The sequence below is a fragment of the Colletes latitarsis genome, chromosome 13 (assembly GCF_051014445.1).
Source record: "Colletes latitarsis isolate SP2378_abdomen chromosome 13, iyColLati1, whole genome shotgun sequence".
In the NCBI taxonomy this organism is placed as follows: domain Eukaryota; kingdom Metazoa; phylum Arthropoda; class Insecta; order Hymenoptera; family Colletidae; genus Colletes; species Colletes latitarsis.
The window spans coordinates 2,445,418-3,598,850 of record NC_135146.1 but is presented as its reverse complement, the minus strand read 5'-3'; the positions used below and the strand labels follow the sequence as shown (position 1 = coordinate 3,598,850).

Genomic DNA, 1,153,433 nt, shown 5'->3' with positions numbered 1-1,153,433 from the left:
CAAATACCAGACCTAACCCAAACCTAACGGGTGTTACCCTCTAATATATAGATCGAATCCAGGATTACTTCACTGCTTCAGTGCGGTACCACACTACTACCAGATCCAACCCAGAAAACGCCCAGGATCTGGCCAACAAGTACGCGGAAAATACGAAAGTATGGGCCAGATGATGGCAAATACCAGACCTAACCCAAACCTAACTGGTGTAACCCTCTAAAATATAGCTTGATTCCAGGTTTAACTCACTGTTTGAGTGTGGTGCCATATTACTACCTGATCCAACCCAGAGAGCGCCCAGGATCTGGCCAACAAGTATGCGAAAAATGCGATAGTATGAGCCAGGTGATGGCAAATACCAGACCTAACCCTGACATAGCCGGTGTTATCCTCTAAAATATAGATTGAATCCAGGTTTAACTCACTGTTGCAGTGCGCTGGCACATTACAACGTGATGCAAACCTGAAAACGCCGAGGATCTGGCCAACAAGTATGCGAAATATGCGAAAGTATGAGCCAGATGATGGCAAATACCAGACCTAACCCTGACCTAACTGGTGTTATCCTCTAAAATATAAATTGAATCCAAGATAAACTCACTGCTTCAGTGTGGTACCACATTACTACGTGATCCAAACCAGAAAACGCCCAGGATCTGGCCAACAAGTATGCGAAAAATGCGAAAGTATGAGCCAGATGATGGCAAATACCAGACCTAACCCTGACCTAACCGCTGTTATCCTCTAAAATATAGATTGTATCCAGGTTTAACTCACTGTTGCAGTGTGGAACCACATTACTACGTGATCCAAACCAGAAAACGCCCAGGATCTGGCCAATAAGTATGCCAAAAAAGCGAAACTATGAGCCAGATGTTGGCAAATACCAGACCTAACCCTGACCTAGTCGTTGTTATCCTCTAAAATATAGATTGAATCCAGGATTAACTCACTGTTTCAGTGTGGTACCATAATACTACGTGATCCAAACCAGAAAACGCCCAGGATCTGGCCCACAAGTAAGCGAAAAATGCGAAAGTATGAGCCAGATGATGGCAAATACCAGACCTAACCCTGACCTAACCGCTGTTATCCTCTAAAATATAGATTGAATCCTGGTTTAACCCACTGTTTCAGTGTGGTACCACATTACTACGTGATCCAGCCCAGAAAACGCCCAGGATCAGGCCAACAAGTAGGTAAAAAAGGCGAAAGAATGAGCCAGATGATGGCAAATACCAGACCTAACCATGACCTAACCGGTGTTAGCCTCTAAAATATAGATTGAATCCACGTTTAACTCACTGTTGCAGTGTGGTGCCACATTACTACGTGATGCAAACCAGAAAACGCGCAGGATCTGGCCAATAAGTATGCCAAAAATGCGAAAGTATGAGCCAGATGATGGCAAATACCAGACCTAACCCTGACCTAGTCGTTGTTATCCTCTAAAATATAGATTGAATCCAGGATTAACTCACTGTTTCAGTGTGGTACCATATTACTACGTGATCCAAACCAGAAAAGGCCCAGGATCTGGCCCACAAGTATGCGAAAAATGCGAAAGTATGAGCCAGATGATGGCAAATACCAGACCTAACCATGACATAACCGGTGTTATCCCCTAAAATATAGATCGTATCCAGGTTTAACTCACTGTTGCAGTGTGGTGCCACATTACTACGTGATGCAAACCAGAAAACGCCCAGGATCAGGCCAACAAGTACGAGAAAAAGGCGAAAGTATGATCCAGATGGTGGCATTTATCAGAACTAACCCTGACCTAACCGGTGTTATCCTCTAAAATATAGATTGAATCCAGGTTTAACTCACTGCTGCAGTGTGGTACCACATTACTACGTAACCCAAACCAGAAAACGCCCAGGATCTGGTCAACAAGTATGCGAAAAATGCGAAAGTATGAGCCAGATGATGGCAAATACCAGGCCTAACCCTGACCTAACTGGTGTTATCCTCTAAAATATAGATTGAATCCAAGATAAACTCACTGCTTCAGTGTGGTACCACATTACTACGTGATCCTAACCAGGAAACGCCCAGGATCTGGCCAACAAGTATGCGAAAAATGCGAAAGTATGAGCCAGATGATGGCAAATACCAGACCTAACCCTGACATAACCGGTGTTATCCCCTAAAATATAGATTGTATCCAGGTTTAACTCACTGTTGCAGTGTGGAACCACATCACTACGTGATCCAAACCAGAAAACGCCCAGGATCTGGCCAATAAGTATGCCAAAAATGCGAAAGTATGAGCCAGATGATGGCAAATACCAGACCTAACCCTGACCTAACTGGTGTTATCCTCTAAAATATAGATTGAATCCAAGATAAACTCACTGCTTCAGTGTGGTACCACATTACTACGTGATCCAAACCAGGAAACGCCCAGGATCTGGCCAACAAGTATGCGAAAAATGCGATAGTATGAGCCAGGTGATGGCAAATACCAGACCTAACCCTGACCTAGCCGGTGTTATCCTCTAAAATATAGATTGAATCCAGGTTTAACTCACTGTTGCAGTGCGCTGGCACATTACAACGTGATGCAAACCTGAAAACGCCGAGGATCTGGCCAACAAGTATGCGAAATATGCGAAAGTATGAGCCGGATGATGGCAAATACCAGACCTAACCCTGACCTAACTGGTGTTATCCTCTAAAATATAGATTGAATCCAAGATAAACTCACTGCTTCAGTGTGGTACCACATTACTACGTGATCCAAACCAGAAAACGCCCAGGATCTGGCCAATAAGTATGCCAAAAATGCGAAGCTATGAGCCAGATGTTGGCAAATACCAGACCTAACCCTGACCTAGTCGTTGTTATCCCCTAAAATATAGATTGAATCCAGGATTAACTCACTGTTTCAGTGTGGTACCATAATACTACGTGATCCAAACCAGAAAACGCCCAGGATCTGGCCCACAAGTAAGCGAAAAATGCGAAAGTATGAGCCAGATGATGGCAAATACCAGACCTAACCCTGACCTAACCGCTGTTATCCTCTAAAATATAGATTGAATCCTGGTTTAACCCACTGTTTCAGTGTGGTACCACATTACTACGTGATCCAGCCCAGAAAACGCCCAGGATCAGGCCAACAAGTAGGTAAAAAAGGCGAAAGAATGAGCCAGATGATGGCAAATACCAGACCTAACCATGACCTAACCGGTGTTAGCCTCTAAAATATAGATTGAATCCACGTTTAACTCACTGTTGCAGTGTGGTGCCACATTACTACGTGATGCAAACCAGAAAACGCCCAGGATCTGGCCAACAAGTACGAGAAAAAGGCGAAAGTATGAGCCAGATGGTGGCAATTATCAGAACTAACCCTGACCTAACCGCTGTTATCCTCTAAAATATAGATTGAATCCTGGTTCAACCCACTGTTTCAGTGTGGTACCACATTACTACGTGATCCAGCCCAGAAAACGCCCAGGATCAGGCCAACAAGTAGGTAAAAAAGGCGAAAGAATGAGCCAGATGATGGCAAATACCAGACCTAACCCTGACCTAGTCGTTGTTATCCTCTAAAATATAGATTGAATCCAGGATTAACTCACTGTTTCAGTGTGGTACCATATTACTCCGTGATCCAAACCAGAAAACGCCCAGGATCTGGCCCACAAGTATGCGAAAAATGCGAAAGCATGAGCCAGATGATGGCAAATCCCAGACTTAACCCAAACCTAACGGGTGTTACCCTTTAATATATAGATCGAATCCAGGATTACTTCACTGCTTCAGTGCGGTACCACACTACTACCAGATCCAACCCAGAAAACGTCCAGGATCTGGCCAACAAGTACGCGGAAAATACGAAAGTATGGGCCAGATGATGGCAAATACCAGTCCTAACCATGACCTAACCGGTGTTAACCTTTAAAATATAGATTGAATCCACGTTTAACTAACTGTTGCAGTGTGGTGCCACATTACTACGTGATGCAAACCAGAAAACGCCCAGGATCTGGCCAACAAGTAGGTGAAAAAGGCGAAAGAATGAGCCAGATGATGGCAAGTACCAGACCAAACCCTGACCTAAACGGTGTTAACCTCTAAAATATAGATTGAATCCTGGTTTAACCCACTGTTTCAGTGTGGTACCACATTACTACGTGATCCAGCCCAGAGAACGCCCAGGATCAGGCCAACAAGTAGGTGAAAAAGGCGAAAGAATGAGCCAGATGATGGCAAATACCAGTCCTAACCATGACCTAACCGGTGTTAACCTTTAAAATATAGATTGAATCCACGTTTAACTAACTGTTGCAGTGTGGTGCCACATTACTACGTGATGCAAACCAGAAAACGCCCAGGATCTGGCCAACAAGTAGGTGAAAAAGGCGAAAGAATGAGCCAGATGATGGCAAATACCAGACCAAACCCTGACCTAAACGGTGTTAACCTCTAAAATATAGATTGAACCCTGGTTTAACCCACTGTTTCAGTGTGGTACCACATTACTACGTGATCCAGCCCAGAAAACGCCCAGGATCAGGCCCACAAGTAGGTGAAAAAGGCGAAAGTATGAGCCAGATGATGGTAAATACCAGACCTAACCCTGACCTAACCGGTGTTATCCACTAAAATATAGATTGAATCCAGGTTTACCTCATTGTTGCTGTGTGGTGCCACATTACTACGTGATCCAGCCCAGAAAACGCCCAGGATCAGGCCAACAAGTAGGTAAAAAAGGCGAAAGTATGAGCCAGGTGGTGGCAATTATCAGAACTAACCCTGACCTAACCGGTGTTATCCTCTAAAATATAGATTGAATCCACGTTTAACTCACTGTTGCAGTGTGGTGCCACATTACTACGTGATGCAAACCAGAAAACGCCCAGGATCAGGCCAACAAGTACGAGAAAAAGGCGAAAGTATGAGCCAGGTGGTGGCAATTATCAGAACTAACCCTGACCTAACCGGTGTTATCCTCTAAAATATAGATTGAATCCAGGTTTAACTCACTGCTGCAGTGTGGTACCACATTACTACGTAACCCAAACCAGAAAACGCCCAGGATCTGGCCAATAAGTATGCGAAAAATGCGAAAGTATGAGCCAGATGATGGCAAATACCAGACCTAACCCTGACCTAACTGGTGTTATCCTCTAAAATGTAGATTGAATCCAAGATAAACTCACTGCTTCAGTGTGGTACCACATTACTACGTGATCCAAACCAGAAAACGCCCAGGATCTGGCCAACAAGTATGCGAAAAATGCGAATGTATGAGCCAGATGATGGCAAATACCAGACCTAACCCCGACATAACCGGTGTTATCCCCTAAAATATAGATTGTATCCAGGTTTAACTCACTGTTGCAGCGTGGAACCACATTAGTACGTGATCCAAACCAGAAAACGCCCAGGATCTGGCCAATAAGTATGCCAAAAATGCGAAACTATGAGCCAGATGATGGCATATACCAGACCTAACCCTGACCTAGTCGTTGTTATCCTCTAAAATATAGATTGAATCCAGGATTAACTCACTGTTTCAGTGTGGTACGATATTACTACGTGATCCAAACCAGAAAACGCCCAGGATCTGGCTCACAAGTATGCGAAAAATGCGAAAGCATGAGCCAGATGATGGCAAATCCCAGACTTAACCCAAACCTAACGGGTGTTACCCTCTAATATATAGATCGAATCCAGGATTACTTCACTGCTTCAGTGCGGTACCACACTACTACCAGATCCAACCCAGAAAACGTCCAGGATCTGGCCAACAAGTACGCGGAAAATACGAAAGTATGAGCCAGATGATGGCAAATCCCAGACTTAACCCAAACCTAACGGGTGTTACCCTCTAATATATAGATCGAATCCAGGATTACTTCACTGCTTCAGTGCGGTACCACCCTGCTACCAGATCCAACCCAGAAAACGTCCAGGATCAGGCCAACAAGTACGCGGAAAATACGAAAGTATGGGCCAGATGATGGCAAATACCAGACCTAACCCTGACCTAGCCGCTGTTATCCTCTAAAATATAGATTGAATCCAGGTTTAACTCACTGTTGCTGTGTGGTGCCACATCACAACGTGATGCAAACCTGAAAACGCCCAGGATCTGGCCAACAAGAATGCGAAAAATGCGAAAGTATGAGCCAGATGATGGCAAATACCAGACCTAACCCTGACCTAACTGGTGTTATCCTCTAAAATGTAGATTGAATCCAAGATAAACTCACTGCTTCAGTGTGGTACCACATTACTACGTGATCCAAACCAGAAAACGCCCAGGATCTGGCCAACAAGTATGCGAAAAATGCGAAAGTATGAGCCAGATGATGGCAAATACCAGACCTAACCCCGACATAACCGGTGTTATCCCCTAAAATATAGATTGTATCCAGGTTTAACTCACTGTTGCAGCGTGGAACCACATTAGTACGTGATCCAAACCAGAAAGCGCCCAGGATCTGGCCAATAAGTATGCCAAAAATGCGAAACTATGAGCCAGATGATGGCATATACCAGACCTAACCCTGACCTAGTCGTTGTTATCCTCTAAAATATAGATTGAATCCAGGATTAACTCACTGTTTCAGTGTGGTACGATATTACTACGTGATGCAAACCAGAAAACGCCCAGGATCAGGCCAACAAGTACGAGAAAAAGGCGAAAGTATGAGCCAGGTGGTGGCAATTATCAGAACTAACCCTGACCTAACCGGTGTTATCCTCTAAAATATAGATTGAATCCAGGTTTAACTCACTGCTGCAGTGTGGTACCACATTACTACGTAACCCAAACCAGAAAACGCCCAGGATCTGGCCAATAAGTATGCGAAAAATGCGAAAGTATGAGCCAGATGATGGCAAATACCAGACCTAACCCTGACCTAGCCGCTGTTATCCTCTAAAATATAGATTGAATCCAGGTTTAACTCACTGTTGCTGTGTGGTGCCACATCACAACGTGATGCAAACCTGAAAACGCCCAGGATCTGGCCAACAAGAATGCGAAAAATGCGAAAGTATGAGCCGGATGATGGCAAATACCAGACCTAACCCAAACCTAACCGGTGTTACCCTCTAATATATAGATCGAATCCAGGATTACTTCTCTGTTTCAGTGCGGTACCACACTACTACCTGTTCCAACCCAGAAAACGCCCAGGATCAGGGTAACAAGTAGGTGAAAAAGGCGAAAGAATGAGCCAGATGATGGCAAATACCAGACCTTACCATGACCTAACCGGTGTTAACCTCTAAAATATAGATTGAATCCACGTTTAACTAACTGTTGCAGTGTGGTGCCACATTACTACGTGATGCAAACCAGAAAACGCCCAGGATCTGGCCAACAAGTAGGTGAAAAAGGCGAAAGAATGAGCCAGATGATGGCAAATACCAGACCAAACCCTGACCTAAACGGTGTTAATCTCTAAAGTATAGATTGAACCCTGGTTTAACCCACTGTTTCAGTGTGGTACCACATTACTACGTGATCCAAACCAGAAAACGCCCTGGATCTGGCCCACAAGTATGCGAAAAATGCGAAAGCATGAGCCAGATGATGGCAAATCCCAGACTTAACCCAAACCTAACGGGTGTTACCCTCTAATATATAGATCGAATCCAGGATTACTTCACTGCTTCAGTGCGGTACCACCCTGCTACCAGATCCAACCCAGAAAACGTCCAGGATCAGGCCAACAAGTACGCGGAAAATACGAAAGTATGGGCCAGATGATGGCAAATACCAGACCTAACCCTGACCTAACCGTTGTTATTCTCTAAAATATAGATTGAATCCTGGTTTAACCTACTGTTTCAGTGTGGTACCACATTACTACGTGATCCAGCCCAGAAAACGCCCAGGATCAGGCCAACAAGTAGGTGAAAAAGGCGAAAGAATGAGCCAGATGATGGCAAATACCAGACCTTACCATGACCTAACCGGTGTTAACCTCTAAAATATAGATTGAATCCACGTTTAACTAACTGTTGCAGTGTGGTGCCACATTACTACGTGATGCAAACCAGAAAACGCCCAGGATCTGGCCAACAAGTAGGTGAAAAAGACGAAAGAATGAGCCAGATGATGGCAAATACCAGACCAAACCCTGACCTAGACGGTGTTAACCTCTAAAATATAGATTGAACCCTGGTTTAACCCACTGTTTCAGTGTGGTACCACATTACTACGTGATCCAGCCCAGAAAACGCCCAGGATCAGGCCAACAAGTAGGTGAAAAAGGCGAAAGTGTGAGCCAGATGATGGTATATACCAGACCTAACCCTGACCTAACCGGTGTTATCCACTAAAATATAGATTGAATCCAGGTTTAACTCATAGTTGCTGTTTGGTGCCACATTACTACGTGATCCAGCCCAGAAAACGCCCAGGATCAGGCCAACAAGTAGGTAAAAAAGGCGACAGAATGAGCCAGATGATGGCAAATACCAGACCTAACCATGACCTAACCGGTGTTAACCTCTAAAATATAGATTGAATCCACGTTTAACTCACTGTTGCAGTGTGGTGCCACATTACTACGTGATGCAAACCAGAAAACGCCCAGGATCTGGCCAACAAGTATGCGAAAAATGCGAAAGTATGAGCCAGATGATGGCAAATACCAGACCTAACCCTGACATAACCGGTGTTATCCTCTAAAATATAGATTGTATCCAGGTTTAACTCACTGTTTCAGTGTGGTGCCATATTACCACGTGAACCGAACCAGAAAACGCCCAGGATCTGGCCAACAAGTATGCGAAAAATGCGAAAGTATGAGCCAGATGATGGCAAATACCAGACCTAACCCTGACATAACCGGTGTTATCCTCTAAAATATAGATTGTATCCAGGTTTAACTCACTGTTTCAGTGTGGTGCCATATTACTACGTGATCCAAACCAGAAAACGCCCAGGATCAGGCCAACAAGTAGGTGAAAAAGGCGAAAGTATGAGCCAGATGATGGTAAATACCAGACCTAACCCTGACCTAACCGGTGTTATCCACTAAAATATAGATTGAATCCAGGTTTAACTCATTGTTGCTGTGTGGTGCCACATTACTACGTGACCCATAGCAGAAAACGCCCAGGATCAGGCCAACAAGTAGGTGAAAAAGGCGAAAGTATGAGCCAGATGATGGTAAATACCAGACCTAACCCTGACCTAACCGGTGTTATCCACTAAAATATAGATTGAATCCAGGTTTAACTCATTGTTGCAGTGTGGTGCCACATTACTACGTGACCCAAAGGCGAAAACGCCCAGGATCTGGCCAACGAGTATGCGAAAAATGCGAAAGTATGAGCCAGATGATGGCAAATACCAGACCTAACCCTGACCTAGCCGCTGTTATCCTCTAAAATATAGATTGAATCCAGGTTTAACTCACTGTTGCAGTGTGGTGCCACATTACAACGTGATGCAAACCTGAAAACGCCCAGGATCTGGCCAACAAGAATGCGAAAAATGCGAAAGTATGAGCCGGATGATGGCAAAAACCAGACCTAACCCAAACCTAACCGGTGTTACCCTCTAATATATAGATCGAATCCAGGATTACTTCTCTGTTTCAGTGCGGTACCACACTACTACCTGTTCCAAGCCAGAAAACGCCCAGGATCTGGCCAACAAGTATGCGAAAAATGCGAAAGTATGAGCCAGATGATGGCAAATACCAGACCTAACCCTGACCTAACTGGTGTTATCCTCTAAAATATAGATTGAATCCAAGATAAACTCACTGCTTCAGTGTGGTACCACATTACTACGTGATCCAAACCAGAAAACGCCCAGGATCTGGCCCACAAGTATGCGAAAAATGCGAAAGCATGAGCCAGATGATGGCAAATCCCAGACTTAACCCAAACCTAACGGGTGTTACCCTCTAATATATAGATCGAATCCAGGATTACTTCACTGCTTCAGTGCGGTACCACCCTACTACCAGATCCAACCCAGAAAACGTCCAGGATCTGGCCAACAAGTACGCGGAAAATACGAAAGTATGGGCCAGATGATGGCAAATACCAGACCTAACCTTGACCTAACCGCTGTTATTCTCTAAAATATAGATTGAATCCTGGTTTAACCCACTGTTTCAGTGTGGTACCACATTACTACGTGATCCAGCCCAGAAAACGCCCAGGATCAGGCCAACAAGTAGGTGAAAAAGGCGAAAGAATGAGCCAGATGATGGCAAATACCAGACCTAACCATGACCTAACCGGTGTTAACCTCTAAAATATAGATTGAATCCACGTTTAACTAACTGTTGCAGTGTGGTGCCACATTACTACGTGATGCAAACCAGAAAACGCCCAGGATCTGGCCAACAAGTAGGTGAAAAAGGCGAAAGAATGAGCCAGATGATGGCAAATACCAGACCAAACCCTGACCTAAACGGTGTAACCTCTAAAATATAGATTGAACCCTGGTTTAACCCACTGTTTCAGTGTGGTACCACATTACTTCGTGATCCAGCCCAGAAAACGCCCAGGATCAGGCGAACAAGTAGGTGGAAAAGGCGAAAGTGTGAGCCAGATGATGGTATATACCAGACCTAACCCTGACCTAACCGGTGTTATCCACTAAAATATAGATTGAATCCAGGTTTAACTCATTGTTGCTGTGTGGTGCCACATTACTACGTGATCCAGCCCAGAAAACGCCCAGGATCAGGCCAACAAGTAGGTAAAAAAGGCGAAAGAATGAGCCAGATGATGGCAAATACCAGACCTAACCATGACCTAACCGGTGTTAACCTCTAAAATATAGATTGAATCCACGTTTAACTCACTGTTGCAGTGTGGTGCCACATTACTACGTGATGCAAACCAGAAAACGCCCAGGATCTGGCCAACAAGTATGCGAAAAATGCGAAAGTATGAGCCAGATGATGGCAAATACCAGACCTAACCCTGACATAACCGGTGTTATCCTCTAAAATATAGATTGTATCCAGGTTTAACTCACTGTTTCAGTGTGGTGCCATATTACTACGTGATCCAAACCAGAAAACGCCCAGGATCTGGCCAACAAGTATGCGAAAAATGCGAAAGTATGAGCCAGATGATGCCAAATACCAGACCTAACCCTGACCTTACTGGTGTTATCCTCTAAAATATAGATTGAATCCAAGATAAACTCACTGTTTTTCCGTGTGGTTCCACATTACAGCGTGATCCAAACCAGAAAACGCCCAGGACCTGCCAACAAGTATGCGAAAAATGCGAAAGTATGAGCCAGATGGTGGCAAATACCAGACCTAACCCTGACATAACCGGTGTTATCCTCTAAAATATAGATTGTATCCAGGTTTAACTCACTGTTGCAGTGTGGAACCACATTACAACGTGGTCCAAACCAGAAAACGCCCAGGATCTGGCCAATAAGTACGCGAAAAATGCGAAACTATGAGCCAGATGATGGCAAATACCAGACCTAACCCTGACCTAGCCGGTGTTACCCTCTAATATATAGATCGAATCCAGGATTACTTCACTGATTCATTGCGGTACCACACTACTACCTGATCTAGCCCAGAAAACGCCCAGGATCTGGCCAACAAGTATGCGAAAAATGCGAAAGTATGAGCCAGATGATGGCAAATACCAGACCTAACCCTTCCCTAAGTGGTGTTATTCTTCTATTATATAGATTGAATCCAGGTTTAACTCACTGTTGCAGTGTGGTACCACATTACTACGTGATCCAAACCCGAAAACGCCCAGGACCTGGCCAACAAGTATGCGAAAAATGCGAAAGTATGAGCCAGATGATGGCAAATACCAGACCTAACCCAAACCTAACCGGTGTTACCCTCTAATACATCGATCGAATCCAGGATTACTTCACTGATTCAGTGCGGTACCACACTACTACGTGATCTAACCCAGAAAACGCCCAGTATCTGGCCAACAAGTATGCGAAAAATGCGAAAGTATGAGCCAGATGATGGCAAATACCAGACCTAACCATGACCTAGCCGGCGTTATCCTCTAAAATATAGATTGAATCCAGGTTTAACTCACTGTTGCAGTGTGGTACCACATTACTACGTAACACAAACCAGAAAACGCCCAGGATCTGGCCAACAAGTATGCGAAAAATGCGAAAGTATGAGCCAGATAATGGCAAATACCAGACCAAACCCTGACCTAAACGGTGTTAACCTCTAAAATATAGATTGAACCCTGGTTTAACCCACTCTTTCAGTGTGGTACCACATTACTACGTGATCCAGCCCAGAAAACGCCCAGGTTCAGGCCAACAAGTAGGTGAAAAAGGCGAAAGTATGAGCCAGATGATGGCAAATACCAGACCTAACCCTGACATAACCGGTGTTATCCTCTAAAATATAGATTGTATCCAGGTTTAACTCACTGTTTCAGTGTGGTACCACATTACTACGTGATCCAAACCAGAAAACGCCCAGGATCTGGCCAAAAAATATGCGAATTATGCGAAAGTATGAGCCAGATGATGGCAAATACCAGACCTAACCCTGACCTATCCGCTGTTATCCTCTAAAATATAGATTGAATCCAGGATTAACTCACTGTTTCAGTGTGGTACCATATTACTACGTGATCCAAACCAGAAAACACCCAGGATCTGGCCAACAAGTATGCGAAAAATGCGAAAGTATGAGCCAGATGATGGCAAATACCAGACCCAACCCTGACCTAACTGGTGTTATCCTCTAAAATATAGATTGAATCCAAGATAAACTCACTGTTTCAGTGTGGTACCACATTACTACGTGAGCCAAACCAGAAAACGCCCAGGATCTGGCCAACAAGTATGCGAAAAATGCGAAAGTATGTGCCAGATGATGGCAAATACCAGACCTAACCCTGACATAACCGGTGTTATCCTCTAAAATATAGATTGTATCCAGGTTTAACTCACTGTTTCAGTGTGGAACCACATTACTACGTGGTCCAAACCAGAAAACGCCCAGGATCTGGCTAATAAGTATGCGAAAAATGCGAAACTATGAGCCAGATGATGGCAAATACCAGACCTAACCCTGACCTAGCCGGTGTTACCCTCTAATATATAGATCGAATCCAGGATTACTTCACTGATTCATTGCGGTACCACACTACTACCTGATCTAGCCCAGAAAACGCCCAGGATCTGGCCAACAAGTATGCGAAAAATGCGAAAGTATGAGCCAGATGATGGCAAATACCAGACCTAACCCTTCCCTAAGTGGTGTTATTCTTCTATTATATAGATTGAATCCAGGTTTAACTCACTGTTGCAGTGTGGTACCACATTACTACGTGATCCAAACCCGAAAACGCCCAGGACCTGGCCAACAAGTATGCGAAAAATGCGAAAGTATGAGCCAGATGATGGCAAATACCAGACCTAACCCAAACCTAACCGGTGTTACCCTCTAATACATAGATCGAATCCAGGATTACTTCACTGATTCAGTGCGGTACCACACTACTACGTGATCTAACCCAGAAAACGCCCAGGATCTGGCCAACAAGTATGCGAAAAATGCGAAAGTATGAGCCAGATGATGGCAAATACCAGACCTAACCATGACCTAGCCGGTGTTATCCTCTAAAATATAGATTGAATCCAGGTTTAACTCACTGTTGCAGTGTGGTACCACATTACTACGTAACACAAACCAGAAAACGCCCAGGATCTGGCCAACAAGTATGCGAAAAATGCGAAAGTATGAGCCAGATAATGGCAAATACCAGACCAAACCCTGACCTAAACGGTGGTAACCTCTAAAATATAGATTGAACCCTGGTTTAACCCACTCTTTCTGTGTGGTACCACATTACTACGTGATCCAGCCCAGAAAACGCCCAGGATCAGGCCAACAAGTAGGTGAAAAAGGCGAAAGTATTAGCCAGATGATGGCAAATACCAGACCTAACCCTGACATAACCGGTGTTATCCTCTAAAATATAGATTGTATCCAGGTTTAACTCACTGTTTCAGTGTGGTACCACATTACTACGTGATCCAAACCAGAAAACGCCCAGGATCTGGCCAAAAAATATGCGAATTATGCGAAAGTATGAGCCAGATGATGGCAAATACCAGACCTAACCCTGACCTATCCGCTGTTATCCTCTAAAATATAGATTGAATCCAGGATTAACTCACTGTTTCAGTGTGGTACCATATTACTACGTGATCCAAACCAGAAAACACCCAGGATCTGGCCAACAAGTATGCGAAAAATGCGAAAGTATGAGCCAGATGATGGCAAATACCAGACCCAACCCTGACCTAACTGGTGTTATCCTCTAAAATATAGATTGAATCCAAGATAAACTCACTGTTTCAGTGTGGTACCACATTACTACGTGAGCCAAACCAGAAAACGCCCAGGATCTGGCCAACAAGTATGCGAAAAATGCGAAAGTATGTGCCAGATGATGGCAAATACCAGACCTAACCCTGACATAACCGGTGTTATCCTCTAAAATATAGATTGTATCCAGGTTTAACTCACTGTTTCAGTGTGGTACCACATTACTACGTGATCCAAACCAGAAAACGCCCAGGATCTGGCCAAAAAGTATGCGAATTATGCGAAAGTATGAGCCAGATGATGGCATTTACCAGACCTAACCCAAACCTAACTGGTGTTACCCTCTAAAATATAGATTGATTCCAGGTTTAACTCACTGTTTGAGTGTGGTGCCACATTACTACGTGATCCGATCCAGAAAACGCCCAGGATCTGGCCAACGAGTAGGTAAAAATGCGAAAGTATGAGACAGATGATGGCAAATACCAGACCTAACCCTGACCTAACCGCTGTTATCCTCTAAAATATAGATTGAATCCAGGATTAACTCACTGTTTGAGTGTGGTACCACACTACTACCAGGTCCAACCCAGAAATCGGCCAGGATCTGGCCAACAAGTACGCGGAAAATACGAAAGTATGGGCCAAATGATGGCAAATACCAGACCTAACCCTGACCTAACCGCTGTTATCCTCTAAAATATGGATTGAATCCTGGTTTATCCCACTGTTTCGGTGTGGTACCACATTACTACGTGATCCAGCCCAGAAAACGCCCAGGATCAGGCCAACAAGTAGGTGTAAAAGGCGATAAAATGAGCCAGATGATGGCAAATACCAGACCTAACCTTGACCTAACCGGTGTTATCCTCTAAAATATAGACTGAATCCACGTTTAACTCACTGTTGCAGTGTGGTGCCACATTACTACGTGACCCAAACCAGAAAACGCCCAGGATCTGGCCAAGGAGTATGCGAAAAATGCGAAAGTATGGGCCACATGATGGCAAATACCAGACCCAACCCTGACCTAACTGGTGTTATTCTTCTAAAATATACATTGGATCCAGATTTAACAAACTGTTTGAGTGTGGTACCACATTACTACGTGATGCAAACCAGAAAATGCCCAGGATCTGGCCCACAAGTATGCGAAAAATGCGAAAGCATGAGCCAGATGATGGCAAATCCCAGACTTAACCCAAACCTAACGGGTATTACCCTCTAATATATAGATCGAATCCAGATTTACTTCACTGCTTCAGTGCGGTACCACACTACTACCTGGTCCAACCCAGAAATCGGCCAGGATCTGGCCAACAAGTACGCGGAAAATACGAAAGTATGGGCCAAATGATGGCAAATACCAGACCTAACCCTGACCTAACCGCTGTTATCCTCTAAAATATGGATTGAATCCTGGTTTATCCCACTGTTTCGGTGTGGTACCACATTACTACGTGATCCAGCCCAGAAAACGCCCAGGATCAGGCCAACAAGTAGGTGTAAAAGGCGATAAAATGAGCCAGATGATGGCAAATACCAGACCTAACCTTGACCTAACCGGTGTTATCCTCTAAAATATAGATTGAATCCACGTTTAACTCACTGTTGCAGTGTGGTGCCACATTACTACGTGACCCAAACCAGAAAACGCCCAGGATCTGGCCAAGGAGTATGCGAAAAATGCGAAAGTATGGGCCACATGATGGCAAATACCAGACCCAACCCTGACCTAACTGGTGTTATTCTTCTAAAATATACATTGGATCCAGATTTAACAAACTGTTTGAGTGTGGTACCACATTACTACGTGATGCAAACCAGAAAACGCCCAGGATCTGGCCAACAAGTATGCGAAAAATGCGAAAGTATGAGCCAGATGATGGCAAATCCCAGCCCTCACCCCGACCAAACCGGTGTTATCCTTTAAAATATAGATTGAATCCAGGTTTAACTCACTGTTGCAGTGTGGTACCACATTACTACGTAACCCAAACCAGAAAACGCCCAGGATCTGGCCAACGAGTATGCGAAAAATGCGAAAGTATGAGCCAGATAATGGCAAATACCAGACTAAACCCTGACCTAAACGGTGTTAACCTCTAAAATATAGATTGAACCCTGGTTTAACCCACTGTTTCAGTGTGGTACCACATTACTACGTGATCCAGCCCAGAAAACGCCCAGGATCAGGCCAACAAGTAGGTGAAAAAGGCGAAAGTATGAGCCAGATGATGGTAAATACCAGACCTAACCCAAACCTAACTGGTGTTACCCTCTAAAATATAGATTGATTCCAGGTTTAACTCACTGTTTGAGTGTGGTGCCACATTACTACGTGATCCGATCCAGAAAACGCCCAGGATCTGGCCAACGAGTAGGTAAAAATGCGAAAGTATGAGACAGATGATGGCAAATACCAGACCTAACCCTGACCTAACCGCTGTTATCCTCTAAAATATAGATTGAATCCAGGATTAACTCACTGTTTGAGTGTGGTACCACATTACTACGTGATGCAAACCAGAAAACGCCCAGGATCTGGCCCACAAGTATGCGAAAAATGCGAAAGCATGAGCCAGATGATGGCAAATCCCAGACTTAACCCAAACCTAACGGGTGTTACCCTCTAATATATAGATCAAATCCAGGATTACTTCACTGCTTCAGTGCGGTACCACACTACTACCAGATCCAACCCAGAAATCGTCCAGGATCTGGCCAACAAGTACGCGGAAAATACGAAAGTATGGGCCAAATGATGGCAAATACCAGACCTAACCCTGACCTAACCGCTGTTATCCTCTAAAATATGGATTGAATCCTGGTTTAACCCACTGTTTCGGTGTGGTACCACATTACTACGTGATCCAGCCCAGAAAACGCCCAGGATCAGGCCAACAAGTAGGTGTAAAAGGCGAAAAAATGAGCCAGATGATGGCAAATACCAGACCTAACCTTGACCTAACCGGTGTTATCCTCTAAAATATAGATTGAATCCACGTTTAACTCACTGTTGCAGTGTGGTGCCACATTACTACGTGACCCAAACCAGAAAACGCCCAGGATCTGGCCAACGAGTATGCGAAAAATGCGAAAGTATGGGCCAGATGATGGCAAATACCAGACCCAACCCTGACCTAGCCGCTGTTATTCTTCTAAAATATACATTGGATCCAGATTTAATAAACTGTTTGAGTGTGGTACCACATTACTACGTGATGCAAACCAGAAAACGCCCAGGATCTGGCCAACAAGTATGCGAAAAATGCGAAAGTATGAGCCAGATGATGGCAAATCCCAGCCCTCACCCCGACCAAACCGGTGTTATCCTCTAAAATATAGATTGAATCCAGGTTTAACTCACTGTTGCAGTGTGGTGCCACATTACTACGTGATGCAAGCCAGAAAACGCCCAGGATCTGGCCCACAAGTATGCGAAAAATGCGAAAGCATGAGCCAGATGATGGCAAATACCAGACCTTACACTGACCTATCCGGTGTTATCCTCTAAAATATAGATTGATTCCAGGTTTAACTCACTGTTTGAGTGTGGTGCCACATTACTACGTGACCCAAACCAGAAAACGTCCAGGATCTGGCCCACAAGTATGCGAAAAATGCGAAAGTATGAGCCAGATGATGGCAAATCCCAGCCCTCACCCCGACCGAACCGGTGTTATCCTCTAAAATAAAATAGATTTAACCCAGGTTTTTCTCACTGTTGCTGTGTGGTACCACATTACTACGGAACCCAAACCAGAAAACGCCCAGGATCTGGCCAACAAGTATGCGAAAAATGCGAAAGTATGAGCCAGATGATGGCAAATCCCAGCCCTCACCCCGACCGAACCGGTTTTATCCTCTAAAATATAGATTTAACCCAGGTTTTTCTCACTGTTGCAGTGTGGTACCACATTACTACGTAACCCAAACCAGAAAACGCCCAGGATCTGGCCAACAAGTATGCGAAAAATGCGAAAGTATGAGCCAGATGATGGCAAATATCAGACCTAACCCTGACCCAACCGGTGTTATCCTCTAAAATATAGATTGAATCCATGATTAACTCACTGTTTCAGTGTGTTACCACATTACTACGTGATCCAAACCAGAAAACGCCCAGGATCTGGCCAACAAGTATGCGAAAATTGCGAATGTATGAGCCAGATGATGGCAAATACCAGACCTAACCCTGACCTAACTGGTGTTATTCTCCTATTATATAGATTGAATCCAGGATTAACTCACTGTTGCAGTGTGGTACCACATTACTACGTGACCCAAATCCGAAAACGCCCAGGATCTGGCCAACAAGTATGCGAAAAATGCGAATGTATGAGCCAGATGATGGCAAATACCAGACCTAACCCTGACCCAACCGGTGTCATCCTCTAAAATATAGATTGAATCCATGATTAACTCACTGTTTCAGTGTGGTACCACATTACTACGTGATCCAAACCAGAAAACGCCCAGGATCTGGTCAACAAGTATGCCAAAAATGCGAAAGTATGAGCCAGATGATGGCAAATCCCAGCCCTCACCCCGACCAAACCGGTGTTATCCTCTAAAATGTAGATTGAATCCAGGTTTTTCTTACTGTTTCAGTGTGGTACCACATTACTACGTGATCCAAACCAGAAAACGCCCAGGATCTGGCCAACAAGTATGCGAAAAATGCGAAAGTATGAGGCAGATGATGGCAAATACCAGACCTAACCCTGACCTAACTGGTGTTATTCTTCTATTATATAGATTGAATCCAGGTTTAACTCACTGTTGCAGTGTGGTACCACATTACTACGTGACCCAAATCCGAAAACGCCCAGGATCTGGCCAACAAGTATGCGAAAAATGCGAAAGTATGAGCCAGACGATGGCAAATACCAGACCTAACCCAAATCTAACCGGTGTTACCCTCTAATATATAGATCGAATCCAGGATTACTTCACTGTTTCAGTGCGGTACCACACTACTACCTGTTCCAACCCAGAAAACGCCCAGGATCTGGCCAACAAGTATGCGAAATACGCGAAAGTATGAGCCAGATGATGGTAAATACCAGACCTAACCCTGACCCAACCGGTGTTATCCTCTAAAATATGGATTGAATCCTGGTTTAACCCACTGTTTCGGTGTGGTACCACATTACTACGTGATCCAGCCCAGAAAACGCCCAGGATCAGGCCAACAAGTAGGTGTAAAAGGCGAAAGTATGCGCCAGATCATGGCAAATACCAGACTTAACCCAAACCTAACGGGTGTTACCCTCTAATATATAGATCGAATCCAGGATTACTTCACTGCTTCAGTGCGGTACCACACTACTACCAGATCCAACCCAGAAATCGTCCAGGATCTGGCCAACCAGTACGCGGAAAATACGAAAGTATGGGCCAAATGATGGCAAATACCAGACCTAACCCTGACCTAACCGCTGTTATCCTCTAAAATATGGATTGAATCCTGGTTTAACCCACTGTTTCGGTGTGGTACCACATTACTACGTGATCCAGCCCAGAAAACGCCCAGGATCAGGCCAGCAAGTAGGTGTAAAAGGCGAAAAAAAGCGCCAGATGATGGCAAATACCAGAGCTAACCCTGACCTAACCGGAGTTATCCTCTAAAATATAGATTAAATCCAAGATAAACTCACTGTTTCAATGTGGCACCACATTACTACGTGATCCAAACCAGAAAACGCCCAGGATCTGGCCAACAAGTATGCCAAAAATGCGAAAGTATGAGCCTGATGATGGCAGATACCAGACCTCAGCCTGACCTAACCGGTGTTATCCTTTAAAATATAGATCGGACCCAGGTTTAACTCACTGTTTCAGTGTGGTACCACACTACTACGTGATCCATACCAGAAAAGGCCCATGATCTGGCCAATATTTATACGAAATATGCGAAAGTATGGGCCTGATAATATCAAATACCAGACCTAACCCAAACCTAGCCGGTGTTACCCTCTAATACATAGATCGAATCCAGGATTAACCCACTGTTTCAGTGTGGTACCACATTACTACGTGATCCAGCCCAGAAAACGCCCAGGATCAGGCCAACAAGTAGGTGAAAAAGGCGAAAAAATGAGCCAGATGATGGCAAATACCAGACCTAACCATGACCTAACCGGTGTTATCCTCTAAAATATAGATTGAATCCACGTTTAACTCACTGTTGCAGTGTGGTGCCACATTACTACGTGACCCAAACCAGAAAACGCCCAGGATCTGGCCAACGAGTATGCGAAAAATGCGAAAGTATGGGCCAGATAATGGCAGATACCAGACCTAACCCTGACCTAACCGGTGTTATCCTCTAAAATATAGATTGAATCCTGGTTTAACCCACTGTTCCAGTGTGGTGCCACATTACTACGTGATCACACCCAGAAAACGCCCAGGATCTGGCCAACAAGTATTCGAAAAATGCGAACGTATGAGCCAGATGATGGCAAATACCAGACCTAACCCTGACCTAACTGGTGTTATTCTTCTATTATATAGATTGAATCCAGGTTTAACTCACTGTTGCAGTGTGGGTCTACATTACTACGTGATCCAAACCAGAAAACGCCCAGGATCTGGCCAACAAGTACGCGAAAAATACGAAAGTATGAGCCAGATGATGGCAATTACCAGACCTAACCCTGACCTAACCGGTGTTATCCTTTAAAATATAGATTTAACCCAGGTTTTTCTCACTGTTGCAGTGTGGTACCACATTACTACGAAACCCAAACCAGAAAACGCCCAGGATCTGGCCAACAAGTATGCGAAAAATGTGAATGTATGAGCCAGATGATGGCAAATACCAGACCTAACCCTGACCCAACCGGTGTTATCCTCTAAAATATAGATTGAATCCATGATTAACTCACTGTTTCAGTGTGGTACCACATTACTACGTGATCCAAACCAGAAAACGCCCAGGATCTGGTCAACAAGTATGCGAAAAATGCGCAAGTATGAGCCAGATGATGGCAAATCCCAGCCCTCACCCCGACCAAACCGGTGTTATCCTCTAAAATGAAGATTGAATCCAGGTTTTTCTTACTGTTTCAGTGTGGTACCACATTACTACGTGATCCAAACCAGAAAACGCCCAAGATCTGCCCAACAAGTATGCGAAAAATGCGAATGTATGAGCCAGATGATGGCAAATACCAGACCTAACCCTGACCTAACTGGTGTTATTCTCCTATTATATAGATTGAATCCAGGATTAACTCACTGTTTCAGTGTGGTACCACATTACTACGTGATCCAAACCAGAAAACGCCCAGGATCTGGCCAACAAGCATGCGAAAAATGCGAAAGTATGAGCCAGATGATGGCAAATCCCAGCCCTCACCCCGACCAAACCGGTGTTATCCTCTAAAATGTAGATTGAATCCAGGTTTTTCTTACTGTTTCAGTGTGGTACCACATTACTACGTGATCCAAACCAGAAAACGCCCAGGACCTGGCCAACAAGTATTCGAAAAATGCGAAAGTATGAGGCAGATGATGGCAAATACCAGACCTAACCCTGACCTAACTGGTGTTATTCTTCTATTATATAGATTGAATCCAGGTTTAACTCACTGTTGCAGTGTGGTACCACATTACTACGTGACCCAAATCCGAAAACGCCCAGGATCTGGCCAACAAGTATGCGAAAAATGCGAAAGTATGAGCCAGACGATGGCAAATACCAGACCTAACCCAAATCTAACCGGTGTTACCCTCTAATATATAGATCGAATCCAGGATTACTTCACTGTTTCAGTGCGGTACCACACTACTACCTGTTCCAACCCAGAAAACGCCCAGGATCTGGCCAACAAGTATGCGAAATACGCGAAAGTATGAGCCAGATGATGGTAAATACCAGACCTAACCCTGACCCAACCGGTGTTATCCTCTAAAATATGGATTGAATCCTGGTTTAACCCACTGTTTCGGTGTGGTACCACATTACTACGTGATCCAGCCCAGAAAACGCCCAGGATCAGGCCAGCAAGTAGGTGTAAAAGGCGAAAAAAAGCGCCAGATGATGGCAAATACCAGACCTAACCCTGACCTAACCGGAGTTATCCTCTAAAATATAGATTAAATCCAAGATAAACTCACTGTTTCAGTGTGGTACCACATTACTACGTGATCCAAACCAGAAAACGCCCAGGATCTGGCCAACAAGTATGCCAAAAATGCGAAAGTATGAGCCTGATAATGGCAGATACCAGACCTCACCCTGACCTAACCGGTGTTATCCTTTAAAATATAGATCGGACCCAGGTTTAACTCACTGTTTCAGTGTGGTACCACACTACTACGTGATCCATACCAGAAAAGGCCCATGATCTGGCCAATATTTATACGAAATATGCGAAAGTATGGGCCTGATAATATCAAATACCAGACCTAACCCAAACCTAGCCGGTGTTACCCTCTAATACATAGATCGAATCCAGGATTAACCCACTGTTTCAGTGTGGTACCACATTACTACGTGATCCGGCCCAGAAAACGCCCAGGATCAGGCCAACAAGTAGGTGAAAAAGGCGAAAAAATGAGCCAGATGATGGCAAATACCAGACCTAACCATGACCTAACCGGTGTTATCCTCTAAAATATAGATTGAATCCACGTTTAACTCACTGTTGCAGTGTGGTGCCACATTACTACGTGACCCAAACCAGAAAACGCCCAGGATCTGGCCAACGAGTATGCGAAAAATGCGAAAGTATGGGCCAGATAATGGCAGATACCAGACCTAACCCTGACCTAACCGGTGTTATACTCTAAAATATAGATTTAACCCAGGTTTTTCTCACTGTTGCAGTGTGGTACCACATTACTACGAAACCCAATCCAGAAAACGCCCAGGATCTGGCCAACAAGTATGCGAAAAATGCGAAAGTATGAGCCAGATGATGGCAAATCCCAGCCCTCACCCCGACCGAACCGGTTTTATCCTCTAAAATATAGATTTAACCCAGGTTTTTCTCACTGTTGCAGTGTGGTACCACATTACTACGTAACCCAAACCAGAAAACGCCCAGGATCTGGCCAACAAGTATGCGAAAAATGCGAAAGTATGAGCCAGATGATAGCAAATCCCAGCCCTCACCCCGACCGAACCGGTGTTATCGTCTAAAATATAGATTTAACCCAGGTTTTTCTCACTGTTGCAGTGTGGTACCACATTACTACGTAACCCAAAACAAGAAAACGCCCAGGATCTGGCCAACAAGTACGCGAAAAATGCGAAAGTATGAACCAGATGATGGCAAATACCAGACCTAACCCTGACCTAACCGGTGTTATCCTCTATAATATAGATTGAATCCAAGATAAACTCACTGTTTCAGTGTGGTACCACATTACTACGTGACCCAAATCCGAAAACGCCCAGGATCTGGCCAACAAGTATGAGAAAAATGCGAATGTATGAGCCAGATGATGGCAAATACCAGACCTAACCCTGACCCAACCGGTGTTATCCTCTAAAATATAGATTGAATCCATGATTAACTCACTGTTTCAGTGTGGTACCACATTACTACGTGATCCAAACCAGAAAACGCCCAGGATCTGGTCAACAAGTATGTGAAAAATGCGAAAGTATGAGCCAGATGATGACAAATCCCAGCCCTCACCCCGACCAAACCGGTGTTATCCTCTAAAATGTAGATTGAATCCAGGTTTTTCTTACTGTTGCAGTGTGGTACCACATTACTACGTAACCCAAACCAGAAAACGCCCAGGATCAGGCCAACAAGTATGCGAAAAATGCGAAAGTATGAGCCAGATGATGGCAAATACCAGACCTAACCCTGACCCAACCGGTGTTATCCTTTAAAATATAGATTGAATCCATGATTAACTCACTGTTTCAGTGTGGTACCACATTACTACGTGATCCAAACCAGAAAACGCCCAGGATCTGGCCAACAAGTATGCGAAAAATGCGAATGTATGAGCCAGATGATGGCAAATACCAGACCTAACCCTGACCTAACTGGTGTTATTCTCCTATTATATAGATTGAATCCAGGATTAACTCACTGTTGCAGTGTGGTACCACATTACTACGTGACCCAAATCCGAAAACGCCCAGGATCTGGCCAACAAGTATGCGAAAAATGCGAATGTATGAGCCAGATGATGGCAAATACCAGACCTAACCCTGACCCAACCGGTGTTATCCTCTAAAATATAGATTGAATCCATGATTAACTCACTGTTTCAGTGTGGTACCACATTACTACGTGATCCAAACCAGAAAACGCCCAGGATCTGGTCAACAAGTATGCGAAAAATGCGAAAGTATGAGCCAGATGATGGCAAATCCCAGCCCTCACCCCGACCAAACCGGTGTTATCCTCTAAAATGTAGATTGAATCCAGGTTTTTCTTACTGTTTCAGTGTGGTACCACATTACTACGTGATCCAAACCAGAAAACGCCCAGGATCTGGCCAACAAGTATGCGAAAAATGCGAATGTATGAGCCAGATGATGGCAAATACCAGACCTAACCCTGACCTAACTGGTGTTATTCTTCTATTATATAGATTGAATCCAGGATTAACTCACTGTTTCAGTGTGGTACCACATTACTACGTGATCCAAACCAGAAAACGCCCAGGATCTGGCCAACAAGCATGCGAAAAATGCGAAAGTATGAGCCAGATGATGGCAAATCCCAGCCCTCACCCCGACCAAACCGGTGTTATCCTCTAAAATGTAGATTGAATCCAGGTTTTTCTTACTGTTTCAGTGTGGTACCACATTACTACGTGATCCAAACCAGAAAACGCCCAGGACCTGCCCAACAAGTATTCGAAAAATGCGAAAGTATGAGGCAGATGATGGCAAATACCAGACCTAACCCTGACCTAACTGGTGTTATTCTTCTATTATATAGATTGAATCCAGGTTTAACTCACTGTTGCAGTGTGGTACCACATTACTACGTAACCCAAAACAAGAAAACGCCCAGGATCTGGCCAACAAGTACGCGAAAAATGCGAAAGTATGAACCAGATGATGGCAAATACCAGACCTAACCCTGACCTAACCGGTGTTATCCTCTATAATATAGATTGAATCCAAGATAAACTCACTGTTTCAGTGTGGTACCACATTACTACGTGACCCAAATCCGAAAACGCCCAGGATCTGGCCAACAAGTATGAGAAAAATGCGAATGTATGAGCCAGATGATGGCAAATACCAGACCTAACCCTGACCCAACCGGTGTTATCCTCTAAAATATAGATTGAATCCATGATTAACTCACTGTTTCAGTGTGGTACCACATTACTACGTGATCCAAACCAGAAAACGCCCAGGATCTGGTCAACAAGTATGTGAAAAATGCGAAAGTATGAGCCAGATGATGACAAATCCCAGCCCTCACCCCGACCAAACCGGTGTTATCCTCTAAAATGTAGATTGAATCCAGGTTTTTCTTACTGTTGCAGTGTGGTACCACATTACTACGTAACCCAAACCAGAAAACGCCCAGGATCAGGCCAACAAGTATGCGAAAAATGCGAAAGTATGAGCCAGATGATGGCAAATACCAGACCTAACCCTGACCCAACCGGTGTTATCCTTTAAAATATAGATTGAATCCATGATTAACTCACTGTTTCAGTGTGGTACCACATTACTACGTGATCCAAACCAGAAAACGCCCAGGATCTGGCCAACAAGTATGCGAAAAATGCGAATGTATGAGCCAGATGATGGCAAATACCAGACCTAACCCTGACCTAACTGGTGTTATTCTCCTATTATATAGATTGAATCCAGGATTAACTCACTGTTGCAGTGTGGTACCACATTACTACGTGACCCAAATCCGAAAACGCCCAGGATCTGGCCAACAAGTATGCGAAAAATGCGAATGTATGAGCCAGATGATGGCAAATACCAGACCTAACCCTGACCCAACCGGTGTTATCCTCTAAAATATAGATTGAATCCATGATTAACTCACTGTTTCAGTGTGGTACCACATTACTACGTGATCCAAACCAGAAAACGCCCAGGATCTGGTCAACAAGTATGCGAAAAATGCGAAAGTATGAGCCAGATGATGGCAAATCCCAGCCCTCACCCCGACCAAACCGGTGTTATCCTCTAAAATGTAGATTGAATCCAGGTTTTTCTTACTGTTTCAGTGTGGTACCACATTACTACGTGATCCAAACCAGAAAACGCCCAGGATCTGGCCAACAAGTATGCGAAAAATGCGAATGTATGAGCCAGATGATGGCAAATACCAGACCTAACCCTGACCTAACTGGTGTTATTCTTCTATTATATAGATTGAATCCAGGATTAACTCACTGTTTCAGTGTGGTACCACATTACTACGTGATCCAAACCAGAAAACGCCCAGGATCTGGCCAACAAGCATGCGAAAAATGCGAAAGTATGAGCCAGATGATGGCAAATCCCAGCCCTCACCCCGACCAAACCGGTGTTATCCTCTAAAATGTAGATTGAATCCAGGTTTTTCTTACTGTTTCAGTGTGGTACCACATTACTACGTGATCCAAACCAGAAAACGCCCAGGACCTGCCCAACAAGTATTCGAAAAATGCGAAAGTATGAGGCAGATGATGGCAAATACCAGACCTAACCCTGACCTAACTGGTGTTATTCTTCTATTATATAGATTGAATCCAGGTTTAACTCACTGTTGCAGTGTGGTACCACATTACTACGTGACCCAAATCCGAAAACGCCCAGGATCTGGCCAACAAGTATGCGAAAAATGCGAAAGTATGAGCCAGACGATGGCAAATACCAGACCTAACCCACATCTAACCGGTGTTACCCTCTAATATATAGATCGAATCCAGGATTACTTCACTGTTTCAGTGCGGTACCACACTACTACCTGTTCCAACCCAGAAAACGCCCAGGATCTGGCCATCAAGTATGCGAAATACGCGAAAGTATGAGCCAGATGATGGTAAATACCAGACCTAACCCTGACCCAACCGGTGTTATCCTCTAAAATATAGATTGAATCCATGATTAACTCACTGTTTCTGTGTGGTACCACACTACTACGTGATCCATACCAGAAAAGGCCCAGGATCTGGCCAATATTTATACGAAATATGCGAAAGTATGGGGCAGATAATATCAAATACCAGACCTAACCCAAACCTAGCCGGTGTTACCCTCTAATATATAGATCGAATCCAGGATTAATTCACTGCTTCAGTGTGGCATCACACTACTACGTGATCCAACCCAGAAAACGCCCAGGATCTGGTCAACAAGTATGCGAACAATGCGAAAGTATGAGCCAGATGATGGCAAATCCCAGCCCTCCCCCCGACCAAACCGGTGTTATCCTCTAAAATGTAGATTGAATCCAGGTTTTTTTACTGTTGCAGTGTGGTACCACATTACTACGTAACCCAAACCAGAAAACGCCCAGGATCAGGCCAACAAGTATGCGAAAAATGCGAAAGTATGAGCCAGATGATGGCAAATACCAGACCTAACCCTGATCTAACCGATGTTATCCTCTAAAATATAGATTGAATCCATGCTTAACTCACTGTTTCAGTGTGGTACCACATTACTACGTGATCCAAACCAGAAAACGCCCAGGACCTGCCCAACAAGTATTCGAAAAATGCGAAAGTATGAGGCAGATGATGGCAAATACCAGACCTAACCCTGACCTAACTGGTGTTATTCTTCTATTATATAGATTGAATCCAGGTTTAACTCACTGTTGCAGTGTGGTACCACATTACTACGTGACCCAAATCCGAAAACGCCCAGGATCTGGCCAACAAGTATGCGAAAAATGCGAAAGTATGAGCCAGACGATGGCAAATACCAGACCTAACCCACATCTAACCGGTGTTACCCTCTAATATATAGATCGAATCCAGGATTACTTCACTGTTTCAGTGCGGTACCACACTACTACCTGTTCCAACCCAGAAAACGCCCAGGATCTGGCCATCAAGTATGCGAAATACGCGAAAGTATGAGCCAGATGATGGTAAATACCAGACCTAACCCTGACCCAACCGGTGTTATCCTCTAAAATATAGATTGAATCCATGATTAACTCACTGTTTCTGTGTGGTACCACACTACTACGTGATCCATACCAGAAAAGGCCCAGGATCTGGCCAATATTTATACGAAATATGCGAAAGTATGGGGCAGATAATATCAAATACCAGACCTAACCCAAACCTAGCCGGTGTTACCCTCTAATATATAGATCGAATCCAGGATTAATTCACTGCTTCAGTGTGGCATCACACTACTACGTGATCCAACCCAGAAAACGCCCAGGATCTGGTCAACAAGTATGCGAACAATGCGAAAGTATGAGCCAGATGATGGCAAATCCCAGCCCTCCCCCCGACCAAACCGGTGTTATCCTCTAAAATGTAGATTGAATCCAGGTTTTTTTACTGTTGCAGTGTGGTACCACATTACTACGTAACCCAAACCAGAAAACGCCCAGGATCAGGCCAACAAGTATGCGAAAAATGCGAAAGTATGAGCCAGATGATGGCAAATACCAGACCTAACCCTGATCTAACCGATGTTATCCTCTAAAATATAGATTGAATCCATGCTTAACTCACTGTTTCAGTGTGGTACCACATTACTACGTGATCCAAACCAGAAAACGCCCAGGATCAGGCCAACAAGTATGCGAAAAATGCGAAAGTATGAGCCAGATGATGGCAAATACCAGACCTAACCCTGACCTAACCAGTGTTATCCTCTAAAATATAGATTGAATCCAGGTTTATCTCACTGCTGCTGTGTGGAACCACATTACTACGTAACCCAAACCAGAAAACGCCCAGGATCAGGCCAACAAGTATGCGAAAAATGCGAAAGTATGAGCCAGATGATGGCAAATCCCAGCCCTCACCCCGACCAAACCGGTGTTATCCTCTAAAATGTAGATTGAATCCAGGTTTTTCTTACTGTTGCAGTGTGGTACCACATTACTACGTAACCCAAACCAGAAAACGCCCAGGATCAGGCCAACAAGTATGCGAAAAATGCGAAAGTATGAGCCAGATGATGGCAAATACCAGACCTAGCCCTGACCCAACCGGTGTTATCCTCTAAAATATAGATTGAATCCATGATTAACTCACTGTTTCAGTGTGGTACCACATTACTACGTGTTCCAAACCAGAAAACGCCCAGGATCAGGCCAACAAGTATGCGAAAAATGCGAAAGTATGGGCCAGATGATGGCAAATACCAGACCTAACCCCGACCAAACCGGTGTTATCCTCTAAAATATAGATTGAATCCAAGATAAACTCACTGTTTCAGTGTGGCACCACGTTACTACGGGTCCCAAACCAGAAAACGCCCAGGATCTGGCCAACAAGTATGCGAAAAATGCGAAAGTATGAGCCAGATGATGGCAAATCCCAGCCCTCACCCGGACCAAACCGGTGTTATCCTCTAAAATATAGATTGAATCCAGGTTTATCTCACTGCTGCTGTGTGGAACCACATTACTACGTAACCCAAACCAGAAAATGCCCAGGATCTGGCCAACAAGTATGCGAAAATTGCGAAAGTATGAGCCAGATGATGGCAAATACCAGACCTAACCCTGACATAACCGGTGTTATCCTCTAAAATATAGATTGAATCCAAGATAAACTCACTGTTTCAGTGTGGTACCACATTACTACGTGATCCAAGCCAGAAAACGCCCAGGATCTGGCCAACAAGTATGCGAAAAATGCGAAAGTATGGGCCAGATGATGGCAAATACCAGACCTAACCCTGACCTAGCCGGTGTTACCCTCTAATATATAGATCGAATCCAGGATTAATTCCCTGTTTCAGTGTGGCATTACACTACTACGTGATCCAAACCAGAAAACGCCCAGGATCTGGCCAACAAGTATGCGAAAAATGCGAAAGTATGAGCCAGATGATGGCAAATCCCAGCCCTCACCCGGACCAAACCGGTGTTATCCTCTAAAATATAGATTGAATCCAGGTTTATCTCACTGTTGCAGTGTGGTACCACATTACTACGTAACCCAAACCTCAAACGCCCAGGATCTGGCCAACAAGTATGCGAAAATTGCGAAAGTATGAGTCAGATGATGGCAAATACCAGACCTAACCCTGACATAACCGGTGTTATCCTCTAAAATATTGATTGAATCCAAGATAAACTCACTGTTTCAGTGTGGTACCACATCACTGCGTGATCCCAACCAGAAAACGCCCAGGATCTTGCCAACAAGTATGCGAAAAATGCGAAAGTATGAGCCAGATGATGGCAAATACCAGACCTAACCCTGACCTAACCGGTGTTATCCTCTAAAATATAGATTGAATCCAAGATAGACACACTGTTTCAGAGTGGTTCTACAGTACTACGTGATCCAACCCAGAAAACGCCCAGGATCTGGCCAACAAGTATGCGAAAAATGCGAAAGTAAGAGCCAGATGATGGCAAATACCAGACCTAACCCTGACCTAGCCGGTGTTACCCTCTAATATATAGATCGAATCCAGGATTAATTCCCTGTCTCAGTGTGGCATCACACTACTACGTGATCCAACCCAGAAAACGCCCAGGATCTGGCCAACAAGTATGCGAAAAATGCGAATGTATGAGCCAGATGATGGCAAATCCCAGCCCTCACCCGGACCAAACCGGTGTTATCCTCTAAAATATAGATTGAATCCTGGTTTATCTCACTGTTGCAGTGTGGTACCACATTACTACGTAACCGAAACCTGAAAACGCCCAGGATCTGGCCAACAAGTATGCGAAAATTGCGACAGTATGAGCCAGATGATGGCAAATACCAGACCTAACCCTGACCTAGCCGGTGTTGCCCTCTATCATATAGATCGAATCCAGGATTAATTCACTGTTTCAGTGTGGCATCACACTACTACGTGATCCAACCCAGAAAACGCCCAGGATCTGGCGAACAAGTATGCGAAAAATGCGAAGGTATGAGCCAGATGATGGCAAATCCCAGCCCTCACCCGGACCTAACCGGTGTTATCCTCTAAAATATAGATTGAATCCAAGATAAACTCACTGTTTCAGTGTGGTACCACATCACTGCGTGATCCCAACCAGAAAACACCCAGGATCTTGCCAACAAGTATGCGAAAAATGCGAAAGCATGAGCCAGATGATGGCAAATACCAGACCTAATCCAAACCTAACCGGTGTTACCCTCTAATATATAGATCGAATCCAGGATTACTTCACTGTTTCAGTGCGGTACCACATTACTACGTAACCCAAACCAGAAAACGCCCAGGATCTGGCCAACAAGTATGCGAAAAATGCGAAAGTATGAGCCAGATTCCCTCAGGGGCTGCCAGCCTTTCAGCTGCAGTACGGGCTTAACGAACCCGGGGTACTCGAGTCATACACACACCGTAAGCCTCCTGTTGGTCGTCACAACGACCCATTCACAATTCCCTATTGGTTTTGTGAATGGTACGTGACGGCAGGAGGAACGGGGGTCTTGGCTTAACCGCCTGGGCCACGAGTATGGCGACTCTATAAAATCGCCCTCCAATCCTAAGCTATGGTGCGCGGCGATGGGATGCATGGTTGGGGGAGAAGGCCCAATCCCAAGCGACCATCTCCGGGGAACCTGCCGAACTCCCGGAGTATTAGGCTTACCCGGGTAAGGCGGCTCTGCCCGGGTGGACCTTTATTTCCGACCATCTCGTGGGACTATTATGGACACAGAAAATAAAATGGGGATGGGGCGGGTTTTGTCGGTTGGGGAGGACGGAGACGGGGTTGGGGTTAGGGTGGCGGCGCTCGCGCCCCACTCAGCGCCAGGTCCGGCTTCGTGGAGGGTGGAGGAGGACGACGAGACGGCGTCGGTCTCGTCCTTCTCCTCCAGCACGAGCCACATAGGCTCTAAGAGGAAGAGGACGGGGCAGGCCGTCGTCGAGGTGGGCGGGGCGATGAGCCCGTCGGTGAGGCTGAGTTGCCTCAGGGACGAGGTGACCGAGGAGATATCGGAGAGGATCTCCTCGTCCCTGAGGCGGGTGGAGAAAGTCGCCGCTGCCTGCGCCTTTAAGGGGCAGAAAAGCGGTGGGGCGGAGGCCCTGAAGGCCGCGGCGGAGGAAATGAGGGAGGCGGCGCGGGAGCTCAGAGGGCGGAACGCCCGTCTGCAGCTCCTGTTGGAGGAGGAGCGACAGGGGAGGAGGAGGGCAGAGGCGCTGTGGAACAGCGCGGCCCTCCCTCCCATCCTCCCTCCTCCTCCACCGCCGCGTCCCTCGGCGGAGGTAAATAAGCGGAGTGCGGCGGCAGTGGTGCGGGGCACCGCGGGCCCCTCCACCCGCACTCCGCCCGTGAAGAAGTCCCCGTCCTCCTCAGAAGACGATCTTCTGAGGAGAATTGGGGACATGATTGATGGCAAGCTGGCCGCCTTCCGGGAGGAGCTCCTCGCCGGAAGAGCGGTCAGCAGGAAGGCGGTACCTCCCCGACCTGTTCCGGTACAGTCGGGGAAGGCAAAGAAGGGCGGAGTGAAGGCTCCGCCCAGCGTTGCGGCACCAGGGCCCCGGGTCGCGACCCCCAAGGGGGGTGGTGTACCCGTGGTCGCGGTGGTCGCGTCCTCCACAGCACCCTCCCAAGGGGGGGTGGCGTGGAGTGAGGTGGTGGGGCGGAAGGCGAAGCGGGCGGCGAGGAAGGCCTCGCAACCGCAGCCTCCGCCTCCGCCGCCGGCGGCCAAGGTAAAGGCCGCGAAGGTCGGGAAGGCACGACCAGGTCGTCCCCCAAAAACGGCAGCGGTGACGCTGACCGTTGCGCAGGGGGGCGACCTGACCCTCGCGGAGGCGATGCGGCTCGCCAGGGAGAATATCTCCCTGGAAGAGCTGGGCATCGCCTCCGTGAGGGCGAAGAGGGCCGTGACCGGGGGTCTCTTGCTGGAGATCCCCGGTGCAGAAAGCGGTGCGAAGGCGGATCGTCTCGCCCAGAGGCTCCGGGAGCAGCTGGGCGAGCGAGGTGTCCGGATCGCCCGGCCCACGAAGCGCACGGAGATGCGCGTTTGTGGGCTAGACGACTCGGTCAGCGCACAGGATGTGTCCCGTGCCCTTGCGAGGGCGGGGGACTGTCCTGTGGAGGACCTGCGGATCGGAGAGATCCGCAGGTCGCCCTCCGGCCTCGGGTCGGTGTGGGCCCGGTGCCCCCTCTCCGCCGCCCGTAAGGTGGCGGAATCCGGGAGGGTGTTGGTGGGGTGGGTTTCGGCGCGAGTGGAAATCCTCGCGCCGCGCCCGCTCCAGTGTCACCGCTGCCTCGAATTGGGGCACGTGAGGCAGTGGTGCACCTCGCCGGTGGACCGCAGCGGTCGGTGTTACCGCTGCGGTGCCAAAGAGCACCGTGCGAGCCAGTGCTCGGCGGCCCCCCACTGCCCGCTGTGTGCGGACATGGGGAGGCCAGCCGATCACAGGGTGGGGAGCAAGAAGTGCTCCCCCCCCTCCCGGAAGGAGAGGAAGAGGCGAGCTGCACCGGCTCCGGTGCCGAGGGCGGTGGCATCGTCCTCCATGGAGGTGGACGATGCTACGGGGACGGACGGCCGGGAGGAGGCTGGCGCGGCCATTAATTAATGCCGCCCCGCCTCCTCCTCCAGGCCAACCTCAACCACTGCCGCGCGGCACAGGACTTGATGTCCCAAGTCCTCGCGGAGTGGGGGGTTGGCCTGGCGGTCGCCGCCGAGCCGTACCGCGTCCCTGATCACCCTCATTGGGTGGGCGACGCGGACGGCTTGGTGGCGACGGTATGGGGAGGGGGCGACGGGTCCCCCCCGTTCTCCTTGTTGGAGCGCGGTCGGGGATTCGTCGCCGTGGACTGGGGGGGAGTCGCTGTGGTGGGGTGCTACATTTCGCCCCGTAGCGGTCACGCTGCGTTCGAGCTGTACTTGGCCGAGGTCGCGGCATGCGTGCAGCGCTACGCGGCCCGGCCGGTGCTGGTCCTGGGGGATTTTAATGCCAAGTCGGTGGCTTGGGGATCCCCCAGGACCTCCGTTCGCGGCGGGATCCTGGGCGATTGGGCGGCGGGGCTCGACCTCCGGGTATTGAACCGGGGGTCGGAGCACACAAGCGTGCGGCGATATGGGGGGTCCATCGTGGATGTTGGATTCGCGACCCCCAACGCCGTGCGCATGGTGTCGGGTTGGCACGTGGTCGCGGGGGCAGAGACACTCTCCGATCACCGGTACATCCGGATGGAGGTCTCTGCCGCCGCGAGTGCATCCCGACACGGCCGCCTGCGTGGCACCCCACCACGCCGCTGGGCGCTTCGGCGCCTGGACAAGGACGCCCTGATGGCAGCTGCCCTCGCTGCAACTTGGCCGCAGGGACCGGCCGAGTTGCCGAGCATAGAGGAGGAGGACGCCCGGCTCGGAGCATTGGTCGCGGGTATTTGCGACGCGGCGATGCCTCGGGTCGGGCGGGCTTCTCCTCGTCGGGCGGTGTACTGGTGGTCGGACGCGATCGCGGAGTTGCGAGTCGCGACTGTCCGCGCCCGACGCCAGTACACCCGCGCGCGCCGTCGTCAACGTACAGGCGACGGCGTGGCGCGAGCGAGGGCAGCTGATGACCTGTATGGAGCATACCGCGTGGCGCGGGTTGCTCTGCAGGTCGCCATCAAACGGGCCAAGACCCAGGCATGGAAGGAGCTCCTCCAGACCCTTGATGACGATCCATGGGGGCGCCCATATAAGGTGGTGCTGAATAAGCTCCGCCCGTGGGCGCCCCCCGTCACCGAGGGTCTTGACCCCCGGCTGCTGGAGGACGTGGTCAATACACTCTTCCCAATTGGGGAGAGGGGACCGCGTCCTCCGGCGGCGGCGGCTGTCCCAGTGGAGTGGACGGCCGAGCTGGGGGTCACGCAGGAGGAGCTGGCAGCGGCCATCAGACGGCTCGGGGTTCGTAACACGGCCCCGGGTCCGGATGGTGTGCCCGGCCGGGTTTGGGTCTTGACCCAGGGCGTCCTTGGGGCCGACCTCAGGCGGTTGTTCGACCGCTGCCTGAGGGACGGGCGATTCCCCCCCAGTTGGAAGGTGGCGAGGATGGTCCTCCTCCGGAAGGAGGGTCGGCCCGCGGAGTCTCCCTCCGCATACCGGCCCATTTGTCTCCTCGACGAGGTGGGCAAGCTCTTCGAGCGTGTGATTGCTGCCCGCCTCGTCGAGCACCTGTCGCGGGGTGATCCCGGTCTGGCCGACTGCCAGTTCGGTTTCCGGGGGGGCCGATCGACTATCGACGCGATAGGTCGTGTGAGGGCCCTCTCGGAGGCGGCCGTCTCCCGGGGAGGGGTGGCATTGGCAATATCCTTGGATATTGCCAATGCCTTTAACACCCTCCCCTGGGAAGAGATAAGGAGGGGACTCGAATATCATCGAGTCCCCCCTTGTCTCAGGGCGGTCGTCGGGGATTATCTCCGCGGCAGGTGGATCGAGTATCCGGGCCGGGATGGTGATATGCGGAGGGAGGTGTACTGCGGTGTTCCGCAGGGGTCGGTCCTCGGGCCACTCCTGTGGAACATCGCGTACGACTCGGTGTTGCGGGCCGGCCTCCCCGACGGCGTCAGCACGGTGTGTTATGCGGATGACACACTGGTGCTGGCCGTCGGGGCGCACTGGGGGAGCGCCATGCGTCGCGCGGAGGAGGGGTCGCAACGCGTCGTCGACCGGATCAGGGGGATGGGGATGACGGTGGCGGTCCATAAGACCGAGGTGATTGCGTTTCATTCACCTCGGCAGGATCCGCCACCCCCTCTGATTCGGGTGGGTGGGGCTGACATCGAGGTGAAGCCCCAGATCAGGTATCTAGGGCTGATCCTCGATAGCCACTGGCGTTTCGAGAAGCATTTCCGCTGCCTGGTCCCCCGGTTGGAAAGGATGGTTGCGGCTCTGGGCCGGATCCTGCCCAACCTGGGGGGCCCGGCGGGTCGAGTTCGTCGCCTCTATGTGGCAATGGTCCAGTCGGTGGCCCTATACGGGGCCCCCGTCTTGGCGGACGACCTGGCTGCCTCCCGGCGCAGCATGACTATGCTGCGTCGGGTGCAGAGGCGCATGGCGCTCAGGGTCGTCCGCGGGTATCGGACCATGTCACATGAGGCGGCGACGGTTCTAGCGGGGATGCCGCCCATGGACCTGCTCGCGCGGTCGCACGCGGTGATGTACCGGCACCGCGTCGACCGTCGCGCGGGGGTGGGGGCGGTCCCGGGCGGGCAGGAACCTGCTTGGGGCGATTTGAAGCGCCAGGCCCGGCAGTCCGTGTTGCTCGCGTGGCAGGAGCGGCTGGCTCTGCCAACCGCGGGGCACCGGACTGTCGGGGCGGTTCGGCCACTCCTGAAGGAGTGGCTGGACAGAGGCCATGGCAGCCTCACCTACCGGATGGCACAGGTATTTTCCGGGCATGGCAGCTTCGGAAGATACCTGTGCCGGATAGGGAAGGAGCCGACGGCGCGTTGCTGCCACTGCGACGCTGAGCAGGACACGGCGGATCATACCCTGGTGGTATGCCCCGCGTGGGAGGGGGAGCGCCGTGTCCTGGTCGGCGTCGTCGGGCGGGATGTCTCCCTGCCGGGCGTGGTGCGCGCCATGCTCGGCAGCGAGGAGAAGTGGAGGGCCGTGGCCTCCTTCTGCGAGAACGTAATGTTGCAGAAGGAGGCCGCGGGGAGGGAGCGCGAGCTTCAGCGGCGCGCTGAAGCTCGCGCTCGTGCGGTGGCCCGAGGTCGTCGCCCGGTCGCGAGGCGTCGCGGGCGGCCGCCTCGGCGTGGCGGATGACCTAGGCTGGGAGGGGGGTCCTGAGGGGACCCTCCTCCCGCCAGGCGGCGCCGGGTCGGACCGGTTGGGGGTAGAAGTGCCTCCCCCTACCGGTCCGACGCAGGGGGAGGCACCCTCGGCGGTCTGGTGCGGCCATGAACGCCCGGCCGCCGAGGGGTGGAAACGGGGTCGCGGGCGGTTGCGAGTTGGGGCTCGCAGCCGCCACTAAACGCGGCCTCGGGACGGATAGCGGCGGGATGGAGTGGCCCCGTCCCGCCGCTATGAGGCAGTGTGTCTACTGGGGGGACCGATTGTCCCCCCGGGGGATGGGCGCGAAAGCGCGGGCACGGGGAGGATACCGGAAGAATGCTTCGAGCGATTCCCGGTACCCTCCCAAAGCGTGCCGAAGGGTCACCGTGGGGTTTTTAGTGGGTAGGTCCCGCGCCTGTCGTTGTACGGGCGCGGGGAATCCCACACACCCCTCCCACCTCTCCCCAAGGAGGTGGGAGGGAGTCTTTCGAAGATTTTCCCCACGACAAAAAAAAAAAAAAAAAAAAAAAAAAAAAGTATGAGCCAGATGATGGCAAATACCAGACCTAACCCTGACATAACCGGTGTTATCCTCTAAAATATAGATTGTATCCAGGTTTTACACACAGTTGCAGTGTGGAACCATGTTACTACGTGATCCAAACCAGAAAACGCCCAGGATCTGGCCAACAAGTATGCGAAAAATGCGAAAGTATGAGCCAGATGATGGCAAATACCAGACGTAACCCTGACATAACCAGTGTTATCCTCTAAAATATAGATTGTATCCAGGTTTTACTCACTGTTGCAGTGTGGAACCATGTTACTACGTGATCCAAACCAGAAAACGCCCAGGATCTGGCCAACAGGTATGCGAAAAATGCGAAAGTGTGAGACAGATGATGGCAAATACCAGACCTAACCATGACTTAACCGGTGTTATCCTCTAAAATATAGATTGAATCCAGGTTTATCTCACTGTTGCAGTGTGGTACCACTTTACTACATGACCCAAAACAGAAAACGCCCAGGATCTGGCCAACAAGTACGCGAAAATTGCAAAAGTATGAGCCAGAGGATGGCAAATACCAGACCTAACCCTGACCTAACCGGTGTTATCCTCTAAAATATAGACTGAATCCAAGATAAACTCACTGTTTCAGTGTGGTACCACATTACTACGTGTCCCAAACCAGAAAACGCCCAGGATCTGGCCAACAAGTATGCAAAAAATGCGAAAGTATACGCCAGATGATGGCAAATACCAGACATAACCCTGACCTAGCCGGTGTTATCCTCTAAAATATAGATTGTATCCAGGATTAACTCACTGTTTCAGTGTGGTACCACATTACTATGTGATCCAGACCAGAAACGGCCAGGATCTGGCCAAAAAGTATGCGGAAAATGCGAAAGTGTTGAGCCAGATGATGGAAAATACCAGACCTAACCCTGACCTAACCGGTGTTATCCTCTAAAATATAGATTGAATCCAGGATTAACACACTGTTGCAGTGTGGCACCACATTACTATGTGATCCAGACCAGAAACGCCCAGGATCTGGCCAACAAGTATGCGAAAAATGCGAAAGTATGAGCTAGATGTTGGCAAATACCAGACCTAACCCTGACCTAACCAGTGCTATCCTCTAAAATATAGATTGAATCCATGATTAACTCACTGTTTCAGTGTGGTACCACAGTACTACGTGATCCAAACCAGAAAACGCCCAGGACCTGGCCCACAAGTATACGAAAAATGCGAATGTATGAGCCAGATGATGGCAAATACCAGACCTAACCCTGACCTAACCAGTGTTATCCTCTAAAATATAGATTGTATCCAGGTTTAAGTCACTGATGTTGTGTGGAACCACATTACTACGTGATCCAACCCAGAAAACGCCCAGGATCTGGCCAACAATTATGCGAAAAATGCGAAAGTATGAGCCAGATGATGGCAAATCCCAGCCCTCACCCCGACCGAACCGGTGTTATCCACTAAAATATAGATTGAATCCAGGGTTAACTCACTGTTGCAGTGTGAATCCACATTACTACGTAACCCAAACCAGAAAACGCCCAGGTTCTGGCCAACAAGTATGCGAAAAATGCGAAGGTATGAGCCAGATGATGGCAAATACCAGACCTAACCCTGACCTAACCGGTGTTATCCTCTAAAATATAGATTGAATCCATGATTAACTCACTGTTTCAGTGTGGTACCACATTACTACGTGATCCAGACCAGAAACGCCCAGGATCTGGCCAACAAGTATGCGAAAAATGCGAAAGTAAGAGCCAGATGATGGCAAATACCAGACCTATCCCTGATCTAACTGGTGTTATCCTTTAAAATATAGATCGAACCCAGGTTTAACTCACTGTTTCAGTGTGGTACCACAGTACTACGTGATCCATACCAGAAAACGCCCAGGATCTGGCCAACAAGTACGCGAAAAATGCGAAAGCATGAGCCAGATGATGGCAAATATCAGACCTAACCCTGACCTAACCCGTGTTATCCTCTAAAACATAGATTGCATCCTTGTTTAACTCACTGTTTCAGAGTGGCACTACATTACTACGTGATCCAAACCAGAAAACGCCCAGGATCTGGCCAACAAGTATGCAAAAAATGCGAAAGTATGGGCCAGATGATGGCAAATACCAGACCTAACCCTGACCTAACTGGTGTTATTCTTCTATTATATAGATTGAATCCAGGTTTAACTCACCCTTGCAGTGTGATACCACATTACTACGTGATCCAAACCAGAAAACGCCCAGGATCTGGCTAACAAGTATGCGAAAAATGCGAAAGTATGAGCCAGATGATGGCAAATATCAGACCTAACCCTGACCTAACCGGTGTTATCCTTTAAAATATAGATCGAACACAGGTTTAACTCACTGTTTCAGTGTGGTACCACAGTACTACGTGAACCATACCAGAAAACGCCCAGGATCTGGCCAACAAGTATGCGAAAAATGCGAAGGTATGAGCCAGATGATGGCAAATACCAGACCTAACCCTGACCTAACCGGTGTTACCCTCTAAGATATAGATCGAATCCAGGATTACTTCACTGCTTCAGTGCGGTACCACACTACTACCAGATCCAACCCAGAAAGCGCGCAGGATCTGGCCAACAAGTATGCGAAAAATGCGAAAGTAAGAGCCAGATGATGGCAAATATCAGACCTAACCCTGACCTAACTGGTGTTATTCTTCTATTATATAGATTGAATCCAGGTTTAACTCACCCTTGCAGTGTGATACCACATTACTACGTGATCCAAACCAGAAAACGCCCAGGATCTGGCCAACAAGTATGCGAAAAATGCGAAAGTAAGAGCCAGATGATGGCAAATACCAGACCTAACCCTGACCTAACTGGTGTTATTCTTCTATTATATAGATTGAATCCAGGTTTAACTCACCCTTGCAGTGTGATACCACATTACTACGTGATCCAAACCAGAAAACGCCCAGGACCTGGCCAAAAAGTATGCTGAAAATGCGAAAGTGTTGAGGCAGATGATGGAAAATACCAGACCTAACCCTGACCTAACCAGTGTTATCCTCTAAAATATAGATTGAATCCAGGTTTAACTCACTGTTGCAGTGTGGCACCACATTACTACGTGTCCCAAACCAGAAAACGCCCAGGATCTGGCCAACAAGTATGCGAAAAATGCGAAAGTAAGAGCCAGATGATGGCAAATACCAGACCTAACCCTGACCTAACTGGTGTTATTCTTCTATTATATAGATTGAATCCAGGTTTAACTCACTCTTGCAGTGTGATACCACATTACTACGTGACCCAAACCAGAAAACGCCCAGGATCTGGCCAACAAGTATGCGAAAAATGCGAAAGTAAGAGCCAGATGATGGCAAATACCAGACCTAACTCTGACCTAACTGGTGTTATCCTTCCATTATATAGATTGAATCCAGGTTTAACTCACTCTTGCAGTGTGATACCACATTACTACGTGACCCAAACCCGAAAACGCCCAGCATCTGGCCAACAAGTATGCGAAAAATGCGAATGTATGAGCCAGATGATGGCAAATACCAGACCTAACCCTGACCTAGCCGCTGTTATCCTCTAAAATATAGATTGAATCCAAGATAAACACACTGTTTCAGAGTGGTTCTACATTACTACGTGATCCAAACCAGAAAACGCCCAGGATCTGGCCAACAAGTATGCGAAAAATGCGAAAGTATGGGCCAGATGATGGCAAATACCAGACCTAGCCCTGACCTAGCCGCTGTTATCCTCTAAAATATAGATTGCATCCTTGTTTAACTCACTGTTTCAGAGTGGTTCTACATTACTACGTGATCCAAACCAGAAAGCGCCCAGGATCTGGCCAACTAGTATGCGAAAAATGCGAAAGTATGAGCCAGATGATGGCAAATCCCAGCCCTCACCCCGACCAAACCGGTGTTATCCTCTAAAATATAGATTGAATCCGTGATTAACTCACTGTTTCAGTGTGGTACCACATTACTACGTGTCCCAAACCAGAAAACGCCCAGGATCTGGCCAAAAAGTATGCTGAAAATGCGAAAGTGTTGAGCCAGATGATGGAAAATACCAGACCTAACCCTGACCTAACCAGTGTTATCCCCTAAAATATAGATTGAATCCAGATTTAACTCACTGTTTCAGTGTGGTACCACATTACTACGTGATCCAAACCAGAAAACGACCAGGATCTGGCCAAAAAGTATGCGGAAAATGCGAAAGTGTTGAGCCAGATGATGGAAAATACCAGACCTAACCCTGACCTAACCGGTGTTATCCTCTAAAATATAGATTGAATCCAGGATTAACACACTGTTGCAGTGTGGCACCACATTACTATGTGATCCAGACCAGAAACGCCCAGGATCTGGCCAACAAGTATGCGAAAAATGCGAAAGTATGAGCTAGATGTTGGCAAATACCAGACCTAACCCTGACCTAACCAGTGCTATCCTCTAAAATATAGATTGAATCCATGATTAACTCACTGTTTCAGTGTGGTACCACAGTACTACGTGATCCAAACCAGAAAACGCCCAGGACCTGGCCCACAAGTATACGAAAAATGCGAATGTATGAGCCAGATGATGGCAAATACCAGACCTAACCCTGACCTAACCAGTGTTATCCTCTAAAATATAGATTGTATCCAGGTTTAAGTCACTGATGTTGTGTGGAACCACATTACTACGTGATCCAACCCAGAAAACGCCCAGGATCTGGCCAACAATTATGCGAAAAATGCGAAAGTATGAGCCAGATGATGGCAAATCCCAGCCCTCACCCCGACCGAACCGGTGTTATCCACTAAAATATAGATTGAATCCAGGGTTAACTCACTGTTGCAGTGTGAATCCACATTACTACGTAACCCAAACCAGAAAACGCCCAGGTTCTGGCCAACAAGTATGCGAAAAATGCGAAGGTATGAGCCAGATTATGGCAAATACCAGACCTAACCCTGACCTAACCGGTGTTATCCTCTAAAATATAGATTGAATCCATGATTAACTCACTGTTTCAGTGTGGTACCACATTACTACGTGATCCAGACCAGAAACGCCCAGGATCTGGCCAACAAGTATGCGAAAAATGCGAAAGTAAGAGCCAGATGATGGCAAATACCAGACCTATCCCTGATCTAACTGGTGTTATCCTTTAAAATATAGATCGAACCCAGGTTTAACTCACTGTTTCAGTGTGGTACCACAGTACTACGTGATCCATACCAGAAAACGCCCAGGATCTGGCCAACAAGTACGCGAAAAATGCGAAAGCATGAGCCAGATGATGGCAAATATCAGACCTAACCCTGACCTAACCCGTGTTATCCTCTAAAACATAGATTGCATCCTTGTTTAACTCACTGTTTCAGAGTGGCACTACATTACTACGTGATCCAAACCAGAAAACGCCCAGGATCTGGCCAACAAGTATGCAAAAAATGCGAAAGTATGGGCCAGATGATGGCAAATACCAGACCTAACCCTGACCTAACTGGTGTTATTCTTCTATTATATAGATTGAATCCAGGTTTAACTCACCCTTGCAGTGTGATACCACATTACTACGTGATCCAAACCAGAAAACGCCCAGGATCTGGCTAACAAGTATGCGAAAAATGCGAAAGTATGAGCCAGATGATGGCAAATATCAGACCTAACCCTGACCTAACCGGTGTTATCCTTTAAAATATAGATCGAACACAGGTTTAACTCACTGTTTCAGTGTGGTACCACAGTACTACGTGAACCATACCAGAAAACGCCCAGGATCTGGCCAACAAGTATGCGAAAAATGCGAAGGTATGAGCCAGATGATGGCAAATACCAGACCTAACCCTGACCTAACCGGTGTTACCCTCTAAGATATAGATCGAATCCAGGATTACTTCACTGCTTCAGTGCGGTACCACACTACTACCAGATCCAACCCAGAAAGCGCGCAGGATCTGGCCAACAAGTATGCGAAAAATGCGAAAGTAAGAGCCAGATGATGGCAAATATCAGACCTAACCCTGACCTAACTGGTGTTATTCTTCTATTATATAGATTGAATCCAGGTTTAACTCACCCTTGCAGTGTGATACCACATTACTACGTGATCCAAACCAGAAAACGCCCAGGATCTGGCCAACAAGTATGCGAAAAATGCGAAAGTAAGAGCCAGATGATGGCAAATACCAGACCTAACCCTGACCTAACTGGTGTTATTCTTCTATTATATAGATTGAATCCAGGTTTAACTCACCCTTGCAGTGTGATACCACATTACTACGTGATCCAAACCAGAAAACGCCCAGGACCTGGCCAAAAAGTATGCTGAAAATGCGAAAGTGTTGAGGCAGATGATGGAAAATACCAGACCTAACCCTGACCTAACCAGTGTTATCCTCTAAAATATAGATTGAATCCAGGTTTAACTCACTGTTGCAGTGTGGCACCACATTACTACGTGTCCCAAACCAGAAAACGCCCAGGATCTGGCCAACAAGTATGCGAAAAATGCGAAAGTAAGAGCCAGATGATGGCAAATACCAGACCTAACCCTGACCTAACTGGTGTTATTCTTCTATTATATAGATTGAATCCAGGTTTAACTCACTCTTGCAGTGTGATACCACATTACTACGTGACCCAAACCAGAAAACGCCCAGGATCTGGCCAACAAGTATGCGAAAAATGCGAAAGTAAGAGCCAGATGATGGCAAATACCAGACCTAACTCTGACCTAACTGGTGTTATCCTTCCATTATATAGATTGAATCCAGGTTTAACTCACTCTTGCAGTGTGATACCACATTACTACGTGACCCAAACCCGAAAACGCCCAGCATCTGGCCAACAAGTATGCGAAAAATGCGAATGTATGAGCCAGATGATGGCAAATACCAGACCTAACCCTGACCTAGCCGCTGTTATCCTCTAAAATATAGATTGAATCCAAGATAAACACACTGTTTCAGAGTGGTTCTACATTACTACGTGATCCAAACCAGAAAACGCCCAGGATCTGGCCAACAAGTATGCGAAAAATGCGAAAGTATGGGCCAGATGATGGCAAATACCAGACCTAGCCCTGACCTAGCCGCTGTTATCCTCTAAAATATAGATTGCATCCTTGTTTAACTCACTGTTTCAGAGTGGTTCTACATTACTACGTGATCCAAACCAGAAAGCGCCCAGGATCTGGCCAACTAGTATGCGAAAAATGCGAAAGTATGAGCCAGATGATGGCAAATCCCAGCCCTCACCCCGACCAAACCGGTGTTATCCTCTAAAATATAGATTGAATCCGTGATTAACTCACTGTTTCAGTGTGGTACCACATTACTACGTGTCCCAAACCAGAAAACGCCCAGGATCTGGCCAAAAAGTATGCTGAAAATGCGAAAGTGTTGAGCCAGATGATGGAAAATACCAGACCTAACCCTGACCTAACCAGTGTTATCCCCTAAAATATAGATTGAATCCAGATTTAACTCACTGTTTCAGTGTGGTACCACATTACTACGTGATCCAAACCAGAAAACGACCAGGATCTGGCCAAAAAGTATGCGGAAAATGCGAAAGTGTTGAGCCAGATGATGGAAAATACCAGACCTAACCCTGACCTAACCGGTGTTATCCTCTAAAATATAGATTGAATCCAGGATTAACACACTGTTGCAGTGTGGCACCACATTACTATGTGATCCAGACCAGAAACGCCCAGGATCTGGCCAACAAGTATGCGAAAAATGCGAAAGTATGAGCTAGATGTTGGCAAATACCAGACCTAACCCTGACCTAACCAGTGCTATCCTCTAAAATATAGATTGAATCCATGATTAACTCACTGTTTCAGTGTGGTACCACAGTACTACGTGATCCAAACCAGAAAACGCCCAGGACCTGGCCCACAAGTATACGAAAAATGCGAATGTATGAGCCAGATGATGGCAAATACCAGACCTAACCCTGACCTAACCAGTGTTATCCTCTAAAATATAGATTGTATCCAGGTTTAAGTCACTGATGTTGTGTGGAACCACATTACTACGTGATCCAACCCAGAAAACGCCCAGGATCTGGCCAACAATTATGCGAAAAATGCGAAAGTATGAGCCAGATGATGGCAAATCCCAGCCCTCACCCCGACCGAACCGGTGTTATCCACTAAAATATAGATTGAATCCAGGGTTAACTCACTGTTGCAGTGTGAATCCACATTACTACGTAACCCAAACCAGAAAACGCCCAGGTTCTGGCCAACAAGTATGCGAAAAATGCGAAGGTATGAGCCAGATGATGGCAAATACCAGACCTAACCCTGACCTAACCGGTGTTATCCTCTAAAATATAGATTGAATCCATGATTAACTCACTGTTTCAGTGTGGTACCACACTACTACGTGATCCAGACCAGAAACGCCCAGGATCTGGCCAACAAGTATGCGAAAAATGCGAAAGTAAGAGCCAGATGATGGCAAATACCAGACCTATCCCTGATCTAACTGGTGTTATCCTTTAAAATATAGATCGAACCCAGGTTTAACTCACTGTTTCAGTGTGGTACCACAGTACTACGTGATCCATACCAGAAAACGCCCAGGATCTGGCCAACAAGTACGCGAAAAATGCGAAAGCATGAGCCAGATGATGGCAAATATCAGACCTAACCCTGACCTAACCCGTGTTATCCTCTAAAACATAGATTGCATCCTTGTTTAACTCACTGTTTCAGAGTGGCACTACATTACTACGTGATCCAAACCAGAAAACGCCCAGGATCTGGCCAACAAGTATGCAAAAAATGCGAAAGTATGGGCCAGATGATGGCAAATACCAGACCTAACCCTGACCTAACTGGTGTTATTCTTCTATTATATAGATTGAATCCAGGTTTAACTCACCCTTGCAGTGTGATACCACATTACTACGTGATCCAAACCAGAAAACGCCCAGGATCTGGCTAACAAGTATGCGAAAAATGCGAAAGTATGAGCCAGATGATGGCAAATATCAGACCTAACCCTGACCTAACCGGTGTTATCCTTTAAAATATAGATCGAACACAGGTTTAACTCACTGTTTCAGTGTGGTACCACAGTACTACGTGAACCATACCAGAAAACGCCCAGGATCTGGCCAACAAGTATGCGAAAAATGCGAAGGTATGAGCCAGATGATGGCAAATACCAGACCTAACCCTGACCTAACCGGTGTTACCCTCTAAGATATAGATCGAATCCAGGATTACTTCACTGCTTCAGTGCGGTACCACACTACTACCAGATCCAACCCAGAAAGCGCGCAGGATCTGGCCAACAAGTATGCGAAAAATGCGAAAGTAAGAGCCAGATGATGGCAAATATCAGACCTAACCCTGACCTAACTGGTGTTATTCTTCTATTATATAGATTGAATCCAGGTTTAACTCACCCTTGCAGTGTGATACCACATTACTACGTGATCCAAACCAGAAAACGCCCAGGATCTGGCCAACAAGTATGCGAAAAATGCGAAAGTATAAGCCAGATGATGGCAAATATCAGACATAACCCTGACCTAACTGGTGTTATTCTTCTATTATATAGATTGAATCCAGGTTTAACTCACTCTTGCAGTGTGATACCACATTACTGCGTGACCCAAACCCGAAAACGCCCAGGATCTGGCCAAAAAATATGCGAAAAATGCGAAAGTATGAGCCAGATGATGGCAAATACCAGACCTAACCCTGACCTAACCGGTGTTATCCTCTAAAATATAGATTGAATCCAGGTTTAACTCACTGTTGCAGTGTGGCACCACATTACTACGTGATCCAAACCAGAAAACGCCCAGGATCTGGCCAACAAGTATGCGAAAAATGCGAAAGTAAGAGCCAGATGATGGCAAATACCAGACCTAACCCTGACCTAACTGGTGTTATTCTTCTATTATATAGATTGAATCCAGGTTTAACTCACCCTTGCAGTGTGATACCACATTACTACGTGATCCAAACCAGAAAACGCCCAGGACCTGGCCAAAAAGTATGCTGAAAATGCGAAAGTGTTGAGGCAGATGATGGAAAATACCAGACCTAACCCTGACCTAACCAGTGTTATCCTCTAAAATATAGATTGAATCCAGGTTTAACTCACTGTTGCAGTGTGGCACCACATTACTACGTGTCCCAAACCAGAAAACGCCCAGGATCTGGCCAACAAGTATGCGAAAAATGCGAAAGTAAGAGCCAGATGATGGCAAATACCAGACCTAACCCTGACCTAACTGGTGTTATTCTTCTATTATATAGATTGAATCCAGGTTTAACTCACTCTTGCAGTGTGATACCACATTACTACGTGACCCAAACCAGAAAACGCCCAGGATCTGGCCAACAAGTATGCGAAAAATGCGAAAGTAAGAGCCAGATGATGGCAAATACCAGACCTAACTCTGACCTAACTGGTGTTATCCTTCCATTATATAGATTGAATCCAGGTTTAACTCACTCTTGCAGTGTGATACCACATTACTACGTGACCCAAACCCGAAAACGCCCAGCATCTGGCCAACAAGTATGCGAAAAATGCGAATGTATGAGCCAGATGATGGCAAATACCAGACCTAACCCTGACCTAGCCGCTGTTATCCTCTAAAATATAGATTGAATCCAAGATAAACACACTGTTTCAGAGTGGTTCTACATTACTACGTGATCCAAACCAGAAAACGCCCAGGATCTGGCCAACAAGTATGCGAAAAATGCGAAAGTATGGGCCAGATGATGGCAAATACCAGACCTAGCCCTGACCTAGCCGCTGTTATCCTCTAAAATATAGATTGCATCCTTGTTTAACTCACTGTTTCAGAGTGGTTCTACATTACTACGTGATCCAAACCAGAAAGCGCCCAGGATCTGGCCAACTAGTATGCGAAAAATGCGAAAGTATGAGCCAGATGATGGCAAATCCCAGCCCTCACCCCGACCAAACCGGTGTTATCCTCTAAAATATAGATTGAATCCGTGATTAACTCACTGTTTCAGTGTGGTACCACATTACTACGTGTCCCAAACCAGAAAACGCCCAGGATCTGGCCAAAAAGTATGCTGAAAATGCGAAAGTGTTGAGCCAGATGATGGAAAATACCAGACCTAACCCTGACCTAACCAGTGTTATCCCCTAAAATATAGATTGAATCCAGATTTAACTCACTGTTTCAGTGTGGTACCACATTACTACGTGATCCAAACCAGAAAACGACCAGGTCCTGGCCAACAAGTATGCGAAAAATGCGAATGTATGAGCCAGATGATGGCAAATACCAGACCTAACCATGACCTAACCAGTGTTATCCTCTAAAATATAGATTGAATCCAAGATAAACTCACTGTTTCAAAGTGGCACTACATTACTACGTGATCCAGACCAGAAACGCCCAGGATCTGGCCAAAAAGTATGCGGAAAATGCGAAAGTGTTGAGCCAGATGATGGAAAATACCAGACCTAACCCTGACCTAACCGGTGTTATCCTCTAAAATATAGATTGAATCCATGATTAACTCACTGTTTCAGTGTGGTACCACATTACTACGTGATCCAGACCAGAAACGCCCAGGATCTGGCCAAAAAGTATGCGGAAAATGCGAAAGTGTTGAGCCAGATGATGGAAAATACCAGACCTAACCCTGACCTAACCGGTGTTATCCTCTAAAATATAGATTGAATCCATGATTAACTCACTGTTTCAGTGTGGTACCACATTACTACGTGATGCAGACCAGAAACGCCCAGGATCTGGCCAACAAGTATGCGAAAAATGCGAAAGTAAGAGCCAGATGATGGCAAATACCAGACCTAACCCTGACCTAACTTGTGTTATTCTTCTATTATATTGATTGAATCCAGGCTTAACTCACTCTTGCAGTGTGATACCACATTACTACGTGACCCAAACCCGAAAACGCCCAGGATCCGGCCAACAAGTATGCGAAAAATGCGAAAGTATGAGCCAGATGATGGCAAATACCAGACCTAACCCTGACCTAACTGGTGTTATTCTTCTATTATATAGATTGAATCCAGGTTTAACTCACCCTTGCAGTGTGATACCACATTACTACGTGATCCAAACCAGAAAACGCCCAGGATCTGGCCAACAAGTATGCAAAAAATGCGAAAGTATGGGCCAGATGATGGCAAATACCAGACCTAACCCTGACCTAACTGGTGTTATTCTTCTATTATATAGATTGAATCCAGGTTTAACTCGCCCTTGCAGTGTGATACCACATTACTACGTGATCCAAACCAGAAAACGCCCAGGATCTGGCCAACAAGAATGCGAAAAATGCGAAAGTATGGGCCAGATGATGGCAAATACCAGACCTAACCCTGACCTAGCCGCTGTTATCCTCTAAAATATAGATTGCATCCAGCTTTAACTCACTGTTTCAGAGTGGTTCTACATTACTACGTGACCCAAACCAGAAAACTCCCAGGATCTGGCCAACAAGTATGCGAAAAATGCGAAAGTATGAGTCAGATGATGGCAAATACCAGACCTAACCCTGACCTAACCTGTGTTATCCTCTAAAATATAGATTGAATCCAAGATAAACACACTGTTTCAGAGTGGTTCTACATTACTACGTGATCCAAACCAGAAAACGCCCAGGATCTGGCCAACAAGTATGCGAAAAATGCGAAAGTATGGGCCAGATGATGGCAAATACCAGACCTAACCCTGACCTAGCCGCTGTTATCCTCTAAAATATAGATTGCATCCTTGTTTAACTCACTGTTTCAGAGTGGTTCTACATTACTACGTGATCCAAACCAGAAAGCGCCCAGGATCTGGCCAACAAGTATGCGAAAAATGCGAAAGTATGAGCCAGATGATGGCAAATCCCAGCCCTCACCCCGACCAAACCGGTGTTATCCTCTAAAATATAGATTGAATCCAAGATAAACTCACTGTTTCAGTGTGGCACCACATTACTACGTGTCCCAAACCAGAAAACGCCCAGGATCTGGCCAAAAAGTATGGTGAAAATGCGAAAGTGTTGAGCCAGATGATGGAAAATACCAGACCTAACCCTGACCTAACCAGTGTTATCCTCTAAAATATAGATTGAATCCAGATTCAACTCACTGTTTCAGTGTGGTACCACATTACTACGTGATCCAAACCAGAAAACGACCAGGACCTGGCCAACAAGTATGCGAAAAATGCGAATGTATGAGCCAGATGATGGCAAATACCAGACCTAACCATGACCTAACCAGTGTTATCCTCTAAAATATAGATTGAATCCAAGATAAACTCACTGTTTCAGAGTGGCACTACATTACTACGTGATCCAGACCAGAAACGCCCAGGATCTGGCCAAAAATTATGCGGAAAATGCGAAAGTGTTGAGCCAGATGATGGAAAATACCAGACCTAACCCTGACCTAACCGGTGTTATCCTCTAAAATATAGATTGAATCCATGATTAACTCACTGTTTCAGTGTGGTACCACATTACTACGTGATCCAGACCAGAAACGCCCAGGATCTGGCCAAAAAGTATGCGGAAAATGCGAAAGTGTTGAGCCAGATGATGGAAAATACCAGACCTAACCCTGACCTAACCGGTGTTATCCTCTCAAATATAGATTGAATCCATGATTAACTCACTGTTTCAGTGTGGTACCACATTACTACGTGATCCAGACCAGAAACGCCCAGGATCTGGCCAACAAGTATGCGAAAAATGCGAAAGTAAGAGCCAGATGATGGCAAATACCAGACCTATCCCTGATCTAACTGGTGTTATTCTTCTATTATATTGATTGAATCCAGGCTTAACTCACTCTTGCAGCGTGATACCACATTACTACGTGTCCCAAACACGAAAACGCCCAGGATCCGGCCAACAAGTATGCGAAAAATGCGAAAGTATGAGCCAGATGATGGCAAATACCAGACCTAACCCTGACCTAACCCGTGTTATCCTCTAAAACATAGATTGCATCCTTGTTTAACTCACTCTTGCAGTGTGATACCACATTACTGCGTGACGCAAACCAGAAAACGCCCAGGATCTGGCCAACATGTATGCGAAAAATGCGAAAGCATGAGCCAGATTATGGCAAATCCCAGACCTAACCCATACCTAACCGGTCTTACCCTCAAATATATAGATCGAATCCAGGATTACTTCACTGCTTCAGTGCGGTACCACACTACTACCAGATCCAACCCAGAAAGCGCCCAGGATCTGGCCAACAAGAATGCGAAAAATGCGAAAGTATGAGCCAGATGATGGCAAATACCAGACCTAACCCTGACCTAACCGGTGTTATCCTCTAAAATATAGATTGAATCCAGGTTTAACTCACTGTTGCAGTGTGGCACCACATTACTACGTGATCCAAACCAGAAAACGCCCAGGATCTGGCCAACAAGTATGCGAAAAATGCGAAAGTAAGAGCCAGATGATGGCAAATACCAGACCTAACCCTGACCTAACTGGTGTTATTCTTCTATTATATAGATTGAATCCAGGTTTAACTCACCCTTGCAGTGTGATACCACATTACTACGTGATCCAAACCAGAAAACGCCCAGGACCTGGCCAAAAAGTATGCTGAAAATGCGAAAGTGTTGAGGCAGATGATGGAAAATACCAGACCTAACCCTGACCTAACCAGTGTTATCCTCTAAAATATAGATTGAATCCAGGTTTAACTCACTGTTGCAGTGTGGCACCACATTACTACGTGTCCCAAACCAGAAAACGCCCAGGATCTGGCCAACAAGTATGCGAAAAATGCGAAAGTAAGAGCCAGATGATGGCAAATACCAGACCTAACCCTGACCTAACTGGTGTTATTCTTCTATTATATAGATTGAATCCAGGTTTAACTCACTCTTGCAGTGTGATACCACATTACTACGTGACCCAAACCAGAAAACGCCCAGGATCTGGCCAACAAGTATGCGAAAAATGCGAAAGTAAGAGCCAGATGATGGCAAATACCAGACCTAACTCTGACCTAACTGGTGTTATCCTTCCATTATATAGATTGAATCCAGGTTTAACTCACTCTTGCAGTGTGATACCACATTACTACGTGACCCAAACCCGAAAACGCCCAGCATCTGGCCAACAAGTATGCGAAAAATGCGAATGTATGAGCCAGATGATGGCAAATACCAGACCTAACCCTGACCTAGCCGCTGTTATCCTCTAAAATATAGATTGAATCCAAGATAAACACACTGTTTCAGAGTGGTTCTACATTACTACGTGATCCAAACCAGAAAACGCCCAGGATCTGGCCAACAAGTATGCGAAAAATGCGAAAGTATGGGCCAGATGATGGCAAATACCAGACCTAGCCCTGACCTAGCCGCTGTTATCCTCTAAAATATAGATTGCATCCTTGTTTAACTCACTGTTTCAGAGTGGTTCTACATTACTACGTGATCCAAACCAGAAAGCGCCCAGGATCTGGCCAACTAGTATGCGAAAAATGCGAAAGTATGAGCCAGATGATGGCAAATCCCAGCCCTCACCCCGACCAAACCGGTGTTATCCTCTAAAATATAGATTGAATCCGTGATTAACTCACTGTTTCAGTGTGGTACCACATTACTACGTGTCCCAAACCAGAAAACGCCCAGGATCTGGCCAAAAAGTATGCTGAAAATGCGAAAGTGTTGAGCCAGATGATGGAAAATACCAGACCTAACCCTGACCTAACCAGTGTTATCCCCTAAAATATAGATTGAATCCAGATTTAACTCACTGTTTCAGTGTGGTACCACATTACTACGTGATCCAAACCAGAAAACGACCAGGTCCTGGCCAACAAGTATGCGAAAAATGCGAATGTATGAGCCAGATGATGGCAAATACCAGACCTAACCATGACCTAACCAGTGTTATCCTCTAAAATATAGATTGAATCCAAGATAAACTCACTGTTTCAAAGTGGCACTACATTACTACGTGATCCAGACCAGAAACGCCCAGGATCTGGCCAAAAAGTATGCGGAAAATGCGAAAGTGTTGAGCCAGATGATGGAAAATACCAGACCTAACCCTGACCTAACCGGTGTTATCCTCTAAAATATAGATTGAATCCATGATTAACTCACTGTTTCAGTGTGGTACCACATTACTACGTGATCCAGACCAGAAACGCCCAGGATCTGGCCAAAAAGTATGCGGAAAATGCGAAAGTGTTGAGCCAGATGATGGAAAATACCAGACCTAACCCTGACCTAACCGGTGTTATCCTCTAAAATATAGATTGAATCCATGATTAACTCACTGTTTCAGTGTGGTACCACATTACTACGTGATGCAGACCAGAAACGCCCAGGATCTGGCCAACAAGTATGCGAAAAATGCGAAAGTAAGAGCCAGATGATGGCAAATACCAGACCTAACCCTGACCTAACTTGTGTTATTCTTCTATTATATTGATTGAATCCAGGCTTAACTCACTCTTGCAGTGTGATACCACATTACTACGTGACCCAAACCCGAAAACGCCCAGGATCCGGCCAACAAGTATGCGAAAAATGCGAAAGTATGAGCCAGATGATGGCAAATACCAGACCTAACCCTGACCTAACTGGTGTTATTCTTCTATTATATAGATTGAATCCAGGTTTAACTCACCCTTGCAGTGTGATACCACATTACTACGTGATCCAAACCAGAAAACGCCCAGGATCTGGCCAACAAGTATGCAAAAAATGCGAAAGTATGGGCCAGATGATGGCAAATACCAGACCTAACCCTGACCTAACTGGTGTTATTCTTCTATTATATAGATTGAATCCAGGTTTAACTCGCCCTTGCAGTGTGATACCACATTACTACGTGATCCAAACCAGAAAACGCCCAGGATCTGGCCAACAAGTATGCAAAAAATGCGAAAGTATGGGCCAGATGATGGCAAATACCAGACCTAACCCTGACCTAGCCGCTGTTATCCTCTAAAATATAGATTGCATCCAGCTTTAACTCACTGTTTCAGAGTGGTTCTACATTACTACGTGACCCAAACCAGAAAACTCCCAGGATCTGGCCAACAAGTATGCGAAAAATGCGAAAGTATGAGTCAGATGATGGCAAATACCAGACCTAACCCTGACCTAACCTGTGTTATCCTCTAAAATATAGATTGAATCCAAGATAAACTCACTGTTTCAGAGTGGCACTACATTACTACGTGACCCAAACCCGATAACGCCCAGGATCTGGCCAACAAGTATGCGAAAAATGCGAAAGTATGCCCCAGATGATGGCAAATACCAGACCTAACCCTGACCTAACCGGTGTTATCCTCTAAAATATAGATTGCATCCTTGTTTAACTCACTGTTTCAGAGTGGTTCTACATTACTACGTGATCCAAACCAGAAAGCGCCCAGGATCTGGCCAACAAGTATGCGAAAAATGCGAAAGTATGAGCCAGATGATGGCAAATCCCAGCCCTCACCCCGACCAAACCGGTGTTATCCTCTAAAATATAGATTGAATCCAAGATAAACTCACTGTTTCAGTGTGGCACCACATTACAATGTGATCCAAACCAGTAAACGTCCAGGATCTGGCCAACAATCCTGGTTTAACCCACTGTGTCAGTGTGGTACCACATTACTACGTGATCCAAACCAGAAAACGCCCAGGATCTGGCCAACAAGTATGCAAAAAATGCGAAAGTATGGGCCAGATGATGGCAAATACTAGACCTAACCCTGACCTAGCCGCTGTTATCCTCTAAAATATAGATTGCATCCAGCTTTAACTCACTGTTTCAGAGTGGTTCTACATTACTACGTGACCCAAACCAGAAAACTCCCAGGATCTGGCCAACAAGTATGCGAAAAATGCGAAAGTATGAGTCAGATGATGGCAAATACCAGACCTAACCCTGACCTAACCTGTGTTATCCTCTAAAATATAGATTGAATCCAAGATAAACACACTGTTTCAGAGTGGTTCTACATTACTACGTGATCCAAACCAGAAAACGCCCAGGATCTGGCCAACAAGTATGCGAAAAATGCGAAAGTATGGGCCAGATGATGGCAAATACCAGACCTAACCCTGACCTAGCCGCTGTTATCCTCTAAAATATAGATTGCATCCTTGTTTAACTCACTGTTTCAGAGTGGTTCTACATTACTACGTGATCCAAACCAGAAAGCGCCCAGGATCTGGCCAACAAGTATGCGAAAAATGCGAAAGTATGAGCCAGATGATGGCAAATCCCAGCCCTCACCCCGACCAAACCGGTGTTATCCTCTAAAATATAGATTGAATCCAAGATAAACTCACTGTTTCAGTGTGGCACCACATTACTACGTGTCCCAAACCAGAAAACGCCCAGGATCTGGCCAAAAAGTATGCTGAAAATGCGAAAGTGTTGAGCCAGATGATGGAAAATACCAGACCTAACCCTGACCTAACCAGTGTTATCCTCTAAAATATAGATTGAATCCAGATTCAACTCACTGTTTCAGTGTGGTACCACATTACTACGTGATCCAAACCAGAAAACGACCAGGACCTGGCCAACAAGTATGCGAAAAATGCGAATGTATGAGCCAGATGATGGCAAATACCAGACCTAACCATGACCTAACCAGTGTTATCCTCTAAAATATAGATTGAATCCAAGATAAACTCACTGTTTCAGAGTGGCACTAAATTACTACGTGATCCAGACCAGAAACGCCCAGGATCTGGCCAAAAATTATGCGGAAAATGCGAAAGTGTTGAGCCAGATGATGGAAAATACCAGACCTAACCCTGACCTAACCGGTGTTATCCTCTAAAATATAGATTGAATCCATGATTAACTCACTGTTTCAGTGTGGTACCACATTACTACGTGATCCAGACCAGAAACGCCCAGGATCTGGCCAAAAAGTATGCGGAAAATGCGAAAGTGTTGAGCCAGATGATGGAAAATACCAGACCTAACCCTGACCTAACCGGTGTTATCCTCTCAAATATAGATTGAATCCATGATTAACTCACTGTTTCAGTGTGGTACCACATTACTACGTGATCCAGACCAGAAACGCCCAGGATCTGGCCAACAAGTATGCGAAAAATGCGAAAGTAAGAGCCAGATGATGGCAAATACCAGACCTATCCCTGATCTAACTGGTGTTATTCTTCTATTATATTGATTGAATCCAGGCTTAACTCACTCTTGCAGCGTGATACCACATTACTACGTGTCCCAAACACGAAAACGCCCAGGATCCGGCCAACAAGTATGCGAAAAATGCGAAAGTATGAGCCAGATGATGGCAAATACCAGACCTAACCCTGACCTAACCCGTGTTATCCTCTAAAACATAGATTGCATCCTTGTTTAACTCACTCTTGCAGTGTGATACCACATTACTGCGTGACGCAAACCAGAAAACGCCCAGGATCTGGCCAACATGTATGCGAAAAATGCGAAAGCATGAGCCAGATTATGGCAAATCCCAGACCTAACCCATACCTAACCGGTCTTACCCTCAAATATATAGATCGAATCCAGGATTACTTCACTGCTTCAGTGCGGTACCACACTACTACCAGATCCAACCCAGAAAGCGCCCAGGATCTGGCCAACAAGAATGCGAAAAATGCGAAAGTATGAGCCAGATGATGGCAAATACCAGACCTAACCCAAACCTAACCGGTGTTATCCTGTAAAATATAGATTGGATCCAGGTTTAACTCACAGATTCAGAGTGGTTCTACATTACTACGTTATCCAAACCAGAAAACGGCCAGGATCTGGCCAACAAGTATGCGAAAAATGCGAAAGCATGAGCCAGATGATGGCAAATACCAGACCTAACCCATACCTAACCGGTCTTACCCTCTAATATATAGATCGAATGCAGGATTAACTCACCGTTTTAGTGTGGTACCACGTTACTACGTGATCCAAACCAGAAAACGCCCGGAATCTGGCCAACATGTATGCGAAAAATGCGAAAGCATGAGCCAGATGATGGCAAATACCAGACCTAACCTCGACCTAACCGGTGTTATCCTGTAAAATATAGATTGGATCCAGGTTTAACTCACAGATTCAGAGTGGTTCTACATTACTACGTTATCCAAACCAGAAAACGGCCAGGATCTGGCCAACAAGTATGCGAAAAATGCGAAAGTATGAGCCAGATGATGGCAAATACCAGACCTAACCCTGACCTAACCGGTGTCATCCTCTAAAATATAGATTGAATCCATGATTAACTCACTGTTTCAATGTGGTGACACATTACTAAGTGATCCAAACCAGAAAACGCCCAGGATCTGGCCAACAAGTATGAGAAAAATGCGAAAGTATGAGCCAGATGATGGCAAATACGAGATCTAACCCTGACGTAACCGGAGTTATCCTCCAAAATATTGATCGGACCCAGGTTTAACTCACTGATTCAGTGTGTTGCCACATTACTACGTGACCCAATCCAGGAAAAGCCCAGGATCGGACAAACAAGTATGTTACAAATGCGAAAGTATGAACCAGATGATGGCAAATACCAGACCTAGCCCTGACCTAGCCGCTGTTATCCTCTAAAATATAGATTGCATCCTTGTTTAACTCACTGTTTCAGAGTGGTTCTACATTACTACGTGATCCAAACCAGAAAGCGCCCAGGATCTGGCCAACTAGTATGCGAAAAATGCGAAAGTATGAGCCAGATGATGGCAAATCCCAGCCCTCACCCCGACCAAACCGGTGTTATCCTCTAAAATATAGATTGAATCCGTGATTAACTCACTGTTTCAGTGTGGTACCACATTACTACGTGTCCCAAACCAGAAAACGCCCAGGATCTGGCCAAAAAGTATGCTGAAAATGCGAAAGTGTTGAGCCAGATGATGGAAAATACCAGACCTAACCCTGACCTAACCAGTGTTATCCCCTAAAATATAGATTGAATCCAGATTTAACTCACTGTTTCAGTGTGGTACCACATTACTACGTGATCCAAACCAGAAAACGACCAGGTCCTGGCCAACAAGTATGCGAAAAATGCGAATGTATGAGCCAGATGATGGCAAATACCAGACCTAACCATGACCTAACCAGTGTTATCCTCTAAAATATAGATTGAATCCAAGATAAACTCACTGTTTCAAAGTGGCACTACATTACTACGTGATCCAGACCAGAAACGCCCAGGATCTGGCCAAAAAGTATGCGGAAAATGCGAAAGTGTTGAGCCAGATGATGGAAAATACCAGACCTAACCCTGACCTAACCGGTGTTATCCTCTAAAATATAGATTGAATCCATGATTAACTCACTGTTTCAGTGTGGTACCACATTACTACGTGATCCAGACCAGAAACGCCCAGGATCTGGCCAAAAAGTATGCGGAAAATGCGAAAGTGTTGAGCCAGATGATGGAAAATACCAGACCTAACCCTGACCTAACCGGTGTTATCCTCTAAAATATAGATTGAATCCATGATTAACTCACTGTTTCAGTGTGGTACCACATTACTACGTGATGCAGACCAGAAACGCCCAGGATCTGGCCAACAAGTATGCGAAAAATGCGAAAGTAAGAGCCAGATGATGGCAAATACCAGACCTAACCCTGACCTAACTTGTGTTATTCTTCTATTATATTGATTGAATCCAGGCTTAACTCACTCTTGCAGTGTGATACCACATTACTACGTGACCCAAACCCGAAAACGCCCAGGATCCGGCCAACAAGTATGCGAAAAATGCGAAAGTATGAGCCAGATGATGGCAAATACCAGACCTAACCCTGACCTAACTGGTGTTATTCTTCTATTATATAGATTGAATCCAGGTTTAACTCACCCTTGCAGTGTGATACCACATTACTACGTGATCCAAACCAGAAAACGCCCAGGATCTGGCCAACAAGTATGCAAAAAATGCGAAAGTATGGGCCAGATGATGGCAAATACCAGACCTAACCCTGACCTAACTGGTGTTATTCTTCTATTATATAGATTGAATCCAGGTTTAACTCGCCCTTGCAGTGTGATACCACATTACTACGTGATCCAAACCAGAAAACGCCCAGGATCTGGCCAACAAGTATGCAAAAAATGCGAAAGTATGGGCCAGATGATGGCAAATACCAGACCTAACCCTGACCTAGCCGCTGTTATCCTCTAAAATATAGATTGCATCCAGCTTTAACTCACTGTTTCAGAGTGGTTCTACATTACTACGTGACCCAAACCAGAAAACTCCCAGGATCTGGCCAACAAGTATGCGAAAAATGCGAAAGTATGAGTCAGATGATGGCAAATACCAGACCTAACCCTGACCTAACCTGTGTTATCCTCTAAAATATAGATTGAATCCAAGATAAACTCACTGTTTCAGAGTGGCACTACATTACTACGTGACCCAAACCCGATAACGCCCAGGATCTGGCCAACAAGTATGCGAAAAATGCGAAAGTATGCCCCAGATGATGGCAAATACCAGACCTAACCCTGACCTAACCGGTGTTATCCTCTAAAATATAGATTGCATCCTTGTTTAACTCACTGTTTCAGAGTGGTTCTACATTACTACGTGATCCAAACCAGAAAGCGCCCAGGATCTGGCCAACAAGTATGCGAAAAATGCGAAAGTATGAGCCAGATGATGGCAAATCCCAGCCCTCACCCCGACCAAACCGGTGTTATCCTCTAAAATATAGATTGAATCCAAGATAAACTCACTGTTTCAGTGTGGCACCACATTACAATGTGATCCAAACCAGTAAACGTCCAGGATCTGGCCAACAATCCTGGTTTAACCCACTGTGTCAGTGTGGTACCACATTACTACGTGATCCAAACCAGAAAACGCCCAGGATCTGGCCAACAAGTATGCAAAAAATGCGAAAGTATGGGCCAGATGATGGCAAATACTAGACCTAACCCTGACCTAGCCGCTGTTATCCTCTAAAATATAGATTGCATCCAGCTTTAACTCACTGTTTCAGAGTGGTTCTACATTACTACGTGACCCAAACCAGAAAACTCCCAGGATCTGGCCAACAAGTATGCGAAAAATGCGAAAGTATGAGTCAGATGATGGCAAATACCAGACCTAACCCTGACCTAACCTGTGTTATCCTCTAAAATATAGATTGAATCCAAGATAAACACACTGTTTCAGAGTGGTTCTACATTACTACGTGATCCAAACCAGAAAACGCCCAGGATCTGGCCAACAAGTATGCGAAAAATGCGAAAGTATGGGCCAGATGATGGCAAATACCAGACCTAACCCTGACCTAGCCGCTGTTATCCTCTAAAATATAGATTGCATCCTTGTTTAACTCACTGTTTCAGAGTGGTTCTACATTACTACGTGACCCAAACCAGAAAACTCCCAGGATCTGGCCAACAAGTATGCGAAAAATGCGAAAGTATGAGTCAGATGATGGCAAATACCAGACCTAACCCTGACCTAACCTGTGTTATCCTCTAAAATATAGATTGAATCCAAGATAAACTCACTGTTTCAGAGTGGCACTACATTACTACGTGACCCAAACCCGATAACGCCCAGGATCTGGCCAACAAGTATGCGAAAAATGCGAAAGTATGCCCCAGATGATGGCAAATACCAGACCTAACCCTGACCTAACCGGTGTTATCCTCTAAAATATAGATTGCATCCTTGTTTAACTCACTGTTTCAGAGTGGTTCTACATTACTACGTGATCCAAACCAGAAAGCGCCCAGGATCTGGCCAACAAGTATGCGAAAAATGCGAAAGTATGAGCCAGATGATGGCAAATCCCAGCCCTCACCCCGACCAAACCGGTGTTATCCTCTAAAATATAGATTGAATCCAAGATAAACTCACTGTTTCAGTGTGGCACCACATTACTACGTGTCCCAAACCAGAAAACGCCCAGGATCTGGCCAAAAAGTATGCTGAAAATGCGAAAGTGTTGAGCCAGATGATGGAAAATACCAGACCTAACCCTGACCTAACCAGTGTTATCCTCTAAAATATAGATTGAATCCAGATTCAACTCACTGTTTCAGTGTGGTACCACATTACTACGTGATCCAAACCAGAAAACGACCAGGACCTGGCCAACAAGTATGCGAAAAATGCGAATGTATGAGCCAGATGATGGCAAATACCAGACCTAACCATGACCTAACCAGTGTTATCCTCTAAAATATAGATTGAATCCAAGATAAACTCACTGTTTCAGAGTGGCACTACATTACTACGTGATCCAGACCAGAAACGCCCAGGATCTGGCCAAAAATTATGCGGAAAATGCGAAAGTGTTGAGCCAGATGATGGAAAATACCAGACCTAACCCTGACCTAACCGGTGTTATCCTCTAAAATATAGATTGAATCCATGATTAACTCACTGTTTCAGTGTGGTACCACATTACTACGTGATCCAGACCAGAAACGCCCAGGATCTGGCCAAAAAGTATGCGGAAAATGCGAAAGTGTTGAGCCAGATGATGGAAAATACCAGACCTAACCCTGACCTAACCGGTGTTATCCTCTCAAATATAGATTGAATCCATGATTAACTCACTGTTTCAGTGTGGTACCACATTACTACGTGATCCAGACCAGAAACGCCCAGGATCTGGCCAACAAGTATGCGAAAAATGCGAAAGTAAGAGCCAGATGATGGCAAATACCAGACCTATCCCTGATCTAACTGGTGTTATTCTTCTATTATATTGATTGAATCCAGGCTTAACTCACTCTTGCAGCGTGATACCACATTACTACGTGTCCCAAACACGAAAACGCCCAGGATCCGGCCAACAAGTATGCGAAAAATGCGAAAGTATGAGCCAGATGATGGCAAATACCAGACCTAACCCTGACCTAACCCGTGTTATCCTCTAAAACATAGATTGCATCCTTGTTTAACTCACTCTTGCAGTGTGATACCACATTACTGCGTGACGCAAACCAGAAAACGCCCAGGATCTGGCCAACATGTATGCGAAAAATGCGAAAGCATGAGCCAGATTATGGCAAATCCCAGACCTAACCCATACCTAACCGGTCTTACCCTCAAATATATAGATCGAATCCAGGATTACTTCACTGCTTCAGTGCGGTACCACACTACTACCAGATCCAACCCAGAAAGCGCCCAGGATCTGGCCAACAAGAATGCGAAAAATGCGAAAGTATGAGCCAGATGATGGCAAATACCAGACCTAACCCAAACCTAACCGGTGTTATCCTGTAAAATATAGATTGGATCCAGGTTTAACTCACAGATTCAGAGTGGTTCTACATTACTACGTTATCCAAACCAGAAAACGGCCAGGATCTGGCCAACAAGTATGCGAAAAATGCGAAAGCATGAGCCAGATGATGGCAAATACCAGACCTAACCCATACCTAACCGGTCTTACCCTCTAATATATAGATCGAATGCAGGATTAACTCACCGTTTTAGTGTGGTACCACGTTACTACGTGATCCAAACCAGAAAACGCCCGGAATCTGGCCAACATGTATGCGAAAAATGCGAAAGCATGAGCCAGATGATGGCAAATACCAGACCTAACCTCGACCTAACCGGTGTTATCCTGTAAAATATAGATTGGATCCAGGTTTAACTCACAGATTCAGAGTGGTTCTACATTACTACGTTATCCAAACCAGAAAACGGCCAGGATCTGGCCAACAAGTATGCGAAAAATGCGAAAGTATGAGCCAGATGATGGCAAATACCAGACCTAACCCTGACCTAACCGGTGTCATCCTCTAAAATATAGATTGAATCCATGATTAACTCACTGTTTCAATGTGGTGACACATTACTAAGTGATCCAAACCAGAAAACGCCCAGGATCTGGCCAACAAGTATGAGAAAAATGCGAAAGTATGAGCCAGATGATGGCAAATACGAGATCTAACCCTGACGTAACCGGAGTTATCCTCCAAAATATTGATCGGACCCAGGTTTAACTCACTGATTCAGTGTGTTGCCACATTACTACGTGACCCAATCCAGGAAAAGCCCAGGATCGGACAAACAAGTATGTTACAAATGCGAAAGTATGAACCAGATGATGGCAAATACCAGACCTAACCCTGACCTAACCGGTGTTATCCTCTAAAATATAGATTGCATCCTTGTTTAACTCACTGCTTCAGAGTGGTTCTACATTACTACATGACCCAAACCCGAAAACGCCCAGGATCTGGCCAACAAGTATGCGAAAAATGCGAAAGTATGAGCCAGATGATGGCAAATACCAGACCTAATCCTGACCTAACCGGTGTTATCCTCTAAAATATAGATTGCATCCTTGTTTAACTCACTGCTTCAGAGTGATTCTACATTACTACGTGACCCAAACCCGAAAACGCCCAGGATCTGGCCAACAAGTATGCGAAAAATGCGAAAGTATGAGCCAGATGATGGCAAATACCAGACCTAACCCTGACCTAACCGGTGTTATCCTCTAAAATATAGATTGTATCCAGGATTAACTCACTGTTTCAGTGTGGTACCACATTACTACGTGATCCAGACCAGAAACTCCCAGGATCTGGCCAAAAAGTATGTGGAAAATGCGAAAGTGTTGAGCCAGATGATGGAAAATACCAGACCTAACCCTGACCTAACCGGTGTTATCCTCTAAAATATAGATTGAATCCAGGTTTAACTCACAGTTGCAGTGTGGCACCACATTACTACGTGACCCAAACCAGAAAACGCCCAGGATCTGGCCAACAAGTATGCGAAAAATGCGAAAGTAAGAGCCAGATGATGGAAAATACCAGACCTAACCCAGACCTAACCGGTGTTATCCTCTAAAATATAGATTGAATCCATGATTAACTCACTGTTTCAGTGTGGTACCACATTACTACGTGATCCAGACCAGAAACGCCCAGGATCTGGCCAACAAGTATGCGAAAAATGCGAAAGTAAGAGCCAGATGATGGCAAATACCAGTCCTAACCCTGACCTAACCGGTGTTATCCTCTAAAATATAGATTGCATCCTTGTTTAACTCACTGCTTCAGAGTGATTCTACATTAGTACGTGACCCAAACCCGAAAACGCCCAGGATCTGGCCAACAAGTATGCGAAAAATGCGAAAGTATGAGCCAGATGATGGCAAATACCAGACCTAACCCTGACCTAACCGGTGTCATCCTCTAAAATATAGATTGAATCCATGATTCACTCACTGTTTCAGTGTGGTGACACATTACTACGTGATCCAAACCAGAAAACGCCCAGGATCTGGCCAACAAGTATGAGAAAAATGCGAAAGTATGAGCCAGATGATGGCAAATACGAGATCTAACCCTGACGTAACCGGAGTTATCCTCCAAAATATAGATCGGACCCAGGTTTAACTCACTGATTCAGTGTGTTGCCACATTACTACGTGACCCAATCCAGGAAAAGCCCAGGATCGGACAAACAAGTATGTTACAAATGCGAAAGTATGAGCCAGATGATGGCAAATACCAGACCTAACCCTGACCTAACCGGTGTTATCCTCCAAAATATAGATTGCATCCTTGTTTAACTCACTGCTTCAGAGTGGTTCTACATTACTGCGTGACCCAAAACCGAAAACGCCCAGGATCTGGCCAACAAGTATGCGAAAAATGCGAAAGTATGAGCCAGATGATGGCAAATACCAGACCTAACCCTGACCTAACCGGTGTTATCCTGTAAAATATAGATTGGATCCAGGTTTAACTCACTGTTTGAGTGTGGTACCACATTACTACGTGATCCAAACCAGAAAACGCCCAGCATCTGGCCAACAAGTATGCGAAAAATGCGATTGTATGAGCCAGATGATTGCAAATACCAGACCTAACCCTGACCTAACCGGTGTTATCCTCTAATATATAGATTGAATCCAGGTTTAACTCACTGTTTCAGAGTGGTTCTACATTACTACGTGATCCAAACCAGAAAACGCCCAGGATCTGGCCAACAAGTATGCGAAAAATGCGAAAGTATGAGCCAGATGATGGCAAATACCAGACCTACCCCTGTCCTAACCGGTGTTATCCTCTAAAATATAGATTGAATCCAGGATTTACTCACTGTTTCAGTGTGGTACCATATTACTACCTGATCCAACCCAGGAAACGCCCAGGATCTGGCCAACAAGTATGCGAAAAATGCGAAAGTATGAGCCAGATGATGGCAAATACCAGACCTAACCCTGACCTAACCAGTGTTATCCTCTAAAATACAGATTGTATCCAAGATTAACTCACTGTTTCAGTGTGGTACCACATTACTACGTGATCCAAACCAGAAAACGCCCAGGATCTGGCCAACAAGTATGCGAAAAATACGAAAGTATGAGGCAGACGATGGCATATACCAGACCAAACCCTGACCTAACCGGTCTTTCCATCTAATATATAGATCGAATCCAGCATTACTTCACTGTCTCAGTGCGGTACCGCACTACTACCTGATCCAACCCAGAAAACGCCCAGGATCTGGCCAACAAGTATGCGAAAAATGCGAAAGTATGAGCCATATGATGGCAAATACCAGACCTAACCCTGACCTAACCGGTGTTATCCTCTAAAACATAGATTGTATCCAGGTTTAACTCTCTGATGCAGTGTGGAACCACATCACTACCTGATCCAAACCAGAAAACGCCAAGTATCTGGCCAATTAGTATGCGAAAAATGCGAAACTATGAGCCAGATGTTGGCAAATACCAGAGCTAACCCTGAACTAACCGGTGTTATCCTGTAAAATATAGATTGGATCCAGGTTTAACTCACTGTTTGAGTGTGGTACCACATTACTACGTGATCCAAACCAGAAAACGCCCAGGATCTGGCCAACAAATATGCGAAAAAAGCGAAAGTATGAGCCAGATGATGGCAAATACCAGACCTAACCCAAACCTAACCGGTGTCACCCTCTAATATATAGATCGAATCCAGGAGTACTTCACTGTTTCAGTGCGGTACCACAATACTACCTGATCCAACCCAGAAAACGCCCAGGATCTGGCCAACAAGTAGGTGAAAAAGGCGAAAGTACAAGCCAGATGATGGCAAATACCAGACCTAACCCTGACCTAACCAGTGTTATCCTCTAAAATATAGATTGTATCCAAGATTAACTCACTGTTTCAGTGTGGTACCACATTACTACGTGATCCAAACCAGAAAACGCCCTGGATCTGGCCAACAAGTATGCGAAAAATACGAAAGTATGAGGTAGACGATGGCATATACCAGACCTAACCCTGACCTAACCGGTGTCATCCTCTAAAATATAGATTGAATCCAAGATTAACTCACTGTTTCAGTGTGGTGACACATTACTACGTGATCCAAACCAGAAAACGCCCAGGATCTGGCCAACAAGTATGAGAAAAATGCGAAAGTATGAGCCAGATGATGGCAAATACCAGACCTAACCCTGACCTAACCGGTGTCATCCTCTAAAATATAGATTGAATCCAAGATTAACTCACTGTTTCAGTGTGGTGACACATTACTACGTGATCCAAACCAGAAAACGCCCAGGATCTGGCCAACAAGTATGCGAAAAATGCGAAAGCATGAGCCAGATGATGGCAAATCCCAGACCTAACCCTGACCTAACCGGTGTCATCCTCTAAAATATAGATTGAATCCAAGATTAACTCACTGTTTCAGTGTGGTACCACATTATTACGTGATCCAGACCAGAAACGCCCAGGATATGGCCAAAAAGTATGTGGAAAATGCGAAAGTGTTGAGCCTCATGATGGAAAATACCAGACCTAACCCTGACCTAACCGGTGTTATCCTCTAAAATATAGATTGAATCCAGGTTTAACTCACTGTTTCAGTGTGGTACCACACTACTACCAGATCCAACCCAGAAAGCGCCCAGGATCTGGCCAACAAGTATGCGAAAAATGCGGAAGTAAGAGCCAGATGATGGCAAATACCAGACCTAACCCTGACCTAACCCGTGTTATCCTCTAAAATATAGATTGAATCCAGGTTTAACTCACTGTTTGAGTGTGGTACCACATTACTACGTGATCCGAACCAGAAAACGCCCAGGATCTGGCCAACAAGTATGCGAAAAATACGAAAGTATGATGCAGACGATGGCAAATACCAGACCTAACCCTGACCTAACCGGTGTTATCCTCTGAAATATAGATTGAATCCAGGTTTAACTCACTGTTTCAGTGTGGTACCACATTACTACGTGATCCGAACCAGAAAACGCCCAGGATCTGGCCAACAAGTATGCGAAAAATACGAAAGTATGATGCAGACGATGGCAAATACCAGACCTAACCCAAACCTAACTGGTGTCACCCTCTAATATATAGATCGAATCCAGGATTACTTCACTGTTTCAGTGCGGTACCACACTACTATCAGATCCAACCCAGAAAACGCCCAGGATCTGGCCAACAAGTATGCGAGAAATGCGAAAGTATGAGCCAGATGATGGCAAATACCAGACCTAACCGTGACCTAACCAGTGTTATCCTCTAAAATATAGATGGTATCCAGGTTTAACTCACTGATGAAGTGTGCAACCACATTACTACGTGATCCAAACCAGAAAACGCCCAGTATCTGGCCAAAAAGTATGCGAAAAATGCGAAACTATGATCCAGATGATGGCAAATCCCAGGCCTCACACCGACTAACCGGTGTTATCCTTTAAAATATAGATCGAATCCAGGATTACTTCACTGTCTCAGTGCGGTACCGCACTACTACCTGATCCAACCCAGAAAACGCCCAGGATCTGGCCAACAAGTAGGTGAGAAATACGAAAGTATGAGGTAGACGATGGCAAATACCAGACCTAACGCTGACCTAACCGGTGTTATCCTGTAAAATATAGATTGGATCCAGGTTTAACTCACTGTTTGAGTGTGGTACCACATTACTACGTGAGCCAAACCAGAAAACGCCCAGGATCTGGCCAACAAGTATGCGAAAAATGCGAAAGTATGAGCCATATGATGGCAAATACCAGACCTAACCCTGACCTAAGCGGAGTTATCCTCTAAAATATAGATTGAATCCAGGTTTAACTCACTGCTTGAGTGTGGTACCACATTACTACGTGATCCAAACCAGAAAACGCCCTGGATCTGGCCAACAAGTATGCGAAAAATACGAAAGTGTGAGGTAGCCGATGGCAAATACCAGACCTAACCCTGACCTATCCGGTGTTATCCTGTAAAATATAGATTGGATCCAGGTTTAACTCACTGTTTGAGTGTGGTACCACATTACTACGTGATCCAAACCAGAAAACGCCCAGGATCTGGACAACAAGTATGCGAAAAATGCGAATGTATGAGCCAGATGATTGCAAATACCAGACCTAACCCTGACCTAACCGGTGTCACCCTCTAATATATAGATCGAATCCAGGAGTACTTCACTGTTTCAGTGCGGTACCACACTACTACCTGATCCAACCCAGAAAACGCCCAGGATCTGGCCAACAAGTAGGTGAGAAATACGAAAGTATGAGGTAGACGATGGCAAATACCAGACCTAACCGGTGTTATCCTGTAAAATATAGATTGGATCCAGGTTTAACTCACTGTTTGAGTGTGGTACCACATTACTACGTGAGCCAAACCAGAAAACGCCCAGGATCTGGCCAACAAGTATGCGAAAAATGCGAATGTATGAGCCAGATGATTGCAAATACTAGACCTAACCGTGACCTAACCGGTGTTATCCTCTAAAATATATTTTGAATCCAGGATTAACTCACTGTTTCAGGTTGGTTCTACTTTACTACGTGATCCAAACCAGAAAACGCCCAGGATCTGGCCAACAAGTATGCGAAAAATGCGAAAGTATGAGCCAGATGATGGCAAATACCAGACCTAACCCTGACATAACCGGTGTTATCCTCTAAAATATAGATTGTATCCAGGTTTAACTCACTGTTGCAGTGTGAAACCATGTTACTACGTGATCCAAACCAGAAAACGCCCAGGATCTGGCCAACAAGTATGCGAAAAATGCGAAAGTATGAGCCAGATGATGGCAAATACCAGACCTAACCCTGACCTAACCAGTGTTATCCTCTAAAATATGGATGGTATCCATGTTTAACTCACTGATGAAGTGTGCAACCACATTACTACGTGATCCAAACCAGAAAACGCCCAGGATCCGGCCAACAAGTATGCGAAAAATGCGAATGTATGAGCCAGATGATTGCAAATACCAGACCTAACCCTGACCTAACCGGTGTTATCCTCTAAAATATATTTTGAGTCCAGGATTAACTCACTGTTTCAGTGTGGTACCACATTACAACCTGATACAAACCAGAAAACGCCAAGGGTCTGGCCAACAAGTAGGTGAAAAAGGCGAAAGTATAAGCCAGATGATGGCAAATACCAGACCCAACCCTGACCTAACCAGTGTTATCCTCTAAAATATAGATTGTATCCAAGATTAACTCACTGTTTCAGTGTGGTACCACATTACTACGTGATCCAAACCAGAAAACGCCCTGGATCTGGCCAACAATTATGCGAAAAATGCGAATGTATGAGCCAGATGATTGCAAATACCAGACCTAACCCTGACCTAACCGGTGTCACCCTCTAATATATAGATCGAATCCAGGAGTACTTCACTGTTTCGGTGCGGTACCACACTACTACTTGATCCAACCCAGAAAACGCCCAGGATCTGGCCAACAAGTAGGTGAGAAATACGAAAGTATGAGGTAGACGATGGCAAATACCAGACCTAACCCTGACCTAACCGGTGTTATCCTGTAAAATATAGATTGGATCCAGGTTTAACTCACTGTTTGAGTGTGGTACCACATTACTACGTGAGCCAAACCAGAAAACGCCCAGGATCTGGCCAACAAGTACGCGAAAAATGCGAATGTATGAGCCAGATGATTGCGAATACCAGACCTATCCCTGACCTAACCGGTGTTATCCTCTAAAATATATTTTGAATCCAGGATTAACTCACTGTTTCAGAGTGGTTCTACTTTACTACGTGATCCAAACCAGAAAACGCCCAGGATCTGGCCAACAAGTGTGCGAAAAATGCGAAAGTATGAGCCAGATGATGGCAAATACCAGACCTAACCCTGACATAACCGGTGTTATCCTCTAAAATATAGATTGTATCCAGGTTTAACTCACTGTTGCCGTGTGTAACCATGTTACTACGTGATCCAAACCAGAAAACGCCCAGGATCTGGCCAACAAGTATGCGAAAAATATGAAATTATGAGGCAGACGATGGCAAATACCAGACCTAACCCAAACCTAACCGGTGTCACCCTCTAATATATAGATCGAATCCAGGATTACTTCACTGTTTCAGTGCGGTACCACGCTACTATCAGATCCAACCCAGAAAACGCCCAGGATCTGGCCAACAAGTATGCGAAAAATGCGAAAGTATGAGCCAGATGATGGCAAATACCAGACCTAACCCTGACCTAACCAGTGTTATCCTCTAAAATATAGATGGTATCCAGGTTTAATTCACTGATAAAGTGTGCAACCACATTACTACGTGATCCAAACCAGAAAACGCCATGGGTCTGGCCAACAAGTAGGCGAAAAATGCGAAAGTATGAGCCAGATGATGGCAAATACCAGACCTAACCCCGACCTAACCGGTGTTATCCTTTAAAATATAGATCGGTCCCAGGTTTAACTCACTGTTTCAGAGTGGTTCTACATTACTACGTGATCCAAACCAGAAAACGCCCAGGATCTTGTCAACAAGTGTGCGAAAAATGCGAAAGTATGAGCCAGATGATGGCTAATACCAGACCTAACCCTGACCTAACCGGTTTCATCCTCTAAAATATAGATTGAATCCAAGAGTAACTCACTGTTTAAGTGTGGTAACACATTACTACGTGATCCAAACCAGAAAACGCCCAGGATCTGGCCAACAAGTATGCGAAAAATGCGAAAGTATGAGCCAGATGATGGCAAATACCAGACCTAACCCAAACCTAACCGGTGTCACCCTCTAATATATAGATCGAATCCAGGATTACTTCACTGTTTCAGTGCGGTACCACACTACTACCTGATCAAACCCAGAAAACGCCCAGGATCTGGCCAACAAGTAGGTGAAGAAGGCGAAAGTATAAGCCGGATGATGGCAAATACCAGACCTAACCATGACCTAACCGGTGTTATCCTCTAAACTATAGATTGAATCCAAGATTAACTCACTGTTTCAGTGTGGTACCACATTACTACGTGATCCAAACCAGAAAACGCCCAGGATCTGGCCAACAAGTATGCGAAAAATATGAAATTATGAGGCAGACGATGGCAAATACCAGACCTAACCATGACCTAACCGGTGTTATCCTCTAAAATATAGATTGAATCCAAGATTAACTCACTGTATCAGTGTGGTACCACATTACTACGTGATCCAAACCAGAAAACGCCCAGGATCTGGCCAACAAGTATGCGAAAAATGCGAAAGTATGAGCCAGATGTTGGCAAATACCAGACCTATCCCTGACCTAACCGGTGTCATCCTCTAAAATATAGATTGAATCCAAGATTAACTCACTGTTCAGTGTGGTGACACATTATTACGTGATCCAAACCAGAAAACGCCCAGGATCTGGCCAACAAGTATGCGAAAAATGCGAAAGTATGAGCCAGATAATGGCAAATACCAGACCTTACCCTGACCTAACCAGTGTTATCCTCTAAAATATAGATGGTATCCAGGTTTAACTCACTGATGATGTGTGGAACCACATTACTGCGTGATCCAAACCAGAAAACGCCCAGTATCTGGCCAATAAGTATGCGAAAAATGCGAAACTGTGAGCCAGATGATGGCAAATCCCAGGCCTCACCCCGACCTAACCGGTGTTATCCTTTAAAATATAGCTCGGCCCCAGGTTTAATTCACTGTTTCAGTGTGGTGTCACATTACTACCTGATACAAACCAGAAAACGCCAAGGATCTGGCCAACAAGTAGGCGAAAAATGCGAAAGTATGAGCCAGATGATGGCAAATACCAGACCTAACCCCGACCTAATCGGTGTTATCCTTTAAAATATAGATCGGTCCCAGGTTTAACTCACTGTTTCAGAGTGGTTCTACATTACTACGTGATCCAAACCAGAAAACGCCCAGGATCTGGCCAACAAGTATGCGAAAAATGCGAAAGTATGAGCCAGATGATGGCAAATACCAGACCTAACCCTGACCTAACCGGTGTCATCCTCTAAAATATAGATTGAATCCAAGATTAACTCACTGTTTCAGTGTGGCAACACATTACTACGTGATCCATACCAGAAGACGCCCAGGATCTGGCCAACAAGTATGCGAAAAATGCGAAAGTATGGGGCAGACGATGGCAAATACCAGACCTAACCCTGACCTAACCGGTGTCATCCTCTAAAATATAGATTGAATCCAGGTTTAACTCACTGCTTCAGAGTGGTTCTACATTACTACGTGATCCAAACCAGAAAACGCCCAGGATCTGGCCAACAAATATGCGAAAAATGCGAAAGTATGAGCCAGATAATGGCAAATACCAGACCTAACCCTGACATAACCGGTGTTATCCTCTAAAATATAGATTGTATCCAGGTTTAACTCACTGTTGCAGTGTGGAACCATGTTACTACGTGATCCAAACCAGAAAACGCCCAGGATCTGGCCAACAAGTATGCGAAAAATGCGAAAGTATGAGCCAGATGATGGCAAATACCAGACCTAACCCAAACCTAACCGGTGTCACCCTCTAATATATAGATCGAATCCAGGATTACTTCACTGTTTCAGTGCGGTACCACACTACTACCTGATCCAACCCAGAAAACGCCCAGGATCTGGCCAACAAGTAGGTGAAAAAGGCGAAAGTATAAGCCGGATGATGGCAAATACCAGACCTAACCCTGACCTAACCAGTGTTATCCTCTAAAATATAGATTGAATCCAAGATTAACTCACTGTTTCATTGTGGTACCACATTACTACGTGATCCAGCCCAGAAAATGCCCATGATCAGGCCAACAAGTAGGTGAAAAATGCGAAAGTATGAGCCAGTTGATGGCAAATACCAGACCTAACCCTGACCTAACCTGTGTTATCCTCTATAATATAGATTGAATCCTGGTTTAACCCACTGTCTCAGTGTGGTACCACATTACTACGTGACCCAACCGAGAAAATGCCCAGGATCTGGCCAACAAGTAGGTGAATAATGCGAAAGTAAGAGCCAGTTGATGGCAAATACCAAACCTAACCCTGACCTAACTGTTGTTATTCTTGTAAAATATTGTTGCGCCGGGGAGTATTGCTCGTCGCTCGTCTCATATTGTCACAACACAATTAAAGCAGCCCAACGTAACACACTAACGTAAACTAGGAACTTTATTAACAACAGTGCTTTTCAATACGTCTGTTCGCCTTGCGATCTGTCGTAATTCTAATCTTCAAATCGTTTCCGGTCTCTCAGCAACCGGAAGGCTCGGGATCTCGCATCCGCTCGTTTTCGTGTGGCAGCTTCACCTCATCGCGAAGCCTCTTCACACCATTGCGATGATGCAATTTCGCGGTATTGCGCGGCATCTTCATACCGTCGCAACACTGCTCCCTCTTCCTTCAGAGCGGTCGTCCCGACCGCTGCAAATTCCGTTCGAACAGCCAACTTCACCCGTAGTCTCCTAACCTCCGGGTTGTCGCGAAGCTGCGTCGAACCTGTACACCTCTGTCTGTAAAATAGATAAACTAATAGGTCGAACATTTACCTGAGTGGCCTTTATCAGACAGTCAGCACCTTGACATTCGTCCTTCGTCCCAAGGAAAACCACTCAAAAGCCTTGAGCAAGGCGCCGGTGTAACCTTCGGAATACTTCGTCCGAACTTAGACATCTTCGAGGATGAGGAAATCCCGACTGCTCCTCGCCCTTCCCCTTGACTCTTGCGGCTTGCGTGCTTCTTTCTTGAGGACTTCCCGGATGCGGATTCCCCCCAGCCTCACGAGAGAACTTCCCATGGGATGTTCCCCGATCTCCAAGGAGAATTTCCTCGAAGATCAGTTGTGGGACATACCTCAATTCCGCCGTCCGACCGTCTGTGCCCCACTCCGCTATTAGAGTCGAGCGTGACTGGGGGGCGACCTTCCCCGGGGAGAATCGCACTTCCCCGGCCGTTCTGACCTGCGGAAATGGAGAGTCCTCCGCGGCCGGTAGGAAAACCCGATTCTCGCCTTCTGCGGTGAAACGTCCTCTTCTTGGGCGAAGATGTCGGCCATCTTCCTCGATCCTCACCTCGCAATATCTTCGCAGGGGGCGTCTCGTGAATCGTACCGAGCCAGTCGATTCACATGCTCAACCCTTGGTTTGGACTTCTGGAAACGGACTATACGGAAACCCAACTTATCCAGCCGATTCTTCACATCGCCTTCTTGTTGTCACCTTCAGCACAGACCTTGGCAGGGAACCCATAACATAGAGCGCTTTCCCTTCGGAAGGTGCTCCCATAAGCCCTATCCTTCCGAAAGATGCCCCGACGAGCGCCATCCCTCTAGAAGGTGCTCTGGCGAGCCCTATCCCTTCAAAGAGTGCTGCGACGAGCCTTATCCCTTCGAAAGGTGCTCCCACGAGCCCTATCCCTCCAAAAGATGCCCCGTCGAACGCCATCCCCTCAGAAGGTGCTCCGGCGAGCCTTATCCTTCCAAAGGGTGCTCCTCTTCCCTTCTTAAAAGGTCCTTCCATTGCAGTCAGTTGACCATGACGATGATTCATTTTCTAAATCATCTCGGCGATTCCTTCAACGCGGAACAATTCTCCTTCTACACCGCCTTCTGCTGGTACTTCCTGGGGCAATTCCACCGCATAGGTCCCGTTTCCCCGCAGTTCCAACACTCCACGGGTCTTTCGCATTCAGTCCCCTTTTCCGGTGTATCCTCTTCTTCGTCCGAATATCTCCTCTTGCGAGACTCTCCCTCCTCGACGGAAGAACAATCCTTGACAGCGATCCTGCGCACGACGGGGGCGGATGAAGACGAAGTCGGCGGGAGCCCCACTACGCCAACTTCTTCCAGTTTCCCTTCTTCTAGGGGGCCTCTTCTCTCCTCTTTTTCTTCGGGCAGTTCCGCTGTAAATGTCCCTCCTGTCCGCAGTTCCAGCACTCCGGGACCGGCTTCCCAGCAGTCCTCTTCTCCAACTTTCCCTTGGGAAAACAAGTGACACCCTGAATGCAGTCCTTAACACGGCAAGGACCAGGGGCCACAGACTCGACGGCCTCAATCTCCAGGGCTCTGATCACAGCCGCCCTGAGAGTAGTGAAACCGCCTAGCCTCAGCGTCCTCCTCATTTCCTCATTGGCCAGGGCGGAGACGATCTGAGAGGCGGCCAGCTTATCCCTGACTTCCATTGGACAATCACAAAAGGAAGCCTGCGCCAACCTCTCAATCTCCGAAGCCAAATCAGAAATCGACTCCCCCTTCCGTTGAGTATAATTTTGGAATTTCACGTAATTTAGATTCGCGAAATTCTTGGTTCCGAAACGGAACTCCAAAGCGGAAACCAAGACACCGAAATCGCAACGCGACTCCTCGGAAAGGGTAGTCAAAACACTCCGAGCGGGCCCCTCCAGACATGCGACCAAGGCCAAAGCCTTCCTTGGTGCATCCCATCCATTCGCCTTCGCAATCGCCTCGAATTGCACCCGATACTCCTCCCAACAAGATCTTCCATCAAACGCTGGTGGTTTTAGGACGTACCCCAGAAATCCACCAGTCGCTTCCAACGGAGGAGCCGACTGCGAAGTGGAAGGCATCGCGAGTCCAGCAACAACAGGATTATCCCTAACAAAATTATTAACAAGGCTGGACTCGCGATCCTCGCTATGGAACGCCGCGGCCGACAGGTTATCGATCACACTTATAAAATTCTCCGCAAGCACCTGATAACGGTCTTCCATGGCCCTTATCCTTCCTTCCACAGCAGCCTCCTTCGCCGAAGCGGCAGCCTCCTTTGCGGCCTGCCTCTCTTCGGTCCGCTTCCGATCCTCTTCCCACCTGGACTCGAAAGTTCTCTGCTGCTCCTGGAACTGCGCCGCGAGACTCCTCTGCAGGCCCCCGAACAACAGTTCCCAGGAAGGAACGGCCTCTCCCTCCCCGGCGGTAGATCGGGTCGACATCCCGCTTCTGGCACCACTGTTGCGCCGGGGAGTATTGCTCGTCGCTCGGCTCATATTGTCACAACACAATTAAAACAGCACAACGTAACATACTAACGTAAACTAGGAACCTTATTAACAACAGTGCTTTTCAATACGTCTGTTCGCCTTGCGATCTGTCGTAATTCGAATCTTCAAATCGTTTTCGGTCTCTCAGCAACCGGAAGGTTCGGGATCTCGCATCCGCTCGTTTTCGTGTGGCAGCTTCACCGCATCGCGCAGCCTCTTCACACCATTGCGACGATGCAATTTCGCGGTATTGCGCGGCATCATCATACCGTCGCTACAATATACATTGGATCCAGGTTTAACTCACTGCTTGAGTGTGGTACCACATTACTACGTGATCCAAACCAGAAAAAGCCCAAGATCTGGCCAAGAAGTATGCGAAAAATGCGAAAGTATGAGGCAGACGATGTCAAATACCAGACCTAACCCAAACCTAACCGGTATTACCCTCTAATATATAGATCGAATCCAGGATTAATTCACTGTTTCGGTGTGGCATCACACTACTACGTGATGCAACCCAGAAAACGCCCAGGATCTGGCCAACAAGTATGCGAAAAATGCGGAAGTATGAGCCAGACGATGGCAAATACCAGACCTAACCCTGACCTAACCAGTGTTATCCTCTAAAACATAGATTGTACCCAGGTTTAACTCACTGATGCAGTGTGGAACCACATTACTACGTGATCCAAACCAGAAAACGCCAAGTATCTGGCCAATAAGTATGCGAAAAATGCGAAACTATGAGCCAGATGATGGCAACTCCCAGGCCTCACCCCGACCTAACCGGTATTATCCTTTAAAATATAGATCGGACACAGGCTTAACTCACTGCTTCAGTGTGGTACCACATTGCTGCGTGATCCAAACCAGAAAACGCCCAGGATCAGGCCAACAAGTAGGTGAAAAAGGCGAAAGTATGAGCCAGATGATGGCAAATACCAGACCTAACCCTGCCCTAACCGGTATTATCCTCTAAAATATAGATAGAATCCAAGATTAACTCACTCTTTCAGTGTGGTACCACATTACTACGTGATCCAAACCAGACAACGCCCAGGATCTGGCCAACAAGTATGCGAAAAATGCGGAAGCATGAGCCAGACGATGGCAAATACCAGACCTAACCCTGACCTAACCAGTGTTATCCTCTAAAACATAGATTCTATCCAGGTTTAACTCACCGATGCAGTGTGGAACAACATTACTACGTGATCCAAACCAGAAAACGCCAAGTATCTGGCCAAAAAGTATGCGAAAAATGCGAAACTATGAGCCAGATGATGGCAACTCCCAGGCCTCACCCCGACCTAACCGGTGTTATCCTTCAAAATATACATCAGACACAGGTTTAACTCACTGTTTCAGTGTGGCATCACGCTACTACGTGATGCAACCCAGAAAACGCCCAGGATCTGGCCAAAAAGTATGCGAAAAATGCGAAAGTATGTGCCAGATGATGGAAAATACCAGACCTAACCCAGACCTAACCGGTGTTGTCCTCTAAAGAATTGATCGGACCCCGGTTTAACCCGCTGTTTCAGTGTGGTACCACATTACTACGTGATCCATACCAGAAAAGGCCCAGGATCTGGCCAATATTTATACGAAATATGCGAAAGCATGGGCCAGATGATGGCAAATACCAGACCTAACCCTGACCTAACTCGTGTTATCCTCTAAAATATAGATCGAATCCAGGTTTAGCTCACTGTTTGAGTTTGGTGCCACATTACTACGTGATCCAACCCAGAAAACGCCCAGGATCTGGCTAACAAGTGGGTGAAAAATGCGAAAGTATGAGACAGATGATGGCAAATACCAGACCTAACCCTGACCCAACCGGTGTTATCCTCTAAAATATAGATTGAATCCAGGATTAATTCACTGTTTCAGTGTGGTACCATATTACTACCTGATCCAAACCAGAAAACGCCAGGATCTGGCCAACAAGTATGCGAAAAATGCAAAAGTATGAGCCAGATGATGGCAAATACCAGACCTAACCCAGACCTAACCTGTGTTATCCTCTAAAGAATTGATCGGACCCCGCTTTAACCCGCTGTTTCAGTGTGCGACCACATTACTACGTGATCCATACCAGAAAAGGCCCAGGATCTGGCCAATATTTATACGAAATATGCGAAAGCATGGGCCAGATAATATCAAATACCAGACCTAACCCAAACCTAACCGGTGTTACCCTCTAATATATAGATCGAATCCAGGATTAATTCACTGTTTCGGTGTGGCATCACACTACTACGTGATGCAACCCAGAAAACGCCCATGATCAGGCCAACAAGTAGGTGAAAAAGGCGAAAGTAGGAACCAGATGATGGAAAATACCAGACCTAACCCAGACCTAACCGGAGTTATCCACTAAAATATACATTGTATCCAGGTTTAACTCACTGATGAAGTGTGGAACCACATTACTACGTGATCCAATCCAGAAAACGCCCAGTATCTGGCCAAAAACTATGCGAAAATTGCGAAATTATGTGCCAGATGATAGAAAATACCAGACCTAACCCAGACCTAGCCGGTGTTATCCTCTAAAATATAGATTGAATCCAGGTTTATCTCACAGTTGCAGTGTGGTGCCCCATTAATTCGTGATCCAAATCAGAAAACGCCCAGGATCTGGCCAACAAGTATGCGAAATATGCGAAAGTATGAGCCAGATGATGGCAACTCCAAGGCCTAACCGAAACCTAACCGGTGTTATCCTCTAAAATATAGATTGAATCCAAGATTAACTCACTGTTTCAGTGTGGTACTTCGTGATCCAAACCAGAAAATGCCCAGGATCTGGCCAACAAGTATGCGAAAAATGCGAAAGCATGAGCCAGGTGATGGTAAATACCAGACCTAACCCAAACCTAACCGGTGTTACCCTCTAATATATAGATCGAATCCTGGATTACTGCACTGTTTCAGTGCGCTACCACACTATTATCTCGTCCAACCCAGAAAACGGCCAGGATGTGGCCAACAGGTATGCGAAAAATGCGAATGTATGCACCAGATGATGGCAAATACCAGACCTAACCATGACCTAACCGGTGTTATCCTCTAAAATATAGATTGAATCCAGGTTTAACTCACAGTTGCAGTGTGGTGCCCCATTAGTTCGTGATCCAAATCAGAAAACGCCCAGGATCTGGCCAACAAGTATGCGAAAAATGCGAATGTATGGGCCAGATGATGGCAAATACCAGACCTAACCCTGACCTAACACGTGTTATCCTCTAAAATATAGATTGAATCCAGGTTTAACTCACGGTTTCAGTGTGGTACGACATTACTACGTGATCCAAGCCAGAAAACGCCCATGATCAGGCCAACAAGTAGGTGAAAAAGGCGAAAGTATGAGCCAGATGATGGCAACTCCCAGGCCTCACCCCGACCTAACCGGTGTTATTCTTTAAAATATAGATCCGACACAGGTTTAACTCACTGTTTCAGTGTGGTACCACATTACTACGTGATCCAAACCAGAAAACGCCCAGGATCAGGCCAAGAAGTACGTGAAAAAGGCGAAAGTATGAGCCAGATGATGGAAAATACCAGACCTAACCCCGACCTAACCGGTGTTATCCCCGAAAATATAGATTGAATCCAAGATTAACTCACCGTTTCAGTGTGGTACTTCGTGATCCAAACCAGAAAATGCCCAGGATCTGGCCAACAAGTATGCGAGAAGTGCGAAAGTATGAGGCAGACGATGGCAAATACCAGTACCTAACCCTGACCTAACCGGTGTTATCGTCTAAAATATAGTTTGTATCCAGGTTTAACTCATTGTTGCAGTGTAGAACCACATTACTACGTGATCCAAACCAGAAGACGCCCAGGATCTGGCCACCATGTATGCGAAAAATGCGAAAGTATGAGCCAGAAGATGGCAAATACCAGACCAAACCCTGATCTAACCGGTGTTATCATCTAAAATATAGATTGAATCCAGGTTTAACTCACTGTTGCAGTGTGGAACCACATTACTACGTGATCCAAACCAGAAAACGCGCAGGATCTGGCCAACAAGTATGCGAAAAATGCGAAAGTATGAGCCAGATGGTGGAAAATACCAGACCTAACCCTGACCTAGCCGGTGTTATCCTCTAAAATATAGATTGAATCCAAGATTAACTCACTGTTTCAGTGTGGTACTTCGTGATCCAAACCAGAATATGCCCAGGATCTGGCCAACAAGTATGCGAGGAGTGCGAAAGTATGAGGCAGACGATGGCAAATACCAGACCTAACCCTGACCTAACCGGTGTTATCCTCTAAAATATAGTTTGTATCCAGGTTTAACTCATTGTTGCAGTGTAGAACCACATTACTACGTGATCCAAACCAGAAGACGCCCAGGATCTGGCCATCATGTATGCGAAAAATGCGAAAGTATGAGCCAGAAGATGGCAAATACCAGACCAAACCCTGATCTAACCGGTGTTGTCCTCTAAAATATAGTTTGTATCCAGGTCTAACTCATTGTTGCAGTGTAGAACCACATTACTACGTGATCCAAACCAGAAAACGCCAAGTATCTGGCCAAAAAGTATGCGAAAAATGCGAAACTATGAGCCAGATGGTGGCAACTCTCAGGCCTCACCCCGACCTAACCGGTGTTATGCTTTAAAATATAGATCAGACACAGGTTTAACTCACTGTTTCAGTGTGGCATCACGCTACTACGTGATGCAACCCAGAAAACGCCCAGGATCTGGCCAAAAAGTATGCGAAAAATGCGAAAGTAGGAGCCAGATGATGGAAAATACCAGACCTAACCATGACCTAACCGGTGTTATCCTCTAAAATATAGATTGAATCCAGGTTTAACTCACAGTTGCAGTGTGGTGCCCCATTAGTTCGTGATCCAAATCAGAAAACGCCCAGGATCTGGCCAACAAGTATGCGAAAAATGCGAATGTATGGGCCAGATGATGGCAAATACCCGACCTAACCCTGACCTAACACGTGTTATCCTCTAAAATATAGATTGAATCCAGGTTTAACTCACGGTTTCAGTGTGGTACGACATTACTACGTGATCCAACCCAGAAAACGCCAATGATCAGGCCAGCAAGTAGGTGAAAAAGGCGAAAGTATGAGCCAGATGATGGCAACTCCCAGACCTCACCCCGACCTAACCGGTGTTATCCTTTAAAATATAGATAGGTCACAGGTTTAACTCAGTGTTTCAGTGTGGTACCACATTACTACGTGATCCAAACCAGAAAACGCCGAGGATCAGGCCAACAAGTACGTGAAAAAGGCGAAAGTATGAGCCAGATGATTGCAAATACCAGACCTAACCCTGACCTAACCGGTGTTATCCTCTAAAATATAGATTGGATCCAGGTTTAACTCACTGTTTCAGAGTGGTTCTACATTACTACGTGATCCAAACCAGAAAACGCCCAGGATCTAGCCAACAAGTATGCGAAAAATGCGAAAGAATGAGCCAGATGATGGCAAATGCCAGACCTAACCCTGACCTAATCGGAGTTATCCACTAAAATATAGATTGAATCCTGGTTTAACTCACAGTTTCAGAGTGGTTCTACATTACTACGTGATCCAAACCAGAAAACGACCAGGATCTGGCCACCATGTATGCGAAAAATGCGAAACTATGAGCCAGATGATGGCAAATGCCAGACCTAACCCTGACCTAATCGGAGTTATCCACTAAAATATAGATTGAATCCTGGTTTAACTCACAGTTTCAGAGTGGTTCTACATTACTACGTGATCCAAACCAGAAAACGACCAGGATCTGGCCACCATGTATGCGAAAAATGCGAAAGTATGAGCCAGAAGATGGCGAAAACCAGACCAAACCCTGATCTAAGCGGTGTTATCCTCTAAAATATAGATTGAATCCAGGTTTAACTCACTATTGCAGTGTGGTGCCCCATTAGTACGTGATCCAACCCAGAAGACTCCCAGGATCTGGCCACCATGTATGCGAAAAATGCGAAAGTATGAGCCAGAAGATGGCAAATACCAGACCAAACCCTGATCTAACCGGTGTTATCCTCTAAAATATAGATTCAATCCAGGTTTAACTCATTGTTGCAGTGTAGAACCACATTACTACGTGATCCAAACCAGAAGACTCCCAGGATCTGGCCACCATGTATGCGAAAAATACGAAAGTATGAGCCAGAAGATGGCAAATACCAGACCAAACCCTGATCTAACCGGTGTTATCCTCTAAAATATAGATTGAAACCAGGTTTAACTCACTATTGCAGTGTGGTGCCCCATTAGTACGTGATCCAACCCAGAAAACGCCCAGGATCTGGCCATCATGTATGCGAAAAATGCGAAAGTATGAGCCAGAAGATGGCAAATACCAGACCAAACCCTGATCTAACCGGTGTTATCCTCTAAAATATAGTTTGTATCCAGGTTTAACTCATTGTTGCAGTGTAGAACCACATTACTACGTGATCCAAACCAGAAAACGCCAAGTATCTGGCCAATAAGTTTGCAAAAAATGCGAAGCTATGTGCCAGATGATGGCAACTCCCAGGACTCACCCCGACCTAACCGGTGTTATCCTTTAAAATATAGATCGGACACAGGTTTAACTCACTGTTGCAGTGTGGTACCACATTACTACGTGATCCAAACCAGAAGACGCCCAGGTTCAGGCCAACAAGTACGTGAAAAAGGCGAAAGTATGAGCCAGATGATGGCAAATACCAGACCTAACCCTGACCTATCCGGTGTTATCCTCTATCATATACATTGAATCCAGGTTTAACTCACTGTTTCAGTGTGGTACGACATTATTAACTGATCCAACCCAGAAAACGCCCATTATCAGGCCAACAAGTAGGTGAAAAATGCGAATGTATGAGCCAGAAAATGGCAAATACCAGACCTAACCCTGACCTAACAGGTGTTATCCTGTAAAATATAGATTGAATCCAGGTTTAACTCACTGCTTGAGTGTGGTACCACATTACTACATGATCCAAACCAGAGAACGTCCAGGATCTGGCCCACAAGTATGCGAAAAATGTGAATGTGTGAGCCAGATGATGGCAAATACCAGACCTAACCCAGACCTAACCGGTGTTATCCTGTAATGAATTGATCGGACCCCGGTTTAACCCGCTGTTTCAGTGTGGTACCACATTACTACGTCATCCATACCAGAAAAGGCTCAGGGTCTGGCCAAAAAGTATGCGAAAAATGCGAAAGCATGTGCCAGATGGTGGAAAATACCATACCTAACCCTGACCTAAGCGGAGTTATCCTCTAAAATATAAATTGAATCCAGGTTTAACTCACTGCTTGAGTGTGGTACCACATTACTACGTGATCCAAACCAGAAAACGCCCAGGATTTGGCCAACAAGTATGCGAAAAATGCGAATGCATGAGCCAGATGATAACAAATACCACACCTAACCCTGACCTAACCGGAGTTATCCTCTAAAATATAGATTGAATCCAGGTTTAACTCACGGCTGCAGTGTGGAACCACATTACTACGTGCTCCAAACCAGAAGACGGCCAGGATATGGCTAATAAGTATACGAAAAATACGAATAATGAGCCAGATGATGGCAAATACCAGACCTAACCCAAACCTGACCGGTGTTACCCACTAATATATAGATCGAATCCTGGATTACTGCACTGTTTCAGTGCGGTACCACACTATTATCTCATCCAACCCAGAAAACGCCCAGGATCTGGCCAACAAGTATGCGAAAAATGCGAAAGTATGAGCCAGAAGATTGCAAATACCAGACCTAACCCAAACCTAAACGGTGTTACCCTCTAACATATAGATCGAATCCAGGATCACTTCACTGTCTCAGTGCGGTACCACACTACTACCTGATCCAACCCAGAAAATGCCCAGGATATGGCCAACAAGTATGCGAAAAGTGCGAAAGTATGAGCCAGATGATGGCAAATACCAGACCTAACCCAAACCAAACCGGTGTTATCTTCTAAAATATAGATGGAATCCAGGTTTAACTCACTGTTTGAGTGTGGTGCCACATTACCACGTGATCCAACCCAGAAAACGCCCAGGATCTGGCCAACAAGTATGCGAAAAATGCGAATGTATGAGCCAGATTATGGCAAATACCAGACCTAACCCTGACCTAACCGGTGTTATCCTCTAAAATATAGATTGAATCCAGGTTTAACTCACTGTTTGAGTGTGGTGCCACATTACCACGTGATCCAACCCAGAAAACGCCCAGGATCTGGTCAACAAGTAGGTGAAAAATGCGAAAGTATGAGCCAGATGATGCCAAATACCAGACCTATCCCTGACCTAACCGGTGTTATCCTCTAAAATATAGATTGAATCAAGGTTTAACAAACTGTTTGAGTGTGGTGCCACATTACTACGTGATGCAACCCAGAAAACGCCCAGGATCTGGTCAACAAGTATGCGAAAAATGCGAAAGTATGAGGCAGACGATGGCAAATACCAGACCTAACCCAAACCTAACCGGTGTTACCCACTAATATATAGATCGAATCCAGGATTAACTCACTGTTGCAGTGTGGAACCACATTACTACGTGATCCAAACCAGAAAACGCCCTGGATCTGGCCAACAAGTATGCGAAAAATGCGTAAGTATGAGGCAGACGATGGCAAGTACCAGACCTAACCCTGACCTGACCGGTGTTACCCTCTAATATATAGATCGAATCCAGGATTAACTCACTGTTGCAGTGTGGAACCACATTACTACGTGATTCAACCCAGAAAACGCCCAGGATCTGGTCAACAAGTAGGTGAAAAATGCGAAAGTATGAGGCAGACGATGGCAAATACCAGACCTAACCCAAACCTAACCGGTGTTACCCTCTAATATATAGATCGAATCCAGGATTAACTCACTGTTGCAGTGTGGAACCACATTACTACGTGATCCAAACCAGAAAACGCCCTGGATCTGGCCAACAAGTATGCGAAAAATGCGAAAGTATGAGCCAGATGATGGCAAATACCAGAACTATCCCTGACCTAACCGGTGTTATCGTCTAAAATATAGATTGAATCCAGGTTTAACTCACTGTTTGAGTGTGGTGCCATATTACTACGTGATCCAACCCAGAAAACGCCCAGGATCTGGCCAACAAGTAGGTGAACAATGCGAAAGTGTGAGCCAGATGATGGCAAATACCAGACCTAACCCAAACCTAACCGGTGTTACCCTGTAATATATAGATCGAATCCAGGATTAACTCACAGTTTCAGTGTGGTACCACATTACAACGTGCTCCAAAGCAGTGAATGCCAAGGATCTTCCAATCAAGTATGCGAAAAATGTGAAAGTATGAGCCAGATGATGTAAAAATACCAGACCTACCCCAGATCTAGCCGGTGTTATCCGCTAAAATATTGATCGGACCCAGGTTCAACTCACTGTTTCAGTGTGGTACCACATTACTACGTGATCCAAACCAGAAAACGCCCAGGATCTGGCCAACAAGTATGCGAAAAATGCGAAAGCATGAGTCAGTTGATGGCAAATACCAGATCTAACCCTGACCTAACCGGTGTTATCTTCTAAAATACAGATTGAATCCAGGTTTAACTCACTGTTGCAGTGTGGTACCACATTACTACGTGATCCAAACCAGAAAACGCCCTGGTTCTGGCCAACAAGTATGCGAAAAATGCGAAAGTATGAGCCAGATGATGGCAAATACCAGAACTATCCCTGACCTAACCGGTGTTATCGTCTAAAATATAGATTGAATCCAGGTTTAACTCACTGTTTGAGTGTGGTGCCACATTACTACATGATCCAACCCAGAAAACGCCCAGGATCTGGTCAACAAGTAGGTGAAAAATGCGAAAGTATGAGGCAGACGATGGCAAACACTAGACCTAACCCTGACCTAACCGGTGTTATCCTCTAAAATATCGATCGGATCGAGGTTTAATTCACTGTTTCAGTGCGGTACCACATTACTACGTGATCCAACCCAGAAAACGCCCAGGATCTGGCTAACAAGTATGCGAAAAATGCGAAAGTATGAGCCAGATGATGGCTAATGCCAGACCTAACCCTGACCTAACCAGTGTTATCCTCTAAAACATAGATCGGACACAGGTTTAACACATTGTTTCAGTGTGGTACCACATTTTACGTGATCGAAACCAGAAAACGCCCAGGATCTGGCCAAGAAGTAGGTGAAAAATGCGAAAGTATGAGCCAGTTGATGGCAAATACCAGACCTAACCCTAACCTAACCGGTGTTATCCTCTAAAATATAGATTGGATCCAGGTTTAACTCACTGTTTGAGTGTGGTACCACATTACTACGTGATCCAACCCAGAAAACGCCCAGGATCTGGTCAACAAGTAGGTGAAGAATGCGAAAGTATGAGTCAGATGATGGCAAATACCAGACCTAACCCTGACCTAACCGGTGTTATCCTCTAAAACATAGATCGGACACAGGTTTAACACATTGTTTCAGTGTGGTACCACATTTTACGTGATCGAAACCAGAAAACGCCCAGGATCTGGCCAAGAAGTAGGTGAAAAATGCGAAAGTATGAGCCAGTTGATGGCAAATACCAGACCTAACCCTGACCTAACCGGTGTTATCCTCTAAAACATAGATTGGATCCAGGTTTAACTCACTGTTTGAGTGTGGTACCACATTACTACGTGATCCAAACCAGAAAACGCCCAGGATCTGGCCAACAAGTATGCGAAAGGTGCGAAAGTATGAGGCAGACGGTGGCAATTACCAGACCTAACCCTGACCTAACCGGTGTTACCCTCTAATATATAGATCGAATCCAGGCCTAACTCACTGTTTCAGTGTGGTACCACACTACAACGTGATCCAAACCTGAAAAAGCCCAGGATCTGGCCAACAAGTAGGCGAAAATTGCGAAAGTATGAGGCAGACGATGGCAAATACCAGACCTAACCCTGACCTAACCGGTGTTAACCTCTAAGATATAGACTGAATCCAGGAATATCTCACTGTTTCAGTGTGGTGCCACATTACTACGTGATCCAACACAGAAAACGCCCAGGATCTGGCCAACAAGTAGGTGAAAAATGCGAAAGTATGAGCCAGATGATGGCAAATACCAGACCTATCCCTGACCTAACCGGTGTTATCCTCTAAAATATAGATTGAATCCAGGTTTAACTCACTGTTTGAGTGTGGTGCCATATTACTACGTGATCCAAAGCAGTGAATGCCAAGGATCTTCCAATCAAGTATGCGAAAAATGTGAAAGTATGAGCCAGATGATGTAAAAATACCAGATCTAACCCAAAAACCTAAACGGTGTTACCCTCTAATATATCGATCGAATCCAGGATTACTTCACTGATTCAGTGCGGTACCACACTACTACCTGATCCAACACCTGAAAACGCCCAGGATCTGGCCAACAAGTATGCGAAAGGTGCGAGAGTATGAGGCAGACGGTGGCAATTACCAGACCTAACCCTGACCCAACCGGTGTTATCCTCTAAAATATAGATTGAATCCAGGTTTAACTCACTGTTGCAGTGCGGTACCACACTACTACCTGATCCAACCCCTGAAAACGCCCAGGATCTGGCCAACAAGTATGCGCAAGGTGCGAAAGTATGAGGCAGATTATGCCAAATACCAGACCTAACCCAAACCTAACCGGTGTTACCCTGTAATATATAGATCGAATCCAGGATTAACTCACAGTTTCAGTGTGGTACCACATTACAACGTGCTCCAAAGCAGTGAATGCCAAGGATCTTCCAATCAAGTATGCGAAAAATGTGAAAGTATGAGCCAGATGATGTAAAAATACCAGATCTAACCCAAAAACCTAAACGGTGTTACCCTCTAATATATCGATCGAATCCAGGATTACTTCACTGATTCAGTGCGGTACCCCACTACTACCTGATCCAACCCCTGAAAACGCCCAGGATCTGACCAACAAGTATGCGAAAGGTGCGAAGGTATGAGGCAGACGGTGGCAATTACCAGACCTAACCCTGACCCAACCGGTGTTATCCTCTAAAATATAGATTGAATCCAGGTTTAACTCACTGTTGCAGTGCGGTACCACACTACTACCTGATCCAACCCCTGAAAACGCCCAGGATCTGGCCAACAAGTATGCGAAAGGTGCGAAAGTATGAGCCAGAGGATGGCAATTACCAGACCTAACCCAAACCTAACCGGTGTTATCTTCTGAATTACAGATTGAATACAGGTTTAACTCACTGTTGCAGTGTGGTACCACATTACTACGTGATCCAAACCAGAAAACGGCCAGGATCTGGCCAACAAGTATACGAAATGTGCGAAAGTATGAGGCAGACGGTGGCAATTACCAGACCTAACCCTGACCCAGCCGGTGTTATCCTCTATAATATAGATTGAATCCAGGTTTAACTCACTGTTTAAGAGTGGTGCCACATTACTACGTGATCCCACCCAGAAAACGCCCAGGATCTGGTCAACAAGTAGGTGAAAAATGCGAAAGTATGAGCCAGAGGATGGCAATTACCAGACCTAACCCAAACCTAACCGGTGTTATCTTCTGAATTACAGATTGAATACAGGTTTAACTCACTGTTGCAGTGTGGTACCACATTACTACGTGATCCAAACCAGAAAACGGCCAGGATCTGGCCAACAAGTATACGAAATGTGCGAAAGTATGAGGCAGACGGTGGCAATTACCAGACCTAACCCTGACCCAGCCGGTGTTATCCTCTAAAATATCGATCGGATCGAGGTTTAATTCACTGTTTCAGTGTGGTACCACATTACTACGTGATCGAAACCAGAAAACGCCCAGGATCTGGCCAACAAGTAGGCGAAAAATGCGGAAGTATGAGCCAGACGATGGCAAATACCAGACCTAACCCTGACCTAACCAGTGTAATCCTCTAAAACATAAATTGTATCCATGTTTAACTCACTGATGCAGTGTGGAGCCGCATTACTACGTGATCCAAAACAGAAAACGCCAAGTATCTGGCCAATAAGTATGCGAAAAATGCGAAACTATGAGCCAGATGATGGCAAATACCAGACCTAACCCTGACCTAACCGGTGTTATCCTCTAAAAGATAGATTGAATCCAAGTTTAACTCACTGCTGCAGTGTGGTACCACATTACTACGTGATCCAAACCAGAAAATGCCCAGGATCTGGCCAACAAGTATGCGACAAATGCGGAAGTATGAGCCAGACGATGGCAAATACCAGACCTAACCCAATCCTAGCCGGTATTACCCCCTAATATATAGATCGAATCCAGGATTACTTCACTGTTTCAGTGTGGTACCACAGTACTACCTGATCCAACCCAGAAAACGCCCAGGATCTGGCCAACAAGTATGCGAAAAATGCGAAAGTATGAGCCAGATGATGGCAATTGCCAGACCTAACCCTGACCTAACCAGTGTTATCCTCTAAAACATAGATCGGACACAGGTTTAACTCACTGTTTCAGTGTGGTACCACATTACTACGTGATCGAAACCAGAAAACGCCCAGGATCTGGCCAAGAAGTAGGTGAAAATGCGAAAGTATGAGCCAGTTGATGACAAATACCAGACCAAACGCTGACCTAACTGCTGTTATTCTTCTAAAATATAGATTGGATTCAGGTTTAACTCACTGTTTGAGTGTGGTACCACATTACTACATGATCCAAACCAGAAAACGCCCAGGATCTGGTCAACAAGTATGCGAAAAATGCGAATGTATGAGCCAGATGATGGCAAATACCAGACCTAACCCAAACCTAGCCGGTGTCACCCTCTAATATATAGATCGAATCCAGGATTACTTCACTGATTCAGTGCGGTACCACACTACTACCTGATCCAACCCAGAAAACGCCCAGGATCTGGTCAACAAGTATGCGAAAAATGCGAAAGTATGAGCCAGATGATGGCAAATACCAAACCAAACCCTGACCTAACCGGTGTTATCCTCTAAAATATAGATTGGATCCAGGTTTAACTCACTGTTTGAGAGTGGTTCTATATTACTACGTGATCCAACCCAGAAAATGCCCAGGATCTGGCCAACAAGTATGCGAAAAGTGCGAAAGTATGAGCCAGTTGATGGCAAATACCAGACCTAACGCTGACCTAACTGCTGTTATTCTTCTAAAATATAGATTGGATTTAGGTTTAACTCACTGTTTGAGTGTGGTGCCACATTACTACGTGATCCAACCCCGAAAACGCCCAGGATCTGGTCAACAAGTAGGTGAAAAATGCGTAAGTATGAGACAGATGATGGCAAATACCAGACCTAACCCTGACCTATCCGGTGTTATCCTCTAAAATATAGATTGAATTCAGGTTTAACTCACTGTTTGAGTGTGGTGCCACATTACTACGTGATCCAACCCAGAAAACGCCCAGGATCTGGCCATCAAGTAGGTGCAAAATGCGAAAGTATGAGCCAGATGATGGCAAATACCAGACCTAACCCAAACCTAACCGGTGTTACCCTGTAATATATAGATCGAATCCAGGATTAACTCACAGTTTCAGTGTGGTACCACATAACAACGTGCTCCAAAGCAGAGAATGCCAAGGATCTTCCAATCAAGTATGCGAAAAATGTGAAAGTATGAGCCAGATGATGTAAAAATACCAGACCTAAACCAGATCTAGCCGGTGTTATCCGCTAAAATATTGATTGAATCCCAGATTAACTCACTGTTTCAGTGTGGTACCACATTACTACGTGATCCAACCCAGAAAACGCCCAGGATCTGGTCAACAAGTAGGTGAAAAATGCGAAAGTATAAGGCAGACGATGGCAAATACCAGACCTAACACTGACCTAACCGGTGTTATCCTCCAAAATATAGATTGAACCCAGGTTTAACTCACTGTTTCAGAGTGGTTCTACATTACTACGAGATCCAAATCAGAAAACGCCCAGGATCTGGCCAACAGGTTTGCGAAAAATGCGAAAGTATGAGCCAGATGATGGCAAATACCAGACCTAACGCTGACCCAACTGCTGTTATTCTTCTAAAATATAGATTGGATCCAGGTTTAACTCACCATTTGAGTGTGGTACCACATTACTACGTGATCCAAACCAGAAAACGCCCAGGATCTGGCCAACAAGTATGCGAAAAATGCGAAAGTATGAGCCAGATGATGGCAAATACCAGACCTAACCCTGACCTAACCGGTGTTATCCTCTAAAATATAGATTGAATCCAGGTTTAACTCACTGTTTGAGTATGGTGCCACATTACTACGTGATCCAACCCAGAAAACGCCGAGGATCTGGCCAACAAGTAGGTGAAAAATGCGAAAGTATGAGCCAGATGATGACAAATACCAGACCTAACCCAAACCTAACCGGTGTTACCCTGTAATATGTAGATCGAATCCAGGATTAACTCACAGTTTCAGTGTGGTACCACATTACAACGTGCTCCAAAGCAGAGAATGCCAAGGATCTTCCAATCAAGTATGCGAAAAATGTGAAAGTATGAGACAGATGATGTAAAAATTCCAGACCTAACCCAGATCTAGCCGGTGTTATCCGCTAAAATATTGATCGGACCCAGGTTCAACTCACTGTTTCAGTGTGGTACCACATTACTACGTGATCCAAACCAGAAAACGCCCAGGATCTGGCCGAAAAGTATGCGAAAAATGCGAAAGTATGTGCCAGATGATGGCAAATACCGGACCTAACCCAGACCTAGCCGGTGTTATCCTCTAAAATATAGATTGAATCTAGGATTAACTCACTGTTGCAGTGTGGTGCCCCATTAGTACGTGATCCAAACCAGAAAACGCCCAGGTGCTGGCCAACAAGTATGCGAAAAATGCGAAAGTATGAGGCAGACGATGGCAAACACCAGACCTAACCCAAACCTAACCGGTGTTATCCTCTAACATATAGATTGGATCCAGGTTTAACTCACTGCTGCAATGTGGTACCACATTACTACGTGATCCAAACCAGAAAATGCCCAGGATCTGGCCAACAAGTATGCGAAAAATGCGAAAGTATGAGGCAGACGATGGCAAACACCAGACCTAACCCAGATCTAGCCGGTGTTATCCGCTAAAATATTGATCGGACCCAGGTTCAACTCAGTGTTTCAGAGTGGTACCATATTACTACGTGATTCAAACCAGAAAACGCCCAGAATCTGGCCAACAAGTATGCGAAAAATGCGAAAGTATGAGTCAGATCATGGCAAATACGAGTCCTAACCCAGGCCTAACCGGTGATATCCTCTAAAATATTGATGGGCCCCAGGTTTAACTGACTGTTTCAGTGGGGTACCACATTACTACGTGATCCAAACCAGAAAACGCCCAGGATCTGGCCAACAAGTATGCGAAAAATGCGAAAGTATGAGCCAGATGATGGCAAATACCAGACCTAACCCTGATCTAACCGGTGTTATCCTCTGTAATATAGATTGAATCCAGGTCTAACTCACTGTTGCAGTGTGGAACCACATTACTACGTGATCCAAACCAGAAAACGCCCGGGATCTGGCCAAGAAGTAGGCGAAAAATGCGAAAGTATGAGGCAGACGATGGCAAATACCAGACCTAACCCTGACCTAACCGGTGTTATCCTCTAAAATATAGATTGAATCCAAGATTAACGCACCGTTTCAGTGTGGTACCACATTACTACGTGATCCAAACCAGAAAACGCCCAGGATCTGGCCAACAAGTATGCCAAAAATGCGAAAGTATGAGCCAGATGATGGCAAATACCAGTCCTAACCCTGATCTAACCGGTGTTATCCTCTGTAATATAGATTGAATCCAGGTCTAACTCACTGTTGCAGTGTGGAACCACATTACTACGTGATCCAAACCAGAAAACGCCCGGGATCTGGCCAAGAAGTAGGTGAAAAATGCGAAAGTATGAGCCAGTTGATGGCAAATACCAGACCTAACGCTGACCTAACTGCTGTTATTCTTCTAAAATATAGATTGGATCCAGGTTTAACTCACAGTTTGTGTGTGGTACCACGTTACTACGTGATCCATACCAGAAAACGCCCAGGATCTGGCCAACAAGTTTGCAAAAAATGCGAAAGTATGAGCCAGATGATGGCAAATACCGGACCTAACCCAAACCTAGCCGGTGTCACCCTCTACTGTATAGATCGAATCCAGGATTACTTCACTGATTCAGTGCGGTACCACACTATTACCTGATCCAATCCAGAGAATGCCCAGGATCTGGCCAAGAAGTATGCGAAAAATGCGAATGTATGAGGCAGACGATGGCAAATACCAGACCTAACCCTGACCTAACCGGTGTTAACCTCTAAGATATAGATTGAATCCAGGATTAACTCACTGTTTCAGTGTGGTACCACATTACTAGGTGATCCAAACCAGAAAACGGACTGGATCTGTCCAACGAGTATGCGAAAAATGCGTAAGTATGAGGCAGACGATGGCAAGTACCACACCTAAACCTGACCTAACCGGTGTTATCCTCTAAAATATAGATTGAATCCAGGTTTAACTCACTGCTTGAGTGTGGTGCCACATTACTACGTGATCCAACCCAGAAAACGCCCAGGATCTGGTCAACAAGTAGGTGAAAAATGCGAAAGTATGAGTCAGATGATGGCAAATACCAGACCTAACCCTGACCTAATCGGTGTTATCCTCTAAAATATAGATTGAATCCAGGTTTAACTCACTGTTGCAGTGTGGTACCACATAACTACCTGATCCAACCCAGAAAAAGCCTAGCATCTGGCCAGCAAGTATGCGAAAAATGCGATAGTATGAACCAGATGATGGCAAATACCGGACCTAACCCTGACCTAACCGGTGTTATCGTCTAAAATATAGATTGAATCCAGGTTTAGTTCACTGTTTCAGTGTGGTACCACTTTGCAACGTGATCCAAACCAGAAAACAGCCAGGATCTAGCCAACAAGTACGCGAAGAATGCGAAAGTATGAGCCAGATGATGGCAAATACCAGACCTACCCGTGACCTAACCGGTGTTGTCCTCTAATATATAGATTGAATCCAGGATTATCTCACTGTTTCAGTGTGCTACCACATTACAACGTGATGCAAACCAGAAAACGCCCAGGATCTGGCCAACAAGTAGGCGAAAAATGCGAAAGTATGACCCAGATGATGGCAGATACGAGACCTAACCCAGACCTAATAAGTGTTATCCTCTAAAATATAGATTGAATCCAGGTTTAACTCACTGTTTCAGTGTGGTACCACATTACTACGTGATCCAAACCAGAAAACGCCCAGGATCTGGCCAACAAGTATGCGAAAAATGCGAAAGTATGAGCCAGATGATGGCAAATACCAGACCTAACCCTGATCTAACCGGTGTTATCCTCTATAATATAGATTGAATCCAGGTTTAACTCACTGTTGCAGTGTGGAACCACATTACTACGTGATCCAAACCAGAAAACGCCCGGGATCTGGCCAAGAAGTAGGTGAAAAATGCGAAAGTATGAGCCAGTTGATGGCAAATACCAGACCTAACGCTGACCTAACTGCTGTTATTCTTCTAAAATATAGATTGGATCCAGGTTTAACTCACAGTTTGTGTGTGGTACCACATTACTACGTGATCCATACCAGAAAACGCCCAGGATCTGGCCAACAGGTTTGCAAAAAATGCGAAAGTATGAGCCAGATGATGGCAAATACCGGACCTAACCCAAACCTAGCCGGTGTCACCCTCTACTGTATAGATCGAATCCAGGATTACTTCACTGATTCAGTGCGGTACCACACTATTACCTGATCCAACCCAGAGAATGCCCAGGATCTGGCCAACAAGTATGCGAAAAATGCGAAAGTATGAGGCAGACGATGGCAAATACCAGACCTAACCCTGACCTAACCGGTGTTAACCTCTAAGATATAGATTGAATCCAGGATTAACTCACTGTTTCAGTGTGGTACCACATTACTAGGTGATCCAAACCAGAAAACGGACTGGATCTGTCCAACGAGTATGCGAAAAATGCGTAAGTATGAGGCAGACGATGGCAAGTACCACACCTAAACCTGACCTAACCGGTGTTATCCTCTAAAAGATAGATTGAATCCAGGTTTAACTCACTGTTTGAGTGTGGTGCCACATTACTACGTGATCCAACCCAGAAAACGCACAGGATCTGGTCAACAAGTAGGTGAAAAATGCGAAAGTGTGAGTCAGATGATGGCAAATCCCAGACCTCACCCCGACCTAACCGGTGTTAACCTCTAAGATATAGATTGAATCCAGGTTTAACTCACTGTTTGAGTGTGGTGCCACATTACTAAAGTGATCCAAACCAGAAAACGCCCAGGATCTAGCCAACAAGTAGGCGAAAAATGCGAAAGCATGAGCCAGATGATGGCAAATACCAGACCTAACCCAAACCTAACCGGTGTTACCCTCTAATATATAGATCGAATCCAGGATTAACTCACTGTTTCAGTGTGGTACCACATTACTAGGTGATCCAAACCAGAAAACGGACTGGATCTGTCCAACGAGTATGCGAAAAATGCGTAAGTATGAGGCAGACGATGGCAAGTACCACACCTAACCCTGACCTAACCGGTGTTATCCTCTAAAATATAGATCGGACCCAGGTTTAACTCACTGTTTCAGTATGGTACCACATTACTGCGTGATCCAAACCAGAAAACGCCTAGGATCTGGCCAACAAGTATGCGAAAAATGCGATATTATGAGCCAGATGATGGCAAATACCAGACCTAACCGGTGTTATCCCCTAAAATATAGATTGAATCCAGGTTTATCTGACTGTTTCAGTGTGGTACCACATTGCTACGTGATCCAAACCAGAAAACGCCCAGGATCTGGCCAACAAGTATGCGAAAATTGCGAAAGCATGAGCCCGATGATGGCAAATACCAGACTTAACCCTGACCTATCCAGTTTTATCCTCTAAAATATCGATCGGATCGAGGTTCAATTCACTGTTTCAGTGTGGTATCACATTACAACGTGATGCAATCCAGAATACGCCCAGGATCTGTCCAATAAGTATGCGAAAAATGCGAAAGTATGAGCCAGATGATGGCAAATACCAGACCTAACCCAAACCTAACCGGTATTATCCTCTAAAATATAGATCGGACCCAGGTTTAATTCACTGATTCAGTGTGATACCACTTTGCAACGTGATCCAAACCAGAAAACGCCCAGGATCTGGCCAACAAGTATGCGAAAAATGCGAAAGCATGAGCCACATGATGACAAATCCCAGACCTCACCCCGACCTAACCGGTGTTATCCTCTAAAATACAGATCAGACCCAGGTTTAGCTCACTGTTTCAGTGTGGTACCACTTTGCAACGTGATCCAAACCAGAAAACGGCCAGGATCTGGCCAACAAGTATGCGAAAAATGCGAAAGTATGAGCCAGATGATGGCAAATACCAGACCTGACCCTGACCTAACCGGTGTTATCCTCTAAAATATTGATCGGATCCAGGCCTAACTCACTGTTACAGTGTGGTACCACATTACTATGTGATCGAACCTAGAAAACGCCCAGGATCTGGCCAACTAGTAGGCGATGAATGCGAAAGTATGAGCCAGATGATGGCAAATACCAGACCTACCCGTGACCTAACCGGTGTTATCCTCTAAAATATTGATCGGATCCAGGTTTAACTCACTGTTTCAGTGTGGTACCACATTACTACGTGATCCAAACCAGAAAACGCCCAGGATCTGGCCAACAAGTATGCGAAAAATGCGATAGTATGAGCCAGATGATGGCAAATACCAGACCTAACCGGTGTTATCCCCTAAAATATAGATTGAATCCAGGTTTATCTGACTGTTTCAGTGTGGTACCACATTACTACGTGATCCAAACCAGAAATCGCCCAGGATCTGGCCAACAAGTATGCGAAAAATGCGAAAGTATGAGGGAGATCAGGGCAAATACGAGACCTAACCCAGACCTAATAAGTGTTATCCTCTAAAATATAGATTGAATCCAGGTTTAACTCACTGTTTCAGTGTGGTACCACATTACAACGTGATGCAAACCAGAAAACGCCCAGGATCTGTCCAATAAGTATGCGAAAAATGCGAAAGTATGAGCCAGATAATGGCAAATACCAGACGTAACCCTCACGTAACCGGTGTTATCCTCTATTATATAGATTGAATCCCGGTTTAACTCACTGTTTCAGTGTGGTACCACATCACTACGTGATCCAACCTAGAAAACGCCCAGGATCTGGCCAACAAGGAGGCGAAAAATGCGGAAGTATGATCCAGATGATGGCAAATTCGAGACCTAACCCAGACCTAACCGGTGCTATCCTCTAAAATATAGATCGGACCTAGGTTTAACTCACTGTTTCAGTGTGGTACCACATTACTACGTGATCCAAACCAGAAAACGCCCAGGATCTGGCCAACAAGTAGGCGAAAAATGCGAAAGTATGAACCAGATCATGGCAAATACCAGACCTAACCCTGACCAAACCGGTGTTCGCCTCTAAAATATAGATTGAATCCAGGTTTATCTCACTGTTTCAGTGTGGTACCACATTACTACGTGATCCAACCCAGAAAACGCCCAGCATCTGGCTACCAAGTATGCGAAAAATGCGAAAGTATGAGCCAGATGATGGCAAATACCAGACCTAACCTTCACCTAACCGGTGTTATCCTCTATTATATAGATTGAATCCAGGTTTAACTCACTGTTTCAGTGTGGTACCACATCACTACGTGATCCAACCTAGAAAACGCCCAGGATCTGGCCAACAAGGAGGCGAAAAATGCGGAAGTATGATCCAGATGATGGCAAATACGAGACCTAACCCAGACCTAACCGGTGCTATCCTCTAAAATATAGATCGGATCCAGGCCTAACTCACTGTTACAGTGTGGTACCACATTACTATGTGATCCAACCTAGAAAACGCCTAGGATCTGGCCAACAAGTAAGCGAAAAATGCGAAAGCATGAGCCAGATGATGGCAAATACCAGACCTAACCCTCACCTAACCGGTGCTATCCTCTAAAATATAGATTGAATCCAGGTTTAACTCATGTGGCAATGTGGTACCACACTACTACCTGATCCAACCCAGAAAACGGCCAGGATCTGGCCAACAAGTATGCGAAAAATGCGAAAGTATGAGCCGGATGATGGCAAATACCAGACCTAACCCGGACCTAACCGGTGTTATCCTCTAAAATATAGATTGTATCCAGGTTTAGCTCACTGTTGCAGCGTGGAACCTCATTACTACGTGATCCATACCAGAAAACGCCCAGTATCTGGCCAACAAGTATGCGAAAAATGCGAAAGTATGAGGCAGATGATCACAAATACCAGACCTAACCCTGACCTAACCGGTGTTATCCTCTAAAATATAGATTGAATCCAGGATTAACTCACTGTTTCAGTGTGGTGCCACACTACTACCTGATCCAACCCAGAAAACGCCCAGGATCTGGCCAACAAGTATGCGAAAAATGCGAATGTATGAGCCAGATGATGGCAAATCCCAGTCCTAACCCAAACCTAACCGGTGTTACCCTCTAATATATAGATCGAATCCAGGATTAACTCACTGTTTCAGTGTGGTACCACATTACTAGGTGATCCAAACCAGAAAACGGACTGGATCTGTCCAACGAGTATGCGAAAAATGCGTAAGTATGAGGCAGACGATGGCAAGTACCTCACCTAACCCTGACCTAACCGGTGTTATCCTCTAAAATATAGATCGGACCCAGGTTTAACTCACTGTTTCAGTATGGTACCACATTACTGCGTGATCCAAACCAGAAAACGCCTAGGATCTGGCCAACAAGTATGCGAAAAATGCGATATTATGAGCCAGATGATGGCAAATACCAGACCTAACCGGTGTTATCCCCTAAAATATAGATTGAATCCAGGTTTATCTGACTGTTTCAGTGTGGTACCACATTGCTACGTGATCCAAACCAGAAAACGCCCAGGATCTGGCCAACAAGTATGCGAAAATTGCGAAAGCATGAGCCCGATGATGGCAAATACCAGACTTAACCCTGACCTATCCAGTTTTATCCTCTAAAATATCGATCGGATCGAGGTTCAATTCACTGTTTCAGTGTGGTATCACATTACAACGTGATGCAATCCAGAATACGCCCAGGATCTGTCCAATAAGTATGCGAAAAATGCGAAAGTATGAGCCAGATGATGGCAAATACCAGACCTAACCCAAACCTAACCGGTATTATCCTCTAAAATATAGATCGGACCCAGGTTTAATTCACTGATTCAGTGTGATACCACTTTGCAACGTGATCCAAACCAGAAAACGCCCAGGATCTGGCCAACAAGTATGCGAAAAATGCGAAAGCATGAGCCACATGATGACAAATCCCAGACCTCACCCCGACCTAACCGGTGTTATCCTCTAAAATACAGATCAGACCCAGGTTTAGCTCACTGTTTCAGTGTGGTACCACTTTGCAACGTGATCCAAACCAGAAAACGGCCAGGATCTGGCCAACAAGTATGCGAAAAATGCGAAAGTATGAGCCAGATGATGGCAAATACCAGACCTGACCCTGACCTAACCGGTGTTATCCTCTAAAATATTGATCGGATCCAGGCCTAACTCACTGTTACAGTGTGGTACCACATTACTATGTGATCGAACCTAGAAAACGCCCAGGATCTGGCCAACTAGTAGGCGATGAATGCGAAAGTATGAGCCAGATGATGGCAAATACCAGACCTACCCGTGACCTAACCGGTGTTATCCTCTAAAATATTGATCGGATCCAGGTTTAACTCACTGTTTCAGTGTGGTACCACATTACTACGTGATCCAAACCAGAAAACGCCCAGGATCTGGCCAACAAGTATGCGAAAAATGCGATAGTATGAGCCAGATGATGGCAAATACCAGACCTAACCGGTGTTATCCCCTAAAATATAGATTGAATCCAGGTTTATCTGACTGTTTCAGTGTGGTACCACATTACTACGTGATCCAAACCAGAAATCGCCCAGGATCTGGCCAACAAGTATGCGAAAAATGCGAAAGTATGAGGGAGATCAGGGCAAATACGAGACCTAACCCAGACCTAATAAGTGTTATCCTCTAAAATATAGATTGAATCCAGGTTTAACTCACTGTTTCAGTGTGGTACCACATTACAACGTGATGCAAACCAGAAAACGCCCAGGATCTGTCCAATAAGTATGCGAAAAATGCGAAAGTATGAGCCAGATAATGGCAAATACCAGACGTAACCCTCACGTAACCGGTGTTATCCTCTATTATATAGATTGAATCCCGGTTTAACTCACTGTTTCAGTGTGGTACCACATCACTACGTGATCCAACCTAGAAAACGCCCAGGATCTGGCCAACAAGGAGGCGAAAAATGCGGAAGTATGATCCAGATGATGGCAAATTCGAGACCTAACCCAGACCTAACCGGTGCTATCCTCTAAAATATAGATCGGACCTAGGTTTAACTCACTGTTTCAGTGTGGTACCACATTACTACGTGATCCAAACCAGAAAACGCCCAGGATCTGGCCAACAAGTAGGCGAAAAATGCGAAAGTATGAACCAGATCATGGCAAATACCAGACCTAACCCTGACCAAACCGGTGTTCGCCTCTAAAATATAGATTGAATCCAGGTTTATCTCACTGTTTCAGTGTGGTACCACATTACTACGTGATCAAACCCAGAAAACGCCCAGCATCTGGCTACCAAGTATGCGAAAAATGCGAAAGTATGAGCCAGATGATGGCAAATACCAGACCTAACCTTCACCTAACCGGTGTTATCCTCTATTATATAGATTGAATCCAGGTTTAACTCACTGTTTCAGTGTGGTACCACATCACTACGTGATCCAACCTAGAAAACGCCCAGGATCTGGCCAACAAGGAGGCGAAAAATGCGGAAGTATGATCCAGATGATGGCAAATACGAGACCTAACCCAGACCTAACCGGTGCTATCCTCTAAAATATAGATCGGATCCAGGCCTAACTCACTGTTACAGTGTGGTACCACATTACTATGTGATCCAACCTAGAAAACGCCTAGGATCTGGCCAACAAGTAAGCGAAAAATGCGAAAGCATGAGCCAGATGATGGCAAATACCAGACCTAACCCTCACCTAACCGGTGCTATCCTCTATTATATAGATTGAATCCAGGTTTAACTCACTGTTTCAGTGTGGTACCACATCACTACGTGATCCAACCTAGAAAACGCCCAGGATCTGGCCAACAAGGAGGCGAAAAATGCGGAAGTATGATCCAGATGATGGCAAATACGAGACCTAACCCAGACCTAACCGGTGCTATCCTCTAGAATATAGATCGGATCCAGGCCTAACTCACTGTTACAGTGTGGTACCACATTACTATGTGATCCAACCTAGAAAACGCCTAGGATCTGGCCAACAAGTAAGCGAAAAATGCGAAAGCATGAGCCAGATGATGGCAAATACCAGACCTAACCCTCACCTAACCGGTGCTATCCTCTATTATATAGATTGAATCCAGGTTTAACTCACTGTTTCAGTGTGGTACCACACTACTACGTGATCCAACCCAGAAAAAGCCCCGAATATGGCCAACAATTATACGGAGAATGCGAAGGTATGAGCCAGATGATGGCAAATACCAGACCTAACCCTGACCTAACCGATGTTTTCCTCTAATGTATAGGTTGAATCCAGGTTCAACGCACGGTTTCAGTGTGGTACCACATCACTACGTCATCCAGCCCAGAAAACGCCCAGCATCTGGCTAGCAAGTATGCGAAAAATCCGAAAGTGTGACCCAGATGATGGCAAATACCAGACCTGACCCTGACCTAACCGGTGTTATCCTCTAAAATATTGATCGGATCCAGGCCTAACTCACTGTTACAGTGTGGTACCACATTACTATGTGATCGAACCTAGAAAACGCCCAGGATCTGGCCAACTAGTAGGCGATGAATGCGAAAGTATGAGCCAGATGATGGCAAATACCAGACCTACCCGTGACCTAACCGGTGTTATCCTCTAAAATATTGATCGGATCCAGGTTTAACTCACTGTTTCAGTGTGGTACCACATTACTACGTGATCCAAACCAGAAAACGCCCAGGATCTGGCCAACAAGTATGCGAAAAATGCGAAAGTATGAGCCAGATGATGGCAAATACCAGACCTAACCCTCACCTAACCGGTGTTATCCTCTATTATATAGATTGAATCCAGGTTTAACTCACTGTTTCAGTGTGGTACCACATCACTACGTCATCCAACCTAGAAAACGCCCAGGATCTGGCCAACAAGGAGGCGAAAAATGCGGAAGTATGATCCAGATGATGGCAAATACGAGACCTAACCCAGACCTAACCGGTGCTATCCTCTAAAATATAGATCGGTTCCAGGCCTAACTCACTGTTACAGTGTGGTGCCACATTACTATGTGATCCAACCTAGAAAACGCCCAGGATCTGGCCAACAAGTATGCGAAAAATGCGAAAGTATGAGCCAGATGATGGCATATATCAGACCTAACCAAGACCTAACCGGTGTTATCCTCTAAAATATAGATCGAATCCAGTATTAATTCACTGTTTCATTGTGGCATCACACTACTACGTGATCCAAATCTGAAAACGTCCAGGATCTGACCAAAAAGTATGCGAAAAATGCGAAAGTATGAGCCAGATGATGGCGAATCCCAGACCTGACCCAGACCTAACCGGTGTTATCCTCCAAAATGTAGTTTGAATCAAGGTTTAACTCACTGTTTGAATGTGGTGCCACATTACTACGTGATCCAACCCAGAAAACGCCCAGTATCTGGCCAGGAAGTAGGTGAATAATGCGAAAGTATGAGCCAGACGATGGCAAATTCCAGACCTAATCCTGACCTAACCGGTGTTATACTCTAAAATATAGATTGATTCCAGGTTTAACTCACTGTTACAGAGTGGTTCCATATTACTACGTGATCCAAACCAGAAAACGCCCAGGATCTGGCCAACAAGTATGCGAAAAATGCGAAAGTATAAGCCAGACGATGGCAAATACCAGACCTAACCCTGACCTAACCTGTATTATCCTCTAAAATATAGATTGAATCCAGGATTAACTCACTGTATCAGTGTGGTACCACATTACTACGTGATCCAAACCAGAAAACGCCCAAGATCTGGCCAACAAGGATGGGAAAAATGCGAAAGTATGAGCCAGATGATGGCAAATCCCAGAACTCACCCCGACCCAACCGGTGTTATTCTCTAAAATATAGATTGAATCCAGGTTTAACTAATGTGGCTGTGTGGTACCACATGACTACGTGATCCAAATCAGAAAACGCCCACGATCTGGCCAACAAGTATGCGAAAAATGCGAAAGTATGGGCCAGATGATGGCAAATACCAAACCTAACCCAAACCTAACCGGTGTTACCCTCTAATATATGGATCGAATCCAGGATTACTTGCCTGTTTCAGTGCGGTACCACACTACTACCTGATCCAACCCAGAAAATGCCCTGGATCTGGCCAACAGGTATGCGAAAAATGCGAAAGTATGAGCCAGATGATGGCAAATACCAGACCTAACCCTGATCTAATCAGTGATATCCTCTAAAATATAGATTGAATCCAGGTTTAATTCATGTGGCAGTGTGGTACCACATTACTACGTGATCCAAACCAGAAATCGCCCTGGATCTGGCCAACAAGTATGCGAAAAATGCGAAAGCATGAGCCAGATGATGGCAAATACCAGACATAACCCTGACCTAACCGGTGTTATCCTCTAAAATATAGATTGAATCCAGGTTTAACTCATGTGGCAATGTGGTACCACACTACTACCTGATCCAACCCAGAAAACGGCCAGGATCTGGCCAACAAGTATGCGAAAAATGCGAAAGTATGAGCCGGATGATGGCAAATACCAGACCTAACCCGGACCTAACCGGTGTTATCCTCTAAAATATAGATTGTATCCAGGTTTAGCTCACTGTTGCAGCGTGGAACCTCATTACTACGTGATCCATACCAGAAAACGCCCAGTATCTGGCCAACAAGTATGCGAAAAATGCGAAAGTATGAGGCAGATGATCACAAATACCAGACCTAACCCTGACCTAACCGGTGTTATCCTCTAAAATATAGATTGAATCCAGGATTAACTCACTGTTTCAGTGTGGTGCCACACTACTACCTGATCCAACCCAGAAAACGCCCAGGATCTGGCCAACAAGTATGCGAGAAATGCGAATGTATGAGCCAGATGATGGCAAATCCCAGTCCTAACCCTGACCTAACCGGCGTTATCCTCTAAAATATAGATTGTATCCAAATAAACTCACTGTTTCAGTGTGGTACCATATTTCTACGTGATCCAAACCAGAAAACGCCCAGGATCTGGCCAACAAGTATGCGAAAAATGCGAAAGTATGAGCCAGATGATGGCAAATACCAGACCTAACCCTCACCTAACCGGTGTTATCCTCTAAAATATAGATTGTATCCAGGTTTAACTCACTGATGCAGCGTGGAACCACATTACTACGTGATCCAAACCAGAAAACGCCCAGGATCTGGCCAACAAGTATATGAAAAATGTGAAAGCATGAGCAAGATGATCGCATATACCAGACCTACCCCGGACCTAACCGGTGTTATCCTCTAAAATATAGATGGTATCCAGATTTAACTCGCTGTTGCAGCGTGGAACCACACTACTTCGTGATCCAAACCGAATAACGCCCAGGATCTGGCCAACAAGTATGCGAAAAATGCGAAAGTATGAGCCAGATGATGGCAAATACCAGACCGAACACTGACCTAACCAGTGTTATCCTCTAAAATGTAGATTGAATCCAGGTTTAACTCACTGATGCAGCGTGGAACCACATTACTACGTGATCCAAACCAGAAAACGCCCAGGATCTGGCCAACAAGTATGCGAAATATGCGAAAGTATGAGCCAGATGATGGCAAATACCAGACCTTACCCTGACCTAACCGGTGTTATCCTCTAAACTATCGATTCAATCCAAATAAACTCACTGCTTCAGTGTGGTACCATATTACTACGTGATCCAAACCAGAAAACGCCCAGGATCTGGCCAACAAGTATATGAAAAATGTGAAAGCATGAGCAAGATGATCACATATACCAGACCTACCCCGGACCTAACCAGTGTTATCCTCTAAAATATAGATTGTATCCAGGTTTAACTCACTGATGCAGCGTGGAACCACATTACTACGTGATCCAAACCAGAAAACGCCCAGGATCTGGCCAACAAGTATGCGAAATATGCGAAAGTATGAGCCAGATGATGGCAAATACCAGACCTTACCCTGACCTAACCGGTGTTATCCTCTAAACTATCGATTCAATCCAAATAAACTCACTGCTTCAGTGTGGTACCATATTACTACGTGATCCAACCCAGAAAACGCCCAGCATCTGGCTACCAAGTATGCGAAAAATGCGAAAGTATGAGCCAGATGATGGCAAATACCAGACCTAACCTTCACCTAACCGGTGTTATCCTCTATTATATAGATTGAATCCAGGTTTAACTCACTGTTTCAGTGTGGTACCACATCACTACGTGATCCAACCTAGAAAACGCCCAGGATCTGGCCAACAAGGAGGCGAAAAATGCGGAAGTATGATCCAGATGATGGCAAATACGAGACCTAACCCAGACCTAACCGGTGCTATCCTCTAAAATATAGATCGGATCCAGGCCTAACTCACTGTTACAGTGTGGTACCACATTACTATGTGATCCAACCTAGAAAACGCCTAGGATCTGGCCAACAAGTAAGCGAAAAATGCGAAAGCATGAGCCAGATGATGGCAAATACCAGACCTAACCCTCACCTAACCGGTGCTATCCTCTATTATATAGATTGAATCCAGGTTTAACTCACTGTTTCAGTGTGGTACCACACTACTACGTGATCCAACCCAGAAAAAGCCCCGAATATGGCCAACAATTATACGGAGAATGCGAAGGTATGAGCCAGATGATGGCAAATACCAGACCTAACCCTGACCTAACCGATGTTTTCCTCTAATGTATAGGTTGAATCCAGGTTCAACGCACGGTTTCAGTGTGGTACCACATCACTACGTCATCCAGCCCAGAAAACGCTCAGCATCTGGCTAGCAAGTATGCGAAAAATCCGAAAGTGTGACCCAGATGATGGCAAATACCAGACCTGACCCTGACCTAACCGGTGTTATCCTCTAAAATATTGATCGGATCCAGGCCTAACTCACTGTTACAGTGTGGTACCACATTACTATGTGATCGAACCTAGAAAACGCCCAGGATCTGGCCAACTAGTAGGCGATGAATGCGAAAGTATGAGCCAGATGATGGCAAATACCAGACCTACCCGTGACCTAACCGGTGTTATCCTCTAAAATATTGATCGGATCCAGGTTTAACTCACTGTTTCAGTGTGGTACCACATTACTACGTGATCCAAACCAGAAAACGCCCAGGATCTGGCCAACAAGTATGCGAAAAATGTGAAAGTATGAGCCAGATGATGGCAAATACCAGACCTAACCCTCACCTAACCGGTGTTATCCTCTATTATATAGATTGAATCCAGGTTTAACTCACTGTTTCAGTGTGGTACCACATCACTACGTCATCCAACCTAGAAAACGCCCAGGATCTGGCCAACAAGGAGGCGAAAAATGCGGAAGTATGATCCAGATGATGGCAAATACGAGACCTAACCCAGACCTAACCGGTGCTATCCTCTAAAATATAGATCGGTTCCAGGCCTAACTCACTGTTACAGTGTGGTGCCACATTACTATGTGATCCAACCTAGAAAACGCCCAGGATCTGGCCAACAAGTATGCGAAAAATGCGAAAGTATGAGCCAGATGATGGCAAATACCAGACCTAAGCCTGACCTAACCGGTGTCATCCTCTACAATATAGATTGAATCCAAGATTAACTCACAGCTTCAGTGTAGTAACACATTACTACGTGATCCAAAACAGAAAACGCCCAGGATCTGTCCAAAAAGTATGCGAAAAATGCGAAAGTATGTGCCAGATGGTGGAAAATACCAGACCTTACCCTGACCTGACCGGTGCTATCCTCTAAAATATAGATTGAATCCAGGATTTACTCACTGTTTCAGTGTGGTACCATATTACTACGTGATCCAAACCAGAAAACGCCCAGGATCTGGCCAACAAGTATGCGAAAAATGCGAAACTATGAGCCAGATGATGGCAAATCCCAGCCCTCACCCCGACCTAACCGGTGTTATTCTTCTAAAATAGACATTGGATCCAGATTTAACTCACTGTTTGAGTGTGGTACCACATTACTACGTGATCCAAACCAGAAAACGCCCAGGATCTGGCCAACAAGTAGGCGAAAAATGCGAAAGTATGTGCCAGATGGTGGAAAATACCAGACCTTACCCTGACCTGACCGGTGCTATCCTCTAAAATATAGATTGAATCCAGGATTTACTCACTGTTTCAGTGTGGTACCATATTACTACGTGATCCAAACCAGAAAACGCCCAGGATCTGACCAAAAAGTATGCGAAAAATGCGAAAGTATAAGCCAGATGATGGCAAATACCAGACCTAACCCTGACCGAACCGGTGTTATCCTCTAAAATATAGATTGAATCCAGGTTTAACTCACTGATCTGGCCAACAAGTAGCAGAAAAATGCGAAAGTATGAGGCAGATGATGGCAAATACCAGACCTAACCCGGACCTAACCGGTGTTATGCTCTAAAATATAGATTGAATCCCGGTTTAACTCACTGTTTGAGTGCGGTTCCACACTACTACCTGATCCAACCCAGAAAACGCCCAGGATATGGCCATCAAGTATGCGAAAAATGCGAAAGTATGAGCCAGATGATGGCGAATCCCAGACCTGACCCAGACCTAACCGGTGTTATCCTCCAAAATGTAGTTTGAATCAAGGTTTAACTCACTGTTTGAATGTGGTGCCACATTACTACGTGATCCAACCCAGAAAACGCCCAGTATCTGGCCAGGAAGTAGGTGAATAATGCGAAAGTATGAGCCAGACGATGGCAAATTCCAGACCTAATCCTGACCTAACCGGTGTTATACTCTAAAATATAGATTGATTCCAGGTTTAACTCACTGTTACAGAGTGGTTCCATATTACTACGTGATCCAAACCAGAAAACGCCCAGGATCTGGCCAACAAGTATGCGAAAAATGCGAAAGTATAAGCCAGACGATGGCAAATACCAGACCTAACCCTGACCTAACCTGTATTATCCTCTAAAATATAGATTGAATCCAGGATTAACTCACTGTATCAGTGTGGTACCACATTACTACGTGATCCAAACCAGAAAACGCCCAAGATATGGCCAACAAGTATGGGAAAAATGCGAAAGTATGAGCCAGATGATGGCAAATCCCAGAACTCACCCCGACCCAACCGGTGTTATTCTCTAAAATATAGATTGAATCCAGGTTTAACTAATGTGGCTGTGTGGTACCACATGACAACGTGATCCAAATCAGAAAACGCCCACGATCTGGCCAACAAGTATGCGAAAAATGCGAAAGTATGGGCCAGATGATGGCAAATACCAAACCTAACCCAAACCTAACCGGTGTTACCCTCTAATATATGGATCGAATCCAGGATTACTTGCCTGTTTCAGTGCGGTACCACACTACTACCTGATCCAACCCAGAAAATGTCCTGGATCTGGCCAACAGGTATGCGAAAAATGCGAAAGTATGAGCCAGATGATGGCAAATACCAGACCTAACCCTGATCTAATCAGTGATATCCTCTAAAATATAGATTGAATCCAGGTTTAATTCATGTGGCAGTGTGGTACCACATTACTACGTGATCCAAACCAGAAATCGCCCTGGATCTGGCCAACAAGTATGCGAAAAATGCGAAAGCATGAGCCAGATGATGGCAAATACCAGACATAACCCTGACCTAACCGGTGTTATCCTCTAAAATATAGATTGAATCCAGGTTTAACTCATGTGGCAATGTGGTACCACACTACTACCTGATCCAACCCAGAAAACGGCCAGGATCTGGCCAACAAGTATGCGAAAAATGCGAAAGTATGAGCCGGATGATGGCAAATACCAGACCTAACCCGGACCTAACCGGTGTTATCCTCTAAAATATAGATTGTATCCAGGTTTAGCTCACTGTTGCAGCGTGGAACCTCATTACTACGTGATCCATACCAGAAAACGCCCAGTATCTGGCCAACAAGTATGCGAAAAATGCGAAAGTATGAGGCAGATGATCACAAATACCAGACCTAACCCTGACCTAACCGGTGTTATCCTCTAAAATATAGATTGAATCCAGGATTAACTCACTGTTTCAGTGTGGTGCCACACTACTACCTGATCCAACCCAGAAAACGCCCAGGATCTGGCCAACAAGTATGCGAAAAATGCGAATGTATGAGCCAGATGATGGCAAATCCCAGTCCTAACCCTGACCTAACCGGCGTTATCCTCTATAATATAGATTGTATCCAAATAAACTCACTGTTTCAGTGTGGTACCATATTTCTACGTGATCCAAACCAGAAAACGCCCAGGATCTGGCCAACAAGTATGGGAAAAATGCGAAAGTATGAGCCAGATGATGGCAAATACCAGACCTAACCCTCACCTAACCGGTGTTATCCTCTAAAATGTAGATTGAATCCAGGTTTAACTCACTGATGCAGCGTGGAACCACATTACTACGTGATCCAAACCAGAAAACGCCCAGGATCTGGCCAACAAGTATGCGAAATATGCGAAAGTATGAGCCAGATGATGGCAAATACCAGTCCTAACCCTGACCTAACCGGCGTTATCCTCTAAAATATAGATTGTATCCAAATAAACTCACTGTTTCAGTGTGGTACCATATTTCTACGTGATCCAAACCAGAAAACGCCCAGGATCTGGCCAACAAGTATGCGAAAAATGCGAAAGCATGAGCCAGATGATGGCAAATACCAGACATAACCCTGACCTAACCGGTGTTATCCTCTAAAATATAGATCAAATCCAGGATTAACTCACTGTTTCAGTGTGGTGCCACACTACTACCTGATCCAACCCAGAAAACGCACAGGATCTGGCCAACAAGTATGCGAAAAATGCGAATGTATGGGCCAGATGATGGCAAATCCCAGTCCTAACCCTGACCTAACCGGCGTTATCCTCTAAAATATAGATTGTATCCAAATAAACTCACTGTTTCAGTGTGGTACCATATTTCTACGTGATCCAAACCAGAAAACGCCCAGGATCTGGCCAACAAGTATGCGAAAAATGCGAAAGTATGAGCCAGATGATGGCAAATACCAGACCGAACACTGACCTAACCAGTGTTATCCTCTAAAATGTAGATTGAATCCAGGTTTAACTCACTGATGCAGCGTGGAACCACATTACTACGTGATCCAAACCAGAAAACGCCCTGGATCTGGCCAACAAGTATGCGAAAAATGCGAAAGCATGAGCCAGATGATGGCAAATACCAGACATAACCCTGACCTAACCGGTGTTATCCTCTAAAATATAGATTGAATCCAGGTTTAACTCATGTGGCAATGTGGTACCACACTACTACCTGATCCAACCCAGAAAACGGCCAGGATCTGGCCAACAAGTATGCGAAAATTGCGAAAGTATGAGCCGGATGATGGCAAATACCAGACCTAACCCGGACCTAACCGGTGTTATCCTCTAAAATATAGATTGTATCCAGGTTTAGCTCACTGTTGCAGCGTGGAACCTCATTACTACGTGATCCATACCAGAAAACGCCCAGTATCTGGCCAACAAGTATGCGAAAAATGCGAAAGTATGAGGCAGATGATCACAAATACCAGACCTAACCCTGACCTAACCGGTGTTATCCTCTAAAATATAGATTGAATCCAGGATTAACTCACTGTTTCAGTGTGGTGCCACACTACTACCTGATCCAACCCAGAAAACGCCCAGGATCTGGCCAACAAGTATGCGAAAAATGCGAATGTATGAGCCAGATGATGGCAAATCCCAGTCCTAACCCTGACCTAACCGGCGTTATCCTCTAAAATATAGATTGTATCCAAATAAACTCACTGTTTCAGTGTGGTACCATATTTCTACGTGATCCAAACCAGAAAACGCCCAGGATCTGGCCAACAAGTATGCGAAAAATGCGAAAGTATGAGCCAGATGATGGCAAATACCAGACCTAACCCTCACCTAACCGGTGTTATCCTCTAAAATATAGATTGTATCCAGGTTTAACTCACTGATGCAGCGTGGAACCACATTACTACGTGATCCAAACCGAATAACGCCCAGGATCTGGCCAACAAGTATGCGAAAAATGCGAAAGTATGAGCCAGATGATGGCAAATACCAGACCGAACACTGACCTAACCAGTGTTATCCTCTAAAATGTAGATTGAATCCAGGTTTAACTCACTGATGCAGCGTGGAACCACATTACTACGTGATCCAAACCAGAAAACGCCCAGGATCTGGCCAACAAGTATGCGAAAAATGCGAAAGTATGAGCCAGATGATGGCAAATACCAGACCTTACCCTGACCTAACCGGTGTTATCCTCTAAACTATCGATTCAATCCAAATAAACTCACTGTTTCAGTGTGGTACCATATTACTACGTGATCCAAACCAGAAAACGCCCAGGATCTGGCCAACAAGTATGCGAAAAATGCGAAAGTATGAGCCAGATGATGGCAAATACCAGAACTCACCCCGACCTAACCGGTGTTATCCTCTAAAATATAGATTGAATCCAGGTTTAACTCATGTGGCAGTGTGGTACCACACTACTACCTGATCCAAACCAGAAAACGACCAGTATCTGGTCAACAAGTATGCGAAAAATGCGAAAGTATGAGCCAGATGATGGCAATTACCAGACCTTACCCTGACCTAACCGGTGTTATCCTCTAAACTATAGATTGAATTCAGGTTTAACTCATGTGGCAGTGTGGTACCATACAACTACCTGATCCAACCCAGAAAACGCCCAGGATCTGGCCAACAAGTATGCGAAAAATGCGAAAGTATGAGCCAGATGATGGCAAATCCCAGACCTTACCCTGACCTAACCGGTGTTATCCTCTAAACTATAGATTGAATTCAGGTTTAACTCATGTGGCAGTGTGGTACCACACTACTACCTGATCCAAACCAGAAAACGACCAGTATCTGGTCAACAAGTATGCGAAAAATGCGAAAGTATGAGCCAGATGATGGCAATTACCAGACCTTACCCTGACCTAACCGGTGTTATCCTCTAAACTATAGATTGAATTCAGGTTTAACTCATGTGGCAGTGTGGTACCATACAACTACCTGATCCAACCCAGAAAACGGCCAGGATCTGGCCAACAAGTATGCGAAAAATGCGAAAGTATGAGCCGGATGATGGCAAATACCAGACCTAACCCTGACCTAACCGGTGTTATCCTCTAAAATATAGATTGATTCCAGGTTTAACTCACTGTTTGAGTGTGGTGCCACATTACTACGTGATCCAAACCAGAAAACGTCCAGAATCTGGCCAAAAAGTATGCGAAAAATGCGAAAGTATGAGCCAGATGATGGCAAATACCTGACCTTACCCTGACCTAACCGGTGTTATCCTCTAAAATATAGATCAAATCCAGGATTAACTCACTGTTTCAGTGTGGTGCCACACTACTACCTGATCCAACCCAGAAAACGCACAGGATCTGGCCAACAAGTATGCGAAAAATGCGAATGTATGAGCCAGATGATGGCAAATCCCAGTCCTAACCCTGACCTAACCGGCGTTATCCTCTAAAATATAGATTGTATCCAAATAAACTCACTGTTTCAGTGTGGTACCATATTTCTACGTGATCCAAACCAGAAAACGCCCAGGATCTGGCCAACAAGTATGCGAAAAATGCGAAAGTATGAGCCAGATGATGGCAAATACCAGACCTAACCCTCACCTAACCGGTGTTATCCTCTAAAATATAGATTGTATCCAGGTTTAACTCACTGATGCAGCGTGGAACCACATTACTACGTGATCCAAACCAGAAAACGCCCAGGATCTGGCCAACAAGTATATGAAAAATGTGAAAGCATGAGCAAGATGATCGCATATACCAGACCTACCCCGGACCTAACCGGTGTTATCCTCTAAAATATAGATGGTATCCAGATTTAACTCGCTGTTGCAGCGTGGAACCACACTACTTCGTGATCCAAACCGAATAACGCCCAGGATCTGGCCAACAAGTATGCGAAAAATGCGAAAGTATGAGCCAGATGATGGCAAATACCAGACCGAACACTGACCTAACCAGTGTTATCCTCTAAAATGTAGATTGAATCCAGGTTTAACTCACTGATGCAGCGTGGAACCACATTACTACGTGATCCAAACCAGAAAACGCCCAGGATCTGGCCAACAAGTATGCGAAATATGCGAAAGTATGAGCCAGATGATGGCAAATACCAGACCTTACCCTGACCTAACCGGTGTTATCCTCTAAACTATCGATTCAATCCAAATAAACTCACTGCTTCAGTGTGGTACCATATTACTACGTGATCCAAACCAGAAAACGCCCAGGATCTGGCCAACAAGTATATGAAAAATGTGAAAGCATGAGCAAGATGATCACATATACCAGACCTACCCCGGACCTAACCAGTGTTATCCTCTAAAATATAGATTGTATCCAGGTTTAACTCACTGATGCAGCGTGGAACCACATTACTACGTGATCCAAACCAGAAAACGCCCAGGATCTGGCCAACAAGTATGCGAAATATGCGAAAGTATGAGCCAGATGATGGCAAATACCAGACCTTACCCTGACCTAACCGGTGTTATCCTCTAAACTATCGATTCAATCCAAATAAACTCACTGCTTCAGTGTGGTACCATATTACTACGTGATCCAACCCAGAAAACGCCCAGCATCTGGCTACCAAGTATGCGAAAAATGCGAAAGTATGAGCCAGATGATGGCAAATACCAGACCTAACCTTCACCTAACCGGTGTTATCCTCTATTATATAGATTGAATCCAGGTTTAACTCACTGTTTCAGTGTGGTACCACATCACTACGTGATCCAACCTAGAAAACGCCCAGGATCTGGCCAACAAGGAGGCGAAAAATGCGGAAGTATGATCCAGATGATGGCAAATACGAGACCTAACCCAGACCTAACCGGTGCTATCCTCTAAAATATAGATCGGATCCAGGCCTAACTCACTGTTACAGTGTGGTACCACATTACTATGTGATCCAACCTAGAAAACGCCTAGGATCTGGCCAACAAGTAAGCGAAAAATGCGAAAGCATGAGCCAGATGATGGCAAATACCAGACCTAACCCTCACCTAACCGGTGCTATCCTCTATTATATAGATTGAATCCAGGTTTAACTCACTGTTTCAGTGTGGTACCACACTACTACGTGATCCAACCCAGAAAAAGCCCCGAATATGGCCAACAATTATACGGAGAATGCGAAGGTATGAGCCAGATGATGGCAAATACCAGACCTAACCCTGACCTAACCGATGTTTTCCTCTAATGTATAGGTTGAATCCAGGTTCAACGCACGGTTTCAGTGTGGTACCACATCACTACGTCATCCAGCCCAGAAAACGCCCAGCATCTGGCTAGCAAGTATGCGAAAAATCCGAAAGTGTGACCCAGATGATGGCAAATACCAGACCTGACCCTGACCTAACCGGTGTTATCCTCTAAAATATTGATCGGATCCAGGCCTAACTCACTGTTACAGTGTGGTACCACATTACTATGTGATCGAACCTAGAAAACGCCCAGGATCTGGCCAACTAGTAGGCGATGAATGCGAAAGTATGAGCCAGATGATGGCAAATACCAGACCTACCCGTGACCTAACCGGTGTTATCCTCTAAAATATTGATCGGATCCAGGTTTAACTCACTGTTTCAGTGTGGTACCACATTACTACGTGATCCAAACCAGAAAACGCCCAGGATCTGGCCAACAAGTATGCGAAAAATGTGAAAGTATGAGCCAGATGAAGGCAAATACCAGACCTAACCCTCACCTAACCGGTGTTATCCTCTATTATATAGATTGAATCCAGGTTTAACTCACTGTTTCAGTGTGGTACCACATCACTACGTCATCCAACCTAGAAAACGCCCAGGATCTGGCCAACAAGGAGGCGAAAAATGCGGAAGTATGATCCAGATGATGGCAAATACGAGACCTAACCCAGACCTAACCGGTGCTATCCTCTAAAATATAGATCGGTTCCAGGCCTAACTCACTGTTACAGTGTGGTGCCACATTACTATGTGATCCAACCTAGAAAACGCCCAGGATCTGGCCAACAAGTATGCGAAAAATGCGAAAGTATGAGCCAGATGATGGCAAATACCAGACCTAAGCCTGACCTAACCGGTGTCATCCTCTAAAATATAGATTGAATCCAAGATTAACTCACAGCTTCAGTGTAGTAACACATTACTACGTGATCCAAAACAGAAAACGCCCAGGATCTGTCCAAAAAGTATGCGAAAAATGCGAAAGTATGTGCCAGATGGTGGAAAATACCAGACCTTACCCTGACCTGACCGGTGCTATCCTCTAAAATATAGATTGAATCCAGGATTTACTCACTGTTTCAGTGTGGTACCATATTACTACGTCATCCAACCTAGAAAACGCCCAGGATCTGGCCAACAAGGAGGCGAAAAATGCGGAAGTATGATCCAGATGATGGCAAATACGAGACCTTACCCTGACCTGACCGGTGTTATCCTCTAAAATATTGATCGGATCCAGGATTTACTCACTGTTTCAGTGTGGTACCATATTACTACGTGATCCAAACCAGAAAACGCCCAGGATCTGGCCAACAAGTAGGCGAAAAATGCGAAAGTATAAGCCAGATGATGGCATATATCAGACCTAACCAAGACCTAACCGGTGTTATCCTCTAAAATATAGATCGAATCCAGTATTAATTCACTGTTTCATTGTGGCATCACACTACTACGTGATCCAAACCTGAAAACGTCCAGGATCTGACCAAAAAGTATGCGAAAAATGCGAAAGTATAAGCCAGATGATGGCAAATACCAGACCTAACCCTGACCGAACCGGTGTTATCCTCTAAAATATAGATTGAATCCAGGTTTAACTCACTGATCTGGCCAACAAGTAGCAGAAACATGCGAAAGTATGAGGCAGATGATGGCAAATACCAGACCTAACCCGGACCTAACCGGTGTTATGCTCTAAAATATAGATTGAATCCCGGTTTAACTCACTGTTTGAGTGCGGTTCCACACTACTACCTGATCCAACCCAGAAAACGCCCAGGATATGGCCATCAAGTATGCGAAAAATGCGAAAGTATGAGCCAGATGATGGCGAATCCCAGACCTGACCCAGACCTAACCGGTGTTATCCTCCAAAATGTAGTTTGAATCAAGGTTTAACTCACTGTTTGAATGTGGTGCCACATTACTACGTGATCCAACCCAGAAAACGCCCAGTATCTGGCCAGGAAGTAGGTGAATAATGCGAAAGTATGAGCCAGACGATGGCAAATTCCAGACCTAATCCTGACCTAACCGGTGTTATACTCTAAAATATAGATTGATTCCAGGTTTAACTCACTGTTACAGAGTGGTTCCATATTACTACGTGATCCAAACCAGAAAACGCCCAGGATCTGGCCAACAAGTATGCGAAAAATGCGAAAGTATAAGCCAGACGATGGCAAATACCAGACCTAACCCTGACCTAACCTGTATTATCCTCTAAAATATAGATTGAATCCAGGATTAACTCACTGTATCAGTGTGGTACCACATTACTACGTGATCCAAACCAGAAAACGCCCAAGATATGGCCAACAAGTATGGGAAAAATGCGAAAGTATGAGCCAGATGATGGCAAATCCCAGAACTCACCCCGACCCAACCGGTGTTATTCTCTAAAATATAGATTGAATCCAGGTTTAACTAATGTGGCTGTGTGGTACCACATGACTACGTGATCCAAATCAGAAAACGCCCACGATCTGGCCAACAAGTATGCGAAAAATGCGAAAGTATGGGCCAGATGATGGCAAATACCAAACCTAACCCAAACCTAACCGGTGTTACCCTCTAATATATGGATCGAATCCAGGATTACTTGCCTGTTTCAGTGCGGCACCACACTACTACCTGATCCAACCCAGAAAATGTCCTGGATCTGGCCAACAGGTATGCGAAAAATGCGAAAGTATGAGCCAGATGATGGCAAATACCAGACCTAACCCTGATCTAATCAGTGATATCCTCTAAAATATAGATTGAATCCAGGTTTAATTCATGTGGCAGTGTGGTACCACATTACTACGTGATCCAAACCAGAAATCGCCCTGGATCTGGCCAACAAGTATGCGAAAAATGCGAAAGCATGAGCCAGATGATGGCAAATACCAGACATAACCCTGACCTAACCGGTGTTATCCTCTAAAATATAGATTGAATCCAGGTTTAACTCATGTGGCAATGTGGTACCACACTACTACCTGATCCAACCCAGAAAACGGCCAGGATCTGGCCAACAAGTATGCGAAAAATGCGAAAGTATGAGCCGGATGATGGCAAATACCAGACCTAACCCGGACCTAACCGGTGTTATCCTCTAAAATATAGATTGTATTCAGGTTTAGCTCACTGTTGCAGCGTGGAACCTCATTACTACGTGATCCATACCAGAAAACGCCCAGTATCTGGCCAACAAGTATGCGAAAAATGCGAAAGTATGAGGCAGATGATCACAAATACCAGACCTAACCCTGACCTAACCGGTGTTATCCTCTAAAATATAGATTGAATCCAGGATTAACTCACTGTTTCAGTGTGGTGCCACACTACTACCTGATCCAACCCAGAAAACGCCCAGGATCTGGCCAACAAGTATGCGAAAAATGCGAATGTATGAGCCAGATGATGGCAAATCCCAGTCCTAACCCTGACCTAACCGGCGTTATCCTCTAAAATATAGATTGTATCCAAATAAACTCACTGTTTCAGTGTGGTACCATATTTCTACGTGATCCAAACCAGAAAACGCCCAGGATCTGGCCAACAAGTATGCGAAAAATGCGAAAGTATGAGCCAGATGATGGCAAATACCAGACCTAACCCTCACCTAACCGGTGTTATCCTCTAAAATATAGATTGTATCCAGGTTTAACTCACTGATGCAGCGTGGAACCACATTACTACGTGATCCAAACCGAATAACGCCCAGGATCTGGCCAACAAGTATGCGAAAAATGCGAAAGTATGAGCCAGATGATGGCAAATACCAGACCGAACACTGACCTAACCAGTGTTATCCTCTAAAATGTAGATTGAATCCAGGTTTAACTCACTGATGCAGCGTGGAACCACATTACTACGTGATCCAAACCAGAAAACGCCCAGGATCTGGCCAACAAGTATGCGAAATATGCGAAAGTATGAGCCAGATGATGGCAAATACCAGTCCTAACCCTGACCTAACCGGCGTTATCCTCTAAAATATAGATTGTATCCAAATAAACTCACTGTTTCAGTGTGGTACCATATTTCTACGTGATCCAAACCAGAAAACGCCCAGGATCTGGCCAACAAGTATGCGAAAAATGCGAAAGCATGAGCCAGATGATGGCAAATACCAGACATAACCCTGACCTAACCGGTGTTATCCTCTAAAATATAGATCAAATCCAGGATTAACTCACTGTTTCAGTGTGGTGCCACACTACTACCCGATCCAACCCAGAAAACGCACAGGATCTGGCCAACAAGTATGCGAAAAATGCGAATGTATGAGCCAGATGATGGCAAATCCCAGTCCTAACCCTGACCTAACCGGCGTTATCCTCTAAAATATAGATTGTATCCAAATAAACTCACTGTTTCAGTGTGGTACCATATTTCTACGTGATCCAAACCAGAAAACGCCCAGGATCTGGCCAACAAGTATGCGAAAAATGCGAAAGTATGAGCCAGATGATGGCAAATACCAGACCGAACACTGACCTAACCAGTGTTATCCTCTAAAATGTAGATTGAATCCAGGTTTAACTCACTGATGCAGCGTGGAACCACATTACTACGTGATCCAAACCAGAAAACGCCCTGGATCTGGCCAACAAGTATGCGAAAAATGCGAAAGCATGAGCCAGATGATGGCAAATACCAGACATAACCCTGACCTAACCGGTGTTATCCTCTAAAATATAGATTGAATCCAGGTTTAACTCATGTGGCAATGTGGTACCACACTACTACCTGATCCAACCCAGAAAACGGCCAGGATCTGGCCAACAAGTATGCGAAAATTGCGAAAGTATGAGCCGGATGATGGCAAATACCAGACCTAACCCGGACCTAACCGGTGTTATCCTCTAAAATATAGATTGTATCCAGGTTTAGCTCACTGTTGCAGCGTGGAACCTCATTACTACGTGATCCATACCAGAAAACGCCCAGTATCTGGCCAACAAGTATGCGAAAAATGCGAAAGTATGAGGCAGATGATCACAAATACCAGACCTAACCCTGACCTAACCGGTGTTATCCTCTAAAATATAGATTGAATCCAGGATTAACTCACTGTTTCAGTGTGGTGCCACACTACTACCTGATCCAACCCAGAAAACGCCCAGGATCTGGCCAACAAGTATGCGAAAAATGCGAATGTATGAGCCAGATGATGGCAAATCCCAGTCCTAACCCTGACCTAACCGGCGTTATCCTCTAAAATATAGATTGTATCCAAATAAACTCACTGTTTCAGTGTGGTACCATATTTCTACGTGATCCAAACCAGAAAACACCCAGGATCTGGCCAACAAGTATGCGAAAAATGCGAAAGTATGAGCCAGATGATGGCAAATACCAGACCTAACCCTCACCTAACCGGTGTTATCCTCTAAAATATAGATTGTATCCAGGTTTAACTCACTGATGCAGCGTGGAACCACATTACTACGTGATCCAAACCGAATAACGCCCAGGATCTGGCCAACAAGTATGCGAAAAATGCGAAAGTATGAGCCAGATGATGGCAAATACCAGACCGAACACTGACCTAACCAGTGTTATCCTCTAAAATGTAGATTGAATCCAGGTTTAACTCACTGATGCAGCGTGGAACCACATTACTACGTGATCCAAACCAGAAAACGCCCAGGATCTGGCCAACAAGTATGCGAAAAATGCGAAAGTATGAGCCAGATGATGGCAAATACCAGACCTTACCCTGACCTAACCGGTGTTATCCTCTAAACTATCGATTCAATCCAAATAAACTCACTGTTTCAGTGTGGTACCATATTACTACGTGATCCAAACCAGAAAACGCCCAGGATCTGGCCAACAAGTATGCGAAAAATGCGAAAGTATGAGCCAGATGATGGCATATACCAGAACTCACCCCGACCTAACCGGTGTTATCCTCTAAAATATAGATTGAATCCAGGTTTAACTCATGTGGCAGTGTGGTACCACACTACTACCTGATCCAAACCAGAAAACGACCAGTATCTGGTCAACAAGTATGCGAAAAATGCGAAAGTATGAGCCAGATGATGGCAATTACCAGACCTTACCCTGACCTAACCGGTGTTATCCTCTAAACTATAGATTGAATTCAGGTTTAACTCATGTGGCAGTGTGGTACCATACAACTACCTGATCCAACCCAGAAAACGCCCAGGATCTGGCCAACAAGTATGCGAAAAATGCGAAAGTATGAGCCAGATGATGGCAAATCCCAGAACTCACCCCGACCTAACCGGTGTTATCCTCTAAAATATAGATTGAATCCAGGTTTAACTAATGTGCCTGTGTGGTGCCACATTACAACGTGATCCAACCCAGAAACCGCCCAGGATCTGGCCAACAAGTATGCGAAAAATGCGGAAGTATGAGCCAGATGATGGCAAATCCCAGAACTCACCCCGACCTAACCGGTGTTATCCTCTAAACTATAGATTGAATTCAGGTTTAACTCATGTGGCAGTGTGGTACCATACAACTACCTGATCCAACCCAGAAAACGGCCAGGATCTGGCCAACAAGTATGCGAAAAATGCGAAAGTATGAGCCAGATGATGGCAATTACCAGACCTTACCCTGACCTAACCGGTGTTATCCTCTAAACTATAGATTGAATTCAGGTTTAACTCATGTGGCAGTGTGGTACCACACTACTACCTGATCCAAACCAGAAAACGTCCAGAATCTGGCCAAAAAGTATGCGAAAAATGCGAAAGTATGAGCCAGATGATGGCAAATACCTGACCTTACCCTGACCTAACCGGTGTTATCCTCTAAAATATAGATCAAATCCAGGATTAACTCACTGTTTCAGTGTGGTGCCACACTACTACCTGATCCAACCCAGAAAACGCACAGGATCTGGCCAACAAGTATGCGAAAAATGCGAATGTATGAGCCAGATGATGGCAAATCCCAGTCCTAACCCTGACCTAACCGGCGTTATCCTCTAAAATATAGATTGTATCCAAATAAACTCACTGTTTCAGTGTGGTACCATATTTCTACGTGATCCAAACCAGAAAACGCCCAGGATCTGGCCAACAAGTATGCGAAAAATGCGAAAGTATGAGCCAGATGATGGCAAATACCAGACCTAACCCTCACCTAACCGGTGTTATCCTCTAAAATATAGATTGTATCCAGGTTTAACTCACTGATGCAGCGTGGAACCACATTACTACGTGATCCAAACCAGAAAACGCCCAGGATCTGGCCAACAAGTATATGAAAAATGTGAAAGCATGAGCAAGATGATCGCATATACCAGACCTACCCCGGACCTAACCGGTGTTATCCTCTAAAATATAGATGGTATCCAGATTTAACTCGCTGTTGCAGCGTGGAACCACACTACTTCGTGATCCAAACCGAATAACGCCCAGGATCTGGCCAACAAGTATGCGAAAAATGCGAAAGTATGAGCCAGATGATGGCAAATACCAGACCGAACCCTGACCTAACCAGTGTTATCCTCTAAAATGTAGATTGAATCCAGGTTTAACTCACTGATGCAGCGTGGAACCACATTACTACGTGATCCAAACCAGAAAACGCCCAGGATCTGGCCAACAAGTATGCGAAATATGCGAAAGTATGAGCCAGATGATGGCAAATACCAGACCTTACCCTGACCTAACCGGTGTTATCCTCTAAACTATCGATTCAATCCAAATAAACTCACTGTTTCAGTGTGGTACCATATTACTACGTGATCTAAACCAGAAAACGCCCAGGATCTGGCCAACAAGTATGCGAAAAATGCGAAAGTATGAGCCAGATGATGGCAAATACCAGACCTTACCCTGACCTAACCGGTGTTATCCTCTAAACTATCGATTCAATCCAAATAAACTCACTGTTTCAGTGTGGTACCATATTACTACCTGATCCAAACCAGAAAGCGACCAGTATCTGGTCAACAAGTATGCGAAAAATGCGAAAGTATGAGCCAGATGATGGCAATTACCAGACCTTACCCTGACCTAACCGGCGTTATCCTCTAAACTATCGATTCAATCCAAATAAACTCACTGTTTCAGTGTGGTACCATATTACTACGTGATCCAAATAAGAAAACGCCCAGGATCTGGCCAACAAGTATGCGAAAAATGCGAAAGTATGAGCCAGATGATGGCAAATACCAGACCTTACCCTGACCTAACCGGTGTTATCCTCTAAACTATCGATTCAATCCAAATAAACTCACTGCTTCAGTGTAGTACCATATTACTACGTGATCCAAACCAGAAAACGCCCAGGATCTGGCCAACAAGTATGCGAAAAATGCGAAAGTATGGGCCAGATGATGGCAAATACCTTGACCTAACCCTGACCTAACCGGTGTTACCCTCTAATATATAGATCAAATCCAGGATTAACTCACTGTTTCAGTGTGGTACCACATTACTATGTGATCCAAACCAAAAAACGCCCAGAATCTGGCCAACAAGTATGCGAAAAATGCGAAAGTATGAGCCAGATGATGGCAAATACCAGACCTTACCCTGACCTAACCGGTGTTATCCTCTAAACTATCGATTCAATCCAAATAAACTCACTGTTTCAGTGTGGTACCATATTACTACGTGATCCAAACCAGAAAACGCCCAGGATCTGGCCAACAAGTATGCGAAAAATGCGAAAGTATGAGCCAGATGATGGCAAATACCAGAACTCACCCCGACCTAACCGGTGTTATCCTCTAAAATATAGATTGAATCCAGGTTTAACTCATGTGGCAGTGTGGTACCACACTACTACCTGATCCAAACCAGAAAACGACCAGTATCTGGTCAACAAGTATGCGAAAAATGCGAAAGTATGAGCCAGATGATGGCAATTACCAGACCTTACCCTGACCTAACCGGTGTTATCCTCTAAACTATAGATTGAATTCAGGTTTAACTCATGTGGCAGTGTGGTACCATACAACTACCTGATCCAACCCAGAAAACGCCCAGGATCTGGCCAACAAGTATGCGAAAAATGCGAAAGTATGAGCCAGATGATGGCAAATCCCAGAACTCACCCCGACCTAACCGGTGTTATCCTCTAAAATATAGATTGAATCCAGGTTTAACTAATGTGCCTGTGTGGTGCCACATTACAACGTGATCCAACCCAGAAACCGCCCAGGATCTGGCCAACAAGTATGCGAAAAATGCGGAAGTATGAGCCAGATGATGGCAAATCCCAGAACTCACCCCGACCTAACCGGTGTTATCCTCTAAAATATTGATAGAATTCAGGTTTAACTCATGTGCCAGTATGGTACCACATTACTTCGTGATCCAAACCCGAAAACGCCCAGAATCTGGCCAACAAGTATGCGAAAAATGCGAAAGTATGAGCCAGATGATGGCAAATACCTGACCTTACCCTGACCTAACCGGTGTTATCCTCTAAAATATAGATTGTATCCAGGTTTAACTCACTGCTGCAGGGTGGAACCACATTACTTCGTGATCAAAACCGAATAACGCCCAGGATCTCGCCAACAAGTATGCGAAAAATGCGAAAGCATGAGCCAGATGATAGCAAATACCAGACCTAACCCTGACCTAACCGGTGTTATCCTCTAAAATATAGATTGAATCCAGGTTTAACTCACTGTTTGAGTGTGGTGCCACATTACTACGTGATCCAAACCAGAAAACGTCCAGAATCTGGCCAACAAGTATGCGAAAAATGCGAAAGTATGAGCCAGATGATGGCAAATACCTGACCTTACCCTGACCTAACCGGTGTTATCCTCTAAAATATAGATTGTATCCAGGTTTAACTCACTGCTGCAGGGTGGAACCACATTACTTCGTGATCAAAACCGAATAACGCCCAGGATCTCGCCAACAAGTATGCGAAAAATGCGAAAGCATGAGCCAGATGATAGCAAATACCAGACCTAACCCTGACCTAACCGGTGTTATCCTCTAAAATATAGATTGAATCCAGGTTTAACTCACTGTTTGAGTGTGGTGCCATATTACTACGTGATTCAATCCAGAAAACGCCCAGTATCTGGCGAACAAGTAGGTGAAAAATGCGAATGTATGAGCCAGATGATGGCAAATACCAGACCTAACCCAAACCTAACCGGTGTTACCCTCTAACATATAGATCGAATCCAGGATTACTTCACTGTTTCAGTGCGGTACCACACTACTACCTGATCCAACCCAGAAAATGCCCTGGATCTGGCCAACAAGTATGCGAAAAATGCGAAAGTATGAGCCAGATGATCACAAATACCAGACCTAACCCTGACCTAACCGGTGTTATCCTCTAAAATATAGATTGAATCCAGGATTAACTCACTGTTTCAGTGTGGTGCCACACTACTACCTGATCCAACCCAGAAAACGCCCAGGATCTGGCCAACAAGTATGCGAAAAATGCGAATGTATGAGCCAGATGATGGCAAATCCCAGTCCTAACCCTGACCTAACCGGCGTTATCCTCTAAAATATAGATTGTATCCAAATAAACTCACTGTTTCAGTGTGGTACCATATTTCTACGTGATCCAAACCAGAAAACGCCCAGGATCTGGCCAACAAGTATGCGAAAAATGCGAAAGTATGAGCCAGATGATGGCAAATACCAGACCTAACCCTCACCTAACCGGTGTTATCCTCTAAAATATAGATTGTATCCAGGTTTAACTCACTGATGCAGCGTGGAACCACATTACTACGTGATCCAAACCAGAAAACGCCCAGGATCTGGCCAACAAGTATATGAAAAATGTGAAAGCATGAGCAAGATGATCGCATATACCAGACCTACCCCGGACCTAACCGGTGTTATCCTCTAAAATATAGATGGTATCCAGATTTAACTCGCTGTTGCAGCGTGGAACCACACTACTTCGTGATCCAAACCGAATAACGCCCAGGATCTGGCCAACAAGTATGCGAAAAATGCGAAAGTATGAGCCAGATGATGGCAAATACCAGACCGAACCCTGACCTAACCAGTGTTATCCTTTAAAATGTAGATTGAATCCAGGTTTAACTCACTGATGCAGCGTGGAACCACATTACTACGTGATCCAAACCAGAAAACGCCCAGGATCTGGCCAACAAGTATGCGAAATATGCGAAAGTATGAGCCAGATGATGGCAAATACCAGACCTTACCCTGACCTAACCGGTGTTATCCTCTAAACTATCGATTCAATCCAAATAAACTCACTGTTTCAGTGTGGTACCATATTACTACGTGATCCAAACCAGAAAACGCCCAGGATCTGGCCAACAAGTATGCGAAAAATGCGAAAGTATGAGCCAGATGATGGCAAATACCAGACCTTACCCTGACCTAACCGGTGTTACCCTCTAAACTATCGATTCAATCCAAATAAACTCACTGTTTCAGTGTGGTACCATATTACTACCTGATCCAAACCAGAAAGCGACCAGTATCTGGTCAACAAGTATGCGAAAAATGCGAAAGTATGAGCCAGATGATGGCAATTACCAGACCTTACCCTCACGTAACCAGTGTTATCCTCTAAAATATAGATTGTATCCAGGTTTAACTCACTGATGCAGCATGGAACCACATTACTACGTGATCCAAACCAGAAAACGCCCAGGATCTGGCCAACAAGTATATGAAAAATGTGAAAGCATGAGCAAGATGATCGCATATACCAGACCTTACCCTGACCTAACCGGCGTTATCCTCTAAACTATCGATTCAATCCAAATAAACTCACTGTTTCAGTGTGGTACCATATTACTACGTGATCCAAATAAGAAAACGCCCAGGATCTGGCCAACAAGTATGCGAAAAATGCGAAAGTATGAGCCAGATGATGGCAAATACCAGACCTTACCCTGACCTAACCGGTGTTATCCTCTAAACTATCGATTCAATCCAAATAAACACACTGCTTCAGTGTGGTACCATATTACTACGTGATCCAAACCAGAAAACGCCCAGGATCTGGCCAACAAGTATGCGAAAAATGCGAAAGTATGGGCCAGATGATGGCAATTACCAGACCAAACCCTGACCTAACCGGTGTTACCCTCTAATATATAGATCAAATCCAGGATTAACTCACTGTTTCAGTGTGGTACCACATTACTATGTGATCCAAACCAGAAAACGCCCAGAATCTGGCCAACAAGTATGCGAAAAATGCGAAAGTATGAGCCAGATGATGGCAAATACCAGACCTTACCCTGACCTAACCGGTGTTATCCTCTAAACTATCGATTCAATCCAAATAAACTCACTGTTTCAGTGTGGTACCATATTACTACGTGATCCAAACCAGAAAACGCCCAGGATCTGGCCAACAAGTATGCGAAAAATGCGAAAGTATGAGCCAGATGATGGCAAATACCAGAACTCACCCCGACCTAACCGGTGTTATCCTCTAAAATATAGATTGAATCCAGGTTTAACTCATGTGGCAGTGTGGTACCACACTACTACCTGATCCAAACCAGAAAACGACCAGTATCTGGTCAACAAGTATGCGAAAAATGCGAAAGTATGAGCCAGATGATGGCAATTACCAGACCTTACCCTGACCTAACCGGTGTTATCCTCTAAACTATAGATTGAATTCAGGTTTAACTCATGTGGCAGTGTGGTACCATACAACTACCTGATCCAACCCAGAAAACGCCCAGGATCTGGCCAACAAGTATGCGAAAAATGCGAAAGTATGAGCCAGATGATGGCAAATCCCAGAACTCACCCCGACCTAACCGGTGTTATCCTCTAAAATATAGATTGAATCCAGGTTTAACTAATGTGCCTGTGTGGTGCCACATTACAACGTGATCCAACCCAGAAACCGCCCAGGATCTGGCCAACAAGTATGCGAAAAATGCGGAAGTATGAGCCAGATGATGGCAAATCCCAGAACTCACCCCGACCTAACCGGTGTTATCCTCTAAAATATTGATAGAATTCAGGTTTAACTCATGTGGCAGTATGGTACCACATTACTTCGTGATCCAAACCAGAAAACGCCCAGGATCTGGCCAACAAGTATGCGAAAAATGCAAAAGTATGAGCCAGGTGATGGCAAATAGCAGACCTAACCCTGACCTATCCGGTGTTATCCTCTAAAATATAGATTGAATCTAAGATAAACTCACTGTTTCAGTGTGGTACCACATTACTGCGTGATCCAAACCAGAAAACGCCCAGGATCTGGCCAACAAGTATGCGAAAAATGCCAAAGCATGAGCCAGATGATTGCAAATACCAGACCGAACCCAAACCTAACCGGTGTTACCCTCTAATGAATAGATAGAATCCAGGATTAACTCACTGTTTCAGTGTGGTGCCACATTACAACGTGATGCAAACCAGAAAACGCCCAGGATCTGGCCAACAAGTATGCGAAATATGCGAAAGTATGAGCCGGATGATGGCAAATACCAGACCTAACCCTGACCTAACCGGTGTTATCCTCTAAAATATAGATTGAATCCATGTGTAACTCATGTGGCAGTGTGGTACCACACAACTACCTGATCCAACCCAGAAAACGCCCAGGATCTGGCCAACAAGTATGCGAAAAATGCGAAAGTATGAGCCAGATGATGGCAAATCCCAGAACTCACCCCGACCTAACCGGCGTTATCCTCTAAAATATAGATTGAATCCAGGTTTAACTCATGTGGCAGTATGGTACCACACTACTACCTGTTCCAAACCAGAAAAGGACCAGTATCTGGTCAACAAGTATGCGAAAAATGCGAAAGTATGAGCCAGATGATGGCAATTACCAGACTTTACCCTGACCTAACCGGTGTTATCCTCTAAACTATAGATTGAATCTAAGATAAACTCACTGTTTCAGTGTGGTACCACATTACTGCGTAATCCAAACCAGAAAACGCCCAGGATCTGGCCAACAAGTATGCGAAAAATGCCAAAGCATGAGCCAGATGATTGCAAATACCAGACCGAACCCAAACCTAACCGGTGTTACCCTCTAATGTATAGATAGAATCCAGGATTAACTCACTGTTTCAGTGTGGTGCCACATTACAACGTGATCCAAACCAGAAAACGCCCAGGATCTGGCCAACAAGTATGCGAAATATGCGAAAGTATGAGCCGGATGATGGCAAATACTAGACCTAACCCTGAGTTAACCGGTGTTATCCTTTAAAATATAGATTGAATCCATGTTTAACTCATGTCGCAGTGTGGTACCACACAACTACCTGATCCAACCCAGAAAACGCCCAGGATCTGGCCGACAAGTATGCGAAAAATGCGAAAGTATGAGCCAGATGATGGCAAATCCCAGAACTCACCCCGACCTAACCGGTGTTATCCTCTAAAATATAGATTGAATCCAGGTTTAACTAATGTGCCTGTGTGGTGCCACATTACAACGTGATCCAACCCAGAAAACGCCCAGGATCTGGCCAACAAGTATGCGAAATATGCGAAAGTATGTGCCGGATGATGGCAAATACCAGACCTAACCCTGACCTAACCGGTGTTATCCTCTAAAATATAGATAGAATCCATGTTTAACTCATGTGGCAGTGTGGTACCACACAACTACCTGATCCAACCCAGAAAACGCCCAGGATCTGACCAACAAGTATGCGAAAAATGCGAAAGTATGAGCCAGATGATGGCAAATCCCAGAACTCACCCCGACCTAACCGGTGTTATCCTCTAAAGTATAGATTGAATCCAGGTTTAACTCACTGTTTCAGTGTGGTGCCACATTACAACGTGATCCAAACCAGAAAACGCCCAGGATCTGGCCAACAAGTAAGCGAAATATGCGAAAGTATGAGCCGGATGATGGCAAATACCAGACCTAACCCTGAGTTAACCGGTGTTATCCTTTAAAATATAGATTGAATCCATGTTTAACTCATGTGGCAGTGTGGTACCACATCACTTCGTGATCCAAACCAGAAAACGCCCCGGCTCTGTCCAACAAGTATGCGAAAAATGCGAAAGTATGAGCCAGATGATGGCAAATACCAGACCTAACCCTGACCTAACCGCTGTTACCCTCTAATATATAGATCGAATCCAGGATTAACTCACTGTTTCAGTGTGGTACCACATTACTACGTGATCCAAACCAGAAAACGCCCTGGATCTGGCCAACATGTTGGCGAAAAATGCGAAAGTATGAGGCAGACGTTGGCAAATACCAGACCTAACCCTGACCTAACCGGTGTTATCCTCTAAAATATAGATTGAATCCAGGTTTAGCTCATGTGGCAGTGTGGTACCACACTACTACCTGATCCAACCCAAAAAACGCCCAGGATCTGGCCAACAAGTATGCGAAAAATGCGAAAGTATGAGCCAGATGATGCCAAATACCAGACCTAACCCTGACCTAACCGGTGTTATCCTCTAAAATATAGATTGAATCCAGGTTTAACTCATGTGGCTGTGTGGTACCACATTACTGCGTGATCCAAACCAGAAAACGCCCAGGATCTGGCAAACAAGTATGCGAAGAATGCGAAAGTATGTGCCAGATGATGGCAAATATCAGACCGAACCCAAACCTAACCGGTGTTACCCTCTAATGTATAGATCGAATCCAGGATTACTTCACCGTTTCAGTGCGGTACCACACTACTACGTGATCCAAACCAGAAAAACACCCGCGACCTGGCCAATAAGTATGCGAAAAATGCGAAAGAATGTGGCAGACGATGGCAAATACCAGACCTAACCCTGTCCTAACCGGTGTTATCCTCTAAAATATAGATTGAATCCAAGTTTAACTCACTATTGCAGTGTGGAACCACATTACTACGTGATCCAAACCAGATAATGCTAGGATCTGGCCAACAAGTATGCGAAAAATGCGAAAGTATGAGCCAGATGATGGCAAATACCTGACCTTAGCCTGACCTGACCGGTGTTATCCTCTAAAATATAGATTGAATCCAGGTTTAACTCAGTGTTGCAGTGAGGAACCACATTACTACGTGATCCAAACCAGAAAACGCCCAGGATCTGGCCAACAAGTATGCGAAAAATGCGAAAGTATGAGCCAGATGATGGCAAATACCAGACCTAACCCTGACCTAACCGGTGTTATCCTCTAAAATATAGATTGAATCTAAGATAAACTCACTGTTTCAGTGTGGTACCACATTACTGCGTGATCCAAACCAGAAAAACACCCGCAACCTGGCCAATAAGTATGCGAAAAATGCGAAAGTATGTGGCAGATGATGGCAAATACCTGACCTTAGCCTGACATAACCGGTGTTATCCTCTAAAATATAGATTGTATCCAAGTTTAACTCACTATTGCAGTGTGGAACCACATTACTACGTGATCCAAACCAGAAAATGCTAGGATCTGGCCAACAAGTATGCGAAAAATGCGAAAGTATGAGCCAGATGATGGCAAATACCTGACCTTAGCCTGACCTAACCGGTGTTATCCACTAAAATATAGATTGAATTCAGGTTTAACTCACTGCTTCAGAGTGGTTCTACATTACCACGTGATCCAATCCAGAAAACGCCCTGGATCTGGCCAACAAGTGGGTGAAAAATGCGAAAGTATCAGCCAGATGATGGCAAATACCAGACCTAAACCTGACCTAACCGGTGTTATCCTCTAAAATATAGATTGAATCCAGGTTTAACTCACTGCTGCAGTGTGGAACCACATTACTACGTGATCCAAACCAGAAAACCCCCAGGATCTGGCCAATAAGTATGCGAACAATGCGAAACTATGAGCCAGATGATGGCAAATACCAGATCTAACCCTGACCTAGCCGGTTTTATCCTCTAAAATATAGATTGAATCCAGGTTTAACTCACTGTGTCAGTGTGGTGCCACATAACAACGTGATCCAAACCAGAAAACGCCCAGGATCTGGCCAACAAGTATGCGAAATATGCGAAAGTATGAGCCGGATGATGGCAAATACCAGAACTCATCCCGACCTAGCCGGTGTTATCCTCTGAAATATAGATCGAATCCAGGTTTAACTCACTGTTTCAGTGTGGTGCCACATTACAACGTGATCCAAACCAGAAAACGCCCAGGATCTGGCCAACCAGTATGCAAAATATGCGAAAGTATGTGCCAGATGATGGCAAATACCAGACCTAACCCTGACCTAACCGGTGTTATCCTCTAAAATATAGATTCAATCCAGGTTTAACTCACTGTTGCAGTGTGGTGCCACATTACTACGTGATCCAAACCAGAAAAACACCCGCAACCTGGCCAAGAAGTATGCGAAAAATGCGAAAGTATGTGGCAGACGATGGCAAATACGTGACCTAACCCTGTCCTAACCGGTGTTATCCTCTAAAATATAGATTGAATCCAGGTTTAACTCACTGTTGCAGTGTGGAACCACATTACTACGTGATCCAAACCAGAAAATGCTAGGATCTGGCCAACCAGTATGCGAAAAATGCGAAAGTATGAGCCAGATGATGGCAAATACCTGACCTTAACCTGACCTAACCGGTGTTATCCTCTAAAATATAGATTGAATCCAAGTTTAACTCACTATTGCAGTGTGGAACCACATTACTACGTGATCCAAACCAGAAAATGCTAGGATCTGGCCAACAAGTATGCGAAAAATGCGAAAGTATGAGCCAGATGATGGCAAATACCTGACCTTAGCCTGACCTAACCGGTGTTATCCTCTAAAATATAGATTGAATCCAGGTTTAACTCAGTGTTGCAGTGAGGAACCACATTACTACGTGATCCAAACCAGAAAACGCCCAGGATCTGGCCAACAAGTATGCGAAAAATGCGAAAGTATGAGCCAGATGATGGCAAATACCAGACCTAACCCTGACCTAACCGGTGTTATCCTCTAAAATATAGATTCAATCCAGGTTTAACTCACTGTTGCAGTGTGGTACCACATTACTTCGTGATCCAAACCGGAAATGCCCCGGCTCTGTCCCAACAAGTATGCGAAAAATGCGAAAGTATGGGCCAGATGATGGCAAATAGCAGACCTAACCCTGACCTAACCGGTGTTATCCTCTAAAATATAGATTCAATCCAGGTTTAACTCACTGTTGCAGTGTGGTGCCACATTACTACGTGATCCAAACCTGAAAACGCCCATGATCTGGCCAACAAGTATGCGAAAAATGCGAAAGTATGAGCCAGATGATGGCAAATACCAGACCTAACCCTGACCTAACCGGTGTTATCCTCTAAAATATAGATTCAATCCAGGTTTAACTCACTGTTGCAGTGTGGTACCACATTACTTCGTGATCCAAACCGGAAATGCCCCGGATCTGTCCCAACAAGTACGCGAAAAATGCGAAAGTATGGGCCAGATGATGGCAAATAGCAGACCTAACCCTGACCTAACCGGTGTTATCCTCTAAAATATAGATTCAATCCAGGTTTAACTCACTGTTGCAGTGTGGTGCCACATTACTACGTGATCCAAACCTGAAAACGCCCATGATCTGGCCAACAAGTATGCGAAAAATGCGAAAGTATGAGCCAGATGATGGCAAATACCAGACCTAACCCAAACCTAACCGGTGATATCCTCTAAAGTATAGATTGAATCCTGGTTTAACTCATGTGGCTGTGTGGTGCCACATTACAACGTGATCCAAACCAGAAAACGCCCAGGATCTGGCCAACAAGTATGCGAAAAATGCGAAAGTATGAGCCAGATGATGGCAAATACCAGACCTAACCCTGACCTAACCGGTGTTATCCTCTAAAATATAGATTCAATCCAGGTTTAACTCACTGTTGCAGTGTGGTGCCACATTACTACGTGATCCAAACCAGAAAACGCCCATGATCTGGCCAACAAGTATGCGAAAAATGCGATAGTATGGGCCAGATGATGGAAAATACCAGACCTAACCCTGACCTAACCGGTGTTATCCTCTAAAATATAGATTCAATCCAGGTTTAACTCACTGTTGCAGTGTGGTGCCACATTACTACGTGATCCAAACCAGAAAACGCCCAGGATCTGGCCAACAAGTATATGAAAAATGCGAAAGTATGAGCCAGATGATGGCAAATACCAGACCTAACCCTGACCTAACCGGTGTTATCCTCTGAAATATAGATTGAATCCAGGTTTAACTCACTGCTTGACTGTGGTGCCACATTACTATGTGATCCAAACCAGAAAACGCCCAGGATCTGGCCAACAAGTATATGAAAAATGCGAAAGTATGAGCCTGATGATGGCAAATACCAGACCTAACCCAAACCTAACCGGTGTTATCCTCTAAAATATAGATTGAATCCAGGTTTAACTCACGGTTGCCGTGTGGTGCCACATTACTACGTGATCCAAACCAGAAAACGCCCAGGATCTGGCTAACAAGTATGCGAAAAATGCGAAAGTATGGGCCAGATGATGGACAATACCAGACCTAACCCAAACCTAACCGGTGTTATCCTCTGAAATATAGATTGAATCCAGGTTTAACTCACTGTTTGAGTGTGGTGCCACATTACTATGTGATCCAAACCAGAAAACGCCCAGGATCTGGCCAACAAGTCTATGAAAAATGCGAAAGTATGAGCCAGATGATGGCAAATACCAGACCTAACCCTGACCTAACCGGTGTTATTCTCTAAAATATAGATTGAATCCAGGTTTAACTCACTGTTGCCGTGTGGTGCCACATTACTACGTGATCCAAACCAGAAAACGCCCAGGATCTGGCCAACAAGTATGCGAAAAATGCGAAAGTATGAGCCAGATGATGGCAAATACCAGACCTAACCCTGACCTAACCGGTGTTATCCTCTGAAATATAGATTGAATCCAGGTTTAACTCACTGCTTGACTGTGGTGCCACATTACTACGTGATCCAAACCAGAAAATGCTAGGATCTGGCCAACAAGTATGCGAAAAATGCGAAAGTATGAGCCAGATGATGGCAAATACCTGACCTTAGCCTCACCTAACCGGTGTTATCCTCTAAAATATAGATTGAATCCAGGTTTAACCCAGTGTCGCAGTGAGGAACCACATTACTACGTGATCCAAACCAGAAAAACACCCGCAACCTGGCCAATAAGTATGCGAAAAATGCGAAAGTATGTGGCAGATGATGGCAAATACCTGACCTTAGCCTGACATAACCGGTGTTATCCTCTAAAATATAGATTGTATCCAAGTTTAACTCACTATTGCAGTGTGGAACCACATTACTACGTGATCCAAACCAGAAAATGCTAGGATCTGGCCAACAAGTATGCGAAAAATGCGAAAGTATGAGCCAGATGATGGCAAATACCTGACCTTAGCCTGACCTAACCGGTGTTATCCACTAAAATATAGATTGAATTCAGGTTTAACTCACTGCTTCAGAGTGGTTCTACATTACCACGTGATCCAATCCAGAAAAAGCCCTGGATCTGGCCAACAAGTGGGTGAAAAATGCGAAAGTATCAGCCAGATGATGGCAAATACCAGACCTAAACCTGACCTAACCGGTGTTATCCTCTAAAATATAGATTGAATCCAGGTTTAACTCACTGCTGCAGTGTGGAACCACATTACTACGTGATCCAAACCAGAAAACCCCCAGGATCTGGCCAATAAGTATGCGAAAAATGCGAAACTATGAGCCAGATGATGGCAAATACCAGACCTAACCCTGACCTAGCCGGTTTTATCCTCTAAAATATAGATTGAATCCAGGTTTAACTCACTGTCAGTGTGGTGCCACATTACAACGTGATCCAAACCAGAAAACGCCCAGGATCTGGCCAACAAGTATGCGAAATATGCGAAAGTATGAGCCGGGGAATGGCAAATACCAGAACTCATCCCGACCTAACCGGTGTTATCCTCTGAAATATAGATCGAATCCAGGTTTAACTCACTGTTTCAGTGTGGTGCCACATTACAACGTGATCCAAACCAGAAAACGCCCAGGATCTGGCCAACCAGTATGCAAAATATGCGAAAGTATGTGCCAGATGATGGCAAATACCAGACCTAACCCTGACCTAACCGGTGTTATCCTCTAAAATATAGATTGAATCCAGGTTTAACTCAGTGTTGCAGTGAGGAACCACATTACTACGTGATCCAAACCAGAAAACACCCAGGATCTGGCCAACAATTATGCGAAAAAGGTGAAAGTATGAGCGAGATGATGGCGAATCCCAGACCTGACCCAGACCTAACCGGTGTTATCCTCCAAAATGTAGTTTGAATCAAGGTTTAACTCACTGTTTGAATGTGGTGCCACATTACTACGTGATCCAACCCAGAAAACGCCCAGTATCTGGCCAGGAAGTAGGTGAATAATGCGAAAGTATGAGCCAGACGATGGCAAATTCCAGACCTAATCCTGACCTAACCGGTGTTATACTCTAAAATATAGATTGATTCCAGGTTTAACTCACTGTTACAGAGTGGTTCCATATTACTACGTGATCCAAACCAGAAAACGCCCAGGATCTGGCCAACAAGTATGCGAAAAATGCGAAAGTATAAGCCAGACGATGGCAAATACCAGACCTAACCCTGACCTAACCTGTATTATCCTCTAAAATATAGATTGAATCCAGGATTAACTCACTGTATCAGTGTGGTACCACATTACTACGTGATCCAAACCAGTAAACGCCCAAGATCTGGCCAACAAGTATGGGAAAAATGCGAAAGTATGAGCCAGATGATGGCAAATCCCAGAACTCACCCCGACCCAACCGGTGTTATTCTCTAAAATATAGATTGAATCCAGGTTTAACTAATGTGGCTGTGTGGTACCACATGACTACGTGATCCAAATCAGAAAACGCCCACGATCTGGCCAACAAGTATGCGAAAAATGCGAAAGTATGAGCCAGATGATGGCAAATACCAGACCTAACCCTGATCTAATCAGTGATATCCTCTAAAATATAGATTGAATCCAGGTTTAATTCATGTGGCAGTGTGGTACCACATTACTACGTGATCCAAACCAGAAATCGCCCTGGATCTGGCCAACAAGTATGCGAAAAATGCGAAAGCATGAGCCAGATGATGGCAAATACCAGACATAACCCTGACCTAACCGGTGTTATCCTCTAAAATATAGATTGAATCCAGGTTTAACTCATGTGGCAATGTGGTACCACACTACTACCTGATCCAACCCAGAAAACGGCCAGGATCTGGCCAACAAGTATGCGAAAAATGCGAAAGTATGAGCCGGATGATGGCAAATACCAGACCTAACCCGGACCTAACCGGTGTTATCCTCTAAAATATAGATTGTATCCAGGTTTAGCTCACTGTTGCAGCGTGGAACCTCATTACTACGTGATCCATACCAGAAAACGCCCAGTATCTGGCCAACAAGTATGCGAAAAATGCGAAAGTATGAGGCAGATGATCACAAATACCAGACCTAACCCTGACCTAACCGGTGTTATCCTCTAAAATATAGATTGAATCCAGGATTAACTCACTGTTTCAGTGTGGTGCCACACTACTACCTGATCCAACCCAGAAAACGCCCAGGATCTGGCCAACAAGTATGCGAAAAATGCGAATGTATGAGCCAGATGATGGCAAATCCCAGTCCTAACCCTGACCTAACCGGCGTTATCCTCTAAAATATAGATTGTATCCAAATAAACTCACTGTTTCAGTGTGGTACCATATTTCTACGTGATCCAAACCAGAAAACGCCCAGGATCTGGCCAACAAGTATGCGAAAAATGCGAAAGTATGAGCCAGATGATGGCAAATACCAGACCTAACCCTCACCTAACCGGTGTTATCCTCTAAAATATAGATTGTATCCAGGTTTAACTCACTGATGCAGCGTGGAACCACATTACTACGTGATCCAAACCAGAAAACGCCCAGGATCTGGCCAACAAGTATATGAAAAATGTGAAAGCATGAGCAAGATGATCGCATATACCAGACCTACCCCGGACCTAACCGGTGTTATCCTCTAAAATATAGATGGTATCCAGATTTAACTCGCTGTTGCAGCGTGGAACCACACTACTTCGTGATCCAAACCGAATAACGCCCAGGATCTGGCCAACAAGTATCCGAAAAATGCGAAAGTATGAGCCAGATGATGGCAAATACCAGACCGAACACTGACCTAACCAGTGTTATCCTCTAAAATGTAGATTGAATCCAGGTTTAACTCACTGATGCAGCGTGGAACCACATTACTACGTGATCCAAACCAGAAAACGCCCAGGATCTGGCCAACAAGTATGCGAAATATGCGAAAGTATGAGCCAGATGATGGCAAATACCAGACCTTACCCTGACCTAACCGGTGTTATCCTCTAAACTATCGATTCAATCCAAATAAACTCACTGCTTCAGTGTGGTACCATATTACTACGTGATCCAAACCAGAAAACGCCCAGGATCTGGCCAACAAGTATATGAAAAATGTGAAAGCATGAGCAAGATGATCGCATATACCAGACCTACCCCGGACCTAACCAGTGTTATCCTCTAAAATATAGATTGTATCCAGGTTTAACTCACTGATGCAGCGTGGAACCACATTACTACGTGATCCAAACCAGAAAACGCCCAGAATCTGGCCAACAAGTATGCGAAAAATGCGAAAGTATGAGCCAGATGATGGCAAATACCAGACCTTACCCTGACCTAACCGGTGTTATCCTCTAAACTATCGATTCAATCCAAATAAACTCACTGTTTCAGTGTGGTACCATATAACTACGTGATCCAAACCAGAAAACGCCCAGGATCTGGCCAACAAGTATGCGAAAAATGCGAAAGTATGAGCCAGATGATGGCAAATACCAGAACTCACCCCGACCTAACCGGTGTTATCCTCTAAAATATAGATTGAATCCAGGTTTAACTCATGTGGCAGTGTGGTACCACACTACTACCTGATCCAAACCAGAAAACGACCAGTATCTGGTCAACAAGTATGCGAAAAATGCGAAAGTATGAGCCAGATGATGGCAATTACCAGACCTTACCCTGACCTAACCGGTGTTATCCTCTAAACTATAGATTGAATTCAGGTTTAACTCATGTGGCAGTGTGGTACCATACAACTACCTGATCCAACCCAGAAAACGCCCAGGATCTGGCCAACAAGTATGCGAAAAATGCGAAAGTATGAGCCAGATGATGGCAAATCCCAGAACTCACCCCGACCTAACCGGTGTTATCCTCTAAAATATAGATTGAATCCAGGTTTAACTAATGTGCCTGTGTGGTGCCACATTACAACGTGATCCAACCCAGAAACCGCCCAGGATCTGGCCAACAAGTATGCGAAAAATGCGGAAGTATGAGCCAGATGATGGCAAATCCCAGAACTCACCCCGACCTAACCGGTGTTATCCTCTAAACTATAGATTGAATTCAGGTTTAACTCATGTGGCAGTGTGGTACCATACAACTACCTGATCCAACCCAGAAAACGGCCAGGATCTGGCCAACAAGTATGCGAAAAATGCGAAAGTATGAGCCAGATGATGGCAATTACCAGACCTTACCCTGACCTAACCGGTGTTATCCTCTAAACTATAGATTGAATTCAGGTTTAACTCATGTGGCAGTGTGGTACCATACAACTACCTGATCCAACCCAGAAAACGCCCAGGATCTGGCCAACAAGTATGCGAAAAATGCGAAAGTATGAGCCAGATGATGGCAATTACCAGACCTTACCCTGACCTAACCGGTGTTATCCTCTAAACTATAGATTGAATTCAGGTTTAACTCATGTGGCAGTGTGGTACCATACAACTACCTGATCCAACCCAGAAAACGCCCAGGATCTGGCCAACAAGTATGCGAAAAATGCGAAAGTATGAGCCACATGATGGCAAATCCCAGAACTCACCCCGACCTAACCGGTGTTATCCTCTAAAATATAGATTGAATCCAGGTTTAACTAATGTGCCTGTGTGGTACCATATTACTACGTGATCCAAACCAGAAAACGCCCAGGATCTGGCCAACAAGTATGCGAAAAATGCGAAAGTATGAGCCAGATGATGGCAATTACCAGACCTTACCCTGACCTAACCGGTGTTATCCTCTAAACTATAGATTGAATTCAGGTTTATCTCATGTGGCAGTGTGGTACCATACAACTACCTGATCCAACCCAGAAAACGGCCAGGATCTGGCCAACAAGTATGCGAAAAATGCGAAAGTATGAGCCGGATGATGGCAAATACCAGACCTAACCCCGACCTAACCGGTGTTATCCTCTAAAATATAGATTGATTCCAGGTTTAACTCACTGTTTGAGTGTGGTGCCACATTACTACGTGATCCAAACCAGAAAACGTCCAGAATCTGGCCAAAAAGTATGCGAAAAATGCGAAAGTATGAGCCAGATGATGGCAAATACCTGACCTTACCCTGACCTAACCGGTGTTATCCTCTAAAATATAGATCAAATCCAGGATTAACTCACTGTTTCAGTGTGGTGCCACACTACTACCTGATCCAACCCAGAAAACGCACAGGATCTGGCCAACAAGTATGCGAAAAATGCGAATGTATGAGCCAGATGATGGCAAATCCCAGTCCTAACCCTGACCTAACCGGCGTTATCCTCTAAAATATAGATTGTATCCAAATAAACTCACTGTTTCAGTGTGGTACCATATTTCTACGTGATCCAAACCAGAAAACGCCCAGGATCTGGCCAACAAGTATGCGAAAAATGCGAAAGTATGAGCCAGATGATGGCAAATACCAGACCTAACCCTCACCTAACCGGTGTTATCCTCTAAAATATAGATTGTATCCAGGTTTAACTCACTGATGCAGCGTGGAACCACATTACTACGTGATCCAAACCAGAAAACGCCCAGGATCTGGCCAACAAGTATATGAAAAATGTGAAAGCATGAGCAAGATGATCGCATATACCAGACCTACCCCGGACCTAACCGGTGTTATCCTCTAAAATATAGATGGTATCCAGATTTAACTCGCTGTTGCAGCGTGGAACCACACTACTTCGTGATCCAAACCGAATAACGCCCAGGATCTGGCCAACAAGTATGCGAAAAATGCGAAAGTATGAGCCAGATGATGGCAAATACCAGACCGAACCCTGACCTAACCAGTGTTATCCTCTAAAATGTAGATTGAATCCAGGTTTAACTCACTGATGCAGCGTGGAACCACATTACTACGTGATCCAAACCAGAAAACGCCCAGGATCTGGCCAACAAGTATGCGAAATATGCGAAAGTATGAGCCAGATGATGGCAAATACCAGACCTTACCCTGACCTAACCGGTGTTATCCTCTAAACTATCGATTCAATCCAAATAAACTCACTGTTTCAGTGTGGTACCATATTACTACGTGATCCAAACCAGAAAACGCCCAGGATCTGGCCAACAAGTATGCGAAAAATGCGAAAGTATGAGCCAGATGATGGCAAATACCAGACCTTACCCTGACCTAACCGGTGTTATCCTCTAAACTATCGATTCAATCCAAATAAACTCACTGTTTCAGTGTGGTACCATATTACTACCTGATCCAAACCAGAAAGCGACCAGTATCTGGTCAACAAGTATGCGAAAAATGCGAAAGTATGAGCCAGATGATGGCAATTACCAGACCTTACCCTGACGTAACCAGTGTTATCCTCTAAAATATAGATTGTATCCAGGTTTAACTCACTGATGCAGCGTGGAACCACATTACTACGTGATCCAAACCAGAAAACGCCCAGGATCTGGCCAACAAGTATATGAAAAATGTGAAAGCATGAGCAAGATGATCGCATATACCAGACCTTACCCTGACCTAACCGGCGTTATCCTCTAAACTATCGATTCAATCCAAATAAACTCACTGTTTCAGTGTGGTACCATATTACTACGTGATCCAAATAAGAAAACGCCCAGGATCTGGCCAACAAGTATGCGAAAAATGCGAAAGTATGAGCCAGATGATGGCAAATACCAGACCTTACCCTGACCTAACCGGTGTTATCCTCTAAACTATCGATTCAATCCAAATAAACTCACTGCTTCAGTGTAGTACCATATTACTACGTGATCCAAACCAGAAAACGCCCAGGATCTGGCCAACAAGTATGCGAAAAATGCGAAAGTATGGGCCAGATGATGGCAAATACCAGACCTAACCCTGACCTAACCGGTGTTACCCTCTAATATATAGATCAAATCCAGGATTAACTCACTGTTTCAGTGTGGTACCACATTACTATGTGATCCAAACCAAAAAACGCCCAGAATCTGGCCAACAAGTATGCGAAAAATGCGAAAGTATGAGCCAGATGATGGCAAATACCAGACCTTACCCTGACCTAACCGGTGTTATCCTCTAAACTATCGATTCAATCCAAATAAACTCACTGTTTCAGTGTGGTACCATATTACTACGTGATCCAAACCAGAAAACGCCCAGGATCTGGCCAACAAGTATGCGAAAAATGCGAAAGTATGAGCCAGATGATGGCAAATACCAGAACTCACCCCGACCTAACCGGTGTTATCCTCTAAAATATAGATTGAATCCAGGTTTAACTCATGTGGCAGTGTGGTACCACACTACTACCTGATCCAAACCAGAAAACGACCAGTATCTGGTCAACAAGTATGCGAAAAATGCGAAAGTATGAGCCAGATGATGGCAATTACCAGACCTTACCCTGACCTAACCGGTGTTATCCTCTAAACTATAGATTGAATTCAGGTTTAACTCATGTGGCAGTGTGGTACCATACAACTACCTGATCCAACCCAGAAAACGCCCAGGATCTGGCCAACAAGTATGCGAAAAATGCGAAAGTATGAGCCAGATGATGGCAAATCCCAGAACTCACCCCGACCTAACCGGTGTTATCCTCTAAAATATAGATTGAATCCAGGTTTAACTAATGTGCCTGTGTGGTGCCACATTACAACGTGATCCAACCCAGAAACCGCCCAGGATCTGGCCAACAAGTATGCGAAAAATGCGGAAGTATGAGCCAGATGATGGCAAATCCCAGAACTCACCCCGACCTAACCGGTGTTATCCTCTAAAATATTGATAGAATTCAGGTTTAACTCATGTGGCAGTATGGTACCACATTACTTCGTGATCCAAACCAGAAAACGCCCAGTATCTGGCCAACAAGTATGCGAAAAATGCGAAAGTATGAGCCAGATGATGGCAATTACCAGACCTTACCCTGACCTAACCGGTGTTATCCTCTAAACTATAGATTGAATTCAGGTTTAACTCATGTGGCAGTGTGGTACCATACAACTACCTGATCCAACCCAGAAAACGGCCAGGATCTGGCCAACAAGTATGCGAAAAATGCGAAAGTATGAGCCGGATGATGGCAAATACCAGACCTAACCCTGACCTAACCGGTGTTATCCTCTAAAATATAGATTGAATCCAGGTTTAACTCACTGTTTGAGTGTGGTGCCACATTACTACGTGATCCAAACCAGAAAACGTCCAGAATCTGGCCAACAAGTATGCGAAAAATGCGAAAGTATGAGCCAGATGATGGCAAATACCTGACCTTACCCTGACCTAACCGGTGTTATCCTCTAAAATATAGATTGTATCCAGGTTTAACTCACTGCTGCAGGGTGGAACCACATTACTTCGTGATCCAAACCGAATAACGCCCAGGATCTCACCAACAAGTATGCGAAAAAGGCGAAAGCATGAGCCAGATGATAGCAAATACCAGACCTAACCCTGACCTAACCGGTGTTATCCTCTAAAATATAGATTGAATCCAGGTTTAACTCACTGTTTGAGTGTGGTGCCATATTACTACGTGATTCAATCCAGAAAACGCCCAGTATCTGGCGAACAAGTAGGTGAAAAATGCGAATGTATGAGCCAGATGATGGCAAATACCAGACCTAACCCAAACCTAACCGGTGTTACCCTCTAACATATAGATCGAATCCAGGATTACTTCACTGTTTCAGTGCGGTACCACACTACTACCTGATCCAACCCAGAAAATGCCCTGGATCTGGCCAACAGGTATGCGAAAAATGCGAAAGTATGAGCCAGATGATGGCAAATACCAGACCTAACCCGGACCTAACAGGTGTTATCCTCTAAAATATAGATTGTATCCAGGTTTAGCTCACTGTTGCAGCGTGGAACCTCATTACTACGTGATCCATACCAGAAAACGCCCAGTATCTGGCCAACAAGTATGCGAAAAATGCGAAAGTATGAGCCAGATGATCACAAATACCAGACCTAACCCTGACCTAACCGGTGTTATCCTCTAAAATATAGATTGAATCCAGGATTAACTCACTGTTTCAGTGTGGTGCCACACTACTACCTGATCCAACCCAGAAAACGCCCAGGATCTGGCCAACAAGTATGCGAAAAATGCGAATGTATGAGCCAGATGATGGCAAATCCCAGTCCTAACCCTGACCTAACCGGCGTTATCCTCTAAAATATAGATTGTATCCAAATAAACTCACTGTTTCAGTGTGGTACCATATTTCTACGTGATCCAAACCAGAAAACGCCCAGGATCTGGCCAACAAGTATGCGAAAAATGCGAAAGTATGAGCCAGATGATGGCAAATACCAGACCTAACCCTCACCTAACCGGTGTTATCCTCTAAAATATAGATTGTATCCAGGTTTAACTCACTGATGCAGCGTGGAACCACATTACTACGTGATCCAAACCAGAAAACGCCCAGGATCTGGCCAACAAGTATATGAAAAATGTGAAAGCATGAGCAAGATGATCGCATATACCAGACCTACCCCGGACCTAACCGGTGTTATCCTCTAAAATATAGATGGTATCCAGATTTAACTCGCTGTTGCAGCGTGGAACCACACTACTTCGTGATCCAAACCGAATAACGCCCAGGATCTGGCCAACAAGTATGCGAAAAATGCGAAAGTATGAGCCAGATGATGGCAAATACCAGACCGAACCCTGACCTAACCAGTGTTATCCTCTAAAATGTAGATTGAATCCAGGTTTAACTCACTGATGCAGCGTGGAACCACATTACTACGTGGTCCAAACCAGAAAACGCCCAGGATCTGGCCAACAAGTATGCGAAATATGCGAAAGTATGAGCCAGATGATGGCAAATACCAGACCTTACCCTGACCTAACCGGTGTTATCCTCTAAACTATCGATTCAATCCAAATAAACTCACTGTTTCAGTGTGGTACCATATTACTACGTGATCCAAACCAGAAAACGCCCAGGATCTGGCCAACAAGTATGCGAAAAATGCGAAAGTATGAGCCAGATGATGGCAAATACCAGACCTTACCCTGACCTAACCGGTGTTATCCTCTAAACTATCGATTCAATCCAAATAAACTCACTGTTTCAGTGTGGTACCATATTACTACCTGATCCAAACCAGAAAGCGACCAGTATCTGGTCAACAAGCATGCGAAAAATGCGAAAGTATGAGCCAGATGATGGCAATTACCAGACCTTACCCTGACGTAACCAGTGTTATCCTCTAAAATATAGATTGTATCCAGGTTTAACTCACTGATGCAGCGTGGAACCACATTACTACGTGATCCAAACCAGAAAACGCCCAGGATCTGGCCAACAAGTATATGAAAAATGTGAAAGCATGAGCAAGATGATCGCATATACCAGACCTTACCCTGACCTAACCGGCGTTATCCTCTAAACTATCGATTCAATCCAAATAAACTCACTGTTTCAGTGTGGTACCATATTACTACGTGATCCAAATAAGAAAACGCCCAGGATCTGGCCAACAAGTATGCGAAAAATGCGAAAGTATGAGCCAGATGATGGCAAATACCAGACCTTACCCTGACCTAACCGGTGTTATCCTCTAAACTATCGATTCAATCCAAATAAACACACTGCTTCAGTGTGGTACCATATTACTACGTGATCCAAACCAGAAAACGCCCAGGATCTGGCCAACAAGTATGCGAAAAATGCGAAAGTATGGGCCAGATGATGGCAAATACCAGACCTAACCCTGACCTAAACGGTGTTACCCTCTAATAAATAGATCAAATCCAGGATTAACTCACTGTTTCAGTGTGGTACCACATTACTATGTGATCCAAACCAGAAAACGCCCAGAATCTGGCCAACAAGTATGCGAAAAATGCGAAAGTATGAGCCAGATGATGGCAAATACCAGACCTTACCCTGACCTAACCGGTGTTATCCTCTAAACTATCGATTCAATCCAAATAAACTCACTGTTTCAGTGTGGTACCATATTACTACGTGATCCAAACCAGAAAACGCCCAGGATCTGGCCAACAAGTATGCGAAAAATGCGAAAGTATGAGCCAGATGATGGCAAATACCAGAACTCACCCCGACCTAACCGGTGTTATCCTCTAAAATATAGATTGAATCCAGGTTTAACTCATGTGGCAGTGTGGTACCACACTACTACCTGATCCAAACCAGAAAACGACCAGTATCTGGTCAACAAGTATGCGAAAAATGCGAAAGTATGAGCCAGATGATGGCAATTACCAGACCTTACCCTGACCTAACCGGTGTTATCCTCTAAACTATAGATTGAATTCAGGTTTAACTCATGTGGCAGTGTGGTACCATACAACTACCTGATCCAACCCAGAAAACGCCCAGGATCTGGCCAACAAGTATGCGAAAAATGCGAAAGTATGAGCCAGATGATGGCAAATCCCAGAACTCACCCCGACCTAACCGGTGTTATCCTCTAAAATATAGATTGAATCCAGGTTTAACTAATGTGCCTGTGTGGTGCCACATTACAACGAGATCCAACCCAGAAACCGCCCAGGATCTGGCCAACAAGTATGCGAAAAATGCGGAAGTATGAGCCAGATGATGGCAAATCCCAGAACTCACCCCGACCTAACCGGTGTTATCCTCTAAAATATTGATAGAATTCAGGTTTAACTCATGTGGCAGTATGGTACCACATTACCTCGTGATCCAAACCAGAAAACGCCCAGGATCTGGCCAACAAGTATGCGAAAAATGCGAAAGTATGAGCCAGGTGATGGCAAATAGCAGACCTAACCCTGACCTATCCGGTGTTATCCTCTAAAATATAGATTGAATCTATGATAAACTCACTGTTTCAGTGTGGTACCACATTACTGCGTGATCCAAACCAGAAAACGCCCAGGATCTGGCCAACAAGTATGCGAAAAATGCCAAAGCATGAGCCAGATGATTGCAAATACCAGACCGAACCCAAACCTAACCGGTGTTACCCTCTAATGAATAGATAGAATCCAGGATTAACTCACTGTTTCAGTGTGGTGCCACATTACAACGTGATGCAAACCAGAAAACGCCCAGGATCTGGCCAACAAGTATGCGAAATATGCGAAAGTATGAGCCGGATGATGGCAAATACCAGACCTAACCCTGACCTAACCGGTGTTATCCTCTAAAATATAGATTGAATTCATGTGTAACTCATGTGGCAGTGTGGTACCACACAACTACCTGATCCAACCCAGAAAACGCCCAGGATCTGGCCAACAAGTATGCGAAAAATGCGAAAGTATGAGCCAGATGATGGCAAATCCCAGAACTCACCCCGACCTAACCGGCGTTATCCTCTAAAATATAGATTGAATCCAGGTTTAACTCATGTGGCAGTGTGGTACCACACTACTACCTGTTCCAAACCAGAAAAGGACCAGTATCTGGTCAACAAGTATGCGAAAAATGCGAAAGTATGAGCCAGATGATGGCAATTACCAGACTTTACCCTGACCTAACCGGTGTTATCCTCTAAACTATAGATTGAATCTAAGATAAACTCACTGTTTCAGTGTGGTACCACATTACTGCGTAATCCAAACCAGAAAACGCCCAGGATCTGGCCAACAAGTATGCGAAAAATGCCAAAGCATGAGCCAGATGATTGCAAATACCAGACCGAACCCAAACCTAACCGGTGTTACCCTCTAATGTATAGATAGAATCCAGGATTAACTCACTGTTTCAGTGTGGTGCCACATTACAACGTGATCCAAACCAGAAAACGCCCAGGATCTGGCCAACAAGTATGCGAAATATGCGAAAGTATGAGCCGGATGATGGCAAATACTAGACCTAACCCTGAGTTAACCGGTGTTATCCTTTAAAATATAGATTGAATCCATGTTTAACTCATGTCGCAGTGTGGTACCACACAACTACCTGATCCAACCCAGAAAACGCCCAGGATCTGGCCGACAAGTATGCGAAAAATGCGAAAGTATGAGCCAGATGATGGCAAATCCCAGAACTCACCCCGACCTAACCGGTGTTATCCTCTAAAATATAGATTGAATCCAGGTTTAACTAATGTGCCTGTGTGGTGCCACATTACAACGTGATCCAACCCAGAAAACGCCCAGGATCTGGCCAACAAGTATGCGAAATATGCGAAAGTATGTGCCGGATGATGGCAAATACCAGACCTAACCCTGACCTAACCGGTGTTATCCTCTAAAATATAGATAGAATCCATGTTTAACTCATGTGGCAGTGTGGTACCACACAACTACCTGATCCAACCCAGAAAACGCCCAGGATCTGACCAACAAGTATGCGAAGAATGCGAAAGTATGAGCCAGATGATGGCAAATCCCAGAACTCACCCCGACCTAACCGGTGTTATCCTCTAAAGTATAGATTGAATCCAGGTTTAACTCACTGTTTCAGTGTGGTGCCACATTACAACGTGATCCAAACCAGAAAACGCCCAGGATCTGGCCAACAAGTAAGCGAAATATGCGAAAGTATGAGCCGGATGATGGCAAATACCAGACCTAACCCTGAGTTAACCGGTGTTATCCTTTAAAATATAGATTGAATCCATGTTTAACTCATGTGGCAGTGTGGTACCACATCACTTCGTGATCCAAACCAGAAAACGCCCCGGCTCTGTCCAACAAGTATGCGAAAAATGCGAAAGTATGAGCCAGATGATGGCAAATACCAGACCTAACCCTGACCTAACCGGTGTTACCCTCTAATATATAGATCGAATCCAGGATTAACTCACTGTTTCAGTGTGGTACCACATTACTACGTGATCCAAATCAGAAAACGCCCTGGATCTGGCCAACATGTTGGCGAAAAATGCGAAAGTATGAGGCAGACGTTGGCAAATACCAGACCTAACCCTGACCTAACCGGTGTTATCCTCTAAAATATAGATTGAATCTAAGATAAACTCACTGTTTCAGTGTGGTACCACATTACTGCGTGATCCAAACCAGAAAACGTCCAGGTTCTGGCCAACAAGTATGCGAAAAATGCGAAAGCATGAGGCAGATGATGGCAAATACCAGACGGAACCCAAACCTAACCGGTGTTACCCTCTAATGTATAGATCGAATCTAGGATTACTTCACCGTTTCAGTGCGGTACCACACTACTACCTGATCCAACCCAGAAAACGCCCAGGATCTGGCCAATAAGTATGCGAAAAATGCGAAAGTATGAGCCGGATGATGGCAAATACCAGACCTAACCCTGACCTAACCGGTGTTATCCTCTAAAATATAGATTGAATTCTGGTTTAACTCATGTGGCTGTGTGGTGCCACATTACAACGTGATCCAAACCAGAAAACGCCCAGGATCTGGCCAACAAGTATGCGAAAAATGCGAAAGTATGAGCCAGATGATGGCAAATACCAGACCTAACCCTGACCTAACCGGTGTTATCCTCTAAAATATAGATTGAATCCAGGTTTAACTCATGTGGCTGTGTGGTACCACATTACTGCGTGATCCAAACCAGAAAACGCCCAGGATCTGGCAAACAAGTATGCGAAGAATGCGAAAGTATGTGCCAGATGATGGCAAATATCAGACCGAACCCAAACCTAACCGGTGTTACCCTCTAATGTATAGATCGAATCCAGGATTACTTCACCGTTTCAGTGCGGTACCACACTACTACGTGATCCAAACCAGAAAAACACTCGCGACCTGGCCAATAAGTATGCGAAAAATGCGAAAGAATGTGGCAGACGATGGCAAATACCAGACCTAACCCTGTCCTAACCGGTGTTATCCTCTAAAATATAGATTGAATCCAAGTTTAACTCACTATTGCAGTGTGGAACCACATTACTACGTGATCCAAACCAGATAATGCTAGGATCTGGCCAACAAGTATGCGAAAAATGCGAAAGTATGAGCCAGATGATGGCAAATACCTGACCTTAGCCTGACCTGACCGGTGTTATCCTCTAAAATATAGATTGAATCCAGGTTTAACTCAGTGTTGCAGTGAGGAACCACATTACTACGTGATCCAAACCAGAAAACGCCCAGGATCTGGCCAACAAGTATGCGAAAAATGCGAAAGTATGAGCCAGATGATGGCAAATACCAGACCTAACCCTGACCTAACCGGTGTTATCCTCTAAAATATAGATTGAATCTAAGATAAACTCACTGTTTCAGTGTGGTACCACATTACTGCGTGATCCAAACCAGAAAAACACCCGCAACCTGGCCAATAAGTATGCGAAAAATGCGAAAGTATGTGGCAGATGATGGCAAATACCTGACCTTAGCCTGACATAACCGGTGTTATCCTCTAAAATATAGATTGTATCCAAGTTTAACTCACTATTGCAGTGTGGAACCACATTACTACGTGATCCAAACCAGAAAATGCTAGGATCTGGCCAACAAGTATGCGAAAAATGCGAAAGTATGAGCCAGATGATGGCAAATACCTGACCTTAGCCTGACCTAACCGGTGTTATCCACTAAAATATAGATTGAATTCAGGTTTAACTCACTGCTTCAGAGTGGTTCTACATTACCACGTGATCCAATCCAGAAAACGCCCTGGATCTGGCCAACAAGTGGGTGAAAAATGCGAAAGTATCAGCCAGATGATGGCAAATACCAGACCTAAACCTGACCTAACCGGTGTTATCCTCTAAAATATAGATTGAATCCAGGTTTAACTCACTGCTGCAGTGTGGAACCACATTACTACGTGATCCAAACCAGAAAACCCCCAGGATCTGGCCAATAAGTATGCGAAAAATGCGAAACTATGAGCCAGATGATGGCAAATACCAGACCTAACCCTGACCTAGCCGGTTTTATCCTCTAAAATATAGATTGAATCCAGGTTTAGCTCACTGTGTCAGTGTGGTGCCACATTACAACGTGATCCAAACCAGAAAACGCCCAGGATCTGGCCAACAAGTATGCGAAATATGCGAAAGTATGAGCCGGATGATGGCTAATACCAGAACTCATCCCGACCTAACCGGTGTTATCCTCTGAAATATAGATCGAATCCAGGTTTAACTCACTGTCTCAGTGTGGTGCCACATTACAACGTGATCCAAACCAGAAAACGCCCAGGATCTGGCCAACCAGTATGCAAAATATGCGAAAGTATGTGCCAGATGATGGCAAATACCAGACCTTACCCTGACCTAACCGGTGTTATCCTCTAAACTATAGATTCAATCCAAATAAACTCACTGTTTCAGTGTGGAACCATATTACTACGTGATCCAAACCAGAAAACGCCCAGGTTCTGACCAACTAGTATGCGAAAAATGCCAAAGCATGAGCCAGATGATGGCAAATACCTGACCTTAGCCTGACCTAACCGGTGTTATCCTCTAAAATATAGATTCAATCCAGGTTTAACTCACTGTTGCAGTGTGGTGCCACATTACTACGTGATCCAAACCAGAAAACGCCCATGATCTGGCCAACAAGTATGCGAAAAATGCGAAAGTATGAGCCAGATGATGGCAAATACCTGACCTTAGCCTGACCTAACCGGTGTTATCCACTAAAATATAGATTGAATTCAGGTTTAACTCACTGCTTCAGAGTGGTTCTACATTACCACGTGATCCAATCCAGAAAACGCCCTGGATCTGGCCAACAAGTGGGTGAAAAATGCGAAAGTATCAGCCAGATGATGGCAAATACCAGACCTAAACCTGACCTAACCGGTGTTATCCTCTAAAATATAGATTGAATCCAGGTTTAACTCACTGCTGCAGTGTGGAACCACATTACTACGTGATCCAAACCAGAAAACCCCCAGGATCTGGCCAATAAGTATGCGAACAATGCGAAACTATGAGCCAGATGATGGCAAATACCAGATCTAACCCTGACCTAGCCGGTTTTATCCTCTAAAATATAGATTGAATCCAGGTTTAACTCACTGTGTCAGTGTGGTGCCACATTACAACGTGATCCAAACCAGAAAACGCCCAGGATCTGGCCAACAAGTATGCGAAATATGCGAAAGTATGAGCCGGATGATGGCAAATACCAGAACTCATCCCGACCTAACCGGTGTTATCCTCTGAAATATAGATCGAATCCAGGTTTAACTCACTGTTTCAGTGTGGTGCCACATTACAACGTGATCCAAACCAGAAAACGCCCAGGATCTGGCCAACAAGTATGCGAAATATGCGAAAGTATGAGCCGGATGATGGCAAATACCAGAACTCATCCCGACCTAGCCGGTGTTATCCTCTGAAATATAGATCGAATCCAGGTTTAACTCACTGTTTCAGTGTGGTGCCACATTACAACGTGATCCAAACCAGAAAACGCCCTGGATCTGGCCAACAAGTGGGTGAAAAATGCGAAAGTATGTGCCAGATGATGGCAAATACCAGACCTATCCCTGACCTAACCGGTGTTATCCTCTAAAATATAGATTCAATCCAGGTTTAACTCACTGTTGGAGTGTGGTGCCACATTACTACGTGATCCAAACCAGAAAAACACCCGCAACCTGGCCAAGAAGTATGCGAAAAATGCGAAAGTATGTGGCAGACGATGGCAAATACGTGACCTAACCCTGTCCTAACCGGTGTTATCCTCTAAAATATAGATTGAATCCAGGTTTAACTCACTGTTGCAGTGTGGAACCACATTACTACGTGATCCAAACCAGAAAATGCTAGGATCTGGCCAACCAGTATGCGAAAAATGCGAAAGTATGAGCCAGATGATGGCAAATACCTGACCTTAACCTGACCTAACCGGTGTTATCCTCTAAAATATAGATTGAATCCAAGTTTAACTCACTATTGCAGTGTGGAACCACATTACTACGTGATCCAAACCAGAAAATGCTAGGATCTGGCCAACAAGTATGCGAAAAATGCGAAAGTATGAGCCAGATGATGGCAAATACCTGACCTTAGCCTGACCTAACCGGTGTTATCCTCTAAAATATAGATTGAATCCAGGTTTAACTCAGTGTTGCAGTGAGGAACCACATTACTACGTGATCCAAACCAGAAAACGCCCAGGATCTGGCCAACAAGTATGCGAAAAATGCGAAAGTATGAGCCAGATGATGGCAAATACCAGACCTAACCCTGACCTAACCGGTGTTATCCTCTAAAATATAGATTCAATCCAGGTTTAACTCACTGTTGCAGTGTGGTGCCACATTACTACGTGATCCAAACCAGAAAACGCCCATGATCTGGCCAACAAGTATGCGAAAAATGCGATAGTATGGGCCAGATGATGGAAAATACCAGACCTAACCCTGACCTAACCGGTGTTATCCTCTAAAATATAGATTCAATCCAGGTTTAACTCACTGTTGCAGTGTGGTGCCACATTACTACGTGATCCAAACCAGAAAACGCCCAGGATCTGGCCAACAAGTATATGAAAAATGCGAAAGTATGAGCCAGATGATGGCAAATACCAGACCTAACCCTGACCTAACCGGTGTTATCCTCTGAAATATAGATTGAATCCAGGTTTAACTCACTGCTTGACTGTGGTGCCACATTACTATGTGATCCAAACCAGAAAACGCCCAGGATCTGGCCAACAAGTATATGAAAAATGCGAAAGTATGAGCCTGATGATGGCAAATACCAGACCTAACCCAAACCTAACCGGTGTTATCCTCTAAAATATAGATTGAATCCAGGTTTAACTCACGGTTGCCGTGTGGTGCCACATTACTACGTGATCCAAACCAGAAAACGCCCAGGATCTGGCTAACAAGTATGCGAAAAATGCGAAAGTATGGGCCAGATGATGGACAATACCAGACCTAACCCAAACCTAACCGGTGTTATCCTCTGAAATATAGATTGAATCCAGGTTTAACTCACTGTTTGAGTGTGGTGCCACATTACTATGTGATCCAAACCAGAAAACGCCCAGGATCTGGCCAACAAGTCTATGAAAAATGCGAAAGTATGAGCCAGATGATGGCAAATACCAGACCTAACCCTGACCTAACCGGTGTTATTCTCTAAAATATAGATTGAATCCAGGTTTAACTCACTGTTGCCGTGTGGTGCCACATTACTACGTGATCCAAACCAGAAAACGCCCAGGATCTGGCCAACAAGTATGCGAAAAATGCGAAAGTATGAGCCAGATGATGGCAAATACCAGACCTAACCCTGACCTAACCGGTGTTATCCTCTGAAATATAGATTGAATCCAGGTTTAACTCACTGCTTGACTGTGGTGCCACATTACTACGTGATCCAAACCAGAAAATGCTAGGATCTGGCCAACAAGTATGCGAAATATGCGAAAGTATGAGCCGGATGATGGCAAATACCAGAACTCATCCCGACCTAACCGGTGTTATCCTCTGAAATATAGATCGAATCCAGGTTTAACTCACTGTTTCAGTGTGGTGCCACATTACAACGTGATCCAAACCAGAAAACGCCCAGGATCTGGCCAACCAGTATGCAAAATATGCGAAAGTATGTGCCAGATGATGGCAAATACCAGACCTAACCCTGACCTAACCGGTGTTATCCTCTAAAATATAGATTGAATCCAGGTTTAACTCAGTGTTGCAGTGAGGAACCACATTACTACGTGATCCAAACCAGAAAACACCCAGGATCTGGCCAACAAGTATGCGAAAAATGCGAAAGTATGAGCCAGATGATGGCAAATACCAGACCTAACCCTGACCTAACCGGTGTTATCCTCTAAAATATAGATTGAATCTAAGATAAACTCACTGTTTCAGTGTGGTACCACATTACTGCGTGATCCAAACCAGAAAAACACCCGCAACCTGGCCAATAAGTATGCGAAAAATGCGAAAGTATGTGGCAGATGATGGCAAATACCTGACCTTAGCCTGACATAACCGGTGTTATCCTCTAAAATATAGATTGTATCCAAGTTTAACTCACTATTGCAGTGTGGAACCACATTACTACGTGATCCAAACCAGAAAATGCTAGGATCTGGCCAACAAGTATGCGAAAAATGCGAAAGTATGAGCCAGATGATGGCAAATACCTGACCTTAGCCTGACCTAACCGGTGTTATCCACTAAAATATAGATTGAATTCAGGTTTAACTCACTGCTTCAGAGTGGTTCAACATTACCACGTGATCCAATCCAGAAAACGCCCTGGATCTGGCCAACAAGTGGGTGAAAAATGCGAAAGTATCAGCCAGATGATGGCAAATACCAGACCTAAACCTGACCTAACCGGTGTTATCCTCTAAAATATAGATTGAATCCAGGTTTAACTCACTGCTGCAGTGTGGAACCACATTACTACGTGATCCAAACCAGAAAACCCCCAGGATCTGGCCAATAAGTATGCGAAAAATGCGAAACTATGAGCCAGATGATGGCAAATACCAGACCTAACCCTGACCTAGCCGGTTTTATCCTCTAAAATATAGATTGAATCCAGGTTTAACTCACTGTGTCAGTGTGGTGCCACATTACAACGTGATCCAAACCAGAAAACGCCCAGGATCTGGCCAACAAGTATGCAAAATATGCGAAAGTATGTGCCAGATGATGGCAAATACCAGACCTTACCCTGACCTAACTGGTGTTATCCTCTAAACTATAGATTCAATCCAAATAAACTCACTGTTTCAGTGTGGTACTATATTACTACGTGATCCAAACCAGAAAACGCCCAGGTTCTGACCAACAAGTATGCGAAAAATGCCAAAGCATGAGCCAGATGATGGCAAATACCTGACCTTAGCCTGACCTAACCGGTGTTATCCTCTAAAATATAGATTCAATCCAAGTTTAACTCACTATTGCAGTGTGGAACCACATTACTACGTGATCCAAACCAGAAAATGCTAGGATCTGGCCAACCAGTATGCGAAAAATGCGAAAGTATGAGCCAGATGATGGCAAATACCTGACCTTAACCTGACCTAACCGGTGTTATCCTCTAAAATATAGATTGAATCCAAGTTTAACTCACTATTGCAGTGTGGAACCACATTACTACGTGATACAAACCAGAAAATGCTAGGATCTGGCCAACAAGTATGGGAAAAATGCGAAAGTATGTGCCAGATGATGGCAAATACCAGACCTAACTCAAACGTAACCGGTGTTACCCTCTGATATATAGATCGAGTCCAGGATTAACTCACTGATGCAGTGTGGAAACACATTACTTCGTGATCCAAACCAGAAAAACACCCGCAACCTGGCCAATAAGTATGCGAAAAATGCGAAAGTATGTGGCAGACGATGGCAAATACGTGACCTAACCCTGTCCTAACCGGTGTTATCCTCTAAAATATAGATTGAATCCAGGATTAACTCACTGATGCAGTGTGGAAACACATTACTTCGTGATCCAAACCAGAAAAACACACGCAACCTGGCCAATAAGTATGCGAAAAATGCGAAAGTATGTGGCAGATGATGGCAAATACCTGACCTTAGCCTGACCTAACCGGTGTTATCCTCTAAAATATAGATTGTATCCAAGTTTAACTCACTATTGCAGTGTGGAACCACATTACTACGTGATCCAAACCAGAAAATGCTAGGATCTGGCCAACAAGTATGCGAAAAATGCGAAAGTACGAGCCAGATGATGGCAAATACCTGACCTTAGCCTGACCTAACCGGTGTTATCCACTAAAATATAGATTGAATTCAGGTTTAACTCACTGCTTCAGAGTGGTTCTACATTACCACGTGATCCAATCCAGAAAACGCCCTGGATCTGGCCAACAAGTGGGTGAAGAATGCGAAAGTATCAGCCAGATGATGGCAAATACCAGACCTAAACCTGACCTAACCGGTGTTATCCTCTAAAATATAGCTCGAATCCAGGATCAACTCACTGTTTCAGTGTGGTACCATTTTACTACGTGTTCCAAACCAGAAAACGCCCAGGCTCTGGCCATCAAGTATGCGAAAAATGCCAAAGCATGAGCCAGGTGATGGCGAATACCAAACCTAACCCTGACCTAACCGGTGTTATCCTCTAAAATATAGATTGAATCCAGGTTTAACTCACTGCTGCAGTGTGGAACCACATTACTACGTGATCCAAACCAGAAAACCCCCAGGATCTGGCCAATAAGTATGCGAAAAATGCGAAACTATGAGCCAGATGATGGCAAATACCAGACCTAACCCTGACCTAGCCGGTTTTATCCTCTAAGATACAGATTGAATCCAGGTTTAACTCACTGTCAGTGTGGTGCCACATTACAACGTGATCCAAACCAGAAAACGCCCAGGATCTGGCCAACAAGTATGCGAAATATGCGAAAGTATGAGCCGGATGATGGCAAGTACCAGAACTCATCCCGACCTAACCGGTGTTATCCTCTGAAATATAGATCGAATCCAGGTTTAACTCACTGTTTCAGTGTGGTGCCACATTACAACGTGATCCAAACCAGAAAACGCCCAGGATCTGGCCAACCAGTATGCAAAATATGCGAAAGTATGTGCCAGATGATGGCAAATACCAGACCTAACCCTGACCTAACCGGTGTTATCCTCTAAAATATAGATTCAATCCAGGTTTAACTCACTGTTGCAGTGTGGTGCCACATTACTACGTGATCCAAACCAGAAAAACACCCGCAACCTGGCCAATAAGTATGCGAAAAATGCGAAAGTATGTGGCAGACGATGGCAAATACGTGACCTAACCCTGTCCTAACCGGTGTTATCCTCTAAAATATAGATTGAATCCAGGTTTAACTCACTGTTGCAGTGTGGAACCACATTACTACGTGATCCAAACCAGAAAATGCTAGGATCTGGCCAACAAGTATGCGAAAAATGCGAAAGTATGAGGCAGATGATGGCAAAAACCTGACCTTAACCTGACCTAACCGGTGTTATCCTCTAAAATATAGATTGAATCCAAGTTTAACTCACTATTGCAGTGTGGAACCACATTACTACGTGATCCAAACCAGAAAACGCCCAGGATCTGGCCAACAAGTATGCGAAAAATGCGAAAGTATGAGCCAGATGATGGCAAATACCAGACCTAACCCTGACCTAACCGGTGTTATCCTCTAAAATATAGATTGAATCCAGGTTTAACTCACTGTTGCAGTGTGGAACCACATTACTACGTGATCCAAACCAGAAAATGCTAGGATCTGGCCAACAAGTATGCGAAAAATGCGAAAGTATGAGCCAGATGATGGCAAATACCTGACCTTAGCCTGACCTAACCGGTGTTATCCTCTAAAATATAGATTGAATCTAGGTTTAACTCAGTGTTGCAGTGAGGAACCACATTACTACGTGATCCAAACCAGAAAACGCCCAGGATCTGGCCAACAAGTATGCGAAAAATGCGAAAGTATGAGCCAGATGATGGCAAATACCAGACCTAACCCTGACCTAACCGGTGTTATCCTCTAAAATATAGATTGAATCTAAGATAAACTCACTGTTTCAGTGTGGTACCACATTACTGCGTGATCCAAACCAGAAAACGCCCAGGATCTGGCCAACAAGTATGCGAAAAATGCGAAAGTATGTGCCAGATGATGGCAAATACCAGACCTAGCACAAACGTAACCGGTGTTACCCTCTGATATATAGATCGAGTCCAGGATTAACTCACTGATGCAGTGTGGAAACACATTACTTCGTGATCCAAACCAGAAAAACACCCGCAACCTGGCCAATAAGTATGCGAAAAATGCGAAAGTATGTGGCAGACGATGGCAAATACGTGACCTAACCCTGTCCTAACCGGTGTTATCCTCTAAAATATAGATTGAATCCAGGATTAACTCACTGATGCAGTGTGGAAACACATTACTTCGTGATCCAAACCAGAAAAACACCCGCAACCTGGCCAATAAGTATGCGAAAAATGCGAAAGTATGTGGCAGATGATGGCAAATACCTGACCTTAGCCTGACCTAACCGGTGTTATCCTCTAAAATATAGATTGTATCCAAGTTTAACTCACTATTGCAGTGTGGAACCACATTACTACGTGATCCAAACCAGAAAATGCTAGGATCTGGCCAAAAAGTATGCGAAATATGCGAAAGTATGAGCCAGATGATGGCAAATACCTGACCTTAGCCTGACCTAACCGGTGTTATCCACTAAAATATAGATTGAATTCAGGTTTAACTCACTGCTTCAGAGTGGTTCTACATTACCACGTGATCCAATCCAGAAAACGCCCTGGATCTGGCCAACAAGTGGGTGAAAAATGCGAAAGTATCAGCCAGATGATGGCAAATACCAGACCTAAACCTGACCTAACCGGTGTTATCCTCTAAAATATAGCTCGAATCCAGGATCAACTCACTGTTTCAGTGTGGTACCATTTTACTACGTGTTCTAAACCAGAAAACGCCCAGGCTCTGGCCATCAAGTATGCGAAAAATGCCAAAGCATGAGCCAGGTGATGGCGAATGCCAAACCTAACCCTGACCTAACCGGTGTTATCCTCTAAAATATAGATTGAATCCAGGTTTAACTCACTGCTGCAGTGTGGAACCACATTACTACGTGATCCAAACCAGGAAACCCCCAGGATCTGGCCAATAAGTATGCGAAAAATGCGAAACTATGAGCCAGATGATGGCAAATACCAGACCTAACCCTGACCTAGCCGGTTTTATCCTCTAAAATATAGATTGAATTCAGGTTTAACTCATGTGGCAGTGTGGTACCACATTACTTCGTGATCCAAACCGGAAATGCCCCGGATCTGTCCAACAAGTATGCGAAAAATGCGAAAGTATGGGCCAGATGATGGCAAATACCAGACCTTACCCTGACCTAACCGGTGTTATCCTCTAAACTATAGATTCAATCCAAATAAACTCACTGTTTCAGTGTGGTACCATATTACTACGTGATCCAAACCAGAAAACGCCCAGGCTCTGGCCATCAAGTATGCGAAAAATGCCAAAGCATGAGCCAGGTGATGGCGAATACCAAACCTAACCCTGACCTAACCGGTGTTATCCTCTAAAATATAGATTGAATTCAGGTTTAACTCATGTGGCAGTGTGGTACCACATTACTTCGTGATCCAAACCGGAAATGCCCCGGATCTGTCCAACAAGTATGCGAAAAATGCGAAAGCATGGGCCAGATGATGGCAAATAGCAGACCTAACCCTGACCTAACCGGTGTTATCCTCTAAAATATAGATTCAATCCAGGTTTAACTCACTGTTGCAGTGTGGTGCCACATTACTACGTGATCCAAACCAGAAAACGCCCATGATCTGGCCAACAAGTATGCGAAAAATGCGAAAGTATGAGCCAGATGATGGCAAATACCAGACCTAACCCAAACCTAACCGGTGATATCCTCTAAAGTATAGATTGAATCCAGGTTTAACTCATGTGGCTGTGTGGTGCCACATTACAACGTGATCCAAACCAGAAAACGCCCAGGATCTGGCCAACAAGTATGCGAAAAATGCGAAAGTATGAGCCAGATGATGGCAAATACCAGACCTAACCCTGACCTAACCGGTGTTATCCTCTAAAATATAGACTCAATCCAGGTTTAACTCACTGTTGCAGTGTGGTACCACATTACTACGTGATCCAAACCAGAAAACGCCCATGATCTGGCCAACAGGTATGCGAAAAATGCGAAAGTATGAGCCAGATGATGGCAAATACCAGACCTAACCCAAACCTAACCGGTGATATCCTCTAAAATATATATTGAATCCAGGTTTAACTCACTGTTGCGGTGTTGTACCACATTACTGCATGACGCAATCCAGAAAACGCCCAGGATCTGACCAACAAGTATGCGAAAAATGCGATAGTATGGGCCAGATGATGGAAAATACTAGACCTAACCCTGACCTAACCGGTGTTATCCTCTAAAATATAGATTCAATCCAGGTTTAACTCACTGTTGCAGTGTGGTGCCACATTACTACGTGATCCAAACCAGAAAACGCCCAGGATCTGGCCAACAAGTATATGAAAAATGCGAAAGTATGAGCCAGATGATGGCAAATACCAGACCTAACCCTGACCTAACCGGTGTTATCCTCTGAAATATAGATTGAATCCAGGTTTAACTCACTGCTTGACTGTGGTGCCACATTACTATGTGATCCAAACCAGAAAACGCCCAGGATCTGGCCAACAAGTATATGAAAAATGCGAAAGTATGAGCCAGATGATGGCAAATACCAGACCTAACCCTGACCTAACCGGTGTTATCCTCTGAAATATAGATTGAATCCAGGTTTAACTCACTGTTTGAGTGTGGTGCCACATTACCATGTGATCCAAACCAGAAAACGCCCAGGATCTGGCCAACAAGTATATGAAAAATGCGAAAGTATGAGCCTGATGATGGCAAATACCAGACCTAACCCAAACCTAACCGGTGTTATCCTCTAAAATATAGATTGAATCCAGGTTTAACTCACTGTTGCCGTGTGGTGCCACATTACTACGTGATCCAAACCAGAAAACGCCCAGGATCTGGCTAACAAGTATGCGAAAAATGCGAAAGTATGGGCCAGATGATGGACAATACCAGACCTAACCCAAACCTAACCGGTGTTATCCTCTAAAATATAGATTGAATCCAGGTTTAACTCACTGTTTGAGTGTGGTGCCACATTACTATGTGATCCAAACCAGAAAACGCCCAGGATCTGGCCAACAAGTCTATGAAAAATGCGAAAGTATGAGCCAGATGATGGCAAATACCAGACCTAACCCTGACCTAACCGGTGTTATTCTCCAAAATATAGATTGAATCCAGGTTTAACTCACTGTTGCCGTGTGGTGCCACATTACTACGTGATCCAAACCAGAAAACGCCCAGGATCTGGCAAACAAGTATGCGAAAAATGCGAAAGTATGAGCCAGATGATGGCAAATACCAGACCTAACCCTGACCTAAGCGGTGTTATCCTCTGAAATATAGATTGAATCCAGGTTTAACTCACTGTTTGAGTGTGGTGCCACATTACTATGTGATCCAAACCAGAAAACGCCCAGGATCTGGCTAACAAGTATATGAAAAATGCGAAAGTATGAGCCAGATGATGGCAAATACCAGACCTAACCCAAACCTAACCAGTGTTACCCTCTAATATATAGATTGACTCCAGGTTTAACTCACTGTTTCAGTGTGGTACCACTTTACTACGTGTTCCAAACCAGAAAACGCCCAGGATCTGGCCATCAAATATGCGAAAAATGCGAAAGAATGTGGCAGACGATGGCAAATACCAGACCTAACCCTGTCCTAACCGGTGTTATCCTCTAAAATATAGATTGAATCCAGGATTAACTCACTGATGCAGTGTGGAAACACATTACTTCGTGATCCAAACCAGAAAAACACCCGCAACCTGGCCAATAAGTGTGCGAAAAATGCGAAAGTATGTGGCAGATGATGGCAAATACCTGACCTTAGCCTGACCTAACCGGTGTTATCCTCTAAAATATAGATTGTATCCAAGTTTAACTCACTGTTTCAGTGTGGTACCATTTTACTACGTGTTCCAAACCAGAAAACGCCCAGGCTCAGGCCATCAAGTATGCGAAAAATGCCAAAGCATGAGCCAGGTGATGGCGAATACCAAACCTAACCCTGACCTAACCGGTGTTATCCTCTAAAATATAGATTGAATCCAGGTTTAACTCACTGCTGCGGTGTGGAACCACATTACTACGTGATCCAAACCAGAAAACCCCCAGGATCTGGCCAATAAGTATGCGAAAAATGCGAAACTATGAGCCAGATGATGGCAAATACCAGACCTAACCCTGACCTAGCCGGTTTTATCCTCTAAAATATAGATTGAATTCAGGTTTAACTCATGTGGCAGTGTGGTACCACATTACTTCGTGATCCAAACCGGAAATGCCCCGGATCTGTCCAACAAGTATGCGAAAAATGCGAAAGTATGGGCCAGATGATGGCAAATACCAGACCTTACCCTGACCTAACCGGTGTTATCCTCTAAACTATAGATTCAATCCAAATAAACTCACTGTTTCAGTGTGGTACCATATTACTACGTGATCCAAACCAGAAAACGCCCAGGTTCTGACCAACAAGTATGCGAAAAATGCCAAAGCATGAGCCAGATGATGGCAAATACCTGACCTTAGCCTGACCTAACCGGTGTTATCCTCTAAAATATAGATTCAATCCAGGTTTAACTCACTGTTGCAGTGTGGTGCCACATTACTACGTGATCCAAACCAGAAAACGCCCAGGCTCCGGCCATCAAGTATGCGAAAAATGCCAAAGCATGAGCCAGGTGATGACGAATACCAAACCTAACCCTGACCTAACCGGTGTTATCCTCTAAAATATAGATTGAATTCAGGTTTAACTCATGTGGCAGTGTGGTACCACATTACTTCGTGATCCAAACCGGAAATGCCCCGGATCTGTCCAACAAGTATGCGAAAAATGCGAAAGTATGGGCCAGATGATGGCAAATACCAGACCTTATCCTGACCTAACCGGTGTTATCCTCTAAAATATAGATTCAATCCAGGTTTAACTCACTGTTGCAGTGTGGTGCCACATTACTACGTGATCCAAACCAGAAAACGCCCATGATCTGGCCAACAAGTATGCGAAAAATGCGAAAGTATGAGCCAGATGATGGCAAATACCAGACCTAACCCAAACCTAACCGGTGATATCCTCTAAAGTATAGATTGAATCCAGGTTTAACTCATGTGGCTGTGTGGTGCCACATTACAACGTGATCCAAACCAGAAAACGCCCAGGATCTGGCCAACAAGTATGCGAAAAATGCGAAAGTATGAGCCAGATGATGGCAAATACCAGACCTAACCCTGACCTAACCGGTGTTATCCTCTAAAATGTAGATTCAATCCAGGTTTAACTCACTGTTGCAGTGTGGTGCCACATTACTACGTGATCCAAACCAGAAAACGCCCATGATCTGGCCAACAAGTATGCGAAAAATGCGAAAGTATGAGCCAGATGATGGCAAATACCAGACCTAACCCAAACCTAACCGGTGATATCCTCTAAAATATATATTGAATCCAGGTTTAACTCACTGTTGCGGTGTTGTACCACATTACTACATGACGCAATCCAGAAAACGCCCAGGATCTGACCAACAAGTATGCGAAAAATGCGATAGTATGGGCCAGATGATGGAAAATACCAGACCTTATCCTGACCTAACCGGTGTTATCCTCTAAAATATAGATTCAATCCAGGTTTAACTCACTGTTGCAGTGTGGTGCCACATTACTACGTGATCCAAACCAGAAAACGCCCAGGATCTGGCCAACAAGTATATGAAAAATGCGAAAGTATGAGCCAGATGATGGCAAATACCAGACCTAACCCTGACCTAACCGGTGTTATCCTCTGAAATATAGATTGAATCCAGGTTTAACTCACTGTTTGAGTGTGGTGCCACATTACTATGTGATCCAAACCAGAAAACGCCCAGGATCTGGCCAACAAGTCTATGAAAAATGCGAAAGTATGAGCCAGATGATGGCAAATACCAGACCTAACCCTGACCTAACCGGTGTTATCCTCTAAAATATAGATTGAATCCAGGTTTAACTCACTGCTTCAGAGTGGTTCTACATTACCACGTGATCCAATCCAGAAAAAGCCCTGGATCTGGCCAACAAGTGGGTGAAAAATGCGAAAGTATCAGCCAGATGATGGCAAATACCAGACCTAAACCTGACCTAACCGGTGTTATCCTCTAAAATATAGATTGAATCCAGGTTTAACTCACTGCTTCAGAGTGGTTCTACATTACCACGTGATCCAATCCAGAAAAAGCCCTGGATCTGGCCAACAAGTGGGTGAAAAATGCGAAAGTATCAGCCAGATGATGGCAAATACCAGACCTAAACCTGACCTAACCGGTGTTATCCTCTAAAATATAGATTGAATCCAGGTTTAACTCACTGCTGCAGTGTGGAACCACATTACTACGTGATCCAAACCAGAAAACCCCCAGGATCTGGCCAATAAGTATGCGAAAAATGCGAAACTATGAGCCAGATGATGGCAAATACCAGACCTAACCCTGACCTAGCCGGTTTTATCCTCTAAAATACAGATTGAATCCAGGTTTAACTCACTGTCAGTGTGGTGCCACATTACAACGTGATCCAAACCAGAAAACGCCCAGGATCTGGCCAACCAGTATGCAAAATATGCGAAAGTATGTGCCAGATGATGGCAAATACCAGACCTAACCCTGACCTAACCGGTGTTATCCTCTAAAATATAGATTCAATCCAGGTTTAACTCACTGTTGCAGTGTGGTGCCACATTACTACGTGATCCAAACCAGAAAAACACCCGCAACCTGGCCAATAAGTATGCGAAAAATGCGAAAGTATGTGGCAGACGATGGCAAATACGTGACCTAACCCTGTCCTAACCGGTGTTATCCTCTAAAATATAGATTGAATCCAGGTTTAACTCACTGTTGCAGTGTGGAACCACATTACTACGTGATCCAAACCAGAAAATGCTAGGATCTGGCCAACAAGTATGCGAAAAATGCGAAAGTATGAGGCAGATGATGGCAAATACGTGACCTTAACCTGACCTAACCGGTGTTATCCTCTAAAATATAGATTGAATCCAAGTTTAACTCACTATTGCAGTGTGGAACCACATTACTACGTGATCCAAACCAGAAAATGCTAGGATCTGGCCAACAAGTATGCGAAAAATGCGAAAGTATGAGCCAGATGATGGCAAATACCTGACCTTAGCCTGACCTAACCGGTGTTATCCTCTAAAATATAGATTGAATCTAGGTTTAACTCAGTGTTGCAGTGAGGAACCACATTACTACGTAATCCAAACCAGAAAACGCCCAGGATCTGGCCAACAAGTATGCGAAAAATGCGAAAGTATGAGCCAGATGATGGCAAATACCAGACCTAACCCTGACCTAACCGGTGTTATCCTCTAAAATATAGATTGAATCCAGGATTAACTCACTGATGCAGTGTGGAAACACTTTACTTCGTGATCCAAACCAGAAAAACACCCGCAACCTGGCCAATAAGTATGCGAAAAATGCGAAAGTATGTGGCAGATGATGGCAAATACCAGACCTTAGCCTGACCTAACCGGTGTTATCCTCTAAAATATAGATTGTATCCAAGTTTAACTCACTATTGCAGTGTGGAACCACATTACTACGTGATCCAAACCAGAAAATGCTAGGATCTGGCCAAAAAGTATGCGAAAAATGCGAAAGTATGAGCCAGATGATGGCAAATACCTGACCTTAGCCTGACCTAACCGGTGTTATCCACTAAAATATAGATTGAATTCAGGTTTAACTCACTGCTTCAGAGTGGTTCTACATTACTACGTGATCCAAACCAGAAATCGCCCAGGATCTGACTAACAAGTATGCGAAAAATGCGAAAGTATGGGCCAGATGATGGTAAATACCAGACCTAACCCTGACCTAACCGGTGTTATCCTCTAAAATATAGATTTAATCCAGGTTTAACTCACTGCTTCAGAGTGGTTCTACATTACTACGTGATCCAAACCAGAAATCGCCCTGGATCTGGCCATCAAGTATGCGAAAAATGCGAAAGTATGAGGCAGACGATGGCAAATACCAGACCTAACCCTGACCTAACCGGTGTTATCCTCTGAAATATAGATTGAATCCAGGTTTAACTCACTGTTTGAGTGTGGTGCCACATTACTACGTGACACAATCCAGAAAACGCCCAGGATCTGGCCAACAAGTATGCGAATAATGCGAAAGTATGAGCCAGATGATGGCAAATACCAGACCTAACCCTGACCTAACCGGTGTTATCCTCTAAAATATAGATTCAATCCAGGTTTAACTCACTGTTTGAGTGTGGTGCCACATTACTACGTGACACAAACCAGAAAACGCCCAGGATCTGGCCAACAAGTATGCGAAAAATGCGAAAGTATGCGCCAGATGATGGCAAATACCAGACCTAACCCAAACCTAACCGGTGATATCCTCTAAAATATAGGTTGAATCCAGGTTTAACTCACTGTTGCAGTGTGGTACCACATTACTACATGACCCAAACCAGAAAACGCCCAGGATCTGACCAACAAGTATGCGAAGAATGCGATAGTATGAGCCAGATGATGGCAAATACCAGACCTAACCCTGACCTAACCGGTGTTATCCTCTAAAATATAGATTGAACCCAGGTTTAACTCACTGTTGCAGTGTGGTGCCACATTACTCCGTGATCCAAACCAGAAAACGCCCAGGATCTGGCCGACAAGTATATGAAAAATGCGAAAGTATGAGCCAGATGATGGCAAATACCAGACCTAACCCTAACCTCACCTGTGTTATCCTCTGAAATATAGATTGAATCCAGGTTTAACTCACTGTTTGAGTGTGGTGCCACATTACTATGTGATCCAATCCAGAAAACGCCCAGGATCTGGCCAACAAGTATATGAAAAATGCCAAAGCATGAGCCAGATGATGGCAAATACCAGACCTGACCCTGATCTAACCGGAGTTATCCTCTGAAATATAGATTGAATCCAGGTTTAACTCACTGTTTGAGTGTGGCGCCACATTACTACATGACCGAAACCAGAAAACGCCCAGGATCTGACCAACAAGTATGCGAAAAATGCGAAAGTATTTGCCAGATTATGGTAAATACCAGACCTAACCCTAACCTCACCTGTGTTATCCTCTGAAATATAGATTGAATCCAGGTTTAACTCACTGTTTGAGTGTGGTGCCACATTACTATGTGATCCAATCCAGAAAACGCCCAGGATCTGGCCAACAAGTATATGAAAAATGCGAAAGTATGAGCCAGATGATGGCAAATACCAGACCTAACCCAAACCTAACCGGTGATATCCTCTAAAATATAGATTGAATCCAGGTTTAGCTCACTGTTGCAGTGATGTACCACATTACTACATGACCGAAACCAGAAAACGCCCAGGATCTGACCAACAAGTATGCGAAAAATGCGAAAGTATTTGCCAGATTATGGTAAATACCAGACCTAACCCTGACCTAACCGGTGTTATCCTCTAAAATATAGATTTAATCCAGGTTTAACTCACTGTTTCAGAGTGGTTCTACATTACTACGTGATCCAAACCAGAAAACGCCCAGGATCTGGCCAACAAGTATGCGAAAAATGCGAAAGTATGAGCCAGATGATGGCAAATACCAGACCTAACCCAAACCTAACCGGTGATATCCTCTAAAATATAGATTGAATCCAGGTTTAGCTCACTGCTGCAGTGATGTACCACATTACTACATGACCCAAACTGGAAAACGCCCAGGATCTGACCAACCAGTATGCGAAAAATGCGAAAGTATGAGCCAGATGATGGCAAATACCAGACCTAACCCAAACCTAACCGGTGATATCCTCTAAAATATAGATTGAATCCAGGTTTAGCTCACTGCTGCAGTGATGTACCACATTACTACATGACCCAAACCAGAAAACGCCCAGGATCTGACCAACAAGTATGCGAAAAATGCGAAAGTATGGGCCAGATTATGGTAAATACCAGACCTAACCCTGACCTAACCGGTGTTATCCTCTAAAATATAGATTTAATCCAGGTTTAACTCACTGTTTCAGAATGGTTCTACATTACTACGTGCTCCAAACCAGAAAACGCCCAGGATCTGGCCAACAAGTATGCGAAAAATGCGAAAGTATGAGCCAGATGATGGCAAATACCAGACCTAACCCAAACCTAACCAGTGTTACCCTCTAATATATAGATTGACTCCAGGTTTAACTCACTGTTTCAGTGTGGTACCACTTTACTACGTGTTCCAAACCAGAAAACGCCCAGGATCTGGCCATCAAATATGCGAAAAATGCGAAAGAATGTGGCAGACGATGGCAAATACCAGACCTAACCCTGTCCTAACCGGTGTTATCCTCTAAAATATAGATTGAATCCAGGATTAACTCACTGATGCAGTGTGGAAACACATTACTTCGTGATCCAAACCAGAAAAACACCCGCAACCTGGCCAATAAGTGTGCGAAAAATGCGAAAGTATGTGGCAGATGATGGCAAATACCTGACCTTAGCCTGACCTAACCGGTGTTATCCTCTAAAATATAGATTGTATCCAAGTTTAACTCACTGTTTCAGTGTGGTGCCATTTTACTACGTGTTCCAAACCAGAAAACGCCCAGGCTCAGGCCATCAAGTATGCGAAAAATGCCAAAGCATGAGCCAGGTGATGGCGAATACCAAACCTAACCCTGACCTAACCGGTGTTATCCTCTAAAATATAGATTGAATCCAGGTTTAACTCACTGCTGCGGTGTGGAACCACATTACTACGTGATCCAAACCAGAAAACCCCCAGGATCTGGCCAATAAGTATGCGAAAAATGCGAAACTATGAGCCAGATGATGGCAAATACCAGACCTAACCCTGACCTAGCCGGTTTTATCCTCTAAAATATAGATTGAATTCAGGTTTAACTCATGTGGCAGTGTGGTACCACATTACTTCGTGATCCAAACCGGAAATGCCCCGGATCTGTCCAACAAGTATGCGAAAAATGCGAAAGTATGGGCCAGATGATGGCAAATACCAGACCTTACCCTGACCTAACCGGTGTTATCCTCTAAACTATAGATTCAATCCAAATAAACTCACTGTTTCAGTGTGGTACCATATTACTACGTGATCCAAACCAGAAAACGCCCAGGTTCTGACCAACAAGTATGCGAAAAATGCCAAAGCATGAGCCAGATGATGGCAAATACCTGACCTTAGCCTGACCTAACCGGTGTTATCCTCTAAAATATAGATTCAATCCAGGTTTAACTCACTGTTGCAGTGTGGTGCCACATTACTACGTGATCCAAACCAGAAAACGCCCAGGCTCCGGCCATCAAGTATGCGAAAAATGCCAAAGCATGAGCCAGGTGATGACGAATACCAAACCTAACCCTGACCTAACCGGTGTTATCCTCTAAAATATAGATTGAATTCAGGTTTAACTCATGTGGCAGTGTGGTACCACATTACTTCGTGATCCAAACCGGAAATGCCCCGGATCTGTCCAACAAGTATGCGAAAAATGCGAAAGTATGGGCCAGATGATGGCAAATACCAGACCTTATCCTGACCTAACCGGTGTTATCCTCTAAAATATAGATTCAATCCAGGTTTAACTCACTGTTGCAGTGTGGTGCCACATTACTACGTGATCCAAACCAGAAAACGCCCATGATCTGGCCAACAAGTATGCGAAAAATGCGAAAGTATGAGCCAGATGATGGCAAATACCAGACCTAACCCAAACCTAACCGGTGATATCCTCTAAAGTATAGATTGAATCCAGGTTTAACTCATGTGGCTGTGTGGTGCCACATTACAACGTGATCCAAACCAGAAAACGCCCAGGATCTGGCCAACAAGTATGCGAAAAATGCGAAAGTATGAGCCAGATGATGGCAAATACCAGACCTAACCCAAACCTAACCGGTGATATCCTCTAAAATATAGATTGAATCCAGGTTTAGCTCACTGTTGCAGTGATGTACCACATTACTACATGACCGAAACCAGAAAACGCCCAGGATCTGACCAACAAGTATGCGAAAAATGCGAAAGTATTTGCCAGATTATGGTAAATACCAGACCTAACCCTGACCTAACCGGTGTTATCCTCTAAAATATAGATTTAATCCAGGTTTAACTCACTGTTTCAGAGTGGTTCTACATTACTACGTGATCCAAACCAGAAAACGCCCAGGATCTGGCCAACAAGTATGCGAAAAATGCGAAAGTATGAGCCAGATGATGGCAAATACCAGACCTAACCCAAACCTAACCGGTGATATCCTCTAAAATATAGATTGAATCCAGGTTTAGCTCACTGCTGCAGTGATGTACCACATTACTACATGACCCAAACTGGAAAACGCCCAGGATCTGACCAACAAGTATGCGAAAAATGCGAAAGTATGAGCCAGATGATGGCAAATACCAGACCTAACCCAAACCTAACCGGTGATATCCTCTAAAATATAGATTGAATCCAGGTTTAGCTCACTGCTGCAGTGATGTACCACATTACTACATGACCCAAACCAGAAAACGCCCAGGATCTGACCAACAAGTATGCGAAAAATGCGAAAGTATGGGCCAGATTATGGTAAATACCAGACCTAACCCTGACCTAACCGGTGTTATCCTCTAAAATATAGATTTAATCCAGGTTTAACTCACTGTTTCAGAATGGTTCTACATTACTACGTGCTCCAAACCAGAAAACGCCCAGGATCTGGCCAACAAGTATGCGAAAAATGCGAAAGTATGAGCCAGATGATGGCAAATACCAGACCTAACCCAAACCTAACCAGTGTTACCCTCTAATATATAGATTGACTCCAGGTTTAACTCACTGTTTCAGTGTGGTACCACTTTACTACGTGTTCCAAACCAGAAAACGCCCAGGATCTGGCCATCAAATATGCGAAAAATGCGAAAGAATGTGGCAGACGATGGCAAATACCAGACCTAACCCTGTCCTAACCGGTGTTATCCTCTAAAATATAGATTGAATCCAGGATTAACTCACTGATGCAGTGTGGAAACACATTACTTCGTGATCCAAACCAGAAAAACACCCGCAACCTGGCCAATAAGTGTGCGAAAAATGCGAAAGTATGTGGCAGATGATGGCAAATACCTGACCTTAGCCTGACCTAACCGGTGTTATCCTCTAAAATATAGATTGTATCCAAGTTTAACTCACTGTTTCAGTGTGGTACCATTTTACTACGTGTTCCAAACCAGAAAACGCCCAGGCTCAGGCCATCAAGTATGCGAAAAATGCCAAAGCATGAGCCAGGTGATGGCGAATACCAAACCTAACCCTGACCTAACCGGTGTTATCCTCTAAAATATAGATTGAATCCAGGTTTAACTCACTGCTGCGGTGTGGAACCACATTACTACGTGATCCAAACCAGAAAACCCCCAGGATCTGGCCAATAAGTATGCGAAAAATGCGAAACTATGAGCCAGATGATGGCAAATACCAGACCTAACCCTGACCTAGCCGGTTTTATCCTCTAAAATATAGATTGAATTCAGGTTTAACTCATGTGGCAGTGTGGTACCACATTACTTCGTGATCCAAACCGGAAATGCCCCGGATCTGTCCAACAAGTATGCGAAAAATGCGAAAGTATGGGCCAGATGATGGCAAATACCAGACCTTACCCTGACCTAACCGGTGTTATCCTCTAAACTATAGATTCAATCCAAATAAACTCACTGTTTCAGTGTGGTACCATATTACTACGTGATCCAAACCAGAAAACGCCCAGGTTCTGACCAACAAGTATGCGAAAAATGCCAAAGCATGAGCCAGATGATGGCAAATACCTGACCTTAGCCTGACCTAACCGGTGTTATCCTCTAAAATATAGATTCAATCCAGGTTTAACTCACTGTTGCAGTGTGGTGCCACATTACTACGTGATCCAAACCAGAAAACGCCCAGGCTCCGGCCATCAAGTATGCGAAAAATGCCAAAGCATGAGCCAGGTGATGACGAATACCAAACCTAACCCTGACCTAACCGGTGTTATCCTCTAAAATATAGATTGAATTCAGGTTTAACTCATGTGGCAGTGTGGTACCACATTACTTCGTGATCCAAACCGGAAATGCCCCGGATCTGTCCAACAAGTATGCGAAAAATGCGAAAGTATGGGCCAGATGATGGCAAATACCAGACCTTATCCTGACCTAACCGGTGTTATCCTCTAAAATATAGATTCAATCCAGGTTTAACTCACTGTTGCAGTGTGGTGCCACATTACTACGTGATCCAAACCAGAAAACGCCCATGATCTGGCCAACAAGTATGCGAAAAATGCGAAAGTATGAGCCAGATGATGGCAAATACCAGACCTAACCCAAACCTAACCGGTGATATCCTCTAAAGTATAGATTGAATCCAGGTTTAACTCATGTGGCTGTGTGGTGCCACATTACAACGTGATCCAAACCAGAAAACGCCCAGGATCTGGCCAACAAGTATGCGAAAAATGCGAAAGTATGAGCCAGATGATGGCAAATACCAGACCTAACCCTGACCTAACCGGTGTTATCCTCTAAAATGTAGATTCAATCCAGGTTTAACTCACTGTTGCAGTGTGGTGCCACATTACTACGTGATCCAAACCAGAAAACGCCCATGATCTGGCCAACAAGTATGCGAAAAATGCAAAAGTATGAGCCAGATGATGGCAAATACCAGACCTAACCCAAACCTAACCGGTGATATCCTCTAAAATATATATTGAATCCAGGTTTAACTCACTGTTGCGGTGTTGTACCACATTACTACATGACGCAATCCAGAAAACGCCCAGGATCTGACCAACAAGTATGCGAAAAATGCGATAGTATGGGCCAGATGATGGAAAATACCAGACCTAACCCTGACCTAACCGGTGTTATCCTCTGAAATATAGATTGAATCCAGGTTTAACTCACTGTTGCAGTGTGGTGCCACATTACTACGTGATCCAAACCAGAAAACGCCCAGGATCTGGCCAACAAGTATATGAAAAATGCGAAAGTATGAGCCAGATGATGGCAAATACCAGACCTAACCCTGACCTAACCGGTGTTATCCTCTGAAATATAGATTGAATCCAGGTTTAACTCACTGTTTGAGTGTGGTGCCACATTACTATGTGATCCAAACCAGAAAACGCCCAGGATCTGGCCAACAAGTCTATGAAAAATGCGAAAGTATGAGCCAGATGATGGCAAATACCAGACCTAACCCTGACCTAACCGGTGTTATCCTCTAAAATATAGATTGAATCCAGGTTTAACTCACTATTGCAGTGTGGAATCACATTACTACGTGATCCAAACCAGATAATGCTAGGATCTGGCCAACAAGTATGCGAAAAATGCGAAAGTATGAGTCAGATGATGGCAAATACCTGACCTTAGCCTAACCTGACCGGTGTTATCCTCTAAAATATAGATTGAATCCAGGTTTAACTCAGTGTTGCAGTGAGGAACCACATTACTACGTGATCCAAACCAGAAACCGCCCAGGATCTGGCCAACAAGTATGCGAAAAATGCGAAAGTATGAGCCAGATGATGGCAAATACCAGACCTAACCCTGACCTAACCGGTGTTATCCTCTAAAATATAGATTGAATCTAAGATAAACTCACTGTTTCAGTGTGGTACCACATTACTGCGTGATCCAAACCAGAAAAACACCCGCAACCTGGCCAATAAGTATGCGAAAAATGCGAAAGTATGTGGCAGATGATGGCAAATACATGACCTTAGCCTGACCTAACCGGTGTTATCCACTAAAATATAGATTGAATTCAGGTTTAACTCACTGCTTCAGAGTGGTTCTACATTACCACGTGATCCAATCCAGAAAAAGCCCTGGATCTGGCCAACAAGTGGGTGAAAAATGCGAAAGTATCAGCCAGATGATGGCAAATACCAGACCTAAACCTGACCTAACCGGTGTTATCCTCTAAAATATAGATTGAATCCAGGTTTAACTCACTGCTGCAGTGTGGAACCACATTACTACGTGATCCAAACCAGAAAACCCCCAGGATCTGGCCAATAAGTATGCGAAAAATGCGAAACTATGAGCCAGATGATGGCAAATACCAGACCTAACCCTGACCTAGCCGGTTTTATCCTCTAAAATACAGATTGAATCCAGGTTTAACTCACTGTCAGTGTGGTGCCACATTACAACGTGATCCAAACCAGAAAACGCCCAGGATCTGGCCAACCAGTATGCAAAATATGCGAAAGTATGTGCCAGATGATGGCAAATACCAGACCTAACCCTGACCTAACCGGTGTTATCCTCTAAAATATAGATTCAATCCAGGTTTAACTCACTGTTGCAGTGTGGTGCCACATTACTACGTGATCCAAACCAGAAAAACACCCGCAACCTGGCCAATAAGTATGCGAAAAATGCGAAAGTATGTGGCAGACGATGGCAAATACGTGACCTAACCCTGTCCTAACCGGTGTTATCCTCTAAAATATAGATTGAATCCAGGTTTAACTCACTGTTGCAGTGTGGAACCACATTACTACGTGATCCAAACCAGAAAATGCTAGGATCTGGCCAACAAGTATGCGAAAAATGCGAAAGTATGAGGCAGATGATGGCAAATACGTGACCTTAACCTGACCTAACCGGTGTTATCCTCTAAAATATAGATTGAATCCAAGTTTAACTCACTATTGCAGTGTGGAACCACATTACTACGTGATCCAAACCAGAAAATGCTAGGATCTGGCCAACAAGTATGCGAAAAATGCGAAAGTATGAGCCAGATGATGGCAAATACCTGACCTTAGCCTGACCTAACCGGTGTTATCCTCTAAAATATAGATTGAATCTAGGTTTAACTCAGTGTTGCAGTGAGGAACCACATTACTACGTAATCCAAACCAGAAAACGCCCAGGATCTGGCCAACAAGTATGCGAAAAATGCGAAAGTATGAGCCAGATGATGGCAAATACCAGACCTAACCCTGACCTAACCGGTGTTATCCTCTAAAATATAGATTGAATCTAAGATAAACTCACTGTTTCAGTGTGGTACCACATTACTGCGTGATCCAAACCAGAAAACGCCCAGGATCTGGCCAACAAGTATGCGAAAAATGCGAAAGTATGTGCCAGATGATGGCAAATACCAGACCTAACACAAACGTAACCGGTGTTACCCTCTGATATATAGATCGAGTCCAGGATTAACTCACTGATGCAGTGTGGAAACACATTACTTCGTGATCCAAACCAGAAAAACACCCGCAACCTGGCCAATAAGTATGCGAAAAATGCGAAAGTATGTGGCAGACGATGGCAAATACGTGACCTAACCCTGTCCTAACCGGTGTTATCCTCTAAAATATAGATTGAATCCAGGATTAACTCACTGATGCAGTGTGGAAACACTTTACTTCGTGATCCAAACCAGAAAAACACCCGCAACCTGGCCAATAAGTATGCGAAAAATGCGAAAGTATGTGGCAGATGATGGCAAATACCAGACCTTAGCCTGACCTAACCGGTGTTATCCTCTAAAATATAGATTGTATCCAAGTTTAACTCACTATTGCAGTGTGGAACCACATTACTACGTGATCCAAACCAGAAAATGCTAGGATCTGGCCAAAAAGTATGCGAAAAATGCGAAAGTATGAGCCAGATGATGGCAAATACCTGACCTTAGCCTGACCTAACCGGTGTTATCCACTAAAATATAGATTGAATTCAGGTTTAACTCACTGCTTCAGAGTGGTTCTACATTACTACGTGATCCAAACCAGAAATCGCCCAGGATCTGACTAACAAGTATGCGAAAAATGCGAAAGTATGGGCCAGATGATGGTAAATACCAGACCTAACCCTGACCTAACCGGTGTTATCCTCTAAAATATAGATTTAATCCAGGTTTAACTCACTGCTTCAGAGTGGTTCTACATTACTACGTGATCCAAACCAGAAATCGCCCTGGATCTGGCCATCAAGTATGCGAAAAATGCGAAAGTATGAGGCAGACGATGGCAAATACCAGACCTAACCCTGACCTAACCGGTGTTATCCTCTGAAATATAGATTGAATCCAGGTTTAACTCACTGTTTGAGTGTGGTGCCACATTACTACGTGACACAATCCAGAAAACGCCCAGGATCTGGCCAACAAGTATGCGAATAATGCGAAAGTATGAGCCAGATGATGGCAAATACCAGACCTAACCCTGACCTAACCGGTGTTATCCTCTAAAATATAGATTCAATCCAGGTTTAACTCACTGTTTGAGTGTGGTGCCACATTACTACGTGACACAAACCAGAAAACGCCCAGGATCTGGCCAACAAGTATGCGAAAAATGCGAAAGTATGCGCCAGATGATGGCAAATACCAGACCTAACCCAAACCTAACCGGTGATATCCTCTAAAATATAGGTTGAATCCAGGTTTAACTCACTGTTGCAGTGTGGTACCACATTACTACATGACCCAAACCAGAAAACGCCCAGGATCTGACCAACAAGTATGCGAAGAATGCGATAGTATGAGCCAGATGATGGCAAATACCAGACCTAACCCTGACCTAACCGGTGTTATCCTCTAAAATATAGATTGAACCCAGGTTTAACTCACTGTTGCAGTGTGGTGCCACATTACTCCGTGATCCAAACCAGAAAACGCCCAGGATCTGGCCGACAAGTATATGAAAAATGCGAAAGTATGAGCCAGATGATGGCAAATACCAGACCTAACCCTAACCTCACCTGTGTTATCCTCTGAAATATAGATTGAATCCAGGTTTAACTCACTGTTTGAGTGTGGTGCCACATTACTATGTGATCCAATCCAGAAAACGCCCAGGATCTGGCCAACAAGTATATGAAAAATGCCAAAGCATGAGCCAGATGATGGCAAATACCAGACCTGACCCTGATCTAACCGGAGTTATCGTCTGAAATATAGATTGAATCCAGGTTTAACTCACTGTTTGAGTGTGGCGCCACATTACTACGTGATCCAATCCAGAAAACGCCCAGGATCTGGCCAACAAGTATATGAAAAATGCGAAAGTATGAGCCAGATGATGGCAAATACCAGACCTAACCCAAACCTAACCGGTGATATCCTCTAAAATATAGATTGAATCCAGGTTTAGCTCACTGTTGCAGTGATGTACCACATTACTACATGACCGAAACCAGAAAACGCCCAGGATCTGACCAACAAGTATGCGAAAAATGCGAAAGTATTTGCCAGATTATGGTAAATACCAGACCTAACCCTGACCTAACCGGTGTTATCCTCTAAAATATAGATTTAATCCAGGTTTAACTCACTGTTTCAGAGTGGTTCTACATTACTACGTGATCCAAACCAGAAAACGCCCAGGATCTGGCCAACAAGTATGCGAAAAATGCGAAAGTATGAGCCAGATGATGGCAAATACCAGACCTAACCCAAACCTAACCGGTGATATCCTCTAAAATATAGATTGAATCCAGGTTTAGCTCACTGCTGCAGTGATGTACCACATTACTACATGACCCAAACTGGAAAACGCCCAGGATCTGACCAACAAGTATGCGAAAAATGCGAAAGTATGAGCCAGATGATGGCAAATACCAGACCTAACCCAAACCTAACCGGTGATATCCTCTAAAATATAGATTGAATCCAGGTTTAGCTCACTGCTGCAGTGATGTACCACATTACTACATGACCCAAACCAGAAAACGCCCAGGATCTGACCAACAAGTATGCGAAAAATGCGAAAGTATGGGCCAGATTATGGTAAATACCAGACCTAACCCTGACCTAACCGGTGTTATCCTCTAAAATATAGATTTAATCCAGGTTTAACTCACTGTTTCAGAATGGTTCTACATTACTACGTGCTCCAAACCAGAAAACGCCCAGGATCTGGCCAACAAGTATGCGAAAAATGCGAAAGTATGAGCCAGATGATGGCAAATACCAGACCTAACCCTGACCTAACCGGTGTTATCCTCTAAAATATAGATTGTATCCAGGTTTAACTCTCTGATGCAGTGTGGAAACACATTACTACGTGATCCAAACCAGAAAAACCCCCGCAGCCTGGCCAATGAGTATGCGAAAAATGAGAAAGTATGAGGCAGACGATGGCAAATACCAGACCTAACCCAAACCTAACCGGTGTTATCCTCTAACATATAGATCGAATCCAGGATTAACTCACTGTTTGAGTGTGGTGCCATATTACTGCGTGATCCAAACCAGAAAACGCCCAGGATCTGGCCAACAAGTATATGAAAAATGCGAAAGTACGAGCCAGATGATTGCAAATACCAGACCTAACCCAGACCTAACCGGTGTTATCCTCTGAAATATAGATTGAATCCAGGTTTAACTCACTGTTTGAGTGTGGCGCCATATTACTACGTGATCCAATCCAGAAAACGCCCAGGATCTGGCCAACAAGTATATGAAAAATGCGAAAGTATGAGCCAGATGATGGCAAATACCAGACCTAACCCAAACCTAACCAGTGTTACCCTCTAATATATAGATCGAATCCAGGATTAACTCACTGTTTCAGTGTGGTACCACATTACTACGTGATCCAAACCAGAAATCGCCCTGGATCTGGCCATCAAGTATGCGAAAAATGCGAAAGTATGAGGCAGACGATGGCAAATACCAGACCTAACCCTGACCTAACCGGTGTTATCCTCTGAAATATAGGTTGAATCCAGGTTTAACTCACTGTTTGAGTGTGGTGCCACATTACTACGTGACACAAACCAGAAAACGCCCAGGATCTGGCCAACAAGTATGCGAATAATGCGAAAGTATGAGCCAGATGATGGCAAATACCAGACCTAACCCTGACCTAACCGGTGTTATCCTCTAAAATATAGATTCAATCCAGGTTTAACTCACTGTTGCAGTGTGGTGCCACATTACTACGTGATCCAAACCAGAAAACGCCCAGGATCTGGCCAACAAGTATGCGAAAAATGCGAAAGTATGAGCCAGATGATGGCAAATACCAGACCTAACCCAAACCTAACCGGTGATATCCCCTAATATATAGATTTAATCCAGGTTTAACTCACTGTTTCATAGTGGTTCTACATTACTACGTGATCCAAACCAGAAAACGCCCAGGATCTGGCCAACAAGTATGCGAATAATGCGAAAGTATGAGCCAGATGATGGCAAATACCAGACCTAACCCTGACCTAACCGGTGTTATCCTCTAAAATATAGATTGAATCCAGGTTTAACTCACTGTTGCAGTGTTGTACCACATTACTACATGACCCAAACCAGAAAACGCGCAGGATCTGACTAACAAGTATACGAAAAATGCGAAAGTATGGGCCAGATGATGGTAAATACCAGACCTAACCCTGACCTAACCGGTGTTATCCTCTAAAATATTGATTTAATCCAGGTTTAACTCACTGTATCAGAGTGGTTCTACATTACTACGTGATCCAAACCAGAAATCGCCCTGGATCTGGCCATCAAGTATGCGAAAAATGCGAAAGTATGAGGCAGACGATGGCAAATACCAGACCTAACCCTGACCTAACCGGTGTTATCCTCTGAAATATAGATTGAATCCAGGTTTAACTCACTGTTTGAGTGTGGCGCCACATTACTACGTGATCCAATCCAGAAAACGCCCAGGATCTGGCCAACAAGTATATGAAAAATGCGAAAGTATGAGCCAGATGATGGCAAATACCAGACCTAACCCAAACCTAACCAGTGTTACCCTCTAGTATATAGATCGAATCCAGGATTAACTCACTGTTTCAGTGTGATACCACATTACTACGTGATCCAATCCAGAAATCGCCCTGGATCTGGCCATCAAGTATGCGAAAAATGCGAAAGTATGAGGCAGACGATGGCAAATACCAGACCTAACCCTGACCTAACCGGTGTTATCCTCTGAAATATAGATTGAATCCAGGTTTAACTCACTGTTTGAGTGTGGTGCCACATTACTACGTGACACAAACCAGAAAACGCCCAGGATCTGGCCAACAAGTATGCGAAAAATGCGAAAGTATGAGCCAGATGATGGCAAATGCCAGACCTAACCCAAACCTAACCGGTGATATCCCCTAAAATATAGATTTAATCCAGGTTTAACTCACTGTTTCAGAGTGGTTCTACATTACTACGTGATCCAAACCAGAGAACGCCCAGGATCTGGCCAACAAGTATGCGAATAATGCGAAAGTATGAGCCAGATGATGGCAAATACCAGACCTAACCGTGACCTAACCGGTGTTATCCTCTAAAATATAGATTGAATCAAGGTTTAACTCACTGTTGCAGTGTTGTACCACATTACTACATGACCCAAACCAGAGAACGCCCAGGATCTGACTAACAAGTATGCGAAAAATGCGAAAGTATGGGCCAGATGATGGTAAATACCAGACCTAACCCTGACCTAACCGGTGTTATCCTCTAAAATATAGATTTAATCCAGGTTTAACTCACTGTTTCAGAGTGGTTCTACATTACTACGTGATCCAAACCAGAAAAACCCCCACAACCTGGCCAATAAGTTTGCGAAAAATGAGAAAGTATGAGGCAGACGATGGCAAATACCAGACCTAACCCAAACCTAACCGGTGTTACCCTCTAATATATAGATCGAATCCAGGATTAACTCACTGTTTGAGTGTGGTGCCACATTACTACGTGATCCAAACCATAAAACGCCCAGGATCTGGCCAATAAGTATATGAAAAATGCGAAAGTATGAGCCAGATGATGGCAAATACCAGACCTAACCCAAACCTAACCAGTGTTACCCTCTAGTATATAGATCGAATCCAGGATTAACTCACTGTTTCAGTGTGGTACCACATTACTACGTGATCCAAACCAGAAATCGCCCTGGATCTGACCATCAAGTATGCGAAAAATGCGAAAGTATGAGGCAGACGATGGCAAATACCAGACCCAACCCTGACCTAACCGGTGTTATCCTCTGAAATATAGATTGAATCCAGGTTTAACTCACTGTTTGAGTGTGGTGCCACATTACTACGTGACACAAACCAGAAAACGCCCAGGATCTGGCCAACAAGTATGCGAAAAATGCGAAAGTATGAGCCAGATGATGGCAAATACCAGACCTAACCCAAACCTAACCGGTGATATCCCCTAAAATATAGATTTAATCCAGGTTTAACTCACTGTTTCAGAGTGGTTCTACATTACTACGTGATCCAAACCAGAGAACGCCCAGGATCTGGCCAACAAGTATGCGAATAATGCGAAAGTATGAGCCAGATGATGGCAAATACCAGACCTAACCGTGACCTAACCGGTGTTATCCTCTAAAATATAGATTGAATCCAGGTTTAACTCACTGTTGCAGTGTTGTACCACATTACTACATGACCCAAACCAGAGAACGCCCAGGATCTGACTAACAAGTATGCGAAAAATGCGAAAGTATGGGCCAGATGATGGTAAATACCAGACCTAACCCTGACCTAACCGGTGTTATCCTCTAAAATATAGATTTAATCCAGGTTTAACTCACTGTATCAGAGTGGTTCTACATTACTACGTGATCCAAACCAGAAAAACCCCCGCAACCTGGCCAATAAGTATGCGAAAAATGAGAAAGTATGAGGCAGACGATGGCAAATACCAGACCTAACCCAAACCTAACCGGTGTTACCCTCTAATATATAGATCGAATCCAGGATTAACTCACTGTTTGAGTTAGGTGCCACATTACTACGTGATCCAAACCATAAAACGCCCAGGATCTGGCCAATAAGTATATGAAAAATGCGAAAGTATGAGCCAGATGATGGCAAATACCAGACCTAACCCTGACCTAACCGGTGTTATCCTCTAAAATATAGATAGACTCCAGGTTTAACTCACTGTTTGAGTGTGGTGCCACATTACTATGTGATCCAAACCAGAAAACGGTCAGGATGTGGCCAACAAGTACATGAAAAATGCGATAGCATGAGCCAGATGATGGCAAATACCAGACCTAACCCTGACCTAACCGGTGTTATTCTCTAAAATATAGAGTGAATCCAGGTTTAACTCACTGTTGCAGTGTGGTGCCACATTACTACGTGATCCAAACCAGAAATCGCCCTGGATCTGGCCATCCAGTATGCGAAAAATGCGAAAATTTGAGGCAGACGATGGCAAATACCAGACCTAACCCTGACCTAACCGGTGTTATCCTCTAAAATATAGTTTCAATCCTGGTTTAACTCACTGTTGCAGTGTGGTGCCTCATTACTACGTGACACAAACCAGAAAACGCCCAGGATCTGGCCAACAAGTATGCGAATAATGCGAAAGTATGAGCCAGATGATGGCAAATACCAGACCTAACCCTGACCTAACCGGTGTTATTCTCTAAAATATAGTTTCAATCCTGGTTTAACTCACTGTTGCAGTGTGGTGCCACATTACTCCGTGATCCAAACCAGAAAACGCCCAGGATCTGGCCAACAAGTATATGAAAAATGCGAAAGTATGAGCCAGATGATGGCAAATACCAGACCTAACCCAAACCTAACCAGTGATATCCTCTAAAATATAGATTGAATCCAGGTTTATCTCACTGTTGCAGTGTGGTACCACATTACTACATGCCCGAAACCAGAAAACGCCCAGGATCTGGCCAACAAGTATGCGAATAATGCGAAAGTATGAGCCAGATGATGGCAAATACCAGACCTAACCCTGACCTAACCGGTGTTATTCTCTAAAATATAGTTTCAATCCTGGTTTAACTCACTGTTGCAGTGTGGTGCCACATTACTACGTGATACAAACCAGAAAACGCCCAGGATCTGACTAACAAGTATGCGAAAAATGCGAAAGTATGGGCCAGATGATGGTAAATACCAGACCTAACCCTGACCTAACCGGTGTTATCCTCTAAAATATAGATTTAATCCAGGTTTAACTCACTGTTGCAGTGTTGTACCACATTACTACATGACCCAAACCAGAGAACGCCCAGGATCTGACTAACAAGTATGCGAAAAATGCGAAAGTATGGGCCAGATGATGGTAAATACCAGACCTAACCCTGACCTAACCGGTGTTATCCTCTAAAATATAGATTTAATCCAGGTTTAACTCACTGTTTCAGAGTGGTTCTACATTACTACGTGATCCAAACCAGAGAACGCCCAGGATCTGGCCAACAAGTATGCGAATAATGCGAAAGTATGAGCCAGATGATGGCAAATACCAGACCTAACCCAAACCTAACCAGTGTTACCCTCTAGTATATAGATCGAATCCAGGATTAACTCACTGTTTCAGTGTGGTACCACATTACTACGTGATCCAAACCAGAAATCGCCCTGGATCTGACCATCAAGTATGCGAAAAATGCGAAAGTATGAGGCAGACGATGGCAAATACCAGACCCAACCCTGACCTAACCGGTGTTATCCTCTGAAATATAGATTGAATCCAGGTTTAACTCACTGTTTGAGTGTGGTGCCACATTACTACGTGACACAAACCAGAAAACGCCCAGGATCTGGCCAACAAGTATGCGAAAAATGCGAAAGTATGAGCCAGATGATGGCAAATACCAGACCTAACCCAAACCTAACCGGTGATATCCCCTAAAATATAGATTTAATCCAGGTTTAACTCACTGTTTCAGAGTGGTTCTACATTACTACGTGATCCAAACCAGAGAACGCCCAGGATCTGGCCAACAAGTATGCGAATAATGCGAAAGTATGAGCCAGATGATGGCAAATACCAGACCTAACCGTGACCTAACCGGTGTTATCCTCTAAAATATAGATTGAATCCAGGTTTAACTCACTGTTGCAGTGTTGTACCACATTACTACATGACCCAAACCAGAGAACGCCCAGGATCTGACTAACAAGTATGCGAAAAATGCGAAAGTATGGGCCAGATGATGGTAAATACCAGACCTAACCCTGACCTAACCGGTGTTATCCTCTAAAATATAGATTTAATCCAGGTTTAACTCACTGTATCAGAGTGGTTCTACATTACTACGTGATCCAAACCAGAAAAACCCCCGCAACCTGGCCAATAAGTATGCGAAAAATGAGAAAGTATGAGGCAGACGATGGCAAATACCAGACCTAACCCAAACCTAACCGGTGTTACCCTCTAATATATAGATCGAATCCAGGATTAACTCACTGTTTGAGTTAGGTGCCACATTACTACGTGATCCAAACCATAAAACGCCCAGGATCTGGCCAATAAGTATATGAAAAATGCGAAAGTATGAGCCAGATGATGGCAAATACCAGACCTAACCCTGACCTAACCGGTGTTATCCTCTAAAATATAGATAGACTCCAGGTTTAACTCACTGTTTGAGTGTGGTGCCACATTACTATGTGATCCAAACCAGAAAACGGTCAGGATGTGGCCAACAAGTACATGAAAAATGCGATAGCATGAGCCAGATGATGGCAAATACCAGACCTAACCCTGACCTAACCGGTGTTATTCTCTAAAATATAGAGTGAATCCAGGTTTAACTCACTGTTGCAGTGTGGTGCCACATTACTACGTGATCCAAACCAGATATCGCCCTGGATCTGGCCATCCAGTATGCGAAAAATGCGAAAATTTGAGGCAGACGATGGCAAATACCAGACCTAACCCTGACCTAACCGGTGTTATCCTCTAAAATATAGTTTCAATCCTGGTTTAACTCACTGTTGCAGTGTGGTGCCTCATTACTACGTGACACAAACCAGAAAACGCCCAGGATCTGGCCAACAAGTATGCGAATAATGCGAAAGTATGAGCCAGATGATGGCAAATACCAGACCTAACCCTGACCTAACCGGTGTTATTCTCTAAAATATAGTTTCAATCCTGGTTTAACTCACTGTTGCAGTGTGGTGCCACATTACTACGTGATACAAACCAGAAAACGCCCAGGATCTGGCCAACAAGTATGCGAAAAATGCGAAAGTATGCGCCAGATGATGGCAAATACCAGACCTAACCCAAACCTAACCGGTGATATCCTCTAAAATATAGATTGAATCCAGGTTTAACTCACTGTTGCAGTGTGGTACCACATTACTACATGACCGAAACCAGAAAACGCCCAGGATCTGACCAACAAGTATGCGAAGAATGCGAAAGTATGGGCCAGATGATGGCAAATACCAGACCTAACCCTGACCTAACCGGTGTTATCCTCTAAAATATAGATTGAACCCAGGTTTAACTCACTGTTGCAGTGTGGTGCCACATTACTCCGTGATCCAAACCAGAAAACGCCCAGGATCTGGCCAACAAGTATATGAAAAATGCGAAAGTATGAGCCAGATGATGGCAAATACCAGACCTAACCCAAACCTAACCAGTGTTACCCTCTAATATATAGATCGAATCCAGGATTAACTCACTGTTTCAGTGTGGTACCACATTACTACGTGATCCAAACCAGAAATCGCCCTGGATCTGGCCATCAAGTATGCGAAAAATGCGAAAGTATGTGCCAGATGATGGCAAACACCAGACCTAACCCTGACCTAACCGGTGTTATCCTCTAAAATATAGATTGAATCTAAGATAAACTCACTGTTTCAGTGTGGTACCACATTACTGCGTGATCCAAACCAGAAAACGCCCTGAATCTGGCCAACAAGTTGGCGAAAAATCCGAAAATATGAGGCATACGTTGGCAAATACCAGACCTAACCCTGACCTAACCGGTGTTATCCTCTAAAATATAGATAGAATCCAGGTTTAACTCACTGTTGCAGTGTGGTGCCACATTACTACGTGATCCAAACCAGAAAACGCCCAGGATCTGGCCAACAAGTATATGACAAATGCGAAAGTATGAGCCAGATGATGGCAAATACCAGACCTAACCCTGGCCTAACAGGTGTTATCCTCTAAAATATAGATTGAATCTAAGATAAACTCACTGTTTCAGTCTGGTACCACATTACTACGTGATCCAAACCAGAAATCGCCCTGGACCTGGCCATCAGGTATGCGAAAAATGCGAAAGTATGAGGCAGACGACGGCAAATACCAGACCTAACCCTGACCTAACAGATGTTATCCTCTGAAATATAGATTGAATCCAGGTTTAACTCACTGTTTGAGTGTGGTGCCACATTACTACGTGACACAAACCAGAAAACGCCCAGGATCTGGCCAACAAGTATGCGAATAATGCGAAAGTATGAGCCAGATGATGGCAAATACCAGACCTAACCCTGACCTAACCGGTGTTATCCTCTAAAATATAGATTCAATCCAGGTTTAACTCACTGTTGCAGTGTGGTGCCACATTACTACGTGATCCAAACCAGAAAACGCCCAGGATCTGGCCAACAAGTATGCGAAAAATGCGAAAGTATGAGCCAGATGATGGCAAATACCAGACCTAACCCAAACCTAACCGGTGATATCCTCTAAAATATAGATTGAATCTAAGATAAACTCACTGTTTCAGTGTGGTACCACATTACTGCGTGATCCAAACCAGAAAACGCCCTGAATCTGGCCAACAAGTTGGCGAAAAATCCGAAAATATGAGGCATACGTTGGCAAATACCAGACCTAACCCTGACCTAACCGGTGTTATCCTCTAAAATATAGATAGAATCCAGGTTTAACTCACTGTTGCAGTGTGGTGCCACATTACTACGTGATCCAAACCAGAAAACGCCCAGGATCTGGCCAACAAGTATATGACAAATGCGAAAGTATGAGCCAGATGATGGCAAATACCAGACCTAACCCTGACCTAACCGGTGTTATCCTCTAAAATATAGATTGAATCTAAGATAAACTCACTGTTTCAGTCTGGTACCACATTACTACGTGATCCAAACCAGAAATCGCCCTGGACCTGGCCATCAGGTATGCGAAAAATGCGATAGTATGAGGCAGACGACGGCAAATACCAGACCTAACCCTGACCTAACAGATGTTATCCTCTGAAATATAGATTGAATCCAGGTTTAACTCACTGTTTGAGTGTGGTGCCACATTACTACGTGACACAAACCAGAAAACGCCCAGGATCTGGCCAACAAGTATGCGAATAATGCGAAAGTATGAGCCAGATGATGGCAAATACCAGACCTAACCCTGACCTAACCGGTGTTATCCTCTAAAATATAGATTCAATCCAGGTTTAACTCACTGTTGCAGTGTGGTGCCACATTACTACGTGATCCAAACCAGAAAACGCCCAGGATCTGGCCAACAAGTATGCGAAAAATGCGAAAGTATGAGCCAGATGATGGCAAATACCAGACCTAACCCAAACCTAACCGGTGATATCCTCTAAAATATAGATTGAATCCAGGTTTAACTCACTGTTGCAGTGTGGTACCACATTAGTACATGACCCAAACCAGAAAACGCCCAGGATCTGACCAACAAGTATGCGAAGAATGCGAAAGTATGGGCCAGATGATGGTAAATACCAGACCTAACCCAAACCTAACCGGTGTTATCCTCTAAAATATAGATTGAATCCAGGTTTAACTCACTGTTTCAGAGTGGTTCTACATTACTACGTGATCCAAACCAGAAAACGCCCAGGATCTGGCCAACAAGTATGCGAATAATGCGAAAGTATGAGCCAGATGATGGCAAATACCAGACCTAACCGTGACCTAACCGGTGTTATCCTCTAAAATATAGATTGAATCCAGGTTTAACTCACTGTTGCAGTGTTGTACCACATTACTACATGACCCAAACCAGAGAACGCCCAGGATCTGACTAACAAGTATGCGAAAAATGCGAAAGTATGGGCCAGATGATGGTAAATACCAGACCTAACCCTGACCTAACCGGTGTTATCCTCTAAAATATAGATTTAATCCAGGTTTAACTCACTGTTTCAGAGTGGTTCTACATTACTACGTGATCCAAACCAGAAAAACCCCCGCAACCTGGCCAATAAGTATGCGAAAAATGAGAAAGTAAGAGGCAGACGATGGCAAATACCAGACCTAACCCTAACCTAACCGGTGTTACCCTCTAATATATAGATCGAATTCAGGATTAACTCACTGTATGAGTGTGGTGCCAGATTACTACGTGATCCAAACCATAAAACGCCCAGGATCTGGCCAATAAGTATATGAAAAATGCGAAAGTATGAGCCAGATGATGGCAAATACCAGACCTAACCCTGACCTAACCGGTGTTATCCTCTAAAATATAGATAGACTCCAGGTTTAACTCACTGTTTGAGTGTGGTGCCACATTACTATGTGATCCAAACCAGAAAACAGTCAGGATGTGGCCAACAAGTATATGAAAAATGCGATAGTATGAGCCAGATGATGGCAAATACCAGACCTAACCCTGACCTAACCGGTGTTATTCTCTAAAATATAGAGTGAATCCAGGTTTAACTCACTGTTGCAGTGTGGTGCCACATTACTACGTGATCCAAACCAGAAATCGCCCTGGATCTGGCCATCCAGTATGCAAAAAATGCGAAAATATGAGGCAGACGATGGCAAATACCAGACCTAACCCTGACCTAACCGGTGTTATCCTCTAAAATATAGTTTCAATCCTGGTTTAACTCACTGTTGCAGTGTGGTGCCACATTACTACGTGATACAAACCAGAAAACGCCCAGGATCTGGCCAACAAGTATGCGAAAAATGCGAAAGTATGCGCCAGATGATGGCAAATACCAGGCCTAACCCAAACCTAACCGGTGATATCCTCTAAAATATAGATTGAATCCAGGTTTAACTCACTGTTGCAGTGTGGTACCACATTACTACATGACCGAAACCAGAAAACGCCCAGGATCTGACCAACAAGTATGCGAAGAATACGAAAGTATGGGCCAGATGATGGCAAATACCAGACCTAACCCTGACCTAACCGGTGTTATCCTCTAAAATATAGATTGAACCCAGGTTTAACTCACTGTTGCAGTGTGGTGCCACATTACTCCGTGATCCAAACCAGAAAACGCCCAGGATCTGGCCAACAAGTATATGAAAAATGCGAAAGTATGAGCCAGATGATGGCAAATACCAGACCTAACCCAAACCTAACCAGTGTTGCCCTCTAATATATAGATCGAATCCAGGATTAACTCACTGTTTCAGTGTGGTACCACATTACTACGTGATCCAAACCAGAAATCGCCCTGGATCTGGCCATCAAGTATGCGAAAAATGCGAAAGTATGTGCCAGATGATGGCAAATACCAGACCTAACCCTGACCTAACCGGTGTTATCCTCTAAAATATAGATTGAATCTAAGATAAACTCACTGTTTCAGTGTGGTACCAAATTACTGCGTGTTCCAAACCAGAAAACGCCCTGAATCTGGCCAACAAGTTGGCGAAAAATCCGAAAATATGAGGCATACGTTGGCAAATACCAGACCTAACCCTGACCTAACCGGTGTTATCCTCTAAAATATAGATAGAATCCAGGTTTAACTCACTGTTGCAGTGTGGTGCCACATTACTACGTGATCCAAACCAGAAAACGCCCAGGATCTGGCCAACAAGTATATGACAAATGCGAAAGTATGAGCCAGATGATGGCAAATACCAGACCTAACCCTGACCTAAGCGGTGTTATCCTCTAAAATATAGATTGAATCTAAGATAAACTCACTGTTTCAGTCTGGTACCACATTACTACGTGATCCAAACCTGAAATCGCCCTGGATCTGGCCATCAGGAATGCGAAAAATGCGAAAGTATGAGTCAGACGACGGCAAATACCAGACCTAACCGTGACCTAACAGATGTTATCCTCTGAAATATAGATTGAATCCAGGTTTAACTCACTGTTTGAGTGTGGTGCCACATTACTGCGTGACACAAACCAGAAAACGCCCAGGATCTGGCCAACAAGTATGCGAATAATGCGAAAGTATGAGCCAGATGATGGCAAATACCAGACCTAACCCTGACCTAACCGGTGTTATCCTCTAAAATATAGATTGAATCTAAGATAAACACACTGTTTCAGTCTGGTACCACATTACTACGTGATCCAAACCAGAAATCGCCCTGGATCTGGCCATCAGGTATGCGAAAAATGCGAAAGTATGAGTCAGACGACGGCAAATACCAGACCTAACCCAAACCTAACCGGTGATATCCTCTAAAATATAGATTGAATCCAGGTTTAACTCACTGTTGCAGTGTGGTACCACATTACTACATGACCCAAACCAGAAAACGCCCAGGATCTGACCAACAAGTATGCGAAGAATGCGAAAGTATGGGCCAGATGATGGTAAATACCAGACCTAACCCAAACCTAACCGGTGTTATCCTCTAAAATATAGATTGAATCCAGGTTTAACTCACTGTTGCAGTGTGGTGCCACATTACTCCGTGATCCAAACCAGAAAACGCCCAGGATCTGGCCAACAAGTATATGAAAAATGCGAAAGTATGAGCCAGATGATGGCAAATACCAGACCTAACCCAAACCTAACCGGTGTTATCCTCTAAAATATAGATTGAATCCAGGTTTAACTCACTGTTGCAGTGTGGTGCCACATTACTCCGTGATCCAAACCAGAAAACGCCCAGGATCTGGCCAACAAGTATATGAAAAATGCGAAAGTATGAGCCAGATGATGGCAAATACCAGACCTAACCCAAACCTAACCAGTGTTACCCTCTAATATATAGATCGAATCCAGGATTAACTCACTGTTTCAGTGTGGTACCACATTACTACGTGATCCAAACCAGAAATCGCCCTGGATCTGGCCATCAAGTATGCGAAAAATGCGAAAGTATGTGCCAGATGATGGCAAATACCAGACCTAACCCTGACCTAACCGGTGTTATCCTCTAAAATATAGATTGAATCTAAGATAAACTCACTGTTTCAGTGTGGTACCAAATTACTGCGTGTTCCAAACCAGAAAACGCCCTGAATCTGGCCAACAAGTTGGCGAAAAATCCGAAAATATGAGGCATACGTTGGCAAATACCAGACCTAACCCTGACCTAACCGGTGTTATCCTCTAAAATATAGATAGAATCCAGGTTTAACTCACTGTTGCAGTGTGGTGCCACATTACTACGTGATCCAAACCAGAAAACGCCCAGGATCTGGCCAACAAGTATATGACAAATGCGAAAGTATGAGCCAGATGATGGCAAATACCAGACCTAACCCTGACCTAACCGGTGTTATCCTCTAAAATATAGATTGAATCTAAGATAAACACACTGTTTCAGTCTGGTACCACATTACTACGTGATCCAAACCAGAAATCGCCCTGGATCTGGCCATCAGGTATGCGAAAAATGCGAAAGTATGAGTCAGACGACGGCAAATACCAGACCTAACCCAAACCTAACCGGTGATATCCTCTAAAATATAGATTGAATCCAGGTTTAACTCACTGTTGCAGTGTGGTACCACATTACTACATGACCCAAACCAGAAAACGCCCAGGATCTGACCAACAAGTATGCGAAGAATGCGAAAGTATGGGCCAGATGATGGTAAATACCAGACCTAACCCAAACCTAACCGGTGTTATCCTCTAAAATATAGATTGAATCCAGGTTTAACTCACTGTTGCAGTGTGGTGCCACATTACTCCGTGATCCAAACCAGAAAACGCCCAGGATCTGGCCAACAAGTATATGAAAAATGCGAAAGTATGAGCCAGATGATGGCAAATACCAGACCTAACCCAAACCTAACCAGTGTTACCCTCTAATATATAGATCGAATCCAGGATTAACTCACTGTTTCAGTGTGGTACCACATTACTACGTGATCCAAACCAGAAATCGCCCTGGATCTGGCCATCAAGTATGCGAAAAATGCGAAAGTATGTGCCAGATGATGGCAAATACCAGACCTAACCCTGACCTAACCGGTGTTATCCTCTAAAATATAGATTGAATCTAAGATAAACTCACTGTTTCAGTGTGGTACCAAATTACTGCGTGTTCCAAACCAGAAAACGCCCTGAATCTGGCCAACAAGTTGGCGAAAAATCCGAAAATATGAGGCATACGTTGGCAAATACCAGACCTAACCCTGACCTAACCGGTGTTATCCTCTAAAATATAGATAGAATCCAGGTTTAACTCACTGTTGCAGTGTGGTGCCACATTACTACGTGATCCAAACCAGAAAACGCCCAGGATCTGGCCAACAAGTATATGACAAATGCGAAAGTATGAGCCAGATGATGGCAAATACCAGACCTAACCCTGACCTAACCGGTGTTATCCTCTAAAATATAGATTGAATCTAAGATAAACACACTGTTTCAGTCTGGTACCACATTACTACGTGATCCAAACCAGAAATCGCCCTGGATCTGGCCATCAGGTATGCGAAAAATGCGAAAGTATGAGTCAGACGACGGCAAATACCAGACCTAACCGTGACCTAACAGATGTTATCCTCTGAAATATAGATTGAATCCAGGTTTAACTCACTGTTTGAGTGTGGTGCCACATTACTACGTGACACAAACCAGAAAACGCCCAGGATCTGGCCAACAAGTATGCGAATAATGCGAAAGTATGAGCCAGATGATGGCAAATACCAGACCTAACCCTGACCTAACCGGTGTTATCCTCTAAAATATAGATTCAATCCAGGTTTAACTCACTGTTGCAGTGCGGTGCCACATTACTACGTGATCCAAACCAGAAAACGCCCAGGATCTGGCCAACAAGTATGCGAAAAATGCGAAAGTATGAGCCAGATGATGGCAAATACCAGACCTAACCCAAACCTAACCGGTGATATCCTCTAAAATATAGATTGAATCCAGGTTTAACTCACTGTTGCAGTGTGGTACCACATTACTACATGACCCAAACCAGAAAACGCCCAGGATCTGACCAACAAGTATGCGAAGAATGCGAAAGTATGGGCCAGATGATGGTAAATACCAGACCTAACCCAAACCTAACCGGTGTTATCCTCTAAAATATAGATTGAATCCAGGTTTAACTCACTGTTTCAGAGTGGTTCTACATTACTACGTGATCCAAACCAGAAAACGCCCAGGATCTGGCCAACAAGTATGCGAAAAATGCGAAAGTATGAGCCAGATGATGGCAAATACCAGACCTAACCCTGACCTAACCGGTGTTATCCTCTGAAATATAGATTGAATCCAGGTTTAACTCACTGTTTGAGTGTGGTGCCAGATTACAACGTGATCCAAACCAGAAAACGCCCAGGATCTGGCCAACAAGTATATGAAAAATGCGAAAGTATGAGCCAGATGTTGGCAAATACCAGACCTAACCCTGACCTAACCGGTGTTATCCTCTGAAATATAGATTGAATCCAGGTTTAACTCACTGTTTGAGTGTGGTGCCACATTACTATGTGATCCAAACCAGAAAACGCCCAGGATCTGGCCATCAAGTATGCGAAAAATGCCAAAGCATGAGCCAGATGATGGCGAATACCAGACCTAACCCTGACCTAACCGGTGTTATTCTCTAAAATATAGACTGAATCCAGGTTTAACTCACTGTTGCAGTGTGGTACCACATTACTACGTGACACAAACCAGAAAACGCCCAGGATCTGGCCAACAAGTATGCGAATAATGCGAAAGTATGATCCAGATGATGGCAAATACCATACCTAACCCTGACCTAACTGGTGTTATCCTCTAAAATATAGATTGAATCTAAGATAAACTCACTGTTTCAGTGTGGTACCACATTACTGCGTGATCCAAACCAGAAAACGCCCAGGATCTGGCCAACAAGTATGCGAATAATGCGAAAGTATGAGCCAGATGATGGCAAATACCAGACCTAACCCTGACCTAACCGGTGTTATCGTCTAAAATATAGACTGAATCCAGCTTTAACTCACTGTTTCAGTGTGGTACCACATTACTGCGTGATCCAAACCAGAAAACGCCCAGGATCTGGCCAACAAGTATGCGAATAATGCGAAAGTATGAGCCAGATGATGGCAAATACCAGACCTAACCCAAACCTAACCGGTGATATCCTCTAAAATATAGATTGAATCCAGGTTTAGCTCACTGTTGCAGTGATGTACCACATTACTACATGACCCAAACCAGAAAACGCCCAGGATCTGGCCAACAAGTATGCGAAAAATGCGAAAGTATGTGCCAGATGATGGCAAATACCAGACCTAACCCTGACCTAACCGGTGTTATCCTCTAAAATATAGATTGAATCTAAGATAAACTCACTGTTTCAGTGTGGTACCACATTACTGCGTGATCCAAACCAGAAAACGCCCTGGATCTGGCCAACAAGTTGGCGAAAAATCCGAAAATATGAGGCATACGTTGGCAAATACCAGACCTAACCCTGACCTAACCGGTGTTATCCTCTAAAATATAGATAGAATCCAGGTTTAACTCACTGTTGCAGTGTGGTGCCACATTACTACGTGAGCCAAACCAGAAAACGCCCAGGATCTGGCCAACAAGTATATGACAAATGCGAAAGTATGAGCCAGATGATGGCAAATACCAGACCTAACCCTGACCTAACCGGTGTTATCCTCTGAAATATACATTGAAACCAGGTTTAACTCACTGTTTGAGTGTGGTGCCACATTGCTATGTGATCCAAACCAGAAAACGCCCAGGATCTGGCCAACAAGTATATGAAAAATGCGAAAGTATGAGCCAGATGATGGCAAATACCAGACCTAACCCTGACCTTACCGGTGTTATCCTGTAAAATATAGATTGAATCCAGGTTTAACTCACTCTTGCAGTGCGGTGCCACATTACTACGTGATCCAAACCAGAAAACGCCCAGGATCTGGCCAACAAGTATGCGAGTAATGCGAAAGTATGAGCCAGATGATGGCAAATACCAGACCTAACCCTGACCTAACCGGTGTTATCCTCTAAAATATAGATTGTATCCAGGTTTAACTCTCTGATGCAGTGTGGAAACACATTACTACGTGATCCAAACCAGAAAAACCCCCGCAACCTGGCCAATAAGTATGCGAAAAATGAGAAAGTATGAGGCAGACGATGGCAAATACCAGACCTATCCCAAACCTAACCGGTGTTATCCTCTAAAATATAGATAGAATCCAGGTTTAACTCACTGTTTGAGTGTGGTGCCACATTACTACGTGATCCAAACCAGAAATCGCCCTGGATCTGGCCATCAAGTATGCGAAAAATGCGAAAATATGAGGCAGACGATGGCAAATACCAGACCTAACCCTGACCTAACCGGTGTTATCCTCTGAAATATAGATTGAATCCAGGTTTAACTCACTGTTTGAGTGTGGTGCCACATTACTACGTGATCCAAACCAGAAAACGCCCAGGATCTGGCCAACAAGTATATGAAAAATGCGAAAGTATGAGCCAGATGATGGCAAATACCAGACCTAACCCTGACCTAACCGGTGTAATCCTCCAAAATATAGATTGAACCTAAGATAAACTCACTGTTTCAGTGTGGTACCACATTACTGCGTGATCCAAACCAGAAAACGCCCAGGAACTGGCGAACAAGTATGCGAATAATGCGAAAGTATGAGCCAGATGATGGCAAATACCAGACCTAACGCTGACCTAACCGGTGTTATCCTCTAAAATATAGATCGAATCCAGGATCAACTCACTGTTTGAGTGTGGTACCACTTTACTACGTGTTCCAAACCAGAAAACGCCCAGGTTCTGGCCAACAAGTATGCGAAAAATGCCAAAGCATGAGCCAGATGATGGCAAATACCAGACCTAACACAGACTTAACCGGTGTTATCCTCTGAAATATAGATTGAATCCAGGTTTAACTCACTGTTTGAGTGTGGCGCCACATTACTACGTGATCCAATCCAGAAAACGCCCAGGATCTGGCCAACAAGTATATGAAAAATGCGAAAGTATGAGCCAGATGATGGCAAATACCAGACCTAACCCTGACCTAACCGGTGTTATCCTCTAAAATATAGATTGTATCCAGGTTTAACTCTCTGATGCAGTGTGGAAACACATTACTACGTGATCCAAACCAGAAAAACCCCCGCAACCTGGCCAATAAGTATGCGAAAAATGAGAAAGTATGAGGCAGACGATGGCAAATACCAGACCTATCCCAAACCTAACCGGTGTTATCCTCTAAAATATAGATAGAATCCAGGTTTAACTCACTGTTTGAGTGTGGTGCCACATTACTACGTGATCCAAACCAGAAATCGCCCTGGATCTGGCCATCAAGTATGCGAAAAATGCGAAAATATGAGGCAGACGATGGCAAATACCAGACCTAACCCTGACCTAACCGGTGTTATCCTCTGAAATATAGATTGAATCCAGGTTTAACTCACTGTTTGAGTGTGGTGCCACATTACTACGTGATCCAAACCAGAAAACGCCCAGGATCTGGCCAACAAGTATATGAAAAATGCGAAAGTATGAGCCAGATGATGGCAAATACCAGACCTAACCCTGACCTAACCGGTGTAATCCTCCAAAATATAGATTGAATCTAAGATAAACTCACTGTTTCAGTCTGGTACCACATTACTACGTGATCCAAACCAGAAATCGCCCTGGATCTGGCCATCAGGAATGCGAAAAATGCGAAAGTATGAGTCAGACGACGGCAAATACCAGACCTAACCGTGACCTAACAGATGTTATCCTCTGAAATATAGATTGAATCCAGGTTTAACTCACTGTTTGAGTGTGGTGCCACATTACTGCGTGACACAAACCAGAAAACGCCCAGGATCTGGCCAACAAGTATGCGAATAATGCGAAAGTATGAGCCAGATGATGGCAAATACCAGACCTAACCCTGACCTAACCGGTGTTATCCTCTAAAATATAGATTCAATCCAGGTTTAACTCACTGTTGCAGTGTGGTGCCACATTACTACGTGATCCAAACCAGAAAACGCCCAGGATCTGGCCAACAAGTATGCGAAAAATGCGAAAGTATGAGCCAGATGATGGCAAATACCAGACCTAACCCAAACCTAACCGGTGATATCCTCTAAAATATAGATTGAATCCAGGTTTAACTCACTGTTGCAGTGTGGTACCACATTACTACATGACCCAAACCAGAAAACGCCCAGGATCTGACCAACAAGTATGCGAAGAATGCGAAAGTATGGGCCAGATGATGGTAAATACCAGACCTAACCCAAACCTAACCGGTGTTATCCTCTAAAATATAGATTGAATCCAGGTTTAACTCACTGTTGCAGTGTGGTGCCACATTACTCCGTGATCCAAACCAGAAAACGCCCAGGATCTGGCCAACAAGTATATGAAAAATGCGAAAGTATGAGCCAGATGATGGCAAATACCAGACCTAACCCAAACCTAACCAGTGTTACCCTCTAATATATAGATCGAATCCAGGATTAACTCACTGTTTCAGTGTGGTACCACATTACTACGTGATCCAAACCAGAAATCGCCCTGGATCTGGCCATCAAGTATGCGAAAAATGCGAAAGTATGTGCCAGATGATGGCAAATACCAGACCTAACCCTGACCTAACCGGTGTTATCCTCTAAAATATAGATTGAATCTAAGATAAACTCACTGTTTCAGTGTGGTACCAAATTACTGCGTGTTCCAAACCAGAAAACGCCCTGAATCTGGCCAACAAGTTGGCGAAAAATCCGAAAATATGAGGCATACGTTGGCAAATACCAGACCTAACCCTGACCTAACCGGTGTTATCCTCTAAAATATAGATAGAATCCAGGTTTAACTCACTGTTGCAGTGTGGTGCCACATTACTACGTGATCCAAACCAGAAAACGCCCAGGATCTGGCCAACAAGTATATGACAAATGCGAAAGTATGAGCCAGATGATGGCAAATACCAGACCTAACCCTGACCTAACCGGTGTTATCCTCTAAAATATAGATTGAATCTAAGATAAACACACTGTTTCAGTCTGGTACCACATTACTACGTGATCCAAACCAGAAATCGCCCTGGATCTGGCCATCAGGTATGCGAAAAATGCGAAAGTATGAGTCAGACGACGGCAAATACCAGACCTAACCCAAACCTAACCGGTGATATCCTCTAAAATATAGATTGAATCCAGGTTTAACTCACTGTTGCAGTGTGGTACCACATTACTACATGACCCAAACCAGAAAACGCCCAGGATCTGACCAACAAGTATGCGAAGAATGCGAAAGTATGGGCCAGATGATGGTAAATACCAGACCTAACCCAAACCTAACCGGTGTTATCCTCTAAAATATAGATTGAATCCAGGTTTAACTCACTGTTGCAGTGTGGTGCCACATTACTCCGTGATCCAAACCAGAAAACGCCCAGGATCTGGCCAACAAGTATATGAAAAATGCGAAAGTATGAGCCAGATGATGGCAAATACCAGACCTAACCCAAACCTAACCAGTGTTACCCTCTAATATATAGATCGAATCCAGGATTAACTCACTGTTTCAGTGTGGTACCACATTACTACGTGATCCAAACCAGAAATCGCCCTGGATCTGGCCATCAAGTATGCGAAAAATGCGAAAGTATGTGCCAGATGATGGCAAATACCAGACCTAACCCTGACCTAACCGGTGTTATCCTCTAAAATATAGATTGAATCTAAGATAAACTCACTGTTTCAGTGTGGTACCAAATTACTGCGTGTTCCAAACCAGAAAACGCCCTGAATCTGGCCAACAAGTTGGCGCAAAATCCGAAAATATGAGGCATACGTTGGCAAATACCAGACCTAACCCTGACCTAACCGGTGTTATCCTCTAAAATATAGATAGAATCCAGGTTTAACTCACTGTTGCAGTGTGGTGCCACATTACTACGTGATCCAAACCAGAAAACGCCCAGGATCTGGCCAACGAGTATATGACAAATGCGAAAGTATGAGCCAGATGATGGCAAATACCAGACCTAACCCTGACCTAACCGGTGTTATCCTCTAAAATATAGATTGAATCTAAGATAAACACACTGTTTCAGTCTGGTACCACATTACTACGTGATCCAAACCAGAAATCGCCCTGGATCTGGCCATCAGGTATGCGAAAAATGCGAAAGTATGAGTCAGACGACGGCAAATACCAGACCTAACCCAAACCTAACAGATGTTATCCTCTGAAATATAGATTGAATCCAGGTTTAACTCACTGTTTGAGTGTGGTGCCACATTACTACGTGACACAAACCAGAAAACGCCCAGGATCTGGCCAACAAGTATGCGAATAATGCGAAAGTATGAGCCAGATGATGGCAAATACCAGACCTAACCCTGACCTAACCGGTGTTATCCTCTAAAATATAGATTCAATCCAGGTTTAACTCACTGTTGCAGTGTGGTGCCACATTACTACGTGATCCAAACCAGAAAACGCCCAGGATCTGGCCAACAAGTATGCGAAAAATGCGAAAGTATGAGCCAGATGATGGCAAATACCAGACCTAACCCAAACCTAACCGGTGATATCCTCTAAAATATAGATTGAATCCAGGTTTAACTCACTGTTGCAGTGTGGTACCACATTACTACATGACCCAAACCAGAAAACGCCCAGGATCTGACCAACAAGTATGCGAAGAATGCGAAAGTATGGGCCAGATGATGGTAAATACCAGACCTAACCCAAACCTAACCGGTGTTATCCTCTAAAATATAGATTGAATCCAGGTTTAACTCACTGTTTCAGAGTGGTTCTACATTACTACGTGATCCAAACCAGAAAACGCCCAGGATCTGGCCAACAAGTATGCGAAAAATGCGAAAGTATGAGCCAGATGATGGCAAAGACCAGACCTAACCCTGACCTAACCGCTGTTATCCTCTGAAATATAGATTGAATCCAGGTTTAACTCACTGTTTGAGTGTGGTGCCAGATTACAACGTGATCCAAACCAGAAAACGCCCAGGATCTGGCCAACAAGTATATGAAAAATGCGAAAGTATGAGCCAGATGTTGGCAAATACCAGACCTAACCCTGACCTAACCGGTGTTATCCTCTGAAATATAGATTGAATCCAGGTTTAACTCACTGTTTGAGTGTGGTGCCACATTACTATGTGATCCAAACCAGAAAACGCCCAGGATCTGGCCATCAAGTATGCGAAAAATGCCAAAGCATGAGCCAGATGATGGCGAATACCAGACCTAACCCTGACCTAACCGGTGTTATTCTCTAAAATATAGACTGAATCCAGGTTTAACTCACTGTTGCAGTGTGGTACCACATTACTACGTGACACAAACCAGAAAACGCCCAGGATCTGGCCAACAAGTATGCGAATAATGCGAAAGTATGATCCAGATGATGGCAAATACCATACCTAACCCTGACCTAACTGGTGTTATCCTCTAAAATATAGATTGAATCTAAGATAAACTCACTGTTTCAGTGTGGTACCACATTACTGCGTGATCCAAACCAGAAAACGCCCAGGATCTGGCCAACAAGTATGCGAATAATGCGAAAGTATGAGCCAGATGATGGCAAATACCAGACCTAACCCTGACCTAACCGGTGTTATCGTCTAAAATATAGACTGAATCCAGCTTTAACTCACTGTTTCAGTGTGGTACCACATTACTGCGTGATCCAAACCAGAAAACGCCCAGGATCTGGCCAACAAGTATGCGAATAATGCGAAAGTATGAGCCAGATGATGGCAAATACCAGACCTAACCCTGACCTAACCGGTGATATCGTCTAAAATATAGACTGAATCCAGCTTTAACTCACTGTTGCAGTGTAATACCACATTAGTGCGTGATCCAAATCAGAAAACGCCCAGGATCTGGCCAACAAGTATGCGAAAAATGCGAAAGTATGAGCCAGATGATGGCAAATACCAGACCTAACCCAAACCTAACCGGTGATATCCTCTAAAATATAGATTGAATCCAGGTTTAGCTCACTGTTGCAGTGATGTACCACATTACTACATGACCCAAACCAGAAAACGCCCAGGATCTGACCAACAAGTATGCGAAAAATGCGAAAGTATGGGCCAGATGATGGCAAGTACCAGACCTAACCCAAACCTAACCGGTGATATCCTCTAAAATATAGATTGAATCCAGGTTTAGCTCACTGTTGCAGTGATGTACCACATTACTACATGACCGAAACCAGAAAACGCCCAGTATCTGACCCACAAGTATGCGAAAAATGCGAAAGTATTTGCCAGATTATGGTAAATACCAGACCTAACCCTGACCTAACCGGTGTTATCCTCTAAAATATAGATTTAATCCAGGTTTAACTCACTGTTTCAGAGTGGTTCTACATTACTACGTGATCCAAACCAGAAAACGCCCAGGATCTGGCCAACAAGTATGCGAAAAATGCGAAAGTATGAGCCAGATGATGGCAAATACCAGACCTAACCCAAACCTAACCGGTGATATCCTCTAAAATATAGATTTAATCCAGGTTTAGCTCACTGTTTCAGAGTGGTTCTACATTACTACGTGCTCCAAACCAGAAAACGCCCAGGATCTGGCCAACAAGTATGCGAAAAATGCGAAAGTATGAGCCAGATGATGGCAAATACCAGACCTAACCCTGACCTAACCGGTGTTATCCTCTAAAATATAGATTGAATCTAAGATAAACTCACTGTTTCAGTGTGGTACCACATTACTGCGTGATCCAAACCAGGAAACGCCCTGGATCTGGCCAACAAGTTGGCGAAAAATGCGAAAATATAAGGCATACGTTGGCAAATACCAGACCTAACCCTGACCTAACCGGTGTTATCCTCTAAAATATAGATTGTATCCAGGTTTAACTCTCTGATGCAGTGTGGAAACACATTACTACGTGATCCAAACCAGAAAAACCCCCGCAACCTGGCCAATGAGTTTGCGAAAAATGAGAAAGTATGAGGCAGACGATGGCAAATACCAGACCTAACCCAAACCTAACCGGTGTTATCCTCTAACATATAGATCGAATCCAGGATTAACTCACTGTTTGAGTGTGGTGCCATATTACTACGTGATCCAAACCAGAAAACGCCCAGGATCTGGCCAACAAGTATATGAAAAATGCGAAAGTATGAGCCAGATGATGGCAAATACCAGACCTAACCCAAACCTAACCAGTGTTACCCTCTAATATATAGATCGAATCCAGGTTTAACTCACTCTTGCAGTGTGGTGCCACATTACTACGTGATCCAAACCAGAAAACGCCCAGGATCTGGCCAACAAGTATATGAAAAATGCGAAAGTATGAGCCAGATGATGGCAAATACCAGACCTAACCCAAACCTGACCGGTGTTATCCTCTAAAATATAGATTGAATCCAGGTTTAACTCACTGTTGCGGTGTTGTACCACATTACTACATGACGCAATCCAGAAAACGCCAAGGATCTGGCCAACATGTATATGAAAAATGCGAAAGTATGAGCCAGATGATGACAAATACAAGACCTAACCCAAACCTAACCTGTGTTATCCTCTAAAATATAGATTGAATCCAGGTTTAACTCACTGTTGCAATGTTGTACCACATTACTACATGACCCAAACCAGAAAACGCCCAGGATCTGACCAACAAGTATGCGAAAAATGCGAAAGTATGGGCCAGATGATGGTAAATACCAGACCTAACCCTGACCTAACCGGTGTTATCCTCTAAAATATAGATTTAATCCAGGTTTAACTCACTGTTTCAGAGTGGTTCTACATTACTACGTGATCCAAACCAGAAAACGCCCAGGATCTGGCCAACAAGTATGCGAAAAATGCGAAAGTATGTGCCAGATGATGGCAAATACCAGACCTAACCCAAACCTGACCTGTGTTATCCTCTAAAATATAGATTGAATCCAGGTTTAACTCACTGTTGCGGTGTTGTACCACATTACTACATGACGCAATCCAGAAAACGCCAAGGATCTGGCCAACATGTATATGAAAAATGCGAAAGTATGAGCCAGATGATGACAAATACCAGACCTAACCCAAACCTAACCTGTGTTATCCTCTAAAATATAGATTGAATCCAGGTTTAACTCACTGTTGCAATGTTGTACCACATTACTACATGACCAAAACCAGAAAACGCCCAGGATCTGACCAACAAGTATGCGAAAAATGCGAAAGTATGGGCCAGATGATGGTAAATACCAGACCTAACCCTGACCTAACCGGTGTTATCCTCTAAAATATAGATTTAATCCAGGTTTAACTCACTGTTTCAGAGTGGTTCTACATTACTACGTGATCCAAACCAGAAAACGCCCAGGATCTGGCCAACAAGTATGCGAAAAATGCGAAAGTATGTGCCAGATGATGGCAAATACCAGACCTAACCCTGACCTAACCGGTGTTATCCTCTAAAATATAGATTGAATCTAAGATAAACTCACTGTTTCAGTGTGGTACCACATTACTGCGTGATCCAAACCAGAAAACGCCCTGGATCTGGCCAACAAGTTGGCGAAAAATCCGAAAATATGAGGCATACGTTGGCAAATACCAGACCTAACCCTGACCTAACCGGTGTTATCCTCTAAAATATAGATAGAATCCAGGTTTAACTCACTGTTGCAGTGTGGTGCCACATTACTACGTGATCCAAACCAGAAAACGCCCAGGATCTGGCCAACTAGTATATGACAAATGCGAAAGTATGAGCCAGATGAAAGCAAATACCAGACCTAACCCTGACCTAACCGGTGTTATCCTGTAAAATATAGATTGAATCCAGGTTTAACTCACTCTTGCAGTGCGGTGCCACATTACTACGTGATCCAAACCAGAAAACGCCAAGGATCTGGCCAACTAGTATATGACAAATGCGAAAGTATGAGCCAGATGAAAGCAAATACCAGACCTAACCCTGACCTAACCGGTGTTATCCTCTAAAATATAGATTGAACCTAAGATAAACTCACTGTTTCAGTGTGGTACCACATTACTGCGTGATCCAAACCAGAAAACGCCCAGGAACTGGCGAACAAGTATGCGAATAATGCGAAAGTATGAGCCAGATGATGGCAAATACCAGACCTAACCCTGACCTAACCGGTGTTATCCTCTGAAATATACATTGAAACCAGGTTTAACTCACTGTTTGAGTGTGGTGCCACATTGCTATGTGATCCAAACCAGAAAACGCCCAGGATCTGGCCAACAAGTATATGAAAAATGCGAAAGTATGAGCCAGATGATGGCAAATACCAGACCTAACCCTGACCTAACCGGTGTTATCCTGTAAAATATAGATTGAATCCAGGTTTAACTCACTCTTGCAGTGCGGTGCCACATTACTACGTGATCCAAACCAGAAAACGCCAAGGATCTGGCCAACTAGTATATGACAAATGCGAAAGTATGAGCCAGATGAAAGCAAATACCAGACCTAACCCTGACCTAACCGGTGTTATCCTCTAAAATATAGATTGAACCTAAGATAAACTCACTGTTTCAGTGTGGTACCACATTACTGCGTGATCCAAACCAGAAAACGCCCAGGAACTGGCGACCAAGTATGCGAATAATGCGAAAGTATGAGCCAGATGATGGCAAATACCAGACCTAACGCTGACCTAACCGGTGTTATCCTCTAAAATATAGATCGAATCCAGGATCAACTCACTGTTTGAGTGTGGTACCACTTTACTACGTGTTCCAAACCAGAAAACGCCCAGGTTCTGGCCAACAAGTATGCGAAAAATGCCAAAGCATGAGCCAGATGATGGCAAATACCAGACCTAACACAGACCTAACCGGTGTTATCCTCTGAAATATAGATTGAATCCAGGTTTAACTCACTGTTTGAGTGTGGCGCCACATTACTACGTGATCCAATCCAGAAAACGCCCAGGATCTGGCCAACAAGTATATGAAAAATGCGAAAGTATGAGCCAGATGATGGCAAATACCAGACCTAACCCTGACCTAGCCGGTGTTATCCTCTAAAATATAGATTGTATCCAGGTTTAACTCTCTGATGCAGTGTGGAAACACATTACTACGTGATCCAAACCAGAAAAACCCCCGCAACCTGGCCAATAAGTATGCGAAAAATGAGAAAGTATGAGGCAGACGATGGCAAATACCAGACCTATCCCAAACCTAACCGGTGTTATCCTCTAAAATATAGATAGAATCCAGGTTTAACTCACTGTTTGAGTGTGGTGCCACATTACTACGTGATCCAAACCAGAAATCGCCCTGGATCTGGCCATCAAGTATGCGAAAAATGCGAAAATATGAGGCAGACGATGGCAAATACCAGACCTAACCCTGACCTAACCGGTGTTATCCTCTGAAATATAGATTGAATCCAGGTTTAACTCACTGTTTGAGTGTGGTGCCACATTACTACGTGATCCAAACCAGAAAACGCCCAGGATCTGGCCAACAAGTATATGAAAAATGCGAAAGTATGAGCCAGATGATGGCAAATACCAGACCTAACCCAAACCTAACCAGTGTTACCCTCTAATATATAGATCGAATCCAGGATTAACTCACTGTTTCAGTGTGGTACCACATTACTACCTGATCCAAACCAGAAATCGCCCTGGATCTGGCCATCAAGTATGCGAAAAATGCGAAAGTATGAGGCAGACGATGGCAAATACCAGACCTAACCCTGACCTAACCGGTGTTATCCTCTGAAATATAGATTGAATCCAGGTTTAACTCACTGTTGCAGTGTGGTGCCACATTACTACGTGATCCAAACCAGAAAACGCCCAGGATCTGGCCAACAAGTATGCGAATAATGCGAAAGTATGAGCCAGATGATGGCAAATACCAGACCTAACCCTGACCTAACCGGTGTTATCCTCTAAAATATAGATTGAATCCAGGTTTAACTCACTGTTTGAGTGTGGTGCCACATTGCTATATGATCCAAACCAGAAAACGCCCAGGTTCTGGCCAACAAGTATGCGAAAAATGCCAAAGCATGAGCCAGATGATGGCAAATACCAGACCTAACCCAAACCTAACCAGTGTTACCCTCTAATATATAGATCGAATCCAGGATTAACTCACTGTTTCAGTGTGGTACCACATTACTACGTGATCCAAACCAGAAATCGCCCTGGATCTGGCCATCAAGTATGCGAAAAATGCCAAAGCATGAGCCAGATGATGGCAAATACCAGACCTAACACAGACCTAACCGGTGTTATCCTCTGAAATATAGATTGAATCCAGGTTTAACTCACTGTTTGAGTGTGGCGCCACATTACTACGTGATCCAATCCAGAAAACGCCCAGGATCTGGCCAACAAGTATATGAAAAATGCGAAAGTATGAGCCAGATGATGGCAAATACCAGACCTAACCCAAACCTAACCAGTGTTACCCTCTAATATATAGATCGAATCCAGGATTAACTCACTGTTTCAGTGTGGTACCACATTACTACGTGATCCAAACCAGAAATCGCCCTGGATCTGGCCATCAAGTATGCGAAAAATGCGAAAGTATGAGGCAGACGATGGCAAATACCAGACCTAACCCTGACCTAACCGGTGTTATCCTCTGAAATATAGATTGAATCCAGGTTTAACTCACTGTTGCAGTGTGGTGCCACATTACTACGTGATCCAAACCAGAAAACGCCCAGGATCTGGCCAACAAGTATGCGAAAAATGCGAAAGTATGAGCCAGATGATGGCAAATACCAGACCTAACCCAAACCTAACCGGTGATATCCCCTAAAATATAGATTTAATCCAGGTTTAACTCACTGTTTCAGAGTGGTTCTACATTACTACGTGATCCAAACCAGAAAACGCCCAGGATCTGGCCAACAAGTATGCGAATAATGCGAAAGTATGAGCCAGATGATGGCAAATACCAGACCTAACCCTGACCTAACCGGTGTTATCCTCTAAAATATAGATTGAATCCAGGTTTAACTCACTGTTGCAGTGTTGTACCACATTACTACATGACCCAAACCAGAAAACGCCCAGGATCTGACTAACAAGTATGCGAAAAATGCGAAAGTATGGGCCAGATGATGGTAAATACCAGACCTAACCCTGACCTAGCCGGTGTTATCCTCTAAAATATAGATTTAATCCAGGTTTAACTCACTGTTTCAGAGTGGTTCTACATTACTACGTGATCCAAACCATAAAACGCCCAGGATCTGGCCAACAAGTATGCGAATAATGCGAAAGTATGAGCCAGATGATGGCAAATACCAGACCTAACCCTGACCTAACCGGTGTTATCCTCTAAAATATAGATTCAATGCAGGTTTAACTCACTGTTGCAGTGTGGTGCCACATTACTACGTGACACAAACCAGAAAACGCCCAGGATCTGGCCAACAAGTATGCGAATAATGCGAAAGTATGAGCCAGATGATGGCAAATACCAGACCTAACCCTGACCTAACCGGTGTTATCCTCTAAAATATAGATTGTATCCAGGTTTAACTCTCTGATGCAGTGTGGAAACACATTACTACGTGATCCAAACCAGAAAAACCCCCGCAACCTGGCCAATAAGTATGCGAAAAATGAGAAAGTATGAGGCAGACGATGGCAAATACCAGACCTAACCCAAACCTAACCGGTGTTATCCTCTAAAATATAGATAGAATCCAGGTTTAACTCACTGTTTGAGTGTGGTGCCACATTACTACGTGATCCAAACCAGAAATCGCCCTGGATCTGGCCATCAAGTATGCGAAAAATGCGAAAATATGAGGCAGACGATGGCAAATACCAGACCTAACCCTGACCTAACCGGTGTTATCCTCTGAAATATAGATTGAATCCAGGTTTAACTCACTGTTGCAGTGTGGTGCCACATTACTACGTGATCCAAACCAGAAAACGGCCAGGATCTGGCCAACAAGTATGCGAAAAATGCGAAAGTATGAGCCAGATGATGGCAAATACCAGACCTAACCCAAACCTAACCAGTGTTACCCTCTAATATATAGATCGAATCCAGGATTAACTCACTGTTTCAGTGTGGTACCACATTACTACGTGATCCAAACCAGAAATCGCCCTGGATCTGGCCATCAAGTATGCGAAAAATGCGAAAGTATGAGGCAGACGATAGCAAATACCAGACCTAACCCTGACCTAACCGGTGTTATCCTCTGAAATATAGATTGAATCCAGGTTTAACTCACTGTTGCAGTGTGGTGCCACATTACTACGTGATCCAAACCAGAAAACGCCCAGGATCTGGCCAACAAGTATGCGAAAAATGCGAAAGTATGAGCCGGATGATGGCAAATACCAGACCTAACCCAAACCTAACCGGTGATATCCCCTAAAATATAGATTTAATCCAGGTTTAACTCACTGTTTCAGAGTGGTTCTACATTACTACGTGATCCAAACCAGAAAACGCCCAGGATCTGGCCAACAAGTATGCGAATAATGCGAAAGTATGAGCCAGATGATGGCAAATACCAGACCTAACCCTGACCTAACCGGTGTTATCCTCTAAAATATAGATTTAATCCAGGTTTAACTCACTGTTTCAGAGTGGTTCTACATTACTACGTGATCCAAACCATAAAACGCCCAGGATCTGGCCAACAAGTATGCGAATAATGCGAAAGTATGAGCCAGATGATGGCAAATACCAGACCTAACCCTGACCTAACAGGTGTTATCCTCTAAAATATAGATTCAATCCAGGTTTAACTCACTGTTGCAGTGTGGTGCCACATTACTACGTGATCCAAACCAGAAAACGCCCAGGATCTGGCCAACAAGTATGCGAATAATGCGAAAGTATGAGCCAGATGATGGCAAATACCAGACCTAACCCTGACCTAACCGGTGTTATCCTCTAAAATATAGATTGTATCCAGGTTTAACTCTCTGATGCAGTGTGGAAACACATTACTACGTGATCCAAACCAGAAAAACCCCCGCAACCCGGCCAATAAGTATGCGAAAAATGAGAAAGTATGTGGCAGACGATGGCAAATACCAGACCTAACCCAAACCTAACAGGTGTTACCCTCTAATATATAGATCGAATCCAGGATTAACTCACTGTTTGAGTGTGGTGCCACATTACTACGTGATCCAAACCATAAAACGCCCAGGATCTGGCCAATAAGTATATGAAAAATGCGAAAGTATGAGCCAGATGATGGCAAATACCAGACCTAACCCTGACCTAACCGGTGTTATCCTCTGAAATATAGATTGAATCCAGGTTTAACTCACTGTTTGAGTGTGGTGCCACATTACTACGTGATCCAAACCAGAAAACGCCCAGGATCTGGCCAACAAGTATATGAAAAATGCGAAAGTATGAGCCAGATGATGGCAAATACCAGACCTAACCCTGACCTAACCGGTGTTATCCTCTAAAATATAGATTCAATCCAGGTTTAACTCACTGTTGCAGTGTGGTGCCACATTACTCCGTGATCCAAACCAGAAAACGCCCAGGATCTGGCCAACAAGTATATGAAAAATGCGAAAGTATGAGTCAGATGATGGCAAATACCAGACCTAACCCTAACCTCACCGGTGTTATCCTCTGAAATATAGATTGAATCCAGGTTTAACTCACTGTTTGAGTGTGGAGCCACATTACTATGTGATCCAAACCAGAAAACGGCCAGGATCTGGCCAACAAGTATATGAAAAATGCGATAGTATGAGCCAGATGATGGCAAATACCAGTCCTAACCCAGACCTAACCGGTGTTATCCTCTAAAATATAGATTTAATCCAGGTTTAACTCACTGTTTCAGAGTGGTTCTACAATACTACGTGATCCAAACCAGAAAACGGCCAGGATCTGGCCAACAAGTATATGAAAAATGCCAAAGCATGAGCCAGATGATGGCAAATACCAGTCCTAACCCTGACCTAACCGGTGTTATCCTCTGAAATATAGATTGAATCCAGGTTTAACTCACTGTTTGAGTGTGGCGCCACATTACTACGTGATCCAATCCAGAAAACGCCCAGGATCTGGCCAACAAGTATATGAAAAATGCGAAAGTATGAGCCAGATGATGGCAAATACCAGACCTAACCCAAACCTAACCAGTGTTACCCTCCAATATATAGATCGAATCCAGGATTAACTCACTGTTTCAGTGTGGTACCACATTACTACGTGATCCAAACCAGAAATCGCCCTGGATCTGGCCATCAAGTATGCGAAAAATGCGAAAGTATGAGGCAGACGATGGCAAATACCAGACCTAACCCTGACCTAACCGGTGTTATCCTCTGAAATATAGATTGAATCCAGGTTTAACTCACTGTTTCAGTGTGGTGCCACATTACTACGTGACACAAACCAGAAAACGCCCAGGATCTGGCCAACAAGTATGCGAATAATGCGAAAGTATGAGCCAGATGATGGCAAATACCAGACCTAACCGTGACCTAACCGGTGTTATCCTCTAAAATATAGATTGAATCCTGGTTTAACTCACTGTTGCAGTGTTGTACCACATTACTACATGACCCAAACCAGAAAACGCCCAGGATCTGACTAACAAGTATGCGAAAAATGCGAAAGTATGGGCCAGATGATGGTAAATACCAGACCTAACCCTGACCTAACCGGTGTTATCCTCTAAAATATAGATTTAATCCAGGTTTAACTCACTGTTTCAGAGTGGTTCTACATTACTACGTGATCCAAACCATAAAACGCCCAGGATCTGGCCAACAAGTATGCGAATAATGCGAAAGTATGAGCCAGATGATGGCAAATACCAGACCTAACCCTGACCTAACCGGTGTTATCCTCTAAAATATAGATTCAATCCAGGTTTAACTCACTGTTGCAGTGTGGTGCCACATTACTACGTGATCCAAACCAGAAAACGCCCAGGATCTGGCCAACAAGTATGCGAAAAATGCGAAAGTATGAGCCAGATGATGGCAAATACCAGACCTAACCCAAACCTAACCGGTGATATCCCCTAAAATATAGATTTAATCCAGGTTTAACTCACTGTTTCAGAGTGGTTCTACATTACTACGTGATCCAAACCAGAAAACGCCCAGGATCTGGCCAACAAGTATGCGAATAATGCGAAAGTATGAGCCAGATGATGGCAAATACCAGACCTAACCCTGACCTAACCGGTGTTATCCTCTAAAATACAGATTGTATCCAGGTTTAACTCTCTGATGCAGTGTGGAAACACATTACTACGTGATCCAAACCAGAAAAACCCCCGCAACCTGGCCAATAAGTATGCGAAAAATGAGAAAGTATGAGGCAGACGATGGCAAATTCCAGACCTAACCCAAACCTAACCGGTGTTACCCTCTAATATATAGATCGAATCCAGGATGAACTCACTGTTTGAGTGTGGTGCCACATTACTACGTGATCCAAACCATAAAACGCCCAGGATCTGGCCAATAAGTATATGAAAAATGCGAAAGTATGAGCCAGATGATGGCAAATACCAGACCTAACCCTGACCTAACCGGTGTTATCCTCTAAAATATAGATAGAATCCAGGTTTAACTCACTGTTTGAGTGTGGTGCCACATTACTACGTGATCCAAACCAGAAATCGCCCTGGATCTGGCCATCAAGTATGCGAAAAATGCGAAAATATGAGGCAGACGATGGCAAATACCAGACCTAACCCTGACCTAACCGGTGTTATCCTCTGAAATATAGATTGAATCCAGGTTTAACTCACTGTTTGAGTGTGGTGCCACATTACTACGTGATCCAAACCAGAAAACGCCCAGGATCTGGCCAACAAGTATATGAAAAATGCGAAAGTATGAGCCAGATGATGGCAAATACCAGACCTAACCCAAACCTAACCAGTGTTACCCTCTAATATATAGATCGAATCCAGGATTAACTCACTGTTTCAGTGTGGTACCACATTACTACGTGATCCAAACCAGAAATCGCCCTGGATCTGGCCATCAAGTATGCGAAAAATGCGAAAGTATGAGGCAGACGATGGCAAATACCAGACCTAACCCTGACCTAACCGATGTTATCCTCTAAAATATAGATTGAACCCAGGTTTAACTCACTGTTGCAGTGTGGTGCCACATTACTCCGTGATCCAAACCAGAAGACGCCCAGGATCTGGCCAACAAGTATATGAAAAATGCGAAAGTATGAGCCAGATGATGGCAAATACCAGACCTAACCCTAACCTCACCGGTGTTATCCTCTGAAATATAGATTGAATCCAGGTTTAACTCACTGTTTGAGTGTGGTGCCACATTACTATGTGATCCAAACCAGAAAACGGCCAGGATCTGGCCAACAAGTATATGAAAAATGCGATAGTATGAGCCAGATGATGGCAAATACCAGACCTAACCCAAACCTAACCAGTGTTACCCTCTAATATATAGATCGAATCCAGGATTAACTCACTGTTTCAGTGTGGTACCACATTACTACGTGATCCAAACCAGAAATCGCCCTGGATCTGGCCATCAAGTATGCGAAAAATGCGAAAGTATGAGGCAGACGATGGCAAATACCAGACCTAACCCAAACCTAACCGGTGATATCCTCTAAAATATAGATTGAATCCAGGTTTAACTCACTGTTGCAGTGTTGTACCACATTACTACATGACCCAAACCAGAAAACGCCCAGGATCTGGCTAACAAGTATGCGAAAAATGCGAAAGTATGGGCCAGATGATGGCAAATACCAGACCTAACCCAAACCTAACCGGTGTTACCCTCTAATATATAGATCGAATCCAGGATTAACTCACTGTTGCAGTGTGGTGCCACATTACTACGTGATCCAAACCATAAAACGCCCAGGATCTGGCCAATAAGTATATGAAAAATGCGAAAGTATGAGCCAGATGATGGCAAATACCAGACCTAACCCAGACCTAACCGGTGTTATCCTCTAAAATATAGATTTAATCCAGGTTTAACTCACTGTTTCAGAGTGGTTCTACATTACTACGTGATCCAAACCAGAAAACGGCCAGGATCTGGCCAACAAGTATATGAAAAATGCCAAAGCATGAGCCAGATGATGGCAAATACCAGACCTAACCGTGACCTAACCGGTGTTATCCTCTAAAATATAGATTTAATCCAGGTTTAACTCACTGTTTCAGAGTGGTTCTACATTACTACGTGATCCAAACCAGAAATCGCCCTGGATCTGGCCATCAAGTATGCGAAAAATGCGAAAGTATGAGGCAGACGATGGCAAATACCAGACCTAACCCTGACATAACCGGTGTTATCCTCTGAAATATAGATTGAATCCAGGTTTAACTCACTGTTTGAGTGTGGTGCCACATTACTACGTGACACAAACCAGAAAACGCCCAGGATCTGGCCAACAAGTATGCGAAAAATGCGAAAGTATGAGCCATATGATGGCAAATACCAGACCTAACCCAAACCTAACCGGTGTTACCCTCTAATATATAGATCGAATCCAGGATTAACTCACTGTTGCAGTGTGGTGCCACATTACTACGTGATCCAAACCATAAAACGCCCAGGATCTGGCCAATAAGTATATGAAAAATTCGAAAGTATGAGCCAGATGATGGCAAATACCAGACCTAACCCTGACCTAACCGGTGTTATCCTCTAAAATATAGATAGAATCCAGGTTTAACTCACTGTTTGTTTGTGGTGCCACATTACTACGTGATCCAAACCAGAAATCGCCCTGGATCTGGCCATCAAGTATGCGAAAAATGGGAAAGTATGAGGCAGACGATGGCAAATACCAGACCTAACCCTCACCTAACCGGTGTTATCCTCTGAAATATAGATTGAATCCAGGTTTAACTCACTGTTTGAGTGTGGTGCCACATTACTACGTGACACAAACCAGAAAACGCCCAGGATCTGGCCAACAAGTATGCGAATAATGCGAAAGTATGAGCCAGATGATGGCAAATACCAGACCTAACCCTGACCTAACCGGTGTTATCCCCTAAAATATAGATTCAATCCAGGTTTAACTCACTGTTGCAGTGTGGTGCCACATTACTACGTGATCCAAACCAGAAAACGCCCAGGATCTGGCCAACAAGTATGCGAAAAATGCGAAAGTATGCGCCAGATGATGGCAAATACCAGACCTAACCCAAACCTAACCGGTGATATCCTCTAAAATATAGGTTGAATCCAGGTTTAACTCACTGTTGCAGTGTGGTACCACATTACTACATGACCCAAACCAGAAAACGCCCAGGATCTGACCAACAAGTATGCGAAGAATGCGATAGTATGAGCCAGATGATGGCAAATACCAGACCTAACCCTGACCTAACCGGTGTTATCCTCTAAAATATAGATTGAACCCAGGTTTAACTCACTGTTGCAGTGTGGTGCCACATTACTCCGTGATCCAAACCAGAAAACGCCCAGGATCTGGCCAACAAGTATATGAAAAATGCGAAAGTATGAGCCAGATGATGGCAAATACCAGACCTAACCCTAACCTCACCGGTGTTATCCTCTGAAATATAGATTGAATCCAGGTTTAACTCACTGTTTGAGTGTGGTGCCACATTACTATGTGATCCAAACCAGAAAACGGCCAGGATCTGGCCAACAAGTATATGAAAAATGCGATAGTATGAGCCAGATGATGGCAAATACCAGACCTAACCCAAACCTAACCTGTGTTACCCTCTAATATATAGATCGAATCCAGGATTAACTCACTGTTTCAGTGTGGTACCACATTACTACGTGATCCAAACCAGAAATCGCCCTGGATCTGGCCATCAAGTATGCGAAAAATGCGAAAGTATGAGGCAGACGATGGCAAATACCAGACCTAACCCTGACCTAACCGGTGTTATCCTCTGAAATATCGATTGAATCCAGGTTTAACTCACTGTTTGAGTGTGGTGCCACACTACTACGTGACACAAACCAGAAATCGCCCAGGATCTGGCCAACAAGTATGCGAAAAATGCGAAAGTATGAGCCAGATGATGGCAAATACCAGACCTAACCCAAACCTAACCGGTGATATCCCCTAAAATATAGATTTAATCCAGGTTTAACTCACTGTTTCACAGTGGTTCTACATTACTACGTGATCCAAACCAGAAAACGCCCAGGATCTGGCCAACAAGTATGCGAATAATGCGAAAGTATGAGCCAGATGATGGCAAATACCAGACCTAACCGTGACCTAACCGGTGTTATCCTCTAAAATATAGATTGAATCCAGGTTTAACTCACTGTTTCAGAGTGGTTCTACATTACTACGTGATCCAAACCAGAAAACGCCCAGGATCTGGCCAACAAGTATATGAAAAATGCCAAAGCATGAGCCAGATGATGGCAAATACCAGACCTAACCGTGACCTAACCGGTGTTATCCTCCAAAATATAGATTTAATCCAGGTTTAACTCACTGTTTCAGAGTGGTTCTACATTACTACGTGATCCAAACCAGAAATCGCCCTGGATCTGGCCATCAAGTATGCGAATAATGCGAAAGTATGAGCCAGATGATGGCAAATACCAGACCTAACCGTGACCTAACCGGTGTTATCCTCTAAAATATAGATTGAATCCTAGGTTTAACTCACTGTTTCAGAGTGGTTCTACATTACTACGTGATCCAAACCAGAAAACGCCCAGGATCTGGCCATCAAGTATGCGAAAAATGCGAAAGTATGAGGCAGACGATGGCAAATACCAGACCTAACCCTGACATAACCGGTGTTATCCTCTGAAATATAGATTGAATCCAGGATTAACTCACTGTTGCAGTGTGGTGCCACATTACTACGTGATCCAAACCAAAAAACGCCCAGGATCTGGCCAACAAGTATATGAAAAATGCGAAAGTATGAGCCAGGTGATGGCAAATACCAGACCTAACCCAAACCTAACCAGTGTTACCCTCTAATATATAGATCGAATCCAGGATTAACTCACTGTTTCAGTGTGGTACCACATTACTACGTGATCCAACCCAGAAATCGCCCTGGATCTGGCCATCAAGTATGCGAAAAATGCGAAAGTATGAGGCAGACGATGGCAAATACCAGACCTGACCCTGACCTAACCGGTGTTATCCTCTGAAATATAGATTGAATCCAGGTTTAACTCACTGTTTGAGTGTGGTGCCACATTACTACGTGACACAAACCAGAAAACGCCCAGGATCTGGCCAACAAGTATGCGAAAAATGCGAAAGTATGAGCCAGATGATGGCAAATACCAGACCTAACCCAAACCTAACCGGTGTTACCCTCTAATATATAGATCGAATCCAGGATTAACTCACTGTTGCAGTGTGGTGCCACATTACTACGTGATCCAAACCATAAAACGCCCAGGATCTGGCCAATAAGTATATGAAAAATGCGAAAGTATGAGCCAGATGATGGCAAATACCAGACCTAACCCAGACCTAACCGGTGTTATCCTCTAAAATATAGATTTAATCCAGGTTTAACTCACTGTTTCAGAGTGGTTCTACATTACTACGTGATCCAAACCAGAAAACGGCCAGGATCTGGCCAACAAGTATATGAAAAATGCCAAAGCATGAGCCAGATGATGGCAAATACCAGACCTAACCGTGACCTAACCGGTGTTATCCTCTAAAATATAGATTTAATCCAGGTTTAACTCACTGTTTCAGAGTGGTTCTACATTACTACGTGATCCAAACCAGAAATCGCCCTGGATCTGGCCATCAAGTATGCGAAAAATGCGAAAGTATGAGGCAGACGATGGCAAATACCAGACCTAACCCTGACATAACCGGTGTTATCCTCTGAAATATAGATTGAATCCAGGTTTAACTCACTGTTTGAGTGTGGTGCCACATTACTACGTGACACAAACCAGAAAACGCCCAGGATCTGGCCAACAAGTATGCGAATAATGCGAAAGTATGAGCCAGATGATGGCAAATACCAGACCTAACCCTGACCTAACCGGTGTTATCCCCTAGAATATAGATTCAATCCAGGTTTAACTCACTGTTGCAGTGTGGTGCCACATTACTACGTGATCCAAACCAGAAAACGCCCAGGATCTGGCCAACAAGTATGCGAAAAATGCGAAAGTATGCGCCAGATGATGGCAAATACCAGACCTAACCCAAACCTAACCGGTGATATCCTCTAAAATATAGGTTGAATCCAGGTTTAACTCACTGTTGCAGTGTGGTACCACATTACTACATGACCCAAACCAGAAAACGCCCAGGATCTGACCAACAAGTATGCGAAGAATGCGATAGTATGAGCCAGATGATGGCAAATACCAGACCTAACCCTGACCTAACCGGTGTTATCCTCTAAAATATAGATTGAACCCAGGTTTAACTCACTGTTGCAGTGTGGTGCCACATTACTCCGTGATCCAAACCAGAAAACGCCCAGGATCTGGCCAACAAGTATATGAAAAATGCGAAAGTATGAGCCAGATGATGGCAAATACCAGACCTAACCCTAACCTCACCGGTGTTATCCTCTGAAATATAGATTGAATCCAGGTTTAACTCACTGTTTGAGTGTGGTGCCACATTACTATGTGATCCAAACCAGAAAACGGCCAGGATCTGGCCAACAAGTATATGAAAAATGCGATAGTATGAGCCAGATGATGGCAAATACCAGACCTAACCCAAACCTAACCTGTGTTACCCTCTAATATATAGATCGAATCCAGGATTAACTCACTGTTTCAGTGTGGTACCACATTACTACGTGATCCAAACCAGAAATCGCCCTGGATCTGGCCATCAAGTATGCGAAAAATGCGAAAGTATGAGGCAGACGATGGCAAATACCAGACCTAACCCTGACCTAACCGGTGATATCCCCTAAAATATAGATTTAATCCAGGTTTAACTCACTGTTTGAGTGTGGTGCCACATTACTACGTGATCCAAACCAGAAATCGCCCTGGATCTGGCCATCAAGTATGCGAAAAATGGGAAAGTATGAGGCAGACGATGGCAAATACCAGACCTAACCCTCACCTAACCGGTGTTATCCTCTGAAATATAGATTGAATCCAGGTTTAACTCACTGTTTGAGTGTGGTGCCACATTACTATGTGATCCAAACCAGAAAACGGCCAGGATCTGGCCAACAAGTATATGAAAAATGCGATAGTATGAGCCAGATGATGGCAAATACCAGACCTAACCCTAACCTCACCGGTGTTATCCTCTGAAATATAGATTGAATCCAGGTTTAACTCACTGTTTGAGTGTGGTGCCACACTGCTACGTGACACAAACCAGAAAACGCCCAGGATCTGGCCAACAAGTATGCGAAAAATGCGAAAGTATGAGCCAGATGATGGCAAATACCAGACCTAACCCAAACCTAACCGGTGATATCCCCTAAAATATAGATTTAATCCAGGTTTAACTCACTGTTTCACAGTGGTTCTACATTACTACGTGATCCAAACCAGAAAACGCCCAGGATCTGGCCAACAAGTATGCGAATAATGCGAAAGTATGAGCCAGATGATGGCAAATACCAGACCTAACCGTGACCTAACCGGTGTTATCCTCTAAAATATAGATTGAATCCAGGTTTAACTCACTGTTTCAGAGTGGTTCTACATTACTACGTGATCCAAACCAGAAAACGCCCAGGATCTGGCCAACAAGTATATGAAAAATGCCAAAGCATGAGCCAGATGATGGCAAATACCAGACCTAACCGTGACCTAACCGGTGTTATCCTCTAAAATATAGATTTAATCCAGGTTTAACTCACTGTTTCAGAGTGGTTCTACATTACTACGTGATCCAAACCAGAAATCGCCCTGGATCTGGCCATCAAGTATGCGAAAAATGCGAAAGTATGAGGCAGACGATGGCAAATACCAGACCTAACCCTGACATAACCGGTGTTATCCTCTGAAATATAGATTGAATCCAGGTTTAACTCACTGTTTGAGTGTGGTGCCACATTACTACGTGACACAAACCAGAAAACGCCCAGGATCTGGCCAACAAGTATGCGAAAAATGCGAAAGTATGAGCCAGATGATGGCAAATACCAGACATAACCCTGACCTAACCGGTGTTATCCTCTAAAATATAGATAGAATCCAGGTTTAACTCACTGTTTGAGTGTGGTGCCACATTACTACGTGATCCAAACCAGAAATCGCCCTGGATCTGGCCATCAAGTATGCGAAAAATGGGAAAATATGAGGCAGACGATGGCAAATACCAGACCTAACCCTGACCTAACCGGTGTTATCCTCTGAAATATAGATTGAATCCAGGTTTAACTCACTGTTTGAGTGTGGTGCCACATTACTACGTGATCCGAACCAGAAAACGCCCAGGATCTGGCCAACAAGTATATGAAAAATGCGAAAGTATGAGCCAGGTGATGGCAAATACCAGACCTAACCCAAACCTAACCAGTGTTACCCTCTAATATATAGATCGAATCCAGGATTAACTCACTGTTTCAGTGTGGTACCACATTACTACGTGATCCAACCCAGAAATCGCCCTGGATCTGGCCATCAAGTATGCGAAAAATGCGAAAGTATGAGGCAGACGATGGCAAATACCAGACCTGACCCTGACCTAACCGGTGTTATCCTCTGAAATATAGATTGAATCCAGGTTTAACTCACTGTTTGAGTGTGGTGCCACATTACTACGTGACACAAACCAGAAAACGCCCAGGATCTGGCCAACAAGTATGCGAAAAATGCGAAAGTATGAGCCAGATGATGGCAAATACCAGACCTAACCCAAACCTAACCGGTGATATCCCCTAAAATATAGATTTAATCCAGGTTTAACTCACTGTTTCAGAGTGGTTCTACATTACTACGTGATCCAAACCAGAAAACGCCCAGGATCTGGCCAACAAGTATGCGAATAATGCGAAAGTATGAGCCAGATGATGGCAAATACCAGACCTAACCCTGACCTAACCGGTGTTATCCTCTAAAATATAGATTTAATCCAGGTTTAACTCACTGTTTCAGAGTGGTTCTACATTACTACGTGATCCAAACCAGAAAACGCCCAGGATCTGGCCAACAAGTATGCGAAAAATGCGAAAGTATGGGCCAGATGATGGTAAATACCAGTCCTAACCCTGACCTAACCGGTGTTATCCTCTAAAATATAGATTGAATCTAAGATAAACTCACTGTTTCAGTGTGGTACCACATTACTGCGTGATCCAAACCAGAAAACGCCCTGGATCTGGCCTACAAGTTGGCCAAAAATGCGAAAATATGAGGCATACGTTGGCAAATACCAGACCTAACCCTGACCTAACCGGTGTTATCCTCTAAAATATAGATTGTATCCAGGTTTAACTCTCTGATGCAGTGTGGAAACACATTACTACGTGATCCAAACCAGAAAAACCCCCGCAACCTGGCCAATAAGTATGCGAAAAATGAGAAAGTATGAGGCAGACGATGGCAAATACCAGACCCAACCCAAACCTAACCGGTGTTACCCTCTAATATATAGATCGAATCCACGATTAACTCACTGTTTGAGTGTGGTGCCACATTACTACGTGATCCAAACCATAAAACGCCCAGGATCTGGCCAATAAGTATATGAAAAATGCGAAAGTATGAGCCAGATGATGGCAAATACCAGACCTAACCCTGACCTAACCGGTGTTATCCTCTAAAATATAGATAGAATCCAGGTTTAACTCACTGTTTGAGTGTGGTGCCACATTACTACGTGATCCAAACCAGAAATCGCCCTGGATCTGGCCATTAAGTATGCGAAAAATGCGAAAATATGAGGCAGACGATGGCAAATACCAGACCTAACCCTGACCTAACCGGTGTTATCCTCTGAAATATAGATTGAATCCAGGTTTAACTCACTGTTTGAGTGTGGTGCCACATTACTACGTGATCCAAACCAGAAAACGCCCAGGATCTGGCCAACAAGTATATGAAAAATGCGAAAGTATGAGCCAGATGATGGCAAATACCAGACCTAACCCAAACCTAACCAGTGTTACCCTCTAATATATAGATCGAATCCAGGATTAACTCACTGTTTCAGTGTGGTACCACATTACTACGTGATCCAAACCAGAAATCGCCCTGGATCTGGCCATCAAGTATGCGAAAAATGCGAAAGTATGAGGCAGACGATGGCAAATACCAGACCTAACCCTGACCTAACCGGTGTTATCCTCTGAAATATAGATTGAATCCAGGTTTAACTCACTGTTTGAGTGTGGTGCCACATTACTACGTGACACAAACCAGAAAACGCCCAGGATCTGGCCAACAAGTATGCGAATAATGCGAAAGTATGAGCCAGATGATGGCAAATACCAGACCTAACCCTGACCTAACCGGTGTTATCCTCTAAAATATAGATTCAATCCAGGTTTAACTCACTGTTGCAGTGTGGTGCCACATTACTACGTGATCCAAACCAGAAAACGCCCAGGATCTGGCCAACAAGTATGCGAAAAATGCGAAAGTATGAGCCAGATGATGGCAAATACCAGACTTAACCCTGACCTAACCGGTGTTATCCTCTAAAATATAGATAGAATCCAGGTTTAACTCACTGTTTGAGTGTGGTGCCACATTACTACGTGATCCAAACCAGAAATCGCCCTGGATCTGGCCATTAAGTATGCGAAAAATGCGAAAATATGAGGCATACGTTGGCAAATACCAGACCTAACCCTGACCTAACCGGTGTTATCCTCTAAAATATAGATTGTATCCAGGTTTAACTCTCTGATGCAGTGTGGAAACACATTACTACGTGATCCAAACCAGAAAAACCCCCGCAACCTGGCCAATAAGTATGCGAAAAATGAGATAGTATGAGGCAGACGATGGCAAATACCAGACCTAACCCTGACCTAACCGGTGTTATCCTCTGAAATATAGATTGAATCCAGGTTTAACTCACTGTTTGAGTGTGGTGCCACATTACTACGTGACACAAACCAGAAAACGCCCAGGATCTGGCCAACAAGTATGCGAATAATGCGAAAGTATGAGCCAGATGATGGCAAATACCAGACCTAACCCTGACCTAACCGGTGTTATCCTCTAAAATATAGATTCAATCCAGGTTTAACTCACTGTTGCAGTGTGGTGCCACATTACTACGTGATCCAAACCAGAAAACGCCCAGGATCTGGCCAACAAGTATGCGAAAAATGCGAAAGTATGAGCCAGATGATGGCAAATACCAGACTTAACCCAAACCTAACCGGTGATATCCTCTAAAATATAGATTGAATCCAGGTTTAACTCACTGTTGCAGTGTGGTACCACATTACTAAATGACCCAAACCAGAAAACGCCCAGGATCTGACCAACAAGTATGCGAAGAATGCGAAAGTATGTGCCAGATAACGGCAAATACCAGACCTAACCCTGACCTAACCGGTGTTACCCCCGAAAATATAGATTGAATCTAAGATAAACTCACTGTTTCAGTGTGGTACCACATTACTGCGTGATCCAAACCAGAAAACGCCCAGGATCTGGCCAACAAGTATGCGAATAATGCGAAAGTATTTGCCAGATGATGGCAAATACCAGACCTAACCCTGACCTAACCGGTGTTATCCTCTAAAATATAGATTGAATCTAAGATAGACTCACAGTTTCAGTGTGGTACCACATTACTGCGTGATCGAAATCAGAAAACGCCCAGGTTCTGGCCAACAGGTATGCGAAAAATGCGAAAGCATGAGCCAGATGATGGCAAATACCAGACCTAACCCAAACGTAACCGGTGTTACGCTCTAATATATAGATTGAATCCAGGTTTAACTCACTGTTGCAGTGTGGTACCACATTACTGCGTGATCCAAACCAGAAAACGCCCAGGATCTGGCCAACAAGTATGCGAAAAATGCGAAAGTATGTGCCAGATAATGGCAAATACCAGACCTAACCCTGACCTAACCGGTGTTACCCCCTAAAATATAGATTGAATCTAAGATAAACTCACTGCTTCAGTGTGGTACCACATTACTGCGTGATCCAAACCAGAAAACGCCCAGGTTCTGGCCAACAGGTATGCGAAAAATGCGAAAGCATGAGCCAGATGATGGCAAATACCAGACCTAACCCTGACCTAACCGGTGTTATCCTCTGAAATATAGATTGAATCCAGGTTTAACTCACTGTTTGAGTGTGGTGCCACATTACTATGTGATCCAAACCAGAAAACGCCCAGGATCTGGCCAACAAGTATATGAAAAATGCGAAAGTATGAGCCAGATGATGGCAAATACCAGACCTAACCCTGACCTAACCGGTGTTATCCTCTGAAATATAGATTGACTCCAGGTTTAACTCACTGTTTGAGTGTGGTGCCACATTACTATGTGATCCAAACCAGAAAACGCCCAGGATCTGGCCAACAAGTATATGAAAAATGCGAAAGTATGAGCCAGATGATGGCAAATACCAGACCTAACCCTGACCTAACCGGTGTTATCCTCTAAAATATAGATTGAATCTAAGATAAACTCACTGTTTCAGTGTGGTACCACATTACTGCGTGATCCAAACCAGAAAACGCCCAGGATCTGGCCAACAAGTATGCGAATAATGCGAAAGTATGAGCCAGATGATGGCAAATACCAGACCTAACCCTGACCTAACCGGTGTTATCCTCTAAAATATAGACTGAATCCAGCTTCAACTCACTGTTGCAGTGTGATACCACATTACTACGTGACACAAACCAGAAAACGCCCAGGATCTGGCCAACAAGTATGCGAAAAATGCGAAAGTATGGGCCAGATGATGGTAAATACCAGACCTAACCCTGACCTAACCGGTGTTATCCTCTAAAATATAGATTTAATCCAGGTTTAACTCACTGTTTCAGAGTGGTTCTACATTACTACGTGATCCAAACCAGAAAACGCCCAGGATCTGGCCAACAAGTATGCGAAAAATGCGAAAGTATGAGCCAGATGATGGCAAATACCAGACCTAACCCTGACCTAACCGGTGATATCCTCTAAAATATAGATTGAACCCAGGTTTAACTCACTGTTGCAGTGTGGTGCCACATTACTGCGTGATCCAAACCAGAAAACGCCCTGGATCTGGCCAACAAGTTGGCGAAAAATGCGAAAATATGAGGCATACTTTGGCAAATACCAGACCTAACCCTGACCTAACCGGTGTTATCCTCTAAAATATAGATTGTAGCCAGCTTTAACTCTCTGATGCAGTGTGGAAACACATTACTACGTGATCCAAACCAGAAAAACCCCCGCAACCTGGCCAATAAGTATGCGAAAAATGCGAAAGTATGAGCCAGATGATGGCAAATACCAGACCTAACCCAAACCTAACCGGTGATATCCTCTAAAATATAGATTGAATCCAGGTTTAACTCACTGTTGCAGTGTGGTACCACATTACTACATGACCCAAACCAGAAAACGCCCAGGATCTGACCAACAAGTATGCGAAGAATGCGAAAGTATGTGCCAGATAATGGCAAATACCAGACCTAACCCTGACCTAACCGGTGTTACCCCCGAAAATATAGATTGAATCTAAGATAAACTCACTGTTTCAGTGTGGTACCACATTACTACGTGATCCAAACCAGAAAACGCCCAGGATCTGGCCAACAAGTATGCGAAAAATGCGAAAGTATGTGCCAGATAATGGCAAATACCAGACCTAACCCTGACCTAACCGGTGTTATCGTCTAAAATATAGACTGAATCCAGCTTTAACTCACTGTTGCAGTGTGATACCACATTACTACGTGACAAACCAGAAAACGCCCAGGATCTGGCCAACAAGTATGCGAAAAATGCGAAAGTATGGGCCAGATGATGGTAAATACCAGACCTAACCCTGACCTAACCGGTGTTATCCTCTAGAATATAGATTTAATCCAGGTTTAACTCACTGTTTCAGAGTGGTTCTACATTACTACGTGATCCAAACCAGAAAACGCCCAGGATCTGGCCAACAAGTATGCGAAAAATGCGAAAGTATGAGCCAGATGATGGCAAATACTAGACCTAACCCTGACCTAACCGGTGTTATCCTCTAAAATATAGATTGAATCTAAGATAGACTCACTGTTGCAGTGTGGTGCCGAATTACTGCGTGATCCAAACCAGAAAACGCCCTGGATCTGGCCAACAAGTTGGCGAAAAAAGCGAAAATATGAGGCATACTTTGGCAAATACCAGACCTAACCCTGACCTAACCGGTGTTATCCTCTAAAATATAGATTGTATCCAGGTTTAACTCTCTGATGCAGTGTGGAAACACATTACTACGTGATCCAAACCAGAAAAACCCCCGCAACCTGGCCAATAAGTATGCGAAAAATGAGAAAGTATGAGGCAGACGACGGCAAATACCAGACCTAACCCTGACCTAACAGGTGTTATCCTCTGAAATATAGATTGAATCCAGGTTTAACTCACTGTTTGAGTGTGGTGCCACATTACTACGTGACACAAACCAGAAAACGCCCAGGATCTGGCCAACAAGTATGCGAATAATGCGAAAGTATGAGCCAGATGATGGCAAATACCAGACCTAACCCTGACCTAACCGGTGTTATCCTCTAAAATATAGATTCAATCCAGGTTTAACTCACTGTTGCAGTGTGGTGCCACATTACTACGTGATCCAAACCAGAAAACGCCCAGGATCTGGCCAACAAGTATATGAAAAATGCGAAAGTATGTGCCAGATGATGGCAAATACCAGACCTAACCCTGACCTAACCGGTGTTATCCTCTAAAATATAGATAGAATCCAGGTTTAACTCACTGTTGCAGTGTGGTGCCACATTACTACGTGATCCAAACCAGAAAACGCCCAGGATCTGGCAACAAGTATATGACAAATGCGAAAGTATGAGCCAGATGATGGCAAATACCAGACCCAACCCTGACCTAACAGGTGTTATCCTCTGAAATATAGATTGAATCCAGGTTTAACTCACCGTTTGAGTGTGGTGCCACATTACTATGTGATCCAAACCAGAAAACGGCTAGGATGTGGCCAACAAGTATATGAAAAATGCGATAGTATGAGCCAGATGATGGCAAATACCAGACCTAACCCTGACCTAACCGGTGTTATTCTCTAACATATAGATTTAATCCATGTTTAACTCACTGTTGCAGTGTGGTGCCACATTACTACGTGATCCAAACCAGAAATCGCCCTGGATCTGGCCATCAAGTATGCGAAAAATGCGAAAGTATGAGGCAGACGATGGCAAATACCAGACCTAGCCCTGACCTAACCGGTGTTATCCTCTGAAATATAGATTGAATCCAGCTTTAACTCACTGTTTGAGTGTGGTGCCACATTACTACGTGATCCAAACCAGAAAACGCCCAGGATCTGGCCAACAAGTATATGAAAAATGCGAAAGTATGAGCCAGATGATGGCAAATACCAGACCTAACCCTGACCTAACCGGTGTTATCCTCTGAAATATAGTTTGAATCCAGGTTTAACTCACTGTTTGAGTGTGGTGCCACATTACTACGTGATCCAAACCAGAAATCGCCCTGGATCTGGCCATCAAGTATGCGAAAAATGCGAAAGTATGAGGCAGACGATGGCAAATACCAGACCTAGCCCTGACCTAACCGGTGTTATCCTCTGAAATATAGATTGAATCCTGCTTTAACTCACTGTTTGAGTGTGGTGCCACATTACTACGTGATCCAAACCAGAAAACGCCCAGGATCTGGCCAACAAGTATATGAAAAATGCGAAAGTATGAGCCAGATGATGGCAAATACCAGACCCAACCCTGACCTAACCGGTGTTATCCTCTGAAATATAGATTGAATCCAGGTTTAACTCACCGTTTGAGTGTGGTGCCACATTACTATGTGATCCAAACCAGAAAACGGCTAGGATGTGGCCAACAAGTATATGAAAAATGCGATAGTATGAGCCAGATGATGGCAAATACCAGACCTAACCCTGACCTAACCGGTGTTATTCTCTAACATATAGATTTAATCCATGTTTAACTCACTGTTGCAGTGTGGTGCCACATTACTACGTGATCCAAACCAGAAATCGCCCTGGATCTGGCCATCAAGTATATGAAAAATGCGATAGTATGAGCCAGATGATGGCAAATACCAGACCTAACCCTGACCTAACCGGTGTTATTCTCTAACATATAGATTTAATCCATGTTTAACTCACTGTTGCAGTGTGGTGCCACATTACTACGTGATCCAAACCAGAAATCGCCCTGGATCTGGCCATCAAGTATGCGAAAAATGCGAAAGTATGAGGCAGACGATGGCAAATACCAGACCTAGCCCTGACCTAACCGGTGTTATCCTCTGAAATATAGATTGAATCCAGCTTTAACTCACTGTTTGAGTGTGGTGCCACATTACTACGTGATCCAAACCAGAAAACGCCCAGGATCTGGCCAACAAGTATAAGAAAAATGCGAAAGTATGAGCCAGATGATGGCAAATACCAGACCTAACCCAAACCTAACCAGTGTTACCCTCTAATATATAGATCGAATCCAGGTTTAACTCACTGTTGCAGTGTGGTGCCACATTACTGCGTGATCCAAACCAGAAAACGCCCAGGATCTGGCCAACAAGTATGCGAATAATGCGAAAGTATGAGGCATACGTTGGCAAATACCAGACCTAACCCTGACCTAACCGGTGTTATCCTCTAAAATATAGATTGTATCCAGGTTTAACTCTCCGATGCAGTGTGGAAACACATTACTACGTGATCCAAACCAGAAAAACCCCCGCAACCTGGCCAATAAGTATGCGAAAAATGAGAAAGTATGAGGCAGACGATGGCAAATACCAGACCTAACCCAAACCTAACCAGTGTTACCCTCTAATATATAGATCGAATCCAGGATTAACTCACTGTTTCAGTGTGGTACCACATTACTACGTGATCCAAACCAGAAATCGCCCTGGATCTGGCCATCAAGTATGCGAAAAATGCGAAAGTATGAGCCAGATGATGGCAAATACCAGACCTAACCCAAACCTAACCAGTGTTACCCTCTAATATATAGATCGAATCCAGGATTAACTCACTGCTTCAGTGTGGTACCACATTACTACGTGATCCAAACCAGAAATAGCCCTGGATCTGGCCATCAAGTATGCGAAAAATGCGAAAGTATGAGGCAGACGATGGCAAATAGCAGACCTAACCCTGACCTAACCGGTGTTATCCTCTGAAATATAGATTGAATCCAGGTTTAACTCACTGTTGCAGTGTGGTGCCACATTACTACGTGATCCAAACCAGAAAACGCCCAGGATCTGGCCAACAAGTATATGAAAAATGCGAAAGTATGAGCCAGATGATGGCAAATACCAGACCTAACCCAAACCTAACCAGTGTTACCCTCTAATATATAGATCGAATCCAGGTTTAACTCACTGTTGCAGTGTGGTGCCACATTACTGCGTGATCCAAACCAGAAAACGCCCAGGATCTGGCCAACAAGTATGCGAATAATGCGAAAGTATGAGCCAGATGATGGCAAATACCAGACCTAACCCTGACCTAACCGGTGTTATCCTCTAAAACATAGATTCAATCCAGGTTTAACTCACTGTTGCAGTGTGGTGCCACATTACTACGTGATCCAAACCAGAAAACGCCCAGGATCTGGCCAACATGTATGCGAAAAATGCGAAAGTATGAGGCAGACGATGGCAAATAGCAGACCTAACCCTGACCTAACCGGTGTTATCCTCTAAAATATAGATTTAATCCAGGTTTAACTCACTGTTTCAGAGTGGTTCTACATTACTACGTGCTCCAAACCAGAAAACGCCCAGGATCTGGCCAACAAGTATGCGAAAAATGCGAAAGTATGAGCCAGATGATGGCAAATACCAGACCTAACCCAGACCTAACCGGTGTTATCCTCTAAAATATAGATTGAATCTAAGATAAACTCACTGTTTCAGTGTGGTACCACATTACTGCGTGATCCAAACCAGAAATCGCCCTGGATCTGGCCATCAAGTATGCGAAAAATGCGAAAGTATGAGGCAGATGATGGTAAATACCAGACCTAACCCAAACCTAACCGGTGATATCCTCTAAAATATAGATTCAATCCAGGTTTAACTCACTGTTGCAGTGTGGTGCCACATTACTACGTGACCCAAACCAGAAAACGCCCAGGATCTGACCAACAAGTATGCGAAAAATGCGTAAGTATGGGCCAGATTATGGTAAATACCAGACCTAACCCTGACCTAACCGGTGTTATCCTCTAAAATATAGATTTAATCCAGGTTTAACTCACTATTTCAGAGTGGTACCACATTACTGCGTGATCCAAACCAGAAAACGCCCTGGATCTGGCCAACAAGTTGGCGAAAAATGCGAAAATATGAGGCATACGTTGGCAAATACCAGACCTAACCCTGACCTAACCGGTGTTATCCTCTAAAATATAGATTGTATCCAGGTTTAACTCTCTGATGCAGTGTGGAAACACATTACTACGTGATCCAAACCAGAAAAACCACCGCAACCAGGCCAATAAGTATGCGAAAAATGAGAAAGTATGAGCCAGATGATGGCAAATACCAGACCTAACCCAGACCTAACCGGTGTTATCCTCTAAAATATAGATTGAATCTAAGATAAACTCACTGTTTCAGTGTGGTACCACATTACTGCGTGATCCAAACCAGAAATCGCCCTGGATCTGGCCATCAAGTATGCGAAAAATGCGAAAGTATGAGGCAGACGATGGCAAATACCAGACCTAACCCTGACCTAACCGGTGTTATCCTCTGAAATATAGATTGAATCCAGGTTTAACTCACTGTTTGAGTGTGGTGCCACATTACTACGTGACACAAACCAGAAAACGCCCAGGATCTGACCAACAAGTATGCGAAAAATGCGAAAGTATGGGCCAGATTATGGTAAATACCAGACCTAACCCAAACCTAACCGGTGATATCCTCTAAAAGATAGATTGAATCCAGGTTTAGCTCACTGTTGCAGTGATGTACCACATTACTACATGACCCAAACCAGAAAACGACCAGGATCTGACCAACAAGTATGCGAAAAATGCGAAAGTATGGGCCAGATTATGGTAAATACCAGACCTAACCCTGACCTAACCGGTGTTATCCTCTAAAATATAGATTTAATCCAGGTTTAACTCACTGTTTCAGAGTGGTACCACATTACTGCGAGATCCAAACCAGAAAACGCCCTGGATCTGGCCAACAAGTTGGCGAAAAATGCGAAAATATGAGGCATACGTTGGCAAATACCAGACCTAACCCTGACCTAACCGGTGTTATCCTCTAAAATATAGATTGTATCCAGGTTTAACTCTCTGATGCAGTGTGGAAACACATTACTACGTGATCCAAACCAGAAAAACCCCCGCAACCTGGCCAATAAGTATGCGAAAAATGAGAAAGTATGAGCCAGATGATGGCAAATACCAGACCTAACCCAGACCTAACCGGTGTTATCCTCTAAAATATAGATTGAATCTAAGATAAACTCACTGTTTCAGTGTGGTACCACATTACTGCGTGAACCAAACCAGAAAACGCCCAGGATCTGGCCAACAAGTATGCGAAGAATGCGAAAGTATGAGCCAGATGATGGCAAATACCAGACCTAACCCAGACCTAACCGGTGTTATCCTCTAAAATATAGATTGAATCTAAGATAAACTCACTGTTTCAGTGTGGTACCACATTACTGCGAGATCCAAACCAGAAAACGCCCTGGATCTGGCCAACAAGTTGGCGAAAAATGCGAAAATATGAGGCATACGTTGGCAAATACCAGACCTAACCCTGACCTAACCGGTGTTATCTTCTAAAATATAGATCTAATCTAAGATAAACTCACTGTTTCAGTGTGGTACCACATTACTACGTGACACAAACCAGAAAACGCCCAGGATCTGGCCAACAAGCATGCGAATAATGCGAAGGTATGAGCCAGATGATGGCAAATACCAGACCTAACCCTGACCTAACCGGTGTTATCCTCTAAAATATAGATTGAATCCAGGTTTAACTCACTGTTGCAGTGTGGTGCCACATTACTACGTGATCCAAACCAGAAAACGCCCAGGATCTGGCCAACAAGTATGCGAAAAATGCGAAAGTATGAGCCAGATGATGGCAAATACCAGACCTAACCCAAACCTAACCGGTGATATCCTCTCTAATATAGATTGAATCCAGGTTTAACTCACTGTTGCAGTGTGGTACCACATTACTACATGACCCAAACCAGAAAACGCCCAGGATCTGGCCAACAAGTATGCGAAGAATGCGAAAGTATGGGCCAGATGATGGCAAATACCAGACATAACCCTGACCTAACCGGTGTTATCCTCTAAAATATAGATTGAACCCAGGTTCAACTCACTGTTGCAGTGTGGTACCACTTTACTACGTGTTCCAAACCAGAAAACGCCCAGGATCTGGCCATCAAGTATGCGAAAAATACCAAAGCATGAGCCAGATGATGGCGAATACCAGACCTAACCCTGACCTAACCGGTGTTATCCTCTAAAATATAGATTGAATCTAAGATAAACTCACTGTTTCAGTATGGTGCCACATTACTGCGTGATCGAAACCAGAAAACGCCCAGGATATGGCCAACAAGTATGCGAAAAATGCGAAAGCATGAGCCAGATGATGGCAAATACCAGACGTAACCCTGACCTAACCGGTGTTATCCTCTAAAATATAGATTTAATCCAGGTTTAACTCACTGTTTCAGAGTGGTTCTACATTACTACGTGATCCAAACCAGAAAACGCCCAGGATCTGGCCAACTAGTATGCGAAAAATGCGAAAGTATGTGCCAGATGATGGCAAATACCAGACCTAACCCTGACCTAACCGGTGTTATCCTCTAAAATATAGATTGAATCTAAGATAAACTCACTGTTTCAGTGTGGTACCACATTACTGCGTGATCCAAACCAGAAAACGCCCTGGATCTGGCCAACAAGATAGCGAAGAATCCGAAAATATGAGGCATACGTTGGCAAATACCAGACCTAACCCTGACCTAACCGGTGTTATCCTCTAAAATATAGATAGAATCCAGGTTTAACTCACTGTTGCAGTGTGGTGCCACATTACTACGTGATCCAAACCAGAAAACGCCCAGGATCTGGCCAACAAGTATATGACAAATGCGAAAGCATGAGCCAGATGATGGCAAATACCAGACCTAACCCTGACCTAACCGGTGTTATCCTCTAAAATATAGATTTAATCCAGGTTTAACTCACTGTTTCAGTGTGGTTCTACATTACTACGTGATCCAAACCAGAAAACGCCCAGGATCTGGCCAACAAGTATGCGAAAAATGCGAAAGTATGTGCCAGATGATGGCAAATACCAGACCTAACCCTGACCTAACCGGTGTTATCCTCTAAAATATAGAATGAATCTAAGATAAACTCACTGTTTCAGTGTGGTACCACATTACTGCGTGATCCAAACCAGAAAACGCCCTGGATCTGGCCAACAAGTTGGCGAAAAATCCGAAAATATGAGGCATACGTTGGCAAATACCAGACCTAACCCTGACCTAACCGGTGTTATCCTCTAAAATATAGATAGAATCCAGGTTTAACTCACTGTTGCAGTGTGGTGCCACATTACTACGTGATCCAAACCAGAAAACGCCCGGATCTGGCCAACAAGTATATGACAAATGCGAAAGTATGAGCCAGATGATGGCAAATACCAGACCTAACCCTGACCTAACCGGTGTTATCCTCTGAAATATACATTGAATACATGTTTAACTCACTGTTTGAGTGTGGTGCCACATTACTATGTGATCAAAACCAGAAAACGCCCAGGATCTGGCCAACAAGTATGCGAATAATGCGAAAGTATGAGCCAGATGATGGCAAATACCAGACCTAACCCTGACCTAACCGGTGTTATCCTCTAAAATATAGATTGATTCTAAGATAAACTCACTGTTTCAGTGTGGTACCACATTACTGCCTGATCCAAACCAGAAAACGCCCAGGAACTGGCCAACAAGTATGCGAATAATGCGAAAGTATGAGCCAGATGATGGCAAATACCAGACCTAACGCTGACCTAACCGGTGTTATCCTCTAAAATATAGATCGAATCCAGGATCAACTCACTGTTTGAGTGTGGTACCACTTTACTACGTGTTCCAAACCAGAAAACGCCCAGGATCTGTCCATCAAGTATGCGAAAAATGCCAAAGCATGAGCCAGATGATGGCGAATACCAGACCTAACCCTGACCTAACCGGTGTTATCCTCTAAAATATAGATTCAATCTAAGATAAACTCACTGTTTCAGTGTGGTACCACATTACTGCGTGATCGAAACCAGAAAACGCCCAGGATATGGCCAACAAGTATGCGAAAAATGCGAACGCATGAGCCAGATGATGGCAAATACCAGACCTAACCCTGATCTAACCGGTGTTATCCTCTAAAATATAGATTGAATCTAAGATAGACTCACAGTTTCAGTGTGGTACCACATTACTGCGTGATCAAAACCAGAAAACGCCCAGGATCTGGCCAACAAGTATGCGAATAATGCGAAAGTATGAGCCAGATGATGGCAAATACCAGACCTAACCCGGCCCTAACGGGTGTTATCCTCTAAAATATAGATAGAATCCAGGTTTAACTCACCGTTTCAGAGTGGTTCTACATTACTACGTGATCCAAACCAGAAAACGCCCAGGATCTGGCCAACAAGTATGCGAATAATGCGAAAGCATGAGCCAGATGATGGCAATTACCAGACCTAACCCTGACCTAACCGGTGTTATCGTCTAAAATATAGACTGAATCCAGATTTAACTCACTGTTGCAGTGTGATACCACATTACTACGTGACACAAACCAGAAAACGCCCATGATCTGGTCAACAAGTATGCGAAAAATGCGAAAGTATGTGCCAGATGATGGCAAATACCAGACCTAACCGTGACCTAACCGGTGTTACCCTCTAAAATATAGATTTAATCCAGGTTTAACTCACTGTTTCAGAGTGGTTCTACATTACTACGTGATCCAAACCAGAAAACGCCCAGGATCTGGCCAACAAGTATGCGAAAAATGCGAAAGTATGAGCCAGATGATGGCAAATACCAGACCTAACCCACACCTAACTGGTGATATCCTCTAAAATATAGATTGAATCCAGGTTTAACTCACTGTTGCAGTGATGTACCACATTACTACATGACCCAAACCAGAAAACGCCCAGGATCTGACCAACAAGTATGCGAAAAATGCGAAAGTATTTGCCAGATGATGGCAAATACCAGAACTAACCCTGACCTAACCGGTGTTATCTTCTAAAATATAGATTTAATCCAGGTTTAACTCACTGTTTCAGAGTGGTTCTACATTACTACGTGATCCAAACCAGAAAACGCCCAGGATCTGGCCAACAAGTATGCGAAAAATGCGAAAGTATGAGCCAGATGATGGCAAATACCAGACCTAACCCACACCTAACCGGTGATATCCTCTAAAATATAGATTGAATCCAGGTTTAACTCACTGTTGCAGTGATGTACCACATTACTACATGACCCAAACCAGAAAACGCCCGGGATCTGACCAACAAGTATGCGAAAAATGCGAAAGTATGGGCCAGATTATGGTAAATACCAGACCTAACCCTGACCTAACCGGTGTTATCCTCTAAAATATAGATTTAATCCAGGTTTAACTCACTGTTTCAGAGTGGTTCTACATTACTACGTGCTCCAAACCAGAAAACGCCCAGGATCTGACCAACAAGTATGCGAAAAATGCAAAGTATGAGCCAGATGATGGCACATACCAGACCTAACCCTGACCTAACCAGTGTTATCCTCTAAAATATAGATTGAATCTAAGATAAACTCACTGTTTCAGTGTGGTACCACATTACTGCGTGATCCAAACCAGAAATCGCCCTGGATCTGGCCATCAAGTATGCGAAAAATGCGAAAGTATGAGGCAGACGATGGCAAATAGCAGACCTAACCCTGACCTAACCGGTGTTATCCTCTGAAATATAGATTGAATCCAGGTTTAACTCACTGTTTGAGTGTGGTGCCACATTACTACGTGACACAAACCAGAAAACGCCCAGGATCTGGCCAACAAGTATGCGAAAAATGCGAAAGTATTTGCCAGATGATGGCAAATACCAGAACTAACCCTGACCTAACCGGTGTTATCTTCTAAAATATAGATTTAATCCAGGTTTAACTCACTGTTTCAGAGTGGTTCTACATTACTACATGACCCAAACCAGAAAACGCCCAGGATCTGGCCAACAAGTTGGCGAAAAATGCGAAAATATGAGGCATACGTTGGCAAATACCAGACCTAACCCTGACCTAACCGGTGTTATCCTCTAAAATATAGATTGTATCCAGGTTTAACTCGCTGATGCAGTGTGGAAACACATTACTACGTGACCCAAACCAGAAAAACCCCCGCAACCTGGCCAATAAGTATGCGAAAAATGAGAAAGTATGAGGCAGACGATGGCAAATACCAGACCTAACCCTGACCTAACCGGTGTTATCCTCTAAAATATAGATTGAATCTAAGATAAACTCACTGTTTCGGTGTGGTACCACATTACTGCGTGATCCAAACCAGAAATCGCCCTGGATCTGGCCATCAAGTATGCGAAAAATGCGAAAGTATGAGGCAGACGATGGCAAATAGCAGACCTAACCCTGACCTAACCGGTGTTATCCTCTGAAATATAGATTGAATCCAGGTTTAACTCACTGTTTGAGTGTGGTGCCACATTACTACGTGACACAAACCAGAAAACGCCCAGGATCTGGCCAACAAGTAGGCGAATAATGCGAAAGTATGAGCCAGATGATGGCAAATACCAGACCTAACCCTGACCTAACCGGTGTTATCTTCTAAAATATAGATTTAATCTAAGATAAACTCACTGTTTCAGTGTGGTACCACATTACTACGTGACACAAACCAGAAAACGCCCAGGATCTGGCCAACAAGTATGCGAATAATGCGAAAGTATGAGCCAGATGATGGCAAATACCAGACCTAACCCTGACCTAACCGGTGTTATCCTCTAAAATATAGATTCAATCCAGGTTTAACTCACTGTTGCAGTGTGGTGCCACATAACTACGTGATCCAAACCAGAAAACGCCCAGGATCTGGCCAACAAGTATGCGAAAAATGCGAAAGTATGAGCCAGATAATGGCAAATACCAGACCTAACCCAAACCTAACCGGTGATATCTTCTCAAGTATAGATTGAATCCAGGTTTAACTGACTGTTGCAGTGTGGTACCACATTACTACATGACCCAAACCAGAAAACGCCCAGGATCTGGCCAACAAGTATGCGAATAATGCGAAAGCATGAGCCAGATGATGGCAATTACCAGACCTAACCCTGACCTAACCGGTGTTATCGTCTAAAATATAGACTGAATCCAGATTTAACTCACTGTTGCAGTGTGATACCACATTACTACGTGACACAAACCAGAAAACGCCCATGATCTGGTCAACAAGTATGCGAAAAATGCGAAAGTATGTGCCAGATGATGGCAAATACCAGACCTAACCGTGACCTAACCGGTGTTACCCTCTAAAATATAGATTTAATCCAGGTTTAACTCACTGTTTCAGAGTGGTTCTACATTACTACGTGATCCAAACCAGAAAACGCCCAGGATCTGGCCAACAAGTATGCGAAAAATGCGAAAGTATGAGCCAGATGATGGCAAACACCAGACCTAACCCACACCTAACCGGTGATATCCTCTAAAATATAGATTGAATCCAGGTTTAACTCACTGTTGCAGTGATGTACCACATTACTACATGACCCAAACCAGAAAACGCCCAGGATCTGACCAACAAGTATGCGAAAAATGCGAAAGTATTTGCCAGATGATGGCAAATACCAGAACTAACCCTGACCTAACCGGTGTTATCTTCTAAAATATAGATTTAATCCAGGTTTAACTCACTGTTTCAGAGTGGTTCTACATTACTACGTGATCCAAACCAGAAAACGCCCAGGATCTGGCCAACAAGTATGCGAAAAATGCGAAAGTATGAGCCAGATGATGGCAAATACCAGACCTAACCCACACCTAACCGGTGATATCCTCTAAAATATAGATTGAATCCAGGTTTAACTCACTGTTGCAGTGATGTACCACATTACTACATGACCCAAACCAGAAAACGCCCGGGATCTGACCAACAAGTATGCGAAAAATGCGAAAGTATGGGCCAGATTATGGTAAATACCAGACCTAACCCTGACCTAACCGGTGTTATCCTCTAAAATATAGATTTAATCCAGGTTTAACTCACTGTTTCAGAGTGGTTCTACATTACTACGTGCTCCAAACCAGAAAACGCCCAGGATCTGGCCAACAAGTATGCGAAAAATGCGAAAGTATGAGCCAGATGATGGCACATACCAGACCTAACCCTGACCTAACCAGTGTTATCCTCTAAAATATAGATTGAATCTAAGATAAACTCACTGTTTCAGTGTGGTACCACATTACTACATGACCCAAACCAGAAAACGCCCAGGATCTGGCCAACAAGTTGGCGAAAAATGCGAAAATATGAGGCATACGTTGGCAAATACCAGACCTAACCCTGACCTAACCGGTGTTATCCTCTAAAATATAGATTGTATCCAGGTTTAACTCGCTGATGCAGTGTGGAAACACATTACTACGTGACCCAAACCAGAAAAACCCCCGCAACCTGGCCAATAAGTATGCGAAAAATGAGAAAGTATGAGGCAGACGATGGCAAATACCAGACCTAACCCTGACCTAACCGGTGTTATCCTCTAAAATATAGATTGAATCTAAGATAAACTCACTGTTTCGGTGTGGTACCACATTACTGCGTGATCCAAACCAGAAATCGCCCTGGATCTGGCCATCAAGTATGCGAAAAATGCGAAAGTATGAGGCAGACGATGGCAAATAGCAGACCTAACCCTGACCTAACCGGTGTTATCCTCTGAAATATAGATTGAATCCAGGTTTAACTCACTGTTTGAGTGTGGTGCCACATTACTACGTGACACAAACCAGAAAACGCCCAGGATCTGGCCAACAAGTATGCGAGTAATGCGAAAGTATGAGCCAGATAATGGCAAATACCAGACCTAACCCAAACCTAACCGGTGATATCTTCTCAAGTATAGATTGAATCCAGGTTTAACTGACTGTTGCAGTGTGGTACCACATTACTACATGACCCAAACCAGAAAACGCCCAGGATCTGGCCAACAAGTATGCGAAGAATGCGAAAGTATGGGCCAGATGATGGCAAATACCAGACCTAACCCTGACCTAACCGGTGTTATCCTCTAAAATATAGATTGAACCCAGGTTTAACTCACTGTTGCAGTGTGGTGCCACATTACTACGTGATCCAAACCAGAGAACGCCCAGGATCTGGCCAACAAGTATATGAAAAATGCGAAAGTATGAGGCAGATGATGGCAAATACCAGACCTAACCCAAACCTAACCGGTGTTATCCTCTAAAATATAGATTGAATCCAGGTTTAACTCACTGTTGCGGTGTTGTACCACATTACTACATGACGCAATCCAGAAAACGCCCAGGATCTGACCAACGAGTATGCGAAAAATGCGAAAGTATGGGCCAGATGATGGAAAATACCAGACCTAACCCTGACCTAACCGGTGTTATCCTCTAAAATATAGATTTAATCCAGGTTTAACTCACTGTTTCAGAGTGGTTCTACATTACTACGTGATCCAAACCAGAAAACGCCCAGGATCTGGCCAACAAGTATATGAAAAATGCGAAAGTATGAGCCAGATGATGGCAAATACCAGACCTAACCCAAACCTAACCGGTGCTATCCTCTAAAATATAGATTGAATCCAGGTTTAACTCACTGTTGCAGTGTTGTACCACATTACTACATGACCCAAACCAGAAAACGCCCAGGATCTGACCAACAAGTATGCGAAAAATGCGAAAGTATGGGCCAGATGATGGTAAATACCAGACGTAACCCTGTCCTAACCGGTGTTATCCTCTAAAATATAGATTTAATCCAGGTTTAACTCACTGTTTCAGAGTGGTTCTACATTACTACGTGATCCAAACCAGAAAACGCCCAGGATCTGGCCAACAAGTATGCGAAAAATGCGAAGGTATGTGCCAGATGATGGCAAATAGCAGACCTAACCCTGACCTAACCGGTGTTATCCTCTATAATATAGATTGATTCTAAGATAAACTCACTGTTTCAGTGTGGTACCACATTACTGCGTGATCCAAACCAGAAAACGCCCTGGATCTGGCCAACAAGTTGGCGAAAAATCCGAAAATATGAGGCATACGTTGGCAAATACCAGACCTAACCCTGACCTAACCGGTGTTATCCTCTAAAATATAGATTGTATCCAGGTTTAACTCGCTGATGCAGTGTGGAAACACATTACTACGTGATCCAAACCAGAAAAACCCCCGCAACCTGGCCAATAAGTATGCGAAAAATGAGAAAGTATGAGGCAGACGATGGCAAATACCAGACCGAACCCTGACCTAACCGGTGTTATCCTCTAAAATATAGATTGAATCTAAGATAAACTCACTGTTTCGGTGTGGTACCACATTACTGCGTGATCCAAACCAGAAATCGCCCTGGATCTGGCCATCAAGTATGCGAAAAATGCGAAAGTATGAGGCAGACGATGGCAAATAGCAGACCTAACCCTGACCTAACCGGTGTTATCCTCTGAAATATAGATTGAATCCAGGTTTAACTCACTGTTTGAGTGTGGTGCCACATTACTACGTGACACAAACCAGAAAACGCCCAGGATCTGGCCAACAAGTATGCGAGTAATGCGAAAGTATGAGCCAGATGATGGCAAATACCAGACCTAACCCTGACCTAACCGGTGTTATCTTCTAAAATATAGATTTAATCTAAGATAAACTCACTGTTTCAGTGTGGTACCACATTACTACGTGACACAAACCAGAAAACGCCCAGGATCTGGCCAACAAGTATGCGAATAATGCGAAAGTATGAGCCAGATGATGGCAAATACCAGACCTAACCCTGACCTAACCGGTGTTATCCTCTAAAATATAGATTCAATCCAGGTTTTACTCACTGTTTCAGAGTGGTTCTACATTACTACGTGATCCAAACCAGAAAACGCCCAGGATCTGGCCAACAAGTATGCGAAAAATGCGAAAGTATGAGCCAGATGATGGCAAATACCAGACCTAACCCAAACCTTACCGGTGATATCCTCTAAAATATAGATTGAATCCAGGTTTAACTCACTGTTGCAGTGATGTACCACATTACTACATGACCCAAACCAGAAAACGCCCAGGATCTGACCAACAAGTATGCGAAAAATGCGAAAGTATGGGCCAGATTATGGTAAATACCAGACCTAACCCTGACCTAACCGGTGTTATCCTCTAAAATATAGATTTAATCCAGGTTTAACTCACTGTTTCAGAGTGGTTCTACATTACTACGTGCTCCAAACCAGAAAACGCCCAGGATCTGGCCAACAAGTATGCGAATAATGCGAAAGTATGAGCCAGATGATGGCAAATACCAGACCTAACCCTGACCTAACCGGTGTTATCCTCTAAAATATAGATTGAATCTAAGATAAACTCACTGTTTCAGTGTGGTACCACATTACTACATGACCCAAACCAGAAAACGCCCCGGATCTGGCCAACAAGTTGGCGAAAAATGCGAAAATATGAGGCATACGTTGGCAAATACCAGACCTAACCCTGACCTAACCGGTGTTATCCTCTAAAATATAGATTGTATCCAGGTTTAACACGCTGATGCAGTGTGGAAACACATTACTACGTGATCCAAACAAGAAAAACCCCCGCAACCTGGCCAATAAGTATGCGAAAAATGAGAAAGTATGAGGCAGACGATGGCAAATACCAGACCTAACCCTGACCTAACCCGTGTTATCCTCTAAAATATAGATTGAATCTAAGATAAACTCACTGTTTCGGTGTGGTACCACATTACTGCGTGATCCAAACCAGAAATCGCCCTGGATCTGGCCATCAAGTATGCGAAAAATGCGAAAGTATGAGGCAGACGATGGCAAATAGCAGACCTAAACCTGACCTAACCGGTGTTATCCTCTGAAATATAGATTGAATCCAGGTTTAACTCACTGTTTGAGTGTGGTGCCACATTACTACGTGACACAAACCAGAAAACGCCCAGGATCTGGCCAACAAGTATGCGAATAATGCGAAAGTATGAGCCAGATGATGGTAAATACCAGACCTAACCCTGACCTAACCGGTGTTATCTTCTAAAATATAGATTTAATCTAAGATAAACTTACTGTTGCAGTGTGGTGCCACATAACTACGTGATCCAAACCAGAAAACGCCCAGGATCTGGCCAACAAGTATGCGAAAAATGCGAAAGTATGAGCCAGATGATGGCAAATACCAGGCCTAACCCAAACCTAACCGGTGATATCCTCTCAAATATAGATTGAATCCAGGTTTAACTCACTGTTGCAGTGTGGTACCACATTACTACGTGACACAAACCAGAAAACGCCCATGATCTGGTCAACAAGTATGCGAAAAATGCGAAAGTATGTGCCAGATGATGGCAAATACCAGACCTAACCGTGACCTAACCGGTGTTACCCTCTAAAATATAGATTTAATCCAGGTTTAACTCACTGTTGCAGTGTGGTGCCACATTACTACGTGATCCAAACCAGAAAACGCCCAGGATCTGGACAACAAGTATATGACAAATGCGAAAGTATGAGCCAGATGATGGCAAATACCAGACCTAACCCTGACCTAACCGGTGTTATCTTCTGAAATATACATTGAATACAGGTTTAACTCACTGTTTGAGTGTGGTGCCACATTACTATGTGATCCAAACCCTAAAACGGCCAGGATCTGGCCAACAAGTATATGAAAAATGCGAAAGTATGAGCCAGATGATGGCAAATACCAGACCTAACCCTGACCTAACCGGTGTTATCCTCTAAAATATAGATTGAATCCAGGTTTAACTCACTGTTGCAGTGCGGTGCCACATTACTACGCGATCCAAACCAGAAAACGCCCAGGATCTGGCCAACAAGTATGCGAATAATGCGAAAGTATGAGCCAGATGATGGCAAATACCAGACCTAACCCTGACCTAACCGGTGTTATCCTCTAAAATATAGATAGAATCCAGGTTTAACTCACTGTTTCAGAGTGGTTCTACACTACTACGTGATCCAAACCAGAAAACGCCCAGGAACTGGCCAACAAGTATGCGAATAATGCGAAAGTATGAGCCAGATGATGGCAAATACCAGACCTAACGCTGACCTAACCGGTGTTATCCTCTAAAATATAGATCGAATCCAGGGTCAACTCACTGTTTGAGTGTGGTACCACTTTACTACGTGTTCCAAACCAGAAAACGCCCAGGTTCTGGCCAACAAGTATGCGAAAAATGCGAAAGCATGAGCCAGATGATGGCAAATACCAGACCTAACCCTGACGTAACCGGTGTTATCCTCTGAAATATAGATTGAATCCAGGTTTAACTCACTGTTTGAGTGTGGTGCCACATTACTACGTGACACAAACCAGAAAACGCCCAGGATCTGGCCAACAAGTATGCGAGTAATGCGAAAGTATGAGCCAGATGATGGCAAATACCAGACCTAACCCTGACCTAACCGGTGTTATCTTCTAAAATATAGATTTAATCTAAGATAAACTCACTGTTTCAGTGTGGTACCACATTACTACGTGACACAAACCAGAAAACGCCCAGGATCTGGCCAAAAAGTATGCGAATAATGCGAAAGTATGAGCCAGATGATGGCAAATACCAGACCTAACCCTGACCTAACCGGTGTTATCCTCTAAAATATAGATTCAATCCAGGTTTTACTCACTGTTTCAGAGTGGTTCTACATTACTACGTGATCCAAACCAGAAAACGCCCAGGATCTGGCCAACAAGTATGCGAAAAATGCGAAAGTATGAGCCAGATGATGGCAAATACCAGACCTAACCCAAACCTTACCGGTGATATCCTCTAAAATATAGATTGAATCCAGGTTTAACTCACTGTTGCAGTGATGTACCACATTACTACATGACCCAAACCAGAAAACGCCCAGGATCTGACCAACAAGTATGCGAAAAATGCGAAAGTATGGGCCAGATTATGGTAAATACCAGACCTAACCCTGACCTAACCGGTGTTATCCTCTAAAATATAGATTTAATCCAGGTTTAACTCACTGTTTCAGAGTGGTTCTACATTACTACGTGCTCCAAACCAGAAAACGCCCAGGATCTGGCCAACAAGTATGCGAATAATGCGAAAGTATGAGCCAGATGATGGCAAATACCAGACCTAACCCTGACCTAACCGGTGTTATCCTCTAAAATATAGATTGAATCTAAGATAAACTCACTGTTTCAGTGTGGTACCACATTACTACATGACCCAAACCAGAAAACGCCCCGGATCTGGCCAACAAGTTGGCGAAAAATGCGAAAATATGAGGCATACGTTGGCAAATACCAGACCTAACCCTGACCTAACCGGTGTTATCCTCTAAAATATAGATTGTATCCAGGTTTAACACGCTGATGCAGTGTGGAAACACATTACTACGTGATCCAAACAAGAAAAACCCCCGCAACCTGGCCAATAAGTATGCGAAAAATGAGAAAGTATGAGGCAGACGATGGCAAATACCAGACCTAACCCTGACCTAACCCGTGTTATCCTCTAAAATATAGATTGAATCTAAGATAAACTCACTGTTTCGGTGTGGTACCACATTACTGCGTGATCCAAACCAGAAATCGCCCTGGATCTGGCCATCAAGTATGCGAAAAATGCGAAAGTATGAGGCAGACGATGGCAAATAGCAGACCTAAACCTGACCTAACCGGTGTTATCCTCTGAAATATAGATTGAATCCAGGTTTAACTCACTGTTTGAGTGTGGTGCCACATTACTACGTGACACAAACCAGAAAACGCCCAGGATCTGGCCAACAAGTATGCGAATAATGCGAAAGTATGAGCCAGATGATGGTAAATACCAGACCTAACCCTGACCTAACCGGTGTTATCTTCTAAAATATAGATTTAATCTAAGATAAACTTACTGTTTCAGTGTGGTACCACATTACTACGTGACACAAACCATAAAACGCCCAGGATCTGGCCAACAAGTATGCGAATAATGCGAAAGTATGAGCCAGATGATGGCAAATACCAGACCTAACCCTGACCTAACCGGTGTTATCCTCTAAAATATAGATTCAATCCAGGTTTAACTCACTGTTGCAGTGTGGTGCCACATAACTACGTGATCCAAACCAGAAAACGCCCAGGATCTGGCCAACAAGTATGCGAAAAATGCGAAAGTATGAGCCAGATGATGGCAAATACCAGGCCTAACCCAAACCTAACCGGTGATATCCTCTCAAATATAGATTGAATCCAGGTTTAACTCACTGTTGCAGTGTGGTACCACATTACTACATGACCCAAACCAGAAAACGCCCAGGATCTGGCCAACAAGTATGCGAAGAATGCGAAAGTATGGGCCAGATGATGGCAAATACCAGACCTAACCCTGACCTAACCGGTGTTATCCTCTAAAATATAGATTGAACCCAGGTTTAATTCACTGTTGCAGTGTGGTGCCACATTACTACGTGATCCAAACCAGAAAACGCCCAGGATCTGGACAACAAGTATATGACAAATGCGAAAGTATGAGCCAGATGATGGCAAATACCAGACCTAACCCTGACCTAACCGGTGTTATCGTCTAAAATATAGATAGAATCCAGGTTTAACTCACTGTTGCAGTGTGGTGCCACATTACTACGTGATCCAAACCAGAAAACGCCCAGGATCTGGACAACAAGTATATGACAAATGCGAAAGTATGAGCCAGATGATGGCAAATACCAGACCTAACCCTGACCTAACCGGTGTTATCTTCTGAAATATACATTGAATACAGGTTTAACTCACTGTTTGAGTGTGGTGCCACATTACTATGTGATCCAAACCCTAAAACGGCCAGGATCTGGCCAACAAGTATATGAAAAATGCGAAAGTATGAGCCAGATGATGGCAAATACCAGACCTAACCCTGACCTAACCGGTGTTATCCTCTAAAATATAGATTGAATCCAGGTTTAACTCACTGTTGCAGTGCGGTGCCACATTACTACGCGATCCAAACCAGAAAACGCCCAGGATCTGGCCAACAAGTATGCGAATAATGCGAAAGTATGAGCCAGATGATGGCAAATACCAGACCTAACCCTGACCTAACCGGTGTTATCCTCTAAAATATAGATAGAATCCAGGTTTAACTCACTGTTTCAGAGTGGTTCTACACTACTACGTGATCCAAACCAGAAAACGCCCAGGAACTGGCCAACAAGTATGCGAATAATGCGAAAGTATGAGCCAGATGATGGCAAATACCAGACCTAACGCTGACCTAACCGGTGTTATCCTCTAAAATATAGATCGAATCCAGGGTCAACTCACTGTTTGAGTGTGGTACCACTTTACTACGTGTTCCAAACCAGAAAACGCCCAGGTTCTGGCCAACAAGTATGCGAAAAATGCGAAAGCATGAGCCAGATGATGGCAAATACCAGACCTAACCCTGACCTAACCGGTGTTATCCTCTAAAATATAGATTGAATCTAAGATAGACTCACAGTTTCAGTGTGGTACCTCATTACTGCGTGATCAAAACCAGAAAACGCCCAGGATCTGGCCAACAAGTATGCGAATAATGCGAAAGTATGAGCCAGATGATGGCAAATACCAGACCTAACCCTGACCTAACCAGTGTTATCCTCTAAAATATAGATTGACTCCAGGTTCAACTCACTGTTTCAGTGTGGTACCACTTTACTACGTGTTCCAAACCAGAAAACGCCCAGGATCTGGCCATCAAGTATGCGAAAAATGCCAAAGCATGAGCCAGATGATGGCGAATACCAGACCTAACCCTGACCTAACCGGTGTTATCCTCTAAAATATAGATTGAATCTAAGATAAACTCACTGTTTCAGTGTGGTACCACATTACTACGTGACACAAACCAGAAAACGCCCAGGATCTGGCCAACAAGTATGCGAATAATGCGAAAGTATGAGCCAGATGATGGCAAATACCAGACCTAACCCTGACCTAACCGGTGTTATCCTCTAAAATATAGATTCAATCCAGGTTTAACTCACTGTTGCAGTGTGGTGCCACATAACTACGTGATCCAAACCAGAAAACGCTCAGGATCTGGCCAACAAGTATGCGAAAAATGCGAAAGTATGAGCCAGATGATGGCAAATACCAGGCCTAACCCAAACCTAACCGGTGATATCCTCTCAAATATAGATTGAATACAGGTTTAACTCACTGTTGCAGTGTGGTACCACATTACTACATGACCCAAACCAGAAAACGCCCAGGATCTGGCCAACAAGTATGCGAAGAAAGCGAAAGTATGAGCCAGATGATGGCAAATACCAGACCTAACCCTGACCTAACCGGTGTTATCCTCTAAAATATAGATTGAACCCAGGTTTAATTCACTGTTGCAGTGTGGTGCCACATTACTACGTGATCCAAACCAGAAAACGCCCAGGATCTGGACAACAAGTATATGACAAATGCGAAAGTATGAGCCAGATGATGGCAAATACCAGACCTAACCCTGACCTAACCGGTGTTATCGTCTAAAATATAGATAGAATCCAGGTTTAACTCACTGTTGCAGTGTGGTGCCACATTACTACGTGATCCAAACCAGAAAACGCCCAGGATCTGGACAACAAGTATATGACAAATGCGAAAGTATGAGCCAGATGATGGCAAATACCAGACCTAACCCTGACCTAACCGGTGTTATCTTCTGAAATATACATTGAATACAGGTTTAACTCACTGTTTGAGTGTGGTGCCACATTACTATGTGATCCAAACCCTAAAACGGCCAGGATCTGGCCAACAAGTATATGAAAAATGCGAAAGTATGAGCCAGATGATGGCAAATACCAGACCTAACCCTGACCTAACCGGTGTTATCCTCTAAAATATAGATTGAATCCAGGTTTAACTCACTGTTGCAGTGCGGTGCCACATTACTACGCGATCCAAACCAGAAAACGCCCAGGATCTGGCCAACAAGTATGCGAATAATGCGAAAGTATGAGCCAGATGATGGCAAATACCAGACCTAACCCTGACCTAACCGGTGTTATCCTCTAAAATATAGATAGAATCCAGGTTTAACTCACTGTTTCAGAGTGGTTCTACACTACTACGTGATCCAAACCAGAAAACGCCCAGGAACTGGCCAACAAGTATGCGAATAATGCGAAAGTATGAGCCAGATGATGGCAAATACCAGAACTAACGCTGACCTAACCGGTGTTATCCTCTAAAATATAGATCGAATCCAGGGTCAACTCACTGTTTGAGTGTGGTACCACTTTACTACGTGTTCCAAACCAGAAAACGCCCAGGTTCTGGCCAACAAGTATGCGAAAAATGCGAAAGCATGAGCCAGATGATGGCAAATACCAGACCTAACCCTGACCTAACCGGTGTTATCCTCTAAAATATAGATTGAATCTAAGATAGACTCACAGTTTCAGTGTGGTACCTCATTACTGCGTGATCAAAACCCAAAACGCCCAGGATCTGGCCAACAAGTATATGAAAAATGCGAAAGTATGAGCCAGATGATGGCAAATAGCAGACCTAACCCTGACCTAACCGGTGTTATCCTCTGAAATATAGATTGAATCCAGGTTTAACTCACTGTTTGAGTGTGGTGCCGCATTACTACGTGACACAAACCAGAAAACGCCCAGGATCTGGCCAACAAGTATGCGAATAATGCGAAAGTATGAGCCAGATGATGGCAAATACCAGACCTAACCCAAACCTAACCGGTGTTATCCTCTAAAATATAGATTTAATCCAGGTTTAACTCACTGTTTCAGAGTGGATCTACATTACTACGTGATCCAAACCAGAAAACGCCCAGGATCTGGCCAACAGGTATATGAAAAATGCGAAAGTATGAGCCAGATGATGGCAAATACCAGACCTAACCCTGACCTAACCGGTGTTATCCTCTAAAATATAGATAGAATCCAGGTTTAACTCACTGTTGCAGTGTGGCGCCACATTACTACGTGATCCAAACTAGAAAACTCCCAGGATCTGGCCAACAAGTATATGAAAAATGCGAAAGTATGAGCCAGATGATGGCAAATACCAGACCTAACCCAGACCTAACCAGTGTTACCCTCTAATATATAGATCGAATCCAGGATTAACTCACTGTTTCAGTGTGGTACCACATTACTACGTGATCCAAACCAGAAATCGCCCTGGATCTGGCCATCAAGTATGCGAAAAATGCGAAAGTATGAGCCAGATGATGGCAAATACCAGACCTAACCCTGACCTAACCGGTGTTATCCTCTAAAATATAGATTGAATCCAGGTTTAACTCAGTGTTGCAGTGTGGTGCCACATTACTACGTGATCCAAACCAGAAAACGCCCAGGATCTGGCCAACAAGTATATGAAAAATGCGAAAGTATGAGCCAGATGATGGCAATTACCAGACCTAACCCTGACCTAGACGGTTTTATCCTCTAAAATATAGATTGAATCCAGATTTAACTCACTGTTTCAGAGTGGTTCTACATTACTACGTGCTCCAAACCAGAAAACGCCCAGGATCTGGCCAACAAGTATGCGAAAAATGCGAAAGTATGAGGCAGATGATGTGCAAATACCAGACCTAACCCTGACCTAACCGGTGTTATCCTCTAAAATATAGATTGAATCTAAGATAAACTCACTGTTTCAGTGTGGTACCACATTAATACATGACCCAAACCAGAAAACGCCCAGGATCTGGCCAACAAGTATGCGAAAAATGCGAAAGTATGTGGCAGACGATGGCAAATAGCAGAACCAACCCTGACCTATCCGGTGTTATCCTCTAAAATATAGATTTAATCCAGGTTTAACTCACTGTTTCAGAGTGGTTCTACATTACTACGTGCTCCAAACCAGAAAACGCCCAGGATCTGGCCAACAAGTATGCGAAAAATGCGAAAGTATGAGCCAGATGATGGCAAATACCAGACCTAACCCAGACCTAACCGGTGTTATCCTCTAAAATATAGATTGAATCTAAGATAAACTCACTGTTTCAGTGTGGTACCACATTACTACATGACCCAAACCAGAAAACGCCCAGGATCTGGCCAACAAGTATGCGAAAAATGCGAAAATATGAGGCATACGTTGGCAAATACCAGACCTAACCCTGACCTAACCGGTGTTTTCCTCTAAAATATAGATTGTATCCAGGTTTAACTCGCTGGTGCAGTGTGGAAACACATTAGTACGTGATCCAAACCAGAAAACCCCCGCAACCTGGCCAATAAGTATGCGAAAAATGAGAAAGTATGAGGCAGACGATGGCAAATACCAGACCTAACCCAAACCTAACCGGTGTTATCCTCTAAAATATAGATTTAATCCAGGACTAACTCACTGTTGCAGTGTGGTGCCACATTACTACGTGATCCAAACCAGAAAACGCCCAGGATCTGTCCAACAAGTATGCGAAAAATGCGAAAGTATGAGGCAGACGATGGGCAAATAGCAGACCTAACCCTGACCTATCCGGTGTTATCCTCTAAAATATAGATTTAATCCAGGTTTAACTCACTGTTTCAGAGTGGTTCTACATTACTACCTGATCCAAACCAGAAATCGCCCTGGATCTGGCCATCAAGTATGCGAAAAATGCGAAAGTATGAGGCAGACGATGGCAAATAGCAGACCTAACCCTGACCTAACCGGTGTTATCCTCTGAAATATAGATTGAATCCAGGTTTAACTCACTGTTTGAGTGTGGTGCCACATTACTACGTGACACAAACCAGAAAACGCCCAGGATCTGGCCAACAAGTATGCGAATAATGCGAAAGTATGAGCCAGATGATGGCAAATACCAGACCTAACCCTGACCTAACCGGTGTTATCCTCTAAAATATAGATTCAATCTAAGATAAACTCACTGTTTCAGTGTGGTACCACATTACTACGTGACACAAACCAGAAAACGCCCAGGATCTGGCCAACAAGTATGCGAATAATGCGAAAGTATGAGCCAGATGATGGCAAATACCAGACCTAACCCTGACCTAACCGGTGTTATCCTCTAAAATATAGATTCAATCCAGGTTTAACTCACTGTTGCAGTGTGGTGCCACATAACTACGTGATCCAAACCAGAAAACGCCCAGGATCTGGCCAACAAGTATGCGAAAAATGCGTAAGTATGAGCCAGATGATGGCAAATACCAGACCTAACCCAAACCTAACCGGTGATATCCTCTCAAATATAGATTGAATCCAGGTTTAACTCACTGTTGCAGTGTGGTACCACATTACTACATGACCCAAACCAGAAAACGCCCAGGATCTGGCCAACAAGTATGCGAAGAATGCGAAAGTATGGGCCAGATGATGGCAAATACCAGACCTAACCCTGACCTAACCGGTGTTATCCTCTAAAATATAGATTGAACCCAGGTTTAACTCACTGTTGCAGTGTGGTGCCACATTACTACGTGATCCAAACCAGAAAACGCCCAGGATCTGGCCAACAAGTATATGAAAAATGCGAAAGTATGAGGCAGATGATGGCAAATACCAGACCTAACCCAAACCTAACCGGTGTTATCCTCTAAAATATAGATTGAATCCAGGTTTAACTCACTGTTGCGGTGTTGTACCACATTACTACATGACGCAATCCAGAAAACGCCCAGGATCTGACCAACAAGTATGCGAAAAATGCGAAAGTATGGGCCAGATGATGTAAAATACCAGACCTAACCCTGACCTAACCGGTGTTATCCTCTAAAATATAGATTTAATCCAGGTTTAACTCACTGTTTCAGAGTGGATCTACATTACTACGTGATCCAAACCAGAAAACGCCCAGGATCTGGCCAACAAGTATATGAAAAATGCGAAAGTATGAGCCAGATGATGGCAAATACCAGACCTAACCCAAACCTAACCGGTGATATCCTCTAAAATATAGATTGAATCCAGGATTAACTCACTGTTGCAGTGATGTACCACATTACTACATGACCCAAACCAGAAAACGCCCAGGATCTGACCAACAAGTATGCGAAAAATGCGAAAGTATGGGCCAGATTATGGTAAATACCAGACCTAACCCTGTCCTAATCGGTGTTATCCTCTAAAATATAGATTTAATCCAGGTTTAACTCACTGTTTCAGAGTGGATCTACATTACTACGTGATCCAAACCAGAAAACGCCCAGGATCTGGCCAACAAGTATATGAAAAATGCGAAAGTATGAGCCAGATGATGGCAAATACCAGACCTAACCCAAACCTAACCGGTGATATCCTCTAAAATATAGATTGAATCCAGGCTTAACTCACTGTTGCAGTGATGTACCACATTACTACATGACCCAAACCAGAAAACGCCCAGGATCTGGCCAACAAGTATGCGAAGAATGCGAAAGTATGGGCCAGATGATGGCAAATACCAGACCTAACCCTGACCTAACCGGTGTTATCCTCTAAAATATAGATTGAACCCAGGTTTAACTCACTGTTGCAGTGTGGTGCCACATTACTACGTGATCCAAACCAGAAAACGCCCAGGATCTGGCCAACAAGTATATGAAAAATGCGAAAGTATGAGGCAGATGATGGCAAATACCAGACCTAACCCAAACCTAACCGGTGTTATCCTCTAAAATATAGATTGAATCCAGGTTTAACTCACTGTTGCGGTGTTGTACCACATTACTACATGACGCAATCCAGAAAACGCCCAGGATCTGACCAACACGTATGCGAAAAATGCGAAAGTATGGGCCAGATGATGGAAAATACCAGACCTAACCCTGACCTAACCGGTGTTATCCTCTAAAATATAGATTTAATCCAGGTTTAACTCACTGTTTCAGAGTGGATCTACATTACTACGTGATCCAAACCAGAAAACGCCCAGGATCTGGCCAACAAGTATATGAAAAATGCGAAAGTATGAGCCAGATGATGGCAAATACCAGACCTAACCCAAACCTAACCGGTGATATCCTCTAAAATATAGATTGAATCCAGGCTTAACTCACTGTTGCAGTGATGTACCACATTACTACATGACCCAAACCAGAAAACGCCCAGGATCTGGCCAACAAGTATGCGAAAAATGCGAAAGTATTTGCCAGATGATGGCAAATACCAGACCTAACCCTGACCTAACCGGTGTTATCTTCTAAAATATAGATTTAATCCAGGTTTAACTCACTGTTTCAGAGTGGTTCTACATTACTACGTGATCCAAACCAGAAAACGCCCAGGATCTGGCCAACAAGTATGCGAAAAATGCGAAAGTATGAGCCAGATGATGGCAAATACCAGACCTAACCCAAACCTAACCGGTGATATCCTCTAAAATATAGATTGAATCCAGGCTTAACTCACTGTTGCAGTGATGTACCACATTACTACATGACCCAAACCAGAAAACGCCCAGGATCTGACCAACAAGTATGCGAAAAATGCGAAAGTATGGGCCAGATTATGGTAAATACCAGACCTAACCCTGACCTAACCGGTGTTATCCTCTAAAATATAGATTTAATCCAGGTTTAACTCACTGTTTCAGAGTGGTTCTACATTACTACGTGCTCCAAACCAGAAAACGCCCAGGATCTGGCCAACAAGTATGCGAAAAATGCGAAAGTATGAGCCAGATGATGGCAAATACCAGACATAACCCTGACCTAACCGGTGTTATCCTCTAAAATATAGATTGATTCTAAGATAAACTCACTGCTTCAGTGTGGTACCACATTACTACATGACCCAAACCAGAAAACGCCCAGGATCTGGCCAACAAGTTGGCGAAAAATGCGAAAATATGAGGCATACGTTGGCAAATACCAGACCTAACCCTGACCTAACCGGTGTTATCCTCTAATATATAGATCGAATCCAGGATTAACTCACTGTTTGAGTGTGGTGCCACATTTCTACGTGATCCAAACCAGAAAACGCCCAGGATCTGGCCAACAAGTATATGAAAAATGCGAAAGTATGAGCCAGATGATGGCAAATACCAGACCTAACCCAAACCTAACCAGTGTTACCCTCTACTATATAGATCGAATCCAGGATTAACTCACTGTTTCAGTGTGGTACCACATTACTACGTGATCCAAACCAGAAATCGCCCAGGATCTGACCAACAAGTATGCGAAAAATGCGAAAGTATGGGCCAGATTATGGTAAATACCAGACCTAACCCTGACCTAACCGGTGTTATCCTCTAAAATATAGATTTAATCCAGGTTTAACTCACTCTTTCAGAGTGGTACCACATTACTGCGTGATCCAAACCAGAAAACGCCCTGGATCTGGCCAACAAGTTGGCGAAAAATGCGAAAGTATGAGCCAGATGATGGTAAATACCAGACCTAACCCAAACCTAACCGGTGATATCCTCTAAAATATAGATTGAATCCAGGTTTAGCTCACTGTTGCAGTGATGTACCACATTACTACATGACCCAAACCAGAAAACGACCAGGATCTGACCAACAAGTATGCGAATAATGCGAAAGTATGAGCCAGATGATGGCAAATACCAGACCTAACCCAAACCTAACCGGTGTTATCCTCTAAAATATAGATTTAATCCAGGTTTAACTCACTGTTTCAGAGTGGATCTACATTACTACGTGATCCAAACCAGAAAACGCCCAGGATCTGGCCAACAGGTATATGAAAAATGCGAAAGTATGAGCCAGATGATGGCAAATACCAGACCTAACCCTGACCTAACGGGTGTTATCCTCTAAAATATAGATTGAATCCAGGTTTAACTCACAGTTGCAGTGCGGTGCCACATTACTACGTGATCCAAACCAGAAAACGCCAAGGATCTGGCCAACAAGTATGCGAAAAATGCGAAAGTATGAGCCAGATGATGGCAAATACCAGACCTAACCCAAACCTAACCGGTGTTATCCTCTGAAATATAGATTGAATCCAGGTTTAACTCACTGTTGCGGTGTTGTACCACATTACTACATGACGCAATCCAGAAAACGCCCAGGATCTGATCAACAAGTATGCGAAAAATGCGAAAGTATGGGCCAGATGATGGAAAATACCTAACCCTGACCTAACCGGTGTTATCCTCTAAAATATAGATTGAACCCAGGTTTAACTCACTGTTGCAGTGTGGTGCCACATTACAACGTGATCCAAACCAGAAAACTCCCAGGATCTGGCCAACAAGTATATGACAAATGCGAAAGTATGAGGCAGACGATGGCAAATACCAGACCTAACCCTGACCTAACCGGTGTGATCCTCTGAAATATAGATTGAATCCAGGTTTAACTCACTGTTTGAGTGTGGTGCCACATTACTACGTGTTCCAAACCAGAAAACGCCCAGGATCTGGCCAACAAGTATGCGAATAATGCGAAAGTATGGGCCAGATGATGGCAAATACCAGACCTAACCCTGACCTAACCAGTGCTATCCTTTAAAATATAGATTGAATCCAGGTTTAACTCACTGCTTGAGTGTGGTGCCACATTACTACGTGATCCAAATCAGAAAACGCCCAGGATCTGGCCAACAAGTATGCGAATAATGCGAAAGTATGGGCCAGATGATGGCAAATACCAGACCTAACCCTGACCTAACCAGTGCTATCCTTTAAAATATAGATTGAATCCAGGTTTAACTCACTGCTTGAGTGTGGTGCCACATTACTACGTGATCCAAATCAGAAAACGCCCAGGATCTGGCCAACAAGTATGCGAAAAATGCGAAAGTATGGGCCAGATCGGGCCGGCCTCCCCAACGGCGCCAGCACGGTGTGTTATGCGGATGACACACTGGTGCTGGCCGTCGGGGCGCACTGGGGGAGGGCCATGCGTCGCGCGGAGGAGGGGTCGCAACGCGTCGTCGACCGGATCATGGGGATGGGGATGACGGTGGCGGTCCATAAGACCGAGGTGATTGCGTTTCATTCACCTCGGCAGGATCCGCCACCCCCTCTGATTCGGGTGGGTGGGGCTGACATCGAGGTGAAGCCCCAGATCAGGTATCTGGGGCTGATCCTCGATAGCCACTGGCGTTTCGAGAAGCATTTCCGCTGCCTGGTCCCCCGGTTGGAAAGGATGGTTGCGGCTCTGGGCCGGATCCTGCCCAACCTGGGGGGCCCGGCGGGCCGAGTTCGTCGCCTCTACGTGGCAATGGTCCAGTCGGTGGCCCTATACGGGGCCCCCGTCTGGGCGGACGACCTGGCTGCCTCCCGGCGCAGCATGACTGTGCTGCGTCGGGTGCAGAGGCGCATGGCGCTCAGGGTCGTCCGCGGGTATCGGACCATGTCACATGAGGCGGCGACGGTTCTAGCGGGGATGCCGCCCATGGACCTGCTCGCGCGGTCGCACGCGGCGATGTACCGGCACCGCGTCGACCGTCGCGCGGGGGTGGGGGCGGTCCCGGACGGGCAGGAACCTGCTTGGGGCGATTTGAAGCTCCAGGCCCGGCAGTCCGTGTTGCTCGCGTGGCAGGAGCGGCTGGCTCTGCCAACCGCGGGGCACCGGACTGTCGGGGCTGTTCGGCCACTCCTGAAGGAGTGGCTGGACAGAGGTCATGGCAGCCTCACCTACCGGCTGGCACAGGTATTTTCCGGGCATGGCAGCTTCGTGGGAAGGAGCCGACGGCGCGTTGCTGCCACTGCGACGCTGAGCAGGACACGGCGGATCATACCCTGGAGGTATGCCCCGCGTGGGAGGGGGAGCGCCGTGTCCTGGTCGGCGTTGTCGGGCGGGATGTCTCGCTGCCGGGCGTGGTGCGCGCCATGCTCGGCAGCGAGGAGAAGTGGAGGGCCGTGGCCTCCTTCTGCGAGAACGTAATGATGCAGAAGGAGGCTGCGGGGAGGGAGCGCGAGCTTCAGCGGCGCGCTGAAGCTCGCGCTCGTGCGGTGGCCCGAGGTCGTCGCCCGGTCGCGAGGCGTCGCGGGCGGCCGCCTCGGCGTGGCGGATGACCTAGGCTGGGAGGGGGGTCCTGAGGGGACCCTCCTCCCGCCAGGCGGCGCCGGGTCGGACCGGTTGGGGGTAGGAGTGCCTCCCCCTACCGGTCCAACGCAAGGGGAGGCACCCTCGGCGGTCTGGTGCGGCCATGAACGCCCGGCCGCCGAGGGGTGGAAACGGGGTCGCGGGCGGTTGCGAGTTGGGGCTCGCAGCCGCCACTAAACGCGGCCCCGGGACGGATAGCGGCGGGACGGAGTGGCCCCGTCCCGCCGCTATGACGCTGTGTGTCTACTGGGGGGACCGATTGTCCCCCCGGGGGATGGGCGCGAAAGCGCGGGCACGGGGAGGATACCGGAAGAATGCTTCGAGCGATTCCCGGTATCCTCCCAAAGCGTGCCGAAGGGTCACCGTGGGGTTTTTAGTGGGTAGGTCCCGCGCCTGTCGTTGTACGGGCGCGGGGAATCCCACACACCCCTCCCACCTCTCCCCAAGGAGGTGGGAGGGAGTCTTTCGAAGATTTTCCCCACGACAAAAAAAAAAAAAAAAAAAAAAAAAGTATGAGGCAGACGATGGCAAATACCAGACCTAACCCTGACCTAACCGGTGTTACCCTCTAATAGATAGATCAAATCCAGGATTAACTCACTGTTGCAGTGTGGTGCCACATTACTACGTGATCCAAACCAGAAAACGCCCAGGATCTGGCCAACAAGTATATGAAAAATGCGAAAGTATGAGCCAGATGATGGCAAATACCAGACCTAACCCTGACCTAACCGGTGTTATCCTCTAAAATATAGATCGAATCCAGGATCAACTCACTGTTTGAGTGTGGTACCACTTTACTACGTGTTCTAAACCAGAAAACGCCCTGGATCTGGCAATCAAGTACGCGAAAAATGCGAAAGTATGAGGCAGACGATGGCAAATACCAGACCTAAACCAAACCTAACCAGTGTTATCCTCTAAAATATAGATTGAATCCAGGTTTAACTCACTGTTTCAGCGAGGTACTACATTACTACGTGATCCAAACCAGAAAAAGCCCAGGACCTTGCAATCAAGTATGCGAAGAATGTGAAAGTACGAGCCACATGATGGCAAATAAAAGACCTAAACCAAACCTAACCAGTGTTATCCTCTAAAATATAGATCGAATCCAGGTTTAACTCACTGTTTCAGCGAGGTACCACATTACTACGTGATCAAACCCAGAAAACGACCAGGATCTGGCCAACGAGTAGGTGAAAACTGCGAAAGTATGAGCCAGATGATGGCAAATACCAGACCTAACACTGACCTAACTGGTGTTGTCCTCTAAAATATAGATTGAATCCAGGTTTAACTCACTGTTTCAGCGAGGTACCACATTACTACGTGATCCAACCCAGAAAACGCCCAGGATCTGGCCAACGAGTGGGTGAAAAATTCGAAAGTATGAGCCAGGTGATGGCAAATACCAGACCTACCCCTGACCGAACCGGTGTTATCCTCTAAAATATAGATTGAATCCAGGTTTAACTCACTGTTTCAGTGAGGTACCACATTAGTACGTGATACAAACCAGGAAAAAGCCCAGGATCATGTCAAAAAGTATGGGAAAAATTGCGCATGTATGAGCCAGATGATGGCAAATACCAAACCTAACCCTTACCTAACCGGCGTTATAATCTAAGATACAGATCGAATCCAGCTTTAATTCACAGTTCCTGTGTGGTATCACATTACAACGAGGCCCAAGCCAGAAAAAGCGCAGGATCTGGCTAACATGTGTGTGAAAATTGCGAAAGTATGAGCCAGATGATGGCAAATACCAGACCTAACCTCGACATTACCGGTGTTATTCTCTGAAATATAGATCGAATCCAGGTTTAACTCACTGTTTCAGTGTGGTACCACATTACTATGTGATCCAAACCAGAAAAGGCCCAGGATCTGAAAAACAAGTATTCGAAAAATGCAAAAGTATGAGCCAGATGATGGCAAATACCAGACCTAACCCTGACCTAACCGGTGTTATCCTCTAAAATATAGATTGAATACAGGTTTAACTCACTGTTTCAGTGAGGTACCACATTACTACGTGATCCAACCCAGAAAACGCCCAGGATCTTTCCAACGAGTAGGTGAAAAATTCGAAAGTATGAGCCAGATGATGGCAAATACGAGACCTAACCCAGACCTAACCGGTGTTATCCTCTAAAATATTGATCGGACCCAGGTATAACTCACTGTTTCAGTGTGGTACCACATTCCTACGTGATACAAACCAGGAAAAAGCCCAGGATCATGTCAAAAAGTATGGGAGAAATTGCGCATGTATGAGCCAGATGATGGCAAATACCAGACCTAACCCTGAACGAACCGGTGTTATCCTCTAAAATATAGATTGAATCCAGGTTTAACTCACTGTATTCAGTGAGGTACCACATTACTACGTGATCCAACGCAGAAAACGCCCAGGATCTGGCCAACGAGTAGGTGGAAAATGCGAAAGTATGAGCCAGATGATGGCAAATACCAGACCTAACTCTGACCTAACCGGTGTTATCCTCTAAAATATAGATTGAATCCAGGTTTAACTCACAGTTTCAGCGAGGTACCACATTACTACGTGATCCAACCCAGAAGACGCCCAGGATCTGGCCAACGAGTAGGTGTAAAATGCGTAGGTGAAAGTATGAGCCAGATGATGGCAAATACCAGACCTAACACTGACCTAACCGGTGTTATCCTCTAAAATATAGATTGAATCCAGGTTTACGTCACTGTTTCAGTGAGGTACCACATTACTGTGTGATCCAAACCAGAAAAGGCCCCGGATCTGAAAAACAAGTATTCGAAAAAAGCAAAAGTATGAGCCAGATGATGGCAAATACCAGGCCTAACCCAAACCTAACCGGCGTTATAATCTAAAATACAGATTGAATCCAGGTTTAACTCACTGTTTCAGTGTGGTACCACATTACTATGTGATCCAAACCAGGGAAAGCCCAGGATCTTGCAATCAAATATGCGAAGAATGTGAAAGTATGAGCCAGATGATGGCAAATACCAGACCTAACCTCGACCTAAGCGGTGTTATTCTCTGAAATATAGATCGAATCCAGGTTTAACTCACTGTTTCAGTGAGGTACCACGTTACTACGTGATCCAACCCAGAAAACGCCCAGGATCTGGCCAACGAGTAGGTGAAAAATGCGAAAGTATGAGCCAGATGATGGCAAATACCAGACCTAACCCTGACCTAACCGGTGTTATCCTCTAAAATATAGATTGAATCCAGGTTTAACTCACTGTTTCAGAGTGGTTCTACATTACTACGTGTTCCAAACCAGAAAACGCCCAGGATCTGGCCATCAAGTATGCGAAAAATGCTAAAGCATGAGCCAGATGATGGCAAATACCAGACGTAACCCTCACCTAACCGCTGTTACCTTCTAATAGATAGATCAAATCCAGGATTAACTCACTGTTTCAGTGTGGTGCCACATTACTACGTGTTCCAAACCAGAAAACGCCCAGGATCTGGCCATCAAGTATGCGTAAAATGCTAAAGCATGAGCCAGATGATGGCAAATACCAGACGTAACCCTCACCTAACCGGTGTTATCCTCTAAAATATAGATTGAATTCAGGTTTAACTAATGTGGCTGTGTGGTACCACATTACTACGTGATCCAAACCAGAAAACGCCCTGGATCTGGCCAACAAGTATGCGAAAAATGCGAAAGTATGGGCCAGATGATGGCAAATACCAGACTTAACCCTGACCTAACCGGTGTTACCCTCTAATATATAGATTGAATCCAGGATTAACTCACTGCTTCAGTGTGGTACCACATTACTACGTGATCCAATCCAGAAAACGCCCTGGATCTGGCCAACAAGTTGGCGAAAAATGCGAAAGTATGAGGCAGACGTTGGCAAATACCAGACCTAACCCTGACCTAACCGGTGTTATCCTCTACAATATAGATTCAATCCAGGTTTAGCTCATGTGGCAGTGCGGTACCACATTACTTCGTGATCCAAACCAGAAAACGCCCCGGATCTGGCCAACAAGAATGCGAAAAATGCGAAAGTATCAGCCAGATGATGGCAAATACCAGACCTAACCCAAACCTAACCGGTGTTACCCTCTAATATATAGATCAAATCCAGGATTAACTCACTGTTTCAGTGTGGTGCCACATTACTACGTGTTCCAAACCAGAAAACGCCCAGGATCTGGCCATCAAGTATGCGAAAAATGCTAAAGCATGAGCCAGATGATGGCAAATACCAGACGTAACCCTCACCTAACCGGTGTTATCCTCTAAAATATAGATTGAATTCAGGTTTAACTAATGTGGCTGTGTGGTACCACATTACTACGTGATCCAAACCAGAAAACGCCCAGGATCTGGCCAACAAGAATGCGAAAAATGCGAAAGTATGAGCCAGATGATGGCAAATACCAGACCTAACCCAAACCTAACCGGTGTTATCCTCTAATATATAGATCGAATCCAGGATTATCTCACTGTTTCAGTGTAGTACCACATTACTACGTGATCCAAACCAGAAATCGCCCTGGATCTGGCCATCAAGAAAGCGAAAAATGCGAAAGTATGAGGCAGACGATGGCAAATACCAGACCTAACCCTGACCTAACCGGTGTTATCCTCTGAAAAATAGATTGAATTCAGGTTTAACTAATGTGGCTGTGTGGTACCACATTACTACGTGATCCAAACCAGAAAACGCCCAGGATCTGGCCAACAAATATGCGAAAAATGCGAAAGTATGGGCCAGATGATGGCAAATACCAGACCTAACCCAAACCTAACCGGTGTTACCCTCTAATAGATAGATCAAATCCAGGATTAACTCACTGTTGCAGTGTGGTGCCACATTACTACGTGATTCAAACCAGAAAACGCCCAGGATCTGGCCAACAAGTATATGAAAAATGCGAAAGTATGAGCCAGATGATGGCAAATACCAGACCTAACCCTGACCTAACCGGTGTTATCCTCTAAAATATAGATCGAATCCAGGATCAACTCACTGTTTGAGTGTGGTACCACTTTACTACTTGTTCTAAACCAGAAAACGCCCTGGATCTGGCAATCAAGTACGCGAAAAATGCAAAAGTATGAGGCAGACGATGGCAAATACCAGACCTAAACCAAACCTAACCAGTGTTATCCTCTAAAATATAGATCGAATCCAGGTTTAACTCACTGTTTCAGCGAGGTACCACATTACTACGTGATCAAACCCAGAAAACGACCAGGATCTGGCCAACGAGTAGGTGAAAACTGCGAAAGTATGAGCCAGATGATGGCAAATACCAGACCTAACACTGACCTAACTGGTGTTGTCCTCTAAAATATAGATTGAATCCAGGTTTAACTCACTGTTTCAGCGAGGTACCACATTACTACGTGATCCAACCCAGAAAACGCCCAGGATCTGGCCAACGAGTGGGTGAAAAATTCGAAAGTATGAGCCAGATCAGGCCAACCTCAACCACTGCCGCGCGGCACAGGACTTGATGTCCCAAGTCCTCGCGGAGTGGGGGGTTGGCCTGGCGGTCGCCGCCGAGCCGTACCGCGTCCCTGATCACCCTCATTGGGTGGGCGACGCGGACGGCTTGGTGGCGACGGTATGGGGAGGGGGCGACGGGTCCCCACCGTTCTCCTTGTTGGAGCGCGGTCGGGGATTCGTCGCCGTGGACTGGGGGGGAGTCGCTGTGGTGGGGTGCTACATTTCGCCCCGTAGCGGTCACGCTGCGTTCGAGCTGTACTTGGCCGAGGTCGCGGCATGCGTGCAGCGCTACGCGGCCCGGCCGGTGCTGGTCCTGGGGGATTTTAATGCCAAGTCGGTGGCTTGGGGATCCCCCAGGACCTCCGTTCGCGGCGGGATCCTGGGCGATTGGGCGGCGGGGCTCGACCTCCGGGTATTGAACCGGGGGTCGGAGCACACATGCGTGCGGCGATATGGGGGGTCCATCGTGGATGTTGGATTCGCGACCCCCAACGCCGTGCGCATGGTGTCGGGTTGGCACGTGGTCGCGGGGGCAGAGACACTCTCCGATCACCGGTACATCCGGATGGAGGTCTCTGCCGCCGCGAGTGCATCCCGACACGGCCGCCTGCGTGGCACCCCACCACGCCGCTGGGCGCTTCGGCGCCTGGACAAGGACGCCCTGATGGCAGCTGCCCTCGCTGCAACTTGGCCGCAGGGAGCGGCCGAGTTGCCGAGCATAGAGGAGGAGGTCGCCCGGCTCGGAGCATTGGTCGCGGGTATTTGCGACGCGGCGATGCCTCGGGTCGGGCGGGCTTCTCCTCGTCGGGCGGTGTACTGGTGGTCGGACGCGATCGCGGAGTTGCGAGTCGCGACTGTCCGCGCCCGACGCCAATACACCCGCGCGCGCCGTCGTCAACGTACAGGCGACGGCGTGGCGCGAGCGAGGGCAGCTGATGACCTGTATGGAGCATACCGCGTGGCGCGGGTTGCTCTGCAGGTCGCCATCAAACGGGCCAAGACCCAGGCATGGAAGGAGCTCCTCCAGACCCTTGATGACGATCCATGGGGGCGCCCATATAAGGTGGTGCTGAATAAGCTCCGCCCGTGGGCGCCCCCCGTCACCGAGGGTCTTGACCCCCGGCTGCTGGAGGACGTGGTCAATACACTCTTCCCAATTGGGGAGAGGGGACCGCGTCCTCCGGCGGCGGCGGCTGTCCCAGTGGAGTGGACGGCCGAGCTGGGGGTCACGCAGGAGGAGCTGGCAGCGGCCATCAGACGGCTCGGGGTTCGTAACACGGCCCCGGGTCCGGATGGTGTGCCCGGCCGGGTTTGGGTCTTGACCCAGGGCGTCCTTGGGGCCGACCTCAGGCGGTTGTTCGACCGCTGCCTGAGGGACGGGCGATTCCCCCCCAGTTGGAAGGTGGCGAGGATGGTCCTCCTCCGGAAGGAGGGTCGGCCCGCGGAGTCTCCCTCCGCATACCGGCCCATTTGTCTCCTCGACGAGGTGGGCAAGCTCTTCGAGCGTGTGATTGCTGCCCGCCTCGTCGAGCACCTGTCGCGGGGTGATCCCGGTCTGGCCGACTGCCAGTTCGGTTTCCGGGGGGGCCGATCGACTATCGACGCGATAGGTCGTGTGAGGGCCCTCTCGGAGGCGGCCGTCTCCCGGGGAGGGGTGGCATTGGCAATATCCTTGGATATTGCCAATGCCTTTAACACCCTCCCCTGGGAAGAGATAAGGAGGGGACTCGAATATCATCGAGTCCCCCCTTGTCTCAGGGCGGTCGTCGGGGATTATCTCCGCGGCAGGTGGATCGAGTATCCGGGCCGGGATGGTGATATGCGGAGGGAGGTGTACTGCGGTGTTCCGCAGGGGTCGGTCCTCGGGCCACTCCTGTGGAACATCGCGTACGACTCGGTGTTGCGGGCCGGCCTCCCCGACGGCGTCAGCACGGTGTGTTATGCGGATGACACACTGGTGCTGGCCGTCGGGGCGCACTGGGGGACGGCCACGCGTCGCGCGGAGGAGGGGTCGCAACGCGTCGTCGACCGGATTAGGGGGATGGGGATGACGGTGGCGGTCCATAAGACCGAGGTGATTGCGTTTCATTCACCTCGGCAGGATCCGCCACCCCCTCTGATTCGGGTGGGTGGGGCTGACATCGAGGTGAAGCCCCAGATCAGGTATCTAGGGCTGATCCTCGATAGCCACTGGCGTTTCGAGAAGCATTTCCGCTGCCTGGTCCCCCGGTTGGAAAGGATGGTTGCGGCTCTGGGCCGGATCCTGCCCAACCTGGGGGGCCCGGCGGGCCGAGTTCGTCGCCTCTATGTGGCAATGGTCCAGTCGGTGGCCCTATACGGGGCCCCCGTCTGGGCGGACGACCTGGCTGCCTCCCGGCGCAGCATGACTATGCTGCGTCGGGTGCAGAGGCGCATGGCGCTCAGGGTCGTCCGCGGGTATCGGACCATGTCACATGAGGCGGCGACGGTTCTAGCGGGGATGCCGCCCATGGACCTGCTCGCGCGGTCGCACGCGGTGATGTACCGGCACCGCGTCGACCGTCGCGCGGGGGTGGGGGCGGTCCCGGGCGGGCAGGAACCTGCTTGGGGCGATTTGAAGCGCCAGGCCCGGCAGTCCGTGTTGCTCGCGTGGCAGGAGCGGCTGGCTCTGCCAACCGCGGGGCACCGGACTGTCGGGGCTGTTCGGCCACTCCTGAAGGAGTGGCTGGACAGAGGCCATGGCAGCCTCACCTACCGGCTGGCACAGGTATTTTCCGGGCATGGCAGCTTCGGAAGATACCTGTGCCGGATAGGGAAGGAGCCGACGGCGCGTTGTTGCCACTGCGACGCTGAGCAGGACACGGCGGATCATACCCTGGAGGTATGCCCCGCGTGGGAGGGGGAGCGCCGTGTCCTGGTCGGCGTCGTCTGGCGGGATGTCTCGCTGCCGAGCGTGGTGCGCGCCATGCTCGGCAGCGAGGAGAAGTGGAGGGCCGTGGCCTCCTTCTGCGAGAACGTAATGTTGCAGAAGGAGGCCGCGGGGAGGGAGCGCGAGCTTCAGCGGCGCGCTGAAGCTCGCGCTCGTGCGGTGGCCCGAGGTCGTCGCCCGGTCGCGAGGCGTCGCGGGCGGCCGCCTCGGCGTGGCGGATGACCTAGGCTGGGAGGGGGGTCCTGAGGGGACCCTCCTCCCGCCAGGCGGCGCCGGGTCGGACCGGTTGGGGGTAGGAGTGCCTCCCCCTACCGGTCCGACGCAAGGGGAGGCACCCTCGGCGGTCTGGTGCGGCCATGAACGCCCGGCCGCCGAGGGGTGGAAACGGGGTCGCGGGCGGTTGCGAGTTGGGGCTCGCAGCCGCCACTAAACGCGGCCCCGGGACGGATAGCGGCGGGATGGAGTGGCCCCGTCCCGCCGCTATGAGGCAGTGTGTCTACTGGGGGGACCGATTGTCCCCCCGAGGGATGGGCGCGAAAGCGCGGGCACGGGGAGGATACCGGAAGAATGCTTCGAGCGATTCCCGGTATCCTCCCAAAGCGTGCCGAAGGGTCACCGTGGGGTTTTTAGTGGGTAGGTCCCGCGCCTGTCGTTGTACGGGCGCGGGGAATCCCACACACCCCTCCCACCTCTCCCCAAGGAGGTGGGAGGGAGTCTTTCGAAGATTTTCCCCACGACTAAAAAAAAAAAAAAAAAAAAAAAAAAAAAAAAAAAAAAAGTATGAGCCAGATGATGGCAAATACCAGACCTAACTCTGACCTAACCGGTGTTATCCTCTAAAATATAGATTGAATCCAGGTTTAACTCACAGTTTCAGCGAGGTACCACATTACTACGTGATCCAACCCAGAAGACGCCCAGGATCTGGCCAACGAGTAGGTGAAAAATGCGTAGGTGAAAGTATGAGCCAGATGATGGCAAATACCAGACCTAACACTGACCTAACCGGTGTTATCCTCTAAAATATAGATTGAATCCAGGTTTAAGTCACTGTTTCAGTGAGGTACCACATTACTATGTGATCCAAACCAGAAAAGGCCCCGGATCTGAAAAACAAGTATTCGAAAAAAGCAAAAGTATGAGCCAGATGATGGCAAATACCAGGCCTAACCCAAACCTAACCGGCGTTATAATCTAAAATACAGATTGAATCCAGGTTTAACTCACTGTTTCAGTGTGGTACCACATTACTATGTGATCCAAACCAGGGAAAGCCCAGGATCTTGCAATCAAATATGCGAAGAATGTGAAAGTATGAGCCAGATGATGGCAAATACCAGACCTAACCTCGACCTAAGCGGTGTTATTCTCTGAAATATAGATCGAATCCAGGTTTAACTCACTGTTTCAGTGAGGTACCACGTTACTACGTGATCCAACCCAGAAAACGCCCAGGATCTGGCCAACGAGTAGGTGAAAAATGCGAAAGTATGAGTCAGATGATGGCAAATACTAGACCGAATACTGACCTAACGGGTGTTATCCTCTAAAATATAGATAGAATCCAGGTATAACTCACGGTTTCAGTGCGGTACCACATTACTACGTGATCCAAACCAGGGAAAGCCCAGAATCTTGCAATCAAGTATGCGAAGAATGTGAAAGTATGAGCCAGATGATGGCAAATACCAGACCTAACCCAGACCTAACCGGTGTTATCCTCTAAAATATTGTTCGGACCCAGATATAACTCACTTTTTCAGTGCGGTACCACATTACTACGTGATCCAAACCAGAAAAAGGCCAGGAAGTTGCAATCAAGTATGCGAGGAATGTGAAAGTATGAGCCAGATGATAGCAAATACCAGACCTAACCCAAACCTAACCGGTGTTATCCTCTAAAATATTGATCGGACCCAGGTATAACTCACTGTTTCAGTGCGGTACGACATTCCTACGTGATACAAACCAGGAAAAAGCCCAGGATCATGTCAAAAAGTATGGGAAAAGTTGCGCATGGATGAGCCAGATGATGGCAAATACCAGACCTAACCCTGACCTAACCGGTGTTATCCTCTAAAATATAGATCGTATCCAGGTTTAATTCACTGTTTCAGTGCGGTACCACATTACTACGTGATCCAACCCAGAAAACGCCCAGAATCTGGCCATCGAGTAGGTGAAAAATGCGAAAGTATGAGCCAGATGATGGCAAATACCAGACCTAACCCTGACCTATCCGGTGTTATCCTCTAAAATATAGATTGAATCCAGGTTTAACTCACTGTTTCAGTGAGGTACCACAATACTACGTGATCCAACCCAGAAAACGCCCAGGATCTGGCCAACGAGTAGGTGAAAAATGCGAAAGTATGAGCCAGATGATGGCAAATACCAGACCTAACCCTGACCTAACCGGTGTTATTCTCTAAAATATAGACTGAATCCATGTTCAACTCACTGTTTCAGTGCGGTACCACATTACTACGTGATCCAAACCAGGAAAAGCCCAGGATTTTGCAATCAAGTATGCGAAGAATGTGAAAGTATGAGCCACATGATGGCAAATACCAGACCAAAACCAAACCTAACCAGTGTTATCCTCTAAAATATAGATCGAATCCAGGTTTATCTCACTGTTTCAGTGTGGTACCACATTACTACGTGATCCAACCCAGAAAACGCCCAGGATCTGGCCAACGAGTAGGTGAAAAATGCGAAAGTATGAGCCAGATGATGGCAAATACCAGACCTAACCCTGACCTAACCGGTGTTATCCTCTAAAATATAGATCGTATCCAGGTTTAATTCACTGATTCAGTGCGGTACCACATTACTACGTGATCCAACCCAGAAAACGCCCAGGATCTGGCCAACGAGTAGGTGAAAAATGCGAAAGTATGAGCCAGATGATGGCAAATACCAGACCTAACCCTGACCTATCCGGTGTTATCCTCAAAAATATAGATTGAATCCAGGTTAGCTCACTGTTTCAGCGAGGTACCACATTACTACGTGATCCAACGCAGAAAACGCCCAGGATCTGGCCAACGAGTAGGTGAAAAATGCGAACGTATGAGCCAGATGATGGCAAATACCAAACCTAAACCAAACCTAACCAGTGTTATCCTCTAAAATATAGATCGAATCCAGGTTTAACTCACTGTTTCAGTGTGGTACCACATTACTACGTGATCCAAACCAGAAAAAGCCCAGGACCTTGCAATGAAGTATGCGAAGAATGTGAAAGTATGAGCCAGATGATGGCAAATACCAGACCTAACACTGACCTAACCGGTGTTATCCTCTAAAATAAAGATTGAATCCAGGTTTAACTCACTGTTTCAGTGAGGTACCACATTACTACGTGATCCAACCCAGAAAACGCCCAGGATCTGGCCAACGAGTAGGTGAAAAATGCGAAAGTATGAGCCAGATGATGGCAAATACCAGACCTAACACTGACCTAACCGGTGTTACTCTCTAAAATATAGACTGAATCCATGTTCAACTCACTGTTTCAGTGCGGTACCACATTACTATGTGATCCAAACCAGAAAATGCCCAGGATCTGAAAAACAAGTATTTGAAAAATGCAAAAGTATGAGCCAGATGATGGCAAATACGAGACCTAACCCAGACCTAACCGGTGTTATCCTCTAAAATATAGATTGAATCCAGGATTAGCTCACTGTTTCAGTGTGGTACCACATTACTATGTGATCCAAACCAGAAAAGGCCCAGGATCTGGCCAACAAGTATGCGAAAAATGCGAAAGTATGAGCCAGATGATGGCAAATACGAGACCTAACCCAGACCTAACCGGTGTTATCCTCTAAAATATTGATCGGACCCAGGTATAACTCACTGTTTCAGTGTGGTACCACATTCCTACGTGATACAGACCAGAAAAGGCCCAGGATCTGAAAAGCAAGTATTCGAAAAATGCAAAAGTATGAGCCAGGTGATGGTAAATACCAGACCTAACCTCGACCAAACCGGTGTTATTCTCTGAAATATAGATCGAATCCACGTTTAACTCACAGTTTCAGTGTGGTACCACATTACAACGAGACCCAAGCCAGAAAAGGCCCAGGATCTGGCCAACAAGTATGCGAAAAATGCGAAAGTATGAGCCAGATGATGGCAAATACGAGACCTAACCCAGACCTTACCGGTGTTATCCTCAAAAATATAGATCGAATCCAGGTTTAACTCACTGTTTCAGCGAGGTACCACATTACTACGTGATCAAACCCAGAAAACGACCAGGATCTGGCCAACGAGTAGGTGAAAAATGCGAAATTATGAGCCAGATGATGGCAAATACCAGACCTAAACCAAACCTAACCAGTGTTATCCTCTAAAATATTGATCGGACCCAGGTATAACTCACTGTTTCAGTGTGGTACCACATTACTACGTGATCCAAACCAGAAAAGGCCGGGGATCTGAAAAACAAGTATTCGAAAAATGCACAAGTATGAGCCAGATGATGGCAAATACCAGACCTAAAACTGACCTAACCGGTGTTATTCTCTTATATATAGATCGAGTCCTGGTTTATCTCACTGTTTCAGTGTGGTACCACATTCCTACGTGATACAAACCAGGAAAAAGCCCAGGATCATGTCAAAAAGTATGGGAAAAATTGCGCATGTAAGAGCCTGATGATGGCAAATACCAAACCTAACCCTTACCTAACCGGCGTTATAATCTAAAATACAGATCGAATCCAGCTTTAATTCACAGTTCCTGTGTGGTACCACATTACAACGAGACCCAAGCCAGAAAAAGCCCAGGATCTGGATAACATGTGTGTGAAAATTGCGAAAGTATGAGCCAGATGATGGCAAATACCAGACCTAACCTCGACCTAACCGGTGTTATTCTCTGAAATATAGATCGAATCCAGGTTTAACTCAGTGTTTCAGTGAGGTACCACATTACTACGTGCTCCAACCCAGAAAACGCCCAGGATCTGGCCAACGAGTATGTGAAAAATGCGAAATGATGAGCCAGATGATGGCAAATACCAGACCTAACCCAGACCTAACCGGTGTTATCCTCTAAAATATAGATTGAATCCAGGTTTAACTCACTGTTTCAGTGTGGTACCACATTACTATGTGATCCAAACCAGAAAAGGCCCGGGATCTGGCCAACGAGTAGGTGAAAAATGCGAAAGTATGAGCCAGATGATGGCAAATACCAGACCTAACCCTGACCTATCCGGTGTTATCCTCAAAAATATAGATTGAATCCAGGTTAGCTCACTGTTTCAGTGAGGTACCACATTACTACGTGATCCAACCCAGAAAACGCCCAGGATCTGGGCAACGAGTAGGTGAAAAATGCAAAAGTATGAGCCAGATGATGGCAAATACCAGACCTAACCCTGACCTAACCGGTGTTATTCTCTAAAATATAGACTGAATCCATGTTCAACTCACTGTTTCAGTGCGGTACCACATTACTACGTGATCCAAACCAGGAAAAGCCCAGGATTTTGCAATCAAGTATGCGAAGAATGTGAAAGTATGAGCCACATGATGGCAAATACCAGACCTAAACCAAACCTAACCAGTGTTATCCTCTAAAATATAGATCGAATCCAGGTTTAACTCACTGTTTCAGTGTGGTACCACATTACTACGTGATCCAACCCAGAAAACGCCCAGGATCTGGCCAACGAGTAGGTGAAAAATGCGAAAGTATGAGCCAGATGATGGCAAATACCAGACCTAACCCTGACCTAACCGGTGTTATCCTCTAAAATATAGATCGTATCCAGGTTTAATTCACTGATTCAGTGCGGTACCACATTACTACGTGATCCAACCCAGAAAACGCCCAGGATCTGGCCAACGAGTAGGTGAAAAATGCGAAAGTATGAGCCAGATGATGGCAAATACCAGACCTAACCCTGACCTATCCGGTGTTATCCTCAAAAATATAGATTGAATCCAGGTTAGCTCACTGTTTCAGTGAGGTACCACATTACTACGTGATCCAACCCAGAAAACGCCCAGGATCTGGGCAACGAGTAGGTGAAAAATGCGGATGTATGAGCCAGATGATGGCAAATACCAGACCTAACCTCGACCTAACCGGTGTTATTCTCTGAAATATAGATCGAATCCACGTTTAACTCACAGTTTCAGTGTGGTACCACATTACTACGTGATCCAAACCAGAAAAAGACCAGGACCTTGCAATCAAGTATGCGAAGAATGTGAAAGTACGAACCACATGATGGCAAATACCAGACCTAAACCAAACCTAACCAGTGTTATCCTCTAAAATATAGATCGAATCCAGGTTTAACTCACTGTTTCAGCGAGGTACCACATTACTACGTGATCCAACCCAGAAAACGCCCAGGATCTGGCCAACGAGTAGGTGAAAAATGCAAAAGTATGAGCCAGATGATGGCAAATACCAAACCTAACTCTCACCTAACCGGTGTTATCCTCTAAAATATAGATTGAATCCAGGTTTAACTCACTGTTTCAGCGAGGTACCACATTACTACGTGATTCAACGCAGAAAACGCCCAGGATCTGGCCAACGAGTAGGTGAAAAATGCGAACGTATGAGCCAGATGATGGCAAATACCAAACCTAAACCAAACCTAACCAGTGTTATCCTCTAAAATATAGATCGAAGCCAGGTTTAACTCACAGTTTCAGTGTGGTACCACATTACTACGTGATCCAAACCAGAAAAAGCCCAGGACCTTGCAATGAAGTATGCGAAGAATGTGAAAGTATGAGCCAGATGATGGCAAATACCAGACCTAACACTGACCTAACCGGTGTTATCCTCTAAAATAAAGATTGAATCCAGGTTTAACTCACTGTTTCAGTGAGGTACCACATTACTACGTGATCCAACCCAGAGAACGCCCAGGATCTGGCCAACGAGTAGGTGAAAAATGCGAAAGTATGAGCCAGATGATGGCAAATACCAGACCTAACACTGACCTAACCGGTGTTACTCTCTAAAATATAGACTGAATCCATGTTCAACTCACTGTTTCAGTGCGGTACCACATTACTATGTGATCCAAACCAGAAAATGCCCAGGATCTGAAAAACAAGTATTTGAAAAATGCAAAAGTATGAGCCAGATGATGGCAAATACGAGACCTAACCCAGACCTAACCGGTGTTATCCTCTAAAATATAGATTGAATCCAGGTTTAGCTCACTGTTTCAGTGTGGTACCTCATTACTATGTGATCCAAACCAGAAAAGGCCCAGGATCTGGCCAACAAGTATGCGAAAAATGCGAAAGTATGAGCCAGATGATGGCAAATACGAGACCTAACCCAGACCTAACCGGTGTTATCCTCTAAAATATTGATCGGACCCAGGTATAACTCACTGTTTCAGTGTGGTACCACATTCCTACGTGATACAAACCAGAAAAGGCCCAGGATCTGAAAAACAAGTATTCGAAAAATGCAAAAGTATGAGCCAGGTGATGGTAAATACCAGACCTAACCTCGACCAAACCGGTGTTATTCTCTGAAATATAGATCGAATCCACGTTTAACTCACAGTTCCTGTGTGGTACCACATTACAACGAGACCCAAGCCAGAAAAAGCCCAGGATCTGGCTAACATGTGTGTGAAAATTGCGAAAGTATGAGCCAGATGATGGCAAATACCAGACCTAACCTCGACCTAACCGGTGTTATTCTCTGAAATATAGATCGAATCCAGGTTTAACTCAGTGTTTCAGTGAGGTACCACATTACTACGTGATCCAACCCAGAAAACGCCCAGGATCTGGCCAACGAGTAGGTGAAAAATGCGAAATTATGAGCCAGATGATGGCAAATACCAGACCTAACCCAGACCTAACCGGTGTTATCCTCTAAAATATAGATTGAATCCAGGTTTAACTCACTGTTTCAGTGTGGTACCACATTACTATGTGATCCAAACCAGAAAAGGCCCGGGATCTGAAAAACAAGTATTCGAAAAATGCAAAAGTATGAGCCAGATGATGGCAAATACCAGACCTAACCCAAACCTAACCGGCGTTATAATCTAAAATACAGATCGAATCCAGCTTTAATTCACAGGTCCAGTATGATACCACATTACAACGAGACCCAAGCCAGAAAAAGCCCAGGATCTGGCTAACATGTGTGTGAAAATTGCGAAAGTATGAGCCAGATGATGGCAAATACCAGACCTAACCTCGACCTAACCGGTGTTATCCTCTAAAATATAGATTGAGTCCAGGTTTAACTCACTGTTTCAGTGTGGTACCACATTACTATGTGATCCAAACCAGAAAAGGCCCGGGATCTGAAAAACAAGTATGCGTAAAAGGGGAAAGTATGAGCCAAATGATGGCAAATACGAGACCTAACCCAGACCTAACCGGTGTTATCCTCTAAAATATAGATTGAATCCAGGTTTAACTCACTGTTTGAGTGTGGTACCACATTCCCACGTGATACAAACAAGGAAAAAGCCCGGGATCATGTCAAAATGTATGGGAAAAATTGCGCATGTATGAGCCAGATGAAGGCAAATAACAAACCTAACCTTTACCTAACCGGCATTATAATCTAAAATACAGATCGTATCCAGCTTTAATTCACAGTTCCTGTGTGGTACCACATTACAACGAGACCCAAGCCAGAAAAAGCCCAGGATCTGGCTAACATGTGTGTGAAAATTGCGAAAGTATGAGCCAGATGATGGCAAATACCAGACCTAACCCTTACCTAACCGGTGTTATCCTGTAAAATATTGTTCGGATCCAGGTATAACTCACTGTTTCAGTGAGGTACCACATTACTACGTGATCCAACCCAGAAAACGCCCAGGATCTGGCCAACGAGTAGGTGAAAAATGCGAAATCATGAGCCAGATGATGGCAAATACCAGACCTAACCCAGACCTAACCGGTGTTATTCTCTAAAATATAGATTGAATCCAGGTTTAACTCACTGTTTCAGTGAGGTACCACATTACTACGTGATACAACCCATAGAACGCCCAGGATCTGGCCAACGAGTAGGTGAAAAATGCGAAAGTATGAGCCAGTTGATGGCAAATACCAGACCTAACACTGACCTAACCGGCGTTATCATCTAAAATGCCAGATTGAATCCAGGTTCACCTCACTGTTTCAGTGCGGTACCACATTACTACGTGATCCAAACCAGGAAAAGCCCAGGATCTTGCAATCAAGTATGCGAAGAATGTGAAAGTATGAGCCAGATGGTGGCAAATACGAGACCTAACCCAGACCTAACCGGTGTTATTCTCTAAAATATTCATCTGACCCAGGTATAACTCACTGATTCAGTGCGGTACCACATTACTACGTGATGCAAACCAGAAAAAGCCCAGGACCTTGCAATCAAGTATGCGAAGAATGTGAAAGTATGAGCCAGATGATGGCAAATACCAGACCTAACCCAAACCTAACCGGTGTTATCCTCTAAAATATAGATTGAATCCAGGTTTATCTCACTGTTTCAGTGTGGTACCACATTACTATGTGATCCAAACCTGAAAACGCCCAGGATCTGGCCAACGAGTAGGTGAAAAATGCGAATGTATGAGTCAGATGATGGCAAATACCAGACCTAACCCTGACCGAACCGGTGTTATCCTCTAAAATATTCATCTGACCCAGGTATAACTCACTGTTTCAGTGCGGTACCACATTACTACGTGATCCAAACCAGGAAAAGCCCAGAACCTTGCAATCAAGTATGCGAAGAATGTGAAAGTATGAGCCAGATGATGGCAAATACCAGACCTAACCCAAACCTAACCGGTGTTATCCTCTAAAATATAGATTGAATCCAGGTTTATCTCACTGTTTCAGTGTGGTACCACATTACTATGTGATCCAAACCTGAAAACGCCCAGGATCTGGCCAACGAGTAGGTGAAAAATGCGAAATTATGAGCCAGATGATGGCAAATACCAGACCTAACCCAGACCTAACCGGTGTTATTCTCTGAAATATAGATCGAATCCAGGTTTAACTCACTGTTTCAGTGTGGTACCACATTACTATGTGATACAAACCAGAAAAGGCCCAGGATCTGAAAAACAAGTATTCGAAAAATGCATAAGTACGAGCCAGATGATGGCAAATACCAGACCTAACCCTGACCTAACCGGTGTTATCCTCTAAAATATAGATTGAATCCAGGTTTAACTCACTGTTTCAGTGTGGTACCGCATTCCTATGTGATCCAAACCAGGAAAACGCCCAGGATCTGGCCAACGAGCAGGTGATAAATGCGAAAGTATGAGCCAGATGATGGCAAATACCAGACCTAACACTGACCTAACCGGTGTTGTCCTCTAAAATATAGATTGAATCCAGGTATAACACACACTTTCAGCGACGTACGACATTACTACGTAATCCAACCCAGAAAACGCCCAGGATCTGGCCAACGAGTAGGTGAAAAATGCAAAAGTATGAGCCAGATGATGGCAAATACCAGACCTAACACTGACCTAACCGGTGTTATCCTCTAAAATATAGATTGAATCCAGGTTTAACTCACTGTTTCAGTGTGGTACCGCATTCCTACGTGATCCAAACCAGGAAAAAGCCCAGGATCTTGTCAAAAAGTATGGGAAAAGTGCGAATGTATGAGCCAGATGATGGCAAATACGAGACCTAACCCAGACCTAACCGGTGTTATCCTCTAAAATATTGATCTGACCCAGGTATTAATCACTGTTCCAGTGCGGTACCACATTTGCTACGTTATCCAAACCAGAAAAAGCCCAGGACCTTGCAATCAAGTATGCGAAGAATGTGAAAGTATGAGCCAGATGATGGCAAATACCTGACCTAACCTCGACCTAACCGGTGTTATTCTCTGAAATATAGATCGAATCCAGATTTAACTCACTGTTTCAGTGAGGTACCACATTACTACGTGATCCAACCCAGAAAACGCCCAGGATCTGGCCAACAAGTAGGTGAAAAATGCGAAAGTATGAGACAGATGATGGCAAATACTAGACCTAACACTGACCTAACCGGTGTTATCCTCTAAAATATAGATTGAATCCAGGTTTAACTCACTTTTTCAGTGTGGTACCACATTACTATGTGATCCAAACCAGAAAAAGCCCAGGACCTTGCAATCAAGTATGCGAAGAATGTGAAAGTATGAGGCAGATGATGGCAAATACCAGACCTAACCCTGACCTAACCGGTGTTATCCTCTAAAACATAGATCGAATCCAGATTTAACTCACTGTTTCAGTGAGGTACCACATTACTACGTGATCCAACCCAGAAAACGCCCAGGATCTGGCCAACGAGCAGGTGATAAATGCGAAAGTATGAGCCAGATGATGGCAAATACCAGACCTAACCCAAACCTAACCGGTGTTATCCTCTAAAATATAGATTGAATCCAGGTTTATCTCACTGTTTCAGTGTGGTACCACATTACTATGTGATCCAAACCTTGTAACGCCCAGGATCTGGCCAACAATTTTGCGAAAAATGCGAAAGTATGAGCCAGATGGTGGCAAATACGAGACCTAACCCAGACCTAACCGGTGTTATCCTCTAAAATGTTCACCTGACCCAGGTATAACTCACTGTTTCAGTGAGGTACCACATTACTACGTGATCCAAACCAGGAAAAAGCCCAGGATCTTGTCAAAAAGTGTGGGAAAAGTGCGAATGTATGAGCCAGATGATGGCAAATACCAAACCTAACACTTACCCAACCGGTGTTATCCTCTGAAATATTGTTCGGATCCAGGTTTATCTCACTGTTTCAGTGTGGTACCACATTACTATGTGATCCAAACCTGAAAAAGCCCAGGACCTTGCAATCAAGTATGCGAAGAATGTGAAAGTATGAGCCACATGATGGCAAATACCAGACCTAAACCAAACCTAACCAGTGTTATCCTCTAAAATATTGATCGGACCCAGGTATAACTCACTGTTTCAGTGTGGTACCACATTCCTACGTTATACAAACCAGGAAAAAGCCCAGGATCATGTCAAAAAGTATGGGAAAAATTGCGCATGTATGAGCCAGATGATGGCAAATTCCAGACCTAACCCTGACCTAAACGGTGTTATCCTCTAAATTATAGATTGAATCCAGGTTTATCTCACTGTTTCAGTGTGGTACCACATTACTATGTGATCCAAACCTTGTAACGCCCAGGATCTGGCCAACAATTATGCGAAAAATGCGAAAGTATGAGCCAGATGGTGGCAAATACGAGACCTAACCCAGACCTAACCGGTGTTATCCTCTAAAATGTTCATCTGACCCAGGTATAACTCACTGATTCAGTGCGGTACCACACCACTACGTGATCCAAACCAGAAAAAGCCCAGGACCTTGCAATCAAGTATGCGAAGAATGTGAAAGTATGAGGCAGATGATGGCAAATACCAGACCTAACCCTGACCTAACCGGTGTTATCCTCTAAAACATAGATTGAATCCAGGTTTAACTCACTGTTTCAGTGAGGTACCACATTACTACGTGATCCAACCAAGAAAACGCCTAGGATCTGGCCAACGAGTAGGTGAAAGACGCGAAAGTATGAGCCAGATGATGGCAAATACCAGACCTAACCCAGACCTAACCGGTGTTATCCTCTAATATATTGTTCGGACCCAGGTGTAACTCACTGTTTCAGTGCGGTACTACATTACTACGTGATCCAACCAAGAAAACGCCTAGGATCTGGCCAACGAGTAGGTGAAAGACGCGAAAGTATGAGCCAGATGATGGCAAATACCAGACCTAACCCAGACCTAACCGGTGTTATCCTCTAATATATTGTTCGGACCCAGGTGTAACTCACTGTTTCAGTGCGGTACCACATTACTACGTGATCCAACCCAGAAAACGCCCAGGATCTGGCCAACGAGTAGGTGAAAAATGCGAAAGTATGAGCCAGATGATGACAAATACCAGACCTAACCCTGACCTAACCGGTGTTATCCTCCAAAATATAGATTGAATCCAGGTTTAACTCACTTTTTCAGTGTGGTACCACATTACTATGTGATCCAAACCAGAAAAAGCCCAGGACCTTGCAATCAAGTATGCGACGAATGTGAAAGTATGAGCCAGATGATGGCAAATACCAGACCTAACCCAAACCTAACCGGTGTTATCCTCTAAAATATAGATTGAATCCAGGTTTATCTCACTGTTTCAGTGTGGTACCACATTACTATGTGATCCAAACCTTGTAACGCCCAGGATCTGGCCAACAATTATGCGAAAAATGCGAAAGTATGAGCCAGATGGTGGCAAATACGAGACCTAACCCAGACCTAACCGGTGTTATCCTCTAAAATGTTCATCTGACCCAGGTATAACTCACTGATTCAGTGCGGTACCACACCACTACGTGATCCAACCAAGAAAACGCCTAGGATCTGGCCAACGAGTAGGTGAAAGACGCGAAAGTATGAGCCAGATGATGGCAAATACCAGACCCAACCCAGACCTAACCGGTGTTATCCTCTAATATATTGTTCGGACCCAGGTGTAACTCACTGTTTCAGTGCGGTACCACATTACTACGTGATCCAACCAAGAAAACGCCTAGGATCTGGCCAACGAGTAGGTGAAAGACGCGAAAGTATGAGCCAGATGATGGCAAATACCAGACCTAACCCAGACCTAACCGGTGTTATCCTCTAATATATTGTTCGGACCCAGGTGTAACTCACTGTTTCAGTGCGGTACCACATTACTACGTGATCCAACCAAGAAAACGCCTAGAATCTGGCCAACGAGTAGGTGAAAGACGCGAAAGTATGAGCCAGATGATGACAAATACCAGACCTAACCCTGACCTAACCGGTGTTATCCTCCAAAATATAGATTGAATCCAGGTTTATCTCACTGTTGCAGTGTGGTACCACATTACTATGTGATCCAAACCTTGCAACGACCAGAATCTGGCCAACAATTATGCGAAAAATGCGAAAGTATGAGCCAGATGGTGGCAAATACGAGACCTAACCCAGACCTAACCGGTGTTATCCTCTAAAATGTTCATCTGACCCAGGTATAACTCACTGATTCAGTGCGGTACCACACCACTACGTGATCCAAACCAGAAAAAGCCCAGGACCTTGCAATCAAGTATGCGAAGAATGTGAAAGTATGAGGCAGATGATGGCAAATACCAGACCTAACCCTGACCTAACCGGTGTTATCCTCTAAAACATAGATTGAATCCAGGTTTAACTCACTGTTTCAGTGAGGTACAACATTACTACGTGATCCAACCAAGAAAACGCCTAGGATCTGGCCAACGAGTAGATGAAAGACGCGAAAGTATGAGCCAGATGATGGCAAATACCAGACCTAACCCAGATCTAACCGGTGTTATCCTCTAAAATATTGTTCGGACCCAGGTATAACTCACTGTTTCAGTGCGGTACCACATTACTACGTGATCCAACCCAGAAAACGCCCAGGATCTGGCCAACGAGTAGGTGAAAAATGCGAAAGTATGAGCCAGATGATGACAAATACCAGACCTAACCCTGACCTAACCGGTGTTATCCTCCAAAATATAGATTGAATCCAGGTTTAACTCACTGTAGCAGTGTGGTACCACATTACTATGTGATCCAAACCTTGTAACGACCAGGATCTGGCCAACAAGTATGCGAAAAATGCGAAAGTATGAGCCAGATGATGGCAAATACCTAACCTAACCCAGACATAACCGGTGTTATCCTCTAAAATATAGATTGAATCCAGGTTTAACTCACTGTTTCAGTGAGGTACCACATTACTACGTGATACCAACCAGGAAAAAGACCAGGATCATGTCAAAAAGTATGGGAAAAATTGCGCATGTATGAGCCAGATGATGGCAAATTCCAGACCTAGCACTGACCTAACCGGTGTTATTCTCTGAAATATAGATCGAATCCTGGTTTAACTCACTGTTTCAGTGTGGTACCACATTACTATGTGATCCAAACCAGAAAAGGCCCGGGATCTGGCCAACAAGTATGCGAAAAATGCGCAAGTATGAGCCAGATGATGGCAAATACCTAACCTAACCCTGACATAACCGGTGTTATCCTCTAAAATATTGATTGAATCCAGGTTTATCTCACTGTTTCAGTGTGGTACCACATTACTATGTGATCCAAACCTGAAAACGCCCAGGATCTGGCCAGCAAGTATGCGAAAAATGCGAAAGTATGAGCCAGATGATGGCAAATACGAGACCTAACCCAGACCTTACCGGTGTTATCCTCTAAAATATACATTGCACCCAGGTTTAACTCACTGTTTCAGTGAGGTACCACATTACTACGTGATCCAAACCAGGAAAAAGCCCAGGATCTTGTCAAAAAGTGTGGGAAAAGTGCGAATGTATGAGCCAGATGATGGCAAATACCAAACCTAACACTTACCCAACCGGTGTTATCCTCTGAAATATTGTTCGGATCCAGGTATAACTCACTGTTTCAGTGCGGTACCACATTCCTACGTGATACAAACCAGGAAAAAGCCCAGGATCATGGCAAAAAGTATGGGAAAAATTGCGCATGTATGAGCCAGATGATGGCAAATACCAGACCTAACCCTGACCTAACCGGTGTTATCCTCTAAAATTTAGGTGGAATCCAGGTTTAACTCACTGTTGCAGTGTGGTACCACATTACTATGTGATCCAAACATGAAAACGCCCAGGATCTGGCCAACGAGTAGGTGAAAAATGCGAAAGTATGAGGCAGATGATGGCAAATACCAGACCTAACCCTGACTTAACCGGTGTTATCCAGGTTTAACTCACTGTTTCAGTGAGGTACCACATTACTACGTGATACAAACCAGGAACAAGCCCAGGATCATGTCAAAAAGTATGGGAAAAATTGCGCATGTATGAGCCAGATGATGGCAAATTCCAGACCTAACCCTGACCTAACCGGTGTTATCCTCTAAATTATAGATTGAATCCTGGTTTAACTCACTGTTGCAGTGTGGTACCACATTACTATGTGATCCCGACCTGAAAACGCCCAGGCTCTGGCCAACAAGTATGCGAAAAATGCGAAAGTATAAGCCAGATGATGGCAAATACGAGACCTAACCCAGACCTAACCGGTGTTATCCTCTAAAATATTGATCGGACCCAGGTATAACTCACTGTTTCAGTGTGGTACCACATTACTATGAGATCCAAACCAGAAAAGGCCCAGGATCTGAAAAACAAGTATTCGAAAAATGCAATCGTATGAGCCATATGATGGCAAATACCAGACCTAACCCTGACCTAACCAGTGTTATCCTCTAAAATATAGATTGAATCCAGGTTTAACTTACTGTTTCAGCGAGGTACCACATTACTACGTGATCCAACCCAGAAAACGCCCGGGATCTGGCCAACGGGTAGGTGAAAAATGCGAAAGTATGAGCCAGATTATGGCAAATACCAGACTTGACACTGACCTAACCGGTGTTGTCCTCTAAAATATAGATTGAATCCAGGTTTAACTCACTGTTTCAGCGAGGTACCACATTACTACGTGATCCAACCCAGAAAACGCCCAGGATCTGGCCATCGAGTAGGCGAAAAATGCGAAAGTATGAGCCAGATGATGGCAAATACGAGACCTAACCCAGACCTAGCCGGGGTTATCCTCTAAAATATTGATCGGACCCAGGTATAACTCACTGTTTCAGTGTGGTACCACATTTCTACGTGATACAAACCAGGAAAAAGCCCAGGATCATGTCAAAAAGTGTGGGAAAATTGCGAATGTATGAGCCAGATGATGGCAAATACCAAACCTAACCCTTACCTAACCGGTGTTATCCTCTAAAATATAGATTGAATCCAGGTTTAACTTACTGTTTCAGCGAGGTACCACATTACTACGTGATCCAACCCAGAAAACGCCCAGGATCTGGCCAACAAGTAGGTGAAAATTGCGAAAGTATGGGCCAGATGATGGCAAATACGAGACATAACCCATACCTAACCGTTGTTATACTCTAAAATATTGATCGGACCCAGGTTTAACTCACTGATTCAGTGTGGTATCACATTACTACGTGATCCAAACCAGAAAAAGCCCAGAATCCTGCAATCAAGTATGCCAAAAATGTGAACTATGAGCCAGATGATGGCAAATACCAGACCTAACCCTGACCTAACCGGTGTTATCCTCTAAAATTTAGGTGGAATCCAGGTTTAACTCACTGTTGCAGTGTGGTACCACATTACTATGTGATCCAAACATGAAAACGCCCAGGATCTGGCCAACAAGTATGCGAAAAATGCGAAAGTATGAGCCAGATGATGGCAAATACGAGACCTAACCCAGACCTAACCGGTGTTATCCTCTAAAATATTGATCGGACCCAGGTATAACTCACTGTTTCAGTGTGGTACCACATTCCTACGTGATACAAACCAGGAAAAAGCCCAGGATCATGTCAAAAAGTATGGGAAAAATTGCGCATGTATGAGCCAGATGATGGCAAATTCCAGACCTAACCCTGACCTAACCGGTGTTATCCTCTAAATTATAGATTGAATCCTGGTTTAACTCACTGTTTCAAAGAGGTACCACATTACTACGTGATTTGACCCAGAAAACGCCCAGGATCTGGCCAACGAGTAGGTGAAAAATGCGAAAGTATGAGCCAGATGATTGCAAATACCAGACCTAACCCTGACCTAACCGGTGTTATCCTCTAAAATATAGATTGCATCCAGGTTTAACTCACTGTTTCAGTGAGGTACCACATTACTACGTGATACAAACCAGGAAAACGCCCAGGATCTTGTCAAAAAGTGTGGGAAAATTGCGAATGTATGAGCCAGATGATGGCAAATACCAAACCTAACCCTTACCTAACCGGTGTTATCCTCTAAAATATAGATTGAATCCAGGTTTAACTTACTGTTTCAGCGAGGTACCACATTACTACGTGATCCAACCCAGAAAACGCCCAGGATCTGGCCAACAAGTAGGTGAAAATTGCGAAAGTATGGGCCAGATGATGGCAAATACGAGACATAACCCATACCTAACCGTTGTTATACTCTAAAATATTGATCGGACCCAGGTTTAACTCACTGTTTCAGTGTGGTACCACATTACTACGTGATCCAAGCCAGACGAAGCCCAGGATCTGGCATTCAAGTAGGTGAAAAATGCGAAAGTATGAGCCTGATGATGGCAAATACCGGACCTGACCCTGACCTAACCGATGTTATTCTCTAAAATATAGATTGAATCCAGGTTTAGCACACTGTTGCACAGTGGTACCACATTACTACGTGACCCAAACCTGAAAACGCCCAGGATCTGGCAAACATGTGTGTGAAAATTGCGAAAGTATGAGCCAGATGATGGCAAATACCAGGCCTATCCCTAACCCAACCGGAGTTATCATCTAAAATCAGATCGAATCCGGCTTTAATTCACAGTTTCAGTGTAGTACCACATTACAACGAGACTCAAGCCAGAAAAAGCCCAGGATCTGACTAACAGCTATGTGAAAATTGCGAAAGTAAGCCAGGTGATGGCGAGTACCAGACCTAACCCCGACCTAACCGGTGTTATCCTCTAAAATATAGATTGAATCCAGGTTTAACTCACTGTTTCAGTGTGGTACCACAATTCTACGTGATCCAAACCAGAAAACGCTCAGGATCTGGCCAACAAGTATGCGAAAAAGGGGAAAGTATGACCCAGGTGATGGCGAGTACCAGACCTAACCCTGACCAAGCCGGTGTTATCCTCTAAAATATAGATCGAATCCAGGTTTAATTCACTGTTTCAGTGCGGTACCACATTACTACGTGATCCAAACCAGAAGAAGCCCAGGATCTCGCAATCAAGTATGCGAAAAATGTGAAAGTATGTGCCAGGTGATGGCAAATACCTAACCCCAACCTAACCGGCGTTATCCTCTAAAATATAGATCGAATCCAGGTTTAACTCACTGCTTCAGTGTGGTACCACATTTTATGTGATCCAAACCTGAAAACGCCCAGGATCTGGCCAACAAGTATGCGAAAAAGGCGAAAGTATGAGCCAGATAATATCAAATACCAGACCTAACCCAGACCTAGCCGTCGTTATCCTCTAAAGTATTAATCGTAACCACGTTTAGTTGCCCGTTTCGGTGTGGTACAACGTTCCTACGTGAGCCAAACCAGGAAACGCCCAGGATCTGGCCAACAAGTAAGCAAAAAATGCGAAAGTATGAGCCAGATGACGGCAAATATCAGAACTAACCCTGACCTAACCGGTGTTATCCTCTAAAATATAGATCGAATCCAGGATTAATTCACAGTTTCAGTGTGGTACTACATAACTACATGATCCGAACCAGAAGAAGCCCAGGATCTGGCCAACAAGTATGCGCAAAAGGGGAAAGTATGAGCCAGATAATATCAAATACCAGACCTAACCCAGACCTAACCGTCGTTATCCTCTAAAGTATTAATCGTAACCAGGCTTAGTTGCCCGTTTCGGTGTGGTACAACATTCCTACGTGAGCCAAACCAGGAAACGCCCAGGATCTGGCCAACAGGTAAGCGAAAAATGCGAAAGTATGAGCCAGGTGACGGCAAAAACCAGTCCTAACCCTGACCTAACCGGCGTTATCCACTAAAATATAGATTGAATCCAGGTTTAGCTCACAATTTCACTGTGGTACCACACTTCTACGTTATCCAACCCAGAAAACGCCCAGGGTCTGGCCAACAAGTAAGCGAAGAATGCGAAAGTATGAGCCAGGTGATGGCAAATACCAGACCTATCCCTAACCTAACCGGTGGTATCAACTAAAATATTGATCGGACTTAGGCTTAACTCACTGTTTCAGTGTGGTACCACATTACTACGTGATCCAAACCAGAAAAGGCCCAGGATCTGGCCAACATGTATGCGAAAAATGCGAAAGTATGAGCCAGGTGACGGCAAAAACCAGACCTAACCCTGACATAACCGGTGTTATCCACTAAAATATAGATTGAATCCAGGTTTAACTCAATGTTTCAGTGTAGTACCACATTACAACGAGACCCAAGCCAGAAAAGCACAGGATCTGGCTAACATGTATGTGAAAATTGCGAAAGTATGAGCCAGATGAAGGCAAATACCAGGCCTATCCTCAACCAAACCGGTGTTATCCCCTAAAATATAGATCGAATCCAGGTTTAACTCACTGTTTCAGTGTGGTACCACATTACTGCGTGATCCAAACCTGAAAACGCCCAGGATCTGGCAAACATGTGTGTGAAAATTGCGAAAGTATGAGCCAGATGATGGCAAATACCAGGCCTATCCCTAACCCAACCGGTGTTATCTTCTAAAATCAGATCGAATCCGGCTTTAATTCACAGTTTCAGTGTAGTACCACATTACAACGAGACCCAAGCCAGAAAAAGCCCAGGATCTGGCTAACATGTATGTGAAAATTGCGAAAGTAAGCCAGGTGATGGCGAGTACCAGACCTAACCCCGACCTAACCGGTGTTGTCCTCTAAAATATAGATTGAATCCAGGTTTAACTCACTGTTTCAGTGTGGTACCACATTACTGCGTGATCCAAACCAGAGAACGCCCAGGATCTGGCCAACAAGTATGCGAAAAAGGGGAAAGTATGGGCAAGGTGATGGCAAACACCAGACCTTACCCAGACCTAACCGGTGTTATCCTCTAAAATATAGATCGATTCCAGGTTTAATTCACTGTTTCAGTGCGGTACCACATTACTACGTGGTCCAAACCAGAAAAAGCCCAGGATCTTGCAATTAAGTATGCGGAAAATGTGAAAGTATGTGCCAGATGATGACAAATACCAGACCTAACCCTATCCTAACCGGTGTTATCCTCTAAAATATAGAAAGAATCCAGGTTTACTCACTGTTGCAGTGTGGTACCACATTACTACGTGATCCAAACCAGAAGAAGCCCAGGATCTTGCAATCAAGTATGCGAAAAATGCGAAAGTATGAGCCAGATGATGGCAAATACCAGACCTAACCCAAACCTAACCTGTGTTACCCCCTAATATATAGATGGAATCCAGGATTAACTCACTGTTTCAGTGTGGTACCACATTACTATGTGATCCAAACCAGAAAACGCCCAGGATCTGGCCAACAAGAATGCGAAAAATGCGGAAGTATGCGCCAGATTACGGTAAACATCAGACATAACCCTGACCTAACCGGTGTTATCCTCTAAAATATAGATTGAATCCAGGTTTTACTCACTGTTTCCGTGTGGTACCACATTACTACGTGATCCAAACGAGGAAAGGCCCAGGATCTTGCAATCCAATATGCGAAGAATGTGAAAGTATGAGCCAGATGATGGCAAATACCAGACCTATCCTAAACCTAACCGTTGTTATCCTCTGAAATATAGATTGTATCCAGGTTTAACTCACAGTTTCATTGTGGTACCACAATACTACGTGATCCAAACCAGAAAACGCCCAGGATCTGGCCAACAAGTATGGGAACAATGCGAAAGTATGAGCCAGATGATGGCAAATAACAGTCCTATCTTAAACCTAACCGTTGTTATCCTCTAAAATATAGATTGTATCCAGGTTTAACTCACTGTTTCAGTGTGGTACCACATTACTACGTGATCCAAACCAGAAAACGCCCAGGATCTGGCCAACAAGTATGGGAAAAATGCGAAAGTATGAGCCATGTGACGGCAAAAACCAGACCTAACCCTGACCTAACCTGAGTTATCCACTAAAATATAGATTGAATCCAGGTTTTACTCACTGTTTCAGTGTGGTACCACATTATTACGTGATCCAAACCAGAAAAGGACCAGGATCTGGCCAACAAGTATGCGAGAAATGCGAAAATATGAGCCAGATGATGGCAAATACCAGACCTATCCCAAACCTAACCGGTGTTATCCTCTAAAATATAGATTGTATCCAGGTTTAACTCACAATTTCACTGTGGTACCACACTTCTACGTTATCCAACCCAGAAAACGCCCAGGGTCTGGCCAACAAGTAAGCGAAGAATGCGAAAGTATGAGCCAGGTGATGGCAAATACCAGACCTATCCCTAACCTAACCGGTGGTATCAACTAAAATATTGATCGGACTTAGGCTTAACTCACTGTTTCAGTGTGGTACCACATTACTACGTGATCCAAACCAGAAAAGGCCCAGGATCTGGCCAACATGTATGCGAAGAATGCGAATGTATAAGCCAGATGATGGCAAATACCGGACCTGACCCTGACCTAACCGATGTTATCCTCTAAAATATAGAATGAATCCAGGCTTTACTCACTGTTTCAGTGTGGTACCACATTACTACGTGATCCAAACCAGAAAAGGCCCAGGATCTGGCCAACAAGTATGGGAAAAATGCGAAAGTATGAGCCATGTGATGGCAAAAACCAGACCTAACCCTGACCTAACCGGAGTTATCCACTAAAATATAGATTGAATCCAGGTTTAACTCCCTGTTTCAGTGTGGTACCACACTATGGCGAGACCCAAGCCAGAAAAAGCCCAGGATCTGGCTAACATGTATGTGAAAATTGCGAAAGTATGAGCCATATGATGGCAAATACCAAACCTAACCCTGACCTAACCGGTGTTATCCTCTAAAATATAGAATGAATCCAGGCTTTACTCACTGTTTCAGTGTGGTACCACATTACTACGTGATCCAAACCAGAAAAGGCCCAGGATCTGGCCAACAAGTATGGGAAAAATGCGATAGTATGAGCCAGATGATGGCAAATACCAGACCTAACCGGTGTTATCCTCTAAAATATAGTTCGAATCCAGGATTAATTCACTGTTTCAGTGTGGTACCACATTACTACGTGATCCAAGCCAGACGAAGTCCAGGATCTGGCAATCAAGTAGGTGAAAAATGCGAAAGTATGAGCCTGATGATTGCAATTACCAGACCTAACCCAGACCTCACCGGCGCTTTCCTCTAAAGTATTAATCGTAACCGGGTTTAGTTGCCCGTTTCGGTGTGGTACAACATTCCTACGTGATCCAAACCAGGAAACACCCAGGATATGGCCAACAAGTAAGCGAAAAATGCGAAAGTATGAGCCAGGTGATGGCAAAAACCAGACCTAACCCTGACCTAACCGGAGTTATCCACTAAAATATAGATTGAATCCAGGTTTTACTCACTGTTTCAGTGTGGTACCACACTATGGCGAGACCCAAGCCAGAAAAAGCCCAGGATCTGGCTAACATGTATGTAAATATTGCGAATGTATGAGCCAGATGATGGCAAATACCAAACCTAACCCTGACCTAACCGGTGTTATCCTCTAAAATATAGATTGAATCCAGGTTTAACTCACTGTTGCACTGCAGTACCACATTACTACGTGAACCAACCCAGAAATAGCCCAGCATCTGGCCAACATGTATGCGAAGAATGCGAAAGTATGAGCCAGATGATGGTAAATGCCAGACCTAACACAAACCTAGCCGGTGTTATCCTCGAAAATATAGATCGAATCCAGGATTAATACACAGTTTCAGTGTGGTACCACGCTACTACGTGATCCAAACCAGAAAACGCCCAGGGTCTGGCCAATAAGTACGCGAAGAATGCGAAAGTATGAGCCAGATGATGGCAAATATGAGACCTAACCCAGACCTAACCGGCGTTATCCCCTAAGACATTGATCGGACCCAGGCCTAACTCACTGTTTCAGTGTGGTACCACAATACTACGTGATCCAACCAAGAAAACGCCCAGGATCTCTCCAACTAGTATGCGAAAAATGCGAAAGTTTGAGCCTGATGATGACAAATACCAGACCTAACCATGACCTAACCGGTGTTATCCTCTAAAATATGGATCGAATCCTGGAATAATGCACTGTTTCAGTGTAGTACCACATTATAACGAGACCCAAGCCAGAGAAAGCCCAGGATCTGGCTAAGATGTATGTGAAAATTGCGAAAGTATGAGCCAGGTGGTGGCAAATACCAGACCTAACCCAGACCTAGCCGGTGTTATCCTCTAAAATATTGATCGAGACCAGGTTTAATCGACTGTTTCAGTGAGGTACCACATTACTACGATATTCAAAACAGGGAAAACCCAGGATCTGGCCAACAAGTATGCGAAAAACGCAATAGTCTCAGCCCGACACGGTTATATACCAGACCTAACCCAGACCTAACAGGCATTATCCTCTAAAATATTGCTCGAGACCAGGTTTAATCGACCGTTTCAGTGTGGTACCACATTACTACGTGTTGCAAACCAGAAAAAACTCAGGATCTGTTCACCAAGTATGTGAAGAATGCGAAAGTATGAACCAGGTGCGGGTATAACCCAGACCTAACGCAGACCAAACCGGTGTTATCCTACAAAATATTGATCGAATCCTGGTTCAGCAAACTGTTTCAGTGTGGTACCACACTACAACGTGATCCAAACCAGAAAAAAGCCCAGGATCTGGCCAAAAATTATGCGAAAAATGCAAACGTTTGAGACAGATGATGGCAAATACCAGACATAACACAAACATAACCGGTGTAATCCACTAAAATATAGATCGAATCCAGGTTAAATTTACTGCTTCAGTGTGGCACCACACTACAACGTGATCCAAGCCAGAAAAAGCCCAGGATCTGGCCAACAAGAATGCGAAAAATGCGAAAGTATAAGCTAGATAAGGGTAAATGCCAGACCTAACGCAGACCTAACCGGTGTTACCATCTTAAATATTCATCGAATCCAGGTTTAACTCACCGTTTCTGTGTGGTACCACACTACAACGTGATCCAAACCAGAGAAAGCCCAGGATCTGGCCAACAACTATGCGAAGAATGTGAAAGTATGATCCAGGTGATTGCAAATACCAGGCCTAACACATGCCTAACCGGTGTTATCCTCTAAAATATTGATCGAAACCAGGTTTAATTCACTGTTTCAGTGTGATACCACATTACAGCGTGATCCATACCGGAAAAAGCCCAGGATCTGCCCAACAAGTACGCGAAATATGCGAAAGTATGAGCCAGATGAGGGCAAATAACAGTCCTAACCATGACGTAACCGGTGTTATCCTCCAAAATATTGATCAAATCGAGGTTTAACTCACTGCTTCAGTGTGGTACTGCATTACAACGTGATCCGAACCAGAAAAAGCCCAGGATCTGGCCAACAAGTATGCGAAAAATGCGAACGTATGAGCCAGATGAGGGCAAATGCCAGTTCTAACACTGACCTTACCGGTGCTATCCTCTAAAATATAGATCGAATCCATGTTTAATTCACTGTTTGAGTGTGGTACCAAATTACAACGTGATCCGAACCAGAAAAAGACCAGGATCTGGCCAACAACTATGCGAAGTATGCGAAAGTATGAGCCAGATGATTGCAAATGCCAGACCTAACACAAACATAACCGGTGTACACCTCTAAAATATAGATCGGTAACCAGGTTTATCCTACCGTCTCTGTGTGGTACCACATTACGAAGTGTTCCAAACCAGAAAAAAACCGAGGATCTGGCCATCAACTATGCGAAGAATGAGAAAGTATAAGCCAGATAATGACAAATACCAGACCTAAGCCAGGCCTAACCGGTGTTATCCTCTAACATGTAGAACGAATCGAGGTTTAATTCACTGTTTCAGTGTGGTACCACATTACTACGTGATCCGAACCAGAAAAAGCACAGGGTCTGCCCAAAGATTATAAGAAAAATGCGGAATTATGACCCAGATGATGGCAATTACCAGACCTAACCCAGACCTAACCGGTGTTATCCTCTAACATGTAGAACGAATCGAGGTTTAATTCACTGTTTCAGTGTGGTACCACATTACTACGTGATCCGAACCAGAAAAAGCACAGGGTCTGCCCAAAAATTATAAGAAAAATGCGGAAGTATGACCCAGATGATGGCAAATACCAGACCTAACCCAGACCTACACGGTGTTATCCTCTAACATGTAGAACGAATCGAGGTTTAATTCACTGTTTCAGTGTGGTACCACATTACAGCGTGATCCATGCCAGAAAAAGCCCAGTATCTGTCCAACAAGTATGCCAAAAATGGGAAAGTATGAGCCAGATCATGGCAAATACCAGACCTAACCCTGACCTAAACGGTGCTATCTTCTAAAATCTTGATCGGCCCCCTGTTTAACTCACAGTTTCAATGGGGTACCACATTACTACCTGATCTGTACCTGAAAAAGCCCAGGATCTGGCCAACAGGTATGCGAAAAAAGCGAAAGTATGAGCCAGATTATGGCAAATACCAGAGCTAACCCTGACCTAACCGGTGTTATCGTCTAATGTATAGATCGAATCCATGTTTAATTCACTGTTTCAGTGTGGTACCGCACTACAACGTGATCCATACCAGAAAAAGCCCAGGATCTGGCCGACAAGTATGCGAAAAATGCGAAAGTGTGAGCCAGACGATGGCAAAAACCAGACCAAACCCTGACCTAACCAGTGTTATCCTCTTAAATATTGCTCGAAACCAGGTTTAACTCGCTGTTTCGGTGTGGTACCACATGGCTACCTGATCTAAACCAGAAAATGCCCAGGATCTGGCCAACAAGTATGCGAAAAATGCGAATGTATGAGCCAGATGATGGCAAATACCAGACCTAACCCTGACCTAACCGGTGTTATCCTCTAAAATATTGGTCGAAACCAGGTTTATGTGACTGTTTCAGTGTGGAACCACATTACTACGTGATCTATACCAGAAAAAGCCCAGGACCTGGACAACAAGTATGCGAAGAATGCGAAAGTATGAGCCAGATGATGGCAAATACCAGACCTAACCGTGACCTAACCTGAGCTATCCTCTAACATATAGAATGAATCGAGGTTTAGTTCACTGTTGCAGTGTGGTACCTCATAACAAAGTGATCCAAACCAGAAAATGCCCAGGATCTGGCCAACAAGTATGCGAAGAATGCGAAAGTAAGAGCCAGATGATGGGAAATACCAGACATAACCCTGACCTAAACGGTCTTATCCTCTTAGATATTGATCGGACCCCGGTTTAACTCACTGTTTCAGTGTGGTACCTCATAGCAACGTGATCCAAACCTGAAAAAGCCCTGGATCTGGCCAACAAGTATGCGAAAAATGCGAACGTATCGAACAGATGATGGCAAATACCAGACCTTTTTTTTTTTTTTTTTTTTTTTTAACGTGGTGAAATCCTCATGGACACCCCGGCTCCCTGGGGGGGAGGCCGGGGTAGTGCCGGACTCTTACCGGCTAAAACACCACGGTGACCGCCTGCGCCCTTTATCTGGGGAGAGTTACGGGAACCAAACTAGCGATACTACCGTGACTCTCCCCGTTGTCGCGACGCCCTACTACGGGCCCTTCCCGGGGGAGGAGATGTGATACTCCTCCCCCAATGGGGGGCAAACTAATCTGATTGCCCCCCGGCGACGCGGCGCGGTCACACGCTACGTCGCCCACACTCGTGCCGTTGCTACTTGCCGTGACCGGGCCCCCACCCTATCGCGACCACGGCTGCGGGGCCGGCTAACACTGCCGCCCCCGCTAGACGGGGCCCCTGCCACGGGCCGCTGGTACGGTGATGGGCTGAGTGCGAGGGGGAATGAGGGGATAAAGTCCCTCACCTCGCACCACAAACACCATCACCGACCCCTTCGCGCTCCCCCTGCCACGGGGAGCGGTGGAGGGTCTTACGGTCGGCGACGCCGCCTGCCCCCCACCTCCTCACGCGCCCTTTCGGCGTCCTCCTTGGCGGCCATGACCTCTTCACAGAGCAAGGCCATGGCCGCCCACGCCTCCCCGCTGCCGACCATCGCACGAATGACGGCCGGCAGCGAGAGGTCCGCTCCAATCGCTCTAATAAGGACGCCGCGCTGCGCTGCCCACGCTGAGCAAAACTGCAGCGTGTGCTGCGCGGTGTCCTCCCTTCCCCTACAATGGTGACATGCAACCGTCGCCTCCCGCCCTATCCGATGCAGGTACCGACCGAAGCAACCGTGTCCGGTCAGTACCTGTGTCAGGCGGTAGGTGGGCGTACCCCAGCTACGGCCCACCCAGGCATAAAACACTGGGCGGACCGCCGCGGCGACGCGATCATCCCGCTGGTCTGGCTTGGATAGCCACACCAGCCACCGACTATAGACGCGTCGCCACGCCTGGCTTCGGGCCCTGGTGGCCTCCTCGCCGTGCGGGTCCACGCCCCGCTGGCGAAGGTCGCAGAGGCTTTGATAGACCTCTGCGTCCATTTTCGCCAGCAGGTGAAACGGTGCGGAACCCGCCAGGAAGGTGGCGGCAGTGTAGGAGATCGTGCGATATCCCCGCGCGACTCTGATGGCGACCAACCTCTGCAAGCGGCGGAGTACGAACGCACCCCGCCGATTTGCCATCAGACCGCCGGCCCATATTGGCGCGCCATAAAGTGCCATGGACCGGACAACTCCCAAATACAGCCGCCGTGCCGCCATGTTGGGCCCCCCGAGATTAGGCATTATGCGGCCTAACGCGGCCGCTGCCCTTTCAATACGGGGACCCAACCCTTCCAAATGATGCCCGAAACGCCAGAAGCTGTCGAGAGTGAGGCCCAAATACTTCATCCGGCGCCCCACCTCGACTTGAGCTCCACCCACCCGTAGAGACGCCTGACGCGGCACCCCGCGACCACTGACGTTACACAGCCAGATGGCCTCGGTCTTCTGGGGTGCCACGCGCAACCCCAGACGCTCTACTTCGGCGACGACTCGTGCCGTCCCATCCTCCGCGAGGGCCACTGCCCTCCTCCACGTATCCCCGCCGGCAATCACCAGGGTGTCGTCGGCATAACAAACCAACGACACGCCGACGGGGAGGTCTGCCCGCAGCACCGCATCATAGGCCAAGTTCCACAGGAGCGGCCCGAGGACCGACACTTGTGGAACCCCGCGGTGCACCGCTCTCTGCTCCATCCCGTTCCGACCCGGATATTGGACTACCCTGCCCCGCAGATAATCCCCGATCAGTCGGCATAGATAGGCGGGCACCCGGTGGTACTGGAGTGCCCGACCTATCGCCCCCCAGGAGACGGTGTTAAAGGCGTTGGCTATGTCCAACGAGACTGCCAACGCCACACCCCCCCGGGAGATTGCCGATTCCGCCAGGGTCCGTACGGTCGCTATGGCGTCGACCGTGGAACGGCCCCGGCGAAAGCCGAACTGTCGGTAGGCCAGATTGGGCCCGACGCGGGACAGGTGCCCCTCGAGACGGGATATAATGACCCGCTCGAGAAGCTTTCCAGCCTCATCCAACAGACAAATGGGTCGGAACGCAGATGGAGAATCCGCGGGCTTCCCCGGCTTGTGGAGGAGGACCAACCTCGCCACCTTTCATATGGGGGGGAACTGACCGGTCCGCAGGCACGCGTCAAAGACGCTTATCAGCCCGGCCCCCAGAGCGCCCACCGCTACTGCCCAGGCCCTGCCAGGTATGCCGTCCGGTCCTGGCGCCGTCTTCTTCGCAGCCATTCTCCGGACGGCCCTAGCTAGCTCCTCCTCGGAGACCCCCAGTTCGTCGGACCACCAAGGCCGATCCGGCTGTGGCTCGGGGGGTTGCAGAAACGCCTCTCCCCCAACGGGGAAGAGGACGCGCATAGTTTCCCCGAGCAACTGGGGGTTGAGGCTCTCTGTGGCCGGGGGCGCCCATGATCGCATCTTCCCTGCGACCATATGATAGGGGCGCCCCCATGGATTTGCATCCAGAGAGCCGAGGAGCTCCGTCCATGCCTGGGCTTGCGCGATCGCGATGGCCCGGCGGAGGGTTCTTCGTGCCAGGGAAAATTCCCCGCGCAACCTCACCACCTCTGCCTGCGTCGCCCCGCGCCGTCTCCTGGCGCGGGTGTACTGGCGTCGAGCGAGGACGCACCGAGTGCGTAAGTCCTCGATCTCGCCCGACCACCAGTACACAGACCCCCCGCGGCTCGGGACGGTGGCCCGCGGCATGACTGCGTCGCACAACGACGTCATAGTCTCGCGGAACCAACGCGCCCCAGCAGAAGGATTGCCGAGGGTCCGGCGTGGCATCTCCTGCGATGCCACAACGGAGGCTGCCATCGCAAGGGCGTCCGGGTTCAGCCTCTTGGCGGACCAGCGTGGCGCCGGGTGTGCTTCCCTGCCCGGGAGGCGGGGTCCATTTACGCCGGAGGTCGCGGATACGGAGAACGTTATGTAGAGGTGGTCGCTTAACGTGGCCACCTCTTCCGCGACCCTCCAGTCAGACACACGGCGCGCTATGGCGGGGCTCGCCAACGATATGTCGACGATCGACTCGCCCCGCGCGTGCACGCACGTGCTCACGGCCCCCTCATTCAAAACTACGAGGCCGTGACCCGCCGCCCATACGAGCATCGCGTCGCCCTTGACGGTCGTCCTGGGGCAGCCCCACGCTGCAGCGTGGGCATTAAAATCGCCCAGGACGAGTACCCCACTGGCGAGATGTGGGGAGATGCATCTCCCCACCTCGTCAAGGTACGCCTCAAATTCGCTGAGGCCCATAGCGGGCGACGCGTAACACCCGGCAACCACCAGTTCCCCCCACTTCTCCGCCACAAAACCGTGGCCCCTCCCCACGACACAGCACGGCAGCGTGCGGCGACCGTTCTGCCAAGTGATCGCCGAGACACCGTTAAGGTCCCCCACCCAAGCTGGGTGTTTGGGGACACGATAGGGCTCGGCGATCACTGCCATCCCGATGTTCCACTGCCGGAGGGTTTGGAGCATGAGATCCTGAGCCCCCCGGCAGTGGTTCAAATTGACCTGCAGGAGGCGTTGAGACATTATTGGGTCTCACCCGCGGCCTCCTCCAGGCCTCCCCCTCCAGTGTTTACGGGCGCCTCTGAGTGCCCCGGATCTTTGCCGCCGTATGAGGCCATTACCCCCCTACTAATGGGCTCTGACCCGCACGACGGCTGGGATGCCGATTGGGTTGGGGACTCTGCAGAACCCCCACCGGACATCACGCCTTCCGATTTTGTGGAGGTGGTGGGCGCCGAGTCGATGGGCGCCACATCAACCTCCATCATCTCCGTCGCTGGGGGCTGTGCAGGTTTACACCCCACCACTATCCCCGCCGCCGCGACAGCTGCTGGGGCGGGAATAGTCCCCGACACCACAGCAGGGGACGGCTGGGAACAAGCCGCCCCCTGAACCTCCATCGCGACGGGCAGCGGTGCCGGCACAACACCAGCCGGCACCGTGGATGGGGGCGCAACTGCACCCTTCCCCTTGTACCCCTTCCGTTTGGGGGGACGGCACGCCGCCCCACCCATTCGGTGATCCGCTGGCCGCCCCAAGCCCACACAAAGGGGCCATTTTGGGGCGGCCGTACACTCCCTGGCTGTGTGGGAGGTCCCCCCGCAACGGTAACAGAGGCCGCTGCGATCAACTGTGCTGGTACACCGCTGCCGGACATGGCCGAACTCTAGGCAGCGGTGACACTGCAGCGGCCTCGCTGCGAGTACTGCCAGCCGGGCCTCGAAGAAGCCGACCATTAATCGGCCGGACTTCGCGAGCTTGGTTGCGGCGCGAAGGGGACAGCGGGCCCAGGCAGTAAACATGCCCGAGCTGTCCCGGCGGAGATCACCAACATTGACCTCCGCAGCGCCGCAACCCCCGGCGGTGGCAAGGGCCTCGCGAACAGCCTGCTGGGTGGCTGCCTCCGACAGGCCGGACACCCTTAACTCGGCTTGTTTCTGGGGGCAAGCCACCCGAACACCCTCGACCTGGAGGGCCCCCTCAAGACGCGCCCTCAGGGCGGTCGCCTTCTCTTTGCCCTTCTCACCGGGGATTGCTAATAAGAGCGCCCCGGTGACCGCCCTGGTGGGCCGCATCCCGGTGATCCCGAGATCATTACAGATCGCGGGCACCACCTTATTGAGGAGGGGGCCCAGATCTCCTTCCCTCCCAGAAGCGGCGGTCACCGAGACTGCTGCGTTCTTTGGCAGCCTCGGTAACTTAACCGCCGCCGTCTGGGTACCGCACTTCTTCTTTGTGCCAGCCGTATTATTAGCGGCTGGCCGACCCGTTGCGACGGATATCCCGCCCTTGTTGGAGGATGCGGCAGGTGCCGCACCCTTTCCGCTTCCCTTACCGTTCCCCCGCCTCACCACATCCGCCCACGTACCCTGCCCGTCGTTGGCTGGGGCAGAGACGGCTTTCGTCACGTTGCTGTGGACTGGCGGAGCGGACTTGCCGCTACCCGCCTTGGGTGGTGATGGTGCGGGGAGAGGTGCAGCCTTTTGCGACACTTTAGTGTTCGCCGCTGGTGGCTTTGCCACCTCCGCCATTCTCGCTGCAGGAGTGCCACTGTGGCGCTTGGTGGCGCCTGTCCTTTTCGGTGTCGGTTGGGGGGGTGTCACGGCGGCTATGACGGGTGCATTTGCGCTCCCGGGCTTCGTCCCCGCGGTCCCCATCGCCTTCCCCCTCTGTATGTCCGGTCCCTTCGCCGTAACTGGAGGTGCCACCACCACGGATGGAGAAGGGGTCATGGGGCTCTTCCCCAGTGGCGGGCGGGACACAGCCCGCCATACCGCTTCAAAGCGGGCATCAATCCGGCCCTCCACGGCCGATATGTGCCCCGCCATCTCGGAAACCCTTTTGAGGACTTCGGTCATCATGACCATCAAAGGGCTTCCGAATGCGGGGCTCCTCTTCTCATGTGGGGCGGTTCCATCAGTGAGCGACGGTCCAGGGACGGCCAATTCCACCTCCATACTAGAGTCCCCCCCGGCTAAAGTGGACGGAAGAAGATCCTTCCGCCTTGGCCGAGGGGCACAAGGCAGCTCATGGTCGAGCGGCTCCTCGCCGGCCACCTCCTCACCCGTTCTCAGCAGCCTACGCTGCTCTTGCTTTAACCTCAGACGGCCCACTTCCCGCCTGAGGTGCTCTAGCTCCCTGTCCTTGACCCTGACGGTCTCGGACAGGGTGGTAGCGGCATTATCGGCCACCTGCAGCCTCTTCTCGAGGGCCTTCGCCCTCCTATCCCATTCGCCTTGGCGAATGATAACTTCCCGGGCCGGCCTGTTCGGGTTTTCGGCGCGGTCAGCTCTGCCGTGGAGTTCCTCGGCACTGACCATCGCCACCCGCGCTGCCAAACGGAGCCCACGGATGTCCGTCGTCTTAAGGTGGCTAGCAGTGTCTGCCACACGGACGACGGACTCCAATTGCTCCTTGAGCCGGCCCAGGAGCTCGTCCAACTTCATGACCTCCGTTATATTGCGGAGGTCTGCCTGCTTCGGCAGGGCCTTCATCCCTGGATCCAACTTCTTTGGGTCCACAAAAATGCCCCTAGGTCTTCCTGCCCCGGGGCCCTTCCTTTTCCTCTTCCGGGGCCCATAATCCTCGTCGCCTGAGTCGACGCTCTCACCATCGTCGGCGGAGGATCGACTAGGCGCCCATTCGTCTTCGTCCATGGAGCCGCCGTCGAGGATGGTAACGGACTCCTCGACGCACCACGACGCCACGTCTTTGCCCTGGGCCGCGTCGCTCAGCGAGAGCTGCGGTCCCGCAGCACCATGCCTCTTTCGCGGAGGTGAAACCTTCCCAGCCTTACGCCACTCCGTGGAATCTAGCCGCTCCAGGCTAACTACGGGGACGGGGCCACACCTCTGACGGTCGTCCTCACCCCCAAGGTGGATCCCCAGCGGGGGATTAATTACCTCAACACTCCTGACCGTGGGCCTAACCCCACCAGGAAGTGGTCCATCCATTCCATTGTCGATAAAGACATTCTCACCATCCGATATGCATGCCTGTCCGTTATACAAATTGCCAGTCCGGTTGTTTACTTGAGATTGAATGAGATCCATAACTATTCCCACGAGCGTGGTCGGACTGGATGTCACCCCAGGCAGAGCCGCCTTGCCTGGGGAAGCCTAATACTCCGCGGGTTCGGCAGGTGCCCCCGGAGGTGGTCGCTAGAGATTGGGCCTACTCTCCCAACCATGCATCCCATCGCCGCGCACCAAAACTTAGGATTAGAGGGTAAGTTATAGAGTTACCATCCTCGCAGCCCAGGCGGTTAAGCCAAGGCACCCGTCCCTCCTGCCGTCACGTACCATTCACAAAACCAAAAATAGAGTTGTGAATGGGTCGTTGCGACGACCAACAGGAGGCTTACGGTGTGATTAGCATCAGGTACCTCGGGGTCGCCACGCCCCGTACTGCGCCGGACACCTGGCCGGACACAGCCCGTGAGGGAACAAATACCAGACCTAACCCAGACCTAACCGGGATTATCCCCCAAAATATTGATCGAACACAGGCTTAACTCACAGTTTCAGTGTGGTACCACATTACTACGTGATCCAAACCAGAAAAAGCACAGGATCTTGCAATCAAGTATGCGAAAAATGCGAAAGTATGAGCCAGATGATGGCAAATACCAGACCTAACCCTGACCTAACCGGTATTATCCTCTAAAGTATTAATCGTAACCAGTTTTTGTTGCCCGTTTCGGTCAGGTACCACATTCCTACGTGATCAAAACCAGGAAAAAACCCAGGATCTTGCCAAAAGGTATGAGAAAAATGCGAAAGTATGAGCCAGATCATGGCAAATACCAGACCTAACTCAAACCTAACCGGTGTTATCCTCTAAAATATAGATTGAATCCTATTCAACTCACTGTTTCAGTGTGGCACCACATTACAACGTGCTCCAAACCAGAAAAAGCCCAGGATCTTGCAATCAAGTATGCGAAAAATGCGAAAGTATGAGCCAGATGATGGCAAATACCACACCTAACCCTGACCTAACCGATGTTATCCTCTAAAATATAAATCGAATCCAGGATTAATTCACTGTTTCAGTGTGGTACCACACTACTACGTGATCCAACCCAGAATACGCCCAGGATCTCACAAACTAGTATGCGAAAAATGCGAAAGTATGAGCCAGATGATGGCAAATACAAGACCTAACTCAAACCTAATCGGCGTTATCCTCCAAAATATAGATTGAATCCTATTCAACTCACTGTTTCAGTGTGGTACCACATTACAACGTGCTCCAAAGATGAAAAAGCCCAGCATCTGGCCAAGAAGTATGCGAAAAATGAGAAAGTATGAGCCAGATAATGGCAATTACTAGACCTAACCCTGACCTAACCGGTGTTATCCTCTTAAATATTGATTGAACACAGGTTTAACTCACTGTTTGAGTGTGGCACCACATTACTACGTGATCCAACCCAGAAAACGCCCAGGATCTGGCCAACAAGTATGCGAAGAATGCGAAATTATGAGCCAGATGATGGCAAATACCAGACCTAACCCAAACCTAACCGGTGTTATCCTCTAAAATATAGATTGAATCCAGGATTAATTCACTATTTCAGTGTGGTACCACACTACTGCGTGTTCCAACACAGAAAAACCCCAGCATCTGGCCAACAAGTATGCGAAAGAGGCGAAAGTATGTGCGAGATCAGGGCAAATCCCAGACATAACCCTGTCCTAGCCGGTGTTATCCTCTAAAATATACATCGAATCCAGGTTTAATTCACTGTTTCAGTGTGGTACCACATTACAACGTGACCCAAGCCAGAAAAAGCCCAGCATCTTGCAATCAAGTATGCAAAAATGAGAAAGTATGAGCCAGATGATGGCAAATACCAGACCTAACTCTGACCTAACCGGTGTTATCCTGTAAAATATAGATCGAATCCAGGTTTGACTCACTGTTTCAGTGTGGCATCACATTACTACGTAATCTGGAGCAGAAGGAGCCCTGGATCTGGCCAATAAGTATGCGAAAAATGTGAAAGTATGAGCCAGATGATGGGAAATACCAAACCTAACCCTGACCTAACCGGAGATATCCCCTAAAATATAGATCGAATCCAGGTTTAATTCACAGATTCAGTGTGGTACCACATTACAACCTGCTCCAAAGCAGAAAAAGCCCAGGATCTTGCCAACAAGTATGCGAAAGAAGCGAAAGTATGTGCGAGATAAGGGCAAATACCAGACCTAACCCTGACCTAACCGGTGTTATCCTGTAAAATATAGATCGAATCCAGGTTTGACTCACTGTTTCAGTGTGGCACCACATTACTACGTAATCTGGAGCAGAAGGAGCCCTGGATCTGGCCAACAAGTATGCGAAGAATGCGAAAGTATGAGCCAGATGATGGCAAATACCAGACCTAACCCAATCCTAACCTGTGTTATCCTCTAAAATATAGATTCAATCCAGGTTTAATTCACAGTTCCAGTGTGGTACCACATTACAACCTGCTCCAAAGCTGAAAATGCCCAGGATCTGGCCAGCAAGTATTCGAAGGAAGCGAAAGTATGTGCGACATGAGGGCAAATCCCTGACCTAACTCAGACTTAACCGGTGTTATCCTCTCAAATATTGATCGAATCCAGGTTTAACTCACTGCTTCAGTGTGGCACCTCATTACAACGTGCTCCATAGCAGAAAAAGCCCAGGATCTGCCCAACAAGTATGCGAAAGAAGCGAAAGTATGTGCGAGATGAGGGCAAATCCCAGACCTCACCCAGACCTAACCGGTGTTATCCTCTAAAATATTGATCGGACCCAGGCTTAACTCACTGTTTCAGTGTGGTACCACATTACAACGAGAACCCAGCCAGAAAAAGCCCAGGATCTGGCCAACGTGTATGTGAAAATTGCGTAAGTATGAGCCAGATGATGGCAAATACCTGACCTAACCCTGTCCTAGCCGGTGTTATCCTCTAAAATATACATCGAATCCAGGTTTAATTCACTATTTCAGTGTGGTACCACATTACAACGTGACCCAAGCCAGAAAAAGCCCAGCATCTGGCCAAGAAGTATGTGAAAATTGCGAAAGTATGAGCCAGATGATGGCAAATACCAGACCAAAACCAAACCTAACCGGTGTAATCCTCCAAAATATAGATCGTATCCAGGATTAATTCACTGTTGCAGTGTGGTACCACATTACTACGTGATCCAACCCAGAAAACGCCCAGGATCTGGCCAACAAGTATGCGAAGAATGCGAAACTATGAGCCAGATGATGGCAAATACCAGACCTAACCCAATCCTAACCTGTGTTATCCTCTAAAATATAGATTGAATCCAGGATTAATTCATTATTTCAGTGTGGTACCACACTACTACGTGTTCCAACACAGAAAAACCCTAGTATCTGGCCAACAAGTATGCGAAAGAAGCGAAAGTATGAGCCAGATGATGGCAAATACCAGACCAAACCCAAACCTAACCGGTGTAATCCTCCAAAATATAGTTCGAATCCAGGTTTAACTCACTGTTTCAGTGTGGCACCACATTACAACGTGCTCCATAGCAGAAAAAGCCCAGGATCTGGCCAACAAGAATGCGAAAGAAGCGAAAGTATGTGTGAGATGAGGGCAAATCCCAGACCTAACCCAAACCTAACCGGTGTTATCCTCTAAAATATAGATTGAATCCAGGATTAATTCACTATTTCAGTGTGGTACCACACTACTACGTGATGCAAACCAGAAAACGCCCAGGATCTGGCCAACAGGTATGCGAAATATGCGGAGGTATGAGCCAGATAATATCAAATACCAGAAATAACCCAGACCTAACCGGCGTTATTCTCTAAAGTGTTAACCGTAACCAGGTTTAGTTGCCTGTTTCGGTGTGGTACAACATTCCTACGTGATCCAAACCAGAAAAAATCCCAGGATCTTGTCAAAAAGTATGGGAAAAATGCGAAAGTACGAGCCAGATGATGGCAAATACCAGACCTGGCCCTGACCTAACAGGTGTTATCCTCTAAACTATAGATCGATACCAGGTTTAACTCACTGTTTCAGTGCGGTACCACATTACTACGTGATCCAACCCAGAAAACGCCCAGGATCTGGCCAACAAGTAAGCGTAAAATGCGATAGTATGAGCCAGATGATGGCAAATACCATACCTAACCCTTACCTAAGCGGTGTTATCCACTTAAATATAGATTGAATCCAGGTTTAACTCTCTGTTTCAGTGTGGTACCACATTACTACGTGAACTAAACTAGAAAAAACCCAGGATCAAGCCATAAAGTACGGGAAAAATGAGGAAGTATGAGCCAGATGATGGCAAATACCAGACCTAACCCTGACCTAACCGGTGTTATCCTCTAAAATATAGATTGAATCCAGCTTTAACACATTGATCCAGTGTGGTTCCACATTACTACGTGATCCAACCCAGAAAACGCTCAGGATATGGCCAAGAAGTATGCGAAGAATGCGAAAGTATGAGCCAGATGATGGCAAATACCAGACCTAACCCTAACCTAACCGATGCTATCCCCTAAAATATAGATCGAATCCAGGTTTAACTCTCTGTTTCAGTGTGGTACCACATTACTACGTGAACTAAACTAGAAAAAACCCAGGATCAAGCCATAAAGTACGGGAAAAATGAGGAAGTATGAGCCAGATGATGGCAAATACCAGACCTAACCATGACCTAACCGGTGTTATCCTATAAAATATAGATTGAATCCAGCTTTAACACATTGATCCAGTGTGGTTCCACATTACTACGTGATCCAACCCAGAAAACGCCCAGGATATGGCCAAGAAGTATGCGAAGAATGCGAAAGTATGAGCCAGATGATGGCAAATACCAGACCTAACCCTGACCTAACCGGTGTTATCCTCTAAAATATTGATCGGACACTGGCTTAACACACTGTTGCAGTGTGGTACCACATTACTACGTGATCCAAACCAGAAAAAGCCCAGGATCTGGTCAACAAGTATGTGAAAAATGCAAAAGTATGAGCCAGATGATGGCAAATACCAGACCTAACCCAAACCTAACCAGTGTTATCCTCTAAAATATAGATCGAATCCAGGTTTAATTCTCTGTTTCAGTGTGGTTCCACATTACTACGTGATCCAACCCAGAAAACGCCCAGGATCTGGCCAACTAGTATGCGAAAAATGCGAAATTATGGCCAGATGATGGCAAATACCAGACCTAACCCTGACCTAACCGGTGTTGCCCTCCAAAATATAGATTGAATCCAGGTTGAACTCACTGTTGCAGTGTTGTACCACATTACTACGTGATCCGACCTAGAAAAAGCCCAGGATCTGGCCAGCAAGTAGGCGAAAAATGCGAAAGTATGAGCCAGATAATATCGAATACCAGACCTTATCCAGCCCTAACCGGCGTTATCCTCTAAAGTATTAATCGTAACCAGGTTTAGTTGCCCGTTTCGGTGAGGTACCACATTCCTACGTGATCCAAACTAGGAAAAAGCCCAGGCTCTTGCCAAAAGGTATGCGAAAAATGCGAATGTATGAGCCAGATGATGGCAAATACCAGACCTGACCCTGACCTAACCAGTGTTATCCACTAAAATATTGATCGGACAAAGGCATAACTCACTGTTTCAGTATGATACCACATTACTACGTGATCCAAACCAGAAAAAGCCCAGGATCTTGCAATCAAGTATGCGAAAATTGCGAAAGTATGAGCCAGATGATGGCAAATAGCAGACCTAACCCTGACCTAACCGGTGTTATCCTCTAAAATATAGACTGAATCGAGGTTTAACTCACTTTTGCAGTGTGGTACCACATTACTACGTGATCCAAACCGGAAAACGCCCAGGATATGGTCAAGAAGTATGCGAAAGATGCGAAAGTATGAGCCAGATGATGGCAAATACCAGTCCTAACCCTGACTTAACCAGTGTTATCCTCTAAAATATTGATCGGACACAGGCTTAACCCACTGTTTCAGTGCGGTACCACATTACTACGTGATCCAAACCAGAAAACGTCCAGGATCAGGCCAACAAGTATGCGGAAAATGAGAAAGTATGTGCGAGATGAGAGCAAATCCCAGACCTAACTCAGACTTAACCGGTGTTATCCTCTAAAGAATAGATTGAATCCAGGTTTAACACACTGTTTCGGTGTGGTACCACATTACTACGTGATCCAAACCAGAAAACGCCCAGGATATGGCCAACAAGTATGCGAAGAATGCGAAAGTATGAGCCAGATGATGGCAAATACCAGACCTAACCCTGACTTAACCAGCGTTATCCTCTAAAATATTGATCGGATACAGGCTTAACTTACTGTTTCAGTGCGGTACCACATTACTACGTGATCCAACCCAGAAAACGTCCAGGATCTGGCCAACAAGTACGCGAAAAATGCGATAGTATGTGCGAGATGAGAGCAAATCCCAGACCTAACCCAGACTTAACCGGTGTTATCCTCTAAAAAATAGATTGAATCCAAGTTTAACTCACTGTTTCAGTGTGGTTCCACATTACTACGTGATCCAACCCAGAAAACGCCCAGGATCTGGCCAACAAGTATGCGAAAAATGCAAAAGTATGAGCCAGATGGTGGCAAACGCTAGCCCTAACCCAAACCTAACCGGTGTTATCCTCTAAAATATAGATCGAATCCAGGTTTAATTCACTGTTTCCGTGTGGTACCACATTACAGCGTACTGCATAGCAGAAAGGTCCAGGAACTGGCCAACGTGCATGTGAAAATTGCTAAAGTATGAGCCAGATGATGGCAAATACCAGACCTAACCCTGACCTAACCGGTGTTATCCTCTAAAATATTGATCGGACACTGGCTTAACACACTGTTGCAGTGTGGTACCACATTACTACGTGATCCAAACCAGAAAAAGCCCAGGATCTGGTCAACAAGTATGTGAAAAATGCAAAAGTATGAGCCAGATGATGGCAAATACCAGACCTAACCCAAACCTAACCAGTGTTATCCTCTAAAATATAGATCGAATCCAGGTTTAATTCTCTGTTTCAGTGTGGTTCCACATTACTACGTGATCCAACCCAGAAAACGCCCAGGATCTGGCCAACTAGTATGCGAAAAATGCGAAATTATGGCCAGATGATGGCAAATACCAGACCTAACCCTGACCTAACCGGTGTTGCCCTCCAAAATATAGATTGAATCCAGGTTGAACTCACTGTTGCAGTGTTGTACCACATTACTACGTGATCCGACCTAGAAAAAGCCCAGGATCTGGCCAGCAAGTAGGCGAAAAATGCGAAAGTATGAGCCAGATAATATCGAATACCAGACCTTATCCAGCCCTAACCGGCGTTATCCTCTAAAGTATTAATCGTAACCAGGTTTAGTTGCCCGTTTCGGTGAGGTACCACATTCCTACGTGATCCAAACTAGGAAACAGCCCAGGCTCTTGCCAAAAGGTATGCGAAAAATGCGAATGTATGAGCGAGATGATGGCAAATACCAGACCTGACCCTGACCTAACCAGTGTTATCCTCTAAAATATTGATCGGACAAAGGCTTAACTCACTGTTTCAGTATGATACCACATTACTACGTGATCCAAACCAGAAAAAGCCCAGGATCTTGCAATCAAGTATGCGAAAAATGCGAAAGTATGAGCCAGATGATGGCAAATACCAGACCTAACCCAAACCTAACCAGTGTTATCCTCTAAAATATAGATCGAATCCAGGTTTAATTCTCTGTTTCAGTGTGGTTCCACATTACTACGTGATCCAACCCAGAAAACGCCCAGGATCTGGCCAACTAGTATGCGAAAAATGCGAAATTATGGCCAGATGATGGCAAATACCAGACCTAACCCTGACCTAACCGGTGTTGCCCTCCAAAATATAGATTGAATCCAGGTTGAACTCACTGTTGCAGTGTTGTACCACATTACTACGTGATCCGACCTAGAAAAAGCCCAGGATCAGGCCAACAAGTATGCGGAAAATGAGAAAGTATGTGCGAGATGAGAGCAAATCCCAGACCTAACTCAGACTTAACCGGTGTTATCCTCTAAAGAATAGATTGAATCCAGGTTTAACTCACTGTTTCGGTGTGGTACCACATTACTACGTGATCCAAACCAGAAAACGCCCAGGATATGGCCAACAAGTATGCGAAGAATGCGAAAGTATGAGCCAGATGATGGCAAATACCAGACCTAACCCTGACTTAACCAGCGTTATCCTCTAAAATATTGATCGGATACAGGCTTAACCTACTGTTTCAGTGCGGTACCACATTACTACGTGATCCAACCCAGAAAACGTCCAGGATCTGGCCAACAAGTACGCGAAAAATGCGATAGTATGTGCGAGATGAGAGCAAATCCCAGACCTAACCCAGACTTAACCGGTGTTATCCTGTCAAAAATAGATTGAATCCAAGTTTAACTCACTGTTTCAGTGTGGTTCCACATTACTACGTGATCCAACCCAGAAAACGCCCAGGATCTGGCCAACAAGTATGCGAAAAATGCAAAAGTATGAGCCAGATGGTGGCAAACGCTAGCCCTAACCCAAACCTAACCGGTGTTATCCTCTAAAATATAGATCGAATCCAGGTTTAATTCACTGTTTCCGTGTGGTACCACATTACAGCGTACTGCATAGCAGAAAAAGTCCAGGAACTGGCCAACGTGCATGTGAAAATTGCGAAAGTATGAGCCAGATGATGGCAAATACCAGACCTAACCCTGACCTAACCGGTGTTATCCTCTAAAATATAGATTGAATCCAGCTTTAACACATTGATGCAGTGTGGTACCACATTACTACGTGATCCAAACCAGAAAAAGCCCAGGATCTTGCAATCAAGTAACCGAAAAATGCGACAGTATTAGCCGGATGATGGCAAATACCGGACCTAACCCTTACCTAAACGGGGTTATCCTCTAAAATATAGATTGAATCCAGGTTTAACTCATTGTTGCAGTGTGGTATCACATTACTACGTGATACAAACCGGAAAACGCCCAGGATCTGGTCAACAAGTATGTGAAAGATGCAAAAGTATGAGCCAGATGATGGCAAATACCAGACCTAACCCAAACCTAACCAGTGTTATCCTCTAAAATATAGATCGAATCCAGGTTTAATTCACAGTTTCAGTGTGGTACCACACTACTACGTGATCCAACACAGAAAAAGCCCAGGATCTGGCCAACATGTATGTGAAAATTGCGAAGGTATGAGCCAGATGATGGCAAATACCAGACCTGACCCTGACCTAAACGGTGTTATCCTCTGAAATATAGATTGAATCCAGGTTTAACTCACTGTTTCCGTGTGGTACCACATTACAACGTGTTGCATAGCAGAAAAGGCCCAGGATCTGGCCAACATGTATGTGAAAATTGCGAAAGTATGAGCCAGATGATGGCAAATACCAGAGCAAACCCTTACCTAAACGGTGTTACCCTCTTAAATATAGATTGAATCCAGGTTTAACACACTGTTGCAGTGTGTTACCACATTACAACGTGATCCAAACCAGAAAACGCCCAGGATCTGGCCAACAAGTATGCGAAAAACGCGAAAGTATGTGCGAGATGAGGGTAAATCCCAGACCTAACCCAGTCTTAACCGGTGTGATCCTTGAAAATATTGATCGAATCCAGGTTTAACTCACTTCTTCTGTGTGGTGCCACATTACTACGTGATCCGAACCAGGAAAGGCCATGGATCTGGCCAACATGTATGCGAAAATTGCGGAGGTATGGTCCAGGTGATTGCAAATACCAGACCTAACACAAACCTAACCGGAGTTACGTTCTAAAATATAGATCGAATCCAGGTTTAATGCACTGTTTCTGTGTGGTACCAAACTACTACGTGATCCGAACCAGAAAGAGTCCTGGATTTGGCCAACAAGTATGCGAAAAATGCGAAAGTATGAGCCCGATGATTGCAAATACCAGACCTAACACAAACCTAACCGGAGTTATCTTCTAAAATACAGCTCGAATCAAGGTTTAATGCAGTGTTTCCGTCTGGTGCCACATTACAACGCGATTGAAACCAGAAAACGCCCAGGATCTGGCCAACAAGCATGCGAAAAATGCGAAAGTATGAGCTAGATGATGGCAATTACCAGAACTAACAGGCGTTATCCTCCAAAATATTGATCGAATCCAGGATTAACACACTGTTGCAGTGTGGTACCACACTACTACGAGATCGGACCAGAAAACGCCCAGGATCTGGCCAACAAGTATGCGAACAATGCGAAAGTATGAGCTAGATGATGGCAAATACCAGACCTACCACAAACCTAACTGGAGTTACCTTCCCAAATATAGATCGAATCCAGGTTTGACTTACCGTTCCCGAGTGGTACCACATTACAACGTGATCCAAACCCGAAAACGCCCAGCATCTGGCCATCACGTATGTGAAAATTGCGAAATTATGAGCCAGATGATGCCAAAGACCAGACCTATCCCAGACCTAACCGTTGTTATCCCCTAAAATATTGCTCGAATACAGGATTAACTAACTGTTACTGTGTGGTAGCAGATTACTACGTGATCCAAACTAGAAAACGCCCAGGATCTGGCCATCAAGTGTGCGAAAAATGCGAAAGTATGAGCTAGATGAGGCCAAATCCAAGACCTAACCCAGACCTAAGCGGTGTTATCCTCTAAAATATTGATCGAATCCAGGTTTAACTCACTGTTTCAGTGTGGCACCACCTTACTACGTGATCGGACCAGAAAACGCCCAGGATCTGGCCAACAAGTATGCGAACAATGCGAAAGTATGAGCTAGATGATGGCAAATACCAGACCTAACCCAGACCTAAGCGGTGTTATCCTCTAAAATATTGATCGAATCCAGGATTAACTAACTGTTGCTGTGTGGTACCAGATTACTACGTGATAAAAACCACAAAACGGCCAGGATCTGGCCATCAAGTATGCGAAAAATGCGAAAGTATGAGCTAGATGAGGCCAAATCCAAGACCTAACCCAGACCTAAGCGGTGTTATCCTCTAAAATATTGATCGAATCCAGGTCACACTCACCGTTTTAGTGTGGCACCACATTACAACGAGATCCAAACCTGAAAACTCCCAGGATCTGGCCATCAAGTATGCGAAAAATGCGAATGTATGATCCAGATGATGGCAAATACCAGACCTAACCCAGACCTAACCAGTGTTATCCCCTAAAATATAGATCGAATCCAGGTTTAACTCACTGTTTCAGTGTGGTACCACATTACTGCGAGATCCAAGCAGAAAACGCCCAGGATCTGGCCATCAAGTATGCGAAAAATGCGAAAGTATGAGCTAGATGAGGCCAAATCCAAGACCTAACCCAGACCTAAGCGGTGTTATCCTCTAAAATATTGATCGAATCCAGGTCAGACTCACCGTTTTAGTGTGGCACCACACTACTACGAGATCCAAAGCTGAAAACGCCCAGGATCTGGCCATCAAGTATGCGAAAAAAGCGAATGTATGAGCTAGATGATGGCAAATACCAGCCCTAACCCAGACCTAAGCGGTGTTATCCTCTGAAATATAGATTGAATCCATGTTTAACTCACGGTTGCAGTGTGGTACCACATTACTACGTGATCCAACCCAGAAAACGCCCAGGATCTGGCCAACTAGTAAGCGAAAAATGCGAAAGTATGAGCCAGATGATGACATATACCAGCCCTAATCCAAACCTAACCGGTGCTATCCTCTAAAGTATTGATTGAATCCAGGATTAATTCACTGTTTCAGTGTGGTACCACATTACAACGTGATCCAAACCAGAAAACGCCCAGGATCTGGCCATCAAGTATGCGAAAAATGCGAAAGTATGAGCCAGATGATGGCAAATACCAGCCCTAACCCAGACCTAAGCGGTGTTATCCTCTAAAATATTGATCGAATCCAGGATTAACTAACTGTTGCTGTGTGGTACCAGATTACTACGTGATAAAAACCACAAAACGGCCAGGATCTGGCCAACAAGTATGTGAAAATTGCGAAAGTATGAGCCAAATGATGGTAAAGACCAGACCTAACCCAGACCTAACCGTTGCTACCCACTAAAATATTGATCGAATCCAGGTTTGACTTACCGTTTCAGTGTGGCACCACATTATTATGTGATCCAAACCAGAAATCGCCCAGGACCTGGCCAACAAGTATGCGAAAAATGCGAAGGTATGAGCTAGGTGATGGCAAATACCAGCCCTAACCCAGACCTAAGCGGTGTTATCCTCTAAAATATTGATCGAATCCAGGATTATCTAACTGTTACTGGGTGATACCAGATTACTACGTGATCCAAACCAGAAATCGCCCAAGATCTGGCCAACAACAATGCGAAAAATGCGAAAGTATGAGTAAGATGATGGCAAATACCTGACCTAACACAAAACTAACCGTTGCTACCCACTAAAATATTGATCGAATCCAGGTTTGACTTACCGTTTCAGTGTGGCACCACATTATTATGTGATCCAAACCAGAAATCGCCCAGGATCTGGCCATCACGTATGTGAAAATTGCGAAAGTATGAGCCAGATGATGGTAAAGACCAGACCTAACCCAGACCTAACCGTTGCTACCCACTAAAATATTGATCGAATCCAGGTTTGACATACCGTTACAGTGTGGCACCACATTACTACGTGATCCAAACCAGAAAACTCCCAGGATCTGGCCAACAAGAATGTGAAAACTGTGATAGTATGAGCTAGGTGATGGCAAATACCAGAACTAACCCAGACCTAACCGGTGTTACCCTCTAAAATATTGATCGGGCCCAGGTTTAACTCACTGTTTCATTGCGGTAACGCATTACTACGTGTTCGAAAACAGATGAAGCCCAGGATCTGGCCAACAATTGTGCGAAAAATGCGAAAGTATGAGCTAGATGATGGCAAATACCAGACCTAATCCAGACCGAAACGGTGTTATCCACCAAAATATTGATCGAATCCAGGATTAACTAACTGTTACTGTGTGGTACCAGATTACTACGTGATCCAAACCAGAAAACGCCCAGGATCAGGACAACAACTATGCGAAAAAAGCGAAACTGTGAGCCAGATGATGGCAAATTCCAGACCTAACCCAGACCTAAGCGGTGTTATCCTCTAAAATATTGATCGAATCCAGGTTAGACACCCCGTTTCAGTGTGGTAGCACAATACTACGAGATACAAACCAGAAGACGCCCAGGACCTGGCCAACAAGTATGCGAAAATTGCGAATGTATGAGCTAGATGATGGCAAATACCAGACCTAACCCAGACCTAAGCGGTGTTATCCTCTAAAATATAGATCGAATCCAGGTTAGACACCCCGTTTCAGTGTGGTAGCACAATACTACGAGATACAAACCAGAAAACGCCCAGGATCTGGACAACAACTATGCGAAGAATGCGAAACTGTGAGCCAGATGATGGCAAATTCCAGACCTAACCCAGACCTAAGCGGTGTTATCCACTAAGGTATTGATCGAATCCAGGTTAGGCTCACTGTTTCAGTGTGGTACCACATTTCTACGAGATCCAAACCTGAAAACGCCCAGGATCTTGTCATTATGGAAGTGAAAATTGCGAATGTATGAGCTAGATGATGGCAAATACCTGCCCTAACCCTGACCTAACGGGTGTTATCTTCTAAAATATAGATCGAATCCAGGTTAGACACCCCGTTTCAGTGTGGTAGCACAATACTACGAGATACAAACCAGAAAACGCCCAGGACCTGGCCAACAAGTATGCGAAAAATGCAAAAGTATGAGCTAGATGATGGCAAACACCAGCCCTAACCCAGACCTAACCGGTGTTATCCTCTAAAATATTTATCGACACCAGGTTAGACTCACCGTTTTAGTGTGGCACCACATTTCTACGAGAGCCAAACCTGAAAACGCCCAGGATCTGGCCATGACGTATGTGAAAATTGCGAAATTATGAGCCAGATGATGGCAAAGACCAGACCAATCCCAGACCTAACCGTTGTTATCCTCTAAAATATAGATCGAATCCAGGTTTAATTCACTGTTTCAGTGTGGTACCACATTACAACGTGCTCCGAACCAGAAAACGCACAGGATCTGGCCAACATGTATGTGAAAATTGCGAAAGTATGAGCTAGATGAGGCCAAATCCAAGACCTAACCCAGACCTAAGCGGTGTTATCCTCTAAAATATTGATCGAATCCAGGTTAGACTCACCGTTTCAGTGTGGTACGACATTACAACGTGATCCGAACCAGAAAACGGCCAGGATCTGGCCAACAATTGTGCGAATAATGCGAAAGTATGAGCTAGATGATGGCAAATACCAGACCTAATCCAGACCTAAACTGTGTTATCCTCTAAAATATTGATCGATTCCTGGTTAGACTCACCGTTTCAGTGTGGTACCACGTTACAACGTGATCCGAACCAGAAAACGCCCAGGATCTGGCCAACAATTGTGCGAAAAATGCGAAAGTATGAGCTAGATGATGGCAAATACCAGACCTAATCCAGACCTGAACGGTGTTATCCTCTAAAATATTGATCGATTCCTAGTTAGACTCACCGTTTCATTGCGGTAACGCATTGCAACGTGATCCAAACCAGAAAACGCCCTGCATCTGGCCAACATGCATGCGAAATATACGAAAGTATGTGCCTGATAATATCAAATACCAGACCCACCACAAACCTAACCGGAGTTACCTTCTAAAATATAGATCGGATCCAGGTTTTATGCACTGCTTCCGTGTGGTACCACCTTACTACGTGATCCAGACCAGAAAAAAGCCAGGATCTTGTCATTATGGAAGTGAAAATTGCGAAAGTATGAGCTAGGTGATGGCAAATACCAGACCTAACCCAGACCTAAGCGGTGTTATCCTCTAAAATATAGATCGAATCCAGGATTAATTCACTGTTTCATTGTGGTACCACATTGCTACGTGATCCAAACCAGAAAAATGCCAGGATCTTGTCATTATGGAAGTGAAAATTGCGAAAGTATGAGCTAGATGATGGCAAATACCTGCCCTAACTCTGACCTAACCGGTGTTATCCTCTAAAATATAGATCGAATCCAGGTTAGACTCACCTCTTCAGTGTGGTACCACATAACTACGAGATCCAAACCAGAGAACGCCCTGGATCTGGACAACAAGTATGCGAAAAATGCGAAAGTATGAGCTAGGTGATGGCAAATACCTGACCTAACCCAAACCTAACCGCTGTTATCCACTAAAATATAGATTGAATCCATGATTAACTCACTGTTTCAGTGTGGTACCACATTACTACGTGACCCAACCCAGTAAACGCCCAGGATCAGGCCAACAAGTAGGTGAATGAGGCGAAAGTATGAGCCAGATGATGGCAAATCCCAGACCTAATCCTGACCAAACCGGTGTTATCCTCTAAAATATAGATTGAATCCTGGTTTAACCCACTGTGTCAGTGTGGTACCACATTACTACGTGATCCAACCCAGTAAACCCCCGGGATCAGGCCAACAAGTAGGTGAATGAGTCGAAAGTATGAGCCAGATGATGGCAAATAACAGACCTAACCCTGACCTAACCGGTGTTATCCTCTAAAATTTAGATTGAATCCAGGTTTAACTCACTGTTGTAGTGTGGTGCCACATTACTACGTGACCCAAACCAGAAAACGCCCAGGATCTGGCCAACAAGTATGCGAAAAATGCGAAAGTATGAGCCAGATGATGCCAAATACCAGACCTAACCCTGACCTAACCGCTGTTATCCTCTAGAATATAGATTGAATCCATGATTAACTCACTGTTTCAGTGTGGTACCACATTACTACGTGACCCAACCCAGTAAACGCCCAGGATCAGGCCAACAAGTAGGTGAATGAGGCGAAAGTATGAGCCAGATGATGGCAAATCCCAGACCTAACGCAAACCTTACGGGTGTTATCCTCTAAAATATAGATTGAATCCTGGTTTAACCCACTGTGTCAGTGTGGTACCACATTACTACGTGATCCAACCCAGTAAACGCCCGGGATCAGGCCAACAAGTACGTGAATAAGGCGAAAGTATGAGCCAGATGATGGCAAATCCCAGTCCTAACGCAAACCTTACGGGTGTTACCCTCTAATATATAGATCGAATCCAGGATTACTTCACTGCTTCAGTGCGGTACCACATTACTACCAGATCCAACCCAGAGAACGCCCAGGATCTGGCCAACAAGTATGAGGAAAATGCGAAAGTATGAGCCAGATGATGGCAAATACCAGACCTGACCCAGACCTAACCGGTGTTATCCTCTAAAATATAGATCGAATCAAGGATTAATTCACTGTTCAAGTGTGGTACCACATTACTACGTGATCCAACTTGGAAAAAGCCAGCATTTGGCCAACAATTATGCGAAAAAAGTGAAAGTATGAGCGAGATGAGAGCAAATCCCAGACCTAACCCAGACTTAACCGGTGTTATCCTGTAAAAAATAGATTGAATCCAAGTTTAACTCACTGTTGCAGTGTGGTACCACATTACTACGTGATCCAAACCAGAAAAAGCCCAGGATCTGGTCAACAAGTATGTGAAAAATGCAAAAGTATGAGCCAGATGATGGCAAATACCAGACCTAACCCAAACCTAACCAGTGTTATCCTCTAAAATATAGATCGAATCCAGGTTTAATTCTCTGTTTCAGTGTGGTTCCACATTACTACGTGATCCAACCCAGAAAACGCCCAGGATCTGGCCAACTAGTATGCGAAAAATGCGAAATTATGGCCAGATGATGGCAAATACCAGACCTAACCCTGACCTAACCGGTGTTGCCCTCCAAAATATAGATTGAATCCAGGTTGAACTCACTGTTGCAGTGTTGTACCACATTACTACGTGATCCGACCTAGAAAAAGCCCAGGATCTGGCCAGCAAGTAGGCGAAAAATGCGAAAGTATGAGCCAGATAATATCGAATACCAGACCTTATCCAGCCCTAACCGGCGTTATCCTCTAAAGTATTAATCGTAACCAGGTTTAGTTGCCCGTTTCGGTGAGGTACCACATTCCTACGTGATCCAAACTAGGAAAAAGCCCAGGCTCTTGCCAAAAGGTATGCGAAAAATGCGAATGTATGAGCCAGATGATGGCAAATACCAGACCTGACCCTGACCTAACCAGTGTTATCCTCTAAAATATTGATCGGACAAAGGCTTAACTCACTGTTTCAGTATGATACCACATTACTACGTGATCCAAACCAGAAAAAGCCCAGGATCTTGCAATCAAGTATGCGAAAAATGCGAAAGTATGAGCCAGATGATGGCAAATACCAGACCTAACCCAAACCTAACCAGTGTTATCCTCTAAAATATAGATCGAATCCAGGTTTAATTCTCTGTTTCAGTGTGGTTCCACATTACTACGTGATCCAACCCAGAAAACGCCCAGGATCTGGCCAACTAGTATGCGAAAAATGCGAAATTATGGCCAGATGATGGCAAATACCAGACCTAACCCTGACCTAACCGGTGTTGCCCTCCAAAATATAGATTGAATCCAGGTTGAACTCACTGTTGCAGTGTTGTACCACATTACTACGTGATCCGACCTAGAAAAAGCCCAGGATCAGGCCAACAAGTATGCGGAAAATGAGAAAGTATGTGCGAGATGAGAGCAAATCCCAGACCTAACTCAGACTTAACCGGTGTTATCCTCTAAAGAATAGATTGAATCCAGGTTTAACTCACTGTTTCGGTGTGGTACCACATTACTACGTGATCCAAACCAGAAAACGCCCAGGATATGGCCAACAAGTATGCGAAGAATGCGAAAGTATGAGCCAGATGATGGCAAATACCAGACCTAACCCTGACTTAACCAGCGTTATCCTCTAAAATATTGATCGGATACAGGCTTAACCTACTGTTTCAGTGCGGTACCACATTACTACGTGATCCAACCCAGAAAACGTCCAGGATCTGGCCAACAAGTACGCGAAAAATGCGATAGTATGTGCGAGATGAGAGCAAATCCCAGACCTAACCCAGACTTAACCGGTGTTATCCTGTAAAAAATAGATTGAATCCAAGTTTAACTCACTGTTTCAGTGTGGTTCCACATTACTACGTGATCCAACCCAGAAAACGCCCAGGATCTGGCCAACAAGTATGCGAAAAATGCAAAAGTATGAGCCAGATGGTGGCAAACGCTAGCCCTAACCCAAACCTAACCGGTGTTATCCTCTAAAATATAGATCGAATCCAGGTTTAATTCACTGTTTCCGTGTGGTACCACATTACAGCGTACTGCATAGCAGAAAAAGTCCAGGAACTGGCCAACGTGCATGTGAAAATTGCGAAAGTATGAGCCAGATGATGGCAAATACCAGACCTAACCCTGACCTAACCGGTGTTATCCTCTAAAATATAGATTGAATCCAGCTTTAACACATTGATGCAGTGTGGTACCACATTACTACGTGATCCAAACCAGAAAACGCCCAGGATCTGGCCAACAAGTATGCGAAAAATGCAAAAGTATGAGCCAGATGGTGGCAAATACCAGACCTAACCCAAACCTAACCGATGCTATCCCCTAAAATATAGATCGAATCCAGGCTTAACTCACTGTTTCAGTATGATACCACATTACTACGTGATCCAAACCAGAAAAAGCCCAGGATCTTGCAATCAAGTATGCGAAAAATGCGAAAGTATGAGCCAGATGATGGCAAATACCAGACCTAACCCTGACCTAACCGGTGTTATCCTCTAAAATATAGATTGAATCCAGCTTTAACACATTGATGCAGTGTGGTACCACATTACTACGTGATCCAAACCAGAAAACGCCCAGGATCTGGCCAACAAGTATGCGAAAAATGCAAAAGTATGAGCCAGATGGTGGCAAATACCAGACCTAACCCAAACCTAACCGATGCTATCCCCTAAAATATAGATCGAATCCAGGTTTAACTCTCTGTTACAGTGTGGTACCACATAACTACGTGAACTAAACTAGTAAAAACCCAGGATCAAGCCATAAAGTACGGGAAAAATGAGGAAGTATGAGCCAGATGATGGCAAATACCAGACCTAACCCTGACCTAACCGGTGTTATCCTCTAAAATATCGATCGAATCCAGGTTTAACTCACTGTTTTAGTGTGGCACCACATGACTACGTGATACGAACCAGAAAGAGCCGTGGATCTGACCAACAAGTATGCGAAAAATGCGAAAGTATGAGCCAGATGATGGCAAATACCAGACCTAACCCTGACCTAACCGGTGTTATCCTCTAAAATATTGTTCGGACACTGGCTTAACACACTGTTGCTGTGTGGTACCACATTACTACGTGATCCAAACCAGAAAAAGCCCAGGATCTTGCAATCAAGTAACCGAAAAATGCGACAGTATTAGCCGGATGATGGCAAATACCGGACCTAACCCTTACCTAAACGGGGTTATCCTCTAAAGTATAGATTGAATCCAGGTTTAACTCATTGTTGCAGTGTGGTATCACATTACTACGTGATCCAAACCGGAAAACGCCCAGGATCTGGTCAACAAGTATGTGAAAAATGCAAAAGTATGAGCCAGATGATGGCAAATACCAGACCTAACCCAAACCTAACCAGTGTTATCCTCTAAAATATAGATCGAATCCAGGTTTAATTCACTGTTTCTGTGTGGTACCACACTACTACGTGATCCAACACAGAAAAAGCCCAGGATCTGGCCAACATGTATGTGAAAATTGCGAAGGTATGAGCCAGATGATGGCAAATACCAGACCTGACCCTGACCTAAACGGTGTTATCCTCTGAAATATAGATTGAATCCAGGTTTAACTCACTGTTTCCGTGTGGTACCACATTACAACGTGTTGCATAGCAGAAAAGGCCCAGGATCTGGCCAACATGTATGTGAAAATTGCGAAAGTATGAGCCAGATGATGGCAAATACCAGAGCAAACCCTTACCTAAACGGTGTTACCCTCTTAAATATAGATTGAATCCAGGTTTAACACACTGTTGCAGTGTGTTACCACATTACAACGTGATCCAAACCAGAAAACGCCCAGGATCTGGCCAACAAGTATGCGAAAAACGCGAAAGTATGTGCGAGATGAGGGTAAATCCCAGACCTAACCCAGACTTAACCGGTGTGATCCTTGAAAATATTGATCGAATCCAGGTTTAACTCACTTCTTCTGTGTGGTGCCACATTACTACGTGATCCGAACCAGGAAAGGCCATGGATCTGGCCAACATGTATGCGAAAATTGCGGAGGTATGGTCCAGGTGATTGCAAATACCAGACCTAACACAAACCTAACCGGAGTTACGTTCTAAAATATAGATCGAATCCAGGTTTAATGCACTGTTTCTGTGTGGTACCAAACTACTACGTGATCCGAACCAGAAAGAGTCCTGGATTTGGCCAACAAGTATGCGAAAAATGCGAAAGTATGAGCCCGATGATTGCAAATACCAGACCTAACACAAACCTAACCGGAGTTATCTTCTAAAATACAGCTCGAATCAAGGTTTAATGCAGTGTTTCCGTCTGGTGCCACATTACAACGCGATTGAAACCAGAAAACGCCCAGGATCTGGCCAACAAGCATGCGAAAAATGCGAAAGTATGAGCTAGATGATGGCAATTACCAGAACTAACAGGCGTTATCCTCCAAAATATTGATCGAATCCAGGATTAACACACTGTTGCAGTGTGGTACCACACTACTACGAGATCGGACCAGAAAACGCCCAGGATCTGGCCAACAAGTATGCGAACAATGCGAAAGTATGAGCTAGATGATGGCAAATACCAGACCTACCACAAACCTAACTGGAGTTACCTTCCCAAATATAGATCGAATCCAGGTTTGACTTACCGTTCCCGAGTGGTACCACATTACAACGTGATCCAAACCCGAAAACGCCCAGCATCTGGCCATCACGTATGTGAAAATTGCGAAATTATGAGCCAGATGATGCCAAAGACCAGACCTATCCCAGACCTAACCGTTGTTATCCCCTAAAATATTGCTCGAATACAGGATTAACTAACTGTTACTGTGTGGTAGCAGATTACTACGTGATAAAAACCACAAAACGGCCAGGATCTGGCCAACAAGTATGTGAAAATTGCGAAAGTATGAGCCAAATGATGGTAAAGACCAGACCTAACCCAGACCTAACCGTTGCTACCCACTAAAATATTGATCGAATCCAGGTTTGACTTACCGTTTCAGTGTGGCACCACATTATTATGTGATCCAAACCAGAAATCGCCCAGGACCTGGCCAACAAGTATGCGAAAAATGCGAAGGTATGAGCTAGGTGATGGCAAATACCAGCCCTAACCCAGACCTAAGCGGTGTTATCCTCTAAAATATTGATCGAATCCAGGATTATCTAACTGTTACTGGGTGATACCAGATTACTACGTGATCCAAACCAGAAATCGCCCAAGATCTGGCCAACAACAATGCGAAAAATGCGAAAGTATGAGTAAGATGATGGCAAATACCTGACCTAACACAAAACTAACCGTTGCTACCCACTAAAATATTGATCGAATCCAGGTTTGACTTACCGTTTCAGTGTGGCACCACATTATTATGTGATCCAAACCAGAAATCGCCCAGGATCTGGCCATCACGTATGTGAAAATTGCGAAAGTATGAGCCAGATGATGGTAAAGACCAGACCTAACCCAGACCTAACCGTTGCTACCCACTAAAATATTGATCGAATCCAGGTTTGACATACCGTTACAGTGTGGCACCACATTACTACGTGATCCAAACCAGAAAACTCCCAGGATCTGGCCAACAAGAATGTGAAAACTGTGATAGTATGAGCTAGGTGATGGCAAATACCAGAACTAACCCAGACCTAACCGGTGTTACCCTCTAAAATATTGATCGGACCCAGGTTTAACTCACTGTTTCATTGCGGTAACGCATTACTACGTGTTCGAAAACAGATGAAGCCCAGGATCTGGCCAACAATTGTGCGAAAAATGCGAAAGTATGAGCTAGATGATGGCAAATACCAGACCTAATCCAGACCGAAACGGTGTTATCCACCAAAATATTGATCGAATCCAGGATTAACTAACTGTTACTGTGTGGTACCAGATTACTACGTGATCCAAACCAGAAAACGCCCAGGATCAGGACAACAACTATGCGAAAAAAGCGAAACTGTGAGCCAGATGATGGCAAATTCCAGACCTAACCCAGACCTAAGCGGTGTTATCCTCTACAATATTGATCGAATCCAGGTTAGACACCCCGTTTCAGTGTGGTAGCACAATACTACGAGATACAAACCAGAAGACGCCCAGGACCTGGCCAACAAGTATGCGAAAATTGCGAATGTATGAGCTAGATGATGGCAAATACCAGACCTAACCCAGACCTAAGCGGTGTTATCCTCTAAAATATAGATCGAATCCAGGTTAGACACCCCGTTTCAGTGTGGTAGCACAATACTACGAGGTACAAACCAGAAAACGCCCAGGATCTGGACAACAACTATGCGAAGAATGCGAAACTGTGAGCCAGATGATGGCAAATTCCAGACCTAACCCAGACCTAAGCGGTGTTATCCACTAAGGTATTGATCGAATCCAGGTTAGGCTCACTGTTTCAGTGTGGTACCACATTTCTACGAGATCCAAACCTGAAAACGCCCAGGATCTTGTCATTATGGAAGTGAAAATTGCGAATGTATGAGCTAGATGATGGCAAATACCTGCCCTAACCCTGACCTAACCGGTGTTATCTTCTAAAATATAGATCGAATCCAGGTTAGACACCCCGTTTCAGTGTGGTAGCACAATACTACGAGATACAAACCAGAAAACGCCCAGGACCTGGCCAACAAGTATGCGAAAAATGCAAAAGTATGAGCTAGATGATGGCAAACACCAGCCCTAACCCAGACCTAACCGGTGTTATCCTCTAAAATATTTATCGACACCAGGTTGGACTCACCGTTTTAGTGTGGCACCACATTTCTACGAGAGCCAAACCTGAAAACGCCCAGGATCTGGCCATGACGTATGTGAAAATTGCGAAATTATGAGCCAGATGATGGCAAAGACCAGACCAATCCCAGACCTAACCGTTGTTATCCTCTAAAATATAGATCGAATCCAGGTTTAATTCACTGTTACAGTGTGGTACCACATTACAACGTGCTCCGAACCAGAAAACGCACAGGATCTGGCCAACATGTATGTGAAAATTGCGAAAGTATGAGCTAGATGAGGCCAAATCCAAGACCTAACCCAGACCTAAGCGGTGTTATCCTCTAAAATATTGATCGAATCCAGGTTAGACTCACCGTTTCAGTGTGGTACGACATTACAACGTGATCCGAACCAGAAAACGGCCAGGATCTGGCCAACAATTGTGCGAATAATGCGAAAGTATGAGCTAGATGATGGCAAATACCAGACCTAATCCAGACCTAAACTGTGTTATCCTCTAAAATATTGATCGATTCCTGGTTAGACTCACCGTTTCAGTGTGGTACCACATTACAACGTGATCCGAACCAGAAAACGCCCAGGATCTGGCCAACAATTGTGCGAAAAATGCGAAAGTATGAGCTAGATGATGGCAAATACCAGACCTAATCCAGACCTGAACGGTGTTATCCTCTAAAATATTGATCGATTCCTAGTTAGACTCACCGTTTCATTGCGGTAACGCATTGCAACGTGATCCAAACCAGAAAACGCCCTGCATCTGGCCAACATGCATGCGAAATATACGAAAGTATGTGCCTGATAATATCAAATACCAGACCCACCACAAACCTAACCGGAGTTACCTTCTAAAATATAGATCGGATCCAGGTTTTATGCACTGCTTCCGTGTGGTACCACCTTACTACGTGATCCAGACCAGAAAAAAGCCAGGATCTTGTCATTATGGAAGTGAAAATTGCGAAAGTATGAGCTAGGTGATGGCAAATACCAGACCTAACCCAGACCTAAGCGGTGTTATCCTCTAAAATATAGATCGAATCCAGGATTAATTCACTGTTTCATTGTGGTACCACATTGCTACGTGATCCAAACCAGAAAAAAGCCAGGATCTTGTCATTATGGAAGTGAAAATTGCGAAAGTATGAGCTAGATGATGGCAAATACCTGCCCTAACTCTGACCTAACCGGTGTTATCCTCTAAAATATAGATCGAATCCAGGTTAGACTCACCTCTTCAGTGTGGTACCACATAACTACGTGACCCAAACCGGAAAACGCCCAGGATCTGGCCATCAAGTATGCGAAAAATGCGAAAGTATGAGCCAGATGATGGCAAATACCAGACCTGACCCTGACCTAATTGGTGTTATTCTTCTATTATATAGATTGAATCCAGGTTTAACTCACTGTTGCAGTGTGGTACCACATTACTACGTGACCCAAACCGGAAAACGCCCAGGATCTGGCCAACAAGTATGCGAAAAATGCGAAAGTATGAGCCAGATGATGGCAAATACCAGACCTAACCCTGACCTAATTGGTGTTATTCTTCTATTATATAGATTGAATCCAGGTTTAACTCACTGTTGCAGTGTGGTACCACATTGCTATGTGATCCAAACCAGAAAAAAGCCAGGATCTTGCCATTATGGAAGTGAAAATTGCAAAAGTATGAGCTAGATGATGGCAAATACCTGCCCTAACTCTGACCTAACCGGTGTTATCCTCTAAGATATAGATCGAATCCAGGTTAGACTCACCTCTTCAGTGTGGTACCACATAACTACGAGATCCAAACCAGACAACGCCCTGGATCTGGACAACAAGTATGCGAAAAATGCGAAAGTATGAGCTAGGTGATGGCAAATACCTGACCTAACCCAAACCTAACCGCTGTTATCCACTAAAATATAGATTGAATCCATGATTAACTCACTGTTTCAGTGTGGTACCACATTACTACGTGACCCAACCCAGTAAACGCCCAGGATCAGGCCAACAAGTAGGTGAATGAGGCGAAAGTATGAGCCAGATGATGGCAAATCCCAGACCTAATCCTGACCAAACCGGTGTTATCCTCTAAAATATAGATTGAATCCTGGTTTAACCCACTGTGTCAGTGTGGTACCACATTACTACGTGATCCAACCCAGTAAACCCCCGGGATCAGGCCAACAAGTAGGTGAATGAGTCGAAAGTATGAGCCAGATGATGGCAAATAACAGACCTAACCCTGACCTAACCGGTGTTATCCTCTAGAATATAGATTGAATCCATGATTAACTCACTGTTTCAGTGTGGTACCACATTGCTACGTGACCCAACCCAGTAAACGCCCAGGATCAGGCCAACAAGTAGGTGAATGAGGCGAAAGTATGAGCCAGATGATGGCAAATCCCAGACCTAACGCAAACCTTACGGGTGTTATCCTCTAAAATATAGATTGAATCCTGGTTTAACCCACTGTGTCAGTGTGGTACCACATTACTACGTGATCCAACCCAGTAAACGCCCGGGATCAGGCCAACAAGTACGTGAATAAGGCGAAAGTATGAGCCAGATGATGGCAAATCCCAGTCCTAACGCAAACCTTACGGGTGTTACCCTCTAATATATAGATCGAATCCAGGATTACTTCACTGCTTCAGTGCGGTACCACACTACTACCAGATCCAACCCAGAGAACGCCCAGGATCTGGCCAACAAGTATGAGGAAAATGCGAAAGTATGAGCCAGATGATGGCAAATACCAGACCTGACCCAGACCTAACCGGTGTTATCCTCTAAAATATAGATCGAATCAAGGATTAATTCACTGTTCAAGTGTGGTACCACATTACTACGTGATCCAACTTGGAAAAAGCCAGCATTTGGCCAACAATTATGCGAAAAAAGTGAAAGTATGAGCGAGATGATGGTGAATCCCAGACCTGACCCAGACTTTACCGGTGTTGTCCTCTAAAATATAAATTGAATCCTGGTTTAACCCACTGTGTCAGTGTGGTACCACATTACTACGTGATCCAACCCAGAAAACGCCCAGGATCAGGCCAACAAGTAGGTGAAAAAGGCGAAAGTATGAGCCAGATAATGGCAAATCCCAGCCCTCACCCCGACCAAACCGGTGTTGTCTTTTAAAATATAGATCGGACACAGGTTTAACTCACTGTTTCAGTGTGGTACCACACTACTACTTGATCCATACGAGAAAAGGCCCAGGATCTGGCCAATATTTATACGAAATTTGCGAAAGTATGGGCCAGATGATATCAAATACCAGACCTAACCCTGACCTAACCGGTGTTATCCTCTAAAATATAGATTGAATCCAGGTTCAACTCATGTGGCAGTGTGGTACCACATTATTATGTGATCCAAACCAGAAAACACCCCGGATCAGGCCAAAAAGTATGCGAAAAATGCGAAAGTATGAGCCAGAAAATGGCAAATACCAGACCTAACCCTGACCAAACCGGTGTTATCCTCTAAAATATAGATTGAATCCATGATTAACTCACTGTTTCAGTGTGGTACCACATTACTACGTGATCCAAACCAGAAAACGCCCAGGATCTGGTCAACAAGTATGCGAAAAATGCGAAAGTATGAGCCAGATGATGGCAAATACCAGACCTAACCCAGACCTAACAGGTGTTATCCTCTAAAATATTGATCAAATCCTTGTTAGACTCACCGTTTCAGTGTGGTACCACATTACTACGTGATCCAAAGTAGAAAACGCCCTCGGATCTGGCCAGCAAGTATGCGAACAATGCGAAAGCATGAGCCAGATGATTGCAAATACCAGACCTACCACAAACCTAACCGGAGTTACCTTCTAAAATATAGATCGAATGCAGGATTAACTCACTGTTTCAGTGTGGTACCACATTACTACGTGATCCAACCCAGAAAACGCCCAGGATCAGGCCAACAAGTAGGTGAAAAAGGCGAAAGTATGAGCCAGATGATGGCAAATACCAGACCTAACCCTGACCTAACCGGTGTTATCCTCTAAAATATAGATTGAATCCATGATTAACTCACTGTTTCAGTGTGGTACCACATTACTACGTGATCCAACCCAGTAAACGCCCAGGATCAGGCCAACAAGTAGGTGAATGAGGCGAAAGTATGAGCCTGATGATGGCAAATCCCAGACCTAATCCAGACCCAACCGGTGTTATCCACTAAAATATAGATTGAATCCTGGTTTAACCCACTGTGGCAGTGTGGTACCACATTACTATGTGATCCAAACCAGAAAACGCCCCGGATCAGGCCAACGAGTATGCGAAAAATGCGAAAGTATGAGACAGATGATGGCAGATACCAGACCTAACTATGACCTAACCGGTGTTATCCTCTAAAATATAGATTGAATCCTGGTTTAACCCACTGTGTCAGTATGGTACCACATTACTACGTGATCCAACCCAGAAAACGCCCAGGATCAGGCCAACAAGTAGGTGAAAAAGGCGAAAGTATGAGCCAGATAATGGCAAATACCAGACCTAATTCTGACCAAACCGGTGTTATACTCTAAAATATAGATTGTATCCACGTTTAAGTCACTGATGCAGTGTGGAACCACATTACTACGTGATGCCTACCAGAAACGCCCAGTATCTGGCCAATAAGTATGCGAAAAATGCGAAACTATGAGCCAGATGGTGGCAAATCCCAGCCCTCACCCCGACCAATCCGGTGTTGTCTTTTAAAATATAGATCGGACACAGGTTTAACTCACTGATTCAGTGTGGTACCACACTACTACGTGATCCATACGAGAAAAGGCCCAGGATCTGGCCAATATTTATACGAAAGTTGCGAAAGTATGGGCCAGATGATATCAAATACCAGAACTAACCCAAACCTAGCCGGTGTTACCGTCCAATATATAGATCGAATCCAGGGTTAATTCACTGTTTATTGTGGCATCACACTACTCCGTGATCCAACCCAGAAAACGCCCAGGTTCTGGCCAACAAGTATGTGAAAAATGCGAAAATATGAGCCAGATGATGGCAAATCCCAGACCACACCCTGACCCAACCGGTGTTATCCTTTAAAATATAGGTCGGACCCAGGATTAATTCACTGTTCAACTGTGGTACCACATTACTACGTGATCCAACCCAGAAAAAGCCAGCATTTGGCCAACAATTATGCGAAAATAGTGAAAGTATGAGCGAGATGATGGCGAATCCCAGACCATACCCAGACCTTACCGGTATTATCCTCTAAAGAATTGATCGGGCCCCGGTTTAACCCGCTGTTTCATTGTGGTACCACATTACTACGTGACCCAAACCCGAAAACGCCCAGGATCTGGCCAACAAGTATGCGAAAAATGCGAAAGTATGAGCCAGATGGTGGCAAATACCTGACCTAACCCAAACCTAACCGGTGTTACCCTCTAATATATAGATCGAATGCAGGATTAACTCACTGTTTCAGTGTGGTACCACATTACTACGTGATTCAACCCAGAACACGCCCAGGATCAGACCAACAAGTAGGTGAAAAAGGCGAAAGTATGAGCCAGATGATGGCAAATACCAGACCTAACCCTGACCTAACCGGTGTTATCCTCTAAAATTTAGATTGAATCCAGGTTTAACTCACTGTTGTAGTGTGGTGCCACATTACTACGTGACCCAAACCAGAAAACGCGCAGGATCAGGCCAACAAGTAGGTGAATGAGGCGAAAGTATGAGCCAGATGATGGCAAATCCCAGACCTAATATGACCAAACCGGTGTTATCCTCTAAAATATAGATTGAATCCTGGTTTAACCCACTGTGTCAGTGTGGTACCACATTACTACGTGATCCAACCCAGTAAACCCCTGGGATCAGGCCAACAAGTAGGTGAATGAGGCGAAAGTATGAGCCAGATGATGGCAAATACCAGACCTAACGCAAACCTTACGGGTGTTACCCTCTAATATATAGATCGAATCCAGGATTACTTCACTGCTTCAGTGCGGTACCACACTACTACCAGATCCAACCCAGAAAACGCCCAGGATCTGGCCAACAAGTATGAGGAAAATGCGAAAGTATGAGCCAGATGATGGCAAATCCCAGACCACCACCCTGACCCAACCGGTGTTATCCTTTAAAATATAGATCGGACCCAGGATTAATTCACTGTTCAAGTGTGGTACCACATTACTACGTGATCCAACCAGGAAAAAGCCAGCATTTGGCCAACAATTATGCGCAAAAAGTGAAAGTATGAGCGAGATGATGGTGAATCCCAGACCTGACCCAGACTTTACCGGTGTTGTCCTCTAAAATATAGATTGAATCCATGATTAACTCACTGTTTCAGTGTGGTACCACATTACTACGTGATCCAAACCAGAAAACGCCCAGGATCTGGCCAACAAGTATGCGAAAAATGCGAAAGTATGAGCCAGATGATGGCAAATACCAGACCTAACACTGACCTAACCGGTGTTATCCTCTAAAATTTATATTGAATCCAGGTTCAACTCACTGTTGCAGTGTGGTGCCACATTACTACGTCACCCAAACCAGAAAACTCCCAGGATCTGGCCAACAAGTATGCGAAAAATGCGAAAGTATGAGCCAGATGATGGCAAATACCAGACCTAACCCTGACCTAACCGATGTTATCCTCTAAAATATAGATTGAATCCAGGTTCAACTCATGTGGCAGTGTGGTACCACATTACTACGTGATCCAAAGTAGAAAACGCCCTCGGATCTGGCCAACAAGTATGCGAACAATGCGAAAGCATGAGCCAGATGATTGCAAATACCAGACCTACCACAAACCTAACCGGAGTTGCCTTCTAAAATATAGATCGAATGCAGGATTAACTCACTGTTTCAGTGTGGTACCACATTACTACGTGATCCAACCCAGAAAACGCCCAGGATCAGGCCAACAAGTAGGTGAAAAAGGCGAAAGTATGAGCCAGATGATGGCAAATACAAGACCTAACCCTGACCTAACCGGTGTTATCCTCTAAAATATAGATTGAACCCAGGTTTAACTCACTGTTGCGTTGTAGTGCCACATTACTACGTGACCCAAACCAGAAAACGCCCAGGATCTGGCCAACAAGTATGCGAAAAATGCGAAAGTATGAGCCAGATGATGGCAAATACCAGACCTAACACTGACCTAACCGGTGTTATCCTCTAAAATTTATATTGAATCCAGGTTTAACTCACTGTTGTAGTGTGGTGCCACATTACTACGTGACCCAGACCAGAAAACGCCCAGGATCAGTCCAACAAGTATGCGAAAAATGCGAAAGTATGAGCCAGATGATGTCAAATACCAGACCTAACCCTGACCTAACTGGTGTTATTCTTCTATTATATAGATTGAATCCAGGTTTAACTCACTGCTGCAGTGTGGTACCACATTACTGTGTGACCCAAACCCGAAAACGCCCAGGATCTGGCCAACAAGTATGCGAAAAGTGCGAAAGCATGAGCCAGATGATGGCAAATACCAGACCTAACCCTGACCTAACCGCTGTTATCCACTAAAATATAGATTGAATCCATGATTAACTCACTGTTTCAGTGTGGTACCACATTACTACGTGACCCAACCCAGTAAACGCCCAGCATCAGGCCAACAAGTAGGTGAATGAGGCGAAAGTATGAGCCAGATGATGGCAAATCCCAGACCTAATCCTGACCAAACCGGTGTTATCCTCTAAAACATAGATTGAATCCTGGTTTAACGCACTGTGTCAGTGTGGTACCACATTACTACGTGATCCAACACAGTAAACGCCCGGGATCAGGCCAACAAGTAGGTGAATAAGGCGAAAGTATGAGCCAGATGATGGCAAATACCAGACCTAACCCTGACCTAACCGGTGTTATCCTCTAAAATTTAGATTGAATCCAGGTTTAACTCACTGTTGTAGTGTGGTGCCACATTACTACGTGACCCAAACCAGAAAACGCCCAGGATCAGGCCAACAAGTAGGTGAATGAGGCGAAAGTATGAGCCAGATGATGGCAAATACCAGACCTAACGCAAACCTTACGGGTGTTACCCTCTAATATATAGATCGAATCCAGGATTACTTCACTGCTTCAGTGCGGTACCACACTACTACCAGATCCAACCCAGAAAACGCCCAGGATCTGGCCAACAAGTATGAGGAAAATGCGAAAGTATGAGCCAGATGATGGCAAATACCAGACCTGACCCAGACCTAACCGGTGTTATCCTCTAAAATATAGATCGAATCAAGGATTAATTCACTGTTCAAGTGTGGTACCACATTACTACGTGATCCAACCAGGAAAAAGCCAGCATTTGGCCAACAATTATGCGAAAAAAGTGAAAGTATGAGCGAGATGATGGTGAATCCCAGACCTGACCCAGACTTTACCGGTGTTGTCCTCTAAAATATAAATTGAATCCTGGTTTAACCCACTGTGTCAGTGTGGTACCACATTACTACGTGAGCCCAACCAGAAAACGCCCAGGATCTGGCCAACAAGTATGCGAAAAATGCGAAAGTATGAGCCAGATGATGGCAAATACCAGACCTAACACTGACCTAACCGGTGTTATCCTCTAAAATTTATATTGAATCCAGGTTCAACTCACTGTTGCAGTGTGGTGCCACATTACTACGTGACCCAAACCAGAAAACGCCCAGGATCTGGCCAACAAGTATGCGAAAAATGCGAAAGTATGAGCCAGATGATGGCAAATACCATACCTAACCCGGACCTAACAGGTGTTATCCTCTAAAATATTGATCAAATCCTTGTTAGACTCACCGTTTCAGTGTGGTACCACATTACTACGTGATCCAAAGTAGAAAACGCCCTCGGATCTGGCCAACAAGTATGCGAACAATGCGAAAGCATGAGCCAGATGATTGCAAATGCCAGACCTACCACAAACCTAACCGGAGTTACCTTCTAAAATATAGATCGAATGCAGGATTAACTCACTGTTTCAGTGCGGTACCATATTACTACGGGATCCAACCCAGAAAACGCCCAGGACCAGGCCAACAAGTAGGTGAAAAAGGCGAAAGTATGAGCCAGATGATGGCAAATACAAGACCTAACCCTGACCTAACCGGTGTTATCCTCTAAAATATAGATTGAATCCAGGTTTAACTCACTGTTGCAGTGTAGTGCCACATTACTACGTGACCCAAACCAGAAAACGCCCAGGATCTGGCCAACAAGTATGCGAAAAATGCGAAAGCATGAGCCAGATGATTGCGAATACCAGAGCTTCCACAAACCTTACCGGAGTTACCTTCTAAAATATAGATCGAATGCAGGATTAACTCACTGTTTCAGTGCGGTACCATATTACTACGGGATCCAACCCAGAAAACGCCCAGGACCAGGCCAACAAGTAGGTGAAAAAGGCGAAAGTATGAGCCAGATGATGGCAAATACAAGACCTAACCCTGACCTAACCGGTGTTATCCTCTAAAATATAGATTGAATCCAGGTTTAACTCACTGTTTCAGTGTGGTACCACATTACAACGTGATCCAACCCAGAAAACGTCCAGGATCAGGCCAACAAGTAGGTGAAAAATGCGAAAGTATGAGCCAGATGATGGCAAATACAAGACCTAACCCGGACCTAACCGGTGGTATCCTCTAAAATATAGATTGAATCCAGGTTTAACTCACTGTTGCAGTGTGGTGCCACATTACTACGTGACCCAAACCAGAAAACGCCCAGGATCTGGCCAACAAGTATGCGAAAAATGCGAAAGTATGAGCCAGATGATGGCAAATACCAGACCTAACCCTGACCTAACCGGTGTTACCCTCTAAAATATAGATTGAATCCATGATTAACTCACTGTTTCAGTGTGGTACCATATTACTACGTGATCCAAACCAGAAAACGCCCTGGATCTGGACAACAAGTATGCGAAAAATGCGAAAGTATGAGCCAGATGATGGCAAATACCAGACCTAACCCTGACCTAACCGGTGTTACCCTCTAAAATATAGATTGAATCCATGATTAACTCACTGTTTCAGTGTGGTACCACATTACAACGTGTTCCAACCCAGAAAACGCCCAGGATCAGGCCAACAAGTAGGTGAAAAATGCGAAAGTATGAGCCAGATGATGGCAAATACAAGACCTAACCCGGACCTAACCGGTGGTATCCTCTAAAATATAGATCGGACCCAGGATTAATTCACTGTTCAAGTGTGTTACCACGTTACTACGTGATCCAACCCAGAAAAAGCCAGCATTTGGCCAACAATTATGCGAAAATAGTGAAAGTATGAGCGAGGTGATCGCGAATCCCAGACCTTACCCAGACCTTACCGGTGTTATCCTCTAAAGAATTGATCGGGCCCCGGTTTAACCCGCTGTTTCATTGTGGTACCACATTACTACGTGAGCCATACCAGTAAAAGCCCAGAATCTGGCCAACATTTATACGAAATATGCGAAAGTATGAGCCAGATGCTGGCAAATACCAGACCTAACCCAAACCTAACCGGTGTTACCCTCCAATATATAGATCGAATCCAGGATTACTTCACTGTTTCAGTGCGGTACCACACTACTACCAGATCCAACCCAGAAAACGCCCAGGATCTGGCCAACAAGTAGGTGAAAAATGCGAAAGTATGAGCCAGATGATGGCAAATACAAGACCTAACCCGGACCTAACCGGAGTTACCCTCTAATATATAGATCGAATGCAGGATTAACTCACTGTTTCAGTGTGGTACCACATTACTACGTGATTCAACCCAGAACACGCCCAGGATCAGACCAACAAGTAGGTGAAAAAGGCGAAAGTATGAGCCAGATGATGGCAAATACCAGACCTAACCCTGACCTAACCGGTGTTATCCTCTAAAATTTAGATTGAATCCAGGTTTAACTCACTGTTGTAGTGTGGTGCCACATTACTACGTGACCCAAACCAGAAAACGCGCAGGATCAGGCCAACAAGTAGGTGAATGAGGCGAAAGTATGAGCCAGATGATGGCAAATCCCAGACCTAATATGACCAAACCGGTGTTATCCTCTAAAATATAGATTGAATCCTGGTTTAACCCACTGTGTCAGTGTGGTACCACATTACTACGTGATCCAACCCAGTAAACCCCCGGGATCAGGCCAACAAGTAGGTGAATGAGGCGAAAGTATGAGCCAGATGATGGCAAATACCAGACCTAACGCAAACCTTACGGGTGTTACCCTCTAATATATAGATCGAATCCAGGATTACTTCACTGCTTCAGTGCGGTACCACACTACTACCAGATCCAACCCAGAAAACGCCCAGGATCTGGCCAACAAGTATGAGGAAAATGCGAAAGTATGAGCCAGATGATGGCAAATCCCAGACCACCACCCTGACCCAACCGGTGTTATCCTTTAAAATATAGATCGGACCCAGGATTAATTCACTGTTCAAGTGTGGTACCACATTACTACGTGATCCAACCAGGAAAAAGCCAGCATTTGGCCAACAATTATGCGAAAAAAGTGAAAGTATGAGCGAGATGATGGTGAATCCCAGACCTGACCCAGACTTTACCGGTGTTGTCCTCTAAAATATAAATTGAATCCTGGTTTAACCCACTGTGTCAGTGTGGTACCACATTACTACGTGATCCAACCCAGAAAACGCCCAGGTTCAGGCCAACAAGTAGGTGAAAAAGGCGAAAGTATGAGCCAGATAATGGCAAATACCAGACCTAATCCTGACCAAACCGGTGTTATCCTCTAAAATATAGATTGTATCCAGGTTTAAGTCACTGATGCAGTGTGGAACCACATTACTACGTGAGCCCAACCAGAAACGCCCAGTATCTGGCCAATAAGTATGCGAAAAATGCGAAACTATGAGCCAGATGGTGGCAAATCCCAGCCCTCACCCCGACCAAACCGGTGTTGTCTTTTAAAATATAGATCGGACACAGGTTTAACTCACTGTTTCAGTGTGGTACCACACTACTACGTGATCCATACGAGAAAAGGCCCAGGATCTGGCCAATATTTATACGAAATTTGCGAAAGTATGGGCCAGATGACATCAAATACCAGACCTAAACCTGACCTAACCGGTGTTATCCTCTAAAATATAGATTGAATCCAGGTTCAACTCATGTGGCAGTGTGGTACCACATTATTATGTGATCCAAACCAGAAAACACCCCGGATCTGGCCAAAAAGTATGCGAAAAATGCGAAAGTATGAGCCAGATGATGGCAAATACCAGACCTAACCCTGACCTAACCGGTGTTATCCTCTAAAATATAGATTGAATCCATGATTAACTCACTGTTTCAGTGTGGTACCACATTACTACGTGATCCAAACCAGAAAACGCCCAGGATCTGGCCAACAAGTATGCGAAAAATGCGAAAGTATGAGCCAGATGATGGCAAATACCAGACCTAACACTGACCTAACCGGTGTTATCCTCTAAAATTTATATTGAATCCAGGTTCAACTCACTGTTGCAGTGTGGTGCCACATTACTACGTCACCCAAACCAGAAAACGCCCAGGATCTGGCCAACAAGTATGCGAAAAATGCGAAAGTATGAGCCAGATGATGGCAAATACCAGACCTAACCCAGACCTAACAGGTGTTATCCTCTAAAATATTGATCAAATCCTTGTTAGACTCACCGTTTCAGTGTGGTACCACATTACTACGTGATCCAAAGTAGAAAACGCCCTCGGATCTGGCCAACAAGTATGCGAACAATGCGAAAGCATGAGCCAGATGATTGCAAATACCAGACCTACCACAAACCTAACCGGAGTTGCCTTCTAAAATATAGATCGAATGCAGGATTAACTCACTGTTTCAGTGTGGTACCACATTACTACGTGATCCAACCCAGAAAACGCCCAGGATCAGGCCAACAAGTAGGTGAAAAAGGCGAAAGTATGAGCCAGATGATGGCAAATACAAGACCTAACCCTGACCTAACCGGTGTTATCCTCTAAAATATAGATTGAACCCAGGTTTAACTCACTGTTGCGGTGTAGTGCCACATTACTACGTGACCCAAACCAGAAAACGCCCAGGATCTGGCCAACAAGTATGCGAAAAATGCGAAAGTATGAGCCAGATGATGGCAAATACCAGACCTAACACTGACCTAACCGGTGTTATCCTCTAAAATTTATATTGAATCCAGGTTTAACTCACTGTTGTAGTGTCGTGCCACATTACTACGTGACCCAGACCAGAAAACGCCCAGGATCAGTCCAACAAGTATGCGAAAAATGCGAAAGTATGAGCCAGATGATGTCAAATACCAGACCTAACCCTGACCTAACTGGTGTTATTCTTCTATTATATAGATTGAATCCAGGTTTAACTCACTGCTGCAGTGTGGTACCACATTACTGTGTGACCCAAACCCGAAAACGCCCAGGATCTGGCCAACAAGTATGCGAAAAGTGCGAAAGTATGAGCCAGATGATGGCAAATACCAGACCTAACCCTGACCTAACCGCTGTTATCCACTAAAATATAGATTGAATCCATGATTAACTCACTGTTTCAGTGTGGTACCACATTACTACGTGACCCAACCCAGTAAACGCCCAGCATCAGGCCAACAAGTAGGTGAATGAGGCGAAAGTATGAGCCAGATGATGGCAAATCCCAGGCCTAATCCTGACCAAACCGGTGTTATCCTCTAAAACATAGATTGAATCCTGGTTTAACGCACTGTGTCAGTGTGGTACCACATTACTACGTGATCCAACACAGTAAACGCCCGGGATCAGGCCAACAAGTAGGTGAATAAGGCGAAAGTATGAGCCAGATGATGGCAAATACCAGACCTAACCCTGACCTAACCGGTGTTATCCTCTAAAATTTAGATTGAATCCAGGTTTAACTCACTGTTGTAGTGTGGTGCCACATTACTACGTGACCCAAACCAGAAAACGCCCAGGATCAGGCCAACAAGTAGGTGAATGAGGCGAAAGTATGAGCCAGATGATGGCAAATACCAGACCTAACGCAAACCTTACGGGTGTTACCCTCTAATATATAGATCGAATCCAGGATTACTTCACTGCTTCAGTGCGGTACCACACTACTACCAGATCCAACCCAGAAAACGCCCAGGATCTGGCCAACAAGTATGAGGAAAATGCGAAAGTATGAGCCAGATGATGGCAAATACCAGACCTGACCCTGACCTAACCGGTGTTATCCTCTAAAATATAGATCGAATCAAGGATTAATTCACTGTTCAAGTGTGGTACCACATTACTACGTGATCCAACCAGGAAAAAGCCAGCATTTGGCCAACAATTATGCGAAAAAAGTGAAAGTATGAGCGAGATGATGGTGAATCCCAGACCTGACCCAGACTTTACCGGTGTTGTCCTCTAAAATATAAATTGAATCCTGGTTTAACCCACTGTGTCAGTGTGGTACCACATTACTACGTGAGCCCAACCAGAAAACGCCCAGGATCTGGCCAACAAGTATGCGAAAAATGCGAAAGTATGAGCCAGATGATGGCAAATACCAGACCTAACACTGACCTAACCGGTGTTATCCTCTAAAATTTATATTGAATCCAGGTTCAACTCACTGTTGCAGTGTGGTGCCACATTACTACGTGACCCAAACCAGAAAACGCCCAGGATCTGGCCAACAAGTATGCGAAAAATGCGAAAGCATGAGCCAGATGATTGCGAATACCAGAGCTTCCACAAACCTTACCGGAGTTACCTTCTAAAATATAGATCGAATGCAGGATTAACTCACTGTTTCAGTGCGGTACCATATTACTACGGGATCCAACCCAGAAAACGCCCAGGACCAGGCCAACAAGTAGGTGAAAAAGGCGAAAGTATGAGCCAGATGATGGCAAATACAAGACCTAACCCTGACCTAACCGGTGTTATCCTCTAAAATATAGATTGAATCCAGGTTTAACTCACTGTTTCAGTGTGGTACCACATTACAACGTGATCCAACCCAGAAAACGTCCAGGATCAGGCCAACAAGTAGGTGAAAAATGCGAAAGTATGAGCCAGATGATGGCAAATACAAGACCTAACCCGGACCTAACCGGTGGTATCCTCTAAAATATAGATTGAATCCAGGTTTAACTCACTGTTGCAGTGTGGTGCCACATTACTACGTGACCCAAACCAGAAAACGCCCAGGATCTGGCCAACAAGTATGCGAAAAATGCGAAAGTATGAGCCAGATGATGGCAAATACCAGACCTAACCCTGACCTAACCGGTGTTACCCTCTAAAATATAGATTGAATCCATGATTAACTCACTGTTTCAGTGTGGTACCATATTACTACGTGATCCAAACCAGAAAACGCCCTGGATCTGGACAACAAGTATGCGAAAAATGCGAAAGTATGAGCCAGATGATGGCAAATACCAGACCTAACCCTGACCTAACCGGTGTTACCCTCTAAAATATAGATTGAATCCATGATTAACTCACTGTTTCAGTGTGGTACCACATTACAACGTGTTCCAACCCAGAAAACGCCCAGGATCAGGCCAACAAGTAGGTGAAAAATGCGAAAGTATGAGCCAGATGATGGCAAATACAAGACCTAACCCGGACCTAACCGGTGGTATCCTCTAAAATATAGATCGGACCCAGGATTAATTCACTGTTCAAGTGTGTTACCACGTTACTACGTGATCCAACCCAGAAAAAGCCAGCATTTGGCCAACAATTATGCGAAAATAGTGAAAGTATGAGCGAGGTGATGGCGAATCCCAGACCTTACCCAGACCTTACCGGTGTTATCCTCTAAAGAATTGATCGGGCCCCGGTTTAACCCGCTGTTTCATTGTGGTACCACATTACTACGTGAGCCATACCAGTAAAAGCCCAGAATCTGGCCAACATTTATACGAAATATGCGAAAGTATGAGCCAGATGCTGGCAAATACCAGACCTAACCCAAACCTAACCGGTGTTACCCTCCAATATATAGATCGAATCCAGGATTACTTCACTGTTTCAGTGCGGTACCACACTACTACCTGATCCAACTCAGAAAACGCCCAGGATCTGGCCAACAAGTATGCGAAAAATGCGTAAGTATGAGCCACATGATGGCAAATATCAGACCTAAACCTGACCTAACCGGTGTTTCCCTCTAATATATAGATCGAATCCAGGATTTACTCACTGTATCTGTGTGGTACCTCATAACTACGTGATGCAAACCAGAAAACGCCCCGGATCTGGCCAACGAGTATGCGAAAAATGCGAAAGTATGCGACAGATGATGGCAGATACCAGACCTAACCTTGACCTAGCCGGTGTTATCCTCTAAAATATAGATTGAATCCAGGTTTAACTAACTGTTTCAGTCTGGTACCATATTACTACGTGATCCAAACCAGAAAACGCCCAGGATCTGGCCAACAAGTATGCGAAAAATGCGAAAGTATGAGCCAGATGATGGCAAATACCAGACCTAACCCAGACCTAACCGGTGTTATCCTCTAAAATATTGATCAAATCCTGGTTAGACTCACCGTTTCAGTGTGGTACCACATTACTACGTGATCCAAAATAAAAAACGCCCTCGGATCTGGCCAACAAGTATGAGAACAATACGAAAGAATGAGCCAGATGATTGCAAATACCAGACCTAACCCAAACCTAACCGGTGTTACCCTCTAATATATAGATCGAATCCAGGATTAACTCACTGTTTCAGTGTGGTACCATATTACTACGTGATCCAAACCAGAAAACGCCCTGGATCTGGCCAACGAGTTTGCGAAAAATGCGAAGGTATGAGGCAGGCGATGGCAAATACCAGACCTAACCCTGACCTAACCGCTGTTATCCTCTAAAATATAGATTGAATCCAGGATTAACTCACTGTTTCAGTGTGGTGCCACATTACAACGTGATCTAAACCAGAAAACGCGCAGGAACTGGCCAACGAGTATGCGAAATATGCGAAAGTATGAGCCAGATGATGGCAAATATCAGACCTAACCCTAACCTAACGGGTGTTACCCTCTAATATATAGATCGAATCCAGGATTAGTTCACTGCTTCCGTGCGGTACCACACTACTACCAGATCCAACCCAGAAAACGCCCAGGATCTGGCCAACAAGTATGAGGAAAATGCGAAAGTATGAGCCAGATGATGGCAAATACCAGACCTGACCCAGACCTAACCGGTGTTATCCTCTAAAATATAGATCGAATCAAGGATTAATTCACTGTTCAAGTGTGGTACCACATTACTACGTGATCCAACCAGGAAAAAGCCAGCATTTGGCCAACAATTATGCGAAAAAAGTGAAAGTATGAGCGAGATGATGGTGAATCCCAGACCTGACCCAGACTTTACCGGTGTTGTCCTCTAAAATATAAATTGAATCCTGGTTTAACCCACTGTGTCAGTGTGGTACCACATTACTACGTGATCCAACCCAGAAAACGCCCAGGGTCAGGCCAACAAGTAGGTGAAAAAGGCGAAAGTATGAGCCAGATAATGGCAAATACCAGACCTAATCCTGACCAAACCGGTGTTATCCTCTAAAATATAGATTGTATCCAGGTTTAAGTCACTGATGCAGTGTGGAACCACATTACTACGTGAGCCCAACCAGAAACGCCCAGTATCTGGCCAATAAGTATGCGAAAAATGCGAAACTATGAGCCAGATGGTGGCAAATCCCAGCCCTCACCCCGACCAAACCGGTGTTGTCTTTTAAAATATAGATCGGACACAGGTTTAACTCACTGTTTCAGTGTGGTACCACACTACTACGTCATCCATACGAGAAAAGGCCCAGGATCTGGCCAATATTTATACGAAATTTGCGAAAGTATGGGCCAGATGACATCAAATACCAGACCTAAACCTGACCTAACCGGTGTTATCCTCTAAAATATAGATTGAATCCAGGTTCAACTCATGTGGCAGTGTGGTACCACATTATTATGTGATCCAAACCAGAAAACACCCCGGATCTGGCCAAAAAGTATTCGAAAAATGCGAAAGTATGAGCCAGATGATGGCAAATACCAGACCTAACCCTGACCTAACCGGTGTTATCCTCTAAAATATAGATTGAATCCATGATTAACTCACTGTTTCAGTGTGGTACCATATTACTACGTGATCCAAACCAGAAAACGCCCAGGATCTGGCCAACAAGTATGCGAAAAATGCGAAAGTATGAGCCAGATGATGGCAAATACCAGACCTAACACTGACCTAACGGGTGTTATCCTCTAAAATTTATATTGAATCCAGGTTCAACTCACTGTTGCAGTGTGGTGCCACATTACTACGTCACCCAAACCAGAAAACGCCCAGGATCTGGCCAACAAGTATGCGAAAAATGCGAAAGTATGAGCCAGATGATGGCAAATACCAGACCTAACCCAGACCTAACAGGTGTTATCCTCTAAAATATTGATCAAATCCTTGTTAGACTCACCGTTTCAGTGTGGTACCACATTACTACGTGATCCAAAGTAGAAAACGCCCTCGGATCTGGCCAACAAGTATGCGAACAATGCGAAAGTATGAGCCAGATGATTGCAAATACCAGACCTACCACAAACCTAACCGGAGTTGCCTTCTAAAATATAGATCGAATGCAGGATTAACTCACTGTTTCAGTGTGGTACCACATTACTACGTGATCCAACCCAGAATACGCCCAGGATCAGGCCAACAAGTAGGTGAAAAAGGCGAAAGTATGAGCCAGATGATGGCAAATACAAGACCTAACCCTGACCTAACCGGTGTTATCCTCTAAAATATAGATTGAACCCAGGTTTAACTCACTGTTGCGGTGTAGTGCCACATTACTACGTGACCCAAACCAGAAAACGCCCAGGATCTGGCCAACAAGTATGCGAATAATGCGAAAGTATGAGCCAGATGATGGCAAATACCAGACCTAACACTGACCTAACCGGTGTTATCCTCTAAAATTTATATTGAATCCAGGTTCAACTCACTGTTGCAGTGTGGTGCCACATTACTACGTGACCCAAACCAGAAAACGCCCAGGATCTGGCCAACAAGTATGCGAAAAATGCGAAAGTATGAGCCAGATGATGGCAAATACCATACCTAACCCGGACCTAACAGGTGTTATCCTCTAAAATATTGATCAAATCCTTGTTAGACTCACCGTTTCAGTGTGGTACCACATTACTACGTGATCCAAAGTAGAAAACGCCCACGGATCTGGCCAACAAGTATGCGAACAATGCGAAAGCATGAGCCAGATGATTGCAAATGCCAGACCTACCACAAACCTAACCGGAGTTACCTTCTAAAATATAGATCGAATGCAGGATTAACTCACTGTTTCAGTGCGGTACCACATTACTACGGGATCCAACCCAGAAAACGCCCAGGACCAGGCCAACAAGTAGGTGAAAAAGGCGAAAGTATGAGCCAGATGATGGCAAATACAAGACCTAACCCTGACCTAACCGTTGTTATCCTCTAAAATATAGATTGAATCCAGGTTTAACTCACTGTTGCAGTGTGGTGCCACATTACTACGTGACCCAAACCAGAAAACGCCCAGGATCTGGCCAACAAGTATGCGAAAAATGCGAAAGTATGCGTCAGATGATGGCAGATACCAGACCTAACCTTGACCTAGCCGGTGTTATCCTCTAAAATATAGATTGAATCCAGGTTTAACTAACTGTTTCAGTCTGGTACCATATTACTACGTGATCCAAACCAGAAAACGCCAAGGATCTGGCCAACAAGTATGCGAAAAATGCGAAAGTATGAGCCAGATGATGGCAAATAACAGACCTAACCATGACCTAGCCGGTGTTATCCTCTAAAATATAGATTGAATCCAGGATTAACTCACTGTTTCAGTCTGGTACCATATTACTACGTGATCCAAACCAGAAAACGCCCAGGATCTGGCCAACAAGTATGCGAAAAATGCGAAAGTATGAGCCAGATGATGGCAAATACCAGACCTAACCCTGACCTAACCGGTGTTACCCTCTAAAATATAGATTGAATCCATGATTAACTCACTGTTTCAGTGTGGTACCACATTACTAAGTGATCCAAACCAGAAAACGCCCAGGATCTGGCCAACAAGTATGCGAAAAATGCGAAAGTATGAGCCAGATGATGGCAAATACCAGACCTAACCCAGACCTAACCGGTGTTATCCTCTAAAATATTGATCAAATCCTGGTTAGACTCACCGTTTCAGTGTGGTACCACATTACTACGTGATCCAAAGTAAAAAACGCCCTCGGATCTGGCCAACAAGTATGAGAACAATACGAAAGAATGAGCCAGATGATTGCAAATACCAGACCTAACCCAAACCTAACCGGTGTTACCCTCTAATATATAGATCGAATCCAGGATTAACTCACTGTTTCAGTGTGGTACCATATTATTACGTGATCCAAACCAGAAAACGCCCTGGATCTGGCCAACGAGTTTGCGAAAAATGCGAAGGTATGAGGCAGGCGATGGCAAATACCAGACCTAACCCTGACCTAACCGCTGTTATCCTCTGAAATATAGATTGAATCCAGGATTAACTCACTGTTTCAGTGTGGTGCCACATTACAACGTGATCTAAACCAGAAAACGCCCAGGAACTGGCCAACGAGTATGCGAAATATGCGAAAGTATGAGCCAGATGATGGCAAATACCAGACCTAACCCAAACCTAACCGGTGTTATCCTCTAAAATATAGCTTGAATCCAGGTTTAACTCACTGTTTGAGTGTGGTGCCACATTATCACGTGATCCGACCCAGAAAACGCCCAGGATCTGGCCAACAAGTAGGTGAAAAATGCGAAAGTATGAGACAGATAATGGCAAATACCAGACCTAACCCTGACCTAACCGGTGTTACCCTCTAATATATAGATCGAATCCAGGATTAACTCACTGTATCTGTGTGGTACCTCATAACTACGTGATGCAAACCAGAAATCGCCCATGATCTTGCCAACAAGTATGCCAAAAATGCGAAAGTATGAGCCAGATGATGGCAAATACCAGATCTAACCCTGACCTAACCGGTGTTACCCTCTAATATATAGATCGAATCCAGGATTAACTCACTGTCTCAGTGTGGTACCATATTACTACGTGATCCAACCAGAAAACGCCCAGGATCTGGACAACAAGTATGCGAAAAATGCGAAAGTATGAGCCAGATGATGGCAAATACCAGACCTAACCCTGACCTTACCGGTGTTAACCTTTAAAATATAGATTGAATCCAAGACTAACTCACTGTTTCAGTGTGATACCACATTACAATGTGATCCAAACCAGAAAACGCCCAGGATCTGGCCAACAAGTATGCGAATAATGCGAAAGTATGAGCCAGATGATGGCAAATAACAGACCTAACTCAAGCCTAACCGGTGTTACCCTCTAATATATAGATCGAATCCAGGATTAACTCACTGTATCTGTGTGGTACCTCATAACTACGTGATGCAAACCAGAAATCGCCCATGATCTTGCCAACAAGTATGCCAAAAATGCGAAACTATGAGCCAGATGATGGCTAATACCAGACCTAACCCTGACCTAACCGGTGTTATCCTCTAAAATATAGATTGAATCCAGGTTTAACTCACTGTTGCAGTGTGGAACCACATTACTACCTGATCCAAACCAGAAAACGCCCAGGATCTGGCCAACAAGTATGCGAAAAATGCGAAAGTATGAGCCAGATGATGGCAAATACCAGACCTAACCCTGACCTAACCGTTGTGAACCTCTAAAATATAGATTGAATCCAAGACTAACTCACTGTTTCAGTGTGATACCACATTACAATGTGATCCAAACCAGAAAACGCCCAGGATCTGGCCAACAAGTATGCGAAAAATGCGAAAGTATGAGCCAGATGATGGCAAATAACAGACCTAACTCAAGCCTAACCGGTGTTACCCTCTAATATATAGATCGAATCCCGGATTAACTCACTGTATCTGTGTGGTACCTCATAACTACGTGATGCAAACCAGAAATCGCCCATGATCTTGCCAACAAGTATGCCAAAAATGCGAAACTATGAGCCAGATGATGGCAAATACCAGACCCAACCCAAACCTAACCGGTGTTACCCTCTAATATATAGATCGAATCCAGGATTACCTCACTGATTCAGTGCGGTACCACACTACTACCTGATCTAACCCAGAAAACGCCCTGGATCTGGCCAAAAAGTATGCGAAAAATGCGAAAGTATGAGCCAGATGATGGCAAATAACAGACCTAACTCAAGCCTAACCGGTGTTACCCTCTAATATATAGATCGAATCCAGGATTAACTCACTGTATCTGTGTGGCACCTCATAACTACGTGATGCAAACCAGAAAACGCCCAGGATCTGGCCAACAAGTATGCGAGATACGCGAAAGTATGAGCCGGATGATGGCAAATACCAGACCTAACCCTGACTTAACCGGTGTTATCCTTTAAAATATACATTGAATCCAGGATTAACTCATGTGGCAGTGTGGTACCACGTTACTACGTGATCCAAACCAGATAACGCCCATGATCTGGCCAACAAGTATGCGAAAAATGCGAAAGTATGGGCCAGATGATGGCAAATACCAGACCTAACCCTGACCTAGCTGCTGTTATCGTCTAAAATATGCATTGAATCCAGGATTAACTCACACTTTCAATGTGGTACCATATTACTACGTGATCCAACCCAGAAAACGCCCAGCATCTGGCCAACAAGTCTGCGAAAAAAGTGAAAGTATGAGCGAGATGATGGAAAATACCAGACCTAACCCTGACCTAACTGGTGTTATTCTTCTATTATATAGATTGAATCCAGGTTTAACTCACTGTTGCAGTGTGGTACCACATTACTACGTGACCCAAACCCGAAAACGCCCAGGATCTGGCCAACAAGTATGCGAAAAATGCGAAAGTATGAGCCAGATGATGGCAAATACAAGACCTAACCCTGACCTAACCGGTGTTATCCTCTAAAATTTAGATTGAATCCAGGTTTAACTCACTGTTGCAGTGTGGTGCCACATTACTACGTGACCCAAACCCGAAAACGCCCAGGATCTGGCCAACAAGTATGCGAAAAATGCGAAAGTATGAGCCAGATGATGGCAAATACCAGACCTAACCCTGTCCTAACTGGTGTTATCCTCTAAAATATAGATTGAATCATGGTTAGACTCACCGTTTCAGTGTGGTACCACATTACTACGTGATCCAACCCAGAAAACGCCCAGGATCTGTCCAACAAGTATGCGAAAAATGCGAAAGTATGAGCCAGATGATGGCAAATACCAGACCTAACCCAAACCTAACCGCTGTTACCCTCTAAAATATAGATTGAATCCAAGACTAACTCACTGTTTCAGTGTGATACCACATTACAATGTGATCCAAACCAGTAAACGCCCAGGATCTGGCCAACAATCCTGGTTTAACCCACTGTGTCAGTGTGGTACCACATTACTACGTGATCCAACCTAGAAAACGCCCAGGATGTGGCCAACAAGTATGCGAAAAATGCGAAAGTATGAGCCAGATGATGGCAAATACCAGACCTAACCCAAACCTAACCGCTGTTACCCTCTGAAATATAGATTGAATCCAAGACTAACTCACTGTTTCAGTGTGATACCACATTACAATGTGATGCAAACCAGTAAACGCCCAGGATCTGGCCAACAATCCTGGTTTAACCCACTGTGTCAGTGTGGTACCACATTACTACGTGATCCAAACCAGAAAACGCCCAGGATCTGGCCAACAAGTATGCGAAAAATGCGAAAGTATGAGCCAGATGATGGCAAATACCAGACCTAACCCTGACCTAACTGGTGTTATCCTCTAATATCTAGATCGAATCCAGGTTTAACTCACTGTTGCAGTGTGGTACCACATTACTACGTGATCCAAACCAGAAAACGCCCAGGATCTGGCCAACAAGTATGCGAAAAATGCGAAAGTATGAGCGAGATGATGGCAAATACCAGACCTAACCCTGACCTAACCGGTGTTATCCTCTAAAATATAGATTGAACCCATGATTAACTCACTGTTTCAGTGTGGCACCACATTACAACGTGATCCAAACCAGAAAACGCCCAGGATCTGGCCAACAAGTATGCGAAAAATGCGAAAGTATGAGCGAGATGATGGATAATACCAGACCTAACCCTGACCTAACTGGTGTTATTCTTCTATTATATAGATTGAATCCAGGTTTAACTCACTGTTGCAGTGTGGTACCACATTACTACGTGACCCAAACCCGAAAACGCCCAGGATCTGGCCAACAAGTATGCGAAAAATGCGAAAGTATGAGCCAGATGATTGCAAATAGCAGACCTAACCCTGTCCAAACCGGTGTTAACCTCTAAAATATAGATTGAATCCAGGATTAACTCACTGTTTCAGTCTGGTACCATATTACTACGTGATCCAAACCAGAAAACGCCCAGGATCTGGACAACAAGTATGCGAAAAATGCGAAAGTATGAGCCAGATGATGGCAAATAACAGACCTAACACTGATCTAACCGGTGTTATCCTTTAAAATATTGATCGGACCCAGGTTCAACACATGTGGCAGTGTGGTACCACATTATTATGTGATCCAAACCAGAAAACACCCCGGATCTGGCCAACGAGTATGCGAAAAATGCGAAAGTATGAGACAGATGACGGCAAATACCAGACCTAACCATGACCTAGCCGGTGTTATCCTCTAAAATATATATTGAATCCAGGATTAACTCACTGTTTCAGTCTGGTACCATATTACTACGTGATCCAAACCAGAAAACGCCCAGGATCTGGACAACAAGTATGCGAAAAATGCGAAAGTATGAGCCAGATGATGGCAAATAACAGACCTAACACTGATCTAACCGGTGTTATCCTCTAAAATATTGATCGGACCCAGGTTTAACTCACTGGTCCAGTAGGGTACCACATTACAACGTTATCCAAAGCAGAAAACGCCAAGGATCTGGCCATCAAGTATGCGAAAAATGCGAATGTATGAGCCAGATGATGGCAAATACCAGACCTAACCCAAGCCTCACCGGTGTTACCCTCTAATATATAGATCGAATGCAGGATTAACTCACTGTTTCAGTGTGGTACCACATTACTACGTGATTCAACCCAGAACACGCCCAAGGATCAGGCCAACAAGTAGGTGAAAAAGGCGAAAGTATGAGCCAGATGATGGCAAATACAAGACCTAACCCTGACCTAACCGGTGTTATCCTCTAAAATTTAGATTGAATCCAGGTTTAACTCACTGTTGCAGTGTGGTGCCACATTACTACGTGACCCAAACCCGTAAACGCCCAGGATCTGGCCAACAAGTATGCGAAAAATGCGAAAGTATGAGCCAGCTGATGGCAAATACCAGACCTAACCCAAGCCTGACCGGTGTTACCCTCTAATATATAGATCGAATCCAGGATTAATTCACTTTTTCAGTGTGGGATCACACTACTACGCGATCCAACCCAGAAAACGCCCAGGATCAGGCCAACAAGTAAGTGAAAATGGCGAAAGTATGGACCTGATGATGGCAAATACCAGACCTAACCCTGACCTAGCCGCTGTTATCGTCAAAAATATGGATTGAATCCAGGATTTACTCACACTTTCAATGTGGTACCATATTACTACGTGATCCAAACCAGAAAACGCACAGGATCTGGCAAACAAGTATGCGAAAAATGCGAAAGTATGAGCCAGATGATGGCAAATACCAGACCTAACCCAAACCTAACCGGTGTTACCCTCTAATATATAGATCGTATCCAGGTTTAACTCACTGTTTCAGTGTGGTGTCACATTACAACCTGATCCAAACCAGAAAACGCCCAGGATCTGGCCAACAAGTATGCGAAATATGCGAAAGTATGAGACGGATGATGGCAGATACCAGACCTAATCCTGACCTAACCGGTGTTATCCTCTAAAATATAGATTCAATCCAGGTTTAACTCATGTGGCAGTGTGGTACCACATTACTACGTGATCCAAACCAGAAAATGCCCCGGATATGGCCAACAAGTATGCGAAAAATGCGAAAGTATGAGCCAGATGATGGCAAATACCAGACCTAACCCAAACCAAACCGGTGTTACCCTCTAAAATATAGATTGATTCCAGGTTTAACTCACTGTTTCAGTGTGGCATCACACTACTACGTGATCCAACCCTGAAAACGCCCAGGATCTGGCCAAAAAGTATGCGAAAAATTCGAAAGTGTTGAGCCAGATGATGGAAAATACCAGACCTAACCCTGACCTAGCCGGTGTTATCCTCTAAAATATAGATTGAATCCTGGTTTAACCCACTGTTTCAGTGTGGTACCACATTACAACGTGATCCAAACCAGAGAACGCCCAGGATCTGGCCAACAAGTATGCGAAAAATGCGAAAGTATGAGCCAGATGATGGCAAATACCAGACCTAACCCAAACCTAACCGGTGTTACCCTCTAAAATATAGATTGAATCCAGGTTTAACTCACTGTTTCAGTGTGGTGCCACATTACAACGTGATGCAAACCTGAAAACGCCCAGGATCTGGCCAACAAGTATGCGAAATATGCGTAACTATGAGCCAGATGATGGCAATTACCAGACCTAACCCTGACCTAGACTGTGTTATCCTCTAAAATATAGATTGAATCCAGGTTTAACTCATGTGGCAGTGTGGTACCACATTACTACGTGATCCAAACCAGAAAACACCACGGATATGGCCAACAAGTATGCAAAAAATGCGAAAGTATGAGCCAGATGATGGCAAACACCAGACCTAACCCAAACCTGACCGGTGTTACCCTCTAATATATAGATCGAATCCAGGATTACTTCACTGTTTCAGTGCCGTACCACACTACTACCTGATCCAACCCAGAAAACGCCATGGATCTGGCCAACAAGTATGCGAAAAAAGTGAAAGTATGTGGGAGATGATGGCGAATCCCAGACCTAACCCAAACCTGACCGGTGTTACCCTCTAATATATAGATCGAATCCAGGATTACTTCACTGTTTCAGTGCGGTACCACACTACTACCTGTTCCAACCCAGAAAACGCCCAGGATCAGGGTAACAAGTAAGAGAAAAAGGCGAAAGTATGAGACAGATGATGGCAAATACCAGACCTAACCCTGACCTAACTGGTGTTCTCCTCTAAAATATAGATTGAATCCAAGATAAACTCACTGTTTCAGTGTGGTACCACATTACTACATGATCCAAACCAGAAAACGCCCAGGATCTGGCCAACATGTATGCGAAATATGCGAAAGTATGAGCCTGATGATGGCAAATACCAGACCTAACCCTGACCTAACTGGTGTTATCCTCTCAAATATAGATTGAATCCAAGATAAACTCACTGTTTCAGTGTGGTACCACATTGCTACGTGATCCAAACCAGAAAACGCCCAGGATCTGGCCAACAAGTATGCGAAAAATGCGAAAGTATCAGCCAGATGATGGCAAATACCAGACCTAACCCTGACATAGCCGGTGTTATCCTCTAAAATATAGATTGTATCCAGGTTTAACTCACTGTTGCAGTGTGGAACCACATTACTACGTGATCCAAACCAGAAAACGCCCAGGATCTGGCCAATAAGTATGCGAAAAATGCGAACCTATGAGCCAGATGATGACAAATACCAGACCTAACCCTGACATAGCCGGTGTTATCCTCTAAAATATAGATTGAATCCAGGTTTAAATCACTGTTTCAGTGTGGTGCCACATTACAACGAGATCCAAACCAGAAAGCGCCCAGGATCTGGCCAACAAGTATGCGAAATATGCGAAAGTATGAGCCGGATGATGGCAAATACCAGACCTAACCCTGACCAAACCGGTGTTATCCTCTAAAATATAGATTGAATCCAGGTTTAACTCATGTGGCAGTGTGGTACCACATTACTACGTGATCCAAACCAGAAAACGCCCCGGATATGGCCAACAAGTATGCGAAAAATGCGAAAGTATGAGCCAGATGATGGCAAATACCAGACCCAACCCTGACCTAACCGGTGTTGCCCTCTAATATATAGATCGAATGCAGCATTAACTCACTGTTTCAGTGTGGTACCACATTACTACGTGATCGAAACAAGAAAACGCCCATGATCTGGCCAACTAGTATGCGAAAAATGCGAAAGCATGAGCCAGATGATAGCAAATCCCAGACCTAACCCAAACCTGACGGGTGTTACCCTCTAATATATACATCGAATCCAGGATTACTTCACTGCTTCAGTGCGGTACCACACTACTACCAGATCCAACCCAGAAAACGCCCAGGATCTGGCCAATAAGTATGCGAAAAATGCGAAAGTATGAGCCAGATGATGGCAAATACCAGACCTAACCCTGACCTAACTGGTGTTATCCTCTAAAATATAGTTTGAATCCAAGATAAACTCACTATTTCGGTGTGGTACCATATTACTACGTGATCCAAAACAGAAAACGCCCAGGATCTGGCCAACAAGTTTGCGAAAAATGCGAAAGTATGAGCCAGATGATGGCAAATACCAGACCTAACTCTGACCTAACTGGTGTTCTCCTCTAAAATATAGATTGAATCCAAGATAAACTCACTGTTTCAGTGTGGTACCACATTACTACGTGATCCAAACCAGAAAACGCCAAGGATCTGGACAATAAGTATGCGAAAAATGCGAAAGTATGAGCCAGATGATGGCAAATACCAGACCTAACCCTGACCTAACTGGTGTTATCCTCTAAAATATAGTTTGAATCCAAGATAAACTCACTGTTTCAGTGTGGTACCACATTACTACGTGATCCAAACCAGAAAACGCCCAGGATCTGGCCAACAAGTATGCGAAAAATGCGAAAGTATGAGCCAGATGATGGCAAATACCAGACCTAACCCTGACATAACCGGTGTTATCCTCTAAAATATAGATTGTATCCAGGTTTAACTCACTGTTTCAGTGTGGTGCCATATTACTACGTGATCCAAGCCTGAAAACGCCCAGGATCTGGCCGACAAGTATGCGAAATATGCGAAAGTATCAGCCGGATGATGGCAAATACCAGACCTAACCCTGACCTAACCGGTGTTATCCTCTAAAATATAGATTGAATCCAGGATTAACTCACTGTTTCAGTGTGGTACCACATTACTACGTGATCCAAACCAGAACACGCCCAGGATCTGGCCAAAAAGTATGCGAACAATGCGAAAGTATGAGCCAGATGATGGCAAATACCAGACCTAACCCAAACCTAACCGGTGTTACCGTCTAATATATAGATCGAATCCAGGATTACTTCTCTGTTTCAGTGCGGTACCACACTACTACCTGTTCCAACCCAGAAAACGCCCAGGATCAGGGTAACAAGTAAGAGAAATAGGCGAAAGTATGAGCCAGATGATGGCAAATACCAGACCTAACCCTGACCTAACTGGTGTTATCCTCTAAAATATAGATTGAATCCAAGATAAACTCTCTGTTTCAGTGTGGTACCACATTACTACGTGATCCAAACCAGAAAACGCCCAGGATCTGGCCAACAAGTATGCGAAAAATGCGAAAGTATGAGCCAGATGATGGCAAATACCAGACCTAACCCTGACATAACCGGTGTTATCCTCTAAAATATAAATTGTATCCAGGTTTAACTCACTGTTTCAGTGTGGTGCCAAATTACTACGTGATCCAAACCAGAAAACGCCCAGGATCTGGCCAACAAGTATGCGAAAAATGCGAAAGTATGAGCCAGATGATGGCAAATACCAGACCTAACCCAAACCTAACCGGTGTTACCCTCTAATATAGAGATCAAATCCAGGATTACTTCACTGTTTCAGTGCGGCACCACACTACTACCTGATCCAACCCAGAGAACGCCCAGGATCTGGCCAACAAGTATGCGTAAAATGCGAAAGTATGAGCCAGATGATGGCAAATACCAGGTCCAACCCAAACCTAACCGGTGTTACCCTCTAATATATCGACCGAATCCAGGATTACTTCACTGTTTCAGTGCGGTACCACACTACTACCTGTTCCAACCCAGAAAACGCCCAGGATCAGGCCAATAAGTATGCGAAAAATGCGAAACTATGAGCCAGATGATGGCAATTACCAGACCTAACCCTGACCTAGACTGTGTTATCCTCTAAAATATAGATTGAATCCAGGTTTAACTCATGTGGCAGTGTGGTACCACATTACTACGTGATCCAAACCAGAAAACACCACGGATATGGCCAACAAGTATGCAAAAAATGCGAAAGTATGAGCCAGATGATGGCAAACACCAGACCTAACCCAAACCTGACCGGTGTTACCCTCTAATATATAGATCGAATCCAGGATTACTTCACTGTTTCAGTGCCGTACCACACTACTACCTGATCCAACCCAGAAAACGCCATGGATCTGGCCAACAAGTATGCGAAAAAAGTGAAAGTATGTGGGAGATGATGGCGAATCCCAGACCTAACCCAAACCTGACCGGTGTTACCCTCTAATATATAGATCGAATCCAGGATTACTTCACTGTTTCAGTGCGGTACCACACTACTACCTGTTCCAACCCAGAAAACGCCCAGGATCAGGGTAACAAGTAAGAGAAAAAGGCGAAAGTATGAGACAGATGATGGCAAATACCAGACCTAACCCTGACCTAACTGGTGTTCTCCTCTAAAATATAGATTGAATCCAAGATAAACTCACTGTTTCAGTGTGGTACCACATTACTACATGATCCAAACCAGAAAACGCCCAGGATCTGGCCAACATGTATGCGAAATATGCGAAAGTATGAGCCTGATGATGGCAAATACCAGACCTAACCCTGACCTAACTGGTGTTATCCTCTCAAATATAGATTGAATCCAAGATAAACTCACTGTTTCAGTGTGGTACCACATTGCTACGTGATCCAAACCAGAAAACGCCCAGGATCTGGCCAACAAGTATGCGAAAAATGCGAAAGTATCAGCCAGATGATGGCAAATACCAGACCTAACCCTGACATAGCCGGTGTTATCCTCTAAAATATAGATTGTATCCAGGTTTAACTCACTGTTGCAGTGTGGAACCACATTACTACGTGATCCAAACCAGAAAACGCCCAGGATCTGGCCAATAAGTATGCGAAAAATGCGAACCTATGAGCCAGATGATGACAAATACCAGACCTAACCCTGACATAGCCGGTGTTATCCTCTAAAATATAGATTGAATCCAGGTTTAAATCACTGTTTCAGTGTGGTGCCACATTACAACGAGATCCAAACCAGAAAGCGCCCAGGATCTGGCCAACAAGTATGCGAAATATGCGAAAGTATGAGCCGGATGATGGCAAATACCAGACCTAACCCTGACCAAACCGGTGTTATCCTCTAAAATATAGATTGAATCCAGGTTTAACTCATGTGGCAGTGTGGTACCACATTACTACGTGATCCAAACCAGAAAACGCCCCGGATATGGCCAACAAGTATGCGAAAAATGCGAAAGTATGAGCCAGATGATGGCAAATACCAGACCCAACCCTGACCTAACCGGTGTTGCCCTCTAATATATAGATCGAATGCAGCATTAACTCACTGTTTCAGTGTGGTACCACATTACTACGTGATCGAAACAAGAAAACGCCCATGATCTGGCCAACTAGTATGCGAAAAATGCGAAAGCATGAGCCAGATGATAGCAAATCCCAGACCTAACCCAAACCTGACGGGTGTTACCCTCCAATATATACATCGAATCCAGGATTACTTCACTGCTTCAGTGCGGTACCACACTACTACCAGATCCAACCCAGAAAACGCCCAGGATCTGGCCAATAAGTATGCGAAAAATGCGAAAGTATGAGCCAGATGATGGCAAATACCAGACCTAACCCTGACCTAACTGGTGTTATCCTCTAAAATATAGTTTGAATCCAAGATAAACTCACTGTTTCGGTGTGGTACCATATTACTACGTGATCCAAAACAGAAAACGCCCAGGATCTGGCCAACAAGTTTGCGAAAAATGCGAAAGTATGAGCCAGATGATGGCAAATACCAGACCTAACTCTGACCTAACTGGTGTTCTCCTCTAAAATATAGATTGAATCCAAGATAAACTCACTGTTTCAGTGTGGTACCACATTACTACGTGATCCAAACCAGAAAACGCCAAGGATCTGGACAATAAGTATGCGAAAAATGCGAAAGTATGAGCCAGATGATGGCAAATACCAGACCTAACCCTGACCTAACTGGTGTTATCCTCTAAAATATAGTTTGAATCCAAGATAAACTCACTGTTTCAGTGTGGTACCACATTACTACGTGATCCAAACCAGAAAACGCCCAGGATCTGGCCAACAAGTATGCGAAAAATGCGAAAGTATGAGCCAGATGATGGCAAATACCAGACCTAACCCTGACATAACCGGTGTTATCCTCTAAAATATAGATTGTATCCAGGTTTAACTCACTGTTTCAGTGTGGTGCCATATTACTACGTGATCCAAGCCTGAAAACGCCCAGGATCTGGCCGACAAGTATGCGAAATATGCGAAAGTATCAGCCGGATGATGGCAAATACCAGACCTAACCCTGACCTAACCGGTGTTATCCTCTAAAATATAGATTGAATCCAGGATTAACTCACTGTTTCAGTGTGGTACCACATTACTACGTGATCCAAACCAGAACACGCCCAGGATCTGGCCAAAAAGTATGCGAACAATGCGAAAGTATGAGCCAGATGATGGCAAATACCAGACCTAACCCAAACCTAACCGGTGTTACCGTCTAATATATAGATCGAATCCAGGATTACTTCTCTGTTTCAGTGCGGTACCACACTACTACCTGTTCCAACCCAGAAAACGCCCAGGATCAGGGTAACAAGTAAGAGAAATAGGCGAAAGTATGAGCCAGATGATGGCAAATACCAGACCTAACCCTGACCTAACTGGTGTTATCCTCTAAAATATAGATTGAATCCAAGATAAACTCTCTGTTTCAGTGTGGTACCACATTACTACGTGATCCAAACCAGAAAACGCCCAGGATCTGGCCAACAAGTATGCGAAAAATGCGAAAGTATGAGCCAGATGATGGCAAATACCAGACCTAACCCTGACATAACCGGTGTTATCCTCTAAAATATAAATTGTATCCAGGTTTAACTCACTGTTTCAGTGTGGTGCCAAATTACTACGTGATCCAAACCAGAAAACGCCCAGGATCTGGCCAACAAGTATGCGAAAAATGCGAAAGTATGAGCCAGATGATGGCAAATACCAGACCTAACCCAAACCTAACCGGTGTTACCCTCTAATATAGAGATCAAATCCAGGATTACTTCACTGTTTCAGTGCGGCACCACACTACTACCTGATCCAACCCAGAGAACGCCCAGGATCTGGCCAACAAGTATGCGTAAAATGCGAAAGTATGAGCCAGATGATGGCAAATACCAGGTCCAACCCAAACCTAACCGGTGTTACCCTCTAATATATCGACCGAATCCAGGATTACTTCACTGTTTCAGTGCGGTACCACACTACTACCTGTTCCAACCCAGAAAACGCCCAGGATCAGGCCAATAAGTATGCGAAAAATGCGAAACTATGAGCCAGATGATGGCAAATACCAGACCTAACCCTGACCTAGCCGGTGTTATCCTCCAAAATATAGATTGTATCCAGGTTTAACTCACTGTTGCAGTGTGGAACCACATTACTACGTGATCCAAACCAGAAAACGCCCAGGATCTGGCCAATGAGTATGCGAAAAATGCGAAACTACGAGCCAGATGATGGCAAATACCAGACCTAACCCTGACCTAGCCGGTGTTATCCTCTAAAATATAGATTGAATCCAGGTTTAGATCACTGTTTCAGTGTGGTGCCACATTACAACGAGATCCAAACCAGAAAGCGCCCAGGATCTGGCCAACAAGTATGCGAAATATGCGAAAGTATGAGCCGGATGATGGCAAATACCAGACCTAACCCTGACCAAACCGGTGTTATCCTCTAAAATATAGATTGAATCCAGGTTTAACTCACTGTTGCAGTGTGGTACCACATTACTACGTGATCGAAACCAGAAAACGCCCCGGATATGGCCAACAAGTATGCGAAAAATGCGAAAGTATGAGCCAGATGATGGCAAATACCAGACCTAACCCTGACGTAACCGGTGTTATCCTCTAAAATATAGATTGAATCCAGGATTACTTCACTGCTTCAGTGCGGTACCACACTACTACCAGATCCAACCCAGAAAACGCCCAGGATCTGGCCAACAAGTACGCGGAAAATACGAAAGTATGAGCCAGATGATGGCAAATAACATACCTAACTCAAGCCTAACCGGTGTTACCCTCTAATATATAGATCGAATCCAGGATTAACTCACAGTATCTGTGTGGCACCTCATAACTACGTGATGCAAACCAGAAAACGCCCATGATCTGGCCAACAAGTATGCCAAAAATGCGAAACTATGAGCCAGATGATGGCAAATACCAGACCTAACCCTGACCTAACCGCTGTTATCCTCTAAAATATAGATTGAATCCTGGTTTAACCCACTGTTTCAGTGTGGTACCACATTACTACGTGGTACAGCCCAGAAAACGCCCAGGATCAGGCCAACAAGTAGGAGAAAAAGGCGAAAGTATGAGCCAGATGATGGCAAATACCAGACCTAACCCTGACCTAACCGGTGTTATCCTCTAAAATATAGATTGACTCCAGGTTTAACTCACTGTTGCAGTGTGGTGCCACATTACTACGTGACCCAAACCAGAAAACGCCCAGGATCTCGCCAACGAGTATGCGAAAAATGCGAAAGTATGGGCCAGATGATGGCAAATACCAGACCCAACCCTGACCTAGCCGCAGTTATCCTCTAAAATATAGATTGAATCCAGGTTTAACTCACTGTTTCAGAGTGGTTCTACATTACTACGTGATACAAACCAGAAAACACCGAGGATCTGGCCAACAAGTATGCGAAAAATGCGAAAGTATGAGCCAGATTATGGCAAATACCAGACCTAACCCAAACCTAACCGGTGTTACCCTCTAATATATAGATCGAATCCAGGATTACTTGACTGATTCAGTGCGGTACCACACTGCTACCTGATCTAACCCAGAAAACGCCCAGGATCTGGCCAACAAGTATGCGAAAAATGCGATAGTATGAGCCAGGTGATGGCAAATACCACACCTCACCCTGACCTAACCGGTGTTATCCTCTAAAATATACATTGAATTCAGGTTTAACTCATGTGGCAGTGTGGTACCACATTACTACGTGATCCAAACCAGATAACGCCCAGGATCTGGCCAACAATTAGGTGAAAAATGCGAAAGTATGAGACAGATGATGCCAAATACCAGACCTAACCCTGACCTAACCGCTGTTATCCTCTAAAATATAAATTGAATCCAGGATTAACTCACTGTTTCAATGTGGTACCACATTACTACGTGGTGCAGCCTAGAAAACGCCCAGGATCAGGCCAACAAGTAGGAGAAAAAGGCGAAAGTATCAGCCAGATGATGGCAAATACCAGACCTAACCCTGACCTAACCGGTGTTATCCTCTAAAATATAGATTGAATCCAGGTTTAACTCACTGTTGCAGTGTGGTGCCACATTACTACGTGACCCAAACCAGAAAACGCCCAGGATCTGGCCAACGAGTATGCGAAAAATGCGAAAGTATGGGCCAGATGATGGCAAATACCAGACCTAACCCTGACCTAACCGGTGTTATCCACTAAAATATAGATTGAATCCTGGTTTAACCCACTGTTTCAGTGTGGTACCACATTACTACGTGGTGCAGCCCAGAAAACGCCCAGGATCAGGCCAACAAGTAGGTGAAAAAGGCGAAAGTATGAGCCAGATGGTGGCAATTATCAGAACTAACCCTGACCTAACCGGTGTTATCCTCTAAAATATAGATTGAATCCAGGTTTAACTCACTGCTGCAGTGTGGTACCACATTACTACGTAACCCAAACCAGAAAACGCCCAGGATCTGGCCAACAAGTATGCGAAAAATGCGAAAGTATGAGCCAGATGATGGCAAATACCAGACCTAACCCTGACCTAACTGGTGTTATCCTCTAAAATATAGATTGAATCCAAGATAAACTCACTGCTGCAGTGTGGTACCACATTACTACGTAACCCAAACCAGAAAACGCCCAGGATCTGGCCAACAAGTATGCGAAAAATGCGAAAGTATGGGCCAGATGATGGCATATACCAGACCTAACCCTGACCTAACCGGTGTTATCCACTAAAATATAGATTGTATCCAGGTTTAACCCACTGTTTCAGTGTGGTACCACATTACTACGTGGTGCAGCCCAGAAAACGCCCAGGATCAGGCCAACAAGTAGGTGAAAAAGGCGAAAGTATGAGCCAGATGATGGTAAATACCAGACCTAACCATGACCTAACCGGTGTTATCCTCCAAAATATAGATTGAATCCAAGATAAACTCACTGTTTCAGTGTGGTGCCACAATACTACGTGACCCAAACCAGAAAACGCCCAGGATCTGGCCAACGAGTATGCGAAAAATGCGAAAGTATGGGCCAGATGATGGCAAATACCAGACCCAACCCTGACCTAGCCGCTGTTATCCTCTAAAATATAGATTGAATCCAGGTTTAACTCACTGTTTCAGAGTGGTTCTACATTACTACGTGATACAAACCAGAAAACACCGAGGATCTGGCCAACAAGTATGCGAAAAATGCGAAAGTATGAGCCAGATTATAGCAAATACCAGACCTAACCCAAACCTAACCGGTGTTACCCTCTAATATATAGATCGAATCCAGGATTACTTCACTGTTTCAGTGTGGTACCACATTACTACGTGATCCAAACCAGAAAACGCCAAGGATCTGGACAATAAGTATGCGAAAAATGCGAAAGTATGAGCCAGATGATGGCAAATACCAGACCTAACCCTGACCTAACTGGTGTTATCCTCTAAAATATAGTTTGAATCCAAGATAAACTCACTGTTTCAGTGTGGTACCACATTACTACGTGATCCAAACCAGAAAACGCCCAGGATCTGGCCAACAAGTATGCGAAAAATGCGAAAGTATGAGCCAGATGATGGCAAATACCAGACCTAACCCTGACATAACCGGTGTTATCCTCTAAAATATAGATTGAATCCAGGTTTAACTCACTGTTGCAGTGTGCTGGCACATTACAACGTGATGCAAACCTGAAAACGCCGAGGATCTGGCCAACAAGTATGCGAAATATGCGAAAGTATGAGCCGGATGATGGCAAATACCAGACCTAACCCTGACCTAACCGGAGTTATCCTCCAAAATATAGATTGAATCCTGGTTTAACCCACTGTTTCAGTATGGTACCACATTACTACGTGGTGCAGCCCAGAAACGCTCAGGATCAGGCCAACTAGTAGGAGAAAAAGGCGAAAGTATGAGCCAGATGATGGCAAATATCAGACCTAACCCTAACCTAACGGGTGTTACCCTCTAATATATAGATCGAATCCAGGATTACTTCACTGCTTCAGTGCGGTACCACATTACTACGTGATCCAAACCAGAAAACGCCCAGCATCTGGCCAACAGGTATGCGAAAAATGCGAAAGTATGAGCCAGATGATGGCAAATACCAGACCTAACCCAAACCTGACGGGTGTTACCCTCTAATATATAGATCGAAACCAGGATTACTTCACTGCTTCAGTGCGGTACCACACTACTACCAGATCCAACCCAGAAAACGCCCAGGATCTGGCCAACAAGAACGCGGAAAATACGAAAGTATGGGCCAGATGATGGCAAATACCAGGTCTAACCCTGACCTAACCGCTGTTATCCTCTAAAATATAGATTGAATCCTGGTTTAACCCACTGTTTCAGTGTGGTACCACATTACTACGTGATCCAGCCCAGAAAACGCCCAGGATCAGGCCAACAAGTAGGTGAAAAAGGCGAAAGTATGAGCCAGATGATGGCAAATACCTAACCTAACCCTGACCTGACCGCTGTTATCCTCTAAAATATAGATTGAATCCAGGATTAACTCAGTGTTTCAGTGTGGTACCATATTACTACGTGATCCAAACCAGAAAACGCCCAGGATCTGGCCAACAAGTATGCGAAAAATGCGAAAGTATGAGCCAGATGATGGCAAATACCAGACCTAACCCAAACCTAACCGGTGTTATCCTCTAAAATATAGATTGAATCCAGGTTTAACTCATGTGGCAGTGTGGTACCACATTACTACGTGATCCAAACCAGAAAACGCCCCGGATATGGGCAACAAGTATGCGAAATATGCGAAAGCATGAGCCAGATGATGGCAAATACCAGACCTAACCCAAACCTAACCGGTGTTATCCTCTAAAATATAGATTGAATCCAGGTTTAACTCATGTGGCAGTGTGTTACCACATTACTACGTGATCCAAACCAGAAAACGCCCCGGATATGGGCAACAAGTATGCGAAAAATGCGAAAGTATGGGCCAGATGATGGCAAATACCAGACCCAACCCTGACCTAGCCGCTGTTATCCTCTAAAATATAGTTTGAATCCTGGTTTAACCCACTGTTTCAGTGTGGTACCACATTACTACGTGATCCAGCCCAGAAAACGCCCAGGATCAGGCCCACAAGTAGGTGAAAAAGGCGAAAGTATGAGCCAGATGATGGCAAATACCAGACCTAACCATGACCTAACCGGTGATATCCTCTAAAATATAGATTGAATCCAAGATAAACTCACTGTTTCAGTGTGGTGCCACATTACTACGTGACCCAAACCAGAAAACGCCCAGGATCTGGCCAACGAGTATGCGAAAAATGCGAAAGTATGGGCCAGATGATGGCAAATACCAGACCCAACCCTGACCTAGCCGCTGTTATCCTCTAAAATATAGATTGAATCCAGGTTTAACTCACTGTTTCAGAGTGGTTCTACATTACTACGTGATACAAACCAGAAAACACCGAGGATCTGGCCAACAAGTATGCGAAAAATGCGAAAGTATGAGCCAGATTATGGCAAATACCAGACCTAACCCAAACCTAACCGGTGTTACCCTCTAATATATAGATCGAATCCAAGATAAACTCACTGCTTCAGTGTGGTACTACATTACTACGTGATCCAATCCAGAAAACGCCCAGGATCTGGCCAGCAAGTATGCGAAAAATGCGAAAGTATGAGCCAGATGATGGCAAATACCAGACCTAACCCTGACCTAACCGGTGTTACCCTCTAAAATATTGCTTGATTCCAGGTTTAACTCACTGTTTGAGTGTGGTGCCACATTACTACGTGATACGATCCAGAAAACGCCCAGGATCTGGCCAACGAGTTGGCGAAAAATGCGAAAGTATGAGCCAGATGATGGCAAATACCAGACCTAACCCTGACATAACCGGTGTTATCCCCTAAAATATAGATTGTATCCAGGTTTAACTCACTGTTGCAGTGTGCTGCCACATTACTACGTGACGCAAACCAGAAAACGCCCAGGATCAGGCCAACAAGTACGAGAAAAAGGCGAAAGTATGAGCCAGATGGTGGCAATTATCAGAACTAACCCTGACCTAACCGGTGTTATCCTCTAAAATATAGATTGAATCCAGGTTTAACTCACTGCTGCAGTGTGGTACCACATTACTACGTAACCCAAACCAGAAAACGCCCAGGATCTGGCCAACAAGTATGCGAAAAATGCGAAAGTATGAGCCAGATGATGGCAAATACCAGACCTAACCCTGACCTAACTGGTGTTATCCTCTAAAATATAGATTGAATCCAAGATAAACTCACTGTTGCAGTGTGGTGCCACATTACTACGTGATGCAAACCAGAAAACGCCCAGGATCAGGCCAACAAGTACGAGAAAAAGGCGAAAGTATGAGCCAGATGGTGGCAATTATCAGAACTAACCCTGACCTAACCGGTGTTATCCTCTAAAATATAGATTGAATCCAGGTTTAACTCACTGTTGCAGTGTGGTGCCACATTACTACGTGACCCAAACCAGAAAACGCCCAGGATCTGGCCAACGAGTATGCGAAAAATGCGAAAGTATGGGCCAGATGATGGCATATACCAGACCTAACCCTGACCTAACCGGTGTTATCCACTAAAATATAGATTGAATCCTGGTTTAACCCACTGTTTCAGTGTGGTACCACATCACTACGTGGTGCAGCCCAGAAAACGCCCAGGATCAGGCCAACAAGTAGGTGAAAAAGGCGAAAGTATGAGCCAGATGATGGCAAATACCAGACCTAACCATGACCTAACCGGTGTTATCCTCTAAAATATAGATTGAATCCAAGATAAACTCACTGTTTCAGTGTGGTGCCACAATACTACGTGACCCAAACCAGAAAACGCCCAGGATCTGGCCAACGAGTATGCGAAAAATGCGAAAGTATGGGCCAGATGATGGCAAATACCAGACCCAACCCTGACCTAGCCGCTGTTATCCTCTAAAATATAGATTGAATCCAGGTTTAACTCACTGTTTCAGAGTGGTTCTACATTACTACGTGATACAAACCAGAAAACACCGAGGATCTGGCCAACAAGTATGCGAAAAATGCGAAAGTATGAGCCAGATTATGGCAAATACCAGACCTAACCCAAACCTAACCGGTGTTACCCTCTAATATATAGATCGAATCCAGGATTACTTCACTGATTCAGTGCGGTACCAGACTGCTACTTGATCTAACCCAGAAAACGCCCAGGATCTGGCCAACAAGTATGCGAAAAATGCGATAGTATGAGCCAGATGTTGGCAAATACCAGACCTAACCCTGACCTAACCGGTGTTATCCTCTAAAATATAGATTGAATCCAGGTTTAACTCACTGTTGCAGTGTGCTGGCACATTACAACGTGATGCAAACCTGAAAACGCCGAGGATCTGGCCAACAAGTATGCGAAATATGCGAAAGTATGAGCCGGATGATGGCAAATACCAGACCTAACCCTGACCTAACCGGAGTTATCCTCTAAAATATAGATTGAATCCTGGTTTAACCCACTGTTTCAGTATGGTACCACATTACTACGTGGTGCAGCCCAGAAAACGCTCAGGATCAGGCCAACTAGTAGGAGAAAAAGGCGAAAGTATGAGCCAGATGATGGCAAATATCAGACCTAACCCTAACCTAACGGGTGTTACCCTCTAATATATAGATCGAATCCAGGATTACTTCACTGCTTCAGTGCGGTACCACATTACTACGTGATCCAAACCAGAAAACGCCCAGGATCTGGCCAACAAGTATGCGAAAAATGCGAAAGTATGAGCCAGATGATGGCAAATACCAGACCCAACCCTGACATAACCGGTGTTATCCCCTAAAATATAGATTGTATCCAGGTTTAACTCACTGTTGCAGTGTGGTGCCACATTACTACGTGATGCAAACCAGAAAACGCCCAGGATCAGGCCAACAAGTACGAGAAAAAGGCGAAAGTATGAGCCAGATGGTGGCAATTATCAGAACTAACACTGACCTAACCGGTGTTATCCTCTAAAATATAGATTGAATCCAGGTTTAACTCACTGCTGCAGTGTGGTACCACATTACTACGTAACCCAACCAGAAAACGCCCAGGATCTGGCCAACAAGTATGCGAAAAATGCGAAACTATGAGCCAGATGATGGCAAATACCAGACCTAACCCTGACCTAACTGGTGTTGTCCTCTAAAATATAGATTGAATCCAAGATAAACTCACTGCTGCAGTGTGGTACCACATTACTACGTAACCCAACCAGAAAACGCCCAGGATCTGGCCAACAAGTATGCGAAAAATGCGAAAGTATGAGCCAGACGATGGCAAATACCAGACCTAACCCTGACCTAGCCGGTGTTATCCTCTAAAATATAGATTGAATCCAGGTTTAACTCACTGTTTCAGTGTGGTGCCACATTACAACGTGATCCAAACCAGAAAGCGCCCAGTATCTGGCCAACAAGTATGCGAAAAATGCGAAAGTATGAGCCAGATGATGGCAAATACCAGACCTAACCCTGACCTAGCCGGTGTTATCCTCTAAAATATAGATTGAATCCAGGTTTAACTCACTGTTTCAGTGTGGTGCCACATTACAACGTGATCCAAACCAGAAAACGCCCAGGATCTGGCCAACGAGTAGGTGAAAAATGCGATAGTATGAGCCAGATGATGGCAAATACCAGAACTAACCCTGACATAACCGGTGTTATCCCCTAAAATATAGATTGTATCCAGGTTTAACACACTGTTGCAGTGTGGTGCCACATTACCACGTGATGCAAACCAGAAAACGCCCAGGATCAGGCCAACAAGTACGAGAAAAAGGCGAAAGTATGAGCCAGATGGTGGCAATTATCAGAACTAACCCTGACCTAACCGGTGTTATCCTCTAAAATATAGATTGAATCCAGGTTTAACTCACTGTTTCAGAGTGGTTCTACATTACTACGTGATACAAACCAGAAAACACCGAGGATCTGGCCAACAAGTATGCGAAAAATGCGAAAGTATGAGCCAGATTATGGCAAATACCAGACCTAACCCAAACCTAACCGGTGTTACCCTCTAATATATAGATCGAATCCAAGATAAACTCACTGCTTCAGTGTGGTACTACATTACTACGTGATCCAATCCAGAAAACGCCCAGGATCTGGCCAACAAGTATGACAAAAATGCGAAACTATGAGCCAGATGATGGCAAATACCAGACCTAACCCTGACCTAACCGCTGTTATCCTCTAAAATATAGATTGAATCCTGGTTTAACCCACTGTTTCAGTGTGGTACCACATTACTACGTGGTACAGCCCAGAAAACGCCCAGGATCAGGCCAACAAGTAGGAGAAAAAGGCGAAAGTATGAGCCAGATGATGGCAAATACCAGACCTAACCCTGACCTAACCGGTGTTATCCTCTAAAATATAGATTGAATCCAGGTTTAACTCACTGTTGCAGTGTGGTGCCACATTACTACGTGACCCAAACCAGAAAACGCCCAGGATCTCGCCAACGAGTATGCGAAAAATGCGAAAGTATGGGCCAGATGATGGCAAATACCAGACCCAACCCTGACCTAGCCGCTGTTATCCTCTAAAATATAGTTTGAATCCTGGTTTAACCCACTGTTTCAGTGTGGTACCACATTACTACGTGATCCAGCCCAGAAAACGCCCAGGATCAGGCCCACAAGTAGGTGAAAAAGGCGAAAGTATGAGCCAGATGATGGCAAATACCAGACCTAACCATGACCTAACCGGTGATATCCTCTAAAATATAGATTGAATCCAAGATAAACTCACTGTTTCAGTGTGGTGCCACATTACTACGTGACCCAAACCAGAAAACGCCCAGGATCTGGCCAACGAGTATGCGAAAAATGCGAAAGTATGGGCCAGATGATGGCAAATACCAGACCCAACCCTGACCTAGCCGCTGTTATCCTCTAAAATATAGATTGAATCCAGGTTTAACTCACTGTTTCAGAGTGGTTCTACATTACTACGTGATACAAACCAGAAAACACCGAGGATCTGGCCAACAAGTATGCGAAAAATGCGAAAGTATGAGCCAGATTATGGCAAATACCAGACCTAACCCAAACCTAACCGGTGTTACCCTCTAATATATAGATCGAATCCAAGATAAACTCACTGCTTCAGTGTGGTACTACATTACTACGTGATCCAATCCAGAAAACGCCCAGGATCTGGCCAGCAAGTATGCGAAAAATGCGAAAGTATGAGCCAGATGATGGCAAATACCAGACCTAACCCTGACCTAACCGGTGTTACCCTCTAAAATATTGCTTGATTCCAGGTTTAACTCACTGTTTGAGTGTGGTGCCACATTACTACGTGATACGATCCAGAAAACGCCCAGGATCTGGCCAACGAGTAGGTGAAAAATGCGAAAGTATGAGCCAGATGATGGCAAATACCAGACCTAACCCTGACATAACCGGTGTTATCCCCTAAAATATAGATTGTATCCAGGTTTAACTCACTGTTGCAGTGTGCTGCCACATTACTACGTGACGCAAACCAGAAAACGCCCAGGATCAGGCCAACAAGTACGAGAAAAAGGCGAAAGTATGAGCCAGATGGTGGCAATTATCAGAACTAACCCTGACCTAACCGGTGTTATCCTCTAAAATATAGATTGAATCCAGGTTTAACTCACTGCTGCAGTGTGGTACCACATTACTACGTAACCCAAACCAGAAAACGCCCAGGATCTGGCCAACAAGTATGCGAAAAATGCGAAAGTATGAGCCAGATGATGGCAAATACCAGACCTAACCCTGACCTAACTGGTGTTATCCTCTAAAATATAGATTGAATCCAAGATAAACTCACTGTTGCAGTGTGGTGCCACATTACTACGTGATGCAAACCAGAAAACGCCCAGGATCAGGCCAACAAGTACGAGAAAAAGGCGAAAGTATGAGCCAGATGGTGGCAATTATCAGAACTAACCCTGACCTAACCGGTGTTATCCTCTAAAATATAGATTGAATCCAGGTTTAACTCACTGTTGCAGTGTGGTGCCACATTACTACGTGACCCAAACCAGAAAACGCCCAGGATCTGGCCAACGAGTATGCGAAAAATGCGAAAGTATGGGCCAGATGATGGCATATACCAGACCTAACCCTGACCTAACCGGTGTTATCCACTAAAATATAGATTGAATCCTGGTTTAACCCACTGTTTCAGTGTGGTACCACATTACTACGTGGTGCAGCCCAGAAAACGCCCAGGATCAGGCCAACAAGTAGGTGAAAAAGGCGAAAGTATGAGCCAGATGATGGCAAATACCAGACCTAACCATGACCTAACCGGTGTTATCCTCTAAAATATAGATTGAATCCAAGATAAACTCACTGTTTCAGTGTGGTGCCACAATACTACGTGACCCAAACCAGAAAACGCCCAGGATCTGGCCAACGAGTATGCGAAAAATGCGAAAGTATGAGCCAGATGATGGCAAATACCAGACCCAACCCTGACCTAGCCGCTGTTATCCTCTAAAATATAGATTGAATCCAGGTTTAACTCACTGTTTCAGAGTGGTTCTACATTACTACGTGATACAAACCAGAAAACACCGAGGATCTGGCCAACAAGTATGCGAAAAATGCGAAAGTATGAGCCAGATTATGGCAAATACCAGACCTAACCCAAACCTAACCGGTGTTACCCTCTAATATATAGATCGAATCCAGGATTACTTCACTGATTCAGTGCGGTACCACACTGCTACTTGATCTAACCCAGAAAACGCCCAGGATCTGGCCAACAAGTATGCGAAAAATGCGATAGTATGAGCCAGATGTTGGCAAATACCAGACCTAACCCTGACCTAACCGGTGTTATCCTCTAAAATATAGATTGAATCCAGGTTTAACTCACTGTTGCAGTGTGCTGGCACATTACAACGTGATGCAAACCTGAAAACGCCGAGGATCTGGCCAACAAGTATGCGAAATATGCGAAAGTATGAGCCGGATGATGGCAAATACCAGACCTAACCCTGACCTAACCGGAGTTATCCTCTAAAATATAGATTGAATCCTGGTTTAACCCACTGTTTCAGTATGGTACCACATTACTACGTGGTGCAGCCCAGAAAACGCTCAGGATCAGGCCAACTAGTAGGAGAAAAAGGCGAAAGTATGAGCCAGATGATGGCAAATATCAGACCTAACCCTAACCTAACGGGTGTTACCCTCTAATATATAGATCGAATCCAGGACTACTTCACTGCTTCAGTGCGGTACCACATTACTACGTGATCCAAACCAGAAAACGCCCAGGATCTGGCCAACAAGTATGCGAAAAATGCGAAAGTATGAGCCAGATGATGGCAAATACCAGACCCAACCCGGACATAACCGGTGTTATCCCCTAAAATATAGATTGTATCCAGGTTTAACTCACTGTTTGAGTGTGGTACCACATTACTACGTGGTGCAGCCCAGAAAACGCTCAGGATCAGGCCAACAAGTAGGAGAAAAAGGCGAAAGTATGAGCCAGATGATGGCAAATACCAGACCTAACCCTGACCTAACCGGTGTTATCCTCTAAAATATAGATTGAATCCAGGTTTAACGCACTGTTGCAGTGTGGTGCCACATTACTACGTGACCCAAACCAGAAAACGCCCAGGATCTCGCCAACGAGTATGCGAAAAATGCGAAAGTATGGGCCAGATGATGGCAAATACCAGACCCAACCCTGACCTAGCCGCTGTTATCCTCTAAAATATAGTTTGAATCCTGGTTTAACCCACTGTTTCAGTGTGGTACCACATTACTACGTGATCCAGCCCAGAAAACGCCCAGGATCAGGCCCACAAGTAGGTGAAAAAGGCGAAAGTATGAGCCAGATGATGGCAAATACCAGACCTAACCATGACCTAACCGGTGATATCCTCTAAAATATAGATTGAATCCAAGATAAACTCACTGTTTCAGTGTGGTGCCACATTACTACGTGACCCAAACCAGAAAACGCCCAGGATCTGGCCAACGAGTATGCGAAAAATGCGAAAGTATGGGCCAGATGATGGCAAATACCAGACCCAACCCTGACCTAGCCGCTGTTATCCTCTAAAATATAGATTGAATCCAGGTTTAACTCACTGTTTCAGAGTGGTTCTACATTACTACGTGATACAAACCAGAAAACACCGAGGATCTGGCCAACAAGTATGCGAAAAATGCGAAAGTATGAGCCAGATTATGGCAAATACCAGACCTAACCCAAACCTAACCGGTGTTACCCTCTAATATATAGATCGAATCCAAGATAAACTCACTGCTTCAGTGTGGTACTACATTACTACGTGATCCAATCCAGAAAACGCCCAGGATCTGGCCAGCAAGTATGCGAAAAATGCGAAAGTATGAGCCAGATGATGGCAAATACCAGACCTAACCCTGACCTAACCGGTGTTACCCTCTAAAATATTGCTTGATTCCAGGTTTAACTCACTGTTTGAGTGTGGTGCCACATTACTACGTGATACGATCCAGAAAACGCCCAGGATCTGGCCAACGAGTAGGTGAAAAATGCGAAAGTATGAGCCAGATGATGGCAAATACCAGACCTAACCCTGACATAACCGGTGTTATCCCCTAAAATATAGATTGTATCCAGGTTTAACTCACTGTTGCAGTGTGCTGCCACATTACTACGTGACGCAAACCAGAAAACGCCCAGGATCAGGCCAACAAGTACGAGAAAAAGGCGAAAGTATGAGCCAGATGGTGGCAATTATCAGAACTAACCCTGACCTAACCGGTGTTATCCTCTAAAATATAGATTGAATCCAGGTTTAACTCACTGCTGCAGTGTGGTACCACATTACTACGTAACCCAAACCAGAAAACGCCCAGGATCTGGCCAACAAGTATGCGAAAAATGCGAAAGTATGAGCCAGATGATGGCAAATACCAGACCTAACCCTGACCTAACTGGTGTTATCCTCTAAAATATAGATTGAATCCAAGATAAACTCACTGTTGCAGTGTGGTGCCACATTACTACGTGATGCAAACCAGAAAACGCCCAGGATCAGGCCAACAAGTACGAGAAAAAGGCGAAAGTATGAGCCAGATGGTGGCAATTATCAGAACTAACCCTGACCTAACCGGTGTTATCCTCTAAAATATAGATTGAATCCAGGTTTAACTCACTGTTGCAGTGTGGTGCCACATTACTACGTGACCCAAACCAGAAAACGCCCAGGATCTGGCCAACGAGTATGCGAAGAATGCGAAAGTATGGGCCAGATGATGGCATATACCAGACCTAACCCTGACCTAACCGGTGTTATCCACTAAAATATAGATTGAATCCTGGTTTAACCCACTGTTTCAGTGTGGTACCACATTACTACGTGGTGCAGCCCAGAAAACGCCCAGGATCAGGCCAACAAGTAGGTGAAAAAGGCGAAAGTATGAGCCAGATGATGGCAAATACCAGACCTAACCATGACCTAACCGGTGTTATCCTCTAAAATATAGATTGAATCCAAGATAAACTCACTGTTTCAGTGTGGTGCCACAATACTACGTGACCCAAACCAGAAAACGCCCAGGATCTGGCCAACGAGTATGCGAAAAATGCGAAAGTATGAGCCAGATGATGGCAAATACCAGACCCAACCCTGACCTAGCCGCTGTTATCCTCTAAAATATAGATTGAATCCAGGTTTAACTCACTGTTTCAGAGTGGTTCTACATTACTACGTGATACAAACCAGAAAACACCGAGGATCTGGCCAACAAGTATGCGAAAAATGCGAAAGTATGAGCCAGATTATGGCAAATACCAGACCTAACCCAAACCTAACCGGTGTTACCCTCTAATATATAGATCGAATCCAGGATTACTTCACTGATTCAGTGCGGTACCACACTGCTACTTGATCTAACCCAGAAAACGCCCAGGATCTGGCCAACAAGTATGCGAAAAATGCGATAGTATGAGCCAGATGTTGGCAAATACCAGACCTAACCCTGACCTAACCGGTGTTATCCTCTAAAATATAGATTGAATCCAGGTTTAACTCACTGTTGCAGTGTGCTGGCACATTACAACGTGATGCAAACCTGAAAACGCCGAGGATCTGGCCAACAAGTATGCGAAATATGCGAAAGTATGAGCCGGATGATGGCAAATACCAGACCTAACCCTGACCTAACCGGAGTTATCCTCTAAAATATAGATTGAATCCTGGTTTAACCCACTGTTTCAGTATGGTACCACATTACTACGTGGTGCAGCCCAGAAAACGCTCAGGATCAGGCCAACTAGTAGGAGAAAAAGGCGAAAGTATGAGCCAGATGATGGCAAATATCAGACCTAACCCTAACCTAACGGGTGTTACCCTCTAATATATAGATCGAATCCAGGACTACTTCACTGCTTCAGTGCGGTACCACATTACTACGTGATCCAAACCAGAAAACGCCCAGGATCTGGCCAACAAGTATGCGAAAAATGCGAAAGTATGAGCCAGATGATGGCAAATACCAGACCCAACCCGGACATAACCGGTGTTATCCCCTAAAATATAGATTGTATCCAGGTTTAACTCACTGTTGCAGTGTGGTGCCACATTACTACGTGATGCAAACCAGAAAACGCCCAGGATCAGGCCAACAAGTACGAGAAAAAGGCGAAAGTATGAGCCAGATGGTGGCAATTATCAGAACTAACACTGACCTAACCGGTGTTATCCTCTAAAATATAGATTGAATCCAGGTTTAACTCACTGCTGCAGTGTGGTACCACATTACTACGTAACCCAACCAGAAAACGCCCAGGATCTGGCCAACAAGTATGCGAAAAATGCGAAACTATGAGCCAGATGATGGCAAATACCAGACCTAACCCTGACCTAACTGGTGTTGTCCTCTAAAATATAGATTGAATCCAAGATAAACTCACTGCTGCAGTGTGGTACCACATTACTACGTAACCCAACCAGAAAACGCCCAGGATCTGGCCAACAAGTATGCGAAAAATGCGAAAGTATGAGCCAGACGATGGCAAATACCAGACCTAACCCTGACCTAGCCGGTGTTATCCTCTAAAATATAGATTGAATCCAGGTTTAACTCACTGTTTCAGTGTGGTGCCACATTACAACGTGATCCAAACCAGAAAGCGCCCAGTATCTGGCCAACAAGTATGCGAAAAATGCGAAAGTATGAGCCAGATGATGGCAAATACCAGACCTAACCCTGACCTAGCCGGTGTTATCCTCTAAAATATAGATTGAATCCAGGTTTAACTCACTGTTTCAGTGTGGTGCCACATTACAACGTGATCCAAACCAGAAAACGCCCAGGATCTGGCCAACGAGTAGGTGAAAAATGCGATAGTATGAGCCAGATGATGGCAAATACCAGAACTAACCCTGACATAACCGGTGTTATCCCCTAAAATATAGATTGTATCCAGGTTTAACACACTGTTGCAGTGTGGTGCCACATTACCACGTGATGCAAACCAGAAAACGCCCAGGATCAGGCCAACAAGTACGAGAAAAAGGCGAAAGTATGAGCCAGATGGTGGCAATTATCAGAACTAACCCTGACCTAACCGGTGTTATCCTCTAAAATATAGATTGAATCCAGGTTTAACTCACTGTTTCAGAGTGGTTCTACATTACTACGTGATACAAACCAGAAAACACCGAGGATCTGGCCAACAAGTATGCGAAAAATGCGAAAGTATGAGCCAGATTATGGCAAATACCAGACCTAACCCAAACCTAACCGGTGTTACCCTCTAATATATAGATCGAATCCAGGATTACTTCACTGATTCAGTGCGGTACCAGAATGCTACTTGATCTAACCCAGAAAACGCCCAGGATCTGGCCAACAAGTATGCGAAAAATGCGATAGTATGAGCCAGATGATGGCAAATACCAGACCTAACCCTGACCTAACCGGTGTTATCCTCTAAAATATAGATTGAATCCAGGTTTAACTCACTGTTGCAGTGTGCTGGCACATTACAACGTGATGCAAACCTGAAAACGCCGAGGATCTGGCCAACAAGTATGCGAAATATGCGAAAGTATGAGCCGGATGATGGCAAATACCAGACCTAACCCTGACCTAACCGGAGTTATCCTCTAAAATATAGATTGAATCCTGGTTTAACCCACTGTTTCAGTGTGGTACCACATTACTACGTGATCCAAACCAGAAGACGCCCAGGATCTGGCCAACAAGTATGCGAAAAATGCGAAAGTATGAGCCAGATGATGGCAAATACCAGACCTAACCCTGACATAACCGGTGTTATCCTCTAAAATATAGATTGTATCCAGGTTTAACTCACTGTTGCAGTGTGGAACCACATTACTGCGTGATCCAAAGCAGGAAACGCCCAGGATCTGGCCAATAAGTATGCCAAAAATGCGAAACTATGAGCCAGATGTTGGCAAATACCAGACCTAACCCTGACCTAGTCGTTGTTATCCTCTAAAATATAGATTGAATCCAGGATTAACTCACTGTTTCAGTGTGGTACCATAATACTACGTGATCCAAACCAGAAAACGCCCAGGATCTGGCCCACAAGTAAGCGAAAAATGCGAAAGCATGAGGCAGATGATGGCAAATCCCAGACTTAACCCAAACCTAACGGGTGTTACCCTCTAATATATAGATCGAATCCAGGATTACTTCACTGCTTCAGTGCGGTACCACACTACTACCAGATCCAACCCAGAAAACGTCCAGGATCTGGCCAACAAGTACGCGGAAAATACGAAAGTATGGGCCAGATGATGGCAAATACCAGACCTAACCCTGACCTAACCGCTGTTATCCTCTAAAATATAGATTGAATCCTGGTTTAACCCACTGTTTCAGTGTGGTACCACATTACTACGTGATCCAGCCCAGAAAACGCCCAGGATCATGCCAACAAGTAGGTAAAAAAGGCGAAAGAATGAGCCAGATGATGGCAAATACCAGACCTAACCATGACCTAACCGGTGTTAACCTCTAAAATATAGATTGAATCCACGTTTAACTCACTGTTGCAGTGTGGTGCCACATTACTACGTGATGCAAACCAGAAAACGCCCAGGATCAGGCCAACAAGTACGAGAAAAAGGCGAAAGTATGAGCCAGATGGTGGCAATTATCAGAACTAACCCTGACCTAACCGGTGTTATCCTCTAAAATATAGATTGAATCCAGGTTTAACTCACTGCTGCAGTGTGGTACCACATTACTACGTAACCCAAACCGGAAAACGCCCAGGATCTGGCCAATAAGTATGCCAAAAATGCGAAAGTATGAGCCAGATGATGGCAAATACCAGACCTAACCCTGACCTCACCGGTGTTATCCTCTAAAATATAGATTGAATCCAGGATTAACTCACTGTTTCAGTGTGGTACCATATTACTACGTGATCCAAACCAGAAAACGCCCAGGATCTGGCCTACAAGTATGCGAAAAATGCGAAAGTATGAGCCAGATGATGGCAAATACCAGACCTAACCCTGACATAACCGGTGTTATCCCCTAAAATATAGATTGTATCCAGGTTTAACTCACTGTTGCAGTGTGGTGCCACATTACTACGTGATGCAAACCAGAAAACGCCCAGGATCAGGCCAACAAGTACGAGAAAAAGGCGAAAGTATGAGCCAGATGGTGGCAATTATCAGAACTAACCCTGACCTAACCGGTGTTATCCTCTAAAATATAGATTGAATCCAGGTTTAACTCACTGCTGCAGTGTGGTACCACATTACTACATAACCCAAACCAGAAAACGCCCAGGATCTGGCCAACAAGTATGCGAAAAATGCGAAAGTGTGAGCCAGATGATGGCAAATACCAGACCTAACCCTGACCTAACTGGTGTTACCCTCTAAAATATAGATTGAATCCAAGATAAACTCACTGCTTCAGTGTGGTACCACATTACTACGTGATCCAAACCAGAAAACGCCCAGGATCTGGCCAACAAGTATGCGAAAAATGCGAAAGTATGAGCCAGATGATGGCAAATACCAGACCTAACCCTGACATAACCGGTGTTATCCCCTAAAATATAGATTGTATCCAGGTTTAACTCACTGTTGCAGTGTGGAACCACATTACTACGTGATCCAAACCAGAAAACGCCCAGGATCTGGCCAATAAGTATGCCAAAAATGCGAAACTATGAGCCAGATGATGGCAAATACCAGACCTAACCCTGACCTAGTCGTTGTTATCCTCTAAAATATAGATTGAATCCAGGATTAACTCACTGTTTCAGTGTGGTACCATATTACTACGTGATCCAAACCAGACAACGCCCAGGATCTGGCCCACAAGTATGCGAAAAATGCGAAAGCATGAGCCAGATGATGGCAAATCCCAGACTTAACCCAAACCTAACGGGTGTTACCCTCTAATATATAGATCGAATCCAGGATTACTTCACTGCTTCAGTGCGGTACCACACTACTACCAGATCCAACCCAGAAAACGTCCAGGATCTGGCCAACAAGTACGCGGAAAATACGAAAGTATGGGCCAGATGATGGCAAATACCAGACCTAACCCTGACCTAACCGCTGTTATCCTCTAAAATATAGATTGAATCCTGGTTTAACCCACTGTTTCAGTGTGGTACCACATTACTACGTGATCCAGCCCAGAAAACGCCCAGGATCAGGCCAACAAGTAGGTGAAAAAGGCGAAAGAATGAGCCAGATGATGGCAAATACCAGACCTAACCATGACCTAACCGGTGTTAACCACTAAAATATAGATTGAATCCACGTTTAACTAACTGTTGCAGTGTGGTGCCACATTACTACGTGATGCAAACCAGAAAAAGCCCAGGATCTGGCCAGCAAGTAGGTGAAAAAGGCGAAAGAATGAGCCAGATGATGGCAAATACCAGACCAAACCCTGACCTAAACGGTGTTAACCTCTAAAATATAGATTGAACCCTGTTTTAACCCACTGTTTCAGTGTGGTACCACATTACTACGTGATCCAGCCCAGAAAACGCCCAGGATCAGGCCAACAAGTAGGTGAAAATTGCGAAAGTATGAGACAGATGATGGTAAATACCAGACCTAACCCTGACCTAACCGGTGTTATCCACTAAAATATAGATTGAATCCAGGTTTAACTCATTGTTGCTGTGTGGTGCCACATTACTACGTGACCCATAGCAGAAAACGCCCAGGATCTGGCCAACGAGTATGCGAAAAATGCGAAAGTATGGGCCAGATGATGGCAAATACCAGACCTAACCCTGACCTAGCCGCTGTTATCCTCTAAAATATAGATTGAATCCAGGTTTAACTCACTGTTGCAGTGTGGTGCCACATTACAACGTGATGCAAACCTGAAAACGCCCAGGATCTGGCCAACAAGAATGCGAAAAATGCGAAAGTATGAGCCGGATGATGGCAAATACCAGACCTAACCCAAACCTAACCGGTGTTACCCTCTAATATATAGATCGAATCCAGGATTACTTCTCCGTTTCAGTGCGGTACCACACTACTACCTGTTCCAACTCAGAAAACGCCCAGGATCAGGGTAACAAGTAAGAGAAAAAGGCGAAAGTATGAGCCAGATGATGGCAAATACCAGACCTAACCCTGACCTAACTGGTGTTCTCCTCTAAAATATAGATTGAATCCAAGATAAACTCACTGTTTCAGTGTGGTACCACATTACTACGTCATCCAAACCAGAAAACGCCCAGGATCTGGCCACAAGTATGCGAAAAATGCGAAAGTATGAGCCAGGTGATGGCAAATACCAGACCTAACCCTGACATAACCGGTGTTATCCCCTAAAATATAGATTGTATCCAGGTTTAACTCACTGTTGCAGTGTGGTGCCACAATTACTACGTGATGCAAACCAGAAAACGCCCAGGATCAGGCCAACAAGTACGAGAAAAAGGCGAAAGTATGAGCCAGATGGTGGCAATTATCAGAACTAACCCTGACCTAACCGGTGTTATCCTCTAAAATATAGATTGAATCCAGGTTTAACTCACTGCTGCAGTGTGGTACCACATTACTACGTAACCCAAACCAGAAAACGCCCAGGATCTGGCCAACAAGTATGCGAAAAATGCGAAAGTATGAGCCAGATGATGGCAAATACCAGACCTAACCCTGACCTAACTGGTGTTATCCTCTAAAATATAGATTGAATCCAAGATAAACTCACTGCTTCAGTGTGGTACTACATTACTACGTGATCCAAACCAGAAAACGCCCAGGATCTGGCCCACAAGTATGCGAAAAATGCGAAAGTATGATCCAGATGATGGCAAATACCAGACCTAACCCTGACATAACCGGTGTTATCCCCTAAAATATAGATTGTATCCAGGTTTAACTCACTGTTGCAGTGTGGTGCCACATTACTACGTGATGCAAACCAGAAAACGCCCAGGATCAGGCCAACAAGTACGAGAAAAAGGCGAAAGTATGAGCCAGATGGTGGCAATTATCAGAACTAACCCTGACCTAACCGGTGTTATCCTCTAAAATATAGATTGAATCCAGGTATAACCCACTGCTGCAGTGTGGTACCACATTACTACGTAACCCAAACCAGAAAACGCCCAGGATCTGGCCAACAAGTATGCGAAAAATGCGAAAGTATGAGCCAGATGATGGCAAATACCAGACCTAACCCTGACCTAACTGGTGTTATCCTCTAAAATATAGATTGAATCCAAGATAAACTCACTGCTTCAGTGTGGTACCACATTACTACGTGATCCAAACCAGAAAACGCCCAGGATCTGGCCAACAAGTATGCGAAAAATGCGAAAGTATGAGCCAGATGATGGCAAATACCAGACGTAACCCTGACATAACCGGTGTTATCCCCTAAAATATAGATTGTATCCAGGTTTAACTCACTGTTGCAGTGTGGAACCACATTACTACGTGATCCAAACCAGAAAACGCCCAGGATCTGGCCAATAAGTATGCCAAAAATGCGAAACTATGAGCCAGATGATGGCAAATACCAGACCTAACCCTGACCTAGTCGTTGTTATCCTCTAAAATATAGATTGAATCCTGGTTTAACCCAATGTTTCAGTGTGGTACCACATTACTACGTGATCCAGCCCAGAAAACGCCCAGGATCAGGCCAACAAGTAGGTGAAAAAGGCGAAAGAATGAGTCAGATGATGGCAAATACCAGACCTAACCATGACCTAACCGGTGTTAACCTCTAAAATATAGATTGAATCCACGTTTAACTAACTGTTGCAGTGTGGTGCCACATTACTACGTGATGCAAACCAGAAAACGCCCAGGATCTGGCCAACAAGTAGGTGAAAAAGGCGAAAGAATGAGCCAGATGATGGCAAATACCAGACCAAACCCTGACCTAAACGGTGTTAACCTCTAAAATATAGATTGAACCCTGGTTTAACCCACTGTTTCAGTGTGGTACCACATTACTACGTGATCCAGCCCAGAAAACGCCCAGGATCAGGCCAACAAGTAGGTGAAAAAGGCGAAAGTATGAGCCAGATGATGGTAAATACCAGACCTAACCCTGACCTAACCGGTGTTATCCACTAAAATATAGATTGAATCCAGGTTTAACTCATTGTTGCTGTGTGGTGCCACATTACTACGTGACCCATAGCAGAAAACGCCCAGGATCTGGCCAACGAGTATGCGAAAAATGCGAAAGTATGGGCCAGATGATGGCAAATACCAGACCTAACCCTGACCTAGCCGCTGTTATCCTCTAAAATATAGATTGAATCCAGGTTTAACTCACTGTTGCAGTGTGGTGCCACATTACAACGTGATGCAAACCTGAAAACGCCCAGGATCTGGCCAACAAGAATGCGAAAAATGCGAAAGTATGAGCCGGATGATGGCAAATACCAGACCTAACCCAAACCTAACCGGTGTTACCCTCTAATATATAGATCGAATCCAGGATTACTTCTCTGTTTCAGTGCGGTACCCTACTACTACCTGTTCCAACCCAGAAAACGCCCAGGATCAGGGTAACAAGTAAGAGAAAAAGGCGAATGTATGAGCCAGATGATGGCAAATACCGGACCTAACCCTGACCTAACTGGTGTTCTCCTCTAAAATATAGAATGAATCCAAGATAAACTCACTGTTTCAGTGTGGTACCACATAACTACGTGATCCAAACCAGAAAACGCCCAGGATCTGGCCAACAAGTAAGCGAAAAATGCGAAAGTATGAGCCAGATGATGGCAAATACCAGACCTAACCCTGACATAACCGGTGTTATCCTCTAAAATATAGATTGTATCCAGGTTTAACTCACTGTTGCAGTGTGGAACCACATTACTACGTGACCCAAACCCGAAAACGCCCAGGACCTGGCCAACAAGTATGCGAAAAATGCGAAAGTATGAGCCAGATGATGGCAAATACCAGACCTAACCCTTCCCTAAGTGGTGTTATTCTTCTATTATATAGATTGAATCCAGGTTTAACTCACTGTTGCAGTGTGGTACCACATTACTACGTGACCCAAACCCGAAAACGCCCAGGACCTGGCCAACAAGTATGCGAAAAATGCGAAAGTATGAGCCAGATGATGGCAAATACCAGACCTAACCCAAACCTAACCGGTGTTACCCTCTAATACATAGATCGAATCCAGGGTTACTTCACTGATTCAGTGCGGTACCACACTACTACCTGATCTAACCCAGAAAACGCCCAGGATCTGGCCAACAAGTATGCGAAAAATGCGAAAGTATGAGCCAGATGATGGCAAATACCAGACCTAACCCTGACCTAACCGCTGTCATCCTCTAAAATATAGATTGAATCCAGGTTTAACTCACTGTTTCAGTGTGGTACCATATAACTACGTGATCCAAACCAGAAAACGCCCAGGATTTGGCCAACAAGTATGCGAAAATTGCGAAAGTATGAGCCAGATGATTGCAAATCCCTGACCTAACCCAAACCTAACCGGAGTTACCCTCTAATATATAGATCAAATCCAGGATTACTTCACAGTTTCAGTGCGGTACCACACTACTACCTGATCCAACCCAGAGAGCGCCCAGGATCTGGCCAACAAGTATGCGAAAAATGCGATAGTATGAGTCAGATGACGGCAAATACCAGATCTAACCCTGACCTAGCCAGTGTTATCCTCCAAAATATAGATTGAATCCATGTTTAACTCACTGTTTCAGTGTGGTGCCACATTACAACGTGATGCAAACCTGAAAACGCCCAGGATCTGGCCAGCAAGTATGCGAAATATGCGAAAGTATGAGCCGGATGATGGCAAATACCAGACCTAACCCTGACCTAACCGGTGTTATCCTCTAAAATATACATTGAATCCAGGTTTAACTCACGTGGCAGTGTGGTACCACATTACTACGTGCTCCAAACCAGATAACGCCCAGGATCTGGCCAACAAGTAGGTGAAAAATGCGAAAGTATGAGACAGATGATGGCAAATACCAGACATAACCCTGACCTAACCGCTGTTATCCTCTAAAATATAGATTGAATCCAGGATTAACTCACTGTTTCAGTGTGGTACCATATTACTACGTGATCCAAACCAGAAGAAGCCCAGGATCTGGCCAATAAGTATGCGAAAAATGCGAAACTATGAGCCAGATGATGGCAAATACGAGACCTAACCCTGACCTAACTGGTGTTATCCTCTAAAATATAGATTGAATCCAAGATAAGCTCACTGTTTCAGTGTGGTACCACATTACTACGTGATCCAAACCAGAAAACGCCCAGGATGTGGCCTACAAGTATGCGAAAAATGCGAAAGTATGAGCCAGATGATGGGAAATACCAGACCTAACCCTGACCTAACTGGTGTTATCCTCTAAAATATAGATTGAATCCAAGATAAACTCACTGTTTCAGTGTGGTGCCACATTACTACGTGATCCAAACCAGAAAACGCCCCGGATATGGGCAACAAGTATGCGAAAAATGCGAAAGTATGAGCCAGATGATGGCAAATACCAGACCTAACCCAAACCTAACTGGTGTTACCCTCTAAAATATAGATTGATTCCAGGTTTAACTCACTGTTTGAGTGTGGTGCCACATTACTACGTGATCCGATCCAGAAAACGCCCAGGATCTGGCCAACAAGTATGCGAAAAATGCGAAAGTATGAGCCAGATGATGGGAAATACCAGACCTAACCCTGACCTAACTGGTGTTATCCTCTAAAATATAGATTGTATCCAGGTTTAACTCACTGCTGCAGTGTGGAACCACATTACTACGTAATCCAAACCAGAAAACGCCCAGGATCTGGCCAATAAGTATGCCAAAAATGCGAAAGTATGAGCCAGATGATGGCAAATAGCAGACCTAACCCTGACCTAGTCGGTGTTATCCTCTAAAATATAGATTGAATCCTGGTTTAACCCACTGTTTCAGTGTGGTACCACATTACTACGTGATCCAGCCCAGAAAACGCCCAGGATGAGGCTAACAAGTAGGTGAAAAAGGCGAAAGAATGAGCCAGATGATGGCAAATACCAGACCTAACCATGACCTAACCGGTGTTATCCACTAAAATATAGATTGAATCCACGTTTAACTCATTGTTGCAGTGTGGTGCCACATTACTACGTCACCCAAACCAGAAAACGCCCAGGATCTGGCCAACGAGTATGCGAAAAATGCGAAAGTATGGGCCAGATGATGGCAAATACCAGACCCAACCCTGACCTAGCCGCTGTTATTCTTCTAAAATATACATTGGATCCAGATTTAACAAACTGTTTGAGTGTGGTACCACATTACTACGTGATGCAAACCAGAAAACGCCCAGGATCTGGCCAACAAGTATGCGAAAAATGCGAAAGTATGAGCCAGATGATGGGAACTCCCAGCCCTCACCCCGACCAAACCGGTGTTATCCTCTAAAATATAGATTGAATCCAGGTTTAACTCACTGTTGCAGTGTGGTACCACATTACTACGTAACCCAAACCAGAAAACGCCCAGGATCTGGCCAACAAGTATGCGAAAAATGCGAAAGTATGAGCCAGATAATGGCAAATACCAGACCCAACCCTGACCTAGCCGCTGTTATTCTTCTAAAATATACATTGGATCCAGATTTAACAAACTGTTTGAGTGTGGTACCACATTACTACGTGATGCAAACCAGAAAACGCCCAGGATCTGGCCAACAAGTATGCGAAAAATGCGAAAGTATGAGCCAGATGATGGGAACTCCCAGCCCTCACCCCGACCAAACCGGTGTTATCCTCTAAAATATAGATTGAATCCAGGTTTAACTCACTGTTGCAGTGTGGTACCACATTACTACGTAACCCAAACCAGAAAACGCCCAGGATCTGGCCAACAAGTATGCGAAAAATGCGAAAGTATGAGCCAGATAATGGCAAATACCAGACCAAACCCTGACCTAAACGGTGTTAACCTCTAAAATATAGATTGAACCCTGGTTTAACTCATTGTTGCAGTGTGGTGCCACATTACTACGTGACCCAAAGGCGAAAACGCCCAGGATCTGGCCAACGAGTATGCGAAATATGCGAAAGTATGGGCCAGATGATGGCAAATACCAGACCTAAAACTGGCCTAGCCGCTGTTATCCTCTAAAATATAGATTGAATCCAGGTTTAACTCACTGTTTCAGAGTGGTTCTACATCACTACGTGATCCAAACCAGAAAACACCGAGGATCTGGCTAACAAGTATGCGAAAAATGCGAAAGTATGAGCCAGATGATGGCAAATAACAGACCTAACCCAAACCTAACCGGTGTTACACTCTAATATATAGATCGAATCCAGGATTACTTCACTGATTCAGTGCGGTACCACACTACTACCTGATCTAACCCAGAAAACGCCCAGGATCTGGCCAACAAGTATGCGAAAAATGCGATAGTATGAGCCAGATGATGGCAAATACCAGACCTAACCATGACCTAACCGGTGTTATCCTCTAAAATATAGATTTTATCCACGTTTAACTCACTGTTGCAGTGTGGAACCACATTACTACGTGACCCAAACCCGAAAACGCCCAGGACCTGGCCAACAAGTATGCGAAAAATGCGAAAGTATGAGCCAGATGATGGCAAATACCAGACCTAACCCAAACCTAACCGGTGTTACCCTCTAATACATAGATCGAATCCAGGGTTACTTCACATTTTCAGTGCGGTACCACACTACTACCTGATCCAACCCAGAGAACGCCCAGGATCTGGCCAACAAGTATGCGAAAAATGCGAAAGTATGAGCCGGATGATGGCAAATACCAGACCTAACCCAAACCTAGCCGGAGTTACCGTCTAATATATAGATCGAATCCAGGACTACTTCACAGTTTCAGTGCGGTACCACACTACTACCTGATCCAACCCAGAGAACGCCCAGGATCTGGCCAACAAGTATGCGAAAAATGCGAAAGTATGAGCCAGATGATGGCAAATACCAGACCTAACCCTGACCTAACTGGTGTTATCCTCTAAAATATAGATTGAATCCAGGTTTAACTCACTGTTGCAATGTAACACTACATTACTACGTGACCCAAACCAGAAAACGCCCAGGATCTGGCCAACAAGTATGTGAAAAATGCGAAAGCATGAGCCAGATTATGGCAAATACCAGACCTAACCCAAACCTAACCGGTGTTACCCTCTAATATATAGATCGAATCCAGGATTACTTCACTGTTTCAGTGCGGTACCACACTACTACCTGTTCCAACCCAGAAAACGCCCAGGATCAGGCCAACAAGTAAGAGAAAAAGGCGAAAGTATCAGCCAGATGATGGCAAATACCAGAACAAACCCTGACCTAGCCGGTGTTATCCTCTAAAATATAGATTGAATCCAGGTTTAACTCACTGCTGCAATGTAACACTACATTACTACGTGACCCAAACCAGAAATCGCCCAGGATCTGGCCAACAAGTATGTGAAAAATGCGAAAGCATGAGCCAGATTATGGCAAATACCAGACCTAACCCAAACCTAACCGGTGTTACCCTCTAATATATAGATCGAATCCAGGATTACTTCACTGTTTCAGTGCGGTACCACACTACTACCTGTTCCAACCCAGAAAACGCCCAGGATCAGGCCAACAAGTAAGAGAAAAAGGCGAAAGTATCAGCCAGATGATGGCAAATACCAGACCTAACCCTGACCTAGCCGGTGTTATCCTCTAAAATATAGATTGAATCCAGGTTTAACTCACTGCTGCAGTGTGGTACCACATTACTACCTAACCCAAACCAGAAAACGCCCAGGATCTGGCCAACAAGTATGCGAAAAATGCGAAAGTATGAGCCAGATGATGGCAAATACCAGACCTAACCCTGACCTAACTGGTGTTATCCTCTAAAATATACATTGAATCCAAGATAAACTCACTGTTTCAGTGTGGTACCTCATTACTACGTGATCCAAACCAGAAAACGCCCAGGATGTGGCCAACAAGTATGCGAAAAATGCGAAAGTATGAGCCAGATGATGGCAAATACCAGACCTAACCCTGACCTAACTGGTGTTTTCCTCTAAAATATAGATTGAATCCAAGATAAACTCACTGTTTCAGTGTGGTACCACATTACTACGTGATCCAAACCAGAAAACGCCCCGGATATGGGCAACAAGTATGCGGAAAATGCGAAAGTATGAGCCAGATGATGGCAAATACCAGACCTAACCCTGACCTAGTCGGTGTTATCCTCTAAAATATAGATTGAATCCTGGTTTAACCCACTGTTTCAGTGTGGTACCACATTACTACGTGATCCAGCCCAGAAAACGCCCAGGATGAGGCTAACAAGTAGGTGAAAAAGGCGAAAGAATGAGCCAGATGATGGCAAATACAAGACCTAACCATGACCTAACCGGTGTTATCCACTAAAATATAGATTGAATCCACGTTTAACTCACTGTTGCAGTGTGGTACCACATTACTACGTGATCCAGCCCAGAAAACGCCCAGGATCAGGCCAACAAGTAGGTGAAAAAGGCGAAAGTATGAGCCAGATGATGGTAAATACCAGACCTAACCCTGACCTAACCGGTGTTATCCACTAAAATATAGATTGAATCCAGGTTTAACTCATTGTTGCAGTGTGGTGCCACATTACTACGTGACCCAAAGTCGAAAACGCCCAGGATCTGGCCAACGAGTATGCGAAATATGCGAAAGTATGGGCCAGATGATGGCAAATAGCAGACCTAAAACTGACCTAGCCGCTGTTACCCTCTAAAATATAGATTGAATCCAGGTTTAACTCACTGTTTCAGAGTGGTTCTACATCACTACGTGATCCAAACCAGAAAACACCGAGGATCTGGCTAACAAGTATGCGAAAAATGCGAAAGTATGAGCCAGATGATGGCAAATCCCAGCCCACACCCCGACCAAACCGGTGTTATCCTCTAAAATATAGATTAAATCCAAGATAAACTCACTGTTTCAGTGTGGTACCACATTACTACGTGATCCAAACCAGAAAACGCCCAGGATCTGGCCAACAAGTATGCGAAAAATGCGAAAGTATGGGCCAGATGATGGCAAATACCAGACCCAACCCTGACCTAGCCGCTGTTACCCTCTAATATATAGATCGAATCCAGGATTACTTCACAGTTTCAGTGCGGTACCACACTACTACCTGATCCAACCCAGAGAACGCCCAGGATCTGGCCAACAAGTATGCGAAAAATGCGAAAGTGCGAGCCGGATGATGGCAAATACCAGACCTAACCCAAACCTAACCGGAGTTACCCTCTAATATATAGATCGAATCCAGGATTACTTCACAGTTTCAGTGCGGTACCACACTACTACCTGATCCAACCCAGAGAACGCCCAGGATCTGGCCAACAAGTATGCGAAAAATGCGAAAGTATGAGTCAGATGACGGCAAATACCAGACCTAACCCTGACCTAGCCAGTGTTATCCTCCAAAATATAGATTGAATCCATGTTTAACTCACTGTTTCAGTGTGGTGCCACATTACAACGTGATGCAAACCTGAAAACGCCCAGGATCTGGCCAGCAAGTATGCGAAAAATGCGAAAGTATGAGCCGGATGATGGCAAATACCAGACCTAACCCAAACCTAACCGGAGTTACCCTCTAATATATAGATCGAATCCAGGATTACTTCACAGTTTCAGTGCGGTACCACACTACTACCTGATCCAACCCAGAGAACGCCCAGGATCTGGCCAACAAGTATGCGAAAAATGCGAAAGTATGAGTCAGATGACGGCAAATACCAGACCTAACCCTGACCTAGCCAGTGTTATCCTCCAAAATATAGATTGAATCCATGTTTAACTCACTGTTTCAGTGTGGTGCCACATTACAACGTGATGCAAACCTGAAAACGCCCAGGATCTGGCCAGCAAGTATGCGAAATATGCGAAAGTATGAGCCGGATGATGGCAAATACCAGACCTAACCCTGACCTAACCGGTGTTATCCTCTAAAATATACATTGAATCCAGGTTTAACTCATGTGGCAGTGTGGTACCACATTACTACGTGCTCCAAACCAGATAACGCCCAGGTTCTGGCCAACAAGTAGGTGAAAAATGCGAAAGTATGAGACAGATGATGGCAAATACCAGACCTAACCCTGACCTAACCGCTGTTATCCTCTAAAATATAGATTGAATCCAGGATTAACTCACTGTTTCAGTGTGGTACCATATTACTACGTGATCCAAACCAGAAAACGCCCAGGATCTGGCCAATAAGTATGCAAAAAATGCGAAACTATAAGCCAGATGATGGCAAATACCAGACCAAACCCTGACCTAACTGGTGTTATCCTCTAAAATATAGATTGAATCCAAGATAAACTCACTGTTTCAGTGTGGTACCACATTACTACGTGATCCAAACCAGAAAACGCCCAGGATGTGGCCAACAAGTATGCGACAAATGCGAAAGTATGAGCCAGATGATGGCAAATACCAGACCTAACCCTGACCTAACTGGTGTTATCCTCTAAAATATAGATTGAATCCAAGATAAACTCACTGTTTCAGTGTGGCACCACATTACTACGTGATCCAAACCAGAAAACGCCCCGGATATGGGCAACAAGTATGCGAAAAATGCGAAAGTATGAGCCAGATGATGGCAAATACCAGACCTAACCCAAACCTAACTGGTGTTACCCTCTAAAATATAGATTGATTCCAGGTTTAACTCACTGTTTCAGTGTGGTGCTACATTACTACGTGACCCAAACCAGAAAACGCCCAGGATCTGGCCAATAAGTATGCCAAAAATGCGAAACTATGAGCCAGATGATGGCAAATACCTGACCTAACCCTGACCTAGTCGTTGTTATCCTCTAAAATATAGATTGAATCCTGGTTTAACCCACTGTTTCAGTGTGGTACCACATTACTACGTGATCCAGCCCAGAAAACGCCCAGGATCAGGCCAACAAGTAGGTGAAAAAGGCGAAAGAATGAGTCAGATGATGGCAAATACCAGACCTAACCATGACCTAACCGGTGTTAACCTCTAAAATATAGATTGAATCCACGTTTAACTAACTGTTGCAGTGCGGTGCCACATTACTACGTGATGCAAACCAGAAAACGCCCAGGATCTGGCCAACAAGTAGGTGAAAAAGGCGAAAGAATGAGCCAGATGATGGCAAATACCAGACCAAACCCTGACCTAAACGGTGTTAACCTCTAAAATATAGATTGAACCCTGGTTTAACCCACTGTTTCAGTGTGGTACCACATTACTACGTGATCCAGCCCAGAAAACGCCCAGGATCAGGCCAACAAGTAGGTGAAAAAGGCGAAAGTATGAGCCAGATGATGGTAAATACCAGACCTAACCCTGACCTAACCGGTGTTATCCACAAAAATATAGATTGAATCCAGGTTTAACTCATTGTTGCTGTGTGGTGCCACATTACTACGTGACCCATAGCAGAAAACGCCCAGGATCTGGCCAACGAGTATGCGAAAAATGCGAAAGTATGGGCCAGATGATGGCAAATACCAGACCTAACCCTGACCTAGCCGCTGTTATCCTCTAAAATATAGATTGAATCCAGGTTTAACTCACTGTTGCAGTGTGGTGCCACATTACAACGTGATGCAAACCTGAAAACGCCCAGGATCTGGCCAACAAGAATGCGAAAAATGCGAAAGTATGAGCCGGATGATGGCAAATACCAGACCTAACCCAAACCTAACCGGTGTTACCCTCTAATATATAGATCGAATCCAGGATTACTTCTCTGTTTCAGTGCGGTACCACACTACTACCTGTTCCAACCCAGAAAACGCCCAGGATCAGGGTAACAAGTAAGAGAAAAAGGCGAATGTATGAGCCAGATGATGGCAAATACCGGACCTAACCCTGACCTAACTGGTGTTCTCCTCTAAAATATAGAATGAATCCAAGATAAACTCACTGTTTCAGTGTGGTACCACATAACTACGTGATCCAAACCAGAAAACGCCCAGGATCTGGCCAACAAGTAAGCGAAAAATGCGAAAGTATGAGCCAGATGATGGCAAATACCAGACCTAACCCTGACATAACCGGTGTTATCCTCTAAAATATAGATTGTATCCAGGTTTAACTCACCGTTGCAGTGTGGAACCACATTACTACTTGACCCAAACCCGAAAACGCCCAGGACCTGGCCAACAAGTATGCGAAAAATGCGAAAGTATGAGCCAGATGATGGCAAATACCAGACCTAACCCTTCCCTAAGTGGTGTTATTCTTCTATTATATAGATTGAATCCAGGTTTAACTCACTGTTGCAGTGTGGTACCACATTACTACGTGACCCAAACCCGAAAACGCCCAGGACCTGGCCAACAAGTATGCGAAAAATGCGAAAGTATGAGCCAGATGATGGCAAATACCAGACCTAACCCAAACCTAACCGGTGTTACCCCCTAATACATAGATCGAATCCAGGGTTACTTCACTGATTCAGTGCGGTACCACACTACTACCTGATCTAACCCAGAAAACGCCCAGGATCTGGCCAACAAGTATGCGAAAAATGCGAAAGTATGAGCCAGATGATGGCAAATACCAGACCTAACCCTGACCTAACCGCTGTCATCCTCTAAAATATAGATTGAATCCAGGATTAACTCACTGTTTCAGTGTGGTACCATATAACTACGTGATCCAAACCAGAAAACGCCCAGGATTTGGCCAACAAGTATGCGAAAAATGCGAAAGTATGAGCCAGATGATTGCAAATCCCTGACCTAACCCAAACCTAACCGGAGTTACCCTCTAATATATAGATCAAATCCAGGATTACTTCACAGTTTCAGTGCGGTACCACACTACTACCTGATCCAACCCAGAGAGCGCCCAGGATCTGGCCAACAAGTATGCGAAAAATGCGATAGTATGAGTCAGATGACGGCAAATACCAGATCTAACCCTGACCTAGCCAGTGTTATCCTCCAAAATATAGATTGAATCCATGTTTAACTCACTGTTTCAGTGTGGTGCCACATTACAACGTGATGCAAACCTGAAAACGCCCAGGATCTGGCCAGCAAGTATGCGAAATATGCGAAAGTATGAGCCGGATGATGGCAAATACCAGACCTAACCCTGACCTAACCGGTGTTATCCTCTAAAATATACATTGAATCCAGGTTTAACTCATGTGGCAGTGTGGTACCACATTACTACGTGCTCCAAACCAGATAACGCCCAGGATCTGGCCAACAAGTAGGTGAAAAATGCGAAAGTATGAGACAGATGATGGCAAATACCAGACTTAACCCTGACCTAACCGCTGTTATCCTCTAAAATATAGATTGAATCCAGGATTAACTCACTGTTTCAGTGTGGTACCATATTACTACGTGATCCAAACCAGAAGACGCCCAGGATCTGGCCAATAAGTATGCGAAAAATGCGAAACTATGAGCCAGATGATGGCAAATACGAGACCTAACCCTGACCTAACTGGTGTTATCCTCTAAAATATAGATTGAATCCAAGATAAGCTCACTGTTTCAGTGTGGTACCACATTACTACGTGATCCAAACCAGAAAACGCCCAGGATGTGGCCTACAAGTATGCGAAAAATGCGAAAGTATGAGCCAGATGATGGGAAATACCAGACCTAACCCTGACCTAACTGGTGTTATCCTCTAAAATATAGATTGAATCCAAGATAAACTCACTGTTTCAGTGTGGTGCCACATTACTACGTGATCCAAACCAGAAAACGCCCCGGATATGGGCAACAAGTATGCGAAAAATGCGAAAGTATGAGCCAGATGATGGCAAATACCAGACCTAACCCAAACCTAACTGGTGTTACCCTCTAAAATATAGATTGATTCCAGGTTTAACTCACTGTTTGAGTGTGGTGCCACATTACTACGTGATCCGATCCAGAAAACGCCCAGAATCTGGCCAACAAGTATGCGAAAAATGCGAAAGTATGAGCCAGATGATGGCAAATACCAGACCTAACCCTGACATAACCGGTGTTATCCTCTAAAATATAGATTGTATCCAGGTTTAACTCACTGCTGCAGTGTGGAACCACATTACTACGTAATCCAAACCAGAAAACGCCCAGGATCTGGCCAATAAGTATGCCAAAAATGCGAAAGTATGAGCCAGATGATGGCAAATAGCAGACCTAACCCTGACCTAGTCGGTGTTATCCTCTAAAATATAGATTGAATCCTGGTTTAACCCACTGTTTCAGTGTGGTACCACATTACTACGTGATCCAGCCCAGAAAACGCCCAGGATGAGGCTAACAAGTAGGTGAAAAAGGCGAAAGAATGAGCCAGATGATGGCAAATACCAGACCTAACCATGACCTAACCGGTGTTATCCACTAAAATATAGATTGAATCCACGTTTAACTCATTGTTGCAGTGTGGTGCCACATTACTACGTCACCCAAACCAGAAAACGCCCAGGATCTGGCCAACGAGTATGCGAAAAATGCGAAAGTATGGGCCAGATGATGGCAAATACCAGACCCAACCCTGACCTAGCCGCTGTTATTCTTCTAAAATATACATTGGATCCAGATTTAACAAACTGTTTGAGTGTGGTACCACATTACTACGTGATGCAAACCAGAAAACGCCCAGGATCTGGCCAACAAGTATGCGAAAAATGCGAAAGTATGAGCCAGATGATGGGAACTCCCAGCCCTCACCCCGACCAAACCGGTGTTATCCTCTAAAATATAGATTGAATCCAGGTTTAACTCACTGTTGCAGTGTGGTACCACATTACTACGTAACCCAAACCAGAAAACGCCCAGGATCTGGCCAACAAGTATGCGAAAAATGCGAAAGTATGAGCCAGATAATGGCAAATACCAGACCAAACCCTGACCTAAACGGTGTTAACCTCTAAAATATAGATTGAACCCTGGTTTAACTCATTGTTGCAGTGTGGTGCCACATTACTACGTGACCCAAAGGCGAAAACGCCCAGGATCTGGCCAACGAGTATGCGAAATATGCGAAAGTATAGGCCAGATGATGGCAAATACCAGACCTAAAACTGACCTAGCCGCTGTTATCCTCTAAAATATAGATTGAATCCAGGTTTAACTCACTGTTTCAGAGTGGTTCTACATCACTACATGATCCAAACCAGAAAACACCGAGGATCTGGCTAACAAGTATGCGAAAAATGCGAAAGTATGAGCCAGATGATGGCAAATAACAGACCTAACCCAAACCTAACCGGTGTTACCCTCTAATATATAGATCGAATCCAGGATTACTTCACTTATTCAGTGCGGTACCACACTACTACCTGATCTAACCCAGAAAACGCCCAGGATCTGGCCAACAAGTATGCGAAAAATACGATAGTATGAGCCAGATGATGGCAAATACCAGACCTAACCATGACCTAACCGGTGTTATCCTCTAAAATATAGATTGTATCCACGTTTAACTCACTGTTGCAGTGTGGAACCACATTACTACGTGACCCAAACCCGTAAACGCCCAGGACCTGGCCAACAAGTATGCGAAAAATGCGAAAGTATGAGCCAGATGATGGCAAATACCAGACCTAACCCAAACCTAACCGGTGTTACCCTCTAATACATAGATCGAATCCAGGGTTACTTCACATTTTCAGTGCGGTACCACACTACTACCTGATCCAACCCAGAGAACGCCCAGGATCTGGCCAACAAGTATGCGAAAAATGCGAAAGTATGAGCCGGATGATGGCAAATACCAGACCTAACCCAAACCTAGCCGGAGTTACCGTCTAATATATAGATCGAATCCAGGACTACTTCACAGTTTCAGTGCGGTACCACACTACTACCTGATCCAACCCAGAGAACGCCCAGGATCTGGCCAACAAGTATGCGAAAAATGCGAAAGTATGAGCCAGATGATGGCAAATACCAGACCTAACCCTGACCTAACTGGTGTTATCCTCTAAAATATAGATTGAATCCAAGATAAACTCACTGTTTCAGTGTGGCACCACATTACTACGTGATCCAAACCAGAAAACGCCCCGGATATGGGCAACAAGTATGCGAAAAATGCGAAAGTATGAGCCAGATGATGGCAAATACCAGACCCAACACTGACCTAGCCGGCGTTATCCTCTAAAATATAGATTGAATCCAGGTTTAACTCACTGTTGCAATGTAACACTACATTACTACGTGACCCAAACCAGAAAACGCCCAGGATCTGGCCAACAAGTATGTGAAAAATGCGAAAGCATGAGCCAGATTATGGCAAATACCAGACCTAACCCAAACCTAACCGGTGTTACCCTCTAATATATAGATCGAATCCAGGATTACTTCACTGTTTCAGTGCGGTACCACACTACTACCTGTTCCAACCCAGAAAACGCCCAGGATCAGGCCAACAAGTAAGAGAAAAAGGCGAAAGTATCAGCCAGATGATGGCAAATACCAGAACAAACCCTGACCTAGCCGGTGTTATCCTCTAAAATATAGATTGAATCCAGGTTTAACTCACTGCTGCAATGTAACACTACATTACTACGTGACCCAAACCAGAAAACGCCCAGGATCTGGCCAACAAGTATGTGAAAAATGCGAAAGCATGAGCCAGATTATGGCAAATACCAGACCTAACCCAAACCTAACCGGTGTTACCCTCTAATATATAGATCGAATCCAGGATTACTTCACTGTTTCAGTGCGGTACCACACTACTACCTGTTCCAACCCAGAAAACGCCCAGGATCAGGCCAACAAGTAAGAGAAAAAGGCGAAAGTATCAGCCAGATGATGGCAAATACCAGACCTAACCCTGACCTAGCCGGTGTTATCCTCTAAAATATAGATTGAATCCAGGTTTAACTGACTGTTTCAGAGTGGTTCTACATTACTACGTGATACAAACCAGAAAACACCGAGGATCTGGCCAACAAGTATGCGAAAAATGCGAAAGTATGAGCCAGATGATGGCAAATACCAGACCCAACCCAAACCTAACCGGTGTTACCCTCTAATATATAGATCGAATCCAGGATTACTTCACTGTTTCAGTGCGGTACCACACTACTACCTGTTCCAACCCAGAAAACGCCCAGGATCAGGCCAACAAGTAAGAGAAAAAGGCGAAAGTATCAGCCAGATGATGGCAAATACCAGAACAAACCCCGACCTAACCGGTGTTATCCTGTAAAATATAGATTGAATCCAGGTTTAACTCACTGTTGCAGTGTGGAACCACATTACTACGTGACCCAAACCAGAAAACGCCCAGGATCTGGCCAACAAGTATGCGAAAAATGCGAAAGTATGAGCCAGATGATGGCAAATACCAGACCTAACCCTGACCTAGCCGCTGTTATCGTCTGAAATATGGATTGAATCCAGGATTAACTCACTCTTTCAGTGTGGTACCATATAACTACGTGATCCAAACCAGAAAACGCCCAGGATTTGGCCAACAAGTATGCGAAAAATGCGAAAGTATGAGCCAGATGATTGCAAATCCCTGACCTAACCCAAACCTAACCGGAGTTACCCTCTAATATATAGATCAAATCCAGGATTACTTCACAGTTTCAGTGCGGTACCACACTACTACCTGATCCAACCCAGAGAGCGCCCAGGATCTGGCCAACAAGTATGCGAAAAATGCGATAGTATGAGTCAGATGACGGCAAATACCAGATCTAACCCTGACCTAGCCAGTGTTATCCGCCAAAATATAGATTGAATCCATGTTTAACTCACTGTTTCAGTGTGGTGCCACATTACAACGTGATGCAAACCTGAAAACGCCCAGGATCTGGCCAGCAAGTATGCGAAATATGCGAAAGTATGAGCCGGATGATGGCAAATACCAGACCTAACCCTGACCTAACCGGTGTTATCCTCTAAAATATACATTGAATCCAGGTTTAACTCATGTGGCAGTGTGGTACCACATTACTACGTGCTCCAAACCAGATAACGCCCAGGATCTGGCCAACAAGTATGCGAAAAATGCGAAAGTATGAGCCAGATGATGGCAAATAGCAGACCTAACCCTGACCTAACCGCTGTTATCCTCTAAAATATAGATTGAATCCAGGATTAACTCACTGTTTCAGTGTGGTACCATATTACTACGTGATCCAACCAGAAGACGCCCAGGATCTGGCCAATAAGTATGCGAAAAATGCGAAACTATGAGCCAGATGATGGCAAATACGAGACCTAACCCTGACCTAACTGGTGTTATCCTCTAAAATATAGATTGAATCCAAGATAAGCTCACTGTTTCAGTGTGGTACCACATTACTACGTGATCCAAACCAGAAAACGCCCAGGATGTGGCCTACAAGTATGCGAAAAATGCGAAAGTATGAGCCAGATGATGGGAAATACCAGACCTAACCCTGACCTAACTGGTGTTATCCTCTAAAATATAGATTGAATCCAAGATAAACTCACTGTTTCAGTGTGGTGCCACATTACTACGTGATCCAAACCAGAAAACGCCCCGGATATGGGCAACAAGTATGCGAAAAATGCGAAAGTATGAGCCAGATGATGGCAAATACCAGACCTAACCCAAACCTAACTGGTGTTACCCTCTAAAATATAGATTGATTCCAGGTTTAACTCACTGTTTGAGTGTGGTGCCACATTACTACGTGATCCGATCCAGAAAACGCCCAGAATCTGGCCAACAAGTATGCGAAAAATGCGAAAGTATGAGCCAGATGATGGCAAATACCAGACCTAACCCTGACATAACCGGTGTTATCCTCTAATATATAGATTGTATCCAGGTTTAACTCACTGCTGCAGTGTGGAACCACATTACTACGTAATCCAAACCAGAAAACGCCCAGGATCTGGCCAATAAGTATGCCAAAAATGCGAAAGTATGAGCCAGATGATGGCAAATAGCAGACCTAACCCTGACCTAGTCGGTGTTATCCTCTAAAATATAGATTGAATCCTGGTTTAACCCACTGTTTCAGTGTGGTACCACATTACTACGTGATCCAGCCCAGAAAACGCCCAGGATGAGGCTAACAAGTAGGTGAAAAAGGCGAAAGAATGAGCCAGATGATGGCAAATACCAGACCTAACCATGACCTAACCGGTGTTATCCACTAAAATATAGATTGAATCCACGTTTAACTCATTGTTGCAGTGTGGTGCCACATTACTACGTCACCCAAACCAGAAAACGCCCAGGATCTGGCCAACGAGTATGCGAAAAATGCGAAAGTATGGGCCAGATGATGGCAAATACCAGACCCAACCCTGACCTAGCCGCTGTTATTCTTCTAAAATATACATTGGATCCAGATTTAACAAACTGTTTGAGTGTGGTACCACATTACTACGTGATGCAAACCAGAAAACGCCCAGGATCTGGCCAACAAGTATGCGAAAAATGCGAAAGTATGAGCCAGATGATGGGAACTCCCAGCCCTCACCCCGACCAAACCGGTGTTATCCTCTAAAATATAGATTGAATCCAGGTTTAACTCACTGTTGCAGTGTGGTACCACATTACTACGTAACCCAAACCAGAAAACGCCCAGGATCTGGCCAACAAGTATGCGAAAAATGCGAAAGTATGAGCCAGATAATGGCAAATACCAGACCAAACCCTGACCTAAACGGTGTTAACCTCTAAAATATAGATTGAACCCTGGTTTAACTCATTGTTGCAGTGTGGTGCCACATTACTACGTGACCCAAAGGCGAAAACGCCCAGGATCTGGCCAACGAGTATGCGAAATATGCGAAAGTATGGGCCAGATGATGGCAAATACCAGACCTAACCCAAACCTAACCGGTGTTACCCTCTAATATATAGATCGAATCCAGGATTACTTCACTTATTCAGTGCGGTACCACACTACTACCTGATCTAACCCAGAAAACGCCCAGGATCTGGCCAACAAGTATGCGAAAAATGCGATAGTATGAGCCAGATGATGGCAAATACCAGACCTAACCATGACCTAACCGGTGTTATCCTCTAAAATATAGATTGTATCCACGTTTAACTCACTGTTGCAGTGTGGAACCACATTACTACGTGACCCAAACCCGTAAACGCCCAGGACCTGGCCAACAAGTATGCGAAAAATGCGAAAGTATGAGCCAGATGATGGCAAATACCAGACCTAACCCAAACCTAACCGGTGTTACCCTCTAATACATAGATCGAATCCAGGGTTACTTCACATTTTCAGTGCGGTACCACACTACTACCTGATCCAACCCAGAGAACGCCCAGGATCTGGCCAACAAGTATGCGAAAAATGCGAAAGTATGAGCCGGATGATGGCAAATACCAGACCTAACCCAAACCTAGCCGGAGTTACCGTCTAATATATAGATCGAATCCAGGACTACTTCACAGTTTCAGTGCGGTACCACACTACTACCTGATCCAACCCAGAGAACGCCCAGGATCTGGCCAACAAGTATGCGAAAAATGCGAAAGTATGAGCCAGATGATGGCAAATACCAGACCTAACCCTGACCTAACTGGTGTTATCCTCTAAAATATAGATTGAATCCAAGTTAAACTCACTGTTTCAGTGTGGCACCACATTACTACGTGATCCAAACCAGAAAACGCCCCGGATATGGGCAACAAGTATGCGAAAAATGCGAAAGTATGAGCCAGATGATGGCAAATACCAGACCCAACACTGACCTAGCCGGCGTTATCCTCTAAAATATAGATTGAATCCAGGTTCAACTCACTGTTGCAATGTAACACTACATTACTACGTGACCCAAACCAGAAAGCGCCCAGGATCTGGCCAACAAGTATGTGAAAAATGCGAAAGCATGAGCCAGATTATGGCAAATACCAGACCTAACCCAAACCTAACCGGTGTTACCCTCTAATATATAGATCGAATCCAGGATTACTTCACTGTTTCAGTGCGGTACCACACTACTACCTGTTCCAACCCAGAAAACGCCCAGGATCAGGCCAACAAGTAAGAGAAAAAGGCGAAAGTATCAGCCAGATGATGGCAAATACCAGAACAAACCCTGACCTAGCCGGTGTTATCCTCTAAAATATAGATTGAATCCAGGTTTAACTCACTGCTGCAATGTAACACTACATTACTACGTGACCCAAACCAGAAAACGCCCAGGATCTGGCCAACAAGTATGTGAAAAATGCGAAAGCATGAGCCAGATTATGGCAAATACCAGACCTAACCCAAACCTAACCGGTGTTACCCTCTAATATATAGATCGAATCCAGGATTACTTCACTTATTCAGTGCGGTACCACATTACTACGTGATCCAAACCAGAAAACGCCCAGGATGTGGCCTACAAGTATGCGAAAAATGCGAAAGTATGAGCCAGATGATGGGAAATACCAGACCTAACCCTGACCTAACTGGTGTTATCCTCTAAAATATAGATTGAATCCAAGATAAACTCACTGTTTCAGTGTGGTGCCACATTACTACGTGATCCAAACCAGAAAACGCCCCGGATATGGGCAACAAGTATGCGAAAAATGCGAAAGTATGAGCCAGATGATGGCAAATACCAGACCTAACCCAAACCTAACTGGTGTTACCCTCTAAAATATAGATTGATTCCAGGTTTAACTCACTGTTTGAGTGTGGTGCCACATTACTACGTGATCCGATCCAGAAAACGCCCAGAAACTGGCCAACAAGTATGCGAAAAATGCGAAAGTATGAGCCAGATGATGGCAAATACCAGACCTAACCCTGACATAACCGGTGTTATCCTCTAAAATATAGATTGTATCCAGGTTTAACTCACTGCTGCAGTGTGGAACCACATTACTACGTAATCCAAACCAGAAAACGCCCAGGATCTGGCCAATAAGTATGCCAAAAATGCGAAAGTATGAGCCAGATGATGGCAAATAGCAGACCTAACCCTGACCTAGTCGGTGTTATCCTCTAAAATATAGATTGAATCCTGGTTTAACCCACTGTTTCAGTGTGGTACCACATTACTACGTGATCCAGCCCAGAAAACGCCCAGGATGAGGCTAACAAGTAGGTGAAAAAGGCGAAAGAATGAGCCAGATGATGGCAAATACCAGACCTAACCATGACCTAACCGGTGTTATCCACTAAAATATAGATTGAATCCACGTTTAACTCATTGTTGCAGTGTGGTGCCACATTACTACGTCACCCAAACCAGAAAACGCCCAGGATCTGGCCAACGAGTATGCGAAAAATGCGAAAGTATGGGCCAGATGATGGCAAATACCAGACCCAACCCTGACCTAGCCGCTGTTATTCTTCTAAAATATACATTGGATCCAGATTTAACAAACTGTTTGAGTGTGGTACCACATTACTACGTGATGCAAACCAGAAAACGCCCAGGATCTGGCCAACAAGTATGCGAAAAATGCGAAAGTATGAGCCAGATGATGGGAACTCCCAGCCCTCACCCCGACCAAACCGGTGTTATCCTCTAAAATATAGATTGAATCCAGGTTTAACTCACTGTTGCAGTGTGGTACCACATTACTACGTAACCCAAACCAGAAAACGCCCAGGATCTGGCCAACAAGTATGCGAAAAATGCGAAAGTATGGGCCAGATGATGGCAAATACCAGACCTAAAACTGACCTAGCCGCTGTTATCCTCTAAAATATAGATTGAATCCAGGTTTAACTCACTGTTTCAGAGTGGTTCTACATCACTACATGATCCAAACCAGAAAACACCGAGGATCTGGCTAACAAGTATGCGAAAAATGCGAAAGTATGAGCCAGATGATGGCAAATAACAGACCTAACCCAAACCTAACCGGTGTTACCCTCTAATATATAGATCGAATCCAGGATTACTTCACTTATTCAGTGCGGTACCACACTACTACCTGATCTAACCCAGAAAACGCCCAGGATCTGGCCAACAAGTATGCGAAAAATGCGATAGTATGAGCCAGATGATGGCAAATACCAGACCTAACCATGACCTAACCGGTGTTATCCTCTAAAATATAGATTGTATCCACGTTTAACTCACTGTTGCAGTGTGGAACCACATTACTACGTGACCCAAACCCGTAAACGCCCAGGACCTGGCCAACAAGTATGCGAAAAATGCGAAAGTATGAGCCAGATGATGGCAAATACCAGACCTAACCCAAACCTAACCGGTGTTACCCTCTAGTACATAGATCGAATCCAGGGTTACTTCACATTTTCAGTGCGGTACCACACTACTACCTGATCCAACCCAGAGAACGCCCAGGATCTGGCCAACAAGTATGCGAAAAATGCGAAAGTATGAGCCGGATGATGGCAAATACCAGACCTAACCCAAACCTAGCCGGAGTTACCGTCTAATATATAGATCGAATCCAGGACTACTTCACAGTTTCAGTGCGGTACCACACTACTACCTGATCCAACCCAGAGAACGCCCAGGATCTGGCCAACAAGTATGCGAAAAATGCGAAAGTATGAGCCAGATGATGGCAAATACCAGACCTAACCCTGACCTAACTGGTGTTATCCTCTAAAATATAGATTGAATCCAGGTTTAACTCACTGTTGCAATGTAACACTACATTACTACGTGACCCAAACCAGAAAACGCCCAGGATCTGGCCAACAAGTATGTGAAAAATGCGAAAGCATGAGCCAGATTATGGCAAATACCAGACCTAACCCAAACCTAACCGGTGTTACCCTCTAATATATAGATCGAATCCAGGATTACTTCACTGTTTCAGTGCGGTACCACACTACTACCTGTTCCAACCCAGAAAACGCCCAGGATCAGGCCAACAAGTAAGAGAAAAAGGCGAAAGTATCAGCCAGATGATGGCAAATACCAGAACAAACCCTGACCTAGCCGGTGTTATCCTCTAAAATATAGATTGAATCCAGGTTTAACTCACTGCTGCAATGTAACACTACATTACTACGTGACCCAAACCAGAAAACGCCCAGGATCTGGCCAACAAGTATGTGAAAAATGCGAAAGCATGAGCCAGATTATGGCAAATACCAGACCTAACCCAAACCTAACCGGTGTTACCCTCTAATATATAGATCGAATCCAGGATTACTTCACTGTTTCAGTGCGGTACCACACTACTACCTGTTCCAACCCAGAAAACGCCCAGGATCAGGCCAACAAGTAAGAGAAAAAGGAGAAAGTATCAGCCAGATGATGGCAAATACCAGACCTAACCCTGACCTAGCCGGTGTTATCCTCTAAAATATAGATTGAATCCAGGTTTAACTGACTGGTTCAGAGTGGTTCTACATTACTACGTGATACAAACCAGAAAACACCGAGGATCTGGCCAACAAGTATGCGAAAAATGCGAAAGTATGAGCCAGATGATGGCAAATACCAGACCCAACCCAAACCTAACCGGTGTTACCCTCTAATATATAGATCGAATCCAGGATTACTTCACTGTTTCAGTGCGGTACCACACTACTACCTGTTCCAACCCAGAAAACGCCCAGGATCAGGCCAACAAGTAAGAGAAAAAGGCGAAAGTATCAGCCAGATGATGGCAAATACCAGAACAAACCCTGACCTAACCGGTGTTATCCTGTAAAATATAGATTGAATCCAGGTTTAACTCACTGTTGCAGTGTGGAACCACATTACTACGTGACCCAAACCAGAAAACGCCCAGGATCTGGCCAACAAGTATGCGAAAAATGCGAAAGTATGAGCCAGATGATGGCAAATACCAGACCTAACCCTGACCTAGCCGCTGTTATCGTCTGAAATATGGATTGAATCCAGGATTACCTCACTCTTTCAGTGTGGTACCATATTACTACGTTATCCAAACCAGAGAACTCCCAGGATCTGGCCAACAAGTATGCGAAAAATGCGAAAGTATGAGCCAGATGGTGGCAATTATCAGACCTAACGCTGACCTATCCGGTGTTATCCTCTAAAATATAGATTGAATCCAGGTTTAACTCACTGCTGCAGTGTGGTACCACATTACTACCTAACCCAAACCAGAAAACGCCCAGGATCTGGCCAACAAGTATGCGAAAAATGCGAAAGTATGAGCCAGATGATGGCAAATACCAGACCTAACCCTGACCTAACTGGTGTTATCCTCTAAAATATACATTGAATCCAAGATAAACTCACTGTTTCAGTGTGGTACCACATTACTACGTGATCCAAACCAGAAAACGCCCAGGATGTGGCCAACAAGTATGCGAAAAATGCGAAAGTATGAGCCAGATGATGGCAAATACCAGACCTAACCCTGACCTAACTGGTGTTTTCCTCTAAAATATAGATTGAATCCAAGATAAACTCACTGTTTCAGTGTGGTACCACATTACTACGTGATCCAAACCAGAAAACGCCCCGGATATGGGCAACAAGTATGCGAAAAATGCGAAAGTATGAGCCAGATGATGGCAAATACCAGACCTAACCCTGACCTAGTCGGTGTTATCCTCTAAAATATAGATTGAATCCTGGTTTAACCCACTGTTTCAGTGTGGTACTACATTACTACGTGATCCAGCCCAGAAAACGCCCAGGATGAGGCTAACAAGTAGGTGAAAAAGGCGAAAGAATGAGCCAGATGATGGCAAATACCAGACCTAACCATGACCTAACAGGTGTTATCCACTAAAATATAGATTGAATCCACGTTTAACTCACTGTTGCAGTGTGGTACCACATTACTACGTGATCCAGCCCAGAAAGCGCCCAGGATCAGGCCAACAAGTAGGTGAAAAAGGCGAAAGTATGAGCCAGATGATGGTAAATACCAGACCTAACCCTGACCTAACCGGTGTTATCCACTAAAATATAGATTGAATCCAGGTTTAACTCATTGTTGCAGTGTGGTGCCACATTACTAAGTGACCCAAAGTCGAAAACGCCCAGGATCTGGCCAACGAGTATGCGAAATATGCGAAAGTATGGGCCAGATGATGGCAAATAGCAGACCTAAAACTGACCTAGCCGCTGTTACCCTCTAAAATATAGATTGAATCCAGGTTTAACTCACTGTTTCAGAGTGGTTCTACATCACTACGTGATCCAAACCAGAAAACACCGAGGATCTGGCTAACAAGTATGCGAAAAATGCGAAAGTATGAGCCAGATGATGGCAAATCCCAGCCCTCACCCCGACCAAACCGGTGTTATCCTCTAAAATATAGATTAAATCCAAGATAAACTCACTGTTTCAGTGTGGTACCACATTACTACGTGATCCAAACCAGAAAACGCCCAGGATCTGGCCAACAAGTATGCGAAAAATGCGAAAGTATGGGCCAGATGATGGCAAATACCAGACCCAACCCTGACCTAGCCGCTGTTACCCTCTAATATATAGATCGAATCCAGGATTACTTCACAGTTTCAGTGCGGTACCACACTACTACCTGATCCAACCCAGAGAACGCCCAGGATCTTGCCAACAAGTATGCGAAAAATGCGAAAGTGTGAGCCGGATGATGGCAAATACCAGACCTAACCCAAACCTAACCGGAGTTACCCTCTAATATATAGATCGAATCCAGGATTACTTCACAGTTTCAGTGCGGTACCACACTACTACCTGATCCAACCCAAAGAACGCCCAGGATCTGGCCAACAAGTATGCGAAAAATGCGAAAGTATGAGTCAGATGACGGCAAATACCAGACCTAACCCTGACCTAGCCAGTGTTATCCTCCAAAATATAGATTGAATCCATGTTTAACTCACTGTTTCAGTGTGGTGCCACATTACAACGTGATGCAAACCTGAAAACGCCCAGGATCTGGCCAGCAAGTATGCGAAAAATGCGAAAGTATGAGCCGGATGATGGCAAATACCAGACCTAACCCAAACCTAACCGGAGTTACCCTCTAATATATAGATCGAATCCAGGATTACTTCACAGTTTCAGTGCGGTACCACACTACTACCTGATCCAACCCAGAGAACGCCCAGGATCTGGCCAACAAGTATGCGAAAAATGCGAAAGTATGAGTCAGATGACGGCAAATACCAGACCTAACCCTGACCTAGCCAGTGTTATCCTCCAAAATATAGATTGAATCCATGTTTAACTCACTGTTTCAGTGTGGTGCCACATTACAACGTGATGCAAACCTGAAAACGCCCAGGATCTGGCCAGCCAGTATGCGAAATATGCGAAAGTATGAGCCGGATGATGGCAAATACCAGACCCAACCCTGACCTAGCTGCTGTTATCCTCTAAAATATAGATTGAATCCAGGTTTAACTCACTGTTTCAGTGTGGCACCACATTACTACGTGATCCAAACCAGAAAACGCCCCGGATCTGGGCAACAAGTATGCGAAAAATGCGAAAGTATGAGCCAGATGATGGCAAATACCAGACCTAACCCAAACCTAACTGGTGTTACCCTCTAAAATATAGATTGATTCCAGGTTTAACTCACTGTTTGAGTGTGGTGCCACATTACTACGTGATCCGATCCAGAAAACGCCCAGGATCTGGCCAACGAGTAGGTGAAAAATGCGAAAGTATGAGGCAGATGATGGCAAATACCAGACCCAACCCTGACCTAGCCGGTGTTATCCTCTAAAATATAGATTGAATCCAGGTTTACCTCACTGTTGCAATGTAACACTACATTACTACGTGACCCAAACCAGAAAACGCCCAGGATCAGTCCAACAAGTAGGTGAAAAAGGCGAAAGTATGAGCCAGATGATGGCAAATACCAGACCTAACCATGACCTAAACGTTGTTATCCTCTAAAATATAGATTGAATCCAAGATAAACTCACTGTTTCAGTGTGGTGCTACATTACTACGTGACCCAAATCAGAAAACGCCCAGGATCTGGCCAACGAGTATGCGAAAAATGCGAAAGTATGAGACAGATGATGGCAAATACCAGACCTAACCCTGACCTATCCGCTGTTATCCTCTAAAATATAGATTGAATCCTGGTTTAACCCACTGTTTCAGTGTGGTACCATATTACTACGTGATCCAAACCAGAAAACGCCCAGGATCTGGCCAACAAGTATGCGAAAAATGCGAAAGCATGAGCCAGACGATGGCAAATACCAGACCCAACCCTGACCTAACTGGTGTTATCCTCTAAAATATAGATTGAATCCAAGATAAACTCACTGTTTCAGTGTGGTACCACATTACTACGTGATCCAAACCAGAAAACGCCCAGGATCTGGCCAACAAGTATGCGAAAAATGCGAAAGTATGTGCCAGATGATGGCAAATACCAGACCTAACCTTGACATAACAGGTGTTATCCTCTAAAATATAGATTGAATCCAAGATAAACTCACTGTTTCAGTGTGGTACCACATTACTACGTGATCCAAACCAGAAAACGCCCCGGATCTGGCCAATAAGTATGCCAAAAATGCGAAAGTATGAGCCAGATGATGGCAAATACCAGACCTAACCCTGACCTAACCGCTGTTATCCTCTAAAATATAGATTGAATCCTGGTTTAACCCACTTTTTCAGTGTGGTACCACATTACTACATGATCCAGCCCAGAAAACGCCCAGGATGAGGCTAACAAGTAGGTGAAAAAGGCGAAAGTATGAGCCAGATGATGGCAAATACCAGACCTAACCATGACCTAACCGGTGTTATCCACTAAAATATAGATTGAATCCACGTTTAACTCACTGTTGCAGTGTGGTACCACATTACTACGTAACCCAAACCAGAAAACGCCCAGGATCTGGCCAACAAGTATGCGAAAAATGCGAAAGTATGAGCCAGATAATGGCAAATACCAGACCCAACCCTGACCTAACTGGTGTTATCCTCTAAAATATAGATTGAATCCAAGATAAACTCACTGTTTCAGTGTGGTACCACATTACTACGTGATCCAAACCAGAAAACGCCCAGGATCTGGCCAACAAGTATGCGAAAAATGCGAAAGTATGAGCCAGATGATGGCAAATACCAGACCTAACCCTGACCTAACTGGTGTTATCCTCTAAAATATAGATTGAACCCTGGTTTAACCCACTGTTTCACTGTGGTACCACATTACTACGTTATCCACCCCAGAAAACGCCCAGGATCTGGCCAACAAGTATGCGAAAAATGCGAAAGTATGAGCCAGATGATGGCAAATCCCAGCCCTCACCCCGACCAAACCAGTGTTATCCTCTAAAATATAGATTGAATCCAGGTTTAACTCACTGTTGCAGTGTGGTACCACATTACTACGTAACCCAAACCAGAAAACGCCCAGGATCTGGCCAACAAGTATGCGAAAAATGCGAAAGTATGAGCCAGATGATGGCAAATACCAGACCTAACCCTGACCTAGCCGGTGTTATCCTCTATAATATAGATTGAATCCAGGTTTAACTCACTGTTGCAGTGTGGCACCACATTACTACGTGATCCAAACCAGATAACGCCCAGGATCTGGCCAACAAGTAGGTGAAAAATGCGAAAGTATGAGACAGATGATGGCAAATACCAGACCTAACCCTGACCGTACCGGTGTTATCCACTAAAATATAGATTGAATCCAGGTTTAACTCATTGTTGCAGTGTGGTGCCACATTACTACGTGACCCAAAGGCGAAAACGCCCAGGATCTGGCCAACGAGTATGCGAAATATGCGAAAGTATGGGCCAGATGATGGCAAATACCAGACCTAACACTGACCTAGCCGTTGTTATCCTCTAAAATATAGATTGAATCCAGGTTTATCTCACTGATTCAGTGCGGTACAACACTACTACCTGATCTAACCCAGAAAACGCCCAGGATCTGGCCAACAAGTATGCGAAAAATGCGATAGTATGAGCCAGATGATGGCAAATACCAGACCCAACCCTGACCTAGCTGCTGTTATCCTCTAAAATATAGATTGAATCCAAGATAAACTCACTGTTTCAGTGTGGCACCACATTACTACGTGATCCAAACCAGAAAACGCCCCGGATATGGGCAACAAGTATGCGAAAAATGCGAAAGTATGACCCAGATGATGGCAAATACCAGACCTAACCCAAACCTAACCGGTGTTACCCTCTAAAATATAGATTGATTCCAGGTTTAACTCACTGTTTCAGTGTGGTGCTACATTACTACGTGACCCAAACCAGAAAACGCCCAGGATCTGGCCAACGAGTATGCGAAAAATGCGAAAGTATGGGCCAGATGATGGCAAATACCAGACCCAACCCTGACCTAGCTGCTGTTATCCTCTAAAATATAGATTGAATCCAGGTTTAACTCACTGTTTCAGTGTGGCACCACATTACTACGTGATCCAAACCAGAAAACGCCCCGGATCTGGGCAACAAGTATGCGAAAAATGCGAAAGTATGAGCCAGATGATGGCAAATACCAGACCTAACCCAAACCTAACTGGTGTTACCCTCTAAAATATAGATTGATTCCAGGTTTAACTCACTGTTTGAGTGTGGTGCCACATTACTACGTGATCCGATCCAGAAAACGCCCAGGATCTGGCCAACGAGTAGGTGAAAAATGCGAAAGTATGAGGCAGATGATGGCAAATAGCAGACCCAACCCTGACCTAGCCGGTGTTATCCTCTAAAATATAGATTGAATCCAGGTTTACCTCACTGTTGCAATGTAACACTACATTACTACGTGACCCAAACCAGAAAACGCCCAGGATCAGTCCAACAAGTAGGTGAAAAAGGCGAAAGTATGAGCCAGATGATGGCAAATACCAGACCTAACCATGACCTAAACGTTGTTATCCTCTAAAATATAGATTGAATCCAAGATAAACTCACTGTTTCAGTGTGGTGCTACATTACTACGTGACCCAAATCAGAAAACGCCCAGGATCTGGCCAACGAGTATGCGAAAAATGCGAAAGTATGAGACAGATGATGGCAAATACCAGACCTAACCCTGACCTATCCGCTGTTATCCTCTAAAATATAGATTGAATCCTGGTTTATCCCACTGTTTCAGTGTGGTACCATATTACTACGTGATCCAAACCAGAAAACGCCCAGGATCTGGCCAACAAGTATGCGAAAAATGCGAAAGCATGAGCCAGACGATGGCAAATACCAGACCCAACCCTGACCTAACTGGTGTTATCCTCTAAAATATAGATTGAATCCAAGATAAACTCACTGTTTCAGTGTGGTACCACATTACTACGTGATCCAAACCAGAAAACGCCCAGGATCTGGCCAACAAGTATGCGAAAAATGCGAAAGTATGTGCCAGATGATGGCAAATACCAGACCTAACCTTGACATAACAGGTGTTATCCTCTAAAATATAGATTGAATCCAAGATAAACTCACTGTTTCAGTGTGGTACCACATTACTACGTGATCCAAACCAGAAAACGCCCCGGATCTGGCCAATAAGTATGCCAAAAATGCGAAAGTATGAGCCAGATGATGGCAAATACCAGACCTAACCCTGACCTAGTCGGTGTTATCCTCTAAAATATAGATTGAATCCTGGTTTAACCCACTTTTTCAGTGTGGTACCACATTACTACATGATCCAGCCCAGAAAACGCCCAGGATGAGGCTAACAAGTAGGTGAAAAAGGCGAAAGTATGAGCCAGATGATGGCAAATACCAGACCTAACCATAACCTAACCGGTGTTATCCACTAAAATATAGATTGAATCCACGTTTAACTCACTGTTTCACTGTGGTACCACATTACTACGTAACCCAAACCAGAAAACGCCCAGGATCTGGCCAACAAGTATGCGAAAAATGCGAAAGTATGAGCCAGATAATGGCAAATACCAGACCCAACCCTGACCTAACTGGTGTTATCCTCTAAAATATAGATTGAATCCAAGATAAACTCACTGTTTCAGTGTGGTACCACATTACTACGTGATCCAAACCAGAAAACGCCCAGGATCTGGCCAACAAGTATGCGAAAAATGCGAAAGTATGAGCCAGATGATGGCAAATACCAGACCTAACCCTGACCTAACTGGTGTTATCCTCTAAAATATAGATTGAACCCTGGTTTAACCCACTGTTTCACTGTGGTACCACATTACTACGTTATCCACCCCAGAAAACGCCCAGGATCTGGCCAACAAGTATGCGAAAAATGCGAAAGTATGAGCCAGATGATGGCAAATCCCAGCCCTCACCCCGACCAAACCAGTGTTATCCTCTAAAATATAGATTGAATCCAGGTTTAACTCACTGTTGCAGTGTGGTACCACATTACTACGTAACCCAAACCAGAAAACGCCCAGGATCTGGCCAACAAGTATGCGAAAAATGCGAAAGTATGAGCCAGATGATGGCAAATACCAGACCTAACCCTGACCTAGCCGGTGTTATCCTCTATAATATAGATTGAATCCAGGTTTAACTCACTGTTGCAGTGTGGCACCACATTACTACGTGATCCAAACCAGATAACGCCCAGGATCTGGCCAACAAGTAGGTGAAAAATGCGAAAGTATGAGACAGATGATGGCAAATACCAGACCTAACCCTGACCGTACCGGTGTTATCCACTAAAATATAGATTGAACCCTGGTTTAACCCACTGTTTCAGTGTGGTACCACATTACTACGTGATCCAGCCCAGAAAACGCCCAGGTTCAGGCCAACAAGTATGCGAAATATGCGAAAGTATGAGCCAGATGATGGCAAATACCAGACCTAACCCTGACCTAGCCGGTGTTATCCTCTATAATATAGATTGAATCCAGGTTTAACTCACTGTTGCAGTGTGGCACCACATTACTACGTGATCCAAACCAGATAACGCCCAGGATCTGGCCAACAAGTATGCGAAAAATGCGATAGTATGAGCCAGATGATGGCAAATACCAGACCTAACCCTGACCTAGCCGGTGTTATCCTCTATAATATAGATTGTATCCAGGTTTAACTCACTGTTTCAGTGTGGTACCACATTACTACGTGATCCAAACCAGAAAACGCCCAGGATCTGGCCAAAAAGTATGCGAAATATGCGAAAGTATGAGCCAGATGATGGCAAATACCAGACCTAACCCTGACCGTACCGGTGTTATCCACTAAAATATAGATTGAATCCAGGTTTAACTCATTGTTGCAGTGTGGTGCCACATTACTACGTGACCCAAAGGCGAAAACGCCCAGGATCTGGCCAACGAGTATGCGAAATATGCGAAAGTATGGGCCAGATGATGGCAAATACCAGACCTAACACTGACCTAGCCGTTGTTATCCTCTAAAATATAGATTGAATCCAGGTTTATCTCACTGATTCAGTGCGGTACAACACTACTACCTGATCTAACCCAGAAAACGCCCAGGATCTGGCCAACAAGTATGCGAAAAATGCGATAGTATGAGCCAGATGATGGCAAATACCAGACCTAACCCTGACCTAGCCGGTGTTATCCTCTATAATATAGATTGAATCCAGGTTTAACTCACTGTTGCTGTGTGGCACCACATTACTACGTGATCGAAACCAGATAACGCCCAGGATCTGGCCAACAAGTAGGTGAAAAATGCGAAAGTATGAGACAGATGATGGCAAATACCAGACCTAACCCTGACCTAGCCGGTGTTATCCTCTAAAATATAGATTGTATCCAGGTTTAACTCACTGTTTCAGTGTGGTACCACGTTACTAGGTGATCCAAACCAGAAAACGCCCAGGATCTGGCCAAAAAGTATGCGAAATATGCGAAAGTATGAGCCAGATGATGGCAAATACCAGACCTAACCCTGACCGTACCGGTGTTATCCACTAAAATATAGATTGAATCCAGGTTTAACTCATTGTTGCAGTGTGGTGCCACATTACTACGTGACCCAAAGGCGAAAACGCCCAGGATCTGGCCAACGAGTATGCGAAATATGCGAAAGTATGGGCCAGATGATGGCAAATACCAGACCTAACACTGACCTAGCCGTTGTTATCCTCTAAAATATAGATTGAATCCAGGTTTAACTCACTGATTCAGTGCGGTACAACACTACTACCTGATCTAACCCAGAAAACGCCCAGGATCTGGCCAACAAGTATGCGAAAAATGCGATAGTATGAGCCAGATGATGGCAAATACCAGACCTAACCATGACCTAACCGGTGTTATCCTCTAAAATATAGATTGAATCCAGGTTTAACTCACTGTTGCAGTGTGGTGCCACATTACTACGTGACCCAAACCAGAAAACGCCCAGGATCTGGCCAACGAGTATGCGAAAAATGCGAAAGTATGGGCCAGATGATGGCAAATACCAGACCCAACCCTGACCTAGCCGCTGTTATCCTCTAAAATATAGATTGAATCCAGGTTTAACTCACTGTTTCAGAGTGGTTCTACATTACTACGTGATACAAACCAGAAAACACCGAGGATCTGGCCAACAAGTATGCGAAAAATGCGAAAGTATGAGCCAGATGATGGCAAATACCAGACCTAACCCATACCTAGCCGGTGTTACCCTCTAATATATAGATCGAATCCAGGATTACTTCACTGATTCAGTGCGGTACCACACTACTACCTGATCTAACCCAGAAAACGCCTAGGATCTGGCCAACAAGTATGCGAAAAATGCGATAGTATGAGCCAGATGATGGCAAATACCAGACCTAACCCTGACCTAGCCGGTGTTATCCTCTATAATATAGATTGAATCCAGGTTTAACTCACTGTTGCAGTGTGGCACCACATTACTACGTGATCCAAACCAGATAACGCCCAGGATCTGGTCAACAAGTATGCGAAAAATGCGAAAGTATGAGCCAGATAATGGCAAATACCAGACCAAACCCTGACCTAACCGGTGTTACCCTCTAATATATAGATCGAATCCAGGATTAACTCACTGTTTCGGTGTGGTGCCACATTACTGCGTGATCCCAACCAGAAGACGGCCAGGATATGGCCAACAAGTATGCGAAAAATGCGAAAGTATGAGCCAGATGATGGCAAATACCAGACCTAACCCTGACCTAACTGGTGTTATCCTCTAAAATATAGATTGAATCCAAGATAAACTCACTGTTTCAGTGTGGTACCACATTACTACGTGATCCAAACCAGAAAACGCCCCGGATATGGGCAACAAGTATGCGAAAAATGCGAAAGTATGAGCCAGATGATGGCAAATACCAGACCTAACCCTGACATAACCGGTGTTATCCTCTAGAATATAGATTGTATCCAGGTTTAACTCACTGTTGCAGTGTGGAACCACATTACTACGTGATCCAAACCAGAAAACGCCCAGGATCTGGCCCACAAGTATGCGAAAAATGCGAATGCTTGAGCCAGATGATGGCAAATCCCAGACTTAACCCAAACCTAACGGGTGTTACCCCCTAATATATAGATCGAATCCAGGATTACTTCACTGTTTCAGTGTGGTACCACATTACTACGTGATCCAAACCAGAAAACGCCCAGGATCTGGCCAACAAGTATGCGAAAAATGCGAAAGTATGAGCCAGATGATGGCAAATACCAGACCTAACCCTGACATAACCGGTGTTATCGTCTAAAATATAGATTGTATCCAGGTTTAACTCACTGTTGCAGTGTGGAACCACATTACTACGTGATCCAAACCAGAAAACGCCCAGGATCTGGCCAACAAGTAGATGAAAAAGGCGAAAGTATGAGCCAGATGATGGTAAATACCAGACCTAACCCTGACCTAACCGGTGTTATCCACTAAAATATAGATTGAATCCAGGTTTAACTCATTGTTGCAGTGTGGTGCCACATTACTACGTGACCCAAAGGCGAAAACGCCCAGGATCTGGCCAACGAGTATGCGAAATATGCGAAAGTATGGGCCAGATGATGGCAAATACCAGACCAAACCCTGACCTAAACGGTGTTAACCTCTAAAATATAGATTGAACCCTGGTTTAACCCACTGTTTCAGTGTGGTACCACATTACTACGTGATCCAGCCCAGAAAACGCCCAGGATCAGGCCAACAAGTAGGTGAAAAAGGCGAAAGTATGAGCCAGATGATGGTAAATACCAGACCTAACCCTGACCTAACCGGTGTTATCCACTAAAATATAGATTGAATCCAGGTTTAACTCATTGTTGCAGTGTGGTGCCACATTACTACGTGACCCAAAGGCGAAAACGCCCAGGATCTGGCCAACGAGTATGCGAAATATGCGAAAGTATGGGCCAGATGATGCCAAATACCAGACCTAACACTGACCTAGCCGTTGTTATCCTCTAAAATATAGATTGAATCCAGGATTAACTCACTGTTTCGGTGTGGTGCCACATTACTGCGTGATCCCAACCAGAAGACGGCCAGGATATGGCCAACAAGTATGCGAAAAATGCGAAAGTATGGGCCAGATGATGGCAAATACCAGACCCAACCCTGACCTAGCCGCTGTTATCCTCTAAAATATAGATTGAATCCAGGTTTAACTCACTGTTTCGGTGTGGTGCCACATTACTGCGTGATCCCAACCAGAAGACGGCCAGGATATGGCCAACAAGTATGCGAAAAATGCGAAAGTATGGGCCAGATGATGGCAAATACCAGACCTAACACTGACCTAGCCGTTGTTATCCTCTAAAATATAGATTGAATCCAGGATTAACTCACTGTTTCGGTGTGGTGCCACATTACTGCGTGATCCCAACCAGAAGACGGCCAGGATCTGGCCAACGAGTATGCGAAATATGCGAAAGTATGGGCCAGATGATGGCAAATACCAGACCTAACCCTGACCCAACCGGTGTTATCCTCTAAAATATAGATTGAATCCATGATTAACTCACTGTTTCAGTGTGGTACCACATTACTACGTGATCCAAACCAGAAAACGCCCAGGATCTGGCCAACAAGTATGCGAAAAATGCGAAAGTATGAGCCAGATGATGGCAAATACCAGACCTAACCCATACCTAACGGGTGTTACCCTCTAATATATAGATCGAATCCAGGATTACTTCACTGATTCAGTGCGGTACCACACTACTACCTGATCTAACCCAGAAAACGCCCAGGATCTGGCCAACAAGTATGCGAAAAATGCGATAGTATGAGCCAGATGATGGCAAATACCAGACCTAACCCTGACCTAGCCGGTGTTATCCTCTATAATATAGATTGAATCCAGGTTTAACTCACAGTTGCAGTGTGGCACCACATTACTACGTGATCCAAACCAGATAACGCCCAGGATCTGGCCAACAAGTAGGTGAAAAATGCGAAAGTATGAGCCAGATGATGGCAAATACCAGACCTAACCCAAACCTAACTGGTGTTACCCTCTAAAATATAGATTGATTCCAGGTTTAACTCACTGATTGAGTGTGGCGCCACATTACTACGTGATCCGATCCAGAAAACGCCCAGGATCTGGCCAACGAGTAGGTAAAAATGCGAAAGTATGAGACAGATGATGGCAAATACCAGACCTAACCCTGACCTAACCGCTGTTATCCTCTAAAATATAGATTGAATCCAGGATTAACTCACTGTTTGAGTGTGGTACCACATTACTACGTGATGCAAACCAGAAAACGCCCAGGATCTGGCCCACAAGTATGCGAAAAATGCGAAAGCATGAGCCAGATGATGGCAAATCCCAGACTTAAACCAAACCTAACGGGTGTTACCCTCTAATATATAGATCGAATCCAGGATTACTTCACTGCTTCAGTGCGGTACCACACTACTACCAGATCCAACCCAGAAATCGTCCAGGATCTGGCCAACAAGTACGCGGAAAATACGAAAGTATGGCCCAAATGATGGCAAATACCAGACCCCACACCGACCAAACCGGTGTTATCCTCTAAAATGTAGATTGAATCCAGGTTTTTCTTACTGTTGCAGTGTGGTACCACATTACTACGTAACCCAAACCAGAAAACGCCCAGGATCAGGCCAACAAGTATGCGAAAAATGCGAAAGTATGAGCCAGATGATGGCAAATACCTGACCTAACCCTGACCCAACCGGTGTTATCCTCTAAAATATAGATTGAATCCATGATTAACTCACTGTTTCAGTGTGGTACCACATTACTACGTGATCCAAACCAGAAAACGCCCAGGATCTGGCCAACAAGTATGCGAAAAATGCGAAAGTATGAGCCAGATGATGGCAAATCCCAGCCCTCACCCCGACCAAACCGGTGTAATCCTCTAAAATGTAGATTGAATCCAGGTTTTTCTTACTGTTTCAGTGTGGTACCACATTACTACGTGATCCAAACCAGAAAACGCCCAGGATCTGGCCAATATTTATACGAAATATGCGAAAGTATGGGCCTGATAATATCAAATACCAGACCTAACCCAAACCTAGCCGGTGTTACCCTCTAATATATAGATCGAATCCAGGATTAACCCACTGTTTCAGTGTGGTACCACATTACTACGTGATCCAGCCCAGAAAACGCCCAGGATCAGGCCAACAAGTAGGTGAAAAAGGCGAAAAAATGAGCCAGATGATGGCAAATACCAGACCTAACCATGACCTAACCGGTTGTATCCTCTAAAATATAGATTGAATCCACGTTTAACTCACTGTTGCAGTGTGGTGCCACATTACTATGTGACCCAAACCAGAAAACGCCCAGGATCTGGCCAACGAGTATGCGAAAAATGCGAAAGTATGGGCCAGATGATGGCAAATACCAGACCCAACCCTGACCTAGCCGCTGTTATTCTTCTAAAATATACATTGGATCCAGATTTAACAAACTGTTTGAGTGTGGTACCTCATTACTACGTGAAGCAAACCAGAAAACGCCCAGGATCTGGCCAACCAGTATGCGAAAAATGCGAAAGTATGAGCCAGATAATGGCAGATACCAGACCTAACCCTGACCTAACCGGTGTTATCCTCTAAAATATAGATTGAATCCTGGTTTAACCCACTGTTTCAGTGTGGTGCCACATTACTACGTGATCCCACCCAGAAAACGCCCAGGATCAAGCCAACAAGTAGGTGAAAATGGCGAAAGTATGGGCCAGATGATGGCAAATACCAGACCTAACCCTGACCTAACCAGTGTTATCCTCTAAAATATAGATTGCATCCTTGTTTAACTCACTGTTTCAGAGTGGTTCTACATTACTACGTGATCCAAACCAGAAAACGCCCAGGATCTGGCCAACAAGTATTCGAAAAATGCGAACGTATGAGCCAGATGATGGCAAATACCAGACCTAACCCTGACCTAACTGGTGTTATTCTTCTATTATATAGATTGAATCCAGGTTTAACTCACTGTTGCAGTGAGGGTCTACATTACTACGTGATCCAAACCAGAAACGCCCAGTATCTGGCCAATAAGTATGCGAAAAATGCGAAAGTATGAGCCAGATGATGGCAATTACCAGACCTAACCCTGACCTAACCGGTGTTATCCTCTAAAATATAGATTGAATCCAAGATAAACTCACTGTTCCAGTGTGGTACCACATTACTGCGTGATCCAAACCAGAAAACGCCCAGGATCTGGCCAACAAGTATGCGAAAAATGCGAAAGTATGAGCCAGATGATAGCAAATCCCAGCCCTCACCCCGACCGAACCGGTGTTATCGTCTAAAATATAGATTTAACCCAGGTTTTTCTCACTGTTTCAGTGTAGTACCACATTACTACGTGATCCAAACCAGAAAACGCCCAGGATCTGGCCAGCAAGTATGCGAAAAATGCGAAAGTATGAGCCAGATGATGGCAAATACCAGACCTAACCCTGACCTAACCAGTTTTATCCTCTAAAATATAGATTGTATCCAGGTTTAAGTCACAGATGCAGTGTGGAACCACATTACTACGTGATCCAAACAAGAAACGCCCAGTATCTGGCCAATAAGTATGCGAAAAATGCGAAACTATGAGCCAGATGGTGGCAAATCCCAGCCCTCACCCCGACCAAACCGGTGTTATCCTCTAAAATATAGATTGAATCCAGGTTTTTCACACTGTTGCAGTGTGGTACCACATTACTACGTAACCCAAACCAGAAAACGCCCAGGATCTGGCCAACAAGTATGCGAGAAATGGGAAAGTATGAGCCAGATGATGGCAATTACCAGACCTAACCCTGACCTAACCGGTGTTATCCTCTAAAATATAGATTGAATCCAGGTTTTTCACACTGTTGCAGTGTGGTACCACATTACTACGTAACCCAAACCAGAAAACGCCCAGGATCTGGCCAACAAGTATGCGAAAAATGCGAAAGTATGAGCCAGATGATGGCAAATACCAGACCTAACCCTGACCCAGCCGGTGTTATCCTCTAAAATATAGATTGAATCCAGGTTTTTCTTACTGTTGCAGTGTGGTACCACATTACTACGTAACCCAAACCAGAAAACGCCCAGGATCAGGCCAACAAGTATGCGAAAAATGCGAAAGTATGAGCCAGATGATGGCAAATACCAGACCTAACCCTGATCTAACCGGTGTTATCCTCTAAAATATAGATTGAATCGAAGATAAACTCACTGTTTCAGTGTGGTATCACATTACTACGTGATCCAAACCAGAAAACGCCCAGGATCTGGCTAACAAGTATGCGAAAAATGCGAATGTATGAGCCAGATGATGGCAAATACCAGACCTAAACCTGACCCAACCGGTGTTATCCTCTAAAATATAGATTGAATCCATGATTAACTCACTGTTTCAGTGTGGTACCACATTACTACGTGATCCAAACCAGAAAACGCCCAGGATCTGGTCAACAAGTATGCGAAAAATGCGAAAGTATGAGCCAGATGATGGCAAATCCCAGCCCTCACACCGACCAAACCGGTGTTATCCTCTAAAATGTAGATTGAATCCAGGTTTTTCTTACTGTTGCAGTGTGGTACCACATTACTACGTAACTCAAACCAGAAAACGCCCAGGATCAGGCCAACAAGTATGCGAAAAATGCGAATGTATGAGCCAGATGATGGCAAATACCAGACCTAACCCTGACCCAACCGGTGTTATCCTCTAAAATATAGATTGAATCCATGATTAACTCACTGTTTCAGTGTGGTACCACATTACTACGTGATCCAAACCAGAAAACGCCCAGGATCTGGTCAACAAGTATGCGAAAAATGCGAAAGTATGAGCCAGATGATGGCAAATCCCAGCCCCCACACCGACCAAACCGGTGTTATCCTCTAAAATGTAGATTGAATCCAGGTTTTTCTTACTGTTGCAGTGTGGTACCACATTACTACGTAACCCAAACCAGAAAACGCCCAGGATCAGGCCAACAAGTATGCGAAAAATGCGAAAGTATGTGCCAGATGATGGCAAATACCAGACCTAACCCTGACCCAACCGGTGTTATCCTCTAAAATATAGATTGAATCCATGATTAACTCACTGTTTCAGTGTGGTACCACATTACTACGTGATCCAAACCAGAAAACGCCCAGGATCTGGCCAACAAGTATGCGAAAAATGCGAAAGTATGAGCCAGATGATGGCAAATCCCAGCCCTCACCCCGACCAAACCGGTGTTATCCTCTAAAATGTAGATTGAATCCAGGTTTTTCTTACTGTTTCAGTGTAGTACCACATTACTACGTGATCCAAACCAGAAAACGCCCAGGACCTGGCCAACAAGTATTCGAATAATGCGAAAGTATGAGGCAGATGATGGCAAATACCAGACCTAACCCTGACCTAACTGGTGTTATTCTTCTATTATATAGATTGAATCCAGGTTTAACTCACTGTTGCAGTGTGGTACCACATTACTACGTGACCCAAATCCGAAAACGCCCAGGATCTGGCCAACAAGTATGCGAAAAATGCGAAAGTATGAGCCAGACGATGGCAAATACCAGACCTAACCCAAATCTAACCGGTGTTACCCTCTAATATATATATCGAATCCAGGATTACTGCACTGTTTCAGTGCGGTACCACACTACTACCTGTTCCAACCCAGAAAACGCCCAGGATCTGGCCAACAAGTATGCGAAAAACGCGAAAGTATGAGCCAGATGATGGCAAATCCCAGCCCCCACACCGACCAAACCGGTGTTATCCTCTAAAATGTAGATTGAATCCAGGTTTTTCTTACTGTTGCAGTGTGGCACCACATTACTACGTGACCCACACCAGAAAACGCCCAGGATCTGGCCAACAAGTATGCGAAAAATGCGAAAGTATGGGCCAGATGATGGCAAATACCAGACCTAACCCTGACCTAACCAGTGTTATCCTCTAAAATATAGATTGTATCCAGGTTTAAGTCACTGATGCAGTGTGGCACCACATTACTACGTGACCCACACCAGAAAACGCCCAGGATCTGGCCAACAAGTATGCGAAAAATGCGAAAGTATGGGCCAGATGATGGCAAATACCAGACCTAACCCCGACCAAACCGGTGTTATCCTCTAAAATATAGATTGAATCCAAGATAAACTCACTGTTACAGTGTGGCACCACATTACTACGTGTCCCAAACCAGAAAACGCCCAGGATCTGGCCAACAAGTATGCGAAAAATGCGAAAGTTTGAGCCAGATGATGGCAAATCCCAGCCCTCACCCGGACCAAACCGGTGTTATCCTCTAAAATATAGATTGAATCCAGGTTTATCTCACTGCTGCTGTGTGGTACCACATTACTACGTAACCCAAACCAGAAAATGTCCAGGATCTGGCCAACAAGTATGCGAAAATTGCGAAAATATGAGCCAGATGATGGCAAATACCAGACCTAACCCTGACATAACCGGTGTTATCCTCTAAAATATAGATTGAATCCAAGATAAACTCACTGTTTCAGTGTGGTACCACATTACTACGTGATCCAAACAAGAAAACGCCCAGGATCTGGCCAACAAGTATGCGAAAGATGCGAAAGTATGGGCCAGATGATGGCAAATACCAGACCTAACCCTGACCTAGCCGGTGTTACCCTCTAATATATAGATCGAATCCAGGATTAATTCCCTGTTTCAGTGTGGCATTACACTACTACGTGATCCAACCCAGAAAACGCCCAGGATCTGGCCAACAAGTATGCGAAAAATGCGAAAGTATGAGCCAGATGATGGCAAATCCCAGCCCTCACCCGGACCAAACCGGTGTTATCCTCTAAAATATAGATTGAATCCAGGTTTATCTCACTGTTGCAGTGTGCTACCACATTACTACGTAACCCAAACCTCAAACGCCCAGGATCTGGCCAACAAGTATGCGAAAATTGCGAAAGTATGAGCCAGATGATGGCAAATACCAGACCTAACCCTGACATAACCGGTGTTATCCTCCAAAATATAGATTGAATCCAAGATAAACTCACTGTTTCAGTGTGGTACCACATCACTGCGTGATCCCAACCAGAAAACGCCCAGGATCTTGCCAACAAGTATGCGAAATATGCGAAAGTATGAGCCAGATGATGGCAAATACCAGACCTAACCCTGACCTAACCGGTGTTATCCTCTAAAATATAGATTGAATCCAATATAAACACACTGTTTCAGCGTGGTACCACATTACTACGTGATCCAAACCAGAAAACGCCCAGGATCTGGCCAACAAGTATGCGAAAAATGCGAAAGTATGAGCCAGATGATGGCAAATACCAGACCTAACCCTGACTTAACTGGTGTTATTCTCCTATTATATAGATTGAATCCAGGATTAACTCACTGTTGCAGTGTGGTACCACATTACTGCGTGATCCAAACCAGAAAACGCCCAGGATCTGGCCAACAAGTATGCGAAAAATACGAAAGTATGAGCCAGATGATAGCAAATCCCAGCCCTCACCCCGACCGAACCGGTGTTATCGTCTAAAATATAGATTTAACCCAGGTTTTTCTCACTGTTTCAGTGTGGTACCACATTACTACGTGATCCAAACCAGAAAACGCCCAGGATCTGGCCAACAAGAATGCGAAAAATGCGAAAGTATGAGCCAGATGATGGCAAATACCAGACCTAACCCTGACATAACCGGTGTTATCCTCTAAAATATAGATTGAATCCAAGATAAACTCACTGTTTCAGTGTGGTACCACATCACTGCGTGATCCAAACCAGAAACGCCCAGTATCTGGCCAATAAGTATGCGAAAAATGCGAAACTATGAGCCAGATGGTGGCAAATCCCAGCCCTCACCCCGACCAAACCGGTGTTATCCTCTAAAATATAGATTGAATCCAGGTTTTTCACACTGTTGCAGTGTGGTACCACATTACTACGTAACCCAAACCAGAAAACGCCCAGGATCAGGCCAGCAAGTATGCGAAAAATGCGAAAGTATGAGCCAGATGATGGCAAATACCAGACCTAACCCTGATCTAACCGGTGTTATCCTCTAAAATATAGATTGAATCAAAGATAAACTCACTGTTTCAGTGTGGTACCACATTACTACGTGATCCAAACCAGAAGACGCCCAGGATCTGGCCAACAAGTATGCGAAAAATGCGAATGTATGAACCAGATGATGGCAAATACCAGGCCTAACCCTGACCCAACCGGTGTTATCCTCTAAAATATAGATTGAATCCATGATTAACTCACTGTTTCAGTGTGGTACCACATTACTACGTGATCCAAACCAGAAAACGCCCAGGATCTGGTCAACAAGTATGCGAAAAATGCGAAAGTATGAGCCAGATGATAGCAAATCCCAGCCCTCACCCCGACCAAATCGGTGTTATCCTCTAAAATGTAGATTGAATCCAGGTTTTTCTTACTGTTGCAGTGTGGTACCACATTACTACGTAACCCAAACCAGAAAACGCCCAGGATCAGGCCAACAAGTATGCGAAAAATGCGAAAGTAGGAGCCAGATGATGGCAAATACCAGACCTAACCCTGACCCAACCGGTGTTATCCTCTAAAATATAGATTGAATCCATGATTAACTCACTGTTTCAGTGTGGTACCACATTACTACGTGATCCAAACCAGAAAACGCCCAGGATCTGGCCAACAAGTATGCGAAAAATGCGAAAGTATGAGCCAGATGATGGCAAATCCCAGCCCTCACCCCGACCAAACCGGTGTTATCCTCTAAAATGTAGATTGAATCCAGGTTTTTCTTACTGTTTCAGTGTGGTACCACATTACTACGTGATCCAAACCAGAAAACGCCCAGGACCTGGCCGACAAGTATTCGAAAAATGCGAAAGTATGAGGCAGATGATGGCAAATACCAGACCTAACCCTGACCTAACTGGTGTTATTCTTCTATTATATAGATTGAATCCAGGTTTAACTCACTGTTGCAGTGTGGTACCACATTACTACGTGACCCAAATCCGAAAACGCCCAGGATCTGGCCAACAGGTATGCGAAAAATGCGAAAGTATGAGCCAGACGATGGCAAATACCAGACCTAACCCAAATCTAACCGGTGTTACCCTCTAATATATATATCGAATCCAGGATTACTTCACTGTTTCAGTGCGGTACCACACTACTACCTGTTCCAACCCAGAAAACGCCCAGGATCTGGCCAACAAGTATGCGAAAAACGCGAAAGTATGAGCCAGATGATGGCAAATACCAGACCTAATCCTGACCCAACCGGTGTTATCCTCTAAAATATGGATTGAATCCATGATTAACTCACTGTTTCAGTGTGGTACCACATTACTACGTGATCCATACCAGAAAAGGCCCAGGATCTGGCCAATATTTATACGAAATATGCGAAAGTATGGGGCAGATAATATCAAATACCAGACCTAACCCAAACCTAGCCGGTGTTACCCTCTAATATATGGATCGAATCCAGGATTAATTCACTGCTTCAGTGTGGCATCACACTACTACGTGATCCAACCCAGAAAACGCCCAGGATCTGGTCAACAAGTATGCGAACAATGCGAAAGTATGAGCCAGATGATGGCAAATACCAGACCTAACCCTGACCCAACCGGTGTTATCTTCTAAAATATAGATTGAATCCATGATTAACTCACTGTTTCAGTGTGGTACCACATTACTACGTGATCCATACCAGAAAAGGCCCAGGATCTGGCCAATATTTATACGAAATATGCGAAAGTATGGGGCAGATGATGGCAAATACCAGACCTAACCCTGACCTAGCCGGTGTTACCCTCTATTATATAGATCGAATCCAGGATTAATTCCCTGTTTCAGTGTGGCATTACACTACTACGTGATCCAACCCAGAAAACGCCCAGGATCTGGCCAACAAGTATGCGAAAAATGCGAAAGTATGAGCCAGATGATGGCAAATCCCAGCCCTCACCCGGACCAAACCGGTGTTATCCTCTAAAATATAGATTGAATCCAGGTTTATCTCACTGTTGCAGTGTGGTACCACATTACTACGTAACCCAAACCTCAAACGCCCAGGATCTGGCCAACAAGTATGCGAAAATTGCGAAAGTATGAGCCAGATGATGGCAAATACCAGACCTAACCCTCACATAACCGGTGTTATCCTCTAAAATATAGATTGAATCCAAGATAAACTCACTGTTTCAGTGTGGTACCACATCACTGCGTGATCCCAACCAGAAAACGCCCAGGATCTTGCCAATAAGTATGCGAAAAATGCGAAAGTATGAGCCAGATGATGGCAAATACCAGACCTAACCCTGACCTAACCGGTGTTATCCTCTAAAATATAGATTGAATCCAATATAAACACACTGTTTCAGAGTGGTTCTACAGTACTACGTGATCCAACCCAGAAAACGCCCAGGATCTGGCCAACAAGTATGCGAAAAATGCGAATGTAAGAGACAGATGATGGCAAATACCAGACCTAACCCTGACCTAGCCGGTGTTACCCTCTAATATATAGATCGAATCCAGGATTAATTCCCTGTTTCAGTGTGGCATCACACTACTACGTGATCCAACCCAGAAAACGCCCAGGATCTGGCCAACAAGTATGCGAAAAATGCGAAAGTATGAGCCAGATGATGGCAAATCCCAGCCCTCACCCGGACCAAACCGGTGTTATCCTCTAAAATATAGATTGAATCCAGGATTATCTCACTGTTGCAGTGTGGTACCACATTACTACGTAACCCAAACCTGAAAACGCCCAGGATCTGGCCAACAAGTATGCGAAAATTGCGACAGTATGAGCCAGATGATGGCAAATACCAGACCTAACCCTGACCTAGCCGGTGTTACCCTCTAACATATAGATCGAATCCAGGATTAATTCACTGTTTCAGTGTGGCATCACACTACTACGTGATCCAACCCAGAAAACGCCCAGGATCTGGCGAACAAGTATGCGAAAAATGCGAAAGTATGAGCCAGATGATGGCAAATCCCAGCCCTCACCCGGACCAAACCGGTGTTATCCTCTAAAATATAGATTGAATCCAAGATAAACTCACTGTTTCAGTGTGGTGCCACATCACTGCGTGATCCCAACCAGAAAACGCCCAGGATCTTGCCAACAAGTATGCGAAAAATGCGAAAGCATGAGCCAGATGATGGCAAATACCAGACCTAATCCAAACCTACCGGTGTTACCCTCTAATATATAGATCGAATCCAGGATTACTTCACTGTTTCAGTGCGGTACCACATTACTACGTAACCGAAACCAGAAAACGCCCAGGATCTGGCCAACAAGTATGCGAAAAATGCGAAAGTATGAGCCAGATGATGGCAAATACCAGACCTAACCCTGACCCAACCGGTGTTATCCTCTAAAATATAGATTGAATCCATGATTAACTCACTGTTTCAGTGTGGTACCACATTACTACGTGATCCAAACCAGAAAACGCCCAGGATCTGGCCAACAAGTATGCGAAAAATGCGAAAGTATGAGCCAGATGATGGCAAATCCCAGCCCTCACCCAGACGAAACCGGTGTTATCCTCTAAAATGTAGATTGAATCCAGGTTTTTCTTACTGTTTCAGTGTGGTACCACATTACTACGTGATCCAAACCAGAAAACGCCCAGGACCTGGCCAACAAGTATTCGAAAAATGCGAAAGTATGAGGCAGATGATGGCAAATACCAGACCTAACCCTGACCTAACTGGTGTTATTCTTCTATTATATAGATTGAATCCAGGTTTAACTCACTGTTGCAGTGTGGTACCACATTACTACGTGACCCAAATCCGAAAACGCCCAGGATCTGGCCAACAGGTATGCGAAAAATGCGAAAGTATGAGCCAGACGATGGCAAATACCAGACCTAACCCAAATCTAACCGGTGTTACCCTCTAATATATATATCGAATCCAGGATTACTTCACTGTTTCAGTGCGGTACCACACTACTACCTGTTCCAACCCAGAAAACGCCCAGGATCTGGCCAACAAGTATGCGAAAAACGCGAAAGTATGAGCCAGATGATGGCAAATACCAGACCTAACCCTGATCTAACCGGTGTTATCCTCTAAAATATAGATTGAATCCAAGATAAACTCACTGTTTCAGTGTGGTACCACATTACTACGTGATCCAAACCAGAAAACGCCCAGGATCTGGCCAACAAGTATGCGAAAAATGCGAAAGTATGGGCCAGATGATGGCAAATACCAGACCTAACCCTGACCCAACCGGTGTTATCCTCTAAAATATAGATTGAATCCATGATTAACTCACTGTTTCAGTGTGGTACCACATTACTACGTGATCCATTCCAGAAAAGGCCCAGGATCTGGCCAATATTTATACGAAATATGCGAAAGTATGGGGCAGATAATATCAAATACCAGACCTAACCCTGATCTAACCTGTGTTATCCTCTAAAATATAGATTGAATCCAAGATAAACTCACTGTTTCAGTGTGGTACCACATTACTACGTGACCCACACCAGAATACGCCCAGGATCTGGCCAACAAGTATGCGAAAAATGCGAAAGTATGAGCCAGATGATGGCAAATACCAGACCTAACCCTGACCTAACCAGTGTTATCCTCTAAAATATAGATTGTATCCAGGTTTAAGTCACTGATGCAGTGTGGCACCACATTACTACGTGACCCACACCAGAAAACGCCCAGGATCTGGCCAACAAGTATGCGAAAAACGCGAAAGTATGAGCCAGATGATGGCAAATACCAGACCTAATCCTGACCCAACCGGTGTTATCCTCTAAAATATAGATTGAATCCATGATTAACTCACTGTTTCAGTGTGGTACGACATTACTACGTGATCCATACCAGAAAAGGCCCAGGATCTGGCCAATATTTATACGAAATATGCGAAAGTATGGGGCAGATAATATCAAATACCAGACCTAACCCAAACCTAGCCGGTGTTACCCTCTAATATATGGATCGAATCCAGGATTAATTCACTGCTTCAGTGTGGCATCACACTACTACGTGATCCAACCCAGAAAACGCCCAGGATCTGGTCAACAAGTATGCGAACAATGCGAAAGTATGAGCCAGATGATGGCAAATACCAGACCTAACCCTGACCCAACCGGTGTTATCCTCTAAAATATAGATTGAATCCATGATTAACTCACTGTTTCAGTGTGGTACCACATTACTACGTGATCCATTCCAGAAAAGGCCCAGGATCTGGCCAATATTTATACGAAATATGCGAAAGTATGGGGCAGATAATATCAAATACCAGACCTAACCCTGATCTATCCTGTCTTATCCTCTAAAATATAGATTGAATCCAAGATAAACTCACTGTTTCAGTGTGGTACCACATTACTACGTGACCCACACCAGAAAACGCCCAGGATCTAGCCAACAAGTATGCGAAAAATGCGAAAGTATGGGCCAGATGATGGCAAATACCAGACCTAACCCTGACCTAACCAGTGTTATCCTCTAAAATATAGATTGTATCCAGGTTTAAGTCACTGATGCAGTGTGGAACCACATTACTACGTGATCCAAACCAGAAAACGCCCAGGATCTGGCCAACAAGTATACGAAAAATGCGAAAGTATGAGCCAGACGATGGCAAATACCAGACCTAACCCAAATCTAACCGGTGTTACCCTCTAATATATATATCGAATCCAGGATTTCTTCACTGTTTCAGTGCGGTACCACACTACTACCTGTTCCAACCCAGAGAACGCCCAGGATCTGGCCAACAAGTATGCGAAAAACGCGAAAGTATGAGCCAGATGATGGCAAATACCAGACCTAATCCTGACCCAACCGGTGTTATCCTCTAAAATATAGATTGAATCCATGATTAACTCACTGTTTCAGTGTGGTACGACATTACTACGTGATCCATACCAGAAAAGGCCCAGGATCTGGCCAATATTTATACGAAATATGCGAAACTATGGGGCAGATAATATCAAATACCAGACCTAACCCAAACCTAGCCGGTGTTACCCTCTAATATATGGATCGAATCCAGGATTAATTCACTGCTTCAGTGTGGCATCACACTACTACGTGATCCAACCCAGAAAACGCCCAGGATCTGGTCAACAAGTATGCGAACAATGCGAAAGTATGAGCCAGATGATGGCAAATACCAGACCTAACCCTGACCCAACCGGTGTTATCCTCTAAAATATAGATTGAATCCATGATTAACTCACTGTTTCAGTGTGGTACCACATTAGTACGTGATCCATTCCAGAAAAGGCCCAGGATCTGGCCAATATTTATACGAAATATGCGAAAGTATGGGGCAGATAATATCAAATACCAGACCTAACCCTGATCTAACCTGTGTTATCCTCTAAAATATAGATTGAATCCAAGATAAACTCACTGTTTCAGTGTGGTACCACATTACTACGTGACCCACACCAGAAAACGCCCAGGATCTGGCCAACAAGTATGCGAAAAATGCGAAAGTATGGGCCAGATGATGGCAAATACCAGACCTAACCCTGACCTAACCAGTGTTATCCTCTAAAATATAGATTGTATCCAGGTTTAAGTCACTGATGCAGTGTGGAACCACATTACTACGTGATCCAAACCAGAAAACGCCCAGGATCTGGCCAACAAGTATACGAAAAATGCGAATGTATGAGCCAGATGATGGCAAATTCCAGACCTAACCCTGACCTAACCAGTGTTATCCTCTAAAATATAGATTGTATCCAGGTTTAAGTCACTGATGCAGTGTGGCACCACATTACTACGTGACCCACACCAGAAAACGCCCAGGATCTGGCCAACAAGTATGCGAAAAATGCGAAAGTATGGGCCAGATGATGGCAAATACCAGACCTAATCCTGACCTAACCAGTGTTATCCTCTAAAATATAGATTGTATCCAGGTTTAAGTCACTGATGCAGTGTGGCACCACATTACTACGTGACCCACACCAGAAAACGCCCAGGATCTGGCCAACAAGTATGCGAAAAATGCGAAAGTATGGCCCAGATGATGGCAAATACCAGACCTAACCCTGACCTAACCAGTGTTATCCTCTAAAATATAGATTGTATCCAGGTTTAAGTCACTGATGCACTGTGGAACCACATTACTACGTGACCCACACCAGAAAACGCCCAGGATCTGGCCAACAAGTATGCGAAAAATGCGAAAGTTTGGGCCAGATGATGGCAAATACCAGACCTAACCCCGACCAAACCGGTGTTATCCTCTAAAATATAGATTGAATCCAAGATAAACTCACTGTTTCAGTGTGGCACCACATTACTACGTGTCCCAAACCAGAAAACGCCCAGGATCTGGCCAACAAGTATGCGAAAAATGCGAAAGTATGAGCCAGATGATGGCAAATCCCAGCCCTCACCCGGACCAAACCGGTGTTATCCTCTAAAATATAGATTGAATCCAGGTTTATCTCACTGTTGCTGTGTGGTACCACATTACTACGTAACCCAAACCAGAAAATGCCCAGGATCTGGCCAACAAGTATGCGAAAATTGCGAAAATATGAGCCAGATGATGGCAAATACCAGACCTAACCCTGACATAACCGGTGTTATCCTCTAAAATATAGATTGAATCCAAGATAAACTCACTGTTTCAGTGTGGTACCACATTACTACGTGATCCAAACCAGAAAACGCCCAGGATCTGGCCAACAAGTATGCGAAAAATGCGAAAGTATGGGCCAGATGATGGCAAATACCAGACCTAACCCTGACCTAGCCGGTGTTACCCTCTAATATATAGATCGAATCCAGGATTAATACCCTGTTTCAGTGTGGCATTACACTACTACGTGATCCAACCCAGAAAACGCCCAGGATCTGGCCAACAGGTATGCGAAAAATGCGAAAGTATGAGTCAGATGATGGCAAATCCCAGACCTCACCCGGACCAAACCGGTGTTATCCTCTAAAATATAGATTGAATCCAGGTTTATCTCACTGTTGCAGTGTGGTACCACATTACTACGTAACCCAAACCAGAAAACGCCCAGGATCTGGCCAACAAGTATGCGAAAATTGCGAAAGTATGAGCCAGATGATGGCAAATACCAGACCTAACCCTGACATAACCGGTGTTATCCTCTAAAATATAGATTGAATCCAAGATAAACTCACTGTTTCAGTGTGGTACCACATCACTGCGTGATCCCAACCAGAAAACGCCCAGGATCTTGCCAACAAGTATGCGAAAAATGCGAAAGTATGAGCCAGATGATGGCAAATACCAGACCTAACCCTGACCTAACCGGTGTTATCCTCTAAAATATAGATTGAATCCAATATAAACACACCGTTTCAGAGTGGTTCTACAGTACTACGTGATCCAACCCAGAAAACGCCCAGGATCTGGCCAACAAGTATGCGAAAAATGCGAAAGTAAGAGACAGATGATGGCAAATACCAGACCTAACCCTGACCTAGCCGGTGTTACCCTCTAATATATAGATCGAATCCAGGATTAATTCCCTGTTTCAGTGTGGCATCACACTACTACGTGATCCAACCCAGAAAACGCCCAGGATCTGGCCAACAAGTATGCGAAAAATGCGAAAGTATGAGCCAGATGATGGCAAATCCCAGCCCTCACCCGGACCAAACCGGTGTTATCCTCTAAAATATGGATTGAATCCAGGATTATCTCACTGTTGCAGTGTGGTACCACATTACTACGTATCCCAAACCTGAAAACGCCCAGGATCTGGCCAACAAGTATGCGAAAATTGCGACAGTATGAGCCAGATGATGGCAAATACCAGACCTAACCCTGATCTAGCCGGTGTTACCCTCTAACATATAGATCGAATCCAGGATTAATTCACTGTTTCAGAGTGGCATCACACTACTACGTGATCACAACCCAGAAAACGCCCAGGATCTGGCGAACAAGTATGCGAAAAATGCGAAAGTATGAGCCAGATGATGGCAAATACCAGACCTAATCCTGACCCAACCGGTGTTATCCTCTAAAATATAGATTGAATCCATGATTAACTCACTGTTTCAGTGTGGTACGACATTACTACGTGATCCATACCAGAAAAGGCCCAGGATCTGGCCAATATTTATACGAAATATGCGAAACTATGGGGCAGATAATATCAAATACCAGACCTAACCCAAACCTAGCCGGTGTTACCCTCTAATATATGGATCGAATCCAGGATTAATTCACTGCTTCAGTGTGGCATCACACTACTACGTGATCCAACCCAGAAAACGCCCAGGATCTGGTCAACAAGTATGCGAACAATGCGAAAGTATGAGCCAGATGATGGCAAATACCAGACCTAACCCTGACCCAACCGGTGTTATCCTCTAAAATATAGATTGAATCCATGATTAACTCACTGTTTCAGTGTGGTACCACATTAGTACGTGATCCATTCCAGAAAAGGCCCAGGATCTGGCCAATATTTATACGAAATATGCGAAAGTATGGGGCAGATAATATCAAATACCAGACCTAACCCTGATCTAACCTGTGTTATCCTCTAAAATATAGATTGAATCCAAGATAAACTCACTGTTTCAGTGTGGTACCACATTACTACGTGACCCACACCAGAAAACGCCCAGGATCTGGCCAACAAGTATGCGAAAAATGCGAAAGTATGGGCCAGATGATGGCAAATACCAGACCTAACCCTGACCTAACCAGTGTTATCCTCTAAAATATAGATTGTATCCAGGTTTAAGTCACTGATGCAGTGTGGAACCACATTACTACGTGATCCAAACCAGAAAACGCCCAGGATCTGGCCAACAAGTATACGAAAAATGCGAATGTATGAGCCAGATGATGGCAAATTCCAGACCTAACCCTGACCTAACCAGTGTTATCCTCTAAAATATAGATTGTATCCAGGTTTAAGTCACTGATGCAGTGTGGCACCACATTGCTACGTGACCCACACCAGAAAACGCCCAGGATCTGGCCAACAAGTATGCGAAAAATGCGAAAGTATGGGCCAGATGATGGCAAATACCAGACCTAATCCTGACCTAACCAGTGTTATCCTCTAAAATATAGATTGTATCCAGGTTTAAGTCACTGATGCACTGTGGAACCACATTACTACGTGACCCACACCAGAAAACGCCCAGGATCTGGCCAACAAGTATGCGAAAAATGCGAAAGTTTGGGCCAGATGATGGCAAATACCAGACCTAACCCCGACCAAACCGGTGTTATCCTCTAAAATATAGATTGAATCCAAGATAAACTCACTGTTTCAGTGTGGCACCACATTACTACGTGTCCCAAACCAGAAAACGCCCAGGATCTGGCCAACAAGTATGCGAAAAATGCGAAAGTATGAGCCAGATGATGGCAAATCCCAGCCCTCACCCGGACCAAACCGGTGTTATCCTCTAAAATATAGATTGAATCCAGGTTTATCTCACTGTTGCTGTGTGGTACCACATTACTACGTAACCCAAACCAGAAAATGCCCAGGATCTGGCCAACAAGTATGCGAAAATTGCGAAAATATGAGCCAGATGATGGCAAATACCAGACCTAACCCTGACATAACCGGTGTTATCCTCTAAAATATAGATTGAATCCAAGATAAACTCACTGTTTCAGTGTGGTACCACATTACTACGTGATCCAAACCAGAAAACGCCCAGGATCTGGCCAACAAGTATGCGAAAAATGCGAAAGTATGGGCCAGATGATGGCAAATACCAGACCTAACCCTGACCTAGCCGGTGTTACCCTCTAATATATAGATCGAATCCAGGATTAATACCCTGTTTCAGTGTGGCATTACACTACTACGTGATCCAACCCAGAAAACGCCCAGGATCTGGCCAACAGGTATGCGAAAAATGCGAAAGTATGAGTCAGATGATGGCAAATCCCAGACCTCACCCGGACCAAACCGGTGTTATCCTCTAAAATATAGATTGAATCCAGGTTTATCTCACTGTTGCAGTGTGGTACCACATTACTACGTAACCCAAACCAGAAAACGCCCAGGATCTGGCCAACAAGTATGCGAAAATTGCGAAAGTATGAGCCAGATGATGGCAAATACCAGACCTAACCCTGACATAACCGGTGTTATCCTCTAAAATATAGATTGAATCCAAGATAAACTCACTGTTTCAGTGTGGTACCACATCACTGCGTGATCCCAACCAGAAAACGCCCAGGATCTTGCCAACAAGTATGCGAAAAATGCGAAAGTATGAGCCAGATGATGGCAAATACCAGACCTAACCCTGACCTAACCGGTGTTATCCTCTAAAATATAGATTGAATCCAATATAAACACACCGTTTCAGAGTGGTTCTACAGTACTACGTGATCCAACCCAGAAAACGCCCAGGATCTGGCCAACAAGTATGCGAAAAATGCGAAAGTAAGAGACAGATGATGGCAAATACCAGACCTAACCCTGACCTAGCCGGTGTTACCCTCTAATATATAGATCGAATCCAGGATTAATTCCCTGTTTCAGTGTGGCATCACACTACTACGTGATCCAACCCAGAAAACGCCCAGGATCTGGCCAACAAGTATGCGAAAAATGCGAAAGTATGAGCCAGATGATGGCAAATCCCAGCCCTCACCCGGACCAAACCGGTGTTATCCTCTAAAATATGGATTGAATCCAGGATTATCTCACTGTTGCAGTGTGGTACCACATTACTACGTATCCCAAACCTGAAAACGCCCAGGATCTGGCCAACAAGTATGCGAAAATTGCGACAGTATGAGCCAGATGATGGCAAATACCAGACCTAACCCTGATCTAGCCGGTGTTACCCTCTAACATATAGATCGAATCCAGGATTAATTCACTGTTTCAGAGTGGCATCACACTACTACGTGATCACAACCCAGAAAACGCCCAGGATCTGGCGAACAAGTATGCGAAAAATGCGAAAGTATGAGCCAGATGATGGCAAATCCCAGCCCTCACCCGGACCAAACCGGTGTTATCCTCTAAAATATAGATTGAATCCAAGATAAACTCACTGTTTCAGTGTGGTGCCACATCACTGCGTGATCCCAACCAGAAAACGCCCAGGATCTTGCCAACAAGTATGCGAAGAATGCGAAAGCATGAGCCAGATGATGGCAAATACCAGACCTAATCCAAACCTAACCGGTGTTACCCTCTAATATATAGATCGAATCCAGGATTACTTCACTGTTTCAGTGCGGTACCACATTACTACGTAACCCAAACCAGAAAACGCCCAGGATCTGGCCAACAAGTATGCGAAAAATGCGAAAGTATGAGCCAGATGATGGCAAATACCAGACCTAACCCTGACATAACCAGTGTTATCCTCCAAAATATAGATTGCATCCAAGATAAACTCACTGTTTCAGTGTGGTACCACATCACTGCGTGATCCCAACCAGAAAACGCCCAGGATCTTGCTAACAAGTATGCGAAAAATGCGAAAGTATGAGCCAGATGATGGCAAATACCTGCCTAACCCTGACCTAACCGGTGTTATCCTCTAAAATATAGATTGAATCCAATATAAACACACTGTTTCAGAGTGGTTCTACAGTACTACGTGATCCAACCCAGAAAACGCCCAGGATCTGGCCAACAAGTATGCGAAAAATGCGAAAGTAAGAGCCAGATGATGGCAAATACCAGACCTAATCCTGACCTAGCCGGTGTTACCCTCTAATATATAGATCGAATCCAGGATTAATTCCCTGTTTCAGTGTGGCATCACACTACTACGTGATCCAACCCAGAAAACGCCCATGATCTGGCCAACAAGTATGCGAAAAATGCGAAAGTATGAGCCAGATGATGGCAAATCCCAGCCCTCACCCGGACCAAACCGGTGTTATCCTCTAAAATATAGATTGAATCCAAGATAAACTCACTGTTTCAGTGTGGCATCACACTACTACGTGATCCAACCCAGAAAACGGCCAGGATCTGGCCAACAAGTATGCGAAAATTGCGAAAGTAAGAGCCAGATGATGGCAAATACCAGACCTAACCCTGACCTAGCCGGTGTTACCCTCTAATATATAGATCGAATCCAGGATTAATTCCCTGTTTCAGTGTGGCATCACACTACTACGTGATCCAACCCAGAAAACGCCCAGGATCTGGCCAACAAGTATGCGAAAAATGCGAAAGTAAGAGCCAGATGATGGCAAATACCAGACCTAACCCTGACATAACCGGTGTTATCCTCTAAAATATAGATTGTATCCAGGTTTTACACACTGTTGCAGTGTGGAACCATGTTACTACGTGATCCAAACCAGAAAACACCCAGGATCTGGCCAACAAGTATGCGAAAAATGCGAAAGTACGAGCCAGATCCCGTGGGCGCCCCCCGTCACCGAGGGTCTTGACCCCCGGCTGCTGGAGGACGTGGTCAATACACTCTTCCCAATTGGGGAGAGGGGACCGCGTCCTCCGGCGGCGGCGGCTGTCCCAGTGGAGTGGACGGCCGAGCTGGGGGTCACGCAGGAGGAGCTGGCAGCGGCCATCAGACGGCTCGGGGTTCGTAACACGGCCCCGGGTCCGGATGGTGTGCCCGGCCGGGTTTGGGTCTTGACCCAGGGCGTCCTTGGGGCCGACCTCAGGCGGTTGTTCGACCGCTGCTTGAGGGACGGGCGATTCCCCCCCAGTTGGAAGGTGGCGAGGATGGTCCTCCTCCGGAAGGAGGGTCGGCCCGCGGAGTCTCCCTCCGCATACCGGCCCATTTGTCTCCTCGACGAGGTGGGCAAGCTCTTCGAGCGGGTGATTGCTGCCCGCCTCGTCGAGCACCTGTCGCGGGGTGATCCCGGTCTGGCCGACTGCCAGTTCGGTTTCCGGGGGGGCCGATCGACTATCGACGCGATAGGTCGTGTGAGGGCCCTCTCGGGGGCGGCCGTCTCCCGGGGAGGGGTGGCATTGGCAATATCCTTGGATATTGCCAATGCCTTTAACACCCTCCCCTGGGAAGAGATAAGGAGGGGACTCGAATATCATCGGGTCCCCCCTTGTCTCAGGGCGGTCGTCGGGGATTATCTCCGCGGCAGGTGGATCGAGTATCCGGGCCGGGATGGTGATATGCGGAGGGAGGTGTACTGTGGTGTTCCGCAGGGGTCGGTCCTCGGGCCACTCCTGTGGAACATCGCGTACGACTCGGTGTTGCGGGCCGGCCTCCCCGACGGCGTCAGCACGGTGTGTTATGCGGATGACACACTGGTGCTGGCCGTCGGGGCGCACTGGGGGAGGGCCATGCGTCGCGCGGAGGAGGGGTCGCAACGCGTCGTCGACCGGATCAGGGGGATGGGGATGACGGTGGCGGTCCATAAGACCGAGGTGATTGCGTTTCATTCACCTCGGCAGGATCCGCCACCCCCTCTGATCCGGGTGGGTGGGGCTGACATCGAGGTGAAGCCCCAGATCAGGTATCTGGGGCTGATCCTCGATAGCCACTGGCGTTTCGAGGAGCATTTCCGCTGCCTGGTCCCCCGGTTGGAAAGGATGGTTGCGGCTCTGGGCCGGATCCTGCCCAACTTGGGGGGCCCGGCGGGCCGAGTTCGTCGCCTCTATGTGGCAATGGTCCAGTCGGTGGCCCTATACGGGGCCCCCGTCTGGGCGGACGACCTGGCTGCCTCCCGGCGCAGCATGACTATGCTGCGTCGGGTGCAGAGGCGCATGGCGCTCAGGGTCGTCCGCGGGTATCGGACCATGTCACATGAGGCGGCGACGGTTCTAGCGGGGATGCCGCCCATGGACCTGCTCGCGCGGTCGCACGCGGTGATGTACCGGCACCGCGTCGACCGTCGCGCGGGGGTGGGGGCGGTCCCGGGCGGGCAGGAACCTGCTTGGGGCGATTTGAAGCGCCAGGCCCGGCAGTCCGTGTTGCTCGCGTGGCAGGAGCGGCTGGCTCTGCCAACCGCGGGGCACCGGACTGTCGGGGCGGTTCGGCCACTCCTGAAGGAGTGGCTGGACAGAGGCCATGGCAGCCTCACCTACCGGATGGCACAGGTATTTTCCGGGCATGGCAGCTTCGGAAGATACCTGTGCCGGATAGGGAAGGAGCCGACGGCGCGTTGCTGCCACTGCGACGCTGAGCAGGACACGGCGGATCATACCCTGGAGGTATGCCCCGCGTGGGAGGGGGAGCGCCGTGTCCTGGTCGGCGTCGTCGGGCGGGATGTCTCGCTGCCGGGCGTGGTGCGCGCCATGCTCGGCAGCGAGGAGAAGTGGAGGGCCGTGGCCTCCTTCTGCGAGAACGTAATGTTGCAGAAGGAGGCCGCGGGGAGGGAGCGGGAGCTTCAGCGGCGCGCTGAAGCTCGCGCTCGTGCGGTGGCCCGAGGTCGTCGCCCGGTCGCGAGGCGTCGCGGGCGGCCGCCTCGGCGTGGCGGATGACCTAGGCTGGGAGGGGGGTCCTGAGGGGACCCTCCTCCCGCCAGGCGGCGCCGGGTCGGACCGGTTGGGGGTAGAAGTGCCTCCCCCTACCGGTCCGACGCAAGGGGAGGCACCCTCGGCGGTCTGATGCGGCCATGAACGCCCGGCCGCCGAGGGGTGGAAACGGGGTCGCGGGCGGTTGCGAGTTGGGGCTCGCAGCCGCTACTAAACGCGGCCCCGGGACGGATAGCGGCGGGATGGAGTGGCCCCGTCCCGCCGCTATGAGGCAGTGTGTCTACTGGGGGGACCGATTGTCCCCCCGGAGGATGGGCGCGAAAGCGCGGGCACGGGGAGGATACCGGAAGAATGCTTCGAGCGATTCCCGGTATCCTCCCAAAGCGTGCCGAAGGGTCACCGTGGGGTTTTTAGTGGGTAGGTCCCGCGCCTGTCGTTGTACGGGCGCGGGGAATCCCACACACCCCTCCCACCTCTCCCCAAGGAGGTGGGAGGGAGTCTTTCGAAGATTTTCCCCACGACAAAAAAAAAAAAAAAGTACGAGCCAGATGATGGCAAATACCAGACCTAACCCTGACCTAACCGGTGTTATCCTCTAAAATATAGATTGAATCCAAGATAAACTCACTGTTTCAGTGTGGCATCACACTACTACGTGATCCAACCCAGAAAACGGCCAGGATCTGGTCAACAAGTATGCGAAAAATGCGAAAGTAAGAGCCAGATGATGGCAAATACCAGACCTAACCCTGACCTAGCCGGTGTTACCCTCTAATATATAGATCGAATCCATGATTAACTCACTGTTTCAGTGTGGTACCACAGTGCTACGTGATCCAAACCAGAAAACGCCCAGGACCTGGCCAACAAGTATACGAAAAATGCGAATGTATGAGCCAGATGATGGCAAATACCAGACCTAACCCTGACCTAACCAGTGTTATCCTCTAAAATATAGATTGTATGCAGGTTTAAGTCACTGATGTTGTGTGGAACCACACTACTACGTGATCCAACCCAGAAAACGCCCAGGATCTGGCCAACAATTATGCGAAAAATGCGAAAGTATGAGCCAGATGATGGCAAATACCAGACCTAACCCCGATCTAACCGGTGTTATCCTCTAAAATATAGATTGAATCCAAGATAAACACACTGTTTCAGAGTGGTTCTACATTACTACGTGATCCAAACCAGAAAACGCCCAGGATCTGGCCAACAAGTATGCGAAAAATGCGAAAGTATGGGCCAGATGATGGCAAATACCAGACCTAACCCAAACCTAACCGGTGTTACCCTCTAATATATAGATCGAATCCAGGATTAACTCACTGTTTCAGTGTGGTGCCACATTACTGCGTGATCCCGACCAGAAAACGCCCAGGATATGGCCAACAAGTATGCGAAAAATGCGAAAGCATGAGCCAGTGACGGCAAATACCAGGCCTAACCCTGACCTAACTGGTGTTATTCTTCTAAAATATACATTGGATCCAGATTTAACTCACTGTTTGAGTGTGGTACCACATTACTACGTGATCCAAACCAGAAAACGCCCAGGATCTGGCCAACAAGTAGGCGAAAAATGCGAAAGTATAAGCCAGATCCCGGGACGGATAGCGGCGGGATGGAGTGGCCCCGTCCCGCCGCTATGAGGCAGTGTGTCTACTGGGGGGACCGATTGTCCTCCCGGGGGATGGGCGCGAAAGCGCGGGCACGGGGAGGATACCGGAAGAATGCTTCGAGCGATTCCCGGTATCCTCCCAAAGCGTGCCGAAGGGTCACCGTGGGGTTTTTAGTGGGTAGGTCCCGCGCCTGTCGTTGTACGGGCGCGGGGAATCCCACACACCCCTCCCACCTCTCCCCAAGGAGGTGGGAGGGAGTCTTTCGAAGATTTTCCCCACGACAAAAAAAAAAAAAAAAAAAAAAAAAAAAAAAGTATAAGCCAGATGATGGCAAATACCAGACCTAACCCAAACCTAACCGGCGTTTCCCTCTAATATACAGATCGAATCCAGGGTTAATTCACTGTTACAGTGTGGTATCACACTACTACGTGATCCAACCCTGAAAGCGCCCAGGATCTGGCCAACAAGTATGCGAAAAATGCGAAAGTATGGGCCAGATAATGGCAGATACCAGACCTAACCATGACCTAACCGGTGTTATCCTCTAAAATATAGATTGAATCCACGTTTAACTCACTGTTGCAGTGTGGTGCCACATTACTACGTGACCCAAACCAGAAAACGCCCAGGATCTGGCCAACGAGTATGCGAAAAATGCGAAAGTATGGGCCAGATGATGGCAAATACCAGACCCAACCCTGACCTAACCAGTGTTATCCTCCAAAATATAGATTGAATCCAGGTTTAACCCACTGTTTCAGTGTGGTGCCACATTACTACGTGATCCCACCCAGAAAACGCCCAGGATCAGGCCAACAAGTAGGTGAAAATGGCGAAAGTATGGGCCAGATGATGGCAAATACCAGACCTAACCCTGACCTAACCAGTGTTATCCTCCAAAATATAGATTGAATCCAAGATAAACACACTGTTTCAGAGTGGTTCTACATTACTACGTGATCCAAACCAGAAAACGCCCAGGATCTGGCCAACAAGTATTCGAAAAATGCGAACGTATGAGCCAGATGATGGCAAATACCAGACCTAACCCTGACCTAACTGGTGTTATTCTTCTATTATATAGATTGAATCCAGGTTTAACTCACTGTTGCAGTGTGGGTCTACATTACTACGTGATCCAAACCAGAAAACGCCCAGGATCTGGCCAACAAGTACGCGAAAAATGCGAAAGTATGAGCCAGATGATGGCAATTACCAGACCTAACCCTGACCTAACCAGTGTTATCCTCTAAAATATAGATTGAATCCAAGATAAACTCACTGTTTCAGTGTGGTACCACATTACTGCGTGATCCAAACCAGAAAACGCCCAGGATCTGGCCAACAAGTATGCGAAAAATGCGAAAGTATGAACCAGATGATGGGAAATACCAGACCTAACCCTGACCTAATCGGTGTTATCCTCTAAAATATAGATTGAATCCAAGATAAACTCACTGTTTCAGTGTGATACCACATTACTGCGTGATCCAAACCAGAAACCGCCCAGGATCTGGCCAACAAGTATGCGAAAAATGCGAAAGTATGAGCCAGATGATGGCAAATCCCAGCCCTCACCCCGACCGAACCGGTGTTATCGTCTAAAATATAGATTTAACCCAGGTTTTTCTCACTGTTGCAGTGTGGTACCACATTACTACGTAACCCAAACCAGAAAACGCCCAGGATCTGGCCAACAACTATGCGAAAAATGCGAAAGTATGAACCAGATGATGGGAAATACCAGACCTAACCCTGACCTAATCGGTGTTATCCTCTAAAATATAGATTGAATCCAAGATAAACTCACTGTTTCAGTGTGATACCACATTACTACGTGATCCAAACCAGAAAACGCCCAGGATCTGGCCAACGAGTATGCGAAAAATGCGAAAGTATGAGCCAGATGATGGCAAATACCAGACCTAACCCTGACCTAACCAGTGTTATCCTCTAAAATATAGATTGTATCCAGGTTTAAGTCACTGATGCAGTGTGGAACCACATTACTACGTGATCCAAACCAGAAACGCCCATTATCTGGTCAATAAGTATGCGAAAAATGCGAAACTATGAGCCAGATGGTGGCAAATCCCAGCCCTCACCCCGACCAAACCGGTGTTATCCTCTAAAATATAGATTGAATTCAGGTTTTTCACACTGTTGCAGTGTGGTACCACATTATTACGTAACCCAAACCAGAAAACGCCCAGGATCTGGCCAACAAGTATGCGAAAAATGCGAAAGTATGAGCCAGATGATGGCAAATACCAGACCTAACCCTGACCCAACCGGTGTTATCCTCTAAAATAAAAATTGAATCCATGATTAACTCACTGTTTCTGTGTGGTACCACACTACTACGTGATCCATACCAGAAAAGGCCCAGGATCTGGCCAATATTTATACGAAATATGCGAAAGTATTGGGCAGATAATATCAAATACCAGACCTAACCCAAACCTAGCCGGTGTTACCCTCTAATATATAGATCGAATCCAGGATTAATTCACTGCTTCAGTGTGGCATCGCACTACTACGTGATCCAACCCAGAAAACGCCCAGGATCTGGTCAACAAGTATGCGAACAATGCGAAAGTATGAGCCAGATGATGGCAAATCCCAGCCCTCACCCCGACCAAACCGGTGTTATCCTCTAAAATGTAGATTGAATCCAGGTTTTTCTTACTGTTGCAGTGTGGTACCACATTACTACGTAACCCAAACCAGAAAACGCCCAGGATCAGGCCAACAAGTATGCGAAAAATGCGAAAGTATGAGCCAGATGATGGCAAATACCAGACCTAACCCTGATCTAACCGGTGTTATCCTCTAAAATATAGATTGAATCCATGATTAACTCACTGTTTCTGTGTGGTACCACACTACTACGTGATCCATACCAGAAAAGGCCCAGGATCTGCCCAATATTTATACGATATATGCGAAAGTATGGGGCAGATAATATCAAATACCAGACCTAACCCAAACCTAGCCGGTGTTACCCTCTAATATATGGATCGAATCCAGGATTAATTCACTGCTTCAGTGTGGCATCACACTACTACGTGATCCAACCCAGAAAACGCCCAGGATCTGGTCAACAAGTATGCGAACAATGCGAAAGTATGAGCCAGATGATGGCAAATCCCAGCCCTCACCCCGACCAAACCGGTGTTATCCTCTAAAATGTAGATTGAATCCAGGTTTTTCTTACTGTTGCAGTGTGGTACCACATTACTACGTAACCCAAACCAGAAAACGCCCAGGATCAGGCCAACAAGTATGCGAAAAATGCGAAAGTATGAGCCAGATGATGGCAAATACCAGACCTAACCCAGACATAACCGGTGTTATCCTCTAAAATATAGATTGAATCCAGGTTTAACTCACTGTTTCGGAGTGGTTCTACATTACTACGTGATCCAAACCAGAAAACGCCCAGGATCTGGCCAACAAGTATGCGAGAAATGCGAAAGTATGGGCCAGATGATGGCAAATACCAGACCTAACCCTGACCTAGCCGGTGTTACCCTCTAACATATAGATCGAATCCAGGATTAATTCACTGTTTCAGTGTGGCATCACACTACTACGTGATCCAACCCAGAAAACGCCCAGGATCTGGCGAACAAGTATGCGAAAAATGCGAAAGTATGAGCCAGATGATGGCAAATCCCAGCCCTCACCCGGACCAAACCGGTGTTATCCTCTAAAATATAGATTGAATCCAGGTTTATCTCACTGTTGCAGTGTGGTACCACATTACTACGTAACCCAAACCAGAAAACGCCCAGGATCTGGCCAACAAGTATGCGAAAAATGCGAAAGTATGAGCCAGATGATGGCAAATACCAGAACTAACCCTGACCTAACCAGTGTTATCCTCTAAAATATAGATTGTATCCAGGTTTTACTCACTGTTGCAGTGTGGAACCATGTTACTACGTGATCCAAACCAGAAAACGCCCAGGATCTGGCCAACAAGTATGCGAAAAATGCGAAAGTATGGGCCAGATGATGGCAAATACCAGACCTAACCCTGACCTAGCCGATGTTACCCTCTAATATATAGATCGAATCCAGGATTAATTCACTGTTTCAGTGTGGCATCACACTACTACGTGATCCAACCCAGAAAACGCCCAGGATCTGGCCAACAAGTATGCGAAAAATGCGGAAGTATGAGCCAGATGATGGCAAATCCCAGCCCTCACCCGGACCAAACCGGTGTTATCCTCTAAAATATAGATTGAATCCAGGTTTATCTCACTGTTGCAGTGTGGTACCACATTACTACGTAACCCAAACCAGAAAACGCCCAGGATCTGGCCAACAAGTATGCAAAAAATGCGAAAGTACAGGCCAGATGATGGCAAATACCAGACATAACCCTGACCTAGCCGCTGTTATCCTCTAATATATAGATCGAATCCAGGATTAACTCACTGTTTCAGTGTGGTGCCACATTACTGCGTGATCCCGACCAGAAAACGCCCAGGATATGGCCAACAAGTATGCGAAAAATGCGAAAGCATGAGCCAGTGACGGCAAATACCAGGCCTAACCCTGACCTAACTGGTGTTATTCTTCTAAAATATACATTGGATCCAGATTTAACTCACTGTTTGAGTGTGGTACCACATTACTACGTGATCCAAACCAGAAAACGCCCAGGATCTGGCCAACAAGTAGGCGAAAAATGCGAAAGTATAAGCCAGATGATGGCAAATACCAGACCTAACCCAATCCTAACCGGCGTTTCCCTCTAATATACAGATCGAATCCAGGGTTAATTCACTGTTACAGTGTGGCATCACACTACTACGTGATCCAACCCTGAAAGCGCCCAGGATCTGGCCAACAAGTATGCGAAAAATGCGAAAGTATGGGCCAGATGATGGCAAATACCAGACCCAACCCTGAACTAGCCGCTGTTATTCTTCTAAAATATACATTGGATCCAGATTTAACAAACTGTTTGAGTGTGGTACCACATTACTACGTGAAGCAAACCAGAAAACGCCCAGGATCTGGCCAACGAGTATGCGAAAAATGCGAAAGTATGGGCCAGATGATGGCAAATACCAGACCCAACCCTGACCTAACCAGTGTTATCCTCCAAAATATAGATTGAATCCAGGTTTAACCCACTGTTTCAGTGTGGTGCCACATTACTACGTGATCCCACCCAGAAAACGCCCAGGATCAGGCCAACAAGTAGGTGAAAATGGCGAAAGTATGGGCCAGATGATGGCAAATACCAGACCTAACCCTGACCTAACCAGTGTTATCCTCCAAAATATAGATTGAATCCAAGATAAACACACTGTTTCAGAGTGGTTCTACATTACTACGTGATCCAAACCAGAAAACGCCCAGGATCTGGCCAACAAGTATTCGAAGAATGCGAACGTATGAGCCAGATGATGGCAAATACCAGACCTAACCCTGACCTAACTGGTGTTATTCTTCTATTATATAGATTGAATCCAGGTTTAACTCACTGTTGCAGTGTGGGTCTACATTACTACGTGATCCAAACCAGAAAACGCCCAGGATCTGGCCAACAAGTACGCGAAAAATGCGAAAGTATGAGCCAGATGATGGCAATTACCAGACCTAACCCTGACCTAACCAGTGTTATCCTCTAAAATATAGATTGAATCCAAGATAAACTCACTGTTTCAGTGTGGTACCACATTACTGCGTGATCCAAACCAGAAAACGCCCAGGATCTGGCCAACGAGTATGCGAAAAATGCGAAAGTATGAGCCAGATGATGGCAATTACCAGACCTAACCCTGACCTAACCGGTGTTATCCTCTAAAATATAGATTGAATCCAAGATAAACTCACTGTTTCAGTGTGGTACCACATCACTGCGTGATCCAAATCAGAAAACGCCCAGGATCTGGCCAACAAGTATGCGAAAAATGCGAAAGTATGAGCCAGATGATGGCAAATCCCAGCCCTCACCCCGACCGTACCGTTGTTATCCTCTAAAATATAGATTTAACCCAGGTTTTTCTCACTGTTGCAGTGTGGTACCACATTACTACGTAACCCAAACCAGAAAACGCCCAGGATCTGGCCAACAAGTATGCGAAAAATGCGAAAGTATGAGCCAGATGATGGCAAATCCCAGCCCTCACCCCGACCGAACCGGTTTTATCCTCTAAAATATAGATTTAACCCAGGTTTTTCTCACTGTTGCAGTGTGGTACCACATTACTACGTAAGCCAAACCAGAAAACGCCCAGGATCTGGCCAACAAGTATGCGAAAAATGCGAAAGTATGAGCCAGATGATAGCAAATCCCAGCCCTCACCCCGACCGAACCGGTGTTATCGTCTAAAATATAGATTTAACCCAGGTTTTTCTCACTGTTGCAGTGTGGTACCACATTACTACGTAACCCAAACCAGAAAACGCCCAGGATCTGGCCAACAACTATGCGAAAAATGCGAAAGTATGAACCAGATGATGGGAAATACCAGACCTAACCCTGACCTAACCGGTGTTATCCTCTAAAATATAGATTGAATCCAAGATAAACTCACTGTTTCAGTGTGATACCACATTACTACGTGATCCAAACCAGAAAACGCCCAGGATCTGGCCAACGAGTATGCGAAAAATGCGAAAGTATGAGCCAGATGATGGCAAATACCAGACCTAACCCTGACCTAACCAGTGTTATCCTCTAAAATATAGATTGTATCCAGGTTTAAGTCACTGATGCAGTGTGGAACCACATTACTACGTGATCCAAACCAGAAACGCCCATTATCTGGCCAATAAGTATGCGAAAAATGCGAAACTATGAGCCAGATGGTGGCAAATCCCAGCCCTCACCCCGACCAAACCGGTGTTATCCTCTAAAATATAGATTGAATCCAGGTTTTTCTCACTGTTGCAGTGTGGTACCACATTACTACGTAAGCCAAACCAGAAAACGCCCAGGATCTGGCCAACAACTATGCGAAAAATGCGAAAGTATGAGCCAGATGATGGCAATTACCAGACCTAACCCTGACCTAACCGGTGTTATCCTCTAAAATATAGATTGAATCCAAGATAAACTCACTGTTTCAGTGTGGTACCACATTACTACGTGATCCAAACCAGAAAACGCCCAGGATCTGGCCAACGAGTATGCGAAAAATGCGAAAGTATGAGCCAGATGATGGCAAATACCAGACCTAACCCTGACCTAACCAGTGTTATCCTCTAAAATATAGATTGTATCCAGGTTTAAGTCACTGATGCAGTGTGGAACCACATTACTACGTGATCCAAACCAGAAACGCCCATTATCTGGCCAATAAGTATGCGAAAAATGCGAAACTATGAGCCAGATTGTGGCAAATCCCAGCCCTCACCCCGACCAAACCGGTGTTATCCTCTAAAATATAGATTGAATCCAGGTTTTTCACACTGTTGCAGTGTGGTACCACATTATTACGTAACCCAAACCAGAAAACGCCCAGGATCTGGCCAACAAGTATGCGAAAAATGCGAAAGTATGAGCCAGATGATGGCAATTACCAGACCTAACCCTGACCTAACCGGTGTTATCCTCTAAAATATAGATTGAATCCAAGATAAACTCACTGTTTCAGTGTGGTACCACATTACTACGTGATCCAAACCAGAAAACGCCCAGGATCTGGCCAACAAGTATGCGAAAAATGCGAAAGTATGAGCCAGATGATGGCAAATACCAGACCTAACCCTGACCTAACCCGTGTTATCCTCTAAAATATAGATTGTATCCAGGTTTAAGTCACTGATGCAGTGTGGAACCACATTACTACGTGATCCAAACCAGAAAACGCCCAGGATCTGGCCAACAAGTATGCGAAAAATGCGAAAGTATGAGCCAGATGATGGCAAATACCAGACCTAACCCTGACTTAACTGGTGTTATTCTCCTATTATATAGATTGAATCCAGGATTAACTCACTGTTGCAGTGTGGTACCACATTACTACGTGACCCAAATCCGAAAACGCCCAGGATCTGCCCAACAAGTACGCGAAAAATGCGAAAGTATGAGCCAGATGATGGCAAATACCAGACCTAACCCTGACCCAACCGGTGTTATCCTCTAAAATAAAAATTGAATCCATGATTAACTCACTGTTTCTGTGTGGTACCACACTACTACGTGATCCATACCAGAAAAGGCCCAGGATCTGGCCAATATTTATACGAAATATGCGAAAGTATTGGGCAGATAATATCAAATACCAGACCTAACCCAAACCTAGCCGGTGTTACCCTCTAATATATAGATCGAATCCAGGATTAATTCACTGCTTCAGTGTGGCATCACACTACTACGTGATCCAACCCAGAAAACGCCCAGGATCTGGTCAACAAGTATGCGAACAATGCGAAAGTATGAGCCAGATGATGGCAAATCCCAGCCCTCACCCCGACCAAACCGGTGTTATCCTCTAAAATGTAGATTGAATCCAGGTTTTTCTTACTGTTGCAGTGTGGTACCACATTACTACGTAACCCAAACCAGAAAACGCCCAGGATCAGGCCAACAAGTATGCGAAAAATGCGAAAGTATGAGCCAGATGATGGCAAATACCAGACCTAACCCTGATCTAACCGGTGTTATCCTCTAAAATATAGATTGAATCCATGATTAACTCACTGTTTCTGTGTGGTACCACACTACTACGTGATCCATACCAGAAAAGGCCCAGGATCTGGCCAATATTTATACGATATATGCGAAAGTATGGGGCAGATAATATCAAATACCAGACCTAACCCAAACCTAGCCGGTGTTACCCTCTAATATATGGATCGAATCCAGGATTAATTCACTGCTTCAGTGTGGCATCACACTACTACGTGATCCAACCCAGAAAACGCCCAGGATCTGGTCAACAAGTATGCGAACAATGCGAAAGTATGAGCCAGATGATGGCAAATCCCAGCCCTCACCCCGACCAAACCGGTGTTATCCTCTAAAATGTAGATTGAATCCAGGTTTTTCTTACTGTTGCAGTGTGGTACCACATTACTACGTAACCCAAACCAGAAAACGCCCAGGATCAGGCCAACAGGTATGCGAAAAATGCGAAAGTATGAGCCAGATGATGGCAAATACCAGACCTAACCCTGACATAACCGGTGTTATCCTCTAAAATATAGATTGAATCCAGGTTTAACTCACTGTTTCGGAGTGGTTCTACATTACTACGTGATCCAAACCAGAAAACACCCAGGATCTGGCCAACAAGTATGCGAGAAATGCGAAAGTATGGGCCAGATGATGGCAAATACCAGACCTAACCCTGACCTAGCCGGTGTTACCCTCTAACATATAGATCGAATCCAGGATTAATTCACTGTTTCAGTGTGGCATCACACTACTACGTGATCCAACCCAGAAAACGCCCAGGATCTGGCGAACAAGTATGCGAAAAATGCGAAAGTATGAGCCAGATGATGGCAAATCCCAGCCCTCACCCGGACCAAACCGGTGTTATCCTCTAAAATATAGATTGAATCCAGGTTTATCTCACTGTTGCAGTGTGGTACCACATTACTACGTAACCCAAACCAGAAAACGCCCAGGATCTGGCCAACAAGTATGCGAAAAATGCGAAAGTATGAGCCAGATGATGGCAAATACCAGAACTAACCCTGACCTAACCAGTGTTATCCTCTAAAATATAGATTGTATCCAGGTTTTACTCACTGTTGCAGTGTGGAACCATGTTACTACGTGATCCAAACCAGAAAACGCCCAGGATCTGGCCAACAAGTATGCGAAAAATGCGAAAGTATGGGCCAGATGATGGCAAATACCAGACCTAACCCTGACCTAGCCGATGTTACCCTCTAATATATAGATCGAATCCAGGATTAATTCACTGTTTCAGTGTGGCATCACACTACTACGTGATCCAACCCAGAAAACGCCCAGGATCTGGCCAACAAGTATGCGAAAAATGCGGAAGTATGAGCCAGATGATGGCAAATCCCAGCCCTCACCCGGACCAAACCGGTGTTATCCTCTAAAATATAGATTGAATCCAGGTTTATCTCACTGTTGCAGTGTGGTACCACATTACTACGTAACCCAAACCAGAAAACGCCCAGGATCTGGCCAACAAGTATGCAAAAAATGCGAAAGTATAGGCCAGATGATGGCAAATACCAGACATAACCCTGACCTAGCCGCTGTTATCCTCTAAAATATAGATTGAATCCATGATTAACTCACTGTTTCAGTGTGGTACCACATTACTACGTGATCCAAACCAGAAAATGCCCAGGATCTGGCCAGCAAGTATGCGAACAATGCGAAAGTATGAGCCAGATGATGGCAAATCCCAGCCCTCACCCCGACCAAACCGGTGTTATCCTCTAAAATGTAGATTGAATCCAGGTTTTTCTTACTGTTGCAGTGTGGTACCACATTACTACGTAACCCAAACCAGAAAACGCCCAGGATCAGGCCAACAAGTATGCGAAAAATGCGAAAGTATGAGCCAGATGATGGCAAATACCAGACCTAACCCTGACATAACCGGTGTTATCCTCTAAAATATAGATTGAATCCAGGTTTAACTCACTGTTTCGGAGTGGTTCTACATTACTACGTGATCCAAACCAGAAAACACCCAGGATCTGGCCAACAAGTATGCGAGAAATGCGAAAGTATGGGCCAGATGATGGCAAATACCAGACCTAACCCTGACCTAGCCGGTGTTACCCTCTAACATATAGATCGAATCCAGGATTAATTCACTGTTTCAGTGTGGCATCACACTACTACGTGATCCAACCCAGAAAACGCCCAGGATCTGGCGAACAAGTATGCGAAAAATGCGAAAGTATGAGCCAGATGATGGCAAATCCCAGCCCTCACCCGGACCAAACCGGTGTTATCCTCTAAAATATAGATTGAATCCAGGTTTATCTCACTGTTGCAGTGTGGTACCACATTACTACGTAACCCAAACCAGAAAACGCCCAGGATCTGGCCAACAAGTATGCGAAAAATGCGAAAGTATGAGCCAGATGATGGCAAATACCAGAACTAACCCTGACCTAACCAGTGTTATCCTCTAAAATATAGATTGTATCCAGGTTTTACTCACTGTTGCAGTGTGGAACCATGTTACTACGTGATCCAACCCAGAAAACGCCCAGGATCTGGCCAACAAGTATGCGAAAAATGCGAAAGTATGGGCCAGATGATGGCAAATACCAGACCTAACCCTGACCTAGCCGATGTTACCCTCTAATATATAGATCGAATCCAGGATTAATTCACTGTTTCAGTGTGGCATCACACTACTACGTGATCCAACCCAGAAAACGCCCAGGATCTGGCCAACAAGTATGCGAAAAATGCGGAAGTATGAGCCAGATGATGGCAAATCCCAGCCCTCACCCGGACCAAACCGGTGTTATCCTCTAAAATATAGATTGAATCCAGGTTTATCTCACTGTTGCAGTGTGGTACCACATTACTACGTAACCCAAACCAGAAAACGCCCAGGATCTGGCCAACAAGTATGCAAAAAATGCGAAAGTATAGGCCAGATGATGGCAAATACCAGACATAACCCTGACCTAGCCGCTGTTATCCTCTAAAATATAGATTGAATCCATGATTAACTCACTGTTTCAGTGTGGTACCACATTACTACGTGATCCAAACCAGAAAATGCCCAGGATCTGGCCAGCAAGTATGCGAAAAATGCGAAAGCATGAGCCAGATGATGGCAAATCCCAGACCTAATCCTGACCTAACCAGTGTTATCCTCTAAAATATAGATTGTATCCAGGTTTAAGTCACTGATGTTGTGTGGAACCACATTACTACGTGATCCAACCCAGAAAACGCCCGGGATCTGGTCAACAATTATGCGAAAAATGCGAAAGTATGAGCCAGATTCCCTCAGGGGCTGCCAGCCTTTCAGCTGCAGTACGGGCTTAACGAACCCGGGGTACCCGAGTCATACACACACCGTAAGCCTCCTGTTGGTCGTCACAACGACCCATTCACAATTCCCTATTGGTTTTGTGAATGGTACGTGACGGCAGGAGGAACGGGGGTCTTGGCTTAACCGCCTGGGCCACGAGTATGGCGACTCTATAATATCGCCCTCCAATCCTAAGCTATGGTGCGCGGCGATGGGATGCATGGTTGGGGGAGAAGGCCCAATCCCAAGCGACCACCTCCGGGGAACCTGCCGAACCCCCGGAGTATTAGGCTTACCCGGGTAAGGCGGCTCTGCCCGGGTGGACCTTTATTTCCGACCATCTCGTGGGACTATTATGGACACAGAAAATAAAATGGGGATGGGGCGGGTTTTGTCGGTTGGGGAGGACGGAGACGGGGTTGGGGTTAGGGTGGCGGCGCTCGCGCCCCACTCAGCGCCAGGTCCGGCTTCGTGGAGGGTGGCGGAGGACGACGAGACGGCGTCGGTCTCGTCCTTCTCCTCCAGCACGAGCCACATAGGCTCTAAGAGGAAGAGGACGGGGCAGGCCGTCGTCGAGGTGGGCGGGGCGATGAGCCCGTCGGTGAGGCTGAGTTGCCTCAGGGACGAGGTGACCGAGGAGATATCGGAGAGGATCTCCTCGTCCCTGAGGCGGGTGGAGAAAGTCGCCGCTGCCTGCGCCTTTAAGGGGCAGAAAAGCGGTGGCGCGGAGGCCCTGAAGGCCGCGGCGGAGGAAATGAGGGAGGCGGCGCGGGAGCTCAGAGGGCGGAACGCCCGTCTGCAGCTCCTGTTGGAGGAGGAGCGACAGGGGAGGAGGAGGGCAGAGGCGCTGTGGAACAGCGCGGCCCTCCCTCCCATCCTCCCTCCTCCTCCACCGCCGCGTCCCTCGGCGGAGGTAAATAAGCGGAGTGCGGCGGCAGTGGTGCGGGGCACCGCGGGCCCCTCCACCCGCACTCCGCCCGTGAAGAAGTCCCCGTCCTCCTCAGAAGACGATCTTCTGAGGAGGATTGGGGACATGATTGATGGCAAGCTGGCCGCCTTCCGGGAGGAGCTCCTCGCCGGAAGAGCGGTCAGCAGGAAGGCGGTGCCTCCCCGACCTGTTCCGGTACAGTCGGGGAAGGCAAAGAAGGGCGGAGTGAAGGCTCCGCCCAGCGTTGCGGCACCAGGGCCCCGGGTCGCGACCCCCAAGGGGGGTGGTGTACCCGTGGTCGCGTCCTCCACAGCACCCTCCCAAGGGGGGGTGGCGTGGAGTGAGGTGGTGGGGCGGAAGGCGAAGCGGGCGGCGAGGAAGGCCTCGCAACCGCAGCCTCCGCCTCCGCCGCCGCCGGCCAAGGTAAAGGCCGCGAAGGTCGGGAAGGCACGACCAGGTCGTCCCCCAAAAACGGCAGCGGTGACGCTGACCGTTGCGCAGGGGGGCGACCTGACCCTCGCGGAGGCGATGCGGCTCGCCAGGGAGAATATCTCCCTGGAAGAGCTGGGCATCGCCTCCGTGAGGGCGAAGAGGGCCGTGACCGGGGGTCTCTTGCTGGAGATCCCCGGTGCAGAAGGCGGCGCGAAGGCGGATCGTCTCGCCCAGAGGCTCCGGGAGCAGCTGGGCGAGCGAGGTGTCCGGGTCGCCCGGCCCACGAAGCGCACGGAGATGCGCGTTTGTGGGCTGGACGACTCGGTCAGCGCACAGGATGTGTCCCGTGCCCTTGCGAGGGCGGGGGACTGTCCTGTGGAGGACCTGCGGATCGGAGAGATCCGCAGGTCGCCCTCCGGCCTCGGGTCGGTGTGGGCCCGGTGCCCCCTCTCCGCCGCCCGTAAGGTGGCGGAATCCGGGAGGGTGTTGGTGGGGTGGGTTTCGGCGCGAGTGGAAATCCTCGCGCCGCGCCCGCTCCAGTGTCACCGCTGCCTCGAATTGGGGCACGTGAGGCAGTGGTGCACCTCGCCGGTGGACCGCAGCGGTCAGTGTTACCGCTGCGGTGCCAAAGAGCACCGTGCGAGCCGGTGCTCGGCGGCCCCCCACTGCCCGCTGTGTGCGGACATGGGGAGGCCAGCCGATCACAGGGTGGGGAGCAAGAAGTGCTCCCCCCCCTCCCGGAAGGAGAGGAAGAGGCGGGCTGCACCGGCTCCGGTGCCGAGGGCGTTGGCATCGTCCTCCATGGAGGTGGACGGTGCTACGGGGACGGACGGCCAGGAGGAGGCTGGCGCGGCCATTAATTAATGCCGCCCCGCCTCCTCCTCCAGGCCAACCTCAACCACTGCCGCGCGGCACAGGACTTGATGTCCCAAGTCCTCGCGGAGTGGGGGGTTGGCCTGGCGGTCGCCGCCGAGCCGTACCGCGTCCCTGATCACCCTCATTGGGTGGGCGACGCGGACGGCTTGGTGGCGACGGTATGGGGAGGGGGCGACGGGTCCCCACCGTTCTCCTTGTTGGAGCGCGGTCGGGGATTCGTCGCCGTGGACTGGGGGGGAGTCGCTGTGGTGGGGTGTTACATTTCGCCCCGTAGCGGTCACGCTGCGTTCGAGCTGTACTTGGCCGAGGTCGCGGCATGCGTGCAGCGCTACGCGGCCCGGCCGGTGCTGGTCCTGGGGGATTTTAATGCCAAGTCGGTGGCTTGGGGATCCCCCAGGACCTCCGTTCGCGGCGGGATCCTGGGCGATTGGGCGGCGGGGCTCGACCTCCGGGTATTGAACCGGGGGTCGGAGCACACATGCGTGCGGCGATATGGGGGGTCCATCGTGGATGTTGGATTCGCGACCCCCAACGCCGTGCGCATGGTGTCGGGTTGGCACGTGGTCGCGGGGGCAGAGACACTCTCCGATCACCGGTACATCCGGATGGAGGTCTCTGCCGCCGCGAGTGCATCCCGACACGGCCGCCTGCGTGGCACCCCACCACGCCGCTGGGCGCTTCGGCGCCTGGACAAGGACGCCCTGATGGCGGCTGTCCTCGCTGCAACTTGGCCGCAGGGAGCGGCCGAGTTGCCGAGCATAGAGGAGGAGGTCGCCCGGCTCGGAGCATTGGTCTCGGGTATTTGCGACGCGGCGATGCCTCGGGTCGGGCGGGCTTCTCCTCGCCGGGCGGTGTACTGGTGGTCGGACGCGATCGCGGAGTTGCGAGTCGCGACTGTCCGCGCCCGACGCCAGTACACCCGCGCGCGCCGTCGTCAACGTACAGGCGACGGCGTGGCGCGAGCGAGGGCAGCTGATGACCTGTATGGAGCATACCGCGTGGCGCGGGTTGCTCTGCAGGTCGCCATCAAACGGGCCAAGACCCAGGCATGGAAGGAGCTCCTCGAGACCCTTGATGACGATCCATGGGGGCGCCCATATAAGGTGGTGCTGAATAAGCTCCGCCCGTGGGCGCCCCCCGTCACCGAGGGTCTTGACCCCCGGCTGCTGGAGGACGTGGTCAATACACTCTTCCCAATTGGGGAGAGGGGACCGCGTCCTCCGGCGGCGGCGGCTGTCCCAGTGGAGTGGACGGCCGAGCTGGGGGTCACGCAGGAGGAGCTGGCAGCGGCCATCAGACGGCTCGGGGTTCGTAACACGGCCCCGGGTCCGGATGGTGTGCCCGGCCGGGTTTGGGTCTTGACCCAGGGCGTCCTTGGGGCCGACCTCAGGCGGTTGTTCGACCGCTGCCTGAGGGACGGGCGATTCCCCCCCAGTTGGAAGGTGGCGAGGATGGTCCTCCTCCGGAAGGAGGGTCGGCCCGCGGAGTCTCCCTCCGCATACCGGCCCATTTGTCTCCTCGACGAGGTGGGCAAGCTCTTCGAGCGTGTGATTGCTGCCCGCCTCGTCGAGCACCTGTCGCGGGGTGATCCCGGTCTGGCCGACTGCCAGTTCGGTTTCCGGGGGGGCCGATCGACTATCGACGCGATAGGTCGTGTGAGGGCCCTCTCGGGGGCGGCCGTCTCCCGGGGAGGGGTGGCATTGGCAATATCCTTGGATATTGCCAATGCCTTTAACACCCTCCCCTGGGAAGAGATAAGGAGGGGACTCGAATATCATCGGGTCCCCCCTTGTCTCAGGGCGGTCGTCGGGGATTATCTCCGCGGCAGGTGGATCGAGTATCCGGGCCGGGATGGTGTTATGCGGAGGGAGGTGTACTGCGGTGTTCCGCAGGGGTCGGTCCTCGGGCCACTCCTGTGGAACATCGCGTACGACTCAGTGTTGCGGGCCGGCCTCCCCGACGGCGTCAGCACGGTGTGTTATGCGGATGACACACTGGTGCTGGCCGTCGGGGCGCACTGGGGGAGGGCCATGCGTCGCGCGGAGGAGGGGTCGCAACGTGTCGTCGACCGGATCAGGGGGATGGGGATGACGGTGGCGGTCCATAAGACCGAGGTGATTGCGTTTCATTCACCTCGGCAGGATCCGCCACCCCCTCTGATCCGGGTGGGTGGGGCTGACATCGAGGTGAAGCCCCAGATCAGGTATCTAGGGCTGATCCTCGATAGCCACTGGCGTTTCGAGGAGCATTTCCGCTGCCTGGTCCCCCGGTTGGAAAGGATGGTTGCGGCTCTGGGCCGGATCCTGCCCAACCTGGGGGGCCCGGCGGGCCGAGTTCGTCGCCTCTATGTGGCAATGGTCCAGTCGGTGGCCCTATACGGGGCCCCCGTCTGGGCGGACGACCTGGCTGCCTCCCGGCGCAGCATGACTATGCTGCGTCGGGTGCAGAGGCGCATGGCGCTCAGGGTCGTCCGCGGGTATCGGACCATGTCACATGAGGCGGCGACGGTTCTAGCGGGGATGCCGCCCATGGACCTGCTCGCGCGGTCGCACGCGGTGATGTACCGGCACTGCGTCGACCGTCGCGCGGGGGTGGGGGCGGTCCCGGGCGGGCAGGAACCTGCTTGGGGCGATTTGAAGCGCCAGGCCCGGCAGTCCGTGTTGCTCGCGTGGCAGGAGCGGCTGGCTCTGCCAACCGCGGGGCACCGGACTGTCGGGGCGGTTCGGCCACTCCTGAAGGAGTGGCTGGACAGAGGCCATGGCAGCCTCACCTACCGGATGGCACAGGTATTTTCTGGGCATGGCAGCTTCGGAAGATACCTGTGCCGGATAGGGAAGGAGCCGACGGCGCGTTGCTGCCACTGCGACGCTGAGCAGGACACGGCGGATCATACCCTGGAGGTATGCCCCGCGTGGGAGGGGGAGCGCCGTGTCCTGGTCGGCGTCGTCGGCCGGGATGTCTCGCTGCCGGGCGCGGTGCGCGCCATGCTCGGCAGCGAGGAGAAGTGGAGGGCCGTGGCCTCCTTCTGCGAGAACGTAATGTTGCAGAAGGAGGCCGCGGGGAGGGAGCGCGAGCTTCAGCGCCGCGCTGAAGCTCGCGCTCGTGCGGTGGCCCGAGGTCGTCGCCCGGTCGCGAGACGTCGCGGGCGGCCGCCTCGGCGTGGCGGATGACCTAGGCTGGGAGGGGGGTCCTGAGGGGACCCTCCTCCCGCCAGGCGGCGCCGGGTCGGACCGGTTGGGGGTAGGAGTGCCTCCCCCTACCGGTCCGACTCAAGGCGAGGCACCCTCGGCGGTCTGGTGCGGCCATGAACGCCCGGCCGCCGAGGGGTGGAAACGGGGTCGCGGGCGGTTGCGAGTTGGGGCTCGCAGCCGCCACTAAACGCGGCCCCGGGAAGGATAGCGGCGGGATGGAGTGGCCCCGTCCCGCCGCTATGAGGCAGTGTGTCTACTGGGGGGACCGATTGTCCCCCCGGGGGATGGGCGCGAAAGCGCGGGCACGGGGAGGATACCGGAAGAATGCTTCGAGCGATTCCCGGTATCCTCCCAAAGCGTGCCGAAGGGTCACCGTGGGGTTTTTAGTGGGTAGGTCCCGCGCCTGTCGTTGTACGGGCGCGGGGAATCCCACACACCCCTCCAACCTCTCCCCAAGGAGGTGGGAGGGAGTCTTTCGAAGATTTTCCCCACGACAAAAAAAAAAAAAAAAAAAAAAAAAAAAAAAAGTATGAGCCAGATGATGGCAAATCCCAGCCCTCACCCCGACCGAACCGGTGTTATCCACTAAAATATAGATTGAATCCAGGGTTAACTCACTGTTGCAGTGTGAATCCACATTACTACGTAACCCAAACCAGAAAACGCCCAGGTTCTGGCCAACAAGTATGCGAAAAATGCGAAAGTATGAGCCAGATGATGGCAAATACCAGACCTAACCCCGACCTAACCGGTGTTATCCTCTAAAATATAGATTGAATCCAAGATAAACACACTGTTTCAGAGTGGTTCTACATTCCTACGTGATCCAAACCAGAAAACGCCCAGGATCTGGCCAACAAGTATGCGAAAAATGCGAAAGTATGGGCCAGATGATGGCAAATACCAGACCTAACCCCGACCAAACCGGTGTTATCCTCTAAAATATAGATTGAATCCTTGTTTAACTCACTGCTTCAGAGTGGTACTACATTACTACTTGACCCAAACCCGATAACGCCCAGGATCTGGCCAACAAGTATGCGAAAAATGCGAAAGTATGAGCCAGATGATGGCAAATACCAGACCTAACCCTGTCCTAACTGGTGTTATTGTTCTATTATATAGATTGAATCCAGGTTTAACTCACTCCTGCAGTGTGATACCACATTGCTACGTGACCCAAACCAGAAAACGCCCAGGATCTGGCCAACAAGTATGCGAAAAATGCGAAAGTAAGAGCCAGATGATGGCAAATACCAGACCTAACCCTGACCTAACTGGTGTTATTCTTCTATTATATAGATTGAATCCATGATTAACTCACTGTTTCAATGTGGTACCACATTACTACGTGATCCAAACCAGAAAACGCCCAGGACCTGGCCAACAAGTATGCGAAAAATGCGAATGTATGAGCCAGATGATGGCAAATACCAGACCTAACCCTGACCTAACCAGTGTTATCCTCTAAAATATAGATTGTATCCAGGTTTAAGTCACTGATGTTGTGTGGAACCACATTACTACGTGATCCAAACCAGAAACGCCCAGTATCTGGCCAGTAAGTATGCGAAAAATGCGAAACTATGAGCCAGATGATGGCAAATCCCAGCCCCCACCCCGACCAAACCGGTGTTATCCTTTAAAATATAGATCGAACCCAGGTTTAACTCACTGTTTCAGTGTGGTACCACAGTACTACGTGATCCATACCAGAAAACGCCCAGGATCTGGCCAACAAGTATGCGAAAAATGCGAAAGCATGAGCCAGATGATGGCAAATACCAGACCTAATCCAAACCTAACCGGTGTTACCCTCTAATATATTGATCGAATCCAGGATTACTTCACTGCTTCAGTGCGGTACCACATTACTACGTAACCCAAACCAGAAAACGCCCAGGATCAGGCCAAGAAGTATGCGAAAAATGCGAAAGTATGAGCCAGATGATGGCAATTACCAGACCTAACCCTGACCTAACCGGTGTTATCCTCTAAAATATAGATTGAATCCAGCTTTAACTCACTGTTTCAGAGTGGTTCTACATTACTACATGATCCAAACCAGAAAACGCCCAGGATCTGGCCAACAAGTATGCGAAAAATGCGAAACTATGAGCCAGATGATGGCAAATCCCAGCCCCCACCCCGACCAAACCGGTGTTATCCTTTAAAATATAGATCGAACCCAGGTTTAACTCACTGTTTCAGTGTGGTATCACAGTACTACGTGATCCATACCAGAAAACGCCCAGGATCTGGCCAACAAGTATGCGAAAAATGCGAAAGCATGAGCCAGATGATGGCAAATACCAGACCTAATCCAAACCTAACCGGTGTTACCCTCTAATATATAGATCGAATCCAGGATTACATCACTGCTTCAGTGCGGTACCACATTACTATGTGATCCAGACCAGAAACGCCCAGGATCTGGCCAACAAGTATGCGAAAAATGCGAAAGTATGAGCTAGATGTTGGCAAATACCAGACCTAACCCTGACCTAACCAGTGCTATCCTCTAAAATATAGATTGAATCCATGATTAACTCACTGTCTCAGTGTTGTACCACATTACTATGTGATCCAAACCAGAAAACGCCCAGGATCTGGCCAACAAGTATGCGAAAAATGCGAAAGTATGGAACAGATGATGGCAAATACCAGACCTAACCCTGACCTAGCCGCTGTTATCCTCTAAAATATCGATTGCATCCTTGTTTAACTCACTCTTTCAGAGTGGCACTACATTACTACGTGATCCAAACAAGAAAACGCCCAGGATCTGGCCAACAAGTATGCAAAAAATGCGAAAGTATGGGCCAGATGATGGCAAATCCCAGCCCTCACCCCGACCGAACCGGTGTTATCCTCTAAAATATAGATTGAATACAAGATAAACTCACTGTTTCAGTGTGGCACCACATTACTACGTGATCCAAACCAGAAACGCCCAGGATCTGGCCAAAAAGTATGCCAAAAATGCGAAAGTATGGGCCAGATGATGGCAAATACCAGACCTAACCCTGACCTAGCCGCTGTTATCCTCTAAAATATCGATTGCATCCTTGTTTAACTCACTGTTTCAGAGTGGTTCTACATTACTACGTGATCCAAACCAGAAAACGCCCAGGATCTGGCCAACAAGTATGCCAAAAATGCGAAAGTATGGGACAGATGATGGCAAATACCAGACCTAACCCTGACCTAGCCGCTGTTATCCTCTAAAATATAGATTGCATCCTTGTTTAACTCACTGCTTCAGAGTGGTACTACATTACTACGTGACCCAAACCCGATAACGCCCAGGATCTGGCCAACAAGTATGCGAAAAATGCGAAAGTATGAGCCAGATGATGGCAAATACCAGACCTAACCCTGACCTAACCGGTGTTAACCTCTAAAATATAGATTGAATCCGTGATTAACTCACAGTTTCAGTGTGGTACCACATTACTACGTGATCCAAACCAGAAACGCCCAGGATCTGGCCAAAAAGTATGCTGAAAATGCGAAAGTGTTGAGCCAGATGATGGAAAATACCAGACCTAACCCTGACCTAACCAGTGATATCCTCTAAAATATAGATTGAATCCAGGTTTAACTCACTGTTGCAGTGTGGCACCACATTACTACGTGACCCAAACCAGAAACCGCCCAGGATCTGGCCAACAAGTATGCGAAAAATGCGAAAGTAAGAGCCAGATGATGGCAAATACCAGACCTAACCCTGACCTAACTGGTGTTATTCTTCTATTATATAGATTGAATCCAGGTTTAACTCACTCTTGCAGTGTGATACCACATTACTACGTGACCCAAACCCGAAAACGCCCAGCATCTGGCCAACAAGTATGCGAAAAATGCGAAAGTATGAGCCAGATGATGGCAAATACCAGACCTAACCCTGACCTAGCCGCTGTTATCCTCTAAAATATAGATTGCATCCTTGTTTAACTCACTGCTTCAGAGTGGTACTACATTACTACTTGACCCAAACCCGATAACGCCCAGGATCTGGCCAACAAGTATGCGAAAAATGCGAAAGTAAGAGCCAGATGATGGCAAATACCAGACCGAACCCTGACCTAACTGGTGTTATTCTTCTATTATATAGATTGAATCCATGATTAACTCACTGTTTCAATGTGGTACCACATTACTACGTGATCCAAACCAGAAAACGCCCAGGACCTGGCCAACAAGTATGCGAAAAATGCGGATGTATGAGCCAGATGATGGCAAATACCAGACCTAACCCTGACCTAACCAGTGTTATCCTCTAAAATATAGATTGTATCCAGGTTTAAGTCACTGATGTTGTGTGGAACCACATTACTACGTGATCCAAACCAGAAACGCCCAGTATCTGGCCAGTAAGTATGCGAAAAATGCGAAAGTATGAGCCAGATGATGGCAATTACCAGACCTAACCCTGACCTAACCGGTGTTATCCTCTAAAATATAGATTGAATCCAGCTTTAACTCACTGTTTCAGAGTGGTTCTACATTACTACATGATCCAAACCAGAAAACGCCCAGGATCTGGCCAACAAGTATGCGAAAAATGCGAAACTATGAGCCAGATGATGGCAAATCCCAGCCCCCACCCCGACCAAACCGGTGTTATCCTTAAAATATAGATCGAACCCAGGTTTAACTCACTGTTTCAGTGTGGTACCACAGTACTACGTGATCCATACCAGAAAACGCCCAGGATCTGACCAACAAGTATGCGAAAAATGCGAAAGCATGAGCCAGATGATGGCAAATACCAGACCTAATCCAAACCTAACCGGTGTTACCCTCTAATATATAGATCGAATCCAGGATTACATCACTGCTTCAGTGCGGTAGCACATTATTATGTGATCCAGACCAGAAACGCCCAGGATCTGGCCAACAAGTATGCGAAAAATGCGAAAGTATGAGCTAGATGTTGGCAAATACCAGACCTAACCCTGACCTAACCAGTGCTATCCTCTAAAATATAGATTGAATCCATGATTAACTCATTGTTTCAGTGTTGTACCACATTACTATGTGATCCAAACCAGAAAACGCCCAGGATCTGGCCAACAAGTATGCGAAAAATGCGAAAGTATGGGCCAGATGATGGCAAATACCAGACCTAACCCTGACCTAGCCGCTGTTATCCTCTAAAATATCGATTGCATCCTTGTTTAACTCACTCTTTCAGAGTGGCACTACATTACTACGTGATCCAAACAAGAAAACGCCCAGGATCTGGCCAACAAGTATGCAAAAAATGCGAAAGTATGGGCCAGATGATGGCAAATCCCAGCCCTCACCCCGACCGAACCGGTGTTATCCTCTAAAATATAGATTGAATCCAAGATAAACTCACTGTTTCAGTGTGGCACCACATTACTACGTGATCCAAACCAGAAACGCCCAGGATCTGGCCAAAAAGTATGCCAAAAATGCGAAAGTATGGGCCAGATGATGGCAAATACCAGACCTAACCCTGACCTAGCCGCTGTTATCCTCTAAAATATCGATTGCATCCTTGTTTAACTCACTGTTTCAGAGTGGTTCTACATTACTACGTGATCCAAACAGAAAACGCCCAGGATCTGGCCAACAAGTATGCCAAAAATGCGAAAGTATGGGCCAGATGATGGCAAATACCAGACCTAACCCTGACCTAGCCGCTGTTATCCTCTAAAATATAGATTGCATCCTTGTTTAACTCACTGCTTCAGAGTGGTACTACATTACTACGTGACCCAAACCCGATAACGCCCAGGATCTGGCCAACAAGTATGCGAAAAATGCGAAAGTATGAGCCAGATGATGGCAAATACCAGACCTAACCCTGATCTAACCGGTGTTAACCTCTAAAATATAGATTGAATCCGTGATTAACTCACAGTTTCAGTGTGGTACCACATTACTACGTGATCCAAACCAGAAACGCCCAGGATCTGGCCAAAAACTATGCTGAAAATGCGAAAGTGTTGAGCCAGATGATGGAAAATACCAGACCTAACCCTGACCTAACCAGTGTTATCCTCTAAAATATAGATTGAATCCAGGTTTAACTCACTGTTGCAGTGTGGCACCACATTACTACGTGACCCAAACCAGAAACCGCCCAGGATCTGGCCAACAAGTATGCGAAAAATGCGAAAGTAAGAGCCACATGATGGCAAATACCAGACCTAACCCTGACCTAACCGGTGTTATCCTCTAAAATATAGATTGTATCCAATATAAACACACTGTTTCAGAGTGGTTCTACAGTACTACGTGATCCAACCCAGAAAACGCCCAGGATCTGGCCAACAAGTATGCGAAAAATGAGAATGTATGAGCCAGATGATGGCAAATACCAGACCTAACCCTGACCTAACCAGTGTTATCCTCTAAAACATAGATTGTATCCAGGTTTAAGTCACTGATGTTGTGTGGAACCACATTACTACGTGATCCAAACCAGAAACGCCCAGTATCTGGCCAGTAAGTATGCGAAAAATGCGAAACTATGAGCCAGATGATGGCAAATCCCAGCCCCCACCCCGACCAAACCAGTGTTATCCTTTAAAATATAGATCGAACCCAGGTTTAACTCACTGTTTCAGTGTGGTACCACAGTACTACGTGATCCATACCAGAAAACGCCCAGGATCTGGCCAACAAGTATGCGAAAAATGCGAAAGCATGAGCCAGATGATGGCAAATACCAGACCTAATCCAAACCTAACCGGTGTTACCCTCTAATATATAGATCGAATCCAGGATTACTTCACTGCTTTAGTGCGGTACCACATTACTACGTAACCCAAACCAGAAAACGCCCAGGATCAGGCCAACAAGTGTGCGAAAAATGCGAAAGTATGAGCCAGATGATGGCAAATACCAGACCTAACCCTGACATAACCGGTGTTATCCTCTATAATATAGATTGAATCCAGCTTTAACTCACTGTTTCAGAGTGGTACCACAGTACTACGTGATCCATACCAGAAAACGCCCGGGATCTGGCCAACAAGTATGCGAAAAATGCGAAAGTATGAGCCAGATGATGGCAAATACCAGACCTAACCCCGACCTAGCCGCTGTTATCCTCTAAAATATCGATTGCATCCTTGTTTAACTCACTGTTTCAGAGTGGTTCTACATTACTACGTGATCCATACCAGAAAACGCCCGGGATCTGGCCAACAAGTATGCGAAAAATGCGAAAGTATGAGCCAGATGATGGCAAATACCAGACCTAACCCTGACATAACCGGTGTTATCCTCTATAATATAGATTGAATCCAGCTTTAACTCACTGTTTCAGAGTGGTACCACAGTACTACGTGATCCATACCAGAAAACGCCCAGGATCTGGCCAACAAGTATGCGAAAAATGCGAAAGCATGAGCCAGATGATGGCAAATACCAGACCTAATCCAAACCTAACCGGTGTTACCCTCTAATATATAGATCGAATCCAGGATTAGTTCACTGCTTTAGTGTGGTACCACAGTACTACGTGATCCATACCAGAAAACGCCCGGGATCTGGCCAACAAGTATGCGAAAAATGCGAAAGTATGAGCCAGATGATGGCAAATCCCAGCCCTCACCCCGACCGAACCGGTGTTATCCACTAAAATATAGATTGAATCCAGGGTTAACTCACTGTTGCAGTGTGAATCCACATTACTACGTAACCCAAACCAGAAAACGCCCAGGTTCTGGTCAACAAGTATGCGAAAAATGCGAAAGTATGTGCCAGATGATGGCAAATACCAGACCTAACCCCGACCTAACCGGTGTTATCCTCTAAAATATAGATTGAATCCAAGATAAACACACTGTTTCAGAGTGGTTCTACATTACTACATGATCCAAACCAGAAAACGCCCAGGATCTGGCCAACAAGTATGCGAAAAATGCGAAAGTATGGGCCCGATGATGGCAAATACCAGACCTAACCACGACCTAACCGGTGTTATCCTCTAAAATATAGATTGAATCCAAGATAAACACACTGTTTCAGAGTGGTTCTACATTACTACATGATCCAAACCAGAAAACGCCCGGGATCTGGCCAACAAGTATGCGAAAAATGCGAAAGTATGAGCCAGATGATGGCAAATCCCAGCCCTCACCCCGACCGAACCGGTGTTATCCACTAAAATATAGATTGAATCCAGGGTTAACTCACTGTTGCAGTGTGAATCCACATTACTACGTAACCCAAACCAGAAAACGCCCAGGTTCTGGCCAACAAGTATGCGAAAAATGCGAAAGTATGTGCCAGATGATGGCAAATACCAGACCTAACCCCGACCTAACCGGTGTTATCCTCTAAAATATAGATTGAATCCAAGATAAACTCACTGTTTCAGTGTGGCACCACATTACTACGTGTCCCAAACCAGAAAACGCCCAGGATCTGGCCAACAAGTATGCAAAAAATGCGAAAGTACGGGCCAGATGATGGCAAATACCAGACCTATCCCTGACCTAGCCGCTGTTATCCTCTAAAATATCGATTGCATCCTTGTTTAACTCACTGTTTCAGAGTGGTTCTACATTACTACGTGATCCAAACCAGAAAACGCCCAGGATCTGGCCAACAAGTATGCAAAAAATGCGAAAGTATGGGCCAGATGATGGCAAATACCAGACCTAACCCTGACCTAGCCGCTGTTATCCTTTAAAATATAGATTGCATCCTTGTTTAACTCACTGCTTCAGAGTGGTACTACATTACTACGTGACCCAAACCCGATAACGCCCAGGATCTGGCCAACAAGTATGCGAAAAATGCGAAAGTATGAGCCAGATGATGGCAAATACCAGACCTAACCCTGACCTAACCGGTGTTATCCTCTAAAATATAGATTGAATCCGTGATTAACTCACTGTTTCAGTGTGGTACCACATTACTACGTGACCCAAACCCGAAAACGCCCAGCATCTGGCCAACAAGTATGCGAAAAATGCGAATGTATGAGCCAGATGATGGCAAATACCAGACCTAACCCTGACCTAACCAGTGTTATCCTCTAAAATATAGATTGAATCCAGGTTTAACTCACTGTTGCAGTGTGGCACCACATTACTACGTGACCCAAACCAGAAAACGCCCAGGATCTGGGCAACAAGTATGCGAAAAATGCGAAAGTAAGAGCCAGATGATGGCAAATACCAGACCTAAACCTGACCTAACTGGTGTTATTCTTCTATTATATAGATTGAATCCAGGTTTAACTCACTCCTGCAGTGTGATACCACATTACTACGTGACCCAAACCAGAAAACACCCAGGATCTGGCCAACAAGTATGCGAATAATGCGAAAGTAAGAGCCAGATGATGGCAAATACCAGACCTAACTCTGACCTAACTGGTGTTATCCTTCTATTATATAGATTGAATCCAGGTTTAACTCACTCTTGCAGTGTGATACCACATTACTACGTGACCCAAACCCGAAAACGCCCAGCATCTGGCCAACAAGTATGCGAAAAATGCGAAAGTATGAGCCAGATGATGGCAAATACCAGACCTAACCCTGACCTAACCCGTGTTATCCTCTAAAATATAGATTGAATCCATGATTAACTCACTGTTTCAGTGTGGTACCACATTACTACGTGATCCAAACCAGAAAACGCCCAGGATCTGGCCAACAAGTATGCGAAAAATGCGAATGTATGAGCCAGATGATGGCAAATACCAGACCTAACCCTGACCTAACCAGTGTTATCCTCTAAAATATAGATTGAATCCAGGGTTAACTCACTGTTGCAGTGTGAATCCACATTAGTACGTAACCCAAACCAGAAAACGCCCAGGTTCTGGCCAACAAGTATGCGAAAAATGCGAAAGTATGAGCCAGATGATGGCAAATACCAGACCTAACCCTGACCTAACCGGTGTTATCCTCTAAAATATAGATTGAATCCAAGATAAACTCACTGTTTCAGTGTGGCACCACATTACTACGTGTCCCAAACCAGAAAACGCCCAGGATCTGGCCAGCATGTATGCAAAAAATGCGAAAGTATGGGCCAGATGATGGCAAATACCAGACCTATCCCTGACCTAGCCGCTGTTATCCTCTAAAATATCGATTGCATCCTTGTTTAACTCACTCTTTCAGAGTGGTTCTACATTACTACGTGATCCAAACCAGAAAACGCCCAGGATCTGGCCAACAAGTATGCAAAAAATGCGAAAGTATGGGCCAGATGATGGCAAATACCAGACCTAACCCTGACCTAGCCGCTGTTATCCTCTAAAATATAGATTGCATCCTTGTTTAACTCACTGCTTCAGAGTGGTACTACATTACTACGTGACCCAAATCCGATAACGCCCAGGATCTGGCCAACAAGTATTGGAATAATGCGAAAGTATGAGCCAGATGATGGCAAATACCAGACCTAACCCTGACCTAACCGGTGTTATCCTCTAAAATATAGATTGAATCCTTGTTTAACTCACTGTTCCAGAGTGGTTCTACGTTACTACGTGATCCAAACCAGAAAGCGCCCAGGATCTGGCCAACAAGTATGCGAAAAATGCGAAAGTATGAGCCAGATGATGGCAAATCCCAGCCCTCACCCCGACCAAACCGGTGTTATCCTCTAAAATATAGATTAAATCCAAGATAAACTCACTGTTTCAGTGTGGCACCACATTACTACGTGTCCCAAACCAGAAAACGCCCAGGATCTGGCCAACAAGTATGCAAAAAATGCGAAAGTATGGGCCAGATGATGGCGAATACCAGACCTAACCCTGACCTAGCCGCTGTTATCCTCTAAAATATAGATTGCATCCTTGTTTAACTCACTGCTTCAGAGTGGTACTACATTACTACGTGACCCAAACCCGATAACGCCCAGGATCTGGCCAACAAGTATGCGAAAAATGCGAAAGTATGAGCCAGATGATGGCAAATACCAGACCTAACCCTGACCTAACCGGTGTTATCCTCTAAAATATAGATTGAATCCGTGATTAACTCACTGTTTCAGTGTGGTACCACATTATTACGTGATCCAAACCAGAAAACGACCAGGATCTGGCCAAAAAGTATGCTGAAAATGCGAAAGTGTTGAGCCAGATGATCGAAAATACCAGACCTAACCCTGACCTAACCAGTGTTATCCTCTAAAATATAGATTGAATCCAGATTTAACTCACTGTTGCAGTGTGGCACCACATTACTACGTGACCCAAACCAGAAAACGCCCAGGATCTGGCCAACAAGTATGCGAAAAATGCGAAAGTAAGAGCCAGATGATGGCAAATACCAGACCTAACCCTGACCTAACTGGTGTTATTCTTCTATTATATAGATTGAATCAAGGTTTAACTCACTCTTGCAGTGTGATACCACATTACTACGTGACCCAAACCAGAAAACGCCCAGGATCTGGCCAACAAGTATGCGAAAAATGCGAAAGTAAGAGCCAGATGATGGCAAATACCAGACCTAACTCTGACCTAACTGGTGTTATCCTTCTATTATATAGATTGAATCCAGGTTTAACTCACTCTTGCAGTGTGATACCACATTACTACGTGACCCAAACCCGAAAACGCCCAGCATCTGGCCAACAAGTATGCGAAAAATGCGAAAGTATGAGCCAGATGATGGCAAATACCAGACCTAACCCTGACCTAACCCGTGTTATCCTCTAAAATATAGATTGAATCCATGATTAACTCACTGTTTCAGTGTGGTACCACATTACTACGTGATCCAAACCAGAAAACGACCAGGACCTGGCCAACAAGTATGCGAAAAATGCGAATGTATGAGCCAGATGATGGCAAATACCAGACCTAACCATGACCTAACCAGTGTTATCCTCTAAAATATAGATTGTATCCAGGTTTAAGTCACTGATGTTGTGTGGAACCACATTACTACGTGATCCAAACCAGAAACGCCCAGTATCTGGCCAGTAAGTATGCGAAAAATGCGAAACTATGAGCCAGATGATGGCAAATCCCAGCCCCCACCTCGACCAAACCGGTGTTATCCTTTAAAATATAGATCGAACCCAGGTTTAACTCACTGTTTCAGTGTGGTACCACAGTACTACGTGATCCATACCAGAAAACGCCCAGGATCTGGCCAACAAGTATGCGAAAAATGCGAAAGCATGAGCCAGATGATGGCAAATACCAGACCTAACCCTGACCTAACCGGTGTTATCCTCTAAAATATAGATTGAATCCAGCTTTAACTCACTGTTTCAGAGTGGTTCTACATTACTACCTGATCCAAACCAGAAAACGCCCAGGATCTGGCCAACAAGTATGCGAAAAATGCGAAAGTATGGGCCAGATGATGGCAAATACCAGACCTAACCCTGACCTAGCCGCTGTTATCCTCTAAAATATAGATTGCATCCTTGTTTAATTCACTGTTTCAGAGTGGTTCTACATTACTACGTGATCCAAACCAGAAAACGCCCAGGATCTGGCCAACAAGTATGCGAAAAATGCGAAAGTATGAGTCAGATGATGGCAAATACCAGACCTAACCCTGACCTAACCGGTGTTATCCTCTAAAATATAGATTGAATCCAAGATAAACTCACTGTCTCAGTGTGGTACCACATTACTACATGTCCCAAACCAGAAAACGCCCAGGATCTGGCCAACAAGTGTGCAAAAAATGCGAAAGTATGGGCCAGATGATGGCAAATACCAGACCTAACCCTGACCTAGCCGCTGTTATCCTCTAAAATATAGATTGCATGCTTGTTTAACTCACTGTTTCAGAGTGGTTCTACATTACTACGTGATCCAAACCAGAAAACGCCCAGGATCTGGCCAACAAGTATGCGAAAAATGCGAAAGTATGGGCCAGATGATGGCAAATACCAGACCTAACCCTGACCTAGCCGCTGTTATCCTCTAAAATATAGATTGCATCCTTGTTTAACTCACTGCTTCAGAGTGGTTCTACATTACTACGTGACCCAAACCCGAAAACGCCCAGGATCTGGCCAACAAGTATGCGAAAAATGCGAAAGTATGAGCCAGATGATGGCAAATACCAGACCTAACCCTGACCTAACCGGTGTTATCCTCTAAAATATAGATTGTATCCAGGATTAACTCACTGTTTCAGTGTGGTACCACATTACTACGTGATCCAGACCAGAAACGCCCAGGATCTGGCCAAAAAGTATGTGGAAAATGCGAAAGTGTTGAGCCAGATGATGGAAAATACCAGACCTAACCCTGACCTAACAGGTGTTATCCTCTAAAATATAGATTGAATCCAGGTTTAACTCACTGTTGCAGTGTGGCACCACATTACTACGTGACCCAAACCAGAAAACGCCCAGGATCTGGCCAACAAGTATGCGAAAAATGCGAAAGTAAGAGCCAGATGATGGCAAATCCCAGCCCTCACCCCGACCAAACCGGTGTTATCCTTTAAAATATAGATCGAACCCAGGTTTAACTCACTGTTTCAGTGTGGTACCACACTACTACCAGATCCAACCCAGAAAGCGCCCAGGATCTGGCCAACAAGTATGCGAAAAATGCGAAAGTAAGAGCCAGATGATGGCAAATACCAGACCTAACCCTGACCTAACCCGTGTTATCCTCTAAAATATAGATTGAATCCAAGATTAACTCACTGTTTCAGTGTGGTACCACATTACTACGTGATCCAAACCAGAAAACGCCCAGGATCTGGCCAACAAGTATGCGAAAAATACGAAAGTATGAGGCAGACGATGGCAAATACCAGACCTAACCCTGACCTAACCGGTGTTATCCTGTAAAATATAGATTGGATCCAGGTTTAACTCACTGTTTGAGTGTGGTACCACATTACTACGTGATCCAAACCAGAAATCGCCCAGGATCTGGCCAACAAGTATGCGAAAAATGCGATTGTATGAGCCAGATGATTGCAAATACCAGAACTAACCCTGACCTAACCGGTGTTGTCCTCTAATATATAGATTGAATCCAGGTTTAACTCACTGTTTCAGAGTGGTTCTACATTACTACGTGATCCTAACCAGAAGACGCCCAGGATCTGGCCAACAAGTATGCGAAAAATGCGAAAGTATGAGCCAGATGATGGCAAATACCAGACCTACCCCTGACCTAACCGGTGTTATCCTCTAAAATATAGATTGAATCCAGGATTTACTCACTGTTCCAGTGTGGTACCATATTACTACCTGATCCAACCCAGGAAACGCCCAGGATCTGGCCAACAAGTATGCGAAAAATGCGAAAGTATGAGCCAGATGATGGCAAATACCAGACCTAACCCTGACCTAACCAGTGTTATCCTCTAAAATATAGATTGAATCCAGGATTTACTCACTGTTCCAGTGTGGTACCATATTACTACCTGATCCAAACCGGAAAACGCCCAGGATCTGGTCAACAAGTATGCGAAAAATACGAAAGTATGAGGCAGACGATGGCATATACCAGACCAAACCCTGACCTAACCGGTCTTTCCATCTAATATATAGATCGAATCCAGGATTACTTCACTGTCTCAGTGCGGTACCGCACTACTACCTGATCCAACCCAGAAAACGCCCAGGATCTGGCCAACAAGTATGCGAAAAATGCGAAAGTATGAGCCATATGATGGCAAATACCAGACCTAACCCTGACCTAACCGGTGTTATCCTCTAAAACATAGATTGTATCCAGGTTTAACTCACTGATGCAGTGTGGGACCACATTACTACGTGATCCAAACCAGAAAACGCCAAGTATCTGGCCAATTAGTATGCGAAAAATGCGACAGTATGAGCCAGATTATGGCAAATACCAGAACTAACCCTGACCTAACCAGTGTTATCCTCTAAAATATAGATTGTATCCAAGATTAACTCACTGTTTCAGTGTGGTACCACATTACTACGTGATCCAAACCAGAAAACGCCTTGGATCTGGCCAACAAGTATGCGAAAAATGCGAAAGTATGAGGTAGACGATGGCAAATACCAGACCTAACCCTGACCTAACCGGTGTCATCCTCTAAAATATAGATTGAATCCAAGATTAACTCACTGTTTCAGTCTGGTGACACATTACTACGTGATCCAAACGAGAAAACGCCCAGGATCTGGCCAACAAGTATGCGAAAAATGCGATTGTATGAGCCAGATGATTGCAAATACCAGACCTAACCCTGACCTAACCGGTGTTATCCTCTAATATATAGATTGAATCCAGGTTTAACTCACTGTTTCAGAGTGGTTCTACATTACTACGTGATCCAAACCAGAGAACGCCCAGGATCTGGCCAACAAGTATGCGAAAAATACGAAAGTATGAGGTAGACGATGGCAAATACCAGACCTAACCCTGACCTAACCGGTGTCATCCTCTAAAATATAGATTGAATCCAAGATTAACTCACTGTTTCAGTCTGGTGACACATTACTACGTGATCCAAACCAGGAAACGCCCAGGATCTGGCCAACAAGTATGAGAAAAATGCGAAAGTATGAGCCAGATGATTGCAAATACCAGACCTAACCCTGACCTAACCGGTGTCATCCTCTAAAATATAGATTGAATCCAAGATTAACTCACTGTTTCAGTGTGGTGACACATTACTACGTGATCCAAACCAGAAAACGCCCAGGATCTGGCCAACAAGTATGAGAAAAATGCGAAAGTATGAGCCAGATAATGGCAAATACGAGATCTAACCCTGACGTAACCGGAGTTATCCTCCAAAATATTGATCGGACCCAGGTTTAACTCACTGATTCAGTGTGTTGCCACATTACTACGTGACCCAATCCAGGAAAAGCCCAGGATCGGAGAAACAAGTATGTTACAAATGCGAAAGTATGAGCCAGATGATGGCAAATACCAGACCTAACCCTGACCTAACCGGTGTCATCCTCTAAAATATAGATTGAATCCAAGATTAACTCACTGTTTCAGTGTGGTGACACATTACTACGTGATCCAAACCAGAAAACGCCCAGGATCTGGCCAACAAGAATGAGAAAAATGCGAAAGTGTGAGCCAGATTATGGCAAATACCAGAACTAACCCTGACCTAACCAGTGTTATCCTCTAAAATATAGATTGAATCCAAGATTAACTCACTGTTTCAGTGTGGTACCACATTACTACGTGATCCAAACCAGAAAACGCCCAAGATCTGGCCAACAAGTATGCGAAAAATACGAAAGTATGATGCAGACGATGGCAAATACCAGACCTAACCCTGACCTAACCGGTGTTATCCTGTAAAATATAGATTGGATCCAGGTTTAACTCACTGTTTCAGTGTGGTACCACATTACTACGTGAGCCAAACCAGAGAACGCCCAGGATCTGGCCAACAAGTATGCGAAAAATGCGAAAGTATGAGCCATATGATGGCAAATACCAGACCTAACCCTGACCTAAGCGGAGTTATCCTCTAAAATATAGATTGAATCTAGGTTTAACTCACTGCTTCAGTGTGGTACCACATTACTACGTGATCCAAACCAGAAAACGCCCTGGATCTGGCCAACAAGTATGCGAAAAATACGAAAGTGTGAGGTAGACGATGGCAAATACCAGACCTAACCCTGACCTAACCGGTGTTATCCTGTAAAATATAGATTGGATCCAGGTTTAACTCACTGTTTGAGTGTGGTACCACATTACTACGTGATCCAAACCAGAAAACGCCCAGGATCTGGAAAACAAGTATGCGAAAAATGCGAATGTATGAACCAGATGATTGCAAATACCAGACCTAACCCTGACCTAACCGGTGTCACCCTCTAATATATAGATCGAATCCAGGAGTACTTCACTGTTTCAGTGCGGTACCACACTACTACCTGATCCAACCCAGAAAACGCCCAGGATCTGGCCAACAAGTAGGTGAGAAATACGAAAGTATGAGGTAGACAATGGCAAATACCAGACCTAACCCTGACCTAACCGGTGTTATCCTGTAAAATATAGATTGGATCCAGGTTTAACTCACTGTTTGAGTGTGGTACCACATTACTACGTGAGCCAAACCAGAAAACGCCCAGGATGTGGCCAACAAGTATGCGAAAAATACGAAAGTATGATGCAGATGATGGCAAATACCAGACCTAACCCTGACCTAACCGGTGTCATCCTCTAAAATATAGATTGAATCCAAGATTAACTCACTGTTTCAGAGTGGTTCTACATTACTACGTGATCCAAACCAGAAAACGCCCAGGATCTGGCCAACAAGTATGCGAAAAATGCGAAAGTATGAGCCAGATGATGGCAAATACCAGACCTAACCCAAACCTAACCGGTGTCACACTCTAATATATAGATCGAATCCAGGATTACTTCACTGTTTCAGTGCGGTACCACACTACTATCAGATCCAACCCAGAAAACGCCCAGGATCTGGCCAACAAGTATGCGAAAAATGCGAATGTATGAGCCAGATGATTGCAAATACCAGACCTAACCCTGACCTAACCGGTGTTATCCTCTAATATATAGATTGAATCCAGGTTTAACTCACTGTTTCAGAGTGGTTCTACATTACTACGTGATCCAAACCAGAAAACGCCCAGGATCTGGCCAACAAGTATGCGAAAAATGCGAAAGTATGAGCCAGATGATGGCAAATACCAGACCTAACCCAAACCTAACCGGTGTCACCCTCTAATATATAGATCGAATCCAGGATTACTTCACTGTTTCAGTGCGGTACCACACTACTATCAGATCCAACCCAGAAAACGCCCAGGATCTGGCCAACAAGTATGCGAAAAATGCGAAAGTATGAGCCAGATGATGGCAAATACCAGACCTAACCCTGACCTAACCGGTGTTATCCTCTAATATATAGATTGAATCCAGGTTTAACTCACTGTTTCAGTGCGGTACCACACTACTACCTGATCCAACCCAGAAAGCGCCCAGGACCTGGCCAACAAGTAGGTGAGAAATACGAAAGTATGAGGTAGACAATGGCAAATACCAGACCTAACCCTGACCTAACCGGTGTTATCCTGTAAAATATAGATTGGATCCAGGTTTAACTCACTGTTTGAGTGTGGTACCACATTACTACGTGATCCAAACCAGAAAACGCCCAGGATCTGGAAAACAAGTATGCGAAAAATGCGAATGTATGAGCCAGATGATTACAAATACCAGACCTAACCCTGACCTAACCGGTGTCACCCTCTAATATATAGATCGAATCCAGGAGTACTTCACTGTTTCAGTGCGGTACCACACTACTACCTGATCCAACCCAGAAAACGCCCAGGATCTGGCCAACAAGTAGGTGAGAAATACGAAAGTATGAGGTAGACAATGGCAAATACCAGACCTAACCCTGACCTAACCGGTGTTATCCTGTAAAATATAGATTGGATCCAGGTTTAACTCACTGTTTGAGTGTGGTACCACATTACTACGTGATCCAAACCAGAAAACGCCCAGGATCTGGAAAACAAGTATGCGAAAAATGCGAATGTATGAGCCAGATGATTGCAAATACCAGACCTAACCCTGACCTAACCGGTGTTATCCTCTAATATATAGATTGAATCCAGGTTTAACTCACTGTTTCAGAGTGGTTCTACATTACTGCCTGATCCAAACCAGAAAACGCCCAGGCTCTGGCCAACAAGTATGCGAAAAATGCGATTGTATGAGCCAGATGATTGCAAATACCAGACCTAACCCTGACCTAACCGGTGTTATCCTGTAAAATATAGATTGGATCCAGGTTTAACTCACTGTTTGAGTGTGGTACCACATTACTACGTGATCCAAACCAGAAAACGCCCAGGATCTGGCCAACAAGTATGCGAAAAATGCGAAAGTATGAGCCAGATGATGGCAAATACCAGACCTAACCCAAACCTAACCGGTGTCACCCTCTAATATATAGATCGAATCCAGGATTACTTCACTGTTTCAGTGCGGTACCACACTACTATCTTGATCCAACCCAGAAAACGCCCAGGATCTGGCCAACAAGTATGCGAAAAATGCGAAAGTATGAGCCAGATGATGGCAAATACCAGACCTAACCCTGACCTAACCGGTGTTATCCTCTAATATATAGATTGAATCCAGGTTTAACTCACTGTTTCAGTGCGGTACCACACTACTACCTGATCCAACCCAGAAAGCGCCCAGGATCTGGCCAACAAGTAGGTGAGAAATACGAAAGTATGAGGTAGACAATGGCAAATACCAGACCTAACCCTGACCTAACCGGTGTTATCCTGTAAAATATAGATTGGATCCAGGTTTAACTCACTGTTTGAGTGTGGTACCACATTACTACGTGATCCAAACCAGAAAACGCCCAGGATCTGGAAAACAAGTATGCGAAAAATGCGAATGTATGAGCCAGATGATTGCAAATACCAGACCTAACCCTGACCTAACCGGTGTTATCCTCTAATATATAGATTGAATCCAGGTTTAACTCACTGTTTCAGAGTGGTTCTACATTACTGCGTGATCCAAACCAGAAAACGCCCAGGCTCTGGCCAACAAGTATGCGAAAAATGCGATTGTATGAGCCAGATGATTGCAAATACCAGACCTAACCCTGACCTAACCGGTGTTATCCTGTAAAATATAGATTGGATCCAGGTTTAACTCACTGCTTGAGTGTGGTACCACATTACTACGTGATCCAAACCAGAAAACGCCCAGGATCTGGAAAACAAGTATGCGAAAAATGCGAATGTATGAGCCAGATGATTGCAAATACCAGACCTAACCCTGACCTAACCGGTGTCACCCTCTAATATATAGATCGAATCCAGGAGTACTTCACTGTTTCAGTGCGGTACCACACTACTACCTGATCCAACCCAGAAAACGCCCAGGATCTGGCCAACAAGTAGGTGAGAAATACGAAAGTATGAGGTAGACAATGGCAAATACCAGACCTAACCCTGACCTAACCGGTGTTATCCTGTAAAATATAGATTGGATCCAGGTTTAACTCACTGTTTGAATGTGGTACCACATTACTACGTGAGCCAAACCAGAAAACGCCCAGGATCTGGCCAACAAGTATGCGAAAAATACGAAAGTATGATGCAGACGATGGCAAATACCAGACCTAACCCTGACCTAACCGGTGTTATCCAGTAAAATATAGATTGGATCAAGGTTTAACTCACTGTTTGTGAGTGGTACCACATTACTACGTGATCCAAACCAGAAAACGCCCAGGATCTGGCCAACAAGTATGCGAAAAATGCGATTGTATGAGCCAGATGATTGCAAATACCAGACCTAACCCTGACCTAACCGGTGTTATCCTCTAATATATAGATTGAATCCAGGTTTAACTCACTGTTTGAGTGTGGTACCACATTACTACGTGGGCCAAACCAGAAAACGCCCAGGATCTGGCCAACAAGTATGCGAAAAATACGAAAGTATGATGCAGATGATGGCAAATCCCAGGCCTCACGCCGACTAACCGGTGTTATCCTTTAAAATATAGCTCGGACCCGGGTTTAATTCACTGTTTCAGTGTGGTACCACATTACAACCTGATACAAACCAGAAAACGCCAAGGGTCTGGCCAACAAGTAGGCGAAAAATGCGAAAGTATGAGCCAGATGATGGCAAATACCAGACCTAACCCCGACGTAACCGGTGTTGTCCTCTAAAACATAGATTGTATCCAGGTTTAACTCACTGATGCAGTGTGGAACCACATTACTACGTGATCCAAACCAGAAAATGCCAAGTATCTGGCCAATTAGTATGCGAAAAATGCGAAACTATGAGCCAGATGTTGGCAAATACCAGTCCTAACCCTGAACTAACCGGTGTTATCCTGTAAAACATTGATTGGATCCAGGTTTAACTCACTGTTTGAGTGTGGTACCACATTACTACGTGATCCAAAGCAGAAAACGCCCAGGATCTGGACAACAAGTATGCGAAAAATGCGAATGTATGAGCCAGATGATTGCAAATACCAGACCTAACCCTGACCTAACCGGTGTCACCCTCTAATATATAGATCGAATCCAGGAGTACTTCACTGTTTCAGTGCGGTACCACACTACTACCTGATCCAACCCAGAAAACGCCCAGGATCTGGCCAACAAGTAGGTGAAAAAGGCGAAAGTATAAGCCAGATGATGGCAAACACCAGACCTAACCCTGACCTAACCAGTGTTATCCTCTAAAATATAGATTGTATCCAAGATTAACTCACTGTTTCAGTGTGGTACCACATTACTACGTGATCCAAACCAGAAAACGCCCAGGATCTGGCCAACAAGTATGCGAAAAATGCGAAAGTAAGAGCCAGATGATGGCAAATACCAGACCTAACTCTGACCTAACTGGTGTTATCCTTCTATTATATAGATTGAATCCAGGTTTAACTCACTGTTTCAGTGTGGTACCACATTACTACGTGACCCAAACCCGAAAACGCCCAGCATCTGGCCAACAAGTATGCGAAAAATGCGAAAGCATGAGCCAGATGATGGCAAATACCAGATGTAATCCAAACCTAACCGGTGTTACCCTCTAATATATAGATCGAATCCAGGATTACTTCACTGCTTCAGTGCGGTACCACATTACTACGTAACCCAAACCAGAAAACGCCCAGGATCAGGCCAACAAGTATGCGAAAAATGCGAAAGTATGAGCCAGATGATGGCAAATACCAGATCTAACCCTGACCTAACCGGTGTTATCCTCTAAAATATAGATTGAATCCAGCTTTAACTCACTGTTTCAGAGTGGTTCTACATTACTACCTGATCCAAACCAGAAAACGCCCAGGATCTGGCCAACAAGTATGCGAAAAATGCGAAAGTATGGGCCAGATGATGGCAAATACCAGACCGAACCCTGACCTAGCCGCTGTTATCCTCTAAAATATAGATTGAATCCAAGATAAACTCACTGATTCAGTGTGGTACCACATTACTACGTGTCCCAAACCAGAAAACGCCCAGGATCTGGCCAACAAGTATGCGAAAAATACGAAAGTATGAGTCAGATGATGGCAAATACCAGACCTAACCCTGACCTAACCGGAGTTATCCTCTAAAATATAGATTGAATCCAAGATAAACTCACTGATTCAGTGTGGTACCACATTACTACGTGTCCCAAACCAGAAAACGCCCAGGATCTGGCCAACAAGTGTGCAAAAAATGCGAAAGTATGGGCCAGATGATGGCAAATACCAGACCTAACCCTGACCTAGCCGCTGTTATCCTCTAAAATGTAGATTGCATCCTTGTTTAACTCACTGCTTCAGAGTGGTTCTACATTACTACGTGACCCAAACCCGATAACGCCCAGGCACTGGCCAACAAGTATGCGAAAAATGCGAAAGTATGAGCCAGATGATGGCAAATCCCAGCCCTCACCCCGACCGAACCGGTGTTATCCACTAAAATATAGATTGAATCCAGGGTTAACTCACTGTTGCAGTGTGAATCCACATTACTACGTAACCCAAACAAGAAAACGCCCAGGTTCTGGCCAACAAGTATGCGAAAAATGCGAAAGTATGAGCCAGATGATGGCAAATACCAGACCTAACCCTGACCTAACCGGTGTTATCCTCTAAAATATAGATTGAATCCAAGATAAACACACTGTTTCGGAGTGGTTCTACATTACTACGTGATCCAAACCAGAAAACGCCCAGGATCTGGCCAACAAGTATGCGAAAAATGCGAAAGTATGGGCCAGATGATGGCAAATACCAGACCTAACCCTGACCTAACCGGTGTCACCCTCTAATATATAGATCGAATCCAGGAGTACTTCACTGTTTCAGTGCGGTACCACACTACTACCTGATCCAACCCAGAAAACGCCCAGGATCTGGCCAACAAGTAGGTGAGAAATACGAAAGTATGAGGTTGACAATGGCAAATACCAGACCTAACCCTGAGCTAACCGGTGTTATCCTGTAAAATATAGATTGGATCCAGGTTTAACTCACTGTTTGAGTGTGGTACCACATTACTACGTGATCCAAACCAGAAAACGCCCAGGATCTGGAAAACAAGTATGCGAAAAATGCGAATGTATGAGCCAGATGATTGCAAATACCAGACCTAACACTGACCTAACCGGTGTCACCCTCTAATATATAGATCGAATCCAGGAGTACTTCACTGTTTCAGTGCGGTACCACACTACTACCTGATCCAACCCAGAAAACGCCCAGGATCTGGCCAACAAGTAGGTGAGAAATACGAAAGTATGAGGTAGACAATGGCAAATACCAGACCTAACCCTGAGCTAACCGGTGTTATCCTGTAAAATATAGATTGGATCCAGGTTTAACTCACTGTTTGAGTGTGGTACCACATTACTACGTGAGCCAAACCAGAAAACGCCCAGGATCTGGCCAACAAGTATGCGAAAAATACGAAAGTATGATGCAGACGATGGCAAATACCAGACCTAACCCTGACCTAACCGGTGTTATCCTGTAAAATATAGATTGGATCAAGGTTTAACTCACTGTTTGTGAGTGGTACCACATTACTACGTGATCCAAACCAGAAAACGCCCAGGATCTGGCCAACAAGTATGCGAAAAATGCGATTGTATGAGCCAGATGATTGCAAATACCAGACCTAACCCTGACCTAACCGGTGTTATCCTCTAATATATAGATTGAATCCAGGTTTAACTCACTGTTTGAGTGTGGTACCACATTACTACGTGGGCCAAACCAGAAAACGCCCAGGATCTGGCCAAAAAGTATGCGAAAAATGCGAAACTATGATCCTGATGATGGCAAATCCCAGGCCTCACCCCGACTAACCGGTGTTATCCTTTAAAATATAGCTCGGACCCGGGTTTAATTCACTGTTTCAGTGTGGTACCACATTACAACCTGATACAAACCAGAAAACGCCAAGGGTCTGGCCAACAAGTAGGCGAAAAATGCGAAAGTATGAGCCAGATGATGGCAAATACCAGACCTAACCCCGACCTAACCGGTGTTATCCTCTAAAACATAGATTGTATCCAGGTTTAACTCACTGATGCAGTGTGGAACCACATTACTACGTGATCCAAACCAGAAAATGCCAAGTATCTGGCCAATTAGTATGCGAAAAATGCGAAACTATGAGCCAGATGTTGGCAAATACCAGTCCTAACCCTGAACTAACCGGTGTTATCCTGTAAAACATTGATTGGATCCAGGTTTAACTCACTGTTTGAGTGTGGTACCACATTACTACGTGATCCAAACCAGAAAACGCCCAGGATCTGGACAACAAGTATGCGAAAAATGCGAATGTATGAGCCAGATGATTGCAAATACCAGACCTAACCCTGACCTAACCGGTGTCACCCTCTAATATATAGATCGAATCCAGGAGTACTTCACTGTTTCAGTGCGGTACCACACTACTACCTGATCCAACCCAGAAAACGCCCAGGATCTGGCCAACAAGTAGGTGAAAAAGGCGAAAGTATAAGCCAGATGATGGCAAACACCAGACCTAACCCTGACCTAACCAGTGTTATCCTCTAAAATATAGATTGTATCCAAGATTAACTCACTGTTTCAGTGTGGTACCACATTACTACGTGATCCAAACCAGAAAACGCCCAGGATCTGGCCAACAAGTATGCGAAAAATGCGAAAGTAAGAGCCAGATGATGGCAAATACCAGACCTAACTCTGACCTAACTGGTGTTATCCTTCTATTATATAGATTGAATCCAGGTTTAACTCACTCTTGCAGTGTGATACCACATTACTACGTGACCCAAACCCGAAAACGCCCTGCATCTGGCCAACAAGTATGCGAAAAATGCGAAAGCATGAGCCAGATGATGGCAAACACCAGACGTAATCCAAACCTAACCGGTGTTACCCTCTAATATATAGATCGAATCCAGGATTACTTCACTGCTTCAGTGCGGTACCACATTACTACGTAACCCAAACCAGAAAACGCCCAGGATCAGGCCAACAAGTATGCGAAAAATGCGAAAGTATGAGCCAGATGATGGCAAATACCAGACCTAACCCTGACCTAACCGGTGTTATCCTCTAAAATATAGATTGAATCCAGCTTTAACTCACTGTTTCAGAGTGGTTCTACATTACTACCTGATCCAAACCAGAAAACGCCCAGGATCTGGCCAACAAGTATGCGAAAAATGCGAAAGTATGGGCCAGATGATGGCAAATACCAGACCGAACCCTGACCTAGCCGCTGTTATCCTCTAAAATATAGATTGAATCCAAGATAAACTCACTGATTCAGTGTGGTACCACATTACTACGTGTCCCAAACCAGAAAACGCCCAGGATCTGGCCAACAAGTGTGCAAAAAATGCGAAAGTATGGGCCAGATGATGGCAACTACCAGACCTAACCCTGACCTAGCCGCTGTTATCCTCTAAAATATAGATTGCATGCTTGTTTAACTCACTGTTTCAGAGTGGTTCTACATTACTACGTGATCCAAACCACAAAACGCCCAGGATCTGGCCAAAAAGTATGCAAAAAATGCGAAAGTATGGGCCAGATGATGGCAAATACCAGACCTAACCCTGACCTAGCCGCTGTTATCCTCTAAAATGTAGATTGCATCCTTGTTTAACTCACTGCTTCAGAGTGGTTCTACATTACTACGTGACCCAAACCCGATAACGCCCAGGCACTGGCCAACAAGTATGCGAAAAATGCGAAAGTATGAGCCAGATGATGGCAAATACCAGACCTAACCCTGACCTAACCGGTGTTATCCTCTAAAATATAGATTGAATCCAAGATAAACACACTGTTTCGGAGTGGTTCTACATTACTACGTGATCCAAACCAGAAAACGCCCAGGATCTGGCCAACAAGTATGCGAAAAATGCGAAAGTATGGGCCAGATGATGGAAAATACCAGACCTAACCCTGACCTAACCGGTGTTATCCTCTAAAGTATAGATTGAATCCATGATTAACTCACTGTTTCAGTGTGGTACCACATTACTACGTGATCCAGACCAGAAACGCCCAGGATCTGGCCAACAAGTATGCGAAAAATGCGAAAGTATGAGCCAGATGATGGCAAATACCAGACCTAACCCTGACCTAACCCGTGTTATCCTCTAAAATATAGATTGAATCCATGATTAACTCACTGTTTCAGTGTGGTACCACATTACTACGTGATCCAAACCAGAAAACGCCCAGGACCTGGCCAACAAGTATGCGAAAAATGCGAATGTATGAGCCAGATGATGGCAAATACCAGACATAACCCTGAACTAACCAGTGTTATCCTTTAAAATATAGATTGTATCCAGGTTTAAGTCACTGATGTTGTGTGGAACCATATTACTACGTGATCCAAACCAGAATCGCCCAGTATCTGGCCAGTAAGTATGCGAAAAATGCGAAACTATGAGCCAGATGATGGCAAACCCCAGCCCACACCCCGACCAAACCGGTGGTATCCTTTAAAATATAGATCGAACCCAGGTTTAACTCACTGTTTCAGTGTGGTACCACAGTACTACGTGATCCATACCAGAAAACGACCAGGATCTGGCCAACAAGTACGCGAAAAATGCGAAAGCATGAGCCAGATGATGGCAAATACCAGACCTAATCCAAACCTAACCGGTGTTACCCTCTAATATATAGATCGAATCCAGGATTACTTCACTGCTTCAGTGCGGTACCACACTACTACCAGATCCAACCCAGAAAGCGCGCAGGATCTGGCCAACAAGTATGCGAAAAATGCGAAAGTAAGAGCCAGATGATGGCAAATATCAGACCTAACCCTGACCTAACTGGTGTTATTCTTCTATTATATAGATTGAATCCAGGTTTAACTCACCCTTGCAGTGTGATACCACATTACTACGTGATCCAAACCAGAAAACGCCCAGGATCTGGCCTACAAGTATGCGGAAAATGCGAAAGTATGAGCCAGATGATGGCAAATATAAGACCTAACCCTGACCTAACTGGTGTTATTCTTCTATTATATAGATTGAATCCGGGTTTAACTCACTCTTGCAGTGTGATACCACATTACTGCGTGACCCAAACCCGAAAACGCCCAGGATCTGGCCAAAAAGTATGCGAAAAATGCGAAAGCATGAGCCAGATTATGGCAAATCCCAGACCTAACCCTGACCTAACCGGTGTTATCCTGTAAAATATAGATTGGATCCAGGTTTAACTCACAGTTTCAGAGTGGTTCTACATTACTACGTTATCCAAACCAGAAAACGGCCAGGATCTGGCCAACAAGGATGCGAAAAATGCGAAAGTATGAGCCAGATGATGGCAAATACCAGACCTAACCCTGACCTAACCGGTCTTACCCTCAAATATATAGATCGAATCCAGGATTACTTCACTGCTTCAGTGCGGTACCACACTACTACCAGATCCAACCCAGAAAGCGCCCAGGATCTGGCCAACAAGAATGCGAAAAATGCGAAAGTATGAGCCAGATGATGGCAAATACCAGACCTAACCCAAACCTAACCGGTGTAACCCTCTAATATATAGATCGAATGCAGGATTAACTCACCGTTTTAGTGTGGTACCACGTTACTACGTGATCCAAACCAGAAAACGCCCGGAATCTGGCCAACATGTATGCGAAAAATGCGAAAGCATGAGCCAGATGATGGCAAATACCAGACCTAACCCTGACCTAACCGGTGTTATCCTGTAAAATATAGATTGGATCCAGGTTTAACTCACAGTTTCAGAGTGGTTCTACATTACTACGTTATCCAAACCAGAAAACGGCCAGGATCTGGCCAACAAGTATGCGAAAAATGCGAAAGTATGAGCCAGATGATGGCAAATACCAGACCTAACCCTGACCTAACCGGTGTCATCCTCTAAAATATAGATTGAATCCATGATTAACTCACTGTTTCAGTGTGGTGACACATTACTACGTGATCCAAACCAAAAAACGCCCAGGATCTGGCCAACAAGTATGAGAAAAATGCGAAAGTATGAGCCAGATGATGGCAAATACCAGAACTAACCCTGACCTAATCGGTGTTATCCTGTAAAATATAGATTGGATCCAGGTTTAACTCACAGTTTCAGAGTGGTTCTACATTACTACGTTATCCAAACCAGAAAACGGCCAGGATCTGGCCAACAAGTATGCGAAAAATGCGAAAGTATGAGCCAGATGATGGCAAATACCAGACCTAACCCTGACCTAACCGGTGTCATCCTCTAAAATATAGATTGAATCCATGATTAACTCACTGTTTCAGTGTGGTGACACATTACTACGTGATCCAAACCAGAGAACGCCCAGGATCTGGCCAACAAGTATGAGAAAAATGCGAAAGTATGAGCCAGATGATGGCAAATACGAGATCTAACCCTGACGTAACCGGAGTTATCCTCCAAAATATTGATCGGACCCAGGTTTAACTCACTGATTCAGTGTGTTGCCACATTACTACGTGACCCAATCCAGGAAAAGCCCAGGATCGGACAAACAAGTATGTTACAAATGCGAATGTATGAGCCAGATGATGGCAAATACCAGACCTAACCCTGACCTAACCGGTCTTACCCTCAAATATATAGATCGAATCCAGGATTACTTCACTGCTTCAGTGCGGTACCACACTACTACCAGATCCAACCCAGAAAGCGCCCAGGATCTGGCCAACAAGAATGCGAAAAATGCGAAAGTATGAGCCAGATGATGGCAAATACCAGACCTAACCCTGACCTAACCGGTGTTATCCTCTAAAATATAGATTGCATCCTTGTTTAACTCACTGCTTCAGAGTGGTTCTACATTACTACGTGACCCAAACCCGAAAACGCCCAGGATCTGGCCAACAAGTATGCGAAAAATGCGAAGGTATGAGCCAGATGATGGCAAATACCAGACCTAACCCTGACCTAACCGGTGTTATCCTCTAAAATATAGATTGCATCCTTGTTTAACTCACTGCTTCAGAGTGGTTCTACATTACTACGTGACCCAAACCCGAAAACGCCCAGGATCTGGCCAACAAGTATGCGAAAAATGCGAAAGTATGAGCCAGATGATGGCAAATACCAGACCTAACCCTGACCTAACCGGTGTTATCCTCTAAAATATAGATTGTATCCAGGATTAACTCACTGTTTCAGTGTGGTACCACATTACTACGTGATCCAGACCAGAAACGCCCAGGATCTGGCCAAAAAGTATGTGGAAAATGCGAAAGTGTTGAGCCAGATGATGGAAAATACCAGACCTAACCCTGACCTAACCGGTGTTATCCTCTAAAATATAGATTGAATCCAGGTTTAACTCACTGTTGCAGTGTGGCACCACATTACTACGTGACCCAAACCACAAAACGCCCAGGATCTGGCCATCAAGTATGCGAAAAATGCGAAAGTAAGAGCCAGATGATGGCAAATCCCAGCCCTCACCCCGACCAAACCGGTGTTATCCTTTAAAATATAGATCGAACCCAGGTTTAACTCACTGTTTCAGTGTGGTACCACACTACTACCAGATCCAACCCAGAAAGCGCCCAGGATCTGGCCAAAAAGTATGCGAGAAATGCGAAAGTAAGAGCCAGATGATGGCAAATACCAGACCTAACCCTGACCTAGGCGGAGTTATCCTCTAAAATATAGATTGAATCCAGGTTTAACTCACTGCTTGAGTGTGGTACCACATTACTACGTGATCCAAACCAGAAAACGCCCTGGATCTGGCCAACAAGTATGCGAAAAATACGAAAGTGTAAGGTAGACGATGGCAAATACCAGACCTAACCCTGACCTAACCGGTGTTATCCTCTAATATATAGATTGAATCCAGGTTTAACTCACTGTTTCAGAGTGGTTCTACATTACTACGTGATCCAAACCAGAAAACGCCCAGGATCTGGCCAACAAGTATGCGAAAAATGCGAAAGTATGAGCCAGATGATGGCAAATACCAGACCTAACCCAAACCTAACCGGTGTCACCCTCTAATATATAGATCGAATCCAGGATTACTTCACTGTTTCAGTGTGGTACCATATTACTACCTGATCCGACCCAGGAAACGCCCAGGATCTGGCCAACAAGTATGCGAAAAATGCGAAAGTATGAGCCAGATGATGGCAAATACCAGACCTAACCCAGACCTAACCAGTGTTATCCTCTAAAATACAGATTGTATCCAAGATTAACTCACTGTTTCAGTGTGGTACAACATTACTACGTGATCCAAACCAGAAAACGCCCAGGATCTGGCCAACAAGTATGCGAAAAATACGAAAGTATGAGGCAGACGATGGCATATACCAGACCAAACCCTGACCTAACCGGTCTTTCCATCTAATATATAGATCGAATCCAGGATTACTTCACTGTCTCAGTGCGGTACCGCACTACTACCTGATCCAGCCCAGAAAACGCCCAGGATCTGGCCAACAAGTATGCGAAAAATGCGAAAGTATGAGCCATATGATGGCAAATACCAGACCTAACCCTGACCTAACCGGTGTTATCCTCTAAAACATAGATTGTATCCAGGTTTAACTCACTGATGCAGTGTGGAACCACATTACTACGTGATCCAAACCAGAAAACGCCAAGTATCTGGCCAATTAGTATGCGAAAAATGCGAAACTATGAGCCAGATGTTGGCAAATACCAGACCTAACCCTGAACTAACCGGTGTTATCCTGTAAAATATAGATTGGATCCAGGTTTAACTCACTGTTTGACTGTGGTACCACATTACTACGTGATCCAAAACAGAAAACGCCCAGGATCTGGCCAACAAATATGCGAAAAATGCGAAAGTATGAGCCAGATGATGGCAAATACCAGACCTAACCCAAACCTAACCGGTGTCTCCCTCTAATATATAGATCGAATCCAGGAGTACTTCACTGTTTCAGTGCGGTACCACACTACTACCTGATCCAACCCAGAAAACGCCCAGGATCTGGCCAACAAGTATGCGAAAAATACGAAAGCATGAGGCAGACGATGGCATATACCAGACCAAACCCTGACCTAACCGGTCTTTCCATCTAATATATAGATCGAATCCAGGATTACTTCACTGTCTCAGTGCGGTACCGCACTACTACCTGATCCAACCCAGAAAACGCCCAGGATCTGGCCAACAAGTATGCGAAAAATACGAAAGTATGAGGCAGACGATGGCATATACCAGACCAAACCCTGACCTAACCGGTCTTTCCATCTAATATATAGATCGAATCCAGGATTACTTCACTGTCTCAGTGCGGTACCGCACTACTACCTGATCCAACCCAGAAAACGCCCAGGATCTGGCCAACAAGTATGCGAAAAATGCGAAAGTATGAGCCATATGATGGCAAATACCAGACCTAACCCTGACCTAACCGGTGTTATCCTCTAAAACATAGATTGTATCCAGGTTTAACTCACTGATGCAGTGTGGAACCACATTACTACGTGATCCAAACCAGAAAACGCCAAGTATCTGGCCAATTAGTATGCGAAAAATGCGAAACTATGAGCCAGATGTTGGCAAATACCAGACCTAACCCTGAACTAACCGGTGTTATCCTGTAAAATATAGATTGGATCCAGGTTTAACTCACTGTTTGACAGTGGTACCACATTACTACGTGATCCAAACCAGAAAACGCCCAGGATCTGGCCAACAAGTATGCGAAAAATACGAAAGTATGAGGCAGACGATGGCATATACCAGACCAAACCCTGACCTAACCGGTCTTTCCATCTAATATATAGATCGAATCCAGGATTACTTCACTGTCTCAGTGCGGTACCGCACTACTACCTGATCCAACCCAGAAAACGCCCAGGATCTGGCCAACAAGTATGCGAAAAATACGAAAGTATGAGGCAGACGATGGCATATACCAGACCAAACCCTGACCTAACCGGTCTTTCCATCTAATATATAGATCGAATCCAGGATTACTTCACTGTCTCAGTGCGGTACCGCACTACTACCTGATCCAACCCAGAAAACGCCCAGGATCTGGCCAACAAGTATGCGAAAAATGCGAAAGTATGAGCCATATGATGGCAAATACCAGACCTAACCCTGACCTAACCGGTGTTATCCTCTAAAACATAGATTGTATCCAGGTTTAACTCACTGATGCAGTGTGGAACCACATTACTACGTGATCCAAACCAGAAAACGCCAAGTATCTGGCCAATTAGTATGCGAAAAATGCGAAACTATGAGCCAGATGTTGGCAAATACCAGACCTAACCCTGAACTAACCGGTGTTATCCTGTAAAATATAGATTGGATCCAGGTTTAACACACTGTTTGACTGTGGTACCACATTACTACGTGATCCAAACCAGAAAACGCCCAGGATCTGGCCAACAAGTAGGTGAAAAAGGCGAAGGTATAAGCCAGATGATGGCAAATACCAGACCTAACCCTGACCTAACCAGTATTATCCTCTAAAATATAGATTGTATCCAAGATTAACTCACTGTTTCAGAGTGGTTCTACTTTACTACGTGATCCAAACCAGAAAACGCCCAGGATCTGGCCAACAAGTATGCGAAAAATGCGAAAGTATGAGCCAGATGATGGCAAATACCAGACCTAACCCTGACCTAACCGGTGTTATCCTGTAAAATATAGATTGGATCCAGGTTTAACTCACTGTTTCAGTGTGGTGACACATTACTACGTGGTCCAAACCAGAAAACGCCCAGGATCTGGCCAACAAGTATGAGAAAAATGCGAAAGTATGAACCAGATGATGGCAAATACCAGACCTAACCCTGACCTAACCGGTGTCATCCTCTAAAATATAGATTGAATCCATGATTAACTCACTGTTTCAGTGTGGTACCACATTACTACGTGATCCAAACCAGAAAACGCCCAGGATCTGGCCAACAAGTATGCGAAAAATGCGAAAGCATGAGCCAGATGATGGCAAATCCCAGACCTAACCCTGACCTAAGCAGTGTTATCCTCTAAAATATAGATTGTATCCAGGATTAAGTCACTGTTTCAGTGTGGTACCACATTACTACGTGATCCAGACCAGAAACGCCCAGGATATGGCCAAAAAGTATGTGGAAAATGCGAAAGTGTTGAGCCTGATGATGGAAAATACCAGACCTAACCCTGACCTAAGCGGAGTTATCCTCTAAAATATAGATTGAATCCAGGTTTAACTCACTGCTTGAGTGTGGTACCACATTGCTACGTGATCCAAACCAGAAAACGCCCTGGATCTGGCCAACAAGTATGCGAAAAATACGAAAGTGTGAGGTAGACGATGGCAAATACCAGACCTAACCCTGACCTAACCGGTGTTATCCTCTAAAATATAGATTGAATCCAGGTTTAACTCACTGTTTCAGTGTGGTACCACACTACTACGAGATCCAACCAAGAAAGCGCCCAGGATCTGGCCAACAAGTATGCGAAAAATGCGAAAGTAAGAACCAGATGATGGCAAATACCAGACCTAACCCTGACCTAACCCGTGTTATCCTCTAAAATATAGATTGAATCCAAGATTAACTCACTGTTTCAGTGTGGTACCACATTACTACCTGATCCAACCCAGGAAACGCCCAGGATATGGCCAAAAAGTATGTGGAAAATGCGAAAGTGTTGAGCCTGATGATGGAAAATACCAGACCTAACCCTGACCTAACCGGTGTTATCCTCTAAAATATAGATTGAATCCAGGTTTAACTCACTGTTTCAGTGTGGTACCACACTACTACGAGATCCAACGAAGAAAGCGCCCAGGATCTGGCCAACAAGTATGCGAAAAATGCGATTGTATGAGCCAGATGATTGCAAATACCAGACCTAACCCTGACCTAACCGGTGTTATCCTCTAATATATAGATTGAATCCAGGTTTAACTCACTGTTTCAGAGTGGTTCTACATTACTACGTGATCCAAACCAGAAAACGCCCAGGATCTGGCCAACAAGTATGCGAAAAATGCGAAAGTATGAGCCAGATGATGGCAAATACCAGACCTACCCCTGACCTAACCGGTGTTATCCTCTAAAATATAGATTGAATCCAGGATTTACTCACTGTTTCAGTGTGGTACCATATTACTACCTGATCCAACCCAGGAAACGCCCAGGATCTGGCCAACAAGTATGCGAAAAAATGCGAAAGTATGAGCCAGATGATGGCAAATACCAGACCTAACCCTGACCTAACCAGTGTTATCCTCTAAAATACAGATTGTATCCAAGATTAACTCACTGTTTCAGTGTGGTACCACATTACTACGTGATCCAAACCAGAAAACGCCCAGGATCTCGCCAACAAGTATGCGAAAAATACGAAAGTATGAGGCAGACGATGGCATATACCAGACCAAACCCTGACCTAACCGGTCTTTCCATCTAATATATAGATCGAACCCAGGATTACTTCACTGTCTCAGTGCGGTACCGCACTACTACCTGATCCAACCCAGAAAACGCCCAGGATCTGGCCAACAAGTATGCGAAAAATGCGAAAGTATGAGCCATATGATGGCAAATACCAGACCTAACCCTGACCTAAGCGGAGTTATCCTCTAAAATATAGATTGAATCCAGGTTTAACTCACTGCTTGAGTGTGGTACCACATTGCTACGTGATCCAAACCAGAAAACGCCCTGGATCTGGCCAACAAGTATGCGAAAAATACGAAAGTGTGAGGTAGACGATGGCAAATACCAGACCTAACCCTGACCTAACCGGTGTTATCCTGTAAAATATAGATTGGATCCAGGTTTAACTCACTGTTTGAGTGTGGTACCACATTACTACGTGATCCAAACCAGAAAACGCCCAGGATCTGGAAAACATGTATGCGAAAAATGCGAATGTATGAGCCAGATGATTGCAAATACCAGACCTAACCCTGACCTAACCGGTGTCACCCTCTAATATATAGATCGAATCCAGGAGTACTTCACTGTTTCAGTGCGGTACCACACTACTACCTGATCCAACCCAGAAACCGCCCAGGATCTGGCCAACAAGTAGGTGAGAAATAGGAAAGTATGAGGTAGACGATGGCAAATACCAGACCTAACCCTGACCTAACCGGTGTTATCCTGTAAAATATAGATTGGATCCAGGTTTAACTCACTGTTTGAGTGTGGTACCACATTGCTACGTGAGCCAAACCAGAAAACGCCCAGGATCTGGCCAACAAGTATGCGAAAAATACGAAAGTATGATGCAGACGATGGCAAATACCAGACCTAACCCTGACCTAACCGGTGTTATCCTGTAAAATATAGATTGGATCCAGGTTTAACTCACTGTTTGGGTATGGTACCACATTACTACGTGATCCAAACCAGAAAACGCCCAGGATCTGGCGAACAAGTATGCGAAAAATGCGATTGTATGAGCCAGATGATTGCAAATACCAGACCTAACCCTGACCTAACCGGTGTTATCCTCTAATATATAGATTGAATCCAGATTTAACTCACTGTTTCAGAGTGGTTCTACATTACTACGTGATCCAAATCAGAAAACGCCCAGGATCTGGCCAACAAGTATGCGAAAAATGCGACAGTATGAGCCAGATGATGGCAAATACCAGACCTAACCCAAACCTAACCGGTGTCACCCTCTAATATATAGATCGAATCCAGGATTACTTCACTGTTTCAGTGCGGTACCACACTACTATCAGATCCAACCCAGAAAACGCCCAGGATATGGCCAACAAGTATGCGAAAAATGCGAAAGTATGAGCCAGATGATGGCAAATACCAGACCTAACCCTGACCTAACCAGTGTTATCCTCTAAAATATAAATGGTATCCAGGTTTAACTCACTGATGAAGTGAGCAACCACATTACTACGTGATCCAAACCAGAAAACGCCCAGTATCTGGCCAAGAAGTATGCGAAAAATGCGAAACTATGATCCAGATGATGGCAAATCCCAGGCCTCACCCCGACTAACCGGTGTTATCCTTTAAAATATAGCTCGGACCCGGGTTTAATTCACTGTTTCAGTGTGGTACCACATTACAACCTGATACAAACCAGAAAACGCCAAGGGTCTGGCCAACAAGTAGGCGAAAAATGCGAAAGTATGAGCCAGATGATGGCAAATACCAGACCTAACCCCGACCTAACCGGTGTTATCCTCTAAAACATAGATTGTATCCAGGTTTAACTCACTGTTTGGGTATGGTACCACATTACTACGTGATCCAACCCAGAAAACGCCCTGGATCTGGCCAACAAGTATGCGAAAAATGCGAATGTATGAGCCAGATGATTGCAAATACCAGACCTAACCCTGACCTAACCGGTGTCACCCTCTAATATATAGATCGAATCCAGGAGTACTTCACTGTTTCAGTGCGGTACCACACTACTACCTGATCCAACCCAGAAAACGCCCAGGATCTGGCAAACATGTAGGTGAGAAATACGAAAGTATGAGGTAGACGATGGCAAATACCAGACCTAACCCTGACCTAACCGGTGTTATCCTGTAAAATATAGATTGGATCCAGGTTTAACTCACTGTATGAGTGTGGTACCACATTACTACGTGAGCCAAACCAGAAAACGCCCAGGATCTGGCCAACAAGTACGCGAAAAATGCGAATGTATGAGCCAGATGATTGCAAATACCAGACCTATCCCTGACCTAACCGGTGTTATCCTCTAAAATATATTTTGAATCCAGGATTAACTCACTGTTTCAGAGTGGTTCTACTTTACTACGTGATCCAAACCAGAAAACGCCCAGGATCTGGCCAACAAGTATGCGAAAAATGCGAAAGTATGAGCCAGATGATGGCAAATACCAGACCTAACCCTGACCTAACCAGTGTTATCCTCTAAAATATAGATGGTATCCAGGTTTAATTCACTGATGAAGTGTGCAACCACATTACTACGTGACCCAAACCAGAAAACGCCAAGGGTCTGGCCAACAAGTAGGCGAAAAATGCGAAAGTATGAGCCAGATGATGGCAAATACCAGACCTAACCCCGACCTAACCGGTGTTATCCTTTAAAATATAGATCGGTCCCAGGTTTAACTCACTGTTTCAGAGTGGTTCTACATTACTACGTGATCCAAACCAGAAAACGCCCAGGATCTTGTCAACAAGTATGCGAAAAATGCGAAAGTATGAGCCAGATGATGGCTAATACCAGACCTATCCATGACCTAACCGGTGTTATCCTCTAAAAGATAGATTGAATCCAAGATTAACTCACTGTTTCAGTGTGGTACCACATTACTACGTGATCCAAACCAGAAAACGCCCAGGATCTGGCTAACAAGTATGCGAAAAATATGAAATTATGAGGCAGACGATGGCAAATACCAGACCTAACCATGACCTAAACGGTGTTATCCTCTAAAATATAGATTGAATCCAAGATTAACTCACTGTTTCAGTGTGGTACCACATTACTACGTGATCCAAACCAGAAAACGCCCAGGATCTGGCCAACAAGTATGCGAAAAATGCGAAAGTATGAGCCAGATGTTGGCAAATACCAGACCTATCCCTGACCTAACCGGTGTCGTCCTCTAAAATATAGATTGAATCCAAGATTAACTCACTGTTCAGTGTGGTGACACATTATTACGTGATCCAAACCAGAAAACGCCCAGGATCTGGCCAACAAGTATGCGAAAAATGCGAAAGTATGAGCCAGATGATGGCAAATACCAGACCTTACCCTGACCTAACCAGTGTTATCCTCTAAAATATAGATGGTATCCAGGTGTAACTCACTGATGATGTGTGGAACCACATTACTACGTGATCCAAACCAGAAAACGCCCAGTATCTGGCCAATAAGTATGCGAAAAATGCGAAACTGTGAGCCAGATGATGGCAAATCCCAGGCCTCACCCCGACCTAACCGGTGTTATCCTTTAAAATATAGCTCGGCCCCAGGTTTAATTCACTGTTTCAGTGTGGTGTCAGATTACTACCTGATACAAACCAGAAAACGCCAAGGATCTGGCCAACAAGTATGCGAAAAATGCGAAAGTATGAGCCAGATGATGGCAAATACCAGACCTAACCCAAACCTAACCTGTGTCACCGTCTAATATATAGATCGAATCCAAGATTAGCTCACTGTTTCAGTGTGGTAACACATTACTACGTGATCCAAACCAGAAAACGCCCAGGATCTGGCCAACAAGTATGCGAAAAATGCGAAAGTATGAGCCAGATGATGGCAAATACCAGACCTAACCCAAACCTAACCGGTGTCACCCTCTAATATATAGATCGAATCCAGGATTACTTCACTGTTTCAGTGCGGTACCACACTACTACCTGATCCAACCCAGAAAACGCCCAGGATCTGGCCAACAAGTAGGTGACAAAGGCGAAAGTATAAGCCGGATACCCTCAGGGGCTGCCAGCCTTTCAGCTGCAGTACGGGCTTAACGAACCCGGGGTACCCGAGTCATACACACACCGTAAGCCTCCTGTTGGTCGTCACAACGACCCATTCACAATTCCCTATTGGTTTTGTGAATGGTACGTGACGGCAGGAGGAACGGGGGTCTTGGCTTAACCGCCTGGGCCACGAGTATGGCGACTCTATAAAATCGCCCTCCAATCCTAAGCTATGGTGCGCGGCGATGGGATGCATGGTTGGGGGAGAAGGCCCAATCCCAAGCGACCACCTCCGGGGAACCTGCCGAACCCCCGGAGTATTAGGCTTACCCGGGTAAGGCGGCTCTGCCCGGGTGGACCTTTATTTCCGACCATCTCGTGGGATTTTTATGGACACAGAAAATAAAATGGGGATGGGGCGGGTTTTGTCGGTTGGGGAGGACGGAGACGGGGTTGGGGTTAGGGTGGCGGCGCTCGCGCCCCACTCAGCGCCAGGTCCGGCTTCGTGGAGGGTGGAGGAGGACGACGAGACGGCGTCGGTCTCGTCCTTCTCCTCCAGCACGAGCCACATAGGCTCTAAGAGGAAGAGGACGGGGCAGGCCGTCGTCGAGGTGGGCGGGGCGATGAGCCCGTCGGTGAGGCTGAGTTGCCTCAGGGACGAGGTGACCGAGGAGATATCGGAGAGGATCTCCTCGTCCCTGAGGCGGGTGGAGAAAGTCGCCGCTGCCTGCGCCTTTAAGGGGCAGAAAAGCGGTGGCGCGGAGGCCCTGAAGGCCGCGGCGGAGGAAATGAGGGAGGCGGCGCGGGAGCTCAGAGGGCGGAACGCCCGTCTGCAGCTCCTGTTGGAGGAGGAGCGACAGGGGAGGAGGAGGGCAGAGGCGCTGTGGAACAGCGCGGCCCTCCCTCCTCCTCCACCGCCGCGTCCCTCGGCGGAGGTAAATAAGCGGAGTGCGGCGGCAGTGGTGCGGGGCACCGCGGGCCCCTCCACCCGCATTCCGCCCGTGAAGAAGTCCCCGTCCTCCTCAGAAGACGATCTTCTGAGGAGGATTGGGGACATGATTGATGGCAAGCTGGCCGCCTTCCGGGAGGAGCTCCTCGCCGGAAGAGCGGTCAGCAGGAAGGCGGTGCCTCCCCGACCTGTTCCGGTACAGTCGGGGAAGGCAAAGAAGGGCGGAGTGAAGGCTCCGCCCAGCGTTGCGGCACCAGGGCCCCGGGTCGCGACCCCCAAGGGGGGTGGTGTACCCGTGTTCGCGGTGGTCGCGTCCTCCACAGCACCCTCCCAAGGGGGGGTGGCGTGGAGTGAGGTGGTGGGGCGGAAGGCGAAGCGGGCGGCGAGGAAGGCCTCGCAACCGCAGCCTACGCCTCCGCCGCCGGCGGCCAAGGTAAAGGCCGCGAAGGTCGGGAAGGCACGACCAGGTCGTCCCCCAAAAACGGCAGCGGTGACGCTGACCGTTGCGCAGGGGGGCGACCTGACCCTCGCGGAGGCGATGCGGCTCGCCAGGGAGAATATCTCCCTGGAAGAGCTGGGCATCGCCTCCGTGAGGGCGAAGAGGGCCGTGACCGGGGGTCTCTTGCTGGAGATCCCCGGTGCAGAAGGCGGCGCGAAGGCGGATCGTCTCGCCCAGAGGCTCCGGGAGCAGCTGGGCGAGCGAGGTGTCCGGGTCGCCCGGCCCACGAAGCGCACGGAGATGCGCGTTTGTGGGCTGGACGACTCGGTCAGCGCACAGGATGTGTCCCGTGCCCTTGCGAGGGCGGGGGACTGTCCTGTGGAGGACCTGCGGATCGGAGAGATCCGCAGGTCGCCCTCCGGCCTCGGGTCGGTGTGGGCCCGGTGCCCCCTCTCCGCCGCCCGTAAGGTGGCGGAATCCGGGAGGGTGTTGGTGGGGTGGGTTTCGGCGCGAGTGGAAATCCTCGCGCCGCGCCCGCTCCAGTGTCACCGCTGCCTCGAATTGGGGCACGTGAGGCAGTGGTGCACCTCGCCGGTGGACCGCAGCGGTCAGTGTTACCGCTGCGGTGCCAAAGAGCACCGTGCGAGCCGGTGCTCGGCGGCCCCCCACTGCCCGCTGTGTGCGGACATGGGGAGGCCAGCCGATCACAGGGTGGGGAGCAAGAAGTGCTCCCCCCCCCTCCCGGAAGGAGAGGAAGAGGCGGGCTGCACCGGCTCCGGTGCCGAGGGCGGTGGCATCGTCCTCCATGGAGGTGGACGGTGCTACGGGGACGGACGGCCGGGAGGAGGCTGGCGCGGCCATTAATTAATGCCGCCCCGCCTCCTCCTCTAGGCCAACCTCAACCACTGCCGCGCGGCACAGGACTTGATGTCCCAAGTCCTCGCGGAGTGGGGGGTTGGCCTGGCGGTCGCCGCCGAGCCGTACCGCGTCCCTGATCACCCTCATTGGGTGGGCGACGCGGACGGCTTGGTGGCGACGGTATGGGGAGGGGGCGACGAGTCCCCACCGTTCTCCTTGTTGGAGCGCGGTCGGGGATTCGTCGCCGTGGACTGGGGGGGAGTCGCTGTGGTGGGGTGCTACATTTCGCCCCGTAGCGGTCACGCTGCGTTCGAGCTGTACCTGGCCGAGGTCGCGGCATGCGTGCAGCGCTACGCGGCCCGGCCGGTGCTGGTCCTGGGGGATTTTAATGCCAAGTCGGTGGCTTGGGGATCCCCCAGGACCTCCGTTCGCGGCGGGATCCTGGGCGATTGGGCGGCGGGGCTCGACCTCCGGGTATTGAACCGGGGGTCGGAGCACACATGCGTGCGGCGATATGGGGGGTCCATCGTGGATGTTGGATTCGCGACCCCCAACGCCGTGCGCATGGTGTCGGGTTGGCACGTGGTCGCGGGGGCAGAGACACTCTCCGATCACCGGTACATCCGGATGGAGGTCTCTGCCGCCGCGAGTGCATCCCGACACGGCCGCCTGCGTGGCACTCCACCACGCCGCTGGGCGCTTCGGCGCCTGGACAAGGACGCCCTGATGGCAGCTGCCCTCGCTGCAACTTGGCCGCAGGGAGCGGCCGAGTTGCCGAGCATAGAGGAGGAGGTCGCCCGGCTCGGAGCATTGGTCGCGGGTATTTGCGACGCGGCGATGCCTCGGGTCGGGCGGGCTTCTCCTCGCCGGGCGGTGTACTGGTGGTCGGACGCGATCGCGGAGTTGCGAGTCGCGACTGTCCGCGCCCGACGCCAGTACACCCGCGCGCGCCGTCGTCAACGTACAGGCGACGGCGTGGCGCGAGCGAGGGCAGCTGATGACCTGTATGGAGCATACCGCGTGGCGCGGGTTGCTCTGCAGGTCGCCATCAAACGGGCCAAGACCCAGGCATGGAAGGAGCTCCTCCAGACCCTTGATGACGATCCATGGGGGCGCCCATATAAGGTGGTGCTGAATAAGCTCCGCCCGTGGGCGCCACCCGTCACCGAGGGTCTTGACCCCCGGCTGCTGGAGGACGTGGTCAATACACTCTTCCCAATTGGGGAGAGGGGACCGCGTCCTCCGGCGGCGGCGGCTGTCCCAGTGGAGTGGACGGCCGAGCTGGGGGTCACGCAGGAGGAGCTGGCAGCGGCCATCAGACGGCTCGGGGTTCGTAACACGGCCCCGGGTCCGGATGGTGTGCCCGGCCGGGTTTGGGTCTTGACCCAGGGCGTCCTTGGGGCCGACCTCAGGCGGTTGTTCGACCGCTGCCTGAGGGACGGGCGATTCCCCCCCAGTTGGAAGGTGGCGAGGATGGTCCTCCTCCGGAAGGAGGGTCGGCCCGCGGAGTCTCCCTCCGCATACCGGCCCATTTGTCTCCTCGACGAGGTGGGCAAGCTCTTCGAGCGTGTGATTGCTGCCCGCCTCGTCGAGCACCTGTCGCGGGGTGATCCCGGTCTGGCCGACTGCCAGTTCGGTTTCCGGGGGGGCCGATCGACTATCGACGCGATAGGTCGTGTGAGGGCCCTCTCGGAGGCGGCCGTCTCCCGGGGAGGGGTGGCATTGGCAATATCCTTGGATATTGCCAATGCCTTTAACACCCTACCCTGGGAAGGGATAAGGAGGGGGCTCGAATATCATCGAGTCCCCCCTTGTCTCAGGGCGGTCGTGGGGGATTATCTCCGCGGCAGGTGGATCGAGTATCCGGGCCGGGATGGTGATATGCGGAGGGAGGTGTACTGCGGTGTTCCGCAGGGGTCGGTCCTCGGGCCACTCCTGTGGAACATCGCGTACGACTCGGTGTTGCGGGCCGGCCTCCCCGACGGCGTCAGCACGGTGTGTTATGCGGATGACACACTGGTGCTGGCCGTCGGGGCGCACTGGGGGAGGGCCATGCGTCGCGCGGAGGAGGGGTCGCAACGCGTCGTCGACCGGATCAGGGGGATGGGGATGACGGTGGCGGTCCATAAGACCTAGGTGATTGCGTTTCATTCACCTCGGCAGGATCCGCCACCCCCTCTGATTCGGGTGGGTGGGGCTGACATCGAGGTGAAGCCCCAGATCAGGTATCTGGGGCTGATCCTCGATAGCCACTGGCGTTTCGAGAAGCATTTCCGCTGCCTGGTCCCCCGGTTGGAAAGGATGGTTGCGGCTCTGGGCCGGATCCTGCCCAACCTGGGGGGCCCGGCGGGCCGAGTTCGTCGCCTCTATGTAGCAATGGTCCAGTCGGTGGCCCTATACGGGGCCCCCGTCTGGGCGGACGACCTGCCTGCCTCCCGGCGCAGCATGACTATGCTGCGTCGGGTGCAGAGGCGCATGGCGCTCAGGGTCGTCCGCGGGTATCGGACCATGTCACATGAGGCGGCGACGGTTCTAGCGGGGATGCCGCCCATGGACCTGCTCGCGCGGTCGCACGCGGCGATGTACCGGCACCGCGTCGACCGTCGCGCGGGGGTGGGGGCGGTCCCGGGCGGGCAGGAACCTGCTTGGGGCGATTTGAAGCGCCAGGCCCGGCAGCCCGTGTTGCTCGCGTGGCAGGAGCGGCTGGCTCTGCCAACCGCGGGGCACCGGACTGTCGGGGCTGTTCGGCCACTCCTGAAGGAGTGGCTGGACAGAGGCCATGGCAGGCTCACCTACCGGCTGGCACAGGTATTTTCCGGGCATGGCAGCTTCGGAAGATACCTGTGCCGGATAGGGAAGGAGCCGACGGCGCGTTGCTGCCACTGCGACGCTGAGCAGGACACGGCGGATCATACCCTGGAGGTATGCCCCGCGTGGGAGGGGGAGCGCCGTGTCCTGGTCGGCGTCGTCGGGCGGGATGTCTCGCTGCCGGGCGTGGTGCGCGCCATGCTCGGCAGCGAGGAGAAGTGGAGGGCCGTGGCCTCCTTCTGCGAGAACGTAATGTTGCAGAAGGAGGCCGCGGGGAGGGAGCGCGAGCTTCAGCGGCGTGCTGAAGCGCGCGCTCGTGCGGTGGCCCGAGGTCGTCGCCCGGTCGCGAGGCGTCGCGGGCGGCCGCCTCGGCGTGGCGGATGACCTAGGCTGGGAGGGGGGTCCTGAGGGGACCCTCCTCCCGCCAGGCGGCGCCGGGTCGGACCGGTTGGGGGTAGGAGTGCCTCCCCCAACCGGTCCGACGCAAGGGGAGGCACCCTCGGCGGTCTGGTGCGGCCATGAACGCCCGGCCGCCGAGGGGTGGAAACGGGGTCGCGGGCGGTTGCGAGTTGGGGCTCGCAGCCGCCACTAAACGCGGCCCCGGGACGGATAGCGGCGGGATGGAGTGGCCCCGTCCCGCCGCTATGAGGCAGTGTGTCTACTGGGGGGACCGATTGTCCCCCCGGGGGATGGGCGCGAAAGCGCGGGCACGGGGAGGATACCGGAAGAATGCTTCGAGCGATTCCCGGTATCCTCCCAAAGCGTGCCGAAGGGTCACCGTGGGGTTTTTAGTGGGTAGGTCCCGCGCCTGTCGTTGTACGGGCGCGGGGAATCCCACACACCCCTCCCACCTCTCCCCAAGGAGGTGGGAGGGAGTCTTTCGAAGATTTTCCCCACGACAAAAAAAAAAAAAAAAAATAAAAAAAAACAAAAAAAAAGTGTGGGTTTAGGGGTTAGGTCTGGTATTTGCCGGATGATGGCAAATACCAGACCTAACCCCGACCTAACCGGTGTTATCCTCTAAAACATAGATTGGATCCAGGTTTAACTCACTGTTTGAGTGTGGTACCACATTACTACGTGATCCAAACCAGAAAACGCCCAGGATCTGGACAACAAGTATGCGAAAAATGCGAATGTATGAGCCAGATGATTGCAAATACCAGACCTAACCCTGACCTAACCGGTGTCACCCTCTAATATATAGATCGAATCCAGGAGTACTTCACTGTTTCAGTGCGGTACCACACTACTACCTGATCCAACCCAGAAAACGCCCAGGATCTGGCCAACAAGTAAGTGAGAAATAGGAAAGTATGAGGTAGACGATGGCAAATACCAGACCTAACCCTGACCTAACCGGTGTTATCCTGTAAAATATAGATTGGATCCAGGTTTAACTCACTGTTTGAGTGTGGTACCACATTACTACGTGAGCCAAACCAGAAAACGCCCAGGATCTGGCCAACAAGTATGCGAAAAATACGAAAGTATGATGCAGACGATTGCAAATACCAGACCTAACCCTGACCTAACCGGTGTTATCCTGTAAAATATAGATTGGATCCAGGTTTAACTCACTGTTTGAGTGTGGTACCACATTACTACATGATCCAAACCAGAAAACGCCCAGGATCTGGCCAACAAGTATGCGAAAAATGCGATTGTATGAGCCAGATGATTGCAAATACCAGACCTAACCCTGACCTAACCGGTGTTACCCTCTAATATATAGATTGAATCCAGGTTTAACTCACTGTTTCAGAGTGGTTCTACATTACTACGTGATCCAAACCAGAAAACGCCCAGGATCTGGCCAACAAGTATGCGAAAAATGCGAAAGTATGAGCCAGATGATGGCAAATACCAGACCTAACCCAAACCTAACCGGTGTCACCCTCTAATATATAGATCGAATCCAGGATTACTTCACTGTTTCAGTGCGGTACCACACTACTATCAGATCCAACCCAGACAACGCCCAGGATCTGGCCAACAAGTATGCGAAAAATGCGAAAGTATGAGCCAGATGATGGAAAATACCAGACCTAACCCTGACCTAACCAGTGTTATCCTCTAAAATATAGATGATATCCAGGTTTAACTCACTGATGAAGTGTGCAACCACATTACTACGTGATCCAAACCAGAAAACGCCCAGTATCTGGCCAAAAAGTATGCGAAAAATGCGAAAGTATGAGGCAGACGATGGCAAACACCAGACCTAACACTGACCTAACCGGTGTTATCCTCTAAAATATAGATTGAATCCAGGTTTAACTCACTGTTTGAGTATGGTGCCACATTACCACGTGATCCAAACCAGAAAACGCCCAGGATCTGGTCAACAAGTAGGCGAAAAATGCGAAAGTATGAGACAGATGATGTAAAAATACCAGACCTAACCCAGATCTAGCCGGTGTTATCCGCTAAAATATTGATCGGACCCGGGTTCAACTCACTGTTTCAGTGTGGTACCACATTACTACGTGATCCAAACCAGAAAACGCCCAGGATCTGGCCAACAAGTATGCGAAAAATGCGAAAGTATGAGCCAGATGATGGCAAATACCAGACCTAACCCTGACCTAACCGGTGTTATCCTCTAAAATATAGATTGAATCCAGGGTTAACTCACTGTTTGAGTATGGTGCCACATTACTACGTGATCCAAACCAGAAAACGCCCAGGATCTGGTCAACAAGTAGGTGAAAAATGCGAAAGTATGAGACAGATGATGTAAAAATACCAGACCTAACCCAGATCTAGCCGGTGTTATCCGCTAAAATATTGATCGGACCCAGGTTCAACTCACTGTTTCAGTGTGGTACCACATTACTACGTGATCCAAACCAGAAAACGCCCAGGATCTGGCCAAAAAGTATGCGAAAAATGCGAAAGTATGTGCCAGATGATGGCAAATACCAGACCTAACCCTGACCTAACCGGTGTTATCCTCTAAAATATAGATTGAATCCAAGTTTAACTCACTGTTTGAGTATGGTGCCACATTACTACGTGATCCAACCCAGAAAACGCCCAGGATCTGGCCAACAAGTATGTGAAAAATGTGAAAGTATGAGACAGATGATGGCAAATACCAGACCTAACCCTGACCTAACCGGTGTTATCCTCTAAAATATAGATTGAATCCAGGTTTAACTCACTGCTGTAGTGTGGTACCACATTACTACCTGATCCAACCCAGAAAACGCTCAGGATCTGGCCAACAAGTAGGTGAAGAAGGCGAAAGTATAAGCCACATGATGGCAAATACCAGACCTAACCCTGACCTAACCGGTGTTATCCTCTAAAATATAGATTGAATCCAGGTTTAACTCACTGCTGCAGTGTGGTACCATATTACTACGTGATCCAAACCAGAAAATGCCCAGGATCTGGCCAACAAGTATGCGAAAAATGCGAAAGTATGAGGCAGACGATGGCAAACACCAGACCTAACACTGACCTAACCGGTGTTATCCTCTAAAATATCGATTGGATCAAGGTTTAACTCACTGTTTGAGTGTGGTGCCACATTACTACGTGATCCAACCCAGAAAACGCCCACGATCTGGCCAACAAGTATGCGAAAGCTGCGAAAGTATGAGCCAGATGATGACAAATACCAGACCTAACCCAAACCTAACCGGTGTTACCCTGTAATATATAGAACGAATCCAGGATTAACTCACAGTTTCAGTGTGGTACCACATTACAACGTGCTCCAAAGCAGTGAATGCCAAGGATCTTCCAATCAAGTATGCGAAAAATGTGAAAGTATGAGCCAGATGATGTAAAAATACCAGATCTAACCCAAAAACCTAAACGGTGTTACCCTCTAATATATCGATCGAATCCAGGATTACTTCACTGATTCAGTGCGGTACCACACTACTACCTGATCCAACCCCTGAAAACACCCAGGATCTGGCCAACAAGTATGCGAAAGGTGCGAAAGTATGAGGCAGACGGTGGCAATTACCAGACCTAACCCTGACCCAACCGGTGTTATCCTCTAAAATATAGATTGAATCCAGGTTTAACTCACTGTTGCAGTGCGGTATCACACTACTACCTGATCCAACCCCTGAAAACGCCCAGGATCTGGCCAACAAGTATGCGAAAGGTGCGAAAGTATGAGCCAGATGATGGCAAATACCAGACCTAACCCAAAAACCTAAACGGTGTTACCCTCTAATATATCGATCGAATCCAGGATTACTTCACTGATTCAGTGCGGTACCACACTACTACCTGATCCAACCCAGAAAACGCCCAGGATCTGGCCAACAAGTATGCGAAAGGTGCGAAAGTATGAGGCAGACGGTGGCAATTACCAGACCTAACCCTGACCTAACCGGTGTTACCCTCTAATATAGAGATCGAATCCAGGACTAACTCACTGTTTCAGTGTGGTACCACACTACAACATGATCCAAACCTGAAAAAGCCCAGGATCTGGCCAACAAGTAGGCGAAAATTGCGAAAGTATGAGGCAGACGATGGCAAATACCAGACCTAACCCTGACCTAACCGGTGTTACCCTCTAATATATAGATCGAATCCAGGATTAACTCACTGTTGCAGTGTGGAACCACATTACTACGTGATCCAAACCAGAAAACGCCCTGGATCTGGCCAACAAGTATGCGAAAAATGCGTAAGTATGAGGCAGACGATGGCAAGTACCAGACCTAACCCTGACCTAACCGGTGTTATCCTCTAAAATATAGATTGAATCAAGGTTTAACTCACTGTTTGAGTGTGGTGCCACATTACTACGTGATCCAACCCAGAAAACGCCCAGGATCTGGCCAACAAGTATGCGAATAATGCGAAAGCATAAGCCAGATGATGGCAAATGCCAGACCTAACCCAGACCTAACCAGTGTTATCCTCTAAAACATAGATCGGACACAGCTTTAACTCGCTGTTTCAGTGTGGTACCACATTAGTACGTGATCGAAACCAGAAAACGCCCAGGATCTGGCCAAGAAGAAGGTGAAAAATGTGAGAGTATGAGCCAGATGATGGCAAATACCAGACCTATCCCTGACCTAACCGGTGTTATCCTCTAAAATATAGATTGAATCAAGGTTTAACTCACTGTTTGAGTGTGGTGCCACATTACTACGTGATCCAACCCCGAAAACGCCCAGGATCTGGTCAACAAGTAGGTGAAAAATGCGAAACTATGAGGCAGACGACGGCAAACACCAGACCTAACCGTGACCTAACCGGTGTTATCCTCTAAAATATAGATTGAATCTAGGTTTAACTCACTGTTGCAGTGTGGAACCACATTACTACGTGATCCAAACCAGAAAACGCCCTGGATCTGGCCAACAAGTATGCGAAAAATGCGTAAGTATGAGGCAGACGATGGCAAGTACCAGACCTAACCCTGACCTAACCGGTGTTATCCTCTAAAATATAGATTGGATCAAGGTTTAACTCACTGTTTGAGTGTGGTGCCACATTACTACGTGATCCAACCCAGAAAACGCCCAGGATCTGGTCAACAAGTAGGTGAAAAATGCGAAAGTATGAGGCAGACGATGGCAAAAACCAGACCTAACCCAAACCTAACCGGTGTTACCCTCTAATATATAGATCGAATCCAGGATTAACTCACTGTTGCAGTGTGGAACCACATTACTACGTGCTCCAAAGCAGTGAATGCCAAGGATCTTCCAATCAAGTATCCGAAAAATGTGAAAGTATGAGCCAGATGATGTAAAAATACCAGATCTAACCCAAAAACCTAAACGGTGTTACCCTCTAATATATCGATCGAATCCAGGATTACTTCACTGATTCAGTGCGGTACCACACTACTACCTGATCCAACACCTGAAAACGCCCAGGATCTGGCCAACAAGTATGCGAAAGGTGCGAAAGTATGAGGCAGACGGTGGCAATTACCAGACCTAACCCTGACCCAACCGGTGTTATCCTCTAAAATATAGATTGAATCCAGGTTTAACTCACTGTTGCAGTGCGGTACCACACTACTACCTGATCCAACCCCTGAAAACGCCCAGGATCTGGCCAACAAGTATGCGAAAGGTGCGAAAGTATGAGGCAGACGGTGGCAATTACCAGACCTAACCCTGACCCCACCGGTGTTATCCTCTATAATATAGATTGAATCCAGGTTTAACTCACTGTTGCAGTGTGGAACCACATTACTACGTGATCCAAACCAGAAAACGCCCAGGATCTGGCCAACAAGTATGCGAAAAATGCGTAAGTATGAGGCAGACGATGGCAAGTACCAGACCTAACCCTGACCTAACCGGTGTTATCCTCTAAAATATAGATTGAATCAAGGTTTAACTCACTGTTTGAGTGTGGTGCCACATTACAACGTGATCCAACCCAGAAAACGCCCAGGATCTGGCCAACAAGTATGCGAATAATGCGAAAGCCTAAGCCAGATGATGGCAAATGCCAGACCTAACCCAGACCTAACCAGTGTTATCCTCTAAAACACAGATCGGACACAGCTTTAACTCACTGTTTCAGTGTGGTACCACATTACTACGTGATCGAAACCAGAAAACGCCCAGGATCTGGCCAAGAAGTAGGTGAAAAATGCGAAAGTATGAGCCAGATGATGGCAATTACCACACCTAACCCTGACCTAACCCGTGTTATCCTCTAAAATATAGATTGAATCCAGGTTTAACTCACTGTTGCAGTGTGGAACCACATTACAACGTGATGCAAACCACAAAACGCCCAGGATCTGGCCAACAAGTATGCGAAATATGCGAAAGTATGAGTCAGATAATGGCAAATACCAGACCTAACCCAAACCTAACCGGTGTTACCCTCTAATATATAGATCGAATCCAGGATTAACTCACTGTTTCAGTGTGGTACCACACTACAACGTGATCCAAACCTGAAAAAGCCCAGGATCTGGCCAACAAGTAGGCGAAAATTGCATAAAGTATGAGGCAGACGATGGCAAATACCAGACCTAACCCAAACCTAACCGGTGTTATCTTCTAAAATACAGATTGAATCCAGGTTTAACTCACTGTTGCAGTGTGGTACCACATTACTACGTGATCCAAACCAGAAAACGCCCAGGATCTGGCCAACAAGTATGCGAAAGGTGCGAAAGTATGAGGCAGACGGTGGCAATTACCAGACCTAACCCTGACCTAACCGGTGTTACCCTCTAATATATAGATCGAATCCAGGACTAACTCACTGTTTCAGTGTGGTACCACACTACAACGTGATCCAAACCTGAAAAAGCCCAGGATCTGGCCAACAAGTAGGCGAAAATTGCGAAAGTATGAGGCAGACGATGGCAAATACCAGACCTAACCCTGACCTAACCGGTGTTAACCTCTAAGATATAGACTGAATCCAGGATTATCTCACTGTTTCAGTGTGGTGCCACATTACTACGTGATCCAACCCAGAAAACGCCCAGGATCTGGCCAACAAGTAGGTGAAAAATGCGAAAGTATGAGCCAGATGATGGCAAATACCAGACCTATCCCAAACCTAACCGGTGTTACCCTGTAATATATAGATCGAAACCTGGATTAACTCACAGTTTCAGTGTGGTACCACATTACAACGTGCTCCAAAGCAGTGAATGCCAAGGATCTTCCAATCAAGTATGCGAAAAATGTGAAAGTATGAGCCAGATGATGTAAAAATACCAGATCTAACCCAAAAACCTAAACGGTGTTACCCTCTAATATATCGATCGAATCCAGGATTACTTCACTGATTCAGTGCGGTACCACACTACTACCTGATCCAACCCCTGAAAACGCCCAGGATCTGACCAACAAGTATGCGAAAGGTGCGAAAGTATGAGGCAGACGGTGGCAATTACCAGACCTAACCCTGACCCAACCGGTGTTATCCTCTAAAATATAGATTGAATCCAGGTTTAACTCACTGTTGCAGTGCGGTACCACACTACTACCTGATCCAACCCCTGAAAACGCCCAGGATCTGGCCAACAAGTATGCGAAAGGTGCGAAAGTATGAGGCAGACGGTGGCAATTACCAGACCTAACCCTGACCCCACCGGTGTTATCCTCTATAATATAGATTGAATCCAGGTTTAACTCACTGTTGCAGTGTGGAACCACATTACTACGTGATCCAAACCAGAAAACGCCCAGGATCTGGCCAACATGTATGCGAAAAATGCGAAAGTATGAGCCAGAGGATGGCAAATACCAGACCTAACCCAAAGCTAACCGGTGTTATCTTCTAAATTACAGATTGAATACAGGTTTAACTCACTGTTGCAGTGTGGTACCACATTACTACGTGATCGAAACCAGAAAACGCCCAGGATCTGGCCAACAAGTAGGCGAAAAATGCGGAAGTATGAGCCAGACGATGGCAAATACCAGACCTAACCCTGACCTAACCAGTGTAATCCTCTAAAACATAAATTGTATCCATGTTTAACTCACTGCTGCAGTGTGGAGCCACATTACTACGTGATCCAAACCAGAAAATGCCCAGGATCTGGCCAACAAGTATGCGACAAATGCGGAAGTATGAGCCAGACGATGGCAAATACCAGACCTAACCCAATGCTAGCCGGTATTACCCCCTAATATATAGATCGAATCCAGGATTACTTCACTGATTCAGTGCGGTACCACACTACTACCTGATCCAACCCAGAAGACGCCCAGGATCTGGTCAACAAGTATGCGACAAATGCGAAAGTATGAGCCAGATGATGGCAAATGCCAGACCTAACCCTGACCTAACCAGTGTTATCCTCTAAAACATAGATCGGACACAGGTTTAACTCACTGTTTCAGTGTGGTACCACATTACTACGTGATCGAAACCAGAAAACGCCCAGGATCTGGCCAAGAAGTAGGTGAAAAATGCGAAAGTATGAGCCAGTTGATGGCAAATACCAGACCAAACGCTGACCTAACTGCTGTTATTCTTCTAAAATATAGATTGGATTCAGGTTTAACTCACTGTTTGAGTGTGGTACCACATTACTACATGATCCAAACCAGAAAACGCCCAGGATCTGGTCAAAAAGTATGCGAAGAATGCGAAAGTATGAGCCAGATGATGGCAAATACCAGACCTAACCCAGACCTAACCGGTGTTACCCTGTAATATATAGATCGAATCCAGGATTAACTCACAGTTTCAGTGTGGTACCACATTACTACATGATCCAAACCAGAAAACGCCCAGGATCTGGCCAACAGATTTGCGAAAAATGCGAAAGTATGAGCCAGATGATGGCAAATACCAGACCTAACCCTGACCGAACCGGTGTTATCCTCTAAAATATAGATTGAATCCAGGTTTAACTCACTGTTTGAGTGTGGTGCCACATTACTACGTGATCCAACCCAGAAAACGCCCAGGATCTGGTCAACAAGTAGGTGAAAAATGCGAAAGTATGAGAGAGTGATGGCAAATACCAGACCTAACCCTGACCTAACCGGTGTTATCCTCTAAAATATAGATTGAATCCAGGTTTAACTCGCTGTTGCAGTGTGGAACCACATTACTACGTGATCCAAACCAGAAGACGCCCAGGATCTGGCAAAAAAGTATGCGAAAGATGCGAAAGTATGTGCCAGATGATGGCAAATGCCAGACCTAACCCTGACCTAACCAGTGTTATCCTCTAAAACATATATCGGACACAGGTTTAACTCACTGTTTCAGTGTGGTACCACATTACTACGTGATCCAAACCAGAAAACGCCCAGGATCTGGCCAACAAGTAGGTGAAAAATGCGAAAGTATGAGAGAGATGATGGCAAATACCAGACCTAACACTGACCTAACCGGTGTTATCCTCTAATATATAGATTGGATCCAGGTTTAACTCACTGTTTCAGAGTGGTTCTACATTACTACGAGATCCAAACCAGAAAACGCCCAGGATCTGGCCAACAGGTTTGCGAAAAATGCGATAGTATGAGCCAGATGATGGCAAATACCAGACCTAACCCTGACCTAACCGGTGTTATCCTCTAAAATATAGTTTGAATCCAGGTTTAACTCGCTGTTGCAGTGTGGAACCACATTACTACGTGATCCAAACCAGAAGACGCCCAGGATCTGGCTAAAAAGTATGCGAAAGATGCGGAATTATGAGCCAGATGATGGCAAATGCCAGACCTAACCCTGACCTAACCAGTGTTATCCTCTAAAACATAGATCGGACACAGGTTTAACTCACTGTTTCAGTGTGGTACCACATTACTACGTGATCCAAACCAGAAAACGCCCAGGATCTGGCCAACAAGTAGGTGAAAAATGCGAAAGTATGAGAGAGATGATGGCAAATACCAGACCTAACCCTGACCTAACCGGTGTTATCCTCTAAAATATAGATTGAATCCAGGTTTGACTCACTGTTTCAGAGTGGTTCTACATTACTGCGTGATCCAAACCAGAAAACGCCCAGGATCTGGCCAACAAGTATGCGAAAAATGCGAAAGTATGAGGCAGACGGTGGCAAACACCAGACCTAACACTGACATAACCGGTGTTATCCTCTAAAATATCGATCGGATCGCGGTTTAATTCACTGTTTCAGTGTGGTACCACATTACTACGTGATCGAAACCAGAAAACGCCCAGGATCTGGCCAACAAGTAGGTGAAAAATGCGAAAGTATGAGCCAGTTGATGGCAAATACCAGACCTAACGCTGACCCAACTGCTATTATTCTTCTGAAATATAGATTGGATCCAGGTTTAACTCACTGTTTGAGTGTGGTACCACATTACTACGTGATCCAAACCAGAAAACGCCCAGGATCTGGCAAAGAAGTAGGTGAAAAATGCGAAAGTATGAGCCAGTTGATAGCAAGTACCAGACCTAACCCAAACCTAACTGCTGTTATTCTTCTAAAATATAGATTGGATCCAGGATTAACTCACTGTTTGAGTGTGGTACCACATTACTACGTGATCCAAACCAGAAAACGCCCAGGATCTGGCCAACAAGTATGCGAAAAATGCGAAAGTATGAGGCAGACGATGGCAAACACCAGACCTAACCCTGACCTAACCGGTGTTATCCTCTAACATATAGATTGGATCCAGGTTTAACTCACTGCTGCAGTGTGGTACCACATTACTACGTGATCCAAACCAGAACATGCCCAGGATCTGGCCAACAAGTATGCGAAAAATACGAAAGTATGAGCCAGAAGATGGCAAATACCAGACCTAACCCAAACCTAAACGGTGTTACCCTCTAATATATTGATCGAATCCAGGATTACTTCACTGTCTCAGTGCGGTACCACACTACTACCTGATCCAACCCAGAAAACGCCCAGGATCTGGCCAACAAGTATGCGAGAAATGCGAAAGTATGAGGCAGACGATGGCAAACACCAGACCTAACACTGACCTAACCGGTGTTATCCTCTAAAATATAGTTTGAATCCAGGTTTAACTCACTGTTTGAGTATGGTGCCACATTACTACGTGATCCAAACCAGAAAACGCCCAGGATCTGGTCAACAAGTAGGTGAAAAATGCGAAAGTATGAGACAGATGATGTAAAAATACCAGACCTAACCCAGATCTAGCCGGTGTTATCCGCTAAAATATTGATCGGACCCAGGTTCAACTCACTGTTTCAGTGTGGTACCACATTACTACGTGATCCAAACCAGAAAACGCCCAGGATCTGGCCAACAAGTATGCGAAAAATGCGAAAGTATGAGCCAGATGATGGCAAATACCAGACCTAACCCTGACCTAACCGGTGTTATCCTCTAATATATAGATTGGATCCAGGTTTAACTCACTGTTTCAGAGTGGTTCTACATTACTACGAGATCCAAACCAGAAAACGCCCAGGATCTGGCTAAAAAGTATGCGAAAGATGCGGAAGTATGAGCCAGATGATGGCAAATGCCAGACCTAACCCTGACCTAACCAGTGTTATCCTCTAAAACATAGATCGGACACAGGTTTAACTCACTGTTTCAGTGTGGTACCACATTACTACGTGATCCAAACCAGAAAACGCCCAGGATCTGGCCAACAAGTAGGTGAAAAATGCGAAAGTATGAGAGAGATGATGGCAAATACCAGACCTAACCCTGACCTAACCGGTGTTATCCTCTAAAATATAGATTGAATCCAGGTTTGACTCACTGTTTCAGAGTGGTTCTACATTACTGCGTGATCCAAACCAGAAAACGCCCAGGATCTGTCCAACAAGTATGCGAAAAATGCGAAAGTATGAGGCAGACGGTGGCAAACACCAGACCTAACACTGACATAACCGGTGTTATCCTCTAAAATATCGATCGGATCGCGGTTTAATTCACTGTTTCAGTGTGGTACCACATTACTACGTGATCGAAACCAGAAAACGCCCAGGATCTGGCCAACAAGTAGGTGAAAAATGCGAAAGTATGAGCCAGTTGATGGCAAATACCAGACCTAACGCTGACCCAACTGCTGTTATTCTTCTGAAATATAGATTGGATCCAGGTTTAACTCACTGTTTGAGTGTGGTACCACATTACTACGTGATCCAAACCAGAAAACGCCCAGGATCTGGCAAAGAAGTAGGTGAAAAATGCGAAAGTATGAGCCAGTTGATAGCAAATACCTGACTTAACCCAAACCTAACTGCTGTTATTCTTCTAAAATATAGATTGGATCCAGGATTAACTCACTGTTTGAGTGTGGTACCACATTACTACGTGATCCAAACCAGAAAACGCCCAGGATCTGGCCAACAAGTATGCGAAAAATGCGAAAGTATGAGGCAGACGATGTAAAAATACCAGACCTAACCCAGATCTAGCCGGTGTTATCCGCTAAAATATGGATCGGACCCAGGTTCAACTCACTGTTTCAGTGTGGTACCACATTACTACGTGATCCAAACCAGGAAACGCCCAGGATCTGGCCAACAAGTATGCGAAAAATGCGAAAGTATGAGCCAGATGATGGCAAATACCAGACCTAACCCAAACCTAAACGGTGTTACCCTCTAATATATTGATCGAATCCAGGATTACTTCACTGTCTCAGTGCGGTACCACACTACTACCTGATCCAACCCAGAAAACGCCCAGGATCTGGCCAACAAGTATGCGAGAAATGCGAAAGTATGAGGCAGACGATGGCAAACACCAGACCTAACACTGACCTAACCGGTGTTATCCTCTAAAATATAGTTTGAATCCAGGTTTAACTCACTGTTTGAGTATGGTGCCACATTACTACGTGATCCAAACCAGAAAACGCCCAGGATCTGGTCAACAAGTAGGTGAAAAATGCGAAAGTATGAGACAGATGATGTAAAAATACCAGACCTAACCCAGATCTAGCCGGTGTTATCCGCTAAAATATGGATCGGACCCAGGTTCAACTCACTGTTTCAGTGTGGTACCACATTACTACGTGATCCAAACCAGGAAACGCCCAGGATCTGGCCAACAAGTATGCGAAAAATGCGAAAGTATGAGCCAGATGATGGCAAATACCAGACCTAACCCTGACCTAACCGGTGTTATCCTCTAAAATATAGATTGAATCCAGGTTTAACTCACTGTTTGAGTATGGTGCCACATTACTACGTGATCCAAACCAGAAAACGCCCAGGATCTGGTCAACAAGTAGGTGAAAAATGCGAAAGTATGAGACAGATGATGTAAAAATACCAGAACTAACCCAGATCTAGCCGGTGTTATCCGCTAAAATATTGATCGGACCCAGGTTCAACTCACTGTTTCAGTGTGGTACCACATTACTACGTGATCCAAACCAGAAAACGCCCAGGATCTGGCCAAAAAGTATGCGAAAAATGCGAAAGTATGTGCCAGATGATGGCAAATACCAGACCTAACCCTGACCTAACCGGTGTTATCCTCTAAAATATAGATTGAATCCAGGTTTAACTCACTGTTTGAGTATGGTGCCACATTACTACGTGATCCAACCCAGAAAACGCCCAGGATCTGGCCAACAAGTATGTGAAAAATGCGAAAGTATGAGACAGATGATGGCAAATACCAGACCTAACGCTGACCTAACCGGTGTTATCCTCTAAAATATAGATTGAATCCAGGTTTAACTCACTGCTGCAGTGTGGTACCACATTACTACCTGATCCAACCCAGAAAACGCTCAGGATCTGGCCAACAAGTAGGTGAAGAAGGCGAAAGTATAAGCCACATGATGGCAAATACCAGACCTAACCCTGACCTAACCGGTGTTATCCTCTAAAATATAGATTGAATCCAGGTTTAACTCACTGCTGCAGTGTGGTACCATATTACTACGTGATCCAAACCAGAAAATGCCCAGGATCTGGCCAACAAGTATGCGAAAAATGCGAAAGTATGAGGCAGACGATGGCAAACACCAGACCTAACACTGACCTAACCGGTGTTATCCTCTAAAGTATCGATCGGATCGCGGTTTAATTCACTGTTTCAGTGTGGTACCACATTACTACGTGATCCAAACCAGAAACCGCCCATGATCTGGCCAACAAGTATGCGAAAAATGCGATAGTATGAGCCAGATGATGTCAAATACCAGACCTAACCCTGACCTAATCGGTGTTATCCTCTAAAATATAGATTGAATCCAGGTTTAACTCACTGTTTCAGAGTGGTTCTACATTACTACGTGAAGTAAACAGAAAACGCCCAGGATCTGGACAACATGTATGCGAAAAATGCGAAAGTATGAGCCAGATGATGGCGAATCCCAGACCTGACCCAGACCTAACCGGTGTTATCCTCTAAAGAATTGATCGGACCCCGGTTTAACCCGCTGTTTCATTCTGGTACCACATTACTACGTGATCCATACCAGAAAAAGCCCAGGATCAGGCCAACATTTATACGAAATATGCGAAAGTATGGGCCAGGTAATATCAAATACCAGACCTAACCCTGACCTAACCGGTGTTACCCTCTAATATATAGATCGAATCCAGGATTAACTCACTGTTTCATTGTGGTACCACATTACTACGTGATCCATACCAGAAAACGCCCACTATCTGGCCAACAAGTATGCGAAAAATGCGAAAGTATGAGCCGGATGATGGCAAATACCAGATATACCCTGACCTAACCGGTGTTATCCTCTAATATATAGATTGAATCCAGGATTACTTCACTGTTTCAGTGGGGTACCACACTACTAACTGATCCAACCCAGAAAACGCCCAGTAGCTGACCAACATGTATGCGAAAAATGCGAAAGTATGAGCCGGCTGACTGTAAATACCAGACCTAACCCTGACATAACCGGTGTTATCCTCTAAAATATAGATTGAATCCAAGATTAACTCAATGTTTCAGTGTGATACCACATTACTACGTGATCCATACCAGAAAACGCCCAGGATCTGGCCAACATGTATGCGAAAAATGCGAAAGTATGAGCCGGCTGACTGTAAATACCAGACCTAACCCTGACCTAACCGGTGTTATCCTCTAAAATATAGATTGAATCCAAGATTAACTCAATGTTTCAGTGTGATACCACATTACTACGTGATCCATACCAGAAAACGCCCAGGATCTGGCCAACATGTATGCGAAAAATGCGAAAGTATGAGCCGGCTGACTGTAAATACCAGACCTAACCCTGACCTAACCGGTGTTATCCTCTAAAATATAGATTGAATCCAAGATTAACTCAATGTTTCAGTGTGATACCACATTACTACGTGATCCAAACCAGAAAACGGTCAGGATCTGGCCAACAAGTAGGCGAAAAATGCGAAAGTATGAGCCGGATGATGGCAAATACCAGACCTAACCCTGACCTAACCGGTGTTATCCTCTAATATATAGATTGAATCCAGGATTAACTCACTGTTTCATTGTGGTACCACATTACTACGTGATCCATACCAGAAAACGCCCAGGATCTGGCCAACAAGTATGCGAAAAATGCGAAAGTATGAGACGGATGATGGCAAATACCAGACCTAACCCTGACCTAACCTGTGTTATCCTCCAATATATAGACCGAATCCAGGATTACTTCACTGTTTGAGTGCGGTACCACACTACTACCTGATCCAACCCAGAAAACGCCTAGTATCTGGCCAACAAGTATGCGAAAAATGCGAAAGTATGAGCCAGATGATGGCAAATACCAGACCAAACCCTGACCTTACCGGTATTATCCTCTAAACTATAGATTGAATCCAAGATTATCTCACCGTATCAGTGTGATACCACATTACTATGTGATCCAAACCAGAAAACGCCCAGGATCTGGCCAACAAGTATGCGAAAAATGCGAAAGTATGAGCCAGATGATTGTAAATACCAGACCTAACCCTGACCTAACCGGTGTTATCCTCTAAAATATAGATTGAATCCAAGATTAACTCAATGTTTCAGTGTGATACCACATTACTACGTGATCCAAACCAGAAAACGGTCAGGATCTGGCCAACAAGTAGGCGAAAAATGCGAAAGTATGAGCCGGATGATGGCAAATACCAGACCTAACCCTGACCTAACCGGTGTTATCCTCTAATATATAGATTGAATCCAGGATTACTTCACTGTTTCAGTGGGGTACCACACTGCTAACTGATCCATCTCAGAAAACGCCCAGGCGCTGACCAACAACTATGCGAAATATGCGAAACTATGAGCCGTATGATGGCAAATACCAGACTTAACCCTGACCTAACCGGTGTTATCCTCTAAAATATAGATCGAACCCAGGTTTAACTCATGTAGCAGTGTGGTACCACATTACTACGTGATCCAAACCAGAAAACGCCCCGTATCTGGCTAGCAAGTATGCGAAAAATGCAAAAGTATGAGCCAGATGATGGCAAATACCAGACCTAACCCTGACCTAGCCGGTGGTATCCTCTAAAATATAGATTGAATTCAGGTTTAACTCACTGTTGCAGTGTGGTGCCACATTACTACGTGATCCAAACCAGAAATCGCCCAGGAGCTGACCAACAAGTATGCGAAAAATGCGAAAGTATGAGCCAGATGATGGCAAATACCAGACCTAACCCAAACCTAACCGGTGTTATCCTCTAAAATATAGATTGAATCCAGGTTTAACCTACTGTTTCAGAGTGGTTCTACATTGCTACGTGATCCAAACAGAAAACGCCCAGGATCTGGCCAACAAGTATGCCAAAAATGCGAAAGAATGAGCCAGATGATGGCAAATACCAGACCTAACCCAAACCTAACCGGTGTTACCTTCTAATATATTGATCGAATCCAGGATTACTTCACTGTATCAGTGTGATACCACATTACTATGTGATCCAAACCAGAAAACGCCCAGGATCTGGCCAACAAGTATGCGAAAAATGCGAAAGTATGAGCCAGATGATTGTAAATACCAGACCTAACCCTGACCTAACCGGTGTTATCCTCTAAAATATAGATTGAATCCAAGATTATCTCACCGTATCAGTGTGATACCACATTACTATGTGATCCAAACCAGAAAACGCCCAAGATCTGGCCAACAAGTATGCGAAAAATGCGAAAGTATGAGCCAGATGATGGCAAATACCAGACCTAACCCAAACCTAACCGGTGTTACCCTCTAATATATAGATTGAATCCAGGATTAACTCACTGTTTCATTGTGGTACCACATTACTACGTGATCCATACCAGAAAACGCCCAGGAACTGGCCAACAAGTATGCGAAAAATGCGAAAGTATGAGCCAGATGATGCCAATACCAGGCCTAACCCAAACCTAACCGGTGATACCCTCTAATATATAGATCGAATCCAGGATCAACTCACTGTTTCAGTGTGGTACCACATTACTGCGTGATCCAAACCAGATAACGCCCAGGATCTGGCCAACAAGTATGCGAAAAATGCAAAAGTATGAGCCAGATAATGGCAAATACCAGACCTACCCTGACTTCACCGCCGTTATCCACTAAAATATAGATTGATTCCAGGTTTAACTCACTGTTTCAGAGTAGTTTCAACATTACTACGTGATGCAAACCAGAAAACGCCTAGGATCTGCCCAACAAGTATGTGAAAAATGCGAAAGTATGAGCCAGATGATGGCAAATACCAGGCCTAACCCAAACATAACCGGTGATACCCTCTAATATATAGATCGAATCCAGGATCAACTCACTGTTTCTGTGTGGTGCCACATTACTGCGTGATCCAAACCAGATAACGCCCAGGATCTGGCCAACGAGTATGCGAAAAATGCGAAAGTATGAGACAGACGATGGCAAATACCGGACCTAACCCTGACCTAGCCAGTGTTATCCTCCAAAATATAGATTGAATCCAGGTTTAGCTCACTGTTTCAGTGTGGTACCATATTACTACGTGATCCAAACCAGAAAACGCCCAGGATCTGGCCAACAAGTATGCGAAAAATGCGAAAGTATGAGCCAGATGATGGCAAATACCAGACCTAACCCAAACCTAACAGGTGTTACCCTCTAATATATGTAGATCGAATCCAGGATTAACTCACTGTTTCAGTGTGGTACCATATTACTACGTGATCCAAATCAAAAAACGCCCAGTATCAACCAAAAAGTATGCGAAAAATGCGAAAGTATGAGCCAGATGATGGCAAATACCAGACCAACCCTGACTTAACCGCCGTTATCCACTAAAATATAGATTGAATCCAAGATTAACTTACTGTTGCAGTGTGGAACCACGTTACTACGTGATCCAAACCAGAAAACGCCCAGGATCTGCCCAACAAGTATGCGAAAAATGCGAAAGCATGAGCCAGATGATGGCAAATACCAGACCTAACCCAAACCTAACCGGTGTTACCCTCTAATATATAGATCGAATACAAGATTACTTCACTGTTCCAGTGCGGTACCACACTACAACCTGATCCAACCCAGAAAACGCCCAGGATCTGGCCAACAAGTATGCGAAAACTGCGAAAGCATGAGCCAGATGATGGCAAATACCAGACCTAACCCAAACCTAACCGGTGTTACCCTCTAATATATAGATCGAATACAAGATTACTTCACTGTTCCAGTGCGGTACCACACTACAACCTGATCCAACCCAGAATACGCCCAGGATCTGGCCAACAAGTATGCGAAAAATGCGAAAGCATGAGCCAGATGATGGCAAATACCAGACCTAACCCAAACCTAACCGGTGTTACCCTCTAATATATAGATCGAATACAAGATTACTTCACTGTTCCAGTGCGGTACCACACTACAACCTGATCCAATCCAGAAAACGCCCAGGATCTGGCCAACAAGTATGCGAAAAATGCGAAAGTATGAGCCAGATAATGGCAAATACCAGACCTACCCTGACTTAACCGCCGTTATCCACTAAAATATAGATTGAATCCAGGTTTAACTCACTGTCTCAGTGTGGTACCATATTACTACGTGATCCAAATCAAAAAACGCCCAGTATCTGGCCAACGAGTATGCGAAAAATGCGAAAGTATGAGACAGACGATGGCAAATACCGGACCTAACCCTGACCTAGCCAGTGTTATCCTCCAAAATATAGATTGAATCCAGGTTTAGCTCACTGTTTCAGTGTGGTACCATATTACTACGTGACCCAAACCAGAAAACGCCCAGGATCTGGCCAACAAGTATGCTAAATATGCGAAAGTATGAGCCGGATGATGGCAAATACCAGACCCGACCCTGACCAAACCGGTGTTACCCTCTAATATATATATTGAATCCAGGTTTAAGTCACTGTTTCAGTGTGGTACCACATTATTACGTGATCCAAACCAGACAACGCCCAGGATCAGGCCAACAAGTAAGTGAAAAAGGCGAAAGTATGAGCCAGATGATGGCAAATAGCAGACCTAACCCTGACCTAGCCGCTGTTACCCTCTAATATATATATTGAATCCAGGTTTAAGTCACTGTTTCAGTGTGGTACCACATTACTACGTGATCCAAACCAGACAACGCCCAGGATCAGGCCAACAAGTAAGTGAAAAATGCGAAAGTATGAGCCAGATGATGGCAAATACCAGACCTAACCCTGACCTAGCCGGTGTTACCCTCTAAAATATAGATTGAATCCAGGTTTTACTCATGTGGCAGTGTGGTACCACATTAATACGTGGTCCAACCCAGAAAACGCCCAGGATCTGGCCAACAAGTATGCGAAAAATGCGAAAGTATGGGCCAGATGATGGCAAATACCAGACCTAACTTTGACATAACCGGTGTTATCCTCTAAAATATAGATTGTATCCAGGTTTAACTCACTGTTGCAGTGTGGAACCACATTACGACGTGATCCAAACCAGAAAAAGCCCAGGATCTGGCCAATAAGATTCCGAAAAATGCGAAAGTATGAGCCAGATGATGGCAAATACCAGACCTAACTTTGACATAACCGGTGTTATCCTCTAAAATATAGATTGTATCCAGGTTTAACACACTGATGCAGTGTGGGACCACATTACTACGTGATCCAAACCAGAAAACGCCCAGGATCTGCCCAACAAGTATGAGAAAAATGCGGAAGTATGAGCCAGATGATGGCAAATACCAGACCTAACCCAAACCTAACCGGTGTTACCCTCTAATATATAGATTGAATCCAGGTTTTACTAACAGTTTCAGTGTGGTACCATATTACTACGTGATCCAAACCAGAAAACGCCCAGGATCTGGCCAACAAGTATGCGAAAATTGCGAAAGTATGAGCCAGATGATGGCAAATACCAGACCTAACCCTGACCTAGCCGGTGTTGCCCTCTAAAATATAGATTGAATCCAGGTTTTACTCATGTGGCAGTGTGGTACCACATTACTACGTGATGGAAACCAGAAAACGCCCAGGATCTGGCCAACAAGTATGCAAAAAATGCGAAAGTATGAGCCAGATGATGGCAAATACCAGACCTAACTTTGACATAACCGGTGTTATCCTCTAAAATATAGATTGTATCCAGGTTTAACTCACTGTTGCAGTGTGGAACCACATTACGACGTGATCCAAACCAGAAAAAGCCCAGGATCTGGCTAATAAGATAGCGAAAAATGCGAAACTATGAGCCAGAAGATGGCAAATACCAGACCTAACCCTGACCTAGCCGGTGTTACCCTCTAAAATATAGATTGAATCCAGGTTTTACTCATGTGGCAGTGTGGTACCACATTACTACGTGATCCAACCCAGAAAATGCCCAGGATCTGGCCAACAAGTATGCATAAAATGCGAAAGTATGAGCCAGATGATGGCAAATACCAGACCTAACTTTGACATAACCGGTGTTATCCTCTGAAATATAGATTGAATCCAGGTTGAACTCACTGTTTCAGTGTGGTACCACATTACTACGTGATCCAAACTAGAATACGCCCAGGATGTGGCCAACGAGAATGCGAAAAATGCGAAAGCATGAGCCAGATGATGGCAAATCCCGGACCTAACCCTGACCTAGCCGGTGTTAGCCTCTAAAATATAGATTGAATCCAGGATTACTTCACTGCTTCAGTGCGGTACCACACTACAACCTGATCCAACCCAGAAAACGCCCAGGATCTGGCCAACAAGTATGCGAAAACTGCGAAAGCATGAGCCAGATGATGGCAAATACCAGACCTAACCCAAACCTAACCGGTGTTACCCTCTAATATATAGATCGAATACAAGATTACTTCACTGTTCCAGTGCGGTACCACACTACAACCTGATCCAACCCAGAATACGCCCAGGATCTGGCCAACAAGTATGCGAAAAATGCGAAAGCATGAGCCAGATGATGGCAAATACCAGACCTAACCCAAACCTAACCGGTGTTACCCTCTAATATATAGATCGAATACAAGATTACTTCACTGTTCCAGTGCGGTACCACACTACAACCTGGTCCAATCCAGAAAACGCCCAGGATCTGGCCAACAAGTATGCGAAAAATGCGAAAGTATGAGCCAGATAATGGCAAATACCAGACCTACCCTGACTTAACCGCCGTTATCCACTAAAATATAGATTGAATCCAGGTTTAACTCACTGTCTCAGTGTGGTACCATATTACTACGTGATCCAAATCAAAAAACGCCCAGTATCTGGCCAACGAGTATGCGAAAAATGCGAAAGTATGAGACAGACGATGGCAAATACCGGACCTAACCCTGACCTAGCCAGTGTTATCCTCCAAAATATAGATTGAATCCAGGTTTAGCTCACTGTTTCAGTGTGGTACCATATTACTACGTGACCCAAACCAGAAAACGCCCAGGATCTGGCCAACAAGTATGCGAAAAATGCGAAAGTATGAGCCAGATGATGGCAAATACCTGACCTAACCCAATCCTAACCGGTGTTACTCTCTAATATATAGATTGAATCCAGGATTACTTCACTGTTTCAGTGTGGTACCATATTACTACGTGATCCAAACCAGAAAACGCCCAGGATCTGGCCAACAAGTATGCGAAAAATGCGAAAGTATGAGCCAGATGATGGCAAATACCAGACCTAACCCAATCCTAACCGGTGTTACCCTCTAATATATAGATTGAATCCAGGATTACTTCACTGTTTCAGTCGGGTACCACACTACTAACTGATCCAATCCAGAAAACGCCCAGGATCTGGCCAACAAGTATGCTAAATATGCGAAAGTATGAGCCGGATGATGGCAAATACCAGACCCGACCCTGACCAAACCGGTGTTACCCTCTAATATATATATTGAATCCAGGTTTAAGTCACTGTTTCAGTGTGGTACCACATTACTACGTGATCCAAACCAGACAACGCCCAGGATCAGGCCAACAAGTAAGTGAAAAAGGCGAAAGTATGAGCCAGATGATGGCAAATAGCAGACCTAACCCTGACCTAGCCGCTGTTATCCTCTAAAATATAGATTGAATCCAGGATTACTTCACTGTTTCAGTGTGGTACCACATTACTACGTGATCGAATCGAGAAAACGCACAGGATCTGGCCAACAAGTATGCGAAAAATGCGAAAGTATGAACCAGATGATGGCAAATACCAGACCTAACCCAAACCTATACCGGTGTTACCCTCTAATATATAGATCGAAACCAGGATCAACTCACTGTTTCAGTGTGGTGCCACATTACTGCGTGGTCCCAACCAGAATACGCCCAGGATGTGGCCAACAAGAATGCGAAAAATGCGAAAGTATGAGGCAGACGATGGCAAATACCAGACCTAACCCTGACCTAACCGGTGTTATCCTCTAAAGTATCGATCGGATCGCGGTTTAATTCACTGTTTCAGTGTGGTACCACATTACTACGTGATCCAAACCAGAAAACGCCCAGGATCTGGCCAACAAGTATGTTAAAAATGCGAAAGCATGAGCCAGATGATGGTAAATACCAGACCTAACCCTGACCTAACCGGAGTTATCCTGTAAAATATAGATTGAATCCAGGTTTGACTCACTGATGCAGTATGGAACCACATTACTACGTGATCCAAACCAGAAAACGCCCAGTATCTGGCCAATAAGTATACGAAAAGTGCGAAACTATGAGCCACATGATGGCAAATACCAGACCTAACCCGAACCTAACCGGTGTTATCCTCTAAAATATAGATTGAATCCAGGATTACTTCACTGTTTCAGTGTGGTACCACATTACTACGTGATCCAAACCAGAATACGCCCAGGATGTGGCCAACAAGAATGCGAAAAATGCGAAAGTATGAGGCAGACGATGGCAAATACCAGACCTAACCCTGACCTTACCGGTGTTATCCGCTAAAATATAGATTGAATCCAGGACTACTTCACTGTTTCTGTGTGGTACCACATTACTACGTGATCCAAACCAGAATACGCCCAGGATGTGGCCAACAAGAATGCGAAAAATGCGAAAGTATGAGGCAGACGATGGCAAATACCAGACCTAACCCTGACCTTACCGGTGTTATCCGCTAAAATATAGATTGAATCCAAGATTAACTCACTGTTTCAGTGTGGTACCACATTACTACGTGACCCAAACCAGAAAACGCCCAGGATCTGGCCAACATTTATACGAAATATGGGAACGTATTGGCCAGATAATATCAAATACCAGACCTAACGCAAACCTAACCGGTGTTATCCTCCAATATATAGACCGAATCCAGGATTACTTCACTGTTTGAGTGCGGTACCACACTACTACCTGATCCAACCCAGAAAACGCCCAGTATCTGGCCAACAAGTATGCGAAAAATGCGATAGTATGAGCCAGATGATGGCAAATACCAGACCTAACCCTGACCTAACCGGTGTTATCCTCTGAAATATAGATTGAATCCAGGTTTAACTCACTGTTTGAGTGTGGTACCACATTACTACGTGATCCAAACCAGAAAACGCCCCGGATCTGGCCAACAAGTATGCCAAAAATTCGGAAGTATGTGCCAGATGATGGCAAATACCAGACCTAACCCTGACATAACCGGTGTTATCCTCTAAAATATAGATCGTATCCATGTTTCACTCAGTGTTGCAGTGTGGTACCACATTACTACGTGATCCAACCCGGAAAACGCCCAGGAACTGGCCAACAACTATGCGAAATATGCGAAAGTATGAGCCGGATGATGGCAAATACCAGACCTAACCCTGGCCTAACCGGTGTTATCCTCTAAAATATAGATTGTATCCAGGTTTAACTCACTGATGCAGTGTGGGACCACATTACTACGTGATCCAAACCAGAAAACGCAAAGGATCAGCCCAAAAAGTATGAGAAAAATGCGGAAGTATGAGCCAGATGATGGCAAATACCAGACCTTACCCAAACCTAACCGGTGTTACCCTCTAATATATAGATTGAATCCAGGTTTTACTCATGTTGGCAGTGTGGTACCACATTACTACGTGATGGAAACCAGAAAACGCCCAGGATCTGGCCAACAAGTATGCGAAAAATGCGGAAGTATGAGCCAGATGATGGTAAATACCAGACCTAACCCAAACCTAACCGGTGTTACCCTCTAATATATAGATTGAATCCAGGTTTTACTCACTGTTTCAGTGTGGTACCATATTACTACGTGATCCAAACCAGAAAACGCCCAGGATCTGGCCAACAAGTATGCGAAAAATGCGAAAGTATGAGCCAGATGATGGCAAATACCAGACCTAACCCTGACCTAGCCGGTGTTACCCTCTAAAATATAGATTGAATCCAGGTTTTGCTCATGTGGCAGTGTGGTACCACATTAATACGTGATCCAACCCAGAAAACGCCCAGGATCTGGCCAACAAGTATGCGAAAAATGCGAAAGTATGAACCAGATGATGGCAAATACCAGACCTAACCCAAACCTATACCGGTGTTACCCTCTAATATATAGATCGAAACCAGGATCAACTCACTGTTTCAGTGTGGGGCCACATTACTGCGTGGTCCCAACCAGAAAACGCCCAGGATCTGTCCAACAAGTATGCGAATAATGCGAAAGCATGAGCCAGATGATGGCAAATACCAGACCAAACCCAAACCTAACCGGTGTTATCCTCTAAAATATAGATTGAATCCAGGATTACTTCACTGTTTCAGTGCGGTACCACACTACTACCTGATCCAACCCAGAAAACGCCCAGGAGCTGGCCAACAAGAATGCGAAAAATGCGAAAGTATGAGCGAGATGATGGCAAATACCAGACCTAACCCAAACCTATACCGGTGTTACCCTCTAATATATAGATCGAATCCAGGATTACATCACTGTTTCAGTGCGGTACCACACTACTACCTGTTCCAAACCAGAGAACGCCCAGGATGTGGCCAACAAGTATGCGAAAAATGCGAAAGTATGAACCAGATGATGGCAAATACCAGACCTAACCCAAACCTATACCGGTGTTACCCTCTAATATATAGATCGAAACCAGGATCAACTCACTGTTTCAGTGTGGTGCCACATTACTGCGTGGTCCCAACCAGAATACGCCCAGGATGTGGCCAACAAGAATGCGAAAAATGCGAAAGTATGAGGCAGACGATGGCAAATACCAGACCTAACCCTGACCTAACCGGTGTTATCCTCTAAAGTATCGATCGGATCGCGGTTTAATTCACTGTTTCAGTGTGGTACCACATTACTACGTGATCCAAACCAGAAAACTCCCAGGATCTGGCCAACAAGTATGTTAAAAATGCGAAAGCATGAGCCAGATGATGGTAAATACCAGACCTAACCCTGACCTAACCGGTGTTATCCTGTAAAATATAGATTGAATCCAGGATTGACTCACTGATGCAGTATGGAACCACATTACTACGTGATCCAAACCAGAAAACGCCCAGTATCTGGCCAATAAGTATACGAAAAATGCGAAACTATGAGCCACATGATGGCAAATACCAGACCTAACCCGAACCTAACCGGTGTTATCCTCTAAAATATAGATTGAATCCAGGATTACTTCACTGTTTCAGTGTGGTACCACATTACTACGTGATCCAAACCAGAATACGCCCAGGATGTGGCCAACAAGAATGCGAAAAATGCGAAAGTATGAGGCAGACGATGGCAAATACCAGACCTAACCCTGACCTTACCGGTGTTATCCGCTAAAATATAGATTGAATCCAGGACTACTTCACTGTTTCAGTGTGGTACCACATTACTACGTGATCCAAACCAGAATACGCCCAGGATGTGGCCAACAAGAATGCGAAAAATGCGAAAGTATGAGGCAGACGATGGCAAATACCAGACCTAACCCTGACCTTACCGGTGTTATCCGCTAAAATATAGATTGAATCCAAGATTAACTCACTGTTTCAGTGTGGTACCACATTACTACGTGACCCAAACCAGAAAACGCCCAGGATCTGGCCAACATTTATACGAAATATGGGAACGTATGGGCCAGATAATATCAAATACCAGACCTAACGCAAACCTAACCGGTGTTATCCTCCAATATATAGACCGAATCCAGGAGTACTTCACTGTTTGAGTGCGGTACCACACTACTACCTGATCCAACCCAGAAAACGCCCAGTATCTGGCCAACAAGTATGCGAAAAATGCGATAGTATGAGCCAGATGATGGCAAATACCAGACCTAACCCTGACCTAACCGGTGTTATCCTCTGAAATATAGATTGAATCCAGGTTTAACTCACTGTTTGAGTGTGGTACCACATTACTACGTGATCCAAACCAGAAAACGCCCCGGATCTGGCCAACAAGTATGCCAAAAATTCGGAAGTATGTGCCAGATGATGGCAAATACCAGACCTAACCCTGACATAACCGGTGTTATCCTCTAAAGTATAGATCGTATCCATGTTTCACTCAGTGTTGCAGTGTGGTACCACATTACTACGTGATCCAACCCGGAAAACGCCCAGGAACTGGCCAACAACTATGCGAAATATGCGAAAGTATGAGCCGGATGATGGCAAATACCAGACCTAACCCTGGCCTAACCGGTGTTATCCTCTAAAATATAGATTGTATCCAGGTTTAACTCACTGATGCAGTGTGGGACCACATTACTACGTGATCCAAACCAGAAAACGCAAAGGATCTGGCCAAAAAGTATGAGAAAAATGCGGAAGTATGAGCCAGATGATGGCAAATACCAGACCTTACCCAAACCTAACCGGTGTTACCCTCTAATATATAGATTGAATCCAGGTTTTACTCACTGTTTCAGTGTGGTACCATATTACTACGTGATCCAAACCAGAAAACGCCCAGGATCTGGCCAACAAGTATGCGAAAATTGCGAAAGTATGAGCCAGATGATGGCAAATACCAAACCTAACCCACACCTAGCCGGTGTTACCCTCTAAAATATAGATTGAATCCAGGTTTTACTCATGTTGGCAGTGTGGTACCACATTACTACGTGATGGAAACCAGAAAACGCCCAGGATCTGGCCAACAAGTATGCGAAAAATGCGGAAGTATGAGCCAGATGATGGTAAATACCAGACCTAACCCAAACCTAACCGGTGTTACCCTCTAATATATAGATTGAATCCAGGTTTTACTCACTGTTTCAGTGTGGTACCATATTACTACGTGATCCAAACCAGAAAACGCCCAGGATCTGGCCAACAAGTATGCGAAAAATGCGAAAGTATGGGCCAGATGATGGCAAATACCAGACCTAACTTTGACATAACCGGTGTTATCCTCTAAAATATAGATTGTATCCAGGTTTAACTCACTGTTGCAGTGTGGAACCACATTACGACGTGATCCAAACCAGAAAAAGCCCAGGATCTGGCCAATAAGATTCCGAAAAATGCGAAAGTATGAGCCAGATGATGGCAAATACCAGACCTAACTTTGACATAACCGGTGTTATCCTCTAAAATATAGATTGTATCCAGGTTTAACACACTGATGCAGTGTGGGACCACATTACTACGTGATCCAAACCAGAAAACGCCCAGGATCTGCCCAACAAGTATGAGAAAAGGCGGAAGTATGAGCCAGATGATGGCAAATACCAGACCTAACCCAAACCTAACCGGTGTTACCCTCTAATATATAGATTGAATCCAGGTTTTACTAACAGTTTCAGTGTGGTACCATATTACTACGTGATCCAAACCAGAAAACGCCCAGGATCTGGCCAACAAGTATGCGAAAATTGCGAAAGTATGAGCCAGATGATGGCAAATACCAGACCTAACCCTGACCTAGCCGGTGTTGCCCTCTAAAATATAGATTGAATCCAGGTTTTACTCATGTGGCAGTGTGGTACCACATTACTACGTGATGGAAACCAGAAAACGCCCAGGATCTGGCCAACAAGTATGCAAAAAATGCGAAAGTATGAGCCAGATGATGGCAAATACCAGACCTAACTTTGACATAACCGGTGTTATCCTCTAAAATATAGATTGTATCCAGGTTTAACTCACTGTTGCAGTGTGGAACCACATTACGACGTGATCCAAACCAGAAAAAGCCCAGGATCTGGCCAATAAGATTGCGAAAAATGCGAAACTATGAGCCAGAAGATGGCAAATACCAGACCTAACCCTGACCTAGCCGGTGTTACCCTCTAAAATATAGATTGAATCCAGGTTTTACTCATGTGGCAGTGTGGTACCACATTACTACGTGATCCAACCCAGAAAATGCCCAGGATCTGGCCAACAAGTATGCATAAAATGCGAAAGTATGAGCCAGATGATGGCAAATACCAGACCTAACTTTGACATAACCGGTGTTATCCTCTGAAATATAGATTGAATCCAGGTTGAACTCACTGTTTCAGTGTGGTACCACATTACTACGTGATCCAAACTAGAATACGCCCAGGATGTGGCCAACGAGAATGCGAAAAATGCGAAAGCATGAGCCAGATGATGGCAAATCCCAGACCTAACCCTGACCTAGCCGGTGTTAGCCTCTAAAATATATATTGAATCCAGGATTACTTCACTGCTTCAGTGCGTTACCACACTACTACCAGATCCAACCCAGAAAACGCCCAGGATCTGGTAAACAAGTATGCGAAAAATGCGAAAGTATGAGCCAGATGATGGCAAATAACAGACCTAACCCAAACCTGACCGGTGTTACCCTCTAATATATAGATCTAATGCAGGATTAATTCACTGTTTCAGTGTGGTACCACATTACTACGTGATCGAAACCAGAAAACGCCCAGGATCTGGCCAATATTTATACGAAATATGCGAAAGCATGGGCGAGATAATATCAAATACCAGACCTAACCCAAACGTAACCGGTGTTACCCTCTAATATATAGATCGAATGCAGGATTAACTCACTGTTTCAGTGTGGTACCACATTACTACGTGATCGAAACCAGAAAACGCCCAGGATCTGGCCAACAAGTATGCGAAAAATGCGAAAGCATAAGCCAGATGATGGCAAATCCCAGACCTAACCCTAACCTGACGGGTGTTACCCTCTAACATATAGATCGAATCCAGGATTACTTCACTGCTTCAGTGCGGTACCACACTACTACCAGATCCAACCCAGAAAACGCCCAGGATCTGGTAAACAAGTATGCGAAAAATGCGAAAGTATGAGCCAGATGATGGCAAATACCAGACCTAACCCAAACCTGACCGGTGTTACCATCTAATATATAGATCTAATGCAGGATTAATTCACTGTTTCAGTCTGGTACCACATTACTACGTGATGGAAACCAGAAAACGCCCAGGATCTGGCCAACAAGTATGCGAAAAATGCGAAAGTATGAGCCGAACGATGGCAAATACCAGACCTAACCCTAACCTAACCGGTGTTATCCTCTAAAATATAGATTGTATCCAGGTTTAACTCACTGTTGCAGTGTGGAACCACATTACGACGTGATCCAAAACAGAAATCGCCCAGGATCTGGCCAACAAGTTTGCGAAAAATGCGAAACAATGAGCCAGATGATGGCAAATACCAGGCCTAACCCTGACCTAACCGGTGATGTCCTCTTAAATATAGATTGAATCCAGGTTTAACCCTCTGTTTCAGAGTGGTTCTACATTACTACGTGATCAAAACCAGAAAACGCCCAGGATCTGGCCAACAAGTATGCGAAAAATGCGAATGTATGAGCCAGATGATGGCAAATACCAGACCTAACCCTGACCTAACCGGTGTTATCCTCTAAAATATAGATTGAATCCAGGTTTAACTCACTGTTTCAGTGTGGTACCACATTACTACGTGATCCAAACCAGAAGACGCCCAGGATCTGGCCAACAAGTATGCGAAAAATGCGAATGTATGAGCCAGATGATGGCAAATACCAGACCTATCCCTGACCTAACCGGTGTTATCCTCTAAAATATATAATGAATCCAGGTTTAACTCACTGTTGCTGTGTGGAACCACATTACTACGTGATCCAAACCAGAAAACGCCGAGGATCTGGCCAATAAGTAGGCGAAAAATGCGAAGATATGAGCCAAATGATGGCAATTAACAGACCTAACAGTGACCTAGCCGATGTTATCCTCTAAAATATAGATTGAATTCAGGTATAACACACTGTTGCAGTGTGGTGCCCCATTACTACGTGATCCAAACCAGAAAACGCCCTGGATCTGGCCAACAAGTATGCGAAAAATGCGAAAGTATGAGCCAGATGATGGCAAATACCAGACCTAACCCAAACCTAACCGGTGTTACCCTCTAATATATAGATCGAATCCAGGATTAACTCACTGTTTCAGTGTGGTACCACATTAGTACGTGATCCAAACTTGAAGGCGCCCTGGATCTGGCCAACAAGTATGCGAAAAATGCGAAAGTATGAGGCAGACGGCGGCAAATACCAGACCTAACCCTGACCTAACCGGTGTTATCCTCTAAAATATAGATTGAATCCAGGTTTAACTCACTGTTTCAGAGTGGTTCTACATAACTACGTGATCCAAACCAGAAAACTCCCAGGATCTGGCAAACAAGTAGGTGAAAAATACGGAAGTATGAGCCTGATATGTTGCAGAAGGAGGCCGCGGGGAGGGAGCGCGAGCTTCAGCGGCGCGCTGAAGCTCGCGCTCGTGCGGTGGCCCGAGGTCGTCGCCCGGTCGCGAGGCGTCGCGGGCGGCCGCCTCGGCGTGGCGGATGACCTAGGCTGGGGGGGGGGGTCCTGAGGGGACCCTCCTCCCGCCAGGCGGCGCCGGGTCGGACCGGTTGGGGGTAGAAGTGCCTCCCCCTACCGGTCCGACGCAAGGGGAGGCACCCTCGGCGGTCTGGTGCGGCCATGAACGCCCGGCCGCCGAGGGGTGGAAACGGGGTCGCGGGCGGTTGCGAGTTGGGGCTCGCAGCCGCCACTAAACGCGGCCCCGGGACGGATAGCGGCGGGATGGAGTGGCCCCGTCCCGCCGCTATGAGGCAGTGTGTCTACTGGGGGGACCGATTGTCCCCCCGGGGGATGGGCGCGAAAGCGCGGACACGGGGAGGATACCGGAAGAATGCTTCGAGCGATTCCCGGTATCCTCCCAAAGCGTGCCGAAGGGTCACCGTGGGGTTTTTAGTGGGTAGGTCCCGCGCCTGTCGTTGTACGGGCGCGGGGAATCCCACACACCCCTCCCACCTCTCCCCAAGGAGGTGGGAGGGAGTCTTTCGAAGATTTTCCCCACGACAAAAAAAAAAAAAAAAAAAAAAAAAAAAAAAGTATGAGCCTGATGATGGCAAATACCAGCCCTAACCCTGACCTAACCGGTGTTACCCTCTAATATATAGAATGTATCCAGGTTTAACTCACTGTTGCAGTGTGGAAACACATTACTACGTGATCCAAAACAGAAATCGCCCAGGATCTGGCCAACAAGTATGCGAAAAATGCGAAAGTATGAGCCAGATGATGGCAAATACCAGACCTAACCCAAACCTAACCGGTGTTACCCTCTAATATATAGATTGAATCCAGGTTTAACTGACTGTTTGAGTGTGGTGTCACATTACTACGTGATCGAATCCAGAAAACTCCCAGGATCTGGCCAACAAGTATGCGAAAAATGCGGAAGCATGAGCCAAATGATGGCAAATACCAGACCTAACCCTGACCTAGCCGGTGTTATCCTCTAATATATAGAATGTATCCAGGTTTAGCTCACTGTTGCTGTGTGGAACAACATTACTACGTGATCCAAACCAGAAAACGCCCAGGATCTGGCCAATAAGTAGGCGAAAAATGCGAAGATATGAGCCAAATGATGGCTATTAACAAACCTAACAGTGACCTAGCCGATGTTATCCTCTAAAATATAGATTCAATTCAGGTTTAACACACTGTTGCAGTGTGGTGCCCCATTACTACGTGATCCAAACCAGAAAACGCCCTGGATCTGGCCAACAAGTATGCGAAAAATGCGAAAGTATGTGCCAGATGATGGCAAATACCAAACCTAACCCAAACCTAACCGGTGTTACCCTCTAATATATAGATCGAATCCAGGATTAACTCACTGTTGCTGAGTGGAACCATATTACTACGTGATCCAAACCAGAAAACGCCCAGGATCTGGCCAATAAGTATGCGAAAAATTCGAAGATATGAGCCAGACGATGGCAAGTACCAGACCTAACCCTGACCTAACCGGTGTTATCCTCTAAAATATAGATTGAATCCAGGTTTAACTCACAGTTTGAGTGTGGTGCCACATTACTACGTGATCCGACCCAGAAAACGCCCAGGATCTGGCCATCAAGTATGCGAAAAATGCGACAGTATGAGCCAGATGATGGCAAATACCAGACCTAACACAAACCTAACCGGTGTTACCCTCTAATATATAGATCGAATCCAGGATTAACTCACTGTTTCAGTGAGGTACCACATTACTATGTGATCCAAACCAGAAAACGCCCAGGATCTGGCCAACAAGTATGCGAAAAATGCGAACGCATGAGCCTGATGATGGCAAATACCAGACCTAACCCTGACCTAACCGGTGTTATCCTCTAAACTATAGATTGAATCCAAGATTATCTCACCGTATCAGTGTGATACCACATTACTATGTGATCCAAACCAGAAAACGCCCAGGATCTGCCCAACAAGTATGCGAAAAATGCGAAAGTATGAGCCTGATGATGGCAAATACCAGACCTAACCCTGACCTAACCGGTGTTATCCTCTAAACTGTAGATTGAATCCAAGATTATCTCACCGTATCAGTGTGATACCACATTACTATGTGATCCAAACCAGAAAACGCCCAGGATCTGGCCAACAAGTATGCGAAAAATGCGAAAGTATGAGCCAGATGATGGTAAATACCAGTCCTAACCCTGACCTAACCGGTGTTGTCCTCTAAAATATAGATTGGGTTCCAGGTTTAACTCACTGTTGCAGTGTGGTGCCACATTACTACGTGACCAAACCAGAAAACGCCCAGGATCTGGCCAACAAGTATGCGAAATATGCGAAACTATGAGCCGGATGATGGCAAGTACCAGACCTAACCCTGACCTAACCGGTGTTATCCTATAAAATATAGATCGAATCCGGGTTTAACTCATGTGGCAGTGTGGTACCACATTACTACGTGATCCAAACCAGAAAACGCCCCGTATCTGGCTAACAAGTATGCGAAAAATGCGACAGTATGAGCCAGATGATGGCAAATACCAGACCTAACCCAAACCTAACCGGTGTTACCCTCTAATATATAGATCGAATCCAGGATTAACTCACTGTTTGAGTGTGGTGCCACATTACTACGTGATCCGACCCAGAAAACACCCAGGATCTGCCCATCTAGTATGCGAAAAATGCCACAGTATGAGCCAGATGATGGCAAATACCAGACCTAACCCTGACCTAACCGGTGTTATCCTCTTATATATAGATCGAATCCAGGATTAACTCACTGTTGCTGTGTGGAACAACATTACTACGTGATCCAAACCAGAAAACGCCCAGGATCTGGCCAACAAGTATGCGAAAAATGCGGAAGCATGAGCCAGATGAAGGCAAATACCAGACCTAACCAAATCCTAACCGGTGTTACCCTCTAATATATAGATCGAATCCAGGTTTAACTCACTGTTGCAGTGTGGAAACACATTACTACGTGATCCAAACCAGAAATCGCCCAGGATCTGGCCAACAAGTATGCGAAAAATGAGAAAGTATGAGCTAGATGATGGCAAATACCAGACCTAACCCAAATGTAACCGGTGTTACCCTCTAATATATAGATCGTGTCCAGGATTACTTCACTGTTTCAGTGGGGTACCACATTACTACGTGATCCAAACCAGAAAACGCCCAGGATCTGGCCAACAAGTTTGCGAAAAATGCGAAAGTATCAGCCGGATGATGGCAAATACCAGACCTAACCCCGACCTACCCGGTGTTATCCTCTAATATATAGATTGAATCCAGGATTACATAACTGTTTCAGTGGGGTACCACATTAGTATGTGATCCAAAACAGAGAACGCCCTGGATCTGACCAACAAGTATGCGACAAATGCGAAAGCATGAGCCAGATGATGGCAAATACCAGACCTAACCCTGACCTAACCGGTGTTATCCTCTAAAATATAGATTGAATCCCAGATTAACTCAATGTTTCAGTGTGATACCACATTACTACGTGATCCAAACCAGAAAACGCCCAGGATCTGGCCAACAAGTTTGCGAAAAATGCGAAAGTATGAGCCAGATGATGGCAAATACCAGACCTAACCCTGACCTAACCGGTGTTACCCTCTAATATATAGATTGAATCCAGGATTACTTCACTGTTTCAGTGGGGTACCACACTACTAACTGATCCAACCCAGAAAACGCCCAGGAGCTGACCAACAAGTATGCGAAAAATGCGAAAGTATGAGCCAGATGATGGTAAATACCAGACCTAACCCAAACCTAACCGGTGATACCCTCTAATATATAGATCGAATCCAGGATTACTTCACTGTTTCAGTGGGGTACCACACTACTAACTGATCCAACCCAGAAAACGCCCAGGAGCTGACCAACAAGTATGCGAAAAATGCGAAAGTATGAGCCAGATGATGGCAAATACCAGACCTAACCCAAACCTAACCTGTGTTACCCTCTAATATATAGATCGAAACCAGGATTACTTCACTGTTTCAGTGCCGTACCACACTACTACCTGATCCAATCCAGAAAACGCCCAGGAGCTGACCAACAAGTATGCGGAAAAAGCGAAAGTATGAGCCAGATGATGGCAAATACCAGACCTAACCCTGACCTAACCGGTGTTACCCTCTAATATATAGATTGAATCCAGGATTACTTCACTGTTTCAGTGGGGTACCACACTACTAACTGATCCAACCCAGAAAACGCCCAGGAGCTGACCAACAAGTATGCGAAAAATGCGAAAGTATGAGCCAGATGATGGCAAATACCAGACCTAACCCAAACCTAACCGGTGATACCCTCTAATATATAGATCGAATCCAGGATTACTTCACTGTTTCAGTGGGGTACCACACTACTAACTGATCCAACCCAGAAAACGCCCAGGAGCTGACCAACAAGTATGCGAAAAATGCGAAAGTATGAGCCAGATGATGGCAAATACCAGACCTAACCCAAACCTAACCTGTGTTACCCTCTAATATATAGATCGAAACCAGGATTACTTCACTGTTTCAGTGCCGTACCACACTACTACCTGATCCAACCCAGAAAACGCCCAGGAGCTGACCAACAAGTATGCGAAAAATGCGAAAGTATGAGCCAGATCATGGCAAATACCAGACCTAACCCAAACCTTACCTGTGTTACCCTCTAATATATAGATCGAAACCAGGATTACTTCACTGTTTCAGTGGGGTACCACACTACTAACTGATCCAACCCAGAAAACGCCCTGTATCTGGCCAACCAGTATGCGAAAAATGCGAAAGTATGAGCCAGATGATAGCAAATACCACACCTAACCCAAACCTAACCGGTGTTACCCTCTAAAATATAGATTGAATCCAAGATTAACTTGCTGTTTCAGTGTGTTACCACATTACTACGTGATCCAAACGAGAAAACGCCCAGTACCTGGCCAACAAGTACGCGAAAAATGCGAAAGAATGAGCCAGATGATGGCAAATACCAGACCTAACCCTGACCTAACCGGTGTTATCCTCTAAAATATAGATTGAATCCAAGATTAACTCGATGTTTCAGTGCGATACCACATTACTACGTGATCCATCCCAGAAAACGCCCAGGATCTGGCCAATAAGTATGCGAAAAATGCGAAAGTATGAGACAGACGATGGCAAATACCGGACCTAACCCTGACCTAGCCAGTGACATCCTCCAAAATATAGATTGAATCCAGGATTACTTCACTGTTTCAGTGGGGTACCACACTACTAACTGATCCAACCCAGAAAACGCCCAGGAGCTGACCAACAAGTATGTGAAAAATGCGAAAGTATGAGCCAGATGATGGCAAATACCAGACCTAACCCTGACCTAACCGGTGTTATCCTCTAAAATATAGATTGAATTCAGGTTTAACTCACTGTTGCAGTGTGGTGCCACATTACAACGTGATCCAAACTAGAAAACGCCCAGGATCTGGCCAACAAGTATGCGAAAAATGCGAAAGCATGAGCCAGATGATGGCAAATACCAGACCTAACCCAAACCTAACCGGTGTTACCCTCTAATATACAGATCGAAACCAGGATTACTTCACTGTTTCAGTGCCGTACCACAATACTACCTGATCCAACCCAGAAAACGCCCAGGATCTGGCCAACAAGTATGCGAAATATGCGAAAGTATGAGACAGATGATGGCAAATACCAGACCTAACCCTGACCTAACCGGTGTTATCCTCTAAAATATAGATTGAATTCAGGTTTAACTCACTGTTGCAGTGTGGATCCACATTACTACATGATCCAAACCAGAGAACGCCCTGGATCTGGCCAACAAGTATGCGAAAAATGCGAAAGCGTGAGCCAGATGATGGCAAATACCAGACCTAACCCTGACCTAACCGGCGTTGTCCTCTAAAATATAGATTGAATCCAAGATTAACTCGATGTTTCAGTGTGATACCACATTAGTATGTGATCCAAAACAGAAAACGCCCTGGATCTGGCCAACAAGTATGCGAAAAATGCGAAAGTATGAGCCAGATAATGGCAAATACCAGACCTAACCCTGACCTAGCCGGTGGTATCCTCTAAAATATAGATTGAATTCAGGTTTAACTCACTGTTGCAGTGTGGTGCCACATTACAACGTGATCCAAACTAGAAAACGCCCAGGATCTGGCCAACAAGTATGCGAAAAATGCGAAAGCATGAGCCAGATGATGGCAAATACCAGACCTAACCCAAACCTAACCGGTGTTACCCTCTAATATACAGATCGAAACCAGGATTACTTCACTGTTTCAGTGCCGTACCACAATACTACCTGAACCAACCCAGAAAACGCCCAGGATCTGGCCAACAAGTATGCGAAATATGCGAAAGTATGAGACAGATGATGGCAAATACCGGACCTAACCCTGACCTAGCCAGTGACATCCTCCAAAATATAGATTGAATCCAGGATTACTTCACTGTTTCAGTGGGGTACCACACTACTAACTGATCCAACCCAGAAAACGCCCAGGAGCTGACCAACAAGTATGTGAAAAATGCGAAAGTATGAGCCAGATGATGGCAAATACCAGACCTAACCCTGACCTAACCGGTGTTATCCTCTAATTTTATAGATTGAATCCAGGATTACTTCACTGTTTCAGTGGGGTACCACACTACTAACTGATCCATCCCAGAAAACGCCCAGGCGCTGACCAACAACTATGCGAAATATGCGAAACTATGAGCCGTATGATGGCAAATACCAGACTTAACCCTGACCTAACCGGTGTTATCCTCTAAAATATAGATCGAATCCAGGTTTAACTCATGTGGTAGTGTGGTACCACATTACTACGTGATCCAAACCAGAAAACGCCCCGTATCTGGCTAGCAAGTATGCGAAAAATGCAAAAGTATGAGCCAGACGATGGCAAATACCAGACCTAGACCCAAACGTAACCGGTGTTACCCTCTAATATATAGATCGTGTCCAGGATTACTTCACTGTTTCAGTGGGGTACCACATTGCTACGTGATCCAAACCAGGAAACGCCCAGGATCTGCCCAACAAGTATGCGAAAAATGCGAAAGTATGAGCCAGGTGATGGCAAATACCAGACCAAACCCAAACCTATCCGGTGTTACCCTCTAATATATAGATCGAATCCAAGATTACATCACTGTTTCAGTGCGGTACCACACTACTAACTGATCCAACCCAGAAAACGCCCAGGAGCTGACCAACAAGTATGCGAAAAATACGAAAGTATGAGCCAGATGATGGCAAATACCAGGCCTAACCCAAACCTAACCGGTGATACCCTCTAATATATAGATTGAATCCAGGATTACTTCACTGTTTCAGTGGGGTACCACACTACTAACTGATCCAACCCAGAAAACGCCCAGGAGCTGACCAACAAGTATGTGAAAAATGCGAAAGTATGAGCCAGATGATGGCAAATACCAGACCTAACCCAATCCTAACCGGTGTTACCCTCTAATATATAGATTGAATCCAGGATTACTTCACTGTTTCAGTGGGGTACCACACTACTAACTGATCCAACCCAGAAAACGCCCAGGAGCTGACCAACAAGTATGTGAAAAATGCGAAAGTATGAGCCAGATGATGGCAAATACCAGGCCTAACCCAAACCTAACCGGTGATACCCTCTAATATATAGATTGAATCCAGGATTACTTCACTGTTTCAGTGGGGTACCGGACTACTAACTGATCCAACCCAGAAAACGCCCAGGAGCTGACGAACAAGTATGCGAAATATGCGAAAGTATGAGCCAGATGATGGCAAATACCAGACCTAACCCTGACCTAGCCGGTGGTATCCTCTAAAATATAGATTGAATTCAGGTTTAACTCACTGTTGCAGTGTGGTGCCACATTACTACGTGATCCAAACCAGAAATCGCCCAGGATCTGGCCAATAAGTATGCGAAAAATGCGAAAGTATGAGACAGACGATGGCAAATACCGGACCTAACCCTGACCTAGCCAGTGTTATCCTCCAAAATATAGATTGAATCCAGGATTACTTCACTGTTTCAGTGGGGTACCACACTACTAACTGATCCAACCCAGAAATCGCCCAGGAGCTGACCAACAAGTATGTGAAAAATGCGAAAGTATGAGCCAGATGATGGCAAATACCAGGCCTAACCCAAACCTAACCGGAGATACCCTCTAATATATAGATTGAATCCAGGATTACTTCACTGTTTCAGTGGGGTACCACACTACTAACTGATCCAACCCAGAAAACGCCCAGGAGCTGACCAACAAGTATGCTAAATATGCGAAAGTATGAGCCGGATGATGGCAAATACCAGACCCAACCCTGACCAAACCGGTGTTACCCTCTAATATATATATTGAATCCAGGTTTAAGTCATTGCTTCAGTGTGGTACCATATTACTACGTGATCCAAACCAGAAAACGCCCAGGATCTGGCCAACAAGTATGCGAAATATGCGAAAGTATGAGCCAGATGATGGCAAATACCAGACATAACCCTGACCTAACCGGTGTTATCCTCTAAAATATAGATTGATTCCAGGTTTAACTCACTGTTTCAGAGTAGTTTCTACATTACTACGTGATGCAAACCAGAAAACGCCTAGGATCTGTCCAACAAGTATGCGAAAAATGCGAAAGCATGAGACAGATGATGGCAAATACCAGACCTAACCCAAACCTAACCGGTGTTACCCTCTAATATATAGATCGAATACAAGATTACTTCACTGTTCCAGTGCGGTACCAGACTACAACCTGATCCAACCCAGAAAACGCCCAGGATCTGGCCAACAAGTATGCGAAAAATGCGAAAGTATGAGCCAGATGATGGCAAATACCAGACCTAACCCAAACCTAACCGGTGTTACCCTCTAATATATGTAGATCGAATCCAGGATTAACTCACTGTTTCAGTGTGGTACCACATTACTACGTGATCCAAACCAGAAAACGCCCAGGATCTGCCCAACAAGTATGCGAAAAATGCGAAAGCATGAGCCAGATGATGGCAAATACCAGACCTAACCCAAACCTAACCGGTGTTACCCTCTAATATATAGATCGAATACAAGATTACTTCACTGTTCCACTGCGGTACCACACTACAACCTAATCCAATCCAGAAAACGCCTAGGATCTGGCCAACAAGTATGCGAAAAATGCGAAAGTATGAGCCAGATAATGGCAAATACCAGACCTACCCTGACTTAACCGCCGTTATCCACTAAAATATAGATTGAATCCAGGTTTAACTCACTGTCTCAGTGTGGTACCATATTACTACGTGATCCAAATAAAAAAACGCCCAGTATCTGGCCAACGAGTATGCGAAAAATGCGAAAGCATGAGCCAGATGATGGCAAATACCAGACCTAACCCAAACCTAACCGGTGTTACCCTCTAATATATGTAGATCGAATCCAGGATTAACTCACTGTTTCAGTGTGGTACCACATTACTACGTGATCCAAACCAGAAAACGCCCAGGATCTGGCCAACAAGTATGCGAAAAATGCGAAAGTATGAGCCAGATGATGGCAAATACCAGACCTAACCCAAACCTAACCGGTGTTACCCTCTAATATATGTAGATCGAATCCAGGATTAACTCACTGTTTCAGTGTGGTACCACATTACTACGTGATCCAAACCAGAAAACGCCCAGGATCTGCCCAACAAGTATGCGAAAAATGCGAAAGTATGAGCCAGATAATGGCAAATACCAGACCTACCCTGACTTAACCGCCGTTATCCACTAAAATATAGATTGAATCCAGGTTTAACTCACTGTCTCAGTGTGGTACCATATTACTACGTGATCCAAATCAAAAAACGCCCAGTATCTGGCCAACGAGTATGCGAAAAATGCGAAAGCATGAGCCAGATGATGGCAAATACCAGACCTAACACAAACCTAACCGGTGTTACCCTCTAATATATAGATCGAATACAAGATTACTTCACTGTTCCAGTGCGGTACCACACTACAACCTGATCCAACCCAGAAAACGCCCAGGATCTGGCCAACAAGTATGCGAAAACTGCGAAAGCATGAGCCAGATGATGGCAAATACCAAACCGAACCCTGACCTAACCGGTGTTATCCTCTAAAATATAGATTGAATCCAAGACTAACTCAATGTTTCAGTGTGGTACCACATTACTACGTGATCCGACCCAGAAAACGGTCAGGATCTGGCCAACAAGTAGGTGAAAAATGCGAAAGTATCAGACGGATGATGGCAAATACCAGACCTAACCCTGACCTGACCGGTGTTATCCTCCAAAATATAGATTGAATCCAGGATTACTTCACTGTTTCAGTGCGGTACCACACTACTAACTGATCCAACCCAGAAAACGCCCAGGAGCTGACCAACAAGTATGCGAAAAATGCGAAAGTATGAGCCAGATGACGGCAAATACCAGACCTAACCCTGACCTAGCCGGTGGTATCCTCTAAAATATAGATTGAATCCAGGTTTAACTCATGTGGCAGTGTGGTACCACATTACTACGTGATCCAAACCAGAAAACGCCCCGTATCTGGCTAGCAAGTATGCGAAAAATGCAAAAGTATCAGCCAGACGATGGCAAACACCAGACCTAGACCCAAACGTAACCGGTGTTACCCTCTAATATATAGATCGTGTCCAGGATTACTTCACTGTTTCAGTGGGGTACCACATTGCTACGTGATCCAAACCGGGAAACGCCCAGGATCTGCCCAACAGGTATGCGAAAAATGCGAAAGTATGAGCCAGGTGATGGCAAATACCAGACCAAACCCAAACCTATCCGGTGTTACCCTCTAATATATAGATCGAATCCAAGATTACTTCACTGTTTCAGTGCGGTACCACACTACTAACTGATCCAACCCAGAAAACGCCCAGGAGCTGACCAACAAGTATGTGAAAAATGCGAAAGTATGAGCCAGATGATGGCAAATACCAGGCCTAACCCAAACCTAACCGGTGATACCCTCTAATATATAGATTGAATCCAGGATTACTTCACTGTTTCAGTGGGGTACCACACTACTAACTGATCCAACCCAGAAAACGCCCAGGAGCTGACCAACAAGTATGCTAAATATGCGAAAGTATGAGCCGGATGATGGCAAATACCAGACCCAACCCTGACCAAACCGGTGTTACCCTCTAATATATATATTGAATCCAGGTTTAAGTCACTGCTTCAGTGTGGTACCATATTACTACGTGATCCAAACCAGAAGACGCCCAGGATCTGACCAACAAGTATGCGAAATACGCGAAAGTATTAGCCAGATGATGACAAATACCACACATAACCCTGACCTAACCGGTGTTATCCTCTAAAATATAGATTGATTCCAGGTTTAACTCACTGTTTCAGAGTAGTTTCTACATTACTACGTGATGCAAACCAGAAAACGCCTAGGATCTGTCCAACAAGTATGCGAAAAATGCGAAAGCATGAGACAGATGATGGCAAATACCAGACCTAACCCAAACTTAACCGGTGTTACCCTCTAATATATAGATCGAATACAAGATTACTTCACTGTTCCAGTGCGGTACCACACTACAACCTGATCCAACCCAGAAAACGCCCAGGATCTGGCCAACAAGTATGCGAAAAATGCGAAAGTATGAGCCAGATGATGGCAAATACCAGACCTAACCCAAACCTAACCGGTGTTACCCTCTAATATATGTAGATCGAATCCAGGATTAACTCACTGTTTCAGTGTGGTACCACATTACTACGTGATCCAAACCAGAAAACGCCCAGGATCTGCCCAACAAGTATGCGAAAAATGCGAAAGCATGAGCCAGATGATGGCAAATACCAGACCTAACCCAAACCTAACCGGTGTTACTCTCTAATATATAGATCGAATACAAGATTACTTCACTGTTCCAGTGCGGTATCACACTACAACCTGATCCAATCCAGAAAACGCCCAGGATCTGGCCAACAAGTATGCGAAAAATGCGAAAGTATGAGCCAGATAATGGCAAATACCAGACGTACCCTGACTTAACCGCCGTTATCCACTAAAATATAGATTGAATCCAGGTTTAACTCACTGTCTCAGTGTGGTACCATATTACTACGTGATCCAAATCAAAAAACGCCCAGTATCTGGCCAACGAGTATGCGAAAAATGCGAAAGCATGAGCCAGATGATGGCAAATACCAGACCTAAGCCAAACCTAACCGGTGTTACCCTCTAATATATAGATCGAATACAAGATTACTTCACTGTTCCAGTGCGGTACCACACTACAACCTGATCCAACCCAGAAAACGCCCAGGATCTGGCCAACAAGTATGCGAAAACTGCGAAAGCATGAGCCAGATGATGGCAAATACCAAACCGAACACTGACCTAACCGGTGTTATCCTCTAATATATAGATTGAATCCAGGATTACTTCACTGTTGCAGTGGGGTACCAGACTACTAACTGATCCAACCCAGAAAACGCCCAGGAGCTGACCAACAAGTATGCGAAAAATGCGAAAGTATGAGCCAGATGATGGCAAATACCAGACCTTACCCTGTCCTAACCGATGTTACCCTCTAAAATATGGATTGAATCCAGGTTTATCTCACTGTTTGAGTGTGGTGCCACATTACTACGTGATCCGACCCAGAAAACGGTCAGGATCTGGCCAACAAGTAGGTGAAAAATGCGAAAGTATCAGACGGATGGTGGCAAATACCAGACCTAACCCTGACCTGACCGGTGTTATCCTCTAAAATATAGATTGAATCCAGGTTTAACTCACTGTTGCAGTGTGGAAACACATTACTACGTGATCCAAACCAGAAATCGCCCACGATCTGGCCAACGAGTATGCGAAAAATGCGAAAATATGTGCCAGGTGATGGCAAATACCAGACCTAACCCTGACCTAACCGGTGTTATCCTCTAAAATATAGACTGAATCCAGGTTTAACTCACCGTTTCAGAGTGGTTTCTACATTACTACGTGATCCAAACCAGAAAACGCCCAGGATCTGGCCAACAAGTATGCTGAAAATGCGAAAGTATGAGCCAGATGATGGTAAATACCAGTCCTAACCCAAACCTAACCGGTGTTACCCTCTAATATACAGATCGAAACCAGAATTACTTCACTGTTTCAGTGCCGTACCACAATACTACCTGATCCAACCCAGAAAACGCCCAGGATCTGGCCAACAAGTATGCCAAAAATGCGAAAGCATGAGCCAGATGATGGCAAATACCAGACCTAACCCAAACCTAACCGGTGTTACCCTCTAATATATAGATCGAATACAAGATTACTTCACTGTTCCAGTGCGGTACCACACTACAACCTAATCCAATCCAGAAAACGCCCAGGATCTGGCCAACAAGTATGCGAAAAATGCGAAAGTATGAGCCAGATAATGGCAAATACCAGACCTACCCTGACTTAACCGCCGTTATCCACTAAAATATAGATTGAATCCAGGTTTAACTCACTGTCTCAGTGTGGTACCATATTACTACGTGATCCAAATCAAAAAACGCCCAGTATCTGGCCAACGAGTATGCGAAAAATGCGAAAGCATGAGCCAGATGATGGCAAATACCAGACCTAACCCAAACCTAACCGGTGTTACCCTCTAATATATAGATCGAATACAAGATTACTTCACTGTTCCAGTGCGGTACCACACTACAACCTGATCCAACCCAGAAAACGCCCAGGATCTGGCCAACAAGTATGCGAAAACTGCGAAAGCATGAGCCAGATGATGGCAAATACCAAACCGAACCCTGACCTAACCGGTGTTATCCTCTAAAATATAGATTGAATCCAAGACTAACTCAATGTTTCAGTGTGGGACCACATTACTACGTGATCCGACCCAGAAAACGGTCAGGATCTGGCCAACAAGTAGGTGAAAAATGCGAAAGTATCAGACGGATGATGGCAAATACCAGACCTAACCCTGACCTGACCGGTGTTATCCTCCAAAATATAGATTGAATCCAGGATTACTTCACTGTTTCAGTGCGGTACCACACTACTAACTGATCCAACCCAGAAAACGCCCAGGAGCTGACCAACAAGTATGCGAAAAATGCGAAAGTATGAGCCAGATGACGGCAAATACCAGACCTAACCCTGACCTAGCCGGTGGTATCCTCTAAAATATAGATTGAATCCAGGTTTAACTCATGTGGCAGTGTGGTACCACATTACTACGTGATCCAAACCAGAAAACGCCCCGTATCTGGCTAGCAAGTATGCGAAAAATGCAAAAGTATCAGCCAGACGATGGCAAACACCAGACCTAGACCCAAACGTAACCGGTGTTACCCTCTAATATATAGATCGTGTCCAGGATTACTTCACTGTTTCAGTGGGGTACCACATTGCTACGTGATCCAAACCGGGAAACGCCCAGGATCTGCCCAACAGGTATGCGAAAAATGCGAAAGTATGAGCCAGGTGATGGCAAATACCTGACCAAACCCAAACCTATCCGGTGTTACCCTCTAATATATAGATCGAATCCAGGATTAACTCACTGTTTCAGTGCCGTACCACAATACTACCTGATCCAACCCAGAAAACGCCCAGGATCTGGCCAACAAGTATGCCAAAAATGCGAAAGCATGAGCCAGATGATGGCAAATACCAGACCTAACCCAAACCTAACCGGTGTTACCCTCTAATATATAGATCGAATACAAGATTACTTCACTGTTCCAGTGCGGTACCACACTACAACCTGATCCAATCCAGAAAACGCCCAGGATCTGGCCAACAAGTATGCGAAAAATGCGAAAGTATGAGCCAGATAATGGCAAATACCAGACCTACCCTGACTTAACCGCCGTTATCCACTAAAATATAGATTGAATCCAGGTTTAACTCACTGTCTCAGTGTGGTACCATATTACTACGTGATCCAAATCAAAAAACGCCCAGTATCTGGCCAACGAGTATGCGAAAAATGCGAAAGCATGAGCCAGATGATGGCAAATACCAGACCTAAACCAAACCTAACCGGTGTTACCCTCTAATATATAGATCGAATACAAGATTACTTCACTGTTCCAGTGCGGTACCACACTACAACCTGATCCAACCCAGAAAACGCCCAGGATCTGGCCAACAAGTATGCGAAAACTGCGAAAGCATGAGCCAGATGATGGCAAATACCAAACCGAACCCTGACCTAACCGGTGTTATCCTCTAATATATAGATTGAATCCAGGATTACTTCACTGTTGCAGTGGGGTACCAGACTACTAACTGATCCAACCCAGAAAACGCCCAGGAGCTGACCAACAAGTATGCGAAAAATGCGAAAGTATGAGCCAGATGATAGCAAATACCAGACCTTACCCTGTCCTAACCGATGTTACCCTCTAAAATATGGATTGAATCCAGGTTTAACTCACTGTTTGAGTGTGGTGCCACATTACTACGTGATCCGACCCAGAAAACGGTCAGGATCTGGCCAACAAGTAGGTGAAAAATGCGAAAGTATCAGACGGATGATGGCAAATACCAGACCTAACCCTGACCTGACCGGTGTTATCCTCTAAAATATAGATTGAATCCAGGTTTAACTCACTGTTGCAGTGTGGAAACACATTACTACGTGATCCAAACCAGAAATCGCCCACGATCTGGCCAACGAGTATGCGAAAAATGCGAAAATATGTGCCAGGTGATGGCAAATACCAGACCTAACCCTGACCTAACCGGTGTTATCCTCTAAAATATAGACTGAATCCAGGTTTAACTCACCGTTTCAGAGTGGTTTCTACATTACTACGTGATCCAAACCAGAAAACGCCCAGGATCTGGCCAACAAGTATGCGGAAAATGCGAAAGTATGAGCCAGATGATGGTAAATACCAGACCTAACCCAAACCTAACCGGTGTTACCCTCTAATATACAGATCGAAACCAGAATTACTTCACTGTTTCAGTGCCGTACCACAATACTACCTGATCCAACCCAGAAAACGCCCAGGATCTGGCCAACAAGTATGCCAAAAATGCGAAAGTATGAGCCAGATGATGGCAAATACCAGACCTAACCCAAACCTAACCGGTGTTACCCTCTAATATACAGATCGAATCCAGGATTAACTCACTGTTTCAGTGTGGTACCACATTACTACGTGATCCAAACCAGAAAACGCCCAGGATCTGCCCAACAAGTATGCGAAAAATGCGAAAGCATGAGCCAGATGATGGCAAATACCAGACCTAACCCAAACCTAACCGGTGTTACCCTCTAATACACAGATCGAATCCAGGATTAACTCACTGTTTCAGTGTGGTACCACATTACTACGTGATCCAACCCAGAAAACGCCCAGGATCTGGCCAACAAGTATGCGAAAAATGCGAAAATATTAGCCAGATGATGGCAAATACCAGACCTAACCCTGACCTAACCGGTGTTACCCTCTAATATATAGATCGAATCCAGGATTAACACACTGTTTCAGTGTGGTACCACATTACTGCGTGATCCAAACCAGAAAACGCCCAGGATCTGGCCAACAAGTATGCGAAAAATGCGAAAGTATGAGCCAGATGATGGGAAATACCAGACCTAACCCTGACCTAACCGGTGTTACCCTCTAATATATAGATTGAATCCAGGATTACTTCATTGTTTCAGTGGGGTACCACACTACTAACTGATCCATCCCAGAAAACGTCCAGGCGCTGACCAACAACTATGCGAAATATGCGAAACTATGAGCCGGATGATGGCAAATACCAGACTTAACCCTGACCTAACCGGTGTTATCCTCTAAAATATACATTGAATTCAGGTTTAACTCACTGTTGCAGTGTGGTGCCACATTACTACCTGATCCAAACTAGAAAACGCCCAGGATCTGGCCAACAAGTATGCGAAAAATGCGAAAGCATGAGCCAGATGATGGCAAATACCAGACCTAACCCAAACCTAACCGGTGTTACCCTCTAATATATAGATCGAATCCAGGATTACTTCACTGTTTCAGTGCCGTACCACAATACTACCTGATCCAACCCAGAGTACGCCCAGTATCTGGCCAACAAGTATGCGCAAAATGCGAAAATATTAGCCAGATGATGGCAAATACCAGACCTAACCCTGACCTAACCGTTGTTATCCTCTAAAATATAGATTGAATCCAGGCTTAACTCACTGTTGCAGTGTGGAAACACATTACTACGTGATCCAATCCAGAAATCGCCCAGGATCTGGCCAACGAGTATGCGAAAAATGCGAAAGCATGAGCCAGATGATGGCAAATACCAGACCTAACCCAAACCTAACCGGTGTTACCCTCTAATATATAGATCGAATCCAGGATTACTTCACTGTTTCAGTGCCGTACCACAATACTACCTGATCCAACCCAGAGTACGCCCAGTATCTGGCCAACAAGTATGCGCAAAATGCGAAAGCATGAGCCAGATGATGGCAAATACCAGACCTAACCCAAACCTAACCGGTGTTACCCTCTAATATATAGATCGAATACAAGATTACTTCACTGTTCCAGTGCGGTACCACACTACAACCTGATCCAACCCAGAAAACGCCCAGGATCTGGCCAACAAGTATGCGAAAACTGCGAAAGCATGAGCCAGATGATGGCAAATACCAAACCGAACCCTGACCTAACCGGTGTTATCCTCTAAAATATAGATTGAATCCAAGACTAACTCAATGTTTCAGTGTGGTACCACATTACTACGTGATCCGACCCAGAAAACGGTCAGGATCTGGCCAACAAGTAGGTGAAAAATGCGAAAGTATCAGACGGATGATGGCAAATACCAGACCTAACCCTGACCTGACCGGTGTTATCCTCCAAAATATAGATTGAATCCAGGATTACTTCACTGTTTCAGTGCGGTACCACACTACTAACTGATCCAACCCAGAAAACGCCCAGGAGCTGACCAACAAGTATGCGAAAAATGCGAAAGTATGAGCCAGATGACGGCAAATACCAGACCTAACCCTGACCTAGCCGGTGGTATCCTCTAAAATATAGATTGAATCCAGGTTTAACTCATGTGGCAGTGTGGTACCACATTACTACGTGATCCAAACCAGAAAACGCCCCGTATCTGGCTAGCAAGTATGCGAAAAATGCAAAAGTATCAGCCAGACGATGGCAAACACCAGACCTAGACCCAAACGTAACCGGTGTTACCCTCTAATATATAGATCGTGTCCAGGATTACTTCACTGTTTCAGTGGGGTACCACATTGCTACGTGATCCAAACCGGGAAACGCCCAGGATCTGCCCAACATGTATGCGAAAAATGCGAAAGTATGAGCCAGGTGATGGCAAATACCAGACCAAACCCAAACCTATCCGGTGTTACCCTCTAATATATAGATCGAATCCAAGATTACTTCACTGTTTCAGTGCGGTACCACACTACTAACTGATCCAACCCAGAAAACGCCCAGGAGCTGACCAACAAGTATGTGAAAAATGCGAAAGTATGAGCCAGATGATGGCAAATACCAGGCCTAACCCAAACCTAACCGGTGATACCCTGTAATATATAGATTGAATCCAGGATTACTTCACTGTTTCAGTGGGGTACCACACTACTAACTGATCCAACCCAGAAAACGCCCAGGAGCTGACCAACAAGTATGCTAAATATGCGAAAGTATGAGCCGGATGATGGCAAATACCAGACCCAACCCTGACCAAACCGGTGTTACCCTCTAATATATATATTGAATCCAGGTTTAAGTCACTGCTTCAGTGTGGTACCATATTACTACGTGATCCAAACCAGAAGACGCCCAGGATCTGACCAACAAGTATGCGAAATACGCGAAAGTATGAGCCAGATGATGACAAATACCACACATAACCCTGACCTAACCGGTGTTATCCTCTAAAATATAGATTGATTCCAGGTTTAACTCACTGTTTCAGAGTAGTTTCTACATTACTACGTGATGCAAACCAGAAAACGCCTAGGATCTGTCCAACAAGTATGCGAAAAATGCGAAAGCATGAGACAGATGATGGCAAATACCAGACCTAACCCAAACTTAGCCGGTGTTACCCTCTAATATATAGATCGAATACAAGATTACTTCACTGTTCCAGTGCGGTACCACACTACAACCTGATCCAACCCAGAAAGCGCCCAGGATCTGGCCAACAAGTATGCGAAAAATGCGAAAGTATGAGCCAGATGATGGCAAATACCAGACCAAACCCAAACCTAACCGGTGTTACCCTCTAATATATGTAGATCGAATCCAGGATTAACTCACTGTTTCAGTGTGGTACCACATTACTACGTGATCCAAACCAGAAAACGCCCAGGATCTGCCCAACAAGTATGCGAAAAATGCGAAAGCATGAGCCAGATGATGGCAAATACCAGACCTAACCCAAACCTAACCGGTGTTACTCTCTAATATATAGATCGAATACAAGATTACTTCACTGTTCCAGTGCGGTATCACACTACAACCTGATCCAATCCAGAAAACGCCCAGGATCTGGCCAACAAGTATGCGAAAAATGCGAAAGTATGAGCCAGATAATGGCAAATACCAGACCTACCCTGACTTAACCGCCGTTATCCACTAAAATATAGATTGAATCCAGGTTTAACTCACTGTCTCAGTGTGGTACCATATTACTACGTGATCCAAATCAAAAAACGCCCAGTATCTGGCCAACGAGTATGCGAAAAATGCGAAAGCATGAGCCAGATGATGGCAAATACCAGACCTAAGCCAAACCTAACCGGTGTTACCCTCTAATATATAGATCGAATACAAGATTACTTCACTGTTCCAGTGCGGTACCACACTACAACCTGATCCAACCCAGAAAACGCCCAGGATCTGGCCAACAAGTATGCGAAAACTGCGAAAGCATGAGCCAGATGATGGCAAATACCAAACCGAACCCTGACCTAACCGGTGTTATCCTCTAATATATAGATTGAATCCAGGATTACTTCACTGTTGCAGTGGGGTACCAGACTACTAACTGATCCAACCCAGAAAACGCCCAGGAGCTGACCAACAAGTATGCGAAAAATGCGAAAGTATGAGCCAGATGATGGCAAATACCAGACCTTACCCTGTCCTAACCGATGTTACCCTCTAAAATATGGATTGAATCCAGGTTTAACTCACTGTTTGAGTGTGGTGCCACATTACTACGTGATCCGACCCAGAAAACGGTCAGGATCTGGCCAACAAGTAGGTGAAAAATGCGAAAGTATCAGACGGATGATGGCAAATACCAGACCTAACCCTGACCTGACCGGTGTTATCCTCTAAAATATAGATTGAATCCAGGTTTAACTCACTGTTGCAGTGTGGAAACACATTACTACGTGATCCAAACCAGAAATCGCCCACGATCTGGCCAACGAGTATGCGAAAAATGCGAAAATATGTGCCAGGTGATGGCAAATACCAGACCTAACCCTGACCTAACCGGTGTTATCCTCTAAAATATAGACTGAATCCAGGTTTAACTCACCGTTTCAGAGTGGTTTCTACATTACTACGTGATCCAAACCAGAAAACGCCCAGGATCTGGCCAACAAGTATGCGGAAAATGCGAAAGTATGAGCCAGATGATGGTAAATACCAGTCCTAACCCAAACCTAACCGGTGTTACCCTCTAATATACAGATCGAAACCAGAATTACTTCACTGTTTCAGTGCCGTACCACAATACTACCTGATCCAACCCAGAAAACGCCCAGGATCTGGCCAACAAGTATGCCAAAAATGCGAAAGTATGAGCCAGATGATGGCAAATACCAGACCTAACCCAAACCTAACCGGTGTTACCCTCTAATATACAGATCGAATCCAGGATTAACTCACTGTTTCAGTGTGGTACCACATTACTACGTGATCCAAACCAGAAAACGCCCAGGATCTGCCCAACAAGTATGCGAAAAATGCGAAAGCATGAGCCAGATGATGGCAAATACCAGACCTAACCCAAACCTAACCGGTGTTACCCTCTAATACACAGATCGAATCCAGGATTAACTCACTGTTTCAGTGTGGTACCACATTACTACGTGATCCAACCCAGAAAACGCCCAGGATCTGGCCAACAAGTATGCGAAAAATGCGAAAATATTAGCCAGATGATGGCAAATACCAGACCTAACCCTGACCTAACCGGTGTTACCCTCTAATATATAGATCGAATCCAGGATTAACACACTGTTTCAGTGTGGTACCACATTACTGCGTGATCCAAACCAGAAAACGCCCAGGATCTGGCCAACAAGTATGCGAAAAATGCGAAAGTATGAGCCAGATGATGGGAAATACCAGACCTAACCCTGACCTAACCGGTGTTACCCTCTAATATATAGATTGAATCCAGGATTACTTCATTGTTTCAGTGGGGTACCACACTACTAACTGATCCATCCCAGAAAACGTCCAGGCGCTGACCAACAACTATGCGAAATATGCGAAACTATGAGCCGGATGATGGCAAATACCAGACTTAACCCTGACCTAACCGGTGTTATCCTCTAAAATATACATTGAATTCAGGTTTAACTCACTGTTGCAGTGTGGTGCCACATTACTACCTGATCCAAACTAGAAAACGCCCAGGATCTGGCCAACAAGTATGCGAAAAATGCGAAAGCATGAGCCAGATGATGGCAAATACCAGACCTAACCCAAACCTAACCGGTGTTACCCTCTAATATATAGATCGAATCCAGGATTACTACACTGTTTCAGTGCCGTACCACAATACTACCTGATCCAACCCAGAGTACGCCCAGTATCTGGCCAACAAGTATGCGCAAAATGCGAAAATATTAGCCAGATGATGGCAAATACCAGACCTAACCCTGACCTAACCGTTGTTATCCTCTAAAATATAGATTGAATCCAGGCTTAACTCACTGTTGCAGTGTGGAAACACATTACTACGTGATCCAATCCAGAAATCGCCCAGGATCTGGCCAACGAGTATGCGAAAAATGCGAAAATATGAGCCAGATGATGGCAAATACCAGACCTAACCCAAACCTAACCGGTGTTACCCTCTAATATATAGATTGAATTCAGGTTTACCTCACTGTTGCAGTGTGGTGCCACATTACTACCTGATCCAAACTAGAAAACTCCCAGGATCTGGCCAACAAGTATGCGAAAAATGCGAAAGCATGAGCCAGATGATGGCAAATACCAGACCTAACCCAAACCTAACCGGTGTTACCCTCTAATATACAGATCGAAACCAGGATTACTTCACTGTTTCAGTGCCGTACCACAATACTACCTGATCCAACCCAGAAAACACCCAGGATCTGGCCAACAAGTATGCGGAAAAAGCGAAAGTATGAGCCAGGTGATGGCAAATACCAGACCTAACCCAATCCTAACCGGTGTTACCCTCTAATATATAGATCGAAACCAGGATTACTTCACTGTTTCAGTGCCGTACCACGCTACTACCTGATCCAACCCAGAAAACGCCCAGGATCTGGCCAACAAGTATGCGAAAAATGCGAAAGTATGAGCCACATGATGGCAAATACCAGACCTAACCCTGACCTAACCGGTGTTACCCTCTAATATATAGATCGAATCCTGGATTTACTCACTGTTTCAGTGTGGTGCCACATTACTACGTGATCCAAACCAAAAAACGCCCAGGATCTGGCCAACGAGTATGCGAAAAATGCGAAAATATGAGCCAGATGATGGCAAATACCAGACCTAACCCTGACCTAACCGGTGTTATCCTCTAAAATATAGATTGAATCCAGGTTTAACTCACCGTTTCATAGTGGTTTCTACATCACTACGTGATCCAAACCAGAAAACGCCCAGGATCTGGCCAACAAGTATGCGGAAAATGCGAAAGTATGAGCCAGATGATGGTAAATACCAGACCTAACCCTGACCTAACCGGTGTTATCTTCTAAAATATAGATTGTATCCAGGATTAACTCACTGTTGCAGTGTGGATCCACATTACTACATGATCCAAACCAGGAAACGCCCAGGATCTGGCCAACAAGTATGCGAAAAATGCAAAAGTATGAGCCAGATGATAGCAAATACCAGACCTAACCCTGACATAACCGGTGTTACCCTCTAAAATATAGATTGAATCCAGGCTTAACTCACTATTTGTGTGTGGTGCCACATTACTAAGTGATCCGACCCAGAAAACGCCCAGGATCTGGCCATCAAGTATGCGAAAAATGCGACAGTATGAGCCAGATGATGGCAAATACCAGACCTCACCCAAACCTAACCGGTGATACCCTCTAATATATAGATCGAATCCAGGACTAACTCACAGTTTCAGTGTGGTACCACACTACTACGTGATCCAAACCAGGAAACGCCCAGGATCTGGCCAACAAGTATGCGAAAAATGCGACAGTATGAGCCAGATGATGGCAAATACCAGACCTCACCCAAACCTAACCGGTGATACCCTCTAATATATAGATCGAATCCAGGACTAACTCACAGTTTCAGTGTGGTACCACACTACTACGTGATCCAAACCAGGAAACGCCCAGGATCTGGCCAACAAGTATGCGAAAAATGCAAAAGTATGAGCCAGATGATAGCAAATACCAGACCAAACCCAAACCTAACCGGTGTTACCCTCTAATATATAGATCGAATCCAGGATTAACTCACTGTTTCAGTGTGGTACCACATTACTGCGTGATCCAAACCAGAAAACGCCCAGGATCTGGCCAACAAGTATGCGAAATATGCGGAAGCATGTGCCAGATGAAGGCAAATACCAGACCTATCCAAAACCTAACCGGTGTTACCGTCTAATATATAGATCGAATCCAGGTTTAACTCACTGTTGCAGTGTGGAAACACATTACTACGTGATCCAAACCAGAAATCGCCCAGGATCTGCCCAACAAGTATGCGAAAAATGCGAAAGCATGAGCCAGATGATGGCAAATACCAGACCTAACCCAAACCTAACCGGTGTTACCCTCTAATATACAGATCGAATCCAGGATTAACTCACTGTTTCAGTGTGGTACCACATTACTACGTGATCCAACCCAGAAAACGCCCAGGATCTGGCCAACAAGTATGCGAAAAATGCGAAAATATTAGCCAGATGATGGCAAATACCAGACCTAACCCTTACCTAACCGGTGTTATCCTCTAAAATATAGATTGAATCCAGGTTTAACTCACTGTTTCAGTGTGATAACACATTAGTATGTGATCCAAAACAGAAAACGCCCAGGATCTGGCCAACAAGTATGCGAAAAATGCGAAAGTATGAGCCAGATGATGGGAAATACCAGACCTAACCCTGACCTAACCGTTGTTATCCTCTAAAATATAGATTGAATCCAGGCTTAACTCACTGTTGCAGTGTGGAAACACATTACTACGTGATCCAAACCAGAAATCGCCCAGGATCTGGCCAACGAGTATGCGAAAAATGCGAAAATATGAGCCAGATGATGGCAAATACCAGACCTAACCCAGACCTAACCGGTGTTACCCTCTAATATATAGATTGAATCCAGGATTACTTCATTGTTTCAGTGGGGTACCACACTACTAACTGATCCATCCCAGAAAACGTCCAGGCGCTGACCAACAACTATGCGAAATATGCGAAACTATGAGCCGGATGATGGCAAATACCAGACTAAACCCAGACCTAACCGGTGTTATCCTCTAAAATATAGATTGAATGCAGGTTTAACTCACTGTTGCACTGTGGTGCCACATTACTACCTGATCCAAACTAGAAAACGCCCAGGATCTGGCCAACAAGTATGCGAAAAATGCGAAAGCATGAGCCAGATGATGGCAAATACCAGACCTAACCCAAACCTAACCGGTGTTACCCTCTAATATATAGATCGAATCCAGGATTACTTCACTGTTTCAGTGCCGTACCACAATACTACCTGATCCAACCCAGAGAACGCCCAGTATCTGGCCAACAAGTATGCGAAAAATGCGAAAGTATGAGCCAGATGATGGCAAATACCAGACCTAACCCTGACCTTACCGGTGTTACCCTCTAATATATAGATCGAATCCAGGATTTACTCACTGTTTCAGTGTGGTGCCACATTACTACGTGATCCAAACCAGAAAACGCCCAGGATCTGGCCAACGAGTATGCGCAAAATGCGAAAATATTAGCCAGATGATGGCAAATACCAGACCTAACCCTGACCTAACCGTTGTTATCCTCTAAAATATAGATTGAATCCAGGCTTAACTCACTGTTGCAGTGTGGAAACACATTACTACGTGATCCAAACCAGAAATCGCCCAGGATCTGGCCAACGAGTATGCGAAAAATGCGAAAATATGAGCCAGATGATGGCAAATACCAGACCTAACCCAAACCTAACCTGTGTTACCCTCTAATATATAGATTGAATTCAGGTTTACCTCACTGTTGCAGTGTGGTGCCACATTACTACCTGATCCAAACTAGAAAACTCCCAGGATCTGGCCAACAAGTGTGCGAAAAATGCGAAAGCATGAGCCAGATGATGGCAAATACCAGACCTAACCCAAACCTAACCGGTGTTACCCTCTAATATACAGATCGAAACCAGGATTACTTCACTGTTTCAGTGCCGTACCACAATACTACCTGATCCAACCCAGAAAACACCCAGGATCTGGCCAACAAGTATGCGGAAAAAGCGAAAGTATGAGCCAGGTGATGGCAAATACCAGACCTAACCCAATCCTAACCGGTGTTACCCTCTAATATATAGATCGAAACCAGGATTACTTCACTGTTTCAGTGCCGTACCACACTACTACCTGATCCAACCCAGAAAACGCCCAGGATCTGGCCAACAAGTATGCGAAAAATGCGAAAGTATGAGCCACATGATGGCAAATACCAGACCTAACCCTGACCTAACCGGTGTTACCCTCTAATATATAGATCGAATCCTGGATTTACTCACTGTTTCAGTGTGGTGCCACATTACTACGTGATCCAAACCAAAAAACGCCCAGGATCTGGCCAACGAGTATGCGAAAAATGCGAAAATATGAGCCAGATGATGGCAAATACCAGACCTAACCCTGACCTAACCGGTGTTATCCTCTAAAATATAGGTTTAACTCACCGTTTCATAGTGGTTTCTACATCACTACGTGATCCAAACCAGAAAACGCCCAGGATCTGGCCAACAAGTATGCGGAAAATGCGAAAGTATGAGCCAGATGATGGTAAATACCAGACCTAACCCTGACCTAACCGGTGTTATCTTCTAAAATATAGATTGTATCCAGGATTAACTCACTGTTGCAGTGTGGATCCACATTACTACATGATCCAAACCAGGAAACGCCCAGGATTTGGCCAACAAGTATGCGAAAAATGCAAAAGTATGAGCCAGATGATAGCAAATACCAGACCTAACCCTGACCTAACCGGTGTTACCCTCTAAAATATAGATTGAATCCAGGCTTAACTCACTATTTGTGTGTGGTGCCACATTACTAAGTGATCCGACCCAGAAAACGCCCAGGATCTGGCCATCAAGTATGCGAAAAATGCGACAGTATGAGCCAGATGATGGCAAATACCAGACCTCACCCAAACCTAACCGGTGATACCCTCTAATATATAGATCGAATCCAGGCTTAACTCACAGTTTCAGTGTGGTACCACACTACTACGTGATCCAAACCAGGAAACGCCCAGGATCTGGCCAACAAGTATGCGAAAAATGCGACAGTATGAGCCAGATGATGGCAAATACCAGACCTCACCCAAACCTAACCGGTGATACCCTCTAATATATAGATCGAATCCAGGACTAACTCACAGTTTCAGTGTGGTACCACACTACTACGTGATCCAAACCAGGAAACGCCCAGGATCTGGCCAACAAGTATGCGAAAAATGCAAAAGTATGAGCCAGATGATAGCAAATACCAGACCAAACCCAAACCTAACCGGTGTTACCCTCTAATATATAGATCGAATCCAGGATTAACTCACTGTTTCAGTGTGGTACCACATTACTGCGTGATCCAAACCAGAAAACGCCCAGGATCTGGCCAACAAGTATGCGAAATATGCGGAAGCATGTGCCAGATGAAGGCAAATACCAGACCTAACCAAAACCTAACCGGTGTTACCGTCTAATATATAGATCGAATCCAGGTTTAACTCACTGTTGCAGTGTGGAAACACATTACTACGTGATCCAAACCAGAAATCGCCCAGGATCTGGCCAACAAGTATGCGAACAATGCGAAAGTATGAGCCAGATGATGGCAAATACCAGACCTAACCCAAACCTAACCGGTGTTATCTTCTAAAATATAGATTGTATCCAGGATTAACTCACTGTTGCAGTGTGGATCCACATTACTACATGATCCAAACCAGGAAACGCCCAGGATATGGCCAACAAGTATGCGAAATATGCGAAAGTATGAGCCGGATGATGGCAAATACCAGACCTAACCCTGACCTAACCGGTGTTATCCTCTAAAATATAGATTGAATCCAGGTTTAACTCACTGTTTCAGTGTGATAACACATTAGTATGTGATCCAAAACAGAAAACGCCCAGGATCTGGCCAACAAGTATGCGAAAAATGCGAAAGTATGAGCCAGATGATGGGAAATACCAGACCTAACCCTGACCTAACCGGTGTTACCCTCTAATATATAGATTGAATCCAGGATTACTTCATTGTTTCAGTTGGGTACCACACTACTAACTGATCCATCGCAGAAAACGCCCAGGCGCTGACCAACAACTATGCGAAATATGCGAAACTATGAGCCGGATGATGGCAAATACCAGACTTAACCCTGACCTAACCGGTGTTATGCTCGAAAATATAGATTGAATTCAGGTTTAACTCACTGTTGCAGTGTGGTGCCACATTACTACCTGATCCAAACTAGAAAACGCCCAGGATCTGGCCAACAAGTATGCGAAAAATGCGAAAGCATGAGCCAGATGATGGCAAATACCAGACCTAACCCAAACCTAACCGGTGTTACCCTCTAATATATAGATCGAATCCAGGATTACTTCACTGTTTCAGTGCCGTACCACAATACTACCTGATCCAACCCAGAGAACGCCCAGTATCTGGCCAACAAGTATGCGAAAAATGCGAAAGTATGAGCCAGATGATGGCAAATACCAGACCTAACCCTGACCTAACCGGTGTTACCCTCTAATATATGGATCGAATACAAGATTACTTCACTGTTCCAGTGCGGTACCACACTACAACCTGAACCTACCCAGAAAACGCCCACGATCTGGCCAACAAGTATGCGAAAAATGCGAAAATATTAGCCAGATGATGGCAAATACCAGACCTAACCCAAACCTAACCGGTGTTATCTTCTAAAATATAGATTGTATCCAGGATTAACTCACTGTTGCAGTGTGGATCCACATTACTACATGATCCAAACCAGGAAACGCCCAGGATCTGGCCAACGAGTATGCGCAAAATGCGAAAATATTAGCCAGATGATGGCAAATACCAGACCTAACCCTGTCCTAACCGTTGTTATCCTCTAAAATATAGATTGAATCCAGGTTTAACTCACTGTTGCAGTGTGGAAACACATTACTACGTGATCCAAACCAGAAATCGCCCAGGATCTGGCCAACGAGTATGCGAAAAATGCGAAAATATGAGCCAGATGATGGCAAATACCAGACCTAACCCAAACCTAACCGGTGTTATCTTCTAAAATATAGATTGTATCCAGGATTAACTCACTGTTGCAGTGTGGATCCACATTACTACATGATCCAAACCAGGAAACGCCCAGGATCTGGCCAACAAGTATGCGAAAAATGCAAAAGTATGAGCCAGATGATGGCAAATACCAGACCTCACCCAAACCTAACCGGTGTTACCCTCTAATATATAGATCGAATCCAGGATTAACTCACTGTTTCAGTGTGGTACCACATTACTGCGTGATCCAAACCAGAAAACGCCCAGGATCTGGGCAACAAGTATGCGAAATATGCGGAAGCATGTGCCAGATGAAAGCAAATACCAGACCTAACCAAAACCTAACCGGTGTTACCGTCTAATATATAGATCGAATCCAGGTTTAACTCACTGTTGCAGTGTGGAAACACATTACTACGTGATCCAAACCAGAAATCGCCCAGGATCTGGCCAACAAGTATGCGAAAAATGCGAAAGTATGAGCCAGATGATGGCAAATACCAGACCTAACCCTGACCTAACCGGTGTTACCCTCTAATATATGGATCGAATACAAGATTACTTCACTGTTCCAGTGCGGTACCACACTACAACCTGAACCAACCCAGAAAACGCCCACGATCTGGCCAACAAGTATGCGAAAAATGCGAAAATATTAGCCAGATGATGGCAAATACCAGACCTAACCCTGACCTAACCGGTGTTACCCTCTAATATATGGATCGAATACAAGATTACTTCACTGTTCCAGTGCGGTACCACACTACAACCTGAACCAACCCAGAAAACGCCCACGATCTGGCCAACAAGTATGCGAAAAATGCGAAAATATTAGCCAGATGATGGCAAATACCAGACCTAACCCTGACCTAACCGGTGTTACCCTCTAATATATGGATCGAATACAAGATTACTTCACTGTTCCAGTGCAGTACCACACTACAACCTGAACCAACCCAGAAACCGCCCACGATCTGGCCAACAAGTATGCGAAAAATGCGAAAATATTAGCCAGATGATGGCAAATACCAGACCTAACCCTGACCTAACCGGTGTTATCCTCTAAAATATAGATCGAATCCTGGATTAACTCACTGTTTCGGTGTGGTACCACATTACTACGTGACCCAAACCAGAAAACGCCCAGGATCTGGCCAACAAGTATGCGAAAAATGCGAAAATATTAGCCAGATGATGGCAAATACCAGACCTAACCCTGACCTAACCGGTGTTACCCTCTAATATATGGATCGAATACAAGATTACTTCACTTGTTTCAGTGCCGTACGACACTACTACCTGACCCAACCCGGAGAACGCCCAGGATCTGGCCAACAAGTATGCGAAAAGTGCGAAAATATTAGCCAGATGATGGCAAATAACAGACCTAACCCTGGCCTAGCCGGTGGTATCCTCTAAAATATAGATCGAATCCTGGATTAACTCACTGTTTCGGTGTGGTACCACATTACTACGTGATCCAAACCAGAAAACGCCCAGGATCTGGCCAACAAGTATGCGAAATATGCGAAAGTATGAGCCGGATGATGGCAAATACCAGACCTAACCATGACCTAACCGGTGTTACCCTCTAAAATATAGATCGTGTCCAGGATTACTTCACTGTTTCAGTGCGGTACCACACTACTACCTGATCCAACCCAGAAAACGCCCAGGATCTGGCCAACAAGTATGCGAAATATGCGAAAGTATGAGCCGGATGATGGCAAATACCAGACCTAACCCTGGCCTAGCCGGTGGTATCCTCTAAAATATAGATTGAATCCAGGTTTAACTCACTGTCTCGGAGTGGTTTTACATTACTGCCTGATCCAAACCAGAAAACGCCCATGATATGGCCAACAAATATGCGAAAAATGCGAAAGTATGAGCCAGATGATGGCAAATACCAGACCTAACCCTGACCTAACCGGTGTTATCCTCTAAAATATAGATCGAATCCTGGATTAACTCACTGTTTCGGTGTGGTACCACATTACTACGTGATCCAAACCAGAAAACGCCCAGGATCTGGCCAACAAGTATGCGAAATATGCGAAAGTATGAGCCGGATGATGGCAAATACCAGACCTAACCCAAACGTAACAGGTGTTACCCTCTAAAATATAGATCGTGTCCAGGATTACTTCACTGTTTCAGTGCGGTACCACACTACTACCTGATCCAACCCAGAAAACGCCCAGGATCTGGCCAACAAGTATGCGACAAATGCAAAAGTATGAGCCAGATGATGGCAAATACCAGACCTAACCCTGACCTAACCGGTGTTATCCTCTAAAATATAGATTGAATTCAGGTTTACCTCACTGTTTCAGAGTGGTACCACATTACTGCGTGATCCAAACCAGAAAACGCCAAGGATCTGGCCAACAAGTATGCGAAAAATGCGAAAGTATGAGCCAGATGATGGTAAATACCAGACCTAACCCTGACCTAACCGGTGTTATCCTCGAAAATATAGATCGAATCCAGGTTTAACTCACTGTTTCGATGTAGTACCACATTACTACGTGATCCGAACCAGAAAAGGCCCAGGATCTGGCCAACAAGTACGCCAAAAATGCGAAAGTATGAGCCAGATGATGGCAAATACCAGACCTAACCCTGACCTAACCGGTGTTATCCTCTAAAATATAGATCGAATCCAGGTTTAACTCACTGTTTCAGTGTGGTACCACATTACTACGTGATCCAAACCAGAAAAGGCCCAGGATCTGGCCAACAAGTATGCGAAAAATGCGAAAGTATGAACCGGATGATGGCAAATACCAGACCTAACCCTGACCTAACTGGTGTAATCATCTAAAATATAGATTGAATCCAGGTTTAACGCACTGTTTCAGTGTGGTACCATATTACTATGTGATCCAACCCAGAAAAAGCCCAGCATCTGGCCAACAAGTATGCGAAAAATGCGAAAGTATGAACCAGATGATTGCAAATACCAGACCTAACCCTGACCTAACCGGTGTTATCCTCTAAAATATAGATGGAATCCAGGTTTAACTCACTGTTGCAGTGTGGTACCACATTACTACGTGATCCAAACCAGAAAAAGCCCAGGATCTTGCAATCAAGAATGCGAAAAATGTGAAAGCATGAGCCAGATGATGGCGAATACCAAACCTAACCCATACCTAACCGACGTTATCATCTAAAATGCAGATCGATTCCAGCATTAATTCACAGGTCCAGTGCGGTACCACATTACAACGAGATCTAAGCCAGAAAAAGCCCAGGATCTGGCTAACATGTATGTGAAAACTGCGAAAGTATGAGCCAGACAATGGCAAATGCCAGACCTAACCCTGACCTAACCGGTGTTATCCTCTAAAATATAGATCGAATCCAGGTTTAACTCTCTGTTGCAGTGTGGTACCACATTACTACGTGATCCAAACCAGAAAATGCCCAGGATCTGGCCAACAAGTACGCCAAAAATGCGAAAGTATGAACCAGATGATGGCAAATACCAGACCTAACCCTGACCTAACCGGTGTTATCCTCTAAAATTTAGATTGAATCCAGGTTTAACTCAATGTTGCAGTGTGGTACCACATTCCTACGTGATCCAAACCAGGAAAAAGCCCAGGAACTTGTCAAAAAGTATGGGTGAAATGCAAATCTATGAGCCAGATGATGGCAAATACCAAACCTAACCCATACCTAACCGACGTTATCATCTAAAATGCAGATCGATTCCAGCATTAATTCACAGTTCCAGTGCGGTACCACATTACAACGAGATCTAAGCCAGAAAAAGCCCAGGATCTGGCTAACATGTATGTGAAAACTGCGAAAGTATGAGCCAGACAATGGCAAATGCCAGACCTAACCCTGACCTAACCGGTGTTATCCTCTAAAATATAGATTGAATCCAGGTTTAAATCACTGTTGCTGTGTGGTTCCACATTACTACGTGATCCAAGCCAGAAAACGCCCAGGATCTGGCCAACAAGTATGCGAAAAATGCGAAGGTATGAGCCAGATGAGGGCAAATCCCAGACCTAACCCAAACCTAACCGCAGCTATCCTCTAAAATATAGATCGAATCCAGGACTAATTCACTGTTTCAGTGTGGTACCACACTACTACGTGATCCAAACCAGAAAACGCCCCGGATCTGGCCAACAAGTATGCAAAAAATGCGAAAATATGACCCAGATGATGGCAAATACCAGACCTAACCCTGACCTAACCGGTGTTATACTCTAAAATATAGATCGAATCCAGGTTTAACTAACTGTTTCAGTGTGGTACCACATTACTACGTGATCCAAAACAGAAAAAGCCCAGGATCTTGCAATCAAGTATGCGAAAAATGTGGAAGTATGACCCAGATGATGGCAAATACCAGACCTAACCCAGACCTAACCGGTGTTATCCTCTAAAATATAGATCGAATCCAGGTTTAACTCACTGCTTCAGTGTGGTACCACATTACTGCGTGATCCAATCCAGAAAACGCCCAGGATCTGGTCAACAAGTATGCGAAAAATGCGAAAGTATGAGCCAGATGAGGGCAAATCCCAGACCTAACCCTGACCTAACCGGTGTTATTCTCTGAAATATAGATTGAATCCAGGTTTAACTCACTGTTGCTGTGTGGTACCACATTACCACGTGATCCAAACCAGGAAAGGCCCACGATCCGGCGAACAAGTATGCGAAAAATACAAAAGTATGAGCCGGGTGATGACAAATGCCAGACCTAACCCTGACCTAACCGGTGTTATCCTCCGAAATATAGGTCGAATCCAGGTTTAACTCACTGTTTCAGTGTTGTACCACATTACAACGTGCTCCAATGCTGAAAAAGCACAGCACCTGGCCAACAAGTATGCGAAAATTGTGATAGTATGAGCCAGATGATGGCAAATACGAGACATAACCCATACCTAACCGGTGTTATACTCTAAAATATTGATCGGACCCAGGTTTATCTCACGGTTTCAGTATGGTACCACATTACTACGTGATCCAAACCAGAAAACGCCCAGGATCTTGCTATCAAGTATGCGAAAATTGCGAAAGTATGAGCCAGATGATGGCAAATACCAGACCTAACCCTGACCTAACCGGTGTTATCCCCTAAAATATTGATCGGACCCAGGTTTAACTCACTGTTTCAAAGTGGTACCACATTACACCGAGGCCCAAGCCAGAAAAAGGCCAGGATCTGGCCAACAAGTAGGTGAAAAATGCGAAAGTATGAGCCAGATGATGGCAAATACGAGACATAACCCATACCTAACCGGTGTTATACTCTAAAATATTGATCGGACCCAGGTTTAACTCACTGTGTCAGTGTGGTACCACATTACTACGTGATCCAAACCAGAAAAAGCCCAGAATCTTGCAATCAAGTATGCCAAAAATGTGTAAGTATGGGCCAGATGATGGCAAATACGAGACCTAACCCTGACCTAACCGGTGTTATCCTGTAAAATATAGATTGAATCCTGGTTTAACTCACTGTTGCAGTGCGGTACCACATTACTACGTGATCCAAACCAGAAAAGTTCCAGGATCTGGCCAACAAGTATGCGAAAAATGCGAAAGTATGAGCCGGATGATGGCAAATACCAGACCTAACCCTGACCTAACCGGTGTTATCCCCTAAAATATTGATCGGACCCAGGTTTAACTCACTGTTTCAAAGTGGTACCACATTACACCGAGGCCCAAGCCAGAAAAAGGCCCAGGATCTGGCCAACAAGTACGCCAAAAATGCGAAAGTATGAGCCAGAAGATGGCAAATACCAGACATAACCCTGACCTAACCGGTGTTATCCTCTAAAATATACATCGAATCCAGGTTTAATTCACTGTTTCAGTGTGATACCACATTACAACGTGACCCAAGCCAGAAAAAGCCCAGGAACTGGCTAACATGTATGTGAAAATTGCGAAAGTATGAGCCAGATGATGGCAAATACCAGACCTACCCCGACCTAACCGGTGTTATCCTCTAAAATATAGATCGAATCCAGGTTTAACTCACTGTATCAGTGCGGTACCACATTACTACGTGATCCAAACCAGAAAAAGCCCAGGATCTTGCAATCAAGAATGCGAAAAATGTGAAAGCATGAGCCGGATGATGGCAAATACCAGACCTAACCCTGACCTAACCGGTGTTATCCTGTAAAATATAGATTGAATCCAGGTTTAACTCACTGTTGCAGTGCGGTACCACATTACTACGTGATCCAAACCAGAAAAGTTCCAGGATCTGGCCAACAAGTATGCGAAAAATGCGAAAGTATGAGCCGGATGATGGCAAATACCAGACCTAACCCTGACCTAACCGGTGTTATCCCCTAAAATATTGATCGGACCCAGGTTTAACTCACTGTTTCAGTGTGGTACTACATTACTACGTGATCCAAACAAGAGAATGCCCAGGATCATGCAATCAAGAATGCGAAAAATGTGAAAGAATGAGCCAGATGATGGCAAATACCAGACCTAACCCATACCTAACCGACGTTATCATCTAAAATGCAGATCGATTCCAGCATTAATTCACAGTTCCAGTGCGGTACCACATTACGACGAGATCTAAGCCAGAGAATGCCCAGGATCATGCAATCAAGAATGCGAAAATTGTGAACGTATGAGCCAGATGATGGCGAATACCAAACCTAACCCTTACATAACCGGTGTTATCCTCTAAAATATAGATTGAATCCAGGTTTGACTCACTGTTGCAGTGTGGTACCAGATTACTACGTGATCCAAACCAGAAAAGGCCCAGGATCTGGCCAACAAGAATGCGAAAAATGCGAAAGTATGAGCCGGATGATGGCAAATACCAGACCTAACCCTGACCTAACCGGTGTTATCCTCTAAAATATAGATCGAATCCAGGTTTAACTCACTGTTTCAGTGTGGTACCACATTACTACGTGATCCAAACCAGAAAAGGCCCAGGATCTGGCCAACAAGTATGCGAAAAATGCGAAAGTATGAGCCGGATGATGGCAAATACCAGACCTAACCCTGACCTAACCGGTGTTATTCTTTAAAATATAGATTGAATCCAGGTTTAACTCAATGTCGCAGTGTGGTACCACACTACTACGTGCTCCAAACCAGAAAACGCCCAGGATCTGGCCAACAAGTATGCAAAAAATGTGAACGTATGAGCCAGATGATGGCGAATACCAAACCTAACCCTGACCTAACCGCTGCTATCCTCTAAAATATAGATCGAATCCAGGACTAATTCACTGTTTGAGTGTGGTACAACTCTACTACGGGGTCCAAACCAGAAAAGGCCCAGGATCTGGTCAACAAGTATGGTGAAAATGTGAAAGAATGAGCCAGATGATGGCAAATACCAGACCTAACTGGTGTTATTCTTTAAAATATAGATCGAATTCAGGACCAATTCACTGTTTCAGTGTGGTACCACACTACTACGTGATCCAAACCAGAAAACGCCCAGGATCTGGCCAACAAGTATGCGAAAAATGCGAAAGTATGTGGCAGATGATGGCAAATACGAAACCTAACCCAGACCTAACCGGTGTTATCATCTAAAATATTGATCGGACCCAGGTTTAACTCACTGTATCAGTGCGGTACCACATTACTACGTGATCCAATCCAGAAAAAGCCCAGGATCTGGCAATCAAGTATGCGAAAAATCTGAAAGTATGAGCCAGATGAGGGCAAAACCCAGACCTAACCCAGACCTATCCAGTGTTATCTTCTAAAATATAGATCGAATCCAGGTTTAATTCACTGATTCAGTGCGGTACCACATTGCTACGTGACCCAAACCAGAAATCTCCCAGGATCTGGCCCACAAGTATGCGAAAATGCGAATGTTTGAGCCAGATCATTGCAAATACCAGACCTAACCCAGACCTATCCAGTGTTATCTTCTAAAATATAGATCGAATCCAGGTTTAACTCACTGCTTCAGTGTGGTACCATATTACTATGTGATCCAAACCGTAAAACGCCCAGGATCTGGCCAACAAGTATGCGAAAAATGCAAAAGTATGAGCCGGATGATGGTAAATACCATACCTAACCCTGACCTAACCGGTGTTATCCTCTAAAATATAGACTGAATCCAGGTTTAACTCACTGTTGCTGTGTGGTACCACATTACCACGTGATCCAAACCAGAAAACGCCCAGGATCTGGCCAACAAGTATGCGAAAAATGCGAAAGTATGAGCCAGATGAGGGCAAATCCCAGACCTAACCCTGACCTAACCGGTGTTATTCTCTGAAATATAGATTGAATCCAGGTTTAACTCACTGTTGCTGTGTGGTACCACATTACCACGTGATCCAAACCAGGAAAGGCCCACGATCCGGCGAACAAGTATGCGAAAAATGCGAAAGTATGAGCCAGATGAGGGCAAATCCCAGACCTAACCCTGACCTAACCGGTGTTATTCTCTGAAATATAGATTGAATCCAGGTTTAACTCACTGTTGCTGTGTGGTACCACATTACAACGTGCTCCAATGCTGAAAAAGCACAGCACCTGGCCAACAAGTATGCGAAAATTGTGATAGTATGAGCCAGATGATGGCAAATACGAGACATAACCCATACCTAACCGGTGTTATACTCTAAAATATTGATCGGACCCAGGTTTAACTCACGGTTTCAGTATGGTACCACATTACTACGTGATCCAAACCAGAAAACGCCCAGGATCTTGCAATCAAGTATGCGAAAATTGTGAAAGTATGAGCCAGATGATGGCAAATACCAGACCTAACCCTGACCTAACCGGTGTTATCCCCTAAAATATTGATCGGACCCAGGTTTAACTCACTGTTTCAAAGTGGTACCACATTACACCGAGGCCCAAGCCAGAAAAAGGCCAGGATCTGGCCAACAAGTAGGTGAAAAATGCGAAAGTATGAGCCAGATGATGGCAAATACGAGACATAACCCATACCTAACCGGTGTTATACTCTAAAATATTGATCGGACCCAGGTTTAACTCACTGTGTCAGTGTGGTACCACATTACTACGTGATCCAAACCAGAAAAAGCCCAGAATCTTGCAATCAAGTATGCCAAAAATGTGTAAGTATGGGCCAGATGATGGCAAATACGAGACCTAACCCAGACCTAACCGGTGTTATCCCCTAAAATATTGATCGGACCCAGGTTTAACTCACTGTTTCAATGTGGTACCACATTACACCGAGGCCCAAGCCAGAAAAAGCCCAGGATCTGGCCAACAAGTAGGTGAAAAATGCGAAAGTATGAGCCAGATGATGGCAAATACGAGACATAACCCATACCTAACCGGTGTTATACTCTAAAATATTCATCGGACCCAGGTTTAACTCACTGTTTCAGTATGGTACCACATTACACCGAGGCCCAAGCCTGAAAAAGCCCAGGATCTAGCCAACAAGTATGTGAAAATTGCGAAAGTATTAGCCAGATGATGGCAAATACCAGACCTAACCGGTGTTATCCTCTAAAATATAGATTGAATCCAGGTTTTTCTCACTGTTTCAGTGTGGTACCACACTACTACGTGATCCAAGCCTGAAAACGCCCAGGATCTGGATAACATGTATGTGAAAATTGCGAAAGTATGAGCCAGATGATGGCAAATACCAGACCAAACCTTGACATAACCGGTGTTATCCTCTAAAATATAGATTGTATCCAGGTTTAACTCACTGTTGCAGTGTGGAACCACATTACGACGTGATCCAAACCAGAAAAAGCCCAGGATCTGGCCAATAAGATTGCGAAAAATGCGAAACTATGAGCCAGAAGATGGCAAATACCAGACCTAACCCTGACCTAGCCGGTGTTATCCTCTAAAATATAGATTGTATCCAGGTTTAACTCACTGTTGCAGTGTGGAACCACATTACGACGTGATCCAAACCAGAAAAAGCCCAGGATCTGGCCAATAAGATTGCGAAAAATGCGAAACTATGAGCCAGAAGATGGCAAATACCAGACCTAACCCTGACCTAGCCGGTGTTATCCTCTAAAATATAGATTGAATCCAGGTTTAACTCACTGTTTCAGTGTGGTACCACATTACTACGTGATCCAAACCAGAAAAGACCCAGGATCTGGCTAACATGTATGTGAAAATTGCGAAAGTATGAGCCAGATGATGGCAAATAGCAGACCAAACCCCGACCAAACCGGTGTTATCCTCTAAAATATAGATTAAATCCAGGTTTAACTCACTGTTTCAGTGTGGTACCACATTACTACGTGATCCAACCTAGAAAACGCCCAGGATATGGCCAACAAGTATGCGAAAAATGCGAAAGTATGAGCCAGATGATGGCAAATACCAGACCTAACCCCGACCAAACCTGTGTTATCCTCTAAAATATAGATCGAAACCAGGTTTAATTCACTGTTTCAGTGTGGTACCACATTACAACGTGACCCAAGCCAGACAAAGCCCAGGATCTGGCCAACAAGTAGGTGAAAAATCCGAAATTATGAGCCAGATGATGGCAAATACGAGACATAACCCATACCTAACCGGTGTTATCCTCTAAAATATAGATCGAAACCAGGTTTAATCCACTGTTCCAGTGTGGTACCACATTACACCAAGGCCCAACCCAGAAAACGCCCAGGATATGGCCAACAAGTACGCGAAAAATGCGAAAGTATGAGCCAGATGGTGGCAAATACGAGACCTAACACAGACCTAACCGGTGTTATCCTCTAAAATATAGATCGAATCCAGGACTAATTCACTTTTTCAGTGTGGTACCACATTACAACGAGACCTAAGCCAGAAAACGCCCAGGATCTGGCCAACAAGTATGCAAAAAATGCGAAAGTATGAACCAGATGTTGGCAAATACGAGACCTAACACAGACCTAACCGGTGTTATCCCCTAAAATATTGATCGGACCCAGGTTTAACTCACTGTTTCAGTGTGGTACCACATTACACCGAGGCCCAAGCCAGAAAAAGCCCAGGATCTTGCAATCAAGTATGCGAAAAATGTGAAAGTATGAGCCAGATGAGGGCAAATCCCAGACCTAACCCAAACCTAACCGCAGCTATCCTCTAAAATATAGATCGAATCCAGGACTAATTCACTTTTTCAGTGTGGTACCACATTACAACGAGACCTAAGCCAGAAAACGCCCAGGATCTGGCCAACAAGTATGCAAAAAATGCGAAAATATGACCCTGATGATGGCAAATACCAGACCTAGCCCTGACCTAACCGGTGTAATCCTCCAAAATATAGATTGAATCCAGGTTTAACTCACTGCTTCTGTGTGGTACCACATTACTACGTGATCGAAACCAGAAAGGGCCCAGGATCCGGCCAACAAGTATGCGAAAAATACGGAAGTATGAGCCGGATGATGGCAAATACCAAACCTAACCCTGACCTAACCGGTGTTATCCTCAAAAATATAGATCGAAACCAGGTTTAACTCACTGTTCCAGTGTGGTACCACATTACAACGAGGCCCAAACCAGAAAAAGCCCAGGATCTGGCCAACGAGTAGGTGAAAAATGCGAAAGTATGAGCCAGTCGATGGCAAATACCAGACCTAACCCTGACCTAACCGGTGTTATCCTCTAAAATATAGATCGAATCCAGGACTAATTCACTGTTCCAGTGTGGTACCACATTACAACGAGGCCCAAGCCAGAAAAAGCCCAGGATCTGGCCAACAAGTAGGTGAAAAATGCGAAAGTATGAGCCAGACGATGGCAAATACCAGACCTAACCCTGACCTAACCGGTGTTGTCCCCTAAAATATTGATCGGACCCAGGTTTAACTCACTGTTTCAATGTGGTACCACATTACACCGAGGCCCAAACCAGAAAAAGCCCAGAATCTTGCAATCAAGTATGCCAAAAATGTGTAAGTATGAGCCAGATTATGACAAATACCAGACCTAACCCTGACCTAAACGGTGTTATCCTCTAAAATATAGATTGAATCCAGGTTTAACTCACTGTAGCAGTGTGGTACCACATTACTACGTGATCGAAACCGGAAAACGCCCAGGATATGGCCAACAACTATGCGAAAAATGCGAAAGTATGAGCCAGATGATGGCAAATACGAGACCTAACCCAGACCTAACCGGTGTTATCTCCTAAAATATTGATCGGACCCAGGTTTAACTCACTGTTTCAGTGTGGTACCACATTACTACGTGATCCAAACCAGAAAAAGCCCAGATTCTTGCAATCAAGTATGCCATAAATGTGAAAGTATGAGCCAGATTATGACAAATACCAGACCTAACCCTGACCTAAACGGTGTTGTCCTCTAAAATATAGATTGAATCCAGGTTTAACTCACTGTAGCAGTGTGGTACCACATTACTACGTGATCGAAACCGGAAAAAGCCCAGGATCTTGCAGTCAAGAATATGAAAAATGTGGAAGTATGAGCCAGATGATGGCGAATACCAGACCTAACCCTGACCTAACCGGTGTTATCCTCCAAAATATAGATCGAATCCAGGTTTAATTCACTGTTTCAGTGTGGTACTACATTACAAGGAGGCCCAAGCCAGAAAAAGCCCAGGATCTGTCTAACATGTATATGAAAATTGCGAAAGTATGAGCCAGATGATGGCAAATACCAGACCTAACCCAGGCCTAACCGGTGTAATCCTCTAAAATATAGATTGAATCCAAGTTTAACTCACTGTTTGAGTGTGGTACCATATTATTATGTGATCCAAACCGAGAAAACGCCCAGTATCTAGCCAACAAGTATACGAAAAATGCGAAAGTATGAGCCAGATGATGGCAAATAGGAGACCTAACCCAGACCTATCCGGTGTTATCCCCCAAAATATTGATCGGACCCAGGTTTAGCTCACTGTTTCAGTGCGGTACCACATTACTACGTGATCCAAACCAGATAAAGCCCAGTATCTAGCCAACAAGTATGCGAAAAATGCGAAAGTATCAGCCAGATGTTTGCAAATACCAGACCTAACCCTGACCTAACCGGTGTTATCCTCTAAATTATTCATCGAATCCAGGTTTAACTCACTGTTTCTGTGTGGTACCACATTTCAAAGTGATCGAAGCAAGAAAAAGAACAGGATCTCGCAAACAAGTATGCGATGAATGCGAAAGTATGAACCGGATTATTGCAAATACCAGCCCAACACTAACCTACCCGGTATTATTCGCTAAACTATTGATTGGTACCAGGTTTAATTGCCTGTTTCGGTGTGGTACCACATTACCACATGATCTAAACCAGAAAAAGCCCGGGATCTGACCAACAAGTATGCGAGAAATGCGAAATTATGAGCCAGATGATGGCAAATAACAGACCTAACACAAACCTAACCGGTGTTATCCTCTAGAATATAAATCGAATACTGGCTGAATTCAGTGTTTCGGTGTGGTTCCATATTACAAAGTGATCCAAACCAGAAAAAGCCCAGGATCTGGCCAACAAGTACACGAAAAATGCGACAGTATGAGCCAGATGATTTCAAATGCCAGACCTAACCCTGACCTAACCGGTGATATCCTCTAAAATATAAATCGAATACGGGCTTAATTCAGTGTTTCAGTGTGAATCCATATTACAAAGTGATCCAACCCAGAGAAAGCCCAGGATCTGGCCAACAAGTATGCGAAAAATGCGAAAGTATGAGCCAGATGATGGCAAAAACCAGACCTAACACTGACCTAACTGGTGTTATCCTCTATAATATAGATCAAACCCAGGTTTAGTTCACCGTTTCAGCGTGGTACCACATTATAACGTGATCCAAACTAGAAATACGCCAGGATCTGGCCAACAAGTATGGGAAAAATGCGAATGTATGGGCCAGATGATGGCAAATACCAGACCTATCGGGTGTTCTCCTCTAAAATATAGATCAAATACTGGCTTCATTCAGTGTTTCAGTGTGGTACCACACTACAACGTGATCCAAACTAGAAAAAGCCCAGGATCTGGCCACCAAGTATGCGTAAAATGCGAAATTATGAGCCAGATGATGGCAAATAACAGACCTAACACAAACCTCACCGGTGTTATCCTCTAGAATATAAATCGAATACTGGCTGAATTCAGTGTTTCGGTGTGGTTCCATATTACAAAGTGATCCAACCCAGAAAAAGCCCAGGATCTGGCCAACAAGTATGCGAAAAATGCGAAAGTATGAGCCAGATAATGGCAAATACCAGACCTAACCGGTGTTATCCTCTAAAATATAGATCGAATCCTGGTTTAATTCACTGTTTCAGTGTGGTTCCACATTACAACGTTATCCAAACCAGAAAAAGCCTAGGATCTGGCCAACAAGGATGCGAAGAATGCGGAAGTATAAGTCAGATAATGGCAAATACCAGCCCTAACCCAGACATAACAGGTGTTATCCTCTAAAATATAGATCGAATCCAGGTTTAATTCAGTGTTTCAGTGTGGTACCACATTACAACCTGATCCAACCCAGAAAAAGCCCAGGATCTGGCCAACAAGTATGCGAAAAATGCGAAAGTATGAGATAGATAATGGCAAATACCAGACCTAACCCTGCCCTAACCGGTGTTATCCTCTAGAATATAAATCGAATCCAGGTTTAACTCATGTGGCAGTGTGGTACCACATTACTACGTGATCCAAACCAGAAAACGCCCAGGATCTGGCCAACAAGTATGCGAAAAATGTGAAAGTATGACCCAGATGATGGCAAATACCAGACCTAACCCTGCCCTAACCGGTGTTATCCTCTAGAATATAAATCGAATACTGGCTGAATTCAGTGTTTCGGTGTGGTACCACATTTCAACCTAATCCAAACCAAAAAAAACCCAGGATTTGGTCAACAAGTATGTGAGAAATGCGAAAGTACGAGCCAGATGATGGCAAATACCAGACCTAACCCAGACATATCCGGTGTTATCCTCTAAAATATAGATCGAGTACAGGTTTAATTCAGTGTTTCAGTGTGGCACCACATTACAAAGTGATCCAAACCAGAAAAAGCCCAGGATCTGGCCAACAAGTATGCGAAAAATGCGAAAGTGTGAGCCAGATGATGGCAAATACCAGACCTAACCCAGACATAACCGGTGTTATCCTCTTAAGTATAGATCGAATCCAGGATTATTTCTCTGTTTCAGTGTGGTACCACATTCAACGAGATCCAAACCAGAAAAAGCCCAGGATCTGGCCTACAAGTATGCGAAAAATGCGAAAGCATGAGACAGATAATGGCAAATACCAGACCTAACCCAGACATAACAGGTGTTATCCTCTAAAATATAGATCGAATCCAGGTTTAATTCAGTGTTTCAGTGTGGTACCACATTACAACCTGATCCAAACCAGTAAAAGCGCAGGATCTGGCCAACAAGTATGTGAAAAATGCGAAAGTATGAGCCAGATAATGGCAAATACCAGACCTAACCGGTGTTATCCTCTAAAATATAGATCGAATCCTGGTTTAATTCACTGTTTCAGTGTGGTTCCACATTACAACGTTATCCAAACCAGAAAAAGCCTAGGATCTTGCCAACAAGGATGCGAAGAATGCGGAAGTATAAGTCAGATAATGGCAAATACCAGCCCTAACCCAGACATAACAGGTGTTATCCTCTAAAATATAGATCGAATCCAGGTTTAATTCAGTGTTTCAGTGTGGTACCACATTACAACCTGATCCAAACCAGTAAAAGCGCAGGATCTGCCCAACAAGTATGCGAAAAATGCGAAAGTATGAGCCGGATAATGGCAAATACCAGACTTAACCCTGACCTAACCGGTGTTATCCTATAAAATATAGATCGAATCCAGGTTTAACTCATGTGGCAGTGTGGTACCACATTGCAACGTGATCCAAACCTGAAAAAGCCCTGCATCTCGCAAACAAGTATGCGAAGAATGCGAAAGTATGAGACAGATTGTTTAAATATCGCGTTAATTGACGGATTTGAGAACCGTTTAGAGAAATATTCAAGTTAACGTGAATTATAACTGAGAACCATAAATTCCTCGTACGGTATTGTTTTTTCGTGTACGCGACGTTCCAGAGACTCTCTGATGCGTAGTTCGGTACACGGAACGATACAGGTTAGAAAAACCATACGCGAGTGTTGGTTGCTCTCAGTCACGTGATCGACCCAATATATTTACTTGGGATCGATCGTCGAAGATACATAAACAGAGAGGGTAGAGGAATATTGAAATTAAGAAGAGATAGACATTGAAGAGCAGGGATAGCGCCGCGAGGTGGTGGTTACCCCTCTCGTGGCCGCGACTGCGGATGTCTGTTCGCTTCTTAGCTTCAAAGACTCGAAAGCGAGTCCGCGCAGCGAGCAGATCGACAAACGATTCCGCTCCGCGACGAGACCAAATCTCCGAATATAGGTTCTGAGAACACTCGAACCTTTCGTTGAGAAGTTTAAATTATTGCTCAAAACTAACTAAATCGGTGAGGCATTTTATCAGCCCCGATTATTGACTGTACAATCTCGCCGAATAGCACGTGACGCTCGAGTTACGTGGTCGTGTGAGGGAATTGAAAAACTTTGGTTCCCGCTTGTCGAGATTATTAATAAAATTTAAAAGACTGTGGGTTTTCGTCCAACTTTCATGTGACGTTTGTGCTACGCGGTCATGAAAGGGGAATCGAGATAAGAATCGTTTCCCGTGTGTCGAAACTCCAGTCTCAGCAAGGGCTACGGCCCGATCAGTACTGACGACTGCACGGACTGCTGCATTTGACGCGGTCGTGCGAGGCTGGCATTATCACGGACTGCTGCATTTGACGCGGTCGTGAGGCTGACTTTCCAACGTCTCGCTGCAACCAGCGGTCGTCGGAAGTCCAGTTTCGGCCAGTGGCTACGGCCAACTCACTACTGATTTCTCCACGGACTGCTGCATTTGACGCGGTCGTGTGAGGCTGATTATCTTCACGTGACGTTTGAGTTTCGCGGTCGTGTAAGAATTTGTCGTACGGACTGCTGCATTTGACGCGGTCGTGCGACAAGTTGAATTGTCCGCACGGTTTTGTATATCACCCCTAGGGTGGTCTCTGACCGATACCCTACGTGGGCTCACCGTTTCTCAGGTCGAGGCTAAGAAATTCCGGACTTCTTAGCCCAACCTGCTCGAGCAACGCTCCTTGACCGCCAGTGAGTACGTACCCTGTGCATAGAGCAACGCATAATGAGCACCGTGGTGTATGCTCCTTTAAACGTAAGACGCTACGTGCGCCGTTAAGGGCTACACCACACCGCGTCTTGTACGCAGGGAACGGTGAGAAACTGCGGTTTGGACAGCATTTGGAGCTTTACGACCTCCACCTGTTGTCCTTTCCTGCGGTATTCAACGATCGCTAAAAAGCGGAGAATTTAGAAATTAAATCTCTTCTTCCGCACAGCGATCGAACGGTTCTCGATTTGTGAGAACGTTCATAAATACAGTCCACTTATACATATCTCAGTTCGTCGAGACGTGTCTGTAATCTCCGCTCTTGAGTGCGAACGGCACAGACAGGAGCGTGCGAGATAGAGCGAGACAGGCGACGCGACAAGCGTTAATAGGTATTTAAATCCAGCCTTGTCTTTCCTTGTTACAGAACAACACATCGCCAACTTGGCCAGGAGAAGCCGGCCCAGGTTTTTTCCCCCAGACGTCGGACCGACGTCTAGGCGGTTTTTTTCCTTTTTTTCTTTTTTTGATTGAAAATAAACGTTTAATTTCTTGAGCAAATTCTGGTGCATCAATTTATTCAATACTTTTTCCCAGTGTCCTTTCCCTCGTAATCCGGACCACGTCAGACTAAAATAACCCCCCCATAGGGCGGTTAAGGTCTTTAAACACAGATAATGGCAAATATCAGACCTAACCCAGACATAACTGGTGCCATCCCCTAAAATATAGATCGAATCCATGGTTAATTCACTTTTTCAGTGTGGTACCACATTACAACGAGATCCAAACCAGAAAAAGCCCAGGATCTGGCCAACAAGTATGCGAAAAATGCGAAAGTGTGAGCCAGATGAGGGCAAATCCCAGACCTAACACTGACCTCACAGGTGTTATCCTCTAAAATATACATCGAATCCAGGTTTGATCCACTGTTTCAGTATGGTACCACATTACAACGAGATCCAAACCTGAAAAAGCCCAGCATCTCGCAAACAAGTATGAGAAAAATGCGAAAGTATGCGGCAGATAATGGCAAATACCAGACCTAACCCAGACCTAACCGGTGTTATCCTCTAAAATACTGATCGAATCCAGATTTAACTCACTGGTTCTGTGTCGTATCATATTACTGAGTGATCCAAACCAGAAAAAGCCCAGGATCTCGTCAACAAGTATGCGAGAAATGCAAAGTATGAGCCAGATAAAGGCACATACCAGACCTAACCCAGACCTAACTGGTGTTATCCTCTAAAATATTGACCGAATCCAGCTTTAACTCACTGTTTCTGTGTCATATCACATTCCTAAGTGATCCAAACCAGAAAAAGAACAGGATCTGCCAAAAAAGTATGCGAAGAACGTGAAAGTATGAGCCGGATTATTGCAAATACCAGACCTAACACTAGCGTAACTGGTGTTATCTTCTGAAATATAAATCGAATAGAAAGTTTAATTCACTGTTTCAGTGTGGTACCACATTTAACGAGATCCAAACCAGAAAAAGCCCAGGATCTGGCCAAGAAGTATGCGAAAAATGCGAAAGCATGGGACAGATAATGGCAAATACCAGCCCTAACCCAGACATAACAGGTGTTATCCTCTAAAATATAGATCGAATCCAGGTTTAATTCAGTGTTTCAGTGTGGTACCACATTACAACCTGATCCAAACCAGTAAAAGCGCAGGATCTGCCCAACAAGTATGCGAAAAATGCGAAAGTATGAGCCGGATAATGGCAAATACCAGACTTAACCCTGACCTAACCGGTGTTATCCTATAAAATATAGATCGAATCCAGGTTTAACTCATGTGGCAGTGTGGTACCACATTGCAACGTGATCCAAACCTGAAAAAGCCCTGCATCTCGCAAACAAGTATGCGAAGAATGCGAAAGTATGAGACAGATTGTTTAAATATCGCGTTAATTGACGGATTTGAGAACCGTTTAGAGAAATATTCAAGTTAACGTGAATTATAACTGAGAACCATAAATTCCTCGTACGGTATTGTTTTTTCGTGTACGCGACGTTCCAGAGACTCTCTGATGCGTAGTTCGGTACACGGAACGATACAGGTTAGAAAAACCATACGCGAGTGTTGGTTGCTCTCAGTCACGTGATCGACCCAATATATTTACTTGGGATCGATCGTCGAAGATACATAAACAGAGAGGGTAGAGGAATATTGAAATTAAGAAGAGATAGACATTGAAGAGCAGGGATAGCGCCGCGAGGTGGTGGTTACCCCTCTCGTGGCCGCGACTGCGGATGTCTGTTCGCTTCTTAGCTTCAAAGACTCGAAAGCGAGTCCGCGCAGCGAGCAGATCGACAAACGATTCCGCTCCGCGACGAGACCAAATCTCCGAATATAGGTTCTGAGAACACTCGAACCTTTCGTTGAGAAGTTTAAATTATTGCTCAAAACTAACTAAATCGGTGAGGCATTTTATCAGCCCCGATTATTGACTGTACAATCTCGCCGAATAGCACGTGACGCTCGAGTTACGTGGTCGTGTGAGGGAATTGAAAAACTTTGGTTCCCGCTTGTCGAGATTATTAATAAAATTTAAAAGACTGTGGGTTTTCGTCCAACTTTCATGTGACGTTTGTGCTACGCGGTCATGAAAGGGGAATCGAGATAAGAATCGTTTCCCGTGTGTCGAAACTCCAGTCTCAGCAAGGGCTACGGCCCGATCAGTACTGACGACTGCACGGACTGCTGCATTTGACGCGGTCGTGCGAGGCTGGCATTATCACGGACTGCTGCATTTGACGCGGTCGTGAGGCTGACTTTCCAACGTCTCGCTGCAACCAGCGGTCGTCGGAAGTCCAGTTTCGGCCAGTGGCTACGGCCAACTCACTACTGATTTCTCCACGGACTGCTGCATTTGACGCGGTCGTGTGAGGCTGATTATCTTCACGTGACGTTTGAGTTTCGCGGTCGTGTAAGAATTTGTCGTACGGACTGCTGCATTTGACGCGGTCGTGCGACAAGTTGAATTGTCCGCACGGTTTTGTATATCACCCCTAGGGTGGTCTCTGACCGATACCCTACGTGGGCTCACCGTTTCTCAGGTCGAGGCTAAGAAATTCCGGACTTCTTAGCCCAACCTGCTCGAGCAACGCTCCTTGACCGCCAGTGAGTACGTACCCTGTGCATAGAGCAACGCATAATGAGCACCGTGGTGTATGCTCCTTTAAACGTAAGACGCTACGTGCGCCGTTAAGGGCTACACCACACCGCGTCTTGTACGCAGGGAACGGTGAGAAACTGCGGTTTGGACAGCATTTGGAGCTTTACGACCTCCACCTGTTGTCCTTTCCTGCGGTATTCAACGATCGCTAAAAAGCGGAGAATTTAGAAATTAAATCTCTTCTTCCGCACAGCGATCGAACGGTTCTCGATTTGTGAGAACGTTCATAAATACAGTCCACTTATACATATCTCAGTTCGTCGAGACGTGTCTGTAATCTCCGCTCTTGAGTGCGAACGGCACAGACAGGAGCGTGCGAGATAGAGCGAGACAGGCGACGCGACAAGCGTTAATAGGTATTTAAATCCAGCCTTGTCTTTCCTTGTTACAGAACAACACATCGCCAACTTGGCCAGGAGAAGCCGGCCCAGGTTTTTTCCCCCAGACGTCGGACCGACGTCTAGGCGGTTTTTTTCCTTTTTTTCTTTTTTTGATTGAAAATAAACGTTTAATTTCTTGAGCAAATTCTGGTGCATCAATTTATTCAATACTTTTTCCCAGTGTCCTTTCCCTCGTAATCCGGACCACGTCAGACTAAAATAACCCCCCCATAGGGCGGTTAAGGTCTTTAAACACAGATAATGGCAAATATCAGACCTAACCCAGACATAACTGGTGCCATCCCCTAAAATATAGATCGAATCCATGGTTAATTCACTTTTTCAGTGTGGTACCACATTACAACGAGATCCAAACCAGAAAAAGCCCAGGATCTGGCCAACAAGTATGCGAAAAATGCGAAAGTGTGAGCCAGATGAGGGCAAATCCCAGACCTAACACTGACCTCACAGGTGTTATCCTCTAAAATATACATCGAATCCAGGTTTGATCCACTGTTTCAGTATGGTACCACATTACAACGAGATCCAAACCTGAAAAAGCCCAGCATCTCGCAAACAAGTATGAGAAAAATGCGAAAGTATGCGGCAGATAATGGCAAATACCAGACCTAACCCAGACCTAACCGGTGTTATCCTCTAAAATACTGATCGAATCCAGATTTAACTCACTGGTTCTGTGTCGTATCATATTACTGAGTGATCCAAACCAGAAAAAGCCCAGGATCTCGTCAACAAGTATGCGAGAAATGCAAAGTATGAGCCAGATAAAGGCACATACCAGACCTAACCCAGACCTAACTGGTGTTATCCTCTAAAATATTGACCGAATCCAGCTTTAACTCACTGTTTCTGTGTCATATCACATTCCTAAGTGATCCAAACCAGAAAAAGAACAGGATCTGCCAAAAAAGTATGCGAAGAACGTGAAAGTATGAGCCGGATTATTGCAAATACCAGACCTAACACTAGCGTAACTGGTGTTATCTTCTGAAATATAAATCGAATAGAAAGTTTAATTCACTGTTTCAGTGTGGTACCACATTTAACGAGATCCAAACCAGAAAAAGCCCAGGATCTGGCCAAGAAGTATGCGAAAAATGCGAAAGCATGGGACAGATAATGGCAAATACCAGCCCTAACCCAGACATAACAGGTGTTATCCTCTAAAATATAGATCGAATCCAGGTTTAATTCAGTGTTTCAGTGTGGTACCACATTACAACCTGATCCAAACCAGTAAAAGCGCAGGATCTGGCCAACAAGTATGTGAAAAATGCGAAAGTATGAGCCAGATAATGGCAAATACCAGACCTAACCGGTGTTATCCTCTAAAATATAGATCGAATCCTGGTTTAATTCACTGTTTCAGTGTGGTACCACATTACTACGTTATCCTAACCAGAAAAAGCCCAGGATCTGGCCATCAAGAATGCGAGAAATGCGAACGTATGAGCTAGATCGTGGCAAATGCAAGACCTAACCCAGACCTAACCGGTGTTTTCCTCTTAAATATTGATCGCACCCAGGTTTAGCTCACTGTTTCAGTGTGGTTCCACATTACAACGTTATCCAAACCAGAAAAAGCCTAGGATCTGGCCAACAAGGATGCGAAGAATGCGAAAGTATGAACTAGATGGTGACAAATGACAGACCTAACTCAGACCTAACCGGTGATATCCTCTGAAATATAGATCGAAACCATGTTTAATTCAGTGTTTCAGTGTGGTACCACATTACAACGTGATCCAAACCAGAAAAAGCCCATGATCTCGCCACAAGTATGCGAAAAATGCGAACGTATGAGTCAGATGAGGGCAAAGTCCAGACCTAACCCACACCTAACCGGAGTTTTCGTCTTAAGTATTAATCAGAACCAGGTTTAATTGTCTGTTTCGGTGTGGTACCACATTACTCCGTGATGCAACCCTGAAAAAACACACGATCTGGCAACAAGTTTGCCGAAAATGCGAAATTATGAGCTAGATGATGGCAGATACCAAGCCGAATCCAGTCCGAACCGGTGTTACTCTCTAAAATATAGATCGAAACCAGGTTTAATTGTCTGTTTAAATGCGGTACCGCATGGCTACGTGATCCAAACCAGAAAAAGCCAAATACCAGACCTAACCCAGACATAACCGGTGTTATCCTCTAAAATATTGATGGAATCCAGGTTTAATTGACTGCTTCAGTGTGGTACCACATTACAACGTGATCCAAACCAGAAAAAGCCCATGATCTCGCCACAAGTATGCGAAAAATGCGAAAGTATGAACCAGATAATGGCAAATACCAGACCTAACGCAGACATAACCGGTGCTAACCCCTAAAATATTGACCGAATCCTGGTTTAACTCACTGCTACAGTGTGGTACCACATTACTAAGTGATCCAAACCAGAGAAAGCCCAGGATCTGGCCAACAAGTATGCGAAAAATGCGAACGTATGAGCCAGATGACGGCAAATACCAAAACCTAACCAAGACTTAACCGGTGTTATCCTCTAAAATATTGATCGAAAATATGTTTGATTGACTGCTTCAGTGTGGTACCACATTACTACGTTTTCCAAGCCAGAAAAAGCCCAGGATCTGGCCAACAAGTATGCGAAAAATGCGAATGTATGAGCCAGATTGTTAGAAACTAAGGGTTCTAACCGGGGTCCGGACGAGGGAAATACTAGGGAGAGTGAATGATAAGTTTTTATTGGTATTGTTCGCTTGTCGCATTGCGACAAGCCTTTTATTTAAATTTAACAAAAAATGAAGAAGTAAAAAAAATATAAAATTACAAAAAAAAAAGAATTATTTTTTATAATCCGGCCAGGGGTGTGGCTTCACCGGCGTGGCCCCGGTTGGGATGGCCTTTGGTTGCTGTAACAAAGTTTCGTTCAGATTAAATACGTGCGTACACGTATCGTAAACACACGCTCGTCAGCTGTTCGCCTCGCTCTCCTAGCGACTATCGGTGCGCTGGGTGGGGGGGATCAGCTGTCGTGGCGTGGATCAGTGGATTGTACATTTGTACTTGTTCGCTGATAATTATTTATTGAAATTATCAGCGAGACTTTTACCCTGAACAGAAGAGAATTCACTCGTATCTGTCGGGGGCGACTTAGCCACGGACGGGTCACCAAATGGAGGTCGTAAAGCTCCAAATGGGTGGATCCCGTGAGCACGCTCTCCGTGCGGGTAACGTAGAAACGTCGTGCGAGGTGATCTCCTGCGAACTGTAAAATTACTGCACGGCGACCGTTTCTACCGGGGACCGTGACAGTAAAGTGTCCTTTGCAAAAAATCCCTCGCGGGTCCAACCGCACTATGAAGCCTACCCGGCGACCGTGTTGCACGGGGACCGTATTTGGTAGGCGGCGTGATGGAAGGTGAGGCGACCTTGAACCCGAACTCCTCCGTAGGGTGTACGGTCGACTCGTACACCGTCGGGTTTCTGGAGAGGGTTTTTCAGCGACCTTTGCACTCCACGAGGCGGTACCGATTCAACGGTATGACCTTTGGGAGGCTCCAAAGCCGTATAGCTTTAAAGGGATTCTGGGTAGGTGCACCCTGAGTCCCTTACGTCGCGGTCGCGGCAACGACTGCAACGTACAATCCTTCCTAGCGAAGGCGGTCGTGCCATGCGCAGCGTGTATTACGATCTCCCTTTTGTCGCCGGTAGATTGTTATGGGAAAACTCTAACAGCAGCAACGGTGAGAATTCCTTTAAAAAACAAGTCCAAACGTGATATGCGAGTCCGTACTTGAGGAGCGAGATCTTCTGGGATCCGCTCCCGTTCGCAGTCGGCTCGTGAATAATTGCGAATATCGTCGCGGATCGACAGACGAAGACTCGGTCGCACCTTGTCGTCGCGACGCGGCGCTGCCGAATTCAGCTGTCGATCTCTTTTCCATATATCATACGGTTCTCTCTCTCGACGCTGACGTCACGATACCGTTTAAACCGGTGCGTAGCGAATCTTCGCGTGAGGTCTGCGTACAAAAACACGTAAACGGCCGCGGTTTTAAATCGTCCGAACGTTCAACGAACCTGACGAACGCTTAACCTTCCGCAGTGTCACGTACACAAACGAATACGGGAATCGCAGCCGAGAATTTAATATTTCAGACGAACGCGATTTTAAATAGTTTTTTAACATATTTAAACATACCGCCCCCCTTGCACGAATTGTGCAATACCCGGAGAACGCGGTAGTCCCCTACGGTCACTTTTTACGCGAAGAGAGAGAACTCGCGCACTTTTAATTATAAAAAATCAAAAGTACTTACAATTGACCAGCTGCAGCCTGATGGATGTAGCGCATAGACGTCATCAACATTTGATCTGCCATGGCCTTTGCCATGGCGATCTGGCCGAACGGCTGCCAGGCCCTTTTCCTTCTCTTGGCCTGCGGGCCTGTAGGGGTTGGCGGCTGCAGGCCGCTGCTGGAAGGTCCAGGGTTGGCCGGTGTAATTTTTGCCGGCTTCCTCCTTTTTCTCTTCGGCTGCGGAGCTTGTCCAGCGGGGGCGGCCATCGTCGATGTCGGCGTGGACGACGGCGGCTGGCGGTGTTTCCGCGGCCTTGTCGGCCCTCCAATTGCAGGACCGGAGGTTACCCTCTGGTCCCCATCGGAGTATATACTGCCCTCCGGGAACCCGGCAGTGGTACTTCCGCGAGGTCGTTAATATTCGTGCCGGGATCTTGAAAGTTTCCCGGCCGAAGCAGAGAGTGATGTCCAGCTCACTCGGGCTTTCCGCTACAGAGACCACAGGGTCCGACGTCCCGTGGCTGGACGTTTCACCGAGCCTTAGGATACGCCCGAATCGTTCGTCGATCTCGGGGTTCCCTTCTTCGGTCTCGATGGACGAAGGCGTTTTCGGCCAACAATCTTCCGATTCCGTTAGCCAACTTGGTCCTGAAATCCACAGCTTAGATTGAAGGAGTTCCGCAGCTTCCACTCCGCGCGAATTCAGATCCGCGGGATTGAAGCGGGTGGGAACGTGCCTCCATTCAGCATTCGGAAGTAACGTTTGGACCTTTGACACACGGTTAGCGATTAAAACCTTCCATGTGGAGGCGTGCTTTCTCAACCATGCCAATGCGATCGTGGAATCTGTCCAGCAGATTATTCTGTCGGCCTTCAATGAAAGTGACTTCTCCACGTGCACAATAAGCTCGGCGAGCAGCACGGCGCCGTTCAATTCCAATACAGGAATTGACTGCGTTTTAATTGGAGCCACTCGCGTTTTTGCCATTATCAATGTCGAGGAGGTGACATTGCTCATTGCGGTCACTCGTAAGTAAGTGACCGCTGAGTAGGCTGCGAGCGAAGCGTCACAAAATCCATGAATTTCCACGGAAATTGTATCGGCTCCATAATTAATCCATCTGGGGATTTTTAGCATATTTAAGCTGCTCCAATCCACGCAAAACGTATTCCACGTATTGAGCGTATTTGCTGAGATTTGATCATCCCACTGGATCTTCTCCAGCCATTGGGATTGCATCAGAATCTTTGCGCGAATCACGACTGGTGATAACCAGCCGAGCGGATCGAACAACTTAGCAATCTCCGAAAACAAATTTCGTTTTGTCATCGGCAAGGCAGACGGCTGAAACCGTTGCAGATTGAAATAAAAGTAATCGCCGGACGGTATCCAGCGTAAACCTAATACCTTTAATTCGCTGTCATCGAACAAGGTAAGGTCGACGGCGTGGGAGTGAGCGCTTTGGGGGATATTTCGCAATAACAATGGCGAATTTCCTGCCCATTTTCGCAGCTTAAACCCACCCCTTTGTAGGAGCTTGCAAACTTGGTTACGAATTTTCTCCAACAAAGACGTATCGGGTGCTCCCATAAAAACGTCGTCTTCGTAAATGTCCTGCTCGAGAATCGGGGCGGCAAGGGGGTACCTGTGCCCGTCCTGATTTTTTAACTCAAGGAGGGTTCGCATCGACAGGTATGGTACACACGCCGTACCGTACGTTACGGTATTTAATTCGAACGCATCGAGCTGTTCGTTGTCGGGTGTGCGCCATAGGATGCATTGAAAACGACGATCCTGCGGGGCGATGAGAATCTGTCGGAACATTTTCTCTATGTCGGCCACCAACACGTATTCATACAGACGCCATCGGGTCAAGACTGACGTGATGTCGTTCTGCAATTTTGGACCTACGTGTAGGATGTCATTTAATGAACGACCGCCGGTAGTTCGGCTTGTCGCGTTAAATACGACTCTTAATTTAGTCGTTGCACTCTCGGTGCGTATGACCGCTCGATGCGGAATATAGAGTCTGATCTCGTCAATAGGCTCTATACGAGTCATATGACCCAGCTCCTCATATTCCTCGAGAAACGTCGTATATTCTCTAACGAGGGTCTGGTCTGTGTCCAATTTTTTCCCCAACCTCCCAAGGGCGGAGAGAGCGATTCGATAGGAGTTTCCTAACGCTTCGTCCGGTCTCGGGTGAGAAAAAGGCAATCGGACGACAAACCGTCCTGTCGCATCTCGAGCGACGGTTTTTTGGAAGTGCGTTTCACACTCCTCCTCCGCCTTGGTGTGTACCGAGGTCGAAGGGAGTTCTTCGACTTCCCAAAACTTGCGAATCGCCGTGTCCAGCGATTCGAGGACGTTACAGTGCAACGTCCGCAAAGTTTTGTTTTTATTGCCCTTAACATTTGTTGGGCGTTAGCATTTGTCTCGAAATGCAGCAGAGCATGATGTCTGCCATTGCATTTCGGGTACCCCTCCTCGGAAGGACAACGCGCGTTTCTATGCTGAGGTGACAGGCAGAGAATGCACTGCTGGCTATCTTTTATGAACTGATAGCGGCGGTTCGGCGTCAAGTTACGGAATGCACCACATTTGGTCATTCTGTGCTCGAGGCCGCAGAATCCGCAAGTCACAGTTTTTTCAGCTGGACTTTCTAGAACGGAGTTCTGACTCCGTACTTTATGTTTCGGTGAGTGTTCGGTTGCAGGCTTGCTCGGACCATCATCTAACATAGTTAGAGCCCTTGCATGCCCCTCCAGGAACTCGATCAACTCGACATGCTTGGGATAGTCCGGAGAGAGACGCTGCGACCTTTCCGACTCCGCTTTGAAAGGCTCTTCCAAATGGCTTCGAATAGTATGGGCCAGCTGCCAATTTCGCTGCTGTAAAATTGTGCCCTGTTTTTCGAATGCCGCAAGGGCCTGTTTGAAAACGACGACGATCTGATTTAGGCTATCGAGATCATCTCTTTTGATTGTTTTCAATTTGGTCAGTTGATTAAACAATCTGGCGGTCACGATACGTGGTAACCCGAATTGTTCTTTCAAGGTTTTCAACGCCACTTCGAAATTCTCATCGGTAACTTCGAGGTGCGCGATCGCTGCCAACGCTTTATCTTCCAGACAGGCGTTCAGATATTGCAGTCGATGCACATCTGCAAGCCTCGGATTATTTATTATGCCGGAAGTGAACAGATCCGCGAAATGTGTCCATTTGCGTGGATCACCTCCGAACTTGGGGAGACATTGTTCGGAAGTTCGATAGCGACGTCATGCGGGCTGACCGACGTGGGTGCCGCTTTTGATTCAGCGGCCAGTCTGGTCAGCTCCGTGGTAACGTACGCCTGAAACTCCATGTACTCTCCTTAGTTTCTACACCACCTTTTGCGAGGAAGTCGCAAGTGTTGCGTTTCGCAGGGGCATATTTGCTCTGAATCGACAAGTACTGCTCAACGGCTTCCTTGTATTGTTCGGACACGGTGGCGAGCTTTGTTCTGAGGAGCTCTTCAGTGTATTGAGCTCGGCCACGTTTCTATAAATAAGAGATCGACCTTGACATCATGTCGAACCGGGTGATCAGGTCGTCCAGATCGTCTTTGAACTCGCTTCGACCTTCATCCTTGGCTACAGACATGCTGGTCTCTGATTCGAGGATTTTATAATCTACTCGAAGTTAATTTGTCCGTAAACAGCGACTTACGTGAACGTACTTGCAAATCTTTCCTGTTCTTTCAACCTCAGTCCGGCTCGAAGGACCGTTTGTTAGAAACTAAGGGTTCTAACCGGGGCCCGGACGAGGGAAATAGCAGGGGAAGTCAATTGTCAAGATTTATTATTAATTTTTCGCTTGTCGCGCAGCGACAAGCCGTTTGTTTAAAAAAAAAAAAAAATAGAGATTTTTGAAAAATATAAAAATATAAAAAATATATTTTTTGTTGGCCAGGGGGGTGGCCTCACCGGCGTTGCCCTGGGTGTGGTGGACCTTGAGTGCTGAAACAAAGGTTCAACCAAATTTAATACATGCGTACACATATCGTAAACACACGCTCGTCAGCTGTTCGTCTCGCTCTCCTAACGACTATCAGTGCGCTTGGAGGGGGAGATCAGCTTCCGTTTAGCATTGATCAGTGGACTGTAATTTTTAATTGCTCGCTGATAGTTATTTATTTAAGCTACCAGCGAGACTTTTCCCTGAAAAGAAGAGAATTCACTCGTATCTGTCGGGGATCGACAGACGAAGACTCGGTCGCGCATTGTCGTCGCGACGCGGCACTGCCGAATCCAACTGTCAATCTCTTTTCAATGTATATTACGGTTCTCTCTCTCGACGCTGACGTCACGATACCGTTTGAACCGGTGTTTCAAGCGAATCTTCGCGTGAGGTCTGGGTGCAAAAACACGTAAACGGCCACGGTTTTAAATTGTCCGTAGGTTCAATGAACTTGACGAACGCTTAACCTTTCAAAGTGTCACGTACCCAAACGGATACAGGAATCGTGGCCGTGAATTTAATTTTCCGGACGAATGCGATTTTAAATAGTTTTTAACATATTTAATCACACGTCCAGTTGTTATATCTGCGCGTGGTACATTTCAGCAGGCTATAACTTCGTTACTTTTCCGAATTCCAATTTAATATTTGGTAGATATATTTTCGAGACTGTATACTAAAAGAAAATGCAAAAAAATTCAATTTTTTTAATCCCACAAAGTAGAAAGGCCCCTTCAGAATCTTTTGCGTTTTCTTGATTTAGACAAACAGAACTGCTGGACTCATGGAAGCAATTAGAACACTTTTTCGATATACGATTGAATACGAGGCTCTGCACTACTACTTTTTACTGTTTCTCGTTGTAAAAATTTGTAAATATTACTGAAGGAGTAATAAATATATATGCGATACGTCGATCCAAGAAAAATACCAAACACTATTTTGTACTAAAAAAATTTATGTATTCTCAAAATACGAATAATAAAGTGAGCGAAATATTCGTGTTAAGAAGTCTCATGGTTTTTTCGTATAAAATTCGGAAAGAATGTCTATTTTGTTGTCTACTTTATTAAAGGATCCTCCTAAGTACATACATCTGCTACTAACCGCGCCGATAATCGAGTGTAATATTGTATGGTTTTATGGTACTTCAAAACTGCTTTGACAGCAAGACAGTATACGGGGTAAATTTTCCAACTGGGTAACCGCTAGAAAGTTTTTCGACCACAAGTTCGAGTCTCTTTTTGGATTTGACAATTTTTATTTTTTTACATATTTACATATAAATGTTCTAAGAGTATTTCAGAAATTTCCTTTAATTTTTTAAAATAACGTGTATGTATCGGAATAACTAAAAAACTATGACGTATACTAATCATTATTGACAGGCTAATTATGTTCTAATCGGATCTTGAAATCAGGATATAAAACGTAAATATAAAATTACATTGAAATTCATTAAGTTGTTTAGACTCAATCGTATTAATAATATAGATACATAAACGCACATTCATAAGCATATTATATGCCTACATAGGTAGGAAAGATAAATGCCTGGGCGGGAATAGAGTGGACCTTAGTTATATTTAATGAAAAAATTTTTTCGAAAATCGACCCCAGGAATTGTGAAAATTTTTTATTCTTATAACCCGTTTTTCTCCATTAAATGTGTTCGATCATACCTATGTGTATGTATCGCTGTCACACATTTTTATACCCCTCTGAATTCGTCTTTTTACACTTGCATAAGGATATAAAAACAGAATTTTGAATTTTTTGTTTCTTATAAAATACGATTGTAAAATTTCAAAAATTAATTGCGAGAAAAAAATATACTTTCAACCATTATATTTTCTTCGTTAAATAGGACAAGTTTTACCTATATCATTTTTTTATATGTTTGTAAATAACGAAGATATTTAGTGTTTCTATTTCAATCATTATAAGATATTGAATCAGTGGAATGAAATATACCGTATAAAATGAATAGCCGTGAAACTAAAAACGGAATATGCAGTGAAATTAAATATGAATATATAATACATCATATAATACATTCATAATATGAAAATGTAATACAACAATCAATGACTGCGAGTTTGATGCGATTACGATACATTGCGACGGAAAACTTTCACCAGCTTTACATGGGGCAGGAAAAGACAAAAGATTACCAATAATTATCACTTCTAGAGGTGTCATACGGTTGCTATGGATTCCCATCATTCCACGTAACAGAGGGAATGATCAAGCCTCTGCGGTATATGACTTATTAGAAGAATGGTGCAACAAAGTTCAAGCACTTTGCTGTGACACTACATACTCCAATAGACACTGGACGTTTCCAAGGAGCTTGCGTTCTACTTGAACAAAAATTAAACAGGGATATCTTATATTTATCCTGTAGGCGTCGTATATATGAGATTATTCTACAGAATGTATTTAACGAAAAACTATCAAAATCTTTGACTCCCAGTGCTCCGCTATACAACAAGTTTCAAGAAACATAACCAAAAATTGATAAATTGAGATTTGTACCCGGAATTGAAAATAAATATGACCACCAAACAATTCAAACTACAGTAGTTCAAGAAATGTTCCAATTTTTAACAAATATTCTAGAAAATGAGCAACAGCCACGAGAGAATTATAAAGAAATTCTTGATCTTGTTATTATTTTCATAGATGGAACTCAACTAAAAAATATAAGTTTTCGAGCTCCAGGACATTTTTATCACGCTCGATGGATGGCGAAAGCTTTGTATTGCTTGAAAATATATTCATTCAAGGAACAATTTAATTTAAGTGATAAAGAAGAAAGTGGAATTAGAGATATTTGTTTCTTTCAGTTCAGCGACGATGGTAGCTTCACACCAAGATTTGGAATTCGTTGCAGAATCTCATTCGTTTCATGAGATTGGTGAAGAAGTAAGCAAGGTAGAAATAAGGAAATGTTTCAACCACTTGTGGTACTTAACATCGGAAGCATTAGCAATGTCTTTTTCCGATAACAAAGTGGAAAAGGACAGTAAGTTATGAGTGCTGGAGGCGATGGATCAACGAGGCCATAGATGACTCTAGCAAAAGACTAAAAATTGGTACTGAAGATATACAAAATTATATTGACAAAGGACTGGATCATTTTGTCTTCCACGAGGCAACATGATTTTTTGAAAGAATTTCCATGTCAACTGGATTTTTAAGAAAAGATCCTGACACGTGGGAAGATGATGACAATTGTAATGACACTGCTAAACGTGAAATTAAACTTATGAAAGAATACAATTTATTATTATCCAAAGATGGGGAAGAAAAACAATTTTACATAATAAATAATTTCAAAACAGCGAAAACAATTTCCTAATGTAATAAAACATACTTTAATGAAAGATATTTTAACACAATAAGAATAATTTCATTTTTTACTCTCTTAGATATTACTTCAATGCTTCAGAATTGCTTTTTCTATGTTATATTTTCTTCTATAAATAGACCGTTTAAATAGAAATATGTAAATTCTATACATATCGTAGTTATTTGTGAATATATAACAAAATTGTTCGAACAAAAATTTGAAGAGTCAAATGTAACCCTCAAAGAAAAAATTTTTTTTCAAAGTCAATTTTTGAAATTTCAGTCTTTGTTTTTTTTTCTTTTTTAATGCAATGACATATTTTTGTCTATATTTTTATACAGCGCAAAAAGACGAATTCAGCGATATACAAAAGTATGAAAACTGTGAATTAAAACGGAGAAAAACGAATTACGAAAATAAAAAATTTTCAATTTTGATGTGCCACACTTTTTCATAATCCTATAATGAAATGGCATAATCCTAGGGGGTGTTCCAACAAAAATCCCAATGTTTAAAAATATGTGGCTGATCCACAGACGAGGTATACGAGTAGACCTGCAAAATTCGGAGGTGATTTTAGTGCCCTCTTCGAATTAGTATTGATGGGCAGACAGCTGTAGTATTTGCGTAAATGCATGTTGATTGACTATGGGAGGGATTGAAAAAGGCAATCCAGTACAGTAATGCCTACATAAATGACCAAGCTCGGGACCGGCTTCGGTCATTTATGTGGGCATGGTTAGTTCTCAGAATTCAGCAGAGATAGGGAAGTAGGATAAGTGCGAGTAAGATACAATAGCTTGCACCCGGAACCATATATACAATGTATCGATATCGGCCGGCGGCGTCAGGTTATATTCGACACGCTCGATGTTAGAAGCCGCTTGGCTTCTAAGAATTGGTGGGGATACCTCTGGTCATTTATGTGAGCAAACATCAGTTCACTTATGTGGGCACTACTGTATTATCAGGCGGGAGGCTGGTGCCTAAAGGAAACTACCCCTCCACTTAAACGCAATAATGCATAGACACCTTGTATATGAGTTCCGGTGTTTCGTATAGCTTCGGGTATTCGAGAAAAAAGACGAATGTGAGTCTTTCCCCTTCTTGCTCTCAACACAGTTGAAATTCGATCACGTGACACCGGCATGCGATTTCGAATCTTGACTGCCTAGGCATTTCTACTTTCCAACCTATACAGAGTGTTCGGCCTCCCCTGGGAAAAATTTTAATGGGGGATTCTAGAGGCCAAAATAAGACGAAAATCAAGAATACCAATTTGTTGACGGAGGCTTCGTTAAAAAGTTAGCGTTTGAAGTTCTGCCCATACTGAATTTTTTTCTCAAAAATGCGCAAGATTTCGGAGGTGTATCTATTTACCAGAAATGATTGTAATTGACCCCCGCAACCGAAAATAATTTTTTCTGAACGATTTGAAATTTTTGAATTTAATTGTTAATTTTTTAACGAAGTCTCCATGAACATGTTACGTATGTCGAACGTTTTGTTCCTCAAATTTTTCTTGCCACTTGCGTGCATTATGAAATCGCTCTGCTACTTATCTAACCTTGGAAATGGGGGTCACTTCCGTCGCGATGCAGCAGCCCGTTAATTAATACAATTCGGAGAATAGAGCAGCCCGTTAATTAATACAATTCGGAGAATAGTGCACACGGTGATTTCTAACGTACTTTTGAATCCGCCCCACTCAGATTTTTTGGTATATAAACCCCGTGATTTCATTACTCAGGGGATCATAATCGTACCGTCACGCTTAGTGTCAACTCCACGACTCTCGTTACGCGTATACGATTTTTGTTAGTCAGTTGTATTTGTGAGATCGGGCTACAGTTCCCTGTCGTATGAATATTATACCATATAGAATCCGTAAACCGGCATAAATTCTATTACGGCCATTATTTTCAACCGACTTACCCCCGCATCGCCAGTGCGTCAACACCGCGCAAGATCTTTTTAGGTAAATATAATCATTCTTTGATCGCGACACAAGATGCACGAAACAATTGTATTTTATTTGTTGATTTAAGAATATATCTACTTGTTTAAATAACGCGTTAATTCGTTGTTTGAAAAGTCGGTTAAACCGTCGCGTGATCGATAGAAAAAGCAGAAAGTTTCTTATACGGTATTCTCAGTTTACGCGACATTCCAGAGCCTTCTCTGCGGCGTAATATGTTTCGAGCAATACCGTGTAGAAAAACTACAAACTTACTTTCGATACAAATCACGCGATCGGCCTAGTAACGGTTCCATGAGAACACGTGTTAATACGCCAAAATTACAGAGAGGATACAAAATTAGTAAGAGACAGACAGCTTAAACCAGACAGCGCCACGAGATGAAAATTTCCCCTCCCTCGTGGCCACGGTTAAGCAGGTATGTCTCGGGAGCACTTGCTATCTGGTTCTCGACGAGTGCGGATCTCCTGAGCCGACCTCGTCAATCTGTCGGAATCGATACATACGATTAATTAGATTCGTCTAATACGATCGTGGATCCACTTAACCGAAACGGTACAAGACAGAGACTGCTGCGGATTCGAAAGAATCACGTCCAGTCGAATTTCGTACCCTACGGTTTCGTGAGAATATCTCGATTTCCGCGGTAACTGAACCATAGGAACGGGAAAATTTACTCGATAACTTGAGTAATTTTCACAACCCGCCATCGGTGGCTGAATATAATCAGATTGCACTTAAACAGTGCTTGATTATCGCCACCGTTGTGACGGACAAACACGTATTGCTGAAATCAGTGGTCGTGTTTGAGAACCGAGAGAATTTCTTGATTCTCTGCTTGGCTATTGCACGGTTCAGAACCCCAACCTACAGGGAGCCTTCGTTGCAAAATCCCTGGGTTGGGTTCGTCGTTTTCCAGGGTCGAAACAAAAGTTTGGGATAACACCCGATAGGGGCCTTATTGGCATTCCCTGGGTAAATATCTCGGCTAGTTTCGACCTGCTCGAGCGTGGGTTCCAGATCGTCAGTGGGTACGGACACTCGACGTAGAACTACGTTCAAAGGGCACCGTGGTGTTAGAACCTTAATAATCAGTCGCTTCTGCGCAGTTAAGGCTCTGCATCACACCGGTCCCGTACGGACCAGGGAACGGCGAGGGACCGCGGAGTTGACAACCTTTGGAGCCTTACAACCTCCACTTGTTGTCCTCTCCTGCAAAAACCAAGCTTGCAGCAGTGGGAAGATCGAGATTAGAATCTCGTCTTCCCCATCTGCAATTCAACGTTTCCAAAATCTGAAACGTTGAAATAATAATACAGTCCACTAACACAGTTGTGTATCGCTGTGTAAGAATCCCGCTCCTATTCACCGTAAACGGAAGAAGGAGCGTGTGGATTAAAGCGAGTCAGACAACGCACCGAGCGTTGTCAGGTATTAACCGCCGGATTTCGGTATTTCTTTTGATTACAGAAGACCGAGACGAGAGCCGTAGGCGCCGACGGCGGTGCAGGTTTTTTTTCCCGAGCCATCAGCTCGGGCTTTTTTCCTGCAATTTTTAAAAAATCATAAATATAAAGTTAATTTTTTCGTTAATTTCCTTTTTTACGTTTATTTAATTTTGAATTTTTCTTATTAATAAACGGCCAGCCCATTGGACTAGGCGAAAGATAATTATAAACTGTACATTCACTTTCCCCCATATTCCCAATCCCTCGTGATCCGGACCAAACTACGTTAAAGGGTACGAGACAAGGTCTTTTCACAACCTTTGCACATACTCGTACCTATTTGAACAAAGGTCCTTCGAGCCGGATTTAACACGAGGTTGAGAGGAATTGGGAAAGGTACAGTAAATCACACGTGTCGAATATCCACGTGAGAGGTTAGTTCGAGCTGATTAATCCTCGATAAAACCCAACAATGGCCGTGGCTAAAGAAACCATGTGGACGGAAGCTGATGAGCACATAGAGACCATGTGCGAAATCACCTACCGCCTAAGCAAATTGGGTACTAACCTGAGAAAAACTGGCAGAGCGAATTACTCGGTGAGACTTCTCGAGGAAAAGCTCGATTTTGCCAAAACACAATGGAAGGAGTTAAACGATCGGTATACGGCAGTGCGCAAGCTCTTAAAGCCGGCGCAAAGACAAAACTACGATTTCTTTAAACAGAATATTATCGTAGCCGCCGAAAACGATTTCCACGAATACATGGATCTCGTAAGCACGGAAATCGACCGACTCACCACTGACAAAAGACCAGCGGTGTCGGTCGAACCATGCAACGTACCGATTGAGCTCCCCAAGCAGCGAATACCCAAATTCGGAGGTGATCCTCGAGAGTGGGAACACTTTGAGGATCTGTTTACCGCCGGGGTAATTAACAATGCTGCGTTGGGAGACATCCAACGATTGTATTTTCTGAATGCCTGCCTTGAGGGGCCGGCTGCAGCAATCGTTGCTTCCCTTCCAGTCGTGGGTCGCAACTTCACGGAAGCGTGGACGAGGCTGAAGACCGAATTCGGCCTCCCACGCATAGTCACTGGGAAACTACTGGACAAGCTTCTATATCTGAAGCCCATCGATATGAACGACTTGTCCAGCATGCAACAAGTGACCGTGGGTTGCACCCAAGCAATCGCTGTTCTGGATACAAAGGGCACACCAGAACAGCAACGAGACTGGCTGCTCGCTCATTGGGTGAAGCAACACTTCACCCCCGAAATGGAGCTGGAATGGCAAAAAACGCTAGACCTCTCGCCCGATTATCCTACGTTCGAGGACGTAAGGAAATTCGTGGACAAACGGTCACGTGCCTTGCTCTCCATGAACGAGGAGCGCAGAAAAGCTGCCTTGGGGCTTCCAACAAAATCCACGCGTAATCGAAGCGCGGCGTGGGAAGTCAGCGCCGCCTCGAAGAACGTGAGAAGCCATAACGTTGTCATGGAAAACGCCCAGGCTGAACAGCCACGACGAACGGGTTCCGATAACGTCAGGCAGGTTGGAACAACGCCCACTCAATTGTGCGGATTCTGTAACGGGCCGCACAGTTTGCCGAACTGCCGAAATTTTGCAATATTGACTGCAAAAATGCGCAGTCAGTATGTGAAAGGTCGCCGGTGGTGCATCCAGTGCCTGGGCACCACTCATACGGTGACCAAATGCAAAAACTCCACGGCATGTACGACGTGCGGCGGGATGCACCATTCCCTGCTGCACTTCGAGGTAAAACGGGAAGCTCAACCGACTAAGCCGTTACCAAAAAGTGAGGTCGGCAACCGGGATGAGCGGCGTCTTAATGACCAATCCCGTCGGCCTACGAAATCGAGGCCGAAACCCAACACTTCGGCGAGTGCTAAAACAACGCCCGCCTCCACGTCGCACTGTACCGCTCTTGGTACAGGCGCACCGAGGCCAGTGCTATTAGCGACCGCCCGAGTTAAAGTGTTCGGCAAAAATGGCACGACGCGAATCGCGCGCGCCCTACTCGATCAAGGATCGGAAACGTCCTTCATATCCGCGAGTTTGGTGAATGACCTCAAACTCGCGCGGAGGAAAACCCCAGCTACGGTGACGGGCCTAGGGGGTGACCGAACCCGATCGATAAAGTACAGTGTCGGAATGAGTCTCGGCGCAAAAGACGGTGAGAAACCGATGTGTGTGGCTGATGCGTACGTCGTGCCTCAAATCACGACCTACGCGACTCCATCGGTAGGAACGCTCGGATACGAAGCGTTCCTGGAATTACCGCTTGCCGACCCCGACCCCGCATCGGATCAAACCATTGAAATTTTGATCGGTGCGGACTTATACGCACAGATTATGCGAGCGGGATTCCGTCGCATAAACGATGCAGGTCCCATTGCACAAGAAACTGCATTCGGCTGGGTGATATCCGGGCCGACAAACGCAGCAAGTGGTGCGCAGAACACGGTGCAGTCGCTGCACTGCACCGTAATCGAATCGCTGGATCAAGCGGTTCGAAAGTTCTGGGAAATGGAAGAAATTCCCGCAACCTCCACGCATACCAAAACAGAAGAGGAGTGCGAAGCATTGTTTCAAAAAACCGTTACCCGTGACGAAACTGGGCGGTTTGTAGTCCGACTCCCCCTCAATTGCCCGAGACCGGAAGAAGCGTTGGGAAATTCCTTCCATATCGCGCTTTCCGCTCTCACAAGGCTGAGGAAGAAACTGGACACGAATCCGACTCTCGGTAAAGAATACGAAGAGTTTCTAGCGGAATACGAGTCTTTAGGTCATATGTCGCGTATCGAACCTATTGACCAAACTAGACTTTACATTCCGCACCGAGCGGTCATTCGCACGGACAGCGCGACCACCAAATTGCGGGTCGTCTTTAATGCGACCAGCAGGACAGTGGGTGGACGCTCCCTAAACGACATCCTACACGTAGGTCCGAAATTACAAAACGATATTACCTCGGTATTAACGAGATGGCGTTTGTACGAATACGTGTTGGTGGCTGATATCGAGAAGATGTTTCGACAGATTCTCGTCGCCCCTGAGGACCGTCGTTTTCAATGCATAGTATGGAATGCACCCGAAACCGAACAGCTGGTAGCGTTCGAGTTAAATACCGTTACATACGGAACGGCGTGCGCCCCGTACTTGTCGATGCGTACCCTCCTCGAATTAAAGGAACAGGATGGAAAGAAATTTCCGCTTGCCGCTCCGATTCTCGAGAAGGACATTTACGTCGACGATGTATTCCTGGGAGCACCTGATAAATCCTTGTTGGAGAAAATCCGCACACAAGTCTGCGAGCTCCTCCAAGGAGGCGGGTTTGAACTGAGGAAGTGGGCAGGAAATTCGCCACAATTATTGCGAAATATTCCCCACAGCGCTCACTCCCACGCCGTTGACCTCACTTTGTTCGATGATTCTGAACTAAAAGTGCTCGGTTTACGATGGATACCGTCTGGAGATTATTTCTATTTCAATCTCCAACGGTTCCAACCCTCGGCATCACCGATGACAAAAAGAAATTTGTTTTCGGAAATTGCCAAGCTCTTCGATCCGCTCGGCTGGCTCTCGCCGGTTGTAATTCGCGCGAAGATTTTGATGCAGTCTCAGTGGCTGGAGAAAATCCAGTGGGACGATCAAATCTCCGCGAATACGCAAAAAACGTGGAATGCGTTCTGTACGGATTGGAGCAGCTTAAAGGAGTTAAAAATTCCTAGATGGATACGTTTCGGAGCTGATACGGTGTCAGTAGAATTGCATGGATTCTGCGACGCTTCGCTCGCGGCCTATTCGGCCGTCACGTATTTACGCGTGACGACGATAAGCAACGAAATTTTTACGACGTTGCTGATGGCAAAAACGCGAGTCGCTCCGATTAAAACGCAGTCCATCCCAGTCCTCGAATTAAACGGGGCGGCACTCCTCTCCGAGCTGGTGGTGCACGTGCAGCGGTCACTTCCGATAAAAGTGCACCGCGTAATCTGCTGGACAGATTCCACGATTGCATTGGCTTGATTAAGGAAGCATGCATCGACATGGAAGGTTGTAATCGCCAACCGAGTGTCGAAAATCCAGACATTACTCCCGAACGCTGAATGGCATCATGTTCCCACGCGCTCGAACCCCGCGGATCTAAATTCGCGTGGGGTGGACGCGTCGGAACTCCTTCAGTCGGAGCTCTGGATTTCCGGGCCGACGTGGCTTCGACAAGCGGAAGAAAATTGGCCAAAAATGCCCGCTTCGATCGAGACCGAGGAGGGTAAGCGCGTATCGCATACCCTCGTAGCAACTCCACAAAAGGAATGGGATTTTGTATTCCGATTTTCCAAATGGAGTAAGCTACTCCGCGTAACCGCCTACTGTCTTCGACTAAAAAGGACGTGGGACGGGGAGCGGCGGTCTTTCGGTGCCAAAATCGTCGAAGCACCGGAATTACAGCGTGCAACAGAAAGAATTGTGCGCTATTTACAACGCATGCACTTTGCGGAAGAGTACCAAAGCTTAAAAAAGCGGAAGGGAATTCCTGCAAAGTCTCCGTTAAAAAGCCTCAACCCTTTCCTCGACGAAAAAGACGTCTTGCGAGTGGGTGGAAGGCTGGAGAATGCAGCACTTGCATGGGAAACAAAACACCCGGTAATTCTGCCAAAGCATCATGTTTCTAACATGATAATCCGGCAATGTCACGTTGATACGTTACACGGGGGTTTGCAATTAACCATGTACACGGTGAGACAGAAATTCTGGATCATCGGTTGTCGTAACGCGGCGCGTACGGTTATCCATAATTGCATACGATGCGTGAGATGGCAAGCAAACGCCTCTACGCAGATAATGCAGGATTTAATTCCGGAACGCAGTCGCGAGGCACGAGTTTTTTCGAACTGCGGAGTAGATTACGCTGGACCATACCGTGTCCGCGACTCCGCCGGTCGAGGAAAAGCAGCTCACAAAGCTTACATAGCAGTATTCGTCTGCTTCGCTACGAGAGCCGTGCATATCGAACTCGTGCATGATTACACAACAAGTGCATTTTTGGCCGCCTTGGATCGATTTATCGCCCGTCGAGGAGTTCCGTCCTGCATGTTCAGTGACAACGGAACAAACTTCGTCGGAGCGGATCGAGAATTGCGAGAACATTTCAATATCGTGTACAATACACAGGAAATGCGCAATAAGTGCGGCCAGAAGGGTATTACGTGGAAATTTAATCCACCTAGTGCACCTCATTTCGGCGGTATGCAAGAAGCCGGTGTGAAATCGGTGAAACATCACCTCAAACGCACCCTCGGCGATTTCGCGCCTACAAGCGAGGAAATGCAGACATTACTCTGCAAGATCGAAGCGAGCTTGAATTCTCGACCGATTTCCGCTTTAAGCGATAACCCTGAGGATTATGCGCCTCTCACACCGGGCCACTTCTTGATCGGAAGTCCGATAAATGCACTTCCGTTCGAGTCCGTGGAAACTGAAAAACTCTCCCGCCTTACACGTTGGAGAGCGATACAGAAATTCCACGAGCAACTCTGGAGGCATTGGACGCGTGATTATCTCACGCACCTCCAGAACCGCTATAAGTGGCATACCGCCCACGCACAGCTAAAACCAAACGATTTGGTGTTAGTGCAAAACCCTCTTCTCCCCCCAAATCAATGGGAAATGGGTAGAATCGAGGAAACATTCCCGGGTAAAGACAGGCGTGTGCGTGTAGTTAAAGTTCGCACAGCAACGTCCACCTACACACGTCCTATCACACGTCTGTGTAAATTGCCCGTGGAAGAGTCGGTAACGACAACAAACGTCGACGACGCTATCGGGACATAAGAAATCCCGAATTCCGCTAGACAAAGAGACACAGTAGAGTGAGAAAGACCATCGACACAATCATGGTGTTGTCTCACACGTTCTACAAGTCTCAGCTGAGGGATACGGACAGAGGGGTATCATACCCTACCATCCCGTCAAGAATTGAGGAAGGGAGCGATTCCCCGATTCCCCGGGATCCACGGCTTTAAAAGCAGGTTCCGCGGACCGAATCGGTTCAGTTCCTAATCAATCAAATAAGCAAGATGTCAAGCGATGAAAGTGTGGTGACGGTCGTGGGGTCAGAACGCATGGACCCCGAGATGGAAGCCCAGTTTGGGCGCCTCCTCCAATTGGGGGAGGTATTCGCCCCCAAAAGTGGAAGAGAGAAGGACACGGAGTGCCCCGAGGCAGAGGCCTCGACCTCATCTGCCCCTGAGAGGACTGCCGAGGCCGCGGTGCCCGATAACGAACCGCCAGCCGCCGCCATCATCGGCAACCTGCCGACCTACGATGTCCACATGGGGCCCGAGGTGATACGGGTGCCAGCCCACGTGCCGTGGACCACACGGCGGTATAAGTGTCCAGCCGAAGGGGGTCACTTCCACCTAAAGTGGACACCAGCCGGCCGGCTCGTCGCCTGCAATTTCCGGCCGTCAAAGGCCACGAAAACCGCGGCGACACCGGCCGTCCAGCAACCGGCGCAGCCAAAATCGCCCCCGCCAAAGCCGACCCCGACCAGGAAACGGCCCGCCAGGGAGGACCAGAAGCCCCAAGAAAAAGGACGGTCCTGGCGCCGCGCCGAACAACGGCGCAAGGCGAGGGCGGAGGCCCGGAGAACCCCCAGTAGCGGCCAGCGGCAGGACAGCTCGCTGACGGAGGTGGTCCTCGCGTCCCTGAAGCTGCTGCAGGAGCAGCAAGCAAGCAACCAGGCGTCATCGTCAAAGTAAGTAACCTAATTTTGTTAATTAAGTGAACAAAATCCTCTCTGTGTCGAAAAAACCGCGAATTACCGCTCCTTTGTTTATTGCACGGACCGTGCAAGGGGGGCGGTATGTTTAAATAACGCGTTAATTCGTTGTTTGAAAAGTCGGTTAAACCGTCGCGTGATCGATAGAAAAAGCAGAAAGTTTCTTATACGGTATTCTCAGTTTACGCGACATTCCAGAGCCTTCTCTGCGGCGTAATATGTTTCGAGCAATACCGTGTAGAAAAACTACAAACTTACTTTCGATACAAATCACGCGATCGGCCTAGTAACGGTTCCATGAGAACACGTGTTAATACGCCAAAATTACAGAGAGGATACAAAATTAGTAAGAGACAGACAGCTTAAACCAGACAGCGCCACGAGATGAAAATTTCCCCTCCCTCGTGGCCACGGTTAAGCAGGTATGTCTCGGGAGCACTTGCTATCTGGTTCTCGACGAGTGCGGATCTCCTGAGCCGACCTCGTCAATCTGTCGGAATCGATACATACGATTAATTAGATTCGTCTAATACGATCGTGGATCCACTTAACCGAAACGGTACAAGACAGAGACTGCTGCGGATTCGAAAGAATCACGTCCAGTCGAATTTCGTACCCTACGGTTTCGTGAGAATATCTCGATTTCCGCGGTAACTGAACCATAGGAACGGGAAAATTTACTCGATAACTTGAGTAATTTTCACAACCCGCCATCGGTGGCTGAATATAATCAGATTGCACTTAAACAGTGCTTGATTATCGCCACCGTTGTGACGGACAAACACGTATTGCTGAAATCAGTGGTCGTGTTTGAGAACCGAGAGAATTTCTTGATTCTCTGCTTGGCTATTGCACGGTTCAGAACCCCAACCTACAGGGAGCCTTCGTTGCAAAATCCCTGGGTTGGGTTCGTCGTTTTCCAGGGTCGAAACAAAAGTTTGGGATAACACCCGATAGGGGCCTTATTGGCATTCCCTGGGTAAATATCTCGGCTAGTTTCGACCTGCTCGAGCGTGGGTTCCAGATCGTCAGTGGGTACGGACACTCGACGTAGAACTACGTTCAAAGGGCACCGTGGTGTTAGAACCTTAATAATCAGTCGCTTCTGCGCAGTTAAGGCTCTGCATCACACCGGTCCCGTACGGACCAGGGAACGGCGAGGGACCGCGGAGTTGACAACCTTTGGAGCCTTACAACCTCCACTTGTTGTCCTCTCCTGCAAAAACCAAGCTTGCAGCAGTGGGAAGATCGAGATTAGAATCTCGTCTTCCCCATCTGCAATTCAACGTTTCCAAAATCTGAAACGTTGAAATAATAATACAGTCCACTAACACAGTTGTGTATCGCTGTGTAAGAATCCCGCTCCTATTCACCGTAAACGGAAGAAGGAGCGTGTGGATTAAAGCGAGTCAGACAACGCACCGAGCGTTGTCAGGTATTAACCGCCGGATTTCGGTATTTCTTTTGATTACAGAAGACCGAGACGAGAGCCGTAGGCGCCGACGGCGGTGCAGGTTTTTTTTCCCGAGCCATCAGCTCGGGCTTTTTTCCTGCAATTTTTAAAAAATCATAAATATAAAGTTAATTTTTTCGTTAATTTCCTTTTTTACGTTTATTTAATTTTGAATTTTTCTTATTAATAAACGGCCAGCCCATTGGACTAGGCGAAAGATAATTATAAACTGTACATTCACTTTCCCCCATATTCCCAATCCCTCGTGATCCGGACCAAACTACGTTAAAGGGTACGAGACAAGGTCTTTTCACAACCTTTGCACATACTCGTACCTATTTGAACAAAGGTCCTTCGAGCCGGATTTAACACGAGGTTGAGAGGAATTGGGAAAGGTACAGTAAATCACACGTGTCGAATATCCACGTGAGAGGTTAGTTCGAGCTGATTAATCCTCGATAAAACCCAACAATGGCCGTGGCTAAAGAAACCATGTGGACGGAAGCTGATGAGCACATAGAGACCATGTGCGAAATCACCTACCGCCTAAGCAAATTGGGTACTAACCTGAGAAAAACTGGCAGAGCGAATTACTCGGTGAGACTTCTCGAGGAAAAGCTCGATTTTGCCAAAACACAATGGAAGGAGTTAAACGATCGGTATACGGCAGTGCGCAAGCTCTTAAAGCCGGCGCAAAGACAAAACTACGATTTCTTTAAACAGAATATTATCGTAGCCGCCGAAAACGATTTCCACGAATACATGGATCTCGTAAGCACGGAAATCGACCGACTCACCACTGACAAAAGACCAGCGGTGTCGGTCGAACCATGCAACGTACCGATTGAGCTCCCCAAGCAGCGAATACCCAAATTCGGAGGTGATCCTCGAGAGTGGGAACACTTTGAGGATCTGTTTACCGCCGGGGTAATTAACAATGCTGCGTTGGGAGACATCCAACGATTGTATTTTCTGAATGCCTGCCTTGAGGGGCCGGCTGCAGCAATCGTTGCTTCCCTTCCAGTCGTGGGTCGCAACTTCACGGAAGCGTGGACGAGGCTGAAGACCGAATTCGGCCTCCCACGCATAGTCACTGGGAAACTACTGGACAAGCTTCTATATCTGAAGCCCATCGATATGAACGACTTGTCCAGCATGCAACAAGTGACCGTGGGTTGCACCCAAGCAATCGCTGTTCTGGATACAAAGGGCACACCAGAACAGCAACGAGACTGGCTGCTCGCTCATTGGGTGAAGCAACACTTCACCCCCGAAATGGAGCTGGAATGGCAAAAAACGCTAGACCTCTCGCCCGATTATCCTACGTTCGAGGACGTAAGGAAATTCGTGGACAAACGGTCACGTGCCTTGCTCTCCATGAACGAGGAGCGCAGAAAAGCTGCCTTGGGGCTTCCAACAAAATCCACGCGTAATCGAAGCGCGGCGTGGGAAGTCAGCGCCGCCTCGAAGAACGTGAGAAGCCATAACGTTGTCATGGAAAACGCCCAGGCTGAACAGCCACGACGAACGGGTTCCGATAACGTCAGGCAGGTTGGAACAACGCCCACTCAATTGTGCGGATTCTGTAACGGGCCGCACAGTTTGCCGAACTGCCGAAATTTTGCAATATTGACTGCAAAAATGCGCAGTCAGTATGTGAAAGGTCGCCGGTGGTGCATCCAGTGCCTGGGCACCACTCATACGGTGACCAAATGCAAAAACTCCACGGCATGTACGACGTGCGGCGGGATGCACCATTCCCTGCTGCACTTCGAGGTAAAACGGGAAGCTCAACCGACTAAGCCGTTACCAAAAAGTGAGGTCGGCAACCGGGATGAGCGGCGTCTTAATGACCAATCCCGTCGGCCTACGAAATCGAGGCCGAAACCCAACACTTCGGCGAGTGCTAAAACAACGCCCGCCTCCACGTCGCACTGTACCGCTCTTGGTACAGGCGCACCGAGGCCAGTGCTATTAGCGACCGCCCGAGTTAAAGTGTTCGGCAAAAATGGCACGACGCGAATCGCGCGCGCCCTACTCGATCAAGGATCGGAAACGTCCTTCATATCCGCGAGTTTGGTGAATGACCTCAAACTCGCGCGGAGGAAAACCCCAGCTACGGTGACGGGCCTAGGGGGTGACCGAACCCGATCGATAAAGTACAGTGTCGGAATGAGTCTCGGCGCAAAAGACGGTGAGAAACCGATGTGTGTGGCTGATGCGTACGTCGTGCCTCAAATCACGACCTACGCGACTCCATCGGTAGGAACGCTCGGATACGAAGCGTTCCTGGAATTACCGCTTGCCGACCCCGACCCCGCATCGGATCAAACCATTGAAATTTTGATCGGTGCGGACTTATACGCACAGATTATGCGAGCGGGATTCCGTCGCATAAACGATGCAGGTCCCATTGCACAAGAAACTGCATTCGGCTGGGTGATATCCGGGCCGACAAACGCAGCAAGTGGTGCGCAGAACACGGTGCAGTCGCTGCACTGCACCGTAATCGAATCGCTGGATCAAGCGGTTCGAAAGTTCTGGGAAATGGAAGAAATTCCCGCAACCTCCACGCATACCAAAACAGAAGAGGAGTGCGAAGCATTGTTTCAAAAAACCGTTACCCGTGACGAAACTGGGCGGTTTGTAGTCCGACTCCCCCTCAATTGCCCGAGACCGGAAGAAGCGTTGGGAAATTCCTTCCATATCGCGCTTTCCGCTCTCACAAGGCTGAGGAAGAAACTGGACACGAATCCGACTCTCGGTAAAGAATACGAAGAGTTTCTAGCGGAATACGAGTCTTTAGGTCATATGTCGCGTATCGAACCTATTGACCAAACTAGACTTTACATTCCGCACCGAGCGGTCATTCGCACGGACAGCGCGACCACCAAATTGCGGGTCGTCTTTAATGCGACCAGCAGGACAGTGGGTGGACGCTCCCTAAACGACATCCTACACGTAGGTCCGAAATTACAAAACGATATTACCTCGGTATTAACGAGATGGCGTTTGTACGAATACGTGTTGGTGGCTGATATCGAGAAGATGTTTCGACAGATTCTCGTCGCCCCTGAGGACCGTCGTTTTCAATGCATAGTATGGAATGCACCCGAAACCGAACAGCTGGTAGCGTTCGAGTTAAATACCGTTACATACGGAACGGCGTGCGCCCCGTACTTGTCGATGCGTACCCTCCTCGAATTAAAGGAACAGGATGGAAAGAAATTTCCGCTTGCCGCTCCGATTCTCGAGAAGGACATTTACGTCGACGATGTATTCCTGGGAGCACCTGATAAATCCTTGTTGGAGAAAATCCGCACACAAGTCTGCGAGCTCCTCCAAGGAGGCGGGTTTGAACTGAGGAAGTGGGCAGGAAATTCGCCACAATTATTGCGAAATATTCCCCACAGCGCTCACTCCCACGCCGTTGACCTCACTTTGTTCGATGATTCTGAACTAAAAGTGCTCGGTTTACGATGGATACCGTCTGGAGATTATTTCTATTTCAATCTCCAACGGTTCCAACCCTCGGCATCACCGATGACAAAAAGAAATTTGTTTTCGGAAATTGCCAAGCTCTTCGATCCGCTCGGCTGGCTCTCGCCGGTTGTAATTCGCGCGAAGATTTTGATGCAGTCTCAGTGGCTGGAGAAAATCCAGTGGGACGATCAAATCTCCGCGAATACGCAAAAAACGTGGAATGCGTTCTGTACGGATTGGAGCAGCTTAAAGGAGTTAAAAATTCCTAGATGGATACGTTTCGGAGCTGATACGGTGTCAGTAGAATTGCATGGATTCTGCGACGCTTCGCTCGCGGCCTATTCGGCCGTCACGTATTTACGCGTGACGACGATAAGCAACGAAATTTTTACGACGTTGCTGATGGCAAAAACGCGAGTCGCTCCGATTAAAACGCAGTCCATCCCAGTCCTCGAATTAAACGGGGCGGCACTCCTCTCCGAGCTGGTGGTGCACGTGCAGCGGTCACTTCCGATAAAAGTGCACCGCGTAATCTGCTGGACAGATTCCACGATTGCATTGGCTTGGTTAAGGAAGCATGCATCGACATGGAAGGTTGTAATCGCCAACCGAGTGTCGAAAATCCAGACATTACTCCCGAACGCTGAATGGCATCATGTTCCCACGCGCTCGAACCCCGCGGATCTAAATTCGCGTGGGGTGGACGCGTCGGAACTCCTTCAGTCGGAGCTCTGGATTTCCGGGCCGACGTGGCTTCGACAAGCGGAAGAAAATTGGCCAAAAATGCCCGCTTCGATCGAGACCGAGGAGGGTAAGCGCGTATCGCATACCCTCGTAGCAACTCCACAAAAGGAATGGGATTTTGTATTCCGATTTTCCAAATGGAGTAAGCTACTCCGCGTAACCGCCTACTGTCTTCGACTAAAAAGGACGTGGGACGGGGAGCGGCGGTCTTTCGGTGCCAAAATCGTCGAAGCACCGGAATTACAGCGTGCAACAGAAAGAATTGTGCGCTATTTACAACGCATGCACTTTGCGGAAGAGTACCAAAGCTTAAAAAAGCGGAAGGGAATTCCTGCAAAGTCTCCGTTAAAAAGCCTCAACCCTTTCCTCGACGAAAAAGACGTCTTGCGAGTGGGTGGAAGGCTGGAGAATGCAGCACTTGCATGGGAAACAAAACACCCGGTAATTCTGCCAAAGCATCATGTTTCTAACATGATAATCCGGCAATGTCACGTTGATACGTTACACGGGGGTTTGCAATTAACCATGTACACGGTGAGACAGAAATTCTGGATCATCGGTTGTCGTAACGCGGCGCGTACGGTTATCCATAATTGCATACGATGCGTGAGATGGCAAGCAAACGCCTCTACGCAGATAATGCAGGATTTAATTCCGGAACGCAGTCGCGAGGCACGAGTTTTTTCGAACTGCGGAGTAGATTACGCTGGACCATACCGTGTCCGCGACTCCGCCGGTCGAGGAAAAGCAGCTCACAAAGCTTACATAGCAGTATTCGTCTGCTTCGCTACGAGAGCCGTGCATATCGAACTCGTGCATGATTACACAACAAGTGCATTTTTGGCCGCCTTGGATCGATTTATCGCCCGTCGAGGAGTTCCGTCCTGCATGTTCAGTGACAACGGAACAAACTTCGTCGGAGCGGATCGAGAATTGCGAGAACATTTCAATATCGTGTACAATACACAGGAAATGCGCAATAAGTGCGGCCAGAAGGGTATTACGTGGAAATTTAATCCACCTAGTGCACCTCATTTCGGCGGTATGCAAGAAGCCGGTGTGAAATCGGTGAAACATCACCTCAAACGCACCCTCGGCGATTTCGCGCCTACAAGCGAGGAAATGCAGACATTACTCTGCAAGATCGAAGCGAGCTTGAATTCTCGACCGATTTCCGCTTTAAGCGATAACCCTGAGGATTATGCGCCTCTCACACCGGGCCACTTCTTGATCGGAAGTCCGATAAATGCACTTCCGTTCGAGTCCGTGGAAACTGAAAAACTCTCCCGCCTTACACGTTGGAGAGCGATACAGAAATTCCACGAGCAACTCTGGAGGCATTGGACGCGTGATTATCTCACGCACCTCCAGAACCGCTATAAGTGGCATACCGCCCACGCACAGCTAAAACCAAACGATTTGGTGTTAGTGCAAAACCCTCTTCTCCCCCCAAATCAATGGGAAATGGGTAGAATCGAGGAAACATTCCCGGGTAAAGACAGGCGTGTGCGTGTAGTTAAAGTTCGCACAGCAACGTCCACCTACACACGTCCTATCACACGTCTGTGTAAATTGCCCGTGGAAGAGTCGGTAACGACAACAAACGTCGACGACGCTATCGGGACATAAGAAATCCCGAATTCCGCTAGACAAAGAGACACAGTAGAGTGAGAAAGACCATCGACACAATCATGGTGTTGTCTCACACGTTCTACAAGTCTCAGCTGAGGGATACGGACAGAGGGGTATCATACCCTACCATCCCGTCAAGAATTGAGGAAGGGAGCGATTCCCCGATTCCCCGGGATCCACGGCTTTAAAAGCAGGTTCCGCGGACCGAATCGGTTCAGTTCCTAATCAATCAAATAAGCAAGATGTCAAGCGATGAAAGTGTGGTGACGGTCGTGGGGTCAGAACGCATGGACCCCGAGATGGAAGCCCAGTTTGGGCGCCTCCTCCAATTGGGGGAGGTATTCGCCCCCAAAAGTGGAAGAGAGAAGGACACGGAGTGCCCCGAGGCAGAGGCCTCGACCTCATCTGCCCCTGAGAGGACTGCCGAGGCCGCGGTGCCCGATAACGAACCGCCAGCCGCCGCCATCATCGGCAACCTGCCGACCTACGATGTCCACATGGGGCCCGAGGTGATACGGGTGCCAGCCCACGTGCCGTGGACCACACGGCGGTATAAGTGTCCAGCCGAAGGGGGTCACTTCCACCTAAAGTGGACACCAGCCGGCCGGCTCGTCGCCTGCAATTTCCGGCCGTCAAAGGCCACGAAAACCGCGGCGACACCGGCCGTCCAGCAACCGGCGCAGCCAAAATCGCCCCCGCCAAAGCCGACCCCGACCAGGAAACGGCCCGCCAGGGAGGACCAGAAGCCCCAAGAAAAAGGACGGTCCTGGCGCCGCGCCGAACAACGGCGCAAGGCGAGGGCGGAGGCCCGGAGAACCCCCAGTAGCGGCCAGCGGCAGGACAGCTCGCTGACGGAGGTGGTCCTCGCGTCCCTGAAGCTGCTGCAGGAGCAGCAAGCAAGCAACCAGGCGTCATCGTCAAAGTAAGTAACCTAATTTTGTTAATTAAGTGAACAAAATCCTCTCTGTGTCGAAAAAACCGCGAATTACCGCTCCTTTGTTTATTGCACGGACCGTGCAAGGGGGGCGGTATGTTTAAATAACGCGTTAATTCGTTGTTTGAAAAGTCGGTTAAACCGTCGCGTGATCGATAGAAAAAGCAGAAAGTTTCTTATACGGTATTCTCAGTTTACGCGACATTCCAGAGCCTTCTCTGCGGCGTAATATGTTTCGAGCAATACCGTGTAGAAAAACTACAAACTTACTTTCGATACAAATCACGCGATCGGCCTAGTAACGGTTCCATGAGAACACGTGTTAATACGCCAAAATTACAGAGAGGATACAAAATTAGTAAGAGACAGACAGCTTAAACCAGACAGCGCCACGAGATGAAAATTTCCCCTCCCTCGTGGCCACGGTTAAGCAGGTATGTCTCGGGAGCACTTGCTATCTGGTTCTCGACGAGTGCGGATCTCCTGAGCCGACCTCGTCAATCTGTCGGAATCGATACATACGATTAATTAGATTCGTCTAATACGATCGTGGATCCACTTAACCGAAACGGTACAAGACAGAGACTGCTGCGGATTCGAAAGAATCACGTCCAGTCGAATTTCGTACCCTACGGTTTCGTGAGAATATCTCGATTTCCGCGGTAACTGAACCATAGGAACGGGAAAATTTACTCGATAACTTGAGTAATTTTCACAACCCGCCATCGGTGGCTGAATATAATCAGATTGCACTTAAACAGTGCTTGATTATCGCCACCGTTGTGACGGACAAACACGTATTGCTGAAATCAGTGGTCGTGTTTGAGAACCGAGAGAATTTCTTGATTCTCTGCTTGGCTATTGCACGGTTCAGAACCCCAACCTACAGGGAGCCTTCGTTGCAAAATCCCTGGGTTGGGTTCGTCGTTTTCCAGGGTCGAAACAAAAGTTTGGGATAACACCCGATAGGGGCCTTATTGGCATTCCCTGGGTAAATATCTCGGCTAGTTTCGACCTGCTCGAGCGTGGGTTCCAGATCGTCAGTGGGTACGGACACTCGACGTAGAACTACGTTCAAAGGGCACCGTGGTGTTAGAACCTTAATAATCAGTCGCTTCTGCGCAGTTAAGGCTCTGCATCACACCGGTCCCGTACGGACCAGGGAACGGCGAGGGACCGCGGAGTTGACAACCTTTGGAGCCTTACAACCTCCACTTGTTGTCCTCTCCTGCAAAAACCAAGCTTGCAGCAGTGGGAAGATCGAGATTAGAATCTCGTCTTCCCCATCTGCAATTCAACGTTTCCAAAATCTGAAACGTTGAAATAATAATACAGTCCACTAACACAGTTGTGTATCGCTGTGTAAGAATCCCGCTCCTATTCACCGTAAACGGAAGAAGGAGCGTGTGGATTAAAGCGAGTCAGACAACGCACCGAGCGTTGTCAGGTATTAACCGCCGGATTTCGGTATTTCTTTTGATTACAGAAGACCGAGACGAGAGCCGTAGGCGCCGACGGCGGTGCAGGTTTTTTTTCCCGAGCCATCAGCTCGGGCTTTTTTCCTGCAATTTTTAAAAAATCATAAATATAAAGTTAATTTTTTCGTTAATTTCCTTTTTTACGTTTATTTAATTTTGAATTTTTCTTATTAATAAACGGCCAGCCCATTGGACTAGGCGAAAGATAATTATAAACTGTACATTCACTTTCCCCCATATTCCCAATCCCTCGTGATCCGGACCAAACTACGTTAAAGGGTACGAGACAAGGTCTTTTCACAACCTTTGCACATACTCGTACCTATTTGAACACTACTCTTATCAAATCAGAGTTACCCAACTTCTTTAACCCATAATTATATAAAGCGGTTATCATTAGTTAAACGTTCCCATAATAATATAACCTTACCGCTCGGGTTATATTATATTTAATAATTCATAGTTACGAGTTCAATTAACACATCCCCAAATCCAAATACAACCTCTTACAACCTAGTGGCTCCTCGATTACGCATCGAGTTCGTCCACGCAATCTATTACCATCCTAGCGGCTCCCTGATTACGCATCAGGTTCGTCCGCATCTTACAGCTCCCTGATTTCGCATCAGGTTCGTCTGTGATTTATCCAACCTCCCAGCAGCTCCTCGATTACGCATCGAGTTCGTCTGCGTTTCTTCCAACCTCCTAGCAGCTCCCCGATTTCGCATTGGGTTCGTCTGCGTCGTTATCAACAATCCTAGTGACTCCCCGATTTCGCATCGGGTTCGTTCACGACGTTTCACCCTCCTACGGCTCCCTGGTTTCGCACCAGGTTCGTCCGTACGTGACTTCATCCCAGAGGCTCCCTGATTTCGCATCAGGTTCGTCCTCGTTATCAACTATCCTAGCGGCTCCCCAATTTCGCATTGGGTTCGTCCGTGCACCTAACTAACAAATTGATACCATATTCCATACTCTCTCTCGCACTCGCAGGCCACGCGCGCTGCACGGCCCTGGCTCGTAACATGGCTGTGGAAAAGATCATTGACAAATATAATAATCACGGATTATTAAGTAATATTGATCATAAATGGCGACCGAAAAAACTCAATGAGAGTGATGTGAGGCAAATTTGCAAAGAAGTAAAAGAAAATCCTTTTCCCAGTTCTGTAAACATAGCATAAGAACTGAGTAATCTAAAGAAAGAAACGGTGAGTGCAAGAACAATCCGTGGAACACTGAATAGAGCAGGGTTATTAGGAAGAGTTCCGAGGAAGAAACGGTTACAATATGCTAAAGACCACCTCAAATATAATGCAACTTTCTGGAATGATGTTCTCTTCACTGATGAGAGTACATTCGTAATTGATCAAGACAGAAAACCGCCGAAAGTATGGAGAAGTAAAAATAGTGCTTTGAAGAAACAGAACTTAGTCCATACAGTCAAACATGGAGGGGGATCTGTGATGGTCTGGGGGTGTGTGGCTGCTTCCGTGGTTGGAAATTTCGTGTTCATTGAAGATACAACGAAAAAGGAGAATTACGTTGAAATATTGCAGAGAAACTTAGAGCCTTCCGTTGCGAAATTGAATTTATCAAGAACAGAGACATTTTAAAGTGACAACGATCCGAAGCATACATCACGCATAGCAAAGGAATGGCTTTTTTACAGGACACTAAAACAATTAAAACATTCTCCGCAATCTCCAGATCTTAATAGCATAGATTTTCTATGGGATTATCTGCATTGAAAAATACGAAAAAAAGAGATGACGTTGAAAGAAACTCTCAGCAATATCATTTTAGAAGAATAGAATCAAATTTTAGCAAATTATACATCTCCATTGGTCAAATCTGTGAGAAACAGATTGACCGAATATGTAGAAAACAGCGGACGTTCAACAAAATAATAATTTCACAAGAAAAAGGAAAAATTGTTATTAATAACTATAGATGTTAATTTTATATCGACTCAAGGAAAAGGGAAATTTTTTGTTCTTTGCATTATATGTTTGCTTATTGTTAAATTATTACTAAAAAAAATGTATGTTTTTTATAAAAGATAAACTGAGCTTTCAATATCATATACCTTTTTCTATTATCTTTCATACCTTTTAAATGATTTCAAACAGAAGTTGAAAACTTCAAGTGTTAACTTTATATGTATTGACGCAAACTATAGCTTTATAACACGTCGTTTACTAATGGGGCACAAGCGAATATTATTAATTTCTAGCGATGGTCCTCTCAATTAAGGGTTCGACTGGTCATTACGAAAGCAAGAAATAACTAAGCCCTCAATAACAAAAATTCACGCCTGTGCAAGAAACCTTGGTTCTGTAAGCCATTGGCCGACCAGCCGCCAAACATACATTGTAGTATTTTAAAGACGACAGTGAGATCGCTTCTCGGCCTGATGGCTAAGATCAAAGTGTAGTCTGTTCTTATCAGCTTAGTATCTGATACACTCCCCATCGGGGAGTCCAGAATATTAATCTGATTTTTGGAATTTGACGGAGCTGTTGGGGCTTGCTCCACCTCTGTCGCGAGTCAGCCTGGCATTGCAGTGCCGCCAGGATTGGCTCAACAACTACACCAAAATCAGATTTAAGTATTCCTTTTTGTTTAAATATCGCGTTAATTGACGGATTTGAGAACCGTTTAGAGAAATATTCAAGTTAACGTGAATTATAACTGAGAACCATAAATTCCTCGTACGGTATTGTTTTTCGTGTACGCGACATTCCAGAGACTCTCTGATGCGTAGTTCGGTACACGGAACGATACAGGTTAGAAAAACCATACGCGAGTGTTGGTTGCTCTCAGTCACGTGATCGACCCAATATATTTACTTGGGATCGATCGTCGAAGATACATAAACAGAGAGGGTAGAGGAATATTGAAATTAAGAAGAGATAGACATTGAAGAGCAGGGATAGCGCCGCGAGGTGGTGATTACCCCTCTCGTGGCCGCGACTGCGGATGTCTGTTCGCTTCTTAGCTTCAAAGACTCGAAAGCGAGTCCTCGCAGCGAGCAGATCGACAAACGATTCCGCTCCGCGACGAAACCAAATCTCCGAATATAGGTTCTGAGAAGACTCGAACCTTTCGTTGAGAATTTTAAATTGTTGCTCAAGATTAACTAAATCGGTGAGGCATTTTATCAGCCCCGATTATTGGCTGTACAATCTCGCCGAATAGCACGTGACGCTCGAGTTACGTGGTCGTGTGAGGGAATTGATAAACTTCGGTTCCCGCTTGGCGAGATTATTAATAAAATTTAAAAGACTGTGGGTTTTCGTCCAACTTTCATGTGACGTTTGTGCTACGCGGTCATGAAAGGGGAATCGAGATAAGAATCGTTTCCCGTGTGTCGAAACTCCAGTCTCAGCAAGGGCTACGGCCCGATCAGTACTGACGACTCCACGGACTGCTGCATTTGACGCGGTCGTGCGAGGCTGGCATTATCACGGACTGCTGCATTTGACGCGGTCGTGCGACAAGTTGAATTGTCCGCACGGTTTTGTATATCACCCCTTGGGTGGTCTCTGACCGATACCCTACGTGGGCTCACCGTTTCTCAGGTCGGGGCTAAGAAATTCCGGACTTCTTAGCCCAACCTGCTCGAGTAACGCTCCTTGACCGCCAGTGAGTACGTACCCTGTGCGTAGAGCAACGCATAATGAGCACCGTGGTGTATGCTCCTTTAAACGTAAGACGCTACGTGCGCCGTTAAGGGCTACACCACATCGCGTCTTGTACGCAGGGAACGGTGAGAAACTGCGGTTTGGACAGCATTTGGAGCTTTACGACCTCCACCTGTTGTCCTTTCCTGCGGCATTCAACGATCGCTAAAAAAGCGGAGAATTGAGAAATTAGATCTCTTCTTCCGCACAGCGATCGAACGGTTCTCGATTTGTGAGAACGTTCATATATACAGTCCACATACATATCTCAGTTCGTCGAGACGTGTCTGTAATCTCCGCTCTCGAGTGCGAACGGCACAGACAGGAGCGTGCGAGATAAAGCGAGACAGGCGACGCGACAAGCGTTAATAGGTATTTAAATCCTGCCTTGTCTTTCCTTGTTACAGAACAACACATCGCGAACTTGGCCAGGAGAAGCCGGCCCAGGTTTTTTCCCCCAGACGTCGGACCGACGTCTAGGCGGTTTTTTTTCCTTTTTTCCCCTTTTTGATTGAAAATAAAAGTTTAACTTCTTGAGCAAATTCTGGTGCAGCAATTTATTCAAACTTTTTCCCAGTGTCCTTTCCCTCGTAATCCGGACCACGTCAGACTAAAATAACCCCCCCCCCCCTTAGGGCGGTTAAGGTCTTTAAACACTTTTATTTATTTATTTATTGACTTTGTTAAACTTTTTAACTTTTCAACTTTTGACTTTTAACTTTTTAAACTTTTATATTCTAACTTGCTTCTCTATACACTTTGATCCTTTTTTCGCTCTCTCTGCTTGTTTTTCGTTTCTGTTCTCTAAGTTTTAGGCATGGCCGAAGGATCCGGATGCGTCGCCCGGGGAAACGAGGTAATTGTGAAGTTTCCGTTCCCTACACAATTCAACTGTCCCTACTGCTACCGAGGGACCACGGCACTACGAAAGGGAGCGGCAGTGTACCAGCGGCACGAGGATTTAGGTAAACATCTTAAGCTACACCATTCCGGGATTACGCGTAGGTTTGTATGCGGTGACTGCGGCTTCACCGACGACAGTGCTTATGCACTGAAGAGGGTGAAGCAGCATCACGCTGCAAGCCACGCGAATGGTGCACCGAATCCTCCTGCCGCTGGTGCACCATCGGCCGCCCCGGGCGACGCATCTGCATCCCCGGCCAGCGGACCCGCGGGGGGGGGGCTCCCTCCGCGAGGGCGCGAGAAGCGAGGCCCCGCGATCCGCCGAAACGGATCGATCGACCACGCGAGGAGGCGAGCCGGCATGCGCGAGAAGATACGTGCCAGCGGTGGCGGCCTCGACCTCCCGCGGAAAGGCAAAGTCCTCCGCCCCCACAACGACGACGGCAAGGACAACGACAGGGCGCAGAACAATGGCGGCGCCGGTGGCGGGAAAGAAGCCCGCCACCGCCACACTGAAGAATTTTGTTACCGTCGCCGCCAGACGCAGCGGGTCGCAGCCCGAGCCCGCAACGGCTGCACCGAGGGAGTGCAGCAGAAGGGTGACTCCGACCACCACCTTCGCGGAGGTCACCCGGGGGCCACCGGCCGCCACCACCGGGTTAACGACGACAGCCACGGCGAGGGAAACGAAGAGGACGACGCCCAAGACGCCCTCGCCGGCCGGACCGACGACAGTGGGGGGGACCACCACCACCCAGCCGCCCCCCCCCCCAAACTAGCCCAGACCAACTCCGGCAATCTGTCGTCGGCCGGTAGGATTGCCCCGGTGGTCGTAACATCCACGGCGGCCACGACGACGACGACGACGACGATCACGACGACCACGACGACGACCTCCGTGGTACGGGGGTCGATACCAGCGCCGGTCGTGACACCACCGCCCACCCGTGGTCCAACTCCATCGCCGAGGGGGTCAGCCGGCGACAATTCCACCTCGCCGCCGGCGCCCAGGACGAGGGCGCGAGCCAGGAGAGCCGCCACCGAGCCCCCCCCCCCCAGCAGACCCCGGGCACACCACGACGAAGCAGGTGGATTCGCGGCACTCCCCAGGCGGTGGTACCAGTCGCGGCCAGGAGGACGCCGCCGACGACATCTCCGGCGGCGCTAGGATGCCCCACCCCAAGGAGAGGAAGAAGCGCCCGGGCCGTGTCCCTCCCGCCCCGGGAGGGGGACGAAGGGGGGCAACACCACCGCCCCCGTATCCCCAGGGATGGGGACGGCAAGAAGAGGGAGAAGGAGAAGACTCCCGGCCATCGAGGAGTCGTCGTCGGAAGAAGAGGCAACGACAGCGGCCCCGTCGACGTCGCCGCCGAATGAAGAATGGACAGTGGCGGCCCCCAGAAGAGGAAGGAAGAGGGTTGGGCTGCAGACCCCCGTGCCGAGGGAACAGGATGCAACGGAGGAAGGAGTAATGCCCCCCGGCAGCGCAGCAATGGTCGGTCCCTCCGTGGAGGCGGAACGGGGCCGAAATACGGACCAGGGCCCAACTAATAGTAAGGGTAGTAATAGTAATATATATTTTGATTTTAACAGCGGGACTAATGATATGAGCAGTGAAAAAAGGTACTGTGACAGGGCCACGAGCCCTATTAATTTTAATGACAATTGTATTCGGGACGACCAGCAAGGGGAGTTAAGTTGTGATATAATTGACGCGAGCCGGGGCTGTCCGACTAATACCCCCGGGTCAAACCGGGGCTCTGTTTGTAGAAGGACCGCGGCCCCGAGTGGTGCAACCTCTGCGGTCAGTAGAAGGAACGCCGCCGTGGACCGGAGGCAGACGGCGACGAGGGGGAGGGGGAGTGGTGTCGACCCAGGAACGTGCACACGGAGTGACCCGATGGTGACCGGAGGTAAGCGGATGCAGCGGACGTGTGGGGGGCTCAGGCATGGGCCGGAGCGGAATCCCGAAGTAATCGTGGAGCGTCCAAGGAGAGGGCGCGGACCCCCCCCCCCCCCCCCCCCCCCCCGGAGCGAGCGGAGACCAATGGCTGCCCCCCGCCGACGCGGCGGCGGTGGAGACAGCGGAGGGCTTAGAGGCCCTTGCCGCCCTTGTGGCGGATTTCTTTGGTTCGAGGCGTTCTGCACGTGGAAGGGGGGGGGGGGGTGCCGCAAGAGCCACTGGGGGGAGGGAGGAAGGCCGGATGCGGCGGAGAGTTTGAGGGTGCGTCCCCGAGGGGATGCCAGTTGCAACGTAGCGACCGGGGCTCCTTCTACACGGACGGAACACGTCCGGGAAGCCACGCGAATACAGCGTCTGTTCCGAACGAACCGCAAGCGAGCAGTGCAGGAGGTGCTAGCCGAGCAATCTCCGCACTGCCAAGTGCCCAAGGACATTGTCCAAGGGCACTTTAGTTCTATATATGCGGCTCGGGACCGTTTGGAACACTTCCCGGCGCTCCACCACGACCAGCCGGATGAAGGCACCAATGAGGCACTGGAGAGGCCCTTCGGGTCGGCCGAGGTGTTTAACCGCCTCCGGGGGATGAAAAAATCATCCCCCGGACCGGATGGAATCTCCTACGGAAGGAGTCAAATACCATCTTGATCTACAAGAAAGGTGAGAGGGATGACCTCAGCAACTGGCGTCCCATCGCCATGGGCGACGTAATCCCCAAATTCTTCGCGGCCGTGATGGCCGACCGCCTTACCCGCTGGGCCGTCCAAAATCGACGTCTCTCCCCGGCACAAAAGGGCTTCCTGCCGTATGAGGGGTGCCTTGAGCACAACTTCGTTCTGCAGGAGGCCCTTGCCGACGCGAAGCGACGGCGGAGGGAATTGGTGGTTGCGTGGCTGGACCTCTCCAATGCTTTTGGTTCGGTCCCCCACACCACCATCTTAAACGCGCTGGCCGGTGGCGGTGCCCCCCTGCGATCGTCAACCTCGTCCGGTGTCTGTACACCGATTGCACGACGAGGGTCCGTACTGCCGAAGGATTCGCCGATAGGATCCCCATGCAGTCGGGAGTAAGACAGGGCTGCCCCTTGAGCCCAATACTCTTCAACCTGGCAATCGAACCCGTGGTCCGTCAAGCCGCGGAGTCGAGGGTCGGGTACGAGATGGCGGGCTTTAAGGTAGCAGCCCTGGCTTACGCGGATGATATCGCATTGATCGCGACATCCCCCGAGAGCATGAGAGGGTTATTGGTTGCAGCAGAGGCCACGGCGCGGAGTCTGGGCCTCGCGTTCAACCCGGGGAAGTGCGCGACGCTGCACGTCCTTGGAAGCGGCGTGGTGGCCCGGACTGAGTTTGGCCTCAACGAGAGACTCGTTCCAGCGCTCGGAGACGGAGACGCCTACGAACACCTGGGCATTCCCACCGGGGTTCGGATCGACCAGACGCCCTACTCCACGATCCGGGATGTGCTGAGGGACCTGGGGGCGGTGGATCGCTCCCTGCTAGCCCCGTGGCAGAAGGTGGAAACCTTAAGATCGGTCATAATTCCACGGGTGGATTTCCTGCTACGGGGCGTCAGCGTGAGGAAGTCGGCACTGGCGGAGGTAGACAAGGCTGTTAGGCGCGCGGCCAAGGGATGGCTCAATTTGCCGCAGCGGGCCAGCGCGGAGGTAGTTCACATTCCCCCTTCGTGGGGAGGATACAGACTCCTCCCGCTGGCTGACCTGGCTGATGTGACGACCGCGGCCCATGCGTTCAGGCTTCTGAACGCACGGGACCCGGTCGTTGCATCACTGGCAAGGGCGTCCCTTGATACAGTGGAGTACCTGTCGGGTCGTTTGACCGGGGACTTCGCGTGGCCAACCAGCGGATGTGCCTCATTCTGGTCACGGGTGCGGTCCGCCGCGCTCAGGTCTGCGGCGCGTTTCGGTTTTCGGTGGAAGAGGGACGATGGTCGGACCGAGCTTTCGGTGGAGATCGCCACGCGGGGCGAGCCGGTCGTGGTGTCACCAGGAGCGAAGGCGGAGATAATCCGCCGGATGAGGGCGGCAGTGGCTGAGCACTACGGAACGACACTGGTCCGGAAACCAGACCAGGGGAAGGTTTTCGGCGTGACCTCCCGCCATGCGGTGAGCAATCACTTCATGCGTGGGGGGTCATTTACTCGCTTCGCCGACTGGCGCTTTATTCATCGCGCGCGCCTTGATGTCCTCCCACTCAATGGAGCAATCCGTTGGAGGGAGGGCGATAAACGATGTCGGCGGTGCGGGTTTAAGCTCGAGAGCCTTCCCCACGTGCTCGGGCACAGCGGCGTTCACTCGGCGGCTCGCCAACTCCGACACCACGGCTTGGATCGCAGGCTTGCGAGGGCGATCCGTCTTCCGGGCGACCTCCGGGTTTACCGGCGTGTCCCGGGTGTCCCTGACGAACTGACGGCCTTGTGTCCTGACAAAGTCGTGACGCATGAGCCGTCACGATCCGTTCACCTGGTCGGAGAAGTTGCGCAAATACGCGCCCATAGGGTGTGCCCTCCACCGGCGCGGCTACACCGTCCACGTGGACGCGTTCATCGTCGGGGCCCTGGGCGCCTGGCGCCCGGAGAACGAGGCCCTCTTAAAAACGCTGCGCGTCTCGTGGTTCTACGCGAGGACCATGAGACGACTCATGGTTTCGGAGACCATAGCCTGGTCCAGGGACATCTACGTGGAGCACGTTTCCGGGATTCGGCAGTACCCTGCCCCAACCGCGGCGCCTGAAGCCAACCAGGACACGGCGGCGCCGACAAGAATGACCAATTTCCAAGAGAACCGAGCGGGACGAGGGGCCGGAATGAATAACATGCTCCGTGCTCAAGAGGACGAATAGCAGGCGTCCTCTGTAACCCTGTTCTTTCTTTCCTTCTAATCGCTTATTCTCAATTCATTCTTACTGCTTCTCTCTATTAGGTATTATTGCAGCCCTATACACCGACGAACTGTTATATTTTATACCTTTTGTTCTTTTTCTTTGTTGCTTCGATACTGTTGTGTTTATCTATTTATTTTACCTTTTTTTTATATTTTCTTGTTTTTTTATTTATTTATTTATTTATTTATATAGTTATTTATTTATTTATTAGATATAATACTGTTGCTTACATTTTATATATATACATATATGTGTTAACCCGCCAGCGGAGCGACGGGATGCATGAGACAGAAGCATCAATTGGACGCCTAGCGTGAACATAAAGTGTTAATGTGTTATGACTGCAAGGGCGTAGGGGGAATGTCCCTGCGCCCTTTGTGAATTATGATTTAACGTAATTTTAGTAAATTCTGATGTATACATCTGTACCTAATCTCCGGGGCCTTGGCTCCGGGGAAACATTATTTGAAAATAAACGCTGTTATCTGTTCTTATCAGCTTAATATCTGATACACTCCCCATTGGGGAGTCAGAATATTAATCTGATTTTTGGAAATTGACGGACCAATTGAAGCCTGATCCACCTCTGTCGTGAGTCAGCCTGGCATTGCAGTGCCGCCAGGATGATGGGGGTGGAACTGCCCCCCAATTCGAGTCCGGCGCTAGGGGAGACACACTCGGTGGCATGGTGCGTCCATGAGCCACCAGCCGCCGAGGGGTAGAAATGGGGTCGCGGGCGGTTGCGAGTTAGAGCTCGCAGCCGCCACTAAACGCAGCCCCGAGACGGATGGCAGCGGGACGGAGTGACCTCGTCCTGCCGCCATGAGATAGCGTGACAGCCGGGGGGACCCTCTTTGTCCCCCCGTGGATGGGCGCACAACGGTGACGATACAGCACCGCGTGCGACCGCGCGAGGAGGTTCATGGGCGGCATCCCCGCGCATCGTCATGCTGCGCCGGGAGGCCGCCAGGTCGTCCGCCCAGACGGAGGCCCCGTATAGGGCCACCGACTGAACCATTGCCACATAGAGGCGGCGAACTCGTCCCGCTGGGCCCCCCAGGTTGGGGATGATCCGGCCTAAAGCCGAGACCATCCTCTCCAACCGGGGAACCAGGCAGCGGAAATGCTCCTCGAAGCGCCAGTAGCTATCGAGGATCAGCCCCAGATACCTCATCCGGGCCTTCACCTCGATATCATCCCCACCCACCCGGATCAGAGGGGGTGGCGGATCCTGCCGAGGTGAATGGAACGCTATCACCTCGGTCTTATGGACCGCCACCGTCATCCCCATCCCCCTGATCCGGTCGACGACGCGTTGCGCCCCCTCCTCGGCGAGGCGTTTGGCCCTCCCCCACTGAGCCCCGACGGCCAGCACCAGTGTGTCATCTGCGTAACACACTTGGACTCTTGGACTCTTGGAGGCTGCGACCCGCTGCCCCGGAGTGGCCACGGTGGGCGGAGCCTTGGCTCAACCCTCTTTCGCCTTCCCCGACTGTACCGGCACAGATCGGGGATGCACAGCCTTCCTACTGACCGCTCTTCCGGGGAGGAGTTCATCCCGGAAGGCGGCCAACTTTCGCTCTATCATTTACCCAATCCTCCTCAGAAGTTTATCCTCTGAGGAGGACAGGGAACTTTGCACGGACGGAGTGCGGGTGGAAGGGCCCGTATGGCCCCGCACCACCACCGCCGCACTCCGCTTGTTTACTACCGCCGGGGGGCGCGACGGAGGAGGAGGGAGGATGGGAGGGAGGGCCACGCTACTCCACCGCGCCTCTGCCCTCCTCCTCCCCCGCCACCCCACCCCCAACAGGAGCTGCAGACGGGCGTTCCGCCCGGTCAGCTCCTGCGCCGCCTCCCTCATCTTCTGCGCAGCCTCCCTCAGGGCCTCTGCGTCGCCGCTCTTCTGTGTCTTAAAGGAGCAGGATGCGGCCACCTTCTCCACTCGCCTCAGACACGAGGAGATCCTCTCGGATATCTACACAGTGACCTCGTCCCTGAGGCAACTGAGCATAACAACAGGGCTCATTGCCCTGCCCACTCCGTCGACGGCCTGCCCCGTCCGCTTCCTCTTGGAGCCTATGTGGCTCCTGGTGGAGGAGAAAGACGAGACTGACGCAGTCTGGACGTCCTCCTCCACCCTCCACGAAGCCGGGCTAGGTGCTGAGTGAGGCGCTAGCGCCGTCACCCTAGCCCCAACTCCGTCTTCGTCCTCCCTCACCGAACTATCCCGTCCCATCCCCGTTTTAGTTAGAAAAGCCATACTGTCCCCACGCGTAGGTCGAAAATAAAGGTCCACCCAGGCAGAGCCGCTTTATCCGGGTAAGCCTAATACTCCGGGGGTTCGGCAGGTGCCCCCACAGGTGGTCGCTTGGGATTGGGCCTTTTCCCCCAACCATGCATCCCATCGCCACGCACCATAGCTTAAGATTGGAGGCGATTTTATAGAGTTGCCATACTCGCGGCCCGGGCGGTTAAGCCAAGGCCCCCGTACCTCTTGCCGTCACGTACCATTCACAAAACCAAAGAAGGAATTGGGAATGGGTTGTTGTGACGACCAACAGGAGGCTTATGGTGTGAATAGCATCAGGTACCTCGGGGTCGCTACGCCCCGTACTGCAGCCGACGATTTCCGGACACAGCCCCTGAGGGAGAAAGGCCAGGTCTACGGACTCCCGTGCCGGGGGGGGGGGCAGAAAACGACGGGAAGAGACGGAACGAACCCTGGCAGCGCGAGATCGGTCGATCTTTCCGTGGAGGCGGAACAGAGCCGAAACATGGACAAAGGCCCAAATACTAATAACAATTTTAAGTACCTGACTAAAAATAACAGTAGTAGAAGGTACTGCAATAGGGCCACCAACCCCATTAATTTTAATTTTAATATGTACGACGACCCGCATACGGACTCTAATTATAACATACCAGAACCGAACCGGGGCAATCCGATTAATATCCCCGAGTCAAACCGAGGATCTAATTTCAGATGAACTGCAGCTCCGAGTGATACGACCTCTGCGGTCGTCACCAGCGACGCGAATGCCAAAAACGGGGCGAACAACGAAAACGAAGCAAATCGGAATGACGGGGCGATCAACGAAAACGGGCCGAAAAGGGGTACGGGGCGACCGGCGAACCCGGGCCGAATAGCGGGTTGGGGCGACCAGCGAAAACGGGCCGAATAAGGGGACGGGGCGTCTAGCGGTAACGGGCCGAAAAGGGGGACGGGCCCACCAGCGAAAACGGCCGTATAGGTGGTCGGGGCGACCAGCGATAACAGGCTGGATAAGGAGATGGGGCGAATATCGAAGACGGGGCAACCAGCGAAAACGGATCGAATACGGGGACAGGGCGTCCAACGAAAACGGGCCGAATAGGGGGACGGGGTGACCAACGAAAACGGGCCGAATAGGGGTACGGGGCGAATGTCGAAGACAGGGCGAACGACGAAAAGGGGGTGAATAGGTATGACGGGGCAAACAGCGAAAACGGGACGAATAGGGGGACAGGGCGCCCAGCGAAAACGGGCCGAATATGGGGACGGGGCGAATGGCAATAACGGGACAAATAGCGGGCCGGACGAATGGCAATAACGGGGCGAATAAGGAAGACGGAGCGACCAGCGCAAACAAGCCAAACAAGGGGTCGGGGCGAACAAGGGACGGGGTGACCAGCGTAATTGGTCCGAATATGGGGACGGGGCGAATGCCAAAACGGGGCAAATAGGAATGGACGCGACCAGCGAAAACGGGCCGAATATGGGGACGGGGCAAATGGTAAAAACGGGGCAAATAAGCAAGACGGGACGGGGACGGCCAGCGGAAACGGGTCGGAAAGGGTGACGGGGCGAATGTCCAAGAAGGGGCGAACAACGAAAATTGGGTGAATAGAAGTAACGTGGGGAATAAGGAATACAGGGCGACCAGCGAAAACGGGCCGAATAGGGGGACGGGGCGAACAACGAAAATGGGGTGAATGGGAATGACAGGGCGGGCAGCGAAAACGGGCTGAATAGGGGGACGGGGCGACCAGTGAAAACGGCGCGGATGTCTCGCTGCCGGGCGTGGTGCGCGCCATGCTCGGCAGCGAGGAGAAGTGGAGGGCCGTGGCCTCCTTCTGCGAGAACGTAATGTTGCAGAAGGAGGCCGCGGGGAGGGAGCGCGAGCTTCAGCGGCGCGCTGAAGCTCACGCTCGTGCGGTGGCCCGAGGTCGTCGCCCGGTCGCGAGGCGTCGCGGGCGGCCGCCTCGGCGTGGCGGATGACCTAGGCTGGGAGGGGGGTCCTGAGGGGACCCTCCTCCCGCCAGGCGGCGCCGGGTCGGACCGGTTGGGGGTAGGAGTGCCTCCCCCTACCGGTCCGACGCAAGGGGAGGCACCCTCGGCGGTCTGGTGCGGCCATGAACGCCCGGCCGCCGAGGGGTGGAAACGGGGTCGCGGGCGGTTGCGAGTTGGGGCTCGCAGCCGCCACTAAACGCGGCCCCGGGACGGATAGCGGCGGGATGGAGTGGCCCCGTCCCGCCGCTATGAGGCAGTGTGTCTACTGGGGGGACCGATTGTCCCCCCGGGGGATGGGCGCGAAAGCGCGGGCACGGGGAGGATACCGGAAGAATGCTTCGAGCGATTCCCGGTATCCTCCCAAAGCGTGCCGAAGGGTCACCGTGGGGTTTTTAGTGGGTAGGTCCCGCGCCTGTCGTTGTACGGGCGCGGGGAATCCCACACACCCCTCCCACCTCTCCCCAAGGAGGTGGGAGGGAGTCTTTCGAAGATTTTCCCCACGACAAAAAAAAAAAAAAAAAAAAAAAAAGACGGGACGACCAGCGGAAACGGGTCGGAAAGGGTGACGGGGCCAATGTCTAAGAAGAGGCGACCAACGAAAATAGGACGAATACAGATGACGCGGGGAATGAGGAATTCGGGGTGCCCAGAGGAAACGGGTAGAATAGGGGGATGGAGCGAGCAGCGAAGACGGGCCGAATAGGGGGACGAGGCGACCAGCGAAAGCGGGCCGAATAGGGGAACGGGGCGAACAACGAAACAACGAAAACGGGGAAAATAGGAATGACGGGGCAACCAGAGAACACGGTCCGAATACGGAGACGGGACGAATGTCGAAGACGGGGCGAACGACGAAAAGGGGGTGAATAGGAATGACGGGGCGACCAGCGATAACGGGCCGAATAGGGGGACGTGGCGACCTGCGAAAACGGGCCCAATATGGGGACGGGGCAAATGGTAAAAACGGGACGAGTAAGGAAAACGAGGCGAACAGCGTAAACGGGCCGAATAGGGGGACGGGGACGAACGGCGAAAATGGGCCCAATATGGGGTCGGGGCGAAAGTCGAAGACGGGGCGAACGATGAGAAGCGGGTGAATTGGAATGACGGCGGACCAGCGATAACGGGCCAAATAGGGGGACGTGGAGAACATCGAAAACGTGGCGAATAAGGAAGACCGGGCGACCGGCGAAAACGGACCGAACAAGGGGACGGGACGACCAGCGAAGACGGATCGAATATGGGGACGCGGCAACCAGCGAAAACGGGCCGAATAGGGGGACGGGAGACCAGCGAAAGCGGGCCGAATAGGGGGACAGGAGACCAGCGAAAGCGGGCCGAATAGGGGGACGGGGCGACGAGCGAAGACGGGCCGAATAGAGGAACGGGGCGAAGATCGACAACGGGGCAAATTGGAATATGGGGCGACCAGCGACAACTGGCCGAATAGGGAGACGGGGAAAATGGTAAAAACAGGGCGAATAAGGAAAACGAGGCGAACAGCGTAAACGGGCCGAATAGGGGGACCGGGCGAATGTCGATGACGGGACGAACGGCGAAAATGGGCCCAACATGGGGTCGGGGCGAATGTCGAAGACGGGGCGAACGATGAGAAGGGGGTGAATTGGAATGACGGCGGACCAGCGATAACGGGCCAAATAGGGGGACGGGAGACCAGCGAAAGCGGGCCGAATAGGGGGACGGGGCGAACGACGACAACGCGGCAAATATGAATGAAGGGGCGACCAGCGAAAAAAGGGCCGAATCGGGAAACGGGGCGAATGGCAATAACGGGACAAATGGGGGCCAGACAATTGGCAATAACGGGGCGAATAAGGAAGGCAGGAAGACCAGCGAAAACGGGACAAATATGGGGTCGGGGAGTACAAGGGACGGGTGACCAGCGTAATCGGACCGAATACAGGAACGGGGCAAATATCGTTATCGGGACAAATGGGAATGAGGGACGAACAGCGAAATCGGGCCGAATAGGGGGACGAGGCGACCAGCGAAAACGGGTCGAATAGGGGAACGTGGCGACCAGAGAAAACGGGCCGAATAGGGGGACGGGGCAAATGGTAAAAACGGGGCGAATAAGCAAGACGGGGCGACCAGCGTAAACGGGCCGGAAAGGGTGACGGGGCGAATGTCCAAGTAGAGGCGAACAACGAAAATAGGGCGAATACGAATGACGCGGGGAATGAGGAATTCGGGGCGCCCAGAGAAAACGGGTAGAATAGGGGGACGGTGCGACCAGCGAAAACGGGCCGAATAGGGGGACGGGGCGACCAGCGAAAGCGGGCCGAATAGGGGGTCGGGGCGAATCACGAAGACGGGGCGAACAACGAAACAACGAAAACGGGGAAAATAGAAATGACGGGGCAACCAGCGAACACGGTCCGAATACGGAGACGGGATGAATGTCGAAGACGGGGCGAACGACGAAAAGGGGGTGAATAGGAATGACGGGGCGACCAGCGATAACGGGCCGAATAGGGGGACGTGGCGACCAGCGAAAACGGGCCCAATATGGGGACGGGGCAAATGTCGAAGTCGGGGCGAACGACGAGAATGGGGTGCATTGGAATGACGGCGGACCAGCGATAACGGACCCAATAGGGGGACGGGGCGACCAGCGAAAGCGGGCCCAATATGCGGGGACGGGGCGAATGCCTAAGACGGGGCGAACGACGAGAATGGGGTGAATAGGAACGACGGGGGGACCAGCGATAACGGGCCAAATAGGGGGACATGGCGACGAGCGAAGACGGGCCGAATAGGGGGACGGGGCAAATGTTTAAACGGGACGAGTAAGCAAGACAATGCGACCAGCGTGAACGGGCCGGAAAAGGTGACGGGGCCAATTGTCAAGAAGAGGCGACCAACGAAAATAGGGCGAATACAGATGACGCGTGGAATGAGGAATTCGGGGTGACCAGAGAAAACGGGTAGAATAGGGGGATGGAGCGAGCAGCGAAGACGGGCCGAATAGGGGGACGGGGCGACCAGCGAAAGCAGGCCAAGTAGGTGGACGGGACGAATTACGAAGACGGGGCGAACAACGAAACAACGAAAACGGGGAAAATAGGAATGACGGGGCAGCCAGAGAACACGGTCCGAATACGGAGACGGGACGAATGTCGAAGACGGGGCTTACGACGAAAAGGGGGTGAATAGGTATGACGGGGCGACGAGCGAAGACGGGCCGAATAGGGGAACGGGGCGAACATCGACAACGGGGCAAATTGGAATATGGGGCGACCAGCGAAAACTGGCCGAATAGGGAGACGGGGAAAATGGTAAAAACGGGGCGAATAAGGAAAACGAGGCGAACAGCGTAAACGGGCCGAATAGGGGGGCGGGGCGAATGTCGATGACGGGACAAACGGCGAAAATGGGCCCAATATGGGGTCGGGGCGAATGTCGAAGACGGGGCGAACGATGAGAAGGGGTTGTATTGGAATGACGGCGGACCAGCGATAACGGGCCAAATAGGGGGACGGGGCGAACGAAGAAAACGGGCCGAATAGGGCGACGGGGCGACCGGCGAAAATGGATCGAATAGGGGGACGGGGCGACTAGCGAAAACGGGCCGAATAGGGGGGCGGGACAAATGGTAAAAACGGGGCGAATAAGCAAGACGGGGCGACCAGCGTGAACAGGCCGGAAAAGGTGACGGGGCCAATGTCCAAGAAGGGGCGAACAACGAAAATAGGGCGAATACAAATGACGCGGGAAATGAGGAATTCGAGGTGCCCAGAGAAAACGGGTAGTATAGGGGGACGGAGCGAGCAGCGAAAGCGGGCCGAATAGGGGGACGGAGCGACCAGCGATAAGGGGCCGAGTAAGGGGACGAGGCAAATGGTAAAAACGAGGCGAATAAGGAAGACGAGGCGACCAGCGTAAACGGTCGGGAAAGGGTGACGTGGCGAGTGTCAAAGAAGGGGCCAACAACGAAAATAGGGCGAATAGTAGAGGCGTGGGTAATAAGGAATACGAGGCAACCAGCGAAAACGGGCTGAATTGGGGGACGGGGCGACCTGTGAAAACGGGCCGAATAAGGGGTCGGGGCGAACAAGGGACGTTGTGGCCAGCGTAAACGGGCCAAATAGGGGGACGGGGCGATTGACGAAGACGAGGCGAACAACGAAAACGGGCTGAATAGGGGGACGGGGCGAATAGAGTAAGGAGGGGTGAATAACGTAGGCGGGGCTGATAGCGAAAACGGCAAATAGCGACGACAGGACTAACATCGAAGACGGAGGGAATACGGAGGCAGAATAAACATTTTTTATGTTAAGCAATATTCATTTATTTTGTTACTGTTGCACAATAGATACAGATATATTTACAATAATTTGTTTGTCGTATTTTTATCCAAATCATTCCTAAACTTCTATTTTCGTATATGGTTTATGATTTGGGCTGTGACTCGCTGGAGGTCAGAAAGTAAAAATGCTGGGGCATTCGAGACTTTGAATCGTATGCCGATTATCGCAGAGTCGTATTTCTGCTGCTTCTCTTTTACGAGAGTAAAAAGGAATGGCTCACACTAACGTTCTTTATCGTTTTCCCGGAATTGTGTCGAATTCGATGCATTCAATTATGCCCGATCTGGCCACACTGGCACATCGGGCATTACTGAGTGCATCAAAATCGACAATAGTGACGACGAACTTCCTGAGCGTGCAACGGTGTGATGCGGATAGCAGACATATCCTACCGCTGGAACCACGGGTACATACGTGAGCTCGGCACTTCGCACAACTTCGGGAAATCGTTAAGGAATGCTAGTGTGAGCCTTTCCTTCTTACTCTTGTAAAAGAGAAACAACTGAAATACAATCTCGCGATAATCGGCATACGATTCCAAGTCTCGACTACCCCAGCTTTTTTACTTTCCAACTTATGTAAGGTATAAGTAACAGAATGAAAGAAAAATTTCGTAAATTTTATTTAACGAAAATACACGTTTTAGGACCCCCTGATCATATCGTGACTATTAAAAAAAAAGAAATTTTTTTTTGTTCCTATGCTATTAACATGATTGCGACTAAACAACTGAATGAATTTCAATGAAACTTTACGTTTAAGTTTTATATTTTCGTTTCAAGGTCTGATTAGATTTAGAGCGCGATCAGCTCCCGGATGATGATGATTATACGTCCTATAATTTTATAATTATTCCGATGCATATGTATACATTATTTGTAAAGATTTTTTAAAACGTTTTATATAAATCTTAAGATGGATTAAGATCAAATAAACTTTATCTGTATTTTTCCTACCTGCTGTTACAGCAGTGACTCATGCAGGTAGACAACAGTGTTTTGTTTATACTCTTCGCGGGTTACTGGGTCGTAGAAACGACGAGGATTGAGAAAGAAGGGGCGTAGATATACATATATAGCCTAATCTCCGTAGGTTTTTAAAGTGCAATAATTAAAAATAAAATTCTACTGCATGAATAGCAATCAATTTAATGTATTCCATTTTACAGTAATGAATTCAGTGGGGAATAAAGAAAAAGGCAAGACGAATGTGAAAAATAGAAAACTATTTTGTGTACAAATAAATAACTATTTTTTACATCCTAATGGAAGGATAGAAATTGAGATCCATCAGATTTCCATTGAACAGTAACGTGCACATAATTGTTTTTCCAATATTTCGATTATATTATTATGTAAAGTTAAGTCAAATATATAACATTTGATTCTGTGTAACAAATTGATACGGTTATTGAAAAACATAGTGGGAAAAGTCAGTAGTAATCTATTTCTGTAGCAATTCATTCTCTTATTTAGATCATATCTTTAGAAAATATTTGTTATTGAAGATTGTTACAGCGTGCGCGGTAATGGTTAAGAGTGGTTTTTCATTTCAATAAATTTTACTTAATCCAATTTCTAAATATTTATTTCTTAATTAACCCTTTAAGAGTAAGACTGCTTTGAACATTATTCTAAAATATTTGTGGAATACGTTTTTAATGTGGTATAGGTAGGTATGCAATGTGTAAGATTTCGTTTAATTTTTCCGTTCTAGAAAAAATAGAAGAAAAGTTTGTTTGATCTTAATCCTTCTTAAGATTTATATAAATCGTATTAAAAATTTTTTCAAATGTATATGTATCGAAATAATTATAAAACTATAGGACGTATAATCATCATCATCCGGGAGCTGATCGCGCTCTAAATCTAATCAGACCTTGAAACGAAAATATAAAACTTAAACGTAAAGTTTCATTGAAATTCATTCAGTTGTTTAGACGCAATCATGTTAACCCTTTGCACTCGAGAGGTGAGTCTCACTCACCACGCGATTTCATGCCGCAACTCGAGAGGTGACTGTTGCTCACCACTTCGTACGCTGCGGTAACTTGATGCGCGGCGGTAGTTGTTTACGTTTAGTTTCTTCGGCGTGAGTTCCTACGCTCTGTTTGTATATTCTTATGAAGTGTGAAATGATATCCCTGCAAATGGAGATAAGACTTTCTTATCTGAAATTAGTACGCAACCACGAACCGGATTGCATTTTCGGTCTCAGTTCGAACCTGACAGCCGTGGCAAAGGGTCTAGAAAAGTTGAAGTTTTTGATCCCCATTACCATGGAACGTAATAATGAAATAAGCTCTAGTGAAGATGAGTTTGATTTAGAGTTGCTAAACGAGGAAATTACATCTATACACAGAGAACTTGACGATAGAGAGAACGCGAGCAGTGATGATGATAATGATGAAGTAAGAGGTGTAAGAAGGCGAAAAATTAGAATAATAGACAGTGAAGGTGACAGTAACAGTGATGCTGGAGAAGACCCACAATCCGACAGTTCCGAATGGATTAGCTGTCCAGAATCCGAAGAAATACCCCAGAGAATACCGTTTATAGCCGGCAACAATCCTGCAGGACCGCACATATTCGCAGACACGAAAGAACCGTTAGATTTTTTTAAATTATTTTTTACTGATGAACTCGTAAATGAAGTAGTTACAGAAGCAAATAATTATGCTAGAAGAAAGTTAGAGAACAAGACGCTATCACCGTACTCGATATGGCGAACTTGGCACAGTGTGACTACCGAAGAAATGTGGGCATTTATTGGCGTTATAATAAATATGGGGACAATGCCGCTCGCGAATTTGCAAGAGTACTGGTCACCCCCTCAGGGGCTGCCAGCCTTTCAGCTGCAGTACGGGCTTAACGAACCCGGGGTACCCGAGTCATACACACACCGTAAGCCTCCTGTTGGTCGTCACAACGACCCATTCACAATTCCCTATTGGTTTTGTGAATGGTACGTGACGGCAGGAGGAACGGGGGTCTTGGCTTAACCGCCTGGGCCACGAGTATGGCGACTCTATAAAATCGCCCTCCAATCCTAAGCTATGGTGCGCGGCGATGGGATGCATGGTTGGGGGAGAAGGCCCAATCCCAAGCGACCACCTCCGGGGAACCTGCCGAACCCCCGGAGTATTAGGCTTACCCGGGTAAGGCGGCTCTGTCCGGGTGGACCTTTATTTCCGACCATCTCGTGGGATTTTTATGGACACAGAAAATAAAATGGGGATGGGGCGGGTTTTGTCGGTTGGGGAGGACGGAGACGGGGTTGGGATTAGGGTGGCGGCGCTCGCGCCCCACTCAGCGCCAGGTCCAGCTTCGTGGAGGGTGGAGGAGGACGACGAGACGGCGTCGGTCTCGTCCTTCTCCTCCAGCACGAGCCACATAGGCTCTAAGAGGAAGAGGACGGGGCAGGCCGTCGTCGAGGTGGGCGGGGCGATGAGCCCGTCGGTGAGGCTGAGTTGCCTCAGGGACGAGGTGACCGAGGAGATATCGGAGAGGATCTCCTCGTCCCTGAGGCGGGTGGAGAAAGTCGCCGCTGCCTGCGCCTTTAAGGGGCAGAAAAGCGGTGGTGCGGAGGCCCTGAAGGCCGCGGCGGAGGAAATGAGGGAGGCGGCGCGGGAGCTCAGAGGGCGGAACGCCCGTCTGCAGCTCCTGTTGGAGGAGGAGCGACAGGGGAGGAGGAGGGCAGAGGCGCTGTGGAACAGCGCGGCCCTCCCTCCCATCCTCCCTCCTCCTCCACCGCCGCGTCCCTCGGCGGAGGTAAATAAGCGGAGTGCGGCGGCAGTGGTGCGGGGCACCGCGGGCCCCTCCACCCGCACTCCGCCCGTGAAGAAGTCCCCGTCCTCTTCAGAAGACGATCTTCTGAGGAGGATTGGGGACATGATTGATGGCAAGCTGGCCGCCTTCCGGGAGGAGCTCCTCGCCGGAAGAGCGGTCAGCAGGAAGGCGGTGCCTCCCCGACCTGTTCCGGTACAGTCGGGGAAGGCAAAGAAGGGCGGAGTGAAGGCTCCGCCCAGCGTTGCGGCACCAGGGCCCCGGGTCGCGACCCCCAAGGGGGGTGGTGTACCCGTGGTCGCGGTGGTCGCGTCCTCCACAGCACCCTCCCAAGGGGGGGTGGCGTGGAGTGAGGTGGTGGGGCGGAAGGCGAAGCGGGCGGCGAGGAAGGCCTCGCAACCGCAGCCTCCGCCTCCGCCGCCGGCGGCCAAGGTAAAGGCCGCGAAGGTCGGGAAGGCACGACCAGGTCGTCCCCCAAAAACGGCAGCGGTGACGCTGACCGTTGCGCAGGGGGGCGACCTGACCCTCGCGGAGGCGATGCGGCTCGCCAGGGAGAATATCTCCCTGGAAGAGCTGGGCATCGCCTCCGTGAGGGCGAAGAGGGCCGTGACCGGGGGTCTCTTGCTGGAGATCCCCGGTGCAGAAGGCGGCGCGAAGGCGGATCGTCTCGCCCAGAGGCTCCGGGAGCAGCTGGGCGAGCGAGGTGTCCGGGTCGCCCGGCCCACGAAGCGCACGGAGATGCGCGTTTGTGGGCTGGACGACTCGGTCAGCGCACAGGATGTGTCCCGTGCCCTTGCGAGGGCGGGGGACTGTCCTGTGGAGGACCTGCGGATCGGAGAGATCCGCAGGTCGCCCTCCGGCCTCGGGTCGGTGTGGGCCCGGTGCCCCCTCTCCGCCGCCCGTAAGGTGGCGGAATCCGGGAGGGTGTTGGTGGGGTGGGTTTCGGCGCGAGTGGAAATCCTCGCGCCGCGCCCGCTCCAGTGTCACCGCTGCCTCGAATTGGGGCACGTGAGGCAGTGGTGCACCTCGCCGGTGGACCGCAGCGGTCAGTGTTACCGCTGCGGTGCCAAAGAGCACCGTGCGAGCCAGTGCTCGGCGGCCCCCCACTGCCCGGTGTGTGCGGACTTGGGGAGGCCAGCCGATCACAGGGTGGGGAGCAAGAAGTGCTCCCCCCCCTCCCGGAAGGAGAGGAAGAGGCGGGCTGCACCGGCTCCGGTGCCGAGGGCGGTGGCATCGTCCTCCATGGAGGTGGACGGTGCTACGGGGACGGACGGCCGGGAGGAGGCTGGCGCGGCCATTAATTAATGCCGCCCCGCCTCCTCCTCCAGGCCAACCTCAACCACTGCCGCGCGGCACAGGACTTGATGTCCCAAGTCCTCGCGGAGTGGGGGGTTGGCCTGGCGGTCGCCGCCGAGCCGTACCGCGTCCCTGATCACCCTCATTGGGTGGGCGACGCGGACGGCTTGGTGGCGACGGTATGGGGAGGGGGCGACGGGTCCCCACCGTTCTCCTTGTTGGAGCGCGGTCGGGGATTCGTCGCCGTGGACTGGGGGGGAGTCGCTGTGGTGGGGTGCTACATTTCGCCCCGTAGCGGTCACGCTGCGTTCGAGCTGTACCTGGCCGAGGTCGCGGCATGCGTGCAGCGCTACGCGGCCCGGCCGGTGCTGGTCCTGGGGGATTTTAATGCCAAGTCGGTGGCTTGGGGATCCCCCAGGACCTCCGTTCGCGGCGGGATCCTGGGCGATTGGGCGGCGGGGCTCGACCTCCGGGTATTGAACCGGGGGTCGGAGCACACATGCGTGCGGCGATATGGGGGGTCCATCGTGGATGTTGGATTCGCGACCCCCAACGCCGTGCGCATGGTGTCGGGTTGGCACGTGGTCGCGGGGGCAGAGACACTCTCCGATCACCGGTACATCCGGATGGAGGTCTCTGCCGCCGCGAGTGCATCCCGACACGGCCGCCTGCGTGGCACCCCACCACGCCGCTCGGCGCTTCGGCGCCTGGACAAGGACGCCCTGATGGCAGCTGCCCTCGCTGCAACTTGGCCGCAGGGAGCGGCCGAGTTGCCGAGCATAGAGGAGGAGGTCGCCCGGCTCGGAGCATTGGTCGCGGGTATTTGCGACGCGGCGATGCCTCGGGTCGGGCGGGCTTCTCCTCGCCGGGCGGTGTACTGGTGGTCGGACGCGATCGCGGAGTTGCGAGTCGCGACTGTCCGCGCCCGACGCCAGTGCACCCGCGCGCGCCGTCGTCAACGTACAGGCGACGGCGTGGCGCGAGCGAGGGCAGCTGATGACCTCTATGGAGCATACCGCGTGGCGCGGGTTGCTCTGCAGGTCGCCATCAAACGGGCCAAGACCCAGGCATGGAAGGAGCTCCTCCAGACCCTTGATGACGATCCATGGGGGCGCCCATATAAGGTGGTGCTGAATAAGCTCCGCCCGTGGGCGCCACCCGTCACCGAGGGTCTTGACCCCCGGCTGCTGGAGGACGTGGTCAATACACTCTTCCCAATTGGGGAGAGGGGACCGCGTCCTCCGGCGGCGGCGGCTGTCCCAGTGGAGTGGACGGCCGAGCTGGGGGTCACGCAGGAGGAGCTGGCAGCGGCCATCAGACGGCTCGGGGTTCGTAACACGGCCCCGGGTCCGGATGGTGTGCCCGGCCGGGTTTGGGTCTTGACCCAGGGCGTCCTTGGGGCCGACCTCAGGCGGTTGTTCGACCGCTGCCTGAGAGACGGGCGATTCCCCCCCAGTTGGAAGGTGGCGAGGATGGTCCTCCTCCGGAAGGAGGGTCGGCCCGCGGAGTTTCCCTCCGCATACCGGCCCATTTGTCTCCTCGACGAGGTGGGCAAGCTCTTCGAGCGTGTGATTGCTGCCCGCCTCGTCGAGCACCTGTCGCGGGGTGATCCCGGTCTGGCCGACTGCCAGTTCGGTTTCCGGGGGGGCCGATCGACTATCGACGCGATAGGCCGTGTGAGGGCCCTCTCGGAGGCGGCCGTCTCCCGGGGAGGGGTGGCATTGGCAATATCCAAGGATATTGCCAATGCCTTTAACACCCTCCCCTGGGAAGGGATAAGGAGGGGGCTCGAATATCATCGAGTCCCCCCTTGTCTCAGGGCGGTCGTCGGGGATTATCTCCGCGGCAGGTGGATCGAGTATCCGGGCCGGGATGGTGATATGCGGAGGGAGGTGTACTGCGGAGTTCCGCAGGGGTCGGTCCTCGGGCCACTCCTGTGGAACATCGCGTACGACTCGGTGTTGCGGGCCGGCCTCCCCGACGGCGTCAGCACGGTGTGTTATGCGGATGACACACTGGTGCTGGCCGTCGGGGCGCACTGGGGGAGGGCCATGCGTCGCGCGGAGGAGGGGTCGCAACGCGTCGTCGACCGGATCAGGGGGATGGGGATGACGGTGGCGGTCCATAAGACCGAGGTGATTGCGTTTCATTCACCTCGGCAGGATCCGCCACCCCCTCTGATTCGGGTGGGTGGGGCTGACATCGAGGTGAAGCCCCAGATCAGATATCTGGGGCTGATCCTCGATAGCCACTGGCGTTTCGAGAAGCATTTCCGCTGCCTGGTCCCCCGGTTGGAAAGGATGGTTGCGGCTCTGGGCCGGATCCTGCCCAACCTGGGGGGCCCGGCGGGCCGAGTTCGTCGCCTCTATGTGGCAATGGTCCAGTCGGTGGCCCTATACGGGGCCCCCGTCTGGGCGGACGACCTGGCTGCCTCCCGGCGCAGCATGACTATGCTGCGTCGGGTGCAGAGGCGCATGGCGCTCAGGGTCGTCCGCGGGTATCGGACCATGTCACATGGGGCGGCGACGGTTCTAGCGGGGATGCCGCCCATGGACCTGCTCGCGCGGTCGCACGCGGCGATGTACCGGCACCGCGTCGACCGTCGCGCGGGGGTGGGGGCGGTCCCGGGCGGGCAGGAACCTGCTTGGGGCGATTTGAAGCGCCAGGCCCGGCAGTCCGTGTTGCTCGCGTGGCAGGAGCGGCTGGCTCTGCCAACCGCGGGGCACCGGACTGTCGGGGCTGTTCGGCCACTCCTGAAGGAGTGGCTGGACAGAGACCATGGCAGCCTCACCTACCGGCTGGCACAGGTATTTTCCGGGCATGGCAGCTTCGGAAGATACCTGTGCCGGATAGGGAAGGAGCCGACGGCGCGTTGCTGCCACTGCGACGCTGAGCAGGACACGGCGGATCATACCCTGGAGGTATGCCCCGCGTGGGAGGGGGAGCGCCGTGTCCTGGTCGGCGTCGTCGGGCGGGATGTCTCGCTGCCGGGCGTGGTGCGCGCCATGCTCGGCAGCGAGGAGAAGTGGAGGGCCGTGGCCTCCTTCTGCGAGAACGTAATGTTGCAGAAGGAGGCCGCGGGGAGGGAGCGCGAGCTTCAGCGCGCCGCTGAAGCTCGCGCTCGTGCGGTGGCCCGAGGTCGTCGCCCGGTCGCGAGGCGTCGCGGGCGGCCGCCTCGGCGTGGCGGATGACCTAGGCTGGGAGGGGGGTCCTGAGGGGACCCTCCTCCCGCCAGGCGGCGCCGGGTCGGACCGGTTGGGGGTAGGAGTGCCTCCCCCTACCGGTCCGACGCAAGGGGAGGCACCCTCGGCGGTCTGGTGCGGCCATGAACGCCCGGCCGCCGAGGGGTGGAAACGGGGTCGCGGGCGGTTGCGAGTTGGGGCTCGCAGCCGCCACTAAACGCGGCCCCGGGACGGATAGCGGCGGGATGGAGTGGCCCCGTCCCGCCGCTATGAGGCAGTGTGTCTACTGGGGGGACCGATTGTCCCCCCGGGGGATGGGCGCGAAAGCGCGGGCACGGGGAGGATACCGGAAGAATGCTTCGAGCGATTCCCGGTATCCTCCCAAAGCGTGCCGAAGGGTCACCGTGGGGTTTTTAGTGGGTAGGTCCCGCGCCTGTCGTTGTACGGGCGCGGGGAATCCCACACACCCCTCCCACCTCTCCCCAAGGAGGTGGGAGGGAGTCTTTCGAAGATTTTCCCCACGACAAAAAAAAAAAAAAAAAAAATCATCTGGCTCATACTTTGCCATTTTTCGCGGACTTGTTGGCTTGATCGTGCAGATCAATTAGCTGCAACGTACTGTTTCTTACGAAAATCCTTGAAATGGTGGCGTAAACTGTTTTTTTGGGGGCTTGAAATTTGCTCAATAAATTCGTATTTACTTTATAAAATGACTAAACAGCAGAGAGGAGAACAGCCGCTTAGTCACTTGAGGTATGTGAAAACCTTAGTTCAGCAATTGTCTGGAGATTTTCATCAGACACGTGCTCGATCTTCAACCTCAACCTCCAGTTCTGAAAACGACCGCTTAAATGGAAAACTGCATAACATTCTAACGGGAGTTAGGAAGGATTGTAAAGTCTACTCTCAAAGAAGTAGACATGGCAAAAGACATCAAACGACGTACTATTGTGATACTTGTCCCGATAAGCCGGGCCTACATCTCGGCAATTGTTACATGAAATATCATACAAAGCAAAATTACAAAGAATAATGTTAAACAAATTATCCTCGTAAAGATGTAAAGATACATTAAATATTAAAAAATAAAAGTTTTGTAAGTTACTTTGCGTGTGTAATCATTTTATGTTAGAGGTAGTAAAGTCACCAAAAGCGCTACGAAACGTCTCGAGTTGCTGGTTGGTCCGCACGGAAACGGCCTCGAGCGCAAAGGGTTAATAACATAGGAACAAAGAAAAATTTCTTTTTTTTTAATAGTCACAATATGATCAGGGGATCCTAAAACGTGTATTTCCGCTAAAAATAAATTTTCGAAATTTTTTTTCATTATGGTACTTTCCTTATACTTTACATAGGTCGGAAAGTAAAAATGCTGGGGCAGTCGAGACTTGGAATCGCATGCCGATTATCGCGAGGTCGTATTTCAGCTGTTTCTCTTTTACAAGAGCAAGAAGGAAAGGCTCAAACTAGCGTTCTTTATCATTTTCCCGAAATTGTGCGAAGTGCCGAGCTCACGTACACGTGGCTCATGCGGTAGTATATGCCTGCTATCCCCACCACTCCGTTAAACGCTAAGTTCGTCGTCACTACTGTCGATTTCGATACACTCAATTATGCCCGATTTGGCTACACTGCTGGCATAGGTAGAAATGGTACGATCGGAATTGACCACAGTAAACTTAGAGTCGCTGGGTAGGGTCCGGTGGATCGGCAGCGAGAGTGCCCTTCGCACTCTCATGTTATTCAAAAATGGAGCTCGTGTAACCATTTTTACTGAATCTGTCGTCATTGCATGAGGCTCTGACGAGCAAGATACGACTCCCCAAATCCAACCGGTAGCCTGGTTTTAATATTCGCACGGCCCGTAATTAATTACGAGAGCGCGGGGACTCCTAGCGGCCGCGCGGTGAACCACCGGCCGCAGAGACTGTATCTGACGGAGATCGGTTCACGCCCGGGGCGGGGGGGGGGGGCGTATACACGTTACATCCTCATACTAATTCAACATCTTTCACGTTTTTTCATTTGAAATAAACAAAATGGTCAAAGCCATGAATACCGTGAGACAACCTTTTTTAAAAGCGACTGTGTTTGAGAGTATACAGTATCGTCAGTTTTAACTTTTTTTCGCCTAAAAAATTGTGAAATGTCACTGAAACATGTAGAAATAAACCTTGCAAATTTAAAGAGAACGTAATATCAGCTAATTGAGTGTCCAAAAAGTAACTGATTTGTTGTAGAATGACACAAATATTAATAATTTCATTAAATCACTGATTTGAAATGGACAGAACAGACGAAAAATCATACAGAGTCCGTTTCTTCAACTTCAGTTCATTTTTTTCATTCGTTACCCTTTTCTTTGACTGCCGTTTATTTTTTCTCATTCGCTCCCACTCGTTCTCACTCGCTGTCCTTTTCTTCAGTTGTCAACTACGGCTGTCGGTAAAAGCTAAAGACGATTTCGAGTCTCGACGACATGGCCGTATAGTTAATCGCATAAGTATTCGTACCCTCATTGCCTATGGGAGAAATTTGTTGAAATCAAACGATATATGTAAGATTTTGCAATAAACTTTTTACTGTAAATGAACACATGTATAACGTTTGTTTATACCAAATTATAATAGAATTGATTAACTAATAACAAAAATATATTGATTTTATTCTACATAGTACGTAATAATAGTCCATAAAAGTATTCGTACCATTCTTAGCAAAGTCAATTTTCTTTTGTTTCGAATGTCATTTTACATCGAAAATAATTTCCAGAGTTTACAGTTGGTTGAGTGAGTGCCAACAAAGTAGTCTAGTTCGAAATTATGTTAAAATAACATCAGTAATCAGAAATGAGTCGAAAGAAGTCCAAGACTACTCTAGAAGAGCATTAAATAATTTTCAAATTACACCAAGAGGGCAAAAATTATGTTGAGATAGCAAAAATAATAGACAGAAGTAAATCAACTATCCAATTCATCACTAAACGGATAAAAACAAGTGATAATTTGTTAAATAACGAATGTACTGGAAGACCAAAGATTTTAACCGTTCGAGAAAGAAAAACTATAATACGTAAAATGCAACAAAATCCTCAACTTAGTGCACCTAAGTTAGCTACAATGTGTAACGACATGTTCAATAAGAAAGTTTCTGTTGAAACTTGTCGAAGAATATTGAGAGTAAAAATTTTCATAGTCGAACACCGAGAAAGAAATCCTTTATTAGTAAAATTAACAGAAGTTAGGGATTAGCATTTGCGAAAGCATACAGAAGTTAAAGTAATACCTTTAAAGTTATACCTAATAAAGTTATTTTCTCTGATGAGTCGAAATTTAATATTTTTGGATGTGACGGAAGAGGAAAAGTTTGAAGCAAGCTTAATAAAGAACTAGAATTAAAGAATCTACAACCGACTGTAAAGCACGGCAGAGCCTCCGTGATGATTTGAGGCTACATGGCAGCATCCGGAGCAGGCAATCTTGTCTTTATCGATAGAATTATGGATAAGATACAGTATAAAAATATACTCGAAGAAAATCTACACTCAAGTACCATTAAGCTGGGTCCGCAAGATGACTATTGTTTCCAACACGACAGCGACCCGAAGCATACTGCTCAGATTGTTCGTGAATGGATACTTTACCACGTTCCCCATTTTGTACGTATACCTCCTCAGAGTCCAGATACAAATCCTATACAAAATTTATGGACGGAAATAGATAAAAGACTACGCAAGCATGAAATTTCCAATAAACAAATGCTGAAAGAAAAAATTGTAGAAGTTTGGAATAGTATTGAACCAAATATCACTTTAAAACTGATAGAAAGTAGGCCAAATCGATTAAACGATGTAATAGGGCATAAAGGTGGGCCCACGAAATACTACAAAAATAATACAAAAGTAAAAAAGTTACCATAATATGCGATTTTTTGACAAAATCTGCACTGGTACGAATACTTTTGTAGAGTGCTATTCTGTACTATGCAGAGAAAAATCAATATGTTTTTATTATTAGTTAAACAATTTCGTTATAATTTGGTATAAATAAACTTTATACATGTGTTCATTTATAATAAAAAATTTATTGCAAAACTTTAAATGCATCCTTTAATTTCAACAAATTTTTCTTACAAGCAATGAGGGTACGAATACTTATGGGACTGACTGTATATAAACATTTTCTGGTGTCAAAATTCGCCTTCACTGTACGTAAACTGAGCAATGTTTGTTTTAAGAATCATTACTGCATATCCAATGTTTACTGTAGACGAATCGATTCGAATTATACAATAATTTCCTTATCTCCGTTGAATTTTGAGAACTAACCATGCCCACATAAATGACTGAGGCCGGTCTCAAGCTTGGTCACTTATGTGGACACTAGTGTATATCGTACTCTTTCTACGAATGTGATACAATTCAAAAGAGAACACTTTGTGAATAGCAACCATAAAGTTAAATTACATGGTTTATAGTTGTGATTCGCAAGCTGCTTTTTTTTTAGTTGTATCACTTCTGTAGCAAGGACACTTAAGGATTATTTCTCTCAAAGATTTCAAAGGAGGAAGAAAAAATTACACAAAAACGTTTGAAATAACTGTAGCTATTTTTTGTCAATCCCTGATCTGACTTTACTTAAATCAATACTTTAGCTTGTTGCCAAACTATACATTCGTAAAATATTGAAAACGCACAAGATATTTAAAGTTCAGAAATAATACTTGATGAATCACACTGTAATAGGAACAAAAGACAAGACAAGGAAAATAGAAAGAAAACATTTAAAAAAGTAAAAAGAAAAAATAATGCATTGTATTTACCTCATGTCACAAAGTAGAAGTTTACGCTACTTTAAAACGTGCTGTTCGGAGGGATGATTGTTTAACATATGGGGAATATGTAGGAAATGAACTGCAAAAAATCAGGCCAAAAGCATAAATAGTTGCAATACATTTCATAAATGATATACTACTCAATGCATCTTCCGGAAAATATGATGCATAGAATTCATATTACGATAATGAAAGCAGATATGAATCAAAATCTATATGTTTGCTACACTCAGAAATTTTGTTATTTAGAAATAATTATACACAGCTAGTTTGTACCTTTGCCGATAGAGCATAGAAGGAAGGAGATTTAGTATTTTAGCACAGATAATATTGACAATAAATAATTTATACTCTATTATTATATACATTAGTATTACATTATTATCGTATATCATTTCATATGTAAATATAATTATATGTATAATAATATCATTCTATGCACTTACCTTTACAAAATCCTGTAGAATATTGATGAAAGCTCTGCACACTTCTGGAATAATGTTTGAGATACTCAATTCAGAGATCCAGAACAAATACGAAAGCAAAGTATACATAGCTATCGCCAGTAGCTAAATATATTAATTTTTGTAATCAGCGGATTTTCTCCAATAAATATTCAAAATTTCCTCTACTCATTCGCATAAAATTTTTAAATAAAGCTTCATTGTCGACAGCCAGCTTATAGAAAAATTCTTTCTAACCTCCTCTCCGATTCTTCACCTCCAACAAATAAATGTCTTATCCATCATCTTCGATTTTTTCTTTGTTTTCTTCCATTACTTCGATTTCTAAAGACAGGGTGTACGTATTGTTTCAACGAATTTAATTTCATCTCATTCGCATACAAATATCGATGACAACAATTTTTTCATGCGAAGCCTAGGTTACAGCACTATAAAATGGCACCAAACGTCATGTGTTAGATTTTCGAGTGGGTTAATCGGTAAAAACATGTTTAAATGAGTTTAATACAATATAATATAATATAATAAGAAACAAAACCTCGCAGTCACATGCCATGCTCGTAACACGCACAACTACACTTTAGTTGCACATGGCCATTTGCTCGAGCGTTCGGTGTTCGCGCATGCGCCCCACCATACACGCAGGCACGTAGATATGGCAATTGCGCCCTGAGTTCTAATAATATGTCTCAGGTCGCATAGTGTTACCGAACGATATGTGGTATACTACAGATCGCATAATGTTGCCTCAGTGAAATCACGCCTTAAGTTCCTCCAAAGAGATTGTTAAGTTGATAGTTCGTTCTGTAATTGCGTACTGGTTTAATGGCTCGTTAGAGTTTGAAATTGCTGTAGCATTTAAGATTAGATCGTGATTGGTGGTTGAATGGTTGAATGATTGGTGGTAATCTCATACATATTTGCTGTCGCCTAGATCTAGAAATTGAATCGTTGTCTTGAGTGCTTGATCGTTAATAATTTTGATTTTTTCCGCAGTACAGTAATTGGAGATTGATTGGTAGTGGTAGAAGTGAACATATTCTATGATTGTCTTTTGCTTGTCTAGCTTTCGGTTTCTTAAAATTACTTCAGTTCTGTACCGTCGAGTACTTTTTAGTTCTATTAAGCACATGGTGACAACCTTTTAGAGTGAATTAGCAGTCTTCGTTACACCAACGAATGATACGTCTTTTATCGTTGTTACTCTTATTCGTTTTCCATCGAAGAAATGCTAGGTGATGTGCTGTTTTAATTGTCGATGCAAGTAATTCTATTGTTTAATGACTTGTGTTACGGCACGAAATAACAATTAGGGTTTATTATGTGTTGCGGCGTAATCACACCTTTCATAACAGTCAAGTTTTTGCTTAGAACCAAGTGCCACTAAGGCGGTTATTTAATTACTAAATTCATTTAAATCTGCATGGCCCTCCAAAGCCAGTCGCTCTATGACTTTACTACCTGTAATAACATCGAAAACCGGTACCAGATGTTTTATGGCAAGTCAGGTACCGTGGGAATCATCTGGGCACCAAGCGCTGACCTGGGCCCGTAGTCGCCTCGTGGAAAACCCCGATCTAGGTAACTTGAGCTTTTCATCGCATAAAAAATCTTTCGAAATTATTATTATTGCACTTTATTCCCCACAAAGTACTGCTTAACTTTTAATGCAAACATTTTTTTATCAGATTAGTATAAATGCTTAAAAAGTCAGTGCGATCGTTAGAATGAACACTCTGTATATTTATCAGTTCCCAACATTGCGATACACATGTTACGTATACGCGGACTAGGAAGGATGTGGTAATACTACTTTTCGACCGATGTTTTCACTGGTTGTCATTAACACGAACGTTCATTTGTGTACGGCATACGCGAAAGCTATGAGGTGTGGTCAAGAATCTATACGTCTTATCTTGTCGGCTGCGGGAACCAAACTTTAGTATTTTTATATTTTTACACAACCATCACTGTTCTATACACTAAAGTTTCGTAATTTTGTCATTTCATTTACTTCAGTAATATTATACATTACCCTAAAATGACTCATCATCGTAATCTTTTCTTAAACTGTTGAAGCACTTAAATACAGACGATTTGATATATTTATAATACGCACTGTAGTTTCTACAAATTAACTTAACAATAAGACATTAAACAGACCTGCCAATAATATTACATTTTTGCTATTTAATATTGCAAAGAAGTACCGCTCAGAATTAATTCCAAAATCATCGAAATGAAAGTTGTAAGGGAGGGTTACGTTTCCTGAAGGGGACGGCGAGGAAAACGGGAACGGATTGGGAGAGGATGGTGGTAAGGGGCAGATGGGGAAGGTGTAGGTGCTTAGAGAGACACTGGCAGCTTGGTGGATGCAGGAGTCAGCCCGGAGGCGGACTCGTGTTTATTTAGCTTCTTGTACAAAGGTCCGATGTCGGAGATTGTTAGACTTTGGCCCAGTGTGCGGGGCATTGAGTAGTCCTTCCGGAACGGTGGTGGGGCGCTCTCCTGCAGTTTGGCACATCCGCGTAGGAGCCGGTACTGAGGAGCTTCTCTGACTTAGTCGGATAGAGACTGTCGAACATGGGCTTGAGGGCCCGTATTTATACTCGGGGTAGCGCGCTAGCGCTGACCTGGGTCGCCGCTGATTGGTCGCGACCCTTTCTATTTTTAACGTTACCTGAGTATTTTGGCGAGAGCTGCGTCGGTGTTTTATCCTAGTTAAAACTAAGGGTATTCACGGGGTATTGGCGAAAGTCGCGTCGTCGTTCTTATATCTATTATGTCGCGTTACAAAGTTCAGATAATGTAAATATATTTGCTTTTACATCATAAAGAAAAGTACTTGATTTTTAAAATGCCAAAGTAGCGTACTTCTTTTAAGAACTCTATTAATTTTATTTGTAACAAATGAACAGCAATACTATAAAGGAATAGATTTCTACCAAATCTTTGACAACAGAAAACTCATTAGACTTTAAACTTTTTTATGTATATTTCAAACAACTGATCTAATTTTTTATAATGAAATTGTCCTTTGACAACACAAAACGCATATGATTGAGTTTTTTATCAACATAATTTACAATTTTTTTACGAAGAATCCATAAATCTGAACAATATATGACATGAAAAATCAGAGGAAACAGGAATTCATTTTTATACTTCTGTACTAGCAAGCATTAATTTCACATTTTAATATTGTTACAAGCCAGGGCCGTGCAGCGCACGTGGCGTGCGAGTACGAGATAGAATATGGAATATGGTATTAATTTGTTAGTTAGGTGCACGGACGAACCCGATGCGAAATCGGGGAGCCGCTAGGATAGTTGATAACGAGGACGAACCTGATGCGAAATCAGGGAGCCTCTGGGATGGAGTCACGTACGGACGAACCTGGTGCAATTATGACTTTTGATTCGTAATCAGCGACCTCGATAACACCTATGTATCAAATTTCACGTGATTCCTACATTTCCTTCGCATATACGTGAGCTTTATTGGAGACGCCATTTTGTTTTTTCTAATTATGACTTTTAATTCTTAATCAGCGACCTCTATAACAGCTATCTACAAATTTTTAGCTAAATCGAAGAACTCCATATTTTGGCCATCTTTTCGGCATTTGGGACCACTGTGAAAACGTACCACTTGGGAAAACGTACTCATACAAGCGCGTGCAAACCAACCTTAAGTCTATGCGCCTAGTGCGGCACGGTGGGATCGAGTTCTTCCACTTTTTTCCCGAAACAAAGAATGTTTTTCTTCTTCTTCGGGAAATCCCGACACTTCCTCGGTTAAATTCATCGAGTCGAGACGCGTGTGAAAAACCAAGTGTAATATGAAACTAAAAAAATATAGATCCGTTGTTTTCTTGTTAATCTTGAGTTATAATCATTTATCTTTCCGACAACCAAGTTGAAGTGGAATTGTAAAGTTAGATATACAAAGACTGTCCTACATTCACGAGTTGTTATTAACAAAGTTGACGGTAGACGATCAACGAAGATTTGCATTTAACTGTTGCGGAACACGTGGTCGGTGGGTTAGGGAAATAAGATCGTGGGACGGTGCCCGTGGAGCGCTGAACCGCTCTGCTCGGCGAGACGCGCGGAAATCAAACAACTCAATACGTTAAAAATACTTTAACAACTTTATTCAGTACTGTTCTTTAGATATCTCTGAGTAGCGATTGAAAAACGTTCTCTAGCGCAACACGTTAGCTCGTATAGACTGAGAGAGACCCGGCCACGCGGGCTCGGTCTTATATATCCAGTCGTCCCGATCGGCGTTTGTTTCTTCCTTTCCCCGGTTGCCAAGTTCTCGGCGCGTGCCATGGAATATTCCCGATCCTCCGAGCGAGAACCGGCGACATGGCCAACCGAGCGATTCTCACACACACACATATCCGCGCCACAAGCAGACAGCCTACCTCTAACGGTCAAAACTACATTGTATGCACAAAGTATCGCCAACGGTCTACAAATGCTCGGTTTGTGCCTGGATTTCCTCGCGTTGAATTTCCTACAATAATAATACGCATTACAATACGCGATTTCGTTTGAATCTCCCTCGCTCAAATCGCAGCTTCGATGGTGATAAAACCAGTTCCAGCAATTTCCCGTCGCGCCGCTGTATGTACATAAACCCTACGTCATGCAAATGCGTAACACTGTGATTGTAGTGTTCCGCTAACTCCCCTTAGTGGGCATTCAAGGAAGTAAAAATGCGCCAAATTTAAATTGTATAGTAATGTAGTCTAAGCAATGAAAAAGGCTGCTTAATTGCATATTTTGTAAATTTCAAATGTCAAATTGTTAGAGTCGATTATTTAAATAAATGATAAGTTTGTTGTTACGAAGAAAAAGTATTGCTTAGATGTTAACACTCGCTTTAAAAATAAGAAAAAGTATAAATCATCAGTAATGAAAATTCTTATGTTCATTCATATGAAAACATTAATATTATTGTCGCTAATAATTTTGAAAATCGAATTATCAATCAATAACAAATATCAAGTATCCGTAACAGTGATGGACATTCGTGGGAACTTTGGTCATGCGCACTGGAATTTTCCCTCGTGGGATTCTGTATGCCATAGATGTATCTTTAGCGCAAAAAGAGGTGCATGTTGGGAATTCCCATCTTTTGTACAAAATTGAACTTTCTACTTCAAATGCTCGCCAATCACACAAAAATTAACTTATCGAAGATCCCCTACGTATTTCTCTAGCTATACTCATGTAGATTAAGAGAAAATTTGTGGTTTTTGTCTCTTTCCCTGTAACTTCCTTAAATTTTGTTCCTTACCGGGATCCAACGGTACCCTAAATTCTAGTCAAGTGTATACGGTAGTGATCATGCGTTCCAGTGCGCATGCCCAAATTCCCACGAACGTCCATCACTGGTTCCCTCCCTACCAATCAAAAGCGATCACGAAGAATCACGGATCACTGTGAAAAATCACTGTGATTGGGAATGAACGTGATCCAATCACGAGTGATTCTAAAGTAGCAGTTCTAGCCATCCCTACTTACAACTACCTATTGCATCCATGTACACTACCAACCTTCGGAAAATCTACATCTAGTTCTTAACCTAGTGACTTATTAAATTAGGGAGTACCGCGACAAAGTGTACTCATGTGGCTCTCTCCGTTAGCGGAATTAATCCACGAGCACACGTATATATTTATAATGCTTTATTTAATATGCAGGTTATTGGTGAATAATGAGTAGAATTGTTTCTCTGTAATAACAAAGATTTTATTATTTTTAACAAAATATTAATGTTAATAAATATTTGGTATTGTACGCTAGTGTTTCATTTCACACAACCCTTTATTATTAGTAACAAAGTTAAAATTATGTAATACAGTTTACATGATATATTGAATGCGTGGAAACATCTAGCATGTTTTTACGAGATCCCGCGCAGAGAGAGTAAGCAAGAACAAGGTGGTCAACCCCGTACTAAAAACTCTAGATGTGTTTAGGGACGTTCACCGAGAGATGACGCTGTGTGGCGGAATCATCTTCAATTAATATAATAACTTAGACTGATTATTTATCCTACCTGTAATAACAAAGAAACAACATTCAATGCTATTATTCACACCGTTGTTTCTTGATTAATTTTCTTATATGTAATTCGTTATGATTCTTTTGTAGTTTCTATATCTTTGCACTTTGGCTTACCTTGTCGTACTAATGCCACCTGTCTATACACTAAATTATCTTGATACAATTGGAGATCTAACTTATTGACCTATTTACGCGCTAAATTCAATATAACTAAGGATGCTTTCCTTACATATTTTTAACAATAAACTTTATTCAACAACAATGGATAACAATGCATAACAACGTGTAGCAATGAATAACAATGTATAACAGTGAATAACAGTGACGAGCAACGATAATCTTTTAATCTTTGAATCCTGGCACGCACGGTCGCAAGCGAATCTGAATCAGAGATGCCAGAAAAGCACCGAAGGTGCTTTCTCACACTATGCTAGATCACGCGTACGTGAGCTCGTGGAGTTTCGGAAAGTCGACAAAGGCAAACTGACACATGCGCTCTTTCTCGATTCTCCGAAGATGCCCGAAGCAATTTCGGGCCGTCTCGTGGAAGTCGAGAGAGAAAGGCCCACATTTGCCTTCTCACTCTTGAACATCTGAAATCCGACCTCCCGTCTACGGCATACGATTTGGAATCTCGAGCCGTGATTCTCGACTGCACAGGCATTCTTATTCTCCGACTAGGGATGGTTAGAACTGCTACTTTAGAATCACTCGTGATTGGATCACGTTCATTCCCAATCACAGTGATTTTTCACAGTGATCCGTGATTCTTCGTGATCGCTTTTGATTGGTAGGGAGGGAACCAGTGTTGGACATTCGTGGGAATTTGGGCATGCGCACTGGAACGCATGATCACTACCGTATACACTTAACTAGAATTTAGGGTACCGTTGAATCCCGGTAAGGAACAAAATTTAAGGAAGTTACAGGGAAAGAGACAAAAACAACAAATTTTCTCTTAATCTACATGAGTATAGCTAGAGAAATACGTAGGGGATCTTCGATAAGTTAATTTTTGTGTGATTGGCGAGCATTTGAAGTAGAAAGTTCAATTTTGTACAAAACATGGGAATTCCCAACATGCACCTCTTTTTGCGCTAAAGATACATCTATGGCATACAGAATCCCACGAGGGAAAATTCCAGTGCGCATGACCAAAGTTCCCACGAATGTCCATCACTGTTACGGATACTTGATATTTGTTATTGATTGATAATTCGATTTTCAAAATTATTAGCGACAATAATATTAATGTTTTCATATGAATGAACATAAGAATTTTCATTACTGATGATTTATACTTTTTCTTATTTTTAAAGCGAGTGTTAACATCTAAGCAATACTTTTTCTTCGTAACAACAAACTTATCATTTATTTAAATAATCGACTCTAACAATTTGACATTTGAAATTTACAAAATGTGCAATTAAGCAGCCTTTTTCATTGCTTAGACTACATTACTATACAATTTAAATTTGGCGCATTTTTACTTCCTTGAGTGCCCACTAAGGGGAGTTAGCGGAACACTACAATCACAGTTAACGTGAACTGCTACTAAGACGCCATCATTCGAATCACGGTCGTGAATGGAGTTAATCACGAGCGTGATCGTGATTTTGTGATCACTGTGATAAATCACAGTTAGTGATTTTGCACGCCATCTCTATCTCCGACCTATGTAAGCGTACATAAGCAAAGTACCCATAATGGAAAAAAAATTTTGTAAAATTTATTTTACAGAAATACACGTTTTAAGACCCCCTGATCATATTTTAATTATTGAAAAAAAAGGAATTTTTTTTATTATTCCCATGTATGAGCGTACATATGTATATTATTAATACGATTGAGTATAAATGGCTGAATGAATTTAAATGGAACTTTACATTTAAGTTTTATGTTCTCATTTCAAAGTCCGGTTAGACTTTGACTATAATCAGCCCATGGATAATAATGATTATATCTCTTGTTTCGTAGTTTTTCCGATACATAGGCGTAATTTATAAAAGATCTTTTAAATATTGCATATAAATCTTGGGAATAATCCAATTTCATGTAAAAAAAATTGAAAGCACCGGGTGCTGAATCTGGCATCTATGTGTCTCATTGTAGCAATAGCAATAATGACAGGGAACATAGATGCCAGATTCAGCACCCGGTGCGACACTCACACATGGCAGATCACGCGTACATGAGTTCGTGGAATTTCGGAAAGTCGACAAAGGCAAACTGACACATGCCCTCTTTCTCGATTATTCCGAAGCTACCCGAAGTAATTTCGGTCCGCCTCGTGGGAGGAGAGAGAGAAAGGCTCACATTTGCCTTCTCGCTCTTAACAACTGAAATCCGACCTCCCGTCTACGGCATACGATTCGGAATCTCGAGCCGTGATTCTCGACTGCCCAGGCATTTTTACTTTCCGACCTATGTAGGCGCACATAAGTAAAGTACCCATAATGGAAAAAAATTTTGTAAAATTTATTTTACGGAAATACACGTTTTAAGACCCCCTGATCATATTTTATTATTGAAAAAGAAGAAATTTTTTTTATTATTCCCATGTATGAGCGTACATATGTATATTAATAATACGATTTTTAAAAATCAAAATTCTTTAAGATTGAAAATTAATAAATTAAAATGAGAGTCCACTCTTTGCCAGTATCCTGCACGCTGTGGTATTTTTCAATATGAAGAGTTCTTATTTTTATAACAAACAAAAAAGTAGAATTAATAGTTGCGGAAATTAATTAATAATGATTTTCCTCGATATATTTTGAGTTAACCGTATCAATTTGTTATGACGAACTAAATATTATATGTTTGATTTGGCTTAATTTTGCATAAAAAAATGATTGTATCGATCCATAAAAATTAATAATGTGCACGATACCGCTCAATGGAAACCACGGGAAGGTGGTGGTCTCTTCCATCAGGAGGGAAATGTAAAAAACTGTTATTTAATTATGCAATGTGCAATATTGAAATGTTTAAACTAATGTAATGAAAAAAGAGCTCGTAGATACATTAATTTTTGATTAATGTACATACGAGCTATAGTCACGAGATCCCCACCATCAAACCGTTTAAAAACAAAGGAATAGTGATCCCGTTTGCCAGTGTGATACAAAGTATGGGTTGGATTTTAAATTTGAAAAGGACATAGTCGAATATTTTTAAAGGTACAAAACATAGCGTTTCATTTTAGAACAGTAACATGAGTTAGCAGGTACTATCATAAAACTGTTTTAGCCAGTTATATCCCTTTTTACCTGAAGTATAAGGTAAAAAGTACGAGGTACAAGTAAATCGAAATCCGAAAATCATTCACATTATATCAATGTAAATGAAGCGGCCTTTCCATCAGAGTTAAATACAAAATTTTGTAATTTCTGTGAGAACAGAATTTTCATTAGATGTACGTGGTGTTTAAAATTTTTATGTTTTGACTGTTTTTACGAAAAATACCATCCAGATTCATGTACTTCATATATTGAAAATAACACATGTTAAATGTAATTGGTAAATTCAACTTTAAAAAAAAATATTCGAAGATCAGACAAAAATATAATGTCACATTTAGTGTACGATTAAAATATAATTAAAAAAAAAAGATTTCTTTTAGCAGGGTCCGAACCTGCACAGCAAAAGAAGCTCGAACTTACAGCCAAACACCCCATCATTCACACCATACTACTTATTGGTGAATTTGGTTCTATTTTTGAAGATACGTAGCTGTAATAACTTTAATAATATCTTGCAGTAAAACTTAACCCAAAATCGGGTACCATTCCAACTTTCCCTTGTTAGAACCGAGTTTTCAATTTGTTTTAGCGAAAATCCCAGCCGGTTAAGCTGCTTACTGCTGTTTTTAATTACCAAACATTTATTTCTCAATTAAACCTTTGCGAGTAAGACCATTTTGCACATTATTCTAAAACATTTGTGGTATTCGTTTTCAATACGATTTAAGTAAGCATCTAATGTATAAGATTTCTTTTAAGTTTTTCTTTTCTAGAAAAGATAAAAAAAAAGTTTATTTAATTTTTTTTACATAAAATTGAATTCTTCCCAAGATTTATATGAAATATTTATAAGATATTTTATAAATTACGCCTATGTATCGGAACAACTATGAAACAAGAGATATAATCATTATTATCCATGGGCTGATTATAATCAAAGACTAATTGGACTTTGAAATGAGAACATAAAACTTAAATGTAAAGTTCCATTTAAATTCATTCAGCCATTTATACTCAATCGTATTAATAATATACATATGTACGCTCATATATAGAAATAATAAAAAAAAATTTCTTTTTTTTTAATAATTAAAATATGATCAGAGGGTCTTAAAACGTGTATTTCCGTAAAATAAATTTTACAAAATTTTTTTTCCATCTTGGGTACTTTGCTTATGTGCGCCTACACAGGTCGGAAAGTAAAACGCTTGGGCAGTCGAAAATCACGGCTCGAGATTCCAAATCGTATGCCGTAGACGGGAGGTCGGATTTCAGTTGTTAAGAGCGAGAAGGCAAATGTGATCCTTTCTCTCTCTCCTCTCACGAGGCGGTCCGAAATTACTTCGGGCAGCTTCGGAATAATCGAGAAAGAGGGCATGCGTTAGTTTGCCTTTGTCGATTTTCCGGAACTACACGAGCTCACGTACGCGTGATCTGGCATAGTGTGAGAAAGCAGCTTCGGTGCTTTCCTGGCATCCCTGTCAGGGAATTGTAGTTTTATACATAGATGTGAACTCATTCAAGCGGTTAAATAGTCGTTAGTAAGGATGTACACATTTAGGTGTCCATTTCAAAATTAAAATTAGAATTCGTTGTACATTCGATTCTAACGTAACCTTTAGGATTACTGTTTTTATGTTTATTTCGTTCAAAGGACGTTACCAGTTCAAGTTAAGCCACGAAATAATCACCATCGTAATGGTTAAATATATTTTTATTCTCGAATTCAAACATAATCCGCGTTAAAATAAATATTTATTTGTTATAAACTCGAAAAATCCTTTAATACAAACTGAAAAAAAATATAGAATTAAAATAAGGATACAAAAAGGAATATTTGTCCAAGAATTGTGTTAACATCCACATGGAGGTAAATATTTCAAAAATTTGTGTTCATTTGACTACCAGCAATTCTTTTCATGCATTCTATGATTTAGATGGAAACACTCGCCAAGAAGTATCAGCAAAGTTACTACGAGTATGTCCCAGATTGGTTAGAATATAACAGTGACGAATATGATTACATAAAACAAAATATTGGCTTTGCTTTATTCGGCCTTCCAGAAACTAACAAAGATGAGGTTAAGATTAACCAAAATGAGACATACAATGGAACAATGTATGACAAGGAGTCGTGTAAAAGAATCACAGCTATATATAATAAGATAATCAAATATGGCACGGAAACCAATCTAACTCAAAGTCCTATCTCCATCGGGATAATATACAACACGATATTTAAATATACAGGATTAAGTAAATCAGAAGGAGAAAAGTGTACTGAAATGTACACGATACCAGTGTTTAAAATAAAAAGAATGAATAGTGTATGGTACATCGATAACAATGCCAGAATATACAAAAACTGGAACGATTATTTAACGAATAACACATTGCCTAAGTGTGTTATGGTTGTACCGAAAGATGGAATTTATCAGTGTGATCCAAACTGCGAGGTAACGGAACAGTTTTCAGTCGTGTGGACAGAAACATTGAACTCACCAGCTTGTTCAAGAAAGAATATTGTTTTCAATGCTTTTGATACTGTTTCTTCTGCATTGAGCCTTGGAACAAGTATTGGACTGGGTGTCACTTCTCTTTTCACTCCGGTTGGGCCTGTGTTGGTTGGGACAGGTATGGTTCTGTCTTTCCTGCATTGAAAATAATTTAAATCTCTGGTTCTTAATCACTTTTCTTTTACGGATCACTTTTTCGGTTGTTTTTTAAAGTTCTAAATATTCTAGTAAATATTTGTTGCTCTCAATGATCAGGCGATACATTGATTATTTTTTTAAGTTAATTTAAGCTTATATAATCTGAAATTTAGTTTTTTCGTAACAGTTTCGAAGGTAGAAGTTCAGAATTTTTAATATCTTTACAAGCCCCAGTTTTAATCAACAGGAATAATCACTGCTGGTGTGAGCGGAGCCTGGACTATCGCTAGAAGTTCACAAAAGTTAGTAGATCGGGGTTTGCATAAAGAATCTGTTCATCCCATGGACAAGAACACAATTTCTGCATGGCTCGGAATAACCGGCACAGCTCTAACATTAGGAGCAAGTGGTGGAACGATGCTTCTCTCAAAAGTCATCGAAAAAGGCAATCGCATAAACACTGCGACCAAAGCAGTATATAATTCCATGATACTAGGCAATCTAGCAGTAAATGGAATTGGTGTAATCTATCAAGGCTGTCGTGTATTCGACAAATACCAAGAGAAAAGAAAAGTCGATTTGTTTGACATAATTATCTTCAGCTCCCACGTTTTGTTCTTCAGCAACTCTGTTTTGACTGCTAAACTAGCTAATGACCTTGTTAGATTGTCTAACGGAACCATTCTAGAGAGATCTAAAAATACTTTACGTTACACACGGTTCTTTAAAGAATTTAATAGGTTAAAAGGAGTAAATGGGGACAGAAAATTAGATCTAGTATATCCAGTAAAACATGTCACTAGCAACGAAGATTTTTTCAGTGTATTCAAGAGGTTTGAGTTACCCTTTAAAAATAATAAAGTCCTTGTAAATGGTATGGAATTGATTGATCCAATTGCGGTTGCTAGACATTTACCGGTGATCGGTAAGTTTGGACTGAATTTCGTAAATTGTGATTTGTCGTTAGAGCTCAAAAACAGAATAGTGTCGTTGAAAAGTGTCTTAGTGGATCTGTTAAAGAATTTCTATTTGAAACGATTTATTGCAAAGAAAGATTTGAATAATGTGAATTGTTTCAACGATACATTGGAAGAAATATCCCATATGGAGAATGGAACGGACATTTTGAAAATGATTTTCAAAGTAGGTGTGGCTGTGTTACAATATCGTAATAACCCAGAGATATTTTTGTATGATGTTGTTCATTTTGTTTGGGAATATTCTAAAGCAAATCTGTACGACTATTTCATAAACGCATGTTCTTATTTCAAGGACAGTAGCAATTTGTATAACGCGTTGACTAAAATTGTCACGTATATATTTAACGCCATTGATGATATAAATCAAGAGCTTTACTACGCTTTTAAAGAATACACATTAAATAAAGAACATTGAGTAATTGCGCATTATAGAATAATTGTAAGCCTTTTGTACACATTAAAATGACTGGATTAGTATATATAAATAAAATATCTTCTAATTATGAACAAATCTTTTATATGTGTTTTATGAAAACAGGTTATATACAGAGTATTCCGCATTTTTCCGTACACACTTTAGCAGTGTGTTTTATAAGTAAAACTAAGACTAATATGTTATACAGGGTGTTCGTCCACACCTGGGAAAAATTTTAATGGGGGACTCTACAGGCCAAAATAAGACGAAAATCAAGAATATAAATTTCTTGACTAAGGCTTTGTTAAAAAGTTATTAACAATTAAATTCAAAAATTTCAAATCGTTCTGGAAAAATTATTTTCAGTTGTGGGGGTCAATTACAATCATTTTTGGTGAATAGTCATACCTCCGAAATCCTGCGCATTTTTAAGAAAAAAATTCAGTACGTGTGAAACTTTAAACGTTAATAACATTTTAACGAAGCCTCAATCAAGAAATTGGTATTCTTGATTTTCGTCTTATTTTCGTCTCTAGAATTTAGAGATGGCGTGCAAAATCACTAACTGTGATTTATCACAGTGATCACAAAATCACGATCACGCTCGTGATTAACTCCATTCACGACCGTGATTCGAATGATGGCGCTTAGTAGCAGTTCACGTTAACTGTGATTGTAATGTTCCGCTAACTCCCCTTAGTGGGCATTCAAGGAAGTAAAAATGCGCCAAATTTAAATTGTATAGTAATGTAGTCTAAGCAATGAAAAAGGCTGCTTAATTGCATATTTTGTAAATTTCAAATGTCAAATTGTTAGAGTCGATTATTTAAATAAATGATAAGTTTGTTGTTACGAAGAAAAAGTATTGCTTAGATGTTAACACACGCTTTAAAAATAAGAAAAAGTATAAATCATCAGTAATGAAAATTCTTATGTTCATTCATATGAAAACATTAATATTATTGTCGCTAATAATTTTGAAAATCGAATTATCAATCAATAACAAATATCAAGTATCCGTAACAGTGATGGACATTCGTGGGAACTTTGGTCATGCGCACTGGAATTTTCCCTCGTGGGATTCTGTATGCCATAGATGTATCTTTAGCGCAAAAAGAGGTGCATGTTGGGAATTCCCATGTTTTGTACAAAATTGAACTTTCTACTTCAAATGCTCGCCAATCACACAAAAATTAACTTATCGAAGATCCCCTACGTATTTCTCTAGCTATACTCATGTAGATTAAGAGAAAATTTGTGGTTTTTGTCTCTTTCCCTGTAACTTCCTTAAATTTTGTTCCTTACCGGGATCCAACGGTACCCTAAATTCTAGTCAAGTGTATACGGTAGTGATCATGCGTTCCAGTGCGCATGCCCAAATTCCCACGAACGTCCATCACTGGTTCCCTCCCTACCAATCAAAAGCGATCACGAAGAATCACGGATCACTGTGAAAAATCACTGTGATTGGGAATGAACGTGATCCAATCACGAGTGATTCTAAAGTAGCAGTTCTAGCCATCCCTACTTACAACTACCTATTGCATCCATGTACACTACCAACCTTCGGAAAATCTACATCTAGTTCTTAACCTACGTGATCCAACCCAGAAAACGCCCTGGATTTGGCCAACAAGTATTCAAAGAATGCGAAAGTATGAGCCAGATGATGGCAAAGACCAGACCTGACCCTGAATTAAACCGTGTTAACCTCTAAAACATTGATCGAATCCAGGTTTACCTCATTGTTTCAGTGCCGTACCTCATTACTACGTGCTCCATAGCAGAAAAAGCCCAGGATCTGGCCAACATGTATCTGAAAAATGCGAAAGTATGAGCGAGGTGATGGCAAATCCCAGACCTAACCCAGACCTAACCGGTGTTATCCTCTAAAATATCGAACGCTCCCAGATTTAACTCACTGCTTCAGTGTGGTACCACAATACTACGTGATCCAAACCAGAAAACGCCCAGGATCTGGCCAACAAGTATTCGAAGAATGCGAAAGTATGAGCCAGATGATGGCAAAGACCAGACCTGACCCTGAATTAAACCGTGTTAACCTCTAAAACATTGATCGAATCCAGGTTTATCTCATTGTTTCAGTGCCCTACCTCATTACTACGTGCTCCATAGCAGAAAAAGCCCACGATCTGGCCAACATGTATCTGAAAAATGCGAAAGTATGAGCCAGACGATGGCAAATACCAGACCTAACCCTAACCTAACCGGTGTTATCCTCTAAAATATAGATTGAATCGAGGTTTAACTCACTGTTTCAGTGTGGTACCACATTACTACGTGATCCAAACTATAAAAAGCCCAGGATCTGGCCAACATGTATGCGAAAATTGCGAATGTATGAGCCAGATGATGGCAAAGACCAGACCTGACCCTGAATTAAACCGTGTTATCCTCTAAAACATTGATCGAATCCAGGTTTATCTCATTGTTTCAGTGTCGTACCTCATTACTATGTGCTCCATAGCAGAAAAAGCCCAGGATCTGGCCAACATGCATGTGAAAATTGCGAAAGTATGAGCGAGGTGATGGCAAATCCCAGACCTAACCCAGACCTAACCGGTCTTATCCTCTAAAATATCGATCGCTCCCAGATTTAACTCACTGGTTCAGTGTGGTACCACAATACTACTTGATCCAACCCAGAAAACGCCCTGGATCTAGCCAACATGTATACGAAATATGCAAAAGTATGAGCCAGATAATATCAAATTCCAAACCTAACCCAGACCTAACCGGCGATATCCTGTAAACTATTAATCGTAACCAGGTTTAGTTCCCTGTTTCGGTGAGGCACGACATTCCTACGTGATCCAAATCAGGAAGAAGCCCAGGATCTTTCCAAAAGGTATGCGAGAAGTGCGAAAGTATGAGCCAGATGATGGCAAATACCAGACCTAACCCTGACCTAACCGGTGTTATCCTCCAAAATATAGATCGCACCCAGGTGTAGATCACTGTTTTAGTGTGGTACCACATTACTACGTGATCCAAACCAGAAAACGCCCAGGATCTGGCCAACAAGTATGCGAAAGAAGCGAAAGTATGTGCCAGATGAGCGCAAATCCCAGATCTCACCCAGACCTAACCGGTGTTATCCACCAAAATATAGATCGCACCCAGGTTTAAATCACTGTTTCAGTGTGGTACCACATTACTACGTGACCCAAATCAGAAAGCGCCAAGGATCTGGCCAGGAAGTATACGAGAAATGCGAAAGTATGAGCCAGATGACGGCAAATACCAGACCTAACCCTGACCTAAACGGAATTATTTTCTAAAATACAGATTGAATCCAGGTCTAACTCACTATTGCAGTGTGGGACCACATTACTACGTGATCCAAGCCAGAAAACGCCCAGGATCTGGCCAACAAGTATGCGAAAAATGCGAAAGTATGAGCCAGATGATGGCAAATACCAGACCTAACCCTGACCTAACCGGTGTTATCCTCTAAAATATAGATTGAATCCAGGATTAATTCACTATTTTAGTGTGGTACCACACTACTACGTGATCCAAACCAGAAAAAGCCAGGGTCTGGCCAACAAGTGTCCGAAGAATGCGAAAGTATGAGCCAGATGATGGCAAATACCAGACCTAACCCTGACCTAACCGGTGTTATCCTCTAAAATATAGATTGAATCCAGGATTAATTCACTATTTTAGTGTGGTACCACACTACTACGTGATCCAAACCAGAAAAAGCCAGGGTCTGGCCAACAAGTATGCGAAGAATGCGAAAGTATGAGCCAGATGATGGCAAATACCAGACCTAACCAGATCCTAACCGGTATTTTCCTCTAAAATATAGATCGAATCCAGGTTTAATTCACAGTTTCAGTGTGGTACCACATTAACACGTGATCCAAGCCAGAAAACGCCCAGCATCTGGCCAGAAAGTATGCGAAAGAAGCGAAAGTATGTGCGAGATGAGGGCAAATCCCAGATCTCACCCAGACCTAACCGGTGTTATCCTCGAAAATATAGATCGCAACCAGGTTTAAATCACTGTTTCAGTGTGGTACCACATTACTACGTGACCCAAATCGGAAAAAGCCAGGGTCTGGCCAACAAGTATCCGAAGAATGCGAAAGTATGAGCCAGATGATGGCAAATACCAGACCTAACACTGACCTAAACGGAATTATCTTCTAAAATATAGATTGAATCCAGGTTTAACTCACTGTTTGAGTGTGGTACCACATTACTACGTGATCCAAACCAGAAAACGCCCAGGATCTGGCCAACAAGTATGCGAAAGAAGCGAAAGTATGTGCGAGATGAGCGCAAATCCCAGATCTCACCCAGACCTAACCGGTGTTATCCTCGAAAATATAGATCGCACCCAGGTTTAAATCACTGTTTCAGTGTGGTACCACATTACTACGTGACCCAAATCAGAAAGTGCCAAGGATCTGGCCAGGAAGTATACGAGAAATGCGAAAGTATGAGCCAGATGACGGCAAATACCAGACCTAACCCTGACCTAAACGGAATTATCTTCTAAAATATAGATTGAATCCAGGTCTAACTCACTATTGCAGTGTGGGACCACATTACTACGTGATCCAAGCCAGAAAACGCCCAGGATATGGCCAACAAGTATGCGAAGATTGCGAAAGTATGAGCCAGATGATGGCAAATACCAGTCCTAACCCAGACCTAAACGGTGTTATCCTCTAAAATAATGATCGCACCCAGGCTTAACTCACTGTTACAATGTGGTACCACATTACTACGTGATCCAAACCAGAAAACGCCAAGGATCTGGCCAGCAGTATGCGAAAAATGCGAAAGTATGAGCCAGATGATGGCAAATACCAGACCTAACCCTGACCTAACCGGTGTTATCCTCTAAAATATAGATTGAATCCAGGATTAATTCACTGTTTCAGTGTGGTACCACATTACTACGTGACCCAAATCAGAAAGCGCCAAGGATCTGGCCAGGAAGTATACGAGAAATGCGAAAGTATGAGCCAGATGACGGCAAATACCAGACCTAACCCTGACCTAAACGGAATTATCTTCTAAAATATAGATTGAATCCAGGTCTAACTCACTATTGCAGTGTGGGACCACATTACTACGTGATCCAAGCCAGAAAACGCCCAGGATCTGGCCAGCAAGTATGCGAAAAATGCGAAAGTATGTGCCAGATTCCCTCAGGGGCTGCCAGCCTTTCAGCTGCAGTACGGGCTTAACGAACCCGGGGTACCCGAGTCATACACACACCGTAAGCCTCCTGTTGGTCGTCACAACGACCCATTCACAATTCCCTATTGGTTTTGTGAATGGTACGTGACGGCAGGAGGAACGGGGGTCTTGGCTTAACCGCCTGGGCCACGAGTATGGCGACTCTATAAAATCGCCCTCCAATCCTAAGCTATGGTGCGCGGCGATGGGATGCATGGTTGGGGGAGAAGGCCCAATCCCAAGCGACCACCTCCGGGGAACCTGCCGAACCCCCGGAGTATTAGGCTTACCCGGGTAAGGCGGCTCTGCCCGGGTGGACCTTTATTTCCGACCATCTCGTGGGATTTTTATGGACACAGAAAATAAAATGGGGATGGGGCGGGTTTTGTCGGTTGGGGAGGACGGAGACGGGGTTGGGGTTAGGGTGGCGGCGCTCGCGCCTCACTCAGCGCCAGGTCCGGCTTCGTGGAGGGTGGAGGAGGACGACGAGACGGCGTCGGTCTCGTCCTTCTCCTCCAGCACGAGCCACATAGGCTCTAAGAGGAAGAGGACGGGGCAGGCCGTCGTCGAGGTGGGCGGGGCGATGAGCCCGTCGGTGAGGCTGAGTTGCCTCAGGGACGAGGTGACCGAGGAGATTTCGGAGAGGATCTCCTCGTCCCTGAGGCGGGTGGAGAAAGTCGCCGCTGCCTGCGCCTTTAAGGGGCAGAAAAGCGGTGGCGCGGAGGCCCTGAAGGCCGCGGCGGAGGAAATGAGGGAGGCGGCGCGGGAGCTCAGAGGGCGGAACGCCCGTCTGCAGCTCCTGTTGGAGGAGGAGCGACAGGGGTGGAGGAGGGCAGAGGCGCTGTGGAAGAGCGCGGCCCTCCCTCCCATCCTCCCTCCTCCTCCACCGCCGCGTCCCTCGGCGGAGGTAAATAAGCGGAGTGCGGCGGCAGTGGTGCGGGGCACCGCGGGCCCCTCCACCCGCACTCCGCCCGTGAAGAAGTCCCCGTCCTCCTCAGAAGACGATCTTCTGAGGAGGATTGGGGACATGATTGATGGCAAGCTGGCCGCCTTCCGGGAGGAGCTCCTCGCCGGAAGAGCGATCAGCAGGAAGGCGGTGCCTCCCCGACCTGTTCCGGTACAGTCGGAGAAGGCAAAGAAGGGCGGAGTGAAGGCTCCGCCCAGCGTTGCGGCACCAGGGCCCCGGGTCGCGACCCCCAAGGGGGGTGGTGTACCCGTGGTCGCGGTGGTCGCGTCCTCCACAGCACCCTCCCAGGGGGGGGGGCGTGGAGTGAGGTGGTGGGGCGGAAGGCGAAGCGGCGGCGCGGAAGGCCTCGCAACCGCAGCCTCCGCCTCCGCCGCCGGCGGCCAAGGTAAAGGCCGCGAAGGTCGGGAAGGCACGACCAGGTCGTCCCCCAAAAACGGCAGCGGTGACGCTGACCGTTGCGCAGGGGGGCGACCTGACCCTCGCAGAGGCGATGCGGCTCGCCAGGGAGAATATCTCCCTGGAAGAGCTGGGCATCGCCTCCGTGAGGGCGAAGAGGGCCTTGACCGGGGGTCTCTTGCTGAAGATCCCCGGTGCAGAAGGCGGCGCGAAGGCGGATCGTCTCGCCCAGAGGCTCCGGGAGCAGCTGGGCCAGCGAGGTGTCCGGGTCGCCCGGCCCACGAAGCGCACGGAGATGCGCGTTTGTGGGCTGGACGACTCGGTCAGCGCACAGGATGTGTCCCGTGCCCTTGCGAGGGCGGGGGACTGTCCTGTGGAGGACCTGCGGATCGGAGAGATCCGCAGGTCGCCCTCCGGCCTCGGGTCGGTGTGGGCCCGGTGCCCCCTCTCCGCCGCCCGTAAGGTGGCGGAATCCGGGAGGGTGTTGGTGGGGTGGGTTTCGGCGCGAGTGGAAATCCTCGCGCCGCGCCCGCTCCAGTGTCACCGCTGCCTCGAATTGGGGCACGTGAGGCAGTGGTGCACCTCGCCGGTGGACCGCAGCGGTCAGTGTTACCGCTGCGGTGCCAAAGAGCACCGTGCGAGCCAGTGCTCGGCGGCCCCCCACTGCCCGCTGTGTGCGGACATGGGGAGGCCAGCCGATCACAGGGTGGGGAGCAAGAAGTGCTCCCCCCCCCCCTCCCGGAAGGAGAGGAAGAGGCGGGCTGCACCGGCTCCGGTGCCGAGGGCGGTGGCATCGTCCTCCATGGAGGTGGACGGTGCTACGGGGACGGACGGCCGGGAGGAGGCTGGCGCGGCCATTAATTAATGCCGCCCCGCCTCCTCCTCCAGGCCAACCTCAACCACTGCCGCGCGGCACAGGACTTGATGTCCCAAGTCCTCGCGGAGTGGGGGGTTGGCCTGGCGGTCGCCGCCGAGCCATACCGCGTCCCTGATCACCCTCATTGGGTGGGCGACGCGGACGGCTTGGGGGCGACGGTATGGGGAGGGGGCGACGGGTCCCCACCGTTCTCCTTGTTGGAGCGCGGTCGGGGATTCGTCGCCGTGGACTGGGGGGGGAGTCGCTGTGGTGGGGTGCTACATTTCGCCCCGTAGCGGTAACGCTGCGTTCGAGCTGTACTTGGCCGAGGTCGCGGCATGCGTGCAGCGCTACGCGGCCCGGCCGGTGCTGGTCCTGGGGGATTTTAATGCCAAGTCTGTGGCTTGGGGATCCCCCAGGACCTCCGTTCGCGGCGGGATCCTGGGCGATTGGGCGGCGGGGCTCGACCTCCGGGTATTGAACCGGGGGTCGGAGCACACATGCGTGCGGCGATATGGGGGGTCCATCGTGGATGTTGGATTCGCGACCCCCAACGCCGTGCGCATGGTGTCGGGTTGGCACGTGGTCGCGGGGGCAGAGACACTCTCCGATCACCGGTACATCCGGATGGAGGTCTCTGCCGCCGCGAGTGCATCCCGACACGGCCGCCTGCGTGGCACTCCACCACGCCGCTGGGCGCTTCGGCGCCTGGACAAGGACGCCCTGATGGCAGCTGCCCTCGCTGCAACTTGGCCGCAGGGAGCGGCCGAGTTGCCGAGCATAGAGGAGGAGGTCGCCCGGCTCGGAGCATTGGTGCGGGTATTTGCGACGCGGGCATGCCTCGGGTCGGGCGGGCTTCTCCTCGCCGGGCGGTGTACTGGTGGTCGGACGCGATCGCGGAGTTGCGAGTCGCGACTGTCCGCGCCCGACGCCAGTACACCCGCGCGCGCCGTCGTCAACGTACAGGCGACGGCGTGGCGCGAGCGAGGGCAGCTGATGACCTGTATGGAGCATACCGCGTGGCGCGGGTTGCTCTGCAGGTCGCCATCAAACGGGCCAAGACCCAGGCATGGAAGGAGCTCCTCCAGACCCTTGATGACGATCCATGGGGGCGCCCATATAAGGTGGTGCTGAATAAGCTCCGCCCGTGGGCGCCCCCCGTCACCGAGGGTCTTGACCCCCGGCTGCTGGAGGACGTGGTCAATACACTCTTCCCAATTGGGGAGAGGGGACCGCGTCCTCCGGCGGCGGCGGCTGTCCCAGTGGAGTGGACGGCCGAGCTGGGGGTCACGCAGGAGGAGCTGGCAGCGGCCATCAGACGGCTCGGGGTTCGTAACACGGCCCCGGGTCCGGATGGTGTGCCCGGCCGGGTTTGGGTCTTGACCCAGGGCGTCCTTGGGGCCGACCTCAGGCGGTTGTTCGACCGCTGCCTGAGAGACGGGCGATTCCCCCCCAGTTGGAAGGTGGCGAGGATGGTCCTCCTCCGGAAGGAGGGTCGGCCCGCGGAGTTTCCCTCCGCATACCGGCCCATTTGTCTCCTCGACGAGGTGGGCAAGCTCTTCGAGCGTGTGATTGCTGCCCGCCTCGTCGAGCACCTGTCGCGGGGTGATCCCGGTCTGGCCGACTGCCAGTTCGGTTTCCGGGGGGGCCGATCGACTATCGACGCGATAGGCCGTGTGAGGGCCCTCTCGGAGGCGGCCGTCTCCCGGGGAGGGGTGGCATTGGCAATATCCAAGGATATTGCCAATGCCTTTAACACCCTCCCCTGGGAAGAGATAAGGAGGGGGCTCGAATATCATCGAGTCCCCCCTTGTCTCAGGGCGGTCATCGGGGATTATCTCCGCGGCAGGTGGATCGAGTATCCGGGCCGGGATGGTGATATGCGGAGGGAGGTGTACTGCGGTGTTCCGCAGGGGTCGGTCCTCGGGCCACTCCTGTGGAACATCGCGTACGACTCGGTGTTGCGGGCCGGCCTCCCCGACGGCGTCAGCGCGGTGTGTTATGCGGATGACACACTGGTGCTGGCCGTCGGGGCGCACTGGGGGAGGGCCATGCGTCGCGCGGAGGAGGGGTCGCAACGCGTCGTCGACCGGAGCAGGGGGATGGGGATGACGGTGGCGGTCCATAAGACCGAGGTGATTGCGTTTCATTCACCTCGCAGGATCCGCCACCCCCTCTGATCCGGGTGGGTGGGGCTGACATCGAGGTGAAGCCCCAGATCAGGTATCTGGGGCTGATCCTCGATAGCCACTGGCGTTTCGAGGAGCATTTCCGCTGCCTGGTCCCCCGGTTGGAAAGGATGGTTGCGGCTCTGGGCCGGATCCTGCCCAACCTGGGGGGCCCGGCGGGCCGAGTTCGTCGCCTCTATGTGGCAATGGTCCAGTCGGTGGCCCTATACGGGGCCCCCGTCTGGGCGGACGACCTGGCTGCCTCCCAGGTCGCAGCATGACTATGCTGCGTCGGGTGCAGAGGCGCATGGCGCTCAGGGTCGTCCGCGGGTATCGGACCATGTCACATGAGGCGGCGACGGTTATAGCGGGGATGCCGCCCATGGACCTGCTCGCGCGGTCGCACGCGGTGATGTACCGGCACCGCGTCGACCGTCGCGCGGGGGTGGGGGCGGCCCCGGGCGGGCAGGAACCTGCTTGGGGCGATTTGAAGCGCCAGGCCCGGCAGTCCGTGTTGCTCGCGTGGCAGGAGCGGCTGGCTCTGCCAACCGCGGGGCACCGGACTGTCGGGGCTGTTCGGCCACTCCTGAAGGAGTGGCTGGACAGCGGCCATGGCAGCCTCACCTACCGGCTGGCACAGGTATTTTCCGGGCATGGCAGCTTCGGAAGATACCTGTGCCGGATAGGGAAGGAGCCGACGGCGCGTTGCTGCCACTGCGACGCTGAGCAGGACACGGCGGATCATACCCTGGAGGTATGCCCCGCGTGGGAGGGGGAGCGCCGTGTCCTGGTCGGCGTCGTCGGGCGGGATGTCTCGCTGCCGGGCGTGGTGCGCGCCATGCTCGGCAGCGAGGAGAAGTGGAGGGCCGTGGCCTCCTTCTGCGAGAACGTAATGTTGCAGAAGGAGGCCGCGGGGAGGGAGCGCGAGCTTCAGCGGCGCACTGAAGCTCGCGCTCGTGCGGTGGCCCGAGGTCGTCGCTCGGTCGCGAGGCGTCGCGGGCGGCCGCCTCGGCGTGGCGGATGACCTAGGCTGGGAGGGGGGTCCTGAGGGGACCCTCCTCCCGCCAGGCGGCGCCGGGTCGGACCGGTTGGGGGTAGGAGTGCCTCCCCCTACCGGTCCGACGCAAGGGGACGCACCCTCGGCGGTCTGGTGCGACCATGAACGCCCGGCCGCCGAGGGGTGGAAACGGGGTCGCGGGCGGTTGCGAGTTGTGTCTACTGGGGGGACCGATTGTCCCCCCGGGGGATGGGCGCGAAAGCGCGGGCACGGGGAGGATACCGGAAGAATGCTTCGAGCGATTCCCGGTATCCTCCCAAAGCGTGCCGAAGGGTCACCGTGGGGTATTTAGTGGGTTGGTCCCGCGCCTGTCGTTGTACGGGCGCGGGGAATCCCACACACCCCTCCGACCTCTCCCCAAGGAGGTGGGAGGGAGTCTTTCGAAGATTTTCCCCACGACAAAAAAAAAAAAAAAAAAAAAAAAAATCTTATTGGCCAGATCCTGGGCTTTTTCTGGTTTGGATCACGTCGTAATGTGGTTCCACACTGTAACAGTGAGTTAAACCTGGATACAATCTATATTTTAGAGGATAACACCGGTTATGTCAAAGTTAGGTCTGGTATTTGCCATCATCTGGCTCATACTTTCGCATTTTTTGCATACTTGTTGGCCAGATCCTGGGCGTTTTCTGGTTTCCATCACGTAGTAATGTGGTACCACACTGCCACATGAGTAAAACCTGGATTCAATCTATATTTTAGAGGGTAACACCGGCTAGGTCAGGGTTAGGTCTGGTATTTGCCATCATCTGGCTCATACTTTCGCAATTTTCGCATACTTGTTGGCCAGATCCTGGGCGTTCTGGGCACGACAAAAAAAAAAAAAAAAAAAAAAAAAAAAAAAAAAAAAAAAAGTATGAGCCAGATAATGGCAAAAACCAGACCTAACCCAGACCTAACCGGTGTTATCCTCTAAAATATAGATCGAATCCAGGATTAATTCACTGTTTCAGTGCGGTAACACCCTACTACGCGATCCAACCCAGTAAAAGCCCAGGATCTGATCAACAAGTATGCGAAAAATGCGAAAGTATGAGCCAGATGATGGCAAAAACCAGACCAAACCCTGACTTAACCGGTGTTATCCTCTAAAATATGGATCGAATCCAGGATTAATTCACTGTTTCAGTGTGGTACCATTCTACTACGTGATCCAACCCAGAAAAAGCCCACGATCTGGCCATCAAGTATGCGAAAAATGCGAAAGTATGAGCCAGATGATGGCAAAAACCAGACCTAACACTGACCTAACCGGCGTTATCCTCTAAAATATAGATTGAATCCAGGTTTAACTCACTGTTTCAGTGTGGTACCACATTACTACGTGATCCAACCTAGAAAACGCCCAGCATCTGGCCAACAAGTATGCGAAAGAAGCGAAAGTATGTGCGAGATGAGGGCAAATCCCAGACCTCACCCAGACCTAACCGGTGTTATCCTGTAAAATACAGGTCGGACCTAGGTTTACCTCACTGTTGCAGTGTGGTACCACATTGCTACGTGATCCAAACCAGAAAACGCCCAGGATCTGATCAACAAGTATGCGAAAAATGCGAAAGTATGAGCCAGATGATGGCAAAAACCAGACCAAACCCTGACTTAACCGGTGTTATCCTCTAAAATATGGATCGAATCCAGGATTAATTCACTGTTTCAGTGTGGTACCACTCTACTACGTGATCCAACCCAGAAAAAGCCCAGGATCTGGCCAACAAGTATGCGAAAAATGCGAAAGTATGAGCCAGATAATATCAAATACCAGACCTAACCCAGCCCTAACCGGTGTTATCCTCTAATATATCGATCGCAACCAGGTTTAGTTCACTGCTTCAGTCTGGTGCCACATTACTACGTGATCCAAGCCTGAAGACGCCCTGGATCTGGCCAACATGTATACGAAATATGCGAAAGTTCGAGCCAGATGATGGCAAATACAAGACCTAACCCAAACCTAACCGGTGCTATCCTCTAAAATATAGATCGTATCCAGATTTAACTCACTGGTTGAGTGTGGTACCACAATACTGCGTGATCTAACCCAGAAAGCGCCCAGGATCTTGCAATCAAGTATGCGAAAATTGCGAAAGTTTGAGCCAGATGATGGCAAATACCAGACCTGACCCTGACCTAACCGGTGTTATCCTCTAAAATATTGATCGGACACAGGCTTAACTCACTGTTTCAGTGTGGTACCAGATTACCACGTGATCCAAACCAGAAAACGCCCAGGATCTGGCCATCAAGTATGCGAAAAATGCGAAATAATCGAGCCAGATGATGGCTAATACCAGACCTCACCCTGACGTAACCGGTGTTATCCTCTAAAATATAGATTGAATCCAGGTTTAATGCACTGTTTCCGTGTGGTACCACATTACAACGTGATCCAAACCAGAAAACGCCTAGGATCTGGCCAACAAGTATGCGAAAAACGCGAAAGTATGAGCTAGATGATGGCAAGTACCAGACCTAACCCCGACCTAACCGGTGTTATCCTTTAAAACATTGATCGAATCAAGGTTTAACTCACTGTTTGAGTATGGTACCACATTACTACGTGATCGAAACCAGAAAACGCCCTGGATATGGCCAACATGTATACGAAATATGCGCAAGTATGAGCCAGATAATATCAAATACCAGACCTAACCCTGACCTAACCGGTGTTATCCTCTAAAATATTGATCGGACACAGGCTTAACTCACTGTTTCAGTGTGGTACCAGATTACCACGTGATCCAAACCAGGAAACGCCCAGGATCTGGCCATCAAGTATGCGAAAAATGCGAAAGTACGAGCCAGATGATGGCTAATACCAGACCTCACCCTGACGTAACCGGTGTTATCCTTTAAAATATAGATTGAATCGAGGTTTAACTCACTGTTGCAGTGTGGTACCACATTACTACGTGATCCAACCTAGAAAACGCCCAGGATCTGGCCAACAAGTATGCGAAAAATGCGAAAGTATGAGCCAGATGATGGCAAATGCCAGACCTAACCCTAACCTAACCGGTGTTATCCACTAAAATATAGATTGAGTCCAGGTTTGACTTACTGTTTCAGTGTGGCACCACCTTACTACCTGATCCAGACCAGAAGACGCCCAGGATCTGGCCAACAAGAATGCGAACAATGCGAAAGTATGAGCCAGATGATTGCAAATACCAGACCTACCACAAACCTAACCGGAGTTACCTTCCCAAAGATCGAATCCAGGTTTTATGCACTGTTTCCGAGTGGTACCACATTACAACGTGATCCAAACCAGGAAATGCCAAGGATCTGGCCATCACGTATGTGAAAATTGCGAAATTATGAGCCAGATGATGGCAAAGACCAGACCTATCCCAGACCTAACCGTTGTTATCCTCCAAAATATAGATCGAATCCAGGTTTAATTCACTGTTTCAGTGCGGTACCCCATTACAACGTGCTCCGAACCAGAAAACGCCCAGGATCTGGCCAACAAGTATGTGAAAATTGCGAAAGTATGAGCCAGATGATGGTAAAGACCAGACCTAACACAAACCTAACCGGAGTTACCTTCTAAAATATGGATAGATACCAGGTTTAATGCACTGTTTCCGTGTGGTACCACATTACAACGTGATCCAAACCAGAAAACGCCCAGCATCTGGCCAACATGCATGCGAAATATGCGAAAGTATGTGCCTGATAATATCAAATACCAGACCCACCACAAACCTAACCGGAGTTATCCTCTTAAATATAGATTGAATCCAGGTTTAACTCACTGTTGCAGTGTGGGACCACATTACAACGTGATCCAATCCAGAAAACGCCTAGGATCTGGCCAACAAGTATGTGAAAAACGCGAAAGTATGAGCTAGATGATGGCAAGTACCAGACCTAACCCTGACCTAACCGGTGTTATCCTCTAAAATATTGATCGAATCCAGGTGAGACTCACCGTTTCAGTGTAGTACCACATTACTACGTGATCCAAACCAGAAAACGCCCTGGATCTGGCCAACAAGTATGCGAAAAATGCGAAAGTATGAGCCAGATGATTGCAAATACCTGACCTAACACAAACCTAACCGGAGTTACCTTCTAAAATATAGATGGAATCCAGGATTAATGCACTGTTTCCGTGTGGTACCACATTACAACGTGATCCAAACCAGAAAACGCCTAGGATCTGGCCAAGAAGTATGCGAAAAACGCGAAAGTATGAGCTAGATGATGGCAAATACCTGCCCTAACCCAGACCTAACCGGTGTTAGCCTCTAAAATATTGATCGAATCCAGGTTAGCCTCACCGTTTCAGTGTGGTAACACATTACTACGTGATCCAAAGCAGAAAACGCCCAGGATCTGGCCAACAAGTATGCGAAAAACGCGAAAGTTTGAGCTAGATGATGGCAAGTACCAGACCTAACCGACACCTAACCAGAGTTATCCCCTAAAATATAGATCGAATCCAGGTTTAATGTGCTGTTTCCGTGTGGTACCACATTACAACGTGTTCCAAACCAGAAGAAGCCCAGGATCTGGCCAACATGTATGCGAAATATGCGAAAGTATGAGCCAGATGATATCAAATACAAGACCTACCACAAACCTAACCGGTGTTACCTTCTAAAATATAGATCGAATCCAGGATTAACTCACTGTTACTGTGTGGTACCAAATTACTACGTGATCCGAACCAGAAATTGCCCCGGATCTGGCCAACAAGTATGCGAAAAATGCGAAAGTATGAGCTAGATGATGGCAAATACCAGCCCTAACCCAGACCTAACCGGTGTTATCCTCTAAAATATTTATCGAAACCAGGTTAGACTCACCGTTTGAGTGTGGTACCACATTACTACGTGATCCAAACTAGAAAACGCCCTCGGATCTGGGCAACAAGTATGGGAACAATGCGAATGCATGAGCCAGATGATTGCAAATACGAGACCTACCACAAACCTAACCGGAGTTACCTTCTAAAATATATATCGAATCCAGGTTTTATGCACTGTTTGCGTGTGGTACCACATTACAACGTGATTCAAAGCAGGAAACGCCCAGGATCTGGCCATGAAGTATGCGAAAAATGCGAAACTGTGAGCCAGATGATGGCAAATACCAGACCTAACCCAGACCTAACCGGTGTTATCCGCTAAAATATTGATCGAATCCAGGATTAATTCACTGTTTCATTGTGGTACCACATTGCTACGCAATCCAAACCAGAAAAAGGCCAGGATCTTGCCATTATGGAAGTGAAAATTGCGAAAGTATGAGCTAGATGATGGCAAATACCAGACCTAACCCAGACTTAACCGGTGTTATCATTTAAAATATTGATCGAATCCAGGTTAGACTCACCGTTTCAGTGTGGTACCACATGTCTACGTGATCCAAACCAGAAAACGCCCAGGATCTGGCCAACAACTATGCGAAACATGCGAAAGTATGAGCTAGGTGATTGCAGATACCAGACCTTTTTTTTTTTTTTTTTTTTTAACGTGGTGAAATCCTCATGGACACCCCGGCTCCCTGGGGGGGAGGCCGCGGTAGTGCCGGACTCTTACCGGCTAAAACACCACGGTGACCGCCTGCGCCCTTTATCTGGGGAGAGTCACGGGAACCAAGCTAGCGATACTACCGTGACTCTCCCCGTTGTAGTAACGCCCTATTACGGGCCCTTCCCGGGGAAGGAGATGTGATCCTCCTCCCCCAATGAGGGGCAAACATAATTGATTGCCCCACGGCGACGCCGCGCGGTCACACGCGACGTCGCCCCCACTCGTGCCGTTGCTACTAGCCGCGACCGGGCCCCCACCCTATCACGACCACGGCTGCGGGGCCGGCTAACTCTGCCGCCCCCGCTAGACGGGGCCCCTGCCACGGGCCCCCGGTCCGGTGATGGCTTGGGTGCGAGGGGGAATGAGGGGATAAAGTCCCTCACCTCGCACCACAAACACCATCACCGACGCCTTCACGCTCCCTCTGCCACGGGGAGCGGTGGACGGTCTTACGTTCTGCGTCGCCGCCTGCCCCCCCACCTCCTCACGCGCCCTTTCGGCGTCCTCCTTGGCGGTCATGACCTCTTCACATAACAAGGCCATGGCCGCCCACGCCTCCTCGCTGCCGACCATGGCACGAATGACGGCCGGCAACGAGAGATCCGCTCCAATCGCTCTAATGACACCGCGCTGCGCTGCCCACGCTGGACAAAACTCCAACGTGTGCTGCGCGGTGTCCTCCCTTCCCCTGCAGTGACGGCACGCAGCCGTCGCCTCCCGCCCTATCCGATGCACCGACCAAAGCAACCGTGTCTGGTCAGTACCTGTGTCAGGCGGTAGGTGGGCCTAACCCATCTACGGCCCACCGAGGCATAAAACACTGGGCGGACCGCCGCGGCGACGCGATTATCCCGTTGGTCTGGCTTCGATAACCAGACCAGCCACCGACTATAGACGCGTCGCCGCGCCCGGCTTCGGGCCCTGACGGCCTCCTCGCCGTGCGGGTCCACGCCCCGCTGGCGAAGGTCGCAGAGGCTTTGATAAAACTCTGCGTCCATTTTCGCCAGCAGGTGAAACGGTGCGGAACCCGCCAACAAGGTGGCGGCAGTGTAGGAGATCGTGCGATATCCCCGCACGACTCTGATGGCGACCAACCTCTGTAACCGACGGAGTACAAATGCACCCCGCCGATTGGCCATCAGACCGCCGGCCCATATTGGCGCGCCATAAAGCGCCATGGACCGGACGACTCCCAAATACAGCCGCCGTGCCGCCATGTTGGGCCCCCCGAGATTGGGCATTATGCGGCCTAACGCGGCCGCTGCCCTTTCAATACGGGGACCCAACCCTTCCAAATGATGCCCGAACCGCCAGTAGCTGTCGAGGGTGAGGCCCAAATACTTCATGCGGCGCCCCACCCCGATTTGGGCTCCACCCACCCGTAGAGACGCCTGGCGCGGCACCCCCCGACCACTGACATTACACAGCCAGATGGCCTCGGTCTTCTGGGGTGCCACGCGCAAACCCAGACGCTCTACCTCGTTGACGACTCGTGCAGTCCCTTCCTCCGCGAGGGCCACGGTCCTCCTCCACGTATACCCGCCGGCTATCACCAGGGTGTCGTCGGCATAACAAACCAACGACACGCCGACGGGGAGGTTCGCCCGCAGCACCGCATCATACGCCAAGCTCCACAGGAGCGGACCGAGGACCGACCCCTGTGGAACTCCGCGGTGCACCGCTCTCTGCTCCAGCCCGTTCCGTCCCGGATATTGGACTACCCTGCCTCGCAGATAATCCCCGATCAGTCGGCATAGATAGGCGGGCACCCGGTGGTACTGGAGTGCCCGACCTATCGCCCCCCAGGAGACGGTATTGAAGGCGTTGGCAATGTCTAATGAGACTGCCAACGCCCCCCCCCCCCCCCCCCCGGGAGATTGTCGATTCCGCCAGGGTCCGCACTGTCGCAATGGCGTCGACTGTGGAGCGGCCCCGGCGGAAGCCGAACTGTCGGTCGGCCAGATCAGGGCCGACGCGGGACAGGTGCCCCTCAAGCCGGGATACAATGACCCGCTCGAGGAGCTTTCCAGCCTCGTCCAATAGGCAAATTGGACGGAACGCGGATGGAGAATCGGCGGGCTTCCCTGGTTTGTGGAGGAGGACCAATTTCGCCACCTTCCATATGGGGGGGGGGAACTGACCGTTCCGCAGGCACGCGTTAAAGACGCTTATCAGCCCGGCCCCTAGAGCGCCCACCGCTACTGCCCAGGCCCTGCCAGGTATGCCGTCCGGTCCTGGTGCCGTCTTCTTGGCAGCCATTCTCCGGACGGCCCTAGCTAGCTCCTCCTCAGAAACCCCCAGTTCGTCGGACCACCAAGGCGGGTGGTCCGGCTGTGGCTCGGGGGGATGCAGGAACGCCTCTCCCCCAACGGGGAAGAGGACGCGCATAGTTTCCCCGAGCAGCTGGGGGTCGAGGCTCTCTGTGATCGGGGGCGCCCAAGATCGCATCTTCCCTGCGACCATATGATAGGGGCGCCCCCATGGATTTGCATCCAGAGAGCCAAGGAGCTCCGTCCATGCCTGGACGTCCACCGAGTGCGTAAGTCCTCGATCTCGTCCGACCACCAGTACACGGACCCCCCGCGGCTCGGAGCGGTGGCCCGGGGCATGACTGTGTCACACAACGACGTCATAGTCTCCCGGAACCAACGCGCCCTGGCAGCAGGATTGCCGAGGGTCCGGCGTGGCATCTCCTGCCATGCCACAACGGAGGCTGCCATCGCAAGGGCGTCCGGGTCCAGCCTCTTGGCGGACCAGCGTGGCGCCGGATGTGCTTCCCTGCCCGGTTGACGGGGTCCATTTACGCCGGGGGTCGCGGATAAGGAGAAGGTAATATAGAGGTGGTCGCTTAACGTGGCCACCTCTTCCGCGACCCTCCAGTCGGACACACGGCGCGCTATGGCGGGGTTCGTCAGCGATATGTCGACGATCGACTCGCCCCGCGCGTGCACGCACGTGCTCACGGCCCCCTCATTCAACACTACGAGGCCGTGACCCGCCGCCCATACGAGCATCACGTCGCCCTTGACGGTCGTCCTGGGGCAGCCCCACGCTGCAGCGTGGGCATTGAAATCACCCAGGACGAGTACCCCACTGGCGAGATGTGGGGAGATGCATCTCCCCACCTCGTCGCGGTACGCCTCAAAAGCGCTGTGGCCCATTGCGGGCGACGCATAACACCCGGCAACCACAAGTTCCCCCCACTTAACTGCCACAAACCCGTGGCCCCTCCCAACTACGGAGCACGGCAACGTGCCGCGCCCGTACTGCCATGTGATCGCCGAAACCCCGTTAAGGTCCCCCACCCAAGTTGGGTGTTTGGGGACACGGTAGGGCTCGGCGATCACCGCCATCCCAATGTTCCACTGCCGGAGGGTTTGAAGCATAAGATCCTGGGCCCCCCGGCAGTGGTTCAAATTGACCTGGAGGAGGCGTTGAGACATTATCGGGTCTCACCCGCGGCCTCCTCCAGGCCTCCCCTTCCAGCATTTAGGAGCGCTCCTGCGCGCCCCGGATCTTTGCCGCCGTACGAGGCCATCACCCCCCGACTAAGGGGCTCTGACCTGCACGGCGACTGAGTTGCCGCTTGCGGTGGGGGCACTGCAGCTCCCCCACCAGACAACACATCTTCCGATTTCGTGGAGGTGGAGGGCGCTGAGTCGATAGGCGCCACATCCACCTCCATCATTGCACCTGCGGTGCGGCCGCACACGCCACCACCTCACCTCCCGCCACAACAGAGGCTGGGGCGGGTATAGCACCCGACACCACAGCTGGGGACGGCTGGGGACAAGCCTCCCCTTGGACCTCCATTGCGACGGGCAGCGGTGCCGGCTCAACACCAGCCGGCACCGCTGATGGGGGCACAACCGCACTCTTCCCCTTCTTCCCCTTCCGCTTGGGGGGACGGCACGCCGCCCCACCCATGCGATGATCCGCTGGCCGCCCCAAGCCCACACATAGGGGGCATTTAGGGGCGGCCGTGCACTCCCTTGCGGTGTGGGAGGCCCTTCCGCACCGGTAGCAGAGGCCGCTGAGATCAATAGTGCTGGTGCACCGCTGCCGGACATGGCCAAACTCCAGGCAGGCGAGCACCACCACCCGGGCCTCGAAGAAGCCGACCATTATTCGGCCGGACTTCGCGAGCTTGGTTGCGGCGCGAAGGGGACAGCGGGCCCAGGCAGTAAACATGCCCGAGCTGTCCCGACGGAGGTCACCAACGTTGACCTCCGCTACGCCGCAACCCCCGGCGGTGGCAAGGGCCTCCCTAACAGCCAGCTGGGTGGCTGCCTCCGACAGGCCGGAAACTCGTAGCTCGGCCTGTTTTTGGGGGCAAGCCACCCGAATACCTTCCACTTCGAGGGCCCCCTCGAGACGCGCCCTTAAGGCGGTCGCCTTCTCTTTCCCCTTCTCACCGGGGATCGCTAGAAGCAGAGCCCCGGTGACCGCCCTGGTGGGCCGCATCCCGGTGATCCCAAGATCTTTGCAGATCCCGGCCATCACCCTTGTGAGGAGAGGGCCCAAATCTTCTTCACGCCCAGCCGCAGCGGTCACCGAAACTGCTGCCTTCTTAGGCAGCTTCGGTAATTTTACCGCCGCGGGCTGGGCGCCTCCCTTTTTCTTGCCGCTGCCAGCTGTACTATTGACGGCTGGCAGACTCCCTGCGTCGGATTTCCTGCCCTTGGAGGATACGGCAGATGCCGTACCCTTTCCTGCTCCCCTTTTTCTCCCCCGCCTCACCACCTCCGCCCACGTTCCCTGCCCATCGTTGGCGGGGGCAGGGGGGAGTTTTGGCGCAGCGTCCTTAGCGGGCTTTGCGGACTTACAGCTATCCGCCTTGGGAGGTGGTGGAGGGGGACGTGGCGCTCCTGTCAATGGCGCCTTGGTTTTCGGAGCGGTTGGCCTCTCCGATCTCGGCCCTTGAGGCACTGGTTTGCCACTTTCGGTGCTACCAGCACCTTTCTTCTCCAGGTTTGGCTTGGAGTGTGACGCAGGCGCTTTCACTAGGGCAGCCGCACCCCCCTGTTTCGTCATCGCGGGTCCTTTCGTCTTCCCCTTGGCCGCCTCTGTCAACGCCGGCTTAGCGCCTTTTGACGTGGTTGCCGCCCCCCACGGACGCAGATGAGGGCAGCAGACCTCTCCCGAGCGGCGGGCGGGAGACAGCCCGCCAAACCGCCTCAAAACGGGCATCAATACGGGCCTCTACGGCCGATATGTGCCCCGCCATCTCGGAAACCCTGTTGAGGACCTCGGTCATCATGACCACTAAAGGGCTTCCGGATGCGGGGCTCTCCTTCTCAGGTGGGGCTCTCCTTCTCAGGCGGGACAGTCCCATCTGCAAGCGACGGTCCAGGAACTGCCGTCTCCACCTCCATACCACAGTCCCCCTCGGCAAAAGTGGACGGAAGGAGATACTTCCGCCGCGGCCGAGGGGCACAAGGCAGGTCATTGTCCGGCGGTGTCTCGCCGGCCACCACTTTACCTGCTCTCAGCAGCCGCCTCTGCTCCTCCTTGTACCTCAGGCGGCCCACTTCTCGCCTGAGGTGCTCCAACTCCCTGTCCTTGACCCTCACGGTCTCGGACAGGGTGGTGGCAGTTTTGCCCGCCACCTCCAGCCTCTTCTCGAGGGCCTTGGCCCTCCTCTCCCATTCGCCGTTGCGAATGACTACCTCCCGGGCCGGCCTATTCGGGTTTTCGGCACGGTCAGCTCTGCCGTGAGGCGCTGACCATGGCCACCCGAGCAGCCAAGCGGAGCCCGCGGATATCCGTCGTCTTGAGGTGGCTTGCGGTGTCTGCCACCTTGACGACGGACTCGAGCTGCACCTTGAGCCGGCCCAGGAGCTCGTCCAAATTCATGACCTCCGCTATATTGCGGAGGTCTCTGCGTCGGCAGGGCCTTCATTCCGGGACCCAACTTCTTTGGGTCCACAAAAATGCCCCTAGGTCTTCCAGCCGTAGGACTCTTTCTCTTCCCGGGCTCATACGCCATACCGTACTCATCGCTTGAGTCGGCGGTTTCCACCTCGTCCGCGCCGCTAGGATTGGGCGGCGCCCACTCGTCGCTGGCCTGGGAGTCGTCGTCGAGGACGCCAGTATCCTCTTCGACATATGCCGTCGCCTCCTCTCCTGTTTGGACTGTAACGCCCGCCGTGGACTGCGTGCCCTCGGCAACATGCCTCTTGCAGGGAGGTGACTCCTCACCGGTCGCTTGATGCCCAGAAGCACTCTTGCACCACTCCGTGACATTCAGCCGCTCCAGGCTGACCACTGGGCTGGTTTTGGCCCTAAGGAGGTGCACCTCACTTCCACGGTGGATCCCCAGCGGGGGATTAACCACCGCCACACTCCTGACCGTGGGTCTCAACCCACCAGGATGTGGTCCATTTGTTCCGTTGCCGATTGCCGATTCGTGTGCCAATCCGTTATCAATGTTGTCCGTCCAGTTAGTTTGTTTTTGATTACTCTCCATATCTGTTCCCACGAGTGTGGTCGGAATGGAGGTCACCCCAGGCAGAGCCACCATGCCTGGGGAAGCCTAATACTTCGAGGGTTCGGCAGGTGCCCCCGGAGGTGGTCGCTAGGGATTGGGCTTTCTCTCCCAACCATGCATCCCATCGCCGCGCACCATAACTTAGGATTAGAGGGCAAGTTATAGAGTTACCATCCTCGCGGCCCAGGCGGTTAAGCCAAGGCCCCCGTTCCTCCTGCCGTCACGTACCATTCATAAAACCAAAAATGGAGTTGTGAATGGGTCGTTGCGACGACCAACAGGAGGCTTACGGTGTGATTAGCATCAGGTACCTCGGGGTCGCTACGCCCCGTACTGCGCCGGACACCTGGCCGGACACAGCACCTGAGGGGGCAGATTTGACCTAACCCAGACCTAACCGGTGTTATCCTTTAAAATATTGATCGTATCCAGGTTGGACTCACCGTTTCAGTGTGGTACCACATTACTACGTGATCCGAACCAGAAAACACCCAGGATCTGGCCAACAACTATGCGAAAAATGCGAAAGCATGAGCAAGATGATTGCAAATACCAGACCTACCACAAACCTAACCGGAGTTACCTTCTAAAATATATATCGAATCCAGGTTTTATGCACTGTTTCCGTGTGGTACCACATTACAATGTGATCCAAAGCAGGAAACGCCCAGGATCTGGCCATGAAGTATGCGAAAAATGCAAAACTGTGAGCCAGATGATGGCAAATACCAGACCTAACACAGACCTAACCGGTGTTTACCACTAAAATATTGATCGAATCCAGGTTAAACTCACCGTTTCAGTGTGGTACCACAGTACTAAGTGATCCAAACCAGAAAACGCCCTGGATCTAGCCAACAAGTATGCCAAAAATGCGAAAGTATGAGCCAGATGATGGCAAATACCAGACCTAACCCAAACCTAACCGGTGATATCCTCTAAAATATAGATTGAATCCAAGTTTAACTCACTGTTGCAGTGTGGTACCACATTACTACGTGACTCAAACCAGAAAACGCCCAGGATCTGGCCAACAAGTATGCGAATAATGCGAAAGTATGAGCCAGATGATGGCAAATACCAGACCTAACCCAGACCTAACCGGTGTTATCTTCTAAAATATAGATTTAATCCAGGATTAACTCACTGTTTGAGTGTGGTGCCACATTACTACGTGATCCAAACCAGAAAACGCCCAGGATCTGGCCAACAAGTATGCGAATAATGCGAAAGTATGAGCCAGATGATGGCAAATACCAGACCTAACCCAAACCTAACCGGTGATATCCTCTAAAATATAGATTGAATCCAAGTTTAACTCACTGTTGCAGTGTGGTACCACATTACTACGTGATCCAAACCAGAAAACGCCCAGAATCTGGCCAACAAGTATGCGAGACATGCGGAAGTATGAGCTAGATGATGGCAAATACCAGACCTAACCCAGACCTAAGCGGTGTTATCCTTTAAAATATTGATCGTATCCAGGTTAGACTCCCTGTTTCTGTGTGGTACCACATTACTACGTAATCCAAACCAGAAAACGCCCAGGATCTGGCCAACAAATATGCGAAAAATTCGAAACTGTGAGCCAGATGATGGCAAATACCAGACCTAACCCAGACCTAACCGGTGTTATCCACTAAAATATTGATCGAATCCAGGTTAGACTCACCGTTTCAGTGTGGTACCACATTTCTACGAGATCCAAACCAGAAAACGACCTGTATCTGGCCAACAAGTATGCGAAAAGTGCGAAAGTATGAGCTAGGTGATGCCAGATACCAGACCTAACCCAGACCTAACCGGTGTTATCCTTTAAAATATTTATCAAATCCAGGTTCGACTCACCGTTTCAGTGTGGTACCATATTACTACGTGATCCGAACCAGAAAACGCCCAGGATCTGGCCAACAACTATGCGTAAAATGCGAAAATGTGTGCCAGATGATGGCAAATACCAGACCTAACCCAGACCTAACCGGAGTTACCTTCTAAAATATAGATCGAATCCAGGATTAACTCACTGTTACTATGTGGTACCAAATTACTACGTGATCCGAACCAGAAAAAGCCCAGGATCCTGCAATCAAGTATCCGAAAAACACGAAAGTATGAGCCAGATGATGGCAAATACCAGACCTAACCCAGACCTAAGCGGTGTTATCCTTTAAAATATTGATCGTATCCAGGTTAGACTCCCTGTTTCTGTGTGGTACCACATTACTACGTAATCCGAACCAGAAAACGCCCAGGATCTGGCCAACAACTATGCGTAAAATGCGAAAATGTGTGCCAGATGATGGCAAATACCAGACCTAACCCAGACCTAACCGGAGTTACCTTCTAAAATATAGATCGAATCCAGGATTAACTCACTGTTACTATGTGGTACCAAATTACTACGTGATCCGAACCAGAAAAAGCCCAGGATCCTGCAATCAAGTATCCGAAAAACACGAAAGTATGAGCCAGATGATGGCAAATACCAGACCTAACCCAGACCTAAGCGGTGTTATCCTCTAAAATATTGATCGAATCCAGGATTAACTGACTGTTACTGTGTGGTACCGCATTACTACGTGATCCAAACCAGAAATCGCCCAGGATCTGGCCATCAAGTATGCGAAAAATGCGAATGTATGAGCCAGATGATGGCAAACAGACCTACCCGGTGTTATCCTCTACAATAGAGATTGAATCCAGGTTTAACTCACAGTTTCGGTGTGGTACCAAATTACTACGTGATCCAAACCGGAAAACGCACGGGATCTGGCCAACAAGTAGGCGAAAAATTCCGAAGGTATGAGTCAGATAATATCAAATACCAGAACCAACCCAGACCCAACCGGCGTTATCCTCTGGAGTATAAATCGTAACCAGGCTTAGTTGCCCGTTTCGCTGGGGTACCACATTCCTACGTGATCCAAACCAGGAAGAAGCCCAGGATCTTGCCAAAAGGTATGCGAAAAATGCGAATGTATGAGTTAGATGATGGCAAATACCAAACCTAACCCAGACCTAACCGTTGTTATCCCCTAGAATATTAATCGAAACCAGGTTAAGCGCACTGTTTCATTGTGGTACCACATTACTACGCGTATGACCCAGATGATGGCAAAGGCCAGACCTAACCCAGACCTAACCGTTGCTACCCTCTGAAATATTGATCGAATCCAGGATTAACTCACCGTTTCAGTGTGGTACCACATTTCTACGAGATCCAATCCTGAAAACGCCCTGGATCTGGCCAAAAAGTATGCGAAAATGCTTAAGTATGAGCTAGCTGATGGCAAATACTAGCCCTAACCCAAATCTAACCGAAGTTACCTTCCCAAATATTAATCGATTCCAGGTCAGACTCACCGCTTCAGAGTGGTAGCACATTACTACCTGATCCAAACCAGAAAACGCCCAGGATCTGGCCAACAATTATGCAAAAAATGCGAAAGTATGAGCTAGATGATGGCAAATACCACACCTAACCCAAACCTAAGCAGTGTAATCCACTAAAATATTAATCGAATCCAGGTTTAACTCTCTGTTACTGTGTTTGTACCACATTACTACGTGATCCAACCCAGAAAATTCCCAGCATCTGGCCTACAAGTATGCGAAAAATGCGATAGGATGAACGTGACGAGGCCAAATTCAAGACCTAACCCTGTCCTAACCAGTGTTATCCACTAAAATATTGATCGATTCCAGGTTAGACTCGCCGTTTCAGTGTGGCACCACCTTACTACGTGATTCAAACCAGACAACGCCCAGGATCTGGCCAGCAAGAATGCGAAAAATGCGAAAGTATTAGCCAGATGATGGCAAACAGACCTAGCCGGTGTTATCCTTTAAAATATTGATCGGGCCCAGGTTTAACTCACAGTTTCAGTGTGGTACCACAGTACTAAGTGATCCAAACCAGAAAACGCCCTGGATCTAGCCAACAAGTATGCCAAAAATGCGAAAGTATAAGCGAGATGATGGCAAACGCCAGACCTAACTCGGACTTAACCGGTGTTATCCTCTAAAATATAGATTGAATCCAGGTTTAACACTCTGTTTCAGTGTGGTACCACATTACTAAGTGATCCAAACCAGAAATCGCCCAGGATCTGGCCAACAAGTATGCGAAAAATGCGAAGATATGAGCCAGATGATGGCAAATACCAGACCTGACCCTGACCTAACCGGTGTTATCCTCTAAAATATAGATTGAATCCAGTTTTAACTCACTGTTTCGGTGAGGTACCACATTACTACGTGATCGAAACCAGAAAACGCCCTGGATCTGGCCAACAAGTATGCGAAAAATGCGAAAGTACGAGCCAGATGACGGCAAACAGACCCAGCCGGTGGTATCCTCTAAAATATTGATCGGACCCAGGTTTAACTCACAGTTTCAGTGTGGTACCACATTACTAAGTGATCCAAACCAGAAAAAGCCCAGGATCTTGCAATCAGGTATCCGAAAAATGCGAAAGTATGAGCCTGATGATGGCAAATACCACACCTAACAGTGCCCTACCGGTGTTATCCTCTAAAATAGAGATTGAATCCAGGTTTAACTCACTGTTTCAGTGTGGTACCACACTACTACGTGATACAACCCAGAAAACGCCCGGGATCTGGCCAACAAGTATGCGAAAGAAGCGAAAGTACGTGCGAGATGAGGGCAAATCCCAGACCTCACCCAGACCTAACCGGTGTTGTCCTCTATAATATAGATCGGACACAGATTTAACGCACTGTTTCAGTGTTGTACCACATTACTACGTGATCCAAACCGGAAAACACCCAGGATCTGGCCAACAAGTAGGCGAAAAATGCGAAAGTATGAGCCAGATAATATCAAATACCAGACTCAACCCAGACCTAACCGGCGTGATCCTCTAAAATATGGATTGAATCCAGGTTTAACTCACAGTTTTAGTGTTTGTACCACATTACTACGTGATCCAACCCAGAAAACGCCCTGGATCTGGCCAACAAGTATTTTTTTTTTTTTTTTTTTTTTTTTTTTTTGTCGTGGGGAAAATCTTCGAAAGACTCCCTCCCACCTCCTTGGGGAGAGGTGGGAGGGGTGTGTGGGATTCCCCGCGCCCGTACAACGACAGGCGCGGGACCTACCCACTAAAAACCCCACGGTGACCCTTCGGCACGCTTTGGGAGGATTCCGGGAATCGCTCGAAGCATTCTTCCGGTATCCTCCCCGTGCCCGCGCTTTCGCGCCCATCCCCCGGGGGGACAATCGGTCCCCCCAGTAGACACACTGCCTCATAGCGGCGGGACGGGGCCACTCCATCCCGCCGCTATCCGTCCCGGGGCCGCGTTTAGTGGCGGCTGCGAGCCCCAACTCGCAACCGCCCGCGACCCCGTTTCCACCCCTCGGCGGCCGGGCGTTCATGGCCGCACCAGACCGCCGAGGGTGCGTCCCCTTGCGTCGGACCGGTAGGGGGAGGCACTCCTACCCCCAACCGGTCCGACCCGGCGCCGCCTGGCGGGAGGAGGGTCCCCTCAGGACCCCCCTCCCAGCCTAGGTCATCCGCCACGCCGAGGCGGCCGCCCGCGACGCCTCGCGACCGGGCGACGACCTCGGGCCACCGCACGAGCGTGAGCTTCAGCGCGCCGCTGAAGCTCGCGCTCCCTCCCCGCGGCCTCCTTCTGCAACATTACGTTCTCGCAGAAGGAGGCCACGGCCCTCCACTTCTCCTCGCTGCCGAGCATGGCGCGCACCACGCGCCGACACGGCAGCGAGACATCCCGCCCGACGACGCCGACCAGGACACGGCGCTCCCCCTCCCATGCGGGGCATACCTCCAGGGTATGATCCGCCGTGTCCTGCTCAGCGTCGCAGTGGCAGCAACGCGCCGTCGGCTCCTTCCCTATCCGGCACAGGTATCTTCCGAAGCTGCCATGCCCGGAAAATACCTGTGCCAGCCGGTAGGTGAGGCTGCCATGGCCTCTGTCCAGCCACTCCTTCAGGAGTGGCCGAACAGCCCCGACAGTCCGGTGCCCCGCGGTTGGCAGAGCCAGCCGCTCCTGCCACGCGAGCAACACGGACTGCCTGGCCTGGCGCTTCAAATCGCCCCAAGCAGGTTCCTGCCCGCCCGGGACCGCCCCCACCCCCGCGCGACGGTCGACGCGGTGCCGGTACATCACCGCGTGCGACCGCGCGAGCAGGTCCATGGGCGGCATCCCTGCTAGAACCGTCGCCGCCTCATGTGACATGGTCCGATACCCGCGGACGACCCTGAGCGGCATGCGCCTCTGCACCCGACGCAGCATAGTCATGCTGCGCCGGGAGGCAGCCAGGTCGTCCGCCCAGACGGGGGCCCCGTATAGGGCCACCGACTGGACCATTGCCACATAGAGGCGACGAACTCGGCCCGCCGGGCCCCCCAGGTTGGGCAGGATCCGGCCCAGAGCCGCAACCATCCTTTCCAACCGGGGGACCAGGCAGCGGAAATGCTCCTCGAAACGCCAGTGGCTATCGAGGATCAGCCCCAGATACCTGATCTGGGGCTTCACCTCGATGTCAGCCCCACCCACCCGGATCAGAGGGGGTGGCGGATCCTGCCGAGGTGAATGAAACGCAATCACCTCGGTCTTATGGACCGCCACCGTCATCCCCATCCCCCTGATCCGGTCGACGACGCGTTGCGACCCCTCCTCCGCGCGACGCATGGCCCTCCTCCAGTGCGCCCCGACGGCCAGCACCAGTGTGTCATCCGCATAACACACCGTGCTGACGCCGTCGGGGAGGCCGGCCCGCAACACCGAGTCGTACGCGATGTTCCACAGGAGTGGCCCGAGGACCGACCCCTGCGGAACACCGCAGTACACCTCCCTCCGCATATCACCATCCCGGCCCGGATACTCGATCCACCTGCCGCGGAGATAATCCCCGATGACCGCCCTGAGACAAGGGGGGACTCGATGATATTCGAGCCCCCTCCTTATCTCTTCCCAGGGGAGGGTGTTAAAGGCATTGGCAATATCCAAGGACATTGCCAATGCCACCCCTTCCCGGGAGACGGCCGCCTCCGAGAGGGCCCTCACACGACCTATCGCGTCGATAGTCGATCGGCCCCCCCGGAAACCGAACAGGCAGTCGGCCAGACCGGGATCACCCCGCAACAGGTGCTCGACGAGGCGGGCAGCAATCACACGCTCGAAGAGCTTGCCCACCTCGTCGAGGAGACAAATGGGCCGGTATGCGGAGGGAGATTCCGCGGGCCGACCCTCCTTCCGGAGGAGGACCATCCTCGCCACCTTCCAACTGGGGGGGAATCGCCCGTCCCTCAGGCAGCTGTCGAACAACCGCCTGACGTCGGCCCCAAGGACGCCCTGGGTCAAGACCCAAACCCGGCCGGGCACACCATCCGGACCTGGGGCCGTGTTACGAACCCCGAGCCATCTGATGGCCGCTGCCAGCTCCTCCTGCGTGACCCCCAGCTCGGCCGTCCACTCCACTGGGACAGCCGCCGCCGCCGGAGGACGCGGTCCCCTCTCCCCAATTGGGAAGAGTGTATTGACCACGTCCTCCAGCAGCCGGGGGTCAAGACCCTCGGTGACGGGGGGCGCCCACGGGCGGAGCTTATTCAGCACCACCTTATATGGGCGCCCCCATGGATCGTCATCAAGGGTCTGGAGGAGCTCCTTCCATGCCTGGGTCTTGGCCCGTTTGATGGCGACCTGCAGAGCAACCCGCGCCACGCGGTATGCTCCATACAGGTCATCAGCTGCCCTCGCTCGCGCCACGCCGTCGCCTGTACGTTGACGACGGCGCGCGCGGGTGTACTGGCGTCGGGCGCGGACAGTCGCGACTCGCAACTCCGCGATCGCGTCCGACCACCAGTACACCGCCCGGCGAGGAGAAGCCCGCCCGACCCGAGGCATCGCCGCGTCGCAAATACCCGCGACCAATGCTCCGAGCCGGGCGACCTCCTCCTCTATGCTCGGCAACTCGGCCGCTCCCTGCGGCCAAGTTGCAGCGAGGGCAGCTGCCATCAGGGCGTCCTTGTCCAGGCGCCGAAGCGCCCAGCGGCGTGGTGGGGTGCCACGCAGGCGGCCGTGTCGAGATGCACTCGCGGCGGCAGAGACCTCCATCCGGATGTACCGGTGATCGGAGAGTGTCTCTGCCCCCGCGACCACGTGCCAACCCGACACCATGCGCACGGCGTTGGGGGTCGCGAATCCAACATCCACGATGGACCCCCCATATCGCCGCACGCATGTGTGCTCCGACCCCCGTTCAATACCCGGAGGTCGAGCCCCGCCGCCCAATCGCCCAGGATCCCGCCGCGAACGGAGGTCCTGGGGGATCCCCAAGCCACAGACTTGGCATTAAAATCCCCCAGGACCAGCACCGGCCGGGCCGCGTAGCGCTGCACGCATGCCGCGACCTCGGCCAAGTACAGCTCGAACGCAGCGTGACCGCTACGGGGCGAAATGTAGCACCCCACCACAGCGACTCCCCCCCAGTCCACGGCGACGAATCCCCGACCGCGCTCCAACAAGGAGAACGGTGGGGACCCGTCGCCCCCTCCCCATACCGTCGCCACCAAGCCGTCCGCGTCGCCCACCCAATGAGGGTGATCAGGGACGCGGTACGGCTCGGCGGCGACCGCCAGGCCAACCCCCCACTCCGCGAGGACTTGGGACATCAAGTCCTGTGCCGCGCGGCAGTGGTTGAGGTTGGCCTGGAGGAGGAGGCGGGGCGGCATTAATTAATGGCCGCGCCAGCCTCCTCCCGGCCGTCCGTCCCCGTAGCACCGTCCACCTCCATGGAGGACGATGCCACCGCCCTCGGCACCGGAGCCGGTGCAGCCCGCTTCTTCCTCTCCTTCCGGGAGGGGGGGGGGAGCACTTCTTGCTACCCACCCTGTGATCGGCTGGCCTCCCCATGTCCGCACACAGCGGGCAGTGGGGGGCCGCCGAGCACTGGCTCGCACGGTGCTCTTTGGCACCGCAGCGGTAACACTGACCGCTGCGGTCCACCGGCGAGGTGCACCACTGCCTCACGTGCCCCAATTCGAGGCAGCGGTGACACTGGAGCGGGCGCGGCGCGAGGATTTCCACTCGCGCCGAAACCCACCCCACCAACACCCTCCCGGATTCCGCCACCTTACGGGCGGCGGAGAGGGGGCACCGGGCCCACACCGACCCGAGGCCGGAGGGCGACCTGCGGATCTCTCCGATCCGCAGGTCCTCCACAGGACAGTCCCCCGCCCTCGCAAGGGCACGGGACACATCCTGTGCGCTGACCGAGTCGTCCAGCCCACAAACGCGCATCTCCGTGCGCTTCGTGGGCCGGGCGACCCGGACACCTCGCTCGCCCAGCTGCTCCCGGAGCCTCTGGGCGAGACGATCCGCCTTCGCGCCGCCTTCTGCACCGGGGATCTCCAGCAAGAGACCCCCGGTCACGGCCCTCTTCGCCCTCACGGAGGCGATGCCCAGCTCTTCCAGGGAGATATTCTCCCTGGCGAGCCGCATCGCCTCCGCGAGGGTCAGGTCGCCCCCCTGCGCAACGGTCAGCGTCACCGCTGCCGTTTTTGGGGGACGACCTGGTCGTGCCTTCCCGACCTTCGCGGCCTTTACCTTGGCCGCCGGCGGCGGAGGCGGAGGCTGCGGTTGCGAGGCCTTCCTCGCCGCCCGCTTCGCCTTCCGCCCCACCACCTCACTCCACGCCACCCCCCCTTGGGAGGGTGCTGTGGAGGACGCGACCACCGCGACCACGGGTACACCACCCCCCTTGGGGGTCGCGACCCGGGGCCGTGGTGCCGCAACGCTGGGCGGAGCCTTCACTCCGCCCTTCTTTGCCTTCCCCGATTGTACCGGAACAGGTCGGGGAGGCACCGCCTTCCTGCTGACCGCTCTTCCGGCGAGGAGCTCCTCCCGGAAGGCGGCCAGCTTGCCATCAATCATGTCCCCAATCCTCCTCAGAAGATCGTCTTCTGAGGAGGACGGGGACTTCTTCACGGGCGGAGTGCGGGTGGAGGGGCCCGCGGTGCCCCGCACCACTGCCGCCGCACTCCGCTTATTTACCTCCGCCGAGGGACGCGGCGGTGGAGGAGGAGGGAGGATGGGAGGGAGGGCCGCGCTGTTCCACAGCGCCTCTGCCCTCCTCCTCCCCTGTCGCTCCTCCTCCAACAGGAGCTGCAGACGGGCGTTCCGCCCTTTGAGCTCCCGCGCCGCCTCCCTCATTTCCTCCGCCGCGGCCTTCAGGGCCTCCGCGCCACCGCTTTTCTGCCCCTTAAAGGCGCAGGCAGCGGCGACTTTCTCCACCCGCCTCAGGGACGAGGAGATCCTCTCCGATATCTCCTCGGTCACCTCGTCCCTGAGGCAACTCAGCCTCACCGACGGGCTCATCGCCCCGCCCACCTCGACGACGGCCTGCCCCGTCCTCTTCCTCTTAGAGCCTATGTGGCTCGTGCTGGAGGAGAAGGACGAGACCGACGCCGTCTCGTCATCCTCCTCCACCCTCCACGAAGCCGGACCTGGCGCTGAGTGGGGCGCGAGCGCCGCCACCCTAACCCCAACCCCGTCTCCGTCCTCCCCAACCGACAAAACCCGCCCCATCCCCATTTTATTTTCTGTGTCCATAATAATCCCACGAGATGGTCGGAAATAAAGGTCCACCCGGGCAGAGCCGCGTTACCCGGGTAAGCCTAATACTCCGGGGGTTCGGCAGGTTCCCCGGAGGTGGTCGCTTGGGATTGGGCCTTCTCCCCCAACCATGCATCCCATCGCCGCGCACCATAGCTTAGGATTGGAGGGCGATTTTATAGAGTCGCCATACTCGTGGCCCAGGCGGTTAAGCCAAGACCCCCGTTCCTCCTGCCGTCACGTACCATTCACAAAACCAATAGGGAATTGTGAATGGGTCGTTGTGACGACCAACAGGAGGCTTACGGTGTGTGTATGACTCGGGTACCCCGGGTTCGTTAAGCCCGTACTGCAGCTGAAAGGCTGGCAGCCCCTGAGGGGTGGCCAATAAGATTGCGAAAAATGCGAAACTATGAGCCAGAAGATGGCAAATAACACACCTAACACTGCCCTACGGGTGTTATCCTCTAAAATAGTGATTGAATCCAGGTTTAACTCACTGTTTCAGTGTGGTACCAAATTACTACGTGATCCAAACCGGAAAACACGCAGGATCTGGCCAACAAGTAGGCGAAAAATGCGAAAGTATGAGCCAGATAATATCAAATACCAGACCCAACCCAGACCTAACCGGCGTTATCCTCTAAAACATAGATTGAATCCAGGTCTAGCTCACTGTTTTAGTGTTTGTACCACATTACTACGTGATCCAACCCAGAAAACGCCCTGGATCTGGCCAACAAGTATGCGAAAAATGCGAAAGTATGAGCCAGATGATGGCAAATAACACACCTAACACTGCCCTACCGGTGATATCTTCTAAAATAGTGATTGAATCCAGGTTTAAATGACTGTTTCAGTGTGGTACCAAATTACTACGTGATCCAAACAGGAAAACACCCAGGGTCTGGCCAACAAGTAGGCGAAGAATGCGAAGGTATGAGCCAGACAATGTAAAATACCTGACCCAACCCTGATCTAACCAGCGTTATCCTCTAGAGTATAAATCGTAACCAGGTTTAGTTGCCCGCTTCGCTGAGGTACCACATTCCTACGTGATCCAAACAAGGAAAAAGCCCAGGATCTTGCCAAAAGGTATGCGAAAAATGCGAAAGTTTGAGCCAGATGATGGCAAACAGTCCTAACCGGTGTTATGCTCTAAAGTATTGATCACACCCGGGCTTATCCCACTGTTTCAGAGTGGTGCCACATTACTAAGTGATCCAAACCAGAAAACGCCCTGGATCTTGCCAAAAGGTATGCGGAAAATGCGAAAGTATGAGCCAGATGATGGCAAATACCAGACCTAACCCCGGCCGATCCGGTGTTATCCTCTAAAATAGAGATTGAATCCAGGTGTAACTCACTGTTTTAGTGTTTGTACCACATTACTACGTGAACCAACCCAGAAAAAGCCCAGCATCTGGCCAACAAGTATGCGAAGAATGGGAAACTATGAGCCAGATAATTTCAAATACCAGATCTACCCCAGACCTAACCGGTGTTATCCTCTAAAATATTGATCGAATCCAGGTTAGACTCACCGTCTCAGCGTGGTACCACATTACTATGTGATCCAAACCAGAAAAAGACCAGTATCTTGCCAAAAGGTATGCGAAAAATGCGAATGTCTGAGCTAGATGATGGCAAATACCAGACCTAACCCAGACCTAACCGGTGTTGTCCTCTAAAATACAGATCGAATCCAGGTTTAACTCACTGCTTCAGTGTGGTACCACATTACTACGTGATCCAAACCCGAAAAAGCCCGGGATCTTGCAATCAAGTATACGAAAAATGCGAAAGTATGAGCCAGAAAATGGCAAATGCCAGACCGAACCCAAACCTAACCGGTGTCATCCCCTAAAATATTGATCGGACCCACGCCTAACTCACTGATTCAGTGTGGTACCACATTACTACGTGATCCAATCCAGAACAAGCCCAGGATCTTGCAACCAAGTATGCGAAAAATGTGAAACTATAAGCCAGATGATGGCAGATACCAGACCTAACCCTGACCTAACCGGTGTTGTCCACTAAAATATAGATTGAATACTGGTTTAACTCACTGTTTCAGTATGGTACCACATTACAACGTGTCCCAAACCAGAAAAAGCCCAGGATCTTGCAATCAAGTATGGGAAAAATGCGAAAGTATGAGCCTGGTGATGGCAAATACCAGACCTAACTCCGGCCTAACCGGTGTATTCCTCCAAAATATAGATCGAATCCAGGTTTTACTGACTGTATCAGTGTGGTACCACATTACTACGTGATCCAAACCTGAAAAGGCCCAGGATCTGGCCAACAAGTATGCGAAAAATGCGAAAGTATGAGCCAGGTGATGGCAAATACCAGACCTAACCCTGTCCTAACCGGTGTTATCCTTTAAAGTATAGATCGAATCCAGGTTTAATTCACTGTTTCAGTGTGGTACCAATTTACTACGTGATCCGAACCAGAAAGAGCCCTGGATCTGGCCAGCAAGTACGCGAAAAATGCGAAAGTATGAGCCAGATGATTGCAAACACCAGACCTAACATAAACCTAACCGGAGTTACCTTCTAAAATATAGATCGAATCCAGGTTTAATACACTGTTTCAGTGTGGTACCACATTACTACGTGAACCAACCCAGAAAAAGCCCAGCATCTGGCCAAGAAGTATGCGAAAAATGCGAAAGTATGAGCTAGATAATGGCAATTACCAGACCTATCCCTGAACTAACCGGTGTTATCCTCTTAAATATAGATCGAATCCATGTTTTATTCACTGTTTCAGTGTGGTACCACATTACAACGTGTCCCAAGCCAGAAAAAGCCAAGGGTCTGGCTAACATGTATGTGAAAGTTGCGAATGTATGATCCAGATGATGACAAATACCAGACCTAACCCAGACCTAACCGGTGTTATCCTCTAAAATATAGATCGAATCCAGGTTTAACTCACTGTTTCAGTGCGGTACCACATTACTACGTGAACCAACCCAGAAAAAGCCCAGCATCTGGCCAACAAGTATGCGAAGAATGGGAAACTATGAGCCAGATAATTTCAAATACCAAATCTACCCCAGACCTAACCGGTGTTATCCTCTAAAATATTGATCGAATCCAGGTTAGACTCACCGTCTCAGCGTGGTACCACATTACTATGTGATCCAAACCAGAAAAAGACCAGTATCTTGCCAAAAGGTATGCGAAAAATGCGAATGTATGATCCAGATGATGGCAAATACCAGACCTAACCCAGACCTAACCGGTGTTGTCCTCTAAAATATAGGTTGAATACAGAATTAACTCACTGTTTCAGTGTGGTACCACATTACTACGTGATCCAAACCAGAAAACGCCCAGGATCTGTCCAACAAGTATGCGAAAAATGACAAAGTATGAGCCAGGTGATGGCAAATACCAGACCTAACCCTGACCTAACCGGTGTTGTCCTCTAAAATATAGGTTGAATACAGGTTTAACTCACTGTTTCAGTGTGGTACCACATTACTACGTGATCCAAATCAGAAAACGCGCGGGATCTGGCCAACAAGTATGCGAAAAATGCGAAAGTATGCGTCAGATCATGGCAAATACCAGACCTAACCCCGGCCTAACCGGTGTTATCCTCTAAAATATACATCGAATCCAGGTTTAACTCACTGTTTCAGTGTGGTACCACAATACTACGTGATCCAAACCAGAAGAGGCCCAGGATCTGGCGAGCAAGTATGCGAAAAATGCGAAGGTATGAGCCTGATGATGGCAAATACCAGACCTAACCCTGACCTAACCGGTGTTACCTCCTAGTATATAGATGGAATCCAGGTTTAACTCACTGTTTCAGTGTCGTACCACATTACTACGTGATCCAAATCAGGAATCGCCCAGGATCTAGCCAACAAGTATGCGAAAAATTCGAAAGTATGAACCAGATGATGGCAAATGCCAGACCTAACCCAAACCTAACCGGTGTTATCCTCTAAAATATAGATCGAATCCAGGATTAATTCACTGTTTCAGTGTGATACCACACTACTACGTGATCCAACCCGGGAAACACCCAGTATCTGGCCAACAAGTATGCGAAAAATGCGAAGGTATGAGCCTGATGATGGCAAATACCAGACCTAACCCTGACCTAACCGGTGTTACCTCCTAGTATATAGATGGAATCCAGGTTTAACTCACTGTTTCAGTGTCGTACCACATTACTACGTGATCCAAACCAGGAATCGCCCAGGATCTAGCCAACAAGTATGCGAAAAATTCGAAAGTATGAACCAGATGATGGCAAATGCCAGACCTAACCCAAACCTAACCGGTGTTATCGTCTAAAATATAGATCGAATCCAGGATTAATTCACTGTTTCAGTGTGATACCACGCTACTACGTGATCCAACCCGGGAAACACCCAGTATCTGGCCAACAACTATGCGAAAAATGCGAAAGTATGAGCATGATGATGGCAAACACCAGACCTTTTTTTTTTTTTTTTTGTACGTGGGGAAATCCTCATGGACACCCCGAGGCCCATAAGTAGGGGAAGGCCTCAGGGTAGTGCCGGACTCCTACCGGCTAAAACCCAACGGTGACCGTCCTCGGGCGCTGCGGCGTGGGACCGGGAACTCTAGTGAGACATCACAGAGTCCCCCGCCGCGCCTTGCCTATCGAGGCTCATCCCGGGGGGATTGACATCGTGTCCCTCCCCCCCTGATTTCTCCGCCGCAGACGCCAGGTCACCCGACGCCCGCGGCCCCGGGGCTGCCTTCGGTGCTCGGGCCCCTATCGCCGAGCACCTGCAGCCCACACCGGCGGCCCGTCCATCCCCCGGCCATCGACGTTGTGGCCGGAGTTGAAATTTGACGGTCCACCTACCCCTTCAGGAGCTATTGGAGTGGGCCGGGAGGCGAAGGTCGCCTCGCCCTGGCTCCTCTCCGAGCCCTCCCTCTTCGAGCGGGATGTGCGGCCTGCTCGCGTGCCCGCTCGGCGGCCTCCTTCTGTGACATAACTACCTCGCAGAAGGAGGCCACCACTTACCATGTCCTCTCGCTGGCCACCATCTTGCCAACTACTGTGGCCAGCGAGAGGTTCCTCCCAACTTCCTGCAGCAGGACACGGCGCTCATTTGCCCACGCTGGGCAGGCTGCCAGCGTGTGCTGCGCCGTGTCCTGAGGATCCTCACAGTGGTGGCACAACGCCGTCGCCTCCTTCCCGATTCGACACAGGTACTCACCAAAGCTACCATGCCCGGTGAGCACCTGTGTCATCCTGTAGGACAGCTTACCCGGTTTATCCTGCTACTCTTGCCAATGTGGCAGGACTGCACCAACGGACCGTTGTGTGGCTCCACCAGCCTGAATTAGTTGGTGGAACCACACAAACAAAACGGTTCGTTGGGCATGGCGCCTCGTCCCTTCGACCGCTTGCCTCCTCTCCTCTGGCGGCCTCCCAGCCTCCTGAAGCTCCCTGGAATGCCGGAAAACCAATTGGTTTCTCCAGGCTAGGAGCTCCAGGGGCGGGAGACACGCCAGGGTAGTCGCCGCCTCGTGGGAGATGGTGCGATACCCTCTTACCACCCGGATTGCCAGCCGACGGTTGACGCGGCGCAGCACGGAGATGCTGCGCCGGCTGGCATCCAGTTGCGGGGCCCAAATAGGGGCCCCGTAGAGGGCAATTGAACGCACCACCTCCACATAGAGGCGGCGGACTCCAACATCAGGCCCCCCGATATTCGGAAGAAGGCGGCCTAACGCGGCAGCCGCCTTGTCCACGCGTGGGGCCAAGCGGTCGAAATGCTCTACGAAGCGCCACCGGCTGTCGAGGATCAGGCCCAGGTATTTCATATGGGCCTTCACCTCGACGTAGGCTGTCCCAACTCGGATCCGCAGGCCGGTCGGTGGCACCCCTCGGGGGCCAAGTCTCTGAAAGTACATGACCTCCGATTTCTGGGGCGCCACCTCTAGACCCAGCCTGCGAATTTCGGCGACGACGGTGGCCACCGCCACCTCCGCGGCGCGCGCAGTCCCTCTCCAGTCTGACCCGCTGACGAGCACCAGCGTGTCATCGGCATAACACGCCAGTGCTACGTCAGCGGGCAGCGGAACCCGCAGTACCGTGTCATAGCCGATGTTCCATAGCAGGGGTCCTAGAACCCACCCCTGCGGAACACCGCGTACGACTCCCCTCCGCATGCATACTCCATCCCGGCCGGTGCAACTGATCCACCTGTCGCTTAGGTAGGACCCGACTATCCTCCTCAGGTATGGGGGCACACGATGAAAATCTAGCGCCCCCATAATCGCCTCCCAGGGCAGGGTGTTAAATGCATTGACGATATCTATTGATATCGCCAGAACCACCCTACCCTGGGAGGTGGCCCCCTGAGAGAGGGAGCGGACCAGCTCTATGGCATCGAGCGTGGACCGTCCCTCTCTAAAGCCGAATTGGCAGGGGGCCAAGTCGGGTCCTACTGTGGACAGGTGGTTGGAGAGGCGGGCAGCCACTATGCGTTCAAAGAGCTTGCCCGCCTCATCCAACAGACACACCGGCCGGTACGCGGAGGGCGTACCTGCGGGCCTTCCCGCCTTCTGGAGAAGGACCAGCCGCGCCGCCTTCCAGGGGGAGGGGAATACCCCTCGGCGGAGGCAACCGCTCAGCAGCCTCCCGAACCGCGGGCTCAAGACGCCAAGGGCACAGGCCAACACCTGGCCGGGCACGCCGTCGGGACCCGGAGCAACTCTCCGAGACCTCTTCCGACGAACTGCCCGGCCCATCTCCTCGGGGGTGACCTCCAGTTCCTGGGACCAGATGGTAGGGTCCCAGGGTTCTCGAGAAGGTGGTACCCCGTCCCGGTTAGACCCCGGGAACAGGGTTGATACCACTTCCTCTAAAAACTGGAGGTCGAGAGTCTCTGTCAGCGGGGGCGCTCATGGACGAAGCTTGTCCATTACAAGCTTATACGGGCGCCCCCACGGATCTCTGTTCAGCTCCCCGAGGAGGTCCTTCCATGCCTGTGCCTTGGCATCTCGGATGGCGCGCTGGAGGGTTCGCCGCTCCCTGGCGAACTCCTCGTATATGAGCGCCATCTGCTCCGCGGCCGGGCGTCGACGACGTGACCGTCGGGCGCGGTTGTATCTACGGCGAGCGCGCGCACACCGAGCGTTGCACTGCTCGATGTGCGGCGACCACCAATACGCCGCGCCCTGTCCTCTGGGAGGCCTGGTCCGGGGCATGGAGGCATCGCACACCTCCTTGAACGCGCCCCGGAACCACTCGGCCTCTCGCTCGACGTCCTCGACGGGTCCATCCTCTGGATGGGACCAGGCTGCCACCGTTGCGGCTGCCTCTGCCATCTCCCAACTCACCCTCTTGAGGGACCATCGCGGTTGGGCCCCGGCATCCGCCGCACGCCTCCGTCTCAGGGGCTCCCTTCGTGCCGGGGTGGCCCTCACCGACATGGTGATGTAGAGGTGGTCACTAAGTGTGGCCACCTTTACGGCCACTCGTCACCCCGACACGAGTCGCAGGGCCGCAGGGGTTGCCCACGTCAAATCGATGACGGACGTTCCCTGCGGCCCTACGAAAGTGGCTTCGGAGCCCTGATTCACCAGTCGGAGGTCGTGCTCAGCCGCCCACCCCAACAGCGCTTCGCCACGGCGGTTGGTCCTGGGGTTGCCCCATGCAGCTGCATGAGCATTGAAATCCCCCAGGACCAGTACCGGGCGGGGTATGCATCTCCTGATACAACCGTCCACCCCGTCCAGGTATGCCGCATATGTGGCGAGGTCGCAGTTGGGCGACACGTAGCAGCCCACCACTGCGATTGTCCCCCATTGGACCGCCAGAAACCCCCTCCCCCGATGCAGGATGGTAACGGGAGGGGAGTCTGGCGGCCACGCCCAGACCATCGCTACCAGTCCGCACAGGCTCCCAACCCAATTGGGCTGGTCGGGAACCATGTACGGCTCGGCGGCGATGGCCAGGCCTACCCTTTGGGCCCGCAGGGCGTGGACAAACATGTCCTGTGCCCTGCGAGCCCTCGCCAAATTGGCCTGAAGGAGGAGCGTGAATTTTAGGACTTCACGGCCTCCTCTAGACCTTTACTCTTAGTTGGGGAGGGGTGCTCACACTCCCCCTTCGACTCTGATGTCAGGAGGGGCCCATCCCCTCCGTCGACTTGATCTACCTCCATCGATGGAGAGGCCATAGCCCCCTGTTCTACCTCCTTGCTCGTCGTAGTGGAAGAGGCATTACTGACCTTTCCCAACGGGAGAGCGTGAACGGCTGCCTTCGGTCCCTTTACTACCTCCTTGGCCCGTGCTCGGCGGCCCTGCCTGGGAGAGGGGGCACAACCCGGCCCCCCCAACCGGTGCCTTGTGGGTCTCCTCGGTATGTCCACACATAATGGACACACCGGGGACGCCGCGCCACACTGTCTGGCGCGGTGGCCGGAGGAACCGCACTTGTAGCAGCGGTCACTCCGGTCCACAGAAGCTGTGCACCGCTGTCTGACATGGCCTGTCTCGAGACAGCGGTAGCACTGCATAGGGCGCGGCGGAAGGACGTCCACTGTCGCGGAGGTCCAACCCACCTTGACTTTTCTAGCCGCCGCAATTTTAATGGCGGCTGTTAAGGGGCACCTAACCCACACGGTACCCAGGGTCCTGAGGGTTCTACGAATATCGCCCACTTGGACCCCCTCCTCTGGGCACTCTCCCAGGGCCGCTATGGCAAAGCGGACCTCTGCTGGAGTGGCGGCGTCGTCCAAGCCACTTACCCTCAGCTCGGCCCGCTTGATTGGGCGGGCCATCCTAACCGCCATCCCGGTTAGAGTCTCCTTCAGCTTGGCGGCCAAGGCGTCTGCCTTGGCCTCCCCGTCGGGCCCGGGAATTTCGAGCAAGAGTCCCCCCGTAATAGCCCGCTTCGTCTTGACCTCAGCGATGCCGAGGTCCGCGAGCTTGATGTTCGCCCGCGCCCTCGACATTGCCTCGGCCAAGAAGGCAGCCGAGCCCTCCACCGCATCGATGGCCACCGCCGCCGTTTTTGGCGGACGGCTGGCCATCGGGGTCGATCTAGTTGCCCCCCTAGTTTGGGGATGGGGGCCTTTTCCGCCCAACTGCACTAAAGAGGAGGAGGCTTGGGTGTTCGTTGGGCGGACCTGGGCGGCAGTTACGGCGGCCTGGACGGGATGATGCTTGGCCCGTCCACGCCTCACCGTGTCAGCCCACGTATGTCCAACCGCCCTCTTTCCCGGAACCATGGGTGTGGATGGTGGTAGTGACGAAGGATTGGTAGTTGGTTAGGTGAGGCGTCGATGATGGGGGCGGGTTTGCAGACCTTTACAGGTGCTCGTAGCCGCTCCAGATTCCGGGGGTTTGGACGAGGAAGAGGTAGGACAGAGGGCGGCCAGTCTTAGTTTTTGCCTGGCCCTCTGCTCCCTCCTCTTCCTCGTCCTCCTGTTGGCAGCGGTTCCACCCCTCGTTATCATCTGGGGCGACGTCGGCGCCCGATACTCGAGTCGGGGCATAGCTGCCGATCTAGTGTCCCGTGGCCGCGCCCTAGGAGCTGAAGAAGGGACGGCCGGGCGTGCAAGGGAGAGAATAATCTCCTCCCGCAGCGCCCGAAATCGCCCCTCTATCACCGCTTCCTCGCCCCTCACCAGGGCTTCCACGTCTGCCGAGGAGGCAGACACAACAGACAAGGTAGGGGCTGCAATCTCCCCTCGCTTCTCCGCCAGCACTCCCACAACCTCGCCTGCATCGCCTGCTATGGGCGGGGAGGTTTCGGGATAAGGATCCGAATCCGGAATTGGGGTGTCTTCCGCGATGCCATCCGTTAAAACGGGCGCGGCCGATGTTCTCTGCATTTCCAAGGGTGGCGGGGGTTCATCTCCACCCTGACCCTTCAGAGCCGCCAGTTCCCGTCGCGCCTCCTGCAGCTCCACTTTCAGCTTCAGCTCTTGTGACCTTTGGGTGGAGACGACCGAAAGACGCGTCTGTAGCTCGGTCGCTGCCACCCGGATAAATTCTGCCGCGAACTTCAAGTCCCTCACCGCGGTACCTATAAGATTAGCCGACTTCTCGGCCACCTCGAGGACCTTCTCCGTCTCGTCGAGGATCTCCGTATGGAGCGCCTCCTCCTCTTTTCTCTTCATCTGGGCGCGGAGCTTCTCCCCCAAGACGTCCCTCCACTTCTTTTTTCGCTTCCCGGCCACCTCGTGCCACTCCTCTGACGATTCGGCCGAGTAGCAGGGTGAGACAATACCCGCCTCTACCGGGTCAACCTGGCGCTTCCTCCTCGTCGAAGCCGCTACACGAGACTTCACACCACACTCCTCACGCTGTGAGGCAGCAGCGGCCGCGATCCGCGATCCCGCGCTACCTCCTTTTTTCCTCCCACCTTCATTCCCCATACCCCCCATTTTGGTTTTATTGTTTGGATCCATTAGTCATCCCACGAGTAGGGTCGGAAAGAAGGTCACCCTAGGCAGAGCCGCCATACCTGGGGAAGCCTAATACTCCGGGGGTTCGGCAGGTGCCCCCGGAGGTGGTCGCTAGGGATTGGGCCTTCTCTCCCAACCATGCATCCCATCGCCGCGCACCATAACTTAGGATTAGAGGGCGATTTTATAGAGTCACCATACTCGCGGCCCAGGCGGTTAAGCCAAGGCCCCCGGTCCTCCTGCCGTCACGTACCATTCACAAAACCAAAAATGGAGTTGCGAATGGGTCGTTGCGACGACCAACAGGAGGCTTACGGTGTGATTAGCATCAGGTACCTCGGGGTCGCTACGCCCCGTACTACGCCGGACACCTGGCCGGACACAGCCCCTGAGGAGGGCAAATACCAGACCTAACACTGACCTAACCGGCGTTAACCTCTAAAGTATTAATCGTAACCAGTTTTAGTTGCCCGTTTCGGTCAGGTGCCACATTCCTACGTGATCAATACCAGGAAAAACCCAGTATCTTGCCAAAAGGAATGCGAAAAATGCGAAAGTATGAGCCAGATGTTGGCAGATACCTGACCTAACCCCGGCCTAACCGGTGTTATCCTCTAAAATATTGATCGATTCCAGGTTTAACCCACTGTTTCAGTATGGTACCACATTACTACGTGATCCAAACCAGAAAAAGCCCAGGATCAGGTCAACAAGTATGCGAAAAATGCGAAAGTATGAGCCAGATGATGCCAAATACCAGACCTAACCCAAACCTAACCTTTGTTATCGTCTAAAATATAGATCGAATCCAGGATTAGTTCACTGTTTCTGTGTGGTACCACACTACTACGTGATACCACCCAGAGAATGCCCAGGATCTGGCCAACAAGTATGCGAAAAATGCGAAAGTATGTGCGAGATGAGGACAAATCCCAGACCTAGCTCAGACTTAACCGGTGTTATCCTCTGAAATATTGATCGAATCCAGGTTTAACTCACTGTTTCAGTGTGGTACCACATTACTACGTGATCCAAACCAGAAAAAGCCCAGGATCTGGTCAACAAGTATGCGAGAAATGCGAAAGTATGAGCCAGATGATGGCAAATACCAGACCTAACCCTGACCTAACCGGTGTTATCCTCTAAAATATAGATCGAATCCTGGATTAATTCACTGTTTCAGTGTGGTAGCACATTACACCGTGATCCAAACCGGAAAAAGCCCAGGATATTGCAATCAAGTATGCGAAGAATGCGAAAGTATGAGCCAGATTATGGCAAATACCAGACCGAACCCTGACCTAACCGGTGTTAACCTCTAAAATGAAGATTGAATCCAGGTTTAACTCACGGATTCAGTGTGGTACCACATTACTACGTGATCCAAACCAGCAAACGCCCAGGATCTGGCCAACAAGTACGCGAAAGAAGCGAAAGTATGTGCGAGATGAGGGCAAATCACAGACCACACCCAGACCTCACCGGAGTTATCATCTAATATACACATCGAATCCAGCTTTAATTCACAGTTTCAGTGTGGTGCCACATTATACCGTGATCCAAACCGGAAAAAGCCCAGGATATTCCAATCAAGTATGCCAAGAATGCGAAAGTATGAGCCAGATGATGGCAAATACCAGACCTAACCTCGGCGTAACCGGGGTTATACTCTAAAATATAGATCGAATCCAGGTTTAACTCACTGTTTCGGTGTGGTACCACATTACTACGTGATCCAAACCAGAGAAAGCCCAGGCTCTGGTCAACAAGTACGCGAAAAATGAGTGAGTATGAGCCAGATGATGGCAAATACCAGATCTAACCCCGGCCTATCTGGTGTTATCCACTAAAATATAGATCGAATCCAGGATTAACTCACTGTTTCAGTGTGGTACCACATTACAACGTGCTCCAAAGATGGAAAAAGCCCAGTATCTTGCCAAGAAGTATGCGAAAAATGAGAACATATGAGCCAAATGATGGCAAATACCAGACCTAACCCTGACATAACGGTGTTATCCTCCAAAATATACATTGAATCAAGGTTTAATTCACTGTTTCAGTGTGGTGCAACATTACAACGTGCTCCATAACAGAAAAAGCCCGGGATCTGGCCAACAAGCAGGCGAAAAATGCGAAAGTATGAGCTAGATGATGGCAAATACCAGACCTAACCCAAACCTAACCGGTGTAATCCTCTAAAATATAGATCGAATCCAGGATTAATTCACTGTTTCTGTGTGGTACCACACTACTACGTGATCCAACCCAGAAAACGCTCAGAATCTGGTCAACAAGTATGCGAAAAATGCGAAAGTATGAGCCAGGTGATGGCAAATATCAGACCTAACCCTGATCTAACCGGTGTTATCCTCTAAAATATAGATCGAATCCTGGATTAATTCACTGTTTCAGTGTGGCAGCACAGAACTACCTGATCCCAGCCAGAAAGAACCCTGGATCTGGCCAACAAGTATGCGAAATATGCGAAATAATGAGGAAGATGATTGCAAATACCAGACCTAACACAAACCTAACCGGAGTTACCTTCTAAAATATAGATCGAATCCAGGTTAAATGCACTGTTTCAGTGTGGTACCACATTACACCGTGATCCAAACCGGAAAAAGCCCAGGATATTCCAACCAAGTATGCGAAGAATGCGAAAGTATGAGCCAGATGATGGCAAATACCAGATCTAACCCCGGCCTATCTGGTGTTATCCTCTAAAATATAGATCGAATCCAGGTTTAACTCACTGTTTCAGTGTGGTACCACATTACTACGTGATCCAAACCAGAAAAAGCCCAGGATCTGGTCAACAAGTATGCGACGAATGCGAATGTATGAGCCAGATGATGCCAGAGACCAGACCTAACCCTGACTTAAACGGTGTTATCCTCTAAAACATTGATCGCATCCAGGTTTAACTCACATTTTCAGTGTGGTACCACATTACTTCATGATCTAAACCAGAGAAAACCCAGGATCAAGCCAACAAGAACGCGAATAATGAGAGAGTATGAGGAAGATGATTGCAAATACCAGACCTAACACAAACCTAACCGGAGTGGTAACCTTCTAAAATATAGATCGAATCCAGGTTTAATTCACTGTTTCCGTGTGGTACCACATTACAACGTGTTCCAAAGATGAAAAAGCCCAGTATGTGGCCAAGAAGTATGCGAAAAATGAGAACGTATGAGCCAGATAATGGCAATTACCAGACCTATCTCTGTCTTAACCGGTGTTATCCTCTAAAACATACATTGAATCCTATTCAACTCACTGTCTCAGTGTGGTACCACATTACAACGTGCTCCAAAGATGAAAAAGCCCAGTATCTGGCCAAGAAGTAGGCGAAAAATGAGAACGTATGAGCCAGATAATGGCAATTACCAGACCTATGTCTGTCCAAACCGGTGTTATCCTCTAAAATATAGATCGAATCCAGGTTTAACTCACTGTTTCAGTGTGGTACCACATTACTACGTGATCCAAACCAGAAAAAGCCCAGGATCTGGTCAACAAGTATGCGACGAATGCGAATGTATGAGCCAGATGTTGCCAGAGACCAGACCTAACCCTGTCTTAAACGGTGTTATCCTCTAAAACATTGATCGCATCCAGGTTTAACTCACATTTTCAGTGTGGTACCACATTACTTCGTGATCTAAACCAGAGAACACCCAGGATCAAGCCAACAAGTACGCGAATAATGAGAGAGTATGAGGAAGATGATTGCAAATACCAGACCTAACACAAACCTAACCGGAGTGGTAACCTTCTAAAATATAGATCGAATCCAGGTTTAATTCACTGTTTCAGTGTGGTACCACATTACAACGTGCTCCGAAGATGAAAAAGCCCAGTATCTGGCCATGAAGTATCCGTAAAATGAGAACATATGAGCCAGATAATGGCAACTACCAGATTTATCCCTGACATAACCGGCGTTATCCTCTTAAATATCGATCGAATCCAGGTTAGACTCACCGTTTCAGTGTGGTACCACATTACGACGTGATCCAAACCAGAAAACGCCCGGGCTCTGGCCAACAAGTATGCGAAAAATGCGAAAGTATGAGCCAGATGATGGCAAATACCAGACCTAACCCTGACCTAACCGGTGTTGTCCTCTGAAATGTAGGTTGAATCCAGGTTTAACTCACTGTTTCAGTGAGGTACCACATTACTACGTGAACCAACCCAAAAAACGCCAAGGATCTGGCCATCAAGTATGCGAAAAATGCGAAAGTATGAGCCAGATGATGGCAAATACCAGACCTAACTCTGACCTAACCGATGTTATCCTCTAAAATATAGATTGAATCCTGGTTTAACTCACTGTTTCAGTGTGGTACCTCATTACTACGAGATCCAAACCGGAAAAAGCCCAGGATATTGCAATCATGTATGCGAAGAATGCGAAAGCATGAGCCAGGTGATGGCAAATACCAGACCTAACCCACACCTAACCGGTGTTATCCTCTAAATTATAGATCGAATCCAGGTTTAACTCACTGTTTCAGTGTGGTATCACATTTCAACGTGCACCATAGCAGTTAAAGCCCAGGATCCGGCCATCAAGTATGCGAGAAATGTGAATGTATGAGCCAGATTATGGCAAGTACCAGACCGAACCCTGACCTTACCGGTGTCATCCTCTAAAATATAAATTGAATCCAGATGTGACTCACTGATTCAGTGTGGTACCACATTACTACGTGAACCAACCCAGAAAACGCCAAGGATCTGGCCAACAAGTATGCGAAAAATGCGAAACTATGAGCCAGATGATGGCAAATACCAGACCTAACCCTGACCTAACCGGTGTTGGCCTCTGAAATGTAGGTTGAATACAGGCTTAGCTCACTGTTTCAGTGTGATACCACATTACTACGTGATCCAAACCAGAAAAAGCCCAGGATCTCGCGATCAGGTATGCGAAAATTGCGAAAGTATGAGCCAGATGATGGCGAACACCAGACCTAACTCAGACTTAACCGGTGTTATCCTGTAAAATATTGATCGAATCCAGGCTTAACTCACTGTTTCAGTGTGGTACCACATTACTACGTGATCCAAACCTGAAAACGCCCAGGATCTGGTCAACAAGTATGCGAAAAATGCGAATGCATGAGCCAGGTGATGGCAAATACCAGACCTAACCCTGACCTAACCGGTGTTGTCCTCTAAAATATAGATCGAATTCAGGTTTAACTCACTGATTCAGTGTGGTACCTCATTACGACGTGATCCAAACCAGAAAAAGCCCAGGATCTTGCAATCAAGTATGCGAAAATTGCGAAAGTATGAGCCAGGTGATGGCGAATACCAGACCTAACTCTGACCTAACCGATGTTATCCTCTAAAATATAGATTGAATCCTATTCAGCTCACTGTTTCAGTGTTGTACCACATTACAACGTGCTCCATAGCAGAAAGAGCCCAGGATCTGGCCCACAAGTATGCGAAGAATGCGAAAGTATGAGCCAGATGATGGCAAATACGACACCTAACCCTGTCCTAACGGTGTTATCCTCTAAAATATAGATCGAATTCAGGTTTAACTCACGGTTTCAGTGTGGTACCACATTACTACGTGATCTAAACCAGAGAAAACCCAGGATCAAGCCAACAAGTACGCGAATAATGAGAGAGTATGAGCCTGATGATGGCAAATCCCAGACCTAACCCTGACCTAACCGGTGTTAGCCTCTAAAATATAGATCGAATCCAGGTTTAATTCACTGTTTCTGTGTGGTACCACATTACAACGTGCTCCAAACATGAAAAAGCCCAGTATCTGGCCAAGAAGTATGCGAAAAATGAGAACGTATGAGCCAGTTGATGGCAAATACCAGACCTAACCCAGACCTAACCGGTGTTATCCTCTAAAATATAGATCGAATCCAGGTTAAATGCACTGTTTCAGTGTGATACCACATTACACCGTGATCCAAACCGGAAAAAGCCCAGGATATTGCAATCAAGTATGCGAAGAATGCGAAAGCATGAGCCAGATGATGGCAAATACCAGACCTAACCCTGACCTAACCGGTGTTGTCCTCTAAAATAGAGATCGAATCCAGGATTAATTCACTGTTTCGGTGTCGTACTTCATTACTACCTGATCCAAACCAGAAAAAGCCACTGGCCAACCAGTATGCGAAAAATGCGAAACTATGAGCCTGATGATGGCAAATACCAGACCTAACTCAAACCTAACCGGTGTTATCCTCTAAAATATAGATTGAATCCTATTCAAATCACTGTTTCAGTGTTGTACCACATTACAGCGAGCTCCATAGCAGAAAAAGCCCAGGATCTGGCCCACAAGTATGCGAAAACTGCGAAAGTATGGGCCAGGTGGTGGCAAATACCAGACCTAACCAAACCTAACCGGTGTAATCCTCTAAAATATAGATCGAATACTGGTTTAACTCACTGTTTCAGTGTGGTATCACATTACAACGTGCTCCATAGCAGAAAATGCCTAGGATCCGGCCAACAAGTATGCGAAAAATGCGAATGTATGAGCCAGATGATGGCAAATACCAGACCTAACTCAAACCTAACCGGTGTTATCCTCTAAAATATAAATTGAATCCTATTCAACTCACTGTTTCAGTGTGGTACCACATTACTACGTGAACCAACCCAGAAAACGCCAGGGATCTGGTCAACAAGTATGCGAAAAATGCGAAAGTATGAGCCAGATGATGGCAAATACCAGACCTAACCCAAGCCTAACCGGTGTTACCCTCTAATATATAGATCGAATCCAGGATTAACTTACTGTTTCTGTGTGGTACCACATTACTGCGTGAACTAAACCAGAAAACGCCCAGGATCTGGCCAACAAGTATGCGTAAAATGCGAAAGTATGAGCCAGATGATGGCAAATACCAGACCTAACCCAAACCTAACCGGTGATATCCTCTAAAATATAGATTGAATCCAGGTTTAACTCACTGTTGCAGTGTGGTACCACATTACTACGTGACTCAAACCAGAAAACGCCCAGGATCTGGCCAACAAGTATGCGAATAATGCGAAAGTATGAGCCAGATGATGGCAAATACCAGACCTAACCCAGACCTAACCGGTGTTATCTACTAAAATATAGATTGAATCCAGGATTAACTCACTGTTTGAGTGTGGTGCCACATTACTACGTGATCCAAACCAGAAAACGCCCAGGATCTGGCCAACAAGTATGCGAATAATGCGAAAGTATGAGCCAGATGATGGCAAATACCAACCCTAACCCAAACCTAACCGGTGATATCCTCTAAAATATAGATTGAATCCAGGTTTAACTCACTGTTGCAGTGTGGTACCACATTACTACGTGACTCAAACCAGAAAACGCCCAGGATCTGGCCAACAAGTATGCGAATAATGCGAAAGTATGAGCCAGATGATGGCAAATACCAGACCTAACCCAGACCTAACCGGTGTTATCTTCTAAAATATAGATTTAATCCAGGATTAACTCACTGTTTGAGTGTGGTACCACATTACACCGTGATCCAAACCGGAAAAAGCCCAGGATATTCCAATCAAGTATGCCAAGAATGCGAAAGTATGAGCCAGATGATGGCAAATACCAGACCTAACCTCGGCGTAACCGGGGTTATACTCTAAAATATAGATCGAATCCAGGTTTAACTCACTGTTTCGGTGTGGTACCACATTACTACGTGATCCAAACCAGAGAAAGCCCAGGCTCTGGTCAACAAGTACGCGAAAAATGAGAGAGTATGAGCCAGATGATGGCAAATACCAGATCTAACCCCGGCCTATCTGGTGTTATCCACTAAAATATAGATCGAATCCAGGATTAACACACTGTTTCAGTGTGGTACCACATTACAACGTGCTCCAAAGATGGAAAAAGCCCAGTATCTTGCCAAGAAGTATGCGAAAAATGAGAACATATGAGCCAAATGATGGCAAATACCAGACCTAACCCTGACATAACGGTGTTATCCTCCAAAATATACATCGAATCAAGGTTTAATTCACTGTTTCAGTGTGGTGCAACATTACAACGTGCTCCATAACAGAAAAAGCCCAGAATCTGGCCAACAAGCATGCGAAAAATGCGAAAGTATGAGCCAGATGATGGCAAATACCAGACCTAACCCAAACCTAACCGGTGTAATCCTCTAAAATATAGATCGAATCCAGGATTAATTCACTGTTTCTGTGTGGTACCACACTACTACGTGATCCAACCCAGAAAACGCTCAGAATCTGGTCAACAAGAATGCGAAAAATGCGAAAGTATGAGCCAGGTGATGGCAAATATCAGACCTAACCCTGATCTAACCGGTGTTATCCTCTAAAATATAGATCGAATCCTGGATTAATTCACTGTTTCAGTGTGGCAGCACAGAACTACCTGATCCCAGCCAGAAAGAACCCTGGATCTGGCCAACAAGTATGCGAAATATGCGAAAGAATGAGGAAGATGATTGCAAATACCAGACCTAACACAAACCTAACCGGAGTTACCTTCTAAAATATAGATCGAATCCAGGTTAAATGCACTGTTTCAGTGTGGTACCACATTACACCGTGATCCAAACCGGAAAAAGCCCAGGATATTCCAACCAAGTATGCGAAGAATGCGAAAGTATGAGCCAGATGATGGCAAATACCAGATCTAACCCCGGCCTATCGGGTGTTATCCTCTAAAATATAGATCGAATCCAGGTTTAACTCACTGTTTCAGTGTGGTACCACATTACTACGTGATCCAAACCAGAAAAAGCCCAGGATCTGGTCAACAAGTATGCGACGAATGCGAATGTATGAGCCAGATGATGCCAGAGACCAGACCTAACCCTGACTTAAACGGTGTTATCCTCTAAAACATTGATCGCATCCAGGTTTAACTCACATTTTCAGTGTGGTACCACATTACTTCATGATCTAAACCAGAGAAAACCCAGGATCAAGCCAACAAGTACGCGAATAATGAGAGAGTATGAGCCTGATGATGGCAAATCCCAGACCTAACCCTGACCTAACCGGTGTTAGCCTCTAAAATATAGATCGAATCCAGGTTTAATTCACTGTTTCTGTGTGGTACCACATTACAACGTGCTCCAAACATGAAAAAGCCCAGTATCTGGCCAAGAAGTATGCGAAAAATGAGAACGTATGAGCCAGATAATGGCAATTACCAGACCTATCTCTGTCTTAACCGGTGTTATCCTCTAAAATATACATTGAATCCTATTCAACTCACTGTCTCAGTGTGGTACCACATTACAACGTGCTCCAAAGATGAAAAAGCCCAGTATCTGGCCAAGAAGTAGGCGAAAAATGAGAACGTATGAGCCAGATAATGGCAATTACCAGACCTATGTCTGTCCAAACCGGTGTTATCCTCTAAAATATAGATCGAATCCAGGTTTAACTCACTGTTTCAGTGTGGTACCACATTACTACGTGATCCAAACCAGAAAAAGCCCAGGATCTTGCAATCAAGTATGCGAAAATTGCGAAAGTATGAGCCAGGTGATGGCGAATACCAGACCTAACTCTGACCTAACCGATGTTATCCTCTAAAATATAGATTGAATCCTATTCAGCTCACTGTTTCAGTGTTGTACCACATTACAACGTGCTCCATAGCAGAAAGAGTCCAGGATCTGGCCCACAAGTATGCGAAGAATGCGAAAGTATGAGCCAGATGATGGCAAATACGACACCTAACCCTGTCCTAACGGTGTTATCCTCTAAAATATAGATCGAATTCAGGTTTAACTCACGGTTTCAGTGTGGTACCACATTACTACGTGATCTAAACCAGAGAAAACCCAGGATCAAGCCAACAAGTACGCGAATAATGAGAGAGTATGAGCCTGATGATGGCAAATCCCAGACCTAACCCTGACCTAACCGGTGTTAGCCTCTAAAATATAGATCGAATCCAGGTTTAATTCACTGTTTCTGTGTGGTACCACATTACAACGTGCTCCAAACATGAAAAAGCCCAGTATCTGGCCAAGAAGTATGCGAAAAATGAGAACGTATGAGCCAGTTGATGGCAAATACCAGACCTAACCCAGACCTAACCGGTGTTATCCTCTAAAATATAGATCGAATCCAGGTTAAATGCACTGTTTCAGTGTGATACCACATTACACCGTGATCCAAACCGGAAAAAGCCCAGGATATTGCAATCAAGTATGCGAAGAATGCGAAAGCATGAGCCAGATGATGGCAAATACCAGACCTAACCCTGACCTAACCGGTGTTGTCCTCTAAAATAGAGATCGAATCCAGGATTAATTCACTGTTTCGGTGTCGTACTTCATTACTACCTGATCCAAACCAGAAAAAGCCACTGGCCAACCAGTATGCGAAAAATGCGAAACTATGAGCCAGATGATGGCAAATACCAGACCTAACTCAAACCTAACCGGTGTTATCCTCTAAAATATAGATTGAATCCTATTCAAATCACTGTTTCAGTGTTGTACCACATTACAGCGAGCTCCATAGCAGAAAAAGCCCAGGATCTGGCCCACAAGTATGCGAAAACTGCGAAAGTATGGGCCAGGTGATGGCAAATACCAGACCTAACCAAACCTAACCGGTGTAATCCTCTAAAATATAGATCGAATACTGGTTTAACTCACTGTTTCAGTGTGGTATCACATTACAACGTGCTCCATAGCAGAAAATGCCTAGGATCCGGCCAACAAGTATGCGAAAAATGCGAATGTATGAGCCAGATGATGGCAAATACCAGACCTAACTCAAACCTACCCGGTGTTATCCTCTAAAATATAAATTGAATCCTATTCAACTCACTGTTTCAGTGTGGTACCACATTACTACGTGAACCAACCCAGAAAACGCCCAGGATCTGGTCAACAAGTATGCGAAAAATGCGAAAGTATGAGCCAGATGATGGCAAATACCAGACCTAACCCAAGCCTAACCGGTGTTACCCTCTAATATATAGATCGAATCCAGGATTAACTTACTGTTTCTGTGTGGTACCACATTACTGCGTGAACTAAACCAGAAAACGCCCAGGATCTGGCCAACAAGTATGCGTAAAATGCGAAAGTATGAGCCAGATGATGGCAAATACCAGACCTAACCCAAACCTAACCGGTGATATCCTCTAAAATATAGATTGAATCCAGGTTTAACTCACAGTTGCAGTGTGGTACCACATTACTACGTGACTCAAACCAGAAAACGCCCAGGATCTGGCCAACAAGTATGCGAATAATGCGAAAGTATGAGCCAGATGATGGCAAATACCAGACCTAACCCAGACCTAACCGGTGTTATCTTCTAAAATATAGATTTAATCCAGGATTAACTCACTGTTTGAGTGTGGTGCCACATTACTACGTGATCCAAACCAGAAAACGCCCAGGATCTGGCCAACAAGTATGCGAATAATGCGAAAGTATGAGCCAGATGATGGCAAATACCAGACCTAACCCAAACCTAACCGGTGATATCCTCTAAAATATAGATTGAATCCAGGTTTAACTCACTGTTGCAGTGTGGTACCACATTACTACGTGACTCAAACCAGAAAACGCCCAGGATCTGGCCAACAAGTATGCGAATAATGCGAAAGTATGAGCCAGATGATGGCAAATACCAGACCTAACCCAGACCTAACCGGTGTTATCTTCTAAAATATAGATTTAATCCAGGATTAACTCTCTGTTTGAGTGTGGTACCACATTACACCGTGATCCAAACCGGAAAAAGCCCAGGATATTCCAATCAAGTATGCCAAGAATGCGAAAGTATGAGCCAGATGATGGCAAATACCAGACCTAACCTCGGCGTAACCGGGGTTATACTCTAAAATATAGATCGAATCCAGGTTTAACTCACTGTTTCGGTGTGGTACCACATTACTACGTGATCCAAACCAGAGAAAGCCCAGGCTCTGGTCAACAAGTACGCGAAAAATGAGAGAGTATGAGCCAGATGATGGCAAATACCAGATCTAACCCCGGCCTATCTGGTGTTATCCACTAAAATATAGATCGAATCCAGGATTAACACACTGTTTCAGTGTGGTACCACATTACAACGTGCTCCAAAGATGGAAAAAGCCCAGTATCTTGCCAAGAAGTATGCGAAAAATGAGAACATATGAGCCAAATGATGGCAAATACCAGACCTAACCCTGACATAACGGTGTTATCCTCCAAAATATACATCGAATCAAGGTTTAATTCACTGTTTCAGTGTGGTGCAACATTACAACGTGCTCCATAACAGAAAAAGCCCAGAATCTGGCCAACAAGCATGCGAAAAATGCGAAAGTATGAGCCAGATGATGGCAAATACCAGACCTAACCCAAACCTAACCGGTGTAATCCTCTAAAATATAGATCGAATCCAGGATTAATTCACTGTTTCTGTGTGGTACCACACTACTACGTGATCCAACCCAGAAAACGCTCAGAATCTGGTCAACAAGAATGCGAAAAATGCGAAAGTATGAGCCAGGTGATGGCAAATATCAGACCTAACCCTGATCTAACCGGTGTTATCCTCTAAAATATAGATCGAATCCTGGATTAATTCACTGTTTCAGTGTGGCAGCACAGAACTACCTGATCCCAGCCAGAAAGAACCCTGGATCTGGCCAACAAGTATGCGAAATATGCGAAAGAATGAGGAAGATGATTGCAAATACCAGACCTAACACAAACCTAACCGGAGTTACCTTCTAAAATATAGATCGAATCCAGGTTAAATGCACTGTTTCAGTGTGGTACCACATTACACCGTGATCCAAACCGGAAAAAGCCCAGGATATTCCAACCAAGTATGCGAAGAATGCGAAAGTATGAGCCAGATGATGGCAAATACCAGATCTAACCCCGGCCTATCGGGTGTTATCCTCTAAAATATAGATCGAATCCAGGTTTAACTCACTGTTTCAGTGTGGTACCACATTACTACGTGATCCAAACCAGAAAAAGCCCAGGATCTGGTCAACAAGTATGCGACGAATGCGAATGTATGAGCCAGATGATGCCAGAGACCAGACCTAACCCTGACTTAAACGGTGTTATCCTCTAAAACATTGATCGCATCCAGGTTTAACTCACATTTTCAGTGTGGTACCACATTACTTCATGATCTAAACCAGAGAAAACCCAGGATCAAGCCAACAAGTACGCGAATAATGAGAGAGTATGAGCCTGATGATGGCAAATCCCAGACCTAACCCTGACCTAACCGGTGTTAGCCTCTAAAATATAGATCGAATCCAGGTTTAATTCACTGTTTCTGTGTGGTACCACATTACAACGTGCTCCAAACATGAAAAAGCCCAGTATCTGGCCAAGAAGTATGCGAAAAATGAGAACGTATGAGCCAGATAATGGCAATTACCAGACCTATCTCTGTCTTAACCGGTGTTATCCTCTAAAATATACATTGAATCCTATTCAACTCACTGTCTCAGTGTGGTACCACATTACAACGTGCTCCAAAGATGAAAAAGCCCAGTATCTGGCCAAGAAGTAGGCGAAAAATGAGAACGTATGAGCCAGATAATGGCAATTACCAGACCTATGTCTGTCCAAACCGGTGTTATCCTCTAAAATATAGATCGAATCCAGGTTTAACTCACTGTTTCAGTGTGGTACCACATTACTACGTGATCCAAACCAGAAAAAGCCCAGGATCTTGCAATCAAGTATGCGAAAATTGCGAAAGTATGAGCCAGGTGATGGCGAATACCAGACCTAACTCTGACCTAACCGATGTTATCCTCTAAAATATAGATTGAATCCTATTCAGCTCACTGTTTCAGTGTTGTACCACATTACAACGTGCTCCATAGCAGAAAGAGTCCAGGATCTGGCCCACAAGTATGCGAAGAATGCGAAAGTATGAGCCAGATGATGGCAAATACGACACCTAACCCTGTCCTAACGGTGTTATCCTCTAAAATATAGATCGAATTCAGGTTTAACTCACGGTTTCAGTGTGGTACCACATTACTACGTGATCTAAACCAGAGAAAACCCAGGATCAAGCCAACAAGTACGCGAATAATGAGAGAGTATGAGCCTGATGATGGCAAATCCCAGACCTAACCCTGACCTAACCGGTGTTAGCCTCTAAAATATAGATCGAATCCAGGTTTAATTCACTGTTTCTGTGTGGTACCACATTACAACGTGCTCCAAACATGAAAAAGCCCAGTATCTGGCCAAGAAGTATGCGAAAAATGAGAACGTATGAGCCAGTTGATGGCAAATACCAGACCTAACCCAGACCTAACCGGTGTTATCCTCTAAAATATAGATCGAATCCAGGTTAAATGCACTGTTTCAGTGTGATACCACATTACACCGTGATCCAAACCGGAAAAAGCCCAGGATATTGCAATCAAGTATGCGAAGAATGCGAAAGCATGAGCCAGATGATGGCAAATACCAGACCTAACCCTGACCTAACCGGTGTTGTCCTCTAAAATAGAGATCGAATCCAGGATTAATTCACTGTTTCGGTGTCGTACTTCATTACTACCTGATCCAAACCAGAAAAAGCCACTGGCCAACCAGTATGCGAAAAATGCGAAACTATGAGCCAGATGATGGCAAATACCAGACCTAACTCAAACCTAACCGGTGTTATCCTCTAAAATATAGATTGAATCCTATTCAAATCACTGTTTCAGTGTTGTACCACATTACAGCGAGCTCCATAGCAGAAAAAGCCCAGGATCTGGCCCACAAGTATGCGAAAACTGCGAAAGTATGGGCCAGGTGATGGCAAATACCAGACCTAACCAAACCTAACCGGTGTAATCCTCTAAAATATAGATCGAATACTGGTTTAACTCACTGTTTCAGTGTGGTATCACATTACAACGTGCTCCATAGCAGAAAATGCCTAGGATCCGGCCAACAAGTATGCGAAAAATGCGAATGTATGAGCCAGATGATGGCAAATACCAGACCTAACTCAAACCTACCCGGTGTTATCCTCTAAAATATAAATTGAATCCTATTCAACTCACTGTTTCAGTGTGGTACCACATTACTACGTGAACCAACCCAGAAAACGCCCAGGATCTGGTCAACAAGTATGCGAAAAATGCGAAAGTATGAGCCAGATGATGGCAAATACCAGACCTAACCCAAGCCTAACCGGTGTTACCCTCTAATATATAGATCGAATCCAGGATTAACTTACTGTTTCTGTGTGGTACCACATTACTGCGTGAACTAAACCAGAAAACGCCCAGGATCTGGCCAACAAGTATGCGTAAAATGCGAAAGTATGAGCCAGATGATGGCAAATACCAGACCTAACCCAAACCTAACCGGTGATATCCTCTAAAATATAGATTGAATCCAGGTTTAACTCACAGTTGCAGTGTGGTACCACATTACTACGTGACTCAAACCAGAAAACGCCCAGGATCTGGCCAACAAGTATGCGAATAATGCGAAAGTATGAGCCAGATGATGGCAAATACCAGACCTAACCCAGACCTAACCGGTGTTATCTTCTAAAATATAGATTTAATCCAGGATTAACTCACTGTTTGAGTGTGGTGCCACATTACTACGTGATCCAAACCAGAAAACGCCCAGGATCTGGCCAACAAGTATGCGAATAATGCGAAAGTATGAGCCAGATGATGGCAAATACCAGACCTAACCCAAACCTAACCGGTGATATCCTCTAAAATATAGATTGAATCCAGGTTTAACTCACTGTTGCAGTGTGGTACCACATTACTACGTGACTCAAACCAGAAAACGCCCAGGATCTGGCCAACAAGTATGCGAATAATGCGAAAGTATGAGCCAGATGATGGCAAATACCAGACCTAACCCAGACCTAACCGGTGTTATCTTCTAAAATATAGATTTAATCCAGGATTAACTCTCTGTTTGAGTGTGGTACCACATTACACCGTGATCCAAACCGGAAAAAGCCCAGGATATTCCAATCAAGTATGCCAAGAATGCGAAAGTATGAGCCAGATGATGGCAAATACCAGACCTAACCTCGGCGTAACCGGGGTTATACTCTAAAATATAGATCGAATCCAGGTTTAACTCACTGTTTCGGTGTGGTACCACATTACTACGTGATCCAAACCAGAGAAAGCCCAGGCTCTGGTCAACAAGTAAGCGAAAAATGAGAGAGTATGAGCCAGATGATGGCAAATACCAGATCTAACCCCGGCCTATCTGGTGTTATCCACTAAAATATAGATCGAATCCAGGATTAACACACTGTTTCAGTGTGGTACCACATTACAACGTGCTCCAAAGATGGAAAAAGCCCAGTATCTTGCCAAGAAGTATGCGAAAAATGAGAACATATGAGCCAAATGATGGCAAATACCAGACCTAACCCTGACATAACGGTGTTATCCTCCAAAATATACATCGAATCAAGGTTTAATTCACTGTTTCAGTGTGGTGCAACATTACAACGTGCTCCATAACAGAAAAAGCCCAGAATCTGGCCAACAAGCATGCGAAAAATGCGAAAGTATGAGCCAGATGATGGCAAATACCAGACCTAACCCAAACCTAACCGGTGTAATCCTCTAAAATATAGATCGAATCCAGGATTAATTCACTGTTTCTGTGTAGTACCACACTACTACGTGATCCAACCCAGAAAACGCTCAGAATCTGGTCAACAAGTATGCGAAAAATGCGAAAGTATGAGCCAGGTGATGGCAAATATCAGACCTAACCCTGATCTAACCGGTGTTATCCTCTAAAATATAGATCGAATCCAGGTTTAACTCACTGTTTCAGTGTGGTACCACATTACTACGTGATCCAAACCAGAAAAAGCCCAGGATCTGGTCAACAAGTATGCGACGAATGCGAATGTATGAGCCAGATGTTGCCAGAGACCAGACCTAACCCTGTCTTAAACGGTGTTATCCTCTAAAACATTGATCGCATCCAGGTTTAACTCACATTTTCAGTGTGGTACCACATTACTTCGTGATCTAAACCAGAGAACACCCAGGATCAAGCCAACAAGTACGCGAATAATGAGAGAGTATGAGGAAGATGATTGCAAATACCAGACCAAACACAAACCTAACCGGAGTGGTAACCTTCTAAAATATAGATCGAATCCAGGTTTAATTCACTGTTTCAGTGTGGTACCACATTACAACGTGCTCCGAAGATGAAAAAGCCCAGTATCTGGCCATGAAGTATCCGTAAAATGAGAACATATGAGCCAGATAATGGCAATTACCAGATTTATCCCTGACATAACCGGCGTTATCCTCTTAAATATCGATCGAATCCAGGTTAGACTCACCGTTTCAGTGTGGTACCACATTACGACGTGATCCAAACCAGAAAACGCCCGGGCTCTGGCCAACAAGTATGCGAAAAATGCGAAAGTATGAGCCAGATGATGGCAAATACCAGACCTAACCCTGACCTAACCGGTGTTGTCCTCTGAAATGTAGGTTGAATCCAGGTTTAACTCACTGTTTCAGTGAGGTACCACATTACTACGTGAACCAACCCAAAAAACGCCAAGGATCTGGCCATCAAGTATGCGAAAAATGCGAAAGTATGAGCCAGATGATGGCAAATACCAGACCTAACTCTGACCTAACCGATGTTATCCTCTAAAATATAGATTGAATCCTGGTTTAACTCACTGTTTCAGTGTGGTACCTCATTACTACGTGATCCAAACCGGAAAAAGCCCAGGATATTGCAATCAAGTATGCGAAGAATGCGAAAGCATGAGCCAGGTGATGGCAAATACCAGACCTAACCCACACCTAACCGGTGTTATCCTCTAAATTATAGATCGAATCCAGGTTTAACTCACTGTTTCAGTGTGATATCACATTTCAACGTGCACCATAGCAGTTAAAGCCCAGGATCCGGCCATCAAGTATGCGAGAAATGTGAATGTATGAGCCAGATTATGGCAAGTACCAGACCGAACCCTGACCTTACCGGTGTCATCCTCTAAAATATAAATTGAATCCAGATGTGACTCACTGATTCAGTGTGGTACCACATTACTACGTGAACCAACCCAGAAAACGCCAAGGATCTGGCCGACAAGTATGCGAAAAATGCGAAAGTATGAGCCAGATGATGGCAAATACCAGACCTAACCCTGACCTAACCGGTGTTGTCCTCTGAAATGTAGGTTGAATACAGGCTTAGCTCACTGTTTCAGTGTGATACCACATTACTACGTGATCCAAACCAGAAAAAGCCCAGGATCTCGCGATCAGGTATGCGAAAATTGCGAAAGTATGAGCCAGATGATGGCGAACACCAGACCTAACTCAGACTTAACCGGTGTTATCCTGTAAAATATTGATCGAATCCAGGCTTAACTCACTGTTTCAGTGTGGTACCACATTACTACGTGATCCAAACCTGAAAACGCCCAGGATCTGGTCAACAAGTATGCGAAAAATGCGAATGCATGAGCCAGGTGATGGCAAATACCAGACCTAACCCTGACCTAACCGGTGTTGTCCTCTAAAATATAGATCGAATTCAGGTTTAACTCACTGATTCAGTGTGGTACCTCATTACGACGTGATCCAAACCAGAAAAAGCCCAGGATCTTGCAATCAAGTATGCGAAAATTGCGAAAGTATGAGCCAGGTGATGGCGAATACCAGACCTAACTCTGACCTAACCGATGTTATCCTCTAAAATATAGATTGAATCCTATTCAGCTCACTGTTTCAGTGTTGTACCACATTACAACGTGCTCCATAGCAGAAAGAGCCCAGGATCTGGCCCACAAGTATGCGAAGAATGCGAAAGTATGAGCCAGATGATGGCAAATACGACACCTAACCCTGTCCTAACGGTGTTATCCTCTAAAATATAGATCGAATTCAGGTTTAACTCACGGTTTCAGTGTGGTACCACATTACTACGTGATCTAAACCAGAGAAAACCCAGGATCAAGCCAACAAGTACGCGAATAATGAGAGAGAATGAGCCTGATGATGGCAAATCCCAGACCTAACCCTGACCTAACCGGTGTTAGCCTCTAAAATATAGATCGAATCCAGGTTTAATTCACTGTTTCTGTGTGGTACCACATTACAACGTGCTCCAAACATGAAAAAGCCCAGTATCTGGCCAAGAAGTATGCGAAAAATGAGAACGTATGAGCCAGTTGATGGCAAATACCAGACCTAACCCAGACCTAACCGGTGTTATCCTCTAAAATATAGATCGAATCCAGGTTAAATGCACTGTTTCAGTGTGATACCACATTACACCGTGATCCAAACCGGAAAAAGCCCAGGATATTGCAATCAAGTATGCGAAGAATGCGAAAGCATGAGCCAGATGATGGCAAATACCAGACCTAACCCTGACCTAACCGGTGTTGTCCTCTAAAATAGAGATCGAATCCAGGATTAATTCACTGTTTCGGTGTCGTACTTCATTACTACCTGATCCAAACCAGAAAAAGCCACTGGCCAACCAGTATGCGAAAAATGCGAAACTATGAGCCAGATGATGGCAAATACCAGACCTAACTCAAACCTAACCGGTGTTATCCTCTAAAATATAGATTGAATCCTATTCAAATCACTGTTTCAGTGTTGTACCACATTACAGCGAGCTCCATAGCAGAAAAAGCCCAGGATCTGGCCCACAAGTATGCGAAAACTGCGAAAGTATGGGCCAGGTGATGGCAAATACCAAACCTAACCAAACCTAACCGGTGTAATCCTCTAAAATATAGATCGAATACTGGTTTAACTCACTGTTTCAGTGTGGTATCACATTACAACGTGCTCCATAGCAGAAAATGCCTAGGATCCGGCCAACAAGTATGCGAAAAATGCGAATGTATGAGCCAGATGATGGCAAATACCAGACCTAACTCAAACCTAACCGGTGTTATCCTCTAAAATATAAATTGAATCCTATTCAACTCACTGTTTCAGTGTGGTACCACATTACTACGTGAACCAACCCAGAAAACGCCCAGGATCTGGTCAACAAGTATGCGAAAAATGCGAAAGTATGAGCCAGATGATGGCAAATACCAGACCTAACCCAAGCCTAACCGGTGTTACCCTCTAATATATAGATCGAATCCAGGATTAACTTACTGTTTCTGTGTGGTACCACATTACTGCGTGAACTAAACCAGAAAACGCCCAGGATCTGGCCAACAAGTATGCGTAAAATGCGAAAGTATGAGCCAGATGATGGCAAATACCAGACCTAACCCAAACCTAACCGGTGATATCCTCTAAAATATAGATTGAATCCAGGTTTAACTCACTGTTGCAGTGTGGTACCACATTACTACGTGACTCAAACCAGAAAACGCCCAGGATCTGGCCAACAAGTATGCGAATAATGCGAAAGTATGAGCCAGATGATGGCAAATACCAGACCTAACCCAGACCTAACCGGTGTTATCTTCTAAAATATAGATTTAATCCAGGATTAACTCACTGTTTGAGTGTGGTGCCACATTACTACGTGATCCAAACCAGAAAACGCCCAGGATCTGGCCAACAAGTATGCGAATAATGCGAAAGTATGAGCCAGATGATGGCAAATACCAGACCTAACCCAAACCTAACCGGTGATATCCTCTAAAATATAGATTGAATCCAAGTTTAACTCACTGTTGCAGTGTGGTACCACATTACTACGTGACTCAAACCAGAAAACGCCCAGGATCTGGCCAACAAGTATGCGAATAATGCGAAAGTATGAGCCAGATGATGGCAAATACCAGACCTAACCCAGACCTAACCGGTGTTATCTTCTAAAATATAGATTTAATCCAGGATTAACTCACTGTTTGAGTGTGGTACCACATTACACCGTGATCCAAACCGGAAAAAGCCCAGGATATTCCAATCAAGTATGCCAAGAATGCGAAAGTATGAGACAGATGATGGCAAATACCAGACCTAACCTCGGCGTAACCGGGGTTATACTCTAAAATATAGATCGAATCCAGGTTTAACTCACTGTTTCGGTGTGGTACCACATTACTACGTGATCCAAACCAGAGAAAGCCCAGGCTCTGGTCAACAAGTACGCGAAAAATGAGAGAGTATGAGCCAGATGATGGCAAATACCAGATCTAACCCCGGCCTATCTGGTGTTATCCACTAAAATATAGATCGAATCCAGGATTAACTCACTGTTTCAGTGTGGTACCACATTACAACGTGCTCCAAAGATGGAAAAAGCCCAGTATCTTGCCAAGAAGTATGCGAAGAATGAGAACATATGAGCCAAATGATGGCAAATACCAGACCTAACCCTGACATAACGGTGTTATCCTCCAAAATATACATCGAATCAAGGTTTAATTCACTGTTTCAGTGTGGTGCAACATTAGAACGTGCTCCATAACAGAAAAAGCCCAGAATCTGGCCAACAAGCATGCGAAAAATGCGAAAGTATGAGCCAGATGATGGCAAATACCAGACCTAACCCAAACCTAACCGGTGTAATCCTCTAAAATATAGATCGAATCCAGGATTAATTCACTGTTTCTGTGTGGTACCACACTACTACGTGATCCAACCCAGAAAACGCTCAGAATCTGGTCAACAAGTATGCGAAAAATGCGAAAGTATGAGCCAGGTGATGGCAAATATCAGACCTAACCCTGATCTAACCGGTGTTATCCTCTAAAATATAGATCGAATCCTGGATTAATTCACTGTTTCAGTGTGGCAGCACAGAACTACCTGATCCCAGCCAGAAAGAACCCTGGATCTGGCCAACAAGTATGCGAAAAATGCGAAAGAATGAGGAAGATGATTGCAAATACCAGACCTAACACAAACCTAACCGGAGTTACCTTCTAAAATATAGATCGAATCCAGGTTGAATGCACTGTTTCAGTGTGGTACCACATTACACCGTGATCCAAACCGGAAAAAGCCCAGGATATTCCAACCAAGTATGCGAAGAATGCGAAAGTATGAGCCAGATGATGGCAAATACCAGATCTAACCCCGGCCTATCGGGTGTTATCCTCTAAAATATAGATCGAATCCAGGTTTAACGCACTGTTTCAGTGTGGTACCACATTACTACGTGATCCAAACCAGAAAAAGCCCAGGATCTGGTCAACAAGTATGCGACGAATGCGAATGTATGAGCCAGATGATGCCAGAGACCAGACCTAACCCTGACTTAAACGGTGTTATCCTCTAAAACATTGATCGCATCCAGGTTTAACTCACATTTTCAGTGTGGTACCACATTACTTCATGATCTAAACCAGAGAAAACCCAGGATCAAGCCAACAAGAACGCGAATAATGAGAGAGTATGAGGAAGGTGATTGCAAATACCAGACCTAACACAAACCTAACCGGAGTGGTAACCTTCTAAAATATAGATCGAATCCAGGTTTAATTCACTGTTTCTGTGTGGTACCACATTACAACGTGTTCCAAAGATGAAAAAGCCCAGTATATGGCCAAGAAGTATGCGAAAAATGAGAACGTATGAGCCAGATAACGGCAATTACCAGACCTATCTCTGTCTTAACCGGTGTTATCCTCTAAAATATACATTGAATCCTATTCAACTCACTGTCTCTGTGTGGTACCACATTACAACGTGCTCCAAAGATGAAAAAGCCCAGTATCTGGCCAAGAAGTAGGCGAAAAATGAGAACGTATGAGCCAGATAATGGCAATTACCAGACCTATGTCTGTCCAAACCGGTGTTATCCTCTAAAATATAGATCGAATCCAGGTTTAACTCACTGTTTCAGTGTGGTACCACATTACTACGTGATCCAAACCAGAAAAAGCCCAGGATCTGGTCAACAAGTATGCGACGAATGCGAATGTATGAGCCAGATGATGCCAGAGACCAGACCTAACCCTGTCTTAAACGGTGTTATCCTCTAAAACATTGATCGCATCCAGGTTTAACTCACATTTTCAGTGTGGTACCACATTACGACGTGATCCAAACCAGAAAACGCCTGGGCTCTGGCCAACAAGTATGCGAAAAATGCGGAAGTATGAGCCAGATGATGGCAAATACCAGACCTAACCCTGACCTAACCGGTGTTGTCCTCTGAAATGTAGGTTGAATCCAGGTTTAACTCACTGTTTCAGTGAGGTACCACATTACTACGTGAACCAACCCAAAAAACGCCAAGGATCTCGCAATCAGGTATGCGAAAATTGCGAAAGTATGAGCCAGATGATGGCGAATACCAGACCTAACTCAGACTTAACCGGTGTTATCCTGTAAAATATTGATCGAATCCAGGCTTAACTCACTGTTTCAGTGTGGTACCACATTACTACGTGATCCAAACCTGAAAACACCCAGGATCTGGTCAACAAGTATGCGAAAAATGCGAATGCATGAGCCAGGTGATGGCAAATACCAGACCTAACCCTGACCTAACCGGTGTTGTCCTCTAAAATATAGATCGAATTCAGGTTTAACTCACTGATTCAGTGTGGTACCTCATTACGACGTGATCCAAACCAGAAAAAGCCCAGGATCTTGCAATCAAGTATGCGAAAATTGCGAAAGTATGAGCCAGGTGATGGCGAATACCAGACCTAACTCTGACCTAACCGATGTTATCCTCTAAAATATAGATTGAATCCTATTCGGCTCACTGTTTCAGTGTTGTACCACATTACAACGTGCTCCATAGCAGAAAGAGCTCAGGATCTGGCCCACAAGTATGCGAAGAATGCGAAAGTATGAGCGAGATGATGGCAAATACGACACCTAATCCTGTCCTAACGGTGTTATCCTCTAAAATATAGATCGAATTCAGGTTTAACTCACGGTTTCAGTGTGGTACCACATTACTACGTGATCTAAGCCAGAGAAAACCCAGGATCAAGCCAACAAGTACGCGAATAATGAGAGAGTATGAGCCTGATGATGGCAAATCCCAGACCTAACCCTGACCTAACCGGTGTTAGCCTCTAAAATATAGATCGAATCCAGGTTTAATTCACTGTTTCTGTGTGGTACCACATTACAACGTGCTCCAAACATGAAAAAGCCCAGTATCTGGCCAAGAAGTATGCGAAAAATGAGAACGTATGAGCCAGTTGATGGCAAATACCAGACCTAACCCAGACCTAACCGGTGTTATCCTCTAAAATATAGATCGAATCCAGGTTAAATGCACTGTTTCAGTGTGATACCACATTACACCGTGATCCAAACCGGAAAAAGCCCAGGATATTGCAATCAAGTATGCGAAGAATGCGAAAGCATGAGCCAGATGATGGCAAATACCAGACCTAACCCTGACCTAACCGGTGTTGTCCTCTAAAATAGAGATCGAATCCAGGATTAATTCACTGTTTCGGTGTCGTACTTCAGTTACTACCTGATCCAAACCAGAAAAAGCCACTGGCCAACTAGTATGCGAAAAATGCGAAACTATGAGCCAGATGATGGCAAATGCCAGACCTAACTCAAACCTAACCGGTGTTATCCTCTAAAATATAGATTGAATCCTATTCAACTCACTGTTTCAGTGTTGTACCACATTACAGCGAGCTCCATAGCAGAAAAAGCCCAGGATCTGGCCCACAAGTATGCGAAAACTGCGAAAGTATGGGCCAGGTGATGGCAAATACCAGACCTAACCAAACCTAACCGGTGTAATCCTCTAAAATATAGATCGAATACTGGTTTAACTCACTGTTTCAGTGTGGTATCACATTACAACGTGCTCCATAGCAGAAAATGCCTAGGATCCGGCCAACAAGTATGCGAAAAATGCGAATGTATGAGCCAGATGATGGCAAATACCAGACCTAACTCAAACCTAACCGGTGTTATCCTCTAAAATATAAATTGAATCCTATTCAACTCACTGTTTCAGTGTGGTACCACATTACTACGTGAACCAACCCAGAAAACGCCCAGGATCTGGTCAACAAGTATGCGAAAAATGCGAAAGTATGAGCCAGATGATGGCAAATACCAGACCTAACACTGACCTAACCGGTGTTGTCCTCTGAAATGTAGGTTGAATACAGGCTTAGCTCACTGTTTCAGTGTGATACCACATTACTACGTGATCCAAACCAGAAAACGCCCAGGATCTGGTCAACAAGTATGCGAAGAATGCGAAAGTATGAGCCAGATGATGGCAAATACCAGACCTAACTCAAACCTAACCGGTGTTATCCTCTAAAATATAAATTGAATCCTCTTCAACTCACTGTTTCAGTGTGGTACCACATTACTACGTGAACCAACCCAGAAAACGCCCAGGATCTGGTCAACAAGTATGCGAAAAATGCGAAAGTATGAGCCAGATGATGGCAAATACCAGACCTAACCCAAACGTAACCGGTGTTACCCTCTAATATATAGATTGAATCCAGGATTACTTCACTGTTTCAGTGGGATACCACACTACTAACTGATCCAACCCAGAAAACGCCCAGGAGCTGACCAACAAGTATGCGAAAAATGCGAAAGTATGAGCCAGATGATGGCAAATACCAAACCTAACCCAAACCTAACCGGTGATATCCTCTAAAATATAGATTGAATCCAGGTTTAACTCACTGTTGCAGTGTGGTACCACATTACTACGTGACTCAAACCAGAAAACGCCCAGGATCTGGCCAACAAGTATGCGAATAATGCGAAAGTATGAGCCAGATGATGGCAAATACCAGACCTAACCCTGACCTAACCGGTGTTATCTTCTAAAATATAGATTTAATCCAGGATTAACTCACTGTTTGAGTGTGGTGCCACATTACTACGTGATCCAAACCAGAAAACGCCCAGGATCTGGCCAACAAGTATATGAAAAATGCGAAAGTATGAGCCAGATGATGGCAAATACCAGACCTAACCCAAACGTAACCGGTGTTAGCTTCTAATATATAGATCGAATCCAGGTTTAACTCACTGTTTCAGAGTGGTTCTACATTACTACGTGATCCAAACCAGAAAACGCCCTGGATCTGGCCAACAAGTATGCGAAAAATGCGAAAGTATGAGGCAGACGATGGCAAATACCAGACCTAACCCTGACCTAACCGGTGTTATCCTCTAAAATATAGATTGAATCTAAGATAAACTCACTGTTTGAGTGTGGTACCACATTACTACGTGATCCAAACCATAAAGCGCCCTGGATCTGGCCAATAAGTTGGCGAAAAATGCGAAAATATGAGGCAGACGTTGGCAAATACCAGACCTAATCCTGACCTAGCCGGTGTTATCCTCTAAAATATATATTGTATCCAGTTTTAACTCACTGATGCAGTGTGGAAACACATTACTACGTGATCCAAACCAGAAAAAACCCCGCAACCTGGCCAATAAATATGCGAAAAAAGCGAAAGTGTGAGGCAGACGATAGCAAGTACCAGACCTAACCCAAACCTAACCGGTGTTACCCTCTAATATATAGATCGAATCCAGGATTAACTCACTGTTTGAGTGTGGTGCCACTTTACGACGTGATCCAAACCAGAAAACGCCCAGGTTCTGACCAACAGGTATGCGAAAAATGCGAAAGTATGTGCCAGATGAAGGCAAATACCAGACCTAACCCTGACGTAACCGGTGTTATCCTCTAAAATATAGATTGACTCCAGGTTTAACTCACAGTTGCAGTGTCGTACCACATTACTACGTGACTCAAATCAGAAAACGCCCAGGATCTGGCCAACAAGTATGCGAAAAATGCGAAAGTATGAGCCAGATGATGGCAAATACCAGACCTAACCCTCACCTAACCGGTGTTATCCTCTAAAATGTAGATTGACTCTAGGTTTAACTCACAGTTGCAGTGTCGTACCACATTACTACGTGACACAAATCAGAAAACGCCCAGGATCTGGCCAACAAGTATGCGAAAAATGCGAAAGTATGAGCCAGATTATGGCAAATACCAGACCTAACCCTCACCTAACCGGTGTTATCCTCTAAAATATAGATTGACTCCAGGTTTAACTCACAGTTGCAGTGTCGTACCACATTACTACGTGACTCAAACCAGAAAACGCCCAGGATCTGGCCAACCAGTATGCGAAAAATGCGAAAGTATGAGCCAGATGATGGCAAATACCAGACCTAACCCTCACCTAACCGGTGTTATCCTCTAGAATATCGATTGAATCCAGGTTTAACTCAGTGTTGCAGTGAGGAACCACATTACTACGTGATCCAAACCAGAAAACGCCCGGGATCTGGCCAACAAGTATATGAAAAATGCGAAAGTATGAACCAGATGATGGCAAATACCAGATCTAACCCAAACCTAACCGGTGTTATCCTCTAAAATATAGATTCAATCCAGGTTTAGCTCATGTGGCAGTGCGGTACCACATTACTTCGTGATCCAAACCAGAAAAACCCCCGCAACCTGGCCAATAAGAATGCGAAAAATGCGAAAGTATGAGGCAGACGATGGCAGATACAAGACCTAATTCAAACCAACCGGTGTTACCCTCTAATATATAGATTGAATCCAGGTTTAACTCACTGTTGCAGTGTGGAACCACATTACTATGTGTTCCAAACCAGAAAACGCCCAGGATCTGGCCAACAAGTATGCGAAAAATGCGAAAGTATAAGCCAGATGATGGCAAATACCAGACCTAACCCTGACCTTACCGGTGTTAACCTCTAAAATATAGATTGAATCTAAGATAGACACACAGTTTCAGTGTGGTACCACATTACTACGTGATCCAAACCAGAAAACGCCCAGAATCTGGCCAACAAGTATGCGAAAAATGCGAAAGTATGAGCCAGATGATGGCAAATACCAGACCTAACCCAAACCTAACCGGTGTTATCCTCTAAAATATGGATTGAATCCAGGTTTAACTCAGTGTTGCAGTGAGGAACCACAGTACTACGTGATCCAAAGCAGAAAACGCCCAGGATCTGGCCAACAAGTATGCGGAAAATGCCAAAGCATGAGCCAGATGATGGCAAATACCAGACCTAACCCTGACCTAACCGGTGTTATCCTCTAAAATATGGATTGAATCCAGGTTTAACTCAGTGTTGCAGTGAGGAACCACAGTACTACGTGATCCAAACCAGAAAACGCCCAGGATCTGGCCAACAAGTATGCGAAAAATGCCAAAGCATGAGCCAGATGATGGCAAATACCAGACCTAACCCAAACCTAACCGGTGTTACCCTCTAATATATGGATCGAATCCAGGATTAACTCACTGTTTCAGTGTGGTACCACATTACTACGTGATCCAAACCAGAAAACGCCCTGGATCTGTCCAACAAGTTGGCGAAAAATGCGAAAGTATGAGGCAGATGATGGCAAATACCAGACCTAACCCTGACCTAACCGGTGTTATCCTCAAAAATATAGATTGAATCTAAGATAAACTCACTGTTTCAGTGTGGTACCACGTTACTACTTGATCCAAACCTGAACATGCCCAGGATCTGACAAACATGTATGTGACAAATGCGAAGGTATGAGCCAGATGATAGGAAATAACAGACCTAACCCTGACCTAACCGTTGTTGACCTCTAAAATATAGATCGAAACCAGGTTTAATTCACTGTGTCAGTGTGGTACTACATTACTACGTGATCCAAACAAGATAAAGCCCGGGATCTGGCCAACAAGTATGCGAATCATGCGAAAGTATGAGCCAGATGATGGCAAATACCAGACCTAACCCTGACCTAACCGGTGTTAGCCTCTAAAATATAGATTGAATCCAGGTTTAACTCATGTGGCAGTGTGGTACCACATTACTTCGTGATCCAAACCAGAAAACACCCCGGATCTGGCCAACAAGTATGCGAAAAATACGAAAGTATGAGCCAGATGATGGCAAATACCAGACCTAACCCTGACCTAACCGGTGTTATCCTCTAAACTATAGATTGAATCTAAGATAAACTCACTGTTTCAGTGTGGTACCACATTACTACGTGATCCAAACCAGAAAACGCTCTGGATCTGGCCAACAAGTTGGCGAAAAATGCGAAAGTATGAGGCAGACGTTGGCAAATACCAGACCTAACCCTGACCTAACCGGTGTTATACTCTAAACTATAGATTGAATCCATATAAACTCACTGTTTCAGTGTGGTACCACATTACTACGTGATCCAAACCAGAAAACGCCCAGGATGTGGCCAACAAGTATGCGAAAAATGCGAAAGTATGAGCCAGATGATGGCAAATACCAGACCTAACCCAGACCTAACCGGTGTTATCCTCTAAACTATAGATTGAATCCATATAAACTCACTGTTTCAGTGTGGTACCACATTACTACGTGATCCAAACCAGAAAACGCCCAGGATCTGGCCAACAAGTACGCGAAAAATGCGAAAGTATGAGCCAGATGATGGCAAATACCAGACCTAACCCTGACCTAACCGGTGTTACCCTCTAAAATATAAATCGAATCCGGGATGAACAAACTGTTTCAGTGTGGTACCACATTACTACGTGATCCAAACCAGAAAACGCCCAGGATCTGGCCAGAAAGTATGCGAAAAATGCGAAAGCATGAGCCGGATGATAGCATATACCAGACCTAACCCAAACCTAACCGGTGATACCCTCTAATATATAGATCGAAACCAGGATTACTTCACTGTTTCAGTGCCGTACCACACTACTACCTGATCCAACCCAGAAAACGCCCAGGATCTGGCCAACAAGTATGCGAAAAATGCGAAAGTATAAGGCAGATGATGGCAAATACCAGACTTAACCCTGACCTAACCGGTGTGATCCTCTAAAATATAGATTGAATCCAGGTTTAACTCACTGTTACAGTGTGGAACCACATTACTATGTGATCCAAACCAGAAAACGCCCTGGATCTGGCCAACAAGTATGCGAAAAATGCGAAAGTATGAGCCAGATGATGGCAAATACCAGAACTAACCCTGACCTAACCGGTGTGATCCTCTAAAATATAGATTGAATCCAGGTTTAACTCACTGTTACAGTGTGGAACCACATTACTATGTGATCCAAACCAGAAAACGCCCAGGATCTGGCCAACAAGTATGCGAAAAATGCGAATGTATGAGCCAGATGATGGTAAATACCAGACCTAACCCTGACCTAACCGCTGTTATCCTCTAAACTATAGATTTAATCCAGGTTTAACTCATGTGGCAGTGTGATACCACATTACTACGTGATCCAAACCAGAAAACGCCCTGGATCTGGCCAACAAGTATGCGAAAAATGCGAAAGTATGAGCCTGATGATGGCAAATACCAGACCTAACCCTGACCTAACCGGTGTTATCCTCTAAAATATAGATTGAATCCAAGATTAACTCACTGTTTCAGTGTGATAACACATTACCATGTGATCCAATCCAGAAAACGCCCAGGATATGGCCAACAAGTATGCGAAAAATGCGAAAGTATGAGCCAGATGATGGGCAAATACCAGACCTAACCCTGACCTAACCGGTGTTATCCTCTAAAATATAGATCGAATCCAGGATTAACTCACTGTTTCAGTGTGGTACCACATTACTAAGTGATCCGAACCAGTTAGCGCCCAGGATCTGGCCAACAAGTTTGCGAAAAATGCGAAAGTATCAGCCAGATGATGGCAATTATCAAACCTAACCCTGACCTAACCGGTGTTATCCTCTAAAGAATTGATCGGACCCCGGTTTAACCCGCTGTTTCATTGTGGTACCACGTTACTACGTGATCCATACCAGAAAAAGCCCAGGATCTGGCCAACATTTACACGAAATATGCGAATGTATGGGCCAGGTAATATCAAATACTAGACCTAACCCAAACCTAACCGGTGTTACCCTCCAATATCTAGATCGAATCCAGGATTAACTCACTGCTTCAGTGTGGTACCACATTACTACGTGATCCATACCAGAAAAAGCCCAGGATCTGGCCAACAAGTATGCGAAAAATGCGAAAGTATGAGCCTGATGATGGCAAATACCAGAACTAACCCTGACCTAACCGGTGTGATCCTCTAAAATATAGATTGAATCCAGGTTTAACTCACTGTTTCAGTGTGGCATCACACTACTACGTGATCCAACCCAGAAAATGCCCAGGATCTGGCCAACATTTATAGGAAATATGCGAAAGTATGGGCCAGGTAATATCGAATACCAGACCTAACCCAAACCTAACCGGTGTTACCCTCTAATATATAGATCGAATCCAGGTTTAACTCACTGTTTCAGAGTGGTTCTACATTACTACGTGATCCAAACCAGAAAACGACGAGGATCTGGCCAACAAGTATGCGAAAAATGCGAAAGTATGAGCCAGATGATGGCAAATACCAGACCTAACCCCAACCTAACCGGTGTTACCCTCTAATATATAGACCGAATCCAGGATTAACTCACTGTTTCAGTGTGGTACCACATTACTACGTGATCCAAACCAGAAAAAGCCAGCATTTGGCCAACAATTATGCGAAAAAGGTTAAAGCATGAGCCAGATGATGGAAAATACCAGACCTAACCCTGACCTAACCGGTGTTATCCTCTAAAATATAGATTGAATCCAGGTTTAACTCACTGTTGCAGTGTGGCACCACATTACTACGTGACCCAAACCAGAAAACGCCCAGGTTCTGGCCAACAAGTATGCGAAAAATGCGAAAGTATGAGCCAGATGATGGCAAATACCAGACCTAACCCCAACCTAACCGGTGTTATCCTCTAAAATATAGATTGAATCCAAGATTAACTCACTGTTTCAGTGTGATAACACATTACCATGTGATCCAATCCAGAAAACGCCCTGGATCTGGCCAACAAGTATGCGAAAAATGCGAAAGTATGAGCCTGATGATGGCAAATACCAGACCTAACCCTGACCTAACCGGTGTTATCCTCTAAAATATAGATTGAATCCAAGATTAACTCACTGTTTCAGTGTGATAACACATTACTATGTGATCCAATCCAGAAAACGCCCAGGACCTGGCCAACCAGTTTGCGAAAAAAGCGAAAGTATGAGCCAGATGATGGCAAATACCAGACCTAACCCTGACCTAACCGGTGTTATCCTCTAAAATATAGATCGAATCCAGGATTAACTCACTGTTTCAGTGTGGTACCACATTACTAAGTGATCCGAACCAGAAAACGCCCTGGATATGGCCAAAAAGTATGCGAAAAATGCGAAAGTATGAGCCAGATGATGGCAAATACCAGACCTAACCCTGACCTAACCGGTTTTATCCTCTAAAATATAGATCGAATCCAGGTTTAACTCAGTGTTGCAGTGAGGAACCACATTACTACGTGATCCAAACCAGAAAACGCCCAGGATCTGGCCAACAAGTATATGAAAAATGCGGAAGTATGAACCAGATGATGGCAAATACCAGATCTAACCCAAACCTAACCGGTGTTATCCTCTAAAATATAGATTCAATCCAGGTTTCGCTCATGTGGCAGTGCGGTACCGCATTACTTAGTGATCCGAACCAGAAAAACCCCCGCAACCTGGCCAATAAGTATGCGAAAAATGCGAAAGTATGAGGCAGACGATGGCAGATACAAGACCTAATTCAAACCAACCGGTGTTACCCTCTAATATATGGATTGAATCCAGGTTTAACTCACTGTTGCAGTGTGGAACCACATTACTATGTGTTCCAAACCAGAAAACGCCCAGGATCTGGCCAACAAGTATGCGAAAAATGCGAAAGTATAAGCCAGATGATGGCAAATACCAGACCTAACCCTGACCTAACCGGTGTTATCCTCTAAAATATAGATTGAATCTAAGATAGACACACAGTTTCAGCGTGGTACCACATTACTACGTGATCCAAACCAGAAAACGCCCAGGATCTGGCCAACAAGTATGCGGAAAATGCCAAAGCATGAGCCAGATGATGGCAAATACCAGACCTAACCCTGACCTAACCGGTGTTATCCTCTAAAATATGGATTGAATCCAGGTTTAACTCAGTGTTGCAGTGAGGAACCACAGTACTACGTGATCCAAACCAGAAAACGCCCAGGATCTGGCCAACAAGTATGCGAAAAATGCCAAAGCATGAGCCAGATGATGGCAAATACCAGAGCTAACCCAAACCTAACCGGTGTTACCCTCTAATATATGGATCGAATCCAGGATTAACTCACTGTTTCAGTGTGGTACCACATTATTACGTGATCCAAACCAGAAAACGCCCTGGATCTGTCCAACAAGTTGGCGAAAAATGCGAAAGTATGAGGCAGATGATGGCAAATACCAGACCTAACCCTGACCTAACCGGTGTTATCCTCTAAAATATAGATTGAATCTAAGATAAACTCACTGTTTCAGTGTGGTACCACGTTACTACGTGATCCAAACCTGAACATGCTCAGGATCTGACAAACATGTATGTGACAAATGCGAAGGTATGAGCCAGATGATAGGAAATAACAGACCTAACCCTGACCTAACCGTTGTTGACCTCTAAAATATAGATCGAAACCAGGTTTAATTCACTGTGTCAGTGTGGTACTACATTACTACGTGATCCAAACAAGATAAAGCCCGGGATCTGGCCAACAAGTATGCGAATCATGCGAAAGTATGAGCCAGATGATGGCAAATACCAGACCTAACCCTGACCTAACCGGTGTTAGCCTCTAAAATATAGATTGAATCCAGGTTTAAGTCATGTGGCAGTGTGGTACCACATTACTTCGTGATCCAAACCAGAAAACACCCCGGATCTGGCCAACAACTATGCGAAAAATACGAAAGTATGAGCCAGATGATGGCAAATACCAGACCTAACCCTGACCTAACCGGTGTTATCCTCTAAACTATAGATTGAATCTAAGATAAACTCACTGTTTCAGTGTGGTACCACATTACTACGTGATCCAAACCAGAAAACACTCTGGATCTGGCCAACAAGTTGGCGAAAAATGCGAAAGTATGAGGCAGACGTTGGCAAATACCAGACCTAACCCTGACCTAACCGGTGTTATACTCTAAACTATAGATTGAATCCATATAAACTCACTGTTTCAGTGTGGTACCACATTACTACGTGATCCAAACCAGAAAACGCCCAGGATGTGGCCAACAAGTATGCGAAAAATGCGAAAGTATGAGCCTGATGATGGCAAATACCAGACCTAACCCAGACCTAACCGGTGTTATCCTCTAAACTATAGATTGAATCCATATAAACTCACTGTTTCAGTGTGGTACCACATTACTACGTGATCCAAACCAGAAAACGCCCAGGATCTGGCCAACAAGTATGCGAAAAATGCGAAAGTATGAGCCAGATGATGGCAAATACCAGACCTAACCCTGACCTAACCGGTGTTACCCTCTAAAATATAGATCGAATCCGGGATGAACAAACTGTTTCAGTGTGGTACCACATTACTACGTGATCCAAACCAGAAAACGCCCAGGATCTGGCCAGCAAGTATGCGAAAAATGCGAAAGCATGAGCCGGATGATAGCATATACCAGACCTAACCCAAACCTAACCGGTGATACCCTCTAATATATAGATCGAAACCAGGATTACTTCACTGTTTCAGTGCCGTACCACACTACTACCTGATCCAACCCAGAAAACGCCCAGGATCTGGCCAACAAGTATGCGAAAAATGCGAAAGTATAAGGCAGATGATGGCAAATACCAGACTTAACCCTGACCTAACCGGTGTGATCCTCTAAAATATAGATTGAATCCAGGTTTAACTCACTGTTACAGTGTGGAACCACATTACTATGTGATCCAAACCAGAAAACGCCCTGGATCTGGCCAACAAGTATGCGAAAAATGCGAAAGTATGAGCCAGATGATGGCAAATACCAGAACTAACCCTGACCTAACCGGTGTGATCCTCTAAAATATAGATTGAATCCAGGTTTAACTCACTGTTACAGTGTGGAACCACATTACTATGTGATCCAAACCAGAAAACGCCCTGGATCTGGCCAACAAGTATGCGAAAAATGCGAAAGTATGAGCCAGGTAATATCGAATACCAGACCTAACCCTGACCTAACCGGTGTTATCCTCTAAAATATAGATTGAATCCAAGATTAACTCACTGTTTCAGTGTGATAACACATTACTATGTGATCCAATCCAGAAAACGCCCAGGATATGGCCAACAAGTATGCGAAAAATGCGAAAGTATGAGCCAGATGATGGGCAAATACCAGACCTAACCCCGACCTAACCGGTGTTATCCTCTAAAATATAGATCGAATCCAGGATTAACTCACTGTTTCAGTGTGGTACCACATTACTAAGTGATCCGAACCAGTTAGCGCCCAGGATCTGGCCAACAAGTTTGCGAAAAATGCGAAAGTATCAGCCAGATGATGGCAATTATCAAACCTAACCCTGACCTAACCGGTGTTATCCTCTAAAGAATTGATCGGACCCCGGTTTAACCCGCTGTTTCATTGTGGTACCACGTTACTACGTGATCCATACCAGAAAAAGCCCAGGATCTGGCCAACATTTACACGAAATATGCGAATGTATGGGCCAGGTAATATCAAATACCAGACCTAACCCAAACCTAACCGGTGTTACCCTCTAATATATAGATCGAATCCAGGTTTAACTCACTGTTTCAGAGTGGTTCTACATTACTACGTGATCCAAACCAGAAAACGACCAGGATCTGGCCAACAAGTATGCGAAAAATGCGAAAGTATGAGCCAGATGATGGCAAATACCAGACCTAACCCCAACCTAACCGGTGTTACCTTCTAATATATAGACCGAATCCAGGATTAACTCACTGTTTCAGTGTGGTACCACATTACTACGTGATCCAAACCAGAAAAAGCCAGCATTTGGCCAACAATTATGCGAAAAAGGTTAAAGTATGAGCCAGATGATGGAAAATACCAGACCTAACCCTGACCTAACCGGTGTTATCCTCTAAAATATAGATTGAATCCAGGTTTAACTCACTGTTGCAGTGTGGCACCACATTACTACGTGACCCAAACCAGAAAACGCCCAGGTTCTGGCCAACAAGTATGCGAAAAATGCGAAAGTATGAGCCAGATGATGGCAAATACCAGACCTAACCCCAACCTAACCGGTGTTACCCTCTAATATATAGATCGAATCCAGGATTAACTCACTGCTTCAGTGTGGTACCACACTACTACGTGATCCAACCCAGAAAACGCCCAGGATCTGGCCAAAAAGTATGCGAAAAATGCGAAAGCGTGAGGCAGACGATGGCAAATACCAGACCTAACCCTGACCTAACCGGTGTTATCTTCTAGAATATAGATTGAATCCAGGTTTAACTCACTGTTGCAGTGTGGCACCACATTACTACGTGACCCAAACCAGAAAACGCCCAGGATCTGGCCAACAAGTATGCGAAAAATGCAAATGTATGAGCCAGATGATGGTAAATACCAGACCTAACCCTGACCTAACCGCTGTTATCCTCTAAACTATAGATTTAATCCAGGTTTAACTCATGTGGCAGTGTGATACCACATTACTACGTGATCCAAACCAGAAAACGCCCTGGATCTGGCCAACAAGTATGCGAAAAATGCGAAAGTATGAGCCTGATGATGGCAAATACCAGACCTAACCCTGACCTAACCGGTGTTATCCTCTAAAATATAGATTGAATCCAAGATTAACTCACTGTTTCAGTGTGATAACACATTACTATGTGATCCAATCCAGAAAACGCCCTGGATCTGGCCAACAAGTATGCGAAAAATGCGAAAGTATGAGCCAGATGATGGCAAATACCAGAACTAACCCTGACCTAACCGGTGTGATCCTCTAAAATATAGATTGAATCCAGGTTTAACTCACTGTTACAGTGTGGAACCACATTACTATGTGATCCAAACCAGAAAACGCCCTGGATCTGGCCAACAAGTATGCGAAAAATGCGAAAGTATGAGCCAGGTAATATCGAATACCAGACCTAACCCTGACCTAACCGGTGTTATCCTCTAAAATATAGATTGAATCCAAGATTAACTCACTGTTTCAGTGTGATAACACATTACTATGTGATCCAATCCAGAAAACGCCCAGGATATGGCCAACAAGTATGCGAAAAATGCGAAAGTATGAGCCAGATGATGGGCAAATACCAGACCTAACCCCGACCTAACCGGTGTTATCCTCTAAAATATAGATCGAATCCAGGATTAACTCACTGTTTCAGTGTGGTACCACATTACTAAGTGATCCGAACCAGTTAGCGCCCAGGATCTGGCCAACAAGTTTGCGAAAAATGCGAAAGTATCAGCCAGATGATGGCAATTATCAAACCTAACCCTGACCTAACCGGTGTTATCCTCTAAAGAATTGATCGGACCCCGGTTTAACCCGCTGTTTCATTGTGGTACCACGTTACTACGTGATCCATACCAGAAAAAGCCCAGGATCTGGCCAACATTTACACGAAATATGCGAATGTATGGGCCAGGTAATATCAAATACCAGACCTAACCCAAACCTAACCGGTGTTACCCTCTAATATATAGATCGAATCCAGGTTTAACTCACTGTTTCAGAGTGGTTCTACATTACTACGTGATCCAAACCAGAAAACGACCAGGATCTGGCCAACAAGTATGCGAAAAATGCGAAAGTATGAGCCAGATGATGGCAAATACCAGACCTAACCCCAACCTAACCGGTGTTACCTTCTAATATATAGACCGAATCCAGGATTAACTCACTGTTTCAGTGTGGTACCACATTACTACGTGATCCAAACCAGAAAAAGCCAGCATTTGGCCAACAATTATGCGAAAAAGGTTAAAGTATGAGCCAGATGATGGAAAATACCAGACCTAACCCTGACCTAACCGGTGTTATCCTCTAAAATATAGATTGAATCCAGGTTTAACTCACTGTTGCAGTGTGGCACCACATTACTACGTGACCCAAACCAGAAAACGCCCAGGTTCTGGCCAACAAGTATGCGAAAAATGCGAAAGTATGAGCCAGATGATGGCAAATACCAGACCTAACCCCAACCTAACCGGTGTTACCCTCTAATATATAGATCGAATCCAGGATTAACTCACTGCTTCAGTGTGGTACCACACTACTACGTGATCCAACCCAGAAAACGCCCAGGATCTGGCCAAAAAGTATGCGAAAAATGCGAAAGCGTGAGGCAGACGATGGCAAATACCAGACCTAACCCTGACCTAACCGGTGTTATCTTCTAGAATATAGATTGAATCCAGGTTTAACTCACTGTTGCAGTGTGGCACCACATTACTACGTGACCCAAACCAGAAAACGCCCAGGATCTGGCCAACAAGTATGCGAAAAATGCAAATGTATGAGCCAGATGATGGTAAATACCAGACCTAACCCTGACCTAACCGCTGTTATCCTCTAAACTATAGATTTAATCCAGGTTTAACTCATGTGGCAGTGTGATACCACATTACTACGTGATCCAAACCAGAAAACGCCCTGGATCTGGCCAACAAGTATGCGAAAAATGCGAAAGTATGAGCCTGATGATGGCAAATACCAGACCTAACCCTGACCTAACCGGTGTTATCCTCTAAAATATAGATTGAATCCAAGATTAACTCACTGTTTCAGTGTGATAACACATTACTATGTGATCCAATCCAGAAAACGCCCAGGACCTGGCCAACCAGTTTGCGAAAAATGCGAAAGTATGAGCCAGATGATGGCAAATACCAGACCTAACCCTGACCTAACCGGTGTTATCCTCTAAAATATAGATCGAATCCAGGATTAACTCACTGTTTCAGTGTGGTACCACATTACTAAGTGATCCGAACCAGAAAACGCCCTGGATATGGCCAAAAAGTATGCGAAAAATGCGAAAGTATGAGCCAGATGATGGCAAATACCAGACCTAACCCTGACCTAACCGGTGTTATCCTCTAAAATATAGATCGAATCCAGGATTAACTCACTGTTTCAGTGTGGTACCACATTAATACGTGATCCGAACCAGAAAACGCCGTGGATATGGCCAACAAGTATGCGAAAAATGCGAAAGTATGAGCCAGATGATGGGCAAATACCAGACCTAACTCAAACCTAACCGGTGTTATCCTCTAAAATATAAATTGAATCCTCTTCAACTCACTGTTTCAGTGTGGTACCACATTACTACGTGAACCAACCCAGAAAACGCCCAGGATCTGGTCAACAAGTATGCGAAAAATGCGAAAGTATGAGCCAGATGATGGCAAATACCAGACCTAACCCAAACGTAACCGGTGTTACCCTCTAATATATAGATTGAATCCAGGATTACTTCACTGTTTCAGTGGGATACCACACTACTAACTGATCCAACCCAGAAAACGCCCAGGAGCTGACCAACAAGTATGCGAAAAATGCGAAAGTATGAGCCAGATGATGGCAAATACCAAACCTAACCCAAACCTAACCGGTGATATCCTCTAAAATATAGATTGAATCCAGGTTTAACTCACTGTTGCAGTGTGGTACCACATTACTACGTGACTCAAACCAGAAAACGCCCAGGATCTGGCCAACAAGTATGCGAATAATGCGAAAGTATGAGCCAGATGATGGCAAATACCAGACCTAACCCTGACCTAACCGGTGTTATCTTCTAAAATATAGATTTAATCCAGGATTAACTCACTGTTTGAGTGTGGTGCCACATTACTACGTGATCCAAACCAGAAAACGCCCAGGATCTGGCCAACAAGTATATGAAAAATGCGAAAGTATGAGCCAGATGATGGCAAATACCAGACCTAACCCAAACGTAACCGGTGTTAGCTTCTAATATATAGATCGAATCCAGGTTTAACTCACTGTTTCAGAGTGGTTCTACATTACTACGTGATCCAAACCAGAAAACGCCCTGGATCTGGCCAACAAGTATGCGAAAAATGCGAAAGTATGAGGCAGACGATGGCAAATACCAGACCTAACCCTGACCTAACCGGTGTTATCCTCTAAAATATAGATTGAATCTAAGATAAACTCACTGTTTGAGTGTGGTACCACATTACTACGTGATCCAAACCATAAAGCGCCCTGGATCTGGCCAATAAGTTGGCGAAAAATGCGAAAATATGAGGCAGACGTTGGCAAATACCAGACCTAATCCTGACCTAGCCGGTGTTATCCTCTAAAATATATATTGTATCCAGTTTTAACTCACTGATGCAGTGTGGAAACACATTACTACGTGATCCAAACCAGAAAAAACCCCGCAACCTGGCCAATAAATATGCGAAAAAAGCGAAAGTGTGAGGCAGACGATAGCAAGTACCAGACCTAACCCAAACCTAACCGGTGTTACCCTCTAATATATAGATCGAATCCAGGATTAACTCACTGTTTGAGTGTGGTGCCACTTTACGACGTGATCCAAACCAGAAAACGCCCAGGTTCTGACCAACAGGTATGCGAAAAATGCGAAAGTATGTGCCAGATGAAGGCAAATACCAGACCTAACCCTGACGTAACCGGTGTTATCCTCTAAAATATAGATTGACTCCAGGTTTAACTCACAGTTGCAGTGTCGTACCACATTACTACGTGACTCAAATCAGAAAACGCCCAGGATCTGGCCAACAAGTATGCGAAAAATGCGAAAGTATGAGCCAGATGATGGCAAATACCAGACCTAACCCTCACCTAACCGGTGTTATCCTCTAAAATGTAGATTGACTCTAGGTTTAACTCACAGTTGCAGTGTCGTACCACATTACTACGTGACACAAATCAGAAAACGCCCAGGATCTGGCCAACAAGTATGCGAAAAATGCGAAAGTATGAGCCAGATTATGGCAAATACCAGACCTAACCCTCACCTAACCGGTGTTATCCTCTAAAATATAGATTGACTCCAGGTTTAACTCACAGTTGCAGTGTCGTACCACATTACTACGTGACTCAAACCAGAAAACGCCCAGGATCTGGCCAACCAGTATGCGAAAAATGCGAAAGTATGAGCCAGATGATGGCAAATACCAGACCTAACCCTCACCTAACCGGTGTTATCCTCTAGAATATCGATTGAATCCAGGTTTAACTCAGTGTTGCAGTGAGGAACCACATTACTACGTGATCCAAACCAGAAAACGCCCGGGATCTGGCCAACAAGTATATGAAAAATGCGAAAGTATGAACCAGATGATGGCAAATACCAGATCTAACCCAAACCTAACCGGTGTTATCCTCTAAAATATAGATTCAATCCAGGTTTAGCTCATGTGGCAGTGCGGTACCACATTACTTCGTGATCCAAACCAGAAAAACCCCCGCAACCTGGCCAATAAGAATGCGAAAAATGCGAAAGTATGAGGCAGACGATGGCAGATACAAGACCTAATTCAAACCAACCGGTGTTACCCTCTAATATATAGATTGAATCCAGGTTTAACTCACTGTTGCAGTGTGGAACCACATTACTATGTGTTCCAAACCAGAAAACGCCCAGGATCTGGCCAACAAGTATGCGAAAAATGCGAAAGTATAAGCCAGATGATGGCAAATACCAGACCTAACCCTGACCTAACCGGTGTTAACCTCTAAAATATAGATTGAATCTAAGATAGACACACAGTTTCAGTGTGGTACCACATTACTACGTGATCCAAACCAGAAAACGCCCAGAATCTGGCCAACAAGTATGCGAAAAATGCGAAAGTATGAGCCAGATGATGGCAAATACCAGACCTAACCCAAACCTAACCGGTGTTATCCTCTAAAATATGGATTGAATCCAGGTTTAACTCAGTGTTGCAGTGAGGAACCACAGTACTACGTGATCCAAAGCAGAAAACGCCCAGGATCTGGCCAACAAGTATGCGGAAAATGCCAAAGCATGAGCCAGATGATGGCAAATACCAGACCTAACCCTGACCTAACCGGTGTTATCCTCTAAAATATGGATTGAATCCAGGTTTAACTCAGTGTTGCAGTGAGGAACCACAGTACTACGTGATCCAAACCAGAAAACGCCCAGGATCTGGCCAACAAGTATGCGAAAAATGCCAAAGCATGAGCCAGATGATGGCAAATACCAGACCTAACCCAAACCTAACCGGTGTTACCCTCTAATATATGGATCGAATCCAGGATTAACTCACTGTTTCAGTGTGGTACCACATTACTACGTGATCCAAACCAGAAAACGCCCTGGATCTGTCCAACAAGTTGGCGAAAAATGCGAAAGTATGAGGCAGATGATGGCAAATACCAGACCTAACCCTGACCTAACCGGTGTTATCCTCAAAAATATAGATTGAATCTAAGATAAACTCACTGTTTCAGTGTGGTACCACGTTACTACTTGATCCAAACCTGAACATGCCCAGGATCTGACAAACATGTATGTGACAAATGCGAAGGTATGAGCCAGATGATAGGAAATAACAGACCTAACCCTGACCTAACCGTTGTTGACCTCTAAAATATAGATCGAAACCAGGTTTAATTCACTGTGTCAGTGTGGTACTACATTACTACGTGATCCAAACAAGATAAAGCCCGGGATCTGGCCAACAAGTATGCGAATCATGCGAAAGTATGAGCCAGATGATGGCAAATACCAGACCTAACCCTGACCTAACCGGTGTTAGCCTCTAAAATATAGATTGAATCCAGGTTTAACTCATGTGGCAGTGTGGTACCACATTACTTCGTGATCCAAACCAGAAAACACCCCGGATCTGGCCAACAAGTATGCGAAAAATACGAAAGTATGAGCCAGATGATGGCAAATACCAGACCTAACCCTGACCTAACCGGTGTTATCCTCTAAACTATAGATTGAATCTAAGATAAACTCACTGTTTCAGTGTGGTACCACATTACTACGTGATCCAAACCAGAAAACGCTCTGGATCTGGCCAACAAGTTGGCGAAAAATGCGAAAGTATGAGGCAGACGTTGGCAAATACCAGACCTAACCCTGACCTAACCGGTGTTATACTCTAAACTATAGATTGAATCCATATAAACTCACTGTTTCAGTGTGGTACCACATTACTACGTGATCCAAACCAGAAAACGCCCAGGATGTGGCCAACAAGTATGCGAAAAATGCGAAAGTATGAGCCAGATGATGGCAAATACCAGACCTAACCCAGACCTAACCGGTGTTATCCTCTAAACTATAGATTGAATCCATATAAACTCACTGTTTCAGTGTGGTACCACATTACTACGTGATCCAAACCAGAAAACGCCCAGGATCTGGCCAACAAGTACGCGAAAAATGCGAAAGTATGAGCCAGATGATGGCAAATACCAGACCTAACCCTGACCTAACCGGTGTTACCCTCTAAAATATAAATCGAATCCGGGATGAACAAACTGTTTCAGTGTGGTACCACATTACTACGTGATCCAAACCAGAAAACGCCCAGGATCTGGCCAGAAAGTATGCGAAAAATGCGAAAGCATGAGCCGGATGATAGCATATACCAGACCTAACCCAAACCTAACCGGTGATACCCTCTAATATATAGATCGAAACCAGGATTACTTCACTGTTTCAGTGCCGTACCACACTACTACCTGATCCAACCCAGAAAACGCCCAGGATCTGGCCAACAAGTATGCGAAAAATGCGAAAGTATAAGGCAGATGATGGCAAATACCAGACTTAACCCTGACCTAACCGGTGTGATCCTCTAAAATATAGATTGAATCCAGGTTTAACTCACTGTTACAGTGTGGAACCACATTACTATGTGATCCAAACCAGAAAACGCCCTGGATCTGGCCAACAAGTATGCGAAAAATGCGAAAGTATGAGCCAGATGATGGCAAATACCAGAACTAACCCTGACCTAACCGGTGTGATCCTCTAAAATATAGATTGAATCCAGGTTTAACTCACTGTTACAGTGTGGAACCACATTACTATGTGATCCAAACCAGAAAACGCCCAGGATCTGGCCAACAAGTATGCGAAAAATGCGAATGTATGAGCCAGATGATGGTAAATACCAGACCTAACCCTGACCTAACCGCTGTTATCCTCTAAACTATAGATTTAATCCAGGTTTAACTCATGTGGCAGTGTGATACCACATTACTACGTGATCCAAACCAGAAAACGCCCTGGATCTGGCCAACAAGTATGCGAAAAATGCGAAAGTATGAGCCTGATGATGGCAAATACCAGACCTAACCCTGACCTAACCGGTGTTATCCTCTAAAATATAGATTGAATCCAAGATTAACTCACTGTTTCAGTGTGATAACACATTACCATGTGATCCAATCCAGAAAACGCCCAGGATATGGCCAACAAGTATGCGAAAAATGCGAAAGTATGAGCCAGATGATGGGCAAATACCAGACCTAACCCTGACCTAACCGGTGTTATCCTCTAAAATATAGATCGAATCCAGGATTAACTCACTGTTTCAGTGTGGTACCACATTACTAAGTGATCCGAACCAGTTAGCGCCCAGGATCTGGCCAACAAGTTTGCGAAAAATGCGAAAGTATCAGCCAGATGATGGCAATTATCAAACCTAACCCTGACCTAACCGGTGTTATCCTCTGAAGAATTGATCGGACCCCGGTTTAACCCGCTGTTTCATTGTGGTACCACGTTACTACGTGATCCATACCAGAAAAAGCCCAGGATCTGGCCAACATTTACACGAAATATGCGAATGTATGGGCCAGGTAATATCAAATACTAGACCTAACCCAAACCTAACCGGTGTTACCCTCCAATATCTAGATCGAATCCAGGATTAACTCACTGCTTCAGTGTGGTACCACATTACTACGTGATCCATACCAGAAAAAGCCCAGGATCTGGCCAACAAGTATGCGAAAAATGCGAAAGTATGAGCCTGATGATGGCAAATACCAGAACTAACCCTGACCTAACCGGTGTGATCCTCTAAAATATAGATTGAATCCAGGTTTAACTCACTGTTTCAGTGTGGCATCACACTACTACGTGATCCAACCCAGAAAATGCCCAGGATCTGGCCAACATTTATAGGAAATATGCGAAAGTATGGGCCAGGTAATATCGAATACCAGACCTAACCCAAACCTAACCGGTGTTACCCTCTAATATATAGATCGAATCCAGGTTTAACTCACTGTTTCAGAGTGGTTCTACATTACTACGTGATCCAAACCAGAAAACGACGAGGATCTGGCCAACAAGTATGCGAAAAATGCGAAAGTATGAGCCAGATGATGGCAAATACCAGACCTAACCCCAACCTAACCGGTGTTACCCTCTAATATATAGACCGAATCCAGGATTAACTCACTGTTTCAGTGTGGTACCACATTACTACGTGATCCAAACCAGAAAAAGCCAGCATTTGGCCAACAATTATGCGAAAAAGGTTAAAGCATGAGCCAGATGATGGAAAATACCAGACCTAACCCTGACCTAACCGGTGTTATCCTCTAAAATATAGATTGAATCCAGGTTTAACTCACTGTTGCAGTGTGGCACCACATTACTACGTGACCCAAACCAGAAAACGCCCAGGTTCTGGCCAACAAGTATGCGAAAAATGCGAAAGTATGAGCCAGATGATGGCAAATACCAGACCTAACCCCAACCTAACCGGTGTTATCCTCTAAAATATAGATTGAATCCAAGATTAACTCACTGTTTCAGTGTGATAACACATTACCATGTGATCCAATCCAGAAAACGCCCTGGATCTGGCCAACAAGTATGCGAAAAATGCGAAAGTATGAGCCTGATGATGGCAAATACCAGACCTAACCCTGACCTAACCGGTGTTATCCTCTAAAATATAGATTGAATCCAAGATTAACTCACTGTTTCAGTGTGATAACACATTACTATGTGATCCAATCCAGAAAACGCCCAGGACCTGGCCAACCAGTTTGCGAAAAAAGCGAAAGTATGAGCCAGATGATGGCAAATACCAGACCTAACCCTGACCTAACCGGTGTTATCCTCTAAAATATAGATCGAATCCAGGATTAACTCACTGTTTCAGTGTGGTACCACATTACTAAGTGATCCGAACCAGAAAACGCCCTGGATATGGCCAAAAAGTATGCGAAAAATGCGAAAGTATGAGCCAGATGATGGCAAATACCAGACCTAACCCTGACCTAACCGGTTTTATCCTCTAAAATATAGATCGAATCCAGGTTTAACTCAGTGTTGCAGTGAGGAACCACATTACTACGTGATCCAAACCAGAAAACGCCCAGGATCTGGCCAACAAGTATATGAAAAATGCGGAAGTATGAACCAGATGATGGCAAATACCAGATCTAACCCAAACCTAACCGGTGTTATCCTCTAAAATATAGATTCAATCCAGGTTTCGCTCATGTGGCAGTGCGGTACCGCATTACTTAGTGATCCGAACCAGAAAAACCCCCGCAACCTGGCCAATAAGTATGCGAAAAATGCGAAAGTATGAGGCAGACGATGGCAGATACAAGACCTAATTCAAACCAACCGGTGTTACCCTCTAATATATAGATTGAATCCAGGTTTAACTCACTGTTGCAGTGTGGAACCACATTACTATGTGTTCCAAACCAGAAAACGCCCAGGATCTGGCCAACAAGTATGCGAAAAATGCGAAAGTATAAGCCAGATGATGGCAAATACCAGACCTAACCCTGACCTAACCGGTGTTATCCTCTAAAATATAGATTGAATCTAAGATAGACACACAGTTTCAGCGTGGTACCACATTACTACGTGATCCAAACCAGAAAACGCCCAGGATCTGGCCAACAAGTATGCGGAAAATGCCAAAGCATGAGCCAGATGATGGCAAATACCAGACCTAACCCTGACCTAACCGGTGTTATCCTCTAAAATATGGATTGAATCCAGGTTTAACTCAGTGTTGCAGTGAGGAACCACAGTACTACGTGATCCAAACCAGAAAACGCCCAGGATCTGGCCAACAAGTATGCGAAAAATGCCAAAGCATGAGCCAGATGATGGCAAATACCAGAGCTAACCCAAACCTAACCGGTGTTACCCTCTAATATATGGATCGAATCCAGGATTAACTCACTGTTTCAGTGTGGTACCACATTATTACGTGATCCAAACCAGAAAACGCCCTGGATCTGTCCAACAAGTTGGCGAAAAATGCGAAAGTATGAGGCAGATGATGGCAAATACCAGACCTAACCCTGACCTAACCGGTGTTATCCTCTAAAATATAGATTGAATCTAAGATAAACTCACTGTTTCAGTGTGGTACCACGTTACTACGTGATCCAAACCTGAACATGCTCAGGATCTGACAAACATGTATGTGACAAATGCGAAGGTATGAGCCAGATGATAGGAAATAACAGACCTAACCCTGACCTAACCGTTGTTGACCTCTAAAATATAGATCGAAACCAGGTTTAATTCACTGTGTCAGTGTGGTACTACATTACTACGTGATCCAAACAAGATAAAGCCCGGGATCTGGCCAACAAGTATGCGAATCATGCGAAAGTATGAGCCAGATGATGGCAAATACCAGACCTAACCCTGACCTAACCGGTGTTAGCCTCTAAAATATAGATTGAATCCAGGTTTAAGTCATGTGGCAGTGTGGTACCACATTACTTCGTGATCCAAACCAGAAAACACCCCGGATCTGGCCAACAACTATGCGAAAAATACGAAAGTATGAGCCAGATGATGGCAAATACCAGACCTAACCCTGACCTAACCGGTGTTATCCTCTAAACTATAGATTGAATCTAAGATAAACTCACTGTTTCAGTGTGGTACCACATTACTACGTGATCCAAACCAGAAAACACTCTGGATCTGGCCAACAAGTTGGCGAAAAATGCGAAAGTATGAGGCAGACGTTGGCAAATACCAGACCTAACCCTGACCTAACCGGTGTTATACTCTAAACTATAGATTGAATCCATATAAACTCACTGTTTCAGTGTGGTACCACATTACTACGTGATCCAAACCAGAAAACGCCCAGGATGTGGCCAACAAGTATGCGAAAAATGCGAAAGTATGAGCCTGATGATGGCAAATACCAGACCTAACCCAGACCTAACCGGTGTTATCCTCTAAACTATAGATTGAATCCATATAAACTCACTGTTTCAGTGTGGTACCACATTACTACGTGATCCAAACCAGAAAACGCCCAGGATCTGGCCAACAAGTATGCGAAAAATGCGAAAGTATGAGCCAGATGATGGCAAATACCAGACCTAACCCTGACCTAACCGGTGTTACCCTCTAAAATATAGATCGAATCCGGGATGAACAAACTGTTTCAGTGTGGTACCACATTACTACGTGATCCAAACCAGAAAACGCCCAGGATCTGGCCAGCAAGTATGCGAAAAATGCGAAAGCATGAGCCGGATGATAGCATATACCAGACCTAACCCAAACCTAACCGGTGATACCCTCTAATATATAGATCGAAACCAGGATTACTTCACTGTTTCAGTGCCGTACCACACTACTACCTGATCCAACCCAGAAAACGCCCAGGATCTGGCCAACAAGTATGCGAAAAATGCGAAAGTATAAGGCAGATGATGGCAAATACCAGACTTAACCCTGACCTAACCGGTGTGATCCTCTAAAATATAGATTGAATCCAGGTTTAACTCACTGTTACAGTGTGGAACCACATTACTATGTGATCCAAACCAGAAAACGCCCTGGATCTGGCCAACAAGTATGCGAAAAATGCGAAAGTATGAGCCAGATGATGGCAAATACCAGAACTAACCCTGACCTAACCGGTGTGATCCTCTAAAATATAGATTGAATCCAGGTTTAACTCACTGTTACAGTGTGGAACCACATTACTATGTGATCCAAACCAGAAAACGCCCTGGATCTGGCCAACAAGTATGCGAAAAATGCGAAAGTATGAGCCAGGTAATATCGAATACCAGACCTAACCCTGACCTAACCGGTGTTATCCTCTAAAATATAGATTGAATCCAAGATTAACTCACTGTTTCAGTGTGATAACACATTACTATGTGATCCAATCCAGAAAACGCCCAGGATATGGCCAACAAGTATGCGAAAAATGCGAAAGTATGAGCCAGATGATGGGCAAATACCAGACCTAACCCCGACCTAACCGGTGTTATCCTCTAAAATATAGATCGAATCCAGGATTAACTCACTGTTTCAGTGTGGTACCACATTACTAAGTGATCCGAACCAGTTAGCGCCCAGGATCTGGCCAACAAGTTTGCGAAAAATGCGAAAGTATCAGCCAGATGATGGCAATTATCAAACCTAACCCTGACCTAACCGGTGTTATCCTCTAAAGAATTGATCGGACCCCGGTTTAACCCGCTGTTTCATTGTGGTACCACGTTACTACGTGATCCATACCAGAAAAAGCCCAGGATCTGGCCAACATTTACACGAAATATGCGAATGTATGGGCCAGGTAATATCAAATACCAGACCTAACCCAAACCTAACCGGTGTTACCCTCTAATATATAGATCGAATCCAGGTTTAACTCACTGTTTCAGAGTGGTTCTACATTACTACGTGATCCAAACCAGAAAACGACCAGGATCTGGCCAACAAGTATGCGAAAAATGCGAAAGTATGAGCCAGATGATGGCAAATACCAGACCTAACCCCAACCTAACCGGTGTTACCTTCTAATATATAGACCGAATCCAGGATTAACTCACTGTTTCAGTGTGGTACCACATTACTACGTGATCCAAACCAGAAAAAGCCAGCATTTGGCCAACAATTATGCGAAAAAGGTTAAAGTATGAGCCAGATGATGGAAAATACCAGACCTAACCCTGACCTAACCGGTGTTATCCTCTAAAATATAGATTGAATCCAGGTTTAACTCACTGTTGCAGTGTGGCACCACATTACTACGTGACCCAAACCAGAAAACGCCCAGGTTCTGGCCAACAAGTATGCGAAAAATGCGAAAGTATGAGCCAGATGATGGCAAATACCAGACCTAACCCCAACCTAACCGGTGTTACCCTCTAATATATAGATCGAATCCAGGATTAACTCACTGCTTCAGTGTGGTACCACACTACTACGTGATCCAACCCAGAAAACGCCCAGGATCTGGCCAAAAAGTATGCGAAAAATGCGAAAGCGTGAGGCAGACGATGGCAAATACCAGACCTAACCCTGACCTAACCGGTGTTATCTTCTAGAATATAGATTGAATCCAGGTTTAACTCACTGTTGCAGTGTGGCACCACATTACTACGTGACCCAAACCAGAAAACGCCCAGGATCTGGCCAACAAGTATGCGAAAAATGCAAATGTATGAGCCAGATGATGGTAAATACCAGACCTAACCCTGACCTAACCGCTGTTATCCTCTAAACTATAGATTTAATCCAGGTTTAACTCATGTGGCAGTGTGATACCACATTACTACGTGATCCAAACCAGAAAACGCCCTGGATCTGGCCAACAAGTATGCGAAAAATGCGAAAGTATGAGCCTGATGATGGCAAATACCAGACCTAACCCTGACCTAACCGGTGTTATCCTCTAAAATATAGATTGAATCCAAGATTAACTCACTGTTTCAGTGTGATAACACATTACTATGTGATCCAATCCAGAAAACGCCCAGGACCTGGCCAACCAGTTTGCGAAAAATGCGAAAGTATGAGCCAGATGATGGCAAATACCAGACCTAACCCTGACCTAACCGGTGTTATCCTCTAAAATATAGATCGAATCCAGGATTAACTCACTGTTTCAGTGTGGTACCACATTACTAAGTGATCCGAACCAGAAAACGCCCTGGATATGGCCAAAAAGTATGCGAAAAATGCGAAAGTATGAGCCAGATGATGGCAAATACCAGACCTAACCCTGACCTAACCGGTGTTATCCTCTAAAATATAGATCGAATCCAGGATTAACTCACTGTTTCAGTGTGGTACCACATTAATACGTGATCCGAACCAGAAAACGCCGTGGATATGGCCAACAAGTATGCGAAAAATGCGAAAGTATGAGCCAGATGATGGGCAAATACCAGACCTAACCCTGACCTAACCGGTGTTATCCTCTAAAATATAGATCGAATCCAGGATTAACTCACTGTTTCAGTGTGATACCACATTACTACGTGATCCAAACCAGAAAACGCCCTGGATCTGGCCAACAAGTCTGCGAAAAATGCGAAAGTATGAGCCTGATGATGGCAAATACCAGACCTAACCCTGACCTAACCGGTGTTATCCTCTAAAATATAGATTGAATCCAAGATTAACTCACTGTTTCAGTGTGATAACACATTACTATGTGATCCAATCCAGAAAACGCCCAGGACCTGGCCAACCAGTTTGCGAAAAAAGCGAAAGTATGAGCCAGATGATGGCAAATACCAGACCTAACCCTGACCTAACCGGTGTTATCCTCTAAAATATAGATCGAATCCAGGATTAACTCACTGTTTCAGTGTGGTACCACATTACTACGTGATCCAAACCAGAAAACGCCCAGGATCTGGCCAACAAGTATGCGAAAAATGCGAAAGTATGAGCCAGATGATGGCAAATACCAGAACTAACCCTGACCTAACCGGTGTGATCCTCTAAAATATAGATTGAATCCAGGTTTAACTCACTGTTTCAGTGTGGCATCACACTACTACGTGATCCAACCCAGAAAACGCCCAGGATCTGGCCAACATTTATAGGAAATATGCCAAAGTATGGGCCAGGTAATATCGAATACCAGACCTAACCCAAACCTAACCGGTGTTACCCTCTAATATATAGATCGAATCCAGGTTTAACTCACTGTTTCAGAGTGGTTCTACATTACTACGTGATCCAAACCAGAAAACGACCAGGATCTGGCCAACAAGTATGCGAAAAATGCGAAAGTATGAGCCAGATGATGGCAAATACCAGACCTAACCCCAACCTAACCGGTGTTACCTTCTAATATATAGACCGAATCCAGGATTAACTCACTGTTTCAGTGTGGTACCACATTACTACGTGATCCAAACCAGAAAAAGCCAGCATTTGGCCAACAATTATGCGAAAAAGGTTAAAGTATGAGCCAGATGATGGAAAATACCAGACCTAACCCTGACCTAACCGGTGTTATCCTCTAAAATATAGATTGAATCCAGGTTTAACTCACTGTTGCAGTGTGGCACCACATTACTACGTGACCCAAACCAGAAAACGCCCAGGATCTGGCCAACAAGTATGCGAAAAATGCGAAAGTATGAGCAGATGATTGCAAATACCAGACCTAACCTTGACCTGACCGGTGTTATCCTCTAAAATATAGATTGAATCCAAGATTAACTCACTGCTCCAGTGTGGTACCACATTACTACGTGATCCATACCAGAAAATGCCCTGGATCTGGCCAACATTTATACGAAATATGCGAAAGTATGAGCCGGATGATGGCAAATACCAGACCTAACCCTGACCTAACCGGTGTTACCCTCTAATATATAGATCGAATCCAGGATTAACTCAGTGTTTCAGTGTGGTACCACATTACTACGTGATCCAAACCAGAAAAAGCCCAGGATCTGGCCAACATTTATACGAAATATGCGAAAGTATGGGCCAGGTAATATCAAATACAAGACCAAATCCAAACCTAACCGGTGTTACCCTCTAATATATAGATCGAATCCCGGATTAATTCACTGTTTCAGTGTGGCATCACACTACTACGTGATCCAACCCAGAAAACGCCCAGGATCTGGCCAAAAAGTATGCGAAAAATGCGAAAGTATGAGCCAGATGATGGAAAATACCAGACCTAACCCTGACCTAACCGGTGTTATCCTCTAAAATATAGATTGAATCCAGGTTTAACTCACTGTTGCAGAGTGGCACCACATTACTACGTGAAAGAAACCAGAAAACGCGGGTAGGATCTGGCCAACAAGTATGCGAAAAATGCGAAAGTATGAGCCAGATGATGGCAAATACCAGACCTAACACTGACCTAACCGGTGTTATCCTCTAATATATAGATCGAATCCCGGATTAATTCACTGTTTCAGTGTGGCATCACACTACTACGTGATCCAACCCAGAAAACGCCCAGGATCTGGCCAAAAAGTATGCGAAAAAGGTGAAAGTATGAGCGAGATGATGGCGAATCCCAGACCTGACCCAGACCTAACCGGTGTTATCCTCTAAAATATAGATTGAATCCAGGCTTAACTCACTGTGGCAGTGTGGCACCACATTACTACGTGATCCATACCAGAAAACGCCCAGGATCTGGCCAACAAGTATGCGAAATATGCGAAAGTATGAGCCGGATGATGGCAAATACCAGACCTAACCCTGACCTAACCGGTGTTATCCTCTAAAATATAGATTGAATCCAGGTTTAACTCATGTGGCAGTGTGGTACCACATTACTACGTGATCCAAACCAGAAAACGCCCAGGATCTGGCCAACAAGTGTGCGAAAAATGCGAAAGTATGAGCCAGATGATGGCAAATACCAGACCAAACCCTGACCTAACCGGTGTTATCCTCGAAAATATAGATTGAATCCAGGTTTAGCTCACTGCTTCAGAGTGGTTCTACATTACTACGTGATCCAAACCAGAAAACGCCCAGGATCTGGCCAACAAGTATGCGAAAAATGCGAAAGTATGAGCAGATGATTGCAAATACCAGACCTAACCTTGACCTGACCGGTGTTATCCTCTAAAATATAGATTGAATCCAGGTTTAACTCACTGTTGCAGAGTGGCACCACATTACTACGTGAAAGAAACCAGAAAACGCGGGTAGGATCTGGCCAACAAGTATGCGAAAAATGCGAAAGTATGAGCCAGATCTGGGAGGGGGGTCCTGAGGGGACCCTCCTCCCGCCAGGCGGCGCCGGGTCGGACCGGTTGGGGGTAGAAGTGCCTCCCCCTACCGGTCCGACGCAAGGGGAGGCACCCTCGGCGGTCTGGTGCGGCCATGAACGCCCGGCCGCCGAGGGGTGGAAACGGGGTCGCGGGCGGTTGCGAGTTGGGGCTCGCAGCCGCCACTAAACGCGGCCCCGGGACGGATAGCGGCGGGATGGAGTGGCCCCGTCCCGCCGCTATGAGGCAGTGTGTCTACGGGGGGGACCGATTGTCCCCCCGGGGGATGGGCGCGAAAGCGCGGGCACGGGGAGGATACCGGAAGAATGCTTCGAGCGATTCCCGGTATCCTCCCAAAGCGTGCCGAAGGGTCACCGTGGGGTTTTTAGTGGGTAGGTCCCGCGCCTGACGTTGTACGGGCGCGGGGAATCCCACACACCCCTCCCACCTCTCCCCAAGGAGGTGGGAGGGAGTCTTTCGAAGATTTTCCCCACGAAAAAAAAAAAAAAAAAAAAAAAAGTATGAGCCAGATGATGGCAAATACCAGACCTAACACTGACCTAACCGGTGTTATCCTCTAATATATAGATCGAATCTAGGATTAACTCACTGTTTCAGTGTGGTACCACACTACTACGTGATCCAAACCTGAAAAAGCCAGCATTTGGCCAACAATTATGCGAAAAAGGTGAAAGTATGAGCGAGATGATGGCGAATCCCAGACCTGACCCAGACCTAACCGGTGTTATCCTCTAAAATATACATTGAATCCAGGTTTAACTCACTGTGGCAGTGTGGCACCACATTACTACGTGATCCATACCAGAAAACGCCCAGGATCTGGCCAACAAGTATGCGAAATATGCGAAAGTATGAGCCGGATGATGGCAAATACCAGACCTCACCGTGACCTAACCGGTGTTATCCTCCAATATATAGATCGCATCCAGGATTACTTCACTGTTTGAGTGCGGTACCACACTACTACCTGATCCAACCCAGAAAACGCCCAGGATCTGGCCAACAAGTATGCGAAAAATGCGAAAGTTTGAGCCGGATGATGGCAAATACCAGACCTTACCCTGACCTAACCGGTGTTACCCTCTAATATATAGATCGAATCCAGGATTAACTCAGTGTTTCAGTGTGGTACCACATTACTACGTGATCCAAACCAGAAAAAGCCCAGGATCTGGCCAACATTTATACGAAATATGCGAAAGTATGGGCCAGGTAATATCAAATACAAGACCAAATCCAAACCTAACCGGTGTTACCCTCTAATATATAGATCGAATCCAGGATTAATTCACTGTTTCAGTGTGGCATCACACTACTACGTGATCCAACCCAGAAAACGCCCAGGATCTGGCCAAAAAGTATGCGAAAAATGCGAAAGTATGAGCGAGATGATGGCGAATCCCAGACCTTACCCTGACCTAACCGGTGTTACCCTCTAATATATAGATCGAATCCAGGATTAACTCACTGTTTCAGTGTGGTACCATATTACTACGTGATCCAAACCAGCGAACGCCCAGGATCTGGCCAACAAGTATGCGAAAAATGCGAAAGTATGAGCCAGATGATGGCAAATACCAGACCTGACCCAAACCTAACCGGTGTTACCCTCTAATATATAGTTTGAATCCAGGTTTAACTCACTGTTTCAGGGTGGTTCTACATTACAACGTGATCCAAACAGAAAGCGCCCAGGATCTGGCCAACAAGTATGCGAACAATGCGAAAGTATGAGGCAGACGATGGCAAATACCAGACCTAACCCAAACCTAACCGGTGTTACCCTCTAATATATAGATCGAATCCAGGATTAACTTACTGTTTCAGTGTGGTACCATATTACTACGTGATCCAAACCAGCGAACGCCCTGGATCTGGCCAACAAGTATGCGAAAAATGCGAAAGTATGAGCCAGATGATGGCAAATACCAGACCTGACCCAAACCTAACCGGTCTTACCCTCTAATATATAGTTTGAATCCAGGTTTAACTCACTGTTTCAGAGTGGTTCTACATTACAACGTGATCCAAACAGAAAGCGCCCAGGATCTGGCCAACAAGTATGCGAACAATGCGAAAGTATGAGGCAGACGATGGCAAATACCAGACCTAACCCAAACCTAACCGGTGTTACCCTCTAACATATAGATCGAATCCAGGATTAACTCACTGTTTCAGTGTGGTACCATATTACTACGTGATCCAAACCAGCGACCGCCCTGGATCTGGCCAACAAGTATGCGAAAAATGCGAAAGTATGAGCCAGATGATGGCAAATACCAGACCTGACCCAAACCTAACCGGTGTTACCCTCTAATATATAGTTTGAATCCAGGATTAACTCACTGTTTCAGTGTGGTACCATATTACTACGTGATCCAATCCAGAAAACGCCCAGTATCTGGCCAACAAGTAGGTGAAAAATGCTAAAGTATGAGGCAGACGATGGCAAATACAAGACCTAACCCTGACCTAACCGGTGCTACCCTCTAAAATATAGATCGAATCCAGGATTAATTCACTGTTTCAGTGCGGTACCACACTACTACGTGATCCAATCCAGAAAACGCCCAGGATCTGGCCAACAAGTATGCGAAAATTGCGAAAGTATGAGCCAGATATTGGCAAATACCAGCCCTATCCCTGACCTAACCGGTGTTATCCACTAAAATATAGATTGAATCCAGGTTTAACTCACTGTTGCAGTGTGGCACCTCATTACTACGTGACACAGACCAGAAAACGCCCAGGATCTGGCCAACAAGTAGGCGAAAAATGCGTAAGTATGGGACAGATGATGGCAAATACCAGACCTAACCCTGACCTAACCGCTGTTATCCCCTAAAATATAGATTGAATCCAGGATTAACTCACTGTTTCAGAGTGGTTCTACATTACAACGTGATCCAAACAGAAGGCGCCCAGGATCTGGCCAACAAGTATGCGAACAATGCGAAAGTATGAGGCAGACGATGGCAAATACAAGACCTAACCCTGACCTAACCGGTGTTACCCTCTAAAATATAGATCGAATCCAGGATTAATTCACTGTTTCAGTGCGGTACCACACTACTACCTGATCCAACCCAGAAAACGCCCAGGATCTGGCCAACAAGTATGCGAAAAATGCGAAAGTATGCGCCAGATGATGGCAAATACCAGACCTAACCCAAACCTAACCGGTGTTACCCTCTAATATATTGATCGAATCCAGGATTACCTCACTGTTTCAGTGCGGTGCCACACTACTACCTGATCCAACCCAGAAAACGCCCAGGATCTGACCAACAAGTATGCGAAAAACGCGAAGGTATGAGCCGGATGATGGCAAATACAAGACCTAACCCTGACCTAACCGGTGTTATCGTCTAAAATATAGATTGAATCCAGGTTTAACTCACTGTTGCAGTGTGGTACCACATTACTACGTGATCAAAACCAGAAAACGCCCAGGATCTGGCCAACAAGTATGCGAAAAATGCGAAAGTATGGGCCAGATGATGGCAAATACCAGACCTGCCCCAAACTTAACCGGTGTTACCCTCTAATATATAGATCGAACCCAGGATTACTTCACTGTTTCAGTGCCGTACCACACTACTACCTGATCCATCCCAGAAAACGCCAGCATTTGGCCAACGATTATGCGAAAAAGGTGAAAGTATGAGCGAGATGATGGCGAATCCCAGACCTGATCCAGACCTAACCGGTGTTATCCTCTGAAGAATTGATCGGACCCCGGTTTAACCCGCTGTTTCATTGTGGTACCACATTACTACGTGATCCAAACCAGAAAAAGCCCAGGAGCTGGCCAACATTTATAGGAAATATGCGAAAGTATGGGCCAGGTAATATCAAATACCAGACCAAATCCAAACCTAACCGGTGTTACCCTCTAATATATAGATCGAATCCAGGATTAGTTCACTGTTTCAGTGTGGCATCACACTACTACGTGATCCAACCCAGAAAACGCCCAGGATCTGGCCAAAAAGTATGCGAAAAATGCGAAAGTATGAGCCAGATGATGGAAAATACCAGACCTAACCCTAACCTAACCGGTGTTATCCTCTAAAATATAGATTGAATCCTGGTTTAACCCACTGTTTCAGTGTGGTACCACATTACTACGTGATCCAACCCAGAAAACGCCCAGGATCAGGCCAACAAGTAGGTGAAAAAGGCGAAAGTATGAGCCAGATGATGGCAAATACCAGACCAAACCCTGACCTAACCGGTGTTATCCTCTAAAATATAGATTGAATCCAGGTTTAACTCACTGTTGCAGAGTGGCACCACATTACTACGTGAAACAAACCAGAAAACGCCCAGGATCTGGCCAACAAGTATGCGAAAAATGCGAAAGTATGAGCCAGATGATGGCAAATACCAGACCTAACCCTGACCTATCCGGTGTTATCCTCTAATATATAGATCGAATCTAACATTAACTCTCTGTTTCAGTGTGGTACCACATTACTACGTGATCCAAACCTGAAAAAGCCAGCATTTGGCCAACAATTATGCGAAAAAGGTGAAAGTATGAGCCGGATGATGGCAAATACCAGACCTAACCCTGACCTAACCGGTGTTATCCTCTAAAATATAGATTGAATCCAGGTTTAACTCACTGTGGCAGTGTGGCACCACATTAGTACGTGATCCATACCAGAAAACGCCCAGGATCTGGCCAACAAGTATGCGAAAAATGCGAAAGTATGAGCCGGATGATGGCAAATACCAGACCTAACCCTGACCTAACCGGTGTTATCCTCTAAATTATAGATTGAATCCAGGTTTAACTCACTGTGGCAGTGTGGCACCACATTGCTCCGTGACACAAACCAGAAAACGCCCAGGATCTGGCCAACAAGTATACGAAATATGCGAAAGTATGGGCCAGGTAATATCTAATACCAGACCTGACCCAAACCTAACCGGTGTTATCCTCTAAATTATAGATTGAATCCAGGTTTAACTCACTGTTGCAGTGTGGTACCATATTACTACGTGATCCAAACCAGAAAACGCCCAGGATCTGGCAACAAGTATGCGAAAATGCGAAAGTATGAGCCAGATGATGGCAAATACCAGACCTAACACAAACCTAACCGGTGTTACCCTCCAATATATAGATCGAATCCAGGATTACTTCACTCTTTCAGTGCGGTACCACACTACTACCTGATCCAACCCAGAAAACGTCCAGGATCAGACCAACAAGTATGCGAAAAATGCGAAAGTATAAGCCGGATATTGGCAAATACCAGCCCTATCCCTGACCTAACCGGTGTTATCCACTAAAATATAAATAGAATCCAGGTTTAACTCACTGTTGCAGTGTGGCACCTCATTACTACGTGACACAGACCAGAAAACGCCCAGGATCTGGCCAACAAGTATGCGAAAAATGCGAAAGTATGGGACAGATGATGGCAAATACCAGACCGAACCCTGACCTAACCGCTGTTATCCCCTAAAATATAGATTGAATCCAGGATTAACTCACTGTTTCAGTGTCGTACCATATTACTACGTGATCCAAACCAGCGAACGCCCTGGATCTGGCCAACAAGTATGCGAAAAATGCGAAAGTATGAGCCAGATGATGGCAAATACCAGACCTGACCCAAACCTAACCGGTGTTACCCTCTAATATATAGTTTGAATCCAGGTTTAACTCATGTGGCAGTGTGGTACCACATTACTACGTGATCCAATCCAGAAAACGCCCAGTATCTGGCCAACAAGTAGGTGAAACATGCTAAAGTATGAGACAAATGATGGCAAATACCAGACCTTACCCTGACCTAACCGGTGTTATCCTCTAAAATATAGATTGAATCCAGGTTTAACTCACTGTTTGAGTGTGGTGCCACATTACTACGTGATCCAATCCAGAAAACGCCCAGGATCTGGCCAACAAGTATGCGAAAATTGCGAAAGTATGAGCCAGATATTGGCAAATACCAGCCCTATCCCAGACCTAACCGGTGTTATCCACTAAAATATAGATTGAATCCAGGTTTAACTCACTGTTGCAGTGTGGGTCCTCATTACTACGTGACACAGACCAGAAAACGCCCAGGATCTGGCCAACAAGTATGCGAAAAATGCGAATGTATGGGACAGATGATGGCAAATACCAGACCTAATCTTGACCTAACCGCTGTTATCCCCTAAAATATAGATTGAATCCAGGATTAACTCACTGTTTCAGTGTCGTACCATATTACTACGTGATCCAAACCAGCGAACGCCCTGGATCTGGCCAACAAGTATGCGAAAAATGCGAAAGTATGAGCCAGATGATGGCAAATACCAGACCTAACCCGAACCTAACCGGTGTTACCCTCCAATATATACATCGAATCCAGGAATACTTCGCTGTTTCAGTGCGGTACCACACTACTACCTGATCCAACCCAAAAAACGCCCACGATCTGGCCAACAAGTATGCGAAAAATGCGAAAGTATGAGCCAGATGATGGCAAATACCAGACCTAACCCTGACCTAACCGGTGTTATCCTCTAAAATATAGATTGAATCCAGGATTAACTCACTGTTTCAGTGTGGTGCCATATTACTACGTGATCCAAACCAGGAAACGCCCAGGTTCAGGCCAACAAGTATGCGAAATATGCGAAAGTATGAGCCGGATGATGGCAAATACCAGACCTAACCCTGACCTAACCGGTGTTACCCTCTAATATATAGATCGAATCCAGGGTTACTTCACTGTTTCAGTGCGGTACGACACTGCTACCTGATCCAACCCAGAAAACGCCAAGGATCTGGCCAAAAAGTATGCGAAAAATGCGAAAGTATGAGCCAGATGATGGAAAATACCAGACCTATCCCTGACCTAACCGGTGTTATCCTCTAAAATATAGATTGAATCCAGGTTTAACTCACTGTTGCTGTGTGGAACCACATTACTACGTGATCCAAACCAGAAAACGCCCAGGATCTGGCCAACAAGTATGCGAAAAATGCGAAAGTATGAGCCAGATGATGGCAAATACCAGACCTAACCCTGACCTAACCGGTGTTATCCTCCAAAATATAGATTGAATCCAGGTTTAACTCACTGTTTGAGTGTGGTGCCACGTTACTACGTGATCCGACCCAGAAAACGACCAGGATCTGGCCAGCAACTAGGTGAAAAATGCGAAAGTATAAGACAGATGATGGCAAATACCAGACCTAACCCAAACCTAACCGGTGTTATCCTCTAAAATATAGATAGATCCAGGTTTAACTCACTGTTTGAGTGTGGTGCCACATTACTACGTGATCCAAGCCAGAAAACGCCCAGGATCTGGCCATCAAGTATGCGAAAAATGCGACAGTATGACCCAGATGATGGTAAATACCAGACCTAACCCTGACCTAACCGGTGTTATCCTCTAATACATAGATTGAATCCAGGATTACATCACTGTTTCAGTGGGGTACCACATTAGTATGTGATGCAAAACAGAGAACGCCTTGGATCTGACCAACAAGTATGCGAAAAATGCGAAAGCATGAGCCAGATGATGGCAAATACCAGACCTAACCCTGACCTAACCGGTGTTATCCTCTAAAATATAGATTGAATCCAGGTTTAACTCACTGTTTGAGTGTGGGGCCACATTACTACGTGATCCGACCCAGAAAACGCCCAGGATCTGGCCATCAAGTATGCGAAAAACGCGACAGTATGACCCAGATGATGGTAAATACCAGACCTAACCCTGACCTAACCGGTGTTATCCTCTTATATATAGATCGAATCCAGGATTAACTCACTGTTGCTGTGTGGAACCACATTACTACGTGATCCAAACCAGAAAAGGCCCAGGATCTGGCCAACAAGTATGCGAAAAATGCGACAGTATGAGCCAGATGATGGCAAATACCAGACCTAACCCTGACCTAACCGGTGTTATCCTCTAAAATATAGATTGAATCCAGGTTTAACTCACTGTTTGAGTGTGGTGCCACATTACTACGTGATCCGACCCAGAAAACACCCAGGATCTGGTCAACAAGTGTGCGAAAAATGCGAAAGTATAAGCCGGATGATGGCAAATACCAGACCTAACCCTGACCTAACCGGTGTTATCCTCTAAAATATAGATTGAATCCAGGTTTAACTCACTGTTTCAGAGTGGTTCTACATTACTACGTGATCCAAACAGAAAACGCCCAGGATCAGGCCAACAAGTATGCGAAATATGCGAAAGTATGGGCCAGGTAATATCAAATACCAGACCTAACCCAAACCTAACCGGTGTTACCCTCTAATATATAGATCGAATCCAGGTTTAACTCACTGTTTCAGAGTGGTTCTACATTACTACGTGATCCAAACAGAAAACGCCCAGGATCAGGCCAACAAGTTTGCGAAATATGCGAAAGTATGGGCCAGGTAATATCAAATACCAGACCTAACCCAAACCTAACCGGTGTTACCCTCTAATATATAGATCGAATCCAGTATTAACTCACTGCTTCAGTATGGCACCTCATTACTACGTGACACAGACCAGAAAACTCCCAGGATCAGGCCAACAAGTATGCGAAATATGCGAAAGTATGGGCAAGGTAATATCAAATACCAGACCTAACCCAAACCTAACCGGTGTTACCCTATAATATATAGATCGAATCCAGGATTAACTCACTGCTTCAGTGTGGCACCTCATTACTACGTGACACAGACCAGAAAACTCCCAGGATCTGGCCAACAAGTATGCGAAAATTGCGGATGTATGAGCCAGATATTGGCAAATACCAGCCCTATCCCTGACCTAACCGGTGTTATCCACTAAAATATAGATTGAATCCAGGTTTAACTCACTGTTGCAGTGTGGCACCTCATTACTACGTGACACAGACCAGAAAACGCCCAGGATCTGGCCAACAAGTATGCGAAAAATGCGAAAGTATGAGACAAATGATGGCAAATACCAGACCTAACCCTGACCTAACCGGTGTTACCCTCTAATATATAGATCGAATCCAGGATTAACTCACTGTTTCAGTGTGGTACCACATTACTACGTGACCCAAACCAGAAAAAGCCAGCATTTGGCCAGCGATTATGCGAAAAATGCGAAAGTATGAGCCGGATGATGGCAAATACCAGACCTAACCCAATCCTAACCGGTGTTACCCTCTAATATATAGATCGAATCCAGGTTTAACTCACTGTTTCAGTGTAGTGCCACATTACTACGTGATCCAATCCAGAAAACGCCCAGTATCTGGCCAACAAGTATGCGAAAAATGCGAAAGTATGAGACAAATGATGGCAAATACCAGACCTAACCCTGACCTAACCGGTGTTACCCTCTAATATATAGATCGAATCCAGGTTTAACTCACTGTTTGAGTGTGGGGCCACATTACTACGTGATCCGACCCAGAAAACGCCCAGGATCTGGCCATCAAGTATGCGAAAAACGCGACAGTATGACCCAGATGATGGTAAATACCAGACCTAACCCTGACCTAACCGGTGTTATCCTCTTATATATAGATCGAATCCAGGATTAACTCACTGTTGCTGTGTGGAACCACATTACTACGTGATCCAAACCAGAAAAGGCCCAGGATCTGGCCAACAAGTATGCGAAAAATGCGACAGTATGAGCCAGATGATGGCAAATACCAGACCTAACCCTGACCTAACCGGTGTTATCCTCTAAAATATAGATTGAATCCAGGTTTAACTCACTGTTTGAGTGTGGTGCCACATTACTACGTGATCCGACCCAGAAAACACCCAGGATCTGGTCAACAAGTGTGCGAAAAATGCGAAAGTATAAGCCGGATGATGGCAAATACCAGACCTAACCCTGACCTAACCGGTGTTATCCTCTAAAATATAGATTGAATCCAGGTTTAACTCACTGTTTCAGAGTGGTTCTACATTACTACGTGATCCAAACAGAAAACGCCCAGGATCAGGCCAACAAGTATGCGAAATATGCGAATGTATGGGCCAGGTAATATCAAATACCAGACCTAACCCAAACCTAACCGGTGTTACCCTCTAATATATAGATCGAATCCAGGATTAATTCACTGTTTCAGTGTGGCATAACACTACTACGTGATCCAACCCAGAAAACGCCCAGGATCAGGCCAACAAGTATGCGAAAAATGCGAAAGTATAAGCCGGATGATGGCAAATACCAGACCTAACCCTGACCTAACCGGTGTTATTCTCTAAAATATAGATTGAATCCAGGTTTAACTCACTGTTTCAGAGTGGTTCTACATTACTACGTGATCCAAACAGAAAACGCCCAGGATCAGGCCAACAAGTATGCGAAATATGCGAAAGTATGGGCCAGGTAATATCAAATACCAGACCTAACCCAAACCTAACCGGTGTTACCCTCTAATATATAGATCGAATCCAGGATTAACTCACTGCTTCAGTGTGGCACCTCATTACTACGTGACACAGACCAGAAAACTCCCAGGATCTGGCCAACAAGTATGCGAAAATTGCGAAAGTATGAGCCAGATATTGCCAAATACCAGCCCTATCCCTGACCTAACCGGTGTTATCCACTAAAATATAGATTGAATCCAGGTTTAACTCACTGTTGCAGTGTGGCACCTCATTACTACGTGACACAGACCAGAAAACGCCCAGGATCTGGCCAACAAGTATGCGAAAATTGCGGATGTATGAGCCAGATATTGGCAAATACCAGCCCTATCCCTGACCTAACCGGTGTTATCCACTAAAATATAGATTGAATCCAGGTTTAACTCACTGTTGCAGTGTGGCACCTCATTACTACGTGACACAGACCAGAAAACGCCCAGGATCAGGCCAACAAGTATGCGAAAAATGCGAAAGTATAAGCCGGATGATGGCAAATACCAGACCTAACCCTGACCTAACCGGTGTTACCCTCTAATATATAGATCGAATCCAGGATTAACTCACTGTTTCAGTGTGGTACCACATTACTACGTGACCCAAACCAGAAAAAGCCAGCATTTGGCCAGCGATTATGCGAAAAATGCGAAAGTATGAGCCGGATGATGGCAAATACCAGACCTAACCCAATCCTAACCGGTGTTACCCTCTAATATATAGATCGAATCCAGGTTTAACTCACTGTTTCAGTGTAGTGCCACATTACTACGTGATCCAATCCAGAAAACGCCCAGTATCTGGCCAACAAGTAGGTGAAAAATGCTAAAGTATGAGACAAATGATGGCAAATACCAGACCTAACCCTGACCTAACCGGTGTTATCCTCTAAAATATAGATTGAATCCAGGTTTAACTCACTGTTTGAGTGTGGTGCCACATTACTACGTGATCCAATCCAGAAAACGCCCAGTATCTGGCCAACAAGTATGCGAAAAATGCGAAAGTATGGGCCAGGCAATATCAAATACCAGACCTAACCCAAACCTAACCGGTGTTACCCTCTAATATATAGATCGAATCCAGGATTAATTCACTGTTTCAGTGTGCCATCACACTACTACGTGATCCAACCCAGAAAACGCCAAGGATCTGGCCAACAAGTATGCGAAAAATGCGAAAGTATGGGCCAGGTAATATCAAATACCAGACCTAACCCAAACCTGACCGGTGTTATCCTCTAAAATATAGATTGATCCAGGTTTAGCTCACTGTTTGAGTGTGGTGCCACATTACTACGTGATCCAAGCCAGAAAAAGCCCAGTATTTGGCCAACAAGTAGGTGAAAAATGCGAAAGTATAAGCCGGATGATGGCAAATACCAGACCTAACCCTGACCTAACCGGTGTTATCCTCTAAAATATAGATTGAATCCAGGTTTAACTCACTGTTTGAGTGTGGTGCCACATTACTACGTGATCCAATCCAGAAAACGCCCAGTATCTGGCCAACAAGTATGCGAAAAATGCGAAAGTATGGGCCAGGTAATATCAAATACCAGACCTAACCCAAACCTAACCGGTGTTACCCTCTAATATATAGATCGAATCCAGGATTAATTCACTGTTTCAGTGTGCCATCACACTACTACGTGATCCAATCCAGAAACCGCCCAGGATCTGGCCAACAAGTATGCGAAAAATGCGGAACTATGAGCCAGATGATGGCAAACACCAGACGTAATCCTGACCTTACCGGTATTTTGCTCTTAACTATAGATTGAATCCAAGATTAACTCACTGTATCAGTGTGATACCACATTACTATGTGATCCAAACCAGAAAACGCCCAGGATCTGGCCAACAAGTATGCGAAAAATGCGGAACTATGAGCCAGACGATGGCAAATACCAGACCTAACCCTGACCTAACCGGTGTTATCCTCTAATATATAGATCGTATCCAGGATTAACTGATTGTTTCAGTGTGGTACCTCATTACTACGTGATCCAAACCAGAAAACGCCCAGGATCCGGCCAACAAGTATGCGAAAAATGCGAAAGTATGAGTCAGATGATGGCTAATACCAGACCCAACCCTGACCTAACCGGTGTTATCCTCTAAAATATAGATTGATTCCAGGTTTAACTCACTGCTTCAGAGTGGTTCTACATTACTACGTGATCCAAACCAGAAAACGCCCAGGATCTGGGCAACAAGTATGCGGAAAATGCGAAAGTATGAGTCAGATGATGGCAAATACCAGACCTAACCCTGACCTTACCGGTATTATCCTCTTAACTATAGATTGAATCCAAGATTAACTCACTGTATCAGTGTGATACCACATTACTATGTGATCCAAACCAGAAAACGCCCAGGATCTGGCCAACAAGTATGCGAAAAATGCGAAAGTATGAGCCAGATGATGGCAAATAACAGACCTAACCCAAACGTAACCGGTGTTACCCTCTAACATGTAGATCGAATCCAGGATTACATCACTGTTTCAGTGCGGTACCACACTACAACGTGATCCAACCCAGAAAACGCCCAGTATCTGGCCAACAAGTAGGTGAAAAATGCGAATGTATGAGACAGATGATGGCAAATACAAGACCAACCCTGACCTAACCAGTGTTATCCTCTAAAATATAGACTGAATCCAGGATTAACTCACAGTTTCAGAGTGGTTCTACATTACTACGTGATCCAAACCTGAAAACGTCCTGGATCTGGCCAAAAGTATGCGAGAAATGCGAAAGTATGAGCCAGATGGTGGCAAATACCAGACCTAACCCAAACCTAACCGGTGTTACCCTCTAATATATAGATCGTATCCAGGATTAACTCACTGTTTTAGTGTGGTACCTCATTACTAAGTGATCCAAACCAGAAAACGCCCAGGATCTGGCCAACAAGTATGCGGAAAATGCGAAAGTATGAGCCAGATGATGGCAAATACCAGACCTAACCCTGACCTTACCGGTATAATCCTCTTAACTATAGATTGAATCCAAGATTAACTCACTGTTTCAGTGTGGTACCACATTACTACGTGATCCAAACCAGAAAACGCCCTGGATCTGGCCAACAAGTATGCGAAAAATGCGAAAGTATGGGCCAGGTAATATCAAATACCAGACCTAACCGAAACCTAACCGGTGTTACCCTCTAATATATAGATCGAATCCAGGATTAATACACTGTTTCAGTGTGCCATCACACTACTACGTGATCCAACCCAGAAAACGCCAAGGATCTGGCCAATAAGTATGCGAAAAATGCGAAGATATGAGCCAGACGATGGCAAATACCAGACCTAACCCAAACCTATCCGGTGTTATCCTCTAAAATATAGATTGATCCAGGTTTAGCTCACCGTTTGAGTGTGGTGCCACATTACTACGTGATCCAAGCCAGAAAACGCCCAGGATCTGGCCAACAAGTATGCGAAAAATGCGAAAGTATGAGCCAGATGATGGCAAATACCAGACCTCACCCAAACCTAACCGGTGTTACCCTCTAACATATAGATCGAATCCAGGATTACTTCACTGTTTCAGTGCGGTACCACGCTACTACATGATCCAACCCAGAAAACGCCCAGGATCTGGCCATCAAGTATGCGAAAAATGCGAAAGTATGATCCAGATGATGGCAAATACCAGACCTAACCCTGACCTAACCGGAGTTATCCTCCAAAATATAGATTGAATCCAGGTTTAACTCACTGTTTGAGTGTGGTGCCACGTTACTACGTGATCCGACCCAGAAAACGCCCAGGATCTGGCCAACAAGTATGCGAAAAATGCGAAGATATGAGCCAGACGATGGCAAATACCAGACGTAATCCTGACCTTACCGGTATTATGCTCTTAACTATAGACTGAATCCAAGATTAACTCACTGTATCAGTGTGATACCACATCACTATGTGATCCAAACCAGAAAGCGCCCAGGATCTGGCCAACAAGTATGCGAAAAATGCGAAGATATGAGCCAGACGATGGCAAATACCAGACCTAACCCTGACCTAACCGGAGTTATCCTCCAAAATATAGATTGAATCCAGGTTTAACTCACTGTTTGAGTGTGGTGCCACGTTACTACGTGATCCGACCCAGAAAACGCCCAGGATCTGGCCAACAAGTATGCGAAAAATGCGAAGATATGAGCCAGACGATGGCAAATACCAGACGTAATCCTGACCTTACCGGTATTATCCTCTTAACTATAGATTGAATCCAAGATTAACTCACCGTATCAGTGTGACACCACATTATTATGTGATCCAAACCAGAAAGCGCCCAGGATCTGGCCAACAAGTATGCGAAAAATGCGAAGATATGAGCCAGACGATGGCAAATACCAGACCTAACCCTGACCTAACCGGTGTTATCCTCTAAAATATAGATTGAAACCAAGAATAATTCACTGTTTCAGTGTGATAGCACATTACTATGTGATCCAAACCTGAATACGCCCTGGATCTGGCCAATAAGTATGCGAAAAATTCGAAGATATGAGCCAGACGATGGCAAATACCAGACCTAACCCTGACCTAACCGGTGTTATCCTCTAAAACATAGATTGAATCCAAGAATAACTCACTGTTTCAGTGTGATACCACATTACTATGTGATCCAAACCTGAATACGCCCTGGATCTGTCCAATAAGTATGCGAAAAATTCGAAGATATGAGCCAGACGATGGCAAATACCAGACCTAACCCTGACCTAACCGGTGTTATCCTCTAATATATAGATCGTATCCAGGATTAACTCACTGTTTCAGTGTGGTACCTCATTACTACGTGATCCAAACCAGAAAACGCCTAGGATCTGGCCAACAAGTATGCGGAAAATGCGAAAGTATGAGCCAGATGACAGCAAATACCAGACCTAACCCCGACCTAACCGGTGTTATCCTCTAAAATATAGATTGATTCCAGGTTTAACTCACTGCTTCAGAGTGGTTCTACATTACTACGTGATCCAAACCAGAAAACGCACAGGATCTGGCCAACAAGTATGCGAAAAATGCGAAAGTATGAGCCAGATGATGGCAAATACCAGACCTAACCCTGACCTAACCGATGTTATCCTCTAAAATATAGATTGAAACCAGGTTTAACTGACTGTTTGAGTGTGGTGCCACATTACTACGTGATCCAATCCAGAAACCGCCCAGGATCTGGCCAACAAGTATGCGAAAAATGCGGAACTATGAGCCAGATGATGGCAAACACCAGACGTAATCCTGACCTTACCGGTATTATGCTCTTAACTATAGACTGAATCCAAGATTAACTCACTGTATCAGTGTGATACCACATCACTATGTGATCCAAACCAGAAAACGCCCAGGATCTGGCCAACAAGTATGCGAAAAATGCGGAACTATGAGCCAGACGATGGCAAATACCAGACCTAACCCTGACCTAACCGGTGTTATCCTCTAATATATAGATCGTATCCAGGATTAACTGACTGTTTCAGTGTGGTACCTCATTACTACGTGATCCAAACCAGAAAACGCCCAGGATCCGGCCAACAAGTATGCGAAAAATGCGAAAGTATGAGCCAGATGACAGCAAATACCAGACCTAACCCCGACCTAACCGGTGTTATCCTCTAAAATATAGATTGATTCCAGGTTTAACTCACTGCTTCAGAGTGGTTCTACATTACTACGTGATCCAAACCAGAAAACGCACTGGATCTGGCCAACAAGTATGCGAAAAATGCGAAAGTATGAGCCAGATGATGGCAAATACCAGACCTAACCCTGACCTAACCGATGTTATCCTCTCAAATATAGATTGAAACCAGGTTTAACTGACTGTTTGAGTGTGGTGCCACATTACTACGTGATCCAATCCAGAAACCGCCCAGGATCTGGCCAACAAGTATGCGAAAAATGCGGAACTATGAGCCAGATGATGGCAAACACCAGACGTAATCCTGACCTTACCGGTATTATGCTCTTAACTATAGATTGAATCCAAGATTAACTCACTGTATCAGTGTGATACCACATTACTATGTGATCCAAACCAGAAAACGCCCAGGATCTGGCCAACAAGTATGCGAAAAATGCGGAACTATGAGCCAGACGATGGCAAATACCAGACCTAACCCTGACCTAACCGGTGTTATCCTCTAATATATAGATCGTATCCAGGATTAACTGATTGTTTCAGTGTGGTACCTCATTACTACGTGATCCAAACCAGAAAACGCCCAGGATCCGGCCAACAAGTATGCGAAAAATGCGAAAGTATGAGTCAGATGATGGCTAATACCAGACCCAACCCTGACCTAACCGGTGTTATCCTCTAAAATATAGATTGATTCCAGGTTTAACTCACTGCTTCAGAGTGGTTCTACATTACTACGTGATCCAAACCAGAAAACGCCCAGGATCTGGGCAACAAGTATGCGGAAAATGCGAAAGTCTGAGTCAGATGATGGCAAATACCAGACCTAACCCTGACCTTACCGGTATTATCCTCTTAACTATAGATTGAATCCAAGATTAACTCACTGTATCAGTGTGATACCACATTACTATGTGATCCAAACCAGAAAACGCCCAGGATCTGGCCAACAAGTATGCGAAAAATGCGAAAGTATGAGCCAGATGATGGCAAATAACAGACCTAACCCAAACGTAACCGGTGTTACCCTCTAACATGTAGATCGAATCCAGGATTACATCACTGTTTCAGTGCGGTACCACACTACAACGTGATCCAACCCAGAAAACGCCCAGTATCTGGCCAACAAGTAGGTGAAAAATGCGAATGTATGAGACAGATGATGGCAAATACAAGACCAACCCTGACCTAACCAGTGTTATCCTCTAAAATATAGACTGAATCCAGGATTAACTCACAGTTTCAGAGTGGTTCTACATTACTACGTGATCCAAACCTGAAAACGTCCTGGATCTGGCCAAAGGTATGCGAGAAATGCGAAAGTATGAGCCAGATGGTGGCAAATACCAGACCTAACCCAAACCTAACCGGTGTTACCCTCTAATATATAGATCGTATCCAGGATTAACTCACTGTTTTAGTGTGGTACCTCATTACTACGTGATCCAAACCAGAAAACGCCCAGGATCTGGCCAACAAGTATGCGGAAAATGCGAAAGTATGAGCCAGATGATGGCAAATACCAGACCTAACCCTGACCTTACCGGTATAATCCTCTTAACTATAGATTGAATCCAAGATTAGCTCACTGTTTCAGTGTGGTACCACATTACTACGTGATCCAAACCAGAAAACGCCCTGGATCTGGCCAACAAGTATGCGAAAAATGCGAAAGTATGGGCCAGGTAATATCAAATACCAGACCTAACCCAAACCTAACCGGTGTTACCCTCTAATATATAGATCGAATCCAGGATTAATACACTGTTTCAGTGTGCCATCACACTACTACGTGATCCAACCCAGAAAACGCCAAGGATCTGGCCAATAAGTATGCGAAAAATGCGAAGATATGAGCCAGACGATGGCAAATACCAGACCTAACCCAAACCTATCCGGTGTTATCCTCTAAAATATAGATTGATCCAGGTTTAGCTCACCGTTTGAGTGTGGTGCCACATTACTACGTGATCCAAGCCAGAAAACGCCCAGGATCTGGCCAACAAGTATGCGAAAAATGCGAAAGTATGTGCCAGATGATGGCAAATACCAGACCTCACCCAAACCTAACCGGTGTTACCCTCTAACATATAGATCGAATCCAGGATTACTTCACTGTTTCAGTGCGGTACCACGCTACTACATGATCCAACCCAGAAAACGCCCAGGATCTGGCCATCAAGTATGCGAAAAATGCGAAGATATGAGCCAGACGATGGCAAATACCAGACCTAACCCTGACCTAACCGGTGTTATCCTCTAAAATATAGATTGAAACCAAGAATAACTCACTGTTTCAGTGTGATAGCACATTACTATGTGATCCAAACCTGAATACGCCCTGGATCTGGCCAATAAGTATGCGAAAAATTCGAAGATATGAGCCAGACGATGGCAAATACCAGACCTAACCCTGACCTAACCGGTGTTATCCTCTAAAACATAGATTGAATCCAAGAATAACTCACTGTTTCAGTGTGATACCACATTACTATGTGATCCAAACCTGAATACGCCCTGGATCTGTCCAATAAGTATGCGAAAAATTCGAAGATATGAGCCAGACGATGGCAAATACCAGACCTAACCCTGACCTAACCGGTGTTATCCTCTAATATATAGATCGTATCCAGGATTAACTCACTGTTTCAGTGTGGTACCTCATTACTACGTGATCCAAACCAGAAAACGCCCAGGATCTGGCCAACAAGTATGCGGAAAATGCGAAAGTATGAGCCAGATGACAGCAAATACCAGACCTAACCCCGACCTAACCGGTGTTATCCTCTAAAATATAGATTGATTCCAGGTTTAACTCACTGCTTCAGAGTGGTTCTACATTACTACGTGATCCAAACCAGAAAACGCACAGGATCTGGCCAACAAGTATGCGAAAAATGCGAAAGTATCAGCCAGATGATGGCAAATACCAGACCTAACCCTGACCTAACCGATGTTATCCTCTAAAATATAGATTGAAACCAGGTTTAACTGACTGTTTGAGTGTGGTGCCACATTACTACGTGATCCAATCCAGAAACCGCCCAGGATCTGGCCAACAAGTATGCGAAAAATGCGGAACTATGAGCCAGATGATGGCAAACACCAGACGTAATCCTGACCTTACCGGTATTATGCTCTTAACTATAGATTGAATCCAAGATTAACTCACTGTATCAGTGTGATACCACATTACTATGTGATCCAAACCAGAAAACGCCCAGGATCTGGCCAACAAGTATGCGAAAAATGCGGAACTATGAGCCAGACGATGGCAAATACCAGACCTAACCCTGACCTAACCGGTGTTATCCTCTAATATATAGATCGTATCCAGGATTAACTGACTGTTTCAGTGTGGTACCTCATTACTACGTGATCCAAACCAGAAAACGCCCAGGATCCGGCCAACAAGTATGCGAAAAATGCGAAAGTATGAGTCAGATGATGGCTAATACCAGACCCAACCCTGACCTAACCAGTGTTATCCTCTAAAATATAGACTGAATCCAGGATTAACTCACAGTTTCAGAGTGGTTCTACATTACTACGTGATCCAAACCTGAAAACGTCCTGGATCTGGCCAAAAGTATGCGAGAAATGCGAAAGTATGAGCCAGATGGTGGCAAATACCAGACCTAACCCAAACCTAACCGGTGTTACCCTCTAATATATAGATCGTATCCAGGATTAACTCACTGTTTTAGTGTGGTACCTCATTACTACGTGATCCAAACCAGAAAACGCCCAGGATCTGGCCAACAAGTATGCGGAAAATGCGAAAGTATGAGCCAGATGATGGCAAATACCAGACCTAACCCTGACCTTACCGGTATAATGCTCTTAACTATAGATTGAATCCAAGATTAACTCACTGTATCAGTGTGATACCACACTACTACCTGTTCCAACCCAGAAAACGCCCAGGATCTGGCCAACAAGTATGCGAAAAATGCGAAAGTATGAGCCAGATGATGGCAAATACCAGACCTAACCCTGACCTAACCGATGTTATCCTCTAAAATATAGATTGAAACCAGGTTTAACTGACTGTTTGAGTGTGGTGCCACATTACTACGTGATCCAATCCAGAAACCGCCCAGGATCTGGCCAACAAGTATGCGAAAAATGCGGAACTATGAGCCAGATGATGGCAAACACCAGACGTAATCCTGACCTTACCGGTATTATGCTCTTAACTATAGATTGAATCCAAGATTAACTCACTGTATCAGTGTGATACCACATTACTATGTGATCCAAACCAGGAAACGCCCAGGATCTGGCCAACAAGTATGCGAAAAATGCGAAAGTATGAGCCAGATGATGGCAAATACCAGACCTAACCCAAACCTAACCGGTGTTACCCTCTAATATATAGATCGTATCCAGGATTAACTCACTGTTTTAGTGTGATACCACACTACTACCTGTTCCAACCCAGAAAACGCCCAGGATCTGGCCAACAAGTATGCGAAAAATGCGGAACTATGAGCCAGATGATGGCAAATACCAGGCCTAACCCTGACCTAAGCGGTTTTATCCTGTAAAGTATAGATTGAATCCAGGTTTAACTCATCTTTTCAGAGTGGTTCTACATTACTACGTGATCCAAACCAGAAAACGCACAGGATCTGGCCAACAAGTATGCGAAAAATGCGAAAGTATGAGCCAGATGATGGCAAATACCAGACCTAACCCAAACCTAACCGGTGTTACCCTCTAATATATAGATCGTATCCAGGATTAACTCACTGTTTTAGTGTGGTACCTCATTACTACGTGATCCAAACCAGAAAACGCCCAGGATCTGGCCAACAAGTATGCGGAAAATGCGAAAGTATGAGCCAGATGATGGCAAATACCAGACCTAACCCTGACCTTACCGGTATAATCCTCATAACTATAGAATGAATCCAAGATTAACTCACTGTATCAGTGTGATACCACACTACTACCTGATCCAACCCAGAAAACGCCCAGGATCTGGCCAACAAGTATGCGAAAAATGCGAAAGTGTGAGCCAGATGATGGCAAATACCAGACCTAACCCTGACCTAACCGGTGTTATCCTCACCAATATAGATTGAATCCAGGTTTAACTCACTGTTGCAGTGTGGCACCTCATTACTACGTGATCCAAACCAGAAAACGCCCTGGATCTGGCCAACAAGTATGCGAAAAATGCGAAAGTATGAGCCAGATGATGGCAAATACCAGAGCTAACCCAAACCTAACCGGCGTTACCCTCTAATATATAGATCGAATCCAGGATTAACTCACTGCCTCAGTGTGGCACCTCATTACTACGTGACACAGACCAGAAAACTCCCAGGATCTGGCCAACAAGTATGCGAAAATTGCGAAAGTATGAGCCAGATATTGGCAAATACCAGCCCTATCCCTGACCTAACCGGTGTTATCCACTAAAATATAGATTGAATCCAGGTTTAACTCACTGTTGCAGTGTGGCACCTCATTACTACGTGACACAGACCAGAAAACGCCCAGTATCTGGCCAACAAGTAGGTGAAAAATGCTAAAGTATGAGACAAATGATGGCAAATACCAGACCTAACCCTGACCTAACCGGTGTTATCCTCTAAAATATAGATTGAATCCAGGTTTAACTCACTGTTTGAGTGTGGTGCCACATTACTACGTGATCCAATCCAGAAAACGCCCTGGATCTGGCCAACAAGTATGCGAAAAATGCGAAAGTATGGGACAGATGATGGCAAATACCAGACCTAAACCTGACCTAACCGCTGTTATCCCCTAAAATATAGATTGAATCCAGGATTAACTCACTGTTTCAGTGTCGTACCATATTACTACGTGATCCAAACCAGCGAACGCCCTGGATCTGGCCAACAAGTATGCGAAAAATGCGAAAGTATGAGCCAGATGATAGCAAATACCAGACCTGACCCAAACCTCACCGGTGTTACCCTCTAATATATAGCTTGAATCCAGGTTTAACTCATGTGGCAGTGTGGTACCACATTACTACGTGATCCGAAACAGAAAGCGCCCAGGATCTGGCCAACAAGTATGCGAAAAATGCGAAAGTATGAGCCAGATGATGGCAAATACCAGACCTAACCCAAACCTAACCGGTGTTACCCTCTAATATATAGATCGAATCCAGGATTAACTCACTGTTTCAGTGTGGTACCACATTACTACGTGACCCAAACCAGAAAAAGCCAGCATTTGGCCAGCGATTATGCGAAAAATGCGAAAGTATGAGCCGGATGATGGCAAATACCAGACCTAACCCAATCCTAACCGGTGTTACCCTCTAATATATAGATCGAATCCAGGTTTAACTCACTGTTTCAGTGTGGTGCCACATTACTACGTGATCCAATCCAGAAAACGCCCAGTATCTGGCCAACAAGTAGGTGAAAAATGCTAAAGTATGAGACAAATGATGGCAAATACCAGACCTAACCATGACCTAACCGGTGTTATCCTCTAAAATATAGATTGAATCCAGGTTTAACTCACTGTTTGAGTGTGGTTCTACATTACTACGTGATCCAATCCAGAAAACGCCCAGTATCTGGCCAACAAGTATGCGAAAAATGCGAAAGTATGGGCCAGGTAATATCAAATACCAGACCTAACCCAAACCTAACCGGTGTTACCCTCTAATATATAGATCGAATCCAGGATTAACTCACTGTTTCAGTGTGGTACCACATTACTACGTGACCCAAACCAGAAAAAGCCAGCATTTGGCCAGCGATTATGCGAAAAATGCGAAAGTATGAGCCAGATGATGGAAAATACCAGACCTAACCCTGACCTAACCGGTGTTATCCTCTAAAATATAGATTGAATCCAGGTTTAACTCACAGTTGCAGTGTGGTACCACATTACTACGTGATCCAAACCAGAAAACGCCCTGGATCTGGCCAACAAGTATGCGAAAAATGCGAAAGTATGGGCCAGGTAATATCAAATACCAGACCTAACCCTAACCTAACCGGTGTTACCCTCTAATATATAGATCGAATCCAGGATTAATTCACTGTTTCAGTGTGCCATCACACTACAACGTGATCCAACCCAGAAAACGCCAAGGATCTGGCCAATAAGTATGCGAAAAATGCGAAGATATGAGCCAGACGATGGCAAATACCAGACCTAACCCAAACCTATCCGGTGTTATCCTCTAAAATATAGATTGACCCAGGTTTAGCTCACCGTTTGAGTGTGGTGCCACATTACTACGTGATCCAAGCCAGAAAACGCCCAGGATCTGGCCAACAAGTATGCGAAAAATGCGAAAGTATGAGCCAGATGATGGCAAATACCAGACCTCACCCAAACCTAACCGGTGTTACCCTCTAACATATAGATCGAATCCAGGATTACTTCACTGTTTCAGTGCGGTACCACGCTACTACATGATCCAACCCAGAAAACGCCCAGGATCTGGCCATCAAGTATGCGAAAAATGCGAAGGTATGATCCAGATGATGGCAAATACCAGACCTAACCCTGACCTAACCGGAGTTATCCTCCAAAATATAGATTGAATCCAGGTTTAACTCACTGTTTGAGTGTGGTGCCACGTTACTACGTGATCCGACCCAGAAAACGCCCAGGATCTGGCCAACAAGTATGCGAAAAATGCGAAAGTATGAGCCAGATGATGGCAAATACCAGACCTAACCGAAACCTAACCGGTGTTACCCTCTAATATATAGATCGAATCCAGGATTAACTCACTGTTTCAGTGTGGTGCCACATTACTACGTGATCCAATCCAGAAAACGCCCAGTATCTGGCCAACAAGTAGGTGAAAAATGCTAAAGTATGAGACAAATGATGGCAAATACCAGAGCTAACCCTGACCTTACCGGTATTATCCTCTTAACTATAGATTGAATCCAAGATTAACTCACCGTATCAGTGTGACACCACATTACTATGTGATCCAAACCAGAAAGCGCCCAGGATCTGGCCAACAAGTATGCGAAAAATGCGAAAGTATGAGCCAGATGATGGCAAATACCAGACCTAACCCTGACCTAACGGGTGTTATCCTCTAAAATATAGATTGAATCCAGGTTTAACTCACTGTTTCAGAGTGGTTCTACATTACTACGTGATACAAACGAGAAAACGCCCAGGCTCTGGCCAACAAGTATGCGAAAAATGCGGAACCATGAGCCAGATGAAGGCAAACACCAGACCTAACCCTGACCTAACCGGTGTTACCCTCGAATATATAGATTGTATCCAGGTTTAACTCACTGTTGCAGTGTGGAAACACATTACTACGTGATCCAAACCAGAAAACGCCCAGGATCTGGCCAACAAGTATGCGAAAAATGCAAAAGTATGAGCCAGATGAAGGCAAACACCAGACCTAACCCTGACCTAACCTGTGTTATCCTCTAAAATATAGATTGAAACCAGGCTTAACTGACTGTTTGAGTGTGGTGCCACATTACTACGTGATCCAAACCTGAATACGCCCTGGATCTGGCCAATAAGTATGCGAAAAATTCGAAGATATGAGCCAGACGATGGCAAATACCAGACCTAACCCTGACCTAACCGGTGTTATCCTCTAAAATATAGATTGAATCCAAGAATAACTCACTGTTTCAGTGTGATACCACATTACTATGTGATCCAAACCTGAATACGCCCTGGATCTGGCCAATAAGTATGCGAAAAATTCGAAGATATGAGCCAGACGATGGCAAATACCAGACCTAACCCTGACCTAACCGGTGTTATCCTCTAGAATATAGATTGAATCCAAGAATAACTCACTGTTTCAGTGTGATACCACATTACTATGTGATCCAAACCTGAATACGCCCTGGATCTGGCCAATAAGTATGCGAAAAATTCGAAGATATGAGCCAGACGATGGCAAATACCAGACCTAACCCTGACCTAACCGGTGTTATCCTCTAAAACATAGATTGAATCCAAGAATAACTCACTGTTTCAGTGTGATACCACATTACTATGTGATCCAAACCTGAATACGCCCTGGATCTGTCCAATAAGTATGCGAAAAATTCGAAGATATGAGCCAGACGATGGCAAATACCAGACCTAACCCTGACCTAACCGGTGTTATCCTCTAATATATAGATCGTATCCAGGATTAACTCACTGTTTCAGTGTGGTACCTCATTACTACGTGATCCAAACCAGAAAACGCCCAGGATCTGGCCAACAAGTATGCGGAAAATGCGAAAGTATGAGCCAGATGACAGCAAATACCAGACCTAACCCCGACCTAACCGGTGTTATCCTCTAAAATATAGATTGATTCCAGGTTTAACTCACTGCTTCAGAGTGGTTCTACATTACTACGTGATCCAAACCAGAAAACGCACAGGATCTGGCCAACAAGTATGCGAAAAATGCGAAAGTATGAGCCAGATGATGGCAAATACCAGACCTAACCCTGACCTAACCGATGTTATCCTCTAAAATATAGATTGAAACCAGGTTTAACTGACTGTTTGAGTGTGGTGCCACATTACTACGTGATCCAATCCAGAAACCGCCCAGGATCTGGCCAACAAGTATGCGAAAAATGCGAAAGTATGAGCCAGATGATGGCAAATACCAGACCTAACCCTGACCTAACCGATGTTATCCTCTAAAATATAGATTGAAACCAGGTTTAACTGACTGTTTGAGTGTGGTGCCACATTACTACGTGATCCAATCCAGAAACCGCCCAGGATCTGGCCAACAAGTATGCGAAAAATGCGGAACTATGAGCCAGATGATGGCAAACACCAGACGTAATCCTGACCTTACCGGTATTATGCTCTTAACTATAGATTGAATCCAAGATTAACTCACTGTAGCAGTGTGATACCACATTACTATGTGATCCAAACCAGAAAACGCCCAGGATCTGGCCAACAAGTATGCGAAAAATGCGGAACTATGAGCCAGACGATGGCAAATACCAGACCTAACCCTGACCTAACCGGTGTTATCCTCTAAAACATAGATTGAATCCAAGAATAACTCACTGTTTCAGTGTGATACCACATTACTATGTGATCCAAACCTGAATACGCCCTGGATCTGTCCAATAAGTATGCGAAAAATTCGAAGATATGAGCCAGACGATGGCAAATACCAGACCTAACCCTGACCTAACCGGTGTTATCCTCTAATATATAGATCGTACCCAGGATTAACTCACTGTTTCAGTGTGGTACCTCATTACTACGTGATCCAAACCGGAAAACGCCCACTATCCGGCCAACAAGTATGCGAAAAATGCGAAAGTATGAGTCAGATGATGGCTAATACCAGACCCAACCCTGACCTAACCGGTGTTATCCTCTAAAATATAGATTGATTCCAGGTTTAACTCACTGCTTCAGAGTGGTTCTACATTACTACGTGATCCAAACCTGAAAACGCCCTGGATCTGGCCAAAAGTATGCGAGAAATGCGAAAGTATGAGACAGATGATGGCAAATACCAGACCTAACCCAAACCTAACCGGTGTTACCCTCTAATATATAGATCGTATCCAGGATTAACTCACTGTTTTAGTGTGGTACCTCATTACTACGTGATCCAAACCAGAAAACGCCCAGGATCTGGCCGACAAGTATGCGAAAAATGCGGAACTATGAGCCAGATGATGGCAAACACCAGACGTAATCCTGACCTTACCGGTATTATGCTCTTAACTATAGATTGAATCCAAGATTAACTCACTGTATCAGTGTGATACCACATTACTATGTGATCCAAACCAGAAAACGCCCAGGATCTGGCCAACAAGTATGCGAAAAATGCGGAACTATGAGCCAGACGATGGCAAATACCAGACCTAACCCTGACCTAACCGGTGTTATCCTCTAATATATAGATCGTATCCAGGATTAACTCACTGTTTCAGTGTGGTACCTCATTACTACGTGATCCAAACCAGAAAACGCCCAGGATCTGGCCAACAAGTATGCGGAAAATGCGAAAGTATGAGCCAGATGACAGCAAATACCAGACCTAACCCCGACCTAACCGGTGTTATCCTCTAAAATATAGATTGATTCCAGGTTTAACTCACTGCTTCAGAGTGGTTCTACATTACTACGTGATCCAAACCAGAAAACGCACAGGATCTGGCCAACAAGTATGCGAAAAATGCGAAAGTATGAGCCAGATGATGGCAAATACCAGACCTAACCCTGACCTAACCGATGTTATCCTCTAAAATATAGATTGAAACCAGGTTTAACTGACTGTTTGAGTGTGGTGCCACATTACTACGTGATCCAATCCAGAAACCGCCCAGGATCTGGCCAACAAGTATGCGAAAAATGCGGAACTATGAGCCAGATGATGGCAAACACCAGACGTAATCCTGACCTTACCGGTATTATGCTCTTAACTATAGATTGAATCCAAGATTAACTCACTGTATCAGTGTGATACCACATTACTATGTGATCCAAACCAGAAAACGCCCAGGATCTGGCCAACAGGTATGCGAAAAATGCGGAACTATGAGCCAGACGATGGCAAATACCAGACCTAACCCTGACCTAACCGGTGTTATCCTCTAATATATAGATCGCATCCAGGCTGAACTCACTGTTTCAGTGTGGTACCTCATTACTACGTGATCCAAACCAGAAAACGCGCACTATCCGGCCAACAAGTATGCGAAAAATGCGAAAGTATGAGTCAGATGATGGCTAATACCAGACCCAACCCTGACCTAACCGGTGTTATCCTCTAAAATATAGATTGATTCCAGGTTTAACTCACTGCTTCAGAGTGGTTCTACATTACTACGTGATCCAAACCAGAAAACGCCCAGGATCTGGGCAACAAGTATGCGGAAAATGCGAAAGTATGAGTCAGATGATGGCAAATACCAGACCTAACCCTGACCTTACCGGTATTATCCTCTTAACTATAGATTGAATCCAAGATTAACTCACTGTATCAGTGTGATACCACATTACTATGTGATCCAAACCAGAAAACGCCCAGGATCTGGCCAACAAGTATGCGAAAAATGCGAAAGTATGAGCCAGATGATGGCAAATAACAGACCTAACCCAAACGTAACCGGTGTTACCCTCTAACATATAGATCGAATCCAGGATTACATCACTGTTTCAGTGCGGTACCACACTACAACGTGATCCAACCCAGAAAACGCCCAGTATCTGGCCAACAAGTAGGTGAAAAATGCGAATGTATGAGACAGATGATGGCAAATACAAGACCAACCCTGACCTAACCAGTGTTATCCTCTAAAATATAGACTGAATCCAGGATTAACTCACAGTTTCAGAGTGGTTCTACATTACTACGTGATCCAAACCTGAAAACGCCCTGGATCTGGCCAAAAGTATGCGAGAAATGCGAAAGTATGAGCCAGATGGTGGCAAATACCAGACCTAACCCAAACCTAACCGGTGTTACCCTCTAATATATAGATCGTATCCAGGATTAACTCACTGTTTTAGTGTGGTACCTCATTACTACGTGATCCAAACCAGAAAACGCCCAGGATCTGGCCAACAAGTATGCGGAAAATGCGAAAGTATGAGCCAGATGATGGCAAATACCAGACCTAACCCTGACCTTACCGGTATAATCCTCTTAACTATAGATTGAATCCAAGATTAACTCACTGTATCAGTGTGATACCACACTACTACCTGATCCAACCCAGAAAACGCCCAGGATCTGGCCAACAAGTATGCGAAAAATGCGAAAGTATGAGCCAGATGATGGCAAATACCAGACCTAACCCTGACCTAACCGATGTTATCCTCTAAAATATAGATTGAATCCAAGATTCACTCACTGTATCAGTGTGATACCACATTACTATGTGATCCAAACCAGAAAACGCCCAGGATCTGGCCAACAAGTATGCGAAAAATGCGGAACTACGAGCCAGATGATGGCAAATACCAGGCCTAACCCTGACCTAAGCGGTTTTATCCTCTAAAATATAGATTGAATCCAGGTTTAACTCACCTTTTCAGAGTGGTTCTACATTACTACGTGATCCAAACCAGAAAACGCACAGGATCTGGCCAACAAGTATGCGAAAAATGCGAAAGTATGAGCCAGATGATGGCAAATACCAGACCTAACCCAAACCTAACCGGTGTTACCCTCTAATATATAGATCGTATCCAGGATTAACTCACTGTTTTAGTGTGGTACCTCATTACTACGTGATCCAAACCAGAAAACGCCCACGATCTGGCCAACAAGTATGCGAAAAATGCGAAAGTATGAGCCAGATGATGGCAAATAACAGACCTAACCCAAACGTAACCGGTGTTACCCTCTAACATATAGATCGAATCCAGGATTACATCACTGTTTCAGTGCGGTACCACACTACAACGTGATCCAACCCAGAAAACGCCCAGTATCTGGCCAACAAGTAGGTGAAAAATGCGAATGTATGAGACAGATGATGGCAAATACAAGACCAACCCTGACCTAACCAGTGTTATCCTCTAAAATATAGACTGAATCCTAGATTAACTCACTGTATCAGTGTGATACCACACTACTACCTGATCCAAACCAGAAAACGCCCAGGATCTGGCCAACAAGTATGCGAAAAATGCGGAACTACGAGCCAGATGATGGCAAATACCAGGCCTAACCCTGACCTAAGCGGTTTTATCCTCTAAAATATAGATTGAATCCAGGTTTAACTCACCTTTTCAGAGTGGTTCTACATTACTACGTGATCCAAACCAGAAAACGCGCAGGATCTGGCCAACAAGTATGCGAAAAATGCGAAAGTATGAGCCAGATGATGGCAAATACCAGACCTAACCCAAACCTAACCGGTGTTACCCTCTAATATATAGATCGTATCCAGGATTAACTCACTGTTTTAGTGTGGTACCTCATTACTACGTGATCCAAACCAGAAAACGCCCAGGATCTGGCCAACAAGTATGCGGAAAATGCGAAAGTATGAGCCAGATGATGGCAAATACCAGACCTAACCCTGACCTTACCGGTATAATCCTCATAACTATAGAATGAATCCAAGATTAACTAACTGTATCAGTGTGATACCACACTACTACCTGATCCAACCCAGAAAACGCCCAGGATCTGGCCAACAAGTATGCGAAAAATGCGAAAGTGTGAGCCAGATGATGGCAAATACCAGGCCTAACCCTGACCTAAGCGGTTTTATCCTCTAAAATATAGATTGAATCCAGGTTTAACTCACCTTTTCAGAGTGGTTCTACATTACTACGTGATCCAAACCAGAAAACGCACAGGATCTGGCCAACAAGTATGCGAAAAATGCGAAAGTATGAGCCAGATGATGGCAAATACCAGACCTAACCCAAACCTAACCGGTGTTACCCTCTAATATATAGATCGTATCCAGGATTAACTCACTGTTTTAGTGTGGTACCTCATTACTACGTGATCCAAACCAGAAAACGCCCAGGATCTGGCCAACAAGTATGCGAAAAATGCGAAAGTATGAGCCAGATGATGGCAAATAACAGACCTAACCCAAACGTAACCGGTGTTACCCTCTAACATATAGATCGAATCCAGGATTACATCACTGTTTCAGTGCGGTACCACACTACAACGTGATCCAACCCAGAAAACGCCCAGTATCTGGCCAACAAGTATGCGGAAAATGCGAAAGTATGAGCCAGATGATGGCAAATACCAGACCTAACCCTGACCTTACCGGTATAATCCTCTTAACTATAGATTGAATCCAAGATTAACTCACTGTATCAGTGTGATACCACACTACTACCTGATCCAACCCAGAAAACGCCCAGGATCTGGCCAACAAGTATGCGAAAAATGCGAAAGTGTGAGCCAGATGATGGCAAATACCAGACCTAACCCCGACCTAACCGGTGTTACCCTCTAATATATAGATCGAATCCAGGATTAACTCACTGTTTCAGTGTGGTACCTCATTACTACGTGAGCCAAACCAGAAAACGCCCAGGATCTGGCCAACAAGTATGCGGAAAATGCGAAAGTATGAGCCAGATGATGGCAAATACCAGACCTAACCCCGACCTAACCGGTGTTATCCTCTAAAATATAGATTGATCCAGGTTTAACTCACTGTTTGAGTGCGGTGCCACATTACTACGTGAACCAATCCAGAAAACGCCGAGGATCTGGCCAACAAGTATGCGAAAAATGCGAAAGTGTGAGCCAGATGATGGCAAATACCAGACCTAACCCTGACCTAACCGGTGTTATCCTCACCAATATAGATTGAATCCAGGTTTAACTCACTGTTTCAGAGTGGTTCTACATTACTACGTGATACAAACGAGAAAACGCCCAGGATCTGGTCAACAAGTATGCGAAAAATGCGGAACCATGAGCCAGATGAAGGCAAACACCAGACGTAATCCTGACCTTACCGGTATTATGCTCTTAACTATAGATTGAATCCAAGATTAACTCACTGTATCAGTGTGATACCACATTACTATGTGATCCAAACCAGAAAACGCCCAGGATCTGGCCAACAAGTATGCGAAAAATGCGGAACTATGAGCCAGATGATGGCAAATACCAGGCCTAACCCTGACCTAACCGGTGTTATCCTCTAAAATATAGATTGAATCCAGGTTAAACTCACCTTTTCAGAGTGGTTCTACATTACTACGTGATCCAAACCAGAAAACGCACAGGATCTGGCCAACAAGTATGCGAAAAATGCAAAAGTATGAGCCAGATGATGGCAAATACCAGACCAAACCCTGACCTAACCGGTGTTATCCTCTAAAATATAGATTGAATCCAAGAATAAGTCACTGTTTCAGTGTGATACCACATTACTATGTGATCCAAACCAGAAAACGCCCAGGATCTGGCCAACAAGTATGCGAAAAATGCGAAAGTGTGAGCCAGATGATGGCAAATACCAGACCTAACCCCGACCTAACCGGTGTTATCCTCTAAAATATAGATTGATCCAGGTTTAACTCACTGTTTGAGTGTGGTGCCACATTACTACGTGAACCAATCCAGAAACCGCCCAGGATCTGGCCAACAAGTATGCGAAAAATGCGAAAGTATGAGTCAGATGATGGCTAATACCAGACCCAACCCTGACCTAACCAGTGTTATCCTCTAAAATATAGACTGAATCCAGGATTAACTCACAGTTTCAGAGTGGTTCTACATTACTACGTGATCCAAACCTGAAAACGCCCTGGATTTGGCCAAAAGTATGCGAGAAATGCGAAAGTATGAGCCAGATGATGGCAAATACCAGACCTATCCCAAACCTAACCGGTGTTACCCTCTAATATATAGATCGAATCCAGGATTAACTCACTGTTTCAGTGTGGTACCTCATTACTACGTGATCCAAACCAGAAAACGCCCAGGATCTGGCCAACAAGTATGCGGAAAATGCGAAAGTATGAGCCAGATGATGGCAAATACCAGACCTAACCCTGACCTTACCGGTATAATCCTCTTAACTATAGATTGAATCCAAGATTAACTCACTGTATCAGTGTGATACCACATTACTATGTGATCCAAACCAGAAACCGCCCAGGATCTGGCCAACAAGTATGCGAAAAATGCGAAAGTGTGAGCCAGATGATGGCAAATACCAGACCTAACCCCGACCTAACCGGTGTTATCCTCTAAAATATAGATTGATCCAGGTTTAACTCACTGTTTGAGTGTGGTGCCACATTGCTACGTGAACCAATCCAGAAACCGCCCAGGATCTGGCCAACAAGTATGCGAAAAAAGCGAAAGTATGAGTCAGATGATGGCTAATACCAGACCCAACCCTGACCTAACCAGTGTTATCCTCTAAAATATAGACTGAATCCAGGATTAGCTCACAGTTTCAGAGTGGTTCTACATTACTACGTGATCCAAACCTGAAAACGCCCTGGATCAGGCCAGCAAGTATGCGAGAAATGCGAAAGTATGAGCCAGATGATGGCAAATACCAGACCTAACCCTGACCTTACCGGTATAATCCTCTTAACTATAGATTGAATCCAAGATTAACTCACTGTTTCAGTGTGGTTCTACATTACTACGTGATCCAAACCTGAAAACGCCCTGGATCAGGCCAGCAAGTATGCGAGAAATGCGAAAGTATGAGCCAGATGATGGCAAATACCAGGCCTGACCCTGACCTAACCGGCGTTATCCTCTAAAATATAGATTGAATCCAGCATTAACTCACAGCTTCAGAGTGGTTCTACATTACTACGTGATCCAAACCTGAAAACGACCTGGATCTGGCCAACAAGTAGGTGAAAAATGCGAATGTATGAGACAGATGATGGCAAATACCAGACCTAACCCTGACCTAACCAGTGTTATCCTCTAAAATATAGATTGAATCCAGGATTAACTCACTGTTTCAGAGTGGTTCTACATTACTACGTGATCCAAACCTGAAAACGCCCTGGATCAGGCCAGCAAGTATGCGAGAAATGCGAAAGTATGAGCCAGATGATGGCAAATACCAGGCCTGACCCTGACCTAACCGGCGTTATCCTCTAAAATATAGATTGAATCCAGCATTAACTCACAGTTTCAGAGTGGTTCTACATTACTACGTGATCCAAACCTGAAAACGCCCTGGATCTGGCCAAAAGTATGCGAGAAATGCGAAAGTATGAGCCAGATGATGGCAAATACCAGACCTAATCCAAACCTAACCGGTGTTATCCTCTAAAATATAGATTGTTCCAGGCTTAACTCACTGTTTGAGTGTGGTGCCACATTACTACGTGAACCAATCCAGAAACCGCCCAGGATCCGGCCAACAAGTATGCGAAAAATGCGAAAGTATGAGTCAGATGATGGCTAATACCAGACCTAACCCAAACCTAACCGGTGTTACCCTGTAATATATAGATCGTATCCAGGATTAACTCACTGTTTCAGTGTGGTACCTCATTACTACGTGATCCAAACCTGAAAACGCCCTGGATGAGGCCAACAAGTATGCGGAAAATGCGAAAGTATGAGTCAGATGATGGCAAATACCAGACCTAACCCAAACCTAACCGGTGTTACCCTCTAATATATAGATCGTATCCAGGATTAACTCACTGTTTCAGTGTGGTACCTCATTACTACCTGATCCAACCCAGAAAACGCCCAGTATCTGGCCAACAAGTAGGTGAAAAATGCGAATGTATGAGACAGATGATGGCAAATACAAGACCTAACACTGACCTAACCGGTGTTATCCTCTAAAATATAGACTGAATCCAGGATTAACTCACAGTTTCAGAGTGGTTCTACATTACTACGTGATCCAAACCTGAAAACGCCCTGGATCTGGCCAAAAGTATGCGAGAAATGCGAAAGTATGAGCCAGATGATAGCAAATACCAGACCTAACCCAAACCTAACCGGTGTTACCCTCTAATATATAGATCGTATCCAGGATTAACTCACTATTTCAGTGTGGTACCTCATTACTACGTGATCCGAACCAGAAAACGCCCAGGATCTGGCCAACAAGTATGCGGAAAATGCGAAAGTATGAGCCAGATGATGGCAAATACCAGACCTAACCCTGACCTTACCGGTATAATCCTCTTAACTATAGATTGAATCCAAGATTAACTCACTGTATCAGTGTGATACCACATTGCTATGTGATCCAAACCAGAAACCGCCCAGGATCTAGCCAACAAATATGCGAAAAATGCGAAAGTGTGAGCCAGATGATGGCAAATACCAGACCTAACCCTGACCTAACCGGTGTTATCCTCTAAAATATAGATTGAATTCAGGCTAACTCACTGTTTGAGTGTGGTGCCATATTACTACGTGATCCAACCCAGAAAACGCCCAGTATCTGGCCAACAAGTAGGTGAAAAATGCGAATGTATGAGACAGATGATGGCAAATACCAGACCTAACCCTGACCTAACCAGTGTTATCCTCTTAACTATAGATTGAATCCAAGATTAACTCACTGTATCAGTGTGATACCACATTACTATGTGATCCAAACCAGAAAACGCCCAGGATCTGGCTAACAAGTATGCGAAAAATGCGAAAGTATGAGCCAGATGATGGCAAATACCAGACCTAACCCAAACGAAACTGGTGTTAACCTCTAATATATAGATCGAATCCAGGATTAACTCGCTGTTTCAGTGTGGTACCATATTACTACGTGATCCAAACCAGAAAACGCCCAGGATCTGGCCATCAAGTATGCGAAAAATGCGAAAGTATGAGCCAGATGATGGCAAATACCAGACCTAACCCTGACTTATCCGGTGTTATCCTCTAAAATATAGATTGAATCCAGGTTTAACTGACGGTTTGAGTGTGGTGCCACATTACTACGTGAACCAAACCAGAAACCGCCCAGGATCTCGCCATCAAGTATGCGAAAAATGCGAAAGTGTGAGCCAGATGATGGCAAATACCAGACCTAACCAAAACCTAACCGGTGTTACCCTCTAATATATAGATCGAATCCAGGATTAACTCACCTTTTCAGAGTGGTTCTACATTACTACGTGATCCAAACCAGAAAACGCCCAGGATCTGGCCAACAAGTATGCGAAAAATGCGAAAGTATGAGCCAGATAATGGCAAATACCAGACCTAACCCTGACTTATCCGGTGTTATCCTCTAAAATATAGATTGAATCCAGGTTTAACTGACGGTTTGAGTGTGGTGCCACATTACTACGTGAACCAAACCAGAAACCGCCCAGGATCCGGCCAACAAGTATGCGAAAAATGCGAAAGTATGAGCCAGATGATGGCAAATACCAGACCTAACCCTGACCTTACCGGTATTATCCTCTTAACTATAGATTGAATCCAAGTTTAACTCACTGTATCAGTGTGATACCACATTACTATGTGATCCAAACCAGAAAACGCCCAGGATCTGGCCAACAAGTATGCGAAAAATGCGAAACTATGAGCCAGATGATGGCAAATACCAGACCTAACCCTGACCTTACCGGTATTATCCTCTTAACTATAGATTGAATCCAAGTTTAACTCACTCTATCAGTGTGATACCACATTACTATGTGATCCAAACCAGAAAACGCCCAGGATCTGGCCAACAAGTATGCGAAAAATGCGAAAGTATGAGCCAGATGATGGCAAATACCAGACCTAACCCAAACCTAACCGGTGTTATCCTCTAAAATATAGATTGATCCAGGTTTAACTCACTGTTTGAGTGTGGTGCCACATTACTACATGATCCAACCCAGAAAACGCCCAGGATCTGGCCATCAAGTATGCGAAAAATGCGAAAGTATGAGCCAGATGATGGCAAATACCAGACCTAACCCTGACCTATCCGGTGTTATCCTCTAAAATATAGATTGAATCCAGGTTTAACTGACGGTTTGAGTGTGGTGCCACATTACTACGTGATCCTTGCCAGAAACCGCCCAGGATCTGGCCAACAAGTATGCGAAAAATGCGAAAGTGTGAGCCAGATGATGGCAAATACCAGACCTAACCCTGACCTAACCGGTGTTATCCTCTAAAATATAGATTGAATCCAGGTTTAACTCACTGTATCAGTGTGATACCACATTACTATGTGATCCAACCCAGAAAACGCCCAGTATCTGGCCAACAAGTATGCGGAAAATGCGAAAGTATGAGCCAGATGATGGCAAATACCACACCTAACCCCGACCTAACCGGTGTTATCGTCTAAAATATAGATTGTTCCAGGTTTAACTCACTGTTTGAGTGTGGTGCCACATTACTACGTGAACCAATCCAGAAACCGCCCAGGATCCGGCCAACAAGTATGCGAAAAATGCGAAAGTATGAGTCAGATGATGGCTAATACCAGACCTAACCCAAACCTAACCGGTGTTACCCTCTAATATATAGATCGTATCCACGATTAACTCACTGTTTCAGTGTGGTACCTCATTACTACGTGATCCAAACCTGAAAACGCCCTGGATCAGGCCAACAAGTATGCGGAAAATGCGAAAGTATGAGTCAGATGATGGCAAATACCAGACCTAACCCAAACCTAACCGGTGTTACCCTCTAATATATAGATCGTATCCAGGATTAACTCACTGTTTCAGCGTGGTACCTCATTACTACGTGATCCAACCCAGAAAACGCCCAGTATCTGGCCAACAAGTAGGTGAAAAATGCGAATGTATGAGACAGATGATGGCAAATACAAGACCTAACACTGACCTAACCGGTGTTATCCTCTAAAATATAGACTGAATCCAGGATTAACTCACAGTTTCAGAGTGGTTCTACATTACTACGTGATCCAAACCTGAAAACGCGCTGGATCTGGCCAAAAGTATGCGAGAAATGCGAAAGTATGAGCCAGATGATAGCAAATACCAGACCTAACCCAAACCTAACCGGTGTTACCCTCTAATATATAGATCGTATCCAGGATTAACTCACTGTTTCAGTGTGGTACCTCATTACTACGTGATCCAAACCAGAAAACGCCCAGGATCTGGCCAACAAGTATGCGAAAAATGCGAAAGTGTGAGCCAGATGATGGCAAATACCAGACCTAACCCAGACCTAACCGGTGTTATCCTCTAAAATATAGATTGAATTCAGGTTTAACTCACTGTTTGAGTGTGGTGCCATATTACTACGTGATCCAACCCAGAAAACGCCCAGTGTCTGGCCAACAAGTAGGTGAAAAATGCGAATGTATGAGACAGATGATGGCAAATACCAGACCTAACCCTAACCTAACCAGTGTTATCCTCTTAACTATAGATTGAATCCAAGATTAACTCACTGTATCAGAGTGATAGCACATTACTATGTGATCCAAACCAGAAAACGCCCAGGATCTGGCCAACAAGTATGCGAAAAATGCGAAAGTATGAGCCAGATGATGGCAAATACCAGACCTAACCCAAACGAAACTGGTGTTAACCTCTAATATATAGATCGAATCCAGGATTAACTCGCTGTTTCAGTGTGGTACCATATTACTACGTGATCCAAACCAGAAAACGCCCAGGATCTGGCCAACAGGTATGCGAAAAATGCGAAAGCATGAGCCAGATGATGGCAAATACCAGACCTAACCCAAATCTAACCGGTGTTACCCTCTAATATATAGATTGTATCCTGGTTTAACTCACTGTTGCGGTGTGGAAACACGTTACTACGTGATCCAAAACAGAAATCGCCAGGATCTGGCCAACAAGTATGCGGAAAATGCGAAAGTATGAGCCAGATGATGTCAAATACCAGGCCTGACCCTGACCTAACCGGTGTTATCCTCTAAAATATAGATTGAATCCAGGATTAACTCACTGTATCATTGTGGTACCACATTACTACGTGATCCAAACCAGAAAACGCCCAAGATCTGGCCAACAAGTATGCGAAAAATGCGAAAGTATGAGCCAGATGATGGCAAATACCAGACCTAGCCCTGACCTAACCGGTGTTATCCTCTAAAATATAGATTGAATCCATGATTAACTCACTGTTTCAGTGTGGTACCACATTACTACGTGATCCAAACCAGAAAACGCCCAGGATCTGGCCAACAAGTATGCGAAAAATGCGAAAGCATGAGCCAGATGATGGCAAATACCAGACCTAGCCCTGACCTAACCGGTGTTATCCTCTAAAATATAGATTGAATCCTAGTTTAACCAACTGTTTAAGTGTGGTACCACATTACTACGTGACCCAAACCAGAAAACGCCCAGGATCTGGCCAACAAGTATGCGAAAAATGCGAAAGCATGAGCCAGATGATGGCAAATACCAGACCTAACCCTGACCTAACCGGTGTTATCCTCTAAAATAGAGATTGAATCCAGGTTTAACTCACTGTTTCAGAGTGGTTCTACATTACTACGTGACCCAAACCAGAAAACGCCCAGGATCTGGCCAACAAGTATGCGAAAAATGCGAAAGCATGAGCCAGATGATGGCAAATACCAGACCTAACCCTGACCTAACCGGTGTTATCCTCTAAAATATAGATTGAATCCAGGTTTAACTCATGTGGCAGTGTGGTACCACACTACTACCTGATCCAACCCAGAAAATGGCCAGGATCTGGCCAACAAGAATGCGGAAAATGCGAAAGTATGGGCCAGATGATGGCAAATACCAGACCTAACCCTGATCTAATCAGTGTTATCCTCTAAAATAAAGATTGAATCCAGGTTTAACTCACTGTTTCAGTGTGGTACCTCGTTACTACGTGATCCAAACCAGAAAACGCCCAGGATCTGGCCAACAAGAATGCGGAAAATGCGAAAGTATGGGCCAGATGATGGCAAATACCAGACCTAAGCCTGACCTAACCTGTATTATCCTCTAAAATATAGATTGAATCCAGGATTAACTCACTGTATCATTGTGGTACCACATTACTACGTGATCCAAACCAGAAAACGCCCAAGATCTGGCCAACAGGTATGCGAAAAATGCGAAAGTATGAGCCAGATGATGGCAAATACCAGACCTAACCCTGACCTAGCCGGTGGTATCCTCTAAAATATAGATTGAATTCAGGTTTAACTCACTGTTGCAGTGTGGTGCCGCATTACTACGTGATCCAAACCAGAAAACGTCCAGAATCTGGCCAACAAGTATGCGAAAAATGCGAAAGTATGAGCCAGATGATGGCAAATACCTGACCTTACCCTGACCTAACCGGTGTTATCCTCTAAAATAAATATTGAATCCAGGTTTAACTCACTGATGCAGAGTGGTACCACATTACTACGTGATCCACACCAGAAAACGCCCAGAATCTGGCCAACAGGTATGCGAAAAATGCGAAAGTATGAGACAGATGATGGCAATTACCTGACCATACCCTGACCTAACCGGTGTTATCCTCTAAAATATAGATTGAATCCAGGTTTAATTCATGTGGCAGTGTGGTACCACATTACTACGTGATCCAAACCAGAAATCGCCCTGGATCTGGCCACAAATATGCGAGAAATGCGAAAGTATGAGCCAGATGATGGCAAATACCAGACCTAACCCTGACCTGACCGGTGTTATCCTCTAAAATAAAGATTGAATCCTGGTTTAACTCACTGATGCAGAGTGGTACCTCATTACTACGTGATCCAAACCAGAAAACGGCCAGGATCTGGCGAACAAGTATATCAAAAATGCGAAAGTATGAGCCAGATGATGGCAAATACCAGACCTTACCCTGACCTAACCGGTGTTATCCTTTAAAATATAGTTAGATTCCAAATAATCTCACTGTTTCAGTGTGGTACCATATTACTACGTGATCCAAACCAGAAAACGCCCAGGATCTGGCCAACGAGTATGCGAAAAATCCGAAAGTATGAGCCAGATGATGGCAAATACCAGACCTAACCCTGACCTAACCGGTGTTATCCTCTAAAATATAGATTGTATCCAGGTTTAACTCACTGCTGCAGGGTGGAACCACATTACTACGTGATCCAAACTGAATAACGCCCAGGATCTCGCCAACAAGTATGCGAAAAATGCGAAAGCATGAGCCAGATGATGGCAAATACCAGACCTAACCCGGACCTAACCGGTGGTATCCTCTAAAATATAGATTGAATCCAGGTTTAACTCACTGTTGCAGTGTGGTACCATATTTCTACGTGATCCAAACCAGAAAACGCCCAGGATCTGGCCAACAACTATGCGAAAAATGCGAAAGCATGAGCCAGATGATGGCAAATACCAGACCTAACCCTGACCTAACCGGTGTTATCCTCTAAAATAAAGATTGAATCCAGGTTTAACTCACTGTTTCAGAGTGGTTCTACATTACTACGTGATCCAAACCAGAAAACGCCCTGGATCTGGCCAACAGGTATGCGAAAAATGCGAAAGTATGAGCCAGATGATGGCAAATACCAGACCTAACCCGGACCTAACCGGTGGTATCCTCTAAAATATAGATTGAATCCAGGTTTAACTCACTGTTGCAGTGTGGTACCATATTTCTACGTGATCCAAACCAGAAAACGCCCAGGATCTGGCCAACAACTATGCGAAAAATGCGAAAGCATGAGCCAGATGATGGCAAATACCAGACCTAACCCTGACCTAACCGGTGTTATCCTCTAAAATATAGATTGAATCCAGGATTAACTCACTGTTTCAGTGTGGTACCACACTACTACCTGATCCAACCCAGAAAACGCCCAGGATCTGGCCAACAAGTATGCGAAAAATGCGAAAGTATGAGCCAGATGACAGCAAATACCAGACCTTACCCTGACCTAACCGGTGTTATCCTCTAAACTATAGATTGAATAAAATAAACTCACTGTTTCAGTGTGGTACCATATTTCTACGTGATCCAAACCAGAAAACGCCCAGGATCTGGCCAACAACTATGCAAAAAATGCGAAAGCATGAGCCAGATGATGGCAAATACCAGACCTAACCCTGACCTAACCGGTGTTATCCTCTAAAATATAGATTGAATCCAGGTTTAACTCACTGTTTCAGAGTGGTTCAACATTAGTACGTGATCCAAACCAGAAAACGGCCAGGATCTGGCCAACAAGTATGCGAAAAATGCGAAAGTACGAGCTAGATGATGGCAAATACCAGACCTAACCCTGACCTAACCAGTGTTATCCTCTAAAATATAGATTGACTCCAGGTTTAACTCAATGTTTCAGAGTGGTTCTACATTACTACGTGATCCAAACCTGAAAACGGCCAGTATCTGGCCAACAGGTATGCGAAAAATGCGAAAGTATGGGCCAGATGATGGCAAATACCAGACCTAACCCTGACCTAACCAGTGTTATCCTCTAAAATATAGATTGACTCCAGGTTTAACTCACTGTTTCAGTGTGGTACCACTTTGCTACGTGTTCCAAACCAGAAAACGCCCAGGATCTGGCCATCAAGTATGCGAAAAATGCCAAAGCATGAGCCAGATGATGGCGAATACCAGACCTAACCCTGACCTAACCGGTGTTATCCTCTAAAATATAGACTGAATCCAGGTTTAACTCATGTGGCAGTGTGGTACCACACTACTACCTGATCCAACCCAGAAAACGCCCAGGATCTGGCCAACAAGTATGCGAAAAATGCGAAAGTATGAGCCAGATGATGGCAAATACCAGACCTAACCCTGACATAACCGGTGTTATCCTCTAAAATATAGATTGAATCTAATATAAACTCACTGTTTCGGTGTGGTACCACATTACTGCGTGATCCAAACCAGAAGACGTCTAGGTTCTGGCCAACAAGTATGCGAAAAATGCGAAAGCATGAGCCAGATGATGGCAAATACCAGACCGAACCAAAACCTAACCGGTGTTACCCTCTAATGTATAGATCGAATCCAGGATTACTTCACCGTTTCAGTGCGGTACCACACTACTACCTGATCCAACCCAGAAAACGCCCAGGATCTGGTCAACAAGTATGCGAAAAATGCGAAAGTATGAGCCAGATGATGGCAAATACCAGACCTTACCCTGACCACACCGGTGTTATCCTCTAAAATATAGATTGTATCCAGGTTTAACTCACTGTTGCAGCGTGGAACCACATTACTACGTGATCCAAACCAGAAAACGGCCAGGATCTGGCCAACAAGTATGCGAAAAATGCGAAAGTATGAGCCAGATGATGGCAAATACCAGACCTTACCCTGACCACACCGGTGTTATCCTCTAAAATATAGATTGTATCCAGGTTTAACTCACTGTTGCAGCGTGGAACCACATTACTACGCGATACAAACCGAATAACGCCCAGGATCTGGGCAATAAGTATGCGAAAAATGCGATAGTATGAGCCAGATGATGGCAAATACCAGACTTAACCCAAACCTAACCGGTGTTACCCTCTAATATATAGATCAAATCCAGGATTAGCTCACTGTTTCAGTGTGGAACCACATTACTACGTGATCCAAACCAGAAAACGCCCAGAATCTGGCCAACAATTATGCGGAAAATGCGAAAGCATGAGCCAGATGATGGCAAATACCAGACCTAACCCAAACCTAACCGGTGTTACCCTCTAATATATAGATCGAATCCAGGATTAACTCACAGTTTCAGTGTGGTACCTCATTACTACGTGATTCAATCCAGAAAACGAACAGGATCTGGCCAACAAGTATGCGAAAAATGCGAAAGTATGAGCCAGATGATGGTAAATACCAGACCTTACCCTGACCACACCGGTGTTACCCTCTAATATATAGATCAAATCCAGGATTAACTCACTGGTTCTGTGTGGTACCACATTACTACGTGATCCAAACCAGAAATCGCCCTGGATCTGGCCACCAAGTATGCGAAAAATGCGAAAGTATGTGGCAGACGATGGCAAATACCAGACCTAACCCTGACCTAACCGGTGTTATCCTCTAAAACATAGATTGAATCAAGGTTTATCTCACTGTTTGAGTGTGGTGCCACATTACTACTTGATCCAAACCAGAAATCGCCCTGGATCTGGCCATCAAGTATGCGAAAAATGCGAAAGCATGAGCCAGATGATGGCAAATACCAGACCTAACCCAAACCTACCCGGTGTTACCCTCTAATATAAAGATCGAATCCAGGATTAACTCACAGTTTCAGTGTGGTACCTCATTACTACGTGATCCAATCCAGAAAACGAACAGGATTTGGCCAACAAGTATGCGAAAAATGCGAAAGTATGAGCCAGATGGTGGCAAATACCAGACCTTACCCTGACCACACCGGTGTTACCCTCTAATATATAGATCAAATCCAGGATTAACTCACTGGTTCAGTGTGGTACCACATTACTACGTGATCCAAACCAGAAATCGCCCTGGATCTGCCCATCAAGTATGCGAAAAATGCGAAAGTATGTGGCAGACGATGGCAAATACCAGACCTAACCCTGACCTAACCGGTGTTATCCTCTAAAATATAGATTGAATCTAATATAAACTCACTGTTTCAGTGTGGTACCACACTACTGCGTGATCCAAACCAGAAAACGCCCAGGTTCTGGCCAACAAGTATGCGGAAAATGCGAAAGCATGAGCCAGATGATGGCAAATACCAGACCTAACCCTGACCTAACCGGTGTTATCCTCTAAAGTATAGATTGAATCTAAGATAGACTCACAGTTTCAGTGTGGTACCACATTACTGCGTGATACAAACCAGAAAACGCCCAGGATCTGGCCGACAAGTATGCGAATAAAGCGAAAGTATGACCCAGATGATGGCAAATACCAGACCTAACCCTGACCTAACCAGTGTTATCCTCTAAAATATAGATTGACTCGAGGTTTAACTCACTGTTTCAGAGTGGTTCTACATTACTACGTGATCCAAACCTGAAAACGGCCAGTATCTGGCCAACAAGTATGCGAAAAATGCGAAAGTATGGGCCAGATGATGGCAAATACCAGACCTAACCCTGACCTAACCGGTGTTATCCTCTAAAATATAGATTGAATCTAAGATAACCTCACTGTTTCAGTGTGGTACCACTTTACTACGTATTCCAAACCAGAAAACGCCCAGGATCTGGCCATCAAGTATGCGAAAAATGCCAAAGCATGAGCCAGATGATGGCGAATACCAGACCTAACCCTGACCTAACCGGTGTTATCCTCTAAAATATAGACTGAATCCAGGTTTAACTCACTGTTGCAGTGTGGTACCACATTACTACGTGACACAAACCAAAAAACGCCCAGGATCTGGCCAACAAGTATGCGAATAATGCGAAAGTGTGAGCCAGATGATGGCAAATACCAGACCTAACCCTGACCTGACCGGTGTTATCCTCTAAAATATAGATTGAATCTAAGATAAACTCACTGTTTCAGTGTGGTACCACACTACTGCGTGATCCAAACCAGAAAACGCCCAGGATCTGGCCAACAAGTATGCGAATAATGCGAAAGTATGAGCCAGATGATGGCAAATACCAGACCTAACCCTGACCTAACCGGTGTTATCCTCTAAAATATAGATTGAATCTAAGATAAACACACTGTTTCAGAGTGGTTCTACATTACTACGTGATCCAAACCAGAAAACGCCCAGGGTCTGGCCAACAAGTATGCGAAAAATGCGAAAGTATGAGCCAGATGATGGCAAATACCAGACCTAACCCAAACCTAACCGGTGATATCCTCTAAAATATAGATTGAATCCAGGTTTGACTCACTGTTGCAGTGTGGTACCACATTACTACGTGATCCAAACCAGAAAACGCCCAGGATCTGGCCAACAAGTATGCGAATAATGCGAAAGTATGAGCCAGATGATGGCAAATACCAGACCTAACCCTGACCTAACCGGTGTTATCCTCTAAAATATAGATTGAATCTAAGATAAACACACTGTTTCAGAGTGGTTCTACATTACTACGTGATCCAAACCAGAAAACGCCCAGGGTCTGGCCAACAAGTATGCGAAAAATGCGAAAGTATGAGCCAGATGATGGCAAATACCAGACCTAACCCAAACCTAACCGGTGATATCCTCTAAAATATAGATTGAATCCAGGTTTGACTCACTGTTGCAGTGTGGTACCACATTACTAGGTGATCCAAACCAGAAAACGCCCAGGATCTGGCCAACAAGTATGCGAAAAATGCGAAAGTATGTGCCAGATGATGGCAAATACCAGACCTAACCCTGACCTAACCGGTGTTACCCTCTAAAATATAGATTGAATCTGAGATAAACTCACTGTTTCAGTGTGGTACCACATTACTGCGTGATCCATACCAGAAAACGCCCAGGATCTGGCCAACAAGTATGCGAAAAATGCGAAAGTATGGGCCAGATGCTGGCAAATACCAGACCTAACCCTGACCTAACCGGTGTTATCCTCTAAAATATAGATTGAATCCAGGTTTAACTCACTGTTGCAGTGTTGTACCACATTACTACATGACCCAAACCAGAAAAACCCCCGCAACCTGGCCAATAAGTAAGCGAAAAATGCGAAAGTATGGGCCAGATGCTGGCAAATACCAGACCTAACCCTGACCTAACCGGTGTTATCCTCTAAAATATAGATTGAACCCAGGTTTAACTCACTGTTGCAGTGTGGTGCCACATTACTACGTGATCCAAACCAGAAAACGCCCAGGATCTGGCCAACAAGTATGCGAAAAATGCGAAAGTATGGCCCAGATGCTGGCAAATACCAGACCTAACCCTGACCTAACCGGTGTTATCCTCTAAAATATAGATTTAATCCAGGATTAACTCACTGTTTCAGAGTGGTTCTACATTACTACGTGATCCAAACCAGAAAACGCCCAGGATCTGGCCAACAAGTATGCGAAAAATGCGAAAGTATGAGCCAGATGATGGCAAATACCAGACCTAACCCTGACCTAACCGGTGTTATCCTCTAACATATAGATTGAATCTAAGATAAACTCACTGTTTCAGTGTGGTACCACATTACTGCGTGATCCAAACCAGAAAACGCCCTGGATCTGGCCAACAAGTTGGCGAAAAATGCGAAAATATGAGGCAGACGTTGGCAAATACCAGACCTAACCCTGACCTAACCGGTGTTATCCTCTAAAATATAGATTCAATCCAGGTTTAACTCACTGTTGCAGTGTGGTGCCACATTACTACGTGATCCAAACCAGAAAACGCCCAGGATCTGGCCAACAAGTATGCGAAAAATGCGAAAGTATGAGCCAGATGATGGCAAATACCAGACCTAACCCAAACCTATCCGGCGATATCCTCTAAAATATAGATTGTGTCCAGGTTTAACTCACTGTTGCAGCGTGGAACCACTTTACTACGTGATCCAAACCAGAAAACGGCCAGGATCTGGTCAACAAGTATATGAAAAATGCGAAAGTATGAGCCAGATGATGGCAAATACCAGACCAAACCGTGACCTAATCGGTGTTATCCTCTAAAATATAGATTGAATCCAGGTTTAACTCACTGTTGCAGTGTGGTGCCACATTACTACGTGATCCAAACCAGAAAACGCCAAGGATCTGGCCAACAAGTATATGAAAAATGCGAAAGTATGAGCCAGATGATGGCAAATACCAGACCTAACCCAAACCTAACCGGTGTTATCCTCTAAAATATAGATCGAATCCAGGTTTAACTCACTGTTGCAGTGTGGTACCACATTACTACATGACCCAAAACAGAAAACGCCCAGGATCTGACTAACGAGTATGCGAAAAATGCGAAAGTATGGGCCTTATGATGGGAAATACCAGACCTAACCCTGACCTAACCGGTGTTATCCTCTAAAATATAGATTGAATCTAAGATAGACTCACAGTTTCAGTGTGGTACCACATTACTGCGTGATCCAATCCAGAAAACACCCAGGATCTGGCCAACAAGTATGCGAAAAATGCGAAAGTATGAGCCAGATGATGGCAATTACCAGACCTAACCCTGACCTAACCAGTGTTATCCTCTAAAATATAGATTGACTCCAGGTTTAACTCACTGTTTCAGAGTGGTTCTACATTACTACGTGATCCAAACTTGAAAACGGCCAGTATCTGGCCAACAAGTATGCGAAAAATGCGAAAGTATGGGCCAGATGATGGCAAATGCCAGACCTAACCCTGACCTAACCAGTGTTATCCTCTAAAATATATATTGACTCCAGGTTTAACTCACTGTTTCAGTGTGGTACCACTTTACTACGTGTTCCAAACCAGAAAACGCCCAGGATCTGGCCATCAAGTATGCGAAAAATGCCAAAGCATGAGCCAGATGATGGCAAATACCAGACCTAACCCTGACCTAACCGGTGTTATCCTCTAAAATATAGATTGAATCTAAGATAAACTCACTGTTTCAGTGTGGTACCACTTTACTACATGTTCCAATCCAGAAAACACCCAGGATCTGGCCAACAAGTATGCGAAAAATGCGAAAGTATGAGCCAGATGATGGCAATTACCAGACCTAACCCTGACCTAACCAGTGTTATCCTCTAAAATATAGATTGACTCCAGGTTTAACTCACTGTTGCAGTGTGGTACCACATTACTACATGACCCAAAACAGAAAACGCCCAGGATCTGACTAACGAGTATGCGAAAAATGCGAAAGTATGGGCCTTATGATGGGAAATACCAGACCTAACCCTGACCTAACCGGTGTTATCCTCTAAAATATAGATTGAATCTAAGATAAACTCACTGTTTCAGTGTGGTACCACATTACTGCGTGATCCAAACCAGAAAACGCCCAGGATCTGGCCAAGTATGCGAATAATGCGAAAGTATGAGCCAGATGATGGCAAATTCCAGACCTAACCCTGACCTAACCGGTGTTATCCCCTAAAATATAGATTCAATCCAGGTTTAACTCACTGTTGCAGTGTGGTGCCACATTACTACGTGATCCAAACCAGAAAACGCCCAGGATCTGGCCAACAAGTATGCGAAAAATGCGAAAGTATGAGCCAGATGATGGCAAATACCAGACCTAACCCTGACCTAACCGGTGTTATCCTCTAAAATATAGATTGAATCTAAGATAGACTCACAGTTTCAGTGTGGTACCACATTACTTCGTGATCCAAACCAGAAAACGCCCAGGTTCTGGCCAACAAGTATGCGAAAAATGCGAAGGCATGAGCCAGATGATGGCAAATACCAGACCTAACGCTGACCTAACCGGTGTTATCCTCTAAAATATAGATTGAATCTAAGATAGACTCACAGTTTCAGTGTGGTACCACATTACTTCGTGATCCAAACCAGAAAACGCCCAGGATCTGGCCATCAAGTATGCGAAAAATGCCAAAGCATGAGCCAGATGATGGCGAATACCAGACCTAACCCTGACCTAACCGGTGTTATCCTCTAAAATATAGACTGAATCCAGGTTTAACTCACTGTTGCCGTGTGGTACCACATTACTACGTGACACAAACCAGAAAACGCCCAGGATGTGGCCAAAAAGTATGCGAATAATGCGAAAGTGTGAGCCAGATGATGGCAAATACCAGACCTAACCCTGACCTAACCGGTGTTATCCTCTGAAATATAGATTGAATCTAAGATAGACTCACAGTTTCAGTGTGGTACCACATTACTTCGTGATCCAAACCAGAAAACGCCCAGGATCTGGCCAACAAGTATGCGAATAATGCGAAAGTATGAGCCAGATGATGGCAATTACCAGACCTAACCCTGACCTAACCAGTGTTATCATCTAAAATATAGATTGACTCCAGGTTTAACTCACTGTTGCAGTGTGGTACCACTTTACTACGTTTTCCAAACCAGAAAACGCCCAGGATCTGGCCATCAAGTATGCGAAAAATGCCAAAGCATGAGCCAGATGATGGCAAATACCAGACCTAACCCTGACCTAACCGGTGTTATCCTCTAAAATATAGATTGAATCCAGGTTTAACTCACTGTTGCAGTGTTGTACCACATTACTACATGACCCAAAACAGAAAAACCCCCGCAACCTGGCCAATAAGTAAGCGAAAAATGCGAAAGTATGAGCCAGATGATGGCAAATACCAGACCTAACCCTGACCTAACCGGTGTTATCCTCTGAAATATAGATTGAATCTAAGATAGACTCACAGTTTCAGTGTGGTACCACATTACTTCGTGATCCAAACCAGAAAACGCCCAGGATCTGGCCAACAAGTATGCGAATAATGCGAAAGTATGAGCCAGATGATGGCAATTACCAGACCTAACCCTGACCTAACCAGTGTTATCATCTAAAATATAGATTGACTCCAGGTTTAACTCACTGTTGCAGTGTGGTACCACTTTACTACGTTTTCCAAACCAGAAAACGCCCAGGATCTGGCCATCAAGTATGCGAAAAATGCCAAAGCATGAGCCAGATGATGGCAAATACCAGACCTAACCCTGACCTAACCGGTGTTATCCTCTAAAATATAGATTGAATCCAGGTTTAACTCACTGTTGCAGTGTTGTACCACATTACTACATGACCCAAAACAGAAAAACCCCCGCAACCTGGCCAATAAGTAAGCGAAAAATGCGAAAGTATGAGCCAGATGATGGCAAATACCAGACCTAACCCTGACCTAACCGGTGTTATCCTCTGAAATATAGATTGAATCTAAGATAGACTCACAGTTTCAGTGTGGTACCACATTACTTTGTGATCCAAACCAGAAAACGCCCAGGATCTGGCCAACAAGTATGCGAATAATGCGAAAGTATGAGCCAGATGATGGCAATTACCAGACCTAACCCTGACCTAACCAGTGTTATCATCTAAAATATAGATTGACTCCAGGTTTAACTCACTGTTGCAGTGTGGTACCACTTTACTACGTTTTCCAAACCAGAAAACGCCCAGGATCTGGCCATCAAGTATGCGAAAAATGCCAAAGCATGAGCCAGATGATGGCAAATACCAGACCTAACCCTGACCAAACCGGTGTTATCCTCTAAAATATAGATTGAATCCAGGTTTAACTCACTGTTGCAGTGTTGTACCACATTACTACATGACCCAAACCAGAAAAACCCCCGCAACCTGGCCAATAAGTAAGCGAAAAATGCGAAAGTATGAGCCAGATGATGGCAAATACCAGACCTAACCCTGACCTAACCGGTGTTAACCTCTAAAATATAGATTGAATCTAAGATAGACTCACAGTTTCAGTGTGGTACCACATTACTTCGTGATCCAAACCAGAAAACGCCCAGGATCTGGCCAACAAGTATGCGAAAAATGCGAAAGCATGAGCCAGATGATGGCGAATACCAGACCTAACCCTGACCTAACCGGTGTTATCCTCTGAAATATAGATTGAATCTAAGATAGACTCACAGTTTCAGTGTGGTACCACATTACTTCGTGATCGAAACCAGAAAACGCCCAGGATCTGGCCAACAAGTATGCGAAAAATGCGAAAGCATGAGCCAGATGATGGCGAATACCAGACCTAACCCTGACCTAACCGGTGTTATCCTCTAAAATATAGACTGAATCCAGGTTTAACTCACTGTTGCAGTGTGGTACCACATTACTACGTGACACAAACCAGAAAACGCCCAGGATCTGGCCATCAAGTATGCGAAAAATGCCAAAGCATGAGCCAGATGATGGCAAATACCAGACCTAACCCTGACCTAACCGGTGTTACCCTCTAAAATATAGATTGAATCTAAGATAAACTCACTGTTTCAGTGTGGTACCACATTACTGCGTGATCCAAACCAGAAAACGCCCAGGATCTGGCCAACAAGTATGCGAAAAATGCGAAAGTATTTGCCTGATGATGGCAAATACCAGACCTAACCCTGACCTAACCGGTGTTATCTTCTAAATTATAGATTTAATCCAGGTTTAACTCACTGTTTCAGTGTGGTTCTACATTACTACGTGATCCAAACCAAAAAACGCCCAGGATCTGGCCAACAAGTATGCGAAAAATGCGAAAGTATGGCCCAGATGCTGGCAAATACCAGACCTAACCCTGACCTAACCGGTGTTACCCTCTAAAATATAGATTGAATCTAAGATAAACTCACTGTTTCAGTGTGGTACCACATTACTGCGTGATCCAAACCAGAAAACGCCCAGGATCTGGCCAACAAGTATGCGAAAAATGCGAAAGTATTTGCCTGATGATGGCAAATACCAGACCTAACCCTGACCTAACCGGTGTTATCCTCTAAAATATAAATTTAATCCAGGTTTAACTCACTGTTTCAGAGTGGTTCTTCATTACTACGTGATCCAAACCAGAAAAACCCCCGCAACCTGGCCAATAAGTAAGCGAAAAATGCGAAAGTATGAGCCAGATGATGGCAAATACCTGACCTTTGCATGACCTAACCGGTGTTATCCTCTAAAATATAGATTGTGTCCAGGTTTAACTCACTGTTGCAGCGTGGAACCACTTTACTACGTGATCCAAACCAGAAAACGGCCAGGATCTGGTCAACAAGTATATGAAAAATGCGAAAGTATGAGCCAGATGATGGCAAATACCAGACCAAACCGTGACCTAATCGGTGTTATCCTCTAAAATATAGATTGAATCCAGGTTTAACTCACTGTTGCAGTGTGGTGCCACATTACTACGTGATCCAAACCAGAAAACGCCAAGGATCTGGCCAACAAGTATATGAAAAATGCGAAAGTATGAGCCAGATGATGGCAAATACCAGACCTAACCCTGACCTAACCGGTGTTATCCTCTAAAATATAGATTGAATCTAAGATAAACTCACAGTTTCAGTGTGGTACCACATTACTTCGTGATCCAAACCAGAAAACGCCCAGGATCTGGCCAACAAGTATGCGAAAAATGCGAAAGCATGAGCCAGATGATGGCGAATACCAGACCTAACCCTGACCTAACCGGTGTTATCCTCTGAAATATAGATTGAATCTAAGATAGACTCACAGTTTCAGTGTGGTACCACATTACTTCGTGATCGAAACCAGAAAACGCCCAGGATCTGGCCAACAAGTATGCGAAAAATGCGAAAGCATGAGCCAGATGATGGCGAATACCAGACCTAACCCTGACCTAACCGGTGTTATCCTCTAAAATATAGACTGAATCCAGGTTTAACTCACTGTTGCAGTGTGGTACCACATTACTACGTGACACAAACCAGAAAACGCCCAGGATCTGGCCATCAAGTATGCGAAAAATGCCAAAGCATGAGCCAGATGATGGCAAATACCAGACCTAACCCTGACCTAACCGGTGTTACCCTCTAAAATATAGATTGAATCTAAGATAAACTCACTGTTTCAGTGTGGTACCACATTACTGCGTGATCCAAACCAGAAAACGCCCAGGATCTGGCCAACAAGTATGCGAAAAATGCGAAAGTATTTGCCTGATGATGGCAAATACCAGACCTAACCCTGACCTAACCGGTGTTATCTTCTAAATTATAGATTTAATCCAGGTTTAACTCACTGTTTCAGTGTGGTTCTACATTACTACGTGATCCAAACCAAAAAACGCCCAGGATCTGGCCAACAAGTATGCGAAAAATGCGAAAGTATGGCCCAGATGCTGGCAAATACCAGACCTAACCCTGACCTAACCGGTGTTACCCTCTAAAATATAGATTGAATCTAAGATAAACTCACTGTTTCAGTGTGGTACCACATTACTGCGTGATCCAAACCAGAAAACGCCCAGGATCTGGCCAACAAGTATGCGAAAAATGCGAAAGTATTTGCCTGATGATGGCAAATACCAGACCTAACCCTGACCTAACCGGTGTTATCCTCTAAAATATAAATTTAATCCAGGTTTAACTCACTGTTTCAGAGTGGTTCTTCATTACTACGTGATCCAAACCAGAAAAACCCCCGCAACCTGGCCAATAAGTAAGCGAAAAATGCGAAAGTATGAGCCAGATGATGGCAAATACCTGACCTTTGCATGACCTAACCGGTGTTATCCTCTAAAATATAGATTGTGTCCAGGTTTAACTCACTGTTGCAGCGTGGAACCACTTTACTACGTGATCCAAACCAGAAAACGGCCAGGATCTGGTCAACAAGTATATGAAAAATGCGAAAGTATGAGCCAGATGATGGCAAATACCAGACCAAACCGTGACCTAATCGGTGTTATCCTCTAAAATATAGATTGAATCCAGGTTTAACTCACTGTTGCAGTGTGGTGCCACATTACTACGTGATCCAAACCAGAAAACGCCAAGGATCTGGCCAACAAGTATATGAAAAATGCGAAAGTATGAGCCAGATGATGGCAAATACCAGACCTAACCCTGACCTAACCGGTGTTATCCTCTAAAATATAGATTGAATCTAAGATAAACTCACTGTTTCAGTGTGGTACCACATTACTGCGTGATCCAAACCAGAAAACGCCCAGGATCTGGCCAACAAGTATGCGAATAATGCGAAAGTATGAGCCAGATGATGGCAAATACCAGACGTAACCCTGACCTAACCGGTGTTATCCCCTAAAATATAGATTCAATCCAGGTTTAACTCACTGTTGCAGTGTGGTGCCACATTACTACGTGATCCAAACCAGAAAACGCCCAGGATCTGGCCAACAAGTATGCGAAGAATGCGAAAGTATGAGCCAGATGATGGCAAATACCAGACCTAACCCTGACCTACCCGGTGTTATCCTCTAAAATATAGATTGAATCTAAGATAGACTCACAGTTTCAATGTGGTACCACATTACTTCGTGATCCAAACCAGAAAACGCCCAGGTTCTGGCCAACAAGTATGCGAAAAATGCGAAAGCATGAGCCAGATGATGGCAAATACCAGACCTAACCCTGACCTAACCGGTGTTATCCTCTAAAATATAGATTGAATCTAAGATAGACTCACAGTTTCAGTGTGGTACCACATTACTTCGTGATCCAAACCAGAAAACGCCCAGGATCTGGCCATCAAGTATGCGAAAAATGCCAAAGCATGAGCCAGATGATGGCGAATACCAGACCTAAGCCTGACCTAACCGGTGTTATCCTCTAAAATATAGACTGAATCCAGGTTTAACTCACTGTTGCAGTGTGGTACCACATTACTACGTGACACAAACCAGAAAACGCCCAGGATGTGGCCAAAAAGTATGCGAATAATGCGAAAGTGTGAGCCAGATGATGGCAAATACCAGACCTAACCCTGACCTAACCGGTGTTATCCTCTGAAATATAGATTGAATCTAAGATAGACTCACAGTTTCAGTGTGGTACCACATTACTTCGTGATCCAAACCAGAAAACGCCCAGGATCTGGCCAACAAGTATGCGAATAATGCGAAAGTATGAGCCAGATGATGGCAATTACCAGACCTAACCCTGACCTAACCAGTGTTATCATCTAAAATATAGATTGACTCCAGGTTTAACTCACTGTTGCAGTGTGGTACCACTTTACTACGTTTTCCAAACCAGAAAACGCCCAGGATCTGGCCATCAAGTATGCGAAAAATGCCAAAGCATGAGCCAGATGATGGCAAATACCAGACCTAACCCTGACCTAACCGGTGTTATCCTCTAAAATATAGATTGAATCCAGGTTTAACTCACTGTTGCAGTGTTGTACCACATTACTACATGACCCAAAACAGAAAAACCCCCGCAACCTGGCCAATAAGTAAGCGAAAAATGCGAAAGTATGAGCCAGATGATGGCAAATACCAGACCTAACCCTGACCTAACCGGTGTTACCCTCTAAAATATAGATTGAATCTAAGATAGACTCACAGTTTCAGTGTGGTACCACATTACTTCGTGATCCAAACCAGAAAACGCCCAGGTTCTGGCCAACAAGTATGCGAAAAATGCGAAAGCATGAGCCAGATGATGGCAAATACCAGACCTAACCCTGACCTAACCGGTGTTATCCTCTAAAATATAGATTGAATCTAAGATAGACTCACAGTTTCAGTGTGGTACCACATTACTTCGTGATCCAAACCAGAAAACGCCCAGGATCTGGCCATCAAGTATGCGAAAAATGCCAAAGCATGAGCCAGATGATGGCGAATACCAGACCTAACCCTGACCTAACCGGTGTTATCCTCTAAAATATAGACTGAATCCAGGTTTAACTCACTGTTGCCGTGTGGTACCACATTACTACGTGACACAAACCAGAAAACGCCCAGGATGTGGCCAAAAAGTATGCGAATAATGCGAAAGTGTGAGCCAGATGATGGCAAATACCAGACCTAACCCTGACCTAACCGGTGTTATCCTCTGAAATATAGATTGAATCTAAGATAGACTCACAGTTTCAGTGTGGTACCACATTACTTCGTGATCCAAACCAGAAAACGCCCAGGATCTGGCCAACAAGTATGCGAATAATGCGAAAGTATGAGCCAGATGATGGCAATTACCAGACCTAACCCTGACCTAACCAGTGTTATCATCTAAAATATAGATTGACTCCAGGTTTAACTCACTGTTGCAGTGTGGTACCACTTTACTACGTTTTCCAAACCAGAAAACGCCCAGGATCTGGCCATCAAGTATGCGAAAAATGCCAAAGCATGAGCCAGATGATGGCAAATACCAGACCTAACCCTGACCTAACCGGTGTTATCCTCTAAAATATAGATTGAATCCAGGTTTAACTCACTGTTGCAGTGTTGTACCACATTACTACATGACCCAAAACAGAAAAACCCCCGCAACCTGGCCAATAAGTAAGCGAAAAATGCGAAAGTATGAGCCAGATGATGGCAAATACCAGACCTAACCCTGACCTAACCGGTGTTATCCTCTGAAATATAGATTGAATCTAAGATAGACTCACAGTTTCAGTGTGGTACCACATTACTTCGTGATCCAAACCAGAAAACGCCCAGGATCTGGCCAACAAGTATGCGAATAATGCGAAAGTATGAGCCAGATGATGGCAATTACCAGACCTAACCCTGACCTAACCAGTGTTATCATCTAAAATATAGATTGACTCCAGGTTTAACTCACAGTTTCAGTGTGGTACCACATTACTTCGTGATCGAAACCAGAAAACGCCCAGGATCTGGCCAACAAGTATGCGAAAAATGCGAAAGCATGAGCCAGATGATGGCGAATACCAGACCTAACCCTGAACTAACCGGTGTTATCCTCTAAAATATAGACTGAATCCAGGTTTAACTCACTGTTGCAGTGTGGTACCACATTACTACGTGACACAAACCAGAAAACGCCCAGGATCTGGCCATCAAGTATGCGAAAAATGCCAAAGCATGAGCCAGATGATGGCAAATACCAGACCTAACCCTGACCTAACCGGTGTTACCCTCTAAAATATAGATTGAATCTAAGATAAACTCACTGTTTCAGTGTGGTACCACATTACTGCGTGATCCAAACCAGAAAACGCCCAGGATCTGGCCAACAAGTATGCGAAAAATGCGAAAGTATTTGCCTGATGATGGCAAATACCAGACCTAACCCTGACCTAACCGGTGTTATCTTCTAAATTATAGATTTAATCCAGGTTTAACTCACTGTTTCAGTGTGGTTCTACATTACTACGTGATCCAAACCAAAAAACGCCCAGGATCTGGCCAACAAGTATGCGAAAAATGCGAAAGTATGGCCCAGATGCTGGCAAATACCAGACCTAACCCTGACCTAACCGGTGTTACCCTCTAAAATATAGATTGAATCTAAGATAAACTCACTGTTTCAGTGTGGTACCACATTACTGCGTGATCCAAACCAGAAAACGCCCAGGATCTGGCCAACAAGTATGCGAAAAATGCGAAAGTATTTGCCTGATGATGGCAAATACCAGACCTAACCCTGACCTAACCGGTGTTATCCTCTAAAATATAAATTTAATCCAGGTTTAACTCACTGTTTCAGAGTGGTTCTTCATTACTACGTGATCCAAACCAGAAAAACCCCCGCAACCTGGCCAATAAGTAAGCGAAAAATGCGAAAGTATGAGCCAGATGATGGCAAATACCTGACCTTTGCATGACCTAACCGGTGTTATCCTCTAAAATATAGATTGTGTCCAGGTTTAACTCACTGTTGCAGCGTGGAACCACTTTACTACGTGATCCAAACCAGAAAACGGCCAGGATCTGGTCAACAAGTATATGAAAAATGCGAAAGTATGAGCCAGATGATGGCAAATACCAGACCAAACCGTGACCTAATCGGTGTTATCCTCTAAAATATAGATTGAATCCAGGTTTAACTCACTGTTGCAGTGTGGTGCCACATTACTACGTGATCCAAACCAGAAAACGCCAAGGATCTGGCCAACAAGTATATGAAAAATGCGAAAGTATGAGCCAGATGATGGCAAATACCAGACCTAACCCTGACCTAACCGGTGTTATCCTCTAAAATATAGATTGAATCTAAGATAAACTCACTGTTTCAGTGTGGTACCACATTACTGCGTGATCCAAACCAGAGAACGCCCAGGATCTGGCCAACAAGTATGCGAATAATGCGAAAGTATGAGCCAGATGATGGCAAATACCAGACGTAACCCTGACCTAACCGGTGTTATCCCCTAAAATATAGATTCAATCCAGGTTTAACTCACTGTTGCAGTGTGGTGCCACATTACTACGTGATCCAAACCAGAAAACGCCCAGGATCTGGCCAACAAGTATGCGAAGAATGCGAAAGTATGAGCCAGATGATGGCAAATACCAGACCTAACCCTGACCTACCCGGTGTTATCCTCTAAAATATAGATTGAATCTAAGATAGACTCACAGTTTCAATGTGGTATCACATTACTTCGTGATCCAAACCAGAAAACGCCCAGGTTCTGGCCAACAAGTATGCGAAAAATGCGAAAGCATGAGCCAGATGATGGCAAATACCAGACCTAACCCTGACCTAACCGGTGTTATCCTCTAAAATATAGATTGAATCTAAGATAGACTCACAGTTTCAGTGTGGTACCACATTACTTCGTGATCCAAACCAGAAAACGCCCAGGATCTGGCCATCAAGTATGCGAAAAATGCCAAAGCATGAGCCAGATGATGGCGAATACCAGACCTAAGCCTGACCTAACCGGTGTTATCCTCTAAAATATAGACTGAATCCAGGTTTAACTCACTGTTGCAGTGTGGTACCACATTACTACGTGACACAAACCAGAAAACGCCCAGGATGTGGCCAAAAAGTATGCGAATAATGCGAAAGTGTGAGCCAGATGATGGCAAATACCAGACCTAACCCTGACCTAACCAGTGTTATCCTCTAAAATATAGACTGAATCCAGGTTTAACTCACTGTTGCAGTGTGGTACCACTTTACTACGTGTCCCAAACCAGAAAACGCCCAGGATCTGGCCATCAAGTATGCGAAAAATGCCAAAGCATGAGCCAGATGATGGCAAATACCAGACCTAACCCTGACCTAACCGGTGTTATCCTCTAAAATATAGATTGAATCTAAGATAGACTCACAGTTTCAGTGTGGTACCACATTACTTCGTGATCCAAACCAGAAAACGCCCAGGATCTGGCCATCAAGTATGCGAAAAATGCCAAAGCATGAGCCAGATGATGGCGAATACCAGACCTAACCCTGACCTAACCGGTGTTATCCTCTAAAATATAGACTGAATCCAGGTTTAACTCACTGTTGCCGTGTGGTACCACATTACTACGTGACACAAACCAGAAAACGCCCAGGATGTGGCCAAAAAGTATGCGAATAATGCGAAAGTGTGAGCCAGATGATGGCAAATACCAGACCTAACCCTGACCTAACCAGTGTTATCATCTAAAATATAGATTGACTCCAGGTTTAACTCACTGTTGCAGTGTGGTACCACTTTACTACGTTTTCCAAACCAGAAAACGCCCAGGATCTGGCCATCAAGTATGCGAAAAATGCCAAAGCATGAGCCAGATGATGGCAAATACCAGACCTAACCCTGACCTAACCGGTGTTATCCTCTAAAATATAGATTGAATCTAAGATAAACTCACAGTTTCAGTGTGGTACCACATTACTTCGTGATCCAAACCAGAAAACGCCCAGGATCTGGCCAACAAGTATGCGAAAAATGCGAAAGCATGAGCCAGATGATGGCGAATACCAGACCTAACCCTGACCTAACCGGTGTTATCCTCTGAAATATAGATTGAATCTAAGATAGACTCACAGTTTCAGTGTGGTACCACATTACTTCGTGATCGAAACCAGAAAACGCCCAGGATCTGGCCAACAAGTATGCGAAAAATGCGAAAGCATGAGCCAGATGATGGCGAATACCAGACCTAACCCTGACCTAACCGGTGTTATCCTCTAAAATATAGACTGAATCCAGGTTTAACTCACTGTTGCAGTGTGGTACCACATTACTACGTGACACAAACCAGAAAACGCCCAGGATCTGGCCATCAAGTATGCGAAAAATGCCAAAGCATGAGCCAGATGATGGCAAATACCAGACCTAACCCTGACCTAACCGGTGTTACCCTCTAAAATATAGATTGAATCTAAGATAAACTCACTGTTTCAGTGTGGTACCACATTACTGCGTGATCCAAACCAGAAAACGCCCAGGATCTGGCCAACAAGTATGCGAAAAATGCGAAAGTATTTGCCTGATGATGGCAAATACCAGACCTAACCCTGACCTAACCGGTGTTATCTTCTAAATTATAGATTTAATCCAGGTTTAACTCACTGTTTCAGTGTGGTTCTACATTACTACGTGATCCAAACCAAAAAACGCCCAGGATCTGGCCAACAAGTATGCGAAAAATGCGAAAGTATGGCCCAGATGCTGGCAAATACCAGACCTAACCCTGACCTAACCGGTGTTACCCTCTAAAATATAGATTGAATCTAAGATAAACTCACTGTTTCAGTGTGGTACCACATTACTGCGTGATCCAAACCAGAAAACGCCCAGGATCTGGCCAACAAGTATGCGAAAAATGCGAAAGTATTTGCCTGATGATGGCAAATACCAGACCTAACCCTGACCTAACCGGTGTTATCCTCTAAAATATAAATTTAATCCAGGTTTAACTCACTGTTTCAGAGTGGTTCTTCATTACTACGTGATCCAAACCAGAAAAACCCCCGCAACCTGGCCAATAAGTAAGCGAAAAATGCGAAAGTATGAGCCAGATGATGGCAAATACCTGACCTTTGCATGACCTAACCGGTGTTATCCTCTAAAATATAGATTGTGTCCAGGTTTAACTCACTGTTGCAGCGTGGAACCACTTTACTACGTGATCCAAACCAGAAAACGGCCAGGATCTGGTCAACAAGTATATGAAAAATGCGAAAGTATGAGCCAGATGATGGCAAATACCAGACCAAACCGTGACCTAATCGGTGTTATCCTCTAAAATATAGATTGAATCCAGGTTTAACTCACTGTTGCAGTGTGGTGCCACATTACTACGTGATCCAAACCAGAAAACGCCAAGGATCTGGCCAACAAGTATATGAAAAATGCGAAAGTATGAGCCAGATGATGGCAAATACCAGACCTAACCCTGACCTAACCGGTGTTATCCTCTAAAATATAGATTGAATCTAAGATAAACTCACTGTTTCAGTGTGGTACCACATTACTGCGTGATCCAAACCAGAAAACGCCCAGGATCTGGCCAACAAGTATGCGAATAATGCGAAAGTATGAGCCAGATGATGGCAAATACCAGACGTAACCCTGACCTAACCGGTGTTATCCCCTAAAATATAGATTCAATCCAGGTTTAACTCACTGTTGCAGTGTGGTGCCACATTACTACGTGATCCAAACCAGAAAACGCCCAGGATCTGGCCAACAAGTATGCGAAGAATGCGAAAGTATGAGCCAGATGATGGCAAATACCAGACCTAACCCTGACCTACCCGGTGTTATCCTCTAAAATATAGATTGAATCTAAGATAGACTCACAGTTTCAATGTGGTACCACATTACTTCGTGATCCAAACCAGAAAACGCCCAGGTTCTGGCCAACAAGTATGCGAAAAATGCGAAAGCATGAGCCAGATGATGGCAAATACCAGACCTAACCCTGACCTAACCGGTGTTATCCTCTAAAATATAGATTGAATCTAAGATAGACTCACAGTTTCAGTGTGGTACCACATTACTTCGTGATCCAAACCAGAAAACGCCCAGGATCTGGCCATCAAGTATGCGAAAAATGCCAAAGCATGAGCCAGATGATGGCGAATACCAGACCTAAGCCTGACCTAACCGGTGTTATCCTCTAAAATATAGACTGAATCCAGGTTTAACTCACTGTTGCAGTGTGGTACCACATTACTACGTGACACAAACCAGAAAACGCCCAGGATGTGGCCAAAAAGTATGCGAATAATGCGAAAGTGTGAGCCAGATGATGGCAAATACCAGACCTAACCCTGACCTAACCGGTGTTATCCTCTGAAATATAGATTGAATCTAAGATAGACTCACAGTTTCAGTGTGGTACCACATTACTTCGTGATCCAAACCAGAAAACGCCCAGGATCTGGCCAACAAGTATGCGAATAATGCGAAAGTATGAGCCAGATGATGGCAATTACCAGACCTAACCCTGACCTAACCAGTGTTATCATCTAAAATATAGATTGACTCCAGGTTTAACTCACTGTTGCAGTGTGGTACCACTTTACTACGTTTTCCAAACCAGAAAACGCCCAGGATCTGGCCATCAAGTATGCGAAAAATGCCAAAGCATGAGCCAGATGATGGCAAATACCAGACCTAACCCTGACCTAACCGGTGTTATCCTCTAAAATATAGATTGAATCCAGGTTTAACTCACTGTTGCAGTGTTGTACCACATTACTACATGACCCAAAACAGAAAAACCCCCGCAACCTGGCCAATAAGTAAGCGAAAAATGCGAAAGTATGAGCCAGATGATGGCAAATACCAGACCTAACCCTGACCTAACCGGTGTTACCCTCTAAAATATAGATTGAATCTAAGATAGACTCACAGTTTCAGTGTGGTACCACATTACTTCGTGATCCAAACCAGAAAACGCCCAGGTTCTGGCCAACAAGTATGCGAAAAATGCGAAAGCATGAGCCAGATGATGGCAAATACCAGACCTAACCCTGACCTAACCGGTGTTATCCTCTAAAATATAGATTGAATCTAAGATAGACTCACAGTTTCAGTGTGGTACCACATTACTTCGTGATCCAAACCAGAAAACGCCCAGGATCTGGCCATCAAGTATGCGAAAAATGCCAAAGCATGAGCCAGATGATGGCGAATACCAGACCTAACCCTGACCTAACCGGTGTTATCCTCTAAAATATAGACTGAATCCAGGTTTAACTCACTGTTGCCGTGTGGTACCACATTACTACGTGACACAAACCAGAAAACGCCCAGGATGTGGCCAAAAAGTATGCGAATAATGCGAAAGTGTGAGCCAGATGATGGCAAATACCAGACCTAACCCTGACCTAACCGGTGTTATCCTCTGAAATATAGATTGAATCTAAGATAGACTCACAGTTTCAGTGTGGTACCACATTACTTCGTGATCCAAACCAGAAAACGCCCAGGATCTGGCCAACAAGTATGCGAATAATGCGAAAGTATGAGCCAGATGATGGCAATTACCAGACCTAACCCTGACCTAACCAGTGTTATCATCTAAAATATAGATTGACTCCAGGTTTAACTCACTGTTGCAGTGTGGTACCACTTTACTACGTTTTCCAAACCAGAAAACGCCCAGGATCTGGCCATCAAGTATGCGAAAAATGCCAAAGCATGAGCCAGATGATGGCAAATACCAGACCTAACCCTGACCTAACCGGTGTTATCCTCTAAAATATAGATTGAATCCAGGTTTAACTCACTGTTGCAGTGTTGTACCACATTACTACATGACCCAAAACAGAAAAACCCCCGCAACCTGGCCAATAAGTAAGCGAAAAATGCGAAAGTATGAGCCAGATGATGGCAAATACCAGACCTAACCCTGACCTAACCGGTGTTATCCTCTGAAATATAGATTGAATCTAAGATAGACTCACAGTTTCAGTGTGGTACCACATTACTTCGTGATCCAAACCAGAAAACGCCCAGGATCTGGCCAACAAGTATGCGAATAATGCGAAAGTATGAGCCAGATGATGGCAATTACCAGACCTAACCCTGACCTAACCAGTGTTATCATCTAAAATATAGATTGACTCCAGGTTTAACTCACAGTTTCAGTGTGGTACCACATTACTTCGTGATCGAAACCAGAAAACGCCCAGGATCTGGCCAACAAGTATGCGAAAAATGCGAAAGCATGAGCCAGATGATGGCGAATACCAGACCTAACCCTGAACTAACCGGTGTTATCCTCTAAAATATAGACTGAATCCAGGTTTAACTCACTGTTGCAGTGTGGTACCACATTACTACGTGACACAAACCAGAAAACGCCCAGGATCTGGCCATCAAGTATGCGAAAAATGCCAAAGCATGAGCCAGATGATGGCAAATACCAGACCTAACCCTGACCTAACCGGTGTTACCCTCTAAAATATAGATTGAATCTAAGATAAACTCACTGTTTCAGTGTGGTACCACATTACTGCGTGATCCAAACCAGAAAACGCCCAGGATCTGGCCAACAAGTATGCGAAAAATGCGAAAGTATTTGCCTGATGATGGCAAATACCAGACCTAACCCTGACCTAACCGGTGTTATCTTCTAAATTATAGATTTAATCCAGGTTTAACTCACTGTTTCAGTGTGGTTCTACATTACTACGTGATCCAAACCAAAAAACGCCCAGGATCTGGCCAACAAGTATGCGAAAAATGCGAAAGTATGGCCCAGATGCTGGCAAATACCAGACCTAACCCTGACCTAACCGGTGTTACCCTCTAAAATATAGATTGAATCTAAGATAAACTCACTGTTTCAGTGTGGTACCACATTACTGCGTGATCCAAACCAGAAAACGCCCAGGATCTGGCCAACAAGTATGCGAAAAATGCGAAAGTATTTGCCTGATGATGGCAAATACCAGACCTAACCCTGACCTAACCGGTGTTATCCTCTAAAATATAAATTTAATCCAGGTTTAACTCACTGTTTCAGAGTGGTTCTTCATTACTACGTGATCCAAACCAGAAAAACCCCCGCAACCTGGCCAATAAGTAAGCGAAAAATGCGAAAGTATGAGCCAGATGATGGCAAATACCTGACCTTTGCATGACCTAACCGGTGTTATCCTCTAAAATATAGATTGTGTCCAGGTTTAACTCACTGTTGCAGCGTGGAACCACTTTACTACGTGATCCAAACCAGAAAACGGCCAGGATCTGGTCAACAAGTATATGAAAAATGCGAAAGTATGAGCCAGATGATGGCAAATACCAGACCAAACCGTGACCTAATCGGTGTTATCCTCTAAAATATAGATTGAATCCAGGTTTAACTCACTGTTGCAGTGTGGTGCCACATTACTACGTGATCCAAACCAGAAAACGCCAAGGATCTGGCCAACAAGTATATGAAAAATGCGAAAGTATGAGCCAGATGATGGCAAATACCAGACCTAACCCTGACCTAACCGGTGTTATCCTCTAAAATATAGATTGAATCTAAGATAAACTCACTGTTTCAGTGTGGTACCACATTACTGCGTGATCCAAACCAGAGAACGCCCAGGATCTGGCCAACAAGTATGCGAATAATGCGAAAGTATGAGCCAGATGATGGCAAATACCAGACGTAACCCTGACCTAACCGGTGTTATCCCCTAAAATATAGATTCAATCCAGGTTTAACTCACTGTTGCAGTGTGGTGCCACATTACTACGTGATCCAAACCAGAAAACGCCCAGGATCTGGCCAACAAGTATGCGAAGAATGCGAAAGTATGAGCCAGATGATGGCAAATACCAGACCTAACCCTGACCTACCCGGTGTTATCCTCTAAAATATAGATTGAATCTAAGATAGACTCACAGTTTCAATGTGGTATCACATTACTTCGTGATCCAAACCAGAAAACGCCCAGGTTCTGGCCAACAAGTATGCGAAAAATGCGAAAGCATGAGCCAGATGATGGCAAATACCAGACCTAACCCTGACCTAACCGGTGTTATCCTCTAAAATATAGATTGAATCTAAGATAGACTCACAGTTTCAGTGTGGTACCACATTACTTCGTGATCCAAACCAGAAAACGCCCAGGATCTGGCCATCAAGTATGCGAAAAATGCCAAAGCATGAGCCAGATGATGGCGAATACCAGACCTAAGCCTGACCTAACCGGTGTTATCCTCTAAAATATAGACTGAATCCAGGTTTAACTCACTGTTGCAGTGTGGTACCACATTACTACGTGACACAAACCAGAAAACGCCCAGGATGTGGCCAAAAAGTATGCGAATAATGCGAAAGTGTGAGCCAGATGATGGCAAATACCAGACCTAACCCTGACCTAACCAGTGTTATCCTCTAAAATATAGACTGAATCCAGGTTTAACTCACTGTTGCAGTGTGGTACCACTTTACTACGTGTCCCAAACCAGAAAACGCCCAGGATCTGGCCATCAAGTATGCGAAAAATGCCAAAGCATGAGCCAGATGATGGCAAATACCAGACCTAACCCTGACCTAACCGGTGTTATCCTCTAAAATATAGATTGAATCTAAGATAGACTCACAGTTTCAGTGTGGTACCACATTACTTCGTGATCCAAACCAGAAAACGCCCAGGATCTGGCCAACAAGTATGCGAAAAATGCGAAAGCATGAGCCACATGATGGCGAATACCAGACCTAACCCTGACCTAACCGGTGTTATCCTCTAAAATATAGACTGAATCCAGGTTTAACTCACTGTTGCAGTGTGGTACCACATTACTACGTGACACAAACCTGAAAACGCCCAGGATCTGGCCAACAAGTATATGAAAAATGCGAAAGTATGAGCCAGATGATGGCAAATACCAGACCTAACCCTGACCTAACCGGTGTTATCCTCTAAAATATAGATTGAACCCAGGTTTAACTCACTGTTGCAGTGTGGTGCCACATTACTACGTGATCCAAACCAGAAAACGCCCAGGATCTGGCCAACAAGTATATAAAAATGCGAAAGTATGAGCCAGATGATGGCAAATACCAGACCTAACCCTGACCTAACCGGTGTTATCCTCTAAAATATAGGTTGAACCCAGGTTTAACTCACTGTTTCAGAGTGGTTCTACATTACTACGTGATCCAAACCAGAAAACGCCCAGGATCTGGCCAACAAGTATGCGAAAAATGCGAAAGTATGAGCCAGATGATGGCAAATACCAGACCTAACCCTGACCTAACCGGTGTTATCCTCTAAAATATAGATTGAATCTAAGATAAACTCACTGTTTCAGTGTGGTACCACATTAGTGCGTGATCCAAAGCAGAAAACGCCCAGGATCTGGCCAACAAGTATGCGAATAATGCGAAAGTATGAGCCAGATGATGGCAAATACCAGACCTAACGCTGACCTAACCGTTGTTATCCTCTAAAATATAGATCGAATCCAGGATCAACTCACTGTTTCAGAGTGGTTCTACATTACTACGTGATTCAAATCTGAAAACGCCCAGGATCTGGCCAACAAGTATGCGAATAATGCGAAAGTATGAGCCAGATGATGGCAAATACCATACCTAACCCTGACCTAACCGGTGTTATCCTCTAAAATATAGATTGAATCCAGGTTTAACTCACTGTTGCAGTGTGGTGCCACATTACTACGTGATCCAAACCAGAAAACGCCAAGGATCTGGCCAACAAGTATGCGAATAATGCGAAAGTATGAGCCAGATGATGGCAAATACCAGACCTAACCCTGACCTAACCGGTGTTATCCTCTAAAATATAGATTGAATCCAGGTTTAACTCACTGTTGCAGTGTGGTGCCACATTACTACGTGATCCAAACCAGAAAACGCCAAGGATCTGGCCAACAAGTATATGAAAAATGCGAAAGTATGAGCCAGATGATGGCAAATACCAGACCTAACCCAAACCTACCCGGTGTTATCCTCTAAAATATAGATTGAACCCAGGTTTAACTCACTGTTGCAGTGTGGTACCACATTACTACATGACCCAAAACAGAAAACGCCCAGGATCTGACCAACGAGTATGCGAAAAATGCGAAAGTATGGGCCTGATGATGGCAAATACCAGACCTAACCCTGACCTAACCAGTGTTATCCTCTAAAATATAGATTGAACCCAGGTTTAACTCACTGTTTCAGAGTGGTTCTACATTACTACGTGACACAAACCAGAAAACGCCCAGGATCTGGCCAACAAGTATATGAAAAATACGAAAGTATGAGCCAGATGATGGCAAATACCAGACCTAACCCTGACCTACCCGGTGTTATCCTCTAAAATATAGATTGAATCTAAGATAAACTCACTGTTTCAGTGTGGTACCACATTACTGCGTGATCCAAACCAGAAAACGCCCAGGATCTGGCCAACAAGTATGCGAATAATGCGAAAGTATGAGCTAGATGATGGCAAATACCAGACCTAACCCTGACCTAACCGGTGTTATCCTCTAAAATATAGATTCAATCCAGGTTTAACTCACTGTTGCAGTGTGGTGCCACATTACTACGTGATCCAAACCAGAAAACGCCCAGGATCTGGCCAACAAGTATGCGAAAAATGCGAAAGTATGAGCCAGATGATGGCAAATACCAGACCTAACCCAAACCTATCCGGCGATATCCTCTAAAATATAGATTGAATCCAGGTTTAACTCACTGTTGCAGTGTGGTACCACATTACTACATGACCCAAACCAGAAAACGCCCAGGATCTGGCCAACAATTATATGAAAAATGCGAAAGTATGAGCCAGATGATGGCAAATACCAGACCTAACCCTGACCTAACCGGTGTTATCCTCTAAAATATAGATTGAACCCAGGTTTTACTCACTGTTGCAGTGTGGTGCCACATTACTACGTGATCCAAACCAGAAATCGCCCAGGATCTGGCCAACAAGTATATGAAAAATGCGAAAGTATGAGCCAGATGATGGCAAATACCAGACCTAACCCTGACCTAACCGGTGTTATCCTCTAAAATATAGATTGAATCCAGGTTTAACTCACTGTTGCAGTGTGGTGCCACATTACTACGTGATCCAAACCAGAAAACGCCCAGATCTGGCCAACAAGTATATGAAAAATGCTAAAGTATGAGCCAGATGATGGCAAATACCAGACCTAACCCTGACCTAACCGGTGTTACCCTCTGAAATATAGATTGAATCCAGGTTTAACTCACTGTTTGAGTGTGGTGCCACATTACTATGTGATCCAAACCAGAAAACGCCCAGGATCTGGCCAACAAGTATATGAAAAATGCGAAAGTATGAGCCAGATGATGGCAAATACCAGACCTAACCCTGACCTAACCGGTATTATTTTCTAAAATATAGATTGAATCCAGGTTTAACTCACAGTTGCCGTGTGGTGCCACATTACTACGTGATCCAAACCAGAAAACGCCCAGGATCTGGCCAACAAGTATGCGAAAAATGCGAAAGTATGAGCCAGATGACGGCAAATACCAGACCTAACCCAAACCTAACCAGTCTTACCCTCTAATATATAGATTGACTCCAGGTTTAACTCACTGTTTCAGTGTGGTACCACTTTACTACGTGTTCCAAACCAGAAAACGCCCAGGATCTGGCCATCAAGTATGCGAAAAATGCCAAAGCATGAGCCAGATGATGGCGAATACCAGACCTAACCCTGACCTAACCGGTGTTATCCTCTAAAATATAGACTGAATCCAGGTTTAACTCACTGTTGCAGTGTGGTACCACATTACTACGTGACACAAACCAGAAAACGCCCAGGATCTGGCCAACAAGTATGCGAATAATGCGAAAGTATGAGCCAGATGATGGCAAATACCAGACCTAACCCTGACCTAACCGGTGTTATCCTCTAAAATATAGATTGAATCTAAGATAAACTCACTGTTTCAGTGTGGTACCACATTACTGCGTGATCCAAACCAGAAAACGCCCAGGATCTGACCAACAAGTTTGCGAATAATGCGAAAGTATGAGCCAGATGATGGCAAATACCAGACCTAACCCTGACCTAACCGGTGTTATCGTCTAAAATATAGACTGAATCCAGCTTTAACTCACTGTTGCAGTGTGATACCACATTACTACGTGACACAAACCAGAAAACGCCCAGGATCTGGCCAACAAGTATGCGAATAATGCGAAAGTATGAGCCAGATGATGGCAAATACCAGACCTAACCCTGACCTAACCGGTGTTGCCCTCTGAAATATAGATTGAATCCAGGTTTAACTCACTGTTTGAGTGTGGTGCCACATTACTATGTGATCCAAACCAGAAAACGCCCAGGTTCTGGCCAACAGGTATGCGAAAAATGCGAAAGCATGAGTCAGATGATGGCAAATACCAGACCTAATCCAAACGTAACCGGTGCTACGCTCTAATATATAGATTGAATCCAGGTTTAACTCACTGTTGCAGTGTGGTGCCACATTACTACGTGATCCAAACCAGAAATCGCCCTGGATCTGGCCATCAAGTATGCGAAAAATGAGAAAGTATGAGGCAGACGATGGCAAATACCAGACCTAACCCTGACCTAACCGGTGTTATCCTCTAAAATATAGATTGAATCCAGGTTTAACTCACTGTTTGAGTGTGGTGCCACATTACTATGTGATCCAAACCAGAAAACGCCCAGGTTCTGGCCAACAGGTATGCGAAAAATGCGAAAGCATGAGCCAGATGATGGCAAATACCAGACCTAATCCAAACGTAACCGGTGCTACGCTCTAATATATAGATTGAATCCAGGTTTAACTCACTGTTGCAGTGTGGTACCACATTACTACGTGATCCAAACCAGAAAACGGCCAGGATCTGGCCAACAGGTATGCGAAAAATGCGAAAGCATGAGCCAGATGATGGCAAATACCAGACCTAACCCAAACGTAACCGGTGCTACGCTCTAATATATAGATTGAATCCAGGTTTAACTCACTGTTGCAGTGTGGTACCACATTACTACGTGATCCAAACCAGAAAACGCCCAGGATCTGGCCAACAAGTATGCGAAAAATGCGAAAGTATTTGCCAGATGATGGCAAATGCCAGACCTAACCCTGACCTAACCGGTGTTATCTTCTAAAATATAGATTTATTCCAGGTTTAACTCACTGTTTCAGAGTGGTTCTACATTACTACGTGATCCAAACCAGAAAACGCCCAGGATCTGGCCAACAAGTATGCGAAAAATGCGAAAGTATGAGCCAGATGATGGCAAATACCAGACCTAACCCTGACCTAACCGGTGTTATCCTCTAAAATATAGATTGAATCTACGATAAACTCACTGTTTCAGTGTGGTACCACATTACTGCGTGATCCAAACCAGAAAACGCCCTGGATCTGGCCAACAAGTTGGCGAAAAATGCGAAAATATGAGGCATACGTTGTCAAATACCAGACCTAACCCTGACCTAACCGGTGTTATCCTCTAAAATATAGATTGTATCCAGGTTTAACTCTCTGATGCAGTGGGGAAACACATTACTACGTGATCCAAACCAGAAAAATCCCCGCAACCTGGCCAATAAGTATGCGAAAAATGAGAAAGTATGAGGCAGACGATGGCAAATACCAGACCTAACCCTGACCTAACCGGTGTTACCCTCTAAAATATAGATTGAATCTAAGATAAACTCACTTTTTCAGTGTGGTACCACATTACTGCGTGATCCAAACCAGAAAACGCCCAGGATCTGGCCAACAAGTATGCGAAAAATGCGAAAGTATTTGCCAGATGATGGCAAATACCAGACCTAACCCTGACCTAACCGGTGTTATCTTCTAGAATATAGATTTAATCCAGGTTTAACTCACTGTTTCAGAGTGGTTCTACATTACTACGTGATCCAAACCAGAAAACGCCCTGGATCTGGCCAACAAGTATGCGAAAAATGCGAAAGTATGAGCCAGATGATGGCAAATACCAGACCTAACCCTGACCTAACCGGTGTTATCCTCTAAAATATAGATTTATTCCAGCTTTAACTCACTGTTTCAGAGTGGTTCTACATTACTACGTGATCCAAACCAGAAAACGCCCAGGATCTGGCCAACAAGTATGCGAAAAATGCGAAAGTATGAGCCAGATGATGGCAAATACCAGACCTAACCCTGACCTAACCGGTGTTATCCTCTAAAATATAGATTGAATCCAGGTTTAACTCACTGTTGCAGTGTGGTGCCACATTACTACGTGATCCAAACCAGAAAACGCCCAGATCTGGCCAACAAGTATATGAAAAATGCGAAAGTATGAGCCAGATGATGGCAAATACCAGACCTAACCCTGACCTAACCGGTGTTACCCTCTGAAATATAGATTGAATCCAGGTTTAACTCACTGTTTGAGTGTGGTGCCACATTACTATGTGATCCAAACCAGAAAACGCCCAGGATCTGGCCAACAAGTATATGAAAAATGCGAAAGTATGAGCCAGATGATGGCAAATACCAGACCTAACCCTGACCTAACCGGTATTATTCTCTAAAATATAGATTGAATCCAGGTTTAACTCACAGTTGCCGTGTGGTGCCACATTACTACGTGATCCAAACCAGAAAACGCCCAGGATCTGGCCAACAAGTATGCGAAAAATGCGAAAGTATGAGCCAGATGACGGCAAATACCAGACCTAACCCAAACCTAACCAGTGTTACATTCTAATATATAGATTGACTCCAGGTTTAACTCACTGTTTCAGTGTGGTACCACTTTACTACGTGTCCCAAACCAGAAAACGCCCAGGATCTGGCCATCAAGTATGCGAAAAATGCCAAAGCATGAGCCAGATGATGGCGAATACCAGACCTAACCCTGACCCTCCGGTGTTATCCTCTAAAATATAGACTGAATCCAGGTTTAACTCACTGTTTCAGTGTGGTACCACTTTACTACGTGTTCCAAACCAGAAAACGCCCAGGATCTGGCCATCAAGTATGCGAAAAATGCCTAAGCATGAGCCAGATGATGGCAAATACCAGACCTAACCCTGACCTAACCGGTGTTATCCTCTAAAATATAGATTGAATCTAAGATAAACTCACTGTTTCAGTGTGGTACCACATTACTGCGTGATCCAAACCAGAAAACGCCCTGGATCTGGCCAACAAGTTGGCGAAAAATGCGAAAATATGAGGCATACGTTAGCAAATACCAGACCTAACCCTGACCTAACCGGTGTTATCCTCTAAAATATAGGTTGTATCCAGGTTTAACTCTCTGATGCAGTGGGGAAACACATTACTACGTGATCCAAACCAGAAAAATCCCCGCAACCTGGCCAATAAGTATGCGAAACATGAGAAAGTATGAGGCAGACGATGGCAAATACCAGACCTAACCCTGACCTAACCGGTGTTACCCTCTAAAATATAGATTGAATCTAAGCTAAACTCACTTTTTCAGTGTGGTACCACATTACTGCGTGATCCGAACCAGAACACGCCCAGGATCTGGCCAACAAGTATGCGAAAAATGCGAAAGTATTTGCCAGATGATGGCAAATACCAGACCTAACCCTGACCTAACCGGTGTTATCCTCTAAAATATAGATTGAATCTAAGATAAACTCACTGTTTCAGTGTGGTACCACATTACTGCGTGATCCAAACCAGAAAACGCCCTGGATCTGGCCAACAAGTTGGCGAAAAATGCGAAAGTATGAGCCAGATGATGGCAAATACCAGACCTAACCCTGACCTAACCGGTGTTATCCTCTAAAATATAGATTGTATCCAGGTTTAACTCTCTGATGCAGTGTGGAAACACATTACTACGTGATCCAAACCAGAAAAACCCCCGCAACCTGGCCAATAAGTATGCGAAAAGTGAGAAAGTATGAGGCAGACGATGGCAAATACCAGACCTAACCCAAACCTAACCGGTGTTACCCTCTAATATATAGATCGAATCCAGGATTAACTCACTGTTTGAGTGTGGTGCCACATTACTACGTGATCCAAACCATAAAACGCCCAGGATCTGGCCAATAAGTATATGAAAAATGCGAAAGTAGGAGCCAGATGATGGCAAATACCAGACCTAACCCTGACCTAACCGGTTTTATCCTCTAAAATATAGATAGAATCCAGGTTTAACTCACTGTTGCAGTGTGGTGCCACATTACTACGTGATCCAAACCAGAAAACGCCCAGGATCTGGCCAACAAGTATATGACAAATGCGAAAGTATGAGCCAGATGATGGCAAATACCAGACCTAACCCTGACCTAACCGGTGTTATCCTCTGAAATATAGATTGAATCCAGGTTTAACTCACTGTTTGAGTGTGGTGCCACATTACTATGTGATCCAAACCAGAAAACGGCCAGGATCTGGCCAACAAGTATATGAAAAATGCGATAGTATGAGCCAGATGATGGCAAATACCAGACCTAACCCTGACCTAACCGGTGTTATTCTCTAAAATATAGATTGAATCCAGGTTTAACTCACTGTTGCAGTGTGGTGCCACATTACTACGTGATCCAAACCAGAAATCGCCCTGGATCTGGCCATCAAGTTTGCGAAAAATGAGAAAGTATGAGGCAGACGATGGCAAATACCAGACCTAACCCTGACCTAACCGGTGTTATCCTCTGAAATATAGATTGAATCCAGGTTTAACTCACTGTTTGAGTGTGGTGCCACATTACTATGTGATCCAAACCAGAAAACGCCCAGGTTCTGGCCAACAGGTATGCGAAAAATGCGAAAGCATGAGCCAGATGATGGCAAACACCAGACCTAATCCAAACGTAACCGGTGCTACGCTCTAATATATAGATTGAATCCAGGTTTAACTCACTGTTGCAGTGTGGTACCACATTACTACGTGATCCAAACCAGAAAACGCCCAGGATCTGGCCAACAGGTATGCGAAAAATGCGAAAGCATGAGCCAGATGATGGCAAATACCAGACCTAACCCAAACGTAACCGGTGCTACGCTCTAATATATAGATTGAATCCAGGTTTAACTCTCTGTTGCAGTGTGGTACCACATTACTACGTGATCCAAACCAGAAAACGCCCAGGATCTGGCCAACAAGTATGCGAAAAATGCGAAAGTATGTGCCAGATGATGGCAAATACCAGACCTAACCCTGACCTAACCGGTGTTACCCTCTAAAATATAGATTGAATCTAAGATAAACTCACTGTTTCAGTGTGGTACCACATTACTGCATGATCCAAACCAGAAAACGCCCAGGATCTGGCCAACAAGTATGCGAAAAATGCGAAAGTATGAGCCAGATGATGGCAAATACCAGACCTAACCCTGACCTAACCGGTGTTATCCTCTAAAATATAGATTGAATCTAAGATAAACTTTACTGTTTCAGTGTGGTACCACATTACTGCGTGATCCAAACCAGAAAACGCCCTGGATCTGGCCAACAAGTTGGCGAAAAATGCGAAAATATGAGGCATACGTTGGCAAATACCAGACCTAACCCTGACCTAACCGGTGTTATCCTCTAAAATATAGATTGTATCCAGGTTTAACTCTCTGATGCAGTGGGGAAACACATTACTACGTGATCCAAACCAGAAAAATCCCCGCAACCTGGCCAATAAGTATGCGAAAAATGAGAAAGTATGAGGCAGACGATGGCAAATACCAGACCTAACCCTGACCTAACCGGTGTTACCCTCTAAAATATAGATTGAATCTAAGATAAACTCACTTTTTCAGTGTGGTACCACATTACTGCGTGATCCAAACCAGAAAACGCCCAGGATCTGGCCAACAAGTATGCGAAAAATGCGAAAGTATTTGCCAGATGATGGCAAATACCAGACCTAACCCTGACCTAACTGGTGTTATCTTCTAAAATATAGATTTAATCCAGGTTTAACTCACTGTTTCAGAGTGGTTCTACATTACTACGTGATCCAAACCAGAAAACGCCCTGAATCTGGCCAACAAGTAGGCGAAAAATGCGAAAGTATGAGCCAGATGGTGGCAAATACCAGACCTAACCCTGACCTAACCGGTGTTATCCTCTAAAATATAGATTTAATCCAGCTTTAACTCACTGTTTCAGAGTGGTTCTACATTACTACGTGATCCAAACCAGAAAACGCCCAGGATCTGGCCAACAAGTATGCGAAAAATGCGAAAGTATGAGCCAGATGATGGCAAATACCAGACCTAACCCTGACCTAACCGGTGTTATCCTCTAAAATATAGATTGAATCCATGTTTAACTCTCTGATGCAGTGTGGAAACACATTACTACGTGATCCAAACCAGAAAAACCCCCGCAACCTGGCCAATAAGTATGCGAAAAATGAGAAAGTATGAGGCAGACGATGGCAAATACCAGACCTAACCCAAACCTAACCAGTCTTACCCTCTAATATATAGATTGACTCCAGGTTTAACTCACTGTTTCAGTGTGGTACCACTTTACTACGTATTCCAAACCAGAAAACGCCCAGGATCTGGCCATCAAGTATGCGAAAAATGCCAAAGCATGAGCCAGATGATGGCGAATACCAGACCTAACCCTGACCTAACCGGTGTTATCCTCTAAAATATAGACTGAATCCAGGTTTAACTCACTGTTGCAGTGTGGTACCACATTACTACGTGACACAAACCAGAAAACGCCCAGGATCTGGCCAACAAGTATGCGAATAATGCGAAAGTATGAGCCAGATGATGGCAAATACCAGACCTAACCCTGACCTAACCGGTGTTATCCTCTAATATATAGATCGAATCCAGGATTAACTCACTGTTTGAGTGTGGTGCCACATTACTACGTGATCCAAACCATAAAACGCCCAGGATCTGGCCAATAAGTATATGAAAAATGCGAAAGTATGAGCCAGATGATGGCAAATACCAGACCTAACCCTGACCTAACCGGTTTTATCCTCTAAAATATAGATAGAATCCAGGTTTAACTCACTGTTGCAGTGTGGTGCCACATTACTACGTGATCCAAACCAGAAAACGCCCAGGATCTGGCCAACAAGTATATGACAAATGCGAAAGTATGAGCCAGATGATGGCAAATACCAGACCTAACCCTGACCTAACCGGTGTTATCCTCTGAAATATAGATTGAATCCAGGTTTAACTCACTGTTTGAGTGTGGTGCCACATTACTATGTGATCCAAACCAGAAAACGGCCAGGATCTGGCCAACAAGTATATGAAAAATTCGATAGTATGAGCCAGATGATGGCAAATACCAGACCTAACCCTGACCTAACCGGTGTTATCCTCTGAAATATAGATTGAATCCAGGTTTAACTCACTGTTTGAGTGTGGTGCCACATTACTATGTGATCCAAACCAGAAAACGCCCAGGTTCTGGCCAACAGGTATGCGAAAAATGCGAAAGCATGAGTCAGATGATGGCAAATACCAGACCTAATCCAAACGTAACCGGTGCTACGCTCTAATATATAGATTGAATCCAGGTTTAACTCACTGTTGCAGTGTGGTGCCACATTACTACGTGATCCAAACCAGAAATCGCCCTGGATCTGGCCATCAAGTATGCGAAAAATGAGAAAGTATGAGGCAGACGATGGCAAATACCAGACCTAACCCAAACGTAACCGGTGCTACGCTCTAATATATAGATTGAATCCAGGTTTAACTCACTGTTGCAGTGTGGTACCACATTACTGCGTGATCCAAACCAGAAAACGCCCAGGATCTGGCCAACATGTATGCGAAAAATGCGAAAGTATTTGCCAGATGATGGCAAATACCAGACCTAACCCTGACCTAACCGGTGTTATCTTCTAAAATATAGATTTAATCCAGGTTTAACTCACTGTTTCAGAGTGGTTCTACATTACTACGTGATCCAAACCAGAAAACGCCCTGGATCTGGCCAACAAGTATGCGAAAAATGCGAAAGTATGAGCCAGATGATGGCAAATACCAGACCTAACCCTGACCTAACCGGTGTTACCCTCTAAAATATAGATTTATTCCAGCTTTAACTCACTGTTTCAGAGTGGTACTACATTACTACGTGATCCAAACCAGAAAACGCCCAGGATCTGGCCAACAAGTATGCGAAAAATGCGAAAGTATGAGCCAGATGATGGCAAATACCAGACCTAACCCTGACCTAACCGGTGTTATCCTCTAAAATATAGATTTAATCCAGCTTTAACTCACTGTTTCAGAGTGGTTCTACATTACTACGTGATCCAAACCAGAAAACGCCCAGGATCTGGCCAACAAGTATGCGAAAAATGCGAAAGTATGAACCAGATGATGGCAAATACCAGACCTAACCCTGACCTAACCGGTGTTATCCTCTAAAATATAGATTGAATCCAGGTTTAACTCACTGTTGCAGTGTGGTGCCACATTACTACGTGATCCAAACCAGAAAACGCCCAGGATCTGGCCAACAAGTATGCGAAAAATGCGAAAGTATTTGCCAGATGATGGCAAATACCAGACCTAACCCTGACCTAACCGGTGTTATCTTCTAAAATATAGATTTAATCCAGGTTTAACTCACTGTTTCAGAGTGGTTCTACATTACTACGTGATCCAAACCAGAAAACGCCCTGGATCTGGCCAACAAGTATGCGAAAAATGCGAAAGTATGAGCCAGATGATGGCAAATACCAGACCTAACCCTGACCTAACCGGTGTTATCCTCTAAAATATAGATTTATTCCAGCTTTAACTCACTGTTTCAGAGTGGTACTACATTACTACGTGATCCAAACCAGAAAACGCCCAGGATCTGGCCAACAAGTATGCGAAAAATGCGAAAGTATGAGCCAGATGATGGCAAATACCAGACCTAACCCTGACCTAACCGGTGTTATCCTCTAAAATATAGATTTAATCCAGCTTTAACTCACTGTTTCAGAGTGGTTCTACATTACTACGTGATCCAAACCAGAAAACGCCCAGGATCTGGCCAACAAGTATGCGAAAAATGCGAAAGTATGAGCCAGATGATGGCAAATACCAGACCTAACCCTGACCTAACCGGTGTTATCCTCTAAAATATAGATTGAATCCAGGTTTAACTCACTGTTGCAGTGTGGTGCCACATTACTACGTGATCCAAACCAGAAAACGCCCAGATCTGGCCAACAAGTATATGAAAAATGCGAAAGTATGAGCCAGATGATGGCAAATACCAGACCTAACCCTGACCTAACCGGTGTTACCCTCTGAAATATAGATTGAATCCAGGTTTAACTCACTGTTTGAGTGTGGTGCCACATTACTATGTGATCCAAACCAGAAAACGCCCAGGATCTGGCCAACAAGTATATGAAAAATGCGAAAGTATGAGCCAGATGATGGCAAATACCAGACCTAACCCTGACCTAACCGGTATTATTCTCTAAAATATAGATTGAATCCAGGTTTAACTCACAGTTGCCGTGTGGTGCCACTTTACTACGTGTTCCAAACCAGAAAACGCCCAGGATCTGGCCATCAAGTATGCGAAAAATGCCAAAGCATGAGCCAGATGATGGCGAATACCAGACCTAACCCTGACCCTCCGGTGTTATCCTCTAAAATATAGACTGAATCCAGGTTTAACTCACTGTTTCAGTGTGGTACCACTTTACTACGTGTTCCAAACCAGAAAACGCCCAGGATCTGGCCATCAAGTATGCGAAAAATGCCAAAGCATGAGCCAGATGATGGCAAATACCAGACCTAACCCTGACCTAACCGGTGTTATCCTCTAAAATATAGATTGAATCTAAGATAAACTCACTGTTTCAGTGTGGTACCACATTACTGCGTGATCCAAACCAGAAAACGCCCTGGATCTGGCCAACAAGTTGGCGAAAAATGCGAAAATATGAGGCATACGTTAGCAAATACCAGACCTAACCCTGACCTAACCGGTGTTATCCTCTAAAATATAGGTTGTATCCAGGTTTAACTCTCTGATGCAGTGGGGAAACACATTACTACGTGATCCAAACCAGAAAAATCCCCGCAACCTGGCCAATAAGTATGCGAAACATGAGAAAGTATGAGGCAGACGATGGCAAATACCAGACCTAACCCTGACCTAACCGGTGTTACCCTCTAAAATATAGATTGAATCTAAGCTAAACTCACTTTTTCAGTGTGGTACCACATTACTGCGTGATCCGAACCAGAACACGCCCAGGATCTGGCCAACAAGTATGCGAAAAATGCGAAAGTATTTGCCAGATGATGGCAAATACCAGACCTAACCCTGACCTAACCGGTGTTATCCTCTAAAATATAGATTGAATCTAAGATAAACTCACTGTTTCAGTGTGGTACCACATTACTGCGTGATCCAAGCCAGAAAACGCCCTGGATCTGGCCAACAAGTTGGCGAAAAATGCGAAAGTATGAGACAGATGATGGCAAATACCAGACCTAACCCTGACCTAACCGGTGTTATCCTCTAAAATATAGATTGTATCCAGGTTTAACTCTCTGATGCAGTGTGGAAACACATTACTACGTGATCCAAACCAGAAAAACCCCCGCAACCTGGCCAATAAGTATGCGAAAAATGAGAAAGTATGAGGCAGACGATGGCAAATACCAGACCTAACCCAAACCTAACCGGTGTTACCCTCTAATATATAGATCGAATCCAGGATTAACTCACTGTTTGAGTGTGGTGCCACATTACTACGTGATCCAAACCATAAAACGCCCAGGATCTGGCCAATAAGTATATGAAAAATGCGAAAGTATGAGCCAGATGATGGCAAATACCAGACCTAACCCTGACCTAACCGGTTTTATCCTCTCAAATATAGATAGAATCCAGGTTTAACTCACTGTTGCAGTGTGGTGCCACATTACTACGTGATCCAAACCAGAAAACGCCCAGGATCTGGCCAACAAGTATATGACAAATGCGAAAGTATGAGCCAGATGATGGCAAATACCAGACCTAACCCTGACCTAACCGGTGTTATCCTCTGAAATATAGATTGAATCCAGGTTTAACTCACTGTTTGAGTGTGGTGCCACATTACTATGTGATCCAAACCAGAAAACGGCCAGGATCTGGCCAACAAGTATATGAAAAATGCGATAGTATGAGCCAGATGATGGCAAAGACCAGACCTAACCCTGACCTAACCGGTGTTATTCTCTAAAATATAGATTGAATCCAGGTTTAACTCACTGTTGCAGTGTGGTGCCACATTACTACGTGATCCAAACCAGAAATCGCCCTGGATCTGGCCATCAAGTTTGCGAAAAATGAGAAAGTATGAGGCAGACGATGGCAAATACCAGACCTAACCCTGACCTAACCGGTGTTATCCTCTGAAATATAGACTGAATCCAGGTTTAACTCACTGTTTGAGTGTGGTGCCACATTACTATGTGATCCAAACCAGAAAACGCCCAGGTTCTGGCCAACAGGTATGCGAAAAATGCGAAAGCATGAGCCAGATGATGGCAAATACCAGACCTAACCCAAACGTAACCGGTGCTACGCTCTAATATATAGATTGAATCCAGGTTTAACTCTCTGTTGCAGTGTGGTACCACATTACTACGTGATCCAAACCAGAAAACGCCCAGGATCTGGCCAACAAGTATGCGAAAAATGCGAAAGTATGTGCCAGATGATGGCAAATACCAGACCTAACCCTGACCTAACCGGTGTTACCCTCTAAAATATAGATTGAATCTAAGATAAACTCACTGTTTCAGTGTGGTACCACATTACTGCGTGATCCAAACCAGAAAACGCCCAGGATCTGGCCAACAAGTATGCGAAAAATGCGAAAGTATGAGCCAGATGATGGCAAATACCAGACCTAGCCCTGACCTAACCGGTGTTATCCTCTAAAATATAGATTGAATCTAAGATAAACTCACTGTTTCAGTGTGGTACCACATTACTGCGTGATCCAAACCAGAAAACGCCCTGGATCTGGCCAACAAGTTGGCGAAAAATGCGAAAATATGAGGCATACGTTGGCAAATACCAGACCTAACCCTGACCTAACCGGTGTTATCCTCTAAAATATAGATTGTATCCAGGTTTAACTCTCTGATGCAGTGGGGAAACACATTACTACGTGATCCAAACCAGAAAAATCCCCGCAACCTGGCCAATAAGTATGCGAAAAATGAGAAAGTATGAGGCAGACGATGGCAAATACCAGACCTAACCCTGACCTAACCGGTGTTACCCTCTAAAATATAGATTGAATCTAAGATAAACTCACTTTTTCAGTGTGGTACCACATTACTGCGTGATCCAAACCAGAAAACGCCCAGGATCTGGCCAACAAGTATGCGAAAAATGCAAAAGTATTTGCCAGATGATGGCAAATACCAGACCTAACCCTGACCTAACTGGTGTTATCTTCTAAAATATAGATTTAATCCAGGTTTAACTCACTGTTTCAGAGTGGTTCTACATTACTACGTGATCCAAACCAGAAAACGCCCTGAATCTGGCCAACAAGTAGGCGAAAAATGCGAAAGTATGAGCCAGATGATGGCAAATACCAGACCTAACCCTGACCTAACCGGTGTTATCCTCTAAAATATAGATTGAATCTAAGATAAACTCACTGTTTCAGTGTGGTACCACATTACTGCGTGATCCAAACCAGAAAACGCCCTGGATCTGGCCAACAAGTTGGCGAAAAATGCGAAAATATGAGGCATACGTTGGCAAATACCAGACCTAACCCTGACCTAACCGGTGTTATCCTCTAAAATATAGATTGAATCTAAGATAGACTCACAGTTTCAGTGTGGTACCACATTACTGCGTGATCCAAATCAGAAAACGCCCAGGATCTGGCCAACAAGTATGCGAAAAATGCGAAAGAATGAGCCAGATGACGGCAAATACCAGACCTAACCCTGACCTAACCGGTGTTATCGTCTAAAATATAGACTGAATCCAGCTTTAACTCACTGTTTCAGTGTGGTGCCACATTACTATGTGATCCAAACCAGAAAACGGCCAGGATCTGGCCAACAAGTATGGGAATAATGCGAAAGTATGAGCCAGATGATGGCAAATACCAGACCTAACCCTGTCCTAACCGATGTTATCCTCTAAAATATAGATTGAATCTAAGATAGACTCACAGTTTCAGTGTGGTACCACATTACTGCGTGATCCAAACCAGAAAACGCCCAGGTTCTGGCCAACAGGTATGCGAAAAATGCGAAAGCATGAGCCAGATGATGGCAAATACCAGACCTAACCCAAACGTAACCGGTGCTACGCTCTAATATATAGATTGAATCCAGGTCTAACTCACTGTTGCAGTGTGGTACCACATTACTACGTGATCCAAACCAGAAAACGCCCAGGATCTGGCCAACAAGTATGCGAAAAATGCGAAAGTATGTGCCAGATGATGGCAAATACCAGACCTAACCCTGACCTAACCGGTGTTACCCTCTAAAATATAGATTGAATCTAAGATAAACTCACTGTTTCAGTGTGGTACCACATTACTGCGTGATCCAAACCAGAAAACGCCCAGGATCTGGCCAACAAGTATGCGAAAAATGCGAAAGTATTTGCCAGATGACGGCAAATACCAGAGCTAACCCTGACCTAACCGGTGTTATCTTCTAAAATATAGATTTAATCCAGGTTTAACTCACTGTTTCGAGTGGTTCTACATTACTACGTGATCCAAACCAGAAAACGCCCAGGATCTGGCCAACAAGTATGCGAAAAATGCGAAAGTATGAGCCAGATGATGGCAAATACCAGACCTAACCCTGACCTAACCGGTGTTATCCTCTAAAATATAGATTTAATCCAGGTTTAACTCACTGTTTCAGAGTGGTTCTACATTACTACGTGATCCAAACCAGAAAACGCCCAGGATCTGGCCAACAAGTATGCGAAAAATGCGAAAGTATGAGCCAGATGATGGCAAATACCAGACCTAACCCTGACCTAACCGGTGCTACGCTCTAATATATAGATTGAATCCAGGTTTAACTCACTGTTTCAGAGTGGTTCTACATTGCTACGTGATCCAAACCAGAAAACGCCCTGGATCTGGCCAACAAGTATGCGAAAAATGCGAAAGTATGAGCCAGATGATGGCAAATACCAGACCTAACCCTGACCTAACCCGTGTTATCCTCTAAAATATAGATTGAATCTAAGATAAACTCACTGTTTCAGTGTGGTACCACATTACTGCGTGATCCAAACCAGAAAACGCCCTGGATCTGGCCAACAAGTTGGCGAAAAATGCGAAAATATGAGGCATACTTTGGCAAATACCAGACCTAACCCTGACCTAACCGGTGTTATCCTCTAAAATATAGATTGTATCCAGGATTAACTCACTGTTTGAGTGTGGTGCCACATTACTACGTGATCCAAACCATAAAACGCCAAGGATCTGGCCAATAAGTATATGAAAAATGCGAAAGTATGAGCCAGATGATGGCAAATACCAGACCTAACCCTGACGTAACCGGTTTTATCCTCTAAAATATAGATAGAATCCAGGTTTAACTCACTGTTGCAGTGTGGTGCCACATTACTACGTGACACAAACCAGAAAACGCCCAGGATCTGGCAAACAAGTATGCGAAAAATGCGAAAGTATGAGCCAGATGATGGCAAATACCAGACCTAACCCAAACCTAACCGGTGATATCCTCTAAAATATAGATTTAATCCAGGTTTAACACACTGTTTCATAGTGGTTCTACATTACTACGTTATCCAAACCAGAAAACGCCCAGGATCTGGCCAACAAGTTTGCGAATAGTGCGAAAGTATGTGCCAGATGATGGCAAATACCAGACCTAACCCTGACCTAACCGGTGTTATCGTCTAAAATATAGACTGAATCCAGCTTTAACTCACTGTTGCAGTGTGATACCACATTACTACGTGACACAAACCAGAAAACGCCCAGGATCTGGCCAACAAGTTTGCGAATAATGCGAAAGTATGAGCCAGATGATGGCAAATACCAGACCTAACCCTGACCTAACCGGTGTTATCCTCTAAAATATAGATTGAATCTAAGATAAACTCACTGTTTCAGTGTGGTACCACATTACTGCGTGATCCAAACCAGAAAACGCCCAGGATCTGGCCAACAAGTTTGCGAATAATGCGAAAGTATGAGCCAGATGATGGCAAATACCAGACCTAACCCTGACCTAACCGGTGTTATCCTCTAAAATATAGATTCAATCTAAGATAAACTCACTGTTTCAGTGTGGTACCACATTACTGCGTGATCCAAACCAGAAAACGCCCAGGATCTGGCCAACAAGTTTTCGAATAATGCGAAAGTATGAGCCAGATGATGGCAAATACCAGACCTAACCCAAACCTAACCGGTGTTACCCTCTAATATATAGATCGAATCCAGGATTAACTCACTGTTTGAGTGTGGTGCCACATTACTACGTGATCCAAACCATAAAACGCCCAGGATCTGGCCAATAAGTATATGAAAAATGCGAAAGTATGAGCCAGATGATGGCAAATACCAGACATAACCCTGACCTAACCGGTTTTATCCTCTAAAATATAGATTGAATCCAGGTTTAACTCACTGTTGCAGTGTGGTGCCACATTACTACGCGATCCAAACCAGAAATCGCCCTGGATCTGGCCATCAAGTATGCGAAAAATGCGAAAATATGAGGCAGACGATGGCAAATACCAGACCTAACCCTGACCTAACCGGTGTTATCCTCTGAAATATAGATTGAATCCAGGTTTAACTCACTGTTTGAGAGTGGTGCCACATTACTACGTGATCCAAACCAGAAAACGCCCAGGATCTGGCCAACAAGTATATGAAAAATGCGAAAGTATGAGCCAGATGATGGCAATTACCAGACCTAACCCAAACCTAACCAGTGTTACCCTCTAATATATAGATCGAATCCAGGATTAACTCACTGTTTCAGTGTGGTACCACATTACTACGTGATCCAAACCAGAAATCGCCCTGGATCTGGCCATCAAGTATGCGAAAAATGCGAAAGTATGAGGCAGACGATGGCAAATACCAGACCTAACCCTGACCTAACCGGTGTTATCCTCTAAAATATAGATTGAATCTAAGATAAACTCACTGTTTCAGTGTGGTACCACATTACTGCGTGATCCAAACCAGAAAACGCCCAGGATCTGGCCAACAAGTATGCGAATAATGCGAAAGTATGAGCCAGATGATGGCAAATACCAGACCTAACCCTGACCTAACCGGTGTTATTCTCTAAAATATAGATTGAATCCAGGTTTAACTCACTGTTGCAGTGTGGTGCCACATTACTACGTGATCCAAACCAGAAATCGCCCTGGATCTGGCCATCAAGTATGCGAAAAATGCGAAAATATGAGGCAGACGATGGCAAATACCAGACCTAACCCTGACCTAACCGGTGTTATCCTCTGAAATATAGATTGAATCCAGGTTTAACTCACTGTTTGAGTGTGGTGCCACATTACTACGTGATCCAAACCAGAAAACGCCCAGGATCTGGCCAACAAGTATATGAAAAATGCGAAAGTATGAGCCAGATGATGGCAAATACCAGACCTAACCCAAACCTCACCGGTGATATCCTCTAAAATATAGATTGAATCAAGGTTTAACTCACTGTTGCAGTGTGGTGCCACATTACTACGTGATTCAAACCAGAAAACGCCCAGGATCTGGCCAACAAGTATGCGAAAAATGCGAAAGTATGAGCCAGATGATGGCAAATACCAGACCTAACCCAAACCTAACCGATGATATCCTCTAAAATATAGATTCAATCCAGGTTTAACTCACTGTTGCAGTGTGGTACCACATTACTACGTGACACAAACCAGAAAACGCCCAGGATCTGGCCAACAAGTATGCGAAAAATGCGAAAGTATGAGCCAGATGATGGCAAATACCAGACCTAACCCTGACCTAACCGGTGTTATCCTCTAAAATATAGATTCAATCCAGGTTTAACTCACTGTTGCAGTGTGGTACCACATTACTACGTGACACAAACCAGAAAACGCTCAGGATCTGGCCAACAAGTATGCGAATAATGCGAAAGTATGAGCCAGATGATGGCAAATACCAGACCTAACCCTGACCTAACCGGTGTTATCCTCTAAAATATACATTCAATCCAGGTTTAACTCACTGTTGCAGTGTGGTGCCACATTACTACGTGATCCAAACCAGAAATCGCCCTGGATCTGGCCATCAAGTATGCGAAAAATGCGAAAATATGAGGCAGACGATGGCAAATACCAGACCTAACCCTGACCTAACCGGTGTTATCTTCTAAAATATAGATTTAATCCAGGTTTAACTCACTGTTTCAGAGTGGTTCTACATTACTACGTGATCCAAACCAGAAAACGCCCTGGATCTGGCCAACAAGTATGCGAAAAATGCGAAAGTATGAGCCAGATGATGGCAAATACCAGACCTAACCCTGACCTAACCGGTGATATCCTCTAAAATATAGATTTAATCCAGGTTTAACTCACTGTTTCATAGTGGTTCTACATTACTACGTGATCCAAACCAGAAAACGCCCAGGATCTGGCCAACAAGTTTGCGAATAATGCGAAAGTATGAGCCAGATGATGGCAAATACCAGACCTAACCCTGACCTAAGCGGTGTTATCGTCCAAAATATAGACTGAATCCAGCTTTAACTCACTGTTGCAGTGTGATACCATATTACTACGTGACACAAACCAGAAAACGCCCAGGATCTGGCCAACAAGTTTGCGAATAATGCGAAAGTATGAGCCAGATGATGGCAAATACCAGACCTAACCCTGACCTAACCGGTGTTATCCTCTAAAATATAGATTGAATCTAAGATAAACTCACTGTTTCAGTGTGGTACCACATTACTGCGTGATCCAAACCAGAAAGCGCCCAGGATCTGGCCAACAAGTTTGCGAATAATGCGAAAGTATGAGCCAGATGATGGCAAATACCAGACCTAACCCAAACCTAACCGGTGTTACCCTCTAATATATAGATCGAATCCAGGATTAACTCACTGTTTGAGTGTGGTGCCACATTACTACGTGATCCAAACCATAAAACGCCCAGGATCTGGCCAATAAGTATATGAAAAATGCGAAAGTATGAGCCAGATGATGGCAAATACCAGACATAACCCTGACCTAACCGGTTTTATCCTCTAAAATATAGATAGAATCCAGGTTTAACTCACTGTTGCAGTGTGGTGCCACATTACTACGTGATCCAAACCAGAAAACTCCCAGGATCTGGCCGACAAGTATATGACAAATGCGAAAGTATGAGCCAGATGATGGCAAATACCAGACCTAACCCTGACCTAACCGGTGTTATCCTCTGAAATATAGATTGAATCCAGGTTTAACTCACTGTTTGAGTGTGGTGCCACATTACTATGTGATCCAAACCAGAAAACGGCCAGGATCTGGCCAACAAGTATGGGAATAATGCAAAAGTATGAGCCAGATGATGGCAAATACCAGACCTAACCCTGACCTAACCGATGTTATCCTCTAAAATATAGATTGAATCTAAGATAAACTCACTGTTTCAGTGTGGTACCACATTACTACGTGATCCAAACCATAAAACGCCAAGGATCTGGCCAACAAGTATGCGAAAAATGCGAAAGCATGTGCCAGATGATGGCAAATACCAGACCTAACCCTGACCTAACCGGTGTTACCCTCTAAAATATAGATTGAATCTAAGATAAACTCACAGTTTCAGTGTGGTACCACATTACTGCGTGATCCAAACCAGAAAACGCCCAGGATCTGGCCAACAAGTATGCGAAAAATGCGAAAGCATGTGCCAGATGATGGCAAATACCAGACCTAACCCTGACCTAACCGGTGTTACCCTCTAAAATATAGATTGAATCTAAGATAAACTCACTGTTTCAGTGTGGTACCACATTACTACGTGATCCAAACCATAAAACGCCAAGGATCTGGCCAATAAGTATATGAAAAATGCGAAAGTATGAGCCAGATGATGGCAAATACCAGACCTAACCCTGACCTAACCGGTTTTATCCTCTAAAATATAGATAGAATCCAGGTTTAACTCACTGTTGCAGTGTGGTGCCACATTACTACGTGACACAAACCAGAAAACGCCCAGGATCTGGCCAACAAGTATGCGAAAAATGCGAAAGTATGAGCCAGATGATGGCAAATACCAGACCTAACCCAAACCTAACCGGTGATATCCTCTAAAATATAGATTTAATCCAGGTTTAACACACTGTTTCAGAGTGGTTCTACATTACTACGTGATCCAAACCAGAAAACGCCCAGGTTCTGGCCAACAAGTATGCGAAAAATGCGAAAGTATGAGCCAGATGATGGCAAATACCAGACCTAACCCTGACCTAACCGGTGTTATCCTCTAAAATATAGATTGAATCTAAGATAAACTCACTGTTTCAGTGTGGTAGCACATTACTGCGTGATCCAAACCAGAAAACGCCCTGGATCTGGCCAACAAGTTGGCGAAAAATGCGAAAATATGAGGCATACGTTGGCAAGTACCAGACCTAACCCTGACCTAACCGGTGTTATCCTCTAAAATATAGATTGTATCCAGGTTTAACTCTCTGATGCAGTGTGGAAACACATTACTACGTGATCCAAACCAGAAAAACCCTCGCAACCTGGCCAATAAGTATGCGAAAAATGAGAAAGTATGAGGCAGACGATGGCAAATACCAGACCTAACCCAAACCTAACCGGTGTTACCCTCTAATATATAGATCGAATCCAGGATTAACTCACTGTTTGAGTGTGGTGCCACATTACTACGTGATCCAAACCATAAAACGCCCAGGATCTGGCCAATAAGTATATGAAAAATGCGAAAGTATGAGCCAGATGATGGCAAATACCAGACCTAACCCTGACCTAACCGGTGTTATCCTCTAAAATATAGATAGAATCCAGGTTTAACTCACTGTTGCAGTGTGGTGCCACATTACTACGTGATCCAAACCAGAAAACGCCCAGGATCTGGCCAACAAGTATATGACAAATGCGAAAGTATGAGCCAGATGATGGCAAATACCAGACCTAACCCTGACCTAACCGGTGTTATCCTCTGAAATATAGATTGAATCCAGGTTTAACTCACTGTTTGAGTGTGGTGCCACATTACTATGTGATCCAAACCAGAAAACGGCCAGGATCTGGCCAACAAGTATATGAAAAATGCGATAGTATGAGCCAGATGATGGCAAATACCAGACCTAACCCTGACCTAACCGGTGTTATTCTCAAAAATATAGATTGAATCCAGGTTTAACTCACTGTTGCAGTGTGGTGCCACATTACTACGCGATCCAAACCAGAAATCGCCCTGGATCTGGCCATCAAGTATGCGAAAAATGCGAAAATATGAGGCAGACGATGGCAAATACCAGACCTAACCCTGACCTAACCGGTGTTATCCTCTGAAATATAGATTGAATCCAGGTTTAACTCACTGTTTGAGTGTGGTGCCACATTACTACGTGATCCAAACCAGAAAACGCCCAGGATCTGGCCAACAAGTATATGAAAAATGCGAAAGTATGAGCCAGATGATGGCAATTACCAGACCTAACCCAAACCTAACCAGTGTTACCCTCTAATATATAGATCGAATCCAGGATTGACTCACTGTTTCAGTGTGGTACCACATTACTACGTGATCCAAACCAGAAATCGCCCTGGATCTGGCCATCAAGTATGCGAAAAATGCGAAAGTATGAGGCAGACGATGGCAAATACCAGACCTAACCCTGACCTAACCGGTGTTATCCTCTAAAATATAGATTGAATCTAAGATAAACTCACTGTTTCAGTGTGGTACCACATTACTGCGTGATCCAAACCAGAAAACGCCCAGGATCTGGCCAACAAGTATGCGAATAATGCGAAAGTATGAGCCAGATGATGGCAAATACCAGACCTAACCCTGACCTAACCGGTGTTATTCTCTAAAATATAGATTGAATCCAGGTTTAACTCACTGTTGCAGTGTGGTGCCACATTACTACGTGATCCAAACCAGAAATCGCCCTGGATCTGGCCATCAAGTATGCGAAAAATGCGAAAATATGAGGCAGACGATGGCAAATACCAGACCTAACCCTGACCTAACCGGTGTTATCCTCTGAAATATAGATTGAATCCAGGTTTAACTCACTGTTTGAGTGTGGTGCCACATTACTACGTGATCCAAACCAGAAAACGCCCAGGATCTGGCCAACAAGTATGCGAAAAATGCGAAAGTATGAGCCAGATGATGGCAAATACCAGATCAAACCCAAACCTAACCGGTGATATCCTCTAAAATATAGATTCAATCCAGGTTTAACTCACTGTTTCATAGTGGTTCTACATTACTACGTGATCCAAACCAGAAAACGCCCAGGATCTGGCCGACAAGTATATGACAAATGCGAAAGTATGAGCCAGATGATGGCAAATACCAGACCTAACCCTGACCTAACCGGTGTTATCCTCTGAAATATAGATTGAATCCAGGTTTAACTCACTGTTTGAGTGTGGTGCCACATTACTATGTGATCCAAACCAGAAAACGGCCAGGATCTGGCCAACAAGTATGGGAATAATGCAAAAGTATGAGCCAGATGATGGCAAATACCAGACCTAACCCTGACCTAACCGATGTTATCCTCTAAAATATAGATTGAATCTAAGATAGACTCACAGTTTCAGTGTGGTACCACATTACTGCGTGATCCAAACCAGAAAACGCCCAGGTTCTGGCCAACAGGTATGCGAAAAATGCGAAAGCATGAGCCAGATGATGGCAAATACCAGACCTAACCCAAACGTAACCGGTGCTACGCTGTAATATATAGATTGAATCCAGGTTTAACTCACTGTTGCAGTGTGGTACCACATTACTACGTGATCCAAACCAGAAAACGCCCAGGATCTGGCCAACAAGTATGCGAAAAATGCGAAAGCATGTGCCAGATGATGGCAAATACCAGACCTAACCCTGACCTAACCGGTGTTACCCTCTAAAATATAGATTGAATCTAAGATAAACTCACTGTTTCAGTGTGGTACCACATTACTGCGTGATCCAAACCAGAAAACGCCAAGGATCTGGCCAACAAGTATGCGAAAAGTGCGAAAGTATTTGCCAGATGATGGCAAATACCAGACCTAACCATGACCTAACCGGTGTTATCTTCTAAAATATAGATTTAATCCAGGTTTAACTCACTGTTTCAGAGTGGTTCTACATTACTACGTGATCCAAACCAGAAAACGCCCAGGATCTGGCCAACAAGTATGCGAAAAATGCGAAAGTATGAGCCAGATGATGGCAAATACCAGACCTAACCCTGACCTAACCGGTGTTATCCTCTAAAATATAGATTTAATCCAGGTTTAACTCACTGTTTCATAGTGGTTCTACATTACTACGTGATCCAAACCAGAAAACGCCCAGGATCTGGCCGACAAGTATATGACAAATGCGAAAGTATGAGCCAGATGATGGCAAATACCAGACCTAACCCTGACCTAACCGGTGTTATCCTCTGAAATATAGATTCTATCCAGGATTAACTCACTGTTTGAGTGTGGTACCACATTACTACGTGATCCAAACCATAAAACGCCAAGGATCTGGCCAACAAGTATGCGAAAAGTGCGAAAGTATTTGCCAGATGATGGCAAATACCAGACCTAACCATGACCTAACCGGTGTTATCTTCTAAAATATAGATTTAATCCAGGTTTAACTCACTCTTTCAGAGTGGTTCTACATTACTACGTGATCCAAACCAGAAAACGCCCAGGATCTGGCCAACAAATATGCGAAAAATGCGAAAGTATGAGCCAGATAATGGCAAATACCAGACCTAACCCTGACCTAACCGGTGTTATCCTCTAAAATATAGATTTAATCCAGGTTTAACTCACTGTTTCAGAGTGGTTCTACATTACTACGTGATCCAAACCAGAAAACGCCCAGGATCTGGCCAACAAGTATGCGAAAAATGCGAAAGTATGAGCCAGATGATGGCAAATACCAGACCTAACCCTGACCTAACCGGTGTTATCCTCTAAAATATAGATTGAATCTAAGATAAACTCACTGTTTCAGTGTGGTACCACATTACTACGTGATCCAAACCAGAAAATGCCCTGGATCTGGCCAACAAGTTGGCGAAAAATGCGAAAATATGAGGCATACGTTGGCAAATACCAGACCTAACCCTGACCTAACCGGTGTTATCCTCTAAAATATAGATTGTATCCAGGTTTAACTCTCTGATGCAGTGGGGAAACACATTACTACGCGATCCAAACCAGAAAAATCCCCGCAACCTGGCCAATAAGTATGCGTAAAATGAGAAAGTATGAGGCAGACGATGGTAAATACCTGACCTAACCCTGACCTAACCGGTGTTACCCTCTAAAATATAGATTGAATCTAAGATAAACTCACTGTTTCAGTGTGGTACCACATTACTGCGTGATCCAAACCAGAAAACGCCCTGGATCTGGCCAACAAGTTGGCGAAAAATGCGAAAATATGAGGCATACGTTGGCAAATACCAGACCTAACCCAGACCTAACCGGTGTTATCCACTAAAATATAGATTCTATCCAGGATTAACTCACTGTTTGAGTGTGGTACCACATTACTACGTGATCCAAACCATAAAACGCCAAGGATCTGGCCAATAAGTATATGAAAAATGCGAAAGTATGAGCCAGATGATGGCAAATACCAGACCTAACCCTGACCTAACCGGTTTTATCCTCCAAAATATAGATAGAATCCAGGTTTAACTCACTGTTGCAGTGTGGTGCCACATTACTACGTGACACAAACCAGAAAACGCCCAGGATCTGGCCAACAAGTATGCGAAAAATGCGAAAGTATGAGCCAGATGATGGCAAATACCAGACCTAACCCTGACCTAACCGGTGTTATCCTCTAAAATATAGATTGAATCTAAGATAAACGCACTGTTTCAGTGTGGTACCACATTACTGCGTGATCCAAACCAGAAAACGCCCTGGATCTGGCCAACAAGTATATGAAAAATGCGAAAGTATGAGCCAGATGATGGCAAATACCAGACCTAACCCAAACCTAACCAGTGTTACCCTCCAATATATAGATCGAATCCAGGATTAACTCACTGTTTGAGTGTGGTGCCACATTACTACGTGATCCAGACCATAAAACGCCCAGGACCTGGCCAATAAGTATATGAAAAATGCGAAAGTATGAGCCAGATGATGGCAAATACCAGACCTAACCCAAACCTAACCGGTGTTATTCTCTAAAATATAGATTGAATCCAGGTTTAACTCACTGTTGCAGTGTGGTGCCACATTACTACGTGATCCAAACCATAAAACGCCCAGGACCTGGCCAATAAGTATATGAAAAATGCGAAAGTATGAGCCAGATGATGGCAAATACCAGACCTAACCCAAACCTAACCGGTGTTATTCTCTAAAATATAGATTGAATCCAGGTTTAACTCACTCTTGCAGTGTGGTGCCACATTACTACGTGATCCAAACCAGAAATCGCCCTGGATCTGGCCATCAAGTATATGACAAATGCGAAAGTATGAGCCAGATGATGGCAAATACCAGACCTAACCCTGACCTAACCGGTGTTATCCTCTGAAATATTGATTGAATCCAGGTTTAACTCACTGTTTGAGTGTGGTGCCACATTACTATGTGATCCAAACCAGAAAACGGCCAGGATCTGGCCAACAAGTATATGAAAAATGCGATAGTATGACCCAGATGATGGCAAATACCAGACCTAACCCTGACCTAACCGGTGTTATTCTCTAAAATATAGATTGAATCCAGGTTTAACTCACTGTTGCAGTGTGGTGCCACATTACTACGCGATCCAAACCAGAAATCGCCCTGGATCTGGCCATCAAGTATGCGAAAAATGCGAAAATATGAGGCAGACGATGGCAAATACCAGACCTAACCCTGACCTAACCGGTGTTATCCTCTGAAATATAGATTGAATCCAGGTTTAACTCACTGTTTGAGTGTGGTGCCACATTACTACGTGATCCAAACCAGAAAACGCCCAGGATCTGGCCAACAAGTATATGAAAAATGCGAAAGTATGAGCCAGATGATGGCAAATACCAGACCTAACCCAAACCTAACCAGTGTTACCCTCTAATATTTAGATCGAATCCAGGATTAACTCACTGTTTCAGTGTGGTACCACATTACTACGTGATCCAAACCAGAAATCGCCCTGGATCTGGCCATCAAGTATGCGAAAAATGCGAAAGTATGAAGCAGACGATGGCAAATACCAGACCTAACCCTGACCTAACCGGTGTTATTCTCTAAAATATAGATTGAATCCAGGTTTAACTCACTGTTGCAGTGTGGTGCCACATTACTACGTGATCCAAACCAGAAATCGCCCTGGATCTGGCTATCAAGTATGCGAAAAATGCGAAAATATGAGGCAGACGATGGCAAATACCAGACCTAACCCTGACCTAACCGGTGTTATCCTCTGAAATATAGATTGAATCCAGGTTTAACTCACTGGTGCAGTGTGGTACCACATTACTACGTGACACAAACCAGAAAACGCCCAGGATCTGGCCAACAAGTATGCGAAAAATGCGAAAGTATGAGCCAGATGATGGCAAATACCAGACCTAACCCTGACCTAACCGGTGTTATCCTCTACAATATACATTCAATCCAGGTTTAACTCACTGTTGCAGTGTGGTGCCACATTACTACGTGATCCAAACCAGAAATCGCCCTGGATCTGGCCATCAAGTATGCGAATAATGCGAAAATATGAGGCAGACGATGGCAAATACCAGACCTAACCCTGACCTAACCGGTGTTATCTTCTAAAATATAGATTTAATCCAGGTTTAACTCACTGTTTCAGAGTGGTTCTACATTACTACGTGATCCAAACCAGAAAACGCCCTGGATCTGGCCAACAAGTATATGAAAAATGCGAAAGTATGAGCCAGATGATGGCAAATACCAGACCTAACCCTGACCTAACCGGTGTTATCCTCTAAAATATAGATTTAATCCAGGTTTAACTCACTGTTTCAGAGTGGTTCTACATTACTACGTGATCCAAACCAGAAAACGCCCAGGATCTGGCCAACAAGTATGCGAAAAATGCGAAAGTATGAGCCAGATGATGGCAAATACCAGACCTAACCCTGACCTAACCTGTGTTATCCTCTAAAATATAGATTGAATCTAAGATAAACTCACTGTTTCAGTGTGGTACCACATTACTGCGTGATCCAAACCAGAAAACGCCCTGGATCTGGCCAACAAGTTGGCGAAAAATGCGAAAATATGAGGCATACGTTGGCAAATACCAGACCTAACCCTGACCTAACCGGTGTTATCCTCTAAAATATAGATTGTATCCAGGATTAACTCACTGTTTGAGTGTGGTGCCACATTACTACGTGATCCAAACCATAAAACGCCAAGGATCTGGCCAATAAGTATATGAAAAATGCGAAAGTATGAGCCAGATGATGGCAAATACCAGACCTAACCCTGACCTAACCGGTTTTATCCTCTAAAATATAGATAGAATCCAGGTTTAACTCACTGTTGCAGTGTGGTGCCACATTACTACGTGACACAAACCAGAAAACGCCCAGGATCTGGCCAACAAGTATGCGAAAAATGCGAAAGTATGAGCCAGATGATGGCAAATACCAGACCTAACCCAAACCTAACCGGTGATATCCTCTAAAATATAGATTTAATCCAGGTTTAACTCACTGTTTCATAGTGGTTCTACATTACTACGTGATCCAAACCAGAAAACGCCCAGGATCTGGCCAACAAGTTTGCGAATAATGCGAAAGTATGAGCCAGATGATGGCAAATACCAGACCTAACCCTGACCTAACCGGTGTTATCCTCTAAAATATAGATTGAATCTAAGATAAACTCACTGTTTCAGTGTGGTACCACATTACTGCGTGATCCAAACCAGAAAACGCCCAGGATCTGGCCAACAAGTTTGCGAATAATGCGAAAGTATGAGCCAGATGATGGCAAATACCAGACCTAACCCTGACCTAACCGGTGTTATCCTCTAAAATATAGATTGAATCCAGGTTTAACTCACTGTTTGAGTGTGGTGCCACATTACTACGTGATCCAAACCAGAAAACGCCCAGGATCTGGCCAACAAGTATATGAAAAATGCGAAAGTATGAGCCAGATGATGGCAAATACCAGACCTAACCCTGACCTAACCGGTGTTATCCTCTAAAATATAGATTGAATCCAGGTTTAACTCACTGTTTGAGTGTGGTGCCACATTACTACGTGATCCAAACCAGAAAACGCACAGGATCTGGCCAACAAGTATATGAAAAATGCGAAAGTATGAGCCAGATGATGGCAAATACCAGACCTAACCCAAACCTAACCAGTGTTACCCTCTAATATATTGATCGAATCCAGGATTAACTCACTGTTTCAGTGTGGTACCACATTACTACGTGATCCAAACCAGAAATCGCCCTGGATCTGGCCATCAAGTATGCGAAAAATGTGAAAGTATGAGGCAGACGATGGCAAATACCAGACCTAACCCTGACCTAACCGGTGTTATCCTCTAAAATATAGATTGAATCTAAGATAAACTCACTGTTTCAGTGTTCTACCACATTACTGCGTGATCCAAACCAGAAAACTCCCAGGATCTGGCCAACAAGTATGCGAAAAATGCGAAAGTATGAGCCAGATGATGGCAAATACCAGACCAAACCCAAACCTAACCGGTGATATCCTCTAAAATATAGATTCATTCCAGGTTTAACTCACTGTTGCAGTGTGGTGCCACATTACTACGTGATCCAAACCAGAAAACGCCCAGGATCTGGCCAACAAGTATATGAAAAATGCGAAAGTATGAGCCAGATGATGGCAAATACCAGACCTAACCCAAACCTAACCGGTGATATCCTCTAAAATATAGATTGAATCAAGGTTTAACTCACTGTTGCAGTGTGGTGCCACATTACTACGTGATCCAAACCAGAAAACGCCCAGGATCTGGCCAACAAGTGTATGAAAAATACGAAAGTATGAGCCAGATGATGGCAAATACCAGACCTAACCCAAACCTAACCGGTGTTATCCTCTAAAATATAGATTGAATCCAGGTTTAACTCACTGTTGCGGTGTTGTACCACATTACTACATGACGCAATCCAGAAAACGCCCAGGATCTGACCAACAAGTATTCGAAAAATGCGAAAGTATGGGCCAGATGATGGAAAATACCAGACCTAACCCTGACCTAACCGGTGTTATCCTCTGAAATATAGATTGAATCCAGGTTTAACTCACTGTTGCAGTGTGGTGCCACATTACTACGTGATCCATACCAGAAAACGCCCAGGATCTGGCCAACAAGTATGCGAAAAATGCGAAAGTATGGGCCAGATGATGGCAAATACCAGACCTAACCCAAACCTAACCGGTGATATCCTCTAAAATATAGATTGAATCCAGGTTTAACTCACTGTTGCAGTGTGGTGCCACATTACTACGTGATCCAACCAGAAAACGCCCAGGATCTGGCCAACAAGTATATGAAAAATGCGAAAGTATGAGCCAGATGATGGCAAATACCAGACCTAACCCTGACCTAACCGGTGTTATCCTCTGAAATATAGATTGAATCCAGGTTTAACTCACTGTTTGAGTGTGGTGCCTCATTACTACGTGATCCAAACCAGAAAACGCCCAGGATCTGGCCAACAAGTATATGAAAAATGCGAAAGTATGAGCCAGATGATGGCAAATACCAGACCTAACCCAAACCTAACCAGTGTTACCCTCTAATATATTGATCGAATCCAGGATTAACTCACTGTTTCAGTGTGGTACCACATTACTACGTGATCCAAACCAGAAATCGCCCTGGATCTGGCCATCAAGTATGCGAAAAATGTGAAAGTATGAGGCAGACGATGGCAAATACCAGACCTAACCCTGACCTAACCGGTGTTATCCTCTGAAATATAGATTGAATCCAGGTTTAACTCACTGTTGCAGTGTGGTGCCACATTACTACGTGATCCATACCAGAAATCGCCCTGGATCTGGCCAACAAGTATGCGAGAAATGCGAAACTATGAGGCAGATGATGGCAAATACCAGACCTAACCCTGGCCTAACCGGTGTTATCCTCTAAAATATAGATTGAATCTAAGATAAACTCACTGTTTCAGTGTGGTACCACATTACTGCGTGATCCAAACCAGAAAACTCCCAGGATCTGGCCAACAAGTATGCGAAAAATGCGAAAGTATGAGCCAGATGATGGCAAATACCAGACCTAACCCAAACCTAACCGGTGATATCCTCTAAAATATAGATTCAATCCAGGTTTAACTCACTGTTGCAGTGTGGTGCCACATTACTACGTGATCCAAACCAGAAAACGCCCAGGATCTGCCCAACAAGTATATGAAAAATGCGAAAGTATGAGCCAGATGATGGCAAATACCAGACCTAACCCTGACCTAACCGGTGTTATCCTCTGAAACATAGATTGAATCCAGGTTTAACTCACTGTTGCAGTGTGGTGCCACATTACTACGTGATCCAAACCAGAAAACGCCCAGGATCTGGCCAACAAGTATGCGAAAAATGCGAAAGTATGAGCCAGACGATGGCAAATACCAGACCTAACCCAAACCTAACCGGTGATATCCTCTAAAATATAGATTGAATCCAGGTTTAACTCACTGTTGCAGTGTGGTGCCACATTACTACGTGATCCAACCAGTAAACGCCCAGGATCTGGCCAACAAGTATATGAAAAATGCGAAAGTATGAGCCAGATGATGGCAAATACCAGACCTAACCCTGACCTAACCGGTGTTATCCTCTGAAATGTAGATTGAATCCAGGTTTAAGTCACTGTTTGAGTGTGGTGCCTCATTACTATGTGATCCAAACCAGAAAACGCCCAGGATCTGGCCAACAAGTATATGAAAAATGCGAAAGTATGAGCCAGATGATGGCAAATACCAGACCTAACCCTGACCTAACCGGTGTTATTCTCTAAAATATAGATTGAATCCAGGTTTAACTCACTGTTGCCATGTGGTGCCACATTACTACGTGATCCAAACCAGAAAACGCCCAGGATCTGGCCAACAAGTATGCGAAAAATGCGAAAGTATGAGCCAGATGATGGCAAATACCAGACTTAACCCAAACGTAACCGGTGGTACGCTCTAATATATAGATTGAATCCAGGTTTAACTCACTGTTGCAGTGTGGTACCACATTACTACGTGATCCAACCCAGAAAACGCCCAGGATCTGGCCAACAAGTATATGAAAAATGCGAAAGTATGAGCCAGATGATGGCAAATACCAGACCTAACCCTGACCTAACCGGTGTTATTCTCTAAAATATAGATTGAATCCAGGTTTAACTCACTGTTGCCGTGTGGTGCCACATTACTACGTGATCCAAACCAGAAAACGCCCAGGATCTGGCCAACAAGTATATGAAAAATGCGAAAGTATGAGCCAGATGATGGCAAATACCAGACCTAACCCAAACCTAACCAGTGTTACCCTCTAATATATTGATCGAATCCAGGATTAACTCACTGTTTCAGTGTGGTACCACATTACTACGTGATCCAAACCAGAAATCGCCCTGGATCTGGCCATCAAGTATGCGAAAAATGTGAAAGTATGAGGCAGACGATGGCAAATACCAGACCTAACCCTGACCTAACCGGTGTTATCCTCTGAAATATAGATTGAATCCAGGTTTAACTCACTGTTGCAGTGTGGTGCCACATTACTACGTGATCCATACCAGAAATCGCCCTGGATCTGGCCAACAAGTATGCGAGAAATGCGAAACTATGAGGCAGATGATGGCAAATACCAGACCTAACCCTGGCCTAACCGGTGTTATCCTCTAAAATATAGATTGAATCTAAGATAAACTCACTGTTTCAGTGTGGTACCACATTACTGCGTGATCCAAACCAGAAAACTCCCAGGATCTGGCCAACAAGTATGCGAAAAATGCGAAAGTATGAGCCAGATGATGGCAAATACCAGACCTAACCCAAACCTAACCGGTGATATCCTCTAAAATATAGATTCAATCCAGGTTTAACTCACTGTTGCAGTGTGGTGCCACATTACTACGTGATCCAAACCAGAAAACGCCCAGGATCTGCCCAACAAGTATATGAAAAATGCGAAAGTATGAGCCAGATGATGGCAAATACCAGACCTAACCCTGACCTAACCGGTGTTATCCTCTGAAACATAGATTGAATCCAGGTTTAACTCACTGTTGCAGTGTGGTGCCACATTACTACGTGATCCAAACCAGAAAACGCCCAGGATCTGGCCAACAAGTATGCGAAAAATGCGAAAGTATGAGCCAGACGATGGCAAATACCAGACCTAACCCAAACCTAACCGGTGATATCCTCTAAAATATAGATTGAATCCAGGTTTAACTCACTGTTGCAGTGTGGTGCCACATTACTACGTGATCCAACCAGTAAACGCCCAGGATCTGGCCAACAAGTATATGAAAAATGCGAAAGTATGAGCCAGATGATGGCAAATACCAGACCTAACCCTGACCTAACCGGTGTTATCCTCTGAAATGTAGATTGAATCCAGGTTTAACTCACTGTTTGAGTGTGGTGCCTCATTACTATGTGATCCAAACCAGAAAACGCCCAGGATCTGGCCAACAAGTATATGAAAAATGCGAAAGTATGAGCCAGATGATGGCAAATACCAGACCTAACCCTGACCTAACCGGTGTTATTCTCTAAAATATAGATTGAATCCAGGTTTAACTCACTGTTGCCATGTGGTGCCACATTACTACGTGATCCAAACCAGAAAACGCCCAGGATCTGGCCAACAAGTATGCGAAAAATGCGAAAGTATGAGCCAGATGATGGCAAATACCAGACTTAACCCAAACGTAACCGGTGGTACGCTCTAATATATAGATTGAATCCAGGTTTAACTCACTGTTGCAGTGTGGTACCACATTACTACGTGATCCAACCCAGAAAACGCCCAGGATCTGGCCAACAAGTATGCGAAAAATGCGAAAGTATGTGCCAGATGATGGCAAATACCAGACCTAACCCTGACCTAACCGGTGTTACCCTCTAAAATATAGATTGAATCTAAGATAAACTCACTGTTTCAGTGTGGTACCACATTACTGCGTGATCCAAACCAGAAAACGCCCAGGATCTGGCCAACAAGTATGCGAAAAATGCGAAAGTATTTGCCAGATGATGGCAAATACCAGACCTAACCCTGACCTAACCGGTGTTATCTTCTAAAATATAGATTGAATCCAGGTTTAACTCACTGTTTCAGAGTGGTTCTACATTACTACGTGATCCAAACCAGAAAACGCCCAGGATCTGGCCAACAAGTATGCGAAAAATGCGAAAGTATGAGCCAGATGATGGCAAATACCAGACCTAACCCTGACCTAACCGGTGTTATCCTCTAAAATATAGATTGAATCTAAGATAAACTCACTGTTTCAGTGTGGTACCACATTACTGCGTGATCCAAACCAGAAAACGCCCTGGATCTGGCCAACAAGTTGGCGAAAAATGCGAAAATATGAGGCATACGTTGGCAAATACCAGACCTAACCCTGACCTAACCGGTGTTATCCTCTAAAATATAGATTGTATCCAGGTTTAACTCTCTCATGCAGTGTGGAAACACATTACTACGTGATCCAAACCAGAAAAACCCCCGCAACCTGGCCAATAAGTATGCGAAAAATGAGAAAGTATGAGGCAGACGATGGCAAATACCAGACCTAACCCAAACCTAACCGGTGTTACCCTCTAATATATAGATCGAATCCTGGATTAACTCACTGTTTGAGTGTGGTGCCACATTACTACGTGATCCAAACCATAAAACGCCCAGGATCTGGCCAATAAGTATATGAAAAATGCGAAAGTATGAGCCAGATGATGGCAAATACCAGACCTAACCCTGGCCTAACCGGTGTTATCCTCTGAAATATAGATTGAATCCAGGTTTAACTCACTGTTTGAGTGTGGTGCCACATTACTATGTGATCCAAACCAGAAAACGGCCAGGATCTGGCCAACAAGTATGCGAATAATGCGAAAGTATGAGCCAGATGATGGCAAATACCAGACCTAACCCTGACCTAACCGATGTTATCCTCTAAAATATAGATTGAATCTAAGGTAGACTCACAGTTTCAGTGTGGTACCACATTACTGCGTGATCCAAACCAGAAAACGCCCAGATTCTGGCCAACAGGTATGCGAAAAATGCGAAAGCATGAACCAGATGATGGCAAATACCAGACCTAACCCAAACGTAACCGGTGCCACGCTCTAATATATAGATTGAATCCAGGTTTAACTCACTGTTGCAGTGTGGTACCACATTACTACGTGACACAAACCACAAAACGCCCTGGATCTGGCCATCAAGTATGCGAAAAATGCGAAAGTATGAGGCATACGTTGGCAAATACCAGACCTAACCCTGACCTAACCGGTGTTATCCTCTAAAATATAGATTGTATCCAGGATTAACTCACTGTTTGAGTGTGGTGCCACATTACTACGTGAACCAAACCATAAAACGCCAAGGATCTGGCCAATAAGTATATGAGAAATGCGAAAGTATGAGCCAGATGATGGCAAATACCAGACCTAACCCTGACCTAACCGGTTTTATCCTCTAAAATATAGATAGAATCCAGGTTTAACTCACTGTTGCAGTGTGGTGCCACATTACTACGTGACACAAACCAGAAAACGCCCTGGGTCTGGCCAACAAGTTGGCGAAAAATGCGAAAATATGAGGCATACGTTGGCAAATACCAGACCTAACCCTGACCTAACCGGTGTTATCCTCTAAAATATAGATTGTATCCAGGTTTAACTCTCTGATGCAGTGTGGAAACACATTACTACGTGATCAAAACCAGAAAAACCCTCGCAACCTGGCCAATAAGTATGCGAAAAATGAGAAAGCATGAACCAGATGATGGCAAATACCAGACCTAACCCAAACGTAACCGGTGCTACGCTCTAATATATAGATTGAATCCAGGTTTAACTCACTGTTGCAGTGTGGTGCCACATTACTACGTGATCCAAACCAGAAATCGCCCTGGATCTGGCCATCAAGTATGCGAAAAATGCGAAAATATGAGGTAGACGATGGCAAATACCAGACCTAACCCTGACCTAACCGGTGTTATCCTCTGAAATATAGATTGAATCCAGGTTTAACTCACTGTTTGAGTGTGGTGCCACATTACTACGTGATCCAAACCAGAAAACGCCCAGGATCTGGCCAACAAGTATATGAAAAATGCGAAAGTATGAGCCAGATGATGCCAAATTCCAGACCTAACCCAAACCTAACCAGTGTTACCCTCTAATATATAGATTCAATCCAGGTTTAACTCACTGTTGCAGTGTGGTGCCACATTACTACGTGATCCAAACCAGAAAACGCCCAGGATCTGGCCAACAAGTATATGAAAAATGCGAAAGTATGAGCCAGATGATGGCAAATACCAGACCTAACCCTGACCTAACCGGTGTTATCCTCTGAAATATAGATTGAATCTAAGATAAACTCACTGTTTCAGTGTGGTACCACATTACTACGTGACACAAACCAGAAAACGCCCTGGATCTGGCCAACAAGTATGCGAATAATGCGAAAGTATGAGCCAGATGATGGCAAATACCAGACCTAACCCTGACCTAACCGGTGTTATCCTCTAAAATATAGACTCAATCCAGGCTTAACTCACTGTTACAGTGTGGTACCACATTACTACGTGACACAAACCAGAAAACGCCCAGGATCTGGCCAACAAGTATGCGAAAAATGCGAAAGTATGGGCCAGATGATGGAAAATACCAGACCTAACCCTGACCTAACCGGTGATATCCTCTAAAATATAGATTGAATCCAGGTTTAACTCACTGTTGCAGTGTGGTGCCACATTACTACGTGATCCAACCAGTAAACGCCCAGGATCTGGCCAACAAGTATATGAAAAATGCGAAAGTATGAGCCAGATGATGGCAAATACCAGACCTAACCCTGACCTAACCGGTACTATCCTCTGAAATGTAGATTGAATCCAGGTTTAAGTCACTGTTTGAGTGTGGTGCCTCATTACTATGTGATCCAAACCAGAAAACGCCCAGGATCTGGCCAACAAGTATATGAAAAATGCGAAAGTATGAGCCAGATGATGGCAAATACCAGACCTAACCCTGACCTAACCGGTGTTATTCTCTAAAATATAGATTGAATCCAGGTTTAACTCACTGTTGCCATGTGGTGCCACATTACTACGTGATCCAAACCAGAAAACGCCCAGGATCTGGCCAACAAGTATGCGAAAAATGCGAAAGTATGAGCCAGATGATGGCAAATACCAGACTTAACCCAAACGTAACCGGTGGTACGCTCTAATATATAGATTGAATCCAGGTTTAACTCACTGTTGCAGTGTGGTACCACATTACTACGTGATCCAACCCAGAAAACGCCCAGGATCTGGCCAACAAGTATATGAAAAATGCGAAAGTATGAGCCAGATGATGGCAAATACCAGACCTAACCCTGACCTAACCGGTGTTATTCTCTAAAATATAGATTGAATCCAGGTTTAACTCACTGTTGCCGTGTGGTGCCACATTACTACGTGATCCAAACCAGAAAACGCCCAGGATCTGGCCAACAAGTATATGAAAAATGCGAAAGTATGAGCCAGATGATGGCAAATACCAGACCTAACCCAAACCTAACCAGTGTTACCCTCTAATATATTGATCGAATCCAGGATTAACTCACTGTTTCAGTGTGGTACCACATTACTACGTGATCCAAACCAGAAATCGCCCTGGATCTGGCCATCAAGTATGCGAAAAATGTGAAAGTATGAGGCAGACGATGGCAAATACCAGACCTAACCCTGACCTAACCGGTGTTATCCTCTGAAATATAGATTGAATCCAGGTTTAACTCACTGTTGCAGTGTGGTGCCACATTACTACGTGATCCATACCAGAAATCGCCCTGGATCTGGCCAACAAGTATGCGAGAAATGCGAAACTATGAGGCAGATGATGGCAAATACCAGACCTAACCCTGACCTAACCGGTGTTATCCTCTGAAACATAGATTGAATCCAGGTTTAACTCACTGTTGCAGTGTGGTGCCACATTACTACGTGATCCAAACCAGAAAACGCCCAGGATCTGGCCAACAAGTATGCGAAAAATGCGAAAGTATGAGCCAGACGATGGCAAATACCAGACCTAACCCAAACCTAACCGGTGATATCCTCTAAAATATAGATTGAATCCAGGTTTAACTCACTGTTGCAGTGTGGTGCCACATTACTACGTGATCCAACCAGTAAACGCCCAGGATCTGGCCAACAAGTATATGAAAAATGCGAAAGTATGAGCCAGATGATGGCAAATACCAGACCTAACCCTGACCTAACCGGTGTTATCCTCTGAAATGTAGATTGAATCCAGGTTTAACTCACTGTTTGAGTGTGGTGCCTCATTACTATGTGATCCAAACCAGAAAACGCCCAGGATCTGGCCAACAAGTATATGAAAAATGCGAAAGTATGAGCCAGATGATGGCAAATACCAGACCTAACCCTGACCTAACCGGTGTTATTCTCTAAAATATAGATTGAATCCAGGTTTAACTCACTGTTGCCATGTGGTGCCACATTACTACGTGATCCAAACCAGAAAACGCCCAGGATCTGGCCAACAAGTATGCGAAAAATGCGAAAGTATGAGCCAGATGATGGCAAATACCAGACTTAACCCAAACGTAACCGGTGGTACGCTCTAATATATAGATTGAATCCAGGTTTAACTCACTGTTGCAGTGTGGTACCACATTACTACGTGATCCAACCCAGAAAACGCCCAGGATCTGGCCAACAAGTATGCGAAAAATGCGAAAGTATGTGCCAGATGATGGCAAATACCAGACCTAACCCTGACCTAACCGGTGTTACCCTCTAAAATATAGATTGAATCTAAGATAAACTCACTGTTTCAGTGTGGTACCACATTACTGCGTGATCCAAACCAGAAAACGCCCAGGATCTGGCCAACAAGTATGCGAAAAATGCGAAAGTATTTGCCAGATGATGGCAAATACCAGACCTAACCCTGACCTAACCGGTGTTATCTTCTAAAATATAGATTGAATCCAGGTTTAACTCACTGTTTCAGAGTGGTTCTACATTACTACGTGATCCAAACCAGAAAACGCCCAGGATCTGGCCAACAAGTATGCGAAAAATGCGAAAGTATGAGCCAGATGATGGCAAATACCAGACCTAACCCTGACCTAACCGGTGTTATCCTCTAAAATATAGATTGAATCTAAGATAAACTCACTGTTTCAGTGTGGTACCACATTACTGCGTGATCCAAACCAGAAAACGCCCTGGATCTGGCCAACAAGTTGGCGAAAAATGCGAAAATATGAGGCATACGTTGGCAAATACCAGACCTAACCCTGACCTAACCGGTGTTATCCTCTAAAATATAGATTGTATCCAGGTTTAACTCTCTCATGCAGTGTGGAAACACATTACTACGTGATCCAAACCAGAAAAACCCCCGCAACCTGGCCAATAAGTATGCGAAAAATGAGAAAGTATGAGGCAGACGATGGCAAATACCAGACCTAACCCAAACCTAACCGGTGTTACCCTCTAATATATAGATCGAATCCTGGATTAACTCACTGTTTGAGTGTGGTGCCACATTACTACGTGATCCAAACCATAAAACGCCCAGGATCTGGCCAATAAGTATATGAAAAATGCGAAAGTATGAGCCAGATGATGGCAAATACCAGACCTAACCCTGGCCTAACCGGTGTTATCCTCTGAAATATAGATTGAATCCAGGTTTAACTCACTGTTTGAGTGTGGTGCCACATTACTATGTGATCCAAACCAGAAAACGGCCAGGATCTGGCCAACAAGTATGCGAATAATGCGAAAGTATGAGCCAGATGATGGCAAATACCAGACCTAACCCTGACCTAACCGATGTTATCCTCTAAAATATAGATTGAATCTAAGGTAGACTCACAGTTTCAGTGTGGTACCACATTACTGCGTGATCCAAACCAGAAAACGCCCAGATTCTGGCCAACAGGTATGCGAAAAATGCGAAAGCATGAACCAGATGATGGCAAATACCAGACCTAACCCAAACGTAACCGGTGCCACGCTCTAATATATAGATTGAATCCAGGTTTAACTCACTGTTGCAGTGTGGTACCACATTACTACGTGACACAAACCACAAAACGCCCTGGATCTGGCCATCAAGTATGCGAAAAATGCGAAAGTATGAGGCATACGTTGGCAAATACCAGACCTAACCCTGACCTAACCGGTGTTATCCTCTAAAATATAGATTGTATCCAGGATTAACTCACTGTTTGAGTGTGGTGCCACATTACTACGTGATCCAAACCATAAAACGCCAAGGATCTGGCCAATAAGTATATGAGAAATGCGAAAGTATGAGCCAGATGATGGCAAATACCAGACCTAACCCTGACCTAACCGGTTTTATCCTCTAAAATATAGATAGAATCCAGGTTTAACTCACTGTTGCAGTGTGGTGCCACATTACTACGTGACACAAACCAGAAAACGCCCTGGGTCTGGCCAACAAGTTGGCGAAAAATGCGAAAATATGAGGCATACGTTGGCAAATACCAGACCTAACCCTGACCTAACCGGTGTTATCCTCTAAAATATAGATTGTATCCAGGTTTAACTCTCTGATGCAGTGTGGAAACACATTACTACGTGATCAAAACCAGAAAAACCCTCGCAACCTGGCCAATAAGTATGCGAAAAATGAGAAAGCATGAACCAGATGATGGCAAATACCAGACCTAACCCAAACGTAACCGGTGCTACGCTCTAATATATAGATTGAATCCAGGTTTAACTCACTGTTGCAGTGTGGTGCCACATTACTACGTGATCCAAACCAGAAATCGCCCTGGATCTGGCCATCAAGTATGCGAAAAATGCGAAAATATGAGGTAGACGATGGCAAATACCAGACCTAACCCTGACCTAACCGGTGTTATCCTCTGAAATATAGATTGAATCCAGGTTTAACTCACTGTTTGAGTGTGGTGCCACATTACTACGTGATCCAAACCAGAAAACGCCCAGGATCTGGCCAACAAGTATATGAAAAATGCGAAAGTATGAGCCAGATGATGCCAAATTCCAGACCTAACCCAAACCTAACCAGTGTTACCCTCTAATATATAGATTCAATCCAGGTTTAACTCACTGTTGCAGTGTGGTGCCACATTACTACGTGATCCAAACCAGAAAACGCCCAGGATCTGGCCAACAAGTATATGAAAAATGCGAAAGTATGAGCCAGATGATGGCAAATACCAGACCTAACCCTGACCTAACCGGTGTTATCCTCTGAAATATAGATTGAATCTAAGATAAACTCACTGTTTCAGTGTGGTACCACATTACTACGTGACACAAACCAGAAAACGCCCTGGATCTGGCCAACAAGTATGCGAATAATGCGAAAGTATGAGCCAGATGATGGCAAATACCAGACCTAACCCTGACCTAACCGGTGTTATCCTCTAAAATATAGACTCAATCCAGGCTTAACTCACTGTTACAGTGTGGTACCACATTACTACGTGACACAAACCAGAAAACGCCCAGGATCTGGCCAACAAGTATGCGAAAAATGCGAAAGTATGGGCCAGATGATGGAAAATACCAGACCTAACCCTGACCTAACCGGTGTTATCCTCTAAAATATAGATTCAATCCAGGTTTAACTCACTGTTGCAGTGTGGTGCCACATTACTACGTGATCCAAACCAGAAAACGCCCAGGATCTGGCCAACAAGTATATGAAAAATGCGAAAGTATGAGCCAGATGATGGCAAATACCAGACCTAACCCTGACCTAACCGGTGTTATCCTCTGAAATATAGATTGAATCTAAGATAAACTCACTGTTTCAGTGTGGTACCACATTACTACGTGACACAAACCAGAAAACGCCCTGGATCTGGCCAACAAGTATGCGAATAATGCGAAAGTATGAGCCAGATGATGGCAAATACCAGACCTAACCCTGACCTAACCGGTGTTATCCTCTAAAATATAGACTCAATCCAGGCTTAACTCACTGTTACAGTGTGGTACCACATTACTACGTGACACAAACCAGAAAACGCCCAGGATCTGGCCAACAAGTATGCGAATAATGCGACAGTATGAGCCAGATGATGGCAATTACCAGACCTAACCCTGACCTAACCGGTGTTATCCTCTAAAATATAGATTCAATCCAGGTTTAACTCACTGTTGCAGTGTGGTGCCACATTACTACGTGATCCAAACCAGAAAACGCCCAGGATCTGGCCAACAAGTATATGAAAAATGCGAAAGTATGAGCCAGATGATGGCAAATACCAGACCTAACCCTGACCTAACCGGTGTTATCCTCTGAAATATAGATTGAATCTGAGATAAACTCACTGTTTCAGTGTGGTACCACATTACTACGTGACACAAACCAGAAAACGCCCTGGATCTGGCCAACAAGTATGCGAATAATGCGACAGTATGAGCCAGATAATGGCAAATACCAGACCTAACCCTGACCTAACCGGTGTTATCCTCTAAAATATAGATTCAATCCAGGTTTAACTCACTGTTGCAGAGTGGTGCCACATTACTACGTGATCCAAACCAGAAAACGCCCAGGATCTGACCAACAAGTATGCGAAAAATGCGAAAGTATGGGCCAGATGATGGAAAATACCACACCTAACCCTGACCTAACCGGTGTTATCCTCTAAAATATAGATTCAATCCAGGTTTAACTCACTGTTGCAGTGTGGTGCCACATTACTACGTGATCCAAACCAGAAAACGCCCAGGATCTGGCCAACAAGTATATGAAAAATGCGAAAGTATGAGCCAGATGATGGCAAATACCAGACCTAACCCTGACCTAACCGGTTTTATCCTCTAAAATATAGATAGAATCCAGGTTTAACTCACTGTTGCAGTGTGGTGCCACATTACTACGTGACACAAACCAGAAAACGCCCTGGGTCTGGCCAACAAGTTGGCGAAAAATGCGAAAATATGAGGCATACGTTGGCAAATACCAGACCTAACCCTGACCTAACCGGTGTTATCCTCTAAAATATAGATTGTATCCAGGTTTAACTCTCTGATGCAGTGTGGAAACACATTACTACGTGATCAAAACCAGAAAAACCCTCGCAACCTGGCCAATAAGTATGCGAAAAATGAGAAAGCATGAACCAGATGATGGCAAATACCAGACCTAACCCAAACGTAACCGGTGCTACGCTCTAATATATAGATTGAATCCAGGTTTAACTCATTGTTGCAGTGTGGTGCCACATTACTACGTGATCCAAACCAGAAATCGCCCTGGATCTGGCCATCAAGTATGCGAAAAATGCGAAAATATGAGGTAGACGATGGCAAATACCAGACCTAACCCTGACCTAACCGGTGTTATCCTCTGAAATATAGATTGAATCCAGGTTTAACTCACTGTTTGAGTGTGGTGCCACATTACTACGTGATCCAAACCAGAAAACGCCCAGGATCTGGCCAACAAGTATATGAAAAATGCGAAAGTATGAGCCAGATGATGCCAAATTCCAGACCTAACCCAAACCTAACCAGTGTTACCCTCTAATATATAGATTCAATCCAGGTTTAACTCACTGTTGCAGTGTGGTGCCACATTACTACGTGATCCAAACCAGAAAACGCCCAGGATCTGGCCAACAAGTATATGAAAAATGCGAAAGTATGAGCCAGATGATGGCAAATACCAGACCTAACCCTGACCTAACCGGTGTTATCCTCTGAAATATAGATTGAATCTAAGATAAACTCACTGTTTCAGTGTGGTACCACATTACTACGTGACACAAACCAGAAAACGCCCTGGATCTGGCCAACAAGTATGCGAATAATGCGAAAGTATGAGCCAGATGATGGCAAATACCAGACCTAACCCTGACCTAACCGGTGTTATCCTCTAAAATATAGACTCAATCCAGGCTTAACTCACTGTTACAGTGTGGTACCACATTACTACGTGACACAAACCAGAAAACGCCCAGGATCTGGCCAACAAGTATGCGAAAAATGCGAAAGTATGGGCCAGATGATGGAAAATACCAGACCTAACCCTGACCTAACCGGTGTTATCCTCTAAAATATAGATTCAATCCAGGTTTAACTCACTGTTGCAGTGTGGTGCCACATTACTACGTGATCCAAACCAGAAAACGCCCAGGATCTGGCCAACAAGTATATGAAAAATGCGAAAGTATGAGCCAGATGATGGCAAATACCAGACCTAACCCTGACCTAACCGGTGTTATCCTCTGAAATATAGATTGAATCTAAGATAAACTCACTGTTTCAGTGTGGTACCACATTACTACGTGACACAAACCAGAAAACGCCCTGGATCTGGCCAACAAGTATGCGAATAATGCGAAAGTATGAGCCAGATGATGGCAAATACCAGACCTAACCCTGACCTAACCGGTGTTATCCTCTAAAATATAGACTCAATCCAGGCTTAACTCACTGTTACAGTGTGGTACCACATTACTACGTGACACAAACCAGAAAACGCCCAGGATCTGGCCAACAAGTATGCGAATAATGCGACAGTATGAGCCAGATGATGGCAATTACCAGACCTAACCCTGACCTAACCGGTGTTATCCTCTAAAATATAGATTCAATCCAGGTTTAACTCACTGTTGCAGTGTGGTGCCACATTACTACGTGATCCAAACCAGAAAACGCCCAGGATCTGGCCAACAAGTATATGAAAAATGCGAAAGTATGAGCCAGATGATGGCAAATACCAGACCTAACCCTGACCTAACCGGTGTTATCCTCTGAAATATAGATTGAATCTGAGATAAACTCACTGTTTCAGTGTGGTACCACATTACTACGTGACACAAACCAGAAAACGCCCTGGATCTGGCCAACAAGTATGCGAATAATGCGACAGTATGAGCCAGATAATGGCAAATACCAGACCTAACCCTGACCTAACCGGTGTTATCCTCTAAAATATAGATTCAATCCAGGTTTAACTCACTGTTGCAGAGTGGTGCCACATTACTACGTGATCCAAACCAGAAAACGCCCAGGATCTGACCAACAAGTATGCGAAAAATGCGAAAGTATGGGCCAGATGATGGAAAATACCACACCTAACCCTGACCTAACCGGTGTTATCCTCTAAAATATAGATTCAATCCAGGTTTAACTCACTGTTGCAGTGTGGTGCCACATTACTACGTGATCCAAACCAGAAAACGCCCAGGATCTGGCCAACAAGTATATGAAAAATGCGAAAGTATGAGCCAGATGATGGCAAATACCAGACCTAACGCTGACCTAACCGGTGTTATACTCTAAAATATAGATCGAATCCAGGATTAACTCACTGTTTGAGTGTGGTGCCACATTACTACGTGATCCAAACCAGAAAACGCCCAGGATCTGGCCAACAAGTATATGAAAAATGCGAAAGTATGAGCCAGATGATGGCGAATACCAGACCTTATCCTGACCTAACCGGTGATATCCTCTAAAATATAGATCGAGTCCAGGTTTAACTCACTGTTGCAGTGTGGTGCCACATTACTACGTGATCCAAACCAGAAAACGCCCAGGATCTGGCCAACAAGTATATGAAAAATGCGGAAGTATGAGCCAGATGATGGCAAATACCAGACCTAACCCAAACCTAACCGGTGTTATCCTCTAAAATATAGATTGAATCCAGGTTTAACTCACTGTTGCGGTGTTGTACCACATTACTACGTGATCCAAACCAGAAAACGCCCAGGATCTGGCCAACAAGTATATGAAAAATGCGAAAGTATGAGCCAGATGATGGCAAATACCAGACCTAACCCAAACCTAACCGGTGATATCCTCTAAAATATAGATTGTATCCAGGTTTAACTCACTGTTGCGGTGTTGTACCACATTACTACGTGATCCAAACCAGAAAACGCCTTGGATCTGGCCAACAAGAATATGAAAAATGCGAAAGTATGAGCCAGATGATGGCAAATACCAGACCTAACCCTGACCTAACCGGTGTTATCCTCTGAAATGTAGATTGAATCCAGGTTTAACTCACTGTTGCAGTGTGGTGCCACATTACTACGTGATCCAAACCAGAAAACGCCCAGGATCTGGCCAACAAGTTTATGAAAAATGCGAAAGTATGAGCCAGATGATGGCAAATACCAGACCTAACCCTGACCTAACCGGTGTTATCCTCTGAAATGTAGATTGAATCCAGGTTTAACTCACTGTTTGAGTGTGGTGCCACATTACTATGTGATCCAAACCAGAAAACGCCCAGGATCTGGCCAACAAGTATGCGAATAATGCGACAGTATGAGCCAGATGATGGAAAATACCAGACCTAACCCTGACCTAACCGCTGTTATCCTCTAAAATATAGATTGAATCTAAGGTAGACTCACAGTTTCAGTGTGGTACCACATTACTGCGTGATCCAACCAGAAAACGCCCAGGATCTGGCCAACAAGTATGCGAAAAATGCGAAAGTATTTGCCAGATGATGGCAAATACCAGACCTAACCCTGACCTAACCGGTGTTATCTTCTAAAATATAGATTTAATCCAGGTTTAACTCACTGTTTCAGAGTGGTTCTACATTACTACGTGATCCAAACCAGAAAACGCCCAGGATCTGGCCAACAAGTATGCGAAAAATGCGAAAGTATGAGCCAGATGATGGCAAATACCAGACCTAACCCTGACCTAACCGGTGTTATCCTCTAAAATATAGATTGTATCCAGGATTAACTCACTTGTTGAGTGTGGTGCCACATTACTACGTGATCCAAACCATGAAACGCCAAGGATCTGGCCAACAAGTATGCGAAAAATGCGAAAGTATTTGCCAGATGATGGCAAATACCAGACCTAACCCTGACCTAACCGGTGTTATCTTCTAAAATATAGATTTAATCCAGGTTTAACTCACTGTTTCAGAGTGGTTCTACATTACTACGTGATCCAAACCAGAAAACGCCCAGGATCTGGCCAACAAGTATGCGAAAAATGCGAAAGTATGAGGCATACGTTGGCAAATACCAGACCTAACCCTGAGCTAACCGGTGTTATCCTCTAAAATATAGATTGTATCCAGGATTAACTCACTGTTTGAGTGTGGTGCCACATTACTACGGGATCCAAACCATAAAACGCCCAGGATCTGGCCAACAAGTATGCGAAAAATGCGAAGGTATGAGCCAGATGATGGCAAATACCAGACCTAACCCTGACCTAACCGGTGTTATCTTCTAAAATATAGATTTAATCCAGGTTTAACTCACTGTTTCAGAGTGGTTCTACATTACTACGTGATCCAAACCAGAAAACGCCCAGGATCTGGCCAACAAGTATGCGAAAAATGCGAAAGTATGTGCCAGATGATGGCAAATACCAGACCTAACCCTGAGCTAACCGGTGTTATCTTCTAAAATATAGATTTAATCCAGGTATAACTCACTGTTTCAGTGTGGTACCACATTACTACGTGACACAAACCAGAAAACGCCCTGGATCTGGCCATCAAGTATGCGAAAAATTCGAAAGTATGAGGCATACGTTGGCAAATACCAGACCTAACCCTGACCTAACCGGTGTTATCCTCTAAAATATAGATTGTATCCAGGATTAACTCACTGTTTGAGTGTGGTGCCACATTACTACGTGATCCAAACCATAAAACGCCCAGGATCTGGCCAACAAGTATGCGAAAAATGCGAAGGTATGAGCCAGATGATGGCAAATACCAGACCTAACCCTGACCTAACCGGTGTTATCTTCTAAAATATAGATTTAATCCAGGTTTAACTCACTGTTTCAGAGTGGTTCTACATTACTACGTGATCCAAACCAGAAAACGCCCAGGATCTGGCCAACAAGTATGCGAAAAATGCGAAAGTATGTGCCAGATGATGGCAAATACCAGACCTAACCCTGACCTAACCGGTGTTATCTTCTAAAATATAGATTTAATCCAGGTTTAACTCACTGTTTCAGAGTGGTTCTACATTACTACGTGATCCAAACCAGAAAACGCCCAGGATCTGGCCAACAAGTATGCGAAAAATGCGAAAGTATGTGCCAGATGATGGCAAATACCAGACCTAACCCTGACCTAACCGGTGTTACCCTCTAAAATATAGATTGAATCTAAGATAAACTCACTGTTTCAGTGTGGTACCACATTACTGCGTGACACAAACCAGAAAACGCCCTGGATCTGGCCATCAAGTATGCGAAAAATGCGAAAGTATGAAGCATACGTTGGCAAATACCAGACCTAACCCAAACCTAACCAGTGTTACCCTCTAATATATAGATTCAATCCAGGTTTAACTCACTGTTGCAGTGTGGTGCCACATTACTACGTGATCCAAACCAGAAAACGCCCAGGATCTGGCCAACAAGTATATGAAAAATGCGAAAGTATGAGCCAGATGATGGCAAATACCAGACCTAACACTGACCTAACCGGTGTTATCCTCTGAAATATAGATTGATTCTAAGATAAACTCACTGTTTCAGTGTGGTACCACATTACTACGTGACACAAACCAGAAAACGCCCAGGATCTGGCCAACAAGTATGCGAATAATGCGAAAGTATGAGCCAGATGATGGCAATTACCAGACCTAACCCTGACCTAACCGGTGTTATCCTCTAAAATATAGACTCAATCCAGGCTTAACTCACTGTTGCAGTGCGGTACCACATTCCTACGTGACACAAACCAGAAAACGCCCAGGATCTGGCCAACAAGTATGCGAATAATGCGACAGTATGAGCCAGATGATGGCAACTACCAGACCTAACCCTGACCTAACCGGTGTTATCCTCTAAAATATAGACTCAATCCTGGCTTAACTCACTGTTGCAGTGTGGTACCACATTACTACGTGACACAAACCAGAAAACGCCCAGGATCTGGCCAACAAGTATGCGAATAATGCGACAGTATGAGCCAGATAATGGCAAATACCAGACCTAACCCTGACCTAACCGGTGTTATCCTCTAAAATATAGATTCAATCCAGGTTTAACTCACTGTTTGAGTGTGGTGCCACATTACTACGTGATCCAAACCAGAAAACGCCCAGGATCTGGCCAACAACTATATGAAAAATGCGAAAGTATGAGCCAGATGATGGCAAATACCAGACCTAACGCTGACCTAACCGGTGTTATCCTCTAAAATATAGATCGCATCCAGGATTAACTCACTGTTTGCAGTGTGGTGCCACATTACTACGTGATCCAAACCAGAAAACGCCCAGGATCTGGCCAACAACTATATGAAAAATGCGAAAGTATGAGCCAGATGATGGCAAATACCAGATCTAACCCAAACCTAACCAGTGTTACCCTCTAATATATAGATCGAATCCAGGATTAACTCACTGTTTCAGTGTGGTACCACATTACTACGTGATCCAAACCAGAAATCGCCCTGGATCTGGCCATCAAGTATGCGAAAAATGCGAAAGTATGAGGCAGACGAGGGCAAATACCAGACCTAACCCTGACCTAAAGGTGTTATCCTCTGAAATATAGATTGAATCCAGGTTTAACTCACTGTTTGAATGTGGTGCCACATTACTATGTGATCCAAACCAGAAAACGGCCAGGATCTGGCCAACAAGTATATGAAAAATGCGAAAGTATGAGGCAGACGATGGCAAATTCCAGACCTAACCCAAACCTAACCAGTGTTACCCTCTAATATATAGATCGAATCCAGGATTAACTCACTGTTGCGGTGTTGTACCACATTACTACATGACGCAATCCAGAAAACGCCCAGGATCTGACCAACAAGTATGCGAAAAATGCGAAAGTATGGGCCAGATGATGGAAAATACCAGACCTAACCCTGACCTAACCGGTGTTATCCTCTAAAATATAGATTCAATCCAGGTTTAACTCACTGTTGCAGTGTGGTGCCACATTACTACGTGATCCAAACCAGAAAACGCCCAGGATCTGGCCAACAAGTATATGAAAAATGCGAAAGTATGAGCCAGATGATGGCAAATACCAGACCTAACCCTGACCTAACCGGTGTTATCCTCTAAAATATAGACTCAATCCAGGCTTAACTCACTGTTACAGTGTGGTACCACATTACTACGTGACACAAACCAGAAAACGCCCAGGATCTGGCCAACAAGTATGCGAATAATGCGACAGTATGAGCCAGATGATGGCAATTACCAGACCTAACCCTGACCTAACCGGTGTTATCCTCTAAAATATAGACTCAATCCAGGCTTAACTCACTGTTGCAGTGTGGTACCACATTACTACGTGACACAAACCAGAAAACGCCCAGGATCTGGCCAACAAGTATGCGAATAATGCGACAGTATGAGCCAGATAATGGCAAATACCAGACCTAACCCTGACCTAACCGGTGTTATCCTCTAAAATATAGATTCAATCCAGGTTTAACTCACTGTTGCAGTGTGGTGCCACATTACTACGTGATCCAAACCAGAAAACGCCCAGGATCTGGCCAACAAGTATGCGAAAAATGCGAAAGTATGAGCCAGATGATGGCAAATACCAGACCTAACCCTGACCTAACCGGTGTTATCCTCTAAAATACAGATTTAATCCAGGTTTAACTCACTGTTTCAGAGTGGTTCTACATTACTACGTGATCCAAACCAGAAAACGCCCAGGATCTGGCCAACAAGTATGCGAAAAATGCGAAAGTATGAGCCAGATGATGGCAAATACCAGACCTAACCCTGACCTAACCGGTGTTATCCTCTAAAATATAGATTGAATCTAAGATAAACTCACTGTTTCAGTGTGGTACCACATTACTGCGTGATCCAAACCAGAAAACGCCCTGGATCTGGCCAACAAGTTGGCGAGAAATGCGAAAATATGAGGCATAGGTTGGCAAATACCAGACCTAACCCTGACCTAACCGGTGTTATCCTCTAAAATATAGATTGTATCCAGGTTTAACTCTCTCATGCAGTGTGGAAACACATTACTACGTGATCCAAACCAGAAAAACCCCCGCAACCTGGCCAATAAGTATGCGAAAAATGAGAAAGTATGAGGCAGACAATGGCAAATACCAGACCTAACCCAAACCTAACCGGTGTTACCCTCTAATATATAGATCGAATCCAGGATTAACTCACTGTTTGAGTGTGGTGCCACATTACTACGTGATCCAAACCATAAAACGCCCAGGATCTGGCCAATAAGTATATGAAAAATGCGAAAGTATGAGCCAGATGATGGCAAATACCAGACCTAACCCTGACCTAACCGTTTTTATCCTCTAAAATATAGATAGAATCCAGGTTTAACTCACTGTTGCAGTGTGGTGCCACATTACTACGTGATCCAAACCAGAAAACGCCCAGGATCTGGCCAACAAGTATATGACAAATGCGAAAGTATGAGCCAGATGATGGCAAATACCAGACCTAACCCTGACCTAACCGGTGTTATCCTCTGAAATATAGATTGAATCCAGGTTTAACTCACTGTTTGAGTGTGGTGCCACATTACTATGTGATCCAAACCAGAAAACGGCCAGGATCTGGCCAACAAGTATGCGAATAATGCGAAAGTATGAGCCAGATGATGGCAAATACCAGACCTAACCCTGACCTAACCGATGTTATCCTCTAAAATATAGATTGAATCTAAGGTAGACTCACAGTTTCAGTGTGGTACCACATTACTGCGTGATCCAACCAGAAAACGCCCAGGATCTGGCCAACAAGTATGCGAAAAATGCGAAAGTATTTGCCAGATGATGGCAAATACCAGACCTAACCCTGACCTAACCGGTGTTATCTTCTAAAATATAGATTTAATCCAGGTTTAACTCACTGTTTCAGAGTGGTTCTACATTACTACGTGATCCAAACCAGAAAACGCCCAGGATCTGGCCAACAAGTATGCGAAAAATGCGAAAGTATGAGCCAGATGATGGCAAATACCAGACCTAACCCTGACCTAACCGGTGTTATCCTCTAAAATATAGATTGTATCCAGGATTCACTCACTTGTTGAGTGTGGTGCCACATTACTACGTGATCCAAACCATGAAACGCCAAGGATCTGGCCAACAAGTATGCGAAAAATGCGAAAGTATTTGCCAGATGATGGCAAATACCAGACCTAACCCTGACCTAACCGGTGCTATCTTCTAAAATATAGATTTAATCCAGGTTTAACTCACTGTTTCAGAGTGGTTCTACATTACTACGTGATCCAAACCAGAAAACGCCCAGGATCTGGCCAACAAGTATGCGAAAAATGCGAAAGTATGTGCCAGATGATGGCAAATACCAGACCTAACCCTGACCTATCCGGTGTTATCTTCTAAAATATAGATTTAATCCAGGTATAACTCACTGTTTCAGTGTGGTACCACATTACTACGTGACACAAACCAGAAAACGCCCTGGATCTGGCCATCAAGTATGCGAAAAATTCGAAAGTATGAGGCATACGTTGGCAAATACCAGACCTAACCCTGACCTAACCGGTGTTATCCTCTAAAATATAGATTGTATCCAGGATTAACTCACTGTTTGAGTGTGGTGCCACATTACTACGTGATCCAAACCATAAAACGCCCAGGATCTGGCCAACAAGTATGCGAAAAATGCGAAAGTATGAGCCAGATGATGGCAAATACCAGACCTAACCCTGACCTAACCGGTGTTATCACCTAAAATATAGATTTAATCCAGGTTTAACTCACTGTTTCAGAGTGGTTCTACATTACTACGTGATCCAAACCAGAAAACGCCCAGGATCTGGCCAACAAGTATGCGAAAAATGCGAAAGTATGTGCCAGATGATGGCAAATACCAGACCTAACCCTGACCTAACCGGTGTTATCTTCTAAAATATAGATTTAATCCAGGTTTAACTCACTGTTTCAGAGTGGTTCTACATTACTACGTGATCCAAACCAGAAAACGCCCAGGATCTGGCCAACAAGTATGCGAAAAATGCGAAAGTATGTGCCAGATGATGGCAAATACCAGACCTAACCCTGACCTAACCGGTGTTACCCTCTAAAATATAGATTGAATCTAAGATAAACTCACTGTTTCAGTGTGGTACCACATTACTGCGTGATCCAACCAGAAAACGCCCAGGATCTGGCCAACAAGTATGCGAAAAGTGCGAAAGTATGAGGCAGACGATGGCAAATACCAGACCTAACCCTGACCTAACCGGTGTTATCTTCTAAAATATAGATTTAATCCAGGTTTAAGTCACTGTTTCAGTGTGGTACCACATTACTACGTGACACAAACCAGAAAACGCCCTGGATCTGGCCATCAAGTATGCGAAAAATGCGAAAGTATGAGGCATACGTTGGCAAATACCAGACCTAACCCAAACCTAACCAGTGTTACCCTCTAATATATAGATCGAATCCAGGATTAACTCACTGTTTCAGTGTGGTACCACATTACTACGTGATCCAAACCAGAAATCGCCCTGGATCTGGCCATGAAGTATGCGAAAAATGCGAAAGTATGAGGCAGACGATGGCAAATACCAGACCTAACCCTGACCTAACCGGTGTTATCCTCTGAAATATAGATTGAATCCAGGTTTAACTCACTGTTTGAGTGTGGTGCCACATTACTATGTGATCCAAACCAGAAAACGCCCAGGATCTGGCCAACAAGTATATGAAAAATGCGAAAGTATGAGCCAGATGATGGCAAATACCAGACCTAACCCAAACCTAACCGGTGTTATCCTCTAAAATATAGATTGAATCCAGGTTTAACTCACTGTTTGAGTGTGGTGCCACATTACTATGTGATCCAAACCAGAAAACGCCCTGGATCTGGCCAACAAGTATGCGAATAATGCGACAGTATGAGCCAGATGATGGCAAATACCAGACCTAACGCTGACCTAACCGGTGTTATCCTCTAAAATATAGATCGAATCCAGGATTAACTCACTGTTTGAGTGTGGTACCACATTACTACGTGATCCAAACCATAAAACGCCCAGGATCTGGCCAATAAGTATATGAAAAATGCGAAAGTATGAGCCAGATGATGGCAAATACCAGACCTAACCCTGACCTAACCGGTGTTATCCTCTGAAATATAGATTGATTCTAAGATAAACTCACTGTTTCAGTGTGGTACCACATTACTACGTGACACAAACCAGAAAACGCCCAGGATCTGGCCAACAAGTATGCGAATAATGCGAAAGTATGAGCCAGATGATGGCAATTACCAGACCTAACCCTGACCTAACCGGTGTTATCCTCTAAAATATAGACTCAATCCAGGCTTAACTCACTGTTGCAGTGCGGTACCACATTCCTACGTGACACAAACCAGAAAACGCCCAGGATCTGGCCAACAAGTATGCGAATAATGCGACAGTATGAGCCAGATGATGGCAACTACCAGACCTAACCCTGACCTAACCGGTGTTATCCTCTAAAATATAGACTCAATCCTGGCTTAACTCACTGTTGCAGTGTGGTACCACATTACTACGTGACACAAACCAGAAAACGCCCAGGATCTGGCCAACAAGTATGCGAATAATGCGACAGTATGAGCCAGATAATGGCAAATACCAGACCTAACCCTGACCTAACCGGTGTTATCCTCTAAAATATAGATTCAATCCAGGTTTAACTCACTGTTTGAGTGTGGTGCCACATTACTACGTGATCCAAACCAGAAAACGCCCAGGATCTGGCCAACAACTATATGAAAAATGCGAAAGTATGAGCCAGATGATGGCAAATACCAGACCTAACGCTGACCTAACCGGTGTTATCCTCTAAAATATAGATCGAATCCAGGATTAACTCACTGTTTGCAGTGTGGTGCCACATTACTACGTGATCCAAACCAGAAAACGCCCAGGATCTGGCCAACAACTATATGAAAAATGCGAAAGTATGAGCCAGATGATGGCAAATACCAGATCTAACCCAAACCTAACCGGTGTTATCCTCTAAGATATAGATTGAATCCAGGTTTAACTCACTGTTGCGGTGTTGTACCACATTACTACGTGATCCAAACCAGAAAACGCCCAGGATCTGGCCAACAAGTATATGAAAAATGCGAAAGTATGAGCCAGATGATGGCAAATACCAGACCTAACCCTGACCTAACCGGTGTTATCCTCTGAAATATAGATTGAATCTAAGATAAACTCACTGTTTCAGTGTGGTACCACATTACTACGTGACACAAACCAGAAAACGCCCAGGATCTGGCCAACAAGTATGCGAAAAATGCGAATGTATTTGCCAGATGATGGCAAATACCAGACCTAACCCTGACCTAACCGGTGTTATCTTCTAAAATATAGATTTAATCCAGGTTTAACTCACTGTTGCGGTGTTGTACCACATTACTACGTGATCCAAACCAGAAAACGCCCAGGATCTGGCCAACAAGTATATGAAAAATGCGAAAGTATGAGCCAGAAGATGGCAAATACCAGACCTAACCCTGACCTAACCGGTGTTATCCTCTAAAATATAGATTGAACCCAGGTTTAACTCACAGTTGCGGTGTTGTACCACATTACTACATGACGCAATCCAGAAAACGCCCAGGATCTGGCCAACAAGTATGCGAAAAATGCGAAAGTATGGGCCAGATGATGGAAAATACCAGACCTAACCCTGACCTAACCGGTGTTATCCTCTAAAATATAGATTCAATCCAGGTTTAACTCACTGTTGCAGTGTGGTGCCACATTACTACGTGATCCAAACCAGAAAACGCCCAGGATCTGGCCAACAAGTATATGAAAAATGCGAAAGTATGAGCCAGATGATGGCAAATACCAGACCTAACCCTGACCTAACCGGTGTTATCCTCTAAAATATAGATTGAATCCAGGTTTAACTCACTGTTGCAGTGTGGTGCCACATTACTACGTGATCCAAACCAGAAAACGCCCAGGATCTGGCCAACAAGTATATGAAAAATGCGAAAGTATGAGCCAGATGATGGCAAATACCAGACCTAACCCTGACCTAACCGGTGTTATCCTCTAAAATATAGATTGAATCTAAGATAAACTCACTGTTTCAGTGTGGTACCACATTACTGCGTGATCCAAACCAGAAAACTCCCAGGATCTGGCCAACAAGTATGCGAATAATGCGAAAGTATGAGCCAGATGATGGCAAATACCAGACCTAACGCTGACCTAACCGGTGTTATCCTCTGAAATATAGATTGAATCTAAGATAAACTCACTGTTTCAGTGTTGTGCCACATTACTACGTGACACAAACCAGAAAACGCCCAGGATCTGGCCAACAAGTATGCGAATAATGCGAAAGTATGGGCCAGATGATGGAAAATACCAGACCTAACCCTGACCTAACCGGTGTTATCCTCTAAAATATAGATTGAACCCAGGTTTAACTCACTGTTGCGGTGTTGTACCACATTACTACATGACGCAATCCAGAAAACGCCCAGGATCTGACCAACAAGTATGCGAAAAATGCGAAAGTATGGGCTAGATGATGGAAAATACCAGACCTAACCCTGACCTAACCGGTGTTATCCTCTAAAATATAGATTCAATCCAGGTTTAACTCACTGTTGCAGTGTGGTGCCACATTACTACCTGATCCAAACCAGAAAACGCCCAGGATCTGGCCAACAAGTATATGAAAAATGCGAAAGTATGAGCCAGATGATGGCAAATACCAGACCTAACCCTGACCTAACCGGTGTTATCCTCTGAAATATAGATTGAATCTAAGATAAACTCACTGTTTCAGTGTTGTGCCACATTACTACGTGACACAAACCAGAAAACGCCCAGGATCTGGCCAACAAGTATGCGAATAATGCGAAAGTATGGGCCAGATGATGGAAAATACCAGTCCTAGCCCTGACCTAACCGGTGTTATCCTCTAAAATATAGATTGAACCCAGGTTTAACTCACTGTTGCGGTGTTGTACCACATTACTACGTGATCCAAACCAGAAAACGCCCAGGATCTGGCCAACAAGTATATGAAAAATGCGAAAGTATGAGCCAGATGATGGCAAATACCAGACCTAACGCTGACCTAACCGGTGTTATCCTCTAAAATATAGATCGAATCCAGGATTAACTCACTGTTTGAGTGTGGTGCCACATTACTACGTGATCCAAACCAGAAAACGCCCAGGATCTGGCCAACAAGTATATGAAAAATGCGAAAGTATGAGCCAGATGATGGCGAATACCAGACCTAACCCTGACCTAACCGGTGATATCCTCTAAAATATAGATTCAATCCAGGTTTAACTCACTGTTGCAGTGTGGCGCCACATTACTACGTGATCCAAACCAGAAAACGCCCAGGATCTGGCCAACAAGTATATGAAAAATGCGAAAGTATGAGCCAGATGATGGCAAATACCAGACCTATCCCAAACCTAACCGGTGTTATCATCTAAAATATAGATTGAATCCAGGTTTAACTCACTGTTGCAGTGTGGTGCCACATTACTACGTGATCCAAACCAGAAAACGCCCAGGATCTGGCCAACAAGTATATGAAAAATGCGAAAGTATGAGCCAGATGATGGCAAATACCAGACCTAACGCTGACCTAACCGGTGTTATCCTCTAAAATATAGATCGAATCCAGGATTAACTCACTGTTTGAGTGTGGTGCCACATTACTACGTGATCCAAACCAGAAAACGCCCAGGATCTGGCCAACAAGTATATGAAAAATGCGAAAGTATGAGCCAGATGATGGCGAATACCAGACCTAACCCTGACCTAACCGGTGATATCCTCTAAAATATAGATTCAATCCAGGTTTAACTCACTGTTGCAGTGTGGCGCCACATTACTACGTGATCCAAACCAGAAAACGCCCAGGATCTGGCCAACAAGTATATGAAAAATGCGAAAGTATGAGCCAGATGATGGCAAATACCAGACCTATCCCAAACCTAACCGGTGTTATCATCTAAAATATAGATTGAATCCAGGTTTAACTCACTGTTGCAGTGTGGTGCCACATTACTACGTGATCCAAACCAGAAAACGCCCAGGATCTGGCCAACAAGTATATGAAAAATGCGAAAGTATGAGCCAGATGATGGCAAATACCAGACCTAACGCTGACCTACCCGGTGTTATCCTCTAAAATATAGATCGAATCCAGGATTAACTCACTGTTTGAGTGTGGTGCCACATTACTACGTGATCCAAACCAGAAAACGCCCAGGATCTGGCCAACAAGTATATGAAAAATGCGAAAGTATGAGCCAGATGATGGCGAATACCAGACCTAACCCTGACCTAACCGGTGATATCCTCTAAAATATAGATTCAATCCAGGTTTAACTCACTGTTGCAGTGTGGTGCCACATTACTACGTGATCCAAACCAGAAAACGCCCAGGATCTGGCCAACAAGTATATGAAAAATGCGAAAGTATGAGCCAGATGATGGCAAATACCAGACCTATCCCAAACCTAACCGGTGTTATCCTCTAAAATATAGATTGAATCCAGGTTTAACTCACTGTTGCAGTGTGGTGCCACATTACTACGTGATCCAAACCAGAAAACGCCCAGGATCTGGCCAACAAGTATATGAAAAATGCGAAAGTATGAGCCAGATGATGGCAAATACCAGACATAACGCTGACCTAACCGGTGTTATCCTCTAAAATATAGATCGAATCCAGGATTAACTCACTGTTTGAGTGTGGTGCCACATTACTACGTGATCCAAACCAGAAAACGCCCAGGATCTGGCCAACAAGTATATGAAAAATGCGAAAGTATGAGCCAGATGATGGCAAATACCAGACCTAACCCAAACCTAACCGGTGTTATCCTCTAAAATATAGATTGAATCCAGGTTTAACTCACTGTTTGAGTGTGGTGCCACATTACTATGTGATCCAAACCAGAAAACGCCCTGGATCTGGCCAACAAGTATGCGAATAATGCGACAGTATGAGCCAGATGATGGCAAATACCAGACCTAACGCTGACCTAACCGGTGTTATCCTCTAAAATATAGATCGAATCCAGGATTAACTCACTGTTTGAGTGTGGTACCACATTACTACGTGATCCAAACCATAAAACGCCCAGGATCTGGCCAATAAGTATATGAAAAATGCGAAAGTATGAGCCAGATGATGGCAAATACCAGACCTAACCCTGACCTAACCGGTGTTATCCTCTAAAATATAGATTGAACCCAGGTTTAACACACTGTTGCGGTGCTGTACCACATTACTACATGACGCAATCCAGAAAACGCCCAGGATCTGACCAACAAGTATGCGAAAAATGCGAAAGTATGGGCCAGATGATGGAAAATACCAGACCTAACCCTGACCTAACCGGTGTTATCCTCTAAAATATAGATTCAATCCAGGTTTAACTCACTGTTGCAGTCTGGTGCCACATTACTACGTGATCCAAACCAGAAAACGCCCAGGATCTGGCCAACAAGTATATGAAAAATGCGAAAGTATGAGCCAGATGATCGCAAATACCAGACCTATCCCAAACCTAACCGGTGTTATCCTCTAAAATATAGATTGAATCCAGGTTTAACTCACTGTTGCGGTGTTGTACCACATTACTACGTGATCCAAACCAGAAAACGCCCAGGATCTGGCCAACAAGTATATGAAAAATGCGAAAGTATGAGCCAGATGATGGCAAATACCAGACCTAACCCAAACCTAACCGGTGATATCCTCTAAAATATAGATTGTATCCAGGTTTAACTCACTGTTGCGGTGTTGTTCCACATTACTACGTGATCCAAACCAGAAAACGCCTTGGATCTGGCCAACAAGAATATGAAAAATGCGAAAGTATGAGCCAGATGATGGCAAATACCAGACCTAACCCTGACCTAACCGGTGTTATCCTCTAAAATATAGATTGTATCCAGGTTTAACTCACTGTTGCGGTGTAGTACCACATTACTACGTGATCCAAACCAGAAAACGCCTTGGATCTGGCCAACAAGAATATGAAAAATGCGAAAGTATGAGCCAGATGATGGCAAATACCAGACCTAACCCTGACCTAACCGGTGTTATCTTCTAAAATATAGATTTAATCCAGGTTTAACTCACTGTTGCGGTGTTGTACCACATTACTACGTGATCCAAACCAGAAAACGCCCAGGATCTGGCCAACAAGTATATGAAAAATGCGAAAGTATGAGCCAGATGATGGCAAATACCAGACCTAACCCAAACCTAACCGGTGATATCCTCTAAAATATAGATTGTATCCAGGTTTAACTCACTGTTGCGGTGTTGTACCACATTACTACGTGATCCAAACCAGAAAACGCCCAGGATCTGGCCAACAAGTATGCGAAAAATGCGAAAGTATTTGCCAGATGATGGCAAATACCAGACCTAACCCTGACCTAACCGGTGTTATCTTCTAAAATATAGATTTAATCCAGGTTTAACTCACTGTTGCGGTGTTGTACCACATTACTACGTGATCCAAACCAGAAAACGCCCAGGATCTGGCCAACAAGTATATGAAAAATGCGAAAGTAGGAGCCAGATGATGGAAAATACCAGACCTAACCCAAACCTAACCAGTGTTACCCACTAATATATAGATCGAATCCAGGATTAACTCACTGTTTCAGTGTGGTACCACATTACTACGTGATCCAAACCAGAAATCGCCCTGGATCTGGCCAACAAGTATGCGAAAAATGCGAAAGTATGGGCCAGATGATGGAAAATACCAGACCTAACCCTGACCTAACCGGTGTCATCCTCTAAAATATAGATTGAACCCAGGTTTAACTCACAGTTGCGGTGCTGTACCACATTACTACATGACGCAATCCAGAAAACGCCCAGAATCTGACCAACAAGTATGCGATAAATGCGAAAGTATGGGCCAGATGATGGAAAATACCAGACCTAACCCTGACCTAACCGGTGTTATCCTCTAAAATATAGATTCAATCCAGGTTTAACTCACTGTTGCAGTGTGGTGCCACATTACTACATGATCCAAACCAGAAAACGCCCAGGATCTGGCCAACAAGTATGCGAAAAATGCGAAAGTATGAGCCAGATGATGGCAAATACCAGACCTAACCCAAACCTAACCGGTGATATCCTCTAAAATATAGATTGAATCCAGGTTTAACTCACTGTTGCAGTGTGGTGCCACATTACTACGTGATCCAAACCAGAAAACGCCCAGGATCTGGCCAACAAGTATATGAAAAATGCGAAAGTATGAGCCAGATGATGGCAAATACCAGACCTAACCCTGACCTAACCGGTGTTATCCTCTGAAATATAGATTGAATCCAGGTTTAACTCACTGTTTGAGTGTGGTGCCACATTACTATGTGATCCAAACCAGAAAACGCCCAGGATCTGGCCAACAAGTATATGAAAAATGCGAAAGTATGAGCCAGATGATGGCAAATACCAGACCTAACGCTGACCTAACCGGTGTTATCCTCTAAAATATAGATCGAATCCAGGATTAACTCACTGTTTGAGTGTGGTACCACATTACTACGTGATCCAAACCATAAAACGCCCAGGATCTGGCCAATAAGTATATGAAAAATGCGAAAGTATGAGCCAGATGATGGCAAATACCAGACCTAACCCTGACCTAACCGTTGTTATCCTCTAAAATATAGATTGAACCCAGGTTTAACTCACTGTTGCGGTGCTGTACCACATTACTACATGACGCAATCCAGAAAACGCCCAGGATCTGACCAACAAGTATGCGAAAAATGCGAAAGTATGGGCCAGATGATGGAAAATACCACACCTAACCCTGACCTAACCGGTGTTATCCTCTAAAATATAGATTCAATCCAGGTTTGACTCACTGTTGCAGTGTGGTGCCACATTACTACGTGATCCAAACCAGAAAACGCCCAGGATCTGGCCAACAAGTATATGAAAAATGCGAAAGTATGAGCCAGATGATGGCAAATACCAGACCTAACGCTGACCTAACCGGTGTTATACTCTAAAATATAGATCGAATCCAGGATTAACTCACTGTTTGAGTGTGGTGCCACATTACTACGTGATCCAAACCAGAAAACGCCCTGGATCTGGCCAACAAGTATATGAAAAATGCGAAAGTATGAGCCAGATGATGGCGAATACCAGACCTTATCCTGACCTAACCGGTGATATCCTCTAAAATATAGATCGAGTCCAGGTTTAACTCACTGTTGCAGTGTGGTGCCACATTACTACGTGATCCAAACCAGAAAACGCCCAGGATCTGGCCAACAAGTATATGAAAAATGCGGAAGTATGAGCCAGATGATGGCAAATACCAGACCTAACCCAAACCTAACCGGTGTTATCCTCTAAAATATAGATTGAATCCAGGTTTAACTCACTGTTGCGGTGTTGTACCACATTACTACGTGATCCAAACCAGAAAACGCCCAGGATCTGGCCAAGAAGTATATGAAAAATGCGAAAGTATGAGCCAGATGATGGCAAATGCCAGACCTAACCCAAACCTAACCGGTGATATCCTCTAAAATATAGATTGTATCCAGGTTTAACTCACTGTTGCGGTGTTGTACCACATTACTACGTGATCCAAACCAGAAAACGCCTTGGATCTGGCCAACAAGAATATGAAAAATGCGAAAGTATGAGCCAGATGATGGCAAATACCAGACCTAACCCTGACCTAACCGGTGTTATCCTCTGAAATATAGATTGAATCTAAGATAAACTCACTGTTTCAGTGTGGTACCACATTACTACGTGACACAAACCAGAAAACGCCCAGGATCTGGCCAACAAGTATGCGAAAAATGCGAAAGTATTTGCCAGATGATGGCAAATACCAGACCTAACCCTGACCTAACCGGTGTTATCTTCTAAAATATAGATTTAATCCAGGTTTAACTCACTGTTGCGGTGTTGTACCACATTACTACGTGATCCAAACCAGAAAACGCCCAGGATCTGGCCAACAAGTATATGAAAAATGCGAAAGTAGGAGCCAGATGATGGAAAATACCAGACCTAACCCAAACCTAACCAGTGTTACCCACTAATATATAGATCGAATCCAGGATTAACTCACTGTTTCAGTGTGGTACCACATTACTACGTGATCCAAACCAGAAATCGCCCTGGATCTGGCCATCAAGTATGCGAAAAATGCGAAAGTATGAGGCAGACGATGGCAAATACCAGACCTAACCCTGACCTAACCGGTGTTATCCACTGAAATATAGATTGAATCCAGGTTTAACTCACTGTTTGAGTGTGGTGCCACATTACTATGTGATCCAAACCAGAAAACGGCCAGGATCTGGCCGACAAGTATATGAAAAATGCGATAGTATGAGCCAGATGATGGCAAATACCAGACCTAACCCTGACCTAACCGGTGTTATTCTCTAAAATATAGATTGAATCCAGGTTTAACTCACTGTTGCAGTGTGGTACCACATTACTGCGTGATCCAAACCAGAAAACTCCCAGGATCTGGCCAACAAGTATGCGAAAAATGCGAAAGTATGGGCCAGATGATGGAAAATACCAGACCTAACCCTGACCTAACCGGTGTTATCCTCTAAAATATAGATTGAACCCAGGTTTAACTCACTGTTGCGGTGCTGTACCACATTACTACATGACGCAATCCAGAAAACGCCCAGGATCTGACCAACAAGTATGCGAAAAATGCGAAAGTATGGGCCAGATGATGGAAAATACCAGACCTAACCCTGACCTAACCGGTGTTATCCTCTAAAATATAGATTCAATCCAGGTTTAACTCACTGTTGCAGTGTGGTGCCACATTACTACGTGATCCAAACCAGAAAACGCCCAGGATCTGGCCAACAAGTATGCGAATAATGCGAAAGTATGAGCCAGATGATGGCAATTACCAGACCTAACCCTGACCTAACCGGTGTTATCCTCTAAAATATAGACTCAATCCAGGCTTAACTCACTGTTGCAGTGTGGTACCACATTACTACGTGACACAAACCAGAAAACGCCCAGGATCTGGCCAACAAGTATGCGAATAATGCGAAAGTATGAGCCAGATGATGGCAAATACCAGACCTAACCCTGACCTAACCGGTGTTATCCTCTAAAATATAGATTCAATCCAGGTTTAACTCACTGTTGCAGTGTGGTGCCACATTACTACATGATCCAAACCAGAAAACGCCCAGGATCTGGCCAACAAGTATATGAAAAATGCGAAAGTATGAGCCAGATGATGGCAAATACCAGACCTAACCCAAACCTAACCGGTGATATACTCTAAAATATAGATTGAATCCAGGTTTAACTCACTGTTGCAGTGTGGTGCCACATTACTACGTGATCCAAACCAGAAAACGCCCAGGATCTGGCCAACAAGTTTATGAAAAATGCGAAAGTATGAGCCAGATGATGGCAAATACCAGACCTAACCCAAACCTAACCGGTGTTATCCTCTAAAATATAGATTGAATCCAGGTTTAACTCACTGTTGCAGTGTGGTGCCACATTACTACGTGATCCAAACCAGAAAACGCCCAGGATCTGGCCAACAAGTATGCGAATAATGCGACAGTATGAGCCAGATGATGGCAAATACCAGACCTAACGCTGACCTAACCGGTGTTATCCTCTAAAATATAGATCGAATCCAGGATTAACTCACTGTTTGAGTGTGCTACCACATTACCACGTGATCCAAACCATAAAACGCCCAGGATCTGGCCAATAAGTATATGAAAAATGCGAAAGTATGAGCCAGATCATGGCAAATACCAGACCTAACCGGTGTTATCCTCTAAAATATAGATTGAACCCAGGTTTAACTCACTGTTGCGGTGCTGTACCACATTACTACATGACGCAATTCAGAAAACGCCCAGGATCTGACCAACAAGTATGCGAAAAATGCGAAAGTATGGGCCAGATGATGGAAAATACCACACCTAACCCTGACCTAACCGGTGTTATCCTCTAAAATATAGATTCAATCCAGGTTTAACTCACTGTTGCAGTGTGGTGCCACATTACTACGTGATCCAAACCAGAAAACGCCCAGGATCTGGCCAACAAGTATATGAAAAATGCGAAAGTATGAGCCAGATGATGGCAAATACCAGACCTAACGCTGACCTAACCGGTGTTATACTCTAAAATATAGATCGAATCCAGGATTAACTCACTGTTTGAGTGTGGTGCCACATTACTACGTGATCCAAACCAGAAAACGCCCAGGATCTGGCCAACAAGTATATGAAAAATGCGAAAGTATGAGCCAGATGATGGCAAATACCAGACCTAACCCAAACCTAACCGGTGTTATCCTCTAAAATATAGATCGAATCCAGGATTAACTCACTGTTTGAGTGTGGTGCCACATTACTACGTGATCCAAACCAGAAAACGCCCAGGATCTGGCCAACAAGTATATGACAAATGCGAAAGTATGAGCCAGATGATGGCAAATACCAGACCTAACCCTGACCTAACCGGTGTTATCCTCTGAAATATAGATTGAATCTAAGATAAACTCACTGTTTCAGTGTGGTACCACATTACTACGTGACACAAACCAGAAAACGCCCAGGATCTGGCCAACAAGTATGCGAAAAATGCGAAAGTATTTGCCAGATGATGGCAAATACCAGACCTAACCCTGACCTAACCGGTGTTATCCTCTAAAATATAGATTTAATCCAGGTTTTACTCACTGTTTCAGAGTGGTTCTACATTACTACGTGATCCAAACCAGAAAACGCCCAGGATCTGGCCAACAAGTATGCGAAAAATGCGAAAGTATGAGCCAGATGATGGCAAATACCAGACCTAACCCTGACCTAACCGGTGTTATCCTCTAAAATATAGATTCAATCCAGGTTTAACTCACTGTTTCAGAGTGGTTCTACATTACTACGTGATCAAAACCAGAAAACGCCCAGGATCTGGCCAACAAGTATGCGAAATATGCGAAAGTATGAGCCAGATGATGGCAAATAACAGACCTAACCCTGACCTAACCGGTGTTATCCTCTAAAATATAGATTTAATCCAGGTTTAACTCACTGTTTCAGAGTGGTTCTACATTACTACGTGATCCAAACCAGAAAACGCCCAGGATCTGGCCAACAAGTATGCGAAAAATGCGAAAGTATGAGCCAGATGATGGCAAATACCAGACCTAACCCTGACCTAACCGGTGTTATCCTTTAAAATATAGATTGAATCTAAGATAAACTCACTGTTTCAGTGTGGTACCACATTACTGCGTGATCCAAACCAGAAAACACCCTGGATCTGGCCAACAAGTTGGCGAAAAATGCGACAATATGAGGCATACGTTGGCAAATATCAGACCTAACCCTGACCTAACCGGTGTTATCCTCTGAAATATAGATAGAATCCAGGTTTAACTCACTGTTGCAGTGTGGTGCCACATTACTATGTGATCCAAACCAGAAAACGGTCAGGATCTGGCCAACAAGTATATGAAAAATGCGATAGTATGAGCCAGATGATGGCAAATACCAGACCTAACCCTGACCTAACCGGTGTTATTCTCTAAAATATAGATTGAATCCAGGTTTAACTCACTGTAGCAGTGTGGTGCCACATTACTACGTGATCCAAACCAGAAATCGCCCTGGATCTGACCATCAAGTATGCGAAAAATGCGAAAATATGAGGCAGACGATGGCAAATACCAGACCTAACCCTGACCTAACCGGTGTTATCCTCTGAAATATAGATAGAATCCAGGTTTAACTCACTGTTGCAGTGTGGTGCCACATTACTACGTGATCCAAACCAGAAAACGCCCAGGATCTGGCCAACAAGTATATGACAAATGCGAAAGTATGAGCCAGATGATGGCAAATACCAGACCTAACCCTGACCTAATCGGTGTTATCCTCTGAAATATAGATTGAATCCAGGTTTAACTCACTGTTTGAGTGTGGTGCCACATTACTATGTGATCCAAACCAGAAAACGGCCAGGATCTGGCCAACAAGTATATGAAAAATGCGATAGTATGAGCCAGATGATGGCAAATACCAGACCTAACCCTGACCTAACCGGTGTTACCCTCTAAAATATAGATTGAATCTAAGATAAACTCACTGTTTCAGTGTGGTACCACATTACTGCGTGATCCAAACCAGAAAACGCCCAGGATCTGGCCAACAAGAATGCGAAAAATGCGAAAGTATGGGCCAGATGATGGAAAATACCAGACCTAACCCTGACCTAACCGGTGTTATCCTCTAAAATATAAATTCAATCCAGGTTTAACTCACTGTTGCAGTGTGGTGCCACATTACTACATGATCCAAACCAGAAAACGCCCAGGATCTGGCCAACAAGTATGCGAAAAATGCGAAAGTATGAGCCAGATGATGGCAAATACCAGACCTAACCCAAACCTAACCGGTGATATCCTCTAAAATATAGATTGAATCCAGGTTTAACTCACTGTTGCAGTGTGGTGCCACATTACTACGTGATCCAAACCAGAAAACGCCCAGGATCTGGCCAACAAGTATATGAAAAATGCGAAAGTATGAGCCAGATGATGGCAAATACCAGACCTAACCCTGACCTAACCGGTGTTATCCTCTGAAATATAGATTGAATCCAGGTTTAACTCACTGTTTGAGTGTGGTGCCACATTACTATGTGATCCAAACCAGAAAACGCCCAGGATCTGGCCAACAAGTATATGAAAAATGCGAAAGTATGAGCCAGATGATGGCAAATACCAGACCTAACGCTGACCTAACCGGTGTTATCCTCTAAAATATAGATCGAATCCAGGATTAACTCACTGTTTGAGTGTGGTACCACATTACTACGTGATCCAAACCATAAAACGCCCAGGATCTGGCCAATAAGTATATGAAAAATGCGAAAGTATGAGCCAGATGATGGCAAATACCAGACCTAACCCTGACCTAACCGGTGTTATCCTCTAAAATATAGATTGAACCCAGGTTTAACTCACTGTTGCGGTGCTGTACCACATTACTACATGACGCAATCCAGAAAACGCCCAGGATCTGACCAACAAGTATGCGAAAAATGCGAAAGTATGGGCCAGATGATGGAAAATACCACACCTAACCCTGACCTAACCGGTGTTATCCTCTAAAATATAGATTCAATCCAGGTTTAACTCACTGTTGCAGTGTGGTGCCACATTACTACGTGATCCAAACCAGAAAACGCCCAGGATCTGGCCAACAAGTATATGAAAAATGCGAAAGTATGAGCCAGATGATGGCAAATACCAGACCTAACGCTGACCTAACCGGTGTTATACTCTAAAATATAGATCGAATCCAGGATTAACTCACTGTTTGAGTGTGGTGCCACATTACTACGTGATCCAAACCAGAAAACGCCCTGGATCTGGCCAACAAGTATATGAAAAATGCGAAAGTATGAGCCAGATGATGGCGAATACCAGACCTTATCCTGACCTAACCGGTGATATCCTCTAAAATATAGATCGAGTCCAGGTTTAACTCACTGTTGCAGTGTGGTGCCACATTACTACGTGATCCAAACCAGAAAACGCCCAGGATCTGGCCAACAAGTATATGAAAAATGCGGAAGTATGAGCCAGATGATGGCAAATACCAGACCTAACCCAAACCTAACCGGTGTTATCCTCTAAAATATAGATTGAATCCAGGTTTAACTCACTGTTGCGGTGTTGTACCACATTACTACGTGATCCAAACCAGAAAACGCCCAGGATCTGGCCAAGAAGTATATGAAAAATGCGAAAGTATGAGCCAGATGATGGCAAATGCCAGACCTAACCCAAACCTAACCGGTGATATCCTCTAAAATATAGATTGTATCCAGGTTTAACTCACTGTTGCGGTGTTGTACCACATTACTACGTGATCCAAACCAGAAAACGCCTTGGATCTGGCCAACAAGAATATGAAAAATGCGAAAGTATGAGCCAGATGATGGCAAATACCAGACCTAACCCTGACCTAACCGGTGTTATCCTCTGAAATATAGATTGAATCTAAGATAAACTCACTGTTTCAGTGTGGTACCACATTACTACGTGACACAAACCAGAAAACGCCCAGGATCTGGCCAACAAGTATGCGAAAAATGCGAAAGTATTTGCCAGATGATGGCAAATACCAGACCTAACCCTGACCTAACCGGTGTTATCTTCTAAAATATAGATTTAATCCAGGTTTAACTCACTGTTGCGGTGTTGTACCACATTACTACGTGATCCAAACCAGAAAACGCCCAGGATCTGGCCAACAAGTATATGAAAAATGCGAAAGTAGGAGCCAGATGATGGAAAATACCAGACCTAACCCAAACCTAACCAGTGTTACCCACTAATATATAGATCGAATCCAGGATTAACTCACTGTTTCAGTGTGGTACCACATTACTACGTGATCCAAACCAGAAATCGCCCTGGATCTGGCCATCAAGTATGCGAAAAATGCGAAAGTATGAGGCAGACGATGGCAAATACCAGACCTAACCCTGACCTAACCGGTGTTATCCACTGAAATATAGATTGAATCCAGGTTTAACTCACTGTTTGAGTGTGGTGCCACATTACTATGTGATCCAAACCAGAAAACGGCCAGGATCTGGCCGACAAGTATATGAAAAATGCGATAGTATGAGCCAGATGATGGCAAATACCAGACCTAACCCTGACCTAACCGGTGTTATTCTCTAAAATATAGATTGAATCCAGGTTTAACTCACTGTTGCAGTGTGGTACCACATTACTGCGTGATCCAAACCAGAAAACTCCCAGGATCTGGCCAACAAGTATGCGAAAAATGCGAAAGTATGGGCCAGATGATGGAAAATACCAGACCTAACCCTGACCTAACCGGTGTTATCCTCTAAAATATAGATTGAACCCAGGTTTAACTCACTGTTGCGGTGCTGTACCACATTACTACATGACGCAATCCAGAAAACGCCCAGGATCTGACCAACAAGTATGCGAAAAATGCGAAAGTATGGGCCAGATGATGGAAAATACCAGACCTAACCCTGACCTAACCGGTGTTATCCTCTAAAATATAGATTCAATCCAGGTTTAACTCACTGTTGCAGTGTGGTGCCACATTACTACGTGATCCAAACCAGAAAACGCCCAGGATCTGGCCAACAAGTATGCGAATAATGCGAAAGTATGAGCCAGATGATGGCAATTACCAGACCTAACCCTGACCTAACCGGTGTTATCCTCTAAAATATAGACTCAATCCAGGCTTAACTCACTGTTGCAGTGTGGTACCACATTACTACGTGACACAAACCAGAAAACGCCCAGGATCTGGCCAACAAGTATGCGAATAATGCGAAAGTATGAGCCAGATGATGGCAAATACCAGACCTAACCCTGACCTAACCGGTGTTATCCTCTAAAATATAGATTCAATCCAGGTTTAACTCACTGTTGCAGTGTGGTGCCACATTACTACATGATCCAAACCAGAAAACGCCCAGGATCTGGCCAACAAGTATATGAAAAATGCGAAAGTATGAGCCAGATGATGGCAAATACCAGACCTAACCCAAACCTAACCGGTGATATACTCTAAAATATAGATTGAATCCAGGTTTAACTCACTGTTGCAGTGTGGTGCCACATTACTACGTGATCCAAACCAGAAAACGCCCAGGATCTGGCCAACAAGTTTATGAAAAATGCGAAAGTATGAGCCAGATGATGGCAAATACCAGACCTAACCCAAACCTAACCGGTGTTATCCTCTAAAATATAGATTGAATCCAGGTTTAACTCACTGTTGCAGTGTGGTGCCACATTACTACGTGATCCAAACCAGAAAACGCCCAGGATCTGGCCAACAAGTATGCGAATAATGCGACAGTATGAGCCAGATGATGGCAAATACCAGACCTAACGCTGACCTAACCGGTGTTATCCTCTAAAATATAGATCGAATCCAGGATTAACTCACTGTTTGAGTGTGCTACCACATTACCACGTGATCCAAACCATAAAACGCCCAGGATCTGGCCAATAAGTATATGAAAAATGCGAAAGTATGAGCCAGATCATGGCAAATACCAGACCTAACCGGTGTTATCCTCTAAAATATAGATTGAACCCAGGTTTAACTCACTGTTGCGGTGCTGTACCACATTACTACATGACGCAATTCAGAAAACGCCCAGGATCTGACCAACAAGTATGCGAAAAATGCGAAAGTATGGGCCAGATGATGGAAAATACCACACCTAACCCTGACCTAACCGGTGTTATCCTCTAAAATATAGATTCAATCCAGGTTTAACTCACTGTTGCAGTGTGGTGCCACATTACTACGTGATCCAAACCAGAAAACGCCCAGGATCTGGCCAACAAGTATATGAAAAATGCGAAAGTATGAGCCAGATGATGGCAAATACCAGACCTAACGCTGACCTAACCGGTGTTATACTCTAAAATATAGATCGAATCCAGGATTAACTCACTGTTTGAGTGTGGTGCCACATTACTACGTGATCCAAACCAGAAAACGCCCAGGATCTGGCCAACAAGTATATGAAAAATGCGAAAGTATGAGCCAGATGATGGCAAATACCAGACCTAACCCAAACCTAACCGGTGTTATCCTCTAAAATATAGATTGAATCCAGGTTTAACTCACTGTTGCAGTGTGGTGCCACATTACTACGTGATCCAAACCAGAAAACGCCCAGGATCTGGCCAACAAGTATATGAAAAATGCGAAAGTATGAGCCAGATGATGGCAAATACCAGACCTAACCCTGACCTAACCGGTGTTATCCTCTGAAATATAGATTGAATCTAAGATAAACTCACTGTTTCAGTGTGGTACCACATTACTACGTGACACAAACCAGAAAACGCCCAGGATCTGGCCAACAAGTATGCGAAAAATGCGAAAGTATTTGCCAGATGATGGCAAATACCAGACCTAACCCTGACCTAACCGGTGTTATCCTCTAAAATATAGATTTAATCCAGGTTTTACTCACTGTTTCAGAGTGGTTCTACATTACTACGTGATCCAAACCAGAAAACGCCCAGGATCTGGCCAACAAGTATGCGAAAAATGCGAAAGTATGAGCCAGATGATGGCAAATACCAGACCTAACCCTGACCTAACCGGTGTTATCCTCTAAAATATAGATTCAATCCAGGTTTAACTCACTGTTTCAGAGTGGTTCTACATTACTACGTGATCAAAACCAGAAAACGCCCAGGATCTGGCCAACAAGTATGCGAAATATGCGAAAGTATGAGCCAGATGATGGCAAATAACAGACCTAACCCTGACCTAACCGGTGTTATCCTCTAAAATATAGATTTAATCCAGGTTTAACTCACTGTTTCAGAGTGGTTCTACATTACTACGTGATCCAAACCAGAAAACGCCCAGGATCTGGCCAACAAGTATGCGAAAAATGCGAAAGTATGAGCCAGATGATGGCAAATACCAGACCTAACCCTGACCTAACCGGTGTTATCCTTTAAAATATAGATTGAATCTAAGATAAACTCACTGTTTCAGTGTGGTACCACATTACTGCGTGATCCAAACCAGAAAACACCCTGGATCTGGCCAACAAGTTGGCGAAAAATGCGACAATATGAGGCATACGTTGGCAAATATCAGACCTAACCCTGACCTAACCGGTGTTATCCTCTGAAATATAGATAGAATCCAGGTTTAACTCACTGTTGCAGTGTGGTGCCACATTACTATGTGATCCAAACCAGAAAACGGTCAGGATCTGGCCAACAAGTATATGAAAAATGCGATAGTATGAGCCAGATGATGGCAAATACCAGACCTAACCCTGACCTAACCGGTGTTATTCTCTAAAATATAGATTGAATCCAGGTTTAACTCACTGTAGCAGTGTGGTGCCACATTACTACGTGATCCAAACCAGAAATCGCCCTGGATCTGACCATCAAGTATGCGAAAAATGCGAAAATATGAGGCAGACGATGGCAAATACCAGACCTAACCCTGACCTAACCGGTGTTATCCTCTGAAATATAGATAGAATCCAGGTTTAACTCACTGTTGCAGTGTGGTGCCACATTACTACGTGATCCAAACCAGAAAACGCCCAGGATCTGGCCAACAAGTATATGACAAATGCGAAAGTATGAGCCAGATGATGGCAAATACCAGACCTAACCCTGACCTAATCGGTGTTATCCTCTGAAATATAGATTGAATCCAGGTTTAACTCACTGTTTGAGTGTGGTGCCACATTACTATGTGATCCAAACCAGAAAACGGCCAGGATCTGGCCAACAAGTATATGAAAAATGCGATAGTATGAGCCAGATGATGGCAAATACCAGACCTAACCCTGACCTAACCGGTGTTACCCTCTAAAATATAGATTGAATCTAAGATAAACTCACTGTTTCAGTGTGGTACCACATTACTGCGTGATCCAAACCAGAAAACGCCCAGGATCTGGCCAACAAGAATGCGAAAAATGCGAAAGTATTTGCCAGATGATGGCAAATACCAGACCTAACCCTGACCTAACCGGTGTTATCCTCTAAAATATAGATTGAATCTAAGATAAACTCACTGTTTCAGTGAGGTACCACATTACTGCGTGATCCAAACCAGAAAACGCCCAGGATCTGGCCAACAAGAATGCGAAAAATGCGAAAGTATTTGCCAGATGATGGCAAATACCAGATCTAACCCCGACCTAACCGGTGTTATCTTCTAAAATATAGATTTAATCCAGGTTTAACTCACTGTTTCAGAGTGGTTCTACATTACTACGTGATCCAAACCAGAAAACGCCCAGGATCTGGCCAACAAGTATGCGAAAAATGCGAAAGTATGAGCCAGATGATGGCAAATACCAGACCTAACCCTGACTTAACCGGTGTTATCCTCTATAATATAGATTTAATCCAGGTTTAACTCACTGTTTCAGAGTGGTTCTACATTACTACGTGATCCAAACCAGAAAACGCCCAGGATCTGGCCAACAAGTATGCGAAAAATGCGAAAGTGTGAGCCAGATGATGGCAAATACCAGACCTAACCCTGACCTAACCGGTGTTATCCTCTAAAATATAGATTGAATCTAAGATAAACTCACTGCTTCAGTGTGGTACCACATTACTGCGTGATCCAAACCAGAAAACGCCCTGGATCTGGCCAACAAGTTGGCGAAAAATGCGACAATATGAGGCATACGTTGGCAAATACCAGACCTAACCCTGACCTAACCGGTGTTATCCTCCGAAATATAGATTGAATCCAGGTTTAACTCACTGTTTGAGTGTGGTGCCACATTACTATGTGATCCAAACCAGAAAACGGTCAGGATCTGGCCAACAAGTATATGAAAAATGCGATAGTATGAGCCAGATGATGGCAAATACCAGACCTAACCCTGACCTAACCGGTGTTATTCTCTAAAATATAGATTGAATCCAGGTTTAACTCACTGTTGCGGTGTGGTGCCACATTACTACGTGATCCAAACAAGAAATCGCCCTGGATCTGGCCATCAAGTATGCGAAAAATGCGATAATATGAGGCAGACGATGGCAAATACCAGACCTAACCCTGACCTAACCGGTGTTATCCTCTAAAATATAGATTTAATCCAGGTTTTACTCACTGTTTCAGAGTGGTTCTACATTACTACGTGATCCAAACCAGAAAACGCCCAGGATCTGGCCAACAAGTATGCGAAAAATGCGAAAGTATGAGCCAGATGATGGCAAATACCATACCTAACCCTGACCTAACCGGTGTTACCCTCTAAAATATAGATTGAATCTAAGATAAACTCACTGTTTCAGTGTGGTACCACATTACTGCGTGATCCAAACCAGAAAACGCCCAGGATCTGGCCAACAAGAATGCGAAAAATGCGAAAGTATTTGCCAGATGATGGCAAATACCAGACCTAACCCTGACCTAACCGGTGTTATCCTCTAAAATATAGATTGAATCCAGGTTTAGCTCACTGTTGCGGTGTTGTACCACATTACTACATGACGCAATCCAGAAAACGCCCAGGATCTGACCAACAAGTATGCGAAAAATGCGAAAGTATGGGCCAGATGATGGAAAATACCAGACCTAACCCTGACCTAACCGGTGTTATCCTCTGAAATATAGATTGAATCCAGGTCTAACTCACTGTTGGAGTGTGGTGCCACATTACTACGCGATCCAAACCAGAAATCGCCCTGGATCTGGCCATCAAGTATGCGAAAAATGCGAAAATATGAGGCAGACGATGGCAAATACCAGACCTAACCCTGACCTAACCTGTGTTATCCTCTGAAATATAGATAGAATCCAGGTTTAACTCACTGTTGCAGTGTGGTGCCACATTACTACGTGATCCAAACCAGAAAACGCCCCGGATCTGGCCAACAAGTATGCGAAAAATGCGAAAGTATGAGCCAGATGATGGCAAATACCAGACCTAACCCTGACCTAACCGGTGTTATCCTCTAAAATATAGATTGAATCTAAGATAAACTCACTGTTTCAGTGTGGTACCACATTACTACGTGACACAAACCAGAAAACGCCCAGGATCTGGCCAACAAGTATGCGAAAAATGCGAAAGTATTTGCCAGATGATGGCAAATACCAGACCTAACCCTGACCTAACCGGTGTTATCTTCTAAAATATAGATTTACTCCAGGTTTAACTCACTGTTTCAGAGTGGTTCTACATTACTACGTGATCCAAACCAGAAAACGCCCAGGATCTGGCCAACAAGAATGCGAAAAATGCGATAGTATGAGCCAGATGATGGCAAATACCAGACCTAACCCTGACCTAACCGGTGTTATTCTCTAAAATATAGATTGAATCCAGGTTTAACTCACTGTTGCAGTGTGGTACCACATTACTACGTGATCCAAACCAGAAATCGCCCTGGATCTGGCCATCAAGTATGCGAAAAATGCGAAAATATGAGGCAGACGATGGCAAATACCAGACCTAACCCTGACCTAACCGGTGTTATCCTCTGAAATATAGATAGAATCCAGGTTTAACTCACTGTTGCAGTGTGGTGCCACATAACTACGTGATCCAAACCAGAAAACGCCCAGGATCTGGCCAACAAGTATATGACAAATGCGAAAGTATGAGGCAGACGATGGCAAATACCAGACCTAACCCTGACCTAACCGGTGTTATCCTCTGAAATATAGATTGAATCCAGGTTTAACTCACTGTTTGAGTGTGGTGCCACATTACTATGTGATCCAAACCAGAAAACGGCCAGGATCTGGCCAACAAGTATGCGAAAAATGCGAAAGTATGAGCCAGATGATGGCAAATACCAGACCTAACCCTGACCTAACCGGTGTTATCCTCTAAAATATAGATTTAATCCAGGTTTAACTCACTGTTTCAGAGTGGTTCTACATTACTACGTGATCCAAACCAGAAAACGCCCAGGATCTGGCCAACAAGTATGCGAAAAATGCGAATGTATGAGCCAGATGATGGCAAATACCAGACCTAACCCTGACCTAACCGGTGTTATCCTCTAAAATATAGATTGAATCTAAGATAAACTCACTGTTTCAGTGTGGTACCACATTACTACGTGACACAAACCAGAAAACGCCCAGGATCTGGCCAACAAGTATGCGAAAAATGCGAAAGTATGAGCCAGATGATGGCAAATACCAGACCTAACCCAAACCTAACCGGTGATATCCTCTAAAATATAGTTTTAATCCAGGTTTAACTCACTGTTTCAGAGTGGTTCTACATTACTACGTGATCCAAACCAGAAAACGCCCATGATCTGGCCAACAAGTATGCGAAAAATGCGAAAGTATGAGCCAGATGATGGCAAATACCAGACCTAACCCTGACCTAACCGGTGTTATCCTCTAAAATATAGATTGAATCTAAGATAAACTCACTGTTTCAGTGTGGTACCACATTACTGCGTGATCTAAACCAGAAAACGCCCTGGATCTGGCCAACAAGTTGGCGAAAAATGCGACAATATGAGGCATACGTTGGCAAATACCAGACCTAACCCTGACCTAACCGGTGTTATCCTCTAAAATATAGATTGTATCCAGGACTAACTCACTGTTTGAGTGTGGTGCCACATTACTACGTGATCCAAACCATAAAACGCCAAGGATCTGGCCAATAAGTATATGAAAAATGCGAAAGTATGAGCCAGATGATGGCAAATACCAGACCTAACCCAAACCTAACCGGTGATATCCTCTAAAATATAGATTGAATCCAGGTCTAACTCACTGTTGGAGTGTGGTGCCACATTACTACGCGATCCAAACCAGAAATCGCCCTGGATCTGGCCATCAAGTATGCGAAAAATGCGAAAATATGAGGCAGACGATGGCAAATACCAGACCTAACCCTGACCTAACCTGTGTTATCCTCTGAAATATAGATAGAATCCAGGTTTAACTCACTGTTGCAGTGTGGTGCCACATTACTACGTGATCCAAACCAGAAAACGCCCCGGATCTGGCCAACAAGTATGCGAAAAATGCGAAAGTATGAGCCAGATGATGGCAAATACCAGACCTAACCCTGACCTAACCGGTGTTATCCTCTAAAATATAGATTGAATCTAAGATAAACTCACTGTTTCAGTGTGGTACCACATTACTACGTGACACAAACCAGAAAACGCCCAGGATCTGGCCAACAAGTATGCGAAAAATGCGAAAGTATTTGCCAGATGATGGCAAATACCAGACCTAACCCTGACCTAACCGGTGTTATCTTCTAAAATATAGATTTACTCCAGGTTTAACTCACTGTTTCAGAGTGGTTCTACATTACTACGTGATCCAAACCAGAAAACGCCCAGGATCTGGCCAACAAGAATGCGAAAAATGCGATAGTATGAGCCAGATGATGGCAAATACCAGACCTAACCCTGACCTAACCGGTGTTATTCTCTAAAATATAGATTGAATCCAGGTTTAACTCACTGTTGCAGTGTGGTACCACATTACTACGTGATCCAAACCAGAAATCGCCCTGGATCTGGCCATCAAGTATGCGAAAAATGCGAAAATATGAGGCAGACGATGGCAAATACCAGACCTAACCCTGACCTAACCGGTGTTATCCTCTGAAATATAGATAGAATCCAGGTTTAACTCACTGTTGCAGTGTGGTGCCACATTACTACGTGATCCAAACCAGAAAACGCCCAGGATCTGGCCAACAAGTATATGACAAATGCGAAAGTATGAGGCAGACGATGGCAGATACCAGACCTAACCCTGACCTAACCGGTGTTATCCTCTGAAATATAGATTGAATCCAGGTTTAACTCACTGTTTGAGTGTGGTGCCACATTACTATGTGATCCAAACCAGAAAACGGCCAGGATCTGGCCAACAAGTATGCGAAAAATGCGAAAGTATGAGCCAGATGATGGCAAATACCAGACCTAACCCTGACCTAACCGGTGTTATCCTCTAAAATATAGATTTAATCCAGGTTTAACTCACTGTTTCAGAGTGGTTCTACATTACTACGTGATCCAAACCAGAAAACGCCCAGGATCTGGCCAACAAGTATGCGAAAAATGCGAATGTATGAGCCAGATGATGGCAAATACCAGACCTAACCCTGACCTAACCGGTGTTATCCTCTAAAATATAGATTGAATCTAAGATAAACTCACTGTTTCAGTGTGGTACCACATTACTACGTGACACAAACCAGAAAACGCCCAGGATCTGGCCAACAAGTATGCGAAAAATGCGAAAGTATGAGCCAGATGATGGCAAATACCAGACCTAACCCAAACCTAACCGGTGATATCCTCTAAAATATAGTTTTAATCCAGGTTTAACTCACTGTTTCAGAGTGGTTCTACATTACTACGTGATCCAAACCAGAAAACGCCCATGATCTGGCCAACAAGTATGCGAAAAATGCGAAAGTATGAGCCAGATGATGGCAAATACCAGACCTAACCCTGACCTAACCGGTGTTATCCTCTAAAATATAGATTGAATCTAAGATAAACTCACTGTTTCAGTGTGGTACCACATTACTGCGTGATCTAAACCAGAAAACGCCCTGGATCTGGCCAACAAGTTGGCGAAAAATGCGACAATATGAGGCATACGTTGGCAAATACCAGACCTAACCCTGACCTAACCGGTGTTATCCTCTAAAATATAGATTGTATCCAGGACTAACTCACTGTTTGAGTGTGGTGCCACATTACTACGTGATCCAAACCATAAAACGCCAAGGATCTGGCCAATAAGTATATGAAAAATGCGAAAGTATGAGCCAGATGATGGCAAATACCAGACCTAACCCTGACCTAACCGGTGTTATCCTCTAAAATATAGATAGAATCCAGGTTTAACTCACTGTTGCAGTGTGGTGCCACATTACTACGTGATCCAAACCAGAAAACGCCCAGGATCTGGCCAACAAGTATATGACAAATGCGAAAGTATGAGCCAGATGATGGCAAATACCAGACTTAACCCTGACCTAACCTGTGTTATCCTCTGAAATATAGATTGAATCCAGGTTTAACTCACTGTTTGAGTGTGGTGCCACATTACTATGTGATCCAAGCCAGAAAACGGCCAGGATCTGGCCAACAAGTATATGAAAAATGCGATAGTATGAGCCAGATGATGGCAAATACCAGACCTAACCCTGACCTAACCGGTGTTATTCTCTAAAATATAGATTGAATCCAGGTTTAACTCACTGTTGCAGTGTGGTGCCACATTACTACGTGATCCAAACCAGAAATCGCCCTGGATCTGGCCATCAAGTATGCGAAAAATGCGAAAATATGAGGCAGACGATGGTAAATACCAGACCTAACCCTGACCTAACCGGTGTTATCCTCTGAAATATAGATTGAATCCAGGTTTAACTCACTGTTTGAGTGTGGTGCCACATTACTACGTGATCCAAACCAGAAAACGCCCAGGATCTGGCCAACAAGTATATGAAAAATGCGAAAGTATGAGCCAGATGATGGCAAATACCAGACCTAACCCTGACCTTACCGGTGTTATCCTCTGAAATATAGATTGAATCCAGGTTTAAGTCACTGTTTGAGTGTGGTGCCACATTACTATGTGATCCAAACCAGAAAACGCCCAGGATCTGGCCAACATGTATATGAAAAATGCGAAAGTATGAGCCAGATGATGGCAAATACCAGACCTAACCCTGACCTAACCGGTGTTATCCTCTGAAATATAGATCGAATCCTGGATTAACTCACTGTTTCAGTGTGGTACCACATTACTACGTGATCCAAACCAGAAATCGCCGTGGATCTGGCCATCAAGTATGCGAAAAATGCGAAAGTATGAGGCAGACGAGGGCAAATACCAGACCTAACCCTGACCTAACCGGTGTTATCCTCTAAAATATAGATTGAATCTAAGATAAACTCACTGTTTCAGTGTGGTACCACATTACTGCGTGATCCAAACCAGAAAACGCCCAGGATCTGGCCATCAAGTATGCGAAAAATGCCAAAGCATGAGCCAGATGATGGCGAATACCAGACCTAACCCTGACCTAACCGGTGTTATCCTCTAAAATATAGATTCAATCCAGGTTTAACTCACAGTTGCAGTGTGGTGCCACATTACTACGCGATCCAAACCAGAAAACGCCCAGGATCTGGCCAACAAGTATGCGAAAAATGCGAAAGTATGAGCCAGTTGATGGCAAATACCAGACCTAACCCAAACCTAACCGGTGATATCTTCTAAAATATAGATTGAATCCAGGTTTAACTCACTGTTGCAGTTTGGTGCCACATTACTACGTGATCCAAACCAGAAAACGCCCAGGATCTGGCCAACAAGTATATGACAAATGCGAAAGTATGAGGCAGACGATGGCAAATACCAGACCTAACCCTGACCTAACCGGTGTTATCCTCTGAAATATAGATTGAATCCAGGATTAACTCACTGTTTGAGTGTGGTGCCACATTACTATGTGATCCAAACCAGAAAACGGCCAGGATCTGGCCAACAAGTATGCGAAAAATGCGAAAGTATGAGCCAGATGATGGCAAATACCAGACCTAACCCTGACCTAACCGGTGTTATCCTCTAAAATATAGATTGAATCTAAGATAAACTCACTGTTTCAGTGTGGTACCACATTACTACGTGACACAAACCAGAAAACGCCCAGGATCTGGCCAACAAGTATGCGAAAAATGCGAAAGTATGAGCCAGATGATGGCAAATACCAGACCTAACCCAAACCTAACCGGTGATATCCTCTAAAATATAGATTTAATCCAGGTTTAACTCACTGTTTCAGAGTGGTTCTACATTACTACGTGATCCAAACCAGAAAACGCCCATGATCTGGCCAACAAGTATGCGAAAAATGCGAAAGTATGAGCCAGACGATGGCAAATACCAGACCTAACCCTGACCTAACCGGTGTTATCCTCTAAAATATAGATTGAATCTAAGATAAACTCACTGTTTCAGTGTGGTACCACATTACTGCGTGATCTAAACCAGAAAACGCCCTGGATCTGGCCAACAAGTTGGCGAAAAATGCGACAATATGAGGCATACGTTGGCAAATACCAGACCTAACCCTGACCTAACCGGTGTTATCCTCTAAAATATAGATTGTATCCAGGACTAACTCACTGTTTGAGTGTGGTGCCACATTACTACGTGATCCAAACCATAAAACGCCAAGGATCTGGCCAATAAGTATATGAAAAATGCGAAAGTATGAGCCAGATGATGGCAAATACCAGACCTAACCCTGACCTAACCGGTGTTATCCTCTAAAATATAGATAGAATCCAGGTTTAACTCACTGTTGCAGTGTGGTGCCACATTACTACGTGATCCAAACCAGAAAACGCCCAGGATCTGGCCAACAAGTATATGACAAATGCGAAAGTATGAGCCAGATGATGGCAAATACCAGACTTAACCCTGACCTAACCTGTGTTATCCTCTGAAATATAGATTGAATCCAGGTTTAACTCACTGTTTGAGTGTGGTGCCACATTACTATGTGATCCAAGCCAGAAAACGGCCAGGATCTGGCCAACAAGTATATGAAAAATGCGATAGTATGAGCCAGATGATGGCAAATACCAGACCTAACCCTGACCTAACCGGTGTTATTCTCTAAAATATAGATTGAATCCAGGTTTAACTCACTGTTGCAGTGTGGTGCCACATTAATACGTGATCCAAACCAGAAATCGCCCTGGATCTGGCCATCAAGTATGCGAAAAATGCGAAAATATGAGGCAGACGATGGTAAATACCAGACCTAACCCTGACCTAACCGGTGTTATCCTCTGAAATATAGATTGAATCCAGGTTTAACTCACTGTTTGAGTGTGGTGCCACATTACTACGTGATCCAAACCAGAAAACGCCCAGGATCTGGCCAACAAGTATATGAAAAATGCGAAAGTATGAGCCAGATGATGGCAAATACCAGACCTAACCCTGACCTTACCGGTGTTATCCTCTGAAATATAGATTGAATCCAGGTTTAAGTCACTGTTTGAGTGTGGTGCCACATTACTATGTGATCCAAACCAGAAAACGCCCAGGATCTGGCCAACAAGTATATGAAAAATGCGAAAGTATGAGCCAGATGATGGCAAATACCAGACCTAACCCTGACCTAACCGGTGTTATCCTCTGAAATATAGATCGAATCCTGGATTAACTCACTGTTTCAGTGTGGTACCACATTACTACGTGATCCAAACCAGAAATCGCCGTGGATCTGGCCATCAAGTATGCGAAAAATGCGAAAGTATGAGGCAGACGAGGGCAAATACCAGACCTAACCCTGACCTAACCGGTGTTATCCTCTAAAATATAGATTGAATCTAAGATAAACTCACTGTTTCAGTGTGGTACCACATTACTGCGTGATCCAAACCAGAAAACGCCCAGGATCTGGCCATCAAGTATGCGAAAAATGCCAAAGCATGAGCCAGATGATGGCGAATACCAGACCTAACCCTGACCTAACCGGTGTTATCCTCTAAAATATAGATTCAATCCAGGTTTAACTCACTGTTGCAGTGTGGTGCCACATTACTACGCGATCCAAACCAGAAAACGCCCAGGATCTGGCCAACAAGTATGCGAAAAATGCGAAAGTATGAGCCAGTTGATGGCAAATACCAGACCTAACCCAAACCTAACCGGTGATATCTTCTAAAATATAGATTGAATCCAGGTTTAACTCACTGTTGCAGTTTGGTGCCACATTACTACGTGATCCAAACCAGAAAACGCCCAGGATCTGGCCAACAAGTATATGACAAATGCGAAAGTATGAGGCAGACGATGGCAAATACCAGACCTAACCCTGACCTAACCGGTGTTATCCTCTGAAATATAGATTGAATCCAGGATTAACTCACTGTTTGAGTGTGGTGCCACATTACTATGTGATCCAAACCAGAAAACGGCCAGGATCTGGCCAACAAGTATGCGAAAAATGCGAAAGTATGAGCCAGATGATGGCAAATACCAGACCTAACCCTGACCTAACCGGTGTTATCCTCTAAAATATAGATTGAATCTAAGATAAACTCACTGTTTCAGTGTGGTACCACATTACTACGTGACACAAACCAGAAAACGCCCAGGATCTGGCCAACAAGTATGCGAAAAATGCGAAAGTATGAGCCAGATGATGGCAAATACCAGACCTAACCCAAACCTAACCGGTGATATCCTCTAAAATATAGATTTAATCCAGGTTTAACTCACTGTTTCAGAGTGGTTCTACATTACTACGTGATCCAAACCAGAAAACGCCCATGATCTGGCCAACAAGTATGCGAAAAATGCGAAAGTATGAGCCAGACGATGGCAAATACCAGACCTAACCCTGACCTAACCGGTGTTATCCTCTAAAATATAGATTGAATCTAAGATAAACTCACTGTTTCAGTGTGGTACCACATTACTGCGTGATCTAAACCAGAAAACGCCCTGGATCTGGCCAACAAGTTGGCGAAAAATGCGACAATATGAGGCATACGTTGGCAAATACCAGACCTAACCCTGACCTAACCGGTGTTATCCTCTAAAATATAGATTGTATCCAGGACTAACTCACTGTTTGAGTGTGGTGCCACATTACTACGTGATCCAAACCATAAAACGCCAAGGATCTGGCCAATAAGTATATGAAAAATGCGAAAGTATGAGCCAGATGATGGCAAATACCAGACCTAACCCTGACCTAACCGGTGTTATCCTCTAAAATATAGATAGAATCCAGGTTTAACTCACTGTTGCAGTGTGGTGCCACATTACTACGTGATCCAAACCAGAAAACGCCCAGGATCTGGCCAACAAGTATATGACAAATGCGAAAGTATGAGCCAGATGATGGCAAATACCAGACCTAACCCTGACCTAACCTGTGTTATCCTCTGAAATATAGATTGAATCCAGGTTTAACTCACTGTTTGAGTGTGGTGCCACATTACTATGTGATCCAAGCCAGAAAACGGCCACGATCTGGCCAACAAGTATATGAAAAATGCGATAGTATGAGCCAGATGATGGCAAATACCAGACCTAACCCTGACCTAACCGGTGTTATTCTCTAAAATATAGATTGAATCCAGGTTTAACTCACTGTTGCAGTGTGGTGCCACATTACTACGTGATCCAAACCAGAAATCGCCCTGGATCTGGCCATCAAGTATGCGAAAAATGCGAAAATATGAGGCAGACGATGGCAAATACCAGACCTAACCCTGACCTAACCGGTGTTATCCTCTGAAATATAGATTGAATCCAGCTTTAACTCACTGTTTGAGTGTGATGCCACATTACTACGTGATCCAAACCAGAAAACGCCCAGGATCTGGCCAACAAGTATATGAAAAATGCGAAAGTATGAGCCAGATGATGGCAAATACCAGACCTAACCCTGACCTAACCGGTGTTATCCTCTAAAATATAGATTGAATCTAAGATAAACTCACTGTTTCAGTGTGGTACCACATTACTGCGTGATCCAAACCAGAAAACTCCCAGGATCTGGCAAACAAGTATGCGAATAATGCGAAAGTATGAGCCAGATGATGGCAAATACCACACCTAACCCTGACCTAACCGGTGTTATCCTCTAAAATATAGACTCAATCCAGGTTTAACTCACTGTTGCAGTGTGGTACCACATTACTACGTGACACAAACCAGAAAACGCCCAGGATCTGGCCAACAAGTATGCGAATAATGCGAAAGTATGAGCCAGATGATGGCAAATACCAGACCTAACCCTGACCTAACCGGTGTTATCCTCTAAAATATAGATTCAATCCAGGATTAACTCACTGTTTCAGTGTGGTACCACATTACTATGTGATCCAAACCAGAAAACGCCCAGGATCTGGCCAACAAGTATATGAAAAATGCGAAAGTATGAGCCAGATGATGGCGAATACCAGACCTAACCCTGACCTAACCGGTGTTATCCTCTGAAATATAGATCGAATCCAGGATTAACTCACTGTTTCAGTGTGGTACCACATTACTACGTAATCCAAACCAGAAATCGCCCTGGATCTGGCCATCAAGTATGCGAAAAATGCCAAAGCATGAGCCAGATGATGGCGAATACCAGACCTAACCCTGACCTAACCGGTGTTATCCTCTAAAATATAGATTCAATCCAGGTTTAACTCACTGTTGCAGTGTGGTGCCACGTTACTACGTGATCCAAACCAGAAAACGCCCAGGATCTGGCCAACAAGTATGCGAAAAATGCGAAAGTATGAGCCAGATGATGGCAAATACCAGACCTAACCCAAACCTAACCGGTGTTATCCTCTAAAATATAGATTCAATCCAGGTTTAACTCACTGTTGCAGTGTGGTGCCACATTACTACGTGATCCAAACCAGAAAACGCCCAGGATCTGGCCAACAAGTATATGAAAAATGCGAAAGTATGAGCCAGATGATGGCAAATACCAGACCTAACCCTGACCTAACCGGTGTTATCCTCTAAAATATAGATTGAATCTAAGATAAACTCACTGTTTCAGTGTGGTACCACATTACTGCGTGATCCAAACCAGAAAACTCCCAGGATCTGGCAAACAAGTATGCGAATAATGCGAAAGTATGAGCCAGATGATGGCAAATACCACACCTAAGCCTGACCTAACCGGTGTTATCCTCTAAAATATAGACTCAATCCAGGTTTAACTCACTGTTGCAGTGTGGTACCACATTACTACGTGACACAAACCAGAAAACGCCCAGGATCTGGCCAACAAGTATGCGAATAATGCGAAAGTATGAGCCAGATGATGGCAAATACCAGACCTAACCCTGACCTAACCGGTGTTATCCTCTAAAATATAGATTCAATCCAGGTTTAACTCACTGTTGCAGTGTGGTGCCACACTACTACGTGATCTAAACCAGAAATCGCCCTGGATCTGGCCATCAAGTATGCGAAAAATGCGAAAATATGAGGCAGACGATGGCAAATACCAGACCTAACACTGACCTAACCGGTGTTATCCTCTGAAATATAGATTGAATCCAGGTTTAACTCACTGTTTGAGTGTGGAGCCGCATTACTATGTGATCCAAACCAGAAAACGCCCAGGATCTGGCCAACAAGTATATGAAAAATGCGAAAGTATGAGCCAGATGATGGCGAATACCAGACCTAACCCTGACCTAACCGGTGTTATCCTCTGAAATATAGATCGAATCCAGGATTAACTCACTGTTTCAGTGTGGTACCACATTACTACGTGATCCAAACCAGAAATCGCCCTGGATCTGGCCATCAAGTATGCGAAAAATGCCAAAGCATGAGCCAGATGATGGCGAATACCAGACCTAACCCTGACCTAACCGGTGTTATCCTCTAAAATATAGATTCAATCCAGGTTTAACTCACTGTTGCAGTGTGGTGCCACGTTACTACGTGATCCAAACCAGAAAACGCCCAGGATCTGGCCAACAAGTATGCGAAAAATGCGAAAGTATGAGCCAGATGATGGCAAATACCAGACCTAACCCAAACCTAACCGGTGTTATCCTCTAAAATATAGATTCAATCCAGGTTTAACTCACTGTTGCAGTGTGGTGCCACATTACTACGTGATCCAAACCAGAAAACGCCCAGGATCTGGCCAACAAGTATATGAAAAATGCGAAAGTATGAGCCAGATGATGGCAAATACCAGACCTAACCCTGACCTAACCGGTGTTATCCACTAAAATATAGATTGAATCTAAGATAAACTCACTGTTTCAGTGTGGTACCACATTACTGCGTGATCCAAACCAGAAAACTCCCAGGATCTGGCAAACAAGTATGCGAATAATGCGAAAGTATGAGCCAGATGATGGCAAATACCACACCTAACCCTGACCTAACCGGTGTTATCCTCTAAAATATAGACTCAATCCAGGTTTAACTCACTGTTGCAGTGTGGTACCACATTACTACGTGACACAAACCAGAAAACGCCCAGGATCTGGCCAACAAGTATGCGAATAATGCGAAAGTATGAGCCAGATGATGGCAAATACCAGACCTAACCCTGACCTAACCGGTGTTATCCTCTAAAATATAGATTCAATCCAGGTTTAACTCACTGTTGCAGTGTGGTACCACATTACTACGTGACACAAACCAGAAAACGCCCAGGATCTGGCCAACAAGTATATGAAAAATGCGAAAGTATGAGCCAGATGATGGCAAATACCAGACCTAACGCAAACCTAACCGGTGTTATCCTCCAAAATATAGATTGAATCCAGGTTTAACTCACTGTTGCGGTGTTGTACCACATTACTGCATGACGCAAACCAGAAAACGCCCAGGATCTGGCCAACAAGTATATGAAAAATGCGAAAGTATGAGCCAGATGATGGCGAATACCAGACCTAACCCTGACCTAACCGGTGTTATCCTCTGAAATATAGATCGAATCCAGGTTTAAGTCACTGTTTGAGTGTGGTGCCACATTACTATGTGATCCAAACCAGAAAACGCCCAGGATCTGGCCAACAAGTATATGAAAAATGCGAAAGTATGAGCCAGATGATGGCAAATACCAGACCTAACCCTGACCTAACCGGTGTTATCCTCTGAAATATAGATCGAATCCTGGATTAACTCACTGTTTCAGTGTGGTACCACATTACTACGTGATCCAAACCAGAAATCGCCGTGGATCTGGCCATCAAGTATGCGAAAAATGCGAAAGTATGAGGCAGACGAGGGCAAATACCAGACCTAACCCTGACCTAACCGGTGTTATCCTCTAAAATATAGATTGAATCTAAGATAAACTCACTGTTTCAGTGTGGTACCACATTACTGCGTGATCCAAACCAGAAAACGCCCAGGATCTGGCCATCAAGTATGCGAAAAATGCCAAAGCATGAGCCAGATGATGGCGAATACCAGACCTAACCCTGACCTAACCGGTGTTATCCTCTAAAATATAGATTCAATCCAGGTTTAACTCACTGTTGCAGTGTGGTGCCACATTACTACGCGATCCAAACCAGAAAACGCCCAGGATCTGGCCAACAAGTATGCGAAAAATGCGAAAGTATGAGCCAGTTGATGGCAAATACCAGACCTAACCCAAACCTAACCGGTGATATCTTCTAAAATATAGATTGAATCCAGGTTTAACTCACTGTTGCAGTTTGGTGCCACATTACTACGTGATCCAAACCAGAAAACGCCCAGGATCTGGCCAACAAGTATATGGCAAATGCGAAAGTATGAGGCAGACGATGGCAAATACCAGACCTAACCCTGACCTAACCGGTGTTATCCTCTGAAATATAGATTGAATCCAGGATTAACTCACTGTTTGAGTGTGGTGCCACATTACTATGTGATCCAAACCAGAAAACGGCCAGGATCTGGCCAACAAGTATGCGAAAAATGCGAAAGTATGAGCCAGATGATGGCAAATACCAGACCTAACCCTGACCTAACCGGTGTTATCCTCTAAAATATAGATTGAATCTAAGATAAACTCACTGTTTCAGTGTGGTACCACATTACTACGTGACACAAACCAGAAAACGCCCAGGATCTGGCCAACAAGTATGCGAAAAATGCGAAAGTATGAGCCAGATGATGGCAAATACCAGACCTAACCCAAACCTAACCGGTGATATCCTCTAAAATATAGATTTAATCCAGGTTTAACTCACTGTTTCAGAGTGGTTCTACATTACTACGTGATCCAAACCAGAAAACGCCCATGATCTGGCCAAAAAGTATGCGAAAAATGCGAAAGTATGAGCCAGACGATGGCAAATACCAGACCTAACCCTGACCTAACCGGTGTTATCCTCTAAAATATAGATTGAATCTAAGATAAACTCACTGTTTCAGTGTGGTACCACATTACTGCGTGATCTAAACCAGAAAACGCCCTGGATCTGGCCAACAAGTTGGCGAAAAATGCGACAATATGAGGCATACGTTGGCAAATACCAGACCTAACCCTGACCTAACCGGTGTTATCCTCTAAAATATAGATTGTATCCAGGACTAACTCACTGTTTGAGTGTGGTGCCACATTACTACGTGATCCAAACCATAAAACGCCAAGGATCTGGCCAATAAGTATATGAAAAATGCGAAAGTATGAGCCAGATGATGGCAAATACCAGACCTAACCCTGACCTAACCGGTGTTATCCTCTAAAATATAGATTGAATCCAGGTTTAACTCACTGTTTGAGTGTGGTGCCACATTACTATGTGATCCAAGCCAGAAAACGGCCAGGATCTGGCCAACAAGTATATGAAAAATGCGATAGTATGAGCCAGATGATGGCAAATACCAGACCTAACCCTGACCTAACCGGTGTTATTCTCTAAAATATAGATTGAATCCAGGTTTAACTCACTGTTGCAGTGTGGTGCCACATTACTACGTGATCCAAACCAGAAATCGCCCTGGATCTGGCCATCAAGTATGCGAAAAATGCGAAAATATGAGGCAGACGATGGCAAATACCAGACCTAACCCTGACCTAACCGGTGTTATCCTCTGAAATATAGATTGAATCCAGCTTTAACTCACTGTTTGAGTGTGGTGCCACATTACTACGTGATCCAAACCAGAAAACGCCCAGGATCTGGCCAACAAGTATATGAAAAATGCGAAAGTATGAGCCAGATGATGGCAAATACCAGACCTAACCCTGACCTAACCGGTGTTATCCTCTAAAATATAGATTGAATCTAAGATAAACTCACTGTTTCAGTGTGGTACCACATTACTGCGTGATCCAAACCAGAAAACTCCCAGGATCTGGCAAACAAGTATGCGAATAATGCGAAAGTATGAGCCAGATGATGGCAAATACCACACCTAACCCTGACCTAACCGGTGTTATCCTCTAAAATATAGACTCAATCCAGGTTTAACTCACTGTTGCAGTGTGGTACCACATTACTACGTGACACAAACCAGAAAACGCCCAGGATCTGGCCAACAAGTATGCGAATAATGCGAAAGTATGAGCCAGATGATGGCAAATACCAGACCTAACCCTGACCTAACCGGTGTTATCCTCTAAAATATAGATTCAATCCAGGATTAACTCACTGTTTCAGTGTGGTACCACATTACTATGTGATCCAAACCAGAAAACGCCCAGGATCTGTCCAACAAGTATATGAAAAATGCGAAAGTATGAGCCAGATGATGGCGAATACCAGACCTAACCCTGACCTAACCGGTGTTATCCTCTGAAATATAGATCGAATCCAGGATTAACTCACTGTTTCAGTGTGGTACCACATTACTACGTGATCCAAACCAGAAATCGCCCTGGATCTGGCCATCAAGTATGCGAAAAATGCCAAAGCATGAGCCAGATGATGGCGAATACCAGACCTAACCCTGACCTAACCGGTGTTATCCTCTAAAATATAGATTCAATCCAGGTTTAACTCACTGTTGCAGTGTGGTGCCACGTTACTACGTGATCCAAACCAGAGAACGCCCAGGATCTGGCCAACAAGTATGCGAAAAATGCGAAAGTATGAGCCAGATGATGGCAAATACCAGACCTAACCCAAACCTAACCGGTGTTATCCTCTAAAATATAGATTCAATCCAGGTTTAACTCACTGTTGCAGTGTGGTGCCACATTACTACGTGATCCAAACCAGAAAACGCCCAGGATCTGGCCAACAAGTATATGAAAAATGCGAAAGTATGAGCCAGATGATGGCAAATACCAGACCTAACCCTGACCTAACCGGTGTTATCCTCTAAAATATAGATTGAATCTAAGATAAACTCACTGTTTCAGTGTGGTACCACATTACTGCGTGATCCAAACCAGAAAACTCCCAGGATCTGGCAAACAAGTATGCGAATAATGCGAAAGTATGAGCCAGATGATGGCAAATACCACACCTAAGCCTGACCTAACCGGTGTTATCCTCTAAAATATAGACTCAATCCAGGTTTAACTCACTGTTGCAGTGTGGTACCACATTACTACGTGACACAAACCAGAAAACGCCCAGGATCTGGCCAACAAGTATGCGAATAATGCGAAAGTATGAGCCAGATGATGGCAAATACCAGACCTAACCCTGACCTAACCGGTGTTATCCTCTAAAATATAGATTCAATCCAGGTTTAACTCACTGTTGCAGTGTGGTGCCACACTACTACGTGATCTAAACCAGAAATCGCCCTGGATCTGGCCATCAAGTATGCGAAAAATGCGAAAATATGAGGCAGACGATGGCAAATACCAGACCTAACACTGACCTAACCGGTGTTATCCTCTGAAATATAGATTGAATCCAGGTTTAACTCACTGTTTGAGTGTGGAGCCGCATTACTATGTGATCCAAACCAGAAAACGCCCAGGATCTGGCCAACAAGTATATGAAAAATGCGAAAGTATGAGCCAGATGATGGCGAATACCAGACCTAACCCTGACCTAACCGGTGTTATCCTCTGAAATATAGATCGAATCCAGGATTAACTCACTGTTTCAGTGTGGTACCACATTACTACGTGATCCAAACCAGAAATCGCCCTGGATCTGGCCATCAAGTATGCGAAAAATGCCAAAGCATGAGCCAGATGATGGCGAATACCAGACCTAACCCTGACCTAACCGGTGTTATCCTCTAAAATATAGATTCAATCCAGGTTTAACTCACTGTTGCAGTGTGGTGCCACGTTACTACGTGATCCAAACCAGAAAACGCCCAGGATCTGGCCAACAAGTATGCGAAAAATGCGAAAGTATGAGCCAGATGATGGCAAATACCAGACCTAACCCAAACCTAACCGGTGTTATCCTCTAAAATATAGATTCAATCCAGGTTTAACTCACTGTTGCAGTGTGGTGCCACATTACTACGTGATCCAAACCAGAAAACGCCCAGGATCTGGCCAACAAGTATATGAAAAATGCGAAAGTATGAGCCAGATGATGGCAAATACCAGACCTAACCCTGACCTAACCGGTGTTATCCTCTAAAATATAGATTGAATCTAAGATAAACTCACTGTTTCAGTGTGGTACCACATTACTGCGTGATCCAAACCAGAAAACTCCCAGGATCTGGCAAACAAGTATGCGAATAATGCGAAAGTATGAGCCAGATGATGGCAAATACCACACCTAACCCTGACCTAACCGGTGTTATCCTCTAAAATATAGACTCAATCCAGGTTTAACTCACTGTTGCAGTGTGGTACCACATTACTACGTGACACAAACCAGAAAACGCCCAGGATCTGGCCAACAAGTATGCGAATAATGCGAAAGTATGAGCCAGATGATGGCAAATACCAGACCTAACCCTGACCTAACCGGTGTTATCCTCTAAAATATAGATTCAATCCAGGTTTAACTCACTGTTGCAGTGTGGTACCACATTACTACGTGACACAAACCAGAAAACGCCCAGGATCTGGCCAACAAGTATATGAAAAATGCGAAAGTATGAGCCAGATGATGGCAAATACCAGACCTAACGCAAACCTAACCGGTGTTATCCTCCAAAATATAGATTGAATCCAGGTTTAACTCACTGTTGCGGTGTTGTACCACATTACTGCATGACGCAAACCAGAAAACGCCCAGGATCTGGCCAACAAGTATATGAAAAATGCGAAAGTATGAGCCAGATGATGGCGAATACCAGACCTAACCCTGACCTAACCGGTGTTATCCTCTGAAATATAGATCGAATCCAGGATTAACTCACTGTTTCAGTGTGGTACCACATTACTACGTGATCCAAACCAGAAATCGCCCTGGATCTGGCCATCAAGTATGCGAAAAATGCCAAAGCATGAGCCACATGATGGCGAATACCAGACCTAACCCTGACCTAACCGGTGTTATCCTCTAAAATATAGATTCAATCCAGGTTTAACTCACTGTTGCAGTGTGGTGCCACATTACTACGTGATCCAAACCAGAAAACGCCCAGGATCTGGCCAACAAGTATGCGAAAAATGCGAAAGTATGCGCCAGATGATGGCAAATACCAGACCTAACCCAAGCCTAACCGGTGATATCCTCTAAAATATAGATTGAATCCAGGTTTAACTCACTGCTGCAGTGTGGTACCACATTACTACATGACCCAAACCAGAAAATGCCCAGGATCTGACCAACAAGTATGCGAAGAATGCGAAAGTATGAGCCAGATGATGGCAAATACCAGACCTAACCCTGACCTAACCGGTGTTATCCTCTAAAATATAGATTTAATCCAGGTTTAACTCACTGTTTCAGAGTGGTTCTACATTACTACGTGATCCAAACCAGAAAACGCCCAGGATCTGGCCAACAAGTATGCGAAAAATGCGAAAGTATGAGCCAGATGATGGCATATACCAGACCTAACCCTGACCTAACCGGTGTTATCCTCTAAGATATAGATTTAATCCAGGTTTAACTCACTGCTGCAGTGTGGTACCACATTACTACATGACCCAAACCAGAAAATGCCCAGGATCTGGCCATCAAGTATGCGAAAAATGCGAAAGTATGAGGCAGACGATGGCAAATACCAGACCTAACCCTGACCTAACCGGTGATATCCTCTAAAATATAGATTGAATCCAGGTTTAACTCACTGTTTGAGTGTGGTGCCACATTACTATGTGATCCAAACCAGAAAACGGCCAGGATCTGGCCAACAAGTATATGAAAAGTGCGATAGTATGAGCCAGATGATGGCAAATACCAGACCTAACCCTGACCTAACCGGTGTTATCCTCTAAGATATAGATTTAATCCAGGTTTAACTCACTGTTTCAGAGTGGTTCTACATTACTACGTGATCCAAACCAGAAAACGCCCAGGATCTGGCCAACAAGTATATGAAAAATGCGAAAGTATGAGCCAGATGATGGCAAATACCAGACATAACCCAAACCTAACCGGTGTTATCCTCTAAAATATAGATTGAATCCAGGTTTAACTCACTGTTGCAGTGTTCTACCACATTACTACATGACACAAACCAGAAAACGCCCAGGATCTGACCAACAAGTATGCGCAAAATGCGAAAGTATGGGCCAGATGATGGTAAATACCAGACCAAACCCTGACCTAACCGGTGTTATCCTCTAAAATATAGATTTAATCCAGGTTTAACTCACTGTTTCAGAGTGGTTCTACATTACTACGTGATCCAAACCAGAAAACGCCCAGGATCTGGCCAACAAGTATGCGAAAAATGCGAAAGTATGAGCCAGATGATGGCATATACCAGACCTAACCCTGACCTAACCGGTGTTATCCTCTAAAATATAGATTGAATCTAAGATAAACTCACTGTTTCAGTGTGGTACCACATTACTGCGTGATCCAAACCAGAAAACGCCCTGGATCTGGCCAACAAGTATATGAAAAATGCGAAAGTATGAGCCAGATGATGGCAAATACCAGACCTAACCCTGACCTAACCGGTGTTATCCTCTAAAATATAGATTCAATCCAGGTTTAACTCACTGTTGCAGTGTGGTACCACATTACTACGTGACACAAACCAGAAAACGCCCAGGATCTGGCCAACAAGTATATGAAAAATGCGAAAGTATGAGCCAGATGATGGCAAATACCAGACCTAACGCAAACCTAACCGGTGTTATCCTCCAAAATATAGATTGAATCCAGGTTTAACTCACTGTTGCGGTGTTGTACCACATTACTGCATGACGCAATCCAGAAAACGCCCAGGATCTGACCAACAAGTATGCGAAAAATGCGAAAGTATGGGCCAGATGATGGAAAATACCAGACCTAACCCTGACCTAACCGGTGTTATCCTCTGAAATATAGATTGAATCCAGGTTTAACTCACTGTTTCAGTGTGGTACCACTTTACTACGTGTTCCAAACCAGAAAACGCCCAGGATCTGGCCATCAAGTATGCGAAAAATGCCAAAGCATGAGCCAGATGATGGCGAATACCAGACCTAACCCTGACCTAACCTGTGTTATCCTCTGAAATATAGATTGAATCCAGGTTTAACTCACTGTTTGAGTGTGGTGCCACATTACTATGTGATCCAAACCAGAAAACACCCAGGATCTGGCCAACAAGTATGCGAAAAATGCGAAAGTATGAGCCAGATGATGGCAAATACCAGACCTACCCAAACCTAACCAGTGTTACCCTCTAATATATAGATTGACTCCAGGTTTAACTCACTGTTTCAGTGTGGTACCACTTTACTACGTGTTCCAAACCAGAAAACGCCCAGGATCTGGCCATCAAGTATGCGACAAATGCCAAAGCATGAGCCAGATGATGACGAATACCAGACCTAACCCTGACCTAACCGGTGATATCCTCTAAAATATAGATTGAATCCAGGTTTAACTCACTGTTGCGGTGTTGTACCACATTACTACATGACGCAATCCAGAAAACGCCCAGGATCTAACCAACAAGTATGCGAAAAATGCGAATGTATGGGCCAGATGATGGCAAATATCAGACCTAACCCAAACCTAACCGGTGTTATCCTCTAAAATATAGATTGAATCCAGGACTAACTCACTGTTTCAGTGTGGTACCACATTACTACGCGATCCAAACCAGAAAACGCCCAGGATCTGGCCAACAAGTATGCGAAAAATGCGAAAGTATGAGCCAGATGATGGCAAATACCAGACCTAACCCAAACCTAACCAGTGTTACCCTCTAATATATAGATTGACTCCAGGTTTAACTCACTGTTTCAGTGTGGTACCACTTTACTACGTGTTCCAAACCAGAAAACGCCCAGGATCTGGCCATCAAGTATGCGAAAAATGCCAAAGCATGAGCCAGATGATGGCGAATACCAGACCTAACCCTGACCTAACCGGTGATATCCTCTAAAATATAGATTGAATCCAGGTTTAACTCACTGTTGCAGTGTGGTGCCACATTACTACGCGATCCAAACCAGAAAACGCCCAGGATCTGGCCAACAAGTATATGAAAAATGCGAAAGCATGAGCCAGATGATGGCAAATACCAGACCTAACCCAAACCTAACCGGTGTTATCTTCTAAAATATAGATTCAATCCAGGTTTAACTCACTGTTGCGGTGTTGTACCACATTACTACGTGATCCAAACCAGAAAACGCCCAGGATCTGGCCAACAAGTATGCGAAAAATGCGAAAGTATGAGCCAGATGATGGCAAATACCAGACCTAACCCAAACCTAACCGGTGATATCCTCTAAAATATAGATTGAATCCAGGTTTAACTCACTGTTGCAGTGTGGTGCCACATTACTACGTGATCCAAACCAGAAAACGCCCAGGATCTGGCCAACAAGTATGCGAAAAATGCGAAAGTATGAGCCAGATGATGGCAAATACCAGACCTAACCCAAACCTAACCAGTGTTTCCCTCTAATATATAGATTGACTCCAGGTTTAACTCACTGTTTCAGTGTGGTACCACATTACTACGCGATCCAAACCAGAAAACGCCCAGGATCTGGCCAACAAGTATATGAAAAATGCGAAAGTATGAGCCAGATGATGGCAAATACCAGACCGAACCCTGACCTAACCGGTGTTATCCTCTAAAATATAGATTGAATCCAGGTTTAACTCACTGTTGCAGTGTGGTGCCACATTACTACGTGATCCAAACCAGAAAACGCCCAGGATCTGGCCAACAAGTATATGAAAAATGCGATAGCATGAGCCAGACGATGGCAAATACCAGACCTAACCCTGACCTAACCGGTGTTATCCTCTAAAATATAGATAGAATCCAGGTATAACTCACTGTTGCAGTGTGGTGCCACATTACTACGTGACGCAATCCAGAAAACGCCCAGGATCTGACCAACAAGTATGCGAAAAATGCGAAAGTATGGGCCAGATGATGGAAAATACCAGACCTAACCCTGACCTAACCGGTGTTATCCTCTGAAGTATAGATTGAATCCAGGTTTAACTCACTGTTGCAGTGTGGTGCCACATTACTACGTGATCCAAACCAGAAAACGCCCAGGATCTGGCCAACAAGTATGCGAAAAATGCGAAAGTATGAGCCAGATGATGGCAAATACCAGACCTACCCAAACCTAACCAGTGTTACCCTCTAATATATAGATTGACTCCAGGTTTAACTCACTGTTTCAGTGTGGTACCACTTTACTACGTGTTCCAAACCAGAAAACGCCCAGGATCTGGCCATCAAGTATGCGAAAAATGCCAAAGCATGAGCCAGATGATGGCGAATACCAGACCTAACCCTGACCTAACCGGTGATATCCTCTAAAATATAGATTGAATCCAGGTTTAACTCACTGTTGCGGTGTTGTACCACATTACTACATGACGCAATACAGAAAACGCCCAGGATCTGACCAACAAGTATGCGAAAAATGCGAATGTATGGGCCAGATGATGGCAAATATCAGACCTAACCCAAACCTAACCGGTGTTATCCTCTAAAATATAGATTGAATCCAGGTTTAACTCATTGTTGCAGTGTGGTGCCACATTACTACGTGATCCAAACCAGAGAACGCCCAGGATCTGGCCAACAAGTATGCGAAAAATGCGAAAGTATGAGCCAGATGATGGCAAATACCAGACCTAACCCAAACCTAACCGGTGATATCCTCTAAAATATAGATTGAATCCAAGATTAACTCACTGTTGCAGTGTGGTGCCACATTACTACGTGATCCAAACCAGAAAACGCCCAGGATCTGGCCAACAAGTATATGAAAAATGCGAAAGTATGAGCCAGATGATGGCAAATACCAGACCTAACCCTGACCTAACCGGTGTTATCCTCTGAAATATAGATTGAATCCAGGTTTAACTCACTGTTTGAGTGTGGTGCCACATTACTATGTGATCCAAACCAGAAAACGCCCAGGATCTGGCCAACAAGTATATGAAAAATGCGAAAGTATGAGCCAGATGATGGCAAATACTAGACCTAACCCTGACCTAACCGGTGTTATCCTCTAAAATATAGATTGAATCCAGGTTTAACTCACTGTTGCAGTGTGGTGCCACTTTACTACGTGATCCAAACCAGAAAACGCCCAGGATCTGGCCAACAAGTATATGAAAAATGCGAAAGTATGAGCCAGATGATGGCAAATACCAGACCTAACCCTGACATAACCGGTGTTATTCTCTAAAATATAGATTGAATCCAGGTTTAACTCACTGTTGCAGTGTGGTGCCACATTACTACGTGATCCAAACCAGAAAACGCCCAGGATCTGGCCAACAAGTATGCGAAAAATGCGAAAGTATGAGCCAGATGATGGCAAATACCAGACCTAACCCAAACCTAACCAGTGTTACCCTCTAATATATAGATTGACTCCAGGTTTAACTCACTGTTTCAGTGTGGTACCACTTTACTACGTGTTCCAAACCAGAAAACGCCCAGGATCTGGCCATCAAGTATGCGTAAAATGCCAAAGCATGAGCCAGATGATGGCGAATACCAGACCTAACCCTGACCTAACCGGTGATATCCTCTAAAATATAGATTGAATCCAGGTTTAACTCACTGTTGCAGTGTGGTGCCACATTACTACGCGATCCAAACCAGAAAACGCCCAGGATCTGGCCAACAAGTATACGAAAAATGCGAAAGTATGAGCCAGATGATGGCAAATACCAGACCTAACCCAAACCTAACCGGTGTTATCCTCTAAAATATAGATTGAATCCAGGTTTAACTCACTGTTGCGGTGTTGTACCACATTACTACGTGATCCAAACCAGAAAACGCCCAGGATCTGGCCAACAAGTATGCGAAAAATGCGAAAGTATGAGCCAGATGATGGCAAATACCAGACCTAACCCAAACCTAACCGGTGATATCCTCTAAAATATAGATTGAATCCAGGTTTAACTCGCTGTTGCAGTGTGGTGCCACATTACTACGTGATCCAAACCAGAAAACGCCCAGGATCTGGCCAACAAGTATGGGAAAAATGCGAAAGTATGAGCCAGATGATGGCAAATACCAGACCTAACCCAAACCTAACCAGTGTTACCCTCTAATATATAGATTGACTCCAGGTTTAACTCACTGTTTCAGTGTGGTACCACTTTACTACGCGTTCCAAACCAGAAAACGCCCAGGATCTGGCCATCAAGTATGCGAAAAATGCCAAAGCATGAGCCAGATGATGGCGAATACCAGACCTAACCCTGACCTAACCGGTGATATCCTCTAAAATATAGATTGAATCCAGGTTTAACTTACTGTTGCAGTGTGGTGCCACATTACTACGCGATCCAAACCAGAAAACGCCCAGGATCTGGCCAACAAGTATATGCAAAATGCGAAAGAATGAGCCAGATGGTGGTAAATACCAGACCTAACCCAAACCTAACCGGTGTTATCCTCTAAAATATAGATTGAATCCAGGTTTAACTCACTGTTGCAGTGTGGTGCCACATTACTACGTGATCCAAACCAGAGAACGCCCAGGATCTGGCCAACAAGTATGCGAAAAATGCGAAAGTATGAGCCAGATGATGGCAAATACCAGACCTAACCCAAACCTAACCGGTGATATCCTCTAAAATATAGATTGAATCCAGGTTTAACTTACTGTTGCAGTGTGGTGCCACATTACTACGCGATCCAAACCAGAAAACGCCCAGGATCTGGCCAACAAGTATATGAAAAATGCGAAAGAATGAGCCAGATGGTGGTAAATACCAGACCTAACCCAAACCTAACCGGTGTTATCCTCTAAAATATAGATTGAATCCAGGTTTAACTCACTGTTGCAGTGTGGTGCCACATTACTACGTGATCCAAACCAGAGAACGCCCAGGATCTGGCCAACAAGTATGCGAAAAATGCGAAAGTATGAGCCAGATGATGGCAAATACCAGACCTAACCCAAACCTAACCGGTGATATCCTCTAAAATATAGATTGAATCCAAGATTAACTCACTGTTGCAGTGTGGTGCCACATTACTACGTGATCCAAACCAGAAAGCGCCCAGGATCTGGCCAACAAGTATATGAAAAATGCGAAAGTATGAGCCAGATGATGGCAAATACCAGACCTAACCCAAACCTAACCGGTGTTATCCTCTAAAATATAGATTGAATCCAGGTTTAACTCACTGTTGCAGTGTGGTGCCACATTACTACGTGATCCAAACCAGAAAACGCCCAGGATCTGGCCAACAAGTATATGAAAAATGCGAAAGTATGAGCCAGATGATGGCAAATACCAGACCTAACCCTGACCTAACCGGTGTTATCCTCTGAAATATAGATTGAATCTAAGATAAACTCACTGTTTCAGTGTGGTACCACATTACTACGTGACACAAACCAGAAAACGCCCAGGATCTGGCCAACAAGTATGCGAAAAATGCGAAAGTATTTGCCAGATGATGGCAAATACCAGACCTAACCCTGACCTAACCGGTGTTATCCTCTAAAATATAGATTTAATCCAGGTTTTACTCACTGTTTCAGAGTGGTTCTACATTACTACGTGATCCAAACCAGAAAACGCCCAGGATCTGGCCAACAAGTATGCGAAAAATGCGAAAGTATGAGCCAGATGATGGCAAATACCAGACCTAACCCTGACCTAACCGGTGTTATCCTCTAAAATATAGATTCAATCCAGGTTTAACTCACTGTTTCAGAGTGGTTCTACATTACTACGTGATCAAAACCAGAAAACGCCTAGGATCTGGCCAACAAGTATGCGAAATATGCGAAAGTATGAGCCAGATGATGGCAAATAACAGACCTAACCCTGACCTAACCGGTGTTATCCTCTAAAATATAGATTTAATCCAGGTTTAACTCACTGTTTCAGAGTGGTTCTACATTACTACGTGATCCAAACCAGAAAACGCCCAGGATCTGGCCAACAAGTATGCGAAAAATGCGAAAGTATGAGCCAGATGATGGCAAATACCAGACCTAACCCTGACCTAACCGGTGTTATCCTTTAAAATATAGATTGAATCTAAGATAAACTCACTGTTTCAGTGTGGTACCACATTACTGCGTGATCCAAACCAGAAAACACCCTGGATCTGGCCAACAAGTTGGCGAAAAATGCGACAATATGAGGCATACGTTGGCAAATATCAGACCTAACCCTGACCTAACCGGTGTTATCCTCTGAAATATAGATAGAATCCAGGTTTAACTCACTGTTGCAGTGTGGTGCCACATTACTATGTGATCCAAACCAGAAAACGGTCAGGATCTGGCCAACAAGTATATGAAAAATGCGATAGTATGAGCCAGATGATGGCAAATACCAGACCTAACCCTGACCTAACCGGTGTTATTCTCTAAAATATAGATTGAATCCAGGTTTAACTCACTGTAGCAGTGTGGTGCCACATTACTACGTGATCCAAACCAGAAATCGCCCTGGATCTGACCATCAAGTATGCGAAAAATGCGAAAATATGAGGCAGACGATGGCAAATACCAGACCTAACCCTGACCTAACCGGTGTTATCCTCTGAAATATAGATAGAATCCAGGTTTAACTCACTGTTGCAGTGTGGTGCCACATTACTACGTGATCCAAACCAGAAAACGCCCAGGATCTGGCCAACAAGTATATGACAAATGCGAAAGTATGAGCCAGATGATGGCAAATACCAGACCTAACCCTGACCTAATCGGTGTTATCCTCTGAAATATAGATTGAATCCAGGTTTAACTCACTGTTTGAGTGTGGTGCCACATTACTATGTGATCCAAACCAGAAAACGGCCAGGATCTGGCCAACAAGTATATGAAAAATGCGATAGTATGAGCCAGATGATGGCAAATACCAGACCTAACCCTGACCTAACCGGTGTTACCCTCTAAAATATAGATTGAATCTAAGATAAACTCACTGTTTCAGTGTGGTACCACATTACTGCGTGATCCAAACCAGAAAACGCCCAGGATCTGGCCAACAAGAATGCGAAAAATGCGAAAGTATTTGCCAGATGATGGCAAATACCAGACCTAACCCTGACCTAACCGGTGTTATCCTCTAAAATATAGATTGAATCTAAGATAAACTCACTGTTTCAGTGTGGTACCACATTACTGCGTGATCCAAACCAGAAAACGCCCAGGATCTGGCCAACAAGAATGCGAAAAATGCGAAAGTATTTGCCAGATGATGGCAAATACCAGACCTAACCCCGACCTAACCGGTGTTATCTTCTAAAATATAGATTTAATCCAGGTTTAACTCACTGTTTCAGAGTGGTTCTACATTACTACGTGATCCAAACCAGAAAACGCCCAGGATCTGGCCAACAAGTATGCGAAAAATGCGAAAGTATGAGCCAGATGATGGCAAATACCAGACCTAACCCTGACTTAACCGGTGTTATCCTCTATAATATAGATTTAATCCAGGTTTAACTCACTGTTTCAGAGTGGTTCTACATTACTACGTGATCCAAACCAGAAAGCGCCCAGGATCTGGCCAACAAGTATGCGAAAAATGCGAAAGTATGAGCCAGATGATGGCAAATACCAGACCTAACCCTGACCTAACCGGTGTTATCCTCTAAAATATAGATTGAATCTAAGATAAACTCACTGTTTCAGTGTGGTACCACATTACTGCGTGATCCAAACCAGAAAACGCCCTGGATCTGGCCAACAAGTTGGCGAAAAATGCGACAATATGAGGCATACGTTGGCAAATACCAGACCTAACCCTGACCTAACCGGTGTTATCCTCTGAAATATAGATTGAATCCAGGTTTAACTCACTGTTTGAGTGTGGTGCCACATTACTATGTGATCCAAACCAGAAAACGGTCAGGATCTGGCCAACAAGTATATGAAAAATGCGATAGTATGAGCCAGATGATGGCAAATACCAGACCTAACCCTGACCTAACCGGTGTTATTCTCTAAAATATAGATTGAATCCAGGTTTAACTCACTGTTGCAGTGTGGTGCCACATTACTACGTGATCCAAACAAGAAATCGCCCTGGATCTGGCCATCAAGTATGCGAAAAATGCGATAATATGAGGCAGACGATGGCAAATACCAGACCTAACCCTGACCTAACCGGTGTTATCCTCTAAAATATAGATTTAATCCAGGTTTTACTCACTGTTTCAGAGTGGTTCTACATTACTACGTGATCCAAACCAGAAAACGCCCAGGATCTGGCCAACAAGTATGCGAAAAATGCGAAAGTATGAGCCAGATGATGGCAAATACCATACCTAACCCTGACCTAACCGGTGTTACCCTCTAAAATATAGATTGAATCTAAGATAAACTCACTGTTTCAGTGTGGTACCACATTACTGCGTGATCCAAACCAGAAAACGCCCAGGATCTGGCCAACAAGAATGCGAAAAATGCGAAAGTATTTGCCAGATGATGGCAAATACCAGACCTAACCCTGACCTAACCGGTGTTATCTTCTAAAATATAGATTTAATCCAGGTTTAACTCACTGTTTCAGAGTGGTTCTACATTACTACGTGATCCAAACCAGAAAACGCCCAGGATCTGGCCAACAAGTATGCGAAAAATGCGAAAGTATGAGCCAGATGATGGCAAATACCAGACCTAACCCTGACCTAACCGGTGTTATCCTCTAAAATATAGATTGAATCTAAGATAAACTCACTGTTTCAGTGTGGTACCACATTACTGCGTGATCCAAACCAGAAAACGCCCTGGATCTGGCCAACAAGTTGGCGAAAAATGCGACAATATGAGGCATACGTTGGCAAATACCAGACCTAACCCTGACCTAACCGGTGTTATCCTCTAAAATATAGATTGTATCCAGGTTTAACTCTCTGATGCAGTGTGCAAACACATTACTACGTGATCCAAACCAGAAAAACCCTCGCAACCTGGCCAATAAGTATGCGAAAAATGAGAAAGTATGAGGCAGACGATGGCAAATACCAGACCTAACCCAAACCTAACCGGTGTTACACTCTAATATATAGATCGAATCCAGGATTAACTCACTGTTGGAGTGTGGTGCCACATTACTACGTGATCCAAACCATAAAACGCCCAGGATCTGGCCAATAAGTATATGAAAAATGCGAAAGTATGAGCCAGATGATGGCAAATACCAGACCTAACCCTGACCTAACCGGTGTTATCCTCTAAAATATAGATAGAATCCAGGTTTAACTCACTGATGCAGTGTGGTGCCACATTACTACGTGATCCAAACCAGAAAACGCCCAGGATCTGGCCAACAAGTATATGACAAATGCGAAAGTATTTGCCAGATGATGGCAAATACCAGACCTAACCCTGACCTAACCTGTGTTATCCTCTGAAATATAGATTGAATCCAGGTTTAACTCACTGTTTGAGTGTGGTGCCACATTACTATGTGATCCAAACCAGAAAACGGCCAGGATCTGGCCAACAAGTATATGAAAAATGCGAAAGTATGAGCCAGATGATGGCAAATACCAGACCTAACCCTGACCTAACCGGTGTTATCCTCTGAAATATAGATTGAATCTAAGATAAACTTACTGTTTCAGTGTGGTACCACATTACTACGTGACACAAACCAGAAAACGCCCAGGATCTGGCCAACAAGTATGCGAAAAATGCGAAAGTATTTGCCAGATGATGGCAAATACCAGACCTAACCCTGACCTAACCGGTGTTATCCTCTAAAATATAGATTTAATCCAGGTTTTACTCACTGCTTCAGAGTGGTTCTACATTACTACGTGATCCAAACCAGAAAACGCCCAGGATCTGGCCAACAAGTATGCGAAAAATGCGAAAGTATGAGCCAGATGATGGCAAATACCAGACCTAACCCTGACCTAACCGGTGTTATCCTCTAAAATATAGATTCAATCCAGGTTTAACTCACTGTTTCAGAGTGGTTCTACATTACTACGTGATCAAAACCAGAAAACGCCCAGGATCTGGCCAACAAGTATGCGAAATATGCGAAAGTATGAGCCAGATGATGGCAAATACCAGACCTAACCCTGACCTAACCGGTGTTATCCTCTAAAATATAGATTTAATCCAGGTTTAACTCACTGTTTCAGAGTGGTTCTACATTACTACGTGATCCAAACCAGAAAACGCCCAGGATCTGGCCAACAAGTATGCGAAAAATGCGAAAGTATGAGCCAGATGATGGCAAATACCAGACCTAACCCTGACCTAACCGATGTTATCCTCTAAAATATAGATTGAATCTAAGATAAACTCACTGTTTCAGTGTGGTACCACATTACTGCGTGATCCAAACCAGAAAACGCCCAGGATCTGGCCATCAGGTATGCGAAAAATGCCAAAGCATGAGCCAGATGATGGCGAATACCAGACCTAACCCTGACCTAACCGGTGTTATCCTCTAAAATATAGATTCAATCCAGGTTTAACTCACTGTTGCAGTGTGGTGCCACATTACTACGTGATCCAAACCAGAAAACGCCCAGGATCTGGCCAACAAGTATGCGAAAAATGCGAGAGTATGAGCCAGATGATGGCAAATACCAGACCTAACCCAAACCTAACCGGTGATATCTTCTAAAATATAGATTGAATCCAGGTTTAACTCACTGTTGCAGTTTGGTGCCACATTACTACGTGATCCAAACCAGAAAACGCCCAGGATCTGGCCAACAAGTATATGAAAAATGCGAAAGTATGAGCCAGATGATGGCAAATACCAGACCTAACCCAAACCTAACCGGTGTTATCCTCTAAAATATAGATTGAATCCAGGTTTAGCTCACTGTTGCGGTGTTGTACCACATTACTACATGACGCAATCCAGAAAACACCCAGGATCTGACCAACAAGTATGCGAAAAATGCGAAAGTATGGGCCAGATGATGGAAAATACCAGACCTAACCCTGACCTAACCGGTGTTATCCTCTGAAATATAGATTGAATCCAGGTTTAACTCACTGTTGCAGTGTGGTGCCACATTACTACGTGATCCAAACCAGAAAACGCCCCGGATCTGGCCAACAAGTATGCGAAAAATGCGAAAGTATGAGCCAGATGATGGCAAATACCAGACCTAACCCAAACCTAACCGGTGATATCCTCTAAAATATAGATTGAATCCAGGTTTAACTCACTGTTGGAGTGTGGTGCCACATTACTACGCGATCCAAACCAGAAATCGCCCTGGATCTGGCCATCAAGTATGCGAAAAATGCGAAAATATGAGGCAGACGATGGCAAATACCAGACCTAACCCTGACCTAACCTGTGTTATCCTATGAAATATAGATAGAATCCAGGTTTAACTCACTGTTGCAGTGTGGTGCCACATTACTACGTGATCCAAACCAGAAAACGCCCCGGATCTGGCCAACAAGTATGCGAAAAATGCGAAAGTATGAGCCAGATGATGGCAAATACCAGACCTAACCCTGACCTAACCGGTGTTATCCTCTAAAATATAGATTGAATCTAAGATAAACTCACTGTTTCAGTGTGGTACCACATTACTACGTGACACAAACCAGAAAACGCCCAGGATCTGGCCAACAAGTATGCGAAAAATGCGAAAGTATTTGCCAGATGATGGCAAATACCAGACCTAACCCTGACCTAACCGGTGTTATCTTCTAAAATATAGATTTACTCCAGGTTTAACTCACTGTTGCAGTGTGGTGCCACATTACTACGTGATCCAAACCAGAAAACGCCCAGGATCTGGCCAACAAGTATATGACAAATGCGAAAGTATGAGGCAGACGATGGCAAATACCAGACCTAACCCTGACCTAACCGGTGTTATCCTCTGAAATATAGATTGAATCCACGTTTAACTCACTGTTTGAGTGTGGTGCCACATTACTATGTGATCCAAACCAGAAAACGGTCAGGATCTGGCCAACAAGTATATGAAAAATGCGATAGTATGAGCCAGATGATGGCAAATACCAGACCTAACCCTGACCTAACCGGTGTTATTCTCTAAAATATAGATTGAATCCAGGTTTAACTCACTGTTGCAGTGTGGTACCACATTACTACGTGATCCAAACCAGAAATCGCCCTGGATCTGGCCATCAAGTATGCGAAAAATGCGAAAATATGAGGCAGACGATGGCAAATACCAGACCTAACCCTGACCTAACCGGTGTTATCCTCTGAAATATAGATAGAATCCAGGTTTAACTCACTGTTGCAGTGTGGTGCCACATTACTACGTGATCCAAACCAGAAAACGCCCAGGATCTGGCCAACAAGTATATGACAAATGCGAAAGTATGAGGCAGACGATGGCAAATACCAGACCTAACCCTGACCTAACCGGTGTTATCCTCTGAAATATAGATTGAATCCAGGTTTAACTCACTGTTTGAGTGTGGTGCCACATTACTATGTGATCCAAACCAGAAAACGGCCAGGATCTGGCCAACAAGTATGCGAAAAATGCGAAAGTATGAGCCAGATGATGGCAAATACCAGACCTAACCCTGACCTAACCGGTGTTATCCTCTAAAATATAGATTTAATCCAGGTTTAACTCACTGTTTCAGAGTGGTTCTACATTACTACGTGATCCAAACCAGAAAACGCCCAGGATCTGGCCAACAAGTATGCGAAAAATGCGAATGTATGAGCCAGATGATGGCAAATACCAGACCTAACCCTGACCTAACCGGTGTTATCCTCTAAAATATAGATTGAATCTAAGATAAACTCACTGTTTCAGTGTGGTACCACATTACTACGTGACACAAACCAGAAAACGCCCAGGATCTGGCCAACAAGTATGCGAAAAATGCGAAAGTATGAGCCAGATGATGGCAAATACCAGACCTAACCCAAACCTAACCGGTGATATCCTCTAAAATATAGATTTAATCCAGGTTTAACTCACTGTTTCAGAGTGGTTCTACATTACTACGTGATCCAAACCAGAAAACGCCCATGATCTGGCCAACAAGTATGCGAAAAATGCGAAAGTATGAGCCAGATGATGGCAAATACCAGACCTAACCCTGACCTAACCGGTGTTATCCTCTAAAATATAGATTGAATCTAAGATAAACTCACTGTTTCAGTGTGGTACCACATTACTGCGTGATCTAAACCAGAAAACGCCCTGGATCTGGCCAACAAGTTGGCGAAAAATGCGACAATATGAGGCATACGTTGGCAAATACCAGACCTAACCCTGACCTAACCGGTGTTATCCTCTAAAATATAGATTGTATCCAGGACTAACTCACTGTTTGAGTGTGGTGCCACATTACTACGTGATCCAAACCATAAAACGCCAAGGATCTGGCCAATAAGTATATGAAAAATGCGAAAGTATGAGCCAGATGATGGCAAATACCAGACCTAACCCTGACCTAACCGGTGTTATCCTCTAAAATATAGATAGAATCCAGGTTTAACTCACTGTTGCAGTGTGGTGCCACATTACTACGTGATCCAAACCAGAAAACGCCCAGGATCTGGCCAACAAGTATATGACAAATGCGAAAGTATGAGCCAGATGATGGCAAATACCAGACTTAACCCTGACCTAACCTGTGTTATCCTCTGAAATATAGATTGAATCCAGGTTTAACTCACTGTTTGAGTGTGGTGCCACATTACTATGTGATCCAAGCCAGAAAACGGCCAGGATCTGGCCAACAAGTATATGAAAAATGCGATAGTATGAGCCAGATGATGGCAAATACCAGACCTAACCCTGACCTAACCGGTGTTATTCTCTAAAATATAGATTGAATCCAGGTTTAACTCACTGTTGCAGTGTGGTGCCACATTACTACGTGATCCAAACCAGAAAACGCCCAGGATCTGGCCAACAAGTATGCGAAAAATGCGAAAGTATGAGCCAGATGATGGCAAATACCAGACCTAACCCAAACCTAACCAGTGTTACCCTCTAATATATAGATTGACTCCAGGTTTAACTCACTGTTTCAGTGTGGTACCACATTACTACGCGATCCAAACCAGAAAACGCCCAGGATCTGGCCAACAAGTATATGAAAAATGCGAAAGTATGAGCCAGATGATGGCAAATACCAGACCTAACCCAAACCTAACCGGTGTTATCCTCTAAAATATAAATTGAATCCAGGTTTAACTCACTGTTGCGGTGTTGTACCACATTACTACGTGATCCAAACCAGAAAACGCCCAGGATCTGGCCAACAAGTATGCGAAAAATGCGAAAGTATGAGCCAGATGATGGCAAATACCAGACCTAACCCAAACCTAACCGGTGATATCCTCTAAAATATAGATTGAATCCAAGATTAACTCACTGTTGCAGTGTGGTGCCACATTACTACGTGATCCAAACCAGAAAACGCCCAGGATCTGGCCAACAAGTATATGAAAAATGCGAAAGTATGAGCCAGATGATGGCAAATACCAGACCTATCCCTGACCTAACCGGTGTTATCCTCTGAAATATAGATTGAATCCAGGTTTAACTCACTGTTTGAGTGTGGTGCCACATTACTATGTGATCCAAACCAGAAAACGCCCAGGATCTGGCCAACAAGTATATGAAAAATGCGAAAGTATGAGCCAGATGATGGCAAATACTAGACCTAACCCTGACCTAACCGGTGTTATCCTCTAAAATATAGATTGAATCCAGGTTTAACTCACTGTTGCAGTGTGGTGCCACATTACTACGTGATCCAAACCAGAAAACGCCCAGGATCTGGCCAACAAGTATATGAAAAATGCGAAAGTATGAGCCAGATGATGGCAAATACCAGACCTAACCCTGACCTAACCGGTGTTATCCTCTGAAATATAGATTGAATCCAGGTTTAACTTACTGTTTGAGTGTGGTGCCACATTACTATGTGATCCAAACCAGAAAACGCCCAGGATCTGGCCAACAAGTATATGAAAAATGCGAAAGTATGAGCCAGATGATGGCAAATACCAGACCTAACCCTGACATAACCGGTGTTATTCTCTAAAATATAGATTGAATCCAGGTTTAACTCACTGTTGCCGTGTGGTGCCACATTACTACGTGATCCAAACCAGAAAACGCCCAGGATCTGGCCAACAAGTATGCGAAAAATGCGAAAGTATGAGCCAGATGATGGCAAATACCAGACCTAACCCAAACCTAACCAGTGTTACCCTCTAATATATAGATTGACTCCAGGTTTAACTCACTGTTTCAGTGTGGTACCACTTTACTACGTGTTCCAAACCAGAAAACGCCCAGGATCTGGCCATCAAGTATGCGTAAAATGCCAAAGCATGAGCCAGATGATGGCGAATACCAGACCTAACCCTGACCTAACCGGTGATATCCTCTAAAATATAGATTGAATCCAGGTTTAACTCACTGTTGCAGTGTGGTGCCACATTACTACGCGATCCAAACCAGAAAACGCCCAGGATCTGGCCAACAAGTATATGAAAAATGCGAAAGTATGAGCCAGATGATGGCAAATACCAGACCTAACCCAAACCTAACCGGTGTTATCCTCTAAAATATAGATTGAATCCAGGTTTAACTCACTGTTGCGGTGTTGTACCACATTACTACGTGATCCAAACCAGAAAACGCCCAGGATCTGGCCAACAAGTATGCGAAAAATGCGAAAGTATGAGCCAGATGATGGCAAATACCAGACCTAACCCAAACCTAACCGGTGATATCCTCTAAAATATAGATTGAATCCAAGATTAACTCACTGTTGCAGTGTGGTGCCACATTACTACGTGATCCAAACCAGAAAACGCCCAGGATCTGGCCAACAAGTATATGAAAAATGCGAAAGTATGAGCCAGATGATGGCAAATACCAGACCTATCCCTGACCTAACCGGTGTTATCCTCTGAAATATAGATTGAATCCAGGTTTAACTCACTGTTTGAGTGTGGTGCCACATTACTATGTGATCCAAACCAGAAAACGCCCAGGATCTGGCCAACAAGTATATGAAAAATGCGAAAGTATGAGCCAGATGATGGCAAATACTAGACCTAACCCTGACCTAACCGGTGTTATCCTCTAAAATATAGATTGAATCCAGGTTTAACTCACTGTTGCAGTGTGGTGCCACATTACTACGTGATCCAAACCAGAAAACGCCCAGGATCTGGCCAACAAGTATATGAAAAATGCGAAAGTATGAGCCAGATGATGGCAAATACCAGACCTAACCCTGACCTAACCGGTGTTATCCTCTGAAATATAGATTGAATCCAGGTTTAACTTACTGTTTGAGTGTGGTGCCACATTACTATGTGATCCAAACCAGAAAACGCCCAGGATCTGGCCAACAAGTATATGAAAAATGCGAAAGTATGAGCCAGATCCCCTCAGGGGCTGCCAGCCTTTCAGCTGCAGTACGGGCTTAACGAACCCGGGGTACCCGAGTCATACACACACCGTAAGCCTCCTGTTGGTCGTCACAACGACCCATTCACAATTCCCTATTGGTTTTGTGAATGGTACGTGACGGCAGGAGGAACGGGGGTCTTGGCTTAACCGCCTGGGCCACGAGTATGGCGACTCTATAAAATCGCCCTCCAATCCTAAGCTATGGTGCGCGGCGATGGGATGCATGGTTGGGGGAGAAGGCCCAATCCCAAGCGACCACCTCCGGGGAACCTGCCGAACCCCCGGAGTATTAGGCTTACCCGGGTAAGGCGGCTCTGCCCGGGTGGACCTTTATTTCCGACCATCTCGTGGGATTCTTATGGACACAGAAAATAAAATGGGGATGGGGCGGGTTTTGTCGGTTGGGGAGGACGGAGACGGGGTTGGGGTTAGGGTGGCGGCGCTCGCGCCCCACTCAGCGCCAGGTCCGGCTTCGTGGAGGGTGGAGGAGGACGACGAGACGGCGTCGGTCTCGTCCTTCTCCTCCAGCACGAGCCACATAGGCTCTAAGAGGAAGAGGACGGGGCAGGCCGTCGTCGAGGTGGGCGGGGCGATCAGCCCGTCGGTGAGGCTGAGTTGCCTCAGGGACGAGGTGACCGAGGAGATATCGGAGAGGATCTCCTCGTCCCTGAGGCGGGTGGAGAAAGTCGCCGCTGCCTGCGCCTTTAAGGGGCAGAAAAGCGGTGGCGCGGAGGCCCTGAAGGCCGCGGCGGAGGAAATGAGGGAGGCGGCGCGGGAGCTCAGAGGGCGGAACGCCCGTCTGCAGCTCCTGTTGGAGGAGGAGCGACAGGGGAGGAGGAGGGCAGAGGCGCTGTGGAACAGCGCGGCCCTCCCTCCCATCCTCCCTCCTCCTCCACCGCCGCGTCCCTCGGCGGAGGTAAATAAGCGGAGTGCGGCGGCAGTGGTGCGGGGCACCGCGGGCCCCTCCACCCGCACTCCGCCCGTGAAGAAGTCCCCGTCCTCCTCAGAAGACGATCTTCTGAGGAGGATTGGGGACATGATTGATGGCAAGCTGGCCGCCTTCCGGGAGGAGCTCCTCGCCGGAAGAGCGGTCAGCAGGAAGGCGGTGCCTCCCCGACCTGTTCCGGTACAGTCGGGGAAGGCAAAGAAGGGCGGAGTGAAGGCTCCGCCCAGCGTTGCGGCACCAGGGCCCCGGGTCGCGACGCCCAAGGGGGGTGGTGTACCCGTGGTCGCGGTGGTCGCGTCCTCCACAGCACCCTCCCAAGGGGGGGTGGCGTGGAGTGAGGTGGTGGGGCGGAAGGCGAAGCGGGCGGCGAGGAAGGCCTCGCAACCGCAGCCTCCGCCTCCGCCGCCGGCGGCCAAGGTAAAGGCCGCGAAGGTCGGGAAGGCACGACCAGGTCGTCCCCCAAAAACGGCAGCGGTGACGCTGACCGTTGCGCAGGGGGGCGACCTGACCCTCGCGGAGGCGATGCGGCTCGCCAGGGAGAATATCTCCCTGGAAGAGCTGGGCATCGCCTCCGTGAGGGCGAAGAGGGCCGTGACCGGGGGTCTCTTGCTGGAGATCGCCGGTGCAGAAGGCGGCGCGAAGGCGGATCGTCTCGCCCAGAGGCTCCGGGAGCAGCTGGGCGAGCGAGGTGTCCGGGTCGCCCGGCCCACGAAGCGCACGGAGATGCGCGTTTGTGGGCTGGACGACTCGGTCAGCGCACAGGATGTGTCCCGTGCCCTTGCGAGGGCGGGGGACTGTCCTGTGGAGGACCTGCGGATCGGAGAGATCCGCAGGTCGCCCTCCGGCCTCGGGTCGGTGTGGGCCCGGTGCCCCCTCTCCGCCGCCCGTAAGGTGGCGGAATCCGGGAGGGTGTTGGTGGGGTGGGTTTCGGCGCGAGTGGAAATCCTCGCGCCGCGCCCGCTCCAGTGTCACCGCTGCCTCGAATTGGGGCACGTGAGGCAGTGGTGCACCTCGCCGGTGGACCGCAGCGGTCAGTGTTACCGCTGCGGTGCCAAAGAGCACCGTGCGAGCCAGTGCTCGGCGGCCCCCCACTGCCCGCTGTGTGCGGACATGGGGAGGCCAGCCGATCACAGGGTGGGGAGCAAGAAGTGCTCCCCCCCCTCCCGGAAGGAGAGGAAGAGGCGGGCTGCACCGGCTCCGGTGCCGAGGGCGTTGGCATCGTCCTCCATGGAGGTGGACGGTGCTACGGGGACGGACGGCCGGGAGGAGGCTGGCGCGGCCATTAATTAATGCCGCCCCGCCTCCTCCTCCAGGCCAACCTCAACCACTGCCGCGCGGCACAGGACTTGATGTCCCAAGTCCTCGCGGAGTGGGGGGTTGGCCTGGCGGTCGCCGCCGAGCCGCACCGCGTCCCTGATCACCCTCATTGGGTGGGCGACGCGGACGGCTTGGTGGCGACGGTATGGGGAGGGGGCGACGGGTCCCCACCGTTCTCCTTGTTGGAGCGCGGTCGGGGATTCGTCGCCGTGGACTGGGGGGGAGTCGCTGTGGTGGGGTGCTACATTTCGCCCCGTAGCGGTCACGCTGCGTTCGAGCTGTACTTGGCCGAGGTCGCGGCATGCGTGCAGCGCTACGCGGCCCGGCCGGTGCTGGTCCTGGGGGATTTTAATGCCAAGTCGGTGGCTTGGGGATCCCCCAGGACCTCCGTTCGCGGCGGGATCCTGGGCGATTGGGCGGCGGGGCTCGACCTCCGGGTATTGAACCGGGGGTCGGAGCACACATGCGTGCGGCGATATGGGGGGTCCATCGTGGATGTTGGATTCGCGACCCCCAACGCCGTGCGCATGGTGTCGGGTTGGCACGTGGTCGCGGGGGCAGAGACACTCTCCGATCACCGGTACATCCGGATGGAGGTCTCTGCCGCCGCGAGTGCATCCCGACACGGCCGCCTGCGTGGCACCCCACCACGCCGCTGGGCGCTTCGGCGCCTGGACAAGGACGCCCTGATGGCAGCTGCCCTCGCTGCAACTTGGCCGCAGGGAGCGGCCGAGTTGCCGAGCATAGAGGAGCAGGTCGCCCGGCTCGGAGCATTGGTCGCGGGTATTTGCGACGCGGCGATGCCTCGGGTCGGGCGGGCTTCTCCTCGCCGGGCGGTGTACTGGTGGTCGGACGCGATCGCGGAGTTGCGAGTCGCGACTGTCCGCGCCCGACGCCAGTACACCCGCGCGCGCCGTCGTCAACGTACCGGCGACGGCGTGGCGCGAGCGAGGGCAGCTGATGACCTGTATGGAGCATACCGCGTGGCGCGGGTTGCTCTGCAGGTCGCCATCAAACGGGCCAAGACCCGGGCATGGAAGGAGCTCCTCCAGACCCTTGATGACGATCCATGGGGGCGCCCATATAAGGTGGTGCTGAATAAGCTCCGCCCGTGGGCGCCCCCCGTCACCGAGTGTCTTGACCCCGGGCTGCTGGAGGACGTGGTCAATACACTCTTCCCAATTGGGGAGAGGGGACCGCGTCCTCCGGCGGCGGCGGCTGTCCCAGTGGAGTGGACGGCCGAGCTGGGGGTCACGCAGGAGGAGCTGGCAGCGGCCATCAGACGGCTCGGGGTTCGTAACACGGCCCCGGGTCCGGATGGTGTGCCCGGCCGGGTTTGGGTCTTGACCCAGGGCGTCCTTGGGGCCGACCTCAGGCGGTTGTTCGACCGCTGCCTGAGGGACGGGCGATTCCCCCCCAGTTGGAAGGTGGCGAGGATGGTCCTCCTCCGGAAGGAGGGTCGGCCCGCGGAGTCTCCCTCCGCATACCGGCCTATTTGTCTCCTCGACGAGGTGGGCAAGCTCTTCGAGCGGGTGATTGCTGCCCGCCTCGTCGAGCACCTGTCGTGGGGTGATCCCGGTCTGGCCGACTGCCAGTTCAGTTTCCGCGGGGGCCGATCGACTATCGACGCGATAGGTCGTGTGAGGGCCCTCTCGGGGGCGGCCGTCTCCCGGGGAGGGGTGGCATTGGCAATATCCTTGGATATTGCCAATGCCTTTAACACCCTCCCCTGGGAAGAGATAAGGAGGGGACTCGAATATCATCGGGTCCCCCCTTGTCTCAGGGCGGTCGTCGGGGATTATCTCCGCGGCAGGTGGATCGAGTATCCGGGCCGGGATGGTGATATGCGGAGGGAGGTGTACTGCGGTGTTCCGCAGGGGTCGGTCCTCGGGCCACTCCTGTGGAACATCGCGTACGACTCGGTATTGCGGGCCGGCCTCCCCGACGGCGTCAGCACGGTGTGTTATGCGGATGACACACTGGTGCTGGCCGTCGGGGCGCACTGGGGGAGGGCCATGCGTCGCGCGGAGGAGGGGTCGCACCGCGTCGTCGACCGGATCAGGGGGATGGGGATGACGGTGGCGGTCCATAAGACCGAGGTGATTGCGTTTCATTCACCTCGGCAGGATCCGCCACCCCCTCTGATCCGGGTGGGTGGGGCTGACATCGAGGTGAAGCCCCAGATCAGGTATCTAGGGCTGATCCTCGATAGCCACTGGCGTTTCGAGGAGCATTTCCGCTGCCTGGTTCCCCGGTTGGAAAGGATGGTTGCGGCTCTGGGCCGGATCCTGCCCAACCTGGGGGGCCCGGCGGGCCGAGTTCGTCGCCTCTATGTGGCAATGGTCCAGTCGGTGGCCCTATACGGGGCCCCCGTCTGGGCGGACGACCTGGCTGCCTCCCGGCGCGGCATGACTATGCTGCGTCGGGTGCAGAGGCGCATGGCGCTCAGGGTCGTCCGCGGGTATCGGACCATGTCACATGAGGCGGCGACGGATCTAGCGGGGATGCCGCCCATGGACCTGCTCGCGCGGTCGCACGCGGTGATGTACCGGCACCGCGTCAACCGTCGCGCGGGGGTGGGGGCGGTCCCGGGCGGGCAGGAACCTGCTTGGGGCGATATGAAGCGCCAGGCCCGGCAGTCCGTGTTGCTCGCGTGGCAGGAGCGGCTGGCTCTGCCAACCGCGGGGCACCGGACTGTCGGGGCGGTTCGGCCACTCCTGAAGGAGTGGCTGGACAGAGGCCATGGCAGCCTCACCTACCGGATGGCACAGGTATTTTCCGGGCATGGCAGCTTCGGAAGATACCTGTGCCGGATAGGGAAGGAGCCGACGGCGCGTTGCTGCCACTGCGACGCTGAGCAGGACACGGCGGATCATACCCTGGAGGTATGCCCCGCGTGGGAGGGGGAGCGCCGTGTCCTGGTCGGCGTCGTCGGGCGGGATGTCTCGCTGCCGGGCGTGGTGCGCGCCATGCTCGGCAGCGAGGAGAAGTGGAGGGCCGTGGCCTCCTTCTGCGAGAACGTAATGTTGCAGAAGGAGGCCGCGGGGAGGGAGCGCGAGCTTCAGCGGCGCACTGAAGCTTGCGCTCGTGCGGTGGCCCGAGGTCGTCGCTCGGTCGCGAGGCGTCGCGGGCGGCCGCCTCGGCGTGGCAGATGACCTAGGCTGGGAGGGGGGTCCTGAGGGGACCCTCCTCCCGCCAGGCGGCGCCGGGTCGGGCCGGTTGGGGGTAGGAGTGCCTCCCCCTACCGGTCCGTCGCAAGGGGAGGCACCCTCGGCGGTCTGGTGCGGCCATGAACGCCCGGCCGCCGAGGGGTGGAAACGGGGTCGCGGGCGGTTGCGAGTTGGGGCTCGCAGCCGCCACTAAACGCGGTCCCGGGACGGATAGCGGCGGGATGGAGTGGCCCCGTCCCGCCGCTATGAGGCAGTGTGTCTACTGGGGGGACCGATTGTCCCCCCGGGGGATGGGCGCGAAAGCGCGGGCACGGGGAGGATACCGGAAGAATGCTTCGAGCGATTCCCGGTATCCTCCCAAAGCGTGCCGAAGGGTCACCGTGGGGTTTTTAGTGGGTAGGTCCCGCGCCTGTCGTTGTACGGGCGCGGGGAATCCCACACACCCCTCCCACCTCTCCCCAAGGAGGTGGGAGGGAGTCTTTCGAAGATTTTCACCACGACAAAAAAAAAAAAAAAAAAAAAAAAAAAAAAAAAAAAAAAAAAAAGTGTGGTACCACATTACTACGTGATCCAACCCTGAAAAGGCCCAGGATCTGGCGAACAAGTATGTGAAAAATGCGAAAGTATGAGCCAGATGCTGGCAAATACCAGACCTAACCCTGACCTATCCGGAGTTATTCTCTAAAATATAGATTAAATCCAGATTTGACTCAGTGTTGCAGTGCGGTACCACATTACTACGTGACCCAAACCAGAAAACGCCCAGGATCTGGCGAACAAGTATGTGAAAAATGCGAAAATATGTGCCAGATGCTGGCAAATAACAGCCCTAACCCTGACCTAACTGGAGTTATTCTCTGAAATATAGATTGAATCCAGGTTTAACTCAGTGTTGCAGTGCGGTACAACATTACTACCTGATCCAAACCAGAAAACGCCCAGGATCTGGCCAACGAGTAGGCGAAAAATGCGAAAGTATGAGCCAGATGATGGCATATACCAGACCTAACCCTGACCTAACAGGTGTTATCCTCGAAAATATAGATTGAATCCAGGATTAATTCCCAGTTTCAGTGTGTTACCACATTACTACGTGATCCAAACCAGAAAACGACCAGGATCTGGGCAACATGTATGCGAAAAATGCGAAATTATGAGCCAGGTGAAGGCTAATACCAGACCTAACCCAGACCTAACCGGTGTTATCCTCTAATGTATTGATCGGACCCCGGTTTAACTCACTGTTTCAGTGTGGTACCTCATTACTACGTGATCCAAACCAGAAAACGCCCAGGATCTGGCCAACAATTATGCGAAATGAGCGAAAGTATGAGCCAAATGCTGGCAGTTACCAGACCTATCCCTGACCTAACCGGATTTATCCCCTAAAATATCGATCGGATCGAGGTTTACTTCACTGCTTCAGTGTGGTATCACATTACAATGTGATCCAAACCAGAAAGAGCCCAGGATCAAGCCAACAAGTATTGCGAAAAATGCGAAAGTATGAGCCAGGTGATGGCTAATACCAGACCTAACCCTGCCCTAACCAGTGTTATCCTCTAAAATATAGATTGAATCCAGGTTTAACTCACTGTTTCAGTGTGGTACAACATTATTACGAGATCCAACCCAGAAAACGCCCGGGATCTGGCCAACAAGTAGGTGAAAAATGCGAAAGCATGAGCCAGATGATGGCAAATACCAGAGCTAACCCTGACCTAACCGATGTTATCCTCTAAAATGTAGATTGAAGCCAAGATTAACTCACTGTTTCAGTGTGGTACCTCATTGCTACGTGATCCAACATAGAAAACGCCCAGGATCTGGCCAACAAGTAGGCCAAAAATGCGAAAGTATGAGCCAGACGATGGCAAATACCAGAGCTAACCCTGACCTAACCGGTGTTATCATCTAAAATATAGATTGAATCCAGGTTTAACTCACTGTTGCAGTGGGGTACCATATTACTACCTGATCCAAACCAGAAAACGCCCAGGATCTGGCCAACAAGTAGGCGAAAAATGCGAAAGTATGAGCCAGACGATGGCAAATACGAGACCTAACCCTGACCTAACCGGTGTTACCCTCTAAAATATAGATTGAATCCACGTTTAACTCACTGTTTCAGTGTGGTACAACATTACTACGTGATCCAAACCAGAAAACTCCCAGGATCTGGCTAACACGTATACAAAATATGCGAAAGTATGTGCCAGGTGATGGCAAATGCCAGACCTAACCCTGACCTAACCGGTGTTATCCTCTAAAATATAGATTGAATCCTGGTTTAACTCACTGTTTCAGTGTGGTACCTCATTGCTACGTGATCCAGCAAAGAATACGCCCAGGATCTGGCCAACAAGTAGGCCAAAAATGCGAAAGTATGAGCCAAATAATGGCAAATACGAGACCTAACCCTGACCTAACAGGTGTTATCCTCTAAAATATAGATTGAATCCAGGATTAATTCCCAGTTTCAGTGTGTTACCACATTACTACGTGATCCAAACCAGAAAACGACCAGGATCTGGGCAACATGTATGCGAAAAATGCGAAATTATGAGCCAGGTGAAGGCTAATACCAGACCTAACCCAGACCTAACCGGTGCTATCCTCTAAAATATAGATTGAATCCAGGTTTGACTCACTGTTTCAGTGTAGTACCACATTACTACGTGACCCAAACCAGAATACGCCCGGGACATGGCCAACAAGTATGCGAAAAATGCGAAAGTATGAGCCAGATGATGGCAAATACCAGACCTAACCCTGACCTAACCGATGTTATCCTCTAAAATGTAGATTGAAGCCAAGATTAACTCACTGTTTCAGTGTGGTACCTCATTACTACGTGATCCAACCTAGAAGCAATACGTAGGCGAAAAATACGAAAGTATGAGCCAGATGATGGCAAATACCGGACCTAAGCCTGACCTAACCGGAGTTATTCTCTAAAATATAGATTAAATCCAGATTTGACTCAGTGTTGCAGTGCGGTACCACATTACTACGTGACCCAAACCAGAAAACGACCAGGATCTGGGCAACATGTATGCGAAAAATGCGAAATTATGAGCCAGGTGAAGGCTAATACCAGACCTAACCCAGACCTAACCGGTGTTATCCTCTAATGTATTGATCGGACCCCGGTTTAACTCGCTGTTTCAGTGTGGTACCACACTACTACGTGATCCAACATAGAAGCAATAAGTAGGCGAAAAATACGAAAGTATGAGCCAGATGATGGCAAATACCAGACCTAACCCTGACCTAACCGATGTTATCCTCTAAAATGTAGATTGAAGCCAAGATTAACTCACTGTTTCAGTGTGGTACCTCATTACTACGTGATCCAAACCAGAAAACGCCCAGGATCTGGCCAACAATTATGCGAAATAAGCGAAAGTATGAGCCAAATGCTGGCAGTTACCAGACCTATCCCTGACCTAACCGGATTTATCCCCTAAAATATCGATCGGATCGAGGTTTACTTCACTGCTTCAGTGTGGTATCACATTACAATGTGATCCAAACCAGAAAAAGCCCAGGATCAAGCCAACAAGTATTGCGAAAAATGCGAAAGTATGAGCCAGGTGATGGCTAATACCAGACCTAACCCTGCCCTAACCAGTGTTATCCTCTAAAATATAGATTGAATCCAGGTTTAACTCACTGTTTCAGTGTGGTACAACATTATTACGTGATCCAACCCAGAAAACGCCCGGGATCTGGCCAACAAGTAGGTGAAAAATGCGAAAGCATGAGCCAGATGATGGCAAATACCAGAGCTAACCCTGACCTAACCGATGTTATCCTCTAAAATGTAGATTGAAGCCAAGATTAACTCACTGTTTCAGTGTGGTACCTCATTGCTACGTGATCCAACATAGAAAACGCCCAGGATCTGGCCAACAAGTAGGCCAAAAATGCGAAAGTATGAGCCAGACGATGGCAAATACCAGAGCTAACCCTGACCTAACCGGTGTTATCCTCTAAAATATAGATTGAATCCAGGTTTAACACACTGTTGCAGTGGGGTACTATATTACTACCTGATCCAAACCAGAAAACGCCCAGGAGCTGGCCAACAAGTAGGCGAAAAATGCGAAAGTATGAGCCAGACGATGGCAAATACGAGACCTAACCCTGACCTATCCGGTGTTACCCTCTAAAATATAGATTGAATCCAGGTTTGACTCACTGTTTCAGTGTGGTACCACATTACTACGTGACCCAAACCAGAATACGCCCGGGACATGGCCAACAAGTATGCGAAAAATGCGAAAGTATGAGCCAGATGATGGCAAATACCAGACCTAACCCTGACCTAACCGATGTTATCCTCTAAAATGTAGATTGAAGCCAAGATTAACTCACCGTTTCAGTGTGGTACCGCTTTACTACGTGATCCAACCTAGAAGCAATAAGTAGGCGAAAAATGCGAAAGTATGAGCCAGATGATGGCAAATACCAGACCTAAGCCTGACCCAACCGGAGTTATTCTCTAAAATATAGATTGAATCCAGGTTTAACTCAGTGTTGCAGTGCGGTACCACATTACTACCTGATCCAAACCAGAAAACGCCCAGGACCTGGCCAACAAGTATGCGAAAAATGCTAAAGTATGTGCCAGGTGATGGCAATTGCCAGACCTAACCCTGACCTAACCGGTGTTGTCCTCCAAAATATAGATTGAATCCTGGTTTAACTCACTGTTTCAGTGTGGTACCTCATTGCTACGTGATCCAGCAAAGAATACGCCCAGGATCTGGCCAACAAGTAGGCCAAAAATGCGAAAGTATGAGCCAAATAATGGCAAATACGAGACCTAACCCTGACCTAACAGGTGTTATCCTCTAAAATATAGATTGAATCCAGGATTAATTCCCAGTTTCAGTGTGTTACCACATTACTACGTGATCCAAACCAGAAAACGACCAGGATCTGGGCAACATGTATGCGAAAAATGCGAAATTATGAGCCAGGTGAAGGCTAATACCAGACCTAACCCAGACCTAACCGGTGCTATCCTCTAAAATATAGATTGAATCCAGGTTTGACTCACTGTTTCAGTGTAGTACCACATTACTACGTGACCCAAACCAGAATACGCCCGGGACATGGCCAACAAGTATGCGAAAAATGCGAAAGTATGAGCCAGATGATGGCAAATACCAGACCTAACCCTGACCTAACCGATGTTATCCTCTAAAATGTAGATTGAAGCCAAGATTAACTCACTGTTTCAGTGTGGTACCTCATTACTACGTGATCCAACCTAGAAGCAATACGTAGGCGAAAAATACGAAAGTATGAGCCAGATGATGGCAAATACCGGACCTAAGCCTGACCTAACCGGAGTTATTCTCTAAAATATAGATTAAATCCAGATTTGACTCAGTGTTGCAGTGCGGTACCACATTACTACGTGACCCAAACCAGAAAACGACCAGGATCTGGGCAACATGTATGCGAAAAATGCGAAATTATGAGCCAGGTGAAGGCTAATACCAGACCTAACCCAGACCTAACCGGTGTTATCCTCTAATGTATTGATCGGACCCCGGTTTAACTCGCTGTTTCAGTGTGGTACCACACTACTACGTGATCCAACATAGAAGCAATAAGTAGGCGAAAAATACGAAAGTATGAGCCAGATGATGGCAAATACCAGACCTAACCCTGACCTAACCGATGTTATCCTCTAAAATGTAGATTGAAGCCAAGATTAACTCACTGTTTCAGTGTGGTACCTCATTACTACGTGATCCAAACCAGAAAACGCCCAGGATCTGGCCAACAATTATGCGAAATAAGCGAAAGTATGAGCCAAATGCTGGCAGTTACCAGACCTATCCCTGACCTAACCGGATTTATCCCCTAAAATATCGATCGGATCGAGGTTTACTTCACTGCTTCAGTGTGGTATCACATTACAATGTGATCCAAACCAGAAAAAGCCCAGGATCAAGCCAACAAGTATTGCGAAAAATGCGAAAGTATGAGCCAGGTGATGGCTAATACCAGACCTAACCCTGCCCTAACCAGTGTTATCCTCTAAAATATAGATTGAATCCAGGTTTAACTCACTGTTTCAGTGTGGTACAACATTATTACGTGATCCAACCCAGAAAACGCCCGGGATCTGGCCAACAAGTAGGTGAAAAATGCGAAAGCATGAGCCAGATGATGGCAAATACCAGAGCTAACCCTGACCTAACCGATGTTATCCTCTAAAATGTAGATTGAAGCCAAGATTAACTCACTGTTTCAGTGTGGTACCTCATTGCTACGTGATCCAACATAGAAAACGCCCAGGATCTGGCCAACAAGTAGGCCAAAAATGCGAAAGTATGAGCCAGACGATGGCAAATACCAGAGCTAACCCTGACCTAACCGGTGTTATCCTCTAAAATATAGATTGAATCCAGGTTTAACACACTGTTGCAGTGGGGTACTATATTACTACCTGATCCAAACCAGAAAACGCCCAGGAGCTGGCCAACAAGTAGGCGAAAAATGCGAAAGTATGAGCCAGACGATGGCAAATACGAGACCTAACCCTGACCTATCCGGTGTTACCCTCTAAAATATAGATTGAATCCAGGTTTGACTCACTGTTTCAGTGTGGTACCACATTACTACGTGACCCAAACCAGAATACGCCCGGGACATGGCCAACAAGTATGCGAAAAATGCGAAAGTATGAGCCAGATGATGGCAAATACCAGACCTAACCCTGACCTAACCGATGTTATCCTCTAAAATGTAGATTGAAGCCAAGATTAACTCACCGTTTCAGTGTGGTACCGCTTTACTACGTGATCCAACCTAGAAGCAATAAGTAGGCGAAAAATGCGAAAGTATGAGCCAGATGATGGCAAATACCAGACCTAAGCCTGACCCAACCGGAGTTATTCTCTAAAATATAGATTGAATCCAGGTTTAACTCAGTGTTGCAGTGCGGTACCACATTACTACCTGATCCAAACCAGAAAACGCCCAGGACCTGGCCAACAAGTATGCGAAAAATGCTAAAGTATGTGCCAGGTGATGGCAATTGCCAGACCTAACCCTGACCTAACCGGTGTTGTCCTCCAAAATATAGATTGAATCGAGGTTTAACTCACTGTTGCAGTGTGGTACCACATTACTACGTGATCCAACCCAGAAAAGGCCCAGTATCTGGCGAACAAGTATGTGAAAAATGCGAAAGTATGAGCCAGATGATGGCAAATACCAGACCTAACCCTGACCTAACCGGTGTTATCCTCCAAAATATAGACTGAATCCAGGTTTATCTCACTGTTTCAGTGGGGTACCACATTACTACGTGATCCAAACCAGAAAACTCCCAGGATCTGGCTAAGATGTATACAAAATATGCGAAAGTATGTGCCAGGTGATGGCAAATGCCAGACCTAACCCTGACCTAACCGGTGTTATCCTCTAAAATATAGATTAGAATCCAGGTTTAACTCACTTCAGTGTGGTACAACATTACTACGTGATCCAACCCAGAAAACGCCCGGGATCTGGCCAACAAGTAGGCGAAAAATGCGAAAGTATGAGCCAGATGATGGCAAATACCAGAGCTAACCCTGACCTAACCGATGTTATCCTCTAAAATGTAGATTGAAGCCAAGATTAACTCACTGTTTCAGTGTGGTACCTCATTGCTACGTGATCTAACATAGAAAACGCCCAGGATCTGGCCAACAAGTAGGCCAAAAATGCGAAGGTATGAGCCAAATAATGGCAAATACGAGACCTAACCCTGACCTAACAGGTGTTATCCTCTAAAATATAGATTGAATCCAGGATTAATTCCCAGTTTCAGTGTGTTACCACATTACTACGTGATCCAAACCAGAAAACGACCAGGATCTGGGCAACATGTATGCGAAAAATGCGAAATTATGAGCCAGGTGAAGGCTAATACCAGACCTAATCCTGACCTAACCGGAGTTATTCTCTAAAATATAGATTGAATCCAGGTTTAACTCAGTGTTGCAGTGCGGTACCACATTACTACCTGATCCAAACCAGAAAACGCCCAGGACCTGGCCAACAAGTATGCGAAAAATGCGAAAGTATGAGCCAGATGATGGCAAATACCAGACCTAACCCTGACCTAGCCGGTGCTATCCTCCAAAATATAGACTGAATCCAGGTTTATCTCACTGTTGCAGTGTGGTACCACATTACTACGTGATCCAACCCAGAAAAGGCCCAGGATCTGGCGAACAAGTATGTGAAAAATGCGAAAGTATGTGCCAGATGCTGGCAAATACCAGACCTAACCCAAACCTAACCGGTGTTATCCTCTAAAATATAAATAGAATCCAGCATTAATACACTGTTTCAGTGGGGTACCACATTACTACGTGATCCAAACCAGAAAACTCCCAGGATCTGGCTAACATGTATACAAAATATGCGAAAGTATGTGCCAGGTGATGGCAAATGCCAGACCTAACCCTGACCTAACCGGTGTTATCCTCTAAAATATAGATTAGAATCCAGGTTTAACTCACTTCAGTGTGGTACAACATTACTACGTGATCCAACCCAGAAAACGCCCGGGATCTGGCCAACAAGTAGGCGAAAAATGCGAAAGTATGAGCCAGATGATGGCAAATACCAGAGCTAACCCTGACCTAACCGATGTTATCCTCTAAAATGTAGATTGAAGCCAAGATTAACTCACTGTTTCAGTGTGGTACCTCATTGCTACGTGATCTAACATAGAAAACGCCCAGGATCTGGCCAACAAGTAGGCCAAAAATGCGAAGGTATGAGCCAAATAATGGCAAATACGAGACCTAACCCTGACCTAACAGGTGTTATCCTCTAAAATATAGATTGAATCCAGGATTAATTCCCAGTTTCAGTGTGTTACCACATTACTACGTGATCCAAACCAGAAAACGACCAGGATCTGGCGAACAAGTATGTGAAAAATGCGAAAGTATGAGCCAGATGATGGCAAATACCAGACCTAACCCTGACCTAACCGGTGTTATCCTCCAAAATATAGACTGAATCCAGGTTTATCTCACTGTTGCAGTGTGGTACCACATTACTACGTGATCCAACCCAGAAAAGGCCCAGGATCTGGCGAACAAGTATGTGAAAAATGCGAAAATATGTGCCAGATGCTGGCAAATAACAGCCCTAACCCTGACCTAACTGGAGTTATTCTCTGAAATATAGATTGAATCCAGGTTTAACTCAGTGTTGCAGTGCGGTACCACATTACTACCTGATCCAACCTAGAAGCAATAAGTAGGCGAAAAATGCGAAAGTATGAGCCAGATGGTGGCAAATACCAGAGGTAACCCTGACCTAACCGATGTTATCCTCTAAAATGTAGATTCAAGCCAAGATTAACTCACTGTTTCAGTGTGGTACCTCATTGCTACGTGATCCAACATAGAAAACGCCCAGGATCTGGCCAACAAGTAGGCCAAAAATGCGAAAGTATGAGCCAAATAATGGCAAATACGAGACCTAACCCTGACCTAACAGGTGTTATCCTCTAAAATATAGATTGAATCCAGGATTAATTCCCAGTTTCAGTGTGTTACCACATTACTACGTGATCCAAACCAGAAAACGACCAGGATCTGGGCAACATGTATGCGAAAAATGCGAAATTATGAGCCAGGTGAAGGCTAATACCAGACCTAATCCTGACCTAACCGGAGTTATTCTCTAAAATATAGATTGAATCCAGGTTTAACTCAGTGTTGCAGTGCGGTACCACATTACTACCTGATCCAAACCAGAAAACGCCCAGGACCTGGCCAACAAGTATGCGAAAAATGCGAAAGTATGAGCCAGATGATGGCAAATACCAGACCTAACCCTGACCTAGCCGGTGCTATCCTCCAAAATATAGACTGAATCCAGGTTTATCTCACTGCTGCAGTGTGGTACCACATTACTACGTGATCCAACCCAGAAAAGGCCCAGGATCTGGCGAACAAGTATGTGAAAAATGCGAAAGTATGTGCCAGATGCTGGCAAATACCAGACCTAACCCAAACCTAACCGGTGTTATCCTCTAAAATATAAATAGAATCCAGCATTAATACACTGTTTCAGTGGGGTACCACATTACTACGTGATCCAAACCAGAAAACTCCCAGGATCTGGCTAAGATGTATACTAAATATGCGAAAGTATGTGCCAGGTGATGGCAAATGCCAGACCTAACCCTGACCTAACCGGTGTTATCCTCTAAAATATAGATTAGAATCCAGGTTTAACTCACTTCAGTGTGGTACAACATTACTACGTGATCCAACCCAGAAAACGCCCGGGATCTGGCCAACAAGTAGGCGAAAAATGCGAAAGTATGAGCCAGATGATGGCAAATACCAGAGCTAACCCTGACCTAACCGATGTTATCCTCTAAAATGTAGATTGAAGCCAAGATTAACTCACTGTTTCAGTGTGGTACCTCATTGCTACGTGATCTAACATAGAAAACGCCCAGGATCCGGCCAACAAGTAGGCCAAAAATGCGAAGGTATGAGCCAAATAATGGCAAATACGAGACCTAACCCTGACCTAACAGGTGTTATCCTCTAAAATATAGATTGAATCCAGGATTAATTCCCAGTTTCAGTGTGTTACCACATTACTACGTGATCCAAACCAGAAAACGACCAGGATCTGGGCAACATGTATGCGAAAAATGCGAAATTATGAGCCAGGTGAAGGCTAATACCAGACCTAATCCTGACCTAACCGGAGTTATTCTCTAAAATATAGATTGAATCCAGGTTTAACTCAGTGTTGCAGTGCGGTACCACATTACTACCTGATCCAAACCAGAAAACGCCCAGGACCTGGCCAACAAGTATGCGAAAAATGCGAAAGTATGAGCCAGATGATGGCAAATACCAGACCTAACCCTGACCTAGCCGGTGCTATCCTCCAAAATATAGACTGAATCCAGGTTTATCTCACTGTTGCAGTGTGGTACCACATTACTACGTGATCCAACCCAGAAAAGGCCCAGGATCTGGCGAACAAGTATGTGAAAAATGCGAAAGTATGTGCCAGATGCTGGCAAATACCAGACCTAACCCAAACCTAACCGGTGTTATCCTCTAAAATATAAATAGAATCCAGCATTAATACACTGTTTCAGTGGGGTACCACATTACTACGTGATCCAAACCAGAAAACTCCCAGGATCTGGCTAACATGTATACAAAATATGCGAAAGTATGTGCCAGGTGATGGCAAATGCCAGACCTAACCCTGACCTAACCGGTGTTATCCTCTAAAATATAGATTAGAATCCAGGTTTAACTCACTTCAGTGTGGTACAACATTACTACGTGATCCAACCCAGAAAACGCCCGGGATCTGGCCAACAAGTAGGCGAAAAATGCGAAAGTATGAGCCAGATGATGGCAAATACCAGAGCTAACCCTGACCTAACCGATGTTATCCTCTAAAATGTAGATTGAAGCCAAGATTAACTCACTGTTTCAGTGTGGTACCTCATTGCTACGTGATCTAACATAGAAAACGCCCAGGATCTGGCCAACAAGTAGGCCAAAAATGCGAAGGTATGAGCCAAATAATGGCAAATACGAGACCTAACCCTGACCTAACAGGTGTTATCCTCTAAAATATAGATTGAATCCAGGATTAATTCCCAGTTTCAGTGTGTTACCACATTACTACGTGATCCAAACCAGAAAACGACCAGGATCTGGGCAACATGTATGCGAAAAATGCGAAATTATGAGCCAGGTGAAGGCTAATACCAGACCTAACCCAGACCTAACCGGTGTTATCCTCTAAAATATAGATTGAATCCAGGTTTGACTCACTGTTTCAGTGTGGTACCACATTACTACGTGACCCAAACCAGAAAACGCCCGGGACATGGCCAACAAGTATGCGAAAAATGCGAAAGTATGAGCCAGATGATGGCAAATACCAGACCTAACCCTGACCTAACCGATGTTATCCTCTAAAATGTAGATTGAAGCCAAGATTAACTCACTGTTTCAGTGTGGTACCTCATTACTACGTGATCCAAACCAGAAAACGCCCAGGATCTGGCCAACAAGTAGGCGAAAAATGCGAAAGTATGAGCCAGATGATGGCAAATACGAGACCTAACCCTGACCTAACAGGTGTTATCCTCTAAAATATAGATTGAATCCACGTTTAACTCACTGTTTCAGTCTGTTTAAATATTGCGTTAATTGGCGGATTTGAGAACCGTTTAGAGAAATATTCAAGTTAACGTGAATTATAACTGAGAACCATAAATTCCTCGTACGGTATTGGTTTTCGTGTACGCGACATTCCAGAGACTCTCTGATGCGTAGTTCGGTACACGGAACGATACAGGTTAGAAAAACCATACGCGAGTGTTGGTTGCTCTCAGTCACGTGATCGACCCAATATATTTACTTGGGATCGATCGTCGAAGATCCATAAACAGAGAGGGTAGAGGAATATTGAAATTAAGAAGAGATAGACATTGAAGAGCAGGGATAGCGCCGCGAGGTGGTGATTACCCCTCTCGTGGTCGCGACTGCGGATGTCTGTTCGCTTCTTAGCTTGGAGACTCGATAGCGAGTCCTCGCAGCGAGCAGATCGACAAACGATTCCGCTCCGCGACGAAACCAAATCTCCGAATATAGGTTCTGAGAACACTCGAACCTTTCGTTGAGAAGTTTAAATTATTGCTCAAAACTAACTAAATCGGTGAGGCATTTTATCAGCCCCGATTATTGACTGTACAATCTCGCCGAATAGCACGTGACGCTCGAGTTACGTGGTCGTGTGAGGGAATTGAAAAACTTCGGTTCCCGCTTGGCGAGATTATTAATAAAATTTAAAAGACTGTGGGTTTTCGTCCAACTTTCATGTGACGTTTGTGCTACGCGGTCATGAAAGGGGAATCGAGATAAGAATCGTTTCCCGTGTGTCGAAACTCCAGTCTCAGCAAGGGCTACGGCCCGATCAGTACTGACGACTCCACGGACTGCTGCATTTGACGCGGTCGTGCGAGGCTGGCATTATCACGGACTGCTGCATTTGACGCGGTCGTGCGAGGCTGGCATTATCACGGACTGCTGCATTTGACGCGGTCGTGCGACAAGTTGAATTGTCCGCACGGTTTTGTATATCACCCCTAGGGTGGTCTCTGACCGATACCCTACGTGGGCTCACCGTTTCTCAGGTCGGGGCTAAGAAATTCCGGACTTCTTAGCTCAACCTGCTCGAGCAACGCTCCTTGACCGCCAGTGAGTACGTACCCTGTGCGTAGAGCAACGCATAATGAGCACCGTGGTGTATGCTCCTTTAAACGTAAGACGCTACGTGCGCCGTTAAGGGCTACACCACACCGCGTCTTGTACGCAGGGAACGGTGAGAAACTGCGGTTTGGACAGCATTTGGAGCTTTACGACCTCCGCCTGTTGTCCTTTCCTGCGGTATTCAACGATCGCTAAAAGCGGAGAATTGAGAAATTAGATCTCTTCTCCGCACAGCGATCGAACGTTCTCGATTTGTGAGAACGTTCACATATACAGTCCACTTATACATATCTCAGTTCGTCGAGACGTGTCTGTAATCTCCGCTCTCGAGTGCCAACGGCACAGACAGGAGCGTGCGAGATAGAGCGAGACAGGCGACGCGACAAGCGTTAATAGGTATTTAAATCCAGCCTTGTCTTTCCTTGTTACAGAACAACACATCGCGAACTTGGCCAGAAGAAGCCGGCCCAGGTTTTTTTCCCCAGACGTCGGACCGACGTCTAGGCGGTTTTTTTCCTTTTTTTCTTTTTTTGATGGAAAATAAACGTTTAATTTCTTGAGCAAATTCTGGTGCATCAATTTATTCAATACTTTTTCCCAGTGTCCTTTCCCTCGTAATCCGGACCACGTCAGACTAAAATAACCCCACCTTAGGGCGGTTAAGGTCTTTAAACACAGTGTGATACCACATTGGTACGTGATGCAAACCAGAAAACTGCCAGGATCTTGCAATCAAGTATGCGAAAAATGCGAAAGTATGAGCCAGATGATGGAAAATACCAGACCTAACCCAAACCTAACCGGTGTTGTCCTCTAAAATATAGATCGAATCCAGGACTAACTCACTGTTTCAGTGTGGTACCCCATTACTACGTGATCCAACCTCGAAGCAATAAGTAGGCGAAAAATGCGAAAGTATGAGCCAGATGATGGCAAATACCAGACCTAACCCTGACCTAACCGATGTTATCCTCTAAAATGTAGATTGAAGCCAAGATTAACTCACTGTTTCAGTGTGGTGCCTCATTACTACGTAATCCAACCTAGAAGCAATAAGTAGGCGAAAAATGCGAAAGTATGAGCCAGATGATGGCAAATACCAGACCTAACCCAGACCTAACTGGTGTTATCCTCTAAAATATAGATTGAATCCAGGTTTGACTCACTGTTTCAGTGTGGTACCACATTACTACGTGATCCAAACCAGAAAACGACCAGGATCTGGGCAAGATGTATGCGAAAAATGCGAAATTATGAGCCAGGTGAAGGCTAATACCAGACCTAACCCAGACCTAACCGGTGTTATCCTCTAATGTATTGATCGGACCCCGGTTTAACTCGCTGTTTCAGTGTGGTACCACACTACTACGTGATCCAACATAGAAGCAATAAGTAGGCGAAAAATACGAAAGTATGAGCCAGATGATGGCAAATACCGGACCTAAGCCTGACCTAACCGGTGTTATCCTCCAAAATATAGACTGAATCCAGGTTTATCTCACTGTTGCAGTGTGGTACCACATTACTACGTGATCCAACCCAGAAAAGGCCCAGGATCTAGCGAACAAGTATGTGAAAAATGCGAAAATATGTGCCAGATGCTGGCAAATAACAGCCCTAACCCTCACCTAACTGGAGTTATTCTCTGAAATATAGATTGAATCCAGGTTTAACTCAGTGTTGCAGTGCGGTACCACATTACTACCTGATCCAAACCAGAAAACGCCCAGGATCTGGCCAACGAGTAGGCGAAAAATGCGAAAGTATGAGCCAGATGATGGCATATACCAAACCTAACCCTGACCTAACAGGTGTTATCCTCTAAAATATAGATTGAATCCACGTTTAACTCACTGTTTCAGTGTGGTACCCCATTACTACGTGATCCAACCTAGAAGCAATAAGTAGGCGAAAAATGCGAAAGTATGAGCCAGATGATGGCAAATACCAGAGCTAACCCTGACCTAACCGATGTTACCCTCTAAAATGTAGATTGAAGCCAAGATTAACTCACTGTTTCAGTGTGGTACCTCATTGCTACGTGATCCAACATAGAAGACGCCCAGGATCTGGCTAACAAGTAGGCCAAAAATGCGAAAGTATGAGCCAAATAATGGCTAATACGAGACCTAACCCTGACCTAACAGGTGTTATCCTCTAAAATATAGATTGAATCCAGGATTAATTCCCAGTTTCAGTGTGTTACCACATTACTACGTGATCCAAACCAGAAAACGACCAGGATCTGGGCAACATGTATGCGAAAAATGCGAAATTATGAGCCAGGTGAAGGCTAATACCAGACCTAACCCAGACCTAACCGGTGTTATCCTCTAATGTATTGATCGGACCCCGGTTTAACTCGCTGTTTCAGTGTGGTACCACAGTACTACGTGATCCAACATAGAAAACGCCCAGGATCTGGCCAACAAGTAGGCCAAAAATGCGAAAGTATGAGCCAGGTGATGGGAAATACGAGACCTAACCCTGACCTAACCGGTGTTATCCTCTAAAATATAGATTGAATCCAGGTTTAACTCACTGTTGCAGTGGGGTACCATATTACTACCTGATCCAAACCAGAAAACGCCCAGGATCTGGCCAACAAGTAGGCGAAAAATGCGAAAGAATGAGCCAGACGATGGCAAATACGAGACCTAACCCTGACCTAACCGGTGTTACCCTCTAAAATATAGATTGAATCCAGGCTTAACTCACCGTTTCAGTGTGGTACCGCATTACTACGTGATCCAACCTAGAAGCAATAAGTAGGCGAAAAATACGAAAGTATGAGCCAGATGATGGCAAATACCAGACCTAAGCCTGACCTAACCGGAGTTATTCTCTAAAATATAGATTGAATCCAGGTTTAACTCAGTGTTGCAGTGCGGTACCACATTACTACCTGATCCAAACCAGAAAACGCCCAGGACCTGGCCAACAAGTATGCGAAAAATGCTAAAGTATGTGCCAGGTGATGGCAAGTGCCAGACCTAACCCTGACCTAACCGGTGTTGTCCTCCAAAATATAAATTGAATCGAGGTTTAACTCACTGTTGCAGTGTGGTACCACAATACACCGTGATCCAACCCAGAAAAGGCACAGGACCTGCGAACAAGTATGTGAAAAATGCGAAAGTATGAGCCAGATGATGGCAAATACCAGACCTAACCCTGACCTAACCGGTGTTATCCTCCAAAATATAGACTGAATCCAGGTTTATCTCACTGTTGCAGTGTGGTACCACATTACTACGTGATCCAACCCAGAAAAGGCCCAGAATCTGGCGAACAAGTATGTGAAAAATGCGAAAGTATGTGCCAGATGCTGGCAAATACCGGACCTAAGCCTGACCTAACCGGAGTTATTCTCTAAAATATAGATTAAATCCAGATTTGACTCAGTGTTGCAGTGCGGTACCACATTACTACGTGACCCAAACCAGAAAACGACCAGGATCTGGGCAACATGTATGCGAAAAATGCGAAATTATGAGCCAGGTGAAGGCTAATACCAGACCTAACCCAGACCTAACCGGTGTTATCCTCTAAAATATAGATTGAATCCACGTTTAACTCACTGTTTCAGTGTGGTACCCCATTACTACGTGATCCAACCTAGAAGCAATAAGTAGGCGAAAAATGCGAAAGTATGAGCCAGATGATGGCAAATACCAGAGCTAACCCTGACCTAACCGATGTTACCCTCTAAAATGTAGATTGAAGCCAAGATTAACTCACTGTTTCAGTGTGGTACCTCATTGCTACGTGATCCAACATAGAAGACGCCCAGGATCTGGCTAACAAGTAGGCCAAAAATGCGAAAGTATGAGCCAAATAATGGCAAATACGAGACCTAACCCTGACCTAACAGGTGTTATCCTCTAAAATATAGATTGAATCCAGGATTAATTCCCAGTTTCAGTGTGTTACCACATTACTACGTGATCCAAACCAGAAAACGACCAGGATCTGGGCAACATGTATGCGAAAAATGCGAAATTATGAGCCAGGTGAAGGCTAATACCAGACCTAACCCAGACCTAACCGGTGTTATCCTCTAATGTATTGATCGGACCCCGGTTTAACTCGCTGTTTCAGTGTGGTACCACAGTACTACGTGATCCAACATAGAAAACGCCCAGGATCTGGCCAACAAGTAGGCCAAAAATGCGAAAGTATGAGCCAGGTGATGGGAAATACGAGACCTAACCCTGACCTAACCGGTGTTATCCTCTAAAATATAGATTGAATCCAGGTTTAACTCAGTGTTGCAGTGCGGTACCACATTACTACCTGATCCAAACCAGAAAACGCCCAGGACCTGGCCAACAAGTATGCGAAAAATGCTAAAGTATGTGCCAGGTGATGGCAAGTGCCAGACCTAACCCTGACCTAACCGGTGTTGTCCTCCAAAATATAGATTGAATCGAGGTTTAACTCACTGTTGCAGTGTGGTACCACAATACACCGTGATCCAACCCAGAAAAGGCACAGGACCTGCGAACAAGTATGTGAAAAATGCGAAAGTATGAGCCAGATGATGGCAAATACCAGACCTAACCCTGACCTAACCGGTGTTATCCTCCAAAATATAGACTGAATCCAGGTTTATCTCACTGTTGCAGTGTGGTACCACATTACTACGTGATCCAACCCAGAAAAGGCCCAGGATCTGGCCAACAAGTAGGCGAAAAATGCGAAAGTATGAGCCAGACGATGGCAAATACGAGACCTAACCCTGACCTAACCGGTGTTACCCTCTAAAATATAGATTGAATCCAGGCTTAACTCACCGTTTCAGTGTGGTACCGCATTACTACGTGATCCAACCTAGAAGCAATAAGTAGGCGAAAAATACGAAAGTATGAGCCAGATGATGGCAAATACCAGACCTAAGCCTGACCTAACCGGAGTTATTCTCTAAAATATAGATTGAATCCAGGTTTAACTCAGTGTTGCAGTGCGGTACCACATTACTACCTGATCCAAACCAGAAAACGCCCAGGACCTGGCCAACAAGTATGCGAAAAATGCTAAAGTATGTGCCAGGTGATGGCAAGTGCCAGACCTAACCCTGACCTAACCGGTGTTGTCCTCCAAAATATAGATTGAATCGAGGTTTAACTCACTGTTGCAGTGTGGTACCACAATACACCGTGATCCAACCCAGAAAAGGCACAGGACCTGCGAACAAGTATGTGAAAAATGCGAAAGTATGAGCCAGATGATGGCAAATACCAGACCTAACCCTGACCTAACCGGTGTTATCCTCCAAAATATAGACTTAATCCAGGTTTATCTCACTGTTGCAGTGTGGTACCACATTACTACGTGATCCAACCCAGAAAAGGCCCAGAATCTGGCGAACAAGTATGTGAAAAATGCGAAAGTATGTGCCAGATGCTGGCAAATACCGGACCTAAGCCTGACCTAACCGGAGTTATTCTCTAAAATATAGATTAAATCCACGTTTAACTCACTGTTTCAGTGTGGTACCCCATTACTACGTGATCCAACCTAGAAGCAATAAGTAGGCGAAAAACGCGAAAGTATGAGCCAGATGATGGCAAATACCAGAGCTAACCCTGACCTAACCGATGTTATCCTCTAAAATGTAGATTGAAGCCAAGATTAACTCACTGTTTCAGTGTGGTACCTCATTGCTACGTGACCCAAACCAGAAAACGCCCAGGATCTGGCCAACAAGTATATGAAAAATGCGAAAGTATGAGCCAGATGATGGCAAATACCAGACCTAACCCAAACCTAACCGGTGTTATCCTCTAAAATATAGATTGAATCCAGGTTTATCTCACTGTTGCAGTGTGGTACCACATTACTACGTGATCCAACCCAGAAAAGGCCCAGAATCTGGCGAACAAGTATGTGAAAAATGCGAAAGTATGTGCCAGATGCTGGCAAATACCGGACCTAAGCCTGACCTAACCGGAGTTATTCTCTAAAATATAGATTAAATCCAGATTTGACTCAGTGTTGCAGTGCGGTACCACATTACTACGTGACCCAAACCAGAAAACGACCAGGATCTGGGCAACATGTATGCGAAAAATGCGAAATTATGAGCCAGGTGAAGGCTAATACCAGACCTAACCCAGACCTAACCGGTGTTATCCTCTAAAATATAGATTGAATCCACGTTTAACTCACTGTTTCAGTGTGGTACCCCATTACTACGTGATCCAACCTAGAAGCAATAAGTAGGCGAAAAATGCGAAAGTATGAGCCAGATGATGGCAAATACCAGAGCTAACCCTGACCTAACCGATGGTACCCTCTAAAATGTAGATTGAAGCCAAGATTAACTCACTGTTTCAGTGTGGTACCTCATTGCTACGTGATCCAACATAGAAGACGCCCAGGATCTGGCTAACAAGTAGGCCAAAAATGCGAAAGTATGAGCCAAATAATGGCAAATACGAGACCTAACCCTGACCTAACAGGTGTTATCCTCTAAAATATAGATTGAATCCAGGATTAATTCCCAGTTTCAGTGTGTTACCACATTACTACGTGATCCAAACCAGAAAACGACCAGGATCTGGGCAACATGTATGCGAAAAATGCGAAATTATGAGCCAGGTGAAGGCTAATACCAGACCTAACCCAGACCTAACCGGTGTTATCCTCTAATGTATTGATCGGACCCCGGTTTAACTCGCTGTTTCAGTGTGGTACCACAGTACTACGTGATCCAACATAGAAAACGCCCAGGATCTGGCCAACAAGTAGGCCAAAAATGCGAAAGTATGAGCCAGGTGATGGGAAATACGAGACCTAACCCTGACCTAACCGGTGTTATCCTCTAAAATATAGATTGAATCCAGGTTTAACTCACTGTTGCAGTGTGGTACCACATTACTACGTGATCCAACCCAGAAAAGGCCCAGGATCTGGCCAACAAGTAGGCGAAAAATGCGAAAGTATGAGCCAGACGATGGCAAATACGAGACCTAACCCTGACCTAACCGGTGTTACCCTCTAAAATATAGATTGAATCCAGGCTTAACTCACCGTTTCAGTGTGGTACCGCATTACTACGTGATCCAACCTAGAAGCAATAAGTAGGCGAAAAATACGAAAGTATGAGCCAGATGATGGCAAATACCAGACCTAAGCCTGACCTAACCGGAGTTATTCTCTAAAATATAGATTGAATCCAGGTTTAACTCAGTGTTGCAGTGCGGTACCACATTACTACCTGATCCAAACCAGAAAACGCCCAGGACCTGGCCAACAAGTATGCGAAAAATGCTAAAGTATGTGCCAGGTGATGGCAAGTGCCAGACCTAACCCTGACCTAACCGGTGTTGTCCTCCAAAATATAGATTGAATCGAGGTTTAACTCACTGTTGCAGTGTGGTACCACAATACACCGTGATCCAACCCAGAAAAGGCACAGGACCTGCGAACAAGTATGTGAAAAATGCGAAAGTATGAGCCAGATGATGGCAAATACCAGACCTAACCCTGACCTAACCGGTGTTATCCTCCAAAATATAGACTTAATCCAGGTTTATCTCACTGTTGCAGTGTGGTACCACATTACTACGTGATCCAACCCAGAAAAGGCCCAGAATCTGGCGAACAAGTATGTGAAAAATGCGAAAGTATGTGCCAGATGCTGGCAAATACCGGACCTAAGCCTGACCTAACCGGAGTTATTCTCTAAAATATAGATTAAATCCACGTTTAACTCACTGTTTCAGTGTGGTACCCCATTACTACGTGATCCAACCTAGAAGCAATAAGCAGGCGAAAAACGCGAAAGTATGAGCCAGATGATGGCAAATACCAGAGCTAACCCTGACCTAACCGATGTTATCCTCTAAAATGTAGATTGAAGCCAAGATTAACTCACTGTTTCAGTGTGGTACCTCATTGCTACGTGACCCAAACCAGAAAACGCCCAGGATCTGGCCAACAAGTATATGAAAAATGCGAAAGTATGAGCCAGATGATGGCAAATACCAGACCTAACCCAAACCTAACCGGTGTTATCCTCTAAAATATAGATTGAATCCAGGTTTAACTCAGTGTTGCAGTGCGGTACCACATTACTACGTGACCCAAACCAGAAAACGACCAGGATCTGGGCAACATGTATACGAAAAATGCGAAATTATGAGCCAGGTGAAGGCTAATACCAGACCTAACCCAGACCTAACCGGTGTTATCCTCTAAAATATAGATTGAATCCACGTTTAACTCACTGTTTAAGTGTGGTACCCCATTACTACGTGATCCAACCTAGAAGCAATAAGTAGGCGAAAAATGCGAAAGTATGAGCCAGATGATGGCAAATACCAGAGCTAACCCTGACCTAACCGATGTTATCCTCTAAAATGTAGATTGAAGCCAAGATTAACTCACTGTTTCAGTGTGGTACCTCATTGCTACGTGATCCAACATAGAAGACGCCCAGGATCTGGCTAACAAGTAGGCCAAAAATGCGAAAGTATGAGCCAAATAATGGCAAATACGAGACCTAACCCTGACCTAACAGGTGTTATCCTCTAAAATATAGATTGAATCCAGGATTAATTCCCAGTTTCAGTGTGTTACCACATTACTACGTGATCCAAACCAGAAAACGACCAGGATCTGGGCAACATGTATGCGAAAAATGCGAAATTATGAGCCAGGTGAAGGCTAATACCAGACCTAACCCAGACCTAACCGGTGTTATCCTCTAATGTATTGATCGGACCCCGGTTTAACTCGCTGTTTCAGTGTGGTACCACAGTACTACGTGATCCAACATAGAAAACGCCCAGGATCTGGGCAACATGTATGCGAAAAATGCGAAATTATGAGCCGGGTGAAGGCTAATACCAGACCTAACCCAGACCTGACCGGTGTTATCCTCCAAAATATAGACTGAATCCAGGTTTATCTCACTGTTGCAGTGTGGTACCACATTACTACGTGATCCAACCCAGAAAAGGCCCAGGATCTGGCGAACAAGTATGTGAAAAATGCGAAAGTATGTGCCAGATGCTGGCAAATACCAGACCTAACCCTGACCTAACCGGAGTTATTCTCTAAAATATAGATTAAATCCAGGTTTGACTCAGTGTTGCAGTGCGGTACCACATTACTACGTGACCCAAACCAGAAAAAGCCCAGGATCTTGCAATCAAGTATGCGAAAAATGTGAAAGTATGAGCCAGATGATGGCAAATACCAGACCTAACCCTGACCTAGCCGGTGTTATCCTCTAAAATATTGATCGGACCCAGGCTTAACTCACTGTTTCAGTGTGGTACCACATTACTACGTGATCCAACCTAGAAAACGCCCAGGATATGGCCAACAAGTATGCAAAGAATGCGAAAGTATGAGCCATATGATAGCAAATACCAAACCTAACCCTGACCTAACCGGTGTTATCCTGTAAAATATAGATTGAATCCAGGCTTATCTCACCGTTTCAGTGTGGTACCGCATTACTACGTGATCCAACCTAGAAGCAATAGGTAGGCGAAAAATGCGAAAGTATGATCCAGATGATGGCAAATACCAGAGCTAACCCTGACCTACCCGGTGTTATCTTCTAAAATGTGGATTGAATCCAGGATTAACTCACTGTTTCAGTGTGGTACCTCATTACTACGTGATCCAACCCAGAAAACGCCCAGGATCTGGCCAACAAGTAGGCGAAAAATGCAAAGGTATGAGCCAGATGATTGCAAATACGAGACCTAACCCTGACCTAATCGGTGTTATCCTCTAAAATATAGATCGAATCCAGGATTAATTCACAGTTTCAGTGTGTTACCACATTACTGCGTGATCCAACCCAGAAAACGCCCAGGATCTGGCCAACAAGTAGGCGAAAAATGCGAATGTACGAACCAGATGGTGGCAAATACGAGACCTAACCCTGCCCTAACCGGTGTTATCCACTAAAATATAGATTGAATCCAGGTTTAACTCACTGTTTCATTGCGGTGCCACATTACTACGTGATCCAAACCAGAATACGCCCAGGACATGAGTAGGTGAGTAAGGGGAGTTCTTGACATGGGGTCCGAGGTGGGTGCGGCGGTGGGGGCGATGAGGGGGGGGCCTGTGCGCCGGAGGGAGGGGCCCGTGGTGGGTCCGTCGGGGGGGGGGGCAGTCGTAGTGGGAGGTCGATAACTATTACTGACAGTCGATAATTGGTGTCTACGGTCGGTAATTAGTATCTGTGGTTGGTAATTAGTATGTATGGTCGGTAATTAGTATCAACGATCGATAATTGACATTAACGGCTGGTAATTAGCAGAGGTTAGAAAATGAATGAGGGTAATTGCCTGGTATCGATAAAAAGGGAAGGGGGGATAAAAGAGATGCATATGGTAAAAAGGAGTGGTAATTATCAAAGGTAATTATCAGAGGTCGATAAAGAGGGGGTGGGGAAAGAAATTGGACGTCTTTTGACTATTTCGAAATTTTATTTCACAAGAATTAGATACAGTTTTTATTTTTAATTATTAATAGCATCATATAAAATGTTACCCAGCGCATATGCCAACAGCTCGCAATCTACAGGCGAATTTTTATCGTAATATTCACGAAGGATTTTGTCTGCATCACGTTTACGCATAATACTATTGCGTTTCAAAATATTTGTAAATTCTTGGTATTTCTCACCAACATAGTGCGCATTTTGGCATAGCCACGAATATGCATGCTCGATGCACTGTTCCAGTTCGAATAAAAACATTAGAGTTGTCGGTTTCATATACATGCAAGCATCATGCAATTTCACTTGTACAATGTTCATATCATGCATTGCAACAACCGTAAGCACCAAATCACAAATTGATAACGATGTTGGAGAAGGAGCTGATAGCACATGTTGTTTGATGTCCTCGCGTTTCTGAATAAACACCATGCATGTTGAGTAAGACAGCAACAATTTATTTCCTCGAGTATCGCCAAGTATAATTTCCACGGCGGATACAGGTCCTACACCGATTGCAATATCCAAATACTTGTATACTGTGGATGTGAGGGCAAACCTCCTTCCCAGTATATGAGGCGTTGGATGCTGTTTCATGCTACTGTTACATGTAGAAAAGTAAATAAAGAATAAAAGGTAAGTAATGACAATAAGTAATAACAATAAGAAAACATGGATAAGAAAAAAATTGTGGTAATAATACTTACTCATTACTTGTGCATGCTGTATCGTAAGGAATGCAATAATTCATTTTTTCAGAAAAAATTTGAACGTAGAATTCAATAGATAATGTTTCACGACGATACTATCAAACGAGTGTGAATATTGTGCAGCACTTAAATGCAACGTTGCATCATATGTATCAAGGAAGCGGGTGGCGCGTAGTTGGGGGACGAATTTCAGGGAAGCGGGTGGCGCGTAGTGGGGGAAGGAATTTTTAATATCACATGTTCTTCTTCTGCGAAAAGTGCAACTTTTGCAAAAATATCTTTTAGATTACCTTGAACACGTCTAAACATGCAACTTCTGCAAAGCGTATAACATTACATTCGCAGGATGATGCAAACAAATAATATTCTTCGCGACATAGATCATTTGTGGGGAAGGAGGAATTTTTTATATCACGTGTTCTTCTTCTGTGAAAAGTGCAACTTTTTGCAAAAATTGTTTTTTAGATTACCTTGAACATGTCTAAACATGCAACTTCTGCAAAGCGTATAACATTACACACGAATTGTGCGAGCTATTGGGGTCCTAATCATTTTACGTACACGCTATTCATATTCTTATTTTATGTCGCATGTTCTTCTTTTGCGAAGAGCGCAACGTTTTTTTTGCAAGACGTTTTAGATTACACTGAACACGTGCAAAAACGCAACTTCTGCAAACGTATACATTGCATTCACAGGCAAAGAATTCTGTAACATATATATATGGAGACCCTTACCATGGGAAAGAAATTAGATACCATGTTTTGATGATTTAAAAATATGATATATTTATTAAAGCAATGAATAATTATGTTACAAAACATTACTTTTGTGGATCCACGAATTGTGCGAGTTATTGAGCCCCAGCCATTTTACGTACACGTTGTTCCCCTTCTTATGCAATACTTTTTCAACTAGATACACGTCGGAATTTGCAACGCGTTGCAACTCGTGTTCGTAGAATCCTCCAGCAATTGGTTTTTCATAAATATCTTTCAGCAGATACGTTGCAGGATTAGTTTTCTGTACCTCGGCGATTGTAAATATTTCAGTGCTCCAATTCGGTGTGTAACTTTTTCCAAAAATTGTCTTGAATTTGCTTACGCGTACTGCATCTCCCACTTTGAATCGTGCAGGAGCGACAATTTTTATATGATTATACGCCATTGTTAAGAGCTTAGCAGCGTTTGTTGGTGTAACATCAATTGGTCGCATAGCGATAGTTCGATGCTTTCGCGCGTTGTAATTTGATATGAGATGCTGCAGCGAATCAATCCATTTATAATTTCCATTAAGTGTAAACAGTTTCCACATATCGTTTTTGAGTGTACGATTGAACCGTTCGACGACTGACGCCTTCATCACCGAATACGTTGAATTATGATTTATGGTGTATTTTGACAAAAGTTTTTGCATATTTGCGTTGTAAAATTCCTTTCCTTTGTCGGTCTGCAAATTTTTCGGATACCTCCCACTGTCTCGGATTATCTTCCCGATCGCTGTAGAAACTTCATTTCCATTCTTGGTTTTGAGGGGTATAGCCCACGCATGCTTACTCGGCACATCGATAACAGTGAGTATGTAATGGAAGCCTCTGTTATATCGCGTGTAAGGTCGCATCTCGACCACGTCCGCTTGCCATAGGTCGTCGTATCCATGTACTATGACGCGTCTTCGAGGAAAATGTCTTCTCGCTGGAGCATGCAATTCTTCCACAAGACATCGTTTCTCGATACTGGAGGTTTTCTTCTCGGCCACGTATGACTCGCCACTAACGCGAAGACCTAACGCACACGTCTTATCAATCAATGTTCAACGTCTCAACACCCCAACGTCCCCAACACCCCAACGTCCCAACGTTCCAACGTCCCAACGTTCCAACGTCCCAACATCCAGCTATTGATGCATTTGATTTCGGAATTCGATAATATCCCTCTCCAAGTGATTCAGTTGATCTTTCAAATTCTGAACGTAATCTTGAAACATGATCATCTTCTTGTCGAATTCATCTTGTCGATTTTTTATAAATGTCATGTTTTCTTGCAAGTATAGTTTGTTGATAGCGTCACCATCCTCTACAGGTGGTGCTACTCGACGAATCTTGCGCGCCTTTGCATCATAATCGGCACCGACAATACATAGAGCGTTGTTGCGCACATAATTTCTCACTACTCCATTCCAGCGATAGTATGATTCCATTGTTCCAAACGATGACCCAAACTTGTTGATTGGCATTTTGATAATGATTGATTCTATCGTCAAAGTGCAGCTTAATTTATAATGAGCTCTGCCTCGCGAAGTTCCTCGATAATCGATAACATCTCATTATCGTGAGCATTGTGACCAGCTTGACGCGAAGCCTCGAGCAATCGAAGCCGATCTACGAGTTCGTTAGGATCATTCCAATGAACGTATTCAATCTTGTTGCTGGTTAATCTCATCGAGCTTGGTACACCCTTTCGAACTTTTCTATCTTTCAATAAAGGCTTGATTACATAGTTATACTTGTATCCTTTGTTGCCTAATGTTTTACCATACGAATCATGCTTGTACTTATGTGCACTCGTTGTCAGTAGTATGTTCCTATATTTGCATTCATCAGCCTCAGTATAAATGTCGTTATCTGGAATTTTCTTAAATATCAATTCATAAAGACCGGGTGTACCAGAATATCGTATGCCATCGATAATTGTGTTATCGGTATTGTCCACATCAACATGTTTATTACCGAGCATCGGCCCATCATTACCGAGATAAACGCCATACACATGATCCATACCAACCTCTATGTCTCCACGTAATACAGGCGCGATGTATTTTTGACTCAGCGGACCTAGGTGATTCCGCAACGTTTTTTCACCTTCCGACGTTTGCAACCGACTTCGAACAGATGTTGAGAAACTGTTTTTTGGGCTTTCAAAAGTATCTTCGTTTCCTAAGCTTTCTGTTGCTGGTGTTGTTTTAATCGGTATAGAGGTCATCGTATTCATACCAGGTAAACTGCTTAATCTTGCTGAGGTTTTTATTGTTGGTACTATCTTAATCGGTGTAGAGGCCATCAGATTCGTATCGGGTAAACTGCTTAATCTTGCTGAGCTTTTTATTGTTGGCATCGTCTTAATCGATGTAGAGGCCGGTGTAGAAATCATGGGATTCATATCGAGTAAACTGCTTAATCTTGGTTTTTTTATTTTTAGTGGTTTCGAAAGATTTAGCCAGTAATTTGATTGTGTTTTATCCAATTCCTTGATATTCGGAGTGGCTAATGGTTCGCTTCCGATATCTGTATTATTGTATAGATCATAATTTCTTGTCGCGTTATCAACAATTGCTTTCAGCGGTTCAGTAACAGGCTTAAAGTGTTTTTCCAGCGCAATCTCGTCCTCAATTTTACCAGTTTTTAATTCACGATACTTTTTGCGAATCAAATCACTCGTTCTCGCAATCTGTTTCGTTATCCTCTCACAATCTTCAATATTGTTGCTCATGTTGGAACACTGCTTTGTCAACGTATCGGAAATAACTGAACATGTTATGATATTGCAAAATCATTAAATCCCTTTCTATAGCGATCATTCCATAATGCGCTGTCTTTATCAATCACTACAAATCCATATTTTTCTTGCCAACAAGCGGTACACAATTTGCAGAAATTCTCAAATGACATGTCAGTGTTAACATGATCGTTGTATACATGTTTTAGATTTGTACCATCTTGTTTGAACATGATCAGCAGGTTCGCGTTGTCGCGTATCAGATGCTTCGGTATCTTTGCATATGTCTGACAAAGATAGAAACAGTCAACGTCCGAGTGCCTACCCATTGCAAAGTATTCTCTTACCACGTTTTGCTTATCACATGCCACATCATCAAAGATAAAAATGGAATTCGGAAGTGCATCGCTCGGCGGAACGACATCGCTGTTATTCGAAAATGTAAAATAACCAATTTCGTCTATCGATGAGAATATATTTTCTAGATATCGATATTTCGGTTGGTGCAACGATTTCGAGTACACGTATACGTTTTCGAAACGAACACCGTGCGGACTTTCTAACAAACTAATCAACACGTTCGTTTTGCCGCAATTCGATGGACCGCAGATGATACTACGTATAGAGGCCGGCAGCATATTTCCATGTTTGCGTAACTCTTTCTCAGACTGTATCTTTTTGTCTAGATTAGTCACTTTGATCATAGGTGATTGGCGTATGAACTGCATATTTTATCAGCATTATACAAATGAAGATACTTTCGAAAGAGTGCTGGTCTATTTATAGCGATGCATAGAGCTGAAACGATCAGTATTCAAATATAACCTGTCGAGTCAGCAGAACACACATTGACTGTATACCACTACCATCGATAAACAACTGTGACGAATGTCAGCAAAAATTGGGAAAGGCCTATTAAATCGCGTTATAAACATACTTCCGATTGAATTACATATTCCAGGTTATCAGTTTTGTGGCCCCGGAACACATTTAGAGAAACGTTTGGCGCGAGGCGATCAAGGTATCAATCCGCTGGATGCTGCATGTCGCGAGCATGATATAGCGTATTCACAAAATAACGATCTCGTAAAACGACACGCAGCTGACAACAGAGAACGCATTACCGCGAGAGATTCCAGTCTCGGGGAAAAGGCTGCTGCTACAACCGTTTGGGCGGCTATGAAGGCCAAAACAAAATTCGGCATGGGTTTGAAAAAGAAAAAAAAGAGTGCTGTGAAGAAGCGAATACTTCCAACGGCGAAACGTGGCGGTATCCTACCGATTTTACCATTATTGAGGGTTCTTGGCTCATTGGTCGGAGGGGCGGCAGGAGTCGCGAAGGTTGTGAACGATAAGAAGGCAATGCAGCGCCAGCTAGAAGAAATGAAACGTCATAATCTCGCTATGGAAGGTCACGGACTTTATCTCGCGCCATACAAACGCGGGCGAGGAGTCTCAAAGAGGAAAAAAAAAGTCAAAATTAAAATGCCTGGAGGCGTAACCACAAACATACAACTGCAGCAACTGGCAAAACGTATGCGTATTCCATATTTCAGAGGTATTTTTATGCGCAATACTTTACCAACAGATGGGGTACGCAGGAATGAGAGCGGGATCGTAAATTTGGATACTGTTGAGGGACCAGGTACTCATTGGGTGGCATACGCAAAACGGGGAACATGCGCCATATATTTTGATAGTTTTGGCAATCTTCAACCACCGAGGGAATTGATACAATATTTGAAGAATAGTGTAATTGAGTATAATCACATGCCTTATCAGCGCTATAATCAAAGCAACTGTGGACAGCTGTGTTTACAGTTTCTGCTGACAGTTGACAATCAATTTAAGGATAATCATTGTACGCTTTAACTCCAGTATCCGTTGGAACATGTCGCTGACGCTAACGCTCACCGGCCAAAGTAGTATTCTCGCAGTAAGCTATTTTCCAGCCATCGATTTGAGCAATGGTGATTACGAACTCGGTCTTATGGACTTTGAAACATATTACACAATACCGAATGTAAATTTGTCAAATAATAAATTTTACTATGATAATGATGATAAGGAAATCATTATTCCCGAGGGATCTTATGAGCTGGACGACATTCACATGTATTTGCAACGATCGCTTTCATGGGATAATGAAGGAAACCCGCCCTTGATTCTTAGAGCTAACAACAATATGATGAAGAGCGAGATCAGGTGTAATTATAGCATAAATTTTACCAAACCCAATACTATTGGCTCGTTACTGGGGTTTTCAACGAATCGGGTGTTACAACCACGAAAATGGCACGAATCGGATACATCAATCAATATAATGAATGTAAATATCATTCGCATTGAATGCAACGTGACAGCTGGCGCTTACAGCAATAACAAGTGTGCGCACACGATACATGAGTTTTCGCCTACCGTTCCACCAGGATATAAGATATCGGAAAGACCAACACAGATCATTTACCTTCCGATTACTGCACGAAGCATTTCGGATTTGACGATTCGCGTTGTGAATCAAGACGATCAATTGCTCGATTTTCGTGGGGAACAGATCACCGTTCAATTGCATGTGCGGAGACAACGACTGTAGTGGGAGATGCTTGTGCTGAACGAAGGGGAGCAAGTGAAACAGACGACGCACGAAAATAAAGAGAAGACAATTCAATCGCTTGCACACCACACTGTATCAAATATTGACTGTCTAAAACCATCAGGCGAGAGGACAATTCGATCACCCACAAAACTTACTGCATCGAATGTTGAATTTCTGAAATCGTTGGGTTTTGTTGTACGAAATGGCTAATATCTTAAACATTGGAAGCGAACCGATCTTTGATGATCGCATTGTCAAGATTGAGACTCACACGTACAACCCATACGCCAACACAACGTTTGGACACAACGATGAGATACGAATACCTATACAACAGCAGGATTTATACACGCTAACATGTGAGAGCTTTTTATACGTTGAAGGAAGATTCATAGTAAAGAAGCCAAACAATGAGTTGGATGCATTCCTCGGAAATAATTGTGTTGCGTTTATGTTTGATGAAATTCGATATGAACTTAATGGTGTGGAGATCGATCGTAACAGAAACGTTGGGATAACAAGTACCATCAAAACATTTGTGTCCTCAACATATGACAAATCGTTAATTTTACGGAATGCTGGATGGGCCGCACAATCAAACATACCGACAGGTTACTTTAACTTTTGTGTACCGCTCAATATGCTGTTGGGGTTTTGCGAAGATTACAAGCGTATAATAGTCAACGCTCGACATGAACTCATTCTTATACGCGCTCGCAATGATAACAACTGCATCATTGCAAATTCCGCGCTGGAGCCGGAGATCGAATTACTAAAGATACAGTGGCGAATGCCGCGCATTATACTGAATGATACGAATAAACTATCGATGTTGCGGGTTATGGAAAGCGGACAATACGTAAGCATGAGTTTTCGTTCGTGGGACCTGTACGAGTACCCATTATTGCAAAGTACAACAAAATATTCGTGGGCTGTTAAAACTGCAATTCAGCTGAAGAAGCCGCGATACGTCATTTTTGCGCTGCAGACTGGTCGGAAGAATAACATGTCTAAAGATGCAAGCAATTTCGATGAATGTAACTTGACCAATGTGAAACTGTATCTAAACTCTGGCTTTTATCCATATGATGACTTGAATCTTGATTTTGATAAAAACAGATATGCTATTCTTTTTGATATGTATGCACGTTTTCGTAAAGCTTATTATGGATACGACTGTTACGAAACGCTTTGCAACAGGGAGAACTTTTCGTTGTATGGACCCTTTGTAGTCATCGATTGTTCGAGACAGAACGAATCAATCAAGAGCGCTACCATAGATGTGCGAATAGAATTTGATTGTAAAGAAAACGTGCCAGCAAATACTACCGCATATTGTCTTATTTTACATGATCGTGTTGTCGAATACTGTCCACTGTCCAACGTTGTGCGCAAGATTACATAAACTGTAACATCAGCAATGTTTGTAATATATATATAACAGGCGGACACGCCGCATTGCAGCATAGTTTCAAAGATATTTTCATGATGGTACCAACATTTGTCGACATACAAGGATTCGTTAGCGACACAGAGTTTGTTGTAAAGGAAGTGGCAGTGTTGAAAAAAGAAAGCACTCTAGCGCATTATATCTTCCAAAGTCCATATCCATGGTGTTTATTATCTGCGCCCAATAAATCACGAGCTACTTGGGTGACGAAGAATCATCACGGACTGTCGTGGGACGACGGTTTTATACCCTACAGCATGACCAAAATGCTTATTGCATCGGCAATAGTAGATGAGTCAAACCCAATCGTATATGTAAAAGGGCTTCAAAAGTGTGATTGGTTAACCAACATGCTGATTATGGTGATATTGAATGCTTAAAAAATCTTGATTGTGCAAACACATGGCGATGTGGTAACCATAAAAAGACATGCGCTATGCAAAATGTATTTAAATTATACAATTGGTGGTTAAAATATCAAAAATAAATGTACCTTTTTTGATTTGCAAAATGTATTTAAATTATGCAATTGGTGGTTAAAATATTGGAAATAAATGTATCTTTTTGAATCAATTTATGTCATTTAAAAAATACATCTAATTTCCCCATCCTCCTCCTTCCTTGCAATTTTATAAAATTATGAACTTTCAGAATATGTCTAAAAATCTTTTAATGTTTTTGCAAGCTTCTGAAAAAACATGTACTTATTAATGATGGTTGAAATATTGGATATAAATGTATCTTTTTATAAAATTATGAACTTTCATACTAGTTAATGGTGGTTGAAATACTGGAAATAAATGTATCTTTTTATAAAATTATGAACTTTAGAATAAATCTAAAACCATTGATGCCGATTACGAAGATATCAAGTGTTTGAAAAATCTCGATCGTGCTAATACATTGCGATCCAACAACCATGAAAAGACTTGTGCTTTACAAAATGTATTTAAATTATACAACTAATGGTTGAAATACCAGAAATAAATGTATTTTTTGTTTTAAAGTGTAATTTACATCAATTTCTTTCCCCTCCTTCGTAGTACTTTTACTCTTTTCATAATGTAAAATTAATAACAAATTGGGGCGAGGGAGATGTGTATATAAATTAAACGATACCATGTATATAAATTGTTTTTATTACATACTATAATTACAAAAGGGATTAATAAGAAAAAATATATAATTGACATACATACATAAAAATATAAATAAAAATATATATAATGATCAAGAAACAGTGAAGAATATATAAATGATTAAAAAAATATAAAAAATGATTAAAAAATATAAAATGATTAAAATATATATGCTATTGCAAGTTTTCGCAGACTATTATCACTTGTCGCGATATTCGGTGTAATGGAATTTATGCAATCGCATCAACGCATCCCATACAATGTATAGAGTCGGCGTATTTATATATTTCTATACCACATTCGCTACAATACAGTATATTATTCTCTTCGTCAAGCATCGACACCATCACAAGAATGTGTGTCGGTTGGCGGTCATATTCAATTGCCTCATGCTGCGGCAGCGCATTTAAACATTGTCTGCAAATTCGTCTCCGTTCATTTCTCCGGCGATAGCATTTGCCTCCCCATAAACAACACCTCTTATTAATAATATTGTATCGGGATGCTAATAATACTGTCTCCGCATAGGAGCCAGTGCCACCTAAGCTGACTCTTGCTGCGGGGGGAGAATGTTCATATTAGAATATTATATTTTGTAATTGTGATTGTTAAATATGGTACAAACTAATGTGATAAAAATTATTCCTGTTTTACATACCTTCATCCCACTTGTCAGCAACCATTGTTAAAATTTTTTTATTTTTTTATGTAAAAACTTACAAATCACTTCTGCTATAAATGGCATGGACTGATCGTACAACTCGAGGAGGACTCGGTGTTCTTAAGAATGGGAGTGGTACTCGCTCGTATCTGCAAACATTAGTAGAATTGCATACCCTCAGCTTCTCCCACAGCATTCTGCAATCTTTGCGTTCTTGGATCTTTTATGGTGTTACAAACATATTGTTAAAAAGCTGATGCTTTTAACGACGAGGTCCGGATAGAGGGATCGGATTTATTATTGTGGGAAGTGAATTCAGACACTTATGATTTTCTTTTAAACAACAAAACGTTTATTTCTAATAATTAAAAAAAACAATGAAGAAATTCTCCGAAAATCATAAGTCAGTATAAAAAATTAGAAAATAATTTCGGAGGTTCTGGCTCCTGCCTCGGCCCGGTCGACGAACTTGCCTCTTGGTTGAGGTAGGCCAGGATTCCTATGAACAGAAAAACACGGCTATGTGTTAGACACGTAAATACGTTACACGTATATTCGCCGCGCTTGTGTCCTCACGCTCCTGGCTCGTTATTCGAATTTATAGGAGCGGAGAATTTCGCTCGTTCGTAAATTACGAACGCGCTAGTGGACTGTATTTTATTTATTGGCGTGAAAGGAATTAAACTTCTTTTCTTTGCCGATTAGGTCGATTGCTCAATGGACGGGGATGCACGTGGAGGTTGTAAGTCTCCAAATGCACTGATCCCGCGGGTATGCTCACTGAATCTGTGCGTCGAGTTGCACTGCAATGCAACGGCACGACCGTCGATCTGCGGCTTCTCTAGACGTTCCAACAGAGGACTTGTTGGTCGAGAGTTGCACTGCGAAGCCCGACAGCACGTTGTTCACTGCACGAATGCACCACTCGATGTGATTCGAAGCAGTATTTTGAACTACGTGGGGGCCTGACCCGCGACTCCTTAACCTCTCCGCACTGGTGCTCCTCTAAACGTTACACCGGCGGGGTCTGTAGAGATAAAAAGGCGAAGACCGAATGTCACACGTCCAAGGTGGACGTTGACCTGACTCCAGTGAGCCCACCTGGAGGTTCACCACGTAGGTTCTTCCCTTCGGTGTCTCCTAAGTCGTATAGCAATCCCAAAGAAGTTTGAACGGTATTCGTCCACTTCTTTGTGTCTCAAACGTTTATACGCTCGAAACGACCTTGTAGTTACCAGGGAGGTCGAGCACCTTATCGGTGTATTCTCGATTCCTCCAAACTGAACAATATTTAATCGGAAGCTTGTCTGGGAATTTCCCGAGCGAAACTTCGAGATGCCTTTGCACGAATCGGAACCCGATTCGTTTAGCAAGCAAAAAGTGAAATAATTCCCACTCTTTTATCCGAGCTTTTGAATTCTCAGCTGTGCGAGGTCAATTCGAGGACCAGCACCAGACTGAACATCTGCTCGTAGCACCTTTTATTTTTGAAAAAGCAATCCAATAACTTAAGAATTTATTTCTCAAGTCGTGTTCGAATTCTGGTCAGACGCGATCGGGAGCCGAAGTGTCTCTCGCAGAAGTCGTTGTTGGACTGTGTCGATTGACAGCCGAAAACGTCGCCGCGTTGCTCCAATTAGCCGTTCCGCGGCGCTGTCCAAATTTCGGCAGTCTATCTTTGTCTAATTATTTGCGTGCTACTCTCTCACGATACTGACGTCATCAACATCGTTGGCACACTCGAATCGAAGGTAATGAGCCGTTACCGATGCCAGAAAAACTAGTAATACACGCGTTTTTCTATCACTGCTTGCTGTACAAATCCTATTAGAGATAATCTCCTTCGAATTGTACGTTAACAGGATTAACGGTAATTGCGGCCGAGAATAATCGCTCGGCATTATGCAAATCTTTAAACACATATGTATACTGGTATGTCTAAAGCGGTATTTTATAATGCCCCCATGGCAGCGTCTTGGTTGAATATGGTACAATATATCGTTCGTCATCGTATGGACTCAAAGCAATTTTTGTTTCTGATACCGTGTACGCTTCATGCAACATGGTTCTTATACACGATTGGTGACAAATCTTTTCAACCTCACCCATCAAACATTGCACATAATCATCAAATGTTATAGTTCGCGCTAGAGCATTACTCTTGACACCTTTCACCTTTTTCGTATCTTTCTTACCATCGACTTGTATGGCATACATTTTCGCTCTCAATCCAACAAATTCCGTCATAATCGCACCATTATTTTCATCTTTCATTAAACCTGGTACCTTCTTATTAGCAAGCGGAATACCATATCGATTATCTGTGGGATAATCGCTCGTGTCAAAGCGGGTAATATCGCGTATCATAAGTTCATAAATATCGTCACACTCGATGTGGCAGATTAGACTGTCTGTATCGGTGTACATAATTTTACATTTATTCCTATGTGTGGGTAACATGTAATCGTGATAGAATTCATACAAACAAATCTTAGATATATCTAGTATACACATGCCCACATAGATTGGTTTGTTAAATTTTACGAACAATTTATGCAGTTCGATCGCAACTAGGTTTTCCGAAAATATGCTGCGACTGTGGAAATTGGGCTTAGCGATCAGTGCCTCTGCACCGTATCTCCCTTCCCATTTCGTTACTAATTTGACATCTACATGATTGCGCACATTCTCCATGGTTTTGCCAAACACTGCATTATTCATTAACTTATATAAATTTTTCTCATAATCGTTTGTAGCAAGAGTTCTGAACTTTGTATTTAGTTCGATGTAATCGCGAAGCCATGGGGATTGGGAAAACTGTAATACGCGGTGAACTTCAGTTACGCGAAGGCCGTGACGAATACATTGCTGCAGATTGCGATAGTGTATTACGTAACGCTTCTTATCGTATAGAGTCGCGAGTAGCTTCTCCTGGTGCTTGCCAGGCGGTTTATCATGTGTTGGGCAGAACGGTAGGCCAGTGTGCGAATCATGCAGATGTTGCGGATACTCCAGGTCGACTTCCAAAATATACCCCGTCGATGAGTCTAACGCTACGGTCATTACATCTACATCTTTGTTGTTGGCCCACTGAAAATTGGTGTATGGTAATGGTTGACACATTGCCCAGCCGTACAAATTATTTACATCGAAATACATTAAATATGATGACGGTTGCGATGGATCGTGCGACTGCATGTATTTGTTGTTGGCTCGTGCGCGTCTGTTGGAACATTGACTCAAACCACCACGTATACCACGTTCGATAAATAGGACCATGTCGATATCGGTAAGAAGTTCGAAATTGATACGTGTATGCTTCAGCATGGCATCCCACGTAAAACCAGGCAAAGTATTATAGTGTGCGGGGTCGAGTCCATAACTTGCGATGCAACTATTGCGAAAATTTTCAAAAATATCAGCCAACAGCAAGACATCCGTCTTCAGATACAAATCGCTGTACTCGCCGAGCGTTTCAATGGAGAACCGCTTCCACACGTTGACAGCGTGTGCGTAGTCATTTTCGGATACTGTATCGCCAGTTAAGGAACTGTAAAATGAATTGCGTGATCGTAAACATGATTGGTCCAACTTTTCGACACAGTCAATGTACTCGAAGGGAAACACCCCTTTTCGCGTCAATAAATCAAAATCTTCCGCAGATAATTTTTGAAACTCGGACCGTGTAATTTCAAGTTTATCTTTACTAAGAAAAGATACCAATTTCTCGAGACTTGTATTTAAAAATTTTAATGAATCGATGAATTGCAATTTTATGCGCTTGCGCAAGTTTGATTCTTCATTCGCGTTTTCAACGTATTTTGTAAATGAAATGTACTTCTCTTTTGTTATCGGCAATACAGTGACATCACCCTCAAATGCTGTGGCTATCTCCTTGATAATAAAATGTGAATCATAACTGGATAAATTGTGAAAGACTATAGGGATGGCAAATGCGTCTTTATAATTTAGATTGTGATTTGAATGTGCAGGACTTCTGTACCGACCGGTTAAGTGGCAATGATCGCGTACCCGCATATCATCTCGCGTAAACGGTGTTTCGCATATATGGCAGTGTGTTGCCGTATTAAAATTTCGTAATTGTTCAGCTGATAAATTTTCCATGGGTACATTGGTCGATAAGATGGACTTTACACGATGTGACAAATCTTGAAGTTGTCTCACAAACCATGATACGCAATCAGGATCGCGACAACATTGAAACGTAGATAACGAGTCGTCGTACGAGCACCGCACATAATATCCCACTCTAAATACTCGATCTTGACGCTTCTCGATCAGTATCCGTTTTCTCCAGGATGCATTCCAGATCGGCATACACGATAAACGGAACACGCTCTTTCCTGTTATAGTTGCTGAAGCTGAGCCACTTACTGCAATCATCATTTGGCAATATGATTGCGCAATCGTTCATCTTCTCACAATCCATGGTGTGAGCTTCCAGCTTCTCATTCGAACTAAAGTAGTGTAAGCATCTGCAATAACAGACATAATTTTTATCTAACATAAAATATTTAAAAGATTTATTATATACATATCTATCACAAAAGTATTTTCTGCCATTATGTTTACTCAATTGTGTGCATACGAGGCGAGATAAGTTCTTAATCCATGTGAAATGTCCCACGTCGTTTGCTCCTTCTAAATACAACAAATTGACATGCCTTTCCATCTTCTTATCGGTGACTTGTATTGGTAACACCTTCTTATTCTCAATGGTATAGACATTGATGGAGATGTTGTTGATATGTTCAAACATTTTAATTTGGTTCAATGTCATTGGAAATTCAATATCCTGGATATTTAACACTATTGTATAATGAGGATATGACGATGCGAGAGATACGTGACTTTCGGCTGGATACAGAGCGGCCACCACCGACCACGCAAAACATGCATTGTCCGTCGAGCATACATTGATTACTGCTTTCTTTAGTCGTACCTCTCGCGGTAATTGTATGGCACATCCTGCATACATCGGCATATATTTATTTACATTAACAATTAAATTCAGTATACGCGACAGCGCCCACCCACTATCGCGTTCCTGAAACTCGTCTAAGGATGCTAGAATGGGTTCGATGACACGTAAATCATACCATTCGCGTAGGTCAGACAAGCGAAAAAGTTCACAATTTTTCGTGTTAACACTTTTGTTTGCACATTTGTTACCAGCCACAAATTCACCGTTAAGTATAGTATTTATTTTTACACTATCATGTTTCAGCACAATGTTTCGCACATGATCGACTACAATATCCCTCGCATCTTCGAGAAAATTGCGAGGTTCTATGTGGTTAGAGTTTATCACCGCACCGGTCAATATACGCTTAACGAAAGCCGTATCAATTTCATGCCATCTGAGTCTTGCACTATGTCCAGCACCCGCATGTACAAATCGATTGCGTGTCGAATCTTTTAGACTTTCTAATCTAGCGATACGAGCAATCAATGATTGTTTTTCACCGATTGAGAGTCGCAGTCTCTTGATTCGGCTTCGTTCCTCCAACGAATCGAGATAGTCGCCAAATCGATGTTCCCATAAATTGTATTCTTCCATCGACCTTAATTGAGCGGCTTGCTCGTACAGCTCCTGCTCTTGATGATCCATACTGCCGTCTTTTGTGTTAATGTGTATAGTGATGCACACGATATATTACAAAAAATCACTGTTCCCGATGATGCTTTCGGTGATGCTCGCGATATGTTACAGAAATCTGTGTCCGCAAATGCAATGTTATACGTTTTGCAGAGGTTGTGTTTTTTTTTACATGTGTTCATCCACAAATGTATTGTATACGTTTTGCACATGTTCAGTGTAATCTAAAACACCTTGCAAAAAAGTTGCGCTTTTCGCAGAAGAAGAACATGTAACATAAAATAGTAAGAAGGGGGATCAACGTGTACGTAAAATGGTTGGGGCTCAATAACTCGCACAATTCATGGATCCATAAAAGTAATGTTTTGTAACATAATTATTCAATGCTTTAATAAATATATCATATTTTTAAATCATCAAAACATGGTATCTAATTTTTTCCCACGGTAAGGGTCTCCATATATATATTACAGAATTCTTTGTCTGTGAATGCAGTGTATACGTTTTGCAGAAGTTGCGTTTTTGCACGTGTTCAGTGTAATCTAAAACGCCTTGCAAAAAATGTTGCGCTTTTCGCAGAAGAAGAACATGCGACATAAAATAACAAGATGAACAGCGTGTACGTAAAATGATTAGGACCCAATAGCTCGCACAATTCGTGGATCCCATAAAAATTATTGGGTATAGTGTGAACGTAAAAAAATGATCTATGTCGCGAAGAATATTATTTGTTTGCATCATCCTGCGAATGTAATGTTATACGCTTTGCAGAAGTTGCATGTTTAGACGTGTTCAAGGTAATCTAAAAGACAATTTTTGCAAAAAGTTGCCCTTTTCACAGAAGAAGAACACGTGATATAAAAAATTCCTCTTTCCCCACAAATGATCTATGTCGCGAAGAATATTATTTGTTTGCATCATCCTGCGAATGTAATGTTATACGCTTTGCAGAAGTTGCATGTTTAGACGTGTTCAAGGTAATCTAAAAGACAATTTTTGCAAAAAGTTGCCCTTTTCACAGAAGAAGAACACGTGATATAAAAAATTCCTCTTTCCCCACAAATGATCTATGTCGCGAAGAATATTATTTGTTTGCATCATCCTGCGAATGTAATGTTATACGCTTTGCAGAAGTTGCATGTTTAGACGTGTTCAAGGTAATCTAAAAGACATTTTTGCAAAAGTTGCACTTTTCGCAGAAGAAGAACATGTGATATAAAAAATTCCTCCCCCCACTACGCGCCACCCGCTTCCCTGATACATATGCTGCAACGTTGCATTTAAGTGCTGCACAATATTCACACTCGTTTGATAGTATCGTCGTGAAACATTATCTATTGAATTCTACGTTCAAATTTTTTCTGAAAAAATGAATTATTGCATTCCTTGCGATACAGCATGCACAAGTAATGAGTAAGTATTATTATCACCATTTTTTTTTTATCCATTTTTTCTTATTGTTATTACTTATTGTCATTACTTACCTTTTATTCTTTATTTACTTTTCTACATGTAACAGTAGCAAGAAACAGCATTCAACGCCTCATATACTGGGAAGGAGGTTTGCCCTCACATCCACAGCATACAAGTATTTGGATATTGCAATCGGTGTAGGACCTGTATCCACCGTGGAAATTATACTTGGCGATACTCGAGGAAATACATTGTTGCTGTCTTACTCAACATGGATGGTGTTTATTCAGAAACGCGAGGATATCAAACAACATGTGCTATCAGCTCTTTCTCCAACATCGTTATCAATTTGTGATTTGGTGCTTACGGTTGTTGCAATGCGTGATATGAACATTGTACAAGTGAAATTGCATGATGCTTGCATGTATATGAAACCGTCAACTCTATTATTTTTATTCGAACTGGAACAGTGCATCGAGCATGCATATTCGTGGCTATGCCAAAATGCGCACTATGTTGGTGAGAAATACCAAGAATTTACAAATATTTTAAAACGCAATAGTATTATGCGTAAACGTGATGCAGACAAAATCCTTCGTGAATATTACGACAAAAATTCGCCTGTAGATTGCGAGCTGTTGGCATATGCGCTGGATTACATTTTATATGATGCTATTAATAATTAAAAATAAAAACTGTATCTAATTTTTGTGGAATAAAATTTCGAAATAGTCAAAAGACGTCTAATTTCTTTCCCCACCTCCTCTTTATCGACCTCTGATAATTACCTTTGATAATTACCACTTCTTTTTACCAGATGCATCTCTTTTATCCCCCCTTCCCTTTTTATCGATACCAGGCAATTACCCTCTTTCATTTTCTAACCTCTGCTAATTACCAGCCGTTAATGTCAATTATCGATCGTTGATACTAATTACCGACCCTAAATACTAATTACCAACCATAGATACTAATTACCGACCGTAGATACCAATTATCGACTGTCGGTAATAGTTACCGACCTCCCACTCCGACTGCTCCCCCCCCCCCCCGACGGACCCACCACGGCCCCCTCACTCCGACGCGCAGGCCCCCCTCCCCCGCCTTCCCTCACCCTCATCACCCCCCTCCCCTCATCCCCCCACCCCACTCGGAGCCCCCTGTCCAGAACTCCCCTTTCTCACCTACTAGAGGATAACACCGGTCAGGTCTGGGTTAGGTCCTGGTTATGACCGCATTTGGCTCATGATTTTGCCTTTTTCGCATAATTGATGGCCAGATCCAGGGTTTGTCCTAGGTTGAATCACGTAGTAATGTGGTACCACATAGAAACAGTCAACTAAACCTGGTTTCGATCAGTATTTTAGAGGATAACACAGGTTAGGTCTGGGTTAGGTTTGGGTTAGGTGGTGGGGGGCAGGCGGCGACGCCGACCGTAAGACCCTCCACCGCTCCCCGTGGCAGGGGGAGCGAGAAGGGGTCGGTGATGGTGATTCCGGTGCGAGGTGAGGGACTTTATCCCCTCTTTCCCCCTCGCATCCAGCCCATCAACGTACCGGGGGCCCGTGGCAGGGGCCCCGTCTAGCGGGGGCGGCAGATTTAGCTGGCCCCGCCGCCGTGGCCACGACCAGGTGGGGGCCTGGTCGCGGCTAGTAGCAACGGCACGAGTGGGGGTGACGTCGCGAGTGACCGCGCGGCGTCGCCGGGGGGCAATCACTTCAGTTTGCCCCCACTGGGGGAGGAGGATCACATCTCCTCCCCCGGGAAGGGCCTGTAGCAAGGCGTTGCGCCAACGGGGAGAGTCACGGTAGTATCGCTAGTTTGGTTCCCGTGACTCTCCCCAGATAAGGGGCGCAGGCGGTCACTGTGGTGTTTTAGCCGGTAAGAGTCCGGCACTACCCCCCCCCCCCCAGGGAGATGGATTTCACCACGTTAAAAAAAAAAAAAAAAAAAAAAAAAAGGTCTGGGTTAGGTCTGGGTTATACACCCACGCACCCGTTTGATTGTCCAGGCGGCAGGGGAGGTGAATACCTACGTGGCGCGTCCCCAGGTGGCGGATAGGGGCAGCCGCTGGGATGGGATGTATGGCATCTCGGAGGTCGGAGCGAAAGCTCCTGCGGACCAAACACCGGTATGAATGCGTTGCGGGTGTGAATGTGTGTGTGAGTGGCCCGGAGCATGGGATATTTGCCGCGGGTTTTACCTAAGGCTGCAGGTTGACCAGTTGGCTGCGGATGAGTCCTGCGGCCAACGTGGCCACCCGGCCGGCGGCTTAGTCCCATGTCACGGGGCCGCGGGCGTTAGTGACCAGGCGCCTGCGGTTGAGTGGGAATGCGGTGGGAGGAGTGCCTCCCTCCGGGAGAGGCCTGAAAAGGCACGACGCGGCGGGGGACTCTGTGATGTCTCACTAGAGTTCCCGGTCCCTCGCCAGGCGTTTTTTGCTCCAGAAAAATAACGAAGATCAGCGTTTTCATCCGGTATATTATTCTAGCGGCAAAACTACATCGAGCAAAGTAAAATATGCGAGTTATGAGCTAGAAGTTCTTGCGATCGTGAAAGCGATGAAGAAATTCCGGGTATATTTATTAGGCATTACATTTGTAATCGTTACGGATTGTCGCGCTTTTGATCTTACAATGGGGAAAAAGGATCTCTGCGTGCGTGTTGCAAGGTGGGCGTCGTTGCTTGAAGAATTCAGTTACTGCATCGAGCATCGTCCTGGGCGAAGCATGGTACATGTGGATGCGCTTAGCAGAAATCCACTTGCCACGTGTTTTGAGATTAATGAGTCTGACAGCGGATTGACAGTTCGACTACGGAAAGCTCAAGACGATGACGACGCCGTGCGTAAACTTCGGAACTTAGTGCGAGAAGGCAAAACTGAGGACTATGTTATGCGTGGCGGTCTCGCTTACAGGCAATTCAACGGGGACTTTTAGCTTGTCGTGCCACAGAAGATGCAAACGCAAGCTATAAGACGAGCTCATGAGTGTGGGCATTTCTCTACTAGAAAAACCGAAGCTCTAATACGAAGAGACTATCGGATACCGAATTTACGACAAAGAGTGGAAAAAGTCGTTCAATATTGTATAGCGTTGTAACGCGAATATCCTACCCGGAACTGCGAACCAAGCACCGTCGCGGCCGAGTCCCCGCGACCGGTGGTTCCCCGCGCGGCCGCTAGGCATCCGCAACTTCTCGCCACTAATTACGCGCCGCGCGGGTATTAATACCGAGCCACCGGCCGGATTCAGGGGACTCGTGTCTTGCTCGTCGAAGCCAGATTTAGTGGCGAGAGATTGCGTACGAACCACTACGGATCTACACGAGCTCCGCTTTTTGGAAACACGAGAGTGCGAGGGGCACTTTCGCGACCGATCCGCTGAACCTCCCTTAACCCTGGATACTGGGTCGAACCTCTCCTAGATCTCCTACCCTGGCCCTACCGACATCGCGGTCTCGTAGCAGCGTAGGTAGGGTATTGTATGTCCTCTTCCCTCCGCTGAGCGCCCGAACGCTCACACCGCCGAGCAATCGCTCGCAGCACCGTTCTTGCTGAGCGACCGACCGCTCATCGCGCTGTACTCGTCGAGCGATCGACCGCTCACCGCGCCGTCCTCCGTAGTCGTAAGATTTGTACCATTACACTAAGTTAGTAATAAATACGTTTTAAACCGACAACCCAGCCTACGTCACTCACCGCAACGAACCCTCGACCACCGACTGAGTCGGCACACGCCACCTTCCTCCGCGTCCCCTTTGAACCAGACCGTCTACGAGGGAACGGTCACAGCGTGTATTCTTGCAGAAAGAAAGCACGGCAAACAAGAATGTTTGTTGAATCCGATTGAGAAGGGTAGTGTTCCATTGGATACGTTGCATATCGACCATCTCGGACCCCTTCCATCCACAAAGAAGTCGTATCAACACATTTTTGTAATAGTCGACGCTTTCTCAAAATTTACGTAGCTCTATGCAACCAAGACGACGGGTACTGCAGAAGTACTGATGCGATTGAAGAGACAGGCTTTGGTTTTCTGTAATCCACGGAAGATCATCGCCGATAGAGGTGCTGCGTTCAGGGCGAATGAATTTAAGCAGTATTGCCGCGACGAGAACATAGAACTTTCGTTAATTACTGCAGATGTTCCGAAGGCCAATGGTCAAGTTGAGCGACTTAACAGAACATTGATATCATTATTGACTAAATGCGGAACTCATCCAAGACTGAAGAACTACCCGGATATCAAAGAACTGCTTCATAAGGAATGGATAGCGACGTTTCAAGAAGAGAGAGATGAATTACGAGTGCAGGCAAGCGAAAGTATTGCGAAAGTGCAGCAGGAGAATAAACGAGCATTTGACAAAGGCGAAAAGCAAGGGCTTATTGCGAAGATGACTTGGTTGCCATTAAGCGAACTCAACGAGGTCCGGGTCTTAAGATGGCTCATAAATGCCTTGGGCCCTATGAGGTAATTCGAGTTCTTCGCAATCAGCATTATTTAGTACAGAAGATTGGCGAAGAAGAAGGTCCTCAACGGACCTCTACATCTGCAGATTTCATGAAGTTGTGGATCAGCAGTGAAAGCGAAGAATCAGCGAAAGAAGAAAATAACGAGGTTGACAAAGACAATCGAGGTCGAATGTCCTAGCAGGATGGCCGAGTGTAGGAGTGAAGGGTATAGTAAATGTTAAAAAGCTAATGCTTTTAACGACGAAGTCCGGATAGAGGGATCGGATTTTTATTGTGGGAAGTGATTGGGACGTGTAAGATTTTCTTTTCCAAAAACTGTTTATTATAAAAATAAAAATAAAATAAACAATAATAAAACTAAAGAAAAATCTGATTTCGTTGTCCAAATAATTGCTTTCCAGGCCTCTCGTCGAATCTGGTGCGTTGAGGTAGGCCAGGGTTTCTGTGAACAGAAGAACACGGCAATGTGTTAGACACGTAAACACGTTACACGTATATTCGCTGCGTTTGTATCCTCACGCTCCTGGCTTCGATATTCGAATGTATAGGAGCGGAGAATTTCACTCACTCGTAATATACGAGCTCGCAAGTGGACTATATTTGATTTTTGGCGTGAAAAGAATTAAATTTCTGTTCGGCGCCGAATTGAGTCGATTATCTAGTGGACGGGGATGCAAGTGGAGGTTGTAAGGCTCCAAATGCACTAATCCTGTGAGTATGCTCACTGAGTCTGTGCATCGAGTCGCACTGCAGTACAACGGCACGACCGTCGATCTGCGGCTTCTCTTTAACGTTCCAACAGATGACTTGTTGGCCGAGAGTTGCACTACGAAGCCCGATTGCACGTTGTTCACTGCACGAATGCATCACTCGACGTGATTCGTGACAGTATTTTGAACTACGTGGGGGCCTGACCCACGACTCCGTTACCTCTCCGCACAGGTGCTCCTCTAAGCGTTACACCGGCGGTGTCTGTAGAAGTAAGGAGGCGAAGACCGAATGTCAAACGTCCTAAGTGGAGTGAGCCCACCTGAGGTTCACCACGTAGGTGCGTCCCTTCGGTGTCTCCTAAGTCGAACGGCAATCCCAAAGAAGTTTGGACGTTATTCGCCCACTTCTTTGTGTTTCAAACGTATATACGCTTGAAACGACCAGACAATACTGTACAAGGGGGGTCGAACACCTTATTGGTGTATTCTCGAACCCTCCAAAATAATCAGTAAAGAAGGACTCGAAGCTCGCTTGAGAATTTCCCGAACGAAACTTCTGGATACTCTTCTACGAATCGGAATTCGGTTCGTTTGACAAGTAAAGACTGAATTAATTTTACGCTTTTTCGAGCTTTAACGAATTCTCAGCTGTGCGAGGTCAATCAGTGGACCCGCACCAGACTGAACATCTGCTCGTTGCACCCTGTATTTAAGAACAGTCTAATCGCTTTTCTTAAGAATTTCTATCTCAAGGTTCGCTCGAGTTCTGCTCGGACACGATCGGGAGCCGATGTGTCTCTCTCAGAAGTCGTTGTAAGACTGTGCGGACTGACAGCCGAAGACGACGCCGTGGTACTCTAATTAGTCGTTCCGTGGCGCTGTCTAAATTTCGCTAGTCTATCTTTGTCTAATTATCTGCGCGCTACTCTCTCACGATACTGACGTCATCAACATCATTGGCACACTCGAATCGAAGGTAATGAGGTTACCGATGCCAGAAAAACTAGTAATACACACGTTTTTCTATCACTGCTTGCTGTACAAATCCTATTAGAAATAATCTCCTAAGTATTGTTCGCTAACAGGATTAACGGTAATTGCGGCCAAGAATAATCGCTCGGCATTATGCAATCTTTAAACAGTAGGAATGCAAACACGAGAGCGATTGCTGCCAGTAAATGTACGAGGACTATGCTTGTTACATGAAAACTTAAAATAAAATATTAATACATATATGTTAAAAAACATATTCATATGCTTTTATGTTCTTATTACTATCAAATACCCAACAAACAGTCGAACCATAGCGTAGAGTCGATCGGTCGAGCCGCCCGAGAGTTCGAATGTCTCGGGAGCCCGCTCGAGCCCGCTCGATTTTCTCTAGCTCGACCTAACGATTCGGGCGCCCGACACATGAGACGGGCTGCACATCCCTAATTTTGATGCATCCGCTAAGACCGATACGGGAATATCTCTGAACGATACGCTTATGGTAGGCCCGACAATTCAGGAAGATGTTTTTGCTTTAATTACGTGCTTCCGATCGCATGTATATGTACTAACCGCTGACGTCGAAAAGATGTTTAGACAAGTAAGTCTGCAACCAGACGATACAATATATCATAAAATATTATGGCGGAAAAATCCTACTGAAGCAATTAAGACATACCAATTACATACTGTCACCTATGGTACTGCATGTGCTCCATTTCTTGCAGTTTGTTGCTTAAATCAACTAGTTAGTGATAGTGAAAAATCATTTCCCTTAGCAGCAAATGCAATAAAACGCGATTTTTATCTGGACGATCTGCTAACCGGTACACAAACGCTAAACGAGGCTACAGCTCTACGTGATCAACTAGTCGAAGCCTTAAAAACGGGAGGGTTTAATTTGCAACAATGGGCGTCGAATGAACCTTCATTAATTGCAAATTTCAAAGAGCTTGCTTCGGAAGAATTTTTATTTTTAGATATTGAAACGGTAAAAAGGACTCGCGGCATTTATTGGCGTCCACGCGATGATTCTATTAGCTATAAAGTATCTATTACTGATCAGGAATCGCAAATAACGAAACGAACTTTTTGTGGTGGTAAAAGCAAAGCTAATAATGCAAGAATTGTGAAAACGCAGTGTAGAATGGGATAACACTGTTCCATCGGATATATTATCGTTATGGAATATACAGGGTGGGGCAGTAACTATTAGCACCTCAGATATCTTGGAAACTATAAGTTTCACAGAAATGTTTGCTAAAGTAAATTGCACAGTACGAAGGGCGCTATTGGGTGGCGATAATAGTTTTTTTGCAGGTGGAGGTACTTCGGACATTTCAAGGTCACATCCATTTTTTTAAATGGATCGGTATGTTTTTGCTTCCGTATCACGATAGAGGATCTTAAAACGAGTTCAACGATCTATTACACAAGGTCATTGAAGGTCATAGAAAGTAGAGAAAGGCGATAATACTTATGGTTTTGGTAATAAATGAAACATACGTATTGTCAACAGTAGAGGAATGCGTAATGCTTACCGTTTACTTCACTGAGAATAAACACTGCTTGAAGGACACTTTAATAGTTTGCAGAGTAAGATAAACATCATAAGATTAGTATCGATAAATCGGTCAATCCGGCACGATGTATCTGTTTAAAGAGCAGGTTGATCTGCTTCTTATTTATGGCGAATGCCAACAAAATTCTGTAAGGGTGAAAAACTTGTATGCTGAACGATATCCACATCGGTCTCAGCCTTCGCGTCAAATATTTAAAAATGTGTATGATAAACTTAGGCAAACCGGTAGTTTAAGTGTTCGTAAAAGTTGTAACGCGCATGTCCGACGCGGGACCGCAACCCGAGCACCGTCGCGACCGAGTCCCCGCGACCGGTGGTTTCCCGCGCGGCCGCTAGGCGTCCGCGACTTCTCACCGCTAATTACGCGCCGCGCGAGTATTAATACCGGGCCACCGGCCGGATTCGTCGGGACTCGTGTCTTGCTCGTCGAAGCCGAATTAAGTGGCGAGAGATACGTACGAACCATACGGGTCTACACGAGCTCCGACTTTTTGCGAACACGAGAGTGCGAGGGGCACTCTCGCGACCAATCCGCCGAACCTCCCATAACCCTGGATACTGGGTCGAACCGTTCCTTCTTTCCTACCCTGGCCCTACCGACATCGCGGCCTCGTAGCAGCGTAGGTAGGGTATTGCATTACCGTCCTGCACCGACCCCCTCGGCCACATCCCGCCGCCCACCGAACCTCCAATAACCCTGGATACTGGGTCGAACCTCTTCCTTCTCTCCTACCCTGGCCCTACCGACATCGCGGCCTCGTAGCAGCGTAGGTAGGGTACTGTATGCCCTCTCCCCTCCGCTGAGCGCCTGAACGCTCATTGCGCCGCTCTCTTCGAGCGACCGACCGCTCGCCGCGCTCCCCTCCGCTGAGCGCCTGAACGCTCATTGCGCCGCTCTCTCTTCGAGCGACCGACCGCTCGCCACGCCGTCCTCCGTAGCCATAAATATAAGTTTTGTAAGTAGGTTAAGTTAGCAATAAACACGCTCAAAACATCCACCCGGCCTACGTCACTCACCGCTGCGAACCCTCGACCGCCGACTGAGTCGGCACCGCTCACCTTCCTCCGCGTCCCCCTCGAATCGGACCGTCCAAGGGGGAACGGTCACAAAGTGAACGCCAGAAACGAGTAATTAACGAAGAAATGGAAATCGGTGTGCTCGCTAGTGTGTCTAGAAATTCTCATATTAGTTCGCGACAAATTGAACGCGAATCTGGCATTAGTAGGAGGAGCGTACTTCGCATTTTGCACCGTCACAAATTTCATCCGTATCACGTTAGTCTTCACCAAGAATTGCATGGGAACGACTTCATGAATCGCGTTGAGTTTTGTCGATGGGCTATACGTCAGATTCAAAACAATGAGCTCTTTTTTAATACCGTCTTATTTACTGATGAAGCAACATTCACAAATCACGGGAATGTTAATTTGCATAACGTGCATTTATGGGCAGCGGAAAATCCACATTGGCTGCGACAGGTTGAACATCAAAAACAATGGTCTGTGAATGTATGGTGCGGTATCATAGGTGATAAAATTATTGGACCTTATTTTATCAATGGAAATTTGAATGGCAACGTCTATGCTAATTTTATTAAGGATACATTGGGTCTTTTTCTAGAAGAGTTACCTTTATTTACACGACAAACCATGTGGTATCAACATGATGGATGCCCAGCACATTATTCATCGATTGCGCGGAGGGAACTCGATGAAAAATTTCGAAATCGTTGGATTGGACGCGGCGGTCCAATATCGTGGCCAGCTCGTTCACCAGACATAACACCTTTAGATTTCTTTCTGTGGGGAACACTGAAAGAGAACGTGTACAAAGAAGTACCAACTACATCTCACGATATGCAATAGCGAATTATTGCAGCCTGTGCATCAATAAGTTCTGACGCTGTAAGACTTGCAAGTCAATCAATCGTAAAAAGAATCCAACGGTGCATTGACAGTGATGGTCATCATTTCGAACACCTACTATAAACATGTTTCATTTACTACCAAAACCATAAGTATTATCGCCTTTCTCTACTTTCTATGACCTTCAATGACCTTGTGTAATAGGTCGTTGAACTCGTTTTAAGATCCTCTATCGTGATACGGAAGCAAAAACATACCGATCCATTTAAAAAAATGGATGTGACCTTGAAATGTCCGAAGTACCTCCACCTGCAAAAAAACTATTATCGCCACCCAATAGCGCCCTTCGTACTGTGCAATTTACTTTAGCAAACATTTCTGTGAAACTTATAGTTTCGAAGATATCTGAGGTGCTAATAGTTACTACCCCACCCTGTATATATTGTTGCGACAGATTGAAGACGCATCGTTGCAGCAACGTGAAGGCTGTTCCGCAACAATGTGAAGCTGCCCCTAAGAACGAGCGGAAGCGAGATCCTGTGCATTCCGGTTACTGAGAAACCGGCAACGCCTTGAAAAAGGAGAACTACGACAGAACTCGTACAGTAGAAACGTCATTAAAGCAATATTAATAAAATTCCTAGTTTGTGTTATAAGTTTGTGTTACGTTATATTTCGTGGTGTTGTTATGAGTTTATTGAGAAACGCCTCGCCCCAGCGCTACAATATATATGTCGCAATTGCCTGTACTTAATAATTTTATGGTGCCACGCCAAATTATCGGAAATAACACACTGGAATGTCAGTTACACGGATTTTGCGATGCAAGCGAAATTGCGTACGGAGCATGTATTTACTTAAGATGTACAGATGCCAAGAAAGGCACTACGACAAATCTAATAGCGGCAAAGTCTCGCGTAGCTCCGCTGAAAACGATCACAGTTCCAAAATTGGAATTATATGCTGCTGAATTGCTCAGCAGTCTGCATCGAACAGTCGCGGAAACATTGAAAAGGCCTTTTGAACGCGGTTCATTTTTGGTCCGATTCCACAATAGTATTAGGATGGTTAAATTCACTACCGCACACTCTAGAAACCTTTATCGCGAACCGCGTTGCAAAAATACAAGAGCGTACTAATGCAAAGGATTGGAAACATGTATCATCATCGGAGAATCCCGCGAATTGTATATCTCGCGGTCAATTACCATTAGAATTTCTAGAAAATCATCTCTGGTTAAATGGTCCAACATGGTTGTCCGAATTGCCATAAAAGTGGCCCATAATACCAATCCCTACGAAAGATATACAAGGGCTTCGGGTTACGCTAGTTAGTAGTATAAATCAAATAAATTATTTCAAGCGCCTTTGCTTGTTAACCACCGTGCAGCAAGTAACAGCATATTGTTATCGTTTCTAAAGAAATGCCTTAAAGCTAGAGACAAATACGGGGCCGCTATTGGTTTTCGAGCTTCGAAGAGCTCAAGACAGTATTATTAAGAATATCCAAAGAACTCATTTCGCGCGAGAATTTCAGGAGTTAAATACCAAGGGCATGGTTTCTAAAACCAGCAAATTGTATGCACTGCCTCCTTTTACCGAACACGGTATCATTCGCATCGGTGGGCGCCTGTAAAATTCAAACATTAGATATTCGCAAAAACATCCGATTCTTCATCCTAAGTCTAATCACGTGTCATCACTCATTATACGTAACGAATACCACCGCTGTATGCACGCAGCTATTATATTGGGAACGTTAAACGCAGTGAGACAAAGGTATTGGCCCATCGATGGCAAAAATACCGTAAGGTACATAATTCGAAATTGTATCAAATGTTTTAGAACTAATCCGCAAGTTACATCAGGATATCCAATGGGTAAATTGCCGAAAGATCGTGTAAACTCAGCGAGACCGTTTCACGTTTCAAATCGTCGGAATTGATTTTTGCGATCCATTTTATATTAAAAAGCAGAAATTCCGCAATACGAAAAAATTAAAGGTTTGGATTGCCGTCTTTATATGTTTTGTAACACAGGCGATGCACCTCGAAGTTGTTAGCGATTTGTCAGCCGATGCGTTTATTGCTAGTTTAAGAAGATTTTTTAGTAGATGCGGTTAAGCTCACAACATTCATTCTGACAATGGTACAAATTTTGTAGAGGCTAGAAATAAGTTAACCGAGATGGAAGAGTTATTAAGGTCCAGAGAACATCGCCATGTAACTATCAAATATTTAACCGACAAGGGCATTACTTTTTTTTTTTTTTTTCGTGGGGAAAATCTTCGTAAGACTCTCTCCCACCTCTTTGGGGAGAGGCGGGAGGGGTGTGTGGGATTCCCCGCGCCTATGGAATGACGGGCGCGGGACCTACCCACTAAAAACCCCACGGTGACCCTTCCGCACGATTTGGGAGGATACCGGAAATCGCTCGAAGCATACTTCCGGTATCCTCCCCATGCCTGCGCCGTGCGTCCATCCACGGGAGGACAAAAGGGTCCCCCCGGCTGTCACACTATCTCATGGCGGCAGGACGAGGTCACTCCGTCCCGCCACCATCCGTCTCGAGGCAGCGTTCAGTGACGGCTACGAGCCCCAACTCGCAACCGCCCGCGACCCCATTTCTACCCCTCGGCGGCTGGTGGCTCATGGCCACACCATGCCACCGAGGGTGCCTCCCGATGCGCCGAACCGGAATTAAGGTAGCACTCCCACCCCCATCCGGTCCGGCCCCGTGCCTCGTGACTGGACAAGGCTCCCTTCAGGAACCCCCTCCCAGCCAGGGTCATCCGCCACGCCGCGGGTGTCGCCCACAACGCCCTCCCCCCCACCACACGAGCGCGAGCCTCAGCACGTCGCTGAAGCTCGCGTTCCCTGCTCGCGGCCTCCATCTGCAACATTACTTTGTCGCAGAAGGAGGCCACGGCCGTCCACTTCCGCTCGCTGCCGGGCATGATGCGCGCCATGCCCGGCAGCGAGACATCCCGCCCAATGACGCCGACCAGGAAACGACGCTCCCCCACCCACGCAGGGCATACCTGGAGGGTGTGTTCAGCCGTGTCCTGCTCAGCATCACAATGGCAGCAACGCGCCGTCGGCTCCTTCCCTATCCGGCACAGGTATCTCCCGAAGCTGTCATGCTCGGAGAACACCTGTGCCATCCGGTAAGTGAGGCATCTATGGCCTCTGTCCAGCCACTCACTCAGGAGTGGCCGAACAGCCCCGACTGCCCGGTGCTCCGCGGTTGGCAGAGCCCACCGCTCCTGCCACGCGAGCACCACGAACTGTTGGGTCCGCCGCTTCAAATCGCCCTAAGCAGGTTCCTGCACACCTGGGACCGTCCCCACCTCAGCGCGATGGTCGACGCGGTGACGATACATCACCGCGTCCGACTGTGCGAGGAGGACCATGGGCGGCATCCCCGTAAGAACCGTCGCCGTCTCTTGCGACACGGTTCGGTACCCGCGGACGACCCTCAGCGCCATCCGTCTCTGCACCCGACGCAGCATCGTCATACTGTGCCGGGAGACCGTCAGGTTGTCCGCCCACACGAGGGCCCCGTAAAGGGCCACCGACTGAACCATTGCCACATAGAGACGGTGAACTCGTCCCGCCGGGCCCCCCAGGTTGGGGAGGATCCGGCCTAAAGCCGAGACCATCCTCTCCAACCGGGGAACCAGGCAGCGGAAATGCTCCTCGAAGCGCCAGTGGCTATCGAGGATCAGCCCGATACCTCATCCGGGGCTTCACCTCGATATCAGCTCCACCCACCCGGATCAGAGGGGGTGGCGGATCCTGCCGAGGTGACCAGTAGCTGCTGACGCAGCATCGTTGTCTCTCAATACCTGCAGCGTGCTAACCACCAGTTGCTGAGGTTGCAATTCCGTCTCGCTCCAGCCAGGAGTTCTCAACGCCGTTTCTTTCCAACCTGGGAGAGGAAAACCATATAAATTAAACGCTGAATCAAGAGCATCGCTATTTGTCGTCGGCTTTTAGCCGGGGCATTTAGTCATCGCCTTTTAGTCGTCGTCTTCTAAGTCGTGCTAAATTGTCCGCAGCGTATTAATTTCTACTTCACGACTCGAGCAAGGGGTCTCTAATTGTACTAAGTAATAAACTACATTTTAAGACTAAACGTCTCAATTCTTATAAACCTCGACGATTATTAATTAACTACTTCACGGCCCGAGCAACGAGTCTCTAATCGTATTAAGTAATAACTTACTTTCTAAGACTAAACGTCTCACTTCGCTATTAAATAATTAGAACTTCGTTTTAAACAAGTTAAAGATAGAAAGTCAAATACTAGAATCTTCGGCATTGAGTTTAGTACGAATTAAAATCAAAGTTGAATATAATAAGTGACTCAACTGTGTGCTCCTAAACGACCACACCTATACCCAATATTCCTAACACGGTTCAAGCATAATCTATCGGTGCCCACCAGAGGCACGGGATTTGTGGAAAACCAATTCCACCTCTAAAACTCGTACCATATCCTATTCAAGACCTGTCTATTGGTGCCCACCAGAGGCACGGGACAGCGTGGCGAATTAATCCATCGCTCCTCTCGAAATCGGAATAATTCAAAGGGGATCTATCAGTGCCCACCAGAGGCACGGGGTTTCACTGAGAGTTATACGGATTTGAGAGATTCTCCAGATGAGTATTTTTATTGGTCGCGTAAATTTATTAACAATTTGTAAATGCAATATTAGAGAATATCAATGCCCAGAACACGACGTGCGGGTCGTAAAAGCCAGTTACAGAAAGTATTCGCGGAGCTATATGAACCAGCGGTCGCGGAACGAACCCGTTAGGGATTCGCGGGGTTCCTGTCGTAACATCCATCGTGAAAATCCAATACCCGGTCATCACAGGCGTAACTTCATTAACCACCATCGTGGAATACGGGGTGAAGCCGTGGCAGAGCTTCGCCGTACCGACGCCAGCTATCCAGGCAGCACACCAGACGGCAGCAGCCGTAGCCGACCCTCGCCTGCGACAGGACAACCTTTCTATGCCAGAACTGGAATAGAACACGAAGGCAGCGCTATCTCTTCGGTCGGCACCTTACCGACAGCACGCTTCATCACCAGCCGTTGCAAGACGTTCTATCAACCATCAGTACCGGCAAGTTATCATCCAACGGTGAGTCCCTCCATTTGTAAACTCGAACTGTTACCGTGCGTTAATTCCCGGTTAGACGTGGACGAAAGTGCCTCGTGAGTCTAAAAGACTACTCAAAACGTTACGAACCGGACTCGTGGTGATTTCCTTTTATTTTTACCGCGACGAAAACCCGGGACGCGACATATTCTTGGTGGCAGCGGTGGGATATTCGAGTGGTCCGTACGGAAACATTAGAAGCACGTTTAGGTCAGGGACAAACGTTTCTAGAATTTTAATTTTAATTTTCACATCGCAAACATGAGCAGTAAAGATAGCATGAGTACGTGTTCAAAAGGGGCAGCAAGTCCCCAATCGTTAGTTTCAGAAGCTGAATTAATAGCTTTACAAAAACAATTAGCCGAAAAAGAAAAGCGATTACGAAAGGAAGATAAAGCATTAGAAGCACAGCGTTGCGAAATACAAGGGGTCGCGGAATAAAAAATAGAATTGGAAAGATTAAATTCCGAATTAAAAGACGCTAAGGCAAATCCTTCGGGCTTCGACATGGAGGAAATCCGCGCGGAATTGAACGAGGCTAGGCGCGAGATCGATCGATTACGCGAAATTCGGTAGGAAAGAATCATGGAAGACATGCTGCAAACTAGATCAAACCTAGATAGCTCAGAGCCTGTAAATTATTCACTAAAGGAAGCAGTCGAGTCAGTGCCAATATTCAACGGTTGCAATACACCTATATTTTCTTTTAATCGCGCGTGTCGTCGCGCGCGAGACATCGTACCACCCCACGTGGAAGGCACCTTAACGAAATTAATTATTAACAAATTACGCGGACGAGCTTACACCGCCGTAGAAGATGAGGGCTGTCGGAATATTTCGCAATTATGTAATCGACTACAAGACATTTTCGGGTTAAATAAAACCATAGATCATTACCTAGGAGAATTGGCAAACGTTTATCAGGGACCATCGGAACATATTTTGGACTATATAAGTAGGGTTAAAGATTTGAGAACCGCGATTCTCGACTGCGAAAGAAGCAATCCGGACCCGATGGAAGTAAATCGCTTAACCCATGGTAGTTTTGTAAGCGGGCTAACTCCTGTTCTGCGAATCGACGTAAAATCTCGACCACACTCTACGTTAGGCTCAGCTTATGACGCAGCCATAGAAGCTGTCAAACAATACGAATTGGACAGAACTGGCTACGAGCCACTTAAACGTGTACAATTTTCGGAAGGTAGGCGCGAAATAAATAGTCACCCGGTACGTGCAAATAATATTTCTCCGCGACAGAATATTTGGTCGTACCCTAACACAGAGCGTACGCGTTATCAGGCTCCCGCGCCACGAGAATCGTTATCTTCGAGATATGAAACATCCGGTCGCAACATAGTTTCGTCTATACGCAACTCTGGACCCAAGCGCAATGATTTTAATTCACGCTTCTGTAACTACTGTAAAAACCCTGGGCACGATATTCATGAATGTAGGAAAAGAGAATTTAACGCGCGGAATTCGGGAAACAGACATTCATTAAAATCAAAGTTACAACGGCTACTATCATAGTGGATGTACGCGCAAGATGTAAATCATAAAAATCTGCATAACTGTAAGAAGCAATTTTAAAATATTACATACCAATGAATTTGGAATAAAATGCTCGTCATTTTTTGTCATTACGAAAATTTCAATAAAATGAAAAATTAAGTTAATAAATTTTTTTTTGTTATAAACAAATTGTATTTTGTTAAATTTTTTAACACCATGTTATTGTACATAAGAAACCATTAACCTCGCCCATTAACAATTTTTTCGTATGTCTTTCCGTTTTCGAGATAGCCGTTTCGCGCCAAAACTTCAAAGGGTGGTTTCACCCCTTAAACTCGAGTTACCGCAGCTAACAAAAAATACGTGTCGATTATTTTTGGCTGCTTTATAAGAGTACGAAGTTTCATCAAAATCGAAGCTGGACCGTTCGCGAAGGTTCCTTGTAAGTCAAAACTTAAAACAAACGAGTTTATCAGTTATTTCACACCACATTATTTTAAACTAAATTAATTCAATGCAATTTTTACGATATTGTCAAAAATGAACTGAATATGAAATAGTGGTTGGAATGTCAATATTATATGGAATTCATTTAGTGTTAATTATGAAAGTGGTCTAATTGTAAGTGAAAAATTTAAAGAAATTAAATAAACATAACCTTAAAATGACACGTGGCCCTCTTTGGCGCGTTTCTGAACTACACAATAAGCCGACAAATGACAATCAAACAATAACAGAAACGACAATACATTCTGGTCTACGTAATAATATATGGAATTCATTTAGTTCTATTTTGAAAGTGCATTAATTCAGTTGGGCTCTCCCGAACTAATTATTGGCGGAGAAATAATTTATATATTTTACCACTATGTCAACAGACAGCGGTTCTGCTATGTTAATGACTTATTATGTAAATATGTTAATTATTATTCGGATATGATGTGATTTGCAGATATTATACGACCAGTAATACTTGAAAGAAACGGAAAAGAATAAGACAATTATCATCTTCAGATGAGTCATGCCAAGACTTCACCGCAAATTTAAAAACCCCAGAAATGGTGCAAGGTAAGAAAAGGAAGAGGACAAGAAATGAAAGTAATTACGCACAAAATATCAGAAAAATTAGAGAGAAATAATGGCGAAGAATACACAACAAGAAAATCAAAACTTGTGAGTGCCAAAATTTTTGAAAATAAGGATTTCTTTTGCTCAAAAAAATGTTTAGATCGCCTAGAATATAATGAAAGAAAATCTATTTTTGATCATGTCTGGAAACTAAAAGATTTTCAAACCCAGAATCTATATCTATGTAGTACAGTTCTCATCAATGATTAATAAAACAAAGGCGGCCTAGAACTTTTGAAAGACCTATGAGAAAACGCAGTTACAAACATTTTCTGTCAAGAAATAATAATTCAGAAATGTCGGTCTGCAGAAAATTTTTTTAGATACATTTAAAATTTCTGTAGGGCGGTTAACTCGCGCTCTGAATGCTGAAACACCTGGAACTGATCGTCGTGGGAAGATACCTGGATCTTCGCGAAAAACAGACGAAATTAAGATAAAGGCTGTAGGAGAACATATTTTAAGTTTCCCAACATAATATGAGAGCCACTACACCAGAGCTCATCACACTCCCGGTTGAAAATATTTGAGTCTTCATTTAGATATTCGTAAAATGTATAGCCTATATTTAGAGAAAATATGTGACGAAAATAACCAATCATTTGTTAAAGGGTGGATCTACAGGAAAGCATTTAATACTGAATTTAATTTAAATTTCCATGCTGCTCGAAAAGACACGTGCTAAAAATGCGATTTACCGAAGGGACAGCATACAGTAATGAGGAAGAGAAGTTACATCTTAGACAAAGTCATGATTTACATTTGCAAAATGCCGAGTGAGCTAGGAACTGTCTTGCAAAAGACCAGAAAAAAGCAAAAGAAAATCCCAGGGAATATTGTGGATTCTTATTTGATTTGCAAAGTGCACTTCCGTATCCAAAACTTTCTGTTTCGTTAGTTTATTATAAGCGAAATATGTACGTATACAACTTGGGTTTCCACAATTTCCATAATGACAATGTCAAGATGTATGTATGGGATGAAACTACAGCTTCAAGAGATGCACAGGAAGTAGCATCATGCATTTTAATGCATATGCAGGATATAACTACTCAAAAACACGTAATAGCTTACAGTGATGCTTGTTCAGGCCAAAATCGTAACATCAAAGTAGCATTGACATGGACGGAAATTGCTCAGTCATCAAATAATAAAATTGAAACGATAGACCACCAATTTTTGATGTCTGGTCAATTCTTGCTACCGAATGACCGTGATTTTGGGTTGATAGAAATGAAAATAAAAAAAAGCATATTATTGTACTTATACAACCCTGAGCATTATTATGAATTGATAGAAAAGTGTAGAAGAAGAAATACATTTTCGGTAAAACGAGTGTTGCAGCCAGATTTTATTTCAACGAAACCACTAGAAGAGTCAACGACAAGAAGAGTAAAAAATACCGCGGGCGAATCTGTGTCTTGGCTGCAAATTTAATGGATGAGATTCTTGAAAAATGAACCTTATAACATGTTCTACAAAACTTCTTTAGATGATTCTAAATACCACATATTGAATCTTTCGCCTAAAAGAGGAAGACTAAAAATATACGGAAATATTAAATTATATCTATTCTACATAACCACTAAAGCAGTAACAGAAGAAAAACATAAAGATGTTATGTGTTTACTACCATACATCCCTCCAGTTTTTCAGGAACATTTTAAGAATCTTAAAAATTCATAATGATAAAAGCCTAAAATGATAAAAATAGATTAGTTTTTAAAAATAATTAATGAATGTCCATGAATTATTTCATTAAAATTATTGTTTCTAAGAAAACTTGTAGTTTTTTATTGGTTTAAGTAATTTATAGGACATTCAGTTAATTTTGAAAATGGTCTAAGTCAACTCCAATTTTAAAAACAACATTTTTGTATGAAATTCACACAAAACTTCATGTTCATAATAAGTTTCCATTAATCAAGACTGAAGGATGTTCGCGACCTCTATATGGGAAGTTTCTTTGGATATATGAACGGTATTGCACCATCAAGATTCAACGACAATGAGCAGTTCGGTTTTCCACAATCTCTTTTACTACGCATGTATTATAATTCAAGTATAACTATGGTCCAATAAAATACTTTTATTTAACAAAGACCAGTAAAATTCTAAATTAAAATGTTGCATAAAATAAAAGTATTTTTTAATTTATTCAAATGCAATTCATTAAATATCTTGAAACAAGAAATATATGACTTAGACCACTTTCATGATTATGGGCACATATCATGCTCAGCGCATTCCTGTGCGAGAGAGACAACACGAGCAGCCCCGAGTCCCACTCTGAACCGCTCACTCCGACTGCTGCAAACTCAGCAGCATTCACTGTCTCCGTCTAACGAGACCTCACGCGAAGTGCGCCTTGTTCCCCACGAAAGAAATGGAAACAACAGCCAATTAAGAATAACTGTTTCCAACGCGGAACTCCACGCGGAGTAAAAAACAAAAACTCGATTGGATCCCCAGCTACAAAATTTCGACCAATCGTCGGATGGCCAGCCTCCGGAGTATCAGAGCTGATGTTAAGGGGTTGAGCAAATTAATTTTATATTTAGAATATATTATATTTTACCAGTTCACCGTTCATCACCCATTGTGTTGCGGGTAGAGCCTATGAATATGACAGGACTCAAGACGCTAAAAAGCATCTGCAGGATGAATACGCTCGACGAAATATCTTACGTAAACTACAAAGAAGAGATTAAAGATCTCTTAACATTAAAACGAAATGTGTCGCTAACACGACACACATGTAAAATAAACGTACGGGAGTGCATAAGTATAATGTTTCGCGTCGTATTACAAGTGAGGATAATCGACCCCAAGCATAATTACCTGGGATACATATTATGCCAGACATTTTTGTATTACAGAATCACAGACGAAACATTAGATGATGAAACCGCAGAGAAGAGAACAAGATCGCCGATTTCTCCACTAAATAAAATTTCAACAGTTTACAACATGGTAACGCAAAGAAACAGATATCATGTATACGTCTTCTGCTAGTACAGTGAACGTCTGTAATCTACATTTATTTTTTTCCATCTGTCGTGTAATAAATCTTCGAAAAGAAAAAGAATGGTTGTAAATCTTGACGACACATATGTTTTGACACGGATAAGACAGGGTGAATCGGGATCTGCTTTAGCAAAGGAAAGGGTCTAGCCGAATAAGCATGGTAAAAGTGCCCCCAAACCAAATTGAACGGGGTTAATACCACTCGATAGGTGGTTCGAAGAAACCCCTTTTCCCAAAGTTTCAATCCGGTATCACTACTACAGGAGTAATTACGGGGTGAAAATCATTTTTTGGTTTATCCTTAATATCTCCCGTTCTACTCAATTAAAGATTATGAAAAAAATCATGGTTATTCTATCGATTGATGTACATGTTTGAGAATTTTTTCAGAATTTTTGGATGCAAATTCGATTTTTAAAAAATTCGAAAATATTTTAACCGTCGATTTTTTGTCGAAGTTATCAAGTGACCACTGTTCCGTCCGGTCGGCTCGGGTTTTTCCGTTCGTTTATGGTGCCAAATGCGGAAACTTGACTTTGTCGAAAACGTCTTCGAATATTCCGCATCTGGCAAATTTCATCGTAAAACGTTTAAACAATTAAGAAATTCGAAAACGCAAGGCCCGAGTTGACTCCCTCAGGGGCTGCCAGCCTTTCAGCTGCAGTACGGGCTTAACGAACCCGGGGTACCCGAGTCATACACACACCGTAAGCCTCCTGTTGGTCGTCACAACGACCCATTCACAATTCCCTATTGGTTTTGTGAATGGTACGTGACGGCAGGAGGAACGGGGGTCTTGGCTTAACCGCCTGGGCCACGAGTATGGCGACTCTATAAAATCGCCCTCCAATCCTAAGCTATGGTGCGCGGCGATGGGATGCATGGTTGGGGGAGAAGGCCCAATCCCAAGCGACCACCTCCGGGGAACCTGCCGAACCCCCGGAGTATTAGGCTTACCCGGGTAAGGCGGCTCTGCCCGGGTGGACCTTTATTTCCGACCATCTCGTGCGATTTTTATGGACACAGAAAATAAAATGGGGATGGGGCGGGTTTTGTCGGTTGGGGAGGACGGAGACGGGGTTGGGGTTAGGGTGGCGGCGCTCGCGCCCCACTCAGCGCCAGGTCCGGCTTCGTGGAGGGTGGAGGAGGACGACGAGACGGCGTCGGTCTCGTCCTTCTCCTCCAGCACGAGCCACATAGGCTCTAAGAGGAAGAGGACGGGGCAGGCCGTCGTCGAGGTGGGCGGGGCGATGAGCCCGTCGGTGAGGCTGAGTTGCCTCAGGGACGAGGTGACCGAGGAGATATCGGAGAGGATCTCCTCGTCCCTGAGGCGGGTGGAGAAAGTCGCCGCTGCCTGCGCCTTTAAGGGGCAGAAAAGCGGTGGCGCGGAGGCCCTGAAGGCCGCGGCGGAGGAAATGAGGGAGGCGGCGCGGGAGCTCAGAGGGCGGAACGCCCGTCTGCAGCTCCTGTTGGAGGAGGAGCGACAGGGGAGGAGGAGGGCAGAGGCGCTGTGGAACAGCGCGGCCCTCCCTCCCATCCTCCCTCCTCCTCCACCACCGCGTCCCTCGGCGGAGGTAAATAAGCGGAGTGCGGCGGCAGTGGTGCGGGGCACCACGGGCCCCTCCACCCGCACTCCGCCCGTGAAGAAGTCCCCGTCCTCCTCAGAAGACGATCTTCTGAGGAGGATTGGGGACATGATTGATGGCAAGCTGGCCGCCTTCCGGGAGGAGCTCCTCGCCGGAAGAGCGGTCAGCAGGAAGGCGGTGCCTCCCCGACCTGTTCCGGTACAGTCGGGGAAGGCAAAGAAGGGCGGAGTGAAGGCTCCGCCCAGCGTTGCGGCACCAGGGCCCCGGGTCGCGACCCCCAAGGGGGGTGGTGTACCCGTGGTCGCGGTGGTCGCGTCCTCCACAGCACCCTCCCAAGGGGGGGTGGCGTGGAGTGAGGTGGTGGGGCGGAAGGCGAAGCGGGCGGCGAGGAAGGCCTCGCAACCGCAGCCTCCGCCTCCGCCGCCGGCGGCCAAGGTAAAGGCCGCGAAGGTCGGGAAGGCACGACCAGGTTGTCCCCCAAAAACGGCAGCGGTGACGCTGACCGTTGCGCAGGGGGGCGACCTGACCCTCGCGGAGGCGATGCGGCTCGCCAGGGAGAATATCTCCCTGGAAGAGCTGGGCATCGCCTCCGTGAGGGCGAAGAGGGCCGTGACCGGGGGTCTCTTGCTGGAGATCCCCGGTGCAGAAGGCGGCGCGAAGGCGGATCGTCTCGCCCAGAGGCTCCGGGAGCAGCTGGGCGAGCGAGGTGTCCGGGTCGCCCGGCCCACGAAGCGCACGGAGATGCGCGTTTGTGGGCTGGACGACTCGGTCAGCGCACAGGATGTGTCCCGTGCCCTTGCGAGGGCGGGGGACTGTCCTGTGGAGGACCTGCGGATCGGAGAGATCCGCAGGTCGCCCTCCGGCCTCGGGTCGGTGTGGGCCCGGTGCCCCCTCTCCGCCGCCCGTAAGGTGGCAGAATCCGGGAGGGTGTTGGTGGGGTGGGTTTCGGCGCGAGTGGAAATCCTCGCGCCGCGCCCGCTCCAGTGTCACCGCTGCCTCGAATTGGGGCACGTGAGGCAGTGGTGCACCTCGCCGGTGGACCGCAGCGGTCAGTGTTACCGCTGCGGTGCCAAAGAGCACCGTGCGAGCCAGTGCTCGGCGGCCCCCCACTGCCCGCTGTGTGCGGACATGGGGAGGCCAGCCGATCACAGGGTGGGGAGCAAGAAGTGCTCCCCCCCCCCTCCCGGAAGGAGAGGAAGAGGCGGGCTGCACCGGCTCCGGTGCCGAGGGCGGTGGCATCGTCCTCCATGGAGGTGGACGGTGCTACGGGGATGGACGGCCGGGAGGAGGCTGGCGCGGCCATTAATTAATGCCGCCCCGCCACCTCCTCCAGGCCAACCTCAACCACTGCCGCGCGGCACAGGACTTGATGTCCCAAGTCCTCGCGGAGTGGGGGGTTGGCCTGGCGGTCGCCGCCGAGCCGTACCGCGTCCCTGATCACCCTCATTGGGTGGGCGACGCGGACGGCTTGGTGGCGACGGTATGGGGAGGGGGCGACGGGTCCCCACCGTTCTCCTTGTTGGAGCGCGGTCGGGGATTCGTCGCCGTGGACTGGGGGGGAGTCGTTGTGGTGGGGTGCTACATTTCGCCCCGTAGCGGTCACGCTGCGTTCGAGCTGTACTTGGCCGAGGTCGCGGCATGCGTGCAGCGCTACGCGGCCCGGCCGGTGCTGGTCCTGGGGGATTTTAATGCCAAGTCGGTGGCTTGGGGATCCCCCAGGACCTCCGTTCGCGGCGGGATCCTGGGCGATTGGGCGGCGGGGCTCGACCTCCGGGTATTGAACCGGGGGTCGGAGCACACATGCGTGCGGCGATATGGGGGGTCCATCGTGGATGTTGGATTCGCGACCCCCAACGCCGTGCGCATGGTGTCGGGTTGGCACGTGGTCGCGGGGGCAGAGACACTCTCCGATCACCGGTACATCCGGATGGAGGTCTCTGCCGCCGCGAGTGCATCCCGACACGGCCGCCTGCGTGGCACCCCACCACGCCGCTGGGCGCTTCGGCGCCTGGACAAGGACGCCCTGATGGCAGCTGCCCTCGCTGCAACTTGGCCGCAGGGAGCGGCCGAGTTGCCGAGCATAGAGGAGGAGGTCGCCCGGCTCGGAGCATTGGTCGCGGGTATTTGCGACGCGGCGATGCCTCGGGTCGGGCGGGCTTCTCCTCGCCGGGCGGTGTACTGGTGGTCGGACGCGATCGCGGAGTTGCGAGTCGCGACTGTCCGCGCCCGACGCCAGTACACCCGCGCGCGCCGTCGTCAACGTACAGGCGACGGCGTGGCGCGAGCGAGGGCAGCTGATGACCTGTATGGAGCATACCGCGTGGCGCGGGTTGCTCTGCAGGTCGCCATCAAACGGGCCAAGACCCAGGCATGGAAGGAGCTCCTCCAGACCCTTGATGACGATCCATGGGGGCGCCCATATAAGGTGGTGCTGAATAAGCTCCGCCCGTGGGCGCCCCCCGTCACCGAGGGTCTTGACCCCCGGCTGCTGGAGGACGTGGTCAATACACTCTTCCCAATTGGGGAGAGGGGACCGCGTCCTCCGGCGGCGGCGGCTGTCCCAGTGGAGTGGACGGCCGAGCTGGGGGTCACGCAGGAGGAGCTGGCAGCGGCCATCAGACGGCTCGGGGTTCGTAACACGGCCCCGGGTCCGGATGGTGTGCCCGGCCGGGTTTGGGTCTTGACCCAGGGCGTCCATGGGGCCGACCTCAGGCGGTTGTTCGGCCGCTGCCTGAGGGACGGGCGATTCCCCCCCAGGTGGAAGGTGGCGAGGATGGTCCTCCTCCGGAAGGAGGGTCGGCCCGCGGAGTCTCCCTCCGCATACCGGCCCATTTGTCTCCTCGATGAGGTGGGCAAGCTCTTCGAGCGTGTGATTGCTGCCCGCCTCGTCGAGCACCTGTCGCGGGGTGATCCCGGTTTGGCCGACTGCCAGTTCGGTTTCCGGGGGGGCCGATCGACTATCGACGCGATAGGTCGTGTGAGGGCCCTCTCGGAGGCGGCCGTCTCCCGGGGAGGGGTGGCATTGGCAATATCCTTGGATATTGCCAATGCCTTTAACACCCTCCCCTGGGAAGAGATAAGGAGGGGGGACTCGAATATCATCGAGTCCCCCCTTGTCTCAGGGCGGTCGTCGGGGATTATCTCCGCGGCAGGTGGATCGAGTATCCGGGCCGGGATGGTGATATGCGGAGGGAGGTGTACTGCGGTGTTCCGCAGGGGTCGGTCTTCGGGCCACTCCTGTGGAACATCGCGTACGACTCGGTGTTGCGGGCCGGCCTCCCCGACGGCGTCAGCACGGTGTGTTATGCGGATGACACACTGGTGCTGGCCGTCGGGGCGCACTGGGGGAGAGCCATGCGTCGCGCGGAGGAGGGGTCGCAACGCGTCGTCGACCGGATCAGGAGGATGGGGATGACGGTGGCGGTCCATAAGACCGAGGTGATTGCGTTTCATTCACCTCGGCAGGATCCGCCACCCCCTCTGATCCGGGTGGGTGGGGCTGACATCGAGGTGAAGCCCCAGATCAGGTATCTAGGGCTGATCCTCGATAGCCACTGGCGTTTCGAGGAGCATTTCCGCTGCCTGGTCCCCCGGTTGGAAAGGATGGTTGCGGCTCTGGGCCGGATCCTGCCCAACCTGGGGGGCCCGGCGGGTCGAGTTCGTCGCCTCTATGTGGCAATGGTCCAGTCGGTGGCCCTATACGGGGCCCCCGTCTGGGCGGACGACCTGGCTGCCTCCCGGCGCATCATGACTATGCTGCGTCGGGTGCAGAGGCGCATGGCGCTCAGGGTCGTCCGCGGGTATCGGACCATGTCACATGAGGCGGCGACGGTTCTAGCGGGGATGCCGCCCATGGACCTGCTCGCGCGGTCGCACGCGGTGATGTACCGGCACCGCGTCGACCGTCGCGCGGGGGTGGGGGCGGTCCCGGGCGGGCAGGAACCTGCTTGGGGCGATTTGAAGCGCCAGGCCCGGCAGTCCGTGTTGCTCGCGTGGCAGGAGCGGCTGGCTCTGCCAACCGCGGGGCACCGGACTGTCGGGGCTGTTCGGCCACTCCTGAAGGAGTGGCTGGACAGAGGCCATGGCAGCCTCACCTACCGGCTGGCACAGGTATTTTCCGGGCATGGCAGCTTCGGAAGATACCTGTGCCGGATAGGGAAGGAGCCGACGGCGCGTTGCTGCCACTGCGACGCTGAGCAGGACACGGCGGATCATACCCTGGAGGTATGCCCCGCGTGGGAGGGGGAGCGCCGTGTCCTGGTTGGCGTCGTCGGGCGGGATGTCTCGCTGCCGGGCGTGGTGCGCGCCATGCTCGGCAGCGAGGAGAAGTGGAGGGCCGTGGCCTCCTTCTGCGAGAACGTAATGTTGCAGAAGGAGGCCGCGGGGAGGGAGCGCGAGCTTCAGCGGCGCGCTGAAGCTCGCGCTCGTGCGGTGGCCCGAGGTCGTCGCCCGGTCGCGAGGCGTCGCGGGCGGCCGCCTCGGCGTGGCGGAAGACCTAGGCTGGGAGGGGGGTCCTGAGGGGACCCTCCTCCCGCCAGGCGGCGCCGGGTCGGACCGGTTGGGGGTAGGAGTGCCTCCCCCTACCGGTCCGACGCAAGGGGAGGCACCCTCGGCGGTCTAGTGCGGCCATGAACGCCCGGCCGCCGAGGGGTGGAAACGGGGTCGCGGCCGGTTCCGAGTTGGGGCTCGCAGCCGCCACTAAACGCGGCCCTGGGACGGATAGCGGCGGGATGGAGTGGCCCCGTCCCGCCGCTATGAGGCAGTGTGTCTACTGGGGGGACCGATTGTCCCCCCGGGGGATGGGCGCGAAAGCGCGGGCACGGGGAGGATACCGGAAGAATGCTTCGAGCGATTCCCGGTATCCTCCCAAAGCGTGCCGAAGGGTCACCGTGGGGTTTTTAGTGGGTAAGTCCCGCGCCTGTCGTTGTACGGGCGCGGGGAATCCCACACACCCCTCCCACCTCTCCCCAAGGAGGTGGGAGGGAGTCTTTCGAAGATTTTCCCCACGACAAAAAAAAAAAAAAAAAAAAAAAAAAAAAAAAAAAAAAAGGCCCGAGTTGATCGACGAAGGGCTGTATTGTCCCGCGGGTGGCATGGTCCTCTACAACGACCATCGCCAACTCGTGGAACAATACAGCCATAAAACAGCTGCAACACACGTGTAGCTACGCGTTAATCCGGAGTCCCGTTTCTTCCTCGGCAAAATTAACGAGGCCTTCGACTTGGGGAAGGAAACCTCGGTCACCCTCGTCCAGGGTGACCTGGGACTTTTCCTCCACCACGATCGGATGCGAGGGAGGAGTTTTCTGCCCAACGGGGCAGGAAAATCGATTCGCCTCCCCCAAGTCGATGGCCAATCGAAATTCTAGAAAAGTCAACGCGAATCGGTTGACAAACCTCTAAAACCGCGTTTCGGAGGGGGTTCGCGCTGAGGAGGAAACGGGCTCCGAAATCTTCGAGCACTCGTCTGCGAACCTTAGAAGGAATCGGTCAAATCTTCAAGTTCAAACGTAAATTCAGATCACGTAAAACAGCTTCCGATCAGAACTAGTCGTTCAATATTAATTTGGCGAGCGACGGCCAAGAACCGCGTACCACGACGGTTAAGAGGGCCTTACAACCCCTCAAGAAAATAAAAGAATTTTCACGCGGCTACTTGTCCAGTACCCGACGCGACGGTACGCTACAACCACATTTGTTTTTATACAGTATAAAGCTCTCAAAAGAATTAGTAATCCCTAATTTTTTCAGATTTTTCGAAGGGGTGGAACGTAGTCAAAAAAATAAAAAATGATTAAAAAATAATGAAAAAGCTTTATATTGTCTTAATTACTTACGTGACCATGCTCATATTTTTACAGCTATAGCGTAACATTATGACTATTAATGCGTAATTTTTTCAGATTTTTTGGAAAAGTGCATTATTGTTAAATAAATATGAATTCATATTTCCTACTTCTTCATACCAAAAAAGGCCGCACATGCTTTTAAAATAGATATAATTAAAATATATTTGTTTACATACTTTGTTAACTGGTCACTAGATGTAGTTTCAGATATGTACGTGTGATACTGGACTCCTGTTGATTAGAACCACTACGGCGCGGCGCGGCAGGACGCAACGCCGTGCGGCGCGATGCGCTGATCATTTCGATAAACCATGCGCGACATAAGTTAAGTGAGAAGAATTTGAATGATCGAATCATCATACGCACATCTTTGCTTGCACGGAACAAAATCGAACCCTTCTTGGAGCGGATCATAACTGGGGATGAAAAGTGGATTACGTATGAAAACATTCTAAGGAAAAGGGCATATTGTGAACCCGGAAAATCTGCCCCGTCCACCTCTAAACCGAAGTTGAGCCTGAATAAGAGAATGTTGTGTATATGGTCAGACATTCGAGGACCAATACATTTTCAGCTGTTGAAACCAATCGAAAAGCTAAATTCGGAGAGGTACTGTCAACAATTGGATAAATTAAAAACAGCACTCCAAGAAATGAGGCCGGCGATTTTCAATAGGAAGGACATCATACTGCTTCATGATAATACCAGACCATATGCTGCTTTGGGGACTCGTCAGAAAGTCGCAAAACTAGGCTGGGAAATTCTGTCACATCCACCATACTCCCCGGATCTAGCACCCTACGATTATCACTTGTTTCTGTTCTTACAAAATTTTTTGCACGGCAAAAAATTCAAGACCGAAGAAGATACCAGACAAGCACTGGCTCCATTTTTGGCCTCTAGAGATAAGGTATTTTTTAAAAGTGGGATATACAAATTGCCATCACGCTGGCAAGAAGTCATAAATAATGATGGCAATTATATTATTCAATAAAGATTATTAAAGGTATGAGAAATTATTCTTTCGTTTTATTCTAAAAACGGACAGAACTTCCCGGTAAACCTAATAATTCTGAAAGTCAAGATAACGAAGAAAGTGACGATGATTACATTATTCCACGTTCTCGAGTGTTTATCCGAAGAACTATTTTTAGCAGTTCTGAAACAAGTTCTGATGAAGAAGCAAATGAATGGTCATCGATTGACAATCCTCCAGTCCTTGAAGAGTTTTTGGGTCACCCTGGGATAACTGATATGGCTAATGTTCCTGAATCCACAGTTGATGCAGTAGAGTTATTTATAGGCAAAGACTTTTTTGCATATACAGGGTGTTCGGCCACCCCCGGGAAAAATTATAATGAGAGATTCTAGAGGCCAAAATAGGACGAAAATCAAGAATACTAATTTGTTGATTGAAGCTTCGTTAAAAAGTTATTAACGGTTAAAGTTCCACCCGTACTGAATTTTTTCCCCGAAAATTCGCAGGATTTCGGGGGTATGTCTATTCACCAAAAATGATTGTAATTGACCCCCGCAACCGAAAATAATTTTTTCAGAATTAATTAAAAATTTTTTTTTCGTGGAAAAATTGAGGCACCTAATTAGATTTTTGGTAAGGAATTTTGATAAGGAATGTGTGATGACCAGGAATGATTGTAATTGACTCCTGCAACCGAAAATAATTTTTCCAAAACGATTTGAATTTTTTGTTTTCCGTCGAAAAATTTCACACCTTCTTGAATTTTTTTCTCGAAAGGGAGTAGGATTTCGAGGGTATGTCTAATGACCAAAAATGATTGTAATTGACCCCTACAACCGAAAATAATTTTTCTACAACGATTTGAAATTTCTTTTTTCGCCGAAAAATTTCAGCAACTACCCCGCGTCGATTTTTCTTAAAAATTCCTTTTTTATTTTTAATAATTTTGTTTAACGCCCTACAGAAAAGTTGTCTAATACTTTTTTGTAGGTACCCATGAGCTCTACTTCAGAAATAAGTTTCATTGAAATATATTCACTATTGTAGGAGTTATGGCTGTTTGAAAATTGGACCATTTTTATGGGGTTTTTCTCATTTTGCGGGGTCAAGGACCAACTTTTCGAATATTTTTACGATTTGCACATATTGTTCATCGAAATACGCGTAGTTTGCTTTTTTAAACATTAAAATCGTCCACTCCGTTCAGAAATTATGACGTTTTAAAGATTCGCATGAAAATTCGGTCAGACATTTCTGGCCAAAAATTATATTTTCGGTAAGGAATTTTTTTCTCGAAACTGCTTGTAATTGACCCCTGCAACTAAAAATAATTTTTCCAAGACGATTCGAAAGTCTTTTTTTTTCATCCAAAACTTTCAGGACTTAATCGAATTTTTTCTGGAAAGTGGGTAGGATTTCGGAGGTATATATAATGACCAAAAATGATTGTAATTGACCCCCGCAACCGAAAATCATTTTTCCAGAACGATTTGAAATTTTTGAGTTTAATTGTTAATAATTTTTTAACGAAGCCTCTATCAACAAATTGGTATTCTTGATTTTCGTCTTATTTTGGCCTCTAGAATCCCCCATTACAATTTTTCTCAGGGGTGGCCGAACACCCTGTATAGTCACAGAATCAAACAGATATTATTATCAAAATATGAATCAGTTTAAAATATCTCGGGAAAGTACGAAATGGAAAGATATAACGATTCCGAAAATAAAGAAATTTTTGGGGCTCATTATTTTCATGGGACAAGTTGATAAAGATACACGAGACAATTATTGGTCAACCGATCCCTGTATAGTCAAATCAAATGATCCTGATCTCGACAAATATGAAAGGCTTGACATTTCAATAACAATGAAGACATCACAGACGAATCTGATCGATTATTCAAAGTCAAACCTGTACTAAAATACTTTCTTGAAAAATTTAATAACATTTACAAACCAAAGCAACAAGTATCGTTAGATGAGGGCATAATACCTTGGAGAGGACGATTGTTTACAATGCTGGAAAACTTATAAAGTGCGGCATACTCATTCGAATATTATCTGAAAGTGACACGGGTTATATTTGCAATTTTCAAGTTTATGCAGCTCAAGGATTACGGTTGATCGAAACAATACACACAGTAGTTTCGCCATATACTAATGTCTGGCACCATTTGTATATGGATAATTACTATAACAGTTTCTATAACACGGAAGCCCTTTTATAAAAAAAAATACGAATTTGCGGAACCATTAGGAAGAATACAGATTTACCAGAGTGTCTGAAAAAAACTAATTTAAAAAAAGGAAAAAGAATCTTTCGCAGAAAAATGATATATTGATATAAGTTTGGCAATCGAAGAAGTGAGTCTCATCTCTTCAATGCTTTAATCGACTATAATAAGCACATGAATGGAGTAGATCGAGTCGATCAGTATTTGTCCTGCTATAGCATTTTGCGTAAAACGGTAAAGTGGACAAAGCGCTTAGCTAGATATATGATGAATTGTGCACATTTCAATGCATATGCAGTGTATAACTCAACAAAGTTGCAAAAAGTAAAATATAAGAAATTTTTGCACAATATCGTATTGTATTGGGTTACTGATGAACCACTTGAAACCGGCACTCAAGAAGCAGAGCCATCCACATCTGCTGTGCAAAGGATATCAAAACGCGACCCTCCTGGAAGGCTATCCATGGATATGCACAAACATGAATTAGAGAAAATTGTTGGTGCCGGGAAGAAAAAAAATCCACAGAGATAATGTCGCGTGTGCTCAGCCAAAAAAATACGGAGTGAAACATGTTTCATAATAACAATAGTAACTTCTGCAATGTTCCGCTTCATAAAGGAAAATGCTTTGAACGATACCATACTGTGAAGAAATATTAAGGTCTTATCGTTGCTATTTGTACTTGCTGTTGTGAAAAAATATTTTTGAATACATAGTAAAACACTAAAAATTGTCCATTTTCGTGATTTCATTACAGTGTCGTTTTTTTGTACCACCATAGAGCAAATATTTAAGTGTAAAATAAGAAAGTTTCGTTGAGAAAAACGAAGTAGTTTCCGATTTATTGTGATTTTACTGAATGGCCAAGATTCAGCGAGATTCACGAAAAAACGCCCGCTGCACACGTAAGACCGTGGCGAAATATACTCGCATGCAATGTGTTAAGAATTTTAAAAACTCATAATAATAAAAGCCTAAAATGATAAAAATCCATTACCTTTAAAAATAATTAATAAATGTTTATGAATTATTTCATTAAAATTATTGTCTCTAATAAAACTCGTAATTTTTATTATTACTTTGTCATTCATAGGGCATTGTTAATTTTGAAGATGGTCTAAATCAATTAAAACTTTAAAAACATCTTCGTATGAAGTTCACACAAAATTTCATATTCATAATAAATTACCATTAATCAAGGCTAATAAAATTCTAAATTGCAATGTTGCATAAAATAAAAATATTTTTTAATTTATTTAAATGCAATTCATTAAATATCTCGAAACATGAAATATATGACTTGGACCACTTTCATAATTATGGGCACATATAGCATATATAATTACACACAACCATTACTGTTTGCATTTATTATATGTATTAATGCTTGGTATAATAAATTAATTGATGTTTCAGATTCAAACATGAAAGGTAGAAGGTGTTTAAAAAAAGATGCAATTCCTTCATGCAACTTGGCAAGAACAATACATGACATAGAAAAAGAAAAAGGAAGTGGTGAAAGAAGAAATCGTCATCTTGAAAGAGAAAAGAAGACAATTGAAGCATATTGTGTCTCAAATGATGTTCATGTTGATTTATCTGTTCCATCTATTTATAATGTAAGGCAGAACGAAAATATTGGAACAGTTGAAAGTATTATAAAACTTGTAGATGTTGGTGTGCAAGTAAAAAGTGAAGAGTTAATAACCGATTTTATTATAGACACTATTTCATCCGATGAAAATTTAATTACATTAACTGAGACAAATTTTGAACTTTTAAATACTATAATAGAAGTAATAAAATTAGCATATCCACAACATTATATAAAAATTATAATGACAATAATGAAATTAAAACACAATATTTCATATTCAATTCTAAAAGTATTATTTACGTGATATTCAATTGCCAGTTGTAGACAAATTGTTTTAAACACCACTGACATTTTATACGACAGCTTAGAAGAAGCAATTTATTTTCCTAATAAGGATGAAATTTCTAAGAATATTCCAATTTGTTTCAATAATTTCAAAGTTATGAGGGTTGTATTAGACTGCACAGAAATATTTATACAAAAACCTAAAAATTTATGTTGCCAAATATCAACTTTGTTGCGAATCACGTGGTTGGTGAGTTAGGGAATTAAGGTCGTGGGACGGTGCCCGTGGAGCGCTGAACCGCTCTGCTCGGCGAGGCGCGCGGAAATCAAACAACTCAATACTTTAAAAATACTTTAACAACTTTATTCAGTATGGTTCTTTAGATTCTCTAAGTAGCGATTGAAAACGTTCTCTAGCGCAACACGATAGCTCGTATAGACTGAGAGAGCCCGGCCACGCGGGCTCGGTCTTATATATCCAGCGTCCCGATCGGCGTTTGTTTCTTCCTTTCCCCGGTTGCCAAGTTCTCGGCGCGTGCCATGGAATATTCCCGATCCTTCGAGCGAGAACCGGCGACATGGCCAACCGATCGATTCTTACACACACACATATGCGCGCCACAAGCATACAGCCTATCTCTAACGGTCAAAACTACATTGTATATACAAAGTATCGGTAACGGTCTACAAATGCTCGGTTTGCGCCTAGATTTCCTCGCGTTGAATTTCCTACAATAATAATACGCATTACAATACGCGAGTTCGTTTGAATCTCCCTCGCTCAAATCGCAGCTTCGATGGTGAGAAAACCAGTTCCAGCAATTTCCCGTCGCGCCGTTGTATGTACGTAAACCCTACGTCATGCAAATGCGTAACACCTTCCCCCTTATACAAAAAGGTGTTTTCATAAAACAGCTTTTAAGCAAAAGTCAATATTTATTATTACTACCCTGAGCCAGGTCGGTGGCGGTTAACAATATTTATCACGTAAAATATACACATACCTATCACGCGCTTTATGATTCCGAGATTACTTAATATTCGCAGGGAAATAGTTAATATATTCCGGTGTAGACATGTATTAAACTATACGGTTAACAAAAGTCGGTGTGGCGATTTGCAGTAAGCTATACAGAGTCAGTTGGGATATACATTATATACGGAGAACATGAATTAGAGCGTAGTCCCGAATCCGCAAAACATTACATTGAGTAACTACATCGAGTATTACAGGTTATTTACTTTATTTAATCTCCCGCGGAGGGAGAGTCCGGTCTTATATGCGCTAGTTTTAATTTATTGGTATGCACTATCTTAAATCTATTTTCCGTTAACTCTATCTCGGCAGTTAAATCGCTAAATAATCGGTTTATCTTATAGGGGCCTAACCAAGTACAATCGAATTTGGAGGTTCTGGGCTCCTTAAGCAAGTATACCATATCGTTTAAATCAAATTTACAAGGTCTAAGTGTTTGATCATAATAATTTTTACTTTTCTGTTTCGCCTTTTCTAGATTCTGTGCAGCAGTTGTCTGAGTAGTGGTGATTTTTACAAAAAGTTCATCTAGATGTTGCGCGAATGTTCTGGGTGCTGAACCCGTGGAGAATTTTGAGGGAATATTGGCCCTTTTGCCAAAAATCAGTTCATGGGGGGTGAAGCCAGTAGCCTCATGCACAGAGGTATTGTATGAAAAAATGCAAAATCTTATCCACTCATCCCAGTCGGTCTTTGTGCAGTAATGTCTAAGGTAATTAATGAAGACACGGTGAGCTCTTTCAAGGGAGCCCAATGATTGTGGGTGAAAAGCGGTAGAGGTTATTCTCTGGATTTTAAAAATTTTACAGAAGTTCTTCATGACCTGACTAATAAAATTCCTGCCTTGGTCGGTGTGAATAGCTCCCGGACATCCAAACCTACTGATGAATTGTTCAGCAAGAGCGTGAGCAACGCTTATGGTATCTATGCTACGTAGCGGAATTGCATCTGAATACTTTGTGAGGTTATCTTGCAGGGTAAGTAGGTACTGATTACCTCTTTTAGTTACGGGTAGGGGCCCGACTATATCCATTTGCACCTTTTCAAATGCGCGTTTAGGGGTGTCGGTAATTCGCATCGGCTGTTTTGTTTGCTTAGTATAATTCTTGTTCCTTTGACAGGTGGGGCACGAACGAACGAACTCTACGATTTCCTTTGCCATACCGGGCCAGTAAAACCGTTCCTGGATAAGTTGATGAAGTTTAAAGGAGCCACGGTGACCTCCGACTACCGATTCATGGTGCTCTTTAATAATCTGTGACCGGTCCGACCTTGACGGGATTATAGCCTCCCTACTGCAGATGGTAATGCTATATTGTGGGTCGTTGAAGATTTCTCTAAGTAAGTTTAATATACGATTCCGCGCGAAGGGGTCGAATTTATCCGAGTCTATCAAGATACTGAAGGTATCCGACCGCAAAGATTCCAGTAGATTTTTAAGAGACTTCAAGGAGTTTTGAACATGATCAAAATTCAAGTCATCTTGGGGACAAGATTTGAAAAATAAAAAGAAAACCGAATATCTGTTCTGAGGGAACGCCATGGCATTCCCAACATTTAATTTATAATGCCGCACCTGGTCCATTGATAAACCTATTCGGCTTAGAAGTCCCTCGGTAGTATGGGAAATATCAGTACCGGTGAGAGGGATGAAGTGGACAAGATTATCGCGCCGTGCAAAAAGGTGCCCCTTCAGATAGAATACAGTAGGGGAGGATCGCGTCGACTCACCCATATCGGGGGTGGTGATTAAAATTCTCCTTCCGGCATCGATTCCATTTTCGTCGTGGACATTCTGTGTAATTAAAAGGGTCTCTACAGGGTCTCCCGGGTTTAATATCGAGGCCACACCACTGGATATCCCTGTGCGGTCCCGGTCATCCCCATTCATACTTCCACCTGGCATCACCCGCCAGGATTCACGCAAACCTCGGTCCACCTGACCGAGTTGCAACCATCCACCCGGTCCACCTGACCGGATGGGATACTCATTCACACCTTCTGGCATCACCCGCCAGGATTCACGCAAACCTCGGTCCACCTGACCGAGTTGCAAACATCCACCCAGTCCACCTGACTGGATGGGATACTCATTCACACGGGGCGCCCCTCTCCCCTGAGATGACACAGGTTGCACGTCGAGTACAGATTCCCTCTCACGGCCCCCGAAGCGGGTTCCTGGGGTTCGGATTATACACCCGTTAGCCAACGAAGGACCGAGTTGAGGAGACTCTGGGGTACTCGACTGGGGTGTTCCTTCAGGAAGTTCTTTCGCGACATCTACTACCGAGCATGCTTTTTCCGAATCGAAAATCTTTACTACGCCGTCGGTGACCTCGTTTACTTTCCCCTCTGTTTTCCTGCGCGCTAGGAACACAGAGGCAATGAATCTATCGTTCTCCGCGGATTGCGCGTCATCTGCCCTGTTAGTAATTTTATGACTTAAATATGCAATTTCTTTTTTGCAGGAACGACATTCCTCTGCTTGAAGAGCCAGTCCGACGTTTTGCTTCCTCGGAAAAACGATTTCAATGATAAGTTTTTAGCGCCTCGCCAAAGTGCCTCTCTCTTCCCATTGGTTCGATGCAAAACGCTCGCTAGGCGTAACCGGCTGATACCTTAACGTCCCACCATCGTTTTCCAAAATTGAAGAACTACGTTCACAATAGAACTACCCGATCCGATTTTCGTTGATTCTTGATAGTCTATTATTCTCGCAAATTCTACAAATAAATTCGAAAGAAAACATTCGTGGACCAGGTGATCAGATACACGCGCGGTCTCGCAATCACTATTCATATTCGTAATAAAGAGAGACATGGGGCGGCCAACTTTTCAGAGTATATCTCCTCTTTCGAGTTCCGTCCGTATCGTGTTTCTCATCGTGCCGTTCGAGCCTCTCCATAGAGGATGATCGTCGGATTCGTTTGATAAATTATCATTTTTCCCTGGGGCTGTACGAACGAACAGAGAGGAAGACGACGATCGATGGATACCGCAAATTCCACGTGGTAAGATACATTATATAAATATTTATCAGAGCTTAGTCAAATTTTTTTCCGTGTTCCTTGTTATGCTCAAAACTAGCTTACTTCCTTTTCCTCCTTTTGCATAAATTACTTTAATATTAGTCCATGGGTCTGATTTTAATTCCTTCCGTTCTATTAGGTTCAATTGGAAGCCGGTGTCGATCAAGAATTTAACTGAGCCGCGGTAACCTAGGTGCTGTGTCCGCGACGAAGTTCTCGGAGTTTCCGGCGGCAGGATCGAGACGGGAGATCGAACCGGGGTGGCGATCGGGTTAACGGAAAGAGTTTGAGAGGCGCACGATATAGGGGGTGACGCGAACGTGCTGTTAATTATGTTTAAGGGACCGTCTGTCGCGTTGGACCCGTGAATTATTGACTGTACGGGCTAAACTTGTTTCGTTAATTCGCGGTACCACAATTTCGGAAATAGGGGGGTCTATGTGGGGAGATTTTAGTAACTCTTCCATAAATGTCCCACTACCACCACTCAGACGCTGCTTACGGCTCCTTTTAGCCCTCACGTATTTCTTTAAAAACGGCGGCATTTTCACCGACTAACTAAATCTAATTGAGGCGAGTATATCAGACTAGTACAACCAAATCTAGCTACTAGTCTGCGCAGTGATTATTACTAACGTAGTACTACACTTACAGTGCGCTAGCAATTACGACGGAAACGCTCTGGAACGTCGCTGATCGGTTCTCCTGCAACGGGGCCCTCCACTCGTCGTCGATCTGCTGGGCTGGCGGTCTGCGTCCCGGACGAAGATGCTGGAAACCGGCGATGGTCCGCGATGTCCTCCAGGTGCTCCAGTCGTCGGGGGATGGTCCGTGATGTCCTCCAGGTGTTCCAGTCGTCGGCGATGATCCGTGATGTCCCCCAGGCGTTCCAGTCGTCGGCGATGTTCGTCTCTCTGCTTTACAGGAACCTCGTTCGGTGGCGTTCGTCTCTCCGTGCTGAATAAGGCGGAAGCTCAACCGCGACGTGAACAGGGTGCATGTGATAACGGTGGTGGCTTGCACGGCCGCCGAAATCACCCGTCTCCGGTATTTACCCGTGCCCTTAGGGAAACCGTGCGAAAACCCAAGGGAGAGCGGATGCACTGATTCTGATGTTCACTTTGTATTATAGAAGTTCAATAAAACGGTTCACCAAAATTCAAAGTTTTGAAGCGCGCACTCGCGAGCCGGCAAAGTTTGTCTTAGGTCCGAGTGTAATTCTAATTTACTTTAAACTGATCCCACCGCTGTCACCAAAAATATATGTTGCGAATCACGTGGTTGGTGAGTTAGGGAATTAAGGTCGTGGGACGGTGCCCGTGGAGCGCTGAACCGCTCTGCTCGGCGAGGCGCGCGGAAATCAAACAACTCAATACTTTAAAAATACTTTAACAACTTTATTCAGTATGGTTCTTTAGATTCTCTAAGTAGCGATTGAAAACGTTCTCTAGCGCAACACGATAGCTCGTATAGACTGAGAGAGCCCGGCCACGCGGGCTCGGTCTTATATATCCAGCGTCCCGATCGGCGTTTGTTTCTTCCTTTCCCCGGTTGCCAAGTTCTCGGCGCGTGCCATGGAATATTCCCGATCCTTCGAGCGAGAACCGGCGACATGGCCAACCGATCGATTCTTACACACACACATATGCGCGCCACAAGCATACAGCCTATCTCTAACGGTCAAAACTACATTGTATATACAAAGTATCGGTAACGGTCTACAAATGCTCGGTTTGCGCCTAGATTTCCTCGCGTTGAATTTCCTACAATAATAATACGCATTACAATACGCGAGTTCGTTTGAATCTCCCTCGCTCAAATCGCAGCTTCGATGGTGAGAAAACCAGTTCCAGCAATTTCCCGTCGCGCCGTTGTATGTACGTAAACCCTACGTCATGCAAATGCGTAACAACTTATTCACAGTATAAACATAGATATAGTATTGAGTACATGACCGGAGTGACTCCTGGTGGCCTTATATGTTTTATAAGTAACATGTATGGTGGTAGAACTTCCGATAATGTAATTTTTTAACAAAGTAACATTATTAATTATTTAGAAAAAAATGACACTATCATGGTTGATACGGGATTTACAGTTGATAAATTGTGTAAAGACAATGACATAAAATTGATTTGTCCTCCTTTCTTGGGAGAAAAAACAAAGATCGAGTGCACATTGAACAATCTAATCAAAGGCCCAAAACATTTAAAGTTTTAAGTTACCGAATGCCTTCAGGCTTAGTTGAGAAGGATGAACAAATATTTATCATTATATGTGGATTCGTAAATTTGAGCTCACCAATTTTAAACCATGATAAATTTAATGAATAAATACACATGATAATAAAAAAAACTTAGCGTTCTTCATTGATGTGTTGAATTTGTGAATTCCAATACACTATTTAGCGACAAAAACATTACTGCACTTTTTAGAAACACCTTTCTTTGGAAGAATATACAACCCTCGTATGACAGCTGTACTATCCAGCCCTATACTGACCCAATTACGGAGCTTTGTGAACTACGGTCGCGCCCTTACAGTATTTACCAATAGAAACAATAAACAATCCGTGATTTAACGCTTACACACACACTGCCACAGCCACGTGCGTATCGACAGAATGAATTGCAGTAGCAGCGATCTTTTTGAGGGAAAATCTAGGAAGCTACGGCCGAGCGGCAGTTATACGTATGGGAAAAAGTTGTTGATTTCTACAACATATTCAAAAAATCATCGAAATCGGCGAGAACCGCCCCTCCTTTTCTAAATAATTACCAAAAAATGATTTACGCAAAAAAACTACTTATCTTTGTCAAAATTGTGATGTTGCATTATCTGTTACACCATGGTTTGAATTACATCAAGTACAAGAAAAATAAGCGAAACTGTTCTTAAAAACAACATGTATCATTTATTATTTGCTAAAATGTTTTGTAAATTGAATTTTCTTCAAACCAGAACTCCTATCTTGGTAAATAACACACGCGAGATATCTCGTCCGTGGCATTGTGCAACAGATACCGTGTCGCGAGATGTCTCGTCCGTGGTCGTAAAGCAGTTAAATGATAAAGACTGTTACGTTGGGACTCTATCGGCATTGATAAAGGAAAATATCCCTAGACTTACTTGGTTTATTCTGCTTCCGGGGGCAACGCGGCGGCCTGGCAAAAGAGCTTCAGGTAGCACTGCCGGGGCGTGGATCTGTGGCGTCCAACGTGGGGCTGGAATGCCTGTAGCCTCACGTCGACAACTTGTTGATCCTGCTTTTGTGTCCACACGATAAAGCTGTGGCCCAAGGAGGACAGCGTCAAGAATGCAGAGTGCTGTGTCACCCCAATGAGAAGCAGTACACCACGACAGTGGGTTAACAACTTTAACTTTTGAAACAGATACAGTAATTAGCACGCACAACGCGATCTTTGTTCGGTGCGGTGGTACGCCACAATGCAACACACGCGGCGATCAAACTCGCACTGGAAACGCGCCACGATGTTGCACACGCGGCGAACAAACTCGGAATGACATCAAACCACGACGCTACGCGCGCGACGAACAAACTCGGAATGGCAGCATGCCACGATGCTACGCACACGACGAACCAGAGATGTCAGAAGTGCACCGAAAGCACTTTCTCACACTATGCCAGATCATGCGTACGTGAGCTCGTGGAGTTTCGGAAAGTCGACAAAGGCAAAAAGACGCATGCCCTCTTTCTCGATTTTCCGAAGCTGTCCGAAGTAATTTCAAATCGCCTCGTGGGAGTCGAGAGAGAAAGGCTTACATTTGTCTTCTCGCTCTTGAACAACTAAAATCCGATCTCCTGTCAACGGCATACGATTTGGAATCTCGAGTCGAGATTCTCGACTGCCCAGGCTTTTTTACTTTCTGACCAATGTAGACACACATAAGCAAAGTACCTATAATGAAAAACGAATTTTGTCAAATTGTTTTACGAAAATACACGTTTTAAAACCTTCTGATCATATTTTAATTATTGAAAAAAAAGAAATTTTTTGTATTATTCCTATGTATGAACGAACATATGTATATTATTAATACGATTCAGTATAAATAGCTGAATGAATTTAAATGAAACTTTACATTTAAGTTTTACGTTCTCATTTCAAAGTCCCGTTAGACATTGACTATAATCAGCCCATGGATAATAATGATTATACCTCTTGTTATATAGATGTTCCGATACATAGACGTTATTTATAAAAAAATCTTATAAATGTTTCATACAAATCTTAGGAAGAATTAAATTTTATGTAAAAAAAATCAAATAAACTTTTTCTCTGTCTTCTCTAGGAAAGAAAAAATTAAATGAAATCTTATATAGGGTGTTCGGCCACCCCTGGGAAAAATTGTAATGGGGGATTCTAGAGGCCAAAATAAGACGAAAATCAGGAATACCAATTTGTTGATAGAGGCTTCGTTAAAAAGTTATTAACAATTAAATTCAAAAATTTAAAATCGTTCTGGAAAAATTATTTTCGGATGCAAGAGTCGATTACAATCATTTTTGGTCATTACACATACCCCCGAAATCCTACGCATTTTCGAGAACAAAATTCCTTACCAAAAATCTAATTTCAGGCCAAAATCTAATTTCGTTCCCCGAAATTTCATGTGTATCCTTAAAACACCATAATTTCTGAACGGATTGGACGATTTTAATGTTTGACCCCGTAAAATGAGAAAAACCACATAAAAATGGTCCAATTTTCAAACAGCCAATACTCCTACAATAGTGAATATATGTCAATGAAACTTTTTTCTAAAGTAGAGCTTTTGGGTACCTACAAAAAAGTATTAGACAACTTTTCTCTAGGGCGTCAAATAAAATTACTAAAAATCAAAAATAAATTTTTAAGAAAAATCGACAACGTGTGGATGCCTCAATTTTTCCACGAAAAAAAAAAATTTTCAAATCGTTCTGGAAAAATTATTTTCGGTTACGAGGGTCAATTACAATAATTTTTGGTAAATAGACCTACCCTCGAAATCCTACCCACTTTCTAGAAAAAAATTCAGTACGGGCGGAACTTTAAACGTTAATAAGTTTTTAACGAAATCTCCATCAACAAATTGGTATTCTTGATTATTGTCTTAATTTGGCCTCTAAAATCTCCCATTAAAATTTTTCCCGGGGGTGACCGAACACCCTGTATGAAGACAGGATCCCGATCGCCTTGTGCCAGTCTGAACAGAACAAGACAGTCAGAACGAAGTCCATCAGTCAAAATTGAACCAGTTATTTTAAAATCTGTTAAAATAACGCGCCACGACGGCCGCGAACCCGTAAGATGAGCTAGGGAGTTACGAACCCGAGTTATATACTTCAGGTAAAAAGGGATATAACTGGATAAAACAGTTTTATGACATTACTTGCTAACTCGTGTTATTGTTCTAAAATGAAACGATATGTTTTGTACCTTTAAAAATATTCGACTACGTCCTTTTAAAATTTAAAATTCAACCCATACTTTGTATTGAACTGGTAAACGGGATCACTTTTCCTTTCTTTCTAAACGGTTTGATGGTGGGGATCTCGTGACTCCTGGCAAAAGAGTTCAGTTGTCGATTGCCCACAAACAAATAAAGTTATCCTTTTAAATTTGATTTTATCGGACCAGTGTGTTTGTGTACAGTGACAATATTTCGTGCCGTTGGGTAGGTTTTTAATAGTTGATTTTTAATTAGTGCAACTAAATTGCATAACAAAAATGGCAGCATTTCAGGAAACCGACAAAAAGTTAAAATATAGATTTCGATTTGTTTGGATGAATGATCCAAATTTAAAGTCATGGCTACGCGAAGTTCCAGAGGACAATAGCGTTTTTTATTGTTCCGTTTGTAAAAGAACGTTTAAGTGTCGATCCTCAAATGTCAAGGGGCATTTAGAATCTGCGAGGCATACCGTCCAACGGAGATTGTTACGTCTCAATGTTCTAACATTGAAAAATTTAAACCATGGTTACGTGAAGTCGACGGCGTCCCGTCTTCTTGCTATTGCTCAGTTTATGAGATAAGATTAAAGCCGCGTTTATAATTATAAATTGTCATGCAGATTCTAAATGCCATCGAATAATTTGAATATGCAATCCAAAGGATCAGCTCTGTTGTTCGAGGAACAGCGGCATAGCGCAGAGATTCGGTATGCAGCTTTAATAACTACATTGAATCTCCTATTTAAAGTCGCGCGCCGGATCCTTGACTACTTTCAAACTGTGTCAAAACCGACGGAACAATAAATTTTCAATTTTCATTGACGAGGCGACGAACTCGACGAATGAAAAATGGATAACGTTTCTAGTTCATTACGTTGATCCCACGTCTTTGGATGTACGATCAGAATTATTCAAATTAATTAATCTCGACGCGAAAGATTGTAATTCCCAAAACACTACAAAAATTCTCGACGATAACTTTTTAACTTTAAGGTGTCCTTGTCATTCCTCTGCATTGATAATGCGCGCAGGGTACAATACTTTTCCAGACGAATGTGAGGAGGTTTTACATCAGGCAGTAGGTTTTATACAGGGTGTTCGGCCACACCTGGGAAGAATTTTAATAGGAGATTCTAGAGGTCAAAATAAGACGAAAATCAAGAATAGCAATTTGTTGATGGAGGCTTCGTTAAGTAGTTATTAACGTTTAAAGTTCTGCCCGTATTGAATTTTTTTCTCGAAAATGCGCAGGATTGCTTAGGTATGTCTATTCACCAAAAATGATTGTAATTGACCCCCGGAACTGAAAATAATTTTTCTACAACGATTTGAAATTTCTTTTTTCGCCGAAAAATTTCAGCAGCTACCCTCCGTCGATTTTTCTTAAAAATTCGTTTTTTTTTTGTAATAACTTTGTTTGACTTTGTACGGCAATGTCGTTTAATACTTTTTTGTAGGTACCCATGAGCTCTACTTCAAAAATAAGTTTCACTGAAATATATTAATATTCATTATTTATATATATTAATATTCAATATTAATTTTCATCTTATTTTGGCCTCTAGAATCTTCCATTAAAATTTTTCTCAGGGGTGGCCGAACACCCTGTATATTACAGGTTGAAATATTTGTAAAATGCTTTTAGAACATTTATAAATAAATATAGATCATTGTTATATAGGTAACGTTTGGAAAAAAATAATGAATAAAGAAAAAATAGCTAAGTCCAAAAGGAAGATTCGGACTTGCGGTCAAAAAACTTTCAGCGGTACCACAGTCGGACACTACTGCTGCGTCAACGGCGCCGTTGCAAATATCGTTAATTCTTTACGAAATATTTCGCTTAACGGTTGGCTTTATTTTATTTTTTCAAATCTTATATAATTCTGCTTAGTGTAGAAACATTAAACAGTTTATAAAGCACTCATATATTGAAGAATGCATAAAAATTCAACGTGTAAGTTACTCTAATACGTAGAAAATGAGGAAAAAATCGGTTTTTATTTTTTTTCACTGCGACGCACCAAAATGAAAAATCTGAAAAAAATTCAGAATAATAGTAATAGCAATACCTGTTTACTGTAGAAGTATAAAAGTAGTTCCGGACCTGCTTCAATACGTAATTGGCATTTTTCGGCATTTTTTGTGTTTTTTTATTTTTTACTACCTGGTTCTTCAATCAAAAAATCTGAAAATCTCCCAATATATGTGCCCCGGTACACGAAATGTCTCTGAATTTTTTTACATTTTTTTACTCAATAGGTCAAGAGAAATTGTACAAAAACATGATTTTAGTTTTCACCTCATTACTACCCCCACGGTCCACATTTCAAGTTAAAAATTGGCACATAGGGTTTTCTTTCGATAAGCTATCGAATTACCTATTGCAAGTTCAATTTGCTTTTGGAGCACATTTGACCCCCTTATTCGGCTATACCCTTTGGTTTAAGGCCACATTTGACCCTTGCATTTGCTTATACCCTTTCAGAATTGAGTGTATAAAGAATATAACACAATATTTAAGATAACTAACATGCTATTATGCTATAACACTACATTATCTAATGTGTTGGATAAATATCCAATGGACCAATGACACTTAATGTTTGGGATATTGAACCCTTTTCCTGTAAAAATGAACCTTATTTCGAATTTTTGATCATACAAAATGAGAATATAAAGGCATGAAGAGGACTCTTTTTATACAATATAAATTAAATTGTTTTATATACAAGTCCAATTATGATTTCTATTGAAATGTGATTTTAAGATAAAAGATGTATTAAAGGAGGAAACCACTGAGACGACTGAAAATAAAGGCAATTTTCAAGAATTATTTGGGCCTAACTATGAAACCTTTTCTGATAAATGTTTAATGTTTTCGAAAGTACATTTCTTGAGTTACTTCTTGTAAAAATTCGTATAAAAATATTAATTATTATAGCTATAATAGGAACCAGCATGAGAAGCCTCCAAAAATTTGTTAAAAACGGACGGACGTATAATTTTTCACTGCAAGTTGTGAAACAAGTAATCAAGCAAGCACGTACGGATCTTTAAGAATAATTATTTATTATAAAATGGTGTAACCTTGAAGGAAAAATCTCTGAAAACTGTAACAAAATCAATATTTCTTTTAACACCACATCGAAACTAATTATTCCATCGAAAGTTCCGTACATACAATTGAAGACAATAGTATTAGGAACCACCATGCAAAATTTTAAGTAAATCTGATGAATATTGACTGAGTTATTGAACCGCCCAATTTGGAAAATGTGTTTAAAGTTTTGCAATAAATTATCTATGAAATAACCTTGAAGTTTTTAAAATTTCTAAAGGGCATCCACTTCAGAACCCTAAAACGTATCCTCTGTAGACAGATCATCGTCACCTTCATTTATGTTTATTTTCCCCTTCAACTGAGCGTCACGCATTGTTGTTTTATGTTTTCTCTCAGCAGCGGAAAGGCAATGCGTGTCATGTTTGTATCGATATGCATCTGCCTGTGATCCAATTTTAACATCCAGGACCTTTGTTATTGATTTGAATCCTGAATAGCCATTGTTAAATTGGATTACGGCTAAATAAGTTGCCAGTTGAACCACTTTAGTCGTGTATCGGCACATTCTAAATATTCTTGATTCACACAGTTATCTCGATCAAAATACTTCTCATTCATATAAAACCTTTACCACAGCAGAAATAATAAGAGTTTCAAATGAATGTCCAGAAGTAAAGAGCAGTTAGATTCAAGCGTTATGCATATTACATTTTCTACATCCACTAAATCTCCTGTAACTTTGTCATTTTTGCGAATTTTACTTTAATATTTTAGGGGGTCATTCTAAAAACCTCAAACATTGAAACGAGATAAAAAAAAATTTCGAATTTTTCAATTTGTCACAATGGTTTCCCCCCTTAAATTCAAACCCTTTTCATTTTTCCAACTCACAGTTTTAAAAATAATTTAAATATTTACAACAAAATGATAACCGATTTAAAATATTTAATAAAATTTACATATCAGACATTCACAATATTAACAAAAGATAATATAACCACTATTGTGACACTTTTACTTGATTATAATATAAATATAGATACTTTGATTGGTATATTTCTAGCAAACGGACCGATCACCAATCGGGGTGAGTTAGACGTCATTCGATTCGTCTAATTCAGTACATTATTAGTATGCATTTAATTATTTGCGGATATTTGTTATTTTTGTTTAAACTTGTCGTTCACAGGTAGAAACAAGTGACTGTCGTTACTGTGTTCATAGTGTAAATTATAAACGCCAGGTAGTCAAATGCTAATTTGTTAAACATGTATTGAATGAAATTTTTGCTATTTCTGCTAATATTTCATTGAATAAATCCCTATTTTCCTTTTGGGTACATTTCTTAAATACGTAATGTCTCAGGTATCCAATGAAATTAGTCTTCTTGAAAACATAAAATATTGATAGTATTATATGTTATAAAAAGGATTAAAGAATGTGTAGCATGCCTCCAAATGGTTTCAATTTAATTCGTGTAAGCATCAAGAATGGAATCTTCAAATTTGACGTTGTGATTAATTTTCAAATGGCCTCTGTGATATTTTCTATGACAAAATGTTGATTCATCAATCTTGACAATCTTCTCTACCCTTCCAATTGCTGTGCAGTATTTTTAATTAATTTTAGTTATATAATAGTATGACATTGCTCATAATTATATTTAGCATACATGTTAATTTTAAGACACCTGTAGCTGAGTTTGTTTTTAGAAAACCACGTTCTTTGTTTTGCAAATATCTTTATATGACAACGTCTTGTGCATTTAGTTTGATTGACAGATTCTGGAATAGTTATCCTGTATTGCCAATTTTCATTTCTGATTTTCTTCTATTTCTTGTACTTTATGAATTTTGTTCAATTGTGCTATAAAAATGAGTGAATTTTTGTAGTTCGAAAAGAATGAAGCTTATTTAAATTGCACGAATTTTGTAAAAATAAAGAAGCCTTATTGAAATTTTTGCAAGACAAAGAGTTATTTATTAAAAATCTTAATTATCCACAGTGTGGAAATGCAATGAAACTGATAAATGATAATTGGCGATGTAAAAGGACAATTGCAGCATCTGCCACAATGCTTGCAAAAGAAAACGAATTTGTAATATAAAAAATATCCATAAAACGTGGAACATGGTTTTCGAAAACAAAACTTCCTTATGAAACAGTGTTAAAATTAGCTTATATGTTGGTCTACAATTTTGAACAGTATCATATTATACACGAATTAGAATTAAATAAAAACACTGTTTCCCAATGGAATTACTTCATGAAGCAAATGATGGTTGACTGGTTGCAAAATTCATGCAAATTATTTGGCGAATCAGGGAAAGTTGTAGAAATAGATGAATCCAAGTTCGGTCGAAGGAAATACCCTAGAGGCCATCGTGTGGAATAGTAGTGGGTTTTCGGAGGCATTGAAAGAGAAACTGGGAAAATATTCCTGGTCCGTATTGAAAGTGGGAACACAGAGTCGCTTCTTTTGATAATCAAACAATGGGTAGTGTCAGGAACTACAATAATATCAGACTGTTGGAAAGCATATAACGTTTTGAAAAAAGAAGGATATAAACATCTTAATGTAAATCATAGCTTACATTTTAAAGATCTGAAAACAAGTGCTGATATGAATACAATTGAAAGTACGTGTAGGCATGCTAAACACTTTTTGCCTGAACACTGTCGATTAGTATTTGCAATTTCACATGTTCTTTAATATTTTTTGTAACATATAATATCATAAATATTTTCTATTTTCAGCAAAAAAGATAATTTCATAGGATACTTGAGCCATTATGTGTTTTGCAAATCTTCTAAGCAATGAAATGATGATTTATTTAACCAATTAATAATAGAAATTGCAGAAATTTCATTCGATTCTATAGAGAATCAGAACATAGAAGATTTAGATGATGTTAATGAAATTTAATAATAAAAAAAAGTTAAACCAACGCACTGTATAGAATAGTAATTTATTATATTGTCAAACTGTAAACACTGTCAGACAGGGACGGCAACATTTTTTAGTTGTTGCTACACATACTGTCTACCTGACCAACTCGTGCAAAGTCTGTGCGTAAAAAAATGATTTTTATGCATACATGTTCTGCAAATTCCCATTTGACAATCTAGCACTTTCAAATTAGATCAATTATTTATAATTTATAACATGAACACAGCAACGATAGTCACTTGTTTCTACCTGTGAACCTGTCAAAAAATATACTGAACCTGTCAAAAAATATACTTAACCTTACTTTTTTACTGTAAATTTACAACCAGTTTATAAAAAAATAACGAATTTCCGCAAATAATAAAATGGATATTAATAATCTACTGAATTAGACGAATCGAATGACGTCTAACTCACCCCAATCAGTGAACAGTCCGTTTGCTAGGAATGTTCCAATATTTTAAAGAGCATAAATTAGCATACAACTTTATAAAATATTATATAAGCGACAGAAGTAATTTAAGTAATCTGAATGTTATGGCTGCAACTGTATCTCTAATTATAAAATGATGGATTCATTTTATTAGTAGTCTAACTAATAATATTAAGTTCTATGTTAAGACATTTGTTAATAAATATAGAGATAATGCTGATGATTTACCCAGATGTATTAAAGTAAGTCTACAGGGTGTCCCGTAAATAGTGTAAGAGCCGGAAATGTGGGGTAGCTGAGACGATTCTGAACAACAATTTCCTTTGCAAAAATATCGGATGGAGCTTCGTTTTTGAATTATTAACGAAAAACACTGACGAATCACGGCGCTTGCCTGCCGCGCGCTCAGGACCGTCCGAACTAAGAGAGCCACCGTGTCGGGTAGGTAGCATGATGTGCATCGGAGATACGTCGAGGAACGAATACAAATAATTAAAAATACTACCACTGCAACTGTTACCTCTGCGGATTGGATAAATCAGCCAGCTAAATCGAATTTATTAATTATTTGTATTCGCTGTTTCCAAGGAAGAAGGAATAAAATGTGGGAAGATGCTCTCGGAATTTTTAGGAAATTAATTCTTTGCACCTGAGTAACGCTTCTCGCCAGAGTGTGTTAAAATTAAAATAAGAATTATTTTCAGAAAATTAAAATAAATACGGTAAGAACCATTTGTAATCGTTTGTTATTAAAAACTGTACTGGAAAAGCAGGCTGGATTTGTGCGTACCGAAACATTCTTCGCATGCAAGGGGTTAATAGAGAATTAATTGAAATTCGCCTTACCCATTTACTTGCAAGTTGCAATAGGGCCGGTTAGTGCACCCCTGTCAATCATGGAAAGGTCGAAGACCCCAATAAAAATCAGCTGATGGGACGGCCCGGTCACTGCACTCGCTTCTTACCCCGAAAACACTTCACAGCACGGTCACTAGCACTTTTCACTTTTACATTTTTGGGGTAAGAAGCGGGTGCAGTGACCGGGCCGTCCCATCAGCTGATTTTTATTGGGGTCTTCGACCTTTCCGTGATCGACAGGAGTGCACTAACCGGGCCTTATTGTCAGCGCAGCAGAGCAACTTGCTAGTAAATGGGTAAGTCGAATTTCAATTATTTCTCTATTAAAGCCTTTGCATTCGAGGAATGTTTCGGTATGCACAAATTCAGTCTGCTTTTCCAGTACAGTTTTTAATAACAAACGATTACAAATGGTTCTTACTGTATTTATTTTAATTTTCTGAAAATAATTCTTATTTTAATTTTAACACACTCTGGCGAGAAGCGTTACTCAGGTGCGAAGAATTAAATTCCTAAAAATTCCGAGAGCATCTTCCCACATTTTATTCCTTCTTCCTTGGAAACAGCGAATACAAATAATTAATAAATTCGATTTAGCTGGCTGATTTATCCAATCCGCAGAGGTAACAGTTGCAGTGGTAGTATTTTTAATTATTTGTATTCGTTCCTCGACGTATCTCCGATGCACATCTTGCTACCTACCCGACACGGTGGCTCTCTTAGTTCGGACGGCCCTGAGCGCGCGGCAGGCAAGCGCCGTGATTCGTCAGTGTTTTTCGTTAATAATTCAAAAACGAAGCTCCATCCGATATTTTTGCAAAGGAAATTGTTGTTCAGAATCGTCTCAGCTACCCCACATTTCCGGCTCTTACACTATTTACGGGACACCCTGTATATATGTCTGTCTTTATATCTTGTGTATTGGATAATATAGCTTTAAATTCTTTTATTTATGAATTATGGATAAACTTAAGTATTTTACAGGACTTTTCAAAAACGTTTTTTCTTTTTTTATATATTTGTTTTATAAAACAACCAATTAAATTAATTTGTATGGATGCATAAGTGATAAAATTATATAAAGATTTTTGTAGCATGAGAAACAAAACTTACAGAGGTTTTTATAGAAAATTTTTAAACAAAATGTTTACTTAAATGTTAAGACTTACCTTTTGTAAAAACCAACGATATCGACTGTGTTCATCGCCTTATGTTTGTGCCCGGTGAAGTACCACACGTGCTCGATTTAGGGTATGTACGTTCCTCACGTACCACATTTTCGATGTATACTTTTACACCAAAATTTTCGATGAGCATCCCATCGTCGTCGCCAAATTGTAGTGTTCTTGAATTCAGAAGATTGGTTAAATGCAAATCTTCGTTGATCGTCTACCGTCAACTTTGTTAATAACAACTCGTGAATGTAGGACAGTCTTTGTATATCTAACTTTACGATTCCACTTCAACTTGGTTGTCGGAAAGATAAATGATTATAACTCAAGATTAACAAGAAAACAACGGATCTATATTTTTTTAGTTTCATATTACACTTGGTTTTTCACACGCGTCTCGACTCGATGAATTTAACCGAGGAAGTGTCGGGATTTCCCGAAGAAGAAGAAAAACATTCTTTGTTTCGGGAAAAAAGTGGAAGAACGCGATCCCACCGTGCCGCACTAGGCGCATAGACTTAAGGCTGGTTTGCACGCGCTTGTATGAGTACGTTTTATGCGAGTTACTGTATGAACGAGACCGCAAATCTCGATTCTATAAGAAAATGTCTCAGCGTACTATCATGTTGTTTAGTTTTTTTAACCATAAATAAACCCAATTCAATACATGTACGCATTGTTATTAATAGCAACGATAACAGGGAATTTCATTGTCATTCCTAGATGTGAACTCATTCAAGCGGTTAAATGGTATTTATTTAAGTACTAACACTCATTTCAAATCGTGGCGGGACTTGGCCACGTGTTTCTCCAAACAATGAAAACCCATTGTTACGCTATCGCGTGAATTTAGGCTGTTACGCATTTGCATGACGTAGGGTTTATGTACATACAGCGGCGCGACGGGAAATTGCTGGAACTGGTTTTATCACCATCGAGGCTGCGATTTGAGAGAGGGAGATTCAAACGAAATCGCGTATTGTAATGCGTATTATTATTGTAGGAAATTCAACGCGAGGAAATCCAGGCGCAAACCGAGCATTTGTAGACCATTGCCGATACATTGTGTATACAATGTAGTTTTGACCGTTAGAGGTAGGCTGTATGCTTGTGGCGCGGATATGTGTGTGTGTGAGAATCGCTCGGTTGGCCATGTCGCCGGTTCTCGCTCGAAGGATCGGGAATATTCCATGGCACGCGCCGAAAACTTGGCAACCGGGGAAAGGAAAAACAAACGCCGATCGGGACGTGGGATATATAAGACCGAGCCCGCGTGGCCGGGCTCTCTCTCAGTATATACGAGCTATCGTCCTGCGCTAGAGAACGTTTTCAATCGCTATTTAGAAATATCTAAAGAACAGTACTGAATAAAGTTGTTGAAATATTTTTAACGTATCGAGTTGTTTGATTTCCGCGCGTCTCGCCGAGCAGAGCGGTTCAGCGCTCCACGGGCACCGTCCCACGACCTTATTTCCCTAACCCACCGACCACGTGTTCTGCAACAAGGCTTAGTAAATGTTAAAAAGCTGATGCCTTTAACTACGAAATCTGAATAGAAGAATAAGAGTTTACAGGGAAAGTGATTACAAGAAAGTGGTTTTCTTTCGTCGGCCTTACGTGATCGACCGTTTATTACAAAAATAGTAATTTAAAAAAAAAAAAAAAAAAAAAACAAGAAAACCAAATTAAATTGTAACAAAAATGAAAATAGAAAATATAACAAAATTAAAGATTAAATCAATATTGTTAAAAAGCTGATGCTTCTAACAACGAGGTCCGGATAGAGGTACAGGAGATTTCAGGGAAATTTTATTACGGGCGTCTGGTTTTCTTTTCGTCGGCCTTCTATGCCGACCTTTTATTACAAAATAAAATTGAAACAAAAATAATCGAGAACCAATAAAGAATTATAAATTAATAGCAATTCGTGCTGGGACGTTGCCTGCCTCGTCTGTGCCGGTCATCGAACTCGCCGGGTTGAGGTAGACCTATAATCAGAAAAACACGGCTATGTGTTAGATACACGTAAACACGTTATACGTATCTATTCCGCGTTTGTGTCCTCACGCTCCTGGCTTCGGTATTCGAATGTATAGGAGCGAAGAATTTTGCTCGTTCGTAATATACGAATTCACTAGTGGACTGTATTTTTAATTTTGGCTTTTGATAAAAAATCAATTCCTTATCTACGCCGTTTGCAGTCGATTACCTTGTGGACGGGATTGCAAGTGGAGGTTGTAAGGCTCCAAGTGCACTTTTCCCGTGAGTCTGTCCACTGAGTCTATGCGTCGAAACGCAGTGCAGTGCAACAGCAACCGTCGAACTGTGGCTGCTCTTGGCTGCTTCAACAGACGACTTATTGATCAGGTGTCGCACTACGAAGCCCTACTGCACGTGGTTCACTGTACGTTGCACATCTATTCGTTGCACTTAGCAGTATTTGAACCACGTGGGGGCTTGACTCACGACTCCGTTACTCCTCCGCACAGGTGCTCCTCTAAACGTTACACCGGCGGGATCTGTAGGAGTAAGGACTCGCAGACCGGAAAAGTCAGGCGTTCTTTGTGAACGTCGACCCGACTACAATGGACCCACCTGGATGATTCACCACGTAGGTGCCTCCCTTAGGTGTCTTCTCAGCCTAGCGGTAATCACAAGAAAATTGAAGCGTAATTATGCCAACTTTCTTATGTCTCGATCGTTTATACGATCGAGACGACTCACAGTGGTCCCAAATGCCGAAAAGATGGCCAAAATATGGAGTTCTTCGATTTAGCTAAAAATTTGTAGATAGCTGTTATAGAGGTCGCTGATTAAGAATTAAAAGTCATAATTAGAAAAAACAAAATGGCGTCTCCAATAAAGCTCACGTATATGCGAAGGAAATGTAGAAATCACGTGAAATTTAATACATAGGTGTTATCGAGGTCGCTGATTACGAATCAAAAGTCATAATTGCACCAGGTTCGTCCGTACGTGACTCCATCCCAGAGGCTCCCTGATTTCGCATCAGGTTCGTCCTCGTTATCAACTATCCTAGCGGCTCCCCGATTTCGCATCGGGTTCGTCCGTGCACCTAACTAACAAATTGATACCATATTCCATATTCTATCTCGTACTCGCACGCCACGTGCGCTGCACGGCCCTGGCTTGTAACAATATTAAAATGTGAAATTAATGCTTGCTAGTACAGAAGTATAAAAATGAATTCCTGTTTCCTCTGATTTTTCATGTCAAATATTGTTCAGATTTATGGATTCTCCGTAAAAAAATTGTAAATTATGTTGATAAAAAACTCAATCATATGCGTTTTGTGTTGTCAAAGGACAATTTCATTATAAAAAATTAGATCAGTTGTTTGAAATATACATAAAAAAGTTTAAAGTCTAATGAGTTTTCTGTTGTCAAAGATTTGGTAGAAATCTATTCCTTTATAGTATTGCTGTTCATTTGTTACAAATAAAATTAATAGAGTTCTTAAAAGAAGTACGCTACTTTGGCATTTTAAAAATCAAGTACTTTTCTTTATGATGTAAAAGCAAATATATTTACATTATCTGAACTTTGTAACGCGACATAATAGATATAAGAACGACGACGCGACTTTCGCCAATACCCCGCGCCCTTAGTTTTAACTAGGATAAAACACCGACGCAGCTCTCGCCAAAATACTCAGCTAACGTTAAAAATAGAAAGGGTCGCGACCAATCAGCGGCGACCCAGGTCAGCGCTAGCGCGCTACCCCGAGTATAAATACGGGCCCTCAGGCCCATGTTCGACAGTCTCTATCCGACTAAGTCAGAGAAGCTCCACAGTGCCGGCTCCTACGCGGACGTGCCAAACTGCTGGAAAACCTATCGGCTAACAGTTGGGTATATTCGCTCGGAAAAGCTCCTCAGTACCGGCTCCTACGCGGATGTGCCAAACTGCAGGAGAGCGCCCCACCACCGTTCCGGAAGGACTACTCAATGCCCCGCGCACTGGGCCAAAGTCTAACAACCTCCGACATCGGACCTTTGTACAAGAAGCTAAATAAACACGAGTCCGCCTCCGGGCTGACTCCTGCATCCACCAAGCTGCCAGTGTCTCTCTAAGCACCTACACCTTCCCCATCTGCCCCTTACCACCATCCTCTCCCAATCCGTTCCCGTTTTCCTCGCCGTCCCCTCCAGGAAACGTAACCCTCCCTTACAACTTTCATTTCGATGATTTTGGAATTAATTCTGAGCGGTACTTCTTTGCAATATTAAATAGCAAAAATGTAATATTATTGGCAGGTCTGTTTAAGTTAATTTGTAGAAACTACAGTGCGTATTATAAATATATCAAATCGTCTGTATTTAAGTGCTTCAACAGTTTAAGAAAAGATTACGATGATGAGTCATTTTAGGGTAATGTATAATATTACTGAAGTAAATGAAATGACAAAATTACGAAACTTTAGTGTATAGAACAGTGATGGTTGTGTAAAAATATAAAAATACTAAAGTTTGGTTCCCGCAGTCGACGAGATAAGACGTGTAGATTCTTGACCATACCTCATAGCTTTCGCGTATGCCGTACACAAATGAACGTTCGTGTTAATGACAACCAGTGAAAACATCGGTCGAAAAGTAGTATTACCACATCCTTCCTAGTCCGCGTATACGTAACATGTGTATCGCAATGTTGGGAACTAATAAATATACAGAGTGTTCATTCTAACGATCGCACTGACTTTTTAAGCATTTATACTAATCTGATAAAAAAATGTTTGCATTAAAAGTTAAACAGTACTTTGTAGAGAATAAAGTGCAATAATAATAATTTCGAAAGATTTTTTATTCGATGAAAAGCTCAAGTTACCTAGATCGGGGTTTTCCACGAGGCGACTACGGGCCCAGGTCAGCGCTTGGTGCCCAGATGATTCCCACGGTACCTGACTTGCCATAAAACATCTGGTACCGGTTTTCGATGTTATTACAGGTAGTAAAGTCATAGAGCGACTGGCTTTGGAGGGCCATGCAGATTTAAATGAATTTAGTAATTAAATAACCGCCTTAGTGGCACTTGGTTCTAAGCAAAAACTTGACTGTTATGAAAGGTGTGATTACGCCGCAACACATAATAAACCCTAATTGTTATTTCGTGCCGTAACACAAGTCATTAAACAATAGAATTACTTGCATCGACAATTAAAACAGCACATCACCTAGCATTTCTTCGATGGAAAACGAATAAGAGTAACAACGATAAAAGACGTATCATTCGTTGGTGTAACGAAGACTGCTAATTCACTCTAAAAGGTTGTCACCATGTGCTTAATAGAACTAAAAAGTACTCGACGGTACAGAACTTAAGTAATTTTAAGAAACCAAAAGCTAGACAAGCAAAAGACAATCATAGAATATGTTCACTTCTACCACTACCAATCAATCTCCAATTACTGTACTGCGGAAAAAATCAAAATTATTAACGATCAAGCACTCAAGACAACGATTCAATTTCTAGATCTAGGCGACAGCAAATATGTATGAGATTACCACCAATCATTCAACCATTCAACCACCAATCACGATCTAATCTTAAATGCTACAGCAATTTCAAACTCTAACGAGCCATTAAACCAGTACGCAATTACAGAACGAACTATCAACTTAACAATCTCTTTGGAGGAACTTAAGGCGTGATTTCACTGAGGCAACATTATGCGATCTGTAGTATACCACATATCGTTCGGTAACACTATGCGACCTGAGACATATTATTAGAACTCAGGGCGCAATTGCCATATCTACGTGCCTGCGTGTATGGTGGGGCGCATGCGCGAACACCGAACGCTCGAACAAATGGCCATGTGCAACTAAAGTGTAGTTGTGCGTGTTACGAGCATGGCATGTGACTGCGAGGTTTTGTTTCTTATTATATTATATTATATTGTATTAAACTCATTTAAACATATTTTTACCGATTAACCCACTCGAAAATCTAACACATGACGTTTGGTGCCATTTTATAGTGCTGTAACCTAGGCTTCGCATGAAAAAATTGTTGTCATCGATATTTGTATGCGAATGAGATGAAATTAAATTCGTTGAAACAATACGTACACCCTGTCTTTAGAAATCGAAGTAATGGAAGAAAACAAAGAAAAAATCGAAGATGATGGATAAGACATTTATTTGTTGGAGGTGAAGAATCAGAGAGGAGGTTAGAAAGAATTTTTCTATAAGCTGGCTGTCGACAATGAAGCTTTATTTAAAAATTTTATGCGAATGAGTAGAGGAAATTTTGAATATTTATTGGAGAAAATCCGCTGATTACAAAAATTAATATATTTAGCTACTGGCAATAGCTATGTATACTTTGCTTTCGTATTTGTTCTGGATCTCTGAATTGAGTATCTCAAACATTATTCCAGAAGTGTGCAGAGCTTTCATCAATATTCTACAGGATTTTGTAAAGGTAAGTGCATAGAATGATATTACTATACATATAATTATATTTACATATGAAATGATATACGATAATAATGTAATACTAATGTATATAATAATAGAGTATAAATTATTTATTGTCAATATTATCTATGCTAAAATACTAAATCTCCTTCCTTCTATGCTCTATCGGCAAAGGTACAAACTAGCTGTGTATAATTATTTCTAGATAGCAAAATTTCTAAGTGTAGCAAACATATAGATTTTGATTCATATCTGCTTTCATTATCGTAATATGAATTCTATGCATCATATTTTCCGGAAGATGCATTGAGTAGTATATCATTTATGAAATGTATTGCAACTATTTATACTTTTGGCCTGATTTTTTGCAGTTCATTTCCTACATATTCCCCATATGTTAAACAATCATCCCTCCGAACAGCACGTTTTAAAGTAGCGTAAACTTCTACTTCGTGACATGAGGTAAATACAATGCATTATTTTTTCTTTTTACTTTTTTTAAATGTTTTCTTTCTATTTTCCTTGTCTTGTCTTTTGTTCCTATTACAGTGTGATTCATCAAGTATTATTTCTGAACTTTAAATATCTTGTGCGTTTTCAATATTTCACGAATGTATAGTTTGGCAACAAGCTAAAGTATTGATTTAAGTAAAGTCAGATCAGGGATTGACAAAAAATAGCTGCAGTTATTTCAAACGTTTTTGTGTAATTTTTTCTTCCTCCTTTGAAATCTTTGAGAGAAACAATCCTTAAGTGTCCTTGCTACAGAAGTGATACAACTAAAAAAAAAGCAGCTTGCGAATCACAACTATAAACCATGTAATTTAACTTTATGGTTGCTATTCACAAAGTGTTCTCTTTTGAATTGTATCACATTCGTAGAAAGAGTACGATATACACTAGTGTCCACATAAGTGACCAAGCTTGAGACCGGCCTCAGTCATTTATGTGGGCATGGTTAGTTCTCAAAATTCAACGGAGATAAGGAAATTATTGTATAATTCGAATCGATTCGTCTACAGTAAACATTGGATATGCAGTAATGATTCTTAAAACAAACATTGCTCAGTTTACGTACAGTGAAGGCGAATTTTGACACCAGAAAATGTTTATATACAGTCAGTCCCATAAGTATTCGTACCCTCATTGCTTGTAAGAAAAATTTGTTGAAATTAAAGGATGCATTTAAAGTTTTGCAATAAATTTTTTATTATAAATGAACACATGTATAAAGTTTATTTATACCAAATTATAACGAAATTGATTAACTAATAATAAAAACATATTGATTTTTCTCTGCATAGTACAGAATAGCACTCTACAAAAGTATTCGTACCAGTGCAGATTTTGTCAAAAAATCGCATATTATGGTAACTTTTTTACTTTTGTATTATTTTTGTAGTATTTCGTGGGCCCACCTTTATGCCCTATTACATCGTTTAATTGATTTGGCCTACTTTCTATCAGTTTTAAAGTGATATTTGGTTCAATATTATTCCAAACTTCTACAATTTTTTCTTTCAGCATTTGTTTATTGGAAATTTCATGCTCGCGTAGTCTTTTATCTATTTCCGTCCATAAATTTTGTATAGGATTTGTATCTGGACTCTGAGGAGGTATACGTACAAAATGGGGAACATGGTAAAGTATCCATTCACGAACAATCTGAGCAGTATGCTTCGGGTCGCTGTCGTGTTGGAAACAATAGTCATCTTGCGGACCCAGCTTAATGGTACTTGAGTGTAGATTTTCTTCGAGTATATTTTTATACTGTATCTTATCCATAATTCTATCGATAAAGACAAGATTGCCTGCTCCGGATGCTGCCATGTAGCCTCAAATCATCACGGAGACTCTGCCGTGCTTTACAGTCGGTTGTAGATTCTTTAATTCTAGTTCTTTATTAAGCTTGCTTCAAACTTTTCCTCTTCCGTCACATCCAAAAATATTAAATTTCGACTCATCAGAGAAAATAACTTTATTAGGTATAACTTTAAAGGTATTACTTTAACTTCTGTACGCTTTCGCAAATGCTAATCCCTAACTTCTGTTAATTTTACTAATAAAGGATTTCTTTCTCGGTGTTCGACTATGAAAATTTTTACTCTCAATATTCTTCGACAAGTTTCAACAGAAACTTTCTTATTGAACATGTCGTTACACATTGTAGCTAACTTAGGTGCACTAAGTTGAGGATTTTGTTGCATTTTATGTATTATAGTTTTTCTTTCTCGAACGGTTAAAATCTTTGGTCTTCCAGTACATTCGTTATTTAACAAATTATCACTTGTTTTTATCCGTTTAGTGATGAATTGGATAGTTGATTTACTTCTGTCTATTATTTTTGCTATCTCAACATAATTTTTGCCCTCTTGGTGTAATTTGAAAATTATTTAATGCTCTTCTAGAGTAGTCTTGGACTTCTTTCGACTCATTTCTGATTACTGATGTTATTTTAACATAATTTCGAACTAGATTACTTTGTTGGCATTCACTCAACCGACTGTAAACTCTGGAAATTATTTTCGATGTAAAATGACATTCGAAACAAAAGAAAATTGACTTTGCTAAGAATGGTACGAATACTTTTATGGACTATTATTACGTACTATGTAGAATAAAATCAATATATTTTTGTTATTAGTTAATCAATTCTATTATAATTTGGTATAAATAAACGTTATACATGTGTTCATTTACAGCAAAAAGTTTATTGCAAAATCTTACATGTATCGTTTGATTTCAACAAAGGGTCTAACCGAATAAGCATGGTAAAAGTGCCCCCAAACCAAATTGAACGGGGTTAATACCACTCGATAGGTGGTTCGAAGAAACCCCTTTTCCGAAAGTTTCAACCCGGTATCTCTACTACAGGGGTAATTACGGGGTGAAAATCATTTTTTGGTTTATCCTTAATATCCCCCGTTCTACTCAATTAAAGATTATGAAAAAAATCATGGTTATTCTATCGATTGATGTACATGTTTGAGAATTTTTTCAGAATTTTTGGATGCAAATTCGATTTTTAAAAAATTCGAAAATATTTTAACCGTCGATTTTTTGTCGAAGTTATCAAGTGACCGCATTTGTTTTTATACAGTATAAAGCTCTCAAAAGAATTAGTAATCCCTAATTTTTTCAGATTTTTCGAAGGGGTGGAACGTAGTAAAAAAAATAAAAAATGATTAAAAAATAGTGAAAAAGCTTTATATTGTCTTAATTACTTACGTGACCATGCTCATATTTTTACAGCTATAGCGTAACATTATGACTATTAATGCGTAATTTTTTCAGATTTTTTGGAAAAGTACATTATTGTTAAATAAATATGAATTCATATTTCCTACTTCTTCATACCAAAAAAGGCCGCACATGCTTTTAAAATAGATATAATTAAAATATATTTGTTTACATACTTTGTTAACTGGTCGCTAGATGTAATTTCAAATATGTACGTGTGATACTGGACTCCTGTTGATTAGAACCACTACGGCGCGGCGCGGCAGGACGCGGCGCCGTGCATCGCGATGCGCTGATGATTTTGGTACAGCATCCTTGTGTATATAATATATAAAATTAATATTATAATATATATAATATATATTATATACATGAAGTTTTTTAAATATTCCTTAAATATTTTTGCTTTAATTAAAATAAATGATCTAGACAAGGTTTACCTGCTATTATTTTTATTGCCAGCATTAATAACTCGGTTTGTTCTTCAATCTTCATCGCTGTCATCATTTATTACAGGATTTACTTTTTCACTTTCAAATAATTTACTCAGTATTTCTGCAGGTTTTATTATTTTTGAAGTGTATCTGGCATGCGATAGATAATAAATTATCGCAGCTATATGGGAGCAGCATCCAATTGTCCTGTTACCACTTGCACATTCGCAAAAATATCGTCTAATTCCCGAGTAGCCCGTTGAATTTGATGTATAGTCTATGTAGCACTTGTACAGTTTTTTATTAATATGTCGTGATTGCACTTTGAACTGAACTATATTTTCGTTTTGTTTTAGATAACTGAAGTTTATTTCATCTTGTTCATTCATTATTTCGGCAAGATAGGATATTGCTCGGGAAAATTGATACGATCCCGTAAAAAATATTTTTAGACTTTGTTCGGTCATTTCTGGGAAGTCGAGTAAATCGGTTACTGTTATTTTCTTAAATGCAGCACTGTGAGGAAGGACACAGAACTTACCCCAGAACCGTCAAAAGCAAAACTTCTAACATATATATAGCTATGTGTTGAAACCACGCTGTGTGCGTCTATGTGCTTTTTAATATAATAAAATATTATATTTATAATATTGTTTGCGTTAGTCTCATCCTCATCTTTATGTTTATCAGTACATAATATTATTCAGATACAGACAAAATGTTGGCAATGTCGCGCATGATTTATCGAAATGATCAGTGCATCGCGATGCACGGCGCCGCGTCCTGCCGCGCCGCGCCGTAGTGGTTCTAATCAACAGGAGTCCAGTATCACACGTACATATTTGAAATTACATCTAGCGACCAGTTAACAAAGTATGTAAACAAATATATTTTAATTATATCTATTTTAAAAGCATGTGCGGCCTTTTTTGGTATGAAGAAGTAGGAAATATGAATTCATATTTATTTAACAATAATGTACTTTTCCAAAAAATCTGAAAAAATTACGCATTAATAGTCATAATGTTACGCTATAACTGTAAAAATATGAGCATGGTCACGTAAGTAATTAAGACAATATAAAGCTTTTTCACTATTTTTTAATCATTTTTTATTTTTTTTACTACGTTCCACCCCTTCGAAAAATCTGAAAAAATTAGGGATTACTAATTCTTTTGAGAGCTTTATACTGTATAAAAACAAATGTGGTCACTTGATAACTTCGACAAAAAATCGACGGTTAAAATATTTTCGAATTTTTTAAAAATCGAATTTGCATCCAAAAATTCTGAAAAAATTCTCAAACATGTACATCAATCGATAGAATAACCATGATTTTTTTCATAATCTTTAATTGAGTAGAACGGGGGATATTAAGGATAAACCAAAAAATGATTTTCACCCCGTAATTACCCCTGTAGTAGAGATACCGGGTTGAAACTTTCGGAAAAGGGGTTTCTTCGAACCACCTATCGAGTGGTATTAACCCCGTTCAATTTGGTTTGGGGGCACTTTTACCATGCTTATTCGGCTAGACCCTTTCTCCCATAGGCAATGAGGGTACGAATACTTATGCGATTAACTATACGGCCATGTCGTCGAGACTCGAAATCGCCTTTAGCTTTTACCGACAGCCGTAGTTGACAACTGAAGAAAAGGACAGCGAGTGAGAACGAGTGGGAGCGAATGAGGAAAAATAAACGGCAGTCAAAGAAAAGGGTAACGAATGAAAAAAATGAACTGAAGTTGAAGAAACGGACTCTGTATGATATTTCGTCTGTTCTGTCCATTTCAAATCAGTGATTTAATGAAATTATTAATATTTGTGTCATTCTACAACAAATCAGTTACTTTTTGGACACTCAATTAGCTGATATTACGTTCTCTTTAAATTTGCAAGGTTTATTTCTACATGTTTCAGTGACATTTCACAATTTTTTATGGCTTTGACCATTTTGTTTATTTCAAATGAAAAAACGTGAAAGATGTTGAATTAGTATGAGGATGTAACGTGTATACGCCCCCCCCCCCCCCCCCGGGCGCGAACCGATCTCCGTCAGATACAGTCTCTGCGGCCGGTGGTTCACCGCGCGGCTGCTAGGAGTCCCCGCGCTCTCGTAATTAATTACGGGCCGTGCGAATATTAAAACCAGGCTACCGGTTGGATTTGGGTAGTCGTATCTTGCTCGTCAGAGCCTCATGCACTGACGACAGATTCAGTAAAAACGGTTACACGAACTCCATTTTTGAATAACATGAGAGTGCGAAGGGCACTCTCGCTGCTGATCCACCGGACCCTACCCAGCGACTCTAAGTTTACTGTGGTCAATTCCGATCGTACCATTTCTACCTGTGCCAGCAGTGTAGCCAAATCGGGCATAATTGAGTGCATCGAAATCGACAGTAGTGACGACGAACTTAGCGTTTAACGGAGTGGTGGGGATAGCAGGCATATACTACCGCATGAGCCACGTGTACGTGAGCTCGGCACTTCGCACAATTTCGGGAAAATGATAAAGAACGCTAGTTTGAGCCTTTTCTTCTTGCTCTTGTAAAAGAGAAACAGCTGAAATACGACCTCGCGATAATCGGCATGCGATTCCAAGTCTCGACTGCCCCAGCTTTTTTACTTTCCAACCTATGTAAGGTATAAGTAACAGAATGAAAGAAAAATTTCGTAAATTTTATTTAACGAAAATACACGTTTTAGGACTCCCTGATCATATCGTGACTATTAAAAAAAAAGAAATTTTTCTTTGTTCCTATGTTATTAACATGATTGCGTCTAAACAACTGAATGAATTTCAATGAAACTTTACGTTTAAGTTTTATATTTTCGTTTCAAGGTCTGATTAGATTTAGAGCGCGATCAGCTCCCGGATGATGATGATTATACGTCCTATAGTTTTATAATTATTTCGATACATATACATTATTTGAAAAAATTTTTAATACGATTTATATAAATCTTAAGAAGGATTAAGATCAAACTTTTCTTCTATTTTTTCTAGAACGGAAAAATTAAACGAAATCTTACACATTGCATACCTACCTATACCACATTAAAAACGTATTCCACAAATATTTTAGAATAATGTTCAAAGCAGTCTTACTCTTAAAGGGTTAATTAAGAAATAAATATTTAGAAATTGGAGTAAGTAAAATTTATTGAAATGAAAAACCACTCTTAACCAGTACCGCGCACGCTGTAATAATCTTCAATAACAAATATTTTCTAAAGATATGATCTAAATAGGAGAATGAATTGCTACAGAAATAGATTACTACTGACTTTTCCCGCTATGTTTTTCAATAACCGTATCAATTTGTTACACAGAATCAAATGTTATATATTTGACTTAACTTTACATAATAATATAATCGAAATATTGGAAAAACAATTACGTGCACGTTACCGTTCAATGGAAATCTGATGGATCTCAATTTCCATCCTTCCATTAGGATGTAAAAAATAGTTATTTATTTGTACACAAAATAGTTTTCTATTTTTCACATTCGTCTTGCCTTTTTCTTTATTCCCCACTGAATTCATTACTGTAAAATGGAATACATTAAATTGATTGCTATTCATGCAGTAGAATTTTATTTTTAATTATTGCACTTTAAAAACCTACGGAGATTAGGCTATATATGTATATCTACGCCCCTTCTTTCTCAATCCTCGTCGTTTCTACGACCCAGTAACCCGCGAAGAGTATAAACAAAACACTGTTGTCTACCTGCATGAGTCACTGCTGTAACAGCAGGTAGGAAAAATAGAGATAAAGTTTATTTGATCTTAATCCTTTTTAAGATTTATATAAAACGTTTTAAAAAATCTTTACAAATAATGTATACATATGCATCGGAATAATTATAAAATTATAGGACGTATAATCATCATCATCCGGGAGCTGATCGCGCTCTAAATCTAATCAGACCTTGAAACGAAAATATAAAACTTAAACGTAAAGTTTCATTGAAATTCATTCAGTTGTTTAGACGCAATCATGTTAATAGCATAGGAACAAAAAAAAATTTCTTTTTTTTTAATAGTCACGATATGATCAGGGAGTCCTAAAACGTGTATTTTCGTTAAATAAAATTTACGAAATTTTTCTTTCATTCTGTTACTTATACCTTACATAGGTTGGAAAGTAAAAAAGCTGGGGCAGTCGAGACTTGGAATCGTATGCCGATTATCGCGAGATTGTATTTCAGTTGTTTCTCTTTTACAAGAGTAAGAAGGAAAGGCTCACACTAGCATTCCTTAACGATTTCCCGAAATTGTGCGAAGTGCCGAGCTCACGTATGTACCCGTGGTTCCAGCGGTAGGATATATCTGCTATCCGCATCACACCGTTACACGCTCAGGAAGTTCGTCGTCACTATTGTCGATTTTGATGCACTCAGTAATGCCCGATGTGCCAGTGTGGCTAGATCGGGCATAATTGAATGCATCGAATTCGACACAATTCCGGGAAAACGATAAAGAACGTTAGTGTGAGCCATTCCTTTTTACTCTCGTAAAAGAGAAGCAGCAGAAATACGACCCTGCGATAATCGGCATACGATTCAAAGTCTCGAATGCCCCAGCATTTTTACTTTCTGACCTCCAGTGAGTCACAGCCCAAATCATACACCATATACGAAAATAGAAGTTTAGGAATGATTTGGATAAAAATACGACAAACAAATTATTGTAAATATATCTGTATCTATTGTGCAACAGTAACAAAATAAATGAATATTGCTTAACATAAAAAATGTTTATTCTGCCTCCGTATTCCCTCCGTCTTCGCTGTTCGTCCTGTCGTCGCTATTTGCCGTTTTCGCTATCAGCCCCGCCTTCGTTATACACCCCGCCTTACTCTATTCGCCCCGTCCCCCTATTCAGCCCGTTTTCGTTGTTCGCCTCGTCTTCGTCAATCGCCCCGTCCCCCTATTTGGCCCGTTTACGCTGGCCACAACGTCCCTTGTTCGCCCCGACCCCTTATTCGGCCCGTTTTCACAGGTCGCCCCGTCCTCCTATTCGGCCCGTTTTCGCAGGTCGCCCCGTCCTCCTATACGGTCCGTTTTCGCAGGTCGCCCCGTCCCCCTATTCGACACGTTTTCGCTGGTCGTCCCGTCGCCGTCATTCGTCCCGTCCTTTCTTCGCCCCGCCTTGGTTAATTGCCCGGTCCCCCTATTCGACCCGTTTACGCTGGTCGCGCCGTCATTTCTACTCACCCCATTTTCGTTGTTCGCCCCGTCTTTGACATTCGCCCCGTTTACGTGGTCGCGCCGTCATTCCTACTCACCCCATTTTCATTGTTCGCCCCGTCTTTGACATTCGCCCCGTTTTCGCTGGTCGCCCCGTCACCCTTTCCGGCCCATTTCCGCTGGTCGCCCCGTCTTCCCTATTCGCCCCGTCTCCCTATTCGGCCAGTTTTCGCTGGTCGCCCCCTCATTTCTATTTGCCCCGTTGTCGTCGTTCGCCGCGTCTTCGACATTCACTTCGTCCCCCTATTCGGCCCGTTATCGCTTGTCGTCCCGACCCCTTATTGGGCCCGTTTTGGCAGGTCGGCCCGTCTCCCTATTTGGCCTGTTTTCGCTAGTCACCCCGTCCCCCTATTCGACCCGTTTTCGCTGATCGCCCCGTAATCTTTATTCCCCACGTCATTACTATTCGCCCTATTTTCGTTGTTCGCCCCTACTTGGACATTCGCCCCGTCACCCATTCCGGCCCGTTTACGCTGGTCGCCCCGTCGTTCTTATTCACCCTATTTTCGTCGTTCGTCCCGTCTTCGACATTCACCCCGTCCCCCTATTCGGCCCGTTTTCGCTTGACGGTCCGCCCCCTTTTCGGCCCGTTTTCGCTGGTCCCTCCGTCCCCCTATTCGGCCCGTTTTGGTTGGTCTCCCCGTCTTCTTCATTGGCCTCGTTATTGCCATTGGCCCCATCCCCCTATTCGTCCCGTTATCGCTGGTCGCCCCGTCATTCCTATTCACGCCATTTTCGGCATTCGCCCCGTCCCGCTATTCGGTCCGATTACGCTGGTCACCCGTCCCTTGTTCGCCCCGACCCCTTAATTGCCCCGTTTTCGCTCGTCGCCCCGTTAGTGCCATTCGTCTGCCCCCCATTTGACCCGGTATTGCCATTCGCCCCGTCCCCCAATTCAGCCCGTTTTCGCCGGTTGCCCCGTATTCCTTATTACCCACGCCTCTACTATTCGCCCTATTTTCGTTGTTGGCCCCTTCTTTGACACTCACCACGTCACCCTTTCCCGACCGTTTACGCTGGTCGCCTCGTCTTCCTTATTCGCCTCGTTTTTACCATTTGCCTCGTCCCCTTACTCGGCCCCTTATCGCTGGTCGCTCCGTCCCCCTATTCGGCCCGTTTTCGCTGCTCGCTCCGTCCCCATATACTACCCGTTTTCTCTGGGCACCTCGAATTCCTCATTTCCCGCGTCATTTGTATTCGCCCTATTTTCGTTGTTCGCCTCTACTTGGGCATTCGCCCCGTCACCCTTTCCGGCCCGTTTACGCTGGCCCCGTCTTGCTTATTCGCCCCGTTTTTACCATTTGCCCTGTCCCCCTATTCGGCCCGTTTTCTCTGGTCGCCACGTCCCCCTATTCGACCCGTTTTCGCTGGTCGCCCTGTCCCCCTATTCGGCCCGATTTCGCTGTTCGCCCCTCATTCCCGTTTGCCCCGATAACGATGTTCGCCCCGTTCCTGTATTCGGTCCGATTACGCTGGTCACCCGTCCCTTGTACTCCCCGACCCCATATTTGTCCCGTTTTCGCTGGTCTTCCTGCCTTCCTCATTCGCCCCGTTATTGCCAATTGTCTGGCCCCCCATTTGTCCCGTTATTGCCATTCGCCCCGTTTCCCGATTCGGCCCGTTTTCGCTGGTCGCCCCCTCATTCCTATTTGCCGCGTTGTCGTCGTTCACCCCGTCTCCGTATGCGGCCCGTTTTCGCTGGTCGCCCCGTATTCCTTATTCTCCAGGTTACTACTATTCGCCGTACTTTCGTTGTTCGCCTCTTCTTGGACATTCGCCCCGCCACCCTCTCCGGCCCGTTTACGCTGGTTGCCCCGTCATGTTTATTTGCCCCGACTGCTTATTCGGCCCGTTTAGGCTGGCCGCCCCATTTTTACCATTTGCTCCGTCTCCCTATTCGGCCCGTTTTCGCTAGTCGCCCCGTCCCCCTATTCGATCCATTTTCGCCAGTCGCCCCGTCCCCTTTTCGGCCCGTTTTCTTCGTTCGCCCCGTCCCCCTATTTGGCCCGTTATCGCTGGTCTGCCGTCATTCCAATACAACCCCTTCTCATCGTTCGCCCCGTCTTAGACATTCGCCCCGACCCCATATTGGGCCCATTTTCGCCGTTCGTCCCGTCATCGACATTCGCCCCGTCCCCCTATTCGGCCCGTTTACGCTGCTCGCCTCGTTTTCCTTATTCGCCCCGTTTTTACCATTTGCCCCGTCCCCCAATCCGGCCTGTTTTCGCAGGTCGCCTCGTCATACCTATTCACCCCATTTTCGTTGTTCGCTCCGTCTTCGACATCCGCGTCGTTTTCACTGATCGCCCCGTCCCCCTATTCTGCCCGTTTTCGCTGCCCGCCCCGTCATTCCCATTCACCCCATTTTCGTTGTTCGCCCCGTCCCCCTAGTCGGCCCGTTTTCGCTGGTCCGCCGTCATTCCAATTCACCCCCTTCTCATCGTTCGCCCCGTCTTCGACTTTCGCCCCGAACCCCATATTTGGCCCATTTTCGCCGTTCGTCCCGTCATCGACATTTGCCCCGTCCCCCTATTCGGCCCGTTTACGCTGTTCGCCTCCTTTTCCTTATTCGCCCCGTTTTTACCATTTGCCCCGTCCCCCAATCCGGCCTGTTTTCGCAGGTCGCCCCGTCATACCTATTCACCCCATTTTCGTTGTTCGCTCCGTCTTCGACATCCGCGCCGTTTTCACTGATCGCCCCGTCCCCCTATTCCGCCCGTTTTCGCTGCCCGCCCCGTCATTCCCATTCACCCCGTTTTCGTTGTTCGCCCCGTCCCCCTATTCGGCCCGTTTTCGCTGATCGCCCCGTTCGTCAATTCAGTACGTTTTGGCTGGTCGCCCCTCATTCCTATTTGCCCCGTTATAGCCATTGGTCCCGTCTCCCTATGCGGCCCGATTTCGCTGTTCGCCCCGTCTCCCTATTCGGCCCGTTTTCGCTGTTCGCCCCTCATTCCTATTTGTCCCGATAACCATGTTCGCCCCGTTCCTCTATTCGGTCCGATTACGCTGGTCAGGCGTCCCTTGTACGCCCCGATCCCATATTTGCCCCGTTTTTGCTGGTCTTCCTGCCTTCCTCATTCGCCCCGTTATTGCCATTTGTCTGGCCCCCCATTTGTCCCGTTATTGCCATCCGCCCCGTTTCCCTATTCGGCCCGTTTTCGCTGGTCGCCCCTTCATTCCTATTTGCCCCGTTGTCGTCGCTCGCCCCTTTTCCGACATTCGCCTCGTCTCCGTATTCGGACCGTGTTCGTTGGTCGCCCCGTCATTCCTATTTTCCCCGTTTTCGCTGTTCGCCCCGTCTTCGATATTCGCCCCTATTTGACCCGTTTTCGCTGGTCGCCCTCGCATTTCTATTTGCTCCGTTGTCGTTGTTCGCCCTGCCCCCTATTTGACCAGTCTTCGCTGGTCGCCCCGTATTCCTTATTCTCCACGTCACTCCTATTTGCCCTCTTTCCATTGTTCGCCCTTCTCCGACATTCGCCCCGTCACCCTATTCGACCCATTTTCGCTGGTCGCCCCGTTCGACAATTCGGTACGTTTTGGCTGGTCGCCCCTCATTCCTATTTGCCCCGTTATTGCCATTGGTCCCGTCTCCCTATTCGGCCCGATTTCGCTGTTTGTCCCGTCATACCTATTCACCCCCTTTACGTCGTTCGCCCCGTCTTCGACATTCGTCCCGTCCCCGTATTCGGACCGCGTTCGTTGGTCGCTCCGTCATTCCTATTTTCCCCGTTTTCGTTGTTCGCCCCGTCTCGATGATCGCCCCGTCCCCCTATTCGACCCGCATTCGTTGGTCGCCCCGTCCCCCCAGTTTTCCCGTTTTCGTTGTTCGCCCCGTCTCCCTATTCGGCCCGTTTTCGCTGTTCGCCCCTCATTCCTATTTGCCCCCTTAACGATGTTCTCCCCGTTTTCGGCAATCGCCCGTCCCGCTATTCGGTCCGATTACGCTGGTCACCCGTCCCTTGTTCGCCCCGACCCCTTAATTACCCCGTTTTCGCTCGTCGCCCCGTAAGTGCCATTCGTCCCGTTATTGCCATTCGCCCCGTCCCCCAATTCAGCCCGTTTACGCTGGTCGCCTCGTCTTCCTTATTCGCCTCGTTTTTACCATTTGCCCCGTCCCCTTACTCGGCCCCTTATCGCTGGTCGCCCCGTCATTCCTACTTTCCCCGTTTTCGTTGTTCGCCCCGTTCCCCTATTCGGCCCGATTTCGCTGCTCGCCCCGTCCCCCCATTCTACCCGTTTTCTCTGGGTACCCCGAATTCCTCATTCCCCGCGTCATCTGAATTCGCCCTATTTTCGTTGGTCGCCTCTTCTTGGACATTGGCCCCGTCACCTTTTCCGGCCCGTTTACGCTGGTCGCCCCGTCTTGCTTATTCGCCCCGTTTTTACCATTTGTCCCGCCCCCTATTCGGCCCGTTTTCGCTGGTCGCCCTGTATTCCTTATTCCCCACGTCACTTCTATTCACCCAATTTTCGTTGTTCGCCCCTTCTTGGACATTCGCCCCGTCACCCTTTCCGACCCGTTTCCGCTGGTCGTTCCGTCTTGCTTATTCGCCCCGTTTTTACCATTTGCCCCGTCCCCCTATTCGGCCCGTTTTCGCTGGTCGCCCCCATTCCTATTTGCCCCGTTTTGGCATTCGCCCCGTCCCCATATTCGGACCAATTACGCTGGTCACCCCGTCCCTTGTTCGCCCCGACCCCTTGTTTCTCTTGTTTGCGCTGGTCGCCCCGTCTTCCTCGTTCGCCCCGTTATTGCCATTGGCCGCGTCTTCCTAGTCGGCGCGTTTTCGCTGGTGATCCCGTCCCTTGTTCGCCCCCGACCCCTTACTTGCCCCGTTTTCGCTGGTCGCCCCGCCTTCCTTATTCGCACCCTTTTCGTCGTTCGCCCTGTCTTCGACATTCGCCCCGTACCCCTATTCGGCCCGTTTTCGTCGTTCGCCCCGTCGCCCTATTTGGCCCGTTATCGCTGGTCTGCCGTCATTCCTATTCACCCCCTTCTCATCGTTCGCCCCGTCTTCGACATTCGCCCCGACCTCATATCGGGCCCATTTTCGACGTTCGTCCCGTCATCGACATTCGCCCTGTGCCCCTATTCGGTCCGTTTTCGTTGTTCACCCCGTCCCCCTATTCGGCCCGATTTCGTTGTTCGCCCCGTCTTCGATATTCGCCCCGTCCCCCTATTCGGCCCGTTTTCGCTGTTCGCCCCTCATTCCTATTTGTCCCGATAACGATGTTCGGCCCTTTCCTGTAATCGGTCCGATTACGCTAGTCACCCATCCCTTGTACGCCCCGATCCCATATTTGCCCCGTTTTTGCTGGTCTTCCTGCCTTCCTCATTCGCCCCGTTATTGCCATTTGTCTAGCCCCCCATTTGTACCGTTATTGCCATCCGCCCCGTCTCCCTATTCGGCCCGTTTTCGCTGGACGCCCCGTCCTCTTATTCGGCCCGCTTTCGTTGGTCGCCCCGGCCCCTATTCGGCCCGTTTTCGCTGTTCGCCCCTCATTCCTATTTGTCACGATAACGATGTTCGGCCCTTTCCTGTATTCGGTCCGATTACGCTGGTCACCCGTCCCTTGTTCGCCCCGACCCCTTAATTGCCCCGTTTTCGCTCGTCGCCCCGTTAGTGCCATTCGTCTGCCCCCCATTTGTCCCGTTATTGCCATTCGCCCCGTCCCCCAATTCAGCCCGTTTACGCTGGTCGCCTCGTCTTCCTTATTCGCCCTGTTTTTACCATTTGCCCCGTCCCCTTACTCGGCCCCTTATCGCTGGTCCCCCCGTCGTTCCTATTCGCCCCATTCTCGTCGTTCGCCCCGTCTTAGGCATTCGCCCCGTCGCCGCATATTGGGCCCGCTTTCGCTGGTCGCCGCGTCCCCCTATTGGGCCCGTTATCGCTGGTCCGCCGTCATTCCAATGCACCCCATTCTCGTCGTTCGCCCCGACTTCGACATTTGCCCCGTCCCCATATTGGGCCCGTTTTCGCTGGTCGCCACGTCCCCCTATTCGGCCCGGTATCGCTGGTCGCCCCGTTATTCCTATTCTACCCGTTTTCTCTGGGCGCCACGAATTCCACATTCCCCGCGTCATTCGTATTCGCCCTATTTTCGTTGTTCGCCTCTACTTGGACATTCGCAATGTCACCCATTCCGGCCCGTTTACGCTGGTCGCCCCGTCTTGCTTATTCGCCCCGTTTTTACCATTTGCCCCGTCCCCCTATTCGCCCCGTTTTCTCTGGTCGCCACGTCCCCCTATTCGACCCGTTTTCGCTGGTCGCCCCGTCCCCCTATTCGGCCCGATTTCGCTGTTCGCCCCTCATTCCCATTTGCCCCGATAACGATGTTCGCCCCGTTCCTGTATTCGGTCCGATTACGCTGGTCACCCGTCCCTTGTACTCCCCGACCCCATATTTGTCCCGTTTTCGCTGGTCTTCCTGCCTTCCTCATTCGCCCCGTTATTGCCAATTGTCTGGCCCCCCATTTGTCTCGTTATTGCCATTCGCCCCGTTTCCCGATTCGGCCCGTTTTCGCTGGTCGCCCCCTCATTACTATTTGCTGCGTTGTCGTCGTTCGCCCCGTCTCCGTATTCGGCCCGTTTTCGCTGGTCGCCCCGTATTCCTTATTCCCCAGGTAACTACTATTCGCCGTACTTTCGTTGTTCGCCCCTTCTTGGACATTCGCCCCGTCACCCTCTCCGGCCCGTTTACGCTGGTCGCCCCGTCATGTTTATTTGCCCCGTTTTTACCATTTGCCCCGACTGCTTATTTGGCCCGTTTAGGCTGGCCGCCCCATTTTTACCATTTGCTCCGTCTCCCTATTCGGCCCGTTTTCGCTAGTCGCCCCGTCCCCCTATTCGATCCATTTTCGCTGGTCGCCACGTCCCCCTATTCGGCCCGGTATCGCTGGTCGCCCCGTCATTCCTATTCTACCCGTTTTCTCTGGACGCCCCGAATTCCTCATTCCCCGCGTCATTCGTATTCGCCCTATTTTTGTTGTTCGCCTCTACTTGGATATTCGCCCCGTCACCCTTTCCGGCCCGTTTACGCTGGTCGCCCCGTCTTGCTTATTCGCCCCGTTTTTACCATTTGCCCCGTCCCCCTATTCGCCCCGTTTTCGCTAGTCGCCCCGTCCCCCTATTCGATCCATTTTCGCTGGTCGCCCCGTCCCCCTATTCGGCCCGTTTTCGCTGTTCGCCCCACATTCCCATTTGCCCCGATAACGATGTTCGCCCCGTTCCTGTATTCGGTCCGATTACGCTGGTCACCCGTCCTTTGTACTCCCCGACCCCATATTTGTCCCGTTTTCGCTGGTCTTCCTGCCTTCCTCATTCGCCCCGTTATTGCCAATTGTCTGGCCCCCCATTTGTCCCGTTATTGCCATTCGCCCCGTTTCCCGATTCGGCCCGTTTTCGCTGGTCGCCCCCTCATTCCTATTTGCCGCGTTGTCGTCGTTCACCCCGTCTCCGTATGCGGCCCGTTTTCGCTGGTCGCCCCGTATTCCTTATTCCCCAGGTTACTACTATTCGCCGTACATTCGTTGTTCGCCCCTTCTTGGACATTCGCCCGCCACCATCTCCGGCCCGTTTACGCTGGTTGCCCCGTCATGTTTATTTGCCCCGTTTTTACCATTTGCCCCGACTGCTTATTTGGCCCGTTTAGGCTGGCCGCCCCATTTTTACCATTTGCTCCGTCTCCCTATTCGGCCCGTCTTCGCTCGTCGCCCCGTCCCCCTATTCGGCCCGCTTTCGCTGGTCTCCGTGCCCCTATTCGGCCCGTTTTCGCTGGTTGCCGCGTCCCCATATTCGACCCGTTTTCGCTGGTCGTCCCGTCCCCTTGTTCGGTCCGTTTTCGCCGGTCGCCTTGTCTTCCTTATTCGCCACGTTTTCGATGTTCTCCCCGTCCCCCTATTTGGCCCGTTATCGCTGGTCCGCCGTCATTCCAATTCACCCCCTTCTCATCGTGCGCCCCGTCGTCGACTTTCGCCCCGACCCCATATTGGGCCCATTTTCGCCGTTCGTCCCGTCATCGACATTTGCCCCGTCCCCCTATTCGGCCCGTTTACGCTGTTCGCCTCGTTTTCCTTATTCGCCCCGTTTTTACCATTTGCCCCGTCCCCCAATCCGGCCTGTTTTCGCAGATCGCGCCGTCATATCTATTCACCCCATTTTCGTTGTTCGCTCCGTCTTCGACATCCGCGCCGTTTTCACTGATCGCCCCGTCCCCCTATTCCGCCCGTTTTCGCTGCCCGCCCCGTCATTCCCATTCACCCCGTTTTCGTTGTTCGCCCCGTCCCCCTATTCGGCCCGTTTTCGCTGATCGCCCCGTTCGTCAATTCAGTACGTTTTGGCTGGTCGCCCCTCATTCCTATTTGCCCCGTTATAGCCATTGGTCCCGTCTCCCTATGCGGCCCGATTTCGCTGTTCGCCCCGTCTCCCTATTCGGCCCGTTTTCGCTGTTCGCCCCTCATTCCTATTTGTCCCGATAACCATGTTCGCCCCGTTCCTCTATTCGGTCCGATTACGCTGGTCAGGCGTCCCTTGTACGCCCCGATCCCATATTTGCCCCGTTTTTGCTGGTCTTCCTGCCTTCCTCATTCGCCCCGTTATTGCCATTTGTCTGGCCCCCCATTTGTCCCGTTATTGCCATCCGCCCCGTTTCCCTATTCGGACCGTTTTCGCTGGTCGCCCCCTCATTCCTATTTACCCCGTTGTCGTCGCTCGCCCCGTCCGCCTATTCGGCCCGTTTTTGCTGGTTGCCCCGCCCCCTATTCTACTCGTTTGCTCTGGGCGCCCTGCATTCCTTATTCCCCACGTCACTCCTATTCGCCCTCTTTCCGTTGTTCGCCCTTCTTCGACATTCGCCCCGTCACCCTATTTGGCTCGTTTTCGGTGGCAACCCCGTCCTCTTATTCGGCCCGCTTTCGCTGGTCGCCGCGTCCCCATATTCGATCCGTGTTCGTTGGTCCTCCTGTATTCCTTGTTCCACACGCCTTTCCCATTCACTTCAATTCGTTGTTCGCCCCGTGTTCGACATTTGGCCCGTCTTCGACATTCGCCCCGTACCCCGATTCAGCTCGTTTTCGTTGGTCACCCCGTCCCTCTATTCGGCCCGTTTTCGTTGTTCGCCCCGTCCCCCTATTTGGCCCGTTATCGCTGGTCGCTCTCTCACTCCTATTTGCCCCGTTGTCGTCGTCCGCCCCTTTTCCGACATTCGCCTCGTCTCCGTATTCGGCCCGTTTTCGTTGGTCGCCCCGTCCCCCTATTTGGCCCGTTGTCGCTGGTCGCTCTCTCACTCCTATTTGCCCCGTTGTCGTCGTCCGCCCCTTTTCCGACATTCGCCTCGTCTGCGTATTCGGACCGTGTTCGTTGGTCGCCCCGTCATTCCTATTTTCCCCGTTTTCGCTGTTCGCCCCGTCTTCGATATTCGCCCCTATTCGACCCGTTTTCGCTGGTCGCCCTCGCATTTCTATTTGCTCCGTTGTCGTTGTTCGCCCTGCCCCCTATTTGACCAGTCTTCGCTGGTCGCCCCGTATTCCTTATTCCCCACGTCACTCCTATTTGCCCTCTTTCCATTGTTCGCCCTTCTCCCAAATTCGCCCCGTCACCCTATTCGACCCATTTTCGCTGGTCGCCCCGTTCGTCAATTCGGTACGTTTTGGCTGGTCGCCCCTCATTCCTATTTGCCCCGTTATTGCCATTGGTCCCGTCTCCCTATTCGGCCCGATTTCGCTGTTTGTCCCGTCATACCTATTCACCCCCTTTTCGTCGTTCGCCCCGTGTTCGACATTTGGCCCGTCTTCGACATTCGCCCCGTACCCCTATTCGGCTCGTTTTCGTTGGTCACCCCGTCCCTCTATTCGGCCCGTTTTCGTTGTTCGCCTCGTACCCCTATTTGGCCCGTTATCGCTGGTCGCTCTCTCACTCCTATTTGCCCCGTTGTCGTCGTCCGCCCCTTTTCCGACATTCGCCTCGTCTCCGTATTCGGACCGTGTTCGTTGGTCGCCCCGTCATTCCTATTTTCCCCGTTTTCGCTGTTCGCCCCGTCTTCGATATTCGCCCCTATTCGACCCGTTTTCGCTGGTCGCCCTCGCATTTCTATTTGCTCCGTTGTCGTTGTTCGCCCTGCCCCCTATTTGACCAGTCTTCGCTGGTCGCCCCGTATTCCTTATTCTCCACTTCACTCCTATTTGCCCTCTTTCCATTGTTCGCCCTTCTCCGACATTCGCCCCGTCACCCTATTCGACCCATTTTCGCTGGTCGCCCCGTTCGACAATTCGGTACGTTTTGGCTGGTCGCCCCTCATTCCTATGTGCCCCGTTATTGCCATTGGTCCCGTCTCCCTATTCGGCCCGTTTTCGCTGTTTGTCCCGTCATACCTATTCACCCCCTTTACGTCGTTCGCCCCGTCTTCGACATTCGGCCCGTCCCCGTATTCGGACCGCGTTCGTTGGTCGCTCCGTCATTCCTATTTTCCCCGTTTTCGTTGTTCGCCCCGTCTCGATGATCGCCCCGTCCCCCTATTCGGCCCGCATTCGTTGGTCGCCCCGTCCCCCCAGTTTTCCCGTTTTCGTTGTTCGCCCCGTCTCCCTATTCGGCCCGTTTTCGCTGTTCGCCCCTCATTCCTATTTGCCCCCTTAACGATGTTCTCCCCGTTTTCGGCAATCGCCCGTCCCGCTATTCGGTCCGATTACGCTGGTCACCCGTCCCTTGTTCGCCCCGACCCCTTAATTACCCCGTTTTCGCTCGTCGCCCCGTAAGTGCCATTCGTCCCGTTATTGCCATTCGCCCCGTCCCCCAATTCAGCCCGTTTACGCTGGTCGCCTCGTCTTCCTTATTCGCCTCGTTTTTACCATTTGCCCCGTCCCCTTACTCGGCCCCTTATCGCTGGTCGCCCCGTCATTCCTACTTTCCCCGTTTTCGTTGTTCGCCCCGTTCCCCTATTCGGCCCGATTTCGCTGGTCGCCCCGTCCCCCTATTCGGCCCGTCTTCGCTACTCGCCCCGTCCCCCCATTCTACCCGTTTTCTCTGGGTACCCCGAATTCCTCATTCCCCGCGTCATCTGAATTCGCCCTATTTTCGTTGGTCGCCTCTTCTTGGACATTGGCCCCGTCACCTTTTCCGGCCCGTTTACGCTGGTCGCCCCGTCTTGCTTATTCGCCCCGTTTTTACCATTTGTCCCGCCCACTATTCGGCCCGTTTTCGCTGGTCGCCCCCATTCCTATTTGCCCCGTTTTGGCATTCGCCCCGTCCCCATATTCGGACCAATTACGCTGGTCAACCCGTCCCTTGTTCGCCCCGACTCCTTGTTTGGCTTGTTTGCGCTGGTCGCCCCGTCTTCCTCATTCGCCCCGTTATTGCCATTGGCCCCGCCTCCCAATTCAACCCGTTTTCGCTGGTCGCCCCCTCATTCCAATATGCCCCGTTGTCGTTGTTCGCTCCGTCCCCCTATTCGGCTCGGTTTCGCTGGTCGCCTCGTAATTCCTTATTTCCCACGTCACTTCTATTCGCCCAATTTTCGTTGTTCGCCCCTTCTTGGACATTCGCCCCGTCACCCGTTCCGACCCATTTCCGCTGGTCGTTCCGTCTTGCTTACTCGTCCCGTTTTTACCATTTGCCCCGTCCCCATATTGCGCCCGTTTTCGCTGGTCGCCACGTCCCCCTATTCGGCCCGTTATCGCTGGTCGCCCCGTCATTCCTATTCACCCCCTTTTCGTTGTTCGCCCCGTCTTCGACATTCGTCCCGTCTCCGTATTTGGACCGTGTTCTCTGGTTGCCCCGTTATTCCTATTTTCCCCGTTTTCGTTGTTTCGTTGTTCGCCCCGTCTTCGTGATTCGCCCCGTCCCCCTATTCGGCCCGTTTTCGCTGGTCGCCCCCATTCCTATTTGCCCCGTTTTGGCATTCGCCCCGTCCCCATATTCGGACCAATTACGATGGTCACTCCGATCCTTGCTCGCCCCGACCCCTTGTTTGGCTTGTTTGCGCTGGTCGCCCGTCTTCCTCATTCGGCCCGTTATTGCCATTGGCCCCGTCTCCCTATTCGGCCCGTTTTCGCTGGTTGCCCCCTCATTCCAATTTGTCCCGTTGTCGTTGTTCGCCCCGTCCCCCTATTCGGCCCGTTTTCGCTGGTCGCCCCGTATTCCATATTCCCCACGTCACTTCTATTCACCCAATTTTCGTTGTTCGCCCCTTCTTGGACATTCGCCCCGTCACCCTATCCGACCCGTTTCCGCTGGTCGTCCCGTCTTGCTTATTCGCCCCGTTTTTACCATTTGCCCCGTCCCCCTATTCGGCCCGTTTTCGCTGGTCGCCCCCATTCCTATTTGCCCCGTTTTGGCATTCGCCCCGTCCCCATATTCGGACCAATTACGCTGGTCACCCCGTCCCTTGTTCGCCCCGACCCCTTGTTTCTCTTGTTTGCGCTGGTCGCCCCGTCTTCCTCGTTCGCCCCGTTATTGCCATTGGCCGCGTCTTCCTAGTCGGCGCGTTTTCGCTGGTGATCCCGTCCCTTGTTCGCCCCCGACCCCTTACTTGCCCCGTTTTCGCTGGTCGCCCCGCCTTCCTTATTCGCACCCTTTTCGTCGTTCGCCCTGTCTTCGACATTCGCCCCGTACCCCTATTCGGCCCGTTTTCGTTGGTCACCCCGTCTCCCTATTCGGCCCGTTTTCGTCGTTCGCCCCGTCGCCCTATTTGGCCCGTTATCGCTGGTCTGCCGTCATTCCTATTCACCCCCTTCTCATCGTTCGCCCCGTCTTCGACATTCGCCCCGACCTCATATCGGGCCCATTTTCGACGTTCGTCCCGTCATCGACATTCGCCCTGTGCCCCTATTCGGCCCGTTTTCGTTGTTCACCCCGTCCCCCTATTCGGCCCGATTTCGTTGTTCGCCCCGTCTTCGATATTCGCCCCGTCCCCCTATTCGGCCCGTTTTCGCTGTTCGCCCCTCATTCCTATTTGTCCCGATAACGATGTTCGGCCCTTTCCTGTATTCGGTCCGATTACGCTAGTCACCCATCCCTTGTACGCCCCGATCCCATATTTGCCCCGTTTTTGCTGGTCTTCCTGCCTTCCTCATTCGCCCCGTTATTGCCATTTGTCTAGCCCCCCATTTGTCCCGTTATTGCCATCCGCCCCGTCTCCCTATTCGGCCCGTTTTCGCTGGACGCCCCGTCCTCTTATTCGGCCCGCTTTCGTTGGTCGCCCCGGCCCCTATTCGGCCCGTTTTCGCTGTTCGCCCCTCATTCCTATTTGTCCCGATAACGATGTTCGGCCCTTTCCTGTATTCGGTCCGATTACGCTGGTCACCCGTCCCTTGTTCGCCCCGACCCCTTAATTGTCCCGTTTTCGCTCGTCGCCCCGTTAGTGCCATTCGTCTGCCCCCCATTTGTCCCGTTATTACCATTCGCCCCGTCCCCCAATTCAGCCCGTTTACGCTGGTCGCCGCGTCTTCCTTATTCGCCCTGTTTTTACCATTTGCCCCGTCCCCTTACTCGGCCCCTTATCGCTGGTCCCCCCGTCGTTCCTATTCGCCCCATTCTCGTCGTTCGCCCCGTCTTAGGCATTCGCCCCGTCGCCGCATATTGGGCCCGCTTTCGCTGGTCGCCGCGTCCCCCTATTGGGCCCGTTATCGCTGGTCCGCCGTCATTCCAATGCACCCCATTCTCGTCGTTCGCCCCGACTTCGACATTTGCCCCGTCCCCATATTGGGCCCGTTTTCGCTGGTCGCCACGTCCCCCTATTCGGCCCGGTATCGCTGGTCGCCCCGTCATTCCTATTCTACCCGTTTTCTCTGGACGCCCCGAATTCCTCATTCCCCGCGTCATTCGTATTCGCCCTATTTTCGTTGTTCGCCTCTACTTGGATATTCGCCCCGTCACCCTTTCCGGCCCGTTTACGCTGGTCGCCCCGTCTTGCTTATTCGCCCCGTTTTTACCATTTGCCCCGTCGCCCTATTCGCCCCGTTTTCGCTAGTCGCCCCGTCCCCCTATTCGATCCATTTTCGCTGGTCGCCCCGTCCCCCTATTCGGCCCGTTTTCGCTGTTCGCCCCACATTCCCATTTGCCCCGATAACGATGTTCGCCCCGTTCCTGTATTCGGTCCGATTACGCTGGTCACCCGTCCTTTGTACTCCCCGACCCCATATTTGTCCCGTTTTCGCTGGTCTTCCCGCCTTCCTCATTCGCCCCGTTATTGCCAATTGTCTGGCCCCCCATTTGTCCCGTTATTGCCATTCGCCCCGTTTCCCGATTCGGTCCGTTTTCGCTGGTCGCCCCCTCATTCCTATTTGCCGCGTTGTCGTCGTTCGCCCCGTCTCCGTATGCGGCCCGTTTTCGCTGGTCGCCCCGTATTCCTTATTCCCCAGGTTACTACTATTCGCCGTACATTCGTTGTTCGCCCCTTCTTGGACATTCGCCCCGCCACCATCTCCGGCCCGTTTACGCTGGTTGCCCCGTCATGTTTATTTGCCCCGTTTTTACCATTTGCCCCGACTGCTTATTCGGCCCGTTTAGGTTGGCCGCCCCATTTTTACCATTTGCTGCGTCTCCCTATTCGGCCCGTTTTCGCTAGTCGCCCCGTCCCCCTATTCGATCCATTTTCGCCTGTCGCCCCGTCCCGCTATTCGGCCCGTTTTCTTCGTTCGTTCCGTCCCCCTATTTGGCCCGTTATCGCTGGTCCGCCGTCATTGCAATACAACCCCTTCTCATCGTACGCCCCGTCTTCGACATTCGCCCCGACCCCATATTGGGCCCATTTTCGCCGATCGTCCCGTCATCGACATTCGCCCCGTCCCCCTATTCGGCCCGTTTACGCTGTTCGCCTCGTTTTCCTTATTCGCCCCGTTTTTACCATTTTCCCCGTCTCCCTATTCGGCCAGTTTTCGCTGGTCACCCCATATTCCAATTTGCCCCGTTGTCGATGTTCGCCCCGTTCCCCTATTCGGCCCGTCTTCGCTCGTCGCCCCGTCCCCCTATTCGGCCCGCTTTCGCTGGTCTCCGGTCCCCCCATTTGGCCCGTTTTCGCTGGTTGCCGCGTCCCCATATTCGACCCGTTTTCGCTGGTCGTCCCGTCCCCTTGTTCGGTCCGTTTTCGCCGGTCGCCTTGTTTTCCTTATTCGCCACGTTTTCGATGTTCTCCCCGTCCCCCTATTTGGCCCGTTATCGCTGGTCCGCCGTCATTACAATTCACCCCCTTCTCATCGTGCGCCCCGTCGTCGACTTTCGCCCCGACCCCATATTGGGCCCATTTTCGCCGTTCGTCCCGTCATCGACATTTGCCCCGTCCCCCTATTCGGCCCGTTTACGCTGTTCGCCTCGTTTTCCTTATTCGCCCCGTTTTTACCATTTGCCCCGTCCCCCAATCCGGCCTGTTTTCGCAGGTCGCGCCGTCATATCTATTCACCCCATTTTCGTTGTTCGCTCCGTCTTCGACATCCGCGCCGTTTTCACTGGTCGCCCCGTCCCCCTATTCTGCCCGTTTTCGCTGCCCGCCCCCTCATTCCCATTCCCCCCATTTTCGTCGTTCGCCCCGTCCCCCTATTTGGCCCGTTATCGCTGGTCCGCCGTCATTCCAATTCACCCCCTGCTCATCGTTCGCCCCGTCTTCGACTTTCGCCCCGAACCCCATATTTGGCCCATTTTCGCCGTTCGTCCCGTCATCGACATTTGCCCCGTCCCCCTATTCGGCCCGTTTACGCTGTTCGCCTCCTTTTCCTTATTCGCCCCGTTTTTACCATTTGCCCCGTCCCTCAATCCGGCCTGTTTTCGCAGGTCGCCCCGTCATACCTATTCACCCCATTTTCGTTGTTCGCTCCGTCTTCGACATCCGCGCCGTTTTCACTGATCGCCCCGTCCCCCTATTCCGCCCGTTTTCGCTGCCCGCCCCGTCATTCCCATTCACCCCGTTTTCGTTGTTCGCCCCGTCCCCCTATTCGGCCCGTTTTCGCTGATCGCCCCGTTCGTCAATTCAGTACGTTTTGGCTGGTCGCCCCTCATTCCTATTTGCCCCGTTATAGCCATTGGTCCCGTCTCCCTATGCGGCCCGATTTCGCTGTTCGCCCCGTCTCCCTATTCGGCCCGTTTTCGCTGTTCGCCCCTCATTCCTATTTGTCCCGATAACCATGTTCGCCCCGTTCCTCTATTCGGTCCGATTACGCTGGTCAGGCGTCCCTTGTACGCCCCGATCCCATATTTGCCCCGTTTTTGCTGGTCTTCCTGCCTTCCTCATTCGCCCCGTTATTGCCATTTGTCTGGCCCCCCATTTGTCCCGTTATTGCCATCCGCCCCGTTTCCCTATTCGGCCCGTTTTCGCTGGTCGCCCCTCATTCCTATTTACCCCGTTGTCGTCGCTCGCCCCGTCCGCCTATTCGGCCCGTTTTTGCTGGTTGCCCCGCCCCCTATTCTACTCGTTTGCTCTGGGCGCCCCGCATTCCTTATTCCCCACGTCACTCCTATTCGCCCTCTTTCCATTGTTCGCCCTTCTTCGACATTCGCCCCGTCACCCAATTTGGCTCGTTTTCGGTGGCAACCCCGTCCTCTTATTCGGCCCGCTTTCGCTGGTCGCCGCGTCCCCATATTCGATCCGTGTTCGGTGGTCCCCCCGTCATTCCTATTTTCCCCGTTTTCGCTGTTCGCCCCGTCTTCGATATTCGCTCCTATTCGACACGTTTTCGCTGCTCGCTCTCGCATTTCTTATTGCTCCGTTGTCGTTGTTCGCCCTGCCCTCTATTTGACCCGTCTTCGCTGGTCGCCCCGTATTCCTTATTCCCCACGTCACTCCTATTTGCCCTCTTTCCATTGTTCGCCCTTCTCCGACATTCGCCCCGTCACCCTATTCGACCCATTTTCGCTGGTCGCCCCGTTCGTCAATTCGGTACGTTATGGCTGGTCGCCCCTCATTCCTATTTGCCCCGTTATTGCCATTGGTCCCGTCTCCCTATTCGGCCCGATTTCGCTGTTTGTCCCGTCATACCTATTCACCCCCTTTTCGTCGTTCGCCCCGTCTTCGACATTCGTCCTGTCCCCGTATTCGGACCGCGTTCGTTGGACGCCCCGTCATTCCTATTTTCCCCGTTTTCGTTGTTCGCCCCGTCTCGATGATCGTCCCGTCCCCCTATTCGGCCCGCATTCGCTGGTCGCCCCGTCCCCCCAGTTCGGCCTGTTTTCGTTGTTTGCCCCGTCTCCCTATTCGGCCCGTTTTCGCTGTTCGCCCCTCATTCCTATTTGCCCCGTTAACGATGTTCGCCCCGATTTCGGCATTCGCCCCGTCCCGCTATTCGGTCCGATTACGCTGGTCACCCGCCCCTTGTTCGCCCCGACCCCTTAATTGCCCCGTTTTCGCTCGTCGCCCCGTAAGTGCCATTCACCCGTTATTGCCATTCGCCTCGTCCCCCAATTCAGCTCGTTTACGCTGGTCGCCTCGTCTTCCTCATTCGCCCCGTTATTGCCATTGGCCCGGTCTCCCTATTCGGCCCGTTTTCGCTGGTCGCCCCCTCACTCCAATATGCCCCGTTGTCGTTGTTCGCTCCGTCCCCCTATTCGGCTCGTTTTCGCTGGTCGCCTCGTAATTCCTTATTTCCCACGTCACTTCTATTCGCCCAATTTTCGTTGTTCGCCCCTTCTTGGACATTCGCCCCGTCACCCTTTCCGACCCGTTTCCGCTGGTCGTCCCGTCTTGCTTACTCGTCCCGTTTTTACCATTTGCCCCGTCCCCCAATTTGGCCTGTTTTCGCAGGTCGCCCCGTCACACCTTTTCACCCCATTTTCGTTGTTCGCACCGTCTTCGACATCCGCGCCGTTTTCACTGGTCGCCCCCGTCCCCCTATTCAGCCCGTTTTCGCTGCCCGCCCCGTCATTCCCATTCACCCCATTTTCGTTGTTCGCCCCGTCGCCCTATTCGGCCCGTTTTCGCTGGTCGCCCTGTATTCCTTATTCCCCACGTCACTTCTATTCACCCAATTTTCGTTGTTCGCCCCTTCTTGTACATTCGCCCCGTCACCCTTTCCGACCCGTTTCCGCTGGTCGTCCCGTCTTGCGTATTTGCCCCGTTTTTACCATTTGCCCCGTTTTTAGCATTTGCCCCGTCCCCGTATTCGGCCCGTTTTCGCTGGTCGCCCCCATTCCTATTTGCCCCGTTTTGGCATTCGCCCCGTCCCCATATTCGGACCAATTACGCTGGTCACCCCGTCCCTTGTTCGCCCCGACCCCTTGTTTGGCTTGTTTGCGCTGGTCGTTCCGTCTTCCTCGTTCGTCCCGTTATTGCCATTGGCCGCGTCTTCCTAGTCGGCGCGTTTTCGCTGGTGATCCCGTCCCATGTTCGCGCCCGACCCCTTAGTTGCCCCGTTTTCGCTGGTCGCCCCGCCTTCCTTATTCGCCCCCTTTTCGTCGTTCGCCCTGTCTTCGACATTCGCCCCGTACCCCCATTCGGCCCGTTTTCGTTGGTCACCCCGTCTCCCTATTCGGCCCGTTTTCGTCGTTCGCCCCGTCGCCCTATTTGGCCCGTTGTCGCTGGTCTGCGGACATTCCTATTCACCCCCTTCTCATCGTTCGCCCCGTCTTCGACATTCGCCCCGACCCCATATTGGGCCCATTTTCGACGTTCGCCCCGCCATCGACATTCGCCCTGTGCCCCTATTCGGCCCGTTTTCGTTGTTCACCCCGTCCCCCTATTCGGCCCGATTTCGTTGTTCGCCCCGTCTTCGATATTCGCCCCGTCACCCTTTCCGACCCGTTTCCGCTGGTCGTCCCGTCTTGCTTACTCGTCCCGTTTTTACCATTTGCCCCGTCCCCATATTGGGCCCGTTTTCGCTGGTCGCCACGTCCCCCTATTCGGCCCGTTATCGCTGGTCGCCCCGTCATTCCTATTCACCCCCTTTTCGTCGTTCGCCCCATCTTCGACATTCGTCCCGTCTCCGTATTCGGACCGTGTTCTCTGGTTGCCCCGTCATTCCTATTTTCCCCGTTTTCGTTGTTTCGTTGTTCGCCCCGTCTTCGTGATTCGCCCCGTCCCCCTATTCGGCCCGCTTTCGCTGGCCCCCCCGTCCCCCTATTCGGCCCGTCTTCGCTGCTCGCTCCGTCCCCCTATTCTACCCGTTTTCTCTGGGCACCTCGAATTCCTCATTTCCCGCGTCATTTGTATTCGCCCTATTTTCGTTGTTCGCCCCTTCTTGGACATTGGCCCCGTCACCTTTTCCGGCCTGTTCACGCTGGTCGCCCCGTCTTGCTGATTCGCCCCGTTTTTACCATTTGTCCCGCCCCCCTATTCGGCCCGTTTTCGCTGGTCGCCCTGTCCCCCCCATTCGGCCTGTTATCGCTGGTCGCCCCGTCATTCCTATTCACCCCCTTTCCATCGTTTGCCCCGTTTTCGACATTCACCCCGAACCCATATTCGGCCCGCTTTTGCTGGTCGCCCCGTCTCCCTATTCGGCCCGTTTTCGCTGATCGCCCCGTCCGCCTATTCGGCCCGTTTTTGCTGATTGCCCCGCCCCCTATTCTACTCGTTTGCTCTGGGCGTCCCGCATTCCTTATTCCCCACGTCCTTCCTATTCGCCCTATTTTCATTGTTCGCCCCTTCTTTGACACTCGCCACGTCACCCTTTTCCGGCCTGTTCACGCTGGTCGCCCCGTCTTGCTGATTCGCCCCGTTTTTACCATTTGTCCCGCCCCCCTATTCGGCCCGTTTTCGCTGGTCGCCCTGTCCCCCCCATTCGGCCTGTTATCGCTGGTCGTCCCGTCATTCCTATTCACCCCCTTTCCGTCGTTTGCCCCGTTTTCGACATTCACCCCGTAGCCCTATTCGGCCCGCTTTCGCTGGTCGCCCCGTCTCCCTATTCGGCCCGTTTTCGTCGTTTGCCCCGTCCCCCCAATTTGGCCCATTATCGCTGGTCCCCCCGTCATTCCAAATCACCCCATTCTGGTCGTTCGCCCCGTCCCCATATTAGGCCCGCTTTGGCTAGTCGCTCCGACCCCCTATTCGGCCAGTTTTAGCTGGTCGCCCCCTCATTCCAATTTGCCCCGTTTTCGATGTTCGCCCCGTCCCCCTATTCGTCCGTTTTCGCTGGTCGCCCCGCCCCCCATTCGGCCCGTTTTCGGTGTTTGCCCCGTCATACCTATTCACCACCTTTTCGTCGTTCGCCCTGTCTTCGACATTCGTCCCGTCCCCGTATTCGGAACGGGTTCGTTGGTCGCCCCGTCACTCCTTTTTTCTCCGTTTTCGTTGTTCGCCCAGTCTTCGATATTCGCCCCGTCCCCCTATTCGGCACGATTTCGCTGTTCGCCCCTCATTCCTATTTGTCCCGTTAACGATGTTCGCCCCGTTCCTGTATTCGGTCCGATTACGCTGGTCACCCGTCCCTTGTACGCCCCGATCCCATATTTGCCCCGTTTTTGCTGGTCTTCCTGCCTTCCCCATTCGCGCCGTTATTGCCATTTGTCTGGCCCCCCATTTGTCCCGTTTTGCCATTCGCCCCGTCCCCCTATTTGACCCGTTTTCGCAGGTCGCCCCGTATTCCGTATTCCCCACCTCATTCCCATTCGTCCTATTTTCGTTGTTCGCCTCTTCTTTGACATTGGCCCCGTCTCCCTATTCGGCCCGTTTTCGCTTGTCGATCCGTCCCCCTATACGACCCGTTATTGCTGGACGCCACGTCCGTCTATTCGGCCCGTTTTGGCTGATCGCACCGTCTTCCTCGTTCGCCCCGTTATTGCCATTGGCCGCGTCTCCCTAATCGGCGCGTTTTCGCTGTTGATCCCGTCCCTTGTTCGCCCCCGACCCCTTAGTTGCCCCGTTTTCGCTGGTCGCCCCGCCTTCCTTATTCGCCCCGTTATTGCCATTCGTCTGGCCCGCTATTTGTCCCGCTATTGCCATTCGCCCCGTCCCCATATTCGGCCCGTTTTCGCTGGGCGCCCTGTCCCCCTATTCGTCCCGTTTTCGCTGTTTGCCCCGTCATACCTATTCACCCCCTTTTCGTCGTTCGCCCTGTCTTCGACATTCGCCCCGTACCCCTTTTCGGCCCGTTACCGCTAGACGCCCCGTCCCCTTATTGGGCCCGTTTTCGTTGATCGCCCCGTCATTCCTATTTGCTTCGTTTTCGTTGTTCGCCCCGTTTTTGGCATTCGCGTCGCTGGTGACGACCGCAGAGGTCGTATCACTCGGAGCTGCAGTTCGTCTGAAATTAGATCCTCGGTTTGACTCGGGGATATTAATCGGATTGCCCCGGTTCGGTTCTGGTATGTTATAATTAGAGTCCGTATGCGGGTCGTCGTACATATTAAAATTAAAATTAATGGGGTTGGTGGCCCTATTGCAGTACCTTCTACTACTGTTATTTTTAGTCAGGTACTTAAAATTGTTATTAGTATTTGGGCCTTGGTCCATGTTTCGGCTCTGTTCCGCCTCCACGGAAAGATCGACCGATCTCGCGCTGCCAGGGTTCGTTCCGTCTCTTCCCGTCGTTTTCTGCCCCCCCCCCCGGCACGGGAGTCCGTAGACCTGTCCTTTCTCCCTCAGGGGCTGTGCCGGAAATCGTCGGCTGCAGTACGGGGCGTAGCGATCCCGAGGTACCTGATGCTATTCAGACCATAAGCCTCCTGTTGGTCGTCACAACAACCCATTCCCAATTCCTTCTTTGGTTTTTTGAATGGTACGTGACGGCAAGAGGTACGGGGGCCTTGGCTTAACCGCCCGGGCCGCGAGTATGGCGACTCTATAAAATCGCCTCCAATCCTAAGCTATGGTGCGTGGCGATGGGATGCATGGTTGGGGGAAAAGGCCCAATCCCAAGCGACCTCCTCTGGGGGCACCTGCCGAACCCCCGGAGTATTAGGCTTACCCGGATAAAGCGGCTCTGCCTGGGTGGACCTTTATTTCCGACCTACGCGTGGGGACAGTATGGCTTTTCTAACTAAAACGGGGATGGGACGGGATAGTTCGGTGAGGGAGGACGAAGACGGAGTTGGGGCTAGGGTGACGGCGCTAGCGCCTCACTCAGCACCTAGCCCGGCTTCGTGGAGGGTGGAGGAGGACGTCCAGACTGCGTCAGTCTCGTCCTTCTCCTCCACCAGGAGCCACATAGGCTCCAAGAGGAAGCGGACGGGGCAGGCCGTCGACGGAGTGGGCAGAGCAATGAGCCCTGTTGTTATGCTCAGTTGCCACAGGGACGAGGTCACTGTGGAGATATCCGAGAGGATCTCCTCGTGTCTGAGGCGAGTGGAGAAGGTGGCCGCATCCTGCTCCTTTAAGATGCAGAAGAGCGGCGACGCAGAGGCCCTGAGTGAGGCTACGCAGAAGATGAGGGAGGCGGCGCAGGAGCTGACCAGGCGGAACGCCCGTCTGCAGCTCCTGTTGGAGGTGGGGTGGCGGGGGAGGAGGAGGGCAGAGGCGCGGTGGAGTAGCGTGGCCCTCCCTCCCATCCTCCCTCCTCCTCCGTCGCGCCCCCCGACGGTAGTAAACAAGCGGAGTGCGGCGGTGGTGGTGCGGGGCCATACGGGCCCTTCCACCCGCACTCCGTCCGTGCAAAGTTCCCTGTCCTCCTCAGAGGATAAACTTCTGAGGAGGATTGGGTAAATGATAGAGCGAAAGTTGGCCGCCTTCCGGGATGAACTCCTCCCCGGAAGAGCGGTCTGTAGGAAGGCTGTGCATCCCCGATCTGTGCCGGTACAGTCGGGGAAGGCGAAAGAGGGTTGAGCCAAGGCTCCGCCCACCGTGGCCACTCCGGGGCAGTGGGTCGCAGCCTCCAAGAGTCCAAGAGTCCAAGTGTGTTACGCAGATGACACACTGGTGCTGGCCGTCGGGGCTCAGTGGGGGAGGGCCAAACGCCTCGCCGGGGAGGGGGCGCAACGCGTCGTCGACCGGATCAGGGGGATGGGGATGACGGTGGCGGTCCATAAGACCGAGGTGATAGCGTTCCATTCACCTCGGCAGGACCCGCCACCCCCTCTGATTCGGGTGGGTGTGGCTGATATCGAGGTGAAGGCCCGGATGAGGTATCTGGGGCTGATCCTCGATAGCTACTGGCGCTTCGAGGAGCATTTCCGCTGCCTGGTTCCCCGGTTGGAGAGGATGGTCTCGGCTTTAGGCCGGATCCTCCCCAACCTGGGGGGCCCAGCGGGACGAGTTCGCCGCCTCTATGTGGCAATGGTTCAGTCGGTGGCCCTATACGGGGCCCCCGTCTGGGCGGACGACCTGGCGGCCTCCCGGCGCAGCATGACGATGCTGCGTCGGGTGCAGAGGCGGATGGCGTTGAGGGTCATCCGCGGGTACCGGACCGTATCGCATGAGGCGGCGACGGTTCTTGCGGGGATGCCGCCCATGAACCTCCTCGCGCGGTCGCACGCGGTGCTGTATCGTCACCGTTGTGCGCCCATCCACGGGGGGACAAAGTGGGTCCCCCCGGCTGTCACGCTATCTCATGGCGGCAGGACGAGGTCACTCCGTCCCGCTGCCATCCGTCTCGGGGCTGCGTTTAGTGGCGGCTGCGAGCCCTAACTCGCAACCGCCCGCGACCCCATTTCTACCCCTCGGCGGCTGGTGGCTCATGGACGCACCATGCCACCGAGTGTGTCTCCCCTAGCGCCGGACTGGAATTGGGGGGGCAGTTCCACCCCCATCATCCTGGCGGCACTGCAATGCCAGGCTGACTCGCGACAGAGGTGGATCAGGCTTCAATTGGTCCGTCAATTTCCAAAAATCAGATTAATATTCTGACTCCCCAATGGGGAGTGAATCAGATATTAAGCTGATAAGAACAGATAACAGCGTTTCTTTTCAAATAATGTTTCCCCGGAGCCAAGGCCCCGGAGATTAGATACAGATGTATACATCAGAATTTACTAAAATTACGTTAAATCATAATTCACAAAGGGCGCAGGGACATTCCCCCTACGCCCTTGCAGTCATAACACATCTCATGCATCCTGTCGCTCCGCTGGCGGGTTAACACATATATGTATATATATAAAATGTAAGCAACAGTATTATATCTAATAAATAAATAAAAAAACAAGAAAATATAAAAAAAAGGTATAATAAATAGATAAACACAACAGTATCGAAGTAACAAAGAAAAAGAACAAAAGGTATAAAATATAACAGTTCGTCGGTGTATAGGGCCGCAATAATACCTAATAGAGAGAAGCAGTAAGAATGAATTGAGAATAAGCGATTAGAAGGAAAGAAAGAACAGGGTTACAGAGGACGCCTGCTATTCGTCCTCTTGAGCACGGAGCATGTTATTCATTCCGGCCCCTCGTCCCGCTCGGTTCTCTTGGAAATTGGTCATTCTTGTCGGCGCCGCCGTGTCCTGGTTGGCTTCAGGCGCCGCGGTTGGGGCAGGGTACTGCCGAATCCCGGAAACGTGCTCCACGTAGATGTCCCTGGACCAGGCTTTGGTCTCCGAAACCATGAGTTGTCTCATGGTCCTCGCGTAGAACCACGAGACGCGCAGCGTTTTTAAGAGGGCCTCGTTCTCCGGGCGCCATGCGCCCAGGGCCCCGACGATGAACGCGTCCACGTGGACGGTGTAGCCGCGCCGGCGGAGGGCACACCCTATGGGCGCGTATTTGCGCAACTTCTCCGACCAGGTGAACGGACCGTGACGGCTCATGCGTCACGACTTTGTCAGGACACAAGGCCGTCAGTTCGTCAGGGACACCCGTGACACGCCGGTCAACCCGGAGGGCGCCCGGAAGACGGATCGCCCTCGCAAGCCTGCGAACCAAGCCGTGGTGTCGGAGTTGGCGAGCCGCCGAGTGAACGCCGCTGTGCCCGAGCACGTGAGGAAGGCTCTCGAGCTTAAACCCGCACCGCCGACATCGTTTATCGCCCTCCCCCCAACGGATTGCTCCATTGAGTGGGAGGACATCAAGGCGCGCGCGATGAATAAAGCGCCAGTCGGCGAAGCGAGTAAATGACCCCCCACGCATGAAGTGATTGCTCACCGCATGGCGGGAGGTCACGCCGAAAACCTTCCCCTGGTCTGGTTTCCGGACCAGTGTCGTTCCGTAGTGCTCAGCCACTGCCGCCCTCATCCGGCGGATTATCTCCGCCTTCGCTCCTGGTGACACCACGACCGGCTCGCCCCGCGTGGCGATCTCCACCGAAAGCTCGGTCCGACCATCGTCCCACTTCCACCGAAAACCGAAACGCGCCGCAGACCTGAACGCGGCGGACCGCACCCGTGACCAGAATGAGGCACATCCGCTGGTTGGCCACGCGAAGTCCCCGGTCAAACGACCCGACAGGTACTCCACTGTATCAAGGGACGCCCTTGCCAGTGATGCAACGACCGGGTCCCGTGCGTTCAGAAGCCTGAACGCATGGGCTGCGGTCGTCACATCAGCCAGGTCAGCCAGCGGGAGGAGTCCGCATCCTCCCCACGAAGGGGGAATGTAAACTACCTCCGCGCTGGCCCGCTGCGGCAAATTGAGCTATCCCTTGGCCGCGCGCCTAACAGCCTTGTCTACCTCCGCCAATGCCGACTTTCTCACGCTGACGCCCCGTAGCAGGAAATCCACCCGTGGAATTATGACCGATCTTAAGGTTTCCACCTTCTGCCACGGGGCTAGTAGGGAGCGATCCACCGCCCCCAGGTCCCTCAGCACATCCCGGATCGTGGAGTAGGGCGTCTGGTCGATCCGAACCCCGGTGGGAATGCCCAGGTGTTCGTAGGTGTCTCCGTCTCCGAGCGCTGGAACGAGTCTCTCGTTGAGGCCAAACTCGGTCCGGGCCACCGCGCCGCTTCCAAGGACGTGCAGCGTCGCGCACTTCCCCGGGTTGAACGCGAGGCCCAGACTCCGCGCCGTGGCCTCTGCTGCAACCAATAACCCTCTCATGCTCTCGGGGGATGTCGCGATCAATGCGATATCATCCGCGTAAGCCAGGGCTGCTACCTTAAAGCCCGCCAACTCGTACCCGACCCTCGACTCCGCGGCTTGACGGACCACGGGTTCGATTGCCAGGTTGAAGAGTATTGGGCTCAAGGGGCAGCCCTGTCTTACTCCCGACTGCATGGGGATCCTATCGGCGAATCCTTCGGCAGTACGGACCCTCGTCGTGCAATCGGTGTACAGACACCGGACGAGGTTGACGATCGCAGGGGGGCACCGGCACCGGCCAGCGCGTTTAAGATGGTGGCGTGGGGAACCGAACCAAAAGCATTGGAGAGGTTCAGCCACGCAACCACCAATTCCCTCCGCCGTCGCTTCGCGTCGGCAAGGGCCTCCTGCAGAGCGAAGTTGTGCTCAAGGCACCCCTCATACGGCAGGAAGCCCTTTTGTGCCGGGGAGAGACGTCGATTTTGGACGGCCCAGCGGGTAAGGCGGTCGGCCATCACGGCCGCGAAGAATTTGGGGATTACGTCGCCCATGGCGATGGGACGCCAGTTTCTGAGGTCATCCCTCTCTCCTTTCTTGTAGATCAAGATGGTATTTGACTCCTTCCGTAGGAGATTCCATCCGGTCCGGGGGATGATTTTTTCATCCCCCGGAGGCGGTTAAACACCTCGGCCGACCCGAAGGGCCTCTCCAGTGCCTCATTGGTGCCTTCATCCGGCTGGTCGTGGTGGAGCGCCGGGAAGTGTTCCAAACGGTCCCGAGCCGCATATATAGAACTAAAGTGCCCTTGGACAATGTCCTTGGGCACTTGGCAGTGCGGAGATTGCTCGGGTAGCACCTCCTGCACTGCTCGCTTGCGGTTCGTTCGGAACAGACGCTGTATTCGCGTGGCTTCCCGGACGTGTTCCGTCCGTGTAGGAGCCCCGGTCGCTACGTTGCAACTGGCATCCCCTCGGGGACGCACCCTCAAACTCTCCGCCGCATCCGGCCTTCCTCCCTCCCCCCAGTGGCTCTTGCGGCACCCCCCCCCCTTCCACGTGCAGAACGCCTCGAACCAAAGAAATCCGCCACAAGGGCGGCAAGGGCCTCTAAGCCCTCCGCTGTCCGCACCGCCTCCGCAGCTGCGACGATTCGCACCCTTTCGGACGCTTCCTCGGTGCCGCCGCGTCGGTGGGGGGCAGCCATTGGTCTCCGCTCGCTCCAGGGGGGGGGGGGGTCCGCGCCGTCTCCTTGGACGCTCCACGATTACTTCGGGATTCCGCTCCGGCCCATGACTGAGCCCCCCACACGTCCGCTGCATCCGCTTACCTCCGGTTACCATCGGGTCACTCCGTGTGCATGTTCCTGGGTCGACACCACTCCCCCTCCCCCTCGTCGCCGTCTGCCTCCGGTCCACGGCGGCGTTCCTTCTACTGACCGCAGAGGTTGCTCCACTCGGGGCCGCGGTCCTTCTACAAACAGAGCCCCGGTTTGACCCGGGGGTATTAGTCGGACAGCCCCGGCTCGCGTCAATTATATCACAACTTAACTTCCCTTGCTGGTCGTCCCGAATACAACTGTCATTAAAATTAATAGGGCTCGTGGCCCTGTCACAGTACCTTTTTTTACTGCTCATATCATTAGTCCCGCTGTTAAAATCAAAATATATATTACTATTACTACCCTTACTACTAGTTGGGCCCTGGTCCGTATTTCGGCCCCGTTCCGCCTCCACGGAGGGACCGACCATTCCTGCGCTGCCGGGGGGCATTACTCCTTCCTCCGTTGCATCCTGTTCCCCCGGCACGGGGGTCTGCAGCCCAGCCCTCTTCCTTCCTCTTCTGGGGGCCGCCACTGTCCATTCTTCATTCGGCGGCGACGTCGACGGGGCCGCTGTCGTTGCCTCTTCTTCCGACGACGACTCCTCGATGGCCGGGAGTCTTCTCCTTCTCCCTCTTCTTGCCGTCCCCATCCCTGGGGATACGGGGGCGGTGGTGTTACCCCCCTTCGTCCCCCTCCCGGGGTGGGAGGGACACGGCCCGGGCGCTTCTTCCTCTCCTTGGGGTGGGGCATCCTAGCGCCGCCGGAGATGTCGTCGGCGGCGTCCTTCTCCTGGCCGCGACTGGTACCACCGCCTGGGGAGTGCCGCGAATCCACCTGCTTCGTCGTGGTGTGCCCGGGGTCTGCTGGGGGGGGGGGGGGGCTCGGTGGCGGCTCTCCTGGCTCGCGCCCTCGTCCTGGGCGCGAGCGCCGGCGGCGAGGTGGAATTGCCGCCGGCTGACCCCCTCGGCGATGGAGTTGGACCCCGGGTGGGCGGTGGTGTCACGACCGGCACTGGTATCGACCCCCGTACCACGGAGGTCGTCGTCGTGGTCGTCGTGATCGTCGTCGTCGTCGTCGTCGTGGCCGCCGTGGATGTTACGACCACCGGGGCAATCCTACCGGCCGACGACAGATTGCCGGAGTTGGTCTGGGTTAGTTGTCCGGTGGGGGGGGGGGCTGGGTGGTGGTGGTCCCCCCCACTGTCGTCGGTCCGGCCGGCGAGGGCGTCTTGGGCGTCGTCCTCTTCGTTTCCCTCGCCGTGGCTGTCGTCGTTAACCCAGTGGTGGCGGCCGGTGGCCCCCGGGTGACCTCTGCGAAGGTGGTGGTCGGAGTCACCCTTCTGCTGCACCCCCTCGGTGCAGCCGTTGCGGGCTCGGGCTGCGACCCGCTGCGTCTGGCGGCGACGGTAACAAAATTCTTCAGTGTGGCGGTGGCGGGCTTCTTTCCCGCCACCGTCGCCGCCGTTGTTCTCCACCCTGTCGTTGTCCTTGCCGTCGTCGTTGTGGGGGCGGAGGACTTTGCCTTTCCGCGGGAGGTCGAGGCCGCCACCGCTGGCACGTATCTTCTCGCGCATGCCGGCTCGCCTCCTCGCGTGGTCGATCGATCCGTTTCGGCGGATCGCGGGGCCTCGCTTCTCGCGCCCTCGCGGAGGGAGCCCGTCCCCCCCGCGGGTCCGCTGGCCGGGGATGCAGATGCGTCGCCCGGGGCGGCCGATGGTGCACCAGCGGCAGGAGGATTCGGTGCACCATTCGCGTGGCTTGCAGCGTGATGCTGCTTCACTCTCTTCAGTGCATAAGCACTGTCGTCGGTGAAGCCGCAGTCACCGCATACAAACCTACGCGTAATCCCGGAATGGTGTAGCTTAAGGTGTTTACCTAAATCCTCGTGCCGCTGGTACACTGCCGCTCCCTTTCGTAGTGCCGTGGTCCCTCGGTAGCAGTAGGGACAGTTGAATTGTGTAGGGAACGGAAACTTCACAATTACCTCGTTTCCCCGGGCGACGCATCCGGATCCTTCGGCCATGCCTAAAACTTAGAGAACAGAAACGAAAAACAAGCAGAGAGAGTGAAAAAAGGATCAAAGTGTATAGAGAAGCAAGTTAGAATATAAAAGTTTAAAAAGTTAAAAGTCAAAAGTTGAAAAGTTAAAAAGTTTAACAAAGTCAATAAATAAATAAAAGGAATACTTAAATCTGATTTTGGTGTAGTTGTTGAGCCAATCCTGGCGGCACTGCAATGCCAGGCTGACTCGCGACAGAGGTGGAGCAAGCCCCAACAGCTCCGTCAAATTCCAAAAATCAGATTAATATTCTGGACTCCCCGATGGGGAGTGTATCAGATACTAAGCTGATAAGAACAAACTACACTTTGATCTTAGCCATCAGGCCGAGAAGCGATCTCACTGTCGTCTTTAAAATACTACAATGTATGTTTGGCGGCTGGTCGGCCAATGGCTTACAGAACCAAGGTTTCTTGCACAGGCGTGAATTGTTGTTATTGAGGGCTTAGTTATTTCTTGCTTTCGTAATGACCAGTCGAACTCTTAATTAGGAGGACCATCGCTAGAAATTAATAATATTCGCTTGTGCCCCATTAGTAAACGACGTGTTATAAAGCTATAGTTTGCGTCAATACATATAAAGTTAACACTTGAAGTTTTCAACTTCTGTTTGAAATCATTTAAAAGGTATGAAAGATAATAGAAAAAGGTATATGATATTGAAAGCTCAGTTTATCTTTTATAAAAAACATACATTTTTTTTAGTAATAATTTAACAATAAGCAAACATATAATGCAAAGAACAAAAAATTTCCCTTTTCCTTGAGTCGATATAAAATTAACATCTATAGTTATTAATAACAATTTTTCCTTTTTTTTGTGAAATTATTATTTTGTTGAATGTCCGCTGTTTTCTACATATTCGGTCAATCTGTTTCTCACAGATTTGACCAATGGAGATGTATAATTTGCTAAAATTTGATTCTATTCTTCTAAAATGATATTGCTGAGAGTTTCTTTCAACGTCATCTCTTTTTTTCGTATTTTTCAATGCAGATAATCCCATAGAAAATCTATGCTATTAAGATCTGGAGATTGCGGAGAATGTTTTAATTGTTTTAGTGTCCTGTAAAAAAGCCATTCCTTTGCTATGCGTGATGTATGCTTCGGATCGTTGTCACTTTAAAATGTCTCTGTTCTTGATAAATTCAATTTCGCAACGGAAGGCTCTAAGTTTCTCCGCAATATTTCAACGTAATTCTCCTTTTTCGTTGTATCTTCATTGAACACGAGATTTCCAACCACGGAAGCAGCCACACACCCCCAGACCATCACAGATCCCCCTCCATGTTTGACTGTATAGACTAAGTTCTGTTCCTTCAATGCACTATTTTTACTTCTCCATACTTTCGGCGGTTTTCTGTCTTGATCAATTACGAATGTACTCTCATCAGTGAAGAGAACATCATTCCAGAAAGTTGCATTATATTTGAGGTGGTCTTTAGCATATTGTAACCGTTTCTTCCTCGGAACTCTTCCTAATAACCCTGCTCTATTCAGTGTTCCACGGATTGTTCTTGCACTAACCGTTTCTTTCTTTAGATTACTCAGTTCTTATGCTATGTTTACAGAACTGGGAAAAGGATTTTCTTTTACTTCTTTGCAAATTTGCCTCACATCACTCTCATTGAGTTTTTTCGGTCGCCGTTTATGATCAATATTACTTAATAATCCGTGATTATTATATTTGTCAATGATCTTTTTCACAGCCATGTTACGAGCCAGGGCCGTGCAGCGCGCGTGGCCTGCGAGTGCGAGAGAGAGTATGGAATATGGTATCAATTTGTTAGTTAGGTGCACGGACGAACCCAATGCGAAATTGGGGAGCCGCTAGGATAGTTGATAACGAGGACGAACCTGATGCGAAATCAGGGAGCCTCTGGGATGGAGTCACGTACGGACGAACCTGGTGCGTAATCAGGGAGCCGCTAGGATGGTAATAGATTGCGTGGACGAACTCGATGCGTAATCGAGGAGCCACTAGGTTGTAAGAGGTTGTATTTGGATTTGGGGATGTGTTAATTGAACTCGTAACTATGAATTATTAAATATAATATAACCCGAGCGGTAAGGTTATATTATTATGGGAACGTTTAACTAATGATAACCGCTTTATATAATTATGGGTTAAAGAAGTTGGGTAACTCTGATTTGATAATAAGAGTAGATATATTCTTAAATCAACAAATAAAATACAATTGTTTCGTGCATCTTGTGTCGCGATCAAAGAATGATTATATTTACCTAAAAAGATCTTGCGCGGTGTTGACGCACTGGCGATGCGGGGGTAAGTCGGTTGAAAATAATGGCCGTAATAAAATTTATGCCGGTTCACGGATTCTATATTGATTAATATTGATACGAAAGGGTACGGTAGCCCGATCTCACAAAATACAACTGACTATCAAATCGTATACGGGTAACGAGAGTCGTGGAGTTGACACTAAGCGTGACGGTACGACTATGATCCCTCGAGTAATGAAATCACGGGGTTTATATACCAAAAAATCTGTGTGGGGCGGATTCAAAAGTACGTTAGAAATAACCGTGTGCACTATTCTCCGAATTGTATTAATTAACGAGCTGCTCTATTCTCCGAATTGTATTAATTAACGGGCTGCTGCATCGCGACGGAAGTGACCCCCATTTCAAAGGTTAGATAAGTAGCAGGGCGATTTCCTAATGCATGCAAGTGGCAAGAAAAATTTGAGGAGCGAAACGTTCGACATACGTAACATCTCCCCCCCCCCCCCCCCCCAAGATGAAACATCGCGTTATGCGTGATGCTTTCACATTAAACGGAAAACGCCCTGTTACTTATTTACGAAAAACAATCAAAGTCGCGAAAAGTAGAATAATTGAAAGCTAAATGTGTCGGGGTGTGTAGTATCATGTTGTGGCGTGTACTTATCAATACTGGTGCGTTGTGTTCTGGGTTTAGACTTTGGGCACGACGTAGCCCACCTTCCACCAGTGCTCGGCTACGTTCACAGGTGGCTGCCCCGGTAGTCGGTCCAGGTGGAGATCGGCAACGACTCCGTCTTCCGCGTTACTGATCCGGGATATTCGGCCTCTTCGAAGTAATGTTACGGATTGTAGTTATGTGTGAAATCAAGTCTTGTAAATAATCTCCATATGATTTTAATTTCTCTTTATCTGGGAAGGAATTGGGTTCTCGAGCTACTTTTCCAAAAATTAACTCGTATGGTGTGAAATTTGTTGCTTCGTGAACGGATGTGTTATATGAGAACATTGCAAAAGGAATTAATAAATCCCAATCTTCGTAGTTATCCATGTAATGTTAGAGGTATTCAGTGAGCACGATGTGAATTCTTTCCAATGATCCATTAGTTTGTGGTCTGTATCCGGAAGTTGTTATTTGTTTGATTTTAAATATTTCTGCCAAATTCGTCATTAAATTTCCAATGAAACTAGTTCCTTTATCTGTTAGTATTGCGCGAGGTGTGCCGTAGATTGCGATAAAGTGTCGTGCGAAGGCATCTGCAATGGTCGCGGCTCGAAAATTAGGTATTGCAACTGCCACGCAGTATTTCGTCAGATTGTCCTGTATGGTAAGGATATGTCTATTTCCATTAGGCGTGATTGGAAGAGGTCCCACGGTGTCCAGGGATATTTTGTCAAACGCGTCCAGAGGTGTGTCGGTAATTAACATGGGTTGGCGAGTCTTTGCTCGAACTAATTTTTGTTCTTGGCAACTTTGGCATGTCCTGATGTATTCTTGAATTTCGTTGCGCATTTTTGGCCAATGGAATTTTGATCGAATGCGTTTGTATGTTTTTGTTACCCCTTTATGCCCTCCAATTAAACTATCATGGGCTTCGCGAATTATGTCCAATCTATCCGATTCAGACGGTGTGGTGATAGCACAGCTGCATAGAATAATTTGTTGATCTGTTTCGGTAAAAACTTCTTCTAATATTTTGTAAAATTTGTTAGCTGGTAATTTGTGTAAATCTCCTGTTACAGATATTCGAAAGGAATTTATTTGATTTTGGTCCAGGGTATGTCTGAGAGTCTTTAACCCATGGGATACATCTTTTGCCGTAATATTGTTGTAAAAATTGTCAGAAGTTACTATACTGAAGGTTTTAAACAATCCATTGTCTGAAGTTAATACGTGCCCCTTTTTCGGTTGCGCTGCCAAAAGATCCGGTTTATTAATTATTTCGGTGTCCAATAATACTTTTCCTACGGTGGATATTAGGTTGCAATCTGCTGATATGAAGTGCGCGTAATGTCCGTTTTCCGCAGCGAGAGTGTTCGAAGAAACAGTTATTTTATAAGATTGTTTTGACGCAGTGTATCGGTGCTCGTTTTCGTCGGTTAAAACATCTGTGTCGGACGCGTATGGTAGGTAAGGGTCAGGCGTGCGGTCAAAGGCGTCAGGTAGCCGTTCCGCACTTGTTTCGGTTGCAACCCTTGCAGATGGATGAATTATGGCTGGTTGTAAAATTTCGTCTGTAACATGCGGTGTTACCTGTGGAGTACTGAATACATTTTTACGAGGATTTTCCATAATTGTATTTTCATCATTGGTAATTTCAAGTGGTTCTTCAAAGGACATTAGGTCATCGGTTAAATTGTTATCTTCCTCCGGTAGTGTGTTCCTTGTAGAGTTTGCTGCTGGCAGTAAGTTGTTTATGATTTCCTGAGATTCGTCTGGCAATGTTACTTCGTGCGATAAGCTGGGTAGAGTTCGGTGTCTAGCTATTATCGGCGAGTGTTGAATTTTTCCATAAGAGGGGCCTTGTTCTTCGTCCGAGCTACTACTAGCCTCCCGGTATTTGGGTTGGTTTTCCCTATCTCGACGTAACTGTTGTATACGGTGACCTATGAATTGCTTATCGGTAGTCGGTGGTACTTGAGCCCGGAAGTCGGGATCGTCCTTTGACTCCCGTGGAATGAGCGGTAGACAGACTGATGGAGGGTTGCGCGATAACGCGTCCGCGTTCATGTTCGTTTTTCCACACTTGTGGATAACCTGATACTCGTATTCTGAAAGTCGTAATTTCCATTTTATTAGCCTGGAGGTCGGGTCCTTAACTGAATGTAGCCAGACTAAGGGACGGTGATCTGTGACAAGGGTGAATTTTGTTCCATAAATATAGGGTCGGAAATACTTTACTGCGTAAACCATTGCGAGACATTCCTTCTCTGTTGCCGAATAATTCTTTTCAGGTTTATTAAGGCTTCGAGATGCATATGCTATTGGTAAATTCTTTCCTATTTCCCCCTGGCTAAGTACAGCTCCTATGGCGTATTCGGATGCGTCTGTAGTCACGATGAAGGGTTTGGTGAAATCCGGATACTGCAATATAGGTTGTTGACAAAGTTCTTTACGTAATTGATTAAAACTTTGATCTTGTTCTTCTGTCCATTTAAATTTAATGCCCTTTCCTAGTAAATTGATCAACGGTTTTGACTTCACGGTGAAATCTGGTATAAATCTTCTGTAATATCCTGCTAAGCCCAAAAATTGTTGAATATTCTTCTGCGTTTTCGGTGTGGGAAAGTCTTGCACAGCTTTTAATTTTCTTGGATCCGGTCTTACCCCCTTTTCGGAAATTATGTGTCCTAAATATGCCACTTCTTTGCGTAGAAATTCGCATTTGTCAGTTTGAAGGGTTAAGCCCTGTTCCCGAAGGCGGTTCAATAATTTCTTAACTTTGATATTATGTTCTTGCAATGATGAAGCGTAAACGACAATGTCGTCCAGGTAAACGAAGAGGTCTGTTCCTTGTAATCCGGTGAGAACTTGATCCATGAGGCGTTGAAATGTAGGTGGAGCGTTCTTTAAGCCAAAAGGCATTCTTGAAAATTCGTAATGTCCATGCGGTGTGGTGAATGCTGTTTTTTGCTTGTCCCTTGGATTCATTTCTATCTGGTGAAATCCACTGGCGAGATCAAAAACGGAAAAATATTTTGCTCCTCCTAATCGGTCCAAAATTTCTGTGATTTGTGGTAATGGATATTTGTCGGAGATTGTTTTTTCATTTAATGCGCGAAAGTCTATTACCATGCACCAACGTTTGTTTCCCTGTGAGTCAGCTTTCTTCGGTACGATTCATAAAGGTGAGTTGTAGGGTGATTTTGACGGAGTAATTATGCCTTGTGATAATAATGCGCTAACCTGTTTTTGTATTTCGTCCTGATGCACAGGCGGATATCGATATTGTCTTGTGTTTACTGGTATTTCATCTATGGTGTGAATCGAATGATTAAAATCGGCTGCTTTTCCTAATTTGTCTCCAAGCAGGAAAAATCGGTCTGGAGATTCTTTTATTAAATCAATGACGGATACTCGTTCTTCCCTGTTTAAATGATTGGTATTTAGTGTATTTACGAGTTTTTCTATCCTATCTTCGGTGGTCCTGAATTTTGTTGGCTGTTCTGCATATGAGCAAAGGTCTTCGTCCGATGTGCTTAGAAAATCGTACGGTTCTATTATCTGTGGTTCTATCTCTACGTCGAGGTCTTCGCTGCTGGTGTTCGTTGCTAAGACGTGACATTTTCCGCTATTATTTGTTACAGCCGCTTCTCCTATGTACAGTTGATTGTGAGTTTTAATACGTGGTAAATATCCTTCCTTTACTGTCGGGTTTGCTATTTTTACCGCGATTTGTTGTATCGTACGAGCTTCGAGCCGGTGTTTAGTCGGAGTTTGCGAGTTTAAAGATGAAAACAAATCTTTGTGGTTTGAAAAACGTAATGGTCTAATAGGTTTGTCCCTTAATACCATGGCCCCATGATAATAAGAAATTTCGGCACCCTCTTGCATTAAAAATGGGCTTCCGATGAGTCCATCAGCGTCTATTGCAAGAGTTCTTACTATATAGAAAAATGCGGGTGTATCGTGAATATGGAGAATTGTGGTTCCTAACGTGTAAATTGGAGTTGTGGTTAATCCTGTTATTTCTATTTTTTCGCGAGAATTTATTATTGCTTTTGTTCCTAAAACATCGAGACGTACTAAGTTGATGGCTGCACCGCAATCGATTAAAAAGGTTCCCTTTCCTAATTTCAGTTCTGGAACTTTGATTTCGAGACGTGGAGTAGGTGTTTCTTTGATAAGGAGTCGTTTTCGAAGTGTACTGTTCTTTGACGACGGTTTTCGATTCCGCTCATCGTGTCGCCGGTACAGTGAGCGCGATTGAAGTTTAAAGACCCGTTCGATTCGGCTGACGAGTCCCGCGAGTCGCGTCGGTTTTTTGAATTACGCGGATTTTTCCTACAGGATTTCCCGTCGTGTCCCGTAGTTTCACAATACCAACAATATAATTTCGGTTCGCGATATCTTTCGGAATTTTTTAATATGGAATAATGATTTCCTTCATCCTTAGGAAAATCGTAAGAACACCTCGAAGGGGAAATCGAGGGGCTCCTTTGTCGCACGGGCCATGCCGACGCATGTGGTTGTTCCTCTCGATCCTCTTGACCTTCGTATGTTCTAGCATGCCGCCCTCGGTCATAACGACTCGGCGAGCCAGGGTACGACACTTGATTGTCGCGGTGGCGATAATCTTCGGTTCCACGATCCTTTCGTGACCACCGTGCAGGTGATTCGTTCCGGGGCATTTGTCTTCGATTCCATAGTTTCTTGTCTATATGCAGCACGGCGTCGTAAGCATCTTCAAGAGTCCGTATGTCTCTAAATTGTGCCGACACCTTCCAAGAAATACGATCCGGTAAGCCTTCGATGAAATTTTCCAAAACATCTCGTTCCATCTCCTTAATGAAATCTTCGGCGTTGTCCCGGTACCTTTCTCGAATGGCTCCGCGCGCGCAATAAACCAGGTGACTAGTCCTGTCGACGTACTGTCGCAAACTTTCACCCTCGCGAATACGTAAACTCGCGATGTCTACTTGGAAATACGACAAACTTTTTCCCGGCGCAAATCTCTTTTTTAAATGTTTAATCAATTCGCTAACACTCACGAATTTATGCTCTAAGGTGCACCTTCGTGCGGGACCTATGAGTTTAGTCAGAACAATTGCCAGATAATCGGCTTCCGAACCCTCAGGTATCAATGTTAACCCATCCTCCACACTTTGTGCAAAACGCGATAAAGATGGAGTTTCCCCGTCGAAAGTCGGTATCGTCGATGTAACGTTCTGTATGCATGTCTTTTGTGTCAAAAGTGACATTGAATTTGCAAGCGATAATGTCAAGTTCATAATATCGTTCGACGAAATATTAGCTTGTGAACTTGTCATTTTTAATAATTTATTTTAATTCAACTAGAGAAAACTAGTATATTTAAATCCAATTAACAATGTGTATTAATTAGCGAAAACTAGTATATTCTTAACAAGAGTTAACTGGTTGACTTAACTAGCGAAAACTAGTATATCGTCTAAATTCAATAAGAGAAATTTCAACTTCTCAAGAAACCCAAAAATTACGTAGCGATTCTAAAATAGTTAAATCCCACCGCTGTCACCAGTTTCTGTTACGAGCCAGGGCCGTGCAGCGCGCGTGGCCTGCGAGTGCGAGAGAGAGTATGGAATATGGTATCAATTTGTTAGTTAGGTGCACCGACGAACCCAATGCGAAATTGGTGAGCCGCTAGGATAGTTGATAACGAGGACGAACCTGATGCGAAATCAGGGAGCCTCTGGGATGGAGTCACGTACGGACGAACCTGGTGCGAAACCAGGGAGCCGTAGGAGGGTGAAACGTCGTGAACGAACCCGGTGCGAAATCGGGGAGTCACTAGGATTGTTGATAGCGACGCAGACGAACCCAATGCGAAATCGGGGAGCTGCTAGGAGGTTGGAAGAAACGCAGACGAACTCGATGCGTAATCGAGGAGCTGCTTGGAGGTTGGATAAATCACAGACGAACCTGATGCGAAATCAGGAAGAAATAAGATGCGGACGAACCTGATGCGTAATCAGGGAGCCGCTAGGATGGTAATAGATTGCGTGGACGAACTCGATGCGTAATCGAGGAGCCACTAGGTTGTAAGAGGTTGTATTTGGATTTGGGGATGTGTTAATTGAACTCGTAACTATGAATTATTAAATATAATATAACCCGAGCGGTAAGGTTATATTATTATGGGAGCGTTTAACTAATGATAACTGCTTTATATAATTATGGGTTAAAGAAGTTGGGTAACTCTGATTTGATAATAAGAGTAGATATATTCTTAAATCAACAAATAAAATACAATTGTTTCGTGCATCTTGTGTCGCGATCAAAGAATGATTATATTTACCTAAAAAGATCTTGCGCGGTGTTGACGCACTGGCGATGCGGGGGTAAGTCGGTTGAAAATAATGGCCGTAATAAAATTTATGCCGGTTCACGGATTCTATATTGATTAATATTGATACGAAAGGGTACGGTAGCCGGATCTCACAAAATACAACTGACTATCAAATCGTATACGGGTGACGAGAGACGTGACGTTGACTCTAACGTGACGGTACGATTATGATCCCCCGAGTAAGAAAATCAAGGGGTTTATATACCCAAAAATCCGTGGGGGAGGATTCAGATACACACTAGACGTTACCATATATGGCCGCAATAGAATTTATGCCGGTTCACGGATTCTATATGGTATAATATTCATACGACAGGGAACTGTAGCCCGATCTCACAAATACAACTGACTAACAAAAATCGTATACGCGTAACGAGAGTCGTGGAGTTGACACTAAGCGTGACGGTACGATTATGATCCCCTGAGTAATTAAATCACGGGGTTTATATACCAAAAAATCTGAGTGGGGCGGATTCAAAAGTACGTTAGAAATCACCGTGTGCACTATTCTCCGAATTGTATTAATTAACGGGCTGCTCTATTCTCCGAATTGTATTAATTATCGGGCTGCTGCATCGCGACGGAAGTGACCCCCATTTCAAAGGTTAGATAAGTAGCAGAGCGATTTCATAATGCACGCAAGTGGCAAGAAAAATTTGAGGAACATAACGTTCGACATACGTAACATGTTCATGGAGACTTCGTTAAAAAATTAACAATTAAATTCAAAAATTTCAAATCGTTCAGAAAAAATTATTTTCGGTTGCGAGGGTCAATTACAATCATTTCTGGTAAATAGATACACCTCCGAAATCTTGCGCATTTTTGAGAAAAAAATTCAGTATGGGCAGAACTTCAAACGCTAACTTTTTAACGAAGCCTCCATCAACAAATTGGTATTCTTGATTTTCGTCTTATTTTGGCCTCTAGAATCCCCCATTAAAATTTTTCCCAGGGGAGGCCGAACACTCTGTATAGGTTGGAAAGTAGAAATGCCTAGGCAGTCAAGATTCGAAATCGCATGCCGGTGACACGTGATCGAATTTCAACTGTGTTGAGAGCAAGAAGGGGAAAGACTCACATTCGTCTTTCTTCTCGAATCCCCGAAGCTATACGAAACACCGGAACTCATATACAAGGTGTCTATGCATTATTGCGTTTAAGTGGAGGGGTAGTTTCCTTTAGGCACCAGCCTGCCGTTTGATAATACAGTAGTGCCCACATAAGTGAACTGATGTTTGCTCACATAAATGACCAGAGGTATCCCCACCAATTCTTAGAAGCCAAGCGGCTTCGAACATCGAGCGTGTCGAATACAACCTGACGTCACCGGTCGATATCGATACATTGTATATATGGTTCTGGGTGCAAGCTATTGTATCTTACTCGCACTTATCCTACTTCCCTATCTCTGCTGAATTCTGAGAACTAACCATGCCCACATAAATGACCGAAGCCGGTCCCGAGCTTGGTCATTTATGTAGGCATTACTGTACTGGATTGCCTTTTTCAATCCCTCCCATAGTCAATCCACATGCATTTACGCAAATACTACAGCTGTCTGCCCATCAATACTAATTCGAAGAGGGCACTAAAATCACCTCCGAATTTTGCAGGTCTACTCGTATACCTCGTCTGTGGATCAGCCACATATTTTTAAACATTGGGATTTTTGTTGGAACACCCCCTAGGATTATGCCATTTCATTATAGGATTATGAAAAAGTGTGGCACATCAAAATTGAAAATTTTTCATTTTCGTAATTCGTTTTTCTCCGTTTTAATTCACAGTTTTCATACTTTTGTATATCGCTGAATTCGTCTTTTTGCGCTGTATAAAAATATAGACAAAAATATGTCATTGCATTAAAAAAGAAAAAAAAACAAAGACTGAAATTTCAAAAATTGACTTTGAAAAAAAATTTTTTCTTTGAGGGTTACATTTGACTGTTCAAATTTTTGTTCGAATAATTTTGTTATATATTCACAAATAACTACGATATGTATAGAATTTACATATTTCTATTTAAACGGTCTATTTATAGAAGAAAATATAACATAGAAAAAGCAATTCTGAAGCATTGAAGTAATATCTAAGAGAGTAAAAAATGAAATTATTCTTATTGTGTTAAAATATCTTTCATTAAAGTATGTTTTATAACATTAGGAAATTGTTTTCGCTGTTTTGAAATTATTTATTATGTAAAATTGTTTTTCTTCCCCATTTTTGGATAATAATAAATTGTATTCTTTCATAAGTTTAATTTCACGTTTAGCAGTGTCATTACAATTGTCATAATCTTCCCACGTGTCAGGATCTTTTCTTAAAAATCCAGTTGACATGGAAATTCTTTCAAAAAATCATGTTGCCTCGTGGAAGACAAAATGATCCAGTCCTTTGTCAATATAATTTTGTATATCTTCAGTACCAATTTTTAGTCTTTTGCTGGAGTCATCTATGGCCTCGTTGATCCATCGCCTCCAGCACTCATAACTTACTGTCCTTTTCCACTTTGTTATCGGAAAAAGACATTGCTAATGCTTCCGATGTTAAGTACCACAAGTGGTTGAAACATTTCCTTATTTCTACCTTGCTTACTTCTTTACCAATCTCATGAAACGAATGAGATTCTGCAACGAATTCCAAATCTTGGTGTGAAGCTACCATCGTCGCTGAACTGAAAGAAACAAATATCTCTAATTCCACTTTCTTCTTTATCACTTAAATTAAATTGTTCCTTGAATGAATATATTTTCAAGCAATACAAAGCTTTCGCCATCCATCGAGCGTGATAAAAATCTCCTGGAGCTCGAAAACTTATATTTTTTAGTTGAGTTCCATCTATGAAAATAATAACAAGATCAAGAATTTCTTTATAATTCTCTCGTGGCTGTTGCTCATTTTCTAGAATATTTGTTAAAAATTGGAACATTTCTTGAACTACTGTAGTTTGAATTGTTTGGTGGTCATATTTATTTTCAATTCCGGGTACAAATCTCAATTTATCAATTTTTGGTTATGTTTCTTGAAACTTGTTGTATAGCGGAGCACTGGGAGCCAAAGATTTTGATAGTTTCTCGTTAAATACATTCTGTAGAATAATCTCATATATACGACGCCTACAGGATAAATATAAGATATCCCTGTTTAATTTTTGTTCAAGTAGAACGCAAGCTCCTTGGAAACGTCCAGTGTCTATTGGAGTATGTAGTGTCACAGCAAAGTGCTTGAACTTTGTTGCACCATTCTTCTAATAAGTCATATACCGCAGAGGCTTGATCATTCCCACTGTTACGTGGAATAATGGGAATCCATAGCAACCGTATGACACCTCTAGAAGTGATAATTATTGGTAATCTTTTGTCTTTTCCTGCCCCATGTAAAGTTGGTGAAAGTTTTCCGTCGCAATGTATCGTAATCGCATCAAACTCGCAGTCATTGATTGTTGTATTACATTTTCATATTATGAATGTATTATATGTTGTATTATATTTTCATATTTAATTTCACTGCATATTCCTTTTTTAGTTTCACGGCTATTCATTTTATACGGTATATTCCATTCCGCTGATTCAATATCTTATAATGATTGAAATAGAAACACTAAATATCTTCGTTATTTACAAACATATAAAAAAATGATATAGGTAAAACTTGTCCTATTTAACGAAGAAAATATAATGGTTGAAGGAAATTTTTTTCTCACAATTAATTTTTGAAATTTTACAATCGTATTTTATAAGAAACAAAAAATTCAAAATTCTGTTTTTATATCCTTATGCAAGTGTAAAAAGACGAATTCAGAGGGGTATAAAAATGTATGACAGCGATACATACACATAGGTATGATCGAACACATTTAATGGAGAAAAACGGGTTATAATTGCTCAATGAAATTAACGTTTATTTTTAATCAAAAAAGAAAAAAAGGAAAAAAAACCGCCTAGACGTCGGTCCGACGTCTGGGGAAAAAACCTGGGCCGGCTGCTTCTGGCCAAGTTCGCGATGTGTTGTTCTGTAACAAGGAAAGACAAGGCTGGATTTAAATACCTATTAACGCTTGTCGCGTCGCCTGTCTCGCTCTATCTCGCACGCTCCTGTCTGTGCCGTTCGCACTCGAGAGCGGAGATTACAGACACGTCTCGACGAACTGAGATATGTATGAGTGGACTGTATATATGAACGTTCTCACAAATCGAGAACCGTTCGGTCGCTGTGCGGAAGAAGAGATCTAATTTCTCAATTCTCCGCTTTTTAGCGATCGTTGAATGCCGCAGGAAAGGACAACAGATGGAGGTCGTAAAGCTCCAAATACTGTCCAAACCGCAGTTTCTCACCGTTCCCTGCGTACAAGACACGGTGTGGTGTAGCCCTTAACGGCGCACGTAGCGTCTTACGTTTAAAGGAGCATACACCACGGTGCTCATTATGCGTTGCTCTACGCACAGGGTACGTACTCACTGGCGGTCAAGGAGCGTTGCTCGAGCAGGTTGAGCTGAGAAGTCCGGAATTTCTTAGCCCCGACCTGAGAAACGGTAAGCCCACGTAGGGTATCGGTCAGAGACCACCCTAGGGGTGATATACAAAACCGTGCGGACAATTCAACTTGTCGCACGACCGCGTCAAATGCAGCAGTCCGTACGACAAATTCTTACACGACCGCGAAACTCAAACGTCACGTGAAGATAATCAGCCTCACACGACCGCGTCAAATGCAGCAGTCCGTGGAGAAATCAGTATTGAGTTGGCCGTAGCCACTGGCCGAAACTGGACTTCCGACGACCGCTGGTTGCAGCGAGACGTTGGAAAGTCTGCCTCACGACCGCGTCAAATGCAGCAGTCCGTGATAATGCCAGCCTCGCACGACCGCGTCAAATGCAGCAGTCCGTGGAGTCGTCAGTACTGATCGGGCTGTAGCCCTTGCTGAGACTGGAGTTTCGACACACAGGAAACGATTCTTATCTCGATTCCCCTTTCATGACCACGTAGCACAAACGTCACATGAAAGTTGGACGAAAACCCACAGTCTTTTAAATTTTATTAATAATCTCGCCAAGCGGGAACCGAAGTTTATCAATTCCTTCACACGACCACGTAACTCGAGCGTCACGTGCTATTCGGCGAGATTGTACAGTTAATAATCGGGGCTGATAAAATGCCTCACCGATTTAGTTAATTTTGAGCAACAATTTAAACTTCTCAACGAAAGGTTCGAGTGTTCTCAGAACCTATATTCGGAGATTTGGTTTCGTCGCGGAGCGGAATCGTTTGTCGATCTGCTCGCTGCGAGGACTCGCTATTGAGTTTGCAAGCTAAGAAGCGAACAGACATCCGCAGTCGCGGCCACGAGAGGGGTAATCACCACCTCGCGGCGCTATCCCTGCTCCTCAATGTCTATCTCTTCTTAATTTCAATATTCCTCTACCCTCTCTGTTTATGGATCTTCGACGATCGATCCCAAGTAAATATATTAGGTCGATCACGTGACTGAGAGCAACCAACACTCGCGTATGGTTTTTCTAACCTGTATCGTTCCGTGTACCGAACTACGCATCAGAGAGTCTCTGGAATGTCGCGTACACGAAAAACAATACCGTACGAGGAATTTATGGTTCTCAGTTATAATTCACGTTAACTTGAATATTTCTCTAAACGGTTCTCAAATCCGTCAATTAACGCGATATTTAAACATACCGCCCCCCTTGCACGGTCCGTGCAACAAACGGAAGGAGCGGTAATTCGCGGAGAAAATCTTAATGTCCAGTTACAGAGAGGGTGGGTCAGTTTCACTTAATTAAAAAATTAAGTTACTTACTTTTTAGCGGCGGAAAAGGTCCGTTCGACCCTGCAAAAACTGCAGGGTCGTGAGCACGGCCTCGTTTATGGTCGCCTGGTCCATGCGGGCGTATGGCCCCGTTGGAGGAGATGGTCGTCCTGTAGGGCGACTCCCACCCTGTTCCGGCGCTCTATTTCGGCGGCGGGTCCTCCTTGGATTGGCCGGCCTTGTAGGCGGCCCTGCCGATGTGGCGGCCTGGACCGTCGGGGGCTGTGGGCCCACGGGGTTGCTGGCCGTGGCCTGCGCCTCCGCCTCGTGGAAGTCGCAGGCTATGAGGCGCCCCGTTTTATTTCACTTCAGGGTGTAGTGGCCCCCTGGTACTGCCACTTTCTTGCGTCGCGACGTCCAGGGGACATGGACCGGAATTTGAAGGACATCCTGCCCCAGGTCGATCCGGAAGGTCGGCGTCGGTGGTGGCTGCCGAAGGGCCGCCGTGGCCTCGCCAACCTCCATGGTGGCCGGCTCGCTCGCCGTTGCTGTCGGTGTTGCAGCTGCGGTCGGTGCTGCTGCTGGTGGTCGAAGGCCCTCCCCCAGCTGCAGGAGGCGCTCGAATTGGGCCTCCATTTGCGGGTCCAGACCGCGGGCTGGCTCTTTTGGTTTCTCGCTGTTTGGTGACTGTGACATATTGCTGTATGTAACTAGCAACTGAGGGAATTCGCCAGCGGGTCCTGCTTTTATGCCAAGGAACACTCGCGTTTCGCGGATTCTCCTTCCCTTAAATTATTACGGGATGGTAGGAAGTATATTCCCCTATCCTCGTAATTGTCACCAAAGACAAAGGTAGTTGTGGACCACCACCATCTTTATCTTCAACGGTGGTTCTCACTTCCTCTTTGTCTAGACAGCGGAGCTCGACAGTTTTTCTATCCCATCGGCGTCTTCGACGGCCGGCGTCGATGTTTACTCATCGACAGGCAGTTTACACAAGCGTACAATTAGGCGTGTGTACGTAGACGTAATTGTACGTACTTTAACCACGCGTACATGTGTATCCTTGCCCGGGAAAACTTCCTCTATTCTTCCCATCGGTTAGGGGGGAGAAGAGGATTTTTGCACTAAAACCAAATCGTTTGGTTTTAACTGCATGTGGGTGGTGCGCCACTTGTAGCAGTTCTGGAGGTGCGTGAGGTCATCTCGCGTCCAACCTCTCTAAAACTGTTCGTGGAATTTTGAGTCGCTCTCCAACGCGTAAGTCGCGTGAGCTTTTCAGTTTCCACTGATTTTTTACCGGAAGTGCATTTATTGAACTTCCGATGAAAAGTGGCCCGGTGTGATACGCATAATTCTCTGGACAATCACTTCAAGCGGCGATCGTTCGCGAGTTTAAACTCGCTTCGATCTTGCAGAGCAATTTCTGCATTTCCTCGCTTGTGTGAGTGCAGTCTCCGAGTATGCGTCTCAGATGTTGTTTCATCGATTTCACACCGATTTGTTACATATCACCGAACTCGATGCGCCTGTACAGTGCGACGTCGAGGCGGTGTTTGTATTGGTATTTGAAGCCGAAACTTTTCGTTTTCGGCTTCGACCGTGCTGGTCTATGTGGTGGGGCGTCCATACGCCTCTTCTCACGATGACAGTACGAGTTATTCGCAAACGGTCTCGGATTATTTTCTTCCCGGTTTTACGCGTAATGCAGCAGGAAATGGTGCTTGCCACTGCACTTCGCGCATACTTCGGGGCTTTGGCACCGCAGCACTGTGTGGGTGGAGGCCAGGCATTGTACACACCAATGGCGACCCTGCACAAATTGGCTACGTGTCTTTGCCGGCAAAACCAAAAAGGAGCTGCAATGCAATAAGCTGTGCGGTCCGGTACAGAATCCGCACATCTGCTTTTGCACAGGGCCAACCTGCTCTTCGGCGTCGGTTCTCGACCCTCGTGGCTGTGCAGCCGAGTCGGTTTCCAGAACGGCGTTATGGCTGCGCACGTGTCTCGAAGCAGATCTCGTTTCCCGAGTCCTGTTATGACTACGTGCGCTCAGTTTCGTGGCAGGCTCCAGCGCAGCCTCCTGACGCTTTTTGTCCATGGAGAGCAGTGCGCGGGAGTGCATTTCGATGAACCTCCGTACGTCCTCAAACGTAGGATATTCTGTCGAGAGGTTGAGCGTTTTCTGCCACTCTAACTCAAGCGCAGGCGAGAATTTTTGCTTCGCCCAATGCGCGAGTAACCAATCCCGTTGCTGTTCGGGCGTGCCCTTCTTATCGAGGGCAGCGAGCGCCTGTGTACAACCCACGGTGATCTGCTGCATGCTAGCCAGATCACCGGTATCAATTGGTTTTAGAAACAGGAGCTTATACAGCAATTTTCCCGTGACCATGCGTGGGAGGCCGAAGGTGTTCTTCAGCTTCGACCATGTCACTGGAAAATTACGGCCGACGATCTCGATCGAAGCAATGGACGCTAGAGCTGGTCCCTCTAGGCAGGCATTCAGGTAATGCAATCTTTGCACATCTGACTGTCCTGCATTTCGTACGACCCCGGAGGTGAACAGGTCCTCGAAATGTTCCCATTCCTGAGGATCCCCTCCGAACTTGGGTAATCGTTGCTTCGGGAGCTCGATCGGTATGTTACTTTGAACTTCCGGTGTTGCTGGTTTGGTTTCAGTGCTCAGCCGGCCAAGTTCAGTAAGGACAAGATCCTGGAAATCCTGGAAATCGTCCTCGGCATTCCTCATATAATTCAGCTTAAAGATGTCGTGAGACGGTCTTTCCGCTGGAGGAATTTGTTTCCGCACGTTAGCATACTTGGTGCGTATATCGCGCCAAGTTTCTTTAGCGTGCTCGAGTTTTTCCTCAAGCATTCGCTCTGAGTACTTCGCTCGTCCTAGTTTTTTAAGGTTTACGCCCAGCCGTTTTAGTTGACCACATAGATCGACCAAGTCTTCAATTTCGTCGTCGAGGTCGATTTCTATGGATAACTGTGCTACGGCCATAGTGTGCGTTTTCGAGGAGCAATCAATTCGAAAAAACCTCTTACGTGGTTAACTTCACACGTGAAAAAATGTGCACCCTTTTTTCCTGGCCCGATTAACCTCGTTTTAATCCGGCTCGAAGGACCTTTGTTTAAAGAACGGTCGATAGCGAGTCCCCGCAGCGAGCAGATCGACAAACGATTCCGCTCCGCGACGAAACCAAATCTCCGAATATAGGTTCTGAGAACACTCGAACCTTTCGTTGAGAATATTAAATTGTTGCTCAGAATAAACTAAATCGGTGAGGCATTTTATCAGCCCCGATTATTGTCTGTACAATCTCGCCAAATAGCACGTGACGCTCGAGTGACGTGGTCGTGTAAGGGAATTGATAAACTTCAGTTCCCGCTTGGCGAGATTATTAATAAAATTTAAAAGACTGTGGGTTTTCGTCCAACTTTCATGTGACGTTTGTGCTACGCGGTCATGAAAGGGGAATCGAGATAAGAATCGTTTCCCGTGTGTCGAAACTCCAGTCTCAGCAAAGGGCTACGGTCCGATCAGTACTGACGACTCCACGGACTGCTACATTTGACGCGGTCGTGCGAGGCTGGCATTATCACGGACTGCTGCATTTGACGCGGTCGGAAGGCTGACTTTCCAACGTCTCGCTGCAACCAGCGGTCGTCGGAAGTCCAGTTTCGGCCAGTGGCTACGGCCAACTCAATACTGATTTCTCCACAGACTGCTGCATTTGACGCGGTCATGCGACAAGTTGAATTGTCCGCACGGTTTTGTATATCACCCCTAGGGTGGTCTCTGACCGATACCCTACGTGGGCTCACCGTTTCTCAGGTCGGGGCTAAGAAATTCCGGACTTCTTAGCTCAACCTGCTCGAGCAACGCTCCTTGACCGCCAGTGAGTACGTATCCTGTGCGTAGAGCAACGCATAATGAGCACCGTGGTGTATGCTCCTTTAAACGTAAGACGCTACGTGCGCCGTTAAGGGCTACACCACACCGCGTCTTGTACGCAGGGAACGGTGAGAAACTGCGGTTTGGACAACATTTGGAGCTTTACGACCTCCACCTGTTGTCCTTTCCTGCGGCATTCAACGATCGCTAAAAAAGCGGAGAATTGAGAAATTAGATCTCTTCTTCCGCACAGCGATCGAACGGTTCTCGATTTGTGAGAACGTTCATATATACAGTCCACATACATATCTCAGTTCGTCGAGACGTGTCTGTAATCTCCGCTTTCGAGTGCGAACGGCACAGACAGGAGCGTGCGAGATAGAGCGAGACAGGCGACGCGACAAGCGTTAATAGGTATTTAAATCCAGCCTTGTCTTTCCTTGTTACAGAACAACACATCGCGAACTTGGCCAGGAGCAGCCGGCCCAGGTTTTTTCCCCCAGACGTCGGACCGACGTCTAGGTGGTTTTTTTTCCTTTTTTTTCTTTTTTGATTGAAAATAAAAGTTTAATTTCCTTGAGCAAATTCAGGTGCATCAATTTATTTCAATAATTTTTCCCAGTGTCCTTTCCCTCGTAATCCGGACCACGGATAACTAAAATAACCCCCCTTAGGGCGGTTAAGGTCTTTAAACAGTGTGCTCTTTAGAATCTTGTGCAATAGAATACTTTGCACGATATATTGCCAAAAAAAGCCTGTATCGTTCCGTGTACCGAACTACGCATCAGAGAGTCTCTGGAATGTCGCGTACACGAAAAACAATACCGTACGAGGAATTTATGGTTCTCAGTTATAATTCACGTTAACTTGAATATTTCTCTAAACGGTTCTCAAATCCGTCAATTAACGCGATATTTAAACAACACTGATGTCGACAATGATTCCAATTCGTTATGAATTTCTAACTGCATGTCATCATTCTCAACATCATTGTCATCTATTTGTACATTATTAAATAAAACATCATTGTTTGATGATGCTAAAGCATATCGTACTATAGCAACATCTTCTTCTGAAAGCGTTGCGTCTTCATTAGGCAGACAATTACTATTTAGAGAACTACTGGTCAAATTTAACATTATATTCTTCCTGATAGCAAGACGCACCGCTTTCACACATGGATTTCGGTTGTAAGTGCCACCGTGCACTCGAAGAATCGAAAAGAAATTTTCTATAACATCCATATTCAATCGAGAGGTCATCAAAAACATGGCACCCTTTCTCTGTAAATTGTGCCAAAGTTGCCCAGTAGCATTTAGTGACTGTCACAATCCTAAGAAACAAGGCGGAGTTTTAAGTTCATTACCCGCGATAACATACCAATTGGATATGTTATTTGATTGTGTTTGCAAATTGCTTTCGATATCAGGAAATAAATCAGAAATAGCGCACTTGTTTGGATTAGGATCGCAAGCACATCTGCTGTTCAAATTATCAAACAAATCATTCAGATTTTTAAAGAAGCATGCTGTATTCTGCACGGTATTCGATTTTATACATTTTGTAGCGCAAGCAGTAAACAAAGCAGAAGAAACTCTTTTACAAAATACTTGCAAAGCGAACTTACATTTCATTTTATCAAAAGAATTTGGCCTAACATGTTGATCGCTTAATTTGTAAGCCGCTCTTGTGCCTTTATCGCGTTCTACATTCCATAAAGATAGAACATCGCACCAGGATACTCTATGACCATCAATTAAAAAATCGTACTTTAATAAATTATTCCTGATGCTCTTAAATAAGTGTAAATAATCAAATAAGAAATAAATTTTACGGCCATTTCGAATAAAAAAAGGATTCTCTACATTTACTCTTTCTTCTGCTGTGCTTTGGTTGCTTGCTGCTTGATCAGAAACAACAGCTGTGACTATTAAACCTACATTATATAAAGCGTCTAAAATAGCATCTAATAATACTGATAACTGTCTCGATTTGATGCCATTCTTTGAAACAAAGAATGCAAGCGGTTGTTTCGAATTCCTGAATAAACCTCTTATCATAAAAACGAGTACCTGCGTCCCTACTGCCGCGCTTCTACCCAAGAAACCTAAATCTTCGAAACCCTCAATGATTGGTTTACTTGGATGGAAACTAAAACACTTTTTAATTGCCATTTCATCAAATAGTAAAACACAATTCCGATCAAAAGCATCCATGTTGGCTGCTTTAATCGCTAAACCTTAAATAAATTTGGACAAATTCCAGGCCAAATGTCGATTTTACCGAACCAACGAATGATTGTGACCGGACTTGGAAGGTGAAACTTGAGAACGTCGCGCATTTTATTGTACAGCGAGGGCGAAGTATAATGCAGTGTTAAACATGAACGATGTACTTTTTTACTATATGCTTCCCTTCTTGAGGGGAATAATTGCATTAAGATAAATGTTAAAATAAAACCTCGAACTCTACGCGCGATAGCTTTCTTCAGACATGCATCACTGATATTGCCTGAAGAAATTTTTTCCGTTAATCTATCTACTACTTTACATTTTGCCCGTAATTGCGAGTAAAGAATCTTAGATTTATTCTTCTCTTGCATTAACTCATTCTCAAGTTTCTGTATTTCATCGCGTTCTTCTATTTTAGAAATGGCATTTTCTTTTTGAGGCAAAACGACCGGCTCGTTACCAATATTGCTATCTATAGAATATAAATAAGGAACAGCATCCTTTTTTAATCTTCCAGAATTATGGAAATTATTGATAGAAAAATAATGACTACATATAAATTTTTTTTTTAATTCAGTGTTTGACATTTCCACCCGGTCGTCCAAGCCGCAATTTACTAACGACGTTATACATCGTTCATTGTTATTCATTGGAAAAGAAAAGAAACGAATATTGTGAACATTGTCACGATTATTATTTTTACAATTATAATAAGAACACTTCTTATAATGTGGTCTCGCGTCTTTATGATGTTCCATTATATTAAATAAATTAGAGTCTTATTTATGTATTTCAATAAAGAATTTGTGACTGCCAGTAAATTAAAAGTCAATAAAAAGTATAAACGTGATTAAAAAATATTGTTTATGTCACTCCTCTTTATTTAAATACTAAAATTTATAATACTTACAAGGGCTATATACTTATAATACTTATAAAGAAGACCGAGTCGAAAATTATACATATAAGAATTTATTCGTCTTTCCTCGACGATGACTTGGACGAGACTGCCTACCGGTTGTCCGAACATTCGGTCGTTCGGCGAATCGGCATCTCTAAAAAGAACTGTGTCGCGTACGCGCGGTGTGACATAAAGCTCTTTCCGCGGCTTGCGGTCGCCTTTGACCTACTGTCACGTGTACATGGCAGCAGGTCGGTCAACGTCTTACATACTAAAATACTATAATTTTATTATAGTAATATAAAATTTATTAATACAAACACAATATAAATCCAGCGTTACCCCTCGATGAAAAAACACTGGCACTAAATACTGATTGAAACTTGATTGATTATTGATAACAATCACTAACTTTATACTTTGAACCGTTCAGTACGAGTCTCTGAACGAATCTGTCTTTTTTTGGGAGAAATTTTCAGTTGCAGGTGGATAAAATTAAATCGATTTGACGATTGACGATCACGATTGAAATGAATAACGCTGGAAAGAGACGAGCGGTACAATGCCGTTGCAGTATCACACCGCTTGCCTATTTCTAGCCTAATCTTGTTAATCCTGTTAATCGCACATAGCGATTGACACCTACCTCAATCTTTAATCGCTCATGACGATTAACGTGTCATAATTACTTAAATTGGCTTGTTAAGAAGGTCATGCTCGTTTCCATTTGCGAACGTCTTTTAAGATTATCGGTCATGGCAGGTGTTAGGGGGAGGAGGTTTGAAAATACCTCGCCTAACGGTGGTCCGGATCTCGAGGGAAGGAACAGACGGAAAATAAGCAGTACAATTATAATTTTATTTTCGCTTATCCGAATGCACGAGTAAGCCCTTTTATTTCTATCTTTTAGTATTTTTTTGTATAGTTTCTACAGGCTTCGGATAATAGCCGGCCGACGTCTGCTCCTGCCAGACGATGTATGGTGCGGACCGCGTTGTTACCCTGAAACAGAAAGAGATACGACTAGGCGTTAAATACCTATCGACGTGAGTCACGTTGCTTGTCTTTCTCTTTTCGGTACACTCCTGGTCTGTGCTTGTCGCACCTAGGAGCGGGAATCTCTGCCGCCGCGATACGCAGCTAAGCTAGTGGACTGTATGTGTGTGAGCGTTCCCTTTAAACCGGGAATCGCTCGCTTTCTTCCAATTAGGGAATTTCGTCTCGGTTTTCTGTTCGACTGCAACACTTGATTGTCGCAGGAGAGGGTGCCTAGAGAGAGGTTGTAAGGCTCCAACCGTCACCCGGTCCTCGGCCCCTTACCGTCTTCGTATGCGTGTGTACGGAACACGATGCGGTGCAGTCTTTCAATGGCGTATAGGACGTCTTACTATTGAGACTGGCACCACGACGCCTTGCGAGTCGCGTTCTACGCGCAGTGACCGTACAAGACTGGCGATCAGAGAACAACGCTCTGGCATTCGCCGGAAGCTGGGCTTAGAATAACTCGTCCCACGCTCCGACTAGAAGGCGGCAAGTCCACCCAAGGTATTTACGCCAATAAGGCCCCTTTAGGTGGTTGTAAGGTCGTTCGATTGAATCAAGGGAGGATCGAGTCTTAATCTCGATACCTCTCGCACGACCGCTGTTTGCAGCGATACGCGGAAAATTCGGGAACTCGATGATACCAAAGAGTTTCCCGCAGTCCTATAACCGGGTCGTACTCACGACCGAATCGATTAACTGGTGTTTAAAGATTTGCATAATGCCGAGCGATTGTCCTCGGCCGCGATTACCGTTAATCCTGTTAACGTACAATTCGAAGGAGATTATCTCTAATAGGATTTGTACAGCAAACAGTGATAGAAAAACGCGTGTATTACTAGTTTTTCTGGCATCGGTAACGGCTCATTACCTTCGATTCGAGTGTGCTAACGGTGTTGATGACGTCAGTACCGTGAGAGAGTAGTGCGCTAAGAATCAGACGGAGAAAGACTGCCGAAATTTAAACAGCGCCGCGTAACGACTAATTAAAGTAACGCGGCCGCGTCTTCGGCTGTCAATCCGCGCAGTCCTACGTAGACTTCCAACTAGAGCGGATCGGCTCCCGATTGCACTCGAACGGAAAGATTTATAAAAGGAAAGTTCGAATTGTTTGATATTCAGAACGATTCTGCCTATAGTTAAAGGGTGTAAAGAGTAGATGTTCAGTCTGGTGCGGGTCCACTGATTGACCTCGCACAGCTGAGAATTCGATAAAACTCGAGAAAAGTGTGGAAATAATCCGCCTTTTCCTTGACAAACGGATCGGTTTAGATTCGGTCAAGTACGCCCCGGAATCTTGTATGGGATTTCCCAAATCGAGATTCCACGAAATCAGTCCTGCGACAGGAGATCGAGAAAATACACCAGCAAGGTGTTCGATATCCTGTGGAGTGATCGAGAATATACACCAGTAAGGTGTTCGATCCCTCCGTGCAGAATTGAGCGGTCGTCTCGATCGTATAAACGATCGAGGCATAAGAAAGTTGGCAAAAATTACGCTTCAATTTTCTTGTGATTACCGCAAGGCTGAGGAGACACCAAAGGAAGGCACCTACGTGGTGAACCATCCAGGTGGGTCCATTGTAGTCGGGTCGACGTCCACAAAGGACGTCTGACTTTTCCGGTCTGCGAGTCCTTACTCCTACAGATCCCGCCGGTGTAACGTTTAGAGGAGCACCTGTGCGGAGGAGTAACGGAGTCGTGGGTCAGGCCCCCACGTGGTTCGAATACTGCTAAGTGCAACGAATAGATGTGCAACGTGCAGTGAACCACGTGCAGTCGGGCTCCGTAGTGCAACCCTTGACCAATAAGTCGTCTGTTGAAGCAGCCAAGAGCAGCCACAGTTCGACGGTTGGGCTGTTGCACTGCACTGCGTTTCGGCGCATAGACTCAGTGGACAGACTCACGGGAAAAGTGCATTTGGAGCCTTACAACCTCCACTTGCAATCCCGTCCACAAGGTAATCGACTGCAAACGGCGTAGATAAGGAATTTATTCTTTATCAAAAGCCAAAATTATAAATACAGTCCACTAGCGAGCTCGTATATTACGAGCGAGCGTAATTCTCCGCTCCTATACATTCGATTCCCGAAGCCAGGAGCGTGAGGACACAAACGCGGCATAGATACGTATAACGTGTTTACGTGTGTCTAACACATAGCCGTGTTTTTCTGATTATAGGAACCTTGGCCTACCTCAACCCGGCGAGTTCGGCGACCGGCAGAGACGAGGCAGGCAACGTCCTAGCACGAATATAGATAATCCTAATTTATTCTTTGGTTTTCGATTGTTATTTTATTTCAATTTTACGTTTGTAATAAAAGGTCGGCGTAGAAGGCCGACGAAAAGAAAACCAGACGTCCGTAATAATTTTCCCTGAAAACTCCTATACCTCTATCCGGACCTCGTCGTTAGAAGCATCAGCTTTTTAACAACTGGTTTGATTCGACAACCGGAATTACACGCAGTTTACTGGGGGCAGTTTGCTTACGCAAGCTAATCCCGTAAAGCTGCGGCTATACGTCGGTTGCCCGCTTTGTGAAAGTTCGAATAACTCGAACTTTCAACGTTGCGTGGGAATCAACCGCTAGAACCCGAGAATTTTCTTTATGCTTTTTTTTCTTAATTTTTTCGAATGCTCGAATAACTCGAAGCAATTCGAATATTGCGAGGACCTTTTGAATCTCAACGAATGCTCGAATAACTCGAAGCAATTCGGAATATTTTAAATTATGTAAAGCGTGATCGGTTATCGATCCGCGCTTGGCAGGCTCTCGTTTGCAAGTGACGGACGAGCACGAGCTGCCGAAAAGTACGCGTGAGAGAGGGGGAATCCTCCGACGCGCGGTGCTGTCGCCGTGGCTCTCGTCCGTCTTTATCTAATATGTAATTATCGCACCTTCTCTATGGTCGAGCGTTTAACCGAAAAGTTCGAAAACGAACGTTACTGTACTGCTCGCGTGACTTACAGAAAAACTCAAGGAGCGATAGTTTTTCTGCTGCCCTCTGTTCCGAGTCGCGGACGCGTCGACCTAGAATGTTCTGGTCGGTCGCGTATATTGAAAACAAAGCGGATTAACGGCTGATTATGGGTTTAAATAAATCTGATTAACTCGATCTTTAAACTTTTCTTTCGCATACTTGTTGACCAGATGCTGGGCTTTTTCTGGTTTGGATCACGTACTAATGTGGTACCACACAGAAACAGACACTTAAACCTGGATTCTATCTATATTTTAGAGGATAACACCGGTTAGGTTTGTTTAGGTCTGGTATTTGCCATCATCTGGCTCATACTTTCGTATTTTTCGCATACTTGTTGGCCATATCCTGGGCGATTTCTGGTTTGGATCACGTAGTAATGTGGTACCACACTGAAGCAGTGAGTTAAACCTGGTTTCAATCTATATTTTAGAGGATAACACCGGTTAGGTATGGGTGAGTTCTGGTATTTGCCATCATCTGGCTAATACTTTCGCATTTTTCGCATACTTGTTGGCCAGATCCTGGGCTTTTTCCAGGTTTGGATAACGTAGTAATGTGGTACCACACTGAAGCAGTGAATTAAACCTGGATTCGACCTATACTTTAGAGGATAACACCGGTTAGGTTTGGGTTAGGTCTGGTATTTGCCATCATCTCGCACATACTTTCGCTTCTTTCGCATACTTGTTGGCCAGATCCTGGGCGTTTTCTGGTTTGGATCACGTAGTAGTGTGGTTTCACACTGAAACAGTGAATTAGTCCTGGATTCGATCTATATTTTAGAGGATAACTCCGGTTAGGTCAGGGTTAGGTTTGGAATTTGCCATCATCTGGCTCATACTTTTGCAATTTTCACATACATGTTAGCCAGATCCGGGGCTTTTTCTGGCTTGGGTCACGTTGTATTGTGGTACCACACTGAAACAGTGAGATAAACCTTGATTCGACCAATGTTATAGAGGATAACGGCGGTTAGGTCAGGGTTAGGTCTGGTATTTGCCATCATCTGACTCATACTTTCGCATTTTTCGCATACTTGTTGGCCAGATCCTGGGCTTTTTCTGGTATCGATCACGTAGTAATGTGGTGCCACACTCAAACAGTGAGTTAAACCTGGATTCGATCTATATTTCAGAGGATAACACCGGTTAGGTCAAGGATAGGTCTGGTATTTGCCATCATCTGGATCATACTTTCGCATTCTTCGCATACTTGTTGGCCATGTGCTGCGCTTTTTCTGTGTTGGATCACATAGTAGTGTGGTACCACACTGAAACAGTGAATTAATCCTGAATTCGATCTATATTTTAGAGGATAACACCGGTTAGGTTTGTGTTAGGTCCGGTATTTGCCATCATCTGGCTCATACTTTCGCAATTTTCGCATACTTGTTGGCCAGATCCTGGGCGTTTTCTGGTTTGGATCACGTAGTAATGTGGTACCACACTGAAACAGTGAGTTAAACCTGGATTCAATCTATATTTTAGAGGATAACACCGGTTAGGTCAGGGTTAGGTCTGGAATTTGCCATCATCTGGATCATACTTTTTTTTTTTTTTTTTTTTTTTTTCCCGTGGGGAAAATCTTCGAAAGACTCCCTCCCACCTCCTTGGGGAGAGGTGGGAGGGGTGTGCGGGATTCCCCGCGCCCGTACAACGACAGGCGCGGGACCTACCCACTAAAAACCCCACGGTGACCCTTCGGCACGCTTTGGGAGGATACCGGGAATCGCTCGAAGCATTCTTCCGGTATCCTCCCCGTGCCCGCGCTTTCGCGCCCATCCCCCGGGGGGACAATCGGTCCCCCCAGTAGACACACTGCCTCATAGCGGCGGGACGGGGCCACTCCATCCCGCCGCTATCCGGGGGGAGGCACTCCTACCCCCAACCGGTCCGACCCGGCGCCGCCTGGCGGGAGGAGGGTCCCCTCAGGACCCCCCTCCCAGCCTAGGTCATCCGCCACGCCGAGGCGGCCGGCCGCGACGCCTCGCGACCGGGCGACGACCTCGGGCCACCGCACGAGCGCGAGCTTCAGCGCGCCGCTGAAGCTCGCGCTCTCTCCCCGCGGCCTCCTTCTGCAACATTACGTTCTCGCAGAAGGAGGCCACGGCCCTCCACTTCTCCTCGCTGCCGAGCATGGCGCGCACCACGCCCGGCAGCGAGACATCCCGCCCGAATCTGGATCATACTTTCGCATTCTTCGCATACTTGTTGGCCAGATCCTGGACGTTTTGTGGTTTGGATCGCGTAGTAATGTGGTACCACGTTGAAACAGTGAGTTAATCCTGGATTCGATCCATATTTTACAGGATAATACCGGTTAGGTTTGGGTTAGATCTGGTATTTGCGATCATCTGGCTCATACTTTCGCATTTTTCGCATTGTTTAAATACCGCGTTAATTCGACGTATTTTCGAGTAAAATATAATTCGTCACCCGGTATTGTTTTTTCGGCGTACGTAAGACCAGAGGTACCTCGGTCGTCGTGTCCGCTACGCGAGAACAGTACGGGATAGAAAAACAGCCGCTCTCGGGTTTTTTTCGAGACCTCACGCGATCGATCACGTAACGCTCAATTTCGAAACGAAAGTTTCGACGCGCGTGTCTAGAGAAGGTACGACAATTTTGTATTAGACAAAGACGGACTCAAAAAACGTTCACAGCGCCGCTCTACGGAGGTTTCACCCTTCGAGCGAACATTTTGACTGTCCGTGCTCGTCCGTCACTCTTAATCTGGTACCGGCAGGGAGCACATGGGCATACGACCCCGCTCCTCGGACATTCCATAGTTCTCGAATAGTTACGAGTTACTCGAACTTTTCGAATAAATTCTAAACGTGGACTAGGAAGGACTCAATACGAGAACGGATTGGAAAAACAATCCTTTACAGTGACTCCTTCCGTAACCCGTTTCCAATTTAAATTAAAAAATCGCAAACGAGGAAAGGAATCGAATACGAGGACGGATTGTGAATCATTCCCTTCCCGTGATTCCTTTCGCAACTCGTTGTAATTCGATATAGATCAGGTCGGGTTTCGACCAGATCAAAGCGACTGTAGAATTTCGTGAATTATAATCCGAAATTCCCATTCAGCGGTGGCTATAGTCCACATCAGTCTGACATCAGACACGTATCGCTGCCATCAGAGGTCGTGTCCGAGGTTTCGAATTTGAATCTCGAACCTCTCGACTGTCGAACGGTGCAAACCCACCCTTAGGGGCCTTCGTGGCGTGCATACCCTGGGTGATCTTACCGTCCTCCAGTCGGTGTTCGGGACAATACTTGAGTTCCGGCATCCGGCGACCAGCTAGAGCGCTGTTCAATCATCGCCAGTGTGTACGGACCCTGTGCGTAGAACCGCTCAGTATAGCGCCGTGGTGTACGCATTATAATTACAAGTCGCTGCATGCGCTGTAAAGGTGCTGCACCACACAGTGCCCGTACGCATTACGAGGACGATAAACGGCCGAGGAGCAGGCAAATAGTTGGAGCCTTACAACCTCCCTCTGTGAACCTCTCCTGCGACAGTCGAAATTAGCAGTCGGAAAACATCGAGATCGATTCTCGTCTTCCAAATCTGCAATCCAATGTTTCCTGGTTTAAAAGGAACGTTCACACATACAGTCCACTAGCTTAGCTGCGTAACGCGGCGGCCGAGTTCCCCGCTCGTGAGTGCGACACACACAACCAAGAGCGCGTGAACCTTAGAACGAGACGGACAACGTGACTCACGTTACTCGGTATTTACGCATAGTCTCGTCTCTTTTGTTTCAGGATAGAGCGACGCGAACCGCCGAAAGGAGACGGCCCATCGGCGGGGCTTTTTCTGGCCAGACGCCGGCCAGACGTCCAGGCGGTTAAAATTAAGAGTTTGTGTTTGTGTTCGTCCTGAGAAAAAAAAGTACTGAAATAAACGGCTTCGTCAAAAATTCGACGAAGCGAAAATAAAACTAACGTGCAATTACTACTTTTCCAACGTCCTTTCCCTCGTGATCCGGACCTCCGTTAGACGAGGCGTTCAATTAAAATATTTGAAACCTCCCTGTTCTAACACGCATACTTGTTGGCCAGATCCTGGGCTTTTTCTGGGTTGGATCACGTGGTAATGTGGTACCACACTGAAACAGTGAGTTAAACCTGGCTTCAATCTATATTTTAGAGGATAACTTCGGCTAGGTCAGGGTTAGGTTTGGTATTTGCCATCATCTCGCTCACACACTCGCATTTTTCGCATACTTGTTGGCCAGATCCAGGGCTCTTTCTGGTACGGATCACGTAGTAATGTGTTACCACACTGACACAGTGAATTAGTCCTGGATTCGATCTATATTTTAGAGGATAACACCGGTTAGGTATGGGTTAGGTCTGGTATTTGCCATCATCTGGCTCATACTTTCGCATTTTTCGCATACTTGTTGGCTTGATCCTGGGCTTTTTCTGGTTTGGATCACGTAGAAATGTGGTACCACACTGAAACAGTGAGTTAAACCTGTATTCGATCTATATTACAGACGATAACACCGTTTGGGTCAGGGTCAGGTCTGGTGCTTGCCATCATCTGGCTCATACTTTCGCAATTTTCCCATACATGTTAGCCAGATCCAGGGCTCTTTCTGGTACGGATCACGTAGTAATGTGGTACCACGGAAATAGTGGGTTAAACCTGGATTCGATCAATATTTTAGAGGACAACACCGGTTAAGTCGCAGTTAGGACTGAGATTTGCACTCATCTATCACATACTTTCGCATTTTTCGCATACTTGTTGGCCAGATGCTGGGCTTTTTCCGGGTTGGATCACGTAGTAATGTGGTACCACACTCAAACAGTGAGTTAAACCTGGATTCAATCTATATTTTAGAGGATAACACCGGTTAGGTCAGGGTTAGGTCTGGTATTTGCCATCATCTGGCTCATACTGTCGCATTTCTCGCAATAGTTGGTGGCTTGATCCTGGGCATTTTCTGCTTTGGACCACGCTGTAATGTGGTACCACACTGAAACTGTGAAATAAACCTGGATACGATCTATATTTTAGGGGATATCTCCAGCTAGGTCAGGGTCAGGTTTGGTATTTGCCATCATCTGCCTCATACATTCGGATTTTTCGGATACCTTTTGGCAAGATCCTGGGCTTTTTCCTGGTTTGGATCACGTAGGAATGTGGTAGCTCACCGAAACAGGCAACTAAACCTGGTTACGATTAATACTTTAGAGGATAACGGCGGTTAGGTCTGGGTTAGGTCTGGCATTCGATATTATCTGGCTCATACTTTCGCAATCTTCGCATACTTGTTGACCAGATTCTGGGCTTTTTCTGGTTTGGAACTCGTAGTAATGTGGTACCACACCGAAACGTGCAATTAAGCCTGGTTCCGATTAATACTTTAGAGGATAGCGCCGGTTACGTCTGGGTTAGGTCTGGTATTTGCCATCATCTGGCTCATACTTTCGCAATTTTCGCATACCTGTTGGCCAGATCCTGGGCGTTTTCTGGTTTGGATCACGTAGTAATGTGGTACCACACTGAAACAGTGACTTAAACCCGGATTCAATCTATATTTCCGAGGATAACACCGGTTAGGTCAGGGTTAGGTCTGGTATTTGCCATGATCTGGCTCATACTTTCGCAATCTTCGCATACTTGTTGGCCAGATCCTGGGCGTTTTCTAGGTTGGATCACGTAGTAATGTGGTACCACTCTGAAACAGTGAGTTAAACCTGGACTCAATCTATATTTTAGAGGATAACACATGTTAGGTCAGGGTTAGGTATGGTATTTGCCACCATCTAGCTCATACTTTCTCATTTTTCGCATACTTGATTGCAAGATCCTGGGCTTTTTCTGGTTTGGATCACGTAGTAATGTGGTACCACACTGAAACAGTGGGTTAAACCTGGATTCAATCTATATTTTAGAGGATAACACCGGACAGGTCAGTGTTAGGTCTGGTATTTGCCATCTTTTGGCTTATACTTTCGCATTTTTCGCATACTTGTTGGCCCGATCCTGGGCGTTTTCTGGGTTGCATCACGTAGTAATGTGGTACCTCACTGAAACAGTGGGTTAAACCTGGATTCAATCTATATTTCCGAGGATAACACCGGTTAGGTCAGGGTTAGGTCTGGTATTTGCCATGATCTGGCTCATACGTTCGCATTTTTCGCATACCTGTTGGCCAGATCCTGGGCGTTTTCTGGTTTGGATCACGTAGTAATGTAGTACCACACTGATACAGTGAGTTAAACCTGGATTCAATCTATATTTTAGACGATAACACCGGTTAGGTTTGGGTTAGGTCTGGTATTTGCCGTCATCTGGCTCATACTTTCGCATTTTTCGCATACTTGTTGGCCAGATCCTGGGCTTTTTCTGGGTTGGATCACGTAGTAATGTGGTACCACACTGAAACAGTGAGTTAAACCTGGATTCAATCTATATTTTAGAGGATAACACCGGTTAGGTTTGGGTTAGGTCTGGTATTTGCCGTCATCTGGCTCATACTTTCGCATTTTTCGCATACTTGTTGGCCAGATCCTGGGCTTTTTCTGAGTTGGATCACGTAGTAATGTGGTACCACACTGAAACAGTGAGTTAAACCTGGATTCATTCTATAGTTTAGAGGATAACTCCGGCAAGGTATGGGTTAGGTCTGGTATTTGCCATTGTTTAAATATCGCGTTAATTGACGGATTTGAGAACCATTTAGGGAAATATTCAAGTTAACGTGAATTATAACTGAGAACCATAAATTCCTCGTACGGTATTGTTTTTCGTGTACGCGACATTCCAGAGACTCTCTGATGTGTAGTTCGGTACACGGAACGATACAGGTTAGAAAAACCATACGCGAGTGTTGGTTGCTCTCAGTCACGTGATCGACCCAATATATTTACTTGGGATCGATCGTCGAAGATCCATAAACAGAGAGGGTAGAGGAATATTGAAATTAAGAAGAGATAGACATTGAAGAACAGGGATAGCGCCGCGAGGTGGTGATTACCCCTCTCGTGGCCGCGACTGCGGATGTCTGTTCGCTTCTTAGCTTCGAGACTCCATAGCGGGTCCGCGCAGCGAGCAGATCGACAAACGATTCCGCTCCGCGAGGAAACCAAATCTCCGAATATAGGTTCTGAGAACACTCGAACCTTTCGTTGAGAAGTTTAAATTATTGCTCAAAATTAACTAAATCGGTGAGGCATTTTATCAGCCCCGATTATTGACTGTACAATCTCGCCGAATAGCACGTGACGCTCGAGTTACGTGGTCGTGTGAGGGAATTGATAAACTTCGGTTCCCGCTTGGCGAGATTATTAATAAAATTTAAAAGACTGTGGGTTTTCGTCCAACTTTCATGTGACGTTTGTGCTACGCGGTCATGAAAGGGGAATCGAGATAAGAATCGTTTCCCGTGTGTCGAAACTCCAGTCTCAGCAAGGGCTACGGCCCGATCAGTACTGACGACTCCACGGACTGCTGCATTTGACGCGGTCGTGCGACAAGTTGAATTGTCCGCACGGTTTTGTATATCACCCCTAGGGTGGTCTCTGACCGATACCCTACGTGGGCTCACCGTTTCTCGGGTCGGGGCTAAGAAATTCCGGACTTCTTAGCTCAACCTGCTCGAGCAACGCTCCTTGACCGCCAGTGAGTACGTACCCTGTGCGTAGAGCAACGCATAATGAGCACCGTGGTGTATGCTCCTTTAAACGTAAGACGCTACGTGCGCCGTTAAGGGCTACACCACACCGTGTCTTGTACGCAGGGAACGGTGAGAAACTGCGGTTTGGACAGTATTTGGAGCTTTACGACCTCCATCTGTTGTCCTTTCCTGCGGCATTCAACGATCGCTAAAAAGCGGAGAATTGAGAAATTAGATCTCTTCTTCCGCACAGCGACCGAACGGTTCTCGATTTGTGAGAACGTTCATATATACAGTCCACTCATACATATCTCAGTTCGTCGAGACGTGTCTGTAATCTCCGCTCTCGAGTGCGAACGGCACAGACAGGAGCGTGCGAGATAGAGCGAGACAGGCGACGCGACAAGCGTTAATAGGTATTTAAATCCAGCCTTGTCTTTCCTTGTTACAGAACAACACATCGCGAACTTGGCCAGGAGCAGCCGGCCCAGGTTTTTCCCCAGACGTCAGACCGACGTCTAGGCGGTTTTTTTTCCTTTTTTTCTTTTTTTGATTAAAAATAAACGTTAATTTCATTGAGCAAAAATCAGGTGCATCAATTTATTCAAACTTTTTCCCAGTGTCCTTTCCCTCGTAATCCGGACCACGTCAGACTAAAATAACGCCCCTTAGGGCGGTTAAGGTCTTTAAACAGCCATCATCTGGCTCATACTGTCGCATTTCTCGCAATAGTTGTTGGCTTGATCGTGGGCATTTTCTGCTTTGGAGCACGCTGTAATGTGGTACCACACTGAAACTGTGAAATAAACCTGCATGCGATCTATATTTTAGGGGATATCTCCAGCTAGGTCAGGGTTAGGTTTGGTATTTGCCATCATCTGGCTCATACATTCGGATTTTTCGGATACCTTTTGGCAAGATCCTGGGCTTTTTCCTGGTTTGGATCACGTAGGAATGTGGTAGCTCACCGAAACAGGCAACTAAACCTGGTTACGATTAATACTTTAGAGGATAACGGCGGTAAGGTCTGGGTTAGGTCTCGTATTTGCCATCTTCTGGCTCATATCTTCGCATTTTTCGCCTACTTGTTGGCCAGATCCTGGGCGTTTTCCAGGTTGGATCACGTAGTAATGTGGTACCACACTGAAACAGTGAGCTAAGCCTGGGTACGATCAATATTTTAGAGGATAACACCGGTTAGGTCGGAGTTAGTTCTGGTATCTGCCATCATCTGGCTCTTACTTTCACATTTTTCGCATACTTGTTGGCCAGATCCTGGGCGTTTTTAGGTTTGGATCACGTAGTAATGTGGTACCACACTGAAACAGTGAGTTAAACCTGGATTCAATCTATATTTTAGGGGATAACACCGGTTAGTGCAGGGTTAGGTCTGATGTTTGATATTATCTGGCTCATACTTTCGCTTTTTTCGCATAATTGTTGGCCAAATGCTGGGCTTTTTTTGGGTTGGATCACGTAGTAATGTGGTACCACACTGAAACTGTGAGTTAAACCTGGATTCAATCTATATTTTAGAGGATAACACCGGTTTGGACAGAGTTAGGTCTGGTATTTTCCATCATCCGGCTCATACTTTCGCTTTTTTCGCCTACCTGATGGCCAGATCCTGGGCGTTTTCTAGGTTGGATGTCGTAGTAATGTGGTACCACACTGAAACAGTGAGTTAAGCCTGGGTACGATCAATATTTTAGAGGATTACACCGGTTTGGTCGGGGTTAGGTCTGGTGTTTGATATTATCTGGCTCATACTTTCGCTTTTCTCGCATCATTGGTGGCCAAATGCTGGGCTTTTTCTGGGTTGGATGACGTAGTAATGTGGTACCACACTGAAACTGTGAGTTAAACCTGGATTCAATCTATATTTTAGAGGATAACACCGCTTTGGACAGAGTTAGGTCTGGTATTTTCCATCATCCGACTCATACTTTCGATTTTTTCGCCTACTTGATGGCCAGATCCTGGGCGTTTTCTTGGTTGGATCACGTAGTAATGTGGTACCACACTGAAACAGTGAGTTAAGCCTGGGTACGATCAATATTTTAGAGGATATCACCGGTTTGGTCGGGGTTAGGTCTGGTGTTTGATATTATCTGGCTCATACTTTCGCTTTTTTCGCATAATTGTTGGCCAAATGCTGGGCTTTTTCTGGGTTGGATCGCGTAGTAATGTGGTACCACACTGAAACTGTGAGTTAAACCTGGATTCAAGCTATATTTTAGAGGATAACACCGGTTTGGACAGAGTTAGGTCTGGTATTTTCCATCATCCGGCTCATACTTTCGCTTTTTTCGCCTACTTGTTGGCCAGATCCTGGGCGTTTTTAGGTTTGGATCACGTACTAATGTGGTACCACACTCAAACAGTGAGTTAAGCCAGGGTACGATCAATATTTTAGACGATAACACCGGTTAGGTCAGGGTTGGGTCTGGTATTTGCCATCATCTGGCTCTTACTTCCACATTTTTCGCATACTTGTTGGCCAGATCCTGGGGGTTTTTAGGTTGGATCACGTAGTAATGTGGTACCACACTGAAACAGTGAGTTAAGCCTGGGTACGATCAATATTTTAGACGATAACACCGGATAGGTCAGGGTTAGGTCTGGTATTCGCCATGATCTGGCTCATATTTTCGCATTTTTCACCTACTTGTTGGCCAGATCCTGGGTTCTTTCTGGGTTGGATCACATAGTAATGTGGTACCACACACAAACAGTGAGTTAAACCTGGATTCAATCTATATTTTAGAGGATAACACCGGTTAGATCTGGGTTAGGTCTGGTATTTGCCACCATCTCGCTCATACTTTCGCATTTTACGCATGCTTGTTGGCCAGATCCTGGGCGTTTTCTGGTTTGGATCACGTACTAATGTGGTACCACACTGAAACAGTGAGTTAAACCTGGATTCAATCTATATTTTAGGGGATAACACCGGTTAGGTCGGAGTTAGTTCTGGTATCTGCCATCATCTGGCTCTTACTTTCACATTTTTCGCATACTTGTTGGCCAGATCCTGGGCGTTTTTAGGTTTGGATCACGTACTAATGTGGTACCACACTCAAACAGTGAGTTAAACCTGGATTCAATCTATATTTTAGACGATAACACCGGATACGTCAGAGTTAGGACTGGTATTTGCCATCATCTAGCTTATACTTTCGCATTATTCGCATACTTGTTGGCCAGATCCTGGGCGTTTTCCAGGTTGGATCACGTAGTAATGTGGTACCACACTGAAACAGTGAGTTAAACCTGTACTCAATCTATATTTTAGAGGATAACACCGGTTAGGTCTGGGTTAGGTCTGGTATTTGCCACCATCTGGCTCATACTTTTGCATTTTTCGCCTACATGTTGGACAGATCCTGGGCGTTTTCTGGTTTGGATCACGTAGTAATGAGGTACCACACTGAAACAGTGAGTTAAACCTGTACTCAATCTATATTTTAGAGGATAACGCCGGTTAGGTCTGGGTTAGGTCTGGTATTTGCCACCATCTGGCACATACTTTTGCATTTTTCGCCTACTTGTTGGACAGATCCTGGGCGTTTTCTGGTTTGGATCACGTAGTAATGAGGTACCACACTGAAACAGTGAGTTAAGCCTGGGTACGATCAATATTTTAGACGATAACACCGGATAGGTCAGGGTTAGTACTGGTATTTGCCATCATCTGGCTTATACTTTCGCATTTTTCGCATACTTGTTGGCCAGATCCTGGGCGTTTTCTAGGTTGGATCACGTAGTAATGTGGTACCACACTGAAACAGTGAGTTAAGCCTGGGTACGATCAATATTTTAGACGATAACACCGGATAGGTCAGGGTTAGTTCTGGTATTCGCCATGATCTGGCTCATATTTTCGCATTTTTCACCTACTTGTTGGCCAGATCCTGGGTTTTTTCTGGGTTGGATCACATAGTAATGTGGTACCACACTCAAACAGTGAGTTAAACCTGGATTCAATCTATATTTTAGAGGATAACACCGGTTAGGTCGGGGTTAGTTCTGGTATTTGCCATCATCTGGCTCATACTTTCGCTTTTTTCGCATACTTGTTGGTCAAATCCTGGGCGTTTTCTAGGTTGGATCACGTAGTAATGTGGTACCACACTGAAACAGTGAGTTAAACCTGTACTGAATCTATATTTTAGAGGATAACACCGGTTAGGTCTGGGTTAGGTCTGGTATTTGGCATCATCTGGCTCATACTTTCGCAATATTCGCCTACTTGTTGGCCAGATCCTGGGCGTTTTCTAGGTTGGATCACGTAGTAATGTGGTACCACACTGAAACAGTGAGTTAAACCTGGATTCAATCTATATTTTAGAGTATAACACCGGTTAGGTCAGGGTTAGGTCTGGTATTTGCCACCATCTGGCTCTTACTTTCACATTTTTCGCATACTTGTTGGCCAGATCCTGGGCGTTTTTAGGTTGGATCACGTAGTAATGTGGTACCACACTGAAACAGTGAGTTAAGCCTGGGTACGATCAATATTTTAGACGATAACACCGGATAGGTCAGGGTTAGGTCTGGTATTCGCCATTATCTGGCTCATATTTTCGCATTTTTCACCTACTTGTTGGCCTGATCCTGGGTTTTTTCTGGGTTGGATCACATAGTAATGTGGTACCACACTGAAACAGCGGGTTAAACCGGGATACGATCAATACTTTAGCAGATAACACCGGTTAGGTCTGGGTTAGGTCTGGAATTTGCCCTCATCTCGCTCATACTTTCGCCTTTTTCGCATAATTGTTGGCCAAATGCTGGGCTTTTTCTGGGTTGGATCACGTAGTAATGTGGTACCAGACTGAAACTGTGAGTTAAACCTGGATTCAATCTATATTTTAGAGGATAACACCGGTTAGGACAGAGTTAGGTCTGGTATTTTCCATCATCCGGCTCATACTTTCGCATTTTTCGCCTACTTGATGGCCAGATCTTGGGCGTTTTCTAGGTTGGATCACGTAGTAATGTGGTACCACACTGAAACAGTGAGTTAAGCCTGGGTACGATCAATATTTTAGACGATAACACCGGTTAGGTCAGGGTTAGGTCTGGTATTTGCCACCATCTGGCTCATACTTTTGCATTTTTCGCCTACTTGTTGGACAGAACCTGGGCGTTTTCTGGTTTGGATCACGTAGTAATGGGGTACCACACTGAAACAGTGAGTTAAGCCTGGGTACGATCAATATTTTAGACGATAACACCGGATAGGTCAGGGTTAGGACTGGTATTTGCCATCATCTGGCTTATACTTTCGCATTTTTCGCATACTTGTTGGCCAGATCCTGGGCGTATTCTAGGTTGGATCACGTAGTAATGTGGTACCACACTGAAACAGTGAGTTAAACCTGGATTCAATCTATATTTTAGAGGATAACATCGGTTAGGTCAGGGTTAGGTCTCGTATTTGCCATCATCTGGCTCATACTTACGCATTTTTCGCCTACTTGTTGGACAGATCCTGGGCGTTTTCTAGGTTGGATCACGTAGTAATGCGGTACCACACTGAAACGATGAGTTAAACCTGGGTACGATCAATATTTTACAGGATAACACCGGTTACGTCGGAGTTAGTTCTGGCATCTGCCATCATCTGGCTCCTACTTTCAGATTTTTCGCATACTTGATTGCAAGATCCTGGGCTTTGTATGGTTTGGACAACGTAGTAATGTGGTACCACACTGAAACAGTGAGTTAAGCCTGGGTACGACCTATATTTTAGAGGATAACACCGGTTAGGTCAGGGTTAGGTCTGGTATTCGCCATGATTTGGCTCATATTTTCGCATTTTTCACCTACTTGTTGGCCAGATCCTGGGTTTTTCTGGGTTGGATCACGTAGTGATGTGGTACCACACTGAAGCAGTTCGTTATACCCGGCTCCTATCAATATTTTAGAGGATAACACCTGTTAGGACAGGGTTAGGTCTCGTATTTGCCATCTTCTGGCTCATATTTTCGCATTTTGCGCATACTTCTTGGCCAGATTCTGGGCGTTTTCTGGTTTGGATCACGTAGTAATGTGGTACTACACTGAAACAGTGAGTTAAACCTGGGTACGACCTATATTTTAGAGGATAACACCGGTTAGGTCAGGGTTAGGTCTGGTATTCGCCATGATTTGGCTCATATTTTCGCATTTTTCACCTACTTGTTGGCCAGATCCAGGGTTTTTCTGGGTTGGATCACGTAGTAATGTGGTACCACACTAGAACAGTGAGTTAAACCTGGATTCAATCTATATTTTAGAGGATAACAACGGTTAGGTCAGGGTTAGGTCTGGTGTTTGATATTATCTGGCTCATACTTGCGTATTTTTCGCCTACTTGTTGGCCAGATCCTGGACGTTTTCTGGTTTGGATCACGTAGTAATGTGGTACCACATTCGAACAGTGAGTTAAACCTGGATTCAATCTATATTTTAGAGGATAACACCGGTTAGGTCAGGGTTAGGTCTGGTGTTTGATATTATCTGGCTCATACTTGCGTATTTTTCGCCTACTTGTTGGCCAGATCCTGGGCGTTTTCTAGGTTGGATCACGTAGTAATGTGGTACCACACTGAAACAGTGAGTTAAGCCTGGGTACGATCAATATTTTAGAGGATAACACTGGTTAGGTCGGAGTTAGTTCTGGTATTTGCCATCATCTGGCTCATACTTTCGCTTTTTTCGCATACTTGTTGGTCAAATCCTGGGCGTTTTCTAGGTTGGATCACGTAGTAATGTGGTACCACACTGAAACTGTGAGTTAAACCTGCATTCAATCTATATTTTAGAGGATAACACCGGTTAGGACAGAGTTAGGTCTGGTATTTTCCATCATCCGGCTCATACTTTCGCATTTTTCGCCTACTTGATGGCCAGATCCTGGGCGTTTTCTAGGTTGGATCACGTAGTAATGTGGTACCACACTGAAACAGTGAGTTAAGCCTGGGTACGATCAATATTTTAGAGGATAACACTGGTTAGGTCGGAGTTAGTTCTGGTATTTGCCATCATCTGGCTCATACTTTCGCTTTTTTCGCATACTTGTTGGTCAAATCCTGGGCGTTTTCTAGGTTGGATCACGTAGTAATGTGGTACCACACTGAAACAGCGAGTTAAACCTGGATTCAATCTATATTTTAGAGGATAACAACGGTTAGGTCAGGGTTAGGTCTGGTATCTGCCATCATCTGGCTCTTACTTTCACATTTTTCGGATACTTGTTGGCCAGATCCTGGGCGTTTTTAGGTTTGGATCACGTACTAATGTGGTACCACACTCAAACAGTGAGTTAAACCTGGATTCAATCTATATTTTAGACGATAACACCGGTTTGGTCGGGGTTAGATCTGGTGTTTGATATTATCTGGCTCATACTTTCGCTTTTTTCGCATAATTGTTGGCCAAATGCTGGGCTTTTTCTGGGTTGGACCATGTAGTAATGTGGTACCACACTGAAACAGTGAGTTAAACCTGGATTCAATCTATATTTTAGGGGATAACAACGGTTAGTTCAGGGTTAGGTCTCGTATTTGCCATCTTCTGGCTCATATTTTCGCATTTTCCGCCTACTTGTTGGCCAGATCCTGGGCGTTTTCCAGGTTGGATCACGTAGTAATGTGGTACCACACTGAAACAGTGAGTTAAGCCTGGGTACGATCAATATTTTAGAGGATAACACCGGTTTGGTCAGGGTTAGGTCTGGTGTTTGATATTATCTGGCCCATACTTGCGTATTTTTCGCCTACTTGTTGGCCAGATCCTGGGCGTTTTCTAGGTTGGATCACGTAGTAATGTGGTACCACACTGAAACAGTGAGTTAAGCCTGGGTACGATCAATATTTTAGAGGATAACACTGGTTAGGTCGGAGTTAGTTCTGGTATTTGCCATCATCTGGCTCATACTTTCGCTTTTTTCGCATACTTGTTGGTCAAATCCTGGGCGTTTTCTAGGTTGGATCACGTAGTAATGTGGTACCACACTGAAACTGTGAGTTAAACCTGCATTCAATCTATATTTTAGAGGATAACACCGGTTAGGACAGAGTTAGGTCTGGTATTTTCCATCATCCGGCTCATACTTTCGCATTTTTCGCCTACTTGATGGCCAGAACCTGGGCGTTTTCTAGGTTGGATCACGTAGTAATGTGGTACCACACTGAAACAGTGAGTTAAGCCTGGGTACGATCAATATTTTAGAGGATAACACTGGTTAGGTCGGAGTTAGTTCTGGTATTTGCCATCATCTGGCTCATACTTTCGCTTTTTTCGCATACTTGTTGGTCAAATCCTGGGCGTTTTCTAGGTTGGATCACGTAGTAATGTGGTACCACACTGAAACAGCGAGTTAAACCTGGATTCAATCTATATTTTAGAGGATAACAACGGTTAGGTCAGGGTTAGGTCTGGTATCTGCCATCATCTGGCTCTTACTTTCACATTTTTCGGATACTTGTTGGCCAGATCCTGGGCGTTTTTAGGTTTGGATCACGTACTAATGTGGTACCACACTCAAACAGTGAGTTAAACCTGGATTCAATCTATATTTTAGACGATAACACCGGTTTGGTCGGGGTTAGATCTGGTGTTTGATATTATCTGGCTCATACTTTCGCTTTTTTCGCATAATTGTTGGCCAAATGCTGGGCTTTTTCTGGGTTGGACCATGTAGTAATGTGGTACCACACTGAAACAGTGAGTTAAACCTGGATTCAATCTATATTTTAGGGGATAACAACGGTTAGTTCAGGGTTAGGTCTCGTATTTGCCATCTTCTGGCTCATATTTTCGCATTTTCCGCCTACTTGTTGGCCAGATCCTGGGCGTTTTCCAGGTTGGATCACGTAGTAATGTGGTACCACACTGAAACAGTGAGTTAAGCCTGGGTACGATCAATATTTTAGAGGATAACACCGGTTTGGTCAGGGTTAGGTCTGGTGTTTGATATTATCTGGCCCATACTTGCGTATTTTTCGCCTACTTGTTGGCCAGATCCTGGGCGTTTTCTAGGTTGGATCACGTAGTAATGTGGTACCACACTGAAACAGTGAGTTAAGCCAGGGTACGTTCAATATTTTAGACGATAACACCGGTTAGGTCAGGGTTACGTCTGGTATTTGCCACCATGGCAAATCTGGCTCATACTTTTGCATTTTTCGCATAATTGTTGGCCAAATGCTGGGCTTTTTCTGGGTTGGATCACGTAGTAATGTGGTACCACACTGAAGCAGTTCGTTATACCCGGCTCCTATCAATATTTTAGAGGATAACATCGGTTAGGTCAGGGTTAGGTCTCGTATTTGCCATCTTCTGGCTCATATTTTCGCATTTTTCGCATACTTCTTGGCCAGATCCTGGGCGTTTTCTGGTTTGGATCACGTAGTAATGTGGTACTACACTGAAACAGTGAGTTAAACCTGGGTACGACCTATATTTTAGAGGATAACACCGGTTAGGTCAGGGTTAGGTCTGGTATTCGCCATGATTTGGCTCATATTTTCGCATTTTTCACCTACTTGTTGGCCAGATCCTGGGTTTTTCTGGGTTGGATCACGTAGTAATGTGGTACCACACTCGAACAGTGAGTTAAACCCGGATTCAATCTATATTTTAGTGGATAATAACGGTTAGGTCAGGGTTAGGTCTGGTGTTTGATATTATCTGGCTCATACTTTCGCTTTTTTCGCATAATTGTTGGCCAAATGCTGGGCGTTTTCAGGGTTGGATCACGTAGTAATGTGGTACCACACTGAAACAGTGAGATAAACCTGGATTCAATCTATATTTTAGAGGATAACACCGGTTAGGTCTGGGTTAGGTCTGGTATTTGCCCTCATTTCGCTCATAGTTTCGCATTTTTCACCTACTTGTTGGCCAGATCCTGGGCGTTTTCTAGGTTGGATCACGTAGTAATGTGGTACCACACTGAAACAGCGAGTTAAGCCAGGGTACGATCAATATTTTAGACGATAACACCGGTTAGGTCAGGTTTACGTCTGGTATTTGCCACCATCTGGCTCATACTTTTGCATTTTTCGCATAATTGTTGGCCAAATGCTGGGCTTTTTCTGGGTTGGATCACGTAGTAATGTGGTACCACACTGAAGCAGTTCGTTATACCCGGCTCCTATCAATATTTTAGAGGATAACATCGGTTAGGTCACGGTTAGGTCTCGTATTTGCCATCTTCTGGCTCATATTTTCGCATTTTTCACCTACTAGTTGGCCAGATCCTGGGCGTTTTCTAGGTTGGATCACGTAGTAATGTGGTACCACACTGAAACAGTGAGTTAAACCTGGATTCAATCTATATTTTAGAGGATAACATCGGTTAGGTCAGGGTTAGGTCTCGTATTTGCCATCATCTGGCTCATACTTTTGCATTTTTCGCATAATTGTTGGCCAAATGCTGGGCTTTTTCTGGGATGGATCACGTAGTAATGTGGTACCACACTGAAACTGTGAGTTAAACCTGGATTCAATCTATATTTTAGAGGATAACACCGGTTAGGACAGAGTTAGGTCTGGTATTTTCCATCATCCGGCTCATACTTTCGCATTTTTCGCCTACTTGATGGCCAGATCCTGGGCGTTTTCTAGGTTGGATCACGTAGTAATGTGGTACCACACTGAAACAGTGAGTTAAGCCTGGATACGATCAATATTTTAGAGGATAACACCGGTTAGGTCGGGGTTAGTTCTGGTATTTGCCATCATCTGGCTCATACTTTCGCTTTTTTCGCATACTTGTTGGTCAAATCCTGGGCGTTTTCTAGGTTGGATCACGTAGTAATGTGGTACCACACTGAAACAGTGAGTTAAACCTGGATTCAATCTATATTTTAGAGGATAACAACGGTTAGGTCAGGGTTAGGTCTGGTATCTGCCATCATCTGGCTGTTACTTTCACATTTTTCGCATACTTGTTGGCCAGATCCTGGGCGTTTTTAGGTTTGGATCACGTACTAGTGTGGTACCACACTCAAACAGTGAGTTAAACCTGGATTCAATCTATATTTTAGAGGATAACACCGGTTAGTTCAGGGTTAGGTCTGGTGTTTGATATTATCTGGCTCATACTTTCGCTTTTTTCGCATAATTGTTGGCCAAATGCTGGGCTTTTTCTGGGTTGGATCACGTAGTAATGTGGTACCACACTGAAACAGTGAGTTAAACCTGGATTCAATCTATATTTTAGAGGATAACACCGGTTAGTTCAGGGTTAGGTCTGGTGTTTGATATTATCTGGCTCATACTTTCGCTTTTTTCGCATAATTGTTGGCCAAATGCTGGGCGTTTTCAGGGTTGGATCACGTAGTAATGTGGTACCACACTGAAACAGTGAGATAAACCTGGATTCAATCTATATTTTAGAGGATAACACCGGTTAGGTCAGGGTTAGGTCTGGTATTTGATATTTTCTGGCTCATACTTTCGCATATTTCGTATACATGTTGGCCAGATCCTGGGCTTTTGCTGGTATGGATCACGTAGTATTGTGGTACCACACTGAAACAGCGGGTTAAACCGGGATACGATCAATACTTTAGCGGATAACACCGGTTAGGTCTGGGTTAGGTCTGGGATTTGCCCTAATCTCGCTCATACTTTCGCTTTTTTCGCATTATTGTTGGCCAAATGCTGGGCTTTTTCTGGGTTGGATCACGTAGTAATGTGGTACCACACTGAAACTGTGAGTTAAACCTGGATTCAATCTATATTTTAGAGGATAACACCGGTTAGGACAGAGTTAGGTCTGGTATTTGGCATCATCTAGCTCATACTTTCGCATTTTTCGCCAACTTGTTGGCCAGATCCTGGGCGTTTTCTAGGTTGGATCACGTGGTAATGTGGTACCACACTGAAACAGTGAGCTAAGCCTTGGTACGATCAATGTTTTAGACGATAACACCGGTTAGGTCAGGGTTAGGTCTGGTATTTGCCACCATCTGGCTCATACTTTTGCATTTTTCGCCTACTTGTTGGACAGATCCTGGGCGTTTTCTGGTTTGGATCACGTAGTAATGTGGTACCACACTGAAACTGTGAGTTAAACCTGGATTCAATCTATATTTTAGAGGATAACACCGGTTAGGACAGAGTTAGGTCTGGTATTTGGCATCATCTAGCTCATACTTTCGCATTTTTCACCTACTTGTTGGCCAGATCCTGGGCGTTTTCTAGGTTGGATCACGTGGTAATGTGGTACCACACTGAAACAGTGAGTTAAGCCTGGGTACGATCAATATTTTAGACGATAACACCGGATAGGTCAGGGTTAGGAATGGTATTTGCCATCATCTGGCTTATACTTTCGCATTTTTCGCATACTTGTTGGCCAGATCCTGGGCGTATTCTAGGTTGGATCACGTAGTTATGTGGTACCACACTGAAACAGTTAGTTAAACCTGGATTCAATCTATATTTTGGAGGTTAACACCGGTTAGGTCAGGGTTAGGTCTGGTATTTGCCATCATCTGGCTCATACTTTTGCATTTTTCGCGTAATTGTTGGCCAAATGCTGGGCTTTTTCTGGGTTGGATCACGTAGTAATGTGGTACCACACTGAAACTGTGAGTTAAACCTGGATTCAATCTATATTTTAGAGGATAGCACCGGTTAGGACAGAGTTAGGTCTGGTATTTGCCACCATCTGGCTCATACTTTTGCATTTTTCGCCTACTTGTTGGACAGATCCTGGGCGTTTTCTGGTTTGGATCACGTAGTTATGTGGTACCACACTGAAACAGTTAGTTAAACCTGGATTCAATCTATATTTTGGAGGTTAACACCGGTTAGGTCAGGGTTAGGTCTGGTATTTGCCATCATCTGGCTCATACTTTTGCATTTTTCGCATAATTGTTGGCCAAATGCTGGGCGTTTTCTAGGTTGGATCACGTAGTAATGTGGTACCACACTGAAATAGTGAGTTATTCCCGGCTCCTATCAATATTTTAGAGGATATCACCGGGTAGGTCAGGGTTAGGTCTCGTATTTGCCACCTTCTGGCTCATATTTTCGCATTTTTCGCATACTTGTTGGCCAGATCCTAGGCGTTCTCTGGGTTGGATCACGTAGTAGTGTGGTACCACACTGAAACAGTGAGTTAAACCTGGATTCAATCTATATTTTAGAGGATAACATCGGTTAGGTCAGGGTTAGGTCTCGTATTTGCCATCATCTGGCTCATACTTACGCATTTTTCGCCTACTTGTTGGCCAGATCCTGGGCGTTTTCTAGGTTGGATCACGTAGTAATGCGGTACCACACTGAAACGATGAGTTAAGCCTGGGAACGATCAATATTTTACAGGATAACACCGGTTACGTCGGAGTTAGTTCTGGCATCTGCAATCATCTGGCTCCTACTTTCACATTTTTCGCATACTTGATTGCAAGATCCTGGGCTTTGTATGGTTTGGATCACGTAGTAATGTGGTACCACACTGAAACAGTGAGTTAAGCCTGGGTACGACCTATATTTTAGAGGATAACACCGGTTAGGTCGGGGTTAGGTCTGGTATTCGCCATGATCTGGCTCATATTTTCGCATTTTTCACCTACTCGTTGGCAAGATCCTGGGTTTTTTCTGGGTTGGATCACGTAGTAATGTGGTACCACACTGAAGCAGTTCGTAATACCCGGCTCCTATCAATATTTTAGAGGATAACACCGGTTAGGACAGGGTTAGGTCTTGTATTTGCCATCTTCTGGCTCATATTTTCGCATTTTTCGCATACTTCTTGGCCAGATCCTGGGCGTTTTCTGGTTTGGATCACGTAGTAATGTGGTACTGCACTGAAACAGTGAGTTAAACCTGGGTACGACCTATATTTTAGAGGATAACACCGGTTAGGTCAGGGTTAGGTCTTGTATTCGCCATGATTTGGCTCATATTTTCGCATTTTTCACCTACTTGTTGGCCAGATCCTGGGTTTTTCTGGGTTGGATCACGTAGTAATGTGGTACCACACTCGAACAGTGAGTTAAACCTGGATTCAATCTATATTTTAGAGGATAACAACGGTTAGGTCAGGGTTAGGTCTGGTGTTTGATATTATCTGGCTTATACTTTCGCATTTTTCGCATACTTGTTGGCCAGATCCTGGGCGTATTCTAGGTTGGATCACGTAGTTATGTGGTACCACACTGAAACAGTTAGTTAAACCTGGATTCAATCTATATTTTGGAGGTTAACACCGGTTAGGTCAGGGTTAGGTCTGGTATTTGCCATCATCTGGCTCATATTTTCGCATTTTTCACCTACTTGTTGGCCAGATCCTGGGCGTTTTCTAGGTTGGATCACGTAGTAATGTGGTACCACACTGAAACAGTGAGTTAAGCCAGGGTACGATCAATATTCTAGACGATAACACCGGTTAGATCAGGGTTAGGTCTGGTATTTGCCATCATCTGGCTCATACTTTTGCATTTTTCGCATAATTGTTGGCCAAATGCTGGGCTTTTTCTGGGTTGGATCACGTAGTAATGTGGTACCACACTGAAACTGTGAGTTAAACCTGGATTCAATCTATATTTTAGAGGATAGCACCGGTTAGGACAGAGTTAGGTCTGGTATTTTCCATCATCCGGCTCATACTTTCGCTTTTTTCGCCTACTTGATGGCCAGATCATGGGCGTTTTCTAGGTTGGATCACGTAGTAATGTGGTACCACACTGAAACAGTGAGTTAAGCCTGGGTACGATCAATATTTTAGAGGATAACACCGGTTTGGTCGGGGTTAGGTCTGGTGTTTGATATTAGCAGGCTCATACTTTCGCTTTTTTCGCATAATTGTTGGCCAAATGCTGGGCGTTTTCTAGGTTGGATCACGTAGTAATGTGGTACCACACTGAAATAGTGAGTTAAACCCGGCTCCTATCAATATTTTAGAGGATAACACCGGTTAGGTCAGGGTTAGGTCTCGTATGTGCCACCTTCTGGCTCATATTTTCGCATTTTTCGCATACTTGTTGGCCAGATCCTAGGCGTTTTCTGGGTTGGATCACGTGGTAGTCTGGTACCACACTGAAACAGTGAGTTAAGCCAGGGTACGATCAATATTCTAGACGATAACACCGGTTAGGTCAGGGTTAGGTCTGGTATTTGCCATCATCTGGCTCATACTTTTGCATTTTTCGCATAATTGTTGGCCAAATGCTGGGCTTTTTCTGGGTTGGATCACGTAGTAATGTGGTACCACACTGAAACTGTGAGTTAAACCTGGATTCAATCTATATTTTAGAGGATAACACCGGTTAGGACAGAGTTAGGTCTGGTATTTTCCATCATCCGGCTCATACTTTCGCATTTTTCGCCTACTTGATGGCCAGATCCTGGGCGTTTTCTAGGTTGGATCACGTAGTAATGTGGTACCACACTGAAACAGTGAGTTAAGCCTGGATACGATCAATATTTTAGAGGATAACACCGGTTAGGTCGGGGTTAGTTCTGGTATTTGCCATCATCTGGCTCATACTTTCGCTTTTTTCGCATACTTGTTGGTCAAATCCTGGGCGTTTTCTAGGTTGGATCACGTAGTAATGTGGTACCACACTGAAACAGTGAGTTAAACCTGGATTCAATCTATATTTTAGAGGATAACAACGGTTAGGTCAGGGTTAGGTCTGGTATCTGCCATCATCTGGCTGTTACTTTCACATTTTTCGCATACTTGTTGGCCAGATCCTGGGCGTTTTTAGGTTTGGATCACGTACTAGTGTGGTACCACAATCAAACAGTGAGTTAAACCTGGATTCAATCTATATTTTAGACGATAACACCGGATAGGTCAGGGTTAGGTCTGGTATTTGCCATCATCTAGCTTATACTTTCGCATTATTCGCATACTTGTTGGCCAGATCCTGGGCGTTTTCCAGGTTGGATCACGTAGTAATGTGGTACCACACTGAAACAGTGAGTTAAGCCTGGGTACGATCAATATTTTAGAGGATAACACCGGTTTGGTCGGGGTTAGGTCTGGTGTTTGATATTATCTGGCTCATACTTTCGCTTTTTTCGCATAATTGTTGGCCAAATGCTGGGCTTTTTCTGGGTTGGATCACGTAGTAATGTGGTACCACACTGAAACAGTGAGTTAAACCTGGATTCAATCTATATTTTAGAGGATAACACCGGTTAGTTCAGGGTTAGGTCTGGTGTTTGATATTATCTGGCTCATACTTTCGCTTTTTTCGCATAATTGTTGGCCAAATGCTGGGCGTTTTCAGGGTTGGATCACGTAGTAATGTGGTACCACACTGAAACAGTGAGATAAACCTGGATTCAATCTATATTTTAGAGGATAACTCCGGTTAGGTCAGGGTTAGGTCTGGTATTTGATATTTTCTGGCTCATACTTTCGCATATTTCGTATACATGTTGGCCAAATCCTGGGCTTTTGCTGGTATGGATCACGTAGTATTGTGGTACCACACTGAAACAGCGGGTTAAACCGGGATACGATCAATACTTTAGCGGATAACACCGGTTAGGTCTGGGTTAGGTCTGGGATTTGCCCTCATCTCGCTCATACTTTCGCTTTTTTCGCCAACTTGTTGGCCAGATCCTGGGCGTTTTCTAGGTTGGATCACGTGGTAATGTGGTACCACACTGAAACAGTGAGTTAAGCCTGGGTACGATCAATATTTTAGACGATAACACCGGTTAGGTCAGGGTTAGGTCTGGTATTTGCCACCATCTGGCTCATACTTTTGCATTTTTCGCCTACTTGTTGGACAGATCCTGGGCGTTTTCTGGTTTGGATCACTTAGTAATGTGGTACCACACTGAAACTGTGAGTTAAACCTGGATTCAATCTATATTTTAGAGGATAACACCGGTTAGGACAGAGTTAGGTCTGGTATTTGGCATCATCTAGCTCATACATTCGCATTTTTCGCCTACTTGTTGGCCAGATCCTGGGCGTTTTCTAGGTTGGATCACGTAGTAATGTGGTACCACACTGAAACTGTGAGTTAAACCTGGATTCAATCTATATTTTAGAGGATAACACCGGTTAGGACAGAGTTAGGTCTGGTATTTGGCATCATCTAGCTCATACTTTCGCATTTTTCGCCTACTTGTTGGCCAGATCCTGGGCGTTTTCTAGGTTGGATCACGTGGTAATGTGGTACCACACTGAAACAGTGAGTTAAGCCAGGGTACGATCAATATTTTAGACGATAACACCGGTTAGGTCAGGGTTAGGTCTGGTATTTGCCACCATCTGACTCATACTTTTGCATTTTTCGCCTACTTGTTGGACAGATCCTGGGCGTTTTCTGGTTTGGATCACGTAGTAATGTGGTACCACTCTGAAACTGTGAGTTAAACCTGGATTCAATCTATATTTTAGAGGATAACACCGGTTAGGACAGAGTTAGGTCTGGTATTTGGCATCATCTAGCTCATACTTTCGCATTTTTCGCCTACTTGTTGGCCAGATCCTTGGCGTTTTCTAGGTTGGATCACGTAGTAATGTGGTACCACACTGAAACAGTGAGTTAAACCTGTTTCAATCTATATTTTAGAGGATAACACCGGTTAGGTCAGGGTTAAGTCTGGTATTTGCCACCATCTGGCTCATATTTTCGCATTTTTCACCTACTTGTTGGTCATATCCTGGGCGTTTTCTAGGTTGGATCACGTGGTAATGTGGTACCACACTGAAACTGTGAGTTAAACCTGGATTCAATCTATATTTTAGAGGATAACACCGATTAGGACAGAGTTAGGTCTGGTATTTGGCATCATCTAGCTCATACTTTCGCATTTTTCGCCTACTTGTTGGCCAGATCCTGGGCGTTTTCTAGGTTGGATCACGTGGTAATGTGGTACCACACTGAAACAGTGAGTTAAGCCTGGATTCAATCTATATTTTGGAGGTTAACACCGATTAGGACAGAGTTAGGTCTGGTATTTGGCATCATCTAGCTCATACTTTCGCATTTTTCGCCTACTTGTTGGCCAGATCCTGGGCGTTTTCTAGGTTGGATCATGTAGTTATGTGGTACCACACTGAAACAGTTAGTTAAACCTGGATTCAATCTATATTTTGGAGGTTAACACCGGTTAGGTCAGGGTTAGGTCTGGTATTTGCCATCATCTGGCTCATACTTTTGCATTTTTCGCGTAATTGTTGGCCAAATGCTGGGCTTTTTCTGGGTTGGATCACGTAGTAATGTGGTACCACACTGAAACTGTGAGTTAAACCTGGATTCAATCTATATTTTAGAGGATAGCACCGGTTAGGACAGAGTTAGGTCTGGTATTTTCCATCATCCGGCTCATACTTTCGCTTTTTTCGCCTACTTGATGGCCAGATCATGGGCGTTTTCTAGGTTGGATCACGTAGTAATGTGGTACCACACTGAAACAGTGAGTTAAGCCTGGGTACGATCAATATTTTAGAGGATAACACCGGTTTGGTCGGGGTTAGGTCTGGTGTTTGATATTATCTGGCTCATACTTTCGCTTTTTTCGCATAATTGTTGGCCAAATGCTGGGCGTTTTCTAGGTTGGATCACGTAGTAATGTGGTACCACACTGAAATAGTGAGTTAAACCCGGCTCCTATCAATATTTTAGAGGATATCACCGGTTAGGTCAGGGTTAGGTCTCGTATTTGCCACCTTCTGGCTCATATTTTCGCATTTTTCGCATACTTGTTGGCCAGATCCTAGGCGTTCTCTGGGTTGGATCACGTAGTAGTGTGGTACCACACTGAAACAGTGAGTTAAACCTGGATTCAATCTATATTTTAGAGGATAACATCGGTTAGGTCAGGGTTAGGTCTCGTATTTGCCATCATCTGGCTCATACTTACGCATTTTTCGCCTACTTGTTGGCCAGATCCTGGGCGTTTTCTAGGTTGGATCTCGTAGTAATGCGGTACCACACTGAAACGATGAGTTAAGCCTGGGAACGATCAATATTTTACAGGATAACACCGGTTACGTCGGAGTTAGTTCTGGCATCTGCAATCATCTGGCTCCTACTTTCACATTTTTCGCATACTTGATTGCAAGATCCTGGGCTTTGTATGGTTTGGATCACGTAGTAATGTGGTACCACACTGAAACAGTGAGTTAAGCCTGGGTACGACCTATATTTTAGAGGATAACACCGGTTAGGTCGGGGTTAGGTCTGGTATTCGCCATGATCTGGCTCATATTTTCGCATTTTTCACCTACTCGTTGGCCAGATCCTGGGTTTTTTCTGGGTTGGATCACGTAGTAATGTGGTACCACACTGAAGCAGTTCGTAATACCCGGCTCCTATCAATATTTTAGAGGATAACACCGGTTAGGTCGGGGTTAGGTCTGGTATTCGCCATGATCTGGCTCATATTTTCGCATTTTTCACCTACTCGTTGGCCAGATCCTGGGTTTTTTCTGGGTTGGATCACGTAGTAATGTGGTACCACACTGAAGCAGTTCGTAATACCCGGCTCCTATCAATATTTTAGAGGATAACACCGGTTAGGTCGGGGTTAGGTCTGGTATTCGCCATGATCTGGCTCATATTTTCGCATTTTTCGCCTACTTGTTGGCCAGATCCTGGGCGTTTTCTAGGTTGGATCACGTAGTAATGCGGTACCACACTGAAACGATGAGTTAAGCCTGGGAACGATCAATATTTTACAGGATAACACCGGTTACGTCGGAGTTAGTTCTGGCATCTGCAATCATCTGGCTCCTACTTTCACATTTTTCGCATACTTGATTGCAAGATCCTGGGCTTTGTATGGTTTGGATCACGTAGTAATGTGGTACCACACTGAAACAGTGAGTTAAGCCTGGGTACGACCTATATTTTAGAGGATAACACCGGTTAGGTCAGGGTTAGGTCTTGTATTCGCCATGATTTGGCTCATATTTTCGCATTTTTCACCTACTTGTTGGCCAGATCCTGGGTTTTTCTGGGTTGGATCACGTAGTAATGTGGTACCACACTCGAACAGTGAGTTAAACCTGGATTCAATCTATATTTTAGAGGATAACAACGGTTAGGTCAGGGTTAGGTCTGGTGTTTGATATTATCTGGCTTATACTTTCGCATTTTTCGCATACTTGTTGGCCAGATCCTGGGCGTATTCTAGGTTGGATCACGTAGTTATGTGGTACCACACTGAAACAGTTAGTTAAACCTGGATTCAGTCTATATTTTGGAGGTTAACACCGGTTAGGTCAGGGTTAGGTCTGGTATTTGCCATCATCTGGCTCATATTTTCGCATTTTTCACCTACTTGTTGGCCAGATCCTGGGCGTTTTCTAGGTTGGATCACGTAGTAATGTGGTACCACACTGAAACAGTGAGTTAAGCCAGGGTACGATCAATATTCTAGACGATAACACCGGTTAGGTCAGGGTTAGGTCTGGTATTTGCCATCATCTGGCTCATACTTTTGCATTTTTCGCATAATTGTTGGCCAAATGCTGGGCTTTTTCTGGGTTGGATCACGTAGTAATGTGGTACCACACTGAAACTGTGAGTTAAACCTGGATTCAATCTATATTTTAGAGGATAGCACCGGTTAGGACAGAGTTAGGTCTGGTATTTTCCATCATCCGGCTCATACTTTCGCTTTTTTCGCCTACTTGATGGCCAGATCATGGGCGTTTTCTAGGTTGGATCACGTAGTAATGTGGTACCACACCGAAACAGTGAGTTAAGCCTGGGTACGATCAATATTTTAGAGGATAACACCGGTTTGGTCGGGGTTAGGTCTGGTGTTTGATATTAGCTGGCTCATACTTTCGCTTTTTTCGCATAATTGTTGGCCAAATGCTGGGCGTTTTCTAGGTTGGATCACGTAGTAATGTGGTACCACACTGAAATAGTGAGTTAAACCCGGCTCCTATCAATATTTTAGAGGATAACACCGGTTAGGTCAGGGTTAGGTCTCGTATGTGCCACCTTCTGGCTCATATTTTCGCATTTTTCGCATACTTGTTGGCCAGATCCTAGGCGTTTTCTGGGTTGGATCACGTAGTAGTCTGGTACCACACTGAAACAGTGAGTTAAACCTGGATTCAATCTATATTTTAGAGGATAACATCGGTTAGGTCAGGGTTAGGTCTCGTATTTGCCATCATCTGGCTCATACTTACGCATTTTTCGCCTTCTTGTTGGCCAGATCCTGGGCGTTTTCTAGGTTGGATCACGTAGTAATGCGGTACCACACTGAAACGATGAGTTAAGCCTGGGAACGATCAATATTTTACAGGATAACACCGGTTACGTCGGAGTTAGTTCTGGCATCTGCAATCATCTGGCTCCTACTTTCACATTTTTCGCATACTTGATTGCAAGATCCTGGGCTTTGTATGGTTTGGATCACGTAGTAATGTGGTACCACACTGAAACAGTGAGTTAAGCCTGGGTACGACCTATATTTTAGAGGATAACACCGGTTATGTCGGGGTTAGGTCTGGTATTCGCCATGATCTGGCTCATATTTTCGCATTTTTCACCTACTCGTTGGCCAGATCCTGGGTTTTTTCTGGGTTGGATCACGTAGTAATGTGGTACCACACTGAAGCAGTTCGTAATACCCGGCTCCTATCAATATTTTAGAGGATAACATCGGTTAGGTCAGGGTTAGGTCTGGTATTCGCCATGATCTGGCTCATATTTTCGCATTTTTCACCTACTCGTTGGCCAGATCCTGGGTTTTTTCTAGGTTGGATCACGTAGTTATGTGGTACCACACTGAAACAGTGAGTTAAGCCTGGGTACGATCAATATTTTAGACGATAACACCAGTTAGGTCAGGGTTAGGTCTGGTATTCGCCATGATCTGGCTCATATTTTCGCATTTTTTACCTACTTGTTGGCCAGATCCTGGGCGTATTCTAGGTTGGATCACGTAGTAATGTGGTACCACACTGAAATAGTGAGTTAAACCCGGCTCCTATCAATATTTTAGAGGATAACACCGGTTAGGTCAGGGTTAGGTCTCGTATTTGCCATCTTCTGGCTCATATTTTCGCATTTTTCGCATACTTGTTGGCCAGATCCTAGGCGTTTTCTGGGTTTGATCACGTAGTGGTGTGGTACCACACTGAAACAGTGAGTTAAACCTGGATTCGATCTATATTTTAGAGGATAACATCGGTTAGGTCAGGATTAGGTCTCATATTTGCCATCATCTGGCTCATACTTACGCATTTTTCGCCTACTTGTTGGCCAGATCCTGGGCGTTTTCTAGGTTGGATCACGTAGTAATGCGGTACCCCACTGAAACGATGAGTTAAGCCTGGGTACGATCAATATTTTACAGGATAACACCGGTTACGTCGGAGTTAGTTCTGGCATCTGCCATCATCTGGCTCCTACTTTCACATTTTTCGCATACTTGATTGCAAGATCCTGCGCTTTGTATGGTTTGGATCACGTAGTAATGTGGTACCACACTGAAACAGTGAGTTAAGCCTGGGTACGACCTATATTTTAGAGGATAACACCGGTTAGGTCGGGGTTAGGTCTGGTATTCGCCATGATGTGGCTCATAGTTTCGCATTTTTCACCTACTCGCTGGCCAGATCCTGGGTTTTTTCTGGTTTGGATCACGTAGTAATGTGGTACCACACTGAAACAGTTAATTAAACCTGGATTCAATCTATATTTTGGAGGCTAACACCGGTTAGGTCAGGGTTAGTTCTGGTATTTGCCACCATCTGGCTCATACTTTCGCTGTTTTCGCATACTTGTTGGTCAAATCCTGGGCATTTTCTAGGTTGGATCACGTAGTAATGTGGTACCACACTGAAACAGTTAGTTAAACCAGGGTACGATCAATATTTTAGACGATAACACCGGTTAGGTCAAGGTTAGGTCTGGTATTTGCCACCATCTGGCTCATACTTTCGCTTTTTTCGCATACTAGTTGGCCAAATCCTGGGCGTTTTCTGGGTTGGATCACGTAGTAATGGGGTACCACACTGAAACAGTGAGTTAAACCTGTACTCAATCTATATTTTATAGGATAACACCGGTTAGGTCTGAGTTAGGTCTGGTATTTGGCATCATCTGGCTCATACTTTCGCATTTTTCGCATACTTCTTGGCCAGATCCTGGGCGTATTCTAGGTTGGATCACGTAGTAATGTGGTACCACACTGAAACAGTGAGTTAAGCCGGGGTACGATCAATATTTTAGACGATAACACCGGTTAGGGCAGGGTTAGGTCTCGTATTTGCCATCTTCTGGCTCATATTTTCGCATTTTCCGCATACTTGTTGGCCAGATCCTAGGCGTTTTCTGGGTTGGATCACGTAGTAGTGTGCTACCACACTGAAGCAGTGAGTTAAACCTGGATTCAATCTATATTTTAGAGGATAATACCGGTTAGGTCAGGGTTAGGTCTGGTATTCGCCATGATCTGGCTCATACTTTCGCATTTTTCGCTTACTTGTTGGCCAGATCCTGGGCGTTTTCTGGTTTGGATCACGTAATAATGTGGTACCACACTGAAACAGTGAGTTAAACCTGGATTCAGTCTATATTTTAGAGGATAACAAAGGTTAGGTCAGGGTTAGGTCTGGTATTCGCCACGATCTGGCTCATATTTTCGCATTTTTCGCCTACTTGTTGGCCAGATGCTGGGCGTTTTCTAGGTTGGATCACGTAGTAATGTGGTACCACACTGAAACAGTTAGTTAAACCTGGATTTTATCTATATTTTAGAGGACAACACCGGTTAGGTCTGGGTTAGGTCTGGTATTTGCCACCATCTGGCTCATACTTTCGCATTTTTCGCATACTTGTTGGCCAGATGCTGGGCTTTTTCTGGGTTGGATCTCGTAGTAGTGTGGTACCACACTGAAACAATGAATTAATCCTGGATTCGATCTATATTTTAGAGGATAACAGCGGTTAGATCTGGGTTAGGTCTGGTATTTGCCACCATCTGGCTCATACTTTCGCATTTTACGCATGCTTGTTGGCCAGATCCTGGGCGTTTTCTGGTTTGGATCATGTAGTAATGTGGAACCACACTGAAACAGTGAGTTAAACCTGGATTCAATCTATATTTTAGAGGATAACACCGGTTAGTTCAGGGTTAGGTCTCGTATTTGCCATTTTCTGGCTCATATTTTCGCATTTTTCGCCTACTTGTTGGCCAGATCCTGGGCGTTTTCCAGGTTGGATCATGTAGTAATGTGGTACCACACTGAAACAGTGAGTTAAGCCTGGGTACGATCAATATTTTAGAGGATAACACCGGTTAGGCTTGGGTTAGGTCTGGCATTTGCCGTCATCTGGCTCATACTTTCGCATTTTTCGCATACTTGTTGGCCTGATGCTGGGCTTTTTCTGGGTTGGATCTCGTAGTAGTGTGGTACCACACTGAAACAGTGAGTTAATCCTGGATTCGATCTATATTTTAGAGGATAACACCGGTTAGGCTTGAGTTAGGTCTGGTATTTGCCATCATCTGGCTCATACTTTCGCAATTTTCGCATATTTGTTGGCCAGATGCTGGGCATTTTCTGGGTTGGATCACGTAGTAATGTGGTACCACACTGAAACAGTGAGTTAAACCTGGATTCAATCTATATTTTAGAGGATAACACCGGTTAGATCTGGGTTAGGTCTGGTATTTGCCACCATCTGGCTCATACTTTCGCATTTTACGCATGCTTGTTGGCCAGATCCTGGGCGCTATCTGGTTTGGACCACGTGGTAATGTGGTACCACACTGAAACAGTTAGTTAAACCTGGATTCAATCTATATTTTAGAGGATAACACCGGTTAGGTCAGGATTAGGTCTGGTATTTGCCATCATCTAGCTCATACTTTCGCATTTTTCGCCTACTTGTTGGCCAGATCCTGGGCGTTTTCTAGGTTGGATCACGTAGTAATGTGGTACCACACTGAAACAGTGAGTTAAACCCGGCTCCTATCAATATTTTAGAGGATAACACCGGTTAGGTCAGGGTTAGGTCTTGTATTTGCCATCTTCTGGCTCATATTTTCGCATTTTTCGCATACTTCTTGGCCAGATCCTGGGCGATTTCTGGTTTGGATCATGTAGTAATGTGGAACCACACTGAAACAGTGAGTTAAACCTGGATTCAATCTATATTTTAGAGGATAACACCGGTTAGTGCAGTGTTAGGTCTCGTATTTGCCATTTTCTGGCTCATATTTTCGCATTTTTCGCCTACTTGTTGGCCAGATCCTGGGCGTTTTCCAGGTTGGATCATGTAGTAATGTGGTACCACACTGAAACAGTGTGTTAAGCCTGGGTACGATCAATATTTTAGAGGATAACACCGGTTAGGCTTGGGTTAGGTCTGGTATTTGCCGTCATCTGGCTCATACTTTCGCATTTTGCGCATACTTGTTGGCCTGATGCTGGGCTTTTTCTGGGTTGGATCTCGTAGTAGTGTGGTACCACACTGAAACAGTGGGTTAATCCTGGATTCGATCTATATTTTAGAGGATAACACCGGTTAGGCTTGGGTTAGGTCTGGTATTTGCCATCATCTGGCTCATACTTTCGCATTTTTCGCATACTTGTTGGCCAGATGCTGGGCTTTTTCTGGGTTGGATCACGTAGTAATGTGGTACCACACTCAAACAGTGAGTTAAACCTGGATTCAATCTATATTTTAGAGGATAACACCGGTTAGATCTGGGTTAGGTCTGGTATTTGCCACCATCTGGCTCATACTTTCGCATTTTACGCATGCTTATTGGCCAGATCCTGGGTTTTTTCTGGGTTGGATCACGTAGTAATGTGGTACCACACTGAAGCAGTTGGTTATACCTGGCTCCTATCAATATTTTAGAGGATAACACCGGTTAGGACAGGGTTAGGTCTCGTATTTGCCACCATCTGGCTCATACTTTTGCATTTTTCGCCTACTTGTTGGACAGATCCTGGGCGTTTTCTGGTTTGGGTCACGTAGTAGTGTGGTACCACACTAAAACAGTGAATGAATCCTGGATTCGATCTATATTTTAGAAGATAACACCGGTTAGATCTGGGTTAGGTCTGGTATTTGCCCCATCTGACTCATGCTTTCGCATTTTACGCATGCTTATTGGCCAGATCCTGGGCGTTTTCTGGTTTGGACCACGTAGTAACGTGGTACCACACTGAAACAGTTAGCTAAACCTGGATTCAATCTATATTTTAGAGGATAACACCGGTTAGGTCAGGGTTAGGTCTGGTATGCGCCATGATTTGGCTCATATTTTCGCATTTTTCACCTACTTGTTGGCCAGATCCTGGGTTTTTTCTGGGTTGGATCACGTAGTAATGTGGTACCACACTGAAGCAGTTGGTTATACCTGGCTCCTATCAATATTTTAGAGGATAACACCGGTTAGGACAGGGTTAGGTCTCGTATTTGCCATCTTCTGGCTCATATTTTCGAATTTTTCGCATACTTCTTGGCCAGATCCTGGGCGTTTTCTGGTTTGGATCACGTAGTAATGTGGTACCACACTAAAACAGTGAATTAATCCTGGATTCGATCTATATTTTAGAAGATAACACCGGTTAGATCTGGGTTAGGTCTGGTATTTGCCCCATCTGACTCATACTTTCGCATTTTACGCATGCTTATTGGCCAGATCCTGGGGTTTTTCTAGGTTGGATCACGTAGTAATGTGGTACCACACTGAAACAGTGAGTTAAACCCGGCACCTATCAATATTTTAGAGGATAACACCGGTTAGGTCAGGGGTAGGTCTGGTATGCGCCATGATTTGGCTCATATATTCGCATTTTTCACCTATTCGTTGGCCAGATCCTGGGTTTTTTCTAGGTTGGATCACGTAGTAATGTGGTACCACACTGAAACAGTGAGTAAAACCTGGATTCAATCTATATTTTAGAGGATAACACCGGTTAGGTCAGGGTTAGGTCTGGTATGCGCCATGATTTGGCTCATATTTTCGCATTTTTCACCTACTTGTTGGCCAGATCCTGGGGTTTTTCTAGGTTGGATCACGTAGTAATGTGGTACCACACTGAAACAGTGAGTTAAACCCGGCACCTATCAATATTTTAGAGGATAACACCGGTTAGGTCAGGGGTAGGTCTCGTATTTGCCATCTCCTGGCTCATATTTTCGCATTTTTCGCATACTTGTTGGCCAGATCCTGGGCGTATTCTGGGTTGGATCACGTAGTAATGTGGTACCACACTGAAACAGTGAGTTATACCTGGGTACGACCGATATTTTAGAGGATGACACCGGTTAGGTCGGGGTTAGGTCTGGTATTCGCCATGATCTGGCTCATATATTCGCATTTTTCACCTATTCGTTGGCCAGATCCTGGGTTTTTTCTGGGTTGGATCACGTAGTAATGTGGTACCACACTGAAGCAGTTGGTTATACCTGGCTCCTATCAATATTTTAGAGGATAACACCGGTTAGGACAGGGTTAGGTCTCGTATTTGCCATCTTCTGGCTCATATTTTCGAATTTTTCGCATACTTCTTGGCCAGATCCTGGGCGTTTTCTGGTTTGGATCACGTAGTAATGTGGTACTACACTGAAACAGTGAGTTAAACCTGGGTACGACCTATATTTTAGAGGATAACACCGGTTAGGTCGGGGTTAGGTCAGGTATTCGCCATGATCTGGCTCATATTTTCGCATTTTTCACCTACTCGTTGGCCAGATCCTGGGTTTTTTCTGGGTTGGATCACGTAGTAATGTGGTACCACACTGAAGCAGTTGGTTATACCTGGCTCCTATCAATATTTTAGAGGATAACACCGGTTAGGACAGGGTTAGGTCTCATATTTGCCACCATCTGGCTCATACTTTTGCATTTTTCGCCTACTTGTTGGACAGATCCTGGGCGTTTTCTGGTTTGGGTCACGTAGTAGTGTGGTACCACACTAAAACAGTGAATGAATCCTGGATTCGATCTATATTTTAGAAGATAACACCGGTTAGATCTGGGTTAGGTCTGGTATTTGCCCCATCTGACTCATACTTTCGCATTTTACGCATGCTTATTGGCCAGATCCTGCGCGTTTTCTGGTTTGGATCACGTAGTAATGTGGTACTACACTGAAACAGTGAGTTAAACCTGGGTACGACCTATATTTTAGAGGATAACACCGGTTAGGTCGGGGTTAGGTCAGGTATTCGCCATGATCTGGCTCATATTTTCGCATTTTTCGCCTACTTGTTGGCCAGATCCTGGGCGTTTTCTAGGTCGGATCACGTAGTAATGTGGTACCACACTGAAACAGTGAGTTAAACCCAGCTCCTATCAATATTTTAGAGGATAACACCGGTTAGGTCAGGGTTAGGTCTCGTATTTGCCATCTTCTGGCTCATATTTTCGCATTTTTCGCATACTTGTTGGCCAGATCCTGGGCTTTGTCTGGTTTGGATCACGTAGTAATGTGGTACCACACTGAAAAAGTGAGTTAAACCCGGCACCTATCAATATTTTAGAGGATAACACCGGTTAGGTCAGGGTTAGGTCTCGTATTTGCCATTTTCTGGCTCATATTATCGCACTTTTCACCTACTTGTTGGCCAGATCCTGTGTTTTTTCTGGCTTGGATCACGTAGTAATGTGGTACCACACTCAAACAGTGAGTTAAACCTGGATGCAATCTATATTTTAGAGGATATCACCGGTTAGGTCTGGGTTGGGTCTGGTATTTGCCATCATCTGGCTCATACTTTCGCATTTTTCGCCTACTTGTTGGCCAGATCCTGGGCGTTTTCTATGTTGGATCACGTAGTAATGTGGTACCACACTGAAACAGTGAGTTAAACCTGGATTCAATCTATATTTTAGAGGATAACACCAGTTAGGTCAAGGTTAGGTCTGGTATTTGCCATCATCTGGCTCATACATTCGCATTTTTCGCCTACTTGTTGGCCAGATCCTGGGCGTTTTCTAGGTTGGATCACGTAGTAATGTGGTACCACACAGAAACAGTGAGTTAAACCCGGCTGCGATCAATATTCTAGAGGATAACACCGGTTAGGTCAGGGTTAGGTCTCGTATTTGCCATCTTCTGGATCATACTCTCGCATTTTTCGCCTAATTGTTGGCCAGATCCTGGGCGTTTTCTAGGTTGGATCACGTAGTAATGTGGTACTACACTGAAACAGTGAGTTAAACCTGGATTCAATCTATATTTTAGAGGATAACACCGGTTTGGTCAGGGTTAGGTCTGGTATTTGATATTATCTGGCTCATACTTTCGCATATTTCGAATACATGTTGGCCAGATCCTGGGCTTTTGCTGGTATGGATCACGTAGTATTGTGGTACCACACTGAAACAGCGGGTTAAACCGGGATCCGATCAATATTCTAGAGGATAACACCGGTTAGGTCAGGGTTGGGTCTGGTATTTGCCATCATCTGGCTCATACTTTCGCATTTTTCGCCTACTTGTTGGCCAGATCCTGGGCGTTTTCTAGGTTGGATCACGTAGTAATGTGGTACCACACTGAAACAGTGAGTTAAATCTGGATTCAATCTATATGTTAGAGGATAACAACGGTTAGGTCAGGGTTAGGTCTGGTGTTTGATATTATCTGGCTCATAGTTTCGCATATTTCGTATACATGTTGGCCAGATCCTGGGCGTCTTCTGGCTTGGATCACGTAGTAATGCGGTACCACACTGAAATAGAGAGTTAAACCTGGATTCAATCTATATTTTAGAGGATAACACCGGTTAGGTCTGGGTTGGGTCTGGTATTTGCCATCATCTGGCTCATACTTTTTTTTTTTTTTTTTTTTTTTTTTGTCGTGGGGAAAATCTTCGAAAGACTCCCTCCCACCTCCTTGGGGAGAGGTGGGAGGGGTGTGTGGGATTCCCCGCGCCCGTACAATGACAGGCGCGGGACCTACCCACTAAAAACCCCACGGTGACCCTTCGGCACGCTTTGGGAGGATACCGGGAATCGCTCGAAGCATTCTTCCGGTATCCTCCCCGTGCCCGCGCTTTCGCGCCCATCCCCCGGGGGGACAATCGGTCCCCCCAGTAGACACACTGCCTCATAGCGGCGGGACGGGGCCACTCCATCCCGCCGCTATCCTTCCCGGGGCCGCGTTTAGTGGCGGCTGCGAACCCCAACTCGCAACCGCCCGCGACCCCGTTTCCACCCCTCGGCGGCCGGGCGTTCATGGCCGCACCAGACCGCCGAGGGTGCCTCCCCTTGCGTCGGACCGGTAGGGGGAGGCACTCCTACCCCCAACCGGTCCGCCCCGGCGCCGCCTGGCGGGAGGAGGGTCCCCTCAGGACCCCCCTCCCAGCCTAGGTCATCCGCCACGCCGAGGCGGCCGCCCGCGACGCCTCGCGGCCGGGCGACGACCTCGGGCCACCGCACGAGCGCGAGCTTCAGCGCGCCGCTGAAGCTCGCGCTCCCTCCCCGCGGCCTCCTTCTGCAACATTACGTTCTCGCAGAAGGAGGCCACGGCCCTCCACTTCTCCTCGCTGCCGAGCATGGCGCGCACCACGCCCGGCAGCGAGACATCCCGCCCGACGACGCCGACCAGGACACGGCGCTCCCCCTCCCACGCGGGGCATACCTCCAGGGTATGATCCGCCGTGTCCTGCTCAGCGTCGCAGTGGCAGCAACGCGCCGTCGGCTCCTTCCCTATCCGGCACAGGTATCTTCCGAAGCTGCCATGCCCGGAAAATACCTGTGCCAGCCGGTAGGTGAGGCTGCCATGGCCTCTGTCCAGCCACTCCTTCAGGAGTGGCCGAACAGCCCCGACAGTCCGGTGCCCCGCGGTTGGCAGAGCCAGCCGCTCCTGCCACGCGAGCAACACGGACTGCCGGGCCTGGCGCCTCAAATCGCCCCAAGCAGGTTCCTGTCCGCCCGGGACCGCCCCCACCCCCGCGCGACGGTCGACGCGGTGCCGGTACATCACCGCGTGCGACCGCGCGAGCAGGTCCATGGGCGGCATCCCCGCTAGAACCGTCGCCGCCTCATGTGACATGGTCCGATACCCGCGGACGACCCTGAGCGCCATGCGCCTCTGCACCCGACGCAGCATAGTCATGCTGCGCCGGGAGGCAGCCAGGTCGTCCGCCCAGACGGGGGCCCCGTATAGGGTCACCGACTGGACCATTGCCACATAGAGGCGACGAACTCGGCCCGCCGGGCCACCCAGGTTGGGCAGGATCCGGCCCAGAGCCGCAACCATCCTTTCCAACCGGGGGACCAGGCAGCGGAAATGCTTCTCGAAACGCCAGTGGCTATCGAGGATCAGCCCCAGATACCTGATCTGGGGCTTCACCTCGATGTCAGCCCCACCCACCCGAATCAGAGGGGGTGGCGGATCCTGCCGAGGTGAATGAAACGCAATCACCTCGGTCTTATGGACCGCCACCGTCATCCCCATCCCCCTGATCCGGTCGACGACGCGTTGCGACCCCTCCTCCGCGCGACGCATGGCCCTCCCCCAGTGCGCCCCGACGGCCAGCACCAGTGTGTCATCCGCATAACACACCGTGCTGACGCCGCCGGGGAGGCCGGCCCGCAACACCGAGTCGTACGCGATGTTCCACAGGAGTGGCCCGAGGACCGACCCCTGCGGAACACCGCAGTACACCTCCCTCCGCATATCACCATCCCGGCCCGGATACTCGATCCACCTGCCGCGGAGATAATCCCCGACGACCGCCCTGAGACAAGGGGGGACTCGATGATATTCGAGTCCCCTCCTTATCTCTTCCCAGGGGAGGGTGTTAAAGGCATTGGCAATATCCAAGGATATTGCCAATGCCACCCCTCCCCGGGAGACGGCCGCCTCCGAGAGGGCCCTCACACGACCTATCGCGTCGATAGTCGATCGGCCCCCCCGGAAACCGAACTGGCAGTCGGCCAGACCGGGGTCACCCCGCGACAGGTGCTCGACGAGACGGGCAGCAATCACACGCTCGAAGAGCTTGCCCACCTCGTCGAGGAGACAAATGGGCCGGTATGCGGAGGGAGACTCCGCGGGCCGACCCTCCTTCCGGAGGAGGACCATCCTCGCCACCTTCCAACTGGGGGGGAATCGCCCGTCCCTCAGGCAGCGGTCGAACAACCGCCTGAGGTCGGCCCCAAGGACGCCCTGGGTCAAGACCCAAACCCGGCCGGGCACACCATCCGGACCCGGGGCCGTGTTACGAACCCCGAGCCGTCTGATGGCCGCTGCCAGCTCCTCCTGCGTGACCCCCAGCTCGGCCGTCCACTCCACTGGGACAGCCGCCGCCGCCGGAGGACGCGGTCCCCTCTCCCCAATTGGGAAGAGTGTATTGACCACGTCCTCCAGCAGCCGGGGGTCAAGACCCTCGGTGACGGGGGGCGCCCACGGGCGGAGCTTATTCAGCACCACCTTATATGGGCGCCCCCTTATATGGGAGCTCCTTCCATGCCTGGGTCTTGGCCCGTTTGATGGCGACCTGCAGAGCAACCCGCGCCACGCGGTATGTTCCATACAGGTCATCAGCTGCCCTCGCTCGCGCCACGCCGTCGCCTGTACGTTGACGACGGCGCGCGCGGGTGTACTGGCGTCGGGCGCGGACAGTCGCGACTCGCAACTCCGCGATCGCGTCCGACCACCAGTACACCGCCCGGCGAGGAGAAGCCCGCCCGACCCGAGGCATCGCCGCGTCGCAAATACCCGCGACCAATGCTCCGAGCCGGGCGACCTCCTCCTCTATGCTCGGCAACTCGGCCGCTCCCTGCGGCCAAGTTGCAGCGAGGGCAGCTGCCATCAGGGCGTCCTTGTCCAGGCGCCGAAGCGCCCAGCGGCGTGGTGGGGTGCCACGCAGGCGGCCGTGTCGGGATGCACTCGCGGCGGCAGAGACCTCCATCCGGATGTACCGGTGATCGGAGAGTGTCTCTGCCCCCGCGACCACGTGCCAACCCGACACCATGCGCACGGCGTTGGGGGTCGCGAATCCAACATCCACGATGGACCCCCCATATCGCCGCACGCATGTGTGCTCCGACCCCCGGTTCAATACCCGGAGGTCGAGCCCCGCCGCCCAATCGCCCAGGATCCCGCCGCGAACGGAGGTCCTGGGGGATCCCCAAGCCACCGACTTGGCATTAAAATCCCCCAGGACCAGCACCGGCCGGGCCGCGTAGCGCTGCACGCATGCCGCGACCTCGGCCAAGTACAGCTCGAACGCAGCGTGACCGCTACGGGGCGAAATGTAGCACCCCACCACAGCGACTCCCCCCCAGTCCACGGCGACGAATCCCCGACCGCGCTCCAACAAGGAGAACGGTGGGGACTCGTCGCCCCCTCCCCATACCGTCGCCACCAAGCCGTCCGCGTCGCCCACCCAATGAGGGTGATCAGGGACGCGGTACGGCTCGGCGGCGACCGCCAGGCCAACCCCCCACTCCGCGAGGACTTGGGACATCAAGTCCTGTGCCGCGCGGCAGTGGTTGAGGTTGGCCTAGAGGAGGAGGCGGGGCGGCATTAATTAATGGCCGCGCCAGCCTCCTCCCGGCCGTCCGTCCCCGTAGCACCGTCCACCTCCATGGAGGACGATGCCACCGCCCTCGGCACCGGAGCCGGTGCAGCCCGCCTCTTCCTCTCCTTCCGGGAGGGGGGGGAGCACTTCTTGCTCCCCACCCTGTGATCGGCTGGCCTCCCCATGTCCGCACACAGCGGGCAGTGGGGGGCCGCCGAGCACCGGCTCGCACGGTGCTCTTTGGCACCGCAGCGGTAACACTGACCGCTGCGGTCCACCGGCGAGGTGCACCACTGCCTCACGTGCCCCAATTCGAGGCAGCGGTGACACTGGAGCGGGCGCGGCGCGAGGATTTCCACTCGCGCCGAAACCCACCCCACCAACACCCTCCCGGATTCCGCCACCTTACGGGCGGCGGAGAGGGGGCACCGGGCCCACACCGACCCGAGGCCGGAGGGCGACCTGCGTATCTCTCCGATCCGCAGGTCCTCCACAGGACAGTCCCCCGCCCTCGCAAGGGCACGGGACACATCCTGTGCGCTGACCGAGTCGTCCAGTCCACAAACGCGCATCTCCGTGCGCTTCGTGGGCCGGGCGACCCGGACACCTCGCTCGCCCAGCTGCTCCCGGAGCCTCTGGGCGAGACGATCCGCCTTCGCGCCGCCTTCTGCACCGGGGATCTCCAGCAAGAGACCCCCGGTCACGGCCCTCTTCGCCCTCACGGAGGCGATGCCCAGCTCTTCCAGGGAGATATTCTCCCTGGCGAGCCGCATCGCCTCCGCGAGGGTCAGGTCGCCCCCCTGCGCAACGGTCAGCGTCACCGCTGACGTTTTTGGGGGACGACCTGGTCGTACCTTCCCGACCTTCGCGGCCTTTACCTTGGCCGCCGGCGGCGGAGGCGGAGGCTGCGGTTGCGAGGCCTTCCTCGCCGCCCGCTTCGCCTTCCGCCCCACCACCTCACTCCACGCCACCCCCCCTTGGGAGGGTGCTGTGGAGGACGCGACCACCGCGACCACGGGTACACCACCCCCCTTGGGGGTCGCGACCCGGGGCCCTGGTGCCGCAACACTGGGCGGAGCCTTCACTCCGCCCTTCTTTGCCTTCCCCGACTGTACCGGAACAGGTCGGGGAGGCACCGCCTTCCTGCTGACCGCTCTTCCGGCGAGGAGCTCCTCCCGGAAGGCGGCCAGCTTGCCATCAATCATGTCCCCAATCCTCCTCAGAAGATCGTCTTCAGAGGAGGACGGGGACTTCTTCACGGGCGGAGTGCGGGTGGAGGGGCCCGCGGTGCCCCGCACCACTGCCGCCGCACTCCGCTTCTTTACTTCCGCCGGGGGACGCGGCGGTGGAGGAGGAGGGAGGATGGGAGGGAGGGCCGCGCTGTTCCACAGCGCCTCTGCCCTCCTCCTCCCCTGTCGCTCCTCCTCCAACAGGAGCTGCAGACGTGCGTTCCGCCCTCTGAGCTCCCGCGCCGCCTCCCTCATCTCCTCCGCCGCGGCCTTCAGGGCCTCCGCGCCACCGCTTTTCTGCCCCTTAAAGGCGCAGGCAGCGGCGACTTTCTCCACCCGCCTCAGGGACGAGGAGATCCTCTCCGATATCTCCTCGGTCACCTCGTCCCTGAGGCAACTCAGCCTCACCGACGGGCTCATCGCCCCGCCCACCTCGACGACGGCCTGCCCCGTCCTCTTCCTCTTAGAGCCTATGAGGCTCCTGGTGGAGGAGAAGGACGAGACTGACGCAGTCTCGTCGTCCTCCTCCACCTTCCACGAAGCCGGGCCAGGCGCTGGAGGCGGCGCGAGCGCCGTCACTCCAGTCCCAACACCGCCTTCGTCCTCCCCCTCTGACTTACCCCGTCCCATCCCCGTTTTAGTATTGAACTCCATAATATTCCCACGAGCAGGTCGGAAGAAAAGGTCCGCCCGGGCAGAGCCGCCTTGCCCGGGTAAGCCTATATACTCCGGGGGTTCGGCAGGTTCCCCGGAGGTGGTCGCTTGGGATTGGGCCTTCTCCCCCAACCATGCATCCCATCGCCGCGCACCATAGCTTAGGATTGGAGGGCGATTTTATAGAGTCGCCATACTCGTGGCCCAGGCGGTTAAGCCAAGACCCCCGTTCCTCCTGCCGTCACGTACCATTCACAAAACCAATAGGGAATTGTGAATGGGTCGTTGTGACGACCAACAGGAGGCTTACGGTGTGTGTATGACTCGGGTACCCCGGGTTCGTTAAGCCCGTACTGCAGCTGAAAGGCTGGCAGCCCCTGAGGGAATCTGGCTCATACTTTCGCATTTTTCGCCTACTTGTTGGCCAGATCCTGGGCGTTTTCTAGGTTGGATCACGTAGTAATGTGGTACCACACTGAAACTGTTAGTTAAGCCTGGTTTCAATCTACATTTTAGAGGATAACACAGGTTAGGTCGGGGTTAGGTCTCGTATTTGCCATCTTCTGGCTCATACTTTCGCATTTTTCGGATACTTGTTGGCCAGATCTTGGGCGTTTTTAGGTTTGGATCACGTAGTAATGTGGTACCACACTGAAATAGTGAGTTAAACCCGCTGCGATCAGTATTCTAGAGGATAACACCGGTTAGGTCAGGGTTAGGTCTGGTATTTGATATTATCTGGCTCATACTTTCGCATATTTCGAATACATGTTGGCATGATCCTGGGCTTTGTCTGGTTTGGATCACGTAGTAATGTGGTACCACACTGAAAAAGTGAGTTAAACCTGGGACCGATCTATATTTTAGAGGATAACACCGGTTAGGTCAGGGTTAGGTCTGGTATTCGCCATCATCTGGCTCATACTCTCGCATTTTTCGCCTAATTGTTGGCCAGATCCTGGGGGTTTTCTAGGTTGGATCACGTAGTAATGTGGTACCACACTGAAACAGTGAGTAAAACCTGGATTCAATCTATATTTTAGAGGATAACACCGGTTAGGTCAGGGTTAGGTCTGGTATCTGATATTATCTGGCTCATACTTTCGCATATTTCGAATACATGTTGGCCAGATCCTGGGCTTTTGCTGGTATGGATCACGTAGTATTGTGGTACCACACTGACACTCCGGGTTAAACCGGGATCCGATCAATATTCTAGAGGATAACACCGGTTAGGTCAGGGTTAGGTCTCGTATTTGCCATCATCTAGATCATACTTTCGCTTTTTTCGCATACTTGTTGGCCAGATCCTGGGCTTTGTCTGGTTTGGATCACGTAGTAATGTGGTACCACACTGAAAAAGTGAGTTAAACCCGGCACCTATCAATATTTTAGAGGATAACACCGGTTAGGTCAGGGTTAGGTCTCGTATTTGCCATTTTCTGGCTCATATTATCGCATGTTTCACCTACTTGTTGGCCAGATCCTGTGTTTTTTCTGGGTTGGATCACGTAGTAATGTGGTACCACACTCAAACAGTGAGTTAAACCTGGATTCAATCTATATTTTACAGGATATCACCGGTTAGGTCTGGGATGGGTCTGGTATTTGCCATCATCTGGCTCATACTTTCGCATTTTTCGCCTACTTGTTGGCCAGATCCTGGGCATTTTCTATGTTGGATCACGTAGTAATGTGGTACCACACTGAAATAGTGAGTTAAACCTGGATTCAATCTATATTTTAGAGGATAGCACCGGTTAGGTCAGGATTAGGTCTCGTATTTGATATTATCTGGCTCATACTTTCGCATATTTCGTATACATGTTGGCCAGATCCTGGGCTTTTGCTGGTATGGGTCACGTAGTATTATGGTAACACACTGAAATAGTGAGTTAAACTTGGATTCAATCAATATTTTAGAGGATAGCACCGGTTAGGTCAGGGTTAGGTCTGGTATTTGATATTATCTGGCTCATACTTTCGCATATTTCACCTACTTGTTGGCCAGATCCTGGGCGTTTTCTAGGTTGGATCACGTAGTAATGTGGTACCACACTGAAACAGTGAGTTAAACCTGGATTCAATCTATATTTTACAGGATATCACCGGTTAGGTCAGGGTTAGGTCTGGTGTTTGATATTATCTGGCACTTACTTTCGCATTTTTCACCTACTTGTTGGCCAGATTCTGGGCATTTTCTGTGTTGGATCACGTAGTAATGTGGTACCACACTGAAATAGTGAGCTAAACCTGGATTCAATCTATATTTTAGAGGATAGCACCGGTTAGGTCAGGGTTAGGTCTGGTATTTGCCATCATCTGGCTCATACTTTCGCATTTTTCGCATACTTCTTGGCCAGATCCTGGGCGTTTTCTGGTTTGGATCACGTAGTAATGTGGTACCACACTCGAACAGTGAGTTAAACCTGGATTCAATCTATATTTTGGAGGATAACAACGGTTAGGTCAGGATTAGGTCTGGTGTTTGATACTATCTGGCTCATACTTGCGTATTTTTCGCCTACTTGTTGGCCAGATCCTGGGCGTTTTCTAGGTTGGATCACGTAGTAATGTGGTACCACACTGAAGCAGTGAGTTAAACCTGGATTCAATCTATATTTTAGAGGATATCACCGGTTAGGTCAGGGTTAGGTCTGGTATTCGCCATGATCTGGCTCATACTTTCGCATTTTTCGCCTACTTGTTGGCCAGATCCTGGGCGTTTTCTGGTTTGGATCACGTAGTAATGTGGTACCACACTGAAACAGTGAGTTATGCCTAGGTACGATCAATATTTTAGACGATAACACCGGTTAGGTCTCGGTTAGTTCTCGTATTTGCCATCATCTGGCTCATACTTTCACATTTTTCGCATACTGGATTGCAAGATACTGGGCTTTGTCTGTTTTGGATCACGTAGTAATGTGGTACCACACTGAAAAAGAGAGTTAAACCCGGCACCTATCAATATTTTAGAGGATAACACCGGTTAGGTCAGGGTTAGGTCTCGTATTTGCCATCTTCTGGATCATACTTTCGCGTTTTTCGCCGACTTGTTGGCCAGGTCCTCTGCGTTTTCTAGGTTGGATCACGTAGTAATGTGGTACCACACTGAAACAGTGAGTTGAGCCTGCGGACGATCAATATTTTAGAGGATAACACCGGTTAGGTCAGGGTTAGGTCTGGTATTTGCCATCATCTGGCTCATACTTTCGCATTTTTCGCATACTTGTTGGCCAGATCCTGGGCGTTTCCTAGGTTGGATCACGTACTAATGTGGCACCACACAGAAGCAGTGGGTTAAACCTGGATTCGATCAATATTTTAGAGGATAACACCGGTTAGGTCAGGGTTAGGTCTGGTATTTGCCATCATCTGGCTCATACTGTCGCATTTTTCGCGTACTTGTTGGCCAGATCCTGGGCGTTTCCTAGGTTGGATCACGTAGTAATGTGGCACCACACAGAAACAGTGGGTTAAACCTGGATTCGATCAATATTTTAGAGGATAACACCGGTTAGGTCAGGGTTAGGTCTGGTATTTGCCATCATCTGGCTCTTACCTTCGCATTTTTCGCATACTTGTTGGCCAGATCCTGGTCGTTTTCTGGGTTGGATCACGTAGTAATGTGGTACCACACTGAAACAGTGAGTTAAACCCGGCTGCGATCAATATTCTAGAGGATAACACCGGTTAGGTCAGGGTTAGGTCTCGTATTTGCCATCTTCTGGATCATACTCTCGCATTTTTCGCCTAATTGTTGGCCAGATCCTGGGCGTTTTCTAGGTTGGATCACGTAGTAATGTGGTACCACACTGAAACAGTGAGTTAAACCTGGATTCAATCTATATTTTAGGGGATAACACCGGTTAGGTCAGGGTTAGGTCTGGTATTTGATATTATCTGGCTCATACTTTCGCATATTTCGAATACACGTTGGCCAGATCCTGGGCTTTTGCTGGTATGGATCACGTAGTATTGTGGTACCACACTGAAACAGCGGGTTAAACCGGGATCCGATCAATATTCTAGAGGATAACACCGGTTAGGTCAGGGTTGGGTCTGGTATTTGCCATCATCTGGCTCATACTTTCGCATTTTTCGCCTACTTGTTGGCCAGATCCTGGGCGTTTTCTAGGTTGGATCACGTAGTAATGTGGTACCACACTGAAACAGTGAGATAAATCTGGATTCAATCTATATGTTAGAGGATAACAACGGTTAGGTCAGGGTTAGGTCTGGTATTTGGTATAATCTGTCTCATAGTTTCGCATATTTCGTATACATGTTGGCCAGATCCTGGGCTTTTGCTGGTATGGATCACGTAGTATTGTGGTACCACACTGAAACAGCGGGTTAAACCGGGATCCGATCAATATTTTAGAGGATAACACCGGTTAGGTCTGGGTTGGGTCTGGTATTTGCCATCATCTGGCTCATACTTTCGCATTTTTCGCCTACTTGTTGGCCAGATCCTGGGCGTTTTCTAGGTTGGATCACGTAGTAATGTGGTACCACACTGAAACAGTGAGTTAAATCTGGATTCAATCTATATGTTAGAGGATAACAACGGTTAGGTCAGGGTTAGGTCTGGTGTTTGATATTATCTGGCTCATAGTTTCGCATATTTCGTATACATGTTGGCCAGATCCTGGGCGTCTTCTGGCTTGGATCACGTAGTAATGCGGTACCACACTGAAATAGAGAGTTAAACCTGGATTCAATCTATATTTTAGAGGATAACACCGGTTAGGTCTGGGTTGGGTCTGGTATTTGCCATCATCTGGCTCATACTTTCGCATTTTTCGCCTACTTGTTGGCCAGATCCTGGGCGTTTTCTAGGTTGGATCACGTAGTAATGTGGTACCACACTGAAACTGTTAGTTAAGCCTGGTTTCAATCTACATTTTAGAGGATAACACAGGTTAGGTCGGGGTTAGGTCTCGTATTTGCCATCTTCTGGCTCATATTATCGCATGTTTCACCTACTTGTTGGCCAGATCCTGTGTTTTTTCTGGGTTGGATCACGTAGTAATGTGGTACCACACTCAAACAGTGAGTTAAACCTGGATTCAATCTATATTTTAGAGGATATCACCGGTTAGGTCTGGGTTGGGTCTGGTATTTGCCATCATCTGGCTCATACTTTCGCATTTTTCGCCTACTTGTTGGCCAGATCCTGGGCATTTTCTATGTTGGATCACGTAGTAATGTGGTACCACACTGAAATAGTGAGTTAAACCTGGATTCAATCTATATTTTAGAGGATAGCACCGGTTAGGTCAGGGTTAGGTCTGGTATTTGATATTATCTGGCTCATACTTTCGCATATTTCGTATACATGTTGGCCAGATCCTGGGCTTTTGCTGGTATGGGTCACGTAGTATTATGGTAACACACTGAAATAGTGAGTTAAACCTGGATTCAATCTATATTTTAGAGGATAGCACCGGTTAGGTCAGGGTTAGGTCTGGTATTTGGTATTATCTGTCTCATACTTTCGCATATTTCACCTACTTGTTGGCCAGATCCTGGGCGTTTTCTAGGTTGGATCACGTAGTAATGTGGTACCACACTGAAACAGTGAGTTAAATCTGGATTCAATCTATATCTTAGAGGATAACAACGGTTAGGTCAGGGTAAGGTCTGGTGTTTGATATTATCTGGCTCTTACTTTCGCATTTTTCACCTACTTGTTGGCCAGATCCTGGGCATTTTCTATGTTGGATCACGTAGTAATGTGGTACCACACTGAAACGGTGAGTTAAACCTGGTTTCAATCTACATATTAGAGGATAACACAGGTTAGGTCGAGGTTAGGTCTGGTATTTGCCATCATCTGGCTCATACTTTCGCATTTTTCGCCTACTTGTTGGCCAGATCCTGGGCGTTTTCTAGGTTGGATCACGTAGTAATGTGGTACCACACTGAAACAGTGAGTTAAACCCGGCTCCTATCAATATTTTAGAGGATAACACCGGTTAGGTCAGGGTTAGGTCTCGTATTTGCCATCTTCTGGCTCATATTTTCGCATTTTTCGCATACTTCTTGGCCAGATCCTGGGCGTTTTCTGGTTTGGATCACGTAGTAATGTGGTACTACACTGAAACAGTGGGTTAAACCTGGGTACGACCTATATTTTAGAGGATGACACCGGTTAGGTCGGGGTTAGGTCTGGTATTCGCCATGATCTGGCTCATATTTTCGCATTTTTCACCTACTCGTTGGCCAGATCCTGGGTTTTATCTGGGTTGGATCACGTAGTAATGTGGTACCACACTGAAGCAGTTGGTTATACCTGGCTCCTATCAATATTTTAGAGGATAACACCGGTTAGGACAGGGTTAGGTCTCGTATTTGCCATCTTCTGGCTCATATTTTCGAATTTTTCGCATACTTCTTGGCCCGATCCTGGGCGTTTTCTGGTTTGGATCACGTAGTAATGTGGTACCACACTGAAACAGTGAGTTAAGCCTGGGTACGATCAATATTTTAGACGATAACACCGGTTAGGTCTCGGTTAGTTCTCGTATTTGCCATCATCTGGCTCATACTTTCACATTTTTCGCATACTGGATTGCAAGATACTGGGCTTTGTCTGTTTTGGATCAGGTAGTAATGTGGTACCACACTGAAAAAGAGAGTTAAACCCGGCACCTATCAATATTTCAGAGGATAACACCGGTTAGGTCAGGGTTAGGTCTCGTATTTGCCATCTTCTGGATCATACTTTCGCGTTTTTCGCCGACTTGTTGGCCAGGTCCTCTGCGTTTTCTAGGTTGGATCACGTAGTAATGTGGCACCACACTGAAACAGTGAGTTAAGCCTGCGGACGATCAATATTTTAGAGGATAACACCGGTTAGGTCAGGGTTAGGTCTGGTATTTGCCATCATCTGGCTCATACTTTCGCATTTTTCGCATACTTGTTGGCCAGATCCTGGGCGTTTCCTAGGTTGTATCACGTACTAATGTGGCACCACACAGAAACAGTGGGTTAAACCTGGATTCGATCAATATTTTAGAGGATAACACCGGTTAGGTCAGGGTTAGGTCTGGTATTTGCCATCATCTGGCTCATACTGTCGCATTTTTCGCGTACTTGTTGGCCAGATCCTGGGCGTTTCCTAGGTTGGATCATGTAGTAATGTGGCACCACACAGAAACAGTGGGTTAAACCTGGATTCGATCAATATTTTAGAGGATAACACCGGTTAGGTCAGGGTTAGGTCTGGTATTTGCCATCATCTGGCTCTTACTTTCGCATTTTTCGCATACCTGTTGGCCAGATCCTGGGAGTTTTTAGGTTTGGATCACGTAGTAATGTGGTACAACACTGAAACAGTGAGTCAAACCTGGATTCAATCTATATTTTAGAGGATAACACCGGTTAGGTCAAGGTTAGGTCTGGTGTTTGATATTATCTGGCTCATACTTTCGCATTTTTGACCTACTTGTTGGCCAGATCCTGGTCGTTTTCTGGGTTGGATCACGTAGTAATGTGGTACCACACTGAAACAGTGAGTTAAACCCGGCTGCGATCAATATTCTAGAGGATAACACCGGTTAGGTCAGGGTTAGGTCTCGTATTTGCCAACTTCTGGATCATACTCTCGCATTTTTCGCCTAATTGTTGGCCAGATCCTGGGCGTTTTCTAGGTTGGATCACGTAGTAATGTGGTACCACACTGAAACAGTGAGTTAAACCTGGATTCAATCTATATTTTAGGGGATAACACCGGTTAGGTCAGGGTTAGGTCTGGTATTTGATATTATCTGGCTCATACTTTCGCATATTTCGAATACATGTTGGCCAGATCCTGGGCTTTTGCTGGTATGGATCACGTAGTATTGTGGTACC

General features: G+C 45.6%; 4 protein-coding genes, 1 long non-coding RNA gene, 2 other non-coding genes and 2 pseudogenes across 9 annotated transcripts; 6 read left to right on the top strand and 3 right to left on the bottom strand.

Annotated features, from left to right (window-relative positions):
• Positions 1 to 595,981: 595,981 nt before the first annotated feature.
• On the top strand, positions 595,982 to 598,643 carry LOC143349568 (uncharacterized). Its single transcript, XM_076780914.1, has 2 exons — positions 595,982 to 598,471; positions 598,611 to 598,643. Exons 1-2 carry the CDS (start codon positions 595,982 to 595,984, stop codon positions 598,641 to 598,643), a joined length of 2,523 nt encoding a protein of 840 aa, XP_076637029.1.
• Positions 598,644 to 604,239: 5,596 nt separating this feature from the next.
• LOC143349565 (uncharacterized) lies at positions 604,240 to 606,901 on the top strand. The gene is made up of 2 exons (XM_076780913.1): positions 604,240 to 606,729; positions 606,869 to 606,901. Exons 1-2 carry the CDS (start codon positions 604,240 to 604,242, stop codon positions 606,899 to 606,901), a joined length of 2,523 nt encoding a protein of 840 aa, XP_076637028.1.
• Positions 606,902 to 614,439: 7,538 nt separating this feature from the next.
• On the top strand, positions 614,440 to 614,631 carry LOC143349625 (U2 spliceosomal RNA). Its single transcript, XR_013080953.1, has one exon. It is a non-coding gene; the product is annotated as a U2 spliceosomal RNA (small nuclear RNA).
• A 7,318-nt stretch (positions 614,632 to 621,949) lies between these two features.
• On the top strand, positions 621,950 to 622,128 carry LOC143349627 (U2 spliceosomal RNA; annotated as a pseudogene).
• Positions 622,129 to 654,497: 32,369 nt separating this feature from the next.
• Positions 654,498 to 657,193, top strand: LOC143349304 (uncharacterized). The gene is made up of 3 exons (XM_076780445.1): positions 654,498 to 654,853; positions 654,921 to 655,617; positions 655,885 to 657,193. The coding sequence occupies exons 1-3, from the start codon at positions 654,848 to 654,850 to the stop codon at positions 657,030 to 657,032; spliced, it is 1,851 nt and encodes a 616-aa protein (XP_076636560.1). The 5' UTR covers positions 654,498 to 654,847; the 3' UTR covers positions 657,033 to 657,193.
• Positions 657,194 to 974,304: 317,111 nt separating this feature from the next.
• LOC143349564 (uncharacterized) lies at positions 974,305 to 979,532 on the bottom strand. The gene is made up of 3 exons (XM_076780912.1): positions 978,456 to 979,532; positions 974,682 to 974,781; positions 974,305 to 974,399 (listed from the first exon to the last, which is right to left on the bottom strand). The coding sequence occupies exons 1-3, from the start codon at positions 979,530 to 979,532 to the stop codon at positions 974,305 to 974,307; spliced, it is 1,272 nt and encodes a 423-aa protein (XP_076637027.1).
• Positions 979,533 to 1,014,375: 34,843 nt separating this feature from the next.
• On the top strand, positions 1,014,376 to 1,017,378 carry LOC143349327 (uncharacterized). Of its 3 annotated transcripts, none has more exons than XR_013080889.1 (6): positions 1,014,774 to 1,014,884; positions 1,014,973 to 1,015,227; positions 1,015,306 to 1,015,351; positions 1,015,440 to 1,015,673; positions 1,015,771 to 1,015,938; positions 1,016,083 to 1,017,378. It is a non-coding gene; the product is annotated as an uncharacterized LOC143349327 (long non-coding RNA). The 3 variants fall into 3 exon arrangements; XR_013080891.1 differs by having other exon boundaries at positions 1,015,306 to 1,015,355; XR_013080892.1 differs by lacking the exons at positions 1,014,774 to 1,014,884; positions 1,014,973 to 1,015,227 and adding an exon at positions 1,014,376 to 1,014,725.
• A 53,503-nt stretch (positions 1,017,379 to 1,070,881) lies between these two features.
• Positions 1,070,882 to 1,071,058, bottom strand: LOC143349629 (U2 spliceosomal RNA; annotated as a pseudogene).
• Positions 1,071,059 to 1,076,621: 5,563 nt separating this feature from the next.
• On the bottom strand, positions 1,076,622 to 1,076,813 carry LOC143349636 (U2 spliceosomal RNA). The gene has a single exon (XR_013080961.1). It is a non-coding gene; the product is annotated as a U2 spliceosomal RNA (small nuclear RNA).
• Positions 1,076,814 to 1,153,433: the final 76,620 nt, after the last annotated feature.

Bases quoted from the DNA above. Each gene is read 5' to 3' on its own strand.
- LOC143349304 (XM_076780445.1), top strand. The intron at 655,618-655,884 runs GTATGGTTCTGT...TTTAATCAACAG, and splicing joins GCCTGTGTTGGTTGGGACAG to GAATAATCACTGCTGGTGTG.
- LOC143349564 (XM_076780912.1), bottom strand. From the start codon at position 979,532: ATGGATCATCAAGAGCAGGAGCTGTACGAGCAAGCCGCTCAATTAAGG. The intron at 974,782-978,455 runs GTATATAATAAA...CGGGCTTCGCAG, and splicing joins AATACTTTTGTGATAGATAT to TGCAACTCTCGACCAACAAG. The intron at 974,400-974,681 runs GTGAGCATACCC...TTCTGTTCATAG, and splicing joins CAACTCGACGCACAGATTCA to GAATCCTGGCCTACCTCAAC.
- LOC143349565 (XM_076780913.1), top strand. From the start codon at position 604,240: ATGGCCGTGGCTAAAGAAACCATGTGGACGGAAGCTGATGAGCACATA. The intron at 606,730-606,868 runs GTAGGTCCGAAA...TTCAATGCATAG, and splicing joins CCCTAAACGACATCCTACAC to TATGGAATGCACCCGAAACC.
- LOC143349568 (XM_076780914.1), top strand. From the start codon at position 595,982: ATGGCCGTGGCTAAAGAAACCATGTGGACGGAAGCTGATGAGCACATA. The intron at 598,472-598,610 runs GTAGGTCCGAAA...TTCAATGCATAG, and splicing joins CCCTAAACGACATCCTACAC to TATGGAATGCACCCGAAACC.